The 1,011,335-nt window shown below is 41.4% G+C and overlaps 9 protein-coding genes, 2 non-coding genes and 6 pseudogenes across 29 annotated transcripts; 8 read left to right on the top strand and 9 right to left on the bottom strand.

The window, feature by feature from the left end:
* Positions 1–43,711: 43,711 nt before the first annotated feature.
* Positions 43,712–46,033, bottom strand: LOC118898543 (annotated as a pseudogene).
* Positions 46,034–64,542: 18,509 nt separating this feature from the next.
* On the bottom strand, positions 64,543–344,263 carry OCA2 (OCA2 melanosomal transmembrane protein). 8 transcript variants are annotated; one of them, XM_036859042.1, is made up of 25 exons: positions 344,159–344,263; positions 323,432–323,471; positions 322,176–322,445; positions 282,008–282,106; positions 278,724–278,912; positions 275,641–275,698; positions 273,497–273,569; positions 270,857–271,017; positions 269,009–269,091; positions 267,622–267,775; positions 238,629–238,700; positions 237,326–237,391; positions 234,665–234,721; positions 227,589–227,713; positions 224,669–224,807; positions 187,104–187,197; positions 184,017–184,164; positions 181,573–181,630; positions 179,056–179,164; positions 134,807–134,934; positions 120,621–120,680; positions 119,876–119,980; positions 88,481–88,574; positions 65,962–66,055; positions 64,558–65,218 (listed from the first exon to the last, which is right to left on the bottom strand). In XM_036859042.1, the coding sequence occupies exons 3-25, from the start codon at positions 322,421–322,423 to the stop codon at positions 65,134–65,136; spliced, it is 2,499 nt and encodes an 832-aa protein (XP_036714937.1). In that variant the 5' UTR covers positions 322,424–322,445; positions 323,432–323,471; positions 344,159–344,263; the 3' UTR covers positions 64,558–65,133. The 8 variants fall into 8 exon arrangements, with proteins under 8 accessions (XP_036714934.1, XP_036714937.1, XP_036714933.1 ...); XM_036859038.1 differs by lacking the exon at positions 187,104–187,197 and adding an exon at positions 192,945–193,077 and having other exon boundaries at positions 64,559–65,218; positions 323,414–323,471; XM_036859037.1 differs by lacking the exon at positions 187,104–187,197 and adding an exon at positions 192,945–193,077 and having other exon boundaries at positions 64,559–65,218; positions 322,176–322,469.
* A 13,779-nt stretch (positions 344,264–358,042) lies between these two features.
* Positions 358,043–577,121, bottom strand: HERC2 (HECT and RLD domain containing E3 ubiquitin protein ligase 2). 4 transcript variants are annotated; one of them, XM_036856965.1, is made up of 93 exons: positions 576,787–577,121; positions 576,308–576,410; positions 563,783–563,897; positions 543,995–544,132; positions 534,682–534,901; positions 531,878–531,978; positions 531,223–531,379; positions 530,666–530,776; positions 529,952–530,123; positions 528,006–528,179; positions 526,164–526,352; positions 525,415–525,566; positions 523,215–523,372; positions 523,012–523,125; positions 521,130–521,381; positions 516,866–517,059; positions 511,326–511,526; positions 507,501–507,729; positions 507,271–507,395; positions 497,086–497,264; positions 492,827–493,011; positions 491,267–491,422; positions 490,395–490,580; positions 484,996–485,166; positions 484,503–484,606; positions 483,492–483,642; positions 480,437–480,651; positions 480,053–480,185; positions 479,826–479,953; positions 479,523–479,733; positions 477,146–477,273; positions 476,412–476,585; positions 476,199–476,335; positions 475,937–476,088; positions 475,077–475,268; positions 470,087–470,274; positions 468,798–468,990; positions 467,289–467,471; positions 465,213–465,394; positions 464,536–464,683; positions 464,261–464,457; positions 463,792–464,022; positions 462,820–462,958; positions 461,258–461,401; positions 458,474–458,616; positions 454,595–454,862; positions 454,313–454,449; positions 453,733–453,831; positions 452,055–452,223; positions 451,826–451,951; positions 449,859–449,967; positions 449,602–449,741; positions 443,562–443,752; positions 442,722–442,827; positions 442,542–442,633; positions 429,944–430,119; positions 426,633–426,744; positions 425,244–425,325; positions 424,994–425,137; positions 423,479–423,569; positions 423,001–423,178; positions 422,731–422,812; positions 422,479–422,650; positions 419,286–419,430; positions 418,403–418,628; positions 411,525–411,696; positions 410,485–410,674; positions 409,556–409,696; positions 405,396–405,587; positions 402,678–402,831; positions 395,359–395,466; positions 393,708–393,839; positions 393,110–393,268; positions 392,910–393,025; positions 392,189–392,314; positions 391,581–391,736; positions 391,062–391,177; positions 390,762–390,960; positions 384,988–385,202; positions 376,791–376,968; positions 376,105–376,266; positions 373,966–374,057; positions 373,620–373,759; positions 370,084–370,271; positions 369,357–369,554; positions 366,937–367,020; positions 363,268–363,409; positions 362,944–363,138; positions 362,193–362,305; positions 361,378–361,568; positions 360,444–360,549; positions 359,913–360,125; positions 358,043–358,762 (listed from the first exon to the last, which is right to left on the bottom strand). In XM_036856965.1, exons 2-93 carry the CDS (start codon positions 576,377–576,379, stop codon positions 358,490–358,492), a joined length of 14,520 nt encoding a protein of 4,839 aa, XP_036712860.1. In that variant the 5' UTR covers positions 576,380–576,410; positions 576,787–577,121; the 3' UTR covers positions 358,043–358,489. The 4 variants fall into 4 exon arrangements, with proteins under 4 accessions (XP_036712860.1, XP_036712859.1, XP_036712858.1 ...); XM_036856964.1 differs by having other exon boundaries at positions 467,253–467,471; positions 479,538–479,733; XM_036856963.1 differs by having other exon boundaries at positions 467,253–467,471; positions 576,861–577,121.
* LOC118897752 lies at positions 414,967–415,321 on the top strand (annotated as a pseudogene).
* On the top strand, positions 556,033–556,139 carry LOC118898634. The gene has a single exon (XR_005020777.1). It is a non-coding gene; the product is annotated as a U6 spliceosomal RNA (small nuclear RNA).
* Positions 577,122–605,709: 28,588 nt separating the features above from the next.
* NIPA1 (NIPA magnesium transporter 1) lies at positions 605,710–647,377 on the top strand. 3 transcript variants are annotated; one of them, XM_036858839.1, is made up of 7 exons: positions 605,743–605,872; positions 606,269–606,520; positions 621,275–621,322; positions 622,331–622,421; positions 639,478–639,638; positions 641,604–641,862; positions 643,498–647,377. In XM_036858839.1, exons 2-7 carry the CDS (start codon positions 606,388–606,390, stop codon positions 643,592–643,594), a joined length of 789 nt encoding a protein of 262 aa, XP_036714734.1. In that variant the 5' UTR covers positions 605,743–605,872; positions 606,269–606,387; the 3' UTR covers positions 643,595–647,377. The 3 variants fall into 3 exon arrangements, with proteins under 3 accessions (XP_036714732.1, XP_036714734.1, XP_036714733.1); XM_036858838.1 differs by lacking the exon at positions 643,498–647,377 and having other exon boundaries at positions 641,604–643,011; XM_036858837.1 differs by lacking the exons at positions 606,269–606,520; positions 643,498–647,377 and having other exon boundaries at positions 605,710–605,872; positions 641,604–643,011.
* LOC118898447 lies at positions 631,531–632,016 on the top strand (annotated as a pseudogene).
* A 4,956-nt stretch (positions 647,378–652,333) lies between the features above and the next one.
* On the top strand, positions 652,334–676,321 carry NIPA2 (NIPA magnesium transporter 2). 2 transcript variants are annotated; one of them, XM_036858866.1, is made up of 8 exons: positions 652,334–652,688; positions 653,429–653,564; positions 656,407–656,547; positions 661,004–661,234; positions 662,634–662,690; positions 669,849–669,939; positions 671,128–671,288; positions 674,646–676,321. In XM_036858866.1, exons 4-8 carry the CDS (start codon positions 661,096–661,098, stop codon positions 675,278–675,280), a joined length of 1,083 nt encoding a protein of 360 aa, XP_036714761.1. In that variant the 5' UTR covers positions 652,334–652,688; positions 653,429–653,564; positions 656,407–656,547; positions 661,004–661,095; the 3' UTR covers positions 675,281–676,321. The 2 variants fall into 2 exon arrangements, with proteins under 2 accessions (XP_036714761.1, XP_036714762.1); XM_036858867.1 differs by having other exon boundaries at positions 652,357–652,486.
* LOC118898460 lies at positions 656,210–656,459 on the bottom strand (annotated as a pseudogene).
* A 992-nt stretch (positions 676,322–677,313) lies between the features above and the next one.
* Positions 677,314–772,817, bottom strand: CYFIP1 (cytoplasmic FMR1 interacting protein 1). Its single transcript, XM_036858865.1, is given in 33 exon segments — positions 677,314–678,129; positions 680,118–680,265; positions 680,647–680,885; positions 681,675–681,769; positions 682,309–682,381; positions 687,710–687,840; positions 690,191–690,281; positions 690,540–690,683; positions 695,591–695,678; positions 701,963–702,162; positions 706,081–706,200; positions 707,120–707,228; positions 707,337–707,413; positions 709,204–709,300; positions 710,788–710,944; positions 711,881–712,116; positions 712,118–712,226; positions 712,229–712,412; positions 713,220–713,367; positions 714,731–714,897; positions 721,414–721,539; positions 722,409–722,531; positions 729,727–729,844; positions 732,125–732,216; positions 734,152–734,256; positions 737,485–737,613; positions 737,714–737,810; positions 742,147–742,328; positions 743,181–743,282; positions 743,453–743,530; positions 744,764–744,853; positions 744,929–745,046; positions 772,743–772,817. Coding segments are annotated over 32 exon segments (4,137 nt in total). The 5' UTR covers position 745,046; positions 772,743–772,817; the 3' UTR covers positions 677,314–677,964.
* An 11,727-nt stretch (positions 772,818–784,544) lies between these two features.
* LOC118898652 lies at positions 784,545–784,636 on the top strand (annotated as a pseudogene).
* Positions 784,637–837,644: 53,008 nt separating this feature from the next.
* Positions 837,645–893,510, bottom strand: TUBGCP5 (tubulin gamma complex associated protein 5). Of its 3 annotated transcripts, none has more exons than XM_036858325.1 (23): positions 893,324–893,479; positions 891,094–891,147; positions 890,865–890,973; positions 869,255–869,351; positions 868,768–868,847; positions 868,232–868,367; positions 865,819–865,933; positions 860,468–860,557; positions 859,609–859,702; positions 858,867–859,113; positions 857,165–857,367; positions 855,972–856,171; positions 854,156–854,424; positions 852,984–853,182; positions 851,259–851,447; positions 850,267–850,449; positions 844,583–844,667; positions 844,221–844,341; positions 843,570–843,745; positions 842,339–842,464; positions 841,614–841,702; positions 839,721–839,821; positions 837,645–838,192 (listed from the first exon to the last, which is right to left on the bottom strand). In XM_036858325.1, the coding sequence occupies exons 1-23, from the start codon at positions 893,467–893,469 to the stop codon at positions 838,137–838,139; spliced, it is 3,165 nt and encodes a 1,054-aa protein (XP_036714220.1). In that variant the 5' UTR covers positions 893,470–893,479; the 3' UTR covers positions 837,645–838,136. The 3 variants fall into 3 exon arrangements, with proteins under 3 accessions (XP_036714220.1, XP_036714222.1, XP_036714221.1); XM_036858326.1 differs by having other exon boundaries at positions 837,812–838,192; positions 855,972–856,087; positions 893,324–893,510; XM_036858327.1 differs by lacking the exons at positions 869,255–869,351; positions 893,324–893,479 and having other exon boundaries at positions 891,094–891,109.
* Positions 893,511–935,497: 41,987 nt separating this feature from the next.
* Positions 935,498–935,569, bottom strand: TRNAE-UUC. Its single transcript has one exon. It is a non-coding gene; the product is annotated as a tRNA-Glu (tRNA).
* A 703-nt stretch (positions 935,570–936,272) lies between these two features.
* On the bottom strand, positions 936,273–940,493 carry CCDC115 (coiled-coil domain containing 115). The gene is made up of 5 exons (XM_036858399.1): positions 940,334–940,493; positions 940,159–940,262; positions 939,989–940,071; positions 939,200–939,331; positions 936,273–937,669 (listed from the first exon to the last, which is right to left on the bottom strand). Exons 1-5 carry the CDS (start codon positions 940,442–940,444, stop codon positions 937,557–937,559), a joined length of 543 nt encoding a protein of 180 aa, XP_036714294.1. The 5' UTR covers positions 940,445–940,493; the 3' UTR covers positions 936,273–937,556.
* An 82-nt stretch (positions 940,494–940,575) lies between these two features.
* Positions 940,576–947,436, top strand: IMP4 (IMP U3 small nucleolar ribonucleoprotein 4). Of its 4 annotated transcripts, none has more exons than XM_036858398.1 (11): positions 940,576–940,705; positions 941,119–941,238; positions 941,385–941,493; positions 943,112–943,195; positions 943,894–944,003; positions 944,082–944,214; positions 944,300–944,454; positions 944,537–944,631; positions 944,751–944,824; positions 944,905–945,066; positions 947,211–947,436. In XM_036858398.1, the coding sequence occupies exons 2-10, from the start codon at positions 941,236–941,238 to the stop codon at positions 945,015–945,017; spliced, it is 876 nt and encodes a 291-aa protein (XP_036714293.1). In that variant the 5' UTR covers positions 940,576–940,705; positions 941,119–941,235; the 3' UTR covers positions 945,018–945,066; positions 947,211–947,436. The 4 variants fall into 4 exon arrangements, with proteins under 4 accessions (XP_036714293.1, XP_036714292.1, XP_036714289.1 ...); XM_036858397.1 differs by having other exon boundaries at positions 940,583–940,940; positions 941,122–941,238; XM_036858394.1 differs by having other exon boundaries at positions 940,596–940,748.
* A 3,616-nt stretch (positions 947,437–951,052) lies between these two features.
* PTPN18 (protein tyrosine phosphatase non-receptor type 18) lies at positions 951,053–968,270 on the top strand. The gene is made up of 15 exons (XM_036858130.1): positions 951,053–951,213; positions 953,326–953,434; positions 953,796–953,872; positions 953,952–954,047; positions 954,161–954,199; positions 964,065–964,133; positions 964,878–964,940; positions 965,162–965,304; positions 965,694–965,760; positions 965,839–965,916; positions 966,009–966,098; positions 966,357–966,445; positions 967,119–967,321; positions 967,761–967,835; positions 968,061–968,270. The coding sequence occupies exons 1-15, from the start codon at positions 951,121–951,123 to the stop codon at positions 968,126–968,128; spliced, it is 1,359 nt and encodes a 452-aa protein (XP_036714025.1). The 5' UTR covers positions 951,053–951,120; the 3' UTR covers positions 968,129–968,270.
* A 32,457-nt stretch (positions 968,271–1,000,727) lies between these two features.
* Positions 1,000,728–1,001,888, bottom strand: LOC118898418 (annotated as a pseudogene).
* Between the last annotated feature and the right edge of the window lie 9,447 nt (positions 1,001,889–1,011,335).

Raw genomic sequence — 1,011,335 nt, 5'->3', positions numbered from 1 at the left:
TATGGAGAAACACGCCAAGACACATATTAATCAAACTGTCAAAAATTAAATATAAGGAAAACATATTAAAGGCAGCAAGGGAAAAAAAACAAATAACACACAAGGGAATCCCCATAAGGTTAACATCTGATCTTTCAGCAGAAACTCTGCAAGCCAGAAGGGAGTGGCAGGATATACTTAAAGTGATGAAGGAGAAGAACCTACAACCAAGATTACTCTACCCAGCAAGGATCTCATTCAAATGTGATGGAGAAATTAAAACCTTTACAGACAAGCAAAAGCTGAGAGAGTTCAGCACTACCAAACCAGCTTTACAACAAATGCTAAAGGAACTTCTCTAGGCAAGAAACACAAGAGAAGGAAAACACCTACAATAACAAACCCAAAACATTTAAGAAAATGGGAATAGGAACATACATATCGATAATTACCTTGAATGTAAATGGATTAAATGCTCCCACCAAAAGACACAGGCTGGCTGAATGGATACAAAAACAAGACCCATATATATGCTGTCTACAAGAGACCCACTTCAGACCTAGAGACACATACAGACTGAAAGTGAGGGGATGGAAAAAGATATTCCATGCAAATGGAAATCAAAAGAAAGCTGGAGTAGCAATTCTCATATCAGACAAAATAGACTTTAAAATAAAGAATATTACAAGAGACAAAGAAGGACACTATATAATGATCAAGGGATCGATCCAAGAGGAAGGTATAACAATTGTAAATATTTATGCACCCAACATAGGAGCACCTCAATACATAAGGCAAGTACTAACAGCCATAAAAGGGGAAATCGACAGCAACACAATCATAGTAGGGGACTTTAACACCCCACTTTCACCAATGGACAGATCATCCAAAATGAAAATAAGTAAGGAAACACAAGCTTTAAATGATACATTAAACAAGATGGACTTAATTGATATTTATAGGACATTCCACCCAAAAACAACAGAATACACATTTTTCTCAAGTGCTCATGGAACATTCTCCAGGATAGATCATATCTTGGGTCACAAATCAAGCCTTGGTAAATTTAAGAAAATTGAAATCGTATCAAGTATCTTTTCCGACCACAACGCTATGAGACTCGATATCAATTACAGGAAAAGATCTGTAAAAAATACAAACACATGGAGGCTACACAATACATTACTTAATAATGAAGTGATTACTGAAGAAATCAAAGGGGAAATCAAAAAATACCTAGAAATAAATGACAATGGAGATACGACGACCCAAAACCTATGGGATGCAGCAAAAGCAGTGCTAAGAGGGAAGTTTATAGCAATACAAGCCTACCTCAAGAAACAGGAAACATCTCGAATAAACAACCTAACCTTGCACCTAAAGCAATTAGAGAAAGAAGAACAAAAAAACCCCAAAGCCAGCAGAAGGAAAGAAATTATAAAGATCAGGTCAGAAATAAATGAAAAAGAAATGAAGGAAACAATAGCAAAAATCAATGAAACTAAAAGCTGGTTCTTTGAGAAGATAAACAAAATTGATAAACCATTAGCCAGACTCATCAAGAGAAAAAGGGAGAAGACTCAGATCAATAGAATTAGAAATGAAAAAGGAGAAATAACCACTGACACTGCAGAAATACAAAAGATCATGAGAGATTACTACAAGCAACTCTATGCCAATAAAATGGACAACCTGGAAGAAATGGACAGATTCTTAGAAATGCACAAACTGCCGAGACTGAACCAGGAAGAAATAGAAAATATGAACAGACCAATCACAAGCACTGAAATTGAAACTGTGATTAAAAACCTTCCAACAAACAAAAGCCCAGGACCAGATGGCTTCACAGGTGAATTCTATCAAACATTTAGAGAAGAGCTAACACCTATCCTTCTCAAACTCTTCCAAAACATTGCAGAGGGAGGAACACTCCCAAACTCATTCTACGAGGCGACCATCACCCTGATACCAAAACCAGACAAAGATGTCACAAAGAAAGAAAACTACAGGCCAATATCACTGATGAACATAGATGCAAAAATCCTCAACAAAATACTCGCAAACAGAATCCAACAGCACATTAAAAGGATCATACACCATGACCAAGTGGGGTTTATCCCAGGAATGCAAGGATTCTTCAATATACGCAAATCAATCAATGTGATACACCATATTAACAAATTGAAGGAGAAAAACCATATGATCATCTCAATAGATGCAGAGAAAGCTTTCGACAAAATTCAACACCCATTTATGATAAAAGCCCTGCAGAAAGTAGGCATAGAGGGAACTTTCCTCAACATAATAAAGGCCATATATGACAAACCCACAGCTAACATTGTCCTCAATGGTGAAAAACTGAAACCATTTCCACTAAGATCAGGAACAAGACAAGGTTGCCCACTCTCACCACTATTATTCAACATAGTTTTGGAAGTGTTAGCCACAGCAATCAGAGAAGACAAAGAAATAAAAGGAATCCAAATCGGAAAAGAAGAAGTAAAGCTGTCACTATTTGCAGATGACATGATACTATACATAGAGAATCCTAAAGATGCTACCAGAAAACTCCTAGAGCTAATCAATGAATTTGGTAAAGTAGCAGGATACAAAATTAATGCACAGAAATCGCTTGCATTTCTATACACTAATGACGAAAAATCTGAAAGTGAAATTAAGAAAACACTCCCGTTTACCATTGCAACAAAAAGAATAAGATATCTAGGAATAAACCTACCTAAGGAGACAAAAGGCCTGTATGCAGAAAATTATAAGACACTGATGAAAGAAATTAAAGACGATACAAATAGATGGAGAGATATACCATGTTCCTGGATTGGAAGAATCAACATTGTGAAAATGACTCTACTACCCAAAGCAATCTACAGATTCAATGCAATCCCTATCAAACTACCACTGGCATTTTTCACAGAACTAGAACAAAAAATTTCACAATTTGTATGGAAACACAAAAGACCCCGAATAGCCAAAGCAATCTTGAGAACGAAAAATGGAGCTGGGGGAATCAGGCTCCCTGACTTCAGACTATACTACAAAGCTTCAGTAATCAAGACAGTTTGGTACTGGCACAAAAACAGAAATATAGATCAATGGAACAGGATAGAAAGCCCAGAGATAAACACACACACATATGGTCACCTTATCTTTGATAAAGGAGGCAAGCATATACAGTGGAGAAAAGACAGCCTCTTCAATAAGTGGTGCTGGGAAAATTGGACAGCTACATGTAAAAGTATGAAATTAGAACACTCCCTGACACCATGCACAAAAATAAACTCCAAATGGATTAAAGACCTAAGTGTAAGGCCAGACACTATCAAACTCTTAGAGGAAAACATAGGCAGAACACTCTATGACATACATCACAGCAAGATTCTTTTTGACCCAGCTCCCAGAGAAATGGAAATAAGAACACAAATAAACAAATGGGACCTAATGAAACTTAAAAGCTTTTGCACAGCAAAGGAAACCATAAACAAGACCAAAAGACAACCCTCAGAATGGGAGAAAATATTTGCAAATGAAGCAACTGACAAAGGATTAATCTCCAAGATTTACAAGCAGCTCATGCAGCTCAATAACAAAAAAACGAACAACCCAATCCAAAAATGGGCAGAAGACCTAAATAGACATTTCTCCAAAGAAGATATACAGATGGCCTACAGACACATGAAAGAATGCTCAACATCATTAATCATTAGAGAAATGCAAATCAAAACTACAATGAGATATCATCTCACACCGGTCAGAATGGCCATCATCAAAAAATCTAGAAACAATAAATGCTGGAGAGGGTGTGGAGGAAAGGGAACACTCTTGCACTGTTGGTGTGAATGTAAATTGATACAGCCACTATGGAGAACAGTATGGAGGTTCCTTAAAAAACTACAAATAGAACTACCATACGACCCAGCAATCCCACTACTGGGTATATACCCTGAGAAAACCATAGGTCAAAAAGTGTCATGTACCACAATGTTCATTGCAGCTCTATTTACAATAGCCAGGACCTGGAAGCAACCTAAATGTCCATCGACAGATGAATGGATAAAGAAGATGTGGCACATATATACAATGGAATATTACTCAGCCATAAAAAGAAATGAAATGGAGGTATTTGTAATGAGGTGGATGGAGTTAGAGTCTGTCATACAGAGTGAAGTAAGTCAGAAAGAGAAAAACAAATACAGTATGCTAACACATATATACGGAATCTAAGGAAAAAAAAAAAAAAGGCCATGAAGAACCTAGTGGCAAGACGGGAATAAAGACACAGACCTACTAGAGAATGGACTTGAGGATATGGGGAGGGGGTGGGGTGAGATGGGACAGGGTAAGAGAGTGTCATGGACATATATACACTACCAAATGTAAAATAGATAGCTAGTGGGAAGCAGCCGCATAGCACAGGGAGATCAGCTCGGTGCTTTGTGACCACCTAGAGGGGTGGGATGGGGAGGGTGGGAGGGAGGGAGATGCAAGAGGGAAGAGTAATGGGAACCTATTGTATATGTATAACTGATTCACTTTGTTATAAAGCAGAAGCTAACACACTATTGTAAGGCAATTATACTTTAATAAAGATGTTTAAAGAAAAAAAAAAAAAGATGGCAGAGTAGAAGGACATGGGTTCACTCCTTCTTATGAGAACACCAGAATCACAACTAACTGCTGAACAACCATCAACAAAAAAAGTGCTTGAACCTACCAGAAAAGATACCCTATATCCAAAGACAAAGGAGAAGACACAACAGGATGATAAGAGGGGCACAATTGCAATAAAATCAAATCTCATATTGGCCAGGTGGGAGACTCACAAACTGGAAAACGATTACATCACAGAAGTTCTCCCACTGCAGTGAAAGTTCTGAGCCCCACGTCAGGCTTCCCAGCCTGGGGGTCCGGCAACAGGAGGAGTACCCAGAGAACCTGGCATTGAAGGCCAACAGGATTTGATTGCAGTACTTCCACAGGACTGGGGGAAATGGAAACTCCACTCTTGGAGGGCACGCACAAAGTCTTGTGTGCAGCAGGACCCAGGGGACAAAAAGCAGTGACCCTATAAGAGACAGGACCAGACATACCTACTAGTATAGGAGGGTCTCCTGCAGAGGTAGGGGGGAGTGGCTGTGGCTCACCGTCAGGACAAAGACACTGCCACCAACAGTTCTGGGAGGTACTCATTGGCATGAGCCTTCCAGGAGGCCGCCGTTAGACCAACCAAACAGCCTGTAGACTCCAGTGCTGGGTCACCTCAGGCTAAACAACCAACATGGAGGGAACACAGCCCCACTCATTAGCAGACAAGAAGATTAAAGTTTTACTGAGCACAGGAGGGACAAGACCCAGCTCTACCCACCACCAGTCTGTCCCATCAGGAAGCTTGCACAAGCCTCATATGTAACCTCATCCACCGGAGGGCAGACAGCAGAAGCAAGAAGAACTACAATCCTGCAGCCTGCAGAATGAAAACCACAGTTAGACAAAATGAAAAGACAGAGGATTATGTCCCAGATGAAGGAACAAGATAAAACTCCAGGAAAACAGCTAAGTGAAGTGGAGATAGGCAATCTTCCAGAAAAAGAATTCAAACTAATGATAGTGAAGATGATCCAAAATCTTAGAAAAAGAATGGAGGCAAGGATCGAGAAGATGCAAGAAATGTTTTAAAAAAGCCTAGAAGAACTAAAGGAAAAACAAACAGAGATGAACAGTACAATAACTGAATTGAAAAATACACTAGAAGGAATCAATAGCAAAATAACGGAGGCAGAAGAACAGATAAGTGACCTGGAAGACAGAATGATGGAAATTACTGCTGTGGAACAGAATAAAGAAAAAAGAATGAAAAGAAATGAAGGCAGTTTAAGAGTCCTCTGGGACAGCATTAAATGCACCAATATTCACGTAATAGGGGTCCCAGAAGGAGAAGAGAGAGAGAAAGTACTTGACAAAATAGTGGAAGAGACAATAGCTGAAAACTTCCCTAAGATGGAAAAAGAAACAGTCACCCAAGTCCAGGAAGCGCAGAGAGTCCTGGGCAGGATAAGCCCAAGGAGGAACATGCTGAGACACATAGTATACAAATTGACAAAAATTAAAGACAAAGGAAAAATATTAAAAGCAACAAGGGAAAAATGACAAATAACATATAAGGGAACTCCCATAAGGTTAGCAGCTGATTTCTCAGCAGAAACTCTGCAGTCCAGAGGGAGTGGCACAATACATTTAAAGTGAAGAAAGGGAAGAAACTACAACCAAGATTACTCTACTAAGCAAGGCTCTCATTCAGATTTGATGGAGAAATCAAAAGCTTTACAGACAATGATTAGTGATGTTGAGCATCCTTTCATGTGTTTGTTGGCCATCTGTATATCTTCTTTGGAGAAATGTCTGTTTAGGTATTCTGCCCATTTTTGGATTGGGTTTTTTTTTTTTAATTGAGCTGCATGAGCTGCTTGTATATTTTGGAGATTAATCCTTTGTCAGTTGCTTCGTTTGCAAATATCTTCTCCCACTCTGAGGGTTGTCCTTTCATCTTGTTTATGGTTTCCTTTGCAGTGCAAAAGCTTTTAAGTTTCATTAGGTCCCATTTCTTTATTTTTGTTTTTACTTCCATTTCTCTAAGAGGTGGGTCAAAAAAGATCTTGCTGTGATTTATATCATGGAGTGTTCTACCTATGTTTTCCTCTAAGAGTTTTATAGTGTCTAGCCTTACATCACTGCTCAGAATGGCCATCATCAAAAAATCTACAAACAATAAATGCTGGAGAGGGTGTGGAGAAAAGGGAACCCTCTTGCACTGTTGGTGGGAATGTAAATTGATACAGCCACTATGGAGAACCATATGGAGGTTACTTAAAAAACTAAATATAGAACTACCATATGACCCAGCAATCCCACTATTGGGCATATACCCTGAGAAAACCATAATTCAAAAAGAATCATGTACCACAATATTCATTGCAGCACTATCTACAATAGCCAGGACATGGAATCAACCTAAGTGTCCATCAACTGATGAATGGATAAAGATGTGACACATATATACAATGGAATATTACTCAGCCATAAAAAGAAATGAAATTGAGTTATTTGTACTGAGGTGGATGGACCTAGAGTCTGTCATACAGAGTGAAGTACATCAGAAGGAGAAAAACAAATACCATATGCTAACACATATATATGGAATCTAAAAAAACAAAAAAAAAACAACAAAAAAAACCAAGGTTCTGAAGAACCTAGTGGCAGGACAGGACAGGAATAAAGACACAGACATAGAGAATAGACTTGAGGACACAGGGAGGGAGAAGGGTAAGCTGGGACGAAGTGAAACGGTGGCATTGACATATATACACCACCAAATGTACAATAGATAGCTAGTGGGAAGCAGCTGCACAGCACAGGGAGATCAACTCAGTGGTTTTGACCACCTAGAGGGATGGGATAGGGTGGGTGGGAGGGAGGTGCAAGAGGGAGGGGATATGGGGATATATGTATATATATAGCTGATTCACTTTGTTATACAGCAGAAACTAACACACCATTGTAAAGCAAGTATACTGCAATAAAGATGTTGAAAAATAAAAAGCTTTACAGACAAGTGAAAGTTAAGAGAATTCATCCCACCAGACCAGCTTTGCAACAAATGCTAAAGGAACTCCTCTAGTTGTGAAAAAGACCAGCAACTTTAAACAACTGTGTACATGTATAGACTGCTATATCAAACCTCATGGGAACAGTGAACACATAAACCACAATAATTACAAACACACACACACAAAAGCAACCCAAGCACAACACTAAAGATGGTCATCAAACCACAAGAGAACAGAACAAAAGAGAAAGGGAAGAAAAAAGAACTACAAAAACAAACCCAAAACAATGAAGAAACTAGCAATAGGAACACACATATCCATAACTACCTTAAATGTAAATGGATTAAATGCTCCAACCAAAAGACATAGACTGGCTGAATAGATAAAAAACAAGACGCATATATATGCTGTCTACAAGAGACCCACTTCAGACCTAGTGAGGAGATGGAAGAAGGTATTCCATGCAAATGAAAATCAAAAGAAAGCTGGAGTAGCAATACTCACATCAGACAAAATAGACTTTAAAATAAAGACTGTTATAAGAGACAAAGAAAGACACTACAGGGCTTCCCTGGTGGCGCGGTGGTTGAGAGTCTGCCTGCCGATGCGGGGGACATGGGTTCGAGCCCTGGTCCAGGAGGATCCCACATGCCGCGGAGCTACTAAGCCCGTGTGCCACAACTACTGAGCCTGCGCGTCTGGAGCTGTGCTCCTCAGCGAGAGGCCGCAACAGTGAGAGGCCCGCGCACCGTGATGGGGAGTGGCCCCCGCTCGCCGCAACTGGAGGAAGCCCTCGCGCAGAAACGAGGAACCAACGCAGCCAAAAAATATAAATAAATAAATAAATAAATAAATAAATAAATAATGTATGTTTAAAAAAAAAAAAAGAAAGACACTACATAGTGATCAAGGGATCAATCCAAGAAGAAGACATAAAAATTTTAAATATATATGCACCCATCATAGGAGCACTTCAGTATATAAGGCAAATGCTCACAGCCATAAAGGGAGAAATCAACAATAACACAATAATAGTGGGAGACTGTAATACCCCACTTTAGTCAATGGACAGATTATCCAGACAGAAAATCAATAAGGAAATACAGGCCTTAAATGACACTAATGTCATACCAGATGGACTTAATTGATATTTATAGAGCACTCAATCCAAAAGAAGCAGAATACACATTCTTCCCAAGTGCACATGGAACTTTCTCCAAGATTGACCACACGCTGGGCCACAAAACAAGCCTCAGTAAATTTTTAAAAATTGAAATCATATCAAGCATCTTTTCTGACCACAAAACTTTGAGATTAGAAGTCAATTACAGGATAAAAAACTGTCAAAAACACAAACACGTGGAGAATGAACAATATGCTACTAAACAACCAATGGATCACTGAAGAAATCAAAAAGGAAATAAAAAAATTACCTAGAGACAAATGAAAATGAAACACAAGGATTCAAAACCTATGGGATCCAGTAAAAGCAGTTCTAAGAGGAAAGCGTATAGCAATATAATCTTACCTCAGGAAACAAGAAAAATCTCAGACAACCTAACCTTACACCTAAAGCAACTAGAGAAAGAAGACAAAACAAAACCTAAAGTTAGTAGAAGGAAAAAAATCATAAATATCAGAGCAGAAATAAATGAAATATAGACAAAGAAAACAATACAAAGATCAATGAAACCAAAAGCTGGATCTTTGAAAAGGTAAACAAAATTGATAAACATTTAGCCAGACTCATCAAGAAAAAAAGGGAAAGGACTCAAATCAATAAAATTAGAAATGAAAAGAGAAGTTACAACTGACACCACAGAAATGCAAAGGGCCATAAGAGATTACTAAAAACAACTGTATGTCAATAAAATGTACAACCTGGAAGAAATGGACAAATTCTTAGAAAGGTACAATCTTCCAAGCCTGAACCAGGAAGAAACAGAAAATATGAACAGCTGAGTTACAAGCATTGAAATTGAAACTGTGATTTCAAAACTCCCAACAAACAAAAATACAGGAAACGATGTCTTCACAGGTGAATTCTACCAAACATTTAGAGAAGAGTTAACACCTATCCTCAAACTGTTCCAAAAAATTGCAGAGGAAAGAAAACTCCCAAACTCATGCTATGAGGCCACCATCAGCCTGATGCCGAAACCACACAGAGATACCACAAAAAAAGAAAATTACTGGCCAATATCACTGATGAACATAGATGCAAAAATCCTCAACAAAATACTAGTAAACAGAATCCCACAGCACATTAAAGGGATCATACACCATGATCAAGTGGAATTTATCCCAGGATGCAAGGATTTTTCAATATCCACAAAATTAATCAGTGTGATACACCACATCAACAAATTGAAGAATAAAAACCATATGATCATCTCAATAGATGCAAAAAAAGGTTTTTGACAAAATTCAGCACCCATTTATGATAAAAAAACTCTCCAGAAAGTGGCCATAGAGGGAACCTACCTCAACATAATAAAGGCCATATATGACAAAGCTACAGCCAACATCATACTTAATAGTGAAAAGCTGAAAGCGTTTCCTCTAAGATCAGGAATAAGACAAGGATGTCCACTCTCACCAGTCTTATTCAACATAGTTTTGGAAGTCCTAGCTATGGCAATCAGAGAAGAAAAAGAAATAAAAGTAATCCAAATTGGAAAAGAAGTTAAACTGTCACTGTTTGCAGATGAAATGATTCTATACATAGAAAATCCTAAAGACATTACCAGAAAACTACTAGAGCTCATCAATGAATTTGGTAAATTTGCAGGATACAAAATTAATACACAGAAATCTGTTGCATTTCTATACATTAACAATGAAAGATCAGAGAGAGAAATCCAAGAAACAATCCCATTTGCCATTGCATCAAAAAGAATAAAATACCTTGGAACAAACCTATCTAAGGAGACAAAAGACCTGTACTCCAAAAACTATAAGATACCTGTACTCCAAAACTATAACAATACAAATGGAAAGGTATACAATGCTCTTGGATTGGAAGAATCAATATTGTAAAAATGATTATGCTACCCAAGGCAATCTACAGATTCAGTTCAATCCCTATCAAATTACCATGGCATTTTTCACAGAGCTAGATCAAAAACTCCTAAAATTTGTATGGAGACACAGAAGACACCGAATAGCAAAAGCAATCTTGAGAAAGAAAAACGGAGCTGTAGGAATCAGGCTCCCTGACTTCAGATTATACCACAAAGCTATAGTCATCAAAACAGTATGGTACTGTCACAAAAACAGAAACGTAGATCAATGGATCAGGATAGAAAGCCCAGAAATAAACCCGTGCACCTATGGTCAATTAATATGACAAAGGAGGCAAAGTTCTACAATGGTGGAAATATAGTCTCTTCAATAAGTGGTGCTGGGAAAGCTGGACAGCTGCATGTAAAAAAATGAAATTAGAACATTCTTTAACACAAAAATTAGATCAAAATGGATTAAAAACCTAAATGTGAGACTGGACACTATAAAACTCTTAGAGGAAAACATAGGCAGAACACTCTCTTACATAAATCGCAGCAATATCTTTTTCAATCCATCTCCCAGAGCAAAGGAAATAAAGCAAAAATAAGCAAATGGGACCTAATTAATCTCAAAAGCTTTTACACAGCAAAGGAAACCATAAACAAAATGAAAAGACAACCCACAGTATGGGAGAACATATTTGCAAATTATATGACCTACAAGGGATTAGTCTCCAAAATTTACAAACAGCTCATGTGGCTTAATATCATCAAAACAAACAACCAAATCAAAAAATGGGCAGAAGACCTAAAGAGACATTTCTCCAAAGAAGACATACAGATGGTCAAGAAGCACATGAAAAGATATTCAACATTGCTAATTATTAGAGAAATGCAAATCAAAACTACGAGATATCACCTCACACCAGTAAAAACGGCTATCATAAAAAATCCACAAAGAATAAATGTTGAAGAGGGTGTGGAGAAAAGGGAACCTTCCTACACTGTTAGTGAGAATGTAAATTGGTACAGCCACTATGGAGAACAGTATGGAGGTTTCTTAAAAACTAAAAATAGAGCTACCGTATGATCCTGCAATCCAACTCTTAGGCATATATCTGGAGAAAAGCATGATCTGAAAGGATACATGTACCCCAATGTTCATTGCAGCACTGTTTACAATAGCCAAGTCACGGAAGCAACCTAAATGTCCATTGACAGAGGAATGAATTAAGATGTGGTACATATATACAATGGAATATTACTCAGCCATTAAAAAAAATGAAATAATGCCATTTGCAGCAACATGGATCGACCTAGAGATTGTCATACTGAGTGAAGTAAGGCAGGCAGAGAAAGAGAAATATTGTATGATATCACTTATATGCAGAATCTAAAAAGAAATGATACAAATGAACTTATTTACAAAACAGAAATAGACACACAGACTTAGAGAAGAAATTTATGGTTACCAGGGGGGAAGGTGGGGGGAAGGGATAGTTAGGGGGTTTGGAATTGACATGTACACACTGCTATATTTAAAATTGATAACCAACAAGGACTTACTGTATAGCACAGGGAACTCTGCTCAATATTATGTAACAACCCAAATGGGAAAAGAATTTGAAAAAAAAATAGGTACATGCGTATGCATAACTGAATCACTTTCCTGTACACCTGAGACTATTACAACATTGTAAATCAACTATACTCCAATATAAATAAAAAGTGTTTTTAAAAAGTCAATGTTGACAGACTCAGTGAGAGACCAGATGACATGATCTCCAGCATCATATCTCTGAAAAAAATTTATCTGAGATGTGTCCAGCAAGGCCTGCAATTCTTGACTAAAATCCACCCTCACTTCCTGCAGGTCACTGCTTTCTAAAACATCATGGATGTTCTGCTTCCAAGAGGACTTCCCTGACAAGTTCCAAGACGGTGCTGGAGAAGGGGGTTGTATACACAGAGTTTGGTGTTTCAGGCATATATGTCTCTCTGCTGACTTTCCATGTGCCTATTAGACATAATCAGGGATATATACACACTCTGAACAGCAACTATTTACTGAAAAGAAATAGCACATTAAGTATGGTGTGAAATAACCTGGAAATGTTCTAATCAAGTCCTAATTCTCACTTCCAGATGGGTTATTATAAATTTTGAGAACACGTAACAAAACTGTCTTTTCCATCCATTTCAAGTACATCTACAGATTCATCATAAAGCAAACAATATCCTTGAACTTCCAATATTTACCTGTGACTATGGTTAGATTAGTCCCCACATAAACCTCAATTTCCTAATCTGTGAAATGGTTTAACAATTTTTTAGATTTTTTAATGAGTTGATGTGTGAAGTACCTCCTACATAGCAAATACTAAATAAAGAGAAGTGATAGGTCTAGATTAAAATGACAGAGAACCTTGAAGCAATGCTGAGAATCCTGGAGGACTAACAGACTTCATATATAACTTGGAATCTGCAATTGTAACCTCTCTCATCTCTGTACAACTCAGGTATTCATTTTAAGGTAAAAGACATACAATTCAGAAGCACAAGCCCATGAGACTTCTATATTGAGCAATGGGCCCACCATGACCCCTCTCAATTTTCTTGGTAATGTTCAAACATCAATTATCATTATCTGCTTTGTATCTTCATTCCATCTATCTGTGAAAAGATAATAGAAATCTCTTAATTTAGTCTAACTAAAGCTGTTCTCTCCAGTCCTTCAATATTCTTCACAGGTCCCCAAATCATATTTTGTATGCTATTTTCTTATCCATGATGCAAACCAAAACTAAGGAAGCAATATTCTCCATGTCTTCCATTCAGTTTTCAAATTTGAATAAAGGGTAATTACAAAGAATGGGACTGTTTATTGAGGACAAGGGTGGTAAAGAGACATTGATTTATAAATTTTAAAATATCAAAAAGTACAATATATATATTCTATAAAAACTTTAATAACTTTAAAATGGTGAAAATAAATGAATCCTCATTGTTCTCTGTCTGGCCTAACACTCTCTCTCCCTTACCTCAATGTTGCCCGGTCCTCCAATCCCTCCCCTACAACACTAGATTGACTAAACTTACCTGGTGAAAAGTCTTTCCCTCTATTGGAATACAACATTCTGCTCTTACTCATCTCTGCCACCTGTGTCACCACATGCCTAAGACCATTACAGCCACTTACATGGTTAACAAGTGAATTATCATGCCATCAAGACCATGGCAGCATAAGAAAAAGATAACCTTTCTTTTATGTTCTATGAAAGGCATCTTTAGTGTGGAATGAAATAAATCAGTGGAAATGTTGGTAGGAAAATTATTTCTAGACCAATCCATGAATGTCCAGAAGCCTCTCAGAGTTCCAGAGAAACAACTGGCACTATAATTTCCTGGGGGTACACTTAGAAGTTCAAGCCAAAGGGAGAAACTTGTTTTATTGCTGGCAAAGGAAGTATCAATTCAGTAGTAAGAACAAGTGCCTAAATCATGTGTGGTTGAATTGTCAAGAAAAATTCAACTTCCCCGTTTTCTTATGTAGTCTCACCCAGATAGAAGAAAGAGAAAGAAACATTTTTTGCCATCATTTCTGGACACACCAGTATAAATGCCCAAACCTTCATCAAGGAGTGACACCCCCACCCCAGACCAACTCACATGCACATGCAGATGAACAAAGACGAATTTGGAGGGGCTTGTCTCTTCCATGGATAAGAGTAAAAACATTTGGCTACTGTAGCTCATAAAGGAGATATTAATTTTACCATTGTATGAATAACAAAATGAAAGTCTTAAGAGTTTTATACTTCATTAGACCTGGTAATAAGAGATATTATTTGATTCTCTCTCTCTCTCTCTCTCTCTCTCTATATATATATAACCCTAAAATACTATTTAAAACAATGTTAATAATTGTATTGCATGGGCAAGTGACAATGTGTCATTAACAGGGTTAGGACTACAACCCTTTGAGCCTGAGGTGCTGTAAAAAGAAAAAAAAAATCTAGGGTATTGAGACCCTGTGACTGTGATTTGCATACATTCGATTATTTAGTCCTCACAATAACCCGACCAGTTGCCAATTTAAGAAACAACATGAACTAAGGTCCAAAAGCTTTATTATTATGTTGAAATTGTGTGGCTAGTGAATGAGACAAGGAGGATTCAGGCACCTCTACCAGCCATTAGGGGCAGCCCAGACTCTCAGAGATCATGGTTTAACCTTGGTCATCTGCCTCCTCCTGGCTGTCTTGATAAATCATAGAAAATCTCAATGTTCTAATCTCTTTGCTGATGGTTCTGGTGATGCTCTGCTCTACCCATGTCTGCGCTCTTGCCTGAGACAGAGCTCGCTCCTTGGCATTATGACCTGGTAAACAAGGGAGTCATCACACTTTTCAGTCATCTGTAAAAGATCGCCTCTACCTCAGGCCACAGTGACAGTACCAATTTCAAGTTTCCTTTTAAAGAGGGGATGGCACCAAAATTCTGAAGACACGAGACAATTATTTCTGCCATCAGATTCTTATTCAGATCTATAACCTATTGAACTCTGAGGACTGCATCATTCCCTGGAATAATATCTTCCTCAATAAATTAATTTCTACCTCCATTACAATCATGAACAACTGGAGAAGAAAAGTGGAAAGTTTTCTAATTTGTCCCTATTTGGGAATTATGGTCCAGAAGTACTTTCAAGGCATTAATAACTTGCTGAAGTAGTAAAAGACAGCTGGCATGTTACTTTGGAGTGTGTCATGGGGAAGTGGAAGTGTTTTGGGGTTTTTTTTCATGTAAAAATATGAAAAGACACACAAATAATATTAAGAATAAACAGTAGATAAAATTATTGATAGAGATTGTTTAAACCTGTAGTGACTAATATAAACAACATTATACTAATAAACTGGGAAATGAGAAGAAAAAGTGATGTCTACTAAATATAGGATACCAAAACTCAATTAGGAAGAAAGAGAAACTGGAAAAACACAAATAAACTGTAGTATTTGGAAATATTGAACAAAATTTCTAATAGTGTTAAATGACCCTTTACCCATATTTTAAAGATGAACAGATTCTTCCTTAAAATCTATTTTATAAAGTGGAGGGGGGAAGCCATGGAAAGTTTTTGTGTCGCTATTACATAAATACATTATAATAAAACTTTAAAAATAAGCCAGTGTAAGTTATGAATTGGGCATAATATTGATGTATACATACACAAAATTACAGAGAAGGGTTTATTTCAGAAATACAGGACATGCCAATAAAAGAGAATCAACTCATATGAACCAACATAATAAAAATTAAATTGGACAATCACTCATTAATTCATTTTATACCATTGAAAAAATTTTATTGGTATACTACTTTAGAAAAAATTCTCTATCAGAGGATATTTCAATTATTAGTGATGAAAATACATCAGGATATAGGAATATAGGAATAAATAATACAAATGACTAGTGAGTACATTAAAAGATGTCCAGCAACGTCATCCAATTGGGAAATGCAAATCAAAACTGCAATGAGATATCACTTCACTTCGATATTGAAGAAAACAGATAATAAGAAATGTGAGTGAGAATGGAGGAATTGCAACATTCCCCTCCCCTCCCCCCCCCCCCTCCAGTGCAGTGGATGGTAAAATGATGCAGCCACTTTGGAAAACATTTTGTCAGTTCCACAAAAAGTTAACATAGAGTTAACATTTGACTCAACAATTCCACTCCTATGTATATACCCAAAATAAATGAAAAATATATCCATATAAAATTGGATATGCATGTTTATAGCAGCACTATTCATAATAGCAAAAAAGTGGAAATAATTTAAATGTCCATCAATGGATGAATAGATAAACAATGTGGCATATACACACAATGAAATAATACTCTACTATTAAAAAGGAATGAAGTACTGATGTATGTTACAACATAGGTGAACACTGAAAATATATTCAATGAAAAAAGCCAAACAGAAAGGACACAGTAATGTATGATTTTATTTCTACAAAATGTCCAGAATAGGCAAATTCATAGAGACAGAAAATGGATTCATGATTGCCCGGGGCTGGAAGCTGGGGCAATGAGAAACTACTGCTTAATTGGTTTGGGGTTACTTTTTTGGGGTGCTGAAATTGTTCTGAAATTTGATATTGGTGAAGGTTGCACAAGATGGTGAATATACCAAGAAGCACTAAATTGAATATTTTTTAAGTAAAAATTGTATATATTTAAGGTGTATGACATGATGTTTTGATATACATAGACAGGTAAATGATTACTATGGTCAAACTAATTACCACATCCATCTGATCATGTAATTACTTTTTTAGGGAGTGGGGGTGAGAACACCAGAAATCTATTCATTTAGCAAGTTTCCAGTTTATAGTCATCGTGCTATACACTAGATTTCTAGAAATTTGGCATCCTATATAACTACAATTTGTACCATTTGACTAACATATCCCTATTTCTCCCACCTCCTTGCACCTGGTAACCACCATTCTACTCTCTGCTTCTACAAATTCAACTTCGTTAGACCCCACTTATAAGTGAGAATATACAGTATTTCTCTTTCTGTATCTGGCTTATTTCACTTAACATAATGTCCTCCAGGTTCATCCATGTTGTCACAAAAGATAGGATCCCCTTACCTCCTTCTGTTTTAAGGCTGAATAATATTCCTTAATATATTATATAAACTTGGACATAGATATACAGATGTAAATTTCCTTATCCAATCATCCATTGACAGACACTTAGGTTGTATCCATATCTTGGCCGTTATGAATACTGCTGCAATGAGTATGGGTAATAAGATATCTCTTCAAGTACTGATTTCCTTCCCTTTGTATTTATACCCAGAAGAAGAATTGCTGGATCATACATGATAGTTCAAATTTTAATTTGTTGATGAAACTCCACTGTTTTCCATATAGTTGTACCAACTTACATTCTAATCAACAGTGTACAAAAATTCAATATTTTCCACATCCTCATTAATTAACACTTGCTATCTATTATCTTTTCTATCATAGCCATTTAAACAGGTGTGAGGTGATATTTGCTTTTCCTTGATGATGATGTTGGGCACTTTTTCACATACTTTTTGGCCATTTGTATGTGGTTTTGGGAAAACGCCTATTCACTTTCTTTGCCTGAAGGGATTATCAGTTTTATTAATATTGAGTTCTATGTATTCTTTATATATTTTGTATATTAACACCTTATCAGATATATGGTTTTCAAATATTTTCTCATAGTCAGTAGGTTGCCTTTTATTTTGTTGTTACTTTTGCTGTGCAGAAGCTTTTCATTTTTTGTAGTCCCACTTGTTTCTCTTATTGCTAGAGTTTTTAGTGTCGTATCCAAAAAAATTGTTGCTAAATCCAAGGTCAAGGTGTTTTTCCATATGTTTCCTTCTAGAAATTTCATAATTTCAGTTCCTCTATTTAAGTCTTTAATCCATTTTGGGTTGATTTTTCTGTGTGTGGTGTAAATAAGGGTCAAGCTTTCTTCTCTTGCATGTGTATATCCACTTTACTCAACATAATTTATTGACGACTCTATGCTTTTCCCATTGTGTATTCTTGATGCCCTTGTCAAAAATTAGTTGACTGTATATTCCTGCATATATATCTGAGCTTTCTGTTCTATTCCATTGGTCCACTTGTTTGTTTTTATGCCAGTAACATGGTGTTTTGATTACGATAGCCATTAATATAATTTGAAATCAGGAGATGTGATCCCTCCAGCTTTGTTCTTCTTGCTCAGAATTGCTTAATGATTTACAGTCTTTTATGGTTGTAATTTCTCATTTTTCATTTTCTGAATTTATCTGAGTCTTCTCACTTTTCTTCTTAGTCTAGTTAAAAGTCTCTCTATGTTGTTTTTTTTTTTCCAAAAAATTGCCTCAATTTCATTGATTTTTTTTTCTTGGTATTTTTATTTCTCTATTTTATTTGTTTACGCTCCAATCTTTTTTCTTGACTTCCTTCTGCTAACTTCGGGTTTGTTTTGTTTTTATTTTTCTAGTACCTAGGTGTAAAGTTGGGCCATTTACTTGAGATATTTCATTTTTAATGCAAGCATTTATCAGTATAAACATTCTTCTTAGTACTGCTTTTGCTGTATCCCATAAGCTTTGGTAAATGGTATTTTCATTTTCTTTAGTCTGTAGATATATTTAAAATTCTCTTTTGATTTTCTCTTTGCCACTTTTTTTTCAAGATTATGTTATTTAGTTTCCAAGTTTATTCCACTTTCATTTAATGTAAGTATTTATAGGGTAGGTTTTACTATTGCTGTTTTGTTAACTATTCTCTGTCTTGTATTTCTTTATACCTCTTCACTTTTTCTGTCTTATTTTTTGTTTCATGATGGTTTTAGCATGGACGAGATTTGATTCCTATTTCTTTTTCATTTGTGACATTTATATAGGTATTTTCTTTGGGGTTAACAAGGGTCTTATATAAAGTATCTTATAATAATAATGATTTATTTTAAGCTGATAACTGAACTTCACTTGCCTAAAATAACTTTAAATTTTACCTTTCCTTCTCCCACATTATAAGATGTTGATGTCACAATTTATATCTATTTATGTTATACTTTAAAATAATTAGGTGTAGTTGTTTTTAATCTATATGTCTTTTAACTTTTAAGTAGGGTTGATAGTTATTTACCCATCTCCATTACGGTAATAGAATATTCTGGGTTTTTCAGTTAATTTACCTTTAACAATGGGTTTTATGTATTCTTAGACTCTCATATTACTGTTTAGTGATCTTTTGTATCAACTTGAAGAATTCTCTTTATTGTTTCTTGTAGGGCAGGTCTGGTGATAAACTCCCTCGGTTTCTGTTTGTCTGAGAAATTCTTTACCTCTCCTTCACTGTTGAAGGCCAGTTTTGTGGTTACATGTCTTGGTTGGCAGATTTTTTTTTTCTTTCAGCTGTTTGAATAAGTCAACTCTCTCCCTTCTGGTCAAAAATGTTTCTGCTGAAAATCTGCTGATGGTTTTATTGGGGCTCCCCTAAATGTAACAAGTTACATTTCCCTTCCTGCTTTCAAAATTCTTTCTTTGTCTTTAACTTATATAAATTTGACTAAAATGTTTGTTGGTATGTGTATCTTTGAGTCATCTTGTTTTATGTACTTTAGGGTTCCTGGATCTGGATGTCTTTTTCCTTTTCTAGGTTTGGAAATTTTTCGGCCATATTTCTTATAATAACTTTTCTGCCCTTTTCTCTCTCTTCTGCTTTAAGACTCACAAAATACTCATGTTGGTCCATCTGATGGTGTCTCATAAGTCCCTTAAATTATTTTCATTCTGTCTTCTTTTGCTCCCCTAATTGGATGATTTCAAATGAAGTGTCTTTGAGTTCATTCTTTCACTTGATCTAGTCTGTTGTTGAACGCCTTTATTGACTTTTTCAGTTCAGTTATTTATTCTACAGCTCTATGATTTCTGTTTGATACCTTTTTCTTTATTATTATCTTTTGTTGGGTACATTTGACATAAATGTACTCATTGTGTAAATTTAAGTTGTACAGTGTGTTACTTTAATACTTTTATATATTGTAATATGATTACCATTATAGTGATATTTATCACATTACATAATTATAGCATTTATCATTGTCTATATTTATTACACTGTGCATAAAATTTCTATGGTTAATTTACTCAATTCAGTTCTGTACTCTTAAGCACCATCAATCTTATCCCCCACACCCCCGTCCCCTAGTAACCACCATTTTACTCTCTGTTTAGTATAGGTTTGATTCTATAAGTGATTTTTGGGGCACTTTTTGCTATTTATTTATTTATTTATTTATTTATTTATTTATTTATTTACATCTTTATTGGATGTAAAGTATTATATTGCTTTACAATATTGTGTTAGTTTCTGCTGTACAACAAAGTGAATCATCTATATGTGTATATATATCCCCTCCCTCTTAAGCCTCCCTCTCATCCCACCCCTCTAGGTCATCACAAAGCACCAAGCTGATCTCCCTGTGCTATACAGCAGCTTCCCACTAGCTATCTATTTTGCACATGGTAGTGTATATCTGTCAATGCTTCTCTCTCAATTCGTTCCAGCCTCCCCTTCCCCCACTGTGTCCACAAGTCATTTCTTTACATCTGTGCCTCTATTACTGCCTTGCCACTAGGTTCATCAGTACCATTTTTCTAGATTCCATATATATGCGTTAATATATGGTATTTGTTTTTCTCTCTCTGACTTACTTCACTCTGTATGACAGTCTCTAGGGCCAACCATGTCTCTACAAATGACTCAATTTCGTTCCTTTTTATGGCTGAGTAATAGTCCATTGTATATATGTACTACATCTTCTTTATCCATTTATCTGTCGATGGACATTTAGGTTGCTTCCATGTCCTGGTTATTGTAAATAGTGCTGCAATGAACATTGTGGTACATTTATATTTTTGAATTATGGTTTTCTCATGGTATATGCACAACAGTGGGATTGCTGGGTCATATGGTAGTTCTATTTTTAGTTTTTTTTAAGAACCTCCATACTGTTCTCCATAGTAGCTGTATCAATTTACATTTCCACCAACAATGCAGGAGGGTTCCCTTTTCTCCACACCCTCTCCAGCATTTATTGTTTGTATAAGTGATATCATACAGTATTTGTCTTTTTCTTTTTGACTTATCTCATTTAGCATAATGTGCTCAAGATCCATTTATGTTGTAGCAAATGGCAGGATATCCTCATTTCTCATGGATAAATAATATTCCATTGTGTACGTATACCACATTTTTGTTCATTCATCTGTTTATAGGCATTTGGGTTTTCATACTTTGCTATTGTGAAGAATGCTGCCATAAACATGGAGGTGCATATATCTCACCAAAATTCACATCAAAATTTTCACTTCCTTTGGATATATACCCAAAAGTGGAATTGTTGGATCACATGGTAGATCTATTTTTAAATTTGTACAACATTCATACTGTTTTCCTGTGTGTTTATACCAATTTACATTCCAAACAACATTGTATAAGGGTTCTTTTTTCACCACATCCTTGCCAGCACCTGTTGTGGTTTGTCTTCTTGATGACAGCTATTCTAGTAGGTGTGAGGTGATAGCTCATTGTGGTTTTGATTTGCATTTCCCTGATGATTAGGGATGTTGAGCATCTTTTCATGTGCATTTTGGACATGTTAATGTCCTCTTTGGGAATAAGTCTATTTAGTTCTTCTGTCCATTTTTAAATTGAATTTTTCAGATTTTTTTTGTTATTATGTTGTATGAGTTCTTTATATATTTTGGATATTAACCCCTTATTAAATAAATGGTTTACAAAAATTTTCTCCAATTCTGTAGGTTGTGTTTTTATTTTGCTCATTGTTCTTTGGTGAGTAGAAGCTTTTGAGTTTGGTGTGGTCTCATTTGTTGATTTTTGCTTTTGTTATTTCTGTTTATGGCATTATGTTAAAAAACATCACTGCCAAGATCAATATCAATGAACTTTAGTATGTATTCTTCTAGGAGTTTTATAATATCACTTCTTAGGTTTAAGTCTTGATCCATTTTGAGTTAATTTTTGTGAATGGTGTGAGGTGGGGATTCAATTTTATTTTTCTTCATGTATTTCTCTAGTTTTCCCCAGCAACTTTTTTGAAGAGATTGTCTTTTCCCACTGGGTGTTCTTGGCTTTCTTGTCTAATATTAGTTGACCATGTATACCTGGATTTAATTCTGGGCTCTCTCTTCTGTTCTATTGGTCTCTGTGTCTATTTTTGTGCCAGTACCACATTGTTTTTATTGCTATGGCTTTGTAGTGCAGTTTGAAATCAGAAAGCATGATACCTACATGCTTCATTTTTTCTCAGGAAAAAATGTAGTTCCACACAAATTTTGTGTGGAAAAATGTAGTTCCACACAAATTTTTTAAATGTTTCTTCTATTTTTGTGAATAATGCCTTTTGTATTTTGATTGGGATTGCACTGAATTTGTAGATGACTTTGGATATTATAGCCATTTTAATAATATTAATTCTCCCCATCCATGAACATGAAACGTCTTTCTATTTGTATCTGTTTTGATTTATTTCAGCAAGGCTGTAGTTTTTATTGTACAGATCTTTCACTTCCTTGGTTAAATTTATTCCTAAATATTTAATGGGTTTAGTTGTTGTTGTTGTTGTTTGTTTGTTTTTGCTATTGTGAATGAGAGCATTTTCTTCATTTCTTTTTCAGCTGCTTCATCATTGGTGTAAAAAATACATCTGATTTTTGTATGTTGATTTTTGTATCCTGCCACTTTACTGAAGTCATTGATTAATTCCAACAGTGTTTTGATTGACTCATTGGATTATGTGTATATATACATACACACACACACATATATATATGATCATGTCATCAACAAACAGTGACAATTTTATTTCTTTGTTTCTGATTTGGATGCCTTTTATTTCTTTGTCTTGTCTAATTGCTCTAACTAGGTCTTCCACTACTATATTGAAGTGCTGAGAGTAGGCATCCTTGTTTTGTTCCTGATTTTAGAGGAAACATTTTCAATTCTTCTCCATTGAGTATAATGTTAGCTGTATGTTGCCTTTATTATGTTGAGGCATGTTCCTTAATCAGTTAAGGGTTTTATTGTGCAAGGGTGTTGTATTTTGTCAAATGTTTTTTCTGCATCTATTGAGATGATTATGTGATGTTTATCTTTCAAACTATTGATATGATGTATTACATTTATTGATTTGCATATGTTGAACCGTACTTGTATCTCATGGATAAATCCCACTTGGTCAATGTGTATAATCCTTTTAAAGTGTACTTGCATTCAGTTTGTTTATATTTTATTGAGAAATTTTTAATCTATATTCATCAGGGATATTGGTCTATAGTGTTCTTTTCTTGTGGTAACCCTACCTTGTTTTGGTATCCAGCTAATTCTGGCTTTGTAGAATTAGTTTGGCAGTTTCCCTTCTCTTTGATATTTTGGAAAAGTTTGTGGAGTAATAACATTAATTTTTCTTTAAAGTTTTGTAGAATTCTCCAGAGAAGTCATTTGGTTCTAGAGTTTTCTGTGTTGGGAATTTTTTGAAAACTGATTCAATCTCTTTACTCATAACTGTTGTGTTCAGATTTTCTTTTTCTTCCTGATTCAGTGTTGGCAGGGTGTGTGTTTATAGAAATGTATCCATTTCTTAGCTAAAGAGTTATTAATTTTGTTTTTCTTTTTGAAGAACCAGATCTTAGTTCCACTTATCCTTTCATTTTTCTGGTCTCTATTTTATCTCTTCCTGCTCTGATCTTTACTATTTCTTTCCTTCTGCTAAACTTGTGCTTAATCTTCAGGTCCTTGAGAAATAAAATTGGGCTGATTATTTGAGATCTTTCTAATTTCTTTATATATTCAGTTATTGCTATTAACCTTCCTCTCATAGCTGCACTTGCTCCATCCCACAAGATTTGATATGTTGCATTTCCATTTTCATTTGTTTTGTGAGAATTTTTTATTTCCTTTTGATTTCTTCTTTAAGCCATTGTTTGTTTAGAAGTGTTTTGTTCAGTTGCCACATATTTGTTCATCATCTCACCTTTCTTTTGCTGATTTCTAGTTTTATACCATTATGGTCAGAAAAGATATTTGGTATGATTTCAATCTTCTTAAATTTGCTAAGATCTGGTTTGTGGCCTAACATATGATCTATCCTGGAGAATATTCCATGTGCACTTGAGAAGAATGTGTATTCTGCTGCCTTGGGATGGAATGTTCTATGTATATCTGTTAAGTTCATTTGTTCTAAAAGGTGGTTCAGTTTTAGTGTTTCCTTATTGATTTTCAACACTTTGCTTGGAAATCACTTACAAGGTTGTTTTCAACACAACCCCAAGACATGTTAAGTTTTCTACCATTATTTCCTTTTCCTCCAGTATCCAATTACACATTCCTTATTTTCTTCTAGGTCTTCTTTATCAGTGTCTATAATATCCATATTTCTATCAACATTTGATCTATAAAATTGTGATATTCTCTAAGCTGCATATTGTTTTCTCTACTGTGCTCCTTGCTTCCTCCAGATTCCTCAGTGACAATGTTGTTAACATCCATTTTTTCTACTAATAGTCTGTGTAAAGCTATTGAAGCTTTTCCCATCATCTCAAAATTCTTCCAGTCTCTATCTACTTTCCAATTTCGAAACCACTTCCACATTTTTAGTTATTTGTTACAGCAACACCCCCTGGTTCCAAAAATATATGTTAGTTTTCTCTTGCCATCATAACATGTTATCATACACTTAATGGCTTAAAAAAACATAAGTTTATTATCTTTCAGTTCTATAGGTCAGAAGTCCCATACCAGTCTCACAAGGCTAAAATCAAGGTGTTGGAAAAGAGCTGTATTTCTTTGTGGAGACTCCAAGGGAGGATCTCTTTCGTTGTTCATTTGAATTGCTGGCAGAATTCATTCCTTTTACTCAGGCTCCTCCATCTCAGAACCAGCCCTGAAGCATCAACCTTTTCTCATGCTTCCATCTCCCTCTTTTCCTACAGCCAAGAATGTATCTCTCAGGTCTCTGCTTTTAGGGACTTATGTGATTGGCATTAGGACTGGACATCTTGGGGGGGCATTATTCTGCCTACCACAATTGCAAATGTAAAAATTCTTTGAGCTATGAACTTAAGAGTGTGATGATTTAGTGTTTTGCGATTCAATAAAAGTGAGTTTTAAAAAACAGGTGGCTTTGGGGCTTTGGGAACTGAACTGATGGGCAACAATGAAAACAACCTAAGCCCAAAACACACACAGCAGAAAACTGACACATGGAATGGAGAGTGGAGTGAATCTTAGGATATTTTTGAGCCATAGATCAACTAATTCAAAAGCCCAGAATTTTCCCTAATATGAGTTAATAAATTTCTTTATTTTTGAAACCAATTGAAGTTAAATGTTCTATTACTTCCAGCCAAAGTGACCCTAAGTGTATCTACTTTTTAAACAGAAAGTCACTCCAGCTCCTGTAACTTAACCCTATGTCACAAGACTATTATTATGCTGACTGTAAGATAGCTTTAAATATCTTGCATGTGCATATTGCACTTTCAATTGATTTTGCATTTGATTGTAACGTCTACCTTAGAATTCAAAAACCAGTGATGGCTTTGTATGCAATGTCTTCAAAAATAGTCTCATAAAACTCTTATACTTTAAAATGCTATGGAGATTGCTGATGGCCGATTTAAATATGGTACATGTATTAACACCATTTGATATGCCAGGACCCCTAGTATGGGTTCTCATTTTCTCTCATATGTTTATTTCACCAATAAAAAAAAATGTGGAATTCATTCCAGTACTGCCAAGAGGTTTAGTAACTTTTGGCTCAACTTTGAGGCAAGAATGCTGGATTATCACTTTCACAATTTGGTGCCTGACAGGATATCGTAAGAATTGTCCTTGAAGTGTAGTAAGATAGGCTAGTGAGAAATGGGCTTGCTGACAGGAGTTGGTCTTATTTTAAAAGCCAATCCATTGTACACAATAATCACTTTCCATTTCTGAATAAAAGAGCTTCCTTCAAAACATGTGCTTGAAAACAACTTATATAAACCTGAAATTAAGGACAATTAATTCTATTGTGCACGAAAATGGCAAGAGATGAGGCTCTGCCTCATCCTAAACTCGGGAATAAGGAACAAAACTTTGTATTCACATGTAAATGGCTTTCAACACCTGTCATGAGAATATACAGACACAGATGGACACTGACACAGGGACAAGTAAGAGAGCCCCTCTGTCAGGAAGACCCCAGTCTAAAGGGGCACCAGAGTACAGCCCATCACTGCACCCATAGTCCTCAAAAAGCTAAGGAAGGAAGACAGAAGACCCAGCTAGGGAACTGGGATGACAAGAGCTCCCATTACAGGATTTCACAACTGACAGTGGAAGAGAGACTAGAGTCTCCTGCATTCAAGGAAATGGCTGAAGGAGAAGACATGTGGTGGGTGTGACCCAGGACATGAGTCCCTAGGAGAATCTATCCTGTCTGCTCATTGCATGTAGGCCTGGCTCTCCTTAGATCCATCAGTTCACAGTGGACATTTCTGAGGTTGATCTATAAAGTGGCAACACTTGACTCTGCCAACACATCTGCACTGTGGGCCTCTCCTGCCACACAGTACTTGAACGGGAATTTCTCTTCTTCTAACTAATCCTCTCTCAGATGTTTCAGTAAACTAGAAGTTCATTCATGACTTTTGGAGATAATAGCTTACAAAAACAGAGTATGAGGGAATTGTCATTTATTGCTTTAGTTTTGTCAAATGGGAATAAATAAGTTTGATTGCCACTTATGTATATTCTCAAATTGACCATATACAACCTTCTTTTTCTGCCCATTATAAAAAATTGGGACAAAGAGTGTTTACAACTGTGTGAAAAAAACAAAAACAGAACCAACAAATGAACAGAGAAAAACACTCAGTGACAGGAAACATTGTGGCCCCAGAATCCATTAATGTTCATCTCTAACGATTAATTGCTCTCTAATGACTGCATTCTTTTGAACCAATCTGATTTAGTTAAAATATTATCAGAATGCCTAAAACATTTTTGGTTGATCTAGGCTTCCAAAATATAGAAGGTGTGGTAAAATTCAGAAGCATGGATTTTTAAAAATTCTTTATATTTTCTTTTAGGTGGAGCTTTTTCTTTTGAAAATATAAGTAAGATTATATTATTCCTTCAACAGAAACCTGAAGTAGCTCCACATTCACAGGCCCTAGTGGTCTGCACTTGCATCCACCTCTGACCCATGTCTTGTCTTCTGCTCAAGTCCTGAGCCCTCCTGAGTGTCAAGACCTTGAACTGGCTGCTTACTGCCCAGAATGCTCTCCCCTCAGTCAAGCTGGCTCAAATCATCCTTCCAGTGATGCTGACCAGACTATATCATTTACCATTTCAAACTGTTCTGCCCATTTGAGCAACCCAGGCCCTCCCTAGTGCTTCCCATAAGCTAACATAGTATGTTGGTTGCTTGTGTCTGCCTCTGATGGAGAAGATAAGCCCTTCCAGGGCATGAATATTTGTTCTGATGTGTCTGATAGCTGCCTGGCACATAGCAGATGTTCACTAAACATTTATTGAATGATTTTAATTAATTAATAATGAGAGTCATCCACAAAATTGAATGGCATATTTCACAGAACTAGAACAAATAATTCTAAAATTTGTATGGAGCCACAAAAGATCCATACAATGGAGAAATGTTAGTCTCTTCAATAAATGGTTTTGAGAAAACTGGACAGCCACATGCAAAAAAATGGAACTAGACAAATGGGACTATAAAAGTAAACTAAAAACTAAATGGAATATCTTCTTCAAAAGAAGGAAATTATCCTCAAAGTGAAAAGACAAACTAATGAATGCGAGAAGATATTTGCAAATCGTATATTAAATAAGGGGTTAATATATAAAATATATAAAGAACTCATAGAACTCAACAACAAAAAGCAAACAATCTTATTTAATAATGGACAGAGGAGGTGAATAGACAGTTTCTAAAGACATGCAGATGGCCCACAGGCATATGGTTAGATGTTTAACATCACCAATTATTAGGGAAATGCAAACCAAAACCACAATGAGATATCACCTCCCAACTGTCAGAATGGCTATCATGACAAAAACCACAAATAACAAATACTGGAGATGATGTGGAGAAAACGGAACCTTTGTACACTGTTGGTGGGAATGTAAATTGGTGCAGCCACTATGAAAAACAGTATGTAGATTTTTTTTTTAATTAAAAATAGAACTACCATATGACTCATTTATTCTACTTCTGGGTATATATGCAAAAAAACCACAAAAACACTAATTCAAATAGATATATGCACCCCTATGCTCATTATTTACAATAGCTAATATATGGAAACAATCTAAGTGTTCATAAATGGATGAGTGAATTAAGAAGATGTGGTTTATATATACAATAAAATACTACTTAGCTGTAAAAGAGAATGAAATCCTGCCATTTGTGACAACATTGGTGGACCTTGTGGGTATTGTGCTAAGTGAAATAAGTCAGTTGGAGAAAGACAAATGCCATGTGATTTCACTCATATGTGCAATCTAAAAAGACAAAACAGGGACTTCCTTAGTGGTGCAGTAGTTAAGAATCTGCCTGCCAGTGCAGGGGACACAGGTTCAATCCCTGGTCTGGGAAGATCCCACATGCCACAGAGCAATTAAGACCGTGCACCACAACTACTGAGGCCCCCCATGCCACAACTGCTAAAGCCCACGTGCCGAGAGCCTGTGCTCTGCCACAAGAGTAAGCCACCCTACTGAGAAGCCCACACACCACAGTAAAGAATAGCCCCCACTCACCGCAACTAGGGAAAGCCTGCACGCAGCAATGAAGATCCAACGTAGGCAAAAATAAAAATAATAAAATAAAACAAAAAATAAAAAAATAAAAAATAAAAAAGACAAAACAAGTGAACAAAGTAAAACCAAAACAAATTCATAGAGAGCAGATTAGTGGTCAACAGAGGGGAAGGGAGTTGGAGAGAGGGTGAAATAGGTGAAGGGGGTCAACTCTATGGTGATGGATGGTAACTAGACTTGTGCTGGTGATCATTTTGGAGTGTATTCAGATGTTGAATCATAATGCTGTACACCTGAAACTCATATAATAAAAAATAAGAGATCTTGGGCCCACTGCTCTGCATCACAGGTGTCAGGAATTTCCCAAATCCGAGTGGGTTGGTGCATTTGCTAGGAGAGCACCCATGATGCTGATGGTGTTTCCATTCATGATGAGGGGCTCTATTGCCTTTATTGATGAACTGAACAAATTCAGATTTAAGATGGCACATTAGATCAAGTTTTAGGCACGGTTTTCAAGAGAAAAAAAGTGAGTGATGGAAACCAAATTGATGGAAGGGTAAGAGGAAGTGGAGTTCATCTCTCTCCACAAATGCATCAAGAATACAACTACAGATGGAACAATTCTCACAGAATTCCAGCTGAACACTAGCAGTAGACCTTGGACACCAGAAAGGACAAGACAGATCCCTGCATAACAGGGTAGGATGAAAGAAAGAAGGGAAAAAGAAGAGGAGAAGAAGTGGGATAAGATCTGTGCCCCTGGTGGGGAGCTGAAGCAGAAGAGAGGTTCCCACATCTGGAGAAGCCCCCTCACTGATGGGGAAATCAGTTGGGACAGAAGGGGACCATCTGAGGCTGTTGGAGGAAGGTGAAATGGCCAATCTGTGGCAGACAGGACAGATTGAGAATGACACAGATGGTCCACTCCACAGCCCTGCACATCTCAGATTGGAATGTGTGTTCACTGATGCACACTGGGGCTGAGAGCTGGAATGTGGGGACTGGAGAGCAAACCTGGGGGAAGGACTGCAGTTGGCTGCAAGGAGACAACCTGAGGGGACAGGAGGGAGGAAATCTGCAAACGGGAATACTTGTGGAAGAAACCCAGACTGCCATAGAAGCAAGGTGTAACTGCTGAGTGACATGCAGGGAGTGGAACCACAATCAAAGCCTCTCTCTCCCCACTTGCTGGCCCCTGCCCAGCCAGGTGCTAGGAAAAGCCCCCACCAGGGCTGACCTTCTTATGCCAGCTTCCAGGCTCTAGGAAAGGCTCCCACTAGGGCTGGATCTCACATGCCCTTGGCTGCCAGTTTTCCCACACACTTGTTGCCATGAGGGCCTCTGTGACCCAGGCAGTCTCATGTCCTGTCCTCACCAGGGCAGACCCAAGTCCTCCAGGGCAGCCTTGGGAGCAGACTCCAGTGGGTGACCCACAGACAGAGGTGGGGCTAAAACCACAGCTGAGCCCCAGGGGTAGGGTGACTAAGGAAGAGGAACAAAAATCTTACTGCATAGCTTCACAAACCACAGATTAAATCCTTGCAATCAGCTTGGTAAACCCTGCATCTGTGGAAGATCTGAATGGACAAAAATATGTTCCCCAAACTGAAACTGGTCTAGCTCTAGCAGCTGTGGACTTTGGGGACTAGTACACATGGGAGTTGGGCCAGATCAGAGTCTGAGGTGTCACCACAGTGCCCACAGAGGGACCAGCGACCAACCTAGAGGTTTTGGAGGGGCTCCTGGGGAGGCAGAGGTTGGCTGTGACTCACAGTGGGGGCAAAGACACTGACAGCTGACACTCCAGAAAATATAATTATTACAATTTTTTATGTTTTGTTCTGTGTTGTTTTTATATTATTTGTTTTTATTTTAATTTTTATTTAGTTTTAAAAATTTCTTATAGATTTTTAATTTTTTTATATTTCTATTTCTACATTACTTTTTTGCTTTTGTGTTTTTTCCTTGTCTTTTTCTTTCCTGGATTTTTTTTCTTTTTATCTTTTTTCCTTTGTTCTGTATGTTATTATCTTTTTTAAAAATCATTTTTGTGTGTTTGTTTTATTTTCTTTGCTTTTTCCTTCAGTTTGCATTCTACTTTGGTTTTTTATTTTTGTTAGGTTTGTTTTTAGTTGTTTGATTTCGTTTTGGAGTTCTTTTATTTGTCCGGTTGTTCTCTTGTTTTTTGTTTTCTCTGTTTTTGTTTTTGTTTCTTATTTTGTATGTGAGTGTGTTTGGGTTTTTTTCTCTTTGTTTTGTTTTTGTTTCATTTTGCTTTTACCATTTGTCTGGGGTTTTGTTTGTCCATTCGTTTGTTTGTTCTTAATTGTTGCTGTTGTTGTTTGCTTGTTTTTGTCTTTGATATTTACTTGGCTTTTGTATGTCTGTTTGTTTTCATCACACTCTTATTTTTCTTTTTTCTTTTCTTTTTTTTTTCCCTTGTTTGCCGAGCCATGTGGCTTGCGGGGTCTTTGATTTCAGGCTCTGGGTCAGGCCTGAGCCTCTGGGGTGGGAGCACCGAGTCCAGGATGGTGGAATGCCAGAGAATTCTTGGCCCCAGGGAATATTAATAAGCAAAAGCTCTCCCGGAGGTCTCCATCTAAGCTCCAAGACCTGGCTCCACCCAACTGCCTGCAGACTCCAGTGCTGAACGCCCCATGCCAAACACCAAGCAAGACAGGAGCACAAACCCACCCATCAGCAGACAGGCTGTCTAAAATCGTACTAAAAGCCCACAGACACACCAAAACATACCACCTGACATGGCCTGTCCATCAGAAGGAAGAGATCCAGCTCCACCCACCAGAACATAGGTACGAGTCCCTCCCACCAAGAACCCTGCATAAGCCACTGGACCAAACTTACCCACTGTGGGCAAACACCAGAAGCAAGAGGAACTATGACCCTGAAGCTTGCAGAAAGGAGACCTCAAACACAGTAAGTTAGACAAAATAAGACAGAGAAATATGCAGCAGATGAAGGAGCAAGGTAAAATCCAACCAGACCAAAAAAATGCAGAGGAAATAGGGAGCCTACCTGAAAAAGAATTCAGAGTAATAATAGTAAAGATGTTTCCCAATCTGGGAAACAGAATGGAGAAAATACAAGAAACATTTAACAAGTTCCTAGAAGAACTAAAGAACAAACAAACAGTGATGAACAACACAATAACTGAAATTAAAAATACTCTAGAAGGAATCAATAGCAGAACAACTGAGGCAGAAGAATGGATAAGTGACCTGGAAGATAGAATAGTAGAAATAACTGACACAGAGCAGAATAAAGAAAGAAGAATGAAAAGAATTGAGGACAGACTCAGGGACCCCTGGGACAACTATAATGCACCAACATTCGAATTATAGAGGTCCTAGAAGAAGAAGAGAGAGAGAAAGGGTCTGAGAAAATATTTGAAGAGATTATAGTAAAAAATGTCCCTAACATGGGAAAGGAAATAGTCAATCAAGTCTAGGAAGCACAGATAGTCCCATAAAGGATAAACCGTAGGAGAAACACAGCAAGACACATATTAATCAAAGTAAAACAAAATTATATTCAAAGAAAAAATATTAAAAGCAGCAAGGGAAAAGCAATGAATAACATACAAAGGAATCCCCATAAGGTTATCTGCTGATTTTCAGCAGAAAATCTGCAGGCCAGAAGGGAGTGGCAGGATATATTTAAAGTGATGAAAGGGAAAAACCTACAACCAAGATTACTCTATGCAGCAAGGCTCTCATTCAGATTTGATGGAGAAATCAAAAGCTTTACAGACAAGCAAAAGCTAAGAGAATTCAGCACCACCAGATCAGTTTTGCAACAAATGCTGAAAGAACTTCTCTAGGCAGGAAACACAAGAGAAGAAAAAGACCTACAAAAACAACCCCAAAACAATTAAGAAAATGGTAATAGGAACATACATATCAATAATTACCTTAAATGTAAATGGATTAAATGCTCCAACCAAAAGACACAGACTGGCTGAAGGATACCAAAACAAGACCTGTATATATGTTGTCTACAAGAGACCCACTTCAGACCTAGAGACAAGTACAGACTGAAAGTGAGGGGATGGAAAAAGATATTCCATGTGAATGCAAATCAAAAGAATGCTGGAGGAGTAATACTCACATCAGACAAAATAGACCTTAAAATGAAGACTATTATAAGAGACAAAGAAGGACAGTACATAATGATCAAGGGATCACTCCAAGAAGAAGATATAACAATTGTAAAATTTATGTACCCAACATAGGAGCACTTCAATATAAAAGGAAAAGGTTAACAGCCATATAATGGGAAATTGACAGTAACACAATAATAGTGGGGGATTTTAACACTCCACTTACACCAATGGGTAGATCATCCAGAAAAAAAATTAATAAGGAAACACAAGCCTTAAGTGACACATTAGACCAGATAGACTTAATTGATATTTACAGGACATTCCATCTGAAAGCAGTAGAATACAATTTCTTCTCAAGTGCACACAGAACATTCTCCAGGATAGATCGCATCTTAGGTCACAAATAAAGCCTCGGTAAATTGAAGAAAATTGAAATCGTATGAAGCATCTTTTCAGAGCACAACGCTATGAGATTAGAAATCAATTACAGGAAAAAACCTGTAAAAACAGAAACACATGAAGGCTAAATAACATGCTACTAAGTAACCAAGAGATCACTGAAGAAAACAAAGAGGAAATCAAATAATACCTAGAAACAAATGACAATGAAGACCCAAAACCTATGGGATGCAGCAAAACTGTTCTAAGAAGGAAGTTTATAGCCATACAATCCTACCTCAAGAAACAAGAAAAATCTCAAATAAAAAACCTAAGCTTACACCTAAAGGAACTAGAGAAAGAAGAACAAACAAAACCCAAAGTTAGTAGGAGGAAAGAAATCATAAAGATTAGAGCAGAAATAAATGAAATAGAAATGAAAAAAACAAAAGCAAAGTCAATAAAACAAAAACGTGGTTCTTTGAGAAGATAAACAAAATTGATAAAACTTTAGCCAGACGCATTAAGAAAAAAAGGGAGAGGACTCAAATCAATAAAATTAGAAGTGAAAAAGGAGAAGTTACAACTGACACCTCAGAAATACAAAGGACCATAAGAGACTACTACAAGCAACTATATGCCAATAGAATCTACAACATGGAAGAAATGGACAAATTCTTAGAAATGTACAAACTTCCAAGACTGACCCAGGAAGAAATAGAAAATATGAACAGACCAATCACAAGCACTGAAATTGAAACTGTGATTAAAAATCTTCAAACAAACAAAAGTCCCAGACCAGAAGACTTCACAGGCGAATTCTATCAAACATTTAGAGAAGAACTAACTCTTACCCTTCTCAAAGTTTTCCAAAAAATTGCAGAGGGAAGAACACTCCCAAACTCATTCTATGAGGCCACCGTAACCTTGATACCAACACTAGACAAAGATACCACAAAAAAAGAAAATTACAGGCCAATATCACTGATGAACATAGATGCAAAAATCCTCAACAAAATACTAGCAACCCGAATCCAACTACATATTAAAAGGATCATACACCATGATCAAGTGGGATTTATCCCAGGGATGCAAGGATTCTTCAACATATGAAAATCAATCAATATGATACACCATATTAACAAATTGAAGAATAAAAACCATCTGAATAGATGCAGAATCTTTCAACAAAATTCAACATGGATTTATGATTTAAAAAAAACTCTCCAGAAAGTGGGCATAGAAGGGACCTACCTCCACATAATAAAGACCATATACGACAAACCCACAGCAAACATTATTCTCAATGGTGAGAAACTGAAAGAATTTCCTCTAAAATCAGGAATAAGACAAGGGTGCCCACTCTTACCACTATTATTCAACATAGTTTTGGAAGTCCTAGCCACAGAAATCAGAGAAGAAAAAGAAATAAAAGGAATCTAAATTGACAAAGAAGAAGGAAAACTGTCACTGTTTACAGATAACATGATACTATACATAGAGAATCCTAAAGATGTTACCAGAAAACTACTAGAGCTAATCAATGGATTTGGTAAAGTAGCAGGATACAAAGGAATCTCTTGCATTCCTATACACTAATGATGAAAAATCTGAAAGAGAAATTAAGGAAACATTCCCATTTACCAATGCAACAAAAAGAGTAAAATACCTAGGAATAAATCTACCTAAGGAGGCAAAAGACCTGTATGCAGAAAACTATAAGACACTGATGAAAGAAATCAAAGACAACACAATCAGATTGAGAGATATACCATGTTCTTGGATTAGAAGAATCAACACTGTGAAAATGACTATACCACCCAGAGCAATCTACAGATTCCATGCAATCGCTCTCAAACCACCAACTGTGTTTTTCACAGAAATAGAACAAAAATTTTTACAATTTGTATGGAAACACAAAAGACCTCGAATAGCAAAAGCAATCTTGAGGAAAAAAGAACAGATGGAGGAATCAGGTTCCCTGACTTCAGACTATACTACTAAGCTCCAGTAACCAAGACAGTATGGTACTGGCACAAAAACAGAAATATAGATAAATGGAACAGGATAGAAAGCCCATAGATAAACCCACGCACATATGGTCACCTAATCTATGACAAAGGAGGTCAGAATATACAATGGAGCAAAGACAGCCTCTTCAATAAGTGGTGCTGGAAAAACTGGACAGCTACATGTAAAAGAATGAAATTAGAACACTCCCTAACACCATACACAAAAATAAACACAAAATGGATTAAAGACCTAAATGTAAGGCTAGGCACTATAAAACTCTTAGAGGAAAACAAGCAGAACACTCTCTGACATAAATTGCAGCAAGATCGTTTTTGGCTCACCTCCTACGGTAATGAGAATAAAAACAAAAATAAACAAAGGGGACTTAATTAAACTTCAAAGATTTTGCTCAGCAAAGGAAACCATAAACAAGATAAAAAGACAACCCTCAGAATGGGAGACAATACTTGCAAAAAATTGTGACCAAAAAGGGATTTGTCTCCAAAATTTACAAAGAGCTCATGTGGCTCAATATCAAACAAATCAATCAAAAAAATGGTCAGAAAACCTAAATAGACATTTCTCCAAAGAAGACATACAGATGGCCAACAAACCCATGAAAATATGCTCAACATCACTAATTATTAGAGAAATGCAAATCAAAACTACAATGAAATATCACCTTACACCAGTCAGAATGGCCATCATCACAAAATCTACAAACAATAAACGCTAGAGAGGGTGTAGAGAAAAGGGAACCCTCTTGCACTGTTGGTGGGAATGTAAATTGAACCAGCCTTAAAAAACTAAGAACTACCATGTGACCCAGCAATCCCACTATACAGAGAGAAAACCATAATTCAAAAAGACACATGCACCCCAATGTTCGTTTTAGCACTATTTACAATAGCCAGGACATGGAAACAACCTAAATGTCCATCAACAGAGGAATGGATAAAGAAGATATGGTACATATATACAATGGAATATTACTCAGCCAAAAAAAGGAATGAAATTGGGTCATTTGTAGAGATGTAGATGGATATAGAGATGGGCATACAGAGTGAAGTAAGTCAGAAAAAGAAACAAAAATATCATTATTAGCACATATATGTGGAATTTGAAAAATGATTGGTATAGACAATCTTATTTATAAAGCAGAAATAGAGACACAGATGTAGAGAACAAGCCTATGGATACCAAGCAGAAGGGGGTGTCAGATAAATTAGGAGATTGGAATTGACATATAAACACTATTGATAATATGTATAAAATAGAGAACTAATGAGAGCTTACTGTGTAGCACAAGGAAGTCTAATCAGAGCTCTGTGGTGACCTAAATGGGAAGGAAATCCAAAAAAGAGGGGATATATGTTTACATATAGCTGATTCACTTTGCTGTACAGTAGAAACTAATACAACATTGTAAAGCAACTATATACCAATAAAAATTTAAAAATAAAATAAAATAGATGTAAATGTTTCTTTTTTAAAATTGACTTTCACAAAAGCTTAATAAAATTACCCCCATTTTCAAAAAGTATTCTGATAATTCAAGTTCTAGTTATGAATGGTTACCCTGTGTTTTCCCTTTCTTTATGTTTCTTGGTACGTATTATTTTATGCATGATAATATGATTAAACTTCTATGATTAGATTTATTTCAAATAAAATCAACCTAGATATAAAATAAGTAAATAAACATTTAGAAAATATATATATGTATGTATAACTGAATCAGTGTGCTGTACACCTGAAACTAACACAACATTGTAAAGCAACTATACTTCAATAAAAGAGTTAAATAGTAAAAAATTAAGTATTATAAATTATATGATTAAAATATTAAAATTGCATGGTATATTATAAGTATTAAAATTATTATTTTAAAGTTGTGTATCATATATGATAAATTTGCATTTCCAGAATAATTTACTTTTGCTTATGGCAATTGCCTGATTCAATTGTTTCTGATGAACTGTCCCCTGCAAAATAATGTAAAAGTTGGGCAAAATATTTTTTACTGAGAACCAATTAGGCAGCAAGAATTCAGGGGGCCCAAATTTAAAGAGAAGAGGGAGGAATATAGAAGTAGACCCAGGATTTCCTGGCACTTTTTTTCCCAATTCATTTATAGATTCTAATGAAACACACAAAATACCTGGCACAGAGCAGAGGGAGCTGCTGAGAGAGCCAAGAAGCCAAGCAAAGTTTTCAGGGTCTCTTGGAGCTAGGAAGATAAAATTGAACTGTAGCTCAGGGTCTGCCAAGGACAGGCCAGGTCTAGCCTGCTGAAAGCATTCTTATGCTAGAAGAACCTGTTACCTAACAGCACCTGAAAGCCCCTGGTCATCTTCCAGTTAGCAAATCCCATCAGGACATTTACAAAGAAGTCTGATTGGGATAAAAAGAATAATGGCCCATGTGTCCCCATAAGAAAACAGGTAGCAAGTTTCCACCCGCTGTAAAATCATTCCCAAAGGGAATTTCCTTATCTGACAAAGATACAAAAATTCACAGCCAGTACTATATTTTAACCATGAAATATTGCAAGCTTTCTCTCTGAATCTGGAATGAAATAGGGATGCCTGTTCCTGACCAGTGCAACAATGCAAGAAATGGAATAAAAATAAGGATTGGAAAGAAAGAAATGTAAAGTGCTGGGGGGTTTTTTTGTTGTTAATGGCATAGTTATTATATAGAAAATACAATAGTTCATTCAGATACTTCATTGGAATTATGAGTTGACTTTATTGAAAGGTTGCTGGGTAGAAGGACAATATTCATAAATCAGTTACTTCTTTTTATATCAGCAATATTTAATTAGAAAAGGAAAATTTGATCATGATTTTGATTCTTCCCAAATTTATTTGTAGATTCAATACAATTCCAAATAAAATCACAGCATGCATTTTTGAGGGAAACTGATGAACAATGTATAAAATTTATATGAAAATGGAGAAAGCAAATAGTCAAGACAATCTTGAGAAAGAACAAAGTCAGAAGACATACTTCATCACATCTACACTCATTTTAAATCTACAGTGATTACAACAGAGAGTGTTAGTTCAAAGATAGCAAAGTATATCAATGGCACAGAATAGACCACAAACAGAGAAAAGACAGTTTTTCAATAAAAAGTGCTTTGTCAACTGAATACTCAGGCAGAAAAACATGTCTCTTACTCCTACTCATACCATCATAGAAGATCTATCTTAAACGAGCTAAATATGAAAAATACAACAAAATTTCTAGAAAATATTATGGGAAAATATGCTTTGGGGGTTGGCAAACATTACTTGTTTAAGGCACAAAAGGCACTAGCTATAGGGACAAGATTCATAAATTGGACTGCCTTAAATTAGGAACATGTGCTACATTCAAATATGTCATTTAAAAAAGTAACAAAGCAGTCACAGAGAGGACCAGATGGTCTCTCCATGTATCCAACAGAGGACTCAGATCCAGAATACATAAGCAACTTCTACAAAAACGCAGACAACATAATAGGAGAAAGACCAAACAGAGGATGTGCTCAACATCGTCAGAAAAATGCAAATTAAAAGCACAGAGAAGCACCAATACACACTCACCAGAATGTCTAATAAAAAAAACCCTAAAAATACCATGTACTGATAAGGACGGGGAGCAAGTGGAATCTAATATTCTGCTGGTGGGAGTGTAAAGGAACATAATCACTTTGGAAAATTATCTACTAATGTTGAACATTAGGACTAAGAAAGTTCATCCCTAGGTGTATATCAGTCAGAAATATGTATTTATGTACACCAAAAACAAAAGCAGGAACTATGTACAAGAATTTTCCTAGCATAGTTATTAATAATGATTATTATTAGGAAATTACGTTTCAGTCCAAATGTCCATCAGCAGTAGAATGGGTACACGAACTGTGGCACAGTCACACAATGATACTCGCAGGAACAAAATGAGCAAATTCTGCTACTTGCAACATCATGGTTGGGTCACATAGTATAATGTTGGGGAAAATAAGACAGGCAGACTCACAAAAATCACATGATGTGTTTCCACTTAAGAAAAGTTCAAAAGCAAATAAAACTCTCTATGGTGTTAGAAGTCAGTGGCTTCCAGAGGGCATGGAAGAGATTGGGCTTCTGGGTAGTGAGATTTTTGTGAAAATTCATCAGGCTATGTACTTATGATTTATGACATATTTGCATATGTGTCTATACAAATATTTATTTTAAAATAAGAAGTTGCCAAGCTTAAACACTGTAACTATAATATTTAAGATCTGGAAGAAAAGTTAAGAAGCATCTTATTCAAAGGTGCTGTTCTATGGGTTGGACACTGAAATGCAGTGACTAAATGGAATGTCTGTGGTTGAATCCATGACAGAACTGGAGTAGAACGAGGTCCCTGGGGTTTTCCGGTACATGGAGCACCTTTCAGCTTTCCCTGTCAATTTAAACCACTTGTGTTCTCTTCAGTTTTAAATGCCTTTTCCATAAATGATGAAAGGTAAGAAGTCCCAGCAATTGATATAGAAAGGTAATTCCTTAAAGAAACTTGCTAGTCTGTGCTGTCATTTATGTAAAAGACTAAAAGAAAATTCTCTCATGATTCATTCAACTCTGACACTCTGAAGTGTGATCCCCTAATACACATTCATCCTACCTATGTGGGAGATGAGCAGTGCAAACATATATATTATCTCGAGGTTTACATTGTTCCTCAGAGAAGCAGTGATGATACGACTGCACAGTGATCATTATACTTACTAATAATAACATTAATGATTTCTAAGTATGTGAATCTCACATCTTTTAATTGGAGACTTCCTCATGCATAAAACCTGAATTTTCTTGTATCAATCCAGCAGTGATGAAGAGCTCAACTAAGGGAGCCATCTCTCCCAGACAGTTGGTGAGTGCCCAGAAATCACTGCCTGCAGAGGTTATGATTCAGGAGAGTGAAGGTATAAGAGAGATTTGCATTTCAGGTAGTTTTTCTTAGCATGTTAATATTTAAGGTACATGTTTAATTATATTCTCATTTTCTTTTGGGGCTGAGTAATGAGATGATGAATTGCTATTTTGAGAACCATTTTGTTCATAGATAGCATTTCTATTTATGTCTGCTTTTATTAATGTGATTCACACCACCCAGTTTGTTGTGCTACACATTTCTTTCAGTTCTTTCAGCACAAAATGTCATTAAGAGTGGAATTTACTGAACTCTGTGCCCAGCGCTGTGCTTGGACATGACCCATGCCCATTTCCAGCAGGGCCAGCTGAGAGTGTTCCTGGGCCTCAGGGGACAGGAAAAAGGATAAGAAGCTTCAGGTGTCTTCCCCATATTCCAGCCCCCATGCCTAATCTCCCAATGCAGACTACCCAGGAGTCTTCCTGACCTTCACCACTGTGTAGGAAAATGAAGAGCTTCCAAATGGCCCTGAGCCCACCAATCCAGGTGGTCTTGTCTTCTCATAAGTCCACATGACAGCCAAGCTGCCACCTTGCTGCCTTTTCCCTAGAAGAGAGGAAGGAGAAGTAGAAGGTAATTTAATCTATTCATCAATTGAGTCAACAAAAACATTCAGTGCTAGCTATGGACTGGGCATTTCACCATGTGCAGGAGATGCAAAGTTAAGTCATAATAGTACTTGCTTTCTAGATCCACAGCTCATGGAGAGGACATATGGAGAAACAAGTGCTTACCAAATATTTAATCATGATGAGTGGAATCAATAGATTATTTCAGATCCTGCCTGATCAAGCTGGAGTCCTCCTCCTGAGTGCAGCAGAGCTCAGCACAGAACAGAGGCTGGTGCCAGACCATGGTCAGCCATCTTCTTCCCAGGAGGGCATGCACCCCTCACTCTCTGCCCCCTACATGAGGCATCAACACCAGCCTGAAGTCAGTCAGCAGTTCACAGACAATCTCTTGCCCTCATCCTGAGGGTCTCCAGTCTCCTGAAATCGGTTCTGTTTCTCCTCATCCATTCCCACTAGCAATCTCCAAGCAGAGGAACTGTAGGAGGCCTTGGAGCTCACCAAGTCACATAACCCTAGCAATGGAGGAAATGGGCCTCTTAAGGCTAAAGGGCATTGCCAGAACAGTGGTTACCAACAGAGTCAGAGTAAGAAGTGAAGATTTCCAGGTTTCTTATTTACAGCACAGCTGTTCTCTTTTACTTATTTGTGTCTGACTGTCACCAAGAAAAAAAATTCTCTATTTTAAATTATGGAAAATATAACTGCTGCCTCATCAGGTGGACCCTTCAAAATGGAGGGCATTTTGTACATAGCATATAAGATTTCTATTGTCAAACAAAAAACACACCCACGTTTAGGTGAGGAGAGACTTTATTCAAAAGGATTATTGCAATTAGTGTTTCTGAACCCAAGTTCATGTGTTCAATGCACAATGAGACCAAATAAACCAAAACGCCAGCAATTAGAACAGAAAAATGTTTATTGATCAAGAGGGAACCAACTGAGAAGATGGGAGACTTAAGTTTGTCTCAGATTCATCTTGCTGGCTGGCCAGGGCTTAAGGTTTCTAAAGGCAAAAAGGGAAAAAAGGGAAGGTGGGTCTCAGAATGCATGATCAGCTCATTCACAATTCTCCAGTTGGTGCATGGTGAGGTAACAGGTTGATGTTTCAGGAGTCAACATCATCAGCCTTCTGATCCCAACAGATCTGGTGTCTACCTACATGCTCGTGGTCAGCAGTTTCCATCTGGTAGGAGGCTTGTTTCTTTTCCTTTTTTTTTTCCCCCAACATTTTGTATCTTTAATAACATACACAATGGTTACCAGCCATATTCATAACAAAAGTTATTCATAAAATGTATCTATAAATAACATTTTTTCCTTTTTGGTGTGAAAAGCTTGAGAATGTCCCAGTGTAGGGGGGTGGTTGTTGAGGGGGACAGGGGTTTGAAATAGAGAACCTGGCTTCCCCAAAGCCTAAACCCCCAAATCCCCTCCCTCCACCTCGGCCTCAGCACAACCCCTCAGTAGGAACAGGGATCAGAGGGTCTGTATGACTCTGGGGCTGGGATGAATCTCTTGCTTATGATATAGTGTTCCACTTAAGTGAGGTCATGACAGAATAAGGAGTGGGGGTAGAGTAATGGTGAAAGAAAAGGGGATAAGGGTGGGGAAAGAAACCAAAAACCATCCCCTTTCCTTTATTCCTTACCCTCAAGTCTTTCAGCAACCAGACCTGGGAGTGGAGAAGGGTTTGTGTCAGTGGAGGAAGAAGACATTAAGGTAACAGACTTCCTGACCTCACTGGCTGCCCTGGCTCCCAGCCTTCAACCTCTGCATCTGGGGAGCCAGGGCTGGGGGGAAGTCTGGGAAGGGCTAGGGAGATCTGGAGGAGGGGGCTCTGCCCTCTCCCCTCATAAAATTCAGGCTCCCCCTACCACTTTCTTGGCCCAGAAAGAGGCCTGGGGATTCTAAAAATGAGAGGGAATTATCAGAGAGGAAAAACAGTTAAGAACTATGTAAATATGTATCATAAATAGGCCTAAGAAATTAATTGCAGAGAACCTCTGATAAACGGCAAAAGGAGGTGAGTGAGAGGAGAGTGGCTCCTGTCCTCGGGGAATGATGGGAATGGGGAAGGAGAAGAAGGCAGCAAGGAGGTGAGGGGGGTGGGGAGGGAGAGAGAGACAGAGAGACAGAGAGAGAGAGAGCGCGCTCGGGCAGACAGACACTCTCCTCTCCTCACCCGCCTTTATCTCCTCAACTCCTCTCAAATAACGTTCAGGAGAGCAGATTATCTACCTCACTCATCTCTCCCCAAATGTCAGATTGTTCTGAGCAGGCCCCACAAGATAGTGGGTCAGTGAGTCTCTGGGGGAGACTGTTTCCTTGGGAGGGGCAGGTGGCCAGCAGTCTGGAGGAGGCAGGGGTGGGATGGGGCCAGGTGGGGGATGAAGGAGGGAAGGAGGGGGCAGGCAGGCTGGCCAATCTCTGCCCCCTTTATCCTGGCTCCCCCCTACCTCCCTGGGCCTCAGCAGAGATCCCTCGACGGGCCTGGGAGTGAGCAAGGCGTGTGCCAATGTTAAACAAAAGCTAAAAGGGTGAAATAGTAGAAAAATATTAGAATGTATAGCTGAGCCAGCCCACCCTCTCACTGTCGCAGAGAAGCCCATTGGGGGTTGGCCCCTGTCTGCTGCCCAGGGAGACTATGAGTGTGCTGGGCTGTGGGTCCCGTCAGATGGTGGAGGTTTTGTCTGTCCCATCTGTGGTAAGAAAGGGAGGAAGGGAGGAAGCTCAGGAGCTGGTGGGAGGCCCAAGAAAAGGTGCTCAGGTAGCCTGTCATCCCAGTCAGGCCCTCCCTGGAGTCCGGCCTCCCCTGTGGACCCCTCAGGATGACTCTGGCTTGCTCAGTTCAGAGGTGGAGACACTGCTGTGTAGGTGGGAGGTGGCTCAGGGAAAGAGGAAATGCTCACCACCCAAGGCGTGTTCTGTCATGTTCAGACACAGAGACTCCAGAGTGGGATTGATCTCCAGGTCAGGCCCAGGGACTGGGCAGTCTGGAGGGAACATGAGAATGGCCCGGGGGGACAAGTGGACCGGGAGCGAGTGGGTGCGCCGCACAGAGCTGCAGCTCTGGCTGGGCATGCTGTTGTTGCCACCAGGGTTGGCGAACCACAGGTTCTGTCGACCCTGTCCCCCAAGGCTGGGGCTGGTGAGGGCATGTCAAGGGGAGATGCCCCAATACCCGAGGGGCTCAGAAGGCCCATTCTGCCAGGCAGAAAGGCCCAGGGAGGCATTGGGAACTGCCGCTGGGTCCGCCGGGCCACCCCCATCCCTACAGAGCCAGCTATGGGGAGTGAGTTGGAGCCGAATGCCCAGCCTTTCTGCTGCCGGTGGTTCTGCATCTCTAGTGTGGCTTTGTGTAGGAAGGTGTGGAGGAGCTTCAGCATTTGCTGTTTCCAGGACAGCAGCCATTTCTTCTGTGTCTCCGTGAAAGCCTCATGAGTAAGGCAGTTTTCGATGAACTGGAGGTAACTGGTGATTCTTTCCTCATCTGGTCAGGACACTAGCAGCTGTGTGCATACTTTGCCCATCACCCGTGTAAACTGACTGGGGATGTCTCAGTCAGCGCCGGGAGCCAGGGCTGGCTCACTGTCACCAGTGGGAGCTGGAGCTGGTGGAGGGGGTAGCCCTCTGCAGCTGGAGGGTCCTTGACCTCACTACCCTTATCTGTGCCAAGGTGAGCCAGGGGAGGCTCTGCACCTGGCAGCAGTGGCTCCCCCCCAGCCCCTGTCCTTGGCAGTAGAGGTGGTGGTGGTGGCAGCAGCCACAGTGGCCTGGAGGACACTGTAGGCCTTCATGGGGGTGATGATGATCTGCTGTATCTCCTGCAGAGCATTTGGCAGATTCCCTTCCAGCACATCCTTCTCCAGGGATTTGAGGACACTCTGCCTCTCTCGTAGCTTCTGGATGCTCAGGGCTATCTTGTGGCAGACACCTTTGGTCACATTCTGAGACTCCAAGTGCTGCTCAGTCAGTGTCATCATCTCCTCATAGCTCATCTGTGAGAAGAGGGCCGTGTACTTGTGGAAGCAGAGGCTCTTAAGCCACGAGGGCACATCTTTCATGCCACTGCCGTCCTCCTGGAAAGTGTTCTGGCTGGAGCCCTGCTCCTCCATCTGCTCACTGCCAGAGGAGGCCACACTGCTCTGGGGCGAGAGGGGTGCGTGGTCGGGCATGGTGAAAGCAGCCCAGGCCCTAAGTTCCTCTGGACTCGGCCACTCACCAGAGGCCTGGGGCTTCGTGGGGATGAGCAACATGGAGTGCTTCAGTGGGCTGGGGTGGATTTGGCAGGGGAGACCTGCATTTGTGTTGCTCCCAATACTGTTGATGGCTGGCAGCACTGAGCTGGGTGGGTGGAAGGGCATTTGTCCATTTTCCTTGGGTGGCTTGTCCTGCCAGGCTGGTCCTGCCTCCCCAGGGCCCAGCTCTGCAGGGTTGCCCCACTCATTTGAGCCCTGGCTTGAGTGGTAGGTGGGCTCAGGCTGGGTGCGGAAGCCACTAGCTAGCTGGTCTTCCAAGTGGCTCAGCCAGAGGGCCAGCTTACTGTGGTCCTCCAGCGTGGTGGCCGGGTGGATGAGGGCATAGGAGAGCACCTCGTGGCTCTTCTTGATGAAGGCATTGCTCTCAATCGAGTAGGCCAGCCATTTCTGCAGCATCCTCATGTACTCCTATTTGGCCTCTGTGTTACCCAGCTGAAGCAGGGGTAGGTGGGACAGCAGGAGAGACACCACCCTCTCTTTGGACTCCGGCTGCCACTGGCTGACAATGGCAACACTGTTGGCCTCTGACTCCAGCAGGTGAATGTCATTGTAGTCTGCCAGTGAGTGCTCCAGGCAGAGCTGCAGGAAGTGGGCCTGGATGTGGGTGACCAGTTTCAGAAGTGACAGCAGGGCCACTGTCTGATCACACTCATTCCATTCCTTGAACCAGCCAGCGAGGATGCCCACATGGTCTCGGAACATCATGGTGCCAGGCCTGGGGCCAAGGTGGGGGGGACAGTGGTGACGAGGGCCAGTGCTGTCACATGGTCTCAGCTCCAGGTTCCTGTTACCTCTCCCCTGAGGGCCAGGGCTTGAGGACGTTCCCTGGCATGGTGGCAATGGGTGGTGAAGGGAGGAGGACACCTGCTCACGTTGGGAGAGGTCTTGGTCTAGCCACTCCTCTCCAGGCTCCTCAACAGATCCTCAGTGGGACAGCTGAACAGAGTGAACTGGCCTGGCTGTCAATTCCTCACAGGCTAACTCCAATCGATTGGTAGTGGCTGTCTGGAACACTGCAGTGAGAAGGGTCCACCTCAGCCTCCGCTGCTGCTGCTGCCCTGGCCTCCTCAGGCAGCCGCCACTGCCATCACCCCCTTTCTGGCCCACGAACTCCCTTCCCTCCTCCCACACGGACCACCACTGCCACCATTTTCCGGGAGTCTTGTTTCTTAAGAGCAACTTAGGAATGTGCATCAGACAGTGTTATATATGCCCTTCATGGAGGAACTAAAGATTTTGTGACTCTGCTATACTACAGCTGATCTATTATTTAAATTGTTCCCAGTTATCCTGGCCCAACTGCTATCCTTTGTTATTTCATATTCACATTCTTCTAATCGTTAACTCTAGAGCCAACCTTTTGAGACTCAGGGAAGGCCTGAGAGACTAAAGCAAAAACTTTTTACTTCAAAAGATGGGGACACAGCACCTGGAATATGGCTTCAATCCTCCCTTTTCTTTGATACTTCTTAATCCTGAGGGTGACAACTGCTTTAGCTACTTCCTGCTGAACAAGGGTGAAGTTAAAAATGGTGAGGATTAGAGGAAAATCACAGACTTTGTTTTCAAAGAATTTTCTTTTCCCAAACGGCACTCTTGAATCCTGCAAAATAAGCAGTCTTTCTCTTTCTTTTCCCTGGCTTGCCATTGTTTCTTTTTGTAATCACAACTCAATAGGAAAAATAAAAAGATTAATATAGAAAGGGGATGGGGCTTCCCTGGTGATGCAGTGGTTGAGAATCCACCTGCCAATGCAGGGGACATGGGTTCAAGCCCTGGTCTGGGAAGATCCCACATGCTGCGGAGCAACTGGGCCCATGAGCCACAACTACTGAGCCTGCACGTCTGGAGCCTGTGCTCCACAATAAGAGAGGCCACAATAGTGAGAGGCCTGCACACCACTATGAAGAGTGGCCCCCACTCGCCGCAACTAGAGAAAGCCCTCGCACAGAAACGAAGACCAAACACAGCCAAAAATAAATAAATAAATAAATAAATTTATTAAAAAAAAAAAAGAAAGGGGAATGTACAAGCCTTTTACATAATCAAAAGGTCCTGGTCATGGAAGTGGCAAGAAATCCAACCTATGACACCTGAACAAGTATTTGTGTCATCTTTAGTTAACTGTATTATCTTTTTTCCTCCCTTATATAAAACTATTTGAACTCACAGCTCTTTTGCACTTTGTTGAAGTACCTGTTGAACTAGCTCAGAGTCTTCCTCTAGCTTATCTTTTGGCTAGCTGTCTTCTACCTCTATAACTGAACTTGGGGGCTTGAATTCTAATTCCTGGCATATGTAATCATCAGTATCTGTGTTGTCTCAGATTTTATATTTTTTCTACTAACTCTAGTTTTCCAACTGTGCTATAATTGTACCAGATTCCCATGTTATTCATTTGGAAAGTGTTGTTGTTTTCATGTAAATCAGGCAAAATTACCTACTCATTGCTGGTGACTTCCAGCAAATTTTCCCTTTCTCATATACCATATGTTGTTCTGTACTGGCATCTTTACTTTGGGCCAGGTTAGAGTGGTCTCTGAGTCCCACTGAGTATTAACGGCACAACCTAATATTGCTTTTTGGGGTGCAACTTAGCATTAACACTGGCATCCAGGTTTGGGGCTCAGTTTTCTTGTCTAATAGGGCACAACAGATCCCCACAGGTAATATGCATTGTTTTTGGAAGATATTCCCCATACCAACTAGCTGAACTACTTGGTATAGCTGCTTTTGACTAACTCAAGGAACTGAAGTAGTCAGCTGGCAATGATGAAGGTTACAGTTGCCACACATAACATCCCATAGCTTTCAGGGGCCATAAGTCTCCCAGATGAGCCTCTGGCTTTCTGCTTCCAGTATGATGGACCAATGTTTGGATGTCATTTCTGATTCTATAGTTACCTTGAGGCCATAAGGTTGCAGTTGGCAGCTGCTAACAGATATTGTTTTGAGAACAATAGTTGGTGGTGTACTTGAGTCTGATACAGTTCAGAAAATTCAAGTTTTCAGTAATACAGGAATGTGTCTAAAATCACATCTACAACGGCCATCCTGCTCTATTTTGGATGCCTGAACCACAGTTACTCTATTTTGATTTTTAAATGCATTTTTCTTAATACTTAAAGCAGATGTACAATGCATGTTGAATAAGCCACAAACAGACTCTTTTGATTAATCTAAATTAAGTCATGTAGAGCCAGAATGACTTCTGCATACCTCAATATGTGAAAATTTCTCTTATCATTTCCCCTTTTTAATTGCAAATCTTTCAATAGAAAGCATTGATGATCAAACTATTTGTCTCTCAATGACAGGGTGGTTGCTGCCTGCCCTCGGTCCATCATGTATCTTGGTGTTAGACTTCCTTTTTGTGTGTTCATGTATATATATTTCCCTAGTTATCCACACTGGGAGTAAACTAATCAGACATAGTGAACAAGCACAGAGGTATGTTAATGGGGAGACATTTTAGAGGCTATACATTTTATCAGTTATACCAAATTGTCACTCAAATATTGTACATTTGCTTTTAGCAGTAGACTTAAAGCAAGCAGTGCTATATGTCATGAGTAGTTATACTCTGAGGCAATTTCACTAGAGAATTCTCTTTTCCTCCTGAACACTGTGGCAAAAGTGTAGTTAGAAGTAAAAAAAAATAACTTTCAATTTTGATAGGGAAACAAACATTTGGTAAATGGTTCAATTGAATTAGTAGGATGGGTCTTACTGGCCTGGTCCAGATTCTTAGGTCAGCTGTCTACAGAAGTTGTTGTCTTCTTCTCATCTTGGTGAGAAGGTCAGCAGTCATTTGAGATCAGCAGTCCTTTCTATAGATCAGCCTTGTACAGAACCCTACTTAAGAGGGAAATATGAATTCAAGGGTCATTTCCCTTCAGTTTCATTGTGCAAGAGGTATTGGTTTGGCTGTAACATCTTATGGAAAAACCCGAACGAACTTTTTGGCCAACCCAATACTTAAGAACACGTGATAAGTGTCCTTTCATCTAGGTTGCAGAAAGAGTCCTTTAAATGATGTCTTTTCCAGTATGCATAATCCCTGGTTGCAGGTCATGGGGCTTCTGATTTTCATCTAAAGATAGATTACTATGACCAGCTTCAGAAACAAGCTTAGAATAGCCTTTTAATAGTTCAATTAAACTTTACAGTAATGTAACATAGCAACAAGAAGCTATCTGGGAAGTGAGTCTTAGGCAATAAATACTGTCCTCAACTAACAAAATTAGTATTTAATGTCTACTGAAACATAATCTTTTTCTCTCTAAACTTATCCTCATTTCTACTAAATAAAGTCAAATTATGATTAATTTGTTTGCAAAATAAGTCTGGTTTCAATAAGTTGGCCTGATTACTTACATAAGTGTAATTTTACATAAGTGTAATTGATCATATTGGCTCTTAAAAATTGGCTGTTCTGGAAATTTTCATAAGGAATCTCAAACTGAATCTTTAAAAGGCCTCCCAAGGCCGGGAAAGCCATGCCAAGGGCTTGCCACAGATTCAACCTGCAATATCTATAGATTTGGATGAATTCCTCTCTTCTTGAGATCCCCAAAATAACTTGAGATTCCTGCCCTGTCAGGAGGTGACCTTCCTTATTCACCTGATAATGCTGCTGGGAACCTAGGAGTTTCCCATTTCTGGGAGGATTGGGTAGAGAGAAACAATAGATGTTTCAATTCTAGTTACAAAGGTATAATTTACCAAGTTTTTTTTTTTTTTTTTTTTTTTTGGCTGCTTTGGGTCTTCGCTGCTGCGTGCAGGCTCTCTCCAGTTGTGGCGAGCGGGAGCTCCTCCTCGTCGCGGTGCACGGGCCCCTCACTGTGGCTGCCTCTCCTGCTGCGGAGCACGGGCTCCAGGCGCACAGGCTTCGGCAGTTGTGGCACGTGGGCTCAGCAGCTGTGGCTCACGGGCTCTAGAGTGCAGGCTCAGTAGTTGTAGCGCACGGGCCCAGTTGCTCCACGGCATATGGGATCTTCCCGGACCAGGGCTCGAACCCATGTCCCTTGCATTGGCAGGCGGATTCTTAACCACTGCGCCACTAGGGAAGTCCAATTTACCAAGTTTTAATAAATCATAATTAGCTTAAGGGGAAAGGTTCCTTACATCTGGAAAACACAGATTACAAGCTAGTAATATTTCATACAAAAACAATAAAAATTATAACAATATTTACCAGCTCATCCAATCCTATGTAACCAATCCTGATCTTAATACTTTGTTAACAGTTTTATGAAGCCATCAGCTTTTCCATTAGGATTCTTTAATTTCTTACCCAATTCAGAAGTATGATCTGAAGGTTATCAGAAACATGTACATGTCAAAAAGTCCTTTCTACAAATTGTTTTGAAGATGAAGCATTTCTCCAAAAACATCAGTATGAAACAATAACTGTCTATGAATGACAAAAGACTTAAAAAGACACGGTTAAAGATCTGATTACAATGCAATTGACAAAGAAATTGCATTGGTTATTACTGTGACATACAACACTTTAAGATAACAACTAGAATTATGACTGATAACATTATACTGGGACCTATCCAAATTTTAGAATCTTATATAATTTATATTAATGACATTTACCTGTATAGTACAATCTAGGAAGGTTTATCACCACTTATTTGATAATGCTTCCCATGCAATTAAACCTACTAAATAATCCTAATTAGCTTAATATTCCTCCCTGAGATGTCTCAGGGGCCTTTTGAAATGTCCCAAGGTTAGCTAGAGGTCAAAAGAAATTCATTTAGAATTTGATTTGAGGAAGTTTGTCAAAAATATCAAAAAGTTTTCAAGATACCTGGTCAAGTAAGATCATAGGTCACTTTGAAACAATACTTATTCACTTAACCCAAGTGACAATAAAAGATTTCAAAGATTATAATAAATTACCTAAAAGGCAAAGAAACACATAATCTGTTATTAAAAGCAGCATTCCAAGAAAACTGTGTTCTCCTGACAGAGAGAGAAACCAAATCCAGTCATGCAACAGCTTACTTTTAATAACAAAATTCACTTACTTAATTAAATTCAATCTATACTTAGACAATCCTGACCATGCATAAAACTCTTTTCCCTGGGTTCCTTTTCCACAAACTTTCTCTAACTTTCTGTATCCATATTACTTTCTCCCTTATTTTCTTCCTGTCCAAATTATTTTCTTTCCCCTTAACAAAATGCATATCAATTTCTCACACCTTCTTTCACTGAAAACACACATCCTACTTCCCTTGCATGTTGAAATGTTTCCTTATTATTTTAATAGTTTTAATTACATATTTTAATTAGAATTCTCAACTCTTAAATACCTTAATTTCTGGTGAAAACTAAGAAGCAAGCAATTGTGAACACACCAGAATTTCTTGATTGGCAAACTTATGAACATATTCTATGACCTCTAAAAACATACATTTTCTTATAACATAATTTCTTTCCTCAATGTGGCACAAGGTGTGTGTACAATAAACTCAAACATTTGGTTTTTCCTCATAAAAAGACAATATCAAGTAAACTTAGACTTGTCTAGCAATCAGTGTTTCAATATTTTATCTTTTTTAAAAAAATGATGTAGACATTCAACAAATTCCCATAATTTAACTTAAATTTAACCAAACTCCAAAGTTTCAAGTTACCAAAAATCTGGAAAATCTAAAGCATAATTATTCCTAGAGAGTTCACCTAAAAGCTTTTATCCTATTTATCTTTATTTCATTACTTATGATAATATTATCATACGAGGTTAATTTATTCTGTTGAAAAATTATACAGAAATAATATGAGCTTATTAAATTTCAGTAAACCTAGGTACAATAAAAGTATTATACTTAATATGGATGATTTTAAAGACATGTCTGTATTAATTAAACCAACAGATTTAAACTTGTTTTCATTCATTGTAATTTAGCTCTAGATCACATGATCCTTTAAATATTTTCAATTAATCTGTTTTATATTTAGAAAAATTTGATTTGTAAACACTTGCTTTCCTTTAAGCCAATTAAATAGAGCTCACTTACTAATTAGTTTTTACATAAGGACAGACTGAACCAGAGATCTCATAGCTTCATTTTAAAACTTAGTCATGAATCTGGCACTTCAATATATAATTTTAAAAATTAGTTTATAAATTTTACCCTATTTTCCCTCTCTATTGTAAAACAGCTCTGATTGCCTGATACTGGCATAGATTATGGATCCATTAATGGGCCACTCTTTCCCTGAATCTGGGTAGTATTGCAACCAGGCTGTATTACAAAGGAAAATCATCTTTTTACATTTCATTTGTTTGCAATTGAAAGTATTCCAATTCTGGAAAATGTACCTCAAAGGGCTGCACTGAGGAAACGAATTCGAGTTTCCCATAGCTGGCACACTTACACACAAGACAAATTCACACGTACCCACAAAGAACAAAATACAACTCCTGCAGGACAGAAACAAAAGAATGAAGTCTAACGATTCCCTTAAATCTCCCAAATGATGGTCTCTTTCTTCAACAATGAACAAAATGCAAATGAAAAGATAGGGAATCATGACCCATGTGTTGTGGTAACTCACCTGGCAAATGCAAAACTGAAAATAACAGCTGGGATAAATTAAGTTTATTCACTTGAGTTTAAAAGTTTTTCTTTTTGTTTTAGGTTCTACTAATTAAGCCAAGGCTGTAGTCTCAGGCAATGTGGGCTGTGTTTGCATCTCAAGGACATATTAAGAGTTGTAACTTCAAGCTTTATCCTAGGAATGCTTTTGTTCTCTCAGGGTTAGAATTTTGAAAAAAAAAAATTATCAAGCCAAGTTTCTCTAACTGCATATGCCAAAAGAACCAGTTCTGGAATGTCAAGAGAGTTTCTTCTTGGTATCTTTCTCCAGAGTCTAAAGAATATTGGGGCCATGTGGTGTTATTTTTAAAAAAATCATCTTTTGTCTTTTCATGGGAGCATAGCTTAAGATTTCCTAATTTTGTAAAATACACCCTAGGGGACTACAAGATGGAATAGAGCCCTGACTTCCCATTTTGTCAAAATGCAAGTACTTACAAACACACACACACACACACACACACACACACCCTTAAACACACAGTTAAGATCAAACAATTCCAATCCCCCTCACAAATGGAGGCCTCCAGACAAACCAAACTGGCCTGACTCCCAGAAGAGGAGCAAACCTGGATCAACTCAATTCTCAAAGAAGAATGAACCCAGACAGAGGTGGAGGGGGGTATTCCTAGCTTCTGTACCCCAGAGCAATCTACCCGAAAACAAAACCAAAGGCTTGCTGAGGTGGCTGGTGCCTGTTGGGAATAGTCCCTCTAAGTTCCCCATGGCAAAGTGGAGCCCTGGAAGCTACTAGGGACTCAAGAAAGAGCTGTCCCCTGGTCAGGGTCAATTCGCCATGGGCACGGACTCCTGGCTGGCTCACCAGAAATTGTTGTCAAAACCAAGTTCATGTGCCTGATTCACTGTGAAGCCAAACAAACTGAAACACTGGAGTATGGAGCAGAGAAAGGTTTATTGAGGGAGATGGCAGAAACCAAGAGGATGGAAGACTTAGGTTTGTCTCAGATCCATCTTGCTGGCTGGCTGGGGCTGATCTATTGTTCAAATTGTTACCAGTTCTCCTGGCCCAACTGCTATTCTTTGTTACTATGTGTTCACATTCTTCCAATCATTAACTCTTGATCCAGCCTTTTGAGACTCAGGGGCCTGGGAGACTAAAGCAAAAGCTTTTTACTTTGGAAGATGGGGACATTGGGGCTTGAATATGGTTCCATTAGGAGGAAGTGACTTTGCAGTAGAAAAAAGGGCTAGTGCCATAGTAGGAGCACTTTGACTGTCAGATCTCAAGACTCTCAAAGGTCAGTCAGAAGAGGATTTTCTGTCACAGGGAGGGGTGAACAAGGCTAGAAAGAATAGGGTCAGGGAGAGGAGTGAGTGGGTGGCATAATCCCATAGTTGAGCAGGAAATGTTCCCAGGTGGGTGTTAAGGAGGGCTGTTTTGTGTTGCAGTGCTCATGGTGGGCCCATATTGAGAGGTCTTGGAGGAAGGCATTTTGTCTGGATTGGTGAGTGAATACAATTAGTTCAGCTGATCATTTATGAGGCAAAGAATGGGAATTTGGAAGGTCTATGTCTGGCCTTATTCTAGATAAACAGTGGGAGCATCCATGAGTCTTGTCTAAGTCACATGCGACAGGTTGGGGGGGGTTTCAGGAAGTCATTTCTAAGAACATAAAGGAAGTTTATTAACTTCCACTGTTTCCAGGAACACTGACTCAGGGAAAGTTTAACATCATCACTATGAATTGCTTCAAATTACTTTTATTCAAGCTTCTTACACAAATTGTTTTGAATAGCATATTGTTCATTATTGTTACATGATAAACATTTATCATCATGTGGAACAGCTCAGAGCCACATAAGCAGCATCTGGATCAAGCTACATTTTCCAAGGGACTGGACATTCAGCAATGATTTAAACTTGTTTTTATTGACCATTTCTTTTGCCAAAAATAATGATTTTAATAAATACACACTGAAGACATATCTGAGTTGCCTGTGTATAATAAATTCTGCAATGATGTATTAACCCACAAACATTTTTTTTTTCTTTTTTGAGGTCAGGCCACATGCAAGGGCCTCTGAGTAGTCTGGTTGTATCAAAGAGCTTGCCAACACTTAGTAGCAGCCTCAGGGAGAGATTGAGTAGGGAGAAAGTGATGAAATATGGGTTTCTTTGTGAAAGCTCCTAAAGGGCAGGGGTTGACTGTTTCCTGTTTCTTCTGTACACACCTCATGGGGCTGTGTATTAGATTAGGTACTTAATTAGAAAGCTTGTTTTTAATTCATCCACAGCATAAAATGTCCTCAAAAATAGACATTCCAAAGGAATTCATTTTGCCACCTCTTAGTTCTGTTTCTTCCATTTGGCAGGACAGGGTGCACACACACCCAGTCTTGATGGGCCACAAGTGGTGTGCAAGATGAGGATTGTGCTGCTGCTTGCTGCAGAGACTAACAAGGGGAATTAACATTCTGCCACACTCTTGAGAAAGGGGCGGGGGCAGACTTTATTCCCGTTGACTTCAGGCCACCTTGAAAAACATCAGCTATAATCCAACAAAATTAACGTGCTTATCAATCATCCCTGTTTCCGGTTTCCTGAGCACCAGAGCAGAGAGCATTTTGAAGGGCTTAGTTGAAGTTTCAGCTTTTGTCTTCCTCTGTCTTTCCACAAAGCTAATTTCAGAGCAGGAGCAATGGGTCTAGGACAAGTTCATATATGTTACAAATGGTTTGCCTTTGTGTCAGGTCTAAAAGCACTGCAGGGTCTAGGGGTCTATGAATTGGTGAGTTCAGCAGCTAAAAAACTGCTGTTCATAGGCAAAGGCCAGGAGTTCTATCACCACACAGACAATGGATTTCAATCAAAAGCCCCTGTTCTTCAGGCCCACTTTATGTCCTGATAGTGCCTGGTAAATGAATTCCATTAACCACAGCAGGGGAAGGAGGCTTCTTCCGTTTGGTCTTGGTAGGACTCCTTCCCAAAACCAGCACCCCTCTCCCCCTCTAGACCTATCAGCCTCTCGCTCTACAGCCAACCCACTGATGCTGCCTTTCCACCTGCACACTGACGAGATCTCTGTTTTTATGTTTTACCAGCTTCTTCCCCTTTCACAAATGCTTCCCTGGAACCATTTTCCCCATGAAAGTTTTCATTGATTTCCTACCACTGTAGGATCCATAAAGGACCTTTTCACTGAAGGTCAGTGAAAAGCCAGTCCCTCTGCAGCTGGCTGAGCCCATTCACAACACAACGTCTGTGCCTTATTTTAGTGTCCCTTAGTACTAAGGAAATGCTGGTGTAATGGGAGAAAAAAACTAAAAACAGTGATTAAAATCTAGTGTTCTAGCCCTCTTCCCACCTCACCCTGGGCATCTGAGACTGTTTGCATCTCTGAGAGAGGGACCACCAGGGAGGGAGAAGGTGGTCTTTTCATAAGTTTACATAAATAAGGTGTAAAAAAAAGAGCAACATTTAAAGGAAGTAAAGGCAGGATTGTGGGAATTTTACATTGAAAATGTAAGACTGGCAGGGACTAGAAGATGAATCCAGGGAGGCTGGAGGTGGGTGGGGAAGGAATGGGCTGAGGGTGGGGCATTTGGGAGCCTGAGAGGAAGACAGAGCTCAAGGGCCAGCCGGTGATAGAGACAGGGAGAAGGATGGAGAAAAAAGGATTTGCTTCTTACAAGTTCTGCTGTGGATTTTGCATTGGCTCTTTTTTTCTCTTAAGAGGCTGGTTGGGGAAGCAACTATCGTGGGACCTGTCGCCCCTCCCTGGAATTGCACCTCTAGTGCCCTAGGCTGGGAACATTGTCCTGGCCTTAAGGGCTTCTTCCTCATTAGAAGAAAGCTTTCTCTGTCCTGGGGTGCATTTTGTGTGGATGAAGTTTGCGGTGAACTTCCTTGCTCTGCTTAAGAGTGTGTGTCATAAGACACCTGGCCAGCTGCTAGTTTATCTGCCTCTGTGGGAAGGGGACAGGGTCTTTGCCTGCAGCAGGAGAGAGGGTCATTCAGTTTGTCTCCCGTAGTTGGTATCTGGAGAGACCCACTGGCATGGGAGACCATTTCACACCACAGACCAGACCTAGATCTTGCTGAGTCTCTTCTCCATGAGTAAAGTGTTGTTCCAACCAGTGCTTTGCTTGTTAAGCTCTCTTTAGCAACTCCAACCCCACAGGAGAGACAGTGGATGTGGCCTGCAGTGGGGAGATCACTACTTGTGGTGGGCAGCCTTGTACTCCTCACTTCCATGAAATTGGACCCTCACCAGGGCTCGGCAGCTGGAGCTTCCTGTGGGACAATGCAGGTAAAGATTTATATCTTGTATTCAGATATTTATATTTATATTGAGATATTCTCAGTTGCAAGATGGGTTTTACTTGAATGTTGTTCTATTTAAAACAGGGTGACGTGAGGCCCTGTGGTTATACAATTGCAACTGGCAAGGGCAAACACAGACCCTTTAACTTCTTGTTCTTCATCTCATGATTGATTAGCAAAGATTAAAGCTGTTTCTCATGACTGATCAGCTAAAATTATAACTGAGACTTCCACTTTCATAAAACAAGTCCAATTGTAAGTCACTCCACCTGCAGCTTGTTTACTCCTCACTAAAAACAGCAACTCCACCATTCTGAGACACGCTGATCTGTGGATCTGGCGTGGTCTCCCCATTGCAATAGCCTAGATAAAATCAGTCTCCCTACTTGCCCAACTTTTGTCTTTGACACAGTGAAGGAGATAGCAGCACGTTTCTAGGACAGCTGGGATGTGACCTTCTCCCTTCAATATTCCATTCATTCATCTAGCTTTATCTTCTGATGAACCAATATCTGAAGTCCTCCCCTTGGCCTACAATCCTGCAGGGTCAGACCCAGGATTCCTCTTCCCTTAGCTCACTCTGCTGTGACAAGAACACATCAACATACCCTTGCCTGGGTGGCCCACTTCCTGAGCACTCGTCTGCTCCTTCCTTCTCCAGACATCTCCACATCTGGTCCCTCACTTTGTTTCTGCCCAGATGTCCCCTCCCCAACCGACCTATCTAGAACTGCTGACTGCATTTTTCTTCCCACCACTGCCTGAACATATTTATTTAATCTGTTCTCTGCCTCCCTTGAAGATAAACACCTTTAGGGCAGGTGCTTAGAAAATTGTCCAGCACAAAGAACAGACTCAGTAAGTGCCTGTCACTCACCTGCAGAGAGGAGGACCCCCCAGTGCAGCTAATGCACCAGCACAGGTAAGGAATGGTGTTGACAATGACATAGGGTCAAGACCATGTAATGACATGGGAGATTTTGATTTTATAAAGTAGAGCAAAACCATCAAATCTGTGCTTATAGTTACCTCTAGTGGTGGTGGTGGGGATGTTATTGGGAAGGTAGAGAGTAGTCTTGGGTTATATGCAGTATTTTTTTCAAGTAAACTGAGTAGGGCATACACGGATATTCGTTATATTTTCCAATTTTTCTATGCCTGAATTATTTATAGTAATAAAAAGAGAGTAAACTGGAAAAGAGAAGATGTAAATGACACAGAAGAAAACTGTTTCAAAAAGTTTTAGGGGGGCTTCCCTAGTGGCGCAGTGGTTGAGAATCTGCCTGCCAATGCTGGGGACATGGGTTCGAGCCCTGGTCTGGGAAGATCCCACATGCCGCAGAGCGGCTGGGCCCGTGAGCCACAACTACTGAGCCTGCGCGTCTGGAGCCTGTGCTCCGCAATGGGAGAGGCCGCGATAGTGAGAGGCCCGTGCACTGCGATGAAGAGTGGCCCCCGCTCGCCAGAACTGGAGAAAGCTCTCACACAGAAACGAAGACCCAACACAGCCAAAAATAAATAAATAAATAAATTTATAAAAAAAAAAGTTTTAGGAATAGGGTAGTGGCTAGAGGAAGATGATGATTTTTAAGATGGGATTAAATGGAAGTTCCATAAAATTAAAGTCTTTTGTTTGTTTGTTTTTACTTTCCCACGTTTAGAACCTAGAAACTTTGCCCACAACATAAAAAACATTAAATAAGTACTTTTAAATGAATGAATGTGTAAATGAATGGGTGAGTGAATGAATGAAGCCTATCAAATCATGTCTATTTGTGGGTGGAAGTGGTGTGGTAGATGATGCAGAGGAGAGCAGTTTCTTATTAGAAAAAGTGAAGCTTATGAGAAAATGAGGGATCAAGATTCAGAGCATACATGGAGGCCTTTGACAAAGCCAGAGGCACTGATTTTATTCTGTAAGACAGAAACTTGGATCTAGCTGCAGAGAAATTTGTAAAGTTACTGATGACAATGTTCTTCTTTGAAGGTTTCCATGTACTCAGTGAAGTAAAATTGGGAGTGGGGGTTGATAAATTGTGAGGGCTTAGAGGAGAGGAGGCCTGGAATCTCCCAGAGCAAAGGAACGTGAACTTCCTAGGTGAGCTGTAGCTCTTCCCTCTGACTCAGAGGCTGATCCCTCCTTTCTCCATCCTGCTTCCAGCCCAGAAGCTGGTTGACACAGGCAACATGAATGGTTTCCCACAACATGAATTCTGGTTGGGTTTGGCCAATGGAGATTGCTGGCAGGAGCTAGAAGAAAAGGAGATTGATATTGGTATTTCTTTTCCTCTTTCCTGCAGACTGGCAGGCTGGCTGCAGCCCTTGGCCACAGATTGTCTAAAGACCCTCTCCACATAGCTTTAGGGGTGATAATGCTGTTTCATTGTTACTAACTCTAGGCACTTCACTCCCCTTTGTAGTTTCTTAATACTGTGCCCATACTTTGCAAAGTCCATCTTCATCAAACTCCTCTCATATTTTGCAGTTTGATTGTGCTCTCTGTTCCCTGTCTAATCCATAACCTAAATGGCCCCAGGAAATAAATTCCCATAATGAGAATTGGAATTGTTTCCCTCCCATCTCTGAGGGAGGCAGGGATAACCTCCATTCCGGGGGGTCAGGGAATAGAACTAAGACCACTCATGTCTGCAGCAGCATCACTATCCTTGAAGGTCATCAGGAGGACAAGACATTGGACCCCCAATGGTCATTGTGTCTGGGATATGCTCGCTTCTCCTGACAGCTTGGGAGACCATAAACAAGACACAGGACAGGAACTGAAAGTCGTGGGTATTTGTTCAACTGAGAATATGCGTGGTTGATCAGAAAGCTCTGAAGGCAGCTTGGAAGGAGCCAGCAGATTTGGGTGAGGCCCAGGCCTAGAGGCTGACTGTGAGGATTGGCAAGGATACTGGTGGGGAAGAAGTAGGACACTGATGGTGGGCCATAGACATGTGATCAGACTCAGACCCAGCTGAGAACTCTGAACCAAAAAATCCTGCCTGGGCCTCCCTCAGGAGTACGCAGGAGAGCAACCTTTTCATATAACAACCATTTTGTGGCTGTACTTGGGTCAGTTGCCTCCCAAGATGATATGAATTTGCCTCAAGACTCATGTCTAATACCCCTCATTTCTCCAGGGATCTAACAAACTAGTATGTGCTGGATAGAGAAGTATAAAGTCTACTTCAAGAAAAACTATCTTGCCTGTTGAAAAAGTTACCACTCTGTGTAGGGAACACATAGGGGATTGGAGTCTACAGATACCACAACAAGGAGGATGAAATATATGGCTACAGCAAGCCAAACCTTGAGTCGTTGCACTCACCTGGAATTTGAGATTCCATGTGATGGCTTGAGCACTCAGAAGAGGTGTTAATTCTAGGTACAGCTGGTTAGCTCTTGGCATATAGGAATCCAATGGCTCAGAATGATTGTGTGTTACCTACCCCATTGCCCCATGCATTCTCTGCAAGAGAATCCAGAGGCCACCTCCTTCATGGAGGCATCAGGAAGTGCAGGGTGTGGAGGAGGGCACAGCGTCCTTGGAAACACTTGTGATGGCTGTCCTCTGGAGACTGTTGATGAAAGTAGGGGACACAGTAATAGAATTGAGTCTTCTTTTCCCAATGGTAATAATAGGATCCCAAGGCAGGAGAGGCCAGGAAAGCAGTTCATTGTCACAGTCAAGGTGGGCACATTGACCAGAGTGAGCTTCAGAGACCTATGCCAAAAGGCAAGTTGACTGTAGAGTTCATAGTAGTGAATTATATGGGCAGCTTCACATATAAAACTAGAAGGAATCTGGATCTGATAAGAAGTTATCAAGGGTCTTAAGAAGGATTAACAACCTCAGCCACTTCCCAGACCTAAGTGTGTTCTTTGAAAGGAGGCCACATCCCTTTGAGAAAGAATCTTGCAACACATCTAAGGACGTGCTTATTCTCTCCCCTCACACCGTCTTCAGAGGCAGGTGCAGTGAAACAGCACAAGCCATTTGCGGCCATTTAACAGGAAACTTGTACACTGGTGAAAAGAAATTTTCTTTTCTGGTGTTAATTTTCTGCAATTCTCGGTGACCCAAAAATACCCTATGGTTCACTCAGAAGCTCATGTAATAGCTGATCCTGTGGAATAGTGGACCCATCCTGAGGTTATTTCCCCAGCCCCAGAATGAGTCCTGGGATAGATAATATGTCAAATAATGTCAGAATCTCCAAGTTTATTCTCTATTCTATTAAGAAGTTTCTCATTCCATACTAAGATAGTAAAACAAAAGAAATACAACATCCTAATGGAAAATTTTAGGGGATAGTGCTAATCGGTGACTTAAAATTACCCTGCAAAGTGAGAGACAAATTGTTGCACTAATCACACACAAAAACAAAAAGGTACTATTCTTGGTGGTCCATTTTCAATCTTGCAGGCAACATATAACACATTGAAGAAGCTACTCCAACCCATTACCAGGTGACCTCCTGAAGCTGCAAGGTTTGAGGGACACTGAAGCAAGTAAAGGCCCTTCAGCAGGCCCGGGCTGTCGTGCATGTTGCCCTGCCACTTGGGCCTTCTGCAACATCATAGCACATTGACGAATTCCCCAGTGTCTGTGGCAGACCTCAATGGGAAAACCACAGTGCAGACCATGAACGGTTAGATAAGGTCCATGCCCTCCCATTCTACTAGTCTCCACTTTAAAAGCAGCTCTTGGCTCCCACTGGGCCCTGTTACAAATTAAGGACCTTATTGTGGGAAACAGGGTCATCAGGCAAGTTGAACTGCATGTCGTAAACCAAGTGTCATCTAACCAACTGATCCATAATGTTAGACGTGTGCACGGGTCTTGTGTTATGTGGCGTTTAGGAGACTGAGCCCAAGCAGGTCTGGAAGGCACACATAAATTACAGGAGGAAGTGGTTCCAATTCCCATAGTAGCTCTGTCTGCTGCTTTGCCACCTGTTCCTCCACGCTTGCCTACACATGGCCTTATCTGGGGTGCATGGCCTTTATTTTGATGTGCCTGTCAAAGCTGTACGCAGCTACTAAGGCAACTCAGGAAGGACAGGATTGTCATGTGCAGCAGAAGAGCAAACAGACTCTTCATCTTGAATTCAGACTGTAAAAGTGTGTCCTCACAGTCCCTGTGAACTTTGGGGGTTTATGTATGAGGTGCCAGACAATGCCTAACTGTGGTAGTTCAATATTAATAGCAAAGCTACCATTTGTTCCTTCAGTGTTGTCTTTTTCTATCATCATGAAACAGGATTTAATAAGCACTGGATTGTTTACCTACTAACTCTGGAGACAGTATCAGGAGAGAGAATTGACAAATTTGACAGAAAGTCTGATGGCACTTTCATTGTTTCCTTTATTGCAGATATGAACTTTTTTTCATCTGCTGAAAATGGTGGACAGAGCTGAATATCTTCCATCTGCCCATCAGATCCACTCTCCTTCTACTTGTCCTGCTTAGTGTCCCCAGGAGCTGACCTACATGGACAACATCAAAATTTCCTCTCACCCTTGGCTTCTGGCTGGCTTCAGACAATGGGAAGGACAGTGAAAATCAGAGGTAGGAAAAGGAGTGAAGTCAGACAATTCTCACAGCCCCTTCCCTGCAAAGTGATTCTTGATGACCGCAACTCTCCACAGAAGCTCCTGTCATGGGTCCCTTTCCATACTGCTCCCTGCATCTGCAGGTCCTGGTGACCCTCACCCTCAGAGGCCTACAAGTGCCTCCTCTGACTAGTTCCAAGGACTGCACCATCCCTGATTAAGTTCCCTGTAAGCTACCCTAATCGAACAGCCATCTGTTCAGCCAGGGCTCTGACTGCTGCACTAGGGAAATGTAATAAATGAGCCAGGCAGCCTTGAGTGCTTTTTTGATGCTTGTAATCTTTATTTTAAAGTAAAACAAGTCATCCCAGTCAAATGATTTACCTCAGTAACATTTAGGTGTTTAGGCACCAGAAAAGGTAGAAAAGTGCCAGTTTATCAACAGAGTTTTTAATTTAAGAGCAGAAATAGAAAACTGAGCTAGGAGGGAACTGGTGTGGGAAGTTAGAGAAAGGGATGAGTTGGAGGTGTCACTGGAGGACTCTGTTGAGGTGATAATCTGGAGGAGATAGCTGAGAGTATCGGAAGTATCAGAGAGAGACATTTGAGATGAAGAATTAAAGGTGCAGTTACTGGTGATCCAGTCAGGGTGTAATGAGGCCTGAGTGTCAAATCTCAGGGAATTCTGAGGAGGTTGAAGGGGTGAGGGAGAGAGGAAGAAATGAGCCAGGAGCTCAGGTATTTAAGAATGAGATGTGGTAACTGAGGATCTGAGATGGGAGGAGGAGAGGTAGAGGTTGTGCACCACAGGGGAAGAGATACTGAGGGAGGAGAGAACAGACATGAATTAGGAGCAGCATCTGGGCACAAGGAAGGTGCCAACACCACCTCCAGGCATGGAAACATGTGGGAAAAGAGAAAACAAAGCCTATTGGTGGAAGGACTCAAGGCATCTAAGCTTCAGTGAGGTAACATGAAAAGGGAGCAGAGCTGGAATGCTGGCAGGGCTCCTTTCCTGGAAAGATGGGAGCGAGGGCTTCACTCGAGCAGTGAGTCAGGTGCACATGCAGTTTCTGTGACTTCCTCAACCCAGATTTTAAAACAAAAATTGGGCTTTTTGTCACTTTTGCTGACAAGGAATTCAAAGATAGCTCATGAAACTAAAGGACATATTTTCATAAACTTTCTCCTCACCTTTCTGGTTGTCACTTTACAAATATAGACTCTAAACTATAGAAAGGGTACACCTAATCTGAGGGTTCCAGGGACAGAAATGGGATGTCCTACGTTTTAGTTCTTGGTGCCCTGTGGATCTTAAACCTTTCAAAATCAGATACTTTATACAACTACTGCTTCTGAGCAGAGTCCCCAGTAAACATCTTCTTTTTCTTCATCTCATCTCAAGGTATCACACACAGTAGACCGAAACTGAAGAAGAGGTCTGTTGTCTGAGGTATAGCCATGGTATTGACCAAGCAGAGCAGATGAGACCTCAGCTGAAGCCCAGCTCCCTCTTGCTCTTTGCTCTCATTGTCCTTGCTTCATGTTTAATGTTCCACAAAAGAATAGCATTTAGTAAGCATTGACTGCACCACTGGAGTCCAGCAGGTGTGCAGAGCTGAATGTATTGACCACACTTTGGGGTAATTGATAGAAATAGCATACACCATCTTCAAAACTGAAGATTATTATTCCAGGTTGGTAAACATTTAAAATGTTATTTTTAAAAAGCACTTAACGATTTCTGCAACTCAAATTTCTGGACTTTTAATTGACGACTTAAAAACTCCAAAGAAAAATGTTAATGAATAAAATGCAATTTTATATAATGTAAACTACTAAAAAGTAAGAGACTAACAAATTCTAAGACCCTTTGTCAAGGGGCAGTATTTTTTTTTAATACATATAATGTTTCCTTACAAATTGTATGCCCTTCTCAAGAAAAGTATGCATTAAAAGAGTATACAATTTGAATGCTCATTATTTTAACATGAAAAGTGATTACATGAAGAAAAACTATTGATAGCCTCAGGAGAAGTGATATTTAAACAACACAAGCCATTTGGAGTGAATTATTGAATGTGTGTCTTTTCCTACAGAGCATAGCAAGATGTATTTTGAGATATACGTATTTTCCTGTAGTAGAATCTTGTGTAAGTTATCTTGTATTTACCACAACTTGCCAGCTTCACCCAAATAAGAGTGTGGATAGCAAAGGTGTCCATTCCAGAGCACCCCCATGGTAAGCACCTTTTCTTCTCCAAAGAGTGGTTTTGGGGTAGTTTTCTACTGATGTTGGTGATGGGTCAAGTTTCCCTCAGTCTTCACACATTGTATATCTACTAATTCCATCCTATCACGACATGAGCAACAAGGAGGTAACACATCCCAACCATGCAGGAGACAACCATCATTGGGAAGCCCAACCTGAAACACAAAGAGAAGTGGATTATGGTGTCTGGTGTCTGCAGAGTACTGTGAGATCTGGACTCATTATTATATTATGTTATTGCAAAAGAATGTGGCCTTATAAGCTTTATATATCCATAAAGGTAATTGTCTTTTATTTCTAGAAATCAAAAGTTGGGTTCAGCCTAGATGATATGGATGTGCGCCTCCATTAGATATCCCCCATTGTATCCCCCAAATGAATGCCAGTTCATTTTGGCAGCACCATTTTACAGGCACCACCAATGTCTATTCTGCCCAGTTCCTGCATCCAAAATGCAGTGGTGCCATATGAACACAAGCATGTAGAGGCCAGGACCCCAGAGCAGACCCGGCTCCCTCAGAGCAGGTCCTCCTTTGCAGGAGCTGGCATCAGCTGCTTTCCCCCATCCAGGGCCTACTCTTTGCACTGTCCTCCTGAGAGGTGCCTGCTCCCAGGCTGCCCCCAGTCTGCAATATTCCTGGGTCCTTTCAGTCATGAAATTTTTTGCTGGGCAATCCGGTAGGGGGATGTCAGGCTGTCATTATGTACCCTCATCATGGGCAGTCAAGGCACAAATCCCCACTGGAATTTTCAAGGGAACAACAACATAAAATATCAACGTCTCTCTAATTATTAAAACATGCTTATATTAGTGCTTAGCAGTATGTGTGGCTGATTTTTTAATTAAGTAAGTTTAGGGACAATATAAACAGACATTTTCAATGAGTTTTTAAAGTACCTGAAAAATTCCATGAAAGAGAATCCATATCCATGCTGCTCTGCAATTCCTGAACAAACCACATTTGCTGATGCTCCAATCAGTGTCCCGTTACCTAGAATCAAAATTCAAAAAGTAAAATAAAATCACAGTTTATCTTGGTGGTAGGCTCCTGTTCTCTTTTGTTCTGTGATACTTTGATCATCTCACAGGCTTTTGATTGATGATTACTTTACTGTTCACTACCAAAGTGATTGCTGTGCAAATATCTGCAGGAACAAAAAAAACACTGGCAAACAGAAAATAAATTCACTGCTTGTAAATATAGTAATTCATTTATGAATAGGGCTACTTCTGTTGGATGTGATAGGGAAGAGGAAATGTTAAGGAGAATTGGCAAATCACTGTGGGACGTGGTGAAATATATCTTTCAGAGGAAAATGTAAGTAGGGTCAACATCCACAGGAGAGAACATGTGTCTTCAGAGCAGTAGGATCTCAGATAAGAACCACCACCCTTAGGACTCTAGGTCTGGACACCTACCAGCAAATCCTTTGTGTAGATGGAAGGATGGATGTAAACAACCAGGATAATAAAATGCTTCTCTGGTTGGGCCTTTTTGACAGCACACATGATCTGCAGGGAAACTATGTGCATACACGTACACAAGTGCGGCCTCACAGTGAAGGATGTGACTCAAACCCAGCCCCCAACAGAGAGATGGGTTCAGGGAAGGGTAAATTTACTTGGTGAAGCCCATTGGCATCTTTCAGCTCCCACCCGCAGAGGTCAGTGTTTGGGGATGGGTGCACAACCCAGGCTCAGCCAAGTTAGTTCAGTTCTGGCATTGTGCATCGCTGAGGACTGTGAACTGTGAGACACAAATCTGTAGCTTCCAACAGCCCTCACTGGCCTGAGGGGCTGGCCTTTCTAAGCCTGGACAGCAGAGCAGGAGGGCAAGGACCAAGGAAGTTGTGCCCCTCAGTGCTACATTGGCCCAGAACTCCATGCTGGAACACTGAGGACAGAGAGAAGTAAGGAATAAATAACCTCAGAGCCATGTAACCTATGAGGTTTCTCCATGGAGGAGGACCATGGCACCCATTCCGTTACCCATGAAAGGCCTTTGCAGGTGTGGTGTGAGTGCTCAGCTGCACACATGTCCCCCCTCCACTCCGTCCTTACACTCTCCTGAAACACACAGGCATCCAATCCGGTAGGGGGATGTCAGACTCATTATGCACCAGGCCCACAGGCTGCCAGCGCAAAGCATCACGAAGAGCCTCATCTCACTCTCCCTGCCTTTACTCCATGTAAAAGTTTGACTAGGGGGGTTTCGGTGAAAACTTCTGAAATAGCACGACACATCCATTTACATGCTTTCTCTAAGGATGAAATATATTTGACATGTCAATAATATGATTTAGATGTTAAGAGCTCAATAAAAACCTCCAGGGTCTCCCCAGAGCTCCGAGCACACCAAGCCCAAGCCCCAATCTGCTTGTGGTCACTGTGTTTCTGATGCCCCATTTTGTGAGAGTCCCCCTATTCCTCAGTGTAGTTCAAAGTGTATGGACTCACCCAGAGTTTTAGGAAGGGTGCAATGGAGGTGGGAGGGCAGGAGGGACAAGCCCATCACCAAGGAGCGAGGGACAGCTGCCCCATAGCAGGAGAGGGTGTGACGGGCCAACACCCAAGCTGCCTGCGCAGGACAGACTTTAGAGTGGCCATAGCCAGCTAGGGAACAGAGACTCAGTCTTACAGCTCCAAGGAACTGGATTTTGCCAATAACCTGAGTGAGTTTGGAAGCAGACCCATCCTCAGAGCCACCAGAATGGAGCACATCCTGCAGACACCTTGATCATGGCCTTGTGAGACTTTAAACAGGGACCCAACTGAGCCATCCTTACCCGGAAGGCAAGAACTTATAAGATAAAAAATCCCCAAAGCTTGTCTATTTGTTATGGCCAGAACTGAGTCTGGATTTCCATCTCAATTCTGAGATCTGTCTCTGCTCCCACTTTCCCCCCACCCCAGACTTCCATTAGCTTCTTCCTAACTGCCCAAACCTAAGCAGGCTCTCCCTCTCACCCCAGTAAGCCACTCCCCATGGAAATCAGCTCACATCCTCCAGGGGCTCACAGGGAGCCTGTCAGTGGAGAGACAAGGCATGACACCACGTGGGAGATGTGCAGTGGGCATGAGATCAGAGAGGCAGAGAGCAAATGCTCAGTGGGCTGAGCATTGAGGTCCCGTGTCCCCATGAAGAAACTGAGGCACAGAGAGGCAACATGCTGACTTGTTGGTGCTAGGAAGTAGGTGGGCCCAAGACTCGAACCAGGCATTCTGACTCCAGAGGAAGATCAGAGAGGGTAGGACTCAGGCTGCATGATGTAAGCTTGAGACCTTTCTATAGACAGCCATGCAGAGCATTTGAAGGGTTCCAAGCACGTGGCAATGTACAAATTTCATGGCAGCACTTGTCCCAGCTAGGTGCTGACATACCGATGTGCCCGTCCAATCACCCTGCCAACCAGCTGACTCTTGCTCTGGAGAGATTCCACACAGAGTCATCTTGCCTGGGTATTATTTCACAGGGTCTGATGAGTCTGCTACCACAGGGAAGGCAATGTTCCTCAGAGGGCCATGCCTGCAGGCCTCTATCACAGAGCACACACATCAGTAGCTGGGCAGCATCTGCTCTGCCACCCCAAACACTGTTATTCCAGGACTTAACATGGAGACCTCTGCTTCTGGACAAAACAGAACTTCACACATGATTCAGGGTCACATTCAGGAACCTGGGTGACCTCTAAAAATAACAGGCAACAATTTCCTTCTCTCGTGTTGGGGATTAATGATTGAAAAAAATACTCCCTTTGCTCCCAATTAAGATGGCAGAGTAGGAGGATGTGGAACTCACCTTCCCCCACAAACACATAATAAAATACATCTACATGTACAACAAATTTCACAGAAAACCAACTGAAAGCTGACAGAAATCTCTTATACAACCAAAGCAGCAAGAAAGATTCACATGTAACTGAGCAGGACAGAAAAAAAAAAAAAAAAAAAAAAGGCATCATGATGGGACAGGTGCCACTGGGAGGGAGCTGTGAAAGAGGAAAGACCACACAGGTGGTCCTTCTCCCTAGGAAACCCCTGCTTCTTCACAGATGTCTGCCAGGAAAGATAGACGGACTGGAGCGGGCTGAACTCTACTCACAAGGAGAGCGTGTGTACTGGCTTGCTAGTAATCAGGGTGGAGAGACTGGCGCTGACAGCTGCTACATCGCGACATTTCCCACCCCAAAACATGAACGGAGCAGGGATGCTACAATGCACAGTGGCTAGGCTCTGAAACTTGGGCTTCAACAGAGGGACCTTGGGAGAGGATTTGGTCTAGCTCTAGGGGCCCTGGAGTGTAGTCTGGGCCAAAACTCAGAGCCCATCATTAGCACACACAGAGCTGGGTACAGGCTGGCCAAAGGAGTCCTATTATCAGCACATGTAGGTCAGAGTGCAGGTCCCCCTAGGAAAACCACCGTCAACATGCTCATAGCAGGGCATGGCTCTGGTGGTGGCAGGCTTTGAGAGCTTGGCCACAGCACTGATAGTTCCAGGTGCAGGTCTGGCAGCAGTGGACCTTGTTGGAGCACATACCAGGTGGTGGGTGGCACCACAGAATCACACATCTTCAGTGGACAGCCCCTGGGGAGGAGTACACAGTGGTTCCTTTGCCGGTGGGAGCGCTCCAGTTCTGCCCACCTTTCACAATGCAGCTGGGAGCTAGATCTGTGACAGACAGGCCCTGGGAGAGCCCTACCATAGAGGCAGCCTAGGTCCCAGGGGCAGCACAACCACCTCAGTTCAGTAGTCACAACACCTGGTTGCCAGTGATAGCTTAGCACTAGGTCTGGGATGAACAAAACAGAGAAATGCAACTTTGCAGTACTTCTGGGCAGAACTGTGGATGGCTGTATGGGTGGCACTTAGGCCTGCTATGACCACACAGGCCTCACTTCCTTCAGTGCTCACCTCCTGTGGATACAGCACACACTTAAGGGCAATAGAGCCTTATAGAATGAGACCCTCAGTGTTTCTACTCCAACAACTGGAAAACAGATCCTGCCCTGACAGGGCTGTGACAGCCAGGAGAAGGCCCCACTGAACATCCAGTGCAGGCTCTGGGCATCACTACACCAATCACACCCTCTATCAAGTGGATAAGGGCCAGCAGACTCTGAGGAAAGACATGGCAGGCATCCAGAGCAAAAACAGGCCTCACACCAAAAAACTGGACTCACACAGTCTACAGATGATGCTCCTTCATTAAAAAAAGCCCATCAAGACCAGAGTATACAATTGTTTCTCCTAAATTCATAGAAAAAAGAAATTTAACTAAGATGAAAAAGCAGAGGAACTACTGCCAATTGAAAGAACAAAAGGGAATTCCCTGGCAGTCCAGTGGTTAGGACTCTGTGCTTTCACTTCTGAGGGCCTGGGTTTCATCCCTGGTTGGGGAACTAAGATCCCACAAGCTGCATGGTGTGGCCAAGAAGATAAACAAACAAACAAACAAATAAATAAAAGAACAAGAGAAATCCCCTGAAAGAACAAACAATGAAACAGACCTCTCCATTCTCCTAGAACCTGAGTTCAAAAGGAGGTAATAAAAATGCTAAAAGACTTAAGAAAGATTATCGATAGAAATGCAGATCAATGCAACAAGGAAATGGAAATTATAAAGATGAAACATTCAAATAAGACAACACAATTGCCAAGATAAAAGTCAATCTAGAAGCAATGAAGAGCAGACTAAATAATGCAGAAGAACAAATAAGTGATCCAGAAGACAGAATAATGGCAATCGCCCAATCAGAACAGCAGACAGAAAGACAAATTAAAATATGAAAGCAACATATAAGATCTAGAACGAAAGAACAAAAAACAGAGATGAACAATACAATAACTGAAATGAAAAGTACACTAGAAGGAATCAATAGCAGAATAACTGAGGCGGAAGAATGGATAAGTGAGCTGGAAGATAGCATGGTGGAAATAACTGCCATGGAGCAGAATAAAGAAAAAAGAATGAAAAGAAATGAGGACAGTCTCGGAGACATTGGACACAACATTAAAAGCATCAACATTCGAATAAGTCCCAGAAGAAGAAGAGAAAGAGAAAGGGCCTGAGAAAATATTGAAGAGATTATAGTCAAACAATTCCCTAACATGGGAAAGGAAGCAGTCATCCAAGACCAAGAAGGGAAGAGAGTCCCATACAGGATAAAACCAAGGAGGAACACGACAAGACACATATTAATCAAACTAACAGAAACTAAATACAAAGAAAAAATATTAAAAGCAAAAAAGGTAAAATCAAGAGAAATTAAGGAAACACTCCCATTTACCATTTCAACAAAAAGAATAAAATACCTAGGAATAAATCTACCTAAGGAGACAAAAGACCTGTATGCAGAAAACTATAAGACACTGATGAAAGAAATTAAAGATGATACAAACAGAGGGAGAGATATCCCATGTTCTTGGATTGGAAGACTCAACATTGTGAAAATGACTATACTACCCAAAGCAATCTACAGATTCAGTGCAATCCCTATCAAACTACTAATGGCATTTTTCACAGAGCTAGAACAAAAAAATTCACAATTTGTATGGAAACACAAACAAAGCAATCTTCAGAAAGAAAAATGGAGCTGGGAGAATCAGGCTCCTTGACTTCAGACTATACTACAAAGCTACAGTAACCAAGACAGTATGGTACTGGCACAAAAACAGAAATATAGATCAATGCAACAGGATAGGAAGCCCAGAGATAAACCCACGCACATATGGTCACCTTATCTTTGATAAAGGATGCAATAATATACAATGGAGAAAAGAGAGCCTCTTCAATAAGTGGTGCTGGGAAAACTGGACAGCTACATGTAAAAGAATGAAATTAAAACACTCCCTAACACCATACACAAAAATAAACTCAAAATGGATTATAGACCTAAATGTAAGGCTAGACACTATAAAACTCTTAGAGGAAAACATAGGCAGAACAATCCATGACGAATCACAGCAAGATCCTTTTTGACTCACCTCCTAGAGGAATGGAAATTAAAACAAAAATAAACAAGTGGGACCTAATAAAACTTAGTAGCTTTTGCACAGCAAAGGAAACCATAAACAAGACGAAGAGACAACCCTCAGAATGGGAGAAAATATTTGGAAATGAAGCAACTGACAAAGGATTAATCTCCAAAATATACAAGCAGCTCATGCAGCTCAATATCAAAAAAACAAACAACCCAATCCAAAAATGAGCAGAAGATCTAAATAGGCATTTCTGCAATGAATATATACAGATTGCCAACAAACACGTGAAAGGATGCTCAACAGCACTAATCATTAGAGAAATGCAAATCAAAACTACAATGAAGTATCACCTCACACCAGTCAGAATGGCCATCATCAAAAAATCTACAAACAATAAATGCTGGAGAGGGTGTGGAGTAAAGGGAACCCTCTTGCACTGTTAGTGAGAATGTAAATTGATACAGCCACTGTGGAGAACAGTATGGAGGTTCTTTAAAAAACAAAAAATAGAACTACCATACAAGCCAGCAATCCCACTACTGGGCATATACCCTGAGAAAATCATAATTCAAAAAGAGTCATGTATCACAATGTTCATTACAGCTCTATTTACAATAGCCAGGACATGGAAGCAACCTAAGTGTCTGTCAACAGATGAATGGATAAAGAAGATGTGGCACATATATACAATGAATACTACTCAGCCATAAAAAGAAATGAAATTGAGTTATTTGTAGTGAGGTGGATGGGCCTAGAATCTGTCATACAGAGTGAAGTAAGTCAGAAAGAGAAAAACAAATACCGTATACTAACACATATATATGGAATCTAAAACAAAAAAAGAAAATGGTTCTGAAGAACCTAGAGGCAGGACAGGAATAAAGACACAGCTGTAGAGAATGGATTTGAAGACACGGGGAGGAGGAAGTGTAAGCTGGGACGAAGTGAGAGAGTGGCATTGTCATATATACACTACCAAATGTAAAATAGATAGCTAGTGGGAAGCAGCCACATAGCACAGGGAGATCAGCTCGGTGCTTTGTAACCACCTAGAGGGGTGGGATAGGAGGGTGGGAGGGAAATGCAAGAGGGAAGAGATATGTGGATATATGTATATGTACAGCTGATTCACTTTGTTATACAGCAGAAACTAACACACCATTGTAAAGCAATTATACTACAATAAAGATGTTAAAGAAAAAAAAAAGCCAATCCCCAAAGTTACACCCTGTAAGATTCCATTTATATAATATACTTGAAATGACAAAGTTGTAGAAATGTAGAATAGGTAAGTGGTTGCCAAGGGTTAAGTAGGGGGTGGGGATGGAAGGAAGTGGGTGAGGCTATAAAAGGGCAATGTGAGGGACTTTTTTTAGTGATGAAAATGTTTTGTGTCTTGACTGCTTCAATGTCAATATCCTGACTGTGATATTGTAGTATGTTTTCACAATATATTACCCTTGAGGGAAACTGGATAAATGGTACACAGGATCTCTTCATATTATTCCTTACAACTGCATGTGAATATGCAACTATCTCAAAGTAAAAGCTTAATTAAAGTAATAAAAAAGAGAAAACCAGAGGGAAAATGTTCTCATTGACTAAATCCATAATTACTAAACTAAATAAATGTATATAGATAGACAGATTGACTGAAAAATAAAGTTGAGGAAATATCCCTGAGTCTGGAGGCAAAAGTCAAAGAAGAAAATGCAGAGGAAAAATAATATACACATAAGTTCAATATGGGAAACCCCAAATTCAACTACTAGAAAAATCTCAGAAAGGACAGAATGAAATGGAAGGGAGGAATTTATCAAAGAAATGATAGAAGTGGATTCTCCAGAGTAGAAGCAGCACATGAGTAAATACATACCTAATGCCATCTTTATGAAATTTTAGAACCCCAGGGAGCCTTAGAAACTTTCCCAGTGTCATACAACTAGAAAATCCCACAGCTGGAAATCAAATTCCTGCAGTCCAGCTCCAGAGTTTCTCCTCCTTAGCTCTCTTTACGTTGAAAACAAGTAACTAGAAATACTAGGTTCAACAAAAATGGTATGAAATTGCCACCAAATTTGAAGTAAATTAAAATGACGTGATTTTAAGCAGATGATGAAACATAAGAAAGAAGACTTGATTGGACCTTGATCTTGGTGCACATCTTGGCCCTGCAGTGTGGCATTTACATAGTCAGGGTAGTATAAATGTTGCTGATAGGTTTTCCCAGCTGGAGTGAACCTATGACCAACCCGGTAGTCTCTGTTGCTTGTAGAACACATTGTGGTTGTTAATTTCCTTGACAAATCTGAGCTGTTTTATTTTACTTGTTGCCAAATCCACGTATTAGTTGGATAAAAACAAACTAAAAATAATTTAAATGTCTACTTGTAGGACACAGAAAACAAACAAAAATGAAGACTGCTTTAGGTCCAAATATGCATGGCATCCTTGACAGAGTTGTCTAGAGATTGTGGGTAATCCAGGCAGCACATGGCTACATTAAAACCTGTTGCTTCCTTTTGGTCAAGTTCATAACCTGAGTGGCAGGTAGTTCTATTAATACTTTCCAAAGGGAATGCTGTGCATAAAATTAATTTTTATGTTTTCTGTCAAATGAAAAATTACCACTGGTCTGACAGCATGATTTATTTAACTCAGATTGGATTGGTTGACATAGGACATTAGATTAAAGGTTCTTTATAAACATTTAAAATGGCCATCAAGAGCATGGCAGAGAATAGTTTTGGAAAATGTTCTTGTTCTGCCTCTAGATCCATACATTAGTTTTCATGTAGGATTACCCAGACATGCCAAGACAGGCAGCAGCTCTTTGTGTGCACAGCCCAACTTCTAATTCACACCTCTGTAAATGGAAACTGGCCAAGTGGCCTGAGCCAGAGTAGTGACACCTAGGACTTCTTTCTCCCCACCACATGGAACCCATGCCATGTGGGGTACTATCAAAAGCCTGCTAGCATCTTATTAAACTACTGAAACAACCATTGACATCTGAATGGTACTCTCACATTCATAATCTTAAGTGAACCTCAGGACTATCCTGTGAGATGCCCAGGGAAAGTTGTCATTTAACACAGATGTAGCTGACTCCCCTATATCTCCTCCCCGCCGATGACGGGGCAGGGACAGTCAGATGGATTCCTGCCCCTTGCCAGTGACCAACATGAGTGGGCCAGCCAAAGCTATTTGGTGTCAAGGAGACATTGTGTGGTGTCTTCTTGGGGGAGAGGCAACTTCTGGTAATGATTTCCCTGATTTTGAGAAAAAACTTTAGGAAAGAGAGTAGTCCTGCTTTTTCTGGATACCATCCATTGTTGTGTGGTGATGAGATTCCTGGAGCTGTTTCCAGCCCGCGTGTGGGGCCAGCTCTGAGTGTTGTTGATGGGTGGCAGAACATGTAGAAGGAGACACCAAGAAGCCCTGCGACACCTCTAGACTTGCTCCACCACTGATTGCCTGTCACAGGAGATACTCTTCCTGTTGCTGACACCATCTTGTTTTGTATCTTCCTTTCCTTATAACCAAAACCATCCTAATCAATATAATAGAAATGTTCAGTGGTTTGCTCATGGTTACAAAGCTTAGCAGATTTGAGATTTTGATCAAGGTCTTCTGAATCCAAATCTAGCATTCTTTCCACTATGACAGCTGACACAATCTTTTCCCAATGTTTGTGTAGGACCTGATGGCTGGCTAGCCTTCTTCTCTGTGGCTTCCCTGTACCCCACCTGCTTAGGTAGCTTATCCACTCTGCTTGTCTCATTTGGCTGACCAATAAGCCACGAGGGCAACCTGTTTGGGAGCCTCTTGGCATACCTTTTGTCCTCCTGATAAAAATGTATTGGTACCAGTTCTCCTCCATGCTTTCTGCCTTGGATGCAGCCATGAAACATCTGTGATGAGAGGGATAGGCCAAGAGAATTGTGGAGACCTGCCTCTAATATTACAAGACATCAAGCTGATGTTTGCCAGCCCTCTGCCCCTCAGCTTCTTGTTATATGAGAAAAGATTATTTCCCTGAGTGTGTAAGCCTCTGTTAATCAGGTTTCTGTTACCTGTAGCTGAAAGCATTCTTAAAAGAAACAGAGCTCAGTGAGACTTAGTAAGTTAATGTTCTGCTTCCCATGTTACAAGGCCTTCAGGAAACCAAAAGACCTCATGCAAAGGGATGACTGAAAGGTGGATCTGGGGGAAGGAGGTCAGGCTATGCAGAGAGAGTTTAAGGGGAATAGCAGTCCCCACAGTGCCATCCATTCTACTTTCCTGAAAAAGTGGATAGAAATCAAATGCGCAAAGGCTGAGCAAGGGCCGTATGTGAGAGAAGTCAGCTTAGCCTTTGCTCATGTCTCTGCCTCATTCACTCTCCAGGGAGAGAGTTTGAGCCACAAGGCTCCTGACTTTACCTTTTTGTCCCCACACAGCCCTCTCACCCTGCCCAAGTCATCACACAGCCAGGGGTCCCAGCTGCTACCCCTTCCCTCACTCTGATCCTTGAAAATTTCCCCATTCCTTTCTCTGAACCCAGAAGTCCTCAGGAACAAATTAACCTGTGAGCCAGTTCCCCCTGGCAATGTGAAACATGAAATTGAAAGCGCCTTTCATTTTCTGGCAAGTGGTCCATTGCCAATGAGGAATTCATGAGATACTATTGCTCTCGGCAATACCTGCCTGCCATTTTAACTGGGAAAAAAGGAGTATGATTTCTTCTTTTTTTCTGGTACTCATTATCATTTTTATTATTTTACTTTTAATTTTACTTTTTATTGAAGTATAGTTGATTTACAATACTGTGTTAGTTTCATGTGTACAGCAAAGTGATTTAGTTATATTTTTTCAGACTTTTTCCATTATAGGTTATTACAGGATATTGAATATTTTTCCCTGTGTTAGAAACCCTTGTTGTTTATCTATTTTATGTATAGTAGTTTGTGTCTGTTAATCCCATACTCTTAATTTATACTTCCTCCCCTTTCCCCTTTAACCATGTTTGTTTCTATGTGTGTTTTTTTGTGAGTCTATTTTTTGTATATACATTCATTTTATATTATTTTCTAGATTCCACATATAAGTGATATCAAATAATATTTGTCTTTCTCTGTCTGACTTACTTAGTATGATATTCTCTAGGTCCATGCATGTTGCTGCAAATGGCAATATTTCATTCTTTTTTAGAAGTGAGTAATATTCCATTATATGTATATATATCACATCCATGTCTTGGCTATTGTAAATAGTGCTTCTATGAACATTGGGGTGCATGTATCTTTCTGAATTACAGTTTTCATCTTTTCTGGATATATTCTATATATAGATTCTAGGGGTGTGATTGCTGTATCATATGGTAGCTTTACTTTCAGTTTTTAAATGAACATCGATACAGTTTTCCATACTGGCTGCACCAATTTACATTCCCACCAACAGTGTAGGAGGGTTACTTTTCTCCACACCCTTCCCAGCATTTATTATTTGTAGACTTTTTGATGATAGGCATTCTGACTAGTGTGAGGTGATATTTCACTGTGGTTTTGATTTGTATTTCTCTAAAAATTAGCAATATTGGTCATCTTTTCATGTGTTCGTTGGTCATCTGTATTGGAGACCATGTCATTTAGGAGAAATGTCTATTTAGGTTTTCAGCCCATTTTTGATTGGGTTTTTTTTTGATATTGAGTTTCTTTTCTTTTTTTTGCTTGTAAACGTACATTCCACATTTTATTTTATTTTATTTTTTAACATCCTTATTGGAGTATAAATGCTTTACAATGTTCTGCTGTATAATAAAGTGAATCAACTATAGGTATGCATATATCCCCATATCCCCTTCCTCTTGCCTCTCCCTACCACCCTCCCTATCCCACCCCTCTAGGTGGTTACAAAGCATCGAGCTGATCTCCCTGTACTATGCGGCTGCTTCCCACAAGCTATCTATTTTACATTTGGTAGTGTATATATGTCAATACCACTCTCTCACTTTGTCCCAGCTTACCCTTCCCTCTCCCTGAGTCCTCAAGACTACCCTCTATGTCTGTGTCATTACTCCTGTCCTGCACCTAGGTTCTTCAGAGCCATTTTTTCTTTAGATTCCATATATATGTTTTAGCATATGGTATTTGATTTTCTCTTTCTGACTTACTTCACTCTATATGACAGATTCTAGGTCCATCCACCTCACTACAAATAACTCAGTTTCATTTCTTTTTATGGCTGAGTAATATTCCATTGTATATATGTGCCACATCTTCTTTATCCATTCATCTGTTGATGGACACTTAGGTTGCTTGCATGTCCTGGCTTTTGTAAATAGTGCTGCAGTGAACATTGTGATACATGACTCTTTTTGAATTATGGTTTTCTCAGGGTATATGCCCAGTAGTGGGATTGCTGGGTCATATGGTAGTTCTATTTTTAGTTTTTTAAGGAACCTCCATACTGTTCTCCACAGTGGCTGTATCAATTTACATTCCCACCAACAGTGCAAGAGGGTTCCCTTTACTCCACAACCTCTCCAGCTTTTATTGTTTGTAGATTTTTTGATGACGGCCATTCTAACTGGTGTGATGTGATACCTCATTGTAGTTTTGATTTGCATTTCTCTAATGATTAGTGATGTCAAGCATCCTTTCATGTGTTTGTTGGCAATCTGTATATCTTCGTTGGAGAAATGTCTATTTAGGTCTTCTGCCCATTATTGGATTGGGTTGTTTGTCTTTTTGATATTGAGCTGCATGAGCTGCTCGTATATTTTGGAGATTAATCCTTGGTCAGTTGCTTGGTTTGCAAATATTTTCTCCCATTCTGAGGGTTGTCTTGTCGTCTTATTTATGGTTTCCTTGGCAGGGCAAAAGATTTTAGGTTTTATTAGGTCCCATTTGTTTATTTTTGTTTTTATTTCCATTTCTCTACGAGGTGGGTCAAAAAGGATCTTGCTGCAATTTATGTCATAGGGTGTGGTGCCTATGTTTTCCTCTAAGAGTTTTATAGTGTCTGGCCTTACATTTAGGTCATTAATCCATTTTGAGTTTATTTCTGTTTATGGTGTTAGGGAGTGTTCTAATTTCATTCTTTTACATGTAGCTGTCCAGTTTTCCCAGCACCATTTATTGAAGAGGCCGTCTTTTCTCCATTGTATATTCTTGCATTCTTTATCATGGATAAGGTGACCAGATATGCGTGGGTTTATCTCTGGGCTTTCTCTCCTGCTCCATCAATCTATATTTCTGTTTTTGTGCCAGTACCATACTGTCTTGATTACTGTAGCTTTGTAGTATAGTCTGAAGTCCAGGAACCAGATTCCTCCAGCTCCATTTTTCGTTCTCAAGATTGCTTTGGCTATTCGGGGTCTTTGATGTTTCCATACAAATTGTGAAATTTTTTGTTCTAGTTCTGTGAAAAATGCTATTGGTAGTTTGATAGGGATGGCATTGAATCTGTAGATTGCTTTGGGTAGTATAGTCATTTTCACAATGTTGAGTCTTCCAATCCAAGAACATGGGATATCTCTCCATCTGTTTGTATCATCTTTAATTTCTTTCATCAGTGTTATAGTTTTCTGCATACAGGTCTTTTGTCTCCTTACGTAGGTTTATTCCTAGGTATTTTATTCTTTTTGTTGTGATGGTAAATGGGAGTGTTTCCTTAATTTCTCTTTCAGATTTTTCATCATTAGAGAATAGGAATGCAAGAGATTTCTGTGCATTAATTTTGTATCTGGCTACATTACCAAATTCATTGATTAGCTCTAGTAGTTTTCTGGTAGCATCTTTAGGATTCTCTATGTATAGTATCATGTCATCTGCAAACAGTGACAGTTTTACTTCTGCTTTTCTGATTTGGATTCCTTTTATTTCTTTTAATTCTCTGATTGCTGTGGCTAAAACTTCCAAAACTATGTTGAATAATAGTGGTGAGAGGGGGCAGCATTTTATTTTTCCTGCTCTAGGTGGAAATGGTTTCAGTTTTTCACCGTTGAGAACAATGTTGGCTGTGGGTTTGTCATATACAGCCTTCCTTATGTTGAGGTAAGTTCCCTCTATGCCTATGTTCTGGAGGGTTTTGTTTTTTTTTATCATAAATGGGTGTTGAATTATGTCAAAAGCTTTTTCTGCATCTATTGTGGGGATCATATGATTTTTCTCCTTCAATTTGCTAATATGGTGTATCACATTGATTGATTTGCTTATATTGAGGAATCATTGCATTCCTGGGATAAACCCTACTTGATCATGGTGTATGATCCATTTAATGTGCTGTTGGATTCTGTTTGCTAGTATTTTGTTGAGGATATTTGCATCTATGTTCATCAGTGATATTGGCCTGTAGTTTTCTTTTTTTGTGACATCATTGTCTGGTTTTGGTATTAGGGTGATGGTGGCTTCGTAGAATGAGTTTGGGAGTGTTCCTCCCTCTGCTATATTTTGGAAGAGTTTGACAAGGATGGGTGTTAGCTCTTCTCAAAATGTTTGTTAGAATTCCCCTGTGAAGCCATCTGGTCCTGGGCTTTTGTTTGTTGGAAGATTTTTAATCACAGTCTCAATTTCAGTGCTTGTGATTGGTCTGTTTATATTTTCTATTTCTTCCTGGTTCAGTCTCGGAAGGTTGTGCTTTTCTAAAAATTTGTCCATTTCTTCCAGGTTGTCCATTTTTTTGGCATATAGGTGCTTGTAGTAATCTCTCATGATGCTTTGTATTTCTGCAGTGTCAGTTGTTACTTCTCCTTTTTCGTTTCTAATTCTATTGATTTGAGTCCTCTCCCTCTTTTTCTTGAAGAGTCTTGCTAATGTTTTATCAATTTTGTTTATCTTCTCGAAGAACCAACTTTTAGTTTTATTGATCTTTGCTATTGTTTCTTTCATTTCTTTTTCATTTATTTCTGATCTAATCTTTATGATTTCTTTCCTTCTGCTAACTTTGGGGTTTTTTGTTCTTCTTTCTCTAATTGCTTTAGGTGTAAGGTTAGGTTGTTTATTTGAGATGTTTCTTGTTTCTTGAGGTAGGATTGTATTGCTATTAACTTCCCTGTTAGAACTGCTTCTGCTGCATCCCATAGGTGTTGGGTCATCTTGTTTTCATTGTCATTTGTTTCGAGGTATTTTTTGATTTCCTCTTTGATTTCTTTAGTGATCTCTTGGTTATTTAGTGGTGTATTGTTTACCATCCATTTGTTTGTATTTTTTACAGTTTTTTTCCTGTAATTAATATCTAGTCTCATAGTGTTGTGGTTAGAAAAGATACTTGATATGATTTCAATTTTCTTAAATTTACCAAGGCTTAATTTGTGACCCAAGATATGATCTATCCTGGAAAATATTCCATGAGCACTTGAGAAGAAAATGTATTCTGTTGTTTTTGGATGGAATGTCCTATAAATATCAATTAAGTCCATCTTGTTTAATATAGCATTTAAAGTTTGTGTTTCCTTATTTATTTTCATTTTGCGTGATCTGTCCATTGGTGAAAGTGGGGTGTTAAAGTCCCCTACTAGGATTATGTTACTGTCGATTTCTCCTTTTTTGGCTGTTAGCATTTGCCTTATGTATTGAGGTGCTCCTATGTTGCGTGCATAAATATTTACAATTTTTATATCTTTTTCTTGCATTGATCTTTTGATCATTATGTAGTGTCCTTCTAAGTCTCTTGTAATAGTCTTTATTTTAAAGTCTATTTTGTCTTATATGAGAATTGCTACTCCAGCTTTCTTTTGATTTCCATTTGCATGGAATATCTCTTTCCATCCCCTCATTTTTAGTCTGTATGTGTCCCTAGGTCTGAAGTAGGTCTCTTGTAGATAGCATATATATGGGTCTTGTCTTTGTATCCACTCAGCCAGTCTACATCTTTTGGTTGGAGCATTTAATCCATTTACCTTTAAGGTAGTTATCAATATGTATGTTCCTATTACCATTTTCTTAATTGTTGTGGGTTTGTTATTGTAGGTCTTTTCCTTCTCTTGTGTTTCCTGCCTAGAGAAGTTCCTTTAGCATTTGTTGTAAAGCTGGTTTGGTGCTGCTGAATTCTCTTAGCTTTTGCTTGTCTGTAAAGGTTTTAGTTTCTCCGTCGAATCGGAATGAGATCCTTGCTGGATAGAGTAATATAGGTTGTAGGTTTTTCCCTTTCATCACTTTAAATATGTCCTGCCACTCCCTTCTGGCTTGCAGAGTTTCTGCTGAAAGATCTGCTTTTAACCTTATGGGGTTTCCCTTGTATGTTAATTGTTGCTTTTCCCTTGCTGCTTCTAATATTTTTTCTTTTATTTAATTTTTGATAGTTTGATTAGTATATGTCTAGTCATGTTTCTCCTTGGATTTATCCTGTATAGGACTCTGTGCACTTCCTGGACTTGATTGACTATTTCCTTACCCATATTAGGGAATTTTTCAGCTATAATCTCTTCAAATATTTTCTCAGTCCCTTTTTCTTTCTCTTCTTCTTCTGGGACCCTTATAGCTTGAATGTTGTACGTTTAATGTTGTCCCAGAGGTCTCTGAGACTGTCCTCAATTCTTCTCATTCTTTTTTCTTTATTCTGCTCTGCAGTAGTTATTTCCACTATTTTATCTTCCAGGTCACTTATCTGTTCTTCTGCCTCAGTTATTCTGCTATTGATTCCTTCTAGAGAATTTTAAATTTCATTTATTGTGTTTTTCATCATTGTTTGTTTGCGCTTTAGTTCTTCTAGGTCCTTGTTAAAAGTTTTTTGTATATTCTCCATTCTATTTCCAAGATTGGGATCATCTTTACTATCTTTACTCTGAATTCTTTTTCATGTAGACTGCCTATTTCCTCTTCATTTGTTTGGTCTGGTAAGGTTTTTGCCTTGCTCCTTCATCTGCTGTGTATTTCTCTTTCTTCTCATTTTGCTTAACTTATTGTGTTTGGGGTCTCCTTTTCACAGGCTTCATGTTTGTAGTTCCTGTTGTTTTTGGTGTCTGCTCTCAGTGGGTAAGGTTGGTTCAGTGTGTTTTGTAGGCTTCCTGATGGTGCAGGCTAGTGCCTGTGTTCTGGTGGATGAGGCTGGGTGTTGTCTTTCTGGTTGGCAGGACCACATCCAGTGGTGTGTTTTGGGGTGTCTGTAAATTTATTATGATTTTAGGCAGCCTCTCTGCTAATGGGTGGGCTTGTGTTCCTGTCTTGCTAGTTGTTTGGCATAGGGTATCCAGCACTGTAGCTTGCTGGTCATTGAGTGGAGCTTGGTCCTAGCATTGAGATGGAGATCTCTGGGAGAGCTTTCACCGTTTGATATTACGTGGGGCTGGGAGGTCTCTGGTGGGCCAATGTCCTGAACTCAGCTCTCCCTCTTCTGAGGCTCAGGTCTGACACCCGGACGGAGCACCAAGACTCTGTCAGCCACTCAGCTCAGAAGGAAAGGGAGAAAAAGAAAGAAAGAAAGAAAGAGAGAGAGGGAGAAAGAAAGAAAGAAAGAAAGAAAGAAAGAAAGAAAGAAAGAAAGAAAGAAAGAAAGAAAGAAAGAAAGAAGGAAGGAAGGAAGGAAGGAAGGAAGGAAGGAAAGAAAGAAAGAAAGAAAGAGAGAAAGGAAGGAAGGAAGGAAGAAAGAAAAAGAAAGAAAGAAGGAAAAGAAAGAAAGAAAGGAAGGAAGGAAGGAAGGAAGGAAGAAAAAAGAAAGGAAGGAAGGAAGGGAGGAAAAGAATGTTATTAAAATAAAAAAATTATCAAAAAGTAAAAAATTATCAAAAGTAATTTAGAGAAAGGAAGAAGAAAGAAACCAAACCAAAAAACAAATCCACCAATTATAACAAGCACTAAAAACTATACTAAAAACCAAACCAAAAAGGGACAGTCAGAACCCTAGGATAAATGGCAAAAACAAAACTATATAGACAAAATCACACAAAGAAGCATACACATACACACTCACAATAAGAGAAAAAGGAAAAAAGATATATATATTTATATAAAGGAAGAGAGCAACCAAATCAATAAACAAATCTACCAATGATAATAAGCTCTAAATACTAAACTAAGATAAACATAAAACCAGAAACAAATTAGATGCAGAAAGTAAACCCCAAGTCTACAGTTGCTCCCAAAGTCCACCACCTCAGTTTTGGGATGATTCATTGTCTACTCAGGTATTCCACAGATGCAGGGTACATCAAGTTGACTGTGGAGATTTAATCCGCTGCTCCTGAGGCTACTGGGAGAAATGTCCTTTTCTCTTCTTTTATTCACAGAGCTCCTGGGGTTCAGCTTTGGATTTGGCCCCGCCTCGCCCTGTATGTCGCCTGAGGGTGTCTTTTGGGAAGTCTGAGGTCTTCTGCCAGCGTTCAGTAGGTGTTCTGTAGGAGTTGTTACACATGTAGATGTAGTTTTGATGTATTTGTGGGGAGGAAGGTGATCTCCACGTCCTACTTCTCTGCCATCTTGAAGGAGCCTCCTCCAGATTGGCTTTTTTTCACTCCACATAATTCTCTGGAAATTCATCAAGGTTGTCACTTGTATCAATAGCTCATTTATTTTTTATTGCTGAGTAGCTTTCCCTGGTATGGATGTATTGTATCACAGTTTGTTTAACAATTTATTGTTGAAGGACATCAGATTTGTTTCTACTTTTTGGCTATTACACATAAAGCTTTCATAAACATTTGTGTACAGGTTTGGGGGTGAACATAAGTTTTTATTTTTCTAGAATAAATTCCTAGTAGTGTAATTACTGAGTTTTATGGCAGTTGCAGGCTTAGTTTTTTAATACATTGCCAAACTGTTTTCCAGAGTGATGGCCATTTTACATTTCAAACAACAATGTCTGAGTGATCATTTTTTCCCACATTCTGGTCAGCATTTGGTGTTTTCACTATTTTTTATTTTAGCCATTCTTATAGGTGTGTGATGATATGTTATCATGGTTTTAAGATTTTTTTTTTGATGTGGACCATTTTTAAAGTCTTTATTGAATTTTTTGCAATATTGCTTCTCTTTTATGTTTTGGTTTTTTGGCTGCCAGGCATGTGGGATCTTAGGTTCCCGACCAGGAATCAAACCTGCACCCCCCTGCCATTGGAAGGTGAAGTCTTAACCACTGGACTGCCAAGGAATTCCCTTATCATGGTTTAAATTTGCATTTTCCTAATGGTTAATAATGTTGAACATCTTTTCATGTGCATATTTACAATTTATATGTCCTCCATTCCATATGTACATTTATAAATACTATAGATATAGATATAAACAAAAAATCTTACTAAGATTTTGGTAGGAATTGCATTAAACCTAAATATTAATTTGGGGACAGTTTACATCTTTACTATGTGGAGCCTTCCAATCCATGAACACTGTATGTCTTCCCAATTATTTGGATCTTCATTGATTTCTTGTATAAGCATATTGTAATTTCAGCTTCAGTATTTAATATTTTGAGTGATTCTAAATAGTATTGTATATTTAATTGTGGTATCCATGTGTTCATTGCTAAAATTGATTTTTGTATGTCTATCTTGTATCCAGTGACCTTGCTGAGCTCACATATTAGTTATATGGTTTTCTGATTTTTAAAAAAATAGATTCCTTGGTATCCACCAAGACAATCATGTCGTCTATAGTAGGAACCAAATTATTTCTTCCTTTCTAATCTGTATACCTTTTATTTCCTTTTCTTGCCTTACTGCACTAGGTAGATTTTCCAGCACTATGCTGAATAAGAGAGGTGAGAGCAGACATCCTTGCCTTGTTCCCAATCTTAGGGGACAAACATTCAGTCTTTCAACAGTAAGTATGAGGTTCTATGCAGGGTTTTTGTAGGTGTTCTTTACCAAGGTAGTGGTATGCTGAACAATTCATGTAAAGAACTACTGAGACAGAAGTATAATATTTGCACATACACACACACACACACACACACACACACACACACACACTGAAGAGTGCATCCCCATTTGTGCCAGGCTGTCAGTGCAGGGCATGGAGCCAATCTAATCTGTTGCTGAGCTGGATCTGGCTTTGTTTCACCTTAAGTTGAATTCAATTTCACACCAGCTGCAAATGTTTTGAGGGTGGGATGAGGAGTTCTCTGAAATAGAGATATGAGCAAAGGAAGATTCTGGGTTTCTGGCTATATAGCTGAGTCATCAATTTTCTAACAGGTTTATAACCTGCTGATTGCTGAAGATTCTCTGTAAAGTTCTTTCCTGGCTGTCCACCCTTCAAAAGGTGGCTCTCTGCCCTGTCCCCACTTCAGTGTAGTCTGCAAAGGCCCAGCATGTCTCTGAAGCTTTTCTCTCATTGGTTCTGCAGCATAACCCGCTTCACTGCACACTCTACAAAGGCACTAAGAGATTTCACTTAGCTTTTCTGTTCCTCAGGAACCATCTAGAAAATGTCCCATCCCCACCTAACTAAAAATTGGCTTTGATTTCTTTTGAAGCTGTTACTAGCTTTGTAATGTACCATGTATTTGCTTTCTCTCCTTCACTGCTTTACCTCACTTCCTCCCTCAGTCTTCCTGCCCTAGGAGTACATGTCCCGATAAATCTTCAGCATGCAAACTTGCCTCAACCTCTGCCTTCTAGGACACCCAGGCTAAGGCAGATTTTTCTTAAGACTTATTTGAATTGTTCTTAGCTCTTAGTAAAAAGAGCAATCAAAAGGTACTGAGAGCAGACCAGGAAAGACTTTTTGTTTCAAACTATTTAGTGAGTCACACCCAATTTATAGAACAAATGACATTTCTCAAACCAACTGAAAATTTCTATTTAAAATGGTCTTCAAAATATCAAACCCTGTGGGACTGGGGAATTATGGTTTAATGGGTACAAAGTTTCAGTTTGGGATGATGAAAAAGTTCTGGAGATGGATAGTGGTGATGATTGCACAATATGAATGCACTTAATGTCACTGAACTGTACACTTAAAATTGGTTAAAATTATAAAATTTATGTTATGTATATTTTACCAGAATTTTTTAAATTGTCAAACTCTGAGTTAATGAGAGAAGGTCCCCCAATAGAATAAATGTAGAGCTAACACCCAGCACAAGTAGGCATCCACTGTACCAGGAAAAAGTACCATTCAATGACCAGAGCTACTAGGTTAAAAAGATCCCATGGCTTACTATTTTATTGTTCACTAGCTACAAAAGGGGCTCAGTCAACAAATGTTTAATCATATTTTAAGTTATTAGCCATACAAATGGTCCACGTTAACTTCTCTCCTTGATAATCCCCTCCATATTCATTATACATGTTCTGGGGGAATCTGAACTAGCCCAGGAGGCTTCTCATCCTTTGAGACCCAGCTCAAAACTTCCCCTCTGGAGAGCCATTCCTGACTTTCCCTCAGTCTCCCTAGTACCCCCTGAGCACTCTATGCACTTGGCCATGAGAGGATACGTTTATGTTATAATCTTAGCTTAGGTGACTGTCTCCCCACTCTAAAGGAAAATGCCAGGGTATAGAAGATGTTCAATAAGGTTTAACGAACAAAATTTCACACAGAGGACACATTTCCAGGTGTCTTTGGATTCTGTTTCTACCACTGATATTAAATGCAGCTGTGAATGCAGTTATTGCTTTTCCTGGGGCTGATCTCAGATGGGGGCCATTTTAACAACCCTGCACTCAGAACGTGAGGTCTCAGTTGCTGGATTAGGTGAATTAGCTCTCCAGAAATCACAGCAACTTCACTGAATGACATTAATCCCCCTTTACAAACAAGAAGATAAACTAAAAAGAAATTTGTTGATCTAATAGTTGAGACAAATCAAATAACAGAGAAAGCTAGACTATCTAAGAATATCTGGATGTAAAAATAAAAACTTAAAAGGTATCTAGTGTGTTTATCTAAGATTCTCACAATCCTCTTGTGTTCCCAAAGGAGATTAGGCCTCCTTCCAAATACAATCACATCCAAAGCCTTTGTGTTTACTCACCAGAGGTTAGTCTCTCCCAACATTTTTTCTAATTGGCTTTTCAATGACTCCACAGGACAACACACTCCTCCAGCCAAAAAGACTTTTTTAAAATCTTTCTTCTTACTCTTAGGTTAGAGTCTCTACTTCTTAGCTTACTCATTCATCACTTCACCTCCTCCCCAACACACACTGCTTTAAAAGGGAATAAGAAGCTGCCACCGAGGATGGTTTCTGATTCAATATCTGTTTCTAAACCTAAGCCACATCTGCATGCATTGTGGGAGCAGGTTAACTTTGAGATGTCATAATGATCATCCTCAGGCCACAGACTTAGAATGTCAGGGGCAGTTCTGCAGAGAGTGAGAAGTGACAGGCCATGCAGAGGGACTGAGTATGCCTAGAACTGCCCCAGTCAAAGGTGAAGATGGGTTTCCACTCAGGAAATCATCTGGACTATTCCTACTTTACTTTCAATTTGGCATGCATTAATCATCACTTCAGGCTCACCACAGTGTCAGGGGGCCCTCCCTCAAATGCATTAACACCCCCTTACCTCCCAGGCAGGCACCGAGGGCAAGGGCATACATGAGCGGTGGCACAGGCAGGCTGACCTCAGGGTCTCTGCTCAGGTTCAGGAGCACAGGAATCTGTGGAGGAAAAGGACATTGATATCAGGTCCATGGAAGCCCAGAGGAGTTGCCCATTCTATGACCAACTTGCAAAATCCAAAGCACATTTTTAGCAGTCAAACTGTATGGAGCACAGGATGTTCAAAAGGAAACCAAAGCAAACTTCGGAATCCACAAAACCTTGAATTTGAGCCCATCAGTAAGTCTTTGTTTCCAGCCACATGACCAACTGGTCCCGCTTCTCCTCAGCTTCTTCTCCAGCTGCTGCTGTGGATTCCTAAATGGGGTGAAGTCGCATAGAATCTAACACAGTGCTTGGGACCACAACCATCTGACCAGCATTTATTAGCCCTGCAGTGGATCAAGTTCTACACTAACTCCATGCATACATCATCTTATTTAATCCTCAAACTTCCTCCAGTTATGTATGTTATTCCCTCAATTGATAGATAAGGACATCGAGACATGGAGAGACACAGATCTTGTAAGTGGCCAAGCCAGAATCAGTTCTCTGATTCTAAACTGCATGCAGGTAAACCGGTGCTAAACCATTTCTCACTACTGCCTCTGTGCAGTCATCCCACACCTGCTGATGTTTGTGATGTAACAGGCATCAGATTCAATGACTAGGAAGTAGTATTCTCTAGTAAATCATGACAGCATCCAGTGCATCTTTCTAATAGGGATAAATTTCATATTATAGTAATCAGTGAAACACGTAGCAGTTGTGACGTTTCTGTGAGAAATTTGTGTTCCCAAAACATGCCCCCTTGTGGCTCATGTTGCTAATGAAGGACAGAAGAAGATGTAGTCACTGGACCTGCTTCCAGCACGCTCAGGAGATGTTAGTCCATGTTATCACTGTTAGGTTCCTCGGAGCAGCCCATTAGAGGTTAAGGAGGGACCCCTGGACCTGCTGCCTTGGAACAGTTGCCTTGTGTGAACCTCTGTAAAGAGCAGGAAGAGGAGGGCTCCAACACTAACCCATCTGGAAAGGACTACCCAAAATCGCAGACAGAAAGCTAAAAACAATGTGGAGATATGTAAATGACATGTGATTTCATTTGCTATAGAGAATTAGGGGACAACAGAGCCACACTCTACTGGACACCAGGTTTCCGGATGTCATAAAAGCAACACCTCATTGCTTATTTGGGAAGATTGGATCACTCCCCATCCTTTTATCTCTGCAATAGGACTTCACTTGCATGCCTTCTGCAGTGGTCTCCAGTGAAACAGACAGATCTACACCAAGAGCAGGGCCCCTGCAGCTTCCAGTGCAACTACAGGTGGCCTCAGTCCTTGCTGCTTCACCAGAACCCCACCAGTATATGCGTGTTTGTAACTGGCCCTTGCCACCACACAGGCACCTGCTGCTGGCCCCTGCAGCCAAGTGTGCGTACACCACCAGCTCTGATCACCACTTTCATCAACCCTGGTCCCTAGCTGCAGGAACTGGAGGCATCACTGAGGACCACAACAGTCCTTGCAGTCTCTGTGGACCATCCACACCACTCACCAAGGACCACACACTATCAACAATGTGGACTCCAGCATGCTGAGCCAACAAATCACCATGCACCCTGGAACTAGAGCTGCCACATGCCCTCACAATTGGTGCCCTGTGCTCAGGTCATGGTACTCTCAAGCATGCCCCCAACTGCAGGTGAAGATATTTTCCATAAAGTCTGGAAGAGATGACTGCTTCTCCACATGTGCAGACACTTGTGCCAGGCTACAGGGAACAAGAAGAATCAGGGAAACATGACTCCACCAAAGAAAGAGTGTAAACTTCCAATGATTGACCCCAAAGAAATGGAGATTCAGGAATTGTCAGACACAGAGTTCAAAATAATTGTTCTAAAGATGCTCAGAGAGCTACAAGAGAACTCAAATAAACAATTTAGAAAAAATAGGAAAACAAAACAAGAACAAAATGAGAAGTTCAACAAAGAGACAGAAAACATTAAGAAGAACCAAATAGAAATTTTGGAGCTGAAGAATACAATGACTGAACTGAAAAATTCAATAGAGAGCTTCAACAGCAGACTGGATTAAGCAGAAGAATCAGTGAGATCAAAGACAAGTCATTTGAAATTATCCAATCAGAGGAGCAAAAAGAAAAGAGAATGAAGAGAAATGAAGAAAGCCTACAGAAAAAAAACCTATGTATCATTGTAGTCCCAGAAGGGGAAGAGAGGAAAGGGGGCAGAAATCTTATTTAAAGAAATAATGGCTAAGAACTCCCAAATCTGGGGGAAGATTTGAATAATCCAAGTTCATGAAGTTAATAAATCACCCCAAAATTTCAATCTAAAATATTCTTCTTTAAGACATATTATAATAAAAGTGTCTAAAATCAAAGACAAAGAGAGAATTTTAAAAGCAGCAAGAGAAAATAAATTTCTCTCATAAAAGTAATCCCCCACAAGGCTATCAGTGGATTTCTCAGTAGAAACCTTACAATTCACAAGAGAATTCGATGATATATATAAAGTGCTGAAAGAAAAAAACCTACCAACCAAAAACACTTTACCTAGCAAAGCTGTCCTTCAGAAATGAAGGAAAAATAAAGACTTTCCCAAACAAACAGAAGCTGAGGGAGTTCATTACCACTAGACCAGCCTTGCAAGAAATGCTGAAGAAAATTCTTCAAGCTGAAATGAAAACATGTTAATTAATAACATGAAAAAAGGAAAGTATAAAATTCATTGGTAAGTATACAGTCAAATTCAGAATACCCTAACACTGTAATGGTGATGTGTGAATCACTTAACCCTAGTATAAATGTTAAAACATGAAAGTATTAAAATAACTATAGTTACAGGAACTTGTTAATGAAAACACAAGATTAAAAGATGTACATTGTGACACAAAAAACATTAAATGTAGTGTGAAGTAAAACAATAGATTTTTTGTATGCAATTAAAGTTGAGTCATTAGTTAAAATAGACTGTTATATTTTATTAAGGCTTCAGGGTAACCACACTACAAAAACCTATAACATATACACACAAGATAAAGAGAAGAGAATGAAAACATACCACTACAGAAGCTTATCAATTTACAAAGGAAGACAACAAGAAAGATACAAAAGAACTACAAAATAGCCAGAAAACAACAATAAACAAGACAGCAATAGTAAGTCCTTACCTATCAACAATCACTTTAAAGGTAAATGGGTTAAATTCTCCAATCAAAGGGCACAGAGTGGCTGAATGGATTTTTTTAAAAAGAAAAGAAAAACAAACAAACAAAAAAAACAAGCCCCAACTATATGCTGTCACAGGACACACATAGGCTCAAAGTGGAGTGATGGAAAAAGATATTCCATGCAAATGAAAACCAAAAGAGAGAAGAAGTAGACTTTTACATCAGAAAAAATAGACTTTAAGTCAAAAACTGTTAAGAGACCAAAAAAGTCACTATATAATAATAAAGGAGTCAATTCATTGATAGCTTTTACAATTGTGAATATATGTACATCCTACATCAGAGCACCTAACTATATTAAGCAACTATTAACAGATCAGTGGATTTCAATGTCTTATGTAAAGAAAGATCATCCAGACAGAAAATCAATGAAGAAATATTGGGTTTAAACTACACTTTAAAATAAATAGTCCTAACAGTCATATACAGAACATTCCATCCAATAGCCGCAAAATGCACATTCTTGTCAAGCACACACTGAGCATTCTCCAGGATAGATCATACATTAAGTCACAAAACGAGTCTTAAGAAATTTAAGAAGAAAGAAATCATATCAATGATCTTTTACAATTACAATGGTGTGAAACTAGACATCAATAACAAGAAGAAAGCTGGACAACTCACAAATATATGGAAATGAAACCACATGCTCCTGAAGAATCAGTGGGTCAAAGAAGAAATAAAAAGGGAAATCAAAAAATATCTAGACAGACCTTCAAGATGATGGAGGAGTAAGACGTGGAGATCATCTTCCTCCCCACAAATACATCAGAAATACACCTACATGTGGAACAACTCCTACAGAACACCTACTGAATGCTGGAAGAAGACCTCAGACAACCCAAAAGGCAAGAAACTTCCCAATGTACCTGGGTAGGGCAAAAGAAAAAAGAAAAAACAGAGACAAAAGAATAGGGACAGGACCTACACCTCTGGGAGGGAGCTGTGAAGGAGGAAAAGTTTCCACACACTAGAAAGCCCCTTCACTGGTCGAGACGGGGGTGGCAGGGGGAAAGCTTTGGAGCCATGCAGGAGAGCACAGCAATAGGGGTGCAGAGGGCAAAGTGAAGAGATCCCCACAAAGAGGATTGGTGCTGAACAGCAATCACCAGCCTGAGACATTTGTCTGCTCACCCATTGGGGTGAATGGGAGCTGGGAGCTGAGGCTCGGGATTCAGAGGTCACATCCCAGGGAGAGGACTGGGGTTGGCTGTGTGAACACAGCCTGAATGGGGCTAGTGCACCACAGCTAGCTAGGAGGGAGTCCGGGAAAAAGTCTGGAACTGCCTAAGAAGCAAAGGACCATTTTTTCGGGGTGTGCGAGGAGAGGGGATTCAGAGCACTGCCTAAATGAGCTCCAGAGACGGGTGAGAGCTGGGGGTATCAGCGTGGACACCAGAGATGGGCATGAAACGCTAAGGCTGCTGCTGCAGCCACCAAGAATCCTGTGTGCAAGCACAGGTCACTATTCACACTTCCCCTCCCAGGAACCTGTGCAGCGCGCCACTGCCAGGGTCCCGTGATCCACAGACAACTATCCTGGGAGAATACAAGGCACACCTCAGGCGGTTGCAATGTCACACCAGCCTCTGCCACCACAGGCTCACACTGCATTCCGTACCCCTACCTCCCCCCAGCCTGAGTGAGCCCAAGCCCCATAATCAGCTACTACTTTAACCCCATCATGTCTGGGCAGGGAACAGATGCCCTCAGGTGACGTACACACAGAGGCGGGGCAAAATCCAAAGCTGAACCCCAGCAGCTCTGCAAACAAAGAAGAGAAAGGGAAATTTCTCCCAGCAGCCTCAGGAGCAGCAGATTAAATCTCCACAATCATCTTGATGTACCCTGTATCTCTGGAATACATGAATAGATGACAAATCATCCCAAAATTGAGGTGGTGGACTTTGGGAGCAACTGTAGACTTGGAGTTTGCTTTCTGCATCTAATTTGTTTTTGGTTTTATGATTATCTGAGTTTAGCAATTAGAGTTTATTATCATTTGTAGATTTGTTTATTGATTTGTTTGTTATCTTCCTTTTTTTATATATAGATATACTTTTTTTTCCTTTTTCTCTTTTTGTGAGTGTGTATGTGTATGCTTCTTTCTGTGATTTTCTCTGTATAGCTTTGCTTTTACCATTTGTCCTAGAGTTCTGTCAGTACAGTTATTATTATTTTTTTAGTATAGTTTTTAGTGTTTGTTATCATTGGTGGATTGGTTTTTTTCATTTGGTTGCTCTCTTTTCTTCCTTTCCTTTTTAAATTACATTTAAATTTTTACTTTTAATATTTTTTTATTTTTAATTTTAATAACTTTATTTTATTTTGTTTTATTTTCTTTCTTTCTTTCCCTTTCTTTCTTTCTCTCTCTCTCTCTTCCTTTCTCTCTCTCTCTCTCTCTCTCTTTCTTTTTTTCTCCCTTTACTTCTGAACTCTGTGGCTGACAGGGTTTTCATGCTCTGGCCGGGTGTCAGACCTGAGCCTCAGAGGAGGGAGAGCCGAGTTCAGGACATTGGTCCACCAGAGACCTCCTGGCTCCATGTAATATCAAATGGCGAAAGCTCTCCCATAGATCTCCATATCAGCACTAAGACCCAGCTACACTCAACGATCAGCAAGCTACAGTGCTGGACACCCTATGCCAAAAAACTACCAAGACAGGAACACAACACCACTCATTAGCAGAGAGGCTAACTAAAATCATAATAAGGTCACAGAACTCCAAAACACACCACCAGACTCAGTACTGCCCACCAGAAAGACAAGATCGAGCCTCATCCACCAGAGCACAGGCACCAGTCCCCTCCACCAGGAAGCCTACACAACCCAGTGAACCAACCTTACCCACTGGGGGCAGACACCAAAAACAACGGGAACTACAAACCTGCAGCCTGTGAAAAGGAGACCCAAAACACAGTAAGTTAAGCAAAATGAGAAGACAGAGAAACACACAGCAGATGAAGGAGCAATCTATAAACCCACCAGCCCAAACAAATGAAGAAGAAATAGGCAGTCTACCTGAAAAAGAATTCAGAGTAGTGAATGATAGCAAATGATAGTGAAGTAGGAAATGATAGTAAAGATGTTCCAAAATCGTGGAAATAGAATGGAGAAAATGCAAGAAACATTTAACAAGGACCTAGAAGAACTAAAGAGCAAACAAACAATGATGGACAACACAATAAATGAAATTTAAAATTCTCTAGAAGGAATCAATAGCAGAATAACTGAGGCAGAAGAATGGATAAGTGACCTGGAAGATAAAATAATGGAAATAACTACTGCAGAGCAGAATAAAGAACAAAAGAATGAAAAGAATTGAGGACAGTCTTAGAGACTTCTGGGACAACATAAAATGCACAAACATTCGAATTATAGGGGTCCCAGAAGAAGAGAAAAAGAAAGGGATTGAGAAAATATTCAAAAAGATTATAGTTGAAAACTTCCCTAATATGGGTAAGAAAATAGTTAATCAAGTCCAGGAAGTGCAGAGAATCCCATACAGGATAAATCCAAGGAGAAACATGCCAAGACACATATTAATCAAACTATCAAAAATTAAATACAAAGAAAAAATACTAAAAGCAGCAAGGGAAAAGCAACAATTAACATACAAGGGAAACCCCATAAGGTTAAAAGCTGATCTTTCAGCAGAAACTCTTCAAGCCACAAGGGAGTGGCAGCACATATTTAAAATGATGAAAGGGAAAAATCTACAACCAAGATTACTCTACCCAGAAGGATCTCATTCAGATTCGATGGAGAAATTAAAATCTTTACAGACAAGCAAAAGCTAAGAGAATTCAGCACCACCAAACCAGCTTTACAATAAATGCTAAAGGAACTTCTCTAGGCAGGAAACACAAAAGAAGGAAAAGACCTACAATAACAAACCCAAAACAATTAAGAAAATGGTAATAGGAACATACATATCGATAGTTACCTTAAATGTAAATAGATTAAATGCTCCAACCAAAAGACATAGGCTGGCTGAATGGTTACAAAAACAACACCTGTATATATGCTGTCTACCAGAGACCCACTTCAGACCTAGGGACACATACAGACTGAAAGTGAGGGGATGGAAAAAGATATTCCATGCAAATGGAAATCAAAAGAAAGCTGGAGTAGCAATTCTCATATCAGAAAAAATAGACTTTAAAATAAAGACTATTACAAGAGACAAAGAAGGATACTACATAATGATCAAGGGATCAATCCAAAAAGAAGATATAACAATGGTAAATATTTATGCAACCAACATAGGAGCGCCTCAATACGTATGGCAAATACTAACAACCATAGAAGGGGAAACTGACAATAACACAATCAGAGTAGGGATCTTTAACACCCCAATTTCATCAATAGACAGATCATCCAAAATGCAAATAGAGAAGGAAACACAAGCTTTAAATGATACAATAATCAAGATGGACTTAAGTGATATTTATAGGACATTCCATCCACAAACAGCAGTTTACACTTTCTTCTCAAGTGCTCATGGAACAATGTCCAGGATAGATCATACCTTGGATCACAAATAAAGCCTTGGTAAATTTAAGAAAATTGAAATCATATCAAGTATCTTTTCTGACCACAACACTATGAGACTAGTTATCAAGTACAGGACAAAAAATCTGTAAAAAATACAAAAAAATGGAAGCTAAACAATACACTACAAAATAAGCAAGAGATCATTGAAGAAATCAGAGAGGAAATCAAAAAGAAAGAAACCTAGAAACAAATGACAGTGAAAACACGATGACCCAAAACCTATGTGATGCAGCAAAAGCAGTTCTACGAGGGAAGTTTATAGCAATACAATCCTACCTCAAGAAACAAGAAACATCTCAGATAAACAACCTAACGTTACACCTAAAGCAATTAGAGAAAGAAGAACAAAAAACCCCCAAAGTTAGCAGAAGGAAAGCAATCATAAAGATCAGATTACAAATAAATGAAAAAGAAATGAAGGAAACAATAGCACAGATCAATAAAACTAAAAGCTGCTTCTTGAGAAGATAAACAAAATTGATAAACCATTAGCCAGACTCATCAAGAAAAAAAGGGAGAAGACTCAAACCAATAGAATTAGATATGAAAAAGGAGAAGTAACAACTGACACTGCAGAAATACAAAGAATCATGAGAGATTACTAGAAGCAACTATATGCCAAAAAAATGGACAATGTGGAAGAAATGGAAAAATTCTTAGAAAAGCACAACCTTATGATACTGAACCAGGAAGAAATAGAAAATATAAACAGACCAATCACAAGCACTGTAATTGAGACTGTGATTAAAAATCTTCCAACAAACAAAAGCCCAGGACCAGACGGCTTCACAGGTGAATTCTAACAAACATTTAGAGAAGAGCTAACACCTATCCTTCTCAAACTCTTCCAAAATATAGCAGAGGGAGGAACACTCCCAAACTCATTCTACGAGGCCACCATCACCCTGATACCAAAACCAGACAATGATGTCACAAAAAAAGAAAACTACAGGCCAATATCACTGATGAACATAGATGCAAAAATCCTCAACAAAATACTAGTGAACAGAATCCAACAGCACAATAAAAGGATCATACACCATGATCAAGTGGGGTTTATCTGCAGAATGCAAGGATTCTTCAATGTATGCAAATCAATCAATGCAATACACCATATTAACAAACTGAAGGATAAAAACCATATGATCATCTCAATAGATATGCAGAGAAAGATTTCGACAAAATTCAACACGGATTTATGATAAAAGCCCTGCAGAAAGTAGGCATAGAGGGAACTTACCTCAACATAATAAAGACTACCTATGACAAACCCACAGCCTACATCGTTCTCAATGGTGAAAAACTGAAAACTTTTCCTCTAAGATCAGGAAAATGATAAGGTTGTCCACTCTCACCACTATTATTCAACATAGTTTTGAAAGTTTTAGCCACAGCAATCAGAGAAGAAAAGGCAATAAAAGGAATCCAGATGGAAAAGAAGAAGTAAAAGTGCCACTGCTTGCAAATGACGTGATATTATACATAGAAAATCCTGAAGATGCTACCAGAAAACTACTAGAGCTAATCAATGAATTTCATAGAGTAGCAGGATACAAAATTAATGCACAGAAATCTCTTGCATTCCAATACACCAGTGATGAAAAATCTGAAAGAGAAATTAAGGAAACACTCCCATTTACCATTGCAACAAAAAGAATAAAATACCTAGGAATAAACTACCTAAGGAGACAAAAGACCTGTATGCAGAAAACTATAGGACACTGATGAAAGAAATTAAAGGTGACACAAACAGATGGAGAGATATACCATGTTCTTGGATTGGAAGAATCAACATTGTGAGAATGACTATACTACCCAACACAATCTACAGATTCAATTCCATCCCTATCAAACTACCAATGGCATTTTCCTCAGAACTAGAACAAAAAATTTCACAATTTGTATGGAAACGTCAAAGACCCTGAATAACCAAAGCAATCTTGAGAAAGAAAAACAGAGCCTGAAGAATCAGGCTCCCTGACTTCAGACTATACTACAAAGCTACAGTAATCAAGACAGTATGGTACTGGCACAGAAACAGAAATATAGATCATTGGAACAGGATAGAAAGCCCAGAGATAAACCCATGCACATATGGTCACCTTATCTTTGATATAGGATGCAATAATATACAATTGAGAAGTGAGCCTCTTCAATAAATGGTGCTGGGAAAAGTGGACAGCTACATGTAAAAGAATGAAATTAGAACACTCCCTAACTCCATACACAAAAATAAACTCAAAATGAATTAATGACCTAAATGTAAGGCCAGAAACTATAAAACTCTTAGAGGAAAACATAGGCAGAACACTCTATGACATAAATCACAGCAAGATCCTTTTTGACCCACCTTCTAGAGAAATGGAAATAAAAACAAAAATAAACAAATGGGACCTAATGAAACTTAAAAGCTTTTGCACAGCAAAGGAAATCATAAACAACATGAAAAGACAACCCTGAGAATGGGAGAAAATATTTGCAAATGAAGCAACTGACCAAGGATTAATCCCCAAATTTTACAAGCAGCTCATGCAGCTCAATATCAAAAAGACAAACAACCCAATCCAAAATGGGCAGAAGACCTAAATAGACATTTCTTCAAAGAAGATATACAGATTGCCAACAAACACATGAATGAATGCTCAATATCACTAATTATTAGAGAAATGCAAATCAAAACTGCAATAAGGTATTACCTCACACCCGTCAGAATGACCATCATAAAAAATCTATAAACAATAAATGCTGGAGAGGGTGTGGAGGAAAGGCAACCCTCTTGCATTGTTGGTGGGACTGTAAATTGATATAGCCACTATGGAGAAGAGTATGAAGGTTCTTTAAAAAACTAAAAATAGAACTACCATATGACCCAGCAATCCCACTACTGGGCATATACCCTGAGATAACCACAATTCAGAAAGAGTTATGTACCACAATATTCATTGCAGCTCTATTTACAATAGCCAGGACATGGAGGCAACCTAAGTGTCCATCGACAGATGAATGGATAAGGAAGATGTGGCCCATATATACAATGGAATATTACTCAGCCATAAAAAGAAACGAAATTGAGTTATTTGTAGTGAGGTGGATGGACCTAGAGTCTGTCATACAGGCTGAAGTAAGTCAGAAAGAGAAAAACAAATACTGTAAGCTAACTCATATATATGGAATCTAAAAAAAAAAAAATGATTCTGAAGAGCCTAGGAGTAGGACAGGAATAAAGATGCAGACATAGAGAATGGACTTGACAAGGGGAGGGGGAAGGGTAACCTGGGACAATGTTTGAGAGTGGCATGGACATATATACACTACCAAATGTAAAAAGATAGCTAGTGGGAAGAAGCCGCATAGCACAGGGAGATCAGCTCAATGCTTTGTGACCACTTAGAGGGGTGGAATAGGGAGGATGGGAGGGATATGCAAGAGGGAGGAGATAATGTGATATATGTATATGTATAGCTGATTCACTTTGTTATAAACAGAAACTAACACACCATTGTAAAGCAATTATACTCTAATAAAGATGTTTAAAAAGAAATCTAGACAAACAAAAATGGAAACACAGCATACCAAAATCTATGGGATACAGCAAAAATAATTCTGAAAGGGAAGTTTATAGCAATAAATGCCTACATTAAGAAAAAAGAAAGATCTCAAATAAACAACCTAACTATTTACACCTCAAGGAACTGGACAAGCAAACTAATCCCAGAGTTAGCATAGTAAGAAAATAACAACGATTAGAGCATAAATAAATGAAATAGACTAGAAAACCATTAAAAAGGTCAAAAAAAACTAAGATCTGGTTTTTTGAAAAGAAACAAAATTGACAAACCTTTAACTAGAATAATAAAAGAAAGAGAGAGTTCAAATAAATACAAATGAAAAAGGAAGTATTATAACACCTAGAAACACATAGGATCACAGGAGACTACTATGAACAATTATACAGCATAGTGGACAACCTGGAGAAAATGGACCTCAAAACATACATCCTACCAACACTGAATCAGGAAGAAATAGAAAATCTGAATAGACACATAACTAGTAATGCGATTGAATCTGTAATCAAAAATCTCCCAAAAAAGAAAAGCCCAAGACCAGGTGGTTTCACTGGAGAATTCTACCAAACATTTAAAGAAGAATTAATGCGAATGCTTCTCAAACTCTTCCAAATTTTTGAAAAGGAAGGAACTCTTCCAAACTGGTGAATTTTACCAAACATTTAAAGAAAAGTTAACACCAATACTTATCAAACTATTCCAAAACCTGAAGAGGAAATATTTCCTTACTCATTCTATGAGGTCAGCATTACTCTGATATCCAAGCCAGATAAAGACACTGCAAGAAAATAAAACTACAGACCAATATTCCTTATGAAATTTGGCACCAAATTACTGAACTTCAGGACTTCATTGCCTCTTCAAACATGAGACAAATGGAGAGACTTTAGGGCTCAGGCAAAAGAGGACAAAACCACAAAAGGGGCAGAAACACAGGTAACATCACTCAGGAAACAAGAAATAAAATTAAAAAGCAGCAAATGATGAAAAATGTTTTCTGTGAGACAAAGAGATGGGATAAAGGTGTTGTTTTTTAAGTAAGAATTCCAGACTGATTTATCACTTTAAACTATATGAATTGACTTGAAATTAAGCATTAAACAACTAAACAGCTCAAAATAATGAATAAGTAAAATGTTGGGTGGTATAAAGTGCTATGGGAAAAATAAAGCAAAAGTGAGACCGGGTGTTCAATTTTGCACTGGGAAGGTGACATTTTACAAAAACTCAATAAAGGTGAGGAAGCAGGACCAAGCCCACAATGATCTGTGTGAAGAGAATCACTGGAAGAAGGAGGTGGAAGTGCAAAGGCCCTGAGGCACAAGCTTGCTAGACATGTCCGAGGGAAACTAAGGAAGACAGTGTGGTTGGAGCAATGTGGGCAAGGAGAAGAGTGATAGGGCTGAGATCACAGAGGACACAGTGGTCATATCTGTAAGATACGTAGGCCACTGCAAGACTTTGACTTCTGCTGAGTGAGGTGGGAATCCTCTGTGGAGAATAGATGCTCAGGGTTGGAGCAAGACTGGAAACAAAGAGGACAACTTGGAGGTGACATGAAAGGGAAATACTGGCTAGATTTTGGGGCAGTGGTGGAGTTGATGGGAACTGGCCAGATTTAGAAGCTTTGAAATACAGCTGGCTGTAGGGTATAAGAGAAAGCAAAGAATCAGGGAGGTTCTAAGATGTGTGGCCTTAGAAACTGAGAAAATGGAATTTTATTTTTATTTATGAAAATGAGGAAGATTGGGGAAGGATAGAATCATGATCAATGTTTAGTTTGAGACACCTGTCATATCTCAGTAGAGTAGAGGTAAGAGAGGCAGCTGGATATTAAGCCTCCATGTCTGCAGAGAAGCCCAGGAGTGGTCGGGTGTAGTTGCCATTTAGAGAATGAGTTTAGAGAAGACAACTCAAAATAAGTCTAGAGAGTGTAGTGGCCAGAACTGAGTCCAGCATTTGGGGGGTGGAAGATAAAGGGGTCAATGGACGAGACTGAGAGGAAGTGACATCATGGATAGAAGGAGAACCTAGTAGAGCCGGACAGGGAATGGGTTTTAAGGAGGAGAGAGGTTGCCTCCAGGACACATTGTCGTTGCTGTCAAGCCAGGTTAGGAGCGAACAAGGGGTATCACAGGATCTCTCATGAGGATGGATACTGAGTTGTCATCACAACTTTGGAGGCAACTGTGTCTGGATTGTGGGAGAAATGCTTGACTGGGGTCAAGAGAAAAGAGAAGAGAAGTTACAGTGAGACTAGGACAGCAAATGTAGACAACATTTTCAAAGTTTGCTGTCACAGGAGCAAAGGAAGGGGAGGGAGCCAGCTGCAATGTATGGCCCCATGAGAGTCTTAATGAGAGAAGAAAGGGCAGCGTATTTGGAAACTGATAATAATGATCCAGTGGAGACTGAAAAATAAATTCTGCAGAGGAGAACTGTGGGATCTGGCAGCAGGTGAAGAGCAGGAATTCCCCCAAACAGCTGGAGGAAGGCAGCACGCCCTGGGGCGCAGAGCTCATTATTTGTGGAAGCCCCCACAAGATTGTTTTCATTTCCTCACAAATGGGCAAGGTCATAAACTCAAGGAAGGAAGGGGAGGTGCTGGGGGCTTGAAGAGATGAAGGGCGTGCAGAAGTGGTCGAGAGGCATGGGCACATGAGGCCCAGGGAGCAGGTGTGTGGCATGTGGCACAGAGGGCCCTTGAGGAAGGGCTGTGGTCGTGAAGCCAGGTGGCAGCCTGGGTGCTTGGTCCTCTGCCTGCGCATGCGAGGCCAGTAGGTGGGTGCTGGGCCTCACCTATGTCACCTACTTCAAGAGGGGCTTTGCCAAGTGAAGGCAGTGAAGTCAAATAAGCAGAAGGGAGCTGATATTTAATGCACAGAGATAATCATAATGATAGTCATGACAGGCAAAGTGTTTAGGGAAGAAAGGGAGAGTGGAAAGAAGAGGGATCAGCAGGAGGGGACCCATGTTGTGAGGCCTGTTGACTTGGGTCACAGAGTTATCAGCCACAACAAACTCTAAGGTGGGGTCCAGGAATGGGCAGTATTAAGGGAGTCAATTTCCAGGTCTTCCAAACATCATCAAAGCAAACTTCTTTTAGTCTTAGACAATGGATATTCTAAGGTCATGGCCCTGTAGATGTGGAGAAATTTGTAGGTATCAGAAAAGGTTCTGTTTGGACAAATCCCAGCTGAGCCCCAAGGAATCCCCACCACAGGGAGGAACACAAGTTGAGGTCAGATTGCTGCCAACCTCAGGACTCATGGGGATGCCTGCCAGGGCCACACACACTGCCTGTCAGGCTGAGCCAGGACCCTCAGTGTTCCCCTGAGATGACTGGTTTGGCTTTGGTTCTGCATATGGCCTTTTCCTCAAAACAGCCTCTTCTTGTCTGACACTGTCCTAGGACAGCTGTTCCTTCATGCCCTGAAATGTTCCTTGAGTCAGTCCAGCACACAGTGCTCTACAGAAGAACCAGCTGAGTACCTGCCTCTGGACTGGTCACCTCAGCCGTGCTGCCAAATAATTCTGAAAAGAATGTGACTCATTCATAAATCTTAAGTTAATATGTAATATGTGTCACCCTAATTAAAAATAATTCCCAAGGATGTAATTGCTAGACTATGTTGACATTCTTAAAATCATTATATCATTCTCATTTTTTTCTTCCAGTTTTATTGAGATATAATTGGCATACAGCACTGTGTAAGGTTGAGGTATATAGCATAATAATTTGACTTACAGACATCATGAAATGATTTCCACAAGTTTAGTTAACATACATCATCTCATATAGGTACAAAATAAAAGGAAAAAAATTTTATTCCTTGTGATGAGAACTCAGGATTTATTCTCTTAACAACTTTGTTATGTAATATACTGCACTGTTAATTATATTAATCATGCTGTACATTTTGTTAGTACTTATTTAGCTTATACTGGAAGTTTGTAACTTTTGACCACCTTGATCCAATTCTCACTTTCCCACACCCCACCTCTGTCAACTACAAATCTGATCTTTCACTATGAACTTGTTTTTGTTTGTTTGTTTATTTGTTTTTGAAGTATAATTGACCTACAACACTATATTTGTTCCTGGTGCACCACTTGGTGATTTGATATTTCTGTACATTGCAAAATGATCATCACAGTAGGTCTATGTGACCCACTATGGGTCACCATACAAATATATTACATTATTATTGACTCATGCTGTACATTTCATCCCTGTGACTCATTTATTTTGTTACTGGAAGTTTGTACCTCTTAATTTCTCTCATCTAAATATATACATTTAAATTTAAATACCATAATATCAATTCATCTAAAAAAATATGAAGCACTTCTTCTGCATTCTGAGCAAGAGGGCACAGTCCTTGCTGCTTGACATGTAGCCACTACAATGGACGTCTGATCTAGGACCATGGGAAGGACAGCTCAGGTGAGTGCAAGACAAATAACAATTAAGGAAGGCTGGCAGGACTGTCTCTTACAGGAATGACAGGACTCATGGCTAGAACCCCCAGGAGAGAAACTGAGGTGTCCTGGTAGAAAACAACAGGAAGGAGGCTGGAGACAAGATCGCACAGTAGAAGGACCCAGCAAGGCTCTTGTTCACATTCAATGGAAAAATCAAAAGTTTTACAGACAATCAACAACTAAGAGAATTCAGCACCACCAAACCAGCTTTACAACAAATGCTAAAGGAACTTCTCTAGGTGGAAAAGAAAAAGCCACAACTAGAAACAAGAAAATTAAGAATGGAAAAGCTCACCAGTAGAGGAAAACATACAGTAAAGGTCATCCACACACAAATATGATATCAAAACCAGCAATTGTGAGAAGAGGAGGGTACAAATTCAGGGATATTAGAAATGCATTTGAAATTAAAAGAACAGCAACTTAAAACAATATTGTATATATAGAGAGTGCTATATTAAAACCTCATGGTAACCACAACCAAATATCTACAATAGATACACACACACAAAAGAAAAAAGGAATCCAAACACAACACTAAAGTTAATCATCAAATCACAAGAGAAGAGAACAAAAGAGGAGGGGAAGAAAAAAAGACCTACAAAAACAAATCCAAAACAATTAACAAAATGGCAATAAGAACATACATATCTATAATTACCTTAAATGTAAATGGATTCAATGCCCCAACCAAATGACATAGACAGGCTGAATGGATACAAAAACAAGACTCATATATATGCTGTCTGTAAGAGACCCACTTCAGATCTAGTGACAAATACAGACTGAAAGTGAGGGGATGGAGAAAAGGTATTCCATGCAAATGGAAATCAAAAGAAAGCTGGAGTAGCAATATTCATATCAGACAAAATAGACTTTAAAATAAAGACTGTTACAAGAGACAAAGAAGGACACTACATAATGATCACAGGAGCATTCCAAGAAGAAGATATAACAATTGTAAATATATATGCACCCAACATAGGAGCACCTCAATATATAAGGCAAACACTAACAGCCATAAAAGGAGAAAATGACAGTAACACAATAATAGTGGGGGACCTTAACACCCCACTTTCATCAATGGACAGACTATCCAGACAGAAAATCAATAAGGAAGCACAAACCTTAAATAACACATTATACCAGATGGACTTAATTAATATTTATAGAGCATTCCATACAAAAGCAGAAGAACACACATTCTTTTCAAGTGCACATGGAACATTCTCAAGGATTGACCACATGTGGGGCAATAAAGCAAGCCTCGGTAAATTTAAGAAAATTGAAATCATACCAAGCATCTTTTCTGACCACAACGCTATGAGATTAGAAATAAACTAAAAGAAAAAAACTGTAAAAAACACAAACACGTGGAGGCTAAACAATATGCTACTAAACAACCAATGGATCACTGAAGAAATCAAAGAGGAAATCAAAAACTACCTAGAGACAAATGAAAACAAATGAACAGTGATCCAAAACCCAGGGGATGCAGCAAAAGCAGTTCTAAGAGGGAAATTTATAGCAATAAAATCTTACCTCAGGAAGCAAGAAAAATCTCAAATAAACAACCTAACCTTACACCTAAAGCAACTAGAGAAAGAAGAACAAACAAAACTGAAAGTTAGTAGAAGGAAAGAAATCATAAAGATCAGAGCAGAAATAAATGAAATAGAGATGAAAACAAACAATAGCAAAGAGCAATGAAACTAAAAGCTGGTTCTTTGGAAAGCTAAACCAAATTGATAAACCTATAGCAAGATGCATCAAGAAAAACAGGGAGAGGGCTCAAATCACTAAAATGAGAAATGATAAAGAAGTTACAATGGACACCACAGGAATATAAAGGATCTTAAGAGACTACTAAAAGCAAATATATGCCAATAAAATGGACAACATAGAAAAAAATGGACAAATTCTTAGAAAGGTAAAAATCTCCCAAGACTGAACCAGGAAGAAATAGAAAATATTAACAAACCAATCACAGGTACTGAAATCGAAACTATGATTTAAAAACTCCCAACAAACAAAAGTCCAAGGCCAGATTGCTTCACAGGCGAATTCTAACAAACATTTAAATACCTATCCTTCTGAAACTATTCTAAAAAACTGCAGAGGAAGGAACACTCCCAAACTCATTCTATAAGGCCACCATCACCCTGATACCAAAACTAGACAAAGATACCACAAAAAAAGAAAGTTACAGGCCAATATCACAGATGGATATAGATGCAAAAATCCTCAACAAAATACTGGCAAACCAAATCCAACAATGCATTAAAAGGATCATACACCATGATCAAGTGGGACTTATCCCAGGGATGCAAGGATTTTTCAATATCTGCAAGTCAATCAGTGTGATACACTGCATTAACAAATTGAAGAATAAAAGCCATATGATCATCTCAATAGGTGCAGAAAAAGGTTTTGACAAATTCAACACCCATTTATGATTTAAAACTCTCCAGAAACTGGGCATAAAGGGAACCTAGCTCAACAGAATAAAGGCCATATACAACAAACCCACACCTAACGTCATGCTCAATGGTGAAAAACTGAAAGCATTTTCCCTAAGATCAGCAACAAGACAAGAATGTCTTCTCTCAACACTTTTATTCAACATAGTTTTGGAAGTCCTAGCCATGGCAGTCAGAGAAGAAAAGGAAATAAAAGGAATCCAAATTGGAAAATAAGTTAAACTGTCACTTTTTGCAGATGACATGATACTATACTTAGAAAATCATAAAGATGCTACCAGAAAACTACTAGAACTCATCAATGAATTCAATAAAGTTTCAGGATATAAAATTAATGCACAGAAATCTCTTGCATTTCTATACACTCACAATGAAAGATCAGAAAAAGAAAATAAGGAAACAGTCCCATTTACCATTGCATCAAAAAGAATAAAATATCTAGGAATAAACCTACCTAAGGAGTCAAAAGTCCTGTGCTCCAAAACCTGTAAGACACTGATGAAAGAAATCGAAGATGACACAAACAGATGGAAACATATACCATGTTCTTAACTGGAAGAATCAATGTTGTCAAAATGGCTATACTACCCAAGGCAATCTCCAGATTCAATGCAATTCCTATCAAATTACCAACGGAATTTTTTGCACATCTAGAACAAAAAAAAAATCTTAAAATTTGTATGGAGAAACAAAAGGCCCCAAATATCCAAAGCAGTCCTGAGAAAGAAAAATGGAGCTGAAGGAATAAGACCCCCTGACTTCAGACTATACTACAAAGCTACAGTCATCAAAACAGTATGGTACTGGCACAAAAACAGAAATATAGATCAATGGAACAGGATACAAAGCCCAGAAATAAACCCATGCACCTATGGTCAATTAATCTATGACAAAGGAGGCAAGAATATACAATGGAGAAAAGACAGTCTCTTCCATAAGTGGTGCTGGGAAAACTGTATACCTACATGTGAAAGAATGAAATTAGAAGATTCTCTAACACCATACAGAAAAATAAACTCAAAATGGATTAAAGACCTAAAATGTAAGATCAGACACCATACAGAGTGAAGTAAGTCAGAAAGAGAAAAACAAATACCGTATGCTAACACGTATATATGGAATCTAAGAAAAAAAAAAAAGGTCATGAAGAACATAGGGGTAAGATGGGAATAAAGACACAGACCTACTAGAGAATGGACTTGAGGCTATGGGGAGGAGGAAGGGTAAGCTGTGACAAAGTGAGAGAGTGGCATGGACATATATACACTACCAAACGTAAAATAGATAGCTAGTGGGAAGCAGCTGCATAGCACAGGGAGATCAGCTCGGTGGTTTGTGACCGCCTAGAGGGGTGGGATAGGGAGGGTGGGAGGGAGGGAGACACAAGAGGGAAGAGATATGGGAACATATGTATATGTATAACTGATTCACTTTGTTATAAAGCAGAAACTAACACACCATCGTAAAGCAATTATACTCCAATAAAGATGTTTAAAAAAAAAAGAAAAAGAAAAGATCAGATACTATAAAACTCTTAGGGGAAATCACAGGCAGAACACTCTGACATACACTGCAGCAATATCCTTTTGCAACCACCACATAGAATAATGAAAATAAAAACTAAATAAATAAATGGGACCTAATTAAACTTAAAAGCTTTTGCACAGCAAAGGAAACCATTGACAAACCGAAAAGACAAACAACAGAATGAGAGAAAATATTTGCAAACGATGCGACTTACAAGGGATTAATCTCCAATATATACAAACAGCTCATGAGCTCAATATCAAAAAAACAAGCAACCCAATCCAAAAATGGGCAGAAGAAGTAAATATACATTTCTCCAAAGAAGACATACAGATGGCCAAAAAGCACATGAAAAGAAGCTCAATATCACTTATTATTAGAGAAATGCAAATCAAAACTACAATGAGGTATCACCTCACAGCAGTCAGAATGGCCGTCATTAAAATGTCTACAAACAATAAATGCTGGAAAGGGTTTGGGGAAAAAGGAACCCTTTTACACTGTTGTTGGGAATGTAAATTGGTACAATCACTATGGAGAACAGTATGGAGGTTCCTTAAAAAACTAAAAATAGAATTACCATATGATCCACCAATCCCACTTCTGGGCATATACCTGGAGAAAACCATAATTTGAAAAGATATATGCACCCCCAATGTTCTTTGCAGCACTATTTACAATATCCAAGACATGGAAGTAACTCAAATGTCCATTGACAGATGAATGGATAAAGAAGTTGTGGTGTGTGTGTGTGTGTGTGTGTGTGTGTGTATACATACACACACACACACACACACACACACACACACATATATATATATAATGGAATATTACTCAGCCATTAAAAAGAATTAAATAGGGGCTTCCCTGGTGGTGCAGGGGTTGAGAATCTGCCTGCCAATGCAGGCGACACGGGTTCGAGCCCTGGTCTGGGAAGATCCCACATGCCGCTGAGCAACTAGGCCCGTGAGCCACAATAACTGAGCCTGCGCGTCTGGAGCTTGTGCTCCGCAACAAGAGAGGCCGCGATAGTGAGAGGCCTGCGCACCGTGATGAAGAGTGGCCCCCACTTGCTGCAACTAGAGAAAGCCCTCGCACAGAAATGAAGACCCAACACAGCCAAAAATAAATAAATAAATAAATTTAAAAAAAAAAAAAGAATGAAATAATTCCATTTGCAGCAACATGGATGGACCTGGAGACTATCATGCTAAGAGAAGTAAAGCAGACAGAGAAAGACAAATATCATATGACACCACTTAAATGTGGAATCTTAAAAAAATGATATAAATGAGCTTATTTACTAAACAGAAACAGAGTCACAGACTTCGAAAACAAACTTATGGATACCACAGAGGAAAGACTGGGGGCAAGGACAAATTATGAGGTTGAGATCAACATATGCACAGTACTATATATAAAATAGAAAATCAACAAGGACCTACTGTATAACACAGGAACTCTACTCAATACTCAGTAATAACCTATAGGGGAAGAGAATCTGGAAAATAATAGATATATGCTACATACCTGAAACTAACCCAACATTGTAAATGAACTATACTCCAATATAAAATTTAAAAAAAACAAGCAGGAAGAAGCAGTGGTTCTGGGAGTTGGAGAGAGTGCACTGGGGCACAGGGTGCCACCCAGGCAACCCTGCAAGGGCAGGCACAGGACTTCTAGATTGATGGCTATCCTGGGACCATAATGAGTAATACCAGGCAATGAGCCCTAAGAGTAGAGGCTCCTCTGGAAAAGAAAATGTAAAGAGCAGAAGCCAGAAGGGTCTGTTTTGAATTTTTAATTTATTGACAACATTCGGAGTTGAAATTTTTAATAGAAAATGGTGCTATCCACCTTTCATTGAAAAATCAGAGAAGTTCACAGGCTATACCTACTTACCTGCAGAGAAAAGATACAGTAGACTTTTACAAGCAAAGACAGATATTAACTTCCCCCTACAGCCACCCCACCTGCTCCCCTGCACCCACCACACCTGTCCTTTCTGCACCCACCACATCTGCTCCCCTGCACCCACTACACCTGTCCTCCCTGCTCTGCCATATATATCCTGTCTGCACCCACATCTGCCCTCTCTGTACCCACCACACCTGTCCTCCCTGCACGCACCACACCTGTCCTTTCTGCACATACCACCACTGGTGTCATTGTGCACTTGTCTCTGTCTTGCTCTCTTACTGGTTGCCATTCTGTTGTTGATATCTGCTGGTTGTCCCCAGGTCAGACATTTAAGTTTGGGTACTCAGTCTATATGTAGAATTGCCCCATCCATTTCTGATAAATGAGTAAGCGCTTGGGCCTCTGAGGAATACTCCACTCCTGGTCTGATATCTTTGTGTAGGATTTAATAAGTGCCTCAGACAAGCACTAGGGATAGCTTTCATCTTCAAAGGACATGGGAGTGGAGAGGGTAAGACTGCAGTAATGCATTGGCAGGCTTATTTATAGTGGATCAGTGCACCTCCAATGTACATGTGCAGACAACCACCTGGCATCTTTTCCAAATGCAGGTTCTGGCTTGGCACGTCTGGGTGGCCAAGCCCTCATTTCCATAACCTCCAGGGCTGCTGATGCCCAGACCCCACTTGAGGATGAAGGGCCATGCATTGTCAATACAATGTATTCCTTTCCTTCCTTCTGGAATTCCTGTCATTACCGTGCTAGTTTTACTGGTCTCATCCAAATCTTACCTTTTTTCATGTTTCTGTTTCTTTGTACTTTTGCTCTGTACTTTTTAGATACCTCTCTCTTTGGCTTCAAACCCACTAACTCAGGCCTAACACTGACTTTTTTCTTCTTCAATTCATTATTCAATATTTTTAGCTTAAAAGTTATGGGTTTTAGCTCCAGAAGCTATTTTTTTTGTTTGTTTAGTGCTTAAATCTCTGAGTAGTCTTATAATTTATTCTTTGTTGTCCTATGTCTATGGGACGTGCTGTGATCAGTTTTCTCTCAGCCTGTTGGAACCCCAAATGTGCCACTTGTTTTTGTGGGGTGCCGTGGAGCTAGGATCCGGAGGTGTAGTGGACAGGCCTTGGGCATGGAAGGTGAACAGCTCTCAGCCTGGGCACTGCAGGGCCCCCGAGGCCACCCTCCCCCACCAGAGAGGCTGGGCACAGACCCCAAATGGGCAAACCTGCAACTAACACAGCTTGCCAAGAACGCAGTGAACAAGCTGCTGGAGTCCTGCCAATTTATTGTTCTGCTGTCACTTCTCCTTCTCTGATTCTGGACTTCTTAGTTTGCACAGTGGTGGAGCTGGAATTCAAGCCCAGACCCACCTCCTCCAGACCTGAGCTGTTAATTCCTACATACACTCATGTTATTAAACCTAGTTACAATTCACTAGACCAGATTCAACACTCCACATTATTTTGTTCCTGGATATTTTAGGAAAGGATGAGTTAAAGTAGAAATGAGATTACATAAAAGCTAAAGTGAATGTGAAATACTTCTCGCTTTTACTACCCTAAAGGGTGCTTTTGTTTGTCAGGGGTTACAGCAGTCTGCCCTCTGCACTAACACATCCTGTGGGGCAGGTGGTGGGGAGGAGACTACAAAGAAACCCAGAGAAAAAGGATGATTGAGAAAAAACAAGCCATGAAAAATGACTTCCACATAGAGGCTGAATGATAATACAGATAATGATGAAGAAGTCAGAGAAAACTCACAAAATTATATGCATAAATTACCATTCTTTGATTTGAACATCCTGGACAGGAATAATCATATTTTAACTTGAAAATTGTCTAAGAATTCTTCCTGTTCAAGCAAATGAGGCTGAAAAGATAGGTTTAACTTGAGAAAGACTGTCAGGGAATTCTCAGTCATTAGCAGTGTATTTTAGTTTTCCAGTACAGTCTCTAGGGTGGTGTACCAGGAAGCCTAAAATAGCTGCCCACAAAAGCAGATCTGGGGTCACATGTAGCTTCCACAGCTCCCTGTCAACTGCAGATGGGAGAAGAGGAAAGAAGGAGAGGTGGGCAGACATCAAAGGGATTTCCTTATATGGAAATATTTGTTAAAATATTGGAATATTTCCACACCAATTGATGAAGAGCCACCATCCACCATACCAGTTACTCCCTCTTCCTCTGCTCCAACTAAGTATGGAATTAACACTGGCACACGGGGCGACAGGGGAGAGGAGGCTTCAAGCTTCCTGCTTCAAAGTCTCCCTCTCTGTTCTGCCTCCCCTGATGGAATATTCATTGATGGAATATAAATATTAAATTGATTTAATAGTGTGTTTAGTAGTGTCACCATTTAAGATAAGCAAAGCTCAAAATGAAGGGGAGGACCCAGGCAGGGGGATTAGGAAAATTTAAAAGAGCAAATCTAATTTCAAAAAAGCCATGGGGTGCTCTCCCATAATCTGCCCATGCTCATGTTGGAATTTTCACTGAAGCCCTGTCCAGATGACTTGGATAGATAAACTCATCCATTCTAGTTCTTTCCACTCTGGACATTACATGATAAGCAAAAGTTCAAGAAAGTGATCCTGCCAGTTATAAACCAAGTCTCTGGCATTTCCTGAATTGTTTGGTGTTCTTCTCTGATCACTGGAAGAGAAATATCATGAACAAATGTGAAGTGCTTCCTACCTGCTATTCTCAGCTGACAGTTGACAATGTGAATACCAGAGGAACACCGCCAAACTAAAGGCACGCTCTGGAGAGAAGACACCACCCAAGAAGACATGAACTTTTGTCTCTCTAACTCACTTCCTTAGAATAATGCTCATAATTTTTTAACAAAAAGAACTTTCTGAGTAGGTGCTTCACAACCTTTTCAGGCATAGCCTCAGTCTCCCACTGAGGCATTGACCAGCACTTCTAGTCATTGGAAATGGTGAGAGCATCTGGCAGTTTTCTAACATTTTTAAATAAGGTTTCAATGCTGTTAAATCTCATGAATTTTTGCCCTGTTGACCTGGAGAATGACACTGGCCAGAGCTGTGTTCTTACAGAAGAATGGGGTTGAGCTCAAACACAGGCAGCTCTGCAAGCCTGGCAGCAGGGACCCCAGTCACTGTTCCTGTGTTTTCTCTTCATGTCTGATGGTCACGGGCAGGCAAACATATCTCTACCCTTGGATTGACCTGACAGTATTCCTACAGGATGTTCTTGGGTCTCCTTGTTTAGTCCCCCAGGAAAATAGCAAAACTGAGAATATGGGAATCTCACCAAAGTAAAAATACACACAGCAGACAGACCCTGAGCAGCCCTCCCCAGGAGTGTACAGTGAGGAGCAGGTACTCTAAGGGACATTTGGTTGGAGCTGGCCTCAGAAACAGTCCAAGAAACTAGACCTCATAGAGTAGAAGGGGCACTACCCTTCTAGAAATGCCCGAACCCTGTAGGTCCATGCAAGCCAGGCCAGACCACAAAGATTCTGGAATGCAAAGGATGAGGCCAGAGGTGCAGAGGGACACAAATGACTGCCGAGATCTCAGACAAGAGCCAGAGTCCCCCTTCCTTCCACACACTCCAAGTTCAGAGGGCTTCTCAGGCATGCAGAGTGAAGATGCTCCTGGTTGGGAGAAGGGCTGTGAAATGTGCAGGAGTTATCCTATCTAGGCAGGAAGCCTAAATCACTTCCCCAGGACCCATTCATGTCATTGCGTCTGTCAGAGGCCAGAAGCAGGGGAGATGTCTATATACATATGGATTTTTTCTGAGGACAATTGTGGGGCTGAAATTGAGGAAGCCCCATATCCACAGGGCAGGCAGCAAGGAAGGAAAGATTATGAACACCTGCAGCCCACAGGCTGGTGGTCAGGAACGAAGGTCCAAGGGAAACAGAACATCTGAAACCAAGCAGAACCCTGTGGGGCTACTGGGGACAAAAGCCTTTCTGTGTCTCCTTCCCTGAGTTCCAAAGGGCAGGTTCAAACAGTTGCTAATCAGGGAAGGGAGGGGATGCAGTGATAAGGGAGGAGCAGTCAAGAAATAATAGTGCAGCCTTGGGGCAGGGTCCTGGTTCCCCCTCAAGGGATACACATAGCAATAGCTTTGAGCTCTTCTGCCAAACTAAAACCCCCACCAAATGTAAGATGTTAACTACTTGGTGAAGCACTCTTCCTTCCAGAGAAGGTCACAATTCATCCATCATTACCTGATGCCAGATGATCTCTGGATTGAAGGAATGTGGGCCCTGCATGCACCCTGATCCTTATCAGCAACCCCACCCTGGACTATAAAACTCCTCACAAACCACCCCTCCCCCCAGGTTGGGACACACAATTTTGAGGGCATTAGCCTGCTGTGCTCCCCTTTGCCTGGCAAGGCAATAAAGCTTTTCTTTTCCACTTCACCCAAAACTCTGTCTCTAGATTTAATTTGGTGTTGGAATACGGAGGTCAGATTTGGCTTCACATCTGCCAACTTTGGCAGTGTCTCCAACACTAATGCATTCATAATATCCATCTATTCCCAGGGCCTTCTCAGGGCACACCAGAGATTCCCAGTGCTGATGCATTCGACCAGCATCTGGTGTCTCCAGCCAGCAGTGATAGTAGCTGCCACAGGGAAGAAGAATACAGAGAAGGGACAGCCTCCCACTGGAGGAACATAGAGGGCTCTATGTTGGTGAGACCATCTCTCAGGACAAGGGAGGAGAGAGTTGAGGGGAACGGCTGTTACCAGCAGCAAAGAATATTGTAGGAAAAGGCACAAGAAAGATGCCCAGTATCATGCTAAGGAAAGTGGCACCAGCCCGACTGGAGAGGAGGGTATGTCTCAGATGGCAGGGAGGCCTGGTAGAGAGGTGGTGCAGCAATATTTTCTGTGACTCTCAGAAACACAGCGAGCACTGAGGTGCCCAATTCCCTCAGTGAGAGTAACAGAATGTTGCTGGAGGATGATAAGCCAAGGGTGATGTGAAGGAAGAGTTACTTTGGAAAAATTAATCTATTGTGGTTTATTTCCTTCTTTATTCATACAAACACTTGTTAACTATCTTCTTTGTGCCAGGCACAATGCTAGTAAATAAGGGAATGCAGCTGCAGACATGTCTTGACAATCAGTTTAATGACTACCTTAGCGGAGTTATGTGTAAAGTGCTATAGGACCCCAGAGGACAAGCAAGGCCTTGCACGGGAAGTACAGAAAGCATTGCAGAGAAGGCATTTAAGTAAGTATTGAAGCAGGCTCTGAGGAACTCCTATGTTTGAGGAACTCTGTTTCATGAGCTCTGGCTCCCCGAGGCAGAAGCCGGAAACTCACTTTCCCCAACCCCTTTGTAGCTAGAACAGGCATGTGACATGGGCTCCTCCAATCAGACACTTCTACTTGAGAGTCAGGCTTGGAGAATTTGGAGAAATGTGACAAGGTGTGCTCAAGGCAGAGTGACAGAGGCCCAGGTACTCAGCATCCAGCATTGGGAGAGGGAGCCCAGGCAAAGCAGCAGAAGTTGGGGGCTTCATGGGGCAAACCCCACCCAGGGTGTCCTTCAGAAAATCCATGAACTGTACCCTATTCTTAGATAAACTCCTAATCCTCTTAAACTAACTAAAGTAGGTTCTGTTTGTCGACTGAAAAAAATTACACAACCTAAAAGTTGAGAGTTATGTTTTATTTGGTGGATATTCTTAGGAATTCAAGCCCAGGAGGCAGTATCTCAAGTAACCCTGAGAAAACTGCTCCAAAAAGGCAAGGGGCGGGGTGGGGGTGGGGGAACCAGGATATATAGGAGTTTTACAACAAAGGTCAGGTAGTCTAAATGTCTAAAAATTATTGTTAATGAAAGAAAACCAGATATCTCAAGTTAAGGAATTTAGCGGTTTTTCCATGTATGGGAAGGTGCAAGAGTCTGGGGTCATTGAAATCATTCCTTTGATATGCACCTCAGGTATTTGGGGCCAGTATCCTGTGTTTTCACATCCTGAGTTCCCTCAGGGCTCACCGTTGTGCAGTCTGATGGCTGCTAGGTGGCAGGTATTCTTTGTTTCCTTCCTGAGTCCCCTCAGGACTCACTGGCTCACCATTGTAGGTGGCTGCAATTGCTGATGACTGTGACATCCTTTGTTTACTGATATTTGGCAGGCAATATTTTATTTCTCATGTTGATTGCAACTGTTGTTTGAAATGCAGATACAACTATGTGTATTACAAATAGAAAGATCCCCACTAAAAGACTTAGGAATAAAATCAGCACCATCCAAGCCAGTTGGAGGATGAGATTTATCAATCCAAGAGAAATCAGAAAATAACAGGGAAAAAAGAATCAGAAAAGAAAAAGCATAACAAATGTAAAACCTTAATAAAATAGTAGAAATAAACTCAAGTCTCTCAGTCAACACAATAAAGTTAAACATGTTAACCGAAAGGGAAAGAGTAAAGGGACAAAGTAGGTAATTAAATAGTTAATCCTACTAGGGGATTGTAAGTAAAGAAAAAGTATGGGAGACTTCTGTAAATTAATGATCACTCAAGAAAGCAGGTTTGCTTAACCACAAAACCAAGCTTAGCAAAAAAACCACACAACAGAAACATGAGACATGCCCCAAAACAATAAAACAATGGTGGCATGAGACCCACATCCTGCCCAGTGAGCTTAGTAAGTTAAGAATTCCTAGGACATGCTCCTTTGCACACACTAAACAAAAATATAAGGAAAAGGTGACATTATACTAAAACCTGAGATGATTTACAATTTTTAACATATGTTACTGCCTTTTTGCTCATTTCTGTTGCACCATGACAGTCCTGGCCTGACCATGTAGGGACAAGAAAACTCCCCTGCCCAACCTGGAGGAAAAGCTGATGATGGAAGCTTGATGTCTACTCAAGAATGAGGAAGAAGGTGGTCTTGTCCCTCTTCCCACTTTTCCTTTAATTATAAAACTGTAGTCCACTATGCTCTTGGGTGCAGCACCCTCTTGTAAGCCTCATAAGCATCATATTCTAATAAATCACTTCTCATCTATCACTTTGTCTCTCGCTGAATTCTTTCTGTGCTGAAACATAAAAAACTAGAGCTCCTCAGAGCCTCCTGAAATGCCACCTAGCAGTTTCAAAACTATTCTCTTAACAGAGATGATCTGCTTGGAATTTTTAAAATCCATTTGCATGTTGTTTTAAAAAATACAACTAAAAAGGGACTTAAAAAACAAACAAAAAAAAAGTTTGAAAATAAAAAATTGGAAAAAGATAAACCAGGCAGAGGCTCAGAGCATAGATGAAGAGAGACCTTACACGGTGTGGAAGAAACCACCATCCTGAAGAGATACAGATAATGAACCTCTAATGCCTAATCCGACTGCATAGTACTCAGGAAAATGTATTGAACTGTCAGTTGAAATAGATAAATCAGTAAAGTGATTTGCTCTATCAGAATTGATTGTTTAGAGAAAGGATGAGTGAATCTAAAGAAGCTCTAACAGCACAGTCAATGTGCTTGTACATGTGGGCATGTGCAGAACTCTGCTCTCACATGGGGCAAACTGGCCACATGCTAGGTCAAAGGGCATTTCAGGAGTGTCTAAGTATGAAATCCTACAGACCACATCCCCTGACCGCCCCCAAAATGAGAAAGAAGTGGCGAAAAAGACAGCCAAGTGAAAAGGAGGGAGGAAGGGAGCAAGGGACCGTGGTGCAGACCTAAGTGCCTGCCCAGCTCTCTGTGCTTCATACTTCCCAGGACCCTGCATCTGGGCAGGGCCATGTGTCCACTTCCCACCCAAGAACTGTGACAGGTCACTTCTGATGCCACTTCCAGACTAAAGCAGAAACCCAAGTGGCCCTCTTCTGATGCAGCCATAGTGGATACCACGTGCTGACATGGTAAATTCAGGTGGCAGAGATCTGTGGGCTGCAGGAAGCTCCATGCCATGCAGCTGCTGCTTTGGTTTCTCAGGAGTTAGTTTCCATACCATGTTGACTCACACAAACTAGGATCCTTCTTTTAATCCTTTCCATAGTGATATGCCCCAGATTTATGAAGGTAGTTCCCTCAGGAGAGGTAAGGACAGGATGATATTGGGGTTGAGGGAAGGAACAGAGAATGTTACATTCCTCTATAATGTTTTATTTCTTAAAAACAAAACAAACAAGAAAACCTGAGGCAGAGGGAATAAAATTTTCCTCATTTTGGGTGGTAAGTGTACTGATATTTGTTATCCTACCCTCTGTGATTCCTTTAATGTATTTTTTAATTTAAATTTTAAGTAACTATTAATATTTGGGGAAGAAAAATATCAAAATAGTCATATTTTTAGAAAGTAGAGGAATCTAAATTTTCAACAATAGGGACCATTTTGTTCAGTCCAAGAGAGGGTCTGGGTCCTGAAACCTGGAAGCCCCTGAGAAGGTAGGGTGCATCAGCTGTGAGCATGTAGGGCCTCGAGGAAGCACAGACAAAGGTTTGCTAATGAAACTCTGGGCTGCGGCTACACAGGGTTCAGATGAACGGGGTCTTCTACAGAATCTATTTCAATTAAGAAAGGGATTCACACGCAAGCTGACCTGGCATCTCAGAAGCCCAGGGCCCTGCCACTTTAGCCTGCCTGAGAGGTGCTGCTGCCCCTCGCCCTCTGCAGGACCACAGTAATGACAGCACCCGCTGAGCAGTACCAGCACATTCAACAACATCCAGATGACTCTTCTAACTCAGGGCTTCATGAAGAAATAATAAGAGCCACAGAATTACTTAAGAATTACCAAACCCAGACCCTGGAAGAACAATAGCTAGGTAACTGGAGCATCAATGCAGCAGACACTGTGATTCCAGGCAATGCATGGTGACATTGAGTCCCAGTCACCCTAAGGTCCTGTGAGAGAGGAGTGGCCCTCAAGGTCACAAGAACAAGAGATAAGTCTCCTCTATCGAGAATCCAGCCATGAGGAGTGTTCATGCACACCCAGCACACCTGGGACACCAGGTGCTGTGACAGGACCCGAGGTTCCTGTTCCCACCTTTATGCTGTCATACCAGGCATTCACAATTCTGCCCTAAGTTGAGCAATCAGTGACGTCAGAAGACACAGCAGGAACAGCTCTGTAAAAGTCCTCTAATATGGACCCCCTAATCTTGACTTGGGTCAAGATCACACAGAGAATTCAAAATCTTATCCAGGCCATAGCACCAGAAGCTACCCCAGCCAGTTAGAATAGCTTCTACATTTGTCGGGAATAAAGGATGAACACCTTCAACCAGCCTCTGTCTTTGGTGTCTTCCAATTTTCTTTGAAAAAAGAAAGAAAGAAAGACTGTTTTTTCCATGAGAGGTGGCAGCTCCCAGTCAGACTGACCCTGAAACACCCAGCCATCCTGGGATTCACTGCCCACAGCAGCTGTAGGCCTCAGCTCCCAGCTGCTGCCTGGGATCCATCACATCTGTTCCCTTAAACTGTGAGTGCAGTAAAGGGACAGGGCTCATTCTCTGCTTCCTCTGGAAGGAAGGGTGAGTCCAGGTTGTGTGCAGGTGAAAGCTGGGCCCTCATCACATGGAGGAGACTATGACTCACCATGGTAGCAGTGAATGGTATGTTGTCAATCAGGGACGATGCGATGGCTGAGACCCAGACCACCAAGATGATGGCAGCTGCAAGGCGCTGATCTTCTGGGACCATCTGGAAGGAACAGATAAGAGTAGGGCAGTGTACCATAGCTACATAGATCACACGCACTGAGGAGCTGATGCTAGGACATGTGAGACTCAGAAGGGACCACAGGGCTCTTGGTCCTTCCTCTTCCACACAAGGAGAGCAAGGGAGACCCAGGTGTGCAAACAGGACCAACTGGGCTTTCCCGACCCCTACCAGGAGCCTGGGCCAGGGTCTACAAGTAACTGAGAGGAGTGACTCCCAATCATGCTCAAGCCAACAAACCCTTGGGGGCCGGGGCGGGGGTGGGTGGGGCAGCAGGTCCAATGTTCCCATTCCTGGTGGGACACCAGGTGACACACTGGTCACACTGACCTCACTTCCCATGTGGTGACCCTAGGCTGGGACCTCTGTGCATCACTTACTGAGACTGCTGTCTCAATTCTCTCCTTCCCAGAAAGGTTTTAACTAAAGGCTAATAGTAAAATTGTAGGCATCTGTAATTATATATTCTTTGAAAAAAGTCTCTTTTCATCTCTTAGCTACACAGGATAAAATAGGTTCCCTGATATAATTTTTTATATAATTAATGTGCCCTATTCTTGCCAATTAAAAAAAATCAAAGGAATAGTGGCTGGAGCACTTTATATTGCAGTATTTAATGTACCTTTATTAGCAAAGCAGTCTGTTCTCCAACATACTCTATTAAGTGGAGATGTGCCAATGCCTAGAAGAAATAGATGTATGATAAGAATCAATTTAAAACTGAGAATATATCAAATTTTTAAAAACATGGCTTTAAAATGAAAATAAGTCAACATGGCGCTCTCATTTTTTATAAAAGATCAAACACACAGTCTATAAATAATTTACTATCTTATATGCACACTGAAGATTCATTGAGAAGAGGACACAGTAGCAGAGGCAGGAACTTCTCATTAATTTGAGTTAATATCCATGCTAAATTTACATTTGGATGGAAGGCCATTTCTTTATTTTAAGATTGCTGTATAGGAGTACTGTTCACCTGTACATAATGAAATGTCTCTCCATATAGAATGTCTTGCAAGTAAGTTGCATTTCAAATTCCTTTTTAAAGTTAAGCATCACAGAGTTTTAGAAGAATATAAAGAAAATGCACGGTTTTCATAACGTTCAAAGAAAGATCTATTTAACTGAAGCATGTACTATTTTCATAGTACTAGACAGATTCAGAAAATTGTGTCCAGAGAAAGGTAGGAAAGAAGATTAGATGGAGACATAAGTGCAGGAGCCATTCTACTCAGTCTGCCTACTTCATCCCAGCTGAAGAGGAGATCTTCTGCCATCCATGACAGATCCCAGACAGGAAGCACCGAGAGGGAACCAGACATGGGGGTGACATAGCTACCTAGCACCTCTCAAATGTGGTCTTTTTACTGTGATGTCATCATGGTGAATGATTACAAATACTGAAAACATCAGCTTGGCTATGTTTAAAAAAGAAAGTCAAGATATGAGGAAAATACAAATAGCCAATAGATACTCCTTTATAAAATGACAAATGAGATAACTATGTAACACCTAATTCTATCAAATCTAAAGTTGTAAATATATAATATATATTCTACACTTCAGCAAACTAAAGTTTATGTATAGCTGAAGATGCTATATGCATCACTTGTCTCCTCCGTCAATTTATATAGTGAAAAGATGATTGTATAATATGATGTAAATCCCTCACAATATGAAACATAATTATCCTTCTGTTGCAGTGACTAGTTGCAAAAAGCTGGTTCAGCAATGATCTGACATTGTTGTTCCATTGAAATTAGATAAATACAATAAATCAGTGCCACTACTTTCTTCAAAATGATGGCGTAGGAGGTCTTAAGGTCCCTTCCGCAGCTAAATAAATAGACTCTGGATAAAACACACTTTTAGGGCATTACTGGATTAGCAAGACAATGTAATGTTTTCCAAGGAATCTCCCTTCCCATGAAAATACTTCTTGCAGCTGGCTGGGAGCTGCAGACTTGAATGGCAAGGAAGGATGAAATTGCCTTGAGCTTGATGCCAACCAAGTGCTGAAGTGAGATCATGGAGGTGTGAGCAGCAGCAAGGTTGTAGGCTGAAACAGGGATTCTCACACTGCACTGACAGCCTTGAAACAGGCTGAAAAAATTATCCCCTGGCATCCAGCAGAGGCAAACAAAAGAAGTTTCTGGAAGAAAGCACTCCAAATGTAGCCTCTCAAGACTCCCACAGATTAAGATCAAGTAACAAAATTATAATCTAGGGTCATCAAGAATACAAGAAGACAAGTAACATGAACAAGAGCAGAAATAACCAAAACAGATTTGGATATACCACCAACATGCAAGAATGAGAATCCACAGGTGCTGGATATAGTAGAGGAATTTTGTTTAAAGAAAATAGAGTTGAAGAGTATAATAGTAAGAATGAACATTTACCCTTGATGAGTTAAGAATATAAGCTGTCAACTCTAGAGTAAACCACTAAAAGAGAATGTAACTGCCAAAAAGTGGGAAATAAAATTTTACATAATCCTTAATCAACTCAGATAAAGGAGAAAAAAGATTGAATATAAAAATATACAAGGTTGGGGAGGCCTTCAAGATAGTGGAGAAGTAAGACGTGGAGATCACCTTACTCCCCACAAATACATCCATATGTGGAACAACTCCTACAGAACACCTACTGAACTCTGACAGAAGACCTCAGACTTCCCAAAAGGCAAGAAACTCCCCATGTACCTGGGTAGGGCAAAAGAAAAAGAAAAAACAGAAACAAAAGAATATGGATGGGACTCAAACCTCTGGGAGGGAGCTTTGAAGGAGGAAAAGTTTCTACACACTACGAGGCCCCTTCACTGGTGGAGACGGGGGGTGGGCGGGGGGGCTGATTCCGAGCCAGGGAGGAGAGCGCAGCAACAGGGGTGCAGAGGGCAAAGTGGACAGATTCCTACACAGAGGATTGTTGCTGACCAGCACTCACCAGCCCAAGAGGCTTGTCTGCTCACCCGCTGGCCAGGGCGGGTGGGGGCTGGGAGCTGAGGCTCGGGCTTTGGAGGTCAGATCCCAGGGAGAGGACTGGGGTTGGCTGTGTGAACACATCCTGAAGGGGGCTAGTGTGCCACAGCTAGCTGGGAGGGAGCCCGGGAAAAAATCTGGACCTGCCTAAGAGGCAAGAGACAATTGTTTTGGGGTGCATGAGGAGAGGGGATTCAGAGCACCGCTTATACAACCTCCAGAGACTGGCGCAAGCTATGGCTATCAGCACAGACACCACAAACAGGCTGGAACACTAAGGCTGCTGCTGCAGGCACCAAGAAGCCTATGTGCAAGCACAGGTCACTATCCACACCTCCTCTCCCAGGAGCCTGTGCAGCACACCACTGCCAGGGTCCCGTGATCCAGGGACAACTTCCCCAGGAGAACACACAGCAAGCCTCAGGCTGTTGCAACGTCACGCCAGCCTCTACCACCATGGGCTCGCCATGCATTCCATACCCCTCCCTCCCCCCCAGCCTGAATGAGCAAGAGCCCCTTAATCAGGTGCTACTTTAACTCCTCCTGTCTGGGCAGGGAACAGATGCCCTCAGACGATCTACATGCAAAGGTCGGGCCAAATCCAAAGCTGAACCCCAGGAGCTGTGCGAACAAAGAAGAGAAAGTGAAATTTTTCCCAGCAGCCTCAGGAACAGCAGATTAAATCTCCGCAATCAACTCTATGTACCCTGCATCTCTGAAACACCTGAATAGACAACAAGTCATCCCAAAATTGAGGCAGTGGACTTTGGGAGCAACTGTATACTTGGAGTTTGCTTTCTGCATCTAATTTGTTTCTGGTTTTATGTTTATCTTAGTTTAGTATTTAAAGTTTATTATCATTGGTAGATTTGTTTAATGATTGGGCTGTTCTCTTCCTTTTATATATATATATATATATATATATATATACACACACATATATGTATATAAATTTTTTCTTTTTCTTTTTTTGTGAATGTGTATGTGTATGCCTCTTTGTGTGATTTTGTCTGTATAGCTTTGCTTTTGCATTTGTCCTAGGGTTCTGTCTGTCTTTTTTTTTTTTTTGTATAGCTTTTACTGCTTGTGATCATTGGTGGATTTGTTTTTTTGTTTGGTTGCTCTCTTCTTTCGTTCTTTTTTACTACTTTTTAATTTTTTAAATATTTTTAAATTTTTTATTTTAATAACCTTAATTAATTAATTAATTAATTAATTAATTTTTTATTCTCCCTTTTCTTCTGAGCCCGGTGTCTAACAGGGATTAGGTGCTCCGGCCAGGTATCAGACCTGAGCCTCGGAGGTGGGAGAGTCAAGTTCAGGACATTGGTCCACCAGAGACCTCCCGGCCCCATTAAATATCAAATGGCAAAAACTCTACCAGAGATCTCCACCTCAATGTTAAGACACAGCTCCACTCAACGACCAGCAAGCTACAGGGCTGGACACCCTATGCCAAACAACTACCAAGACAGGAACACAAACCCACCCATTAGCAGAGAGGCTGCATAAAATCATAATAAATTCACAGACACCTCAAAGACACCACCAGACACGGTCCTGCCCACCAGAAAGACAAGATCCAGCCTCATCCACCAGAACACAGGAACCAATCCCCTCCACCAGGAAGCCTACACAATCCACTGAACCAAACTTATGCACTGGGGGCAGACACAAAAACAATAGGAACTACGAACCTGCAGGCTGTGAGAAGGAGACCCCAAACACAGTAAGTTAAGCAAAATGAGAAGACAGAGAAATAACACAGCAGATGAAGGAGCAAAGTAAAAACCCACCAGTCCAAACAAATGAAGAGATAATAGGCAGTTTACCTGAAAAAAAATTTAGAGTAATGATAGTAAAGATGATCAAACATATTGGAAATAGAATGGAGAAAATACAAGAAACGTTTAACAAGGACCTAGAAGAACTGAAGAGCAAATAAAAAATGGTGAACACCACAAAAAATGAAATTAAAAATTCTCTGGAAGGAGTCAATAGCAGAATAACTGAGGCAGAAGAATGGATAAGTGACCTGGAAGATAAAATAGTGGAAATAACTACTGCAGAGTAGAATAAAGAAAAAAGAATGAAAAGAATTGTGGACAGCCTCAGAGACATCTGGGACAACATTAAACACACCAACATACGAATTATAGGGTTCCCAGAAGAAGAGGAAAAAAAAAAGGGACTGAGAAAATATTTGAAGAGATTATAGTGGAAAACGTCCTTAATATGGGAAAGGAAATAGTCAAGCAAGTCCAGGAAGCACACAGAGTCCCATACAGGATAAATCCAAGGAGAAACACGTGAAGACACATATTAATCAAACTATCAAAAATTAAATACAAAGAAAAAAATATTAAAAGCAGCAAGAGAAAAGCAACAAATAACATAAAAGGGAATCCCCATAAGGTTAACAACTGATCTTTCAGCAGAAATTCTGCAAGCCAGAAGGGAATGGCAGGACATATTTAAAGAGATGAAAGGGAAAAACCTACAAGCAAGATTACTCTACCCAGCAAGGATCTCATTCAGATTCAATGGAGAAATTAAACATTTACAGACAAGCAAAAGCTAAGAGAAGTCAGCACCACCAAACCAGCTTTACAACAAATGCTAAAGGAACATCTCTAGGCAGGAAACACAAAAGAAGGAAAAGATCTACAATAACAAACCCAAACCAATTAAGAAAAAGGTAATAGGAACATACATATTGATAATTACCTTAAATGAAAATGGATTAAATGCTCCAACCAAAAGATATAGACTGGCTGAATGGATACAAAAACAGGACCTGTATATATGCTGTCTACAACAGACCCACTTCAGACCTAGGGAAACATACAGATTGAAAGTGAGGGGATGGAAAAATATATTCCATGCAAATGGAAATCAAAAGACAGTTGGACTAGCAATTCTCATATCAGACAAAATAGACTTTAAAATAAAGACTATGATGAGGCAAAGAAGGACACTACATAATGTTTGAGGGATCAATCCAAGAAGAAGATATAACAATTGTAAATATTTATGGACCCAACATAGGAGTACTTCAATACATAAGGCAAATGCTAACAGCCATAAAAGGGGAAACTGACAGTGACACAATCATAGTAGGGGAATTTAACAACCCACTTTCACCAATGGACAGATCAACCCAATATGAAAATAAATAAGGAAATGCAAACTTTAAATTATACATTAAACAAGATGGACTTAATAGATATTTATAGGACATTCCATCCAAACACAACAGAATACAATTTCTTCTCAAGTGCTCATGGAGCATTCTCCACGATACATCACATCTTGGGTCATAAATCAAGCCTTGGTATACATACGAAAATTGAAATTGTATCCAGTATCTTTTCCAACCACAACACTATGAGACTAGAAATCAATTACAGGAAAAAAACTGTAAAAAATACAAACAAATGGAGGTTAAAGAATACATTACTAAATAACCAAGAGATAACTGAAGAAATGAAAGAGGAAATCAGAAAATACCTAGAAACAAATGACTTTGAAAACATGACGACCAAAAACCTATGGGACACAGCAAAAGCAGTTTTAAGAGGGAAGTGTATAGCAATACAATTCTACCACAAGAAACAAGATACATCTCAAAAAACAACTTAACCTTACACCTAAAGCATTTAGAGAAAGAAGAACAAAAACCCCAAAGTTAGCAGAAGGAAAGAAATCATAAAGATCAGATCAGAAATACATGAAAAAAAAAAAAGAAATACATGAAAAAGAAATGAATGAAATGATAGCAAAGGTCAATAAAACTAAAAGCTGGTTCTTGAGAAGATAAACAAAATTGATAAAACATTAGCCAGACTCATCAAGAAAAAAAGGGAGAAGACTCAAATCAATAGAATTAGAAATGAAAAAGGAGAAGTAATAACTGAAACTGCAGAAATACAAAGGATCATGAGAGACTACTACAAGACCTATATGCCAATAAAATAAACAACCTGGAAGAAATGGACAAATTCTTAGAAAAGCACAACCTTCCGAGACTGACCCAGGAAGAAATAGAAAATATAAAGACACCAATCCCAAACACGGAAATTGAAACAGTAATTAAAAATCTTCCCACAAAGAAAAGCTCAGGACCAGATGGATTCACAGGTGAATTCTATCAAATATTTAGAGAAGAGCTAACACCCATCCTTGTCAAACTCTTCCAAAATATAGCAGAGGGAGGAATACTCCCAAACTCATTCTACTAGACCACCATCACCCTGATACACAAACCAGACAAAGATGTCACAAAAAAAGAAAACTACAGGCCAATACCACTGATGAACATAGCTGCAAAAATCCTCAACAAAATACGAGCAAACAGAAACAAACAGCACATTAAAAGGATCATACACCATGATCAAGTGGGGTTTATCCAAGGAATGCAAGGATTCTTCAATATATGCAAATCAATCAATGTGATACACCATATTAGCAAATTGAAGGAGAAAACCCATATGATCATCTCTATAGATGCAGAAAAAGCTTTTGACAAAATTCAACACCCATTTATGATAAAAACCCTGCAGAAAGTAGGCATAGAGGGAACTTTCCTCAACATAATAGAGGCCATATATGACACACCCACAGCCAACATCATGCTCAATGGAGAAAAACTGAAACCATTTCCGCTAAGATCAGGAACAAGACAAGGTTGCCCACTCTCAACACTACTATTCAACATAGTTTTGGAAGTTTTAGCCACAGCAATCAGAGAAGAAAAAGAAATAAAAGGAATCCAAATCAGAAAATAAGAAGTAAAACTGTCACTGTTTGCAGATGACATGATACTATACATAGAGAATCCTAAAGATGCTACCAGAAAACTACTAGAGCTAATCAGTGAATTTGGTAAAGTAGTAGGATACAAAATTAATGCACAGAAATGTCTTGCATTCCTATACACTAATGATGAAAAATTTGAAAGAGAAATTAAGGAAACACTCCCATTTACCACTGCAACAAAAAGAATAAAATACCTAGGAATAAACCTACCTAAGGAGAAAAAAGACCTGTATACAGAAAACTATAAGACACTGATGAAAGAAATTAAAGATGATACAAACAGATGGAGAGATATTACATGTTCTTGAATTGGAAGAATCAACATTGTGAAAATGACTCTATTACCCAAAGCAATCTACAGATTCAATGCCATCCCTATCAAACTACCAAGGGCATTTTTCACAGAACTAGAACAGAAAATTTCACAATTTGTATGGAAACACAAAAGACTGCTAATATCCAAAGCAATCTTGAGAAAGAAAAACGGAGCTGGAGGAATTAGGCTCCCTGACTTCAGACTATACTACAAATCTACAGTAATCAAGACAGTATGGTACTGACACAAAAACAGAAATATAGATCAATGGAACAGGATAGAAAGCCCAGAGATAAACCCACACACATATGGTCACCTTATTTTTGATAAAGGATGCAGGAATATACAATGGAGAAAAGACAGCCTCTTCAATAAGTGGTGCTGGGAAAACTGGACAGCTACATGTAAAAGAATGAAATTAGAACACTCCTTAACACCATACACAAAAATAAACTCAAAATGGATTAAAGACCTAAATGTAAGGCCAAACACTATAAAACTGTTAGAGGAAAACATAGGTAGAACACACTATGACATAAATCACAGCAAGATCCTTTTTGACCCACCTCCTAGAGTAATGGAAATAAAAACAAAAATAAACAAACGGGACCTAATGAAACTTAAAAGCTTTTGAACAGCAAAGGAAATCATAAACAAGACAACCCAGAGATGGGAGAAAATATTTGCAAATGAAGCAACTGACAAAGGATTAATCTCCAGAATTTACAAGCAGCTCATGCAGCTCAATATCAAAAGAACAATCAACTCAATCTAAAAATGGGCAGAAGACCTAATTAGACATTTCTCCAAAGAAGATATACAGATTGCCAACAAACACATGAAAGGATGCTCAACATCACTAATCATTAGAGAAATTCTAATCAAAATTACAATGAGGTATCACCTCACACCAGTCAGAATGGGCATCATTAAGAAATCTAGAAACAATAAATGCTGCAGAGGGTGTGGAGAAAAGGGAACCTGCTTGCACTGTTGCTGGGAATGTAAATTGATACAGCCACTATGGAGAACAGTATGGTGGTTCCTTAAAAAAATAAAAATAAAATAACTACCATATGACCCAGCAATCCCACTACTGGACATATACCTTGAGAAAAGCATAATTCAAAAAGAGTCATGTACCACAATGCTCACTGCAGCTCTATTTACATTGGGCAGGACATGGAAGCAACCTAAGTGTCCATCGATAGATGAATGGATAAAGAAGATGTGGCACATATATACAATGGAATATTACTCAGCCATAAAAAGAAATGAAATGAAATTGAGTTATTTGTAATGAGGTGGATGGGCCTAGAGTCTGTCATAGAGTGAAATAAGTCAGAAAGAGAAAAACAAATACCGTATATTAACATATATATATATATATGGAATCTAAAAAACAGGTTCTGAAGAACCTAGGGGCAGGACAGGAATAAAGACGCAGACATAGAGAATGGACTTGAGGACACGGGGAGGGGGAAGTGTAAGCTGGGATGAAGTGAAAGAGTGGCATGGACATATATACACTACCAAATGTAAAATAGCTAGCTAGTGGGAAGTAAGCAGGCACATAGCACAGGGAGATCAGCTCGGTGCTTTGTGACCACCTAGAGGGGTGGGATAGGGAGGGTGGGAGGGAGACACAAGAGGGAGGAGATATGGGGATATATGTAAATGTAAAGCTGATTCACTTTGTTATAAAGCAGAAACTAACACACCATTGTAAAGCAATTATACTCCAATAAAGATGTTAAAAATAATAATAATAAAATAAAATAAGAAGACCCAGGTGTCAAAGGGAGCAAGAAGAAACCAGGAACCGAGAATTCAGTAAAAAGAAGTTTGTTGGAAGTTGATTTTCTTCTGGCTAGTTGAGTAACCTGAGAAAGTTTTTAAAGGCTGGGAATTTTAAGAACATACACATCTATAAGGGGACGATAATGAAAACAAAATATCTTTGTCACTGAGAGAACAGACATTTTTAGACGAAATGCAGTACGAACTAAATCTTAGAAACTCGGGTCTATAAGGATTCCCAGCTTAAAAAAAAAAAAAAGAACATATTTCCAATGTAAGAGTTTATCCAACGATTTAATATGGAAAAAAGGGAAAATTAATGAAATAAAATTTTCCTTTTTTAAAGATCAAAAAAATTTTCTAACTTTACTTAGACTAATCAAGAAAGCAGACAGAAGACACAAATCACCAAAATCAGAAATGGAAAAGGGAATATCACTAATGACTTCACAGAAATAAAAAGTATTAGAGGCAATATTATAAACAACTTATGCCAAAAAATAAGAAAACTTGGATGAAATAGACAAGTTCATAGAAGACAAAAATTAGTAAAATTTACTCAAGAAGAAATATCATACCTGAATAGGCCGAAGAAATGGAATTAGTAAAGTCAAACAAACACAAAACCTTCCCACAATTTAAATTCCAGGCCCAGATGGCTTCACTGGAAACTTTTATTGAATATTTAAAAACAGCCCTTCACAAATTCTTCTACAAAGAATACTTCTGAACTCATTCTGTTATACTCATTCAGTGTTATGCTCATACCAAATCCAGACAAAACATCACATAAAAATAATAATGTAGACCAATATCCCACATGAATGTAGATGAAAAAATTCTCAACAAAATAATAGTAATCTGAACTCAACAACTTATTATACACCATGACCAAGTGAGATTTACTTCAGGAATGCAATGTAGATTTAACAGCTGAAAATCAGTCAATGTAGTATACCAGTAGAAAATTAGTAATGTAGTAACATTTTTCAATGTTAAAAATCATATGGTCATCTTAATAGATACAGATAAAACATTTGACAAAATCCAATATACATTACTGATAAAATTTCACAACAAACTAGGAATATATCCTAACTTTATCAACCTAATAAAGGATATCTATTAAAAAAACCTATAACTAAAATTATGCATAATGGTGAAGAACTGAATACATTTCCCCTAAGATCAGAAATAAGGTATGAATGTCAATACTCATCACTTCAACATTAAACTAGAGGTTCTGGCCAACAAGACAGGAAAAAAAGAAAAAGAAGGGAAAAGGAGGCTATTTGGAGGAGAGAGAGGAAGAGAGTGTGAGCTAGTTAAAGGCATTCCAATCTGAAAAGAAATGAAAATGTCTTTATTTGCAGATGACATGAAAGAAAATTCTGAACAGCTACTAGACTAATAAATGGGTTCAGCAAGGTCACAGGACACAGTGTTAATATTAAAAAATCAATTGTATCTCTATGTAATGTTAACATACAATCAGAATAAAGTTAAGAAAACAATTGTATTCAAAATAGCATCAAAAAATATAACAGACATTTATAACTTTTATATACTACCTAAGGAGGCAAAAAACCTGTACTCCAAAAACTGTAAGACGCTGATGAAAGAAGTCGACGATGACAAACAGATGGAACGATATATCATGCTCTTGGGTTGGAAGAATCAATATTGTCAAAATGACTATACTACCCAATACAATCCCTATCAAATCACCAATGGCATTTTTCACAAAACTAGAACAAACATTTTCTAAATTTATATGGAGACACAAAAGACCCCAAATAGCCAAAGCAACCTTGAGAAAGAAAAACGGAGCTGAAGGAATCAGGCTCCCTGACTTCAGACTATACTACAAAGCAACAGTCATGAAAACAGTACAGTACTGGCACAAAAACAGAAATATAGATCAATGGAACAGGATAGAAAAACACAGAGATAAACCCATGCACATATGGTGTATGGTCACCTTATCTTTGACAAAGGAGGCAAGAATATACAATGGAGAAAAGATAACCTCTTCAATAAGTGGTGCTGGGAAAACTGGACAGCTACATGTAAAAGAATGAAATTAGAACACTTCCTAATACCATACACAAAAATAAATCAAAGACCTAAACATAAAGCCAGACACTATAAAACTCTTAGAGGAAAACATAGGCAGAACACTCTATGACATAAATCACAGCAAGATCCTTTATGACCCACCTCCTAGAGTAATGGAAATAAAATAAAAAATAAACAAATGGGACCTAATGAAACTTAAAATCTTTTGCACAGCAAAGCTTTTCTCCCATTCTGTGAGATAACCCACAGAGTGGGAGAAAATATTTGCAAATGATGCAACAGACAAGGGAATAATCTCCAAAATTTACAAACAGCTCATGCGGCTCAGTATCAGAAAAACAAACGACCCACTGAAAAAATGGGCAGAAGAACTAAAGAGACATTTCTCCAAAGAAGACATACAGATGGCCAAGAGACACATGAAAAGATGCTCAACATAGCTAATTATTAGAGAAATGCAAATCAAAATTACCAGATATCACCTTGCACCAGTCAGAATGGCCATCATCAAGCAGTCTACAAAAAATAAATGCTGGAGAGGGTGTGGAGAAAAGGGAGCCTTCCTACACTGTTGGTGTAAACTGGTGCAGCTACTATGGAGAACAGTATGGAGGTTCCTTAAAAAACTAAAAATAGAATTACTATATGATCCAGCAATCCCACTACTGGGCATATATCCAGAGAAAACCATGGTTCAAATGGACTTTTCCCCATATTTCCTTTTTAAAAAATTAAATACCTTTTCACACCTACTAGAATGTCTATAATCAAAAAGAATAGCATTATGTGACAGAGAGGATATAAAGAAACTGGAATCTACTACATTACTGATAGGAATGTAAAATGGTACAGCCACTGTGGAAAACATTTTGGCAGTTTTTTAAAAATATTTATTTATTTATTATTTGGCTGCATCGAGTCTTAGCTGCAGCACGTGGGATCTTCATTGCGGTATGCAGAATCTTTTATTGCAGCATGCGGTCTCTTTGTTGCAGTGCATGGGCTTCTCTCTAGTTGTGGTGTGCAGGCTCTAGAGCACGCAGGCTCAGTAGTTGAGGCGTGCAGCCTCTCTAGTTGTGGTATGCGGGCTTCAGAGCATGCAGGCTCAGGAGCTGTAGCATGCGGGCTCAGTAGTTGTGGCGCATGGGCTTTAGAGTGCTTGGGCTCAGTAGTTGTGGTGCTTGGGCTTAGTTGCTCTGCAGCATGTGGGATCTTAGTTCCCTGACCAGGGATTGAACCTACGTCCCCTGGAAGGTGGATTCTTAACCACTGGACCACCAGGGAAGTCCCAGGCAGTTTCTTAAGAATCTAAACTTATGATAAGACCTAACATCTACCTAAAAGAAATGAAAACATGTCCACATAAAGACATACACAAATATACACAGATGTTTATGAAAATAGGTAAATAAAATATGGTATATCCATATAGTGGAATGCTATTCAGCAATAAAACAAAATGAGACTAAGATATATACCAGAACATGGATGAACCTCAACATCATTATTCTAATTTAAAGAAACCAGACAGAAAATGGTACACAGTATAGGATTCCTTTTAGATGAAATGTACAGAAAAGGCATATCAATACATAGAAAAAAGATTAGTGATTGCCTAGAGCTGGAGTTAAGAGCTAGAACTGACTATAAATGGGCGTGAGGGTCATAGGGATAAAACGTTCAAAATTTACTAAAAATCATTAAACTGTAAAGTTAAAATGAGTGAATTTTATGATATATAAATTATATCTTAAGCTGCTTTAAAACTTCCAGTGTTTATCCCATCAAGACAAAGAGAAGTATATGCCATTGAGAACAATATGCCAAAAACCCAGATGAGATAGCAATTTACACCTTGAATAAACATGTAATTGAGGCAGGGACTCTCAAAAACCAATCATGTAACAGTAACCAGAATTTTCCCCCCAGTAGTCCTCATATTCTGTGTGTAAAGAAGACTCAGAATAGAAAAGGTGAAGTTTTTGAGTAGGAAACTGATGAAGTACAATATGATTCATGACTCCCTGACATATTTGGAGGGCCTATATGAGTCATTTGATTACATCTGTGCAATCCATTATGAGTTAAAGACATAGATTTCAATGATTCAAGGGACCTGTTTTTAAAAAGTTGAAAAAAAAATGCCAAAGTCTGAATCAAGAGAATAATGAATATTGAATGGATCTGTCATCAATAAATTAAGGTAATTAATTAAGGTAATTAATGGAAACATTTGGATCCTTTGGGGAGTAGTAGTCTTGTACATCAGTAAAGCTTTGCATTTGAGGAGGACAGAAGTTTATAAATCAAGTCTAAAGACTAAAAAGTATTGTGAATAAGTTTGTAACAACAATTATAACTAAATAAAACAATACATATTATTCATTCTTTTCTTTGATGTAGTCTTTTCCATCATAACAGAATATTTACTTAAATATTACACAAAATGCAATAGATCATCAAGATAACATTTCCCTGTAAACTTTCTGTAACAAGTCATTTTGCCCCAAAATTAGAGTAAATTCTATTGCACTTTGTAACAAATGAAATTAGAACAAGTTTACAAACCACAAATGTTATTCAAGAAAAAAAACAGCAACCAAATAAATCAATTTATTAAATAATATTTAGGTGCCTGAGATAAAATTTGGTTTAACTTAAAATAGTCTAATTTCAATCCCCATAATTTTCCACTTAGTGAATATGTAGAAAGACTTACAGACTTTGGGCTTTCTTCATTCACTAAACAAAATGTGAAATCTAAAAATCAGACAAGATCATATTGCAAAAGTTCAACTAAAGTCTTACCTCCATAAGAACAAAGAGTGCTGCAAAGAATAGAAGGGTTGCCCATTCTACTCTGTGTAGAATTATCTCAAAATCATGGATATCAGCTAAAATTAGCAACCAGATGGCACCCAGAATAGCAATCCACCCTGAAAAACAAATAAACAGAGTTACAGATGTAGTTCAATTGTTAAAACACGAATTCTTCATCTTCGGATTGCTTTCTTAAATTGAAGATAATTGATATTCTGCAAACTGAACATGCTTAAAACGTACAATTTGTATTTTGCGTACCAAAGAAACCAACACAACAAGCAGGGTAATGAATATGTCCACCACCCCAGCAGTTTACTCATGCCCATGTTCTTTTCTCCCTCTCCCGCCTCCTGTCACCAGACCCCACCCCCAGGAGACCATTCATCTCTTTTCTTAAATGCAATCATATAGTATGTATTTTTTATCTGCTTCCATTCAGCACAATTATTTTAAGATTCTTCAGTGTTGGTGTGTGGACCAATAGTCATTCTTCTTTATTGTTTAGTATGGCATAGTATGGCTATGCCACAATGCACATACTCATTCACCTTGATGGACATTTGCACTGCTTCCAGTGTTTGGCTATTACAAATGAATGTGCTATGAGCTTTCATATAAATTATCTATATGTACATTATGCTTTCAGTTCCCTTGGGTCAATATCTAGGAATGGAATGGTTGGATCATATAATAGGCTAGTATTATGGAATATTTATGTTTTAAGAAACTGTGAGACTGTTTCCCAAAATGGTTGTAACATTTTACAATCCCACCACTAGTATATGAGAATTCCAGTTTCTCCACATTTTCAACACTTAGCTTTTTTGATTTTTGACATTCCAGTGGGTATGAAATGGTGTATCTCATTGTGATTTCAAATTGTATTTCCCTAGTGTCTAATGATGTTGAGCATCTTTTCGTGTACTTATCTGTCATCCATACATGTACTTTTGTGAAGTTTTTGTTCAACTAGGCTGAACAAATTTTTTTCTGAGTAGAGCAAATAAAATTCAAAATAAGTAGAATAAAAATGAGCTGGATCAGAAATAAATGAAATAGAAAATAGAAAAATATTAGAGAAAAGCAATGATACCAAAACTTGGTTCTTTTAGAAGATCAAGAAGATTGATAAACCTTAGCCCGTCTAAATAGGACAAAAAGACAAAGGGAAAAATGCTAATATCAAGAATAAGATCAGTGATATGGCTATAGATTATACAGGCATAAAAAGAATACTAGTTTTCTATAGCTGCCATAACAAATTACTACAAATGTAGTGGCTTGAAATAGCACCTCCTTATTATATCACAGTTTTCATAGGTCAGAAGTACGATGAGCTTTGTTGGGTCTCTAGTTAGAGCTTCAAAACAAAGGTAAGGTGTTGGCAGGGCTGCATTCCTTTCTGGAGGCTTCAGGACAAAAACTGTTTCCCTGCTTATTTGGGTTGTAGACATAATTCAATTCAAACTGAGGTCCCCACTTCCTCACTTGCTGACACCCAGGAGTTGTTCTCAGCTTCTAGAGGCCACCCACATTCCCCAGCTCATGACCCCTTTCCTCTATCTTCAAAGCCAGCAATGGTGGGTCAAGTCAGGTCACTCTCACAATTCAACTCTCTCCTGTTTCTTCTTCTGTTGCATCTCTCTAACTGATTCTCCTCTTTTCCACTTCCATTTTAAGGGCCTATGTCATTACACTGGGCACACCTGGATAATCCAGGAAAATTTCCCTATTTTAAGGTTTGTAACCTTAATTTCACCTGCAAAGTCCCTGCTATCATGTAACATAACATACACAGGTATTAACATCACGAATTAGAATGTGGACACATTTGAGGGACCATGTATAGATTATTTTGGGAAGAACTGGCATTTTAACAATATACGGTCTTCTTATCTATGAATGTGGTATATGTCTCCATATATTAAGGTCTCCTTTAGTTTTCCCTAAGAATATTTTGTAGAAATACCAGAAGTCATATGGAAATTCAAATGACCTAGAATAGCCAATACAATCTTGAAAAAGAAGGACAAAATTGGAGAACATACATTACCTCACTTCAAGACTTATTATAAAGCTATGGTAATCAAAACAGTGTAGTATTACATAAATATAGTCAAACTGATGAATGGAGAGTCCAGAAATACACCCACAAGTTAAAGACCAACTGATTTGCAAGAAAAGTTCAACAATAGTTCAGTGAGAAAATTGTAATATTTTCCATAAATGGTGCTGAAACAATTGGATATTCACAAGCAAATTTTTTTTTACTTTGATCGGTTTATTGAATCATACACAAAAGTTAGCTACATGGACAATAGGCCTAAATGTAAATTTTATAACTTTAAAACTTCTAGAATAAACATAGGCAAAAACTTCTTTGATCTTGGGGGAGTTTTCTTAGATACACTAAAAGCATGTATCCATAGAAGAAAATTTTCATAAATTGGACTTTATCAAAATAATAAATTCCTGCTTTTCAAGTAACCGTTAAGAAAAAGCAGACAAGCCATGAACTAGGAGAAAATATCTGTAAATCATCTAGGACTCATATCCAGAATGCATTTTCTGAATTCTCAAAACTCAAAAATGAGTAAACAACCCAATTACAATGGGGAATATTTTGAACAGACACCTCACCAAAGAAGATGAAAGGATGGCAAACAAGCACATGAAAAGATGCTGAATATCACTAGTCACCAGGGAAATGCAAAGTAAAACCACATGACATTTCACTATGTACCTTAGAATGTATAAAGTCAAAAAAATCAACCAAACTAAGTGTTGACAAGGATATGGAGGAACTGGAAATCTCATACACTGCTGGTGGAATTGTAAGATGGTATAACCACTTTGGGAAACAGTTTGGCAGTTTTCAAAAACGTTATTCATAAATCCACTAAATGTCCCAACCATTCCAATTTTAGGTATTATCCCAAGAGAAATTAAAGTATATGATGATACAAACAATTGAACACAAATATTCACTGCAGTTTTCATTGTCATAGTCAAGTCAAACTATCCAATGTCCATCAATAGGTGAATGGATGTACAAATTGTGGCATAGTCAAACCATAGAATACTACTCAGCAATAAAAAGGATGGACTACTGATGTACACTGCCACATGGATAAATCTCATAATAATTATGCTGAATGATAGAAGTCAGACCAAAAAATATTGTATATACAATTTATTTTTTATTTGGTTGTGCTGGGTCTTAGTTGCAGCAGGCAGGCTCCTTAGTTGCAGCTTGTGGGCTCCTTAGTTGTGGCTCACCAGCTCCTTAGTTGCAGCATATGGGTTCCTTAGTTGTGGCATGTGAACTCAGTTGTGACATGCATGTGGGATCTAGTCCCCTGACCAGGGATTGAACCCGGGGCCCCTGCATTGGGAACACAGAGTCTTATCCACTGTGCCACCAGGGAAGTCCCCATATACAATTTTTTATATAAACCTCTAGAAAATGCAAGTAGCAGGCTTTGACAAACTACAGCCCATGGGTCAAATCTGGCCTGCTGCCTGTTTTTGTAAATAAATTTTTATTGGAACACAACACAACCATTCATTTACACATTTTCTATGGCTGCTTTAGCACTACAGCAGCAGTGTTGAGTATTTATAACAGAGTGTATGGCCTACATAGCCTCAAATATTTACTACCTCTAGCCCTTTACAAAAAGCTTCCCAACCTCTGATCAATAGTGACAGAAATCAAATCAAAGACTGCCTGTGGAGAGAGGTGCTGGGAGAGTCAGGAGGGAGGGACTTCAAAGAGGTCTAAAAAAAACTTTTGGCATGATGCCTGCTCTGCTTTTCATCAGGGAGAGGGCCTGACACTTCATCTCTAAACATTCTGTGTCTGATGCCAACTCTAAGGCTCACAGAATTTTACTAGAATATTTGTCATCTTTTGGTTCATTGTTAATGTTTCTTGCAAAGTGAACTAAAAGTTCAAAGAACTATGACATCATCAGATTAATGAAACAGGTTGCACAAACTGATTTGTGCTTGCTTGTAACTGTGTATTTAATAGATATTTCTGTGTATGGTTTTCACTAAACCATTACACCTTCAAAAGTTAGAGGTTACTGTTGTCCACCAGAAAGATAGAGGAGTTCTCCAAGGCCAAAGTTTGTAACTGGGAGAAGCAGAAAACTATTCATTACAAAAAGAAAAGCATTGAGACTTCAATTGTTTACGTATTTGAGGGAAAAAATCTCTTGAATAAGAATTATCTGGGTGAATAAAGTATCCTGTCAACCAACAATTCTTGACAATCCTCCACCTTTCATTTAAAATAATATTAAAATTTTATGTGCTGATTCCAATTTTTTATTACCCTTATTTTACCTTTGAGGGCATAAATATAGATTATCTTCTGGAAAACAATAGTTATTGCATATGACCTACAGAATTTGAAGATATATATTCAAATTACCCCTTGTCTACTACTATCCTTCTTAATTTCTGTTTTCCAAAGTGTACCCAGTTCAGTACTCTTGAAAGACCAGTCTTCTTACATGTCAGAGGATACTCCTATTCATCTCATCCTCACTGAGTGTCCCTTTAAGCTCTTCTATATGCCACTCTTGGATGCCCGTTCTGTGCCAGGCTCTGAGCTTAAGGGTTATGGATGGAAATGTAAGCAAGATACCACATGGATTTCAAAAAGCTTACCATCCAGTGGAGAACACACATCTATAGGTAAACAGTTATACTGGATGTAACAGTGTGTGTACATACAAACAATTACGGAGCAGACAGAAAGAGTAACAATGTGGTGGATGAAACAAAATTTCACAAAAAGGTGATATTCAGGCAAGATCTTAGAGGTTGAATATAACTTTCCAGGTAAAGAGGGAAAGGGCATTCAAGACAAAGGTAAAAGTACATCCAAAGACAGAGCACTTAAGAAGGAAGATGTCTGAGTGACATCAGCAAAATGGTGGATAGGCAGTTCTAAGCTCTCATCCTCTATAGAAATATCCCCAAACAAGCAGACACTATTAAAGCTAAGATTTAGCTTTTTTTATTGTTGTATTTGTTTATTTTTGATTTTTAGCTCCTGACTTTCAAGGAAATCTCTGTAAAAACATTAGCTGAACACACTAAGGAACACAGAATTCAGTGACCACGCATGACAAGAAATATAGCCTATGCAAAAATAGTTTGGGAAAGTCACAAAACAAATGGACTACTACAGCCTTCAGCAATTCAAAATAAAAACAGCAAACTCTGGGAAAAGGGCCAAGGAACAATTACCATATTATAATATTCAAATGTCCCATTTTCAACAACACAAGGCACACAAAGAAATAGGCACTGAAGTGGTGCCACAGGAGCATGCAGAGGTTTGTCTCCTAGTGAGAGGGTCCTGGCTCCACCAAATCCACACCTCAGCTTAGCACTGGATCTGGGGCAGACAGGTCCAGGGAGAAGACTATCACAGAGAAAGTCTAGGTCTCAGGCAGCAATGCAGCCACCTCAGATCCTGCAGCCACAGTACCCTGATCCCCCCAGCCCCAGCCTAATCTACATCACAGTCTTGCACTAGATCTGGGATGAACACAACAGGGGAATGGATGGTACCTTGGGCTGTTTCTAAGCAGAACCGTGGATGCTTACACATGTGGCACATAGATCCTCTGTGACTGCAAGGGCCTTACTTGCTTCAGCAATTACCTCCTTTGGGGCAGGCCATGTACTCAAGGGCAACAGAACCTGATTGAACTGACCCTCAGGGCTTCTACTCCAACAACTGGGGAGCAGACCCCACCCTGGACAGGGGAGCAACAGGCACAGAGCAGAGAGGAAGTCCTGCCTCACATCCTATACAGGCTTTATATCCCCCAACACCAACCACACACCCTATCAAGGGAATATTGGCTAGCACACCCTGAGGAAAGACAAAGCTTGCATCCATATCAAAACCAGACCTCCCACCAATGACACTGGACATACACAGTCTACACAGGGAAACTCCCACATAAAAACACCCATTCAAGACCAGAGTAGATAACTATTTCTCCTAAATTCATATAGACAGAGAAAGTAAAATGTCAGAGGAACTACTCCAAATTAAAGGAGCAAGAGAAATCCCCTGAAAAAATAAATAATGATACAAAGTTCATCAGCCTACCAAGTTCAAAAAGGTGGTAATAAAAATGCTAACTGAATTAAGAAATATTTTCAAGAGAAATGCAGATCACTGTAACAAGGAACTAGAAACTATAAAGATGAACTAGTCAAAAATAGACAATTCAGTTACTGAGATAAAAACCAATCTAGAAACAATGAATAGCAGACTAAATGACACAGAAGAACAAATAAGTGATCTGGAAGATAGAATAATGGAAATCATCCAATCAGAACAGCAGACAGAAAGACAAATTTAAAAAGTGAAAGCAACATACAAGATCTATGGGATAATATAAACCATGCCAAGCTATGCATAATAAGAATTCAAGAAGAATGAGAGAGAGAGAAAGGGATTGAATGTATTTGAAGAAATTATGGCTGAAAACTTCCCAAACCTTAAGAAGGAAATGGATATCCAGTTACAGTAAGCACAGAAGGTCCCAAACAAGATGAACCCAAACAGACCCACACCAAGACATATCATAATTAAAATGGCAAAAAATAAAGACAAAGAGAGGGGCTTCCCTGGTGGTGCAGTGGTTGAGAATCTGCCTGCCAATGCAGGGGACACGGGTTCGAGCCCTGGTCTGGGAAGATCCCACATGCCACGGAGCAACTGGGCCCGTGAGCCACAATTACTGAGCCTGCGCATCTGGAGCCTGTGCTCTGCAACAAGAGAGGCCACGATGGTGAGAGGCCCGTGCACCACGATGAAGAGTGGTCCCCACTTGCCGCAACTAGAGAAAGCCCTCGCACAGAAATGAAGACTCAACACAGTCATAAATAAATAAATAAATAAAAGAACGTCAATTTCTTAAAAAAAAAAAAAAGACAAAGAGAGGATTCTAAGGCAGCAAGAGAAAAACAAAGAGTCAGTTACAAGGGAACCCCTATAAGGTTATCAGCTGATTTCTCTGGAGAAACTTTGCAGGCCAGAAAGGAGTGTCACTTAAAGTCCTGCCAGGGAAAAACTTGCAACCTAGGATACTCTACCAAGCAAGCTTACCATTTAGATTAGAAGAAGAAACTAAGAATTTCTCAGACAAGCAAAAACTAAAAGAACTCATCAATACTAAACCTATCTAGAAAGAAATATTGAAATATCTTCTGTAAATACAAAAGAAGAAAAATCCATAGGAAAGGGAAAATTCCAATTGGAAAGGCAAATATATAGGAAGGATTGAAGATCATGTAAATAAGCCAGTAGGTAGATTAAAAAACAATTTAAAAAATATAAAAGGGATTATAACTACAATAAACAGGAAAAGGATAAACATGAAGATGTAAAATAGGATAACAAATACACAAAATGTGGGGAAGAGTACAAAAATGTATATCTTTTAGAGTATGTTTGAACTTGAAAGATGATAAATTTAAAGCAAGTAGATATTGTTATGGGTAAACATACTTGAACTTCATGGTAACCACAAATCAAAAACATATACTGATTCACAAAAACCAAAAAGAAAGGAACTCAAAGATACTACAAAAGAAAATCAAACCACAAAAGGAAAAACAAAATGAAGAAGAAATGAACAAAGAAGAACAACAAAAGCAACTGGAAATCAAGGATTAAAATGGCAATAAGTACATACCTATCAATAATTACTTTAAATGTCACTGGACTAAATGTTCCCATCAAAAGACACAGAGGAGCATATTGGATTAAAAAAAAAAAAGAACTTACAATATGCTGCTTTCAAGAGACTCACTTCAGGGTGAAAGACACACACAGACTGAAAGTGAGGAGATGAAAAAGTATATTTCATGCAAGTAAATATATTTCATTACAAGAAAATAATATACTTCATTACAAGAAAGCAGAGATAGCAATATTCATCAGACAAAATAGACTTTAAAACAAAGTTATAACAAAAGACAAATGAGGGCATTATATAATGGTAAAGGGATCCATACAAGAAGAGGATATTACACTCATTAACATACGCACCCAATAGAGAAACACCTAAATATACAAAGCAAACACTAACAGACATAAAGGGAAAAACTGTAAATAATGCAATAATATTAGGGGACTTTAACACCCCACTGACAGCAATAGACAATCATCCAGACAGAAAATCAATAAGGCAACAGAGGTCCTAAATGACACAATAGAACAGATGGACTTAATTGATATCTACAGGACACTACATCCAAAAAAAGCAGAATACACATACTTTTCAAGCACACATGGAATGTTCTCTAAGATAGACCATATACTAGGTCACAATACAAGCCTCAACAAATTTAAGAAGATGAAAATTATTTCAAGTTCTTTCCTAACCACAGTGGTATGAAACTAGAAATCAACTACAGAAAGAAAAACAGGAAAAGAAGAAACACATGGAGACTAAACAACATGCTACTAAAAAAAAAAAAAAAAACACTGGGTCAATGATGAAATCAAAGAAAAAATAAGAAAATAACTTGAGACAAAGGAAAATGAAAACACACTTTACAAAATCTATGGGATGTAGCAAAAGCAGTTCTAAGAGGAAAGTTCATAATGATACAGGCCTTCCTCAAGAAACAAGAAAAATCTCAAATAAACAGCTTAACCTACCACCTAAAAGAAGAACAAACAAAACCCACAGTCAGCAGAAGGAAATAATAAAGATCAAAGAGGAAATAAAATAGAGACCATAAAAAGAATAAAATAGATCAATAAAACAAAGAGCTGGTTTTTGAAAAGAGGAAAAATATTGACAAATCTATAACCAGGCTCACCAAGAAGAAAAGAGAGAGGACAAAAATAAACAAAATAAGAAATGAAAGAGGAGAAATAACAACTGATAACAGAGAAATACCCAAAAAACATAAGAGAATACTATAAACAATTTATGTAAACATATTGGACAACTTAGAAAAAAATGGGCAAATTTCTAGAAACACACAACCTGCCAAAATAGTCAGGAAGAAATCAATAATTTAAACAAACTGATCACTAAAGTGAATAGAATCTGTAATTTAAAAAAACTCCCTGCAAACAAAAGTCCAGGATCAGACTATTTCACTGGGAATTCAACCAAACATACAAAGAACTTATACCTATTCTTCTCAAACTATTGAAAAAAAATTGAAGAGAAAGGAACATTCCCAAATTCTTTCTATGAGGCCACAATTACCTTGATACCAAAACCAGACAACGACACTACAAAAAAAATAAAATTATAGACCAATATCTTTGATGAATATAGATGCAAAAATCCTTAACAAAATATTAGCAAATTGAATCCAACAATACATAAAAAGGATTATACACCTTGATGAAGTTGGATTCATTCCAGGGTCTCAAGGATGGTTCAACATACGCCAATCAATCAATCAATCAATGTGATACACCACATTAACAAAATTAAAGACAAAAACTACATGATCGTCTCATTAGTCACAGAAAAATCACTTGAAAAAATTCGGGCTTCCCTGGTGGCGCAGTGGTTGAGAATCTGCCTGCTAATGCAGGGGACACGGGTTCGAGCCCTGGTCTGGGAAGATCCCACATGCCACGGAGCAGCTGGGCCCGTGAGCCACAACTGCTGAGCCTGCGCGTCTGGAGCCTGTGCCCCGCGACGGGAGGGGCCGCGATAGTGAAAGGCCCGCGCACCACGATGAAGAGCGGTCCCCGCACCGCGATGAAGAGTGGCCCCCACTTGCCTCAACTAGAGAAAGCCCTCGCATGAACCGAAGACCCAACACAGCCAAAAATAAAATAAAATAAATAAATAAAGTAGCTATAAAAAAGAAAAGTGCTTTAAAAAAAAAAAAAATTCAAAATCCATTCATGTTTAAAAACTCTTACCAAAGTGGGTATAGAGGGAACATATCTCAACATAATAAAGGCCATTTATGACAAACCCACAGCCAACATAATACTCAAAGGTGAAAAGCTCAAAGCCTTCCCACTAAATTCAGGAACAAGATAAGGATGCTTCTATCGAACACAGTTTGGAAGTCCTAGCCCAAGCAACCAAACAATAAAAAAGAGATAATTGTCAGCCAAATCGGAAGAGAAGAAGTAAAACTGTCACTATTTGCAGATGACAGAATCCTTTATATTGAAAACCTAAAATCTCCATCCAAAAGCTGTTAGAACAAATATATGAATTCAGCAAACTTGCAATATACAAGAATAGTATACAGAAATCTGTTGTTTCTTTACACTAATAGTGAAATATCAGAAAGAAAAAGTAAAGAAAAAGAATCCCATTTAACATTGCATAAAAAAAAAACTACCTAGAAATAAACTTAACCAAGGGGCTGAAAGACTACACTCTGAAAACTATAAAAAGTTTATAAAGGATATTAAAGATGAGTCAAAGAAATGGGAAGATATCTGGTGCTCTTGGATTGGAAGAATTAATATTGTTAAATGGCCATACTACCCAAAGCAATCTACAGATTTAATGCAATCTCTATCAAAATACCCAGGACATTTTTCAAAGAACTAGAACAAATAATCCTAAAATTTATATGGAGTAACAAAAGACCCTGAATTGCCAAGGCAATCTGGAGGAAAAAGAGCAAAGCTGGAGGTATAACCCTTCTAGACTTCAGGCCAAATCACAAAGCTACAGTAATTAAAACAGTATGGTACTGGCACAAAAACAGACACATAGATCAGTGGAACAGAATAGAGAGCCCAGATATAAAACCATGCACCTGCAATCAATTAATCTATGACAAAGGAGGCAAGAATATACAATGGAGAAAAAGTCTCTTCACCAAGTGTTGTAGGGGGGAGGGGTAAAGATGGTGGAGTAGGAGGACATGGAGTTCACCTCTACCCACAATACATCAAGAGTACCTCTACAAATGGAACAATTCTCACAGAGCACCTGCTGAATGCTAGCAGAAGAACCTGAACACCTAAAAGGACAAGAAAAGATCCCAGTGTAACCGGGCAAGATGAAAGAGAGAAAAGGAAAAAAGAAAAGTGGAAGTGGGACAGGACTTGCACCCCTGAGAGGAGAGGCTCTCCTGGGGAAGATCCCTCAGTGGTGGGGAAATCAGCTGAGACAGAAAGGGAGCTTCAGGGGCCCAGAGAGAGCTCAGAAACTGGTCAGTGGCAGGCAGGACAGAATGAGACCTACATAGATAATCCTTACCACAGCCCTGTGCTCCCCAGCCTGAGACATGTGTCCACTGGTGTACACAGGGGTTGGGTGTTGGAACATGGGGTTTGGAGAGCAGACCTGGGGAGAGGACTGCTGTTGGCTGAATGGAGACAGCCTGAGAGGATGGGAGTGAGGAGCTCCACAACTGGGAATGCTCCTGGAGGAAGCCCGGAACACCACAGAAGTGAAGCGCCATTGATGAGTGACACACAAAGTGTGCAGCTGCCATTACAGCCTCTCTCCCCACGCACCAGCCCCCGCCTCTGCAGGCACTAGGAGAGGCTCCCACTGGAGCAGGTTCTCATAGCTCAATTGGTCGCCGCCTCCACCCCTCCTGCCTGGGCAAGCATGCACACCCCAGTTGGTCGCCACCTCTGTCCTCTCCTGCCTGGGTGAGCATGTGCACCCCAGTTGGTTGCCAGCTATTCTCCCTCTCGTCTGGATGGGCAGCAGACGCCTGTGGGTGGCCCACATGCAGAGATGGGGCTGAGGCCAAAGCTAAGTCCCAGGAGCCATGTAACTAAGGAAGAAGAGCTGAAAGCTCTCCTTGAAGCTGCACAAACTGCAGATTAAACCCCCACGACCAGCTTGGTAAACTCAGCACCTGTGGAACATCTGAACAGACAATGAGTGCTCCTGCAACTCAGATGGGTCTAGCTTTAGCAGCTGTGGACTTTGTGGGCATGTACACATGGGGGTTGGGCCAGGTCAGAGTCTGAGCTGCCCCCATAGCACCCACAGCAGGTCCAGATCCATGATTACTACAAACCTGGGACTTGACTTCAGTGGATCTACACTGGTGACCTGGTGAAAACAACACCTGAGAGACACCAGGGACAACTGCCAACATACCCATGATTAAGGTGGCACCAAAAGCAGTGCCAACAACAGAGTAACTTGTGATCTTGCACAACAGGTGAAAGGTGATACAACAGAGCACACTCACAAGTGAACGGCTCTAGAGAATGAATACTCAGTGGCTTCTCTCCTAGTGGGAGTGCTCCAAACCCACCTACTTCGCACCAAAGATCAGAATCACAGCTAAGAAAGAGATCTGGGGGCCTCTACTCCAAAACTAGGGAGCAGTCCCCACCTCTGACAGGGCAGAGACAACCACAAAGCAAAGGGGAGGCCCTGCTCAATATCCAGGGCAGGCTCTGGTCACAACACCAGTCATACCCCCTTTCAAGGGGATAATGGCCAGCATACACTGAGGGAAAAGGTGGCAGACATCCATACTAAAAATAACCCTCATACCAAAATAATAATAATAATAATAACAACAACAACAACAATAAAAAAAAACCCACAGGCTACAAAAGGACATTCCCACATAAAAACAGACCTCCAAGACAGTCTGAGGGTCTGGCATCTGGAGGAAGAACCCCCAGAGCATCTAGGCTTGAAGGCCAGGGGGGCTTGAGTGTAGGAGCTCCACAGGGCTGGGGGAAACAGAGACCCCACTCTTGGAGGGCACGCACAAAGTCTCACATGCACTGGGACCCAGCACAAAGCAGTACCTCCATAGGAATCTGAGCTAGACCTACCAAAGGGTCTCCTGGGGAAGTGGGGGTTGGCTGTAGATAACCGTGGGGGCAATGACACTGGTAGCGAAGGCCCCAGGGAATATTAATCAGCATGAGCTCTCCTGGAGGTCCCCTTTTTGGCACCAAGACCTGGCCCCACCAAACACCCTGAAAGCTCCAGTGCTGGATGCCTCAGGCCAAAGAACCAACAAGACAGAAACACATCCCCACCCAGCAGCAGACAGCCTACCTAAAGTCACATTAAGCTCACAGTCACCCCAAAACGCACCCCTGACAAGGTCCTGCCCACTAGAGGGACAAGACCCAACTCCACCCACCAGGGGGCAGGGACCAGTCCCTCCCACCAGGAAGCCTGCACAAGCCTGTGGACTAACCTCAACCAACAGAGGGAAGACACCAGAAGCAAGAGGAACTACAGTCCTGCAGCCTGCAGAAAGGAGACCACGAACACAGTAAGTTAGACGAAATGAGATGCCAGAGAAATATGTTGCTGATGAAGAAGTAAGATAAAAACCTACAAGGACAGCTAAATGAAGAGGAAATAGGCAATCTACATGAAGAAGAATTCAGAGTAATGATAGTAAAGATGACCCAAAATCTTGGGAAAATAATAGAGGTACAGATTTAGAAGATACAAGATATGTTTAAAAAAGACCGAGAAGAACTAAAGTGCAAACAGAGATGAACAATACAATAACTGAAATGAAAAATACACTAGAAGGAATAAATAGCAGAATAACTGAGGCAGAAGAATGGAAAAGTGATCTGGAAAACAGAATGGTGGAAATCACTGCTGCAGGACAGAATACAGAAAAAATAATTTAAAAAATGAGGACAGTCCTTAGTAGAGACATTTGGGACAACATTAAATGCACCAACATTTGCATGATATGGGTTCCAGAAGGAGAAGAGAAAGAGAAAGGACTCGAGAGAATATTTGAAGACATAATAGCTGAAAATTTCCCTAACATGGGAAATGAAACAGTCACCCAAGTCCAGGAATCACAGAGAGTCCCAGGCAGGATAAACCCAGAGAGGAACATGCTGAGACATATAGTAATCAAAACGACAAAAAGTAAAGAGAAAGAAAAAGTATTAAAAGCAGCAAGGAAAAAGCAGCAAATATATAAGTGAACTCCCACAAGGTTATCAGCTGATTTTTCAGCAGAAACTCTGCAGGCCAGAAGGGAGTGGCACGATATATTAAAAGTGGTGAAAGGGAAGAAGGTACAACCAAGAATACTATACCCAGGAAGGCTCTCATTCAGATTCAACAGAGAAATCAAAAGCTTTACAGACAAGCAAAAGCTAAGAGAATTTAGCACTACCTGACAAGCTTTACAACAAGTGCTAAAGGAACTTCTCTAGGTAGGCAAAAAAAAAAAGAAGCCACAACTAAAAACAAGAGAATCACAAATTGGAAAGCTCACTGGTAAAGGCAAACATACAGAGAAAGCAGGAAATCAACCACACAAAAATATGATATCAAAACCAGCAACCATAAGAAGAGGAGAATACAAATGCAGCAAATGGAAATTGCATTTGAAATTAAGAGATCAGAAATGTAAAACAACCTTGTACATATATAGACTATTATATCAAAACCTCATGGGAAATGTAAACCAAAAAGCTAAAATAGATACACACACAAAAAAAGAAAAAGCAACCAAATACAACACTAAAGATGGTCATCAAAGCACAAGAGATGAGAACAAAAGAAAAAGGGAAGAAAAAAGACCTACAGAAACAAACCCCAACATTAAGAAAATGGCAATACGAACATACATATCGATAATTACTTTAAATGTACATGGATTAAATGCTCCAACCAAAAGACATAGACTGGCTGAATGGATACAAAAACACGACCTGTATATAACCTGTCTACAAGAGACTGACTTCAGACCTAGAGACACATACCGACTGAAAGTGAGGGGATGGAAAAAGATATTCTATACAAATGGAAATCAAAATAAAGCTGGAGTAGCAATACACATATAAGAAAAAATAGACTTTAAAATAAAGAGTGTTAAAATAGACAAAGAATGACACTACATAATGATCACAGTATTATTCCAAGAAGTAATAACAACTGTAAATATATATACACCCAACATAGGAGGACCTCAATATATAAGGAAACTGCTAACAGCCATAAAAGGAGAAATTGACAGTAATGCAACAATAGTGGGGGACTTTAACCTCCCACTTACACCAATGGACAGATCATCCAGACAGAAAATTAGTAAGGAAACACAAGCTTTAAATAACACATTAGACCAGATAGACTTAATGGACATTTATAGGGCATTTCATCTGAAAGCAGCAGAATACACTTTCTTCTCAACTGCACATGGAACATTCTCCAAGATAGATCACATCTTGGGTCACAAATCAAGCCTTGGTAAAGTTAAGAAAACTAAAATCATATCAAGCATCTTTTCTGACCACAACGCTATGAAGTCAGAAATCACTTAGGGAAAAATGGTTAAAACACATACACATGGAGGCTAAACAATATGTTACTAAACAACCAATAGATCACTGAAGAAATCAAAGAGGAAATCAAAAAAATACCTAGAGACAAATGAGAATGAAAATACGATGACCCCAAACCTATGGGATGCAGTGAAAGTAGTTACAAGAGGGATGTTTATAGCAATACAATCTTACCTCAGGAAAAGAGAAAAATATCAAATAAACAACGTAATTAAAGGAACTAGAGAAAGAAGAACAAACAAACCCAAAGTTACTAGAATGAAAGAAATAAAGATCAGAGCAGAAATAAATAAAATAGGGATGAAGAAAAAAATAGAAAAGACGAATGAAACTAAAAGCTGGATCTTTGAGAAGATAAAAAAAATTGATAAAACTTTAGCCAGACTCATCAAGAAAAAAAAGGAGAGAACTCAAACCAATAAAATTAGAAGTGAAAAAGGAGAAGTTACAACAGACACCACAGAAATACAAAGGACCATAAGAGACTACTACAAGCAACTATATGACAATAAATTGGACAGCCTAGAAGAAACAAACAAATTCTTAGAAAGGTACAACCTTCCAAGACTGAACCAGGAAGAAATAGAAAATATGAACAGACCAATCACAAATACTGAAATTGAAACTGTGATTTAAAAAACTTTCAACAACCAAAGTCCAGGTCCATATGAAGTCACAAGAGAATTCTATCAAACATTTGGAGAAGAGTTAACACCTATCCTTCTGAAACTATTCCAAAAAATTGCAGAGGAAGGACCACTCCCAAACTCATTCTATGAGGCCACCATCACCCTGATACCAAAACTAGACAAAGATATCACAAAAAAGAAAATTACAGGCCAATACCACTGATAAACATAGATGAAAATATCCTCAACAAATTACTAGCAAATCGAATCCAACAGCACATTAAAAGGATGATACACCATGATCAGGGGGGATTTATCTCAGGGATGCAAGGATTTTTCAGTATCTACAAATCAAGCAGTGTGATACACTGCAACAAATTAAAGGATACAAACCATATGGTCATCTCAATAGCTGTAGAAAAAGGTTTTAACAAATTCAACACACATTTATGATAAAAACTCTCCAGAAAGTGGCCATAGAGGAAGCCTACCTCAACATAATAAAATAACATAATTTGTATGTATGACAAACCCACAGCAAAAATCATTCTCAACGGTGAAAAACTGAAAGCATTTCTTCTAAGATTAGGAACAAGACAAGGAGGTCCACTCTCACCACTTTTATTCAACAAAGTTTTGGATGTCCTAGCCATGGCAATCAGAGAAGAAAAAGAAATAAAAGGAATCCAAATCAGAAAAGAAGTAAAACTGCCCCTGTTTGCAGATGACATGATATTATACACAGAAAATCCTAAAGATGCTACCAGAAGACTATTAGAGCTCATCAATTAACTCGGTAAAGTTGCAGGATACAAAATTAATACATAGAAATCTCTTGCATTCTTACACACTAACAATGAAAGATCAGAAAGAGAAATTAAGGAAACAATCCCATTTACCATCGCATCAAAAAGAATAAAATACCTAGGAATAAACCAACCAAAGGAGGCAAAAGATCTGTACTCAGAAAACTATAAGATACTGATGAAAGAAATCAAAGATGACACAAACAGATGGAGAGATATACCATGTTGTTGGATTGGAAGAATCAATATTGTCAAAATGACTATACCACCCAAAGCAATCTACAGATTCAATGCAATCCCTATTAAATTACCAATGGCATTTTCCACAGAATTAGAACAAAAATTTAACAATTCGTATGGAAACAAAAAAGACCCCAAATGGCCAAAGCAATCTTGAGAAAGAAAAACGGAGCTGGAGGGATCAGGCTCCCTGACTTCAGACTATAATACATAGCTACAGTCATCAAAACAGTATGGTACTGCCATAAAAACAGAAATACGGGTAAATGGAACAGGATAGAAAGTCCAGAGATAAACCCAAGTAACTATGGTCACATAATCTATGACAACAGAGGCAAGAATACACAGTGGAGAAAAGACAGCCTCTTCAATAAGTGGTGCTGGGAAAACTGGACAACTACATGTAAAAGAATGAAATTAGAACACTCCCTAACACCATACACAGAAATAAACTCAAAATGGAGAAAAGACCTAAATTTAAGGCCAGATACTATAGAACACTCTCTGACATAAATCCCAGCAACATCTTTTTGACCCACTTCCTAGAGTAATGAAAGTAAAAACAAAATAAACAAATGGGACCTAATTAAACTTAAAAGCTTTTGCACCGCAAAGGAAACCCTAAACCAAACAGAAAGACAACCCACAGAATGGGAGAAAATATTTGCAAATGAAGCGACTGGCAAGGGATTAATCTCCAAAATATAAAAACAGCTCGTGCAGCTCAATAGGAAAAAAGAAACAACCCAATCAAAAAAATGAGTGGCAGTTCTCCAAAGAAGACATACAGATGGCCAAAAAGCACATGAAAAGATGTTCAACATCACTAATTATTAGAGAAATGTAAATCAAAACTACAATGAGGTATTACCTCACACCAGTCAGAATGGCCATCATCAAAATGTCTACAAAGAATAAATGCTGGAGAGGGTGTGGAGAAAAGGGAACCCTGCTACACTGTTGGTGGGGATGTAAATTGGTACAGCCACTATGGAGGACAGTATGGAGATTCCTTAAAAAACTAAAAATAGTGCTACCATATGATACTGCAATCCCACTCCTGGGCATATATTTGGAGAAAACCATAATTCGAAATGATATATGCACCCCAATGTTCATTGCAGCATTATTTACAATAGCCAAGACATGGAAACAACCTAAATGTCCATTGACAGAGGAATGGATAAAGAAGATGTGGTACATATATACAATGGAATATTACTCAGCCATAAAAAAGAATGAAATAATGCCATTTGCAGCAACAAGGATGGACCTAGAGATTGTCATACTGAGTGAAGTAAGTCAGACAGAGAAAGACCAATATCATGTGATATCACTTATATGTGGAATCTTAAAAAATGGTACAAATGATCTTATTTACAAAACAGAAATAGAGTCATAGATGTAGAAAACAAACTTATGGTTACTGGGGGGAAAGTGGAGGGCAGGGGAGGGATAAATTGGGAGATTGGGATTGACACATACACACTACTATATATAAAATAGATAACTAATAAGGACTCACTATAGCACAGGGATCCCTTTTCAATACTTCTGTAATGACCTACATGGGCAAAGAATCTAAAAAAAAGAGTGGATATATGTACACATGTAACTGATTCACTTTGGTGTACAGCAGAAACCAACACAACATTGTAAATAAACTATACTCCAATAAAAAAAAAAAACCAAGTGGTGTAGGAAAGCTGAAGAGCTGCATGTAAAAGAATGAGTTTAGAACATTTCGCACACCATATACAAAATATACACACTCAAAATTGCTTAAAGACCTAAATGTAAGACATGACACCATAAAACTATTAGAAGAGAACATAGGTGAAACATTCTTTTTTTATGTTATTGAGTATAGTTGATTTACAATGTTAATTTTTCCTGTGCAGCGAATTGATCCACTTACACATATTTTTCATATTCTCTTCCATTATGGTTTATCATAGGATATTGAATATAATACCTTGTGCTACATGGTAGGACCTTGTTGTTCATCCATCCCATATATAATAATTTGCATTTGCTAATCCCAAACTCCCAATCCTTCCCTCCCCCACCTCTGCCCCTTTGGCAACCACAAGTCTGCTCTCTATATCTGTGAGTCTGTTTCTGTTTCATAGATAAGGTGAAACATTCTTTGTCATAAATTGAAGCATAATTTTCTTAGATCAGTCCCCCAGGGCAAAAGATATAAAAGCAAAGATAAACAATTGGGACATAACCAAACTTAAAAGCTTTTGCTGTCCGTTGCTGTTAATATGGAATGGGAGAAAATATTTGCAAATGATGTGATGGACAAGAGGTTAATACCAAAAATATTCAAACAGCTCATACACTCAATATCAAAAAAATCAAACAACACAATCAAAAATGGGCAGAAGACCTAAATAGACATTTTTCCAAAGAGGACATGTGGGTGGCCAACAGGCACATGAAATGATGTTCAACATTGCTAATCATCAGGGAAATGCAAATCAAAATCACAGTGAGATATCACCTCACACCTGTCAGAATGGCTACCATCAAAGAACACAAATAAGGAATGCTGGAAAGGATGTGGAGAAAAGGGAGCTGCTGGTGGGAATGTAAATTGGTGCTGCCACTGTAGAAAACAGTATGAAGATTCCTCAAAAAACTAAAGATAGAACTACAATATGACCCAGAAATTCCACTCCTAGTTATACATCTGAAAAAACAAAACTACTAATTTGAAATGATACATGCACCCCAATATTCATAGCAACATTATTTACAATAGCTAGGATATGGAAGCAACCTAAGTGTCCATCATCAGATGAATGGATAAGGAAGATGTGGTATATATATATACGGAGAAATACTACTCAGCCATAAAAAATAATGAAATTTTGACATTTGCAGCAATATAGATGGACCTAGAGAATATTATGCTTAGTGAAATAAGTCAGACAGAGAAGACAAGTGCTATATGATATCACTTATATGTTGAATCTAAAAGAATAGTACAAATGAATCTACATAGAGAACAGGAACAGACTCACAGACATAGAAAATAAACTTATGGTAACCAAAGGGAAGAGAGAGAGGGGAGGGACAAATTAGGGGTATGAGATTAAAAGATACAAATTACTATATATAAAATAGCATAAGCAAAATCCTTAAGCAACAAGGATTTACTGTATAGCACAGGAAATTATAGCCAGTATCTTGTAATAACCTATAATGGACTATAATCTGCAAAAAACAAACAAACCAAAAAAAAAAACCGAATTACTATGCTGTACACCTGAAACTAATGCAATACTGTAAATCAAGTATACTTCAATAAAAAGAAAGGAAGGAAGGAAGGAAGGTAAGGGGCCAATGGACTAGAATAGAGAGCCCTGAAGTAAACTCTTGCAAATATGGACAAGTGCTCTTCAACAAAGGTGCCAAGCCCACTCAGTGGAGAAAGGACAGTCTCTTCAACAAATGGTGTTGGAAAACTGAATGTTCACATGCAAAAGAATGAAGTTAGAACCTTATATTACACCATATACAAAAATTAACTGAAAACGAATTAAAGACTTAAATGTAAGACCAAAAACTATAGAACTCCTAAAGGAAAACTTAAGGGAAAACCTTCATGACACTGAACTTGGCAATGTTTTCTTGGCTATGACACCAAAAGCCCAGGCAACAAAAGCAAAAATAGACATATGGGACTACACGAAACTTTAAAACTTTTGTGCATCCAAGGACACAATTGACAGAGTGAAAAGGCAACCCATGAAATGGGAGAAAATACCTGGAAATCATATATCTGATAAGGGGTTAATATCCAATATATATAAAGAACTCCTAAAACTCAGCAACAAAAAATCAAATAACCTAATTTTAAAATAGGCGTAGGACCTGAACAGACATTTCTGCAAAGATGATATACAAATAGACAAAAAGCATGTGAAAAGATTTCTCAACATCACTAATCATTAGAGAAATGCATATCAAAATGACAATGAGAAATCATCTATCACCTGTTAGGATGACTACTATCAAAAAAGCAGAAAAAAAAAAAGTGTCGGTGAGGATGTGTAGAAATTGGAACATTTACACACTGTTGGTGTTTGTAAAGTGATTCAACCACTATGGGAAAGGGTATGGAGGTTCCTCAAAATACTTAAAGTGTAACAACGGTATGATCCAGCAATCCGTCTTCTGGGTATATATCCAAAAGAATTGAAGCAGGGTCTCAAAGAGATATTTGCATACCCTTGTTCATAGCAACATTATTCACAATAGCCAAGAGGTAGAAGCAACCCAGATATTTATTGATGGATGAATGGATAAACAAATTTGGTATATTCATACAATAGAATATAATTCAGACTTATAAAGGAAAGAAATTCTATCTCATTCTACAGCATGGATGAACCTTGAGGACTTTATGCTAAGTGAAATAAGCCAGTCACTAAAAGATAAAGACTGTATCATTCCACTTATATGAGGTATCTAAAGTAGTCAAATTCATAAAAACAGAAAGTAGAATAGTGGTTACCAAGGCATTTAATGAATAAAGGTTTCAGATTTGCAAGATAAAAAATTTTGCCAATCTGTGTCACAGCAATGTGAATATACTTAAAACTACTAAACTGTACACTTTAAAATGGTTAATATGGTGAAGAAGAAGAAAAAGAAGGAGGAGGATGAGAGAGAGGGAGAGGAGAGGGAGAGGGGAGGAGGAGGAGAAAGAGGAAGAGGAGGAGGAGGAAAGAGAGGAGGAGGAAGTGGAGGAGGAGAAGGTAGGGAGAGGAAGGGGAAAAGAAGAAAAAGAAATCAAACAAATTCTTAAGCTGAAAAGTACAATAACTGAAACAAAGATTCGCTAGAGTTCAAAAGAAAACTTGAGCATGTAGTAGAAAGAAGTAATGAACTTAAAAATAGGACAATTGGAAGTATTGAGTCTGAGGAGCAGAAAGAGTGAAGAAAAGTGAACAGAGACCATCAAATGGACCAACATACACATAATAGGAGTTCCAGAAGGACAAGATAAAGGGGCAGAGAGAATATTTGGAGAAATAATGGCTAGAACTTCCCAAATAAGAGAACAGAAATAAAATAGAGAATATCAACAAAACCAAAAGTTGATTCTTTCTAAAGATCAACTAAATTGACAAACTGTTAGCTAGACTCACGAAGAAAAAAGAGAGAATGAAACAAACTAAAATCAGAAATGAAAGTGGGGACATTACTACTGACCTTACAGAAATTTTAAAAATTATGAGATTATTATTAATAATTGTACATCAACAAATTAGATAACCAGATGAAACTGACAAATTTATAGAAATACACAAATTGCCTAAACTGACTCAGGAATAAATATAAATCTCAACAGACCTAAAACAAGTAAAGAGATTGAATCACTAGTCAAAAACCTCCCAACAGAGAGTAGTGCAGAAGCAGATGGCTTCACTGGTGAATTCTACCAAACATTTAAAGAAGAGTTAAGCCAAATCTTCTCAAATGCTTCCAAAAATAGAAGAGGAGGGAATACTTCCTAATTCATTCTAAGAGGCCATCATTACCCTAATACCAGAGCCAGATAAAGACATCAAAAGAAAAGAACATTACAGACCACTATCCCTTATGAATACAGATTCAAAAATCCTCAAAAAATACTAACAAGTGGAATCCAACAGCATATTAAAAGGATTTATCCCAAGAATGTGGTCAACATAGGAAAAATCAATGTTATACACCACATTAATTGGATGAAGGGGAAAAAAGAATATGCTTATCTCAATTGACATAGAAAGGGTATTTGACAAAATCCAACATCCTTTCATAATTAAAAATACTCAGAAAACTAGGAATAGAAGGGAAGTTACTTCAGCAACACGATAAAGGAACTTTATGAAAAACCTACAGCTAACATCATACTCATTGGTGAAAGGAAGAAAGCTTTTTGCTTAAGATCAAGGACAAGATAAGTATGTCCACTTTTACCACTTCTATTCAACATTAAACAGGAACCTCAGTGCAGAGCAATTAAGCAAGAAAAAGAAACAAAACTATCTGAACTGGAAAGGAAGAAGTAAAACTAACTATTAACAGGTTACATGACCCTATACATAGAAAATCTCAAAGAATCCAGAAGAAAGCTATGAACACAGACAATTTGCAGTGTATGAGGTCAACACACAAATATCAGTTGTGTTTCTATACAACTGCAATAAACAATCTGGAAAAAATTTAAGAAAGCAACTGCATTTCAAGAGCATCTAAAAGAATAGAGTACCTAGGAATAAATAAACCAAGAAGGTGAAAGACTTGTACACTGAAAACTACAAAACATTGCTAAATGAAACTAACAAAGACAAATAATTGGAAACATATCCCATCTTCATGAGTAGAAAGACTTAATATTTCTAAGATGTCAATACTACCCAAAGAGAACTGCACATTAAGTGGAATTCCTAACAAAATGCCTTTCTTGCATAAATGGAAAATCCAACTCTCAAAATTATATAGATTGCAAGGGGTCGCAAACAGCCAAAACCATTTGAAAAAGAATAAAGTCAGAGAACTCACACTTTCCAATTTCAAAACTTACTACAGAAAAGCAGTGTGCTACCAGAATAGAATTTAGAGTCCATAAATAAACCCATATCTCTATAACCAATTGATTTTTGACAAGGCTGTCACATCCATTCAATGGGGAAAGAATCATCTCTTCAACAAACAGAGTTGGGACAACTGAATTTCCACATGCAAAAGATTAAAGTTGGACCCCTACATCACAACATATACAAAAATTAACTCCAAATGAATCAGTGACTTAAATATAAGAGCTAAAGACATAAAACTCTTAGAAGAAAACATAAAGGTAAATCTTCAATGCCATGGATTTGGCAATGGATTCTTAGATATGACACTAAAACAAAATAAACATATGAAAAATTAGATAAATTGGATTTCATCAAAATTAAAACTTTTGTGCATCAAAAGACATTATCAAGAAAGTGAAAAGGGCTTCCCTGGTGGCGCAGTGGTTGAGAATCTGCCTGCCAGTGCAGGGGACAGGGGTTCGAGCCCTGGTCTGGGAAGATCCCACATGCCATGGAGCAACTAGGCCCGTGAGCCACAACTGCTGAGCCTGCGCGTCTGGAGCCTGTGCTCCACAACAGGACAGGCCGCGATAGTGAGAGGCCCGCGCACCGCGATGAAGAGTGGCCCCCACTTGCCACAACTAGAGAAAGCCCTCGCACAGAAACGAAGACCCAACACAGCCAAAAATAAATAAATAAATAAATTTAAAAAAAAAAAAAAGAAAGTGAAAAGACAAACTATAGAATATAAGACAATATTTGCAAATAATATATATGATAATGGTTTAATAAGGAGAATATAAAAATACATAAAAATCAAGGACAAAAAGACAAACAACCCAATTTAAAAATGGTCAATGGACTTGAACAGACATTTCTCTAAAGATCTACAAAGAGCCAATGAGCATATGAAAAGATGCTTATCATCATTAGTCATTAGGAAAATGCAAACCAAAGCCACAGTAAGATACCATTTCACACCTACTAGGATGGTTATAGTTAGGAAAAATAACAGAAAATAACAAGTATTGGAGAGGAGGTGGAGTAATTCGAAACCTTATATATTTCTGCTGGGAATATAAAATAGTGAAACCGTTGTGGAAAATAGTTTACCAAGTTCTCAAAAAGCTAAACATAGAGTTACCATATGACCCAGCAATTCTACTCTCAGGCATATACTCAAAAGAACTGAAATTGAGGATCAGACAGATAATTGTACACTGATGTTCACAGCATCATTATTCACAAGAGCCAAAATTTGGAACAATCCAATGGTCCACCAACAGATGAATGTATAAACAAAACGTGGTATATACATACAATGAAATATTCATCCATAAAAAGAATGAAGTTTTGATACATGTTATAACATAAATGAACCATGAAAAATTCTAATTGAGATGAGTCAGACACAAAAGGACAAATATTTTACAATTCCACTTATATGAAATATCTAGAATAGACAAATTCATAGAGACAAAAGGCAGATTAGAGGATACCAGGAGCTGAGGGTAAAGGGGTAGAGAATGAGGAATTACTGCTTAATGGTTACAAAGTTTCTGTTTGGGGTGATGAAAAGTTTCAAAAATAATCTGTGGTAATGGTTACACAACACTGTGAATGTGATTAGCACCACTGAACTGAACACTTAAAACAGATAAAATGATAGGAAGTGTGCACTCAGAACCCCTTTCCCCTTCGTGAGGAGAGCCTGGGTACAGAATGTCACCATCCTTTGCCTGATTCATCAAACAAGCATTCTGACAAGTCTCCAATCCTCTAGCTTTCTCCTGGCTTCAGTCCATTTCCTCCAGGATGACCCAGGGTCTTGCTGCTCCAGCCAGGTGTCAGGCCTGAGCCTCTGAGGTGGGAGAGCCGAGTTTAGGACATTGGTCCACCAGAGACCTCCCAGCACCTCATAATATCAATCTGCGAGAGCTCTCCCAGAGATCTCCATCTCAACGCGAAGACCCAGCCCCACTCAATGACCAGCAAGCTGCATTGCTGCATACCCCATGCCAAACAACTAGCAAGATAGGAACACAACCCCACCCATTAGCAGAGGGGCTGCCTAAAATCATAAAAAGTTCACAGACACCCCAAAACACACCACCGGATGCGGTCCTGACCATCAGAACAACAAGATCAAGCCTCATCCATCAGAACTCAGGCACCAGTCCCCTCCACCAGGAAGCCTACACAACCCACTGAACCAACCTTAGCCACTGGGGGCAGACAACAGAAAACAACAGGAAATACGAACCTGCAGCCTGTGAAAAGGAGACCCTAACACAGTAAGTTAAACAAAATGAGAAGACAGAGAAATACACAGCAGATGAAGAAGCAAGGTAAACACCTGCCAGACCAAACAAATGAAGAGAAAATAGGCAGTCTACCTGAAAAAGAATTCAGAGTAATGATAGTAAAGATGATCCAAAATCTTGGAAATAGAATGGAGAAAAATACAAGAAACATTTAACAAGGACCTATAGGAACTAAAGAGCAAACAAACAATGATGAACATCACAATAAATGAAATTTTAAATTCTCCAGAAGGAATAAATAGCAGAATGATGGAGGCAGAAGAAAGGATAAGTGACCTGGAAGATAAAATAGTGGAAATAACTACCACAGAGCAGAAAAAGGGAGGAAAAGAATTAAGGACAGTCTCAGAGACCTCTGGGACAACATTAAACACACCAACATTCGAATTATAAGGATCCCAGAAGAAGAAGAAAAGAAAAAGGGATTGAGAAAATATTCGAAGAGATTATAGCTGAAAAATTCCCAAATATGGGAAATAGTCAATCAAGTCCAGGAAGCACAGAGAGTCGCATACAGGATAAATCCAAGGAGAAACATGCGAAGACACATATTAATCAAACTATCAAAAATTAAATACAAAGAAAAGATATTAAAAGCAGCAAGGGAAAAGCAACAAATAACATACAGGGGAATACACATAAGGTTAAGAGCTGATCTTTCATCAGAAACTCTGCAACCCAGGAAGGTGTGGTGGGATATATTCAAAGTGATGAAAGGGAAAAACCTAAAACTAAGATTACTTTATGCAGCAAGGATGTCATTCAGATTCGACGGAGAAATTAAAACCTTTACAGACAAGCAAAAGCTAAGAGAATTCCGTACCACCAAACCAGCTTTACAACAAATGCCACAGGAACTTCTCTGGGCAGGAAACACAAGACAAGGAAAAGACCTACAATAAAAAAACCCAAAACAAATAAGAAAATGGTAATAGGAACATACATATTGATAATTACTTTAAATGTAAATGGATTAAATGCTCCAACCAAAAGACATACACTGGCTGAATGGATACAAAAACAAGACCTGTATATGTGCTGTTTGCAAGAGACCCACTTCAGACCTAGGGACACGTACAGACTGAAAGTGAGGGGATGGAAAAAGATATTCCTTGCAAATGAAAATCAGAAGAAAGCTGTAGTAGCAATTCTCATATCAGACAGAATAGACTTTAAAATAAAGACTATTACAAGACACTTAGAAGGACACTACATAATGATAAAGGCATCAATCCAAGAAGAAGATATAACAATTGTAAACATTTATGCACTCAACATAGGAGCACCTCAATACAAAAGGCAAATGCTAAAAGCCATAAAAGGGGAAATCGACAGTAACATAATCATATAGGGGACTTTAACACCCTACTTTCACCAATGGAGAGATCATCCAAAATAAAAATAAATAAGGAAACACAAGCTATAAATGACACATTAAACAACATGGACTTAATTGATATTTATACGATATTCCATCTAAAAACAACAGAAAACACTTTCTTCTCAAGTGCTCATGGAACATTCTCCAGGATAGATCATATCTTGGGTCACAAATTAAGCCTTGGTAAATTTAAGAAAATTGAAATCATATGAAGTATCTTTTCCAACAACAATGCTCTAAGACTAGATGTCAATTACAAAGAAAAATCTGTAAAAAATACAAACACATGGAGGCTAAACAATACACTAGTAAATAACCAAGAGATCACTGAAGAAATCAAAGAAGAAATCAAAAAATACCTAGAAACAGAAGACCATGAAAACACGACGACCAAAATCTATGGGATGCAGCAAAAGCAGTTATAACAGGGAAGTTTATAGCAATACAATCCTACCTCAAGAAATAAGAAAAATCTCAAATAAGCCACCTAACCTTACATCTAAAGCAATTAGAGAAAGAACAAAAAAACCCCCAACGTTAGCAGAAGGAAAGAAAGCATAAAGATCAGATCAGAAATACATGAAAAAGAAATGAAGAAAATGACAGCAAAGATCAATAGGAGTAAAAGCTGGTTTTTTGAGAAGATAAACAAAATTGATAAACCACTACCAAACTCATCAAGAAAAAAATGGAGAAGACTCAAATCAATAGAATTAGAAATGAAAAAGGAGAAATAACAACTGACACTGTAGAAATACAAAGGATCATGAGACACTACTACAAGCAACTATATGCCAACAAAATGGACAACCTGGAAGAAATGGACAAATTCTTAGAAAAGCACAACCTTCCGAGACAGAACCAGGAAGAAATAGAAAATATAAACAGACAAATCACAGGCAGTGAATTGAAACTGTGAGTAAAAATCTTCCAACAAACAAAAGCCAAGGACCAGATGACTTCACAGGCGAATTCTATCAAACATTTAGAGAAGAGCTAACACCTATCCTTCTCAAACTCTTCCAAAATATAGCAGAGGGAGGAACACTCCCAAACTCATTCTATGAGGCCACCATCACCCTGATAACAAAACCAGACAAAGATGTTACAAAAAAAGGAAACTACAGTCCAATATCACTGATGAACATAGATGCAAAAATACTCCACAAAATACTAGCAAACAGAATCCAACAGCACATTAAAAGGATCATACACCATGATCAAGTGGGGTTTTTCCTAGGAATGCAAGGATTCTTCAATATATGCAAATCAATCAATGTGATACACCATATTAACAAATTGAAGAATAAAAACCGTATGATAATCTCAATAGATGCAGAAAAAGCTTTCAACAAAATTTAACACCCATTTATGATAAAAACCCTGCAGAAAGTAGACATAGAGGGAACTTACCTCAACATAATAAAGGCCATATATGACACACCCACAGCCAACATCATGCTCAATGGAGAAAAACTGAAACCATTTCCTCTAAGATCAGGAACAAGACAAGGTTGCCCACTCTCACCAATATTATTCAACATAGTTTTGGAAGTTTTAGCCACAGCAATCAGAGAAGAAAAAGAAATAAAAGGAATCCAAATCAGAAAAGAAGAAGTAAAGCTGTCACTGTTTGCAGATGACATGATACTATATAGAGAGAATCCTAAAGATGCTACCAGAAAACTACTAGAGCTACTCAATGAATTTGGTAAAGTAGCAGGATACAAAATTAATGCACAGAAATCTCTTACATTCCTATACACTAATGATGAAATATCTGAAAGGGAAATTAAGGAAACACTTCCATTTACCATTACAACAAAAAGAATAAAATACCTAGGAATAAACCTACCTAAGGAGACAAAAGACCTGCATGCAGAAGATTATAAGACACTGATAGAAACAGATGGAGAGATATACCATGTTCTTGGATAGGAAGAATCAACATTGTGAAAATGACTATAGTACCCAAAGCAATCTACAGGTTCAATGCCATTCCTATCAAACTACCAATGGCATTTTTCACAGAACTAGAACAAAAAATTTCACAATTTGTATGGAAACAAAAAAGACCCCGAATAGCCAAAGCAATCTTGAGAACGAAAAATGGAGCTGGAGGAATCAGGCTCCTTGACTTCAGACTATACTACAAAGCTACAGTAATCAAGAGAGTATGGTACTGACACAAAAACAGAAATATAGGTCAATGGAACAGGATAGAAAGCCCAGAGATAAACCCACACACATATGGTCACCTTATCTTTGATAAAGGAGGCAAGAGTATACAATGGAGAAAAAACAGCTTCTTCAATAATTGGTGCTGGGAAAATTGGACAGCTACACGTAAAACAATGAAATTAGAACACTCCATAACACCATACAAAAAAAAAACTCACAATGGAGAAAAGACCTAAATGTAAGGCCAGACACTATAAAACTCTTAGAGGAAAACATAGGCAGAACACTCTATGACATAAATCACAACAAGATACTTTTGACCCACCTGCTAGAGAAATGGAAATAAAAGCAAAAATAAACAAATGGGACCTAATGAAACTTAAAAGCTTTTGCACAACCAACAAAACCATAAACAAGACGAAAAGACCACCCTCAGAATGGGAGAAAATATTTGCAAATGAAGCAACTGACAAAGGATTAATCTTCAAAATATACAAGCAGCTTATGCAGCTCAATATCAAAAAAACAAACAACCCAATCCAAAAATGGGCAGAAGACCTAAACAGACATTTCTCCAAAGAAGATATACAGAGTGCCAACAAACATATGAAAGGTCAACATGACTAATCATTTGAGAAATGCAATCAAAACTACAGTGAGGTAGCACCTCACACCAGTCAGAATGGCCATCATCATAAAGTCTACAAACAATAAATGCTGGAGAGGGTGTGGAGAAAAGGGAACCCTCTTGCACTGTTGGTGGGAATGTAAATTGATACAGCCACTATGGAGAACAGTATGGAGGTTCCTTAGAAAGCTAAAAATAGAACTACCATATGACCCAGCAATCCCACTACTGGGCATATATCCTGAGAAAACCATAACTCAAAGAGAGTCATGTACCACAATGTTCATTGTAGCACTGTTTACAATCACCAGGACATGGAAGCAACCTAAGTGTCCATCGACAGATGAATGGATAAAGAAGATGTGGCACATATATACAATGGAATATTACTCAGGCATAAAAAGAAATGAAACTGAGTTATTTGTAGTGAGGTGGATGGACCTTGAGACTGTCATACAGAATGAAATAAGTGAGAAAGAGAAAAACAAATACCGTATGCTAGCACATATATATGGAATCTAAAAAAAAAAAAAAAGTTTCTGAGGAACCTAAGGGCAGGACATGAATAAAGATACAGACGTAGAGATGGACTTGAGGACACGGGGAAGGGGAAGGGTAACCTGGGACGAAGTGAGAGAGTGGCATGGATATATATACACTACCAAATGTAAAACAGATAGCTAGTGGGAAGAAGCCACATAGCACAGGGAGATCAGCTGGGTGCTTTATGACCACCTTGAGGGGTGGGATAGGGAGGGTGGGAGGGAGATGCAAGAGGGATATGGGGATATATATATATACGTATAGCTGATTCACTTTGTGATACAGCAGAAACTAATACACTATTTTAAAGCAATTATACTCCAATAAAGATGTTTAAAAAATAGATAAAATGATAAAATAGATAAAATGACAAACTTTATGTGATATATATTTTTTACCACAATTAGAAAATAAGTAAGAAAGATGTCCTGGTTGGGAAGTGCATTATCCTTTTCCAAAGGTGCTGGGACCTCATTCTGCAGACAGAGAGAAACCATTGAAGTTTTCTAAGCAAAGTAGCTGGAATGCCTGATTTTTCCATGTGTGCAGCTTTGTCTGCCTGACTAGACTTTATTACTTTGGTCCGAACTCTTCAGAGCATCTACCACAGAACAGAAGATAGTTGCTTACCTAATCCTTCACACCTGATGGTTAATTACTTGATTTTTATTCTAAAGATTCCTTGGTTGATCATCATGTCTTCTCTTTAAATTCTCGGTAAGGAAAATATTGCACCAATTGCCCTTTCTCTGAGTGATGCTTTTCAACAAACATAAATGGCATCTCATTGTTTGCTCTGCTATATGGCAATAAGAATCTCTCAAACTCAGTAAAAACACAAGTTATTTTCCATGATCATAAGAGAAATATCAGTCAGGACAGGAAGACGGAAGCTCCTGTAAGACTCTCTGTTTTCCTTTATCATTTGTGGAGGCCTGAATTTCCTTCCAGCCAAAGCTCCTGTCATAGTACTCATGAAGCCAACTTTATAATAGGTTCTGTATTCACAGAGTTTAATTGTGTCAGAAAAATTCCCTTCAATAACCTGCAATTGAATGAAGTCTTCCTTGTCCCTGGCAAAACCTCACTTTCTCCCTTAATTTTAATCACACTGCCTGCAGAAACCAGTGGCACTAATCAAACTGCCTGTGCATAAGTACATCTGTTTGGCAATGCCTGGTGCCTTCACTGAGGAGTCCCAGCAGTACCTTCTAATGTGTCCCCCCAGGTCACTGCCAATAACATTCCATTCTATTCTCACTCAGTGCTGGCTCCTCAATGACACCCAGCAATAAAGGATGAAGTGGTATTTCTTTCATAGTATGCTGGAAGAAAAGGCTGCTGATAGGAACAAAACAGTTTCCAGTTTCACATTCTATTACAAATTCTAACAACCTGCCATTGAGACTCTTCCAAAAATTAAAATTTCAGTTGGGTGGAGATGGATAAAGATAAAAAGTAACATTTACCTGAGCTGTCTTTATCCTGTGGCACTCCTATCAACCCCTTCCTAGGGCATTAATCTCTCATCAAGAGCTCTGCCATTCTTTAAAGCAAAACCTATGATAGGTGGCTCTGTACTTTCTTACTCAAATCTCCAACAGGGCCAAGTTTCAATGCAAAACAAAGAGCTTAATAGGTCATTTTACCCCCATTCCTAAAGCCCTGGGCAATACAATTCAGAGGAAAGCAGAACAAGGACCTCTACCATTCGTTAAGCAGCCTCCTTGGCAAGGAGCTCTGGTCACCTTGCAGCAACCCCTCCCATGAGGAAACCCTGAGGCTCCCAAAGATTAACTGGTTTTCTTCAGGCTACACAGCTTGTTGGGGGCAAAACCAAGATTCAGCCCCCAGTCTGTGAGAGTGTTTTTCCATTGCACCAAGGTGGACTCCTCTCATGTGCTCAGTCTTCAAATGCGATGGTTTCACTACTTAAAAACATATCTGGTAAGTCCACGTGTGAAACCTCTCCCCAAAAGGCTACCTATCTCATGTGCTCAGAGATACAACTTGACTGTGTTCTATCTGAAACCTTGCAGTCTTTTTATACAGAACATATTGTACCTGGTCCTGCTCTGGACATTTTTCAGGTGCCTTTGATCAAAAGCAATACTGTCCTGATGAATCCACTACCTAAAGTTAAGATGAGATAACCTATATGTCTTAAGCCACACAGGATGCATCTCTAGAGAGTATCTCAACAGTTACAAACCTCATATTCATCCTTCAAACCAGAAAAACTCATGAATGGGCTGTGCATACTGGATGGAGTGAAACTACTCTGCCTGCCTCCTTTGGTGAGGCATCTAATGTGTGTTGGCCATCAACTACCTAAAATAGGCCACATGAGATTTATCACAAATAAGACTTTCTGCTGCAAAGAAATACTGTGGGTGTCCAGGGGGTAGTTTTAAATCTACCACTGAACCCGTCATTCACCCAAGCATTGAGCTTCCAGGGTACAAGCTTAAGCCTGCTCTTTGGGAGCTCCCAGTCCACAGTTGGGTGGGCAAGTAGGACAGGCAGCATGGGATGAGTTAGATTTGAAGGTAACAATGAGCAGAGTCACCAAGGGGTTAAGTTCTACTAACCACACATAGGGCAACTGCCTGGGACCAAAAGGAGGGAGCATCTCATTACCTGTGCAATTATTATATTGTCTGCAAGGTGTCCTCTCATGAGAAAAGTCCTATTCTTTCTAGTTTCCTTTTTAAATCCAACAAAAGCAAGGCCATTTTTCATCATCCTGTATTTTCCTGAGTTGTTTAGCAATCAGTGTTAACTGTCCATTCACATCACACTCAATCTGGCACCAGGTGCTGTTTCTGAGACCTCTGCCTGTATGAGGTGATTCAGTCCTCACAACCTCCTTACAGGGAGCACTGAGGCACACTGCAGGTGTCCACAAGCATCAAGCAACTGAGTACTGGAGCTTTGCTTTGAACCAGGGCAATCTGGCCTCCGATCTTCCCTACCTCTACTCGATCCAGGGGTGTGGCTGCAAACATCCAGCAGCAGCTTTGACATCAAAGCTCAGAGTGAAGCTCATAGCTCCGTTTCAACACCTGGAAGCTCTGTGTTCTTCCAATCAGACTTAGGAAACACCATGATTACATCAAGTCAATAGTTTTTAAATAATTGAGGTTGAAAAAAGATAATTAAAAAGTAAGTGATCCTATTTCTAAGCATTTTGCTGTAACTAAAGCTTTCCACCAATACTGACGGGAGAACGTAGGGGGACAGGAACCTGCTGAGTTGCCCATCCCTCTCCATTCTCCTCCATCCCCTCCCACTCTCTGCGTGTGTGGACCACATCAAGAGGTTCTCATACCCAGGATTCCAGCTGTGCTCTGCCAAGGGGAGGCCCAGCAGGAGATGGAGTCTGGGTGCAAGGGCTCACAGCATTCATTATTTTGGACCCCTCCCTACAGGGTCCTTTCACTGAAGGTCACACAGCTCTTGTCAAGGTGGCCTTGTCATTACATCCTTCTAGTTCTTAGAAAGAACTCTGTCTCTCTCTCTCTCTCACACACATACACACACACACACACACACACACACACACACACACACACTGGCTCTGGGATACCACTCTACCCCTTGTGGATTCCTCCATCTTGCCCAACAGTAAATTCACTCAAATTATCAAGTTTGAGTATGTCATCTGTTTTCTTGCAGGAGCCTGAATGATACAGTAAATATATTCATTAAATCATTTAATAAACGTTTTAATTGAACTATGGCATATACACAGAAAAGTGCACTGATTTTAAATAAACCATATAGCTCAGTCACAAAGGAAACTCAACCATGTAACCTCCTCCCAGGGCAAGAAACAGGACATTATCAACAAAAGCCAAATTAGATCTCCTTCCATTCTTTACACTCTCCCTTCAACCACTGACTCCTAACACCATAAAGTAGATTTGCCCGTTTCTGAGTCTTCATACCTGGAATCATATACTATGTATTATATGAGTTTCAATCAGACTTCTCTTTTGCTCAACACGTTTGTGAGATTCAGTCACATCGTTACAGTTTCAGGAATACATTTATTTTTATTTCTGTATAGTATTCCACTGTATGATTATCTCACAGTTTATCAGTTCTAGAGTTGATAGATATGGAATGGCTTCCAGATTGGGGCTGCTATAAATAATACTGTTATGAGCATTTTAAGACATGTCTTTTGGTGTGCAGACATACACATTTCTGTTGGGAATATAACTAAGAACAAACTTTCTGGGCTATAGATATGCATTGTCCTAAACTTTGGTAATACTACCAAATCATTTTCAAAAGTCTGTACAAATTTACAATCTTATCAGCAGAGTATGACACTTCCTGTTACTCTATATTCTCTAATATTTGGTGTTGTCAGCCTTTAATTTTAGCCATTTAGGCGTGGATATAGCCGTATCTTGTTGTGGTTCAGATTCACATTTTACTGTGACTTATAAGGTTAAGCACCTTTTCATATGCTTATTGGTAATTTCAGTCATTTTAATATCTTCTTTTGTGAAGAGTCTATTCAGGATTCCGGTCCATTTTGTATCTTTCACTTAATTTATAGGTATTTTTAATATTTTAGTTATATTTCCTTTTAAATTGATTGGCCATGTTTTCCATGTGGCCCTGTTATCCTGGTCATAATTTCTGGGTTAGGAAAGGAAATTAACCCAACCTGGGTCAATCAAACTCTTCTCCAGGGAATTTGGGATTCAAAATAGTCGTTTCTCTTTGTGTGGCTGAAATTGAGATCCTGTAAATTGGGAAACTAATGAGACCATCTCTATTCTGCCATGAGCAGAAAAAAGACAAGAAAATGGTCCATGGAGAAGCACGAGGCAATTAGAAGAGAACAAAAGGTGTCTGGGGGACAGGAGTATGCCCTCTGTCTGGATGCCTTTCTACTTCCTAAGTCTGCTTTCCCCGCTCCACTCCAACCCCTCTCTCCCAGAGCCCACTGTCCCTTGGAGTCTGCAGGTTAGTCCAGTATCATTCTAATAATCCCCTATTTTGCTTGATATCCAGTAGATTGTTTTACTGGTAGCTAAAAATACTTTAACAAAGACAATAAAATTTCTCAACAAAGGACACCAAGGGACACTGACAACACCAGTTTCCTTGAAACCATATCAAGGAAATAATTACAGAAATATCTCCAGAACTGAAATCTAATCAAACTTATTGTGAGAGAACCTAGGGGGACATTCTGAGCTAATTATCAAAGAAGGAGACCTAGAAAATTGTTAATCAAGGTTTTAAATTTTAAAGACAAATATAACATTTTGAATCCAGCTTGCTGATTCTTATAGTTTTCATAATCAGTTATCCACAATTCTAAAATCCTAAAGTTTGGAAAAGCAAATTTTTTATGTTTTATGTCAAAATTCAACAAAACCTGATTTGAACTGAAATGAGGCTATCTGTGGTCATAATTTATCCCACCTTGTAGAAGATATTCGGGTTTCACTGTAGAATTACTAATGTTTGGAGGACAGGGTGCTGGGCCTGAACCCCTCGGGGTTGTTCCATTATATAAAATTGTGTGTACACTTAATTGTCTTCATAAAATATAAACAAAAATATCTGAATTTTGAAATATATCTGGCTCCAAGAATTTCATGTGGAGACTATGGACCTGTCTGTATGTAACAGCTTGAGCAATATGGAGTTAATTCCAGTGTACATTTTAGATAAAGATCCTTGCACTTCGGGGAACTATCTCTTTGCCAGATGCATATGAATTGTGACCATGACCCTTATTCACTTTTCTTTCTTCACTGTTGTGCCACCTCTTGCACTTGAGTCCTTCAGGGTTCTCCAGTCACTCACCAGAAGTTTATGACAGTGGCCAGCTCTGTGTAAACATGCCCTCATACAGGTGCACCCTGACCAAATCTGCCTTTGAGCCCATGCACAAACAGCTGCTTCCCAGCTGGGGCTCCTCTGTTGCGTGGCCTTCATGCATTTATTAGCTGGATGCATCTGCAAGTTGGCATTCCATGGGGAAGAACTTGGACCAATGGATGATTGGCACCAATGGGTAAATGTTCCCTCTTTCTCCCTGCAACCCCATGGACAGTCCTGAGACACATCTCATGTTTCTTCTCAGACAATCCTACTATATGGAGTGACCAGTGGCCCATAATGTAGCCAGATAGTGATTCAGCCTTGTTTTGACTCACTCCCTTCACCACTCTACTTCTCTGTCCCTTACTTCTCTTTCCTGGGATCATACTCTCCATTGAAGAATGCCCACACAAGGCTTTGCTCTCTAGAGAACACAGGCTGAGTCAGCCACACATGATATTCTCACAATAATGAAATTGGAATCTATAAGAATCAATAAGAAGTTTGTTCATGCATTCCATTAACCTATATATTGTATCTACTAATGTGTCAGGCATTAACACAAGGCACTGAGTAGAGAAAAGTCTAGAAGACATGGACCATGCCCTTCAATCTAGCTGGGGAGGGGGATACCAGGGGACTGAGAGGTAAACAAATGATTATAATAACACGTGAGTTCTAGATTTAAGGCATAGTCTAATCATGCCAAGTGTTGGTGAGGATGTAGAGCTGCTGGAGCTCTCATATACTACTGTGGAAGTGCAAAGTACTACAGTCAATCTGAAAAATGATGCAGCAGCTTCTTTTAAAGCTAAACACACACTCACAATATGATCCAGCAGTCCCACTCTTTGCTAATTACCCAAGAGAAATAAAAACCTAAGTTCACACAAAACCATGTACACAAATGTTTGGAGTAGCTCTACTCACAATCACCAAAAACTGGAAACAACCCAAATGTCCTTCAGTGGGCCATTGGATAAACAAAATGTGGTATGTCCATACCATGGAAGACTACTCAGCAACAAAAAGAATGAACTATTGTTACCTGCAACAACTTGGATGAAACTGAGTGAGAGAAGTCAGTCCCAAAGGTTGTCTGATTCCATGTATATGACATTCTCCAAAAGACAAAACTATAGTGATGGAGAACATATCAGGAGTCACCAGGATTAAGGCAGAGGGTGATACAAAAGAATAACACAAAGAAATTTTGGGAGGGGTGATGGAACTATTCTGTATTCTGCTTATAGTGGCATTACATAAATATACATCTTTGTTAAAGTTCATAGAATTTTGAATTTGAAAAGAAAAATCAGTTTTGCTCTATGATAATTTAAAAAACAAAGTAAGGAAAAAGAACGATAATCATTGCTGTGCTTAGGTTATGATGTTTAAATAAAGGAATGTATTATATGATGCCATGTTTTGTTACATGACATGACATGGTGTTATGTGACACCACATTGTATTATGTGATGTTACATTGTGTTACATGGTGCACCTTATATGATACCACCTTGTCATGTGGCATCACATTGTGTTATATGATGTCACAAGTTACATGATGCATGTTGTGTAATGTGACATCACCTCATGTTATATGGCATTACATTGTATTATGCTCAACTTACCCAGTATGTCATATTCAAAACAGCACTTCACTAACGACGAATGATCATATCTCTATCCACTGAAGCCCTGGGAAGATCTTGCATTAAATTTGCCCCTGTTCCCATTAAGAGAGTTACTGTAACTCTAAGGAAACTGTATTCCATTTAACATATATGCTAATCAAGCCTTTCTCTTAGTCAACCTAACTCTTTCCCAACACAGTGAATATGCAAATATACAGATTACATGTTCTAGGATCCCCAGATAAAATCATTTGTACACAATCCTAACTGAAAACAAGAGATTTAAAAGCAGAAACAAAATAAGCCTTTCAATCCCAGACACAACAACCGCACAAAAAGAGATGTGACATCTTAGTAAAAAGTGTAGACTTCTCAGGCTAAAATAAAAAGTTTCATGGTAATCAAGATTTTTTAAAGTCCATAGATATGGTAAAAGATGTGACTTTAAGTTTTAAAAGTATTGTCATTTCTACAAAGACCACTGCCAAATGCTAACAAAATTGCACGCAAACTCCAATACATTTCTTCAGTCTTTAAAATGTGTGATGTGTTCTTTTAAAGTAGAATCTGAAATAAAATTAGAAACAAAATAACAAGGTCCTACTGTATAGCACAGGGAACTATATTCAATAAACCTCAATGGAAAAGAATATGAAAAAGAATGTATATATATGTATAACTGAGTCACTTTGCTGTATGGCAGTAAGTAACACAACATTGTAATTCAACTATACTTCAATTTTAAAAAGTTGTAAGCAGAACAATTGTAAGTATGATGGCGAAATTTAAATACAATTTTATGACCTGTTTCTCATAAAGTAGCTGCCAGTGAAATATTATAGATTTGAAAGCTCCTGTAGCTGAGACAATAACTTTCCTTCAAGCTTAATAACCTTTGCCAACATGGAGAAAAAAAAAAAGAAAACAAACAGAATATGTGGTGTGCTCCAAGGACAAAGAACAAGATAACTCAAAGGGCTAATATTGCCAGAACAAAGAGTTACAGGACTCCCATCACTCTGTCACAATGCGACCATTGCAATGTCCCAGAGCCCTCCCAGGCACCATGCCCTGTCCCTTTCCCATCCCATATAAGGAAAGACATTTGCCCTGTATTTCTCTCAGCACACTGAAAGTATACATACTCTGCCCAGTCAGCAGATGACTTACAGGTTCCCTGGCTATAAAAACAGACAAGCAACCCATGCTCATTGTCGACTTTCCCTGACTACTGGGAAGTCAGCCCGCTGTTCTTGCAGTGACCCTTCTCTTTAATAAACCCTATCTTCCTTACATTCTGCCTGTGTATGGAAATTCTTTTCCAACCCACACTCGAACCACGACATTTTGGTGGTCTGTGTGGGGATATCTCTTGGACTGATCTCCTCCCCCACCTCCTTTCCTCCCCCACCTCCTCTCCTCATTTCTTGGGACCCTCTGTGAACAGGCAAGTTGCCGTGGAAGCAACAGAGGACTCTGGTCAGGGCCACACCCTGGTGTGTTCCAAAGGCTCCACGGCTCACTTCACCTCATAACTGCCGCCCAGAACGGGTGAGGGTCCCTCTGTCTTCCTTCTGAGGACTAGGCCAATTGATATTGTGCGGGCACGAGTCAGGCATTTAAAAGCCATTAGGGCGCCTGCCACTTGAAGACCCCCGTGAAAGGATAAGGGAGTCATGGAACAGATCAGGTTATTAGAGCGTCTGCCCCCAGCAAGACAACTTCCATGCACTGTGAGACACAAATTGGTTCAAGCAGAACACCGAGCCCCCTCCCCTTGGCCGCCGCCTCCCTAGCAGGACTATGAGGCCGATTCCTCAGCCTGTCTTCTATGTTACTTTCACCTTTTTCTCGGTCCGGATTGACTTACAGGGTTGACTTACAGGAGCTCAGGCTGCATCTGAGCCATCCCAGGAGTGCCTTTTCATGTTTCAGGGAATCGCCAAATGGTGAGTCACCCGGTGGGTCCCGGGAATCTCTCTCTCTCTTTCTTTCATTGCCCGAGTTGCACCGTGCCTTAGTCGCACTGTTTGTGCGTCATTCGCATGGTTTGTGCCTTAGTCACATGCTCAGGGGTCACCTCTCACGGTCAGACACGACTGTTGGGACTGTCGGCCTATTTTGTGCATTAGTCACATGGAGAGATCACTGCGACAAAGAGGACGCCTTTCTGTCAGCCAGTGACTCTCAGTATCCCCATTCTATGGCATATAGGCTAAGAATGGGTTCTGGTACGTCTCGGGGGCCTCTCTCAGACTCACCCCTCGGCCGTATCCTCAGGAACTGGAAAAAAATTTGACCCTGAAAATCACAAAAAGAAGAGGCTCATTTTCTTTTGTAACACGGCTTGGCCCCAGTATAAACTGGGGGACCAAGAAAAATGGCCTCTTAATGGCATACTAAATTATAACATGATCCTCCAACTTGATCTCTTTTGCTGGAAACAAGGAAAGGACTCAGAGGTTCTTTATGTCCAGACCTTTATGGCCCTTAGTTAGATCCCAATCTGAGGGACTCATGCCACATGTGTCTTTCTGTTGCTGCCTTATCCCCCTGACCCCCTCTGTCTCCCTCTCCATCAGATCTCCTAGATGATCCTCTACTCGACCTTTCCTGTCCCCCACCCCATCAACCCCCTTTGCTTCAGCACCCACCCCACCTCAACCCACAGCTGCCCAACAGCCACCCCCTTATCAGGGCGAAAGCCCCCCTCCCCTCCGCACACAAGATCGAGGACTGCCCAACACAAGGAAACAGATTCTAATATGCTTCCCTTAAGGGAAGTAGTAAATGGAGACATGGGCACTATTAGAGTCCATGTTCCCTTTCCCATGTCTGACATTTCCCAAATTCAAAACAAGTTAGGTTCCTTCAGTCTGGATCCCATCACTTTTATTAAGGAATTTCAGGCCTTCACTATAGCCTCTGACCTGACCTGTCAAGACATTCATGTAGTCCTGACCACTTCTACTCATGAAGAGAAAAACAGGATATGAGCATTAGCCCAAGCTTGGGCAGACGAGGCACAGCTCTGCTTCCAAAACCTGGATGGATGGAGACCTGTTTTGGGCTGGCTAAATGACTCTCTTTGTAACTACACCCTCAATTTTAATCAGACTAGCCTGGAGTGGAATTCCTGGTCAGAGGAAAATAAATATGATGTACAAGAAGCTAATTTCACTTTGTGTTGGGGAAATTCAAGGAAAAATGAGACTAAGAAATATATTAATGAAGACCATATCCCCACAAACAGCTCGGCCCTGGGAACTAAATATGTGGGGATCGGTGTGACCACCGGACACTTAGTTTAACCTACCAGCAAGATTCTCCTCCAAAATATAATATAATTCAGCTAATATTCAGAAATTTGTTATGCCAATTCCCCCCGTCACACTCATAATCAGTCAGAGCCTGGATTCTCCCCTTTATGTACAGATGATTACTTCCTCGGACTTTGGCCTTCCCAATCTAATCCTAGGCCATGGGACCCCAGTCTATTTCCAGAGGAAAACTCCCAAAAGGTCAGGGCCTGGCTCTGGGGACCCACAACGGGGGTATCTTTGAGGGGCACTGGATTTTCATTTCTGTGCAGTAACGGGGTCTATCTGGATCTTCCCACACTTTGAAGGGGCTCCTGCGCAATTAGTGCTGTGGTCCCAGAGGCGACCATTACAAAGGATTTAGCTTCCTCAGGAGGCATTCCCAACCTTGGGTCCTTCCTTAAAGAGGCCTTAAGACCTGTCTGGGAGAGACAAAAATAAACCACTGACTGGACATGCTTACGATAACCCAATTCTTGATAGGCCCAAAATAATACATAGTGTCTTTAGAGGGCTCTTTTGGTTTGCAGGCATACCCCTCTTAGAGAGGAGTGTTCTCAATCTCACCATCATGGACCAGGAATCTTGGAAGGCTACAGTAGCAGCCATTGAGGAAAAGCAGTCAGCCCTAGGCTCTCTGGCCGAGGTGGTTTTACAAAATAGGAGGGTCCTTAATGTTATAACAGCTGAGGCAGGGGTTGTCTGTGCCCTACTAAATTAGATATGTTGCTTAATACCTCTGGCCAGATTGAAGAAAACCTTCAGATTCTAAAGAAAAACATCAAATTAATAGAAGATTTAAAAGAGAGAGCAGGACAGGGCCCCATCTGGCTTTCTAGCCTCCTCTCCTTTGTGGGGATCCAGATATGGACATGGTTATTGCCCTTGTTGGGACCATTAATCCTGATAGCCTTTGTTTTGTTGTTTGGCCCCTGCATTATTAACACATTATCTAAGTTCATCTCCCAACAGGTTCAAAAGATTCAATTCCAGATGGTGCTACAACAAGGGTAACAGCCAGTTGGCACACGGACTACATTGGAACAAGCCTTCTTATCATCCCCTGGACTCTCATCTTTCTCCGTGAATACACCTTGACAGAGCAGGCATCAGGAACCCAGGGTCCTTACGATGCCCCCACCCAGCAGGAAGCAGCCAGAGAGATTGTTGGCTATTCTCCTTACAAAAAGGGTTCCCGAACGCCTGAGAAGGCGCTAGGCAGGTAGGTAGACATGAGCAGGGATCCAATAGGGCCAAAGAATTGGCCCTTTAAATAAAGAGAGGGGGAAATGTGGTGTGCTCCAAGGACAAAGAACAAGATAAACTCAAAGGGCCAATATTGACAGAACAAAGAGTTACAGGACTCCCATCACTCTGTCACAATGCGACCATTGCGATGTCCCAGAGCCCTCCCAAGCACCATGCCCTGTCCCTTTCCCATCCCATGTAAAGAAAGACATTTGCCCTGTTTTTCTCTCGCTCAGCACACTGAAAGTATACGTACTCTGCCCAGTCAGCAGATGACTTACAGGTTCCCTGGCTATAAAAACAGACAAGCAACCCATGCTCATTGTCGACTTTCCCTGACTACCGGGAAGTCAGCACGCTGTTCTTGCAATGACCCTTCTCTTTAATAAACCCTATCTTCCTTACATTCTGCCTTGTGTCTGGAAATTCTTTTCCAACCCGCGCTTGGACCATGACAAAATAATCTGTGAACACCCAAAAGAATTAGCTAATGGAACCCATCTGCCCACAAAATACCAGTTTTGTTGTACTTTAATCTTTAGAGATATAAAGATTCCTAGTGGTAGCCAAGAACTAAAGGAGCAATGCTGTGGTTCGAATAACTAAGCCTTCCCATGTTATCCGTCTATTTTACACAGTTAAGAAGCTTTGCTTTCTACAGAAGTTATATTCTTCAAATGTTGCAGTAAGTCAACTTTTTATAAAAACATCTTAGCAGAGCTCACTTTTGAAGGAAAACCATAGGTAAAGATTTTGTTTAAAGAAAATACTCCTTGACACTTCCTCAAATTTAACTTTATATCTATACTTTCATGTGAGGTGGGTTTTGGAAGTGGTTTTATTTTGTTTTAAATAATGACACCAATAGAGATAACTATTAAATCAACTAGAAAGATCTAAGAAACATGGAAAATGTTGATGGAGAGTAGAAGAATGCCAGGGTAAACAAGATATCTGGTGAACTCTTTCTGCAAGATGGCCATGTGTCAGGTGGGGATGGGCCATGCAACTTAGACCTTGGGAAAGTACAAAGTGAGAGCCATAAGACTGTGAAAGCAAGAGAAGAGAAATCCATGGGGGCAGGTGGGGGAATGGAGTTCTCTTGCATAGGGAAAATGGATGCACCATTGGGTAAGGAGAAGGACCAGTGTAGACTTCTTGTAATTCTCTGGCCCTTTCACTAACGTCTCTCATCTAATCGTCAGGTTGGGTTGCACAAATTGCAGGACTGTGGCCTTGTTGATATGACCTCTTATCTCTTCTAGAGGTGTTTCTCAGGTAACAGTTTGAAGATCTGATTATTAAGTATGATAGAGATGATGCTACCCACCCTGTTCTCTATCCCTTCTAATGTTAAACCTGGAGGGGCTGAGGACCCATGGCACTGAGATGTATCTCTCTCTCTCTCCCTCTCCGTTCTCCTCACCCTCTCCTCCAGAAAACTATCCCTCTCAGCCCTCACCAGCATCTGGGAACAAGCTTTGAAACTTTCCCTTCCAGACAATGATGTCACTTGAAAAGTCTATCAACAAGACTACCCCAAAAATTAGACTCACCAATATCAAGATGAACACCAGGGACAAATGAATTGAGAAAGAACATGATGATAACAAATCCCAACACTGTCAGGCATTTGGCGAGCAGAATCTTGTCTGATATCCTGTGCTGTGAGAGAGGAAAACACAACTCATTTACTCAGTGTAATCTGATTTCTGCAATGGGTCCACAATCCTACGTGATTTGAATCACTACAAATTTCTCCTTATGATGAAAAATATATCATCTTGAACTTGAAAGATAAGATCATGTGTTACAAGGAAAACTGTACAGATTCAAGATTAGAACATTCAAAATCTTGAAATCAAAATCTATGAAAAATAAACATAAAAAATTTAAAATATAGTACAATCCTTTTATATGACACCTGACTAAATACATTTTCAATATGACACAGAGATGCTAAGCTGTTCCCAGCCCCACTGCCAGCATTAGATAAGATAAAGCCATTGGGGAGCCAACACATTAACCTCCAGGGACCTGGCCCTTCAAGACACATGCATTTCCACAGGTACTGTGCGTTCATAGCCTTCTAGTTTAACTTTCCCTCTATTATGCAAATCTCTGCTCATGTGGTACTGAGGTTAAAATGTTCTTGCAATAACAGGACTTCTGCTGAATGCACTTAGCAGTCCCCTAGTCACCAGATGACACATATGGGATCCTGCCCCAGGCATTCAGGGGGTGAGGGGAGGTACTCTGCAGCACCCTCATTAACCTTGGAGTTGCAGACCTCCTTCCATTGGGCCTGAGCCACAGGGCAAGATAGGGCAAGGTCCCCAAAGGGTGCTGTGCTGTGTGGGACTGGGGCAGGGAGTGAGGTCCCAAGAAGCACACACATCTAACTAGGCCCCTGTGTGAATCACACTCCACGGTGTGAACCAACAACTGCACTATGTCCTTTCCTCAGTGTGGTCCCACCAGCACCTCTGTCTGTTAGTCTATGCCTAGGATATCCAGGTCTAGATGTAAATATAGATAAGGCTATATAAATAATAGATCTAGGTATAGGTATGGGTAGATATAGACAGAGCTATGGGTAAGATATGGGTGTAGATAAAGATATAGATGTAGACATAGATAAGGGTATAGACAGGGGTATAGACATGGACATGGACATAGACACAGACATGAGTATGGGTGTAGGTATAGGTAGAGTTAGAGATAGGTTTTCTCTCTTGATTTCTCTGGTCACGCAGTTAAAGCTGATGCCATAAAAACCACAAGCATATCCCTCTGTGTCACAGTGACTCTGGCAGCAGCCCCTGGTCCCCTGCTCACAGGCCGTGGGGGCTGCCTTGGGAGCTCCTGTCTTCCTTCCCCACCCACTGCCAAGGCTTGGCCAGCCCCCACTCATCTTCCCCTTCCCCTGCCCCACCAAGGAAGCCAATTTTGCTAGATGAGTCGGTGATGGAGAATCAGGAAGAAAGGGGCATGGCACCTCCCTGGGCCAGGTTAACCACAGAAACTGGGTATTACCATGGCCGACTCCAGGATTGGAAATGGAGAGAGCAGGGAGTTCAAAGAATATTCCAGTGTCGCTCGGCTGGTATAAGATGATCGAAGTTTGTACTTTGTTATTTTGGGGTGTCTGTCAAATTTTATCCTTTGGTTATCTGAGGTCATCAAAGTGAGAAGTCTGAGAAACAATGCGGGGGTAGTGCCCAGCTCCCCGGTCCTTGTCCACCAGGTACACAGAGAGGTACACAGTCTCATCCCTAACTTACAGACAGAACTACTAGAAAAGGTGGGCAGGGTCTGTTTAGGCCTGGGGCCAGAAAAATGTCATAGCCACACCCATCTTCCCTAACCCTGACCATGTGAGTGGGACAGATGCTGGGAAGACAGACTCAAAGAATATGTTACCTACCGGGTCCCAATGTCTAAATTTCCTTTAGCGAAGGACAAAATGTTCCTATCATAATTAGAGAGTGGGTATTCAACCTCTCCCGAGGAAAGAAACTACCCAGATTTGAAATTTCATGAAGATATAAATGACTTCTAGCAGATCTTGAGCTGGGAGAGGGGCACTATGTGTCCTCAGGTGGGCTGAGAAATTCCACCAAGGTGGGAAAGTGAGCAAAAGAGCCCAAAATGAGTTTTGCCTCCCAAAGTCAGAGCCGTACAACAGAAGACATACACTCCATCTCTGCCCGAAAAGGTGTTCCATCTCAAGCAGCACGCCTCCCTTGTCTTGGCCTCCATCTCCTCACCCGCACAATGGGAACCACAGACTTGCCTTTCAGGGTCAGGGGGAGTTGAGAGCCAGCCAACCACAGAAAACGCTGCCCTATCTTAAAGGGAACATAAAAAGTTTACCTTTTAAATTCCTGGACAAAATAAGCCTACCATGTCTGGAAAATTATCTTTCCCATTAATTCCTGGAAATAATTTATGTCGTGTGTACAACTACAGGAATAAAAGAAAGATGACTTTCAGTTGCAACTTCACATGAAGCAAGGAAAAGGAATCTACTCTGTTCTTCAAGAAATCCCTGAGAAAAGAAACCACAATACCTTTCTTTGTAGCTCCTGGATATTGGTCTCCCAATTTTTATCTTCCTGTGAGATCTGTCTAAAAGAGAAAAGGGCAGACATCATTTTCCCGGTGGCATGGAGCGATGAGGCCAGCAAGGTGGCATTCGGCAGTGGCACACAGCATGGTCCCCTGGACTGGATGCCGTCCACAGTGTGACGCCAGGTGCGGCCACAGAATGGGGCAGGCCTCGTGGTGTAAGGAGCCGGGTAGAACTGGGTTCATGAATTGGAAAAGATGCTCACTCTAGATTCCCAAGGAAAAGTAATACATGAAATGACCGGACTGTTCAATGAGGCATGTGCGAGCATAGCACAGGAAACATCAGAAGAACACTGGCCAGAATGTCAACAGGGGAATGAGACAGTAAGCCACCTTGGTTTTCCTCTTTTTACTTCTTAATATTCTGAATTTTTTTTCAAAATGAGGATGTGTTATATTTATAATTTAATTAAAGGAAAAAACAGTAAAAGAAATGCCACTTGCTTTAGTGGTGATTTTTATCAATTGGAAATCTACTTTGAAGCACTTATGTCTTCTTCCTTCCCCCTCTGGTCATGGTACCCGCCCATCTCTATTTCCATTTCAGTCAGCTCTATTTGTTCCAACTTGCCTTTCTTTTTTAACCTTTCCTATCAACTCATCTTTTCTTTTCTGCTTTATTTCCTCCCTCATCAGTTAGGAAAACGAAGCTGTGTGGTGGAGAATTTAGTCTTCATGAGCACGCACGTGTCATAGTGTCAATGGAGGTCGACCACACAGCCAGTACAGACTCTAAAGGAAATCACAGCAGACCCAAGTGAATGGTTCTAAGGACAATTTTTTAAAATAAAATGTAGAAACAAGACCTGAAGAGTTAGCACATGCCTTAGATCACCCTCATTCCTATCTGCTTCCAGTGACTGTGTGGCCTTACAAAGCCACTGCCCTCTCTGGGCCTCAGTTTCCCTTTCTGTGATCAAAACAGGATGAGTTGATGGAAACTTGGTGAATTCTTCACATTTTAACCCTGAGATACACTGACTGTGTCTTAACATCCATACCAGATGGAACACGTTGAAACTTGAAGGCCAGTAGATTAAATACATTCAGGGTAATTTACTCCTGCACCTTTAATTTACAAAGTTTTTCCTTTTAAGATCCATGCCTGTTGTTGAAGTTGGCCACTTTGTCCCCAGCCTGCAACTCAGGGCCTTCCAGTAGCCTGGGGACACCAGGTCCTGCTTCTCCAGTGTCACAGGATACAGGTAGGTCCTGAGATGAGATGGAGCTGAGGACGCTGAGACAGTGCTTCACACTGGGCTGCATCTCTAGACAGAGTGAGTCTCTACATACTCGCCTGTGGCCTTCTCCCCCCACTCTCAGACCAGGCTGCAGCCACACTAGACGGCCCTCAGAGGTTGGCACTGGCACTGCACCCAGCTCCTGTCCTCAGTCTGCTTGCCTGCTCTCTGGGAACACAGGGCTGGCCTCAGCAAACTGCAACAGGTAAGATCATTCTCACTACCTTCACAAGGACTCACATTTCCCCTTGCCGTGACAGACTTCTCATCTCCACCCAGTTCTCAACCCTACTGCAGGAATGCTTCCACAACCCTGAGGAGTGAGCAAGCTCTCGCTCTTTCTGTCAGTACTTCCAGCGTAAAGACAGGTTGGAACTCAGCACCTCATCCGAGTGGGGAGGAAAAACTCAGCACCTCACTGTTACTGTTAGGTCTCAGCTTTGATTAAAAACAAACTCAAGGGACTTCTCTGGTGGTCCAGTGGTTAAGATTCACGCTCCAATGCAGGGGGCCCTGGTTCAATCCCTAGTCAGGGAACTAATTTCTTACATGCCTTAAGGTGGCCCAAAAAAAAAAAAAAAACTCCAAGAAATTAATTGAGCAGGACTTAGGTATTCTTCGAGCTCCTGGCAAATCAACTACTGGGAGAATATTTTGTTAGATTAGTTTGTTATATTAATTGTTTTTTATTTTTATTATGCAATGTGTTAGGTGTGAAGTGTGACAGGCAGTAGTTGAGTGTGAACTCAATCCCTGGCATCACTCTTTCCTAGGTGTATAACCCTGGGCAAGTTGCTCAAATTCTCTGAGCCTCAGTTTTCCCATCCTTAAGGTGGGGCTAATATCAGCACACATTCCAGAGAGCTAAGTGAGGGTTAAATAAAATACTGCACCAAAACAGGCTTAGCACAGTATATGGCCCCCCAAACTTACTTAGTAGCATGCAGCTAGTGTTACTCTTTCGCAGTACCATGGGGTACTCTTCACAATCACTTTAGCTCACATTTTGCACATGACATTTGGACAGTCTTAGGGTGGTCATAAATAGGTTGTTGATACAATCCAACCATTGAGTATAACTGGTAAAGATAAGAACCACTGCTGTAAACCAAGAGTGATCTGAGCAGGGCCTGGCTTGATACCTGTGGAAGCTGTGCAGCCTTCGGGCCAGCAAGCGCTCCAGCGCCAGCACCTTCCCCAGGAGCAGACCTCGAACTGCTGTCTCCTCACGGCTGGCTGGGCTGATGCGCTGTGCAGTAAGGCGCCAGACATGGATCTCATGCTTCAGTTCTGCAGGAAAGGAAAGCCGAGGCTTCATTCTCCCGCAATCTCAGACGCCAGCACCTACTCCCCTCAGCACCCTCCAAGAACAGAAAACACACACCCGTGATGCAGATCTCCAAGGGTCAAACCAAAGCAGTGGCTTCTTAGCTTTCATGTTATTAGGAGAGAACCAGAAGACAAAGCTGACTTTTAAAAATTACAGTAGATGCAAAGATAATTTCAACTCTTTGGGTGAAGAATAAATTCTTGAATAGGCATATCAAAGCTAGCACCCAACAAACTTTTTCCCTCCCAAGAAATTACTTCTTGGAGCCAGTAGTTCAGATCTCAGTTCAAAATCCAGACATTGCCCAATCTTTGAAACAGATCTAGTACACATCGGAAATAAATACAATTGTAGTAGGTGGTGCCTGGTCTCCCCAGTAGGGCATTTGGTAAGAGTAGGAGATGGGGAGAGCCCTCCCTCCTGACCAGGCCCCCAAGTTGAGCTTGCGTCTACGAAAGGACACAAAGGAGAGAAATGTAGACAAATTTATGCACTTCTGAAATTAACAGAATGAGGCAAATTTTCACCCATCAATGAATTTAAACCCCTTCTGATAGAGAAGAGAAAAATGAATTGTCAATTCATTGGCTCCTAAAATACTAGACTATCTTATGAAATTTTACTTTTAACCTCTAGTTTACTGTTAAAGATACTACATAAATTTCTCAAAATATCCACTAAAAGAATATAAGGAAGCACAGTATTTTCATGAGTCACCTCTCATGTACAGTGCACTATACTACTTATCTTAAAAATTCAAGATGAAATTAAAAGAACACACACTTTCAAGCAGGATTAGAGCAGTTGACAATAGCTCAGAGCAGAGTCAAGGCAAGGCAATTCTCCAAAGACCTGTGAAGCAGTGCACAAGTCTGGGTTCAATGACAAGGAAAATGCCACCGTGGTTTTCTCTAAAGGGTCAGCCTTTCAAAGATGAAAACTTTTTAGAATGAAGATAAGTAAAGTGCTTCCATTCAGTACATATTGATTCTTTGTAGCTTGCTAAAACAGAAGAAACTTGGGTATAATCTGAAAGCCTCTACAGAGAAACAGATCCATAATTCCCTCAATAAACATAATTCACACCTCCATAATTCACACCTCATTAAACAACCTGTGAGGTTATGATAATATAAAAAGGAGGAGGTGGAGGAAGAGGATAAAAACATATGAACTAGGCTTCTGAAATGCTGAACACACACACACACACACACAAATGCCGCACTGGGACAGGAATGGGGGGGCAAGGTGGTGCAGCAGCTTCAGAGAAGGTGCAGACAGTGCCATTATTTCGTCCAATGCTCTGAACTTCATTATATAGTGGATATCATTCAAAGCCCTCCCTAAAGTATCAGAGACTTTTAGCCATTCTTTCAAGCCATACTAGTGACTGCCACTCTCTCAAGCAGCTGACCAACTTTGAGGAGCTACACAGGAGTGTTGCTCAGCTCAGCTCCCAGGCCAGCCTATGGGAGCCTCCCACCTCTGTGTTTGGAGAAGCAGAAACTGTGAATCCGACCTTCCAGGTCCCCAGGGCTCCTTTCCACAGGTGTCTTCTCCAGCGTCACCCTCAGCCCCTCACGCACACCCAGAGCCTAGCTGTCTTCTAGCCCATCAAATCAAACAGGACGGGCTACTCTCCTCAGATCAACCCATGGGTTAATGCTCAAGTAGTGCACTTTCATTTTTCTAGTTGTGGATGAAATAAATATATCATCGATCATGGGAAATTTTGGTTGAGAGCGATTTTGTCCAGGAGAAGGGAGCTCACTGCTTGCACCCAGAGCTCAGTTTAGCCAAGCATCCACTCCTTGGCTCCCAGGCTTCCTCTGTACCTCCTCTGCCATTTCCCCACCCTGTCTCTGCTGAGCTCTAAGACTGTGAACTCAATCAGCTACTTGATATTGCCCTCTGAACCTTGTGCTACAAGATTCACAGATAAACATTCCATCTTCCCCCACAGAACTCTCTCTTCCCTCACTGTCTTAGTTCTTATATGACATCATTAATCTTCCAGGTATATGAACCTGAAATGTCATTTTGGTCTTATCAATGTCATTCTCCTCTACATTTCTGCACTGAACATGTAATAGGTGTCAGACACCATGCTAGATGTTAAAGGAGAAGAATAAATTGACAAGATATAAGACAGGCCTCCAACAAGCTAGACAGAGAAATAAGATACATCATAAATGAACATGAGCTAAGGCAGTACTAGGCCACAAGAGCAGTTCAGGATATGATGGTGTGGGTCTTGCAGGATCCACTTGTTCCTGACTCAGGTCACCACCTTATCCAGGCTTCATCTCCTCACATTTGCCAATTCTGATTGCTGCTCCTCAGTAACCTTTGACTGAAGCCACTTCCTGACAACCCAACCCTGGTTAATCATAAAACACTGTTTGCCCTATCTATCTATCTATCTATCTATCATCTATAGAAACTGTCTATATATCTATTTATCTATCTATAGATAAATACAGTGAGATAGATATATAGAAACAAGGAATCTATGTTCCTATTTATCTATCTTCTACCTATCTAGGCTGATCCATCTAAGAAAACAGATGATAGATAGATAGATAGATAGATAGATAGATAGATAGATAGATAGATAGATAGATAGATGATAGATAGCTTCCTTCTTTCAAATAGACCATTGTTCCCCATGACCTGCAAAGATCTTTAGGGAAGACTCAAGATCCTCAAATGGTGAGCTCTGATCCCACTGTATAAGTTTTAGCTCTTGCTTTTAGCCCTGACCAGGACACATCATCAGATGTCTCATCTCTACCTCTCTGATTACCACCAGCCCCTATCTTTCCAAGCTTCTCAACCACCCTCTTGTGGCATTACTTGTGGTTGCCGTATACATGTTACAAACAGGCAAAGACATTACCATGTGGGATGTGTTCTCTCACAGGAGGTGGTGGCTGCCAGGAGCCTAGAGGAGGGTCACCTGGCTCTAATTCAGGAGTCTCAGGGGAAGACACCTAGGCCAGGAGTTGAGAAATGGAATTATACTACTGTAAGATTCTTATACTTTATGTTAAGTGGTATAATATCACTTGAAGTTAGTGATATAATTATAACTAAAATCACAATTAGAAAATGTGACATGATGATACACTTAAATTCAACCATATCACTAATCAAGTTAAATTTCAATGATCTAAACATATCAATTAAAAGACAGATTATTAGATTGGATAAAAAAGCAAGACCCAACTATAAGCTATTTGCAAGAAATGCACTTTAAATATAAAGACACAAAAAGGTTAAAAGTAAAAGGATGATAAAAATATACCACACTAACAGTAGTAAAGAGAAAGCTGGAATTGTTACATTAAGATCAAATTAGTTTTCAGAGCAATAATATTACTATGGATAGGGAAGGGTACTTCATAATGATAAAGGTGTTAATTCTTCAAGAGGACATAATAACCCTAAATGTTTATGTACCTTAGTAACAAAATTTTGAAATATGTAAAGCAAAAAATCAGAGAATTGCAAAGATAAATAGACAAATCCACAGTCTTAATCAGAGATTTCTATATCCACCTCTCAATAATTGATAGACAAGTGGACAGAAAATCAGCAAGAATATGGATGACCTGAATAACGTTATCAGTCAACTTGACCTAATTGTTCATATTGACATAACTCCAACCAACAACAGCAGAATACATATTCTTTTCTAGTGCAAATAGAATATTTATAAGAATAGGCCACATTCTACCATAAAACAGGTTTCAATCCATTCAAAAGGATTCAAGTTTTACAAAATATATTCTCTGACCACTATGAAATTAAATTTGGTAACTGCAAAAATCCCCAAATTTGGTGTAGGTAAATACATCTAAAATATCCAAGGATCAAAGAAGAAATCAAAATGGAAATTAGAAAGTAATTTGAATTGAAGGGAAATAAAGCAAAACATATCAAAATTGGTGGGAGACCACTATTTAGAAGGAAATTTAGAGCACTAAATACCTATACTCGAAAATAAGATATATATAAAACCAATAACCTCAACCTTCGCATAAAGAAACTAGTAAAAGAAGAATAAATAAATAAACCCAAAGTAAGCAGGAGAAAATAAATAATAAATATCAGAGTATAAATCATTAAAAGAGAAAAAATGTAGAAAAAATCTATATAATCAAAAGCTGGTTGAGATCAATAACATTGATAAACCTCTAGACAGACCAATCAGAAAAAAAGTGAAGACATAAATCCAATATCAGGAATGAGAGAGGTTCCTTTACCAAAAATTCTATGGCCATTACATAACCCTCCCAGACTTCAGACAATACTACAAAGCTACAGTAATCAAAACAGCATGATATTGGCACAGAAACAGACATACAGCTCAATGGAACAGAATAGAGAGCCAGAAATAAGCCCAAACACCTATGGTCAGTTCATCTACAACAAAACAGGCAAGAATATACAATGGAGAAAAGACAGTCTCTTCAGCAAGTGGTGTTGGGAAAGCTGGACAGCCTCATGTAAATCAATGAAATTAGAACACTCCTTCACACCATACACAAAAATAAACTCAAAATGGTTTAAAGACCTAAATATAAGACATGACACCATAAACTCCTAGAAGAGAACATAGGTGAAACTTCTTGGACATAAATCATAGCAATACTTTCTTAAATCAGTTTACCAAGGAAAAGAAATAAAAGCAAAGATAAACAAATGGGACCTAACCAAACATAAAAGTTTTTGCACAGCAAAGGAAACTATCAACAAAATGAAAGACAACCTACAGAATGGGGGAAAATATTTGCAAATGATGCAACTGACAAGAGATATTAATCCAAAATATACAAACAGCTCATACAACCCAATATCAAAAAACAAACAACCCAATCAAAAAATTGGCAGAAGACCTAAATAGGTATTTCTCCAAAGAAGACACACAGATGGCCATCAGGCACATGAAATGATGCTCAGTGTCACCAATTATTAGAGAAACGCAAATCAAAACTACAATGAGGTTCCACATCACACCAGTCAGAATGGCCATCATTAAAAAGTCTACAAATAATAAATGCTGGAGAGGGTGTGTAGAAAAGGGAACCCTCCTACACTGTTGGTGGGAATGTAAATTGGTGCAGCCACTATGGAGAACATTATGGAGGTTCCTTGAAAAACCAAAAATAAGGTTACCATATGATCCAGCAATTCCACGCTTGGGCACATATCCAGAAAAGATGAAAATTCTAATTCAAAAAGATACATGCACTCCAATGTTCACAGCAACACTGTTTACAATAACCAAGACATGGAAACAATCCAAGTGCCCATCAATAGATGATTGGTTGGAAGATGTGGTGTATATACACAATGGAATATTATTCATCCATAAAAAGAATGAAATATTGCCATTTGCAGCAACATGAAACATGGACGTAGAGAATATCATACTAAGTGAAGTAAGTCAAACAAAGAAAGACAAGTATTATAGGATATCACTTATACTTGGAATCTAAAAAATAACAAAAATTAACCTATATACAAAACAGAAACAGACTCACAGACATAGAAAATAAACTTATGTTTACCAAAGGGGAAAAGGAAGGGGAGGCATAAATTAGGAGTATAGGATTAATGTATACAAAATATGATGCATAAAACAGATAAGCAACAAGGATTTACTGTATAACACAGGGAACTATACTCAATATCTTATAATAACCTAATAGAAAATAATCTGAAAAAAATATATATATATAACTGAATCACTTTGTTGTACACCTAAAACTAACACAATATTGCAAATCAACTATACTTCAATTTAAAAAGTTCTATAGCCATTAAAAGGATAAAGAAAAACAATTATGAACAATTTTAGAATAATTCTTTCAACAACTGAGGTATGATGGACAAATTCCTTTAAAGACATAAACCACAAGTGAGCACTCAAGAAGAAATAGACAACCTTAATAGCTAGCCCTATATCTATTAAAGATTGAATATGTAGTTAAAAACTAGAAGGAAGGAAAGAAAGGAAGGGAGGGAAGGAGGGAGGGAGGGAGGTCCAAGCCTTTAAATATCCTGGCAAACATTTAAGGAAAAAAGTAGTAGCAATTTTACACCATCTCTTCCCAAAAACTGAAGAGGGTATACTTCTATATTCATCCTTTGAGGACAGCAAAAAATAGACATTTCAAGAGAAGACACTACACACCAATATCCCTATTGTACAAAGATATAAAAATTCTATATAAAATATTAGGAAGAAGCAGCATGAGGTGATATTTGGTGACCAGAGGGGCAGACTCTGGTGATTATTTGTGCTTTTCAACAAATAAGTCAAATTCTCTCCCATTCTGATCACTTGGCAGGCTGACTCATCCCGGCCCCTGCAACTGGTGAGGCCTGGTGACAGTCAGGATGAACTGTGTCATTCAGTGGAGGAGTGGAACATGTGGTTCTCTCTGTATGATGACCAGCAGCTCAGGGCTCTGAGAACTATTGACCAGGAAGGCACTGCCAGCCCACAGTGGGCATGAGGTCAAAGTGAGGAAGAGTCACTGAGATTTCAGGGTTACTTTTTACTGCAGCATAACCAAGCATCTGACAGATGCTCTGGACACACCAAAGACCTGCTGAACCCAAATCTCTGGGGTGGGGCTTAGTAATCTGTAGTTATACCAAGCACCCCAAAATTGGAGACCCCTATACCCAACAGTGGCTCAGAGTGATTGCTCTGGCTCTGCACAGCTCACCGTGTGCTGATTTACAGCCTGTCTTGGCATTGCCATAGGGTTTCAGCATTATCCATGTCCCAACCATACCCTCCCCCTTCCCTCGAAGTTTTCCTCAGCTCCTTACTCTGGAAGAGTGGAGGAGTCAATTACACAGATTTGTTTCTATACTTCCAAATCAGTATATCTAAATTAATCTCAAGATAAGACTCTCCAGAAGAGCTTATTCACAGCATAGATTTCCTGGGGGTGGCCCTGGTAACCTGTATATATAACAGTCATTCCCGAGTCATTCTGATCACCAGGGCAGTTGAGGGATGTTGGGGAGAGGGGCAGCTGTGCCCACACAAGCTTCTAGAGACAGATTAGCCATTGTAATTGATTATAGTCTCCTTAGCTATCCATTGGTATGATCCTTTCCATTAGAAAACTAAACCTAAAAATTAAGTTACCCCACTTTACATATACTAGTTGATGATAAAACATTTTGAACACCTCTAACTGGTTGCTATGGGTTGAATAGTGTCCGCCCAAAATTGATGTGTTGAAGTCCTAACCCCCAGTACATCAGAATGTGACCTTATTTGAAAATAGGGTCATTGCAGATGTAATTAGTTAAGGTGAGGTCATTAGAATGGCCCCAAATCCAAGATGACTGGTGTCCTTACAAATGGAGAAATGTGGACACAGACACACACAGGGAGAATGCCATGTGAACATGAATACAGCCATCTAAAAGCTAAGGAGACAGGCCTGGAACAGATCCTTCCTCACAGCCAATCAATCCATGATTTTGGAATTCCAGCCTCCAGAACTATGAGGCAATAAGCCACAATAGGTGGCTTATTAACTTAACTTCTATGGAAATAAACCATCTTTTGTTTAAGCCACCCAGTCTGTGGTACTTTGTTGTAGCAGCCCTAGCAAATTAATACACTGGTCAATGAGAAACGTGGATCAAGGTACCTCATTGCAAGAAGTATCTATTTTAAAATAAAAAGCAAACGTTGATTAAAATTTTCTTCAAAACAGAGAAGTAATGGAATCATTTGCAGTGGTCCCCTCTGTTACCAAGGCAACCTGCACAGTGTCTTGCACTGGGCCTGGCCAAGAAGAGGCTGGCTGTTTCCCAAATAGTCTATTGCTTCTAATCTATCCTGACCAGTAATGCTGTCAATAAAACATCTACTAAAAATTTTAAGTGAGGAAAATGCAAAACCATAAGATGGCCACGAGCCCTATTCCTCCTGGCCACTGCCTTGTCAATATGATCTTGATCGACACAGTATTTTATCCCCTGTGCTGGATTATGTTGCCTTTTTTTTTTTTAAACAGCTCCTGTTTATTTATTTATTTTTATTTATTTATTTAATTTATGGCTGTGTTGGGTCTTCGTTTCTGTGCGAGGGCTTTCTCTAGTTGCGGCAAGCGGGGGCCACTCTTCATCGCAGTGCGCGGGCCTCTCACTATCGCGGCCTCTCTTGTTGTGGAGCACAGGCTCCAGATGCGCAGGCTCAGTAGTTGTGGCTCACAGGCCTAGTTGCTCCGTGGCATGTGGGATCCTCCCGGACCAGGGCTCGAACCCGTGTCCCTTGCATTGGCAGGCAGATTCTCAACAACTGCGCCACCAGGGAAGCCCTGTTGCCATTTTTGTAATCACATTTAGTTTCAAACTACAACATATTAGAACAGTACAGTCTATATGCTATGCTATTTGTATTGTATACACATGGTTTAATGCTGTCATGACATGCAAACTGTATACAGTGGACATTGCTTCCCACATTTCACTCTATAGAAAACTAAAGAGGCACAGCTCATGGATTTAAAGCCCCTGAAAGCACACTGCGTACCAGGAGGCAGACAGGGACATGCTAGTGTGCAGCATCCCAATGACTGATGCCTCCCTGATATTCTACAGGTGATTAACCTCCTACCTTTTCGTGGCAACTTCCCCCAGAAAAAATAGTATTGTGGCAGTAAACTCTGAGGCTATATGAGGAGGTACTTCCACTCACCAACAATCTCACTGGGTTCCTTGTTATACAGCTTTTTGTTCCAGTAAAGTAGTCTGAGGAGTGGAAAGGAGAACAATAGAACGAAGCAAATCCCAGCAAACATGTGTGCGGTGAACCCAGCGAAGTCCAGACCCTAGAAACAGGAAAGGAGAAGTGAAACCACAGACGGGCCTTCCAGCAGCACAGGTGCAGCCCCATGGCAGGGTCCAGGGAGGGCTGAGCTCGAGGGCCGTGGAACCTAGCACAAAGCCCACAGAACAGGTACTCTTCACCATGATTTTGAAAACATTCAGGATTTGTTTCTTTCACATTGAAAAACCAGTTATTATCTGAATAACAAGCAAACTTGGGAGGAAACAAAAACAGGTCATCACATCTAATCCCAACCTTAGCTGTGTCTACTTCATCACTGGACTAACTCGTCCCCCAGGATCCGGTGAAACAGGACTGAGGGGGACAAAACATACAACTATCACTACTATAGAGAAAATAGATAACAAACAAGGACCTACTGTTATAGCACAGGGAACTATACTCAATAATTTGTAATAACCTATAAAGGAAAAGAATCTGAAAAAAATAGATGTATATGTAAGTATAACTGAATCACTTTGCTGTACACCTGAAACTAACACAACGTTGTAAATGAACTATGCTTCAATTAAAAAAAAAAAAAAAAGACTATGGGGCAATGTTCTCCCATTTGAAGGTAAATTGGCTTTTAAAAATGTTTCACTTAAGTCACTGCCATCAATTTGAAAGAGCACTGTCATGCCTGGAAAGCACTGTCTTCCCAAGATCACTCAGTGGCCAGGACTGAAGCCCACCAGGGTGTCCCAACCAGCCTCAAGGGTCCTAGGCAGGAGCACTCTCCTTCCCCTCACACTTCCTTTGCCTGTCTGTGGGCTATTTTCCACGGTCAGCTGCTGAGAACATCTTTGTTGTTGGATGAAATCCCTGCTAGGTAAATTTGTTAGGGAATAAGTCACCAACAATATTGGTCAGTTTTGTCCTTTTGTTTACACTGTGCTTAAACCTTCAGCAAATACATGCCCTCTGAGCTCCTTGCAGGACAGATGAGGCTGCTGTCCCCACGAAGCAGGCTGTGAGAATCAGCTTCTTACTGGCAAGAACTCCAGGTCTTTTCTGTAGTGTTCATGGACTACTGATGCCACAAAAAGGGGTCAGAGGCACAATGACAAAGCATTGGGGGGTGACCCCCAGGCAGGAGGGACCATGGGGATAGGGAGAGTAGGTCGAGGGGACATTAGTGACCACCTTGAGAGACCATGCCCTAGGCAGCAGTCAGGAAGACCACCTTCTAAAGGCCTGAGCTGGAAGGAGTGATTTCAATTATATTATTTGTTCTTTATTAAAATTTACTTATTTGTCCCCCTCATTTCTGGAGAAGATCTGAAACCACTTATAACATTGCTAAAGATACGACACAACTTAGAAGCCATTATCAGTAAGTTGTGTCAAAATTTAGGCTTGCCAGTGTGCAATGATCTGAAGTTCTTATTCTCTTGCAGTTTACCTGCACATCCAAAGGTTGCCCTCGAAAACAGCATATGAATAACATATGAGGTTATATGAGGTTAATCACATACAGACAGCAGGGAGACCTACGAAGATGTGGGACTCATGGCATGCTTTTAATTGCCATATAAGAATTCACCGCTTTTCTGGTAGTTCTTCAACAAGGATATTACCTTGGACTTTGTGTTTATCTATAGAATGCATGCCCCAAATACCTGGTTTATAAAAGGTCCAAGACACTTTTAGGGGCCCCTGAAAATCATTTAGTTTCTTCTAAAAACAGAAACAAAACAGAAAACCTTTTGAGTCAAAGAATATGGCTTAAAATATAATATTAATATAATATTAACGTATTTTTCTGTATATGAATTCAGTCACGAATGTAATGTAAATGTAATTAATATTACAAGTAATGTAATAACATAATTAATGTAAATGTAATTAATATTTTTTGGAGGGAGGAGAGCATGAAGGCAGAAGTACTTACATCCTGAGTAATTCTGGGTCCCTTTGGGACACAATACAGGTATCCCCCACTTTTTCAGATTTCGCTTTATGCCACTTTGCTTTTACAAAAGACCTACATTAGCACCTGTTTTCGCTAAGAAAGAAATCTGAGGAGGATTTTCACTTTTATGAAGACAGGTGATTGCTCTTTTAACTTTATGCCATTTTGGCTTCCGAAAGGTTTCATAGGAAAGCTCTATTTTCGGATAGTGGGGAAAACCTGTAACAAAGCTACAAAGTAACAAAACCACCCACTATCATACTTACATCAGTGCAGTGCTTAAATGCAGCCCTTTCTTGCAAGGTGCTGGTTCTGTTTCTTCCCTCTCCGCCTTGTTTTGTACTGTTTTGGTTTTGAAGCATGCCCCAAGGGCAGAGCAGCCTGGTGGGAAAGCCACGAGGAAGGTCCCAGCGGTGCACGGCACAGGGGCCTGATGGGAAAGGCCTGAAGAATGTCCTAGTGCACAGTAGGAAATGCCTTCCAATGATGTGTGAGATGCCATTCAGAAGCAGAGGGTACATGGTTCCCCTAAAGACTTCTCTAGGGCTGTTTAAAAGGTGGTTGAGGGAGGAGCTTCAAGAAGGCAGAAGAGTAAGACGCGGAGATCACCTTCCTCCCCACAAATACATCAGAAATACATCTACATGTGCAACAATTCCTACAAAACCCCTACTGAATGCTGGCAGAAGACCTCAGACCTCCCAAAAGGCAAGAAATTCCCCCACGTACCTGGGTAGAGCAAAAAAGAAAAAAGAAAAAACAGAGACAAAAGAATAGGGACGGGACCTGCACCAGTGGGAGGGAGCTGTGAAGGAGGAAAGGTTTCCACACACTAGGAAGCCCCTCCGTGGGTGGAGACTGTGGGTGGTGGAGGGGGGAAGCTTTGGGGCCACAGAGGAGAGCACAGCAACAGGGGTGCGGAGGGCAAAGCGGAGAGATTCCCGCACAGAGGATCAGTGCCGAGCAGCACTCACCAGCCCAAGAGGCTTGTCTGCTCACCGGCCGGGGCGGGCGGGGGCTGGGAGCTGAGGCTCGGGCTTCGATCGGATTGCAGGGAGAGGACTGGGGTTGGCGGCGTGAACACAGCCTGAAAGGGTTAGTGAACCACGGCTAGCCGGGAGGGAGTCCAGGAAAAGGTCTGGAGCTGCCAAAGAGGCAAGAGACTTTTTCTTGCCTCTTTGTTTCCTGGTGCGTGAGGAGAGGGGATTAAGAGCGCCGCTTAAAGGAGCTCCAGAGGCGGGCGCAAGCCGCGGCGATCAGCACAGACCCCAGAGACGGGCATGAAATTCTAAGGCTGCTGCTGCCACCACCAAGAAGCCTGTGTGCAAGCACAGGTCACTATCCACACCACCCCTCCCGGGAGCCTGTGCAGCCCACCACTGCCAGCGTCCCGTAATCCAGGGATAACTTCCCCGGGAGAACGCTCGGTGCGCCACAGGCTGCTGCAACGTCACACCGGCCTCTGCTGCCGCAGGCTCGCCCTGCATCCGTACCCCTCCCACCCCCCAGCCTGAGTGAGCCAGACCCCCAAATCAGCTGCTCCTTTAACCCCATCCTGTCTGAGCAAAGAACAGATGCCCTCAGGCGACCTACAGGCAAAGGCGGGGTCAAATCCAAAGCTGAACCCCAGGAGCTGTGCGAACAAAGAAGAGAAAGGGAAATTTCCCCCAGCAGCCTCAGGAGCAGTGGATTAAAGCTCCACAATCAACTTGATGTACCCTGCATCTGTGGAATACCTGAACAGACAACGAATCATCCCAAATTGAGGAGGTGGACTTTGGGAGCAATGATATTTTTTTTTTCTCTCTTTTTGTGAGTGTGTATGCATATGCTTCTGCATGTGATTTTGTATAGCTTTGCTTTTACCATTTGTCCTAGGGTTCTGTCTGTCCGTTTTTTTGGGTTTTTTTAAGTATAGTTTTCAGCACTTGTTATCATTGGTGGATTTGTTTTTTGGTTTGGTTGTTCTCTTCTTTCATTCTTTCTTTTTAATTACTTAAAAAAAATTTTTTAATAATTATTTTTTGTTTTTTATTTTAATAACTTTTTTATTTTATCTTATTTTATCTTTTTCTTTCTTTTTTCTCCCTTTTATTCTGAGCCGTGTGGATGAAAGGCTCTTGGTGCTCCAACCAGGTGTCAGGGCTGTGCCTCTGAGGTGGGAGAGCCAAGTTCAGGACATTGGTCCACCAGAGATCTCTCAGCTCCACATAATATCAAACAGCAAAAATCTCCCAGAGATTTCCATCTCAATGCCAAGACCCAGCTCCACTCAATGACCAGCAAGCTACAGTGCTGGACACCCTATGCCAAAAAACTAGCAAGACAGGAACACAACCCCACCCATTAGCAGAGAGGCTGCCTAAAATCATAATAAGGTCACAGACACCCCAAAACACATCACCAGAAAGACAAGATCCAGCTTTATCCACCAGAACACAGGCACTAGTCCCTCCACCAGGAAGCCTACACAACCCACTGAACCAACCTTAGCCACTGGGGACAGATACCAAAAACAACAGGAACTATGAACCTGCAGCCTGCAAAAAAGAGACCCCAAACACAGTAAGTTAAGCAAAATGAGAAGACAGAGAAACACACAGCAGATGAAGGAGCAAGGTAAAAACCCACCAGACCTAACAAATGAAGAGGAAATAGGTAGTCGACCTGAAAAACAATTCAGAATAATGATAGTAAAGATGATCCAAAATCTTGGAAATAGAATGGAGAAAATAAAAGAAACGTTTAACAAGGACCTAGAAGAACTAAAGAGCAAACAAACAATCATGAACAACACAATAAATGCACTTAAAAATTCTCTAGAAGGAATCAATAGCAGAATAACTGAGGCAGAAGAATGAATAAATGACCTGGAAGATAAAATAGTGGAAATAACTACTGCAGAGCAGAGTAAAGAAAAAAAGAGTGAAAAGAATTGAGGACAGTCTCAGAGACTTCTGAGACAATATTAAATGCACCAACATTCGAATTATAGGGGTCCTGAAAGAAGAAGAGAGAAAGGAAGGGACTGAGAAAATATTTGAAGAGATTATAGTTGAAAACTTCCCTAATATGGATAAGGAAATAGTTAATCAAGTCCAGGAAGAACAGAGAGTCCCATACAGGATAAATCCAAGGAGAAACACGCCAAGACACATATTAATCAAACTATCAAAAATTAAATACAAAGAAAAAATATTAAAAGCAGCAAGGGAAAAACAACAAATAATATTCAAGGGAATCCCCATAAGGTTAACAGCTGATCCTTCAGCAGAAATTCTGCAAACCAGAAGGGAGTGGCAGGACATATTTAAAGTGATGAAAGGAAAAATATACAACCAAGATTACTCTATCCAGCCAGAATCTCATTCAGATTTGATGGAGAAATTAAAATCTTAACAGACAAGCAAAAGCTAAGAGAATTCAGCACCACCAAACCAGCTTTACAACAAATGCCAAAGGAACTTCCCTAGGCAGTAAACAGAAGAGAAGAAAAAGACCTACAATAACAAACCCAAAACAATTAAGAAAATGGTAATAGGAACATAAATATTGATAATTACCTTAAATGTAAATGATTAGATGCTCCAACCAAAAGACATAGACTGGCTGAATGCATACAAAAACAAGACCCATATATATGCTGTCTACAAGAGACCCACTTCAGACCTAGGGACACAAACAGACTGAAAGTGAGGGGATGGAAAAAGATGTTCCATGCAAATGGAAATCAAAAGAAAGCTGGAGTAGCAATTCTCAAATCAGACAAAATAGACTTTAAAACAAAGACTATTACAAGAGACAAAGAAGGACACTATATAATGATCAAGTGATCAATCCAGTAAGAAGATATAACAATTGTAAATATTTATGCACCCAAAATAGGAGCACCTCAATACATAAGGCAAATACTAACAGCCATAAAAGGGGAAATGGACAGTAACACAATCAAAGTAGGGGACTTTGACACCCAACTTTCACCAATGGACAGATCATCCAAAATGAAAATAAATAAGGAAACACAAGCTTTAAATGATACATTAAACAACATGGACTTAATTCATATTTATAGGACATTCCATCCAAAAACAACAGAATACACTTTTTTCCCAAGTGCTCAGAGAACATTCTCCAGGATGGATCATATCTTGGGTCACAAGTCAAGCCTTGGTAAATTTAAGAAAATTGAAATCATATCAAGTATCCTTTCTGTCCACAATGCTATAAGACTAGATATCAATTACAGGAAAAAACCTGAAAAATACAAACACATGGAGGTTAAAAAATACACTACTTAATAACCAAGAGATCACTGGAGAAATCAAAGAGGAAATCAAAAAATACCTAGAAACAAATGACAATGAAAACACAAGGACCAAAACCTATGGGATGCATCAAAAGCAGTGCTAAGAGGGAAGTGTATAGCAATACAATCCTACCTTAAGAAACAAGAAACATCTCAAAAAAAAACCTAACTTTCCCCTTAAAGCAATTAGAGAAAGGAGAACAAAAAACCCCAAAGTTAGCAGAAGGAAAGAAATCATAAATATCAGATCAGAAATAAATGAAAAAGAAATGAAGGAAATGATAGCAAAGATCAATAAAACTAAAAGCTGGTTCGTTGAGAAGATAAACAAAATTGATAAACCATTAGCCAGACTCATCAAGAGAAAAAGGGAGAAGACTCAAATCAATAGAATTAGAAATGGAAAAGGGGAAGTAACAACAAACACTGCAGATATATAAAGGATCATGAGAGATTACTACAAGTAACTCTATGCCAATAAAATGGACAACCTGGAAGAAATGGACAAATTCTTAGAAATGAGCAACCTTCTAAGACTGAACCAGAAAGAAATAGAAAATATAAACAGACAAATCACAAGCACTGAAATTGAAACTGTGATTAAAAATCTTCCAACAAACAAAAGCCCAGGACCAGATGGCTTCACACGCGAATTCTATCAAACATTTAGAGAAGAGCTAACACCTATCCTTCTCAAACTCTTCCAAAATATAGCAGAGGGAGGAACACTCCCAAACTCATTCTATGAGGCCACCATCATCCTGATACCAAAACCAGACAAAGATGTCACAAAGAAAGAAAACTACAGACCAATATCACTGATGAACATAGAGGCAAAAATCCTCAACAAAATACTAGCAAACAGAATCCAACAGCACATTAAAAGGATCATACACCATGATCAAGTGGGGTTTATCTGTGGAATGCAAGGATTCTTCAATGTATGCAAATCAATCAATGTGATACACCATATTAACAAATTGAAGGAGAAAAACCATATGATCATCTCAATGGATGCAGAGAAAGCTTTCAACAAAATTCAACAGCGATTTATGATAAAAACCCTCCAGAAAGTAGGCACAGAGGGAACTTATTTCCACATAATAAAGGTCATATATGACAAACCCACAGCCAACATTGTCCTCAATGGTGAAAAACTGAAACCATTTCCACTAAGATCAGGAACTAGACAAGATTACCCACTCTCAACACTATTATTCAACATAGTTTTGGAAGTTTTAGCCACAGCAATCAGAGAAGAAAAAGAAATAAAAGGAATCCAAATCGGAAAAGAAGAAGTAAAGCTGTCACTGCTTGCAGATGACATGATACTATACATAGAGAATCCTAAAGATGCTACCAGAAAACTACTAGAGCTAATCAATGAATTTGGTAAAGTAGCAGGATACAAAATTCATGCACAGAAATCTCTTGCATTCCTATACACTAATGATGAAAAATCTGAAAGTGAAATTAAGAAAACACTCCCATTTACCATTGCAACAAAAAGAATAAAATATCTAGGAATAAACCTATGTAAGGAGACAAAAGACCTGTATGCAGAAAATTATAAGACACCGATGAAAGAAATTAAAGATGATACAAATAGATGGAGAGATATACCATGTTCTTGGATTGGAAGAATCAACATTGTGAAAATGACTCTACTACCCAAAGCAATCTACAGATTCAATGCAATCCCTATCAAACTACCAATGGCATTTTTCACAGAACTAGAACAAAAAATTTCACAATATGTATGGAAACACAAAAGACCCCAAATAGCCAAAGCAATCTTGAGAAAGAAAAATGGAGCTGGAGGAATCTGGCTCCTGGACTTCAGACTATACTACAAAGCTACAGTAATCAAGACAGTATGGTACTGCCACAAAAACAGAAATATAGATCAATGGAACAGGATAGAAAGCCCAGAGATAAACCCACGCACAAATGGTCACCTTATCTTTGATAAAGGAGGCAAGAATATGCAGTAGAGAAAAGACAGCCTCTTCAACAAGTGTTGCTGGATAAACTGGACAGCTAAAAGTAAAAGAATGAAATTAGAACACTCCCTAGCACCATACACAAAAATAAACTCAAAATGGATTAAAGACCTAAATGTAAGGCCAAACACTTTCAATCTCTTAGAGGAAAACATAGGCAGAACACTCTATGACATAAATCACACCAAGATCCTTTTTGACCCACCTCCTAGAGAAATGGAAATAATAACAAAAATAAACAAATGGGACCTAATGAAACTTAAAAGCTTTTGTGCAGCAAAGGAAACTGTAAACAAGACGAAAAGATAATGCTCAGAATGGGAGAAAATATTTGGAAATGAAGCAACTGACAAAGGATTAATCTCCAAAATATACAAGCAGCTCATGCAGCTCAATATCAAAAAAGCAAACAACCCAATCCAAAAATGGGCAGAAGACCTATATAGACATTTCTCCAAAGAAGATATACAGATTGCCAACAAACACGTGAAAGAATACTCAACATCATTAATCATTAGAGAAATGCAAATCAAAACTACAATGGGATATCATCTCACACTGGTCAGAATGGCCATCAACAAAAAAATCTACAAACAATAAATGCTGGAGAGGATGTGGAGAAAAGGGAACCCTCATACACTGTTGGTGGGAATGTAAATTGATACAGCCACTATGGAGAACAGTATGGAGGTTCCTTAAAAAACTAAAAATAGAACTACCATATGACACAGCAATCCCACTACTGGGCATATACCCTGAGAAAGCCATAATTCAAAAAGTGTCATGTACCACAATGTTCATTGCAGCTCTATTTACAATAGCCAGGACATGGAAGCAACCTAAGTGTCCATCATCAGATGAATGGATAAAGAAGATGTGGCACATATATACAATGGAATATTACTCAGCTATAAAAAGGAACGAAATTGAGTTATTTGTAGTGAGGTGGATGGACCCAGAGTCTGTCATACAGAGTGAAGTAAGTCAGATAGAGAAAAACAAGTACAGTATGCTAACACATATATATGGAATCTAAGGGAAAAAAAAAAAGGCCATGAAGAACCTAGTGGCAAGACAGGAATAAAGACACAGACCTACTAGAGAATGGACTTGAGGATATGGGGAAGGGGAGGGGTGAGATGTGACAGAGTGAGAGAGTGTCATGGACATATATACACTACCAAATATACAATAGATAGCTAGTGGGAAGGAGTCGCATAGCACAGGGAGATCAGCTCTGTGCTTTGTGACCAGCTAGAAGGGTGGGGTAGGGAGGGTGGGAGGGAGGGAGACGCAAGAGGGAAGAGATATGGGGATACATGTATATGTATAACTGATTCACTTCGTTATAAAGCAGAAACTAACATACCGTTGTAAAGCAATTATACTCCAATAAAAATGTTCAAAATAAATAAATAAATAAGTAAGTAAGTAAATAAATAAATAATAAATAAATAAAAGGTGGTTGAATAATTGCGTTCGCTAGTTATGAGCCTGCCTAGAACAGGCAAAAAGGAACAAATTTAACCAGCAAAGGAGGACAATATCCCAGTCAGCCAGTTGGGAGATGAAGGGACAATGTGTCATTGCACATGAGATCCTAAACAGCACTGCAGACTCGTGCCTACTCCAGGGAGAGCTGGTGGACCCTGGAGGTCTGCCCATCTGCCTGTTCAGTATTAGAAATTCTGCCAATGGTGAGGCATCCCAAGAGACCTAGGAGGAGTGAGCAGAGTGTGCAAAAGGTAAGTTGGAAGAACTTTCCTCACAACTTCCTGTAATTTCTGCCTAATCCTGAGACAGAGAATGTGGAGATTTTTCAGATGTGACTTCGTGACTGTTCTAAAGCCTAGTAGTGGTTTTTTGTTTTGTTTTATTTTTAATTTTTATTTTATGTTGGAGTATAGTTGTTTTACAATGTGTTAGTTTCAGGTGTACAGCAAAGTGATTCAAATATACATATACATAAATCTATTCTTTTTCAGATTCTTTTCCCCTATAAGTTATTACAGAATATTGAGCAGAGTTCCCTGTGCTATACAGTAGGTCCTTGTTGAATATCTATCAATATTTTATATATAGTAGTATGTATATGTTAATTCCAAACTCCTAATTTATCCCTCACCCCCAGCTTTCCCCTTTGGTAATCAAAAGTTTGTTTTCACAGTTTGTGAGTCTTTCTGTTTTGAAGTTCATTTGTACCATTTTTTAGTTTCCACATATAAGTGACATCATATGATATTTGTCTTTCTCTGTCTGACTTACTTCACTTAGTATGATAATCTCTAGGTCTGTCAACATTGCTGCAAATGGCATTATCTCATTCTTTTTTATGGCTGAGTAATATTCCATTGTATATATACACCACATCTTCTTTATCCATTAATCATGGACATATAGGTTTCTTCCATGTCTTGGCTCTTGTAAATAGTGCTGCCATGAACAGTACAGTGCATGTATCTTTCTGAATTATCTCCAGATATAATTTGTCTGGAGTGGGATTGCTGGATCATATGGTAGTTCTGTTTTTAGCTTTTTAAGGAACCTCCATACTGTTCTCCATAGTGGCTGTACCAATTTACATTCCCACCAATGTGTAAAAGGTTTCCTGTTTTTCCACACCCTCTCCAAAATTTATTGTTTGTAGACTTTCTGATGATGACCACTCTGACCAGTGTGAGGTGATATCTCATTGTAGTTTTAATTTGCATTTCTCAAATAATCAGTGATGTTGAGTATCTTTTCATGTGCCTCATGGGAATCTGTATGTCTCCTTTGGAGAAATCTCTATTTAGGTCTTCTGCCCATTTTTTGAGTGGGTTTCTTGTTTTTTTGATATTGAGCCACATGAGCTGTTTGTAAATTTTGGAGATTAATCCCTTGTTGGTGGCAACATTTTCAAATATTATCTACTATTCAGTGGATTGTCTTTTCATTTTGTTTATGGTTTCCTTTGCAGTGCAAAAGCTTTTGAGTTTATTTAGGTCCCATTTGTTTATTTTTGCTTTTATTTCCATTACTCTAGGAAATGAATTGAAAAAGATATTGCTGCAATTTATGTCAGACGGTGTTCTGCCTATATTTCCCTCAAAGAGTTTTATAGTATCCAGTCTTACATTTAGGTCTTTAATCCACTTTGAGCTTATTGTTGTGTATGGAGTTAAATAACATTCTAATTTCAGTCTTTTACATATAACTGCCCAATTTTCCCAGCACCACTTATTGAAGACACTGTCTCTTCTCCACTGTATAGTCTTGCCTCCTTTGTTGTAGATTAATTGAACATAGGTGCATGGGTTTATTTCTGGACTCTCTATCCTGTTCCATTGATCTATATTTCTGTTTTTGTGCCAGTACCATACTGTTTTGATTACTATAACTTTCTAGTATAGTCTGAAGTCAGGGTGCTTGATTCCTCCAGCTCCATTTTTCTTTCTCAGGATTCCTTTGGCTATTCAGAGTCTTTTATGTTTCCATACAAACTTTAAAATATTTTGTTCTAGTTCTGTGAAAAATTCCATTGGTAACTTGATAAGGATTTCATTGAATCTGTAGATTGCCTTGGATCGTATACTTATTTTGACAATATTCATTCTTCCAATCCAGGAACATGGTCTACCTTTCCATTTTTTAGTGTCATCTTCAATTTCTTTTATCAGTGTGTTATAGTTTTTGGAGTATGGGTCTTTTACCTCCTTAGGTAGGTTTATTCCTAGGTATTTTATTCTTTTTGATGTGATGGTAAATGGGATTGTTTCTGTAATTTCTCTTTCTGGTTTTTCCTTTTTAGTGTATAGAAATGCCACAGATATTTGTGTATTAATTTTGTATCCTGCAACTTTACTGAATTCATTGATGAGCTCTAGCAATTTTCTGGTAGCATCTTTACTGTTTTCTTTGTATAGTATCATGTCATCTGCAAATAGTGACAGTTTAACTTCTTTTCAAATTTGGATTCCTTTTATTCCTTTTTAATCTCTGATTGCCATGGCTAGGACATCCAGAACTATGTTGAATAAAACTGGTGAGAGTGTACATCCTTATCTTTTTCCTGATCTTAGAGAAAATGCTTTCACTTTTCCATGGTTGAGAATGATGTTTTCTGCAGGCTTGTCATATATGGCCTTTATTATATTGAGGTATGTTCTCTCTATACCCACTGTCTGGAGAGTTTTTATAATAAATCAGTGTTGAATTTTATCAAAAGGTTTTCTGCATCTATTGAGATGATCATATGGTTTTTATTCTTCACTTCGTTGATGTGGTATCACAATCAGTATCACACTGGGTAATTTGCAGATATTGAAAAATCCTTGCATCCCTGGGATAAATCTCACTTGTTCATGGTGTATGGTCCTTTTAATTTATTGTTGAATTCAGATTGCTAGTATTTTGTTGAGGATTTTTGCATCTATGTTCATCAGTGATATTGGCCTGTAATTTTCTTTTTTGTGGTATCTTTGTTTAGTTTTGGAATCAGAGTGATGGTGGCCTCATAGAATGACTTTAGGAGTGTTCCTTCATCTGCAATTTTTTGGAATAGTTTCAGAAGAAAGTATTAACTCTTCCTTAAATGTTTGATAGAATTCACCTGTGAAGCCATCTGACCATGGACATTTACTTGTTGGGAGTTTTTAAATCACAGTTACAATTTCAGTACCATGATTGCTCGTTCATATTTTCAATTTCTTCCTCAGTCTTCGGAGATTGTACCTGTCTAAAAATTTTTCCATTTCTTCTAGGTTATCCATTTTTTTGACATACAGTTGTTTGTAGTAGTCTCTTATGATCCTTTGTATTTCTGTAGTGTCAGTTATAACTCCTCTTTTTTCATTTCTGATTTTATTGATTTAAGCCCTCTCTCTTTTTTTCTTAATGAGTCTGGCTAAAGGTTTATCAATTTTGTTTATCTTTTCAAAGAGCCAGCTTTTAGTTTCATTGATCTTTTCTATTGTTTTCTTCATCTCTGTTTCATTTATTTCTGCTCTGATCTTTATGATTTCTTTCCTTCTACTAACTTCGGGTTTTGTTTGTTCTTCATTCTCTAGTTGCTTTAGATGTAAGGTTAGGTTGTTTGAGATTTTTCTTGTTTCCTGAGGTAAGATTGTATTGCTATAAACTTACCTCTTAGAACTACTTTTGCTGCACCCCATAAGTTTTGTATGATCATGTTTTCATTTTCATTTATCTCTATGTATTTTTTATTTCCTCTTTGATTTCTTCAGTGACCCATTGGTTGTTTAGCAGCATATTGTTTAGCCTCCACGTGTTTGTGTTTTTTGTAGATTTTTCTTGTAGTTGATTTGTCATCTCATAGCGTCGTGGTTGGAAAAGATGCTTGATGATTTCAATTTTCTTAAATTTACCAAGGATTGATTTGTTACCCAAGATGTGATCTATCCTGGAGAATGTTCCATGTGCCCTTTAGAAGAATGTGTATTCTGCTGCTTTTGGGTGGAATGCTCTGTAAATATCAATTAAGTCCATCTGATCTAATGTGTCATTTAAGGCCTGTGTTTCCTTATTGATTTTCTCTCTGGATGATCTGTCCATTGATGAAAGTGGGGTGTTAAGGTCCCCCAGTATTATTGTGTTACTGTCAATTTCTCCTTTATTGGCTGTTAGTATTTGCCTTATATATTGAGGTGTTCCTATGTTGGGTGCATACATATTTACAATTGTTATATCTTCTTGGATTGATCCCTTGATCATTATGTAATGTCCTTCTTTGTCCCTGGTAACAGCCTTTATTTTAAAGTCTATTTTGTCTGATATGAATATTGCTACTCCAGCTTTTTTTAAAATTAATTCATTTATTTATTCTTTTTTGGCTGCACTGGGTCTTCGTTGCTGAGCGCAGGCTTTCTCTAGTTGCAGCGAGCGGGGGCTACTCTTTGTTGTGGTGCACAGGCTTCTCATTGTGGTGGCTTCTCTTGTTGCCGAGCACAGGGTCTAGGTGCACAGGCTTCAGTAGTTGTGGCACATGGGCTCAGTAGTTGTGGCTCACAGGCTCTAGAGCACAGGCTCAATAGTTGTGCCACACGGGCTTAGTTGCTCCACGGCATGTGGGATCTTCCTGGACTAGGGCTCGAACCCATGTCCCCTGCATTGGCAGGCAGATTCTTAATCACTGCACCACCAGGGAAGTCCCTCCAGCTTTCTTTGATTTCCATTTACATGGAGCACATTTTTCCATCCTCTCACTTTCATTCTGTATGTGTTCCTAGACCTGAATTAGGTCTCTTGTAGACAGCATATATATGTGTCTTGCTTTTGTATCCATTCAACCAATCTATGTCTTTTGGCTGGAGCATTTATTCCGTTTACATTTAAGGTAATTATTGATATGTATGTTCTTATTGCCATTTTGTTAATTGTTTTGGATTTGTTTTTATAGGTCTTTTTTCTTCCCTTCCTCTTTTGCTCTCTTCTCTTGTGATCTGATGTCTAACTTTAGTGTTGTGTTTGGATTCCTCTTTCTTTTTTGTGTGTATGTCTATTGTAGATATTTGGTTTGGAGTTACTATGAAGTTTTGATATAGCAGTCTATATATATACAAGATTAAGTTGCTGGTCTTTTAATTTCAAATGCATTTCCAATATCCTGCATTTGTACTCACCTCTTCTCACAACTGCTAGTTGTAATATATTTGTGTGTGTATGATTTCCTACTTTAACTGTATGTTTGCCTTTACCAGTGAGCCTTTCCATTCTTAATTTTCTTGTATCTAGTTATGGCCTTTTATTTTCCACCTTGAGACTTCCTTTAGCATTGTTGTAAAGCTGATTTGGTGGTGCTGAATTATCTTAGCTTTTGCTTGTCTTTAAAGCTTTTGATTTCTCTGTCAAATCTGAATGATAGCCTTGCTGAGTAGAATATTCTTGGTTGTAGCTTTTTCCCTTTCATCATTTTAAATATATCATGCCACTCCCTTCTGGCCTGCAGAGTTTCTGCAGAAAAATCAGCTGATAACCTTATGAGGATTCCTTTGTATGTTATTTGTTGCTTTTCCCTTGTTGTTTTAAATATTTTCTCTTTGTATTTAATTTTTGTCAATTTGATTAATATGCATCTTGGTGTGTTCCTCCTTGGGTTTATCCTGCCTGGGACTCTCTGCACTTCCTGGACTTGGGTGACTGTTTCCTTTCCCATGTTAGTAGAGTTTTCAGCTATTATCTCTTCAAATATTTTCTCAGGCTCTTTCTCTCTCTCTTCTCTTTCTGGGACTCCCTATAATGCAAATGTTGGTGCATTTAATGTTGACCCAGAGGTCTCTTAAACTGCCTTCGTTTGTTTTCATTCTTCTTTCTTTATTCTATTCTCTGGCAGTATTTCCACCATTCTGTCTTCCAGCTCACTTATCTGTTCTTCTGCCTCATTAATTCTGCTATGGATTCCTTCTAGTGTATTTTTCCTTTTGTTTATTGTATTGTTCATCTCTGTTTGTTTATTCTTTATATCTTCCAGCTCTTTGCTAAACATTTCTTGTATCTTCTCAATCTGTGCCTCCATTCTTTTTCCAAGATCCAAAGATTTTGGATCATCTTTATTATCATTACTCTGGATTCTTTTTGGCTAGATTGCTTATCTCCTCTTTGCTTAGTTATTCTTCTGGGTTTTTTTTTCTTGTTCCTTCATCTGAAACATATTCTTTTGCTGTCTCATTTTGTCTAACTTTCTGTGACTGCACTTTCCGTTCCATAGGCTACAGGTCTGTAGTTCCTCTTGATTCTGGTGTCTCCCCACTGATGGGTGAGGTTGGTCTAAGAGGCTCATGCAGGCTTCCTGGTGGGAGGGACTGGTGCCTGCTCACTAATGGATGGAGATGGTGGGCAGGGCCATGTCAAGAGGTGTGTTTATTATTTTTTTTATTGAAGTATAGTTGATTTACAGTGTTGTACCTATCTCTGCTGTACAGCAAAGTGTCTCGGTTTTACACATATATACATTCTTTTTTTTAAATATTCTTTTCCATTATGGTTTATCCCAAGAGATTGGATATAGTTCCCTGTGCTATACAGTAAGACCTTGTTGTTTATCCATTCTAAATGTAATAGTTTGCATCTACCAACCCCAAATTCCCAGTCCATGCCTCTCTCTCCTCCCCTCCCCTTTGGCAACCACAAGTCTGATCTCTATGTCTGTGAGTCTGTTTCTGTTTTGTATATAGAAGGGGTGTGTTTAGAAGTGGCTGTGGGCTTAGGAAGATTTTAGGCAGCCTGTCTGATGATGGGTGGTGCTGTGCTCCTGCCCTGTTGGTTGTTTGGCCTGAGGCGTCCCAGCACTGGATCCTACAGATTGTAGGGTGTCGCCACATCTTGGTGACAAAGTGGCAACCTCCAGAAAAGCTCAGGCCAATGAGTACTCCCTGATACCTCCACCACGAGTGTCCTTGTCCCCACAGTGAACCACAGCCAACACCCCCACCTGCCCAGGAGACTCTCCAAGACCAGCAGGTAGGTCTGGTCCAGGCTTCTATGATGTCACTGTTTTTCCCCTGGGTCCCAGTGAGCATGAGACCTTGTGTGTGCCCTCCAAGATTGGAGTTTCTGTTTCCCTCAGTCCTGTGGAGCTCCTGTCATCAAGCCCCACTTGCCTTCAAAGCCAAATGTTTTGGGGGATCCTCCTCCCAGTGCCAGGTCCCCAGGCTAGGGATCCTGACATGGGGCTCCAAACTCTCACTCCTGTGGGAGAACCTCTGTGATATAATTATTTTCCAGTTTGTAGGTCGTCCACCTGGTGGGTGTGGGATTTGATTCTATCATGATTGTACCCCTCTACTGTCTTGCTGTGGCTTCTTTGTCTTTGGATATAGAATATCTTCTTTGGTAGGTTCCAGTCTCTTTTGTCAACAGTTGTTCAGCAGTTAGTCGTGATTTTGGTGTTTTTGTGAGAGCAGTTGTGCTCAAGCCCTTCTACTCCACCATCTTGTCTCCAACCCTTCAGCACCTTCTCCAGCCTAGTACTGTTTTTTAATTACTCCTCTGAATTACATATTAAGTATTAATTTTCTTTGTGAATATTTTAAAAATTAATTTCAAATTTTATTTTAATTTGATAATCTGTCTTCTTCCTATTTCAGTTCACTGATTAACAACCAAATAATGCCAAATAATTGTGCCCATCATGTGATGCAAATGTATAGCTGTGCTGTCATTATTGATAATGAGACTTTATAAATTAATCTCTGCTAAAGACACTATCCCTGGAACTATGTGTTCATTTGTGTCTCCATACAAATAAATATTCCCATATCTCTGAACTACTACAAAATGAATTAAAACCACTCTTTGTTATCCACAAAAAGACATTCATTAGATACTTTTTCTGCAAGATATAGTTTAACCCCTAAAATGCAGGGAAAGTCATTAAGTGGAAGACAAGGAATGCCATCTTCAGTAAAACAGGACAGCCCTAAAGCCATGTTCCCAGAGGATGCCACTTTCACACAAAGCTGGGTAAGTAGCCTAGGCTGAGCTTCAGTGCAACCAGAGAGGGTGCTCACCTCCAGGGCCCTCTGTGTGTTTTTGCAAAAACCTCACCTTTCTCCCTTACCATCAGGTTTAAACTCTGGATATTTACAACAGCATGTCAGGATGCCATGGAAGAATGGGAATAGTCTGACAAACTGCTCTTTCCCTTCAGCTTTCTATGTGACTCGGTAGAGGTCCAGGACCCAAAGCCTGTCTTGGGTCACATCCCACTGTTTAGTCAGAGCATTCAGACCTAGGACTCTAAGGACAAGTTTAAAATGATGTAGAGTTAACTCAATTTGTGTCCAAAAAAGGCACTACACTTGGGGTTTTACATTAAAACTAATGTGGGGACTTCCCTGGTGGTGCAGTGGTTAAGAATCTGCCTGCCATTGCAGGGGACACGGGTTCCATCCCTGATCCAGGAAGATCCCACATACCACGAAGCAACTAAGCCCATACACCACAACTACTGAGCCTGTTCTCTAGAGCCTGTGAGCCACAATTACTAAGTCTGTGTGCTGCAATTACTGAAGCCCGCATGCCTAGAGCCTGTGCTCCACAAGAGAAGCCACGACAAGAAGCCCACACACCACAGCGAAGAGTAGCCCCCACTTGCTGCAACTAGAGAAAGCCCATGCACAGCAACGAAGACCCAACACAGCCAAAACAAAAAACCAAACCACGTGATGCCAACCAGGGGAAGCTAAGCTATTGCAGCATTCATTAATATATTGTCATAAAAAGAAGAGACAAACAACAGAAATGGAAAGCAAAGTTCTAAAATCAGTCATAAATTACAGTAGCCATGCTCTCACTTGAACTACTTCTATACCTATTCTACTGCAAAATATTTTTCTATAAGAAATTTTAAAGTTTTAGCCTTTACATTTATGTCTGTGATCCATGTTTGAGTTAATCTTTTGATAAAGTGGGAGGTGTGGACTGAAGTTTACTTCTCCTGCATATGCATGTCCATTCATTCCAGGACTATTTGTGAAAAAACTATCCTTTCTCCACTTAGTTGGCTTAATTTGCACCTTTGTCAAAAATCACTTCGTCAAAAGTCATGTATGTGAGGATTTATACCTGAACTCCCTACTTTGTTCCATTTATCTATCCACCTATCTTGATGCCAAAACCACACTGTCCTTGTTAGTGTGGCTTTATAATAAGTAGTGGAATTAGGTAGTACTAGCCCTCCCAATTTGTTCTTCACTTTAAGAGTTGTTTTTGACTATTCTGGATACTTTGAATTTCTATATAAATTTTAAAATCAGTTTATCAATTTCTAAAAAAAAAAAAACTTTCTGTGCTATGGTTTTGATAGGAATTGCATGAATCTACAGATCTATCTAGGGAGAACTGATACCTTAACGATATTGAGTCTTCTGATCCATGACCAAAATATATCTCCCCATTTATTTAGACCTTCTTTAATTACTCTCTGCAATACTTTGTTGTTTTCTTGCATATGTTTGGTCAGATTTACCCTGTTTTATGTATTGATGCTATTGTAAATGGCATTTTTATTTCAATTTCCAACTGTTTATTGCTAGAATATACAAAACCATTACTTTTTCTACATTGATCTTGTACACTTGTCAATTTTACTTATTATTTCCAGGAGCTTTTTTTTGTAGATTCCTTCAGATTTTCTACATGGACAATCATGTCATATGCAAATAAAAACTTAATTCTTCCCTTCCATTATGGATCCCTAGTATTTTTTTCTTGACTTATTGTACCAGCTAGAGCCTCCAGTAAAATGTTGCATTTAAGTGGTGAGAACAGACATCTCTGCCTTGTTTCTGATCTATGGAGGTATTCAGTTTTTCCCATTTAAGTATGATGCTAGCTGTAAGCTTTTCATAGATGTTCCTTATCAGGCTGAAAAAGCTCTCTTTTCTCCCTAGTTTATTGAGAGATTCTATCAGTAATGGATGTTGAATTTTGCCAAATTTTTTTCTGCATCTATTGAGATGATCATATGGATTTTCTCATTTAGTTTGCTAGTAAATTGCACTGGTTGATTTTTCAAATATAACACCAATCTTCCATTTCTAGGATAAATTCCACTTGATTGTGCTGTATTATCCATTTTATATATTGTTAAATTGGATTAGCTGATTTTTAAAAATTTACATCTATGTTCATAAGAAATATTTCTCAATAGCTTTCTTATCTTGGTTTTGTCTGGTTTAGGCATCAGGGCCTTATAGAGTTAGTTGAAAAGTATTCTCTCCTCTTCAATTTGCTATAAAATTTGTGTAGAACTGGTGTTGTAGCATTATTTCTTCCTTAAACATTTGGTAGAATTCACCAAAGAAGCTATCTTAGCCTGAGTTTTTTGTTTGTTTTGTTTTGTTCTTTCTGGGAAGGTTTTTAACTACAAATTCCATTTCTTTAATAGACATAGGGCTTCTCAGGTTATCTAGTTCTTCTTGAGTGAGGTTTGGTAGAGTGTGTCTTTCAAGAAAATTGTCTATTTTATCTAAGTTGTCAAATTTATTGGCATAGAGTTGTCCACAACACTCCCTAACAATGTCTAATGTCTGTATGCTCTTTAGTGATGTAACATCTCTTATTCCTGATATTGGTAATTTATGTCTTCTCTCTTATTTTCTTCATCAGTTTGGCCAGAAGTTTGTCAGAATTATTTATCTTATCAAAGAACTAGCTTTTGCTTTCATTGATTTTCTCTATTTTTTTTTTTTTGTTGTTGTTCTCCATGCTGGCCTGTATTTCTTTCTTCTGCTTACTTTTAGTTTAACTTGCTCTTCTTTATCTAGTTTCTTAAGATTGAAGCTGAGGTCACTGATTTGAGACATTTCTTCTTTGCTAATATTGGTATTTAATGGTATAAATTGCCCTCTAAATACTGTTTTAGAGCAGGTACCAGAAAACTACAATTGCAGGCTGGAATACAGACATGCACATTCATTTATGTGTTGTCTGTGGCTGCTTTCCTGTGACAGTGGCAGAGTTGAGTGATTGCAACAGAGACCATAAGGCCCACATGCCTATAATACTAATTATATGGACTTTTAAGAAAAAGTTTGCTGACTCCTGCTTGAGAGGAATCCCACAAATTTTGTTTTCATAATTCAATTCAAAATACTTCACAATTTCACTTTTGTCTTTGACTCTTGGAATTTTTTCACACAGGTTTTTCAATTTTCTGTAGTTAAAAATAGCTATTTTTAAATAGATGTTTAAACAAAATTTTTTATAAATGTATTTATTTATTTTTGGCTGCTTTGGGTCTTCATTGCTGCACATGGGCTTTCTCTAGTTGTGGTGAGCAGGGGCTACTCTTCAATGCGGTGCATGGGTTTCTCATTGCAGTGGCTTCTCTTTCCTGCAGAGCACAGGCTCTAGTGCACAGGCTTCAGTACTTGTGGCATGCAGGCTCCGTAGTTGTGGCTCATGGGCTCTAGAGTGCAGGCTCAGTATTTGTGGTGCACAGGCTTAGTCGCTACACGGCATGTGGGATCTTCCTGGACCAGGGCTCGAACTCATGTCCCCCGCATTGGCAGGCAGATTCTTAACCACTGTGCCACCAGGGAAGTCCAAAAAAAATAGCTATTTTTAAAATAATTATTTCTTATTATTTCCAAAATGAAATATCCAAGTCAAAGTGTAGCTCTTGAAAAAGTAAATGACCCATTATGCCTTTTTTTACCTGTGGTATCATCAGTCTATAACATTATATAAGTTTCATGTATACAACAATTATGACATGGCCTAGTTTTCTTCATGTTTCTTGTGCTCTGACTTCATTGAACTTCCTGAATTTCTGGGTTTATATCTTTCATAAAATTTGAAATTTTCAACCACATTTTCTTCAAATGTCTTTTTCTGTTCCCCTCTCTCCTTCAGAGACAAGAACTACAGATATATTAGGCCACATGAAGTTTTCCCCTAGCTCAAGAATGCTTTTCATTACTTTTCACTTGGTTTTACTTTGGACCTATGTCTTCAAGTTCACTAGTCTTTTCTTCTGTAATTCTTAATTTGCCTTTTTAATCTTAACAAGAGATTTTTATCTCATACATTATAGTTTTCATCTTTAGAAGTTTGATTTGGGCCTTTTTAAAAAATATCTTTCATGTTTCTGCTTAACTTAATGAACATCTGGAATACAGCTACAATAACAGTTTTAATGTCCTTGTCTGTTAATTCTAACACTTTTGTCTATTCTGGGTTGATTTCAAATGGTTTGTTCATATTCTCCTCATGATAGGTCAAATTTTCTTGCTTCTTTGCATGCCTGGTAATCTTTGATTGGATGTCAGATATTGTGAATTTTACCTTGTGTGCTGTTGGATTCCTAGATTCTTGAGGTTTGTTCTTGGATGCAGTTAAACTACTTAGAAACAATGTGATTATTTGGGGTCTTTATTTTAAGATTTATTAGGTGGAATCAGGGCAGTGTTCAGTCTAGAGCTAATTACCCACCAATATGAGGCAAGACCCTTCAGTGTACACTATCCAATGCCTCATAAATTAAGAAGTTTACAGTCTTCCTGGTAGGAACAGACATTATTCCTGGTCCTGAGTGTATCAAGCACTCTTTCTTCTAATCTTTTAGAGTTGTTCTTCCCCTGGCCACAGGGAGTTTCCCTCTCTCTCTGTGCAGCTCTTTCCTCTCTGGTTCTCTGTCTTGAAAATTTTACCTGTCTTGGTCTCTCCAGAGTCAGTTCTATCCCCTCAACTCCAGGAATCTGGTGGGATCCACATGGGTTCTCTCTCCCTGCCCTGCATCCTGGAAAGTCTCTCAATGCAGTGAGCTGGGGCAATCATAGGCTCATTTCATTTGTTTCCCATTTCTCAGGGATCACTGCCCTTTTTTACCTGATATCCAGTATCTTGATTACCACTCTCTGGTTTTGATTTGTTCCTGGTTTTGTTTTTTGGATTTTGGTTTATTTTCTTTTTGGATGTCTCAAGCAAGGGGTAAATACAGTCCCTGTTACTCCATCTTGGCCAGAGAAGAAGCCTTTTTTATCCATGTATATCCACATACAAACATTCTCAGTGACTACATGCACCAAAATATTAAGAGGATTTATCTCTGGGTAGTGGGATTATGACAGTTTTTTATCTGTGGTGTGTGTGTGTCTGATTTACATTTTCTAAAATAAATGTAGTATTGTAAAATACAAATAATAAAACAATATTTTTCTCTGAAAATGGTGCTCTCCCATGTGTATGCAGCCTATCCTGAGTGATAGGTGCCCCCAAGACAGATCACGGGGCTCTACCACTTTCTGGTGTGCTCATGTGACATGATGGGGGGCCTGCTGCTCAGCTTATGCAGCAAGACTGGTGAAGTGTCACAGGTGGTTTTCCAGGGCAACCAGGGAGTATTAAAGTTTAAGTACTAAAGTATCTAAGTTATACCCTGAATCTCTAGAACGTAGTGGGCCCACAAAATGGCCATCAACACCTTAGAGCCATGAACTCTCAAAGGCTTAAATATTTTTATGAAAGACAGCACATATACACAAACAAACTGACATAGTTCACAGACACACAGGCATAAACATATCATCTATAATAAATGACACCAATTTGGAAGCATTTTTACTGATACTTCAGAGAAGAGATATTGGGAAAATTCTAATGACCAAAGAATGACAAATGAAAATTAATTGTAAAATTTAATTTTAACTCTAAGATATGTAAAATACCATTTACATTCTCTTTAACACTTTGTTTTATTTTAGTGTATGAAGAAATTATATATTAATATTTATAACAGCTTTCCAAAAATCCCTGAAGACCTTCATTTTCTAACACTATTTTTTTTTTAATTCTTACGTTCTTCATCAGTGAATTCATCCACCTCAGTTGAAAAGCAAGAGGGGACAGATCATTTTATTCTTAGTATTAGTTTCAAGAAACCTCAGTTCCCATTAATATAACATACTATGACTAAATAGAAAATGAAATCATTTTCTTAAAATTTTATCAGAATAAGAATGAAATGAGGCAGAATTAGGGAGGACCTTCAAGATGGCAGAGGAGTAGGATGTGGAGATCACGTTCCTCTCCACAAATACATCAAAAATACATCTACAAGTGGAACAACTCCTACAGAACACTTACTGAATGATGGCAGAAGACCTCAGACTTCCCAAAAGGCAAGAAACTCACCACGTACCTGGGTAGGGCAAAAGAAAAAAGAAAAAACAGAGACAAAAGAATAGGGACAGGACCTGCACCTCTGGGAGGGAGCTGTGAAGGAGGAAGAGTTCCCACACACTAGGAAGCCCCTTCACTGGTGGGGACAGGGCGGGGGAAGCTTTGGGGTCACAGAGGAGAGCACAGCAACAGGGGTGCAGAGGGAAAAGTGGAGAGATTCCCACACAAAGGATCTGTGCCAACCAGCACTCACCAGCCTGAGAGGCTTGTCTGCTCACCTGCCGGGGTGGGTGGAGGCTGGGAGCTGAGACTCGGGCTTCAGAGGTCAGATCCCAGGGAGAGGACTGGGGTTGGCTGTGTGAACACAGCCTGAAGGGGTCTAGTGCACCACAGCTAGCCGGAAGGGAGTCCAGGAAAAAGTCTGGAACTGCCTAAGAGGCAAGAGACCATTGTTTTGGGGTACACAAGGAGAGGGGATTCAGAGCACCACCTAAACGAGCTCCAGAGTTGGGTGTGAGCTGCAGCTATCAGCGCAGACACCACAGACTGGCATGAAATGCTAAGGCTGATCCTGCAGCCACCAAGAAGCCTGTGTGCAAGCACAAGTCACTATCCACACCTCCCCTCCTGGGAGCCTATGCAGCCTGCCACTGCCAGGGTCCTGTGATCCAGGGACAACTTCCCCGGAAAAACACACGGCACACCTCAGGCTGTTGCAACATCACATCAGCCTCTGCCACCACAGGATCACCTCGCATTCTGTACCCCTACCTCCCCCTGGCCGAGTGAGCCAGATCTCCCTAATCAGCAGCTACTTTAACACCGTCCTGTCTGGGTGGGGAACAGATGCCCTCAGGCAACTTACATGCAGAGGTGGGGCCAAATCCAAAGCCCCAGGAGCTGTGCGAACAAAGAAGGGAAAGGGGAATTTCTCCCAGCAGCCTCAGGAGCAGTGGATTAAATCTCCACAACCAACTTGATGTACCCTGCATCTCTGGAATACCTGAATAGACAACAAATCATCCCAAAATTGAGGCAATGGACTTTGGGAGCAACTGTAGTCTTAGGGTTTGCTTTCTGCATATAATTTGTTTCTGGTTTTATGTTTACCTTACTTTAGAATTTACAGCTTATTATCATTGGTAGATTTGTTTATTGATTTTGTTGCTGTCTTTCTTATATATTTTTTTTCTCCATTTTTCTCTTTTTGTGAGTCTGTATGTGCATGCTTCCTTTTGTGATTTTGTCTGTATAGCTTTGCTTTTACCATTTATCCTAGCGTTCTGTCTGTCCGTTTTTGTTTTTTGTTTTTGTAGTATAGTTTGTTTTTTTTTTTAATTTTTTATTTATTTATTTATTTTTAATTTATGGCTATGTTGGGTCTTCGTTTCTGTGCAAGGGCTTTCACTAGCCGCGGCAAGGGGGGGCCACTCCTCATCGCTGTGCGCGGGCCTCTCACTATCGCGGCCTCTCTTGTTGCGGAGCACAGGCTCCAGACACGCAGGCTCAGTAATTGTGGCTCACGGGCCCAGCCACTCCGCGGCATGTGGGATCCTCCCAGACCAGGGCTCGAACCCGTGTTCCCTGCATTAGCAGGCAGACTCTCAACCACTGCGCCACCAGGGAAGCCCTGTAGTATAGTTTTTAATGCTTATAATCACTGGTGGATTTGTTTATTGGTTTCATTGCTCTCTTCTTTCTTTCTTTCTTTTCTCTAAATTCGTTTTTATTTTTAATATTCTTTATATTTTAATAACTTTTTTTCCTTTCTTCTTTTTTCTCCCTTTTCTTATGAGCCATCTGGCTGACAGGGTCCTTGTGCTCCAGCCGGGTGTCAGACCTGAGCCTCTGAGGTGAGAGAGCCGAGGTCAGGACATTGGTCCACCAGAGACCTCCCAGCCCCATGTAATATCAAATGGCAAGAGCTCTCCCAGAGATCTGCATCTCAATGCTAAGACCCAGCTCCACTCAACGACCAGCAAGCTACAGTGCTGGACACGCCATGTCAAACAACTAGTGAGACAGGAACACCACCCCACCCATTAGCAGAGGGCTTCCTAAAATCATAATAAGTTCACAGACACCCCAAAACACACAACTGGACACAGTCCTGCCCACCAGAAAGACAAGATCCAGGCTCATCCACCTGAACACAGGCACCAGTCCCCTCAACCAGGAAGCCTACACAACCCACTGAACCAACCTTACCCACTGGAGGCAGACACCAAAAACAACAGGAACTACGAACCTGTAACCTGCGAAAAGGAGACCCCAAACACAGTAAGTTAAGCAAAGTGAGAAGACAGAGAAATATGCAGCAGATGAAGGAGCAAGGTAAAAACAGGCTTGACCAAACAAATGAAGATGAAATAGGCAATCTACCTGAAAAAGAATTCAGAGTAAGGAGAGTAAAGGCGATCCAATATTTTGGAAATAGAATGGAGAAAATACAAGAAACGGTTAACAAGGACCCAGAAAAACTAAAGAGCAAACAAATAATGATGAACAACACAAAAATGATATTAAAAATTCTCTAGAAGGAATCAATAGCAGAATAACTGAGGCAGAAGAACGGATAAGTGACCTGGAAGATAAAAGAGTGGAAATAACTAATGCAGGGCAGAATAAAGAAAAAAGAATGAAAAAAATTGAGGACAGTCAAAGAGACCTCTGGGACAACATTGAATGCACCAACATTCGAATTAGAGGGGTATCAGAGGAAGAAGAGAAAAAGAAAGGACCTGAGAAAATACTTGAAGAGATTATAGTTGAAAACTTCCCTAATATGGGAAAGGAAATAATCAAGTCCATGAAATGCAGAGCATCCAATACAGGATAAATCCAAGGAGAAACATGCCAAGACACATATTAATAAAACTATCAAAAATTAAATACAAACAAAACAATATTAAAAGCAGCAAGGGAAAAGCAAGAAATAACATACAAGGGAATCCCCATAAGGTTAACAGCTGATTTCTCAGCAGAAATTCTGCAAGCCAGGAGGGAGTGGCAAGATATATTTAAAGTGATGAAAGGGAAAAATCTACAACCAACGTTACTCTACCCAGCAAGGATCTCATTCAGATTCGACAGAGAAATTAAAAACTTTACAGACAAGCAAAAACTAAGAGAACTCAGCACCACCAAACGAGTTTTACAACAAATGCTAAAGGAACTTCTCTAGGCAGGAAACACAAGAGAAGGAAAGGATCTACAATAACAAACCCAAAACAATTAAGAAAATTGTAATAGGAACATACATATCAATAATTACCTTAAATGTAAATGGATTAAATGTTCCAACCAAAAGACATAGACTGGCTGAATGGATACAAAAACAAGACCCGTATATATGCTGTCTACAAGAGACCCACTTCAGACCTAGGGACACATACAGACTGAAAGTGAAGGAATGGAAAAAGATATTCCATGCAAATGAAAATCAAAAGAAAGCTGGAGTAGCAATTCTCATATCAGACAAAACAGACTTTAAAATAAAGACTATTACAAGAGACAAAGAAGGAAACTACATAATGATCAAAGGATCAATCCAAGAAGAAGATATAACAATTATAAATATTTATGCACCCAATATAGGAGCACCTCAATACATAAGGCAAATGCTAGCAGCCATAAAAGGGAAAATCAACGATAACAAAATAATAATAAGGGACTTTAACACCCCACTTTCACCAATGGACAGATCATCCAAAATGAAAATATATAAGGAAACACAAGTTTTAAATGACACATTAAACAAGATGGACTTAATTGATATTTATAGGACATTCCATCCAAAAACAACAAAACACACTTTCTTCTCAAGTGCTCATGGAACATTCTCCAGGATAGATCATATCTTGGGTCACAAATCAAGCCTTGGTAAATTTAAGAAAATTGAAATTGTATCAAGCATCTTTTCCGACCTCAATGCTATGAGACTAGATATCAATTACAGGAAAAATCTGTAAAAAATACAAACACATGGAGACTAAACAATACACTACTTAATAACCAAGAGATCACTGAAGAAATCAAAGAGGAAATCAAAAAATACCTGGAAACAATAGACAATGAAAACATGATGACCCAAAACCTATGGGATGCAGCAAAAGCAGTTCTAAGAGGGAAGTTTATAGCAATACTATCCTACCTCAAGAAAAAAAATAACCTCAAATAAACAACCTAAACTTGCACCTAAAGCAATTAGAGAAAGAAGAACAAAATAACCCCAAAGTTAGCAGAAGGAAAGAAATCATAAAGATCAGATCAGAAATAAATGAAAAAGAAATGAAGGAAATGATAGCAAAGATAAATAAACCTGAAAGCTGATTCTTTGAAAAGATCAACAAAATTGATAAATCACTAGCCAGACTCATCAAGAAAAAAAGGGAGAAGACTCAAATCAATAGAATTGGAAATGAAAAAGGAGAAGTAACAACTGACACTGCAGAAATACAAAGAATCATGAGAGATTACTACAAGCAACTATATGCCAATAAAATGGACAACTTGGAAGAAATGGACAAATTCTAAGAAAAGCACAACGTTCCAAGACTGAACCAGGAAGAAATAGAAAAAATAAACAGACCAATCACAAGCACTGAAATTGAAACTGTGATTTAAAATCTTCCAACAAACAAAAGCCCAGGACCAGATGGCTTCACAGGCGAATTCTATCAAACATTTAGAGAAGAGCTAACACCTATCCTTCTCAAACTCTTCCAAAATATAGCAGAGGGAGGAACACTCCCAAGCCCATTCTACGAGGCCACCATCACTCTGATACCAAAACCAGACAAAGATACCATAGGAAAAGAAAAACTATAGGCGAATATCACTGATGAATATAGATGCAAAAATCCTCAACAAAATACTAGTAAACAGAATCCAACAGCACATAAGAAGGATCATACACCATGATCAAGTGGGTTTTATCTCAGGAACGCAAGGATTCTTCAATATATGCAAATCAATCAATGTGATAAATGATATTAACAAATTGAAGGAGAAAAACCATATGATCATCTCAATAGATGCAGAAAAAGCTTTTGACAAAATTCAACACCCATTTATGATAAAAAACCCTCCAGAAAGTAGGCATAGAGGGAACTTATATCATCATAATAAAGGCCATGTATGACAAACCCACAGCCAACATCGTTCTCAGTGATGGAAAACTGAAACCATTTCCACTAAGATCAGGAAGAAGACATGGTTGCCCACTCTCACCACTATTATTCAACATAGTTTTGGAAGTTTTAGCCACAGCAATCAGAGAAGAAAAAGAAATAAAAGGAATCCAAGTTGGAAAAGAAGAAATAAAACTGTCACTCTTTGCAGATGACATGATACTATACATAGAGAATCCTAAAGATGCTACCAGAAAAATACTAGAGCTAATCAATGAATTTGGTAAAGTAGCAGTTAAAAAAATTAATGCACAGAAGGCTTCCCTGGTGGTGCAGTGGTTGAGAATCTGCCTGCCAATGCAGGGGCCACGGGTTCGAGCCCTGGTCTGGGAAGATCCCACATGCCGTGGAGCAGCTGGGCCCGTGAGCCACAATTGCTGAGCCTGCACGTCTGGAGCCTGTGCTCCACAACAAGAGAGGCCGTGATAGTGAGAGGCCCATGCACCACGATGAAGAGTGGCCCCCGCTTGCCACAACTGGGGAAAGCCTTCGCACAGAAACGAATTCCCAACACAGCCATAAATAAATAAATTAAATTAATTAAAAAGAAAAATTCATTGTTTAAAAAAAGAAAATTAATGCACAGAAATCTCTTGCATTCCTATACACTAATGATGAAAAATATGAAAGAGAAATTAAGGAAACACTCCCATTTACCATTGCAAGAAAAAGAATAAAATACCTAGGAATAAACCTACCTAGGGAGACAAAAGATCTGTATGCAGAAAACTATAAGACACTGTGGAAAGAAATTAAAGATGATACCAACAGATGGAGAGATATACCATGTTCTTGGATTGGAAGAATCAACATAGTGAAAATGACTATACTACCGAAAGCAATCTCCAGATCCAATGCAATCCCTATCAAACTACCAATGGCATTATTCACAGACCTAGCACAAAAAATTTCAGAATCTGTATGGAAACACAAAAGACCCCGAATAGCCAAAACAATTTTGAGTAAGAAAAATGGAGCTGGAGGAATCAGGCTTCCTGACTTCTGACTATACTACAAAACTACAGTAATTAAGACAGTATGGTAATGAAACTTAAAAGCTTTTGCACAGCAAAGGAAACCATAAACAAGATGAAAAGACAACCCTCAGAATGGGAGAAAATATTTGCAAATGAAGCAATGGACAAAGGATTAATTTCCAAAATATACAAGTAGCTCATGCATCTCAGTATCAAAAGAACAATTAACCCAATCCAAAAATGGGCAGAAGACCTAAATACACATTTCTGCAATGAAGATATACAGATTGCCAACAAACATATGAAAGGATGCTCAACGTCACTAACCATTAGAGAAATGCAAATCAAAACTACAATGAGGTATCACCTGACACCGGTCAGAATGACCATCATCAAAAAATCTACAAACAATTACAGCCACTATGGAGAACAGCATGGAATGTAAAATAGATAAACGTAAAATAGATAGCTAGTGGGAAGCAACCGCATAGCACAGGGAGATCAGCTCGGTGCTTTGTGACCACCTAGAAGGGTGGGATAGGGAGGGTGGGAGGGAGGGAGACGCAAGAAGGAAGAGATACGGGAACATATGTGTATGTATAACTGATTCACTTTGTTATAAAGCAGATACTAACACACCATTGTAAAGCAATTATACTCCAATAAAGATGTTAAAAAAAAAAACTAAAAATAGAACTACCATATGATGCAGAAATCCCACTACTGGGCATACGCCCTGAGAAAACCATAATTCAAAAAGTGTCATGTACCACAATGTTGACTACAGCTCTATTTACAATAGCCAGGACATTGAAGCAACCTAAGTGTCCATCGACAGATGAATGGATAAAGAAGATGCAGCACATATATACAATGGAATATTACCCAGCCATAAAAAGAAATGAAATTGAGTTATTTGTAGTGAGGTGGATGGACATAGAATCTGTCATATGGAGTGAAGTAAGTCATAAAGAGAAAAACAAATACCGTATGCTAACACATATATATGGAATCTAAAAAAAAAAAAAAAAGGTTCTGAAGAACCTAGGGGCAGGACAGGAATAAAGATGCAGACGTAGAGAATGGACTTGAGGACACGGGGATGTGGAAGGATAAGCTGGGACAAAGTGAGGGAGTGGCATTGACATATATAAACTACCAAATGTAAAATAGATAGCTAGTGGGAAGTAGTTGCCTAGCACAGGGAGATCAACTCAGTGCTTTGTGTCCACCTAGAGGGGTGGGATAGGGAGGGTGGGAGGGAGACGCAAGAGGGAGGAGATATGGGGATATATGTGTACGTATAGCTGATTCACTTTGTTATACAGCAGAAACTAACACACCATTGTAATGCAATTATACTCCAAAAACGATGTTAAAAAAAAAAAGGATGAAATCAATTCAGACCACTTAACTCTAAATTAGAGGATCAGTCACCTAACTTCCCACTCTCAAGATGACCAAGAGCACTTCATATGAAGAAGTGACATCCATTTAGGGTAAAATTTTATTAAGTGTGCAGGTAAGCTGCACACTTATATTTATTGGAAGCAACCCTGTTATACTGATACATACCATCTTCCTCAACTCCTCATTGGAAACAATAATGACATTTGGTGGGTCCCCAATGGCAGTGGCAGCTCCTCCAATGTTTGTGAAGATCACTTCTGCAATCAGGACTTGTCTTGGATCAAGATTGAGCACCTCACACAATCTGTCATGAATGGAGGAAAATGAAAACAGTCCCGCTATTCACATTGTGAATGGCCCATGTGAGACTTAAATTTTTTTAAAGCATTTGCTTGTACAAGGGAAGCATGTGTGTGCACGTGCTCGTGCACATGCACGTGCAAACACACACCTGTGAGAAGGGCAATGCTGAGGGGTAAAAAGCGACAACGATGCTACAGAGCTACTGGATAAAGTTGACTCTCAGCATTAGATTTCTCTGAAAGTTAACACACAACCCATGTGAACCATCCATGTGAAAATATACTCCTGCCTCGCCCCCACAGGTCTGGAGGAAGCACTCAGGGTACAGGGCCCTGTGCAAGTTAGGCCCTGGCACAGATTAATGCATCTTTGCCTCCAGACCCCTCTGAGTAGGGTGAGGCTAGAGCAGAAAGCACCGCCACCCAGTGGCTCACACCATGCCTGCCAATCTAGCTCCCTACCCACCTTACACTTTTCAAATGCTGAGGCCCTAAGCTTAATATTAACAAGGAACACACACTCTACAGCAGTGGTTCTCCACCTTGACTACACACTAGATTTGTCTGGGAATCTTGACAGCCTTGCTGCCCAGCTCACGACAGATCAATCCCTGGGCCTGGGCCTGAGCAGCAGCGTTTAGAGCTCCGCAAGTGGGTCCACTGAGCACACAGTTGAGAAAAGGCTGCTCTAAAGAAAGTTTAGGAAATACCTCATGGTATTTCCTCCTCCACCTGCCCACCACATTGCCCACTTCCTTACAAAAGCCAGGCCTGGGTCTGGAAGTTGGCGGCGAGGGGGGTCCCTGCTGTATTCAAGGGTCCTTTCTTTCTTTCTTTCTTTTTCTTTTTTGGCCACTCCGCAGCATGCAGGATCTTAGTTCCTTGACCAGGGATTGAACCCATGCCCCCTGCAGTGGAAGTGCAGAGTCTGGGAAGTCCCTCAAGGGTCCTTTCTACAACCTCCCAGCTCAGAGTGCAGCCAGCAGCTCTTCTGAGGGGGACTGGCCTACAGAACCATGTGGAAGCTGAGAAGGGAGTGGTGTCCAGAGACCAGGGACAGGGATGAATCCAAAAAAGAGGATCAGACCCCAATCAGCAGCAGGAGCTGTCAGCTTAGGAGGTCCCGGCTCTGCTTCTAGCAAGAAAAGGATTAGCGTGTGCTAATCAACAACGCCAGATCTGGCTGTTTAACTGTAAAGACTAGCACTACTCAATCCAGACAAAGGCAGAAGAAATGTGATTAAGCTTATAGAGTCGTGAAGAATATGGTAGTATAAACAGTGAATCTGAGCACACCAACATTTCGATCTTGAAAGATGTAATTTTTAGACTAATAAGTGGAATTGCTATTCTCACATAAAATTACAAAGCCAGTTCCTAGAACGCTGAGGATATAAACAAATCCCAGCAAGGCTGAGACAACCCTCAGCTGCCCAGGTTATACAGGGATGCTGAGAACGTGGGTGCCATCATCAGAGAGTGCAGTGACATGCTGGGATCTGGCACATTATGAGATGATTTTCAAACTAGTGATAGCAGCAGAGTTGCCCTGGTTGAAGTGGGGTGGGTGTGAACTGCCTCTTGCCCCCTGAGGTGTCCTAGGGGCAGGGTTGGTTTTAGCATGTGCTACAGTTTACAACACCCTCCATCCCCCATTTACCCTCAGAAGAACCCTGGGTACTGGGAGGTGCTATGCCCCCTGTGCAGGAACGCTGAGTCCAGCGTCCCTCCCCTCAAATCTATATTTGCACGTGGGCCATGACAATGTAGTCAAGCTCGCAGAAGCCTGAGCAACAGACAGACTTGTGACACTGCAGCCCAATCCGTGGGGTGCTGCCCGCTCTCTGCTCCTCTCTACCCTTCATTCTCCTCTCCCCACCCCACACTCCAACTCACTCCTCCTCTGAGGGTCACTGCTCTTCCAACAACAAAGGCATTGCCCAGAATTAGTCCTGAGCTCTGGAAGTAGCCCCTCGCTGGTGACATTGAACTTGCTGTGTCTCATGCCTCAAGTGCAGCAGAATCTCTTATCTGGCAGAATCCTCAGAACACTAGTTTGGGTTAATCTCTTTGATGGTACAACCCAGATCAGTGCAGCTGAAGTGACTTGTCTAAAGGTCCTCACTACCTAGCTTCTCAGAAACCACCAGCCATACCTGTGTCCCCTCAGTCTCCCCAGGACCAGCCAGCACCAGCACATGATGGGTCTAAGCAGGGGAAGACCATGATATGCTGGGAACCATCTTTAAAATAAAGAACATAAAGTCTAGATACAAGTGTACGTCCATGACCTTGGAAGGGGCTGCACAATGACAGGCTGAAGCCCAAGCCCCAGGAGGCTCCAGGTGATCAGCCTGTGGTGCTCGGTGAACGTCAAACAAAGGAAGTGGGTGGAATTAAAAGGAGCAAAATAGAATCAAACTTAATTTCTCTTTCCCAAAGTTACCTTGCAAGGCCTTGCCAGGTCCAATCCTCCCACGAGGAGCCTGCCAGAGCAGGACAGCAGCCCCACCACCCACTCTCTGGCTGAGCGCCCCACGGAGCCCATGGACCAGAACTCCTGGCCCCTGATGGTCTGTCCCACAGGACACAAAGGCCCATGTGTGCTGACTCCTGCAGCGTTTCTGCAACCACCACTGCCACTGTCACAGCCATGCACACACAGCCACAGTCCCAGTGGGTATGCAGGCCGGACCCAAGCACACGGGTGGAGGGCAAGGTCAGCAGCCAGCATGCGCTGCCGTGAGCCTGGCCTGATGCCCACACGGTGCCACTCTGCCTACCTTATGGTCACGGGAGTGAAGAGGAGCGCTGTGGTGACGTTGTCCAGGAAGGCAGAAAGGACGGCGACAATGAGACACAGCATGATGATCATGGCCCACACTCTTCCCCGGGACAGTTGGTATGCCTGCAGCACAATAAAGAACAAGCCAGGATCAGCAGGGTCAAAGAACAGATGCAACATTTCATTAGGGTCTCTAGAACTAAGGGTGTAAATAAACATTGCAGGGAGGATTAAAACTTAGACCCACAAACTCCTAAATCTGCTGAGATGAGGCAGTAATGGCTAGACCTAGACGTTCTAAATCCACCCTGGCCTATGTTCGTTCCCTCAGATTCTCCTTCTCGGTGCCCTGTGGTGGTCAATCTGTCACAAGGTGATGGCCTGTCACCCCTGTATCCCCTAGTCTTTTACACACTCCTCTTGGTTAGACAGCTTGGGCTGTGACTTTGAGATCCACCTGACCCTAGAGTCTGCTGATCTTTGGGGATCTAGGGGTTACTTTCAGTACCAAGGTATTGGGAGGAAGAGGCCAGATAGTACCTGGGAGGTGCAAGATGGTGCACAAAGACGGCAAAAATCACAGAATTGTTCTATCATTCAAGATTCGGAAAGGGCTTTGTGAAGTAAATAATTTTTTAAAAGAACTTTTCAGTTCCAAATTAAAAAATATCAAGCCCAGCACTAGTCTTTCGTTAGCAGAGCACGACAAGATGTCTTCCTGCCAACCCCGAGTAATAGGACCAATACAAATTCTTTGTTTGTTCGTTTTTGGTTTTTGTTTTCGTTTTCTTTAACATCTTTATTGGAGTATAATTGTTTTAAAAAGTTGTGTTAGTTTCTGCTGTATAATGAAGTGAATCAACTATATGTATACATATATCCCCATATCCACTCCCTCTTGTATCTCCCTACCACACTCCCTATCCCATCTCTCTAGGTGGTCACAAAGCACCAAGCTGATCTCCCTGTGCTATGTAGTTTCTTCCCCCTAGCTATCTATTTTACATTTGGTAGTGTATATATGTTAATGCTACTCTCTCACTTCATCCCAGCTTACCCTTCCCTGACCTGTGTTCTCAAGTCCATTCTCTACGTCTGCATCTTTATTCCTGTCCTACCCCTAGGTTCTTCAGAAAGATTTTTTTTTAGATTACATATATATGTGTTAGCATACAGTATTTGTTTTTCTCTTTCTGACTTACTTCACTCTGTATGACAGATTCTAGGTCCATCCACCTCACTACAAATAACTCAATTTCATTTCTCTTTATGGTTGAGTAATATTCCATTGTATATATGTGACACATCTTCTTTATCCATTCATCTGTCGATGGACACTTAGATTGCTTCCGTGTCCTGGCTATTGTAAATAGTGCTACAATGAACATTGTGGTACATGACACTTTTTGAATTATGGTTTTCTCAGGGTATATGCCCAGTAGTGGGATTGAGGGGTCATATGGTAGTTTTATTTTTAGTTTTTTAAGGAACCTCCATACTGTTCTCCATAATGGCTGTGTCATTTTACATTCCCACCAACAGTGCAAGAGGGTTCCCTTTTCTCCACACCCTCTCCAGCATTTATTCTTTGTAGATATTTTGAAAATGGCCATTCTGACCGGTGTCAGGTGATAACTCATTGTAGTTTTGATTTGCATATCTCTAATGATTAGTGATGTTGAGCATCCTTTCATGTGTTTGTTGGCAATCTGTATATCTTCACTGCAGAAATATCTATTTAGGTCTTCTGCCCATTTTTAGATTATGTTGTTTATTTTTTGGATATTGAGCTGCATGAGCTGCTTGTATATTTTGGAGATTAATCCTTTGTCAGTTGCTTCATTTGCAAATATTTTCTCCCATTCTAAGGGTTGTCTTTTCATCTTGTTTATAGTTCCTTTGCTGTGCAAAAGCTTTTGTTTCATTATATCCCATTTATTTATTTTTGTTTTTATTTACCTTTCTCTAGGAGGTGGGTCCAAAAGGATCTTGCTGTGATTTATGTCATAGAGTGTTCTGCCTCTGTTTTCCTCTAAGAGTTTTATAGTGTCTGGCCTTATATTTAGGTCTTTAATCCATTTTGAGTTTATTTTTGTGTATGGTGTTAGGAAGTGTTCTAATTTCATTCTCTTACATGTAGCTGTTCAGTTTGCCCAGCACCACTTTTTGAAGAGGCTGTCTTTTCTCCATTGTATATTCTTGCCTCCTTTATCAAAGATACGGTGACTACATGTGTGTGGGTTTACCTCTGGACTTTCTATCCTGTTCCATTGATCTATATTTCTGGTTTTGTGCCAGTACCATACTGTCTTGATTACTGTAGCTTTGTAGAATAGTCTGAAGTCTGGGAGCCTGATTCCTCCAGTTCCGTTTTTCTTTCTCAAGATTGCTTTGGCTATTTGGGGTCTTTTGTGTTTCCATACATATTCTGAAATTTTTGTTCTAGTTCTGTGAAAAATGCCATTAGTAGTTTGATAGGGATGCATTGAATCTATAGATTGCTTTGGGTAGTATAGTCATTTTCCCAGTATTGATTCTTCCAATCCAAGAACATGGTATATCTCTCCATCTGCTTGTATCATCTTTAATTTCTTTCATCAGTGTCTTATAGTTTTCTGCATACAGGTCTTTTGTCTCCTTAGGTAGGTTTATTCCTAGGTATTTTATTTTTCTGTTGTAATGGTAAATGGGAGTGTTTCCTTAATTTCTTTCAGGTTTTTCATCATTAGTGCATAGGAATGCAAGAGATTTCTGTGCATTAATTTTTTATACTGCTACTTTACCAAATTCATTGATTAGCTCTAGTAGTTTTCTGGTAGCAATCTTTAGGATTCTCTATGTATAGTATTATGTCAACTGCAAACAGTGACAGTTTTACTTCTTCTTTTCCAATTTCTCTGATTACTGTGGCTAAAACTTCCAAAACTATGTTGAATAGTAGTGTTGAGAGTGGGCGACCTTGCCTTTTTCCTGATCTTAGAAGACAGTTTCAGTTTTCACCATTGAGAACGATGTTGGCTCTGGGTTTGTCATATATGGCCTTTATCATGTTGAGGTGGGTTTCCTCTATACCTACTTTCTGGAGGGATTTTATCATAAATGGGTGTTGAATTTTGTCAAAAGCTTTTTCTGCATCTATTGAGATGATCATATGGTTTTTCTCATTCAATTTGTTAATATCATTTATCACATTGATTGATTTGCATATATTGAAGAATCCTTGCATTCCTGGGATAAACCCCACTTGATCATGGTGTATGATCCTTTTAATGTGCTGTTTGTTTCTGTTTGCTAGTATTTTGTTGAGGATTTTTGCATCTATGTTCATCAGTGATATTGGCCTGTGGTTTTCTTTCTTTGTGACATCTTTGTCTGGTTTTGGTATCAGTGTGCTGGTGGCCTCACAAAATGAGTTTGGGAGTGTTCCTCCCTCTGTTATATTTTGGAAGAGTGTGAGAAGGATGGGTGTTAGCTCTTCTCTAAATGTTTCATAGAATTCGCCTGTGAAGCCATCTGGTCCTGGGCTTTTGTTTGTTGGAAAATTTTAAATCACAGTTTCAATTTCAGTACTTGTGATTGGTCTGTTTATATTTTCTATTTCTTCCTGGTTCAGTCTCGGCAGGTTGTGCATTTCTAAGAATTTGTCCATTTCTTCCAGGTTGTCCATTTTATTGGCATAGAGTTGCTTGTAGTAATCTCTCATGATCCTTTGTATTTCTGCAGTGTCAGTTGTTACTTCTCCTTTTTCATTTCTAATTCTATTGATTTGAGTCTTCTCCCTTTTTTTCTTGATGAGTCTGGCTAATGGTTTATCAATTTTGTTTATCTTCTCAAAGAACCAGCTTTTAGTTATACTGATCTTTGCTACTGTTTCTTTCATTTCTTTTTCATTTATTTCTGATCTGATCTTTATGATTTCTTTCCTTCTACTAACTTTGGGTTTTTTTGTTCTTCTTTCTCTAATTGCTCTAGGTGTAAGGTGAAGTTGTGTTTTGAGATGCTTTTTTTTTCTTGAGGTAGGATTGTATTGCTATAAACTTCCCTCTTAGAACTGCTTTTGCAGCATCACATAGGTTTTGGGTCGTCGTGTTTTCATTTCCTCTATTTCCAGGTATTTTTTGATTTCCTCTTTGATTTCTTCAGTGATCTATTTGTTATTTAGTAGTGTATTGTTTAGCCTGCATATGTTTGTATTTTTTACAGCTTTTTTTTTGTAATTAGTATCTAGTCTCATAGCATTCTGGTCTGAAAAGACACTTCAGACAATTTCAATTTTCTTAAATTTACCAAGGCTTGATTTGTGACCCAAGATATGATCTATCCTGGAGAATATTCCATGAGCACTTGAGAAAAATGTGTATTCTGTTGTTTTTGGGTGGAATGTCCTATAAATATCAATTAAGTCCATTGTTTAATGTATCATTTAAAGCTTGTGTTTCCTTATTTATTTTCACTTTGGATGATCTGTCCATTGGTGAAAGTGGGGTGTTAAAGTCCCCTACTATGATTGTTACTGTCAATTTCCCCTTTTATGGCTGTTAGTATTTGCCTTATGTATTGAGGTGCTGTAATGTTGGGTGCATAAATATTTACAATTGTTATATCTTCTTCTTGAATTGATCCCTTGATCATTATATAGTGTCCTTCTTTGTCTCTTGTAATAGTCTTTATTTTAAAGTCTATTTTGTCTGATATGAGTATTGCTACTCCAGCTTCCTTTTGATTTGCATTTGCATGGAATATGTTTTTCCATCCCCTCACTTTCAGTCTGTATGTGTCCCTAGGTCTGAAGTGGGTCTCTTGTATACAGCATATATATGGGCCTTGTTTTTATATCCATTCAGCCAGTCTGTCTCTTTTGGTTGGAGCATTTAATCCATTTACATTTAAGGTAATTATCGATATGTATGTTCCTATTACCATATTCTTAATTGTTTTAGGGTTGTTATTGTAGGTCTTTTCCTTCTCTTGTTTTTCCTGCCTAGAGAAGTTCCTTTAGCATTTGTTTTAAAGCTGGTTTGGTGGTGCTGAGTTCTCTTTACTTTTGCTTGTCTGTAAAGGTTTTCATTTCTCCATCGAATCTGAATGAGATCCTTGCTGGGTAGAGTAATGTCACTTGTAGGTTTTTCCCTTTCATCACTTCAAATATGTCCTGCCACTCCCTTCTGGCTTGCAGTTTCTGCTGAAAGATCAGCTGTTGACCTTATGGGGAGTCCCTTGTATGTTATGTGTTTCTTTTCTCTTGCTGCTTATTTTTTCTTTGTATTTAATTTTTGATAGTTTGATTAATATGTGTCTTGGCATGTTGCTCCTTGGACTGATCCTGTATGGGACTCTCTGATCTTCCTGGACTTGATTGACTATTTCCTTTCCCATGGTAGGGAAGTTTTCAACTATAATCTCTCAAATATTTTCTCAGACCCTTTCTTTTTCTCTTCTGCTTCTGAGACCCCTATAATTTGAATGCTGGTGGGTTTAATGTTATCCCAGAAGTCTCTGAGACTGTCCTCAATTTTCTTTCTTTTTTCTTTATTCTGCTCTGTGGTAGTTAGTTCCACTATTTTATCTTCCAGGTCACTTATTCATTCTTCTGCCTCAGTTATTCTGCAATTGATTCCTTCTAGAGAATTTGTAATATCATTTTTTGTGTTGTTCATCAATGTTTGTTTGCTCTTTAGTTCTTCTAGGTCCTTGTTAAACGTTTCTTGTATTTTCTCCATTCTATTTCTGATATTTTGGATCATCTTTACTATCATTACTCTGAATTCTTTTTCAGGTAGGTTGCCTATTTCCTCTTCATTTGTTTGGTCTGGTGGGTTTTTACCTTGCTCCTTCATCTGCTGCATATTTCTCTGTCTTCTCATTTTGTTTAACTTAGTGTGTTTGGGGTCTCCTTTTTGCAGGCTGCATGTTCGTAGTTCCTGTTGTTTTTAGTGTCTGCCTCCAGTTGGTGAAGCTGGTTCAGTGACTTGTGTAGGCTTCCTGGTGGAGGGGACTGGTGCTTGTGTTTTGGTGGGTGGGGTGGATCTTGTCTCTCTGGTGGACACGGCTGCTTCTGGTGGTCTGTTTTGGGGTGTCTGTGAACTTAGTATGATTTTAGGCAGCCTCTCTGCTAATGTGTGGGGTTGTGTTCCTGTCTTGCTAGTTGTTTGGCATGGGGTGTCCAGCACTGGAGCTTGCTGGCTGTTGGTGGAGCTGAGTCTTCACATTGAGATGGAGAGTTCTGGAAGAGCTCTCACCATTTGATATTACATGTGGCTGGGAGGTCTCTGGTGGTCCAATGTCCTGAACTCGGCACTCCCACCTCAGAGGCTCAGGCCTGACACCAGGCCGGAGCACCAAGACCCTGTCACCCACACGGCTGGGGTCAAGTGAAAGAGGCCCTAAACCATCAAAAACTATATCCAATATCCAGCTGGGAGATCTGAGCAGCGTGGGCTTGGGCTTATCTGCGGTATGGCTGCTGGGTGCGGGCTGGGTTTTCAGCCAGGACCAGTACAAATTCTGCCAGTCAGAAATTGCTGGTGGGTTCCTCAGAGTATATGGGGATATATGTATACGTATAGCTGATTCACTTCGTTATACAGCAGAAACTAACACAACAATGTAAAGCAATTATACTCCAATACAGATTTTGTAAATTAATTAATTACAGTAAAAAAAAGGAATGTTTATATGCTCAATGTTTAGAAAGTAATCATTGAAATTATTTCACCAAAAAGTGGAGTAATCAGAAGCTGATAACTTAAAATATTTGGATACTCTGAAGTGCAAAACAGTTTTGGTGCATAGCTCTCAACCTGCCAATTTGAACCCTGTCATACACTCAACTCACGTACTCTTCTCCTTGATCCTCTTCTTTGGTTATTTGTTGAGAAGCTGAAAGTGTTGCTCAGAGCCACCTAACTTAGCACAGCAACTATATCCAGCTTTGCAGCAGTGATTTTGAAAAGGAGGACAGAATTTTAAAATATTTGCTTTAAGTGGTAGTTTTATTCACTAAATATGTAATGGTGGAAAAATAAATATGTCAATTAATTAATACATAACTATTAAATGCCACATCAAACTTACCTTTACAGCACAATAATCAAAAAATCCAGTCTCGGAAAATATGGCTACTAAGATCATCTGTGGGGAAAAGAGAAAAAGGAGACAAGGAGAATGCTTCAGCATTCAGCACCATCCTGAAATGACACCAGAGTGATCACTTTCAAATCTGATCTCTGGCCTCTTCATGAAAGCTACCACCTCATCAAGCTTCTCACTCTCTTGCTGAGTGTGGTTCACTTACTAACTCCCTGAATCAAGCCCCTTGCTAGTGGGTTTGCACCTCTATATTTGTCCAGGGATATGTGCCCAAGGTACATTATCATTCCATCTGATCTTGACAGTGAACACTGTGTTATAATTACTCTCTGTCTTATAGACCAGGAAACTGGCAGGCAGAGATGGAAGGTGACTCGCTCACAGTCACAAAGCTAGAAACAGGGAAGGAAATGGGACGGAATGTGACCTTCTGCACCTAAGTGTCCACACAAGCAACAATTCAATGTTTTGAGACTTTTAAACTGGCTTAAATTTTGTTTCCTAAAATAATTTAACAGATTTTTGTCACCAATTTGATCAAGACAAGCAAATAAGAGTAGTTACATTGAAATGATTATTCTCTGGGTTCTATATGAATCCAGAAGGCCTACTCACTTGCGTTTTTCTACTGATGACACTGAGTTGGTGAGAATAACCATCCTAGATAGTAACAAAAAGTAATGTCCCATTTATTCTAAGTCTAATCAACCAGACATTTCAACCAGCCTGAACTTTCTGGAAGATTCTCTATTCTGCCTCCTTAGATGGTGACGTACCACGTGCTGAACTTGGAGTGAGAAGATGCAGGTTCAAATATCAATTCTGCCACTTAGGATTAATTTAACTTTGAGCAAAAAATTTATTTAATTCTCTGTACTTTGGTTTTCTCACCTCATCTCTGAATGTCTGTTCCTTGTAAGGTTGTTGTGGAAATTCAATAGCATCATGTAAACTAAAGTACTTAGAAAAGAGTGGGCCCAATACTGTCTTTCAAATAAACAGTGCAAAACAAAAAATGTCCAAAAATTAAGTTAGACTCCGTACAAATATCTACCTTGTCTAGCATGACCAACAATATTCATCCTAACCCAAATGGCCACTGTGAGGCCATTTATAGAATGTGGAGCTTCACACACCAATGGAAGCTTCACATGAACGTGGATGGGTAGGTCCTGTGTGGTCTTCCACTGTCATGGTGAAGCTGTTCCACACGTCGGCTGCCAGAACCACCCAAGAGATGCTGGAACTCAGGGACTGGGTAAGTGGCCACATGGGTGGTTGACTGGCACACAACAGGGTGGAAAAGGCAGGGTCCTAGTTATATAGACTGTCTCTGCACCCCGCAAATTTCTACCGATTCTATTTGAGAAAAAAATTAAACCACTCATTTTTAAAATCCTAACCACCCCCAGTAGCTCCAAATGTAACTATATTAAGAAGGTAATTAAAGTGAAGCCCTAACCCAGTATGACTGGTGACCTTAAAAGAAGAAGAGATGAGGACACAGATATGCCCAGAGGGACAATCATGTGAGGACACAGGGAGAAGATGATCATCTACAAGTCAAGGAGAGAAGCCTCAGAGGAAACCAACCCTGTGAACACCTTGATCTCAGACTTCCAGCCTCCAGAACTATGAGGAAATACAGTTCTGTTGTTTCAGCCACCCAGTCTGTGGTACTTTATTATGGCAGCCCCAGCAAACTAATATACCAATCATTTAAGTTTTTTTAAAAACCTATTTTATAAGCCATATGCCTTCCTTCTTCCTTCCATAGGCACAAACCCTATACACTTCAGGACCCAATACATTCGTTCCTCTATGAAGCCTGAGTTCAGAGCACTGACCTGCCTCCCACTCCACCCACAGAGTAGGCAGCCACTTTGGGTCACAGCAAAGCCTAGAGCATTAGGGCCCTCCGTGGTGCTAGGGCAGAAAGAATATTAGCAAGGAGGTGAGGGCATGTGGTGACCTGCTTTACACAGGGTGAGTCTTCTAGCCCTGAAAGGGAACACCCCCCTCAAATCACTCAGCTGCTGCGGGTCTGTTCAAGAGCGCAATAGCCGTTCCCACTGCTGTCCAGACCTCTGTCAAATTCCACTTATTCCAGTTAAGTTTGTTTATGACTCATGTACCACACGAGCCCACTAGTGTGTCTTAAAGTTCCCTTCCTACAAGTTCATTTGGTGACACTCTTCATAGCACACAGTAGAGGGGCCACTTGAAAATGTCTGTTTAACAGCAAATATACAAACTATTACTTAGGGGCAATTTCTTCATTTCTTTCTTTATCCATATAATTAAAGGTACTTTTCCAATCACTGAAAAACTTAAATGGTTCATCTGTTTAGGATATTCCATTTTATATTTTAAGGACAGTAACTTTTTAAAATTTCTAAATTTTCTAAATGGCAAAGTTATTTCACTGTCAGACAGGCCTTAGGCTGAAATTTTACAGCTAACTACTCAGAGCACCAATCACTCCATGCCTCCTCAGAAGAAATCAGCTAGACCTGCACAAACACTTCTCAATCAAGCCCTAATTGTCAAGCAGCACAGTGTCTTTACGAGTCAGCAGTGGCAAAAGAGAAGGTCCAAGGTTATAGCAAGCTTGGGGCCCTGTCCCACCGGGAGGACTGTCATTACCATGCCAAACAGCAGGGCCAGAGTCTCGAAATCAATCCACTCCACCACGTGGGTCAGGCTGGGTCTCTGCAATCAAAGCACAAATTTGCCAATTAGTCCTGGGCATCATCCGCCTGGTGATAAACTGTAAATATGTGCCGCCCTTTACAGAAAACCCACTCATTGGACCAGAGTCGAAAGTCACAACATCTGCTTGCCTTTGAAATCAGATTATATCATCACTGAAAAACACTCGTGATCCAAAGCATAATAACGTCAAACCTACGCACTTGACAATTTAAAAAAAAGCAGATTTCTTAAGCCCCATCCATGTCCTTAAGGGAAGGTAGGATCATGGGGAACTGGGAACCCAGACTGGGAAGTGAGGGCACTTGGAGAGCCTGGTTGTTGGAAAAGGACTGCACAGTGGTCCAGGGAGGTTCCTGCAGCACAAGCCATGTGCCACGTCAATGATTTCTAGAATTAAATAACTACTACTACACTACTCCTTAACAATTAATAAAAATAACAGTGGTTTATGTGTAAGTTTTAGGATTCTGGGACATTTTACCCTTAGAGTTAGTGTTTGTTTATACCAACTCTAGCCAAGAAAAAGAAAATAAAAAACAATAAATAACTAACTGAACATAGCCCCACATAGCACCAGTTATTATTCTTTGGTTGACTGACTGGCCTTTAGTAGCACTTTTCAGAACAATCCCTGGAATTCTACAGAGTTGTTTTCAATCCCAAGTTCTGTATGTTGCCACCTTGGTCAGTTCCAGCACTACTCCTCAAGATGGAGGCTCCACAGGCCTCCATCTCTAGAGGGCACTTGGCCTCTCTTGCTTCCCTACATTCATTCCAATGTCCCTGCAGGATGGACCATGCTCAGACCCTGAGGGGGTGCTATTCCCCCCCAGACTTGCACATCCAAGGACCTCCTGATGTCTGCAGGACAGAACCCCGACCTCACTGTCTCCCACCTCTCTGTTCCAGCCAGGATGGCCTCCTCTAGTTTCCATGGGCTGACAGTACATAGGGCCAGCTCTAACATAACTCAGCTGCATGACCTGGGCAAATGCTTGACCACCATGAGTCAAAGGTTTCCTCAGCTAGGGTGGAGAATAACACGACTGGGATGTGTGTGGTGAAGTCAAATGTTAATTACTCATTGATGCTGTAAAGTTCATGCCACTAATGGGAAATGTGAAAGAGTATATTAAAAAAATTAAAATCACCAGCTAATGCCTAATTCTTCGGCTGTCTTTGAATATGACATTCTATTGAGTGCTAAGTCTTTGACTCAAAATGTTACACTTACATCACCAATCACAGCCAGCGCTGCTAATGCCGCAAGGGAACCCAACATGGCTGCCAGTGTTCTGTGAACGATCTGGAAAGAAACATAGAAAATTACTGCATTCTAATCCACAGGACTTTAAAACACACAGAAGGGGACTTCCCTGGCGGTCCAGTGGTTAAGAATCCACCTTCTAATGCAGGGGACGTGGGTTCGATCCCTGGTCGGAGAATTAAGATCCTACATGCCACAGGAAAACTAAGCCCACATGCCACAACTAGAGAGCCCATGTGCTGCAACTACAGAGCCCACGCACTCTGGAGCCTGCACACCACAACTACTGAGCTTACGCACTCTGGAGCCTGCACACCACAACTACTGAGCTTACGCACTCTGGAGCCTGCACACCACAACTAGAGAGAAGCCTGTGCACCACAACTAGAAAGAAGCCCACATGCCACAATAAAGAGCCCATGAACCACAACGAAAGATCCCACGTGCTGCAACCAAGACCCAATGAAGCCAAAAATAAATAATAAATAATTTTTAAAAATAAATAAAACACACAGAAGCCTGTATCGGTATAAGTATTTGTGAAGATTGGTCATTTTATACCATATCTATTAGGACAATAAATAAATCACGGGTTTCTTTGTTTCAGAGTCTGGATGCCCTAGAGACACACACAACCATCACCAGTCTGCTTTCTAAAGAAAGATTTCCTGTATAATTAGATGACCCTGAATTAGAAGCTCGATAAAGTATGTTCTATAAGGAAGCCTGCAGTAAATTATCATTAATTTTTTACCATATAATCCATAGGCAACTGGAGAATTAGTTCCACAATATAAATCAATTCTGCCCAGTTACTGAGACTGTTGTAAAATGCTTAATCTAATTGAAACTTCAGTATTACCACTGAACCACGAAAATACTTTTTCTATTTAATTATAATTCAAGTGGGCATGGAATTTCTAAGGCAAAATATAAAGAAAGGCAAGGATGCAGAGAATTTGAAAGCCTCAAACATTGCTGGTGCAAATGTAAAATGGTGCATCCTGAGCTGCAGCTGTTACCCTGGACCCCAGAGGCTGCCGTCACTGCCACTAAGGGTCCTGTGTGCAAGGCAGGTCTCTTCCCACACCTTCCCGGCAGCCTCTGTAGCCAGCCACTGCCTTCCAACTTCCCTGGAAGAACACATGGTGTGCCTCGGGCTCTTGCAACTTCATGCCAGCCTCTGCGGCCCACAGGCACTCCCTGCACATCCCAATTATGACTGCTGTATCCCTCCCTCAGCCCCAACCTGAGTGAGCAAGGGAGCCCTAATCAGCTGCAGCTTTTGCCCCCTCTTGCCTGGGTGGGGAACAGATGCATGAGGGAAGCCCAGACGCAGAGTTGGGGCCAAAACCAAAGCTGAACCCAGGGGCAGTGTGACCAAAGAAGAGAAAGACAAATATCCCTGTGCAGCTGCAGGAGCAGTGGATTAAATCCGCACAATCAGCTGGGTAAACCCTGCAACTGTGGAATACCTGAATAGACAACGAGGGTTCCCACAACTGAGGCTGAAGACTTTGGGGGAAACTGTGGACTTTGGGGGCAAGTACACACGGGGCCAGATCAGAGTCTGAGCTGGCCCCACAGTGCCCACAGCAGGTCTAGAGACCTACCTAGGAGTATTGGAGGACTTCCTGGATAGGCAGGGATTGGCTGTGGCTCACTGTGGAGGCAAGGACACTGACATCTAAGACCACAGGAAAATATCACTACATTTGTTATTCTTTTTTTGGTTCTGTTTTTCTTTATATTATTATTATTATTATTTAATTTTATCTTTTTCTTTACTTTTTCTTTTCTTTTTATGCTTTTATTTTTAACATATTATTTATTTATTTATTTCCTAATTCTACTGTACTTTTTCATTATATTGCGTTTTTTCCTTGGGTTTGTTTTTTTTTCCTTTGCTTTGCTTTCATTTTATTTTTAACTATATTTTAATTTTTCTATTTTTACTTTACTAGTTTGTTGTTTTGTATTTTTTCCTTTTGCTTTCATCTTTCTTTGTCTTTACATTTTTTTGATACTTTTTGTGTGTTTGTTTTATGCTTTCATTGCCTTTTTTAAATTTGCTTTCTGCATTTGATTTGTTTCTGGTTTTATGTTTGTGTTAGTTTAGTTTTTAGTGTTTGTTTTCATTTTTGAAATTGTTTACTGGTTTGGTTGCTCTCTTCTTTCTTTTCTCTTTTTTTCTTTCTTTTTCTTTTTGTGAGTGTGTGTGTATATGTTTCTTTGTGTGATTTTTGTCTGTTTAGTTTTGCTTTTACCATTTGTTTTGGGGTCTCATCTGTTCGTTTTTTGGGGATCTTTTTTAGTTTTGTTTTTACTTCTTATTTTTCTTGTGCACTGTGTGGCTTGCAGTGTATTGGTGCTCTGGCCGGGGGTCAGGCCAGAGCCTCCAAGGTGGGAGAGCCAAGTCTAGGATGTTGGACCACCAGAGAACTCCTGGTCCCATGGAATATTTATTGGTGAGATCTCTCTCAGAGGTCTCCATCTCAACACTAAGACCCAGCTACACCCAACAGCCAGCAAGCTGCAGTGCTGACCACCTCACACCAAACAACTAGCAAGACAGGAACAAAACCTCATCCATTAGCAGACAGGGTACCTAAAGTCATACTCAGCTCACAGACACCACAAAACAGACCAATGGACATGGCCCTGCCCATCAGGAGGACAAGATCCAGCTCCACCCACCAGAACAGAGGCTCCAGTCCCCTCCACCAGGAAGCCTACACAAGTCATTGGACCAACCTCACCAACTGGGCACAGACAACAGAAGTAAGAGGAACTACGACTCTGCAGCCTGAAGAAAGGAGACTGAAAACACAGTAAGTTAAACAAAATTAGGAGACAGAGAACTATGCAACAGACGAAGGAGCAAGGTAAAAACCCACCAGACCAAAAAAATGAAAAGGAGTTAGGCAGTCTAACACAAAAAGAATTCAGAGTAATGATAGTAAAGATGATTCAAAATCACAGAAATAGAATGGAAAAAACATAATAAACATTTAACAAGTACCTAGAAGAACTAAAGAACAAATAAACAGTGATGAACAACACAAAAACTGAAATTTAAAATACCCTAGAAGGAATCAATAGCAGAATAACTGAAGCAGAAGAACGGATAAGTGACCTGAAAGATAGAACGGTGGAAATAACTGCCACAGAGCAGAAAAAGAAAAAAGAATGAAAAGAATTGAGGACAGTTTCAGAGAACTCTGGGACAACATTAAACGCACCAACATTCAAATTATAGGGGTCTCAGAAGAAGAAGAGTAAAAGAAACGGGCTGAGAAAATATTTAAAGAGTTTATAGTTGAAAACTTCCCTACCATGGGAAAGGAAATGGTCAAGCAAGTCCAGGAAGCTCAGAGAGTCCCATACAGGATCAGTCCAAGGAGAAACACGCCAAGACACATATTAATCCAACTATCAAAAATTAAATACAAAGAAAAAATATTAAAAGCAGCAAAGGAAAAGCAAGAAATAACATACAATGGAATCTCCGTATGGTTAACAGCTGATCTTTCAGCAAAAACTCTGCAAGCCAGAAGGGAGTGGCAGGATGTATTTAAAATGATGAAAGGGAAAAACCTACAAACAAGATTACTGTACCCAAAAAGGATCTCATTCAGATTGGACTGGAGAAATCAAAACTTTTACAGACAAGCAAAAGTTAAGAGAACTCAGCACCACCCAACCAGTTTTATAACAAATGATAATGGAACTTGCCTAAGTGGGAAACACAAGAGAAGGAAAAGACCTACAAAAACAAACCCAAAACAATTTCAAAAATGGTAATAGGAACATATATATCAATAATTATCTTAAATGTAAATGGATTAAATACTCCAACCAAAAGACACAGACTGTCTGAATGGATATAAAAACAAGACCCGTATATATGCTGTTTACAAGAGACTTACTTCAGATCTAGGGACACATACAGACTGATAGTGAAGGGATGGAAGAAGATATTCCATGCAAATGGAAATCAAAAGAAAGCAGGAGTAGCAGTACTCATATCAGACAAAACAGACTTTAAAATAAAGACTATTACAAGAGACAAGGAAGGACACTAAATAATGATCAAGTGACCAATGCAAGAAGAAGATATAACAATAGTAAATATTTATGCACCCCAAATAGGAGCACCACAATACTTAAGGCAAATACTAACAGCCATAAAAAGGAAATTCAAAAGTAACACAATAATAGTAGGGGACTTTAAAACCCCACTTAAACCAATGGAGAGATCATCCAAACAGAAAATAAATAAGAAAACACAAGCTTTAAATGACACATTGGACCAGATGGACTTAATTGATATTTATAGGATATTCCATCCAAAAACAACAGAATACACATTCTTCTCAAGTACACATGGAACATTCTTCAGGATAGATAACATCTTCGGTCACAAATTAAGAAACACTGACACTGCAGAAATACAGAGGATCATGAGAGACTACTACAAGCAACTATTGCAAATAAAATGGACAACCTGGAAGAATTAGACAAATTCTTAGAAAAGCACAACCTTCCAAGACTAAACCAGAAGAAATAGAATATATGAACCAACCAATCACAAGCAATGAAATTGAAACTGTGATTTAAAAATCTGCCAGCAAACAAAAGCTCAGGATCAGATGGTTTCACAGGCGAATTCTGTCAAGCATTTAGAAAGAGCTAACACATATCCTTCTCAAACTCTTCCAAAATATAGCAGAGGGAGGAATACTCCCAAACTCATTCTATGAGGCCACCATCACCCTGATACCAAAACCAGACAAAGATGTCACAAAAAAAGAAAACCACAGACCGATATCACTGATGAACATAGATGAAAAAATCCTCAATAAAATACTTGCAAACAGAATCCAACAGCACATTGAAAGGATCATACACCATGATCAAGTGGGGTTTATCCCAGGAATGCAAGGATTCTTCAATATATGCAAATCAATCAATGTGATACACCATATTAACAAATTGAAGGAGAAAAACCATATGATCATCTCAATAGATGCAGAAAAAGCTTTCAATAAAATTCAACACCCATTTATGATAAAAACTCTCCAGAAAGTGGGCAGAGAGGGAACCTATCTCAACATGATAAAGGCCACATATGACAAACGCACAGCCAACATCATTCTCAACAGTGAAAAACTGAAAGCATTTCCTCTAAGATCAGGAACAAGACAAGGGTGCCCATTCTCACCACTATTATTCAACATACTTTTGGAAGTTTTAGCAATCAGAGAAGTAAAAGAAATAAAAGGAATCCAAATTGGAAAAGAAGTGAAACTGTCACTGTTTGCAGATGACATGATACTATACATAGAAAAACCTAAAGATGCTACCAGAAAACTACTAGAGCTAATCAGTGAATTTGGTAAAGTAGCAGGATACAAAATCAATGCATAGAAGTCTCTTGCATTCCTATACACTAACAACAAAACATCTGAAAGAGAAATTAAGGAAACAATCTCATTTACCATTGCAAAAAAGAATAAAATACCTAGGAATAAACCTACCTAAGCAGGCAAAAGAGTACTCAGAAAACTATAAAACACTGATGAAGAAATCAAAGATGACATAAACAGATGCAGAAATTTACCTTGCTCTTTGACTGGAAGAATCAATATTGTGAAAATGACTATACTACCCAAAGCAATCTACAGATTCAGTGCAATCCCTATCAAATTATCAATGGCATTTTTCACAGAACTAGAACAAAAATTTTTACAATATGTATGGAAACATAAAAGACTCCGAATAGCCAAAGCAATCTTGAGAAAGAAAAATGTAGCTGGAGGAATCAGGCTCCCTGACTTCAGACTATACTACAAAGCTACAGTAATCAAGACAGTATGGTATTGGTACAAAAACAGAAATATAGATCAATGGAACAGGATAGAAAGCCCAGAAATAAACCTATGTATATATCTTTGACAAAGGAGGCAAGAATATACAGTGGGGAAAAGACAGCTTCTTCAATAAGTGGTGCTGGTAAAACTGGACAGCTACATGTAAAAGAGTGAAATTAGAACACTTCCTAACACCATACACAAAAATAAACATAAAATGGATTAAAGACCAAAATATAAGGCCAGATACTATAAAACTCTTAGAGGAAAACATAGGCAGAACACTCTATTACATAAATCACAGCAAGATCCTTTTTGACCCACCTCCTAGAGTAATGGAAATAAAAAACAGAACTAAAAAAATGGGACCTAATGAAACTTAAAAACTTTTGCACAGCAAAGGAAATCATAAACAAAAACAAAAGACAACCCTCAGAATGGGAGAAAATATTTGCAAACGAAGCAACTGACAAAGGATTAATCTCCAAAATATACAAGCAGCTCATGCAGCTCAGTATCAAAAAACCAAACAACCCAATCCAAAAATGGGCAGAAGACCTAAATAGACATTTCTCAAAGACATACAGATGGCCAACAAACACATGAAAAGATGCTCAACATCACTAATCATTAGAGAAATGCAAATCAAAATCACAATGAGGTATCACCTCACACTGGTCAGAATGGCCATCATCAAAAAATCTACAAACAATGAATGCTGGAGAGATTGTGGAGAAAAGGGAACCCTCCTGCACTTTTGGTGGGAGTGTAAATTGATACAGCCATTATGGAGAACAGTATGGAGATTCCTTAAAAAACTAAAAATAGAACTACCATATGACTCAGCAATCCCACTACTGGGCATATACCCTGAGAAAACCATAATCCAAAAACAGACATGTACCACAATGTTCATTGCAGCACTATTTACAATAGCCAGGACATGGAAAGAACCTAAATGGACTAATGAATGGAAAGAAGATGTGACACATATATATAATGGAATATTACTCAGCCATAAACAAGGAACAAAACTGTGTCATTTGCAGAGGTGTGGATGGACCTAGAGACTGTCATACAGAGTGAATTCAGACAGAAAGAGAAAAACAAATATCATAGGCTAATGTGTATATATGGAATCTAGAAAAATGGTACTGATGAACCTAGCAGTAGAGCAGGAATAAAGATGCAGACGTTGATAATGGACTTTAGGACACGGGGTGAGGGGGAGGCTGGGGTGTAATGAGAGAGTAGCATTGACATACATACACTACCAAATGTGAAATGGATGGTTGGTGGGAAGCTGCTGCATAGCACAGGGAGACTAGTCTAGTGATTTGTGACCACCTAGAGGGGTGGGATAGGGAGGGTGGGAGGGAGGCTCAAGAGGGAGGGGATATGGAGGATATGCGTGTGCATATAGCTGATTCATTTTGCTGTACGGCAGAAACTAACACAACATTGTGAAGCAATTATACTCCAATAAAGATGTATTTAAAAAATGGTGCAGCCATGGTGGGAAATTTAGGCAGTTTCTTACAAAGTTAAATAATAAATTTACCACATGACCAGCAATTCCACTCCTAGGAATCTACCCAAGGGAAATGAAAGCATATGTCCTGTTAAAATAGTTAAACCGTTGGACTGAGGCCATTGGACCGAGGTGGCTTTTTTTTTTTATTGGAATATAGTCGATTTACAATGTTGTGTTAGTCTGCTGTACAGCAAAGTGAATCAGTTATACATATACCTATATCCACTCTTTTTTAGATTCTTTTCCCATATAGGTCATTACAGAGTATTGAGTAGGGTCCCCTGTGCTATACAGCAGGTTCTTATTAGTTATCTATTTTATATATAGTAGTGTGTATATGTCAAGCTCAATCTCCCAATTTATCCCTCCCCCCCCTTTCCCCCCACGGTAACCTTAAGTTTGTTTTCTACATCTGTGACTCTATTTCTGTTTTGTAAATAAGTTCATTTTTACAATTTATTTTTAGATTCCACATATAAACGATATCATATATTTGTCTTTCTCTGTCTGACTTACTTCACTCAGTATGACAATCTCTGAGATGGCTTTAATGCTTTAGCAGCCTATGTAAGAAAACCAAAATCTAAGCTTGTAATGCGTCATGGTTAAGAAATCGAAATCTAAGGACAACTGAGTATAGAAAGCTAACTAGCCTTTCCCGAATAAGGCAAACACTTAAGCTATAGCCAGTCAAATCATTTCCTGGCTTTGCTTCTGCCTTTTCTCTATAAAAGCCTATCCCTAAAAAAACAAACAAACAAACAAAAAAGCCTATCCCTGCTCCTGTTGGTGGAGCCTCCTAACCACTTCCGGTTTGGCATTGCCCAATCTGAATCAATATTTGCTCAAATAAACTCTTAAAAATTTAATATGCCTCAGTTTATCTTCTAACAGTCTACATAAAGCATGAATGTTCATAGCAACACTCTTCAAAATAGGCAAAAAATGGAAACATTCCAAATGTCATCCATGGTGAGTGGATAAAACAAAATGCAGTACATGCCACAACATGGAACTACTTGATACATCTATGTGACGGAAGAACACATTAGGCTAAGTGAAAGAAGTCAGACACAAAAGACTGTATATTGTATCATTCCATTTATATGAACTGTCCAGAAAAGGTCATATAGAGAGACAGAAAGATCAGGATTGCCTAAGGCTGGAGGAAGCAATAGGGATAGACTGCAAACAGGCCCTAGGGATATTTATGGGGTGATGGAACATCTGAAACTATGTGGTGGTGATGACTGCTGTTAAGGTATGGATGTCTGTGTCCTTCCAAAATTCGTATGTTGAAATCTTAATCCCTAAAGTATTGACATTAGGAGGTGGGTCCTTCGAGAGGTGGTTAGGTCATGAGGCTGGAGCCCTCATGAATGGGATTAACTTCCTTATAAAGGAGGTTCCAGAGAGTTCCCTCACCCCTTCCACCATGTGAGGATACAATGAGAATTCTGCAACCCTGAAGAGGGCCCTCACCCAACCATGCTGGCACCTTGATCTTGGACTTTCCACCTCCGGAACTGTGAGAAATAAATTTCGGTTGTTTATAAGCCATGCAGTCTGTGGTATTTTGTTATAGTGGCTCTAAGAATCATGGTACTGAGACATGGGGGAAGTGCAGTAATACCTAAACATGTGGAAGTGACTTTGGAGCTGGATAATGGGTAGAGACTGAAAGAGTTTGCAGGGGCATGCTAGTAAAATGTTACATTGCCATGAAAAGATTGTCAAAAGTAATTCTGGTGAGGGCTTACAAGGAGAAGAGGAGAGCTGTAGAGAAAGTCTCAATCTTCTGAGAGAATTCCTAAGTGGTCACGAACAGAGTGTTGGTGGAAACATCAGTGGTCTCAACTAGAAATGAGAAAGATGTTACAGGACAATGGAGAGGAGGCAATCCTTGTTATAAAGTGGTAAAGAACTTGGCTGAATTGTGTTAGTATTTTGTGGAAGGCAGAACTTATGACCAATGAAATTGGCTATTTGGTGGAGGAGATTTTTAAGCAAAGGATTGAAAGAACTGACTGGTTCCTCTGGAATGCTTTTAGTAAAATGATAGAAGAGAAAAATGACTTAAAGATGGAACTGATAATCAAAAAGGAAGCAGAACTTAAAAATTTGGCCTGTCCATATGAAATAAATAAGGAAGATCATGGAGGAGCTACATTAAAGGGCATGGTCAAATCTCGTAAGACATTAGTATGGATCTGCCAGCCCAACAGAACCAGGAACTAGTCATCAAGACAACAGGGAGACTACTCAGCCATCCAAACAGAAGCAGACACCTACTGTCCGAGACAATCAAAGAATAACCCTGAAGGCATTTCAGAGATCACCAGGGCTGCCCCTCCCATCACAGGCCCAAAGTGAAAGGGCCTGCTTGGCAGAAAGACTTCAAAGGAAGGGCCAGTGCTGCCTGGTGATGCTTCACACTGCAAGCTCCAGCAGGCAGTATGCCCAGCAAAGCACAGGGGCACAGCTATCTCCACTTAGATTTTGAAGGATGAGGCCACCTTGCGCCTTAGGCTTGACCCAGGCATAGGGCAGCCAAGAGCATGGGGCCACAGCAGAAAGCCCCTGCCAGGGCAATGCCCAGTAGAGCCACAGACCAGTAAAGCCACTAGTATTTGATTCCAGCCCAGGAGAGCCACAGGCATGTGACCCCAACCTGTGAGAGCTGCAGCATGGGTTGTACCCAGCAAAGCCATGTGGTGAGCAGTGGGGGCAGGACCCCTGCCCCAGTGGGCCTCAATTTTGTGGACTTGCCAGGGACCTGCCAACTCCTGTCTTTACTATTTCGCCATTTTGTAATGGGAATATCTATCCTATGCGTGTCCAACCACTGTATTTTAGAAGTTCATTTGATTTCACAGATTTGGCATGTTTGGTTCACAGCAGGGAGAAATTTGCTTCAGCATGTACATTGAGTCTCATCCATGTCTGATTTAGATGATATTCAGATAAGACTTTGGACTTAGTCTTTTGAGTTGCTTCTGGAAAAAGTTAAGACTTTTGGGGCTATTGGTGAGACAGGAAGACAAGAGTACAGCCATTTTGGAAAAGGACTGAGAGAATAGCCTTGAACAAGTGGGCTTGACAGGCCCAGGAAAACAAAGCGCCTAAAGGCTTGGGCTTCTGAGACAATAACCAGAGGCCCACAGGAGTAAAAGCTCTATCTCTGTTCCCCTGATGTACATAGTTCCAAAGGACAAAAGTGGGACTATAAATCCATCACATAGCAGAATCACCAATTCAGGGAATTTCCAGTTCCCTGAAAGATACAGATGAAGGCCTGACACACATTCCTAAGTTGTTTTTGTAGGAAGCTGACCCCCACCAGATGAAAAGTGCTGACTGCAAGCACAGAGACCCCAGACTGGTTGAAACAAGAAGACTGTTGATGCTCAAAACTTCACCTGGAGGCCAACCTATCCAAGAATCGAGCACAAGCTGATGTGGCACCTTGCGGCCTCCTCCCTCACACTGCTTTTAAAACCCCTTCCTCGAAAGTTCTTAGGGAAGTTGGCATTCTTCCACCTTCTCCCTTGTGCACAAGCTACAAATAAATAAAATTAAAAGCTTTCAATAGAAAGCTTTGCTTGCCTAAGTGTCTCGTGGGAGAGGTATTCATTTCTATAGTATTGCTGTCCAAGAATATGGAGAGGGACCGGGTACACTGGTATGGAATAAATGTATTTTGCACTCAAGAAGGACATGAATTTGAGGGGACCAGGGTTGGAATGCTATGGTCGGAATGATAACTATGACAAATAAATTTCTGTTGTTGATGAGCCTCCCAGTCTGCGTATTTTATTATAGCAGCCCAAACAGACTGAGACAGGCACTAAAGGTCCCTGGACACAGAAGGGAATTCCTCTGCCCTCAGCACAGATGGACACTTAAGGGCCCCAGGACAGAACAAAAAGCCCCTCTGCCCATCAGTCAGGAGGGACCCCCAGGGTGAGAACCACCCCAACCCCTCATACGACCTCTGGAGGAGGCCAGTGGCCCCCAAAAAATGGCGCTGCAACAACTGTGCACCAGGCACTGCTCCTGGTGTTTTGGACTCAGTACTGAAGAGATGGGTGTGCCCTGGCTGCTCCCCTAAGCAAGGAATGAGTGTTTGGGAAACAGCGTGAACAGGTTCCTGGGACAGAGGGGCCTGAAGCCTTGACAGAGACAGCACACCAGCCACCCAGTTCTGAATAGGGGTTGAGGGCCAAAGGGGGCTGCACTGCCAGGGGCAGAAGGAAAGGCGAGGAGGGGCCAGAGACCAGGGGCAGGCACTGAGGCTGTGCGCAGGAAGAGTCTGGGTGCAATTAATCATCTCTCATTTAAAACTAGCCAACTACCTGTCAAAACAAAACAAAAACAAAATATGTTTTTCCCTCTTTGTGTGTGTGTGTATGTGAGAGAGAGAGAGAGAAAGGGTAAAGAACAGTGAGAAAGAGTGAAAGGAAAATGTTGCAGATCAACAAACCTCAAAACAGCATAATCACCTGAGTGAGGCATTCCATGAGGCCTATTTGAGTTGAGGTTAATTTCTTCCACTTTTATATCTGTATGTGTATGGCTGGCTCATTTTGTTGTGCAGTGGAGGCTAGCACAACATTGTAAAGCAACATACTCCAATAAAATTTAATAAAAAATAAATAAATAAAATAAAGAGACAGCTCTCACACACACAAAAAAAATTTCTCCTTCTTTTGTTTAACCCAGGGAGGCTGCCTGTCATATGCAAAGCTCTTTTCCTTCTTACTGTGGTTCCAGGCAGGTCGCATTTGTCTTATTTTTTCTAATTTTGAAAAGCATTACATAGAACATTTTTAAAAAATTCGTCGAAAGTGGGTTTTAATGTACTTGACATTAAAAGCAGTGAAAGCTTCATTAAGGATACTCAGTTAAAGTAATGTATATAATTTCATGAAATCTGCAGATAAATGTGTTCCGCTCAGAGATTTCAAATCATTGTAGAAACAGCTTTCATGAGCGACAACATATCCTTATATTTTGTCTGTTATGTGTGCTATGCCACAGAAACCTAAAATAACACTCAAAATCCATGTTGAAATGCAACCTTTCTCAACAGCACTCACAGAGATGACTTTCATGTGAGTAGATATTTTTTTTAACTTTTATTTTTACAAATAACCCAGGCAAAGCTGTTTCAAAATTTCAATAAAGTATTCTGGGCAATGCAGGTTCCAACAACCTTGACAGGTGTCATCATGCCCAGTGCAATGCCGCTATTAACACAGGCACTACTTTCAATGTATTATGAGGCAGATTGCAAGGGTGATGACAAAGTTCCACTTTGACTGCATTCCTCGTAATCTAGTTAAGGACATAAAGTCAGTTACATTCAGTTACGTCAGTTATTCTGTTATATAAATAAATAATACATATTCTGCTATTATGACAACATAGCCTTACACTACTGCAATAGGGGAGGAAAGGAGGAGAAGAAGCCGGAGGATAAAGAGGAGGAGGGAGAAGGAGGAGAAGAAGGTAGAGGAGAAGAGAGAGAGAAAGTGAACTTATCAAAGGACCCACAGTAACCCAGGTTCAGTATTGTGAATAGGATCACTGCCTTGGGACCTGAGCTGCACCCTCACTTTGAATCAGTGTTCTCTGACCTCTATCTCACCCTGTCCTCAGACTGACAATGTCAGGCTCAAACGATCCTCGGGTGCTCGGCACCTGCCATGACCTCTGACTCTGTACCACCCACCTTGCCAGGCTCCCTCCTCACCAGCAGCACCTTCAGCCTTTGCTCTATCAGGTCTCACGTGACATGGCAGATGGACGGAATGCTTGTGCTCCAGAGATCCTGAGTTCCTAGAACCGTTGATAATCTTAGCTCAGCACTGGGCTCCATGTCCCAAAAAGCATGGGAGGTGCTGGTTAAACACAGATATACATGTGTCTCTCTGCAGCGTTTCCAAAACCCTAATTGTTACTGGGAATCTCCTCTCAAGAAGCATCGGGAAGGAAGGAATAGATGAAGGAACATGCACCGTGGGAGGGGGTGCAGGCCCCAGGTGTGGTGCTCTGGGGATCAATATCCAGCCCCGCTGCCCACTGAGGCCACACGAGCAGCCCCAACAAATCCAAGTCTGAGCAGAGCTTCAGAGATGCTGCTGAGCTGCCCTGGTTCTGTGGGAGCACAGCTGCGCCAACAATGGGCCCAGCTGCTGGGTCCCAGCAGAGTTGGGCCCAAAGTCCCTGGGCAGCATTAACAGAAAGCACAGGCAGTTGTAAGCCCCTGGGATGTTTAGGTGGGTTGTGGACACAGAAAACGTTGACTAATACAGAAATGGGTCCAGAAGTGGGCGCTGTATGTGCAGAAGCCAAAGGTACGTGGCAAGGCTTTCAAAGCTGGGCAGTAGGTCACAAAGGAACTGATACAAGAGGTGAGGAAAATGGCAACTCAGCTTACACAGCAGAAAAACAGTAAGAGGCACCCATGATAAACAAGAAGGTTGTAAATGTACCTAATGAGCTTGGAGCTTTGGGCCCACAGATCTGAGGCAGAGGCTACAACATGGGGGCGGTCCTCAAGCATAAAAACATGCTGACTCTGGCTTTAGGTCTTAAAGTCCCACAGCTGTGGGCTACTGACTGTGTGGCCATGGCAAGGTCAGCCCGGTCAACGAGTGATCCTGTGTTGCCTGAGAAGACAGCTTGGATTCTCTCCAAAAGGAAAAAATAAGGATAACTGTATCCATGAATTTTCAGTGCTAAGTTCCTAAGGTACAAATTCCTATTACATATTGCTAACATTTCTAGTAAGAAACTGTAAAAGCTTAGCTACAGCAGTAAAAGAGAGCATGTGAGTTGGTAACTCTTCCAGCTTTGCAGAATCACAAGAGCTACCCAAGCCCTCACAATTCCATTTACGGAATTAGAATATCACCAAAAACCATTTTTTCATGTAGTTGAAACAGCGATTAGAACAACACATTCTGTTCCAAATTTCTCACAACTTCCTTGGAACGTTCTTCCAAAACGACCACTTTCTGGCCACACATCATCAAATGGACCTTCTTCCCAGCACACGGTGAAAATACCACATTAGGCATGACTGTTTCCTTTCTCCTAACTTTCAAAGAAGCCAGATGCGCACAGGTGGTCTCGGCTGTTCCTACCCCCTGTCTATTCTGTCCCCTTGCCTTAGAGGACAGACAGCACTGCAGGGTCAGTGCAGAATCAGAAATGCCAGCACAGCCCAGCTTGGGTGCCATCCCCACACCATCCTGCCCTCACAAACACACAGACGCACCTATGCTGAAGGGTTTTGTTTGGCAACATACAGACCCTGCCAAACCGTGACACTAAGGTGGGAACACAACACACGAGCTTGAGAAGAAAGTGGGTTTGCTGGTTCTTATGTGAAGCGTCTGTGATGCTCAGACCTCAAAAGCAGTGATGGGACAGCCCCCCGTGAGGTGGCAGCTGGCCCGCCCCTCAGACATGGCCCCTGCCTCTCGCACACACAGAAGACCCCGGGCAAGAAGAGCCACAAGGGCGGTAGGGCAGGGGGCGGGGTGAGAAAGAGCAGAGACCCTTGCTGCCAGGCCCTCCCAAGCCTGTAAGCACAGTGCTGTCACCCTGAGAAGCTCTGAAGTCACTCGTCCTCCCGGGCTCCCTCTGGCCCAGGCACACCCAGTGAGGCCCACAGGACCCGACCACCACCCCCTCCGCCCCATGCTGCCCAGCAGGTGCACCCCCTTCCATTCCTTTTGGAGCTTATTAGGCAAACTGGACCCCTCGATGAAAGGAGATGGTTCATGTGGACAGTCTCAAGGAGACTCCAGAATAGTGATGGATGCCGGAAGTTCCCTCCAATGGCAGCGTGGTGAGAACTGGCAGCAGTCAGGGCTCCGCCAAGGCAGGGTCCCAGCTCAGCAAGAGTCACGAGGTTCTCCCCAGCTATGAGAGAACCAGGCTTAGCGGCTCTGGCACTGGGAGGAGATGGTACCACCCCTTCCTGTAGGGTTTGGCCACCCTCCGCTTCCAGCCAGCCTCTTGGCACCTGCAGAGCCACGACATGTGTGGTCAACAGGCCTCTGCTCACTGTGGTCCCCAAGAGACCCAACCTGCTTCACACATGCTGCCACTGAGGCAAGAAGAAGGGGGAGTCACTTTGCTCACACCCCGACAGCCAGGGCACGGGCCACGACCAAACCTGACTTCCGAGGGGAGGGCCGGCCCACCATGCACCAAAGGACCAGAATGCATTCATATGGAGGAACAGAGGGGCAAGGGCCCACCACCGAACGCCCTCTTCCTAGGAGACAAGGAAGGGTAGAAAGAGGACACACCTGGCAGGCACTGCAGCAAGCAAGCAGAGCACTGTTACTACCCGTAGTCAGACAGGACCCAGCCCAGGAAAATAGGAGCTGGTCCAGGTCTCACACCAGGACACAGAGAGGCACGGTGTCACCTCCAGGGACAGCCAGTCCATGCTCTGCCCATACTGCCCCATTCACCTCTCACAAAAAACTGAAGAGTTCTCTAAGTTTTGCAGATGAAGAAAATGAAATGTGGAGAAGTACTGAAATTTACTTAGCATCACAAAGCCTATATTCATCCTACCACATCATAGCAGTAAGAAATGCCTGGAAAACAGGGCCTTCAACTGGATGCAGACTGTAAGTGCTGAAATGCCTATGATATGCAGGGTGGTCCTGAATTCAAGGCCCAGAACTGTACCACTTGTACACTCTCCTGGGGATTTCAGAAACACAGGCTTCAGAGCTGAGGAATGCCTAGGAAACCCACCCTCACTGCTGCCCTCGTTGCTATGGACCAGCTGGCTCCTACCATTGCACTGGGAGGGAAGGGGCTCAGGAAGTCACAGGCACCACCCTCCATGAGCAGCCCCTCCCCAAACAGGCACTGCTGCTGGCCACTGCTCCCAAGGCTAGGACAGTTTATGTGAGACGACACAAAGCAAAGGCTCCCAGCTCGTGTGTGGTCCCCAGAGCCCAGGGCACATATGCGGTGGCACACAGCTACTTGGGGACGGTGTGCAGCAGCCACCCCACCACACAGGCAGAAATGGGAGCCATGGGAGTCCCACATGTCTGCAGACACTTAGGTACCTCATTCTTCTTCTGATGGATCTTCCTGCACTTCATTTATCCTTCCATTTACAAAAGTAGCCCAAGGAAGAACAGTAGTTAACCATCTCATGTTCTGAACATTTAAAAGCAAACTGGGGACTTCCCTGGTGGCACAGTGGTTAAGAATCCACCTGCCAATGCAGGGGACACGGGTTCAATCCCTGGTCCAGTAAGATCCCACATACCACAGAGCAACTAAGCCCATGTGCCACAACTACTGAGCCCCCACGCCACAACTACTGAAGCCCTTGCACACCTAGAGCCCATGCTCCACAACAAGAGAAGCCACCACAGTGAGAAGCCCGCTCACCGCAATGAAGAGCAGCCCCCACTTGCCACAACTAGAGAAAGCCTGCGCACAGCAACGAAGACCCAATGCAGCCAAAAATAAATAAATAAAATAATTTTTTTAAAAATTTAAGAAAAGCAAACTGGGGTGATGTCAGCATCCTGGCAGCATGAGATGTCCCTCCTTTTTGTCCCCCTCTTTTGACAGCTAACTAGGCATCCATCCATGAAGAAAAGTACTTCTGCAGGAGCAGTAGGGTCCAAAGGATCTAGGAAGAGGCTCTCCTGCCTGTGTATCCAGTAATAAGCAGACAGACCCCAGCCCAGGCTGTGAAACAAGTAGGAGCCAGCAATGCCTTTCTAATCCCTCTTGGCCATGGTCAGGGAAAACCTGGAGAGTGCTGACCTGGGCTGATGCCCACGAATAAGAGAGAATTTGTAGAAGTCCAGCCTTCCTGAAAGGAGATTCCAGCATGTCACTGAAGGAAAACAATAGGAGTCAGGACACACTGGTGAGGGTAATAGGAACTTGGTCAATGCTGTCCCTCCCCCAAGGCCACACAGCACAGGGCTGAACCAGCTGACAGGGGAAGGACAGTAGTGAGGGACTGCTTGGCTTCCCCACCTGTGCAGAATGCAGCTGGAGAACCCATTTCTCTCTGCCAGCACCAAAGTACTCAGGCAGGGCTTCCATGCCTGTGAGGAGGGAGGTCAGAAAATAGTCAAATGAGATTATCAAAGGGCATTAAAGGATCACAGTTCCTGAGGACTTCACTCGGCACTTCAGCAGGAAGTTTGACCACAAACCTCTGGGAGAAACTCACCCTAGGATCCCCCCCAAAGCCTGCAGGCACCCCTAAAAGCCCTCCTCTGCCTCTGCAATGGCTCCTAGTACATGTTCCCTGTGTAGTGGTGAGAGCACTCCTGGTCAATGGTAAATGGAGTGCTGCCAGAGAACAGACCAGGTCTGTGGGCAAGGGAGAACTGGAGCCGTAGCACCACCTTCTGCAAACAAAAGAGACGTTTCCAGCAGCCAGCCTGGTGAGCTGTAAGAACCAGAGAACACATAAAAGTTTACAAATTCTGCCACAAGAAGGAGTAAGAAGAGTGCAGCAGGTGTGTCCATACCAGGTCAGAGAAAGTCTCAGGTATTAAAGGACCAACAAATGGTATATCCCACCTGAATACAACTAGTAAATATTTGAGGAGATGTCTGCTACTTCAAATGAGAAAGCAGCAATGCAAAGCTACAAGGAACGTGAAAAATCAAGGAAATATGTCATCATCAAAGATAACAACAGTCCTCCAATAACTTAACTCAAAGGCACAGAATTTTACTATCTAGCTGATAAAGAATTTAAAATAGCTGTACTGATATAGAGAACAAACTAGTGGTTACCAGTGGGGAGGGGGGGAGGGGCAATATAAAGGTAGGGGAGAGGGAGGTACAAACTACTGGGTATAAGATAGGCTACAAGGATGTATTGTACAACATGGGGAAAGTAGCCAGTATTTTGTAATAACTATAAATGGAGTGTAACCTTTTAAATTGTATGAAAAAAATAAATAGCTGTATTGAGGACATTCAATGACCTACAAGGAAAGACAGAAAGGCAACTCAATGAAATCAGGAAAACAACACATGAACAAAATGAGAAAATTAACAAATGGATAGAAATCATAAAAGAGAACCAAACAGAAATTCTGGAGCCAAAGAACTCAATGAATGAGATGGAAAATGCAATAGAGCATCAACAGCAGAGTAGAATAAATGGAAGATAAAAAAAGTGACCTATTGGACAGGAACTATGAAATAACTGAATCAGAGGAAACCAAAGAAGAAAGAATGAACAAGAGCAAAGAAAGCCTTCATGATCTGTGGAGCTCTGTCAAACATTCATGTAGGATAACTGGGGTTCCAGAATGAGATGAGAGAAAGAAGGGTGAAGAAACTTTATTTAGGGCTTCCCTGGTGGCGCAGTGGTTGAGAATCTGCCTGCTAATGCAGGGAACACGGGTTCGAGCCCTGGTCTGGGAGGATCCCACATGCCGCGGAGCGGCTGGGCCCGTGAGCCACAATTACTGAGCCTGCGTGTCTGGAACCTGTGCTCCGCAACAAGAGAGGCCGCGATAGTGAGAGGCCCGCGCACAGCGATGAAGAGTGGCCCCCCCCTTGCCACAACTAGTGAAAGCCCTCGCACAGAAACGAAGACCCAACATAGCCATAAATTAAAAATAAATAAATAAATAAAAATTTAAAAAAAGAAGTTTTAAAAAAAAAAAAAAAAAAAAAAAAAGAAACTTTATTTAAAGAAGTAATAGCTGAGAACATCCCAAACCTGGGAAAAGACTTGGACATGCAAGTTCATGTAATCTCAATGTAAAAAGTCCCTCTCTGATACAATATAATGAAAATATCAACAATAAAAAATGAACAGAGAAACTTAATATCTCTCAACAAACCCTACAGGCCATGAGAGAGTGAAATGACATATTCAAAGTGTTGATAGATAAAAATAGCCAACCAAGAATACACAGCAAAGTTATCCTACAGATACAAAGGAGAAATAAAGGTTTTCCCAGACAAACAAAAGCTGACGGAGTTCACCACCATTACAGATGCCCTGTAAGACATACTGAAAGGAGTTCTTCAATAACAACAACAAAGGGGAGACCTTCAAGATGGCAGAGGAGTAAGTCATGGAGATCACTTTCCTCCCCACAAATAAATCAAAAATACATCTACATGTGCAACAACTCCTACAGAACACCTACCGAACACTGGCAGAAGACCTCAGACTTCCCAAAAGGCAAGAAAATCCCCATGTACCTGGGTAGGGCAAAAGAAAAAAGAAAAACAGAGACAAAAGAATAGGGACGGGACCTGCACCAGTGGGAGGGAGCTGTGAAGGAGGAAAGGTTTCCACACACTAGGAAGCCCCTTCGTGGGTGGAGACTGCAGGTGGCGGAGGCAGGAAGCTTCGGAGCCACGGAGGAGAGCGCAGCCACAGGGGTGCGAGGACAAAGTGGAGAGATTCCCGCACAGAGGATAAGTGCCGACCAGCACTCACCAGCCCGAGGCTTATCTGCTCACCCGCCGGGACGGGCAGGGGCTGGGAGCTGAAGCTCGGGCTTCAGTCGGATCGCAGGGAGATGACAGGGGTTGGCTGCGTGAACACAGCCTGAAGTGATTAGTACACCACGGCTAGCTGGGAGGGAGTCCGGGAAAAGGTCTGGACCTGCCGAACAGGCAAGACACTTTTTCTTGCCTCTTTGTTTCCTGGTGCACGAGGAGAGGGGATTCAGAGCGCCGCCTAAATGAGCTCCAGAGACGGGCGTGAGCCGCGGCTATCAGCGCAGACGCCAGAGACGGGCATGGGACGCTAAGTCTGCTGCTGCCACCACCAAGAAGCCTGTGTGCAAGCACAGGTCACTATCCACACCTCCCCTCCCAGGAGCGTGTGCAGCCCGCCACCGCCAGGGTCCCATGATCCAGGGCCAACTTCCCTGGGAGAACGCACGGCGTGCCTCGGGCTGGTGCAATGTCACGCCGGCCTCTGCTGCCGCAGGCTTGCCCTGCATCCGTACCCCTCCCTCCCCCCGGCCTGAGTGAGCCAGAGCCCCCGAAGCAGCTGCTCCTTTAACCCCGTCCTGTGTGAGAGAAGAACAGACACCCTCAGGTGACCTACACGCAGAGGCGGGGCCACATCCAAAGCTGAACACCAGGAGCTGTGAGAACAAAAAAGAGAAAGGGAAATCTCTCCCAGCAGCCTCAGGAGCAGCAGATTAAAGCTCCACAAACAACTGGATGTACCCGCATCTGTGGAATACCTGAATAGACAACGAATCATCCCAAATTGAGGAGGTGGACTTTGGGAGAAAGATATATTATTTTTTCCCCTTTTCCTCTTTTTGTGAGTGTGTATGTGTATGCCTCTGTGGGAGATTTTGTCTGTATAGCTTTGCTTTAACCATTTGTCCTAGGGTTTTCTCCGTCCTTTATTTTTTTACTGAAAAAAAAATTTTTTCCATAATAATTATTTTTTATTTTAATTATTTTATTTTATTTTATCTTACTTTATTTTATTTTATTTTATCCTCTTTCTTTCTTTCTTTCTTTCTATTTTTTCTCCCTTTTACTCTGAGCCGTGTGGATGAAAGGCTCTTAGTGCTCCGGCCAGGAGTCAGGGCTGTGCCTCTGAGGTGGGAGAGCCAACTTCAGGACACTAGTCCACAAGAGACCTCCCAGCTCCATGTAATACCAAACAGCAAAAATCTCCCAGAGATCTCCATCTCAACACAAAGACCCAGCTTCACTCAACGACCAGCAAGCTATAGTGCTGGACATCCTATGCCAAACAACTAGTAAGACACGAACACAGCCCCATCCATTAGCAGAGAGGCTGTCTGAAATCATAATAAGGCCACAGACACCCTAAAACACACCACCAGATGTGGACCTGTCCACCAGAAAGACAAGATCCAGCCTCATCCACCAGAACACAGGCACTAGTCCCCTCCACCACGAAGCCTACACAACCCACTGAACCAACCTTAGCCACTGGGGACAGATACCAAAAACAACAGGAACTACAAACCTGCAGCCTGCGAAAAGGAGACCCCAATGCAATACAAGCCTACCTCAAGAAACAGGAAACATCTCAAATAAACAACCTAACCTTGCACCTAAAGCAGTTAGAGAAAGAAGAACAAAAAAACCCCAAAGTTAGCAGAAGGAAAGAAATTATAAAGAGCAGATCAGAAATAAATGGAAAAGAAATGAAGGAAACAATAGCAAAGATCAATAATACTAAAAGCTGGTTCTTTGAGAAGATAAACAAAATTGATAAACCATTAGCCAGACTCATCAAGAAAAAAAGGGAGAAGACTCAGATCAATAGAATTAGAAATGAATAAGGAGAAGTAACAACTGACACTGCAGAAATACAAAGCATCCTAAGAGACTACTACAAACAACTCTATGCCAATAAAATGGACAACCTGGAAGAAATGGACAAATTCTTAGAAATGCACAACCTGCCGAGACTGAACCAGGAAGAAATAGAAAATATGAACAGACCAATCACAAGCACTGAAATTGAAACTGTGATTTAAAATCTTCCAACAAACAAAAGCCCAGGACCAGATGGCTTCACAGGCGAATTCTATCAAACATTTAGAGAAGAGCTAGCACCTATCCTTCTCAAACTCTTCCAAAATATTGCAGAGGGAGGAACACTCCCAAACTCATTCTATGAGGCCACCATCACCCTGATACCAAAACCAGACAAAGATGTCACAAAGAAAGAAAACTACAGGCCAATATCACTGATGAACATAGACGCAAAAATCCTCAACAAAATACTCGCAAACAGAATCCAACAGCACATTAAAAGGATCATACACCATGATCAAGTGGGGTTTATTCCAGGAATGCAAGGATTCTTCAATATACGCAAATCAATCAACACGATACACCATCTTAACAAATTGAAGGAGAAAAACCATATGATCATCTCAATAGATGCAGAGAAAGCTTTTGACAAAATTCAACTCCTATTTATGATAAAAGCCCTGCAGAAAGTAGGCATAGAGGGAAATTTCCTCAACATAATAAAGACCATATATGACAAACACACAGCCAACATCATCTTCAATGGTGAAAAACTGAAACCATTTCCACTAAGATCAGGAACAAGACAAGGTTGCCCACTCTCACCACTATTATTCAACATAGTTTTGGAAGTTTTAGCCACAGCAGTCAGAGAAGAAAAAGAAATAAAAGGAATCTAAATCGGAAAAGAAGAAGTAAAGCCATCACTGTTTGCAGATGACATGATACTATACATAGAGAATCCTAAAGATGCTACCAGAAAACTACTAGAGCTAATCAATGAATTTGGTAAAGTGGCAGGATACAAAATTCATGCACAGAAATCTCTTGCATTTCTATACACTAATGATGAAAAATCTGAAAGTGAAATTATGAAAACACTCCCATTTACCATTGCAACAAAAAAAATAAAATATCTAGGAATAAACCTACCTAAGGAGACAAAAGACTTGTATGCAGAAAATTATAAGCCACTGATGAAAGAAATTAAAGATGATACAAATAGATGGAGAGATATACCATGCTCTTGGATTGGAAGAATCAACATTGTGAAAATGACTCTACTACCCAAAGCAATCTACAGATTCACTGCAATCCCTATCAAACTACCACTGGCATTTTTCACAGAACTAGAACAAAAAATTTCACAATTTGTATAGAAACACAAAAGACCCCGAATAGCCAAAGCAATCTTGAGAATGAAAAATGGAACTAGAGGAATCAGGTTCCCCGATTTCAGACTATACTACAAAGCTACAGTAATCAAGACAGTATGGTACTGGCACAAAAACAGAAACATAGATCAATGGAACAGGATAGAAAGCCCCGAGATAAACTCACACATATGGTCACCTTATCTTTGATAAAGGAGGCAAGCATATACAGTGGAGAAAAGACAGCCTCTTCAATAAGTGGTGCTGGGAAAACTGGACAGCTACATGTAAAGGAATGAAATTAGAACACTCCCTAACACCATACACAAAAATAAACTCAAAATGGATTAAAGACCTAAATGTAAGGCCAGACACTATCAAACTCTTAGAGGAAAACATAGGCAGAACACTCTATGACATAAATCACAGCAAGATCCTTTTTGACCCAGCTCCTATAGAAATGGAAATAAAAACAAAAATAAACAAATGGGACCTAATGAAACTTAAAAGCTTTTGCACAGCAAAGGAAACCATAAACAAGACCAAAAGACCACCCTCAGAATTGGAGAAAATATTTGCAAATGAAGCAACTGACAAAGGATTAATCTCCAAAATTTACAAGCACCTCATGCAGCTCAATAATAAAAAAACAAACAATCCAATCCAAAAATGGGCAGAAGACCTAAATAGACATTTCTCCAAAGAAGATATACAGATTGCCAACAAACACATGAAAGAATGCTCAACATCATTAATCATTAGAGAAATGCAAATCAAAACTACAATGAGATATCATCTCACACCAGTCAGAACGACCATCATCAAAAAATCTAGAAACAATAAATGCTGGAGAGGGTGTGGAGAAAAGGGAACACTCTTGCACTGTTGGTGGGAATGTAAATTGATACAGCCACTATGGAGAACAGTATGCAGGTTCCTTTAAAAACTAAAAATAGAACTACCATATGACCCAGCAATCCCACTACTGGGCATATACCCTGAGAAAACCATAATTCAAAAAGAGTCATGTACCAAAATGTTCATTGCAGCTCTATTTACAATAGCCATGACATGGAAGCAACCTAAGTGTCCATCATCAGATGAATGGATAAAGAAGATGTGGCACATATATACAATGGAATATTACTCAGCCATAAAAAGAAACGAAATTGAGTTATTTGTAGTGAGATGGATGGAGTTAGAGTCTGTCATACAGAGTGAAGTAAGTCAGAAAGAGAAAAACAAATACAGTATGCTAAGACATATATATGGAATCTAAGGAAGAAGAAAAAAAGGTCATGAAGAACCTAGTGGCAAGACAAGAATAAAGACACAGACCTACTAGAGAATGGACTTGAGGATATGGTGGGGGGGGGAGGGTAAGATGTGCCAAAGTGAGAGAGTGACATGGACATATATACACTACCAAACGTAAAATAGATAGCCAGTGGGAAGCAAACGCATAGCACAGGGAGATCAGCTCTGTGTTTTGTGACCACCTAGGGGGGTGGGATAGGGAGGGTGGGAGGGAGGGAGATGCAAGAGGGAAGAGATATGGGAACATATGTATATGTATAAGTGATTCACTTTGTTATAAAGCAGAAACTAACACACCATTGTAAAGCAATTATACTCCAATAAAGATGTTTAAAAAAAGTGAATGCAGATTTTCAGAAAAAAAAAAAAGAAAACTACAATGAGATATCATCTCACACTGGTCAGAATGGCCATCATCAAAAAATCTACAAACAATAAACGCTGGACAGGGCGTGGAGAAAAGGGAACCCTCTTGCACTGTTGGTGGGAATGTAAATTGATACAGCCACTATGGAGAACAGTATGGAGGTTCCTTAAAAAAGTAAAAACAGAACTACCATATGACCCAGCAATCCCACTACTGGGCATATACCCTGAGAAAACCATAATTCAAAAAGAATCATGTACCAAAATGTTCATTGCAGCTCTATTTACAATAGTCAGGACAAGGAAGCAACCTAAGTGTCCATCAACAGATGAATGGATAAAGAAGATGTGGCACATATATACAATGGAATATTACTCAGCCATAAAAAGAAACGAAATTGAGTTATTTGTAGTGAGATGGATGGAGTTAGAGTCTGTCATACAGAGTGAAGTAAGTCAGAAAGAGAAAAACAAATACAGTATGCTAAGACATATATATGGAATCTAAGGAAGAAGAAAAAAAGGTCATGAAGAACCTAGTGGCAAGACAGGAATAAAGACACAGACCTACTAGAGAATGGACTTGAGGATATGTGGAGGGGGAAGGGTAAGCTGTGACAAAGTGAGAGAGTGTCATGGACATATATACACTACCAAACGTAAAATAGATAGCTAGTGGGAAGCAGCCGCAGAGCACAGGGAGATCAGCTTGGTGCTTTGTGACCACCTAGAGGGGTGGGATAGGGAGGGCGGTAGGGAGGGAGATGCAGGAAGGAGGAGATGTGGGGACGTGTGTATATGTATAGCTGATCCACTTTGTTATAAAGCAGAAACTGACACACCATTGTAAAGCAATTACACTCCAATAAAGATGTTAAAAAAAAAAAAAAGGAAAGGAAAAGAATACAAGATGACAAATTCAAATAAATAAATAAATAAATAAAAATAAACTCAAAATGGATTAAAGACATAAATGTAAGCATGGACACTATAAATCTCTTAGAGGAAAACATAGGAAGAACACTTTTTGACATAAATCACAGCAAGATCTTTTTGACCCACCTCCTAGAGTAATGGAAATAAAACCAGAAATAAACAAATGGGACCTAATGAAACTTTAAAGCTTTTGCACAGCAAAGGAAACTATAAACAAGACAAAAAGACAACCCTCAGAATGGGAGAACATATTTGCAAACGAATCAATGAACAAAGGATTAGTCTCCAAAATATATAAACAGCTCATGCAGCTCAATATCAAAAAAACAAACAACCCAATCAAAAAATGGGCAGAAGACCTAAATAGACATTTTTCCAAAGAAGACATACAGATGGCCAAGAAGCACATGAAAAGCTGCTCAACATCACTAATTATTAGAGAAATGCAAATCAAAACTACAATGAGGTATCACCTCACCCCAGTTAGAATGGGCATCATGAGACAATCCACAAACAACAAATGCTGGAGAGGGTGTGGAGAAAAGGGAACCCTTCAGCACTACTGGTGGGAATGTAAATTTATACAGCCACTATGGAGAACAGTATGGAGGTTCCTTAAAAAACTGAAAATGGAATTACCATATGACCCACAATCCCACTACTGGGCATATACCCAGAGAAAACCATAATTCAAAAAGACACATGCTCTCCAATGTTCATTGCAGCACTATTTACAATAGCCAGGTCATGGAAGCAACCTAAATGCTCATCGACAGACTTATGGATAAAGAAGTTGTGTTACATATATACAATGGAATATTACTCAGCCATAAAATGGAACGAAATTGAGTCATTTGTTGAGACGTGGATGGATCTAGAGACTGTCATACAGAGTGAAGTAAGTCAGAAAGAGAAAAGCAAATATCGTATATTAACGTATACATGTGGAACCTAGAAAAATGGTACAGATGAACCTGTTTGCAGGACAGAAATGGAGACACAGAGGTAGAGAAGAAACGTATGGACACCAAGGGGGGAAAGTGGCGGGGGTGTGGGTGGTGGTGTGATGATTTGGGAGATTGGGATTGACATGTATACACTGATGTGTATAAAATGGATGACAAATAAGAACCTGCTGTATTAAAAAATACAATAAAATAAAATTCAAAAATAAATAAATAAATAAATTGGCATTGGACTGTACTTTTTTAATTACTAGTGACTGTGACTGATTAAAGCACATTGAATCTATTGTATCCATACGTTCAAAATGATATTCAAAAAAATCTAAGAGACACAAAATAACTCAGTGGATACCACTGTAAGTTGCTAAGGCAGCAATTCACTACTATGAAAATCATTAATTAAAGAAAATTCATCTTGTGTCTCTGGCATGAAGTGTGTTTCACAATAAGGAAATTGGGCAGGAGAAAGTTCTTCAATACAGAATGAATCATTTATAAATGCAGATGGAAGGACAGAAAGTTTACTGTAAATGCTAATGAAACCACTGAGTCAGGCAATGGTCCCTGGTGGGTATTAAAGCCATTAAGAGCAAAGGTAGTGGCAGGGAGCGTGACAGCAAACAGGCTGGGCTGCTACCACCTAAACTCACTGGGCAATCTCAGCGTCCCCGAAAGGAGGACCCCGATTCCTTCTCCTCGATACAACTCAAGCTCCCAGCACACCTGCGAAGCGTATGGGCCCCAAAATTTAACCTGAAGGCTTCAGATCTAAACTGTAGTCCGTCGGAGAGAGAGGGACTAGAGTAACAGTCCAGGGTGCGGGATATTCTACAGAAAAACAGAACAGGATTTTTCAACCAGATGGTGGTGCAGTAAAGACCTGGCAAGCCTGAGGCAGCCGTCATTAGAAGGGCCTTTAGAAGAGCCTGCTCCAGGGTTGGCCTTGGCTGACATCTGAGTACTTGGCTTTTGAAATGTCCCCTGTGTTACCAAGTGAGAAGGTTGCTCTGTGGGCCTGGAGTTCTGCATTCTGCTGTACCAGTATGCCTAAACTGTTGGTATAAAAATGTGCCTTATTGTGAACATCTGCCTTACGTCTGGGAGCCTGGGACTTTGGTGGGCTGAGGGTGCCTATGTGACAAGCCCCCGACAGCAGCCTTGGGCTCTGAGTCTCAAGCATCCTGCCCTTGGCAGAAACACTGCCACGGGGGGCGGAGTGTGTTCTCTGTGGCCTCTCGGGGAGAAAACTGCTCAGCAACCTGCTCCTGGACCCCTCTGGACTCTGCCGGATCACAGAGTGTGTGCGTGGCCATAGGCACTCTGAAACAATGGTAATATTGATTGAAAAGAAAACAGAGAAAGAATGGAGAGAATAGAGCTGCCCCAGAATAAAAGAGACATGAAGAGAAAGAGCAACTAAACCAGTGAGTGGACCTTGCTGGACAACTAGGGGCTCAACTTGCTAGAGCCAGGCAGACCAGACAGCCGCAGGGGACTTCAGGAGCTATCCTGGTGACTCCTCCCTCAGCTCACCTCCTCGAAGGTCCACGGCACTTCTCATACCTCGGGAAAAAACACCTCTTCACAGTCACATCCTCTCCTGACCCTCCAGGCTCAGCCCACTGGAGCCAACATTCCCATCAACATGTTGTTGTAAATCTGGTTTCACAATCAAACCAACAATGGACCTGCCCAGCCCAGGCAGTGTCTATACTTTGTTCCATGCTCTTGAAGGTATAGCCACACTTAAAGTTTCCCAGAAAAATTGAATTTATGGGACATGAGATCATTTGTGAAAAGGCTCATTAGCTGAGTTGATAAGCATAAAAGATAATAATCCTTCCCCACATGTAGCCCAAGGTCTCCCAGGTCCCCATCATGCACACAATCCTATGAAGCAGCTAGGGGGCGTTTTAACATGCCCATCTTACAGAAGAAGACCCTGAGTCTCAGAGAGGTTCAACATTTGTCCCCTCAGGATCACACTTTGTGTGAGCAGCAAAGTGAGGGTGAGAAAATCACATGCATATTCAGTTTTCTCAATAAATTTTGCTGGTGCCTGGCAAAACTTATCTTGCATATGTCAATTGCCAAGATTCAGCAGATATTCCAGTACAGAGCAATTTTCTACCTAGAATGAGGGAAATGTTACTTTTTAGGAAAGACACTATTTCAATTTGATTAAGATGCAAGACTGAGCCCATCTCTAGCACCCAACAAGTAAGTGTTAAAATACACTTGTGGGTGCACAGATAAACCCAGGAGAGCAGGCATGCAAGTTACCTCAAATATAATCAGCACGTAGACCCCAGCAAGAATGACCGCAGCAATGGTCACTTGTGCTTCAATGCTTGTGCGGAGGTATTGATGAGCCATCAAAAGAGGAACAACCTGGGTCTGCTGGAGGGAGGCTCGAACGCTGATGGAAACAGGCTCTCTGCAGAATGAAGCAAAGATCTTACCACTGATAAGGGAAACAGCCCAGCCATCAACCATTAGTGCTTGCTCCCTCGGTGTCTTTCCCAACACGTCATCCATGGCCATAACCAGAGCCTGAACTGATCTCAGAGTGACTCACACAATGCCTGACCCGGCAGATGGGGAGCCCTGAGCACAGGCAAGCTGTGTGAGATGCATGCACAGCCTCCCCATGGCCAGGCCCCTCTGACATAGCTACTCAGCCCCCATCAGGTAGCGCCTTCTTTGCTTCCGCTGCCACTCCAACAATGAACAGGGAGCAGGGAAGTTCACAGTGGTTCTAGCCATTTAATTTTCCCTCTTCCTCCTCACCACATACCTGACTGCTTTACCTGCTAACAAATAGCATAGCCGACTATTCTCACATGTGAGAGATTTGGAAAAGGATGTGCAACCTGAGAACAGGTAGACAGGTTGTCACCAACAGTGTGAAAGCACCAGGAACAAGAAGCATGTAAGTCATCAACAGCATGTGGCATGGTGAAACTAAAGTACTTTCTAAAATTTCAGTAACTGTTCTGAGCTGAATTGTGTCCCTTCAATATGTGGACTTCCTAACCCCACTTCAGAATGTGACTGTATTTGGAGATAAGGTCTTTACAAAGGTGTTAAGTCAAAAATAGTGATACCAATATGACTGGTGTCCTTATAAGAAAAGGAGTTTGGGGCACAGACACGCACAGAGGGACAAGCACGTGAGAACACAGGGGGAAGTTGGTGTCTACACACCAAGGAGAGGGGCCTCAGGAGAGACACACCCTGCTGACAACTTGAGGAAATAAATTTCTACTGTTTAAGCCACCCGTCTGTGACATTTGTTATAGCAGGCCTAGCAAACTCATACAGTAACCAAGAGTACAGACTTAATATGGAGTGGCATTAAAGAAAAAAAGAATCCTAAAGTTTTCTAGAATTCCCCATTGCGTAGCTTCATGATATTAATGAATTTAAAGCATCAGCTATAAAATACCATTTGCTTCAAAATGGGCCCTGTAATCAATCCTCTTACTTCCTGACACGTGTGGTTTTGACGCCCGGCCACAGCCTCATGTTCACTGTCTACACAAGAGGAGCATCTCGTCCAAGCCAGTAACTGGCCTGGCTATTCATAACTGGAGTCCCAAGGGTCACACTTCTCTAGGTGAGCGTGTCCCAGAGGAGCTACCCCAAGACCTCAGTCACCAAGACCCACCTGCTCAGAACCTCAAAGGTCTTGCTCAGCACCGTGCGCTCACTTCTGCTTGGATTTAAAAATACCGTCCAGTTATGAGTGACCTGTAAAAGTCAAAGCATGAAATCCTGGTAAGGCTTTGAACCTGGGCCGTCACCTGGGGTCCCGCGTTGTTCAATGTAAGTCCTTGTTTAGAATAAGAAAAGGAGAAAGAGAGGAACATGAAGCCTTTTCACACAGAGACGCTAGAGATGGCCAGGTGGTGTGCAGCTGGAAATGTCCACAACTGGAGGGCTGTGTTTAAGAAAAATACGGAAGTACAAATACAGAATTCATGTGCAAAGACACAAAGATGTAGAAGTAAATACAATTTATTAAGAGAAAAGGAAATCACTGCACATTACTGGAGACTTGGAGTCTTCTGAACCCGCTGAGGCAACTGATGAGAAAGGCTTGCTTAGAACTGCTTCCTGTTTGCAAACTGAAGGCAGGAAACTCTCCACACCCAGGTCACAGGAGCCTGTGGGAGGGAGGGCCCGAGGATGAGCTGCCTTTGCTGCGGGCCAAAGTGCCTGAATGTTCTTGTCAGGAGCAGAGGAGTGGAGAAGCCAGCTGAGAGGGGACAGATGTGTGCAGAGATGGAGGTGTGCCCGGGCAGAGGCAGGCAGCCTGACTGAGGTTACCAGGGAACTTTCAATGGGAGGACAGGAGTCTTGCCACCCACAAATCATAAAGAAAATTGAAAATAGGAACTCTGAAATCGGTCAAAGCATGAATGAGAGATCAAAAGTTCTCTTAAACACTTCCGTGTTTGGAAAGAGTGTATCAGAAAAAAATCCTTCAGTAAAGATCTCCTGTGTTGTGTTTCTGGAGCAGGCAACTATGTCAGCAGGCTGCAAAAGGTCATGCCCTCCTCCACACAAGGTCACAAAAGGAGCCAACAGCAGATGAAATGTGCCTACCTCGTCTTTACTGAGGGGCCAGTGAGCTGTGCGCTGCAAACGAGGAAGCCAAGTTTATGTCCTAAGGCCACAGCCAGAGCCACCAGTTTAGAACATCAGTGCAACATCAGCCATTGCCCATGAAACTGCAGCCTTCTTCATAATGAGACATTGGCTCTGGGGACACTTCTCTGCATGGCAGAAAAATGTGATGGGTGCAGTAACCCACCATTACTCCAGTGACACTCCATTTTGGATGACACAGCCTTGTGTACCAGCAGGGTTTCCTTCTATTAGTTATAATAGGGAAAACCCATGAACTAGGGATACAACTTCAAATAGAAGTCACCATGATAATCCAGGGGAGTCACTGAGGCCAGGACTTGGGGCACAAGTCAGGATGCACAGAGAGGGGCCAGGCCTTGTCTGGGCTCTGGGACATGGTGACAACGCCACTGCTGGCTCTCCTAGCCTTCACAGGATGTGAACTGAAGGCTTTGGCTTAGACGCTGAGCACAAGGTCCTATTGCTATAGAAGCAGAAGCTCCGGGAAACCAGACACAGTCTTAGCCAAGTGTCCACAAACTCAAGGGAACCATGGTATTGGAGTACCTTCTGTACCATGAGGTAAGGCTCAGGTTTAACTGCACTTTCAAATATATAATGTTTCCCTGAATTGCCCAGTGAAATCACTCTAAATTAAAAAAAAAAAAAAAAAACCCAAAAATCTGACTTTACTGAAATGGTGAGAGTTTTATAACTGTCTTAGAGAAAAGAGAATTTCAAAGACAAAGCAAAAGATAAGGGCTTGCCTAATAACGGTGTCATTGCCTTATGGCTCCCATCAAATCAATTAGAGAGGAAACTCAATTTATAAAGAGGTGAAATGAGTTTTTACAATTCCTTTCAAATAACTTATAAGTGTAACCTGCTGTGGCCGCCACCGCCTGGAGCCTGGAGCATTAGCCTGGGTCACCTCCACCACCACGTGCTCTTCTCTCTCGAGATGACTTGGGCCACTGGCCACCAGGGCCCCTGCCAGGTCCACTTGGAGCAGCATGGAGTCTGCATGGCTGCTGAGGTTCACAGCTGGGGGAGCGTCAAGGTGAACTACAAAGCAAGGAGGAGAGGCCTGGAGGGTCCCCCCCAACACCTTTCCCACCTTCCCAGGGAACACCCATCTTGGAAAGTGCACAAGGAAATGTATGTCCAGGCCGTCCCTTCCACCTGTGTTGCTGCCCTGACTGCTCCTACCTCTTCAGCCCCTCACCCCTGACACGCGCAATTGGTTTTGCTTTGTTTAATTGTGTTTTGAATCCTCTGGTTTAACATTTAGGTGGTGTCTCCCATCCTACTATCATCTCTGCTTCCACTCTTTGCAGCCAGCATAAAACGCCTGCCCCAGTTCCTGGACTCATGATGAGCAGTAGACAAAATGGCTGCATGAATGAACAGATGAACTAATCCACAGCCACGCCCAAATCCTAAGGTGCCCGGTGAGAAATCACAAGGAGAACTGAGCAAGAAATCTGAAATCGGCTAAATCAGTGAAGTCCACTGCAGTGAGAGGAGCGAAATCCACTGCGAAGTCCACTGCAATGTTGTGGTGTCAGCAGTGACTTGTGGATCCCAGGAAACTGGAGCCTGTGGTCGAGCCCACCCCTGCAGACAGCTTTGATCCTTGCCTTCAGCCATGCTGAACAGTCTGCTGTGCTGCTAACACAAGGGCAGTCCCCTGCCTTTGCTTCAGATGCCTCCCCCAAATCTGGAGAACCACACTATCTTTTGAGATCCTGCTCAAGCTCTCCTCTCCTTAAATCCTTCCTTGTCATCCACAGCTTGAGTGGATCTTCACTCCTTCCTGCATCCTCCATAGATCAGGAGGATCTACGTCTTTCAGGCCTGACTTGACCCGTCCCCGCTGTGAGCCCCGTGGCCACTCTCCTCGGAGTTCCTGGCTCACAGTCTCCATGCTGTTCTTCTAATAAGCATGATCATCTACTCTACTCTGGTTGTCCCAGCACAGAGGCCCATGTCCTGGAGGCCCTTGCATGGTGGGGAGAAAGACACACAAGCAAAGCACTTCTGAACAGCAGACAATGTACTGCTGTGGTATATGGAACAAGGCTGTGAGATCCACCTAAACTGTAGAGTCCCCTCAGGCTTACCCTTCAGTTTGCTTTAGACCTTATCAAACGCTGGGCTAAGGTGCACTGGCCAGGACCTCCTCCTTGACCAAACTTGAGTCAGGCTCCTCTGAGCCCTCTTCTCAACTAGGCCTTGACCTTGGCCTGGTGAGCCACAGAATAGGGGTGTTAACATCTTATAGGCTCTTCCTCCATGAACCCCAGCAGGTGCTCACAGGGAAGATGGGTAGAATGGGGAGAACCTTGAGAAAGCCTTAATTTGCTGAGGAAGTACATCAAATCTGGTAGCCTGAGGATGTGGTGGAACCACAGCAGCTGGGGGCAGGTAAGAGAGGAGAGCAGCTCTACCCCTGAGGGAGGGGTAGGAACAGGGCAGAGCTTGGCAGACAGATGGAAAGAGGCCAAGAAATTCCAAGTGTCTGGGGTACTGAAGGTTACCATGGCAACTACAAACCACAACACAGGCAACCTCTAACTAGATTTACACAACTCACCCCACCCCAAAACTAAGGCTCATAGAAGTTAAGGTGTGATCATCTCCAAGCTTAAAACTTTACCTCAGTGCTATGGACTGAATGTCCATGTCCCCTATATTCATATGTTGAAGCCCTGAGCACCTGTGTGGCTATACTTGGAGATGGGACCTCTAAGGAAGTAACTGAGGTTCAATGAGGTCATGGGGTGAGGCCCTGATCTGATAGGATTAGTGTCCTTGTAAGAAGAGATACCAGAAAGCTCTCACTCTCTCTACACACACACTCATAAACACACACACACACACACACACACAGGAAAGGAAAGGCCCTGTGAGGACATAGCAGGAAGGTGACCATCTGCAAGCCAGAAAGAGAGCCCTCATTAGAAATCAAATCAGCCCACCCTGACCTTGGATGTCCAGCCTCCAGAACTGTGAGAAATAAATGTCTGGTGTTTAAGCCACCCAGGCTGTGGTATTCTGTTATGGCAGCTGAGGCCTACAAAAATGCAAGAGAGCCCAGAGTATAAGAAACCAGGCAATCATCAAACTCAGATGACACAGCCAAGGAAAGAACCAATGAACTTAAAGATAGGTTAAGAGGAACCACCCAAGCCAAAACACAAGAGGGTGGGGGCAGGGAACAGAACAGAGTATCCAAGAGCCACAGGAAGCCGGGCCTTAACTAAAACGCACTGTTTGGCTGCTGTCACCCTTCCATGGAGAACCTCACCACCACCCACCCATCGCAGTCTCACTAGTGCCACTCCCCTTCTGTTCTGAAGCCTCATCTTTCACCAAACGTCCCGGAGGAACAAAACACACACAGGGAGGAACGGTAATTGCTTAGGCTGTGACCTTGGGCAACAGGCATGATAGTTTTTGGGTCTCTTCACTTTGTGACTCAACCATGGACGACTGTCCATCTCAGTACAGGTTTGGATACAGTAGCTTTCCAGCGGTGACACAGCCAGCAACTGCCAGAACTTTCCTTGATCTGGATACAGGCTAAATAAAATCTGTAACAATCAGAAACATTTAATGATAGATTTGTGGTGTAAGAACAATAGGATTTAAGTAACTTTGATAAGAGCTGAAAATATGGGTATGATAATGGTGCTGCTTCATGTATCCAAAATTCACCAGCTTACTCTAAATAGCTTTTCTGAGATATTAAAAGATAAAATTCTGATCCATTATACTATTTTCTGCTACAACGGGCCTTGATTGTTGATATTTGCCAATTTTAAGGATTAAATACCCAGCCATAAAATTAAATCATCAGGGGAGGGTAAACATGGTCTTCCCATATTGGAGAGTAGGAAATACAACCCATATGATGGTGGGAGCACATGCTTGTGGAATTTTCAGAGTATCTTATACTTCATCAGAAAGTAAATTAAAGTGATGATGAGATAACAGATTACAGAAGTTCAAAACAAATTCCTCAAATTCTGTTTTGGATTGTGTCCACAAATCACCAAAATTTCAATTACCAGAAGAAGGATGAAGACTAGACACAGAGCTCAGGTCAGCTCTCAGGGGTCAGGGGAGACTTGGGCCACCCATACTTCCTCCTTGGATACCCCAGTACACCCACCCACCAGGCTATGCTAAGCAGCTAGGGTTTCAGAACCACATAACTGTGTGAATAGGAAGTAGAAAGGCAAACTGGTAGCCAAAAAAGTAAACTCATGAAGTTTTCAGAGTTCAATGCAATTGTTTTTTTGTTCTGTGCTTAGATTTCCTTTCTCTGTGCCACTGCTCTCCTCCCATGTGGGTTATTAAAGAATGCCTGTACTCATTTCAATTCAGCCAGTATTGACTTCATGCACCCTTGCTGTCTGAAATGCAACATTGTTCCCTATATGTCACACTGAGAAGAGGAGACTCTTGTCATGTACAATCCTGCACACACATAGAGCCCCAACCCTCATGCCCACACACACAGGTAATGAAGATCATGTATTCACAGCTACACGTGGTCACATACACAGCTTCCAGTCACAAAGGGCACCCAGCATGGCTGTCACCACAGTCTACCTACAGAGAAAAGCCACAGCCACACCAGTCCTGGAGTCCACAGGGCACAGGTATGGAAACACCATTCACCCACCCCTTCCTTGCTCACAATCTCATACCCTGTCACAGCGGCACATACCAACCACCTACTGGTGTCTCCAAAAAATGGCCCACGCAAACTATCCTATGCCAATGCTAAAAATAGGTAACTATTAACTCTAGCAATAACTCCCTAGGCACACACACAACCTCAAAATGCTCACAGACCGCAAAAGACCCACACGTCCCACGGAGGCATGCACACACACAAACACACAGCCAGGCACTCGGTACCTCACACCCATGTGCACACACACAGACACACAGGCAGACATGGGGACCTCACACCCACATGCACACACACAAATGGGGGGCCTCACACTCACTCATTCAGCAAATATATTTTGAGTGCCTACAACGTGATCTCGGCTAGGGCCACATCAGGGCACACACCACAGAAATGCTGGCAGTGAAACTCATGACCCCTCAAGTCAGAGGGAACACTTAGGTCACCTCCAGGGCCCTGGCTCTGCAGCCCTCCCTGGGGATGTATGGGCAAGTAAAATCAGAGCAGCCTCCAGGGAAGGGGCAAACATAGAACTTCACTCTCTCCCAAACAGGGTGGTTCAGCTGGGAGCCATCCCAAAGGGGCACTGAGACATTCCTGGGGGCACCCATGATTGCTGGACATGTCCCAACACAACTAAAGAGTGTTCACTGCATGTGGTTGAAAAGAGAATTTGGTAAGCCGCTTAAGGTGGGAATTGAGACCTGGAGGCAAGCTAACTGCCTTCCACAGAGCAAAGCCAGGTGCTCAGGGTTTCCACTGTATGACTGGAGACAACAACAGAGGAGCGTTGCTAAGGGCAGGCCTCCCTAGCCACCCCCAGGCTGCCATCCCACACACCCTCAGTAACTCCTCCAAAGAAATGTGTGAGCCCCACACCTCAGGTGCCCTGCTACCCAGCACCATTCCCCCCGGGGGCTCTGCTGAGCACACAGCAGAGCTCAGGGTGCCATGGTACTCACAGAGCACAGCACCACAAAGACAAATAAGCCCGTGACTTTCAGCCACCGCACACAGCACCTGCAAGAGAAAAGACAGGCCCCAGGTCACACTGACAGCAGTCCTGCTTGCACGTGCCCTGAACTGTCAAACCTCAGATGTCTGCTGAAGCCTTGGGTAATGTCTATCTCAAAGCACATGTGTGAAATTCTTTCCATAACATGGTATGAAGGAGGATACTGCTGAGGACAAAAGCAGATTGGTGGAGGTTATAGAGGGGAACAAACTTAACCCTGAGTGTCTGAACACTGCTTCTTACTGGAGATGCTGAAGTTCAAGATTTGAGCCTCTTCACTAGCCTTTTAAAGGCTCTAGTTTCCTGGAAACAAGCTTTATCTCAGCTCTCAGATTCATATTTATCAATTATTTTCCCCTAAGTTTTCTGGAAGGTAGGAATATGGATTTGATCATCAAATAAACATCGACTGAGACATAACCAAACAATTCAAGAAAGAAATTGCAGTGCTATAACCGGTTGTACCAGCAGAGTCCTTTAAGAATTCCTTAGGAGATAATTCAATAGACATTCAGGCCCTCTGAGGGCTCCTGATGGCACCCTGGCCCAGTTATCATTACACACTTCTTAATTGTGGCCCTCAGGTCCTTGGTGAATGTGGGCCTGGCAGCCACTCCAGGCTTATCTCTGCTCCTGTCACCCCCCCAGGGCCCGCCAGATCCTACCTCCTGAAGACATAATCACTGCCTAGTGCTGGGGGGCGCTCTCCTGTGGCCACTCCTCAAGAGCAAGCCCTGGGGTATCTGTGCTCTGCCCTTGCAAAAGGCAGGGTGCTGGAACACAGCCTGTGCTTGACACATGTTTGTAGAACAAAGGATTAAAGTCTATATAGGGATATCTTTTTCAAAACCTTTCTGATCCTTTCAAAATGGTAAAAACTTGTTTTGCATTCTCTCAGATTTAATGAATTTGATGAATAATATTTCACCCTTCCAAATTATGATCAATAGCTCCTATTCAAATGGGAATCAAAAAACATTTCCTTTTAAAGCATGAAGCATTAACTGAACTATTTTTTTATATACATTTTTTTAACATCTTTATTAGAGTATAATTGCTTTACAATGGTGTGTTAGTTTCTGCTTTATAACAAAGTGAATCAGTTATACATATACATATGTCCTCATATCCCCTCCCTCTTGCATCTCCCTCCCTCCCACCCTCCCTATCCCACCCCTCTAGGTGGTCACAAAGCACCGAGCTGATCTCCCTGTACTATGCGGCTGCTTCCCACTAGCTATCTATTTTATGTTTCGTAGTGTATATAGGTCCATGCCACTCTCTCACTTTGTCCCAGCTTACCCTTCCCCCTCCCCATATCCTCAAGTCCATTCTCTAGTAGGTCTGCATCTTTATGCCCGTCTTGCCCCAATTGAACTATTTTAAATACTAATTTCTTTCTACATAAGTGACATATAGAGCAGAGCTGACCATCCAAAATAATTTTTACAAGTTTCTTCAATAATCATGTGTAGTACTTTCTAGACATGTTAAAAAGAATGGCACTAAGTCTTTCAGTTAAGTGGCAAGTTTGAGGCAACTATTCTACAAATCGTAAAAGATAAAACAACCACTGAATGTAAAGGCTTAAATGTACTTGGTTCTATTTTCCATGGTATGGGACATTTGAGGAAGCTCGCATCCTCTGCAGTTGTGAGGCAGCCAGCTGGGGAAGGGTGTTAACAGCGTCAGCGCTTACCATCATGGTGACCTATGGGGCCAGGTCCCTGTTCACACACTTTCACATGATTCAAATAATTTTATAGCACATTAATCGGCCAATATTTGTCTCACCTATGAGAAGAGCTAAGACCCGTCAAGGTGAAGAAACTACACATGGCTGGGAGGCATGGTGGGAAAAGACATCTCCATGGTCAAGCACTGGTGGGGGACCTGGGGCCACATTCCTCCCCCCACCCCTTTGCTCCTCTCACAACCTGCATGACCTCAGGCAAAATCCTTACCCTCTGAAGTACGTCCTTCACCTACCTCTCAGAATTGCCTGAAAGATCAGTAGGACAACTGAGAGTGGGCCTCTCTAGGTAAAGACGGATACACTTTGGGATGCAGGTAGGTACGCTTCTAATCAACCCTTCAAACAGCTTCAGAAAAGCTGGGCCCCCTAATGTAGAGAAATAATAACACGAATATTTGATAGCTTCATGGTGTCTTCTCACCTATCCATGGTTTTCACATAGACCATTTTAGTGGAAGCCCACGGAAGGCTGTGGAGTGAGGGGAATGCCAGGCGACAAGGAGACAGCTGCACAGACATGCCCGGCCCTGCTGGTTCCTCAGCTACCTTGGAGCAGATATATAATTGGGACCTTGGTGGTCCTGGTATTCTGTCTCTGGAAATGCCACTTTCAAATGTGTGGCTCTCAGCAGAACCCCTCCTTCAAGTAAATGCTCACGCAGAAGCCTCAACAGGCAAACAAGGGAGAGATCACTCCTGCTCCGACCCGCGCGGGGGGGTGCTGCAAAATTCCCTCAGATCCCCAGCGCACGTGCGCCCTCCACCCTCCTACGCATGTGCAGAGGACTCGGCCTCTCTCGGCCCCACCTGCAGCTGCATCACCCCTAAAAACCCTCTTTCTCCTTCCTGTGCAGAACCCTTCTAATAACGTGCTTCATCACTGACTACAAATGATAATATCAGCTTCTAAAACACCACGGGGACTACTTCATCCACAAAGCCTCATGGGTGTGAAGACCCCAGCCACACAAGAGAAAGGACAGGTGTGTAGGGTGTTAGTCATTTAGGTCTGTAATTGGGTTTTCTTGTAGCCTTAAAGGCTCCATGCTGGTTCAAACGCCGCTTTATCTGTCTTCCAGGGCCTGGAGGAAAGGAAGATTACCTTCCAGGAAGGTGCCGCCTAGCCTTCTTCCTCACCTCCACCCTGTCCTCGGGAAGGATGTCGCGAGGGCAATACCCGCACCGCGCCCCACTCCCCAGCCCAGTCCCAGGTGGGCGGCGTGCACTGTGCGACCAACACCCTGTGCCAGTGCTGGCACTCCAAGTCTTCCTACCTCAACTTGGAAAGACGGAACCTGATGTGAGCGCTGTCCAGAAGCTCCCCCTTCTCTGAGGAGGCGGATCCAGAGGAACCTACCAGCTCTCTGCTCAGCAGGGATCCGCCCTCCCACTCAGCAGAGCTGTTCTCCCAAGATTCTTCAGCAGTGATGAACTCTGGGTGGTAAATGGGCACACACCGTGACCTGGAAATCGAGGCTTTGTGGTTATTTTCACGAAATAGTAGCATCTCCAAAGCAACACTTCATCTCAGGGGTAAGCGTGAAATGTACAATCAATACTTGTTTTTAAAAGGACCATCGATATAGTAGTACTATCAGACTGGTGGGAATGGGTCTTTCTTGACATCACAGACTCTGGACTGGAGGGAAATCGTCTGGGGTCACACAGTCTTCAAAATAAATTGTGGACCTTCAAGAAACATCAGCTTGTTCTGAGTTTGGAACTTTCCAGTAAAGCTTTTTCTGGCTCAGACCAGCTCCAGCTCATTTCGGTTTTTGTTTTCTCTTTGATTGTGCTGGAGTTCTCAGTACCTGGTCCTGTTATACTCATCCTGAAGCACAGTGAGTGGCGTAAGCCTTTTCTCCTCTTTGTAGGTATCTATCTGTAATGGAGATGTAGGGGAGATGGTCTACCTAGCTTTCCCACCCAACATGAGCACGAGCAGGAGTGGGGAACATCAGTACTGGACTAGATGGGCCCAAGAATGGGACCTATATCTAGAAGGATGAATCAAGGGGTATCATAAACTTTTATCAAAATTACATGTGGATATATCCATTTAATTTTGGTTGAATCCCTGAACAACTGAACAACTCATTCAGTACAGATTCTCAGTCAGAACTTGACTCTAGTAAGGCTGCACCAAGCCCAGAATTTTCCTGTGGAAATACATGGAATACTTGTGGGGTGGCAATATTGACACAAGAGCCACAATCTATTATGTTATGCCTCTCAAGCTATGCCTTTCGAATCCAGTTAGCTCAACAGGGCATTGTGATTCTCCTGAACTCTTATCACTACTTTAGGACTGGTTCACAAGAAAAATAGTCTTATTCATAAGGAGAAGTTCAAAGATGCAAATTAGGCTGTGTGAAACCAATATGTAACAAGATAAAAGATGATGTTGACAGTGTGAAAACTTTGAAAATAATCAGTAATCTTGTCCAAGAATTTTGTGACTGGGAAATGTCACAGATGTGTGAGGAATAATATCACAAACCCTCTCAACTGATGAACAAACACAACTGTGACTAAAATTGGAACCAAGGAAACTGTTTTTAAGTAGAAAGAGGAAAGCTTATGTCACTGTTTCTGGAGTAGTGCGTTGCAATAGAACTTTCCATGGTGGTGGAAATGTTCTCTGCATGTCCAGTATGGTAGCTACAAGTGCTCATTGGCCACTTGAAATGTGTAACTGGAGAACTGAATTTTTAATTTTATTGAATTTTAACTAATTTGACTTTGAATAACCATGTGTGATATGTGGATACCATGCTGGTCAGTATAGGTGTGGGGCATGCTTTGACTCTTAGCTGCACACTCCTGCCCTCAACATCTTGAAAAGAACACATTCTCTTCTGAAAATATGTAAATTAATGGATGTTATCCTAATAAGCCACTTGATCAAATTAAAACTGCAACAAAATAATGCTGGCAAAAACTAAAGCATCAAAAAGACCTTGCCACCACCAATACCTCAGTAAGCCTCATGCAGAACAAAAAAAGGAAAACATTTTGTAAGTAAACCTGACTCATGTTCTGCTCCTCTGAAGTGATTTTTGTGATATGAGGCACAGCTCAGCATCCCAGGGCCAGTCTCTGTGTTCCACAAGCCCAGGATAAATGCTTTCACATTATTGGTTTTCCAGAGAAGCATGAGTTGTAAAATGTCTCAGTCCTTAACAGTTTACCAAGTAGCTCAAAGGAAAGCATTAAAATGAATAGATTGTAAAGTGTTAATTTTCAAAGTTACTGATTAGAAGAGATGGAAGAGAGTTGCTATTCCCCGGTGGTAGAGGCCTTGCTGGGCACTGGGCTGGCAGGCATAACCACGGATGACACAAGAGCAAGTTCCAAAGTCAGGACATGAATTTGGTGTTTAAGAGCAAAGGAGAAGAAGCATTGACTCTTGAAGGAGTTGTGGAGGAACCAAGGTTTCACAAAGGAGGTGACATTTGAGCTCCCTTACACTTGAGTGGGACTGACCTGGAGAGCCAGAAAGGAGAGGAGGTCCCTCTAGTAAAATGGGCTAAGTGGGAACTTTTTCAGGGAAACACAACTTGTCATCAGGGGTCTCCTGGAGGAAGCCACACTGGCTCTGCATTGGGAAGTGACAAATCAAGACTCCTGCACCCTGTCCAAATCCTGTGAACTTGAGTCTTAGGATGGTGAGACCAGGAACCCACATGGCATATGAGCACCCCAAAATTCTGATGCACCCTAAAGTGGGATGATTCCCCCCCCGAACATTTACAGACAGGGCTGGAGAGAGGGTGGGTAGTTCCTCAGAGGCTGTGGGAGAGAGGCCGAGTGCAAGGGTCAGTGGGCAGGAAAGGAAGGCCCATGACAATGTCACCAAGTTTGGAATGTGTGGGCAGTCGGGGGACACCAAACAGATGGCTCAAGCTTCTGGAAGTTTGTCTTCAGAACAGAGGATGGAGGCCTGAGCCAGGGCCCTTCACCCTGAGGGAGAGAGTCTGTAACTCATCCTACAGATCAACTCTGCTCATCGGTTCCAGAACCACCCATGTTTATCCTCAAAAGGAACTTCAGATTTACAGGAAGTAGAGTTTTCTTTTAAATCATACATTTTTCAGCTTTGTAACTACTGACATTTGAGCCAGATAACTCCTTGTTGTGGGGACTGTCCTGTGCAATGCAGGATGTTTAGCAGCATCCCTGCCCTCTACCCCAAATGCCAGTAGTACCCCTCCCCCATTTGTGACAACAAAAATTGTCCCCTGACAGTGCCAACCTCAACCCTGGTTGAGAAGCCCTGGCCTGGCAAGATGGCCTTTCCCAGCTGTGTGCATGCATGAGTGTGTACATGTGCTATTCAATCATTGCAGGGTTATGCTCAAGGTTACTTGGCAATTCATAAGGCACAGAATACAACCACTAGAATCATGAACACACATTGAATCGACAAGGATCTAGCAGAGACCATACATGTCAGGTAAAAATTCATATCTCAGGAAGAAACTCTCCAGCATAAGTGCAAAGGATAATGCTCAGAGATTTCTTAATTTTATAGGAAAGAAAGAAAAAAACACCTCACCCTTTCTCTTGTGAGAAATTCCTCAGCAAAGGTGTGTTTTCTGTAAAGCAGGGGTCTTTAGAACTGGAGCTGAAGAACTGGGGGAAAGGAGGGTGAGACCTGAAAAACAAAGTGAAGGAAAGGGATCACCAACGCAAAATGATGGCTGTGCTCACTGGTGGTTGCAGCTAGATTCAAGAACGTGCCCAAGAGTCAGTGGTACATCTTCTTTATCCATTCATCTGTTGATGGACACTTAGGTGATGTGGCACATATATACAATGGAATATTACTCAGCCATAAAAAGGAATGAAACTGAGTTATTTGTAGTGAGGTGGATGGACCTAGAGACTGTCATACAGAGTGAAGTAAGTCAGAAAGAGAAAAACAAATACCGTATGCTAACACATATATATGGAATCTAAAAAAAAGAAAAAAGAAAAAGAAATGGTCAGAAGAACCTAGGGGCAAGGCGGGAATAAAGATGCAGACCTACTAGAGAATGGACATGAGGATATGGGGAGGGGGAAGGGTAAGCTGGGACAAAGTGAGAGAGTGGCATGGACCTATATACACTACAAAACGTAAAATAGATAGCTAGTGGGAAGCAGCCGCATAGCACAGGGAGATCAGCTCAGTGGTTTGTGACCACCTAGAGAGGTGGGATAGGGAGGGTGGGAGGGAGAGAGATGCAAGAGGGAAGAGATATGGGGAAGTGTGTATATGTATAACTGATTTACTTTGTTATAAAGCAGAAACTAACACACGATTGTAAAGCCATATACTCCAATAAAGATGTTAAAAAAAAAAAGAAAAAGAAAAAAAAAAGAGTCAGTGGTAAATTTCACATGTTATATCTGAATTGTAAAAAACTGGAGTTTTAGGAAAGAAAATTAGAAACAACTCTCCTCCCCAGCCTAAACCAGATTGGAAGTGCAAAGCAGAAGCTCACATAGACTAGATGCTGTGGGATCAATACTTTTAGGCTCACTTTAGCATTAAAATATGTTCCAGCCATCTTTGCCATTCCATGCAGAGTTTTTCCTCAAGAAAACTATTCAGAATCTGATGGGCCTGTTTATATTCAGAAAATTCTGTTTCCTAAGATCACAATATTTAAATATCACACATTTAAAATACCCTAATAGCTTCCCTTGAGAGATTAAGCAGCAGAAGTCAGGCTGATGGAGTCATAATGAAATGATAACCAGGATAGCAGGGAGGGAGCTCACAGGGGAACAGAAGCCACAACTGAAGCAAAGCAAAGGTTCACATTGCACAAGACCCCCTTCTGCTGTGCTTTGGCCTGTCCATAAACTTATCATCCAAATGAGGAGCTTTGTGAGAGGGAAATAAAGGCAAAGGCACAAGAGAGCCCCCCACCCCGCATACATGGTCACCTTCATCAAAAGACATAAGATGTTAAAAAGCAGCCAGCTTTTCATGAAAAGCTGTGGAAATCATTTTCATTCCTAATTGTTGGGAATACGTCATTTTGTACCTTGCCCTTCCATGGTCCAGGCCATGTGGAACCTCTGTGGATGCTGTGATACACTCATCTGGCAAAATAACAGCACTTCAGATTACAAATGCAGAGCAAAGCAAAGAAAAATATTTCCATCCACTTTCTCTTTCTCATTCAAGCATACACCTGTGACACAGACAATAAGACTGGTCTTACGGATTAGAGAACCCCTGACCTGTATCTAACAGCACCCATCATGTCACACTGAAGTCAGGAAAGGAGTCTGTCTGGAGCCAGCGAGTGTCCTCTGGGCACCACCTCAGGTTGGTGCCCAGAGACTCAGCCACCACAGCCAGGGAGCGGCAGCCTTTTGTGCTTGTTGCCACCACAGATGTCCCTGTGCAATTCTCACTATGCCCCTGGCGTGTGAAATGGAAAGTTCAGGAAAGAGGGAATGCGGACAGCCCCGCCACAGAGCGGAGTGTGGGTGCCATGGGTGATAAGCTCAGAGTTAGAGGCAGAACCTGAACTCTTCAGAGTCCAACCCCTCACGGAAGACAGAGGGATCAGGAGACCCACCAGCTTCACCCAGCATCATTGGTCAGTTTTGCACACTAACTGAGACACAGACTCGAGGCTGCTCAAGATTGGTGACCCAAATTCTCCCTCTGAAGTAGGAGTCTGGCTGTGTGCTGGAGGAGGGGAACACCGAGGAGAGTGGGAAAATTTGGGATAGCTGCCCTGGATCATAAAATTGAGAGGGGAGGGCTTCCCTGGTGGCACAGCGGTTGAGAATCTGCCTGCCAATGCAGGGGACACGGGTTCGAGCCCTGGTCTGGGAAGATCCCACATGCCGCGGAGCAACTAGGCCCGTGAGCCACAATTACTGAGCCTGCGCGTCTGGAGCCTGTGCTCCGCAACAAGAGAGGCCGGGATAGTGAGAGGCCCGCGCACCGCGATGAAGAGTGGCCCCCGCTCTCCACAACTAGAGAAAGCCCTTGCACAGAAACGAAGACCCAACACAGCCAAAAATAAATAAATAAAAATAAAATTTAAAAAAAAAAAAAAAATTGAGAGGGGAGAGAATCAACTCCTGAAAGGACTGCTGCTGGGAATCTTGGGGTTGGAAGTTTGCGAGGGTCTCTGCCAGGGCATCTGCCCCATGAGGGTCGGAGTGGGAGAGCCAATGCTGCGGTGGTGCTGGAGGAGCAGTGAACATAGGGTGGGAGAGAGGCAAAGGGACGCAGTCCTGGGCACAGGATGGAAGAGGAGGGAAGCTCTCCACAGCACCAGCAGGAAGAGGCGGGTGCATGGGAGGAGGCTGAGAAGCTTGACGAGCTCAAGGAAGTGCTGGGCATAAGAGGATAGGAAGGCCAGAAGTGGAGGACCTGAAGCTTTCCCAGGCCAAACAGCTCTGGGGCAGACATAGGCAAAGACAGTCATAGGTGTGAGCGTGGACACTGCACATGGAGAAAAGCCGTTAGAGGCAAGGAGGTAGAGGGGGCTTTGGAGCTGAGAGTTTGGGGTGGAGCTCAGGAGAGAATGACTCATGAGAATGACCGTGACTGAAGGAAAAAGGAGAACAAAGACTCGAGTGTCAAAATCCCGACAGCGTTGCAGAGAGGCCCCAGAACACCAGTATGCCAGCACAAAAGAGGGTGCTAATGAGCCCTTGGATAATCTAGTACCACCATAGTAAAAATTAATTCAGACAAGAAACATCAACAGATGCTAAAGCTAATGGGTAAAAAAGTCAGATGAGGAATGAGATACTGACATTTGCACAAAGCATTAATTACAGAAGGGAAAAGAGCAACTTCACAATGGAAAAGCCTGGTGGACATCACCTTAATCAAGTGATCAAAGTGCACATCATCTGCAATGGGTCTAAGTGAAAGCAAGCACCACCTAATATGATGGAATGAGAAGTGCACAGCCTCACTTCTCTGCTGTTGCTGCCAAAAATGTATAACCTGAATCCAGTCAGAAGGACACATCAGGCAAACAAAAGTGAGGGAATCTTCTATAAAATAACAGGACCCTAATCTTCGAAGGGTTCAGCATCATGAAATTAAGAAAAGATTGAAAAATCCTAGGCTAAAGGAGACTGAAGTAACATCACAACACAATGCAATATGTGCTTCTAAATTGGGTCCTTTGCTATAAAGGAAGGGCATTATTGGGAGAGTTGGCAAAACTTGACTGGAGTTTCTGGATGAACAGTTTATGAAAGTTTTTCATATTATTCTGTAATTTGTCTCTAAGATTAAAATTATTTGAAGATAAAATAATAATTTGTAAAAGTCCAGAAGTAAGCCTAAAATTAGCAAAAGAATAAGTTAAAACTACTGATTAATCTAAATAACTCATGAGATTAAATAATATTCTACATAAAAACGATGTAAAAAGGAGACTAATTTTTAAAGACTTCCCAATGTCTTTTCCTTCTCAGTAATAAAGTCTTTTCCAAATTTTCCACCATGTTGACTCAGGGAAGGGATGGGCAAAAACCATCTTGCAAGGAAGACCATTTGAACAGAGTTGGAACACCCACTGTTTCACTTTCATGTGTAAGTAATTAACTCTAGTTTCTATAAATGGGTCCCAGTCACCTTGATGAACTGGAGAATAGGATGTCACTTAGTAGTTGGTCAGTCTACTATTTAAAAGTCTCTTTTTATGTATGCATTCATTCCATTCAAGGTTCAAATTCTTGATCAGGACAGTTGCTCCCTTTCCAAGGAATGCCACATGCACACAATTGCACCCCATCGGTGGAAGATTGTAGGAACCATATCCCCCTCATCACAACAGTGCTGCTTCCACCAAGACCTGGGGACAATGTGCAAGCTTCCAGCATTCTCTGTTATGTCTGCTGCAAAGTCTTCACATTTTACCTTTCTGATCCCTGTCAGGCTCCTCAAGTATGCTGGCAGATGGGAGGTATAGGTCCCCAGCAAACCTGCTCAGGATTGTAGACCAAGGATCTGTCTCAGACCACCCACACCGATACTTCTCTGGCAATGCTAACATACCCTCTAGGTGGACCACAGCAAGTAGTGATGTGCCCAGCCAGGCCAGCACTTCCCTGCCAGCCTTACAAAGCTATCATCCTGATGCTATGCATTTTTATTTTTTTATTCCTAGTTTGATATACAAAACTGAGCAACAACTTGTTTGTTCTAAGCCAAATCCAAACTTCCTGTACCTTTGTAGGGATAGAAAAGTACGTCCACTTAGTATCTCAAAACTATTATCATTATGTGATGAGACATTCTTTCACATGAAAGCAGCAGGAAGTAACAGCAGGAATGGCAGAGTAAGGACTTGAGAAAATTCTCTCCATAAAAGGAACAGACACTGACAAAAACAGTCAAGACAATATTATCAGAACTTTGGAAATAAACCAAACTCTGCAACAATCCAAGGAGCATTTATTCAAGAATAATGGCTGAATACTGACAAGAACAGTGGCATTTTAACTTGCCCTATTCCCACATCCCTTATCCCATTCCATGGTAAACTTGAAAACCAACAGCCCTGCAATGACAGTGAAAACCAGCAGCTTGGTAGCCACTTGAGGAAGAAGGATTAGGGTTGGAGCACCTCTAAATTTCCATTACCAGAGAACTGTCACTGAGATGTCTGGCAGTATCCTGAAACACCCCACTCAACAGGTATTGTCTGTATTTGACCTAATTCAGCATTCCCATAGTGGACAGCCTTTACCTCAGGGGCATTTGTCACAGCCAGCAGCAACTAACATCACAGCTACCTGAGGCAGCAATATAGTTGGGGCTAACAAGAAGCTGACCAAAACAGTTAAAAGGAAAAGCTGGGGAATGAGGTGTTGGTTGGGGCTTTTGGAAAGCTCCAACACATTCCTGGGAATCTAGAACCCACATACATGTACAAGGCTGTGTGCATTTCCAGGGCTATGCAGAGGAAAGACCTGAGAAGGCACTAAGCTCTCATCTCTGGCTAACCTTGAGGTTCTGCACAAGCAAGAAATGAAGAATAAGACAGAGTGCCTGGCTGAATGCTGAAGGCTTATCCCAGCATGCACACACAGCCCCTTGGCAAAAGCAGGGAGATGTACATGTTCCAGCCATTTAAGAATATTTCTTCCCAGCCACTAAGCTAACTGAACAGAGAAATCCATGGCCACATACAATAGAGAATACAGACTTAACAAAATTAGTTCAGGAAAGTCACTAAAGAACAGCAACAACCATAAACCCTAGGAAAGTGAAATAATTTGATTTCCAGAGTTTTCACATTATTTTATTTTATTTTTTCAACATTTTTATTGGAGTACAATTGCTTGACAATGATGTGTTAGTTTCTGCTTTATAACAAAGTGAATCAGCTACACATATACATATATCCCCATATCTCCTCCCTCTTGCGTCTCCCGCCTACCCTCTAGGTGGTCACAAAGCACGAAGCTGATCTCCCTGTGCTATGCGGCTGCTTCCCACTAGCTATCTATTTTACATTTGGTAGTGTATATATGTCCATGCCACTCTCTCACTTTGTCCCAGTCCACATTATTTGAGATGTCCAATCTCAACAGAAACTTATGAGACATGCAAATGTATGTATGGCCCATATACTGGGAGGGAAAAATGGTTAATAGGAACATTCCCTTAAGAAAGCCAGACATTGGACTTCCTAGACTTTAAATCAGCTATTTTAAATATGTTTAGAGAAAACTCTAATTCAAAAAGATACATGCACCCCAATGTTCATAGCAGCACTATTTACAGTAGCCAAGTCATGGAGGCAACCTAAATGTCCAACAACAGATGAATGGATAAAGAAGATGTGGTATATACATATACCACAGTGGAATATTACTCAGCCATAAAAAGAATGAAATAATGCCATTAGCAGCAAGATGGATGGACCTAGAGATTGTCATACTAAGTGAAGTCAGACAGAGAAAGACAAATATCATATGATATCACTTATATGTGGAATCTAAAAAAAAATGATATAAATGAACTTATTTACAAAACAGAAATAGACTCACAGACATAGAAAACAAACTTATGATTACCAAAAGGATAAAGGGAGGTGGAGGGATAAATTAGGAGTTTGGGATTAACAAATAAAAACTATCAATACTATATATAAAATAGATAAACAAAAAGGACTTACTCTATAGCGCAGGGAGCTATATTCAAGATGTTGTAATAGGGACTCCCTGATGCCACAGTGGTTAAGAATCCACCTGCCAATTCAGGGGACACAGGTTCAATCCCTGGTCCGGGAAGATCTCACATGCCGTGGAGCAACCAAGCCCGTGAGCCACAACTACTGAGCCCATGTGCCACAACTACTGAAGCCCATATGCCTAGAGGCCGTGCTCCACAACAAGAGAAGCCACCGCAATAAAAGCCCACGCACTGCAATGAAGAGTAGTAACCCCCACTCGCCGCAACTAGAGAAAGCCCGCACACAGCAACGAAGACCCAATGCAGCCAAAAAATAATTAATTAATTAATTTTTAAAAAATGTAATAACCTAAAATGGAAAAGAATCTGAGAAAAAATAGATATATATATGTATATATATAACTGAATCACTTTGCTGTACACCTGAAACTAACACAACATTGTAAATCAACTATACTTCAATAAAAAATAAATATCATTAAGGACAATTTTTTTCTAAATTAAAAAACAAATATGTGCAAAGAACCAAAGGAAACCATATCTAAAGAACTATATGAAAGTATAGGGATGATGTCTCACAAAATAAAGAATATTGACAAAGAAAAAGTATAAAGAAAGAACAAACAGAAATGCTATAATTGTAAAGTACAATAAATGAAATGAAAATTTCACTAGAGCAGCTCAACAGCATGTGCAGAAAGAACATCTGTCAACCAAGAATTCTACAGACAGCAAAACAATACTCCAAAAGAAGGAGAGAGCAAAATGGCAAACTAGGAAACTCCAAGCTCTCATTCGTCCATAGAAACCTCACATAAACCAGAAGCTGTCTGAACCAACTTTGTAGGAGCTCTGGAAAACAAAGGTTTACAGCAATCAAGAGAGAAAAGACCATCTTCAAAATGATAGGAAAGTTTGGGGGCATTTTATTTGCCTTTGCCCCACTCCGTCCCTGGTGTGGGGGTGGTCTTGGTCTTGAGCAGGTGGCAGTCTGGTTCCCAGTTCCCCCCAATCCTTCAAACTAGAGGGAGCAGAAATGACCTTATTTGAAAATTGTTGTGTATGTCTATTCTAAGTTGTCTTGGGGATACTTGAAGGATTAATGCGTGATGAAAGGTACTCATCTCTATTTCATATACCTCCGAATGCAGATGGGAAAATCAGCAAGCAGTGCTCATAAAAGCTACAAGGGGACAACAAACCCACAAGCACCTAAGGCAAGAGATTATGGGTGGAGATACACAATAGAACATCTAAGACCAGAAAAGAGATTGGCATGAGAGTCTGGGAAATTAGGATGTTCAAAACTAGGCATGTATACAAAGGAATTTAGAAAGCCACACACATAAACTCAGGAAATTCCTGAGAAGAACTTAAAATTTCACCTCAAGCTGATCCCTAACTCAGAGGAAATCTAGCTAAGTGGTGAAGGAAGGAAAGAGGGAATGAAGATTGAACTCAGTCACCAATGGCCAGTGATTTAATCAATCATGCCTACATAATGAAATCTCCATTTAAAAAAAATCCTATAAGACAGGTTGGGAGAGCTTACAGGTGGGTGAATGCACCAAAGTTCTGGGAGGGTGGTACACCTGAAGAAGGCATGGGAGCTCTGTGCTTCCCCCACCCTATGCATCCTTTCCATTTGGCTCTTGCTGTGTTGTATCCTTTGTAATAAATTAGTAAACATAAGTAAAGATTGTTCCGGAGTTCTGTGAGCTATTCTAGCAAATTATCAAACCTGAGGAGGGGGTCATGGGAACCCCAAATTTATAGCCAGTTAGATAGAAGTACAGGAGGCCCAGGAATTGTGACTGGCATCTGCAGCGGGAAGAGTTTTGTGGGACTCAGCCCTTAACTAGTGGGATCTGACTCTAACTCCAGGTAGATAGTGTCAGAATGGAATTTAATTGAACTGTTAAACATCCAGTTGATGTTTGCAGAGAATCAGAGAATTGACTGGTATCAATCTTTGGAGGGAAATAAACCTCTCATTTGGTGTCAGAAGTGTTATGAGTAAAAACAGCACAGTTGATATCATTTCAAATTAGATTGCTGTAACTTCAGGATGTTACATGGAATCTTGATAGTAACCACAAAGAAAATATCTATAAAATATATGAAAATGGAAATGAGAAGGGAATCAAAATATGTCACTACAAAAAATAAAGAGAAGAAGCAGTAATGGAGGAAATAAGGGACAAAAAAATTATATAAGACACAAAAGATACAAAATATATTATCTCTTTGATAATAGCCATTCTGATTGGTGTGAAGTGATACCTCATTGTAGTTTTGATTTGCATTTCCCTGATGATTACTGATGTTGAGCATTTTTTCATGTGTCTGTTGGCCATCTGTATGCCTTTGGAAAAATGTTTGTTCAGGTACTCTGCCCATTTTTTAATCAGGTTATTTTGGTTTGGGGTTTCTTTTGATGTTGAGAATTGTGCACTTTAAATGAGAAAATTGTATGGTATGTAAACTATATCTCAATAAAGTTGTTTTTTAAAAAAACTTACTACATTTGCTAGGGGCATGGAAAGTTCATCCTTAGTTGGAGGAGAAAAAAACAGCTTGTATGCACAGATTCAGATAGGTAGGTATGTGTAACAAAGTTTTCTTCTAGTTGCTCTTTTTGCCTCAGTGCATGTAAGAAATGTAGAGAATAGGAAACAAAGAGGTCCTCAACCTGTAGGTCCCAGCATGTGATGTAGTAAGAAGCTACTAGTCTCCTTAACATTATACACAGCATTAAAAAATTCACCCTGAGGTTTTAAATGAAATTGTATCCAAGTCCTCCAAAACTTCATTCACACTAACTTGGTCAACCCAATATAAGGCAGTTGTCCCAGCATTTTCCCCTTGCTTACAGTCAACTGTGGCTAGCTCCTGGCACCATTAAAAAGTCCCCCTTTCTTACTGGCACTGCCAACTTCCTCAATCTGGCTTGAGCCAAGAGAAAAGGAAACTCCACTGGGAATTACCTCTATACTCTCTGCCCCTTAGGCTCTGGCTTGGGAATGAAGGTAAGGGCTTTACCTGCTTGTTGACTTACTGACATGCTCTAAGTAAAATGACCTCAATGGAGCTTATTAAACTGCAGTTTCTGCTAATAATCTGTTAAGTCAATTACTCCCAAATATACATTCAGACATTTTAAATCAAGGAGGAACTTGGGGAAAACTCCCATATCTAACACAGAGCCCAATAAATAGTCACTTAAGAAATATTTGGTAAATAAATGGGGAGTTTTAAAAGCAAGAGCTAATCATAGTTGGAAGAATAAATATAAACCCAGAATATCTGATAGTTATTTTTGTCAGACTGATTTAAAACTAACCTCCCATAAAAATAATGGCAAGATGGGAATAAAGACACAGACCTACTAGAGAATGGACTTGGGGATATGGGGAGGGGGAAGGGTAAGATGTGACAGGGTGAAAGAGTGGCATGGACATATATACACTACTAAATGTAAAATAGATAGCTAGTGGGAAGCAGTCGCATAGCACAGGGAGATCAGCTCGGTGCTTTGTGACCACCTAGCGGGGTGGGATAGGAAGGGTGGGAGGGAGGGAAGAGGGAAGAGATATGGGAACATATGTATATGTATAACTGATTCACTTTGTTATAAAGCAGAAACTAACACACCATTGTAAAGCAATTATACTCCAATAAAGATGTTAAAAAAATAATAAAAAAATAAAATAAAATCAATGGGAGACTAATAATACAGAAAAACAACAATATGACTAATAAGTTTAGTTTTTACATTTCTTTAAAAAAGAAACAGAAAAGAGAAATACGTCTTCTGAAACAAAAGTACAAGTCACTTCCACGGTATGCTACCAGCAGTAGATTCAATACACATGTAATTCACTCCCTTGTTCAGTGGTTCTGGTATTTAAAATAATTTGGTACAAGTAAGATCTTTTCTCTTTCAGTTGCAAAGCTGAATCACTTGACACTGATGATAACAGTCACATAAGTAACAACTACAAGAAATTTAAATTTCTGTAACTATGTACATTTTACATGCCAGAAGTTAGCATGTACAGAATTATATTCCTAAAAGCACTACTACTTCAGTGTATAATCTTCAAATTATTCTAGATTTTCAGATACTGTATTAAAAATTTCAAAAGGTTTTAATGTATCATGTAAATTATAGAACAGAATGTTAAATTGCCATGTAATGGTAGGTACTAAACACACTTCAAACAAATTTCAGTGTAATGGAAAGAAATTGTGTTGGCTATATGGAAATGGTAAATTTCCAAATCAACCTACTCAATAAAGATTCTGAAATTAAAAAGAAAAAAAAAACCTGGGAATTCCCTGGCAGTCCAGTGGTTAGGACTCTGTGCTTCCATTGCAGGGGGCACAGGTTCCATCCCTGGTCAGGGAACTAAGATTCCATTTGCCGCTCAGTGCAGCCAAAAATAAATTAAATAAATAAATAATAAACAAATAAAAACTTAACTACAAAGCTACAGTAATCAAGACAGTGTGATACTGATGTAAATATACACATATAGAGCAATGGAACAGAATTGAGCCTCCAGGGGGAAAAAAGTTACATTTATGGCCAGTTGATTTTCTAAAAATAGCCAAGGTAATTTAATTTGGCAAAAAGACTTTTCAACAAATGATGCTGAGACAATTAGATAATCACATGCAAAAGATTAAATTAGATCCTACCCCACACCATGCACAAAGATGTATCACAACCCTGTCTCCCACCCTGTCCCCAGCCTCTCTCTTAAGTGCCCATTGAAAGTTGCTGGAGAAGACCCTGCAAGTGTGTGCACACACCCCTTGCATCTGTGGTACCCAGGGATCCTATATTCTCATGCTAGCTTACACTCAGGCTTTAGAAATTCATTTTTTTAAATTCAGCTGGTTTTTTCTTACTATTTTTACTATGTCCCCATATTCATCCTGTACTCTGCCTATAGTTAGAAAATGCCAGTGTTCCACTTCTCATTGGAGGTACTTATCTTTTCCTAGATTTATGGCTAGTTAGTAGGCCTGTGACATCAGTTCTCTGATATGTTCCCCAAAAATTGTGATTTGGGGGATTATCTGTTTTTTTCTCATTTTTGGAGCGTGAATGACAGCCTTAGAGCCAGATGTCAACATTGCTATTTATAATGTCCATGATATTTATTTTCATTAAATCTATGGATTACATTAATCTATATATTAATTTATCTTCTTTATACTTAGCCTTCTTTTCTAAGCGTATGAACCTATATTTCCATGCAACTCTCCTTTGATAGTTCTGCTAATTTTATATTCTGATTAATAAATGTCATGCATCTCATTCAGTATTTCTGCATAGTTTTGTTTATTATGAATGAGATGCACTTTAAGAGAAAATTTTCTGGATAGAAAATTTTATTTCTAGTACATTCTGTTACTTTACCATGTAGCTTCAATAGTTTTTCAGTTAATTCCTGTAGATTCTTTGCAGTAGTAGTTACAAATAATGATGATTGCATGACCACTGTCTTAGTCGGTTTGGGACTGCTATAACAAAGTACCATAGACTGAGTGGTTCATAAACAACAGAAATTTATTGTCACAGTTCTGGAGACTGGAAGTCTGAGATCAAGGTGCCAGCATGGTCAGGCTGACAAGGAAGCTCTTTCAGGTTGTAGACTGCCAACTCCTCACTGAATCCTCACATGGCAGAAGGAGGGTGAGAGAACTCTCTGGGGTCCCCTTTATAAGAGCATTAATCCCATTCATGAGGGTAGAACTTCCTGTAATATTGTGATTTATAATAAATATATATATAGTTTGGTCTTCATCCACAGTTTCTGGCTTATAGCTCCCAAGACCCTTTCTAAGTGATAAGAGCAATGGGAGCATCTTATGTTTTAGTATTTGGTTTTTTGTCTTCAGTTCCTGAAATCACTTCAGAACCAAAAAGGTGAAACGGGTGCCTTATTATTCATATCAAGCCCCTTTCAACCCCAAATGAGTTTATTTTAATGACATGACTTTTGGAAATCCCATAGGGATGGTTGGGGGTGCTTGTTGCCAGGGGAAGCAACCTTGATTATAGGGTTGGAACTTTCAATCCCACCCCTGAACTCAAAGGAGGGGAGAAGAGCTGGAGGTTGAATCAATAATCAATGGCCAATGATTTAATCATTGGCCTATGTATTGAATCATGCATATGTACTGAAGCTTCCATTAAAAACCAAAAGAACGGGCTTTGGAAAGTTTCCAGGTTGGTGAAACAGAATGCATCTACATTGGGTGTCCCCAGACTCTACAAGGATGAAAGCTCCTGCATGCGGGACCTTGCCCTAGGTATTTCTTAACCGAGCTGTTCATTTATATCTTTACTATCCTTTGTAATAAACCAGTAATCAGGTAAGTAAATGGGTTTCCTGAGTTCTGTGAGCTGCTTTAGCAAATTAATCAAACCTGAAGAGGGGGTACATAAAGAGTCTATTGCAACCACTAATTTAATATTCTTATTTATACCTATGGTCACAATGGTAGTGAACAATACTAACCTACCCTGAATTCTTCCCATTATTTCCAAGATCAGATATCATACCCTCTTGCTTTTTTTAGGGTACAATTCAGTGGTTTGCAGTCTATTCACAAAGTATTGCAAACATCACCACTATCTAATTCTAGAGTATTAGCATTACCCCCAAAAGAAACCTCATACCCATTAACAGTCACTCCCCATTCCTCCCTCCTCTCAGTCCTAGTATCCAGTAACTACTCTCTGTCTCTATGACATTTCATATAAATGGAATCATGCAACTTATTATCTTTTGTGATGTATATGTGCAAATATGTTTATAATTTGTATATCTTTTTGATGGATTGACACTTTTATTATCATAAAATCTTCTTTGTCTCATGTAACAATTTTTGTCTTAAAGATTGTTTTTGTCTAATATTAGTGTAGCCTCTCTACCTCTCTTTTGATTACTGTTTCCAAGGTATATTTTTTTCCATTCTTTTACTTTCAACTTATTTCTGTCTTTGATTCTAAAGGGTGTCTCATATATAGTAAGTATATCATTGAAATATTTGTTTTATGCCTTCTGCCAATTTTTACCTTTTGATTAGTGTTTAATTCATTTACATTTAATATAATATGAGTCAAATAGATGTTTTCTATTGTACCATTTTTATTTCCCTCTTGTTTCTTTTACCATTTATTATTTTAGCTTTTTTCTTAGTGGTTGTTGTGGGGATTATGATTATCATCTTAATTTAAAACAATCTATTTAGAATTAATATCAATGTAATTTCAATTAAAACAAAAATTTTGCTTCTATATAACTCTGTTCCCTCTAACCTATTTTGTACTATTATTGGCTATATATTACATTTTATATGCTGTAGACCATTCAACACAGATTTATAATTACTGCTTTATGCAATTTTCATTTAAAGCAGATGGAAGCTAGAAAGGGTTACGCACACACACACAAAAATACATTTATACTGTGTTTTATATTTTCCTATGTAGGTTCCTTTATCAGTGCTCTTTTTCCTTTATGTGGATTCAAGTAACTGTCAAGTGTGCTTTCATTTCAGCTTGAAGAACTCCTTTTAGCATTTCTTGTAAGGCAGGAGTAATGAACTCCCTCAGCTTTTGTTATCTGGGAATGTCTTAATTTCGCCCTCATTTTTGAAGGACACTTTTGCCAGCTGTAGAATTCCTGGTTGACAGCTTTTTTTCTTTCAACTCTTTAAATACGTCTACCTAATTCCTTCTGACCTCCATGGTTTCTGATGAGAAATCAGCTGTGGATTTTATGGAAGATCAATTGAATGTGATATCATTTCTCTCTTGCTGCTTTCAAAATGCTCTTTCTCTTTTGCTTTTGACAGTTTGATTATAATGTATCTTGGTACGGGTCTTTTTCAGTTTTCTTAGATTTGTAGATTCATGCATTTCATCAAATTGGGGGTTTTTCAGCCATTATTTCTTAAAATATTTCTTCTGGCCTTTCTTGTCTCCCTCTTCTCTGTCTTGAAATCCAATAATATGTATGTTGTTCTGGTTTATGGTTTCCTACAGGACTTTTAGGCTCTCATTCACATTACTTCATTCTTTTTTCTTTCTGCTTCTCAGACTGGGCAATTTCTACTGTCCTATCTTCAAGTTCACTGGCTCTTTCTTCCACCTTTTAAAATCTACTATTGAACCCCTCTAATGAGTTTCTCATTTCAATTATTGTACTTTGCAGCCTCAGAATTTCTGTTTTATTCCTTTTTATAAACTCTATCCTTTTGTTGATATTCACATTTTGTTCATATGGTGTTTTCCTTAACTCCTTTAGTTATTTGTCCATTTTTTTCCTTTAGCTCTTTGAGAAATTTAAGACAGTTATTTTAAAGTCTTTGTCTAGTAGATCTGATGTCTCGGCTTCCTCAGGGATAGTTTCTGTCAATTTCTTTTGTTCATTTGAATGGGCCATGCTTTCCTTTTTCTTTGTATGACTTGTGATTTTGTTGGTGAAAATGGCATTTTTGTGCTATAATGTGGTAATTCTGAAAATCAGATTCTCCCTTCTCTCTACAGTTTGCTGGGTTTTTTTGGTTTTGTTTTGTTTTCTGATATCTGATGGCTATAGTAGTCTATTTGCTTAGGTACTTTTCCATACTATTTTCCCAAAGACTGTATTCCCACTACTTGTGTGTGACCATTGAAGTCTCTGTTCCTTTTGCTCATGTTCAGCTAATGTTTTAACAGAGACTTCCTTGAATGCAAGGAGCTTTTAAAAATCAAGAAAAATTTTAAATATACACAGAAAAAGCAAACACTTCTCCCTGTCTTTACAGATTGGCTCTGTGCTGGGGCACTCCATCAACACTTGTTAGTCTTTTACTGGAATGAGGGCTAAGCTTGAAGTGAAAGTTCAAACTTCTCCAGTCTTTTCTCATCATGCATTTTTATCTGACCATGTGTGGCCTTCTAAATCCCCCCATACAGATAGGTACTTTTGAATATCCTAGTTACCCAAAGAACCTCTTCAATTTTTGAAGCTGGGCCTTAGGCAGTCTTTGTATGTCTCAACCAGTAAGCTTCTGCCCCAGACACCTGCAGTTTTCTAGATCCCCTTACAGTGTTTTTAAGCAATTCCCAACACTTTTACAGCCTGTGTTCCAAGTTAGACAAAACAGAGATGAGAGTCTTGTGTCAGTCCTTCAGTTAATGGCAGATAGGTTAAAACAGACACACACAATAATTTGCAAGTAAGGTCTGCTCTTCTCCCTCTGGAACCAAGGACCAGGTTTTAAGAATGGTCTGTCATGGCTTAAAGACCACCATCATGATAGGGAAGGAGTAGGGCAAAGGCAAGTAAAAATGCCATGAAACTTTCTTACCATTTTCAAGTTGCCTTTTACTTGGCTCAGAATCTTGGTTGCTGTAAATTTTTGACTGGTTTCTAGAGTTCTGACAATGTTGGTTATGAGAGTTTCTGCTTGGTTTTCAATGTTTCTATGAAATAACAAGAGTTAGGAAATGTCTACTCTGCCACTCATTCTTCTGAAGTTTTAAATCAAGGAGGAAAAAATGCTATGAACTTTGTTTTATGTTTTGAAGACTGTCTTACTGCTAGCGATTCTTTGCCTTTTCTTTTAAACCTTAGGATCAGCTTATCGACTTCTGCACCTCAAGAAAACCCTGCTGGGATTGTTTTAAGAATTGTGTTGAATTTATAAATCAATTGGGGTGAAAATGTCACCTTAATAATAGTGTTTTCTACACCATGAACTTTGAACATCTCTTCATTTATCTAAATTTACTTTAACTTTTCTCAGCACTATTTTGTAGTGTTCAGTGTATGAGTCTTGCACTTCTTTTGTTAAATATAATCCTAAGAATTTTATTCTTCTTGATGCTTTTTTTTTTTTTTTGGCTGTGTTGTGTCTTCATTGCTGTGCATGGGCTTTCTCTAGTTATGTCAAGTGGGGGCTACTCTTCATTGCAGTGCACAGGCTTCTCATTGTGGTGGCTTCTCTTGTGGTGGAGCATGGGCTCTAGGTGCATGGGCTTCAGTAGTTGTGGCATGAGGGCTCAGTATTTGTGGCTCACAGGCTCTAGAGCACAGGCTCAGTAGTTGTGGTGCATGGGCTTAGTTTCTACACGGCATGTGGGATCTTCCCAGACCAGGGCTTGAAGCCGTGTCCCTTGCACTGGCAGGCAGATTCTTAACCACTGCACCACCAAGGAAGCCCCTTTCTTGATGCTTTTGTCAGTGGAATTGCTTTTGTAATTTTATTTTTAGATTATTCATTACTAGTATATAGAAAGACAGTTGATTTTTGTTGTTGATTTATAAAACTGTCTTTATTCACACATATGATTACCTACTTAGAAAATCTAAGGAAAAAATCTACAAACAAAAATATTACTAGAATTAATAGGTGAATTTAGCAAGGATACAAGATCAATGCACAAAAATCAATTATATGTATATATTAACAATGAGCAAGTGTAAATTAATGTTTAAAAACACCATGTAAAATAACATCAAAAAATCTGGAGAAAAATCTAACAAAATATGTCCAGCACTTGCTCCCTGAACTCTACAAAATACTGCTGAGAAAATAAATAAGAACAAAATTAATAGAAAGATATACTATTTTCCTGGATAAGAAGATTCAATATTATTAAGATATCAATTCTTCCTAAACTCATCATACAGATTCAATGCAGTTCTAATTAAAATGACAACAGAATTTTTTTTTTTGGAAATTGCAAATTGATGGTAGAATTTACATGAAAAGGCAAAGAGCATAGAATAGCCAAAACAATTTTGAGAAAGAACAAAGTTGGAAGACTCACACTATTTGATTTCATAACTTTCTATAAAGCTACAGGAAAAAAGACAGTATGTTATTAATGACATGATAGTCACTAGATCAATGAAACAGAATAGAGAGTTCAGAAACAAACCCACAGGTATATGGTCAATTTATTTTTGACCAAAGTGCAAGGGTAATTCAATGAAGAAAGGGTAGTCTTTTCAACAAATGGTGCTGGGACAATTGGATGCCCATAAGCAAGATGTAATCTACACCTTTCTGCATATGCAAAGATTAACTCAAAATGGGTCTTAGACCTAAATATAAAACCTAAAACTACAAAACTTCTAGAATAAAAAACAAAAGAGGGCTTCCCTGGTGACGCAGTGGTTGAGAATCTGCCTGCCAATGCAGGGGTAAACGGGTTCGAGCCCTGGTCTGGGAAGATCCCACATGCTGCGGAGCAACTGGGCCCATGAGCCACAACTACTGAGCCTGCGTGTCTGGAGCCTATGCTCCGCAACAAGAGAGGCCGCGATAGTGAGAGGCCCGCGCACCGCGATGAAGAATGGTCCCCACTCTCCACAACTAGAGAAAGCCCTCGCACAGAAACAAAGACCCAACACAGCCAAAAATAAATAAATAAAATTAAAAAAAAAAAAAAAAAGAAAATCTTGGTGACCTTGGGTTAGGCAAAAATTTCTTAGCTATAACATCAAAAGCATAAATCCATAAAAGAAAAATTGATGAATTGGGCTACACTGAATTTTTAAATTTCTGCTCTAAAAGATACTATTATAAAAATGTAAATACAATCCACAAACTATTACAAAATTTAAAAAAACATATTTGATGAGACGTACTATATAATGAATCACAAATAGTAATAAGAAAACAAACTCCAACCATAAGAAGTATAAAACCACAATGAGATACATATACACACCTATTAGAATGACTAAAATTTTAAATAAAGTCAATATTAAGTGCCAACAAGGATGCAGAGCATTGGAACTCTTATACCTTGCTGATGGAAATTGACAAAATGGCACCACTTCTTTAGAAAGTAGTTTGCCAATTCTTTTTTCAAATAAATGTATTTATTTGTTTGTTTGTTTGTTTATTATTTATTTATTTTTGGCTGCATTGGGTCCTGGTTGCTGCACGTGGGCCAATTCTTGATACAGTTAGACATATAATTATCAAATGACTCAGCATCTCACTCCTAGGCATTCCTATGTACTCAGCCCATTCCTAGGCATTTATCCAAGAGAAATTAAAACTTATATTCACACAAAAACCCTATATGCACATGTGTATAGTAGTTTTACTCATAATTACTAAAACTTGGAAACAACCCAAAATCTTTCAGCAGGTGAAAGGATAAACAAAGTGTACAACTCCATTCAGCTATGAAAAGGAACACTGATCTTGAATGAATCTCAAATGCATTATGCTAAGTGAAAGAAGCCAGACTCAATGATTCCATTTGTATGACATGCTTGAAAAGGCAAAAGTAGAAGGACAGGAAACAGATCAGTGATTACCAGGTGCTGGTGGGGAGAGGCAGAGGCTGAAGGAATTTTTGTGGGTGATATATTGATTGTGGTGATGGTTACATGACTACATATATTTGTCAAAACTCATAGATCTAGGCATCATTTTTTGTGAAATTATACCTCAATTTCAAATGTATGAAAACTATGTAAGGTGACCAATATTAACTAGAATTATTGTGGTGATCATTTTACAATGTATATAACTATCAAAGTATTATGTTGTACAATTGAAACTAACATAATGTTAAATATCAATTATCCCTCAATTTTTAACAAATAGGGAGGGGAATCAAGATGGTGGAGTAAGAGGACATGGAGCTCACCTCCCCCCACAAATAATCTAAATATGGAACAAGTCTCATGAAAAACTAACTGGAAACTGGCAGAAGAAATCCTATACAGCCAAGGTTGCAAGAAGGATCCCCACATAACCAGGTAGGAGGGGAAGAAAATCATCAGGTTGGTACTTGTGCCCCTGGAAGGGGACTAAGAGAAAAAGATCGCAGAGACAGACACTTACCTTGGGGAGTGAGAGGGTTGAGCCACATAATGTGTGTCCCAGTCCTGGGGTCCTATGTGGAGGAGACAAGCCCCCTAGGCTGCTGGGAGAACCACTGGGACAGATAGAAAGTATGAAAAAGCCTAGGCTCCACTCATGAGTAGTGCCTGCCCATGTGGTGCTGGCTTGCCTCCAGGAAGGATGGCGAGAGCTCTGCACTGGTGGAAGCTGCCTTGCCAGGCTCCCCAATCCGAGCTGGGCAAACACCCCAGCCACACTCACTCCATGCCACAGCTTGGCACGTGACCTAGAAAAGGTGGGTCCTGGAAAAGACTCAATCTAGCAATGTAGAGATGGCCATGGGGCCTGGGGTCTGATGCAGGTGGGGCAGCAGCAGATACTGTTGGCACATGCACAAACAGCATCATAGAGGCAGCCCAGACCTTTAGCAGCAACGCAGGTGCTTGAATCCCCACGACCAAAAATCTGTGCTCCCCAATCCCAGCCAAGTGAACACTCCAGTCCCACCCACTCCATGAAACAGTTTGCACTGGATCTGGGGCTGCCAGATTATGGGAGATGACTCAGTATAGGACCAGAGGAGCAGTCCAGGGGCCTGGGGTATGGTCTGGGTGGAGAGGTGGCAGCCAGTGTTGGCACTTGCTCAAACAGTGCCCCAGAAGAAATCCAGACCTCTGATGGCAGTGCAGCTGCTTCAATTCTTACAGCCACAATGCCCCAACCCCCAGTCCCACACTAGCAAATGCTGCCCACTCCATGCCACAACCTTGCACTAGATCTGGGACAACCAAAACAGGGGAAAGGACAAGACCAAGGTTGCATCTGAACAGAGCCCCAGACACCTTCACAGGCAGCACATCAGACCTCAGTAAGCACACAAACCTCAAGTACTTCACCACTCCCATTCTTTGGGGCAAAACCCGAGTGAGAGGAGAAGGAAAAACACACACTTAAAGGGAAAAGAGCCAGCTTGAACCTGACCCTCAGGGCTTCTGTACCAGCAACTGGGGAGCAGACCCTGCCCTTGACAGGGCAGCGACAGCCAAGAGTAGAGAGGAAGTCCTGCCTCATACCCTATACATGCTTTAACCCCTCCAACACCAATGACACCACCTATCAAGGAGATAGTGCCCAGCACAGCCTGAGGAAAGATGTAACTGGTGTCCAAATCATATCCAGCCCTTGCACCAAATACATTGGGAACACACAGTCTACATAGGGATGCTCTCACATAAAAACACCCCTTCAAGACCACAATAGATAACTGTTTCACCTAAATTCATGGAGACAGAGAAAGTTAAGTAAAATGAAAAGGCAGAGCATCTACTCCCAACTGAAATAGCAAGAGAACCAAAATAAGTAAGTAATGGAACAGAGATAATTAATCTACCAGACACTGAGTTCAAAAAGTTTGTAATAAAAAGTGCTAACTGAATTAAGAAAGAGTATCAATATAAACTCAGATCATTTTAACAAGAAACTAGAAACTGTAAAGACAACCCAATGAAAAATAGATAATTCAATTTGGAGATAAAAAGCACTCTAGAAGTAAGGAATAGCAGACCAAATGACACAGAAGAATGCATAATGATCTGGAAGATAGAATAATCGAAATCGCCCAGTCAGAATAGCAAACAGAATGACAAGTTAAAAAAAACATATGAGATCTATGGGATAATATAAAGCATACAAATCTATGCATAATGGGGGTCCCAGGAGAAGAAAGAGAAAGGGGGTCTAAAATATATTTGAAGAAATTATGGCTGAAAACTTCCCAAACCTAAAGAAGAAAACAGATACCCAGATATAGGAAACACAGAAGGTCCCAAACAAGAGGAACCCAAACAGACCCACACCAAGGTATATAATAATTAAAATAGCAAAATTAAAGATAAAGAGAGGATCCTGAAGGCAACAAGAGAAAAACAAACAGTCGGTTACAAGGGAATCCGCACCCCCCACACACACACAATTAGGCTCTCAGCTGATTTCTTTACAGAAAGTTTGCAGGCCAGAAGGGAGTAGCATGATATATTTAAAGTCCAGAAAGGGAAAAACCTGCAACCTAGGATACTTTACCCCCACAAGATTATCATCTAAATATTTATTTATTTATTTGGTTGCACCAGGTCTTTGTTGCGGCAGGTGGGTTCCTTAGTTGCAGCTCACAGGCTCCTTAGTTGTGGCTTGCCAGCTCCTTAGTTGAGGCACGCATGTGGGATCTAGTTCCCTGATCAGGGATCAAACCCAGACCCCCTGCATTGGGAACACGGAGTCTTCACCACTGCACTATCAGGGAAGTTCCAAGATTATCATCTAGAATAGGTGGAGAAACTAAGAATTTCTCAGACAAGCAAACACTAAAAGAATTCAGCAATACTAAACCTACCCTAAAAGAAATATTAAAAGGTCTTCTCTAAATAGAAAAAGAGTAAAAATCTATAGGAAATGGAAAAACACAATAGGAAAGGCAAATATATAAAAGGATAGAAGATCACTTAAGCAAGTCAGTACATAGATAAAAAACACTCACAAAATTTTTGTAAAAGTGACTAACTATAATTAACAGCAAAAGGATAAACATGAAGATGTAAAATAGGATATCAAAATCACAAAATGTGGGAGAGGGGAGTAAAAAAATGTAGATCTTTTAGAATGTGTTTGAACTTATATGACTATCCATCTAAAGCAAATAGATATAGTTGTGGGTTAACATACTTGAAAACCAGAGTAACTACAAATCAAAAACATAGAATAAATTCACAAAAACCAAAAAGAAAGGAACTCAAGTATAATGTAAAAGAAAATCATCAAACCACAACAAGAAAAATAAGAAGAAGAAATGAACAAAGAAGAACTGCAAAAACAACTGTAAAATAAGGAATAAAATGGTAATAAGTACATGCTTATCAATAATTATTAAATGTCAATGGACTAAATGTGCTGATCAAAAGACATAGGGTGGCTGACTGGATAACAAAGGAAGACCCTTCAATACATTGCCTACAAGAGACTCACTTCAGTGAGAAAGACACACAGACTGAAAGTGAAGGGATGGAAAAAGATATTTCATGCAGATGAAAATGACAAGAAAACAGGAGTAGCAATATCCATATCAGACAAAATAGACTTTAAAACAAAGGCTATAATTAAAGACAAAGAAGGGCATTAAATAATGATGAAAGGATCAATATAAGAAGAGGATACAATACTTATTAACATATACACACCCAATACAGGAGCACCTAAATATATAAAGCAAATACTAACAAACATAAAGGGAGAAACTGAAAATAATACAAAAATAGCAAGAGACTTTAACACCCCACTGACATCAATGGACAGATCAACCAGACAAAAAAATCAATAAGTCATCAGAGGTCCTAAATGACAGAATAGACCAGTTGAACGTAATGAACATTTACAGGTGACTACATCCCCCAAAAAAGCAGAATACACACTTTTCAAGGAAATTTCTCTAGGGCAGACTACATACTAGGTCACAAAAAAAGACTCATTTATTTAGGAGGATAGCAATAATATCAAGCATGTTTGTTGACCACAACAGTATGAAACTAGAGATGAACAACAGAAAGAAAAAGAGAAAACAAGTGGAGACTAAATAACATGCTACTAAAAAACCAATGGGTCAATGATAAAATCAAACTGGAAATCAGAAAATACCTCAAGACAAATGAAAATGAAAACACAACTTTCCAAAAGCTATGGGATGCAGCAAAAGCAGTTCTATAAGGGAAATTCATAGTGATGCTGGCCTTCCTTGACATAAAAGAAAAATCTCAAATGAACAAATTAACCTACCAAATACTTAACCTACCAAATAAAAGAAATAGAAAAAGAAGAACAAAGCCCAAAGTCAGCAAAAGGAAGGAAATAATAAAGATCAGAGAGGAAATAAATAAAATAGAGATTTTAAGAAAACAATATAAAAGATCAATAAAACCAAGAGCTGGTTTTCTAAAAACATAAACCAAATTGACAAATCTCACCAAGGCTCACCAAGAAGAAAAGAGAGGATCCAAATAAACAAAATAAGAATTAAAGAGGAGAAATAACAACTGATACCACAGATATACAAAAAATTATGAGAATACTATGAACAGTTATATGCCAACAAATTGGACAACTTGGAAGAAATGAACAAATTTCTAGAAACATACAGACTGCTAAGACTGAGTGAAGAAGAAACAGAAAATTTGAAGAGACTGATCACTAGAAGTGAAATAGAATCTGTAATTTAAAAAAAAAAAAAAAAAAAAACAACTCCCTGTGAACAAAAGGCCAAGACTGGAAAGATTCACTGAGAAACTTTACCAAACATATAAAGAAGAATATATACCTATGCTTCTCAAACCATTCCAAAAGATTGAAGAGAAAGGAACACTGCCAAATTCATTTTATTAGGCCACCATTACCCTGATATAAAAACCACACAAGGATACTATGAAGAAAAATTACAAGCCAATATCCTTAATGAATATAGATGCAAAATTCCTCAACAAAATATTAGCAAACAAATCCAACAATACATAAGAAGGATCATACACCATGACCAAGTTGGATTTGTTCCAGGGTTACAAGGATGGCTCACTGTATGCAAATCAATGTGATACAGCACATTAACAAAAGGAAAGATAAAAACCACATGATAATCTCAATAGACTCAGAAAAAGCATTTGACATAATTCAACATCCATTCATGATAAAAACACTCATCAGGTTTTAAAGAGTCCTTTAAGATACACCACCTGCATGTCACCTCAGCTTCACCTCTAGATTTTCTATAACTCCCTTTACCCAAATCTACTCTTCAAACGTTCAGAACTACTTTTACTTCTTTCAACAGCCTTCCACCCTTGTATAGGGCGTTTATATATATAATCTGCTTTCTTTCAACATTGTTTGTATAGCATGTCTTCTTCCTTCAGATCTCACATCCCTTCCACATCATTCAGGAGAAATTAAGAAGTCCCTGCTTTGTGTACTCCCTGAGGATCCTCGTGCCCATGCTGCCTGCAATGCATTTTAACTGCTTCTTTGAATACTCCCTTAGCCGGTGCAGAGGGGATGGCATGTTGGTCAGGATATATCACCCAGCAAAGAAAAATCCAAGATACCAGTCAGATTTTTACCACAATTGTCTAGTTCAGAACACTGGACCACAGGAGAGCTCCAGGTCCCACGTAATATCAGTAAGTGAGAGCTCTCCCAGAGATCTCCGTCTCAATGCTAAGACCCAGCTCCACTCAATGACCAGCAAGCTCCAGTGCTGGAAACCCCACAACAAACAACTAGCAAAACAGGAACAGAACCCCACCCATTTGCAGAGAGGCTGCCTAAAATCATACTAAGTTCACAGATACCTCCCCAAAAACACCACCAGACGCGATTCTGCCCACCAGAAAGAAAAGATCCAGCCCCATCCTCCAGAAAATAGGCACCAGTCCCCTCCACAAGGAAGCCTCCACAACCCACTGAACCAACCTTACCCGCTGGGGGCAGACACCAAAAACAATGGGAACTATGAACCTGCAGCCTGCGAAAAGGAGACCACAAACAAAGTAAGTTAAGCAAATGAGAAGACAGAGAAATACACAGCAGATGAAGGAGCAAGGTAAAAACCCACCAGACCAAACAAATGAAGAGGAAATAGGCAGGCTACCTAAAAAAGAATTCAGAGTACTGATAGTAAAGATGATCCAAAATCTTGAACATAGAATGGAGAAAATACAGGAAATGTTTAACAAGGACCTAGAAGAACTAAAGAGCAAACAAACAATGATGAACAACACAATAAATGAAATTTAAAATTCTCTAGAAGGAATTAATAGCAGGATAACTGAGGCAGAAGAACGGACAAGTGACCTGGAAGGTAAAATAGTGGAAATAACTAGTGCAGAGCAGAAAAAAGAAAAAAGAATCAAAAGAATTGAGAACAATCTCAGAGACCTCTGGGACAATATTAAATGCACCAATATTCGAATTATAGGGGTCCCAGAAGAAGAAGAGAAATAGAAAGGGACTGAGAAAATATTTAAAGAGATTATAGTTGAAAACTTCCCTAATATGAGAAAGGAAATAGTCAATCAAGTCCAGGAAGCCAGAGTTCCATACAGGATAAATCCAAGAAGAAACATGCCAAGACACATATTAATCAAACTTTCAAAAATTAAATACAAAGAAAAAACATTAAAAGCAGCAAGAGAAAAGCAACAAATAACATACAGGGAATCCCCATAAGGTTAACAGCTGATCTTTCAGCAGAAATTCTGCAAGCCAGAAGGGAGTGGAAGGATCTATTTAAAGTGATGAAAGGGAAAAACCCACAACCAAGATTACTCTACCCAGCAAGGATCTCATTCAGATTCAATGGAGAAATTAAAACCTTAACACACAAGCAAAACCTAAGAGAATTCAGCACCACAAAACCAGCTTTACAACAAACGCTAAGGAACTTCTCTAGACAGGAAACACAAGAGAAGGAAAAGACCTACAATAACAAACCCAAAACAATTAAGACAATGGTAAAAGGAACATAGATATCGATAATTACCTTAAATGTAAATGGATTAAATGCTCCAACCAAAAGACATAGACTGGCTGAATGGATACAAAAACAAGACCCATATATATGTTATCTACAGGAGACCCACTTCAGACCTAGGGACACATACAGACTGAAAGAGATGGGAGGGAAAAAGATATTCCATGCAAATGGAAATCAAAAGAAAGCTGGAGCAGCAATTCTTATATCAGACTAAATAGACTTTAAAATAAAGACTGTTACAACAACAAAGAAGAACATTACATAATGACAAAGGGATCAATCCAAGAAGAAGATATAACAATTGTAAATGTTGATGAACCCAACATAAGAGCACTTCAATACATAAGGCAAATGCTAACAGCCATAAAAGGGGAAATCAACAGTAACACAATCATAGTAGGGGACTTTAACACCCACTTTCACCAATGGACAGGTCATCCAAAATGAAAATATATAAGGACACACAAGCTTTAAATGATACATTAAACAAGATGGTCTTAATTGATATTTATAGGACATTCCATCCAAAAACAACAGAATAGACTTTCTTCTCAAGTGCTTACAGAACATTCTCCAGGATAGATCATATCTTCGGTCACAAATCAAGCCTGGGTAAATTTAAGAAAATTGAAATTGTATCAAGTATCTTTTCCGACCACAATGCTATGAGACTAGATATCAATTACAGGGGGAAAAAATGTAAAAAAATACAAACACATGGAGGCTAAACAATACACTACTATATAACCAAGAGATCACTGAAGAAAAGGGGAAGTCAAAAAATACCTAGAAAGAAATGAAAATGAAAACACGAAGACCCAAAACCTATGGGATGCAGCTAAAGCAGTTCTAAGAGGGAAGTTTATAGCAATAAAATTCTATCTCAAGAAACATATCAAATAAACAACCTAGGCTTACACCTAAAGCAATTAGAGAAAGAAGAACAAAAAACAACCCCAAAATTAGCATAAGTAAAGAAATCATATATATCAGATCAGAAATAAACGAAAAAGAAATGAAGGAAACAATAGCAAAGATCAATAAAAGTAAAAGCTGGTTCTTTGAGAAGATAAACAAAATTGATAAACCATTAGCCAGACTCATCAAGAAAAATAGGGAGAAGACTCAAATCAACAGAATTAGAAATGAAAAGGGAAAAGTAACAATTGACACTGCAGAAATACAAAGGATCATGAGAGATTTCTACAAGCAACTATATGCCAATAAAATGGAAAACCTGGAAGAAATCAACAAATTCTTACAAAAGCACAACCTTCTAAGACTGAACCAGGAAAAACAGAAAATATAAACAGATCAATCACAGGCACTGAAATTGAAACTGTGATTTAAAATCTTGCACCAAACAAAAACCCAGGACCAGATGGCTTCACAGGTGAACTATATCAAACATTTAGAGAAGAGCTAATACCTATCCTTCTCAAACTCTTCCAAAATATGGCAGAGGGAGGAACACTCCCAAACTCACTCTATGAGGCCACCATCACCCTGATACCAAAACCACACGAAGATGTTACAAAAAAAGGATTCTTCAATATATGCAAATCAATCATTGTGCTACACTATATGACAAATTGAAGGATAAAAACCATATGATCATCTCAATAGATTCATAAAAAGCTTTCAACAAAATTTAAAACCCATTTATGATAAAAGCTCTTCAGAAAGTAGGCATAGAGGGAACTTACCTCAACATAGTAAATGCCATATATGATAAATGCACAGCCAACATCATTCTCAGTGGTTAAAAACTGAAACCATTTCCTCTAAAATCAGGAACAAGACAAGGATGCCCACGCTCACCACTATTATTCAACATGGTTTCGGAAGTTTTAGCCACAGCAATCAGAGAGGAAAAATACATAAAATGAATCCAAATCAGAAGATAAGAAGCAAAACTGTCACTGTTTGCAGATGACAAGGTACTATACATAGAGAATCCTAAATATGCTACCACAAAACTACTGGAGGTAATCAATTAATTTGGTAAAGTAGCAGGATACAAAATTAATGCTCAGAAGTCTCTTGCATTTCTATACACTAATGATGAAAAATCTGAAAGTGAAATTAAGAAAACACTCCCATTTACCATTGCAACAAAAAGAATAAAATCCCTAGGAATAAACCTATGTAAGTAGACAAAAGACCTGTATGCAGAAAACTATAAGACACTGATGAAAGAAATTAAAGAAGATACAAACAGATGGAGAAATATACTATGTTCTTGGACTGAAAGTATCAACATTGTGAAAATACTATACTGCCCAAAGCAATCTACAGATTCAATGCAATCCCTCTTAAATTACCAACGGCATTTTCACAGAACTAGAAAAAAATTTCACAATTTGCATGGAAACACAAAAGACCCTGAATAGCCAAAGCAATCTTCAGAAAGAAAAACGGAGGTGGAGGAATCAGGCTCCCTGACTTTAGACTATACTACAAAGCTACAGTAATCAAGACAGTATGGTACTGGCACAAAAACAGAAATATAGATCAATGGAACAGGATAGAAAGCCCAGAGATAAACCCACGCACATATGGTCACCTTATCTTTGACAAAGGAGGCAAGAATAAACAATGGAGAAAAGACAGCCTCTTCAATAAGTGGTGCTGAGAAAACTGGACAGCTACATGTAAAGAATGAAATTAGAACACTCCATAACACCATACACAAAAATAAACTCAAAATGGATTAAAGACCTAAATGTAAGTCCAGACACTATGAAACCCTTAGAGGAAAACATAGGCAGCACACTCTATGACATAAATCACAGCAAGATCCTTTTTGACCAAGCTCCTAGAGAAATGGAAATAAAAACAAAAAGAAACAAATGGGACCTAATGAAACTTAAAAGCTTTTGCACAGCAAAGGAACCACAAACAAGATGAAAAGACAACACTCAGAATGGGAGAAAATATTTGCAAATGAAGCAACTGACAAAGGATTAATCTCCAAAATATACAAGCAGCTCATGCAGCTCATTATCAAAAAAACAAACAACCCAATCCAAAAATGGGCAGAAGACCTAAATAGACATTTCTCCAAAGAAGATATACAGATTGCCAACAAACACATGAAGGGATGCTCAACATCACTAATCATTAGAGAAATGCAGACAAAAACCACAATGAGGTATCACCTCACACTGGTCAGAATGGACATCATCAAAAAATCTAGAAACAATAAATGCTGGAGAGGGTGTGGAGAAAAGGAGACCCTCTTGCACTGTTGGTGGGGATGTAAATTGGTACAACCACTATGGAGAACAGTATGGAGGTTCCTTAAAAAACTAAAAATAGAACTACCATACGACCCAGCAATCCCACTACTGGGCATATACCCTGAGAATACCATAATTCAAAAAGAGTCATGTACCACAATGTTCATTGCAGCTCTATTTACAATAGTCAGGACATGGAAGCAACCTAAGTGTCCATCGACAGACGAATGGATAAAGAAGATGTGGCACATAGATACAATGGAATATTACTCAGCCATAAAAAGAAACGAAATTGAGTTATTTGTCGTGAGGTGGATGGACCTAGAGTGTGTCTTACAGAGTGAAGTAAGTCAGAAAGAGAAAAACAAATACCGTATGCTAACACATATGTATGGAATATATATTTAAAAAAAGAATGGTTCTTTAGAACCTAGGGGCAGGACAGGAATAAAGATGCAGATGTAGAGAATAGACCTGAGGACACAGGGAGCGGGAATTGTAAGCTGGGATGAACTGAGAGAGTGGCATGGGCATATATACACTACAATATGTAAAATAAATAGCTAGTGGGAAGCAGCTGCAGAGCACAGGGAGATCAGCTCAGTGCTTTGTGACCACCTAGAGGGGTGGGATAGGGAGGGTGGGAGGGAGGGAGACGCAAGAGGTAGGGGATATGGGGATATATGTATACATATAGCTGATTAACTTTGTTATACATCCGCAACTAACACAACAATGTAAAGCAATTATACCTCAATAAAGATGTTAAAAAAAAAACACCCATCAAAGTAGGTATAAAGGTAACAGATCTCAACATAATAAAGGCCACTTACAACAAATCCACATTCAACCTAATGCTCAATGGTGAAAAGCCAAATGCCTTCCTGCTAAGTTCAGGAAAAAGACAAAGATCCTTCTATTTAACATAGTATTGGAAGTCCTAGCCACAGCAATCAGAAAAGAAAAAGAAATAAAATGTATCCAAGTTAGAAGGAGACAGGTAGAACTGTCACTATTTGCAGATGACATGATATTTTATTTAGAGAACTCTAAAGTTTACACCCCAAAACTATTAGACCTAATAAAGGAATTCATCAAGGTTGCAGGATACAAGATTAATATACAGAAATCTATTGCATTTTTAAACACTAATAATGAAATATCAGGAAGAGAAAGTAGGAAAAAAATACCTTGTTAAAAATCTCATCTAAAAAGAAACCTAGGAATAAACTTAACTAAGGGAGGTGAAAGACCTATATAATGAAAACTATAGAAATTGATGAAGGAAACTGAAGGTGGTTCAAAGAAATTGAAAGATATTCTGTGCTCTTGGATTGGAAGAATTAATGTTATTAAAATGGCCATACTACTGAAAGCAACCTACAGACTTAATACAATCCCTATCAAAATACCCATGATATTTTTCACAGAATTAGAACAAATAATTCTAAAATTTATATGGAATCACAAAAGACCCCAAGTTGCCAAAGCAATCTTGAGAAAAAAAGAACAAAATTGGAGGTATAGCCCTACCAGACTTCAAACTATACTACGAAACTACAGTAATCAAAACAGTGTGATATTGGCACAAAAACAGACACACAGATCAATGGAACAGACTAGAAGCCCCAGAGGTAAACCTACTAACCTACAGTCAATTTATGACAAAGGAGGCAAGAATATACAATGGAGAAAAGACAGTCTCTTCAACAAGTGATGCTGGGAAAACTGGACAGCTACATGTGAAACAATGAAATTAGAGCACTCCATCACACCATATATAAAAATGAACTTAAAATGGTTTAAAGACCTAAATGTAAGACATGACACCATAAAACTCCTACAAGAGAACATAGGCAAAACATTTTCAGACATAAATCGTAGTAATATTTTCTTAAATCAGTCTCCCAAGACAAAAATAAATAAATTAATAAAAACAAAAATAAATAGGACCTTATCAAACTTAAAAGCTTTTGCACAACAAAATGAAAAGACAACCTACAGAATGGGAGAAAATATTTACAAATGATGGAACTAACAAGGGATTAATATCCAAAATACACAAACAGCTCATACAACTCAATATTTAAAAAACCAAACAATCCAATCAAAAAATTGGCAGAAGACTTAAATAGACATTTTTCCAAAGAAGACATACAGATAGCTAACACGCACATGAAAAGAAACTCAATATCACTAACTCTTAGAGAAATGCAAATCAAAACCACAATGAGATATCACCTCACACCTGCTAGAATGGCTGTCATCAAAAAGTCTACAAATAACAAATGTTGGCCAGGATGTGGAGAAAAGGGAACCCTTGTACACTGTTGTTGGGAATATAAAATGGTGCAGCTACAAACTACTCCTGTATAGCACAGGGAATTATACCCATTATCCATTATTTGTAATAACCTATAATGGAATATAATCTGTAAAGATATTGAATCTCTAAGTTGTACTCCTGAAACTAACACAATACTGTAAAACAACTATATTTCAATGAAATACATATATATAAAATAATAGCTTTGGACAATATGTAACAACACTGACAGTATTTATAATATACAATTACATAAAAGAAATATAAAGTGACATTTACTATGAGCACAAAAATGTAAAAATACATATTACATATGGGAGAAGGCCAGAAGGGAATACAGGTAAATGCCAGTAGATAGTAATAATTGTTGTAAAATCATTTTTCCCCTTCAATTTCCAAATTTTTAACAATTTATTTACTTTGGCTTGGTAATAGTAAAAACAGTAATCAATTCATGACAGATGAATTGGTCATGTCAGACAATTCAGTCTGACAATATACTATATTTAATCCATATCAGATCTTATGTGCTATTTTATAATAAAAGGAGCATTCATTCAAAATTTTCTGGGATTTGAGATTCAAAACCATGCTATATTTAGATAAGGGAATGAGAAAGGGAGTGAAGAAAGGGGGGAGGCTGTGTGAAACATTGTTTACTTTTTCTATGAAGAAAACTAGCATATTAGAAAAATTCATTCATCTTTAACTTGGCAGTTTTGTTTGTTCTATGTCATTTAAAATGTATAAACAATTTATTCCTCTCACTTGGAGGCCTCAAGTAGCAAAAGGGTGGAATTCCTCAGTGATGACAGGGGGAAAGCAGCATCAAGAAGTATCCTGCAGAGTTCCAGGGCTGCAGCTACAAGAGGAGGCTCAGAATCCCAAACATAAGGGTCAGGGTGCCACTAGAATGAAGTCTGCTCTCTCTATTTTTCGTTGTTTATTCCCTCTGTTATAGGATTATTGTTAAAAGAGAACAAAATCAGAGCTGGGGAGGATGGCATAGTAGGAAAACTCTGAGCTCACCTCCTCCCAGGGAAATACCAAAATTATAACAATTTACAGAGCAACTATCAGTAAGAAAGAATTGAAGGCAGAAAAGATCTTCTACAACTAAAGATATGAAAAAGCAACCACAAGATGGATAGGAGGGGTGGAGATGCAGTATCCCCTGAGTGGGCAACCACAAATGGAGGATAATTACAATTGCAGTGGTTTCCCCCAAAAGAACAAGAGGTCTGAGCCCCCCAGCTGCACCAGGAAGATAAGCCCCCAGAAGGCCAGTGGGGCTTACTTTCAGGAGAGTCAGAGAGCTGTGAAAAATAGAGTCTCCACTCTTAAAGGGCATGCACAAAATCTCACATGCTCCAGGATCAAAGGCAGAAGCAGTAATTTGAAAGGAGCCTGTGTCAGACAGACCTGCAGATCTTGGAGAGCCTCCTGGAGAGGAAGGAGGTAACTGGAGCTCACCCTGGGGACATAGATGTGGGTGGAAGCACTTTTGGGGAGCTCACTCTACCATGAGGACATTGGTGCTGGCAAGCATCACTTTGGAATCCTCCTTCCAGCTTATTAGCACCAGGACCCAGTCTCACCCACCAGCCTATTGACAGCAGTACTGGGACACCTCAGGCCAAGCAACCAGCTGGGTGGGGACACATCCCCACCCACCAGCAGGCCCACAGCCACCCAAGGACACAGCCCCACCCATCAGAGGGCACAGAACACAGACCCACCCATCAGTATACCAGCACTAGCCCCAGGACCACTGTGGACTGTTGGGACCCAGCCCCACTCACCAGCAGGCCAACACCAGCTCCAGGACACCCAGGCCTTAGAGCCAGAGACATTGGTAAGCAGCTCCACCAAAAAAGTGAGAGCCAACACTTACCCCAGAATGCCCAGGGCCCTGTCCCTGTCCACCAATAAGCCGACACCAGCTTTGGAACAGCTTGGGCCCCTCAGCTAGCCACACCAGGATTTGGCCCCACCTACCAAAGAGCTGACACCAGCTCCAGAACCCCCTGGGCTCTGTAGCCAGAGACCCCAGGATTGAGCTTGGCCAACCAGCAGACTGACACCAACTCTGGGACCCCCAGGGTCCTGAAGCCAGAGACCCCAGCACCCTGGTATACCCACCAGCAGGCTGGCACCAGCCCTGGGACACACTCCCCCACCCTAAGCCCCCCCACCAGCAGGATGACACCAGCTCCAGGAGCCTCCCAGGCCCAGCCCAGCCCACCAATAGGCTGACACTAGATCCAGGACCCTTGGCCTTTTTTTTTTTTTTTAAGAGAAGTAAGCCTCTATTTTCTTATTTCACAAATAAAGCTGGCTGAGTTGGTTACTTTTTGGTGATTAGTCAAAGAGACTAACTCCCATGTCTTCATCTGGCTCCTCCGACCCTCCATTTGCTTCAGCTTTGGCTGTGACTGTGGCAGCAGTAGGAGCAGCAGTGGTTGCAGCACTAGCCCTGCAACCATTTGGGCTCCGCAGCCAGCCACCTTGTGACCCAGCCCCACCCATCAGCTGCCAGAATCCTTTGCAAAAGGCAGGGCCTGGCAACCAGCCAGACCAGGGGCCAGCCACCCCACCAGACCACCCACAATAGTCAGCCCATCACAACAGAAGGACCCACAGAGCCCACATAGGGGGCACCCCTAGAGTAGTTAGCTCTGGTGACCAGAGGGGAGTGCCCTGCTGAGACATATAGAACATTTCCTCCATAAGGCCACTTCTCCAAGATACAAAAATGTAACCATTCTACCTAATGCATAGAAATAAAAATAGAGAATTAGGCAAAATGAGGTGACAGAGGAACATGTTCTAAATGATGGAATAAAATAAAACACCAGAAGAACAAAGCAAAGTGGAGTTAAACAATCTACCTGATAGAGTTTCCATGGAAATGACCATAAAGATGCTCGACAAATTCAGAAGAATGGATAAACACAGTGAGAAGTTTAACAAAAACTTAGAAAGTATAAAGAAAAACCAAACAGAGCTGAAGGATACAATAACTTAAATAAAAAAATACACCAGAAGGAGTTTTGCAGCAGATTAGATGATACAGAGGAACAGATCAGTGAACTGGAAAAGTAATAAGAATCATGCAAGCTGAACAGAAAAAAGAAAATTTTTTTAATGGAACAGTTTAAGGGACTTCTGGGACAACATCAAGCATACTAACATTCACATTATAGGGGTCCCAGGGGAAGAAGGAAAGAGAAAGGGGCAGAGAACTTATTTGAAGACCTAACTGCTGAAAACATTTCTAACCTGGGAAAGGAAACAGACATCCAGGTCCAGGAAGCGCAGAAAGTTCCAAAGAGAATCAACCCAAAGAGATCTACACCAAGATACATTATAATTAAAATGACAAAAATTAAAGATAAGGAGAGAGTAATAAAAACAGCAAGGGAATAAAACTAGTAATGTATGAGGAAACTCCCATAAGGCTATCAGCTGATTTTTCAGCAGAAACTCTGCAGTCCAGAAGGGAGTGACTTGATATATTAAAAGTGATGAAAGGGAAAAACCTACAACCAGGTATAGTATACCTGGCAAGGCTTTCATTCATATTTGATGGAGAGATCAAAAGATTTACAGACAAGCAAAATCTAAAAGTTTAGTACCAGCAAACCACCTTTAAGGGACTTCTCTAAGCAAAAAAGGAAAGGCCACAACTAGAAATATAAAAATTACCAAAGGAAAAATATCTTATTTGCAAAGGCAAGTATACAGTTAAAGTAGTAGATCAACCACTTATAAAGATAGTAGGAGTTTACAAAAACAGTAAAATCATCTATGTCTGCAGTAAGTAGTTAAGGGGTACACAAAACAAAAGGATGTAAAATCTGATGTCAAAAACAGTAAATGTTGAGAAGGAGTAAAAATGCAGGGTTGTTAAAAAGCATTCAAACATAAGAGGTCAGTAACTTAAAATAAGCATGTATATATATAGATAGATAGATAGATAGATAGATAGATTGATAAACCTTTAGCCAAACTCATCAAGAAAAAAAGAGAGAGGGCACAAATCAATAAAATTAGAAATGAAAAAGAAGAAATTAACAGAAATACAAAAGATCATAAGAGATTACTACAAACAATGAAATGGGCAACCTGGAAGAAATGGACAAATTCCTATAAATGTACAACCTCTAAAGACTGAATCAGGAAGAAATAAAAAATATAAACAGATAAATTATCAGTAATGAAACTGAATTAGCAATTTTTAAAAACTCCCAACAAACAATGGTCCATGACCAGATGGCTTCATGGGTCAATTCTACCAAACATTTAAAGAAGCATTAACATCTATCCTTCTCAAACTATTCTTAAAAACTGCGGAGGAAGGAACACTTCTGAACTCTTTCTACAAGGCCAGCATCACCCTAATACCAAAACTAGACAAAGATAGCTTCTTTTTTTAAAAAAAGAAAATTACAAGCCAATATCACTGATGAACGTAGATGCAAAAATCCTCAACAGAATATTACAAACCAAATTCAACAATACATTAAAAGGATCATACATGATGATCAAATGAGTTTTATCCCAGGGGTGCAGGGATGGCTCATTATCTACAAATCAAAGTGATATACCACATTAACAAATTGTAGAATAAAAATCATATTATCACCTTGATAGATGCAGAAAAAGCTTTTGACAAAATTCAACATCTATTCATGATAAAAATAACTCTGAAAAAAGTGAGTATAGAGGGAACATACATCAACATAATAAAGGCCACATATGACAAGCCCACCGTTAACATCATACTCAATGGTGAAAAGCTGAGAGCATTTCCTCTAAGATCAGGAACAAGATAAGGATGTCCACTATAGCCTCTTTTATTCAGCAAAATATTGGAAGTCATAGCTACAGCAATCAGACAAGAAAAAGAAATAAAAGAAATCCAAATTGGAAAGGAAGAAGGAAAACTGTCACTGCAGATGACATGATACAATACATAGAAAATCCTAAATACACCACCAAAAAACTACTCGAACTCATCAATGAATTTGGTAAAGTTGCAGGATATAAAATTAATATATAGAAATCTGTTCATTTCTTTATACTAACAACAAACTATCAGAAAGAGAAAGCAAGAAAACAATCCCATTTACAATTGCATCAAAAAGAATAAAATATCTAGGAATAACTCTAAACAAGAAGGTAAAACTATAAGATGTTGATGAAAGATATTCAAGGTGACAAAAACAAATGGAAAGGTATATTGTGCTCAGGGATTGGAAGAATTAATATTGTTAAAATGACCATACTACCCAAAGCAATCTACAGATTCAGTGCAATCCCTATCAAAATACCAATAGTATTTTTCACAGAACTTGAACAAATAATTCTAAAATTGGTATGGAAACATAAAAGACCCCAAATAGCCAAAGCAATCTTTAAAAAGAGCAAAACTGTAGGTATCACACTCCCTGATTTCAAACTATACTACAAATCTACAGCAATCAAAACAGCATGGTACTGGCACACACAAAAAAGATACATAGCTCAATGAAACAGAAGAGATAGCCCAGAATGAACCCACACTTACATGGGCAATTAATCTATGACAAAAGAGTCAAGAATATACAATGGGGAAAAGATAGGCTCTTCAATAAATAGTACTGGGAAAATTGGACAGCTACCTGCAAAAGAATAAAACTAGACTACTTTCTCACACCATATACAAAAACAAATTCAAAATGAATTAAAGGCTAAATGTAAGACACGAAATCATAAAACTTCTAGAAGAAAACATAGGCAGTATGCTCTTTGACATCCGTCTTACCAATATTTTGGGGGATATGTCTCCTCAGAGAAGGGAAACAAAAGCAAAAAAAGAAAAATGTACACATCAAACTAAAAACCTTTTGCACAGTGAAGGAATCTATCAGCAAAACAAAAAGGCCACCTATTTAATGGGAGAAGATATTTGCAAATGGTATATCAAAATAAGGGGTTAATATCCAAAATATAGAAAGAACTCATACAGCTCAACATCAAAAAAACCCAAAAAACAAAAACAACCAATTAAAAACATGGGCAGAGTACCTGAATAGACAATTTTACAAATAAGACATATAGATGGTCAATAGACACATGAAAAGATGCTCAGCCTCACTCATCATCAGGGAAATGCAAATCAAAACCACAATGAGATATCACCTCAGACCTGTCAGAATGGCTATCATCAAAAAGTCTATAAATAACAAATCTTGGCAAGGATGTAGAGAAAAGGGAACCCTCATACACTGTTGGTGGGAATGTAAAATGATGCAGACACTATGGAAAACAGTATGGAGGCTCCTTTAAAAACTAAAAATAGAACTACTATATAATGCAATTCCACTCCTGGGAATATATCTGGAAAAAATGAAAACACTAATTTGAAAAGATATATGCACTCCTATGTTCATTGCAGCATTAGTTACAATAGTCAAGATATGGAAGCAACCTAAGTGCCCAAAAATAGGTGACTGAAAAAAGAAGATGTGGTGTATATATATATAAACACACATATACATACAATGGACTATTACTCAGCCATAAAAAAGAATGAAGTACTGCCAATTGCAGCAACATGGATGGACCTAGAGGGTATTATGCTAAGTGAAATAAGTCAGACAGAGAAAGACAAATACTGTACGATTTCACTTATATGTGGAGTCTAAAAAACAAAACAAATGAACAAATATAACTAAACAGAAAAAGAGTCACAGATAAAACAAACTGGTAGTTGCCAGAAGGAGGGGTGTGGAGAGAAGAGAGAAACAGGTGAGAGAGATTAAGAGGTACAACTTCCACTTACAAAATAAATGAGTCACAGTATTAAATGTACAGCATGGGGAATACAGTCAATAACTAAGTAATATCTTTGTATGGTGACAGATCGTAACTAGACTTGTGGTGATCATTTTGAAATATATAGAAATATTGAATCACTATGTTGTGGATGAGGAACTAACATGGTATAGTAGGTCAACTATACTTCAAAAAATAAACAAACTCAGAAAAGATCAGATTTGTGGTTACCAAAGTAAGGGGCTTGGGGAGGGGGAATTGGATGAAGATAGTCAAAAGGTATGAACTTCCAGTTACAAGATAAATAAGTGCTAGGGATGTAATATACAACACAATGACTATAGTTAACACTGCTGCATGTCGTATATGAAAGTTGTTGAGAGCCAATCCTAAGAGCTCTCATCACAAGGAAAACAATTTTTTTCTATTTCTTTAATGTTGTATCTATATGAGATGACAGATGTTCACTAAACTTATTGTGGTAATCATTTCATGATGTATGTAAGTCAAATTATCATGCTGTACACCTTTAACCTGTACAGTGTTATGTGTCAATTATATCTCAATAAAACTGTAAGTAAAAAAAGAAGATAAAATCATGACTGCCATATACATGTGACATGAACACATATCAAATATTTTATTTAACTCATTAATTACAGGAAACCAACAAGAAAAAGAAACCATACATATATGGGCAATTAGAAATGTTGAACTGAATTGAAAAATCAGTGTAAAACTGGACAACTCATTCCATCAGACACACTTCAAATTTATTTCTTGGGATGAGAATCATTTGTATTGTCATCAGTTTTCAGATCAGTTGTAAACAATGAGAAGATATAGATAACCTAGGAGGGCTCCATACATAGTTTTCTATAGATAACACCAGTCATCTTTTTGGTCCATTTAGCCTTTCACAATTTTTCTCTCCTCCTCTCCTCTACCTTCGTGGCAGGCAGCCTCTGACATGCCCCCAGTGATCCACTCCAGGTGTTCACACCCTTGTGTGATCACATCCCCTTCAGTATGGGCCCACACAGCAAAAGTGATGGGGAGTTACTTCTGTGATTAGGTTACAAAGAACTGTCTCTCATGCTTGCCCTGATGGAGCAGGCCTCCTGGGAAGGGACTGAGAACCTCAGTCTATCTGCCCGGGGGGAACTGAGCCCAGCCAACAATCACACAGACGAGTTTGGAAGCAGACCCTGCCCACCTGAACCGTGGTCAGCCCCAGCTGACCACTTGTTCTCAGCCTGTAAAAGACCCTGAGCAGAGGATCCAGCTAAGCCATGCCCAGATTCCTGACTCACAAAACTGTGAGAAAATAAACATGTGTTGTTTTAAGATGCTGAATTTTGGAGTTTGTTGCATGGCACTAGATAACTTAACACACTCTTCCTTCCTGCTTTCTGTGTTACCTATACCCTGATTTTAATAGCTCTAAGAAAATACTTACTAACCAGTTTGTACACAGGTGATGTAACTGATCTGATTTCTATTTTTATTATCTTTTGGATTTACAATAGCCACATTTTAGAAGTAGCATTCATTCAAAACAGGCCAGGAAAATGATCTAATGCTGGAAAGATTCTTGCAGAATATCTGGACATTTTTCCCACAAAAAATGTGAGAGAACTATGCTCAAGGAAATCCAGTATTTGTGAATTCCACATTCACAAGATAAAATTGTTTTAAACTCACCTCCACTCCGCGAAGAATGAGCCAAAATCCTGGTCCACAGGAGCCCAGCAGCTCTGCCCAGCTGCCCCACTGGGGTAGGGGTTCAGGGAGTCTGCCTTGCTGTCTCCCTGCTGTGGCCTATGGTTGCTGGTGTTGAGTCCCACCAGCCCCGGCCCTCCCAGGCCAGCACTCATGGGAGCAGATGTCTGATGTATCTCCATCTCCAGCACACCAGAGGTCAGCCTGCCATCTTTGTTCTCTAGGTGCATGTTTCTGTTGCCACTCTTCCCACTAGAGTCAGCCAGAAAGAAACCACTGTTGATAAAAAGCAAACTGTGAATATCACTTTCATCTTGGGGAATTCATACTACTGAATGGTACAGTAGAAACACTTCTTATAACAAGGCCCTTCCCATGTTTCAGCATTTAATATCATATGGAAAAAAGTGTATGTTCATCTCCAAGAATGAATATTTTAGCACATTTCACACTAGCAGTGACCTAACTATTCAACAAGAGAGCATTAGTTGGGTAAATTGTGATATGTGCATAGTAGGAAATACTATGCAAACATAAACATCCTCTAGAGATACTGACATTGGGAAATGTTTAAAATATGGTAAACACCATTGATACACTGGGATATATCTCTTGAAATAAATAAGTACGTAGAATATACATAGAACAGAAAACCAAAAAGACACAGCCTCTAAAATATGGCTACCTTTGTGTGGTGGAGGTACAGATGATTCAGGCTTTCTCCTTTGTCTTTGTCTAGGCTACAGCTTTAACGACTTTTGCATCTAGAAAATTAATACTCTTGCAATGAGAAAATAATAATACCTATTACAAAAATGAGAAAAATCACTATACTTGCAAGGTTATGGTGTCCTGCTTTTGGGATTATGTTTTAACCCATTACCATTTTATTTGTTTACAGTTGGGTGAAGTGAGTACAATTCATGGGTCCACCACTCCTTGTCACCCAATTCACAGAGGCTCGCAATGCCCCATGATCACAAATTCTGGAGGGCCCAGGATGTGTGGGAGTCCAAGCAGGTACAAGGTCAGTGAGTTATGTCTACAACTGAGTAAGTGGGGGCGGGGTGTGCTCACAGCCCAAAAGCCCACACTTTCTGATGGAACAAGAATTTACTTTAAATACAGAAAGGCAACAGCTTTTGAAGAAACCCAAATGACCAAGGAAGTCCTACTATTTTCTTATTGCTCTGATTTCCCTACTTTAACCCATCACTTACATTGAAAAGATGACTTACTCATCAGTAAGCAGACGGCAGAGAGTGTTGATAGACTGTACTTGTATCAAAAGACAAAACAAAAATATTATAGTTTCACACAATGTTTCCATTACCCGGTAAGAATAAACTCCATATGCACATTTGAACTACACATTGAAAACACAACTTGTGTGACTTCCGGGATTCCACCTACAAGTTAAATGCTCTCATATTTGTATTTTAAACTGATGTTGCACAACATAAAGATGAATGATAAAATTTATGCTAATAATTAAAATTTTTAATTTTTCTTTACTTAGAATAGCAATTTAAAACACCATGACAAGTCAAGAGACTGTGGAAGAAAAGAAAATCTTTTATATTGTAGGACTGTTAACAGCCCTTTTTCCTGCTTTTTGAACAAGAGGCCCCACATTTTCATCACACACTGGGTCCCACTCTCTCCCTTTAATAGAGTTATCCTCTTAGCTCTCCACTGCCATCTTCTCCTCTCCCTAATGTACTCCAGCTGCCATTGAAATACACCACCCAACCTTTACTACACTGACTACTGTCTTCCTGGCCATGTCCCACCTTCATTCTTCGAAGACTTGGGCCCCAGCTTATGGTCTGTCTCTCTCTCTCCCCATCCCTCCCACCCACTACTACACTTGCTGTTATTTTTTGGCTTCACCATCTACACCCTGGGCTCTAAGTTTTGTGAGTGCCTCTCCAGCACTTGCCTGCTCCCACGTCAGCCAACACGTCCTCCCTCCCCTTTCCCAGTTGAGATTCTGTGGTAAAGCAAACACACTCCTTTTACTTGCCTCCTCTTACATTCTGTCAAGTTCACCTGATATATGAGTTTTCTATTATTGCATAATAAATTACCACAAAATAAGTTGCTTAAAATAATACACATTTATAATCTCAGAGTTTCAGTGGCTCAGGGGTCGCTGGGGCAGGCTTAGGTAGGTCTTATGATTAGGCTCTCAAGTGTCATTGGGCTGGGAATCAGCTTCCAAGATCACTCAGTGCTGGTAGAATTCACTTCCTAGTGGCTGCAGGACTGAGGACCGAGCTGCTTGCTGGCTGTCGGCTGGAGGCCATCCTCACTTCCTACAGGCTTCCTGCAGCTCTTTGCCATGTGGACCCCAACATGTCTGTTCACTTCATCAAGGAACAGGAAGAGTCTCCAGAGCGAGTCAACTAACAAGGAAGAATTTCATGTAATGTAGCCGTCAAAGAGTAACATCCCATCCATCACCCTTGCCATATTCTATTGGTTGGAAGCCAGTTAAAGGTCCCACTCTCACTCAGGGGCAGGGGATCATCACACAAGAGTGTGAACACCAGACAGTGGGGATCATAGGGCCCACCCTGGAGTCTATCTGCCACGAGGCAAGACCCCAAACCTGACTTGCCCACTCTGAGCCACCACTTAAGTGGCTGAATGTGGCCACGGAGAACCCTGGGTGCTGCTGCTGGTCTCACCTGGCCTCCACATGCAGGGTTCTCAGTTGGCCCCAGCACTGCCCAGCAATCCTACTGCATCTCCCAAGTCAATTTTCACTCCTGCTCTCCTCCACCTCCCTCCTTAAATCCCTATACACCTTCCCTCCTTTCTAGTCTCAGCTACTGACTTTGCCTCTTCCTTCCTTCACTGAAGGAATCAGCCAGGGTCCAAGAAGGAAATGGAAGCTGCTCTGAGTACATAACCACAGAAGCTGGTTACATGGGAGGTAGACATGCTGAGAAGCTAACCAGAGGCCGAAGTACCCAGCCTTCCAAGGACACGCTTGCCTGCAGCCCTACTGGGTACAATGGAGCCCACCCACTCTCACCTGTTCAGACTGTTTCGCTACATTTTTTCCTCCTTCTCTCCTAAATCATTCAGGCTAGCATGCAAACATACTATCAACACTAAAAAATTACATCTCAGGACTTGTGCTCCCAGGAACATAGAGTAAAATTACTATTCCCGCTTCTTCCTGCTAAGTACGATGAAAAACCTGACATTTTATATAAAACAACCGTAAGAAGACTCTGAAAGGTGGACAGAAGGCGGCAAACAAGTTAGGGACCCAAGAAATGACACAGCAGTGAGGCTGTGTCCTTGGATTTTTATCATGTCCATATATCCCAGACAGGGTGCTGAAGATGTCAGCAACCTGGAAACACCAACAGATATAGACCAAAAAAGCCCCAAGAAAGGCCTGCCCTCTCTAGCCAAAGGAATATGAATGTGGCAGCCTAGTAGGATAGAAAACTTTTAGACACTACTCTACTGCAGCCAAACACTGTAGACCCAAATTTACCCAGACAGCAAAGGCCAAGTGGTGAGCCTAAACTCCCAGCCTCACCAGGCTATAATAAGGGGCCCGATCCCCCATTCCCACTGGGGTGATCAGAGAAGGAAAATAGGGAGCTGGGACGTTCATCTCTGCTGGGTGCTAGGGAGTCCAACCTCCTCCTTATGCACACCCCCTACCAGGTAGGTGGTGACCAAGAGTGGGGAATCTGAACTTCAGCCCTACCTTGCAGTAAGAGAAACACCTCCTTGGTGAGGTGTCAGAGCAGGCCAAGTAGACAGAACTTTCACCACTGCAGTAGTGAGGCCACGTCACAACTGTGTCCCTGGAGGCCATATGAGGAGCAGCAATGAGGTGACCTTATCCCTCCCATCCAGTAAGGTATCAGCAGAGGCCCAGTAGGGAGCCAGATCTCCCACACCACCACCCAGAAATAACAAGGAATCCTTCCCTACCATGATATCAACTGAGGCCAAGTGGGGAACTTGGATTTCTAATTGCACCTGGCAGCAATGAGGCAGTACTAGGCCCTTCTGCTGGAGTGGTGTCAGAGGAAACCAGCTAAACAGAAAGTTTAAATAGGTATTAGAGCCTCATAATACTTGAAATGTGCAAGTTTCTATCAAAATCCCCTGTTACAGTGATAACCAAGGAAATATCAACTTGAAAGAAAATAGATGACAACACTAAGGCGACAGGGATGTTGGAATTATCTGACAAAGAGTTTTAAGACAGCCAAAATGAAAATGGTTCAACAGGCAATAACAGAGACACTTGGAACAAATGAAAAACTAGAAAGTCTCAGCAAAGAAGAACCAAATGGAACTGAAAAACACAATAGCAAAACTAAAAATTCAATAGATGGCTCAACAGCAAAATGGAGGAAACAGAAAAGAACTAATGAACTGGGAGTTAGAACAATAGAAATTACCTAATAAAAACAAAAGTGGAAAAAAATTAACAGACCCTCAGAGACCTGTGGGACTATAACAAAAGATATAATCTTCATGTAATGAGAATCCCAGAAGGAGAAGAGAAATACTATGTAGCTGAAAAAGTGTTTGAAGAAATAATGGTTGAAAACTCCCCAAATTGGACAAAACACATATATCTACACATCGAAGAAGCTTAGGAAAACCCAAAGAAGATAATCCAAAAGAAACCTACACCAAGATATACTGTAGTCAAACTTTTGAAAACTAAAGACAAAGAAAAAGTCTTGAAACCATCAAGAGAAAAATGAAGATGTACGTACAGGGGGAAAAAATTCAAATAACAGAAACCATGGAGGCCAGAAGTGGCACCATATTTTTCAAGTAATGAAAGGAAGAACTGTCAGCCCCGAATCCTTTATCTAGTGAAAATATCCTTCAGGAATGTAGGGGAAATCAGGACCCTAGATGAAAGAAAACTGAGAGAATTTGTTGCCAGCAGATCTATCCTAAAAGAATGGCCAAAGAAAGTTCTCTAAACAAAAAAGAAAGATTAAGAGAAGAAATTTTGGAGCATCAGGAAGGTGAAAATAATAATGGAAATGGAAAAATAAGAGCAAATACAATACATTTTCTCTGTCTTTTGGAATTTTCTACAATACGTTTGATTTTTGAAGCAAATATTGTAACACTCTCTGATATGGTTATCAATGTATGTAGAGGAAATATTTAAGACAATTTGCCACAAATTGGTGAGATAAAGAATGGAGAGGGACATGGGACCGTCAAGATGGTGGAGGAGTAAGACACAGAGATCACCTTCCTCCCCACAAATACATAAGAAATACATCTACATGTGGAACAACTCCTACAGAACACCTACTGAACGCTGGCAGAAGACCTCAGGCTTCCCAAAAGGCAAGAAAATCCCCACGTACCTGGGTAGGGCAAAAGAAAAAAGAAAAAACAGACAAAAGAATAGGGATGGAACCTGCACCTCTGGGAGGGAGCTGTGAAGGAGGAAAAGTTTCCACACACTAGGAAGCCCCTTCACTGGCAGAGACGGGGGTGGGAGTGGGGAAGCTTCAGAGCCACGGAGGAGAGCACAGCAACAGGGGTGCAGAGGGCAAAGCGGAGAGATTCCCGCACAGAGGATCGGTGCCGAGCAGCACTCACCAGCCCCAGAGGCTTGTCTGCTCACCCTCCAGGGTGGGTGTGGCTGGGAGCTGAGGCTCTGGATTCAGAGGTCGGATCCCAGGGAGAGGACTGGGGTTGGCTGCGTGAACACAGCCTGAAGGGGGCTAGTGCGCCACGGACTGACGGGTGGTATTCCAGGAAAAAGTCTGGAGCTGCTGAAGAGGCAAGAGACCATTATTTTGGGGTGAGCAAGGAGAGGGGATTCAGAGCATTGCCTAAACTAGCTCCAGAGATGGGCATGAGCTGAAGCTATCAGTGTGGACACCAGAGACGGGCATGAAATGTTAAGGCTGCTGCTGCAACCACCAAGAAGCCTGTGTACAAGCCCAGGTCACTATCCACACCTACCCTCCCGGGAGCCTGTGCAGCCGCCACTGCCAGGGTCCCATGATCAAGGGACAAGTTCCCCAGGAGAACATACAGTGTGCCTCAGGCTGTTGCAACGTCACGCCAGCCTCTGCCACCACAGGCTTGCCCTGCATTCCAATTATAAATACCGTACCCCTCCCACCCCCAGCATGAGTGAGCCAGAGCCCCCTAATCAGCCACTACTTTAACCCCATCCTTTCTGGGTGGGAACAGAAGCCTGAGGGCAACCTACACTGAGAGGTGGGGCCAAAACCAAAGCTGAACCCCAGGAGCTGTGCAAACAAAGAAGAGAAAGGGAAATTTCTCCAAGCAGCCTCAGGACAGCAGATTAAATCCCCACAATCAACTTGAGGTGCCCTGCATCTGTGGAATACCTGAATAGACAATGAATCAACCCAAAATTGATGCAAAGGACATTGGGAGCAACTGTAGACTTGGGGTTTGCTGTCTGCAACTGACTTGTTACTGATTTTTATATTTATCTTAGTATAGTTTTTAGCACTTGTTATCATTGGTGGATTTGTTTACTGGTTTGGTTACTCTCTTCTTCTTTTTTTATTACTTTTTTTAAAATTATTTTTTTATTTTTTCATTTTAATTTATTTTTTCTTTCTTTTTTTCCCTTTTCTTCTGAGCCGTGTGACTTACAGGATCTTGCTGCTCCAGCATGGTGTCAGGCTTGAGCCTCTGAGGTGGGAGAGCCAAGTTCAGGACATTGGACCACCAGAGACCTCCCGGCACCACATAATATCAATTGGTGAGAGCTCTCCCAGAGATCTCTGTCTCAATACTAAGACCCAGCTCCACCCAACGGCCAGCAAGCCACGGTGATGGACGCCCCATGGCAAACAACTAGCAAGACAGGAACATGACCACACCCATTAGCAGAGAGGCTGCCTAAAATCATACTAATTTCACAGACAGCCCAAAAAACACCACCCGACGTGGTCCTGGCCACCAGAAAGACAAGATCCAGCCTCATCCACCAGAACACAGGCACCAGTTCCCTCCACCAGGAAGCCTACACAACCCACTGAACCAACCTTACCCACTGGGGGCAGGCACCAAAAACAAGAGGAACTACAAACCTGCAGCCTGCAAAAAGGAGACCTCCAAACACAGTAAGTTAAGCAAAATGGGAAGACAGAGAAATACACAGCAGATGAAGAAGCAAGGTAAAAACCCAGCAGACCAAAGAAATGAAGAAAAAAATAGGCAGTCTACCTGAAAAAGAATTCAGAGTAATGATAGTAAACATGATCCAAAATCGTGGAAATAGAATGGAGAAAATACAAGAAAGGTTTAACAAGGACCTAGAAGAACTAAAGAGCAAACAAATGATGAACAACACAATAAATGAAATTAAAAATTCTCTAGAAGGAATCAGTAGCAGAATAACTGAGGCAGAAAAACGGATAAGTGACCTGGAAGATAAAATAGTGGAAATAAATACTGCAGAGTGAATAAGGAAAAAAGAATCAAAAGAATTGAGGACAGGCTCAGAGACATCTGGGACAATATTAAACCCACCAATATTTGAATTATAGGGGTCCCAGAAGAAGAAGAGAAAAAGAAAGGGTCTGAGAAAATATTTGAAGAGATTATAGTGGAAAACTTCCTTAACATGGGAAAGGAAATAGTCAATCAAGTCCAGGAAGTGCAGAGAGTCCCATACAGGAAAAATCCGAGAAGAAACTCGCCAAGACACATATAAATCAAACTATCAAAAATTAAATACGAAGAAAAATATTAAAAGCAGCAAGGGAAAAGCAACAAAAAACATACAAGGGAATCCTATTAAGGTTAACAGCTGATCTTTCAACAGAAACTCTGCAAGCCAGAAAGGACTGGCAGGACCTATTTAAAGTGATGAAAGGGAGAAACCTACAACAAAGATTACTCTACGCAACAAGGATCTCATTCAGATTCAATGGAGAAATTAAATCCTTTACAGACAAGCAAAAACTAAGAGAATTCAGCATCACCAAACCAGCTTTACAACAAATGCTAAAGGAACATCTCTAGGCAGAAACACAGAGAAGGAAAAGACCAAAAAAGGCAAACCCCAAACCATTGAGAAAATGGTAATAGGAAAATACATATCGATAATTACCTTAAAAGTAAATGGATTAAATGCTCCAACCAAAAGACACAAATGAGCTGAATGGATAGAAAAACAAGACCTGCATATATGCTGTCTACAAAAGACCCACTTCTGACCTAGGGACACATACAGACTGAAGGTGAGGGGATGGAAAAAGATATTCCATGCAAATGGAAATCAAAAGAAAGCTGGAGTAGCAATTCTCATATCAGACAAAATAGACTTTAAAATAAGACTATTACAAGAGACAAAGAAGGACACAACATAATGATCAAGGGATCAATCCAAGAAGAAGATGTAACAATTGTAAATATTTATGCACCCAACATAGGAGTACCTCAATACATAAGGCAAATGTTAAAAGCCATAAAAGAGGAAATTGAGTAACACAATAATAATAGGGGACTTTAACACCCCACTTTCACCAATGGACAGATCACCCAAAATGAAAATAAATAAGCAAACACAAGCTTTAAATGACACATTAAACAAGAGGGACTTAATTGATATTTATAGGACATTCCATCCAAACACAGCAGAACACACTCTCTTCTCAACTGCTCAAGGAACATTCTCCATGATAGATAATATCTTGGGTCACAAATTAAGCCTTGGTAAATTTAAGAAAATTGAAATCATATCAAGTATCTTTTCCGACCACAACGCTATGAGACTAGATATCAATTACAGGGGAAAAAATCTGTAAAAAATACAAACACATGGAGGCTAAACAATACACTACTAAATAACCAAGAGATCACTGAAGAAATTAAAGAGGAAATAAAAAAATACCTAGAAAGAAATGACAATGAAAACACGATGACTCAAAACCTATGGGATGCAGCTAAAGCAGTTCTAAGACGGAAGTTTAGAGCAATACAATCCTACCTCAAGAAACAAGAAACATCTCAAATAAACAACCTAACCTTACACCTAAAGCAATTAGAAAAGAAGAACAAAAAAACCCCAAAGTTAGCAGAAGGAAGGAAATCATAAAAATCAGATCAGAAATAAATGAAAAAGAAATGAAGCAAACAATAGGAAAGATCAATAAAATTAAAAGCCAGTTCTTCGAGAAGAGAAATAAAATTGGTAAACCATTAGCCAGACTCATCAAGAAAATAAAGGGAGAAGACTCAAATCAACAGAATTAGAAATGAAAAAGGAGAAGTAACAACTGACACTGCAGAAATACAAAGAATCATGAGAGATTACTACAAGCAACTATATGCCAATAAAATGGACAACCTGGAAGAAATAGACAAATTTTAGAAAAGCACAACCTTCCAAGACTGAACCAGGAAGAAATAGAAAATATAAACAGACCAATCACAAGCACTGAAATTGAAACTGTGATTAAAAATCTTGCACCAAACAAAAGCCCAGGACCAGATGGCTTCACAGACGAATTCTAACAAACATTTAGAGAAGAGCTAACACCTATCCTTCTCAAACTCTCCCAAAATATAGCAGAGGGAGGAACACTCCCAAACTCATTCTACGAGGCCACCATCACCCTGTTACCAAAATCAAAGATGTCACAAAAAAAGAAAACTACAGGCCAATATCACTGATGAACATAGATGCAAATATCCTCAACAAAATACTAGCAAACAGAATCCAACAGCACATTAAAAGGATCATACACCATGATCAAGTGGGGTTTATTCCAGGAATGCAAGGATTCTTCAATATATGGAAATCAATCAATGTGATACACCGCATTAACAAACTGAACGATAAAAACCATATGATAATCTCAGTGATGAAGAAAAAGCTTTTGACAAAATTCAACACCCAATTTATGATAAAAACTCTCCAGAAAGTAGGCATAGAGGGAACTTACCTCAACATAATAAAGGGCATATATGACAAACCCACAGCCAACATCTTTTTCAATGGTGAAAAACTGAAACCATTTCCTCTAAAATCAGGAAAAAGACAAGGATGCCCACTCTCACCACTATTATTCAACATAGCTTTGGAAGTTTTAGCCACGGCAATCAGAGAAGAAAAAGGAATAAAAGGAATCCAAATCAGAAAAGAGGAGGTAAAATTGTCACTGCTTGCAGATGACATGATACTATACATAGAGAATCCTAAAGATGCTACCAGAAAACTACTAGAGCTAATCAATGAATTTGGTAAAGCAACCAGATACAACATTAATGCACAGAAGTCTCTTGCGTTCCTATACACTAATGATGAAAAATCTGAAAGTGAAATTATGAAAACACTCCCATTTACCACTGCAACGAAAGGAAAAAAATACCTAGGAATAAACCTACCTAAGGAGACAAAAGACCTGTATGCAGAAAACTATAAGACACTGATGAAAGAAATTAAAGATGATACAAACAGATGGAGAGATGTACTGTGTTCTTGGATTGGAAGAATGAACATTGTGAAAATAACTATACTGCCCAAAGCCATCTACAGATTCAATGAGTCCCTATCAAACTACCAATGGCATCTGTCACAGAACTAGAACAAAAACTTTCACAATTTGTATGGAAACACAAAAGGCCCCAAATAGCCGAAGCAATCTTGAGAAAGAAAAACAGAGCTGGAGGAATCAGGCTCCCTGACTTCAGACTATATTACAAAGCTACAGTAATCAAGACAGTATGGTACTGGCACATAAACAGAAATATACATAAATGGAACAAGATAGAAAGCCCAGAGATAAACCCACGCACATATGGTCACCTTATCTTTGATAAAGAAGACCTCTTCAATAAGTGGTGCTGGGAAAACTGGACAGCTACATGTGAAAGATTGAAATCAGAACACTTCCTAACACCATACACAAAAATAAACTCAAAATGGATTAAAGACCTAAATGTAAGGTTAGACACTATAAAACTTTTAGAGGAAAACATAGGAAGAACACTCTTTGACATAAATCACACAAGGATCCTTTTTGATCCACCTCCTAGAGAAATGGAAATAAAAACAAAAACATACAAATGGGACCTAATGAAACTTAAAACTTTTCCAGAGCAAAGGAAACCATAAACAAGATGAAAAGACATCCCTCAGAATGGGAGAAAATATTTGCAAGTGAAGCAACTGACAAAGGATTAATCTCCAAAATACAAGCAGCACATGCAGCTCAATATCAAAAAAACAAACAACCCAATCAAGAAATGGGCAGAAGACCTAAATAGACGTTTCTCCAAAGAAGATATACAGATTGCCAACAAACACATGAAAGGATGCTCAGCATCAATAATCATTAGAGAAATGCAAATCAAAACCACAATGAGGTATCACCTCACACTGGTCAGAATGGCCATCATCAAAAAATCTACAAACAATAAATGCTGGAGAGGGTGTTGAGAAAAGGGAACCCTCTTGCATTGTTGGTGGGAATGTAAACTGATATAGCCACTATGGAGAATAGTATGGAGGTTCCTGATAAAACTAAAAAAAAACCTACCATATGACCCAGCAATCCCACTACTGGGCATATACCCTGACAAAACCATATTTCAAAAAGAGACATGCACCACACTGTTCATTGCAGCACTATTTACAATGGCCAGGACATGGAAGCAACCTAAGTGTCCATCAACAGATGAATGGATAAAGAAGATGTGGCACATATATACAATGGAATATTACTCAGCCATTTAAAAAAACTGAAATTGAGTTATTTGTAGTGAGGTGGATGGACCTAAAGTCTGTCATACAGAGTGAAGTAAGTCAGAAAGAGGAAAAAAAAATACTGCATGCTAACACATATATATGGAATCTAAAAAAATGGTTCTGAATAACCTAGGCACAGGACAGGAATAAAGACACAGATGTAGAGAATGGACTTGACACGGGGAGGGGGAAGGGTAAGCTGGGACAAAGTGAGAGAGTGGCATGGGCATATATACACTACCAAATGTAAAATAGATAGCTAGTGGGAAGCAGCCACGTAGCACAGGGAGATCAGCTCGCTGCTTTGTGACCACCTAGAGGGGTGGGCTAGGGAGGGTGTGAGAGAGACCCAAGAGAGAGGGGATATAGGGATATATGTATACATATAGCTGATTCACAATGTTATACAGCAGAAACTAACACAACATTGTAAAGCAATTTTACTCCAATAAAGATGTTAAAAAAAAAACTTATGATTACCAAGGGGTAAAGGGAGGAGGGATAAATTGGGAGATTGGGATTGAGATATACACACTACTATATATAAAATAGGTAACAAATACGGACCTACGGTAGAGCACAGGGAACTCTACTCAATACTCTGTAATGGCCTATATGGGAAAAGAATCTAAAAAAGAGTGGATATATGTATACATATAACTGATTCTCTTTTCTGTACCCCTGAAACTAACACAACATTGTAAATCAACTGTACTCCAATAAAAATTTTTTAAAAATCATAAAAAAACAGTACCCCAACCATAAAATTTATATGTGCCTCTCCACCCTAATACACCTATTTAAATGATGATTATATTTTATAATTATTATCCAGGCTTTAAAAAAAAAAAAAAGAACAGAGAGGGAGGTAAGCTTTCTAGATTTTACTCAAACTGATAAAATAATGGCAACAGTACTGTGACATGTAATGTATACATAATTTAATATGTAGAGAAACCACTTTGAAAAGCTATAAAAGATACATTTAAAAATACTATAAATCAAAATGGGATTATAAAATATATTTAAGTAACCCACAGCCCTAACATATCAAAATTACATTGAATATAAGTGGTCTGAATACAAAAATTAATGCAGAGATTGGCAGAGTAGATTAAAAAACACAACTCATTTATGTGCAGTCTACAAGAAATTCACTTCAAAAATAACAAGATAGGTGGGCTAAAAGTAAAAAGATGGACAAAAGATATATCATTCAAGCATTAATCCAAAAAAAGCATGAGTGGCTGTATTGGTACAAGATATAGTAAACTTCAGATCAAAGAAAATTACTAGGGACAGACAGAGATATTGTATAACAATAAATGGGTCAGTTTACCAAGAAAACATAGAAATATGAAATGTGTATGCACCAAACAACAGAGCTTCAAAATATGTGATGGAAAACTGACAGAATTGAAAGGAGAAACAGACATGTACAGTTATAGCATTGGATATATCATTTCTCTATCAGCAATCAACAGAACAACAAGACAGAAAATTGGCAAGGACACAGAAGAACTGAACAATACCATCAACAAATGGGATCTAATTGATATCTATTGAATAATCCACCCAACAACAGCAAAACATTTTTTTAAATGCCCACTGAACATATATCAAGGCCATATACACCTTGAGCCATTAAGAAAAACTCACCAAATTCAAAAGAATTGAAATATACAGTGTGTTTTACAGACACAATGGAACCAAATTAGAGATTAATAACAGAAAGGCCAAAAGTTTGCACACTTGGAATTAAAAAACACACTTCTAAATAATCCAGGAGTCAAAGACAAAGTCTCAAGGTAAACCAAAATTATATTGAACTGAATTAAAATGAAAATATAACATATCAAAATTTGTGGAACAAAGCTAAAGCAGTGATGAGAGGGAAACGTATAGCACTAATTGCTCATATTAGAAAGGAGAAAGAGTCTCATTGATAATCTAAGCTCCCCTCTCAATATCCTAGGAAAAAAAAGAGCAAGACAAACCCAAAGCAAACAAAAAATAAGAAAATAATAGGTATAAAAACAACAAAATAGAAAACAGAAAAACAACAGAGAAAATGAAACAAAAACAAGTTCTTCAAAAACGTCAATAGAATTGACAAACCTCTAGCACAACTGACAAAGAAAAAAGAGAATACAAATTACCAACACAAGGAATGAAATGGGGAATATCACCACAGACCACCAGACATCAAAAGGATAATAATTGAACACTATGAACAACTCTACACACATAAATTTGACTAAATGAAAAGGACCAATTCTTCAGAAAAGCACAAATTAGTATAACTCACCCAATACAAAATAATTTGAATATCCTATAACTATTAAGTAAATTGAGTTTGAATTTTTAAGTTCCCCCCCAAAAAAATTCCAGGCCAATATGATTTCACTGAAAATTCTACCCCACAATGAAAGAAGAATTAACACCAATCCTACCCAATCTCTTGCAGATTACAGAAGATGAGGTATACTTCCCAATTAATTTTATGAGGCCAGTATTACCTGATACCAAAATCGGACAGAGACGTACAAAAAAAGAGAAAACTACAGGCCAGTATCTTACATGACTATGATGCAAAAAACCGTGACAAAATATTAGCACAGGAAATTCCACAATATGTAAAAAGAATTATATATCATGTCCAAGTAGGGTTTTTTCCAGGGACTCAAGGCTGGTTCAATATTCACAGGTTGACCAATGCTAAATATGAACCAGTAATTCCACTTCTAGGTATATACTCAAGAGAAATGAAAACATATATTCACACAAAAACTTGTACATTAATATTCATAGAAGCATTTTTAATACTCAAAAAGTATATGTATACTCTTTGTAAAAGTATAATGAATACTTTTTTGTATTATTTTGGAAACAACCCAAATGTTGATCACTGATTAAGGATAAATAAAATGTGGAATGGAATATTATTTAACAATAAAAAAGAAAGAGTATACCAATGCATGCTACAGCACAGATGAACTTTGAAAACATTATGTTAAGTGAAAGAAGGTAGTCACAAAAGCACACATATTGCCCAATTCCATTTACATATGAAATCTTCCAAATAGGCAAATCTATAGAGACAGGGAGTAGATTAGTGTTTGCCTAGGATGGACGGAGGAGGGCACTGTTGGAGCCAAGTGAGGAGTGACTGCTAATGTGTGTAGGGTTCATTTTGGGTTGGTGAAAATGTTCTAAAATTGACTGTGGTGATGGTCACACAACTCAGTGAATATACTAAAAACCACTGAATTGTACCATTTAAATTGATGAATTGTATGGTATGTTAAGTTATACCTCAATAAAGCTAATAAAAACATCAATCAATATTATCTACCATATTAACAGCCTAAAGAATAAAAATCACATGATCATATTAATTGATGCAGAAAAAAGCATTTGACAAAATTCCACACCCTTCATGATAAAAACTCCAAGAAAAACAGTAATAGAGGGTAACTTCCTCAACGTGATAAAGACTATCTACCAAAAACCTATAGCTAACATCATACTTAATGGTGAGAAACTTGAAGATTTCCTGCTAAGATCAGGAACAAGGCAAGGATGTCCAATCCCACCACTCCCACTCAACATAGCACTGGAAATTCTAGCTAGGCTAATAGGACAAGGAAAGGAAGTAAAGGCATACAGAGTAGAAAGGAAGAGATAAAGCTGTCTCAATTTGCAGATGGTATGATTTTCTACACAAAAAAAATCTCGAGGAACCTACAAAAATCTCATAAAACTAATAAGTGAGTTCAGCAAGGTTATAGAATACAAGACAAACATTTCAAAATCTAATATTTCTACATACTATCAATGAACAGGTTGACCTCAAAATTAAAAACATAATACCATTTACAATTGCTAAAAAATATAAATAGGTATACATCTAATAAAACATTTACTGACTCATATGCTGGAAACTACACAATGCTGATGAAAGAAATAAAAGAAGATCTAAATAAATGGAGAGATAAATCAAGCTTACGGATTGGATGATTCAATATAGTGAAGATGTCAGTGTTCCCAAGATTGGGATTTAATGCAATGCCTATCAGAATTCCAGAAAGATTTTTTATAGATATAAATAAGATTATTCTAAAATTTATATGGAAAAGCAAATAATTGAGAATAACTAAAACAATTTAGAAAAAGTAGATTTAAGTGGGAGGAACCAATCTATTCAATTGCCAGATTTACTCTATAGCTAAGAGTGTGTGGTGTGGGCAGAGATATACACACAAGGATCAATGCAACAGAACAGAGGACCCAGAAATAGGCCCACACAAATATGCTCAATGGATTTTGACAAAGGCGCAAAAGCAATTCAATGCAAGAAATACAGCCTGTTCAACAAATGGTGCTGGAGCAATTGGACATCTGTAGGCAAAAAAGAGAGAGAGAAGAACTTTTAGCTCTGTCTTACATCTTATATGAAAGTTTATACCAAAATGGACCACAGACTTAAATGTAAATTGTAAAAGTATAAAAGCTTAAGAAATAAACATAGGAAAAAATCTTCAGGATCTGGGGATTGGCAAAGAGCCTTAAACGTGACACCAAAAGCACAATCCATAAAATAAAAAAGTTTCTGATAAATTGAAATTCATAAGAATTAAAAAATTTTTGCTCTGTGAAAACTTAAGAGGATGAAAAGACAAACTTCAGGCTGGGAGAAAATATTTGCCAATCACATATTCAGAAAGGGACTGATATCCCTAATATATAAAGAACCCTCAACACTCAACAGTAAAGAAACAACCCAATTAGAAAATGGACAAAGATATGAGGAGTCACTTCACTGAAGAGTATATATAAATGGCAAACAAGCACATGAGAAGATGTTTAACATCATTAGCCATTAGGGAAATGCAAATTAAAATTACGATGACATATCACTGCATACCTAAAATTTAAAAACAGAGACACCGCCAAACGCTGGTGAGCAGGCAGAGACTGGACCCCTCGCACACTGCTGGTGGGAATGCAACATGTCATAGACAGTCTGGAAAGCAGTTTGACAGTTTCTTATAAAAGAGCTATCATATGCCCCAGCAATTGCACTCCTGGACAGTTACCCTAGATGAACGAAACTTACTCTCACACAAAAACCTATCTACAAATATTCACAGCAGCTCTATCCATAACAGGCCAAAACTGGAAACGACCCAGCTGTCTGTCAACACCTGTCAGTATCTGAGTGCTTAGGAGGCAGGATCTGATGGTGGAGGGGGAGGACCCCGAGCTCACCTCTCCCCATGAACACGTCGAAACTATAACCACATATAGAGCAACTCCTGCTGAGAATGACCTGAAGACTAGCAGAATAGCTCATCTACAGCCACGGCTCTAAAGAAACAAGCACACAGAGTCTGGTAGGAGGGGAGGTGAAGCGGTCTAGTTGGGACCCTCGTACCTAGCAAGGGACCCAGAAGAGGAAGGGGATATCACAGGCTAAGGGGTCTTCCCTAGGCAGTGACGGGTTCAAGCCATATATTGGGCACCCCAACCCTGGGATCTGACACTAGGAGGATGAGCCCACTTAGCTGATTTGAAATCCAGTGGGGCTTACCACAGGGCTGCAGGAAATCAAGACTCCGCTTGAAGAGTGCATGCACTTGCTTACTCCCGCTCCCAGCTCAGAGGCAGCAGACTGAAAATTACCTGAGGCTCTGGTTGGTACCCCAGGACTGCCACAACATGCTCCCCACTCGCCTTGGCCCCTCCTGCTGATGCTTACCAACCCGGCTCCAGGCCATGCTACTCCGGCCTCACTGCTCCTCCAGAGGATGTGCCCAGAGTGTGGTAGAGGGGCTCATCAGATGACAGCACTGGGTGCAAGGGTGCCCAGGGGATAGTGCACATGGGGGGGACACTGGTCATGCCCTGCTGGGGAAGACAGGGGGTGCTACCCCTGTGCCCTTCCCAACCTGGTCCAGCAGCCGTTGTTCGCTGCTCCGGGCCGGAGGGGAAGCTCAACAATGGAGGTGTTAAGAAAAGGGGATCAATAGAGCTGTGCTCCCCATGCTCCAGCCAGGGCTGGACACCTGCAGCCCTTCCTGATGGCTCTGACAGCAGAACTTGGCTGGGCTTTGTGGGCATGATGGAATTTCTTTGCATTTACAGAGGAGAGCTCAGGTTTGGTGCAAGTGAGGCAGCAGGGACACGAGGGACAGGAAGTGGAAGGCGAGAAGTCCTAGGTACCTGCCCTCAGTGGCCGTCAGCCCAGCAAGACTGCACCTAAACAAGCATCTCCTTGGTGCACTGTGTGTGTTGTGGTGCTGTTCTGGCTGTCCTGAGAATGTGGTGCCCTCTCCTGCACAGGCATGCCAATTAAATAAAATGTATTACTGAATAAAATGCCAGCGTGGTGGTTTTACGGTAGTGCATAAATTAGCAGCAGCAATACACATCAAATGGAAAATGGTTTCTTTGTAAATGTTAAGAACACCTTTCTCCAAGTTCTTTAATCATTTGACATAATGCAATAATGAAATGAGAAGACAGAAAAAAAAGCATACTAGCTGCTGTGAAAACTTGATTACTAAAAAGAAATCACTCTACAGGCAATTCCCTCCTCCCATGGACAATGTCTGAGTCCTGAGAAGACACCCCAGTCATGGAATGTCCCTCTCCCCGTAACACACCCTTCAGGACCAAAGCTTCCTTCTTGGTGCAGAACTGTCCAGGTGGCGGCAACCTCGGGACTGTGGCTGGGCCCACTGAATTTGGTGCACTCTTTCTAGGTGATGAAGCCCAGGCAAGGTGCAGGTGTAGACCCTGGGGCCGTGGAGGCCGCCGGGAGTCAGCCTCCTCTCAGCCCGGCCTGTGCACAGAGACAGACATTTCCCAGCAAGGGCAGTGCAGGGGCCTTTGCCCTTATCCCACTCCAGGCCAGGACACAGACTGTGGAGTCTGATCTTTAATCCCTTCAGATGGCTCTTGCAATGAACGAACTGGGTCAAAAGCCTCCCTTTACGTTCTCGTTTTAAAGTGTGGACCACGAATGCCGCCTGCCATGTCAGTAGACAAAGGATGATGTGACCATCGAGCAATCAGCCTCTGCAGCCGCTTCCGACTGTGCACCCTGCGGAGATTCAGGGTGGAGGAAAGCAAGCGGGATGCTGGCCCCAGAGAGCTGAGGTGCACATCAAAGGAATGATTTCAGTGAGCCCAGACGCTAGTATTTCCCATATATAGAAAAGCACTAAATTCCTTAACTTGAGATGTCTGGTTCTTTTTAATTAACGGTAATCTTTTGATGTTCCAACTACCTGGTTTTTGTGGCAAAAACTCCTATGTATCCTGGCTCCCCCCTTACTTCTTCGAAGCAGTCCCTCAGAGCTATTCTTCTGGGGCATGAGTCCACTGAATAAAGCATAATTCTCAACTTTTAGGTTGTGCATTTCTTTTTCAGTGGACAAGGGCGGCCTTCCTCTGAGCTTGGAGGCTCGGAGGGTGGCCCTCCCACTCAGTGCTCCGGGAAGTGGGCTTTGCCAGCCCAGCTGCAGGCTCTCTTCTCTCTTCTCTCTCTCTCTCTCTCTCTCTCTCTCTTCCTCTCCCCATTGTGGGAGACGTTAGATCTGAGGTAGGAGATAGATGGGCCCCTGAGCCGGACACCTGGGGTTTGTCAAGTGGAGCAACGCTGAAGCTCTGGTCTCACCCAGACGCTCTAAGGACAAAGCTGGTGGCAGAAGCTGAGCTCTGCTGACGTAAGGAGACACGATGACCACTCCTGAGGTCAAGGAAAACTTCCCTGTCTGCACATGCGCAGGAAGGCTCCGTGGGGGTCAAAAAGGGAGGGGCCGCCACCCCATAGTGTGTGTGGACATGCACCCACAGGCCTCTGGGGTGGGATCCCTCGTAGCAAAAAGTTGCGCACGCATGTGGGGAGGGTCCTGGGACCAGTCAGGTGTGAAAAGAGAAACGAGATAATTGGCCAAAGGTAAACAAAGACCTGGAAGGACTGTCCTGTAGAAAGGACTTAAGTCGCCTCTGTACTGCGCCCCTCATTCGGGACGCCCACCCTCCTCTCCCGGTGTGTATTTCTGCCCCATTTCTGACTTGTACTGTGCTCCTGCTCGTTAGAGAGGACGCTTATACCCCTTCTCTCTGGGTGTGTATTTCTGCCCTGCTCTGTCTCAAATAAACAAATTGCTTCTCTGTGTGCTCTCCCATACGTTGTGCTGTGTCTTTAATAATAACCTTTGTACCTGTTTTTACAGTTTTTGCCTCCTTGAAACATTCTTGCTTTCAAACAGGGGAAAGAGCTAGGGCCCCTTTGCTTCTAGCCTCTAGCCCCTGGTGGCCTAGCGGCTAGGATTCCTGGTTTTCATCCAGGCTACCCAGGTTCAATTCCCGGGCAGGGAAGTAAGATCTCTCTTCAGGACCGCTCTCGGCTGTCCCTCCGAGATCAGATCCTGCTACTTGAAAAGAGACCTGCGCTGGGCGGAGTCCTGCTCCCACCCCTGCAGAGTGCGTTTCCTGTGGGCTGGGGGTCTCGGGGGCCCTGCACATGGGCAACCTGCGCAGGTGCGCAGCTCCCTGAGAGCAGGCAAGTGCCTCCGCGCACCCCGCAGCAAAATCCGGAATCAAACTTCTGTAAAATCCAACCAGCAAGTGAGGTTCTCACCCGCGGACAGGTGACTCCCCAGTTCCCCTCAGCAGCCCAGACCACTGTGTCCAGCTGCCTTCTTGTCTACCCCGATGTCTCCAAGGTGCCCAAACACCCCCATTGAAGTCCTGAGGCCTGGCCCTTCCCCCGGGGCCCTGCGACCATTCAGGTGCACATATCACAAATCAGGAGCGCCTCTGACGACTCCCTCTGACCCTGCAGACCCCTCACCTAGGCAGTGCCCCCCTGACCTGACTGTGCAGCCACCTCTCAGCTGGCAGGACTCAGCAGTGGCTTTCTAGAGCCCCCTAGCTGCTCCCCACCATTTAACCACAGCGATCTTTCCAAAACACACGTGATGCCCTGGACTCAGGCTTAAAACCTTTCTCAGGCATCTAGGCTGCTGAGTCTCCAGCAGCAGCTAGGATCTCACCCTCCCCCACGATTCCTGATGATCTCAGACCTCAGCTAACCCCAAGGGTGTCATGTCTTCTCAAAGAACAAGAATAGTATCAGCATTGGCTTTTCATCAGTGCAGTAAAACTTTAGGAACTTATGTTCCTAAATCATCCCCACATTACACCTGATTTGAACAACTGCACTCAAGTGTTTGTAAGCTAAATTTGCAATAAGGAGCAGTTTTTGTGCAATCCTTTACAGTTTACCTAGAGCTTTCACCTCTGTTGTTTCTAATGAGATTTAATCCTTATTAGCAATTATAATAAGTGCGAGTAGGTCTCCCCAGATGCATTCAAGCTCCCAGGCCCTCCAAGCCCTGGCAAGCCTTGCACCAGGGGCCTGGACAGCAGACCTCATGCCCACCCCTGACAAGCACACCCCAGGGATGGCATTTCCTAGATGATGTAGGTTACAGTGGACTGCCTTGTATTTAGGCTATAGAAACAGCCCACCCTGCTCACAGCCTCCTGTTGGCTCTTCCTCAGAATCACTGCACGTTGTAGAATTGTCACATCCCTTAAATCAGCGCTCAGCCAGGCCAGTGTGGTGGGAGCCCCAGACACCTGCCCTGACACCCTGGCCCAGGCCTGGGTGTGCAAACCCAAACACCTCCACACCCAGGGATGCCTGTGCTTCATATCCACGTCCTTGCAAAGAACTGCGACATTAAATCCATTTATTCCACTGTGTGTGTGGCCAGAGTGCAGAGAAGCAGCTCTGAGGGATTCAGTGTTTTCACCCTGGCACATTCCATTCCACAGGAACGCCTGACTAGCGCTCACGTGGGTTCAGCCAGCAGTGGGAGCAGATGCCACCCAGCAGTTCAGGCAGAACATTTGCTGCCTGAACACTTCCAAATTCTCCGCCTCCTGATCCCCGTGGCCCACCCGGGCTCGGGCGCCCTTTGTCCTGGGAACTTGCCTCCCAGTGAGCCATTAAACCCAGGAAATGCTTGGCGTGGTGGTGAGCCCGTGTTCTCACACCAGCTACTCAGTCTTAGACTTCGCGCGTTTTCCCTTAGAGGAACTCTCCTCGCTCCTTAAAGCAACAACTCAGCACAGGCTTATTGAAACCCCGCCTGCTCCCCAGAACAGGTCAGCTCCTCACCTCTCTCCCAACGAACCTGAAGACTTGATCTTCCTCCAAGAGTGAGTTTACCGTCCAAGGTGAGAGCTCTGAATGGTGACGGAGGCAGTCCCAGGAGTCAGGCGCTCCCAGCCCGCTCCGCAGTCCTCCTGCCCTCCTGGCCACGCCCACAGGCATCACGACAGGCAGCCCCCCCACCAAGTCCCCGCTCCCGCCCCTGCTCCCTCACCCCAGCAGCTGCAGGAGACAGTCAGGAAATGAAGACAAGAGGCTCTGGCCTCTGGCCTCTCTGAAAGCCGGGTGCAACCTGCGCTCGCTGTGCCCTTGTCAAGCTCTACTTGTAGAAGGTGGCCAAGTATTGATACTTGTAACGGGTTTTTCCCTGTGAACAAGAATTGGGAAAATGCAAAATGAGTGAATATTCTGCTTACTTTTTTCTGTTCTGCGTTTTAAGAGTTCTCTGCTAGAGCTGATAAACCTGACCAGTGTTCCTCTTATTTTCTCATGCCCTTTCCCGCCTCCAGCCTAGGGCTGCAGCCAAGGTTACGCTTGTGGAAAGCACTGTCTCATACAACACACAGACACACACACACACACATAAACAACACACACAGACACACCCATATACAGATGCACATATGGACACACACACTGACACATAAACTACACACAAACACATACAGATGCACACATGGACACACACACAGACACATAAACACACAAGGAAATAAAAACAGACACAGAGACAGGTACACTGTACACAGACACACAGACACACACACACCACAGACACTACACACACACAGATGCAGAAACACACAGAAATATAAACAGGTACACAGAGAGACACCTAACTACACACACTCAACACACAGACATATGCACAGACACATTAACTACACAGACACAGACACACAGGCCTGCAGTGGACTGGGCAGCCCCACTGGAGCTTAGCCTACTGGGCACTGCCCAGGTATTGGCAGGAAGTCCAAGGCTCTTGGCCCATCAACAGTGTAACAGGCAGAACCCAAAAAGGTATCCTTATGGGAGGTTCCTCTCCAAGCCTCTCTGGGAGAACCATTTATTCATGGAGCCCAGCTGCACTAGGTGTTTGGAGGCACAGACTTAAAACAAGCATGTTGTACAAGGCAGGGGGCTGCCCAGGAGCAAGGACCAAGGATGCAGGGCCTCTGGGTCTCCCAGAGCACGGTGAGCACTGCCACAGTGCAGTACCACTGCTGGCACGCTGGCAGGAAAGCCCAGCCTCTCCAAGAGGAGGCCCAGTGCCATGTTTGTAGATGTCTCTATTCAGATTGCCACAGGCAGCCAGTGTGGACACAGCAGTGACCCCATCCACATGGAATGGGGGCCACACAGAGCCTGTGGCCACCCCAGGAATGCCAGCATCTGCACTCAACCATAGCCAAGTCTTTCTCCAGCACCTCAAGTCTTCCTCCACAGGGCAGAAGGTGGCAAGGGGGCCCCAGAGCATGAATATGCAGGCCTCTGGGACAGACAGAAGGTTCCAGGCTGCTCTGCCCTTACAGAATGGCCTCCACACACTGGGAGCCTTACTGTGAGGGCCAGCCTATCCGAAGGAGGATCATGAAGCAGCAGCATGGCAATTGTGGCCACTGCATGGCTCTCTGTGCCTAATGCCCATGTCCCTGGCATCCATGCGCAGACCCCAAGCCTAGCCCATGTCTCTTGTGTAGCTGCTAAACATTTGCAGGGGAATCAACCCTATTCCTGCTCCAGGGGTGGGCTTGCATGGCCTAAATTATGGAGGAAACCTCAACCCTGCCAGGAATTGGCATTTGCCATGTCCAAACCCACATGGCAGTGCAGCCCCCTCAGAGCAGGGCAGAGTCTCCGAGACCAAGCACCACACGGGACCAAACCATAAGCTCTCCATCTCTGGGCTTCTGAGTCACTGCCAACCCTCCCTCCTGGTTGTTGAAGCCAGGTCCAGGTGGGGGTTCCCTTCTTGGCAGCTGAGAACAAGGATTGGATACAGCAGCAGCTCTAGAAGCCCTCCTAAGAGACTGGGCCAGACTTACCTGCTAGTATTGGAGGGTCTCCTGCAGAGGCGGGGGGCAGCTGTGGCTCGCTGCAGGGACAAGGACACTGGCAGTGGCAGTTCTGGGGAGTACTCATTGGTATGAGCCCTCTTGGAGGCCACCCTTTTCTCAGCAAGACCTGGCCCAACCCAAAAGCTTGTAGGCTCCAGTGCTGGGACGCCTCAGACTAAACAACCAACAGGGTGGGAACACAGCCCCACCCATCAGCAGACAGGCTGCTTAAAGTCATCTTGAATAAATAGCTGCCTGATAAACAAATCCCTGACACAGCCCTGCCCACCAGAGGGACGAAACCCAGCTCCACCCACCAGTGGGCAGGTACCATTCCCTCCCATCAGGATGCCTGCACAAGCCTCTTAGATCAGCATCACCCACCAGTGGGCAGACACCAAAAGCAAGAGGAACTACAACCCTGCAGGCTGCAGAATGGAAAACATAATCACAGAAATTTAGACAAAATGAGACAGTGGAGGAATATGTTTCAGATGAAGAACAAGAAAAAAACCCAGAAGAATAACTAAGAGAAGTGGGATAGGCAATCTACCCAAAAAGGAATTCAGAATAATGACAGTAAAGATGATCCAAAATCTTGGAAAAAGAATGGAGGCACAGATCAAGACGACACAAGAAATGTTTAACTAAGACCTAGAAAAACTAAAGAACAAACAGAGATGAACAATACAATACCTTAAATGAAAAATACACTAGAAGGAATCAATAGCAGAATAACTGAGGCAGAAGAATGGATAAGTGACCTGGAAGACAGAATGGTGGAAATCACTGCCACAGAACACAATAAAGAAAAAGGAATGAAAAGAAATGAGGACAGACTAAGAGACCTAGGAGACAACATTAAACACACCAACATTTGCATTATAGGGTCCCAGAAGAAGAAGAGAAAGAGAAAGGGCTGGAGAAAATATTTGAAGAGATCATAGATGAAAACTTCCCTAACATTGGAAAGAAAACAGTCACCCAAGTCCAAGAAGCATAGAGAGTCCCAGGAAGGATAAACCCAAGGAGGAACATGCTGAGACACATAGTAATCAAACTGACAAAAATTAAAGACAAAGAAAAAATATTAAAGCAATGAGGGAAAAGCAACAAATAATGTACAAGGGAGTCCCCATAAGGTTATCAGCTGATTTTTCAGCAGAAACTTGAAGGTCAGAAGGGAGTGTCACAATATATTTAAAGTGTTGAAAGGGAAGAACCTACAACCAAGAATACTCTACCCAGCAAGGCTCTCATTCAGATTTGAGGGAGAAATGAAAAGCTTTACAGACAAGAACAGCTAAGAGAATTCAGCACCACCAGAACAGCTGTACAACAAATGCTAAAGGAACTTATCTGGGCAGAAAAGAAAATGCCACAACTAGAAACAAGAAAATTATGACTGGAAAATCTCACCAGTAAAGGCAAACATATAGTAAAGGTAGGAAACCATCCCCCAAAAAATATGATATCAAAACCAGCAATTGTGAGAAGAGGAGAACACAAATTCAGTATATTGGAAATGCATTTGAAATGAAAAGACCAGCAACTTAAAACAATCTTGCATATATATAGGCTGATATATCAAAACCACATGGTAACCACAAACTGAAAATCTATATTAGAAAAACACACACAAAAGAAAAAGGAATCCAAACACAACACTAAAGTTAGTCATCAAACCACAAGAGAAGACAACAAAAGAGGAAGGGAGGTAAAAACACCTACAAAAACAAATCCAAAATAATTAACAAAATGGCAATAAGAACATACATATCAATAATTACCTTAAACATAAACGGAATAAATACTCCAGCCAAAAGACATAGACTGGCTGAATGGATACAAAAACAAGACCCATATATATGCTGTCTACAAGAGTCCCACTTCAGACCTGGGGACACATACAGACTGAAAGTGGGGGATGGAAAAATGTATTCCATGTAAATGGAAATCAAAAGGAAGCTTGAGTAGCAATACTCATATCGGACAAAATAGACATTAAAATAAGGACTGTTACAAGAGAAAAAGAAGGACACTATATAACGATCAAGGGATCAATCCAAGAAGAAGATATAACAATTGTAAATATATATGCACCCAACATAGGAGCACCTCAATATACAAGGCAAATACTAACAGCCATAAAAGGAGAAATAGACAGTAACACAATAATAGTGGGCGACTTTAACACCCCACCTTCATCAATGGATATATCATCCAGACAGAAAATCAATAAGGAAACACAGGCTTTAAATGACATTATACCAGATGGACTTGATTGATACTTACAGAGCATTCCAACCCAAAGCAGCAGAATACACATTCTTCTCAAGTGCACATGGAATTTTCTCAAGGATTGATCACATGCTGGGCCACAAAGCAAGCCTCAGTAAATTTAAGAAAATTGAAATCATATCAAGCATCTTTTCTGACCACAATGCTATGAGATTAGAAATCAACTACAAGAAGAAAAAAAAACAGTAAAAAACAAAAACGTGTGGAGTCCAAACAATATGCTATTAAACAACCAATGGATCACTGAAGAAATAAAAGAGGAAATAAAAAAAAAATACGAGACAAATGAAAATGAAAACACGATGACCCAAAACCTATGGGATGCAGCAAAAGCAGTTCTAAGCGGGAAGCTTATAGTAATACACTCTTACCTCAGGAAACAAGGAAAATAAACAACCTAAACTTACACCTGAAGCAACTGGAGAAAGAAGAACAAACAAAACCCAAAGTTATTAGAAGGAAAGAAATCATAAAATCAGAACAGAAATAAATGAAATAGAGATGAAGAAAACAACAGAAAAGATCAATGAAACTAAATGAAACTAAAATCTGGGTCTTTGAAAAGATAACCAAAATTGATAAACCTTTAGAACCCTCATCAAGATAAAGAGGGAGAGGGTTCAAACCAATAAAATTAGAAATGAAACAGGAGAAGTTACAACAGACACCACAGAAATACAAAGCATCATAAGAGACTACTACAAGCAACTATATGCCAATTAAATAGACAACCTAGAAGAAGTGGACAAATTCTTAGAAAGATACAATCTCCCAAGACTGAACTAGGATGAAATAGAAAATATGAACAGACCAATCACAAGTACTGAAATTGAATCTGTGATTTTAAAACTTGCAACAAACAGAAGTCCAGGATCAGATGGCTTTACAGGTGAATTCTACCAAACATTTAGAGAATAGTTAACACCTACCCTTCTGAAACTATTCCAAAAAATTGCAGAGGAAGGAACACTCCCAAACTCATTCTATTAGGCCACCATCACCCTGATACAACAACCAAAGATACCACAAAGAAAGAAAATTACAGGCCAATATCACTGATGAACATAGACGCAAAAATCCTCAACAAAATACTACCAAACTGAATGCAACAATACGTTAAAGGGATTATACACCATCATCAAGTGAGATTATCCCAGGATGCAAGGATTTTTCAATATCCACAAATCAATCAGCATGATACACCACATTAACAAACTGAAGAATAAAAACCATATGATCATCTCAATAGCTACACAAAAAGCTTTTGACAAAACTCAACACCCATTTATGATAAAAACTCTCAAGAAAGTGGGCATAGAGGGAAAATACCTCAACATAATAAAGGCTATATATGACAAACTTACAGCTAACATCATACTCAATGGTGAAAAACTGAAAGCATTTCCTCTAAGGTCAGGAACATGTCCACTCTCACCACTTTTATTCAACATAGTTTTGGATGTCTTACCCAAGACAATCAGAGAAGAAAAAGAAATAATGGGAATCCAAAGTGGAAAAGAAGAAGTGAAACAGTCACTGTTTGCAGATGACATGATACTGTACATAGAAAATCCTAAAGGTGCTACCAGAAAACTACAAGAGCTCATCAATGAATTTCGTAAAGTTGCAGGATACAAAATAAATACACAGAAATCTGCTGCATTTCTATACACTAACAATGAAAGATCATAAAGAGAAATTAAAGAAACAATCCCATTTACCATAGCATCAAGAAGAATAAAATACCTAGGAATATACTACCTAAGGAGACAAAAGACCTGTACTCCAAAAACTATAAGATGCTGATGAAAAAAATCAAAGATGACACAAACAAATGGAAAGGTATACCAGGTTCCTGGATTGGAAGAATCAACATTGTGAAAAAGACTATACTGCCCAAAACAATCTACAGATTCAATTCAATCCCTATCAAATTACCAATGGCATTTTTCCCAAAACTGGAACAAAAAATTTTTAAATTTGTATGGAGATACAAAAGACCCCAAATAGCCAAAGTAATCTTGAGAAAGAAAAACGGAGCTGGAGGAATCAGGTTCTCTGACTTCAGACTATACAAGAAAGGTACAGTCATCAAAACAGTACAGTACTGGCACAAAACCAGAAATATAGCTCAATGGAAAAGGATAGAAAGCCCAGCAATAAACACACACACCTATGGTCAATTAATCTATGATAATGAGGCAAGACTATACAATGGAGAAAAGACTCTTCAATAAATGGTGCTGGGAAAACTGGACAGCTACATGTAAATGAATGAAATTAGAACACTCCCTAACACCATACACAAAAATAAACTCAAAATGGATTAAAGGCCTAAATGTAAGACTGGATGCTATAAAACTCTTAGAGGAAAATATAGGAAGAACACTCTTTGACAGAAATCGCAGCAAGATCCTTTTTGATCCACTTCCTAGAGTAATGAAAATAAAAACAGGCCTAATACCCAAAGCAGTCTTGAGGGAAAAAAACGGAGCTGGAGGAATCAGACTCCCTGACTTCAGATTATACTACAAAGCTACAGTAATCAAGACAATATGGTACTGGCACAAAAACAGAAACATAGACCAATGGAACAAGATAGAAAGCCCAGAGATAAATCCACGCACCTATGGTCAACTAATCTATGACAAAGGAGGCAAGGAAACACAATGAAGAGAAGACAGTCTCTTCAATAAGTGGTGCTGGGAAAACTGGACAGCTACATGTAAAAGAATGAAATTAGAACACTCCCTAACACCATACACAAAAATAAGCTCAAAATGGATTAGAGACCTACATGTAAGACCAGACACTATAAAACTCTTAGAGGAAAACATAAGAAGAACACTCTTTGACATAAATCACAGCAAGATCGTTTTTCATCCACCTCCTAGAGTAATAGAAATAGAAACAAAAATAAACAAATGGGACCTAATGAAACTTAAAAGCTTTTGCGCAGCAAAGGAAACCATAAACAAGATGAAAAGACAACCTCCAGAATGGGAGAAAATATTTGCAAACGAATCAACAGACAAAGGATTAATCTCCAAAATATATAAACAGCTCATGCAGCTCAGTATTAAAAAAACAAACAACCCAATCCAAAAATGGGCAGAAGACCTAAATAGACATTTCTCCAAAGAAGACATACAGATGGCCAAGAAGCACATGAAAAGCTGCTCAACATCACTAATTATTAGAGAAATGCAAATCAAAACTACAATGAGGTATCACCTCACACCAGTTAGAATGGGCATCATCAGAAAATCTACAAACAATAAATCCTGGAGAGGGTGTGGAGAAAAGGGAACACTCTTGCACTGTTGGTGGGAATGTAAATTGATACAGCCACTATGGAGAACAGTATGGAGGTTCCTTAAAAAACTAAAAAAAAACTAAACTAAAAATAGAATTACCATATGACCCAGCAATCCCACTACTGGGTATATACCCAGAGAAAACCATAATTCAAAAAGACACATGCACCCCAATGTTCACTGCAGCACTATTTACAGTAGCCAGGACATGGAAGCAACCTAAATGCCCATCGACAGATGAATGGATAAAGAAGATGTGGTACATATAAACAATGGAATATTACTCAGCCATAAAAAGGAATGAAATAGGGTCATTTGTTGAGACATGGGTGGATCTAGACACTGTCATACAGAGTGAAGTAAGTCAGAAAGAGAAAAACAAATATTGTATATTAACGCATATATGTGGAACCTAGAAAAATGGTACAGATGAACCGGTTTGCAGGGCAGAAATAGAGACACAGATGTAGAGAACAAACATATGGACACCAAGGGGGGAAAGCAGGGGGGTGGGGTTGGTGGTGTGATGAATTGGGCGATTGGGATTGACATGTATACACTGATGTGTATAAAACTGATCACTAATAAGAACCTGCTGTATAAAAAAATAAATAAAATGAAAGCATAAAAAAAAAGAGAAAAGAAAAACAGGGAATTCCCTGGTGGTCCAGTGGTTAAGAATCTGCCTTCCAATGCAGGGCACATGGTTTCGATCCCTGGTTGGGGAACTAAGATCCCACATGCCGTGCGGCAACTAAGCCCATGTGCCACAACTACAGAAGCCACGTGCTGTGTAACCCATGCACCACAACTACAGAGCCCACAAACTCTGGAGCCCGTGTGCCACAACTAGAGAGAAGCCCACATGCCACAACAAAGAGCCCGCACACTGCAACGAAAGATCCCGCGTGCCGCAACTAAGACTCAACGCAGCCAAATATAATTAATAAATAAATATCTTTTAAAAAGTAAAATAAGATAGCCTTTGAAAAAAATGAAAATAAAAACAAAAATAAACAAATGGGATCTAATTAAACTCAAAAGCATTTGCAGAGCAAAGGAAACCATAAACAAAATGAACAGACAACCACAGAATGGGAGAAAATATTTGCAAATGTTGCAACCGACAAGGAATTAATCTCCAAAATTTACAAACAGCTCATGTGGCTCAATATCAAAAAACAAACAACCTGATCAAAAGGGAAAAGGGAACCCTCTTGCACTGTTGGTGGGAATGTAACTTGGTGCAGCCACTATGGAGAACAGTGTGGAGGTTCCTTAAGAAACTAAAAATAGAACTACCATACGACCCAGCAATCCCATTACTGGGCATATACCCTGAGAAAACCATAATTCAAAAAGAGTCATGTACCACAATGTTCATTGCAGCTCTATTTACAATAGCCAGGACATGGAAGCAACCTAAGTGTCCATCGACAGATGAATGGATAAAGAAAATGTGGCACATATATACAATGAAATATTACTCAGCCATTAAAAGAATAAAATAATGCCATTTGCAGCAACATGAATGGACCTGGACATTATCATACTGAGTGAAGTAAGTCAGACAGAGAAAGGCAAATATCATATGATATCACTTATATGTGGAACCTAAAGAAAATGACACAAACGAACTTATTTAGAAAACAGGAACAGACTCACAGACTTAGAGAACAAACCTATGGTTACCAGGGGGAGGGGTGGGGGAGAGGGATAGATTGGGAGTTTGGGATCGACATATACACATTGCTATATTTAAAATACATAATCAACAAGGACCTACTGTATAGCACAGGGAACTTTGCTCAATACTCTGTAATAACATAAATGGGAAAAGAATTTGAAAAAGAATAGATACATGTATAACTGAATCACTTTGCTGTACACCTGAAACTAACAGAACATTGTTAATCAACTATACTCCAATATAAAATTTAAAAATTTTTAAAAAGGCATTTAAAAGCGTAATGACCTGTGGAGCGGCAAGAACTCTCATTCATTGCTGGTGGGAATGCAAAATGGGGCAGCCACTTTGGAAGATAATTTGGCAATTTCTTACAAAACTAAATACACTCTTACCATACAATTCAGCAATTGTGCTCCCTGGCATTTATCCAAAAGGAGTTCACAACACATTCACACAAAAACTGGCACATGGATGTTTATGGCAGCTCTAATCATAATGGCCAAAACTTGGAAGCAACCAAGATGTCCTTTAACAGTTGAATGGATAAACCGTGGTGTCTAGACAATGGAATATTATTCAGCACTAAAAAGAAATGAGCTCTCAAGCCATGAAAACACATGGAGGAACCTTAAATGCATTGGTAAGTGAAAGAAGCCAATCTGAAAAGACTCCAAGCTGCATGATTCCAACTATATGAGGTTCTGAAAAAGGCAAAACTGAAGATAATAAAAAATAAAAGAGGTTGGGGTGACGGAGGAATGAATAAACAGAGCACAGAGGATTTTTAGGGCAGTGAAACTATTCTGTGTGATATTAAAATGATGGAAACACTTCATTGTGTATTCGTCCAAATCCACAGAATGCAATACCTCCAGGAGCGAGCCCCAATGTGAACTGTGGATTTTGGGTGACAGTGCTGAGTCGGTGCAGGGTCATCAGTCGTAACAAACATACCGCTCTGGTGGGTAGGCTGATAACGTGGGATGTGGTGCATGCCTGGGGGCAGGGGGCAGAGGTGAATTCTCTGTACCTTCTGCTCCATTTTGCTGTGAGTCTAAAACTGCTTTAATAGTCTTTTTTTTTTTTAATGTAATGAGCTAGAGGAAAATTCATTGTTCAGAATTCCTCAGAGGAAAGTCTCATTTGTGTATAAAAAAACCAAAAAAACACCATTGTAAAGCAATTATACTCCAATAAAGATGTTAAAAAACAAAAAAAAAACAAAAAAACGTTTGAAAAGTGACTGGGGCGTGGCCCACCTGGCCCAGCTCCCTGCGCTGGGGAGGGCCTGCCCCTCACACGCCTCACCCAGGTGGAGGTGTCCCTGCGGCACGCCACCAGCACCACTCCAGCCATTAGAGAGCAGGGGCCTGGTCCCAGGACTAGGACATACAGTGCCCAGCATGCCCTCCTCTAGGACCTGCATGTCAACTACAGGTTTCCAGCGTCCCACACTGGGACTGGGTGTCACTGCTTCGAGAAATCATCATCCCTCCAAGGGGCTCTTGGCATCCAAGCCAACTAAAGCAGAGTGAGAGCAGGGGACCAGGTGCTGGTGGCTTCCACTGGGTGTGCACTTGCACCGTGGACGCAAAAGCTGGGCCTGGGGTCATGGCAGTGCCACAGCAGAAGAAAGAGGAAACAGAGAATCCTCCAGGATTTCTGAAGTTAAACAAAAAAGAAAAGGAGCTCACAGTGAGTATGTCTCATGCAAATGCTCGTGGACAGGGCCATGATCGTGGAGGTGAAGCTTGTGTGCGGGCGGCTGTCCCAGCATCTGCTCCTCCTGGGACCACCCTCTGCCAGGACCGTGCAGCTTCCCCCCTGAGAAGCAGCAGTTTTGGTCTCTGGACACTTTTTCACTCTTAAAGCCTCTTTAGGATCCTCAATGATTTTTACCTGGATTTTATCTATCAGTAGTTACCATGTTGGAAATTAAAACTGAAAAAAAAATTTTTTTAATAGTCCCACAAGGACCCTTAGATGGCAGGGGGTAGAGGGGAGAAACTAGCACAGCAAAGATGTTAGTACGTAAAACTGAAAAACTGTAGAATATTTATTCATCTTAAAATAAAAACAAGGGGGCTTTCCTGGTGGCACAGTGGTTGAGAATCTGCCTGCTAATGCAGGGGACACGGGGTTCGAGCCCTGGTCCGGGAAGATCCCACATGCCGCAGAGCAACTAAGCCCATGAGCCACAACTACTGAGCCTGCGCGTCTGGAGCCTGTGCTCCGCAACAAGAGAGGCCACGATAGTGAGAGGCCTGCGCACCGTGATGAAGAGTGGCCCCCGCTTGCCGCAACTAGAGAAAAGCCCTCGCACAGAAACAAAGACCCAACACAGCCAAAACTAAATAAATTTAATTAATTAAAAAAATAAAAATAAAAATAAAGAAGCAATGTAGCTCTTTCAAAAAAATTAAAAAAAATAAAAATAAAAACAAGCCAATTACTTATTAACATGGATACTATTTTGAGAAATTATTTTTCAAAACAAAAAAATTTAGTGAAAATGGTATTTACATTTTCGTCAGTCTCTTTACTCTGGCTTAAGATAGCTGGATTCTCATTTCTGCCTCTGCAGTCCACAAGCTGCCATAGCCGGCCCTCCACTATTGTTCCACATTTGTGGATTCAACTAAACCTTGGATCAAAAATATTCAGGAAAAGAAATTCTAGAAAGTTCCCCAAAGCAAAAGTTGAATTTGCTGACAAATATTTACATAGCATTTACATTGCATTAGGTATTATAAGTAATCTAGGGATGATTTAAAGTATATAGGAGGGGGTTTCCCTGGCGACGCAGTGGTTAAGAATCCGCCTGCCAACGCAGGGGACACGGTCGAGCCCTGGTCCGGGAAGATTGCCACATGCTGCAGAGCAACTAAGCCCGTGCGCCACAACTACTGACCCTGCGCTCTAGAGCCCGTGAGCCACAACTACTGAAGCCCACGTGCCTAGAGCCCGCCTGTGCTCTGCAACAATAGAAGCCACCACAATGAGCAGCCCACGCACCACAACGGAGAGTAGCCCCCGCTCACCGCCACTAGAGAAAGCCCACGCGCAACAACGAAGACCCAACGCAGCCAAAAATAAATAAATAAATAAATTTATAAAAGTATTTATGGGAGGATGTCTATGGGTTATATGCAAATGCTACACTATTTTACGTAAGGGACTTCAGCATTCAGAGTTTGGTAGCCTTGGGGGTCCTGGAACCAATCTCCTGCAGATATCAAGGGACAACCATATGTTTTGATTGAAGGATATGAAAAATATTTGGCCTTATGCAGATATGTGGTTGGAAAAGGGAGGACTTCATGGACACCTTGAAAGGGCCTCAGGAACCTCCAGGTTCCTGGAACAGGACTTTGAGAACGCTGTTTGTAGAGGCGGTACCTTTGCCAGCCTGTTGATCCTGAGAGCGGAGGGGACAATACAGGCCTGAGCGCAGGCTGCACCTGTTCTCGCTTGCTCTCCTGCCCTGGGTCGTCAGAAGGGCATGTGAAGCAGAGCCCTACCCAACCCACAGTCCAGAGCCACGCAGCCAGAACTGGCCAACCCAGATGCACAAAGAGAGAAATAAATGCTTCTTGTGTGCCACCGACTTTGGGGGTAGTTTGTTATGCAGCCAAAGCTGACTAAAAACAAAAGGGATGGTGATTAAAAAAACACCTCACAGCTTATGGAAATTTTGCAACAAGCTGAAAAAGGGGCTAATCTGAACATTCACCAATTTGGTCATGAATAATTTCCCAGAAAAAATTTCTCTTTGGATCTTTTAATGCGACACATTGAGTCCCCGAGGAAAGAAACAGTCTCCCACATGAAATACCTACCGCTTGCCTCCATCTGATACTGTTTACCCCAAGTTCCACTGCACTAGGCCTGCCGGCCAATCTCCCTCCTACGGTCTCAGTCCTTCACTTTGCAGAGCCTACCACACACGTGATCCTGGAACAAGCAGCTCAAATCCTACTCCATGGCCGACTGGACCAGAGACACTCCCCTGCCCCCAGGCCCATGGGACAGGAAGGAACCAAGGCTGCAGAGGCAGACGGCGTGGAGGACGGGGAGGGACGCTGAAGGCTCCTGACCCTAGCTGCTCCCCTGGAGCCCTTCCAGTCTCCTGAGGACCACTCCCTTTGTCACTGCGGTGAGTTTGGTTTTGAAACCAAAAAAGTCTAACTAGACTGGAATGGCTTTAACTAATGCTGTATCAAACACTAATCTATTTTTGGGTGGTAGCACATCCACCAGTGCCTAGTCTAACCACATAAGAAAGTTCAGCTTACAATTTTGAGACAGATGTTTTATTATTTATAGGGAATTAAAATTTAGGCATATACATGACACAAACATTATATATAGTACTTTCCATGATAGAAGTTCTGATACTGCTCACAGAAAGGCCTCGATTCAAGTTACACACCGCATACGCTAGAATGTGCACCTGGGGAGGAAAGGGGGGCTGATGGCCTTTTTGTTTTGGTTTTGGTTTAAATAACCTCTGGATGCATTCAAGTAATACTGATCATTTAATGTTCAAAAAACTTTTAATAAATTCCGAGTAAAATTAATTGAAATATTTATAATACGATTTAATTGTTACACAGTATTTCCAATGTACAATCAAGGCAATGCACAACACTTAAAAGGAAGGGGAAAAAAAAATCTATTGCACCCACGAGGAAAAAGGCTTTTTATTCATTTTTTGGGACGCTGCAATTCAGTATTTATATTAAACGTTTACACACTTTAGTAAACGCAGAAGTCCTACATGTAATGCAGCATTGTGGGTAAGAAGCCCCTGTTAAGTCTCCACGTGCGAGGCTGACTGTCTGATCATTCTCCCGCACGTTAGAGGGCTAACCCTTCTCATGGCACACGTCACGCCCTGCAGTCTGAACTGCGGCACTCTGCCTCCCTGCTCAGTCTCGTGGTGTCTTGTGATGGATGGCATTTCTCCACCTCAGTGTCCTGTTAAATAATCCTGTGTAGAGTCTGAAGCAAATGAATCCACGTCCTCGTTCTCTGAGTCGTCACTGCTGTCATCCGCAGCCGGCTCTCCCGTGAGGGCTATGCGAGCATAATCGTCTGTGTCTATGGACTTGCAAAAGTGGATGGCGTATTTCAGCTTCTCCTCTAGCACCTGCTTACAGGAATACCGGGGCAACTTCAACAAAAAGAAGCAGGTGTAGGATTCAGGAAGGAAGTGGTCAGGAGGGTTGTATTTATCCAATACCTGTTAATGAAAAATGTTAAATCATCAGAGACTACGTACAAGGACAGGTAAAACTGCAATCTATTTTGTTATGTTCATTAGACTCTTGACTCTCATTCACATAAAGCATCATATTTTGTTGGCTAAAAATAACAAAATATCAGAAAACACAAAATCTAGCCAATTTCAGAAATAAAAAGGAGCAACTGATTATTTCCCAGGACTTCCAATAAAAAAATAGCCACTGGTTACTGTGACAACTGCTTTTTACAAACCAATGCTGTGAAGGGAGTCAGATGGCTCCACCCACCCCCGGTCAACAAGGTGGGACTCCAGACCCACTGACACAGGGTCCGGTGCAATGGCACGGGCTTAGCCATCACCCATGTGGGGAAGCTCTCCCTGAATCTATCAGCCCGCTTTCAGCCACAACAGATTAAGGTACTAGGAAGCCAGCCAGAACTGTGGACAAACCCCACAAATTACCTACCTTCTGAGAGGAAAACTACACATGCTCTCAGAGATCTCCCTGAGGGGTGACGACTTCTGTAACCCTGGCCAGAGGCCCAGCACAGGCTGCGCTGGGCAAGGAGCCGCCCCCGAACCCCCCAAACACGCGGGAGAGTGGACACTTCCAACCTGTCTGTCTGCGGTAAACTCCACCCCTCAGCACCGCGACTGGCAAAGTCAACTGAGTAGGCAGTGGGGAGTCAGGTCATTTCACCCCCAGGGCCTGGCAGGTAGACAGAGCCCGTCTCTGACCACGGACCGCAGAGTCAGAACTCAAAGCAAAACTCCGGTTCTCAATCCGACGGGCGCTCATTTTTCTCAGTAAGCAGCATTACTCAGTGATTCACCTAATTCAACCAGAGAATCAAATAAATGCTTTAAGTGATGTGTGTGCCCAACGATCTAGGGTACGCTGACATAACAGCAGTGTATCCTGGTGGTGGCCAGATAAACTTTTTAGAAGTAGGCAGTGGTACCCAACACCTGCAGTCATAGAATTCTGAGCTGTCAAACCAAAGAGGTTACGTGTTTTTCATTTCTGTTTCCAGAGGGAAGGAAAACCACCTAACAGGAGAGACCTGCTCGCCTTCCCAGCTGGGGCAGGGCCGCGTGCGAGGAACACGACCCTCAGCTGACGCCGCGGGGGGTGTCGGAGCCGCACCTGGACGACGAAGTCTCTGCCCCGGAAGTCAGCGATGGTCCTGGGCAGCCTTGTGCGGCCCCACACGAAGCGAAGGAAGAGGGAGCGCTCGGTGTTGGAGAAGGACTCCATCACCTCCCAGAACCACTGGATCAGGGGCGCGGAAGGCTCCACCCCCTTGTACGTCGCCACCGACTTCAGGAGATGCAGGGGGATGTCTGGGCTGCCGCACACCTGTGGAGGGACACGCTTTGCGTCAGCACGGGGTCCACCACGCCTTTCTCCCCGGGCTGGTGTGGGGCGGCTCAGGCGTGGGAGGCCCGAGGGGACGGGTGCGAGGACAGGCCCTGTGGCCCGCCGTGTGCGGGCCAGGGCTGGGCGCGGGAGGCGGGGACTACTCGCTCCCTGACACGTCCTGCTTCACCCGAAAGGCCCAAGCGTATCTCAGACCTCCAAGTGCAAGATTTAACTGAGAGGTGAGCCGGCGGCACTGACTCAGCGGATGACCACGAGAAGGCATTGCAGGGCGGCAGCACGCGGCGGCGGGCATACCATTGTCTCGAGTTCATAGCCGGTGAAGAGAGAAAGAAGGGGGACAGGCACGACTCGGGCCATCCCCTCCCGAACAGCAGCCACCTGCTCGTCAAATTCGTGGAGCCTGAAAGAAAACACCCACTCTGCACTTCCATCTCCGGTGATGCACATCTTGTTCTGCTCACACCAACCAAGCCTCACCACACAGACGAGCCAGGCGTGTGCTTTGCAGACACAGAGTCTCAGAGCTTCTCACGGACTGGGGCCATCTCACTGGCACACAGAACGCTACCTCAAAATCTAGCTACGGCTATACACGTTCCAACACACAATTCTCAGCCCCTCCCTGCTTCCCAGGAAGGAGCCAGAGCCCGACAAGCAGAGGCAGCCAGCAGGCCTCACAGCACCCACGGTAAGAACCTTCCGAAAGCAGATGCCGCGTCCAAGGCCCTGGTGACGGCGAGTTAGGGCACGAGACAGAAGGGAACACGGGTGGACGGCACAGGACACCCGCCAGGACCGGCCTCAGGCAGAGCCCAGCAAGCAGAGCCCAGCTGACGCCGGGGCCTCATCCCAACACCCAGCCAGGTGCTTCTGGAGGAAAAGGCTCCGGAGGAGCACGCTGAGGGACGTCAGGCGGAGGTCAGGTGGCGCGAGGGCCAAGCCAGGGGTGGAGACGCCCCAAACACAGCCCTGCCCCAGGAGAGGTGGCACACAGAGGCCTGCGACCTCCGCTGGGACAGTCCCCAAACAGGGGGATTCTCCTCACCTTGGTATTCTGGTCAGAGCCAGGAATCTCGGGTGAGAATAAGAAGTACTCCGACCCTGATCACAGTGGAGCCAAGCCCATTAAATTTTACTTGTGGAAAAAAAGCAGCCACCCCAGCAAACCGTTTTCTGCTACCTTTGCTATTTATTGAGTTGAAATACTGGAGGGCAGACGACCACGTACCTGTAGTTCATTGCGAGCCGGACGTACTCGGCGCGGTTGTCCAGGGTGATGTGTGTGTACTTGGAGCTCAGCTGGATGTCCTGGCCGCTGGCGCTTGGCACCGTGAAGGGAAGGCTCATGGCCTCAAACTCCTCCGAGGTGGCTTCATTGTCACGGATGTACATGAGCCCAGGGATAAAATCTTTATCGACCTTTCAAGGGGAGAAGGGAGACCCTCTGTTGCGTCGGGGTTGTTCCCGCACCCCAGGCCCCGGTTCACACCCGACACGCAGTCGTGCGAGGCCTCGATCCGCCTGGGGCGGACGGCAAGGCTCCCAGTGTACTGCGCGTGCCGGGAACTAAAAGAGGGGCAGCGGGGAAGCATTTTACCCGAGGAGCTGAAGACAGAGCGTGTAACAAGGAAGTCTTTAAAGCCACTCACTGAGAGCACAACAGGCACTGCTCACAGGCAAGCCCCAACCTCACGCACGGCACCAAGGGAACCACACCTGGGAGGCCCCGGGAGCCTCAACCTCCCCCAGCTGCCCACGGGCTCAGCGGTGCCACAGGAAAGACAGAGGGCTTTCTCATCTGACGAGTCCGTACAAGTGGCAAAGCCCGCAAGCAGCCGGTGCACCAAGCTCTAGAAGCGGACTCGCCTTGTGTCCACACCCCGACTCTGCTACTAGACGGCGGCCGACGGCCAGCAGGCCTGACCACCTGCGAGTATGTCGGCGCCTCGGGACAGCCTGTGCCTTTTAAGCAGACCCCAGGGGACGCGCCCCACGCTCTGTGCTGGGCACACAAGGTGTCACATCTCTCCGCCCTCTCGTTACCTCGCTGAGGTCTGCAATGGTGAGGCTCATCCCAGCCAGCTGCTTCCAGACGGGCTCGGCAAGGTTCAGACTCAGAGGACTCCCAGTCCGGATGGCAATACCCAGTAACACACCTGCTCGTTCGAAGCACAAGAGACAGGAGACACTTGGAACGGATGACAGAACATGCAGTCCGTTCAACAACACAGCGGAGACTAGCTCTTCTCTGGGGCCTCAGTGCCTTCTAAACCAACGTTACCCCAATTCACAGAGAGTTAGGTCTGTCCTTAAAACCTTACATCCTCCTCTGAATTCATTGCTCCCTTCTGTTCCTATGGGTGAAGTCTATAACTCTTCTGCTCTTTCCACCAACAGCTGTAGCCACAGTGGCCAATCCTTTGGCGGCAAAGCCAACAGCTAGAGCTTCTCAAGGAGGTGGTCGCAGTGCCTGGAGAGGTGCAGGCAGTGCCGTGAGTTAATGGGCAGACCCTCAATGAACAGGTGGCCAGATATCAAGACATCCTAAGATCTGATCCCAAGTTTCAGATGCAGACACATGCTATCTCAGATCCTCTGAGCGCCAAGGCACCTTCCGGTCCTCAGCACTCAGATGCTAAGGGTCCAGCTCTGCATGTCCCTGCAGCTGCACGCTGAGAAAGCTAACAGGAGGTATTTAAAACAGCTACACCACTCCCAAGACACAGCAGCCATTAAGCTAACAGGGCACACACAGCTGAGCAGCTGCAGCACTGCACCCACACAAGAGGCCCACCCAAGAAGCGGAACATGTTGGTGTGCACGGGCGCCCTGGCCGCCGGGCTGAACAGGTAGCAGTCGCGGTTGGCCCCCGACTCGTCCCTCCCGTTGGGCGTCACGATCAGAAGCGGGGTGAGTCCGTTCTGCAGCTCTTCACAGATCTCAGCTATGGACTCGCTGTAGCCACCACCACAGTCATCCACAGATTCACCTGGGGGCAAAGGAGGGTCGGCAGCTCACGGTCACTGCATCCGAGCCCCCTGCGGGGCGGCTGGGGGCCGCTCATGTCTCCTCGCACCACCCTTCACACCACCGCCCCTGGGCGCACGCGCGCTCTCACCCACAAACTTGACCTTCCAGACACGGTGTGGGAGGAGGAGGCTGTCAGGACTAAAGGAGCTCATCTTAGCGCACATCTGCCCAAAGACAGACTTGGTCCCATCGGGGCCCGCTAGGCCACCTTTACTCCTTGAACGCTTGACCTAGAGAGAGAGAGAGAGAACATACAGACCCGGGGCCGCAGCAGAAAGCATGCAGGTGCCATCTTCAGCAGCCGACCGGCCCTGGAACCCCTGCATCCAAAGCAGGGCCCTGCGGCCAGTCACCCCTCCCGTTACCCTCACCCTTCCTGTCCTGCTCACTGGCGGGGGCTGGGGGCAGGAGGAGACCCTACAGACAGCAAGCAGCACCCAGATGAGTGGCACGGCCCCTACAACCTCAGGCCACTGTGAGCGCCCAGCAAGCTCAAGTAGCACCCCCCGAGCACGCCTGTGCGAGCAGGAAGGGCTGCTGGACCTCCCAGGACTAACCCCTGTCCTCGCCTCCGCACCCACACCTGCTGAGGACCCCGAAGACCAGCGCTGAGCTCCTCTCTTTCCCTCCCTGATGCAGGCTGCCTGCCGGACAGCTGTGCTCGCGGGGCCAGGGCGCGCTCGCCAGCACACGCAGCACGGCAGGAGGGGTGGCTACGCAAGCACGCCCTGACGAGACCAGAGACCACAGACCACAGGAGGGACCGTGAGCAGCCCGGCGGCAGGAGCTGAGCCTGGGCCGTCCTCACACTTTGCAACCTTGCCCGCGGTCTCCGTGAAGGAGAGGCCAGGAGCCCCGGAAGTGCCCTCCAAGCAGACCGTCAGCCCTGGCAGGGTCACACCACGGGGCTCCGAGACCAAACCTGGCCTGGAATATCTGGGCCAGGACAGAACCTTCCTCCCCTCCTTTCCTCACCCGCACGGACCCTGCTCAACTCTTGGGGTCACTGTGTCTCCAAGTATGATCACTTGTCCCACCTGTATTTCTCATCGTAAGCTAAGATTCCCCAACAGATCATAACAATGGCCCTCAAGCCCTCACTCAGTGTGGCCTCAGTAACCCTGCAGCTTGCAGCCTAGGCTGTGCTTCAGAATCACCCAAGAAGCTCAGTCTGAAATGACTGCAAAATGAGAAGTTAAGGAAAAAATGATCTGAGAATGTACTTTCACTTGACTCTTCTGGCTAAACTCTCACCATCCTTAACTTCTTCGTGAGTTCTAGGTTGAGTTTAACAGCTAATTCTCCTCACTGCATAAATTACCATTCTCAAGACTAAAAATATAAGATCAATGACAGTAATAATAATAGTTTCCTGTGGAGTGAGTCTTCCTGTGCACCACACATTCAGCTGCACGTTCTCATGTGTCATTTCATTTGACCTTAACAGCAGCTCTCTAAGGCACACAATGCCCCAGGGGAGAGTGAGCTACAGAAGGGAGGAAGGATGTGTTCCTACGTGAGGGGTGAGACACAGACCTGCCGCCCACTCGAAAGGTCACATCACCTCCGTTTACAGTGCCAGTTATCACAGACGGATGCTCTCAGCGGCTGTGAAGGAACATGGCTCTGTGAACACAGCCAGGACACTGCAGGGACAGGGCTGTGTACCTGACACCTCTGGACAGCAGGAATATAGGTGGTTTTAATGGTTTTTAATTAGAATTTTCTAAATTTTCAGAAATGAGCAAGCATTATCTGCAATACATTTAAAGTTTTTAATGTACACAGATTTTTAGATCCTGTTACAAAACTAAATCAAATTCAAACACAGAGAAACCCTCCAAGAACATGGCCTACTTTTAGTGTCTCTATAGAACTTCTGACAGACAGTAAGGAAATGTCTCCAAGGGCATCCCCACAAGAGAAGGCCGCAGCCTTGGGACAGCAGAGGGAAGAGGATGCCCACACCACCTTTCTGGGTCACTGCTGGTGTCTGCGTTCAACCTGGAGTCACAGAATGCCCCCCCACCACCACTCTGCTCTACTTTATCTCCATCTTTGTGGAGGACCTTCCCAATTTCAAGAGTGTGTGTGAAACCCTGAACTGAAGGGAACCTGGCTGTGGCGCCTGAGGACCGTTGGGTGGCCCGGAGTGGCCCCTGTGACATCAATGAGCATTGCACGCTGTGCTGAAGGTTGTTTATACACCTTTTTAAAAATGTATAATATAAATCTGTTTGTCTCCTTACCTATTCTTTCAGACACGCACCGAGCATCGTCATAACTCACTGTGCTGGGGATGCCAAGATGAGAAAAGAAGAGGCATCGAGCACACAATGACTGAAAAGTGTGCCTGGTGTGGACTCCAGGTTAGCCAGGTTCCCTGGTGCCAAGGCCCCTGGGCTTGGACACCCACACTGGGCCACCGGCCCCAACGTGGTGCCTGTGCACAGCGGAGGCAGGCCTGCAATCCAGGAACACCCAACTGTCTGAATTAGATGATCAGCTTTCCTCACTTATGAACTTGAGTATTTAAGCCCTAATAATGTAGAGCAAACCAAAATGATCCTCCAAGGTGGGGAAATAAAAGCTTTTTTATGAACCTAATTAAACAGCCCATTTGTTTGTGGAATTGGCTGACTGACCTCCAGCTTCACATTAAACACTATGACGTCGGTGAAGGAACCACTTCCATCAGCATGGTCACATGTGTTCTCCAACAAAGGAAAAGAGTTTGATGTCTTAATTAAAAATGCCCCCAAGAACAGCTCTGGAAGAAAGTCTAGTCATATAACCAACATCAGGGTAAAAATCATGTGTTAACACTAAGGTTCAGGAACAAAGCATTTGTTCTTCAGGCTCTGCTCTTGCTCCAAGAGGTGGGGCCAACTTCACTTGCGCAGTAAATGTCAAGTGCAGCCGACTTCACTTGCATGGGAAATGTCAAGTGCACACATGCCATCAGCAGTGCTGGGCTTCCTCTGGTTTTAATTAATTCTTCTAACTCGAAGCTTATATACATTTGGCAGCAGTACAAATTCAGAGACGGTCTACTTTTCACTTCTTCGACACTACTGTGACACAGTCTTAGTATAAGTGACTCTGGCCTATTAAACTGGCGCAGTAAGCAGCCACCAGAGCCGGGGAAGGTCTGAGGCTGGCGGGAGCAGGGAACCTGCTCTGCCTCTCAAAACCTAACCCACGGGGCTGACTGAAGACACACACATAGCTGGAGCCACACCAGCTGGCCCTGCTGCACCCTAGAAAAGCAGGCATAGCCTTCTAGCCCCCAGCACAGAAATCAACGTGGGCAGCTGGTTGGCGTAAACAATCCCACGGCCCCACAGCATGGGACAGGGAGGTGCTTACAATGCATTAGGAGGAACAGACAGCAAGTTACAAAAGAGAGTCATCCAGTTCAGGTTACAACAAACAGATACACATCCCCCAAATGTTAGCAGTAGTTATCACTATGTGGCGGAAATATGGGTCATTTTTACTTTTCCTCTTTTGCTTATCTGGATCTGTGCTTCTGGGTTATCTGAAGTAAGCCCTTCTTCTTTCTGTTATAAAGAAAACCACTAACATTCCCACCTGGCGGTCTCAGCACTGGACATGTCAGCATGTGGCACCTTGCTCTCTAAAGCAAGGGCATGAGAGAAGGTTTTCTACGAGTACTTGCCCCCGGCTGAGGGGACATGACTCACAACCACAAAGCCATCATATCTAAGAACAGAAAGCCATCTCCACTTGTTACCTGGATCCGGTTCAACTCCACCACGGGACCATGCTGGCGATCTCGCACCATAGTTGCTTGTACTACTTTTCGGAAAGCCGCCTCCTAAAACACGACAGACAAAATTTAGAATGTGATATAGAAAGTATTACCCACAGATAGTTCACATCACAAAACTCCCTTTGTCGGTCATGAGGTGGCCCAGGGCGGTAGCCTGGCATCAACACGCAAGCCCACGCAGAGGCTCAGGCAGCCAGCAGGGCCAGTGCTTATTAGCAGCCCCTGCCTGCCATCTGGAGGCATGAGGCACCCGGCACGCACTGCACAGAGAGGAGCGAGGGCCAGAGCCTGGGGACCACCCGCTCCAACCCAGGTCTCAGGCCAGGCTCTGAGGGTTAAACAGAAAACTGAGGTTTCCCAGCCAAACTGCAAGTCCACTAGTGGCAGGACTGAGGCACTAATTATACAGTATTGCTATCCCAACAGAGACACCAGCCACAAAGCCGCAGCAGGGCCGGGGAGCGGGCCAGGGTTGGGATGGGGATGGGGAAACCAGTGAGGGAGGGAACTCATCGGCACGGTGCCCTGAAAGAAACCTGGAAAACCCAGGGTGAAGACGGCGAGCAAAGGGAGCAGGCCCCAACTTCACCCAGGGAGAGGCATGCCCATGTGGGCCTGGGCGCGGGGAACATGTGGGCGCGTGCGCATGCGTGAGGACGGGAGGAGAGTCCAGACACCCGCGGGAGCCAGGACCAGTGGCAGCCCCAGGTCCCTGCCAAGTGGACGACCGAGCTCTCTTCTGGAGACAGGGTGGCTGGGGGAGGAGCGGAGGGCGGGCCACGAGGTGCCGACAGCAAGGTCCGCACCCCCTCTTAGGTCAGAGCCTGAGAGCTCCGACCTGTGAAGACGGGAAGGGCAGAGGTGCTGCCATCACACGGGGGGCCCGCAGACACAGAGGCGACTGCAGAGGCAGGCCGCTCCCCACGCATTCCTGCACGCCCGCCACCCCGAGGACCACCGCCCTCCCCGCTGCTCAGCCCTGCTCCAGGCACGCGCTCCCTTCCCCACGGAGCGCCCCGCCGAGCCCCGCCCTCCTGTGGCTCGCTCTCTTCTGGGCCCTGGTAACAGCTCTCCACAGTCACCCACGAAACCCACTCCCTAGATTTTCCAGCAGAGGCGGTCCTTTCCAACGAGGAGCAGCATAGAGGCCGAGGCCCCCGCGGCTGAGGGTGCCTTTCAGCCTCCCTCGGCGTCCCCGCCCTGCGCTCCCAGCCTGCAGGACGCTCACACACTCGGCGCGAGACACGTGCTACCTCTCGCTTTGCTTTCTCCCTACAAGGAGAGGCTTTCTCCCTTTTACTGCTTATTATCACCTCCGCTTTGAGGGGTTAAAAAAACGGTGAAAGTAATCAAATTTGCCATTTTTATTATTGAAAAATGGTTGAAGTAAAGTCTCATATTGATTTTACCTGCCCACAATTTTTCCTGCTCTGGGTCATCAGAGAGCTCTTACCATTACCACAGTCCTCATCACTGTCTACATGTCTCTAAGCCACACACAAAAATAAAACGTGTGCACCAGTCTCCTTCGGCTAGGTAGTTGAGGAAATAAAGCTAATCCTGAAAAAAGATCTGTTTGGACAGTACTCCAAAACATCTAAATTTTATTATCATTAAGAATAGACCATAACCTTGGATAACAATATATGTCACAGAATCAGCCTCTTCATGACTAGGATTCCTCAATTTGACCTCTACGCTTTTTTTCCCTATACAAATATTCCCCCTACCATACAACAATTGAGCCTCTTCACGGACATCCTGTCAAGCTGCTTGCCAGAAACTTGATGACTTCAGGCATTCCATTCTAGAAAGCTCAAATTATTACAAATGTCAATGGGTCAAAATTTCTCTCTTGACTTTCATAAGCCTTCATTCATGATTCTTTTCAGAGACTGTTAAACTACCCTTCGGCCAGGAATTTCTACATATCCTGGTACCGAACTTCTATCTAAGCGATCTGTAACATCTGGGTCCCTCTGTTGGACATCCCTGGGGAAGAAATTATCCCATTATTTTTCCTTCCTGCTGTCGGTAGGGATTTGCCACAAAGCCTCAAGGCCAGGACAGCAGAGAGCACTGCAAGAATGGAAGCTTAGTTCTGCCAACCCCCGTCTGGGGAGGTGGGAAACAGAGATTACAGGGGGAAAAGGCAGCAGCACACTATTCATTTTTAACTTAAGCTCCAAAAGAGAAAAGATTTTTGTCTGTTTTGATGCATTCTAAGTACCCAGGACAGAGCCTGGCACATAGTAGGTGCTCAGTGAACATTTGCTGAATGAGCTGTATTCAATATATTCCTAATTTAGGGAATTTTGTTGGATAAAACTTACTGAAGATACCAATATCACCTACGGTAAAAATTGCTACCAGAGCAGTACCTTTCCCTGGGATATCAGAACTCCTCGCAGAGTGCCAAAGCCCACAGAAGGCCCGGGTCCAGTTTCATCGAGAGAGCCCTCCAGGTCAAACATGGGGATGCAGGGGCAAAAGAGCTCTGAGATGTGATGCAACAGCAGCAGCCGGTTCCGCAGTGCTATGATTGGGATTTCCTGCAAATGATTGTACTCCATGGGTACCTGAAACATGGAAACTGCGTTAAGTCAACTTAGGTGTCAAACGCACAGATAAGCCATAGTATAGTAGATGGATTCTGAAAATACTGTTCTTGAAAACAGAGAAGCACTATGACTTCTGAGTTTGGTTTAAAAAATCTTGCTGTTTCTAAAATAATATTCTGGCCATTTTGCCTGAGCCAAGAAACGTAAACCAAGGAGAATGCTAAGAAAATTAGCGTATAGAAATATATTTACTACAGAAAACATGCAGCCTGAACTACCAGAATGGTTTTGTATAGTTTATAAAATTTTGAATAAAGGTGACACACTGATACACACAGAATGTCGACTGGTGTGAATAATTAACGTTCTTAAAAATACTGTTCTTACCATTACCAATAATTATAAATTATTTTCAGTAGAGCACCTCTGTAAATGTATAAGGGGAAAACGAAGTGTGCACACGCTTGCACACGCATAATCAATACACAGGCCGTAACTTTGTCACAACCTGCATGCCTGCTGGCCCACTCGCCCAACCGCCACTGACCTGTGCAGGGAGCTTCCCGGCACTGGCGGGCTTGCTCGTTGACCAGGCGAGAGTGTGTGCTGAGCCACAGGCCACACGGTTGACCTTCTTGCCCTGAAGGGCAGCTACCAGCCGAGGCCTCTGGATGGCATTTGTTGTTCCATCTCCCAGCTGTCCCTCATCATTGTCGCCCCACGTATAAACTTCACCTAACGCAGCAGATTTAGAACAAGGACTTGTATACTAGGACCAGTGAACGCACAACCCCCACCATCTTCCCACACATACAGTCCTCGCTGCCCTCCAGCTGGGTGTCGGCGGTCATCTGTGCAATGTTAACCTTATGTGATCTAGACACTCAAAGAGGTAGCAGGCTTCCCAGGACCCCTGACAGCCCCTGCTGGCTAACACGGCTTTTCCAACTGTGTCTGTTCACAGGACTAAGCATGTAACTGGAGCAGTTCTTAATCAGAACAAGTAACATCAAAACAGATGGTAAATACTTACAATCCAAATTGATTTTGTATGTCAAAGGAAGAGAAAGTCAGTTTTTAACTAAACAAAATCCATGTTTTTAAGGAACATGTTGTTCTTCCAATGGTTATTCATATCCTAAACATGAGATATGAATCTCTCATTCATATCTCACTGATGAGAATCATATTTTTCAGCACACCATACTAGATCCCAACCATGAAACACCACTGTATGGGTAAGGTGGTGACTAGAACAGAAATGAGTTTAGTTCTCTAGAAACATCACAAGCCTTGCAAATTCACAAAGACTCCTCAGGGTGCCATGAAGCCATAAGCACCACTGTGCAAAGTGCAAGGCCCGCATGATCAAGGGCAGTGTGCTTGTGTCCTGCCCCTTCCTGCTCTGGAGAACTCAGTCCTAAAGCCACTGGGTAGGTGTCAGAGTGCAAGCAAGGGGAAGAGAGCCTCTCTGCAGAGGCGCAGCCGGGTGCAGGGAATCAGAGTGCACCAGAGACAAGGACTTCCACACAGAGGGTAGCCAGGTGTGGGAAGTCAGCCAAAGCAGGGAGCCGTATACCCATGTGGGGACACGGTCCAGAGTGCGCAGTCACAGCCCAAGTGAGGTGAGGATCCACGCAGGGGAGAAGGCAAAGGCAACGACGGGACACCAGCCACTACAGGAAGAGTAAGTGAATCACTTACTTACTCAGTAAGGGGACCCAGGTTTCTTACCGAAAGAGAAAGGAGTAACGAGTATGCAAAGAGAGAAAACTAGAATGAACCTGTGGTCCAGTACCTTGGGGTACTGGTGTGAACAAGTGGTATTCAATGTACATATATACATACAGAAATAAACACAAATGTAATTTTGTGTATTATTTACACATTTATTCCCTAGCTCTGTCCACTAAGAAGGCCTGGGAGCAGTGACATCCTGTTGGCGATGAGCACACCTACAGACCTGACCTTGTCTTTCAAGCACCATTTTCCTCTAAAGGCACCAGGGCTCCTTGGGGAAACAGACAATTCTAAGTTTGAAACATGGAGAGTCAAGACGAGGATAGAAGGTCTTTTTGTGCCAGAAAGCAAGGAAGTACTCAATGAATGACGGGGTGGGAACTTCAGGAGATGAAGCCAGCCAAACAGGGCACAATTTGAGCATCAAGGTAAGGAAAAGCAACAGCTTATATGTAACTCATTAAATAAATTAGGAAACCATGAGTCTGACAAGATGAAAACAAACCAACAAAAATTTAAATCTCTGATGAGAATAAATAAAATGTTCAGTGAAAAAGGAATATTTATATAGTTTCAAACACCCTCCCAAATACTTATTAGTTGCAAAGGATGTTCACAGTGGAACAGGCTGGCTACACCACCTTTATCAAGTGACTGATATTAACACCATTAGTAATGGGACAAAGAGAACATGCATGTCACCTGATGAACTGAGAATGAATTAGGAATGCAGGATAAATTAAGATCAAAGATGTGCAACCTGAATCTACTGAGGAAACACCAAACTCAAATTGAGAAATGTTCTACAAAATAACCAGCCTGTAGCCAGTGTCAGAAGTGTCAAGGTCCAGAAAGTCCAAGAAGACTGAGGAAGACTGACAAGGATGACCCTGAGGGGTGACTGAGGGTTGTCTCAGAATATAGAGATAAGAGCAGCACAGCTGATGGAGCCCGTGTTGTGAGGGGAGAGAGAGGGAGGTCAGGTGGAGTGACGACTGTATGTATTTTCTCACTGAAGGCCATGGTGTGATTATGTAGCACAGGGCCCATCACTGTAGGAAATACACACTTGTTCAGGGTAATGGGGCACCACGGCATCACCTATCTCTCACATGGAAAAAGAAAAAGTTCTTTGTACTATACTTCCAACTGTTCTCTAAGTGTGTTATATGTTTCAAAAATTTTTAAATTATAATTAAGGAAATAAAAGTGTGTTGTAATTTCTTCATCAAGAACTACATCAGTCCCACCACAAGCCACAGAAGTTGTGTATTCATATATGAAATTCGTTCATTGAAGCTAATTAAAGGGCACATGTTCATATAATTCACCGAAGCCTTTTAAACGGAGCAAAATTTGGGGAATGGCAGTCTTCCAGCAGCCACCCATACTCCCTGGCCCCTTCACTCCACCTTCAACGCCAGCGATGGCAAGTTGAGACTCTCTCGTAACTGGAAAATCTCTCCTTCCCCTTCTTCCATCACATCTCTCTCACTGATCTTCTGCCTCCTTTTCTCCACTGAATGGTGTGTGAGATTTTACTAGGCTCACCTAATAATTCAGAATATTCCCATACCGTAAAGTCAGCTGATTTGGCAATCTTAATTCCATCTGTAATTCCCTTTTGCCATTGTCTTGGGGTTCCCAAGACCACCCTCAGTTTTGATGATTCACTAGGAGAACTCCAGGACTCAGCATATATCATACTCAGAGCTATAATTCATTACAGTGAAAGGACACAAAGCAAAATCAGCAAAGGGAAAAGGCACATGGGTGAAGTCCAGAGAAAACCAGGAGCGAGCTTCCAAGGGTCCCCTCCCAGTGGAGTGACACAGATGCACTTAGTTCCTTCAGTAACAAGTTGTGGCCACCTGTGACATGCTGTCCAGCAGGGACATAAGAGACTCGGTGCCAGGGTTCTGACTGGGGCAGGTCAGGCAGGCACCTCTGCCTGGCACATACCCAAGTTCCAGACCCCCAGAAGGAAGCAGGTTTCAGCAGAGACCACACTCTTTGCAAACATTCTAACAAAGCCTCTTTCAATTAGGGCTGCTGGGAGCCCTCCTGAAATCCAGGCTTCCAGAAGCCAGCTGAAGGCCAACCTTGCAAGCGAGTGTTTCTAAAAACAGCTGTATCAGGCCTGCTCTGTTAGCCACAAAACAACATGTTCACCGGTGTTAACACCAGGGGCTGAAGACGATGCGGGCCAAAACCACAGGCGTATTTTCAGAATATAGTATGACTCTCCCCATCCCCCCTCCACCTTAGAGCTGCGCATACTATCCCTGAGCCGGCCTCTCAGATCAAACGCCTCCAAGTTACAAGGTCGGGCCTCCCACCTACCGTCCTCAGTGCAGCACACACAGTGCAGGGAGCCAGTGGCAATGGCAATGACTTTCTTCCCCTGCAGCCCTTGGACCTGCCGAGGTCTTCTAACATGGTCGTCAGATCCATGGCCCAGCCTGTGATAATCACCTTTGCCCCTGCACACAAGGAAACAAGGAACTTATGAGTGCAAAGCCATCTCGTTTACCACCCTGCGCCACCCTCCTGGAGCAAACACCATACTGCAAGACACAAACCACAGCCTGTCACAGAAATTACATTTCAATCTACAAAAAGGCAATTAAAGTAACTTCTAATTAACAATCTGGATTTGGTGGACTTAAATAAATAGAATCTTGCATACCAAGTATAGACAGCACCAGATTTGGTCAGGGCGACAGAAAACTGGGATCCACATTCCACTTTAACCACTCCAAGGCCTGTCAGAGAATCGATCTAAAAGGGAAAAGGTTCAATTAGCCTGATCCAATCAAGGGTTTTGCTGATGGCTGCACCCATATAGAGACTGAACTGACTCTAATAAAGAACTCTGAAAACCCTTACTCCTATGTCAAATATTTATTACAACTTAAAATCCTACTCCACATAACCAAGTGTTCTCAGAAGGAGCAGGACACCTGGCTCTGAGGGCACACGGGCCACAGGCGGCCAGGGGCCCGTGCCACCACCCATGAGACCTGCCGCATATCACTGGAAATGAACACGCCACTGTTGAAGGTCTATGATCGCTTTCCCCAGCATTCACTCTCCCAACTCCATTTCTCTTTGTGATGTGGTGGCCCCATTCTCCAGCAAGCCCTGCACTTCACATCTGCCCTCCAGCCCTCTCAGATGCACAGGCCCACAAGGAAGAAGCAGGTAACAGGGGACGGATGGCCAAGACAACCAGGGTTCTAACCTTCAGACACTAGCAATCCATCTGCCCAGGTTATTGCAATTAAACACGACATTGATCAGGTCAGTATTGGAACCCACTTCCAGCCCTGCATGCTCAAGGGTCCAGACCCTTCACAGCCAGCACCCAGAGGTCTTGTTGGGGTTCATTTACCTAGCTGACAACTTTCCTCACCTAGCAAACTATGCTCCTTATTACCTGTGACTGTTTCCAGACTCAAGTTCTCAAACTTAAATTTAAATTAATTACTCCCTAATTCTCTTAGTTTTCTCCTCACCCTACCCCCATCACAATGACAGCAGTCATGGCCTCCACCCCCCAACACCCCCCAACGCTCGACATCTCAATCCTGCAAGGTGCAAAGCCTTTGTCTAATGCCTTCTTGGCATACAGAAGCCCACAACAATTTTTTCATAAATGTGGAAACCATATGTAACCTGTAATGTGGTTAAAATACTGTATACCTGTGAGGCAAAAGAGCAAGTGGGGATAAGGACAAGAAGGCAGCCTCGAGTCCCAGGTTTCCCAGCAGCACCTGCCAAGGAGGCCCTAAAGAAGAGGGGTGTCTCCTTGCAGCCAGCCTCATGGCACAGAGGTGCAGGTGCCTCAGGTGACGTCTTCATCATCAGGCCCTGGCTCTAGCCGGCACCCGCCAATACCACTCCACGTGGTAGTGGAAGCTTGCTGTGCCCACACTGCCCAGCATGGAAGCACATGCAGCTCCTGAGCACGTGAAATGTGGGCAGCGCAAGCGAGGGAGTGAACTGTAACGTTACTCACTCTTAACTGATTTAAGGTAAAACTTAAGTAGTTATGCGTGGCCAGCGGCTACTTTACCGGGCAGCATGGCTCTGAGAAGAACAGCTCAGCAGTGCCAGCTCAGGCTCCTATTCTGACGGCCTCCAGTGGCTCCCCACCCCCTCCCCAGGCCGCCCACGCACCACGTGGGCCTCTACTCGGCACGTGCAGTCTCAGAGCCCCGACAAGAGAGGATGCCAAGCAGAGAGAACTTCTAGCTCTCTTTCACGACACCTACACTCCCAAGTCCACAGCACGTCCCCTCAGCTGAGCAGCCCTGCTGCGTTCTCGTCCCGCAGGCCGCTAGGTAGTCAGCATGTGACCTAAACACACCGACGAACTTAACCTCTGCCAACACCCTGCTCACAAAGGCAAAATACAGTCGTGATCACACACGTCGATAAACTGCCCAGAGCCACTCGGCTCAGGCGGAGCCTCTTCTCTTGGCTTCTCACAGGATGTCCATCTAGCAGCCTCTGGCTAAGCCAGATGCAGCCTTTCAGCAGGTACTAGTGCAGTGCATAGCTATAGACCTCTGTGAACCGAAGAGCGTGAACAAGTCGTCGTCCTTCTCCTCAAACAGGTCCGCACGCTAAATAAAACCACAGGCTGCGTGATGCCCCGCTGACCACAGACATTCCCAAGAGAGCACGAAACAGCACTTAAACTATCTCCATCCCTCTGGGTCTTTAACTCCCTTTTCACCCAGTGACCCATCACGTGTTTTGCAAAGAAGCTACAGATGAAGTTAGGCTACTCCTGAGACACAGGCGGCGGCAGGCAGGGTACCTTCACGGGTGCCTTGCAGCCGTCGCTGCCCCCTCTGCCCAGCTTGCCGTAGTCCCCGTCCCCCCAGGACCAGACGGTGTCGTCCTCCGTGAGGCAGAGGGTCTGGGCGTCCCCACTGCCACAGGCGACGTCGACCACACGGTGGCCCTGCAGCACCTCCACCTGCAGAGAGAGGGGCACTGAGGACGTCTGACCGCAACAGAAAGGAGGCTCTCCCCGGAGGGGCTAATGTGCTGGGATTTGGGGTGGGGGGGTGAGGGCGCCTGTCTTAATTCTTTACAGAGAACAGGGAATCTTAATGGTCCTGCAGGCCAAGACAGAAGACACCCTTGCATATGTGAACTCTGAGCATCTCAGCTGTAGGAGGCAGGTCCCAGGGTCCAGTGCTCAGTCCTGCCGCTCACCCTACAGCCTCACCTAAATCACAGTGGACCTCCTAGAAGACAAAGCCTCTAGCTAGATGCCAAGTAATATTTACTAGTGTAGATAAAAGGGTATTTCAAACACTATCCTGTTTAAACGCCCCATGAAATATATATCAAGGTGGTTTCTATTCCCACCAAAAAAACCACTGTTAACTCTGAAACTAAAAAGAATCTGGAACAGGAAATACTGCGGATTTTTAAAAAGCACAGCGACAACGGCAAGCCGCCCCTCCAGGCCTCCCGAGCACAGCCCCTCCTCACCAGCTTCGGCTTCAACTGGTCCTCACTGTCACTGTGCCCCAGGCGGCCATACCGGCCTTTGCCCCACGTGTAGAGGTCCCCGGCTGCAGTGACACAGGCGCTGTGGGCGCCACCGGCAGCGACATCAACCACCTCTATTCCCCTCAGAGACTCGATGACACGAGGACGGTCACACGGACTGCAAAAGAGGTCACCAAAGAGAACTGAAATAGCTTCACTCGTAAATATTTTTAAATTATTAAATATAGGCTTTGGGTGTGCTGCTCATTTATTCAATGTACACCTCTCAGCCTACATACATCTGTCAAGTCAATCATTAAATCAGTCTGGAAGAATCATTCAGGCCTGAACTCAAAATCACGTAATTCCCTACCTCCCTCCTTTTATACAAGCTGCCCAAATGCCAGAGAGGAGATGTACAGTCTAAATCAGGGGCTGGAAGACTAGCACTTACAGATGGGCCATGTCTGGCCCATGACCTGTTTTTGAAAGGCCAGTGAGCTGAGAATGGGTTTTGCATTTTTTAAGGGTTGTAAAACCAACAAACAAACGAAAACCACGAAAGGAGGATATACAACACAAACTGTATGTGGCTGGCCTAAAATATTTATTACTATCCGGCCTTTTGCAGAAACAGCCTGCCCACCCTTGCTACAAATCAACATTTCATCTAAGGAGTCAACTAGTCTATATGTAAACATGGCAAGCCTGACAACAAACTTCTTTTTCTGATTACTGAGTTTTGAAAGCTATTTATAATGATTTTGGATATAAGACCTGAGTCAGATATATGATGGCAAATCTGCTTTCCCAGTCTGTGGCATGTGCTTTCCACCTCTTAACAGTGTCTTTCAAAGAGAAGTTCACAATTTTTTTAAAGTCCAATTTATCCTATTTTTCTTTACTGGATTGTGCTTTTGGAGTTCTATCTAAAAATCTTCGTCTGACCTAAGGTCACAAAAGTTTTCTCTCATGTTTTCTTCTAGAAGTTTTTAGTTGTAGGTTTTAGATTTATGAGTTAATTTTGGATATGATGCAAGATAAGAATTCAAGTTCAAAGATCGAGGTGTTCCCTTAGGCAAGGCTGAAGATTTCAGTCTGTGGTATTTGGAATTTAGGCTGCAGTCCTTGTTTTTGGATGGATCACTGGGTTTGTGGCACAGTCCATGCTTTAAACCAGATCTGAACAGAAGAATGGCTACTTGGCCCAGGGAGAAGTAGATGAAGTATTTGGTTTAATTTTGGACATTAATGGCGCAAGATAAGAATTTAAGTTCACTGTTTACCATATGGTTGTCCAATTGTTCAAAACCATTTGTTGAAAAGACTATCTTTTCTCCAATAAATTGTCTTTGCACTTTTGTAAATTATGCGCCGCAAATCGTGAGGGAGGAATCAAGTTTCATTTTTCCACACTCATTGTATTGGTATTTGTGGGTACGTTTTTGGACTTCCTATCCTATTCTGCTCCACGATACATTTCCCGCTCATTGCAATAATCCCACACTGCCTGATTACTGCATCTTTAAAATGAGACTTGAAGTTAAATAGTGGCAGTCCTCCAACTCTGCTCCTCATTTTCAAAGCTGTCTTGACTATTGTAGGTACTCTTCATTTCCACATGAATTTTATAATCAGCTTGTCAATTTCTACAGAAATTCTGATTGGGAAGGGGTTGGATCAATAGGTTAGTTTGGGGAAAACCAACGAACCAACAATACTGAGCCTTCCAACCCATGAACACAGCGTGCTCCTCCATTATTTTAGGTCTTTTAAAATTTCTCTCAGCAGTATTTTATAGTTTTTTGTCTGTAAGTTATCCATATCTTTGGGTCAAATTTATTCCTGACTATTTTGATTTTAGGGGGAGGGTACCATAAATGGTATTTTAAAATTTCAATTTCTGATTGCATATGTATATGTATAAAGACACAGAGTTGACTTTTTTTAATGCAGAAATGTTTTCTTTATTTGCCTACAATAGACTTTTATTTACTGATCTTCTATCCTGCAACCCTGCTAATCGCACTCATTAATTCTAGTAGCTTTTTTGTAGATGCCATCAGATTTTCTACATAAATAATCATATTATGTGTAAGTGGACAGCTTTAATTCTCCTTCCAATCTGAATGCCTTTTATCTCTTTGCATTGTTGTGCTGCACTTGCTAAACCTGCTAAACAACGCTGAATACAACTGGTGACAGACAGCAGCAGACGTCCTTGTCTTGTTCCTGGAGATAGAGAAACCGTTCATTCAGCCTGTCACCATCAGGTACCACATTAGCCCTAGCTTGCTTGCTTTCTCTTTCATTCATTCATTCATTCATTCATTCATTTATGGCTGTGTTGGGTCTTCCTTGCTGCGTGCGGGCTTTCTCTAGTTGCGGCGAGCGGGGGCTACTCTTCATTGCGGTGCGCGGGCTTCTCATTGCGGTGGCTTCTCTTGTTGCGGAGCACGGGCTCTAGGCACTCAGTAGTTGTGGCTCGCAGGCTCTAGAGCGCAGGCTCAGTAGTTGTGGCACACGGGCTTAGTTGCTCCGCGGCATGTGGGATCTTCCCGGATCAGGGCTCGAACCCGTGTCCCCTGCACTGGCAGGCGGATTCTTAACCACTGAGCCACCAGGGAAGTCAAGCCCTAGCTTCAACAGAGATGCCCTTTATCAAGCTGAGGAAGTTTTCTCTCATTCCCAGATTGCTGAAAGTTTTTATCAGAAACAAATGTTAGTTTGCCAAATGCTTTTCTGCCTTTCATCTACTGAGATAATCTACATAGTTTTTCTTTTTTACACTGATCAATTTTCTAATGTTAAAACAATTATTCAATACTGGCAAAAACCTCATTTGGCCTTACTGCTTTATCCTTTTACATACTGTTGGATTCAACTTTCTAAAATATTAAGAATCTTTACATCTATGTTCATGAAGGATATTGGTCTATATTTTCCTAATAACATCTGAGTCTGGTTTTGATATAAGAATAAAGCTGTCCTCAAAAAAGTAAATTGGCGAGAATTCCCTCCTCAATTTTCTGAAATTGACTGTGAAGAACTGGTATTATCTGTTACTTACATGTGTGTGGTAGAAATCACCACTCATCTATCTGGTCCTGAGGATTTATTTGCGGGAAATTCAATTTCATAAATAGACAAAGGGCCATTCAAGTCATCTAATTTTTCTTGAGTGAGCATTAAAGAATGTGTGTCATTTGAGGAATTTGTCCAGTTCATCTAAAAAGTTCAATCTGTTGGCATAAAGTTCTTTAATATACTTCATCTTTCAATAACTACATTCTGCGGTGATGAAAACTTCCTCATTCCTATAATTTGTGTGTGTGTGTGTGTGTGTGTGTGTGTACAGATAGATAGATAGATAGTCTAGATGGAGGATTTACTGATGATGCTAACTTTCTCAAAGAACCAACTTCTGTTTTCTTTAATTTTTCTCTATTTCTGTTTTCTAGTTCATGGATTCTTGCTCTGATCTTTCTTAGTTCCTTCATTCTGCTCACTTTGTCTCTCTTATTCTGCTCACTTTGTCTTTCTTATTCTAGTTCCTTAAAGTAGAAGCTGAGGTCATTGTTTAGAGATCATTTTTCTTTTATCAAAAGGCATCTCATGCTATAAATCTCCTTCTAAGTACTGCTTCTGCTGGATCCCACACATTTTTATATGTTGTTTTCATTTTCACTCAGATCAAAATTCTTTCTAATTTAGCAATGATTCCTTCTTTGACCCATCAGTTATTTTTACGTTTTATTTACTTTCCAAATATATGGAGGATTTTCCATACTTTATAGTAATTGATTTCTAATTAATTCCATTGCGGTCCGAGAAAATCTTTTATATAACTTGAATCTTTTTGATTTATGAGATTTGTTTTCTGGCCCAAATTACGGTCTATATTGGCAGCTGTTCCACGTGTACTTGAAAAGAATGTGCTTTTGTTAAGTAGTGTTGTATAGTGGTAATTAGATCAAATTGGTCGATAAAGTTGTTCAAGTCTTCTGACAAATCTTCTATCTACCTATCAGTTATTGAGGGAGGGATATTAAAATCTACAACTGTAAATTTGTCTGTTTCTCCTTGCAGCTCTGTCATTTTGTTTAATTTCATATATTTGGAAAATCTATTATTAGTTGTGTAAACACTTAGGATTATGTCCTCTTGATGAACTGACCACATCATCATCATAAAATGACCCTTTTTATCTCTGTTGATATTCTCTGATGTTACATCTAGTTTGTATAATATTAATATAGGCATTCCAGCTTTCTTTTCATCTGTGTTAGCATATTTTCCCACCCTTTTATTTTTGATCAATTTATGTGTTTAAATATAGACGTGTTAAATACAAAGTTTGTTCTATGTAGCATATTGTTTGATCTTGCTTTTATATGCATTCTGACAATGACTTTTAATTGTGGTGTTTAGATCATTTAACATTTGATGTGACTGTTAATATATTTTGGTTTAGATCTATATCTTACTATTTGTTTTCTATTTGTCTCATCTGTTTACTCCATTTTTTCTTTTTTCTGGTTTCTTTCGAGTATGTTCTTCGATTTACTTTAACTCCTTTGTTGGCTTATCAGATAAAACTTTTTGTTGCGTTATTTTCGGGGTTGCTTTGGCAGATGTAGAATGCATCTCTAACGATTAGAGTTTAGTCTGGGGTCATGTACTACATCATGTATAGTATAAGAACTTCACAACAGTATATGTCCATTTCCTGCCTCTAACCCCAGCCTCTGTGCTACTGCTGTCATATATTTTACTCCTATGTATGTTTTAAGCATCTCAATTCATTTTTACCATATCCTGAAAATATTCAATTATCTCTTAAAGAGATTTATTTAATAAGGGAAAACATCATGATATTAACCCATGTAGTAATTTCCTCATTCATTTGTATAGATCCCTGATTCCATCTGGTATAATCTTCCTCTGGTTTGAAGTAATTCCTTTAAATTTTTAGTTGTACAGATCTGGAGGTGGTGAATTATTTCAGCTTTTGTATGCCTGCATAAGTCTATTTCAAATTCATTCCTGAAAAAATAGTTTCACTGAGTAAAAAAATCTAGGCTGACAGTTATTTTTACTTTCAGTATCTCCCACTGTATTCTACCTTACATTATTTCTTATCAGAAATTCACTGTCACCCTTTATCTTTTATTCTGTACGTAACTGGTATCTTTCCCCCTGGCTGCTTTAAAACTTCTTGCTCCTTATCAATGGCCTTGAGCAATTTGATTATGATGTGCTTTGGTGTAGTTTCCTTCATGTTTCTCTTGCTTAGGGTTCTCTGAGCTTCTTGAATGTGTGGGTTTATAATTATCATCAAATTCGAAATTTTTTCAGCCATTACTTCTTCAAAATCCCCATCTTCATCACTTTTGGTGACTCCAATTATGCATGTATTGGGCCATTTGAGGTTGTCCACAGCTCACTGATACTACAGTCTTTTTATATATTCTTTTTTTTGTTTGTTTCATTTGGATAGTTTCTACTGCTATATATTCAAGTTCACTGACCTTTTCTTCTGCAATGTTCAATCTGCCATTAATCCCATGCACTGTATTTTTCATTTTAAACATTGTATTTTTCTTGGACATTGTATTTCTTTAGGACTTTGACTTGGGCATTTAAATATCTTTCAGTCTCCACCTAACATGTTCAAGTTTTTCCTCTAGCTTACTGAAGATAGAACTGTTTCAGTGTTCTTGTCTAGTAATTCTATCACTTGTGTCACTTCTGGGTCAGTTTCAATCAACTGACTTTTCTCCTTATATGGGTTGTATTTTCCTTCTCTTTTGTGTGCCTGATAATTTTTTTATAGCTTTATTGAGATAAAATTGACATATAATATTGTGTAAGTTTAAGGTGTACAATATGATTTGATAGATGTATATATTGTGAAATGGTTACTACAATAAGGTTAGTTAACAAATCCTTCACCTCACATGTTTACTTTTGTATGTGTGTGGTAAGAACATTTAAGATGTACACTTTTAGCAACTTGCATATATGTACAATACAGTATTGTTAACTGTATTCACCATGCTGTACATTAAATCCCCAGAACTTATTGATCTCATAACTGGAAGTTTGTACTCTTTTAGCAACATCTCCCCATTTCCTCCACCCCTAACCCCTAGCAACCACCAATCTGCTCTCTATTTCTGAGTTCAGCTTTTTTAAGATTCCACATATAAGTGAGATCATACAGTTTTTTTGTCTTTCTCTGACGCATTTCACTTAGCATAAAGTCCTCGAAGTTCATCCATATTGCTGCAAATGGCAGGATTTCCTTTTTCATGGTTGAACAATATTCATATACACATACATACACACACACACACACACACACACATTTTTCTTTCTCCATTTGTCTGTCAATGAACACTTAGGGGTTGATTCTTTATCTCGGCTATTGTAAATAATGCTGCAATGAACATGGGAGTGCAGATATCTTTTTGAAATAGTGGTTTCATTTCCTTCAGCTATATACCCAGAAGTGAGATTATTGGATCATATGCTAATTCAATTTTAAATTTTATGAGGAACTTCCACACAGTTTCGCACAGTGGCTGCACCAATTTACATTCCCACCAACAATGTACAAGGGCTCCCTTTTCTCCACACCCTCGCAGGTACTTGTTACGTCTTGTCTTCTTGATGATAGCCATTCTAACAGTTGTGAGGTGATATCTTACTGTGGTTTTGATTTGCATTTCCCTGATGATTTAGTGATCTTGAGCAATTTTTCATGTGCCTGTTGGCCATTTGTATGCCTCCTGGAAAAATGCTTATTCAGGTCCTTTGCCCATCTGTTAATTGAGTTATTTGGTTTTTGTTTGCTATTAAGTTGTATGAGTTTCTTATGTATTCTGGATCTTAACCCCTGATCAGTTATATGATTTGCAAATATTTTCTCTCATTCCACAGTTTGCCTTTTCACTGTGTTGTTCTTTTGCTGTGAAGAAGCTTTTTAGTTTGATGGAGTCCCACTTGTTTATTTTTGCCTTTGTTGCTTGTGCTTTTGGTGTCATAGCCAAAAAATCATTGCCAAGACCAATGTCAAAGAGCTTTTTCCCTATGTCTTCTTCTAGGAGCTTTATCATTTCAGGTCTCATAGCCAAGTCTTTAATCCATTTTGAGTTAATTTTTGTGAGTGGTGTAAGAGAGTGGTCCAGTTTCATTCTTTTGCATTTGAATATCCAATTTTCCCAACACTACTGAAGAGACATGTGCCTAATAATTTCTGACTGGATGAACAACATTGTGAATATTATCTTGCTGGGTGCTTGATACGTTTGTTATCCATAAAAACATTCTTGAGCTTTGATCTCTACAACATGGTTAAGTTACTTGTGAACAGTTTAATCCTTTCAGGTCTTGCTTTTTAGCTTTGTGGTGGGATCAGAACAACACTTAGTCTATGGTTAATTTCCTTCCCCTCTGTTGTGCACCATCACTCTTAGTCCTCTACTCAGTGCCCTGTGAATTATGAGGTTTTGGGAGTAGGCACTATCCTCTGCCCTCTGTGAGCTCTGGGAATGTTCCTCCTAATCTTTTTAGGTGGTCTGTTCCTTGGCCTCTCAGATATTCTCCTCACACATGACTGTCAGTATTCACCTCTGGAGATCACTCACCATACTTTACTGCCTGTTATCCAATGTCTTTAGGGCTGCTGTTTCATATATTTTGTCTGGTGCTTTAGTTATTTCAGATGCAAAGGGCCCTGTCATTCCAATTTGGCAGGTAGCTCCCATTACTTTTTAAAAATTTAGTGGGTTTGGTTGCTTTGTTTAAAAAACTGTCATTTGTGTGTCCCTTTCCCCTACTGCCATTTCCTCTGTATTTACAGTTTTAGTATCTGCATATTAACAAAATGCCAACTGCGATTCAGCGGATGACTCAGGACGAGGGGAAGGGGACTTGGGGGAAAAGGACAAGATGAAGATCACCATATTTAGAAATCAAAATTCAGAACTGATTTCCCCCCAATAGAGGGGTCATGTAGGCAAGCCTAAATAATTTCACATGAACTTATTTCTGCTAAATGAGTCATTAACTTTGAGTAGATTATTACAAATGTTGTCTTAAAAAAAAAACTGCCAATACACCATACAAGCATTAACACAAACAAACAAGAAGAGGAAAACATAACATTAAAAATGATGTTTTCACATAATACCTTCTGTTGCCATGCCCCAACTTCCCATCTTCTGCCTCACCCCAAGAGTAAACTTCTCCTTCTGAAGAGAGGGCAAGACAGTGTTTTCCTCCTGAGTTCACAGCTACTTTCTTAATAAACACATGCTGAATGGATTCAAGTAATGTTGGGGTAGATACCGACTCTGTCCCTCCAATTCCTAGTCTGCCGCCTGCACCATACCCAGTGGCATACAGCTAAGACAAGAAAAAGTAATATAAACATCAGATTTTTATCTAAATATATTTCAGTAAATAATAAACCAATTAGTTCATTTTAGTAATTAATAACCTATATTTTAGTAATTAATAAATCAAATCAATGCTCTAGATATTTTTACCACAGAAATATAAAATTAAAAATTAAAAATCACAGGGATGTTTAAGACTTTATTTTTGCTTTATCAGATCTCTAAAAATTAAAGAAAAAGTTATAATTAATAGAAACCCCAAATTCAGAAAATGTATTTTGAAAACATGGTCTCTTCCCTGGAAGCATTTCTATTTTTGTCTAGAATAGCAACTACAATTAATACCAAGAAAAATAAAAACGATTTAATCAGCTACTATATGCAAATCCCAGATAAATAACACCTACAGAAACACCCATATGAAAATTATACATATACTTAGTACTTCAGCAAGGCAGCATACAAATCACACAGTAGAATATACTACTTTTCTTTCATTCTAAGTGGGTAATTGATTTGGGACACAAAACATCTTTACCATAAAAAAAAAAAAAACAAGATGGCCATTTCCAGATGCATGTCAAACACCCCTCCTATAACAATTTAAATGCTGTTTCATATTGTTTCAAATGTTCTGCTGCACTGACACAACAGTACGGAAACTTCAAGGACTAAAACAGGAAGTGAAACCAAGAATTCAGATGGATAAATGAACCCAAAGTCAGCCTCCCCGGGAAGGTTTTAAGGCTCTCGAGTGCACCGGGTATGGGCAGTGAGGCACCAAGCCTAAAGGGAGACTCTAGAAAGGAGAGGCTCTGAAGCACTTTCCCTCACTCAGACTGTGAATGAGAACTAAGAAGAAAACAAAGAAAGTTGCCTTTCTCAAAACTTAGGACTGAATGAGAGGGTGGAAAATCTCTCCTGAGAATTCATAACCACAAAAGCTGGTCCATGAGTTGGTTTTCAGTCTGAATTAATGCTACCTATGGTCTAAATTCCATAGGTAGAGAATTTAATTTACAATGGCTTAAGTTGGTAGTACCCGGGGTCACAAATTCTCGTTTGATTAGTGACTTCAAACTAGGCCTCTGACACCACAAACTTCTTAACCAGCACAAGCAGGAGACAACACCATGAAAAAGTGAAAACGTGCTGCCTTCTTCTTTTACTTTCTCTTCATTTAGATACTGCCTGATCCCTCCTCAGTCTTCTGTCTGGAACTCCTCCTCTCAGACACCTTTCATGGAGCTATTTCCAGGCAGTTTTCCATGCTTCAAAATCGTCCCATCCTATCAGAACTTTATTGTTCAGAGTCCCATTCCTGTGAGATATTTAGCTTTCTAAGATGTTAGTAGATTCTGATAGTTTAGGATATCATCTTTTAAAATGTGTCCATTAAATGTACCCTGTAATAAAATACCTTAGCTGAGAGAAATCAAAAGCAAAACAAAACGAAACATGCAAAAAACAAACAAAAATAACTAGGCCTCAAAGAATTTCTACATCAAATTTTCCAAGGAAAATGGTCAGCTCATAGTTTTAAAAATTCCCATTATCTAAAAGGAAGGAAGGCACCATGAGAGAGAGTCAGAAGAAAAAAAGTCCAATATTATGTTTAAAGAAATAAAAGCTTGAAAGTATCCCCAAGGAATACGAGACCATAAGGTAACCCAAAGCAGAACTTCCAGAAATTAAAAAAACATAGTTGAAACAAAAAACCCAGAAGTATTAAACAGAAGATTATAAACAGGTGAAGAAATCAGACAACTAGAAAATGGATCTAAGTAAATTATCTAGCATATGGCACAGAAACACAAAGAGAAGAGGAAATAGAAAAGAAGAGAGAATTTGGGATAGACCTCCTCACCTGAACGTCAATCAGAACTCAGAGTTTTAGGTAAAGATCATACAGAGAATATGGAAGAGGCAATATTTGAAAAAATAATGTCTGAGAATTTACCAGAGTTGTTAAAAGACCACTTCTCAGAGCCAAGAAGCCCACCCCTCATCCCTCACCACCTGGCAGAAACAAAACAACACAAAAAAGGGCAGGAAAAGTAAAAAGAAACTGACATCTAAATATATCCTAGTGAAACTGTAGATCACTAAAGAAAGACCTTGAAAGCAGCTACAAAGAAAAGATTTACTACCTTCATTTGGGTAAAAATTAATCTGACTGCTGACATCCTATTAGCAACAACGAATGCCAAAAACCAGAAGAATAAAACCTTTAATAGGCTGACTGAAAATAATGGTCAACTGAAAATGTTATACTCTAGAACAGGGCTTGGCAAATCAGGCCCACCGCCTGATTTTGCCACACCCATTCATTTACATATTCTCCACAATTCATAATTGCAACAGAGATCAGACTATATGATTCCCATAGCCAAAAATACTATCCTTTACCTAGAAAAAGGACAAAACTAAGATATTTTTAAATAAACAACAAAAACAATCAGGAGATTAACCAACAATAGACTCTCACAAAAGGAAACTGAAAATATACGCTTAAAGTAGAAGAAAAATGATTGCAAATATAAGATCTGAAACATACGAAATAATTGGTGAGCAAAGATGTGTATAGCATTTGGGTAAATCCAGAAAACACACGGTCTATATAAAACAACAATAATAATAATGCCTATCATTCGGGGAACAGGTTAGTGCCAAAACACAGGATAACAAAGGATCAGTCTTTTTAATTTGAGAGGAGTATAGAAATACTAATTAACTTTAGATTTTAAATATACATGTTAAAATCACCAGGAAACAACTAAGAGACATAATTCTCCAGAAAACAGAAAAAGAGAGCTACGCTTCAACCCTTGCTATGAGGCTAGCCCGACCTTGATACTTTTGGCGGGCAGCCTCTGACATGGTTCCCAGGAGTCCCTGCTTGCAGGGATTCCCGCCCCTATGTAATCCCTTCTTGGATGTGGGCTAGACCTAGTGACTCTCTTCTAATGGACAGAATACAGCAACAGAGATGGAGTGTCACTTCTGGAGTAGCTCACACAAGACTGTGACTTCTGTCTTGCTCTCACGCTCTCCTGCCCTCTCCCTTGCTCGCTCTGATGAATCCAGCTGCCACGTAGTGAGATAGCAAAGAGCTGAGAGCAACCTTAGCCAACAGGTCATGGGGAGCTGAATTTTCCTCAGGCCAGCCTTGCAGCAACTGCAGCCTGACGAGAGATTCTGGGCTGGAGGCCCAAGCTAAGCCACCCGGAGAAACTGTGAAATAATAAATGTGTATTGTTTTACGCTAACTGTTGTAAGTTAAACAGATAACTAACATATTGGGTTGGCCAAAAGGTTCTTTCGTTTTTTTCTGTAAGATGGCTCTACTAGAGCTTAGTTGTCTTTAACTTCATTTGAAACAATTTTGTTAGACTGTATTGGGACAGCTGTCATATCAGTGTGCATTTAAAAAAAAAATCAAAATTGGTGCATTTTTGTGTAGCCATTCTAATATTGAAGATGGAGGGGGGAAAAAGCAACATTTTTGGCACATTATGCTTTATTATTTCAAGAAAGGTAAAAACGCAACTGAAATGCAAAAAAAGATTTGTGCAGTGTATGGAGAAGGTGCTGTGACCGACTGAACATGTCAAAAGTGGTTTGCAAAGTTTCATGCTGGAGATTTCTCGCTGGACCATGCTCCACGGTCAGGAAGACCAGTTGAAGTTGACAGCGATCAAATCAAGACATTCACTGAGAACAATCAACATTGTACAACAAGGGAGATAGCCGACATACTCAAAATATCCAAAACAAGCACTGAAAATCATTTGCAGCAGCTTGGCTATGTTAATCACTTTGATGTTTGGGTTCCACCTTAGTTAAGCAAAAAAAAAAAACCTTCTTGACCGTATTTCCACATGTGATTCTCTACTGAAATGTAACAAAAATGTTCTGTTTTTAAAACAAATTGTGATGGATGGTGAAAAGTGGATACTGTACAACAATGCGTAACGGAAGAGATCGTGGGGCAAGCGAAATGAACCACCAACAACCACACCAAAGGCTGGTCTTCATCCAAAGAAGGTGATGTTGTGTATATGGTGGGACTGGAAGGGAGTCATCTATTATGAGCTCCTTCTCGAAAACCAAATGATTAATTCTGACAAGTACCGCTCCCAATTAGACCAACTGACAGCAGGACTCAACCAAAAGCGTCCAGAATTAGTCAACAGAAAACGCATAATCTTCCATCAGGATAACGTAAGACTGCATGTTTCTTTGATGACCAGGCAAAAACTGTTACAGCTTGGCTGGGAAGTTCTGATTCATTTGCCGTATTCACCAGACATTGCACCTTCAGATTTCCATTTATTTTGGTTTTTACAAAATCCTCTTAATGGAAAAAATGTCAATTCCCTGAATACTGTAAAAGACACCTGGAACAGTTCTTTGCTCAAAAAGGCAAAAAGTTTTGGGAAGATGGAATCATGAAGTTGCCCGAAAAATGGCAGAAGGCAGTAGAACAAAACCGTGAATACGTTGTTCAACAAAGTTCTTGGTGAAAATGAAAAATGTGTCTTTTATTTTTAACCTAAAAACCGAAGGAACTTTTTGGCCAATCCAACAGTACCATAACCAGACATGGAGTGGGTAAGACAAGAATATTATGATGATTACACTCATGATCCTGGATCTCCCAAAAATCCCAAACACAAACCAAAAAAATATGAAACAGAACCTGACCAAGTAAGGTTTTTCCAAAGAATGCAAGACTATCTGATATAAGGAAAACAATTAATCCAATTCACTATATTAATCCACTAAAGGAGAAAAACATCTGTATGATTATTTTTTAAACATAGGAAGAATGTTTGACGAAAGTCAGTACCTATTCCTAAACAGGAAAAAGAAGGGAACTTCCTTAATCTGATACAGGGCATCTACCAAAACCCCACAGTAAGTGTGTAAAGCATTCCATCACAGTGTTTCCTTTGCAGCCTGGATCAAGCCAAGAACAGGTCCACTACCACCCTGTTCAATACTGTACTGCAGCACCCACCAGCCTGATGAGCTCCATTTCTCCCATGCAGAGGAGAAAAGTAAAAGTAAAAGACAGGTGAACTGGAAAGGAAGGAACAAAATTTATTTACAGAACATGGCTTTATAAAGAAGATACAAAACAGTTTGAGATACTAAGAAAGAAAAGAGTATAATAAGGTCACTAGACATAACGTCAATATATAAATACTAACGATTTCCATGTAGCAGTAGCAATTAATTTTTTAAAAGACAGCATTATGATAGCAAACAAAAAAGGAATACATACGTTTAACGACCTGATATGCAAACAATTATAACACGCTTTTGTATGTATGCTGCATCTCAAAATAAAAAATTCTAAAACCACAGAACTCATTAAAGATTATACAGAAATACTTCAGAACGATAACTGCTTCCAGCACACCATAAGCACTGTGTACATAATCTTGAGATAATGTTTTAGCACAGAATCGTTATACATGCTGTGAACCAAACAAATGCCCTCCAGCCACAGCTGTCTCAGTTTCCGTGTCAGTATGACACAGGAAATGCACCTTCTTACCTTCCCATCAGCTGTCACTGCAAAGAGCGTCTGCTCGCCTCCAATTAACTGCACGGGTCTGAGAGCTGCAAGGGCTTCACATGGAGTGGGGACTTTAACTTTTGCACCTTCGATGCCCCCAAGCTGACCCCTATGATTATGACCCCAACCATAAATGGTTCCACTGCCGCCAGCAGAAAGAGTCCAGTCATCTGGTCGCCTGTAACAAACATTAAGAGAACAATTGACATGGGAAAGAACTGCACGTGAAGCACCATTCTCTCACAGACAACATTGTTTCTTGTTTCTGATATAGTAAACCTGTTCATCCACTGCACAAGTTGTTCATCTTGCTCTCTTCTAAAAATGCCGTGGCTCTCGTGGAGAACATCCATGTTTTCGCCGTCTGCCATTAATTCACGAATTTTCTTAGCCACCTGGACAACGTAATTATGAGATTATACATCAAACACTCATCTCTCAAGAATAAAATAAAAAATACTAAGGTAAGAAGACAGGAGAGGAGGTCTCCCCACCCAAGAATATGAGGGAATGCCAACATCAACATCGTGACTTTACAGTTAATAAGCAAAACCAACATGATTATATCACGTTGAAGATATTTTAAAATGTTCTGGACAGTATCATTATATCTTTACTAAAAATAAACTTTAACTGAAATTTACAGTATCAGTTTATTCATCTTCACCTATGTGCTTTTTTCTTTATGATATTCCTTGGCAAGAGAAATGTTACTGTGTCTCATAATATTGGCATCTTTTTACACTATAAAGAAAACACTGTGCATCCCAAAAGTGGTTCCAAAGTAACGTGCAATACCTCATCGAGAAACAGACGGGGCAGCGGTGTTCTCTTGTCCAGGGCCACAGCAACACGGGAGGCCATGCAGTACCTTCGGAACCAAGCCCACTTGTGCGTCTCAGCACAGCAAGGGAGTGTGTCTAATTCCAGGTCACAAGCGAGAGCTACTAGTACCTGCAGCCACCACAAATTAACAACACAGGGACACTCAGAGACACGGCTAACATTCCACTTCACCAACACTGCCTGCCAAAGACGGCCCCCACGCAGGCTCCCTGTGGGTCCTCCTTCAGAATTCCTCATGCCAGGCTGACTGCCACGTGCCCAGCAAGGGTCTTAGCATCACCAGTGATGTGGATTACTCCTACCCAGTTACTAGCAATGCACCTGACAACAGGATCTCAGATCAGACCACTGCTACAACACTTGACACCTAAATCAAGGCACCTGAAAGCACACTGATACTTAAAGTACAAGGGCTTAGATCACACAGTTACTCCGGAAAATTTTTCATATTCAACTTCAGCAATAGCTACACCTGCCCTCAGGGGTGCCTGATACTTGATGCACTGCGCTCGCTGGCTCTCTGTGGCTCTCTCATCGCTTCAGAACAAGTCAAGTATTACCTTGAAGAATGGGCTGTGGAGCAGTTGTTTGCCACCTCTCACGATAGGATCTTCATATTCAAACTGCCTTTGCAAAGCTTCTGGAAGGCCTTTCACCAGAGCAGCAAGAGCACTGCCTGAAAAACTCTGCAGAAAACAACCAAATTATAACCTATCCCAGGAAGCCAAATGCAGGGGAGGTGAGCGTTTTGTTCCTGTGAGTCAAATGCTTTATTACATTGATACTGTTCTCCCCTAAAACATGTGATTGATACTTTCAAATAGGAAAAAAATCTAAAAGGACATGATGAACATGAAAATAAGAAAGAAGAACATGAAAATTCACCTCAGAATGTTTGGTCTTAATTTCAGCATAGCAACTCGCAGGGAACCAGAAAGGAACTTTCTGGCCTACAAACCTCCATCTCCAACATGGTTAAGATCAAGAATTCTTTTCATAGTAACTATTTCATCCAGCAAAGGGGATGTGGTGAGTCAGACTCATAAAGTCCAACAGACAATCCTATTCTCACAGTCATCAACATAGGGCTGTTCTTAAAATCAAAGCCCAGCCTGAACTCAATATAGTAGCAATATAAGAGAGTCTGGATGCAAAAAAAGCTGTCTATTCCGATGTGAAATTTCCCAACTCTTCTCGGTGATTTAGAAGTTTACATTATTAAAGCAACACTTTAGTCCCAAAGGGTCACACGACTAGAAACTGTAATGTGATGTTTCGTACCAAAGCCCTCGTTTCCCCATCATCTCCAAGTAGCCTGTTTATGTTAATTGATTGCCCAAATTCAGTTGTAAGAAGCTTCCTTAATCTCTGAAGGGCCCACATTCTGTGACTGGCAGCTGAAATGAGAAGACAGAAAATGTCAGAGGATGACCGTTTTTCTCACGGAGTAAGACAGACCTGACAACAGAGGTACCATTTACCTAAGGCGCTCAGCTGTGCGCACGCTGCCAGAGAGGCTGCAAGGCGGGGGATGATGCTTCTGCTTGAGGCAAGGTTGAGCCGGAAGTCCAGCAGACAGGTTACTAAGTCCATGGACGGACAGGAAAGGACGCAGCGATCAGAAAGGAGGTCCTTAGGGCCTGAAAAAAGAGCACTATTAATGTCCCCTTGCTGGACAGGGCGAGAGCTACCCCACAAGGAGACCTGGACAGATTCAACCAACAGTGAGTGGGCCTCATCCCCCTGGATGCCACGGTTAGAGGGGCGCCTGGGGTGCCGCCACTGTCTTGCACATAACTACGCTCTGTACACTGACATTGTACCTGAAAACTCAAGTGGCCTCAGAGCTGCAACCAGCAGCAGCTGGGAAACTCTGGGTGCGGACGGAGGGCTAGCACCCAGCAGGCAGACAGCTGCAGCAGCTCACTGCAGTTCTCATCTCGGCCACGGTGGGGCCTGGGCAGTGCTGGCTCCCAGCACCACACGAGAAGGCAGACCACAAAGTACTAAGTGAAAATGACAGGCATGTTTCCCTCGCATGGGTCATCAAGCCTTGGTGGCCATAAGCCTCCTCCTCACCTGCAGCTGGCATGATGGGGTAGACTGTGAAGCGCCAGCCCCATCCATTCACAGACCCGTCACTGATGAACTTCCACTTCAACTCATCCCCCGGGATGCGCAGCTCGCTGGACCAGTCAGACCACTCCCGGCCTGGTGGACAAAAGCACACTGCTGTTGGGTCCACCCATCATCAGATCAACATCAGCTTCTTTAGATACAAAGCAAAGTCATTCACGCTGTGTCTGAAGAACAGCGGGCTCCTCCAGCCCACTCCCCATGTGCGTTCACACCATGCCCTTCAACTCACACTGTGGCAAGCAGTTGGGAAGTGGAGGGCAGGCAGGCACTGCTCCAACAGAGACACTCACACACAACCACGATGCTGTGTGAGAGGCCCGCAGACAGCCCGTGCTCACACCCGGGGTCGGGGCCGCAGGGAGGTTCTCGGGGAAGGTCTGATGTAATGGTTGTTACCCAGGCAACAAAGCAGAAAAGCCCTGGTCTTCCTCAAAGAGGGTGCAAATGTTCAAAGGCGCAGGGGGCACCCCTGCGGCACAGGGGCAGCTCAGCAAGGAAGAGCCACCCTCAAGGGAGAGTGGAGCAGCCCAGCCAGAGCCCGGGGCCTGGCGTGCCATGGAGAGGAGCCGGAGAGACAGGCGTGGGGCGTGCCACCCCAACCCGGCTTCTACTTGGAAGCACCATCGGTCAGCGGCATGGAAGTAGCCTGGAGGGAATCTTGGTGGAAGCAGAGAAACCAGGGGGAACATCTCACAACACTACTGAAAACTACATCGACATTTGTCAAACTGCCAGAAAAAAATCCATGCTCATCTGTGACACCACTTCATCTGAAGTAATGTCTTGTGAGTAAAACTCTACTGGGTCACAGCCAGGCCCATGGTTTACATTCGGTCTGTGGCTGTCTTCGCTACAAAGGCAGAGGGGAGTAGTTATGTCAAGAAACGTCTGCTGACCCTTGCTCCAGGTGAAGGATAAAGAAGTCTGAAGAGATCTGCGCACGCGCGCGGGTGCACACGTGCGCACACACACACACACACACACACCCGCACTGATGATTCTAAAAAGCCCAGTGAAGAGCATTTAACAAGCCCCTAGAGAGAGTGATTTGCTCTCGCTCAGCCTCACATTGAGCATGCGGTTGCTCAACCTCCTGAAGCACGTGAGCAGAGTGGAGAGAGGCCCAAAGGAGACATCTCTCGCCCACCCCAGTGCTGTCCACCACACGCGCAGAACACTTCCTCCGCGTGGAGCCCAAGTCCTCACTGCAACCAACTAAAAACCAAAAGCCTTTAAAGCCTTGTAGCATGTCAACATTTACCTGGCATGAGCCCGGCACTACCACACACCTTACAGCACCGTCTCCACTGTCTGGCTGAGACTGGGCCCCAGACGGCCTATGCTCCCAACAAGGACCCGCGCTCACACTAGTCACCCAGTAATCCCACCCAACAGTGGTTAGGGGCAAACATCACTTGAATAATTATCTTACTGAAAGTACTGGGAAGAGGCAGATAAACCTACTGTATTTTGCAGCTGGATCACTTATGGTCCCTTCCTTAAGTCTTACATGAGAATGAAGCAGTAGTAATGTTCTGTTTAGTAATGCTAACGGTTCCGTTCTACAAAGCAAGCTCAACTCGCTTCCCACCTGACCGCACGGAGACAATCCTGTTGACTCCGTCCATGACCGTGAGAGGGTCGTGGCGCCTCTCTGTGGAGCACTGCCGGTCAAACTCCACCCTGAGTCCTTCTGCGCCTGGAGGACAAGTGAGCACAAAACACAAAGTAACGATTCCCACTCAACATACCACAGACAAGGCCAAAAGCCACACAGAAGCAGTGAGACTAAAATGATGTGTAACAGCTAATGAAAAGCAAAAACTCAGGAAGAACTAACCTCAAAAAATACGAACCTAAGACTGAGCACCCCTCTCTCCCACCCTGCCTCCCACAAAAGAATTCACCTGTGATGGAAACGCCTGAAGACATTCTCACTTGGCCAACTGGTTTTGTGGTCTCACTTCTGGGCACATTTTCATGCTGCAGCCCCAGCTGTGAGACCATGCTTTATTATCCTGCCCACCCCCATATTTAAAAAGCCATATAAAATCACATGCACCAAGCATTTAGCATTAGATCTAGAGTCTTCTCTGGGACAAATTAGCTTACAAAAGAATCAGTAAAGGGTAGGACTGGGTTATGATGGAGGGAAGAGGGTGGCAAAATAACTATAAAACCACTCAAAATGATAAGAAACAGTGATTCCAGGGCTCTTCAAATCAATTAACAGCAAGCAACAAATTGAGAAGTGATTATTAATGGAAAAACCTGCCAAACTTGGGTAGGGACAGTGAGAGACTGTGGTGTCCTCGCCTGGGGCTGTTCTACGCAAGCTGGGGCACAGCTCTACCAGGGTGGGACTCTACCTCCCGGGGCTTTATGCTCACTGTGTTGAGCAGGGGAAGTGCCCGGGCAGAGATTCTGGAAGTCAGAGAGTAGGGAGGGCAACTGAGGACACACAGAAAAGCTTGCATCTTTGCTGGCCCGGGGATGGGGGTGTGGCTGGGGGAGTGACAGACCTGAGAACTAGCCAGAACTCTAACAGGAAGATCCTGGAAGTCAGAGAGCAAAGAAGGGCTCAACGAGGACGTCATGGAGGCCTGGATGACGCAAGGCACGTGTACTCAGGAAAACAGGAAGAGTCGGGCACACACACACGCACGGGGAAGACTGCCAAAACACTGACTTCCATGCCCTCCTTGCTCCCACCCACACAGAGATCCACCCGCAGAAGGGAACTCAGCAGGCTTGAGCGCCAAACCAAGCAGACATAGAGCAAACCCTAGAAGTCAGGCTAGAAAACAAAAACCAAAATAGAAAAGTGAGCAGGGACGCCAGTGGATATGTGATGTGGGGGAGAGATTTCAGAGAGTAATTCCAGGCATGTTACAAAACAAACACACAAAACAACCAAAGAAACCCAGCGACAATTACAAATCTTAAAAAAAAAGTCAGAATCCAGGTGACACAATACAATCTAAAATGTCCAGTTTTCAATAAAAAATAATGGGATATGCAAAAACACTGAAAAGTGTGAGCCATACTCAGGAAGAAAATCAGGCAACAGAAACTGACCCTGATGGCCAGATGCTGAACTGAGTAGACATCAACTTCGAAGCAGCTGTAATAAATATGTTCAAAGAGTTCAAGGAAACCAGAGAAAACATGATCACAAAGGAAAATATGATAACAATGACTCGAAGAAAAAAGTACTAAAAGGAATTTTGGGGGTGGAAAAAGTACAATGACTGAAATGAAACATTCACCAGCTGGACAAAACAGCAGATTTGAAATAGCAGAAAAAAAGAATCATTATACAACTTGAAGACTGTGTAATTTCTATTACTCTAACTGGAGAACAGAAGAAAAAAGACTGAAGATAATAAAGTCTCATAAACCTGGGAGACAACATCAAGCATACAAACATATGCATAATGGGAATCCCACCCCCAAAAAAAAGAGGGAAGAGGGAAACAGTAGGCAGAAAAAGTACTTGAACAGAGATAGCCCCAAATCTCCAGTCTGATGAAAAACATTAATCCACAGTTCCAAAAATTAATAACCCCAAGTAGGAAAACACAAAGAGATCCACACCCAGACACATTATACTGAAACTGTTGAAAACTAAAGACAAGGAGAAAATCATGAAAGCAAGAGAAAAAAAGACACATAACATATAGGGGTACAAAATACAGTTAACCTTGACTTCTCTTGAGAAACAATGAACACAAGAAGCCAGTGGGATGACAAATTTAAAGTGATATGAGAGAAAAATGTCTATCAACTAAGAATTCTATCTCCAGCAAAACTATCCTTCAAAAGCGAAGGCAAAATAAAAACATTCCCAAATACACACATACTGAGAGAATCCATTGCCAGCAGACATGATTTAGAAAAACCACTTAAAGTATTTCAGGCTGAAATAAAATGATACTGGATAGTAACCTGAATCCACAGGAAGAAATAAAGAGCACTAAAAATGGGAAATACATGGATTGAGAAATAAGGGTTTTTTCCCCCTTTTCTTAATATTTTTACAAGGTGAAAGACTGTATAAAGGAGAGCTTAGGAAACTATAGTCCATGGGACAAATTTGTCCCACTCACCATTTTTACATAGCCTGTGAGCTAAAAACAGTCTGTACATATTTTAATAGTTGGAAAAAATTCAAAATAATATTTTGTGACATATGAAAGTTGGCCGATCCCTGGCACAATGCGATAATTATTAAATCACATACACATATTTGTAATACATATAGTTACAAATATGTTGCACAGGTCTGCAACATATACAGATACAGTATATACAACAAAAACAGCAAAAATGAAGGAAGAGGAAATAGAACTCTAATGAAGCAAAGTTGCTGCATTTTACCAGAACTAAAATATTAACTTGACGTAGACTGTGATAAATTAAAATATGTATTTTAATCCTCAGAGCAAACACCAATAAAAGTGGTTTAAAATCAACAGGAATTTAAATGGTACACTAAAAAAAATTTTGTTTAATATAAAAGAAAGCACTGAAGGAGGAACAAAAAAAGACACAAGGCACAGAGAACACACACAGCAAAATGGCAGATGTAAATCCAACCACATTGTCTATAACTAACTGTCTTCCTAATCCAAATGTAAATCCAACCACATCTATAATTACATTAGATATGAATGGCCTAAGCATCTCAAATCAAAAGGCAAAGACTGTAAGGATGGTCCTTAAATATGTTCCAGGTTTAGGCCATTTGTCTTGCTTTGTACTTGCCATCTGCCTTTTCATACCCATGAAAAAGAAACCCAAAGCAAGGATGCAAACAAATACTACAAACTATAATGCAAAAAACTGTCTTCAAAGACAAGACCTGAAACTACATTTTAAAGGGGCACAACCCCTTATCTGAGAATATCACCTGTAACAACCAATATGAAAACATATTCTAGTAAAATTACAGAAAGAAAGCACAATTTACAAGGGGGGAAAATAGATGATCATTTTCCCACTTTCACAGGAGAAAAACATATTTAAGGACCAGCAAAGAAGATGACGTGGAGGGAACAGGAGAGAGAGACGGGTAGAGAGGAAGAGAATGTTGTTGGAGAGGTGAACAGGGCTCATGTAAAGTTGCACAGGCCACCATCAAGGGTTCACATCCTATTTTAAGGTTACAGGGGTGTACTGGTGGGTTTTAAGCAGAGTACCAGTATGTCCTGGCTTGTTTAAGAGAATCTCTCTAGATGTCACGTAAGGAGTTGATTCTGGGGGACACAGGAGGTGAGAAGTAGAAGCAGAACATGTATATTATACTAGTATATGACACCTAGTATAATAAACCAGGTGAGACTAGATGGTTGGACCCAGAATGATCTGGAGTTGGTGATAAATGACCTAATTTGGAATATATTTTTAAAGTAGAAATGATAGGACTTGCTGTTAGACTGGTTATGAAGTAAAGAGAGAAACAGAAAAGAGGAAGAGGGATACCAGATTTTTGTCTCAGGCAACCACTGAGTGGAATTATCTTTTGTTTTGTAAATTTCTACTATGAAAGAGTAACAGCTCAAAGTTAAAGAAGCTTTTCTGAATGCCATCTCATTCTAAAAGTTTAAGAAAACTAGTTTCACATAAAAATGATCAGGATAAAAGTATCAAGGTCAGAAATCCAAGAAAGAGGGGATATATGTATAGCTGATCCATTTTACGGTACAGTAGAAACTAACACAATGCTGTAAAGCAACTACTCCAATAAAAATTAATTTTAAAAAAGTATCAAGGTCAAATGCAATAAAAAGTTATTGTTATAAAAGAGAGAATAAGAACAGAATAACATTTTCCTACAGACAATGAAAGCAAGCCAGAAAGATGTGCCCACAAAACACATGAAAATTATAATCTATTATTTCAAACCAAGCTAAAAGAAATTAGGAAAATGATACAAGATATGAAAGAACAACATAAATTAGAATTAGGACAACCAAAACACTAAATGAGAAAATTGAGTAAAGAATTTTTTTTTTTAATTCAGAAACGAAAATTAAACTAGAAGGAGCACAGGAGCAAATAAACACAACGAATAATGCTTTGAAACAAACAGAAGAACAAAAGGGAAAAAAAAGAAAGAGATAAAAGGAACTTGAGGGACTTCCCTGGTGGTGCAGTGGTTAAGAATCCGCCTGCCAATGCAGGGGACATGGGTTCGAGCCCTGGTCCAGGAAGATCCCACATGCCGTGGAGCAACTAAGCCTGTGCACGACAACTACTGAGCCTGCACTCTAGAGCCTGAGAGCCACAACTACTGAGCCCGCGTGTTGCAACTACTGAAGCTCATCCACCTAGAGCCCATGCTCTACAACAAGAGAAGCCACCATAATGATAAGGCTGTGCACCGCAATGAAGAGTAGCCCCCCCTCGCCACAACTAGAGAAAGCCCGTGCGCAGCAATGAAGACCCAACGCAGCCATAAATTAATTAATTAATTAATTAAACTGTTCCTCCAAAACTGTTTAAAAAAAAAAAAAGCACTTGAGAGGAAGTAGCCAACACTGACTCTAAAACAGCGGTCCCCAACCTTTTTGCACCAGGGACCGGTTCTTCCACGGCCGGGGTTGGGGGTGATGGTTCCCAGCAGATGAATCTTCACTTGCTCACCCACCGCTCACCTGCTGTGCCCAGTTCCTAACAGGCCTCAGCCTGGGGGTTGGGGGACCCCGAGGCCTGGGGGTTGGGGGACCCCCCCCCCCACCCCTGGCTCTAAACGGCATCCAACACAAGAAAACGACCACATATCCGTGAAAAAGAAAACTGAAGCTAGGATACAAACAAATACTACAAACTGTAATGCAAAAAAACTGTCTTGAAAGACAAGACCTGAAACTACATTTTAGAGGGCCACAACCCCTTATCTGAGAATATTGTCTTGTAACAACCAATATGAAAACATATTCTAGTAAAATTATGGAAAGAAAGCACAATTTATAAAGGGTAGGGGGGGAATAGATTAGCATTTTTCCACTTTCACAGGAGAAAAACATGCTATCCAAAAAAGCTAACTTTCAAATTTGGGCACACACTCTTAGAACAAGCTGACCTCAGTCGGGACTGCCGTCCTTTGAGCCCTGCTGAGGAATTGATGAGAGAATGAGCTTCAGACAGTCACAATGAGGAAGGAGACAACTAAAACTAAATGCAAATTAAAAGGAAGGAAGTAGGGTATGTAACAGCTATTATGCGCTGGGATAGATAGTAAAATCCTTTAAATAAAGTTACAACAATGAAGAGGGCAAGAAAGCAAGAAAAAAATTTTGTTAAATATTTTCAGTAACTATGTGCATGTTTGGTAGTATTAGAATTGTATCCTTAGTCTTTTGTGCATGTAATGTGGGATAAAGCAAATAAGTAATTATGAGATATTCTAATTCTATCATCCCATGTCTTAGAACCAGGATTTTGGGTATGGAACAAAAGAAACACCGATGTAACAGAAGAGGTTAAGTAGAAACCTTGTAGCTCTGAATCTGGTTCTATCATATCATTATGAACTCAAAAGAAAGTCAGTCAGTCAGTCTGTCTGACTGTCCACTCATTAATCCTATCTCTGTCCACTGAAAAAATCTAGAAACAATGATAGCCCAAGTGATCTGAAATGCTATCTCAACTAAAAGATACCAGGGCAGATTCCAGGTGGAGGGGAGAAACTACATGACAAGCCTAAAGCATCCTGTCATATCAGACTATATGCGAGTCACTGCAAGAGCCAAACTGAAGAGGTTCCCGATGTCTGGAGATGGGATAATTTGGGCTTCAGTAGGATAATAGTCACAACGGATTAAAGCCCATCATAAATGTTTAAATCCATGAGTTCATAATGACATAAAAGAAAAAATAGGTAATTCCCTGGCTGTCCAGTGGTTAGGACTTGGCGCTTTCACTGCCGTGGGCCTGGGTTCAATCCCTGGTAGGGGAACTAAGATCCCATGAGCCTCGAGGCACAGCCAAGAAAAAATAACTGGTCACCTTCAAAGAATGATAGGTAACCAGTTCATTCTCTTGAAAATGTAAACAGAAGAAAAGAATCAAGCTTTTATCCTGCCTTTCTTATGCAAACAACCAACCAAAGGAGAGGAAATGTCCCTATATAGAGTATTCTAGCAAATAAATAAGAAAGCAATGGAACAATTAGAATAGCACCATTTTGCAACCCCTCATGGATTTAATGGCCTCAGGCAGTGAGCATCAGTAGCGGCTGCCATCACCAAAGGAGAGACAAGCAGATAGCAGGTGCTTCCAGACGCTGGATCACAAATACCAATGGTCCCGCCAAAGGCTGAACTAACTGGGCCTCTGAATCAGGGGAAATCTGCAGAAAGACAGGGCTGGGGAGCACGTGGAAGTGCAGCAGGAGTGTGCAGGTCAGAGGCCCAGGTTCCTCCATAGGTGAATTGTAGAGAAAAAAGGAAAAAACTATAGGTTAAAAGAAACTTAAATGATGGAAATTATTAAGAGAGTTAAGATGACAATGCACGCTTGGGTAACAGAAACTGTCCAGAAACACAAGCCAGGACAGTGCTACTTCAGTGGAGGACACAAGGAGGGCTTCTGTGGACAGGCACAAAAACTCTAGACCTGAGTTTTGGTGACTAAGGCATCCATCTAATAAGCATTAAGCTAAACATTTACTTTGCGTGGTTTTCTGTATCATGCTTTATTTTTTTTGGAGGGGGGGAGTCGTTTTTCTAGAAAAGGTGGGAAAAGTGATTCTAAAGCAATTCTGTAGCTTCTATTTCTATAAAACAATGACGGCTGCTTCTACGGATGCAATTGCAGAAATGAAGCTGTTCTACAGGCAGGGATGCCCCATTTCCTCCCTGGGGCCAGCCTGGTATCTTCACTGTACGGCTATCTTCACTGTACCTGGTATCTTCACTGTACCGCTGGAGGAAGTGTCATCAGTGTAGGGATGGCTACTCTCCACCACCACGGGCTGAGAGGACAGGCGGCCACTCTGTGAGTCTGTGGCTACATCCTCCAACTCGGTGACACACAGCTCCAACAACATATCTGCCACCTGCGGGAGGAAGCGGGGTACAAAGCAGAAGGACGTCAGGATGCCCGCCCAATTCAGATCTTTCCGTACGGATGGCGGCAGAGTGGAGGCCTTGGGAGCTTGAGAAATCTAGTTCAAATTAGGGCTCAGTTTCCTCACCTATAAAATCAAGACAGCACAGAGCTCGCAGAGGTAGCAGCCAGGAGGTGGCTGACACACCCAAAACACCCCATACATGGCAACTGATGAAACGGAAATGCCTGTGATTACAACAGTTTCTCTTTACATCAAGACAAGATTACTTCTGCCCCAGGAACAAAACCATCAAGCGACGGAGCAGAAGGTACAGAAAGGACCAAGGTCCTAGAAGGCACCTCCAGCAGGACGGGAGCAGGACGGAGAGGAACGACCAAGCTGCCCAGGCTGAACAGCAGCAGACGGCATCTGGAATGAGGGCTACAAATATGAAGACAACTGGGGGTGTCTCCTGACCCAAGACGTCTAGGGTCAGCCCCCACACCACATTCTCCCAACAATCCATAATGATCCAATTTCATTTGAAAATTTTAGTGATTCACACCATTTAAATGGTCAATACTGGTGATTATAAACTCCTTGACTGCTATTTTTGAAAACAAACAAGAATATGCTGTTACGGTAATAACATATTAACCTCCAAATATCTTTAATTTAGAGAAAAATAATGAAACTAGTCTCTATTCTGTACTTTTCAGAAATAAATGATTGTTTTAATCTATTTTTCCTCACACTTAGATAATAAACAGATTAGCTTAGCAAACAGCTTTGCTAATGACAAACTAAGATCACTGCCATTTAGGTGTTATCATTATAAATTCAAAAATTTCTCTTTTTTTCTTAAAGAGTCCCAAATATCAGGTCAGGGTAGGACATAGGAGTAGCATCTTGCCACTGGCCAGGAAAGTTTGAAGACAATCCCCACCTTTGTCTCTGTCTCCCCTTGAATCTGAGATACTGGCACCATCAAACTCCTAATGCACAGCCCACTAGGGCTCTTCTGGGCTTCAGAACCTTCCTCTGCAAAGCCAGTCAGTCCCCCAGGAGAGGCCAATAAGCTCTGAGGCGAGGCTGACAGAGCGGTCACAGCTGCGGTTCTGTCCTCAGAGCACTCAGAGTCCACCACCATTTCTCCCACCCACCAGCAACCTGAGTGTCTTTGGGGCAGTAATGACCTCTGAGAGCCTCAGTGTGCTTATCTGTAAACAAAGGGAAAGCGTGTGCTCCGCACTGAGAGAACGCACCAAGAACCAGGCCTGGCAGGTATGTGTACAAGAAATGCTGGGTATTATTACTTGAGATCCATGTTCTCATTCCATCCTTTCCTCTCACAAATACATTAAACTTGTGAAAACACTAATATTTTGCTTATGGCAATTCACCTTGATTTAATCTCTCAGAATTATGCCAAGTAACTTGCCTCAAAAAACTACAAAGTAGGAAACCTGTAACTTTTAGTTCTTCCTGAACACAATTAAGAGGTAACAAGCCCCTAAATTAAAGAATTAACAAGCCCCTAAAATACCTACCAAACCATTTACTATGATTTCAAGACCACTTGACCATACTTAAGTACTTCATGGTTTTTGGTGGTGGTGATATGGAACTTAGAGAAACACAGATGACGCATCTGCACAGGGCACATGGCATCAGACTCCCTGACACAGCCGGTTCTGAAAAGGCAGAGCAGGGCTGCTAATAAATACGGGTCCTTAAGGAAGCCCAAGGGCTTCAGGACTAATCAAGTCTACTTCTAAGATACACTGATATGATATTGACTTTACACCCTAGACTAGCCACATGTGGCTATTCAAATTTAAATTAATTAAAGTTAAATAAAATGAAAACTTGAGTGCCTCAGGTGCACTAGCTACATTTCAAGTACTCAATAGCCACATATGGCTGGTGGCTACCATACTGGATGGCTCAGGTACAGAACATCACCAGGGCAGAAAGTCCCACAGGACCCAGTGCTACCAAATATTAAAATCTATTTTAAATAGTTAATAGTTAAAATACTGCGGTATTGGAGCACAGAAATTAGATTAATGGAACAGAAAGAAGTCCATAAAAGTTTAGAATATGATAAAAGTGGTCTTCAAATCACTAGGGGAAAGATGGATTTATTCAATCAATGATGTTGGGGCAACATGTTCGCCAGCTAGGAAAAAGTAAAGTTGAATCCTGACTTTATCCCTTACATCACGATAAATCCCAGGTGATTCAAAAAGGTAAATACAATAACAAATGAAAATGTAAAAATGATTAGAAGAGACTTGAGAGAGTTTTTTAAACAACGTCATGCTGGTAGCATATTTTCGATATAATACAAAATCCAGAAGCCATAAATGAAAAAACTGGCAGACCTGACTTCATAAACACTAGAAATTTCTAAATTCTAAAATTCTAAAATATCAAAATTACGTCAAAAGGCAAACTGGGGAGCAACTGCAGCACAGACAACAGAGAAGGGACTCATCTTCAGCAGGAGCCCTTCAAGCACGAGACAGCATCAGTACCTCCAGCCCACCCACCCGCCTGCAGCTCACCTGTGGGTAGGCGGCGCCCATGCCAGACAGCACAGCCGAAAGCACGTCCCTGCCCTTGTCCCCCGCCCGGCCGCACACAGACAGCTTGAGCAGGTCCACCATGACGCGCGTGTCGTCCACAACCAACAGGCTGGTGAACTCATCCAAGGACTGAAGTTCTGGGCCTGACGCTTTATTTTGGCTTTCAACATCCTAAAAAGTCAAACAATTAAAATGAGGAATGATATGTTAAGAGATAAACAGTCATAAACTCAAAGGATACATGATTACCAATAATGAATAAGGGACTTTTTGAGACATTTAAGACCGTGAAATACTAGATTAAGAAATGACAAGCCCCTAAAATCTCCACCACCCCGCACTACGCTTTCAAGATCGATTACCTATTTTACAAATTACCAACAGCTGTCAAAAGGAATGCCTAAACTATAAAGAAATGACAACTTATACTGTGACCAAGTTCATAACAGAGGTACGTTACAAGGGGAGACTTGGAATGAAATCACACCATGTAAAATTACCCCCATAGGGTATGTTTGGGAGTTTTCTATCATCTAAATTTGTACACTATGCTTTTACATATTTTGTCTAGATCCTCTCCATAATTCTTTCTTAGAATCTTATTTAATGGACTTATTGGCATGTAACACATTGTCCATAATCTCTTGCTCCTTAGGTTCTTTTAAAAAGAAAATATACAAAGTAAGAGTCTTCTCAATATTCCCCTTGTACTTCCCATTCACAGTATGTCAGTTAAAACAAACCACACCTGCGATCATTCACCTCCCTTTCCACAGCAGCAGAGGAAAGGAGACGCTTGTTTGCCTGCGGCGCCATCGCTGACACCCCCAACCCCCCATGAGGGTGGGGGCAGCCTGCCGCCCAGCACACAGGAGCCTCCTGGAGGCTGGCGGTGGGTCCCGCTCACAGAGCGGAGCAGGGAGCCGTCCCTCCTGGAGGCTGGCGGTGGGTCCCGCTCACAGAGCAGAGCAGGGAGCCGTCAGAGCCGGGAGATGCCACAGCTTCCGAGCATCGCCGAGACCTGTGCTGAACCGGGGAGCAGCCAGGCCCTTCCCGCTCCCCAAGCAGAGTCCAGCTCTCCAGGGGAAGAACTAGGCGCCACAAGTGCCTCTTCTCTTCTCTCTTGCTGTCTGGATTTCAGTGAAACCAGTGCCAATGCTTTTCAGAAACAGAAATGAGCCAGGGGAAGCGCAAGCCCCACTTAGGAACCTTAAGGGGAATGTGACATATCCAATGAGCAAAGTCCATCGATGCTCAAGTTGGCCCTGGAAGCCATAGCTCTCTCGGGCAGGAGCACGGTTTCTCCCTTTAAAGAAACAGACCCTGCTCCTACCTCTGAATGAAGACTCAGGGAACCAGTAAGTGAAATTCATCAGAAACGATGACATTCCAGAATCTCACTCACTGAAGACCAGCAAAAGCATTCAGTGGAATATATTAATCATATATAACATCTTTGGTCTTATTTGAAGCAGTATCAAACATTTTTTTTGGTGGGAGTGTTTAAAAAAAAAATAGAGGACAAGTCCAAAGGAAGTGCTAAAAAAATAAAATCACTAGCTGCCTATCCTTGAATAAGCCCAAAACTAACATGGAAATTACTTTGCCATTATTTATGAATCAAACCAAAACTGAAATGATAGGAATTAAGGGCTATACTCTGGATAATGCCTATGTCTCATAAATAAATTGGTAAGAAAGAAATTATACCATCCCTCTTCTAGCTAAAAGCAAAAATTTTGCATAATTCAGATTAATTTCTGCATTAAACCCTCACCCTAGGAGACTGCCAAATATGAGAAGTTGAGTCCAGACACCTAATTTATAAATAGCAATTTCCTCATCACCACAGATGGTTATGACGATTTTCCACAGGATGTATTTTCATCAGCAGTAAGAGCGTAATACAAATCCAGAGTTCCAGATGTAACTGACAACAACGTGTGTCTGTTCCCAGGGTGGGCCGGCAGGGAAGACGGTGGGAGCAAGCGTGACAGCCTGGCGTGGGGACACCCGGCGGGCTCAGGAGGGCATCCACGTCAGGCCGCCGCGTGGCAGAGCCAAGGGGAAGATGTCACTGCTCTGGGCCAGCAGCACTGGGTGCAGGGGTGGGGGAGGTCACAGGTCAAGCAGGGTGAGAGGCTATCCCTGCCGAGGGCAGGCTGGTTCTGAGTGCCAGAAGCTGTGCAGGCGACGGAGGGTGTCCGTGTGGGAGAGGAATGACAGCGAAAATAGGAGGGTAGCTACCTAAGGGGAAGTTATTAAACGGTCACTCACAGGAGCCAGGATTCTCGCTTTCAGAGAGGAGAGTTTTCAATACAGAAAGGGAGAAAAGTAGAATGAATCCTGTGCAGTTATTAGAATTGACTGTATTGCTGCGGTTTCACTATATGTAGATATATAACAAAATAAATATTAATGTGTATAACTTATTGCATGGACGCACACACGCACACGCACACGCACGCACACACGCTTATTTCCTAGCTCTGCCCAGTAAGAGCGGTTGTGAACAGCAGCCCCCCCAACGGCAATGAGCGCATGAAGGTCCAGATCTTGGCTTCTAAGTACCATTCTCCACTAAAAAGAACCAAGACCTCTTGGAGAAATATCTGATTTCTGTGCTAGAATATAAAACATCTTGTTGAACCTAGAATTTTGTGTTGTGCCAGGAAACAAGGAAATAAAAGAACAATCAGAACGTGTTAGAACAGAGAAAATTCTACCAAATATTTAAAGAATTAACCCCAAACCTTCACAAACCCTTCTAAAAAACAGAAGAGGAAGGAACACAGCCCAACTCATTCCAGGAGACCAGTATTATGCTTTAACCCAAATCAGGAGAAGATATAGGTGCAAAACAGCAAAGCAATCCAACAACATATAAAAGGATTATATACCTAAAATATAGAAAGAGAGCAAGAACAAACCCTGTGGTGTTGGACTGAAAACTAAAGTATTGGTTTGAACCACTCATGGTTTTCATTATATAGATAAGATGCCAAAGGAGAAATAAATGCTTGTGGGTGTGTGTGTCTGTTTGCTGAGCGGGCCTAAACCAAGGACACCCAGTAGCAATCAGCTTTCCAAGCTCCCAGATCTTGTTTCTAAATTCTCTGATCCACTAAAAGGAACCAGCGCTCCTTGGAGAAATGGCTGATTCCAGGGCGAGGGCAGGGTAGGTGAAAGATAAGGTTAGAACACTCTATTGTGCTAGAAAGTAAGGAAGTGCTTAAAGAATTATGGAGACACATCAGAAGGACAAACCAGCTGAAAAGGGCTCCCAATGGCCAAGTCTGGGGCAATTTGGGTGTCAAATGATGTATGTCATTATTTGAGTAAAACGGATCCCATGAATCTGTACCAAGAGACAGACAGACAGACAGATGAGATGAGAAAGGAAAGTTCTCCCTTACAGAAGAACAGCAACAGTGATATTCCAAAAGGAATGATGAAATTTGAAAAATCACCACGTGACAACTACCACAGTAATAATGGATCCAGCTAGAATCATCAAGATACTAAAAACTGGTAGGTGAAAATATGACAAGGGATAAGGTAGTAACATAGTCTCAAAGTTATCTCCCCATGAATACTTATTAACACACTTTTATTAACTTCCAATAGAGAAATCTGGCAGATACTTTTAACAAAATAGTAAGAATTAACATCACCTGTAATGCAGCAAATTAACAATGCACACATCCCAATGGGATGCACTGAAAAGAACCCTGCATCATTCCTGTGGTGTTTCTGACAAAAACAGGAACTGAAGGACTGTTCCATATTGAAGACCAAAGAAACAACACTCAACCCTGGGCTGGGTCCTAGACCTATAAAGGATACTACTGGGACAATGAGCAAAATCTGAATAGGTCTATGGACAGAAAGTAATCCTGGATCAATGGTAATGTCCTGATACTCAGGAAATATGCACTGAAACATTAAGAAGACTTGGGGATTGTGCCCTACAGCGCTCCCGCCAATGGTTTAGAAACACTAACAACTGGAGAACCTAGGAGTATACCAAATAGTACACAGGCGTATACCATGTTCTATTTCTATGAACTACTTCTGCAACTTGTGCGTACATTTAAGATTATTTCAAAATAAAATGTTAAAGAAGAAAGCCCCTTGACCTCTTTGGTTTTGGTCATGGTTTCTGCAATGATGCTGGCAGCTCCTGGGTCATCTGTTACGGGGATAAATGGCCGAGAAGAAGCTGAGGAAGCAGACGGGGTCACTGCAGAGGGGGTCACAGCATCCTCAGAAGAGACAATCTAAAATGAAGAAGAAAAGGAGAAACTTGGCAACATGGCACACTTCCCATCCAACTCCATAAGTCTTACCCCTTGGGCCATCTGGAATATACCAGATTTTACAGAGGTAACAAGGCACTTACACCACCAGCTACCACCTCCAGTGGGGTCTGGGACAGCCCTGCAAAATCAAGCGTATTTATATTCCCAGGAGAACCTACTAATAGTCACAATGGGTCACATGAAAACAACTAAAATGAGCTCCCATGTCTTCAAGTTGGATTTTTCCCCAAAATAAGTTACAAAAATCTTTAGCTTTTGGAGCTTTCAGGTTCCAGAACTTCAGATAAACAACTGTGCACTTGCATTTAGCAACTTTTTAAAAGAATAATCTGTTTCCATCTACACACGAAAAAGGCTCTTTTTTTTAAATATTTAATTATTTGGCTGCGCCGGGACTTAGTGGCAGCACGCGGGATCTTCGTCGCCGCATGCAGGATGTTTTTAGTTGCGGCAGGCGGGTTGTGGCATGCAAGCTCTTAGTTGCAGCATGCATGTGGGATCTAGTTCCCTGACCAGGGCCCCCTGCATTGGGAGCATGGAGTCTTAGCCACTGGACCACCAGGGAAGTCCCAAGGCTCCTTTGGCAAATAGAATATTTTCTAATTCAAGCCCAAAATGCCTATGGCAGTAGGCACAAAAACACTCTGAATTAAGTGAAAGAATGACTTATACTTTACTAGATACAAATTAGCTACCTTTTCCTTTCTGATCAAATATTGCTTTATTGCTTTACCATTTATTTTTACCTCTCCTCTCTTTTCTTGCCATGGATTTGGACTCAGTCTGTCTTCAATATCAACAGCCAGCACACACTCCTCTCCATTCATGGGACTGGCCATGGCAGACACATCAGAAGGGGGTGCTGAGGAAGAGAACGAGGGACACTCCACCGGGGCAACCATGCCAGCTGGCATCAGGGCCCCGACGACGGCATCTCTGTCAGGAGAGAAAGCCAGACCTGCAGTGAGCTGCCATTCACCTCTGCAGGATGGAAGAGTCAGGGGGCAGGACAAGTGCTTATTGAAGGACCCCCTCATTTTTATAGGATAAGTATAGAAAGAGTTTTAGAAAAATACTGAATGTTATTACTATCCATCAGCTAAAAGCTAAAATATTTACTCCTGATCTTATTTATTGAATGACCACAGTGATGACAGATGAAATACTGCCAACATAAAAATCAGCCTCTGTATTTCCCTGAGAAATCTTCTTGGTTTGTTCAAGCCTGAGGGTAATTTTGTGTTTACTGAAGGCCAAATACCAAGGATGCCTCACACAAGACACCAAGGACTAAATGTCCTCTCAACGACTAAGTCAGCCTTTGGTCTAAACTAATGTTCCTGTGTAAATATTAATTTCTATTCATCAGATCCATAACCATGATACACTGATGGATGGGGCACTTATTCAGGTTGTGAGAAAACAGCAGCAAAACGGTAGAAAAGACAGCACTACCAAAACTGCCTTATCAAAAGTGAAGGAGATGACAAATGTCTTTAAACATTACTGTATATTAGTAACAACTGATTCTTCCTCTCATCCCCCAAAATATGTTTAAAGTTTATTGGCCATAAGGAATAATGAAAATGTTCTTTAACTTGATTTTCTAATTCATATTTCAACCTCCATTAAAGAAAGCACAGATACCATCATTCAACATCAAAGGGTGTATGACCCAGAACTCACAGTATTTAAAGACAATATACACAACATTTTCCATCAAAAAACTACAAAAACCCAAAGCTTACATAGTTGTGGGATTTCAAAAGTTAGCAAACGAGCCTACCTGGCATACATGATTTGCAGTGCTGTAAGTATATGAGATAAGGCCTGCTGTTTGGCCAGATTTCCATCTAATGACAGGAGAATCTTGGCAAGAGAGGGGCGATTTGGTTTAGAATTATTGGCACCACTGATTTTATTACTGGCAGCAGAAGAGTCAGCATCAGAAGGCACACCTGAGAAAGGAAAATAAAATTTGGGTTCAATTTTTAAGATCACAGTTTGCTCTATTTCTATAATTTGACATTTCAAGTTTAGTTCCGAGACACACTGCAATCTGCATTTTGCTATTTCACCGATTAAATACTAGTTTCATTAATGGTCTTTCAGAGTTTAAAAAAAATTATCTATACTTATCTAAAGAAGCTATTTTCAGGAAAGGTTCACTGTAACTGCAAACAGATATAAATACTTTTGCAAAATACACTTACAACAATTTACGGTATACACACGTAAGCTGTGAAAATACTACGATAACTATCTGTATTTACTTATCACTGAAATGTAAAACAAAAAATAATCCAAAACAATGGTGAGAAGACAAGATGTTCACCATATACAGTCTTGGTGGACACATGTTCCAGCTCACTGCCCTGAGAGTTCCCAGGCCTCAGCAGAGGGAGAGAACCAGGTGGAGCTCAGTGGTCTCTGTGAGCAGAGGAGGTAGAGCTCAGAGCCAGGGAGTCCAATGTGGCCAAAGTTCACAGGACAGGACGAAAGGAGAAAGTTGCCCAGAGAGTGCCCTGGAGATATGCAGGTGTTCTCACTCACCCAGCTAAGGATGCAGCAGAAGCTGATGGGTGCCTACATAAAAGGGCACTGCCCAAAGCCAAAGAAAGAACTGCATGGAAGGAACGGAGACCCAGCACAGAGGCTGGGAGAAAATGGAGGGCCCAGCCAGTGCCTGCTCCCATCCGCCAGATGGGAAGACCTCATAATTCACAAGACACTGAGTAGAATACTCAGTGGGGGAATAATTAGCCCCAGACTAATATCAGGTCTGAATCCACGTAACAAATCCAAAACCAAGACCCAAAAGGATCAAACTGTTTGAGAGTAACTTAACTGTATCTACGCTCAAGAAGATTTATACACACACAAAAATCCCCAGCAACATTCAGGTTAAAATTCACAATGTATGGCATCCAACTAAAAGTTACCCAGTGGGCAGAAAGGCAGGAAAATACCACTCAATTCAGAAATAAGAAGAAAAATCAATTGAGGTAAACAATCCAGAACTGACACAGATATTACAATCAGCAGACAGGTTAAAACACTTATTACATCTGTATTCCATATGTTCAAAAGAGAACCAGAGACATGAAAGATATAAAAATGCCCAAATCAAATTTCGAGAGAGGTAGCTAGGATGTCTGAGATTTAGACAGTTTGGTAACATTAACAGCACATTAGAAAATGAAGAAAAGACAAGTGAATTTGGAGACATAGCAATAGAAGTTATCCAAAATGAAACACAGAAAAGGAAGTTAAAAAATGAACAATGTCATTTATCTGTGGAACAACTTCAAGAGACCTAATATACATAGAACTAAACCTCCCAAAGAGGAGAAAGAAAGGTACAGGAAAGAAATTTTTTGTGAAGAATAGTAAATGAAAATTTTCCAAATTTGTTGAAAATTAGAAACCCAAAGATCCAAGAAGCACAATGACCCATAAGCACATGAACCATGAAGATAACAACCATGGAAATAAAGAGAAAATTCTAAAAGTAGTCTGAGATAAAAGACATGTTATGTACAGAAAAACAAAGATAAGAATGACGGCAAATTCTCAATGAAAACAATGTCAACCTAAAATTTTATACCCAGCTAAAATATATTGCAAACATGAAGCAAAATAATGACTAGCTCAAACATAAAATGCTGAAAGGAGGAACCCCAGACCTGAGCTACAAGACATAAAAAAGTAAGTCCTTCAAGCAGAAGGAAAATGGTGCCAGATGGAAATATGGATCTCCACAAAGGAATGAAGAACACCAGAAATGGTAATTACATGAGTAAATATAGAGATATTCTTTTCTTTTTAATTTATTTAAATAGATAACCTAATGTTTAAAGAAAATTAATTTTAACAACTGTCACATTTACAACATACAAAGAAATGTATAACAACAACAGCACAAAGGCTAGGAGGGAAGAAATAGAGATATACTGTTGTATAATTTGTATACTATACATGAAAGTGTAGAATCACCTGAAGGTAGACTATGATAAATTAAGGGTGTATAATATATATCCTAAAGCAATCACTAAAATAACATAATAAGTTAGAGCTCAAAGAAAACAAAGGAGAGAAAATAAAATCATAAAGAACAATTAATTCAAAGAAAGGCAAAAAAAAGAGAAGAGAAAGAACAATGAACAGCTAGGACTAATAGAAAACAAATAGCAGGATATTGACTGAAAACAGATACATTAATAACCACATTAACTGTAAGTGAAATGAACACCCCAATTAGAGACTGTCAGAGAAAAAATTAAAAAGCTAAATCCAACTATATGTTTCGTATAAGGAAGCGTCTTTTAGTAGGTTAAAAGTAAAAGAATGGAAAAGATATACCATAGTTTGCCATGGTATATGGAATACCATAGTTTAAATACTATATAGCATTGGTCAAAAGAAAGCTAGAGTCACTATATTCATATCAGACAAATTTGACTTTAAAGCAAGAATTTCAAAGCAAAGGGATAAAGAGGGTAATCTGTTATAATGATAGCAGAATCAATGAATCAAGGAGAGAAAAATAAATGTCCACATTAGAAAAGTAGGAAGATCCTAAGCTTCTTAGAAGAAAAGAATTAATAAAGATAGAGCAGAGATCAGTGAAATAGAGAACAGAAAAACAATGAAGAAAAATCAAGGAAACCATAAGCTTGTTCTTTGAAAAAACTTAATAAAACTGATAAACCTCTAGGAAAGAGAAGATACAATTACCAATATAAGGAATGAGTAATGACATCACTACAGAGTCTACAAATGTTAAAAGAAAAATAAGCAAATATTGAGACCAACTTTATGCCAGTAAGTTCGACTTCCATCAAAGACACAAATCTTACTAGGAAAAAAAAAAACAGATAACGCTGAATCTATTAAAGGAATTAAATTTGTGGTTAAAAAGCATAAAGAAACTGCACAAAGAACTCTAGGCCCAGATGGCTTCACTGGTGAATTCTACTGAAAGAATACCAATTCTACACAAAATAAAAAGGAAAACTGAAAAGAAGGGAACACTTACCACTTCATTCTATAAGGCCGGACAGAGATACTAATAGAAAATTACAGACCAATATCGATCATGAACAAAGAGGTAACAGTTCTTAACCTTTTTTTTGGCAACTTGAATACAACAAGGTACAAAAAGAATAATCCACAGGTCAAAAACAAAGCTGAAAAGAAATTTTTAAAATATATAAAACTGGGCTGTCATGGCGGGCTTGCTGAAGAAGACCACTGGCCTTGTGGGACTGTGGGTATGTAAGAGTCCACACAAGAGGCTAAAAATATTGTATACAAAGATTCCTGATGTTCTTGGACAAATCCCTAAAAATGTACTATATAAAAGGTATATAGAACAGATTACAAATGAGAAGCTGCATATGGTTAAAGTGGAACCAGATGTTAAAAAATTAAAAGAGCAACTTCAGGGTGGCCAAATAGAAGAGGAGATTCTTTAGGCTGAAAATGAACTAAGTCTGGTGAGAAAAATGGTGGAATGGAAACCATGGGGAGTCTTCAGTGGAAAAGCCTCTGGCCAACCAATGGAAATGGCTAATACCATGATGATGGTAGTCATCATTAAATGACTTGTGTTTCCATGGGAAACTGATATAATTAAATATTCTGTTATATTAAAAATGTTTCCATATTCATCTTATAATCAAGAAAACTGACACAAAACATACTGAGGAGACTTGTTAAAATTGATGATTATGGTAATAGGGACTTGTGAATCAATTCTTGATTTGCAGAGCATTCATTCAAATTATTTCCAACATGATATTTTTTAAAAAAACAAAGAGGTTGTGGGAAGATCTTAAAGTTAATTGGAAAAATTCCTATCGATTTTCAGCACAGGGACCATATTTGAAAGGTGAAGTATTTTTAGTAGTATCTTCAACACATCATTTAATTTTTTTCATTCTGAAAAAACAGAAAAGGTACTTAATTATTATTTAAACAAATTTATAGGTCACTGTTTGACGTGAAGTAGTAAGAAAAAACCATCAAATTAGAATTTGTTGTATACTTGAGAAAACTGAGTCAGTATTTGAAAGATTTTTATTTATAGTGGTAGTTGGAAAAATTTTCCTTTTGTCTCATTTAAGGAAGTTAGCTTTCTGGCCCTTTGCCTTTACTTTTCTAGATCAACCAAAGTACATCAGGATACAGAGAGAATTTCTGTAAAAGAAGAAACACTAAGAGTTCCTAAAGTTTATCCAACATATAGATAGGCTTATATTCAAAACATTTAGCTGTATGGTTATAACTTCAAAGTGGAATCACTAAGTGGTTTTCACTAATTTCCAATATGAGTGCAGCCTGGGTTTCAGAAGATAAATGCTGTTCAAAGAATGAAGCAGTTTGGCAAGTTTAAGGTTAAACAAAAATAAAATTACTTTCCATATGTCCTTAAAATACATATATATAAGTGAATGAAAATGAAAATACAACATATCAAAATTTGAGAGATGTAGCTAAAGCAGTGCTGAGAGGCAAATTTATAGTACTAAAAGTTTACAATAGACAAGAGAAAAAGTCTCAAATCAATGATCTAAGCTCTCAGCTCAAGAAACTAGAAAAAGAATAGAAAATAAACATAAAACAAGCATAAAGATAAGAACAGAAACCAATAAAACTGAAAACCGATAAACAACAGAAAATCAAAGAAATGAAAAGTAGCAAAACCAAGTGGGGTTTGTCCAATATGGAAGACTGACTCAAAAACCTTAATATGAATATTCATAGCAGGTTTTACTTGTAATAACCCCAAACTGAAATAATCCAAATGTTCTTAAAAAGATCAACTGTATTTCTACACACTAGCAAGAATCAACTTGAATATTTCCAGATAATAGCAAGGAACAAAAGAAATTATTAAAACACCATTAATAACAGGATGAACAATATGAAATATTTAGGGATAAATATGACAGAAGATATACAAGACCTGTGCACTGAAAGATCTAAACAAATGGAGAGAAATACTACATTCAAGGGTTGGTAGATTCAATACTGTGAAGCAAGTCCCAAATTGATCTATAGTCAGTGCAATCAAATTCCCAAGTAGGCTATTTGATAAAAATTGAAAAGCTGATTCTAAAAGTTATATGGAGGGGCTTCCCTGGTGGCACAGTGGTTAAGAATCCGTCTGCCAATGCAGGGGACACGGGTTCGAGCCCTGGTCCAGGAAGATCCCACATGCCGTGGAGCAACTCAGCCCATGTGCCACAGCTACTGAGCCTGTGCTCTAGAGCCCGCGAGCCACAACTACTGAGCCCACATGCCACAACTACTGAAGCCCACGCACCTGGAGCCCATGCCCCGCAGCAGGAGTGGCCACCGCAATGGGAGGCCGTGCACTGCAACGAAGAGTAGCCCCCCCTCGCCGCAACCAGAGAAAGCCCACGTGCAGCAACAAAGACCCAATTCAGCGAAAAATAAATAAATAAAATTTTAAAAAATAAAAATAAAAAAAATAAAAGTTATACGGAAATGCAAAGGGTCTAGAATACCCAAAACATATTTGAAAAAGAACAAAGCTAAAGGATTACCAAAGCTTGAATTCATTCTTTTATAAAGCTACAGTAATCAAGACAATGTGGTATTTGCATCAAAATACAAAAATAAATCAACCAAACAGAACTGAGAATCCAGAAATAGATCCACACATACATAAACAACTGATTTTTGACACAAGTGCAAATTCTTTCAATCAAGAAAGGATCCTTCTTTTTGACAAATGCAACTGAAACAACTGGATATCCATATACCAAACATAAATAAATAAATAAATATATTTATTTATTTCAATCCATACCTCACACCATATATGAAATTTAACTCAAGATCAAGCATACACCTAAATACCTAAAACTATAGAACTTTTATAAGAAAACACAGGAAAAGAATCTTTATGATCTTGAGTCAGGCAAAGGCTGTTTAAATACAACACTCAAATAAAAGATAAAAATGGATAAACTGGACTTCATCAAAATTAGAAATTTTTTGCTCTTTAAAATTCACCTAAGAGAATGAAGAGACAAGCTACATTGGGAGAAAATATGTGCAAATCATATATCTGATGAAAGACTTGTACCCAGAATACATAAAAAGTGTTCAAAACTCAATAATAAGAAAACAAACAACCTAGGTTTAAATACAGGCAAGAGATTTGAATAGACACTTAAAACATATTTGCGTGGTAAATAAGCAAGACGCTCAACATCATTAGTCATTAGGGAAATGCAAAGCAAAACCACAATGAGATACCACTACACATCTACAAGAATGGCTAAAATTAAAGACTGACCACACCAAGTACAGACACAAATATGGAGGAGCTAGAGCTTTAGAACAAACACTTTGCAAAACAGTTTGCAGTTCTTAAGAAGATAAACCTACATCTACCAAGAATTCCTCTCCTAGGTATTACCCTAGAAAAATGCAAGCGTATGTCCATATAAAGACCTGTACACAAAGGTTCACAGCAATTTTATCTGTACAGCCAAAATTTGTGGCTGTGGTTCAGAATGCAGTTAGCCCAGTGCCACAACCCCTAATCTGGTAGCGACACCACACATTCTATCGATGGCGTTGCTGTAGCATACAGAGAGGCTCAAATAAAACACAAATCTGTGTTACCTAAATAGGAAGCACCTAAAGGGTCTCTTGCGGTCTGGAAGAGGACGGGCTCGTGGACAGACGGTGTTGCCACGTCGACGGTTGTCCATGCCACGCTGTGGGAAGACCCACAAGCCACTCGCGTGATCTTCTGGCCTTCTAAGCCTTGCACAAGTGTGGGCTTTCTATTAACCGTGGTCGTGCCATTGCCCTGTTGGCCATGGTCATTGTCACCCCAAGCATACACCTGTTAAGGGGAAAAAAACAGAATTTTTCAACATTTCAGAACATTTGCTCTAAATTTACTTCAAAATTCTTGCCAATGACTACAGACGAGTATTTACTTAATATCAACTCAATGAATTCATCTATTTTGTTCTGTTACAGGAAGCAGGGAAGTTCTCCTCTTCAACTAAATACAGTAACTTATCTTTTCCTTCATTTTGCAAAGAAAAATGATCCAAAAAATATGCTCACTTTTCAAGGAATTTACTTCTTGGCTTTACAGAATTAGAAAGTATAATTCATTTTTAATTCATTTTGATTAAAGTACAGTGTGCTGATGTGTTGTCATAAGTGAATATAAAAGTATATCATCTACGAGCCTGTCATGGGATGGCCTCTCATGGTGGAAGAATGAGTAACACTTGTCAAGGATAACTTTATTTCTGAAATGAAGTACATATATCTCCCCATCAGGCATTAGAGTGGGAAACTGCATGGCTTTATAGCCTGCGTCAGTCAGCAGCTCTTTCCCGGGTATGCTCACCCATGCTAACAGTTAGGCAGATACACACAGGAACACAACGGACAAAGCCCACCCTCCTGGTGCCAAAGTACTGAGACTCATGTCGTTTCATCACGTTACACCACAGACATAAGGACCTCTAACAGGCTCGCTTACCTGCCCCGCGTCAGTGACCGCCAGGCAGTGCAGGGCCCCAACAGCCACATGCACAATCTTCTTCCCTCTCAGTCCTTCCACGACCTGTGGTTTCCGCACATGCACATCAGAGCCGTGGCCCAGCCTGAAGTAGTCCCCCTTCCCCCTGCAAGGAGGTCAAGAGTGAGCATTTTAATACATGATTATGGTGCTGGCAATGCCCCACAGAAAAACACTCACTGTCACAGTGCTAGAGCCAGCTCAATGATAACATCATACACAGTGCCCAAGGTCTTTGAAATTACTGTTATTATTATATTGTTCTAAAATCATATACCATTAATTCAAATTAATTCATTAATTCTGCTAGCAAGATCCTTAATGTGTGTTTTACATTTAAGTTACTGACGTAGGTTTCATCTAAAGAGATTGAAAACATGACACACAACCTCAAATGGCTCTTAAAAGACCTCTCTGCTATAATTCTTCCTCAGCTGCCTTTGGGTCATGATACTCAGGCTTAGGCCATCACACTGCCTGCCCATGGTCAGCTGGATATTCCATTCCTTTCTGATTTAGTAAAATAATCTTTCACTAGAAACACACATGAACTTTTTCAGGGATCAAAGAAATCAGAAATCTGTTTTACACCCATTTGATCACTAGGCTTCTTGCACGGCAAAGCAGCAGAAGAAACCCTCTACATACACCTCACCTAAACAAGAAAGACAAAACTGAAACCATTTCCACTAAGATCAGGAACAAGACAAGGTTGCCCACTCTCACCACTATTATTCAACATAGTTTTGGAAGTTTTAGCCACAGCAATCAGACAAGAAAAAGAAATAAAAGGAATCCAAATCGGAAATGAAGAAGTAAAGCTGTCACTGTTTGCAGATGACATGATACTATACATAGAGAATCCTAAAGATGCTACCAGAAAACTACTAGAGCTAATCAATGAATTTGGTAAAGTATCAGGATACAAAATTATTGCACAGAAATCTCTTGCATTCCTATACACTAATGATGAAAAATCTGAAAGAGAAATTAAGGAATCCCTTCCCTTTACCTTTGCAACAAAAAGAATAAAATATCTAGGAATAAACCTACCTAAGGAGACAAAAGACCTGTATGCAGAAAATTATAAGACACTGATGAAAGAAATTAAAGATGATACAAATAGATGGAGAGATATACCATGTTCTTGGATTGGAAGAATCAACACTGTGAAAACGACTATACTACCCAAAGCAATCTACAGATTCAATGCAATTCCTATAAAACTACCCCTGGCATTTTCCACAGAACTAGAACAAAAAATTTCACAATTTGTATGGAAACACAAAAGACCCCGAATAGCTAAAGCAATCTTGAGAAAGAAAAACGGAGTTGGAGGAATCAGGCTCCCAGACTTCAGACTATACTACAAAGCTACAGTCATCAAGACAGTATGGTACTGGCACAAAAACAGAAATACAGATCAATGGAACAAGATAGAAAGCCCAGAGATAAACCCACGCACATATGGTCACCTTATCTTTGATAAAGGAGGCAAGCATATACAGTGGAGAAAAGACAGTCTCTTCAATAAGTGGTGCTGGGAAAATTGGACAGCTACATGTAAAAGTATGAAATTAGAACACTCCCTAACACCATACACAAAAATAAACTCAAAATGGATTAAAGACCTAAATGTAAGGCCAGACACTATCAAACTCTTAGAGGAAAACACAGGCAGAACACTCTATGACATAAATCACAGCAAGATCCTTTTTGACCCACCTCCTAGAGAAATGGAAATAAAAACAAAAAGAAACAAATGGGACCTAATGAAACTTCAAAGCTTTTGCATAGCAAAGGAAACCAGAAACAAGACGAAAAGACAACCCTCAGAGTCGGAGAAAATATTTGCATATGAAGCAACTGACAAAGGATTAATCTCCAAAATTTACAAGCAGCTCATGCAGCTCAATATCAAAAAAACAAACAACCCAATCCAAAAATGGGCAGAAGACCTGAATAGACATTTCTCCAAAGAAGATATACAGATTGCCAACAAACACATGAAAGAATGCTCAACATCACTAATCATTAGAGAAATGCATATCAAACCTACAATGCAATATCATCTCACACCGGTCAGAATGGCCATCATCAAAAAACCTACAAACAATAAATACTGGAGAGGGTGTGGAGAAAAGGGAACCGTCTCGCACTGTTGGTGGGAATGTTAATTGATACAGCCACTATGGAGAACAGTATGGAGGTTCCTTAAAAAACTAAAAATAGAACTACCATATGACCCAGCAATCCCACTACTGGGCATATACCCTGAGAAAACCATAATTCAAAAAGAGTCATGTACCACAATGTTCATTGCAGCTCTATTTACAATAGCCAGGACATGGAAGCAACCTAAGTGTCCATCGACAGATGAATGGGTAAAGAAAATGTGGCACATATATACAATGGAATATTACTCAGCCATAAAAAGAAACGAAATTGAGTCATTTGTAGTGAGGTGGATGGACCCAGAATCTGTCATACAGAGTGAAGTCAGAAAGAGAAAAACAAATACCGTATGCTAACACATATATATGGAATCTAAAAAAAAAAAAAAAACGGTCATGAATAACGTAGCGGCAAGACGGGAATAAACACACAGACCTACTAGAGAATGGACTTGAGGACACGGGGAGGGGGAAGGGTAAGCTGGGACAAAGTGAGAGAGTGGCATGGACATATATACACTACCAAATGTAAAACAGATAGCTAGTGGGAAGCAGTCGCATAGCACAGGGAGATCAGCTCTGTGCTTTGTGACCAGCTAGAAGGGTGGGGTAGGGAGGGTGGGAGGGAGGGAGACGCAAGAGGGAAGAGATATGGGGATATATGTATATGTATAACTGATTCACTTTGTTATAAAGCAGAAACTAACACACCATAGTAAAGCAATTATACTCCAATAAAAACGTTAAAAATAAATAAACAAACAAACAAAAAACAAGACAGACAAGTTGGGCTAAAATTTCTCCAGTGTTCTTTTCTAAACAGCCCAGTTATAATGGGAAATTTCTTATAATATTGTCGCTAATCCCAACTCAAAATAAATTATAAAACAAAGATGCCTGAACGAGGAAGAAAATGAAGGTTTCCCCCTCCCTAAAAGGCCCCGCACAGACACACTGACGGATGACAGGCGTTTACGTACCACGTCCACACCACTCCCGACTTGGTGAGGGCCAGGGAGAACTGTGCCCCGCACTCGATCTGACACACCCCCTGTCCATTTAGTCTCTCAATGTTCTGGGGAATGTTACAGCCTTCGCTTCCTCCCCGGCCCAATTTTCCAAAGTCACCATCGCCCCAGGAAAATACCAAACCTAGGTTTAAAAATACATGCTTTAGGCCAGTGTCTCACAATGTTCCTCCCCCAGCAACGTGGAGTCAGGACAGGACTCACCTTCATCAGTCAGAGCCAGGGTCTGTGCATCTCTACTTCCACACGCCACCTGGATTACTCTGTGACCAAGAAGGACTTTCACCTACTCAATCACAAATTTAAAAACAGAATCAAGCACAGGCACTAAGAAAGCAAGGGGGATTTTTCCCCACAGACTGATAAGCCAACACTGCTCATGTCTTTATGAACTGTCCTAGACTGGGAGCTTATCTTCTCTGGAAATCAGCAGGTGGTAAACTTTCTGCAAGCAACAAAAATGTGTATAATCACCATTTTGGGCTTCAGCTGTGTTGTGTTATCCCCATGTCCCAAGCGGCCGTACTCTCCGAGGCCCCAGGTGTACAGTTCACCACTGGACGTGAGGGCTGCACTGTGCGAGCTCCCACAGGCAATATCCCGGATTCGCTTGGTTTTCAGGGCCTCTATCAGCCGTGGCTTGTCACAGTTCCTAAATCAAGATTAAATAATATTCCCTATAATCAATCCAGCCTCTTTAAAGAAGAAAGAAAAGGACATCAACACTGATCCACATTTAGTCAAAACAACATCTTTCGATTAAGTTAACTATCAAACCTTAGAACATGTGAGGCCAAACCACATTCAGAGATATTTTTTAAATATATTTTTAAGTTCCGTTTTCATAAATAACCCATCCTATTCAATTTTCTACAAAAAACTATCAAAAAGCATTCACTCTTATTAACAGTAACAGTCTCTTATTAGCAAGTAATGAAGAAAATATTCTTACATTCTACTGAAGTGTCCAAGTTTGCCATCATCACCTTCACCCCAGGAAAACACTTTCCCATCAACAGTTAAAGCTGTAGCGTGCCGTCCACCTGCAACATTCACACAGAGGGAGGCTGCCAAAGTTGGTTTACAAAAGTTAACAGCACAACTACCTATTTTGCCTGGCATGCAGTATGTGTGAATATGTGTTGAATAACTGAGTAAATAAGATCAACATTTCAGCGTGACAAATATATAAAATAAGTGAACATTTACTAAACTACAAAGTTTAAGTCCTAGAAAGAATTTTACTCGCAAAGAAGCAGCAAAATGATGCTATTTATTAATGGGGTTGCTGCTATGTTAAATATATAAAAGATCAAAATTCAGATGGAAAAATAAGTACATTTGTGTTTAGACAAATTATCAAATGCAGTGGCACTTGGGCTTCTGTGAAATGCACCTCAAGAAAGGAATTATTTAAGCAGAAGTACCATCAGTTGCAATTAAGGCACTGTGCTCACTCTTCCCAAAACAATCAGCTCATGCTTTTCCCCAGCACGGCTCACTCCCCCAGTGCATCCACCCCAGCTCAGGACTGAAGAGCGTTTCCTCTCTGTCACTGTGTCCACCAGTTCCTAGGCTCCTAATACCCATGCGCACCCTATCCCTTGCCAACAGAGCCCACATGATCCAGGGCAATGTGCTCGGCTAAAAGCCATGCTTCCCAGACTCCCCTGCCCAGAGAGGATGGTGACAGAGATGCAATAGGAGTGAGTGAGGCTTCCAGAAAAGCTCTCTGGAGGGGCGGAGTGGGCCTGAGGAAAAGGCCTATCTTATACGTTCACCTGCAGCTGGGGGGGTGGACAGCAAGCCAGTGCTCCTCACAGGTACTGGGGCTGCTGCCCTGGCCCTGGGCCCCACCTCCAGGTTTTTACAGAGAATGGTAAAATGCCATCTTGCTCAAGACACTACCGTTTGGATTTTCTGTTATAAGGGGGTTAAATCTAACCCTATCCAGTATAGACACGAACTCAGTTTGTATCTAATTCAGTTCATTTCCTCAGAGGCCAAGCACAGTGCTTTGAAATGATACTCAATAAAAGTTTCCTGAATTGAAGCAGTGTGATTTTTTTTCTTTAAATGGTTCTTTCTTATCACTGGAATTTACAGATACTGGGAATCTGATGAAAGTTACAGGCTCTTTCCCCAGAAAAATAACACGTATTTACTCACAGAACGGGATGACTGCAGAGATGCTATGAACTTTAGACCACAGCTCCGAGACTAAAAGCCCCCTCCTTCGGTGAGGTATGTCCCGCACGCCTGGAACGCCAGCAACCACTGGTCTCCAGGAATAATTAAACTCTAGACCACCTGGAGCTTTACATTAACCAACTATTATTCCTACCAGTTAAGTAAAACTTGAAAAGGAATGCAAAGACACTTTAGGGGAAATTGTTTACGGCCCCAATTAACTACAGAGCACGAACAACAGGCTTATCTGTGTACCAGGGCAAAGCCTGGCCCTTACCTGAGTGAACGGCCACCTTCTTGACCACGTAACTGCTGAGAGCTGTGATCTGTCGAGGAATGGGCACAGTCCCACTGGAGAGGCCCAGCCCCAGCCGGCCATTCGTGGCTTCTCCACAGGCATACACCTTCCCTTCCACTGTCACTGCAAGGAACAGGAGTGAGGAAAGGACTCACTTTTCACAATGCAACAACTATGTTTTTAGTCCTAAGCATCATTGAAAACTTTTTAAATATTAGAATAATCATACCTGCAAACAAACTTTTAGAACCACCAGCCACCTGTACTACATTCAAAGCAGACAGTGTCTCAGAGAATGAAGGAACTTTTATCTAAAACAAGAATTTTTTTTAAAGTAAAGGAGAAAAGAGAGAATGTTATTTACACTTTTAAAATTACAAGTAATCTTACTAGATGGTACAAAGAATTACTGTTAATTTACATGGTTATATTAACCAAAGAAGTTCTTGTCTCTTAGATATACACAAGTATTTTAAGAATGAAATGATATACTGAGATTGACTTTAAAATGAATAGGGGTGAGGCTGTGTAGAAAATAAATACAAAAATGTGACCATCTGCAACTGCTGAAGCTGGAACAGGGACAAGAGGACTCAGGTCCCTATTCTTTCTACCTGGGTACATCTGAACATATCCGTAATAAAAGGCAAAAACTAAAATACACATAATGTGAAGATATAAACAAACATTTGGTAAACTACATTTTATTTCAGGTCGTGTCCTGCTCATTCTTGTTAATTCTGACTAAGAAATTATACACTTAAATTTCTCATTAGAGATGAGCGTGATTTAATTTAAAATTATTAAGGCCCCTGTCTAAGAAGCCTTTATGATTCCTATGTGTCAGAAAGTATCAAACAGTCACTACTACTGTGCAAGAAGGATGTCCATCACAACCATGAAGCGCCAATCTACCCTTCATGTGCAAACCCCAGAAAGGGCCACGCCCTCAGGACCCCCCAGACAGCCCCTGTCACAGCTGACACATCTCCAAATGCAGGGCTGGGGCCTCAGGAACAAATGTAACTGAAGGCTGCTGAATTACATAAGACTATTTTCATTGTACTAGAACCACGAGACTTAAAATGAATTGAGTTCTAACTTTCCTTTTCAGCTTCTCGGCAATGCAGATAACAAGGGATCTTATGATGGGTGAAGTCTCATGGAGTACTAAGTAGTGGAGACGCTCATCTGAAAAGAAACTGTTCCCAGACCCTAAAATCTGGAGGAGTCTGTCCCTCAGTCAGGAGCCACACTGCATCCAACTCTAGTTCAAATGCACCATTTGCTGTACCTACTCTTTAAAATACCATTATACTCCACAATTTTTACCTCTGCGCTTGTCAAGTCTTTTCAAAAGTGTATGTTCTAGTTTACAAAACAGCAATAATGCAACTATATCTAAAGTGCACTATTTTCCAAGGACAGAGGCTTCTCAGAAACTAAATTTGATAATGTCTATGAGTTCATGTCAAGAACTACTTAAGAAAAGTCAACTTTTAAAATAACATATAAAAGGAAAAACCATTATAAAAACTTCAAGAAGCCTGGCTGTTGCTGGGCCTGTCTGGGCCCGAGCAGCACGGGGTGGCGAGGGCACGGGGTATCGAGCAGGTACCTTGGAGCCCTTCAGCCCTCCCAGCTGGTCCTTGTCATTCAGGCCCCACACAAACACTTTGGTTCTTATCGTAGCCGCCGATTCCAGACCTGCAGCCTTCTTTCTAATAAGGCTAATCAAAGGAAAAATAAAACAGAAATAGAGGTCAGTCAGCGTAAAAAAAAATTTTAAATAAAAAGGAAAACAACCTCAAGCACACAGTTTGCTGGTTACTATCAGAAACTCTTAAAGTTTTGTTTTAATTCAACAAAGCCTGAAGTATACACAGGAGTTAGTGTTCCAGAGAGTCAAAATTTCTAGATACCAGTATGCTACCTTTCAATACTAGAATTTAACCTTAGCTTTTTATTCTGGTGGAGATCTTCCCAAGAGACACTGTGCAGTTCTCTGTCTTCTTGTATACCAAGTTGAACGTGACAGCTTTTACTGCTTTTACAGCAACTACCACCCATCACCTTAACACACAGCTACTGCAGGTGTAACTGGAGAGAATGTTGGTTAATGGCGCCAAGAATCACCACCGGGACTGGCACTGTGGCCACGTCCCTAAACCCCAAACCCTGTTTGGTCATATTTTTCCCCCAAAGAAATAATAAAATGGATGTAGCCACATGACCTCTGATGTACTCAAACACAAACACATGTCCCGAGGCAAAATGCACATTTCTTCCTTTACACCCTCTGCCCACTGTGCTGGCCAGCTGCGCTGGAGGAGGAGGTCCAAACCTCCATTTTGCCAGGGGAGCCCTGCCCAGCCCCCCGAGGCTCCTGAAGCACAGGCCATCTCATTCATCCCATCTCCTGACCTGCCCTCGATGGGTTAAAAGTTTGATCAACAAAGCCCACACATGCTTCAAAATAAAATAAAAATTAAATTTAAAAAAAATTTTTAAAAACATATATAATGACAAAATCACAGCAACCAATGTCCATGCATTAAGTGTTAACTATACTGCTAACACTTGAGAAAAATGGCTATTGTTACTTCCAATTTGTTGTACATCAGAAATAAATTAGATTGAATCAATTAAAAAAAAAGTCCATCAATTCTTGAACATGATAAGAACACGAAGTACACGGAATAGTGTTAGATTTTCTTGGTTGTCAGTTTGATGCCAGGTGGTAAGAAACTGCCGCTTCTGTGTTTGAGGTTTTGGCTTTTTGCTTTTGTTCTATTTTTATAAGCTACAATAGACAACTGAAGACTCCAGAGATTAGCTTACAGATAGGTAAGATTTTTTAACGTGTTACATACTGATGAATATTTACTTTCAGGGATCAAAATTTTATGGTTTGGGGATAAAAAGGTAGGAAAACTCTCATCCTATACCAGGCAAAGGAGAGCAAGTATATGTACATTTTAACTATTTGAAATACCTTGTAACACAGTGTTACTCAAAAATATGTAGGGGATTCCACCAGTGTTGAGACGTGTAAGGACTGGTACCATGTAAGCAACAACAGGGGGAACAAATGCCAGTGGATGGTCAGTGAGGGCACACCCCAGTTGGGGGCTTGCCCTGTGGGAGACTGCTTGGACCATTCATTAGTTATTAGCTCATTAATGATATCTGACAGGAAAAGAAATTACATTCAAATATCTAGAATTTCTTTTGTGAATGTATCCAGCTGTGTAAAAATTTCATCTATGAGTAAAGCTCAAACTTTTGTGGTTATTTCACATATATAGCACATGTACTAATTATATTTGTCCAATTCATTTTAGTAACTACCGAATAAGAAAATGTGGCTCTATAATCCTTTCACTTAGAAATCCCAATGATTTATTTAAGTGAAATGTCATTTTCCTCACTTAATTAAATTAATGCATGTAGACACAGTTTGAACTGTAACATATAACATATATTCTAGATAAGGTAATGTTATAAGACTATTTTCTTTTCAACTTCTTTGCAAAGCTTCCGAAACGAAACAAGACAGGATCCAAGCCCAAGATCCCTAGAATGACCTGATTTATCACCCCAGTGGCCACCTCTTCATGACTAAGAGTATGTGCTTAATAGCAGTGCAGGGCCAAGCTCCTTTGTTTCAAAAAGACAGACTGCTCACGTCACACACTAGAAGGCACTCAGTGCTAAGGGCCGTGATCAGCAGAGCTCAGCTGGCACTGCTACCTGCCTCTAGTGGACATATCTGCAAGGACCCAGCCACACCAGCAATACAACAGGAACACCTATCGACTTAGCAATTTCACTTTTAACAATTTATTTGTGAAAAGACAACTTACCTAAGGACAGTAATTGTCTGCACTGTTTGCTGTTGGGACGTAAACAGAGCTCAGAACAGACACTGCACATGAGCCCTCCATACAGGTCTTGGAATAAAAAGCAAAGGTGCACAGACCTGGCAGACATCTTGCTTCACCCTTGGTATATGCTGTTCCCCTGCCAACACCCCTTACTGCCCACTTTGCTTTGATGGGGGGAGTTTTCCCTTGTTCTCCTGACAGCCCAATGCTCCTTTGCAGACGCTCATAGCACCAGGCCCTTCTCCTTCGTGCACTTCCCACAGCCATGAGGCCACTCTAATGTGTGTGAGTTTGTCTTGTTTTATTTAGCATGTTCACTACAGCATTCACAGGACAGAGAACAGGGCTTAGCCTCCAGTAGGTGTTCAATAAATATATGGTGGATGAATAAATACAGTAATAGTCATCACTACAGGGCTCATACAAAATAAGGAACTGAGTGAGTAAATGAGAACTTAATCATGAAATGAAATATTGCACAAAATAAAATTATACAACAGAAGACTAACGATACAGATATTCTAAAGATGGATGTTGCTCATGGTTGCACAATAATGTAAATTTACTTAATGCCACTGAACTATACACTTAACAACTGGTTAAGATGGTAAATTTATGTATATTTTATTACAATAAAAAATTTTTAATTTAAAAGTTATTAATAAAATACTTAACAAAAAAGGCTGTAAAATACATACCATACCACACTATCTCCAAAGGAAAACACAATTAGGGACAGATAAAAAAGAAAACTACAAGAATATATACCAAAATATTAACAGTAATGTTTCAGGTAGAAAAATTCAACATTTTTTTTTCACTTTTAAGTGAATTTTTCTAAATACAATGTGTTTCCACATTAAATTTTTCCTAAAATTAAATTAAATCATATTTTTGAATATGATTTGAACATTAACTAATATTTAACAAATAGTCCTAAGGGCACTAAACTATCCTCATTATGAGATACACTCCAATTAAACATTGGCTTTTGAAAGTGAGAGTTTGGGCGTAAGTACCACCAACAGCAAACAGCTCTCACCTCCCACTGTTGCCTTTTTCGTCTTCTTCCTCCTCATTATCTGAAGCTAAGAAAGGAACTGCAGCCAAATCTTCCTCTTCCGCACGTATCCGTCCCAGCAGGATGAGACCATGGATTTTACAATCAATTCCTGAGCTCCTGCACTGCTTTATTGCAATTTCAATATACCTGTGATACTAGATACAAACACAGTAAGCTACAGAGTTTTCAGAATCAAACACATTAGATACTTTAACTGGAGAGAAGGACATATGAGACATGGAATGTGTGGAAAGTTAGAGCCCCTTTACTTAAGTTCTGGAAATACTAGGCAGGGTTGATGCAGCCACATTTGAGTGGGGTTCGCTTTCAAAAGAAGTCGTTAATTCACCAAGGATGTCCATCCAAGGCATGGGACTCACAGTGATTTTCTTACTAAAATGAAATAGTATGATAGCCTTACTGAATGACTCCAAAACTTTTCTGTCTTAAAGCTTTCTTAAACCAAGATGATTAGGAAAGAGATTAGGTGTTCAGGTCACAAAGCCTTCATAATTTTTAAAACATAATAAAAATACTTGATTACATACAAATTAGAGAAAACAATACACAGAGCCCCATAACCCCATCACCTAGTTCAACAATTATCAATGGATGACTGATTTTGGTCATATATGGATTATCATAAGAAAATTCCAGGCAGCATGTTGTTTCAAAACTTTAGTATGTATCACTGAAATACAGGCATTTAAAAAATATATCCACAGTACTATTATGATAGCTAAATCAATAATCTTATATCATCTAAATGCTACCAGTGATCAAATTTTCTGATCATCTCATAAACACCTTCTATTTTCGGCTTATCCAAAACGGAATCCAAACAGGATGCAACCTCCCTCTGTTACGCCTTTGCCATTCATTTTTTAAAGTTGCCTCCCTGTCCCACGGAATGCCCCATCCCCCGTACTTGACATTCAGAGTATTCCTCTATTCCTGTATATCATGTGAACAAAGACTGAAGCAGCAGAAAGCACACACAACACCAATGACTTCTTGTTGCCTCAATTAGATTAGATCTAATCAAACCTTAAGATCTACCTATGATGTCACAGGAAGCACAGGTTGAGTGAAAAAGACAAATAGAGAAATGAAAAATTCTACAAGAAAAAAAGACCCTGTTTCTTTCTTTAGCAAGGAAAAACCAAGACAGTTCAGATTTTAATGAAGTGCAAAGTGCAGACACTGCCTGAATCACGATTCAGAGTAACCAACTGCAAAAAACCATTTATTGGATAATTGGGAAAATTTAAACATTGACTGGAGATTGTATGATATTAAAGAAAAATTTTTCAGTGTGATGGCACTGTGGTTACATTTTTAAAGTCCTTGTTAGAAATGAATAATTGAAGTACTCACTACTGAAATAAGGCCATGTCTAGAACTTGCTTTAAAACCCTCAAAAAAAAAAAAAGGGCTGGGGGGGGAGGACACATGGAGGGAGTTAGTGAAACATGACTGGCCAAAATGTTGATAATCGTTGAAACTGGGTGATAGGTTCATGGAGGATTCAGTATACTTACTATTTTCAGTTATGTTAGAAAATTCCTGTCACAAACCATTTTGATAGGAAAAGCAATGCTAGAAGAAAGAGTCCAGTAGCTTTACAGGAATGGTAATATTCTAGTTCTTAAGTTTGCTGGAGGGATGGAGAGTGGGCCTTGAATTTTCTGAATACTCACAATACTTCATATTTCTCATATACGTGAAATACACTATTCTGTGCTTCTCAAATATTACGTAATAAATTGTTTTGAACTGAAAACTTATTAAAATCAATACACCTTTTATGAATACCTATCTCAGTTACTGAAGAAATTATTTCTGTGGTTACTGATTTACTTAAAATACAAAAAAAAAAACTTCAGTAGCATAATTAAGACAACAGACAAGTTGCATTCCATTACCCAGCAATAAGTTAATAAAATGCACTAAAATGCAATATTATCTTTTCTCAGAAAAACTCAATAATATCTTCAATTTTCATCATTTGCCACTTTATTAATTTATTACCACCATTGGTATTAACTGTTAATTTATTACATGGTATTCCATAAAACAGTTTAATGACATTCAAGAATGAATGGTGTTCCAAAATTTTATTTATTGAAGACGGGAAGAAAATAAACAGAACAAAAACCTTCTGGTGTACCCAAAGGCCAGGGCATCAACTCTTAGACCTGGGGGAAAGTGTTGGTATGGTCCCATAGTCTCTAGATACAAGTTACCAACCTTCCAGCTTGAAAAACTTAACCTATCGCTGGCTGTGTATCAGCTTCTTTAACATAAAACACTGGGATCACACTGAACTTGCCTGCCTTTATGTGGGCAGAAAAAAATAATAAAGTAATGATTCTTACCCAAGGAGGCAAAAGACCTGTATGCAGAAAACTATAAGATACTGATGAAAGAAATCAAAGACGACACAAACAGATGGAGAGATATACCATGTTCTTGGACTGGAAGAATTAATATTGTGAAAATGACTATACTACCCAAAGCAATCTACAGATTCAATGCAATCGATTTCAAATTACCAATGGCACTTTTCACAGAACTAGAACAAAAAATTTTACAAATTGTATGGAAACACAAAAGACCCTGAACAGCCAAAGCAATCTTGAGAAAGAAAAACAAAGCTGGAGGAACCAGTATCCCTGACTTCAGTCTATACTACAAAGCTACAGTAATCAAAACAGTATGGTACTGGCACAAAAACAGAAATATAGATCAATGGAACGGGATAGAAAGCCCAGAGATAAACCCACGCACCAATGGTCACCTAATCTATGACAAAGGAGGCAAGACTCTACAATGGAGAAAAGACAGTGTCTTTAATAAGTGGTGCTGGGAAAACTCGACACCTACATATAAAAGAATGAAATTAGAACACTCCCTAACACCATACACAAAAATAAACTCAAAATGGATTAAAGACCTAAATGTAAGGCTGGATTATTATAAAACTCTTAGAGGAAAACAGGCAAAACAATCTTTGACATAAATCACAGCGAGATCTTTTTTGATCCACCTCCTAGAGTAATGAAAATAAAAACAAAAATAAACAAATGGGACCTAATTAAACTCAAAAGCTTTTGCACAACCAAGGAAACCATAAACAAAACAAAAAGACAACCCTCAGAATGGGAGAAAATATTTGCAAACAAAGCAACTAACACGGGATTAATCTCCAAAATATACAAACAGCTCATGAAGCTCAATATCAAACAAACAAATAGCCCAATCAAAAAATGGGTGGTGGGGCTTCCCTGGTGGCGCAGTGGTTGAGAATCCGTCTGCCAATGCAGGGGACACGGGTTCGAGCCCTGGTCTGGGAAGATCCCACATGCCGTGGAGCAACTAGGCCCGTGAGCCACAACTACTGAGCCTGCGCGTCTGGAGCCTGTGCTCCACAACAAGAGAGGCCGCGACAGTGAGAGGCCCGCGCACCGCGATGAAGAGTGGCCCCCGCTTGCCACAACTAGAGAAAGCCCTCGCACAGAAACGAAGACCCAACACAGCCACAAATAAATAAATAAATAAATAAATAAATAAATAAATAAATAAAAATAAGAAGGGATCTATCAATCCCTTTAAGGAAAAAAATTGGGTGGAAGATCTAAAGAGACATTTCTCCAAAGAAGACATACAGATGGGCAACAGGCACATGAAAAGATGCTCAATATCACTAATTATTAGACAAATGCAAATCAAAAATACAATGAGGTATCACCTCAAACTGGTCAGAATGGCCATCATCAAAAAATCTACAAACAATAAATGCTACAGAGGGTGTAGGGCAAAGGGAACCCTCCTACACTGTTGGTGGGAATGTAAATTGGTGCAGCTACTATGGAGAACAGTATGGAGGTTCCTTTAAAAACTAAAAATAGAACTACCATACGGCCCAGCAATCCCACTCCTGGGCATATGTCCAGAGAAAACCATAATTTGAAAAGATACATGCACCCCAATCTTTACTAGAGCACTATTTACAATAGCCAGGACATGGAAGCAACATAAATGTCCATCAAAAGAGGAATGGATAAAGAAGATGTGGTATATATATATACAATGGAATGTAACTCAGCCATAAAAAAGAATGAAATAATGCCATTTGCAGCAACATGGATGGACCTAGAGATTGTCATACCAAGTGAAGTAAGTCAGACACAGAAAGACAAACATCATATATTGCTTACATGTGGAATCTAAAAAAAAAAAAGGGTACAAATGAACTTATTTACAAAACAGAAGTAGAGTCATGGATGTAGAAAACAAACTTATAGTTACCAAGGGATAACGGGTGGAGGGATAAATTGGGAGATTGGGACTGACATATACACACTGCTATATATAAAATACATAACTAATAAGAACCTGCTGTATAGCACGGGGAACTCTACTCAATACTCTGTAATGGCCTATATGGGAAAAGAATCTAAAAAAAAAGAGTGGATACATGTACATGTATAACTGATTCACTGCGCTGTACACCTGAAACTAACACACTGTAAGTCAACTATACGCCAATAAAAATTTTTTTAAAGTAATAAAGCAATGATTAGCTAACTGCATTTAATAATTTAAAAATAAACTCACTTATGATAAACTTTAGATGAATAAAAAGTCAACTATTTGGTATCTTTATCCACTATCATACCAATTAACTAAGTTCTCATGAGATAATGTATAGGTAGTTAAAAAAAAAAACTGCTTTAACCTGCGTCACTTTAAATATATTTAATTTACTAAAATAGTGTTCACATCTGTGTGGAAAGATTTACTACAAGATTTATAAGGCAGTCTCACTGATCTGTAATACGTACTGTTTAAAAGAACCTTCACTGATTCTCTCAGACAGAATTTTCAAGAGATAAAATTAACTTGGATTCATTTTGAAATTTTCCTTATTACCAAATTAAAGGTATGAAAACAAGAAAGCAACCTCCAGTGCCACATGTATGGTCAGAAAGAACTATTGCAATAGTAACAGATATTTAACGTGAATAACACAATGCTAAATGCACAAAGCACCCTGACATGCTTGGCAATGACTTTTGCCAAGAGCTTTTACCCCTGCTTCTTACCAAAGATAGTGAGGACGAAATTTGTTTTGTTTTCTTTTCACGCTGATCTGATAAGCAACAAATTCAAGTTGTACACATGTCAAATTTTAAAATAAATACAATTATTTAATTAAGGGGGAAAAATGGGCTCAATGTTATTATAGAGATGGTCAAAAAAAGGTTAACTCCATTGTCATTTGCAAACCATCAAAAAGGAACACTATGGGAGAGTGGCCAAGATGGCAGAGTAGAAGGACACTAAGCTCACCTCTTCTCACAAGCACGATAAAATCACAACAATCTGCAGAACAACTATCGTTGAAAAAGACTGACACCTACTAGAAAAGATCGTCTACAGCTAAAGACATAAAGATGGACCACAGCAAGACTGGTAGGACAGGCAGGCTCATGATATAATTAAATCCCATACCCCCCGGGGTTGGCAACTCACAAACTGGAGAATAATTATACTACAGAGGTTCTCCAACAGGAGTGAGAGTTCTGAGCCCCACATCACGCTCCCCAGCCTGGGGGTCTGGCACCGGGAAGAGGAACCCTGAGAGCATTTGGCTTTGAAGAGCAGGGGGCTTGACCGGAGGAGCTCCGGAGGACTGGGGGAAATAGAGACTTCACTCATAAAGGGTGCATGCAAAATCTCACGTGCACCAGGACCAAGAGCAAAAGCAGCAATCTGATAGGTATCTGGGCCTGATCTACCTGCTGGTCTTGGAGGGTCTCCTGGGGAGGCAGGGGGCGGCAGGGGGCGGTTATGGCCCACACTGGGGGCATAGACACTGGTGGCAGATATATCGGGAGAATATTCATCTGCATGAGCTCTCCTGGAGGCTGACATTCTGGCACCGAGACCTGGCCCCACCCACCAGGCTCTAGGCTCCAATGCTGGAATGCCTCAGGATAAACAACAAACTAGGTGTGGAAACAGCCGTCAGCAGACAGACTGCCTAAAGACTTCCTGACCCCACAGCTGCCTCTATACATGGTCCTGCCCACCAGAGGACCAAGACCCAGCTCCACCTACCAGGGGGCAGGCACCAGCCCCGCCTGCCAGGAATCTTACTCAACTATGTAGACCAGCCTCACTCACCAGAGGTCAGACACCAGAAGCAAGAAAACGACAGTTCTGCAGCCAACAGACCAAGTCTGCAAATGCAGGCCAGACCCTACCCTGGAAGCAGCTGGCCCTTGGCCCTTCCTTGGGTGATGAGAAGGAAGTGCACTGCTGGGGTGCATAGGACGTCTCTTACAGAGGGCCACTTCTCCAAGGTTGAGAAACAGAACCAACCTACCACATACATAAAAATACAAATAGCAATTTAGACAAAATGAAGCAACAGGATTATGTTTCAGACGAAGTAACAAGATAAAACGCCAGAAGAAAAACTAAGTGACGTCAAGGCAACCTACCCAAGAAAGAGTTCAGAGTAATGATCATAAAGATGATGAAAGAACTCAGAAGGAGAATAGATGCACAGAGCGAGAAATTAGAAGTTTTTTAATAAAGAATTAGAAAATATACAGAACAACCAAACAGAATTAAAGAATGCGATAATTGAACTGAAAAATATACTAGAAGGAATCAACAGTAGCCTAAATGAGGCAGAAGAATGGATTAGTGAGCTAGAAGACAGAGTAGTGGAAATCACTGCTACCAAACAGAGAAAAGAACGAAAAGAAATGAGGACAGTTTAAGAGACCTCTAGGACGACGACAAGTGCACAAATATTCATATTATAGGGGTCCCAGAAGGAGAAGAAAGAGAAAGGACTTGATAAAATATCTGAAGAGAAAATAGCTGAAAACTTACCTAAGCTGGGAAAGGAAAAAGTCAACCAAGTCCAGGAAGCACAGAGAGTCCCATGTAGGATTAACCCGCAGAGGAATACACAAGGACATATTGTCATAAAAATGAAAAAATTAAAGATAAAGAGAGAATATTAAAAGTAACAAGGGAAAAGCAAAAAATAACATACAAGGGAATCCTATAAGGCTATCAGCTGATTTTTCAGCAAAACCTCTGCAGACCAGAAGGGAGTGCACAATATAAAGTGATGAAAGAGAAAAACCTATAACCAAGAATATTCTACATAGCAAGGCTCTCACTGAGATTTGATGGAGAAAACAAAAGCTTTACAGACAAGTAAAAGCTAAAAGAATTCAGGAACATCAAACCAGCTTTACAGCAAATGCTAAAGGAACTTCTCTAGGTGGAAAAGAAAAGGATACAACTAGAAACAAGAAAATTACAAAATGGAAAAAAGCTCACTGGTAAAGGCAAACATACAGCAGGAAATCATTCACACACAAAACTAGTAGGGAGGTTAAAAGACAAAAGGAGTAAAATCATCTGTACCCACAATAAGGGTTTAAGGGATAGACAAAACAATTAGATGTAAAATACGAATTCAAAAACAGTGACCATGAGGGGAGAAGAGTACAAATGCAGGGTATCTAAAATGCATTTGAAATTAAGAGATCAGCAACTTAAAACAAGCACATATTTAACTAGACTGCTGTACAAAAACCTCACAGTAACCACAAAACAAAACCCTGTAATAGAAATACATACAAAAAAAAAAGGAATGCAAAATAACACTAAAGATATTCATCAAATCAGCAGAGAAGAGAACAAAAGAAGAAAGGGGAAAAAAAGACCTACAAAAACAAATCCAAAACAATTAGCAAAACGGCAATAGGAACATACATATGGATAAATACCTTAAATGTAAACGGACTAAATGCTCCAACCAAAAGACACAGACTGACTGAATGGAAACAAAAACATGACTCATATATTTGCTGCCTATAGGAGACTCACTTCAGATCTAGAGACACATACAAACTGAAAATGAGGGGAAGAAATGTTATATCTTCTTCAATCCAAGAAGGAGATACAACAATTGTAAATATATATACACCCAACAGAAAAGCATATCAATATATAAGGCAAACATTAACAGACATAAAAGGAGAAATCGACAGTAACACAATAACAGTGGGGGACTTTAATACCCCACCTTCATTAGTGGACAGATCACCCAGACAGAAAATCAATAAGGAAACACAGGCTTTAAATGACATTAGACCGGAGTGGCTTAATTGATATTATAAAGCATTCTATCCGAGAGTAGCAGAATACACATTCTTTTCAAGTACACATGGAACATTCTCCAGGATAGATCACATGCTAGGCCACAAAGCAAGCCTCGGTAAATTTAAGAAAACTGAAATAATAGCAAGCATCTTTTACGACCACAACACTATGAGATTAGAAATCGACTACAAGAAAACAACTGCAAAAAAAATAAACATGTGGAGGCTGAACAATATGCTACTAAACAACCAGTGGATCACTGAAGAAATCAAGGAGGAAATCAGAAAATACCTATAGACAAATGGAAATAAAAACATGATGATCCAAAACCTATGAGATGCAGCAAAGCAATTCTAAGAGGGGAGTTCTCAAATAAACAACAAACCTTATGCCTAAAGCAACTAGAGAAACAAGAACAAACAAAACCCAAAGTTAGGAGAAGGAAAGAAATCATAAAGATCAGAGCAGAAATAAATGAAATAAAGACTAAAATACCAATAGAAAAGATCAATGAAACTACAAGCTCGTCCTTTGAAAACATAAACAAAATTAATAAACCTTTAGCCAGAATCATCAAGAAAAAACGGGAGAGGGCCAGAAACAATAAAATCAGAAATGAAAAAGAAGTTATAACCGAGGGCACAGAAATACAAAGGGTCATAAGAGACTATTACGAGCAACAATATGCCAATAAAATGGACAATCTAAAAGAAATGGGCAAATTCCTAAAAGGTATAATCTCCCAAGACTGAACCACAAAGAAATAGAAAATATGAACAGACCAATTACAAGTACTGATATTGAATCTGTGACTTTTTTAAATTAATTAAGCCATTTATTTTTTATTGACGTATAGTTGATATATAATATTATGAGTTACAGGTATACAATATAGTGATTCACAATTTTTAAAGGTTATACTCCATATCTGCTATATTCCCCATGTTGTACAATATATCCTTGTAGCTTATTTTATACCTAATAGTTTGTGCCTCTTAATCCCCTACCCCTATATTGCCCCTCCCCCCTTCCTTCTCCCCATGGTAGCCACTAGGTTTGTTCTCTATGTCTGTGAGTCAGCTTCTTTTTGTTATATTCACTAGCTGGTGTATTTTTCAGATTCCACATGTAAGTGATATCATACAGTATCTGTCTTTCTCTGTCTGACTTATTTCACTTAGCATAATGCCCTCCAAGTCCATCCATGTTGTTGCAAATGGCAAATTTTCATTCTCTTTTGTGGCTGAGCAGTACTCCATTTTATTCATGTATCACGTCTTTATCCATTCTTCTGTTGATGGACACTTACGTTGCTTCCCTATTTTGACAACTGTAAATAATGTTGCTATGAACATTGGGGTACGTGTTATCTTTTTCGGATATACACATGTACCAATTTACACTCCCACCAACAGTGTACAATTGTTCCCTTTTCTGCAAAAATCCTCGCTAACATTTGTTATTTGTGTTCTTTTTGATGACAGCCATTCTGACAGGTCTGAGGTGATATCTCATTGTGGTTTTAATTTGCATTTCACTGATGATTTGTGATTTCGAGTATCTTTTCATGTGCCTGTTGGCAATCTGCATTTCTTCTTTGGAAAAATGTCTATTCAGTTCTTCTGCCCATTTTTTAATTGGGTTGTTTTTTTGCTGTTGTGTTGTATGAGCTGTTTATATATGCTGTATATTAATCCCTTATCAGTCATATCATTTCAATTTTTTTTCTCCCATTCAACAGGTTGTCTTTTCATTTTCTCCAGGGTATCCTTTGCTGTGCAAAAGCTTTTCAGTTAATTATGTGCTGAATCTGTGATTTTAAAACTTGCAACAATCAAAAGTCCAGGACCAGATGGCTTCACAGGTGAATTCTACCAAACATTTAGAGAAGAGTTAACACCTATCCTTCTGAAACTAATGCAAAAAAAAAACTGCAGAGGAAGGAACATTCCCAAACTCATTCTATGAAGCCACCATCACCCTGATAGCAAAACCAGACAAAGATATCACACACGCACACACACAAAAAAAAAAAAGAAAGAAAGAAAAGAAAATTTACAGGGCAATTATCACTGATGAACATAGACACAAAAATCCTCAATGGGTGGCCTCCCTGATGGTGTGGTGGTTAAGACTCTGTGCTCCCAATGCAGGGGGCCTGGGTTTGATCCCTGGTCAGGGAACTAGATCTCACATGCATGCTGCAACTAAGCAGCTGGTGAACTGCAACTAAGGAGCCTGTGAGGCTCAACTGAAGGAGCCCACCTGCTGCAACTAAGGAGCCCATGTACCGCAACTAAGGAGCTGGCGAGCCACAACTAAGAAGCCCTCGAACCACAACTAAGCAGCCTGCCTGCTGCAACTAAGGAGCCTGACTGCTGCAAGTAAGACCTGACTCAACCAAATAAATAAATAAATTTTTTTTTTTAAAAATCCCCAACAAAATACTAGCAAACCAAATCCAACAATACATTAAAAGGATCATACACCATCATCAAGTAGGATTATCCCAGGGATGCAAGGATTTTTCAGTATCCACAAATCAGTGTGATACACCACGTTAACAAACTGAAGAATAAAAACCATATTATCATCTCACTGGATGCAGAAAAAGTTTTTGACAAAATTCAACACCCACTTATGATAAAAACTCTCCAGGGGCTTCCCTGGTGGCACAGTGGTTGAGAATCTGCCTGCCAATGCAGGGGACACGGGTTCAAGCCCTGGTCTGGGAAGATGCTACATGCCGCGGAGCAACTGGGCCCGTGAGCCACAATTACTGAGCCTGCGCGTCTGGAGCCTGTGCTCCGCAACAAGAGAGGCCACGATAGTGAAAGGCCCGCGCACCGCGATGAAGAGTGGCCCCCGCTTGCCACAACTAGAGAAAGCCCTCACACAGAAACGAAGACCCAACACAGTCATAAATAAATAAATAAATAAATTTAAAAAAAAAAAAAAAGAAGAAGAAAACTCTCCAGAAAGTGGGCATAGAGGGAACATACCTCAACATAATAAAGGCCATAAAGCCCATCCTGGGCTTGAAATAAAGACACTGTACTACTGTACTCTATACAGTACTGTACAGTAAAGTACACAAAAACACAACCACTTGTAGAGGATGCACCCACATGACAATGTACGCCAGACACGTGAACTAACTTACATGACTGGACATGTGAACACACGTTCTCATCTTTGAAAGTTCGCATCTTGAAGGTTCGTATGTAGGGGACTTACTGTACTCAGAAAACTATAAGATGCTAATGCAGGAAACAGAAGACGACACAAACAGATGGAAAGATACACCATGTTCTTAGATTGGAAGAATCAATATTGTGAAAATGACTATACTACCCCAGGCAATCTACAGTATCAATGCAATCCCTATCAAATTACCAATGGCATTTTTTCACAAAACTAGAACAAAAAAATTTTTTAATTTGTATGTAGACACAAAAGACCCCGAAAGCCAAAGCAATCTTGAGAAAGAAAAACAGAGCTGGAGGAATCGGGATCCCTGACTTCAGACTATACTACAAAGCTACAGTCATCAAGACAGTATGGTACTGGCACAAAAACAGAAATACAGATCAATGGAACAGGAGAGAAAGCCCAGAGATAAACCCACGCACATATGGCCACCTTATCTTTGACAAAGGAGGCAAGAATAGACAATAGAGAAAAGACAGCCTCTTCAGTAAGTGGTGCTGGGAAAACTGGACAGCTACATGTAAAAGCACGAAATTAGAACACTTCCTAACACCATACACCAAAAAACACTCAAAATGGATTAAAGACCTAAATGTAAGGCTGGATTATTATAAAACTCTTAGAGGAAACACAGGCAGAACACTCTATGATATAAATCACAGGAAGATCCTTTTTGACCCACCTCCTAGAGTAATGGAAATAAAAACAAAAATAAACAAATGGAACCTAATTAAACTCAAAAGCCTTTGCACAGCAAAGGAAACCATAAACAAAAACACAACACTCAGAATGGAAGAAAATATTTGCAAATGATGCAATTGATAAGGGATTCATCTCCACAATCTACAAACAGCTCATGAAGCTCAGTATCAAAAAAACAAACAACCCAATCAAAAAATGGGCAGCAGGCCTAAACAGACATTTCTCCAAAGAAGACATACAGATGCCCAACAGGCACATGAAAAGATGCTCAATATCACTAATTAGAGAAATGCAAATCAAAACTACAATGAGGTATCACCTCATACCAGTCAGAATGGCCAACATTAAAAAGTCTACAAATAATAATGCTGGAGAGGGTGTGGAGAAAAGGGAACCCTCCTGCACTGTTGGTGGGAATGTAAATTGGTGCAGCCACTATGGAGAACAGTATGGAGACTCTACTTACCTCTGTGGAGTCATTCAGAAGGGACACTGTGGTGTCAGTGGGGTTAATGTTGATTGTCTTTAATTCAATTAGGTTATTTAGGGAATTTCCACCTAGGAAGAAAAAGGGGGTAAAGGAATCAGACAAAGGAGTTTCTATTATATGACAGAAGATACTTTTTGAGTAAAGTAATTCAATTACCTGACACGACAACCAGGGAAGGCATGTAACTACTGTCAGCAGGATCCACTATCATTTTTAATCTATGAACAAGAACATCTGGGAAAATCTCCAAACGAATCCAATGCTTTAAAATAAAAAAAAAAAAAAAAGAGAGAGACTTCTTAGTAAAATTCAGCTATATTTTAGCTAGAAAGTATCACTAAAGCTTGACTCTCAATGAGATTTTTAAAATATATAATTTCACATGAGAGATAGAATTTGCCTTTAAGCTGGCAGAAACAAGAGTATTCTACTGCATTACTTGTTTATTAGAAGAATGTCTCCCTCTAAGCCCCAGAAATCATGTGTTTATAGACTCCTGACCTAGGGTGGTCCCTTAATACCCATCAAAGAGTAGGTTATAGAAAACGCTAGAGTCAAAGTGGAGGGAAAGCACCTTTCTCCAAGTCTAACTTGCATGTCTAGATGAGGCACACCCATATGTAAGTGCGAATAAAACAGCATTCCAAAGATAAACACATATTTGTTAGGATATATTAGAAAAACTTCCAACCAGAAGCAGAATCTGAACTCATACATTTTATGCGGGGGAATAAAACAAAACAAAACAAACCCTATTATACCCTCTATCAGTTACATAAAATCTATTACCTATACTGTTTAAAAATCTCTGACAATAAAAGCTGGATGGCATATTACTCTGCAACTTTAAAGTAATTATGAACGAAAACACAAAATGAGTACTGAGAGGTGCCATCACAGTATAACTTAGTAGGTTTTTCAAAGTTCGTGCTGAAGCCCTAAAAGGTAAAGCCATCTAAATGAAGTGTTTCTGGAAGTGCCCCCATGGCACACTACCTTTCCTTGTGAGCCGGAGGACTGCCAGCAGGGCTCGCTGCCGTCAATGAGACGGGAAGCCTGGTTCACAGAGGATGACACGTTTAGGCTCTTCACCATCCGCGCCCAGCTATCCAGCAGCATTCCTGGCTGACTGTTGTGAGAGCGCTTCAGCTGTTTTCCAGAACGGCCACAAAATATTGCAGACTGTCCTATTTAATGGCGGTCAAACAGTGTTAATACTTGTGGGACAGAACCTTCACAACCAAGAAATAAATATTACATAGTGTTGAGCTCCTTACTTCAAGAAAATAGTAAGTTTCCAAATTAAAAGGAGCTAATAAATACCTAAAATGGCTTCAAAAAAACCTAGTCAAGGTATTTAACCCCAATTTATGAGATAAAGTTCATATAATGTTATGATTTATTCCACTGGACTCTCTTGAGTAACAACAGAGTGATACATTTCCAGATAGAACAATACATATAAGCTGGGGTGGGGGGGGGGAGGGGGAAGTTCAGTAACTGTGCTTACAGAAAACATTCTTATCAAAAAACCTTTCATAAATGCAACAAAAACAAATTTGTGAAGTTTCTACCTCCATTAATGGTAAATCTGGAAATTCATCTAGCTCTCCCATTGAGGACAACTAGAAGAGGCAGACAAAACATTTAAAGATAAATAAATCTTGAAAGTATCAGAGTTAACAGGGTGATAAAGAATTATGGGACCAAAGTCAGAGAAAGGCTGAGATGCAAGGTGTCGAGATGAGCGCCCCATGGATCAGAGGCTGCTTTTCCCCAGTGTATTTGTCAGTTTCTAAGGGGAACCTTAAAGAGGACACATGACACTTCTGATGGCTTCCTAGGGGGAGGGGGCCAGGAACTGGACTCCAGAGCTCACCAGGAAAGAAGGGGATGGCCACAGAAAAACTCACACTTTGGGCTGGGATCCCAACAGGAAGAACCCCTAGAGGAAGGGTGAACTCTGCAGGGTTGTCTGTTTGTTTTCAGTTTGCAGCTCTGCATGAAATCACCTCAATCAATGAAACTGGATTGACGTGAGCCCACATAGTTACTTACCCCAATTACCTAGAAGATCAACCCTCTCCCCTCCAATCCCTGGAGAAAGATAATATCTGAGGCCTCAAATTGACTCAAGAAATAATTTTTTAAACATAATGTCCAGTACATGATGGAATATGAGACAAGAAAACATGACTAAAAGCTATGAGAATGACAGACAATAGAAAGAGACCCAAAGAGGCTCCAGATATTAGAGTTATAAGATACAAATTTTATAATAACTATACTCACTATGTTTGAAAAGACACTGAATATCTCAGCAGAGAATTGGAAACTATTTTTAAAAAAAGAAAGAAAGACTAGAACTGTTAAATACAGTAATTAAAATTAAAAATTCAATGAATAGGTTTACCAGCAGACTAGACTCAGGAGAAAAGAGAATTAGTAAAAAATATCTAGAATGAAAAACTGAAGAGCAAAAGTTTAGAAAACATAAATGAGAAGGTGAAGGACTTAGAAGACAGAGATAAGAGTAACAGGTGAAAGAGGAGCCCCAAAAAAGAAGGAAAAGAAAATAGGGCATCGATAATACTGGAAGAAATATTGACTGATGGAAAATTTCCCAAGACCAACAAAAGATATCAAGGCACAGATTTTAAAAGCCCTACTTTGAAAGTTGGAAGAGAAGATCTTAAATGTTCTTACTACACACACAAAAAAGGGTAATTATGTGAGGTGATGGATGTGTTAACTACCAACCTTACTGTGGTAATCATTTTGCAATATATATGTACCAAATCATCACACTGAACACTTTAAACTTACACAATGTCATATGTCAATTAAAGCTCAAAAAACCTGGAAAATTAATTAATTAGAAGCTCTACTAACCACAGAAAGATAAATACAAAGAAACACATATGTGCACACATGTAAAATTTGTGTAAGACAGAGACAAGAGTACCTCAAAAGCAGGCTAAGGGGGAATACAAAGACTGAATAGCTTTAATGGAACAGTAACTAGATTTGCAGCTGACTTCAGCAGAAAAAATATAAACCAAATTACAATGGAATAGTATTTTTAAAGTGCTGAAAGAAAAGTCCCAGCAAAAATATTTTTCAAAAATAAAGGAGACATAAAGACACACAAAAAGAGAATTCATAACCACAGAGATGCATTAAAGAAAATATTAAGGGCCATTCTTTAGGCAGGAGAAAAATGATGATGGATGAAAAGTGAAACACACAAAAAGGAATAGAAAAAAAAATACAATATTAAGTATGTGAAAAAAATCTTGACAAATATTACAGAAAATAACAATCATATGCCTTGTATTGTTTAAAATTTACATGTGTAAAATTTTTAAACACAATAATAAAAACATGGTAATTTAAATCACAATGAGGGTTAATGAAGTTAAAGGGATCTCAGGTCCTTGCATTGCTTAGGAGGAGGGTAAAAATACTAAATAATATTAGATTTTATAAGTCAAAAAAGGATGTCACAATATCTTGAGTAACTACTAATACCAAAAATGTATACAACATACACTACTCATATAGTATATGAATACACACTAAACGTGTGTAACTTCTAAGCCAAGTGTGTGTGTTGGGGAGGTGGTGGTTCGCTAACTAATAAAGAACGTTATCAGTCCAAAGAAAGATGGAATGGAGAAAAAAGGGAACAGAAAACAGGCGGAACAACAACAAAGAAAACCACTAAGAAGTTGATCAATTAAAAAAAAATATTTCAGTAACTGCCTTTGATGTAAATAAATACCTAAATGATCCAAATAAGAGACAAAGATCATCACATTGGAATTTTTTTAAAAAACAAAACTATCTACAACCTCCACTAATCACAAGATTACTGAAATACTGAGTTTAGGTAAAAGGCTAGAAAAAGATACACTAAGCAAACACTAACTTCACCATAAAACTGCAGGAGACATTCTTTCAGGCACGCATAAAACATGTGTAAAATCCCATTATATGCTGAGTCTTACGATCATACAAAAGTTTCCCCAAAAATGCCGAAGATCAGTCAGGATACACAATCTGAATGCAATGCAGAAACCAATAAATATATAGAGGTAGAAAATGCGGACATGGTTGAAAATTTAAAAATCGATGAATATAAGAAAATAATTCCAATGGAATTTTAAAAATACTTTTAAATGAATGATTATGAGATATTATTATATATCAGCATTACAGGATACAGCTTAAGCCATGCTTAAAGATAAATTTACAAGTTTAAGTTCATATATTAGAAAATATGAAAGTGAGAAATTAATGAACTAATAAGCATTTGGGGCGGGGGTGGGGCACAGAATCAACGTAAACCTAAATTCCATAGGAAAAAGAAATGAAAAAAATATGAGAGACAGCAATTCAAAGTCAAAAGTTGGTTCTTTGAGAAGACTAATAAAATTGATAAACCCATGGCAGGCTGATCAAAAACAAAACAAAACAGGAAAGTATTCAAAGTTAGCCTTGAAAAGGAGACAGCTCTGCAGATTCTACAGATTTCCTTCATAAAGATAAGAGAATATTACAAATTAGGACTAGAAAGGAACTTCCTCAACATGATAAAGGCTATTTATGAAAAACCCACAGCTAACATTATATTCAGTGCTTAAAGACTGAAAGCTTCCCCACTAAGTCCAGGAACAAGACAAGGATGCCTACCCTTGCCACTTCTCTTCAACGTAGTACTGGAAGATCTAGCTGAAGCAATAAGACAGGAAAAAGAAATATAAGGTATCCAAATTGGAGAAGAAGAAGTAAAACTATCCCAGTTCACAGACAACATGATCTTACATGCAGAAAACCCTAAAGACTCCACCAAAAAAACCTGTCAGAGCTAATAAATGAATTCAGCAAAGTTGCTGGATATAGATTCAACACACAAAATGTGTTGAAAACATGCAGTGTATGTGTGTAGTGTATATTTCTATACACTAGCAACAGATATTCCAAAAAGGAAATTTTGAAAAATAATTTAATTTAATATAGCATGAAAGATAAACACTTAGGAATAAATTTAACCAAGAACGCCTAAGACTTATACACTAATCACAAAACACTGCTGAACGAAATTAAAGAAGATCTAAGTAAATGGAAAGACAACTGACAATTCTGTCCAAAGTGATACACAGAGTCAATGCAATTCCTACCAAAATACTGTTTTTTACAGATGCAGAAAAATCCATCCCAAAATTCATATTGACTTCCAAGGGATACCAAATAGTCAAAAAACAATCTTGAAAAAGAACAAAGTTGGAGGATTCACATTTCCCAATTTCAAAACTTACTACAAAAGCTATCATAATCACTGTGTATGGTGTGGTACTGATGTAAGGATAGGCAAATAGACCAATGGAATAGAATCAAGAGCCCAGAAAAAAAACTCTCACATCTATGGTCAACTGATTTTCAAAAAGGCTGCCAAGACCATTCAATGGTGAAAGGACAGTCTTTTTAACAAATAGTGTTGGGAAAACTGGATACACATGTAAAAGAATGAAATTATACATTATACCATGCATAGAAATTAACTCAAAGTGGTTCAAAGACCTAAATTAAAGTTAAAACTATAAACCTCTTATAAACATAGGGGCTGATCTTCACAACTCTGGATTTAAGCAATGATTTCTTAAGTTGACCCAGAAGTAAGTATGACACCAAATGCACAGGCAACAAAAGAAACAATAAATTAAATTTCATTAAAATTTAAAACTGCATCACAGAATCCCATCAAGAGAGTGAAAAAACAACCCACAGAATAGGATAAAATATTTGCAAATCACATATCTGATTTAATGTCCACAACATATAAAGAACTCCTACAACTCAATATCAAAAGTTTTAAAATTGAATTGACATGCCCCCCCCGCAAAAGATATACAAATGGCAAAAAGCATATGAAAAGTGGCTCGATGTCATTTGTCATTAGGGAAACTCAAATCAAAATCATAAGATACTATTTTGCACCCATTAGGATGGCTATAATTTTAAAAAAGAAGAAGAAAATAACAAATGTTGGTAAGGATGTGGAAAAACTGGAACAGCAAAAACATTGCTGGTAGGAATGTAAAATGGTGCAGCCAGTATGGAAAACATTTTGGCGGTTCTTCAAAAAGTTAAAGAACTACCTAATGACCCTGCAATTCTACTCCTAGTTTTGAAAATTGGGACTCAAACAGATTTGTACATCAATGTTCACAGCAACATTATTCACAATAGCCGAAAGGTATAAATAACCCAAATGTCCATTAAGAGATGACTGGATAGGCAAAATGTGGTATATACATACAATGGACTATTACTCAGCCATGAAGTGAAGTTCTGACACATGCTACAACATGGATGAACCTTGGAAACCTAATGCAAGGTGAAAGAAGTCAGACACACAAAAACACAAATTTTGTGTGGTTCCACTTATGCATGAGGTACCTAGGGTTGTCAAATTGATAGAGATGGAAAGTGGATTAGAGGTTGCCAGGGGTTGGGGGAGGGAAGAATGGGGATTATTGCTTAATGGGTACACTCCTATTTTGGAATGGTGAAAAAGTCTCTGAAATAGATAGTGATGACAGTGTGCAATATTCCCTTAATTGTACATTTAAGAGTGATTAAAATGGCAAATTCTATGTTGTATATATTCTACCATAATAAAAAAATATATACTAAAAGATATACAAATAAAAAGACTCACTCTCCGTCTCTCCAATCCCACATCCCATCCAACGAAACGTTTACTAGTTTCTTGAGATCCTTTTACTGTTCTTTATGGAAATACAAGCAAACAAACCCTGTTATTCTAGCTCCAGTGACCACTCATTGCTTGAAGAAAAAGCAGCAATTCATCAAGTGGGTAGGACCATCTTTCCTGTTCTGCTGTGCACACAGTACAGTGCTCACCATATAAATATGAACTTTAAAGAGCAAAGTTAAGTACATTTGTTTCCACAATAATTATCTCATTAATCATAGTCTGATGAAAGAGAACATAACCAGTCTACTATACCTGGTTCATTTATTCTGCCAAATGTATGCCTGGTGTTGTGTTTTCTGGTTTTGAAACAAGTTTCACAAAAATCAAAGTCATCACAGTTTCTGCATTTGAATCTAGATCCATTGATGGGAAACATCTGACAGCCATCACACCTGTTTTTAAAATAGCCATTGAGTTGAAAAGAAAAAGCTGAGGTCATTTATTAAATTTAATTCCAAAGAAAACCATCCCTCCCAAACAAATCTAGCAATATAAAAATAAAAACTCACGTAACGCCAGGATGAATACTAGGTACCAACTCCATTTCTGATAACAGCCCAGTCCAGTGAGACTGCTGAGGAAAGTCGACAATAACATCTTTTCCATTGGCACTGAAAGCTAGGACAGAATAGAAATTGTCTGGAACATCTTTGTCACCAATAAAAACCTAAAATTAAAATATCTATACCTAGCTATGGGATATTATATTATAGTTATTTCTGTTTTACAAAGAGTACTTCTCTTTTAGAGAGACATACTAAGATACTTATGGATGAACTAACACATGATGTCAATCAGGGATTAGCTTCAAAATAACGGAGGGAGGGGATCATGGATGAACAACTTTGGCCAGGAGTTCACCAACTGTTGAAGCCAGGTGATGGGTACACAGAAGCTCAGTATACTATATTCTCTACTTCTGTGTATGTTTGAAATTTTCCGCAATAAGAAGGTTTGTTTAATTACGCCAAGCAAAAACTCCATTCAGTTATCTGAGGGAATAAAAATTACATTAATAACGTTTAGACATCTATTGCCCTTTGGTGAAAGCTACTCCAAACATTAACTTCTAAACCAAGTTATTATTTAAATTTATCTTTGTTTTGATTTGTAAAACTTTGAAGAATCTCTTAAGTAAAGAAAACTGTTAAAGTAAAATGTTAAATAGCTTATTTGTTCTTATGTAACCTAAGAAATACTAACACTCCTGTACCACCATTGCAGCCACTTCTAATCTAAGCTGTTTGACAGTAAGAGTTTTCTACAAGACTGAAACAAGAAAAAACAAAGAGGGCTTCCCTGGTGGCGCAGTGGTTGAGAATCTGCCTGCCAATGCAGGGGACACGGGTTCGAGCCCTGGTCTGGGAAGATCCCACATGCCACGGAGCAACTAGGCCCGTGAGCCACAATTTACTGAGCCTGCGCGTCTGGAGTCTGTGCTCCGCAACAAGAGGGACCACGACAGTGAGAGGGCGGCGCACCGCGATGAAGAGTGGCCCCCACTTGCCGCAACTAGAGAAAGCCCTCGCACAGAAACGAAGACCCAACACAGCCATAAATAAATAAATAAATAAATAAACCTAAAAGTTTAAAAAAAAAACAAAACTAACACAGCACATATTTTAAAAAAAAAAGAAAGAAAAAGAAAAAACGAAGAAAAATAGCACTGAGGGAGTTTAAAGATAAAATAAAACCACACATATACTTGGATCATTTCTCATGCAATTGTTAAAATGGACACAGTATACCTTTTAAACTATGCCATGTGTTTGATCTGAAATCTCAAGAATATCAGATTAAATATAAGCTGAGGAGAATTTTGTGTTTCCAGTTGCTAACTCGTAACATTTGCACACATCCATTTCTTAAATTTAGTCCTAAATTCTTACACAGCATTAAGAAAAGAGAGAAGAACACTGAGGAAGCTAGCCATTTGGCAGAAGGATGGACAGAACAAGTTTACAGAACCCCAACATTAGACAAGGCCACCCTGACACTGTAACAGACTGAGATAAAACCAGAACTACTCTTTAACATATCTGGTCACATTCAATCTAATCCAAACCACAAACCCATCCTGGCTGCTCTGCTTCCTTGCTCATCATAACCTCACTGTGAGTCCATTGTTCTTCCTTCTAAATAATCTTCATTAAGATTCTTAGAATTACCCCATTCCTTGAACCCCTCCCAAAATACACAATGCAAACCCCATTAGTCTTCGTTACACCCACTTATGGAGACACCCCATTTTCCAGGGTATGCATCCTCCCAAGTTGCAGTGAGTTAATACATCTGACTCTGTCCAACAACAGGTGTACTCCTGGTCTACAGAGCACTGAAAAGCAAAACAACACTATTTATGTATCATAAGGCTTGCTTTCCACTTGTTTTTCTTGCCCTTGAATGAAAAAATAAAAAGTTACATTAGCTGATGAAAAGCTGGCACTTGGGAGTTTTCTTGCCTGGGGAACATTACCTTTCACAACCCCCGCACTCTGATGAGTCACAGATCCCCACTTGTACTTCGGTGTGGTAACTGAGGCTTTGACGCGAACTTTATCACCAATCTTGATGTGAGAAGGGGAGCTTGGTGGAGGATAGCCTAGAGATTCCAATTAAAAAAATGAACTATAATTAGCATTCATTTCTGGGAGCTCTGAATCTAACTAAGAAAGACAAAAGAACTTAATGAAGAATGTTCTCACCTATAAGTTCCACATGAATATACCTAACCCAGTAGGTGCCTCCTTTCTGCTGCCAGTCACACTGCACATTGAGGTCATGTAATCCATCTCTATCCAACTTGATAACTTTGCCCACATCTCCTTCACACACTTCTTCGTATGTTCGACAGCATCTAACCATCATTCCCACCTAAAATTAAGGTAAAAATCCAGTCCAGTATACAGGTAAAATGATCAATTGTAAGTAGTATTACTCTAGTCCCAAGAAAAATTTCCTCTACCCCCCCAGCATGCTCTCAGAATCGTTTTACACTAAAAGGAACCAGGGCTCTTTAGGAAACTGCCTGGTTTGATGTCTGGGGCAGGAAATATACAAGATGAATTTGGATCAACTCGTGCCATCAAGCAAGGGAGCTATCAAAGATTAATGGGGTCCCTCAAAAGAACAACCTGACCAAAAGGAAAATGGCTGAAACACATCAAATCCATAACAGCCAATAAATTCATCATAATGATAATAAGCAAAATAAAGGTTCTTGGTCATCTTTTTAAGTACCAGGGCACCAATTCACCACTATGAAAACTGATAACACAAGCAAACAAACAAAAAACAACCATTTATTCTGCCTTTTCTGTGTATACAAACTATCTTATAGTTTATCAACCAGAGTTGATAAGAAAGTTTTCTTCAACGAACAGAACTCCAGCTAATAAATTTGGAAGGGATGACAAATTTAGAAAATCACTATTGTGGGACCCTTCTTGATGGGTCTAGATAATGACATTAATGGCTACTGAAGCGCCAAGATGGACAATTTAATAGAGAACGGATGGCGTAGAAGACAAGTGATGCTGCATGTTGGTCCGTACGATACATTCTTTCCCAAGATGCAGCCCGAGTCCACTCACCCTCCAGCCCTCACTTTGACTTTACAGGAGGTGCAGAGGAGAGGGAGGAAGATGTGGGCCAACGTAATTTTAGCCACAAATAAATGGCATGAAAAGGAAAAAAAGAGGGAGAAACTGTTCTAGGGTAAAAAGACACATCACCCAAATGTGAGATGCGTGATCTTGTTCGTATCCAACTCTTAAAAAATGACTATAACAAGCCATTTTTGAGAAAATTGGGAAAATCTGAGCAAGCTTTAAATATAAGATGATAGTAAGGAATTATTGTTTATTCTGTTAGGCAATGCTAGGTAACAGTAATGTCGTTATGTTAAAAATAAAATCCTTTATCTATTAGTGATACATATTGTTGACATATTTACATGAGAAATGAGATGATTTCTGGGATTTCCCCAGAAGTATACTAACTAGAACAGAAGAATTAAAACAGGAAAAGAAAGGATTTAAGGTTAGAAAGGACTACATAAAGAGCATAACTAAATGTTTAAAATTAGATGGCAATGAGAATAACATTTTTTTTTAAAAAGCAAAAACAGATTGTAAAAGTGTCCGAAACGGGGGTCACCGAGAAGCACAGGGCTGTGCGCCACGTCACTGTGGACGAGCCCCTTTTGCTCTCTGGCTCTGGTACCCGCCCCCCCTTGCTCATCTTCTGCTCCCCCGTCCTCTGCTGCAGCCACAGTGGCCTCCCCTGCTGGGTGCTGCACCCTCCCTCTCTGGCTTTCTGAGATGCTCAGACATTTGCTGAATGAAAACCTAAACAAAGTTCCAGCCTAAGACAATTACTCACCTGAATATTCTCTCTCACGTACACAGCATAATCATCATTACTCAGGAAATCAGCTCGCTTTTTATACGTCTGGCTCTCTGTTACAACAGCACCAGTAGACTACAAAAGACAAATACATTTTTTTAAATGGTGAACCAGATAAACCTACTTAAAAAGAAAGTAGTTTGTGAAATCTGTAATATTAAAAAAGAAAGTATAAAATATTATCCTATGTTTTCACTATAAAATTCTTCATTTAAAAGAGACTAATAGCAACAGGATTGTAAGCAGAATAAATCTCAAAAGCTGAAAGTATAGAAAATTTCTGAGCCATATCCAAATTATAAAACAACTGGCTCAGATCAGAAGTCAATGTGTCCTGTAAATAATGATTTTTTATTAAGATCTTCTCTAACGGCTACCCAACATCATTGGATGTTGGAACAAGGGTCTGTCTTAAAGCTAAAAGTAATTAAGAGACAGAAAACCCAGGCAGCACTTCGTAGCTTTGCCTCGTGCCCAGCAGAACCGCAGAGGGGCCCATGGAGTGGTGCACAGGAATCCAGAGCTCAGGACAGATGGGCATGAGGGGAGCACTGACCACAGCATAGGCCGTGTCATCCACATCCTCCACCACCTCCTCGTCTGAACACTCCTCAGACCCCGTGTCTGCATCCGAGAGATCCGTGACCTGCACGTCAGCATGGTCCAGCAGCCACCCAACCAAGGCTTCCACGCCTAGGAGCAAGCACACACAGCACAACCACGGTGAGGACCACAGCGCCTGCCTCCCGAGGGGCCTCTGACGTTAGCATTTCACGGGAAGCCTACAAACAAATGGGTGGGCACATTAAGTCCGACACCCACAAGGAAAACCCAGTACCTGGCAAGCCAGCAGCATTCCCAGAGGCGCCAGTGAGTGACTTCAGTGCAAACTCGATGTTCCTTCTAGGAAACCCCATTTCCATGAGCTGAACCACAATAGGCAGAGCAGGACCAGGAGACTGCTTGTGCTTCTTCGCTCTAACTGGGCGAACACGCTGCACAGGGACAGGCGTCGTGGCCTCGCTGGAGCTGCAGTCTTCAAACACAGGGCTCAACGGGTGAGTAGACTCCACAGCCAGACACTGACACACGGCCAACGCGGCAGCCTGGGCAAATGAGAGCGGAGCTTGGGGGTTTCTAAATCAGGGGACTGAGAAGCCCAGGGAAATGGAAAGTACAGACCACTACTATGAACTACAGTACAAAACTACAGAAAGCCCTGGCTTACACGTGTATTTTTAAATGAATGGATAAAACATGTTTAAAACCAACAAAGACAACTTTCGTAGTTCAATGCAGAGGAAAGATTCAATGGTCAAGTAACTCCTGCTTCAGTACACACAGAGTCTACCTAGTAAATGAGCTAATTATCAATGTCCACTGAGGAAACTTCACAGCAGCCCCGAACGCTGAGCGAGCGAACACAGGTGAGAGGCCTGATGGGGCGGGAGAAAGGGACCCCCACCCTTCCCCGTGACAGGTCAGTGCCCACAGCCTCCCGCTTTCTTCCCTCTGCACGCAGGTCAGAGATGGCACAGGACCCTCTCGTGTGCCACCAAATCAACTCCCAACTATTCAAAGGCAGAAAAGCCACTCTGGGGGTTAAACACGGTATAAAAAAAATGAGGGAAATAAAGAATACTGGGTAACAAATTGCAGTGCATCAATGAACACATGCATCACCGTGGCCTGCAGCTGGGAACTGCCTGCCTCCAGACAGGGAGCCCTCCCCCTGGTCCACTTGCAGCTCTCTGCCCCTTCTCTTCAGTTGTTCTCACAGCACTGAGACTTGCTTTTTTTTTTTTTTTTAACTGAACACGTGTGGAAGGCATTCGGAGGAAACAGAAGACACCGTTGGGCCTTCCAGTGCTTAGCAAGTGTCAAAAGCCTAGGGTTTTGCTGTGAAGTCCAAATAACTCGGAAGTGACAGGCTTCCTAAAAGCTTACAACTCAGAACCAGATCGAACTAGGGATTCTGGTTCTGGTAATGGAGAGGGAACTGGACTAAGCCTCTGCCGTGATAATAATTATGAATTCTGGACAAAATATTTTTAAAAACTGTTTGAAGGTCCCGGAGAAAACAGGAACAGGTGCAACCTTGACCACAGGGAAGCCCACAGGCAAGCCGCTAACAGGGGCACTGTCACTGGACAGCGGCCTGCCAGAGCAAGTAGAGGTGAGGGAGAACCACAAAATGCACATGCGGTCTACCCTCAAATCTTTGGCGGGCGGCAAAACTGAGCGTGTGTGAGACTCAAGAACCCAGCCAAAAGAAACTGCTGGAAGGCCCAGTGCTAGGGAGACGGTGTGACATCCCAGTCCAACCAAGTTTCAGCACGTTGCTCAAGATGTAAAGGTCTCCACTGAAACCTCAGAAGAGATTCTAAATCCCACAGAATTAGAGACCAGGAACCAGGACTAAGGGCCAAACAAAAATAAATCATCACCAAAAAGTCGAGAAACAGGCCTCCTTAGACTGAGGAAAACTACCAGGTACTGAACCATCTACAAAAATAAAATTCCTCATTCTCCAGAGGAAGGTGACAGACCCAGAGCCCATACGACATAATATCCAAAACATCCAGAATACAATAAATTTTTTTTAGATATGTAAAGAAGCAGAATCAATAATCAGAAGAAAAACTGCCACTGGTAGCAGACCAACAAGTGGCCTAGGCAATAGAATTAGCAAATAAGAAATTTAACATAACAATCAGATATATGTTTTAAAATATACAGTAAAAGATAGATATAAAGGGTGAAGAGATGGGAACTGTCAAGAACGATAAAACTATAAAATATGAACCAAATGGAAATATGAGATCTGAAAATATAAAATAAAGAATTTCTTAGGTGGCTTACAGCAGATTAGACCCAATAAAGCAGCACACCCTGACCTTTAAAACAGTTCAGTACAGTTAACCAAGTCATTTAACCAAGAGACTTAAAAATAACAGAAACTCATTAATAATCTAGCAAACTACAGCAATAATCTTAGAAAAGAACAAAAGAGAGTGGGACAGGAAAAAATATCATAGTCAATAGTATCCAAATTTGGTGGGGGGGGAAAAAAAATCAAGTCAGAGCTACAAGTAACTTAAGCAAACCCCAAGGAGTATAAGGGGGAAAAACCACCTACACCATAAGCACACTTAGTCAAATTGCAGAAAACAAAAAGAAAAACAGAAAATACTAAATGCAGCCAGAGGAAATGAAAGACATTTCATACAGAACAATAAGAATGTCAGCTGAATTTCCATCAGAATCAATGGAGGCAAAGCAATGGAAGCTCTCTCTCTGGTACAGTAGCCCTTCCCGGTTCTTAAAGGACAACTCCAGGTCTCCTTGTTTCCTCCGAGTCTTATCTTTCCCCGTAACACTGGGCACCTCCCAGCATGGCTCTGGGGTGCATCTGCCCAACACCCTCTTCATTGCTCAGTGTCCTGTTTTTATCTGATAGGTGACTGGCAACACAGCCTTGCAGCAACTTTCACCTGATCTCCCATCTCAAGTTTTCAGACCTAAGGAGTAGCTGGCATTCAGGCCTACTTGGAGAAGGCCCGGCACCCTCCTCTCCTGCTGCCCCCATGCCCAACATTTCCTGCCTTCTCCCTTTGCCCCCCACCAGCTTCCTAGCTCACTCTGGATCCTGGCTCCCCACAGGGTCTTAGTCTCTGAAGATTTCTACTACGGTATTGTCTGCCTGCCAAATTGAGCACTCAAGGTTTTGGTTTTTGTGTGTGTGTTTTTTAAATTTATTTATTTATTTTTGGCTGTGCTGGGTCTTCGCTGCTGCACGCGGGATTTCTCTACTTGCAGTGAGTGGGGGCTACTCTCAGTTGCGATACATGGGCTTCTCATTGCAGTGGCTTCTCCTGTTGCGGAGCACAGGCTCTAGGCACACAGGCTTCAGTAGTTGCAGCACGCGGACTCAGTAGTTGCAGCTCACGGGCTCTAGAGCGCAGGCTCAGTAGTTGTGGCGCACGGGCTTAGTTGCTCCACGGCATGTGGGATCTTCCCAGACCAGGGCTCGAACCCGTGTCCCCTGCATTGGCAGGCGGATTCTTAACCACCGCGCCACCAGGGAAGCCCTCAAGGTTTTGTTTTTGTCTTTGATACTTTGTCCAGAATTTCTGATGTAGTACAAAGCAAGAAGTATTTTTTAAAATATCTAGTCCTCCACGTGGTGGGCCATGATAGTTCCCATCATGCTTAGACGTGGTCAGATGTCAGTCTCTTCTGTGGGAACATGCCCACAGCCCCACCCCTGAGTATGCAGTGCAGTGCACATGCTCCAAAACAGGGTGTTGGCTGAGAGCCTGGCAGCAACAAGGCATGCTCGAGACAGGCTTTGGCGTGAGTGAAACAAATGAGCAAGTGCCATATTCCTAGGTCTAATGGGGCTCTTTCAATAATAATATTTCCTGGAAAAAGATCCCTCCACGAATATTTGAGCATTAACCCAAATGCTGAATCTAGTTGATTTTTACAGATAATTCACAGAAACTCTAAATAAGATTAAACTGTAACTCATTCATTCTCTAACTAGTATTGTAATATTCTATGACAAACATGGTTAAAACCTACCTAGTCATAAGAATTATTTTGGCATATCATTTAAAATTAGACTATATCCGTAAGAAAATACACATCTAGGAAAAAAAGTTGTTCACAATCTAATGCACTGGATTAAAATTGCCAAGGCTACTGACTGTACCTCAAGCTCCTGTTTGTCAAATATGGCCTTCACTGGAGATGGCTGGGTGGCCGAGGCCAATAACTGCTGCAAGAGGATCATTGGGGGTTGTGGCCCTTCAGGAGACATGTCCCCAAGGTCAGGGGATGCAGCTGCTCCATCATCTGAATTTAAAAACAAAATATGGATGACACCGCATTTTCAACAGCAAACATTTCCTTACTACAAAAGATAGTGCACTGAGCATGTTAAACCAGGTATGATTTCTACCTCATCAAGCATCAGGTAACCAAAATCTTCAAGGCTTTTTCCACTCCCTGCTTTTTGGCCTCAGTCCTTCTTTAGTTCATCTGTCTGTGTCTTTAGAGCCAACCAAAGCTACCTCCCAGATTCCTGCCCTTGGTCCAGTTCTTAACCTTCTCCATCTTGGTGCTCACTCATTGCTCCAGAAACCCCTTCTATGAACACTCCCAAGTTTGTATCTCTAGCGATGGTTTTTCTGTTAACCTTGTTCAGACTATAAACTGACACCAATTCCAATCATGACGTGTGGTCAGGGTGATGTCTTTTGTTGTAATGTGAGCAGCTTCGGGTGAGGTGTCTGGCACTTCTTGTTTGCCCTGGGACCACTGATAGCCAGGTTTGGTTACAATTTCAACTAATCCTCTAGACCAGAGGTTGTAAATCGCCTCGAAGTGCCAGAGAGTAAACAGTTTAGGCTTACCGACCACAGGGTCTGTCACAGCTACTCAACTCTGCCACTGAAGTGTGAAAGTGGCCAGAGATGACATGTAAACAAGCAGGTGCGGCTATGTTCCCATAAAACTTTGTAAAACAGGTGGCTGTGGTGGATTTTTTAAGCCCTGTTCTAGACAGGCTCCATCTGGAGCCCTTGATCTGCCCCAAGCGTGGGATGGTAATCCTGATTCAGTGCTGCCATAGCTCCTCATCGGGGTGACCACAGAACAGCCAATCCAATTCCCTGGGCTCTGGTTCCTGATCTTCTAATACCACTGTGGATTATCTTCAAGGTCCCTAATGTCTAATACGGAATGAATCTGCACTTTCATTAGATTTACCTCATACTCAGCATGTTATAATTAAATTCATAATGCCCTCTTAAGTCTAGGAAACAAAACGAAACACCCCACGCTCCACTGGACTTTCTAATTTTTGTCAACAGCCCTCCTCCCTATTCTCCCTATAACTCAAGCTTGAAACATTAGCCATCTTTGACTTTTCACTAGTTTTCCAAAAAGATATCATCGAAAAGACTACACCATCACAGTGTCTACTGATACCTTCTTTCCATTTTTCATGCCTTCCTCTGGAAGACACCTTATCACTTGACACAATTGCCCCCATCTCCATGATCTCCCTGTTTCAAATACTCCTATAACTCACTAGCGTATGTATTTATCTTCCTCAACATGAGTCCTTGTCATGACAGGCGCTGCCACAGCTTCCCCAGTCAGCCTTACCTCTCATTCTGGTAGTCAGGGCACTCTATCACATGACTTCAACTGACCTCTCCAGCTTTAGCCCCACAGTCCTCGATAAACACTGAGCTCCTTACAAAGCTCAGGACCCACATACTTACTGCTTATGCCTGTGCTCCTACCGTCTCCTCCCGCGGGACGGAGACGCCTCAGTACCCTGCACCCAGGGTCTGCCACACACTTCCAAGGCTGCTCTCCCCAGCCCTCCGCTGCCAGCATCCCCCAGACGTCTGTGAACCTGTGCTCACATGTCTTACAGCACACAGGCCCGTACCTTGGACAGAGCCATCTGCGTCCATTTTCTATCCCCACCCTCACCCCAGAGAGTAAAAAATCATAAACAAGGACTATCTTGCTCCCCATAATATTTAACACAATGTCCCTCAATAATAGGTAATCAAAAAATATTTCATAGCTTTGGTTTTTTTTCTATTCAAAGTGATAGGAACTCATTCCAGAAAATTGAGGTTATATATAAGAGTACACAGAACATAAAGTCAGCTGAACTTCTACTGTCACTATTTTGGTAAGCAAATGAATCTATGGCAAATCTACAAACTGATATACATAGCAATGAGCTTTTTTGTTTATCATTTTCAAATTTCCATGGCATTAACATATACATATATATATATATCATCATTGTGAATGGCGCCATGGTATTCCACTGCATGGGTACCCCACCTAATAATGGGCATTTAGGTGTCTCCAGTTTTCATCACAAAAACAATACCAACAAAAAAGCCATAATGAGCGTCTGTAAACACGTATCTCCATGCCTTCTCATGTGATAAATTCCCACAAGATGACTTGCTAATCATTGGATATACAGATACAGATATGTGTGTGTGTGCATTTTGAAGTCTAACATTGCCTCAAATGCCCATTAAATGGTTGCACCAACTTAAATTCCCACTGGCAAAGTGTTAGAGCAGTGCCACTTTACGTGCATATGAACCACCTTAGGGCCTTGTCAAAAACGCAGATCCTGATTTCTTAGCTCTGGGGTGTGGCCTGAGAGTCCACATTTCTACATGTTCCTATGTGCCATCAATGCTACTGGTCCTTGGGCCGCACTTTAAACAGTGAGGCAGTAGAGCACTGTTTTCTCTCCCTCCCCACCAAATCCCCTCCGGCTTTGCCTATCACTTTTCATCAATTACTAGCCAGGCTGCACATCCTCCTTGTACATGTAGAGGCCATCTGTACCTCCCCTTTTATGCACTGCCTGTTCATGTCCCTTGCCTGTTTCCTACTGGAGTATCTGCCTTTCTGACAGAGTCAAAAGGGCTCCTTAAAAAGATACCTGTATGAGCAGCTGCGGCCTCCTGGACAGCTGGCTGAGACAAGATCTGCCTGAGCTGGTCCTGGTGGGAAAGCAGAGCACGGCCCGCCTTCAGAATGTACAGCTTTAGCTGCTGCCACCTCAGCAGGTCCAAGTCTACTTGCCCTGTGGGGAAAAAAAAGGACTCAGCAGGAATGGAACACGCTGCTTGGGCTCTCCCCCTCAGCAGCTGTACAGCCTTGAGGAAGGCACTGCCCTGAGGGACTCAGCTGACCACGTCAAAGCCTGTCCGTAATGTAGGACTTGCCTTTCCCAGTACTGTGGGTAAGCGTCCTCTACCTCCCCCAGGTCTTCTCCCTTTCCCGCTCCCCATGCATTACCTCGGGATGGGGCGAGTATTAGACGGTTTAACACAGTTAGAACCATGTTAGCTATTGCCAGCATAATCAAATATTTCCCAAATTGCTGAAATTTCAACCAGATACCTACATCACAAATAAAATACTTTCACCTTGTCTTCCCAAGACGCCTATGAGACACTTTTGTCAGATACTCACAGCATACAGTTCTCTAACTCACCAAAATCATCGCACCCTACAGAATCTTATCTAAACAAATGACTGCAGTAATGTCCACGGGCGGACTGAGGAACAGACTGGGGAAGCCACCACAAGGATGGTAGGCAGACCACAAGGAGAGCCAGATTACAGTCACAGCAGCAGCGTTCCGAAGCAGGGCATGCTGGAGGCCATGGAAGGCAGCATGGGGACGTGGGAATGTGGGATGGAAGGGCACAGGAAGAGCCAGAGGTGCCACTGGGGCACCAAGCTCGAATACCTGGCAGACAGGTTTATTCACTGTGACAGGAAACACTGGCTAAGGGACGAAGTTAGTTGAATTGTTGACATGCTGTGGTTTACATGCACCTGGCCCTCTAGCCAGAGATGTGAACTGGAGATCCAGAGTTAAAGGTGTTTACCATCATAAACGCTGCAGCAGCAACTACAGGAATGGGGAGAAATGGGTGAGAAAACTCAAGAAGAGTGGGCAGAAACATCAAGAAGTTATGGATGAAACCACAAGGATTTCCAATGTGCAAAGAATGGTCAGGGAGAAGAACTCTCAAAGAATGTGTGAGCGGCAATGTAAGGAAAGTCAAGAGAGCAGTGGAAGAGGAAGAGTTCAAGCACGAGTGGCCTTGGTCTTCGACAGGTGGCCAGCGTCCAGACACCAAGCGAGGCAGGTCCAAACACACAGGCCCTGCTGGGTATGGCTGTGATGAGGCGAGGGGGTAAGTGGGGAGGGGGAAAGAACACAGACTCGTCTTCAAAAAGTGTGCGCAGAAGAACGCTGGCACCGGGAGGTGGGGAGGCCTGGGGTTCTTCAGGTGCCACCCCCGCCATGGCATCATTCTTTGCATCACCTACTCTCATCTCCACACCCATCGTCACTCAACCAATGGCAATCCATCTGAACCCAAAGACTTCAGCAGTGACAGAACTTGCTCCGACAAAACAACAAACACTGTCCAAACAACAATAGTTAAGACTGTAGCTGTTTCATCATGAAAGGCATGTACTGACCTGCAAAACCCTGTTTAGGTGACTTCTTTATTTTGTGTTTTTCCAATTTGCTTCCAGCAAGGTTCACCAGCTGAGCCCAGACCGAGAGCATGGGCTCTGTGAAGGGCAAGTTGGTGACGCTGAACGCCACAGCAGGGAGCTGGAGAGGGAGCACAGAAACCTTCAAAGTGTGTCCAGCGAGAAGGACAAATGAATGTTCTGAAAGTTATCGTAACTATGAGTCGTAATTCTGAAGCAACACACATATTCATAAGTCTTTCTAGATCTGAAAATAATTTTAAAAAGATGACCCTGAAGGCAAGATAAAGGCTTACATGTATAGTAAATATAACCTAAATTAATTTTTTCTTTACCGACTTGTTAAACAATAATTACATCATGGTGGTAGTTATTAACTTCTTAGGTATTTTCTATACATTTCAAATTTTCTACAACATGCATATATTCCTATAATAATCAAAAACAGTATTTTATTGAAAGATATAGGCAAATTGCACTTAGGTCACATCAAAGTAATATAAATCACTCACTTTCCCTATGGATCCCTAATTCACAGATTTAAGACGACAGTAGCTGCTACATAGGTCATGTCACACTCATGAAGAAAGATCATTTTTTTTAAAGGAGTCATTTTTAAGGTTTTTTTGAAAGTTGAGTCGTTCAATAAAAAATAAATTTCATAAATTCACATTTTGAAATAAATAAAACTAACTTATACTTACACAGGACCCTCTAAATTGCTAATGCCCCTTCATGTCTTTTGAGGCTTAAAATAAGACACACGAACTACTAATCCATATACAACCCTGTGAGATAGGCCCTGCTAATCAAAGGAAGAAAGATAGACGGTTTTCCTTAAGGTGGGTAGCTTCCTAGAAGGCCAACCTAGACTACAAGAATCAAGTTCTTCCCAGGTCTAGTATAAAACCCCTTTGCCTCATTACCTAGTAACCCGAACACAAGTTCACCTACTGGCTTCAGCTGATTCAGTGGGCAAACGCGACACGTCCGCATGTCGGAGAACTGCACGGTGATTTTGCCCTTCGGGGTGATGCGAGTCACGGTGCCTTCTCCAAACTCATCATGCATGACTTGTCCCCCTAGTCGCAACCGACCGTCAATGCCTCCAATCACAGCCAGGACTGCCATGAGGCCCCCCACCTCAGGGGTCTCAGAGTCAGGAAAGTAGTCCTCTAACAGAGCCTAATGCAGACAGACAGCAAGCTTGTAGACGAGAGCCCAGGGGCTGCCTGTCTCCTACACACTTGCAATTAAGCCGAATTCACTTTTACGTTAGTTTCCTCAATAATTTTTTCCAGTAAAAAGTATTCTAAGATACATCCTTGAACAAAATACACAGCATTTAAAAAGGTAATCTGAAAGCTAAATCAGCATTCTACAGAGAAAAACTAGCCGCTGTGAAAGGCGGCGCGGCACCCACCCCCTCCGCCGGCTTCCCCGCGCAGCCGGCGGCGACGGAGCGCAGCTGCGAGTTGATGTACTTGTTGATGAGTCCGTTCCACTGGCCCAGGGAGTGCAGGGTGCGGAGCAGCGCCACCGCCTCCTCCGCCAACGTGCTGCTGTGCGTGGCAGTCAGGGAGGCCTGCGGCCGGGCCCTCCGCCTCCTCAGCGTGGATTCTGCGGGAGACACGTGAAGGAGGGCCTCGTGACGCCGCTCGCTTACCCGGGACCCCGGTAAGGAGGAGAGCCGCCCACCTCTGAGCAGCGGGACATCTGAAGAGCAGGTGGTGAGCAAGCGCCCCAGGAAGCCAAACAGCTTCTCCACAAGGCACTCCATGTCCCTTGCCCTTTCCGTCTTGTCCCACGACGGAAGTACCGCTTGCAGTAAATGTACAGCTAAGATCTGGTAAAGGCAGTTGAAAACAGCGAGCATTAAAGAAAGCCACCGTCTGACAGATTAGGAGACTCTACTTTAGTTTTTGTTCCTGCAACACAATTAATCATGTGAAAATTCTAATATTCATTATTTTACAGCAAGATAATTACATCCAAGTTGACTAGGGATATGGATTATCAGAGGTTAAAAAATAAGCTACATTACACATGCAGACATTCATTTAATTAGAGAATAATTCCTTTTAGTTTAATTCTTCTCAAGACAATTATACCACAACTCCTGTGAAGCAGATCAGAGCAGCTGGTAGGATTTATCACTTCACAGGAAAGCAAGTCAACTAAGGTTTAACAACCGAATCAATTTAAAATAATCGATATCCTCAGCCTCTGAACTCTAGAAAATCTACTGTGTTAGTTCTAGTTCTTTTCTGCCCTCAGGCACCTAATGACGATGGCCAGCTCGATGCCAGCTCTGATGGGGCTCCCACAGTCCCCGAACTCACGCTGAGCGGGGGTCAGTCTGGCAGCACAGTTACCTGCCGCTGCAGCGAGGCGGCGGTGAACGGCGCGTGTCCCTCCACGACCGTCGTGAGCAGCGCGATCCAGGGCGGCGAGCTGAGGGCGGCGCACATGTGCGGCGTGAGGGCGATGCTGCGCACGAAGCCCAGGGTGCACCAGCTCCGGTGCTGCTCCCGGCGCACCCGCCTGCCGGGGGAGGCTGCCAGGGCAAGACAGACCAGCTGGCACCCCGTTTCCAGGAGTGCATGCCCGGCGCAACTTTTAACTAGCTACACCACGTTATGTGCAATAATAAGCTCCTTTACACGTATATCACAGTTTCAATTACTCTAAGTGAGAGGAACAGGAGGACTTGCGACTTAGCTCAAGGAACACTTTACATTTTAAAGATCTCTGAGGTACATGGAGTAACTCAAACTCGCTAAGGAATTTCATCTACTTACTGCCTCTAAGCAGTAGGAAAACAATTCACAATTCAATAGCAGTTATCTGTGGGAGGGCATCTGGTACAGTTTGTAAATCTCACATGTTTTGAATATCTCCCATGAGCTTGTTTATATTTGATCTGCATCATAAATTTCCAATCCAAGTTTAAGAAGGCGACGATAGTAGAATGAGAATAAGAGGTTTTCACAGGGTTTAGTTTACCCGGTTTGGCTCTGCCGAGAGCATGACCCTATCTGCTCCTCCCGGGGTCTCCACTAGTGGACACCTGGGCTTCCGAGCCCTCCTGGCTGGCAGAGGCCCTGAGGTGGGGTCACGCCACGTGAGCTGCTCAGATCCCAGACCAGCTCCCCTTCCCCAGCTCCCACGGCCCAGCCCTCCTGCTCTCCAGGCTTCCAGGGACACCACCCTTCAGACATGCTGTCTCCCATACTCAGTCACACTCACCCACACACATGCACAGGCACTCGCACCCCACCACGCCTCAGGCACGCACTCTCACGGCCACTCACAATCACTCACACATACCCAGTTACACACATCCACACCCACACTCAGTCTCACTCAAACTCACGTGTACACACACACATGCACTCAAACCTGCACACGTACACACACACGTTTGCTCCACTCACTTCCTCAACTTCTCCCACACTTACACATACTCACATTCACATAGTGAAAACACTTTTGTAGGTTGAATTGTATCCCCCAAAATTCATGTTCACCCAGAACCTCAGACGTGACCTTATTTGGAAATAAACTCTTCACAGATGTAAGTAAGGTAAGGATTGAGATGACATTATACTGGATTAGGGTGAACCCCAAATCCAATGAAAGCCCTTATAAGAGGCAGAAAAGAACAGAGGAGGCATCCAAGTGAAGATAAGACAGAAACTGGAATGATGTGGCCACAAGCCAAGGAACACTGCAGCTACCAAAGCTCAAAGAGAAATCGAGGGGCCCTCCCCTAGAGTGTTCAGAGGGAGCACAGGCCTGACGGCACCTGGATTTTGGACTTCTGGCATCCAGAATTCTGACAGAAGGAAGTTGTTGTTCTAACCCACTGTTCAGGGTTGAACTGTGTTCAGTCCTAACCCCTACTACCTCAGAATGGGACCTTATTTGGAAACAGGGCCATGGCAGATGTGATTAGTTTAGATGAGGCTAAACTAGATTAGGGTGAGTCCTTAATCCAATGTAACTGATGTCCTTATAAAAAGGGGAAATTCGGAGACAGACACACACAGGGAGAATGCCATGTGAAGATGAGGGCAGAGATCTACAAGCCAGGGAATGCCAAAGACTGCCAGCAAACCATCAGAAATCAGGGGAGAGGCCTGGAACAGATCCTTCCTGCCCTCACGGTCCTCAGAAGGAACCTGCCCGGCTGACACCTTGATCTTGAACTTCTAGCCTCCAGAACTGTGAAGAAATAAATTTCTGTTACTGAGGCTGCTAGACTGTGGTACTTTGGTGTGTCAGCTCAAGCAAACTACTACACCGTGTTTGTGGTCATTCGTTACAGCAGCAGCCCTACGACGCTGACACACACACCCACGCTCCCCCACATGCACGCACACACACACACCCATGACAAATCCACAGCCCACTTGTGACTCTGTGGCCCGCAGCTGTCCGCTGCGTACGTGTCCTGTCTGCCGTCCCGCTCTCCACCAACATTCGCAGCAGCCCACACAGAGTCTTGACGGCTTCGCTCTGCATAACTTCAGCATGGACTCCAGCGGAAAGACAAAGAGTCTGCAGTAAAGTAACAGTGCTGGTAAGCATCACCGCCGTGGGGTGAATGTTCCTTTCAATCTGTTCAGCTTCTGAAAAAAAGAATCAAAATAAGGAACTATACTCCCAAATAAACTGGAAAATGTCCCTGCATGTAACTTAAGGGATTTAATATCACATTCTTCTTTTCTTACTGTGGAAAGGGAAGCAGCTCTTTGCAATTAAAGATGGAATTCAGGATGCACAAATGCTCACCCTAATCAGCTCTGGCCCCACCTTACTCAAAGGAAACAAGCCTTTTAAATTACAGTTGAGTTTTTTAAAGCAATCTCAGCATACAGCTCAGAAGCACTAAAACGATTTCAAGGATCCAACTTATCAAATGTCAAAAGCTGGCTGCTGATGAGTTGGCTATGCATGCCCCGACGAAGATGAGGTGGCCGCCTCCAAGGAGGTGGAGACCGTGCTCACACGTCCGGGCCATCGGCGTCTGGATGAGGGAGACACGACTGGGCCACCTCGCCGTCACCTGGCCTGCCCTGCTCAGGGCCCAACTTCACAAGCGAAGCCCCCAGGCAGAGAGCCGGGTGGAGGGACACCTGGCCTGGACACTGTCGGATACAGTGATAACAAAGCAGCACCAGCTACCTAGGCAGGGCCACACAGCTTCCCGCACGCTCCTCCTAACACGCCCAAGACAGGGGTTACCCGGTCACATCTGACACGCACGGAGCAGCCTGCACGTGCGGTGGGCACAGGACACAGCCTCTGCCACCTTCCACGCCACCCCTTCTCTAGCGAGCTCAGCCTCCTGGGTCTCCTCTCCTAACCATAAGCGTGACCTTGGGAGCCTGCCGTGCGACGCATACAGCAGACACCTGAGCCCCAAGAGTCAGTGCCAGCCTCCTAGACAGTCTCACCAAGATCGGCATCCCAGGGTCTTTCAGACGCGTCTCAAAAAATGTCATGAAGCCCTCCTCCCACAGCCTTACCTCTCCTTACAGGGTTAACTTTCTGAGGTCACTCTAAGTTCTCACCCTCACTTTCTCTAAGGCAGTAAGGTACTGACTAACTCCACGTTATGTGCCACATTCTGAGGGAAGGGCCTCGGGGGGGAAGGTGAAAGACGGAAGAACACATGCTCAGGGCACGGTGAGGCAATGTCCGCTACTCCAGGAACAGGCTCAGGGACACCAGGAGGCCCACCAGAGGAGAGGACACAGCAAGCCCCCCACTGCCTCACCCCGCCCCCCGCCACTGTCTCCGAGGCGAACTGGGGAGTCAAGTCCCTCAGAATCACCTGGGGCCTGTTTCAACCAGACCTTCGGGAAAAGCCTGACCTACAGAGCGCCTCTCTCACTCCCAGATGAAAGGACGGGCAGCCAACACACAGCTTGCCAGGTCCCCCGGGCACCCACCGGAGTCGTCCTCCGTGTCCGAGTCGTCTGCCGAGGGCTGTGTAGAGGCCGGAAGCTCCGCCAACTTCAGGTCGTACTTCCCCTCCTTCCCCATCCTGTAAGAGTTGGTGCTGCCTGTGTCCCACTGGACCCTGATCCAGCCATCCTCTCCAAGTTCACCGATCACGCGGCCGAGGCCAGGAGGAGGTCCGTCCTGAGGAAGCCAAAGCAAAGACTGGTTAAAAGTATGCAGGCCTGTCTGTCACAGGAACACTGCCTGTAAGGGTGGCTGCAGCACTGGACACGGCCCTCGGGTCCACAGGGGGCTCCAAACCCACCTACAAGCCCAGCTCACATCACCACTGTAAAGTGAACACCAGGACTAACCTGCTCGCACTCCTTCACCAAAGAGGTGAGCGGGGAAAGTACCACCTCAGTTAGCATGCTCTCTAAGCCAATGCAGAGACTGGACTCTCCAGCCTGGTCCTGCCACCCTGCTCCTTGGCCCCCTCAACCCCTCCTGGGGCTTCACGAGGTCAGGAACCTCCAACAAGCACCAGTACCTCCGCGTTGCCTCTCGTTCTTCAGTTTCCCCCCGGATCTTAGAGTGAACCTCTACCTCTCATTTCTACGAGGAGATGCTGCTACCTGTTCCGGTCACTCTGATTTCTGAGCTGATTCTCAGGAGGCATGTGCTTAAGAGTGAGGCTGAGAAAACCTGGGCACGGCAAGAACGCTCCACGTCACAGAAGGGCGAGCGCTGTCCTTAGCTAGTGGCTCCCGTACCGGCGCAGAGCCCAGCCCCTGACCTCTACTTGGGGCGACCTGACGGAGACACAGGAGCAAAGTGCTGGGGGAGAAGCGGAGAGGTGCGCACCACCCAAGCAGGCGCCTGTAGCCTCCGGGTCAGGACACCTTACCGGCACACGGCCGTGAGCTCACAGAGGCAGTGTCAGAGCTTTCACGACACGATTATTCAGATGAGGATCACTCTCTCCTGCTCCCTCTCACGCTTGTTCTGGGCTGCACCTCAAGTCGAGCCTATGCCAGGAGTTCCCTGAAAAGAGCCGCCACTCCTCGTAGACTTGATCCTGTCCAAGGGCCCTACAGCAGGCCGCTGCTACTCTCTACTGGTTTTGAGGTTCTATTCACCTGCCCGGAAATCAGCAACTACATCACCTGTCAATCACACGTGTCCTTGAGGGAGGGAGGTATTTATTCCAGTTTCCGCCTACTCACAGCATGCAAGTCAGGGTGTGCAGAAGGTGACTAACGTATGGCCAACGTGTTTAAGTCAGATCTCTAAGCACCTGATCACCCCATTTCCAGTCCACGCCTCTCATGACCCTGGTTCCAATCTTCATCATGGCGGCCAGCTCTGGCCCTGAAACTGGGAGCTGTACCGGGGCTGTTTCTTTCCGCGTCTCTTCCAAAACTGTGGCAGAAGCTCCTCGGGCGGAAGAGTTCATATCTTCTTCAACATTATCACAACTAGGGCCTATCAGAGCATCAAAAACAGCAGATGAGCCAATGAGTAGTTACAATTTCCTAATCTTGATATACACGTTTTTAAAAAAATATTACGTATTAATGAAGATAATAATTTTAAAGAATCCATAGTATATTTTTTTACCTGTACAACAAATACCATGAAAAATTTACTGATGAGAACTAAAATTTTTAAAAAGGGAAGTGGAGGACAAAATATATAAATATGTATCAGAAGATGTAAAAGATATAAAAATTCTCAGGAAAGACATTTACTCTATCTCTAGGAGTTATGCCCCACTCCAAAGAACAAAATGATTTTAAGTTATTAGAGAGACACTCATCACTCATGTTTTTATTAGAACAGAAAAACAAAAAATAACCACCTAAATGCTTAATAGTGTGAGAAATTAACAAACTTTAATTACGGTACTGTAATGAAAAGAGGTGACAGAGCAGGCCTGATACTGCTGTCCCTAGAAAGCCTGTTGCAAGCTGGCCACCAGCTGGCCTCTGGGAACCTGGATTTCGTGAGGGCTCCCACCATCCCCTAACTGCCAAGAATGCATCCCTGTGCCTAAACTGTTTGCACAAACAACATGGTCTCTGCTGAAACCTGCTTCCTTCTGGGGGGCCTGAAACTTACTCAAGTGCCAGGCAGAGATGCCTGCATGACCTGCCCCAGTGAAAGCACAGGGCATGAGTCTCCACGGCACGAGTCTCCACACTTTGCACGTGAAGACAACACTTCACATGTGTGGTCACAGCTCTTTGCTGGAGGAACTAAGTGCACCCTGTGGGTCTCCACTGGGAGAGGACTTGTGTCTAGTTTCTCCCAGACTTTGCCCATATGCCATCGTTGATTTTGCTTTCTATTCTTTCTCTGTAATAAACTTTAGCCCTAAGTATGACTATATCTGGAGTCTTGTGAGGCCTGCTAGCAAATCATTAAAACTGGGGGTGGTCTTGGGGACCCTGACACAGGGAGACAGCAACGGGATTCTCTAGAACAACCCTGAGTCACTGAGATATTGGAAAAGCATTGTTCGGTACCAGGAAGAATGAAGGGATGGGACATGATGAATATTTGGTCCCTGGTGGCCATGGAACCACCCGTAGTACAAAACAGAAGCTGACCTGTCAGCTGTGAGAAATAAAATTTACCAATGTATTTGAAAACAGTAAATTCAACCCCAGGAGCCAGCTTGCTGGACTGAGGGAGGGGAAAGCACATCCCTGGTAACCCTGTGGTCTTTGTTCTGTCTCCAGGTAAGAGGAAAAAGTGCCCCAAACATTCCCAAAGATGGGCTTGGCTGAGTCAAAAATGTAAAGTTTGTGTTCCACTCTCCTCCAAGAGGGAGAAAAAAAGGTTATTCAATCCCCAGGTCTGGAGTAAAAGCTTTAGATAAACTGGAGGGAAAATAGTCTTTTCTTCAGCCTGGCAGTGCCTCTGTGAGGCCCCAGAAGGAGCAGGGGTTGCATTCCATCTGGGATCTCCCCTGGCAGCTATAATGTTAACCCTGTAAATGCTGAATTTGCTGCTGTTTTACATTTTGCAATAAGAAAAAAAGGAGAATCTTTTTCTAAGTGGCTTTGTATTTTGTGGCTATTGTATGTAGATGTATACATAAAAATTAATATAAAACATATGCTTATAACTTCTTGTATGAAAGAGAAATCACCTTGATGAGAGAAAGCAACAAAGATAGATATGTATTCATTGGACACAACTCCCTGGCTTTTTGCAGCCAGTAGGCAGATTGGAATTTAAACTCCTGAGTACTGTTAACAGAGGAAGCCCCCATAATTAATGATTTGTGCTATGACTTTTACCTACTGGAGTCTCTGGAAAAAAGGGAGACAACGGAAAAAGAAAGGCAATTTCTAGATGGAAATACACTTTCAAGATTTTTAAAAACAATTTTTAGTTGCTAATGAGATCTGCAGCAATCAGATGTTGACTGACAGTATGGCGCGTATTTCTGAATGGGTCGTGTGGGCACAAAGACTGACAAAATCAAAGAGCTCAGGAAAGCCTTGCTCTTTCATTTGGACTTGCAATACTGGCCCTGCAGTATCTCAAAATTTCAGGCAAAGAACAACATTATAAACCAATCAGATCTAACAGACACGTAGAGACATTCTACACAAAAAGAGCAGGAGACACACTCTTCTCAAGGACACAGAGAACAACACCCTCCAGGAGAAACAGTATGTTAGGCCACAAAACAAGTCTCAATAAATTGAAATAAGTAAAATCGTATAAATTATCTTCTCGGACCACAATGGAATGAAACTAGGAATTAACAACAGAAGGAAAACTGGAAAATTCACAAATATGTGGAAATTAAATAACACACACTTAAACAACCAGCCAAAGAAACAAAAATCACAAGAGAAATTAATACTTTGAGACAAATGAAAACAAAAACACAACATACCAAAGCGTATGAGATGCAGCAAAATCAGCGCTAAGGGAGAAATTTAAATCTATAAATGCACACAGTAAAAAAAGAAGATCTCAAATCAATAACTTAACTACACCTGCAGGAACTGGAAAAACAAGAACAAAGTAAACCCAAAGTTAGCAGAAAGAAGGAAATAATAAAGATTAGAGCAGAGATAAATAGAAAATAGAAAAACAACAGAATCAACAAAACCAAAAGTTGTTTTTTTGAAAAATGTCAACAAAATTGGCAAACTTTTAGGCAGATTAACTAAAAAAAAAAAAGAGAGAAGATGCAAATCACTAAAACCAGAAAGAAAAAGTGGGGACATTGCTACTGATCCTATAGAAATAAAAAGAATTATGACCACACTATGAACAACTGTACACCAATAAATTAGCTAACCTAGATGAAATGGATAAATTCCTAAAAGCATAGAAATTAACTGCCTCAAGAACAAATAGAAAATGTGAGTAGACCTAAAACAAGTGAAGAGATTGAATCAGTAACCAAAAAACTCTCAACAACAACAAAAACCCAGGGCCAAATGGCTTAACTGGTGAATTCTACCAAACACTTAAGGAAGAATTAACACCAATTCTCTAACCCTTTCAAAGACAGAATAGGAGGCAACTACTTCCTAACTCACTCTAGGCCAGCAATACCCTGATAACAATAAAACTATAAAATACTGCTCAAAGAAATGAAAGAAGACCTAAATAAATATAAAGCTATCTCATATTTATGGAATGAAAGACTTAATATTGTGAAGATGGCAGTACTCCCCAACAGGATCTACAGATTCAATACAATCCCTAGAAAACCCAACGGCCTTTTTTGCAGACATGGGAAAGCCAGACCTGAAAGTCATATGGAAATGCAAGGGACCCAAAATAATTTTGAGAAAGAAAAACAAAGTTGAAGGACTTACTTACTGATTTCAAAACTTACCACAAAGCTACAGTGTTCAAAACAGTGTGGGACTGGTGTAATGACAGACACAGAGACCAACAGAACAGAACTGAGAGTCTAGAAATAAACTTAAATATCTATAGTCCGATGATTTTTGACAAGGGTGCTAAGAACTTGAGAAGAGAAGAGTCTTTCCAGCAAATGATACTGGAACAACTGGATAACCAAAAGAAATAAAGTGAACCCTTATCCCACACCATATTAAAAAACTACCTTAAAATGGATCAAAGATCTAAATATAAGACTTAAGGAAGAAAACATAATGGGTAATCCTCTTGACCTTGGATTTGGCAATGATTTCTTAAACATGACATCAAAAGCACAAGCAACAAAAGAATAACAGATAAATTAGACTTAATCATATTTTGAAATTTCTGTGCACCAAAGTAAAACAAAACCCAGAGTGGGAAAAAAATGTCTTCAAATCACATAACTGATAACAGTCTAGTATCCAGAATATGTAAAGGGCCCAAACACAAACTACCCAACTTTTAAATGGGCAAAGGATGTGAACAGACGTTTCTCCTAGATATACAACAAGCACAGGTAAAAAGGCTCAACATCATTCAATATTAGTGAAGTGTAAAACAAACCACAATGAAATACCACTTCACGCCAACTAGGGTAGCCTTAATTCAAAAAAAAAAAAAAAAAAAATCAGAAAATAACTAGTGTTGGCAAGGACACGGAGAAACTGAAACTCCTGGCCCATTGCTGTGGGAATGTAAAAGGGTATAGTGCTGTGGAATAGTTTGACAGTTCCTGAGCAAGCTGAACATAGGATTACCATATGACCCTGCAATTCCACTAAGTACATGACAGAAGGACTGGTAACAGGTGTGCAAACAAAAACTTGTACACAAATGTTCCTAGGAGCACAACTCACCATGGCCAAAATACAGATACAAGCCAATGTCCATCAATGGATGAATGGATAAATAAAACACAGTATATTCATATAATATTTTTTAGCCTTAAAAAGAAATGAAGTACTGATACATGCTAAATGAAATAAGCCAGATACAAAAGGTTAAAATTGTATGATTTCATTTGTATGAAACATCCAGAAGGAGCAAGTCCATAGAGACAGAACGCAGACTTGTTGCTGCCAACAGCTGGGGGAGTGCGAAATCAGGAGTCACTGCTAAATGGATATGGGTTTGCATTGGGGGTGATGAAAAGTTATGGAACTAGATAGTATTAAGGCTGGCACAACATTGTGGATGTGCTTACTGACGACAATGAGTTATAAACTTAAAAGTACTTAGAATGGTAAATTTTATGTTATTTGTATTTTACCACAATAAAAAAAAAAAAGTTTATAAAAAGAGAGAGAGAGAGCAAGGCAAAACCGTGGCATTTTCACAAAGGACTTCGGGCGATGCCAACCCACCAATGAGCCGAAGTGCTGTCTGTGTGAGAGCGAGCGTGCCAGAGTTCAGCAGGAGGCTCAGGCTGTGGGCACCGTGCTGCAGGGTGAGCATGCTGAGCATGACCAGGAGAAAGCGAGCTTGTGGGGTCGTCCCCAGGCTTGGTCCCGACGGGTTCTCATTTGTAATGGTTTGCAGGGGGACAGGCTGGATACCTAAAAAGCGTTGGCACCTACATAAATCTCTTGTGCGTGGATACAAGAACATACACGACGCAGAAAGCATTAACAATTTTTTTTTTCATAAGTCTGTCTTTTTCATCAGATATCCATAGAGTGGGGACATCGGGCAGCTCTGTATTGCTTTGCAATAATCATACCACCATCACTCCACATACAGCTATCTTCGTCTGTCTACAAAACATATCACACTGCTCTTCTAAATATCCCTGGTGGCTTACTCATTTCATGTCAAACATAAGAGAGATACTTCACTTCTCTTCCACAAAACCAATCCTACCACTTCTCTGTAGATGCTCAAACTGTCCAGGAAATTATGTATTAATATAGGATACACATTCTAGGATAGATTGTGTAAGTGATACACATGAAAATGTTAAAATGCAAAAGCTTTATATTAGGATACTACAAGATTGTATCTTCTGCCAAATTTTGAAAGTTTTGTTTAGAATTTGAGAAAACTTAAAGCAGCTTAGATTATCATTCTAATGCACAAAGTTATTAAAGTCTTCAAAGCAAAAATAAGAATTTGCAGGTTTCCAGAATATATAATTAAGAGCCAAACTATGAAATAATGCTGATGTGATCACTGACATCAACAGCAATTTTAATACAGCCTTTTAACTGTCAGATTTTTAACTCACCAAGTTCTTTAAATTTGTTATTTGCATCCATCAAAATATTTCGAATATTCTGAACAGCCCAAGCATACAGCTTGCCAAAAGTTACTTCAAGCAGCATCCGATTAAAAGGTGGGATCAAATCAACATCCTTTAAACAATCAGTAAGGGGTTCCCTTTCAAACAAAGATGAAGAATTTTACTTAGAATACCGCCAGACTTCAATAAAACAAAGCTTTGTTGTCACAGCTTCCCTTAATTAAGAAAAAATATTATAAAGTTTTACCCTATATCAATCCCCTCTGGAATAAGTCTTTGCCATCCACAGAACATAGCATACTGCACAGATGGAAGTAAGAAATTTTTGGCTGCCAGTTTTAAAATTGTATCTATCCCTTCCAGGCGAACCTCTGCTCTCTCCAACTGCAAAACATCAATGCATACTGTTAAGTGTTTATGTATTATCCAATACAGAGAAGAACGTTCTTAGCAAATTTACCTGTTTTAGTAGGCACTTTCTCATTTTTTCCACATCCACCGGCTCTTCTTTAAGGGCAAATTCAGCAATAGTACTGAGGAGTGCAGACTGAGGATACAGACCCGGAACATTCTGCTTCAACCATTTGTATTTGTGAACACCTGTAACCGTACTCAGTAGTGGCTGCCATTTATCCTGACAAAGGAAAACCGTTTTCACCATTAGTTAACCCTATTCATATTAACAAGGGCTCTAAAACAACTACTTGAAGAAAATATAAATAAATGCCACTAGGTTTAAATTGGTAAAATATTTTAAATTTAGTAATTAATTTATGATAAAAATGACTGCATCATAAATAGGCTTATAAGTGAACTTATAATCCGTATGCTTACATACTTTAGAATCGGCTAACCTGACATGCAAAGTTAAATTATCATCCATATTAATAGTTTCTGGAACAAAGGATACATTCAATGAATGAGTGAATAAATGAATGAATGAAGAAAATGGTGAACAAATAATGATACAATATACTACTAAAAGTAAAAGGAAACACTTCTCCAGCTATCGATTTGACCAGGGCACCATAAGTCAAGTGCATTAAGCACCACTGGGGCACAGTTACTCACACTTTTAATAACCACCAAAATCTCTACTGTATATTCAAAAACAAAGCGACAATATTTGTGGATTCCCTTGCAGTATGTTGTGCTTCTACACAGCCAGTCTTAGAATCACAAAAAATACTTCACCTTGGGTGATTTAACTGTAATGGGTCTTTTGTCCACATTTATAGGACTGTGAGGCAAGATGCAAGCTTCTTCACTCTCTCCGTTTCCAATTTTTTCTTCATCATCAGTAGAGTCTGGCTTCTTAGGAACTATGTTTAAAAACATCATTCATTATAACAATCATTAAATATGATTTTAAATTAAGAAATGTTTAAATTTGCATGAAGGATATATGTTATTCACAGAAACACATAAATATCATTGTCAAGTGCTCAAATTACAAAAGTAAAAACTATCATAATTATTCTCACATGACATCTAGTAATAACACTTTGCCACTCCATGTCAGGGATAGAAAGACAGTGACAGTGTTACGATGGAGGGAAGCCCTAAAGAAGGGGAAGCCCAGGGGTTGGCAAACTTTTTCATAAAGGGCCAGACAGCGAATACTTTAGTCTTTGCAGGCTATTTCAGTCTATTTCTGCAAATACTCTACTGTTGCAGCATGAAAACTGGCTAACTTTATTTATGAATGCTGTCATTTAAATTTCATATAATCTTCATGAATCATAGTCTTCTTTTGATTTTTTAAAAAATAATTTAAAAATGCAAAACCCAGCCTTAGCTCACGGGCGATACATAGCAAGTGGTAGGCTGCATTTGTCCCCAGACCCTAGTTTGCCCACTCTGGACTAGTGCATTGGTTCTGTCACCAGTGTGCAACTGAATCAATTAGATGCCTCTGACTATGTTAGTCTTTTTAATCAGAGAAATTTCTATTGAATTTGCAATGTGATATGTGGTGTTGCTTCCGTACTTTTGGTCCTCTTCAAGGTTTCCAGTCTCATTCTTCTCAATATATAATATAAATAACAAGCAACACAATAATAAACCTAGGCAATAAAGCATTAACACAGCAGGTCTGGGTTGCTCAAACCCTGCAAATTCCCAAGAAAGGCCTGTCCCGTCAGCACTGGCTCTTGACCAGCTCCTGCGAACTGAGCTCTGAAACCTTGGTATGTTCTGCCTGAGAAGAGTGTGTCTGAGGCACAGGACCGCCTTTACCGTGTAACCAGACAGCTTGTGACTTACGTCAACTGCCTGTTTCTACTCTGGATGGAGTCTGGGCAGCTGAGAGCAATCACGCAGGCCCCACATGGCCATGTGACTGACTCCCAACAACAACCCTGGACACCAAGGTTCAGGTGAGCATCCCTGACTGACAGTCCTTCACACGTGGCACACGTCACTGCTGAGAGAACCAAGCACGACCCTGTGTGATTCACTGGAGGGAACACTGGAAGCCCGGACCCGGTTTCCTTTGGAATTCCCTCCATGCACCTCTCCTTTTAATGCTAATTTTTATCTGTACCCTTTCACAGTAATAACTAAGAGCATAAGAGTTCTTCTGAGTCCTGTGGAGCCCTACCAGTAAATCATCAAACTTAGCACAGCACCAGGAATATTAATTATTTCTATGTTACAATTAAATATATCAACCCGCATCATCAAGAAAGTTTAAGCAGTGACAGTGTGAGCTCAGAGTCCAGGGAGGCAATGGCCACGCGGGGATGGGGCCATCCTCCCTCACGCTGAGATGGCAGTCTCTGAGTTTCCTGGCTACCTGGGTTAAAGGGATCTCAGAAGTGTTCCTGCCATATCTCCTGATTCAGAGCATCTCCAGGATCCAGATAAGCTGTGGTTTAAGCTCAGGGACAATCAATTCAGGATGGCTTCTAAAATAAGTTAGTCTTTCATGGCATTGTTTGTAATGTCCATCAAAAACTCAGTAATTAATATTGCTTAATAAGCTAATCTGGGAATAAATCAATATAATTCATAAGAATATAATCAGATATTTTGGTAGACTTGCTTATAATCACAAGTGACCAAATTAGAAAGTATGTATTTTCACTCAAATTTTGGTTAATACAAAAACTCTTTTCCATATCCCTACACAGTTGCTTCCTGAAAATATCAGTAACTCTTTTGGTTCCTTTTATAACAATCTTCCATGTTTCAGAATACTCAATATTGCCAAAGAAAAACATTTCTTCACAAGAATGGCAAGATTAATTGAAAGATTAAACGTTCCCATATATCTCATTACCAGGACAAGTGATTAAAAAAACACTTCCTTTTCCCCATCAATTTAATAAAGTTTACAGTATTTTCAGCATCAATTTACTAGTTACCAAATCATAACACACTCAATCCCAAAGTTGCATCATCATCTGATATCTTGGAAAAATAAGCAGGATTTGCACACTTAACCATAAATACACATAACAAACATTATGGCACTTGTGAAAATGCCACAATTGGTGAGCAGCAGCCCACAGCCTCACTGCAACCACAGACACCTACACGGGGACACACTCTGAAAGAACCCTCCTACCTTTTACCTTCTTACCTCTCTTCTTCCTTCGTTCTCGAATTATCTTCTGAGCTATCCTCCTCCAACGGGGCAAAGAACTTAACAGTTTAAACTTGGACATTATAGAGAGGTCATTACAAACTGCAGGTCTCAGTTCATTAAAGAGGAACCTCAAACGTTCAATGACTGGGGCACAGACCTCCTTGTAAGAACGGCCCTGTTCTTGATGTGTCTACAAAGTTAAATATGAAAGAACAACTTAACAACAAATACTTTGCCAACTGTCCACAAAGCACAGAAGAAAGAAAATCAAAATCTGTTTACCTTAATGAGTGAGCATTTTGCTTGGTAGACAACTCTACAAACATCCACCACTGATTTAGGCAACGTTCTGTGCTTCACTTGCTCAACACCAAGTGTACCTGCATAAACTAAAGATAATGCCACGTGACCTGTAAAAGATATTTAAAAGAAAGGGCAGGGTAGGAATGAATGTGTACTACATGTCAGTTGAAAGATCTACAGTACGGCTAAAATACTGAGCGTCATACCTAAATCTTCATGTTTTAAGAGGCAGCATAACAGCAAGCGGCCGACCTCCTCCACAGGATGCTCAGGAGGAAAGGTGATGGGTGTGGTCAAGTGGCACTGCCTACAGTACCTTTCTATCTGACACAGAAAGTCCTGCAACAGAAACAGCTGGAGGTAACTTCAGAGCCAACCTCACAACATCGTCATGAATTCTAAACTAAGTGCCGTAGCTTCTAAAACCTCACCGGACATTGAACTGAACCAGCCTCTTACCTCAAAACCAGCCCTCCAAATAGTATGTAAACAAAGTCTGTGCTAAGCTAACCAAAGCCTGCGCTAAGGTGTTCGCAAGTCAAAGTCCTAAGGTAAACAAAGGACACTGAGTGTGGGAAGGCCTCACTCACCTTCACGTTGTGGTCCTGAACGTTATTGTCAGCAATGGCTTGCAGGAATGCCTGGGAGTGGTCACCCAGCGCCCGTCTGTGGGAGTAGAGCCGGGACTTGCTGGCAGGAGCGCCCCCTGGAGAGCTACAGTGGTCCTCATCCTTCTCCTCATTGTAGCTGTAGTGGATCTGACTAGTCTGCAGGCCTCCAGAGAAGACGGATGACTGAAGCCACTCTAGAGGGTGCACACGCAAACATTAAAAAGAAACCTGAGTGCACTGTTCAGAAATAAATACTGAAAAAAAAGATAGAAAACTAAGTGCTTCATTTAGGAGGTGAAATTCAGGATCATTCATATGAAAGTCACATCTAACGTATTTACATAGATTGGCTTATAATTCCTATATCTACGTGAAAAAAGGTAACACTTTCTGGTTACTCAACACATCGTAAGCATGGTATCAGAACCCAATATAATAGTTCCAGTCCAACATTTACCGGATACCTGCTCAAACATGGAGCTGTCCAGATCCACAGAAACCATGTGAAGACTAGAGCTATGCCTTCCAACAGGGAGAAGAGCACTGAGGCACCACTTACACAAGTAATCACCGATTTCAACTGGGATAACCACAGGCTACAAGTACAACAGGGGAATGACCGTGCAGCAACAAGCCCCCGACTACTCGGAGGAACGGTAAGGACTTTGCTGTGATCTGGATGAAGACCAAGACGCTGAGCATCCAGGCAGGAGAACAGCACGTGTGAAGGGTGCCATGAAGAAAAACATGCTCAGGGCAGCACGTCTCCCTAGAGCATTAATCAGTTAATAAGAATAAGAGACTACTGAACATACAACACAAGATCTTAAGTAAGGGACAGATACCTGGAAACCTGAGATCCAGTAGGCTATAAAGGAGACCTGTGCTGAGGCACAGGTCAGACCCCATAAGAACATGCCACCCATCAGTGCAAATACGGATACTCATTATAACTGCTATGAGTGAGATTCACCAAAGAATAATCAGTTTTTACATAACTACAGATTTCTTTTCAATAACTGTGTTATCAAAATATTCCTCCAAAACCCAAGCAATCAAATCCGGATGCACTCAATGTTCTTTAACTGGAAATTTAGATTTTAGAGCATTCAGGAGCATTCATCAAAGTGTCACATTAATTCTTCTAAAACACAAATGTGATCAGACCCTCCCTGAACCTCTCCATTTAGAACTCCCTCTTGTCCCTTTTTTTTTAATAAATTTATTTTTTTTATTTATTTATTTGTTTGTTTTTTTTTTATTTTTGGCTGCATTGGGTCTTCATTGCTGAGCAGGCTTTCTCTAGTTGCGGCGAGCGAGGGCTACTCTTCGTTGCGGTGCACGGGCTTCTCATTGTGGTGGCTTCTCTTGTTGTGGAGCACGGGCTCTAGGCATGTGGGCTCAGTAGTTGTGGCTCGCAGGCTCTAGAGTGCAGGCTCAGTAGTTGTGGCGCACGGGCTTAGTTGCTCCGCGGCATGTGGGAATCTTCCCGGACCAGGGCTCGAACCTGTGTCCCCTGCATTGGCAGGCGGATTCTTAACCACTGCGCCACCAGGGAAGCCCCCTCCCTCGTGTCTCTTAAAGATACTGCTCCAATGGTGGCTTCTGACGTCCTAGAGTGGACAGACCCCCACACACCAGGCCCATAACACCTACTGCTCCCCACTACGCTGACGCTTCCCAGTTCCTTGCCGAAAATCTGCAAATCTACGATACTATAGGTCTTTTTTATTTTTTTTTTTAATTTTTTTTTATTTTTGGCTGCATTGGCTCGTTGCTGCGCAGGCTTTCTCTAGTTGCATTGAGTGGGGGCTCTTCATTGCGGTGCGTGGTCATTCTCACTGCGGTGGCTTCTCCTGTTGCAGAGCATGGGCTCTAGGTGTGCGGTCTTCAGTAGTTACAGCACTCGGGCTCAGTAGTTGTGGCTCGCGGGCTCTAGAGCGCAGGCTCAGTAGCTGTGGCGCACAGGCTTAGTCGCTCCGCGGCATGTGGGATCTTCCTGGACCAGGGCTTGAACCCGTGTCCCCCGCATTGGCAGGCGGATTCTTAACCACTGTGCCACCAGGGAAGTCCCCTACAGGTCTTCAGAGGAAGAAAAGTCCACTGTCTTAGAGGCTCTGCAGACAGCAAAGCGCCCAGCACATACACCAAGGGTGCGCTCCAGAAGGCAGGCTGAGCAGGCACCATGATCATCCCTGCCCACTAGCCTTCTCCCCCGACCCTATACATACACAAGCAGCTCAAAGCTGACTTTCTCAATGATGCCCTCACACACCCAGTCTGCTGGGACTCCAATTTCAGGATGGCTCCACCTCCATGAAGTCTTTCCCTCCACCCCCTCCCCACTTCCCAAACCACTTACAAATGTCTCCATTTTATCCTTTACCACCATCCAACCTGACCTGCTTATCATGTCTGGCTCATCATCACACAGGAAGCACCTGAGGGCAGAGGTGCACCTAATTCTACACCTACTACACCCTCAGAGCCTAACATGGTAATTCACATGAGAAATTACTCGATAGATGCTTGTTGGATAGTCAGTGGAAAGACAGATGGAGAAACGCACAAATATGTGAAGAGATATTTAAACCTATCATATGGGATATGGAGAAAATGTAATATTTTGGTGGTTACAAAGGTTGCCATCCCAAAATGTATTGGATTTGAGTGGTAAAAACACAATACTCAAACAGAACGGCATTCCTAAGAGGAATAGCCAGTCCACATCACGTGGATTTCTAGGCACACAGGGAGATGACAGCCGAGTTGAGCCGATCTGTTAGAGAATGCAGAAGTGAGACCACGCACAGGCCCAACCTTCCTACATACCTGTTAGCTTCCTGTGCTGCCACAGATCGTGAGCCCAGATGAAAGCCGCTCACAGCTATTTCTATTAACTGATTTAGTCTCACTATCCTTATTTTTCCTCACCAATAACTGTGTTGATTCTCCCTGTTCTATTCTCAGTGGCACTTATAGCTCAGCTTAAATAACCTGCTAATCTGTTAGCAGAAAACAAAATTTTTCTTACTGGCACATTCGACCTCAACTGGAGACAGCGGTGTGCTCATAGCTAAATAGGAAGCGTGTAACCCAAGGAGTAGGCCCAGATTTCTTTCAGTGTCTATAAGAGGTGAAGACAGACTTCCCAAATCTGGTATGGTAACAATTTCTTGGTCAGGCTGCAAAAGATAAATTTCATCATCAGTATGAGAAAACAGGGTTAATTAACATTAAACCACGAAGACCCACAGCTTTATCCTTAAACAAGACATACTGCCATAATAAAGACTATATCCTATAATCGGGAGATCAGGCTGCTACCAAAATAACAGAAGATATAAGGCAGACAGTATATGCATAAGTCTGGTAGAAAATCCAAAGCAGTGATAAACCACTTGGCTAGAAAATTCCTTAGGGAATCAAATAGAAGTTAGAAAAGAAAGGGATCTCATGAAAATAATCTTAAATGTTGCCAGCCACATGACAATTTATAAACAAAGTTAATTTTTCCCTTCATAAAACGCTTCAAACATTACCCTTGAGGCATAACTTAATAAATTTTATTACCTCTGTATCCGTATCTGGAAAGCCTATCCCAATATATGAATCCCAATGCTAATGAATATATAGAATGGACATATTTCTATTCTAAAAAATTATGCTACTAAATAGTTCCTCCCCAAAATTATGTATCTCAAGATGGTAAGTCCTTCCAAATTTCTACATAGGATTATAATAAAATCGTAAAGACAAAAAGTTAACCTCTTTTTTTTTTTTTTGTGGAACAAGGTCTATGTTTCTTACAAATTAACAATTTTAAAATAATTTTTCAAGGCCAATACATCATAAACTACATGAATAAATGTAAATTGAGTTATGAAAAAAATCTCTAAAAGATCTTTGTGTTTATCAATTAATAATGTCCCCCTCCCCCAAAAGATCCAACCAGCACTATTTCAGGGTAAAAACCACTTCTCAGGAATATCCAGAGAGGGTCTCCACTGAAGTCCACCTTGGCGCTCACTGCACACAGCCTCACCTCCAGATACTGGCCAACACAGAAGGCATGCATTGATTCCCGCGTGTCTTCAAACTGCAAAGCAGCTTCCAAAGCTACCACCGGGTCTTCCCCTACAAACTGAGCTGAAACAAAACAGACAAAAGCAACATGACTTCAGTACAGTTTGCCTAGGCATTTATAGTAGAAATGGCAAGTAGGAAATAGATTAGGCAGGTTAACTCCAAAGTGAGGGTTACCAAAGTAATGTGATCTCTCATCCTCTCCCAGGGCTGTCTGGGTCAACTCAGAACTTGGAACAAGTTCCAACAAGTGTTGGAACAAAAAATGCATAATGATAAGAAATTTTGCACATGTGCCTGAATTTGCTGTGGTAGGACAGACCCCAAAGTCACTGACAGATTAAAATGTATGGGTGCTGGAGCAGTACTAAATTGATCATTTTAAACCAAATGCTCTGCTTAAAATAACACATCTGCAACTTCTAACCATGAAGTAAAAAGCGAGGCCTTACCAAGAATACTATTTCCTGTTAATGACTGCGTCTGGAAGTCCTTTATATCATACACTTTCCCATCAATCACAGTCCAGAAGCCTCCATCTTTGTTATGGTTCTCCAAATCAGCCTTGCGTATAAGCGTCACTTCCTCATTATTTCTACAGTTCTGACCTGTAAAAAATGACTCTGTGTATACAGAAACCAAAATCAATGAATCAATAGATCAATAGATAACATGACAAGAACAAACTGTGTGAAAGAACTACAAGGTGAAATAGACAAATCCACAAACACAATGAGAAATTAACATACCTCTTACTATAACTATCACCACAAACAAAAATTCAGCAAGGATACAGAATGATTTAAAAACAAAAACAAAAACACCACATGAACGGCATGAAGAGCAAGTCCGGCCATATACCAAGCATTAGAGCAAATCTCAAAAAGTTTCAAATAAGTCAAGTTACACAGCATGGACACTGACGACAGTGCAGTTAAGTTAGAAATAGGGACCGCAACTCCCCGGTGGTCCAGTGGTTAGGACTCCAGGCTTCCACTGCCGAGGGCCAGGTTCAATCTCGCAAGCCGTGCGGTACGGCCAAAAATAAATAAATAAGTAAACAAACAAACGAATGAATGAACAGTATAAACAGGTAACAAAAAATAAATAAAAATCTCTACATATTTGAAAATTATGAAATATATTTCATAAATTCCCAGAAAAAAATGACTACGGAAATCAGACAACTGAAATGAACAATAATGAAAATACTACACATCAACACTTGTGACATACAGCTAAATGTATGTTTGAGGGCATTTCTACCTTTAAATGTATATATTAGGAAAAAAGAAAAGCTAAAAAGTAAGTTAACAAACATAAAATCAATAAAATTCAATGAGTTCATAATGATACTCAAAAAAAAAAGAAAACCTCATGGGGTCACCTCTGGAAGCATTAGGACTCCAACTTAATATTACAAACAATGGTGACCGAGGGGTGGGGTGGTGGTGAATCAAGCCAGGATCACATCCTCCCCGTGCAAACTGTACCTTATGCTACCAAACAGCGGAGGGCAAGGTTGCTGGGGGACTGCACAGAGGACACGCTATACATGAACTCCCTGGTCCACGTGAACAGAACTGAAGGTGGGACCGCCCACCATCACAGGCCTCTGAGCCGATGAAACACAAAGCACACACACTCTGACCCATCAAAACTGAATCCAAATCTCATTAAGCCTATACATATCATCAGACGTTTACAGAAAATGTAACTGACAGAAGATGTTAAGACTTGAAGAAGAAAATGCAATCAACCAAGTTCAGAAAATGTGAAATTCTCCAGAACAAATGTCCTACTTCTTTGAAAAATAAACAGTATGACAAAAGAGAGGGAGAGGAGAGCCTGGAAATACACTGTTGGGGAAAAAGAGACTCAAGTATATATCACCCAACTGCAACATACAGAACTTGTTTAGATCCTGACTCAGAATAACCACTAATAAAAAGATTAATGAATCACTGTTAATCTTAGGATAATGAGATTGTGGTTTTATTCTCCCAAAAAAGTTCTTATCATTAACAGGTGAAGTGTGTGAAAATGTTTTAAAGACAGAAATATGCTTTAAAATAATACAATCAATCAATCAGATAGAAAGTGTAGGAGTGCTTCGGGAATGTAAATTTTTTTTTTTTTTTTGGCCACGCCACACAGCATGCAGGATCTTAGTTCCCAACCAGGAATGGAACCTGTGCCCCCTGCAGTGGAAGCTCGGAGTCCTAACAACTGAAATGCCAGCAAAATCCCCAGGAATCTGAATACTTTTTATTCTACATTCATTATATTATTCTCTCTACTTTTACCTCTGTTAGAAAACTTTCATAATAAACATATTACAAAAACATCAATATGCTAACAATTATCATTTCTCAAAAAGTTAGAAAAATGTCAGATTAAGCCCTAAGAAAGAAGAAAAATAAAGAAAGAACAGTGTGGTATCAGCATAATGACAGACATTTAGATCAACAGAAGAGAATAGAGAGTCCAGAAATAAATCCTCACAATATATAGTCAAATGATTTTTTTGACAAGGGTGGCAAGACCATTCAATGGGGAAAAAAGAACAGTCTTTAGAAATAAATGGTGCTGGGAAAACTGAATATTCAATTGCAAATGAATCAAGTTGGACCCCTACCTTTCACCATACACAAAAATTAACTCAAAATAGATTAAAGACCTAAACATAAGAGTTAAAACTAGAAAACAGAAAACTCTTGGACTTCCCTGGTGGTCCAGTGGTTGAGACTCTGCACCTCCAAGGCAAGGGGCGCGGGTTTGATCCCTGGTCGGGGAACTAAGATCCCACATGCTGAACGGCACAGCCAAAAAAAAAAAAAGTGTGTGTGTGTGTGTGTGTGTGTGTATCTTAGAAGACAACATAAGAGGAAAGCTTCATGACACTGGATTTGGCAATGATATTTTTAGACAAGACATCAAACGCACAGGCAACCTTCATCAAAAAAAAAAAAATCAAAGTACACTATCAACAGAATGAAAAAGCAACCCACAGAATGAGAGAAAATATTTGCAAATCATATATATCCAGAATACGTAAGAAACTCCTACAACTCTACAATAACAACAAAAAATCTGACTCAAAGGTAGGAAAAAGGGGGATTCCCTAGTGGTCCAGTGGTTAGGACTCTGCACTTCCACTGCAGGGGGCACGGGTTCGATCTCTGGTAGGGGAACTAAGATCACACAGGATGGCAAAAAAACAAAAAAAAAAGTTGGAAAAAGACTTGAAAAGACATTTCTCCAAAGATATGCACATGGTCAACAGGCACATAAACAGATGCACAACACCACTAATCATTAGGGAAAACCAAATCAAAACTACAATGTAATACCACTTCATCCAAACAGGATGGCCATTATTTAAAAAACAGACAACAAATGTTGGCAAAGAGGTGGAGAAATTAGAACCCTTCCTTGTGCATTGCCTGTGGGAATATAAAATGGTATAGCTACTGTGGAAAAACAGTATGGCAATTCCTTAAGAAATTAAACATGGAATTATCCTATGATTCAGCAATCCCACTTTTGGCTATATACCCAAAAGAAGTGAAAGCAGGGACTCAGACATCTACACAGCCATATTCACAGCAGCATTAGTCACAACAGCCAAAAGGTGGAAACAGTCAAGTATCCATCAACAGATGAATGGATAAAAAAGGTGTGGTTTGTACACGTGTGTATACACACACACACACACACACATATACACACCATATATACATATATATATACTATATTTATACATATATATATACCAAATATATGTGATGGAATACTACTCAGCCATAAAAAAGAATGAAATTTTGCCATTTGCAACAACATGGATGGAAAAAAACTGTATAATCATCAAGAGTTGCAGAAAAAGTATCTGACGAAATTTAATATCCATTCACAGGACTTCCCTGGTGGCACAGTGGTTAAGAATCCACCTGCCAATGCAGGGGACGTGGATTCAATCCCTGGTGCAGGAAGATCCCACATGCCGGGGAGCAACTAAGCCCATGCGCCACAACTACTGAGCCTGTGCTCTAGAGCCCGCGAGCCACAACTACTGAGGCCCGTGCACCACAACTACTGAGCCCGCGTGCTGCAACTACCGAAGCCCGCACGCCTAGAGCCCATTCTCCGCAACAAGAGAAGCCACCGCAATGAGAAGCCTGCACACCACAACGAAGAGTAGCCCCTCCTCACCGCAACTAGAGAAAGCCCGCGCACAGCAACAAAGACCCAACACAGCCAAAAATAAATAAATAAAATATAAATAAATAAATAATTTTTTAAATCCATTCACCATTAAAGACTCATCACAAAGCAGAAACAGAAGGAAACATACTTAATATTTTAAGGTTATCTACAAAGAAAGCCCTACAGCAAACATCATACTTCATGTGTGAACTTTGGAAAGATTTTCCTCTGCTCCTAGGAACAAGACAAGGATGCCCATTATCACCATTTCTATTCCACAGTGCACTAGAGGTGCCAGCAAGTGCAATATTTCCGGGGCAAAGCTCTGTGCTCAGAAGCAGACACGGGCAGTGAGTCACCTGATTCAGACAAAAGTGGTACTCTAGAGAAGAGACCACAACGGTCCTTTCACCCAAGGGTGCTGGCACAACAATCCTACGGACAAAATGCATATGGAAAAAAATAGCATGCGATCTCTTGGCACAGAGGAGGGACAGGGAGAACTTCCACGCTTTGCAGAGATGAGGCACAATCACTGTGGAAACCTGGCATTCTGTACTAAAACATGCCTTACAAACCACCAAGAAACAGACATGAGAATGTTTAAACAACTAAGTTGTTATGGGGCACATGCCTATCTGATAAAACGATCAAGCGAAGTAGGGGAGCGGCAAGCACAGAAGCCCAGAGAGGGAAATCTTTCAGGGAGACAGAGACAGCGTTTGGGAGAGTCCTGCTTCATAAACGGCTTCCCCTGTGATCAGTCCCAAAGCTGCTTTCGGTACTTCTGTGTACATGTTATACTCCACAATAAAAAAAGGTTTTACAATGAGTATGTTTGAACTGCTGATCAAGTTATATGCCTTCAGCCATATACAGTAAACAGACAAAAGTCACAAGTGACCATTTAAGTTCACAACAGTAGATGAATCGTGTTGAAAATATTAGCTATACTAAAAAATAAAAAATTATGCTCAAGATCCTAAGGTCGGTTATTTTCCTCAGGACAACTGTTACTTTTCGTTTTAAGCTCCTATGTTATAGAAATGACAGTCTACAATGGCATAAGAAAAGGCCTACCTTGCTTGCTTTCCTATAAAATGAAAGTTGAACCACAACTTCAATTAATTCTGTGAGTCCAGGAAGTCATAATACTTAAGACTCAAAAGCATCAAAATTCAAAACTTTGAGAAGACAAGTTTCATGCCAATTTGGTAAGCACTAGAGACAGTATGGATGGGAAGAGCTCAGCTGACTATGGGAATTCCATAACTCATTAATGTCACATAACGCCAGTGAGTTTAAGAAAGTCCTCCCATATTAATGTCTGCCTCCAAAGTGGGACCATAGCTAACCACCTCAACAGTACCTTCTGGAGACAATTTCCAAGAAAGGGTTTTCCAGAATGTTCTAAAATAATCCAATTCAGGATGTAACAACCATTGCTAACAGAAAAATTTTCCTTAAATATAACCCAAATCTGTTCTGATTTGGATTATCTTTGTTTTCCATTTACACTACCATCAGTGAAAATGGCAATCACTGGTCTTCCTTTGTTAAACAGTCTTTCAAATGAAAAGGCAAGAACAGATTAGACTAGGACAAAACTTTTCTCAGTGAAAGTCTTTAAGTTAAGATGCCATACCCATGATGCCGGGCCAGGCTAACTCTTCATGGTCGTCCCTTTCCTTCCCTGGTGCCAGGTGGTTGAACCGATCCAGATGTTCTAACAGGCCACCCAGCAGAGGGACAGCTCCAGCCTCCTGCATGAGACCAGCATTTTTACTGAGCAGAAGCACTATAGAAACTACTAGTTCTGGAAGGAGAATACCTACATTTAAAAAGAAAGAAAAAGGCATAAGATTTAAACAAAAGCGTTCATCTGTAAGCTTGTGCTATGTTTAAATTCTGATAGATCACAAAGTAAGGAATACTCGTCCTTTAGCATATTTCTACAGGATTATTTTACCTTTCATTCTGAAAGAAACAAATATAGGTATCAAACAGAAGCCTCTGAGTTATAAGAATACTTTTCAAAAACACTGTGTTTCAACACAAAAGTATTAACTAGAGTCTTTTATTGAGAAAACTAAGTGTTTGCAACTAAGCTTATTATCAGAAAAAAGGCACTCAATACTCTGTCACAGAATTAACTTGAAAAAATATTAAGCAATATAGGAATTTATTAAGGTTCTAAAAGGGGCAACTAATTCTTATGCTGTTGAAATAAAATTAGACAATTACCATTAACCTCATTATTGAAGTGTTAATAATGGTGGTATGACTCTAAATCACCAATTATACGTATCACTGTATATAATACAGTGACGTGACTCCCATACCAGGTTGCTTAACCACAGAATTGTCAGTAACTACAAAAACGAAAGGAGAAAGGGCTACAGGACTAGCAGATGTATGGGGTAAAGGCATGCAGGTTTACCACAAAATGATAAATTTTAAATCTCATCAATCTCCGAAAATAAATACATGCCCACATTTAGGAAACAAGGTAAGTACCAGTGAAGTCCCCTTCCACAATGCAGGCCACCTCTGCAAAGTGCCGCCAGCTAGTGGAAGCAATGCTGGCTGCCACGGGCAGTATATCTCCAATGTGTGTGCACAAAAGGGCTGTGTACTTCTTCAGCAAGGAACCAACTCCCATTAGTTCAGGACCTGAAGGGAAGATTTAGACAATTTCATTTCACTATTAAAATTTACTTTGTAAATAAACTTCATTGTTCCACTATTCTACTCTCATCTATACATTTTTTACCTATAATAATTTTCTCAAATAGGAGCGGTTAACCTTACTTATTTAGTCCTTGGCTCCTTTTATATCACATAATTTGAGAAACTGAATTTGGATATGCTGATTTTTATACACTGCACTATATAGTATCTAAAAACTTCGAGTAAAAATACTAAAGTCATAACTTAGAGTTCTAAAACCTTATATCCAATATACATGTTTTCGAAGTCCAAGTCTTAATGCCTGAAAATTACTCCCAGTGAACAAAGTTAGGCATTTTTCAATCTCGTAAAAATCCTCAACTTTTCGGAGCTTCCCTGGCGGTCCAGTGGTTAAGACTCCACAATCCCAATGCAGGGAGCCCTGGTTCGATCCCTGGTCAGGGAAGCAGATCCCGCACGTGGCAGCGAAGATCCTGTGTGCTGCAACTAAGACCCAGCACAGTCAAATAAATAAATATTAAAAAAAAAAAAAATCAACTTTTCCTCCTACATGGCTCTTAACAGCTTTTTAGTCCTTGTAACTTTATGACATTGAGATGGTCACCTCTTTCAGACTGAAATGGTTCACCGATTTCAACCTGAAATTTTCCATCCTCTACAAGTGCCTAAGGATTTTCAGGAAGTAACAAAGTTGTTTTAGACTATACTGGCTATAAAAATATTAACAAAAGTAGCAAACCTTTCCATCACTGCCAGAGAAAACTACCTTATAAAGAGCCAGTCACTCCTTTTGGAGTTTATGGAAAGTGCTCTACTCTACGTTGCACACAGAACTGAGCACTTAACGTAATATCCCATTTTCATTCTCACAGGCACCCTCAAGTCTTATCCTAACTCTGTAGGTGAGCAATCTACAGCCCCCAGGAGACTTAGTCCCATATCCAGCAGCTATTAAACCAGAGCTATAACTGAGACTCAGTCTTCCTTCAACAATGATGCATTCCTCCTACTACACTCATCTAGCTTACCAGGGTGACATCCAAATATTAGGTCACTATTTCGTCCCCACATTATGTCAATCTCTAACAGTCCGCAACTAACCCGTGGAATAAGTCTGATAAATCTTCTGTACGACTAACCTGAACATAAAGGATGCTATTTCTCATGTCTAAGGAATTTAAATGTTAACACAATGAAATAAAAAATATTGATGAGCCTAATATAGAAACATCTGTCCAAAAAAAGTGGATGCAAAAGTCCTCCAAAATTGGTGCATCTAACAGTATAAGAACTACACATCTGGGCCATGCAGAATAGGCATGTCAAGAAGCCTAAATAAAAAAGCCAAAATACACACAAGACACTTTAACATTTTAAGTAACTTACTAGAAATATCTGAAGTCTGACCAACATTTTCTCCTGGATAAAGTTTACTGATAAGTAAGCGCTGAAAACGCAGCAACAAATCCAACGAAGCAGATCTCTCATGACTATGTTGCTCAAAGTCTAGACATGATGATATCCGACGGGCAACATCTTTCAATCTGGCTACTGTCTGAGAAGCAATGTTTCTATGCAGGAGAAAGAGGATTACAAAATTAAACAAGTTATGTTTGTTTTTAAAGGGGGAGAGGGGTTGTAAAAAAAAAAATCACAACATAAACTAAAATCAGAAATAAAGATCATACACCCAGGTGACCTGCAGCTGGCTTCCTTCCCCAAATGTGTGTCAGCTGTACCTGCAATAAGCACACCTCATTCAAAACTGAGCAGAGGCACACGGAAGACACAAAAGGTAGAATGATACCCTTTGCTCTACAGATGTGCTCCTAAGAGTTGCATGGAACAGTCCAAAATGATATAAAACTCCTGTACAAACCTTTGGAAGGAAAAGTAACTGTTATTATTTTTTGTCCAAATCTGCATTTCAAATCTAAATGTGACACTATCCTTAAAGACAAGATCCACTAGCATTTCTGCATTTGCCTCACAAGTCTGCCTTCAGACCTCCTCAAATAAGCACCCAGGTGGGCCATGTTGGGGGATACCCAGGGCTCAGAAACTACAGGAAGGAAGACCAAAGCGGGTACAAATAAAACAGGTCAGAGTAAGAGGTGCTCAAAGAACACGGCAGCAAGGAAAGGAGCAGAGGATCCAATTCCAACTGCAGGATCCAACTTGAGCAATGAACCATCAGTAAGTAAATGGGGAGAAAAGAGAAAGTACAATTAGGAGAGTAGTAAGTGTTCTGTTTCCATGAGCAGAATGCAAAGGAACTAGGGCACAGAGGTCAAAACAAGGAAGGGGAGTGGACACAGTGGACACTGTAGGTGATGGAGTGCCAGGCTGCTGGGACTAGATTCTGCAATGCTGAGCCACCAGTTTTGAAAGGAAAGTGGCATCCTGTTTGTGTCCGAGAAAGGTAACTAAAGTCAGTGTGAAAGCAGATTTTAGAGGGCATAGGGAACACCAGGTAAGACCCTGCCACCCAGGGACAGTCTCAGTGCCAGGTGAACAAGGTCTGATCCGTGGTACTGAAAACAGAAGGAAGAAGGGAGTTAGTGAAGGAAAAGAGCCAAAGCAGAGCCTGGTTCTGGAACTTCTGTCAATGTAGCTCCACCACACCAGCCCAAACCCAGCCAGGAGGGTGAGAGCCAGCGGGCTGCCAGCGGGCACTGTCACTGAGGAGGCGAGTCCGGAACCTCTGCACAACACCAGGCCACGGAAAAGCATTCTGCTCCACTTCTTCGATTTCTAACGTAACAGCAGGTTTGAGAAGAACCTCTGTCAATCGTACCAGCCCCCAGGGTTCATCCACTACAGCAGTGGAGTGAGGACAGGAGCAGAAGACACACATCAACTCACGTCCACAGAGTTGAGAAGAAAGAGCAGTAGGGACCCCTGGCTTGTGCTCAGCACTCCCGGCCACACAAAACGCAGGTGGGTGCTCAGGGCCTCACCTGCGGTCCACCTCACCTTTCTGCTCCACGACCTGATAACCTGACCTGATAACCATATCACAATAGAAGAAAAGGTCTGGAATCTGGGTTTTATGCCATACATGATGGAGCAAAAGACAGTAATAAAATACAATACAAATGTTAACTTATTTCCCTAATATAAAATTCAGAATCATAATCAAAGTGTGTAATTCTGATAGAGTTCATTAATTTAAAAATCTTCACAGCTCTCTATTGCCAAATATAAATGGTTTTCTGTGGTTCTTTGCCAGCATAAGAGTTACTCTGAAATCTGTTTCATGGCTTACTTTTGGCAAGCTGCAGTTTCTCCAACCTGTTTTCCAAAGAATAAAATATATGAAATGTCTCCAAAATCTCCAAAATGTAAACCTTTAGACTATTTTTCAACAACTGCATCAGCGAAGATGTACTTAGACTCAATACATTGAGTCTCCTTTAGTCACAAACACTTAAGGTAAGACATAAATGTTAAAGTCTGTCTCTGCAAGGGGAGGGGCACATCATCTACGCTTATGAAAGGACCCTGGATCACAGGCATTCTGTTAGTGAGAGGGCGGTACATGCATTTTTCTTTTTCTATTTTCCAAACATTTTTAAGGTACTATTTACTCCATGTTTCACTTTTTGTTTTGTATTTTCCGAACAGGTACATTTTCATTTTAAATCTGCTGTGGAGCCAACTCCTCCCTGTATGCCAAAGGAACCAAAAGTAAAGAGGAAGGAAGGTTCAGAAGACAATGTGCGAGGATGGGCTAGAGAGCGCTGTGCAACAGAAAAGTACTGCCGGGGAGTCACGTGTGTACTTTAAAATGTCTACCAGTCACATAAATAAAGATAAAAAGAACATGTAAAATCAGTATTAATAATGTATTTATCCCCATATATTTAAAATATTATCATTTCAACATAAAACCAATAAGAAAAAGCATTGAGATAGTTATATTAGTTTTTTGAAGACACAAAGTCTTCAAAAGCCACTGTGTATCTTGTACATACAGCACATCTCAATTCAGATAACTAAATTTTCATTGCGAATACTTGACCTGCACTTAGGTCTCATAAAAATGCAGAGCTGAAAAGGTAAATTCATATGGCCAAGTTATTCCAAACATAATTACAAGTTTTCTAATAGCTGAATCAGGTCTAAGATTTTTAATTTGAATTTTAATAAAAAATAAAAACTCAGTGTCTCAGCTACACTGGACACCCACAGGCAAACGTGGCCAACGACTGCCAGAGTGAACAGCACAGGGCTAGGCAGGCCAGGATGGACAGGTCTCTACACACCAAGGGAACAAGTCGTCTGAACAAGCAGGAGAGCTGGCCCCTCCCGGGAACAGTAACCTAAGACAGGACCGAGGTCAGAGAACCAGCACTGGCTCTCTGCCAGTGACACCAGCGGGCCCAGACACAGCCTCCTCGGCGAAGGAAGGGGCGGTCAAGAACTCGGAAAATCACATCTTGAGATACGTGCTTTTGCTTTGAAACTTCTCCAGAGACCTTTACCTTTTCACTCCAAAGCACTCAATGTGCATTTTCTCACTTGACCCTCGATTAACTCTGCAACATAAACACCGCTCTTGCTGCTACTGCCACAGTTACCATGCTGGGCAGGTCTCAGTGGCCAGCTTTAGACAAGCAGGCACAAAGGCAATTTTCTAGGAACAATTCCCAAGCTCTTGTCACTGCCACAGCTGCACTGACTTAATTCACTTTATTTCAGACTGTTATAGTGAAGATCAGAATGTGTGAATATTGATTTTAAAAATCATCACATTATAAAAAATAGGAAATGGGGTTTTTTATTAGCATTTACTAAAATATATGTCAGGAACTAGCTCTAAAACTTCCTCTTTTAAAAGCTCACTGTGTGCCCAGCAAATTCTGGTGTTTCCAGGTGTGAAGGGCAGGCCACTCCATGCCAGTACACCGCCCACCAATGCCCTGGACTTAGGTACCTGAGCCAACCCACCAAGCCCTCTTTCCTCTCTGTATAAATAGTAAACCAGGAGCCAGGTTTACACAGAGCGGAGTTGTGTTACATAAAGGAGCAATAATTTTTCCTTGTCTAACAAATGCCTTTCAGAAACCACCCGGCTTTTTGGCTCTTTTTGACGGTCACCACAACGCAGGCTGACATCCTTTAGCAAACAGTGACTGATTACTTCAGCCCTTATCGAGGTTAGTCTCTGCGTATATTCAGACTCTGATTCTTACCTCCTTCCGATCAGTCCTTTGACAATAACACTCACCATTCTTTTACTTAACTTCAGCTTTTGAAAGCTGTCTTAGAAACTAATAGATATAAATCTATGATATATAGAATGAGGCAAGGACACAACCAGTTTAAAAAAACAACCTTACCATGATGATTTTCATTTGTATCTACCTGCTTACTAATGAGGCTAAGAATCTCATCCTAGGTTTATCACACACTCCAATTTTCTCTTGTGTGAAAACTTTCAGAATCTCCAGTTCTACTTCATACATTCTAACCTCTCCTCTCACCTATATTTAAGAATCTGCTCTAAAGTCTATCCTAGGTAATTTTCAAAGTACTTCATCAACAACTAAACACATTTTTGAGACCCTAGTGCTCGATCTCACTATCTTAATATGAAAACCAATAATCCTCCTAATTAAAATATGTCTAATGCTATTTACCTAAGAAGCTGTTGTATGAGCTGAACCAGAGGCAAGCACTGTTTTCCAGAAGATTCATAGATTCCCGTATTAATAAGATCTTTATCCAATGGAGTCCTACTTCTATGAAATGTTGAGGCATTCGCTTCCTGTTCATCAATTTCTTTTTCCTTCTGTGCTTCTTTTTTGGCTTCAATATCCTGTAATTCATGAAACAGAAACTGGTTACCGGTTATCTTAGTAGCAGGTGTGAAGGCACCATGGGCTGAGCCCTGATCCCACAGCCTAGCTGTGTGCTGACTCACACACCTGGTGACAGTGGCCCACACCCACCCACTGGAAATCACGCCGCTCAGTTGCTCAGTTTCTAAACAGACGATTTGTCCTACAAACCCCGTGTCCAGGCTGCCAGTGCTAATGGTCTCCAGCGTCCTTCTGTGAAGTTCCTAAAACCTTTACCCCTGCTTCTGGCTCTCACACCAACCCAATGTGAGATCACCTAGGCAGAGTCTACCTGCTTTGTAAACATGAAGCAATAACCCACAGAATGGGAGGATACATTACCAAATCTTGTATCTAAGACGTACAAATACAGAAAGAATTCTGACAACTCAACAATTAAAAGATAAATAACCCAATTTGAAAATAAACAAAAAATCTGAATAGACATATCTTCAAAGAAGATATACAAATGGCTAATGAGCACATGAAAAGATGCTCAACTTCATTAGTCATCAGGGAAATTCACAACTCCTAGGACAGTATAATAAAAAAGATGAACAGTAGCAAGCATTTGCAAAGATACGGAGAAACTGGAACTGTCATACATTGCTACTGGGAATGTAAAACGGTACAGCCACTTAAGAAAACAGTCTGGCTATACCTTGAAACATTAAACATAGAGTTACCGTAAAACTCAGCAACTCCACTCCGGGGCATACGCCCATAAGAAATAAAAACATATGTCCACACAAAAACCTATGCACAGACGTTTATAATGGCATTATTCATAGTAACTTAAAAGAGAGAACAACCTAAATGTCCATCAGTTGATGAATGGATAAACAAAATGTGCTATATCCATACAACAGAATACTGTTTAGCGAGTTTAAAAAATTAAGTACAACATGAATGATACAACCTGGCTGAACTTTGAAAACACTATTTTAAGTGGAAAGCGCCTGACACAGAAGGCCACATACTGTACAAATCCACTTATATGAAATGTCCAGAACAGGGACATCTTTAGAGACAGAAAGTAGATTAGCGGTTGTCAACGGCTGGGAGGAGTGGGGGATGCAGAGTGACTATTAAGGGGCACAGGGTTTCTTTTTGGAGTGAAAGTGTTCTGAAATTAGATAGTGGTGATGGTGGTTGCACAAGTCTGTGAATATACAAAAAAAAAAAATACAGTTTAAGAGACTGAATTTTACAGTAGATGAATTAGATATCAATAATGTTATTATTTTAAAAAATTTTTAAAGGAGGTATCTTTTGCCAGCCAAATGCAACCAATATTCCTGAGGACCTACTATATACTAAGCATTGTTCTAGTAATCAAATTTACTGTGAAAAAGCACACAAGTTCTTTCCTACTGGGCTTTATTTTCTAATGGCAAAAGCCAGAACAAGTCTAAACACAAAGTCTTCCCCATTCTGAGGGGTGTGGGGACAAAGACCATGTCTAAGGAGTTGGATTGGAACTGTGCCACCTACTCTTCAGAATAAGAAGGACACAGATCAGACAGCTTGAAAATGTGCGTGCTTCTGACCCAATTTCATTTCTAGAACTTCTTCCTAATAATCATTCTAATACCCAATGACTTATAATCTTCAAGAATGTAATTAAAAATTATTTATAATAGTAAAAGTATCTAAAACCTAAATGGTCAACAATAGGGAATTGTTTAAAAAAAAAAAAAAAGTGATTCCCTTTCCATACGACAGACTTCCCCAAAGCAACAGAACAAATAGACATCGCAGAATATTCAACACAGAAGACATGGCAACCTTATGAGTGGAAAAGATACAAACCACTGAGACCAGTTCTGGCATCATAATTAGTACTGTTAGTAAACATTTCCATTTTTGAAAGCCTGGAAGATGATACACAAAAAACATTAACAATGGTTATTCCTAAATGATGAGGGGTTTTCTATTTATGCCTTTCTGTAGCTTCCAAACATTTTTGTTTTAAAAAAAATGGCCTTTTGGCTATTTTTTCAGGCATCTTAATTATTGTCATAGGGATCACAATCTGCATACTCTATAGCCCACCTCCCCCTCTCAAGGTACCGCTCTCCAGCAGGACACAAAGAATAAACATTTGCTAACTAAATTAATAGGTTCTAAAAATACTGCTTGGGGGGACTTCCCTGGCAGTCCAGTGGCTAAGACTCCGTGCTTCCACTGCAGGGGGTGCGGGATCGATCCCTGGTTGGGGAACTAAGGTCCCGCGTGCCACATGGTGTGGCCAAAACACGTTTTAAAATAATAAAAATAAATTTAAAAAATAAAAATACTGCTTGGGTCTGGCCCACATGTGGACTGCCTCTGCCTGTTCGCTGTCATTGCTCCCATCAGGTGAACTATTACACTGAGCCACACGGAGCGCAGGAAGAAAAGGAAGAGGTTTGGGGTCAGCAAACCTGTCATTCACTAGTCATGACACCTTAGCAAATCACTAAACTTCTGTGGTACCTATGTCCACGCCTATAAAGTGGAATTTTAAGACAACTTTTTCCACTCAATGTGAAAAACAATTCACATATCCTGGCAAGAAAAGAAAAATTTAAACAGAGAAAATTTTTCTCTGTCCTTTGGCCTCCTCTCTGCCCCCTACTGTACATTGTTTATCTGCATTATGCATCGATCAACCTTCCCTATCAGCAAATATACCTGGCTCAACCATAAAGAGCAACATTCTCCTAGCATCAACAAGACAACACCTTCAAAGAAAACCCTCCTTCTTCATCTTGTAAGAGGCCATGATGATGCTTAGATATGGATTGTGTAAACTGTCAATAATACATAATTTAACGTACAGCCCTCTGTCTCAAAAACCTTATATAACTGAGCCTTGAGTTGTAACGAACGCAATAGTTCTCAGAGCTTTCTGAGATGCTGTTCCTGGGTTATAATCCTCAATTTGGCTTGAATAAAATTTTCTATTTCTTTCTTAGATCGACTGATTAATTTTTTGTCAACATCAACATGGCTCACAAGGTTAAAAAAAATGAAAGTAAAGTACACAGCATAGTATCTGGAAAATAACAAGGTACACAAAGAATGATACTTGCAACTAAAATCATTACATTTATGATTTCCTCTAATTTTTTTTCAATTTAATCAAAGTAGGTATATTTTCAAAAACATTTTTAATACACTCACTTAATCCAATTTTATCAGTGTAAGTTTTTACATTGAAAACTATTATGACAATGAAAGCAACAAAAGAAGCTATGAATGGCCAATAAGCACATACAAATTAACACCCTACCCTACCCCTAGAATAGCTAAAGCTTTTAAAAAGATTGACATGCTTCATGTTGATGAGGTCAAGAAACGGCTAGAACTCTCATACAGGATGGTTCAGATGTAAATGACACAACCACTTTGGGAAACTATAAACACACACACACCCTAGAACCCAGCAAATTCTAATTCAAACTATTTACCCAAAAGGAAAAACACGTGTTCACTGAAGGACTTTTACACAGCATGATCAGAGCAGCTGTAGACAGTCAAAAATCATCAAATGTCTATCAACAGGAGAATGGATACACCAACAGTGCCATAATCACACAATGGGGCACTCCTCAACAGCAAAAACAAAGTGACACTACAGAAGCCTCTTAGATAGCCTCATCCACCAAACAGCAGACAGCAGGAGCAAGAAGAACTACAATCCTGCAGCCTGCAGAACAAAAACCACAATCACAGAAAGACAGATGAAATGAAAAGGCAGAGGACTATGTCCCAGATGAAGGAACAAGAAAATCCCCAGAGAAACAACTAAATGAAGTGGAGCTAGGCAATCTTCCAGAAAAAGAATTCAGAATAATGATAGTGAAGATGATCCTGGACCTCAGAAAAAGAATGGAGGCAAATAGCGAGAAGATGCAAGAAATGTTTAACAAAGACCTAGAAAAATTAAAGAACAGAGATGAACAATAACTGACATGAAAAATACACTAAAAGGACTCAATAGCAGAATAACTGAGGGAGAAGAATGGATAAGTGACCTGGAAGACAAAATGGTGGAAATCACTGCCGTGGAACAGAATAAAGAAAAAAGAATGAAAAGGAATGAAGACAACCTAAGAGACCTCTGGGACAACATTAAACACACCAACATTCACATTACAGGGGTCCCGGAAGGATAAAAGAGAGAGAAAGGACCCAAGAAAATATCTGAAGAGATTAGAGTCGAAAACTTCCCAAACATGGGAAAGGAAATAGCCACCCAAGTCCAGGAAGTGCAGAGTCCCAGGCAGCAGAAACCCAAGGAGAAACATGCCAAGAAACATAAGACTCAAACTGACAAAAATTAAAGACAAAGAGGGGACTTCCCTGGTGGCGCAGTTGTTAAGAATCCGCCTGCAGATGCAGGGGACATGGGTTTGATCCTTGGGCCGGGAAGATCCCACATGCTGCAGAGCAACTAAGCCCGAGTGCCACAACTACTGAGCCTGTGCTCTGGAGCCCGCAAGCCACAACTACTGAGCCCACGAGCCACAACTCCTGAAGCCTGCTCGCCTAGAGCCCGTGATCCACAACAAGAGAAGCCACCGCAATAAGAAGCCTGCACACTGCAATAATGAGTAGCCCCCGCTTGCCGCAACTAGAGAAAGCCCGCACACAGCAACGAAGACCCAACACAGCCAAAAACAAATTAACTAATTTAAAAAAAAAAAAGACAAAGAAAAATTATTAAAAGCAACAACGGAAAAACGACAAATAATATACAAGGGGACTCCCATAAGGTTAACAGCTGGTTTCTAAGCAGAAACTCTACAAGCCAGAAGGGAGTGGCACGATATATTTAAAGTGATGAAAGGGAAGAACCTACAACCAAGATTACTCTACCCAACAAGGATCTCATTCAGATTCAACAGAGAAATCAAAAGCTTTACAGACAAGCAAAAGCTAAGAGAATTCAGCACCACCAAACCAGCTCTACAACAAATTCTAAAGGAATTCTCTAAGTAGGAAACACAAGAGAAGAAAAGGACCTACAAAAACAAACCCAAAACAATTAAGAAAATGGTAATACGAACATACATATCGATAACTGCCTTAAATGTTAATGGATTAAATGCTCCAGCCAAAAGACACAGACCGGCTGAATGGATACAAAAACAAGACCCGTATATATGCTGTCTACAAGACACCCACTTCAGACCTAGGGACACATACAGACTGAAAGCGAGGGGATGGAAAAAGATATTCCATGCAAATGGAAATCAAAAAAAGCTAGAGTAGCAATACTCGTATCAGATAAAATAGACTTTAAAATAAAGAACGTTACAAGAGACAAGGAAGGACACTACATAATGATCAAGGGATCAATCTAAGAAGAAAATGTAACAATTATAAATATATATGCACCCGACATAGGAGCACCTCAATACATAAGGCAAATACTAACAGTTGTAAGAGAGGAAATCGACAGTAACACAATAATAGTGGGGGACTTTAACACCTCGCTTACACCAATGGACAGATCATCCAGACAGAAAATTAATAAAGAAATACAAGCTTTAAATGACACAATAGACCAGATAGATTTAACTGATATTTATAGGACATTCCATCTGAAAACAGCAGGTTACACTTTCTTCTCAAGTGCACACAGAACATTCTCCAGGATAGATCACATCTTGGGTCACAAATCAAGCCTCAGTAAATTTAAGAAAACTGAAATCATATTAAGAATCTTTTCCAACCACAACACTATGAAATTAGAAATAAATTACAGGGAAAAAAACGTAAAAAACACAAACACGTGGAGGCTAAACAATATGCTACTAAATAACCAAAATATCACTGAAGAAATCAAAGAGGAAATCAAAAAATACCTAGAGACAAATGCAAATGAAAAAACGATGGTCCAAAACCTATGGGATGCAGCAAAAGCATTTCTAAGACGGAAGTTTATAGCAATACAATCCTACCTCAAGAAACAAGAAAAATCTCAAATAAACAATCTAACCTTACACCTAAAGGAACTAGAGAAAGAAGAACAAAACCCAGCGTTACCAGAAGGAAAGAAATCATAAAGATCAGAGTGGAAATAAATAGAAACAAAGAAAACAACAGCAGGGGCTTCCCTGGTGGCGCGGTGGTTGAGAATCTGCCTGCCAATGCAGGGGACACGGGTTCGAGCCCTGGTCTGGGAAGATCCCACATGCCACGGAGCAACTGGGCCCGTGAGCCACAATTACTGAGCCTGCGCATCTGGAGCCTGTGCTCCGCAACAAGAGAGGCCGCGATGGTGAGAGGCCCGCGCACCGCGATGAAGAGTGGCCCCCGCTTGCCGCAACTAGAGAAAGCCCTCGCACAGCAACGAAGACTCAACACAGTCATAAATAAATAAATAAATAAATAAATAAATAAAAGAAAACAACAGCAAAGATCAATAAAACTAAAAGCTGGTTGTCTGAGAAGATAAAAAAAAAATTGATAAACATTTAGCCAGACTCATCAAGAAAAAGAAAGAGAGGACTCAAATCAATAAAATTAGAAATGAAAAAGGAGAAGTTACAACAGACACCACAGAAATACAAAGCATCCTAAGAGACTACTAGAAGCAACTGTATGCCAATAAAATGAACAACCTGGAAGAAATGGACAAATTCTTAGAAAGGTATAACCCTCCAAGACTGAACCAGAAAGAAATAGAAAATATGAACAGACGAATCACAAGCACTGAAATTGAAACTGTGATTAAAAATCTTCCAATAAACTAAAGTCCAGGACCAGATGGCTTCACAGGTGAATTCTATCAAACATTTAGAGAAGAGCTAACACCCATCCTTCTCAAACTCTTCCAAAAAATTGCAGAGGAAAGAACACTCCCAAACTCATTCTATGAGGCCACCATCACCCTGATACCAAAACCAAACAAAGATACGACAAAAAAAGAAAATTACAGACCAATATCACTGATGAATATAAATGTGAAAATCCACAACAAAATACTAGCAAACAGAATCCAACAACACATTAAAAGGATCATATACCATGATCAAGAGGGATTTATCCCAGGGATGCATGGATTCTTCAATATACGCAAATCAATCAATGTGATAAACCACATTAACAAACTGAAGAATAAAAACCATACATTCATCTCAATAGATGCAGAAAAAGCTTTTGACAAAATTCAACACCTATTTATGATAAAAACCCTCCAGAAAGTGGGCATAGAGGGAACCTACTTCAACATAATACGTATAAGTCCATATACGACAAACCCACAGCAAACATCGTTCTCAATGGAGAAAAAGTGAAGGCATTTCCTCTAAGATCAGGAATAAGACAAGGATGTCCACTCTCACCATTATTATTCAACATAGTTTTGGAAGTCCTAGCCACGGCAATCAGAGAAGAAAAAGAAATAAAAGGAAGGAATACAAACTGGAAAAGAAGATGTAAAACTCTCACTGTTTGCAGATCACATGACACTATACATAGAAAATCCTAAAGATGCCACCAGAAAACTACTAGAGCTAATCACTGAATTTGGTAAAGTTGCAGGATACAAAATTAACGCACAGAAATCTCTTGCATTCCTATACACTAACAACGAAAGATCAGGAAGACATATTAAGGAAACAATCCCATTCACCATAGCAACAAAAAGAATAAAATACCTAAGAATAAACTTACCTAAGGAGGTAAAAGACCTGTACTCAGAAAACTGTGAGACACTGATGAAAGAAATCAAAGATGACACAAACAGATGGTGAGATATACCACGTTCTTGGATTGGAAGAATCTACTATGAAAATGACTATACTACCCAAAGCAATCTACAGATTCAATGCAATCCCTATCAAATTTCCAGTGGCATTTTTTACAGAACTAGAACAAAAAATCTTAAAATTTGTATGGAGACAAAAAAGACCCCGAATAGCCAAAGCAAAAAAAAAAAAAAAAAATGGAGCTGGAGGAATCAGACTCCCTGAATTTAAGACTATAGTACAAAGCTACAGTAATCAAGACCATACGGTACTGGCACAAAAACAGAAATACAGATCAATGGAACAGGATAGAAAGCCCAGAGATAAACCCACGCACCTATGGTCAACTAAGCTATGACAAAGGAGGCAAGGATATACAATGGAGAAAAGACAGTCTCTTCAATAAGTGGTGCTGGGAAAACTGGACAGCTACATGTAAAAGAATGAAATTAGAATACTCCCTAACACCATACACAAAAATAAACTCAAAATGGATTAAAGACCTAAATGTGAGACCAGACGCTGTAAAACTCTTAGAGGAAAACATAGGAAGAGCACTCTTTGACATAAACACAGCAAGATCATTTTTGACCCACCTCCTAGAGTAATGCAATTAAAACAAAAGTAAACAAATGGGACCTAATGAAACTTAACAGCTTTTGCACAGTAAAGTATAAACGAGATGAAAGACAACCCTCGGAATGGGAGAAAATATTGCAAACGAATCAACTGACAAAGGCTTAATCTCCAAAATATATAAACAGCTCATGCAGCTCAATATCAAAAAAACAAACAACCCAATCCAAAAATGGGCAGAAAACCTAGACATTTCTCCAGAGAAGACATACAGATGGCCAAGAAGCACATGAAAAGCTGCTCAACATCACTAATTATTAGAGAAATGCAAATCAAAACTACAATGAGGTATCACCTCACACCAGTTAGAATGGGCCTAATCAGAAAATCCACAAACAATAAATGCTGGAGAGGGTGTGGAGAAAAGGGAACCCTCTTGCACTGTTGGTGGGAATGTAAATTGATACAGCCACTACGGAGAACAGTATGGAGGTTCCTTAAAAAACTAAAAATAGAATTACCATATGACCCAGCAATCCCACTACTGGGCATATACCCAGAGAAAACCATAATTCAGAAAGACACATGCACCCCAATGTTCATTGCAGCACTATTTACAATAGCCAGGTCAGGGAAGCAACCTAAATGTCCATTGACAGACGAATGGATAAAGAAGATGTGGTACATATACACAACAGAATGTTACTCAGCCATAAAAAGGAACGAAATTGGGTCATTTGTAGAGACGTGGATGGACCTAGAGACTGTTATACAGAGTGAAGTAACTCAGAAAGAAAAAAACAAATATCGTATATTAACACATATATGTGGAATCTAGAAAAATAGTACAGACGAACTGGTTTGCAAGGCAGAAATAGAGACACAGATGTAGAGAACAAATGTATGGACACCAAGGGGGAAAGGCGGGGGGGGGTGGGGGGGGGGTGGTGGGATGAATTGGGAGATTGGGGTTGACATATATACACTAATATGTATAAAATAGATAACTAATGAGAACCTGCTGTATATCACAGGGAACTCCACTTTGCTGTACAGCAGAAACTAACACAACATTGTAAAACAACTATACCCCAATTAAAAAAAAAATCTAATACGAAAAGAAATAAATAGTTCCTTAGAAAAAAAAAAAAAAAAAGACAAACAACGTAACACTACATCCAACACAGGTGAATCTGAAAATCATTATCAAGGCAACATAAAGCTGACACAAATGAGTATATACTGTATGATTCCATTCATGTGACAATCAAAACTGGCAAAATTAACATCATCTGGGGGAGGCAAGAAAGTGTCCTAACTTCAAATGCAAAGGGGCACAAAGGCACTTTCTGGGGTGATGGAAGTGATTTATATTATGATTGGGGTACCTGTCAAATTCATTTAAATAGACATTTAAAGTGGGTACATTTTATCATACTTAATAATAACTCAATATTTTATTAAACTAGTAAAAGAATTTTAATTACAGAAATATTTGGATGTTACTAAAAGTTTTATGTTTCAAATTTTTTCTTTAATAATTCTGGCAACGTGGCAGTCTCAGCTCACTGGGGAGTAAAATCACCTCCATCAGTGCGTGCGCATGCATGCACACATGCACACACACACACACACACACACACACACACTCCTAGGACCATACCTGGATTTCTGCAGTAATGGCTGCATTTAAGGCTGATTCTAAGCCTCCGTCAGCCATCAAGCTGCCCACAAGAAGATCAATCATGAATCGACGACCTGGACTTACGTTAACTTCATTGCCTGAAACTAGAAAAGGTAAAGTGTTTTTCCCAATGTGAGGCAAGCACCATCCCCCCCGGCACCCCCTCCTGGGCCAACCCCACCCGACCCCTGCTCCTAGCCCCAGCCCACCTGCACAGGGCAGGAGAGCAGAGAGTGCCCGGGCCCGCTCCTCAGCAGTGGGCAGCAGCACCGACCACCCGCTCTGCAACACAGCCTGGGCGGCCACCTGCACAGTACTCAACACGCCCGCGCTGCTGGCCAGGGCCACCACCGTCTGCTTCAGGCTGTTGAGGAGGACGCTGCCCAGACCTAAACCAAGGAATTCTGGGTCAACCTGGTGACTGATGGCAGCATGCAACTGAAAGGAGAAAAACAATTTTCACTTAGAAGCCCTAAAAACAAATGCTTTCCAAATCTTGTTAAAGATGAAATAATACCTCAAATTGAGTTTTACTCAAATAATAAAGGTAAAACTTCCAGTACAGGTATTTTTTTTAACCATACTAAAAATTTTTCACCTATAGTAGTTGAGAATCCATGGTAAGGTATTCTATAAAAGGAATTTTTTAAACCCAACTCTATGTATGTGGAAAAGCTCAAGATCAACAAAGAGGTTGAACCCTGTGGAAACAGCAACTTCTACCCCACCCCCAAGCACCCGCACCAAACACAGAAATAGTGAATATAATATAACCAAAAAACTATTAAAAGAGTAGACAGCCAAGCTGAGGGTATACAAGGAAAAGTATACAAGGGAAAGTTCTGGTTTGGCTCTTGAGACACACAGACACACATAGCAGGAGCCAAGGGGTTCTGGGCTCAGAGAGCAGATCAAAGCCTTCTGAGACACAAAATGCTCAAGACAGCCCACTGAACCTGAGCTTCCTGTCAGCCAGCCAGGGCCTGAGGGCAACATACTACCCACACAAGGTTTTGGGCACAAAGAGACCCCCACAGTGAATCAGAGACCCGGCCTGCCCTGTGAGCAGATGTGAAATCAAATTTATACCAACCATATAGGTATGGATATCACACGTCAAGAACTTAACACCAAAACTCATCAAGAGCCCGAGGAACTCAATGGAACCTCACAGACACAAGTACAAAACTGCCCTCTGAGGACATCTCCACAGCCAAGGGCAAAGGGACACTCCACAAACCCTCCCCTAACAGTGGCCTCGTAGTCAAAAAGGACAAGCCATACTAGGTCACCACAAAGAAGTGTCACAGACAAGGTAAGAGGCAAAACGCATGTCCCAACAGATTTTAGCAATTTAAAAAATTGGAATGAATCCATAAAATAAGTAAATGTTCTTAGAGATCAAGGAAGGAACAGAAGCCAGAAGACGAGAATATAATGAGCAAACGAAAGCCTTGGAAAACACCAAAAATATAAATTCTGAAAATGAAAAAAACAGCTACAGGAATAAACACCTCAAGGCAGAGGAGTGAAGAGCCTGGGCCCCAGGTTCCAGCCCTAAACCTTTGTGCACTGGGTACCCAACCTGGGCAACATTCCTGAACTTCGCGCCTCCCCAGCTGTTCAATACAGATGGAGGGTCCCACCTCCCAGAGGGCTGGCACAGGGATTTGATGATTCAATCAATATGTATAAAGCAGTGATCACATAAATTTTTTAAATAAACAGACAATTCAACAATATGGAACATTCAGCTAACTGATTCGTGAACTGAAAGAGAGTGCTGAGTAAACGACCCAGAAAGCAGAACAGAAAGATTAAAAAGTGAGCATTAAAAAGGATAAACAGATTTTAAAATATCAAAGAAGTTGTGATACTTGGGAAAATAAAATGAGAAAGTTCAACATGCATTTAGTAGGACATTTCCAAGGGGAAAGGTAGAAAAAAAGGAGAGAGCAATTTCAATGGTAAATAGTGAAGATTTTTCAAAACTTAACAAAGATAAGTAATCTCAGATTGATTCAGAATCATAATCTCAAATTATATATACAAGAATAAATCCTGACCTAGACATAATGTATTAAAATTATAAAACAAAGACAAAAATCTAAAAGGCTACCAAAGAGAAAGACAAATTAGCTACAAAGAAACAACAACTGCACTAACATAAGATTTCTCATTGGCAAAAATAAAGGTCAAAAGATGGCAGAACATCTTCAAAGTGCTTATAAAATTACATATAACCTAAAAAGCTAAGCCCCATTAAATTATCTTAAGAGGTGTTAATGGGAACAAAGTTTTCAGAGGTTGTAACTCACAGACCTTAAGGAAGAAATTTACTGAAGGAGGTACCCAGGAGGGAGGTGATGTAAGTAACAATGACAAAACAAATTGGTTTAAAAAAAAAAAAAAAGGACTATATATCTGAGTATGTCCTCTTAAAAAATGATTATCATAATAATTGAGGGAAAGTTTAAAAATAATTACTATATTTCACCAATCCTAAGAGGTATTTTCTTTCACATCTTAACAACTCTAAAATCAGAATGTATCTTACACATTGCAATTTGGAGCGTTTTTCTTTTAGCAGCACACACAAGAAAACTGTGCCTTGGAGTCAATGTAACAACAGACTATGGAACAATTCAAATACTGAAGATGGAAAGGGGAGTTTAGGTTGAATGCATCCTATAACCCTTATATTTTTCAGGAAGAGAAGTACTGATTAACTTAACTCTGTGGAATTAACAAATATTTAAAATTTTTTGTAACATGATTAATGTCCAGAAATCAAAATTTCAAAACTTAGGAATAATTAAACGGATTTGAAAGGAAAAAAAATTTTTAGAAATTTGTTCAAAAGATAACAAAATGATGAACAAACTTACACAAGACTGAATTCAAATACATTAGTAATCACAATAATTGTAAAAGATTAAATCCACATAGTGAATAAAGACTCTCAAATTGTATTCTTTTTAAGAACTGAGCATTATGAGTCAATTTTTTAAAAAGACACAACTAAAACAAAGACCTCGACAGACAGAACAAAGCAGTGGAAAAACATATGGCATGAGGCAAATATGGACCAAATGAAATAGAGCCTAGGACACGTACAAGGTCTTTCTCCACAGCACTGACCAGAGCAGCAATGTCACTACAAGACCATGGGAAGCAACAAAAAACTGGGCGGATCCATGACTAGGATACTACACCACAGATGTCCTGCTAAATGAGCTCCTACAGAAGACTTTTGGGGAAGGGAGGTACTCTCCAAACTTCTGCTAATTCCATTTTGCAACTAAACATTACATTCAGTTCTGTGCTTTCTGGAAGCCAAGACAAAAAAGGGGAGGGAACAGAAGGCATACATGATGGGTCACACAGAAACCCTCACATTATAAAGGGGGAAAATTACTTTGGTGAGAAAAACTGTTCTCTTAACATTAAGTCACAGGGTTTTATTACAAAGAAAAACATGATGATCAAAGATTTTAGCTAGAGTTCTACTTAAAAAAAAAAAAAAGGAAAAAAAAATTTTGTAGCTTTTCTTCTTCTGACATTTAAACTTAACCTTCCCCCTGAAGAATCGGAGGTACTCGTGGAGGACGCAGAGCTTCCTGGATGGGACTCCCCTCTCAGTCCAGAGCAGAGGCTGGCGACCACCTCCAGCTGATCTCCCAGTCACCTACCGTCTCACCCAGTCACCTCTCCACACACAGCAACAGGAAATCCAAGACCGACTCCCTGATGAATGCCAACAAGCTGAATTTAGCAGTAATAACGCAGTCCAGATACGCTCTTACCTGCATGCAGAGACTGACTTCCAGGGTAAGCGCAAAATAACTAGACTGAATTTTTTTAAGCCTCATACACATTACACTCCATCATAATCTGACTTTAAAACACTTTAAAATTTTCATTAGCAAGTTCATTTAACAGGCTAAACCCCATACCCTTTAATATGCATAAACATCATTACAAACGCATAAGACACTTATAAAATGAGGGAAAGGAAAGAAAATCATTAATACCTGAAGTCGTAGAAGATTCAGTGTTGCCACAGCCATACACTCTTTCTCTTGGGGTGGGGGCCAGTCAGCAGTGCCATCCATCCCCTCACTCACTTGCCGTAGTAGGAGGTCTAACTGCTCAAAAGTCATTGAGCAGATGTCCACCACAAAAGGGACACGGAGGCCAATGGACCACTCAGAACAAGATGACCAAGCAAAACTCTATGGAAGAAACACAAGAACCTAAAATGAATCTACACATTCAGCGATCAGCCTGTTCCACACGAGAGATTCACCATTATGAATGACGAAGATGCCCTAAGTTACTTCTCATTCATCCCTCTGATTGTCCCAAATGCACAAGCACCTTCAGTTATCTAACTCACATGCTAACAGTTTCCAGTTTTCTCTCATTTCACTACCCCATCTCATTTGCCACAAATAAACAGGTAAAAAGTTTTTCAAAAATCTTTTCACTATCAAAATTAAGCAACTCAATAAGCTAAAATTAAACACTAAAAGCTATTCAACTAACCCCAAAAAAGTCAGGAAACAATAAAGAAACAAAAAGATGAGAGCAAACAAAAAACAAATAAACAATGGTAGACATTAAATTTAAATGGGTCTGAACATAAAAACAAACAGAGATCATCAGGATGTAGGAAAACAGAACCTAACTCTACAGTTATCTACAAGAAATCTACCTTAAATATAAAGATAAAAGTGGCTTAGTAAAGGGATGGAAAGTGGCTTATTAATATCAAAGTAGACTTCAGAGGAAGGAAATTATCAGGGCTAAAGAGGGACACTATATAATGATAAAAGGTTCAATTCACAAAGAAGACAGAACAATAGTGAATGTATATACCCCTAACAACAGAACCATAAAACACATGAAAGTAAAATCTGAGAGAAATGAAAGAGTAACAGATAAATCCACACATGTAGTTGAAGATATCAAAACTACCCTCCTAATAACAGACAGAACAAGTAGACAGAAAATTAGTAAGGATTTAAAAGAAATGAACAAAACCATCAATGAACGAGATAAAAATGACGATTATAAAAACACTTCACCCAAAGAGCAAAATACACATAATTTTCAAGGATGCACGGAACATTCACCATGATAAACCATATTTAAGATATAAAATAATTTTAACTATTTAAAAGAACTGAAATCATATAGCGTATGATCTCATAACATAATAAAATTAAGCTGACAACCAAGAACAGAAACTAGAAATCAGTAAGAATAAACTAGATGTAAATAACTGGAAAAATCTCCAAGCACTTAGAAATTAAACAACAGGTTTCTACATTCCAATTAAAGTAGTAAAATACTGATTCTTAGTAGCCTGCAAAGAGTTATGTAGTATACAGTAATTCCTAGAGCAACCACAAAAAAAAAACCTATAAAAAGAAACAGTTAAATTCAAAATAAATAAAGGTAAATGAAATACTAATATAAATGTTCATTTATCCCCCCAAAAAACAAAAGAAGCAAAATAGAGGAACAAATAATTGAAAACAGACAAAAGCCAAACAATAAAATGGAAGACCTTTATCTATACATGTCAATTACAGTAAATGTAAACGATCTAAATACACCAATTAAAAGACAGATTGACAAGGATTAAAAAAATGCAACTATACACAGCATCCAAGAAGTTCACTATACAGATAATGAGACAAGTGGGTTAAAAGTTAAAGATAAAAATTTAACAAAACATGGACAGGACTTGTATGCTGAAAACACTGATAAATGAAATCAAGAAGATACAAATAAACGTTTAGACATAACATTTTAATAGATCAGAAGACTCAATGTAGCAAAAATGTCAATTCTCCACAAACTGATAACAGGTTGAACACAAACCCTACCAAAATCTAAGCAAGATATTTTTGCAAATGTAAGGTAGATTTAGATTATTCTCAATTTTAATGGAAAGGCAAAGGGACTAAAATATGAACTTCTTAAATTTTTTTCAAATACAAGGATGGAAAAGTTATAGTACTCAAACACTAATTAAATGAAAATAAAACTGGAGTACCTACATTAAAATCAGACAAAAGAGACTTCAGAGCAAGGAAAAACAGGGATAAAGTGGGGACACTGAACAACAATTAAAGGGTCAATTCACCAAGACAACCGAACAACCCAAAATGCGTATGCATCAAACAAAGAGTTTCAAAATACATAAGACAAGAATTGATAAACCCATCCTAAAATTCATGTGGAATCTCAAGGTACCCCAAATAACCAAAGGAATACTGAAAAGGAATAACGAAGTTAGAAAAAGACTCAATTCCTAATTCAAAACTCACTACAAAGCTACAGTAATCAAAACGGTGTGGGTCTGGCATAAAGACACACTTACAGACCAATAAAATAGAATAGAGCCCATAAATAAACCCTTGCCTATATGGTCAAATGATTTCGACAAGTGCCAAGACCATTCAATGGGGAAAGAACAATGTTTTCTTTAAACGGTGCTGGAAAAGCTGCAAAAGAATCTATTTGATCCTTATCTTACACCATATATGACAATAAAGTCAAAATGGATCAGAGACCTAAATATTAGACCTAAAACTATGAAGCTATTAGAAAAAAAGACTGGAAAATCTACATGACCATGGATTTCTCAGATATATATGACACCAAAAGCACAGACAACAGAAGAAAAACTAAAACTTTTGTGCATAAAAGAACACTATCAACAGAATAAAAAGAAAACCACAGAATGGGGAAAAAACAGTTGTAAATCATATACCTGATAAGGGATTAATATCCACAATATAACAAGAACTGTTACAACTCAAAAAAAAATCTAATTCAAAAATGGGCAAAGAACTTGAATACATTTCTCCAGAAAAGATATACGAATGGTCAATAAGCACATGAAAAGATACTCAACATCTTTCCCATTTGGGAAGTGCAAATCAAACCACAATGTGATACCACTTCATACCCACTGGGACGGCCTTAAAAAAAACAAGAAAAAGGAAAATAACCAGTGTTGACAAGGATGTGGAAAAATTGAAACCCTTGTGTGTATCTGGTGGGAATGTAAAAATCATGCAGCTGTTGTGGAAAAACAGTAAGGCAGTTCCACAAAGATTTAAACAGAGTTACCATAATGATCCAGCAATTCCACTCCTAGATATATACTGAAAAAAACCAAAAGCAGGGACTCAAACAGATATTTCTACACTAATACTCATAGCTACATTATTCGTAATAGCCAAGAGATAAACAACCCATGTGTCCACTGAAGGAGGAATGGATGAACAAAATGTGGGAGTTACGTATTTTTATTATTAAGCCTTAAAAAAAAAATTCTGATACATGCTACAACATGAATCAATGTTGAAAATATTATGCTAAGTGAAATAAGCCAGACACAAATGGTCAAATATTATGTGATTCCACTTATATGAGATACCTTGAATAGGCAAATTCATACAGACAGAAAGTAAATTTCAGGTCACCAGGGGCTAGGGGAGGAGAAATGGAGAGTTACTGTTTAATGGGTACAGAGTTTCTGTTTCAGATGATGAAAAGGTTCTGGAGATGGATAGTAGTGATGGTAACACAACACTGTGAATATACTTAACGTCACTGTATGTTTTACCATAATTTTTTTAATGATCAAAAGCATTAAAAAAAAAAATACAAAACTGACAGAACCAAAAAGAGAAATGGACAAATCGACAATTATTCTTGGAGATACCAACACCACCCTCCCGAAAAGAAGACAGAACAAACAGACAGAAAATCAGCAAGGATCTAGAAAAACTGAATAATACCATCAATGAACTAGATCTAATTGACATTTATAGAACACTTCACCCAATAATGGCAAAATATATCAACAGCAAAATACTCTTTTTAAACACACTTGCAGAACATTCACTAAGAGAACACATCCTGAGATATAAAACAAACCTCATCAAATCTATAAGAACTGAAATCATATAGAGTTTATTCTCTAACCACAATGGAATTAAACTAGAAACCAGTAACAGAAAGATAACAGAATGATCTCCAAACACTTTGAAACTAAACAACACACTTAATCCATAGGTCAAAGAGCAATTCACGAAAGAAATTAGAAAATATTTTGAACTGAACAAAAATGAAAATAATCAAGATTTGTGGGTGCAATTAAAGCACTGCTTAGAGGAAAATTTATAGCATCAAGCACTTATCTATTACAAAAGAAGTAATGTCTAAAGTCAACAACCTAAGCTTCCTCCTGAAGAAACTAAGAAAACAGTAAAGTAATGCCAAAGCAAGCTGAAGAGTGAAAAAGGGGACAAGAGGAGAAACCAGTGAAATTGAAAGCAAAAGAACAAGGGGAAAATTAATGAAACTAAAAGCTAGTTCTTTGAAAAGATCAACAAAATGGATAAACATCTAGTAAAACTGGCAAAGAGAAAAGACGCAAATTACCCATATCAGGAATGAAAGAAGGGATATCACTGCAGACCCAAAGACTTCAAAAGGTCAATAAGAGAACACTAATAAGGAAAACTTTATACATAAAAACTGGGTAACTTAGATGAAATGGAACAATACCTTGAGTGCCACAAACCAGGAACACTCACCCAAGAGGAAACACTCTGAATAATTCTATATTAAAGAAATTGAATTTGTGGTTAAAAATCTTTTGAGAAAGAAATCCCCAGGCTCCTATGGATTCATAGAAAAACATGTAAAGAAGAAATGACACTAATTCTACACAACTCATTCCAGAAAACAGAAGAGGATGGAACACTTGCCAACACTTTTTATGCGGCCAGTTTTACCCTCAAAAGTCAGACAAGAAAGCACTAAAAAAACCACAAACTAGTATCTCTGAAGAGTCCTGACAGAAAAATCCTCAACAATGTATTAGCAAATCAAATCCCACAATATAAAAAAAGAATAATACACCATGACCGGGTGGGGATTATCTCAAAAACACAAGGTTTGGTCAATATTTGAAAATCAATCAATGTATTCCACTATATAAACAGACTAAAGAAGGAAAACGTGATCATATCACATGAGAAGAAAAAGCATCTGACATAGTTTAACATCACTCAGGATTTAAAAAAAAGAAAAACTTGTAAAAAGTAGGAGTTAAAGGAAACATCCTTAATTTAATAAGGCATCTACCAAAAACAAATAAACAAACAAAAAAACATACAGCTAACATCACAGTTAATGGTGAAAGACTGAATGCCTTCCCCTTACAATCAGGAACAAGGCAAGGATGCACCCCCCCTACTCTTACTCAACATCATATTGGAAGTCCTGGCCAGTGCAATAAGGCAAGGAAAAGAAAGAAAAGGCATACGTATTGTAAAATAAAACTGTCTCTATGTACAGACAACAGAACTGTTTCTGAAGAAAACCCCAAGGAATCACAGCGAAGCTCCTAGAACTAATAAATGAGTTTAGTACAACTACAGGATATAAGGACTAAACACACAAGTCAATGGTACTTCTACATACTAGCAATGAACACCGGGAAATCAAAATTCTACAAAATACCAAGCCATCTACTCAGTACCTGGGCAGGTCCGCAGGCAATCCCAACTATGTGTTTGGTATCCAGTCCTGGCAGCGCAGCAGGTTCTGGCTTGGTCACACGCAAGGTGTCAAAGTGCTGGCACTGGTCATTGCTCCCCCAGCTGTGGACCTCACTGTCCTCAGTCAGGGCCAGGCAGTGGGTGGAGCCTGCAGCTACATCAATCACCTTCTTCCCTGGGAGGAAAGAGGGATGCAGATACAGGTTCACGCCTATGACTTCTGTTGCAATAAAGATATTTACTTTAGGACACTCAGGTCAGAAGGCATTTAATGTCAATTTCTAAAGGATAATTCATTGCTTTAATATTATTCACAATTCATCTGCCTTGTGTACATTACTAAAACCGGTGTTGTGTTTTACTAGCTACAATTTATTAAGCCCTACAGCCTGCAAATAAAATAATGCTAGGGTATGAAATGGATCTGTTCATTTTTCTCATCCTTATTCATATTGTCATTCAGAAAAAGACAAGTGTACTTTTAATTAACTACTAGATCATATTCTCCTGTCCCAATGTACAACCATGTAAAGTGCATTCTTTTTTAAAAAGACTCTATGTTTTTAGAGCAGTTTTAGGTTCACAGTAAAACTGAGGAGAAGGCAGAGATTTCCCATATACTCCCTACCCCAACAGATGTTTAGTCTCCCATTATTATTTATTTTTTTACACATGGCTGTCCAGTTCTTCCAACATCATTTGTTGAAATGACAATCTTTGCTCCATTGTACTGCTTTTGCTCCTCTGGTCAGAGATCACTTAAGTACATTTATGTAGATCTATTTCCGAGCTCTCTCTTCTGTTCCAATGATCTATTAGTTCATACTTTAGCCAATACCATACTGTCCTGATCACTGTAGCTTTACAGTTAAGTCTTGAAGTTGGGCAGTATCAGTCTTCCCACTCATTCTTCTCCTTTAATTTTGTGTTGGCTATCCTGGGTCTTTCACCTCTCCACACAAACTTTAGACTCAGTTTTTTGATATCCATAAAATAAATTGCTAGGATTTTGATTGGGATTGCATTGACTCTATTGATCAAGTTGGAAAGAACTGACATCTTGGCAATATTCAGTATTCTTATCAATGAACATAGAATATCTTTCCATTTATAAAGTTCTTCTTTGATTTCATTCATCAGTTTTGTAGTTTTCCTCATACAGATCTCACACATATTTTGTTAGATTTATACCTATGTATTTCATTCTTTGGATGCTAATACAAAGGTATTGTGTATTTAATTTCAATTCCATTTGTTTGCTGCTTGTATGTAAGAAAACAATTAACTTTGGCATAGTAACCATCTTGCAACCATCTTGCAACCTTGTTAGTTCCAGGAGGGTTTTTTGGTCAATTCTTTCAAATTTTCCACATCAACAATCATGTCATTTGTGAACGAAGACAGTTTTATCTCTTCCTTCTCAATCTGTATAGCTTTTATTTCCTTTTCTTGTCTCACTGCATTAGCTAAAACTTCCAGTATAATTCTGAAAAGGAATCATGAGACGGGACATCCTTTCCTTGTATCTGATCTTAGTGGAAAGGCTTTGAGTTTCTCACCATTAAGTATGACATTAGCTGTAGGATTTTTATAGGTTGTCTTTATCAAGTTGAGGAAGTCTCCTTTATTCCTAGTTTACTGAAAGTATTTTTTAATCATGAATGGGTGTTGGATTTTGTCAAAAGCTTTGTCTGCACCTATTGATATGATCATGTGATTTTTCTTCTTTCATCTGTCAATTTGATAGATTACATTAACTGATCTTTTTTAACACTGAACCAGCCTTTCATAGCGTCTGAGTGTGTGTGTGTGTGTGTATGCATTTTCTTTATATGCCATCCATCAATGGACACTTTGGTTGTATCCATGTCTTAGCTATTGTGAATAATGTTGCAATGAACATGGGGATGCAGATATTTTTTCAAGTTAGTGTTTTTGATACCCAGAATTGGAATGGCTGGATCACATGGTATTTCTATTTTTATTTTTTGAGGAACCTCCATACTGTCTTCCAGAGTGGCTCCACCAATTTACAGTCCCACCAACAGTGCACAAAGGTTCCCTTTTCTCTACATCCTTGCCAACTCTTGTTATTTCTTGTCTTTTTGGTAACAGACATTCTAACAGGTATGAGGTGATATCTCACTGTTTTTAAATGTATTTCACTGATGATTAGTGATGCTGAACATCTTTTCATGTACTTGGCCATCATTATGTCTTCTTTGGAAAAATGACTATTCAGATCCTCTGCCCATTTTTTAATCAGATCATTTGGGTTTTTTTGCTGTTGAGTTGTACGAGTTCTTTATATATTTTGGATATTAACTCCTTATCAAATATATGACTTACAAATATTTCCTCCCATTTCATAGGTTGCCTTTTCATTTCTTTGATGGTTTCCTTTGCTGTACAGAAAGATTACTGATTTTAGATCTTTCTTCTTATCTAATATATACATTCGATGTTATAAATTTCCGTCTAAGCTTTCACTGCATCCCACAAATCTTGAGAAGTTGTATTTCCATTTTCATTTAGTTCAAAATATTTTAAAATTTCTATTGTGATTTCTTCTTTGACCTATGTGTTATTTGGAAGTGTACTGTTTTATCTCTATGTATTTTGGGATTTTCCAGCTAATTTTCTGTTACTGACTTCTAGTCAATTCCATTGTGGTCTGAGAGGAGACATTGTTTGATTTCTCTTCTTTTAAATTTGTTAAGGCGTGTTTTATGGCCCAGGCTGGGTCTATCTTGGTGAAAGTCAAAATACACTTTTCAGTAGAAAGTTTTCTAAAACAAAATCTATTTCTCTCCAAAGTTAAACAAAATCTATTTCTCTCCAAAGTTAAATGATGTAAGTGTAAAATATATTTTCTCTATTTAAATAGTGTTAGCAAAGTACTGTATTTTTGCTTATTAGTAGATCTAACATGACCAACACAAGGGGTGTTTTCAGACATGTCAACATAAAAAATAATTCAGCTGAAAGAACTCTACTGTAGTAAGAGAAACAATTCTATCCAAAGAGACTATTTTAAAAACTACCAAATGACTGTACGTATCAACAGTCACTTAAATACTCTCATAGTACGCTACCTCTGTATCTAATTAATGTCGCTGAGGAAGTTATTTCCTCTACTAAATGAAAGGAATATAAACAAGAAGGCAAATAAAATTCAAATACAGCTCCATAATAAACAACCAATTGTATTATTCTATAACTTATCTCAGATACTTAGAAAATAATAAACACCAGATGAGCACACAAAACTTCTAATCACCAAAGTGTTAACATGCTTTAAAATAAAAATGCTGGGGAAAGGAACTGGCAAGTCCCAATTAAAAGGCTCACTTCCAAACTCCCTTGACAAAAAAGCAAAAACATAAAGGAGAATCCAGCACAGCAATCCAACAAACTTCATCCCTTGTGTCAAATGCAGCCCAAGGCCTGTTTCTGTGAATAAAGGTGTATTGGAACACAGGCGCATTTGTTTTCATATTGTCTACGGCTGCTTTGGGGCTACAACAGCAGGACTGAGTAGTTAGGAGACAGCACAAGGCCCTCAAACCTAAAATTATACATAGAGTCTGGTCCATTAAAAAACAGCCTGCCCACCCCCTGTAGTGTAGAGATTAAAGCACTACAGGCCCCACCTGGTACACTTATCACCAAGCTCTCCCATACTTCAGAAGACACCTGTAAATCACACCTACATGCCTTGGCTCCCATTCCTCCCAGCTGCTGAGAATGCATGCTGGACACCCTTGAAACCAAACAAGAAGATTCATCCATCAAGGATAAGTTCAAACAAGAACACTCCAGGCTGACCCAACCCCATCTCCCTCTCTGCTCCCATAACACCATGCATATCCACAGCAAGCAGACAACCTCACCAAACAGAAGTTAATCTCACTGAGGCCAGCTTAATGAGTAATGAATGGGTACTTGCCACAAAAAAGAACTCTCCAATAAAAAAGAAAAAACAAACAAACAAAAAAAAAGAACTCTCCAACACAGGTAAAATTTAAAAGTTTCAAATTAAATTTGATAAGAATAATTCTAGGTCACTTTTTAATACAGACAAACCACTTTCCACTTACTATCTATACTTATCCAAATGTGGGTAAAAGCTTCTAATGATGTGTCATTCACTGATGTCAGGTAAAGAAAAATACCTGCAAACTTTAAAAGATTACTAAAGACAACTGCCTCAAATGGTTTCAAAAGTTTACATTTTGCACTCACCTTGCAATCCTTCCAAGAGTTTGGGATAACGAACATGTTCCTCTGTTCCATGCCCAAGTCTCTGGTTGTCACCTTTTCCCCATGAATAAACCTGGCCATCTTTTGTCAAGGCAACAGAAAACTGACTTCCACATCGGACTTTGACAACATCCAAGTCTTGAAGCTTCTCAATCAGCTTTGGTGTTTTGCAGCCGTCACTACCACCTCTGCCCAATTTCCCATAGTCACCATCTCCCCAAGACCACACCTGACCTAAAAAATACAAGTTATTGGAGTAAAAATAACTGTACATCTAAATAAAACTTCTAAATGTCTGCAAATAATCAACATAGCCAATAACACACAACAATCTAGACCACTAATGTATATAGCTGACACTACACAGGTGGTTACTGACCAAATGAAATCTAGTTTCTACTTCAGCTTGATAGAGAAGCAATTAAGAAATGGAAAGCTGAGTTTTCTTCCTGTTTTAACTGAATGAATGATAAAGTCCTAACCCTTGCTAGTTTGGGCACAATGATACTGCTTCCACTAATCACTAAACACAAAGCGAAAGCTCCACTGCTTCCTTTATAAAACACAGCAACTGGGCCCATGGCCCACTGCACACCACTCTTGGGCCTGCCTGCACACCCCTCTTGTTGTGTTGACCACAAGTCAAACGTACAATTGTATTTATTCCCAATAACACTTGTTAGTGTAATTTAATTAAATATTACATAAAGGGATAAAATAAAGTTGCTCTCTGTGGGAGAGCAAGGCTGAGAGGCTCCCAGCTAATCCTGACAGACCCCACGATTCGAAGGACAGACCCCCACAATACTGAAAGACAAATACAGTTTAAAAAATCAACATCGAGGGCTTCCCTGGTGGCACAGTGCTTAAGAATCCACCTGCCAATGCAGGGCACACGGGTTCAAGCCCTGGTCCAGGAAGATCCCACATGCCGCGGAGCAACTAAGCCTGTGCACAACTACTGAGCCTGCTGCACTCTAGAGCTCACGAGCCACAACTACTGAGCCCGCAAGCCACAACCACTGAAGACCACACGCCTAGAGCCTATGCTCCGCAACAAGAGAAGCCACTGCAATGAGAAGCCCACGCGGTGCAACTAGAGAAAGCCTGCGCGCAGCAACAAAGACCCAACACAGCCAAAAATAAACATAAATAAAATAAATAAATTTATAAAAAAAGAAATCAACATTGGGAATTCCTGGCAGTCCAGTGGTTAGGACTCCACCCTCTCACTGCTGAGGGCTAGGGTTCAATCCCTGGTCGCGGAACTAAAATTCCACAAGCCGTGCAGTGCGGTGGCGGGGGGAGGGACATCAAACTTGATAAATATATCCTCAAAAAGTGTCAAATGAGTACAATCTCACTAATGAACACAAATATAAAACAAATTCAAAACAAGTATCATACTGTGAATACACAAAGACTAAGCAGGATTTACCACAGGGAATCAAGGGTGGCTGAACATTAGGAAATATAATCATAATAAACAGAAACGACTTAAAACGTCAACTGTTCCATTTATTTTCATTTCTTTGTTAAAAAGTAAAATGCCCAAACAGGAAGGCTGGTAGCTCTCTGGCCCTGGGTAACAGAAGTTAGAAGTCCCATAGCTTCTCTACCTCTCCTGAAGACACTGAGGTGCACACTCACTTAAAGACTCCAGGGACTTCCCTGGCGGTCCAGTGGTTAGGACTCTGCACTTCCACTGCAGGAGACCCAGGTTCAACCCCTGGTCAGGGAACTAAGATCCCACAAGCCGTGTGGTGCAGCCAAAAAAAAAAAAAAGACTCCAAAGCTCATTCCCTCTAGGAGAGCGGCCCTCGTCATCCTGAGAGCCTGTCCAGGGCAGCGGTGCCCCACATACCGTTCTCCGTCACAGCCAGGGTTTGAGCATCACCACTCCCACATGCCACGTCAATGACCTTCAGCCCTTTGAGCCCAGCCACCAGCATCGGAATGGCCTCATCTTCACTGGAGCCTTCAAAAAGATAGGACTACTGTTACTGCAAGTCCCTCAGAAGAGGCAGCCTCATGCTGCATGCTCCAGCTGACTCACAGCAGACATACCGTGGCCCAGTCGGCCGTAGTTCCCCCGGCCCCAGGTGTACAGCTCGCCCTCGGCAGTGATGGCCGCGCTGTACGTGCTCCCACACGCAATGTGCACCACATGCTTCCCGGCCTGCTTTCCTGAGAAGGCAGAGATCACCTTAGGCTCCTCAAGAGGCCTGTGGAGAGAAGAGGAACAAACGTGAATGCCCTTCTGAGACCTTCCTATTAGTGACACTCCTGGGAATAAACTATCAGAGCGTTGAAAGACAGTTTCACCTTGCAGGTGCCTTATGAAATAATTAAGAAATACAGAATTCAAACACCTACCACCTCCATGATTCTTTGTTAAGTGGGCACCTAATGCCAAGCATGGCATCCAGCAGACTATCACAACAGTGTCTGTTAAAGACACGGGTGATCAAGTCCACGGCAGCTGTGGCCACAGTGGTCTGAATGGTGGCCGCCTATCCACAGACAGCACTCAGCAACAGGGAAAGATGAAGCTCACTGACAGAGCAGAGACAGAATACGACCAAGTGGCAGAGGGCAGGTCAGTGGTCACCAGGAGCTGGAAGGGGGGAGCAGGGGTTGGCTGCAAAAGGGCAGAACGAAAGGGAGGGGGGGGTTGGGAGGTGGGTAATGGAAGTGCTCCGCGTCTCATTTACGGTGGCTCCCAGCGGCATGCATTTGTGAAGCTCACCAGACTGTGTAGGGGAAGCTGATGAATTTGTAAATCTCGTTACTCATGGTTGAAATTTATACGTATTTGTTAAACAAATGAGAAGGAATGACGGAGCAAGGTTTACTAATCACACTGCAATCTATATTTTATAAACGAAAAGTAGGAAACAGCAAGGATGAACTGGGGAGAAGTCTCCCTAGTTGATTCTTCACTTTCAAAATTAGCAAAATGCCGGATGCTTATAATCTAAAAACTGTCTGATGTGATTGGTAACACCCACTCTAGCCTCTCCAAAGACACAGTTCGCTCACTTTGTGACCCACTATTCTGCAAAATAAACACACACAGAGGCAGGGGCACACACGGGAAGGGGGACAAATGACTCTACTCTGGTACCACTTCCCCCTTCTTCCATTCAGCTCAAGTTTCAAACCCCCCCGACCAAAGTTTCTCTGCAACTCCTGCCCTTCGCATTGGTCTCCTTTCCTTCCCTCAACTCCTCAAGCAATGGACAAGTTAGTCAACCTAGCACTTAACTTCAACTGAGTATTATTTTATTACAACATATTTTATGCATACTAATTATATATAACATAAAAAAAGTAAAAAGACTAATGCCTCCATCCTATACCTCAACCCTTTCAAATCCTGTGTGCTCCATGCTAATCCTGCCCCCCTGCTAACCTGAGAGTAACAATTCTAAGTTCTGTACTTATCATTCCTTTTTTTCACTATCATTTTACCACATTTGTCTGAATTCCCTACAACACTGTCAAGTTTGGAATATCAAGTCTGCTGAATGCTAACACCCAGTATGCAAGACTCTTTCTTCACGGTTTGGGATCCTTCCTGGGGGATGTCCACCTCCACCCCAGCAAGAACGGGGCAGTCTCCTCTCGACTGCTGCTGCCCACTCCCTACTCATGGCTCTGACCACTTTGAAATGGGGCCGCATCTTCAATTTCAGCCTAAGGCTCCACTCACAACAGCAACATATGAAAGGGCTCCTGTGATTCTGAGGCAGCCATCAGAACTCTTTCTTTTCACAAGCCTGCATTCAGAACAACCATTCTGTTTTATTTCTTGGTCTCTTACGATAATCAAAAGCTTCCGCAAAATAAGGTATTAGGAAACTCTTGATTTTATTAGCTGGGAAAACGACAGTATGGCTCAAGGAAACGAGGACCTTATCCGACAGAGATGTGTTGAGATTGTAACTGAAGGCAGAGGAGTGTGGGATTTGGTTTAGGAAACCCCACGGTGAGGGTGCAGCGTGGGTAGCTAAAACAGGAGTAGCAAAGAGTAGCAAAAGCCGGGGGAGAGGAACACGAAGGCCAGCTGCCGTCACTCCCTGTGCTGTGGGCAGAACTGCCCAGTGTCACCGGAGCGCTGATCCACCGCGGCAGCCCTCTCCATCCTAGCCCTACATGTCTGAGCAGCTGCAAAACACCTCACCACACTTTTCTTTTCCACCCTATTTTGGCTACAGCAGCACAAAAGAAGAGTGTGTCAGTTACAGGAAAAGGCTGTACATACACCGTGTCCCCGTGGCCTAGACGTCCCCCATCGCCACAGCCCCAGGAATACACCTCTCCGGTGGCTGCCAAGGCCAGGTAGTGGTGACCGTCCGAATGGGCAGCAATTTTTACAATGTTTCTGGAGGCAAGACCCTGGACCAGCTGTGGAGCCTAAAAAGGTAAAAACAGGAAGAAAATTAGTAAGCAGTCCAAGGACAAAGAAAACAGCATGACTCGCCTCAACCGTGTAGCTTACGTTGACAAACTCCTCTCGAACTGAAAGAACATGAGCCTCTGGTGGTTGCCAGGCCACCTGTCCTGTCACTCTGCCCAGCACCAACAGAACAGCACCAGGCGGGCGGCCTCCACGTGCTCCGGGGCATGGCTAGGCCACCCCTGCACAGGGAACTTGCAGCTAGAGGTGAAGAGCTCCTTCCTCTAACAGGAACGTGCCCAACCTGCCACCAACCCCACGACTGCCTCATCTGTTACCTTCCTGGCCCCCAAGGTGAAACGACGTTACGGTTTACAAACGGGAACAACAGCGGGCAGTAAATGGCACTGGAAGGGGCTCCTGAGCTTAAAAACTAAGAAATTCTGCCCCCGCAATCTTGACAATAATGACCACGATTAAAATTTGCAAACACAACTCGTAATATACAATGAGCAAGTGCTTATACATCTTCAGAAATCAACCGACATAAAGAAAGACAAGATGCACAGCATCCGTAGCAAAGAGCCCCTCCACCAACCCGCCCCAGCACCTACCAGCGTGTCACTGTTATAGGCCTGCGTGTACACACGGCCATTCCTCGACAGGATCAGGAAGCGCTTCTCTGCACAGGCGATCTGTGTGACCCCCAGGTTGGCAAGGCCTTCACACTGAAGTGGACCGATCACATTGGCATAGTATTTCCATCCTATTAACCCCCATCCTATGACCTCTTGCAATGATCCCTGTCAGATGACAAAGTAAGCAAACATTTTCTTTATATCAGCAAGAAAATTTCTTTCTTAGACAAAAGAAAGAATAATTCATGCAAGGAGTAACAATGAGATACAGTAAGATAAAAATAAAGCAAGTAAAGAAAGAAGCTGATTCACAACATCAAAATAACTAAGAATACCCCATATTGCCTCAGTTAGCAGGTAAGATGAAGTAACTGAACAGGTTTCTTTTCCACAGCATTTCACTTTAACAGAGCCCATTAAAAAGTAGTACAAGTAGACCTGAAACATATTTTAAAATGCTCAAACCATATCAGGTTACCACTTTGCCATTACAGGCAGGGACCCGAAGGCCTAAGCACAAGCGTAGGAGACAAGTGTCCCTGCTGTTGGTGGGGGTGAGAGGAATGAAGCCACGTGAGAGCAATTCGGGGATAATCAGCTCACGTGTCCACCACATCGGGTACATCACCACTGCAGATGCGTGCACACACACAGAGGAACAAAGGTACAGGGTAGCCATTGCAGCATTACCTGAGTAGCAAGCTTCTGGCAACACAAGTGTCCACCAATAGGAGATTGATTTTAAAAAATCATGATACATCCACACGTGGAACACTAAGTTTCTTTTAAAAATAAAGAGAGAAGCTCTGTTTACTTATACAGAGAGCTCTTCAGCAGTCGGCTTAGTGAAAAAACAAGCTACAGAAGTGATATAATACAATACCACTGAGAGAACTGAAAGGATGCATAAGAGACCAGAAGCGTAAGCAGCAAAGGTGGGAAACTGAGGGTGAGGAGGCAGTGGGAGAGGAAGTGACAGGGCGTCTCTGCATTTAGTTTTTATTGTTGAACCATAGGAATGTATTACTTATCTGGAAAACATAAATAACTGCAAAACAAAATAAATACTCCTCGTATTAAACATTAAAAGTTAGAAGGAATTCCCTGGCGGTCCAGTGGATAGGACTCTGCACTCTCATTGCCGGGGACCAGCTTCAATCCCTGGTCAGGGAACTAAGATCCCACAAGCCACATGGCTCAGCCAAAAAAAAAAAGCATTAAAAGTTAGAAAAATCTGCACTTTGCTGTACAGCAGAAACTAACACAACATTGTAAATCAACTAGAGTCCAATAAAAATTAATTTAATAAATAAATAAAAGTACGTATGCTGCCAAAACAAACAAACAAAGAAAACCATTAGAAAAATCTGGATTCAAAACCAGGATTCTTCTGCGTGACCTTGGCCAGGTTCGGTACCACTCCAAACGGCAGCCTTCTCACCCACACAGTGGGTCAGCGTAGTGACGGCCGGGTGCGTCTGCGTCAGGTCCTCCGTGGGCCTGCACCTTAGTGTCAAACACGTCGCTCCCCTTCTCCTGAGGAAGGCAGCCTGGCATATGGCTGTGGGAAGGCAGGAGAGTGCTCCAGGGATGTGCCCCTGAACCTGGACCCTGGGACACGCGACGGGTCCTGAACCGCCATGTGCCTCGGCCTGCTCGTCGCCCACTGGGTCCGCTAACGACGCCTTAAAGCGTATATAGGTTTAAAAGCTGAAAGCCAAATCCACCCCAACAGCAGAGAAGGTGAGTCTCCACACAGGTACAGAATGAGAACCTAGGAACATACACACAGAGAATAAACAATGCTCTCGCACTGACCTTATGAGAGGTCGGAGAGCTACAGAGAGGCGGCATACAGGGGGCGGCCAGGCGGTCCAGGTGGGCCATGACAACAACCGCGGTCTGTCGTAAGTCTATGGCAAGCTCGCTGTCTCGCGGAAGAGTGAGGTACCTCAGGAAGCTCTCATTGGGGCTCAGAGGGCCAGACAGAAGCTAGAAAAGAAAAGCAAAGAAACATCTTCAGAAACTGGGAAAACTTAAAGTAACACAGTTAGCCTTTAACCACGCTTTGTATTTTGGTATTCACAGTTAGACATGATCTGTAACCCTGCCCCGTTCTGGCTATCGAGTAAGAAGTGTTGCTGATGCACTGAGATCTACACACGCACCGCACACAGTGGTGCCCACACACCTGCACATCCGCCACCTGTGTGCCGACTCCACACACCCGCACATCCGCCACCTGTGTGCCGACTCCACACAGGTAAATGACACAGCCCGACCATCCTCAGGTTCACTACCCCAAGGACCCTCGAAAGAGCTCAGAGCAATCTTCCTGGGAACAAAGCACTGTACCTCAACGTGGCTTTGAAAACTGAAAACGAAAGCCACTTACTTTAATCTAAATGCTGCCCACTCATCAGAAAACCTAATTTTATTTGCACATTAAGTAATAATTCTAATTCTTCTGAAGCCAGAATAGCCTTATTATCACTAAAGACTGCAAAGTGAAAGAATAATTAGGCTGAAAGTTCATAACGGAATAGCTAAGTCTTTCCAGAAAAGGCCTGCAAGATCAAACTTGTACCTCTAAAAAGCCGCAGCCCCAGGGGTGTGGAGCCGGACAGGCCCTGCTCTGCCACCAGCCTCAGCTTCCTGGGACTAAACACAGTGATGCCTTACGTGACATTCTCTGCGCGGTGCCCCGCACTGAGGAAGGGCCAACAAAGTGAGTCGCTATTTTCAACGCTCTTTTTCCAATGTTTTTCTGAAAGTGTGCATTTCGGACTTGGCTCCATGCCGCCCACGCAGCTTCTGCTGGCTAATGGAGGTGCTGTCCATAAACAGCACGTGGAGGAGGACAGAGCGGGAAGAGAAGATTTGCCTGGGCCCTGGAAGGGTCAAAACCAACCCGCAGTCACTGCCCTCAACGCAGACAGAGTGAGGCGTCAGGGCCGAGCAGCTCCTCTGAACCAGACGCGCGCTCCCTCCCAGGCCAGCCGAGCCTCGCTCCTGCGCCACGGCCCCATGTGATCGCCGCAGGCGCCCTAAGAACGCACCTGACTCTCATACTTTCTTTCTGAAATATCATCAGGATTTTTACCCATCTTCATGCCGCTACTAACTCGGTTAGCCCCATCACAGCCTAACCACAACACGACTGGCTGCTGGGGACACAAAAGCGCTAAACGCACAAAGGGCTCAGGGGCTCCAGCGCAGCAGAAAGAAAACTGCATGGCCAGCAAGGCAGCAGATGGATCTCTCTAAAAGCACGAGCTGATATATGTGAAGAAACATGCTCCTAATACACACAATCCAAAATGAACACAAAGGGCCCAGGGTCAACAAAACACAGCTGGCTCTGGTCACTCCTTAGTTGCTGCAAAGAATCCGAATGTGATCATGTGATGTTCTGCTGTATCAACTGTGACCCACCCCATGACCTGCCATAGCCATCCCACACCTGACTCACTGTTTGCTTCGTTTTTTTTCTTTATTTTTGGTCATACCACGCAGCTTGTGGGATCTTAATTCCCCGACCAGGGATCGAACCCGTGCCCCCTGCAGTGGAAGCACGGAGTCTTAACCACTGGACCGCCAGGGAAGTCCCTGATTCACTGTTTGAATGGCCAAAACCACACTCCCCCCAGAGGCAACTACCACCACAGATATGTGCTCTGGTCTTGTTTATAAAAGGCTAACTCCTTTAGGATGAGTGAAATGAAGAGAGCTACTTAAGTGCAAAGTCTCGTGATGATACCTACATGAGTGTCACCTTCTGTATGGGGGGCATCTTTACTGCACATGATGCTCTGGAACCTTTGCAGCAAAGGAAGAAGGGGGGCGCTGGTACCCTGGGCAGACCGCTCATTGTCAGTTTCCTGTGTCCCACTGTCCCACAATTGAAGCAGCAACAGGATAGCAGATAACATTTGGCTGGAAGAGAAATTATCTTTATTCTCTAGTAAAAACTTTAACATTTTTTGCCATGGTCTGTAAAAAATAAAAGCAGACAGCTAAATAAAACTGAAGAAATACTTTAGATTTGAAAGGAAACTAAAACAAGGCCCTGAAAACAATTCTTGGCAGTAAAATCCTAAATCAATGCCAAGATTTTAGCACAAGACATCCACCTTCTGTGGATGAGAAACATAAAACCAGTTAAGAAGCTCAAATAGCACTTTCTACAGGGAATTTCTAGGACCTTAAATTAATGGAATAAAAATAACTAAAGAAAATTAAGAGACAGAGGGAAAAAAAAGAACAGTTCCTAAACTACTAGAAAGTTGAACACAAAAAAAGGAAATGAAGAAAACTTAAGTGTACCCAGGTCTGAAAACAGGGGGTACTGGGACATGGTTCTTTGATCACAGACCACCACACATTTCCTACAATCACAAAGAGTTCAATGAAACGCAACAGCTGCTCAGATACAGAGTCATTTCCCTACAGCACTCCCAGCCTATGGCACCTCTCACCTCAGCGTGCCTCTCTGCACAGCCAGCTCTAACAGGATGGCCAGGGCCAGGTGCTGGTCCTGCAGAGGGATACTTCCTGGCCCCTTGGTACCAGGCGTTCCATGAACATCCCTGAAATGACAGCAGAGGATGCAGGGACAAAGTAACAACAGACCTTAAAGACAGCGTACTTAAAACAAGCATGTTGTTAATGTTAAATTAAGGACCTTCCCTTTCCCATGGAGAAATATATTTTTAATATTTAGAATCAAGTTTCTGAGACTTGCTTACTCAAATTTAATCAGAGATTCTAAAGCATACAATTAACTTGTAAAGATAAGTTTTTATTAAAAGTATTAATTCAGATACTATACGATGATTACATTAGAAGACATATTCCCAGTTGCTGTAGCATAAAACTACTTGTATCATTATTCAAATCATGAGCCTGAGGGTACACTGGAAACACTCCAGGAACCAACCTACTAAATTTCTCAGCTCTAAGAGAAGAAGGTGAGACGAGACTGCAAAGCATGCTGGAACCGCTCACACAGTAGAATGTGAGAGGAAGAACTCACCCGGTCACGACGGACCTGAGGAACCGGGTTGCTCTTTCTACCACCTCCAGCCACACCGAGGACACTGTGCTCTCATCAAAGAGCGAGGCCTCGGGCAGGGCTCTCAGGGCGTCCAGGGATTCCTGCAACAGCTCGCTGCAGAGGTCCGCGTCCTCCCCTGGGCACACACAAGGCAGGTGAGGCCGCCCGTCCCCGGGCAGCACACAGACAGAGCTCTCCCCACTCTCCCCACTCTCCCAGGCGGGTATCCTACCCCCAGAGTGAGAGGATGCCACTGGCATGTTTTCAATCTCTCACATTCCTCTCAACGAGATACCGCCAGAACTCAGAGACTAACATTGAACAGTTGCTCCAACGTCAATTCTTTATTTTATGACTCTCATGTGAGCAATTCTAATTTCTGGTTCTCCTAGAAAATAAATCAGTACGGAGGCACTGCAGTGGTTCACCTGGGATGTATGTGCATACGCACCTTTTTTTTTTAGAAGCACAGGCCTGCAAAGTCAAACAGACTATGAAGCCTCTCATTCTACAAACAAGGAAAATGAGGCCTAGAAACACATGGGATCAACCCAGGGGCACGTGGTGGCAGAAGTGAGGAAAGAACCCACATCTCCTGATGTGGCAGGAAACAGAACACGCGGGGCACACGTACCTGACCGCCAGGCCCTGCGCAAGAACGCAAAGGCAAAGGAGAGAGCTGCTCGGGATCCAACTCTCGCAAGGCCTTCCACCCCTTTGCCTGTGGGCCGGGAACTGCGGACAACATACATGGGGGGGTGTGGGAATTGGTCAGTCAGAGGTATGTGCAAATTCTAAAATAAAATAAGTAATACGAAAGGATTTGTTCCAAAATGTGATCAATGGGTTTCTTTAGATAGCAGGATCACAAATGACTTTTAGTTTCACGCTTTAAAGACTTTTATCAAATGTCCTTTGTAAAGGAAAAGTTTTCTCTTTGAGGGAAAAAAAAAAAGACAGTTAAAAGAATTTTAAACGACTTGCAAAAACACTCACGAAATAATCTCAGGGAACTAATATTATTAGTCGGGGGAAGACAGATGATAAACAAAATAAACAGATAAATATAAAAGGGGAATTCAACTTACAAAGTAAAGAAAAGGCAGGTGAGGGGTGAGGAGCACACAGAGAACAAGGCAACAAGTGCCTAAGACTCAGCCCCAGGCCTGGGGTCTGCTCTGGCTCTCTCCCTGCTCAGGGCTCTGGGACTGCTAGGTCTGCAGGCCCCGTACTCTTGCTCTTCTCCTTCACCCACACCCCCACCTACCTCAGCAGGTAACCCCTCCTGAATTTAGTGCTTATCATTCTCACGTGTCTTTTTAAGCTTTTTACTACTTATACATGTTAATTTAACAAGACATGGTTTCATTTTGCACGTATTAAGAAGTTATACAAACCATAAAAATCATCCTTTTAAAAAGGATTTTTAAAAAAGTTTTAAAAAACTTTTAAAAAAGTTTTTAAAAAAAAAAAAAACTAGAATACAAAAATGTGTGTACAATATAAACTCAATCTCATACGTAGCAAGCAATTTTATTTTCAACTTTATACTGTTACGTATTTCTACTATATACTTCATTCTCCAAATTTACTCTAATTTGCTTTCATAATTAGGGAGAAATGTTATTTAAAATGGGCAATAATATAGAATGATCTCCCCAAGATACAATATCAAGTCGAATTAGCAGTGAGGAACATGGGGACCCACAGAGGCAGCTGGTATGCACACGTCTATGAATCCTGAACAGTGCAGGATACGTGCTTGGGGAGCTCTATGAGGAAACACAGAAACTGTAATTAGGAGCTGCCTCCTACGAGGGGACTGGGTACCTGGGAGACAGGAATAAGGAGATTCATACTGAATGAGAATTATAAACTTTACAAGATACAGATGTATAATAAGACACGTGGTCTTTAAAACAGGAAACACACATGCAAAGTGAATTCAGATGAAGTGGGAGAAGCACTCTGCACAGGGCGCCCTCTAAGAAAGCTGTACCAGGAGAAGCATGAAGCTGGGGCTCCCCTCGGCCAATCGCGACCCTACCCACGGAGAGAGAGCCCAACAGCCCTAAATCTGTACCGTGTAACAACTGCTAAATCTTCAACAAGTGGCTCTCCATTTTATAGCTATTTAAGAAAACAGAAATAGAAACAGCTTGGACCCACCCCCATCTACGCCAATCAACTATCCAACCCACAGCCAGTTCTACGAAAAAGGTAAAACCCACTACTATCCAAATAAGTTGAGAAATTAGGGAAAGAAATCTACTAAAATTTAGGAGATAACACTACACATCTAACAGAATGGCTAAAATAAATAAGTGACAACACCACCAAATGCTGACGAGGATATGGAGAAACAGAACCACTCTTACATGGCTGATGAGAATGTAAAATGGTACAGCTATTCTGGAAATAGTACGAAAATGTCTTACAAACCTAAACGTAAGACCCAGCAATTGCACTCTAGGCATTTTTTCCAGAGAAATGAAACTTAAGTTCACACAAAAACCTGTACACAAATATTCACAGCAGCTTTATTCAAAATACTCAAAAATTATAAACAACTGAGCTATCCTTCAAAGGCTGAGTGGTTAAACACAATATGGTACATCCATACATGGACTCCTGCTCAACAATGACGACACATGCACCTACTTGGAAGAGTCTCAAAGGAATAATGCTGAGTGAAAAAGCCAACCTCAAAAGGTTACATAACAAACATGGAGAACAGGTTAATGGTTGCAGCTATAAAAAAGGGTCCTTGTCCTGTACCCTGTGGCAGCACTGACAGAAATCTACACCTGTGATAAAATCTCAGGCAAACACACACACACACAGGATTGAAAGCATGTAAAATGGGAAATCTGAGTAAGACGGTACAATGTATCAAAGTCCATATCCTAATTGTGATTTTTGTACAACAGTTTTGCAAGTGAAAAACTAGGGAAACTGGCTGAAGGGTATAAGGAATCTCTCTGCATTATTTCTTACAACTGCATGTGAATCCATAAAAGCATCTCTTGTTAGAAAAGAATACGTAAATCACATTAAGAAGAAAAAAAATGAAGCATCTAAACCAGTTAAGCACTACTGCAATGTGATAATTCCCTATCCGGTACCAAAACAAAAAGAATATAATGTTCAGATCCCATTTTCAAATCTAGACATGCTGATCTAAACTTTTAACTGGCTTCTACAGTTACTGACAGAACAGCGTCTTTAAAATAATGGTACAGGTTACAGCATAGCCTGTTACTTTATGAGCAAATTGGGAAAGCCATTCTCCAGATTATATGAAACATACAAAAAGAGAAAGAAAGAATAAAATTTCAGAAAACAAAATCAGACGATATTGAAAGCCTTAATTAAACTTTCTTAAACAAAACAGCCTGAGTTTTATATTTAGCTGGTATCAGGATTCTTTGTTATTACCTTTTTTTGTCCACAGGAGGCAAAGAAACGCTGCTGCTTTTCCACTTAACTTTGATATTCTCCTGAAAAACAGTTCTATTCAAGGCAATGAAGTATCGTTCCAAGACGACGAGTCTCTGCTTGAGCCTCAGTGCTGAAAGGGTGGTGGTGGCTGACTGGGTGGCCAGAGCTTGTTGCTCTCTAACCAGCACAGAAAGACACTCCTTCAGTTCATTCACCTCTAGAAAACAAGATAGAACACCCAACCTCTGAATATCATGGGCACAGTTTGTTGTAACGTTATAAAATGGGTAACAATAATAGGTAATAGCTGAGTGCTTAATATGTGCCACAAACGGTTTTAAGCACTTTACACACACTAGGTAATCCTCACAGGCGCCGTTAAGAGGCAGTACTGTGCATGCATTCTATGCAGGAGGAAACCGAGGCACAGAGTGCTTGCCCAAGGTCACCCCGCGGAGTATGGCACACGGGAGACCACTCAGCCACCATGCTATACTGCCCCTCTGTAAACATGGTATAAACGTTTTTAACACAAAACTGTGAAGTCAATCCTTATCAGCAACACATTTCCCAGACAGAGAGAAAAAACTATATCCAGTATTTTCATGTTATGAAACCAAATCCAAAATAAAAACATTGTTTCAATAAATTGCCCAGCATACATGACTGATGAGAGGTAATACATTTACTGGAATACTTCAGAGAAACATGAAGTAACTAGTCAGAACGTGCTATGGGTAAGTAGTATTTCATTATACTATTCTCTCTACTGTATATGTGTGAAATTTCCTACACTTAAGGACTTTTTTTTAGGTACCTAGAAGAAAATTACGTGAATGAAAATAATTAAAAGGAGGCTTGTCTTACAATTAAGCATAAAGCTGCCTAAGTTGAACTGTAAACTAAGTTACCTTCCACCAACCCCCTATACCAATAGAGCACCCAGTGGTAACGAGAGCAGGAGATGTCCTGTGCTTGTTTTTCTATCTCTGATATTTATTATCTACGAGGCCAAAACAGTCATCGCCCTGGTAGCCTCATATCCCAAGAGACAAAAGTCACACACCTACTGACTTCCCCTATATGGAAGACATTTATTTTTCAGCTACCCACGACCTAAACATGCTTTTCCTATGGGAGAGAAGGAGATCATAGAAGGCATCAGATGGATACACCTCACCACTCTCTAGGGAGGCCACCAGGACAAAGCTTCCCTCTCCACACACAGGAACTATGGCACAGAGATGCACATCCAGACACCAGAGGTTGGATGCTAAGTCTGGAAAGCTCCACTAGCTAAAATGGCTAATCGTTATAGAAAACTAGATGGAAAAAATACGTTTTTTTGTGTTGTGTTTTTTTGTGGGATTTTTTTTTTTTTTTTTTTGAAAAATACTTTTGGGACTTCCCTGGTGGTCTAGTGACTAAGACTCCATGCTTCCAAAGCAAGGCGTGAGGGTTTGATCCCTGGTCTGGGAACTAAGATCCCACACGCTGCGTGGCATGGCCAAAAAAGGAAAACAAAATTTTTTTTTAAATATAGATTTCAGAAACACTAAAAGCAATGTAACAGAAAAATATGAGAAAAACATTAATAAAATAAATGTTTTTAAAAAATACTGTAAATTCCAAACTAGGCTCAAGATGAAGAAGCAGAAAGATTTATACATGAAGTATCATCCCTACCCTTCACAGGCATCCTTGCAGAATCACCTTTGGCCCAGCACTGAGAGGTGCCTGAGGCCCCGCATACACACGGGAGACCTCACTGAGACAAGCCCTGCCACAGACAGTTTGTCTACACATCCCTCATGCAGAATTTCTTCCAGAAATCAGGCCTAAGAAAAGCTTTACCTTCCTGAATAATCACTTACGTTTTCTACTTTGAAATAATAATACGTCTCTCTTCTTCATGGCTGCAAAGCCCAGAGACAACCGTGAAGCTCAAAGAGAGCCTTCATGTCCTTGAGCATCTGCCTGCTCTCCTTCCTGATGTCCAAATGGTGCTTGCCCTGCCCAACTCCTAATGCCTAGTCAATCAGTCATTTATTGTTGGATACCTTGAAACAAGTAGGTGAGTAAATAAAGTAACACAGGAACAAATCATGACAGGGGCAGCAGAACTCCCATCCGCTCCTGGCAGTAACAAGGTATAGCACACTCCTGCCCTGCCAGAACGGTGTCACAGAAACCCAATCAAACAGAGTCTCAGAACATAACATGAAGATGTCCACGTTTCAAGAGAAAGTCACTCATCACATCAAGAGTCAGGATGATCTCAAAATGAATTTTAAAAAGACAATCAATAGATGGAAACACCAAGATGACAGAGACGTTAGAATACTCTCATAAAGATTTTAAAGAAGCCACAATAAAAAAAATGTTTCAAAGAGCAAAAACAAACACACTTGAAACATACGAAAAAATAGAAAACCTAAGACAAGAAAAAGGAGATTTATTTTAAAAAGAAAAAAAAGAACCAAATGGAAATTTTGGAACCAAAAAACCTAATACCAAAATAAAGTTTGGTGAAAGGGCTCAACAGGAGAATGGAAAAAAATAAAGATGAGTCACTAAATTAGAAGCCAGAAGTTCCCAATCGAATAAGGAGAGAAAATACACTGGAAAAATAAAATTGCACTGAACCGAAAACATGCTAGAAGGGTTCAATGGCGCATTACATGAAGCAGCAGAAAAGCTCAGTAAACTCAAAGACAGGGCACTGTAGTTCATTCACCCAGTCAGTGCAACAAAAAGAAAAAACAATGAAAAAATGTGAAAATAGTTTAAGGGATATATGACACAGTATCAAGCAGACTTCACAGGGTCCCAGAAGGAGAAGAGGCAGAGAAAGGGACAGAAAACTTATTTGATGTAATATAGGTAAAAAATTCCCTAACCTGGGGAAGGAAACAGACATTGAGATCCAGGAAGTCCAGAGAGTTCCAAACAACAGAAAACTAAAGACACCCACAACAAAACACATCATAATTAAAATGTCAAAGGTTAAAAACAAGATGAAAACCTTAAAAGCAGCAAGAGAAAAACTCGTTAGATGCAAGGGAACCCCTATAAGACTGTAAGTAGATTTTTCAGCAGAAATTTTGCAAGGCAGAAGAGAGTGGCATAATATATTCAAAGTCTGAAAGAAGAAAACTTCTTTACCCAACAAACATATCAAGCAGCAAGTGAAGGAGAGATAAAGAGTTTTCTAGACAAGCAAAAGTTAAAGGAGTTCATCACCACTAATCTAGCCTTAATAGAAATGATAAAAAGAGTTCTTTAAGCTGAAAAGAAAGAGAACTAATTAGTAACAAGAAAACATTTGAAAGTATAAATCTCACTGGTAAAAGTAAATATATAATAAAGGTAGTGGAATAATAACTTTGAAACTGAGTGTAAAGGTTAAATGACAAAAGAAGTAAAAATAACTATAACAAACAATTAAGGGATATATAAGACAAAAAGTTGCAAATTATGACATCAAATACATAAAACATGGGAGAGGAAGATAAAAATGCAAAGCTTAGAATGTGTTCAAATGTATGTTTATTTATAAATAGAATGTTATAAATACAAGCTGTTATATGTAAGCTTCATGGTAGCCACAAAGCAAAAAACACTACAGTAGATACACAAAAGATAATGAGAAAGGAATTTAGGCATACCATTAAAGAGAATCATCAAATCCCAAAGGAAGAGAAGAACTACAAAACAGCCAGGAACAAAACAATTATCATAACAGCAATAAAAACAAACATATCAATAACTGCAAATGTAAATGGAGTAAATTCACCAATAAAAAGACAGAGTGGCTGAAAGGATTTTTTTTTTAAAAAAAGAACTCATCTATATACTGCCTACAAGAGACTCACTGCAGACATAAGGACACAACACACAGACTGAAAGTGAAGGGATGGAAAAAGATATTCCATGCAAATGAAAACCAAAAGAAAGTTGGGGTACCTATACTTACATCAGATAAATAGATTTTAAAACAAAAGTGTAATAAGAGACAAAGAAGGGCATTACATAATGATAAAGGGGTGAGTCCAACAAGAGAATGAAACATTTGTAAATACTTACACACCCAACATAGGAGTAACTAAATATAATGCAAATCTTAACAGACCTAAAGGGAGAAATTGATAGCAATACAATAATAGTAGAGGACTTTAATACACCCCTTACATCAACAGATAAATCATCCAGACAGAAAAATCATTAAAATAGCATCAACCTCATATGACATGTTAGACCTGATGACCTTAACAGATATATACAGAACATTCCATCCAAAAGTAACAGAATACACATTCTTCTCAAGTGCACATGAAACATTCTCCAGAATATCACATATTAGGCCGCAATAAACTTAATTAGACTGAAATCACATCAAGCATCTTTCCGAACCACAAAGTTATGAAACTGGAAATCAATTACAAGACGAAAACTGGAAAATTCACAAATATGTGGAGATTAAATAACATGGTACTGAACCAATGGGTCAATGAAGAAATCAAAAGAAAAACAAAAAAAATACCTTGAGACAAATGAAAATGGAAATACAACATACCCAAACTTACGGGATGTAGCAAAAGCAGTTCTAAGAGGGAAGTTCAGAACAATAAATGCCTACCCCAAAAAAACAAGAAAAATCTCAAATAAACAAGAAACCAGATAACCTAAATAAACACCTCAAGAAACAAAAAAAACAAATAAACAAAAATAAAAAAACACAAATGAAGCCCAAAGTTATTAGAAGGAAGGAAATAACAAAGGTCAGAGTGGGAACAAATGAAAGAGACTACAAAGACAATAGAAAAGATAAATAAAACCAACAGTTGTTTTTTGAAAAGATAAACAAAACTAACAAACTGTTAGCTAGAATCACCAAGAAATAAAGAGGGCCCAAATAAATAAAATCATAAACGAAAGAGGAAATGTTACAGCTGGTACCACAGAAAGACAAGACAACTTAGAAGAAATAAATTCCTAGAAACATACAAACTGCCAAGACTGAATCATAAAGAAATAGAAAGTATGACCAGACCAATTACTTGTAAGGAGACTGAATCAGTAATTAAAAACCTCCCAACAAACAAAACTCCAGGACCAGAGGGCTTCACTGGTGAATTATGCAAAACTTTCAAAGAAGGATTAATACCGATTCTTCTCAAACTCTTACAAAAAAAAAAAGAGAAAATGAGGGAATACTTCCAAACTCATTTCACAAGGCCAGCATTACCCTGATACCAAAACCAGACAACCACCAGGCAAGAAAATTATAGGACAACTCCCCTGATGTTCACAGATGCAAAAAACCTTCAACAAAATATTAGCAAACCAAATTCAACAACACATTGAAAGGATCATACATCATGATCAATTGGAATTTATTCCAGAGGTACGAGGATGGTTCAACATCCACAAATCAATCAATGTGTTATACCACATTAACAAACTGAAGGATAAAAATCATGTAATCATCTCAATAGATGCAGAAAAAGCATTTGACAGAATTCAATATCCATTTATCATAAAAACTCTCACAAAAGTGGGTACAGAGGGACCATACCTCAATGTAATAAAGGCCATATATGACAAGCCCAGAGCTAATATCATACTCAATGGTGAAAAGCTAAAACATTTCCTCTAAGATCAGGAATAAGACAAGGATGCCTACTCTCACAACTTTTTTTTCAACACAGTATGTGAAGTCCTAGCCACAGCAATCAAACAAGAAAAAGTAATCCAAACTGTAAAAGAATAAGTAAAACTGTCACTGTTTGCAGTGATATGACAGCATACACGGAAAATCCTAAAGACACTCCAAAAAATTACCAGAACTTGTCAATGAATTTGGTAAAGTTTTAGGATACAAAATTAATAAACACAAATCTGCTGCATTTCTCTATTCATGAACAATGAACTATCAGAATGAGAAATTAAGAAAACAGTCCCATTTACAATTGCATCAAAAAGAATAAAATACCCGGGAATAAATCTAAGGAGGTAAAAGAACCATAGTCAAAAAACTGTAAGACACTCATGAAGGAAATCGAAGACTACACAAACAGATGGAAAGATATACTGTGCTCGTATACTGAAAGAATTAATATTGCTTAAATGACCACACTACCCATCTACAGATTCAGTGCAATCCCTATCAAAATCCCAATGGCATTTTTCACAAAACTAAAACAAACAATTCTAAAATTTGTACGGAAACACAAAAACCCCGAATAGCTAAAACATTCTTGAGAAAGAAGAACAAAGTTGGAGGTATCATGCTCCCTGATTTTAAGCTATACTACAAAGTTACAGTAATCAAAACAGTATGGTACTGGCACAGAAACAGACACATAGATCAATGGAAAAGAATAGAAAGCCCAGAATGAACCCATACTTATATGGGCAATTAATCTAAAAAGAGGTAAAAATACACAACGGAAAAAAGACAGCCTCTTCAACAAATGATGTTGGGAAAACTGGACCACTACATGCAAAACTGGACTACTCTCTCACACCATGCACAAAAAAAATTCAAAATGGATTTAAGACTTAAAAGTAAGACCTGAAACCATAAAACTTCTAGAAGAAAACATAGGCAGTACACTCTTTGACATTGGCCCTAGCAATATCTTTCTGGATATGTCTCCTCAGGCAAGGCAGACAAAAGCAAAAGTAAACTAATGGGACTACATCAAACTAAAAAGCTTCTGCACAGTGAAGAAAACTATCAACAAGAGGATAAGGCTGCCTCCTGCATAGGAGAAGACATTTACAAACAGTATATCTGATAAGGGGTTAATACCCAAAATATACAAAGAACTCATTTAACTCAACATCAAAACAAACAACCCAATTAAAAAAATGGGCAGAGGATCTGAACAGATATTTTTCCAAAGAAAACATTTAAATGGCCAACAGGCACATGAAAAGATGCTCAACATCACTAATCATCAGGGAAATGCAAATCAAAACCACAGTGAGATAGACACCACCTCACACCTGTCAGAATGGCTATTATCAAAAAGGCAATAGGGGCTTCCCTGGTGGCGCAGTGGTTGAGAATCTGCCTGCCAACGCAGGGAAAAAAGCACAAATAACAAGTGTTGACAAGGATGTGGAGAAAAAGAGAAGCCTTGTGCACTGTTTGTGGGAATGTAAATCGGTGCAGCTACAATGGACAAAAATATGGAGATGTCTCAAAAAATTAAATATAGAACTACCATATGATCCAGCAATTCCACTTCTGGGTATTTATACAAAGAAAACAAAAACACCAATTAGAAAAGATATAAGTTCCTCTATGTTCATTGCAGCATTATTTACAATTGGCAAAATATGAAAGCAACCTAAGTGCCCATCAATAAATGAATGGATAAAGAAGATGTGATAAATATAGATACAGATATATACACACACACACACACACAAAATACTACTCAACTATAAAAAGGAATGAAATCTTGCTATTTGCGACAATACGGATGGACCTAGAGGGTATTACGGTAAGTGAAATAAGTCAGAGAGAGAAAGACAAATACTGTACGATTTCACTTACATATGGAATCTAAAAAGCGAAACAAATAAATAAACATAACTAAACATAAACAGAGTCAAAGATACAGAGAACAAACAGGTAGTTGCCAGTGGGGAGAAAAGTGGGAGGTGAGGGAGATTAAGAGGTACAAACAACCAGTTGCAAACGAATTGAGTCAGGGCTAAAATATGACACAAATGAACCTATCTACAAAACAGAAACAGACTCACAGGCATAGAGAACAGACTGGTGGTTGCCAAGGGGGAGGAGCGGGGAAGGGATGGATTGGGAGTTTGGGACTAGCAGATGCAAACTATTACATATAGAATGGATAAACAACAAAGTCCTACTGTAGAGCACAGGAAACTATATTCAGTATCCTGTGATAAACCATAGTGGAAAAGAATTTTTAAAAGAATGTATGTATATGTATAACTGAATCACTTTGCCATACAGCAGAAATTAACACAACACTGTAAATCAACTATACTTCAATAAAAAAAAAAAATGAGTTATGGGTATGAAATGTACAGTGTGGGGAAAACAGTCAGTAATTAGGTAACATTTTGGCAACAGATCATAACTAGACTTATTGTGATGATCATTTTGAAATGTATAGAAATACCAAGTCACTATGTCGTATAACAGGAAGTAACACAGTGTTGTAGGTCAATTCTACTTCAAAAACAAAGAAACAAACTCATAGGAAAAGAGATCAGATTTGTGGTTACCAGAGGCAGGGGGTGGGGGGAGGGGGAATTGGCTGAAGGGGGTCAAAAGGCAGAAACCTCCACTTATAAGATAAGTAAGAACTAGGGATGTAATGAACATCATGATAAAGATAATTAATGTTGCTATATGTTAATATGGAAGTTAGAAGAGGAAACCCTAGAATTTCTCACCATGAGGAAAACATATTTTTTCTATTTCTTTAATTTTGTATCTACATGAGATGATGGATGCTCACTAAACTTCTTGTGATAATCATTCCATGATGTCTGTAAGTCAAACCATTATGCTGGACACTATACACTGCTATATGTCAATTATATCTCAATAAAACTGGAGGAAAAAAAGTTAAACACAGAATTACCACACGATCCAGCAATTTTACTCCTAGGTATATACGCAATGAATTGAAACAGAGACTCGAACTCGTGTACACCTATGGTCTTAGCAGCACTATTCCCAATAGCCAAAAGGTGGAAGCAACTCAAATGCCCACCCACAAATGGATGAACAAAATGTGGTCTATACATACGATGGAATATTATTCAGCCTTAAAGAGGAAGGACATTCTGACACATGCTACAATATGAATGAATCTTGAAGACATTATGCTAAATAAAGTAACAAGCCAGATACAAAAAGACAAATATTATGATTCCACTTATATGAGGTAACTAGACTAGTCAAAAATCCTAAAAACAGAAAGTTAGTGGCTTCCAGCGGGCTAGGGAAGAAAGGGGAGTTATCATTTAATAAGTACAGAGTTTCAGTTTGGGAAGATGAAGAGGCTCTGGAAATGGGCGGTGGTCATAACTGCACAACAGTGTGAATGTATTTAATGTCACTGAACTGTATACTTAAAACTGACTGAAATGGTAAAATGTATGTTATGCACAGTCTATTACAATATAAAAAAATTTTAAGCTTAATTTTTAAAATTCTATGACCAAAAAACAGTCCACCTACTCTATCTAGAAAATGAGTGCTGGATCAATCGTTCCAAAGTACCAAAAGTTCAGAAGATCATAATACCTGGTTGCTTGCCCCACACCCAGCTCTCTAGGATTGATTTGGCCCTATATGCAGGTGCAGGAGTTTCTTCCTCTTCTTTTTTCTCTTTGTCATTCAGATCTTCTTTCTTTGTTCCAATCTGCGTATCAACACCATCATCTGGAAAATTTTTTAAAAATGTAAGTGTATACATTGCTTTTTAAAATGTAACAACCACTTGCCAACACCATCATCTGGAAAAAAAATTTTTTAAATGTACATGTATAAATTGCTTTTTAAAATGTAACATCTCTTTGCCAGTCCCTCCCAGAAATGGAAAGGTTAAGTTACAACACACATCATTAGCTGACCATTTGATGGTTGGGAAAAAAAAAATTACATGACTCATCAACATAACAGAAACAGTGTGATTTATTAAGTAATGAATAGCCCAGTGACCCTTTTAATTTAAAAAATCGATATTCAAATTGTTCTTTGAAGCATGTCTTCCAAAATATTCCAATTTCCTACTACATCTCACAACTAAGAAACTTAGTCTTTGATATTAACATTAATTGTTTTTATCCAGTGATTCCCAACTGCTGTGTGTCCACGGGAAGGGAGGATGTGGAATAGGACTATGATTCAAAAATCATTTTCAACTCTATACACTGCCCTACTCCACCACCAACTGAGAACCAGTGCTACACAGGGCCACTACCACTGACGGAATATAATTCAGGAGCATTGCAATACAGCAGAAAATTGAGAACCACGACTTTAGGCCACTGACAAGTTTCAGTCAAGAAAAAAATGTCATGAAACTCCTTACACAGTAAGTTAAGAGAGAACTAATATTAACATTGAGGTGTAAATGTGTCCTAGCCTAGAAAGCCCTTACTAAATGTGTCCTAGCCTAGAAAGCCCTTACTGAATGACGTAATTAGAAATATACAGTTGACCCCTGAACAACATGTTCAGTCGAAAATCCGCATGTAACTTATAGTCAGCCCTCCACATCTGCAGTTCTTCCGAGTCCAGCAATTCCAACAACCAAGGATCATGCAGTGCTGCAGTATTTACTACTGAAAAAAAAATCTGCTTATATGTGGACCTGTACAGTTCAAACCCATGTTGCTAGCGTCAACTGTACATCTAAATCTGTGAAAAAGAATATATCATATCACAAACAGTAAGGAGTATCTAAAAATACCTAAAACCAACAAGGGACAGAAGAAACTCCTACATTCTATAAGAAAAATATCAGATATCCAACAGAAGGAACCCCAAACAGCTAATGCTATGAAGAGATACTCAAATTCATATTTAGAAAAATATAAATTAAAATAATGAAGTATTACTTTACACTCACCAAATTCACAACTGTTAGAAAGCTAAAATATAAGCTCCAAAGCAGTAACTTTTTTTTCCTTTTTCATCTGGTTTTGCTCTCTGATATATCCCAAATGCCGAGAACAACACATGCCAGGGAATAAGCCCTCAATGATGAGTTCAATAACTAAATAATGCCAAGTGTCAGTAGAAATGTAGGGCTGGAGGCACAAACCTTCAGACACAGCTGGTGGGAGGGTGGACCCCGCAGCCTACCTGGAGAGCAATCTAGTACAGCTGAGTTACATGGAAGGTCCTCCAGTCGCCCCCAGGGGCTATGCCCACAGAGCTCTCACACAGGCCTGGGATTGGGAGGACGTGGAAGACAGAGACCCGCAGCAGTCTAATGACCCTGGACACAACTTAAAAATACAGTGCTTGGGCTAAAGAACCACACACACTCCATGTACACAAGCTTACAATGCATGCACATTGTACAACAGTATGTTTTTTTTTTTTTTTTTTATTTACTTATTTATTTATTTATTTATGGCTGTGTTGGGTCTTCGTTTCTGTGCGAGGGCTTTCTCTAGTTGCAGCAAGTGGGGGCCACTCTTCATCGCGGTGCGCGGGCCTCTCACTATCGCGGCCTCTCTTGTTGCGGAGCACAGGCTCCAGACGCGCAGCCTCAGCAATTGTGGCTCACGGGCCTAGTCGCTCCGCGGCATGTGGGATCCTCCCAGACCAGGGCTCGAACCCGTGTCCCCTGCATTGGCAGGCAGACTCTCAACCACTGCGCCACCAGGGAAGCCCCAACAGTATGTTTTAAATGGCATAAAAACAAATACATTACAAAGAAAACACCTAAAAATATGGATTTGGAAATGGTATGCCAGGAACTGACGAGTGTAATTAACTCAACCCTCTGCCCCTGAGGCCCAAGAAAAGGCCCCTGTCACCAGTACACCTCATGTGTCCCATTCTTTCAACCTCCTGCAACAGCTATGGTTAACAGTACCTCTCCCATTTACAGAAATATCCAGGGAGTTCCCTGGCGGTCCAGTGGTTGGGACTCTGCGCTCTTACTGCCGAGAGCCCAGGTTCAGTCCCTGGTCGGGGAACTGAGATCCCACAAGCCGCGAGGCACAGCCCAAAAGAAAAAGAAAAGATATATCCAACAAGCTCCTGGGCATTAAATATAGATTTTTTTGTAATGTGTACTTTTCATACATTACAGATGTAAAACCACACAGCACCTCTAAATTAAGCACTACAGATTTGCTTAAGTCATAGAAAAAGTCAGGCTTGGAATCAGGTTCTCAACCCTTATCATACATCAGAAGCAGGGGGTGAGGGAGACACACACACACACACACACACGTACACACACACATGTACACACACATACACACACATTTTTAATACCAAGCCTCAGTTCTACCACCAGAGATTCTGATTCAGTTGGTCTAGGGCATGGCCTGGGCACCAGCATTTTTAAGTTCCCAGATATTCCTAATATTCTGCCAGGTTTAAGGACCATCGGCGCAGAAGGTAAAACCTTAATATGACAATGCAAATGCAACTGACCAAACAAACAATGGCTATTTTAGATATCATAGGCACTCTCACTGTAACAAATTAAGGTCATGCAGAAGTAAATAAATCTTTTTAAAAAGATAAGACAAGTGAGAGAAAGACCAAATAACTTTGGCACTTCTGTTTTTCACAAATTGTTCATCTTTTCACTAAAACTTGAATCATGAAATAATCATTACTGAGTTTTGTGACTAAGAAGAGAGATGTGTTAATTTTTGTTTTTTTCACAAGTGTGAGAGAAGTGTCCAGGATTGGCAACCTAATTACCGGAATTCAATCTTTTTACAAGCAATGAAGCATTGCTTATTGTCTCTTAGCTTCAGTTCCATCCTCGGTAAAGCTCAGAAGCTCACCTCCAGCCTGATCTGTGACCAGGGAGTACCAGAGTCTGTGTGGGGGACTTGGCCACAGCTCCCATGTCGCCCCATTTGATCCTCATCAAGGCAAAGACAAAATGACCAGACTGCCTGTGGATCCCGAACCTGGGGGGATTGACTGGCATTCCCTGGAAGAAGAGGTGGGCCATCAGGACCCCAAGTCTTCCCTGTAACCACCCAGAAGATCCTCACTACGAGTGACTGGACAGGGACGGGAACCGAAAGCCTGGGCTTTATTTGGCTAGAAATCTAAACCTACTGAGGGAATGTGGAGAGGAGCGGGGAGGAGGGAGAGAGGGGCAGAGGGAGAAGAAGGGTGCACTCTGGGAAAAGGCAAGGCTGCAGCAGAGGACGGTGTCCATGCATCCACCTCTGGGCTGTAGGTCCAGTACTCTCCCACTACACCACTCTGCTGCCTCTGTCACAACAAAGATCCTGATCCCCAAGGCTGTAGAGAAAACACCCAGGGCAGCCATGGGCACAGCAAAGTGGTTAATTCAAGCCCAGTGTAAGCCCAGCGTCCTTAAACCCTATAAAGTAACCTTCGCCATGCGGAGTCCCCTTACCCTGACAATACCGAAGCTTTCTGGAGAAAAACAAATTAAATTTGAAACAAAGGTCCACAATTTAACCCAAGTGGAACTCCAAAGTTTACTGCAAGAACTTATACAATAAGAACACAAAGGGCTTTGGTGCCACTATGACACAGGTTCTGAATTAACTTAAATATCTGCTGAAATGTACCAACTGGCAAACCTTCATGAATTTAAATCAATACTGGGGCTCAAATTACATGTATAGCTGGGGATCCCACTAAATCTAAACAAGGCAGCCCATATAATCTTAGGGGAAGTACTACATATAATCTAGAAGACAAATAAATTTGCTTCGCCTTAACCATCAGAACTATTATTGCCTTGTCTAAACTCCCATGGTCATAGCACCCATTGCCCTAAAATATCTCATAGTGGGCATGGACTGACACAATGAGTAATAAATTAAAATTAAACTAAGTGGGACTTCCCTGGTGGTGCAGTGAGTGGTTAAGAATCTGCCTGCCGGGACTTCCCTGGTGGTGCAGTGGTTAAGAATCCCCCTGCCAACGTAGGGGACATGGGTTCGAGCCCTGGTCCGGGAAGGTCCCACATACCGCGGAGCAACTAAGCCCGTGCACCGCAACTACTGAGCCTGCGCTCTAGAGTCCGGGAGCCACAACTACTGAAGCCCTTGCGCCTAGAGCCTGTGCTCCACAACAAGAGAAGCCACCGCAATGAGAAGCCCGCGCACCACAGGAAGAGTAGCCCCCACTCACCGCAACTAGAAACAGTCTGCGCGCAGCAATGAAGACCCAATGCAGCCAAAAATAAATAAAATTAAAAAAAAATAAAAATAAAAATAAACAAATAAATGTCAGTGTTTACATTATAAAAAAAAAAAAAAAAAAAGAATCTGCCTGCCAATGCAGGGGACTCAGGTTTGAGCCCCGATCTGGGAAGATCCCATATGCCGTGAAGCAACTAAGCCCGTGTGCCACAACTACTGAGCCTGCGCTCTAGAGCCGGCGAGCCACAACTACTGAAGCCCACGCGCCTAGAGCCCATGCTCCGCAACAAAGAGCGGCCACTGCAATGAGAAGCCTGCGCACCGCAATGAAGAGTAGCCCCCGCTCGCCACAACTAGAGAAAGCCCGCACGCAGCAACGAAGACCCAACAGAGCCAATAAATAAATAAATAAAATTTAAAAGAAAATTAAACTAAGTATTTAGCAATTACAAATTGGCTTGACAAACACAGGACCTGTTTATGGGTTGAATCGTATCAAAAGATGTTCAAGTCCTAGCCTCCAGTACCTAGGAATGTGACCTTATTTATAAAACTAAGGTCTTTGAAGATAATCAAATTAAAATGAGGTCATTAGGGTGCGCCCTAATCCAACATGACTGGTGTCCTTACAAAAAGAGGAAATTTAAGCACAGAAAGATATGCACAGAGGAAAGACAATATGAAGACACAGGGAGAATATGACCATCTACAAGCCAAGGCGAATGCCTTGGAACAGAGCCTTCCCCCACAGCCCTCAGAAGGAAACAACCCTGCCGTCACCCTGATTTTGGACCTGCAGGCTCCAGAGCTGTGAGACAATACATTTCTGTTGTTTAAGCCACCTAGTCAGTGGTACTTTGTTACAGCATCCCTGGGGAACTAATACAGATACGCCCCCCCTTAGCACCCTCAGAGACTCCTTCACTGAAGAGGCGTCAGCAACCTTCTCTCATGCCCCCTGGGGTCTCTGGACCACATATGATGATTTGCTGTTGCCCTGGAGCTTCAGATGCAAGAAACTGCCCTTCTCAGCCCTGCACTATACTGTTCCATTAGTGTGGAAACTGCTGGTCATGAGCTTTCCTGAGAACAAAGGCTGGCCCCAGGTGCACATTTTTACAAACCCTTGGGACACAGCCTTTCAGAGTTGGTCTTTTCAGGCTCAAGGACCCTAGGAATCTCTTCCCTCACAGATACCCAAAATATAAACCAAAGTCTCTATATATATTAAGACCACAATATGAGGCCTCAACTGCCTTATCCTTGTAAGGACAAGGACACTCCTTACCCCTTTAGAGTTCCAGACATTACTGATAGTGACCAAGGCACTCATTCTGCTTCTCAGAATACACATGCTGGGCTCTTAAAGAAGGCATTCAAGGGCTTCCCTGGTGGCACAGTGGTTGAGAATCTGCCTGCCAATGCAGGGGACGCGGGTTCGAGCCCTGGTCTGGGAAGATCCCACATGCCGCGGAGCAACTCGGCCCGTGAGCCACAATTACTGAGCCTGCGCGTCTAGAGCCTGTGCTCGGCAACGAGAGGCCGCGACAGTGAGAGGCCCGTGCACCGCGATGAGGAGTGGCCCCCACTTGCCACAACTAGAGAAAGCCCTCGCACAGAAACGAAGACCCAACAAAGCAATACATACATACATAAATAAAAAGAATGTAAGCAGACAAGAATAGCATTAAAAAAATAAAAAATAAAAAAAAAATTTAAAAAAAAAAAAAAAGAAGGCATTCAATGACACTTCTACCTCCCCTATAGGGGGAGGCAGCAAGTTTACTGAGATGCATAATAGACTCCTCAAAGAACTTCTATTTAAGTTACAATGTGGCAAATGGAATTTTGTCACTATTGCCACAAGCACTGAGCAACCGAAACTCACGCACCCTGGGGAGGCACACTCCCCACACCAATGGCACACGGGTCACTCAATCGCCTGCATTGACAATAATAGAGGAGACTTGTAAAGTTCATGCTTTTGACAACCGCCTCACCATGTGGTCCTCCCGCTCCTGGTCAATGCCAACTCATTTCCTAGGGGGCAACTCTCCTCTTCCCTAAAAGTCACGGTCATCACCAAAGTTTAAACTGATGTCATAGCATCAGAAGGCCAACTGTGGTATAAGGCCTGAAAGGAACGTTCTACATTTTTAAAGTGCTGAAACAAAACAACTATCAATCAGAATGCTGTATCTAACAAAAATATCCATCATTCTCAAATGAAGAAAAACTAAGAGAATCTGTAGTCAGCAGACCTGTTCTATAGAATTACTAAAGGAAGATCTTAAGATAAGGGAAACAATACCAGAAGGAAATCTGGAACAACCAGAATGAAGAATGAGTAACAGCAATGGCATATACCTGAATAAGTGATCAACATTTTATACAACGCACCACCCAACAACAGCAGAACAGGCATTCTTTCTAAAATACACACTGAATACTCACTAAGACAGACCACATCCCAAAAAGGTAGGACTTAAGTAGAGGGGACAAAAAGGAAGCAGCTAATGGAAAATGAAAATAAGCTTACATGTACTATACAAAGTATCTGGCCAAACAAGAGGGCATTATCCTTTTTAATCCTTACAAACAATTATTCAAGGAGGCAGGTTTTTGTCTCCTGTTCAAAGATGCGGAAGAAACTGTACCTCACAGAGTAACCCAGCCACAGAACTCGGGCTAGAACACGGTGCTGGCTCTAACTGCTAGGCCCTGCTCACCGGTGGGGTCCACCTATAAGGCTGGGAGCAAACTCCAGCCCAAGGCTGGTTTATGTATGGTCCAAAAGCTAAGAAAAGATTTTACATTCTCAAATGATTGAAAAGTAATCAAAAGAAGAATAATATTTTGTGATGAAAACATTATAAACACTTCACATGTCGGTGTGCACTTAGTTTTGCGTATGACTGCTTTGGCACAACTGCAGGGTTCCATAATTACCAAATAGTTAGGGTCCCCAAAGCTTAAAATATTTACTACCTGGCCCTTTAGAGAAAGTCTGCAACCCCTGATGTGCACCTTGCTGTAAATTTTACAAATAAAAAAAAAAGAACTCAAAATGCTCATTTATATACCAGCCATATAATCTCTCATCCAGGGTGAATACCTTTGACAATTCACCAGGAAGCAGACAAGAGGCATCACTAAGCACACCTCAAGTTTTATTCTCAGGAGCATAAATGAGAACATTCACAATAGCAGAGGCAGGAGGAAGTCACGAGGATGCAAAAACAACCAAGAAGAGCTCCACAACCAGCTCCAGGACAACACGCACAGTACCTCCAGTATTTGTCAGCTCTCCTTTTCATCAGTGCAGGGCTCAAAGTTTACAGAGAGAAAACAAGCAGAACATAAACTGTTATGGAACACCTACACATCACAGATTACGGAAAGCTGGGGACAGGGGGTAGCGGGGTAGCTGACCTTCCTGAGGTTCCAGGGCAATACCCTGAAGGAGGCGAGCAGGTTCCAGGAGATGGAACCAGGACTGGATAACTTTAACACATTCCTGTCAGTTACAGCGAGGAGGTTTTTCACAACCACCCAATGAGACTTCCACTCAAAGCACTGTCTCCAGGACCTACAGAAACAGGAATGCCAAGGCAGAAAGGCTTGGGGCCCAGGGGCCACAGCAAAATAGAGGTAGGAGGCACCTCTTCTGTGCAGCTCCCCACAGGTGGGTCGGGGCCACAGCTGGAGGGGCGCTCCTGGAACAGCCCAGGGCCACCATCAGGGAGACCTGCATTCTACTGTTCAACGAGGTTCAACTGTGTTTTGAAGAAAGCTTATTCACTAACATATGCTTCTCAAAAAACAGACTGTAGTAAAAAACTATGGGTATCAAAGTGTATTAGCAAGGATTCTCCACAGAAACAGAGCAGGGGTGTGCGGCGGAGGTGGGTGGAGTATGTGCATGTTGAGGGTGGTGAGGGAAACAGACTGATTTATTTTAAGGAATTGGCTTCCACAATTGTGGGGATTCAATGCCAAAATCTGCAGGGCAAGCCAGCAGGCTGAAGACCCAGGGAACAGCTGATGTTACAGTTTGAGTCCAAAGGCAATCTGGAGGCAGGATTCCTTCTTGCTGGAGGGAGGTCAGTCTTCTCTCTATTCAGGCTCTTCGACTGACTGGATGAGGCCCACCCCCATTACGAAGGGTAGTCTGCTTTACTCAAAGTCCATGGATTTATTTTATTTTATTTTTTAAATAAATTTATTTATTTATTTATTTTTGGCTGTGTTGGGTCTTCATTGCTGTGCGCGGGCTCTCTCCAGTTGCGGTGAGCGGGGGCTACTCTTCGTTGTGGTGTGCGGGCCTCTCATTGCAGTGGCTTCTCTTGTTGTGAAGCACGGGCTATAGGCACGTGGGCTTCAGTAGTTGCGGCACGTGGGCTCAGTAGTTGTGGCTCACGGGCTCTAGAGCACAGGCTCGTTAGTTGTGGCACACAGGCTTAGTTGCTCCATGGCATGTGGGATCTTCCCAGACCAGGGCTCGAACCTGTGTCCCCTGCACTGGCAGGCGGATTCTTAACCACTGCGCCACCAGGGAAGCCCCAAAGTCCATGGATTTAAATGTGAATCTCATCCAAAAATCACCTTCACAGAACTATGTGGAATATTACTTGATCTAATAAATACCTGGGCACCACGGCTTAGCAAAGTTGATACATAAAATTAACCATTATGGGGCTTCCTTGGTGGCGCAGTGGTTGAGAATCTGCCTGCTAATGCAGGGGACACGGGTTCGAGCCCTGGTCTGGGAAGATCCCACATGCCACGGAGCAGCTGGGCCCGTGAGCCACAACTACTGAGCCTGCGCGTCTGGAGCCTGTGCCCCGCAACGGGGCCGCGATAGTGAAAGGCCCGCGCACCGCGATGAAGAGCGGTCCCCGCACCGCGATGAAGAGTGGCCCCCGCTTGCCGCAACTAGAGAAAGCCCTCGCACGAACCGAAGACCCAACACAGCCAAAAATAAATAATTAATAAATAAATAAAGTAGCTATAAAATTTAAAAAAAAAAAAAAAAAAAAAAATTAACCATTACACTAAAGGTCCCAATTAATCAAACATTAGCTAAAAAGAGATACAGTATATGTTTTTATATGACATTGAAATTTTTTTTCTATTTACAAAGAAGTACAAGTATAATTTTAAGAGATTTTAGGTGTGAAAACTTTCTAATGGAACACAAACACAGAAGTGGCCATTCAAATTTCCCTTGACTCCACTGTATTATAAAGATACAGTGCAATATTTATTACGTCTAGCTCATTTGATTAGGGATGTAGTGCTGGCAACATGGCAACTTCACAAACAATTCAAAGATTTTAGGAGCAGATTAAGGAAAAAAGATGCCTATATTCATTTAACAGAAAAATTTAATTCTCACATGAAAAATAAAGTGATCCATCAAGTCGATAATAGGAATTTTTTTTTTTGGCCATGCCGCGTGGCTTATGGGATTTTAGTTCCCCAGCCAGGGATCGAACCCAGGGCCCCAGCAGTGAGAGCACCGAGTCCTAACCACTGGACTGCTAGGGAATTCCCAATAAATGGGATTTTAAAAGATGGAGAAATAAAATTAAGGAAGACTACTCAGCAGGCATGAATAGAGTTAAAAAGCTGAAAGCATCCACCTGAGTGACACATAAAAGGGCACTCATCTTCAGTGCCCCATCCTCCACTGAGGAATTGGTACAGTCCTAATCAGCCTGAAGCCATGACAAGACAACTCACTAACTCATGACACAAATTCTGATTGGATCCCTCCTGTATATATAGTACTCTGCCAGGTACTGGCGGTACCAGGGTGAAAATGACAGAGCCTGTCCTCACGGTTCAAGGCGGATACAGAGTTGTTACAGGCAGGGTGAGGGACATGAGAGTAAATGCAGGGGCCTTGGCTCCTCAACTCAGGGACCCTCCCTGGGAGCTTCTTGCTTCACTCTGTTGTTTTCTTCATACCTGTTTTCTTCCCACTGCCACTCTGTCCATTTTTTATTGGTTGTCCCAGTTGGTATAGAAGCTCCAGGAAATCAGGAGCCAAGCCTGGCTCATTCACCACCACATCCTAGCGCCAAAAACCACCCTCACCAACAGCCGGATGAGTCCGTGCATGAATGAGCAAATGAATGAATGCCCCACATGCTGCACAACTCACTCAGTCTCCCCTGAGGAGCATGCATCCCTGGGACTGCAGTGTGGAAAAGGATCTGGAAGCTCCAGTCCACAGAACTGCCCACAATGACCCACGGCCAAAGCAGCCTGGCTGCAGTCTGGGCTGTGCTTCCTACCCACCCACTAGTCTCTCCTCGACTCAATGGAGCTGGGCCCAGGAGGGGTCAATTTACTGATTTCAAAAAAGGATAAAATAAAGTCAAGCCAGAGACTGAGGGTTAGACTCTAAATGCTGTACCGTTACACATTTTTTGTACATTTCTTCTAAATTCTGGTGTACCTCACATCCTAGAAGGCTTTAATTTCTATTGAAAATAAAGTGTGTATGTTTCATACATGCACTTATATGCCCATAAGTTACCTCTGGAAAGATACTAATAATAGTAATAATACCCCTGAGAAGAAAGGGAAAAAAAAAAAAAAAAAAAAAAGGAGGTAACTGAAGAATAGGACTGGGAAGGAACTGACTCTTCGCTGAAAACTCTGTGTTAGCTTTTGAATGCTATAAGCTAGGCATGCAATATAAGTATTTTTTAATAAGATAAAAATGTTTAAAAGTTCTAACACTGAATTTAAAAATAAATATGTGATATAAAAGATTTGAATTCATTCCTGCTGCAACGCCTTTAATCAAAAACAGGAGTTCCAGTCTCTCAGGCAGGCATGTCCCTTCACAAGCTGATTTAACACAGGAACGTGGGACATCCTTTATCCTAGGTACTGGCACCTCCTATGTGCCAGGCACTGTGCTCAGTGAAGGGGACTCATGGGGACAGGACACTGACACTCCTGCCTGCACTTGAACAACCACCGTGAGAATCACAAACCCTTAAACAGCACAAACTGGGAGCCAGGCACTGCTCTGCACATGTCATAATCAACTCATTAATCAACTCAATAACCCCATGAAGTAGGTATTTCATCAATCCAGAGATGCACCTTTTGCAAATTTCAGCATGTCAAATTGATATGCATCAGATTCATGGGCAACACATTCTCTCCTGGTGATAAATAACACCACGTCTTACTCCTGAGGCATCTTAGCCTTGCTGAAATGCATTTCTTGCCACCCAGACAGTGCTCAGAGCATGTATCTCACCCAGAGCCTTAGGCTAGTAAGGAGAGCTCTCCCTCTGCTGGCCCCAGCGTCTGTGTGCCTCATCATCTCCCAAGCCAACTGCAAGACCAGACACCAAAATGCTGACCAGATTTGTCTGAGGTTGGATAAAACTGTGGTGGAACTTTGGATGATTAAAAATAATTCAGGTGCTCACTTCGGCAGCACATATACTAAAATGGTAACGATACAGGGAAGATTAGCATGGCCCCTGCGCAAGGATGACACACAAATTCATGAAGTGTTCTTATACATTTTGTGCCCTTCCCCACCATCTTGACACCCTCTGCTGATTAACACACACACACACAAAATTCAGACTCATTCAACAGAAAACCCTATGGAGCCAGCAGATTCTTGATATCAGTACCCTTCATTGTATCTGTATATTTTCTTACCTCTGCAAGGAATTATTAACTATGAAGTCTATTAAATCTAGTGGTACTCCTATTCTCCTATTTATTAAAGAATAATAAAAACTTACATAATCTAAAAAAAAGGAAATCAAGAATCCCCAGAAAAGAAAGAAACTTCTGATACTTCAAAGAGTGGCCAGCCTTTTGAGGGGGAAAAAAAACATCTCTCAGAAATGGACTATATATAAAATAGATAATAAGAACATACTGTAAAGCACAGGGAACTGTATTCAGTACTCTGTAATGACCTATATAGGAACAGAATCTAAAAAAGAGTGGATATATGTATATGTATAACTGACTCACTTTGCTGTACAGTAGAAACTAAGACAACATTGTAAACCAACTATACACCAATAAAAAAAAATTAATTAAAAAAAACTCTCAGAAATGGAACCCTTGTGCACTGTCGGTGGGAGTGTAAATTGGTACAGCCATTATGCAAAACAGTATGGAGGATCCTCAAAAAAATTAAAAATAGAACTACTATATGATCCAGGATTCCCACTCCTGGGTAAATATCCGAAGAAAATGAAATCACTATCTCAAAAAGATATGTGCATCCCCATATTCACTGCAGCATCATTCACAACAGCCAAGACATGGAAACAACCTAACTGTCCATCAACGGATGAATGGATAAAGAAAATGTGTACGTACACACACACAAACACACACACACAGGCACTCTCACACAATGGAATATTATTCAGCCATTAAAAGAAGAAGAAAATCCTGCCATTTAGAACACCATGGTTGACTAGGACATTACACTAAGTGAAATTAAGTCAGACAGACTATATGATCCACTAACATGTAGAATCTAAAAAGGCTTCAACATAGAGAGTAGATTGGTGGTTGCCAGGAGCTGCGCGGGTCGGAGACATCAGTCAAAGAGTACAAACTTCCAGTTATAAGAAAAATAAGTTATGGGGACGTAATGTACAACATGGTGATTACAGTTAACTGCAGAGTCCTGTATACTTGAAAGCTGCTAAGAGAGTAACTGTAAATGTTCTCACCACACATCAAAAAATGGTAATTATGTGAAGGGATGGACGTGTTAACTAACCTTATTGTGGTAATCATTTCATTTGCTATGTGTATCAAATCATCACACTATACATCTTAAACTTACACAATATGTTAATTACATCTCGATAACTATGGAAGGAAAAAACATCTCTCAGAAACTGCTAACTTAGAGGCACCTTTACATTTAGAATTTAAATTCACATACTCCAGGTGAACCCTTGGATAAATCAGACTGACTTGATAACTCTGGTTAAAAATGGCTCTATGTCCATTCCCCGATGTGCTAGCAGTGTGGCATATAACACAGCATACATGATTTCTAAGCCATGGGTTTGTTTTCTCAAGGAGAGCCTAGTTAATCTGAATTTTCTAAACTGTCTACGTGAGTTTCACTCATCAGAAAGTTGACATGACTTCCACGTGTAAGACTGTGAAAATATAAGATTACACACTCACTCGAATTGAATTATAAAATTCTGACAAACTTTTTTATATCAATAAAAATCACATTGTTCTGTAGTGTATTACCTTAAAAGCAACGTTCAAATCTTTCATTAACTTACACTGGCCCCAATATTAAATTGATTTAATCGATAGCTAATCTGTGAACCCCTGTACAAATGCTAAGAGAAAATAACTAGATCATCAGTCACCAAGCACAGGTTAACAAATAAGTGCACACATACCTTTGCCTCTTATTGTTACTGCAGGGCAGTATTCAAAACCACCTTTGCACCTCTTAATGAGCACATTCTTCTTGCTTATTAAACATGTAAAATGGGACCCTTATAATGTGGACTCCAGAGCTCTGCTAAAATGCACTAACACCTACTTCCCATTTTTTTATCTGTGGTATAATAAAAATATATATTTGGTCTTTGCTCTAGGTTCCTGGCGCAGAGCTCCTAAAACCCTTGGAATTTACTGAGGATAGGAATGTCTTCTGATACTCATAACAAGCCCCTTTCCACTGTACCTGAGTTTATGCTAATGAGCTGACTCAGCGTGGGGCCTCTAGATAGCTTCATGATGTGGGCTGGACACCAGAAGGGCCAAACAGTGATTAGAGGGTGAGAACTATCAGGCCCACCCCCTGACCTCTAGAGAGAGGTGGGCTGGAGATTAAATTGTAAAATCTCTTGAACAACAGAATTTGGGGAGATTCCAGGTTGGTGAACACATAGGTGTGCTGGGAGGGTGGAGGGCCCAGAGAAGGCATGGAAGCTCTGAGCTCCTTTCCCACACCTTGCCTTCTGCATCTCTTCCATTTGGCTGTTCCTGAGCTGTATTCTTTAAAATAAACCAACGAAGTGTTTTCCTGCATTCTGTGAGTTGTCCTAGTGAATTATGGAAACTGAGAGGGTCATGGAAACCTCTGAATTTGTAGTCAGCCAGGCAGAAGTGGGAGTAGTCTGGGAATCCCATTTGAGGCTGGCGTCTGAAGTGGAGGTAGTCTTGCGGGACCGAGCCCTTAATTTGTGGGGCCTGAGCTAACTCCAGTAGTTAAGTGTCAGAACTGGATTGAATTATTAGCTATCCAGTTGGCGCTGGAGAATTACAGAAGTGGTGTGGAACCACTATCTGAGTTAGAGGCTACTTAATTTAGATAAAAGTCATAATTAACATGGATGGTTGAGATTAAACCAGAAAGAATGGTGGCAGAGAAATGTAAATATATAAGCAAGATGATCAATGTTACTATCAAGGAATAAAGATGGAAGAAAGATCGGGACTTCCCCGGCAGTCCAGTGGTTAGGGCTCTGCGCTTCCACTGCAGGGGGCGCAGGTTCAATCCCTGGTGGGGGAACTAAGATCCCACATGCCGCACAGCACGGCGCAGCCAAAAAAAATGAAGACAGTAATTTCTGTCTTAAAGGGAAATGTCCAATTATGCCAAAACGTGAAAGAAGACGGTAAGAGATAAGTGAGCAGATAAGTAAACTGCAGAAGATTTGAGGGAAAGAGAACTTTATCTGCCTAAGTTAAACAAAACCTGCAAAAATGTGTCAGAATTGACAAAGTTGATCAATAAACAAAAGTGTGAGCCCTTTACTACCAGGCTGGGCTTTCTCTCTGGGACTACGGCACAGCCATCCTCTCTCGAGCCCAGATCAGCCTCCTCTGAAAGCTGTTTGATGCCACCTTCCCAGGATCAGACTCTAAACTCTGAACTATAAAACTGTCAAGGTATTTTTACACCCAGATGTATCTGGCACTTCCTAGATGACCAGAATAACAAACAGCGGCTCCCACATCATGGAGTTCATGATGTAACACCCACATGCAGCAAGAAGGCTGGACATAAAAATAAGCAGAGATGGGATGCTGCTTCATGAGCTCACAGCTATCACTAGAGCTTCCCTGTGCTTCAGGGCCACAATATGGGAGAGCCAGCGTATCAAAAAGAGAAAATTAGCACTCCCTTGATTAACTTCATACAGGTAGGATGTTACTTAAACAAACACACTGCAATTCCCAGGATAGTGGGAGGCTCTAGAAATGCTTCCACGCCTCGCTGCCTTTGCTATGTTCTAACCCCCCGGATGGACAAGGACCAGATCCTCACAGAACAGCCGAGAAGCCCACCCTGCAAAAGATTTTACTCCTGTCCATTCTGATAATGTTGCTAAGTGTGATCAATCAACTGGAGCTTCAAGTTTTATCACCTGCTCCCTTCTAAAGCTAAAGGCCAGCAACTGGGTCTTCAACAAACAAAAGCAATAGCACCAACCCTGTAGGGAACAGACTCCAGCAGAAGCTGATACCACTGCTTCCAACAGACATCAGGCAGGCCCCCAGGAGTGGGTTAGGTTTTCCATAAAGGACTCAAGATTCAAAGCGCTAAGAATTAACTATGAAGGACAGAGTATATTTATGAGGGAAATCTAACTGTGGTCATTTGCTCTTTTTTCATGTTCTATTTTCTAAGGAGCACATGAGGAAGCTCTTTTCCTCTTTCTGTCTCTGAAACTCCCAATGTAATAGACTGTAACTACAGACACGACATACTCTGACAAGCAAGCACCATCAGCAGGACTTGGAAACACATTAGAAAGGCAAATTCCCAGGCCCTATCCCAACTCCAAGTAATCGAAACCTCTAAGGGTGGGCCAGGCATGGGTGTCTGACCAAACCTCCAGGTGGTCCTGATGAACTGCAGAGTTTGGGAACCCTTAGGCTTTTAACCTTCAGTGTATAAGCGTGTCCCCCAGGAGCATGTCCACGCACCAGCAGGCGTACCCTCCTGGACTCAGATGCAGCTGGGCGCTCAAAGGAGCCCACTTCTCTCCAGGCTGGCCCACCCACCCCTGCTGCTCCCTGTGACCCGGCACACTGCTGCTCTTCTCAGTCCTCCACCTGGAGGCCTGGGCTCCTTTCTCCCCGGGGACCCCACACACCGCCACCCTCGAGCCCAGGCCAGGTCTCCCTGGCAACCACAGGGAACACTCCACCTCGGAACTCCTCCAGCCCTGGCTGTGGGTAACATCATGGGCTCTCCATCATCCTGTTACACACCTTGGTTATACAGACGCCTTTTCTGCCCAAATAATCATGAATTATTTGGGGAGAAAGGTCACATGCAATGTGTTACACCCTCCACAGAAAAACTATAAAACTAGCAGGAAAGTTGTATTCTAAAAAAAAAAAATCAAAAACTCATCTCATGGAACACATAACTAAAGAGTACTGACTAGACAAAGGAAAAAAAAAAAAACACCCCAAAACAATTAATGCACTTAAGTACAATATGAAGTCAGAAAAAGCCAAAAATAAGCTCCATAAAACTACAAAAAGTTGGTCCTGATGTCAATAAATTACATTTGTAATGTAATAGAAGCAGCAATGAAACTTTTTCAAGAGGCCTGGCTAAGCAAAATACTGGCTACTGTATTTCTACTATCTGCATAGACTGAGAAGGTTTACAATAAATGAAACAGCTCATGATACTTAAGTTCTTCACATAAAGGCCAGCCCTAGACAAAAATAAAAAAATAAGCTTAGCATATCTTTTAGTAGCCTCCTTACTTTCCTTTCTTTATATCCTATTCCCTCCTCTACTTTCCTCAAAATAATAAATACAAACAACCCTAAACAGGGTTGAAAGAAATGTTCACTTAAAAAACGTATATGACTGTAATCTAGCCTGTCTTTTGTAGGGCAGGCCCCCAAAGGAAACACAAAAGCTTACTACGTAGGAGGAAGCATTCTTTCCTCATCAGGAGGACCAGGAAGTTCTAAATGTGATTGCAAAAGAAAGGAAAGTTTATCTCAAGGGAAGCGCAAATTATTAGAAGCCACAATTTCCCAGAAATTAACCATGCAGAAATCCAGCTTGATAACATTAAGAACTCATCCTAGAATGGGTGGGTGCAGAAGAAAGTGATCGACCCCTGGGGAAAACAGAGCAAAGAAAACTGTGTGTTTGAGGAACTTCTACTCTAATCTGTATTTTCCTCACAATCAACTACAATACAACCACATATAATGTACACAGTCTTAAAAATGAAATTTGTCATGTATAAGCCTGAGAAAAAAAAGTATTTTCTAATAATAAAAAGCACATATCATGCCACATTAAAAATACGAACTTTTACTGAATGTCAAAAAAACTATTCAGTTGGGACCTACATAAAGAACAATTACACTTTGCTTTCTAACCACATGATTTTTAAAAGAACAAAGAACAAAAAATATTCATCAAATGTAATGAAAAAGAAATACACTTTGAACTTTTCCATGTAATTAGCTTTTCTCAGAGTATCTTTCAGAACTAATGTTTCACAAAATACATTTTGGGGAATGAGTTTTAATGCATTAACAAATACTGGAGAGCTGAGACGAAGAGGCACAAAAACTTTAAAAATATACAGAATGGAAAACCATAATTCAAAAAGACACATGCACCCCAATGTTCATTGCAGCACTATTTACAATAGCCAGGTCATGGAAGCAACCTAAATGACCATCAACAGACGAATGGATAAAGAAGATGTAGTACAATGGAATATTACTCAGCCATAAAAAGGGACGAAACTGGGTCATTTGTAGAGACGTGGATGGATCTAGAGACTGTCATACAGGGTGAAGTAGGTCAGAAAGAGAAAAACAAATATTGTATATTAATGCATATGTGTGGAACCTAGAAAAATGGTATAGGTGAACCAGTTTGCAGGGCAGAAATAGAGACCCAGATGTAGAGAACAAGTGCATGGACCCCAAGGGGGGAAAGTGGCGGGGGTGTGGTGGTGGTGTGATGAATTGGGAGATTGGGATTGACATGTATACACTGATGTGTATAAAATAGATAACTAATAAGAACCTGCTGTATAAAAAAATAAATAAAATAAAATTCAAAAAAATATATATATACAGAATGAACTACTAAAACTACTAAAACATTACGGAGTGAACGAAGCACAAAACAGCACAGATGACTACATGATTCTATTTACATGAAAGTCTAGAACACGCAAAACTAATCCACGGTAGAGAAAGATCAGACCAGTAGTTGCCTCTGAGCAGAGAGGGCAGGGGTGAGCTGGGAAGGGGCACGAGAGAACCTTCAAAGTGAGAGTAACATTGAGGGGTTTAAGTTACACCGATTACATCTGTCAAAACTTATGGAATAGTAAACTTAGAACATGTATTTTATCATGCATAAGTTTTACCTTAAAGACAAAAAGTTACACTGAACTGGACCCTGTTAATACCGTGCATGAAGTGCCCAAGGGCGCCAGGTAAGGCACACCAATGGACAGAGGAGGGACTGGTAGGGCCTGGGGGATGGGTGCGCGGCTGCTCACTGTGTAGACCTGCAGGCTTTTCAGGTTTGGGGTGGGTCCACGCATTCATTTCTTTTTAAAGCCTAAACAGTGATTCTGATTCACAGCCAAAGTCAAGAAAAACTGAGTGACAGAATTTCATTGCGTTTTCATAACTACAGGCCTAAGAAGAGTGTTCACTGATATTTCCCTGCATAGACAAGAAGATACAACAGAAGGGGAGCCAAGTCCAGGCCACAGGCCAAAGGTTTCCAAAAAGTGTTTTACACACTCCCACTCGAGAGTCACAAAGGAAAAATTTCAGGAATACTGATTATTTCCACTCGACCTTATAATAACCACAATTTATAGTAAGCCAAAGCAATATATATTTTAAAACTTAACGAAGAAACATTAAGTGGAGTTCCTAAAAGCTACAAATGAGACATCAGAGGAAGGACACCACAGCGAGGTGGTTTTGCCATGAAAAGGCCTTCAATTCGCATAGAACAGTGAAATCCAGGAAGCTCCTAATATTAACTATCATTTAGACATCTCCAAAGTGGAAACAAAACTTCAGTTATACTCAAGCACACTTCTGTTCCTATAGCACATTCCAAAATTTCTATAAAATGCAACTTATAAAGGTCTTAACACAATGAAAAATACTAGTTAAAGGCCCTTACCTTTTCTAGAAGGAAGCTCTCCATTCTGTGTTAATTCTGTCCCAGTATATACAATTTCTCCATCTTTAACCATTTCATTCCACAGACCACAGAGCCCATCTCGTGTGAACGCAAGCTGGCAATGATAAATAAAATAAACTTACAGAGTAATCGTACTCACAATGCAATTCTTAAAGAATAATATGAAAAAAAAAATCTCATTCGTTCAACATTTAATGAAAACTGTCCCAAGAAATACAGTTAAGTGAAAAAGGTACTGTGCATAATAGCTTATATACTATGCTACGTTTTGCCTAAGATACAAGAAAAAAGACACATGCGGGCAGGTGCTCTGGAAAGATAAACCAGACACAAATAACATGATCACTTATGGGGAGACGGGAAGGGGAACGTGGGTAAAAAGCAGCAGAGGTGAACGAAGGCAAGATTTTGAGTATACCTTACATTTACTTCTAAAACATATAAATGATTTTGATTTTCAAAAAGTACAATTAAATCATAAAAAGCAAAGCCTATAACTGGTAACAAGCAAATTAACCTGTTTATCAAAAAGAAAAGTACACTTGACCCTTGAACAACTCAGGGGTTAATCCAAATATAACTTTTATAGTCAGCCCTCCATATCCACGGTTCCTCCACAACCACAGACTCAACCAACCACAGACCGTGTAGTACTTCAGTATTTACTACTGAAAAATATCCAAGTACAAGTGGACCCACGTAGTTCAAACCTGCGTTGTTCAGGGTCAACTGTATTTCAAGAGCCTTTTCAACTATACACCTTTAGTTGGATATACTTCAAGGGAAAAAAAACCTTAAACTTTACTAATTGGTCTTATTCACAACTATAATATTGACATTAAAATTTTTCAACTATTTCATGTATATATATTGTAGGATAAAGCAATGTTAATATAATAAAATGTATGTTTATGATAAAGTATGTTAATGTTACTAGAAACTAAGATTTTAAGTATAAAAGATAAAATCAAGGAAGTTTTTAAGAACAATTTGAATTGGAAATCTCAGCATGAATTTATATTTGAATATATCTGCTTGCACTGTCTTTGGAAAAGACCTAAAATCAATGGCACTCTGAGAGCAGTGAGTACACCCAGCACCCAGATACTGGTTTCCAAGTACCACTTCCCACTAAATGAAACCTGGACTCTAGGAAAAAAAGGCTGAGTCAAGGACCGGGGCAGAAAGGTGAGCCTGGAATATCTTAAGTTTGCACCAAAAAAGCTGCTCAAAGCCTGATGAGGACTCCCTCACTGGCCAAATTTAGAATAATTTTGAACATCAAAATACATAATGACTATATTGGACTGAAAAAGTTTTAAATAAAAACACGAGTCCATAGTGATATTCAAAGACAAAACAAAAACGCTCACAAAAGTGCTCTTGGTTGTCAGTGTTTGGAAGTCAGAAAAGGTTTCCCAGAGAAAGCAGTCACTGAAGGGCGGGGGCATGGTGAACACCCAAAGAAGGCATCCATTCTGAAAACGGCAGGTACAACAGAAACCCTCTTCTCAGACATACAAGACACTTTACACTAAAAGAGACACCTCTGTTTGCCCATCTTTTAATGGGAGGTCAGGGCCTTTTCTTTGTTCACAAGTCCACCAGCTTGTCCCTTGTCATCAATCCAACATTCGCCACTCTCATGAAGCATCCACTACTTCCAGACTCAGTTTCTTTAAAGGGAGCAAGAACTGAAGGGCACTCTGTGAGCAATCTTAGTGCACAATTCCTTTAGACTTGCAAGGCTTTTCCTGCAATCCTTTACAGTTCTCTCTTACCTAACCTGTACAAGTCATTTTTTTAGCATCTCACTTTTATCCAAACAATGTGTAGTAGGCAAATCTAAGATGCCCTCAAGATCCTTGCCCCCCCTGGGGCACACACACCCTGTGTAATCCTCTCTCTGAGTGTGGGCAGGACTTGTGAATATAGGACGGGACTTTCCACCTGTGACTAGGTTTTGTTTCCTTCTGTGGCAAAAGTGAAGGAATTTCTCATATATAATTAAGGTCTCACATCGGTTGATTTCTAGTTAACCAAAAGGACGATTATCCTAGGGCCCTGTCAGGTAAAAGCCCTTAAGAGGATGGGGCCATCCTGAAGAGACACTCTCCCAGCCACTGCCATGAGCTGCCAATGGAGGGGGCGTCTCCTAGGAGCCCACAGCTCAGCCCCACCCAACACCCAACAAACTGAATTCTGCCCACAAGGACCCCAGTGAGACTCCAGATGAGAAAGCAGACTGGTCAGCACCCTGACTGCAGCCTGTGAATCCCGAAGCAGAAGACCCAGCTAAGCCATGGCCAGACACCTGACCCACACAGAAAGGGGGAGAGAGTAAACGGAGTTGTTTTAAGCTGCTGAATTTCTGGTCAGTGACTTGTTACATAGCAACAGAAAACCAATTTGGCATCTAACTTAGTTTTCACAGAAGCAACAACTTTCTCTCAGCACTGATATTTTATCTGTCCACATCACTAACAAGATAACTGCCATAAACATACTTGAGACCAAAACATGACTGTGGGCAAAAGTATTAACTGGCAGAGCGAGAAGTAAATCGTTTCTAAAAAGTGAGCCACAAACGTTCAGGGCCCCTGAGGTTTTAATGCGGGAATGGAAAGGCCTGGCTCATCTGCTGGTCTGCGTAAGAGGAGGGCAGCTAAGAGCTGCCGCTGGCCTCAGTCCTGGCCGGCATGGCCACACAGGCAAACAGCGGCCAGAATAGATAGCCCCACGCGTGCTGTGCTCCAGCAGTCACACGCCACCTCCAGGGGCCAGGGAATAAATGATCACACCTCCAGCCATAACTCAGCGTCAGGGCAGTGGAGAGGACAGAGGAAGAAACCAGAAACAGAGGAAATAACTTAGGAGGCCTCTGCTAAGAGCTCCCCAAAACAGGATGAGAGCCTAAGCCAAGACATGGAAGAGAAGAAGTATGTAAGACATTTCAGATCAAACGGGACAGAGCAGATGTGAAAAGTGAAAAACCAGGTAGGGAACAGACTCAGGATGAGAGGGAATTAGCTCAGTTTTAACCACTGAGATTTGCACCAACTACTGAACATAAACATGGAGATACTCTCCCCATGCACGTGCACACACGTACACACATACACACACAGACACAATTACACACATACTGCAAATACAAATTCAGATCTTAGCAGAGTGTTCAGGGCTAGAGGTTCAAATCTGGGAGTCAACAGCATGGGCTGTAGACCTGCAGAAGATGCTAATGCCGAAGGAGGGAGGGTGGACCAGCCCCGACTGCCCACTAGGATTACCCCAGGGTGGCTGGGGACGAAACATTTATTATAGAATAAGCCAAGGAAGAAGCCCAGCTTACATGGAAACAAGAACTATCACTACCGCCCCCCATTCTTTCATCACTCGGGTCATGTTGGGAAGGATAAGAGCAGGGCAGCTGTGTGGAAGGTAGACACTGGGTGTCTGGAGGGATACTCGCTGTAGAAGCCTCTTAGGAACTGCGGACGTGAACTCGAGTAACCACCAAACTACAATGGTTCGGGCATCTGAAAGGATTCGAGGAAGGAGGAACACTGCTAAGGCAACAAAGCAAGTTTCCATGGAGCAGGGCTTGAAAGAGCTAGACTGCAGAAGGCAGAGATGAAGGCCCTGGGAGAGCATTCCAAGGCACTGGGAGGGAAGCACAGGATCCCAAGGAGAAAGAGGCCGGGAAAACTGGGAAATAATCATGGCACTGGAAGAATAACCTGCACAAGCAGTAAAAGTCACTTCAATTTGTCAGTTTAAGAGTATTTGTACAACAGTCTATAAATAACTTGTCTTTATTAGTAGGTAATTTACATAAACGTTCCCAATGGGTGACAATATAGATCTTAAATTTTAACTTTTTTCACGTAGAATCCAGATGCCTCTGATTAGCGTTACTCAGTCTTAGGACCCTTTTCCAATGTGCTCTTACATTCTTACCTCACACCTCTAAAATGACATAGCAGGTAAAGGCATTTTCATCCTGAAAAGAAGCCAGCAAGGGGCGTAGTAATAGGCCCAGTTCTGAGGGTCAGTAACTAAAACTTAGAAGTTCAATTACCTGACCAAGATCACACAACACCGAGGCTGTCAGAGTTTTTGGGAACAGGCCTAACTCTCAAGCTTGTTCTCTTCTCACCAACACCACAACATGCACCAACACGTGCAGTAAGGAGGCCTGGGGGAGCCATCACAGGTGCTACCAATACTTGAAAACCAAATAGAATTGGGCAAGCTGACCCTTAAGGTATCTATTAAAATCACTACTTCAGAACTGTATAATCCGAATATAATATAATTAATAATATAAAATAATCCGAACACAATATAATCCGAAACAGAATATGCCAAATGAAATAAATGGCATTTTGATTAACTTATAGTTAGAAAATGTTTATTTTTTCTATTTTTAAAATATGCCTGAAACGGGAACTGTTCAAATATCTGCAGATGACTAAAGTAAAGATATCTGGCTTTTTTTCTTAGCCTTGCAGAAAAATACTTTCTAAACACCTACTGAACACAGGACAATTCCAAAAAATTTTAAGAACAGGTTTCTAGAACAACTGGAAAGGTCAGAAAGAAACATAAAGTACACCTGTTTGAAGACATCCAGGCAGCAAGGAGAGGAGGACAGCCCAGGGAGCCAAAGGCTGCCTCCCTAGAGGCACCTGCCAATTCTGCGAGCAGGGCTGAGACCAAGCACAGCTCAGTGGAGCTGCTGAGAGGCCGGAGCCATGGTGCTCACAGGGAAGAGGCCTGTGAGGAAGAGGTAAACATGCCATGCTTTGAGCAGAACTCCGAAGGGCCACACACACAGAAGTACGGGTGAGGTGCACGCAGACCGGCAGGAGCCCAGGTTTGAACCATCAAAACTGCTCTGAAGTAACCTGAGGTCACTAGTGCTACTGGTTTGACAGATCCTCTCTGGAGGAGGAAAGCATTACCCAATGCTCCCAAATGATCACAACAATTTTTCATGTACAATACCTAGAACTCAAACAAAAATAAAAATGGGTAAGATAAGACCACATGACTGAAAAATGAAAAAAATGGAAGACAGCATAAACAAATCAAGAGTGGATCCAGAAAACAGACATACAGATACAGACTGCCCTAAAAAGGAAAGCCCGAGTAACAGATTAAAGTGCTGACACTTTCCCTGGTAGATGCCAGCCCAGGGCAGTGAGGGGAAGGGCAGAGGGAGAGGCAAGACAAGGAAGCATAGGCAGCAAATGATGCAGCAAGTTACTACAGGGGTCAGCAAATTAAGGCCCAGCCCAGGGGCCAAACCTGGCCCACGACCTGATCTCATATGGCCCTCAAGCTAAGAGTGGCTTTTACATTTTTCAGTGATCGAAAAATAACCAAGAGAAGGAAAATATTTCATGACACATGAAAATTATGACATTCAAACTTCAGTATCCATAAAGTTTCTGGAGCCTACCAACATGCACTTGTTTTTATGTACTGTCTGTAGCTGCTTTTGCATGACATCAGCACAGGTGAGCAGCTGTTACAGAGGACACATGGCCCACAGAAATATTTACGATCTGGCCCTTTACAGGAAAAGTTTGCAGACTCCCGTTTTACTGCACCGGTCCCCACTCCATGGTGTGCGGCAGGCACGCTCCCCAGGCATGTGGGGCTCTTCGCCAAGGTCTGCGAGAAGAAACCACAGACCCGTCCAAGAAGGGAAAAAAAGGGGGTGGGGGGTGGGAATTAAAATACCCAGTTCCCTTATCTCTCCTTACCAAGCGGTGAATGTTCACCCCGTGGAAAGTGAGCTCCTGCTCTCCCCCACCTTCCAGACGATGTCACCGGCAACTCCATGGTAGGCAGCTGGGAAGCCCTAACCTACGCCCTGCTGTGTGACACTACATCTAAGACGAGGAGGAGAAGGGCGGCCCACAGGCACGCTGGGGTATCAACCCAGAGGGAAAGGGAGATGCAGTCGAGGAATCTAAAGAGGCTGCGCAAGGTTTAATGTGTTCAGGCACCTGAAAGACCACATTAACAACTTCAGCAGAGAACTGGAAACTATAGAAGAGTACCTAATGTGGCAGTTAAGCAAACTGCCAAAACACTTCACACTAAACGTTTAAAATAGGTGCATTTTACTAAATATAATTATACCTCAATAGAATGCATTCAAACAAAAATGTGGAAATTCTAAAACCAAAAAAAAAACAGTATCTAAAATTAAGAAGTCAATAAATGAGGTTAAAAGCAGATTGGGAAGGCCTGTGCTTCCACCTGTGAAGAATTAACTTCTTTAGGAATTACCTGTCTGGTAGAAAACCAAACAGAATATATCAAACAGCTGTTTTCCAACACTGGACAACAGACAGCCCAGAACTGTGAGCCCTGATAAGGGCAACAAATGAAATAAGGGCTACAACTTCCCAAACTTAATGCCTGGAAGCAGCTTCCAGGCTGCAACACAGGAAAGGGGAACCCAAATAGAGCCCAGAGGTCTTGCTGAATGGAGGAGACAGACCAGCTATAAATAGGTCAAAATGACAAGAATACAGGAGAGGAAGTTGGCTGCAGAGAGACTGATCTCTGGAGATGGGCAGAGGGGACCCCTTGAGACTTTGGCTGAGAACTGATCTGGGTATGGGTTCAGAACACTCCCAAAGCTGGGGAAAGAAGCACTAAAAAGGAGTAGGCAGAACCCCCATGATTCACAGTCTGGGAAATCTTGTGTTTCCACCAACCAGAACAGAAAGACCTCCCAACACACCAAGCATTAGAGTCCTGAGAAGGACATTGCCTTAATAAGGCAGATAAATTAGCCCAAGACTAAAGGCTGTGCTAAATCAGCCCAAACAAACCTTAGGATCAATCTTTGAAAGGCCAAATTGATCCCAAGTAACTTACATGCATGCCAGACAAAACTAATGTTCTGTAAAAGAATAAAATAAAATCTAACACAGAATAACATAATATTTATTTATAATGTCCAACATTCAATAAAAAATTACCAGGGGGCTTCCCTGGTGGCGCAGTGGTTGAGAATCTGCCTGCCGATGCAGGGGACACGGGTTCGAGCCCTGGTCTGGGAAGATCCCACATGCCGCGGAGCGGCTGGCCCGTGTGCCACAACTACTGAGCCTGCGCGTCTGGAGCCTGTGCTCCGCAACAAGAGAGGCCACGATAGTGAGAGGCCCGCGCACCGCGATGAAGAGTGGCCCCCGCTTGCCGCAACTAGAGAAAGCCCTCGCACAGAAACAAAGACCCAACACAGCCAAAAAAAAAAAAAAAAAAAAAAATTACCAGGCATGCCAACATGCCCCATAACCAGAGCAATAAATCAAAAGAAATGATAGATTCAGTCAATCGAAATAAATGCAGAAATGACAGACATGATGGAATTAGCAGACAAGAATGTTAAAAGCTCTATTATAGATATGTTCCATGTACTCACAGAGAGGAAAATATGAACATCATGACAAGTGAAATGGAAGATACAAAAAGGACTGGAATGGAACCTCTAAAGATGAAAAATACAAGATCTAAAGTGAAAACTTCAATGCATAGGATTACTAAATTAGACACTGCAGAACAGTTCTACTATAATCCAACACGTCTAAGCATACAGCTCTTACATGCTATGCTCTCTCCCTTTTAAAACTCACTCTGGGTTCTACCCATAACTATAGGTTTAATGCCCACCACCAGTCTTCATGTCAATGTACAGTCATTCAGTCATCTAAAGATCTTTCTCTACTCAATTCCTCAGGAAGGGCTCATGGAAACAATATTTTCTGAGTTCCTGCTCATTGATAAACTTGTGTCCTTTCTACCTGAAAAGTCAGTTTTGCTAGAACATAAAATCCTTGGCTCACATTTTCTTTTCTTGGGTGCCATGAGTATGTTACTCAGTTTTCTTCTGCATAAGGCCTTGTTGTCAAGTCTAATGATAAACTCATTTTCTTTCCTTTATAACTATTATTAGTCTTTTCCAAGAACCAAAGCTAAAAGTTAGTTCTTTAAAAAAGACTAACAAAATATATAAACCCCTGACAAGACAGGTCCAAAGTACAGAAAAGATACAAACAACCAAAATCATGAATAAAAAATTGAGCAATACTACCTATTCACAGACACGAAAGTAATCACAAGAAGTCATTATGAAAATCAATTAAGTTACCTGTATGTACAACATCCTTTTATTTCTACGTATCATCTGTCAACTGGAAAACCTGAGATTTGAATTTACCAGGATGTTCATGTTTACATTTTTTAATCTACTGATATTTCTAAGAGTAAAGTGACAATATATACATTTAATAACGTTAAGTTTAAAAGCTAACTTTCATGCTGAATCATTTTAAATTGATGACTAGAAGAAAAGAAAAATTCAGTCTGAGTTGCATTATTGATATACTCAACAACTTTGATGGGCCTCAAAGGCATTATACCGAGTGAACAAAAGCCAGTTTCAAAAGGTCACATACCATACGACATTCTCAAAATGACAAAATTATAGAGATGGAGAACAGATTAGTAATTGCCAGGGGTCAAAAATGGTAGAGAAAGTTGAGTGTGACTATAGAGGGACAGCAGGAGGGAGATCTTTGTGGTGATGGAACACTTCTGGATCTTAATTGTGGTGGTGGTTACATGAATAAACACATATGATAAAATGGCATAGAACTATGCACACATTGTACCAATGTCAATTTGCTGGTTTTAATATTATACTATAGTTACCTAAGACTGTACCACTGGGGGAGTCTGGGAGAAGAGTATACCGTGACCTCTCTACTTTCTTTGCAACTTCCTGTGGGTCTATTATTATTTCAAAATAAAAAGTTTTAAAAATTGCTTCATACATATCTAATTTCATGTTCCACTTCAAAGAACCCAAAAATAGAAACTGTAGGAGATTGATCTGAGTACAGCTTATTCAAAAAAGAACAGGATAACGCCATTCGTGGACCCATGCTCAAAGACACACCCTTAACCTTACATCAAGACTAGCAAGGAACTTCCCCGGTGGTCCAGTGGTTAAGACTCTGCGCTTCCACTGCGGGGGGCAAGGGTTTGATCCCTGGTCAGGGAACTAAGATTCCACATGCCATACGGCACAGCCAAAAAGAAAGAAAAAAAAAAAAAGACTAGGAAATAAATATTCATATATATTTTAAGAATAAAAAGTTTTTAAGGTATTATGTACTATTTTTATAGTTCTTTTGCTTAATTGACTTTTTGGTTCACCAGAAAAACTACCAATCACATCAGACAGAAGGACTTTTACTGTAAATATAAACATGGTAATGGTAGTGATTATGTAGCTAACACTTCTCAGCTCTGTATTTGTTGCCTCCTCAAGGGAGTTGTGAAGGAAGATGGCGATTCAAGGAACTCCACACAACAACCAGAAAAGAGTACTGAAGAAGTAAAAAGCATTATATATGTAAAAACCAGATATATGCCTGCCATATAATGGGTAGTCCATTAGAGGCAGCTGGTTACAAAGTCCGAGGCCTGAGGGATCTAAATGTCTCTTATCAAGAAAGTCTAGGATTAGTGTCTACATTCTCTATAACAGACACATATTAAAACTTTTCACAATCTCCAAAAATTTTTCCTTTCTAAAGTCATTGAAAACTTCACAGGCATTTCAAATAAAAATAGCCACAGAAAAATAGATTAGCTAACTCTTACAGCTAAGAAACATGTTTCTACCCCACATATTATGCATTACCCAGGTGTCAATCCTGCTCCCAATACAAAAGCCTACTTAAGGAAGGGGACCCTTCCCACTCCAGGTGGGAGAGACATCCCCAACAAGATAAGTGTAAAACCTGTCAGCATAAGGCCGGCATCCACAATATGTGTTTTCAGGAAAGATTCCAAAGAGTAAACCATGTCTAAGTTATTCCTTAGGGTAAAACAACAACATTCATTCATTCCTCACATTTAATAAGCAATGCTGGAGAAATTGTATAGAACCAAGGTCACCAATCACTTTTTTCACACTATTTTCATTTATCTCACAGCTTCAATACCCATACTACATTTTTCCTCTATCCAAAACCTAGGTCTCTTCACTTATTCCTAGGACCTAGGTCTCTTCACTTATTCCTAGGAGTTTGGAAGACTTCTGAATAGTACTCAAATGTCTAAGAAGGGCCAAGCACTGTATATTACTCTAAATAAACCAAAGGTAAAATGGTAATCGCTCTAAGGCATAAGTGGTGTTTCTTTTTATGTATATCTGCCTGACTCTCTGTAGGCACACAACTCAGCATTAAACCGGTTTTAGATCAAGATACTAAAACTCATATTTAGCAATTATTCAATTATAATTACTAAGGGAAAAAAAACTTCATTAGGTAAAGTTCTTTACTTCAAAAAGTTCTGTAAATATATAAACACTAATACAAAAACAATTCTTGGGACTTCCCTGGTGGTCCAGTGGATAGGACTCCGCACTCCCAATGCAGGGGGCCAGGGTTCAATCCCTGGTCAGGGAACTAGATCCCACATGCATGCCACAATTAAGAAGTCCACATGTCTCAACTAAAGATCCCGAGTGCAGCAACTAAGACCCAGCGCAGCCAAAATAAATAAAATAAATAAATTTTCTTTTCAATTTTTTTTAAATAAATAAAAAATAAAAACAATTCTTAAAATCAGTTTGCCTGAATCTCAAGATTTTGTAAATAAGAAATTATTCATCTCTCACTTCCCCCACCCTTGCTTAAAAAAAAAAAAAAAAAAAAAAAGGGGGTCAAAGGAAGGGCTTCCCTGGTGGCGCAGTGGTTGAGAATCTGCCTGCTAATGCAGGGGACACGGGTTCGAGCCCTGGTCTGGGAAGATCCCACATGCCGCGGAGCAAGTAGGCCCATGGGCCACAACTACTGAGCCTGCGCATCTGGAGCCTGTGCTCCGCAACAAGAGAGGCCGCGATAGTGAAGAGGCCCGCGCACCGTGATGAAGAGTGGCCCCCACTTGCCACAACTAGAGGAAGCCCTCGCACGGAAACGAAGACCCAACACAGACAAAAATAAATATTAAAAAAAATAAATAAATAAAAGAGCCTTCCCTAAAAAAATTTAAAAAAAAAAAGTCAAAGGAAAACAGAAAGTAATTGCTAAATAAAAGGTAATGTTTAAATTTTTTTTAAAAAAGTCACTACTATGCCAATTCTTAACCCAATTCTTCTTGTTTTTCTTATCTAACATTACACCATTAATAACAATCCCATCACCCACAACATAGTTCTTAACACTTGGCTCTGAAACCAACTGGGACTCAACACTTAAAAGAAAAAAATTTAAGAAGGGCAATAATGCTTCACTTCAAGTATCTAAGATCAACTGCTTACAGAATACATGACTTGCGTCATGCAGTATGTAAGACTGTATTTAAACAAGGTTAAGATTACTTGAGGGCTTCCCTGGTGGCGCAGTGGTTGAGAAGCTGCCTGCCAATGCAGGGCACACGGGTTCGAGCCCTGGTCTGGGAAGATCCCACATGCCGCGGAGCAACTAAGCCCGTGTGCCACAACTACTGAGCCTGTGCGTCTGGAGCCTGTGCTCTGCAACAAGAGAGGCCGCGATAGTGAGAGGCCCGCGCACCGCGATGAAGAGTGGCCCCCACTTGCCGCAACTAGAGAAAGCCCTCGCACAGAAACGAAGACCCAACACAGCCAAAAATAAATAAATAAATAAGTGAAATTCTTTAAAAAAAAAAAAAAAGATTACTTGAGAAATACTTAAAATGGTTAACCTCAGGGAAGAGGGAAAAAACACATATACACTACAAAATATTTTAGCCATTTCTTTCTGAGGGCAACAGGGAGTTACAAACACAGTTTTTCCATTTGCAAACAAAACTAACTTGGGATAAAGAAAAGACTACAGAAACATCATCATTATTTATTTGGCAATTTCTGAACAAGCATGCAATTACCTTAAAACAAAATATTAGAGAGTCTAAGGCTAACATTTTGTTTCCACATGTTCTTGACGTGAAAATCCAAGCACTCCTCTTAGTAAGACCAGTGAGAATACAAAACAAGCAGCTCAACTGAACCCTTGTCTCTCCAGAAACACAAACACAGAATCCCATAAAAATAAGTGAGTTTCTGCAGGACATAATAAATGACTGTATGTCACTTCTCCCCCACATAATTAACTGAACATCTCAAAAAGTATCACTAAACAGTCACCAAGATATGGCTAAGAATGATACAGACCTCTTAAAAAATAATAACAAAAAATTTTTGCATAACTATCTCATTTCTTGCACTTATAAATAACTGTAATTAAACTGTAGCCACACCACACTATAAAAAGAGCAATAAAAATTGACACAATAAAAGGTACATTTAAAGTTATAGAAAACAAACCTGCTTCTCTCATATGGCAAGATCTAATCTGCATGCCCTTACATATCCTAAAGAAAAGGTTCACCAGAAATTTGTAGGCAGGAAAACACCAGGAAAAAGGAATGTCAAAACCCCACCTGTATATCTGTTTTCAACCATTTGGAGTCAAGTCGAGCCTGAGCAGCCAAACAGAAAGAATCAGAAGGCATCTTTCCCCCGATTTCCTCCCAGTCGTCAAACCTGCAAGTAAAACAGAAACGCTGAAGACCTAAACCTTTTCAGAATTTTACAAAAACCCTACCGCAAGGTTTAATGCGGCAAAAAGAGAGAACAGGAAGGAGGGAGAGGAGAAGCTCTGGAGGAGGGGAGTGAGAGGAGGAGAGAGGGAAAGAGAAAGATGGGGCGAGAAAGGAAAAAGCCTACTTCCAGTCCAGGTAAGAGTCACACACGGGATTCGCCCGGGTCTGTACCACGTCGGCGAGACCTTGAGAATGGACGGTTACAAGACCAAATCACAATGTCATCCCCTTCCCTTAAATCCAAAAGGTAAACACACAGACTGCAAGAAGCCCACATCTCAACGACAAATGACACCAGCACGCATCCTCCGCTTTACCTCAGGCCAGAACTGGTGCGTGAAATAAATTAATCAAAATTCACGTCTGCAGAAAAATCCAAAACAATAATCACTTGGAAATGAAAAGACAGCCCGAGACGCGCGCCGCGGGCGGTCCGCGCAGGCCCTGGTCCGGCGGCTGCGCCAACGCCCGCCGTGCCCCGGTTTGGCCCGGCCCCGGCCCACACCGCCCCAGCGGCCGGCCGCCCTCGCCGCCCCCCAAGGACGAAGACCGGACGGCAGAGGCCCGGCTGCCTGGCTCCGGCGCGTGCGGACACAGCCCCAAAGGCCACGGGCTCCGCCGGCACTCCCAATCCCAGGGCCTGCAATCCCGGCGCCTCCGGAGGCCGGAGGGGCGGGCCGACGCGGGGCTACGGCCCCCGCGGCCCAGCCAATCGCATCGAGGCGTCTCCGCAGGCCCAGCCAATCGGGAAGAGGAGCATCCCCGCCCCTTCTGCCGACTCTCCAAGTTTCCTTCAATCCGGCCCCTCTTCCTCCTTGAGCTCACCCCCTTGCGGTCAAGGCCAACCGAAGACGCCGAGAGGCGGGATTTCCGCCGCACGCACGCACGCACACGCTCCTGAACCGGACTTCTCCCCGCGCTCTCAGAAAGCCAGCCGGTGCGGAGACAGCGTGGTGCTGAAGGGTGGTTCGGCGTGGGCGGGGGCTAGGGCTGAAGGTGAGGCGGGATGGGGTCTGCAAGAGCCTCTTCCTGCCTGTCCCACTGAATGCAACTAAAACCTTGCTCAGAATACATGGAGCAGCTGGTAGCAGGGGGATCAGAGAAGGAAGTGAGAGCTTTTAGTTCCACTGAACCAGTAGCCAGAAAACAATGCTTAAGAAATTTAAAACAAAGTCATACAAAGTATGTTCTCTGATCATAATAGAATTAACTACAAATCATTAAGAGATACAGGACAATCTCCAAACACTTGGAAGTTAAACAATATATTTCTAGATAGTCCATGGGTCAAAGAAGAAATCTCAAAGGAAAAGAACTATTTTGAATTGAACAAAATCAAAATGCAACATCAAAATTTGTGGGACTCAACTAAAATACTGATTAAAGTGAAATTTATAACACTAACTCCTTATCTTAGAAAATGAGAAAGAACCCAAATCAACAATCTAAGCTTACATGTTTTTATTGTTTTCCCATTCTTTATTTTCCTGATTTCTAGACTTAACTTTATTTTTTTTAATATTTTTGGAGTATAGTTGATTTATTGATCAATACAATGTTGTGTTAGTTTCAGGTGTACAGCAAAGTGAATCAGTTATACATATACAGATATCCACTCTTTTTTTAGATTCTTTTCCCATATAGACCATTACAGAGTATTGAGTAGAGTTCCCTGTGCTAAGCTTACATTTTAAGAAACTAGGAAAAGAAGAGCAGCACACACCCAAAACAAGAAGAGGGAGGAAACAATAGAGGAGCAGAAATAAATGAAATTGAAAACAGAAAAACTATAGAGAAAAATCAATGAAACTAAAATAAAAGCCAATCATTTGAAAAGATTATAAGCTATGATGAGACCTCCAAAAAGAGGGAAAACACACAAGTTACCAATATATGGAATGCAAGAAAATTTATCACTAAAGACCTCAAAAGGACAGTAAGGGAATACAGGTTTCCCCAACTATCCAAAAGAGAATTCCTATGCAACCTTTCGGAATGGAAATGTTGTAAAACAAAGAAAGGACACATCTTGCTAAGGGATGCACGAAGTAAATTGCGATAAAGCTCAGATACTCACAGACACAATTCGAAGCTATGGTGGCTTGATGATGAGATGCTGAGTGTAGTTCCCAGGGAAGGAGCTTGGTGGTGCCACTTGCTGCTTGGGGTGCAGGTACCTCTATAACAGCTCACAACATGGGCATATATACACTACTAAATGTAAAATAGATAGCTAGTGGGAAGCAGTCGCATAGCACAGGTAGATCAGCTCAGTGCTTTGTGACCACCTAGAGGGGTGGGATAGAGAGGGTGGGAGGGAGGGAGACGCAAGAGGGAAGAGATATGGGGATATATGTATATGTATAACTGATTCACTTTGTTATAAAGCAGAAACTAACACACCATTGTAAAGCAATTATACTCCAATAAAGATGTTAAAAAAAAAAAAGCAAATGCTGAATGCTATTTTCACTTTTTGCCTTTTTTCATAAAAGGGAAAATTCTCTTTGGGATTTCTTTTGGTTAGCAAAAACAGGTAGTAATGCAGGTCTTTTCATAGAAGCAACATGGCATAAAGCAAACTTTTGAAAAGCAGGGGGTACCTGTCCTAGAAACAATTCTATACATACAGATTTGACAATTTATATGAAATGGGCTAATTCCATGAAAGTCATACACTACCAAACTCACTCAAAAAGAAATAGATAACCTGAACAGGGCTATACCTATTAAAGAAATTAAATTCACAGTTAAAAACCTTCCAAAAAAGAAATCTCCAGGCCCAGATTGTTTCATTGGTGGATTCTGGTTCTACCAAATATTTAATAAAGAAGTAACACAAATTCTATACAAACTCTTCCAGAAAATTGAAGAGGAGTGAACATTTTCATTCTATAAGCCCAGCATTACCCTGCTAACAAAACCAGAAAAAGACATTACAAGGAAACTTAAGACCAATATTCCCTACAAACATAGATGCAAAAAATTTTAGCCAACTTTTTGCAAATAGATTCCATCACCATATAGAAAGAATAATACATCATAACCAAGTGGAGTTTATCCCAAGAATTCAAGATTGATTTAACATTCAAAGCATCTCAATAGATACCAAAAAATGCTTTTGAGAAGATCCAACATCTCATTATAAACACTTTCAGCAAACTAGAAAGGGAGGAGAACTCCTCAACCTGATAATGGACACTTATGAAAACCTACATGCAAGCCAAAACAGTCTAGCAAAATAACAAGTTTGGAGGACTCACACTTCCCGATACAAAAACTTACTACAAAACTATAGTAAACAAAACAGTGTGATACTTCCAAAAGGGTAAACATATAGATCAATGGAATAGAATACAGAACCCAGAATAAACATTCACATATCTGGTCAATTGATTTCTGACAAGACCATTCAATAGTGAAAGGACAGCCTTTTCAATAAATGGTTCTGGGAAAACTGGATATCCACATGCAAAAGAATGACGTTGGACCCTTACCTTACACCATATATAAAAATTAACTCAAAATTGATCAAACCTAAAAGTAAGAAATAAAAGTGTAAAACTCTTAGAAGAACACATGGGGGGAAATCTTCAGCTTCATGACAATGGATTTAGCAATGATTTCTTAAATATGACATCAAAAGCACAGGCAACAACAACAACAAATAAATGTAAAGCTTTGTTTATCCCTAATCTTATTTAGGTTCCTACTTCTCATCTATTTCCCCCACCTCTACCCCTCTACCTCTACCCCTAAACCCTGTGGAACTTACAGACTATCTTCAGCAACATCTTCAATTGATTTTTTAATATTCTCATCATGTTACTGTTCTAATGAAAATCTTGTTGTTCCCTGTGGAAAACAGTCACTTTTTATTCTCCCACATCTGTACATCTTAGGGCATGAAGATGCCCTAAGGCATGAAGATGCAATATCATTCTCTGCCACTTTTATACCATTTTTCCTCCTGCTTCACTTAAGAAAACAAAACAAAAGAAGACGAAAAGCCAAACTTCTTTGAAACACTGCTATTTGACTATACCACCCTCTGCTCCTGATTCCAATAATCCATACTCCTTTTCATCACTTCTCACGTTCACTGAAGAACATGAGTCACCACCCAGTTCCCTAACTCTCAGTTCCTCAGGGCCTCACTTTTAACCATCTTACTTCCTGCTCCACCTGAGCCACTGACCACCATCATCAGTTCCATTCACCAAATCACCTTGAAGATCACAATTGTGAGCCTCTGACTCTTTTATCACTTGCCCATAATCTCTAATCACTTGTTCCTCTCTCCCTCTGTTGTACTTGCCTGGAAAACCTCAACACTGGGTTAGTCCACTCCACTCACTGGGAATGTGGCTGAACTCCTGAGGTACACACTTGAGTATCTACTCAATATTTTTTCCATTCCCCTGGTGCTGCACAGCTCTCTGGTGATCAGGATACAACAGGCCTGAGAATGAAAAACCAGCCAGCTGTGGAGCAGCAGAGTGGAGGGATGGAAGGAGACCCTGGAAGGTGTACATGCACCACTCACCCAATCTTGAGCCCATTCACCCTAAGACTTACTAAGGGTAGAAAAAATTAACAACCAGATGTTATTGCAGCCAGAAGCACCCTAACTGATAAAACTTCTCACCATGAAAATTACCATCATAATTTCTTTCTGTAGCTTCTTTCTTGCCTCTGTTACTGTGGATAAATCTTCCCATATCTAATAGGTAGACAATCCCCCTGCTAAGGTTCTGGATCCACCCCCTCACCTCTCAATGACTCCACTCAGGTATTAGTACTTGCCTCACTTCCCCTCCATCTTTCTCTCTCTGCTGCATCTGGTCTATCAGTTTATAAATAGGCCAAGGATCTTAGCTTTAAAGACCCTCCTTTGAGCTCCACATATCCCTTCAGAAGCTACCTCATTTCTCTCTTTTTTCATAGCAATTTTTTTTTTCAAGTGGTCTCTACTTTCTACCTTTACTTCTCCATCGCACTCTCCTTTGAACCACACCAGTCAGGCTTTGTTCCCACCACTTCACCAGAACACTCTAGGAGAGGTAACCAATGAGGTTCACTTGGCCAAATCTCGTGTCAGTCATCGGTCCTCACCACATGTGAGCTCCCAGTAGTAAGTTCACAGTTGTTCGCATCTTCATTATTGAAACCTTTCCTTCACATTTTCCCAGGTTTCTTCCTACATGACTGGAAATTCTTCATCAGTCTCCTCATTTTCCTGACCTTTCTTTATTGGAATGACCCAACCTTATTCCTCGGCTCTCTTCTTCTTTTTTTAAATTTTATTTTACTTTTTTTTAATTTTTTGGCCTCACCATGGGGCATGCAGGATCTTTAGTTCCCCGACCAGGGAGCAAACCCGTGCACCCTGCAGTGGAAGCACAGAGTCCTAACCACTGGACCACCAGGGAAGTCCCTCAGCTCTCTTCTTTACCAACAGTTACTCCCTGGGTGATGTCATCTAATCCTGTGGCTTTCAATGTGCTAATAACTCCCCGGTTTGACATCTTTCATTAAATCTAAGATGTGTTGAGGCTATTATTTTCTTAATCTCACTAAAAGGTGTCAGAGAAGATGTCATAACTGAGTCACAACTTCCACTTGTCTGACAGCCATTGATAACAGGATGCATCCTGATTTCAGAGATATTAATACATGGAAAATGTGTACCTCAGAATTGAAGGAATACGATGTATAAATCTCCAGTTCTAAATTTCACAGTTCTACATCCAATGACCTATTTGGAAGAACAATATGTATCTCAAATTTAACATGTTCAAAAGTGAATGTAGGGTCTCACCTCTTCACCCCCTACTCTTCTCAGTAAACAGACTACCTTTCACCCAGGTGCTCAGGCCAAAATTTGTTGCAATAAAAATAGAAGTCAAGGGTTTTTTTTCCCCTCTCCTGAGAACAAGGAAAATAAAGGGAACAGTGAACAGGCTAGAGAAGAAACATAACCTGGCCTGAAAGAGTTAATCACTCCTAGTTTTATTTTAATTGTCACTAATCTGTAGTGTCTGTAACTAGATTTGTACTTCACAAAGCTAACCTCACTCCCTGACACTATGTAAATTACATTCTGCACCTATCACCCCTGACTCTGTGTGAGTTACATCCTGTACCTGTCACTCCCTAACCTTTTTACATCCTGGCGCGTGTGCATCCTGGGCTATGCCCCCTTGTAACAAATCCCTGCCCTGTAGCTTTTGCGTTTCATAAAGAAGGTCGCCGGCCCATAAACCAGAGACAAACGAACCCAATTACCAGGCTGCCGGACCCCAATTACTGCGCTGCCTGACGCCAGCTATGACTGATTTGAAGTAATGCAAGGGAAAAAAAAAATGCAAAACCTTCACTATATACCCGGGACTGCAAGCCCTGCGTATAAAATCTTCTCCAATTCCCAGAGGAGGAGGGCACAGTTCTTGAGGTGCTAGCCTGCTGTGTCTTCCCTTTGCCTGGCAAAGAAAATAAAAAACCTCTCTATTTCTTATCCTCCAAATCTCTGTCTCCGTATTTCTATTCGGCATCGGTGCACAGGGAGCCAAAACTTGTTGGCAACAAACCTTTGGAATCATCCATAACTCCTCTCATGTCCAACATCCACTCCAGGAATAAATCCCATTGGCTCTATCTTGAATTACATCACTTCCCATCACCTCCACAATAATGTGATCCAAAACGCCTACGTCTCTCACCTGGACCTACACAAGAGCTTCCTAACTGCTCCCCCTGCTTCCATTTTTGTGCCCCTATCATCCGTTCTCCACCCAGCAACCATATGATGCTTTTCAAATATGCTTCCGATTACCTCTCCTTGACCAAAACCCTCTAATGGCTTCTCATCATACTTCTAATAAAATCTAAGGTCACTATCATGCCTACAGGCCATACCTGATTTACTCCTGACTCCTTTGTCCTTTCTTCCTTCCACTTTCTTCTTCACCCACTTCACTCCAAGCACAGAGGCCTTCTTGCTACTTCTTCAACATGCCAAACATGTTTCTGTCCTAGGGCCTTTGCACTTGCTGTTCTCTCTACTTGGAAAGATCTTTCCTCAGAAATCTGGCTTTCATCTGTTTATACATGGCTCAAAGACCCCCACCATCTGTCTGACCCACACCCCAACTTCCAATGTCCAAGAGAGGATATCTCCTTGATTATTCCCAGGCCATGGAGGGGGTCCCTCTCTCTTGAGGCAGGGGTCCACCCTTGGGTCAATCATCAGAGTCAAGAGGAGAGTCATGTGATACAAAACACCTACTTAGACCCAGTCCTTCAGTAGAAGCTATAGGTTCGATGTATTTTCAAATAAGATGCATGAGTTGGGTAGGTACTTGTAAATGTCTATTACAATTTCTTCACCTCTCTGATTGGTCAGGTTTGCAATGATTAAGAGGGAGGGCAGTCAGACTGCTTGTGTCAAATCTTGTTTCTGCCACTTACTAGCTATGTGACTTTTGGCGAGTTATTTTGTCTCACTTTAAAATGAGGATAATAAAAGTATTTACCTCATAGAGTTGCTTTGAGGATTGAGATAATTGATGCAATGTGCCTAGAACAGTACCTAGTAAGGTCTTAATTTATGTTAGCCACCATCATCATCACCATCATCATCATTCCCCTTGGCCTCACTCTAGCTCCAGTTAGTTATTCAGAGCTGAAGGAGACCCCAAACTCCAAAACTTATCCCCAAGGAAAAGACAAAGAAGAAAAAGAAAAGATACTTTTATCCCACCAAAATATTCCTCCATGTGCTGTAGAGTCAGAGAGGCCTGAATTCTGAGTTAGCTACCTTCTATGTGACCTTGTGGAAATTGTTTAACCTCAGTTTCTTTATCTATGGTATGGGGGTGTTACTGCCTACCTCTTGGAATGTTCAGCCAGTCAGAGACAATGTATGTGAGGTGTCAGGCAATCTGTAACTACTCAATAACCAGCAGTAGCACCAGAAAGAGTTCCTCTTCCTTTCCAGGCATATGGAAGGTTGTATTTCCCCTTGAAGTGAGGTAGTGTCATGTCAGCGGGTCATGGGTAGAAGAGGCGTGCATCACTTCTGGGCTGGAACATTAAGTTGCTGATGTGAGACCCTCTAGCATTCTCTTCTTCTGCATGACAATTGTAGGAGCAGGTGCTGAATTTAAGCATTCATCAACCTGAGTCCCTAAGTGATTGTGAGAGCAGTGGCCCCACTGTCAACCCATATTTGACATGTAGCTTGACCAAGAAACAAACTTTTGTGGGTTTTTTTTTTAGTTACTGGGATTCAAGAGTTATTTCTGAAACATATCTTCACCTATTCTGATGATATACTTTTCAGAAGAAGCCAGATAATAAGTGTAGAAGGAATGACGTAATTAGGGAAGCATTGTTTTCAAATCCTAATAACACTGACTCAGGGAACTCACACTAAAACCATTGGGTAAATGATTGATGGGGAACTGGGCATTCCTACAGCAACACTACCCAAATGGCTTTCTAGTCACAGGGGGAAAACCTTAATTGTCCTGACTGACGTCATCCTAATCCAGTGGCCACTGTTAGTAACACTTATGAAAGGTCAACTAGATATTTTGAGTCTTCTGATGCAATATGAAATACACAATATTACCCATGATACATTCTAGTTGTTTTTAATGTCTCCATTAAATCTATCAAGTCTTTAGGCTCTTATAACTTTTAATTTTATTTATTTATTTTTATTTATTTATTTGGCTCTGCTGGGTCTTAGTTGTTGTGTCATGCGGGCTTTTAGTTGCGGCATGCAGGATCTAGTTCCCTGACCAGGGATTGAACCTGGGCTGCCTGCATTGGGAGCGTGGAATCTTAACCACTGGACCACAAGAGAAGTCCCATAGCCTCTTATAACTTTTGAGTTATAAGAAACATAGGGATTAGAGGAACAAGCTGAAATCATCACAAGAGAATAATTTGACCTAGTCTCATCAGCAAGTCAGTGGTGTAAAGAAAGTGTCTCAACTGGATAAAAAGAGAATTAAGAGATACTTAAGTGATTTAAGAGATCAAATATAAATGCAGAGTCCTGGACTGGATACTTTTGACAATCTCTATTTAAAAATCATTTGGAGATATAAAATAGATAGCTAGTGGGAAGCAGCTGCATCACACAGGGAGATCAGCTCAGTGCTTTGTGACCACTTAGAGAGGTGGGATAGGGAGGGTGAGAGGGAGATGCAAGAGGGAGGGGATATGGGTATATATGTATACGTATAGCTGATTCACTTTGTTATACAGCAGAAACTAACACAACATTGTAAAGCAATTATACTCCAATAAAGATGTTAAAAAAAAAGAATGATTATATGTATATGTGTAACTGAACCACTTTGCTGTACACCTGAAACTAACGCAACATTGTAAATCAACTATACTCCAATAAAATTAAAATTAAAAAAATAAAATAAAAGTCATTTGGAGGACAATAGGAGAAATCTGAATAAGATCTGGGCTTTAAATTATGTGAATATATACTGATATTGGAAAAGTATATATCATTAATGGGGAGAAAACAAGTTGAAAAACAGAATGTATAGGATGAAAACATTTTAGCAAAAGAATGTGTGTATGTGTGTGTGTATGCATTGAAAAAGGTCTGGAAATGTGCATTCTAAGGGGTAAACAGTGATAAAATTTGGACAGTGGGAAAGGATGTTATTATTTTCTTAGTTATGCTTATCTATATTTTCGAATTTTCTAAACATATAAAGATTAAATTGTACTCTAAAAATAAATAAATAAGACTTCACTACAAAAAGAGAGAGTGTAAAAATTTCTTTTAGTTAACTGGCAAAATTTTATTTCTGGAAATATGATAGAATAGTTTTCTGAGAAAAAAAAAAAACCTGCCACTTAAAAACACCTAGACATATTGGAAATGGTATTACAGTCTAAACATAACCAAGTTTAAAAACTTCAAGAATATCTCTATGGTCAAATGCAAATAGAAACTGAGAGCTAAAGCAATGATAGAGTGAGAAAGCCTTTGTGACATGAAAGTAGTTGCCCATACTTGGAACCTAGACACCTGGGATCCCAAATCTGAGAGACAACACTTGGAGCGCTGGGAATAAGTGTTTGTACTGGGAGCCTGAGTATGGGACCAACAGGTAGGGGAGATGAGGCTGTTCACCCTGGGCAAGTTACCCATATTCAGAACTTAAACGCCTGGGATCTACCAAGGAGAAGAAACATAAGCTTGTTGCCCAGAGTAGGGGCTCATTCCCGGAGCTTAGAGACTTGGGGTATAACAAGTAGAAGAGACAGGGCCTTGACAAACTGGGAGGAGGTAACTCTACTTGGAACCTAGACATGTAGGACCCTCATAATCTGAACCTGGAGAACTGGATTCAAACAGGCAGCAGAGACAGCTTTGGTGACCTAGTAATGGTAACCCATACTGGGAACGAGAACCTGAGATCCAACCAGGATAGGACACATGGCTTTTGTGCCTGGCTGTAGAAGATCATACTCAGAACCTGGAGACCTGGTATCCAACAAGTAGAGAAACAAGGCCTTAGTTCCCCATGCATAGAGATATTGGATCCCACAAGCAGAAGAGACAAGGTCTTAATGCCTTTAAGCTAGGTGCCCATATTTAGAACCTCTGCTCATGAGATCAAACAAGCCATGGAGACAAGGCTTTGGAGCCTTAAGAGTAGTAGTCAACATCCAGAATTTATACTAGGAATCCAAAAGGCAAAGGGGCCTGTGGCTCAGTGCCGGGATACTTTCCCATAATCAGAACCTGAGATCCACAGCAAGAAACTGACACAACATTGTAAAGCAACTACACTCCAATAAAAATTAAAAAAAAAAAAAAAAAAGAGAACCTGAGATCCAACAAGCAGAGAAGGAACAGTGCCCTAGGTGTACTTGCCAGCTCCCAGATTCTAGAGACTTGGGAATGCACAAAGCAGAATATATGAGACCTTCTTGCCTGGGGCAGATTTGCCACCATTGGCAACACACGGACCTGGAATCCAACAAGCAGAGGACACAAGGCCTTGCCCTGGGAGTAGTTGTTCACTATCTGGACTTGGAGGCCTAGATTCCTTCAAGCTGGGGAGCCAGGGTCTTTGCACCTGGGGAATGGTTGCTTATGCTGAGATCATAGACAACCGAAGTCAGCTAAGGAGAAGGGACAGAGAGCATGGGTGCCCCTGGTGTTGTTGCCCATTCTAGGATCTTAGCGACTGGAATCCAACAAGCAGAGGAGCCGGTGCCTCTGTGCCTGGGGATTATTTGCCCATACTCAGAACTTAAAGATATGAGATCCAACAAGCAGACGAAAATAGACATGGTGACCTAGGAGCATGTAACAATTTTTGGACTCTAAAGATCTGGGATCCAAAAAAGCAGAATATATGAGACTTTTTTGCCCAGGTAGACGTTGTCCCAACTCAACATAAAGGTACGGACTCCAACAGGCAGAGGACACAAGACTTCTGTGCCCTGAGAGTAGTTGCCTGTACTCAGATGAGCGATCTGGGGTGCAATAAGCAAAGAATACACTGCTTTGGTGACCTGGGAGTAGTTCCTAGAAAACTGGGAATTATCAAGCAGGGAGACAAGGTCCTGTGCCTTAGAAGGTATACATACCCTAGACTTAGAGGCCTGGAAAACAAAGAGCAAAGGAGGCAAACTCTTAGTATTGTGGGGGTAGCTCCCTACAACCTGAACTTAGATAACAGGATTCCAACAAGCAGAGGAGATGTGGTCTTGGTGACCCTAAGGTTATGTGCCCATACTCAGAACACAGAGATCTGGAATCTATCCAGCAAAAGAGATGAGGTGCTGATACCCTGAGTGTAGTTGCCATACTTAGAATGTAGTTACCTGTGGATTGACATGTATACACTGATGTGTATAAAATGGATGACTAATAAGAACCTGCTGTATAAAAAAATAAATAAAATTAAATTAAAAAAAAAAAAGAATGTAGTTACCTGGGATTGCAATAAGGTGAGGAGACAAGACGTCGTATTCTCACAGCAGCTGCCATTCCCAGAACTAGAGACCCGAGACCCGGTAAGGAGAAGAAAACAGAGCCTAGTGCCTTGGAAGTTGATTCTCTCACTCAAACCCTAGAAATCTGGATTCAACAAGCAGATAAAAAATTTTTGATGTTTGTGGAGTAGTGGATCATACTCAGAAACTAGAGGCTCATTTTTATTTTTTTTTATAAATTTATTTCTTTTCTTTTATTTATTTTTGGCTGAGTTGTGCCTTTGTTACTGCACGCGGGCTTTCTCTAGTTGCAGCGAGCGGGGGCTACTTTTTGTTGTGGTGCGCGGGCTTCACATTGCGGTGGCTTCTCTTGTTGTGGAGCACGGGCTCTACGCGTGCAAGCTTCATTAGTTGTGGCTTGTGGGCTCTAAGGCGCATCCTCAGTAGTTGTGGCGCACGGGCTTAGTTGCTCCGCGGCATGTGGGATCTTCTCCGACCAGGGCTCGAACCCATGTCTCCTGCATTGGCAGGTGGATTCTTAACCACTGCGCCACCAGGGAAGCCCTAGAGGCTCATTTTTAATAAGGGTATTTGACCAGGTCTTTGTGCCCCAGGAGTATTCTCCCAAACTTGAATAGAGACCTGAGATTCAATACAGAGGAGACAAGGTCCTGTTGCCCATGACTGGTTCCTAAACACCAGATATCCAACAAGCAGAATAGAACAGGCTTTGCTGAGTTGAGGGAAGTAGCCCATATTGGAAACCTAAAGGCCTTCTACTGAAGAACAGGCAAGGCCTTAGTCTTAGAATAGTTGCCAATACTTGAAACCTAGAGGCATGAGATCCAACAAGCAGAGGTTACCAGTCTTTGTGTATTCTGGTTTGTCCCTCCACTGTGAACCTAGACTTTGGTGTCAATAAGACAGGAGGTCAGCCCTGGGCACCCAGTGAGTATTTGTCTATGCTTTGAACCTAGAGACTTTAGATCCAACAAGTATAGATAATTATACTTGAAATCTTGACCGACATCTTGTTTTGTGGTGGCTCCACCAATCTATAGTGAGGCTATTAGCTGGGAATGCCTGGGGCACTCACCTGGGCCCATACTATTTGTGGCAGCCCCACAGACATTTCCCCGATGATACAGTTGGACCGGCCCTTGTGGTTTTTATTACGATCGCAAGATGCACCTCAGCAACAAGCATCAGGAAACTTTGAAAAAGCTAGTTTTATTACTCGTAGGTCCTGGAGGGTACACTGCATGCCTGGGGTCATATAGCAAGGTTACAGATAGAGAGAAAGTACATACACATGAGGGGTTCTGCCCAGGGTTTCATGGGTTCACTATCGGTGAATTTAAAACATAAGAGCAAGTATTAAAGTGCAGGAAGGGAAAATCAGGGTTGGTCAGTTATCTAGGTCACCATGGGCTTTCTACAATGAGAACTTCATGGGTGGGCTGGCTCTTTATCGAGTTCGGTAGCTGGCAATATGTTTATTCAAGATGGACGTCATTGAAATGGATGACTGCAATCAAAAGCTTAATATCAGGCACTTACATTACATTCAAAAAAGCTGATTGTCAGGCACTTACACTACACATCTGGGATCTAACAAGCAGTGGAAACAAGCTTTAAAGCTCTGGAAATAAGTGTACATAGTGGGAACCCAGAGATGTTTATCCAAAAAGCGGTGGCCTTGCTGACCTGGGAGTAGTTTCCCATACTCAGAACCAAAACCTGAAAAAAAAAAAATAAATAAATAAAAAAAAAAAAAATAAAATAAAAAAAAAAAAAAAAAAAAAAAAAAAAAAAAAAAAAAAACCAAAACCTGGGATCCAACAAGCAGAAGACATAAGGAGAAGTGGTCATAATTGGAACACAGAGAACTGTTATTCAACAATCAGTGCCTTGGGTTCCCTGAAGGGAGTGGCCTCCCTGGAACTCACAGTCACAGGAAATGAGGTCTTAGTGCCTGGGGGATTAGTATCATACTTGAATCCTAACAATTTGGGATCTGAAAAACTGTGAAGATATGGCTTTGGAACCCCTGAAATAGGCATACATACTTAGAACCTAGAGATGTACCGATATAAGCCAACAGAGAAGGAATAAGGCCCACTTGGAACCTAGAGATCTTGGATGTAAAAGTAGAGAGACGAGGCCTTGTTGCTTTGGGAGTTTCATGTTTCACTTATTCATGTTCTGGAGACCTTTGAATAGCGAAGCAGTAAGGAAAAGACCAGGGTAACTGGAAGTAAATGCCCATTCTCACAGTATATATATTTGTTTTCTACCCAACACGGGATTTAATATCTTGCTGTCCTGGGTGAGGTTGCCCATCACCAGAACCTAGACCCTCTGGATCTAACGCAAAGAGGAAACAAGGCTTTCTTGCCTAAGGAACACTGGTCCAGAAGTGGATCCTAGACCCCAGCGATTTCAAGAAGAGCAGAAGTGGTATTGGAGCCCTAGCTGTTTGCTATAGATTGAATATTTGCATCCCCCACCCCAAATTCATGTGTTGAAATGAATTCAGATCTCTAGGTTTTGAGAAAACGCAGTTACTCCCGGATCATAAAGGCCTTGTTTCCTCTGGGTGTTTAATCTCAGGTTATAGGTTCTGAGTATGAGCAAGTATCCCCATTGCCCAATGTGATGTTATTAGCATATAACTAATATGCCTTTGGGAGGTGCTTGGGTTATGGGGTTGGAGCCCTCATGAATGAGATTAGTACTTTAATAAAAGAGACCCCACAGAGCTCCCTAACCCCTCCCACCATATAAGGATACAGCAGAAAGAGAGCCAGTTGACTAAGAGGAGGTGGACCGTCACCTGACACCCAATCTGCCAGCACCCTGGTCTTGGACTTCTAGCCTCCAGACTGTGAGAAATGAAAATCTGATAACTATAAGCCATCCAGCTTATACTAGCAGAGGATGTTTGCTACAGTAGGCTGAACGGAGTAAGACACGTTATTGCTCATATTCAGAACCTAGGGAACTTGGGTCCAAGAAGCAAAGGGAACAAAGCCACGGCGCTGTGGCAGTAATTGCTCTTCCTCAGAACCTAGAAACATTGGATCCAACAAAAGAGGAGACAAGGCTGTGTTGTCCAGAGAAGAGTTGCCAATAGTTGGATCTTGGACATTAGAGAAATAACAAGCAAAGAAGACAAGATTTGGTGTCTTGGGAACACTTGCTCATACTCAGAACCTATAACTTGGGATTCAACAAACAGAAGAAACAAGCCCATTATGTCTTGGGAGTAATTGCCCATACTCAAAACCCAGAGGATTGAAATAGCACAAGCAGAGGAAAAATTGTTTTCTTGTCCGTTACAGAGAGTAGTATTCATACTCTGAACCTAGAGATCTTGATTCCAAGAAGCAGAGGAGTCAAGGCCTTCTTGCTCTGTAGTAGCTGCTCTTTCTTAGGACCTGGAGACCTGGAACCCAAAAGGGAGAAGAGACAAAGTTGTAGTGCTTTGGGAGTAGTTTCTCCTGCTTGGAACCTAGAAAACTAGGAGCCAATAAGCCTTTATCTCTTGGAGTAATTGCTCATACATGCAACCTAGAAACTGAGATGCAAACAACTAAGAAAGGGTCTATGCAACCTGGAGAAGTGGAATTTAGACAACCACCTGCACACGCACACAAGAAGCCACATTTTTTGTAGGGATTTGAGACTTGTAGACTAGAAAAATTCTGCCTGGTGCAGAAAAAACAAACAAACTGTTTTAGCATTTAATGAAAAAAAAGTTTAAAATCTCATCTAAGAATTTTAAAATATAGAACTACATAGTTTTGATGTTTGAAATTGACACTGTCTTCATGGCCTGGAAAACTGAAAGTCAAACACTTGTCCCATATTAACAGCACCTTTGGGAGCCTGGCGGAGCCAAACCTAAGTCCTCTGTGGAGGAACACATACTATGAATTCATTGCCCTCGCTAGTCCCACAGGTCAAATCAGCCAAACACAAACTGCAAAATTTGTATAATTATAAATTATAAAATACACAAGGAAACAAACTGCTATGCATAATTGTCAAAAGATAAACAAACTGCTGATTCTGACCATGAAGGACCACAGATATGAAATTTATCAGATAAAAATACAAAGGAAATCTGTTTAATATAGTTAGAGAAATGAAAGTGAAATTAAAATTCTGAGGGGAGTTCCCTGGTTGCCTAGTGGTTAGGATTCTGGGCTTTCACTGCCGTGGCCCAGGTTCAATCCCTGGTAGGGGAACTTAGAGCCTTCAAGCCGTGTGGCATGGCCATAAATAAATAAATAAATGAATAAAATCCTGAGAAGACAAGACAGTTTAAAAATAAAAACTCTGGAAGATATGAAAAGGAATGGAACTTCTGAAAATAAAAGTAAAATCATTGAAATTTGAAGTTCAAATAATGGTTTAAATGAGCAAACTATGACCTGTGGGTTGGCTGCCTATTTCTATGAATAAAGTGCACTAGCACACAGCCACACATATTTTTTTATATATTGTCTCTGCTACTTTTGCACTAAAACTGCAGAATTGAGCAATTGCAACTGCATCTGTATGTCTAAAAGCCTAAAATAATCACTGTCTGGCCCTGTAAGAAAAAGCTTGTCGATCTCAGATTTAAACAGATTGTACGTAGCTGAAATAAACTAAAAGTTCAAACTGAAGTTATATCTGATGAAAGCACCTAGTATATGGGATGGAGGCAAGGAGATCTAGGATTCAAAAGGTTAGAAAACTTTGAAGAAAAATGAGATTGTTTAACATAGGGGCCAGCAAACTTTTTCTGTCAAAGGCTAGGTAATAAATATTTTAGGGCCATATGGTCTCTGTCACAAGTTCTCTCCCCTGTTGTTGTAGTGCATAAATATCCACAAAACATACATAAATGAATAAATAATACTGTGTTCCAACAAAACTTTATTTACAAAAATAGAAAGGAGACTGATTATGGTCAATGGGCCATAGTTTGCTGACTCCTGATCCAATACACATACAAGTGGAGTTTTTAAAAAGGAGAAAACTTGGGTTTCCCTGGTGGCGCAGTGGTTGAGAGTCTGCCTGCCAGTGCAGGGGACACGGGTTCGAGCTCTGGTCTGGGAGGATCCCACATGCCTCGGAGCAACTGGGCCCGTGAGCCACAACTACCGAGCCTGCGCATCTGGAGCCTGTGCTCCGCAACGAGAGGCCGCGATAGTGAAAGGCCCGCGCACCGCAATGAAGAGTGGCCCCTGCTTGCCGCAACTAGAGAAAGCCCTTGCACAGAAACTAAGACCCGACACAGCCAAAAATAAAATAAATAAAATTAAAAAAAAAAAAAAGGAGAAAACTTAAATTAAATGAGGGGCATTATTTGAAGAGATATTTGAAAATTTGCTGGAATTGATTAAAATACCATGAATCATCAGATTCAAAAAGTAAAGCAGGGCTCCCCTGGTGGTGCAGTGGTTGAGAATCCGCCTGCCAATGCAGGGGTTCCGGGTTTGGCCCTGGTCGTGGAAGATCCCACATGCCGTGGAGCAGGTAGGCCCGTGTGCCACAACTGCTGAGCCTGCGTTCTGGAGCCCGCGAACCACAACTACTGAGCCCGTGAGCCACAACTGCTGAGGGCCGCGCGCCTGGAGCCCATGCTCCGCAACGGGAGAGGCCGCCGCAGTGAGAGGCCTGCACACTGCAGCAGAGAGTGGCCCCCGCTCGCCGCAACTACGGAAAACCTGCACACAGTAACGAAGACCCAGTGCAGCCAAAAATAAATAAATAAATAAATAAATTTATTTTAAAAAAAAAAGTAAAGCAAATCTCAAGAGGAATAAACATAAAGAAACGTACATTGTTGTTAACTGCAAAATATCTAGGACAAAATAAGATTTAAAGCATAGCAAAAAAGAAATTACATATTATCTCAATTATGATACTATCTACTATCTCAATGAGATAGTAGAACATTCAACAACATGGATTAATTGCACAGATATTAGGTTGAGTGAAGAAACCAAATACAAGGGAGAATCCACTGTATACTTTCACTTATATGAAGTTCAAGAAAGCAAAACTAAATGATAGTATGATAGAATGGGAAGGAACTTTCTGAGGTCCTAGAAACCCTCTATATCTTGATCTGAGCAGGCCAACAGATAGGTAGATAGATAGATAGATAGACAGACAGAACAAGATGTACATTTAAGAAAGATTCCTGTTAGTAAATATAGAAAAACTGATTGAATTATAAAATATCACCACTTCACCATATTATATTAATTTATTTATTCAGGCAAAAATTATCAGTGTTTGATACTATTAGTTGAAGGGATGATGGGAGAGCTTAGAGCAGAGGGGTCAGGTTCTCATCACCTGAACCCACTGACCTTATCAGGCATTGGGTGCCTCCAGATCTGATGCAACAGAAATAAAATCACTAGCACTATATATGTCATAGTTTTAATATTAAAAAGTAGAACTGGAATCTAATCAAACATGTAGAAGTAACATCCAGTTTACAGAAAATATGGAGGATAGAGGAACAAATAAAATTTTATCACAAAGAAACTAGCGAACTTCATTAGTTATCTATTGCCGCATAACAAATTACCACAAACTTAGAGGCTTAAAAAATATTTATTATCTCAGAGTTTCTGTGGGTAAAGACTCAATGTGGCTTAGCTGGGTCCTCTGCTTAGGGTCTCACAAGGCTGAAATCAAGATGTTGACTGAGGCTCTTTTTAACATTAAAAAACTCATCTACTTGGAATTTATTTGGCTATACGTTATGATAAATGGATCCAATTTAATGTTTTCTATATGGTCACCCAGTTGTCCTCAATCTATCTATTAACATTTTCCACCAGACAACAGTTTAGGCAGTTCTGATCAAGTTTACAGCTTGCCAGTTCTGTGTGTAAAATGAGTAAATAGTTTTTCTGAGTGAGACTTGAGTTCCTCCTGCTTTTAAAATTAGATATCTAGTTTATCTACTCAAATACCTTTTTTGAGCCTACTTCCCTGACTTTAGTTGATTTCTGGTACGGAAGAGGCTATTACTGCAAACACACAAGAGAAAAAAAAGAAAGAAAGAAGGAAAAAGGAAGAAAGAAAGAAAGAAAGAAAGAAAGAAAGAAAGAAAGAAAGAAAGAAAGAAAGAAAGAAAGAAAGAAAGAAAGAAAGAAAGAAAGAAGAAAGAAGAAAGAAAGGAAGGAAGGAAGAAAGAAAGGAAGAAAGGAAGGAAGGAAGGAAAGAAGGAAGGAAGGGAGAAAAGAAAAAGACATACAGGTAGATATATAGATAGAAATAGATGATAGATGATAGATAGATAGACAAAGAAACTGTCCTGAGAGAGGCCTGCTTGCAAAGTTTTCCCTTGGCTGACCTCTGGGAACTTGGATTTAGTTAGGCCTCACACAACTCCATTATTATCTTTTTGCCTGATAAGAGTGGTTCACCATGCCTAAACTGTACAAACAATATGGTTCATGCTGAACACCCGCTTTTCTGTAGGGAGTCTTGAATTTTGGTGTGTGACTGACCACAGAGAAAACCTCTGGACTCCTAGGCTCAGGCAAGTTTTCCTGGCAGATAGCATTTCATACATATTGTCACAGCTTATTGTTGAAGGAATTAAGCAGTGCAGTGGCTGTGGAAAAGTTTGGTGGTTCCTCAAAATCTAAACATAGAATTTACCATATGACTCAGCAATTCCACTCTTAGGTATATATCCCAAAGAATTTAAGTCAGAGCCTCCAATAGATACTTTCACACCAATGGTTATTGCAACAACATTCGCAACAGACAAAAGGTGGAAACAACCTAAGTGTCCATCAAAAGATGACTAGATTAAAAAAATGTTGGAGAGAGACCTTCAAGATGGCGGAGGAGTAAGACGTGGGGATCACCTTCCTCCCCACAAATACAACAGAAATACATCTACATGTGGAACAACTCCTACAGAACACCTACTGGACGCTGGCAGAAGACCTCAGACTTCCCAAAAGGCAAGAAAATCCCCATGCACCTGGGTAGGGCAAAAGAAAAAAGGAAAAATAGAGACAAAAGAATAGGGACAGGACCTGCACCAGTGGGAGGGAGCCGTGAAGGAGGAAAGGTTTCCATGCACTAGGAAGCCCCTTCGCGGGTGGAGACTGCGGGTGGCGGAGCGGGGAAGCTTCGGAGCCACTGAGGAGAGCACAGCCACAGGGGTGCGGAAGGCAAAGCGGAGAGATTCCCGCACAGAGGATCGGTGCCAACCAGCACTCACCAGCCCGAGAGGCTTGTCTGCTCACCCGCCGGGACGGGCGGGGGCTGGGAGCTGAGGCTCGGGCTTCGGTCAGATCCCAGGGAGAGGACTGGGGTTGGCGGCGTGAACACAGCCTGAAGGGGCTAGTGCGCCACAGCTAGCTGGGAGGGAGTCTGGGAAAAAGTCTGTAACTGCCTAAGAGGCAAGAGACCATTGTTTTGGGGTGTGAAAGGAAAGGGGATCCCTTCCCCATGTGCCCACAGAATGTAGAGCACCGCCTAAGCGAGCTCTAGAGACGGGTGCGAGCCACGGCTATTAGCTCAGACCCGAGACAGGCATGAACTGCTAACGCTGCTGCCACTGCCACCAAGAATCCTGTGTGCAAGCACAGGTCACTATCCACACCCGCCCTAGAAGCCTGTGCAGCACGCCACTGCCAGGGTCCTGTGATCCAGGGACAAGTTCCCCGGGAGAACACACGGCACACCTCAGGCTGTTGCAATGTCACATGGCCTCTGCCACTCCAGGCTCAACCCACATTCCAATTATGATTACTGTACCCCTCCCTCTCCCTGGTCTGAGTGAGCAAGAGAGCCCTAATCAGCTGCTAATTTAACCCCCTCCTGTCTTGGGGGGGAACAGACTCCTGAGGATGGCCTACATGCAGAGGCAGGGCCAAATCCAAAACTGAAACCCAGGAGTTGTGTGAACAGAGGAGAAAGGGAAATTTCTCTGTGCAGACTCAGGAGCAGCAGATAATATCCCCACAATGAACTTCATAAACCCTGCATCTGAAGAATACCTGAATAGACAATGAATCATCCCAAAATTGAGGCAGTGGGCTTTGGGAGCAACTGTAGACTTGGGGTTTGCTTTCTGCACCTGATTGGTTTCTGGTTTTATGTTTATCTTAGTTTAGTTTTTAGTGTTTATTATCATTGGTGGATTTCTTTATTGGTTTGGTTGCTCTCCTCTTTTTTTTATGTTTAATTTTAATTTTTAAATTTTTTTTTTAGTTTTTTTCCTTTTTCTCTTTTTATGTGTATGTGTATGCTTCTTTGTGTGATTTTGTCTGTTTAGGTTTGTTTTTACCATTTATCCTAGGGTTCTCTCTGTTTTATTTTTCTTCTTCCTTTTCTTCTGAGCTGTGTGGTTGGCAGGGTCTTGGTGCTCCGGCCAAGTGTTGAGCCTGAGCCTCTGAGGTGGGAGTGCCAAGTCCAGGACATTGGACCACCAGAAACCTCCTGGCCCCACATAATATCAGTCAGCGAGAGCTCTCCCAGAGATCTTTGCCTCAACGTTAAGACCCAGCTTCACCCAACGGTCAGCAAGCTCCAGTGCTGGATGCCCCATGGCAAACAACTAGCAAGACAGGAACACAACCCCACCCATTAGCAGAGAGGCTGCCTAAAACCATACTGAGTTCACAGACACCCCAAAACACACCACCGAGTGAGGCCCTGCCCACAAGAAAGACAAGATCCAGCCCCACCCACCAGAACACGGGCACCAGTCCCCTCCACCAGGAAGCCTACACAAGACACTGAATCAGTCTCACCCACTGGAGGCAGACACCAAAAATAACAGGAACTACGAACATGCAGCCTGCAAAAAGGAGACCCCAAACACAGTAAGTTAAACAAAATGAGAAGACAGAGAAATATGCAACAGATGAAGGAGCAAGGTAAAAACCACCAGACCAAACAAATGAAGAGGAAATAGGCAGTCTACCTGAAAAAGAATTCAGAGTAATGATAGTAAAGATGATCCAAAGCCTTGGAAATAGAATGGGGATAATAGAAGAAGCCTTTAACAAGGACCTAGAAGAACTAAAGAGCAAACAAACAGTGATGAACAACACAATAAATGAGATTAAAAATACTCTAGAAGGAATCAATAGCAGAATAACTGAGGCAGAAGAATGGATAAGTGACCTGGAAGATAAAATAGTGGAAATAACTGCTGCAGAGCAGAATAAAGAAAAAAGAATGAAAAGAATTGAGGACAGTCTCAGAGACCTCTGGGACAACATTAAACACACCAACATTCAAATTATAGGGGTCCCAGAAGAAGAAGAGAAAAAGAAAGGGTCTGAGAAATATTTGAAGAGATTATGGTTGAAAACTTCTCTAACATGGGAAAGGAAATAGTCAATCAAGTCCAGGAAGCACAGAGAGTCCCATACAGGATAAATCCAAGGAGAAACACGCCAAGGTACATATTAATCAAACTATCAAAAATTAAATACAAAGAAAAAATATTAAAAGCAGCAAGGAGAAAGCAACAAATAACATAGAAGGGAAACCCCATAAGGTTAACATCTGATCTTTCAGCAGAAACTCTGCAAGCCAGAAGGAAGTGGCAGGACATATTTAAAGTGATGAAAGGGAAAAACCTACAACAAAGATTACTCTACCCAGCAAGGATCTCATTCAGATTTGACGGAGAAATTAAAACCTTTACAGACAAACAAAAGTTAAGAGAATTCGGCACCACCAAACCAGCTTTACAACAAATGCTAAAGGAACTTCTCTAGGCAGGAAACACAAGAGAAGGAAAAGACCTACAATAACAAACCCAAAACAATTAAGAACATGGTAATAGGAACATACATATGGATAACCACCTTAAATGTAGATGGATTAAATGCTCCAACCAAAAGACATGGACTGGCTGACCAGATAAAAAAACAAGACCCCTATATATGCTGTCTACAAGATACCCAACTCAGACCTAGGGACACATACAGATTGAAAGTGAGGGGATGGAAAAAGATATTCCATGCAAATGGAAATCAAAAGAAAGCTGGAGTGGCAATACTCATATCAGACAAAATAGACTTCAAAATAAAGACTATTACAAGACACAAAGAAGGAAACTACATAATGATCAAGGGATCAATCCAAGACGAAGCTATAACAATTGTAAATATTTATGAACCCAACTTAGGAGCACCTCAATACATACGGCAAATGCTAACAGCCATAAAAGGGGAAATCAACAGTAACACAATAATGGTAGGGGACTTTAAACCCCACTTTCACCAATAGACAGATCATCCAAAATGAAAATAAATAAGGAAACACAAGCTTTAAAACACACATTAGACCAGATAGACTTAATTGATATCTATAGGACATTCCATCCAAAACCAACAGAATACACTTTCTTCTCAAGTGCTCATGGAACATTCTCCAGGATAGATCATATCTTGGGTCACAAATCAAGCCTTGGTAAATTTAAGAATACTGAAATCGTATCAAGTATCTTTTCCAACCACAATGCTATGGGACTAGATATCAATTACAGGAAAAATAATTGTAAAAAATACAAACACATGGACACTAAACAGTACGCTACCAAATAACCAAGAGATCACTGAAGAAATCAAAGAGGAAATAAAAAAATACCTGGAAACAAATGACAATGAAAACACGGCGACCCAAAACCTATGGGATGCAGCAAAAGCTGTTCTAAGAGGGAGGTTTACAGCAATACAATCCTCCCTCAAGAAACAAGAAAAATCTCAAATAAACAAGCTAACCTTACACTTAAAGCAATTAGAGAAAGAAGAACAAAAAAAAAACCCCAAAGTTAGTAGAAGGAAAGAAATCATAAAGATCAGATCAGAATAAATGAAAAAAGAAATGAAGGAAACAATAGCAAGGATCAATAAAACTAAAAGCTGGTTCTTTGAGAAGATAAACAAAACTGATAAACCATTAGCCAGACTCATCAAGAAAAAAAGGGAGAAGACTCAAATCAATAGAATGAGAAATGAAAAAGGAGAAGTAACAACTGACACTGCAGAAATACAAAGGATCATGAGAGATTACTACAAGCAACTATATGCCAATAAAATGGACAACCTCGAAGAAATGGACAAATTCTTAGAAAAGCACAACCTTCTGAGACTGAACTAGGAAGAAATAGAAAATATGAACAGAAAATATGACAAGGACTAAAATTGACACTGTGATTAAAAATCTTCCAACAAACAAAAGCCCAGGACCAGATGGCTTCACAGGTGAATTCTGTCAAATATTCAGAGAAGATCTAACACCTATCCTTCTCAAACTCTTCCAAAGTATAGCAGAGAGAGGAACACTCCCAAACTCATCTACGAGGCCACCATCACCCTGATACCAAAACCAAAGATGTCACAAAAAAAGAAAACTACAGGCCAATATCACTGATGAACATAGATGCAAAAATCCTCAACAAAATACTAGCCAACCGAATCCAACAGCATATTAAAAGGATCATACACCATGATCAAGTGGGGTTTCTCTCAGGAATGCAAGGATTCTTCAATGTATGCAAATCAATCAATGTGATACACCATATTAACAAATTGAAGGATAAAAACCATATGATAATCTCAATAGATGCAGAAAAAACTTTTGACAAAATTCAACACCGCTTTATGATAAAAACTCTCTAGAAAGTGGGCATAGAGGGAACCTACCTCAACATAAGGAAGGCCGTATATGACAAACCCACAGCCAACATTGTTCTCAATGGTGAAAAACTGAAACCATTTCCCCTAAGATCAGGAACATGACAAGGTTGCCCACTCTCACCACTATTATTCTACATAGTTTTGGAAGTTTTAGCCACAGCAATCAGAGAAGAAAAAGAAATGAAAGGAATCCAAATCGGGAAAGAAGAAGTAAAACTGTCACTGTTTCCAAATGACATGATACTATACATAGAGAATCCTAAAGATGCTACCAGAAAACTACTAGAGCTAATCAATGAATTTGGTAAAGTAGCAGAATACAAAATTAATGCACAGAAATCTCTTTCATTCCTATACAGTAACGATGAAAAATCTGAACGTGAAATTAAGGAAACACTCCCATTTACAACTGCAACAAAAAGAATAAAATACCTAGGAATAAACCTTCCTAAGGAGACAAAAGACCTGTATGCAGAAAACTATAAGACACTGATGAAAGAAATTAAAGACGATACAGACAGATGGAGAGATAGATATACCATGTTCTTGGATTGGAAGAATCAACATCGTGAAAATGACTATACTACCCAAAGCAATGTACAGATTCAATGCAATCCCTATCAAACTACCACTGGCATTTTTCACAGAACTAGAACAAAAAATTTTACAATCTGTATGGAAACACAAAAGACCCCAAATAGCCAAAGCAACCTTGAGAAAGAAAAATGGAGCTGGAGGAATCAGGCTCCCTGACTTCAGACTATACAACAAATCTACAGTAATCAAGACAGTATGGTACTGGCACAAAAAAAGAAATATAGATCAATGGAACAGGATAGAAAGCCCAGAGATAAACCCACGCACATATGGTCACCTTATGTTTGACAAAGGAGGCAAGAATATACAATGGAGAAAAGACAGCCTCTTCAATAAGTGGTGCTGAGAAAACTGGACAGCTACATGTGAAGAATGAAATTAGAACACTTCCTAACACCATACACAAAAATAAACTCCAAATGGATTAAAGACCTAAATGTAAGGCCAGACACTATAAAACTCTTAGAGGAAAACATAGGCAGAACACTCTATGACATAAATCACAGCAAGATCCTTTTTGACCCAAATCCTAGAGAAATGGAAATAAAAACAAAAGTAAACAAATGGGACCTAATGAAACTTAAAAGCTTTTGCACAGCAAAGGAAACCATAAACAAGACAAAAAGACAACCCTCAGAATGGGAGAAAATATTTGCAAATGAATCAACGGACAAAGGATTAATCTCCAAAATATACAAGCAGCTCACGCAGCTTAATATTAAAAAAACAAACAACCCAATCCAAAAATGGGCAGAAGACCTAAATAGACATTTCTCCAAAAGAAGATATACAGATTGCCAACAAACACATGAAAGGATGCTCAACATCACTAATTAGTAGAGAAATGCAAACAAAAACCACAATGAAGTATCACCTCACACTGGGCAGAATGGCCATCATCAAAAAATCTAGAAACAATAAATGCTGGAGAGGGTGTGGAGAAAAGGGAACCCTCTTGCACTGTTGGTGGGAATGTAAACTGATACAGCCACTATGGAGAACAGTATGGAGGTTCCTTAAAAAACTAAAAATAGAATTACCATATGACCCAGCAATCCCACTACTGGGCATATACCCTGAGAAAACCATAATTCAAAAAGAGACATGTACCACAATGTTCATTGCAGCTCTATTTACAATAGCCAGGACATAGTACAACTTAAGCGTCCATTGACAGATGAATGGATAAAGAAGATGTGGCACATATATACAGTGGAATATTACTCAGCCATGAAAAGAAATGAAATTGAGTTATTTGCAGTGAGGTGGATGGACCTAGAGTCTGTCATACAGAGTGAAGTAAGTCAGAAAGAGAAAAACAAATACCATATGCTAACACATATATATGGAATCTAAAAAAACAAAATGGTTGTGATGAACCTAGGGGCAGGACAGGAATAAAGATGCAGATGTAGAGAATGGACTTGAGGACACGGGGAGGGGGAAGGGTAAGCAGGGACGAAGTCAGAGAGTAACACTGACATATATACACTGGCAAATGTGAAATAGATAGCTAGTGGGAAGTAGTTACCTAGCACAGGGAGATCAGCTTGGTGCTTTGTGATCACGTAGAGGGGTGGGATATGGAGGGTGGGAGGGAGGTGCAAGAGGGAGGGGATATGGGGATATATGTATACATATAGCTGATTCTTTTTGTGCTACAGCAGAAACTAACACAACATTGTAAAGCAGTTATACTCCAATAAAGTTGTTTTAAGAAAAAAAATGTCGTACAGTAGTCCCCCTTTATCTGCAGGCTATACCCTCCAAGAGCTCCAGTGGTTGCCTTAAACCTCAAATAGTACTGAACTCTATATATACTATGTTTTTTCCTATACATACAGATGTACATACATACCTATGATAATGTTTAATTTGTAAATTAGGCACAGTGAGAGATTAATAACAACACTGATAAAATAGAACAATTATGACAATATACTGTAATAAAAGTTATGTGAATGTAGTCTCTCTCTCTCTAAATATCTTATTGTACAAATGTAATGACTCTTTCATCTTAACTAAGCACTTATCATGCACTGTGGCCATAACTTTTCCGGTTTGAGGTGTGACAGCGAAACTTGCACAAATTTCTTTTTCCTTCTTCACAATTTATGGATAGAAGATTCTAAGTGTAGATCTTATTGACCTCAGAATACAATTTTTTTCTTTCCTTTCCTTATTAAGTTCAAAACTTTCACCTTTTCACTTAAAGGAAGCATTTTACAGCTTCTCTTTGGCATATCCAAATTGTCAGCATCACTACTCTTGTGCTTTGGGGCTGTTATTAAGTAAAATAAGGGTTGCATGAACACAAGCCCTGCGATACCCAGTACTCGATGTGATAACTGAGTTGCTACTAAGTGACTAAATGGATGGTATACAATGGGCAAAGTGACATTCATGTCCGGGGCAGGATGGAATGAGATTTCATCATACTACTCAGAACAGCATGCCATTTAAAGTTTATGAATTGCTTATTCCTGGAATTTTCTATTAACATTTTTGGACCACGTTGACTTTCGGTAACTGAAAACAAGGAAAGTGAAACCTTGCATAAAGGGAACTACTATATTTACATACAATGGAATATTACTGAGCCATAAAAAGGAATGATGTTCTGACATACGCTACAATATGGATGAAGCTTGAAAACATTATACTAAGTGACATGAGCCAGTCACAGAAGGACAAATATTGTACATTTCACTTATATGAAATATCTAGAATAGGCAAATTCATAGAGGCAGAAAGTAGGTTAGTGATTAGCAGAGACTAGGGGAGAGGAGAAATGGGAGATAACTGCTTTATGGGTATAGAGTTTCTGTTTGGAGTGATGGAATAAGTTTTGGAAATAGACAGTGGTGAGGGTTGCACAACACTGTTAATGTAATTAATGCCACTGAATTGTACATTTAAAAATGGCTAAAATGGCAAGTTTTATTATATATATGCTACTGCAACAAAAAAAGAATAAGCAAAGGACTAGATTCATTCAGCATAAAAGTTTTCATACAGAAATAGTATTTGATTTTATATTGCTTCACAAACAGTGCTGCATATAGGTATAGGTTGATACTCTTTAGTTTTTTCAAAATTTACGAAGATGTTCATCATGGCATCACTTATAATAGAAAAAAAAAAAACTGGGAGCAACCTAACAACCAACGACAGCTGAACGGTTAGACAAATTACGGTAATTAACTTCACGGGAAATTATACCGTCATTAAAATAATCATTATGTAGCAACGTAAAAACTGATTATGACATATTAAGTAAAAAGGATATTTTGTATATTGTCATTGCAATTGTACTTTAGGTGGGAAAACAGTAACTATTCGGCTAGGGTTGTGGGATTGAGTAATTTTAAAATATTGTCCCCTGTTTTCTGTAATTTTGGTATATTTTACTAAAAATAAATCAGTAAATTGGACGGTGCGATCACGAGCTCACTGCTCCAGTGCGGAGACACATGACTTCCCTTCCCTCAGCGGTCCCATTCGAGTTTGCACAGCTGACTTGTCTTGGTTTCAGGCCCCAGGGGCGGCTCTCTGCGGACCCCCGAACAGCTTTGTGACGGACCATGATCCCAGCGAAGGCTGCGTCTTGCTGGCGCTCTTCCAGTCCTAAATACCGCATGGGACGCCCACTAAAACCTACCTGTTTACCTGAGAGGCAAACTTAACTGGGGGTCCTGCATTTGCATGGCCAAGTCTGAAGCTCGGCCTCTGCGCCCACCCACCTGCCACCTCACCCCACTCCTCGCCGCCGCCGCCTCTCCTAACGCGCTCCTCCCCCTCCTCCCCCTCTCACCCCCTCCCGGAGCCCGGGCTCCACCCCGCCCCTGCCGAGCCCCGGTCCCCCGCACCCCAGTGGCTCTGGGCAGCGGAGCCGGCCCCCGCCTCCAGGCCCGGCGGGCGAGCGCGCAGGCGCGGAGGGCGGGCGCGGGCGGAATGGGGACTGCAGCGACTGCAGCGGCGGCGGCCGGGGAGGGGGCGCGCAGCCCGAGCCCCGCCGCCGTGTCGCTCGGCCTGGGCGTGGCCGTGGTGTCGAGCCTGGTGAACGGGTCCACCTTCGTGCTGCAGAAGAAGGGCATCGTGCGCGCCAAGCGGCGAGGTAGGGCGGGCCGCGGCCCTGCTCGGGGTGGGGGCGGGGGCGTGGAGGGAGCAGCCGCCGGCCGTGGGGAGGGGAGCAGCCGCGGGGGTGTGTTCCGGTCGTCGCCGGAGTGGGGTCCGGAGACGGGGCGGGGCACCTCGGAGGGCCAGCTGCGCGGGCGCGAGGCCCCTAGACCACCCGCAGCACAGGCGCGGACGCGGTCCTGTGCGCCAGAAGCGCCGCCGCCGCGGCCAAGCCTGGTCCTCCAGCAGCTCCGGAGGCGGCCTGGGAATTAGCCGGTGCGCCCTGAGCGGTGGTAGTTGTGTCGCCCCCACGGTTTCTCTCCCTTCCCAGCGCTGGCGAAGCCTTCTTCAGTTTTATAAGGTTTCTCCAGCTGACTTCTTTCCTCCCTCCCAGACCCAATCGCTTTGCAGCCGTGCAGCCCACCGACCTGCCCTCTGGTTGGCGCCCAGGCGTCCCTGTCACCCGCACCCACCGGCTGCTAGGGAAAGCTTCCTGTTTGCAGTATCCCCCGAATGGTCGGAGCCCAGTGCCTGCTCAGAAGGAGCGACGGGCCTCCCGCCTTTGCTGTGACTCCAGCCTGGGGTGCACTTGGAGGGCAGGACCTGCTGACTTCTCGCCCCCTGCAGTGGCCACACCAGTGCAGAAGTAAGAGCTGTGTGCTAGGCAGCTGTGTGCTCGGCAGAAGTAAGAGCTGTGTGCTAGGCAGCTGTGTGCTCTGCAGAAGTAAGAGCTGTGTGCTAGGTGGGACCTGCGGGCCAAGGAGGCGCTCGCTCTCAGGGTCGAGCGAGAGGTCTGACCTTTCCTGTGGCTTCTGTTCCTGGGGTCCTTGATTGAACCATCTCTGGTTTAGATTTGACCCATCTGACTACAAGTGATCTTCATTGTGAAGAACACTCAAGGAAGATTAAAACCACCAAAAATGGGCCAACTGAGTATTCCTTGGGTGGATAAGCCACCAAACACCACTGCTTATCAATGTGGAAAGTGTAAGATGTAGCAGAGTTCTTTGCCAGTGTTCTTCTGTGCTAAGAGAGGCCTGAGACAGTTTACTGAACGCAAGATGTAGCATGCTTTGAGACTGAAAATGAACGTGTCCAGAAGGACTGAGGGAGTCTTGTGGTTGTTCTACAAGAATAGTGTTAGGAGCTCTCTGGGAAGGAGGAAACCGCCAGGTCATGGGTTTAAGAATAAGTAAACTTATTTAATAGTTCAGATTCTATAACGCAAGTGAAACTCTCATCAGTGCCCTGCATGATCAGCCAGGAGTGAATTGAGGAAAGAGATAAAGGGGCCTACAATCTCGAATGAAAATACAAAATCATAGATATTTGTTAAAGAATTCAGCTTCGAAGTGAAAACGTTGCAGTCTGTACATAAAATCTAAATAAAACCAAGCGTGGTTTCCCTAGGATGCAGATGTATCTCTAAGGTAATAAATGGACGTCTGGCAGTAGCACACTTTTCAGGGAGCACCTGTCAGTTTGAGGGGCTCCAGGGGTGGGTGACATGTTCGTCATGATTCAGAAATAAACAACACACGTGCCCTTGATAGGATAGGTACATGATCTCCAGAACCCATGACCCCAGTCTAACCATGAGAAAAACATCACACAAACCTGAATTCAGGAACAGCCTGCAAAGTACCTGACCAGTCCTCCTGTCAAGGTCGTAAAGTCTGACAGACTGTCGCAGCCAGGAGGAGCCTGAGGACACATGGCCATAAGACATAAGGTAAAATCTAAGGAAACCTGAATATAGACTTCAGTTAACAGAAAACAATAATTATTGAGTAAAACTAAATATGTTATTTCAGCTCAGCTTATGTGTTCAAGGGAATTAGGGACTAAGAAAATAAAAAACACAGCAACCTGAAAAAAAAAACCATTATTCATGCTTTTATTTATACCTGCATACTATGCCCTTAAATAAATGAGTGGAAATGTGATATTTGCTGATTTCATACTTCTCCAGTTACTACCCACCACTACTAATTCAAGCTAGCTGGCTTGCTCATAATGGTGGAAGACAGACATATAGTCTTGTTTTGATAAATTTAGTTTTGATTTGCTCAACAGACATACACAAAACTCTTATTATGTGCCAGGCACTGTTGTAGATATTGAGGATGCGTAGTTTTAGCATCTACTCTCCCTGAAACCTTTTTCTACCTCTGCTAATGAGCAACATAGTTGGCCGTTGTGAAATGACTGCAATGGGGGAGATGGGAGGGAAGAGAAGGTGGCTAAAAACTGGGGAGTCAAGTTCTTGTGCTAAGGGAGACCTGATGGTCTTACACTGTAAAAAGCTGTCTCGCTGAAAGTTTCAGCTTTATTGCATTGCCATGCACCAGCATTTCTTTCAAGTCTCAGCTTCAGGAGAGCCAGGTTCTGGTCACAGACCTTCCTTTGTGGGGGAGGAGTTGGGGTGCAGCTTTCTCTGTTACCAGCTTTCACTCACTCTTGAAAGTACCTTCCCAATGAATGGAATATCTTTCATGGAATGGAATGGATAGGCTAGGAGCACCATGCACAACACAGGCTCAAGGTGAACTGCCTCACTCCTGGTGTGGCTTTGATAGACCCTGAAGATGGGAAGAGGGCAGGGGACACCTGGGGCCACAGGTCATTGATAGTATGTTTAGTGTTAGAGCCCACTTGAAGCAGAGCTTAGAAGAGAGAAACAAGGTAACCATCAGGTCTGAAGATAACTTGTTGAAAGCCAGTTGCAACATTAGAATTTTGTGCTGGTGGATAGGTGAGGATGGCCTGGGAGCCTCTTAACTGGGGGGGATGATGTCCTGCCCTCAGACAGACATTGTGGAGACAACCTCAGGAAAGTCATAGAATTGCATAGATGAGTAACTCTATGTAGAATGTCCTAGGCCAGGAAGAACCACGATCTTTTTAAAATCCCTTTCATCAAAACTGGGAGATACCACCTAACACACATTAGGATGGCTATTGTTTAAAACAAAAAAAAAAAAAGCAGAAAATAACAAGGATTGGTGAGGATGTTGAGAAATTGGAACCCTTGTGCCCTGTTGGTGGGAATGTAAAATGGTGCAGCTGCTATGAAAAACAGTAGGGAGGTTCTTCAAAAAATTAAATGTAGAACTACCATATGACCCAGCAATTCCACTTCTGAGTATATATATCCAGAAGAAATGAAAGCAGGGACTTGAACAGATATTTGCACACCCATGTTCATAGCAGCAGTAGTCACAGTAGAGAAAATGTGGAACAAATTGTGGTATATACGTTCAAAGGAATATTATTTAGTCTAAAAAAGGGAGGAAATCCTGACACATGCTACAACATGGATGAGCCTTGAGGACATTATGCTGAGGGAAATAAACCAGTCACAGAAGGACAAACCTTGTATGATTCCACTCGTATGAGGTACCTAGAATAGTCAGATTCACAGAGACAGAAAGTAGAATGGTGTTGCAGGGGGCTGTGAGGAGGGGGGATGGGCACAGAGTGTCTGTTTTGGAGGATGGGGTAGTTCTGGAGATGGATGGTGGTGATGATTGCACAACAAGGTGAATGTACTTAACGCCATGGAACCGTACACTTAAAAATGGTTAAGGGCTTCCCCGGTGGCGCAGTGGTTGAGAATCTGCCTGCCAATGCAGGGGACACGGGTTCGAGCCCTGGTCTGGGAAGATCCCACATGCCACGGAGCAACTAGGCCCGTGAGCCACAACTACTGAGCCTGCGCGTCTGGAGCCTGTGCCCCGCAACAAGAGAAGCCGCGACAGTGAAAAGCCCGCGCACCGCGATGAAGAGTGGTCCCCGCTTGCCGCAACTAGAGAAAGCCCTCGCATAGAAACGAAGACCCAACACAGCCAAAACAATAAAAAATAAATAAATAAGTCAGGAGCTCTAAAAAAAAAAAAGGTTAAAATGCTAAATATTATGTTATATATATTTTACCACCATAAAAAAAGTCCCTTTCAGATTTCGTAGTCTCCTTCCTGAGAGGAGTACAGCCTAGTGGTGTAGTCACACGGTTAAGATGCTCGGAGGTGAGTGAGTTGTCCTGTGAGAGTGGAAACTGGGATCCAAGCATCCCGCCTGCTAGTCTCAAGCCTTCTGTACTGACTTTGAAGGGCATGTGCTCTCTGGTCGTGGAATGTGCACGTTTTCTCCTTGCCTCTCTTGCCGTTCCCAGGCACACACCTAGGTGCATGTACCCCCAAACCCAGAGCTGAGACAGACACATGTTATCTTCACCCCTGCAGCCCTTTGACTCTGTGGTTAGTTTCTCCAGCTTCTGTAAACCCTCCAGAGCCTGACAGATGAGGTCAGCTTCCTCTCCTGCCGTGTGTCTTCTTGGTGCCTGTCCTCAGCCCCTTCCTGCCCCTGAAACCTGTGGTATCATGGCTTGTTCCCTTGTCTGTGCTCCCCCTGGATCCTGGCTCTTCAAGGCAGGGCACATGTCCTGTCCACTGGGAGGCATGTGGTGGACATTCAGTAATGCTATCTAATTGGCCATGAGTAACCCTGGAGTAAAGAGGGTAAAACCAAACCTCGTATTTTATTTCTGAGCTTTCTTCCAATTATTCAGAGCTGACCTCATTTACCTGGGGCCTCTACTAAGTAACAGAATCCAGAGTTACTGCTAGATCTGAAAATCTGTAACCCTGGTATCTGTCTAGCTCCAAGGGGAGATCATTGATAAGGAACATGGTGAGAATAGGGCGAGTGTTAAGAGCATTTGAATGGCTCCACAGCCTGTACACATCTGGTTTACTTGATAGTATTTCCATGAGAAGAGAAGATAAAGAAGGCTGCTACTTACGGAAGACTTACGATGTCCCTGACTCATGCATCGGTCATGTTCCGTGGGCTGACTGGACTCAGATGGGCCCCGCTTCCTTGGGGTCTCCAGGGGGTTGCAGTCAGATGGTGGCTGGGGCTAGAGTCATCTGAGATGACTTCTTCATCCCTTGTCTGGGATAGCTGAGACAGCGAGGTGGTTCCTGAGCCACCTCTCCCCGCTCACCCACCACCTTTTTTCATCCCTCCATGTAGTCTCTTCACACGTGGCCACCTTGGGCTTCCTTACACCATAGTGGTCTCAGGGAAGTCAGACCCCTTACATGGTGGATAGCTTCCCCTAGACCAAACCTTCCAAAGACTAAGGTGAGAGCCGAATGGATCCTTGTGACCTAGCCTTGGAGGTCTTGCAGTACCACTTCTGCCACATTCTGTTGGTGTACTCAGGGCCGACCCAGGTTCAGTGTGGGAGGGGATGGCCTAGGGACATGGATCCCAGGAGGTGTGATACAGGAGAGGAAGTTGAGGCATGCACCCGATACAGGTCTGGTGGCACCAGGATTTGAACCTAGCTTGGGCTGACTTTGAAGGTGGTTTCTCTCTCCTGCTCCCTGTGGGAAAGGTGAGGGGGAAGATACAGAAATTCACCTATAGATAAGACTTTTCTGATGAGGGGCTTCACAGTCTATGTGGAAAAAGCTGGTACTCGGATACTGGTTTATTATAAATAAATATAGTAATACCCCTAACATTAAGTATAAATAATACCCTGAAACATTAAGGCAAATAAGAATTTCTTATCATTTTCATGTGACAAATGTGGGAATAGATCACTAATAAAAATTCCTACATGAAATACCCTTTGGTCTTAATGAATTTCTGTTGGACAGGGTATATTTTTTCTTCGAAAATGTTTATACATAAATAGTATAAAATATAATGTAATTTGTATTTCCAGCCCTTAAAGTCCTCAATGAGTAGCCAACCAGTCCTTTTTTTAAAAAAAAGTGTAGCTGTGAGCGGCTAAAAAAGACCACTTTTCAAGAAGAATATGCTCCATCCCACACTCCCTAATGTTTCCGGGCCAGGAACCTGTGACGGGAAACTGACCCCTCTTAGATATTGCCTGGGTCAGCCAGGGAGGGTGGGCAGGCAGAGGGTTTACCTTGCATGTTCGTGCCCAGTCGGAGCTCTTTGGTATGATATGATTACTCAGCAGAGTATATCATGAATTCCCAGAACCTGGGCATAGTCATGCTTCTAAAAGAGCATCTTCTTCTTGGTTATAGAAATATGGTCATTGTTTAAAATCTGGGAAGTACATACAATTGCGAATAGGAAAATAAAAAGCATTCATCTCCTCACCTTCAGGTAAGTACTGTTACAATTAGGATGTATTTCTTCCTCGTCACATTCAATACTTGTATTTCAAAATTGAATTTTAATGAATAAATCCTGTGTGCAAAATATATATAACACATATGTAGGGTATAGAGAATAATAAAATAAACACCACCTATCAAACATTCCAAAAAAATTATATATATCTTTAAAATCTTAAAAAAAACCTTTTTACTATGGAAAATGTCAAACATATACATAGAGAAAATAGTGTAATAGACCCCCAGATACCTATCCCCCAGCTTCAACAATCATTAGTCTGAGCCAATCTCATTTCATTTATACCCCAGTGCCCCTCCTCTGCCCCCACCCCAGTGGAATTGTTGACACAAATTCCAGGCAGAATACCATCTCATCTATGTATTTCAGTGAGTACCTCCTTGTTAAACATAACTGTAATACCTTTATTGCACCTAAAAATTAACAATAACTCTTTAATATTCTCACATACCTGGTCAGTGTTCAAATTTCTGTGATTATCTCATCAGTTTTCCCAGTTTGTCTTTTAGAATCAGGATCCAGTTTTGATCCATACATTGCTGTTGGGTGGTACACCTCTTCATCATGTACTTTGAAAACTGTGTGCCAGTTTATGTCCTGTGGTTGCTCTCAGTCTGTCATCCCCATGCTGTTAAATATCCTTTGAAAAAATATTCAGTGGCTGCATGAATGTTACCATTCTCCTTTTGTAGGACAAGAGTGTTTCCAGTTTCTTTGCTAGTATAATATGTTATATTGAATATCTTTGCATATGAATGTTTGGATAGCTCCCTCAAAATAGAGTTTTAAAAGTGGTGATGTTTCAATAAACTGTGTGTATGTGTGTATATAGTATAGTACATGTGAGTGTAAGAGTCATGACTGAGAGTTCATTTTCTTAGATTGTTCTGTTCACATCAACGGAACCTGACAGTACAGGTATAAATGCCTGACATCTACCTGTCGTGGAGACAGGAATTGGCCACTTTGGCTTCTCTGTACTCAGGGTGAGTGGGGGCAGCCCTGGTTTCAGAGAAAGGGAGAGGGAAAATGCTGCAGTAAAGGTGAGGAGGAAGAGAGCACTTTTCAAGGGCAGATACCATGCCTTGGGAGTCTTTATAAGTCTTTGTATTCACCAAGGAACGTGATGCTTCCAGTAAACATTTGATAGAGAGCTTCCCTGGAGGGAGTATGTGTTAATATATACTGGACTTATTCCCTGTGAAACATCAAATGTCATTTCCCACAGAAACTGTGAGAAACTGTCACAGCGGTTATTGCATTATGGTCAGCATTGTGTGGGCTAACCTAGAAGTTTAGCTATTGTTTATAAACTATTTTTTCTTTTTAAATATTGGAGTATAATTATATATAGTCAGCTGCGTAGACCTTAAGGGTCAGTTTGGTGAGGTGTGTTTTTTTTTTTTTTACAAGAATGATTTTTTTTAAAAATATTTATTCTTTTTTATTTATTTATTTTATTATTAATTTTTTTTGGCTGTGTCGGGTCTTAGTTGCCGCACGCCAGATCTTCGTTGTGGTGCGTGGGCTTCTCTTTAGTTGTGGCGCGAGGGTTTTCTCTCTCTAGTTATGGCACACAGGCTCCAGAGCACGTGGGCTCTGTAGTTTGCGTCACACAGGCTCTCTAGTTGAGGTGCGCTGGCTCAGTAGCTGTGGCGTGAGGGCTTAGTTGCCCCACGGCATGTGGGATCTTAGTTCCCTGACCAGGGATTGAACCCGCGTCCGTGGCCTTGCGAGGCAGGTTCTTTACCACTGGACCACTGGGAAAGTCCCAGTTTGGTGAGTTTTGACAAATAAATATACCTGTGTAACCAACACCTCGGTAAAGAAATTGATTATTGCTGTCACCCTAGAAAGTTCTCTCGTGTTCTTTTTCATTCTGTCCTCCCTACACCAGAGGGTCTGCTCCTCTAGTATCCATCTGCATAGATTGAATTAGTTTTGCCTGTTCTTGAACTTCATATAAATGGAATCATGAATACAGTATGTATTCTCTTATGTCTACTCTTCTTTCTTTCCTTCATCATGGTTTGCATATTCATCGTGATATGTGTATCAGTCGTACTTATCTTGCTAAGTAGTGTTCCATTGTTTGAATATACCACAATTTGCTTATCTATTCTGAAAATTTGGTTGTTTCCAAATTTTTGCTGTTTGAGGAAAGCTGCAATGACAATTCTTACATAATTCTTTTTTGACTTAAAGTCTTCATATCTTCGGGGTAAATACCTTGGAGCATTGCTGGATCATGCAGTGCTGGATCATGGAGTAGGTATATAATTAAATTTTAAGAACTGCTGAACATTTTCTAACTACAGTTGTACCACTTTACCCTCCCATCAGCAATGAATGAGAGTTCCAGGTGCTCCACATTCTCTCCAACATTTGGTGTTGTCACCTGTTTAATTTTAGCCATTCTGGTGAGTGTACAGTGGTATCTCATTGTGATTTTAATTTGCATTCCCCTGATACCTAATGATATTGAGCATCTTTTGATGAGTTTATTGGCCATTTGTATACCCTCTTTTTGAGGTGTCTTTTCAAGACTTTTGCCTGTATTTTACTGGATTGTATCTTTTTATTATTGATAGTGTGCATTATACATAACATGTATGTATAATCTGGATACAAGTCCTTTGGCAGATTTAGGAATTGAAAATATTTTCTCTGAGGCTTGTCTTTTCATTTTCTTAATGTTTCCTCTTGAAGAGCAGAAATTTTTAATTTTGATGAAGTCTTAACTTATCATTTTTTTCCTTCTGTGTGGTTAGTACTTTTTGATTTCTGCCAAAAAAAAATCTTTGTTTCTCCTCAGGTCACAATGGCATCCTCATGTGTTTTCCTCTAGGAATTTTATAGCTTTAGCTTTTACCTTTAGGTCTGTAAGCCATCTTGAGTTAATTTTTGTATATGAGTGAAGTATGAATCAAGGTTCAGTATTTTCCCTACTGGTATCCATTTGGTTCAGCATCATTTGTTGAGGAAATTTCCCTATTGAATTATACTGTTGCTTTAGTCCATGATCTGACTGTACATGTGTGAGTCTATTTCTGAACTCTATTCTGTTTTATTGTATATGTCTATCCTTACGCCAGTCTGTATTGATTATGTAGTTTTATAATCTTAAAATCAGATAGTATAAGTCATACAGTTTTGTTCTTCTTTTTCAAGATTGCCCAACTATTTCTTTAGGAAAATAAGTTCTGCATATCTAATAACCAACATCCAAAAGAACTTCAAGTACTAAATCCACTCATAAATTGGTGAATACCAAGTGCTCAAATTGAGTCGAATTAATGCCCTCATCTAGCTGTGTTGGTGTCAGGAAAGAAATTTTCTTGACAGTCCTTTTTTAAGAACTCTGTTAAAACTATGTAGCATCTTTTTACACATTTTTAAAAGTTAAGGCATTAATTAATTCATAAAGGACTTAGTGATCCACTCTTGCTTTGCTGATAGGAGCAGCTCTGCTGTTGCTGTCCGGAGCACACACGAGTGGAAGCAGTTTTGCTGTGGTATAATCAGAAAGGAAATAAACTAGACGACTGCCTGTATTTTTGTGCTAGTAAGTCATATTTTAAGGACATTTCTGATACACATTTAAACCCAAATGGAAGGTTTTAAAAGCCACGAGTCCATGGTTGGACAACATCAATGCCAATTGATATTATCATCCTGACAAGTCTCTTTTGTGTTTGCACAACACTGCTTTGTCTTGTAGTTCAGCTGTTGTAAACAACCGTTCAACTCTCAGTTAGCGTCCAAGGTTTCCAGTATGAGGGGGAAAAAATTCTAGGCTTTAGGTATTGCTACCTTTGCAACCCACACCTAGGAGTGGAGGGGAGGAGGCATGAGTATAGTCAAATAAACAGACAGAAAACCAGTGTTCTACAGTTCTGAGGTTCCTTGTTCTTGCTAAGGCCAGAGAACTTGAAAAGTCCCAGGCATCAGCTGGAAAGAGGATGAGCATGGACCTAGGCTTGAACAGGTGCCTCCTAAGGGTGTCAGGTGAGTAACTTTAGGATTTTTAGGGACAGTGATGAAGGTGAAACTGTGAAGAAACCAAGTCATTTTAGGACATAAGAAAATAGTATCTATGACAGGGCCAATGGCTAACATGGAATGCAGGCTCCTAGGAATTCCTGGCTGCAGGAGGTTGGAACCTGGGGCAGCCAGCTCAGTGAGCATGCTAGGCACAGGTGGATGGGCAAGAAGAGCCATGGGCTGCTTCCGTGGGCACTGGGGATATTGCTGAACTGGAGCCCTTGGGGACCATGTGGAGTAGTATCACTTTGATCTACAGTTAGGGGTGTGGGGCAAGTATCCAGACAGAAAATCTTAACTTACTTAATGTCCATGGAAGCAGAAAAATTTTGCCTAATATTGGCTTAAAAGGCGAGGGTGATCGCAATACCTTTGGATTTCAGCAAACACAAGCTCCTCCTGGGGAGTATGAGTGGGAGGACCCTAAACACTTGGAACTAACCTGTACCCTTTGACTGAAGGGAGACCAAAGGCTTGTTATTTCTCTATCCCTGAGTACGTGGTATCCCAGGTTCTTCCCCATTTTAGTGACAGAGTCCATTTCAAACTATCAAAAGCACGTGCTGTATGGTAGTTAATGGTGTGGGGAAAACTATAGCAGTGAAAGAGAAGAACCTCAGTGGGTCCCATTGTGCTGGCATCCTTGGACAAGCTTTCACTGCATGAGTGTTGCCCACATTCTAGCTGCTGCTGTAGCAGTGATCCCATGACTTCGTAAGCACTCACAACAAAACTGTATTCATCACAGTAAAAGGAATTGGCCTTTCCCTGCCCCCAGCATAGACCCCCAACAAAAAAGACTGTGACTGATTCCTTGATCTCAGAGTCCCTAAAATCTTTTGAATATTATATATGGAATTTTGAAAAGCTGTTGAGTAAATTATTGTGTGCATCTGCTATAAAAACAAGCTTCAAGATCTAGAATGAAATGTGTTCACAGTTATTTTAAATAATAAGCAAGAATATTTACTTATACACAAAAGAGAGCAGAAGTGGCCATGCTAGTATGAAACAGAACAGACTTTAAGACAAAAATTGTTACTATAGACAAAGAAGAACATTTTAATTTTGGCTGCATTGTGTCTTCGTTGCTGCTCGTGGGCTTTCTCTAGTTGTGGAGAGCGGGGGCTATCCTCGTTGTGGTGCATGGGCTTCTCATTGCTGTGGCTTCTCTTGTTGTGGAACACGGGCTCTAGGCACGCGGGCTTCAGTAGCTGTGGCTTGTGGGCTCTAGAACGCAAGCTCAGTAGTTGTGGCACATGGGCTTAGTTGCTCTGTGGTATGTGGGATCTTCCCAGACCAGGGCTCGAACCCGTGTCCCCTGCATTGGCAGGCGGATTCTCAACCACTGCGCCACCAGGGAAACCCAAGAAGGACATTTTATCACAATGAAAAGGTCTACTGTAAGTCTATACTTGATTTCCTTTGTTTTCTAAGCTTCTTTAGGGTGTAAAATAACAAAGTTTACGTTACCTTTATTATAAGTTACAACAATATATTGTTGGGTTTGTAACATAAAAAATGTAGCATATATAACAATAATAAAATAAAGAAAGACCACTGATCTGTTCTTTGTATCTATAAATTTGGTTTTGTTGAAAATTTTTTTAATTGAAATATAGTTGATTTGCAATATTAGTTTCAGGTGTTCAGCAAAGTGATTCAGTTATTTATATGTATTTTTTCAGATTATTTTCCATTATAGGTTATTACAAGATACTGAATATTGTTCTCTGTGTTATACAGTAAATTCTTGTTGCTTTTCTATTTTATATATAGTAATGTGTATCTGTTAACCCCATACTCCTTATTTATCTGCCCCTCCCTTTCCCCTTTGGTAACCATAATTTTGTTTTCTGTGTCTGTGAGTCTGTTTCTGTTTTGTATATAGATTCATTTGCATTATTTTTAGAGTCCACACATAAGTGATATCATATAATGTTTGTCTTTGACTTAACTTCACTTAGTATGATATTCTCTAGGTCTATCCACATTGCTACAAATGGCAATATTTCATTCTTTTTAATGGCTGAGTAATGTTCCATTTTGTGTGTGTGTGTGTGTGTGTGTGTGTACACACACACACACACACACACACACACACCACATCTTCTTTATCTGTTCATCTGTTGATAGACACTTAGGTTGCTTCCGTGTCTTGGTTATTTGTAAATCATGCTGCTGTGAACATCAGGCTGCATGTATCTTTTCAGATTAGAGTTTTCATCTTTTCCCAATATATAACCAAGAGTGGGATTGCTGGATCATATGATAGCTCTATTTTTAGTTCTTTAAGGAACCTCCATACTGGTTTCCATAGTGGCTGCACCAATTCATATCCCTACCAACAGTGTAGGAGAGTTCCCTTTTCTCCACACCCTCTCCAGTATTTATTATTTGTATACTTTTTGATGATAGCCATTCTGGCACGTGTGAGGCGATACCTCACTGTGGTTTTGATTTGCATTTCTCTAATAATTAGCGATGTTGAGCATCTCTTCATGTGCCTGTTGGCCACCTGTATGTCTTCTTTGGAGAAATGTTTATTTAGATCTTCTGCCCATTTTTTGATTGGGTTGTTTGTTTTTTGATATTGAGTTGTATAAGCTGTTTGTATATTTTGGAAATTAAGCCCTTGTTGGTTGTGTCATTTGCAAATATTTTCTCCCATTCCGTAGGTTGTCTTTTTGTTTTGTTGATGGTTTCCTTTGCTGTGCAAAAGTTTTTAAGTTTGATTAGGTACCATTTGTTTATTTTTGCTTTTATTTCTTTTGCCTTGGGAGTCTGATCTAAGAAAATATTACTACGATTTATGTCAGAGAATGTTTTGCCTATGTTCTCTTTTAGGAGTTTTATGGTGTCATGTCTTATATTTAGGTCTTTATGCCATTTTGAGTTTATGTTTGTACATGGTGTGAGGGAGTGTTTTAATTTCATTGATTTACGTCACGCTGTCCAGCTTTCCCCACACCACTTGCTGAAGAGAATGTCTTCTCCATTGTATATTCTTGCCTCCTTTGTCGAAGATTAATTGACCATAGGTGTATAGGTTTATTTCTGGGCTCTCTATCCTGTTCCATTGATCTGTCTGTTTTTTTGCCAGTACCATGCTGTCTTAATTACTGTAGCTTTGTAGTATTGTCTGAAGTCTGGGAGGATTATGCCTCCAGCTTAGTTCTTTTTCTTCAGGATTGCTTTGACAATTCTCTCTCTTTTTTTTTTTCTTCAGATTCCACATGTAAGTAAAAGACATGCTCTAAAATAGCCACAGTGTGATTAGCACATTTGGGAAATTGAACAAGGATTCTGTACTAATAGTTGATCATTGTTTTGCAGTGTTCACTGCAGGGCGTTCTTCAGCTCAGCTCTGCTTTCTGATATGTAGGACATCATGGGCCACATTTGTATCAGACACACTCAGAAGGACATGGGACAGGAGCCACAGCCAGTGTCAGGCCCTCTCTGTTGGAGCCTGGTAGCAGAGGCAGAGCATGGTTTAGGGGCCCAGAGGCAGAACTGCAGCAGACGGTGCCACAGCTGCCCAGCCTTACAAGCCTCATGCCCTCCAGTATAAAGTCATAGAGGCAGAACTCCCAGGCCCTGAAAGAGCTGTTCCTATTCTCAGAGGTATTGCACTAGGGGAGCCCAACCTCCAGTCAGATGCCATTTGCCCATCAGAGGTCATTTTTACCTTAAGTGCTGTCCCCTGGCCACATGGCTGTCAGCTTTATAGTCGCATTCTCATGCAGAAAGTGAAGGGGTTTTGTTACTCAATTATCTACAACAATCCATATTGAAGTTTTGCCAGTTGCCCCAACGCTATCCTTTATAGCAACCTTTTTTCCCATCTAACATCATGTGTTTAGTCACATCTCTTTAGTTTCCTGTCATTTGCAACAGTAACTTAGCCTTTGTCTTTCATGACCTTGCCGATTTTGAAGCATACAGGCCAGCTGATATGTGGACTATTTCACAATTTCCTCATGATTAGATTCAGGTGATGCACTCTGGCAGGAGCACTGCAGATGTGATGTTGTGCCTTTCTCAATGCACCCTCAGGAGGCACAGAATGTTGGTTTGTCCCACTGCTGATGGTGTCAACTTTGACCACTTAGTTAAGGTGATGTCCATCAAGGTCTTAGAGTACTGTAAAGATAACTTTTTCCCTTTGTGATTAATAAAAAAGCTGGTGGAGGTGATTCATGGAGATTACGTGGCAATCCTGTCCCTCAACAAACTTTCATTCACTTATTTTAGTCTCCATTGATGGTTCTTGCCTGAATCAGTTTTTACTGTGATGTTACCAAATGGTGCTATTTGAACTAGACCATTCCTTCCACTCTATCATTACTTATTGGTCTCATTTTCTTAAAAGTACTTTTTAAATACCTGTAGCTCTTCTCCTCAAAGAAGCAGGCTGGCTTCCTATGTTCATTATACCAAATTACTGAGAATTAAAACACCCAAATAGATTAGGTGTTTTAGTCTGAAGTGGAAAAATCCTGTTAGACTAGGAGCATTTTGACATACCTGAAGACGGACAAAAGGAGGGATGGATGTGACGAGGAGACCTGCTCCCATCTCTGCCTGCCCTGGCATGCATTGGGACATAAGAGGGTAATCCAAGAGAGTAAAAGAGAAACCACTGTGTACAATGTCTGATCATTGAGTGAGTGTAAGGGTCTGCTTTCAACCATTTTCACATGGTTGCAAAAAGAGCCGTGTCACAAAGGTTCTACATTATGAAACTGTTTAAGTAGCAAGTCACTGAACCCTATACTAGAAAAATTATCATATAAATGGGTTTCAGTAAATGCATGAGAGAATTGGACTTTGAAGATCAAATCTCATTTGAAATCAACATATAAAAAGTTACTCCAAAGAATATTTGTCTCTAGGTGATGTGTTGAGCCCCCCTCCTAAATAAAGTACAGTTTATAAAGATTTTGTTTGTTTGGGTCAGCTTGTGTTGATTGCAGAAAGTATTTTGCCACTTTTAATCATTTCTCATGCTGCTATCTATAGACTAAAGTTTCTTTGTAGGATGAATAAAAGTATGGCATTCATTATTCTTTTCAATTTTAGTTTTATTTAAAAATTCCTCTTTTAAGTATGTAGCTTGTAAATCTCTTGGTTCGTACTTTCCTGATGTTTTTGTCTCACTCTTTTACAGGTACCTCCTATTTAACAGACATTGTGTGGTGGGCAGGAACAATTGCAAGTAAGTACTCTTTGTGGTGAAGAGCTTGGTCTCCTTTTGTAAGATCAGTCATTTGTCTGCCAGGGCTGGATGGAGGGGGTGGGATGAGCTTAGCTTGTTCTTTGGAATAAGGACCGGGATGGTGGGAGACAGTGGAGGGTGAAGGCAGAGGATCCTGCTGCCTGCTGTTAGCCCTGAATTTTGTCCAGGTCAGACTGTCCTGGGCCTGAAGAAATTAAGCAGCTCCTGCTTCCTCATCTGTAGTTGGGCTGTGGGCATTTGGTGAACTTTTGCTCCACACAACTGGTTTTACAAAGGAGAGCTTCTTCACTCAGCCTTAAGTACCAGATCAGAGGTCATGTGTTATAATATAAAAATAATAAAATTAGAGTTCAGAACTTTACATATATAAAGAAAAATTCTGTTAGATATTTCAGATATATCTTGAGGTCTTTTTGTCACACATTGTCTTTTAGGCAAGAAATTTTCTAGCAGATGTTGATTCATTGAAGAACTCATTTTTAAGCTCTATCTGTCTGTCTATCTATCTATCTATCTATCTATCTATCTATCTATCTATCTATCTATCTATCTGTCTATCTCAGTGCAGCCCCAGGCACAGCCCTGTGCCGGCAGTAGTGTTTCCACTTGATGTGCCAGCAGCGTGTCACTGGAATAGATCCCAGGCCACTTGAAGGGACATGGAAAGCTCTACATGATCTGTCTTAAAACAGGGATGTGTTAAGAAGAAAGTGGAAATATACTCTTGTACCCACTGTCAGTCACTGCTGGTTAGATTGGGAATTTCCATAGAGGGTTGAAACTAATTGGACCAGTGATACTATGGGGCCTGCTCTCCTCTGCTTTCAGGAGTCTTAATCATGCAAATGATGCCCCATATTTCCTTCCTCACCAGTAATGAAAAAGAAGTAGCCCTTTCAGAGCACAGTCTTGCAAAATTCAACTCTGTGATGAATGCTCAAAGAGATTTTTGTAATTGCAGTGATACCCTTGTGATTCTCTTGACAGTGGCTGTTGGCCAGATTGGAAACTTCCTGGCTTACACGGCGGTCCCCACAGTCCTGGTGACTCCTCTTGGTGCCCTTGGAGTGCCATTTGGGTGAGAGCTGGGATTCTGTGTTTTGGTTTTTAACGTGTAGTTTAGGTATAAGAAAACTTTTCATTTTAAATGTTTCTGTTAAAATAATAAAAGTAGAAGTGTAACTGAAGATATGTCTTCAGTATTGCACTCCATATGGTTTAATTTTTATCCCTTCAGATTTAGTTGTATGAATTATTAACCCTCTCTTAGACATTTGCTTCAGTATATTTCAAATCCTAACTTATTCATGGATACCAACATGATGTCATCACTCTCCTGGTCTTTGCTCTGGAAGACTTCCTAGAGACTGGAGTCTTCCCAGCTTCTTGGCAAGTGATTCTGAGAAATCAATAAGCAAAACTAGTCAGTTGGTGTTTTATTTGGGTCCCTAGCATCCCCTGCTGGATGCTGGGCAGTCCCCTATCTCAGGAGATTATGGAGGTTGGGACAAATGATACATGGGCTCCAGTGGGTTGTGTAAAAGGATTCATGACTCACAACAGTCAATAGCAAATGTATCACCTGAGGAGAATGGCTCTGGTTTGGTCTGGAGTAGAACACAGGAGCAACGCGGGGCCTTGAGTTTTTATTGCAGTTACGAAGTGAGCCAGGTGGAGGTTCCCATGCTCAGTCTGGGGCTTACATGGTTTGAAATTTTAGTGCCAAGGGCCTGAGGGTGTGAGCCGTCCTTCTTATCAGGTTGCCTGGATATGGGGCAAAAGGGAAAAGAGAGGACTGGGGACACAAAAGCAGCCAGCCACCACAAATGGGGTCTTTCTCTTTATTACACTTGGCTTACCTATGAAAATGATTTTATGAGACATTTATTAAATATATTAACACTTATCCTCTTGTGAACCTATTTATATTATTTTACCTTTGAAGAAATCATTAATAAACAGAGATAGAATAGAAGCGAAATAGCGTCCAGGTTTCTAATTCATTGATATATTGGTATTCTGCTGTATTCCAGACAGAGCTCCAGATCCTTGCAGAGAAGTGTGTCTATGGTAGATGTATTTAATTGCATACCTTAGTGTTACTTAGGCTTTAAGATTCTGTGGCCTAAAAAGCACAAAAGCGTTTTCCACGTGTGAACCTTTGAAAATGTGTTTGTAGTACGTTGTTCTAATCCAAACATACGCCTAGTATCACATGTGGCTTAACATCACTTTGCATTTTGGATGGCCCTGAAAAGCTTAGATTACATGAGTGGCACTCTCGTTGGGGAATCACTACTTCAGCTTCTCAGAGCCCAGCCTCACTCTCCGTTTCCTGAAAAATAATCAGGCAAATAAACAACCCAACCATAGGATCTTTGCACATTTAATGCGCACATATTAAAATGCCTTGCTTCATTAATTTCCAAAGAACTGTCTATTCTTAAGGACTTTGATAAGTCAAAGACTCCTCACTAGAAATGTTCACTGCTCCAGGTCTTCAGGGGACGTTTCCCAAAGAACCGTGTGAGATGGCATTCTGGATTAAAAGAATGCTTTCAACTCAGGATCCCAATAAGAGGTTTTTTAAAAGAAAAAAAACAAATTAATTTGGAAAAAGTAAAGATATCAATATGTAGGTACATATGTATATGTACATTTAAAAGAAGTTTCTTTTTTTGTTAATGGGATGAGGTTGCTAGAATTACATAGAAACAAATGAAAAGAATGTGGCACTGGGAAAAAAGATGTCTAATATCAGTGAAATAGAATAGAGAGTTCCCAGATAGCTCCACTTTTCACTATAGTGGTTTAATATATGATAAAGTAATCATCACAACAAAGAACTTTTAAAAAGGCCTTTAAAAATGTTTTATTTGGAATTAATTTCCAAATTACAGAAAAATTACAAGGTTAAGAATAATTAAAACAGCATCCAGGGACCTCCCTGGTGGTGCAGTGGTTAAGAATCCACCTGCCAAGGCAGGGGATATGGGTTTGAGCCCTGGTCCGGGAGGATCCCACATGCAGCAGAGCAACTGAGCCCGTGCGCCACAACTGCTGAGCCCATGTGCCGCAACTACTGAAGCCCGTGCTCCGCAACAAGAGAAGTCACCACAATAAGCCTGCGCACCACAACGAAGAGTAGCCCCTGCTTGCCGCAGCTAGAAAAAGCCAGCTCACAGCAACAGACCCAACGCAGACAAAAATAAATAAATAAATAAATAAATTTATAAATTTATTAAAAAAAAAAAAACAGCATCCATATACCCCTCACCCAGATACATCGATTGTTGATGTTCTATCCCACTTGCTCCATCATTTCCTTTCTCTGTATCAGGGTTTTTCAACCTTGATACTATCACCATTTGGGGCAGATAATTCTTTGTTTTGGGGGGCTGACCTGTGCTTTTTAGGGTGTTTAGCAGCATCCCTGGCCTCCACCCACCAGATACTGGTAGCTCCCTCTCCCCAAAATGTCTCTGGACATAAGCAAATGTCCCCTTGTGGGGCAAATCACCTTTGTTTGAGAAGCACTTTTCTATTATGAATGTGGTGTTTGTTTTGTTTTTTGAATTTTTTTTTTGATCCATGTGAGAATAGTTACATATATCATGATCCTTTACCCTTAAACACTTTGACTTGTATTTCCTAAGACGAGAGACATCCTCTCCATAACAATAGTATGATCATCAATTTTGATAAATTTAACATTATTATAATAAATGTATCTTTCTAATCTGCCTTCCCCATTCCAATTTTGTTAAGTGAACCATTATACCATTATTCTATACCATTATCCTTATACCGCCATCCTTTATACCATTATTTTTCCTTCTAGTGCAAGATCTAGTCTAGTATCTGCATTTAGTTGTCATATCTCCAGTTTAAAACAGAGGGTTTCTTTTCTTTTCTTTTTTTAAATAAATAGTTTTGGGAAAACTGGTAAACAATTTGTAGGAACATCAGTTTAAATCCTAATCATAGCACCATCAAAATGTGATCTAAGTGAATTAAGCATTATGTACAGGATGGCCATCCAAGTGTGAAATAGAAACAAATACAACATTGAATGGTTTGTTGATACTACATTCAGTGCCTGATTTGTGTAATGACGTTATTTGATATGTTGAGGTGTGTTATCTCACTCAGCAGTGCAGAGTATGCTATGTAAAGCTGAAGTGAACCCAGTGTGTTAACTAGCATCTCCATTAATACCTACCTGAGTATCTGTGGCATGTAGCTACAGATAGTTTATGTCTCTGATTTTCACTGAACAAACCTGCATCTCTAGCACAAACCAGAGTAAGTCATATAGAGATTTTATCTGTAAAAAAGGAGAAAAAAAAGTTTAGCTGTGTACCTAGAGTTTATGGTCCATGTATAGGAAAACTTTTAATGTGTTTCAGATCTTAGAAGGTTAAGAAGTTTCAAACATTTGAAGCAATAAAAATGAAAAGGTTAATTTTCCACACTAAAAGATAAAATAAGAAGGATGGAAAAACGATTTCAATATGACAGTAATTACAGTGACGATATAAAGAATTTCTTGGACTTCCCTGGTGACACAGTGGTTAAGAATCCGCCTGCCAACGCAGGGGACATGGGTTCGAGCCCTGGTCCGGGAAGATCCCACATGCCGCAGAGCAACTAAGCCCGTGTGCCACAACTACTGAACCTGCACTACAGAGCCCATGAGCCACAACTCCTGAAGGCCGGGTGCGAGCCCGTGCTCTGCAACAAGAGAAGCCGCTTCAATGAGAAGCCCGCGCACCGCAACAAAGAGTAGCCCCCACTCACCACAACTAGAGAAAGCCCGCACACAGCAACAAAGACCCAACACAGCTAAAAATAAATAAATAAAATAAATAAATTTTTAAAATGTATATATATTAAAAAAAGAATTTCTTAAATCGACCAAAATAATATGAAAACCCCAATAGATAAAATGACAAAGGGCAAAAAGTGCCACTTTATACATAGGAAAATAAATTTATTCCACTAATGTTAAACCTCATTTTCAATAAAATGCACATAAGCAAACAGATTTAATAAACACCATATATGTGTGTATGTGTGTGTATATATATACACACACACACACAAAGGAAGAAGAGGAAATAGAACTATATAAGAGTAACATTATTGTATCTCACTGTAGTTAAGTTAGTATCAATTTGAAATGCATTCTGATAAGCCTTAGAGAAACCACAAGGAAAATAACTTAAAACAAGTATAGTGAAAAAAATCATTAAAGGAATTAAAATACCACACTGTAAAGATTCACTTAATGCAGAAGAAGGCAGTGAGAAATAGGGGACCAAAAAAAAGATGTGAAACATAGAAAACAAAAAGTAAGACAGCAAACATAATCTAACTATATCAATAAAAACATTAAATGTCAGTGGATTAAACAATCCAATTAAAAGGCAAAGATTGTCAGGCAGGATGAAAAACAAGATCCAGCTATATGCTTTCTACTTCAGACATACTTTAGATTCAGAGATACAAATAGATTAAATGTAAGAGGAAAAAAAAGATATATTATGCAAATAGTAACCATAAGAAAGTTGGAGAGGCTATGTATCAGACAAAATAGACTGTAAAACAAAACAAAACAAAAGTTACTAGAGATGAAGAGAGACATCTTATAATGACAAAAGGGGCAGTCTGTTAGGAAGACATAACAATTATAAACAAATATGTACCTAAAAACAGAGATCCAAAATATATAAAAGAAAACCTGACAGAACGGAGAAGTAGAAAGTTCAACAATAATAGTCACAGCCTTCAATACCACACTTTCAATAATGGATAGAAAAACTAGGCAAATGATCATGAAGGAAATAGAAGACTTGAGTGACACTGTAACCAACTAGATAAAATAGACATCTTTAGAACACTCCACCCAACAACAGCAGAATTCACCTTCTTCCCAAGTGTACGTGGAACATACTTCAGGATAGACCATGTGGTAGGCCATTAAAATCATCAGTAAAGTTGAAAGGGTTGAAATCATTCTCTGACCACAGTGGAATGAAATTAGAAAGTAAAATCAGTGAACTTTGTGAAATTCACAAATATATGGAAATTAAATAACTTACTACTAAATGATCAATGGATCTGAAAAGAAATCATGGGACTTTCCTGGTGGTCCAGTGGTTAAGAATTGGTCTTGCAATGCAGGGGACGCCAGTTCGATCCCTGGTTGGGGAACTAGGATCCCATGTGCCGTGGGGCAACTAAGCCCACACGCTGCAACTAGAGAGCCCGTGTGCCACAACTAGGGAGCCCGTGTGCTGCCGCTACTGAGCCTGTGCACTCTGGAGCCCATGCACCACAACTAGAGAGAAGCCTGTGCGTCAGAAGTAGAGAGAAGCCCGTGCACCACAACAAAGAGCCCGCATGCTGCAACTAAGACCCAACACAGCCAAAGAATAAATAAACAAATATTTTAAAAAATAAAAGAAATCACAAGGGAAATTAGAAAATATTTTGAGATGAATAAAAATGAAGAAACAGCATGCCAAAGCATTTAGGATTCAGCTAAAGCAGTACACAGAGAGAAATTTATATTTGTAAATGCCTACATTGAAAAAAAAAAAGGAAAGATCTCAAAATCAACAACTTAACCTTCCATCTTAAGACACTGGAAAAAGAGGACAAACTCAAAACAAATAGAAGGAAAGAAATAATAAAGATTAGTGCATAAATTAATGAAATAGAGAATAGAAAAACAATAGAGAAAATCAATAAAAGCAGTTAGTCCCTTGAAAATATCATCCAAATTGATAAGACTTTAGCTGGACTGACAAAGCAAAAAAGAAGACTAAAAGTACTAAAACCAGAAATGAAAAAGGAATATTACTACCAACTGTACAGAAATGAAAAGAATTAATAGGTGAATATTATAAACAACTGTATGCCAACAAGTTAGATAATGTAGGTGAAATGGACACATTCCTAGAAAGACACAAACTAACAAAACTGTTTTGAGAAGAAATAGAAAATCTGAAAAGACCTGTAACAAGTAAATAGATTGAATTAGTAAATAAAATCTCCATCAGGGAAAAGCTTAGGTAAAACTGGTGAATTCTACCAAACATCTAAAGAAGAATTAATAGCAATTCTTCACAAAGTCTTCCAAAAAATAGGAAAGGAGTTTCCTTCTCAGCTCACTCTATGAAGTCAATGTTACCCTGGTAAGAAAACCAAACACAGCGCAAGAAAACTACAAACCAATTCTCTTACGAATATAGATGGATAAATCATCAACAAAATACTCTAATTGAGTCCAGCAATATATAAAAGGGGTTATATACCATGGCCAAGTGAGATTTATCTTAGGAATGCAAGGTGTACTTAACATCAAAAATAAAATAATGTAATACATCACATCAACAGAATAAAGGGTGAACACCACATCTCAACAGACACAGAACAATTATTTTATAAAATTCAACACCCCTTCATGATGAAAACAATCAATATGCTAGGAATAGAAGGTAACTTCCTAATCTTGCAAAGGATCTCTATGGAAAAGCCCCAGCTAACATCATACTTACTGGTTAAAGACTGGATGCTTTCCCCCTAAGATTAGGAACAAGACAAGATGTCCAATTTTTGCCACTTCTATTCAGAATTGTACTGGAGGTTCTACCCAAAGCAGTTAGTCAAGCAAATGCATTAAAAGGCATTCAGATTGGAAAGGAAGAACTCAGCCTCCATCTCCCCACAATAATTAACAATTAGCTATCCATTAATGAAAACAGCTCTGGGAGAGCTCCGGAGTCCACTTGAGAAAATTTAGTGATACAGTGGAACCAAAAACCTGAGAATAACTGCACAGAAAAAGAAGGAAGAAGACAGCTTCATTTTGACTGCATTATCCCTTCCCCCAAGTTGGGATTGCTCAGTGCCATGAGGGAACTTCCCAGATAGGAAGAGTTCCCCTGGCCAGGAAAGGAAGAATGGAGGAAGTGACCAGTTTCCCCAAGACTTTCAGAGCATCACACGAAGCTCCCACCCAGATTGGCAAAACTGAAGTGTATTGAAATGGCTAGGAGCAAGGAAGAAAAGCAGGGGATACCAGTGGCAGCCATGCAGTGGGAGTGAGTGTGGTTCTCAGTGACCTGCTCTGCAGAAAAACTTAGCAGATTTCACCACCGTGGACCCCTGCATATTTCACCAACTTTTGCCCTATAGGTATTCACGTTCACTGATGCCAGAAGCCCGAGTCCTTCCTTGCTCCATTTCCCCACTCTCCTTCCCTGCACTTGGGGAGCCTGGGAACCGCACGGGCAGCAAGCAGCCCTCTGTGGCCGTGTGAGTGCAAGACAGCAGCCTACACCTCCACAGCTGACCCTGCCACCATGTGCTTCCTTGCAGCTAGCGCCTCCAGCTGTGCCTTTCCACACTGCAGGCCTCCACTGCAATGTGCAGGTTGGGAGCGGGTATCCTGGCAGCCACAGGAGAGTACTCTGGCTGCCAGCCTCCACAGCTACATGTTGGTCTGGATCAGGCCCTGTCTTCTGTTACTAGCCTGCACCGCTGCATTGACCTGCCGCCAGCCACTTGAGCTATGCACGTGCACACCCCTGGCCCAACCCCTGTCACCAGCCTCCATTACACTGTGCATGGCTTGTGAGGCTGGGAAGTGTGCAGCTACCGCAGGGCCATGGTAGGAATCCCACAGCTACTAGTGAGCTTATAGTTGGTCCCAGCCCTTGCTGCTTGCCTTGGCCCCTACTGCTGTCTGTGTGTCTGCAACTGGAAGGCACTATATAGGCACTTGAAACTATATAGGCACCTGCAGTTGGCCCTCAAAGCTGAGTGTGTGCACATCATTGGCTCTAGCCACCATCTCTGCCTATCCTGGTCTCTAGCCACTGGAGCCCAAGTGATACTATGGACCCCAGTACCCCTTGCGGCCACTATGGACCCTCAGCAGTACTCACCATGGAACACACAGTTGCCGATGATGTAGACCCTAGCAGCCTGAGCCAAAAGACATTATGCCCCACCGGACCTGGTGCCACCGTATGCGCCTGCTCTTGGTTCCCCGCACCACTGACCGAGGGCCACAGCGCACTCCAGCATGCCCCCACCCCTAGGTGAAAGTCTTCCCTTACCCGTAAAGTCTGGAAAAGGTGACTGCTTCTTCAAATGTGCAGACATGCAAAGCTGTAGGAATCATGAAGAATCAGGGAAACATGACTCCACCAAAAGAACCTCCAGTAACGCCCAAAGAAATAAAGATCCTGAATTTCCTAACAAAGAATTCATAATAACTGTTCCAAAGACTCTTAGCTACAAAAGAACACAGATAAACAATTTAATGATATCAGGAAGACAACACAAGACCAAAATGAGAAGTTTAATGAAGAGATAGAAGATGTAAAAAAACAACCAAACAAATTTTGGAGCTGAAGAATGAAATGACAGAACTGAAGAATTCAACACAGAGCTTTAACAGCAGACGACCAAACAGAAGAATCAGTGAGCTTGAAGACAGATCAACTGAAAATTCCAATATGAGGAACAAAAAGAAAAAAGAAAGAAAAGGAATGAAGAAAGTTGGTGGGACTTACATGACACCATTAAGAGAAACAATGTAGGCATCATTGGAATCCCAGGAGAAGAAGAGAGGAAGAAAGGAGTAGAAAGCTTATGTAAAGGAAATAATGGCTGAGAACCTCCCAAACTGGGGGAGAGATTTGGACATCCAAGTTCATGAAGCTCATAGGTTACCCTAAAATTTCAGTCCCAAATGATCTTGTCCAATACACATTATAATAAAACTGTCTAAAATCAAAGACAGAGAATTTTAAAAGCAGCAAGAGAAAAAAAAAAATCATAGAAGGAAACCCCCATAACGCTATCAATGGATTTCTGAACAGAGACCTTGCAGTCCAGGAGAAAAGGGGATGATATATTTGAAGTGCTGAAAGGAAGAAACTGCCAAGAATACTATACCCCGCAAAGTTGTCCTTCAGAAATGAAGGCAAGAAAAAGACTTTCCCTTCGCACGTGGCTCCCGGAGCCTCCTGTCCCTCCCCCTGTCCCTCAAGCATTCTTCTCACCATTTAAAGTGAAGTGTGCATTCATTGTAACAGTGATTTGGCTTTGATGGGTTATCTGAAGCATTCTTCAGTCTCCTTGCCACACAAATTATATGAAAAAGTATTTGCCAAAATGACCAACACAAAGGGAAAGAGGAGGGGCACCCGCTACATGTTCTCTAGGCCTTTTAGAAAACATGGAGTTGTTCCTTTGGCCACATACATGCGAATCTACAAGAAAGGTGATATTGTAGATATCAAGGGAATGGGCACTGTTCAAAAAGTAATGCCCCACAAATGTTACCACAGCAAAACTGGGAGAGTCTACAGTGTTACCTAGCATGCTGTTGGCATCATTGTAAACAAGTTAAGGGCAAGATTCTTGCCAAGAGAATTAATGTGCATATCGAGCATATTAAGCACTCTAAGAGCCGAGATAGCTTCCTGAAACGGGTGAAGGAAAATGATCAGGAAAAGAAGGAAGCCAAAGAGAAAGGTACTTGGGTTCAACTGAAGTGCCAGCCTGCTCCATCCAGAGAAGCACACTTTGTGAGAACCAGTGGAAAGGAGCCTGAACTGTTGGAGCCCATTCCCTATGAATTCATGGCATGATGGGTATAAAGAAAATAAAAGACCTGGACTGTAAAAAAAAAAAGACTTTCCCTAACAAATAAAAGCTGAGGGAGTTTATCACCACTAGACCTGCCTACAAGAAATGCCTGAAGGAGTTCTCCAAGCTGAAATGAAAGGACGCTGGTTGGTAACATGGAAATATATGAAAATATACAACACACTGGCAAAAGTAAGCATATAGTCAGATTCAGAATACTGAATACAGAATACTGTAATATGGTGGTGTGTTAACTACCTAACTCTAGTATAAAGGTTGAAGGATAAAAGTCTTAAAAAAGAGCCATAGCTACCACAGTTGATCAATGGATACACAGTAGAAAAAGATGTAAATTGTGGCATCAAAAATATGAAAAAAAGGAGGGAATAAAAGATTAGAGGTTCTGTGTGCAATAGAAGTTAAATTGTTATGAGTGTAAAATAGACTGTTATATCTCTAAGATGTCTTAATGTAAGCCTCATGGTAACCACAAAACAAAATCTTCAGTAGATTCACAAACAAGAGAAGGGAATCAACGAATATCACAATGGAAAAATCAGCAGTTCACAAAGGACGGCAGCAAGAGAGAAGGAAAGGTACAAGGGAACTCCAATAAGCCAGAAAACAGTTAATGAGATGGCATTAATAAGTCCTTACCTATCAATAATTACTGGAAGTGTTAAAGGATTGATTTCTCCAATCAAAACACATAGAGTGGCTAGATGGGTTAAAAAATAGAACCTTGGTATATGCTTCCTACAAGAGACTCACTTCAGTTTTAAGGAAACACATACACTCAAAGTGAAGGGATGGAAAAAGATCTTCCTTGCCGGTGGGAACCAAAAGAGAGCAGGAGTAGCTATACTTATATCAGACAAAGTAGACTTTAACCTGAAAACAGTAGCAAAAGACAGAGAAGGTCATTAGACAATAATAAAGTGGTCAATTCATCAAAAATATAACAATCACAAATATATTCACACCCAACATCAGAGCATCTAAATATATTAAGCAGATATTAACAGATCTGAAGGGAAAAATAGACAACAGTACAATAATGGTAAAAGACTTCAATACCCCACTTTCAACAATGGATAGATCATCCAGACGGAAAATCAAGGAAACATGGAACTTGAACCCTATGTTAGAGCCATCTAACATATACAGAACATCCTATCCAACAGCAGCACAGTACACATTCTTCTCAAGTGTGCAGGAAACATTTTCCAGGATAGATCTTACGATAGGTCACAAACAAGTGTTAGCAAATTTAAGAAGATTGAAATCATACCCAGTATCTTTTCCGACCACAGTGGTATGAAACTACAAATCAATAACAGGAGGAAAGCTGGAAAAATCACAAGTATATGGATATTAAATAAACACTCCTGAACAACCAATGTGTCAAAGAAGAAATCAAATGGGATATCCAAAAGTATCTGGAAACCAATGAAAATGGAGACCTAATATATCAAAAGCTATGGGATGCTGCATAAGCAGATCTAAGAGGGAAGTTTACAGCAATAAATGCCTACATTAAGACAAAAGAAAGATATCAAATAAACAACATAATTTTTTACCTCAAGGAACTAGAAAAAGAACAAACTATCCCCAATGTAGGCAGAAAGAAGGAAATAAAAAGCCAAGCAGAAATAAATGAAATAACATCCATTAAAAACAATAGAGATGCTTAACAAAACTAAGAGCTGCTTTTTTTTTTAATAGATAAACAAAATTGAGAAACTTTTAGCTAGACTACCTAAGGAAAAAGAGAGAAGATTCAAATAAAATCAGAAATGAAAGAGGAGACATTACAACTGAACGACAGGCATAGAAAGGATCATGAGACTATGAACAATTCTACACCAACAAATTGGGTAACCTAGGAAAAAACAGATAAATTCCTAGAACATGCAACCTACCATGACTGAATCATGAAGAGGCAGAAAATCTGAACAGGAGAAGATTGAATCAGTAATTTAAAACATCCCAGCAAAGAAAAGTCCAGGAAGAGATGGCTTCACAGGTGAATTCTATCAAATATTTAAAGGAGAATTAATACTGATCCTTCTCAAATCTTCCCAAAAATTGAAGAGGTGGGAATACTTCCAAACTCATTTTACAAGGCCAGCATTACTGTGACACCAAAACCAGACAAGGACACTACAAAAAAGGAAATTACTTACCAATATCACTGATGAATATTGGATGCAAAAATTCTCAACAAAATATTAGCAAACTGAATTCAACAATACACTAGAAAATCATATACCATGATCAAGTGGGGTTTGTACCAGGGATGCAGGGATAGTTCAGTATCCCCAAATCAATCAGTGTGATATACCACATTAACAAAATGAAGGGTAAAAATCATATGATCATCTCAATAGATGCAGAAAAAGCATTTGACAAAATCCAATATCTATTCATGACAAAAACTCTCAACAAACTGGGTACAGGGGGAACATACTGCAACATAATAAAGGTCACATAAGACAATCCCACAGCTAACTTTATACTTAACAGTGAAAAGCCAAAGGCTTTTTCTCTAATATCAGGAACAAGACAAGGATGCCCACTCTTGCCACTTTTATTGAGCATAATACTGGAAGTCCTAGCCAGAGCAAGGCAAGAAAAAGCAATAAAAGGCATCCAAATGGGAAAGGAAGAAGTAAAACTGTCTCTACTAGCAGCTGACATAATATTGTATATAGAAAACCCCAAAGACTCTACCAAAAAACTGTTATAACTGATAAATAAATTCACTGAAGTTGCAAGATACAAAGTCAATGTACAAAAATCAGTTGTGTTTCTACACACTAAGAAAAACAATCAGAAAAAGAAATCAAGAAAACAATCCCATTTACAGTTGCATCAAAAAGAATAAAATAGGGACTTCCCTGGCAGTCCAGTGGTTAAGACTCTGAGCTTCCAGTGCAGAGGGTGTGGGTTCAAACCCTGGTCAGGGAACTAAGATCCTGCATGACACGTGGCGTGGCCAAAAAAATAAATAAATAAAATACCTAGGAATAAATTTAACCAAGAAGGCAAAAGACTTGTACACTGAAAACTATTAACACATTGATGAAAAAAATTGAAGAAGACACAAATAAAGGCAACGATATTCCATTCTTATAGATTGGAAGAATTAATATTGTTAAAATGTCCATACTACCCAGTGCAATCTATGGATTCAGTGCAATCCTATCAAGATTCCAGTAGCATTTTTTCACAGAAATAGAACAAACAATCCTGAAATTTGCATGGATCCATAAAAAACAAAGATAGACAAAGCAATCTTGAGAAAGAACAAAGCTGGAGGCATCAAACTTCCTGAGTTCAAACTATATTGTAAGCTATAGTAATCCAAACAGTATGGTATGTATGTATGTATGTATGTATTTATTTATTTATTTATTTATTTATGGCTACGTTGGGTCTTCGTTGCTGCATGCGGGCTTTCTCTAGCTGCGGCGAGCGGGGGCTACTCTTTATTGCGGTGCGTGGGCTTCTCATTGCGGTGGTTTCTCTTGCTGCTGAGCACAGGCTCTAGGCACGTGGCTCTAGAGGGCACACTCAGTAGTTGTGGTGCACAGGCTTTGTTGCTCTGCGGCATGTGGGATTTTCCCGGACCAGGGATCAAACCAGTGTCCTCTGCATTGGCAGGCAGTTTCTTAACCACTGCGCCACCAGGGAAGTCCCAACAGTATGGTATTGGCATAAAAACAGACACGTAGATCAGTGGAGCAGAATAGAGAACCCAGAAACAAACCCACACGTATATGGTCAATTAATTTAAGACAAAAGTGTCAAGAATATAATGGAGAAACGATAGTCTCTTCCATAAAACTGGTCAGGCCACATGTAAAAGAATTAAGCTGGATCACTATCTTACACTGTACACAAAAATTAACTCAAAACAGATTGAAGAGTTGAACATAAGACCTGAAACTATAAAACTCCTAGAAGAAAAACATAAGGAGTAAGCTCCTTGATATTGGTCTTGGCAATTTTTTTGATCTGGCATCAAAAACAAAGGCAACAAATGCAAAAATAAGTAAGTAGACTACATCAGACCAAAAAGCTTCTACACAGGGACTTCCCTGGTGGTCCAGTGGTTAAGACTTTGCCTACCAATGCAGAGAGTGTGGGTTCGATCCCTGGTCAGGGAGCTAGGGTCCCACATGCCTCACAGCCAAAAAACCAAAACATAAAACAGAAGTAATATTGTAACAAAAATTCAATAAAGACTTTAAAATCAAAAAAAATCTTTTAAAAAATCAGTAAAAAGCTTCTGCACAGCAATGGAAACCATCAACAAAATACAAGGACAATTTATAGGATGAGAAAAAATATGTACAAATCATAGATCCTGGTAAGGGGTTAATCTCCAAATTATATAAAGAAATCTTACAACTCAATAGCAAAAAAAATCACAAACAATCTGATTAAAACATGGGCAGAGGAACTGAGTAAGTATTTTTCCAAAGAAGACATACAGGTGGCCAATAGGTACATGAAAAGACGCACAACATCATTAGTCATGGGGGAAATTCATATCAAAACCACAATGAGATATCACCTCACACCTGTTAGAATGGCTGTCATAAAAAGTAAAGAGATAAGTGTTGGCAAGGGTGTGGAGAAAAGGGAACCCTTGTGCACTCCTTGTGTACTGTTTCCTTCTTCATTCATCTGTCAGTGGACACTTGAGTTGCCTCCACATTTTAGCTATTGTGCATTATGCTGCTATGAACTTGGGTGTACAGATTTCTCTTCAAGACCTTGCTGTCAATTCTACAGCACATTTTTTGTTTGTTTACTATTACTGTAAGTTTATTAAGATAGTTTATTGACTCTCTCTTGGCATTACATTTCTTTCCCCCTCTTTCCATTGCCTTTTATCACACCGCTCCTCACTCCTCCCTCCCACCTCTGCTCTACGCCCCAACCCCTCCAGTGAGGACGCTGCTCCTCTGTGCTGTTGTGGCCCTGGTGCCGACATGTAACTTGTGCCTCCACCTCAGGCCAGCTCTCCAGGTAGATGTGTGATTAGTTCTGTAGATCATTTAACTTAGGGGGTGGCCACCTTTTTCTGTAAAGGCCCAGATGGTAAATATTTCAGGCCTTGTGGACCATGTGGCCTCTGTTGCAGTTGCTCGCCTCTACCATTGTAGTGGAAAGTAGCCAGAGACCAGACTAACTGTGTAGACATGACTGTGTTCCAGTAAGACGTTATTCACAAAAACAGGTGAAGGGCTGGACTGGGCCTTCAGCCATAGTCTGTGGACTCCTGATTTAAGTCAAAGAGATTTTGTATGCTTTTTGTTTAATCTCAGCTCAGAAGGTAGCAGGCTTTAGTTACTGCAGCCCAGGAAAAGTGAGAGGAGAAAGGTTTTGAGCCTAGACAGCTGGTGGATTTCCTGCTGGGGAAGCCTGTTAGGTAGATGGCCCCTATTCCTGCAGCCCTGGGGTTGTCCATTTGCAGCCACAGAGGGGAGGCAAGGACTAGTTCTCCATGAGGAGCATACTCAGGAGGTAAGCAGTCGCCCACATCTTTATCTGGTGTGTCCTTAAATGACACGGTACTCTATTGACCATGTGTCTAGCGTCTCTAAACTGGATGCCCTATCATCTGCCCTGCATGCCTGTGCTGCACACGCCTCGTTCTGGACCGTCCAGTCCCGAGTCACCTTGCCTTGGCTCACATGTCCCTTGGCACGCGCACCTCTCTCCTCGGGAGGAGTTCTCCTGCTCAGGCGTGCGTTTCAAATCTAAACCAACCGATCCAGAGCCCACACCCCAACCACCTCCTTTTTTGGACTCTCACACTCCTGCCCACTACCCACCTGCTCTGATCCCCCAGGACCAAGTCATAGACAGCTAGGGACAGCCCGTGCCCAAGCGCCACTGAGCTCTTCCCGCTGGCCAGTCCTAAACCGCTTGCACTGCCTTACACACCCCTTCCCCCGGAGACCACAGTGAAGTGAAGGCTCTTGCTACAGCCCTCCGCAACCCGCCAGCGCCTCCTGACCAACGCTAGCACTTCCCTGTGCCGTCCTGCATAGGGCGCTACGGCCCTCAGCTCGGAGACTGTGAGCAATAAACTGTCTTTTTCAATGGCAGTTGTTTCCTGATCTGTTGGCCTTGGCATTCCTCAAGTTGTTACACACTCTGTTTTATAGCAGGGCTGTTTAATTTGTACTCTGGTGTAAGACCAAGAGTGGAATAAGAGGTGAGCTGGCCTCGCCGTGCAGGATTACCCTGCCCCTTTCTTCCATATGCATGGCAGCCCTCTCCCCCGGCATAGGCCCACCCATTGTCCCAGGCTGACTCCAGCCCACCTCTTATTCTCGGAGCCGCCCACTCCTCTGTCGCTACCTCTCCGTGCAGCTGTGTGGAGCCCCCCAATTTAACGTCCAGTTCTGTATTATTATATCCTGTGTGGTTTCTTTCAGGGATGTTGCTTATTTTCCCAGCTACACTGCTGGGTCTCCTTGGGGACCAGGCTGTCCAGGGCCAGGGACACAAAGTGCTGTAAGGGAAAGATGGAAGCTTTGACCTCTCCATGGCTTCACCTCTTGTTAGCTTTGTGGCCTTGGGTTCAGTGCTGATCCTTTCTGAGGTTTGGTTTCCTTATCTGTGAAATGAGGATGAATGCAAATAGTCCTGTATATATATTGATATCTGGGTCTGGTGTGCCCTCCCCGTGGATGTTCATGTTCCCTGAGTGCCTTTGGCTTGGACACCAGCAAACTGACAATGGCCAATCCCACGATTTAGAAAAAGCCCAGGTTTCCCCATTCAAATTGTATACTGATGTTATACAGGGAAATAAGAAACACTGTTACCAGTCTTAAGATTACAGATGTTTTATGAGGAATGCTTTTTTTTTTGCATTAAATAAGTAATGTGACCACATTTTAAAAGTTTCCATATTAGAGAAGAGAAAAATAATCACCCATACTCTTTCTACCATAATTCAGTTACTATTAGCATTTTGATGTTTTTTTATTTGTGCATTTTCTCACTTAATTTATTTTAACTTAAGTGTTCTGATCATGAATTACTTGTAATTATTTTAAGGATTTTCATATCCTGCTTTCCTACTTAACATAGTTTCTTTGGACTGTGTACTTTTAAAAATATGGAAGCAATATTTCTATTTTTGATCAATCATAAAACTTATTTTTCTACCCTGGTATATTTCATATCTACTGAAATAATATAATATAGTGGTATGAGTTAAGAGTATCATTATGTACTGGCTATGCATGGAATTGGCATGAAGATCCTATTTGTACGAAATAGCAACTTCAATAAATTCCTAATCTTTGTACACTTAAAAACTAACTTAAAAATAAAATGTGACTGTAAAGAAGATGTAGCTTTAATAACATCTGCAGTTAGAAGAAACAGGTCAAGATAGTTTGATTTAATCATATCTTATTTTAACATTGAAGGTCCATTTTAGCTTCTTACCTTCTGAAAGAAAAGCTCAACATCTTGGGCAAGTTGGGGTGTCTACTAAGCTGTGCGGGTTCTGTCGTGCTGATTATCCACTCCCCGAAATCTGAGAGTGTGACCACTCAGGCCGAGCTGGAGGAGAAGCTGACCAACCCAGGTAACTCAGAGCCATGGTGCCAGAGAGCTTGCCGCCTCCGGCGCAGTTTTCCCGGCGCAGACCTTCCACCCCGCTGTGGTCTGTCCTCCAGGCCCTTGGCTCCTCTTTGCTCACCACTGTCCGCTGCTGCCCCCCGGGGCTGCCCTGCTGCCCTGGCCCCTTTGCTGCCTCCCGGGACCCGGACCTTGTGCACCCGCATCTGTGGTGCAGCAGGAGGCTCCCATTCTGCGGAATCGACCCCAGGCTGCTCCTCTCAGGACCACCATGCGTCCAGGCCTCCATGCTTCCCTCTGAAGGGAAGCTCTCAGAGAGCCGAGGTCTGATTTAATTCATCTTTAGAGCCCCCGCAGAGCCCTGCACTTTTTTTTTTTTTGGTATCTACTTTTGACATAATTTCTTTTTTTTTTTTCATAACTGCAATCACCACCACCCCTGCCCCCTGATGAGAGAAAGCCCAAACTACTGGGCACTCAGGCCCAGCTGCTTTTTCTGAAATAAAGCCTGCGCACTTGCATTCAAGCTACTTCTGATTTTCCCACAAAGACAGCCCACACTTCGGCAGTATTTTACGTTTGCACGTGCTGCTCTCTGCTCCACTACCCCTTGCCCAGTTTATAGGTCAGGCTCCCAGGCAGCTTTCAGCTGTCGTGTCTTCCTGAATCTTCCCCTGCAGCAGAGCTCCATAGTCTTTTTCTTATCCTTGGGGATGAGGGGCTCCCACCACCTGCTTGCTGATACACGTGTCCAGGCTGTTCCCAGCCCTCAGGCCCAGTGCCTGGCACCCCCTTTACAATCTGGGAATGAAATTCATGGAAAATACAACTCCTTGTACATATAATAGCAGTCAACATAATGCCCTAAGAACAGTACTTTGGAACAAAATAGAATGCTCAGGTACAACTATAGGAGAAGACATATTAAAGCCAGCAGACCCCACACCGTGTGTGCTGCGAATCTGGCAGGTGCAAAACAGACCGACATGGAGGTGTTGTGCTATTGACTCAAACACTAAGGATTTTGCCATCAGCAATGCGATCCTCTTTTTTTTTTTTTTTTTTTTTTGGCTCCGCCAGGTGGCCTGCCAGATCTCAGTTCCCTGACCAGGGATTGAACCTGGGCCCCGGCAGTGAAAGCCTGGAATCCTAACCACTAGACAACCAGGGAACTCCCAACAATGGGATCTTCTGAAACGGAGAATAACTCTTGAAGTTCTGAAAAATTCAATGTCTATTAAATCCTTGCCAAATTACTCTGTTTTACACATAAAACAGGTTCTAGGCCCTGATTATTATAAACATTTTCCACTTTCCTGTCCAAGGTGACATTCCGAAGTTGTCAGGAGAACAGGATGATTTTTCATTGTGTGGGACCGTCTGCACATCCCAGGACCCCTGGCCTCTGCCCACTGTGTGCAGCCCCCCAGTGGCTGCAACAGCCAGAAACACCCCTACAGGTTCCCTGCGTGTCCTTTGAGACCCCACGTGACTCTCTTTCTCTCCCACCCCACACATAGGAGCCCTCTCTGCCTAGGGTTTGTTGAGTTGACCATCTTGTGAAATGGTTTTTAAAAAATTCTCAGGACTTCCCTGACAGTCCAGTGGTTGGAACTCTGCACTTCTGCTGCGGGGGCACGGCTTCGATCCCTGGTAGGGGAAGTTGTGCGTGCCGCGCAGTGTGGCCGAAAAGAAAAATCTCAAAGCATCCGTGTTGACTTTTATTGTTATAAAAATGTTACTAATAGAGAGAAGACTTACTTACTGACATGTAATATATAGGCGCTGTGAATGTGTTAATGGTGAAAATGAGGATGGGAATAACTTTTGTGGAACGAGCCCAGGGGCTGTGGTAGAGCACATCCGGGGCGGTAGGGTGTCCCGGTGACAGTGGCGGGGGCGGGCGGCGGAGCGCACGGCGAGGGCTGCGCTGCTCCGCCCCCCGGGTCACCGCGCGCCCTCTCTCTTGCAGTGTTTGTGGGCTATCTGTGCATCGTGCTGCTGACGCTGCTGCTGCTTATCTTCTGGATCGCGCCGGCCCACGGGCCCACCAACATCATGGTCTACATCAGCATCTGCTCCTTGCTGGGGAGTTTCACCGTGCCTTCCACTAAGGGCATTGGGCTGGCAGCCCAAGACATCTTCCACAACAATCCGTCTAGTCAGCGTGCCCTCTGCCTGTGCCTGGCGCTCCTGGCCGTGCTTGGCTGCAGCATCATCGTGCAGTTCAGGTACATCAACAAGGCCCTCGAGTGCTTCGACTCCTCTGTGTTCGGGGCCATCTACTACGTTGTGTTCACCACGCTGGTCTTGCTGGCCTCGGCCATCCTCTTCCGGGAGTGGAGCAACGTGGGTCTGGTGGACTTCCTGGGCATGGCCTGCGGGTTCACCACCGTCTCCGTTGGGATTGTCCTTATACAGGTGTTCAAAGAGTTCAACTTCAACCTTGGGGAGATGAACAAATCTAATATGAAGACAGACTAGGATGTACCAGGGGGTTGGATGGCTTGAGGAACAGGAAATGGATGCGGTCCATTCTGGTCCTGATTTGTTGTGAAGTAGAAGAGACCGTGCATCGCTGGTGTTGGAGTTGCCTGTATATTAACGGATGGGCTGGTGGAGAGTGAGGATACGTTGCTCAGCACTGGGGTGGGGGCCCAGCCTTCTGTACTCTGAAGCTGCTCAGTGGTTGCCTGGGTGTCATCTCTCTCTGATGAGAGGAATCTTATGTTCATTGCCATTAACCTGGAAGCTTTCATGAATACTCTTTGCTTTTAAAACACTTCATCATTATTTAAATAGAATGGGCCTTTTCTGATTAGTCTTTGCAGGGGAACAGATATTCTTACTTAGAAGCTTACTTTGGAAATGGGAGAAATTGTTGTCTTGAAGTCTGACTCTACAGTAAATGTGTCTGTAGTTTTGTTATTTTGCATTAAGCATGTATAACATTCAGGTGTCGGATCCAAATCAGAGGTATATACATTTAATTGGTTTTAATCCTCTGATGTGTTGACTCTCCTACCCCCAACTCCTAGACATTTTAATTGCAAACAGAGAGAGAAGAGTGAATGGAAATGATATACTGTTCCATTTGCAGGATGATTTTCAATAGCTCAGATCAATTTCAGTGCCTTTATTACTTGAACTATTCACTTAATTTGACTATTACTGTGTGTATGTTCTCTTAGATCAGAATAATGCAGCCTCCTTGTTTATACTTTAATATTTCACTCTTCAAAATGTAAATATTCAAAGCAGTTAGAAATTATAGTATATTCATTCACTCACTGGAAGAGAGTCAAGACTAAGGGCACATTGGAGTGAATCGACCCTTTCAGCATGTAGTTGTGGTCGAATTAAAGACAATTGACTAAGTAGCATGAGGTACTTTATTTGCATTCAGTCTAATGTAACTGGGATCCAGTATTACATATATCCATGTTCTCTTTCAGCAAGCATTGTGGCCTTTAAGAAGAAATAAATTATTTAACTTGATAATAAGGCTGTTAAATGAGAGAGTAACTGTTCAATAGCACATATGAGTTCCCTGTAATTCAGGAACAAGTTAAAGGACACAGTTAAGCTTAGGCTATATTCTACAAACTGGAACACACATAGTTCTCAAGAGAATTTCTAGCAAAAATGAAAACAATTTTTAGCCATCTCCCTGTTGTTTGAGACGGCAGAGCACCCTACAGTTCCTCCACCCAAGCTTCTGAAATGCAAAATAGCCATTAATTATTCCAGTATTTGGATCAAAGAGGTCATTTGGCTATCTATAGTAACCTTGCATGTGTATTAAATGGGAACAAAGCACAGAGTGATGCAGATATTCATCAAGATATCATGTACTTCATTTGCAGTGGTTCTCCCACCCCTGCACCGTGCGGCGCGACGGATCTTAGTTCCCTGACCAGGGATCGAACCAGTGCCCGCTGCAGTGGAAGCTTGGAGTCTTAACCACTGGACCACCAGGGAAGTCCCATGTGTACTGTTTTATCTAAATAGGAAGCTATGCCAAGTTGAAAGATGGGATTGGGTAAGGTAGATTTGGTGATACCCAATTAAATAATACCCAATTAAGATTACTAAGGAATGTCAATAGGAAAAAAAAAGTGTGTTTTCAGACAAAAAGAACATTTCTAAAGACCTAAGGGATAGTTCCCTAAAGTGTTGAACAAAGAGACTAAATAAAATGAGGCTAGTTTAACATAGAGAAAAAAACACCTTTATGAATTAAAAGTACATGTTATGCTCATGGGTTGTCAAGTGATCTGTGAACTAACAGCAGCAAGAATATTTAAACATTTTTAAAAATCTTATAGTAACTGATAGTTAATAAATGCTCAAAAAATCCATTACTCTTTTTTTCAGCTCGTGAAGGTTTGTTTTTTATCATCAGTATTTTTAGGAATGCAGGCTTTAATTTATTGAACTGAATTTTCTGAAAGTATAATTCAGGAGTATAAATATACTTTTAGGCATAAAAATAGTTTCTAGGTAAGGAGTATGAGATATTCAAAGAATACATGTGGCTATACAAGTATAGTGAGAAAGTCCATGTGTCATATGGAAATTACCATTGTTTTGTTTACAGTTTACATGTGAAGCTTAGTTTATTTAAATTCATCTATTGATGTTCCTGATTACAGTTAATCCATGATTATTCCATAGATACTTAGAGGTGATATTTTCTGGATTATCTCCCTATGATTTTTTTAGAGTAAAATAGAATCTCAAAGTATTAATAGTTTGTCTCCTCTTGAAGGTGATAAGTTCCCCAACAGTTAGACTCTCCCAAGTTTACATCTGTTCAGCAAATTACCTTCGTAGGATACACAAGTTTCCTTCCAGTGGAACACAGTTCATACCATCCATTGTATTCCAAAAGTGTGACTCTAGCCTGGAAGTAATTGACATGACCAGCAGTCTAACAGCCTAATTTTCAAGTTTAACATAGAGCGTTTAACATCTGACTTATAGTATTTATTTTACAAATTCATGTTTTTATAATTTGGAATTACAAAAAAATATTTAAAGAGTAAAAGCTTTGAAGGGTAGGGCCCAGAATGGGGATAGGTCTTACACTGGTCTTTCCAAAAGTAAATACATATAAAACATTTTCATTATTATGGTATTCTTTGGGTTTTATCTTCAATTGAAGCAAGCCTCCTCTAAAATCATATGTTTGTGATCACAACTTGCAGACTTAGTCTGGATAGATACTTAAATAGGCCATTTCTCTCCTGTCTTACTTGGACAATGCCTTGTTTTCTCATCTGAATCTTTGCATTTAAAAAGATCGCTTCCTGTTCTGCTCAGTGATCAAGTGTAGGGCCTATTAAGGATTCTAACCCAAACCCAGCACGAAGACCACCCTGGGTGTTTTGCTGTTCTGCAGGACTGCTCCAACTCTGCAGAGAAGGATCCGGAGAGAAGGGCAGTCTGCTCCCTGTCCCATGGGTAGCAAGAACTGCCCACGGCTGGACCTTCAGGGGGAATCATCACTCAGATGTCATTATGGTCTTTTCACATTAGAAAGTTAGTGAAATACACTTTGCTGCTCTTGGTTCAGCAATAAGAAATATTCTTTCAAGTCCTACTTCTCAAGCCAATTTGATTTATGCAGTTTTATTTCCAGAGGTTCACTCCAGCTGTAGTAGATTGGTCTTTGGGTTTTTCTTTGGGTGTCACGTCTGATAGAAGAGAGCACTGTTGAAGTACGCAGTCACCTCTCACCTTCCTTCTTCCTCGACGGCTCAGCTCTCTGTAAATACTGCACTCACTTCTAGAGGCCAGTTCCTAGACATCCATAAAGTGCTCAAGATGCACTGTCTACAGGCGTGGATGGGTCCACGGAGACTGAGGTGTTGATCACAGGCCACTGTCGTGCTGCCTGATTCTTGTTGGGAGATGACACCTCTCCTTTCTAAGCTGCTCCACTAACCCAGAAGAGCAGCCTACAGAGCTATGCCCATCACTCTTCTTTGATGCCTACTTGATCCTGACTTAGACTTCCTGGGACTGAGTAGGAACTTGGAAAGAGAAGAAGCTTTAGTTTAGATCTGTTCATGACTGTCTGATTGGCTTCAGTGGTCTGAAGAAGTTGTCCTTACTGTGTCTGACACCACGGAAGTAGTTCACCTATCAAGCAGGATTAGATGGAATCTTGGTGTTCCACCTTCTCAGGGACCAAAAACGTAACATTAACTCCTTAGCATTGACCTTCCTCCCAAGGACATGTCTGTGTTAGTTTTTCATATGTTTTACTCATATTCATAGCTAGAGGTCTGTTAGCTTGAGTTAGGAAGAGAAAAGATCAGTTTGTACACCAGTCACACCATAAAACAGTTTATCATATAAAATACCTCAACTATATGTATTCCTCACTTCCGCCTCACAGTTGAACTGGTGATGAATTTTAAGGTGATTTTTCACATCTGGCCAGATTCTTATACCTCCATCGTATACTTGAAAAGATTAAGAATTTTAGGAATGGGAAAAAGAATTTGGCCCAATATCTACTCATTTATTTTCGTACACATTTCTCACATGCTATTAAATGCAACAAAGAATTATATTTTAAGAAAATGTAACTTTGTGTTACATCAAAAACATATTGTCTAGTGAAATGTTGATATTCAGTAGAACAATGATCATGTAAATAAACATCTATTTCAAATGTACCCAATGTGATAAAAAGCATAGTCTAGGGCCCAGTGCATGAGCCGGGGAGAATTTATTTGTTCTTTTCTCTGTTTTTCCTTGAATTGTGCAACTATAGGTGAGTCACTTAACCTTTCTGTGCCTCAGTTTCTCTACCTCTAAACGGTGGGATGGGTCTCCAAATCTGTGTTAGAGCACTCACATGTTTAGTTTGTGCTGGTAGCCTCAGACCAGAGCGCATGTGCAGGACTCCTTTGGAGCGACGCACCATGCATCCTGTCTGCTCAGGACCATGCTGTAGACACACAGCTTCGAGCACTGAGTAAGCAAAGGAAGCACTGGATGTAAAGTTTGCATGATTCCATGAAGCTTTAATTTTCCTTTTTTTGTTTTAAAAGGCAGGGTTTTATATTTTCTGTTGTAAAATATGGAAATTAAGCAGAGACTTTAAAAACCTGCACTGAGAGATCACATTCTGATGGTGTGATGAGCTTCTCTGACATTCTGCAAAGGTTTATGTTCTGCAGAAGAATCAATGACTTGTGAACCAGATTGATTCTGTCGGCGTTGAATTTGTAATGAATGATGCTGAACTTCCTGCTTCTAAGCGGCTCAATCCTGACCATGAACTACCTGACACCAGGTAAATGTCAGGAACTCCCAAACCACTAGTGCCAAAGGGTCACATTGAAAAGTACAGGATATTTATTTTATTTGTCAGACTATAATAATTTGCTCCCCCCTGCCATGTCAGTGTTTTGCAGTTTGGAAAAATTTAAGGGTACTGTTTTTCAGTAGCATTCCTGAGTGTTTTTGCCTTTTTAAATGATAACTATTACTTTCTTGTAAAATGGAATATAATTGTGAAAGAGAGGAAGAAGACTAGATAAAAAAATGTAAAATGTTGATTGGTTGCATAAAATTTTTTTCATGTAAATGTATCAGGGAAGCTTCCAATTAGCACACACACCCATTTGTCAATGACTAAGACTTGCTTATATTTTGCTTTATAGAAGTAGTCATAGCATGTTGTAATTGCCTTATGTAAATAAAAATGCTATTTATTAAGTTTTCCAATAATATTTATTAATCTGTATGTGTTTTAAAATAAAATAACTTATTTCTAGCTGAACACTCGTTGCTTTTTTGCCCTTTACATGAAATGCGTGTGTGGTCTCAGGTTCCATATCATCCTAATTCCGCAATCAAATGCTTCCCATTTTCTTTGTAGAAACGAATAGCCCAGGTCTCCATCACAATGTAGAAAATGTCCACCCGAGCATATCTTAGGGAGCAAATCCATGATGTGTGAAGGATTCACCATCCAGTGATTACCTTCTGATATAATGAAATGATGGTATTAAAGAAAACCAGCTATATTTTAATAACTTTTACATGTTTTTGAGGTGTATAACATATGTTTTAAACACATGGAAAATATGAGAATCATAACACATTTTAATACTCCAAGTGTCATGAGAAATCTTGTCATTAATCTTTATTAGTGTCCTATAAGTAATTTTATTAAATGAAAAAAATATTTTATTTGAGCAAAAATATTTTTCCTTAGGCTCTATGCAAAAAGATTTGATGACTCACATTTTGATCAATGTATACCTGTATAGGGCTTCCCTAGTGACGCAGTGGTTGAGAATCTGCCTGCCAATGCAGGGGACACGGGTTCGACCCCTGGTCTGGGAAGATCCCACATGCCGCGGAGCAACTAGGCCCGTGAGCCACAACTACTGAGCCTGCGCATCTGGAGCCTGTGCTCTGCAACAAGAGAGGCCGCAATAGTGAGAGGCCCGCACACTGCGATGAAGAGTGGCCCCCACTTGCCGCAAGTAGAGAAAACCCTCGCACAGAAACGAAGACCCAACACAGCCATAAATAAATAAATAAAAAGTATACCTGTGTAGAAGTCAGGAACAAACATTTTAAGAAACCACTAAATGTTTCTATGGATAACGCTTTCCACACAGGTTTTTGGGGTCATGAAATGTATAAGTGCCAAATTCTACAAAAACCTGCCTGGGTTGGTTACTATTAACAAAACTGTTAGTTGTAGCTGCTAGCCAAGCACAATACTGTTGAACGTGAGCTCTGCACCTGGTTCTGAGGAGTATAGAAAATCAGGCATGCTCCCTACCCTTTACTTCCTTTGTTGATGAGTCATGTCCCTGTCAGGTGGCCCTTAGGCATGACATTGTCAGCATCTTTGATGTAATATTAATCATACCATATTTTGAACCTCATATGGTAGGTAGTTTCAAAAAGGCTTTTTGTGTTGGAGAGCTGAGGCACAGTCAAGAAATAAAGAGAAATTAAAAGATACCTCTATCTATATTAGCAGTTCAGAGAAGAGAGGTATTAATTCCAGCTGAAGAAATTTGGAAGAATTGGGATTGGAATTGCACCATGGCAAGCAAGATAGGAGAGATGCCAATCAAGTAACAAACACAAATCCATGTAAAATAGCTGGGATAACAGGCTGGAAGGTGGAGGAAAGGTCAAACTAGGTCATCTGTTAATAAAATGGAATCTTTTTATTTTGGGTGAAGATGTCTGGAGGATCTCAGTGTCCTCCTTCCCCTAATTTGGCATGCTTATTCACTGTATTGGTTTTCTATTGCTGCTCCGACACATTACCACAAACTTTGTGGTTTACAACTACACAAACTTATTATCTTACAGCTGCGGGGGTTAGAAGTCCAACACAAGTTTACCTGGGCTAAGGTCAAGGTGTCGGCAGAATTACATTCCTTTGTGGAGGCTCTAGGGGAGCGTCTTTTCTCCGTCTTTTTCAGTTTCTAGAGGCCTTGCACATTCTTTGGCTTGTTCCCCTTTCTCCACCTTCAAAGCCAACAATGTTGCCTTTCTCTGACTTTTCTCCCATTGTCATATCTCATTCTCTGACTCTGACACTCCTGCTTCCCTCTTACAAGGACCCCTGTGATTATTTTGGGCCCACTTGGACTATCCAGAATTATCTTAAGATCCTTAACGTAATCACACCTGCAAAGTCCCTTTTGCCTGTTAGGTAACATAGTCACAGGTTCTGAGGATTAAGACTGTGGACATCTTTGGGGGGCCATAATTCTGCCTACCAGATTCACTCACCATTTCATCAAGTGAGCCAATTATTAAAAGCCAACTCCTGGCTTTTAATAAATATCCCTAGTGTTATACCCAAATTTGTTTCAAGTTATTACTGTCTTTTTCAGAGAGCTCTCCCCTCTCACTCCAACATTTTTGGAAAATGCCCTACTACGTGTGTAGATCACCTACGGCTAATAGTAAACTTTTAAAATGCTAGAGAATGTCACTATTCACTTTGGAAGGAAAAAGGGCAGATTTACTGATAGGGGGTTGAGCTAAAGAAAAAAAACATTATCTGTAATGCTGTTGTCATGTTTCTGGCTGGCATCTGGTAACAAAACCAAAACAGAGGAGAGTAATTGGAGAACAATTTATACATGAGAAAACAATTTGATTTACTAATACATGATTTTAAAAAATACTATTTTAATAAGGAGTCTTGCCTATACTTCTATAAGAATGACAAAAAGTAGATTTTAACAGTTTTAATTGCTTTGACATGCAATATACTGCACATATATATACAATTTGGAATGTTTTGATGTATGTCATATGATGAAAGCATCACCATGAGCAAAACAGTGAACATACCTATCACTCTCAAAGTTTCTTTTTACTCCATTGTAATCCCTCTGCCCTCCTTGCCCCCTCCACTCCCAACCATTCATCTGCTTTCTGTTGCTACATATTACCAACCATTTCCTAGAATTTTATATAAATGTAATCATTTAGTATATACTCTTTCTTTGGTCTGGCTTCTTTCACTTATCATAATTATTTTGACATTCTGCCATGTTATAGCATGTATCAATAGTTCATTCCCTTTTTTTGCTCAGTAGTATTCCATTATATGGACATACCATAGTTGTTTATCCATTCATCTGTTGATGGACATTTGGATTGTTTCTATTTTTTCATTATTATAAATAAAGCCGCTATTGAATGTTCATTTACATTCACATTACATTCATTTACATTATATCTTTTAATGGTATATGCTTTCATTTCTCTCGGGAAAAATACCCAGGAGTTGAATAGCTGGGTCATATGGTTGTTATATGTTTAATTTTTTAAGAAACTGCCAAACTGTTTTACAAGGAGGTTGTACCATTTTACAATCCTACCAGCAGTGTATGAAAAGGCATTCAACTATTATAAGTTTAAAAATATCTACGATCAATGCTTGAACGCTTCCGGTATATAAGATGTGCAACATCATGTGCTGGAGAAGTTATCTGGGCATTTAAGGAGCTTGCATCACAATTAGCAAGGAATATTATATATACTTATAAAAACAATGCACTGTGCAACATGACAGTAAGTGTCAGGTGTGCGGGGAGTCCAGATAGTGAATGTGAGGTGAGTCTGTGAGCTACAATGATGAGAGAAGGATGATTAGGTAAGGCAGGGTTTCGCTGGGATGATCAGAATACTGGCAGAAAAGAGCTGCAGGCAAATTTGTTAGGTTAAGTCAACATAATTTCTAAGCATTCTTGTTCATATGAACCAACCGCTACTTTCATTACAGCCATATGCCTCCTAGATGTAAAAAGAGTGACTTAATACAAGATTCCTTTATTCTTTCTCGTATGTCTATGGGTCAACAGCACAGTTTTGTGGACCTCAACCAGCTCGGCTCAATGTCTGGTCTCTGGGTCAGCTAGGTGGCTTTGCAAGTTGCTCTGCTGCACCTGGTCTCCTCCTCCAGCAAACTAGTCCAGGCTTCTTCTCATCATGATTTACGCTGGGAACCACCACGTTTTCTTGGCCAAAGACAGTCCCAAGGCCAAGGCCAAGGCCAAGGCTGGAGTGGAACTGCAAAGCCACTCTGCAAAATGGGTGGGCACATGGATGAGTAGAGAATCAGAGCCATTTGTATCAATCTACCACATCATCAGAGACCAGCTTGCCAGCTATCAATAGTCAATGTAATTCCTAATTTGACCATGTCATCTAGCTAGAATTCAGCTGAGACCAAAAAGGTAAGCAAAAAAGTTCCTCTGGAGCCAGTTCTAAAAAGCACATCTGTCTGCTTGCCAAGCTTACAGATTAAATTAGAAGGTGCATAGTTAACCAAAACCAGACTGGTCAGGGGCTTTGCAGTCTAGAACGTTAACAGTCCAGTTTGAAAGGAGCAAATTATATCTGGCATTTTCTGGCTAAATAAACAGACTTCATTTTAGAAAGATTCCCACCCAAACTGATTTAAATTTGGTATAATAGTGTTTCTGTATCTAGTCAAAAACTGGAAGAATATCCCCAGAGGACTTTTGCACCTGTAACAAAGGTATTATTATTAGCAGGTCTCACTGTAGATGTAGCTAGTCGCGCTTCCCGGTTTCTAATAAATGAGCCCTCTGTCTGTCCTTTTTCGAGGAAACCATGATGATGGGTCCCAGGAACTTGCCACGTTCCAGGAGGAGCCAAGGCACGACAGCTTAACAGTGGGTTTCCTGTGCATCTCATGAAAAATAAATCTCTGCTCCAAGTGTCGGGAGACCGGCTTTTACCAAACCACAAACTCTCCCAAAGGACTGATCTATTCCCCGATTCGGTTAGTTAACTTTTGGGAAGAGAGGGCCTGACCCTGAGCCGAGCCCCGCCCCGCCCCCATCACTTGGTCTCGCGCCTCCGCATCCCCAAACCCGCCCCGGTCTCCCGGCCTCACTCTAGTCCCACCCCTTGCCCTCTTGGAGCACCTTTCCCTGGGGGCTCTTAGGGACACCGCTTAAAATGCAGCTTCCCATGCTAACCGCGCGTGGGAATTCACGGTACAAGGTACTTCGGCTTTGATCATTTGGTTGCCCAACAATACATGGCAAAACGCTGCCTCCTAAACCTTCTCCCTTTGGCCCGCCCCACCGCCCTCCGCCAACCAGGACTTGGAAAACAGACCGGAACACAACCGGAAAGCGAGCCGGGGGCGGAGCCTTTGCCGCGCCGCAGTGCGCGCGCGCGCGGCTTCTCTTGCGTCACTCTGCCGCGCCCAGGTCCTTCTCGGCCGTGCCCCTTGGTCCTGGTGGCAGCGGTGGGAGCCGGAGGTCGTCCGGGACAGGTTCCCCTGGGCGCTCCCCCATGGAGGAAGAGGTGCGCAAGGCTGCAGCCCCGGATGCTCGCACTTCCCACTGGACGGCGACGAAGGCGGTGGCCGCGCGTGCTCTGGAGGGGGTGGCTCGTGCGGCCTGTATGGGGGTGTGAGCGGAGGTGACCGGGGCCGGATAGTGGAGGGCAAGCGGCGCGCGCGGCGGGCCGGCCAGCGGCGGTGAGGTCGCCACTTTCTTCCTTTCAGGCAAGCGCGAAGGGACTGGGGGCAAGCCTGCCCATCTTGGGTCGGGAAGGACTCTTCAGGGGCGCCTTTCTTTTCCCTGGGGACCCCGAGCCGCGCGTGGTCTGAGATGGGGTTTCCCCCGTAACCTGTATCGAGGAATACCACCGTGCGTTGGATTGCCAGTAAATCCCACGGAAACCGGCCTGGCCCTGTCGGGGGCGCGTGTTCATTAAGTTCATTAAGATAGTTTCCTATTGTTGTGAGTTAGAAGATTGTTTCAGCTACTGCGGAGATATTAACTGACAGTTGAACAAGCATTAGATGTCGCTGTGACGGTTTGAACATGGCTTGTTTAATTTCCTAACTTTTATAAACTCAGAGATTCCTCTCTCCCTCTCCATACAACTGAACAAAACTCAGTATACCTTTGGTTTTGTGTTTGTCTCTTGAATCTCTTTATTAGATTTTTCATTTCATTTACTATAGACTGTGCTTTAGTTCTGTTTCTAGAAATTCTCTATATACCATGAGTCCAGTTAGTACTTTTATTTTTTGTTAAAGTACTATCAGTGAATGTGAGGGAATAGAGATCTTCGTTTCATACCAGTAAGCTGTCTGTTGAAGCAGTATGTTATGATCGGTTGAGTTGGTTTTATGTTACTTGGTAAGTAAAACGAGTATGGAGGGTAGTAGTCAAATTTTTAAAAGTATTCAGTAACTATTCATTCCTTTTGCCTATTTCTGTATTTTCTTCGTTCCAGGCTGGAGCTACTCTGCCAGGGCTTAGAACTTTAAATGAGAATAAAGGGTATTATTTACGAGGAAATGAGAGTGAATAAGTCATCTCTAACCTCTTCCAGCCTTGTTTTCATAAGAGAGACCGTATTAAACGTACATGTAAGTTAAAGTTTTAATTTATAACTAATGTTGGAAATAGAGTTGGAAATTTAGGTTCTGTAGTATTTATAACTACTACTTTTAGAAATAATTAGCCAAATGAGAGGTTGGAAAAAATTAAAGCAGTGGAAACCAAGAAGAAGTAAAGACTGAGAACTCTTAAGGTTTTATTATGATGTGGGCAGTCTATATAGAAGTTGAGTCCAGTGGACACTTAGGTTCCATTTCAGGCTGTTTAACTTTCTGTGTGATCCTCCACATGTGATTTAACCTCAGAGAGGTTTGATTTCTTTACCTGCAAGGCGGGGGTAATGATACCTTTTTCTCATTATTGTGTGGATTAGAATTAATGTGTATCAATCACCAGGAGCAGTGCCTCTGTAGGCGTTCAATAAGTGGTAGCTATTACTATTAGGGAGAGATAATAATAAAAAACAATTACACTACTTTTCAGGATATTTCTATTGTAAAAAATACTCTGCTGTGGTGTCCCACCTACCCTGGTTCAGTTAGTGTTCAGTCACTGCCTTCCAATATCGTGTCCTTATTTACCAACAGAAGGTAAACTCCATGAGGGCAGGGTTTTGGTCTGTTGTATTCACTGCTGTATCCCTGTTCCTAGAACATGGTGTGTATTCATGTAAATATTTGTTGATTGAGTAAATGAGATAAGCATACCACTTGTCCATAGGGGGATATGAGTCATGTATGTTAGTAATCATAATAAGGGCTAGAAAAGTGTCCAAGGAGAGGTTCAGATTAAAGGCTAGGGAACTCAGAAAAGATTGGCTTATGGAATTCAAGCAGGGCTTCATTGTGGAGGTGCTTTTTTGAAGCAGGTCCTTAAAGATGAAAGGGATAATGTAATAAAGTTATAGAGGAGTGAAAGGAATAGGTAAGAATGGCAGCAGTATGTTGGCTTAGGGTGGAACCAGGGTATGTGAAATACAGTATCGGGAAGTTAAGATTTAAAAGACAGGTTTGGAACAAATGGTGAAAGGTCTTAGTTACTGGCTTACAAAATTTGGAATTCTTTCTGTAAATAGTTGGGTAGCCATTCTAAGTTTGTAAGCAGGAGAGTGAGATGACAGAGATGTGTTTTATAGAGCAGCGTGGTAGCATGATGTTTTTAAACTGGATTAAGGTCAGAAGAGACATGGAGATGCCAGGCCATATTTCAAAGGTAGAATCCATCTGGCACCCTTGGCCCTTGTATGCTGTTTGGGTGATGAAAATGGTGAAGCTGCAGTCAGAACATAAGGAGGAGCAGATCGGGTGTGAAGGCAGTGACCTACACTGAGAGCCTGGTTTGAGCTGCCCCTTGCTTGTATTCCAGCTCGGGGACTAAAAGGAGACTTCAGTGGGAAAGGCAGAAGGCTGAGGAGACCTGGATTCTAGTGCTGGGTCTCCTACCCCCCAGCTGCATGAGAAGTTACTTAACATCTCTGTGCCTGTTTTCTCATCATGAGGCTCTTATCACATTTCTTTTCAAGCTTTTTCGAAAATGAAATGTCAGGAGTGCTGTGACAAGTTTAAAGCTGTAAATGTACTTCAGTTGGTATAATTTTTAAAGTTAGCTAACTTTGGTGATTGATGATAAGTCATTTTGCAAAGCAAAATTTTTTTCTTTTGGTTTTTTTTTTGGCCGGGCTGTGTGGCTTGTGGGATCTTTCCCCTGCCAGGGATTGAACACAGGGCCATGGCAGGGAGAGCACCAAGTCCTAACCACTGGACCACCAGGGAACTTTGTTTTGGAACTCTAACTCCCAAGGCAAATCTTAATTTAGGCTTTTTGTATAGGTGTTAGAATGCTAGTCCCTTTTTCCTGTTCCTTAAGTTATGTGTTCTCCACGTTTTAGAAGGAGGTAGACCAATTTCATAATTATTTTCTTTGAGCTATATTAATTTCATTTTTGACATAATTGCATTTAATGGAAGTTAACAGTATAAGTATTCATAGATATCGGTGAAATCAGTTGTGAAAATTAAGTGTGTTAAAGTTTAGAAAGAACAAGCTGAAAATTCTAAAAGTCTGAGTGTGTTTAAAATTTGAATAGTTTATTTTCAGAATTCTCCCTTAGCTGTGGAATTCTTAAGGACAGGAACTTCTGGTCATCTTTATAACTCCAATGCCTGGCACATCGTAGCTACTCAGTGTATGTTTCTTGAACAGATGGCCACATATAAATAAACAGTAACAGCCAGGGGTAGGGGAGTGGGACCTTCCACCTGAGTCCCTTTAAGAGGTAACATGGGCAGGTTACCACCTGGAGCTCGTCATATCTGGTTTGGGAACCTAGATGAAGTGAAATTTAGCAAGTTTTCTTTTTTAGCTGTCTTTAAACCTGGCCCTGCCTCATAGCTAATCCTTAAGAAATAAAAAATAATCTCTGTTTGAGGCTCTCCTGGCTGTGATTGACCTTCAGTTACACAGAGTAGGAATAGAACATTACCAGGTCAGCGAATAGTGAAGCAACTGTTCCTTTCAGGACATTCACACTGATGTCCTATTTTCTTTCCTTTTTTTTTTTTTTTTTTAATTGAACAAAAAGTAATATCTTTATATATACTATTAATAGATCTCTAAGTACAATAGGGTTTTTAAAATGAAGTTATGTATATATAGTTGTATTCATAAAGTACACTAATCAAAAGCTATGCAACAATATTAACAGCAAATCCAAATACAAATGAAGATAGTCCTCAGAATTTCATGTTTCACCGAGCATCAAAAACCACCCATCTTTTAGTCCTTTTCTTGTACATTATTCTGTATCCACATTCTCTGCCTCAGACTGGATCCTGTAATTTTATTTCATTTTCTGTGTGACATTCTCCATAGGTATATATCATTGGCTGCTGCTTTGGGGGTTGAACGTCCTTCTGGGTGTCCATTGTCCCCACGTAGCACGGAGGAACTTTTCTGCACTTCCAAGCAGATTCCGACTTGCCGTTGTGTCCACGGATGTCCTGTTTTCAAACTGTAAGTGAAATGAGATGATTCATTTACTTAGTTTAGTGGCTGAAGGCTGCTTTATAGCTTGATGGCATGTAACTTTTATGTTACTTGGCACCCTTCCCCACCCACGTACACATCATTGTAGTTCAGTAAGCGAATGAACAAGCACAACAAATAACCTTAATTCTAGAAAAGTTTATAAATCGTATTTGCCACTATAAATGAGTGCCTTTTGTGGAGAAACCATCACAAAGAACCAGTCATTGTCTTTAAGAAACTTAGAATTTATCTTTGAACATAGAACAGTAATTAAGAAATAAATTTTATGAAGCTGTCTGTAAATAAAATAAGTGCAAAGGAGAGAAAATGCCTGTGGGCTCTAGCTACTGGAGAAGTCTTTGTAGCATAGCTTGAAGTGTGACCTGGCTTGGAGTGAAGAGCAGTCTCTAAGTAGTGGAAAGGAGGATGGGAGGGCTGTAGTGTGGCTGGGCGCTGATGACTTGTCTCAAGGGAGCTGTGATCCTGTGTTGGAAGGTGAAGTGAGCACGAGGGGTACAGCTCTCCAAAGCCACATGCATGATAAATGATTGACCCAACTGGTCAGAAAAGGCCTTCTCTCTACTTTTGTGTGTTTGAAATGTTCCACAATAAGTCAATAACAATAAAAAAAAAACAGGGAAAAAGATTTTAAATAGCATCATGCGACTTTGTGTAACAAGTGGAGAAAATTTATATGTAGACATAGTAAAGTTAAGAATAGTGAACTTACAGTGATCTTTGGATAAAATGAGTAAGATTCCATTATAACGTATTGGTTTAATCACCTCTTCTTCACTTTGTTGGTTGGGGGTAGGGTGTGGATTCCCTCCCTATGACACTTGACACTGGGCATGTGAGAGCAGTTTATTAGTCACTTTTACTCATCTAGGAGGAGGACACCGCATACCACACAGGGCCACACGGGGGCTGCAGAGAAAGAACCAGGGACTGTGGAAGCAGGCTTTGTAGTGCAAGAGGTTGAGGGGCCCCTTGGCTCCTGCAGGAGGATGTGATTGGCTTGTTTTAATAATTCTGCAGTCTGTCAAGGCAGTGAAGCCCACTACTCAAGGATAAGCAGGAACTATGCCTGGTCCCCATGATAAGTAGAGTTGTTTGGCTTCGAGACCTAGCCATGAAAGCAGAGTGGGGGAGGGCAGGAACTTGTGGTCGGGTCATCCCAGTTTTACCAGGTGTCAAGGCAGCACAATATATTGGGTCTTAATTTTAGACCTTACACCATATGTATGTAACTTGCATTTAGTGAAATTTAACATTAAGTGTTAGTAAATATTAGTAAATTAGTAGTTACACATTTGGCATTTCAAGGTCAGGTTTATATAATTAAAGTCTGAATTTGTATTTGTGAGGCTATCATTATACTGGGATTGGAATTACAGATAAACCTGACTTGTTTCTGGGTATCATCCTTGCAGATAACAAAGTTCCATCTTATTGATTCCAGAACATTCAGGCTATAATTTGGCTTGTTCTGTTCAGACCTTCAAAAGGGAGATTTTTGAAGGTTTAAGTAGTTACTTCCTCAGTAGAACCTGTAAGATAATTACGAACATTGTTCCGTGAACATAACGGTTAAAGGAGGAGGGTTCGTTCAAGTTAGGTGACTCTTGCTCATTAGAAGGATATACCTGCCAAGTGGGCTGAAGTGTTTGGTAGCCAGGTTTCTTTACTCCCATTTTGCAGCCGTTATTACTATTATCTTTGCATGTTCACTTGTATGTGGTACTATCACTTCCCAGTATACTTTGACAACTTTTTACAGTTCTTCAGTTTATAGTCTATAAAATAGTGGTTACATTTTAGGATGCTGATATGAGTGATGCAGTGGTTTTCTGTCTACTAATGACCACTCATGAAGAGCCAACTTTATTTTTTAGGGCCAATTATATGATCCCAAACATGTATTGAGACATACTTTGAGACTGCCAGATAGCTGAGTACACAGGATAAAAAAAGGTGACTCTTGTGCAGGAGCCCAGGAGCTGGCATTCTGCTGAGGGTGACTGGGCCATAAACGTGGATAAACCAGTTGTTCAGGGTGTGGTGGGAACCTGTAAGCACTTATTTTTGTTATAATTTTTTTTTCTTTTGGTGATAGAGCAGTTTAATTATAGATTTGAAATTTATCTTTCATTTTTGTACTTTTATTTATTGATAAGAAGTAGAAGTAAAGGAACTGATTCAAACTAAGCCACCAGATTTGAAAAACTATAGCATATTTGCAGAGAGCTTCATTCCTTTGTGTTTAAGTATATTGTCAAATCTTTGGTATTCAATTACAGTAAGTACAGTTTTTAAGATGTTTTTTCATACCTGGAAGTTTAGTGTCAAAAGTTTTGTTTGTTTTGAGGTATAATTAACCTGTAACACTATGTTAGTTCTGAGTGTACAACGTAGTGATGTGATATTTCTGTATGTTACAGAAATGATCACCATAATAAGCCTAGTTACCATCTATCACCATGCAAAGATATTACATTATTATTGACTATATTCCCCATACTGTACATTTCATCCCGGTGATTCACTTATTTTGTAACTGGAAGTTTGTACCTCTTAATCTCCCTCACCTATTTCTCTTATCCCCCAACCCCCTGTTATAATCTGTCGCTTGTCTGTCTTCCCATTGAAGTCTAAAAGCTATTACCATTTTATCCAGAGAGCTTATCATAATGCTTAGTGCACATAGCATATGTTCAGTAAAAACTGTTTGAGTGGATGGATAAAGTAATTGAGGGGCTAGGTAGATAGGAAGTTAAGTTCCTTTTATTAAAAGCCTGAGTCCCATAACCTGAAGAATGGAAAAATTTGGCTAGTTAGTGAGGGTTAATGACTGAGGATCCTGACTGAGTTGCAGATTAGTTCCGGGATTCAGTTGTTAAATTGTGGGACTAAAAATCTCAGGACGTACCAGAAAGTTGGACTGGCAGTTAGTTATAACCAATCCTAAATCTTGCAGCTGAATAAATGTTTTTTCCTCCACTTTCTACACTTTGCTTTGTTTGTCAGCAGAGTTCTGAGTTTTGGCTATTTGGAAAAAAATTGCAGTCTTTGGTATGCCATTGCATCCTTTCTGGCCTTATGACTCGAGTCCTCTAGGTCCCATGGCCCTCATGTTCTCTAAAAAGCCCACCAGTACTACACACACACACCCTGGCAAACATCTGTCTGTTAGAATCATCATCCTCTGCTCACAAAATAATGTGACATCTGCCTTCTCCTTACACACCCCCAAATAGGCTAAATAAGAAATGAATTACCATATGCTTATGTCTACATAGATTTCTAAGAAGAAAATATATGAGTGAGAAAAGTTTTTGTTTCTCTATAGATTATTCAAAAAGGACACATTTGTGAAATTGGTAAATGTATTTATAGACTAGATTTGTATATTTTTATGCCTGATTTTCATTCTGTAGAAGTTTTTTTTTTTTTCTTTTTTGGTGAAACTAACTTTTTAAACATTTATTTATTTATTTATTTAATTTACTTTTGGCCACACTGCGTGGCATGCAGGATCTTAGCCCCGACCAGGGATTGAACCTGTACCCACTGCAGTGGGAGCACAGAGTCATAACCACTGGACTTGCAGGGAAGTCCCTAGAAGGTTTTGTCTTATCAGCAAAGTTTTATTACTATGGACTATCCGCTAAGACTGGAAACATTTTAAAAATACGAAACCAGAGTTTATAAAATCAGTTTAAATGTGGTTTTATTTTTAATTTTTTCCCCAGTTTTATTGTTATAGCTGATATGTAACACTGTATTAGTTTAAGGTGTACCACATAATGTATATAGTACAAAATGATTACCACATTAAGTTTAGTTAACATTCATTACCACAGAAGAGTTACACATTTTTTTTCTTGTGATGAGAACTTTTAAGATCTACTGTCTTAGCCACGTTCGAATATACAATACTGTATTATTAACTATGTTACCGTGCTGTACATTACATCCCCATGACTTACTTATCTTGTAACTGGAAGGTTGTACCTTTTGACCACCTTCACTCCTACCCCCTAACCCCTAACTCTGGGAGCTCTCTGTTTCTGTTAGTTCAGTTTTTGGTTTTTTTTTTGGTCACGCCGCATGGCATGTGGGATCTTAATTCCCCAACCAGGGATCAAACCCTCTCCCCCTGCAGTGGAAGTTTGGAGTCTTAACCACTGGACCGCTAGGGAAGTCCCTATGAGTTCAGTTTTTAAGTATGGTTTTATATCAAGATCCCATCTTTCGCCGTAATTGGAAGAAATATAATTAGATTAGCGCTAAATACAAATGGTAAATATATTGATGTTATTAATAGTACTAATAGAAATGTTATTATTTTATGAAAAGAGAAAGAGTAAAATTTTGAATTGTATATGGTCATGCATCCTGTCATTCTGTGAAAAATCTCATTTTCTTTTGCATCATTTAGATTTGAAGACTGCATCATCCTGCCTCCAGCACCAGCAGTTTCTCTGTTCTTGATCAATGTGATTCACAGGAACTTTTAAAGTAACAAGCGAAATGAGCCAGGGCCGTGGAAAATATGACTTTTATATTGGTCTGGGATTGGCTATGAGCTCCAGCATTTTCATTGGAGGGAGTTTCATTTTGAAAAAAAAAGGCCTTCTGCGACTTGCCAGAAAAGGCTCCATGAGAGCAGGTAGGTTATTTATGCCCTATGTGACTTTGGAATGACATCAGTGTGTGCTTATGTACTTGGGTTCTTTGACTGTAGAAGACCATATCTTCATTCCTAGTGGCTATATTTAAAACTTTGAACTGTGCAAGAGTTGTAAATGTTTATAGAGAATCATTTTTGTAATGAGCAAAATAAAAAGTAAGAAGATGTCAAAATAAGTTAACTACTCACTCTTCCAGTTATTATCAAAGTGGGAGTAGGGACCAATGCCCAATTAGCATCCAGCCTTTTCTTTAAATTTTGATATGACTGCAGAGAAGGAAGTGAGTGTATGTGGATAGAATCAGAATCTTATTGAAGGCTAGGATCTTTTGTCTATGATAGTAAAAGTTTGACTTTTCCTTAGACATTTTTTCTGATGATCTCCAATTGGCAGGAAGGAAAGAGAGGGCTTCCTAAGGTTGAAGTGTACTCAGTTGAGTGAAATTCTGTTGGGTGGTGTAGGTTGATCCCCCAAAATTACCTACAAGTCACGAGACCCTGGGGGCTGCCCAGTGTGATTGAACCCCCCTGACTTCATCTGGTGCATCATGACAGCTCCCAGAATTATTTTGCATTCTGGTCATGTTCTGTCATTCAGCCTCTGCCCCAGTTCTGACCTCATAGGAAAACCTGCTTTGGCAGTAAAAAATATTACCTTCTTCTTTTCTGTGCCATCTCTATGGCCAAACCTAATTAAACTCTCTTAAAACAATGGCCTCTATTAGATTTCGTGCAGAGAGGAGAAAGTATTGGCATATGCTGCTTGAACAAGTGTATCCTCATTCCTAAGGCAGGTACTCTCATTGTCCATGTGGATACGCTTGTCAAGGGGTTCATTCGCATTGGCTTTTTCTTTTGAACAATGGCTTAAGTACTGATTGCTTTCGGATTTTATTAGTTTAGACTGGAGGAAAGTCAAGTAAAAAGGCAGGATGAGCATCCTGGAAGCCCCACACTGTGAGCAGTGCTCAGTCTGTTTATGTCTGGTCAATATAGGACCCCTTTTTCCAAGGTTACTACCTCATAAGTGGGGCTAACCCACACCTAAGTGGCTTGTCCACTATCTAATTCATTTGAAGTTGGGCTACTTCTTGTTGGTTCAGTTTCTTTATTTATTGAAACTGAGTTCACAAAACAAAAGAATGAAGTATGAACTGAATATGTGTCACTCACATTCACATGATGCTCACATCCCCTTTTGTAAGATAATCATAAAAATATTATCTAAGAAATCCCCTATGTAATCATGATGAAACCTTTATTCAATGTAGTAATAATTAGCAAATGATATTTTAAAATCTGTCATTACTAATAGTTGTCATAAATTTATTAAAGTCTGGTACTCTTCCAAAGAGGTGAAATATGTTTTCATTCACAGGTCAAGGTGGCCATGCATATCTTAAAGAATGGTTGTGGTGGGCTGGACTGCTATCAAGTATGTATAGAGGACATTTCAAGAAAATATTATAGCTGTATATTGAAATATTTGCATATACTATCACAGCCTCATATTACCAGCAGTTTTAAGACTTTAAATAAATTCTGTTTTTATAAATGAACAAAACACAAAATATGTAAAATTTAAGCCTTTAAAAGTCATTTCGCAGTTTAATAGCTTATTTAATTTGAATGAGAAGACTTTTACTTGATTAAAACATGTCTGATATATATATATGTATTTTTAAAAATTATGCTCAGTTTAAGAAGGTAATTTTGAAAGTGAAAGATCATAGAACACATCCTGTTTTTAATTCCTGTCCCTCCATTAATTTTCATTCCAAATTGGAAACGAGATATGCATTTGGTAAGACTGTCCATGCTTATTTTGATGATTACCTTTTAAAGGGTACATGGAAAAAGTGATCCTTAAGACACTAAGCCTTCAAAGTATTCAGGATTAAATTATGTAAATTTTTTTCTAAATTTAAGGGCAGTTGAAATAACAAAGAGACTGATTTGACTATTCATTCAGCAAATATTTCTTGATCATTTTTTTGTATTCCAGGTGTTCTAGGTGCTGGAGATATAGCAAACAGAATACACAAAAAAATTCTTAACCACATGAGACTTTACATTCTAGGTGGACAACAAAATAAACAAGATAAAATGTGTATTAGTGATACATGTTAACACTTGCTAGGAGAAAAGTGGGGAAGGGATGTAATAAAATGAAGGATGGATAGGTTTAGATTTTAGTTAGGGGGCCAGGGCAGCCCTCGATGAAAAGATAAAATTTGAGTAAAAGACATAAAGGAATTGAGGAAGCTGGCCATATGGATATTTGGGGGAAGAACATTTTAAGCAGGAAGAAGTAATAAATATGAAGGCCACGAGGCAGGACCATGCCTGGCCTATTAAAGCGTGGTAGGCAGAATCCAAGATAGCCCACAAAGATTCTCATCCCCTGGTAGTCACACCTTTGTATGATCCCCTCTCACACTGAATTAGTGCTGACCTGGTGTGATCAAAGAATGCAGTGGAATTGATGATGTGACTGAGTCATCAGAGGCTTTAAGGTTTTGACTTGATGATTGTATTGGTCATTCTGAAGCCAGCTACTGTGCTGGAGGACAGTCAGGCAGCCTGAGGAGAGGTCCCCAGGCTATACCCAGTTACTGACTTACCCAGTTACTGACTTACCAGTCATGTGAGTAAGTTATCTTGGAAGTGGGTCCTCCAGATTCTAGCAAGGTACAGGTTGCAGATTGTATCTTGACTGCAACCTCTTGGAAAACCCTGAATGAGAAGTACCTACTGATCAACAGAAACTATGAGAAACCGTTAAGTCTTGACCAACAGAAAACATGGCTTTTGTTGTTTTAAGCTGCCAGTTTTGGAGGTGCTTTGTTATACAGAACTGGATTACTAAAACCTCAGGAAACATTAAAGAGGCAAGAATAGTAAGGGAGTGGATGTGCAGGGAAGCAGTAGGGGTAAGTTTAGAGAAGTAATAAGGGCCTAGATCACGTGGGGCTTTGTAGGTTATAGAAAGGACTTTGACTTTTATGTTTGATGGGGAGTCATTGGAGGCTTGAGTGAAGAGGTAACCTGATCGGACTCAGGTTTTAATAGGAACTCTCAGGCTGCTGTGTTGAGGCACAGACTGCATAGGTGCAAAAGCAGAGAAACCAGGTAAGAAGCTATTGAAATAATTAGGTAAGAGGTTGTGATGGCATGGACCCAGAGTAGTAGCAGTGAGTATGGTGAGAAGTGGTAGACTTCTGGATGTGTTTTGAAGATAAAACTAATAAGATTTGCTGAAAATAAGTTAAAAGTCTGGACAGGATATAGAAAAGCATCCTCTTAAAAGCATCAAAGAGCTAACATGTTAGTGAAGAATTAGCTAGCCAAGATCAGGGAAAAGCATAGAGCTCAGGATAAGCTGGAGATACTTCTGCCCTAGAGGTAATCGCAGACTCCAGAGCAGGCAGCTGAAAGAGAGAACTTGTGAACTGGACTAATAAGGGTCAGTTAGGTGATGCCACTTGGGGAGTCTGGGTGGTGGATATATATAGCTGTCATTTATATTTTATTCTGTTTTTCTGAATATTTGAAGTGTTGCATTATTAATCTTTAAACTTTTGAAAAGAAAATCTTTTAAAATGGGTGGTATATTTAAATCCAGATATATCAATAACTACTGTACACGAAATGCCCCAGTTAAAAGGCAAAAATTATTCTACTGGAATTATAAAAACAAATAACAGACAAAAACAACTACATGCCTTTTACAAGGTACACTGTAAAACATGAGATATAGAATGGCTGAAAGAGAAGGATGGGAAAACATGCCTGAAAAAAGCTGAGATTTCTGTTATGATATTAGAAAAAATATAATTCAAAGCAAAAAACAATACTAGAGAAAGAGGATTATTTCTTAAGACAAAGGGTTCAACTCAGGAAGTTTAACAGTTCTAACTTTATTTAGTAATATGGCCTTATATACAAAGCAGCAGTTGACAGAATAGCAAGGAGAAATAGACAAATCCAGAATCATATAGTGAGATTTTAATGTAACACTCTGAGCAGTTGATGGGGAAAGCAGAGTAAAATCCTTAAGGTGACAGAAAATTTGAACAGCAGATTTAACACACTTAAGTCACTGAACTCAGCAACTTCAGATCTACATTCTTTTCAAGTGCATATGGAATACTGATGCAGATGGACTGTTTGCAGGACCATGAAGCCAGTCTTAAATTTTTCAAAGGATTTGATGAAGTATTTTCACAGGTCATTATATTAGAAATAGTAACAAAAAGATATCATGAAAAACACGTGTGGAAATTTAGAAATACGCTTTATGTAACCCATGGTTCAAAGAAGTCAGAATGGAAATTAGAAAATATTTTTAAAATATGTTTAATTTAGAAAATACTTCAATATGTTGATACAAAGTACAGAATATCATAACTTGTGGAATATAACTGAAGTAAATAGAGTAAAATTTATGGTTTCAAATAAATATAATTGAAAATAAGAAAGGTGAGGCATCTAGTTCAAGAAAATAGAAAAAGAATGGCAGAATAAACCCCAAAATGTAGAAGGAAGTAAAGAGAAAAGCTGAAATTATTTAAATAGAAAACAGGGCGTTAAAGCAAACATTTGGGTCTATGATCAGAATAATGAACTTGATAAACCTTGAAACTGATCAAGAAAAGGAGAAGGTCGAATAGCTAGGTGATGTAATTAGGGTTTTATAGGTATTAACAGGATGTTATGAAAAATTTATTCCAGTCGATAAAAAAACGTAGACAAAATATCTTGAAAAATAAAATTTATCAACACTCATGAGGAAATAGAAAACTGGAATACTCCTCTAACTTAACACAGTTGAATCTATAGTTTTAAAACCTGTGCATATGGGACTTCCCTGGTGGTCCAGTGGTAAAGAATCCGCCTTCCAATGCAGGGGATGCGGGTTTGACCCCTGGTCAGGGAACTAAGATCCCACATGCCATGGGGCAACTAAGCCTGTGCACCTCAACTACTGAGCCTGCACGCCTCAACTAGAGAGCCTCCGTGCCACAACTACAGAGCCCACATGCCACAGCTAGAGAGAAAACCTGCACGCCACAACTAGAGAGAAAGCCCACGCACCGCAACGAAAGATCCCGCATGCCACAACTAAGACCAAACGCAGCCAAAAAACCTTTGCATATACTAAACCTTGGGCCCAGATGGTTTCATTGCTAAATTTTTCAGTCATTTAAAGAAGAAATAATTGTAGTCTTGTAGAAATTTCCTAATAATAGAAAAAGGAGTATATATTCCTTCACTCTTCTTAAAAAAGCTAGCATAATTCTAATGCCAAAAGCTGATTAGGACAGGATAAGAAAGGAAAAATAAAGTCTAGTCTCATTCACGAACATATATGTAAAAATTACAAACAAAATGATACAGCATGAACAAGTTAGATTTATTCTGTTGATGCAAAGTTGGCATAATATTGGAAAACCAATCACTGTAATTTACCATGTTAAATTGAAGGAGAAAAATTATTTCAGTAAAATTCAGCTATTCATGACTATAAAGAAACCACTTCAAATTAATAATTTAAGTGAATTTCCTTAATATGATATAGGATTTCTAAGACCAAAAAAAGCCAAAACCAACAATTGCCCAGTAAACACAAAAATGGGGAAATACTGAAGACTTAACTTTTTGGAACTAGGAACAAGCAAATAACCTCTCATCACTTTATTTTACTGGAATTTCTAACCAATGCAGAAAGTCAAGGGGAGAAGATAGGATTAGAAAGGAACATATAAACTGTTGTTATTTGCTGATTATATGATTGTGGGTATAAAAATTCCAAAGAACATACAGATGAGTTATAAAATTAAAATTTAGGAAGGTTGTTGGATACAAAGTTAGTATACAAAACTTAGCTGTATTTCTGTATATCAGCAACAAACAATTAGAAAATGAAATGTTAAAGTATTACCATCTGCATATAATTTTAAGAAACAGGAATTAGTTATAAATCTAACAAAAGATGGTAAAGATTCCCACAGAGAAAATGAAAACATTACTGAGACGAATAGTAGAGGGATATGTCATTTTCATGGATTGAAAGATTCATCACTATAATAGTTGTAATTGTAAAATTGTCGTTTCTCTCCATGCTGATATATGGATTAATGCTATTCCATTTGAAACTAGGTTGTTAGGTGGTACATGATAATTGATTTTAAATTTTGTGTGGAAATACAGAAGTCTAAGAAAAGCAAAGATACTCTTTAAGAAGAAAAGGTGAAAGGACTTGTTCTACTGGATATCAAGACTTAATGAAGTTACACTAATTAAGTCAGGATGGTATTATGACAAGATAGATACATAAGCCAATAATAGAATAGGTCCATGGGCAGTATATTTATGACAGAGATGGTATTGAAATAGGGAAATGTACTTTTCACTAAATATTGCTGTAACAATCCATCTGGAAAAGAAAATAGAGTTCCTGCTTCACTCTGTATAAAGATCAACTCCAGGTGGTTCATAAGCTTAAACGTGAAAGCAGAACACTAAAGGATTTAGAAGATAAAGAATTTTGAGACAGATTTCTTGTACAAGTTGTATGAAGCACTAACCATAAAGGAAGATATTTTGAAGTTTGACATTAAAATTAAGAACTTTTTAAAAAAAATAAATTTATTTATTTATTTTTGGCTGCGTTGGATCTTCGTTGCTGTGCGCAGGCTTTCTCTAGTTGCGGCGAGCGGGGGCCGCTTTTCATTGCGGTGCGCAGGCTTCTCGTTGCGGTGGCTTCTCTTGTGGAGCACAGGCTCTAGGCGAGTGGGCTTCAGTAGTTGTGGCACGTGGGCTCAGTAGTTGGGGCGCGCAAGCTCAGTAGTCAGGGTGCACGGGCTTAGTTGCTCTGTGGCATGGGGAATCTTCCTGGACCAGGGCTTTGAACCCGTGTCCCCTGCATTGGCAGGCGGATTCTTAACCACTGTGCCACCAGGGAAGCCCCAAGATCTTTTTTCTTTTCTTTTTTTTTTACATATTTATTTTATTTTTTGGCCGTGTTGGGTTTTTGTTGCTGCGTGCGGGGCTTTTCTCTGGTTGCGGCTACTCTTCATTGCAGTGCACGGGCTTCTCATCGTGGTGGCTTCTCTTGTTGCGGAGCATGGGCTTTAGGCGCGTGGGCTTCAGTAGTTGTGGCGCCTGGGCTTCAGTAGTTGTGGTACATGGGCTTTAGAGCGCAGGCTCAGTAGTTGTGGCACACGGGCTTAGTTGCTCCACGGCATGTGGGATCTTCCCAGACCAGGGCTCGAACCCGTGTCCCCTCCTTTGGCAGGCAGATTCTTAACTACTGCACCACCAGGGAAGCCCCCAAGAACTTTTTTGATTAAAAGAGTTTAAGAGAATAAAAAAAGCAGGTCATGGTATAAAAAAAAAATGCTTTTAACCAACAAAAGATTTGTGTTCAAAATATATAAAGAATTACCTAGAATCGATAAGAGAAAACAAATAGCTTAATAAACAGGGGAAAAACTTGAACAGCCACTTCACTAAAAGATTTCACTTGGCCAATAAACATGAAAAGGGAAAATGCAAATTGAAAGCATAATAAAATAATCCCATTTCCTATGAACAGATTAGCAGACTTTAAAATCTGACAATACTAAATGTTGGGGAGAGTGAGAGACAAAGGATATTTGGCATAACCATTTTGAAAATAGTAGCCAAGAGTGATCGTTTTATGAGATCACGTGTCCCTCTCCTGCTGAAATTCCCCAGTGGCTTTTCAGCTCAGTTAAAATCCATTGTGAGTCTCTCCCTGGCTTCTCTCCCACTGGCTCGCTTTGCTGGAGCCACCCTGGCTTCCTTGCTGTTCAGACATGCCAGACACTGTCTTGAGTCAAAGTTCTGTACTTGCTCTTCTCCCTGCTTGGGATGTCTCTCCCCCTTCCCCATACCCATAGCTGCTGGTAAATCCCTCACTCCATATCAGATTGGTCAAAATTACCTATCAGAGCACCTTTGCCTGGCACCATGTCCTGCCTGTCACGAGCTCTCCATTCCTTTCCCTTGCTCTGTTCTCTTCATAGCACACTTAAATACTTGACATACGTGTTTTGTCTGTTTTCTCCCACTAAAATGTAAGTCTTAGGAGGGCAGTATCTTTATTTTGCTCCCTGTTGTATTTCCTGATGCTAGAACAGCATCTGGCACATAGTAGGAACCTAAGAATACCTTTTGAATGTAAGAGTTGGGTTTTAAAAAAGAAAAGAGCTAGTGAAAAAGACTTGGGAGAAGTGCTTTCATATCACTTTTAGCTGATTTGTGTTTGTTGTCATAGGATGTAAATATCTATTAAAATTTTTAATTTAAAAAACACCTATATAAACATAAATTAGATGTCTTCCATTGGAATTACAGATTTGTATTGTTTCTAATGGGTTTGAACTCTATTCTAATGTTGCTAATTTACAGGAGAACCCTTATGAATAGATGGGAGAAAATACAGAAATTACTAGATACAATTGAAATAGTATGTTAAAAAATAAATGTAAATAAAATGCAGGCATTTCCGTTTTGACTAGATATGTTCCTATCTGAGAGTTTTCTCTTGTTGTCTGTCTCCAAGTGGGAGCTGGCGAGGTGGCCAACTTTGCTGCGTATGCCTTTGCACCAGCCACCCTAGTGACTCCGTTAGGGGCACTCAGTGTCCTAGTGAGGTAAGGACCCTACTCGTCACACGTAGAAACAACAGCAAGGGTTTCAGTCTGTGAAGTTTTCAGTACCATCTAATCACACATGGTCAGCATAATTTACATTTAAGCAACGTGGCGAACTTTTTATGCTGCGTAGTAATTTGCTTTTGAAATGTTACCCTCTGTGCAGAGGCAAGCTATCAAGTTGTGGGAGAAGATGCTTTTATTCTTTGTCTTGCTTGTGTTCAGAGTCAGCACTAGTTCTACTTTAATTTCAGTTTTTTAAAATTCGAAGTTGCACTTGTTACAATATTTATCATTTGATACATGTATACTTTGGTAGGTGGTGGTTGGTGATGAATAGATTTCTGTACCTTCTACAGAAAATCATTGATTGGGGCATGGTTGAAGACTGGCCTAGGATCCTTGTTTGGGAGGAGCAGTCCAAGACTTGTCCTGTTTCTGTTATTTTAATCATTAGCCCAAACAGCTAAGCCCATATTGAAGTCTGGATTTTGGCTACTATTCCCAAAGTTGGTTGGCTGATAGGTATTTTTATCTTTTTTTTTTTTTAAAGATAGTATTTATATAAATCAATGTATGCAAATTATATAATTTTCAAGATACTATATATTATACATAATATATAAAGATATAAGATGTTATGTATTATGTATAATAAAGATATATTATGGTACATGTCTTTTATCCTTAATTTTCGTATATTATGCCATTATTATATTTATAGGTTTATATTTTTTAAAGATTTTGATAAAACTAGTTATAAATTATTAAAACTTGATAATTTAATAGGCAAATTACATAGAATTAAATGAAAATGTACAAAGGATGCATCAACCAGTAGGGATAAATTAAAGTTGAGCAGATATGAAGCATTGGTTTGGACATAGATTCTTAAATAGAATATACATTTGTACCATAGCTCTGTTTATTGTAAATTTCACATTGATGTACTACAGTAGAAAGATGGTAACTACACTGGTTTAGTGTATGATGAAACAGGTGGTTCCCAGAAACTTTCGTTTTATGATTGAATTTGCATTTTCTTTACCTTGGCTGGAAGCCAGAATCTTTATAAGCTCACAGTGTTTTAGTTTGAGTTCAGTAATTTAAATTCTGAGTTGTGTTGATATTTAAAAATGAGAAAAGTAGCTGATTATTTTAATATTCTCCACCTTCTCCCCATTTTAGTGCCATTCTTTCTTCATACTTTCTAAATGAAAGACTTAACCTTCATGGAAAAATTGGATGTTTGCTAAGTATTCTGGGATCTACAGTTATGGTTATTCATGCTCCAAAAGAAGAGGAGATTGAGACTTTAAATGAAATGTCTCACAAGCTAGGAGATCCAGGTAAAAAAAAAAAAGAAAAGTTTTATTAGTCTTACTGTATTTTACTTTTTAATGTAGTTTTTATTGAATCAAAATTTTATATGCATATGAAGAGGCCAGTTGTCCTACAAGGCTTATTAGGGAAATTGCAGTCATTTTCTTCCCCTGCCAGCCCCTCAGCCCTTGTTTCTTTTGTTCTTTAACTTGGTATCTCAGGGGTCCCCAACCCCCAGGCCGTGGACTGGTACGGGCCGGCCGAGGCCTGTTAGGAACCGGGCCGCACAGCAGGAGGTGAGCAGCGAACCGAGCAAAGCTTCATCTGCCGCTCCCCGTCGCTCACATTACTACTGCCTGAACCATCCCCCCACCCCCACCACCAGTCTTCCACAAAACCAGCCCCTGGTGCCAAAAAGGTTGGGGGCCGCTGCTCTAAATAACATGCTATATTGCTACTACTTCCTTGCCTTTAGGCATTATTATATCTGTTACCAGTTGTATCTAGTTTTGTTTAAATGATTTGTTTTACATTATCGTCACTACATAACTTTTATTCTCAGCTTGGACATATAGTACATTATGATTACTTTTCCCTTCCTTTCTTGTGACTTCTGATTTTCCTGAACTAATAATGATCTTATTTGCATATTAGTTTTCTACAAATTTATCAGTCCATCCTGAAATTTTTCCCCTGTGACCTAATTCTACTCTCAGTAATTTCGGACATATTTGGTGTTCCTGCAGTGTCATCTCTTATGGAACTCTCTCTCTAAGAGCCTTGTTTGGCCTCAATTTAGACTGATGTCTTGAGGCCACCAGCAGAGTCGACATCCTGGGTTCCTTCACCAGCACCCTGGGGGATCCCTTTCACTTTTGTTTTTTCTTGGATCTCTTATCTCCCAAATCCTGGGTTTGTCCCTCATTTTGCTGGAGCCACTCTTGTAGGAGACAAGAGAGGCACAGAAGAGAGACTTTTTGAGACCCTGCATATATCAAGATGTCTTTAATCTACCATGACCTCATTATCTTCTTTCAGTATTGCTGCTGATAAATCAAACACAATTGATTTTTTTTTTTTTTTTTGGTTACCTGACCAGGGATTGAACCTGGGTCCTTGGCAGTGATAGCGTGGAGTCCTAACCACTGCACCACCTGGGAATTCCTGATTCTTTATCTTTTATGTGAGACTGATCTTTGGAAACATGTAGGGATGTCCTCTTTGCCCTCATTGTCTGACATTTCCCAGTAATGTGCCTAGATGCGGGTTAATTGTTATCCATTGTGTTAGGTACTTGATGTATCTTTTTTAATTTAAAAATTCATGCCTTACGCTAGAAGCAATTGAATTACTTCTTTGATACTCTTCTCTTTGTGAAATTCTTCTTATTCTTCTTGTTGATTGGACCTCCTGAACTAGACCATCAATCTTCTTACATATTTTTTCCCCATTTTGCCTTTTTACTGTCTTTTGGGAGATTTCCTCAAATCTTCCAACCCTTCTTTTGAGTTTTTAGTTCTGCTATTGTATTTTTAATTCCAAGAGCTTGGCTTTGTATTTTGATTATTTTTTTTTTTTGGTGGCAGCAAACACATAACAAATTCACCCTCCCACCAGTTTCCAGATGTACAGTACAGTATTGTCAGCCACATGCATGGTGTGGTGCATCAGGTCCCTGGAGAGTCCTAGGTATTTTAAAGTCTTTATCTGAAAACTTTAATATTTGTGGGCCTCTTTCTATGGTCTGTTTTTTCTTTTGTTTTCAGTCATTTAGTTTTGTCTTTGGACAGTTTCAATTGAATGCTGACCATAGTGTATTAAAAAGTGTAAAGGCTGTAAGTGATGTTTTCTTCCTTCTGAGAGAACTTAAATTTCTTTGGGTAGGCAGATAAGAGTACAGCAGATGACCTTCAACCTGTAAGCTGGGGCTAGTTTTTTTCCATTTTTTCATTATTCTTGGTCATAGCCCTTCTGCCTCCCAGCTGTTAGGCTGGGACTCTCCGGCTTGGCGAGCTGTGGATGCCAGTGTCTTGTCCCGGCAGCCCAAGACAAGGCGGGCCTCTCTGCTTAGTCCTTTGGCCCTCACCAGGCTGTCCACTTGGCTCCTCTGACTAGGCATGTACAGCTCTGTACCCACAGACACCACACAGAAAATTCGCGTGCACCTCTTCAGTTCCCTTCTTTCTGGAATCTTGGCCCGTTGTGTCCCAGCTACTTAGCCCAAAATTCCCACTTTTTTTTTTTTAACCTCCTCTGCTGAAACTTCCATAAGCCCCAGGTTACCACTCTCTGCTGGCCTTCGTGCCTGTCCTCACTCCTGCTCTAGATTTGCGTTTGCCCTGAGGGAACAAGCAGAGGTGTTGGTGCAACCTCAGAGTACTTCCCTTCTCTACAGATTTTGACTGCTTTGATTCCTCTCATATTTCATCTTTGTCTCTCTGAGGAAATTAATGGTAGTTTTTATTGATGTGGGGGGGATGGTAATTTATCTAATTTGAAGTTTCCCTCTAGACAGAATTAGAGGTTTAAAAAGATTAAATGACTGTTGTGTCTGTTTCCTCATCTTAAAATGCAGATGACAGTGTCTGTACTGCAGGGTAATTGTCAGAGTTTAATGAGTTAATCGGTGCAAATTGCTGAGACAAGTGCCTGGCCCATGGTGCTACACAATCATTACTATTATCATGCTGGGTTCAATTCTCCATATCCAACCTGAACCCTGACAGTTATTTTCAAGTTCTCTTACTGATTTGTTTTTTACCCCAGTGGTTGTCCCTAAATATTTTAAAAATTTACTCATTTTAGACAAATGTCGTTTAGCATTTATAAATCGTTTGGCATTCAAGGTCATCTCATGATTTCTCTCCACTAGTTTCTGATTGTATCTGTCTTTGGAGTTAGAGCACCCCAGTGGGTGGGAAGTAGTACAGTATTCTAGGACAGACAGCTGTGAATCAGCCTGATGCCGTTTTCTGTAAGTTTGACCCTTTAACAACACAAGGGTTAGGAGCACCCGAGAAAACCCACTTATAGTCCATCCTCCATACCTGAGGTTCTGCATCGACAGGTTCAGCCCTTGGATTGTGTAGTACCGCACTATATATTAGAAAAAAAGTCCACATATAATTGGATCCACGCAGCTCAATCCCATGTTGATCAAGGGATAGCTGTATAATTATGAGGCCTAAGATGCTACTTTAAAAATGTTAAGTGTATAACAATTTGTGAATATGAAGCATAGTTTAATCTTCCAGTGTGTACTTCCAACTAAATTTTTATGAATGTGCTTTTGCTGCGTCAGCAAAAGAAAGCTGATTTTTATGTTAAGGCCCACCTTTCTCCTTCCTATTGAGGACTTAAATATTTGACTTTGCCTCCTCCAGGTTTTGTGGTCTTTGCAACACTTGTGGTCATTGTGTCCTTGATATTAATCTTTGTGGTGGGACCGCGCCATGGACAGACAAACATTCTTGTGTATATCACAATCTGCTCTGTAATTGGAGCGTTTTCAGTCTCCTGTGTTAAGGGCCTGGGCATTGCTATCAAAGAGCTGTTTGCTGGAAAGCCTGTGCTGCGACATCCCCTGGCCTGGATTCTGCTGCTGAGCCTTATAGTCTGTGTGAGCACACAGATTAATTACCTGAACAGGGCCCTGGACATATTCAACACTTCCATCGTGACTCCAATATATTACGTATTCTTTACAACATCAGTTTTAACTTGCTCAGCTATTCTTTTTAAGGAGTGGCAAGATATGCCTGTTGATGATGTCATTGGTACTCTGAGTGGCTTCTTTACAATCATTGTGGGAATATTCTTGTTGCATGCCTTTAAAGACGTCAGCTTTAGTCTCGCAAGTCTGCCTGTGTCTTTTCGGAAAGATGAAAAAGCAGTGAATGGCAGTCTCTGTAATATGTATGAAGTTCTTAATAATAGTGAAGAGAGCTTAACCTGTGGAATTGAACAACACACTGCTGAAAATATCTCCCGAAGAAATGGAAATCTGACAGCTTTTTAATAAGAAAGATGTAATTAAAAGGTTAATCTATAATTGTGTTATAAAGTGAATTTGAGTATCAGAATGAGTCTGAAAAAGCATTGTTCTCAAATAGTGTTCTCTAGAGACAATCTTTTTTAAGGTTTCACTAATCTGGACCAAGAAATTACTTTTCTTATATTTAAATGATGGTAGCTCACTAAAATGACCTCAGTACATGGCCACTTTCTTTTAACATTGTATTATTATAGAGGTATTTTAAATTTTCCTTCACCAAAATCTAAATGCACTACTGACAGTTTTAAGTCTATAAAAATGCTTTATTTTTTCATTGGTGATGAAAGTCTGAAATGTATATTTGTCATGCCCACTCTATCAATTCTTGACCATTTTAAGGCTTTTTGATTTAAAAAAACAAAATTAACTCAATACATTATCCTGTAATTTACCTTAACCTGTAAAAATGACTCCTGTTTGATGAATTATTTTAATTTTGAAATGTTAATTTAAGAGACTCCTAAGTTATTAAATGAAGGAAAACTTTTACAACAAAAACAGAAAAGGTAGGAAAATACCACATTGAAATACTTCTCAGGCTGTGAGTTGTCACCGTGAACATCTGATGGCCTTCCTAGATGGCACCTTGTTAAAGCAGCGCACCCTTTGTCGGACTACAGCCTGGCTGGTTTTATTCTTCAGTTACTGTAATCCCTTGATGCCTGGAACCTTGATTACCGTTTTACATCAGCTCTTGTACTTTTCCATATATTTTCATAAGGAGTTATATTGTCATTTAGCTCTTCTAACAACTCTGGGAAATGAAGTCAGAAGACTAGGGTAATTTCTTAAATTTAGCTCATATTGAAATAAAAAGATAAATTGAAACAAAGTTCTTTTCTAAGTCTGAATGTTCAGAATAAACAGGATGTTTGTAAAATATGGTTTCTTTGTACCACATATTTTACTTTGCTTTGTTTGGACCACTATATATTTTGGTTTTTAAAAAAAAGTCCATAAAAAAAAAGTTTACAGAAAACTTCAAAAATATGCAAAAAAGGTAGAGTACTATAATTAAGTCTATGCAGCTTCAAAACCTGTCACTGATTGATTGATTGGCCGCAAAAATATTGACAACTAATTTGGGTCAGTATCTGGGTTGGGCTTGTTTCCATTCTGCTGCTCCTGCCCAAGGTCACACAGCTTGGCCCACTGTGTAAGTAGTAGGGCCACCACAGGAGCCTCACTGCCCACTGGCTTTATCAGGGCAGAGTTGACAGTGTTCACGTTTCATGAAATACATTCCATTTTCCCAGTATCGTATCATTGACCCTCTAAGGAGCCTTTGTAGACATTTTTTTTCTAACGAACTGCCTCTCTCCATGTAATTTTAACACCACAGATATAACTCTATATTTGTTTATGTACTGTATCTATATCTGTGCTTTGTATACAATAGATAAAAACCAATTTTCACTCCCTTGGGTGTGATATTGCCCTTACTGAGAATGCACAGGTTATTAGTAATAAATTCTTATTTAACATCTTACAGCACTTGAATTTTTTTTTTTAGCACTTGAAATTATTTTTATTTGGTTATTAAGTAAGTCTTATAAAACTCAGTAGTGTAAATTATTTAAATTTACTCATTAAACTTAAGTTTTCATCATATTCTATACTTTCATTACAGCGTGAGCACAGCTGCTACCTCTTAATCTGCAGCAGAATGCTGGCCCCAGGGTTATTATTTCACCTTACCAAAAGCAACATTTTTAGGTAACCTTGTAAAGAACAGTTCTGTTTTAGGTAACTCAGGGTTAAACAGTACAACAGAATAGTTCACAGACTATATTTGGTGCCATGGATGATGCACCTGGACTTTTTGGTATTAACGTTTTTAAAGCCATATGGAAGTTACTATCATGATCTTGTCCCTTCTCCCAAGGCTGCAGGTGACCTAGACTCCTGGCCTGGTTTGTGCACTCGAGTGAGGAGAGAAAGTACCTTGCCCAAGCCAGGGCTCATAGGGAGGGTCACAGTAAATGAAGGAACACAAACAGGTTTCATTAGTTTTATTTCTGTAACCTTTAAATCATACCTCACAAATTTTGTCACAACTGGATTTAGCAGAAGCAGAGAAATCAAGTTCACTATTTTCTGAAACACTGACACAAAAAGGGGAAAGGAACAAATGACTTAGAAAAGGTTTTCATAAAAAAAACCAGAAAAATCCCTAAACAAAAGCTAAATAATCATTAAGTTTAATTCTAATTGATAATGGGTTTTATCACAATTAGCTAGTAATTAAGGTTCTTGCTTAAGTTCACAAATCTTTCCCTAAATGTTACGGATCCTTTGTTAAAGGATAAATGGATGAACTCAGCAGCACTTCATAACATAGCTAGCTGTTGGAACATTCCATAGAAAAATGGAAAATAATTTTGTAAGAACATGATGGGAACCATCAGCAGCCAAATTCTCAGACTCTCCAATTACCAAAAGTATATACAATTTTAGTGTAGAAAAATAAGTCAATTTTATAAAATTAAGCTTTTAGATTGAAAACACCCCCTTTAACAGGCACAGAGATACTGAAAAATAGTTCCTAAAGATCTCACTAAATAGTTTATGGAAAGAAAAACATGCCCTTATAGTTCTTAAATGCAGTCAGTACTGGGACTCTTCAAAAACAGGTGATACACATGCCCTCAGCTGCTGGCCAGGGACTGGTGGATAGGTGGCTGAAAGCAGCGAACGTGTTCCACGGGCGTGCTCTCTCCATCTCCTGACTTCAAGTACTTGTCCAAGATAGTGATTATCTCATCATTCAGAATCTGGAACTTGCGAATTCTCTCCACCATCTTCTTCAAAGGCTACAACAGTTAAAATTAGGATGTTTTACTAATAACAGTTATACATTTATTCTTCATGTGTCAAAATGTCAGGATTTTCATATTTTCTCAGAAAAATTATAGCAAACTATTGACACGTACCATCTCATTAATGTAACCGATGAATATATTTTGCAACATTTCTCTGTTGGTTTCATGCTACTAACTGTAGGTTCATTTGTAAAACTTAACAGACCTATTTATTCAACAAACAGGTATTAAGAACCTATAGGACACCTCCTAAAAGCCAGGAATGTAAAGATGAAGATAATATGGTCAATGGGGAAAGACCAGTAAACCTAGTATAACACAAGTTTTAAAAATTTCCAGTTATTGTGGACAGGATGCTTTGACAGACCTTCATGCTATAATAGAACCGGATTAAAAAAAACACAAGCACTGCTGGTTCTGTCTATGCAGGAAGTAAAGCAAAAGCCAGGACCTCCTCAGGGATAGATGCCACCAGCAGCAGTAGGATGAGGAGAGAGCCTGGGCAGTAAGCAAGGTGGACTACACCTGGAGACTCTCCACAAAGCCTGGACCTCTCATTAGGCTAAAGTGGTCCCAAGTTGGTAATAATTCTGGGAGATGAACAGTAAATGAAAATCCTAGGAGAAAACCCTATCAAACAAGAGCTGCCAAATAAATAAAATCCAACACACAGGGACTTCCCTGGTGGTCCAGTGGTAAAGAATCTGCCTTCCAATGCAGGGGACACTGGTTTGATCCCTGGTCAAGGGACTAAGATCCCATATGCCACGGGGCAACTAAGCCTGCACGCCACAACTACAGAGCCCGTGCACCTCAACTAGAGAGTCTGCATACCTCAAACTACAGAGCCCACGCACTCTGGACCCTGCACACCACAACTAGAGAGAGAAAACCCGCATGCCACAACTAGAGAGAAACCTGCGCGCCGCAATGAAGAGCCTGCGTGCCGCAATGAGAGATCCCGCGTGCTGCAAAGAAGATCCTGCGTGCCGCAACTAAGACCTGATGCAGCCAAAAAGAAAAAAAAAAAGTCCAACGCAGTGGAACATTTCAGAGTTTTACATACCCCTCGAGGCCTCAGATACTAGAACTAAAAAATAAAGAACATAAGATACATGAAATGTGTAAAGAAATAAAAATTGGAAAAAATTCCATGAAGAAGATAAAATTATCAATTACTACCAAGATTTGAAGAAGAAACAAGTCAACATTTTAAATATAAACTAATGACTTTCGAAAGTAAAAGCACAGCAGGTCAGACTGAGCTGAAGTGAGTTAGTTAAATGAAGACAGTACTCTGGGTACAGCCCAGAAAGCCAAGGAAAAGGAAATGGACACCTCAGTTCTCCAACTGTAAGGAACTGAATTGAGCCAACCACCTGAATGAGTCTGGAAGCAGATCCATGACCAGAGGCTCCAGAAGGGAGCACAGCCCTACAGACACACTGATAGTGGCCTTGTGAAACTGTAAATGGAAGACCCAGCTGAACTGTGCTGTACCCGACTTCTGACCTAGAAAACTGTGAGATATTAAGTGGAGACCAGATAAGTCCGTCTAACACATATCTAACTGAAGTCCCAAAATGGAAGAAACACTAAAATATTTGAAAAGATAATGGCAGAGTATTTCCTGGAATTCAGTTACAAAGAATCCATAAAACACAAAAAGATCTTTAAAAAAGCCCCAAACACACTTTAACTACAGTGAAGGGAGCCAGAAGACTTGAAGGGTATGCCAATAATCTGAAAATGCAGATCTTACAAGCCTCTATAATTTGAAGTAGGTCTACATACCTTGAAAATAGAAGGAAAATGGAACCATTAGTATTTCAGTACCAGACTCCTTTACTTACTAATTCTATTTAGATTCATTTGGGGAGTGAAAAGAAAGCTTCAGTTGTCCTGGCATGAGAAACATTCCCAGAAAAACAACTTATAGTAACTAGAAAGTATCTTTTTTTTGTGAAACTTCCACATACCACGTTTTTGATAATTTCATCTTTGCCATCATGTTTTTGGACTTTGAGTAGATGGTAGCAAAAATCCAGTACAGCAAAGCGCCGCTGTTGCCCAAGAAGCACAATGATCATACAGCCAGCCCAGTGGAGCCCGTCGCCAAAACACTGCCTGGGGACAAGAAGCGGTAGGTAGGGTGAGTGATCAGACTCCAGCGACCAGACCACCTGCGCGCCCCGCCCGGAATGCTGAGCAGAGGTGTGTCCCTGGTAAACACCTCTTTGGGGTTCCTCTGGCACACTGTGGCTCCTCCATGAAGAATGAGTTCATGAAGTTGTGGCCCTCCTATCTAGCAAAATGCACACCTGACTTGCACAAGTTTCCATGAGTTCAGACAACTCCAGAAGCCCAGCCCTGAGGCACTTGCTGGGCACTTGAGCAGCTTTATAGCAGCTCAGCAACTTGGGGGTCCGTTTCCAGAGGAAGGTGGTCCCCTGTGTTAGCCCAGCGCCAGGCTCTCTCCCCCACCCTGCCCCGAGCACACGCGCTTACTCGACTGTGAACTCGTGTGTCCCCACAGGAATGCAGTAGACAAACTGCATGGCGCTCCACAGCCTGTGAAACTCGACACAGTCGTCCACGTGCATGACCCCGTTGCTGGGCAGGGGCCCCCGCCAGATGGGGTCGTCCAGAAAGGCCCGGATCCGAGCCAGGATGACTTCAAACATGGACAGGCCACAGCAGAGGCGCTCCTTCGTCAGCAAGTCCCCCTCTCTTGCTATTGCAATTTGCTGTAGGAAGGACAAAACGTCACGGGCATGGCAGGAGGCTGGTGCTGAAACTAAAGTACTCCGGCTTTGTTTCTGACTCACTGGAAACTATCCCAGCTTGCAGAAGAGGGTTTTTAGAAATAAGCATCAACAAAATAAATACGTCAGCTATTACCCGTATGTCTTACCACACTAAACGTATTTCAGAGTTGAGAACTGTCGAGTACAGCTGTTCTTAACGGGGGGTGATTTGTCTCCAGAGGACATCTGGCAATGTGTGGAGACGTTTTTGGTTGTCACAGCTTGGGGTGGGTCTAGTGGCATCTAGTGGGTAGAGGCCAGGGATCCTGCTAAATGTCCTACAATTCATAGGACAGTCCCCACAACACAGAATTATCTCGTCCAAAATGGCGACAGTGCTGAGGTTGAGAGACTCTGATGTAGCTGGCCTAAGTTCACGGAACTCCTCCCTGCCTTCTCTTCTTAAAAACCTATGAGAAAGCCTCCTTCGTGAAGGGATGGACGACAAAAACAGCGACGTTTTCTGTGTCTGTCTCACGTGCCAGGTGACGTTCTACGTCCCTTCCACGTGTTAGCTCATTCAAACTTCCCGGCCACCCTGTGACAAGGTCCTGTTACGAGCCCCACTTGAGACACTGGGGCCTGAGCGGCTGAGTGGGCTCGTCCCCCCTCACGACGCTTCAGGGCTGCGTCTCACCCAGAACCCCTGCTCTCAAGCCCCAGCCCCGCCAGTGGCCTAACGTGGGGGGCCCAGCTCACAGCAGTGACAGCGGCCCCAACATGCGTTACCTGAGGGGTTCCCAGTCTTTCGATGAGAGGGACAAGATGCAGTGGGGCATACTTTGATTCTAGTCTTTTCATTTTGGCATCAAGTCTCTCTCCCTCTGCAGTGGAAAAAAATATTTTACACTCTGTTCCTTTGTATGAATAATAACTGCACAAGTTTAATTTTGTCAAAACAAACAAAAACCAACCAAATGAAAAATGTTTAACATTATACATGTAGGTTCTCTTTGAAAATTCTTTTATGGAACTGGCTCATTTGCTATTTTAACTCAGAGAATTGATTTTCTGTTCAATATTCACTTTTAAAAACTTATTGAAAAATCCAAATGTAATCAAAAACAGAGCACAGTACAATGAATCCTCTGTGCCCATCTGCTGCAACAATCATGAGATGGCACTCTTGTTTCATAGATACCCAACACCCCTGCTTCCGTGCTATTCTGAAGCACATCCAAGACACTGCATTTCAGCCCTAAACGCTTCCGTTATTTGATACTCATTTAACTACATTATGTTACCAATTACCCCAGGTTATGACTGAACAGGCAGGAAACTCAAACAAAGCTGGCCTGTAGCTAACGAGAACTCCTTGGCCACACAGACATGCATCCCTGCCCTGGTCAGAGGACTGGCTCACCTTTCACGTGGACTCTCGGTAAGATGTTCTGGAAAGGGGCTGCGTGCAGCAGGTCGCATACTTCTTCCAAAGACTAGAGCAAAGAAGACGAAGGCTGTGTTAGGAAGCTTATCTCACAGCAAAAATGGACCAAGAAATCAGGCGCTGAAAACAAGGCACGTCCTTGGCATTTAGTGTAAATTAAACACTGCGAACAGCACTGCCCAAGAGGAGTCTCTGGGATGATGGAAATGTCCCCTAGCTGTGCTCTTAAGGTAGTTACCAGCCACATGTGGCAATTACGTACTTGGAATGTGGCTGAGGAACTGAATTTTCATTTTTACTTACTTTTGACTAATTTAAACAGAGACATGAGTAAACCCAGCACTGAACGTGGCCTTCGTATTTTACAGTTTTGCAGCCCTCCGTGCAGAGATAGGAAGGAGGTGCTTCCTGTGTAAACAGCGCAGAAGGCAGAAGGAAGGGGCAGCGTCAGCGATTCCCCACAGAGCCCAAAACAAGGTTCTGAGCAGTCGCTCTGAACCTGTTGCTGGATCACCAACTCCTTTAAAGAGGCAATAAAACCCCACGCTACACAAGACCTCCAGAACAATGCAATGCAGGGAGAAAGTTTACTTCCAATGTCACAGGGGTTGCACTGGGACTCCTAAAAGCCCAGCAGGAACCCAAAGATGGGCAAGAACAGGGCGCCCTTCCCGAGTCTGAGGGCCCGTAAACAAGGGAAAGCTCCTTAGACCGCGGTGCATTCACCTCAGGGCAAAAAGGCGGAAGACGAGAATGGCCTCTATGCCTCCCACTCTACACCCATCCTGAAACCTTAATAAAAAAAATTGTTAAAGAAATGGTTATCAGAGAGTCAAAACATACTGACTGATGAGAGTTTCCCTTCTGAGGATCTCCCCAAAGATGAAAGCAAGGCTAAGACCAAGAGGAGGAAGAGAAGGCTTTCTGTACCCATCAAGTGAGGGTCCCATCGTCACCTAACGTAAGCCCGGAGCAGCAGCCTATCAGTCACCCCTGCTCCTCCAGAACCCCCCAGAGGGAGGCTGACCTCCACCCCGTCTCCTGCACCCAAGTCCAGCAACAACACGAGTTCTTCACGCAGCATACACGTGACGGGAGCCCCTCTAGGCCAGTGCACACAGGACCTGGTCCCCAGGCCCCCTGCACTAGGAGAAGGAGGCGTGGGGGCCGAAAGAGGACATGCTTAAAGAAGGAAGGCATCAGACGGTGACAGCACAGCATGCAAACACAGCATGGGGGCAATGTCCGTGGAGTGCCACGCAGCTAAGAGAGGCTGAGGAACGTCACCACTTACTGATGCGGAGTGGTCTCCAAAATATATTTACTGTCAAGTGAAAAAAGCCAAGTGGAGACGGGCGATCAGCCCATCCGCACCAAGAAGTTTGGAGGGCATCTGGAAGGTGACTAACTGCAAGAAAGTGGCCGGGCCAATGGATGGGGGATGGGAGACTTTGATGAGGGAAGAGAGCTGCTGGGTGGGACGGCTGGGGCAGAGCCACACAGATGGAGGGGCTCTATAGGTGGTAAAAGCACCTGCCTGCTGGCAACACCACTTTTAGAGGGATCACTTGGCTATCAGTGCAGCTTCCAGGTGTCATTGACAGTGAACTCAAATTTCTGCACCCAAACCAAGCCAGAGAAAGAGGGAGAATGGCTATAAAATTCAGTATTAAAAACAAACAAGCAGGGCTTCCCTGGTGGCACAGTGGTTAAGAATCTGCCTGCCAATGCAGGGGACACAGGTTCGAGCCCTGGTCCAGGAAGATCCCACATGCCGCGGAGCAATCAAGTCTGTGCACCACAACTACTGAGCCTGCGCTCTAGAGCCCACGAGCCACAACTACTGAGCCTGCACCTACAGCCTGTGCTCCGCAACATGAGAAGCCACCGCAATGAGAAGCCTGCGCACGGCAACAAAGGGTAGCCCCCGCTCCCTGCAACTAGAGAAAGCCCGCGTGCAGCAACGGAGACCCAATGCAGCCAAAAATAAATTAAATAAGTAAATTTATAAAAAACAAAAAAGCAATCTAAAACTATTATGAAACAAAAAGTTCAGTAAACACACACACATATAAGCTAAAAAGAACTACATCACCAAAAATTTCAGGTTGGGCTTAAAGGGCAGAATTTAAAGAACAAAAGGAAAAAACCCTTCTTCAGAAAGGTAGACATATCTATCCAATGAAGAAGTTCAGGGTAAGATCAACATTGTTGGTTACTCAACCAAATCTTGGTGCCAGCTGGGGCCACCAATACCCTGGGGGCCTCACCACAGGCTCAGTGCCCCCTGCAGCTGGGTGGCGGTTACCCCACTTTTCTAATGTGGCAATTTGAAGAACACACCTATGCTTAACATCTCCATTTATATTAATGGGAGTCCACACAAATGCCAAACACAGTTTATTACCACCTTCCTTGGAGACACCAACACCACCACCAAGGAGAGATCAGTGTCTAGAATCTGGGTTTGATGAGATGGAGTGAGAAGAGCCATGCATCTTTCACCTTAGAGTCCCACCCTGGTACTGGAAAACACCACCCCTTATTTCCAAAAGGACAAATGCAAGACCACAAAATTCCAGTCTGGGGCAGGGCCTGGGAGCAGATATGCCCAACACAAAGAGTGCGGCTTCTTGCCACTGCCATAAGGTGCACTGACAGGTGAGGTGGGAAGGAGGAAGCAAAGGGTGACAGTGCACAGAGGGCAGGAGGGGGTGGGGACAGAGATTCCTGCAGGTAGAGCCACCATGTCCAGGGGCCACTCATGGGCCACGGAATCTACAGTGAAAAGAAAATGGCACTCAACTGAGTGGTAGATGACCTTTTTATTTAGTTTCAGAAACATCCATCCACTCATAAGCCAAAGTTTGCTTTAAGATCAACTGACTTAATGTCTTTCCTAGATGCCCAGCACTGTGCTTGTCACTCAAGGGAGCCCAGTACAGGGTGTAAACTTGAGACCCAGGCCCTGGTCTCAGAAGGGAAGAGACACCGGGCATCTGTGTCACCTGGGCGCCGAGGCCCAGCACTCACCTGGCTCCTGAGACCTGGAAGGTCCAGCCACTGTTGAGGCTGGTCCCCAAGAACTGCAGGGGGCCATCCAGAGTGCTGGGCGCCTGGGAAGGGTGGGGGGGGGGTGGTGCTTTGAGAGTGCTGGATGCCTCAGAAGGGCTGCACTGGTGTCCAGGGATAGAAAACAGGAATTACTGAAGGGTCTGGGCAGGTAAGGATCACATCAGTTCCAGATTTCTCTTTCCCTAAGTTTCTAACACAGGATCACACTCCTTCCAGAAGCCAACAAATGTCCAAGTGTTCCCTTTATGTGTGTGTTTCAGGAAAAGTCACTCATGAAGGGAATTTTCCTATATTAAATCTTTTAAAATTCATGATGAGTGATTACTATTTAAAGGAATTTCCCCTAACTTATCTGGTTGTTAAAAATTCACATGTAAATACACATGAAAGATAAAAGATTCAGTTCTCCCTCAGCTGTTCCTGGAGTGAGGCCGCCCTGGACACCAGCTCTTCAGGGAGCCGCCCGCCGGCCCTGCACCACCATTCCTGCTGCAGGGGAGGGGGGGCTGGGCCGAGTCACAGCTAGTGGGACAGGGAGGGCCTGGGAGGTGCCCATCTCTGGCACCACATGGAAAGGGTCTCCGGGGAGCAGAGTAGCAGAGGGGAAGCCAGAAGATGCGGGTCCTGACCGGAGGCTGTACCCTGTAACCGACCTTGGACTCCCTGACACGAGAGCCAACATAGTTTCTTTTTTGTGTACCTGGGTGTAAGAGGGCCAGTCCAGTGGCTCAGCCCCTACAGGCCTGGCAGTCTGACTGCCACGCCCTGCACAGTGTACGGGCACCCCAGCCCTGGTCACTGCAAAACACGACCTTGCCTCTGCCAAGCTGCCAGGGCCCTGGAGACAAGAGACTGCCTTTAAGAAGTAACAGAGAAAAGATCTCCCCAGACGGAGCCAGAAATGCAAAACAATTCCCATCGAAATGCCAATATGCTTTTTCAATGCACTTGGCAAGCCGATTCTAACACTTTCAGAGCAGAGCAAAGATCCACAAAGAGGGAGCATGTGCTTGAAGAAGAAAAAGGAGCACGTCCTGTCAGGTGTCAAGACAAGTTAGAGCTACCATGAGTAAGACAACGTTTTAGAGGCCACGGACAGACACGCAGACCGGTGGAATGAGGAAGAAAGCCAAGAAACAGACCAGCACATCCACAAAAAGCTGAAGGATGACAGAGTGACACTGCTGACCAGCAAAGAAAGGAGTCTTCCTTCGGCCACTGGAGGAGGGACAACTGGTTACCCCACAGAGGACAAAAGAACCTCATCCACATCTCACTACACACAAACACCAACTCCACAAGGAGTATAAACTGAAGAGAAGCAACACCTAAAACCTTTAGAAGAAAATATGAAAGAATATCTTTATGACCCCTAGGTAGGAAAGGACTTCTTTGAAGAGATACAAAAAGTGCTAACCGTTAGACAAAAAAAAAAAAAAGAGAGCCTACATTCAAATTCAGAGTATCAGTTTACCAAACATCACCACTGTTAGAGTGGAAAGACGAGCCAAAAACAGGGGGAGGTATTTGCATTTAAGTGTGACATACAGAAGATACACAAATTATAGTAAAATGGACAAAAGATACAAACGGAGCATTTAACAGGACGGGAAGAGGCCAGCACCAGGGAAGATGCCCGGCTCTCTAGTCCTGAGGGAGAGGCAGAGTGAGGCCACGCAAGAGTCCATGCTACACTCACCAAGGCTCTCGGTGCAGAACTGTCAGTTGACGTGGTCTACAAGGGACAGAGGGAGAGGCTAAACGACACCACCAGGAGGCAATCAGTGGAGAAAGTGGGTGTCCCATGTGTGCTTTCCTAGTGTGGTGGGCTCCCAGTGTTTGCTTTATTATGCTGTCCACTGCAGTAGGCATGGGGCACATGCAACTATTTAAATGTAAAAAAAAATTCAGCAAAACTTAAAAATCAGTTCTTCACATGGAGCCACATTTCGAGGGCTCCACAGCCGCAGCTATGGAAATTTCCATCATACACAGTTCCCCTGGGCAGCAGTGCTTTTACCTTATGGGTATATCACATATGTTAATTTAGATGCAGCAAATACTATATAATAAGACATTCTTAAATGATGAACTGCATTGCATTTTTGTTTTCCAGTTGTAGGGAACAAATTCAAATTGAAGTCTAAACAGTCATGAGAAAAGAACGGTGCTTTACGATACTTGCTCCCCTTCCGCCACTAAATAACCCCACTGAATCAAGCATCTAAAGCTCGGCCTGTTCCATCACCCGTGGGGAGGGGGGCTTGGCGGGACGCAGGGCAGGGCAGGGCAGGGCACTCACCAGGCTCTGCTCTATGAGCAGGCAGAAGAGGATGGCGTTGCCTACCTCCCGTAGGTTCTGGAAGCACACCGTCTTCAGCTCCGCATACTCAACAATGTCCTTTAACTGGTGGTGGAAGAACTCCAGGATGCCTGTGGTGGCACAGAATGAGTGTGGGGCTGGGGGAGGCTGGAGGCGAGGGAGGCCCACAGGGAGCAGCCTGGGGTTCACGGCCGGGAGCACTGAGCATTCTCACACTGCCATCGTGCCCACAAGGACATGGCCGCACGTCTCCTGACCCCAGCACCTTCCCTGCACTGGTGGTTTGTCCACCACCTGAGTGCTGGGCCTCAGCTCCAAAGCCTCTTTCTCTGTCAACCCTGTCCAGGCATAGCTTGTTTTACTGTGCTTCGCAGATATTGTTTTTTTACAAATTGGAGATTTGTGGCAACCCTGCGTCAAGCCAGTCTATAGGTGCCATTTTCCCAACAGCGTCTCCTCACTTCATGTCTCAGTGTCACATTTTGGTAATTCTTGAAATATTTGAACTTTTTCATTATTATTGTATTTGTTACGGTGATCTGGGATCAGTGATCTTTGATGTTACTAGTGCAGAAAGATCACAACTTGCTAAAGGCTCAGATGATGGTTAGCATTTTTTTAGCAATGAAGTGTTTTTAATTAAGATATGCATGTTTTATAAGGCATGGTGTCATTGCACACTTAATAGACTACAGTATAGTGTAAACATAACTTTATATGCACCAGGAAATAAAAAAAATTCATGTGGCTTGCTTTATGGCAATATTCACTTTATTGCAGTTATCTGGAACCAAACCTGCAATATCTCCAAGGTCTGCCTGTATCTTCAGAGGAGGCATCACGTCGCAATAAATGAGAAAGACCACATTGTCATCTCCAGCAGAGGTAGAAAAGGTATTTGGTAAAATTCAGTATCCCTTCACAGGCACAGAAGGGAATGTACGCAGTCTGATAAAGGACATCTACAAAAACCCTGTAGCTAGCCAGTGTCACACTCAGTGGTGAATCTGCACACCTCCTCCCAGAGCTCCAGAGCAAGACAACACATCTTCACCACTGTCCTGGAGGCCCTGGATGTTGTAATAAGGCAGGAAAAGACACAAGGCGTAAAGTCTGGAAAGAACTCAATCCATCCATTCAATGCTGATGCAGTCAAAAATCCCCAAAGCTGACTCCAGAATTTACAGTCACGCAGAAGACCTAGAATAGCCACAACAACCCTGAGGAGAACAAAGTCAGAAACTTAAACGACTCGAAACCCGTCATTCCGAGAGGTCCGGCCCTGAATGCCGTTCGGCAAGGACCCCACAGCCTTGCCTGCCTGGGAGGCCATCCTTTCCTCTCTGCGGTCCACCTGAGACGGCACGAGAGCGCAGGGGCGCTCCCAGCAGCATGGCACTATCCACACGGTGGTGCCAGGCCAGCTGGGCGAGGACATTCAGAGAGCAGCCCTGAAGCCCACAGCTCTGCCCCAGACCAGCTCTGGATTTGGCCTAAATGGCCTGTCTCTGACATTTAAAATATCCACCTCTAGTCAGGATCTGAGCAACAGTTTTATTATCCCAATGTTACTCATCTGTTTTCTGAGATCCTCCGAAGCCAGGCCAGACCAGCGGTTACGTCCCTTCCCAGGGGCCAAATGGGTCATCTCACTGTCCCCTTAGACACCAATAGCCCTGGGCGGTGCCAGCGACATCCGGGGGCTCAGCCACACCAGCCGACTACCCATCAGAACAGTCTCTCATGGGTGACCCACGTGTGGGCCCAAGTCACTTAAGATAGTTGTCCAGCTTTTAAGAAAGTAGTAACGAATATAAGACAAAAGGCAGTTTTGTTAAGAGATGAGGGTTCCTGTAGTCCAGTTTTATCACGAACGATGCTTTCTGAGGTCACGAAGGCTGTTCACATGGAGAGCCCCAAATCCGCTCTGGTCAGGCCATGCAGGTCTGTCTGGCACCCCAAAGGGCACATCTGCCCGAGGGCCCTACGGTCAGCCAGCCAATGAGACAGGCTCTCATTTAGAGCGAGGCTGCCAGGCAGAAAGACAGACGGGCTGCGCTGTCAGGGGACGCAGCACCCCTGCACGGGGCTGCCTCTGAGGCCTCTGGGCAGTTGGACCTGGCAGTGGAGCTCCCTGCCCCTCCCTGGTCAGCGACCTTCAAGATCCTGGTATTGTAGGAGAGCCAAGGTGCACAGGGCTCACAGCCCTGTCGCTCCCCACCCAGCATGCCCACGGCAAACGGCAACTCCTACACACCCTCCTGCACACCTGCTCCTGGTTGAAAGGCTGGCTGGTTTGTTCTGCTGGAAACAATCAGGCTCTGGTTGGGCTCCCCACCTCCTCCCACCTGGGGAAGGCAGATCTGATCCTTATCAGTAATTTCCGACTTGCCTTCCCTTACTGGGGCCTATGGCTGACACCGTCCCTCCCGGTGCACCCCAGGGAGACGCTGTGCTCACCAGGGGAGCCGTACTCGTGCCGCGGCAGCCGGCAGACCTTGGGCATCACCTCCATCAGCGTCTTCACGTACTGTAGGATTGTGCCTTGCAGCTGCGAGAGATGGGCTGTGTCAGCTGCCAGCCACACCGCCCCGCAGGCTGCGGGTGTGATGGGCACTTCCGAAAAGGAGTCTGTTAGTCAAATGCACGGTAACGACCCGGGACTTTGGCTGGAAATGAAATCTCACGCGTGGAGACTGATGTGAGAGAGGGAGTGGAAAGCCCCTCCCCACACAGGAATTGTGTGCAGAGTCCTTCCCACCACCACCACCCCCCGCCCCGGGAAGGAAGCCCACCAAGGGAAACATACCAGGCTCTTGACCACCTTCAGCAGCTCTTCCATGACCACTGCAATGCCCTGGTAGCCGAGCAGCCGGCAGATGACCTGGAAGTGTGGAGGCCCCACAAAGTTCCGGTAGCTGCCGTAGATGCTTGAGTAGGCCAGGTTCAAAGCCTGGGGACAGAGAAGGCCAGCGCTTGATGGAAGTTGCCAGGGTTTTCAACGTAGCCCCACGCACAGGTCAAGATGAAGAATCCATACGTAAAGTGCATTAGCACACAGCGCCCTCAGGTGGGGGCATCCAGAGAACCTGTTGGACTGCCCTTTATTGGTATCTATGTTTTCAACTTGAAGACATAAAAACAAGCTTGCTAAAACAGAAGGAAGAAAACAAAACCATTTGGTTCTTCAACATTTATTAAACTGCCAGTCCTACAGAAGACATTCTGAGGTCCTGGAATGAGAAATGAATGTATCTCAGAGCCTCACTGCTGCCCCCATGTTACTGCTCCCAGTCTCCTGTGGGAGACACCAAGGATAGACTCTGATGAGGCAGTGGGGTATGCAGGGAGTGGGGGACAGCAGCCCCTGCAGGGGGGGCAGGCGAGAAAGGTAGTCAGGGTGGTTTCTTGTCAGACGGGACCTCCAAGCTTGTCTAAGGACACAGACGTCTGCACACCTATCAGGGAGACTCCCAATGTAAGCATTCAGTGCTATGTGTTTCCCTCTCAGCACTTCTTTAGCTGCACCCCGTAAATTCTGATATATTTGCATTTCATTTAGGTCAATGTCTTTTTAAAAAATTTCCCTCGAGACTTCCCCTTGCCCTAAGGATCATTTAGAAATGTGTTAATTTCTGATTTTCTTGTCATCTCTCTGTTACTGATTTCTAGTTTGAGTTCACTGTGGTCAGATAACACACTCTATAATATTTCAGTTCTTTGAATTTTGTTGATGTTGTTTTATGGCCCTGGGTATGGTCTATATTGGAGAATGCTCCATGGGTACTTGAAAAGAATGTATGTTCTGCTGTTGTTGGATGAAGTGTTCTACACACGTCAATAACATCGTATTGGTTGATGGTGTTCATTCTTTTTTGTTGCTGATTTTCTGTGTACTTATTCTTTCGATTACTAAGTGAAAGGAATGTTTGTTGACTTCCCCAACTACAGCTGTGGAGTTGTTCATTTCTCCTTTCACTCATGTCAGTTTTTGCTTCAAGTATTTTGAAACTCTGTTGTTTGGTGCATAAACATTTAAGATTGCTATATTTTCTTGGTGGCTTGACCTTTTTATCATTATGTAATGTCCCTCCCTCTTTGTCCCTGGTAATATTCTTTGCTCTGAAATCTGCTTTATCCTATACTCATACAGTCACTCTGCTTTCTTCTGATTAATGTTTGTGATACATCTTTTTCCATCCTTTTACATTTAACCTACATATATCATCGACTTGAAGTGAGTTTCTTATACAGTCATATTTTTTAATCCACTCTGTCAATCCCTCTGCCTTTTTAACTGTCTTTAGACCACTTACATTTAATACATTTACAAGTAATGTAATTACTGATTTTTAAGTTACGCTCTGTTTCATTCTTCCTGTCTTCCTGTGGGTCATTTAAACATTTTTTAGAATTCTGTTGTGATTTAACTGTGGAATTTTTGAAAGTATCTCTTTGCACAGGTCTTTCAGTGATGTTCCAGGTCTTACATTATACGTTATGTAAGTTATCACAACCTACTGTTATCAACATGTTACTACTTTTGAGTGAAATGTACCACTCTCACCTGCTTTTAGGTCCCTATAACCTTCCCCCTTCCCCTTTTATAATTGTCTTAAATATTTCCTCTATGTACACAGAGAACCACATCAGGACAGTAAGGATTCTGAAGAACTGGCAAAAGTCTAGTTGCTCGGCTCTGAATGAATATCCTCAGGACGCCTGCTTGCAATTCCTGGGAACTCAGCCCTTGAAATGTTGCCTATGTTGCCGATTGATACAGTTGTTTTCTACACTTGGGACACTTAACCATGCTGTACAAGCTTGTCTAGGTTGTTTGCACAAACAGTGATTCACGGCAAGCCCCTCCTTTCCTTCTGGGGATTCTGGGGTTTCAGTAACTCAGGCCAGTCACACAGGTGGCTGTGTCTATGCCCCTAGCCCTGGACCCGGGTGTTCCTGTGAGCTTCTCTTTCCTGGGCAGGAACTCTCTGCACGTCCCATGCGACCCCCATGAGGGACCACTGGAAGCCCGCACCTGCTTCCATCACCACCAGATGCATCTTTCCCCCTTGCTGATCCTGCTTTGTATCCTTTAGCTGTAATAAACTGCGGCTGTGAATGAATCCTTCTGGAGAATCACCAAATGTGCAGGTGATCCTGGGACCATCAACACAGAAAGTCTTGAGTCCAAAACAATGATCAAATAAATGCAAGATTCACCAAGGTGGAAACACTGACAAATGCCTGTCTCACATTCATCCCTACAACCCTATCAGACTTGAAAAGACTGTATCTTGACTGTGGGCTCAGACACAACCTGCCCCCTGCCATCGCTCCTCAAAGCACCAACTGTGCTTTATTATTATTTTTTAATCCAGAGAAGGAAGGGCTTATTACTTGCAGCAAGAGAACACTTGTTTTCCCAAAGCAGTGTCCCTAAACTGTGCTTTAAATGCTGGGATTCTGGGACTTCCCTGGTGGCACAGTGGTTAAGAATCTGCCTGCCCACGGGTTTGATCCCTGGTCCGGGAAGATCCCACATGCTGCGGAGCAACTAAGCCCGTGCACCACAACTACTGAGCCTGCACTCTAGAGCCCACGAGCCACAACTACTGAAGCCTGTGTGCCTAGAGCCCATGCTCTGCAACAAGAGAAGCCACTGCAATGAGAAGCCCACGCACTACAACAAAGAGTAGCCCCCGCTCACTGTAACTAGAGAAAGCCCGCGCGCAGCAACGAAGACCCAACACAGCCAAAAAAAAAAAAAGATTCTGGGATTCTGGGTGAGGTTTTTGCTTGATAATAAGTTCTAATGCTTGAAAAACATGAAAATCATTAGTGAAATTAAATGGCCTCATGTTACAAGTGGGAAAATTCACTCCCAAAGCCACCCTCACTTGCTCGGGGCCTGGGGCTCAATGACACCTAGTCCCCGGCCCCCCCGATGAGTGTCTGGCTTCCTGGAGACCTCACTCACCCCCTCACTCACCCCGAAGATGGCACATCCCAGGGACAACACAACCGGAGCAATGTACCTACTCAAGAGGAAGGGGAGGAGGAACTGCCTCTGGAGAGGGCAAAATTACAAATCCTACACTATAAAACACGCAGACGGGCTTCCCTGGTGGCGCAGTGGTTAAGGATCCGCCTGCCAATGCAGGGGACACGGGTTCAAGTCCTGGTCCAGGAAGATCCCACATGCCGCGGAGCAACTAAGCCCGTGCGCCACAACTACTGAGCCTGCGCTCTAGAGCCCGCGAGCCACAACTACTGAGCCCGCGAGCCACAACTACTGAGCCCGCGAGCCACAACTACTGAGCCCGCGTGCCTAGAGCCTGTGCTCTGCAACAAGAGAAGCCACTGCAATAAGAAGCCCGTTGCACTGCTCCCGCTCGCCGCAACTAGAGAAAGCCTGCACACAGCAACAAAGACCCAATGCAGCCAAAAATAAATTAAATAAATAAATTTAAAAAAAAAAAACAAAACACACAGACTCAGAGAAGGGGAGCCTCACAGCTCAAGTCAAGAAACACTGCTGACCACGCCTGATGCAGAGACTGGGGCCTCGCCTGGAAACCAGTGGACGAGGGCTCCAGACTCACTAGTCACGTGCCCTGGGTTCTCTAATGCCCTCAACACTGTGCATCTTCAGCTGTGAAGTAGGGACAACCTTACTTACCTTATAGGAAAGAGAACGTCAGTGATGTACTCAAGAGAGTGTTCACTCAGAGCGGTGATACTACCAGGAACCAAAAAGGTAACGCCATAAATGGGCACTCATCTAAGTCGATGTTATTACCGTAAGACACTAGCCCTCACTCATCACTCCTAACAACAGGACAGACTGGATTTTTGAACTGGATCCCTTTGTATTCCATAATCTCATAGGTGCGAACACCCTAACTGCACAGCAGCACACTGAAGCGCAGCTGACACGTCTGAGTGCTCACGAGGAACACGGTGGCTCAACTCTGACAGCATGATGCTCTGGCATTCTGCCTTTCTTTGATCCTCAAAAAAGTATCATATGAGATGAACAGTCAACATCAGTGTTCCTCACGCAAACTTTTGTTAGACTTCTGTTAGGAGTCCAAATGATCTAACAAAAAAATACTGGTTTAGGTTTTAAGAATAAAAATGACATGAACAATTTCTCAAAGAGGCTGAAATCCATAAGTTTAAGTTCAGTCACAGCTGGTCGCTTTAAAAAGCACAATCTAATCTTTCTTTCCCCCCGAGATGGGCACCTACTTTGCAGATGCAGATGCACCTGCCTCCTTTTTAGCACAGCATGCTTGTCTTTTTCTTATTAAATTGTAAGAGTACTTCAAATACTGACAACACTAACCTTTAGCAATGCCCTTGCTTGCTGCATAGAATTGCTGCTGGCAATTCTATCAAATGCCTGGGTATTCAGTGAGCTTTCCCATGTCAGCCGGGAAACCTGCCTCATCTCATTGGATGGTGGGTGTCCCGTGGTTCCCAGATGTCAGCTGTTTTCCGCGTGCCCCTTCCCACCTCAGCTCCTCCCTCTAAGGTGTCACAGCTGGACAGGCCACCCTGCCCCTCCATCACAGATGTGCCCCCCACCCCCAAGCCTCTTCCACAAACTTTCCTGGCTCGGTATTTTTACACCTTTAAATCTTCCAACAGTCTCGCAGCTGACACCCACCACATGGCCAGAAGCTGTCCCAGCACTACATTACTTTTCAGAAGGGTGCTAACTGAAGGAAACAATAACATTTTATATGTGGCATGATACATTCAAATTATTGAAACTAGACTGATTCAAATTAAACTTCAAAATACGCTTCGCTATGAACTTAAAAATCGTAATACAAACACCAAAGAACCTACCTTTGATCCATGCAAATACTGGGGTTGTGCATTTGGCTGTTTATCTCTTTGAAACTCTTGAGAAAATGGTAATACTGTCCGAACAAATCTAAACAAGAATGATTAAAAAAAAAGAAAGAAAACCAAAAATTTAATGGTAGTTTTTTAAAATTCAGAACTTTCCCATTACTCATCAATTAAATCTTCCTCCCAATTAATCATCACATAGGAAAATTCTGGGAAATCAAAACCCATACTAGGAATGAGCTATAAATACTCTGAAGTATGATAAATGTATCCGAAGTTCAGGAACAGAGTGAGGACACCGGAGGCCCTTCTAGCACATAAAAAGAGTCTCCAAACTTGGCACCAGGACCATTTCATTCAGTCTTTTGAAAAGAGGTGATGCAGGCACTTGGGCCCTGCTGGGCCTCTGGACACAGCAACGATGGCAGGGACAGGAGTGGGAAGGCAGACGCGGGCAGTGATGCAGTCACTAAGCTCACTGGGTACAAACTGACAGAAGATGAGTCTGTAAGCGCACTTGCAGAGCCAAGAGACTGTGGCTTCGTAACAGATTAGGAGCCACTAAAACTCACGTGCTTGGATCTTAAAGCAGAAATGTCAAAATCGACTCACACTTTCAAATCAGAAGCGTTCATTTAAACATATAAAACTTTTACAAAGAAGCATGATTAAAAAAATTCATGGATTTGCTAATTATTAAATTCAAAAAACATGATTAACACATATTGCACTTTAATAAATAAAAAAGGATGTAATTGTCAAAACACCACCAGTGCATGAAACAAACGTTTGCATCTGAGGAGAGGACAGCGGCCTGCGGAGCTGATCACATTTACATGGAAACATCACGTTGCTGAGTGGCTGGGTTCTGTCGTTATCCTTTAAAGAGGGTTGAGTTTTTGTGGGCAGACGCTTAAACTGCTTGCAAGTCAGCAGGATCTTTTCACGATCTGTTAGGGTATAAAGTAGTCACTACCCTAGCGCTGGTAGTACGATAGGCCCTGCTGGCAATTCTATCAAACGCCTGGGTATTCAGTGAGCTTTCCCCATTCTCACAGGCCGCTTCAAATGACTCCTAGTGCTGGCGAGCTCTGGGCACAGTTCTGTCTACCCCTCCCCGGCAGCTGTTCTTCCACAGCCTTGCGGACTTCCACCCAGCGCACACAGTTTAATATTCAAGCAAAGGCTAAAGGGCTCCTAAGTTGGTTTCAGGAGCTCTTCCTCTGTGTAGCTCTCTCCTCTCCCACACTCTGCTTTGCAAATCCCAGCCGTCTCAGCTTCCTCATCTCCTCTACCAAACAAGACCTCCGAAATGCTCCCAGGCAGGAAGCCAGGGGAAGTCACACAGCTCACACCCTTCGTTTCCTTTCCCCCGGGAAACATCCAGTGAAAACCGTTGTTTCATAAACGTCCAGTTTTCCACTTGTTTAAGGCAAAGAGTAAATCCAAACTCTGTTACTCCATTATCTCAAATAACTTTTGAACACCACCTTTTGACTGTATACATTTCTCAATCGAAATATAAAAAAATGGAAAAAATACTGAATTCCAGTTAATAGGTTTGTGTTTCACAGTGGGAAGGATAAGTAATTCTGAAACTACTTTTCCTTCATGTTCTAGAATTGAGCAAATGAGTAAATATCTTAAGAATGATGAAACAAGAATTCTCAGTGTAGAAGGAAGTTACAAAAACAGAAATGAAGCCTGCATTGCTGAACTGGAATTGAAGACAGCAGTGTGAATTCATGGTTTCAATACATAAAGAGCTGGATAGAAGTAGACACACATATAAACATTATGGGTTTGTGTCCCCGCAGACGATAACTTGAAGTCTCAATTACTAGCACCTCAGAATGTGCTCTTATTCAGAAACAGGGCTGTTGCAGACGTAATTAGCTAAGACAAAGTCTTACTGGAGCAGAGTTGGCCCTTAATCCAACATAACATGACTCCAGTCCTCACAGGAATAGGAGAGAGACACACGAGGAAAATGCCACATGCCAACAGAGACAGAAACTGGAGCCATGCGGCTGCGGGCCAAGGACTGCTCACCACACCAGAGGTGGAAAGAGTCAAGAGAAGACCCTAACCAGGGCCTCAGAGGAAGCACAGCCCTGCTGACTCCTTGATTCTGGGCTTGTTGCCTCTGGAACTGTGAGAGAATAAACCTGTTGCTTTAAGCGTGGTAACTTATTACGGCAGCCACAGGAATCTGACACAGCACACATGTAAGTCCTTCCTAGCTCTGACCACTGAAAGGGGCTAGAAACAAGGACACACCAGTAGCCGTGAGCATACCTAACACCCAGACTTTGCTTAATTTTAAAATATTCTCCATTAAAAGGAATCCTCATAGAATAACAGATTACAAGGATAAAGTAGGAGAATTCCAAGATGAACCTGGGACTTCTTGTGGTGCAGAAAGTAAGACAGGGCTTGAGAATCATGGGGACAGACAAGAAGATATAAAAACGGGGCAGAAGGGGCTCCCACTAGCCAAAGCAGAGCTGATTTGAGCCACATCCCAAGTCATGACAGTAACAGATTTTAACCCTGCATTAGAATCCCCTTACTAATAAGAAACAAACAGATAAAAAATGCTAATATGTATAGCAGAATGTCAATTAATAACTGTAGATGGAATGAAAAGGTTAGAAAATCACCATTGTTCAAACACCACAGTGATAACTGATTTGGGTAAGAATCATCAACAGATGCTAAAATTAGTGGGTCAACTTTTAACAAGGAACCGTTTATAAAGTCTCAGATTATCTCCCTATATATTACTTATAAATTTCAAACAGAAAAATGGAAACACGCCAGTGGAGAAACTTGGCAGCCAGCACCCTAACCAAGGGACAGATGGCCAGTGATGGGACAACCTTGTGGTACATTGCATTGAGGACACACCCTCCTCGGCAGTCTTCCTGCCAAAGAGGTCCGACTCTGATCCCAACTGTTGGCTTACTTGGAGGGCTATCGCGCTGTCACAATTAGTAGCTGTATAGGTTAAATTTAAGTCACAGGCCACCCCATGCGAGGTCCCAGAGTCACCAGGCATAAATCATTCATCGGAAATAAGCAGCAAAATAAGTAGATACGCCAAGCAACAAACGGAGTTCTGGTTTCCCCGCAAGCAGCTCTCAGAAAACCCTCAGGCATGGAATTAAGATACTGGGTGGCATAATTTTGTCTGTCTTCTCAGGTTTCCACATGCAACGTGGACATACGAAACGCTACTTTAAAATGTCTTTTCCAGATAATGAAGCTCTAAGGCTTCCACTGAAAGACCTGTTAAAAATACAGCAGTAATGGCTTTCGCCAATGCTAGCAAGAGGTGGAGGCCTCCGGCGCGGCTGCTCCGGTGAAGACTGCACCTCGTGCAGCCAGGGCTCCCTCTGAATTGCACCGCAGGTTTCTGGGCCCAAGGGGGCTGAGGTCACTTCACGCTGGCCCCTGCCAGCACACGTGCCCAAGGTCACAGCTCCAACGCGTGGGAAACTGGGTTCCCGTGCAATCAATCGCACAGCCCGTCGGAGGCAAAGCCACCTACCGGCGCCGTGCGGGCAGCGGGGGGCACACACTATCAGGCGAGGCCAGCCATCTGCTTGCTGCTCTTCAGGTGGACCTCGTGCTGGACGGGCTACGGGGACCCAGGGCAGAGGTGCCTCTCGTCAGTTTATACACGTGATGCCATAGTGTCCGTCAGGCCGTGCAAGTGACACGGCCTGGAGGTGTTCCGCCCCTGCTAAGGTTGCTGGGCCACACGGCACCAACTTCCTGACCTGAGTCCGGGCAACCTCGTCTCTGACAACAAGACTCCTGCTGCCAGTAGGACAGGTAGCCTAGGATGGCGGGTTGTTCCCCAGCGTCGGCCCCGATCAGGGCAAGGGCACCCACGTGGGCCCAGCTCGGCAGGCAGGGCCTCGAAATAGACCTCTTTCCCTAACTGCACACTCATGACTCACCATGCCTGGAGCAGCTTTCAGAAAACATATAGTGATTTAACAGAAAGGTTTACAGCACGTGCTGAGTTTTCATCACCATGTAGATTTCAGCCCCCTCCCACCCGCCCTGCAGTCCTTCCACACGGCTCCTGTTGTTTTTGAGCCCTTGACCCACCGGGCTGTCATCAAGATGACCAGAACAGGCAGATGCTGTACACACGCAGTGCAGCTGGCACAAAGGGGGCCCAGGGAGCATCTTCAACTGTTCCTTTTGCAAGATCTCTGGGAATCCCTTAAAGGGAGACAAAATGCTAGATAATCAAAAATGCAACCTAAAATAACACAAGAAAATCACAAGTCCTTGTGTTGCCTGATTCTACCACCTCCACAGCCCTGCCCGACGCCCCCCCACGGAACGTATTTTCTCAACTTGCCAATAATGGGGTTCGGCTCCATTTCACCTTTAGAGACGCCAGTTCTAAGCACTAGTCAAAATGATTTAAGGGACATAACAGAAATTAATTCCAAAAGTTCCAAACAGACCGACCAAAGCACAGAAAATCTTGCAAACATTGGCCATGACTTAGACTTTCAGAAACACGACAAGCACGTATGTACACACAGAATGCCCCTCATCATGACATATGATGTGAAAAAAGAATGTGTATTTAACAGTATGCCTAACAACATCCATTTCTGCAAAACGAAAAATACACATGTATATTCGAGCGTATGGCAAAAACTCTAGAAGATAGACATGTTATAAGGGAAATCTCTAGGGATTTAATTATTTTCCCCATATACCTATTCCATATTATATATATATATACACACACACACACACAAACACACACACAATTTCTAGCTTTTCTACAATTATGATGCATTACTTATGCAATAAAAATATTTTTTCAGTTAATTCCAACTCTAAAACAACTTGAAAAATACCTGTTTCAAGAACCTGGGCACTTAGAAGGGAGTTTACAGGCGTGAGTTGTCTCTAAAGTTTGGTTCCAGTGGATTGTGCCCAGCCAGGCCCAGGGCCCCCTGACCCAAGAAGGCCAACCAGGGCTCCTTCACCTGTGGTTCTTATGGCCATGGCCATGTGCCCTCTGCTGCTGCATGGGGCTGGGCGATGGCCCTAATGGCACACCTCCATGTACCAGCAACAGGCCTGTATTTCCCACAAGGAAACCAACCCTGGGGTCCCAAACAGACAATGGCAATAGCAGGTACGATCAGGCCACAGGAGGGCCTCCCTTCTGCCCTTGGGGGTCGAAGCTCAGCACCCCTGGATCAAGACACAAAAATCTAGGCCTAAAAGACAGTAGTGATCAAGCCAACACATGGTAGGATGTTCAGATGCAGTAGTGAAGCAAAGTAAAAGCAAAAGACACTTACTTTTTAAAGGTGGTCATAGGACTTCCCTGGTGGCACAGTGGTTAAGAATCCGCCTGCCAATGCAGGGGACACAGGTTTGATCCCTGGTCCAGGAAGATCCCACATGCTGCGGAGCAACTAAGCCCGTGCGCCACAACTACTGAGCTTGCACTCTAGAACCCACGAGCCACAACTACTGAAGCCTACGTGCCTAGAGCCTGTGCTCTGCAACAAGAGAAGCCACTGCAACTAGAGAAAGCCCGTGCACAGCAACAGAGACCCAACACAGCCAAAAATAAATAAATAAATTTATAAAAAATAAATAAAAATAAAAAAATAAAAAGTGGTCATAACGCTCACACACACACGGTCTCTCACACACACCCTCACTCATACTCACCCCCATTTCTCACACTCACAAGCACACACACACGTTTCCTCTCTGGCATGTGCTGACACAGCAGGAGCGAAGCTCAGCGCAGAGAGGACAGGCCTCAGGCAGGCAGTTGCCAGAGTGTGGAGGTGACACAGAGCCATCCCAGGACCCTGGCTGGACCACGAGACTGGACCACATGACCCTGCAGCCAGCAGCCATGCCACCCTTCCAGCGGGCCACTTTGTGTTGTTCAACATAGTAAAATGGTAGGTGCGCGGAGGGCGGCTAACTGGCAGACCCTCACATGGCCCGACATCCCAGAATGGAAGCACGAAAAGCAGAGTCACCCAGCACGTTCCAACGTCAGCAGACGTTACAAGTATGGAGGTTGTACAGACCCAGCAGCTGCCGTCCACATGTACCACAGATTTGGCCCTGAGCCCCAAGGGAGTGCTCTGGATAGGAACCCTGGCCCCGCACTGGGTCTGCACATGAAAGCCATGACCACACACCCAAGGGCTGGCCCAGGGCTGCACTTGCAAATGGAGGAGACCAGGAGGGCCTGAGTATCCTGGACATGGGAAAAGATGGGCCCTGAGACCATCCTGTTTCGATGCCCACCGGAAGGGGCATCCAGAGCCATCGGTGAGGTAGCGTGCTCACCGGTTGGTGGAGCCGTTGTAGCAGTAGTTGGGCAGGAAGTCGTAGTTGAGCTCCCAGAAGACGTGGAGGGTGATTCTCCCGTAGGGCGCTGACACGTTGTGGTTGGCCTCCCGGAACATGGCGTCAAAGCTGTCCAGAGTCAGGTACCTGCTCAGCAGCTTGTGGGTCATGCGGTTGATCTCCAAGAGGCCATCCAGCTCCTGTGGGACCACAAAGACAGGGGCATGAGGACAGAGTTGGGCCTGGCGTGGCGGCCTCCATCCCCTACGTGGGTAGCGCCATGGTGGTGGGCCGGGAGCGGGCAGAGCAGGACGTGGACAGTGAGGGGCTGCACTGAGGGGGGGCCAGTGCGCTAGGCCAAGAACGCACATGGTGGCGGTCCGGCAGGTGACACAAGCTTACTTCTCACACCTAAGTGCATGTCCTCTCCCCTGCTCTCAAAATGTCCCTCCTTTCCATGGCCGCCCCCGTATGGCCACTGTCCATTCTCCACTGCAGTTACCTCCCCACTGTCCACTGCTAGCCTCCAAACCCCTCACAGGGCAGAGAACACTGGGATGTGTCCACCCCCACCCGACGGCACACAGTGTGTCCTCAGGTGTTAGCCTTCATCAGCTTCCCTAACGCACCTGACGTTACTCAAAAGCATTGCTGTGAGCTGGAAGCACGTTCAGAGGTGGCCTTCCAGGCTCTCACACTGACTGTTCATAAACCTGCCCAGGTCTGCACTATCCCCTGCGGCAGCCACTGGCCACACAGGGCAACAAGAACGTGGCTGGTCCAAACTGAGATGTGCCATACGCGTGAGATGCACAGATTTCAGAAACTGAATATGAAAACAAAGAATGTAAGATATCCACGTCAATAGAGTTCCTATGATTATATGTTGAATTGTTAATTTTTGGATATATTGGGTTAAATAAAATAGGTTACTAAAATTAATTCTTCCAATTTCTTTCTCCTTTTCTAATGTGACTATAAGTAAATTTAAAATGGTCTCTGGGCAGAAGCAAGAAGAACTACAATCCTGCAGCCTGTTGAACGAAAACCACATTCACAGAAAGACAAAATGAAAAGGCAGAGGACTATGTACCAGATGAAGGAAAAAGATAAAACCCCAGAAAAACAACTAAATGAAGTGGAGATAGCCAACCTTCCAGAAAAAGAATTCAGAATAATGAGAGTAAAGAGGATCCAGGACCTCAGAAAAAGAATGGAGGCAAAGATCGAGAAGATGCAAGAAATGTTTAACAAAGACCTAAGAAGAATTAAAGAACAAACAAACAGAGATGAACAATACAATAACTGAAATGAAAAATACACTAGAAGGAATCAATAGCAGAATAACTGAGGCAGAGAACGGATAAGTGACCTGGAAGACAGATTGGTGGAATTCACTGCCATGGAACAGAATAAAGAAAAAAGAATGAAAAGAAATGAAGACAGACTAAGAGACCTCTGGGACAACATTAAACTCACCAACATTCACATTATAGGGGTCCCAGAAGGAGAAGAGAGAGAGAAAGAACCCGAGAAAATATTTGAAGAGATTATAGTCGAAAACTTCCCTAACATGGGAAAGGAAATAGCCACCCAAGTCCAGGAAGCACAGAGAGTCCCAGGCAGGATAAACCCAAGGAAAAACATGCCGAGACACATAGTAATCAAATTGACAAAAATTAAAGACAAAGACAAATTATTAAAAGCAACAAGGGAAAAAATGACAAATAGCATACAAGGGAACTACCATAAGGTTAACAGCTGATTTCTCAGCAGAAACTCTACAAACCAGAAGGGAGTGGCATGATATATTTAAAGTGATAAAGAGAAGAACCTGCAACCAAGATTACTCTACCCAGCAAGGATCTCATTCAGATCTGACAGAGAAATCAAAAGCTTTACAGACAAGCAAAAGCTAACAGAATTCAGTACCACGAAACCAGCTCTACAGCAAATGCTAAAGGAACTTCTCTAAGTGGGAAACACAAGAGAAGAAAAGGACCTACAAAAACAAACCCAAAACAATTAAGAAAATGGTAATAGGAACATACATACTGAAAATTACCTTAAATGTGAATGGATTAAATGCTCCAACCAAAAGACATAGGCTCGCTGAATGGATTCAAAAACAAGACCCATATATATGCTGTCTACAAGAGACCCACTTCAGACCTAGGGACACATACAGACTGAAAGTGAGGTGACGGAAAAAGATATTCCATGCAAATGGAAATCAAAAGAAAGCTGGAGTAGCAGTACTCAAATCAGATAAAATAGACTTTAAAATAAAGAATGTTACAAGAGACAAGGAAGGACACTACATAATGATCAAGGGATCAATCCAAGAAGAAGATATAACAATTATAAATATATATGCACCCAACAGAGGAGCACCTCAATACATAAGGCAAATGCTAACAGCCATAAAAGAGGAAATTGACAGTAACACAATAATAGTGGGGTACTTTAACACCTCACTTACACCAATGGACAGATCATCCAGACAACACCTCACTTACACCAATGGACAGATCATCCAGACAGAAAGTTAATAAGGAAACACAAGCTTTAAATGATACAATAGACCAGATAGATTTAATTGATATTTATAGGACATTCCATCCAAAAACAGCAGATTACACTTTCTTCTCAAGTGCACATGGAACATTCTCCAGGATAGATCACATCTTGGGTCACAAATCAAGCCTCAGTAAATTTAAGAAAATTGAAATCATATCAAGCATCTTTTCTGACCACAACACTATGAGATTAGAAATCAATTACAAGGAAAACAATGTAAAAAACACAAACACACAGAGGCTAAACAATACATTACTAAATAACCAAGAGATCACTGAAGAAGTCAAAGAGGAAATCAAAGAATACCTAGAGACAAATGACAACAAAAACACGACAATCCAAAACCTATGGGATGCAGCAAAAGCAATTCTAAGAGGGAAGTTTGTAGCAATACAATCCTACCTCAAGAAACAAGAAAAATCTCAAATAAACAATCTAACCTCACACCTAAAGGAACTAGAGAAAGAACAAACAAAACCCAAAGTTAGTAGAAGGAAAGAAATCATAAAGATCAGAGCAGAAATAAATGAAATAGAAACAAAGAAAACAATAGCAAAGATCAATAAAACTAAAAGCTGGGGAACAAAAAAAAGGTCTCTGGCTTGCATTCTATTTATACTGGTCAAAACCTCAACCGAATCACGTTAAGACCAAGGGCAATGAAACACCATGGCCTAGGCCAAGCCAGGCTGAAGGAAGAGCCACTGTGGGCTCTGTGGCCAGAGACAGCCTGGATTCTGAGGAAGGAGGGGGAACAAGCCCACCCCTGTGGAGATGCTCTGCCTCGAGGTGGGCCCAGCAGACACCCGCCCCCCACCTGCTTCTCTAGGAACAAACAGTCTTCCTGGAGTTCTCACAAGCTCATTATCATTTGCCTGCAGCCATTATGCTTGGAAGATAGATTTGGCACAAAATCCTTAAGTTGCATTTCCTTCCCTGCTGGCAAATGTCTGAGGACAATTGGATTTTCTTTCCCTGATCACTCTGCTCAGATACCCAGAGGGTTTTTCCTTTTCCTTGAAAGTCCAATACTACAATGTTAACTACAGTGTTCCTTGGTGTTGGCCACTTTAGGTCCGTCTTCCCATGTATGCGATATTTGCTTCTAATATGTATTTATACTGTTTTTTATTCCATCAAAGTTTTCTTGAAGTAGCATTTTTAATGCCTGTTCCATCTCATTGCTTTGGTTTTTGCCTTCAGGGGCCTCTATGATATGTATGTTGAGTCTTCACTGTCCATCATCTCCATGATTTTCTCTCAAATCCTTTCTGTCTTCATTTCTTTTTAATTTTTAAAACGTTCCTCCTTTCATTCTTTTGCCATAGTGAGGTGTAACTATTTGTTCTTTCAAGTCAATTTAGAATTGTGAATACGAAGAGCAGATGCCCAGGCAGGCCCAGCTCAGTGAGTGCACACCTTTTGAGTTCTATGCAAAAAGTGAACCTACCATCAGGTCAATTTATCAATAATGACAAAAGTAGAAGTAGCTCCAATCCCCCAAATCTGCTGAGCCTGAGAAAAGGGAGAGCACTTACAACTATTGATGTCAGGTCTTCACTCTCAAATCGCCCAATTGCCAGTTCCAGGGATTTGTACATGGCGGTGGAGACGCGCTGAGTAATCAGACGATTGAGGTCTATGGACCTGCCCAGGAGCTGGGCACAGAGAGTGGAAAGCATGAACAGCAAAAAACAAATAAGCAACAGAATATGTATCTATCCCAGGAAACTGATTCCAAAAGATAAGACAGACAAATAATGTACAAAATTTAGATGACAGTATGATCAAATACCTTACTTTCCTAGAGCTGAAATTCTGCAAGTCAAAGCTGTAAAAGGACTTTTATAGTGTACTTACACTTACATCACAGACAGAAACCCCAAGCCTCCCCAGAGATCCTGGAGAGTCTGGGTCTGGCACTTAGCGTACCCCTTGTAACGGGCTCAGGGCCACCTCCCAGCACAGAGCGGCCTGCGTGTGCCTTACCCTCACCGTGTCACAAGGATGAGTAAGAGAAAACTACTCCATCTCCACTGCAGAGTCCTAACAACATGTGCGTACCTCAGTATCATTTCAATAACATAAAAATACAGGCAAAACCCTGGTGAAAATGTCCCAAAATGTGAATGGTGGTTATTTGTAGATGGAATTACATGAGATTTCCCTACAGTTTTCTGTATTTTCCTTTTGGTGATGTATATATGTTATTTTTAAAGAAACAAAAAAAACAAGCACTGTATTATTACTCTTTGTGCTGGCCAAGAAAAAGCTCCTCCCCACCACTCTGAGCTGACTAGAGTCCACAGCTTCTTTCTTTGAAGCTCTGGCTTTTGGGCTCCTGGAAAGGAGCTGTGCTTGGGCCAGGCCTCCTGGGAGCTGCGCAGGGCAGCCTTCCCTTGTGTGTCAGGTTACCCAAGAGAATCTGCTTATCTTTAAAACCTCAGCTCTTTACATGGATGGTCCCACAGCCACATACATACTGACATCCATTAAAACCTGAGGAGCTCTAAGAAAACCCCACTATTTCTGCTGCCGGCTCCATGCCTCACTGTGCCCAGGAAAGGCCTGGCTCACCTGCACGTGCCTCTGCTTGAGCAGCGTCTCATAGCGATTAGATGGCGGGAGATGGATTGTTGCACCCTGATTCTTGCATTCTGATCGTAACCGTTTATCAAGAAGCAAACTAGCATGGAAGGAAGAGAGGACAATTTCTCACGTGCTGTGAATTTTAATAGAAATGTCAAATCAAGTTGCCCAAGATTTTGTACCCAAATTACAAACATATACTCACCTTCCCGCCATAACCTTATAATATGCAAATATCTGGTCGGCCAGCTTATAAACAAATTGGTCAAAGCAGAGATTCACCTAAAGGAAAGGAAAGGAAAGTGTGCATTAAATTTTGCTTCCCTAGGGAATTCCCCGGTGGTCCAGTGGTAAGGACTCTGCACTTTCATTGCCAAGGGCCCAGGTTCAATCCCTGATCGGGGAACTAAGATCCCCCAAGCTGTGTGGTATGGCAACCCCCCCCAAAAAAAAGCTTCCCTAAACCAAGATCAAATAACAGAACTTAAAAAAAAAATTTTTTTTTTTTGATCCAGCAATTCCACTTCTAGGTATTTAAATGGAAACACTAACTCAAAATGATATCTGTACCCCAGGGTTCACTGCAGCACAACAGCCAAGACATGGAAACAACCTAAGTGTCCACTGATGGATAAATGGATAAAGAAGGTATGTACACACACACACACACACACACACACACACACACACACAAATGGAATATTAGTCATAAAAGAGAAGGAAACCCTGCCATTTTCGACAACATAGATGGACCTTGAGGGTGCTATGCTAAGTGAAATAAGACAAATACTGCATGATCTCACTTATATGTGGAATCTAAAAAAAACCAAAAACAAACCCATAAATACAAAGAACAGATTGGTGGTTGCAGAGGTGGAGCATGGGAGAAATGGGTGAAGGTGGTCAAAAGGTACAAACTTCCAGTTATAAAATAAATAAGTTCTGGGGATTGAATTAAAAAACAAAACAAAACCCCAACCCTTTGTTAAGGCAACTAAAAAAGGCTCTTATGAGAAAACAGAAACATCTTTACTGTCCAACAATAGCAGATTAAATCCATTTCAGTGGGACCAGTAGTGACCACCACACCACCACTGAAAATTATGTCAGAACCTTGCTTACTGATGGAGAAAAATGCTCCAATTCTCTTAAATACAATGGAATATAAGAAAGTCTCTGTTCTTCACGTGCTCCCAGTGGCTATCGTGCACTGCATCTGGGGGCAGCTCCTGACTCCAGGCTCTATGTCCTAAGAGCCGCTGCCCGCGGCCTCCTCTCGGCTCCCAACGTCGGTCAGAGTTGCAGGGTGGACACAGTCTGTGACTTCATCCTCAAAAGTGTATCCTCACTTGCAAATGGGGCTAGCACATACCCCCCGGAACTGTGATGAGGACACCCTGTGCTCAGAGTGGAGCTGCCCCAGGACCCACGGGTCTCTGTCCCCAGCCCACCCTGCCTCACCCGGGAGCCCACGACATCTCCCCAAAGAAGCACTTCCTGTGATTTTTGTGAGGATGTGGGGAAGGAGACCCAGATGTATAATGTAATCTGCTGAGGTTAAATTCTCTTACATCTTGAGCTAGAAAATAAGATTTATCTCCTTAGGTGCATGTACACAGACTTAATAATTCTACTTGTAGGAATTTGTCCTCAAGAATAATCCAATACAACTAAAAAGATACGTGCAAGGAAGTTCATCAAAGCATTATTTATAATTAAAAATAAAAAGCTAAAACTAAAGAAATTAAATAGAGGTTGGTTCAGTGCATCTCTTCTGTACAATGCCCCTGCTCTAGACTGTGTTCATGAAAGAAACAGGCAAGATATGCAGTGTTCACGACATGCAGTCACGTGAAAAGGATGTCCCCCAACAGCTGATGTTTTAAGACCCCAATCATCCTGTGTGGATGCACAGAAAAAAGTGCAGATAGAAGGGTTCACCTCAAAATGTTTATTGCAAAGTTCATTCCATTGTTTGAACCTCCTTGTATTAAAAAGAAAGGTTGTTCCCTCTAACACGCAGAGGAAAAAGGAAATTTTTAAAAGTCTATTAAAAGTGCCTGGGCCCTCACCTCTGCCTCGATTTCGTCATAGAGGAACTGCTTGTTGAACCTGGTGAGGGCATAGTGGGCGCTATCGTTGTACAGGTCCAGCGAGTAGAGGACATACCTGCAGAATGGGAGAGAGGTCAGGCCAGCTGCCCACACGGGGTTTCTCGGCTCTCACACCCTGCCCTCCACGGGAAATGTAACCCTCACTGTCTTCCTCTCTCATGAGGAAAAACAATCTCTTACTTCAAATGCCAAACTCGGTTTCTGTGAGGGCCCTAACAGAGGCCCCAGCAAGCGGGCCAGACCCTCGGCAGGACATGCCTGGCTCAGCTACGCCCAGGGCGCCTGGCAGGTCCACGAGGGCCTCCTGCAACTTCATCTTCTCAATTATCGCGTTTCAAAGATTTTCACCCCACTCTGCAGTATTTTTAATAACAAGAATGAGTCATTTTCTTATTTTTAAGAACAAACTGTCTGACTTAAAAAGAAAAACATACAAAGGTCCCGGGCCCCAGAGCTGACCATGAGCACGCCTGGTGTGGCCAAAGCCCCTCTCTCCCCGGACAAACGGTGGTAGCCAATGGTCTCCAGAAGCAAGGTCCCTCTGAGGGCTTGAGGCGCGTAAGCAGCGGGCCCAATGTGGCCCTAGAGGTGCACACATGCTCATCAAGGCCTCTAACGCTCCGGAACAGATACCACGGCTGCTGCAGAGTGAGGGAAGGCCGCCCTCCTGACGTGCACAGGCAAGGACGGTGGGGGGAGGACCCGCTAGGCAGGGCCCCAATCTGCTCTCTACATGACACCCTGTTTGCTATTACTTTCCCTCCATGGACTTCATATTTTCAAAATCTCTGACCCCCTGCCCTGACCCTGAGCTGCAAACTCTAAACAAAGATGTTCAATGAACATTTCCTATCCCAAATCCATCTGAGTCAGAGGCCATGCCACACCACCTCTCTCCCCTTGCCAAGTTCCTGGGCCTCACAGCACCTGGACACGGTGGACTTAATTAGCTCTACTGCCTCAGCTCTGGATTTCAGTCTGAAGCCAAGACACCTGTTCCTTGTACTGATATCTGAAGTCTCACCCCAAGAATTACAACTTCAGGGACTTCCCTGGTGGTGCAGTGGTTAAGAATCTGCCTGCCAATGCAGGGGACACGGGTTCGATCCCTGGTCCGGGAAGATCCCACATGCTGCAGAGCAACTAAGCCCGTGTGCCGCAACTACTGAGCCTGTTCTCTAGAGCCCACGAGCCACAACTTCTGAGCCCATAAGCCACAACTGCTGAGCCCGCAAGCCACAACTACTGAGCCCACACGCCACAACTACTGAAGCCCACACACCTAGAGCCTGTGCTCCGCAACAAGAGAAGCCACCGCACTGCAACGAAGAGTAGACCCCGCTCATCACAACTAGAGAAAAGCCCGTGCACAGTGACGGAGACCCAACATAGCCAAAAATAAATAAATTAAAAAAAAAAGAATTACGACCTCAAATGAAGTGCTGAGAACAGTCACCCCTCCCCCACCACCCAGCTCCCAAATGCCACCAAGGGCCTCAATCACACAGACAGGAGGCTGGGACAGGCCTCCAGGACACTCACTCCATCATCGACGCTTCCTTGGTCTCCAGGATGTGGTCTGTCAGGATCCAGGGCATGGACATCTCAATGGGGAACTGGATCCTCCTACCCATAGTCAGCTCCAGGAAGAACTCTCGGAACCACAACTGCGAAAGGTCGCAGCACTGCTGGAGCGTCTCTTAAGGAATTCAAATAACACCACATTAATATTCCACAAGCAGAAAAGACTGCACAGGACAATGCGAGGGGGCGCGTGCCAGGCTCTCAGCCCCGAGCTGCGGGGAGTGCACATGAGCAGGGAGGGGTCACGTGTGCCTTGCACACAGTGTGGCCACAGGCAAAGCCACCTGGACGTGCTGATTCTCACTCACAAGCAGAGCAGAGTCAGCGTGCAGCCCCATGGGCCCAGCACGGACACCGCCGCCACCAACGGGAGCTGGTCAACACTGCGCGCCTTCTGGTGGGATTTATTTTATATGGGATACAGACACAGCATTACACGCACACTTGGTGCAGGTCTATCTAATGCAAACTAGACAGATTGAAAAAAAAACGTTTCCATCCTTTTACGAAGAGAAAAACAAAAGCCTTGCTATTACTCTAAGCCTGCAGCACTTGCAGCCTCCCACCCTGAATAACGGCTGCAGCACAGAAATAAACATGGGCGGCTCCACGATGACAAAGGGCACCCACACGTGCCCCGGTCACCCTAGGACGGGCTGTGCACATCAGGTCACCTGCCACCTTCCACACATCGCAGTCGTGGGTGGTTTCTGATATTTATCACCACCTGCGTCTCGAGCCAGGTGACAGTCACATTGGCCTGTGCTGCTGACCCAGTTCAGGTTACAAAGACTTTGCGTCCAGGTTACTGGGCCAGCCCAGGGCCCACAGGCCTCACCCTTCTAAGGGCCATGCCACATGGAGGGAACCCCCAGCCGGCCGTGCATTTAGAGCAACAGGTGAGGGAGTGTCACGAGGGTTGCAGCTTGTGTCACTGCCTGGGTGCGTGAAGGGACCACAGCAGGGGCGACCAGGCAGGCGGAAGCATTCTAGACGGTGTTAGTGGTGTTAGAACATGCTGGGCCGGACACTGGTCAGCAGTAGCTCTTACCACTGAAATTTATCAAGTGGGTGTAGAAGAATGACTCGCGATGAAATTTTTCTATGTCCAATATGGTGGGCCCCTCGAGGCTACTTCTCAAGGTTTTCTTGGAACCACTTTTGTCTGCAATGAGGGACTCTAGCATGGTTCTCACCATGTAAAGCTGCATTATCCAAGGAAACATTTGCGGGGGAGAAAATATACATGGCACGTTAGTTACGACAAACGCAGATAAACCACGAGAGGGACTGCCCCGTGGACACTGTGCCGGGTCCTCGCAGGGGCGGCGCCCATCCACGAGGCCAAGTCGCTGCTGCTTGGGGCAAAGAACTTGGAGCAGAACCGTTCACCTCGGGCCGTAAATACCAACAAGAAAAACAAACAGTGTCTTACCACCGAAGGTTAACAGAGGCGGATAGGTGTAGGACTGCCTCAGAAACGCGTTAACCACATGCAAGAGCCTTTCCGTGCCCACAGACTTGAGCTGCCTGAGCAGCTCAGCGGAGCTCAAGGACTCCGCCATGGTGCGCACCAGGTAGAGCTAGACACGGACAGACGGGAGAGCGGAGACAGCGTTAGTCACACGCAGCACAGGGCAGGGACAGACACGCGGACGAGTGAGGAGGGCGCCTGTGTGCTGGCAGACAGGGGACGGACAGACCCCGGACGGCACCCTCCCGGGGCAGCAATGACTTCCTCCCAGGTACCCCAGAGGTTTCATACAGAGCCAGCAACATGCTCTGCTGGTAATTCTCTGAAAGACGGACAGAAGCGATTCTAAAAGTCCCCAACACAGAGATGATGAGTAAGAAGTACAAAGTCCCAAAACAGGAGGGGAAAAGCCAAAGGGCATAGTAAATCACGTATGAGGTCAGAGAAAAGCTGCCTGGGGTCAGGAGGGAGCTGAGTGTGCCAGAAGAGGGTGCCGCAGTGGTAGCTGAAGACCACAGACACGCCGAAGCTATGTTTTTAAATTTCCAAAAATTTTATCTTTAGGAATGATCATTTTTAGAGCCAACACAAAAATTATAACCATACATTTAAACACCCATCAGGCAACACAGCATAAATATAGAGACATAGACTTTCACCCACATTTTTAGGATAGGAGTTGATGCAGTCAAATAAAGATCTGCATGCAAATAACCAAACCCAAGAATCACAGGGTGTCTGCACCCCAGATTCACTTGGGCAAGGAATAAAGGAGCAAAAAAGACACAGGCAGTACTTTACCTGCCCGAGCAGACAGCGGTGAGGTCATTTCACTCCCAGCCCCCCTACCACCCCCCAGCTCAGGGTCAGCCCACTCAGGGGAACAGGCAGAGACAGGGGATCGGGGAACAAGAACCTGGGTGCTAGAGGGTCCCACGGCGCGCCGTGGCACTTTAATGTCAAAGCCGCTCTTGGGGTCCTTCTCGCCCCGCAGGGCCGGGTCGTTGAAGGGCTCGTGCCCTGTCTCCCAGTCACACACGGTCTTCCTGATGGCCTGCAGGACACTAAACAGCCCGTCAAGCTGTCAGGGCAGATGCAGTGCCGACACGCTCGGCACTTTTACAGTCACAGCATCGCCTCGCCTCTCACACAGCCAACTCTTACACACACGAATCCCTCCGGGGGCAGGGGGGAGACGTGGTAATGGACCAGTTCAACGTGAAACTTCAAAAATATATCGTTTTCTTGGGGACACTACCACCCTCAGAAGATCTAATGTAGTTGCATTTTGCATCAATTAGCCCAGACGTGATGTTTTATTTCCTAAACACTGAGACATACTCAGGGCAGCAAGAGGACAGACCCCAAACATCACCCAGAGCTGAAACTCAACCTCCCTGCGAGGCATCCCATTTTCTAACTTGAATATGAAGTCACCAGCACAAGACTGGGGACTTTGCCCATGTCCCCAACTCACTTGGACATCGGGATGCCCCCACTCCCAACAGGGCTCCACCATTCGGAGTCCTCCACAGCGCCACCCTCAGGGCAGACGCCACACCCACACGCCCATCCTGATCACCTCGTGGGGAAAGTTCTAGCTAAATCCAGAGTTACTCTAAGACTACGCTGCACATTTCCCACGTGGTGAGGCTCCATCACAGTAAACATGAGCAAAACCGAGGCACTACCGAAAATATGAAAACCTTTACTAAGCCCTCCAGGAGAGAGAACAAGAACTGGGAAACCTCACAGTGTAAGATCTTACTAATGCTAAAGTCATACCATACCAGCTGACAATTACATCAACCATAAAGCAACAAAATGAAATCAGTACATGGGTGAGCCCCTGTGAGCTTCATTTTAGGTAAATGTCTCTGAAAGAAAACTTTATCTAAAAGGCTAAACATTCATAGAAAACTAGCTCAAGATTGCTACAGGAACTCTGCAACATGTATGTACTGGGTTGGCCAAAAAGTTCATTCGGTTTTTTCTGTAACATCTTACAGAAAAACCTGAAAAACTTTTTGGCCAACACAATAGTTTTTGACTCATTTGTAAGACAGGCGAAAAGGAACAGAAGCAAAAATACTGAAGAAATGGGAGATGAGATTCTGGGTTGTGTGTCCCTACAGGCCTGGTGAACAGAATTGCCAGACAGATTTTGAGACACTCCCAGGCCCCAGATAAGCACACCCTTGTCCCTGGGTCTCCAGACTGCTTAGACCCTCTGTAGTTGATTTATTGTGGGTTGCTGAGGTTAATAATTGGACCCACTGCATTACATTTAGAGGAAGTTCACCAAAAGGGTGCCTGGAGGTTGAATATGAATGCACTTTATGAAAAGGTAACTCTACAGCTGTTCAAACCTAAGCTGATCCTTCAGTTTTGGATGACTGTGCAGGCAGTGCGTGCAGCAGGGCTGACCTCTGGATGACGTTCTTCTTCTTCTTGATGGCCTGCCTGAGCGGCTCCCTGAGGGTGACCTGGGAGAAGTCCTGCAGCGCGGCGTAGACAGTGTGGCGGATGGCATGGTTGAACACGCTCTCCATCCTGCCCATCAGCACCTGCAAGCCTTTGATCATGGCGATCACCTGCAGGGGGACGGACACATGATCTTCAGTGTGCTGGAGGGTCACAGCTGAGCTCTGTGGGCCTGACACAGGCCAGGAGACTGCCTCCCCCAAGCACAGGGCCTCTCCCTGGCCTCCTGTGTTTCTGCTCTGCACCTGCAGCTGTCCCTGTTCCTAGGTCTGACCCCATCAGACCATGAGTGCCTCGAGGGCAGGGACAGATCTGCTTGGCCTGGAGCCAACATGGGCATTTGGTAACTGACTCAAAATACTTCTGAATGCATTAGGGTGCATCTCTCTGTGAAAGACTTCAACAAAACAGAAAAAGATTCAGGAAAGCAAATTTGTTATTATCTGGACAGGAAAAAAGAAGTTACAAGCTTGTAACCCAAATCCCATCTGTTAAACCAGCGGTCCCCAACCTTTTTGGCACCAGGGACCGGTGTCGTGGAAAACAATTTTTCTGAGGATGTGGTGGGGGGGAAGGTTTTGGGATGATTCAAGTGCATTACATTTATTGTGCACTTCACTTCTATTATTATTACATTGTACTATATAATGAAATAATTATACAACTCACCATAATGCAGAATCAGTGGGAGCCCTGAGCTTGTTTTCCTGCAACTAGATGGTCCCATATGGGGGTGATGGGAGACAGTGACACCCGAAGTGTGTTGCTTATGTCCAGTCTACTCCGTAAGATGCAGCTTAATTGTCACTTGCCGCTCACTGATAGGCTTTTGATATGAGTCTGCAAGCAACTGATTTATGATGGTCTCTGTGCAGTCAAACCTCTCTGCTAATGATGATCTGCATTTGCAGCCGCTCCCCAGCGCTAGCATCACTGCCTCAGCTCCACCTCAGATCATCAGGCATTAGATTCTCATAAGGAGCACGCTTCCTAGATCTCTCGCATGCGCAGTTCACAGGAGGGTTCGCGCTCCTGTGAGAATCTAATGCCCCCACTGATCTGACAGGAGGTGGAGCTCAGGTGGTAATGTGAGCGATGGGGAGCGGCTGTAAATACAGATGAAGCTTTGCTCACCCGCCGCTCCCCTCCTGCTGTGTGGCCCGGGGGTTGGGGACCCCTGTGTTAAACAATAATGGCACAGTGAATTAATATGCATAAAAAGGTCAGAAAAAAATGCACTGAACTGCTAAAAGTTCATTTTTGTGATGGCATCAGAGACATGATACTGTCCTCATTTCACATGTGTGTTTTCTCTGTTTGCTTTGAGGATTTATATGATGAATCTGGGTTGCTTTTCTAATGAGAAAAAAAAGGGAAATTTTCTATTTAAAAAAGCAAATTCTCCAACTGAAGTTGAATTGAATTCAAATTCACAGCAATCTGAATGAAAATGAAATTACTATATATTCAAACTTATGGGATGTAGGAAAAGGTGTACTGAAAGGTAAATTTGGAACTTTGGATGCATATATTAGAAAACAAAAAAGCCTAAAGATAATAATAACCTAATACTGATCACTAATTTATAAAAAGATAAAACAGAATAACCCCCCCAAAAGTAGAGGGAAATGAATATCTAAAAGCAAAAATTAATGAAACAGAAAACAAGCATAGGGCTTCCCTGGTGGTGCAGTGGTTGAGAATCTGCCTGCCAATGCAGGGGACATGGGTTTGAGCCCTGGTCTGGGAAGATCCCACATGCCACGGAGCAACTGGGCCCATGAGCCACAATTACTGAGCCCACGCGTCTGGAGCCTGTGCCCTGCAATAAGAGAGGCCGCGACAGTGAAAGGCCCGCGCACCGCGATGAAGAGTGGCCCCTGCCTGCCACAACTAGAGAAAGCCCTCGCACAGAAACGAAGACCCAACACAGCCATAAATAAATAAATAAATTTTTAAAAATAAATAAATAAATAAAAGAAAACAAGCATATAATAGAGGGTGATCAACTAAGATAAAGCTGTTTTATAAACAAACAAACAAATGCTCAGCAAGACTGATCAAGAAAAAATAACACATAAGGCATGAATTACAAGCATTACAAATAAAGAGGGGACACTACCACACGATTTACAAATATTAAGAGATTATAAGACTATACTGGAATAGGATAAACATACAGATCAGTGGAATAGAATTAAGAGTCCAGAAATAAACCCTCACATTTATAGTCAATTAATTTTCAACAAGGGCGTGAAAATAATTCAATGGGTTAATATTATCTTTTCAACAAATAGTATTGGTACAACTGAATATCCACCTGCAAAAGAATGAAGCTGGACTCCTGTGTAGGAAAGGGTCATCTCAGCAGGCCTGGGATGACCAAACCCTGCACGTTCCCAGGAAAGGTCTGGCCCTTGGTTGGCTCCTAGGAACCGACTCTGAGCCATTGGAATACTCAGCCTGAAGAATGTCTGTGTGTCTGAGGCTTTGGGCCATTGCAATAGCAGTTTCACCAGCTACTTTATGCTAACAATGTGATTCATAGCAAACAGCTGTTTTTGCTCTGGATCTGGAGTCTGAGTAGCTGAGGTCAATCGTGCATGTGCTATGTGCCTACATTACTGACCCTCAATAAAATTCCTGGACACCAAGGCTCAGGTGAGCTTCCCTGGTTGGCAACACTTTGCATCTGTAATCACCCGTCACTGCCAGGAGAATTAAGCACATCCCCTGCAGCTCCAATAGGAGGGGGACACTGGAATTTGCACCTGGTTTCTCCTGGACTTCACCCAGGTGTCTCTTCCCTTTGCTGATTTTAACCTGTGTCCTTTTGCTGTAATAAATCATAACCTTGAATAGAACAGCTACTTAGTCCTGTGAGTCCTTCTAGCAAATTTAGCCTGAGGGTGGTCTTGGGGACCCCTGACAGAACACCCTACCTCACACCATAAAAAAATTAACTCAAAATTGATCACACCTCAAATATATGAGGAAAAACAGAGGAATAAATCTTTGTGACTTAGGTTAGGTAGTGATTTCTTATGATATGACACCAAAAGCACAAGTAACCAAAGGGAAAACTGAAAAACTGAACTTTATCAAAATTAAAGACTTTTATGCTTCAAAAGACCCCATGAAGAAAGTAAAAAGTTAATGGGAGAAAATACTGCAAATCATATGCCTGATAAGAACTGGTATCTAGAATATATAGAGAACTCAATAATAAAAAGACAACTAATTCAATTAAAAAATGGGCAAAGGATCTGCATAGACATTTCTCCAAAGATATACAAACTATCAATAAGCACAGAAAATATGCTCAACAGCATTAGTTGTTATAAAAATGCAAATCAAAACCACAATGAGATATTCCTTCATATCTAGTAGGATAGCTGGAATCAAAGGACAGATATCAGGGGTTGGCAAGGAGTTGGAGAAAGTGGGACCCTCTAGCAAGGCTGGTAGGAATGTAAAGTAGTGCTACCACTTTGCAAACCATCTGGTAGTTTCTCAAAATGTTAAACATAGAGATACCATATGACCCAGCAATTCTACTCCTAGGTGTATCACCAGAAGGAATGAAAACAAGTCCACACAAAAATCTATACACAAAAGTTCATAAGAGCATTACTCAAAAGTGAAAAACTAAAACAATCCAAGTATCCATCAGCTAATACGGATAAATAAAATGTGATATATATATACAATGGAATATGATTTGGCAATGAAAAGAACGAAATACTGATACATGTGTGAACCTTGAAAATATTATGTTAAGTGAAAGAAGCCAATCACAGCCACGTATTGTATGAAATGCCCAGAATAAGCAAATCTATAGAGTCAGACGGTAGACGGGTAGCTGCCACGGGATGAAGAAAGGGGAGAATGGGGGTGGGGGGTGACTACTAATGGGTTCCTTTTTGAGGCAACAAAAATGTTCCAAATTTGATTGTGATTGCACAATTCTGTGAATAGGTACCCCCGAAGCACTGGATTTTACACTTTAAATGGGTGAACTGTATGGTATGCGGGGGAAAAAGCTGTTACCAAAAAGATGAGAACTTACTATAAAAAACTGTGTCAAAAATTAGAAAATTGAGAAAGATTCTTAGAAAACCCTTGAAAATACAACTTACCAAAACTGATACAAGAAGAAACAGAAAATCTGAATACCCCCCTACATATAGCAAAGACACTGAAAGTTTCAAAAACCATCCCATAAAGGAAAAGCTTCATCAATAAATGCTAGAAAACATTTAAGGAAAAAAATAACATCTTACACAAACCACTACAGACAACAGAAAAGAAGGAAGTGCTGTGAGCCATTTTACGAAGCCAGCATCCAAAAACTAGGGTGGAAGGTTATAAAAAAGGAATGTTACCCACTCCTCAGGTGTGGGCTAAGCACAGTGACTTCCTCCCCAAAGGCGCCCTATGAAAGGGGGCAGTGGCTGGTGTGGGTAACCTCAGCCAGGTGACCAAGGTCAACACTGATGAACCACAGTGACAGCATGGACCTCTGATGTGAGGTGATGAAAACAGCTCTGTGGTCCTCCTTCGCAAAAGCTACAACCCCAGTCTAATCAAGAAAAAAACATCAGATAAATTCCAATTGAGGGACATTCTAAAAACACCTGACTAGCACTCCTCAAAACCGTCAAGGTCATCACAAACAAGGAAAGTCTGAGACACTGTCGTGACCTAGAAGAGCCAAAAGACACATGATGACTATATGCGATGTAGGATCCTGGATCAGAGGAAGAACGTTATAGAAAAGTGAGGAAATATGAATAAGGCATGGACTTTAGCTAATAATAATGTATTGATACTGGCTTATTAAAAATGTAACAATACTAATGTAAGATATTAGTAATAAGTGAAAATGGGTGTAGGGTATATGGGAATTCACTGTACTACCTTTGCAATTTTTCTGTAAATCTGAAAGTATTCTAAAATGAAACACTGAAAGAAAAAAGTATTATCAAAAGCCACTCTTACTCATGAAACTTGATGCAAAAATCCAAATCAAAATATTAGCAACTTATATCCAGCAATATATAAAGAGGATAATATATCATGATCAAGTTGAGTTTAAACCAGGAATGCAAGGCTAGCTTAACATCAAACCTGATCCAAAAAATCCGATCAGTGTAAATCTACCACATTAATGGAATAAAAAAGTCATAAAACTATCTCAACAGATGCAAAAGTGTTTTATAAAACTAATATAAAATCCATGATAAAATCTCTTAGCAAACAAGGAATAGAAGGCAACTTTTCTGATCTGAGGAAGGGTGGCTATAAGGAACCTACAGCAAATATATCATACGGTGAAATGTTGAAAGCTTTCCCTCTGAGATGAGAAACAAGACAAAGATGCCTGAAGCCTCCTTCTATTTAATGAGTAGGGATCCTACCCAGTGTGATTTAAAAAAAAAAAATAGAAGGGGGAGAAATAAAACTGTCATCATTTCCAGATGATATGATTATATAAGTAGAAAATCCAAAAGAATACATGGGTAATTTATTATAATTAATAAGTGAGTCTAGACAAGTTGGTAGATACAAGGAAAATACAAAAAATAATTTTGATTTTAAACATCAGTGATAAACATTTAGAAAAAAATTAAAATACACCATCAAATATCAAATACCTAGAAATAAAGCCAACAAAAGATGTGCAAAAGTTTTACAGATGAAAAGAGATCTTAGAGAATCTTAACAAATGGAGGGACATACCAGATTCATAAGAGACTTAATTTTATAAATTTGTCAATTCTTCCTAAAATGATCTATAGGTTTATTCATATCCTCATAAAAAATTCTAACAGGTTTCACTGGGACATGGAAAGATGATTCTAAAATGTTTATGAAAATACAAAGCACAAGAATAGCTAAGGAACTCTTGAAGACAGAGAGACCTGCTTCACCAGACACACGATTAACTATTGTAATTAACATAGAGGGGTGTTAGGAAAGGATAGACAAACTGACCAATGGATCAGAACATGAGCAGAAACACACCTGCCCAGGTATGGTCACCTGACTCACAACAGAGGTGGCAAGTAGAGCAGTTGGGAGGGTTGGTGGGGACATTTCAGATCCAAATGTGAAAGCAGAATAAGACATCCAGAAGACAATGTAGGAGACTATCTTCATGACCTTGGGGTATGCAAAGATTCCTTAAACAAGGCAGGAAATGTACAGCTACAAAATCTACATCCAAACATTGGATGGCAGAGCAATTAAGAACTATTCATCCAAAGGGTCCCAATGACAGTGCAGAGCTGGGGACCACACAGCTGTGAAAGGGGCTCTCCTCCCTCAGACACCCAGGTCCTGGCTCACTCCTCTTGTGTGTGGCAATAAGAAGCTGCTGCAGCTCCCAGGCTCTCACTCAGAACGTACCCTGACTGCCCCAGGGGAGTGTCCACGCAGAGACCGGGAACCCACAACCTATTTTACTCTCTGTTTTGACAACTGTGACAGATGCAAAGGGCCGCCCTACACAGATAACAATGACATCAAATAAGCAGGTCATTCATGTTTTTGCCTTTGCTTTGTAAAGGGAAGACAGTTTCAGGCCAGGGTCAAAGAAGGCAGAGAAAGCAGGCCAAGCGCACCTCCACCAGGGCGAACTTCTCCTCGCTGGTGTAGTTGTAGCGGGTGGCGCGCTCGTACTCCTCGGCGTTGTCCGGGCAGTCCTTGTTGGAGTACTTGTCGGTTGGGTGCACGAGTTTCCATGAATACTGGTGTGGTCAAAAAGGGGGGAGACAGCCACACTGAATGCGAAACGCTTCACTGCTGGTCTGACTCACAGGACCATCACCAAAGCTACCAAAGGTCAGCCTTCTATTGTTCACTGAGTCTGAACGTCACACAGCGGCATGTGTGCTCGCACACACACGCATACTATACATGCACACGTGGGCACACACACACTACACGTGCGCACACACACAGACACCACACACGTGCACACATAGTCCATCTCCATGAAACTGCAAAATATTCTGGCAATGTGACTTCAGGTTCAAGTAATACATCAGAAACTTAAGAAATACATCAGGTAAAAAGGCCTGGATAGTTTACGTGGAATATCTAAGACTGTAAGTGTTTCATCACCATTTCTAAAAGAATCAGTCTTTCAAACAATCAGGTACCCATCCAAATATAATAATCCTTATCTGAGCAAAGTAAACAACAAAAGGGAAAATCCTCTATGACTTATGGGTATCCAAATCTTTCTATGCATCAGAAACCACTTTACTAATCCTGAACAAAAGAAACTGATGGCTAGAAATACACAGAGAGTGCTGTTTAAAAAAAATGAGAATTAAAAATCATCATAACAATACAAATTTAATTCTATCAGTATGTTTTAAAAGATAAGGCCCTTTATTTGTAATATATGTAAATGAAATGTACATTGAGCCATCTTAGAAACATTTAAATTAATATATACTCTTATTTCTAGCGCCAAAGATAAAAAGCCAATTTGTTCTCGATCCAAAGACCAAAGTTAATGCAGAAAAAATATAATTTAGTCCAGTTTGGGAAGAAAAGCACTTCTAGCCAACTAGGGGGTTTATTTCCAAATAAAAGTGAGAGCGCGCACCACTTCCATCACGTGAGCACTCCACTGGGACAGCAGCTGCAAGCCCTGCAGCGCCAGGTCGAAGAGCTTCCGGTACTCAGCGTCCGTCTTCTGAGCCTCCTGGCGGCCTGAGCCTGTGACCACCTAGAGAAGACAGAGCATCAAGAAGTCACAAACGTCCAGGAAACCACCTATCAAACCCAACCTAGGAGCCTACCCCAAATGTACACTCACAAAGTAGAAAATGATATGAGCACAAGACTCTTCAGTGCATCCAAAGGCAGAGCAACTGCAGAGGCCGCATGATGGGCACACGTAGCTCAAAAGACAGAGAAAGGCCCCCACAGCCTGCGCTGGAGGGGTCTGCAGACCTGGTCCTTCCTGAAACATGCGCACAGTATGCTTCTAACTTAGCTAATAAAGGGAAACGTGCTCACATGTGTATTTGCTTATATCAAATAATGAAAACTTAGATTTAAGAATGTTTATCTACAGGCCAGCAAAGCAGAGGGCAGAGAGGAAGGCAGACTTCTCTGAACATACCTCCTCTGACAGATCTCACCTTAGAACCACGTAAACAGTTTATATATTACGATATAAAATTAAATTAGGGGGAAAAAGCGATCCCCCAAACTCAAACGCAAAACGAAACAATGAACTGAACTGTGTAGGACTGAATTTGCATCGTGACCACACAGAGGAACCACGTAGCGTAAGTGCCTAACATTAAGATTTTGGTTGCCAAGGCATCCATTTCAAAGACATCCATCTTGAATAAATATATTGCCAGCTACCCAAGTAGATAAAGAGCCAGCCCACCCATGAAGTTCCCCTTGTAGAAAGCCCATGGTGACCTAGATAACTGCCACCCGGGCTTTTCCCCTCCCACACCCTTATCCTTGCTCTTTTGTTTTAAATTCACCAACAGTGAACCCGTGAAACCCTAGGCACCCCACCCTCAGCCCTGATAAAGGCAGAGCCCCAGGTCTGTGCTCCCTCCCTCTCTACCCATGACCTCGCTTTGGGGCTCTGGGTGTGCTGTGTACCCTCTAGGACCTGTGAGTAATCAAACTTGTTTTTCTCAAAGTTCCCAGATGGTCACTGCTGAGGGTATGCTGCCATTGTAAGGACCACAAGGGCCAGTCCGGCCACAATACTGGCTCTGGTGCTGGCTGGAGGTGGGGTGTCTGTGGGGACTTCCAAAACCAGTACAGGTCCAGGCATCACTATCTGTAGGCTGAGACCAACACAAAACAAACCACGTCAGTGACTTTGAAAAATAACGATTTGATGTAACATCCCCAGAGGAAGAAACCTAAGGACAAAATTAACTGCAAAATAAATCTGAATTTCTAGTAACTGTTATTAGCAGTGTCAGTACTGCTATTTTAAGACTGCTGAGTGTATACTGAGACATATATTCTGACCCCAGTCAAAATATGCTGGAGTCTTTAAGAACGAGGACTTTCACACCACGGGAGAAAAAAGAAAAAGGCAGAAAGAAACTGAAGTAGACTGACTAGGAAACAGTACTCAGAAAGCTGGTTTGTTTCTTTAGATATGCTAGGGAATCAATTATTTTAACAACTGATGCATAAAGCAAAGGAATCCAGCTCTGGAAGGCGCAAGGAGCTGAGAGGACCACCAAGCTGAGGCCTGGTGAAGTCACGCATCAGGGCAGGGGATGCAGCCGTCCACATCCCAGAGAGTCAGCTGGACCCCCCAGCAGCCCTCAGCATGGCCGCCAAGAGGCCAAATGGGCCGGGACAGTGGGAGCTGACTCTGACCAGGCCCCTGAGCCGGCAGCGTACAGGACACACAGGGCACAGAAATCATGGCAAATGACACCACAGGGAATGAGGGAGATGGTGGGGACAGGCATGTCGACCAACTGCAGTGTATGGAACTCATTTGGGTCCTGAGGCACAGAAACCTGGAAAAATACACCACTAATGATAATGAGCAAACAGGGGAAATCTGAACAATGACCCACTATTTAATATTAGGGAATACATTTGTTGGTTTTTTAGGTGGGATGGTATTATGGTTATATTTTAAAAAGGGCCCTTATCTTATAGAGACACATGGGAAATACTTTTAGAGGGAGTGCTATGTTATCTTGGATTGCTTCAAGCTAACCCAGACCGAGGCACAGGGTTGGAGGAATAATTGAAAAGGGGCGGGTGATTAAGCTCAGTGTGACACCTGAGGGGCCAGGACTGGTCTCTCCCTTTGTATGCTTGAAAATTTACGTAATGGAGAAATTAAACAAAAAACAAACAAGAAAAATTTTTACCCAGAACCTGACTCTGGTCACTGTTAGAAAGTGAACAGATCTGGGGGCTCTTGAGGACTCCGGGTCTGTGCACACCTGCACTGACATTCTCATGAACTATTCAGACCCAGCCGCTGTCCCTGCTCAGTACAAATCCTTACCCTCTAGTCAAAAGAAACTGAGCAAACAAGTTGAAAATAAAATTAAAAAGATAACTCCAGGGCTTCCCTGGTGGCGCGGTGGTTGAGAATCTGCCTGTCAATGCAGGGGACACGGGTTCGAGCCCTGGTCCGGGAAGATCCCACATGCCGCGGAGCAACTAGGCCCGTGAGCCACAACTACTGAGCCTGCGCGTCTGGAGCCTGTGCTCCGCATCGGGAAAGGCCGCGACAGTGAGAGGCCCGCGCCCCGCGATAAAGAGTGGCCCCCCCTCTCCGCAACTGGAGAAAGCCCTCGCACAGAAACGAAGACCCAACACAGCCATAAATAAATAAATAAATTTAAAAAAAAAAAAAAAAGATAACTCCATTTACAGTAGGATCAAAAGGAATAAAACACTTCGGAATAAATGTAACAGAATAAGTACAAAGCTCGTACTCTGAAAATGATAAAACGTTTTTGAAAGATATCAAAGAAGGACTAAACAAATGGAAAGACATCCCCCATGTTCATGGATTGGAGGTCTCAATCTTGTTAAGATGGCAATACTCTCCAAACTGATATACAGATTCAGTGCAATCCCTATTAAAATTCCAGATGCCTTATTTTGTAGAAATTGACAAGTTGATCCTAAGATTCATATGGAAATGCAAAGGATCCACAAATAATCTTGACAAAGATGACAAAACAATCTTTAAAAAGAACAAAGCTGTAGGGCTTATATTATCTGGTTTTAAGATTTACTATAAAACTGTAAAATCAAGACAGTGTGGTAGTGGCATAAGGACCGACAAAAGGTCAATGGAACAGAACTGAGAGCCCAGAAACAAAGCCTCAGGAGTACAATCAATTGATTCCCCCCACCACCCAGTTTTACTGAGAAATAACTGACACACAACTTTGTATTAGTTTAAGGTGTACAATGATTTGATTTGATATGCATATATTGTGAAATGATTATACAGTAAGTTAACATTCACCAACTCACATGGTTACAATTTTTTTTCTTGTGATGAGAACTTTTAAGATTTACTCTCCTAGGAATTTTCAAATATGCAATACCGTATTGTTAACTGTAGTCACCATGCTGTATATTACGTCCCCAGAAATTATTTATCTTATAACTGAAAGTTTGTACCTTCTGACCATCTTCACCCATTTCTCCCACCTCTTGCCTCTGGCACTCACCAATCTGTTCTCTGTATCCATGAGTTTGGGTTTATTTAGATTCCACATAAAGTGATATTAAATAGTATTTGTCTTTCTCTGTCTGACTTATTTCACTTAGTATAATGCCCTTTAAGGTCCATCCATGTTGTCACAAATGGCAGGATTTCGTTCTTTTTAAGATTTTTTTGATGTGGACCATTTTTAAAGTCTTTATTGAATTTGTTACAATATTGCTTCTGTTTTATGTTTGGGTTTTTTTTTGGCCACGAGGCATGTGGGATCTTAGCTCCCTGACCAGGGATTGAACCTGCACCCCCTTCATTGGAAGGCGAAGTCTTAACGACTGGACCACCAGGGAAGTCCCAGGATTTCCTTCTTTTGTATTGTATTCCACTGCATACTATATACCACATTTTCTTTATCCATTCATCCGTCTATAGACACTTAGGTTGTTTCTTTGCTTTGGCTCTTGTAAATAATGTTATAATGAACATGGAGGTGTACAGTCAGTTGATTTCTGTCGAGGATGCCTTCAGTGGGGAAAGAATGGTATTTTAAAAACAGTACTGGGGGGCTTCCCTGGTGGCGCAGTGGTTGAGAATCTGCCTGCCAATGCAGGGGACACGGGTTCGAGCCCTGGTCTGGGGGGATCCCACATGCCGCGGAGCAGCTGGGCCCGTGGGCCACAACTACTGAGCCTGCGCATCTGGAGCCTGTGCTCCGCAACAGGAGAGGCCACGATAGTGAGAGGCCTGCGCACCGCGATGAAGAGGGGCCCCCACCTGCCGCAACTGGAGAAAGCCCTCGCACAGAAACGAGGACCCAACACAGCCATAAATAAACAATTTAAAAAAAAAAAAAAAAAAGATCCTGTTCCTAAATTTAAAAAAAATAATATCACAACTTCTGCTTTTAAAAAAAAAAAAACAAAAAACAGTACTGGGAAAACTGGATATCCACATACAAAAGAATGAAGTTGGACCCTTAACTTATACCATATTAAAAAAGTAACTTAAAATGGATCATAGATCTAAATATAAGAGCTAAAACTACAAATCTCTTAGAAGAAAACAAGGGGCAAATCTTTGTGACTTGGGTTAGGTAACGGTTTCTTCACTATGACCAAAAGCACAAACAACCAAAGAAAAAATAGATAAAATTGGACCACATCACAAATAAAAAATTGTGCTTCAAAGGATACCACCAAGACAGCAAAAAGACACAGGAGAAAATATTTGAAAATCACATAACAGGTAAGGGACAGAATATAAGAACTCACACAACTCTACAGTAAAAAAAAAGGAAATAACCCAATGTAAAAATGGGCAAATGACTTCAAGAGACATTTTAAAAAACTGGCCAGGGCTTCCCTGGTGGCGCAGTCGTTGAGAATCTGCCTGCTAATGCAGGGGACACGGGTTCGAGCCCTGGTCTGGGAAGATCCCACATGCCACGGAGCAACTAGGCCCGTGAGCCACAACTACTGAGCCTGCGCGTCCGGAGCCTGTGCTCCACAACGAGAGGCCGCGATAGTGAGAGGCCCGCGCACCGCGATGAAGAGTGGCCCCCGCTTGCCACAACTAGAGAAAGCCCTCGCACAGAAACGAAGACCCAACACAGCCAAAAATAAATTAATTAATTAATTAAAAGGGGGGGGGGAAACAATTACTAAAAAAAAAAAAAAAAAAAAAAAAGAAAGGTAAACAGAAAAAAAAAAAAAAAACTGGCCAATGAGCGTATGAAAAGATACTCAGTTTCATTAGTCATTAAGGAAATGCAAATCCAAAACACAACCAGATACCGCTTCGCATTCACTAGGATGGCCAGAATCAAAAAAACAGACAGCAACAAGTGCCAGCAAGGATGTGGGGACATCACACACTCACAGACTGCTGGCGGGTGTAAAATAGTGCAACCGCCTTGAAAACAGCCTGGCAGTCCTCAAAATGTTCAACACAGAGGTGCCATAAGACTCAGCAATTCCATCCCAAGATATCTACCCAAGAGAAACGAAACCTTAGGTCCACACAACACTTGTACATGGATGTTCACAGTAGCATTATTTGTAATCCACTGTCCATCAGGCAACAGCAGATGAACAAACCAACAAAATGTGGTGTGTCCAAGCAGTGGAGTATTATTCAGCCATAAAATTATTATAAATATTATAAATAAGCCATAAAATTATTGATACATGCTATAACATGGATGAACCTTGAAAATACTATGTCAAATGAAAAAAGCCAGTCACCAAGGAGCACATATTATATGATTCCATTTATATAAAATGTCCAGTAGGCTAATCCATAGATAGAAGGTAGATTGCCACGTGCTAGAAGGAAGGGGAATGGGGAGGGACTGCTATGGGTGCAGAGTTGCTCTGGGAGATGATGAAAATGTTCAGAAATGGACTAAAAACCTTTGAATTGTATAATTTAAATCAGAGAATTGTCTGGTATGTGGATTATGTCTTCATAAATCTCTTTAAAAATAAACTGAGCAAAGCTTTCAAAGGTGGATCTTTTTCCTCTTATTAAAACCATCATCTGATCATCAAGGCACGACAGCAGACCCCAGAAGGCACACAGGAACCATGCATGCTGTCAAGTGCTCCTATTTGGAAAGGTAGAAACCAGCTCTGTGCTGTTTGAGAGCATCTCATGAACTCAGTTCACAACTAAATCATGAAGTCCTGGGGACTGGCCCCCATCTCTACTCTTCGGGCTGCACTGGCCTCTGCAGAGGGGTGAGCTAACGCTGCCTCATGGGGAGGCGGCCGCCCACCTGGGCTCTGCAAGGAGGCGACAGGCCCCAAGCATTTGGGCTGTCTTTCAGTCATTTTGGTTACATGATGCCAAGTGCTTGGGTGTGAGGGATGGAGTGCTCATTGCCCTGCAATGAGCCGGACCAACAGAGTTGCTCCCCCCAAATGTAATGGGCCTCCTGAGAACCCTAAGGTACCACGATCTCAAAAACCAGACCTGCGCATGTGGCCCCAGGTCCCCGGGTCCCTCTAGACCATCTGCAGCATCTATGGCACTGACCGCCGCTCTGACCCTGACCTCGGTGTCCGGTCCCCTAAGACGTGAGAAATGACGCTCTGCAGCTGCTCCTCCTCGCTTGGACCCCTGTCCCACCCACCCCACGCGCGGGCGGCATGGCATGGAGCCAGGCTTGGGGCAGGTGTGGGGAATGTGGCCGGCCCAAGCAAGGACACAGAGAACCCAGCTGCAAAGCCGGAAGGAATTAACAAGGCCCACGGCCGAAGAGACCCCGCTTCCTCCAGCACCCAACTCCAGGTCTCCTCTGGGCTCTCGACGCATCTGCCCACCGACTCGGAGGCTCCTGCACTTCCTCCCTCCAGACACGAAAGGGGCGCAAGTCAGAACCACCCCTTCTGTTCCTGACGTCCTCCACTCCCCCCACCCCTCTCCTAGCAGCTTGGAACCATGGAACTACACTAGGAAATGCACTTAATTCATGGTCTCACCTCAGTCCTCAGCCCCATGTTAACGTTTTTCTGAAAAAAGAAGATGCTTTTTGTACAGCTGAACAGATCCAAACAAACTCCATTATATTTGCCCTGCCTCATCCATTATAATCAGTGCTTTTTAAGCACACAGCGCTAAACTATGTTTCTCAAAGCGATCAATGGTGGTATTTGGGTGCAGAGAATACAAGGGCCACACCGGACCCCGTGTCCCCGGGTGTGCTCTGCAGGCAGAGGCCACTCACCTCGCTGTTGCTATAGCGCGCCAGCTCCGAGATGAAGCGCATGTGGTCCTCCCGGATCTGTACCATCTGCTCGCAGATGTTGTACTGTGGGCTGCTGCCGGAGGACGTGCACGTCCATCTGGTGGTAAAGGGGGAGCATGCGTTACCTGACAGGCGACTGGCTGCGGGCACATGCACAGCAGGCCCGCCTACCACCCCGGGAGCCCCGCTGCAGCAAAGAGGTAGAGGTGCAGAGGAAACGTGGAACTCTCCGCATGGAAACAGAGCCGGGCCTGCCTCATCTCCCTGTGTCAGGGCTGCGTCCTACCTTCTCATGTCTGTATTCTGGAAAAGGAACTGTAATTTCTCCTTAATCGGCAAACTACTTTCCACAAAGCTGAGAGGTGTTGCTGAGTTCAGGACACTGCAACAACCTTGCAGCGCCCCTTGACAGATTACTGCAGAGTAGGCAGGAACTAATATTTCCTTATTACTCACATATGAAAACACAGCTATAGTACAAAACAAGTCAGCCAAGGACTCAGGGACAAAAGTTATCCTTAATGAGAGACTTGGAAATTAGACAGTGTTGCTATAACTAACTATGTGCACAACACACCATTTCAGCAGCAAATGGATACAGTCAATGTGGTGGAAAAACATGTATCAAGAATTAAATCTGTTGGACTTCTTGGGCAGAAAGCACGGGCCTTGCTTTGGGCTCAGAGCGGTTCCCTCAGTTCCCTCGCACTCAGCACCAACTCACACCATGTTTTAACAAGTTGGTCCCCTTTGCTAGAAGGAAAGGATTCAGAGTACCAGTTTTCAAGGTCATCAGTACACTATCTCAAGCAGCATCACTTTTTAACTTTCTGATTTTACTACAGGATTACGTGATGATTACGGCATTAGCAAAGGCAGCTCCCTGAGTGTGCAGTAAGCACACAAGGCCCAGGCCCTCTGCCAGGGTCCACCTTAAACACACTGGCCTCCCCTGCAGGCCCCAGACAGCATGTCCACCTCAGGAGAGGCAAGGAGCCCAGAGTCCGATGTCAACATCTGCCCACTCTGCGCCCACCCCCTGCGGCCAGACATAGGTGCTACGCCATTGGGCTGAGCTCTTGGAGCTGATTGTTGCATGCTCAGGCACCTGCCTTGGTGGCTGTGAAACACAGAATCTAATTGGTAATAATGGCTGCCGACTTACAACAGATCATATTAAAAATAAAGAAAGTATGCAAAACTCCTTGTTTCCTGATTCTCTTACTGATTTTACAGTTACTTATGATCTGGATCTGACTGTGTTTGTTAGGGTAGGAGGTGAGTTGTACATTGTTAACTTAAACTCAGGCATTTCCATTTATACCATGGAAATCAGCACACCCTCCAAATCAGAGCTCAAGTTGATGCTGAAGTGAAGAGAGATTAGTGAATGTAATTTATAGGAAGGTGATCACATATCAGATTTAATGGCAGATGTGTTAGGAAACAAGCTGGCACAGAGGCTGGCAAACTACATACAACATGGGCCCAATGCGACCACCTTTTGCATGGCCATAGAGCCACACAAAATGGTTTTTACAGTTTTAAAAAGTCGTTTAAAAAACAACAACAAAAAAGAGTATGTGACACATGTGGCCAGAAAGGCCTAACGTGTTTACAATTTGGTCTTCACAGAAAAAGACTGTTTACCTTTGAGTAACCAGATTGAGGTGCAACTGTATTTTTCAAAACCATGGCTGAATGGAGACCACGTGTTTGGCAAGTGCAATAAAAAGTACTGTGTATTTATTATCATTTCTACCTGTGAGCTGCAGATGCTTTATGACAGGGATTGGCCATCTTTCTCAGGACAGGTCCGGAAAGTAAATGCTTTAGGATTTGGGGGCTACACGGTCTCTGTCACACATCAGCCATAGAGCCATCACCTTAAAAAAAACTCTTTAAAACTGTAAAGACCATTCTCAACCACAGAGACCTTGGGCCTGGCCTGGTTGGGTCCTTGGGTGATAGCTCTGTACCCTCTGTAAGTTACACGTAAACATCCAGCCGCTCCCCAGCAGGCTGCTGTTAAGCTTTTATAAGCACCCAGAGCATTTGGTTATACTTCCGTACTTGTGGCCAGCACTAACAGAACTCTTTGGGATGATGGAAAAGTTCTATATCTGTGCTGACTAAAACAGTAGACCTTAACTATTAAATATTTGAAATGTGGCTATCCTACTAAGGAAATAAATTGCATTTGTAAATGAATTTAAATGCAAACATCCACTCGTGGAAAAGGCTACCATATCACGCATTCGGTTCCACGTGGTTGAAAATGTCAAAGGTGGCATCTCTGGATAGATAAGTGGAGTGTTAGGAACCACAGTGAGAACACTGCAGAATGCTCTAACTGGACAGCTCACTCTCTGCCTACCGAGATTTATTTTCCTCATAGTGGGCGCTGGTCTTGATGTATCTTGCCAGTTCTATTTGCATGTCCCCGAACAGCGGAACCACCTGGAGCTGCTGCATTCAAAGAATAAAAAAAATCCCAGGGTCATTAAATATGTTTAGTCACCAAATACAATCGCAAGAAGAATGAATAATGCTAATAATTACTGTGGGTTGAATGCTATCTCTACAAATCACTTACTGCAAAAAAGTTGTAAACAACTTCTACGTTCACTTTAAGAAGAACAAAATAAAAGTTAAAAACCAACTCTCATAAAACCAATTCAAATATTAAAATTAACCTACCTTGTTGCTAGATCCATGGTCATAAAAAAAAAAAATCAACTGTATTTCTATATACTAGGAACAATTAGAAAACAAAAATCTAAAGAGAAAAAAATTACAATAGCATCGAAAAATAAATAAAAAGTATATATTATTAAATCTAACAAAATATGTGCAAGGCTTCTAGACAAAAACAATACCAAGAATTCTAGAGAAATTTTTAAAATTCTAAGTGAATACAGAAATACATTAGGTTCATGTATTGGAAGACACGGTATTTTAAAAATATCAATTCTCCCTAAATTGATCTATAGATTCAACGGAATCCCAAACAATATTCCAAGAGGAAAAATGGTTTATGGGTTTCTGTGTGTATGTGTAAATCAGCAAGTCAATTCTAAAACGTATTTCAAAAGATGGAGGGACAATACTCAAGACAATTGTGAAGAACATAACTTGGAGACTGGTAAGTAGACCTGCTGGAAACCTACAGCAACTAAAGCCAGCATGGCCCTGGAGCGCAGGTGCAGACCAGTGGGGCAGAGCAGAGAACTTAAGGCAGAGTCACACACATACAGACACCTGCTTTATGACACAGGTGACTCCTCAGAGCAATGGGGGGGAAACGGTCTTTGCAATAATTGGACAGAGTCAACTGGATATCCATAACAGGAAAAAAAAAATCCAAAAATGTCAAGCCCCCACCTCACAGCATACACATGGCCAGTTCCAGGGGCATTATAGATCTAGATGGAAAAGAAATGGTGATGCTTCTAGAAGGTATCGCAAAAGAAAACTCTCGAGAGCCTGCTTTATCAAAGATTTCTTAAAGTGGACATCAAAGATTGATATATTGGACCACATTAAAATTAAGAACCTCAGTTCACCAAAGACTCTTCAAGAAAGTGGAAAAAAAGAGCCACATAGGGGAAATGCATGTATTTTAGAACACATGTATCTGACAAAGGACACATACCCAGAATACATAAAGAACTACAAATCAACAGGGGAAAAAAAGAATGAGAGACTTGAAAGGACAGTTCACAAAGAGAACACACAAAAGACTAATAATACCGTGAAAAGCCATCAGGGAAACATCAAGTAAACCACAAGGAAACAGTAGCCAATAAAATCACAAGGACATACGTACACACCCTTCAGGACGCACCCCTCCTCCCCCAAAAATGACAGAGCCAAGTGATGGCCATGATGTGGAATCACCGCTGGTGGTGATGCAAGTCAGCACAGCCATGTGGGAGAGTTGTGAGGCTGTATCTACTACAATGAAAATGTTCATTCTATTGGATGAATACCCAATCCACCACGGGGTATTCATCCAACAGAAATGTGCATAGATGTGCACGAATCAGAGCAGCACTGTTCGGACAAGCCAAAATCCAGAAACAATCTCATGTTCGTCGCGACAGAATGGATAAAATGCAGTGCTACACCACAATGAAAATGTAAAAACTGCAGTTGCAGGCTCCCACAGGGACGATCTGACAAACAAGCCAGACACAAAAGAGTACACACGTCACCGTTCTGTTAGACAAGGTTCAAGCCCAGGCAAATCCGGTACAGGGTAGGAGACAGTCTACCTCCACCTACCCACCCACCTGCCACCGCTGCATTTCCCAGCACAGAGCAAAGCCACAGAGCTTGACCTCCTAAAGCTCAAACTGCATACACTTCAATAAAAAGGTTTACCTAGAAACTGTAACTCACCTTGAAGTACTTGTCGATTTTGGATAAGTTTATTCTTTTCTTGGCATCTAGTTTATAAATGTTGCTGACACTCCCATCCATCAAGTACAGACCAAACCCCATGACCTGCAAATCACAAAATGGCACATAAAGCTCAGACCTGCAAGTTTAATTACCCATAAACACTTATACTGCTACAGTTCATAACTTAGAAATGACAATTCATTCTTTTTTCAAAAAGCACTTTTTTAAAAAACTTAAGTATAGTTGACCTACAACACTATGTTAGTTCCAGGAGCACAATATAGTGATTTGATATTTCTATACTTTAAAAAATGATCACTACGATAAGTCTAGTTACCATCTGTCACCACACAAAGATATTACAATATTAAATGACTATATTTCCAACGGAGTACATTTCATCCTAGTGACTCATTTATTTTGTAGCTGGAAGTCTGTACCTCTTAATCTCACCTATTTCATTCACCACCGCCCCCCAATAACCCCACTAGGAACCTCCTGTTTGTTCTCTGTATCTATGAGTCTGTTTCTATTTTATGTTTGTTCATTTGTTTTGTTTTTTAGATTCCACATATAAGTGAAATCATATGGTATTTGTCTTTCTCTGTCTGACTTATTTCACTTAGCATAATACCCTCTAGGTCCATTCATGTTATCACAAATGGCAAGATTTCATTCTTTTTTAGGGCTGAATAGTATTCCATTTTATATATTTATATATATATATATATATATATATATATATATATATATATATATATAAAATCTTCCTATGCATCTATCAATGTTACACTTTGGTTGCTTTTGTGTCTTGACTATTGTTAACAATGCTGCTGCAATGAACACTGGTGTGCATATATCTTTTTCTTTTCTTCACATAAACATCCAGAAGTGTAACTGCTGGATCCTATGGTAATTGTAGAAGAACCAGCATACTGTTTTCTAGTGGCTGCAGCAATTTACATTCCCACCAGGATTCACCAGGGATCCCTTTTCTCCACATCTTCACCAGCACTTTGTCTTCTTTGGAAAAAATTTCTTCTTTGGAAAAAATGCCTATTTAGATCCTCTGCCCACTTTTAAACTGAATTTTTTTTGGATATTGAGTTGTACAAGTTCTTTGTATATCTTGGATATTAACCCTTTATTGAATATACTGTTTGCAAATGTCTTCTCCATTCAGTAGGTGACCTTTTCATTTTGATAGTTTCCTTCACTGTGCAAAAGCTTTTTAGTTTGATGCAGTCCCATTTGTTTATTTGCACCTTTGTTTCCCTTTCCTGAGGAGACAGATCCAAAATACATGTTTTCTTCTAGGAGTTTTATGGTTTCAGGTCTTAACATTTAAATCTTTAACCCATTTTAAGTTTATTTTTGTATATGGTGTGAGAGAGTAGTCCAGGTTGATCCTTTTGCAAGTAGCCGTCCAGTTTTACCAACACCACTTATCGAAGAGGCTGTCTTTTCCCTGTCACGTGTTCTTGCCTCCTTTGTCATGGATTAAGTGCCCATTTAAGTGTGGGTTTATTTCTGAGCTCTCTGTTTCACTGATCTATATGTCTGTTTTTGTGCCATACCTTCCTGTTTTCATTACTGTAGCTTTGTGGTGTAGTTTGAAATCAGGGAATGTGATACCTCCAGTTTTGTTCTTTCTCAAGATTTGTTTTGACGATTTAGGGTCTTTTTGGTTTCCATACAAATGATAGAATTATTTGTTCTAGTTCTGTGAAAAACGCCATTGGTATTTTGTTAGGGGTTGCACCGAAACTGTAGATTGCCTTGGGTAGTATGGTTATTTTAACAATGTTAATTTTTCCAATCCCCAAAACACAATAGATATTTCCATCTGCCATTTTATTAATTGTTTTCTGGGTTTTTTTTTTTAGAGTTCCTTTTTGTTCCTTTCTTCTTCCTTTGCTCTCTTCCCTTGTGATTTGATGACTATCTTTAGTTTTATGTTTAGATTCCTTTCTCTTTTTTGTGTATCTATTATAAATTTTTGATTGTGGTCATTATGAGGTTGATATATAGCCATATATATATATATATGGTTATATATGATCATATATATATATATATGATTATTTTACGATCTCAAGTTCAGACTCATTCTAATAACCCTGCATTTTTACTCCCCACCAACGCTTAATGTTTCTGACATCATATTTTACATCTTTTTGTTTTGTGTATCCCTTAACTACTTATTATGAATATAGATGATTTTACTACTTTTGTCTTTTAACCTTGCTACTAGCTTTGTAAGTAGCTGATCTACTACCTTTACTCTATATTTGCCTTTACCAATGAGATTTTTCCTTTTGTAATTTTAATATTTCTAGTTTTGGTAAAAAGCATTTTTAAAAGTCCCTCAGAAATTAATAGCTATCCCTTCACATGAAGCTATTTTATGTCATTTCTTGTGTCCTCTTCCAGGTGCACACATCAGCTCCACTTCTCATCAAGCACAAGGCAATACTATATGTGAATTTCCATAAGCACTTATGGCCGGGGGCTCTTGCACCAGGTAGGTGCAAACAGAATGTTTCCACTGCCACAAAGCACTCCACTGGACAGTGTCCTCTTGCTCTGCTCCCTCCGTGCTGCTCTCCAGCAGGGAAGAAGTATTGGAGATGGGCCCACTTGCACGGAGGGCTTCGGGTCAGCAGGACACCCAGAATAGGGTCCCCCAGAGCTGCCCTCCATGAAGGTAGAGAGCAGAGTGAAGAGAATGGCAGAAGCATCTTCTCAGAGTTACTCAGTTTTCCTGGGTCTCTCCCATGTACAAGTTATTAAACTTTTGTTTGAAAAAAAAAAACACACCTTCTCATCTTCCCAGTGAGAAACGTCATTGAAAACCTCCCCAATTTGAAACAGAATAATAATGAGGAATACGGTAAATGGCATGTTTCTTGACCAACAAAAGTCTACTATAATCATGGTGACACAGTATACTAAATTTCTAGGAATTACATCCTTACCACATAGAATCTGGTATAACCCCTGCTACAAACTTTATACTGAGAAAGGCCCTTGACCAGGGACTCCTCACCCACTAGCACCTTCTCCAGGGATGGGCATGTGATCTACCTGGCACTGGGGTCAAGCCTGGAACACACTCGCGGGAATGCATCAAGGACTTGTAGGGCAAACTGCATGTAGGGTGGAGGGTGCTATATATGCGCGCACGCGCGCGCGCGCACACACACACACACACACACACACAAGCATGAGAGGAAAGGTTGGCCAAACGATCGTAGAGTGCAGCCTATTCATGAAAGCAGGGCTGCCCCTATCTCACAGTGCTGTTGGCACTACCCTCAACACACGTACTTTGAGAAGCATGTGTTTCTCACTGGGCGTCAAGTACATCCTGTTCTCATAGTAGTCCACACACAGATTCACAATGTCTGCTAAGAGCTCTTCATAGCCAGAAATCACTTCGAGCTGCTGCTGCAGAGACTGAAACACAGAGTGAGACACCTGTGTCACTGACCGCTCTCCGCCCCTCAGCCCCCCAGTGATGCGCCCCATCAGCCAGAGCGGCAAGAGTGGGAATTACTTGTGTGATCTTGTTGTGGTTGGCCAGGAACATGGACAGATTCTGTGATTCCTGGATGGACTGTGGATCTGCCATTTTACGTAAAAACTGAGCAGCCCTATGAAAGGGGGAAAAAAAAAGGGTTAATCAACCAACGTGCTTAATGACTTTAAAGAAAAACAGCCTGGGAATATCAAAACTACTTTACTCTCGCTACAGTTATCTGTAGAAATGTGCATCTTAGATGCCGGTTACAATTTCAGCCTCCTCCAGCTTCTCCCCTGAACTCCAGGTAAGTCTCTTTGCAACCTGGATAGCTCATGACCCTACTGTCCATAGCTGATGGACTTCCTCAGAGATGTGGCAGCACTTCTCACAGGCCTTCCTGAAGGGCACCTACACATTGGCCTCTCCCCTGGGCTCCCTGTCCCCAAGTCTGAGAAAGGATGACACTCTCTCTATGACTTCCAGAGCTGAGTGACAAAGACAGCCAACACTGTTTAGGTTCTCTGCTGGGAAACTTTTGGGCAGCCAAACTTCCCACCAGTCAGGGACCACACCACGCATAGTTCTGGTGCCAAAGGTCTGACACAGAATCCTGATTCCACCAACAATTTGCAGCTCCATCTTGGACAAACCTAAAGATCCGGTACCAAGTCTAACAGGAGGGCTGGGTTTTCCCACACCACCAAGCAATTCTCTAGCACCAGTTGCCAGTGGTGTTACAATTCTGACACTGACTGAAGATAGCATCAGACCCCACAGGTTAAGAGCTCAGTCCCACAAGACTGCCACGTCATCCCCCCGCTTCAGACACCAGCTGGAGGTCCACGTTGTCACTGGGCTCCTGGCCAACCAGCTACAGATTGGCAGTCCCAACAACCCCTTCTTTGGGTTCGATTAATTTGTTAGAGCAGCTCACAGAACTGAGAAAACATTTTATATACTAGATTAACAATTCATTATGAAAGGATATAACTCAGAACAGCCAAATGGAAGAGGTACATATGGGGAAAGGGGGGGTGGGGCTTCCATGCCCTCTCCAAGCACCACTCCCCCAGAAACCTCCACATGTTCACCAACCTGGAAGCTCTCCGAACCCTGTCCTTTGGCGTTTTTATGGAGGATTCCTCACATAAACATGCTTGATTAGATCACTGGACATTGGCAATGGATTCAACCTCTAACCCCTCTCTCCTCCCTGAGATCAGGAGGGTAGGTCTGAAATTTCCAAACCTGTAGTTACAGGGTTGATTCCTCTGGTGACCAGCCCCGATCGTTAGGGTAACTAGAGGCTTTCCAAAGTCACCACATTTACATAACAAAAGAAACTTTATTGCTTTTATCACAGGAAATTCTAAGGGTTTTAAGAGTTCTGTGTCAGAAATGGGGATGAATATATATTTCTTATTATACATCAATACCACACCTCCTGAACTCTCCTGACTCTCACTTACCATACCTGTGAAAAACAATAGCTCTATGACCTACCCCATGGGGCTGACAAGGGAACGGTGGACACAGAAGGACCTGTACACGGAGGTCCAACAAATCCTGTGCAACACGGGCTGAGTCTCTAGTTTTTGCAAAGAGGGTGAAAGCACGTATGAGGATTCTGCACACCTAGGGCTTCCCCAAAAAAGTTTAGTGGAAACTGCCCACATAAGGACCTGTCTGTGCAACCTAGAACCTCTGGGGTTTTACTAAAGAAAAGCTTTCATGGCAAAGACTGGTAACCTACCCCAACTGTCATTTCCTTCCCTTCCTGCTTCAGAATAAACCCTGAATTTCTGTGGTGCAGCAATGTGCCTCATTCTCATCTCCACGCTGTGACCAACTGCTGAGCCATGAGATATAATGCAAAACTTTGTAAGGCACTTGAAAGTTTACTTATAAGGAATATTGTGGGCCCTTCAATGCTCCTTCCTTCCTGCTGACTGGAATGCAGAGATAACAGCTAGAGCTCAAGCAGCCATCCTGGGCCACAAGGCAACAAATGAAGACAGCAGGAGCTCTGGTTCCTGAACACTGTGGAACCCCCTCAGCTGCAGACCACCTACGTCAGAACTTTTCAGGTGAGAAATAATCTGCAATCTTGCTTACTTCTGTAAATTTTAAAAAATTATATACAGTGAAACAGTATAAACTGATATGTTTACATTCTTTTTTAAGTGTTCACTTTACTGTATTGATTTGAGTGGGTGTTGAAGCTGCAGGAGTGGAAACTAAGGAAGGGACCAAGAATACCTGCTTTTATTTTCCTTAAGCCTCACCATGACTATATGGGTCATCTGGCATTTACACTCAGAAAAGGTTGTAACTACCAGCTGGGTGCAAATAAAAAGTGTTTTGAGTGTTGAGTGTGGGAGTGTGAGGGCTAGGGAGAAGTGGAGGTTATTGTCTGGGAAAGTGAACCAACCAACAGGGGATCCCAAACATAGGTCACAGGAAGAGGCTGCTGGAAGGGTGAGGGGTGCCCAGGCCCTCTTCTGTGCTTAGGGGAGCCTAGGGGGTAGCAAACACGCTGGGCAACTTCTGAAGGGGGTGCCCGGGGGCCTTCCACAGAGCAGCCCCATCTTTAAACTATTTTCCAGACTGGGCTTTGAAATAAAGGTGCTCCTGTTAAGAGAGAGAGGGAGAAAAGAAACCTTTTTAAAATTTAAAACCACTGGGGCTGTCCACCTCCCCATTTCCCTGATAGAGTCAGGAAGGCTAAGAAAACTGCTCCAAATCACCCGACAAGTGATTTGTGCCATTAGGAGCAGAAGTTGCTCTCCTGAGCTGGGACCTTCAGAAGCCCCTACACTCCACCAAGAGTCACACGCACTTGGAATCCCACAGAACTGGAATCAAATGGAGACAACTCCAGACTTTCCTACCGGAGTGGAGTTAACAGGACAATTCAAAAGATTTTGTCGTTCTGAAGATCTAGGCTTCCGTGCAGAGCTAACTCTAGGTGATGCATGGAACGCCTGAACTTATTTCACACGAATGAGGCTTAAAGTCTGGGAGATCTAGCTCAACTTCCAGTGCCACCCCCTCCTCAAATCTGTTTCATGCCTCATCTCAAGTCGCTTTCATTTTAAAGACACAGCAATAGTTGCACGATTTTAGGTACGTGTTGGGGGTCAGGGTAGGCCGCCCCCAAATATGCCACTGTGGCATACTGAATTATTCAGAATTAAAGTTACTTAAGAAACAGCCACAGCAGGGCATTCTGACCTCCTCTGTGTCCCTGAAAGCAGGAAACAAACCTCTCACATGAAAGGTCCCCTCCCTGCACCAGGAGGTCGGGAGACATCGTCATCACCAGAGACGGGGCGTTCAAGGCTTAGACAGCCGTGTGAGCTGACCTTCCGACCTCCTCACTCACTGGCCACCCCAACTCAAACTTCTTTGTCTTGTCAATTCTTCACAAATTTGTTTTTTCTTTGTGTCAAAGGTATAAACGCTGGGACTTCCCTGGCAGTCCAGTGGCACTCCCACTACAGGGGGCTCGGGTTCCATCCCTGGTCGGGGAACTAAGATCCCACATGCTGCCAGGTGTGGCCAAACAAAAACAAAAACAAAAACAAAAGGTATAAACACTGCCTCCTTTGGTCACTTCTTTGGGTCTCATATCTTGGGACCCCCATACTCATGAAATGAAATTATATTTGTTTTTCTCCTATTAATCTCTGTTTTCTTAAAGGCGGTACTCAGGCAAGAACCTAGAAGGGCAGAGGAAAAATTCTTTTTCTTCCCCTACAAATGAAACCACAGCCTATTCAGACACAAAATAAAATCTCTTCTAATTTAATTTTATAGCTAAGATTCCTTGTCTAGCAAAGGAAACAGAAGTCAGCATCTCATTCCAGCCAACCTGTTTTAACAGTCCCAGGCACAGACTTTCTAGAGAGTTGGTTAGAGGACAGCGGCTCCGCTCTACCTGCCACCAACACACTCAGTGTCGCAGACGCAGCGCTGAGCCGTGCCCACCTTTTCCAATTCTCTTCTCTAGAAGTTGTCCACATTAGAAAAGAAAACCGCTCTGGAAGAAAACTGGTCTGGGGAGCCCTGTGGGTGCCAGGGCCAGCTGTGCCCACTGCGGTGACGGTGCCCGCCTGCCGGGGATGCCCACCAGCCAGCCAGCGACGAGCAGTGGCGGCCCCAGCAGGCGTGGAGCCTCCGGCCCCCTGGACGAGACGCTCAGCGCGTCAGCACCCACGTACCCGCCGCCCTCATACGGGCTCGGAGCGCAGGATTGCTCTCGCGCACGTCTGTCCTCCAGGTGCTGGGAGCCCAGGCCCCGCCCCGCCCCACCCCGCCCCCAAAGCCTACAAGAACGCCTCGCAGCGCCGGCGGTCCGCCCTGGACAACACTTCCGGCCGGCCGAGACTGGCCCTCGTGGACACTGCACCCTGCACGCGAGGGCGCTCGGGAGCCCGGCCCTGAGTCCCAGGCGCGCTCATCACCTCTTGTAGGCTGAGTGGTCATTCTTCACGCTGCACTTCATGTTCTTCAGCTCGTCCAGCACGGCAAACATGTTGATGAACTTGCCCAGGGTGATCAGGTAGGCTTCGGACACGAAGTCCTTCCTTCTCTCCGCATGACACAGGCGCCTCACCTCCCCACAAAAACGCTCGATGGCGTTTCTCTGCGCAGAGGAAGCGGGGCAGAAACGCGGCTTTCAGGGACGGGCCAACCCCAGGCCCAGCTCCAATCACAGGGTCCAGAGTCACGTTACTCGCTGATGAAACACCCAACCAACGAGTGCATGTTTACAGCTCGGGTAAAGAGACGTGTTGCTAGAAAGTGATTTCCACGTGCCTTCGCTCTGTAACAACCATCATCAACTTTGCACTTTACCAACTACGTCCCCAAAGTAAAAGAATTTTGTTGATTATTCCAGCAAAGTTACTGAGCAAAATGCTCCAACAGAATGTCTGTAAAGCAGACTGATTTAGCTTTTAGAATTGAAAAAGGGGGTGGGAGGATTTCCACTTGACAACTTTTAAGATAAAACAAAAATTCATCACCTAAGAAGTTCTATCTTCTCCCTTTGCTAAAGGATTCTATGATAAAAACTTTCACACATTTCTAAACTATGTCTTTAAAAAAGCCAGCAAGTCCCCTCCCTGTGGCCACTCTGCTTAACCCAAGGGCCAGAAGGAGCCAAGGCCAGGGCAAAGCCCACCAGAGTGGACAGTGGGGGGAAAACACCTGAAAACTAGATGAATCGAAAGTGTAAGCGTGTAAGCGTACTGACAGAAAGCAGTCTTCGTGCAGGAACTACAAATTCACTCTTGAGGGGAGAAGAGAAGTGAAACCCAGAAACAGCATTTATTCTGAAAGGGCCAGTAACGCTTTGGACTGTCTAAGGCTTAGTTCCCTTTGGTCTCAGAGCTATTGTGATCGCTTGAATTTACATGCACTTTGTTTAATTAGTAGATGGTGCCACCATCTCACTCCTCTGCTCTAAACCCCTAGGATTATTTCACTGTTTTACCTGGAAGTACATAAAATTCATCAGTTTTGTGACCTCAGGCTCAAGGACCTCCACGGTTTTCTCATAAATTTCCACTCTGTTAGGCTGTTCATTACATTTCACCTGGGAGAAAACAAACATGACATAGAGAGGCTTCAACCCAGAGAGGATGTGGGGAGTGCGCTGGGATGGAGCAGGCCAGAGGTGGGGTGGGGTCTGACTGGGCGGGGATGACTGGAAGGGATGAAGGCGTGGCCAGTGGGGGGGGGTGGGGTCCGGCTGGGATGGGGCACCTGTGGGATGGCCCGAGAGCAGCTCCTCCAGGTGTACAGCATGACGGCGTACTCTTGGCCTTCCTCCAGCATCTCGTTCTGCAAGGGTACACGGGACAAATCAAAGGCAGGCAGAATAATCATAAAAAAGGAGATGCCAAACCGCCAACAGCTAGAGCCATAAACCATGGTGGAGAGGCCAGGAGGACCCTCCCTTTGAGGGACAGAAAAGCACCAGGACCTGTGTGCCAAGAGACAGCTGCTAAGATACTGGTGACACTGCAGACCACCCCAAACACCCCCATGGCTTCTGCAGGCTGAAGAGGGGTATCAGTGACATGCAGGCACCTCTGCCCAGGGGCAGCACAGCCCAGGGCACCTGCCGTAGCCGCCACACCTCAGCTCCACTCAGCCCCAAGCCACCTGCTGGCGGTGCAGACCTGAAGCTGGGGACATGGGAAGCGTGCAGTGCAGCTGAATGCACACGGGGTCCTCAAAGCCTCTCCACCAAGCCACACAGAGCCTCCTGGCCCCGAAGGAAGACTAACACACTCTGCTGTCCCCAGGGCAGGGAGGGAAAGCACTTAAAATCCAGGGAGAGTATCCATGGGAAGAGGACTGCCATCATTTCAAAACTGCTTTCGTGTCTACTCCTTCTTTCACGTTATTTCCTTTGGTAAAAATGGCAAAAACTGCATAGATGTCCTTGAAAATGTTGACTACAGTTTGGTAATGTCTTTAAGATGCTTTAAAATGCTCACAACCTTTGACCTAGTAACTTCACTTCTACAAATCTAGCCAGTGAGAATAATGATGTATTTAGGAAGATGTTCATCACAGCATTTTTTACTAGAAGAAATCAAGGCAAACTAAGCAAACATGCAAAAACAGTTAAATTTTGAACACTTAAAAAATGGACTAGACAGCCATTAAAAATTACTTCATCTGGTACGTCTTAATGACATGTTAAAATGTTCATGAAATCATTAAAATACATAATTATAATAACAATGCAATTCATTTACGCAATCTAAATCCCATATGGGTGTGTACCTGGTATGCTTGAGTACAAGTATAAAAGAGGGAGAATGGGTTCCCTCAAAATGCTGACAAAGGTTTTCTCTAGGCCACAGAAGCCAGGTTTTCAGAAAGAGCATACGTTGTTCTTATAATTTAAAAAAAAAAAAAAAAAGGTGCTTTAAAAAAACATAAAACACTTCATTCACTTTCTTCTCTTCTTCCTCACTATGTATGCTATCAGGATAATACCAAAAAAAGTGACATTTGCTATTCAGACATGCCATCCCCCCAGAGGAAACCGCGCAGAGTTACCATGCTAGAATGGACGGTCGCTTGTTCAATGTATCTTGCAATGCCAGTGACAAATGCATTTCTGTCTTCAAAATTAGTGTTGAAATTTGGCTGCAAGGAAGAAGAAACCCGTCAAGCGGAGGTCAGCACCACAGGCCGCGCACCCCGCGGCCGCCCAGCACCCACCTGGTAGAGTAGTGAGGATGGCGGGGGCTCGATGCAGGGCTGCTGGTCGGGCAGAGGCAGCTCTTCCAACAGGTCCACGTTGGACAGCGCGTCCTCCAGCGTCACCTGGGCTGCCATCCTGCCCTAGGACAAAACACAAAGCCCCCCCAGGCCATGAGGAAGGGCAGGGGCACCCTGACAATCCTTCCAGGGTGGGGTGCTTAGCGCCCTGCTCCCCTGTGCCCTCTCCTCAGGGAGCTGGGGACGGCGGAGGGGTCTCGGCCCATCCCTGGGGTCTGGCATCTCTCTCCAGGCTCACCAGCAGGGGAGTCACAACACGGCCTCTGCTGGTCGCGGAGTAGGGTGCATGGGCCAACACACGTGCCATCACCCCCTGCCACCTTACCACCTCAGGGCCACCATCCTGGAGGGCTCTCGGTGAGGGCCCGGCAACCCCTCCCTGAGCTGGAGGTGGGAACAGCTACTCCAGTACCACATCTGCCTCCAGGGGCGACAGTGCTTCCCCGCCAGTGGCGCTTCCCAGGCGTGTCCTCCAAGCAGGGCCACACACTAGGGACAGAGATGGACGAGGCCAGAGCCCTGCCTCCAGGAATACAGGGCGGCCTGCAGCGCCCACTGAGGTGAGGGCTGGCGGCCAAGGTAAGGAAATAGGGAGGGACTATTGGCAGAGGCCTGAGAGCCTGGATTTTGCGGCTGCCAGACAGAAGCACAGCAACAGAGACGGACTTCGCCTGCCACGGCTTCGCCAGCTCCGGGAGAGAGGAGTCAGCTCGCTCCAGCCTGCCTCCTCTGCGTGCTGCTGTGACCCTGGCCAGGACTCAGGGACGAGCTCTGACTCCAGACGGGCACACCAAGCAGCTCCGCCCCCGGCAGGGTCCTGGGGTAGCTCTGACCTCAGACAGGCTGCGTGGGGCAGCTACAGGGGAAGCTACGTTCATTCTGAGATGGAGAGAGCAGCAAGCGGGCTGGACGAGAACACTGAAGGAAGAAGCACCCAGTTGCTCCACCTAGCACCTGGGCCCCAGGCAAGGCATGGGCATGGAAGTGCACGGCAGGGCAGGTTTCCAAAGCCCCGGCGTACTGGTTAGAGGACCAACAAGGGAACCCCAGGCCCCTGGAAAGCCCCAGGGCCAGTGTAGAGAGGAAGAAGCTTGGAAGAGCAAGCCCCCAAAGCTGCTCATGAATGTCAGGCCCACCCCCAAGCTGCACATGCGTGGATCTGATCCTCACACCCCAAGCCCTGAGACCACGGCCAGGTCCCAGACAGCCACAGGAGGCACACACAGGCCAGATCCAGTGGCATGGCTGAGGCTCCAAAGACAGAACTGACACGGAACCGTAACCCAGAGAGGGCAGGTCAGAACTGCACCTAAATCAAATGAGGTTGTGTGCCTGCTAAAATGAAAACACTGACATTTTCCTAGGATTCAAACAAGACCCAGAGTCTCATACTATAATATCCAAAATGTCCAGCTGCAATCCAAACTACTCAGCAAAGAACCAGTAGTGTCTTAACCCCTATGGGAAAAGATGAGCAACAGATACCAATACCAAAGTAACAGATGCTACAACTATCTACCAGACTTAAAGCACCTACTATAAAAATGCTGTAAACAAACATAGCACTCCTGAACTGAACAAAAAAACTGAAGACAGCAAATAAATAAAGAAAGATATAAAGAACCAAATGGAAATTCAGAACTAAAAAATAGAATACTGAAATTTTAAAAACTCCCCATATGAGCTTAAAAGCAGAGGAAAGATTCAGTGAACTTGAAGACAGAGCAATAGAAATGATCTAATCTGAATGACAGAGAGAAAAAAAGATTGAAAAAAATGAAGAGCTTTGAGGACCTTTGGGACAAGAGAAAAAGTCTAACACTGTCTTATCAGAGTGCAAGAAGGGGAGCAAAGTGGGCATGGCTGGAAAAACAGCTGAAAACATGACTGAAAACTTTGCAAACGTGGCAAAACTTTGATCTGCAGATTCAAGAAGCTCAACAGACCCCAAACAAGATAAACCTAAAGAAATCCCTACCCAGACACATCACAGTCACACTGCTGAAAAATGAAGACAATGAAAAAAATATCTTAAAAAGAGCCTGAGAAAAGTGGCTCACGACCTAGAGACCATGTTCACAATTTGAACGTGGACCTCTCCCCAGAAACCAGGGGGACCTAAAGAAGTAGAAGACACTTTTTAGGTTGAAAAAGAAGTGTCATGAAGGTGAAATAAGGACATTCTCAGATGAAGGAAAATCAAAAGGATTCATAGACAGCAGGCGAACACAAGTTCTTCAAATAGAAGGAAATGATACCAGAAGGAAACTTGGGACATAAAAAACAAAAGCAAAAGCAAGAGAAAGGGTAAACAGTGAGTAAACAGAGTAGACAGCTTCCTCTAGAGGTCTTTAAAAGATGTTTGGTGGCTGAAAGCAAAAATGAAAATATTGTCTGATGGAGTATTCAGTGTATAGAAATGTAGTATATAAGAGAACTATAACATAAAGGGGGAAGGCAAAAGGACCTACATGGTGTAAGATGTTTGCATTTCACTTGAAGTAGTGAAATACTGATTCCAGGTAGACTGAAAAGTTAGCATGTATTTGTAATCCCTAAAGCAACCACTTAAAAAAACTATACAAAGCAATATAGGTAACGCATAAAAAGATTGTTTAAAAAAAATTTAAATGGAATGCTAAAAAATATTCAAATAACCTAAGAGTTGTGATCTTCTTTCTGCCATGTGAGGACACAATGAGCAGTTGGTGTCTGCAATCCAGAGAAGGGCCCTCTGATTCTGTAACCAGTGCCAAGGTGTGGGTTTCCCCACATCATCAAGCACCAGCTGGTGTCCTGCAACTCAACTTAATTCTGACATTACCTACCTGCATGTTAAGGGCTCAGTCCTGTGATGCCAATCACAAGACCAGGTTATCACCTGTGCTTCTGACCAACCAGCTATGCATGGGAGGTCCTAATGACCCCCTCCTTGGGTTCCATTAATTTGCTGGAGCAGCTCACAGACCTCAGAGAAACATTTTACTTACTGGATTGCTGGTTTATTATAAAGGACATAACTCAGGAACAGCCAGATGAAAGAGATGCATAGGGCAAGGTATGCGAGACGGGGCATGAGCTTCCGTGTCTTCTCCAGGCACACCACTCTCCCCGCATCTCCACGTGTTCACCAACCTGTAGGCTCTCTGAACCCCTGTCCTTTTGGGTTTTTATGGAGGCTTCATTACACCGACATGATTGACTAAATCACTGGTCACTAGTGACAGAGGTCAGTGAATGGGACTGAAAGTTCCAACTCTCTATTCCTAGTTGGTTCCCCTGGCAGCCAGCTCTCATCCTTAGGTGCTTTCCAAAAGTCGCCACATTAACATAAACTCAGGTGTGGTTGAAGGGAGTTTGCTGTATCAAGACACCTCTGTCACGCTCATCACTTGGGAAATTCCCTGGATTTAGGAGCTCTGTGGTAGAAACGGACAAAGACCAAATATATGTTTCTTATTATAAATCACAATATCACAGGCTCTTACTAGAACCTGACCATGCTGGCACACTGACACCCTGATCTCAGACTTCTAGCCTCCAGAACTGTGAGAAATAAATTTCTATTGTTTATAAGCCAAAGAGAGAGAGAGACAGAGAGGGAGGGATCTAACAGGAATCGAATAATGAAATGGTAGACCTCAACAAACATATCAATAATTAGATTTATCACAAGTTGAAACACACCAATTAAAAGACACAGATTGTCAGAATGGATTTAAAAACTCCTGACCCAGCAATATGCCAGCTATAAGAAACTCACTTCAAACATAATGATATAGGTAGGCTGACAGTAAAAGGGGGAAAGAGAAACTGTACAAGAAAAGGAAGCTGGACTACTTGAGTGTCAGACAAAGCCAACTTCAGAGCAGGAAGTTACCAGGGATAAAGACTGGGGCTGCACAACGACAGAAGGTCATTCAGCAAGGAGACAGAGCCACGCTCAGGGTGGATGCACTAACAAGAGAGCATCAAACCAGGCAAACGCTGACAGCACCGAAAGGAGAAGTAACTCCACCCTGGAGACAACAACAGCTCTCAGCCAGCAACGGGAGATCAGCAAGACACGCAGGACAGACACCAAGGGAGCGACGGGGCCTGACGGCGGTTCACAGAACACCCCTCCCGACAGCACGGTGCTAACTATGAATTTTAAATGTAGCAGATATTTTTCAAAATAATGAAAACTTTTTCCTTCCATTACCAACTTCCTTCTATCATCACAACTTCCTATTCCACACGCTCAAGAAAGGACACGCCCGGGACAGGGGATGCACAGAGCCACGTCCTCATCCTGGTCACTGCCCTGCAGAGCCAGCGCGGGGCCCCAGTGGTGTCCACACAGGGCGCCTCAAAGCTGATGGCCTCCAAGGGGCCAGGCTGCCCCACAGTGACCTTGCCGCCCCTCGGGGCTGCTTGGCCTCACCTCTGTGCCTCCCACCCCCGCTGGTCAATGAGAAAAACTGGTCGGGCCAACCACCCTGGCACAGCCACACAGCCCACACGACCGGCCGCCCTGGCTGTCTGACCAGTGCCCGCGGGACCCCCTCCCTCCCCCACCTCTGCCCAGGACAGTCCAGGAGAACCCAGGTACGGAACTGGTGTAGGAGGGTTGCAAAAAGCCTCCATGACACACTTGGGTCACATCCTAGGAAAAATGTCAGATGTTCAACTTATTTCCAATCAATGTGTAAGGACATTTTTCTGTGTTGTGGTTTATATATACAGTGGAATATTACGTGGTCTTAATAAGGAAGGAAATTCTGACACATGCGACAACATGAATGAACCCTGAAGACATGCTAAGGGAAATAAACCAGTCACAAACAGACAAACGCTGCACGATTCCACCCACATGAGAGGAGCCAAACTCATAGAAGGAAAGTAAAATGGTGGCTACCAAGGGGTTGTAGGGGGCGGGGACCGGGGAGTTACTGTCTAATGGGCATAGAGTTCCAGTTCGGGGAGATGGGGAAAGTTCTGGAGATGGACGGTGGTGACGGTTGTACAACAATGTGAATGTTTCAAATGGCAGATTTTATATGTTATGTATATTTTACTACAATTAAAAAATCAGGAGCAAAATATTAGCAATATTTATTGTAGATAAATCAGAAAATATAGAAAGGTAAAAGAAATTATCCATAATCCCCTGATCCCTCACAGAAACAAGATGATAGAAGCTACTTTTCCCTTCCAACCTCCATAAAAACGTTGACATTGTTGAACATTCTTTCATAGCATCTTTTAAGCTCCATGCGGACTACGGGTCAAGGCGCTGCCATCACTCACGGAGGCTCTCTCCTATTTGCTGCATTTTCCTCCCCATGTTTTTTGGTCACGAACACCCCGTACAAACACCCAATTCCAGGGCCACGGGCACCCCCGCGACTCTCCAACCTGGGCATCTTCCACAAATGCACGTCTGCCCGGCCTCTGCCTCGCCTGTTGAGGAAACCTGGAACTGCCAGTTCCGAGTCCAAGTCCCCAGTCTCCGTCTCACCTTCTTCTTTGACACCTCCGAATTCCCTTTAAACCCATTTACTTTTCTCCATCTCTAACGGCCGCCCCTCGCCAGGGGTGGCCCACGCTCCCTGTGCCTGCTGCCACCCAGACCCAGAGCCTCGCCAGACCCTCCCAGCCTCACCGTCAGGCCCACTGGGGTTCCTTCCCAGCACGACACAGGGGCCTTGTGTGTCTGGTCACTGCACGGCCCTGGGACAGAGCCTCAACTACACCTGTAGGACCCACACGCCTTTGCAGCGGGCTTCCACCACTGATGCCAAAGCCCAAGAGTGTAACTAAAGTAACACATGTGGAACGCACTCAAACCTGCCCGTGCTGCCATGCGGGAGTTTACGGTTTAACAACTCGATTACATTTGTGTCTCCTCTGGCTCAGCTCAAAGGAGTTCATACGGCTCCACGGCTTGGGGCCTGGTCACAGCAGGGTGGCATGTGACCACAAGCACAGAGGGGAGGCCACGTGAGGACACGGCAAGAAGGCGGCCGTCTGCAAGCCAAGGAGAGGCGCCTCGGAGGGAAACAGCCCTGCCGACACCTTGATCTCAAACTTCCAGCCTCCAGCACTGTGAGGGAGTCTGCCTAAGATGCCCAGACTAACACAGCCAAGATCGGGTAGAGCAGAATCTCCCAGACAGGGTCCCTACACCCTTCCGCTGACTGGCCATGAAAACCATCCCCGTGCTGGTGTTTTTCTGATCATAAAACAATACAGGCACGATGCAGAAAAAGACTGCTGGGAGCAAAAACCAGCTGACCCACTCGGGCCTCAGTCTGAAAGTACCAGCATCAGCACTTCTGGTCCGTGACCCGCCCCCCACACCCATCCTTCCTCCCCCTGGGGGTGAAACAACTGCAGACAGACGTTGTCCACCCAACAACATAAAAGCCTGGCTTTTTCTTCCTTGATTGATTTCTTTCAGCAGCAGTTCCTAACCCGTTTCTGATCCCTAAGGCTTGTCAAGTTATAAAAATGAATTTAAATATGTCAGCGGAACTGCCTTTTAACAAGCTATCAACTAATTTATTTTGCAAGTTTACGAGTTTTTAAAATAAAGATTTCAAAAAAGGACACACTGGGACTTCCCTGGCGGTCCAGTGGTTAAGACTCCGCGCTCCCACTGCAGGGGGCACGGGTTCGATCCCTGGTAGGGGGACTAAGATCCTGCATGCCGCGTGGTGCAGCCAAAAAAAAAAAAAGACATGCTGGTCTCACTTTGCTGCTGCTGGAGTGTCCCTGACTCAGGGATCCCCAGGGCTCAGGGGACACGCGTGCGCTGGACAGTTCCCCACAGGTAGGGTGGGCGAGCGGGAAGCCAGAGCTCTGAGCTGGTAGCACTTCACCCACCCTGCTTGTTCCTTTAACTGGCAGTGTCCTGGGGCCCCACGGCAGGGCCCTGGCACTCGGACGGTGAGCCCACACCTGTGAGCTGGAGAGGCGGAGAGTGGGCGAGCTTCCCCGGTAGGGCCGAGATGCAGGGATGCTGTGCTGTGACACGCAACACTCACAGCCAGCGAGACCCCGGGCCCAGCTGCTTCCTCCTCCTATGCTCCCCGCCCCCTGCCCTTGGGTGAGGGGCTCCCGGGGCCCAGGGGCCTCTTCTGACTCCGCTGACACACCATCTTGCAACCGAAACTCAGGCTCAGTTCTGTGCAGGGCCGGGTCTTCGAAATCCTGCCTCCGTAAGGGGACCTCCCCTCTCCTGCCATGACACGGACCCCTGCATGGAGCGGCACCAACCCCACTCCACCCAGGACCAGCACCTAGACGATGCTTCTGGCATAGCTCACAAGCAGAGCGAGCTGGGGGCACCCTTCCTGGACTTGGAGCCGATGTGTGACCAGAGCTAAGGCCCAAGGAAGGCACCCTTTGAACCTCAGGCAGCCACCACAGGCAGGCATCAGAGAACCCCAAGTGGGCTCAGGGGACCACAGATGGGGGTCAAGCAACCTCAGGTGGGCAGGAGGTCAAGGTTCCCAGTGCCGGGCTAGAGACCCCATGGCTGCTGCCCCCCTTTCTCCCCAACATGGCACCGTCCACCCCTCAGCCTAGATCACCCTACAACTTCCCAACAAGTCATCCTCACGGTCACCCTCAGGGTGGGGTCATCACACTCTGACAGAGGATCAGAGCAAGGCACAGAGCCGCACAGCCACAGAGCAGGGGCAGAGCCAACGGGACCCCAGCGCCAGGCGCCGCGTGCACCTGGGCCGAGGACACAGGCAGATTAGAGCGGTAGAGAAGCCGGCCAGGCCTGAGGGCAGGAGAGGGGCAGTGAGAGCCCGAACCCCAGACCAGCTGCTGGGGTCGAGAGAACGGCGTTGGGGGTGGGGAAGGGCTGCGGTGAGCAGCCCAGGGAGAGGGTAGGACGGTTTCTGTGAATCACAGCTGTCACCACACACTTCAAAACCAAGAACAGCAGATAACAGAACTGTTGTCGTTGAATGAGCATGATCTGATCGTTTTCCCTGTTTCTGGGCAGGACGAAAGGGAAGGCTCCTCCGTTTGCTGGCAGTTCAGTTAAAAGGTAATAGTAGACAACGAGTCTTTACATAATTCAACAATTTTAAAAAAGAAAAAAAGAACACTTAGGCTAGGCTGCAGAGAATTAATAGAAATTAAAGCGGAGAGAGACTAATTTTCAACCTGGTAGCATGGGTGGCACCAAGAGATTAAAAGGAAAAGAGAAAAAAAGTATGTGTGTGTGTGTGTGTGTGTTTTCAATAAGCCAGTATCACTGGGAGGACACAGGCTCCCCATCAGAACACTGGCTGCAGAGACAAGATGAAACAAAGGAGCAAGACGAGAAAGGTGCCTTAGGAGATGGACGTCAAAAAGGTGAGGCGCAAGGACAGATGGTGGGGGTAGTGAGGAGGGGCGCCCTCGGGAGTCCACGGTCCAGACTCCCTGTGAAGGCCCCAGAGAGTGCAGCGTTCGGAGGCATCCACTCCTGAAGGGTCCAGGCCTGGTTCAGACCCTTGATGCACCTCTGCCGCCCACACACAAGGCCTCCTCCAGGCCCAGACAACCTCAGTCCGCACCGCCTGTGGGGACCGGCCTGGCACAGGACGTAGGCCACGGAGGGGGGCCTTGTGTTTTGCCAGATTAGAGGATAAACTTCTATCACCGTGGAGATGTATTTCTTTTCTATGACCATCTATACCTCTAGTACTGCTCCGGAAACAAAAAACAGCTAAAACACTTTCTGGTTGAATAACTTGCATGTGTTTGGAAGAGAACATTCATCTATCAGCGGATAAGGTAAAAACAAAGACCAAGAATATAAATAAATAGCAAAAAAGGTGGAGCCCAGTGGTGAAGGGACGTCAGCTTGAGAAGGCGACCATTTAGAAGGCTGGGTTAAAAACACTACGAGAAACAGCTCAAAACATAAGCAGTTAAGCAAGCAAACTCGGTTTCTGGTTACTTCTCTTCCCAAAAGCAGTTGAATTTAAATCTTCCACAAATCAAGCATTTAAATCCAACTGGTCTTACACACCCATAAAAGAACTTGGCACATAGTTTCAGAGAATCTATAACTTTCGTCAAGGCAAGGTCTTAATTTACTGTCCATGAAAACAGAAATGAAATTAAAACTGTTACACTAGGTATGTGCCTATTAATAAACAGTAGGCTTCGGGGGGCTGGGAACCAGACTCGGGGCGGGGGTAGGATGTGGACCCAGCTCATAAATGGGACTAAAAATTGACCCTGAGGCCCTGGAGGGTCAGGCAGCGGGAGCTGGCAACTCGATGCCCCGAGAAAGGGCTGCAGCGGGGGGACACCAACCCATGGGCCAGGAACTGGAGACCAGGGGGCATGCTGGGCCAGACAGACAGGGCAGGGCGGGCAGGAGGCTGTGTGAGCGCCATACGCAGGTAGGGATGGCGTCCAGCACAGACGGGGCCCGGGGTCAGACGCAAAGCTAAGTGAGGGTGCATCCCAGCCAAGAGCCAGCAAGCAGGCATTCTGCACAGGCCCGGTAGGCTTTAAAATAGAACTGCCAAGGCAGCTCGACACCAAGGTTGCAAAACATGGCAAAACCACAGGAGGGAAAATGCAGAACTCATGGTTCAGAAGCCCCTCCAGACGTCCTGACTGTGGCACCACAGTGAGAGCACTGCCTGTGTGTCAGTGCCACCCTTCAAGCCCACGTGACCTGAGCCACGAGGGTGTTTTTTCTGGAAAGAGGGTCTCCCCAGCATCTCCAAACTTGTAATATTTTTTTACTTTACAACTTGACAGTATTTCACTTGTCAAACCCCACAGCATAACCAAACCACAGCAAACTACGAAATGTTTCTGCTAACATGCACAAGACGCACATTGATTTTCTTCCTCTTCTATATATACAAATAACAGTACTTCCCAGAAAAGTACAAACATCCAATTTTTTGTGCAATCTGTTCACATGTGAAATAAATCATCTGAGGAAGAGAAGCATACTTTATTTAACTGTGCCTTTCTCTCCTGCATTTTAAAACAACATGTTTTTCCAACTCCAGCCTCTTTCCCCAGATTAAGTGGGGTGGGGAGAGAGAATGGGGCTGCTATGATCTCTAGGCAAAAACTTCAAAATTAAAAAACAAACAACATCTTCTGCCCAGCTTTACTACTGAAGAAATGCAACTGCACAAAAATTTTAAATTCCACTCTCGAAAGCAGCACTGGTCTCTTCTGCAATTACCTCAAATCAATTGCTGCATCAACAGAAAAACAAAAATCAAGTTTGCTTGAAAATCATGACAGTAGGTGAAGTCTGAGACAGAGCCCGCAGAGGCATCTTGAGTCTGTCAGCCCCTCCCTCCTGACACTGCTCTCCCGCCCCCTCAGCCTCAGTCTGCAGACCTGGGACAGGGTCTTCCCAAGACACAGCGGTGTCTCTGCCTACTGAATGCCTCCTCCCCGGGTGGCCTGCCCGGCCTCTTCCCAACCCAGAGCTCCTATGCCGCCCTCAAGCCTGCCATGCTCCTTTTTCATTCCTTTTAAACTAGGACTCTAATCCTGTTGCTCTCCTGCTTATATGCTTACAGCTGTGGTTCTCAAACCGTGTTCCCTGGAACTCCGAGGTGCCCCACGATGGCAAAGCAGAGTAGCCCTGTGTTTATTTTACGAACTGGGATGCCTCCTGAGATTTGTATGAAAAATGAACCTGATGCAAATATAAATCAATCAACAAAAGACGGAAATGGACCTAGGATTCCAGAGCAAAGTCTCAATCCCTCGCAGTGTGCAGCGCCCACACGGGCCCAGCCTGACACCTCTGCGCTGCGCCCTGCCACTCCCGCCACCCCCAGCGGGTCCCTGGGGGACGGAAATGCTCCACAGCTGCCGCAGCCATGCACCAAGCACACAGGTGAGCCCCACGGAGCCAGACGCACTGCTGTGGGATGGAGGTTGGGACGGGGTGGGTTCTCCTGGGGGGCGGGGGTGGGGTGTTGTTTTCCCCCACGGTCTGGGATCCCTCTGGTCTACTAGTGACTGCGGTGGCCTTCATCTTTCACACAGAATCCAGTGCATGTTTAAGACACGAGGGGAGATGACAGTAGCAGATCAGCGTGTTCTTTCCAGGATGGAGGCAAGCTCGGCGGTCTCTGGCACTGGGGGGGTGGTCACACCATGGACTAGGCTGGGGGCTCCCCATCCACCGTGACACCGGGGCCGCTTCCTGCCCCAGAAAGAGGGAGACTGAGCCTGCACACAGGCCTGCCAGGGGCGGACACCTCCCCAGCTCACCGCAGGGAAGGCCTGGCCCCCCGCACACAGACCCAGACGCTGCCTGCCCAGGCTCCATCGCCAGCACCACTCCATACTGGAAGGCGGCCTCGTCCTTGCTTACACAGCCTCGTAAATGCTCACCAAGAGCTCCGACCCAGCAGTCCTTCTAAGCCTTCCCTTCGTGTGAGCCCTTTAACAAATTTTTACCTTCTAGAGAAAAGCCTAAGATGACCATATCTGGGCAGAAACGTCCAGTGTAATCGGTCCTCTGTATCCGCAGATGCAAAACCTGGGGATACGGTGGACTGTCTGTATTCATGGTACAACTTCCATCTTATATAAGTGACTTGAGCACCCGTGGATTTTGGTATCCACGGGAGCTCCTGGAACCAACCCCTGGCGGATAGCGAGGGACGATGGTGTTTCCAGATGACTTCCTCGGCAGCACATCCCAGGAGGGGATTCTTAAATCTCATGAATGTCTTCACAGCTGCAGGAGATGATCCATCAATCCCACTTCTGGCCATTTATCCAAAAGCAACAAAATCACTAATTCAAAAAGATATCTGTACCCCATGTTCACTGTAGTATTATTTACAGTAGCCAAGACATGTGTTATGCTAAGTGAAATAAGTTAGGCAGAGCAAGACAAATACTGTATGATCTCACTTGTATGTGGAATCTTAAAAAGAAAGGAAGGAAGGAAGGCAGGAAGGGAGGAAGGGAGGGAGGAAGGGAGGGAGGGAGGAAGGGAGGAAGGAGGGGAGGAGGAAGGGAGGGAGGAGGAAGGGAGGAAGGAAGGAAGGCAGGAAGGGAGGGAGGGAGGAAGGAAGGGAGGGAGGGAGGGAGGGAGGGAGGGAAGGAAGGAAGGAAGGAAGGAAGGAAAGGGGGAGGAAGGAAGGAAGGAAGGAAGGGAGGGAGGGAGGGAGGAAGGAAGGAAACAAAACTCATAGATACAGAGAATAGCTTGGTGGTGTGAGAGGCAGGGAGTGGAAGAACTGGGTGAAGGTGGTCAAAAGGTACAAACTCCCAGTTATAAATAAGTCATGGGGATGTAATGTACAGCATGGTGACTATAGTTAATAATACTGTATTGCATATTTGAAGGTCGCCAAGAAAACAGATCTTAAAAGTTCTCATCACAAGAGAAAAAATTTTTTGTGACTATGTAAGGTGATGGATGTTAACTAGACATGCTGTGGTGATCGTTTCACAATATTCCATATATCAAATCATTATACCTGAAACTAATATAATGTATGTCCATTATTTCTTAATTTTTAAAAAGCGACAGGTGGATTCAGGTGAGGTGCCCTCCCACAGGGTCCCACAGACACCAGCACGGCACCTCATCACAGCATCCAGGGATCATTTGCATTTTTACAATTTAATAAGTGGAACTGCATCTAAATGTTCTTTTAATTTGCATTACTTTTATTCCTATTAAAGTTGAACAAATTTTTATACAGTGACCCATTTTTTTTTTTCTTTTGTGACTTGCCAGCTTGGTTTGTTTTCTTGTTATTTTGTCCTTTGAAATCTCGGTATTTTCCTCATCAATGTCAAGTACTCAACTATACCTCTTTATTAAAGACATTAAAACTGTGTGAAAGTTGCTACAAAAAATTTTCCCAGGTCACACAACTTGCCTTCTTATGTCACTTACTTTTTTCTTTGAAACCTCAGTTTAAAATTTTTACCATATCAACTTTTCAGCCTTTTGCCTTTGGAATTCCCTCTTTCACTTATAAATGTACCAAGTAGGAAGAACTGTGCCAGCCCCAACCAGGGAAGGGAGCAGTTTCTAACGCACAGCCCCCGTGTGAGCAAACTGCTGACCCTCTGTCAGAAGTCAAACAATTGCCCATCTGAGAAACAGTTCTGAGGCAGCAGGTAATCTCAAAGAATTAACTTGAAAGTAATATTGAGATCCATAAAAAGTTCAGTAACTGATTGATGTTAGGAATTTTTTTGTTGGACCTCAGGTGCATAATAGTTCCTAGACCCTGGCCCGTTCTCACCTTGTTATGTTAAAATGATGTCATAAAGACAGGTGAACCACCATCCACAACAAAAGCTAGGGTTCTGCCTGTGATATACAGCAAATCCCACCTGGGCATCAATACCCTGCCTTCTTTTGTACAAGTTGCACCTCATCTATACATATTTTCAAAAAGGCACTTTTAAAATTCAGTCTTTATAAAAGGGATATTATGCTATCAATATACGTAATTGTCTGACTTACTTTTTTCACTGCTATTACTAAGAGCATCCACACACTGTCACATGCTGCTCTGAAGTGCTGTTTTGACAGATGTATACTATTCCACTGAGCGAATGAACCAGTCTGTGTGCTGTCTCCTGAAGCTCCCTATAACATGGTGTTTGTTATTGTAAACTGTGAGGAAAATTCTTGCACATTAATATGTGCAATGGATTCTCTAGGACAGGTATTAGCAAACATTTTCTATAAAGGGCCAGAGTTGGTAATTGTTCTGTGGGTATGTAAGAGAATATCCTTATCCTTAGGAAATACACACAGGCACTGGGGGATAAAGGGCCTCAAATTGATGTAACAGAGTTTTGTCATGTGTTCTTTGTATTATTTTTATTTTTGCAATTTTTGTAAGGTTGAAATTATTTTAAAAGAGTGAAAAATGGAATATCTCTCTGAAAACTTTTTGTGAACATAAGGGAAAGGGAATGAAAAATGTTGAAAACAGATCTGTGTCTGTGACTGCAGGTGTTTCGGTGGCTCCTCTCTGCTGTGACGCAGAGCAGGTTACACACCTGCGTCCACCTGAGAGTGAAACGCATCTTTCCGATCAGAGCAACTGCCTTGGGAATCCCTGTTGTCTGCCCAGAGTGCTGCACTCCTAAAGAACGCTTCTGACAGACCTGTCGGAGATCTGGGCCAGGGACCACACATCCTCAGGCAAGTCAGCCCTCAGCAGCGATCATTTTCGTGCTATAATCAAATGCTTCAGACCACTGCAGAATGGTGGGCTTTGTTTAAAATATATATACACTCCAAATGTTTAGCTTCAATTACTTAATAATTTTACACTTCCCCGATTTTTAGGATCTGAAGAAACCAGCTTATACAAAATAGCGAGAGGTCTTAAAAAATGCAAAACCATTTCCACCTCTGGCCCAGAAAAAAGCAGCAAAACTCCAAGAGCATTTATGTTTTTAAGTAGAACTCCTCTCTCTTGGAGACATGTACTGAATGAAATGTTTATGACTCAGATGAGACAGTGCTCCTGGGACTTGCTTCACAACAGCACAGTGTGGGCAGGGGTTACAGGTGAGCCCAGACCACTGTTGAGGGTTCATATACTATTCAATATTTTCCGTGCCTCTGTACATTAAGGAATTGCCCACAACGAACAGTTTAATATACATATATATGAGATTTCAGGTTTCAGGCGGAGCTAGAATGTGTAATCACTGCCTTGTCAGTGATTGGAGGTGAGGCAGCAGCTAGTAGCTCTGCCTGCAGCCACCGGGCCCTAAGGCCACCTATTTAAAGTTCCTTCCTGAATAGTTCTTTTTTTAAAAATAAATTTATTTATTTTATTTATTTATTTTTGGCTGTGTTGGGTGTTCGTTGCTGTGCCTAGTTGCGGAGAGCGGGGGCTACTCTTCATTGCAGTGCGTGGGCTTCTCATTGTGGTGGCTTCTCTCGTTGTGGAGCATGGGCTCTAGGCACGCGGGCTTCCGTAGTTGTGGCACATGGGCTCAGTAGTTGTGGCTCACGGGCTCTAGAGCACAGGCTCAGTAGTTGTGGCGCACGGGCTTAGTTGCTCCGTGGCATGTGGGATCTTCCCAGACCAGGGCTCGAACCCGTGTCCCCTGCATTGGCAGGCGGATTCTCAACCACTGCACCACCAGGGAAGCCCCCTGAATAGTTCTAATTGTCTACATCTTTTTTTTTTTTCCCTGTGGTAATTAAAAAGTCGTCAAGAGGTAAGAGTTTTTGCAAACAAACATTTTCAGGCTACTACAAAGCTGATAGGGTGAGTACACGCATACCTCAGCGATACTGCGGGTTCAGTTACAGACCATCACAATAAAGCAAATAAAGGTTTTTGGTTTCCCAGACCATATAAAGTTATGTTTACACTATACTGTAGTCTATTAAGTGTGCAATAGCATTATTTCTTAAAAAACAATATACAGACTTGGTCTAAATAATAGTGGCTAATACACAAAAGTGCTTAATAACTACTAGCTAGTGTTTTTATTATCATTCTCTACTATGTGATTGATTCATGCTGCTGCTGCCCCAAATGTCCCATATCCCTTTTGCCACCATTCAAACTCTGCCATGCTTTTAAGTAAATAGTAGAATATTTTTGTTTAACATTGTGCACAAGAAATTCGAGACTGTATTTTTGACAGTGGTATTTATCAAGACTGGAAATTCACTGTATTTTAGTATTGCTTTTGAGTTGGAAATAATGTGTGGGGTTCCCCTGTGATAGCAGAGACGACAGGCCAAGAGTCCCATTGGAATGTCAACCAGGAGTATTTGATGACAATACTGGAGGGAAAATAATAAGGGTGCTAGAAATGTGTTTTGAAAAGCATGCCATTGTGGTAATGTAAAAGCGGCTCAGAATTACTTGGCATCGAGAGACTAAATAATGGTTATCTCTTCAAAAGACAAAAACAATGTACATACCTTAACTAAAAAATGTTATTGCTAAAAAATGCTAACCATCATCTGAGCCTGCAGCAAGTCATAGTAACATCAAAGATCACTGACTATAGATCACCATAACAAATATAAAAATAATTTAAAAGTTTAAAATATTGCAAGAATTACCAAAATGTGACACAAAGACATGAAGTTAGCAAATGCTGAAGGAAAAATGGCACCAACAGACTTGCTTGATGTAGGGTCACCACAAACTTTCAGTTTGTAAAAAACGCACTATCTGGGAAATGCACTAAAGCAAAGAGCAATTAAATGATGTCTGCCTGTACTTTATTTAGAGTACCATAAAATCCTGAAAGTGGGCTCCTCCTGCCCAGCACCCCCGGGAGCTGGGGTATGAGCTGGCTGTAACTAAAACAATCACCAGAGATACCTGGCGCAAATGTTCACTCTCACACCTTGTCCCGACCTGGTGGAGCTGAGTGCCGGGGGCACCTGCATGTTTAATGCCCGGCCCACACGCACCTCTTGATTCTGAGGTTGGAGTCTCTGGCCCACATTTTGAGAAAATGTTTTAGGGCAGTAGTCTCCGACACAGCGTGGACCATATAATCCTTTGAAGCGATAGAAGAAAACGCTGGAGTGTCTGTATTTCTGCCTCGCGAGGACAAGGAACTAAGCCTCCCTGATAGCTACACATCTTCTCCCGCCTCCTTGCCAGGTCCTCAAGGAGCAGCAAGAACCAGTGGCTCACAGGCACCTCATCACTGCAACTAAATGAACTGCTAGGGGCTGAATTGTGTCCCCCTTCCGGGTCCGAACTCTTAGTACCTCAGACTGACTATATTTGGAGATGTACAGAGGTAATTAGTAAAATGAGCTTATAGGGTGGGTCCTAATCCAATGTGACTGGTGCCCTTTACAAGAAGGGGAGATCAGGACACACACAGGCACAGAAGGAAGACCATGTGAAGACACAGTGGGAAGGTGGCCATCTACATGCCAGGGACAGAGGCCTCAGAAAGAACCAACGCTGCTGACACCTTGGTCTTGGACTTCCAGCCTCCAGAACCGCAAGGAAATATATACCCATTGTTTAAGCCCCTCAGTCTGTGGTACCTTGATGCAGGAGCCCTAGCAAACATACAGACCAACCTGCCTCCCACGTCTTTGCAAGCTCTCTAGCTATTACGGACTGTGCGCACCTCATGCCTTATCCAGCGCGTGTGGACAGACACACCCACCGGGGCACACGCACGGAGACCTTTTAGGGATGGAGTGAGCAGTCGGCAATGGCTGGGCCCTGAAATGCTGCGATTCCCAAAATCACCTCTGCCCTTGTGTGTGTGTGTGTGTGTGTGTGTGTGTGTGCGCGCGCGCGCGGGAGGGCGGGGGAAGCTAATAAAGAAGCAGATAAAAGACGAAAGGAGACATACTGATGAGTGAACATAATTTACTTAAACTTCTTCAAGCAACCTGAGGCGCTCGGGAGCATCAGCTCGGGCTGCCGCCGGGGCCGTGGTGCGTCCGTGGGCGCTGCCCTCCCCCACCCCTTCCTGGGAGCTGCCGGCTGAAGGGGCAGAAGGGGCAGAAGGCTGGGAAAAAGCAGGGAACCGGTCGGCTGTAAGTCCCGGAGAGCCGTGCAGGAGTGTGAAGGCGGCCTGGCCTGGCCCGACCGCGGCTAGGGGACCTGGGACGGACGGTGACGCGCGTGTCCCCAGCGGGCGGAAGCTGGGCCCTCGGGGGGAGCCAGGGGGGCTGTCCAGCGGCGTGCACGCCCCAGTCGCTGTAAAGCCAATCACAAGCTCCTGAGGCGCAGAGTTCCCTAAACACGCCCGCGCAAAACACAACGGGGGCTAACTCTGCCGAAATGCACCCGACCTTCGGGAAAAGGGAGAACTCGGAAGGAACTCGAGCCTTTCACGCTCGGAGTCCGCAGGAAGGGCACGCACGACGAGCCGAGGCCCACAGCGCCGCAGCACCCAGGCTGCCTCTGCCCCAGTCTGGGAGGGCCCCTAGGCTGAGTCACACACCAGAGGCCCTATAATACAGCACATTTTCCCTCCTGCCATGACCTCAAGGCAGAATCAAGACAACGGAGAGTTCCAGGAGCTTCTCAAGAGCCCTTCCAGAGTCACAACCGATTCCACACAACCTGTGGGGTTAGCCCAAAACGTGCCACTGGAGTCCAGGTGATACACAGAGAACCCGGCTCAGGGTCACACAGAAGTGCAGGGCAGGAAGTCACATCTTCCGTGGCAGCTGCCCCAGACCTCGGCCGTCCTGGCAGAGTCTCCCCGGAGTGAACGAACTCTGCTCTATCCACCTCTGGTGTACCTGGGGCCATCTGCGGCCACTGAGAGGGTCACAGCCTCTCAGAGCTTGTGTGCAGGGTCTGGCAGTGACATGCGGAAGGATGTGTTCCCTCTTCCTGGTGGAGGGAGGGTAGGCAGTGTTGATTCTTCCCTGGCTCAGCTGGCAGTTCCAGAGCGCAGGGATTCCACCCCCCCCCCCAAATCCCTTTCCACCCTTTGCATGGGGCTTACCTTACCTTAAAGCCAATCTTTGTTGGAGGAGGCAACTCTCTAAAATGCAAATTAAAATACAAAATAAAGGGCTTCCCTGGTGGCGCAGCGGTTGAGAGCCTGACTGCCAATGCAGGGGACACGGGTTCGAGCCCTGGTCTGGGAAGACCCCACATGCCGCAGAGCAGCTGGGCCCGTGAGCCACAGTTACTGAGCCTGCGTGTCTGCAGCCTGTGCTCCGCAACTAGAGAGGCCGCGATAGTGAGAGGCCCGCACACCGCGATGAAGAGTGGCCCCCGCTTGCCGCAACTAGAGAAAATCCTCGCACAGAAACGAAGACCCAACACAGCCAAAAATAAATAAATAAATAAATAAATAAAAAATAAAAACTACCCCCTATGATGATTAATTCTATGTGTCACCTTGAGTATGCTATCCAGTTTTTGGTCAAACATTAGTCTAGATGTTGCTGTGCTGGTATTTCTTAGGTGTGATTTACATTTAAATGGGCACACTCTGAGTAAAGCCGATAACCCTCCATAGTGTGGGTGGGCCCCGTCCAAACAGTTGAAGACCTTAAGAGAAAAAACCGAGGTCCTCTTTGGATTTGAATTCTGCCCCCAGAGGGCCTTTGGACTCAAGCTGCAACATCAACTCTTCCTGGGTCTCAGCCTGCCTACTCCGAATTCAGAATTGCCAGCCTCCACGATCACGGGAGCCAATTCCTTAAAATAAATCTCTCTCTCTATATATAAACATACTCTATTGGTTCTGTTTCTCTGGAGAACCCTGACTAATACACACACACACACACCTCAATCAAAGCAAAGGAGGAAACCCAACTTGCATGTACAAAACCATTATCAGTGTGGTCTCCAGGGCAGGAGCAAAACTTTACTCTCCAGAATCGGTGCAATTATCATGCACATGCACAGGTCTGCTTGATTTAACACACTTAGTTATTCCATGACCCCTGGGGACAGACAACCCCAATGAATCAAGAGTCCAGGTGGTTTCAAAGCTCATTGGTTTTATGGAGACTGGTCCTTCCAAGCAGGATTTGTGGAAAAAGACGAAAACTCTTTAAAATGGAACAGCTTGAGTAGGTCAAGCTTTAGATAGGGATTTAAATATAATGCAAATCCTCATCACCACTTCTGACCTGGGGCGGTGTGGTTCTTCAGAGCAAAGTGTACCTTCTTCTGTGAGTATCTTCAAGGATGAATCATCGCCCACCCTCCCCCTGCCACCCCAGTCCTGGCCAGGACAACACAGGCACAAGGAATGGCCATGCTAGCTCTGAACGTAAAATTCTGGCTGTCAAATCAGGTTCCAAGATGAAACTCACGGCTCTCTAGGCATTGGTTTTTCTCTCCTGTGGAACAAAATTCCCCCAAGAGCAAGTGAAGAACAGGGCCTGACAACCTTGGCGAGTGAAGTATCTGAGATATAAATACAAATCACAAATATGCTTGTTTCAAAAGTCACAGTAGCTTTCACCGTCCATTTGTCTTACTCACAACTAAAAGATGTGAAAGCCACAGTTCAAGGCCTGTGATTTCTGTCCCCACAGCCTTGTGTGGAGGTGAGGCAGTCATGATGAAGTTGGATGGGGGCACAGCCAGGTAAATGAATGCTCAACGAGCTTCTGCTGAACAGCACAAGTGCACACCAGGCTCAAACCAACACAAAGGTAAAAAACACATCCCTATGTCCTTGAGACCATGGTCTGAGAGGCCTTTAACACAGAAAGTTCATATAAATGCAAATCTTATCCCTGGAGTGCTCTGAAATCTTATTAGATAGCCTGAATTCAGGCCAGAGCTGCCATGTTTAAGCCCCATTCATGGTGCTAGGTTCTCTACTGGCTCCTACAGAGTGTAAGCTCTGTCCCTAAGCCCCTCACTTATGGCCAAAGGGTTTCCAGATATAAAAAGAACAAATAACAAAATGGCAAATGTAAATCCTACCATATAAGTTATCTGCATTAAGTGTAAATGGAGTAGACAATCAAAAGGCAGACATTGATAGAATGGATTAAAAAAACATGCTGTGAGCTGGGCCCATGAGCCACGATTACTGAGCCTACGCATCTGGAGCCTGTGCTCCGCAACAGGAGAGGCCCGCGCACCGCGATGAAGAGTGGCCCCCACTTGCCACAACTAGAGAAAGCCCTCTCACAGAAATGAAGACCCAACACAGCCATAAATAAATAAATAAACAAATACTTAAAGAAAAAAAACATGCTGTGAGAGACAAATTTTAAATTCAAAGATACAGGGGGGATGAAACGAAAAGGATGGGAAAAGATATAACATGCAAAGAGAAACCAAAAGTGGCCAGAAGTAGCTATACTAATATTAGATAAATATTAGACAAAATAGACTTGAAAACAAAAATTGTTACTAGAAACGTTATGACAAAATGATCACTCCATCAGTGAGATGTAACAACTATTAACATATTCACCTAATGAAACAACCTCAGAATACATGAAACCACAAAGAACATGATCCTATATGTAGAAAATCCTAAAGATTTTACGAAAAAACCTGTTACAGCTAATAAATGAATTAAGCAAAGCTGCAGGATACAAAAGCAACACATAAAAATCAGCTGCATTTCTATACATTAGCAATGAACATTTCAAAAAGAATATTAAGAAACAATTCCATTTACAATAGCATCAAAAAGAAAAAAAACTTAAGAATAAATTTAGGAACTTCCCTGGTGGTCCAGTGGTAACGAATCTGCCTTCCGAAGCAGGGGTCCCCTGGTCGGGGAACTAAGATCCCACATGCCGCGGGGCAGCTAAGCCTGGGCGCCACAACTATTGAGCTCGCGGGCCTCGACAAGAGCCCACGTGCTGCAAACTACAGAGCCCAGGGTCTTTGGAGCCCGTGAGCTGCAACTAGAGAAAGAAAACCCACACGCCACAATGAAGACCCAACACAACCAAAAAAAAAGAATATATTTAACCAAGGAGGTGAATGATTCATACACTAAAAATTACAAAACATAGACTTCCCTAGTGGTCCAGTGGTTAAGACTCCGTGCTCCCAATGCAGGGGGCCTGGGTTCGATCCCTGGTCAGGGAACTAGATCCTGCATGCATGCCGCAACGAAGATCTGCATGCCGCAAATAAGACCCGGCGCAGCCAAAATAAATACTTTTTAAAATCACAAAACACTGCTGAAAGAAATTAAAGACACAAATAAATGGAAAGATATTCTATGTTCATGAACTGGAAGACTTAATATTATTAAGATGACAATATAGGGAATTCCCTGGCAGTCCAGTGGTTAGGACGCCGCACTCTCACTGCCAGTGGCCTGGGTTTGATCCCTAGTCAGGGAACTAAGATCCCGCAAGCCACGTGGGGCAGCCAAAAAAAAAAAAAATTTACAATATAATCCAAAGCCATCTACTGATTCAATGTAATCCCCTTCAAAATTCCAAAAGCATTTTTTGCAAAAATAGAAAAACCCACCTTAAGATTAATATGGAATCTCAAAAGACCCAGAATAGCAAAAGCAAAAACAATCTGGAAAAAGAACAACAAAGCTGGAGGTCTCACATTTACTGATTTCAAAACTTACTATAAAGCTACAGTAATCAAAATAGTGTGGTACTGGCATAAAGACTGACACACTGACCAATGAAACAATAAAGAGCCCAGAAATAAACCCTTGTGTATATGGTCAAATGATTTTCAACAAGGGTGTCAAGACCATTCACTGAAGAAAGGACAGTCTTTTTAACAAATGGTGCTGGGAAAACTGGATATCCACATGCAAAAGAATTAAATTGGACCATCACCTTACACTATATATACAAATTAACTCAAATGAACAAAAAACCTAAACAGAAGAGGTAAAATTATAAAACTCTTAGAAGAAAACATATGAGAAAATCTTCATGACACTGGGTTTGGCCATGATTTCTTGGATATGACACCAAAAGCACTAGCAACAAAAGAAAAAGTAGATAAACTGGACACGAAAATTAAACATCTTTGTGCACCCAAGGACACTATCAAGAGAATGAAAAGATAACTCATAGAATGGGAGAAAATATTTGCAAATCATATATCTGATAAGGGATTGTTATCCAAAATATATAAAGAATTCCTACAACTCAACACTAAAAAAAACAAACAACATGATTAAAAAATGGACAAAAGATTTGAATAGACATTTCTCTAAAGAAGATACACAAGTGGCAAATAAGTACATGAAGAGATGATCGACACCATTAAGCATTAGGGAAATGCAAATCAAAACCAGAATGAGATACTACTTCACACCCATTAGGGTGGTTATTATTTTAAAAAAAAAAAAAAAAAACCCAGAAAATAACAAGTGTTGGTGAGGATGTGAAGAAACTGGAACCCTTGTGCATCGCTGGTACACAGAAAGGCTAGTGAAGCTGCTATGGAGAACAGTATGACAACTGCTCAAAGAAATTAAACATTGAATTACCATGTTCATGGCAATGCTTAATTGGTGTCTGGAATAGTCATGTTCATAGACAGGAAGTAGAACTGTTGCTACCAAGAGCTGGAGGAATAAGGGAATGGGGAGTGAGTGTTTAAGTGGGTGCAGACACAGACATAGAAAACAAACTTATGGTTACCAAAGGGGAAGTGGGGGGAGGGATAAATTGGGAATTTGAGATTAACAGATACTATTATATATAAAATAGATTAACAAGGACCTACTGTATAACACAGGGAACTATATTCAATATCTTATAATAACTTATAATGGAAAAAAATCTGAAAAAGAACAGATGTGTGTATGTATGTATGTGTATATATATATGTGTATATATATAAAACAGAATCACTTTGCTGTACACCTGAAACATTGTACATCAACTATACTGCAATAAAATAAAGAAGTAAGTGCAGAGGTTCAGTTTGGGATGAAGACAAAGTTTAGGGGATGGATAGTGGTAATGGCTGTACAACTTAATGCTACTAAACTGTACACTTAAAATGGTTAAAATGGTAAACTTTGGGTTATTTATATTTTATTATAGTAAAAAAAAATCAGGTTAGGTGATTTCCCCAATTTATTTTTGTTTTTAATCATTTTTTTCAGATATTCCAGTTTATTTTCCCCTTCATATAAATTTTAGAGTCAGTTTGTCTTTTATCTATAAAAGCATCCTCCTGAGACTTCTAATAAACAAAAATATCTTATGACCCAGCAAGGACACTTCTAGATTTCTATCCAAAAGACATTACAACATATGCCCACGTAAAGACTTGCACATGAGTCTTCATAGCAGCAGTTATTCATAACAGGCAAAAAATGGATCTAATGAATGGTTAAACAAAATGTGATATATCCATACAATGGAACACAATGCAACAAAAAGGAATGAAATGCTGGTACATACTAGAACAGGGATAAACTCCAAAAACATTATACTACGTGAAGGAAGCCACACATAAAGACCACAAATTGTACACTTTCATTTATGTTAAACGTCCAGAAATGGCAAATCTATAAAAGAAAGCAAATTAGTGATTAGCTGGAACAGGGCCTACGAATGGGGATTAACTGTGAAAGGTCATGCGCGATCTTACTGGGGTGATTCGTATGTTCCAAAACTGGGTTATGGTGCTGCTGCCCAACTCCGTAAATCTACTAAAAATCACTGCCCACTTGAAGTAGGTAAATTTTATAGTACGTACATTGTACGTCAATTAAGTTAAAATTTTTTTTGCTGCAGTATTTGATTGGAATTGTGTTAAATCAATAGATCAATATGGAGAGAACTGACATCTTTACTATGTTGAGTGTTCCAACCCATGACCACAATGTGCCTCTCCATTTATTTACATGATCTTTGATTCATTCATCAGCATTTTGTAGTTTTCAGCATATAGATCCTGCATGTGGTTTATTAAATTTATATGTAAGTATTTGATTTTTTGAAGCTGCTGAAAATGGTATTTTTTAAAATTTAACTTTCTAATTGCACATTGCTCGTATATAGAATAAGATTGACTTACATGTGTTGACTGTATTTTGTGACCTTGTTAAACTTCACTTACTAGTTCTAATAGTTTTTTCATAGATTCCTTGGATTTTCTATGTAGATACCATCTGCAAAAAGGCAAAATTTTATTTTCTCTTTCCAATCTGCCTTTTATTTATTTTTCTGACCTTATTGCCCTGGCTAAAATAAAGTTTTTAAATTACATAGACGTAGTTAACCCATGCTATACTTATTTTGGTTGCAAAAACAATGAGTAGCTAGGACTGGTTAGTTATATAAAAGCTTTAGAAAACATAGCACGAATAGTAACAGCCCCTTATACAGTACATTTCCTATATATATTACCTCATTTGATCTTCATCACAACCTAATAGGTGCTTTTCCCACGATACCAAAGAAGAAAAATGGTCGAAGGTAGTCCAAGCAACATACCCACCGGGGCTCAGGTGAACATATAGCAGACACCAACAAGTCAAAGCAGTAGATTTGCCAGGACCCAACTTGATCTCACCTGCCAAAGTGTATCTTTCTTCCCACTGGCTAGTGGGCAGCCCCAGGCACTGACTGAGCTGACTCCTCTATAAACTGGTGCTAGTGAAACACAGATCAAAAGCCAGGACACAGACTGTCACACAGTGAGAGGGGCTGAGGGAACACTGGCCCACCTGGGGAGTGGAGGCAGGTGCTCCTGGAGTGGTACCTGAGCAAGCACAGTGCCTTCAAAAAATCGCAGGTAAGTGATTCAATAGGTGTGTGAGGGTCAGGTCCCAGGGTCTAACATTTTGCAGAAGGCATTACTGGCAGCTTCTTTCTAATTTTTAACTTACGAGTGTGCAGTCAGATGGCTAGATTCAAAGTCTGGCTCTGCCACTTACCAGGCATGTAACTTTAGACACATACTTCATCTCCTGGTCAGTTTCCTCATCCATAAAGTGGGAGTAATAATTGCACCCACCTCTGAGGGTCATGAGAATAATGAGTATGTAGAGCACTCAGGAGTTAGCGAACTACAGCCCGCGGTCTGCTTCTACAAGCAAAGTCCTACTGGGGCACAGCCATACTCATTCATTACAGACTGTCTGTGCCAACTTGTGCTGCAACAGTGGAACTGGGGAGGCTGTGACAGAGACCATACGGCCTGCAAAGCCGTAAGTAGTCACTATCTGGACCTTTACAGGAAAAGTAGCCCTGGCTTAGAACGATGCTGGAGCAAAGTAAGTACTCAAGGAATGTTAGCTATTATTTAGACCCTAATTTACTTCCAGAACGATAAACTTGAGTATATACATAAAGATATACACACAAGCATTGACTATGGGGGTGACAAACATAAAATAACAATGTCAATTAACAGGTGGTTGATTCAATAAATTGTGGTGCATCTACACTATATACAGCCATTAAAAGGAATGAAGGCTATCCATGTGTATATATACTGTATGTGCCAACATGTTAAGATTTCCAACATCTTTAAATAATCCAAGATCATTAAGTGAAAAAGTATAATGCTACATGCAGTATAATCTCATTATGTTACAAAAAGAACACACACAAACAAAACCTATGTGTATGCACAGAAAAGGCTACATACCAAGATATAAGTACTGAGGGAATTTCACTTTTAGTATATGTAGTGGAGTACTATTTGAATTTTTTAATAAGCTGAAGTTCTGTAATTTTTCTCATGACTTAAAAGTGTTATTTGAATGGCTCAGGTTGTATCCTAGTGGTACAAGTTTTAAACTTTAATGTCTTTACCCCAGGGACAAACTGGAGTTTGGATGAATCGCAAACGCATTATGCTAAGTGAACTAACCAGACTCAAAAACCACATATGACATTCTGGAAAAAGCAAAACTGTAGGAATGGAGAACAGATCAGGGGTCAGGAGTTGGGAATGGGGTTGCCTACAAAGGGACAGCAACAAGGAGTTCAGGGGGGTGATAAAACTGTTCTGTATCTTGACTGTGGTGGTAGTCACACTACACTAAGCATTTGTTAAAACTCACTGAACTGTACCCCACAAAGTGAATCTTACTATGTGTCAACTTAAAAATAAATTTAAGTAATCACACATACAAAACAAAAACACTTGGGGAGTAACTTTTCTTTGGGCGACCTATGAGCACACAAATGTATGTATTAACACAGGAAATGTCTGCCACCACATTTCCCTGGTTCGCCTCTGGCACAGAGATGATGCCGCTGCGCGAAGGCAGCGTTGGCACCACCTTCCTAACTGAATTCCCACAAACGCAAACCTGCCGTGGCCCTGATTGTTTTCTTCGGGCTCCAGGCGCGTAGATCAGCGCTTTACTCGGAAAACCTCGAAGGGCCGGCCTTCAGGGAGAAGGGACGGCAGGCACCGGCGCGCACCGTCACAGGCCGGCGCCCCAGCCGAGCGGCCCGGGCAAGATCTTCCAGCACGAGCCCCGACCCGCTGGAGCCGCTGGTGAGTTGTCAAGAACAGCAACCTGAGCTAGGCAAGGGGAATCACTGCTGATTCAATCACGGATCATTGACGGAATCACGTCGAAAACGGCCAAGAAATACCCCCGGCTCACCAGCTTCGGCCAAACACTGTGCGGCGAGGCGCACAGCACCCTCCTCTCCTGTAAAGGGAAACTCCCAGGTCTCCCACAGAGGCGCAGACCGTCCAACACGGGGCTTCATAAGCAACGCTATCCTGCCGTTCAGACCTGACACTAGAGTGGACGTGGTCCGGACACCTCTCTCGGCTTAGAAAACGCTCCTTAAGCCCCACTGCCAAATTACTCTTCCGCCCTTTTCTCCCGCCCACCAAGCGCTGCGAATTAGGAGCACGCATGTCAGGCTTGAAATACACAATTTATTCTGGCTGTACAGAACCGCGCTGCCCAAGTAACAATCCCGGCTCCTTAACAAAGCCCCAAACTCCTCTCTCCAAGAATCTGCAAAATGGTCTCGCTCGGCCAGAGTCTCCCTCCTTCCCTCAGCGAGGGGCACAAAGCACGACCTCAGCGCAAACCGCCTGCTCCTTGCTTTCCAACAATAACTGCAAAACCCCAATGTACCCCGTCCGCACTGGAGCTTCGCTACGTGCCGGGGGCGCTGGGGCAGGGGTCCGCGACTCCCGGGCCGGAGCGCGGTGGCCAGGGCCATCCTGGGAGGCGGCGCAGCCGGGGAGGCCGCGCGGCCGAGGTCCAAGTCCCGGCCGCTCGCGGGGCCCCGGCCCGGCACCGCCGCCTTCCAGCTCCCTCCCGGCCGGGTTTCGAGCGAGGTCCGGATCCCACCTGGGCGGCGGGGTGGGGCGGAGGCGGCAGCGTTCCTCACCTTGGTCCGCGGCGGCGGCTCCGGGGTCCCGGGCGGGCCCTGGGAGTTTCCCGGCCGAATGAGTCACCGAGGCGGGTCGGGAATGCGCCAGGAAACACCCGGCCTCCTCCCCTTCCTCCCGGGGCGGGGGCTTTCCCGGCTCGGCCCCTTCCTCCCGGCGCTCCTCCCTCCGCGCTCCTTCCCCAGCCCAGTCCAGCCGCTCCTCCACGCCTAGCTCCTTTCTCCGACCCCGCTGCCCGGCACTGTGCCGGGCCGCGCTCCCCTCCGGCCGCAGAAAATGCTCCCCAGGGAAGAGAGCCTCCAGGGCCACCTGCCGGCTTCGGCGACCTCAGCTCTGCCTGGGACCGCGGGGGGGGGGGGGGGGGGCGGGGGCTTCTCCGTGGAAGCTGCCCGGTTTGGGCCGTAAAAAGAGCGGGGGGTGCGCACCCTGTCCCGGGGCTCCACAGAGTCAGGGCGGCGGGTGAGATGAGCTGCAGAAGGGACTTGGGGGGACACCCAGGCGGGCTGGCCTGGCGCCCCACAGCCAGGGAGGAGGTGCGCACACCTGCGCTCCGCGGGCTGGAGCCGGGTGCAACTGGGACACGCCGCCGGAACCGAGCCAGCTGGGAGAAAATGACCCAGTATGGCCCCTGCAGTGATCGCATCTCCCCTCTGAGCCGGGGGCAAAGGCGTGCGCTGGCTTGTGGGAATGGCTGACAAGAAGTCCTGACGAACTAGCCCCAAAACACAATCTTGAGAGGCCAAATAAATAACACGTCTTATGGAATCGCTGAGTGGAGTGAGCTTGTCACAAACATGCTTAGGAGAAAAATGTCCCTAAACTACACTCTCCCCCCCGCCCCCCCACCCCGCCGAGTTGTAAGGGAGAGCAATAAAGATGGGCAGCGGGTACTGAAAACCACAAGAAGTTTGATTACCTCCTGGCTGTCCCCCAGATGATGCAAAAAGTTGCAGCAAATGGATCCTGACTAAACCAGAATCTACCAGTTGTCTAAATATTCAGAGACCACTTTTTCTAGAAGCTCCTGGAGGTCCCTCACACTCCTACAAAACATGGGTTTTGAGTGACTTTCTGGTTCCCAGCCAGCCCACACATTTTCAATCAGAAGAAATACTGCATCTCTCTGCCCAGGGCTGAGTCTCAAAGTTAGATTCCGAAGGGTTGGGTTTTTTTGGGTTTTTGTTTGTTTTTGTTTGTTTGTTTTCCTGTTTTTTTATACTGTAGGTGAAGTGCTGAAATACAAATTCAAGGTATATTGTGATAATTTTTAAATATCATAATCCCTAGAGCAATTAATAAAAAATAAGCAATTTTTAAAAATCCGGGCTTCCCTGGTGGCGCAGTGGTTAAGAATCCGCCTGCCAATGCAGGGGACACAGTTTCGAGCCCTGGGCCGGGAAGATCCCACATGCTGCGGAGCAACTAAGCCCGTGCGCCACAATACTCAGCCTGCGCTCTAGAGCCCTCGAGCCACAGCTACTGAAGCCCACGCGCCTAGAGCCCACCGCAAGAGAACAAGAGAAGCCACCTCAGTGAAAAGCTTGCGCACTGCAACGAAGAGTAGCCCCCACTCGCGGCAACTAGAGAAAGCCCATTGGCAGCAAGCAAGACCCAACACAGCCAAAAAAAAAAATCCAAGAGAGGAAATAAAATGGAATGCTAAGATATAAATCTGAAGAAAGCAGCAAAGAAGGAGCAAAAAGCACATAGGACAAACAGTAACGAAAAGCAAGCTGTTAGGCTTAAATCCAACCATATTAGTAATTACGTTAAATGTAAATGAACCAAACACTCCAAAGAAATTGTCACATTGGATAAAAACATAACCTAAATATAAGGCTGTTTAAAAGAGACATACTTTAAAGATAAGGACGCAAAGTGGTTGAAATTTTAAAAGATGAAAACCCATCTACCATGACTATGCCAATCACGAGAAAGTTGGGGTGACTATATTAATATCAAAGTAGACCTCAAGGGACTTCCCTGGTGGTCCAGCGGCTCAGACTCTGCACTCCCAGTGCAGGGGGGCGGGTTTGATCCCTGGTCAGGGAACTAGATCCCACATGCCACAACTAAGAGTTCGCATGCCACAACTAAAGATCCCGCATGCCACAAGGAAAATCCCACGAGCCGCAACTGAGACATGGCGCAGCCAAATAAATAAATAAATGAATAAATAAATATTCAAAGTAGACCTCAAGACAAGGAGTGTGACCAGAAATTAAAAGGGACATTTGGTAAACATAAATGCGTCAATTAATTCAGAAAAAAATGACAATTTTTAGTGTGTATGCAAACAAATAAGCTTTGAAATACTTTGCAAAAATTGATAGAATCAGAAGAAGAAATAAGCAAACACACAGTCATAATTAGAGATTTAACACCCCTCTCTTAGTAATCGATAGAACAGGCAGACACCAAAATAAGTAAAGATACAGAAAAAATTTAAAGCAATTGACCTATTTGCCCTTAACCCTCACAAAACAAAATGCAGAATACATTGTATTTGATGAAAGATGTTTAAAATCTTTATACTGAATCCTCAAGGTATTACTGAGAAGAATTAAATTTTTCAAATATCATGCACAAAATATAACATATATTAGGAAGTAAAACAAGTCTCAATAGATTTCAAAGGGTTGAAATCATACAGAACTTTCTCTGATCACCACGAAATTGAACTGAAGTAACAAAAGATAACTTTTTAAATGCCCAGATATTAGAGAACTAAATAATACACATCTAAATATTGCTTTGATCAAAGAAGAAATCACAATGGAAATTGGAAAATATGTTGAACTAATGAAATAATGATAAAATAACATCAAAATTTGTGAGATGCAGCTAAATGAATGCTCAGAGGGAAAGTTAATACACCAAATACATATAGTAGAAAACAAGAAAAGTTTAAAATCAATTATCTAACCTTCTAACTCAAAAAAGTTAGAAAAACAAAAGCAAATTAAATCCAAAGAAAGTACAAGTGAAGATATAATAAAGATAAGATCAGAAGTCAGGGACTTCCCTGGTGGTCCAGTGGGTAAGACTCTGTGCTCCCAATGCAGGGGGCCCCACATGCCACAACTAAGAAGCCCGCATGCTGCAACTAAGAGTTCACATGCTGCAACGAAGATCCCGCATGCCACCACTAAGACCCAGGGCAGCCTAAATACATAAATATTAAAAAAAAAAGAGGTTAATGAACTAGAAAACAGATGAACAAATAAGAAAATCCATCCCTTCCCCCAGGAATAAATTAGGAGTTTAGAATTAACAGATACACACTACTACATATAAAATAGATAAACAACAAAGACTTACTGTATAGCACAGGGAACTATATTCAATATCTTGCAATAACCTATAATGGATAAAAATCTGAAAAAGAATATATATATATAGAGAGAGATAGATAGATAACTCAATCACTTCGCTGTACACCTGAAACTAACATAATATTGTAAATCAACTGTACTTCAAAAAAGAGAAAAATAGAAAGAGAATCCCTCCCTCCCCCAAAACACTGGCTTTTTTTTTTAAAGTAATAGAATTGTTACACCCTAGCAAAATTGTTTTTAGAAAAACATAAATTACCAACAACAGAAATAAAAAGGTTGATACCAATAGTTTCTTACCAAAATAAAAGGATATAAAAAGTATTGAATGAAAAACTTCATGGCAATAAATTTAATTGTTCAGAAGAAATAGATTTCCTGGAAAATATGACTTTCCAAAACTGACACAAGAAAAAACTTGAAAATCTGAATAGTCCTATATTGGTAGAAGAAAACAGTTGAATCTGTAATTTAAAAACGTCCCATAAAGAAAATCTCCAAGGTTATATAGCTTCACTGGTGAATTCTATAAAACATTTAAGGAAGAAGTAATGCCAATTTTACAAAGCCACAGTAATTAAAATAGCATAGTCTTGGCTAAGGATGCACAAATATATCAATGGAACAGAATAGTAAGAAATAATCCCTGCTATAGACTGAATGTTTGTGTCTCCCCAAAATTCATATGTTGAAACTTAACCCCCAATGTGTTGGTATTTAGAAGTGGGGCCTTTGGAAGGTGATTAGGTAAATAGAATAGAGCCCTCACAAATGGGACTAGTGCACATAGAAAAGAGACTCCAGAGAGACCCTTCATCTCTTCCACTATGTGAGGTTACAGGTCTATGAAGCAGGAAGTGGGCTCTCACCAGACACCAAAATCTGCCAGCACCTTGCTCTTGGACTTCCCAGCCTCCAGACTCTGTGAGAAATAAATTTCTATAGTTTATAAGCCACCCAGTCTATGGTATTCTGTTATAGCAGCCCAAACAGACTAAGATAAGCCCACACCTCTACAGTCAGTTGATTTTTAACAAAGATGCCAAAGTAATTCAATGGAGAAAGGGAAGTCTTTTTTTAATGGTGCTAAGTAATTGCATAACTATGTGGAAAAAACTGACCCCCTTGCCCACATCATACACAAAAATTAATTTGATATGGATCATAGACCTAAATGTGAAAGCTAAAGTTTCTAGAAGGAAACATAGAGAATAATTTCACACCCTTAGGGTAGAGGTAGAAAAAGATGTCTTAGAATAGAAAATGTACTAACCTCTTTGGTCAGTACCTTTAGAAAGAAAATGATAAATGATTTGGTCAAAAATTTTAAACTTCTCATCTAAAGACAATGTTAAGGGAGTGAAATGCCAGACTGGAAGTCTTGGTACACAGATAACTGATGAAAGACTTGTAACCAGAATATACAAAGAACCTCTACAGGTCAACAATAAAATGCCAACCCAATAAAAATAGGACACTTCAAAGAAGAAACTACTTTGGAAGTCTCTTATCAAGTTAGATATACATATACGCTATGGTACAGTAATCCTACTTCTATGTATTTACCTAAGAGAAATGAAAATTATCTCTACAAAAAGACTTGTACATGAATATTCTAATGAACTTCATTCATAATAGCAAAAAACTAAAAACAACTCAAAGTATATAATTAGGAAAGTAGATAAACAAATTGTGGTATATTCATACAATGGAACATTAGTAATAGAAAGGAAGGAATGATTGATCCAAGTAATATCACAAAATAGATGAATCTCAAAATTATCATGTAATTTTACCAGGTACAAAAGATAATATTGGTTGATGTGAGGAAGAAAGAAGAGTAGGAAGCTCCAGGCCCTCATTTCCCCACAGAAACACCAAGTAAACATCATACCGACCTAAGTAGTTTTGTGAGAACTCTAGAAACCAGTTAAGGATCTGCAGCAACCAAATGAATGCACAACCAAAAAACAGCCGCACTCAAAACATTCCAAACGAAAATTTCGTGGTATTTTTTTTTTTTCGTGGCATTTTTGATCACCCTTGTCCACCCCCACCCAGGCATACCTCAGAGAGAGGAAGTCAATTCCTGATCCCTCCCTTAGGGTGGAAGGAAGTTGTCTACACTGTTCTGACTTGTCTGGGGGCTATTGGAGGGTCTGTTTTATCTCCCCTGACTCAGAGTGCTGACAGGAATGGTGGATTAGTTTGGGTATCAGATTGGAGGCTGATGATAGCAGTGTGGTGCTGGGCACCGTGGAGAGCCTCAGGGGGATTTCTGACCTGTGGGCACCTGGGGGCAAGAGACTGTGGGCGGAGGAATACAATAGAACACCCAAGGCCCTGAGAAGAAGAAGGGTGAGACTCTTAGGGACATAAGATACTTTGAAAAGCAGCTGTGTATATAGAGGAATTAGAGGGAAAAGCACACACACAGGCCCAAGGAAGATGTACCACCCGAGAAGACCCTGAGCTCTCATGCTGCACTGATTAGGGGACTGACACCTGCACGGAGTAAGGCCGCAAAGACTGGGAGAGGTATCTGATTGTCAAATGCCCAGTTTTCAACAGATGCATGACCCATTCAAAGAAACAAAATAAATCTCCAGAAAATGACCCTAAAGAAAGGCTTCAAATTTACTTGATAGGGCTTCCCTGGTGGTGCAGTGGTTGAGAATCTGCCTGCTAATGCAGGGACACGGGTTCGAGCCCTGGTCTGGGAAGATCCCACGTGCCGCGGAGCAACTAGGCCCGTGAGCCACAACTACTGAGCCTGCGCGTCTGGAGCCTGTGCTCCGCAACAAGAGAGGCCGCAATAGTGAGAGGCCCACGCACCGCGATGAAGAGTGGCCCCCACTTGCCACAACTAGAGAAAGCCCTCACACAGAAACGAAGACCCAACTCAGCCAAAAATAAATAAATTAATTAAAAATAAAATAAAATAAAATAACAAATGTTCAAGTACAATTGGTGTTGAAAAAAAAAAAAAGAATTCCCCCACCCTTGGTATCTAATCAAGTTCCTTTCAAAAAAAAAAAAAAAAAAAAATTTACTTGACAAATACTTTGAAACAATTGTCTTAGTGATTCAGCTTGATGATCTAAATAGGAACACATACAGAGAACTAAAGGAAATCAGGAAATCAATATATGAACAAAATGAAAATATCTACAAGAGAGAGAAATTATAGAGATCCAGTTTCTGGTCTAGCATATCAGGAGCTTGAAAGTTGTCCCTGTGTCCTAACAAGTAAAAAACTAAATGGACCAAAAATCAACAACTCTTCTTAGATCCATTAGAGAAGTGAGGTCACAGGGCAAATTGCTGACCCATGAATCAGAGAGACAGACAAGTAGATCCAGAGAATCAGAACTCACCAAAGCAGAAACCCATGAATAGAAACTTCTGTGGGAGCTAGTATCAGGGTAAGAATCCTAAACTGAAACTGACGAATTGCTGGAGGCTCAGTGTGGAAAAGTCTGAGAGTTTAAAACTGCAGAGGGGGCCATTCTTAGATGGGTGGGTTACCGAGTCCAAACTCGCGCTGCTCACCGCCCAACAGGCCAATACGTGCCAATAAATCGGGAGACGAGGTGTTGAGGTAAGGAATACGACTTTATTTTGAAAGCCGGCAGACAGAGAAGAGGGTAGACAAATGTCTCAAAAAAACCATCTTATCGGGGTTTGGATGCCAGTTTCTTTTACAGAACAGAGAGGGGGAGGAGATGAGGAAGTAAAGGGAAAAAGCCATAAGATTTGCAAATGTCCCGTGGAATGGCCAGCCTCGGGGAGGGGATGTGTTAGTTTCTTCTTTCTTGCAGCCGTCCACAGGTGGACAGGGTCAGGATGTTTCCCTGAACAAAGACACTTTGGTTTAACATTCAGGCAGAGGGGCAGGGTTCCCTGAGGCAGGCCATTGTGTATAGACAGTATCCTTTTAGTGAACAAAAGCAACAGGAAGCAAAGGTTAAAGTACAAGAGACAGATCCAACGTGTGGTCAGATTTGACTCGTCCCTGTTACAGGTGTGCTTGTGATTTTGTGCGTTTAATCTCCAGGAGCCTTACCAGTTACTTATAGTAAGGACTGGAAAAAAAAAAAATTGCCTTGTGATTACAGCAGAGGGAGGGGAAAAGGAACCGTTTTGAAATATGCCAGAGCAGTCTCTTCTTAACAAAGCCTGCCCTCAAGAGAACTACCTCAACAAAGCGTAACTTATTGGAGTTTTATCAGAGCATAACCAACCTGAATGAAGGGAAATAATGCCAGCCCCTCTAGCCATCCTGTCCCACATAAAGGAGGGGGAAAGCTGTGACATTCACAGCTCAGGGGTACAGTCTCCCTAAAAGACTGAGAACTAATATTTCATGGTCTATGGAATGCTACCCATCCCTCCACACCTTACCACCACATCTGTAAATGCCTATTTACCACAGATTGTTTTATCCAGTACAACATTTTTGTCTTTCAACAAAAATTACAAGGTATACTATGAGAAATAAAATATTGCCTGCCACATCAGTAAACAAAGGATGTCACCGTCCTCAGCGATTGCAGCCCTCCACGAGCCAGTGAGCCCTGAGGGGACTCAGGTAGGAAACAGAGGATACCTGCCATTTAGCAGCCATCAGACTGCAGCCACTCCCTTCGGTGAGCCCTGAGGAAACTCAGGATGTGGAAACACAGGATACTGGCCCCAGATAACCGAGGTGCATATCAACGAAATGATTTCAGTAATCCCAGAGTCTTGCATCTTCCCATACATAGAAAAGCGATGCGATAAATTCCTTAACTTGATCTATCTCGTTTTCTTTAGTTAACAATAATCTTTTGATGTTCAGACTACCTGCCCTTTGTTGCAAAACTCCTATGTATTCTAGCTCCCGCCTTGCCTCATCAGAGCACTTTTCTCAGGGTTGCTTGAGATGCTGCCTCCTGGACTTGAAGCCCTCAGTCCACCAAAGAAAGCATAATTCTCAACTTTCAGGTTGTGCATATACATATATATATATATATGTATAACATATATATATACTTTTAGTCGACAACTAAAAGGCAAAAAAAAAAAAAAAAAAGTTTGAAGAGACTGAGCAAGCATCAGAACCAGACTCAGATATGGCAAGAATGTTGGAATTATCAGATCAGGAATTTTTTTAAAACTATGATTAATATGCTAAGGGGGGCTTCCCTGGTGGCGCAGTGGTTGAGAATCTGCCTGCCAATGCAGGGTACACGGGTTCGAGCCCTGGTCTGGGAAGATCCCACATGCCGCGGAGCAACTGGGCCCGTGAGCCACAGTTACTGAGCCTGCGCGACTGGAGCCTGTGCTCCGCAACGGGAGAGGCCGCGACAGTGACAGGCCCGCGCACCGCGATGAAGAGTGGCCCCCGCTTGCTGCAACTAGAGAAAGCCCTCGCACAGAAACGAAGACCCAACACAGCCAAAACTAACTAACTAACTAACTAAATAAATAAATAAAATAAATAAATAAATAAATAAAATAAAAATAAAAGGAATTCCTTTAAAAAAAAATGCTAAGGGAACATTGTTAAAGTACTCTATTTCCTTTCCTTATTTGGTCAAAAATCATTTGACCGTGTATGTGAGGGTTTATTTATGGGCTTTTTATTCTATTCTACTGGTCTGTATGTCTGTCTTTATGCCAGTACCACAGTGTTGTGATTACTGTATGTCATAATTACTGTAGCTTTATAATAATTTTTTGAAATCATTTGGACATGAAGAAATATACAGAACACTCCAATCAACAACAGCAGAATACAGATTTTTCTCAAGTGAACAGGAAACATTCTCCAGGATAAACCACTTTCACCACTTCTGTTCACCACAGTACTGGAAGACCTACCCAGAGCAGTTAGACAAGAAAAAAAAAAAAAAGCATCCAAAATAAAAAGGAAGAAGTAAAATTATCTGTTTGTAGATGACATGATCTTACATGTAGGAATCTAAAGATCCCATTTTAAAAAACTGTTAGAAGTAATAAAACAATTCAGCAAAGTTGCAAGATACAAAATTAACACATTAAAAAGTCAGTTGCATTTACATACACTAAAAATGAACAATCCAGAAAGGAAATTAAGAAAGCAATTCCATTTGCAATAGCATCGAAAAGAACAAAATACTTGGGAATAAACTAAATGAAGAAGGCAAAAGTCTTGTACACTTAAAACCACAAAACTTTGCTAAAAGAAGTTAAAGAAGGAACAAATATATGAAAAGACATCTCACGTTCATGAATTGGAAGACAATTTTTTTTCAGTTTTATTGAGATATAACTGACATACAGCTCTATATAAGTTTAAGGTGTACCTCATAATGGCTTAAAATATATGCACTGCAAAATGATTACCACAGTAAGTTTAGTTAATATCCATCTCTTCATATAGTTGCAAAAAAAAAAAAGAAAAAAATGTCCTTGTGATAGAACTTTTAGGATCTACTCTCAAATATAGTTAACAGCAGTGTTAACTATAGTCACGCTGTGCATTACATCCCCAGTACTGATTTATCTTATAACTGGAAGATTGTACCTTTTGACCCCCTTCATCTAATTGCTCTACATCCAAGCCTCCACCTCTAGTAACCACAAATCTGATTTTTTTCTGTTTTGTTTGCTTTTTGTTTTTGTTTTTTTTTTAGATTTCACATATAAGTGAGATCATAAAATATTTTGTCTTTCTCTTTCACTTAGCATAAAGACCTCAAGTTTTATCCATGTTGTTGCAAAGGGCAGGACTTGTTTCTTTTTTGTTGCTGAATAGTATTCCATTTTATATATATATATATATATATATATATATAATATATGTATTATATATATGTATATATACCAAATTCCCTTTATCCATTCACCTGTTGATGTACACTTAGGTTATTTCCATGTCTTGGCTATTGTCAATGTCTCTTTGACATAGTGATTTTGTTTCCTCTGAATATATACCCAAAAGCAGATATGCTGAATAGTATGGTAGTTCTATTTTTGAGGAACATCCATACTGTTTTCCATATTGGCTGTACCAGTTTACATTCCCATGAACAGTGCACCAGGGTTTCCTTTTCTCTGAGTCCTCCCCAGCATTTGTTATCTCTTGTCTTTTTTTTTTTTTTTTAAGGGAATAGTTTTATTTATTTTTTATTTTTGGTTGTGTTGAGTCTTCGTTTCTGTGCGAGGGCTTTCTTTAGTTGCGGAAGTGGGGGCCACTCTTCATCGCAGTGCGCGGGCCTTTCGCTATTGCGGCCTCTCTTGTTGCGGAGCACAGGCTCCAGACGCACAGGCTCAGTAATTGTGGCTCACAGGCCTAGTCACTCCACGGCATGTGGGATCTTCCGAAACCAGGGCTTGAACCCATGTCCCCTGCATTGGCAGGCAGATTCTCAACCACTGTGCCACCAGGGAAGCCCTCTTGTCTTTTTGATGCTAGCCATCCTAACAGGCGTGAGGTGATATCTAATGGTGGTTTTGATTTGCGTTACCCTGATGATTAGAGATGTTGAGCACCTTTTCAAGTACATGTTGGCCACTTGAATATTGCCTTTGGAAAAAGGTATGGAAGACAATATTCTTAAGATGTCAATACTACCTAAAATTATCTGTAGATTCATGCAATCCTTATCAAAAACCCAATGGTGTTTTTTGCAGAAATACAAAAATCCATCCTAAAATTAATATGAAATTTTAAGAGACCCCAAATAGCCAAAAAAATCCTGAAAAAGCAGAACAAAACCAGAAGACTCAAACTTCCTGGTTCAAAACATTACAAAGCTTACAGTAATCACATCAGTGTGTTCTTGGCATAAAGACAGACATACAGACCAATGGGATAGAGTAGCGATCCCATAAATAAACCCTTACATATATGGTCAAATGATTTTTAACAAGATTGCAAGACCACTCAATGTGGAAAGGACAGTCTTTTCAACAGATGGTGTTGGAAAAACTGGATATCCACATGCAAAAGACTGAAGTTGGACCATCACCTTAACCCATACACAAAAATTTACTCAAAATAGATCAAAGACCTAAATGTAAGAAAAAACACTATAAAACTTCTGGAAGAAAATGTAAGAGAGAACTTCATGACATTGGATTTGGCAATGATTTCTTGGATATGACACCAAAAACACAGGCAACAAAAAGAGAAAAAATAGATAAATTGGACTGACATCAAATTTTGAAACTTTTTTGCACCACAGGACACAATCAACATAGTGAAAAGGCAACCCTTGGACTGGGAGAAAATATTTCTAAATCATATATCTAATAAGGGGTTAATATCCAAAATACATAAAGAACTTGCACAGCTCAACAGCAAACAGCCCAATTCAAGAATGGGCAAAGGACTCGAATAAATATTTCTCCAAAGAAAATAACAAACGGATAATAAGCACATTAAAAGATGCTCAACATCAGTAATCACTAGGAAAATACTAATCAAAACTACAGTGAGTTCGCTTCGGCAGCACATATACTAAAATTGGAACGATACAGAGAAGATTAGCATGGCCCCTACGCAAATTCGTGAAGTGTTCCATATTTTTCAGCTCTATTTACAATAGCCAGGACATGGAAGCAACCTAAGTGTCCATCATCGGATGAATGGATAAAGAAGATGTGGCACATATATACAATGGAATATTACTCAGCCATAAAAAGAAATGAAATGGAGTTATTTGTAGTGAGGTGGATGGAGTTAGAGTCTGGCATACAGAGTGAAGTAAGTCAGAAAGAGAAAAACAAATACAGTATGCTAACACATATGTATGGAATCTAAGAAAAAAAAAAAAAAAGGTCATGAAGAACCTAGTGGCAAGACGGGAATAAAGACACAGACCTACTAGAGAATGGACTTGAGGATATGGGGAGGGGGAAGGGTAAGATGTGACAAAGAGAGAGAGTGGCATGGACATATATACACTACCAAACATAAAATAGATAGCTAGTGGGAAACAACCGCATAGCATAGGGAGATCAGCTCTGTGCTTTGTGACCACCTAGAGGTGTGGGATAGGGAGGGCGGGAGGGAGGGAGATGCAAGAGGGAAGAGGTATGAGAACATAGGTATATGTATAACTGATTCACTTTGTTATAAAGCAGAAACTAACACACCATTGTAAAGCAATTATACTCCAATAAAGATGTTAAAAAAAAAACTACAATGAGATACTACCTCACATAAATTAGGATGGCTATTAATTAAAATTAATTAAAAAAACAGAAAATAACAAGTGCTGCTGAGGATGTGGAGAAATTAAAACCCTTGTGCCCTATAGGTGGGAATGTAAAATGATGCACATGCTGTGGAAAACAGTACAGTGATGCCACAAAAGATGAAAAATAGAATCAACATATGATCTGGCAATTCCACTTCTTGGTATATGCCAAAAAGAATTGAAAACAGGGTCTCAGAAATATTTGTACACCCATGTTCATAATAGCATTGTTCACTATAGCCAAATGATGAAAGTAACCCAAGTGTCCATTGACAGATGAATGGATAAACAAATGTGGTATATCTATACAATGGAACATTATTCAGCCTTTAAAAAGGAATGAAATTCTGACACATGCTACAACATGGATGAACCTTGAGAATATTATGCTAAGTGAAATAAACCAGTCATAAAAGGACAAATACTATATGATTCCACTTCTATGTAGTACCTAGAATAGTCAAATCCATAGAGATAGAAAGTAGAGGGTGGTTGCCAGGGGCTGTGAGGAGGGGGAAATGGGGAGTTATTATTTAATGGGTACAGAGTTTTAGTTTTGCAAATGAAAAGAGTTCTGTAGATGGACTATGGTGATGGTTGCATAACGATATGAGTGTACCACTGAACTGCAGACTTAAAAAGGTTAAGATGGTAAGTTTTATGTTATATGTATTTTACTACAATTTAAAAAAAAATCACACAAACCTTCTCAACAAAATACTAGCCAGCTCCGCAACAAGAGACGCCACCGCCATGAGAAGCCTGCGCACCACAATGAAGAGTAGCCCCTGCTCTCTGCAACTAGATAAAGCCCACACGCGGCAATGAAGACCCAACGCCGCCAAAAAATTAATTAATTAATTAAAAAAAAAAAAGACCCTGCACAGCCTAAATAAATAAATAAATATTTTTTTTAAAAAAAAGAACAGGCAGTCGGTGTGACCAGAGGGGCCTGGGTCGCAAGGGCAGGGGCCGGGCTTCCAGCCAAGGGGCACGGAGTGGCCTCACACCTGCCGGTTGAGCCCCCAGGGAGCACGCCTGTTGGCACAGCAGGTCCCCCCCACCTCTGGTACCGCCTCACACTCCCAGAACCCTTTGGCCCTCAGTCCCAGAATCCAAGCAAGAATCCCAACCTAGCCCATGCCCTCCTCCAGGTGGTTCTTCCCCTTCTCTTGCTGCCGTGGACGGTGCAAACCTTAGGACTCTTGATTTCAAAGCACCACCAGGGAACCCGTTGGTTACCTGGTCATTTACTCAGGGGGGTCTGTATGTTATTCTCTTTCCTCCTCCTCCTCCTCCTCCTCCTCCTCCCCCTCCCTCTCCCCTTCTACTTATCATGATCATCACTGTTGTTATGCATAATTACTGTTATTTTCACCATTATTACTATTTATTGTCGTTGTTTCCATACAACGTTGAATAAAGTTTCTCTGTCCATAAAGGGTGTCCAATGTACTGAAAACGAGAATGGAGGCTTCCCCAACATCTATACCTGGTGCTGCCTGAAGCCCTTCTTAGAATGAGGCCTTAGAAATGCTTCCAGTACTTTCCAGAGGGCTGAATTGTCCCGTTGGCAGGGGGTTGTGCTGGGGAGAGGGGCAGGGGAAGTCTCCTTGATCCGCCTGAGCTTATGAAGGAGGGCATCTGTGTCTCTTTCTCTGTGTCCCTCGGGTGCCCAGGAAATGCTCCTGCTGGTCTGGAGACCCAGTGAGGGTGTCCCTGTCCACCCGAGCCTGCACAGAATATACTAAATTTCTGGGAACCTGGGAACCTCTTGTTTGGGCTCCAGTTATCCCCTTACCATCCAAGAATCACTGGGGATGAGGCCCTGGCTGCCCTGCAGCAGCCCCTGGCCTAGAAACGCAACGTGGGAGTTCCAGATCTGGAGGGCACGGGCTAGAGCAGACGGCAGAAGGGTGGCCAGGGGTCAGGGCTGAGAGTATTTCCCTTTCCCTAGTGCACAGTCACTCTGGTGAAGGGGACCCTACCTTCTTTTATGGTGTCTCTCTTCTCCTTTGTATATTGTAACAAATACTGAAATATACTTTATACTGAGATAAAGTTTACTATTAATAAGGTATTTTGTGTTAGATGAGAAGGATGAGAGGGAAGAAAAAAAGATTTGGTTGACATATACAAACACTCCTCTCAAGATAAGGAGAGGCAGAGCACGGGTCAAGGTAGGGCAAGGGAGAGAGGAGCTGGAAGGGCAAGAGCTAATTCTAAGGGTCTTCGGAAACCCCTGTCCCTTTCCCTCAAAACTGTGAATTCTACCTGTCCTACCTAGCCTGATCAGCTGTTAAATGACCATTCAAATTGGTCCAAGGACCTCAGGTGAATATTAAAACAACATTTTTTTTGTTTTAAAAAACAGAACTTAAAATGATGGAGGTAAGTGCATCTCCTTGCTGGCCATCCTTTGCATCTCAGCTTTGGGACCTGCTGGAACTTGAGTCTAACTACAGGTCTAGAAGGAAAGAGGGCTGGTGGGGTAAATCCTGAGGAAGGTAGTCAGTGCCTCTCAAGGCAACTGCTCAGGGGAGGCTATTACAGGTTTTTCAAGCGAAAGAGGACTAATCTCAGGCAGAGGTGCAAGGACTGCTTTTGCTGGCAAAGAAGACGGCACAATTTAGGGATCTGATGTCCCCAGAATCCTTAGAATCTTCACGTATGTTCCATTCCAATATTCAGGATCCCATTTCTTCCCAATCAATGCTATGACTTCAACAAAAGAGACCCTGTAAAGTTGGGAATTCAATTTGTATTTTAATCCAGCTACTCACAGGGTAAGATCAGGGATTTGGTTTTCAGAAATCTTGGCCCTGCAGCTACAGGAGAGAAGCTTTCTTTAGGGGCAGCTATAGAAGCTTTTAGGGCATTTATGCAGGGCTTGAGCTGTGGGTTTGAGGCCTTCAGCTCAGTCTTGACTTTCTCCGTTTAGTTAGGAGCAACCACTCAACTCCATTACACTCCTTTTTTTTTTGGCTGTGCCATGTGGCTTGCAGGATCTCAGTTCCCCAACCAGGGATAGAACCTGGGCCATGGCAGTGAAAGCCTGGAATCCTAACCACGAGGCCACCAGGGAATTCCCTACACTCCTTATTTTGACTAAAATGTTATAAGATACCAAATACTTGGCCACCTAGAATCTCACCTTGTATCATTATTTGATTATACACATCCAACAGTGAAAGTTGAGTAACTCTTCTGCCACATCACACTATGGACTTCCAATGTCCTCATTATCACTGGAAATAGGGTCACTCCTGCCTTTATATCCAGCCAGAGAACCAATTCCAGAAAACCCAGAACCAATTCAGAGAATTTACTCTTAAGTTTCTGTTTCTCTGGAACCATTTCCAGTACCAAAATGAGTTCAATCAGAGAGGCAGCAACGCTAGGGGATATACATGTTTGTATGTAACACATATATATTTTTTTTAATCAGATTTTTAAAAATAAATTTATTTATTTTTATTTTTGGCTGCGTTGGGTCTTCACTGCTGCACGTGGGCTTTTCCCTAGTTGCGGCGAGCGGGGGCTACTCTTCATTGCGGTGTGCGGGCTTCTCATTGGGTGGCTTCTCTTGTGGTGGAGCACAGGCTCTAGGCGTGTGGGCTTCAGTAGTTGTGGCTCGCAGGCTCTAGAGCACAGGCTCAGTAGTTGTGGCGCACAGGTTTAGCTGCTCCATGGCATGTGGGATCTTCCCGGGCCAGGGCTTGAACCCGCGTCCCCTGCATTGGCAGGTGGATTCTTAACCACTGTGCCACCAGGGAAACCCTGTAACACTTATATTAAGAGATTGATTACATGAAATTTGCTACATGATTATGGAGGCAGAAGCTAAGCAAGTCCAAAATGCATAGGACAGGCCATCAGGAAGGAAAGTTAGTGGGTGGGCTGGAATCCACGGGCAAAGGCCAATGCTGTTGTCCACATGCTATCAGAAAAAGATGACCACAAGCAGGATGGAACCCCATGGACAGAAGCTGAAGTTGTTGTCCACAGGTAGTCAGGAAGGGAAGATCCAGTTAGGGAGAATAACTGTAGACCCAGCCCCTGTTAAGAGTCTGGTTCAGGGAATGCCTACACCTTCTTTTATATGGCTTCCACTGATTAAGTCAGGCCCACCAGGATAATTTCCCTTACTTAAAATCAACTATTGAGGAATTTAATTATGTCTGCAAAATTCCTTTGATAGCAGCACTCAGATTAGTATCTGATTGAATACTGGGAGAAGGTGTGTGTATATTATCAACTGCCTGCTGTCCTCACTTCCATTCTCATAATTTAGCCAACCAAGCTGACACATCAAAAACCCACCACACTACCATTGTCAAAGTATTTATTACTTTATTCCTGTCTACATAACTGGAATAATCTCCTACTTGAAATTTCTGTCTCTAGTCTACCTTTTCCTTTTCATTAATTCTGCATACCACTTCCACACTAATCTTTCTACAAAACTGCATTTCTATGACTGTGGTTACAGGTCAAACATCAGTTTAAGATGTATAGACTATGAATAATCTAGCTGAAATATAAATATGCATGGAAAATATTAATATGACAAACATGAAGAATTATCAATTAATAAGGAGTTTTCTAAAATTTTGAATTAGTGCTATTTAAAATGTAGGCTCAGCGTTTTTTTAACTGAGGTGAAATTCACATAACATAAAACTGACCATTTTAAAATGAACAATTTGGTAGCATTCAGTACATCACAATTCTGTGCAACCACCACCCTCTATCTAGTTCCAAAATCTTTCATCACCTCAAAAGGAAACCTCATTCTTATTAAGCAGTCACTCCTCATCTACCTTACCCCCAGTCCCTGGCATCTACCAATCTGCTTCCTATTTCTATGAATTTACCTATTCTGGATATTTCCTACAAATGGAATCATATAATATGTGACCTTTGTGTCTGCCTTCTTTCACTGAACATTTTCAAGGTTCATCAATGTTGTATCACATATCAATACATCACTCCTTTTTATGGATGAATAATGTTCTATTGTATGAATGTATCACAATTTGTTTATCCATTCATCCAATAATGGATGTTTGGGTAGTTCCAACTTTTGGCTATTGTGAGTGCTGCTATGAACATGTGTGTACATGTACTTGAGTACCTGTTTTGAATTCTTTGGGGTATATACTTAGCAGTGGAATTACTGGGTAGCATGGTAATTCTAACATTGTTTAACTTATTGAGGAACCATTGTTTTTAACAGTGGCCAAACCATTTTATATTCCACAAGCAATGTGCAAGGGTTCCAATTTCTCCATATCCTCATCAACATGTTTTGTCTTTTTTTTTTTTTTTTAATTAAAGCTATTCTAGTGGGTGTGAGTGGTATCTCATTGTGTTTTTTTTATTTTGTTTTGTTTTGGCCACGTGGCATACAGGATCTTCCTGACCAGGAATCTAACTGCACCCCTGCAGTAGAAGAACAGAGTTTTAACCACTGGACCACCAGGGAATTCCCGCTCATTGTGGTTTTACTTTGCATTTCCATAATGGCTATTGATGTTGTGCATCTTTTCATGTGCTTTTTGGCCATTTCCATATCTTTTTTTGAGAAATGTCTAATTCCCATTCCCAGTCCTGTGCCCATTTTTAAATTGGGTTGTTTGTTTTTTTGTGGTTGAGTTGTAAGAATGTATATATTCTGGATACTAGAACCTTAGCATATATATGACTTGTAAATTCTTTCCCATTCTGTAGGTTGTTTTTTCATTTTCTTGATAATGTTTTATCACACATAAAATTTTTAAATTTTGATTAAGTTCAGTTTATCTATTTTTTTCTTTTATTGCTTGTGCTTTTGGTGTCATATTGCTTGTGCAATGGTGTCCATTGCCAAATCTAAATTTATGAAGCTTTTTCTTTTAAGTGTTTATGGTTTTAGCTCTCTAGTAGTCATTGATCTATTCTGAGTTAATTTTTGCATATGATGTGAGGCATGGGTCCAACTGAATCCTTTTGCATGTAGAAATCCAGTTGTTGCAGCACCATTTGTTGACCATTTCTTTTCCAATTGAATGCCCTTAGCCATCTTTCTTGAAAATCATTTGGCCATAGATTTATAGGTTTATTTATGGATTCTCAATTCTATTACATTGATCTATGTGTCTATCCTTATGCCAGTACAACATTGTTTTGATTACTGTAGCTGTGTAGTAAGTCTTGAAATCAGGAAGTGTGAGTCCTGCAGCTTTGTTCTTTGTTTTGGCTATATAGGCCCCCTTGCAATTCCACACAAATTTGAGGATTAACTTTTCCATTTCTGCAAAAAGGCTATTGAAATTTTGATAGTGATCACATTGAATATGTAGATTGCTTTGAGGAGTATTGCCATTTTAATATTGTCTTCCAATTCATGAATACAAGATATCTTTTCTTTTATTTTGATCTTCTTTAATTTCTTTCAGCAGTGTTTTATAGTTTTTTCTGTGCATGAATCTTTACCTCCTTGGTTAAATTTATTCCTAGGTGTATTATCCTTTTAGTTGCTATTTCACATGAAATCGTTTTGGATTTTTCATTGCTGGTGTATAGAAATGTAACTGATTTTTGCATGTTGATCTGGTACTCTGTAACTTTGTTGAATTAATTTATTAGCTCTAGTAGTTTTTTGTGGATTCTTTGGGATTTTCTATATACGGGTTCATCTGTTAATAGAGAGAGTTTTATTTCTTTCTTTCCAACATGGATGTCTTTTCTTTTTCTTGACTAGATGTTCTGGATAGAACTTCAAGTACAATGTCAATAGAAATGGTGAAAGTGGGTGTCCTTGTCTTGTTTGTGATCATAGGGGGGAAAGCTTTCAGCCTTTCATGATTGAGTATGATATTAGATGCAGATTTTCCATAAATGCCCTTATCATGTTGAGGAAGTTCCCCTCTGTTCTTAGTTTGATGTGCTTTTTTTTTAATCATGAAAGAGTGTTGGATTTTGTCAAATTCTTTTTCTGCATCCATAAGATGACCTGTGGTTTTTATTCTTCATTCTATTAATGTGGTATATGCCATTGATTTTCTTTTTTCTTTTTGCTTTGTGCCGTGCTGCATAGCCTGTGGGATCTTAGTTCCCTGACCAGGGATCAAACCCGGACCTGTGCAATGAAAGAGCTGAGTCCTAACCACTGGACTGCCAGGAATTCCCTCCATTGATTTTCTCATGTTAAACCACTCTTGCCTTCCTGGAATAAACCCCACTTGGTTGTGGTGTATAATACTTTTAATATACTGTTGGATTTGGTTTGTTAGTATTTTTTTTTAATTAAAAAAAAAATTTGGGGGACTTCCCTGGTGGCGCAGTGGCTAAGACTCCACGCTCCCAATGCAGGGGGCCGGGGTTTGATCCCTGGCCAGGGAACTAGATCCCACATGCATGCTGCAACTAAGAGTTCACATGCCCCAACTAAGGAGCCCACATGCAGCAACTAAGACCCAGCACAACCAAAAAAAAAAAAAATTTTCTGGCCACACCGTGTGGCATGTGGGGTCTTAGTTCCCCAACCAGGGATCAAACCTGCACCCCTGCACTGGAAGCACAGAGTCTCAACAACTGGACTGCCAGGGAAGTCCGGTTTGTTAGTATTTTGTTGAGGTTGTCTGCATCCATATTTATAAGGGATATTGGACTTTTCTTTTAATGTTATGGCAACCCACAGAATGGGAGAAAATATCTGTTGATTATACATCTGATTAAGGATTAATATCCAGAACATACAGCGAACTCCAAAAACTCAGCAATAACAACAGCAAAACAACCCAATACAAAATGGGTTTGCCCAATTCAGAAATGGGCAAAGTACTTGAATAGACATTTCTCCAAAGAAGATATAGGAATGAGCAAGGGCATGAAAAGATGCTCAACATTACTAATCATTAGTGAAATGCAAATCAAAACCAGAATAAGATACCACCTCATACCCATTAGGATGGCTACTATTAAAAAAACAAAACAAAACAAAACAAAATAGTAAGTGCTGTTGAGGATGTGGAGAACTTATAACACTTGTGGGCTCTTGTTGGAAATATAAAATGGTAAAGCTACTGTGGAAAACAGTATGGCGGTTCCTTAAAAATTTAGAAATAGAATTACTGTATGATCCAGCAGCTTCACTTCTGGAGAGATATATATATATCTATATAGATTTATATATAGATATATATAAAGCAAGGTCTGGAAGAGATATTTGTACACCCACGTTCATAGCAGCATTATTCTTAACAGCTAAATGAGCCCAAGTGTCTACTAAGGGATGAACGGATAAGCAAAATGAGGAATATCCATACAATGGAATATTATTCAGCCTTAACAGGAAGGAAGTTCTTCCATATGTGTGCAACATGGATGAAATTTAGTCAAGATCATAGAGACAGAAATTATAATGGTGGTTACCATGGACTGAGGGAAGGTGAGTTCAATAGGGAGCTGTTGTTTAATGAGTATAGAGTTTCAGTTTTATAAAGATGAAAAGAGTTATGGAGATGGATAGTGGTGATTGCTGCACAATGTGAATGTATTTAACCAATGAGCTTTCCTGATCTTGGAAGGAACACTTTAAGTCTTTCACCACTGAGCATGATATTTGCTGTGCTTTTTTCATATACAGCTTTTGTTAAGTTTAGGTAGTTTCCTTCTTTCCCTAGTTTGTTGAGTGTTTTTATCATGAAAGTGTATTGGATTTTGTCAAACACTTTTTCTGCATGGAGATGATTATATGTTTTTCCTTTTATTCTGTTGATGTGGTGTATTTTACTGATAGATTTTTGTATATTGAACCAAATTTGCATTCCAAGAATAAATCTCACTTGGTCATGGTGTGTAATCCTTTTAATATGCTACCGAATTTGGTTTGCTAGTATTTCACTGAGGATTTTTGCATCAATGTTCCTAAAGGATATTTATAGGTAGTTTTGTTTTCTTGTATTATCTTTGTCTGGCTTTGGTATCAGGGTAATGCTAGCCTCATGGAATGAGCTAGGAAGTGTTCCCTCCTCATCAATTTTTGTGAAAAGTCTGAGAAGTATTGGTATTACTTCTTCTTTAGATGTTGGTAGAATTCACAAGTGAAGCCATCTGGTCCAGAGCTTTTTATGTTGGGAGAGTTTTGATTGCTGTTTCAATCTCCTTGATAGTTACAAGTCTATTCAGATTTTCTAATCTCTTCATGATTTAATCTTGGTAGGGTTATGTGTTTCTAAGAATTTGTACATTTCATCTAGGTTATCCAATTTGTTGGCATACAATTGTTTATAGTACTCTTATAATCCTTTGTATTTCTGTAGAATTGGTAGTAATGTATCCATTTTCATTTCTGATTTGAGTAATTTGAATCTTCTTTTTTTCTTAGTCCATCTAGCAAAGTTATCCATTTTGTTGATCTTTTCAAAGAACCAACTTGGTTTCATTGATTTTTCTCTATTGTTTTTCTATTCTCGATTTCATTTTTCTTTGCGCTAATCTTTATTATTTTCTTTCTTCTGCTATCTTTGGGTTTGGTTTGTTCTTATTTTTCTAGTTCCTTAAGTTTAAAGTTAGGATGTTGATTTGAGATTTTTCTTATTTTTAAATGTAAGCAATTATAGCTATAAATTTCCCCCTTAGCACCATTTTCCCTGCATCTACAAGTTCTGGTATGATGTGTTTACATTTTCATTCATCTCTAGGTTTTCTAAATTCCCATTTGATTTCTTCTTTGACACACTGGTTGTTTAAAAGTGTATTGTTTAATTTACATGATTTTGTGAATTTTCTGTTTTTTATTTTGTTGTTGTTATTGATTTCTAACTTCATTCTATTACAATTGGAGAACATACTTTGGAAAATGTCCCATGAGTATTTGAGAAGAATGTGCATGCTGTTGTGGGCTAGGGTGTTCAGTATATGTCTGTTAGATCTAGTTAAGTTAACATGTTAAGTCCTCTATTTCATTACTTATGGTCTGTCTGGCTGTTTCATCCATTATTCAGAGTGTGCTATTGAAGTCTCCAGCTCTTATTGTAGAACTGTCTATTTCACCATTCAATTCTGTCAGGTTTTGCTTAATATATTTTGATGGTCTGTCATTAGGTGCATGAATGTTTATAATTGTTGTATCTTCTTGCTATGTTAAACCTTTTATTAACCTATAATGTTCTTTTCTATTATTACCCTTTGAAATTTAAAGTCTATTTTGTCTGATATTAGTATAGCTGCTCCTGCTCTCATTTGTACAGAAGATCGTTTTCCACCCTTTCATTTTCAACCTGTTTGTGTCTTTGGATCTCGGGTGAGTCTCTTGTAGACAGCATCTAGTTAGATCATGAATTTTAATCCATTCTTCCAATCTATGTCTTTTGATTGGAGAATTTAATCCTTTTACATTTAAAGTAATTACTTATAAGGAGAGACGTACTTGTGTCATTATGCTGTTTGTTTTCTATTTGTTTTATAGATTGTTTGTCCCTCATTTCCTGCATTTCTGTCTTCTTTTGTGTTGAGGTTTTGTAGCAAAATCTTGAATTCTCTTCCCATTTCCTTTTGTGTTTATTCTATAGCTATTTTCTTACCATGGGGATTACATTTAACATCCTAAAGCTATAGCACTCTAATTTGAATTTGTACCAGTTGTAACTTCAATAACATAAAAAACTCTTCTCCTTTATTGCCCTGTCCCTACCTCTTTCAGTTGTTGATGCCCCAAAATATGTCTTTATACGTTGTGTGCCCCCAAACACAAACTAGTAATTCTTTTAAATGTATTAGTCTCTTAAATTAGGTAGAAAACAAGATTTGAAGTTACAAACCAAAGTTACAGTAACATTAGCTTTTACACTAATAATTGTATTTTTTCTTTAACTGTATTAGTCTCTTAAATAGTGTGGAAAACACAAAATGCAGTTACAAACCATTGTTATAATATTAGCATGTATTTTTCTTTATTGAGAATTTTATTTCTTCAAACTACTTTGAGTCACTATCTAGTGTCCTTCCATTTCATCTTGAAACACTCCTTTGAGCATTTCTTGTGCTCACTGCTTCCAAGATTCACTGTTTGTCTTTGTCTTTTGAATTATTTTTTTTCTTGCCCATGCCAAGTGGCATGGGGGATCCTAGTTCTCCGACCAGGGATCCAACGCACATCCCCTAAAGTGGAGTTATGGAGTCTCAACCACTGGACCACCAGGGAAGTCCCTTGACTTAATTATAATGTGTCTTGGTATGGGTCTTTTTGAATTCATTTTACCCTGTGTTCATTGAGCTTCCTGGATGTTTATATTCATGTCTGTTATCAAATTTAGGAAGTTTTCAGCCATCATTTCTTCAAATATTCTCTCTGCCCCTTTTTGTCTTACTTCTCCCCTGGGACTCCCATAATGCATATGTTGGTCCTCTGGATGGTGTCCCACAGGTCCTCTAGGCTCTGTTTACTTTTCTTTAATTTAAAAAATTTTCCTCAGACTGCATAATTTCCATTGTTTTACCTCTAAGTTAACTGATTATTTTTTCTGACTGCTCTATTCTGCCTTTGAATCTCCCTAGTGATTTTTTTCATTTCAGTTAACGTACGTTTTAGTTCCAGAATTTCTTTTTAGGTTTTCAGTCTCTTTATTGATATTTCCATTTGTTCACACATCTTATTTATTTATTTATTTATTTTCACACATCATTTTCTTGACTTTGTCCACATCTTCCCTTAAGTCTGAGTATCTTTAAAACAGTTGTTTTAAAGTATTTGTCTAGTATATCTGCCATTAAGTCTCTTTCAAGGACAGTTTTTATACACACACACACACACACACACACATATTTACATATACATACATACATATACATATATTTATATATATATATACATATACATATATTTACTGAAGTATATTTGATTTACAATATTGTGCTAGTTTCAGGTGTACAACATTTTGTTTCAGGTGATTTAGCATTTTTGCAGATTACACTCCATCATAAGCTATTACAAAATAATGGGTATAATTCCCTGTGTAATACAATATATCTTTGTTGCTTATCTATTTTATATATAGTAGTTTGTATCTGTTAATTCCATACCCCAAATTTGTCCCTCCTCTCTTCTCTTTCCTCTTTGGTAACCACAAGTTTGTTCGCTACATCTGTGAGTCTGTTTTAGTTTTGAATATACACTCATTTGTATTAATTCTTAGATTCCACATATAAGTGATATCATACAGTATTTGTCTTACTCTGTCTGACTTATTTCACTAAGCACAATATTCTCTAGGTCCATACACATTGCTGAAAATGGCATTATTTCATTCTTTTTTATGGCTAATATTCCATTGTGTGTGTGTGTGTGTGTGTGTGTGTGTGTGTGTGTGTGTATCCATTCATCTGTGGATGGGCACTTAGGTTGCTTCCATGTTTTGACTATTGTAAGTAGTGCTGTAAATAGTGCTGCTATGAACATTGTAGTGAATGTATTAGTATTTTTGTTTTTTCCAGATATATATACCCAGAAGTTGAATTGCTGGATTATATGGTAGTTCTATTGTTAGGTGTTTTTTTTTTTTCCTTTTGGCCATGCTGCATGGCTTGTGGGATCTTAGTTCCCTGACCAGGGATTGAACCCAGGTCTTCAGCAGTGAAAGTGTGGAGTCCTAACCACTGGACCACCAGGGAATTTTTAGTTTTTTGAGTAACCTCCATACTGCTTTCCATAGTGGCTGCATCAATTTACATTCCCACCAACAGTGTATGAGTGTTCCCTTTGCTCCACATCCTCTCCACCATTTGTTATTTTATACTTCTTGATGACAGCCATTCTGACAGGTATGACATGATATCTCATTGTGGTTTTTTTTTTAATATAAATTTATTTATTTATTTATTTTTGGGTGTGTTGGGTCTTCATTTCTGTGCGAGGGCTTTCTCTAGTTGCGGCAAGCGGGGGCCACTCTTCATCGCGGTGCGCGGGCCTCTCGCTATCGCGGCCTCTCTTGTTGCGGAGCACAGGCTCCAGACGCACAGGCTCAGTAATTGTGGCTCACGGGCCTAGCTGCTCCGCGGCATGTGGGATCTTCCCAGACCAGGGTTCGAACCCGTGTCCCCTGCATTGGCAGGCAGATTCTCAACCACTGCGCCACCAGGGAAGCCCTCATTGTGGTTTTGATTTGTATTTCTCTAATAATTAATGATGTTGAGCATCTTTTCATGTGCCTGTTAACCATCTGTTTGTCTTCTTTGGAGAAATGTCTATTCGGGTCTTCTGTCCATTTTTTGATTGGGTTGTTTGTTTGTTTGTTTTTTTGATATTGAGTTGTATGAGCTGTTTGTATATTTTGGATAGTAACCCCTCGTTGGTCACATCATTTGCAGATATTTTCTCCCATTCAATAGTTGTCTTTTCACTTTGTCAGTGGTTTCCTTTGCTGTGCAAAAGTTTTTAAGTTTAATTAGGTACGATTTGTTTATTTTTTGCTTTTATTTCTTTTGGCTTAGGATACTGATCCAAGAAAATATTGCTATGACTTATATCAAAGAGAGTTCTGTCTATGTTCTCTTCTAGGAGTTTCATGGTTTCAGGTCTTACATTTAGGTCTTCAAACCATTTTGAGTTTATTTTTGTGTATGGTATGAGAGAATGTTCTAATCTCATTTTTTTACATGTGGCTGTCCAGCTTTTCCAGCATCATTTGCTGAAGAGACTGTCTTTTCTCCATTGTATATTCTTGCCTCCTTTGTCATAGCTTTTCAACAAATATTTATTTATTTATTTATTTACTTGGTTGTGCCTGGTCTTAGTTGCAGCATGTGGGCTCCTTAGTTGCAGCTCGCTAGTTCCTTAGTTGTGGCACGTGGGCTCCGTAGTTGTGGCATGTGAACTCTTAGTTGTGGCATGCATGTGGGATCTAGTTCCCTGACCAGGGATCGAACCCAGGCCCCCTGCATTGGGAACGTAGAGTCTTAACCATTGCAGCACCAGGGAGGTCCCAGTCATAGATTAATTGACCATAGGTGCATGGGTTTATCTCTGGTCTCTCTTTTCTGTTCCATTGATCTGTCTGTTTTTGTGCCAATACCATGCTGCTTTGATTACTGTAGCTTTGTAGTATAGCCTGAAGTCTAGGAGGGTTATACTTCTAGTTTTTTTTTTTTTTCCCTCAGGATTGCTTTGGCAATTTGGGGTCTTTTGTGTGGTTCCATATAAATTTAGGATTATTTGTTCTAGTTCTGTGAAAACTGTCATGGGTATTTTGATAAGGATTGCATTAAATCTGTAGATTGCTTTGGGTAGTATGGCCATTTTAACAGTATTAAATTTTCCAATCCAAGAGTATGAGATCTCTATCCATTTCTCTGAATCATTTTCAGTTTCTTTCATCAATGTTTTATAGTTTTCACCTCCTTGTTTAAGTTTATTCCTTGGTATTTTTTTTTTGATGCAATTTTAAATGGGACTTTTTAAAAACTTACTCTTTCTGATATTTCATTATTAATGTATAGAAATGCAACAGATTTTTGTAATTAATCTTGTATCCTGAAACCTTGCTGAATGCATTTATTAGTTCTAGTAGTTTTTGGGTGGAGACTTTAGGGTTCTCTATATAGAGTATCATATCATCTGCAAATAGAGACAGTTTTACTTCTTCAAGCCTTCCAATTTGGATATCTTCTATTTTTTTTCTTGTCTGATTGCTGTGGCTAGGACTTCCAATACTCTGTTAAATAGAAGCCATGAGGGTGGGCATCCTTGTTTGTTGTACATTTTAGCAGGAAGGTTTTCAACTTTTCAACATTGAGTAAGATGTTGGCTGTGGGTTTGTCTTTACGGCCTTTATTATGTTGAGAATGTGCCCTCTATACCTGCTTTGATGAGGGTTTTTGTCCTGAATGGATGTTGAATTTTGTCAAATGCTTTTTCTGCATCTGTTGAAATAATCATGTGATTTTTATCCTTCTTTTTGTTTTTTAATATTTATTTACTTACTTGGTTGCACTGGGTCTTAGTTGTGGCAGGCAGCCTCCCTAGTTGCAGCTCGCCAGCTCCTTAGTTGCAGCATGCGGGCTCCTTAGTTGTGGCATGCAAACTTTTAGTTGCAGCATGCATGTGGGATCTAGTTCCCTGACCAGAGATCAAACCCGGGCCCCCTGCATTGGGAGTTCGGAGTCTTTTTTTTTTTTTTTTATAAATTTATTTATTTTATTTATTTATTTTTGGCTATGTTGGATCTTCGTTGCTGGGCACAGGCTTTCTCTAGTTGCGATGAGCAGGGGCTAATCTTCGTTGCAGTGCGCGGGTTTCTCATTGCAGTGGCTTCTCTTGTTGTGGAGCACGGGCTCTAGGCATGCGGGCTTCAGTAGCTGTGGCTCGTGGGCTCAGTAGTTGTGGCTTGTGGGCTCTAGAGCGCAGGCTCAGTAGCTGTGGCGCATGCGCATGGGCTTAGTTGCTCTGCGGCACGTGGGATCTTCCCGGACCAGGTCTCGAACCGGATTCTTAACCACTGCGCCACCAAGGAAGCCCAGGAGCTCGGCGTCTTATCCACTGTGCCACCAGGGAAGTCCCCCTTTCTTTTTGTTAATGTGGTGTATCACATTGATTGATTTGAGAGTGTTAAACCATCCCTGTGACCCTGGAATAAATCCAACTTGATCATGGTGTATGATCCGTTTTATGTATTTTTGGATTCAGTTTGCTAATATTTTGTTGAGGATTTTTGCATTATCTTCATTAAGGATATTGGCCTGTAAGGGTTTTTTTTGGTAGTGTCTTCATCTGGTTTTGGTGTCAGGGTAATGATGGCCTGTAGAATGAATTTGGGAGTGTTCTCTCCTCTTCAATTTTTTGGAATACTTTGAGAAGAAGTATTAGTTCTTCTTTATTTTTTTTAAATTTATTTATTTATTTATTTATTTATTTTTTGATGTCTTGGGTCTTTGTTGCTGCATGCAGGCTTTCTCTAGTTGTGGCGAGCGGGGGCTACTCTTCGTTGCAGTGCACGGCCTTCTCACTGCAGTGGCTTCTCTTGTTGTAGAGCACGGCTCTAGGTGCATGGGCTTCAGTAGTTGCAGCTCGTGGGCTCGGTAGTTGTGGCACGCGGGCCCTAGAGTGTGTGGGTTTCAGTAGTTGTGGCACACAGGCTCAGTAGTTGTGGCTCACGGACTTAATTGCTCTGCAGCATGTGGGATCTTCCCAGACCAGGGACCGAACCCCTGTCCCCTGCATTGGCACACAGATTCTTAACCACTGTGCCACCAGGGAAGTCCCAGTTCTTCTTTATATGTTTAGTAGAATTTCCCTGTGAAGCTGTCAGCTCCTGGACTTTTGTTTGATGGGAGTTTGTTGGTTTTTTTTAAATTACAAATTCAATTTCAATTCTAGTGCTTGATCTGGTCAAATTGCCTGTTTCTTCTTGACTCAGTCTTGGTAGGCTGTATGTTTCTAGAAATTTTAAAATTTCTTTTAGGTTGTCCAATTTGTTGGCATATAACTGTTTGTAGTATTCTCTTATAATTTTTTGTATCTCTGTGGTATTGATTTTTATTTCTCTTCCTTCATTGCTTTTTTTTAAACATTTATTTATTTATATTTGGCTGCACTGGGTCTTAGTTGCAGCATGCAGGATCTTTTAGTTGTGGCATGTGGACTTCTTAGTTATGGTATGAGGACTCTTAGTTGCAACATGCAGACTCTTAGTTGCAGCATGCATGCAGGATCTAGTTCCCCTACCAGGGGTCGAACCTGGGCTCCCTGAATTGGGAGCACAGCGTCTTACCCACTGGCCCACCAGGGAAGTCCCCTTTCTTTCTTTCCTTCTTTCACCTGCATGCGGGTTTTCTCTAGTTGTGGCAAGTGGGGGCTACTCTTCATTGTGGTGTGTGGCTTCTCATTGCAGTGGCTTCTCTTGTTGCGGAGCACGGGCTCTAGGCACATGGGCTTCAGTAGTTGCAGCATGTGGGCTCAGTAGTTGTGGCTTGTGGCCTCTAGAGCGCAGGCTCAGTAGTTGTGGTACATGGGTTCAGTTGCTCCTCAGCATGTGGGATCTTCCTGGACCAGGGATTGAACCAGTGTCCCTCACATTGGCAGGCAGATTCTTAACCACTGCGCCACCAGGGAAGTCCCTCCCTTCATTTCTTATTTTGCTTATTTGGGTCTTCTTTTCTTCTTGGTGAGCCTGGCTAGAGGTTTGTCAATTTTGTTTATCTTTTCATAAAACCAACTCTTGATTTCATTTATCTTTTCTGTTCTTTTAAAATCTCTTTTTTACTTATTTCCTCTCTGATCTTTATTATTTCCTTCCTTCTGTTAACTTTGGGCTTTGTTTGTTCTTCTTTTTCTAATTCTTTTAAGTGGTAGGTTAGGTTGCTTATTTGAGATTTTTGTTTGTCTCTTGAGGAAGGCCTTTATCACTAAGAACTTCCCTTTTAGAACTGCTTTGCTGCATCTCATAGATTTTGGAAAGTTATGTTTCCATTTTCATTTGTCTCAAGGTATTTTCTGATCTCCTCTTTGATTTCAGTGTTGACCCATTGGTTTTTTAGTATCATGTTTTTTAATCTCCATGTGTTTGTTCTTTTCTTGTTTTTCTTTCTGTAGTTGATTTGTCTCATACCATTGTGGTCAGAAAAAATGCTTGATTTAATTTCTATTCTCGTAAATTTGTGCCCTAGTATGTGCTCTATCCTGGAGAATATTCCATGTGTACTTGAAAAGAATGTGTGTTCTGCCGTTTTTGGATGTAGTGTCCTATAGATATCAGTTAAGTCCAAGTATTCTATTGTGTCATTTAAGACCACTGTTGCCTAATTGATTTTTGTCTGGGTAATCTGTCCATTGATGTCAGTGGGGTATTAAAGTCCCTTACTATTATTGTTTTATTGTCAATTTCTCCATTTATGTCTGTTAGTATTTGTTTTATTTATTTAGGGGCTCCTGTAAGTTAACAAATGTAATATCCTCTTTTTGCCTTGTACTGATACCTTTATCATTATATAATGCCCTTCTTTGTCTTTTGTTATAACCTTTGTTTTAAAGTCTATTTTATCTGATATGAGTATTGCTACCCCAGCTTTCTTGTCCGTTTCATTTGTGTGAAATATCTTTTTCCATCTTCTCACCTTCAGGTTGTGTGTGGTTTTCACCCTGAAGTGAGTTGTAGGCAGCACATTGAGAGGTCTTCTTTTTCATCCAATCAACCACCCTATGTCTTTTTTTTTTTTTTTTTTCACCCTATGTCTTTTGATTGGAGCTTTTAGTCCATTGACATTTAAAGTAATTATTGATAGATATGTACTTATTGCCATTTTATTACTTGTTTTCCAGTTGTTTTTGTAGTTCTCTGTTCATTTCTTCTTGTTGTTTCTCACTTTGTGGTTTGATGGTTTTCTTTGGTAATATGCTTGGGTTCCTTTCTTTTTGTGTATCTACTGTAGGTTTTTGATTTATGGTTACCATGGGTTTCATATATGTTGACCCATAATTATATCTACTCAATTTAAACGGATAGTCATTTAAGTTCAAATACATTCTAAAATATTTACATCTTTTACTTCTATCTTCCACATTTTGTGTTTTTGATGTCATATTTTATCTTCATGCTTATCCCTTAAAAGTTTATTGTAGTTATAGTTGATTTTATAATTTTTTTGTCTTTTAATCTACATACTTGCTTATTTAAGTGATCCTCAATTCTTATTACATATTTACCTTTCCTTTTGAGATTTTTCCCATTCTATAGATTCATACTTCTTTTCCATTTAGAGAAGACCATTCAACATTTCTTTTAGGGTACACTTAGTATTGCTGAACTTTTTTAGTTTTTGCTTGTCTGAGAAATTATTTGTAACTCCCCACTTGGGTGGGGTCCACTCCCAAGTTGCTGGAGCAGAAGCCCTGAGGATCAGGCTTGAGCTGGCTCTGTTCCCTTTAAGTCAGTTTTTCCTCCTCTCTGCACTGGGGCCTTTGCCCCCAAAAAAGGGGAGTGCTGAAGCAAGTGGGTCTTGTGAGCTTACAGAGGTCCAATGCACTGCCTGTGTAGACATCTGCAGCTCCATTCAGAAAGAGCCCACAGTCATGTCTTTTCCCCTGTCATGGCTGCCCCAGATCTAGTGCTAGGCTGTGGCATGAAGTGGGCAGGGCTGGAGTTTTTGCTTAGCTGGGAGTAGGGAGCATGACATGGCAATTGTGGGAATTCAAGTAGCCTTGCTGCAGTCAGAAGTCTGGGCTGCTTCTGGAGCACTGTTAGTAAGTGCCAATAATGGCCACATCTGCCCCACCTGGGCTACACCCTGGGCCCCTGGGTCATCTGTGCATCCCTAGATCAATTCCTATCCCAGGTCCTGGCCATCCTATGTCGAGTGCCGAGCTGTGATGCGGAGTGAGCAGGCCTGGGGTGTTTGCTCAGCTCGGATTGGGGAGCATGCCCTGCCTGGAGGCAAGCCGCAGGAGTGGAATCCAGGCTCCTCCAGCCTTTCTATCTGTCCCATTGTTCCTCCCAGCAGCCTAGGGGACTTGTCTCCTGTACATAGGGACACCCAGTTTGTGGCTCAGCCCATTCACTCCTAAAGGTGAGCGTCCATCCATGTGATCTCCCTTTTCCTCTGAGTTCCCTCTCAGGGGCACAGCTGACACAGTGCTTTCCTTCCCATCCTACTCGATTATGTGTGTGTCTTACAGCCTTGGCTGTATAGGAGTGCTTCTGGCAGTTTCTGGTTAGTTTTCTATGAGAATTTCCCCACAGGTATTTTTGATGTTTGTTGGGGGGAAGGTGCGCGCCACGTCCTCTCACTCCACAGTCTCAACTCCCTCCTCCAGCCGATAAAATTTTTGAGAATCTCCTCTAGCTGATGAATCATTTCTCTCGTGCTGCTTTCAGGATTCTCTTGTTGTCCTTGGTTTTCAACAATTGGATAATAATGTGTCTCTGTGTGCATTTCTTTGTGTTTATCCTTCTTGGATTCATTGAGCTTCTTGAAGGTGTAGTTTTTTTTTTTATCAAATTTGGGAAGCGTTTGGCCATGATTTCTTCAAATATTATTTCTGCCCCTTTGTCTCTCTTCGCTTTCTGGGAGTTCCATTATCTGTATATTGATACATTTGGTGGTATCCCACAGGTCTCCTAGGCTTTTGAATTTTTCTTCTTTCTACGCACACTTGGCGACTTATATCCATCTACCTTCAATTTTGCTGATTCTTTCTTCTGGGTGCTCAAATATTTATGAAATCCTCTAGCAAAATGTTCAATTCAGTTATTGTATTTTTCAGCCCCAGAATTTGTTTGGTTCCTTTTTATAATATTACCTCTTTATAGATAGTTTCTATTTGTTGAGACATTCTTCTCCTGTTTTGCTTTAACTCTGTCCATGGGTTTTTTTTGTTTTTTGTTTTTAGCTCTTTGGGCATATTTAAGACAGTTAGTGTGAAATGATCACCACAATAAGTTTAGTTACCATCCAGCACCACACATAGTTACCATTTTTTTTCTTGTAATGAAAACTTTTAAGATCTACTCTGTTAGCAACTGTCAAACATAAAATACAGTATTGCTAACTATAGTCACTCTGCTGTGCATTACATCCCCAGGACTTATTTATCTTATAACTGGAAGTTCGTACCTCATGACCACCTTCACCTATTTCCCCCAATCCTCACCCTCAGCTGCTGGCAACCACCATTCTCTTTTGTGTTTCTTTGAGTTCAGTTTCCTTAGATTCCACATATGAGTGAGATCATACAGTGGTTGTCTTTCTCTGACTTATTTCACTTAGCATAAGACCCTCAAGGTCCAAACATACTGTCACAAATGGCAGGGTTTCTTTCTATTTTATGGTTGAATAATATCCCATTATATATATATAACATTTTCTTTATCCATTCATCTGTTAATGCACACTTAAGTTGTTTCCATTTCTTGACTATTGTGAATAATGCTGTAATAAATATGGGGATGCAGATATCTCTTCGAGATAGTGATTTTGTTTCCTTTGGATATATACCATCTGCTCCTTCACTGCTTTTGCTTCTTTTATTGCTGTGGACATGCTTACTTTCCTCTTCAGAGTATGACTTTTCTTCAGGGAAAAACAAATTTGGAAGGGCCATTAGATTACAGTTTATTATAAAAGGATATACAGGAAATCCAGATGGAAGAGATGCATAGGGCAAGGTATGAGGAAAGGGCACAGAGCTTCCATACCCTCTCTGAGCATGCTACTCTCCCTGAATCTCCATGTGTTCACCAATCCAGAAGCTCCCCAACCCTCTTCTTTTGGGTTTTTATGGTGGCTTCATCACAGTAGGCACAATTGCTTCTATACAAGACACTTTTTAAAAATAATTAATTAATTAATTAATTAATTTAGTTTTGGCTGCATTGGGTCTTTGTTGCTGCATGTGGGCTTTCTAGTTGCGGTGAGCAGGGGCTACTCTTCATCGTGGTGCACGGAGTTCTCATTGCGGTGGCTTCTCTTGTTGCGGAGCACGGGCTCTAGGCGCACAGGCTTCAGTAGTTGTGGCACACAGGCTCAGTAGTTGTGGCGCACAGGCTTAGTTGCTCCGCGGCATGTGGGATCTTCCCGGACCAGGGCTCGAACTCGTGTCCCCTGCATTGGCAGGCGGATTCTTAACCACTGCGCCACCAGGGAAGTCCACAAGACACTTTGAATGCATTAATTTCCTCAAGAAATACTTTCTTCAGCTTTTCTTCCCAGAATTTAGGTCCTCTATTGTATGCCTCAGTTGTAATCTTTTGCCCCAGGTAGCTGTGTGTTGCTTTTTGTCTTACAATGTTTCTGAGGAATTCCTGCTTCTTTTCTTCCCTGAGTAACTCTTTTCTAAATTAGGTAAAACAAAGGCAATTACCATATGTTGGTCCTTCAGGTAGCTGCAGATGTCTGGAAGAGGCAAACACAATTCTTTGTAAATAAATTGTGCTCCCTCTGAAACCAGGGACCACCAGGGTCCTGCACTGGGAACGTTAGCTTCCGTCTTCAAAGTCACCAGCAAGTTGAGGAGGGGATGGGACAAGGGCAAATAAAAATGTACAAAGTGGGGCTTCCCTGGTGGCGCAGTGGTTGGGGGTCTGCCTGCCAGTGCGGGGGGCGCGGGTTCGGGCCCTGGTCTGGGAGGATCCCGCGTGCCGTGGAGCGGCTGGGCCCGTGGGCCACGATTGCTGGGCCTGCGTGTCTGGAGCCTGTGCTCCGCGGCGGGGGGGGGCCGCGGTGGTGAGGGGCCCGCGCGCCGCGGTGGGGGGTGGCCCTCGCTTGCCGCAATTGGGGGAAGCCCTCGCACAGAAGCGGGGACCCGGCACAGCCATAAATAAATAAATAAATAAAATTAAAAAAAAAATTAAAAATGTACAAAGCTTTCCCATCATTTTAATCTGGCTTTCTCTTGATTCAGTACTTGCTTGGTTGCTGTTAGCCTTCAACTGTTCCAGCGTTCTGACAAAGTGGAGTCTTAGAATTCTTGCTTGTTTTTTCATGTTTTTGCCAGGGTAGGGCCCTTTGAGCTGCCTATTCCAGTTTTGTTCCCAGAATTATTTTTTAAAACAATAAGAACCAAAATCAAAACAAAATAAAAAGTAAAGTGTGGTGGTGCTCATTTTTCTCTCTGGTTTTATTGTGGTAGAAACTGCTAATGGCCATCAATACCTGCTTCAGCTCTTTTCTGGTTAGTGTATGGATCACCTCCAGGATCACCTCTGCCTATTTAGCTGGATGCACGTGTCCCCGGCCTGCTTATAGTTAGGTGTAGTTAGATACAAAGTTCTGGCCCATGTGACTTAAGCAGAAGTGGGTGTGCAGCTTCTGGAAGGTGTCTTTAAAGGGCTTGATATGCCAGCCTCCAGCACTTTCTTTCTCCTGCTGATTGATAAAATAACCCTCGTGAAATATGAAATGAAACCTGGGAGTGGAGGGCCAAAAAGATAGAAAGAATACTACAACTTTGTTGACTGAAAAAAAAAGCACAACCTAAAAGTTGAGAATTATGTTTTATTTGGGGCATTACTGAGGACTTACACTTGGGACACCGCCTCTCAGATGCTCTGAGGGACTGTTCTGAAGAGGTAAGAGAGGAGCCAGGATATATAGGAGTTTTTGCAAAAACAAAAACAAAGACAACTAGTTGAACATCAAAAGATTACTGCTGGGACTTCCCTAATGGCCCAGTGGTTAAGTCTCTGTGCTTCCACTGCAGGGGACATGGGTTTGATCCCTGGTTGGGGAAGTTCCCCATGCCACGGTGCAGCCAAAAAAAAAAAAAAAAAAAAAAAGATTACTGATAATTATTAAAGAAAACCAGACATCATCAAGTTGATGAATTTAGCACTTTTGTATGTATGGGAAGATGCAAGAGTCTGAGCTCACTGAAATCATTCCTTTTATATGCACCTTAACTATCTACTATCTTCTTCTTTCCCATCCTGAATCCCTTCAGGATGTGCTGTTGGAAGCAGCTGCAGTGGCTGATGGCCCAAAACATACTTCATTTACTGAAATGGCAGGTGACATTCTTTGTCCACGACTTTGTCACCAAGATGTGCCATACCTGAGCTGCACTAATTTCAGAGGTCTTTTGTTTTTCATTTTTGCAAGAGAGAGAAACAAACTTCTAATTTCTTTTTCTTTTTTTTGAATTTTTGAATTTTATTTAATTTATTTTTTTATACAGCAGGTTCTTATTAGTTATCAGTTTTATACACATCAGTGTATACATGTCAATCCCAATCGCCCAATTCAGAACACCACCATCCCCACCCCGCAGCGGTTTTCCCCCCTTGGTGTCCATATGTTTGTTCTCTACATCTGTGTCTCAACTTCTGCCCTGCAAACCGGTTCATCTGCACCATTTTTCTAGGCTCCACATACATGCGTTAATATACAATATTTCAAACTTCTAATTTCTATATGTCCTTGGTATTTTGAGGTTTCTATCATTTCTGTTGACTCTAATCCTGATACATTCCTCATTCTACACAGGAGAAAGTCCACACAACTTAAGTCTGAATGTAGCAGAAATCTTCAGGGTTATGGATTATTTTACTCCAGTATATTTTCTAACTTATTATTGGTATATAGGAAAGCATTCTTACTAGTTTCAGAGCATTGTTCTCTGATTTTGAGGGGAGAGGGTTCTAGAAAGACAATTCGATTATCTTCAAATGATGATAATTTTGTCTCATTTCCAATATTAATTCTTTTTTTCTTATTCCATTAAGCAGAACCTTAATAATTTCTTAGCTGATCCCACCATTTCACAATGACAGGATCTCGGTAGCTGTATTTGTACAGTCTGACCTCATATTTCTCAACACCTTATCTCACATTTATTAAACCTGGGTGAACACCTGACCCAGGTTGTATTCTCTTTCCTGTATGTTCCTGAGGGATGACAACAGAGGTTCTTAAGGGAGACTTGGTGGGTGAAGCAGCAGTTATTTGTAGTTTACACGTGTCATATGTCGGACAGTTAACTTGAAGCAGTGGCGAGGCCTCCAATCACTGCCTTTCCCTGGATCCTCTGACGCATACAGTAGTTTATATGTTTAGCTTCCTGAAGAAGGGCCCTAGGTTTGCAGGACAACCACACTGCCAAGTCAGAGGCAACAGAAATAGACATGGGTTTTAGTCTATCCAAAATGGGGTTTCTGGCACATGCTTGTGGAAACACAAGTTCTCCAGCTTGTTCTTTCCCTCACTTCATATCCATCTTCTCCTGCCCACTGGCCCTGTGGACAACACAATCCAACATCAGATGCAGACACAGCCTTATGGAGACTGACAAGCCAGCTCCCACAGTTGTATAAGGTCAAATCTTTATAGAAAAACCCCGGTGACAAGTCCAAATGTGATTATCCATATTTACACAAATAATATGTATATTAGTGTTTCTGCTTCTTGGATTGAATCTTGACTGTTACAGGATTTGTTACTGAGGGAGGGATGCTGCTGTAACAAAACCCTAAAATGTGGGTGTGACTTCAAACCCAGGGTTTCAGCTGAGCGTTCATGATAGCTTCAAGTGCCTGGAACACAGTGTTTTTGCAGACTAGGACTTTGAGGAAGTTGCTGGGGAGGGCTTCAAGTAAAGGGAGAAAAATATCATGGAAAACTGGAGGAGAAAATTTAACAATGCTGTTGCCTGCAGTTTTATGGAGAGAAGAAAATATAGCTAATGAAGTGAGTAATTTAGCTAATGAGGTTTTCAAGCAAAGTATTGAAGATGCTGCCTGGTTTCTTCTTGAATGTTTTAGTAAAATGTGAGAGGAGAGTGATAACTTAGAAAAGATTTTTAAATAAAAAGGAGCCTGGGGACTTCCCTGGTGGTCCAGTGGTAAAGAATCCACCTTCCAATGCAGGGGACGCGGGTTTGCTCCCTGGTTGGGGAACTAAGATCCCACATGCCACGGGGGCCAAAAAAAAGTAGCAGAAAAAAGACTTCAAAAAAAAAAAAGGAGCCTGAATTAATGGTTTGAAGATGTTCAGTTTCTCCATGTGGCAAATGATGCTAAAATTAAAAAATGGCTGCTGTGCCAATATCAAATATAATTCACTGCCAAGACAACGTGGCCTGAAGATAAGGCGGAGGGTGCGACTATAAAATACTGTCTTAAGACTTCAGAAAACTCAAAAGTTGTGCCGCAGCATATCCTCAGTCACATAGAGGACCTGTTAATAGATCGAGGGTGTGCCTCACAGACACTTTCAGACCATAGAGTCTCTAGTAAGTTTAAGGAGCCAATCCTCAGGAGGAATCCAAGGAAGAGAAGGGTTTACAGTTGACCCTTGAACAATGCAGGGGTTAGGGCACTGGCCCTCCACACAGTTGAAAATCCAAGTATAACTTAGAGTCAGTTCTCTGTATCCACGGTTCCACATCCACAGATTCAACCAACTTTGGATCACACAGTAGTACTGTAGTGTTGTTACTGAGCATAGAAGCCAACACTATGGCACCGGCTTCTAAGAAAATAAAGAGCTTTTTTGTGAGGTCCACCAGCAAGGAGACAGGAGTCATGGCTCAAATCTGTCTCTCTGTTCTGGGGTTCAATTAAACTTTTATGAGTTAGGGGAAGAGGGTTGGTATGTGGAAATACTGGTGGGGCAGGATTCCACTGGAGGGCTTTGGAACTTTGGAACATTTATGATAAGGTGTGGTAAAGGGGCTTCAGCACTGGATCTTCCTGGATAACAGACCCTTCACTTCTGAAAGGGCTCCAGTGTTGAGGTTCTGGTCGTGTCCCTGTTTTTTGTTTCCATGGGGGTAAAGGCTAAACTTTGGTTCTGGGTGTTATTTGAAGTCAAAATTTCTCCTCTGCAAATGCTTCAGCTGCATGATGGCAGTTTTGTCCTGTTGTCTCTGAAAAACAACTCAGTATCTTGTTAGATAAAGGATAGGGTCAGTTTGAGCTGGTTCTGCAGTTATAAATCCCACCTTTTTGTTGTTCATTCCTCAGTCTTGAAGGATAGGGTGTGATGACAGCTCTAGTTGCTTCCTTCTGGTAAGGGGTACAGGTTTGGGTTTGAAGAATGAAATTGTTTTGCATTTAATTATAAATATTCATGAGTTCCAAGATGAGGCCAATGCTTTGGGTTTGGGCCGGTATGTTGAATGATCATCATATGGGTTGGGGTAGGGGGTTTAAGGATGGGAGGCACAAGTCAGATACAGAGTTTGACAAGAAGGAATATACATCCTAGTAAGCACAAAACAATGACACTTAGTTTAAATAATCCCTTAAATATAGACCTTATTTCTGATGGGACCCACGAGAAGATATTTCCTAAGAGGTCAGATCCAGGTTCTTGTGATGACATTTGTTGGAGCCAAGTTGCCTGTTGTCTAATTTTATCTGAGTGGGTTTTAACTTTTGAGGTATTAATATATACGCAACAGGAGCTAGTGACCACTACACATATGCTTCCTTGTTCTGCTAAAATACAATCTAAAGCAATTCTATTGTCTAGTACTGTTCTGACTAAAGAATCTAGAGCCCTTTGCTGGAAGGCTTACAAAGACAAAACCTACAAAATTTCTTAAGTTGTTTACCAAGAATTAGGATTGGAGTTGGCAAGGAGTAAGGCTTGTTAAGCAAGGATTGGTTAGGGTCCAAAATGGTTTCATAGTTTTCAGCACAGTTTTATGTCTCGTCAGAACAAAGAATATCAAACGTGGCAGGGGGACACTTTTTCAAGGTTTCAAAAAGACAGATCAGCATGTACAATCAGTATGACCTTGGCACCTGGCAAGGGAGGCTTGTCATTGGAGTGCTAGCATTGGCATCCCGGGAAGGGAGGCATTTATCTCTATCTTCAAAACAGTCATTCCTTACTCTGGGCAGCCCACCCTTTTCTTTAATGATTAAAACAGATGTGCAATGGATGTTTGATACGTCACCAGCCAGGCTGTTCTAGTTAGCATAAAATTCAAATTTAACCATGTATAAGCCAGAATGATTTCCCCATTTCAACATGGTGAAAACTTCTTCCATTGTTTCTCCCTTTTGATCACAAATCTTTTGATAGAAAGCACTGATGATCAAAATATTTGTCCCTTGACTCGAGGGTGGTTGCTGCCTGCCCTGAGTCCATCATGTCCCTCAGTGCTAGGCCTCTTTTTTGTTTATAGATAGATAGATAGAAAACTAATTGGGGGAAACTAATCGGACATAGTGAACAAGCACAGAGGTTTATACTAATAGGGAAACATTTTACAGGAAACATTACATATTTTCTCAATTATATCTAATTGTCACACAAACACTGTACATGTACTTTTAGCAGTAGACATAAAACAAGTGGCAATACATGTCATGAGTAGTTATACTCTGTGACAACTTCACTAAAGAATTTTGTTTCCATCCTGAACACTGGGGCAAAAGTATACTTAGAACAATAACTTTCAATTTTGATAGGGAGACAAACATTTGGTAAACAGTTCAATTGAACTGGTAGGATGGGTCTTACAGGCCTGGTCTGGATTCTTGGGTCAACTGTCTACCAATGCTGTTGTCTTCTTCTCATCCTGGTGTGGGTGTCATTTCTCCTCTGAGCATTGTTTTAAGGTGAGCTGAGGTCAGTAGTCCTCTCTATTCATCAGTCTGGGGCAGAGGCCCTTTTTTTTTTTTTTTAATAAACACCATGCATTCACTACATTACTTTTACTTATTTAAAAAATATATTTATTTACTTTATTTTCTTTTATTATTTTTTTGGCCGTGTCGGGTCTTAGTTGTGGCACGTGGGGTCTTCATTGAGGAGTGCGGGATCTTTCATTGAGGCACGGGCTCGTTGTTGTGGCACGCGGGCTTCTCTCTAGCTGTGGTATGCCGGTTTTCTCTCTCTAGTTGTGGCTCATGGGCTCTGTAGTTGTGGCGTGCAGGCTTAGTTGCCCTGCAGCATGTGGGATCTTAGCTCCCCAACCAGGTATAGAACCTGCGTCCCCTGCCTTGGAAGGCAGATTCTTTACCACTGGACCACCAGGGAAGTCCCCAGAGGCCCTTTTTAAGTGGAAAATTTGAATTCAAGAGTTAATTCCCTTCAGTTTCGCTGTGCATGAACTACTTAAGTTTCACTGTGCATGAGATACCTGATAAGGGTCCTTCCATCTAAGTTGGAGACAGTCCTTTAAGTGGTGTCTTTTCCAGTATGCATTATCTTGTGGTTGTAGGTCATGGGGCATCTGACCTTCATTCAAATATAGATTACTATGATAAGCTTCAGAAACAAACTTAGAATGCCCTTTTAATAATTCAATTAAACTTTAATAATTCAATTAAACTTTACCATGTAACATACCATCAAGGAACCATCTAGGAAGTGAGTCTTAGGCAGTATATAGTGAACCTCAAAGACCATTAACAACAGCACCAGAACTTAATATCCATTGAAACCATAAACTTTTTTTCTCTAAAATTACCCTAATTTCTTACATAAGTGTAATTTATCATATAAGCTCTTTTAAATTGGCATTGCTGGAACTTTTCATAAGGAATCTCAAATTGAACTTTAAAAAAATTTTTATTGGAGTATAGTTGATTTAAAATGTTGTGTTAGTTTCTGCAAAGTGAATCAGTTATACATATACATATATTCACTCTTTTAAAAATTCTTTTCCAGGGGACTTCCCTGGTGGTTAAGACTCCACGCTCCCAATGCAGGGGGCCTGGGTTCGATCCCTGGTCAGGGAACTAGATCCCGCATGCTGCAATTAAGATCCTGCATGCCGCAACGAAGGTCCCACGTGCCGAAACTAAGACCTGGCTCAGCCAAATAAATAAATAAATAATTAAAAAAAAATTCTTTTCCCATATAGGTCATTACAGAGTATTGAGAAGAGTTCCCTGTGCTATACAGTTATCTATTTTATATATCGTAGTGTGTATATGTCAATCCCGATCTCCGAATTTATCCCTCCCTCCCCGCTTTCCCCCTTGGTAACCAAAAGTTTGTTTTCTACATCTGTGACTCTATCTCTGTTTTGTAAATAAGTTCGTTTTTACCATTTTTTTAGATTCCACATATAAGAAATATCATATGATATTTGTCTTTGTCTGACTTACTTCACTCAGTATGACAATCTCTGAGTCCATCCATGTTGCTGCAAATGACGTTATTTCATTCTTTTTATGGCTGAGTGATATTCCATTGCGTATATGTGCCACCTCTTCTTTATCCATTCCTCTGTTGATGGACATTTAGGTTGCTTCCATGCCCTAGGTATTGTAAATAGTGCTGCTATGAACATTGGCGTGCATATATCTTTTTTTTTTAATATAAGTTTATTTATTTATTTATTTTATTTTTGGCTGCATTGGGTCTTCCTTGTTGGGTCTTCATTGCTGCGCGTGGGCTTTCTCTAGTTGCGGCGAGCAGGGGCTACTCTTTGTTGTGGTGCGTAGGCTTCTCATTGCAGTGGCTTCTCTTGTTGCAAAGCTCGGGCTCTAGGCACGCAGGCTTCTGTAGTTGTGGCACGCAGGCTCAGTAGTTGTGGCTCGCGGGCTCTAGAGTGCAGGCTCAATAGTTGTGGCACACGGGCTTAGTTGCTCTGCAGCATGTGGGATCTTCCTGGACCAGGGTTCTAACCCGTGTCCCCTGCACTGGCAGGCAGATTCTTAACCACTGCGCCACCAGGGGAGCCCACATATATCTTTTTGAATTATGGTTTTCCTTGGGTATATGCCCAGGAGTGGGAATGCCAGATCATATGGTAGCTCTATTTTTAGTTTTTAAAAGAACCTCCATACTGTTCTCCATAGTGGTTGTACCAATTTACATTTCCACCAACAGTGTAGGAGGGTTCCCTCAAACTGAACTTTTAAAAGGCCTCTCAGGGCCAGGAAAGTGATACCAAGGGCTTGTTATCAGATTCCGCTTGCAAAGCTATAGATTTGTGTGAATTCCTCTCTTCTCAAGGTCCCCCAAATATCTTGAGATTCTTGCACTTCTCAGGAGGTGGCTTTCCTTATTCACCTGATAAGGCTGCTGGGAACCTAAGAGTTTCCAATTTCTGGAGGAATCAGCTAGAGAGAAAAGATAAATGTTTTAGTTCTGCTCATACAGGTATAATTTACCAGGTTGCTATAAGTCATACCTAGTGTAAGGGGAAAGTTTACTTATATTTGGCAAACCGATTAAAAGCTAGTAATATTTCGGACCAAAACCCCTCATAAGAATTATAGCCATATTCATCAGTTCACTCAGTCCTATGTAACTAATCCTTGATCTTGAGCTTTTATTAACAGTTTTATGAAGCATCAGGATTTCCATTAGAATGTTTAAGTTTCTTATCCAGTTCAGGAGTATGACCTGAAAGGTATCAGGGACCTGTACTTGTCAAAAAAGTCCTTTCTATGGTCTTCCTATAGCTTAGGCATTTTTTTTTGCAAAAGCATCAGAATGAAACAATAACTGTCTATGAATGATGAAAGATTTTAAAAAGCATGGTTAAAGACTTGATTACAATGCAACTGACAAAGAAATTTGGTTATTTTTGTGACATACAATATTAAAATAATGTAACATTATATGAGGACATATTCAAATTTTGGAAATTTCACACAATTTCTAGAACATTTATACTAATGACATTTATGCATACAAAATAACCTAAGAAGGTTTATCACCACTCATTTGACAATGCTTCCCATGTAATTTAAGATACCAAATAAACCTAATTAGTTTAACATCCCTCTTTGATAAAGAGAGAAAACAAATCTCTTGTGGTGTTCCAGAGGCCCTCTGGAAAACTTCAAAGTTAGCTAGAGGTCACATGAACTTCATTTAGAATTTGATCTTTGGGAAGTTTGTCAGAAATATCAAAAAGCTTTTAAAACACTTGGTCAAATAGGATCATAGGTCAATGTGAATCAATACTTATTCACTTAAACAAGTGACAAAAAAAGATTTCAAAAGAAAATACAGAGAGTTACAACAGATTACTTAAAAGGTAAAGAAACTTTACAATCTGTTGTCAAAAGCAGATTAATATTCCAAGAAAACTTTGTCCTCTCAACAGAGAGAGAAAACCAAATTCGAATTTTGCACCAGCTTATTTTTAATATTAAAATTCATTCACTCAGTTACATTCATTTTAATCTTAGCCAGTCCTGACCATGCACAAAACTCTTTTCCAGGGTTCCTTTACCACAAACCTTCCACAACTTTCTGTATTCTTATTTTCTCCTGTTTAGAAATAACCAGCTTCAGAACAAAATCACTTTCTTTTTCCTTTACCAAAAACCTCTCCACTCTTCATACCTTCTCTTAACCAACAATATATCTTAATTTACATATACGATCTTTTTAAAAATCTTAATTGCTAGAAACATATGCCACTTCATAGCACAATTTCTCAATAAAGCACAAAATATATTTATTAATAGTCTCAAACATATTTATTCTCTCTGTAATGAGAGGTCAAAATGGTAAACATAGACTCTTTAGCAATTAGTATTTCAGTATTTTATCTTATTTAAAAATCATCCAGACATTTAATAGATTCCCATCATTTAACTTTATTTAGCAAAACTCTAAAGTTTTAAGTTACCAAATATCTGGAGTGACTATTTTTAAGTAGATATTCTTATAACATGATTGTTCCTAGAGTTCACCTAAAAGCTCTTATCTCATTTACATTAATTTACTTATAAAAATATCATCATACCAACTTTTTTCCTTGCTGACAAATTTTTGTAACAGAAATAACAGGATCTTATTTGACTTCTAGTAAACCTAGGTACACTAGAAGTATTATATTTAATGTTGATGACTCTAAAGACATGTCTGTATTAATTAAATCAACAAACTAACTTTAATTACCAAATATTAATTTTATACTGAATATTTCCCAGATCACGTAGACCTGAAATTCATTTGGGTCAGTTTTTTATATTTCTGAGAATTTATATAATTGTTTAATTTCATTTAAGCCAATTAACTAGTGCTCATTTACAAATTAACTTTGGTTATATCATCCAGAGGTAGAGACATATTATATCTGTAACATGCCCACAGACATAAAGACAGAACCAGAAATTTCATAGCTTCATTTAAAAACTTAGTCATGAATCAGGTATTACAACATTAAACTCACTAGTTTATAAATAATAGTTGGAGTAAGTTAAGTTTAGTGTCTTGAGTTTAAAAAGGTCTCTTTCCCCCTTTCTCCTCTTAGTCTCAGGAATTGGAGATGGTCTAGATAAGAGAAAAATAAGTTCCCAAGAACGCTGGCAGAACATTTACATCTCAAAAGCACAGGGAGAGAGATACAAATTCCTCCTAGAAGGACTTGTCTCCTCAGTTTCAGAATTCTGAAAAGATGTTTTTATCAAGCCAACTTTTTCTAACTGCGTATGCAAAAACCAGTTTTGGATTGTCAAAAGAGTCCCATCCTGGCCATTTTCAGGGTGGGAAACTGTCTTCAGTTCCCAATGAAGTATTTGCAAGTATACTTAATTGGGTATTGATACAAAGATATAAATGATTGTACATATGGAATTTCATCCCATTTTTCCTCTCTCTTACAAAACAGGACTAATTGTAAAATAGAACTATAAGTTCAGGACTTAACTTCGGGCCACTTCTCCCCTGACTCCAACTGATAGCAGGACCAGGATGTGTTACAAAAGAAAACCATTTTCATTTTTTTCATAGGTTCATAGCTAAACATTGACCAATTTTGAAGGATTGTATCCTAAAGGACTGCAGTCAGCTATACTATTAACATTCCCCATTTTGGAAGGGTGTCTCTTAGGGTGACCAGAGCAAAATGATACTAAGTAGATGTTTTGGGTCAGCAGTGTGGTGCTTGTGGAAGACTCCTTCCTAGAGGACTCTTACATGTCTCAGAGGTCCCCAAACACCAAGAGGTGCTGGGCTGCTCAAGGTGCTGTGGTGACCCTCATGCAACTCTTGAATGAGCTCTCAGAGTTTCCTCTGACCCCAAAATGGGGTGTGTTCTTCCAAGATGGATTCCTATGAGAGCACTACACATCACGGGTAAAGAACCCGACACCTCCTCAAGTTTTCTAATTGCCTGGAAACACCCTGAAAGGCCTGAGGGAGCAATATCTCTTATCTTTGGAGTCAGAGGACCCTCATACTGAGCAGGTTCAATAAAATTTTGTGCCAGTTATCTGATAGTTAACGCTTATTAGCCGATTTTAACAAATAGAACAATCAGATATAGATAAACATGAACAGACAGAGACATCTGAAACCCTGGTACTCTAAACCCAGTTTTCAGGACTCTACCCCAATCCTGATGAGATTATTAGACAATTGGGCACAGGCACATTCTAACGAGGTTACTCAACCAAAAGACGTCTGATCCAGAAGCTGTTTCTTCTCTCAAAAGTGAAAATAGTGCTGAAGTGCCTGGAGAGCTGCCCATGGGGAAGCAGAACCCTGACAGTCAAGCCTTTAGGCAAATCTGGTCTAGGTGGCCACTCAGGGTTGGTGGTGAGAGGCCATGCCCTGCAGGGGACTACAGTGCCTTAGGCAGGTGGTCAGAAGACCTAAGTCCCTTTGTAGTTGCAAGAAATTGTTACTGACAAAGGACTCATTGCCCAATAAGAATAGAAGCCAACACTATGGTACTGGCTTTTGAGAAAAGAAGGAGTTTTATTACAAGGTCAACCAGCAAGGAGAGAGGAGGCACGGCTCAGATCTGTCTCCCCAATCTGGGGTTCCATCAAACTTCTGTGAGTTAGTAGAGGAGGGTTGGTATGTGGAAGTGTTGGTGGGCAGGATTCCATTGGAGGGCTTTGGAACATTTATGGTAAGGTGTGGTAAAGGGGCTTCAGCACTTGACCAGCACTGGATCTTCCTGGATAATAGATCCTTCACTTCTGAAAGGGTGCCAGCATTCAGGTTCCAGTCATGTCCCAGTCCTTTGGTTCCATGGAGGGAACTTTAGTTCTGGGTGTTATCTGAGATCAAAATTTTCTCCTCTGTGCATGTTCCAGCTGCATGACTGGCAGTTTTTTCCTGTTGTCTCTGAAAAAAGAACTCAGCATCTTGTTAGAAACAGGATAGGGTCAGTATGAACTAGTTCTGTAGTTTCAGTATTTACTATTGAAAACAAATCCACGTATAAGTAGTAAATACGTGCATATCAGACCTGTAGTGTTCAAGGGTCAACTATATTTTAAAGAAATTTGTGGGTGTGGTTCTTGTCTAATAGAGTGAAATTGAAAAGATTCACAGGAGACCTACAAAGTCTTTAATAGTATCATGTCACCGGAAGAACTGCCAGCTTGGACTAACAGGAACAGAGACTGAATGAATGAGCAAAGGCTTTTATTTATTTATTTATTTATTTATTTATTTATTTATTTATGGCTGCGTTGGGTCTTCGTTGCTGCATGCGGGCTTTCTCTAGTTGTGATGAGCAGGGGTTACTCTTCGTTGCGGTGCAGAGGCTTCTCATTGCGGTGGCTTCTCTTGTTGCAGAGCACGGGGTCTAGGCACACGACCTTCAGTAGTTGTGGCACATGGGCTCTAGAGCACAGGCTCAGTAGTTGTGATGCACGGGCTTAGTTGCTCCATGGCATTTGGGATCTTCCTGGACCAGAGGTTGAACCCATGTCCCCTGCATTGGCAGGCAGATTGTCAACCACTGTGCCACCAGGGAAGTCCCAGGAGTCATTCTTAAGGAACTACCCCGAGATGCCCCATCAGCAGGTGAACTTGATATAGATGATGAGATTCTGAACTCTGAACTGATGCTGCAGTGGGACAATATTTGGGGGCCTTAGGAGGGCAGTGCATGTATTTTGATATTTTGAGTGATTTGAACGATTGGGAGGCCACAGGGCAGACAGTGGTAGATAGTCTCTAAGCTTGCCCCGAGATCCCTGACTCCTGGTGTCCAATCTGTAACATAAGCCCCTCTGCTTGAGTGTGGGCTGGATTTAGAGAGTCACTTCTTTTTTTTTTTTTTTGGCTGCATTGGGTCTTCATTGCTGTGCGCAGGCTTTCTCTAGTTGTGGCGAGCGGGGGCTGCTCTTTGCTGTGGTGCTCGGGCTTCTCATTGCGGTGGCTTCTCTTGTTGCAGAGCACGGGCTCTAGGTGTGAGGTCTTCAGTAGTTGTGGCATGAGGGCTCAGTAGTTGTGGCTCACGGGCTCTAGAGCACAGGCTCAGTAGTTGTGGTGCACGGGCTTAGTTGCTCCGAGGCATGTGGGATCTTCCCGGACCAGGGCTCGAATCCGTATCCCCTGCATTGGCAGGTGGATTCTTAACCACTGCGCCACCAGGGAAGACCCTAGAGATTCACTTCTAACGGACAGGATACAACAGAAGCGATCGGATGACGCTCATACTATGTTATGAGAAGACCGTGGCTTACATCTTGGGTATCTCTTTCTCATCCCTTGTTCTGAGGGAAGCCAGGTGCCGCGTCGTGAGCAGCCCCGAGGTGAGGCCCACATGGCGAGAAGCAGATACCTTGGCCTTCAGCCAGCAAGGGCCTGTGGCCTGCGGAGGCTCATGTGAGTGAGCAGTGAGGCAGCCTCGCTCTGTGGAGCCAGGCGGTCACTGCAGCCCTGGCTGGCACTCTAAGCCAGGAGTACCCAGCTAAGGCACGCCCGAAGCCCTGACCCACAGGAGCTGTGAGGTAATAAATGCTGTTTTAAGACACTAAGTTTGGGATCATTTGTTGTGCAGCAATAGACAGTACAGTTTGCTTCTGTTATTTGCAACTTAAAGATTTATAACAGACACGTTAAGTGATAACCCTAACTCCTCCCACGATTTAATACAGTTGGCCTTCCCAACTTTCCTTCCACCAGCTTCAGGCTTCTCCACAAGACCCAAACTGTGCTCAAGCACATGTTTTGATGTTTTACTTTTATGCTAAGTATTCCCGAAGCAGATGACCCTGCCCTCTGAAACGTGCTCAATCCTCAACTGAGCTCCAAGTTTTTTGGTCTGTTCATCTGACTTCATCTCTTTCTCTGACACTTACAAGCCCTTGACTTTTCACTCATTAGGACAGTGGTTATCGAGACGGGACATCTGGACCAGCAGAAACAGCACCCCTGGAAACTGCAGATGCTTGGGTTCCAACCCAGACCTACTGGATCAGAAAACTTGAGGGTGGGGCCCAGCAACCTTTACATGTCATGCTTTACATGTCAAAGGTATTAACACCTTTGTTTATTACGCTTTCCACTGGGATGCATTCCAGAGAGGACACTCTCCTGTGAGCCTCAAACTGGAGTTTCTTATCACTATAATATTAGCTATAAAATATCAGTAACATGCAAAGGGATTTTTAATTAATTGTTTTGTTTCAACTGGACATCCCAGCTAAAAAGAACAAGGGAAATAGAGAAAGGATAGGGTTTCAGATCATCAAATAACCATTTAGGATGTATTATAATGAACATGAACATTCCTGTGTCTGTTGGAAATAACAAGGTGTGACTAATTTACTGCAGATAAATATGTCCTTTTTGTTTATGATGTATTTGTTTACTGTTTGTTTGTCCTCCTCACTACACTGAGATCCTTGGGAACAGGACTTTGTCTGACCTGCCCATCGTGTTATGGTCAGCATCTGGCATGGGCCAAGGTGCTCAATAACAAATGAGTGAATACCTAGCTCAATAAAACACAGGGTTTATTTGTGTCATGAGCCTACACATCCTCATATAGACCAGAATCAGAGCTACATATTATAGTCCAGCATATGAGACAAAGTATGAGTGCACAGTTTTGTTTTGTTTCACAAAAAAGGTCAGATTTTATTGAATTAGGGCACAATATTTAACTTTAGTTTGAATTAAGTTTTCCATTTACTGGTTTATAAAATGACATTCTCTCTTTAAAGTCAAGTTTATTGAAGTATAATTTATAGTAAAATTCATGCTTTTAAAAAATGCATGCAAATGTTACCGAGTCCAAGCTCGCACTTCTTGCTGCGTGACAGGCCAATAAATCGAGAGACAAGTTGGGGCAAAGGACTATCGACTTTATTCAGAAAGGCAGCACACCGAGAACATGTTGTCTAGTGTCCTAAAGAACCGTCTTACCCAAGATAGCATCCAGGCTTCTTTTTTTTTACATCTTTATAGGAGTATAATTGCTTTACAATGGTGTGTCAGTTTCTGCTTTACAACAAAGTGAATCAGCTGTACATATACATATATCCCAATCTCTCCTCCCTCTTGCGTCTCCCTCCCACCCCCAGGTTTCTTTTATACTAAACAGGGAAGGGGTGTGGTTAGTTGCTGCAAACTTCTTGGCGCCAGTATCCTTTGCTCTTGCAGCTGTCCAGGTAGGTCTGGTCACAATGTTCCTGTAAACCTCCAACAAGACTAATGTCATCTTCTGTTCTGCAACTTTTTATCTCTATATGAATGGAACAGTGTTATACCTTTAAAGATCAGAGCCTTGAAAATGAGCTCTCCTGTATATTTCCGGTTATAGGCAACATTCTTTTACAAAAGGTACAGAGGCATGACTAAGCACAGGCAACAGAGCACGAGGGTTAGAGCTAAAGGAATAGATTCAATATGGAGTCAAGTTTGCTCTACTCTGTTTCATGAATTCTGATGTACCCACCACCCCAGTAAAAATATAGAACAGTTTTATCATTCCCCAAAAGTTCCCACCTGTCCCTTTGTGTCAGTCCCCTCCCCTCCCCTCAGCCCCAGCCCCTGGTAACTACTTATCTGTTCCCTCTCCTATAGTTTTGTCTTTTCCAGAATATCATGTAAAAGGAATCATACATTATATAACCACTTGAGGATGGATTCTTTCACTCAACACTGTTTTTGAGATTCATTCAGGTTGTTACAAGTTCATGGCTTCTCATTGCTAAGCGGTTTCTCATCGTATAAATTGGCACCATTATTAATTCACCAGTTGATGGACATGTGGGTGGTTTCTAGTTTGGGGCACTTATGAATACAGCTGCTATAAGCATCTGTACAGGTTTTGTGTGAGCATATATTTCATTTCTCTTGGGTAAATACCTAGGACTGGGATTGCAGGGTCATCATCAGTATATGTTTAACACTATGAAACTGAAAAACTCTTTTCCAAGGTGGCTATACCATTTTGCATTCACACCAGCAGTCTGAAATTTTCAGTTGCTCCACATCCATGCCAGGACTTGATATTGTCAGTTTTTTTGTTTTGTTTTGCCATTCTAATAGGGGTATAACAATATATAACTGTGCTAAATTAAAAAAAATTTTTTTGGAATTGAGGTATAATTCTATATAGTAAAATGCACAGATCTTAAATCTATAGTTCTGTGAGTTTTGACAAATGTGTATACTGTTTAACTAATAAAACTACAGAACATTTTCATTACCCTGGAAGTTCCCCCTTGCCCTTTCTCAGGCACCACACCCTGCTCAGAGGCAACCACTGCTCCAATCCCCATCACTATAGATTAATTTTGTCTGCTTGTTAGCTTTATATAAATGGAATTATACAATATGAAACCTTGAAAGTCTGGCTTCTTTTTTATCAGCATAAAATTCTTGAAATTCATCTATGTGGTTATATGTGTCAGATATGTGTTACTTTTTGAAAAAATTGACTTTATTTTTCCGAGCAGTTTTGGGTTTCACAGCAAAATGGAACGGAAGGTACAGAGAATTCTTGTATACCCCCTGCCCCACCATGGGCACAGCCTGCCCCAAGTTAACACCCCCGCCAGAGTGGGACATGAACCTGATGTCAACGCAGACAATCAATGAACAATCTATAATAAGGAATGGAAGAGAGTTTTGCTTGAGCCAAGCTGAGGACTAGCCCGGAAGTATAGTGTCCACCAAGGAAGAACGTGGTCCAGAGAAGCATGGTTTTCAGCACAGTTTTATACTTTGTCGGAACAAAGAACGTACATGAAACCTGACAGGGGTACATTCCTTCAAGGCTCCAGGAGAGACGTATAGTTACAGATTAGCATGTACACAGAGAGTCAGCATGGGCCTGGTGTCTGAGAAGGGAAATATTTCCAAAGGAGTACTAGTATTGGCGTCATAGGAAAGAAGGCATTTCTCCCTATCGTCAAAGAGGACATTCTAAACAATCTGGATCATGCATTCTTTTCTTTAATGGTTAAAGCAGATATACAATGTATGTTTGACAGGTCATAAGTCAGGCTGTTCTAGTTGTGTTTTACATTCTATGCGTTTGGGCAAATGTATGCATCACTGTAGTAACATACAAAATCATTTCACTACTTTAAAAATTGTCCGTTCTCTGCCTATTCATTTATATCCCCCCCAACCCCTGATCTTTTTACTGGCTCTATAGTTTTGCCTTTTCCAGAATATCATATACAGTTGACCCTTGAACAACATGGGTTTGAACTGCATAGGTCCACTTATACGCAGAATTTTTTCAATAAATACAGTAGTACATGTACTACTGCATATGTTGATTGAATTCATGGATGTGGAACTGTGGATATGGAGGGCTGACTGTGAAGTTAAGCATGGAGTTTCAACAGCCCGGGGAAAGGGTGGGGGTTGGTTGGCACCCTTAACCCCTGTGTTGTTCAGGGGTGAAATGTAGTTGGAATCATCCAGTTGCTCTAGCACCATTTGTTTAAAAGTTTCCTTTTTCCATTAAACATTTTGGCATCTTAGTAAAAAAAAAAAAAAAAATCAGTAGACTATATAGGTATAAGTATTTCTGGACTCTATTCTGCTCCATTAATCTGTCTATCCTTTTGCCATACCACATTAATCTTTTTTTTTTTGGCCACACAGCATGCGGGACCTTGGTTTCCTGACCAGGGATTGAACCCGTGCCCCCTGCAGTGGAAGCGTAGAGTCCTAAACCCTGGACTGCCAGGGAAGTCCCAGTACCACACTAGTCTTGATTACTGCAGCTCTAGAGAAAGTCTTGAAATCAGGTAAAGTCCTCTAACGCTGTTCCTGTCCTTCAAAATTTCTTTGGTTATTCTAGGTCATTTGCATATTCATCTAAATTTTACAGTCAGCCTGTCATCTACAAAATGCTTGCTGAAATTAATTTGGATTGTGCTGATTCTATGGATCAGTTGGGAAGAACTGACATCTTAATCATATAGAATCTTTTAATTAATAAATATGGTATATCTTTTCATTTTAGTCTTTAATCTCTCTGAGTAATTTTATAGTTTTCAATTTACAGGTCTTATACAGCTTGTGTCAAATGCATTCCTAGAAAATTTATGTTTCCAATGTTTTATTTCATGATCTTGTTTCTTCCAATACATCCTTATAAAAATTTCAAACATACAAGACAGTTGAAAGAATTTTACAGTGAACACTCATTATACCTACCAACTAGACCCTATAAACACTTTACTATATTTGCTTATTCATATTTAGAAATTTCATTTTACAATTGTTATTATATAGAAATATTTTTATATTGACCTTGAATCCTTTGAACTTATTAAATTCACTTTATAGTTCCAGTAGTTTGAAATTCCTTTACATTTTCTACATACACAATCATGTCATTTGTGAATAAAGACAATTTTTACATCTTACTTTCCAATCTTTGTGCCTTTTATTTCTTTTTCTTAATTATTGCACTGGCTAGGACCTTCAGCATGATATTGCACAGAAGTGTTGAAAGCAGACGTATTTGCCTTGTTCCCAACCTTAGGGGTAAAGCACCTAGTCTTTCCCCGTTAAGCATGATTTTTTTTTTTTTTTTTTTAAGATGCTCCTCATTAGGTGGAGGAATACTTTTTTATTCCTGGTTTATTGAGAGCTTTTATCATGAATGGTCATGGTTTTTTTCAAATACATTTTTACAGCTATTGAGGTGATTAGATGATTTTTGCTCTTTTTGTTGTTAATATGGTGAATCACATTGTTTGATTTTCAAATGTTGAACCAACTCTGTGGTGGTGAACTTGATTTGCTTAAGGACTTGATTTCATTAGGGAATTTTGGGTCTAAATTTCATGAGGGTTATTTGTCTGTAATTTTATTTTCTTGCAATTCTTTGTAAATTTTTATCAGGGTTTTGTTGAACTCATAAAATGTTTTTTCTTATTTATTCCCTTATGCCTTTATCCTACTCATTATCTAGCTTCAAATTTTTTTTGGCTTAATTTGCTTTCTTTTTTCTCCAGCTTTTTTGAGTCTAACCAAATGGGTCTTGAACTTACCACCTTTTCTTCTGGAAGTATCTTTCAAAGTCCTTGTTCAGTGCTTTTGACTGTCAGCTGTTGCTTTACTTCTTCACTCTTTGAGGTCTTGTCATACACATGCATGCTTAGGAGTCAATCAAGTATGTAAGAGTTTAATACAGATTACAGGGCTCCCCTTCAGGGTTTGAGCCTTCCCTGCAGTGCTGGAGTGCAAGCCAGTGAGACTTCAGCTTTCCAGCTGAGCTCTGTCTGTTCATCCTGGAGTGCCGTGCATCCTGGGGTGCTCTTAGAGAAAGCCTTGTAAATGTGGGTTTCAAATAATGTGGTTTCCTTCTCTAAGTACCCTGAATTTTCTGCTTTTGTTCATTCTCTAGTACCTTTTTAAAAAACATTTTGTCCAGAGTTTATTATTGGCATAAATTTTAGTGTAATAATGCTCTACTCTGCCGTCACTGGAACCAGCAATCTTACTCAATATTTAAAGATGTTGTTCCAGTTTCTCTTAGTTGCCTTGCTTCATGTGATATGTCGATATCACTCTTATCATTGTTACCCTGTATGTAATGTATTTCTTTTCCTCAGGCTGCCTTTTAGGATTTTATACTTTTCTTTTGTTTTTAGCAGTTTGACTATGATGGACCTAGGTATGGTTTTGTTTGCCTTTATCTAACTTGAGATTCATTCACCTTCTTGGATCTACGGGTTCATGTTTTTCATCAAATCTGGAAAATTTTAGGCCATTCTTTCTTTTCTTTCTTTTGTGTGTGTGTGTGTGTGTGTGTGTGTGTGTGTGCGCTAACTGAATCATATTAATGTTCATCTATACAGTAAGGAAAAGCCTCCTCACCTTCTATGCCCACTTCCCACCTTGGTCACCCTCAGGCCACACCAGCTGTCATGGTGAGGTTCTCTTTTGGCTGGAAGGGTCTTCGATGGACTTAAGGTTACAGCCAATCCTTGCTGGGGGAAGAGAAGGCTGTTTCTTGTAGAAAAATGCCCTGAATTCAACTGTCCCCATGGCAAAAAGAATAAAAGCATGCACGCGTGCACACAGATAGGCTCTTCCCAAGCCTGAGCCCCTCTGCCTCCCCCACTGGGCTCAGGTCCTTAAGGATGGTGCCTGCCTCACCTCGTGGGTGCCAGACACTGGTGGTCCTGCCCAGAGGCAGCCTGCCATTTGGGAAAGAGTCCGAGGAACTGAGACTACCGAGGCTGAGAGGGTAGCCTCTGCCGCCCCACTAGGCAGGGGAGAAGAGGGGCTCTAGGACTTGCTCAGAACCCACACCAGCGAGAAGAGGAAGGATGAATGGTACTAACAGCCTCCAGGTCCTGGGAGGACCACAGACTCCTTCCGCCCCTACTCCAAGGCTTGCGCTCGCTCTGGCCTCTGCAAGGAGCTCACCTCTCCAAAGATGTGCACAGAAATGGTTTGCTCTTGAGAGGGAAGCCAACGTGCTTGGGATAATTACCTTGCTGGGTAAGATTGCCTAAAAGCAAGAGGAGGAGCAGGATCCTTCTGGCAGGGCCAGACCCACTGACGGTGACTACGAAGCCACCGCTGAATAACAGGAAAGGGGAAGGGGCACCTAGTGTGAAGATGTGATGCTTTGAGGGCTATCAAGTGAGGAGAACAGCTTGGCAGGTATGGGTTCCAAGGCAGCAGTCTGGGCCCAACAAACACAAGGCAATCGTGAGCCTCCTTGGCTTGGAGCTGTGGTGGCGTGGGCACCTGGCAGGGGCTCCCCTCTGCTGTTGGTAACGGGGTGCTCTTTGTGTGCCAAGAAAGTAGGTGCTCCAGTGTGAGCCCTAGCCCAGACCCAGCCCCAGCGGCACTGCCCTCTCAGCAGGCCGGCTCCGCCCTCCCCCAGGCAGGGCTTCTTCAGGGGACCAATGTTTATTCCCCCTTTTATTTTGGGGGAGGTGGGGAGGCAAAGGGGGGTTTCATACAAGCTTTTCTCTCACAATCAAGCTTTGAAAAAACAACAGTCCTAGAAAAGGATGAGGAGGAACAAACGACACACATTTTTGGAACTCAGACACCCAGACAGAGACAGACAGGCAGGCAGGCAGGCCCTCACCCACACCCAGGCTTGCTTGTGTCACACCCCCGGGGTGGGTGGGGTGTGGTAACAGGCAGGCGACCCTGCAACTGCACCCTAGATCCATATCCCCGGGTACCAAACCAACCAGGACTCGGCCATTATTCCCTTTTTGTTTTTAATATTTATTTATTTATTTGGCTGTGCAGGGCCTTAGTTGCGGCACATGGGATCTTTTATTTGCATTATGCGGGATCTAGTTCCCTGGCCAGGGATGGAACCCGGGCCCCCTGCATTGGGAGCGTGGAGTCTTAACCACTGGACCACCAGGGAAGTCCTTCAGCCATTATTTCTTAAAATATTTTTCTGGCACATTCTGTCTTTTCCTTCTGGGTCATCAATTACATGTATGTTAAATTACATGATATTATCACACAAAATTAGTGATACTTTTTCATTCACAATTTTTCTCTTTCTTCCTGTAATTTTTAGTAATGTCTTCAAGTTTATTAACCTTTTTGTTTTCAGTCTCAGCAGATTTGCTGATAAATCCATCTAATAAATTTTAAAATTTCGGGAGGTATATTTTAGTTTTTTTTTCAGACTTCCCATTTCTCTCCTTGAAATACCTGTCTTCTTCACCATGTATGTATGTCACCTATTCCTGCAAATTCTTCAACACATTCATAAAATTATTTCAAAGTACTTGCCTGGTAATTTTAATAACTGAATTAACTGTGGGTGTGCTTCTATTGACTATGTTTTTCCTTGATTATGGGTCCCATTTTGTTATATAGGGTGATACTTAGTTACACATCTTCTAAGTTTTAAAATGGTAATCTAGATATTGTCTATAAAAAGAACACTGGACACTGTAGTATAATATTGTTTTATTTAATTTCCTAGAGAATGCAACTCTGTCCTTGTGATACTGTGTTTTATAATAAGAATATATATTTGGTCTTTATCCCTGTTCCTGACAAAGAGCTCCTAAAATTCTTAGGATTTACTGTGATGAGAGCAATAAAGGTGTCTTTTGTTTATTTTTTAGTACCATTTTAAACATTTCGTCTAGACTTTATCACTACTGGTAAAAATATGAGTCCGATATGCACTACCCTGCCATCATTAGAACCTGCAGTCTCTCTCAACACTTTAAAGACATTTTTCCAGTTTCTTTTTGTTAATGAGGTGACTTTTGGAAAGCCCCTAGCCTAGGTAACCTAAGGATGGGAGTTCGTCACCAGAGGAACCAACCATGTGATTAGAGGGGAGAGGGGCTGGAGATTTGAGTTCATCACCAATGGCCAATAATTTAATCAATCACGTCTATGTAATGAAGCCTCCATGAAAACCTAAAAAGGATGGGCTTCAGAGAGCTTCCGGGTTAGTGAACACATGGAGATGCTGGGAGAGTGCTGCGCTCAGAGAGCATGGAAGCGCCGCACCCTTTCCCCATGCATTGCCCTATGCATCTCTTCCACCTGGCTGCTGCTAAATTATATTCTTTCATAATAAACTGGTAATCTAGTAAGTAAAATGTTTCTCTGAGTTCTGTGAGCCATCCTAGCAAATCAAACCCAAGGAGGGGGTCGTGGGCACCTCCGATTTACAGCCGATCAGTCAGAACAGGTGACAACCCGGACTTGTGATTGGCATCTGAAGTGGGGTACACGGCAGTACTGTAGGACTGAGCCCTTAACCTATGGGATCTGACACTACCTGCAGGTGGATAGTGTCAGAACTGAGTTGAATTATAAGACAGCCAGTTGGTGTCAGAATTGTAGTGTGGGGAAAAACACACACTTCAGAATGGGAGTGTCAGAATCTGAGTCCTATATTTGGTGACAGGAAAGGATTCCACAGATTCCTCCTAGGTTTGAAATGAATTGCAGCTGAGCTGCACTAATCATATTGAACCTGTGGTTCCCAATCTCTAGCCTCTAATACCACCACCTCTTTAATCTTGTGAATATTTGAACTAGGAGGGGTTGGGCTGCAGTTTCAGATACTGTTCGTTCACATTTGGATTAAGCTTTGACGGGCTCCAGAATACAATCACTCTGAGAAGGCACAGGACTACTACACTCCCAGCTTTTTATCTACTGCCACCTCCTCAGCAAAATTTGGGCAGGACTGGGGGAAAAAAATGTTGGGACAAGTGACTGATCTTTCATTCGCAGCTTTCACATTCCAATCCATCCTACCAGACCACACTGCTTGTCAAAGACTCAACTGGTTTCTTCTCAACTGTATATTCTCTCCATCTATGGCACATGAAGTCCTACTGCAAACTCACACCTGCACCATTCATCCCTCTCAGGGCATGGAAGTTGCATAGCTCTTTGCTCTCTTAGGAAGGGCTTGTTTCTCTTTGGAATTCAGTTCAAGGTTTCTGTATAGACAGTCTGTACTAAGCCCATACAAATGTACAATTTTATTTTGCCTTGTTTTTTTCTTGTTAACCATAGAAATGAAGGTCTTTAGTGTCTTAACCCAAAGTGGAAGTATGTAGGGCATTTTCTGAGATAGAGAATTTGGATCAGGTCTCAGATCAATCTCTGATAAAAGTGAATAAGTGTAGGTAAATTATATCTCAGTATTTGAAAAAGGCCGGAACTCTAGGTACCTTAACTAAATTCTCAGTCCCCTTGCAACTAGGTGTGACATGTAGGACAGATGCTTGCCCTCTGCTTCCTCTCTTCCTCTGTGGGCTGAAAGGTAGACAGAGGGCTGCCAGCTGGCCTTGGCTATTCAAACAAGGGCAACATCATCGGCAATAAGAAGCCAGAAGGGACCTCTGTCCTCAACCTCATGGTGTAGAACCACTCAGCCACCTTGAACCCCACTTGGACCTCCGCACTATCACGGGAGAGAAATGAACTTCTCTTTCCTCATGGAAATGTGTTCTGGTCTCTTTGTTACAGAAGTTGAGCCTATGCTCTAACTCAATGGTCTTCAAACATTTTCTCTTAAATAAAAATTTTAGAAATCTGTATCCTCTCACACATTTTAAAGTTGACATCTGTTTTTTATATTTTAAAACTTTGCAAAGGCTATAGTTTCTGCTCTATTGGTTTATCACAAATGCTTTCAATATGTCTTCATTAAATTTTTAAAGCTACACATTACCTATGCAATTTATGCCAAATATCCCCGTTTAACATAATTGCAAAACCAGTCCTCATTGGCAAAACCATTCTCTGACTGAAGTAATGAGCTAAGTCAGATCACTTCCTATCAGAAAATGTCTGACTTCATTTTTAAATTTCATAGGTGTTAGCCCAGGCCAACCATGTCACTTCTGAATCCTAATTCTAGGATTGGTAGATACAGAGATTCCCTTAAATTTTTCATGCCCATAAAATACCTGGAGAGTCTTCATGTACCCCAGGGTACAAAAACTCCAATTGGAAGGCCACTGCCGAGTAGAGTAGCACACACAGGTTTAGCCCTGTCATCACACCAGCTTCCTGTCCACAGGGGCTCCTCCTGGACTCCCCTCTCCACCCCACATTTGAGCATGACACACCCAACTACCTCTCTAAGCCTGTCTCCTGACATGCCCCTTGCTCTCTGTGCACTAGCCACACAGGTCTTGCTTTGTCATGGACACACCAGGCTCATTCTTCCCATCCCCACCTTTTACATGACTGATAAGACATGACTTTCAAATGTCACCACTCAAGGAGGCTTTCCTGGATCCGTTCACAGGGGAAATCACTCCCAAGTTGGTCTTACACATTATATTTTACATCAAGATAAATTCTAGATGGAACAAACAGTTAAATATAAAAATGAAAACTTAAAAGTTCCTAAGGGAAATAATGGGAAATTTTATAAAATCTTGGAGTGGAGAGGACCTTTCTTAAATTTTATTTTGTTTTAATGAAAAGTTGTATGGTATACTTTCAAAGTTCTCTTCTGGTTCTTAAAATTTTATGGAGTGAAAAGTGTCTTGTGTATAAACTCAAAGTCACAGTGGATAGGTGCCAGACTGCGGCTTATTTATTGGTACCATATCTGAGAGGCCTGTTTCTAGAGTAATTCATCTACTTTAAATGGGAGACTTATTTTGGTTATTGGTAAGCTAGGTTTTTCAGAAGAAACTTTTCATTGAAAACAACTAAATATACTGATTAAAATATGCTTTAGAAATCTTAAAATCTTAAGTACACCTGACAAAATAGTAAGGAACATTCCAACAGCTAAAAGAAAGCAAGAACCTTGACAGAGGCAAAGGGGTGAACTGGAGACACCTTATCCTAAAGATATTTGCCAATCCAGGTGAAATTAAGCCTGGGGCAAGAGGCTCATATACTTGGGTGTCTATATTTAAGTTAATCAATTTAACAAACTAATAAATAAAGTATGTTTTATCTTCTTGCTTGACAATTATATCTTCGTAAGAACAAAACTGAAAGTCATTAAAATATGAAAGACTATTTATAGCACGTATTGAGTTCTGTTGATTGGGCAAGCAATGCTGGCGTAATAAAATAAAAGCATAAATACTTTACAACTTCAAATCTTTATTTCATTAAATTTATTTTTTGTCTTGATTTCAGCAAATCATTTGTTATGTGAATAAAGATTTTTTCATATAATTACATTCTACTAACAGTAATGTCAATCTTCCTTGATTTTAAGGACATTTTCTCCTGTCCTAGTTCTATCCACCATTTTAGTGGAGGTTCTGGCCAGGGAAATTAGGTGTGAAAATGAAACAAGTCATTCATATTGGAAGGAAGTAAAACTATCTATTTGCAGTTGGCATGATCTTGTACACAGAAAATCCTAAGGAACAGACATACACGCACATTAGTGCTAATAAGCAAGTTTGGCAAAGTTGTAGGATACAAGATCACCATATAAAAACCTGTATTTGTTTCTGTACACTTGCAATGACCAACTAAAAAATAAAATGAAGAAAACAAATCCACTTCCAATAGCATCAAAAATAATAAAAGTCATACATTTGATAATAATATAAGACTAGCACACTAAAAAATAAATAAAAACATTGTTAAAAAAATTAAAGAAGACCTAAGTAAATAGAGACATCCCATGTTCATGGATTAGAAATTAAATATTGTGAAAATGGCAGTACTCTCCCAATTGATCTACAGATTGAATGGAATCCCTAGCAAAATTCCAACTGCCTTTTTTTTACAGAAATTGACAAGCTGATCCTAAAATCCATATTGAAATGCAAACGATCCAGAATAGCCAAAACAATCTTGAAAAAGAACAAAACTGGAGGAATCATACTTCCTGACTTGAAAACTTACTACACAGCTACAATAATCAAGACACTGTGGTAGTGTCATAAGGATGGACACACGGATGAATGAAATAAAACTGAGAACACATACATCTATAGTTAAATGATTTTTGACAAGGGTTCCAAGACAATTCAATGGAAAATAATAGTCTTTTCAACAAATCATGCTGCAACTAGACCCCTAACCTCACACCTGTTATAAGACCTAAAACTTCATGTGCTGCCTTTACATATTTGAGCCTCACAGGCCCTTAGAAAGGCCTAATCATGAGTTCCCTTGCTCTCTAGAAACATGCCCCACCCAGCTAGTTCTCCTATCCACTGAACCAGCTGCACTCTAACTGGTCCTCAATCTAACAGGTTTCACTTCCTTGCCAACCCACAGAATCATCCAAACCAATCACATCCACCACCTCCACTTCTAGTTACTATTGGGGTTGGCCAAAAAGTTTGTTCAGGTTTTTCCTGTATAACGTATAACATCTTATAGAAAAACCCAAACAAACTTTTTGGCCAACCCTACAAAGCCGCCTCCTGCAGCCCCTGCTTGTTCATTCCATTCACATTGTGGTCTGAGAGCATACTCTGTATGATTTCTATTTTTAAAAATTTGTTAAGGTGTAGTTTATGGCCAAAAATGTGGCCTATCATGCTGAATGTTCTATAAGTTTGAATTGTATTCTGTTGAAGTAATTTAAAAATGACTATTTGATCCAGTTCAGTTCAACCACGTCCTTACTGAGTTTCCATCTCTCTACTTACATTGCCTATCTGTTCTTGCATGGCGTCCACCTTTTCCATTAGAGCCCTTAGCATATTAATCATAGTTGTTTTAAGTCCCCAGTCTAATAATTCCAACATTTCTGCCAAATCTGAATCCAGTTCTGATGCTTGCTGTCTCTTCAAACTGTTTCTTGCTTTTTTTTTTTTTTTTTAAATAAATTTATTTATTTTTGGCTGTGCTGGGTCTTCGTTTCTGTGCGAGGGCTATCTCTAGTTGTGGCAAGCGGGGGCCACTCTTCACTGCAGTGCGCGGGCCTTTCACTGTCGCGGCCTCTCTTGTTGCAGGGCACAGGCTCCAGATGCACAGGCTCAGTAGTTGTGGCTCACGGGCCTAGTTGCTCCGCGGCATGTGGGATCTTCCCAGACCAGGGCTCGAACCCGCGTCCCCTGCATTAGCAGGCAGATTCTCAACCACTGCACCACCAGGGAAGCCCTGTTTTTTGCTTTTTGATAGAAGCTGGACATGATGTGCTGGGTAAAAGGAAATGAGGCAAACAGGCCTTTAGTGTAACATTTTAAGTTTATCTGGGTAACAGTTAGACTGTTTTACCATTTGCTGTAGCGGTAGGTGTCAGAAGCTACAATTTCCTCTGGTGTCCTGGTTTTTGTATCCTATTGTGGTCAGGTTTCCCTGGAGACTTCTTATTAAATAAGGTTTTAGCTTACAGTTGTAATTCATCATATTCCCCTGTTACACAGAAGCCCTACTGGTGTGGCAGCAAGGTGTGGAGGAGGAAAAGCATTTTGTAGTACTATGATTAGCTATGATTAGCTCTGTCTTGTGAGCCTGTGCCCCCGTGCTATGACCTTTACAAGTGCTTCTCAGTTATCTCCTCCCTCCACCCACTACACACACACAAACACACATACACTCTCTCTCTCTCTCTCTCTTAGGTGACACAGAAGACTAGAAGGGGCTGGAATTCGGTGTTTCCCTTCCTCCAGGTTCATTAGGCTCTGGTAAAAGTTTCCCTCTACTCAGCCTGGCTAAAAACAGAATTCTCTGGGCATATTACAAAATGGACACTATTCTCTTCCTCATGCCAGAAACACAAGAGGATTTCTCTCTGATCTTCACTGTGAAAACCTGGTAGTCCTCCTAAAAGTCACAAAAGTATGTCCCATCCCTCAAGTCCGGGCCCCTTGGAGTTTTTAACTCAGAGTCTTGTCCACACTGAGCCTCTAGCGATTTGTCAATTATGATTTAAGTTTCCTTAGCTTGGTTCTGGCTCCTGAAGAGGTTTCTGCTGTTGCTCTGGTACAATGTGATTCTCTATGTCTGCTTGTCTCTCCAATTTGGGGGGCAGCAGTTTGCCCTCTGACCTCAAGTCTGATGGGTCTAAGAAGGGCTATTGATCTTCAGTTTGTTCAGCTTTTTTCTTGTTCCAAGGATGGGAGTGATGACTTCCAAGCTCCTAACATGCCCCACTGGAAAACCATACGATTAAAGGTCCAAACAGAACCAGAAGAAAAATTAAGTAAAAGAGATCCCATCTATTCCACACAGAGGAGAAGGCAATTCAATGTACATCACAGCATTAACTTTCCTACACAAACTAGTTAAGGAGCAGCTCTTACTTATAGTGTAAAAGTCCTTTATTTAGATGACTCAGGAATCACCTGATGAGTGTAGCTGATGTGCTGGTGCACGGCCAGCAGACAGCTGCAGTGTCGCTGCTCCTGGGGTGGCCTCAGCTGGAGAGGTCGTGCTTGCCCTAGGGACCCACAACCAAGGACTGATGAAGGTGGGGGATAGAAGCCTACTGTCTCAGCCCTGCAGGGCTGGCTTTTCTCTCCAGCCAGTTCATCGCCCTTCCCTTCTTCCCAATCTGCATCTTGGAGGCTCCTTCCCAAAGAAACCGACTGGTGACACTTTGTGAAGTCTATTCTTCCCCCAATTTAAACTTTGCTAATCTTCCCTTGGAAACTCTTAAAGTCATGAGAAAAGAACAAATACAGTATAAAATCAGTCTAAGGTAACAACAAATTCCAAATACTCATTTTTTAAAATGAAAATATTTACTTTCCTAAATATCCTATAAATAAATGTATCTTCTATCCCAGGTTTAGAAACACTGATAATAAACATAATTCAGTTTATGAAAGAATTATGTTTTGGTATGTTTGATGTGATGATTTTTGCTATGCATAAAGAACTTTACCAAAAGAGCCAGGCCATCATTGTTTGAACCTTGACTCCATCATGACTGCTTTATGAGAGCATATGCTTCCATCAGTTTCTACAGGGTTTTGACTTAAAGCACCAGATCAAGAAATACTTCTCATATCTTATAGTTGTTAGGTTATACTGCAGTGTTTTCTTGAGACTTGGAAGTAACTATTCATCCCTGGCATTTGAAGGCCTCCTCAGTGAATTTCTTCCAAGACTTCAGAGTAAAGCCTGGGACCTGGGCTCGTTCCCAGGAGGGCTTATTAGCCGACTTTGCCATCTGCATGCAGGAAATGCTGATGCTGTAAAACGACTGAGGTTGTGCCTAGGGCAGAGGCCCCTGGTGCTCAGCTCTGAGGCTATGTGGACTTCAGTAGTTGTTTTTAAAAAATAAGTAGTAAATATAGTGCTGAGTCATAAGTGCTACAGACATGCCAAGAAGTATATAAAGAAAATGTGGGAAAACTGAACAGTAAATATAGTTTTAATTAATTGTGGTTAGCTCACAAAAGCCATACAATAGGATATATCAACAGCTGGCTTTTACATTGATTGACATTGGTGGAAGCTATTTTCCATTTTGGAACTTCCCAGGCATATAAAAGAAAACAAAACTTCTGTGACTAAGCAAAAGGGGAATAAAGTGCTTTAATTTATTTTTAATATTAATAATTACATTTTCAAAAACGATTATTTTACATTTAAAGGTATCAATACCATAAATCTATAGCTTATAGTAGGAAATATAAGTGTAAACAGCCTATACACATTCTGCATTATTGATACAGTTTTATATGCATAACCCTATATACTAACCAATAATCTCCAGAGAAAACACATAAAACCCACTTGTCTAGACAGTAGACAACAGTTTTAAAAACAAACCAAAATAGATTCCCGTTTCGCAGCTGTATGTGGTGGAAACGTGTATGTATGAAGATTAAATCTGAGGCATTTACTACACTGAAGATATCTGCTCCATGCCAGCCATGAGTGACAGTGCTAGAGATTCCACTGTGGGAAGAATAAAAATAGGTTAATAAAATAGGTTTAAATGTTTGAAAATGGCTAAATAGGCTCTAATAAATGTCTTGAAAAGTATTTAGAGACATTTTCTATTTTTAATTAAAATACTCATTATTTTTAACATATAATAAAGATGGTAATCTTCATTTATTAAATACAATTGAGAAAGTACGATTTATTTCTATTTCAGATCATTTTAGTTTTGAAAACAAAAAAAGTCTGGGCATTACACTGAACAAATCACATTTTTCAAAATGTCATAAAATCTGGCCTCAATTCATAACAAAACGCCATGTTCTGAGCTATGAGTGGAATCTCCTTGTGTAACAGTCACCCAGTGCAAAAATGGACAAATGCATCAATGCTTCCTCTAACACAGTATGGTTTTTTTTTTGGCCAAGGGTAAAAATGGGGGAGGCTGAGAGGTGGCAGTAGGGGCTTACAACATTAATTTGTTTTTAAATACTTGTGTAATAAACAAATGCCTCTTCGTTGTAGAAGTCACCCGACACAGGAATACAGGGATCTAAGTAAGCACTGTGAGATCAGAACTTTCTCTCTGTTTTCCTGCCTGGCCGGCCCCCAGCTTCTTCACCACTTACAAAGAGCCGTCGGGGAGGGCCGGGGGTCAGGAGGACTGGCTCGGCGTGGGGTCCTCTAGGATTCCAGTGTGCCACACCGACAGTGGGTTTCTCTATCCTTGCAAAGATTATGTGCCTCTGGCCGGTCACTGCCCCGCCTACCTGTACTGTGGGTGCAGCAGGTCAGCACTGAAGGGCTCATCTCATCCCAGAATTTATTTAGACTTCTTTGCATTCACAACTTTCCGATGATATGTTTTTGTTTGTTTATTCTGTGTTCACTCGTTACTCTAACAGTATTTTAAAAAATGTTCAGCTACTCTTAATGAGCATATCACAATTTGAATATACAGTAATAGGGAACAAATTAGCCCTGCATACTTTTCTCAAAAAAGCTCTGCAAGAGATACTACTTAGTCCTTTGTGTCTGTAGATTAAATGACTATCTTCTCCCCATGACTCACCCCACAGACCTCTGTCTGCTTCACACACTGTCTGTGTACTGAACTGTCAGGCCTGCATTTCCTTGTGTAAGAGGCAGCCTTGGGAATTTTAAAATTGCTAAAAAAACAAAAAACAAACACCCCCCACCCCCGCAAACCCTATCTTTTGAAAAGAAATAGTTACAAAGGCTACACATGACAGTGAAGTGTGACTGAAACCTATTCTGCCATCTGCTTTACTTAACGATGGTTTTAGAAATCCATTGGTGTAACACATGATATACTAGAAAGCAAAATCTTCCGTCTCAATGTTTTACATCTGATTCACTCACTCCACTGTAATTTGGGAAAAACAATTCAACTGCTGAGGGACTTTCCAGGTTTGAAGTGGTGAAAAATTCTAATTCTTCATGAGATCAGTACCAAAACAATAACAGGTAGACTTAGTTATCAGAAAATATAAAAGCAGTAATATTTTAACACAATACTCACGATGGGGAAAGGATCCTCTACAGACAGCTTTGTTTAAAACTGTTACAAGAAACATATGGCAGTTTTTAAAATCAGACTCCATTTTCTCTATAGATTCCATTCTAGGAAAGAAAGTAAATTTCAATTTAGGTAAATGCATAAGGAGTTACTAGGTAGGCTATAAAATACCTTTGGAGTAATTTCAAATGTGCTTCAGTTTAATTACGTAGAATCCTAAGTCTAAGGAGTTACTAGGTAGGCTATAAAATACCTTTGGAGTAATTTCAAATGTGCTTCAGTTTAATTACGTAGAATCCTAAGTCTAAAGATTCTAAAATAAAATATAAAATTTCCTGCCAAACTTTCAAAGAGTCTGAAGGAAAGTGTCATTAGGATACAAAACTGCTGCTTCAGGATGGCAGTGAGTTCTAGAGTGAGGATAACGGGATAGTCCCTTTTCTATTGCACGGTTCTATACTTTTACTTTCCACAAGCACACCTTCTTTGAAATAAACAGCACATAGAGATATAAAACCTTACATTTTAAACTTACTAAAAAACTTGTTATTACGGGAAATAGCAAACACCCGTACCCAGCTTCAGTAGTCACCGCCCTGCAGGCAGTCCTACTTACACCCTCAGCCCCATATCTTTAGAAGCAAAGTTGAGACATCATAGCATTTCAGTCATAAATATTTCAGTGTGTACACACTAAAGATAAATACTCCTTTAAAATCATAGTCACCATACCATTTGCTTAAAAATTTCACCTTGCTTTAAACATTTTTCACTTTCTGCTTTAAATGTGAATCAAGATCAGTTAATTTCCATAAACTGCGATGGTTAATGTGCCTCTTAAGTCCTCCTCACCCCCTTGTTGAAGAAACAGTTCAATTTTAGCCAAGTATACGCAGCAGTGTTATTACCTTCTCCGCCACCTGACAGTGACATGGAGGGAGAAGTCTGCTGCACACACTTGAGACAGCAATAATAAAGTAAGACTTCTGTTTTCACCCCTGCAATGAGGAATTTTATCTACCATCTTTCACCCCTGCAATGAGGAATTTTATCTACCAATGAGGAATTTTTATCCACCATTTAGAGTATTCTGACACAGCCATATGTTAAGATTTTAGATTAGTGCTATAATGAACTTTCAGCTCCTTACTAATACCAACTAAGTACAAGCTATTATCCCAACAGCCCAGTCAACCAGACTTGCTCTTTTAAATATATTTCAAGGAAGTAATAATAGCAGCATTACATTAATTTTATAAACAAGACAGGGACAAACTATTGAGCTGCACATTCAAGGTAACAGTAGAGGATGGTACTCTGGATAGGAAGAAAGAGCTCCTGGGTCCTCTGACTTTCTATGTGATAGGTGTGGATAATAAACACCCTAAAAGTAAAATATACAATCATTCTTTTAGAGCTCTCTAAAATACAATTTTGGACTAGGATCTAGCATGATGTCCAGAATTTGGTTTAAAATAATTGAGTGAATGGGAGTGGGAGTGGGCAGTAAACACAAAACAGAACTGATTGTCACTGGCATCTACTGAAGTGGAGTGATGGACCCCAGGGTCTGTTATGCTCCCCGCCCACTTCTGTGTATGCTCGAAGGCATCCATTAACAAAAATTTAGCAAACCTATACAACAGGAATGTAATTTAAGGATATTTGCTTGTCCTAATCAAAAGACTTCAGATTTTTCTTGTTTTACCGCTCAGAAAAGAATTGCATAATTCTTGATCCTGCCTAGCTCAGATGAACAAATTCAATTCTTCAATTCTCTCCATAATTATAAGTGTATGTGATGTGTTGCCAAGATGAAAAACAAGGCTCCCAGAATGAAGCCAGCTAAAAGTGAAACTGGTCACAGCACAGAGGCTCCACAAACTTCGTACTTACTGCCACGCCCCCAGGCCAGCCTGCCAACCGTCTGCAAACATGAGGGCCAAGTTCAACACCTTCATGATGGCTTCCTTCACAAAACTGACCTGGAGAGAAAGCCATGGAAGAACACAGGCTCTGTGACCATGTTTGGACACTGACACCAACACTTTCACCTAATTTAAATGAGTCACAGAAAAAGCTCAGTGAAATCATTGCCTTCTAGGTATAAGGAAGGGTACTAGGCTCTGAACAAAATGCACTTGGAATTGGGCCACATGCCTACTGCACCCACAGTACAGGTATATCAGCAGCAGAGTCTGACCAACAGAGCCAGCAAGCTACCATTTCCTGGGACAGCCATTTGAATTCACCAGTGAAATGGGGCAAGTTATTCCAACGGCTGTAAGATGACTTAATCCCATATATTCACATCAAGCTGGACACATTTCCTGACCAAAGCACTATTATTCCATAACTGCAAATAAAATTGTCTTATTGAATCCAAACACAGTGCTGAGTGAGTGCAGACTGTCACAATAAAGTTGTCAACTGTTTCTCTTACATGTAACTTCCAGTCATATGGCACAAATCTGTAACCTATTTGATCTGGTCCTTCCTTTAAGAATATTTTGCAGATCAGAAGCTTAATAAGTATAAAATTCCAAAGTAGAGAGACAACTTCCCTTGGCTGGCTTCATTCCTGCCTCAGTGGCCAAGTTCACAGGTGACACCTCACGTACCTTTTCTCTCAGCAGACATCGATCATGGATGGTTGACAAGTATCTATAGTGAATTTTAATCAATTGATCTAAATCCTTGGCTTCTTCGACTTGATGTTGAAACTCCAGCCCTGTACTGTGAAGAATCTTGAAAGAGAAAGATGACAAATTTAATCAATAGATTTTTTTCTTTGAGAACTAATGTGCCACACACAAAACTTTTTTACCAACCTCTTCTACATTCACTTGCACAGGGAGGGAATGCCTCAGTCTGGACTAACAGACTGCTCCTGTGTGGAGGGGCAAGTATATGAACTGTATAGGATATGCAGTAATTTTTTAAAAAAAGTCACCAGGTAAATTGAATTTATATGTTTTAATAAATTCCACTGCTTACATAATGGTCTTTCTTTAAAAGGAACATAACTGTACTTCAAGTAGAAAACAAAAAACAAATTAAACAAAAACTTAACTACCATGGTAGAGAGTAAACGGTAAGCTACCATTTACTCTCAACAATTAAGGGCTTAAGGTTGGCCCTCTGAAGGCCGCTAGTGCACGGGAAACAGAGAGCACTTCTGCCATGTGTATCATGTCTAAAACACAGGCTTCAAAGGCTCACTTCATCCAAACAAAAGTGGGTTCTTAGAACCCACCTACCAGAATGACTACAGATTTTTTTTAGCAATGAGTACTGTCCTCGAATAACACTGCTACTGTTCAAACATCTGAACTCCTCTTCAGAAGCTACTCTAGAACTGGTTTTAATATGTGTAAGAAAAGCAGGTTTACTCTACGAGTTACTTCTTATATTTAAGAAAAAAGTATATAATCTGGCTGCATTTTCCTCCTTACACCCCATACTAGCCTGACAGATTTGTTTTTAGGCTTCCATTACAAAAAACTGAAGCCATTTTCCAGGGACAGCCCTGTTCCCACTGGTGACATTTAAAGGACTACGTGGCAAGTTCTGATGGCAAGTCCAAAAGAGGAGCTCTGCGTGTGTCATCCCAAGGGGTCACTAGACAGGAGAGACACAGTGTCTGGATACATGTGCTCTGGCATGTTTTAAAAAACACTTCCCCCTGCTGCCATGTTATTTTATGATCAAGGTTTTAGTATGTGCTATCTTTACATTTACAGTCTATAAGTATTTTGTGTGCTTGTTTGTATTTATAAATATATTACAAGTAATTCTCGATGAACAGATGTATACACGGTGATAGAACTGAGTGGATGGACAGACACGAACCCTGGTCATGATGTAGTTGTGTAAGCTGTTCACAAAGTGCATGAGCTTCACTCTTAAGAGGAACATACGATGAATCTGCTGTCTTACTGGCTCCTTCTGTGGTCCAAAATTAGCAGCTGTGTCTTGTCCTCCTAAAAGTCCTTCAAGTTGTGGTTCTTCAGCAGGACTAGCTAGTTCTGTGAAGGAACGAAGAGGAGAGGGGGTGGGAAGAGCATCCACTCAGACCCCACCTGCACCACTGCACAGAGCAGGACTTGTAATGGCGTGGTCATCAGCCCTGTAAAGGGCACTCGGCTGGATGCACAGCAGGGACCCCATCCTCCCTATCTGGAAGGTGAAGCAGTAAAAGCTGCCGTATCACCTTGATTATCACTGTCATCAAAAATATAACAACAAAGTCCCATTAACTTGTCATTAAAACTTTTTCACATAACCTAAGAATTTTTATTCTGGCTAAATTCCTAATTTAGTTATTGTATTTCAGATTAACTGTACTCATTCAGGGAAGTTAATTCTGATGTCTGTAAAGCTATTGCCATAAATACATATCATTTTGGCACTTGTGTATACATAAAAAATGACCTAAGACTACCAACCTTTTTTTCAGTGCTAAAATTAAATTATAATTTATCTGTTGAAAACAAATCTTACCACCAAATAGTAAAACATCCAGACTATATTTTGCCCATTTTATTTGCAATAAGAGAAGAAACACCTGATTATAAATTTTTTGACATTCCAAACTTATAACAATGTCCACAGGCCATGGGACCTACGAAAACAAAAACAGAAAATTAGAATAGAAAGTAACCTATTACTCATATGTCTCAATTTTTTTTTTTTTGTGGCTGTGCCGCACAGTATGTGGGAATCTCAGTTCCCTGACCAGGGATTGAACCCACGCCCCCTACATTGGAAGTGCGGAGTCTTAACCACTGGACCGCCAGGAAAGTCCCTTGTATGCCTTCATTTTAATACAAAATGTTCTTACACAGAACATCATCAGCACATACCTTATAGCTCAGGGTCAGACCATCTAAGATATGAACAGGGAGTTTCTTCTTAGCTGTGTCAACATTTTCAAAAGATATAGATAGACTAGATAAAGAAATAACAGTTTTAGTTATTTAACACTTTGAGTTATTTAATTTACATATTCCAAAAAGACATTTCATAAAAGGAATGCAGATATTCCATATTTTTCTAAGCATATATTCCAGAATAGAAATCAGGTTTCAGAAATAAGGAAGGGGGGCAAAATTTTTAAATAATGGGTTTAGCTATAAAAAAGAAGATACTTATAGTAAATTACTTAGGAAAAAAGACAAAGTCAGGGAAGGTTAACTGCATTTGCCAGGTGCCTAGTCCTGGTAGAGTTCAGCAAGAGGCTCAGGAGACGGACCCTCTGTTGGGGGTGGCAGGAGAGAGGGTGGGGAGAGAGAGACAGAGAGAGAGAGAGGGAGAGGGAGTGTGTGTGTGTGTCTGGGGCGGGGAGAGGCTGTTCTCCTCACCCTGGAGAGCAGGCATATGCAAGTGTGTGGGCAAGAATGGGGTCTGAAAGTGAGAGAGTGGCATGGACATATATACACTACCAAGTGTGAAACCGATAGCTGGTGGGAGGCAGCCGCATAGCACAGGGAGATCAGCTCGGTGCTTTGTGACCGCCTGGAGGGGTGGGATAGGGAGGGCGGGAGGGAGGGAGGCGTAGGAGGGAAAAGATATGGGGACATATGTATATGTATAACTGATACACTTTGTTATAAAGCAGAAACTAACACACCATTGTAAAGCAGTTACACTCCAATAACGATGTTAAAAAAAAAAATGGGGTCTGCTTCTAAAGCAAAGGTGTCACACATGCCTTCTTCCACTCTTTCCCAACTAGTTTGAGTGTGACTCTCAATAGAATGCAGCTACCATAGGGCATGGAAATGTTCCTGAGCCAGGCACTTATCTCCTTCACTCCTCAGAGCAGTTCTGTCACTGGGCTGAGAAAGGACGTGACTCTCCCAGGTTACAGAGGCACCCGTGACGGTGCCTGGATGCAGCCCACGGAAGGTTAACTGTAATGCCGAGGCAGGAGTTAGCCTTACAACCAGAGATGTAAGGGGCGGTGTGTGATTTACGAGTTTAGCCAATTCATTCCATGTCAGACTAGTCAGAATTTTTTTATCTCGTAAGTCTGTTACACGTGCATCTACTAAGTACTTAGTAGGCACCTACTGAATACCTTGTCAAGTGCTGCACTAAGCAGGTGATAAAAAGCCAATCCCTCCCCCCCTCCAGGGGCTCATAGCCCAGAGCAAACAAAACGTGCAGTCACCCTCCAGTCACCAAGCCAGGGGGGCAGAGCTTTGCAGGAGTGCAGACAACTGCTGGCCATGCCCATGGGAGAGCAGCTAACTCAGTTAACTGGAGGGTGCAGACACGTGAAGGCTCCTGCGGGAGACAGTACAGCTCTCAGGGGAACCAGAAATGTCCCAAATCCCTGAAGTGGGAAGTGTGGTGGAGAGAGAAGGCGATGTGTCTGTCTCTGTGTGCACAAGAAGCGAGGTGGGGAGCCAGACAGTGAAAAGCTCTTTCTCAGGAGAAGCTCGGCCCATCTGCTCCGAGGCGCCAAGGAGCCCGAGCGTGCGTGGGGGCGGGGCGGCTAGTGTCCCGTGTGGCCCTGGAAGGCCAAGCGGAAGGGAGAGACGCCGAGACAGCTGGTTAGCAGGCGGCAGGGAGGTGCTCTCCAGCGAGCGCTGAAGGGCATGGGGAATGTCATCCAGGAGGCAGAACCGAGGGACCAGGGTATGTGGGGGCCGGCAGAGAGGAAGGAACCTAAGGTGAGCTACACTGGGCACTGGGATGAACAGTAGTCCCATCCAGAAGAAACAAAGGGCTGAGACAACGATGAAGCTCAGTTTTGGACACATGGCCTCTGAGGAAAGTCATGAGGCACTGGTTGTGCAGGCACCTGGGCTAAAGGTACTGACCTGCAGGTCACTAGGGGTCGCTGAAGCCATCAACATGGAATGAAGGTGCCCCAGGCAGGAGAGCGAGAAGCTACGCTAAGGGTGGGCGGAGGGCAAGGGGCTCACAGGGAGGATGCAGGAGCACCAGTGACAAGGGAGGGGTACGGGCAGGGCAGGGGAGCCTGGAACCGAGAAGGAGACCTGTGGGTGCAGACTCAGGGAGCCTGAGGGCACAGACAGGCACCTAGAATACGTGGAAGCCACAGGAGAAGGGGTCCCAATGGGGTGGCTCATTTGTCCTGAGTTAATCTATGCGTGGGAATCTCAATAAAAATAGCACCAATGTTTTTGGTTTTGTTTTTGTTTTGCTGGATGGAGCTAGACAAGATAATAAATAAAGTACATTTGTCAAAATAAATAAGCAAGAATAGCCAGGAAAACCCTATTAATAAAACAGAATGCTATTGGCATGTGAATAAACAGAACAGTGAAACAGGATGGAAAATTTAGAGAGACCCAATGCATATAACTCAAGTGCATATGAAAATTTAATGATAAAGGGGTATCAAGTAAATGGGGAAAGGTGGATTTTTTTTTTTTTTAAAGAAATGTGATGGCAACCAATTAGTCATTTGGAAAAAAGATAAAACTGGATCTATTTCTCATGTTTTTTAGCTGAATAAATTCCAAATGGATCAACATCTAAATGTAAAAAAATCCATTCAAGCATTAAAAGAAAACATGGGTGAATTTCTTTATAAACTTGGATACAGTAAAACTTTCTTAACTATCACTTAAAATTCAGAAGTAATAAGAAAAAAGATAGATTATAAAACTAAAAAATATCTTCATGACAAAACAAGAAATTGTTATACCATAAGCAGAACAAAAAGACAAATGCCGAACTGGGAAACCTATAAAAAGAGCTTCTAGGGAATTCCCTGGTGGTCCAGTGGTCAGAACTCTGCACTTCCACTGCAGGGGGCATGGGTTTGATCCCTGGTTGGGGAACTAAGATCCCACAAGCCATGTGGCACAGCCAAAAAAACAAAAAAAAAAGAGCTTCTAAAAATGGAGAGGATGAAGACCAACAACTTGATACTGACAGAAATAGTGGCAAAAGATACGGAGAGTTCACTTTAAAACAAATGCAAAAACAAGCAATATGAAAAGATAACTACACTCACATGGAAAAATGTAAATTAAAACTACACTGAGACATCATTTTTCATCATCAGACTGGCAAAAATCCAAAAGTCTGACAACATATTCTGTTGGTGAGGCTGTGGAGAAAGCCTCATTGCTGGTGGGAATTAGAAAAAACACAGCCTGTATGAAGAGGAATTTGGTAACTGCTAGCAGAGTTACACAGGTGTTTACCCTTTTACCTGGCAATCCCATTCTAGAAAAATACTCCAAAGTCACACTGGCAAAAATAAGAAGTGAAATGCACAAGACCAGTCACTGCATACATACATCGCAGAAGAACAGAATCCACGTGTCCACCAACAGGACACCTGGTTGAATGAACACAATCAGCTGTAAAGTAGTGCGGACAAGCTCTCTAGCCTGCAGTGCACTGGGTCTGGGATGTATTATCTACTTAAGAAAAGTTAAGCAGGTGTTAGAGAGTGCACACTGTGTGCTTCCTTTTGTGTAACATGTGAGGAGAAAAAGGAATATGTACACATATGGTTTTGGTTCCAAAAAATAAATGTTGGAAGGATAAAATAAAATCTAATAAAAAAGGTAATGAGGGAAGGGAGAAAATGGGCATGAACAGGAACAGAAGCCAGAGCTCCCTAAAAGTAATTTTGTATCAAAGATTTTAACTTAAGAAATATATAGATGTTTTATACAATTAAAAAACAAAATGGAATCAAGAAAAATAAAAATGAAGTGATTCCTAAAAGTAGAAAATAAAACAAATGAACCCAGCCCTATATTAGTGGTATAATCACATTGAGAATTGTTCCAGGTGACCTTGACTTGAAAGTACAAGGAAGAGAATATAGTCACAAGTATGTTTTAAACTCTCAGTGGGCTTGTTGCTGTTATTGTTACTTTGGAACTATTATGATTTATTATAGAATAAATATAATAAATATTTACGTTCATGTGTTAGTAAGCACTCAAGATACAAAAGAAAATCAAAAAAGTGAAACCCTGTAATCTTTAATACACACTGGAAATATCAATATGAGCTTATGATTCATCTTCCTCTTTCTACATATTTCCTAGCTCCATCCACTGAGTGAGCCCAGAATTATTGATAATCCAGTATAGACGAACACTCTGGGACACAGACCAAGGGCTTTTAAAGCCACAGAACAGACAGGACCAGTGCTCCTGGAAGAGGTGCAGAGCCTGGGGCAGGAAGTGCACAGGATGAGTCCGGACATCCAGTCCTGAAAGCAAAGATGCTCTCCAAGATTACTAGAGTCAAGTGAAGGAGTTCCGTCTGGGTAAAGATGGGACAGTCTGAGCAAGAAAAAAGGAATAACTGTAATAGATTGAAACATACTAAAAATAACAAAATTCATGAGTTTCTATTGATAGTGAAAAATATAACCTTAACCTTCCCTGGCCCCCCCTGGGGATTGCTAGGCACTAATTCCTTACTACGAAAAGAATCCAGCGGTTACCCTGCTTTTACTAACTATATAATTGATGAAAATTCTGCTTTTATGGAATCATCAAAGGTAATACATGACATACATAAAAGGAATTATTTTATCTACTACTAAGCAGTAGACGGTCAGTAACCTGGCATGGCTATGAGGAAAACAATGTCCTAAGTGGCATGTAATAAATGTTAATTATCATTATTACTTTTCAAGGGCCACTGAGGGAGCCAAGAAAGGTAGCCAAGCAAGGACATGGAACAGGAAAAAGGACCAACAAGCAGGGTGGAAAATGAGCCTCTGTTATACAAAGATTTAATGGCACCAACCCACAGACCTGGCCCAGTTGCTCAGCAGGCAGACTAACAGGGAGGAGGGAAGGTGAGTTCCCTAGCTGGGGATAAGCCAGTACAACAGCTCGAAAACAGGCAACCCTGTCTGTGAAAAGTGGTGGAATCTATTTCCCCTCTAACTGGTCTGGCCTCTGACTTGGTTTGTGGTGGAAGTGAGGGTCTGTGAGGTGCGGCCTGCAGCTCAGGCCTTGGCCAGTGCCAAGGGCTCTGCTCTCACTCTCTCAGAACACCGCCTGTGACACCACAGTGAAGGCTGGTGCAGCCGGCTGGAGGGCAAGGCGTGGGGTAGGAAGGCGGCCAGTGTGGACTCCAGCCATGTGAGCAAGGCCATCAGACCCTGAGAGACCACACGGTGCCATCTCACATCTCCTCTCACTCAGTGGGCAAGTCGCTGCTGTCTCAGCTCTTTTTTTTTCCTCAAAATATTTATTTATTTGGCTGTGTCGGGTCTTAGTCGTAGCATGTGGGATCTTTGCTGGGGCATGCGGGATCTTTTTCGTTACGGCATATGAACTATTAGTTGCGGCATGTGGGATGTAGTTCCCCGACCAGGGATCGAACCTGGGCTCCCTGCACTGGGAGCCCAGAGTCTTACCCACTGGACCACCAGGGAAGTCCCTGCCTCAGTTTTCTAATGTGTAAAATAACATTAGTAAAACTCACAGGGGTTGGTGTGAGGATTAAATAAGATCACATATAAAAGAGTTCATGACACATGGATTATCTTATAATATTTAAAATAAAAGGTCCTCCCATATTTTACCGAGAACTGTCTTCAGGATAACGCTGTCCTACTGCTTCTTGAAGCTGGACATTAAGAAAAGACACATTCTGCCAGGTTTCCTTTTCTCTTATTTTATCAAAAATTGATGTGTAGAAGTCATACATGGTATCTCCCCCTTCCATTAAGAAGAAATTCCTCATGGCCTGCAAGTACTCAACCAACCTGAATGAAGAGAAAATAAGTGACAGAAAGATCTTAGGCTCATAAGATAGGATTCTAGATCAGGATCAGGTTTTGTACACCATCATTTTTAGTGAAATGGGTTTACACTGTACATTTACTAAAATTAGAAATACTAACACATCTTAAAGATTTTCAAAAATAATAAAAACAGCATATGGTTTACTTTTAATAATCAAAAAGAAGTTATTTTTCTTAACATTGAGGAAAATTTGGCAAAGTCACAAAAGTGTAATAAAAAAAGTTAATCCAAATCTACTATTCATGATGAATTTCCACTGTTAATATTTAGGGTATTTCTTCCCAGTGTTTTTTTCCATGCATTAAAAAAAATAGTTCCTACCATATTATATATCTTATTTTTTAAGATTTAAGAAACTTTACATTATTTAAAACTCTGTATAAACATAATTTGTATGAACTTTACAAAGTTCATACATGGAAATGAATATGCCATATTTTAATATGGATATGCCACAATTTAAAGAACTAGTCATCCATTACTAAGTAATTTCATGTTTTTTCTCTGATAGCAAACTTCATGACAAGCATTTTTGTGTAACAAGCTTTTTCTATATTTCATTTGGGATAAACTCTCAGAAACAAATTTCACAATAAAGTTAAGAAAACACTGATGGTCTACTGATCCTCTCAAAAGAAAACTGTTTATTGCATATCCATTCCTTACTCTAATAAAAATTAGCCTGAAATCTAGGTTTAAAAATAACTTCAGCTATTCTTAAAGTACAATAAACTACCGACTACCTCCCAAATGAAACCACTCCTCATACCTGTAATCTTTTTTTAGAGTTCGCATGAGGTTTCCACAGCAATCTAGATACTGCTTGTCAATATGAGGATAGAGGCAAGATCTCAGCGTTAATTCAAAAGTCTGGCAAGTCACAGATTCTGATGATCTATCCACACATATGTCTCCACCAGCAAACTTCTCGTGAAAGTCACTCTGTTCCAAATACAACCTTTAATATAAAAATATGTCTTCTTTTTAAGAGCTGTCAACAGAATTCTCTTTTTAAAAAAAGACATCAATTCTTTTTTCTTTTAATGGAGGTACAGTTGATTTACAATATTATACAAGTTTCAGGTGTACAACATAGTGATTCACAATTTTTAAAGGTTATACTCTATAGTTATTATAAAATACTGGCATATTCCCTGTGCTGTACAATATATCCTTGTAGCTTATTTATTTTATACATAGTAATTTGTACCTCTTAATTCCTCACCCCTATCTTGCCCCTCCCCCTTGCCTCTCCCCACTGGTAAACCAATGTTTTGTTCTTTATATCTGTGAGTCTGTTTCTTTTTTGCCATATTCACCAGTTTGTTGTATTTTTTATTTTTATTTTTAAAATTTATTTATTTATTTATTTTTTGGCTGCGTTGGGTCTTCGTTGCTGTGCACGGGCTTTCTCTAGTTGTGGCGAGCGGGTGCTACTCTTCATTGCGGTGCACAGGCTTCTCATTGCGGTGGCTTCTCTTGTTGCGGAGCATGGGCTCTAGGCATGTGGGCTTCAGTAGTTGTGGCGCATGGGCTCAGTATTTGTGGCTCACGGGCTCTAGAGTGCAGGCTCAGTAGTTGTTGCACACAGGCCTACTTGCTCCGTGGCATGTGGGATCTTCCTGGACCAGGGATTGAACCCGGGTCCCCTGCACTGGCAGGCAGATTCTTAACCACTGAGCCACCAGGGAAGCCCTGTATTGTTTTTAGATTTCCCATATAAGTGATATCATACATTATTTGTTTTTCTCTGTCTGACTTATTTCAATAAGTATAATATCCTCTAAGTCCATCCATATTGCTGCAAATGGCAGAATTTCATTCTTTTTAATGACTGAGTAGTATTCCACTGTATACATATACACCACATGTTCTTTATTCATTCATCTCAATAGAATTCTCTTAAATCAAAACTCTGGAGTCCCATATTTATCTTTAGTCGTAAAATTACCAACTATTACAGAAATAAAAATCTTTTTCCTCAAAGTATTCTTTGTGTGAAGCAGTCCTTCACAGAGTTGCTTCTGCCTAAAAGATCAAGTACTGAGTAGGTCTTTCTAGCCATTAGGGTTGAAAGTAGTGAATGACGGCCATTAGACAATAAACAGGGTATTGTGTGGGTATTAATAACTTATTTCATTGGGGCAATTACCTAAAAGCCCCTAAGGGCCAAGATACATCGGGAAGGTCTGACTCAACATGTCCCAGGACCCCCAACTTCCATGAGCATCTTCTGTATGAGTGACAGCGCTGCCCGTGGGCCTAGGGCACATGAAAATCTGTGGACTTTCCCAAATAATAAGGAGGCTAAATTATGTACCTGAAATAAGTGAACACAATATATTCTTGTATTTCATTCATTAGAAAGGAGAGGCTACAAAGGTTTCTATTTTTAAGGCTGGAAAGCCCTACCTGGCAGAGATAAACAGTTACTAAATATTGTAGCACGGATTCTGCCATTTCAAACACTGAAAATCCTGCAGGTGTGTATCACCTTGCAAAATTAATCGCCAGCAGCGGATCATGAACATCATCCAGTTCAAGGTGCCTCTCGGCAATGGACTGCATCTTAATGAGGGTCTCTCTGGTGGCCTGCTGCTCAGTGAGGGCCTGTGCAGTGGAGTCTTCTCCGTGTCGAAGACGAGACTGCACAGACTCCAGAAACAGGGTATACAGACTTTTTCTTTCTGCATCTGAAATATAAAGAAATGTGTAAGGTGAATTATGTTCTAGTAAATAACTAACATTAAGAAATATTAAGTAAACTTATCTAAATATACTATAGCCTGGTATCTTTCCTTTGGCCTATGAAGGTCTATCCCTGTTTTGTTACCCTTACAGTATACTACCCTTAGTACAACTAAACATTTTTATACCCTGTTAGACAATTGCAAAGTTCATGGTTAAACATTCAAAGTATAAGCTAGTTTTTTTCTGAACAGAGTAACAGCATAAGCAGGATGCCTGAAAGTAAAGTTACCATTATACTAGATAGCACTATGATAACACAAATAGGAATCATAATTACATTGGGAAAAACACTTTCAACAGTGGCCCTGGAAAGTTCTTTACGTTTTATTATTCAGTTAAAAAGGAAACATTCCACAAAGTGAAAATATTACTTAAAGTAGATATAATAATTCAAACTAATTAACGTAACATTAAGATGATATACAAACAAAACAACTAAGGTCACATCTATACCTCTCAAAGCCTTTTTAGTCAGTTGATAAAACCTTAAGTATATTGCTTAAATAACATCCAAAAAGACCAGAAATTATATCAAGATTTTCTCAAAATCTATGATCAAGTCTGAACCGTTCACCAACAAATTCCTATCTGACAGAGTTCATGTCCTCAGGGGCCAAATGCTGCTCTGCATCAAGAAATAGCAGAGAATTATTGTTAAAGGACCAGTCCTAAGGCATCAAGAATAAGTAAAATGCATGTGGAACATATTATCACTGCCTTTCAAACACCGTGATAAAAGTTTCCAACGAGGACAATCTTTTTTCAGTCAGGAGCAGCATGATCTATCGGTTTGATCATGGTGATCACTTCCATGAAAATAAAAGGCTTTGATAATTTTCAAACTGCAAAATAATGATGTATCTCAGGATGGCAAGCGTGAAGATTGGAGCAGCTACTCCACCACTAAGGGGTTACCTCTGGCTGTGGCTTGGCATGTGGTGCTCTCCATGCATTGCAGGTTCTTCAGCAGCTGCATTGACTTGCCAGCCATTATGATCTGCTTGAGGACGGGTTTCAGGAAGGACACCATGGTGTGCTGCCTGCTGGAGGGACCTTGATCACTGCCAGAACTCGCACTAGCGTTATCACTCATTTTTTCTTCGTTTTCTGTCTTTTCCGATACACTGTATAGTGTGTAAGTTGCATACCAAAAGTCTCTGTGATTTACCGGAACATTCTTGTTTCTATAGGGATTCAAAAGAATTTAAACTTTAACTTCTCTTCCTTAAAAACAACGGTATATCTATTCTAGCTTAGGCATGTTGTCCAAACATTCCAAAACACAGTAATATCAATTATTAGTAAAACAATGTAATCTTTAGGTAAAATGGGACAGATGTTTTACCTGACTTCAGCTTAACATAGAAAAGTGGACAAATACTGTGAATGGCATAGGTAAAATCTAACTAAGCAGAAAGTTTCCTGAATTGGAATTAAACAAAATATGATTAATTTGGTTCTCTTTAAAGGTAGAATAAAAGTTTACGCATCTCCTCTGAAAGTTAACTCCAGAATTCCACATCTTTTTTTCCACAATTATTTCCACTGGACTATTTTAACAATGAAACAAGGTGTACTCATCACCCCCTAAGGATAGTCAGAATCCCGTTTTTACAAAAATCCTCATGTGCAACAGAAGAAACAAGACATAATGAGACCCAAGGTTCAGCTAAAGAAAGGCCAGTTCTTTTATGTGAGCACTGTGTAAACAGGGTTACCTTTCTGTAGCTCTAAGAAAGTTACTCTCCCTGATGAGTTAAATGGATAGCTATCAATAAAAACATGTATCTAGGGACTTCCTTGGTGGTGCAGTGGTTAAGAATCTGCCTGCCAATGCAGGGGACACGGGTTCGAGCCCCGGTCTGGGAAGATCCCACATGCTGCGGAGCAACTAAGCCCATGTGCCACAACTACTGAGCCTGTGCTCTAGAGCCCGCGGGCCACAACTACTGAAGCTTGCATGCTTCAACTACTGAAGCCCGTATGCCTAGAGCCCGTGCTTTACAACAAGAGAAGCCACTGCAATGAGATGCCCATGCACCGCAATGAAGAGTAGGTCCCGCTCGTCGCAACTGGAGAAAGCTCGCATGCAGCAATGAAGACCCAACGCAGCCAAAAATAAAATAAATAAATAAGTAAATAAATAAATAAAAACAAAACAAAACAAAAAACATGTATCTGTACAGAGTGCAGAACTTAAGACTGAGTTAAGAGAGTGCAAATAGTTCTATATTGCAATTTCCATGATTCTGTTCAGAAAAATCAATTAAGTGAAGGGGAATCATCATAAATAGATTTTATGATGATTAAGATTTTCCTTAATTGTTTTATTAAATATTATACTAAAAAGGTAAAAAGAGCAGCTAATTAGGAGAAATAAATATATTAGAGGCATATTCTGTAATATTTTCACATCTTTTATCTCATAGATAATTTATTCCCATTGGTTCCCATTAATGAAGCCATCTGAGAGCACCTAATTCATTTTAAGGGACTCAGTGTGCCTTTCACCATACCAGCCATAAACACACTATCACTCAAAAATATAATTTGCTTATAAGCAAAGCTGTGATTGACATAAAACTTGGAAAAATTATTTTTGGACTGGTACCTGATGTCTTCTATAAAAATGCAACAGAACTTGCCTATGGATCATGTGAAGCTAACGGAAGTGTACGACCTCCACATGGGAGAAGAGAGGTCAAGCCAGCTCCTGGTGTGCCTCCCTCACCTCTGGATGATGAACTCCCGGGCACAGTCGCACAGGTGCCCATGCACGATCCACTCATCTACAGTCTGCAGGTAGGGCCGCACGGTCTCCACCCAGAGCGAGAACAGCAAGGAGACCTGAGGAGACAGCGCAGCACGCACATCCATTCTCAGAACTCCCTCGTCTCCGGATAAAATGAGGCTCAAGCGTTTCTGAAGCACCTTTTAAAAAGTGATCCAATTTCTATGTTTTTTGAAACAAAGTAAGAAATTAAAAATCCAAACCACATGCTATAAAATCCTTATGAAAAACCTCACCTAAATATGAGAAGACCATATTGTCCATAGCAGGACCCTCTTAGGAGTGAAAGTTACTCAGGGACAACAGGTCTAAACTGGACAGTCCAAACTGGGATATGGTTATCCTATCCAAATAGTGCTATTAGCAAAATGTCCATTAACAACAAGGAAGTGATTCTGTTCTACTATAGTTCCTAATAAAAAGAAATTACAGAGCTGAAAGAAATCAACTTTTTATTGAAATGCAGTACCAAAATGGTGAGGAAAAAGAGTCACACCAACAAACTAGGCAAAACATCTAAATTATGTACCCAAAGAAACATGCAGCTTTCTAGATTAAAGTCTAGATTTGTATTTTTTAAAATTATGGTAAAAAAAATACATAATATAAACTATACTGTCTTAACCATTTTAAAGTGTACAGTTTGGTAGTGTTAAATGTATTCATATTGTTATGAAAACAGACCTCCTAAACCTTTTTCAGGCTACAAAACTGAAACTCTGTACCCATTAACTAACCCATTTTCTCCTCTCCCCCGGTCCCTGGTAACCACCATTCTCTTCTCCGTTTCTATTTGACTAGAAACAGAATTTGACTACTCTAGATACCTCATATAATAGATCTGTATTTTTATTTAAGAAAGAGTTATTACAAATATCTATATAAATCAGCTAGGTATTTTTCACATCTTGCTTTTATGTTTTGTTTTATTCTTGCCTCATCCATCTGGTGATCTTGGCAATTATAGATGAAAAGCTAGTTTCCTGCAGCCTCAAATTTAGAACCTAATTTGAAAACTCACAACAACTGTCTGATACACTATTTTTACAAATATCTACGACAGGCTATCAACCACTCCTATGGCTGAGCAGAATTAGTCACACACAGTGGACTAGACAAGGATCCCCACATACAGTTTGCTCAGAGGCTTCTCCAACATTGTCATATTCAAGGATGGCTTTGTACAGGGTGTTGAGCAGGTGAGATGCTCGAACGACATTTCGAGTGTCAGGTGGAACTTCTGCTACTCCAGTACTAAACACTTTGTGCAGAACCTTGAGCTGAGCTAATCGAGGTGACAACTTGTCCACCACTATTGCAAGAGTTATTGTAGTATCTGCAAATATCAAGAAATCAAACTCATTAGCAAGGAAAAATATCTGCATTCAAAATGTGATATAAATGCTAACCTACTTATGGAAAGGCATGGCAAACCGGAGGATGGCAGGTTTTAATCTCATGTTACAAGGAACTGATTTCCCCCAAAAAAGAACCCCCTAAAGAAGGAAAAGACAACTCAGAAGAAAAATAATGAATAAAGGAAGTGACAATTCATGAAAAAGGAAATTCAAGCAATTCTTAAACATATAGAAAGATACTCAACCTCACTTATGAAAAAAGAATGCAGAATAAAACTACTCTGGGCAAATACAAAACAGACTACAATGGGCTCCTGTTTTAGTGTGGGGAGGCGGAGAGGGTGACTACTAAAGGCAACAAGAGCAAGTCCCTTCGTCAGGATGGCACAGCTCTGAACCCTAAATATGGAGGCGGTCTTACAGATCTACACATGTGATAAAATGTAAAAGAACGGCAGAAAGATACTGCTTACCTCCTCGCAAAAAAACAAGGCCCTGCAAAACTGGTGAAACCCATGTCAGACCTGCAGACTAGTTAATGTACTGTGCCAATGTCAATTTCCTAGTTTTGATAACGTACTATAGGTGTCAACACTGGAGGACGCTGGGTGATGGGAACATGGGACTTCAATGTACTATTTTTTGCATTAGTTGTAAATAAAAGTTAAGGGGGAAAACCTGCACTGGGTTACCATTTTCACCTGTCATACTGGTGAAGACCCAAAAGTTTGATAACACACCGCTGGCAAGACTGGGAACAAACGGGTACTCATATATATTGCTGGCAAGGGTGTAAAGTTATTTATCTGTACCTCCGTGGAGAACAATGTGGCAATATCTACTAAAATCACATATGCCATCACATACCCTTTGACTTAGCAATTCCACTCTTAAGAATGTGTGCTATAGGTAAGTTGGTGCACATATGTACAATTACTTATATGTAAGTGGTTATCACTGCAGCACTGTTGCCAACAGGAAAAGATCAGATGCAGCCCAAATGTCCATCAAAAGGGGGCTGGTCTATGATATACAACAAAATGCTCAATATGTAAAAAAGAATGAGGAGGCTCTTTAAATACTTGTACAGTATAATCCTCAAAATTTAAATTAGAAAGCAATTTGAAGAGAGCAGTTAAAAGACTACTAGGCATGTATATATGAATATATGTTGCTTGCATATGTCTAAATTATTTCTGGAAGGATGCACAAGAAATGGATCAGTTGGTTGTCTCTAGGCTGGGGAACTAATGCAGGAGGAAAAAATTTCACTGTAAATCTTTCTATACTGTTTGGATTTTTAGAGATATGAATGGCTTAAAAATACAAATTTAAAATAATTTAAAAAAATGAGTGTATTCAGGAGAATTACTTATTTGCCATGTAATTTTCAAATTTTATATCAATTATTAACCTAAACGGCATTCAAAATATGAGTTACGTGTGTTATGAGTAAAAGGGAAGAATATTTAAATACCATTATTGATGATGCACTTCTCAATTTCTGTAAGTTCCTCTTTGAAACTAATGAAGTATTTGTACAGGGCCCACATGAAAGCCTGGTATGTTCTAAAAGGTGCTTCTGTCGACTTCTTAGGAACGGAACTATTTCCAGGTAACAGGCTTTCAGAGCTGTGCCCCATGATTTCATCAATAAACTCCTGGAGTCGAAACACAACCTGGCCATATGCTGCTATTTGTTCTAGCACTGATCGTAAACAGCTCTACAACAGAAGCAAACCAGAATGATTTAAAGTCAGTCTTCTGTAGGCATTCTAATTCATATCCCCCTCACTGTAAAATATTTCTTTTGTGACTTTTTTAAACAGTATGCTTAAAAGACAAAGTAATAAAACGAGTATTTAGTTTTACATTCAGAGGAAACAGTGTAAGCATTAATTTTTATAAAATATAGAACTGTGGCTTATACTTTTTAAAAACACATAAATATAAGGTAAATGTACTGTAGGCAAAAAATTTACAGTAGACAGCTTTCCCAATAAAGAATGACAGAAAATACAAATCAAAACTAAATATGAACACCACAAACAACATAAAAGAATTCTCTACGCACTATAAAAATACAAACTTAATTTTGCCTTTTGTAACTTAAATATATTTAATAGTTAATTTTAATATTGCAAAATGTTCTAAAGTTACATAACCATGATTTACATAAATCTTTTTAATTTTAATTACAATAAATACAAATAACTTACATGTGTCAAATGAGTTACTATAATGTTGTTCCTCACAGTTACCTTTCCATCTATCAGCTGAAATATAAAGAGCTTTTTTACCCCTGAAAGTAACCTGAAATAAAAAGATGAATGTACTTTAAGTTTAGAAAAATATTCACTACAGTAATGCCTAAGAAATTTTAATAAAAGATTCAGAAGGGGAGGGTAAGGGAGGACAAAGAGGTCAGATAATTAGAAAATAGAAGACATCAGTCTTTTTATCTGATTACTTTAAGATTGATTATTTCAGTACCATCTTCAAAAAAGTACAAAACAGTATTGTCAAAACATTTCCTCACATACGTGATGGTCCAAACAGATCTTCCCACTTTTAAGCATGTCAGTATTATATTTTATGGCAGAAAGAACCAGAAACTGGAAATCTCAGTAGTAACAGCACTACATGTTACATTCTTCATCTTCATTTTTGTGTGAACACAATCTAAATTCTTAGATTCCTGGTTCCTAGGTACAGGGCACAGGTAACTCTCACTGATGTGCTCTGCCTAAAAAGCAGTAAGCAGAAAATGAGAAACCTTAACTTGAATTCAGATATTTAAAAAGTGATAGTCTAATCTTGGTTAAATCATATATGACATTATTTAAAATGGAAAAGAGGTAAATATACCAAAATCTCCACGGTCGACTCTAAAGTTTGGGCTTCCTGAGTCTGCCAATCCAAATTTAGGTGTCCACAGGGACCTGACTTGGGTTCATACCTAATGGCCTATTTCTAATATGCATGTGAAAAACCCTCAAACATCTTTCTTCAAAAAACCAAAATTCTGCTTCTCATTAATAAAGTCTTTAGAATATGAATTAGGTTAACAGGTCTTACCATAGGGTTTCCCGAATAACCTGCGTTTCAGTAACAAAAACTCTGTCATCTGGAACATATAATGGGTCACTGCTGTACAAATGTTGGTCCCTATTAGATAACAAACATCAAATATCAATGAAAAGATTTCTCATTAAGTAAAAGTAGAAGTCTCAAAGAATATGTGTAATTTAGTGGTTATTTAACCAGTAATCAATAAGCAAATAAACATTAATACATACTTTAAATTTCCTCCCATATTCATTTTCACAAGTCAACTGATATACTCTCAGAGAAGCACTTTCAGAGCAATTCTAACTGCTATGTTTATTGCTGACTTCGGCAAATATTTAAAACTATGTATTGTTGTTTTGGAAAAATAGTAACTATTTTTGCAGTAAGTACACTAAAACAGAAATCAAATAAATGGCCTAATATATACCAATCCATTCACTTTGAAAATAACAAATCAAAAGACAGATTATAGTTAAATAATTTCATTTTAAAAATAATAATTAAATAACAAAACTGCTTAATTGGAATTGTTAAAAATTTCAAGGAAAAGCAGATTTGAGATTTGTTTTCCCTTCTCACTTGGCTGCCTTGTGACTAAACCCTTTCTGCTGCAAACCTTGGGAGTTTCAGCATTTGGCTTGCTGCTCATCAGGCAAACGGAGCTAGTTCGATGAGGAACTGATCACAGGTTAAGTGGCAAGTGCAAAGTGTTATGAAGAATAAGTGACTGAGGAGAGCGGTCAAGATGGCAGAGTAGAAGGACCCTAAGCTCACATCCTCTCACGAGCACAGCAAAATTACAACTAACTGTGGAAAGAAAAACTGATGAAAAACACTGAGACATACCAGAAAATGTTAAAGAAGGAACCACAACAAGACAGGTAGGAGAGGCAGACTCGTGATATAATCAAATCCGATACTCCCCAGGTGGGTGACCCACAAACCAGAGAATAATTATATTATAGAGGTTCTCCCACATGTGAGGCACGCCCCAGTCTGGGGGGTCTGGCACCGGGACGAGGAGCCCCCCAGAGCATTTGGCTTTGAAGGTCAGCGGGGCTTGACTGCAGGAGCTCCACAGGATGGAGAGAAATAGAGACTCCACTCTTAAGGGCACACACAAAATCTCATGAGCACCGAGCCTGAGGGCAAAGTCAGCAATATGATAGGAGCCTGGGCCAGACCTACCTGCTGGTCTTGGAGGGTCTCTTGGGGAGGTGGGGGATGGCTGGTGGCTCATCCTGGGGACAAAGACCCTGGTGGTGGCTATATCAGGGAGCATTCACCTGCGTGAGCTCTCATGGAGGCTGACCTCTTGGCACCAGGACCTGGCCCACCCAGTAGGCTGCAGGCTCCAGTGTGGGGACGCCACAGGCGAAATAACAAACTGGGCAGGGACGCAGCCCCTCCCCTCAGCAGAAAGGCTGCCTAAAGACTTCCTGAGCCCAGAGCCACCTCTACACACGCCCGCAGATACAACCCTGCCCACAAGAGGGACAAGACCCAGCTTCACACATCAGTGGGCAGGCACCAGTACCTCCTGCAGGAAGCCTGAACAAGCCCCTGGACCAGTCTTACCCACCAGGGGGCAGACACCAGAAGCAAGAAAACCAGTCTGCAACAGGTCACTGATGAAATCAAAGAGGAAATAAAAAAATACTTGGAGACAAATGAAAGTGGAAACACAATGATCCAAACCTACTGGACACAGCAAAAGCAGTTCTAAGAGGGATGTTTAGAGTAATACAAACCTAACTCAGGAAAAAAGAAAAATCTCAAATAAACAAGCTAACCTCACACCTAAAGGAACTAGAAAAAGAAGAACAAATAAAACCCAAAGCTAGTAAAAGGAAAAATCATAAAGCTCCACAGTGGAAGTAAATGAAATAGAGACAAAAACATAATAGAAAAGATCAATGAAACTAAGAGCTGGTTCCTTGAAAAGATAAACAAATTTGGTAACTTGTTTATCAGACTCATCAAAAAAAAAAAAGAAAAAAAAGAGAGAGAAGGCCCAAATCAATAAAATCAGAAATGAATAAGAAGTTACAACTGACACCACAGAAATACAAAGGGTCACAAGAGACTACTACGAGCAACTGTATGCCTAATAAAATGAACAACCTAGAAGAAATGGACAAATTCCTGGGAATGTACAATCTCCCAAGACCGAATCAGGAAGAAATAGAAAATATGAACAGATCAATTTCCAGTAATTAAATTGGATCAGTAATCAAAGAAAGTCCCAACGAACAAAAGTCCAGGACCAGGTGGCTTCACAGATGAACTCTACCAAACATTTAGAGAAGAGTTAACACCTATCCTTCTGAAACTATTCCAAAAAATTGCAGAGGAAGGAACACTTCCAACCTCATTTTATGAGGCCACTATCACCGATATCAAAACCAGACAAAGATATCACACAAAAAAAGAAAATTACAGGCCAGTATCACTGATGAACACAGATGCAAAAGTCCTCAGCAAAATACTAGCAAACTGACTTGAACAATACATTAAAAGGATCATATACCATGATCAAGTGGGGTTTATCCCAGGGATACAAGGATGATTCAACATCTGCAAATCAATGTGATACATCACATTAATAAATTGAAGAATAAAAATTACATGACCATCTCAATAGATGCAGAAAAAGCTTTTGACAAAATTCAACATCCATTAATGGTAAAAACTCTCGAAAAAATGGGTATAGAGGGAACATACCTCAACATAATAAAGTCCATATACGATAAGCCCAGCTAACATCATACTCAAAGGCGAAATGTTCTTCCTCTAACATTAGACACAAGACAAGGATGCCCACTCTTGCCGCTTTTATTCAACATAATTTTGGAAGTCCTAGCCACAGCAATCAGAGAAGAAAAAGAAATAAAAGGAATCCAAACTGGAAAAGAAGTAAAACTGTCACTGTTTGCAGATGACATGATAATATATATAAGAAAATCCTAAAGATGCTACCAGAAAACTACTAGAGCTTATCAATTCAGTAAAGTTGCTAGATACAAAATTAATATATAGAAATCTGTTCTAATTCTATACACTAACAATGAAATATCAGAAAGAGAAATTAAAGAAATAATCCCATTTACCACTGCATCAAAAAGAATAAAATACCGAGGAGTAAACCTACCTAAGGAGGCAAAAGACCTGTACTCCGAAAACTGTAAGACACTGATGAAAGAAATTGAAGAGGATACAAACAGCTGGAAAGATATACCGTATTCTTGGATTGGAAGAATCAATACTGTTAAAATGACCATACTACCTAAGGCAATCTACAGATTCAATGCAATCCCTATCAAATTACCAATGGCAGGGCTTCCCTGGTGGCGCAGTGGTTGAGAGTCTGCCTGCCAATGCAGGGGACACGGGTTCGAGCCCTGGTCTGGGAAGATCCCACGTGCCGCGGAGCAACTGGGCCCGTGAGCCACAACTGCTGAGCTTGCACGTCTGGAGCCTGTGCTCCGCAACAAGAGAGGCCGCGATAGTCAGAGGCCCGTGCACCGCGATGAAGAGTGGCCCCCGCTTGCCACAACTAGAGAAAGCCCTCACACAGAAGCGAAGACCCAACACAGCCATAAATAAAAAAAAAAAAAAAAAAAAAAATTACCAATGGCATTTTTCACAGAACCAGAACAAGAAAATTTTAAATGTGTATGGAGACACAAAAGACCTTGAATAGCCAAAACAATCTTGAGAAAGAAAAACAAAGGTGGAGGAATCAGGCTCCCTGACTTCAGACAATATTACAAAATTACAGTAATTAATACAGTATGGTACTGGCACAAAAACAGACACACAGATCAATGGAACAGGATAGAAAGCCCAGAAATAAACCCACACGCTCATGGTTAATTAATCTACGACAAAGGAGGCAAGAATATGCAATGGAGAAAAACAGTCTCTTCAATAAGTGGTGCTGGGCACTGGACAGCTACATGTAAAAGAATGAAATTAGAACAGTCTCTAACACCATATACACAAATAAACTCAAAATGGATTAAAGACCTAAATATAAAACTGTACACTATAAAACTCCTAGAGGTAAACATAGGCAGAAAACTCTTTGACATAAATCTCAGCAATATTTTTTTGGATCCGTTTCTTAGAGTAATGGAAATAAAGAGAAAAATAAACAAATGGGACCTAATTAAATTCAACAGTTTTTGTACAGTAAAGGAAATCATAAGCAAAACAAAAAGACAACCTACTGACAGGGAGAAAATATTTGCAAATGATGCAAATGACAAGGGATTAATTTCCAAAATATATAAACAGCTCATACAGCTTAACATGAAAAAAACAAACAACCCAACCAAAAAATGGGTAGAAAACCTAAAGACATTTCTCCAAAGACATACAAATGGCCAACAGGCGCATGAAAACATGCTCAATACACTAATTATTAGAGAAATGCAAATCAAAACTACAATGAGGTATCACCTCATACCAGTCAGAATAGCCAACATTAAAAAGTCTACAAATAATAAATGCTGGAGAGGATTTGGAGAAAAAGGAACCCTCCTCCCCTGTTGGTGGGAATGTAAATTGGTGCAGCCACTATGGAGAACAGTACAGAGGTTCCTTAAATAACTAAAAATAGAGCCCCAATGTTCATAGCAGCACTATTTACAATAGATAAGACATGGAATCAACCTACATGTCCATCAACAGATGGACAGATGAATGGATAAAAAAGATGTGGTACACACACACACACACATACACACAATGGAATATTACTCAGCCATAAAAAGAATGAAACATTGCCATTTGCAGCAACATGGATGGACCTAGAAATTATCATACTAAATGAAGTAAGTCAGACAGTGAAAGGCAAATATCACATGATATCACTTATATGTGGAATCTAAAAAAATGATAGAAATGAACTTATTTATAAGACATAAATGCACTCATAGGCATAGAATAGAAACTTACTGTTACCAAAGGGGATAGCAGAAGGGGGGGGTGAGATAAATTAGGAGTTTGGAATTAACATATACACCTTACTACATATAAAACAGGTAAACAACAAGGACCTACCATATAGGATAGGGAACTATATTCAACATCTTATAATAACTCATAATGGAAAAGAATCTGAAAAAGGATTATATATACACACACACACATATATAAATGTATGTATATATAACAATCACTTTGCTGTATACCTGAAACTAACACAACATTGTAAATTCAATACTTCAATTTTGAAAACTGTTGAAAAAAAAAGTTCAAGGAAGCATTTGATTTAAGTCACAACTCAAAATCAAATATTAAAACATCCAAGTTTCCTCTATCAACACATGAAATGGAAAATAGCTTCTTACCAGACAGCAGCTAGATTGGAGTGCAAATGTAAACTATGAGGAAACCTCGAGGACCTGACTGTCCAGTACTGACGGACCACGTGTTGTTCCAGCCAGCTTCGGGCATCTGACTCATCTAGTGGAAGGAAATTTATTTACATTTAAGTTATAAGAGTTAACAACAAAATACTTGATCAGCTTTGATACAATATCTGGACTTACGATTCCATTCAAATATTCAATTGACAAAGGGTCTTTAAAATAACAGCTACCCAACAACATTTATATATATAATCATTTACTTAAAACCATATATATACACACACACACACATACACAGAGAGACATACAAAATTTAATTAAATGTCACTGCTAGACAGTAAAAAAAAAAAAAAAAATTACTCGATTTTAAAATGACCCATGAATAAAAAAACACAATCAGTATACTTGAATAATTCAATAATCATAAAAGAAATTGAAATGGTAACCTAAGATGTTCCCAAGCACCCCCAAAGTCTCAGGACTAGTACTAGGGTTTGAAGGATTAGCTATCTTATACAGATTGTTGTAGAAAACAGAAAAAGGGAGAGCTGCCTAACATTTTATGAGGCCAATATAACCTTGCTTCTAAAATCAGATAAAGACATGATAAGAAAAAGTAATTCATCAAAGAATAAAGATTAAAAATTCTCAATTAAAAAAGGCTAACCCAATCCAGTACTGTAGTAAAAAAATAACAGAATGATCAAGGAAGTTTAGCTCAGGAATTCAAGAATGATTCACTATCAAAAAAATCTATCAGTAAAGTACTAGAGTAAAAGTGATGAATTATAGAATTATCTCACAGATAAAAAATAGCACTTGATAAAGTTCAATACTTATTTATAATTAAAGACTCCTAGAAAAGCAGGAATAAAAGTCTTAATTTTACAAAGGACACATATCGAGAACCTATGCCAAAAACTATCACACTTAATTAAGGAATTTTAGGGGCAACCCTCTTGGGATAAAAACTACTCCAGAAAACCCATGCTCATTGCCACTGCTTCCTCTGCAGACAAGAGGGCTGGCCAGAAAAGAGACATGGTTAACATGTCATTAAGAAGATATAAGGTATAAGAACTGGCAGGAGGGGCTTCCCTAGTGGCACAGTAGTTAAGAATCTGCCTGCCAATGCAGGGGAAACGGGTTCGAGCCCCAGTCCAGGAAGATCCCACATGCCGTGAAGCAGCTAGGCCCGAGTGCCACAATTACTGAACCTGCGTGTCTGGAGCCTGTGCTCCGCAACAGGAGAGGCCGCGACAGTGAGAGGCCCGCGCACCGCGACGAAGAGTGGCCCCCGCTTGCCACAACTGGAGAAAGCCCTCGCACAGAAACGAAGACCCAACACAGCCAAACATAAATAAATAAATAAATAAAAAAAAACAGTTAAATGAAAAGAGGAACAGAACAGAGTTTACGCATAGCATAATACCAGTATGTAATTTTAAAAAAGGAATACGACCAACCAAAACAATGTACTTTACAAGAACTCAACATGTTTGAGAACAGATATCAAATACATTAGAATAGGAGCCTGTCACTGGGCTGGCAGAGAAAAGGAAAGGCGAATGAGAATCAGAAAGAGCAGAAGAGAAGAAATTAAACCAAAAGGCCCTGCACGGGCTGCTGCTGCTGCTCACGTGCTCTGAGCTGATTAATCCACACTCTACCCTAAAGGTCCAATTCAAGAATGAAAAAGAAAGGGAAGAGAAAAGAAAGCAGAAAATTGTTAGCATGCTAAACCAGCTTTAACTACTTTATGTGCATTTGGCAAGGTTCAGGTACAATGAACAGGGCTAGGTCACAGACCCCAGCTTCTGGGGTTAGCTTCACGGCTGTGACCATGGGAAAAACACTGTAACCACGCCTTTGTTTTTTATCTACAAAATGAGAAGTAGGATTAGATGTTCTAATCTCTAAGGTTGTTTCCAGCTCTTCCTAGATTCTACCAATTCATATTTTTTCACTAAAAACTGAAAAAGCAGACATTCAAATTTAAAATTAAATTGTAAAATAAATAAATAAATAAATAAATTGTATGGATCTTTTCCTTTTATTTAGTCACTAACTTTAGCAAAGCCAATCCTTCTCAAAAAAAAAAAAAAAAAAAGGAAAGAAACAACCATTTAGGACTAACAAAGTTCTCAGAACTATATATTAAAAAAAAAGACCAAAATTGCACTGTAAATGCCTTTTCAACATTAATTCTATAGAGCTACTTCTTAGGCACTACAGAAGAAAGATCTACTAATGGTTTAAAAAGGTTTGTTTTTAAGGATGGCAGAGCTTACCAATATCTTAAACCACATGGAACTGATTCTCAAAGCTTGCCTTTCCTTCTAGAGAATTCTTCTATTAGAAAATGATGCCAGAATCTAAGAACACACACTACCTTTCCAGCTGACTTGAGGTCCCAGTTTTTTGTTTTGATCTTGTTCTTCTAATGGTGTCCTGTCCACCTGAATCCCAGAGTCCTCTCTGCTTAAAGGCTGTTGATCATCTTCATCTTCACTTTCTTCAGACCAATTCTGATTAAAAGAAGGAAATACACCTTACCCTTAGAGCACCTAACAACTGGAGCTATTTAGACTAAAAGATCAAGAAAATTTCAGAAGAAAAGCAAAAACTTTATCAAATAAAACTTTTTTCTATATGTCTTGAAAGTTGCTATTACAGGATGGAATTAGTTTTGGTGGCAAAATCCCAAGATTTACAGCTCCTTAAGGGATACATATATTTTCTGATCAACTTCCTAGTACTGATGTTTGGGTGCAAAATCTTAATAAAACTTCCATAATAAACCACTCTAATTTAGTGAAGAGTGTTCCTGTTTTAGATAAGTTGCTGTACGGCAGAAGGACCCATAAAAATCATCTAAATAACTTGGCATGTATTTATATTTTCAGTAGCAAAACCACTGCTACTTACTGGTGTGTCTACATTTGAGCCAAGGTCAATTTCTTCACCTTCCATCAAGTATTTTCCCCAGTCGAAATCATCTTTCTTTTCTAAAATGTAACAGAAGAATTTCATCAGCTTGATCAAAAATATGTGGGAAAAAAACCCAAATTACAATAAAAAGTCTAACGAAACTCAAAATAAGATACACTTGGGAAATGAAAGTTCAAAAATATTGAAACACTCAATAAATTGACAGTCTAATACATTTAAAATTTTAATTTCTTTATCTTCAAAAGTGATTTTTCTCTTTATATAATTGAAAGTTTAACTTACAAAGTCAGAATTCATATTTTAAAAGAAAATTTACAACTACAGTTGCATTTAAGACAACAGAAATATTTTAGTTTCACAGATTTTTCTTACAACTTTTTATAAAATCTCGATGTCTGGTAATTAAGTCATAAAACCAATTTCTCTTTTATTTGTTATATATGAAGAGCATTTGGTAACGTACCCACTTCTTTATCTCTTGGTGTTTCCACATAATTGCTGTTTGAAGGAGAATCAGACAGACATAGAAGAAGTGACAGTATGGAATAATGTGCATCTGTCTTTAAAACAAGAAATGAAAAATATGAATCACTGAGGTTGGTAAGAGCTTTCTAAACTAGTTTGAGTAAAGAAAAGATAACCCCATGACAGTTAGGTCCTCAAGTTTTTTTCCTGGTTTAAGAAAACAAAAATCACACCTAAATAAATCTCAAACTCTAAACTTGTTTTTATAGTTCAAACGTGTACAGATAAGGAACCTGTCAAATAATGCACTACCTGAATCATAATGAGGAATCTCAGACAAACCTAAATTGAGAACAAGTTACCAAATAATTAGCCTGCTCTCTTCAATAATGTCAAGGTCAAAAAAAGAAAGGGTGAGGAATGTTCCAGATCAAAGGATACCAATTGGTGAACCCAAGCAAAAAGTACACAGGAGTTCCCTTTACTATTCTTCAACTTCTAAGTTTTTTTAAAACTTAAATTGTATTTTAAAAATCACATTTAAAAAGCTGCCAAAAATTAAAAATACTCTAAATATGCAAATAGTCATAAACTATGCATGGAAAGGAGAGGAGGTGAATTAAAATCAAGGAAGGTAAGGAAGTCTCAGGTTACCTCTCCCTATTATATGTTCTATAGTACTTTATGTACAGCTTCATAGTATTTATCATAATTATAATTAAATAGCTATTCACAACTACTTGGGTAGTGATGATCATGTCTTGTTTATTCCGTATTCCTACCACCCAGTGATGATAGGGACACAGCAGACACTTGGTAAACTTTCCTGGGAATGATAAGGCAATATATCACGAATTCTCTGCTTAGAAATGCGTTAAATTCCTTTAACAAAAAAAAATAATTTTCATTCCATAGAGAAGAGTAGTCTAAAATGTAAATACTTGAAGAAAATAACTCCCAATATATAAAACTATTATTTAGTAATAATTGCTAACATCAGATTGTTTATTTTGGAAGGACTTTGTACATCTGAAACAGGTGAATGTTACCAGTGAAAGAGGAGAGAACTATGTACAGTAAAAGCAAGAGCACACACAGTGCCCTTGCAGACCTCCCTACCTTGCCAAGGACCAGAACTACCACCCTGTAGCTGCATGGTGATGCACAAAAGCAGCACATGGTCCTGGGAAGAGGACCTGGATGAGGCCATTCCCCTACCCCTTGTTCATTGTTTTGCTAACATCTATAAGGGAGCTTGACACCTAGAGGACTCATTAACTGAAGTAATCACTGAACTAAAAATTAGCATTAATGGCTAAAACATAACCTATCAATCAGCTAATATCATGTTTTAACTGAAGTCACTAATAGCATTAAAGAAAAAAGAAGACTGCTGCTAAAAGTTAGGGCCCTGGAACTTAACATTTAGATGATACAGGAGACTGTCCAAGATGGCAGATTGGGAAGACCTGCGCTCACCTCCTCCTACGGGCACACCAAAATTACAACTATTTACAGAGCAACTATCAGTGAGAATGCTCTGCAGACTAGCAGAACAGATCTTCTGCAGCTAAAGATACAAAGAAGGAACCACAATGAGATGGTTAAGAGGAGTGGAGACATGGTATAGTCAAGACCCATACTCCCAGGTCAGTGACCCACAAATAGGAGGATAATTATAACTGCAAAAGTTCTTCCCAAGGAGTGTGGGGTCTGAGCCCCCTATTGAGCTCCCCAGCCTGGGGGTCCTGCATTGGGAAGACAAGCCCCCAGAATGTTTGGCTTTGAAGGCTAGTAGGGCTTATATTCAGGTGACCCAGAAGGCTGTGGGAAATATAGACTCCACTCTTAAATGGCATACACAAAATCTCACATGCTCTGGGACCCAGGGCAGAAGCACTAATTTGAAAGGAGCCTGGGTCAAACCCACCTGCTGATCTTGGAGAACCTCCCAGAGAGGCAGGAGGTAACTGGGTCTCATCCTGGGGACACAGATGCTGCTGGCAGCCATCTTGACCAGTTTGGAGTCCTCCTCTAGCTTATTAGCACAGGGGGCTTACCTGCCCACCAGCCAGTCTGTAACAATCCCAGGGCTCCCAGGCCAGCTGCCAGCCATTTGGAGACCTAGCCTTGTCTACCAGTGTGCCCACAACCCAACCCCACCCACCAGTGGGCCAGCACCAGCCCCAGGACCTCCTGGGTCCTGCAGCCAGCTGTGCCAGGACCCAGCATTGCCCACCAGCAGCTGGGCAGACCTAACTGAGGCTGAGTCTGGCAGCCAACTGTGCTAAGGACCATCCTGTGTACCACTGCGCCCACAGTAGTCAGCCCACCACAACAGAAGGGTGCATGCAGCCCATAGAGGGGGTACCCATAGAACAAATAGCTCTGGTGACCAGAGGGGAGTGCTCTGCTGGGCCCTGTAGGGCATCTCTTATATAAGGCCACTTGTTCAAGTTTGGGAAAAGTAAGCATTCCACCTAATGAACAGAAGTAAAAACAGAGAATTAGGCAAAATGAGGTGACAGAAAAACATGTTCCAAATGATAGAACACAATAAAAGCCCAGAAGAAAGAAGCAAAGTGGAGATAAGTAATCTACCTGGTGAAGTTTCCAAGGCAATGACCGTAAAGATGCTCAACAAACTTGGGAGAAGAATGAACACAATGAGAAGCATAACAAAAAGTTAAAAAATACAAAAAAAAATCCAAACATAGGTGAAGAATACAATAAGTGAAATAAAAAATACACTAGAAGGAATTCACAGTAGATTAGATGATACAAAGGAATGGATCAGTGAACTGACAGTAGTGGAAACCATACAAGCTGAACAAAAAAATTTAAATAAAGGACTGCTTAAAAGACTTCTGGGACAATGTCAAGAGTACTAATATTCACATTATAGGGGCCCCAGAAGAAGGAGAAAGGGGCAGAGAACTTATTTGAAGGGATAATAGCTGAAAAATTCTTTAACCTGGGAAACGAAACAGACATCCAGGTCCAGAAAGCACAGAGAGTTCTAAACAACATCAACCCAAAGAGATCCACACCAAGACACACTGTAATTAAAATGCAAAAATTAAAGTTAAAGAGAGATGGACTTCCCTGGTGGCGCAGTGATTAAGAACTCGCCTGCCAATGCAGGGGACATGGGTTCAATCCCTGGTCTGGGAAGATCCCACATGCCACAGAGCAACTAAGCCCGTTTGCCACAACTATTGAGCCTGCGCTCTAGAGCCCGTGAGCCACAACTACTGAAGCCCACGCGCCACAACAAGAGAAGCCACCGCACTGAGAAGCCCGTGCACCACAATGAAAAGTAGCCCCTGCTCACCACAACTAGAGAAAGCCCGTGCGCAGCAATGAAGACCCAATGTAGCCAAAAATAAATAAAATTTAAAAAAAAAAGTTAAAGAGAGAATCTTAAAGGCAGCAAGGGAAAAACAAGTTACTTACAAAGGAATCCCCATAAGGCTATCATCTGACTTTTCTGCAGAAACTTTGCAGGCCAGAAGGGAGTGGCATGATATATTTAAAGTGATGGAAGGAAAAAAACCTACAACCAAGAATACTCTACCCTTCAATTCAGATTTGAAGGAGAGAGCAAAAGTTTTACAGACAAGCAAAAGCTTAAAGAGTTCAGTACCACCAAACCAGCTTTTCAAGAATTGTTAAAGGGACTTCTTTAACTGGAAAAGAAAAGGTCACAACTAGAAATAAGAAAATTACAAAAGTAAAAGCCTCATTGGTAAAGGCAAATATACAGTAAAGGTAGTAGATCAACCACTTATAAAGCTAGCAGGAAGGTTAAAAGACAAAAGTAGTGGGGCTTCCCTGGCGGCGCAGTGGTTGAGAATCTGCCTGATAATGCAGGGGACACGGGTTCGAGCCCTGGTCTGGGAAGATCCCACATGCCGCGGAGCAGCTAGGCCCGTAAGCCACAACTACTGAGCCTGCGCATCTGGAGCCTGTGCTCCGCAACAAGAGAGGCCACGATAGTGAGAGGCCTGCACACCGCAATGAAGAGTGGCCCCCGCTTGCCGCAACTAGAGAAAGCCCTAGCACAGAAACGAAGACCCAACATAGCAATCAATCAATCAATCAATCTTTAAAAAAAAAAAAAGACAAAAGTAGTAAAATGATCTATATCCACAATAAGTAAATTAAGGGATACACAAAACAAAAAGATATAACATCTGATGTCAAAAACATTAAATGTTGTGGGGAGAGGAAAAATGCAGGGTTGTGAAAATGTGTTCAAACTTAAGAAATCAGCAACTTAAAATAATCACGTGTATATATTAGCTTGCTATATACAAACCTCATGGTAATCACATACCAAAAATCTATAATAGATACACACACACCAAAACAGAAAGGAATCCAAACATAACACTAAAGATAGTCATCAAATCACAAGAGAAGAGAACAAAAGAAAAAGAAAGGAACAAAAAAGAAATAAAAAAACAATCCCAAAACAATTAACAAAATGGCAATGAGAACATACCTATCAATAATTACTTTAAATGTAAGTGGACTAAATGCTCCAATCTAAGAATACAGAGTGGCTGAAGGGATACAAAAATACCCATATATATTCCACTCCTAAGAGTCTCACTTCAGATCCAAAGACACAGGCAGACTGAAAGTGAGGAAATGGAAAAAGGTTTTCCATGCAAATGGAAATGAAAGCTGGGGTAGCAATACCTAAATCAGACAAAAACAGACTTTAAAACAAAGACTGTAAAAGGAGACAAAGGACATTACATAATGATCAAGGGATCAATCCAAGAAGAATATACAATAGCTGTAAATATATATGCACCCAACATAGGAGCATCTAAATACAGAAAGCAAATAATAACAAACATAGAGGGAGAAACTGAAAATAACATGATAATTGTAGGGGACATTAACAGCCCACTTACATAAATGGACAGATCATCCAGACAGCAATCAATCAGGAAACACTGGCCTTAAATGATACATTAGATCAGATGGACTAAATAGATATGTAGGACATTCCATCCAAAAAAGCAGAATACACATTCTTTTCAAGTGCACAGAGAACATTCTCCAGGATAGATCACATACTAGGCCACAAAATAAGTCTCAGGAAAATTAAGAGGACTAAAATCATATCAAGTATCTTTTCCGACCACGCTGCTAAGAGACTAGAAATCAACTACAAGAAAAAAATTGCAAAAACCACAACCACGTGAAGGCTAAACAACATGCCACTAAAGAACCAATGGGTCACTGATGAAATCAAAGAGGAAATAAAAAAATACTTGGAGACAAATGAAAGTGGAAACACAATGATCCAAATCTACTGGACACAGCAAAAGCAGTTCTAAGAGGGATGTTTATAGTGATACAAACCTAACTCAGGAAAAAAGAAAAATCTCAAATAAACAACCTAACCTCACACCTAAAGGAACTAGAAAAAGAAGAACAAATAAAACCCAAAGTTAATAAAAGGAAAAATCACAAAGCTCTACAGCAGAAGTAAATGAAATAAAGACAAAAACATAATAGAAAAGATCAATGAAACTAAGAGCTGGTTCCTTGAAAAGATAAACAAATTTGGTGATTTGTTTATCAGACTCATCAAAAAAAAAAAAGAAAAAAAAGAAAAAAAAAGAGAGAAGGCCCAAATCAATAAAATCAGAAATGAATAAGAAGTTACAACTGACACCACAGAAATACAAAGGGTCACAAGAGACTACTACGAGCAACTATATGCCTAATAAAATGAACAACCTAGAAGAAATGGACAAATTCCTGGGAATGTACAATCTCCCAAGACTGAATCAGGAAGAAATAGAAAATATGAACAGATCAATTTCCAGTAATTAAATTGGATCAGTAATCAAAAAAAGTCCCAACGAACAAAAGTCCAGGACCAGATGGCTTCACAGGTGAATTCGTGAATTCTACCAAACATTTAGAGAAGAGTTAACACCTATCCTTCTGAAACTATTCAAAAAAATTGCAGAGGAAGGAACACTTCCAACCTCATTGTATGAAGCCACCATCACCCTGATACCAAAACCAGACAAAGATATCACACAAAAAAAGAAAATTACAGGCCAGTATCACTGATGAACACAGATGCAAAAGTCCTCCGCAAAATACTAGCAAACTGAATTGAACAATACATTAAAAGGATCATATACCATGATCAAGTGGGGTTTATCCCAGGGATGCAAGGATGATTCAACATCTGCATATCAATGTGATACATCACATTAATAAATTGAAGAATAAAAATTACATGACCATCTCAATAGATGCAGAAAAAGCTTCTGACAAAATTCAACATCCATTTATGACAAAAACTCTTGAAAAAATGGGTACAGAGGGAACATACCTCAACATAATAAAGGCCATATATGATATGCCCAGCTAACATCATACTCAAAGGCAAAAGCATTTCCTCTGACATCAGACACAAGACAAGGATGCCCACTTTTGTCACTTTTATACAATGTAGTCCTAGCCACAGCAATCAGAGAAGAAAAGAAATAAAAGGAATCTAAATTGGAAAGGAAGAAGTAAAACTGTCACTGTTTGCAGATGACATGATAATATATATAAGAAAATCCTAAAGATGCCACCAAAACACTGTTAAAACTATTTCATGAAATCACTAAAGTTGCAGGATACAAAATTAATATACAGAAATCTGTTGCATTTCTATACACTAACAATGAACTAATGAAGGAAAAATTAGGAACTCAATTCCATTTACAATTGCATCATGAAGAATAAAGTACTTAGGAATGAATCTAACTAAGAAGGTAAAAGACCTATATACTTGGAAAACTATAACACACTGTGAACGAAATTGAAGATGACACAAAGAAATGCAAAGATCTACAGTGGTCATGTACTGGAAGAATTAATACTGTTAAAAGGACCACACTACCCAGCAATCTGCAGATTCAATGTAATCCTTATCAAAATACCAATGGCACTTTTCACAGAACTAGCACAAATAATTCTGAAATTTGTACAGCAACACAACAGACCCTAAATAGCCAAAACAATCTTGAAAAAGAAAAACAAAGCTTGAGGTATCACACTCCCTGATTTCAAACTATACTACAAAGCGATAGTAATCAAAACAGTATGGTACTGGCACAAAAACAGACACACAGATCAATGGAACAGAACAGACAGCCCAGAAATAAACCCACATTTATATGGGCTATTATTCTATGACAAAGAAACCAAGAATATACAATGGGGAAAGACAGCCTCTTCAATAAATGGTGTTGGGAAAACTGGACAGCTACATGCAAAAGAATCAAAGTGGACAACTTTCTTATATCATGAACAAAAATAAATTCAAAATGGATTAAAGACTAAATATAAGACCTGAAACCATAAAACCTTTAATAAAAAAAATAGGTAGTACACTCTTTGACATCAGTCTTAGCAATATTTTTTGGATATGTTTCCTCAGGCAAGGGAAACAAAAGCAAAAATAAACAAATGGGGCTGCACAAAATAAAAAGCTTTTATACAATGAAGGATAATATCAACAAAATGAAAAGGCCACCTACTGAATGGGAGAAGATATTCACAAACCATATACCTTACCCAAAATGGGTTTATATCCAAAATACACAAAGAGCTCATACAGCCAATATTAAAAAAACCAATCAGATTAAAAAATGGGCAGAGGATCTGAATACACATTTTTTCAAAGAAGACATACAAATGGCCAGACACAGGAAAACATGCTCAACGTCAGTCATCAGCAGGGAAATACAAATTAAAACCACAAGATATCACCTCACACTTGTCAGAATGGCTATTATGAAAAAGAAAACAAATAAGATGTGTTGGCGAGGATGTGGAGAAAAGAATTCTTGTATACTGGTGGTGGGAATGTAAACTGGTGTAGTCACTATGGAAAACAGCATGAAGCTTCCTCAAAAAATAAAAAATAGGGAGTTCCCTGGTGGCCTAGTGGTTAGGATTCTGGGCTTTCACTGTCATGGCCCAGGTTCAATCCCTGGTCGGGGAACTGCAATCCTGCAAGCTGCGCAGCACAACCAAAAAAGAAAAAAAAAAACTACCATAAGATCCACCAATTCCACTAAACAAAAACACTAAATTGAAAGAATATATGCACCCCTATGTTCATTGCAGCATTATTTACAATAGCCAAGATACGGAAGAAATTTAAGTGTTCATTGATAGATGAATGGATAAAAAAGATGTGCTATATACATACAATGGACTACTACTCAGCCATTAAAGAGAATGAAATCTTGCCTTTTTCGACAACAGGGATGGATCCAGAGGATACTACGCTTAAGTGAAATAAGTCAGACAGAGAAAGACAAAGACTGTATGATTTCACTTATATATGGAATCAAAAAGCAAAACAAATGAAAACCAAAACAAACATACAAAACAGAAACTGAGTCACAGATACAGAGAACAACAGGTGGTCACCAGAGGGAAGAGGGATGGGGAATAAGTGAAATAGGTGAGGGAGATCAAGAGGTACAAACTTCCAGTTACAAAATAAATGAGTCACAGGGAAGAAATGCACACTATTGGGAACATAGGAATAATATTGTAATAACTTTGTATGGTGACACATGGTAACTAGAAATATCAAACCACTGTGTTGTGCACCTGGAACTAACATAGTGTTGTAGGTCAATTATACTTCAATTAACCTTTAAAACACGGGTTAATTTGCTCTTTTATGCTACCTGTTTGCAAAGAGATGAAAGTAAAGAGTTAGAGCTCCATCTCTCAATCAGCCATGTGTCCCTTTATAGTCTGTCTTATGAAGACCTGCACAATCCCTGCTACTCCATGGAAAGTCAAGAAATACATGTACATATATATTGAATGAGTAATTCCATGTGCTGTACATTCATTATATCAGAGGTGGCCTTGAATCTCAAAGTTAGAAATAATTTTCCACTTCCACATCCTTTGAAATCCAAAGCTACAAAGAGCCAGAATTCCTAGTTCCAGTGGGGTTTTACAGATATGCCAAAGTCTTTGCTTATTTCTTCTAGAATAACAAATAACCCCAAATTCTCCTTTGCCAAACATCATTTCAAGCCTGGAGGTAAAGTGTCATTTACTGAGTAACTCCTATGGAAACTATGTCTATCTATTTGTAAATCTAAGTAAAGTGGGGTTTAGAGATTCGCTTCTGGCATGATGGAGGAAGATGACCTTCAAATCTTCTCCCCAAAAAGCAACTGTAAGTCTGGACAAGATTGCCAAAGACAACCATTTCAGTGCTCTGGATCAAGCACAGGCATACAAATGCAGTGTTTATCCATGAAAATAACCTCAGGTAAGAACAGTGTGAGTTTGAGGCATGTACGCCTAAAGCTATCTCCCTTCTCCCACCAGCTCCATCAGAGTGGTACTTCAACCAGGGCTGGACAGCAAGTGAACACTAGCAGCTTTGCTGTCATTGTCGTAGTGGTGATTGCAGTGGCAAGTGAGTGGGGAAACCAGTAGTTGCAGGTCTGAGTGTCAGGCAAGCAGTGGACCAGCAGAACAGTTGAGGGTTTATCAGGGAGCTCCTGGATGCAAGACAATGAAAGCGGGCTTGCTAAGCTCTCCACATGTCTTGGGTTGACTAGAGGCTGTGATGTGCACAGCAGAGACTGGAGTGGACCCAAGCCATTCACATCTTTGGCCGATGGAGACTGAGTTCATGTGCAGAGATGAGAGAGCCCACACAAAGTATAAACCAGGACAGTCTTGAAAAGAGCTTAAGTAGGAATGTACTTCTCAGTCCACACACAAGTAAATCAGATTAACAACCAAAAATCATTTAATGTAATACACCATATCTTATGAACTGAATTATGTCCCCTTCAAATTTATATGTTGAAAATCTAACTCCTATTGTGATGGTATTTGGAGATGGGGCCTTTGGGAGGTAATCAGGTCATGAGAGTGGAGCACTGGTCCAATGGGATAAGACCAGAGAGCTCGCTCTCTCTCCACCATGTGAGGTCACAGGGAGAAGGCAGCCACCTACAACCCAGGAACAGTCCTTACCAGCAACCGACTTGGCCAGCACCTTGACCTTAGACTCCCAGTCTCCAGAAGTGTGAGAAAATAAATTTCTGGTTTTTTAAGCCACCAAAATACCAGTGTGTGGTATTTTGTTATGGCAACCTGAGCTGACTAAGACACATGAATAGAATTCAAGACAAAGGGGCTTCCCTGGTGGCGCAGTGGTTGAGAATCTGCCTGCTAATGCAGGGGACACGGGTTCGAGCCCTGGTCCGGGAAGATCCCACATGCCGCGGAGCAACTAGGCCCGTGAGCCACAACTACTGAGCCTGCGCGTCTGGAGCCTGTGCTTCGCAACAAGAGAGGCCACGACAGTGAGAGGCCCGCGCACCGCGATGAAGAGTGGCCCCCGCTTGCCGCAACTAGAGAAAGCCCTAGCACAGAAACGAAGACCCAACATAGCGACCAATCAATCAATCAATAAAAAAATAAATAAATCTTAAAAAAAGCAGAAACCTACCATTTAAAAAAAAAAAAAAAAAAAAAAAGAATTCAAGACAAAAAAAGATATGATATCTCAGAGACACAGAAAAAAATTTGACAAAATCCAACACTCATTCATGATAAAAACTTTCACCAAACTAGGAATACAAAGCAACATCCTCCTTCAGATAAAGGGCATCTGTGAAAATCCTAAAACTAACATCATAATAAATGGTTGAAACTAAAGCTTTCCCTTTAAGACTGGGAACAAGGCAAAGATGTGCACTTTGGCTTCTGTTCAGCATTGTATTGATACCAGTGCAATAAGACAAAAAACAAAAAGACACCTCCCATTGGAATGGAGGAAGTCAAACTGTCTTTATTCAGAGATGACACGATCCTAAGTGTAGAAAATACTAAGGAAATGCAGAAGAAAATTACTAGAATAAATGAGTTTAGCAAGGCTAGGTGTAAAAAAAATCAATATAAAAATGAGTTCTATTTTTTACATGCTAGCAATAAGCAAACCACAAATGAAATTAAGACAATTCCATTCATAATAGCACCAAACAAAATAAAATATTTAGGAATAAATGTAAAAGAAATGAGGTAATTGGTGAAAAAATTAAAAATGATCTAAGTAAATGGAGAGTTCATAAGATTTAATATTGGTAAGATTGTGTGTTAGTTTCCTAGGGTTTCCTTAAAATACTACAAACCACGTGATTTAAAACAAAAGGAATTTATTCTCTCTCAGTTCTGGAGGCTAGAAGTCTGAAATCAAGGTGCTGGCAGTCTATGCTTCCTCTGAAGGCTCAAGGGAAGAATTCTTCCTTGACTCTTCCTAGCTTCTCATGGTTGCTGTCAATCTTTGGCATTCCTTGACTCATAGCTGCATTGTTCCAATCTCTGCCTCTTTCACTGCATGGTGTTGCCCCATGTGTGTCTCTGTATTCAAATTTCTATTTTCTTATAAGGACACCAATCAATGAATTAATCCAGTTTGACTTCATTTTAACTTGTTTACATTGTCAAAGACCCTATAATAAGGTCACATGCACAGATTATCAGGGGATAGGATTTGAACATATCTATCTGGGGGACATGATTCAACCTAACAAATGGCAATACTTCACAAACTGATTTATGGATTCAATGCAATCCCTGCCAAAACCCCAGCTGGCTTTTGCAGAAGTTTAGTTGACCCTAAAATGTGTACAGAAATTCAAAGGGTCTAGAATAGACAAAACAGTTTTGAAAAAGAAAAAAGTTGGAGGACTTATATCACCCAATTCCAAAACCTACTATAAAGCTACAGTAATAAAGACAGTGTAGTATGTAGTATTTGTGTAAGGACAGGCATACAAGATTAATGAAACAATTGAAAACCCGTAAATCCTTATACGGTAAATTTGTTTTTGACAAAGTTGCCACGACAATTCAATAGGAAAAGAATAATCTTTTCAACAAATGGTGACAGGACAGAAGAATATATTTGTAGGCAAAAACAAAAAACAAAAAAACAAACTTAGATCCTTTCCTCACAACATATACAATTTACTCAAAGTGGGTCACGAATCTAAGTGCAAGTACTAAAAGTGCTAGAAGAAAACAGAAGAGAAAAGTATATCTTTGGGTTAGGCAAAGAGTTCTTAGATATGACATCAAAAGCATGAGTCATGAAAGAAACAAAAAGCTAAAATGGACTTCATTAAAATTAAAAATATTTTGAGTTTCAAAAAAACATCACTCAGAAAATGAAAAGATAAGGTAGGGTCTAGAGGAAAATATTTGTAAATCATTTTTCTGATGAATAAGTTGCATGAGAAATACACAAACAACCCTGAGGATTTAATAAGAAGACAAACAATCCAATTTAAAAATGGTTAAAAGACTCAAATGAGGGGCTTCCCTGGTGGCGCAGCAGTTGAGAATCTGCCTGCCAATGCAGGGGACACGGGTTCGAGCCCTGGTCTGGGAAGATCCCACATGCCGCGGAGCGACTAGGCCCGTGAGCCACAATTGCTGAGCCTGCGCATCTGGAGCCTGTGCTCCGCAACAAGAAAGGCCGCGATAGTGAGAGGCCCGCGCACCGCGATGAAGAGTGGCCCCCACTTGCTGCAACTAGAGAAAGCCCTCACGCAGAAACGAATACCCAACACAGCCATAAAAAAAAAAAAAAAGACTCAAATGAATATCACAGAGCCATACAAATGGCTAAAAAGCACATGAAAAAATGCTCAACATCGTTAGTCACTCGGGAAATGTAAATCAAACCATAGAAGACATTACTACCTACTCTCTAGGATGTCTACAATCAAAAAGACAAACAATAACAAGTGTTGGAAAGGATGTGGAGAAACTGGAACACTTAAACACTGTTAGTGGGAATATAAAACGATACAGCCACATTGGGAAATAATTTTGCAGTGTTTTTAAGGGTTAAACCTAAGCTTACCATATAAACCAGCCCTTCCACTCCCAGAAATCTACCAAGAAGCGTGAAGAAAGCTCATATGAGAATATTCACAGCAGTTCATTATTCATACTAACCAAAAACTGGCAACAATCCAAATGTCATCCACTGGTGATTAAGCAAAATGTGGCCATATCCATACAATGGAATACTATTCAGTAATTAAAAGGAATAGAATATGGACACATGCTACACAAGGATGAACCTCAAAAACATCATGAAAGAAAAGCAGACACAAAAACTGGATATTGTATAATCTCATTTATATGAAATGTCCAGAAGGGCAAATTTATACATACAGTAAGTAGATCAGTAGTTGTGTGGGGTTGGGGTGAGAGCAGGCATTGACTGCAAAAAAACTGGGCTTGAGGAGAACTTCTGGGGTGACGGAAATGTTTTAAAACTGGACTGTGGTTGCATAACTACATATCTACTAAAAATCAGTGAACTGTACATTCAGAATGGAGGAATTTTATGGTAAGTTATATATCGATAAAGCTGAAAAAATGCGACGTTATTGCTGCACTACAAGAGATGTGTCAAAGACGCCACAGCAAAGGAGAAAAGGGCAACCAACCAACTTTGCCTGTGTAAGTGGGGAAGAAGCCAAGGACAGAGAGGGACAGCAAGGCAGAAAGGAATACACAGATTTATTTCATCAACAAATATCTATTGTCTACTCTGTTCTAGGTGCCTGAGAAATCAGAAGCAAAGCCTACACCTGTAAAACTCCTATGTTAAAGGGAAGATAGGAAATAAACAATAACAAACATAATAAACAAGTTAAAAGTATGTACTAGATAGCCTCAACCACCAGAGGGCAGACAACAGAAGCAAGAAAAACTACGATCCTGCAGCCTGTGGACCAAAAACCACAGTTACAGAAAGATAGAGAAGATGAAAAGGCAGAGGGCTATGTACCAGATGAAGGAACAAGAAAAAACCCCAGAAAAACAACTAAATGAAGTGGAGATAGGCAACCTTCCAGAAAAAGAATTCAGAATAATGATAGTGAAGATGATCCAGGACCTCGGAATAAGAATGGAGGCAAAGATTGAGAAGATGCAAGAAATGATTAACAAAGACCTAGAAGAATTAAAGAACAAACAAACAGAGATCACCAATACAATAACTGAAATGAAAACTACACTAGAAGGAATCAATAGCAGAATAACTGAGGCAGAAGAACGGATAAGTGACCTGGAAGACAGAATGGTGGAATTCACTGCTGCAGAACAGACTAAAGAAAAAAGAATGAAAAGAAATGAAGACAGCCTAAGAGACCTCTGGGACAACATTAAACGCAACAACATTCGCATTATAGGGGTCCCAGAAGGAGAAGAGAGAGAGAAAGGACCAGAGAAAATATTTGAAGAGATTATAGTCGAAAACTTCCCTAACATGGGAAAGGAAATAGCCACCCAAGTCCAGGAAGCGCAGAGAGTCCCATACAGAATAAACCCAAGGAGAAACACGCCGAGACACATAGTAATCAAAGTGGCAAAAATTAAAGACAAAGAAAAATTATTGAAAGCAGCAAGGGAAAAACGACAAATAACATACAAGGGAACTCCCATAAGGTTAACAGCTGATTTCTCAGCAGAAACTCTGCAAGCCAGAAGGGAGTGGCATGATATACTTAAAGTGATGAAAGGGAAGAACCTACAACCAAGATTACTCTACCCGGCAAGGATCTCATTTAGATTTGATGGAGAAATCAAAAGCTTTGCAGACAAGCAAAAGCTAAGAGAATTCAGCACCACCAAACCAGCTCTACAACAAATGCTAAAGGAACTTCTCTAAGTGGGAAACACAAGAGAAGAAAAGGACCTACAAAAACAAACCCAAAACAATTAAGAAAATGGTCATAGGAACATACATATCGATAATTACCTTAAACGTGAATGGATTAAATGCCCCAACCAAAAGACATAGACTGGCTGAATGGATACAAAAACAAGACCCATATATATGCTGTCTACAAGAGACCCACTTTAGACCTAGGGACACATACAGACTGAAAGTGAGGGGATGGAAAAAGATATTCCATGCAAATGGAAATCAAAAGAAAGCTGGAGTAGCTATACTCATATCAGATAAAATAGACTTTAAAATAAAGAATGTTACAAGAGACAAGGAAGGACACTACATAATGATCCAGGGATCAATCCAAGAAGAAGATATAACAATTATAAATATATATGCACCCAACATAGGAGCACCTCAATACATAAGGCAACTGCTAACAGCTATAAAAGAGGAAATCGACAGTAACACAATAATAGTGGGGGACTTTAACACCTCTCTTACACCAATGGACAGATCATCCAAAATGAAAATAAATAAGGAAACAGAAGCTTTAAATGACACAATAGACCAGATAGATTTAATTGATATATATAGGACATTCCATCCAAAAACAGCAGATTACACGTTCTTCTCAAGTGCACACGGAACATTCTCCAGGATAGATCACATCTTGGGTCACAAATCAAGCCTCAGTAAATTTAAGAAAATTGAAATCATATCAAGCATCTTTTCTGACCACAACGCTATGAGATTAGAAATGAATTACAGGGAAAAAAACGTAAAAAGGACAAACACATGGAGGCTAAACAATACGTTACTAAATAACCAAGAGATCACTGAAGAAATCAAAGAGGAAATCAAAAAATACCTAGAGACAAATGACAATGAAAACATGACGACCCAAAACCTATGGGATGCAGCAAAAGCGGTTCTAAGAGGGAAGTTTATAGCTATACAAGCCTACCTAAAGAAACAAGAAAAATCTCAAGTAAACAATCTAACCTTACACCTAACGAAACTAGAGAAAGAAGAACAAACAAAACCCAAAGTTAGCAGAAGGAAAGAAATCATAAAGATCAGAGCAGAAATAAATGAAATAGAAACAAAGAAAACAATAGCAAAGATCAATAAAACTAAAAGTTGGTTCTTTGAGAAGATAAACAAAATTGATAAGCCATTAGCCAGACTCATCAAGAAAAAGAGGGAGAGGACTCAAATCAATAAAATCAGAAATGAAAAAGGAGAAGTTACAACAGACACCGCAGAAATACAAAGCATCCTAAGAGACTACTACAAGCAACTTTATGCCAATAAAATGGACAACCTGGAAAAAATGGACAACCTGGAAGAAATGGACAAATTCTTAGAAAGGTATAACCTTCCCAGACTGAATCAGGAAGAAACAGAAAATATGAACAGACCAATCACAAGTAATGAAATTGAAACTGTGATTAAAAATCTTCCAACAAACAAAAGTCCAGGACCAGATGGCTTCACAGGTGAATTCTATCAAACATTTAGAGAAGAGCTAACACCCATCCTTCTCAAACTCTTCCAAAAAATTGCAGAGGAAGGAACACTCCCAAACTCATTCTATGAGGCCACCATCACCCTGATACCAAAACCAGACAGACACTACAAAAAAAGAAAATTACAGACCAATATCACTGATGAATATAGATGCAAAAATCCTCAACAAAATACTAGCAAACAGAATCCAGCAACACATTAAAAGGATCATACACCACGATCAAGTGGGATTTATCCCAGGGATGCAAGGATTCTTCAATATACGCAAATCAATCAATGTGATACACCATATTAACAAATTGAAGAATAAAAACCATATGATCATCTCAATAGATGCAGAAAAAGCTTTTGACAAAATTCAACACCCATTTCTGATAAAAACTCTCCAGAAAGTGGGCATAGAGGGAAACTACCTCAACATAATAAAGGCCATATATGACAAACCCACAGCAAACATCATTCTCAATGGTGAAAAACTGAAAGCATTTCCTCTAAGATCAGGAACGAGACAAGGATGTCCACTCTCACCACTATTATTCAACATAGTTCTGGAAGTCCTAGCCACGGCAATCAGAGAAGAAAAAGAAATAAAAGGAATACAAATTGGAAAAGAAGAAGTAAAACTGTCACTGTTTGCGGATGACATGATACTATACATAGAGAATCCTAAATCTGCCACCAGAAAACTGCTAGAGCTAATTAATGAATATGGTAAAGTTGCAGGATACAAAATTAATGCACAGAAATCTCTTGCATTCCTATACACTAATGATGAAAAATCTGAAAGAGAAATTATGGAAACACTCCCATTTACCATTGCAACAAAAAGAATAAAATACCTAGGAATAAACCTACCTAGGGAGACGAAAGACCTGTATGCAGAAAACTATAAGACACTGATGAAAGAAATTAAAGATGATACCAACAGATGGAGAGATATACCATGTTCTTGGATTGGAAGAATCAACATTGTGAAAATGAGTATACTACCCAAAGCAATCTACAGATTCAATGCAATCCCTATCAAATTACCAATGGCATTTTTTACGGAGCTAGAACAAATCATCTTAAAATTTGTATGGAGACACAAAAGACCCCGAATAGCCAAAGCAGTCTTGAGGGAAAAAAATGGAGCTGGAGGAATCAGACTCCCTGACTTCAGACTATACTACAAAGCTACAGTAATCAAGACAGTATGGTACTGGCACAAAAACAGAAACATAGATCAATGGAACAAGATAGAAAGCCCAGAGATTAACCCACGCACCTATGGTCAACTAATCTATGACAAAGGAGGCAAAGATATACAATGGAGAAAAGACAGTCTCTTCAATAAGTGGTGCTGGGAAAACTGGACAGCTACATGTAAAAGAATGAAATTAGAATACTCCCTAACACCATACACAAAAATAAACTCAAAATGGATTAGAGACCTAAATATAAGACTGGACACTATAAAACTCTTAGAGGAAAACATAGGAAGAACACTCTTTGACATAAATCACAGCAAGATCTTTTTGATCCACCTCCTAGAGTAATGGAAATAAAAACAAAAATAAACAAGTGGGACCTAATGAAACTTCAAAGCTTTTGCACAGCAAAGGAAACCATAAACAAGACGAAAAGACAACCCTCAGAATGGGAGAAAATATTTGCCAATGAATCAACGGACAAAGGATTAATCTCCAAAATATATAAACAGCTCATTCAGCTCAATATCAAAGAAACAAACACCCCAATCCAAAAATGGGCAGAAGACCTAAATAGACATTTCTCCAAAGAAGACATACAGATGGCCACGAAGCACATGAAAAGATGCTCAACATCACTAATTATTAGAGAAATGCAAATCAAAACTACAATGAGGTATCACCTCACTCCTGTTAGAATGGGCATCATCAGAAAATCTACAAACAACAAATGCTGGAGAGGGTGTGGAGAAAAGGGAACCCTCTTGCACTGTTGGTGGGAATGTAAATTGATACAGCCACTATGGAGAACAATATGGAGGTTCCTTAAAAAACTAAAAATAGAATTACCATATGACCCAGCAATCCCACTACTGGGCATATACCCAGAGAAAACCGTAATTCAAAAAGACACATGCACCCGAATGTTCATTGCAGCACTATTTACAATAGCCAGGTCATGGAAGCAACCTAAATGCCCATCAACAGACGAATGGATAAAGAAGTTGTGGTACATATATACAATGGAATATTACTCAGCCATCAAAAGGAACGAAATTGAGTCATTTGTTGAGACATGGATGGATCTAGAGACTGTCATACAGAGTGAAGTAAGTCAGAAAGAGAAAAACAAATATCGTATATTAATGCATGTATGCGGAACCTAGAAAAATGGTACAGATGAGCCAGTTTGCAGGGCAGAAGTTGAGACACAAATGTAGAGAATGGTCATATGGACACCAAGGGGGGAAAACTGCGGTGAGGTGGGGATGGTGGTGTGCTGAATTGGGCAATTGGGATTGACATGTATACACTGATGTGTATAAAACTGATGCCTAATAAGAACCTGCAGTATAAAAAAACAAACAAAACAACTAATACTAAACTTTCATTGGGTTATTTGTATGGAAATATGTTAATATAAATGTTTCAGACATTACATGAAATTTCTAAAAATCTTATATTTGTATTTGTATGGAAATATGTATGGAAATATGTTAATATAAATGTTTCAGACATTACATGAAATTTCTAAAAATCTTATATTTGTATTTGTATGGAAATATGTATGGAAATATGTTAATATAAATGTTTCAGACATTACATGAAATTTCTAAAAATCTTATATGTTCTGGTATAATGTTATAAGTAATAATCCTAGTTATTACTTTAAAATGTATATCTCAGAAATAACTAATTTTCTTGTCAACTGCATTATTATGAACTTTCATCAAATCTTTAACCGTGGTCATTTTTAAGTCTTTTGTCATTTACAGACAGTTCTGGGTGTACTCTGATGATTTTGCAAATATGTTCCTATAAAAGGGTTTCATCTTCAAGAAATTCATGGAAAAGACTCTGACAAGTACAGGTTTCTGGTAACTGACTGTACTGCTGAACTGAATGAATAAGCATTTTCAGAACTCTAATGAAAAACTGATGAACTCATAAAAGTGCTAACAAAAGATCAAGATGAAAAAAAAAATTAATTACATGGGACTGAGTGAACTGATGAGGATGAGTATAATTTTTGTGACTTTCTGTCTGAATTTAAAAAAAAAAAAAAAATCCCACAAGGACTCAGAGGCAAAGAATATACAAATCAATTTTCACTGCAAAGTAAAGGAGCTGTTACAGTGGAGGATTACTGGACTGAATGTCAATATTATGACATAGTATGAGTGTGTTTCATGTTTGGTAATTGCAATCATTGTTGCTTTTGTTGTGGTCATCCATGTACAATGCTTGGTGTCAGTCTATTTATGTCTTGTAAAAATAAAATACAGTGTGTGTGTGTGTGAATAAAAAAAAAAAAAAAAAAAAAAGAAAGACTCACTGAAAAGATGTCACAGCAGAGGGTGGGAGAAATTTTGTAAAAAAAAAAAAAAGTATGTACAGAGAATATTTGAATTTAATATTAAATGATGAGATTCCTCAGGCACAAGGGGAAGGGCAGGTACAGGACACAGGATGTGCCACAGAAGAACTAGGGAATGTGGTTCCACTGTGTTCAGTGAGCCCTGTGACTGGGGGTGTACAGAAAAATAACCAAAGATGGCAACAAAAAATTCAAAGTAGGAATCAGAAGTGACACTCACTGTTTCATTTAATTATTCTGCACCACGTAGGTATTTTCATTGGTACAGATGAAACTGAGATTAGGGCATTTGCCTGGCAAAATGATAGTAACAGTATGTACTGAAGATGGTGTTTATTGGACTAACAGTGCCTGGCACGTAGTGAATGCCCTGAAAATGCTTGCCTTTATGTTTATTATTAATATTATGGTGTCATAGTACCTAAATTATTAAGGTCTACAGTCTACCCAGAAAGCTATACAAAATGAATCAAGAAGAGATATAAAAAAAGATTTGCCTCCTTCTCTTTCAAAATGCTCCTTGCAGGAACAATACACAGAAGTGTATTTCTAATCCTTAGGGCATGGGTTCATAGCACTGCAGTTCTCTCCTCCAGAACTACCTTTATAGCCCTTCCTTAAATTTATGGACAGTTTTAAAAATTATCTAAAGCTTTCTTTCTTAGGCCACCAACTCAGTGCAGACAAAGGGAAAGCCTATCAATAACAGAATACTCCACAGAGGTTATTGTGAAGATTGAGTTAATATATGTATGCACTAAAGGGTTAACTCAGGAGGCCTGGGTTGCCCAAACCCTGAACATCTCAAAGATCTTCAGGACTGGCCCTTGACTGGCTCCTAAGATATCCTCTGAGCCCTCGGAATATCCTGCTAGTACAGTATATTTGTATGCCATTCTTCGGGCCACACTGTACCAGCCTGACCAGACAGTTTATGCTAACAATGTGACTTATGGTGAATGATTTTGTAGGCCTGAAGTCCTTGGTTTGACCTCTGGGAGTGCTGGAGATTGAGTAGCTAAGGTCAGCCACATGGGCACTGCATATCCATGTGACTGACCCCCAAAAAAACCTTGGACACCAAGACTCAGGAGAGTTTCCCTAGTTTGCAACATTTTGTCACTGGGAGAGTTCAGTGCATCCCCATGCAAGTTCACTGGGAAGGGACATCTGGAAGCTTGTGCCTGGTTTCTCCTGGACTTCACCCCATGCCTTTTCCCTTTGCTCATTTTAAATCTGTATCCTTTCACTGTAATAAACCATAACAGTAAGGAGAGCAGTTTTTTTCTTTGGAGCTCTGTGAATCCTTCCAGTGAAGCATTGAGCCTAAGGGTGGTCTTGGGGATCCATGATCGAATATGGAAGTCCTTAGAACAGCACCTGGCATCTAGTGAGCAATATATGGATAATTATTATTGCCAAGTGCAGAGAAGTCATTTAAAAGTTTAAGGACAGCCAGATAGTGCTATTATTTCTCCCAATCTCTGATCTCAATTTCCATAATAGGTTGGGGCTAAGATGATTAAACAAGAACATACTTCTTCTTTCATCACAAGCTTGAGACACACTGGATTTGATGGCAACACTTAAGTCAATTTCCAGGAGATTCTGGTTCTAGTCAGTGGACAATACTAAAACAGAATGAATGTTTAAATGTTAATAGAAACAGGCTGACAATAATCAGATTAGAAACAGTAAAATACAGAGATCTCACAATATAGCATACCTTGATTTCCTTTATGCTTGGAAGTGATGCATTTAGAAATTCCTCAGTTAATCTCTTCCAACTAGCAGCTTTGCTGAGATCAGAATGAATGATGAATTTTTCATAAATCCTAAAACGTTAAAAAAAAATCAACTGATAACTATAAAGCTATATTAATAAAAAGGTCTATAAGAAAATTCATATATATCTGAACATGCACACATATATACACACATGTAAACTTACTTACCCTTCTATTGTCTTTTCTACTTTGTGGCTGTTGACATCTAAGAAACGATGAAATCTAAAAGAGAAAATGTAATTCTTATAACAATCTTGTCATATAGCTAAGCAGATTAGTCTCACAGCCCTGCACATCTCCCCGACACCCTATACTCAGCTATATGTTTCCAGTGAGTGTACCTCTCTCCCTGTTATCACCTCTATCATTCATGCAAACAACCACTGAATCTGAGAGACTGCTCAAGCATTCTTTCCACAGGACACAGGTTGTCCTGAGCTACCCAACCCTGTCCTCTGGCTTCTCTGTCTTTTCATAATGCCCTGTGTCCAAGTCCAGCACAACACATTCTATAGCAGGGGTTCCTAATCTGTTTATGCCAGCAAAGCCCAGTGAATCCTAGGGACCCCTTCTCAGGATAATGCTTTTAATCATAAAATGAAATACAAAGGAAGCCAAGCATACTGAAATACAGTTGTGAAATATTTTTTTACAGTTTGTGATACAGTAAGAAACATATATCTTTGTTACAGCATTAAATAACAAAATCTAGCAGTGGGTTCATAACTATGTAACAGTAAATAACATTTAAAAATATCTGCAATAACTACAATATGGCAGTGAAATATGTGATTTCTGCTGGTGACACAGTCATACAATAAGCAACTGCTTGTTGCTTTCATTCATAGTTGAAGGAAATGCTACTTTTTAGTTAGAGGTTAGTGTAATTTTTTTCTTGTCCAAATCCGTAACACCTGAATTCTATCTTCAGGCCCTCAGGTTAAGAAGTCCTATTCTATATCATATGTAATTAATTTTTGTCTGTCTTACTGAAGGACAGAAGCTTTATTTCACCTATCTATGAATTTCTAAGGCCTAGAATGTGGTCACAGTTTTTTAAAAAACAAACATGAATTGTTCATTTTTCTGATGGATTAAAGCATCATGAAATTATAGTACAGCTCACTCACCTCTTGTTTTTCATCTTTTAGTATCAAAGCCACACAATCTGTACTTAAAAGAAGTAAATTATACTACTAAATAACATATCTAATTCTAACCCAATAAATGGCTGACTGGAATACCACTTTACTTATAATAATTTAGTTTCTCAATGTGCAAAAGTAGATAATAACTGCTAATGCCTCTCCCAACTCTAAAATGATGTCCACTTACCTACTGTCATTTAGAAATATTAATAGAAAAATTATTTGAGATACAGCATTTAAATATCTCTATTTATATCACCTATTCAGGCATTGTTATATTTATAAGTTACATTTAAGAACTGAGTATTTTATTTCAGAAACTTGGGGGGGCTGTTAGACTCATCTATTCTTATTATAAACCAAGTAGGCACTTTATGATCATTAAGGTTGATAATCAAGATTACAGATTTTGCAAAACTGTTTACTATTCAAGAAGATTTCTATTGAAATTAAACAGGTAGAATATTAACAATGACTAACATTCTTCTAATAATAATTTTTTTAAAATAATAATTTAATTACAGGTAATGATCAAAACAGTATCGTCTAATTTACATGTTCCATAAAGAAAAACGGGAGCTCTGACTTCACCTAAGTACCTAAACTGAATAAATCTTTAAAAATTAATTACATGAAAAACTGTATTAGAAGTTGCATTAGGCGGCCTGGTGTGCTCTATGCGAAGAACTGTTCTAGGTGCTGGGATAAGAAATGAACAAAACAGACGAAGATCCCTACCCTAGTGGAACCTGTATTCTGCATGAAGGTGGGGGAGGAGACGACAAACAGTAACAACAGGTAAGTTATCCAATGTGTCATGCTACGCGTTTTGGAAAAAGAAAAAGAGCAGGGTAAAAGAGATCTGGAGTGGCCCGAGCAGGGAGGGAGAGTCAGCGAGAATACAGTTTTAAATAGGGTATGACCATTATTTTGCTCTAAAACTTTACTCACCCATCCATTCAAAAAATTGTTTGATGGGCAGTGGCCCGCGCTAAGCGCAGTGGGCGGGGCAGGGAACTGGACAGACAGAACCCTTCCCTAGGGGCGCACTTCTAAGACGGGAGGACGACCCCCAGCAACCCACAACCTACTGTTTGAGCTTGCGTGTGTCACCGCGTCGGGGACCCAGAAGGCGCGAGGTCACCAAGCAGCTGGAGCTGCAAGGCGAGCTGGGGCTCTGCCGGTCGCGCCACGCGCCCCACACCTCGCCAGTCCCCTTCCCGTCCCCGGCTCCGGTGCTGCGCCCGCACCTGAAGTTGGACCAAGCGAAGTGCAAGGCGAGCTGGAAGTTGGGGTCCGCCTCATCATGGACGCCCGCCACAAGGCGGACGAGCTCGCGCACGTCGCATTCCTGCCTTCGGTCCAGCCGGCTCCAAGACGGCGCCGCAGACGCCATACCTCCGACACTCCCGCAGCCCTTCGCGAGGTCGCGCTCGCTCTCGCGAGTGTTCGAGCTACTGCCTAGTTGAGCGAGGCTGCGGCCTCTCTGGCGAGAGTTCGCGCTGCAGTCGCGTTAAGCCTGGGCTCTGATATTTGCTGGTGGTTTGGGTGTGTGTTCTCCAGTCTCACCTGGTTAAGTTTAGGAACGTCTTAAAAGGGGTAGCCGTTGTTATTAGTTTTATTAATAATAGTATCTGGCTAACCTTGGTTGATGGTTTAACTCCTAATGTTTTGAGAGCAGCCACTTCTCATTCGGTGTATCTGTTTGCACCTGCACTTTCAGGTACCATAATCCGTTAGCTGCCCATTCTTCTGTAAGCTTCAGTTTCTCCTAGAGGTGATCTCCAGTGATCTTTCGGTTCCCCTCTGCTTACAAGGGCCACAGTACATGGCCCACGCTCCGGCAGGTGTAAGGAAAGTGCGTTGTCCCACACACAGGCTGAGCGCTACACCTCCCCCTCTTGCCAGTGACTCCCAGTGGCCCAAGGAGAACTTGGTAAACCCCCTTGGCCAGAGGTAGAGTAATGTCTTTGCTGTTGTTCGTAATTAAAACTGTACTTTAAAACTGTTTCCGTTAAGTATTCCTCGCAACCATTCCAAGACTTGTTACATAGAACTATTAAATTTTTTTTTCTTTTAGGGATCTACTAGGTTTTCACGTGGTTTATTACATTGCATTACCGTAGTAAAAGATAGCTGATACACCACTGTCTCAGTCTGTTTGGGCTGCTGTAACAAAGTCCCACATACTGGGTGGCTGATAAACAACAGAAACTTATTTCTCATAGTTCTGGAGGCTGGATTTTGAGATCAGGGTGCCAGCATGATTGGGTGAGGGCCCGCTTGCTGGAAGCAGACTTCTGGTTGTGTCCTCACATGGTGAAAGGGGTAAGGGAGCTCACTGGGGCCTCTTTTATAAGGGCACTCATTCCATTCTTGAGGGCTCCACCCTCCTTTTCTAATCACCTCCCAAATACCAGCATATTGGGCATTAGGATTTCAAATTATCAATTTTGAGGGGACACAAACAGCTACCTAAAACATAGGCTGCACACAACTGCACAAATCCCACAAGAAGGGGAAAATCATAGCAGCAGAAATGATTCTGCGAAATGGAATTTATACTCTCTCCCTAGGCAGTCTTTTCTACTCCAGTCTCAACTGTCATCTGTGTGTTTATAACTCTCAAATTTGTGTATGCAGCTCACATTTTCCTTAGCACTCCAGATCTATAATTGCTTATTGTACATCTCCAAAATCAAAGTATACATACACACTTACATGTGTCTTTCCTGCCTCCCCATCTGGCTGGTTGGTCTTGACCTCTGGAGGGATACTTGGAAAACTTTCCACAGGGTGCTCCCAATGACTTGGACCCAGTAGGGACTGAGCTACTCTCCCAGGCCTCCCTGGCTGGCCTGGGCCAATGTTCCCATTCTGGAAGGGGAATTGGAAATTTTTTCTAGAGGTGCCTCTGATGACTGAGCCCCATTCAAAATACAATTGGGCCCCAGATACCCTCTGTGGGCCTCAAAGGCTGGTCACCCACTCTGCAGGGGATGTGGGAACATTTTTGGAAAGAACATACAAAGACAGGATAACAAACAGGCTGGGTGCACTGCCATGTGTCCCTTGCTGGCCTAGGCCAGTGCAGCCCGCCAGAATGGCCCCTGGATGAATCTTCTGGAAGTGCATGCAAAGAACAGGCCCCAGGCACCACTGCAACCTGGCGAAGGGTGCCATCCCCATCCTCCTGTCCAGCCTGTCCCAATGTCCCCTTTGGAGGGACTTAGAGATACTTAAGGGGTGTTTCTGTCGAATGTGCCATATATGGGACTGTGCCAGTCTAGGGATGCCTACCACAGATCTACATGCCCAGCCAAGTTGGGCTGGCTTTTAGAGGGAACTTACAAAAGTTTGGGGGAGGTGCAATGCCCTTCTCTTCATCCATGTTCAACCTGAGGTGTTGCCCACTTTGCAGGGGAAATTGGAAATGTTTGGGGGAGATATAGCCAGTGACCAGGACTGATGCAGGATTGTGGTCAGAGAGCCCTCCCCAGGCCTGTCTGTACTAATGGGGCTGGTCCTGGCCTTGGAAGGGGAATTAGAAACTTTGAGGGTGGGGATCCCAATACCAGGACCTATCCAGGCTCCTTCTCCAGGCCTCCCTGGCCTGCCCAGGCCTTTCCACACCAGAGAGAGGCTTAGAAATGTTTTGAGGTGCCTCCAAGGACCAGTCACCAGGCAGGAGCACAGCCAGGGCCAAGGTGCCTCTGCAGCCTCCAGACTTGTCTTGGTGATGACCCCCTCAAGAGGGAGACATCAATATCTTCAGAATGTGCACCCACCTTTTAGTCTCCAAGTGGGACCATGGCCAGAACTGGGGTGCCCCCTGGGGCCTCCCTGTTGACCTGGGCTGGTACCTGACTCTGAGTGAAAAGGGTGCCTCCCCAAAACGTTTCTCAATCCCCCTCCAGTGGCTGAGATGTGAACGGCCTGCCAGGGAGGCCTGGGGAGGGCTCTGGGCTCTGCCACAGTCCCACAAAGGCCCGGCTGTCAGCAGAACCCACCTGAGTGTTCCTAGTCCCACTCTGGCCGAGACTGGCCCAAGCCAGATGGAAAGCAGGGGAGGGCAGCGTGGACACAGCTCTGGTCCTGCATGGGCCCAAGTCATTAGTGTGCCTCCAAAAACATTTCCAAATTCCCCTCAAAGGGTGGGTGTGTGCCACCATGAGCCTGCCAGGGAGGTCTGAGAGGGCACTAAGGGTCAGGCCCTGGTCCTGTGTGGGTCTGGTCATTGGATGGCCTCTAGATGTTCACCTCTGAAGGATGTGGGCACTGGCCCAGGTCAGCAAGGGCTGCCCAGGGAGAGTAATGTGTGAGGTCCGGTTTTTGATGTGCCCCCAGAAAATTTTATGTCCCACTTTGGTGGTGAACACCAGCCTGTGACTGACATGGAGGCTCCAAGAGGGAGTCTTCATCTCAGCTGTTGTTTCTGTATCCCCCTTACAAATGGGGATTGGTCTGAGCTGGCCAGAGAGGCCCCTGGAAGGGTGCCTCATGGGGCCCAGTCGTAGAAGGCACTCCTAAAACATTCCTAAGACCCATTCCAATGATGGGGAGCCAGTGAGAATCAAGAAGGGCGTGCCCAGGCCTGGTGGTATCCCGTGTGGGCCTGGTCATTTCGTGCAGCCCCCCAAATGTTTTCATGTCCCAACCAGAGAAGGGGGCACTGCAGGCAGGTCAGATGCACCCTGAGATCCCACCCAGACTCCTTGAGGTCCTCTGTAGGGCAGGTCACTGGAGGCGGCACCCAACCACTTTCCTAAGCTCTCATCAGTGGTGGAGACTGGCCTGGGATGGCCAGGGAGCCCCACGGAGTGTCCTGACCATGGTCAGGCATGGGCCCTGGTCAACTGTGGAAAATGTCTCCAAGTCTTCTCTGTGCGTAGCACTGGGTAGGGATGCCATGGGGTGGTACTGGGGCCTAGGCACAGTCCTGCATGGGGCCTGGTTACCAGATGTGTCTGTTGAAATTTTTCCTAAGTCCCTTTTGGAGGCAGAGACTGATCTGGGATGTACAGGGAGGCCCAGTGATAGCACTGTCCTGGCCACAGTCCTAGGTTTGGCTCAGTGGACAGATGTGCCTCCAGAGACACACGCAGATGTGTGTGAGTGGCCTGCCAGAGATGCCTGTGGAGGGGCAGATGGTCCAGCCACAGTCCTGCATGGGGCCCTGTCATCACACGCCCCTTTAGAAAATGTTTCCATGTCCACTTCTGGACCCAGGGAGGCTTGCAGAGGGTGTCTGGGACCGGCTTCCCACCCCCAGCATTGGGAGCACCTCACACAATGTTTTGTACAGTCCTGGAATGATCCAGCCAGAGAGGGGCGACTGTGGAAGCTGTCCATGCACACCCACACCGCTGCATGGGGCCCACCCCCTGAGGCCCAGAGAGTGAGAATTGGAAGAACTCATGGCAGGGGCTTCCCTGGTGGCGCAGTGGTTGAGAGTCTGCCTGCCAATGCAGGGGACACGGGTTCGAGCCCTGGTCTGGGAAGATCCCACATGCTGCGGAGCAGCTGGGCCCGTGAGCCACAACTACTGAGCCTGCGCATCTGGAGCCTGTGCTCCGCAACAAGAGAGGCCGCGACAGTAAGAGGCCCGCGGACCGTGATGAAGAGTGGCCCCCGCTCGCCACAACTAGAGAAAGCCCTCGCACAGAAACAAAGACCCAACACAGCCAGAAATAAATTAATTAAAACAAACAAACAAACAAACAAAACAAACAACCAAAACACCACGCCTTGTGCTTAAAAAAAAAAAAAAAGAACTCATGGCACAGAACAACTCCATCCAAACCCTTCCGCTAAAAGACTTGACCAAACTGTGTCTTGTCTTTTGGCAGCATGTGTCTCTAGGATGACCCCAGGTCCCACCACCGCCCCCCACCCCAAACAAAATACCTGCTTGGGAACGCCCAGTGCTGACATGAAGTGTACTATTTGTTCCAGCCGACACCTGACGATTGGCCCCTGCCCTCCCTTTCTTAGAGGACTTACTGAAAGGGGTCTGTGATTGTATGTATCTCTTGCAACTCAGAAGCATCTCTCTCAAGGACCTGAGAGCCGTCCCTTGGAAATGTAATCACTAAGGATAAGGCCTCTGTCTCCCAGTTTCTGTCCTAACTTCCATAACTGCCAGTGAACAAACACAGATGAACAGATCGCATCTGCACTGAGCAACCCTGTGTACTTCTTCAGCTCTCTGACTGTGCCCAGCCGCCACACGCCCCTCCATCATTCTCCCCTAAAATGCCCAAATCAGCTCTGCACTCTGGAACAGAGCTCAGCTCTATCCCCTACTGCCAGAAGTTACTGAGTAAAACCTGTTTTCTGGCTTTAACTCATGTCTCTCTGTGTTTATCTTTGGCAGGGGGCACCCGGGCCTTGCTGACTCTGCTTGGTCAGTGTGCCTCCCAATGTCTTCTGTCCCCTCTGGCGGTGGGGACATCCCAGGATGGACAGGCAGGCTCTGGGCCACCAAGGCTCGTCACAGTCCATGCTGGTGGGCAGCAAGGGAGGGGCTGGGCACGGTTCTGCCTGGGCCCTGGTGAGCGTATGAATCTCCCTACCATTTCCAGGCCACCCCCTGGAGTGGGGACAGCGGTCTGGGTTGGCCAGGGGGCCTAGAGGTTGCACACCTGGTCATGCCTCAGTCCTGTGGGGTCTCAGTAATGAGCAGCCTCCACCAAAAAATGTCCAAATGTGGCGGGGGGGGAGGGCCAGGACTGTTAAGTTTGTACAGTCAGGCCAAGGAGTTGCCCCAGTCCCACCACAACCCTTCACGGGGTGCAGGCGGTTGCACACCATGAAGATGTCTCTGTCTCCCTCTGGAGGGGGGCCAGGAAGTTCTGGGGAGGGTGCCAGGGACTCCACCAAAGTCAGCTTGTGTCGGCTATAGGCGGGTATGGGGCCCTGTTGCAGGATGCACCTCCAGAAGGTTTTCTGTGTTGCTTCAGAGGGGAGATGACGCCAGCCAAGACGGGCCGAGAAGTGTCCACGTGGCCCTTTTTATTGAACCACCTTCAGAAGATGTTTCCAACTCACCTGCGGAGGTGGACACCAGCTGGAACAGCTCTTGCTGCCCTGGGAAGGTCCCCAGGCCCTGCCGAAGTTTTTATGGGGCTGGTCGCCATACACGCTTCCCAGAACATTTCTGAAGTATTCCTTTGGGGAAATACTGGTCCAGGCCTCTGGAGAAGGACTTTAAAACATTTTTCAACATGCTCATCTAGGACCAGACAGGTTCTATCCTCCAGAGAGGACTTAGAAAACATTTTCAGGAGGTGCTTCCATGACTGGGTCTCATGAGAGACCTCATCCAGCTGGACCAGATTAGCCTGGGCTGACCCCACCCACCAGAGGTGGCAGAAAGGTTTTGGTGAGCGTGTGCAATGGCCAGGCCAACCTAAGGCATCTTCCTTAAGACTCTCCAGCCTGGTGGTCACTGCCTCCAGGGGGAGACTTAGTTTCTCAGGAGGTACATCCTGTGACTGCCCTGCCTCTCCCCAGCCCACACCGTCTCTCCCCCTTCTTCTGGCCCTGCCACTGCAGGGGGACGTAAGAGTGTTTTCAGGTGGCCACTACCTTGCACACCCACTGTACTCCATCCAGCTTTTGTCTGACATGCCCCCTCTGTGCTATTTACCTGGCAGCTGCTGCACAACAAGGCTGTTCTCTCCATTTCCACACTTTGCACACAGCCTGGTCCATTCAATCACAACTCCTCGTAGAGAAACAATAGTTCCTTGCTCACCCATTCTACATCATCCTAACATGAGTCCTTGCTCATCTAGGTGTTCCATGCACCTAATAGTCTGCACACCAACCGAGTCATCTGGCTTACGTGCCTTGCACACCCACTGTGAGCCTCCTCATTTCCAGCTGTTATACACGGTCTTTCGGCCTTTGAACATCCAGTTCCACTCCTTGGACACCCACTCTCACTTTCAGCCCCTGGGAGCAGCTGTGTTGATTCAAAACCACTACTTGAACACCATTGTGCCCCAGTCTAAATCTGCATCTTGCCCACCTGCTCTGTCATTCAGATATCACTCTTGCACACCCACTCTGTGTGAATCAGTAGCCACCTCTTGCTCATCCATCTGTAGCATTCAATGTACACTCCATGCACACCCACATGGGTGCCATTCAGCCTTCTCTCCTTGTAAACTGTCGGAGAAAAACACACAACATAAGAGTTGTAAGTTTCAATATTATTCAGGGTCTTACTGAGGACTATAGCCTGGGAGCCAGCCTCTCAGATAGCTCTGGGGAACTGTTCCAAAGAGGTAGGGAAGAAGCCAGTGTATGTATGAGTTTTTTGGCTAGGGAATACATGTATTCAAGCATACATCTTGGTTAAAAGATTACTGCTAGTCACAAAGAACAGATATCTCAAGGTAAAGATTTTGGTGCTTTTCTATGTATGGGAAGATGCAAGAATCTGGGCTCGCTGAAATTCTTTCTGAGATATGCATCTAACTATCTAGGAGCTGGTTTATCCAAAGCACAGAGTGCCTCATCTTGTTTTTTTTCATCCTGAACTTCCCACAGGGTACACCGTCAGTGGGTGACTGCAGTGGGTTGCGACTTAACCTTTTATATAACGGGATGATGAATGACACTCTATTCTTGAAGTTTACAGCACCTACTGTGTCTCTGCAGTTTCCCTTTGATGCCTTCCTCTATGATATTCACGTTAACATCCAGCCAGGCTGTGCCATCAACTTCCAATCTCTGCTCACCAACAGTTTCCCAACCACATACTGCGTCCCTTGAACTTGCGGGCTGTGATTCAACTCTTCTGCAGAACCACTCTGAGTTATTCAACCATCCCTCCTTGCAGGCTCAACAGGTGCTGTTCCACCTAATTCCTCACACAGCCAGTGGGCTCCATTCATTCTCTGTGCTATTCAACTTATATCTATTGTACAACAAAGCTATACTATAAAATCATACCAATAATATACATGTACAATTGTACATCCAGACAATGGGTCTGTAATTACAGCCATTGCACTGCAGTGAGATGCGTGTATAGTGGAGGATGCGTGTGACTCAGTTGTCATGTGAGTGTGCGCCTGTGAAATACTTTGCCGTGTGTGAGACAGTGTTTTGAATTGTGGTGTGATACTATGTTTAGCTGTGTGTGTCTGTGAGAGAGATAATCTGTGTTTAGTAATGTTTTGCTTATTTGTGAGACACTGTTTCTTGGGGTTTGTGTGAGACAATCTGCTTAATGGTGTGAGTTTGTGAAACACTGTTTAGAGACACAAGTGTATGAAACTGTGTTTAGTGTTGTGTGTTTGTGGCAGACACTGTGTTGGGTGGGCTTTGTGTGTGAGACACTGTGAGTATATGAGGGCACGAAGTTTATTGGAGTGGGGGGTGTGTGTGAGAAAGAGAGAGACACTGTGTTGAGTGGTTTGTGTATTTGCGATCACTGTGTTTTGACCCCAGGAGGGCTCTGTTAGCTGTCTCCACCCTGCTTTGGGTGGTGAGCCGGCTGGCCATAGTTTGCTCCTTGCTCTTAATTAAGAGGGTGATTGTTTTCAAGGGTCCTTGGCCACTTCTCTGGGCGCTGGGTGGGCAAAGGGATCCCCCAACTGCTCAGCTGCACAAACCAGGAAGTTAGCTTCTTTACTTGGAGTTGCAGGGGATGAGAAACGCTGATCCTCCCAGTGAAACGCTGGTCAGTGGGGAGCTGAGGGGAGAGGAGCCCTGCCTTCTTGGCCACCACCTGGAGAGGAGCTTTCAGCACACTGAGAAGGCTGGGGAGGAAGAGAGCTGGTTGTGCCTCAAACACTATAGACTGTTGCTGTTTTTATTGAGTGTTAGTTGATTTAAAAAATAAATGTTGGGAATTTCCTGGCGGTGGTTAGGACTCTGAGCTTTTACTGCCAAGGGCACAGGTTCGATCCCTGGTCAGGGAACAAAGATCCTGCAAGCCACACAGCACAGCCAAAAATTTTAAAAAAAAGTTTCTTCATTTGCTGTACAGTATGTCCTTAGGACTATTTTCAGGTATTTTAAATGTTTTCACAGCTCTGCTTGTTTTGCTGGCCCACAGAGCCTCTCATGCCAGCATCACATAAGTGGAACCCTTGTCCATCTTTCTTCCTGATTTATCTACTTGTCTGTGTGTCTGAATGCTTATTTATTCTATTTATCTGTGTCTATAGTCTGTTTCTCTGTCCATCCATTTATACATCTATTTGTCTATATCTCCTTCAATATGTCTGTCTTCTGACTGATTAGATGTCTTAATTTCTGTTCACCTATCTGACCATCTGTTTACTCTGTTGATTTTCTGTCTGATTCTCTGTCTGCCTATTTTTCTGTTTCTCTATTTCTAAGTCTCTCTCTGCTCCCTGTCTATCTATATAGCTGTCAATATGTCTCTCTGTCAATCTGTCAATATGTCTATTTATCCATTTCATCATCTATATCACTCTATCATAATATTGATCTGTCCTTCTGTCTCTTTTTTTCCTGATTTTTTTCTCTGTTTCTGTATCTCTCTGTGTGTCTGTCTCTCTGTCATTCTGTTTGTCTTACTACTATTAGTAGAATAATTGTATATCTAATTCTCTATCTGTCTAATTGTCCATGTGTCTGTCTTCATGCCAGTCTGTTTTTCTGTCTTTATATTTTCTGTCCATCTTCCTGTCTATGTATGCATATATTTATGTGTGCTTATGTCTATCTTCTTTCTGTTTTTTAGTGTCCATTAGTCTATATTTCTGTCTGTCTTTGCACTATCAGTAGATCTGTCTTTCTGTCTGTCAGTCCTACTAACTGTCTATCTACAGGTCTCTGTATGTTTGTCATTTTGGCTTTCTACCTATCTTTTTGTCTATATTTATGCCTACTTTCTATCATCTCTGTTTTTGTTTCTTTCTTCCTATTTACCTACCTGTCTGTGTGAATGCTTGTATGTCCATCTATCTATCCCTCTATCTAGCCATCTGCCTGTCTCTCTATCAAACTCCCTATGCAAGTATATAGGTATCTACCCACCATCTATCTATCTACCTATCATCTATCTCTCTTTCTGTATGTGTTTCTATGTGGCCACTTGTCCATCTGTCTTTGTCTACCTTTACACTATTTGTTTATCTGATTGTCTATCCATCTTTCAACTATCTTTCTGTTCATCTGTCAGTTTTAAACCTATTTTTGTATTCATAGGTTCATCTGCCGTCTGTTTTTTTAAACAGTTATAGTAAGATATAACTCATCTACATATACTTCACCCATTTAAACCATATGATTCAATGGCTATTTTAGTCTACTCACAGAGTTGTGCATCCTCACCATAAACAATTTTAGAAAATTTAATTTTCTAAAGGAAATCCTGGATCTCTTAGCTATTACCTTGCAACCTCCATTCCCTCCAGCTTTAGGCAGCCACCAATCTACTTTTTTGTTTTTATAGGTTTGCTTATTCTGGACACTTCATATAAATGGATTCATGCAATAAATTGTCCTTGATGACTGGCTTTTTTCACTTGGCATAATGTTTTCAGGTTTATCCATGTAGCATGTATTAACTATCAATACTTAATTTCTTTTTTCCAAGTAATTTTATGATACCACTTTTTATTTACCCATTCATCAGTTGATGAACATTTGAGTTGTTTCTGCTTACTGGCTATTATGAATAATCTTGCTATGCATAATTGTGTACAAGTTTTTGTGTGGCTATATGTTTTTATTTCTCTTGGGTATACGCCTAGGAGTGGAATTTCTGGATTATTGAGGGAAAGTACAGAAAGTGTACCCCATCTCTCCTCACCCCCACACAGTTTCCCTCTTATTGATATTTTGCATTAGTGTGGCACATTTGTTACAATTGAAGAAATGATATTTATACATTATTATTAACTAAAGTCCATCATTTACATTAGGGTTCATTCTTTGCATTAAATAGTTTATGGATTCTGACAAATGTGTAATGTTACTTGTCCACCATTATAGTATCTTACAGAATAGTTTCACTGCCCTAAAAATCCCCTGTGCTCCAACTATTCACCTCTCCCTTCCCGGAAACCTTTGGCAAGCACTGATACTTTTACTGTCTTTATAGTTTTGTCTTTTCATGAATATCATATAGTTGGAATCACACAGTATGTAGCCTTTTCAGATAGGTTCCTTTCACTTAGTAATATGCATTCAAGTTTCCCCCATGTCTTTTCATGGCTTAATAACTCATTTCTTTTTATTGCTGAATAATATCCCATTGTATGTATGCATCATAGTTTTTTTAATCCATTCACCTAGGACATTCACCTCTTTCCATTTTTGGCAGTTATCATGTTGAGCATCTTTTCACGTGCTTATTTGCCATCTATATATTTTCTTTGGTGAGGTTCTGTTCGGATCTTTTGCCTATTTTTATTGAGTTTTTGTTTTCTTATTGTTGAGTTTTAAGAGTTCTTTGTATCTGGTTTCTCACCATTAAGTATGATGTTAGCTGTAGGTTTTTTTGTAGATGTTTATTATCAAGTTAAGGAATTCCCCTCTATTCTTATTTTACTGAGAGTTTTTAATATGAATTGGTGTTAGGGAATTCCCTGGCAGTCCAGTGGTTAAGATTCCACACTTTCACTGCCGAGAGCCCGGGTCCAATCCCTGGTCACGGAGCTAAGATCCCACAAGCCACACAGCATGGCAAAAAAAAAAAAAAAAAGAATTGGTGTTGGATTTTGTCAAATGCTTTTTCTGCATCTATTGATATAATCATATGATTTTTTCTTTCGCCTATTGATGTGATGAATTACATTGATATTGCAAATATCAATTACTTGTTGAATTAGACCTGCATACCTGTGTTTAAAAGACGTGTATAGGTAGAAAGTGAAAGGATAGAAAATGTATTCCGTGCAAACAGTAATCAAAAGAGAGCAGAGGTGGCTATCTAATACCAGACAAAATAGACTTTAAGTCAAAAACTGTTGTTTGAGACAAAAAAGGACATAATATATTGATAAAAGGGTCAAATCACCAAGAAGATATTAACAATTATAAATATATGTGCACCAAACATCAGCGCTCCTAAATATGTGAAGCAAACATTAACAGAATTGAAAGGAGAAATAGTTCTACAACAGTAGTTGGATACTGCAATACCCTACTTTCAATAATGGTTAGAACATAACAGGTATATACAGAACACTCTGCCCAAGAAAAGCAGAATACACATTCTTCTCAGGTGCACATGAAACACTGTCCAGGATAGACCATATGTTAGGATACACAAATCTTAAAAATTAAAAAAATTGAAACCATACAAAGTATATTTTCTGATTGCAGTGGAATGAAACTAGAAATCAATAGCAAAAGGAAAACTGAAAATTTCACGGTATGTGGAAATTGAACAACATACTCCAAACAACCCATGAGTCAAAGAAAAAAATCACAAGGGAAATTAGAAAATATCTTGAGACAAAATAAAACAAAAACACAGCATACAAAACCTTATGGAAGGGGCTTCCCTGGTGGCACAGTGGTTAAGAATCCACCTGCCAATGCAGGGGACATGGGTTCGAGCCCTGGTCCGGGAAGATCCCACATGCCGCAGAGCAACTAAACCCATGTGCTACAACTACTGAAGCCCACGTGCCTAGAGCCCATGCTCTACAACAAGAGAAGCCACTGCAATGAGAAGCCCGTGCACCACAACAAAGAGCAGCCCCTCCTCACTGCTACTAGAGAAAAGCCCGCACGCAGCAATGAAGACCCAACGCAGCCAAAAATAAATAAATAAATTTTATATTAAAAAAAACCTTATGGAATGCAGCAAAAACAGTGCTCAGTGGGAAATTCATAGCTGTAAATGCTTACATTAAAAAAGAAGGAAGATCTCAAATCAGCAACTTAACTTCACACATTAAGGAACTAGAAAAAGAACAAACTAAACTCAAAGATAGTAGAGGGAAGGAAATAATAAAAATTACTGCAGAGATAAATGAAATAGAAAATAGGAAAACAGTAGAGAGATCAATACAACCAAAAGTTAGTTATTTGAACAGATCAACAAAAGTGATAAACATTTTTTAGCTAGATTAAGAAAAAAGAAGACTCAGATAACAAAAAACAAAAATTCAAATAACTAAAATGGAAGTGGGGATATTAATATGGATTTTACAGAAATGAAAAGGGTTATTAGAGAGTACCATGGACAGTTGTATGCCAAAAATTGGATAACCTAGACGAAATGGACAAATTCCTGGAAAAACAATCTACCAAAACTGAATCATGAAGAAATGGAAAATCTGAATAGACCTATTACTAGCAAGGAGATTGAAACAGTAATCAAAAACTTCCCAACAAAGAATGTATTTTACCACAATTTTTTAAACAATCACCAAAACCTCCCAACAAAGAAAAGGCCTGGACTAGATAACTTCACTGGCAGAATTCTACCCAACATTTAAAGAAGAATAAACACCAATCCTTCTCAAACTCTTTAAAAAATTGAAGAGGTGGGGATACTTCCAAACTCATTCTGAAGCCAGAATTTCTTTTATACTAACACTGGACAAAGAAACTGTAAGAAAAGAAAACTACAGACCAATATTCCATATGACTATTGATGCAAAGACTCTCCACAAAATGTGCTGGAGGAAATCATTGAGAAGACGTCACTGCTGGTTGACCCGTGAGCTAGACCCAGGCAATCTGAGGCTCCTCATCCCCTACCCAGTCCTTGGATTGTTTATTCACTTGCCTTCCCCATACTAGAAGTTGCCACAGGGACACAGCTTTCAGATAATAAAGTGCTGTTGAGACCATCTGGATGGCATACGTCTGACGGAACTCAGTTAAGACATCTATATAAACTTTTAAGATTCTGGTGGGCGAGTATGGTGGTCTACTTGTGGCTGCCCAAGACAAGCCTTGTATGCAGGTTCCCTTGCTTATTAAACGTGCTACCTACCAATTTAGAGTGTCTGCCTCTTTCTTTAGTCTCTCTGTACCATCTGTATATGGGGGCCCATTTCAGATTTCACCCAGGAAACTCCTGAGTGTGTGAACTAACAATTGGTGAGCCAGCCAGGCGACCAAAGAAATGGGCCTTGGGAAAGAGGCATACTCAGGGGAAATCCTGAGCTGGCCATCAGTCTCTATGTGGGGAGGGTGATCCGTATGTTAGGTGCTTGTGGACTGCCACGTGAATATGGGGATGCACCAAATGCTGGCTGGTCTAATCCACTTGTTTGAGGAACTGTGCAGAGCTCACTGTGGCAGAGAAGTGGAATGCACGGCTGCACAGTGGGCTGGCCACCAATGCCCAGCTAGAAGCTGAAGGTCGAGTTAGAATGTTGGAAGAAGAGCTGAGGTTAGAGAATGACTGGTGGTGTCCACTGCTCTGCTGGCTTCAGGGTTAGCAGACTAGGTGGGAAAGCAGGATAATAAGTTGCAGACCGTAGTGTGTTGTTTTGCAAAGCTGGGAGGGTGCAAGTTGCTATGGATGAAAATCCAAGCATTTGTGATAAATCCTGATTGGGACACTAAGAAGTGAAATCCCTGGGAAAGTGAGGAGGGTGAATTATTATATTAACAGTGAAATGGTTGGAGCGCCCTGTGCCCTAATACAAAGGAAAAATTTAAATAGTAATTACCCTAGACTTCTGATAGTAGAGGAATATACCTCCAAATTCTTGGGAGAAAACTTCATTGTTTCTCTGTCCTTTGCAGTTGTAAATCTTATCATGTCTTTGAAATGTAAACATGCCAGGAGATAACTAAAACACTGCCCACAGATTCTGAGGGAAAAAGGGGGTAAAGAGACTTTTTAAAATATAGAAGCTTTCTCACCCCAGATTTAGTCCACAGCCTCCATAAGATTATTTGTCATGAGCAAATACAAATATTAAGTCTTCTCCATAAATATTAGTAAAATCTTTAGCTGTATGAATGGGTAACCTTAACTCATTCTGCCTGCCAGGGACACAATTTGGATTCAACTGTTATTTATAAACTAGTGAGTTTTGTATTGTTATACCTGATGTATGGCTAAGGTTTTGGAATGAATGCTATGGGGTCTCTGTGTCTGTCTCTACGTTTATGTATGTCTATGGATATATGTTATGTATATGTGATTTTTTTTTAACCTTCAGAGGGCATTGCCAAAATTAATTTGTAAAAGGTCTCTAATTGGTTTAAAGGAAAAATAAACTTTGATATCAATAGTGCACTTATGTAAAACTAAGAACTTAATTTTCTTTCATCTGCTAGAAGCACAAACTTTTATTGGACTATGGGTCTGTTCTTGATGGGATTTGGAACGGCTTTTTTTTTTAACCTTTTAAGTAATTTGCCTAAAAACAAAGATTCTGTGTTCTAGTAAAATAATTTCCTGTGCTTCATGTTGTCTTTATCAGGTTTTTGATTACTTAAGAAAACTGTTAAAAGAGTTACTTTTTTTTACAACTATGTAACTTTCTATATTTGCCTAGTTAAACGGATAACTAAGTATTGTTTAACAGTGAACTATGATCCTATTTAATCAAGTGTTTTAAAACCTTTTGATATTTTTGACAAGCTTCCCCAAAATCAAATTCTAAATGAGGTCTTGTTGACCTTGAACTAACTTTGGGATTTTCCCGAGGGCCCCTGAAATATCTCAAAAGATATGTTCTTTTTCCTTATAAAAGAGAGATATTAAACTGATTGGGCTTATTTTATATGTTAAATTACCTGGGAAGCAGATGCTAAACTTTCTTTAGGGTATATTTGTATGAAATTCCTAAAAATCTGATATATCCTGGTATGATGTTATCATTCATAATTTTTAATTGTATGTCACAGAGATAAGGATGTTTCCTTGTCAATTGCATTATAATGAACTCTCATCAGATCTTTAACCATGGCTATTTTAAAGTCTTTTCTCACGTATAGACAGTTATTGTTTACTTTGTTGCTTTTGCAAAAGTTCCTGCAAAAATGCTTCATCTTCAAGGAGATTCATGGAAAAGACTCTGACAAATACAGGTTTCTGTAACTAAGATCAATTTGCTTTCATGTGAGAGGGACAATAGTGGGCCTTTCAAGTGGTTCCCCAAGGCTGCCTGCACAGCCCCACCATATGTCATGGATGGTAGCCTGAGACCTGCCCCTGTTCTCCTTCCCACATCACTGAAACAGGCCCCTTACACTGATGATATAATGTTGAATGTGAAGACTTTCCTCTGCTGCAGCACACTCTGCAGACTTTGCTAACATTGGCAAGGGAGAAGATGGGTGGTGAACCCACAGAATATTCAAGGCCCAGGCAACATGGTAAAGTTTTGGGGAGTTGTTTTGTTGGATAAGATGCACATTGTCTCAGAAGCTGTGATTGGTAAGGTACAAACCTATCCAATCCCTAAGAATGTAAAAGAGGTGCAAGCTTCTGTAGGAATTTTGGGGTTTGGAGGACTTTCATTCCCCATCTGGCACAATGCCTCCATCTCTCACCATCTGGTAAAGAAAGGCACATATAGGACTGGGTATCAGAGCAACAAGCCACCTTTGACAAGGGAAAGATGCTAGTGAAGCAGATTAAAGCTCTAAGCACCTCCCAGTCAGGGGTACCACTTGAATTAGATGTATCTGTGACTCTGGAAGGTATGTGTTGGGCACTGGGGCAGACACAACCAAAGGAGAGAGTACCCCTAAGGCCTCCAGAGAGGTCTCAGCTCTGGAAGGGGGCAGAAACACAATATACCCCCATAGAGCAAAACCTCCTAGCAGAGTGCTTTTCCAGGTAGAGCCTCTCACAAAGAAACAGTGTCTCATAAGAACTTTCCTTCGAGACTTCCCTGGTGGCGCAGTGGTTAAAAGTCTGCCTGTCAATGCAGGGGACACGGGTTCGATCTCTGGTCCAGGAAGATCCCACGTGCCACGGAGCAACTAAGCCCGTGCACCACAACTACTGAGCCTGTGCTCTAGAGCCCGTGTGTCACAACTACTGAGCCTGTGAGTCACAACTACTGAAGCCCACGCACCTAGAGCCCGTACTCCGCAACAAGAGAAGCCACTGCAATGAGAAGCCCACACACCGCAACGAAGACTAGCCCCCGGTCACCGCAACTAGAGAAAGCCTGTGCGCAGCAACGAAGACCCAACGCAGCCAAAAATAAATAAATAAAATAAATAAATTTATTAAAATAAAAAAATAAACAAAAACTTTGAAGTTTTTAATTTTTATGGGGTCCAATTTGTCTATTTTTTCCTTTTGTTGCCTATGCTCTTGGTGTCATATTCAATGCCATGAGGTTTTCCCCTGTGTTTTCTTCTGAGTTTTATACATTTAGCTCTATGTTGAGTTCTTTGACCCATTTTGAGTTGATTTTTGTATGTAGTGTAAGGTAAGATTTCAGCCTCATTCTTTTACATGCGTATATCCAGTTTTCCCAACACCATTATATAATCCTTTTAATAGTCTGTTAAATTATGTTTGCTAGCATTTTGTTGGTTCACACACTCAGGGGCTTCCTGGGTAAAATCTGAAACCTGACCCCTTGCATGGAGGGCAGAGAGAAACTGAAGAAAGAGGCAGACCACTCCAGACTGGTAAGTGACAGGTTTTGTAAGCAAGGGAACTTACATACCAGGCTTGTCTTAGGGCCCATAAGACAAGTGTAGATCTCTGCCTGCCAGAATCTTAAAAGTTTGTAAAGAGGCTTTTCTTTTTTCTTTCTTCCTTTCAGGGACTTCACATAACAAAGAATATAGTCTTTACAAATATAGTTTAGAAAAGTCACTAAGCAAACACTCTACAGTAAGTAGCAACAACAAACTCTGGAGAGGAGGAAATATCTGATTTCTAGATTTGCCACATTATAATATTCAAAATGTCCAGTTTTTAACAAAAAAGTTGTGAAGCATGTAAAGAAACAAGAAAGTATGGTCCGTTAATAGGAAAAAAGAAATTAACAGAAACTGTCCCCAAGGAAGCTCAAACATTGGACATAATAGACAAAGACTTTAAACCAACTGTCTTATATATGCTCAAAGAATGAAAGGAAACCATCCACAAAGAAATGAAGGAAACCAGGAGAAACATTTCTCACCAAATAGAGAATATCAGTAAAGAGATAAAAATCATAAAGGAACCGAAGAGAATGCTACAACATGGATGAACCTCGAACATTAAAAAGAACAAATATTGTATGATTCCACTTAGATGAAGCATCTAAGACAGGCGAATTCATAGAGCCAGAAGTATTGTAGAATAGGGGTTAACTGGGGGTGTGTGTGTAGAGAAGAGTGGAGGGTTATTGTTTAATGTGTGCAGAGTTACTGTTTAGGGTGATAAAAATGTCCTGGAAAAAGATGGTGGTGATGGTTACACAACATTGGGAATATACTCAATGCCACTTGTAATAAAGTTTTTATAAATGCCTTCTTGACCTAGTTTTGAGGCCCTGGCTAGAGGCTGGTCAGTTTCCCTTCTTGAGAGGCCAATGAAGTCCACACCCCCAACTACCTACCTTATCTGACTCTCACACTCTGACTCACTATCGACATGCCCTGATCACCCAGGTACCAGATAACCAGGGACAGCCCCTATGCCCCAGAGCTGGTGAAAGTATTCAAACTAGCTAATGAGCCTGCTTATTCTGCCCTGCCTGTTCCTTCCTGTGGAAACCACAGCAAAGTGCCCACAGTTCCTCTGTCTCCCTCTGCCTCCCGACTGAACCCGGTGCTTCCCCTGAATGGGCCTGTGTGGCATGCACGTTCTCTCAGGGGACTCTGAGTATAACAAACTGTAAAATTCTTCCCATTTTCTCCCTTGATCTGCCCCTGACCTTACCATACCTCACCCGAGGTATTATGGTTAAAACAATCAGTGCAGTGAGCAGGGTGGTTTGTCCCCAGAGACAGATGACACCTGATTGCTCCTGCCTTACTAACAGGATTTGCTGAACGGTGGAGGCAGCCTGGAAGGCATCACTCCCTGCTGGAGAGCTTGTGCTTTGACCACTGCCACCTGTTTGCTATTTGTCTGAGGTTTTGCCATGACCTCCACCCTAACTGTAGCACTTGTAAGCTGAGTTTTCCCTGAGTTTCCACTGTTGTAAACACAACAAAGGAACTGCTGGCCTCAACAACATTGTTTTCTTTCCCAAGGTGCCCTATCAAATCCCAGGGAAAAGGTGCCCCTGTGGACCACTCAGGGCTTCCAGATGCTCTGTGGGCAGTCTCCCAGCGCTCCATCAGAACAGGCAACAGGAAACTAGAATTTGACTCAGATATGCCCAGCTGCTTGCTGGTGGCTCAGTGAGCTGATCAAGCCCTTCAGTGGCATGAAGTGGGCAGCCCCTTGTGAGAATGGGGTGCTAATCATGGGCCCCTAATCTCTGAGTGCTTAGGTACCAGTTGCTAGGTGAGTTCACATTACCTGTGCTTGGGCAGGGCAGTGTTGTTGAGGTCAGTGGCTCCTTGTTGCCAGCCTTGTGCCTGTTACTTCTGTCCCAGACCAGATGGGCTCTTGAGGAGCACACTGGGGTGATTGTTGAGTTGTGATTTGTACTGTGTTTTTTTTTTTTTAATGAAACACCATTTTTACTCAGAAGAACAACTATGATAAAGTATTGTAATAGGGAAGAACATTTTGTATTCTATTACAAGTTAATCACTATGGGGATGTTGCCTATAAGCTTAAATAATACATAATGGCCCATGTCTGGGAACCCTGCTTCCCAGGTAATGAGCATAAGCTAAAATACCTTTGTTTAGCTCACAGGAAACATCCCGACCAGGCCCACCTGTGAATGACTGCAGGGAGGAAGAAATTACACTTTCCCTCCGGAGGTTGATGGGAACTAGGAAGTGTTTGACTTTATTTCCTCCCCTTCTAGTATAAAAGGAGGCTGAATTCTAACTCAGGCAAGATGGTTCTCTGGGGCACGAGCCCACCATCTTCTCGGTTTGCTGGCTTTCCAAATAAAGTCTTATTCTTTGTCCCAAAAACTCGTCTCTCGATTATTGGCCTGTCGTGCGGTGAGCAGTATGAGCTTAGACTCAGTAACTCTATGAATATTCAAACTTGGGTGTTTGGTAGTCATTTTTAAAAAATAATCAAAGTGAGTCTCTGACTTCAAGGAAAACAACTGAAAGAATGTGTTGCCAGTGTTAAAATCTGGGCTTGGAAGGAAAAATTATAATTTTGGAATACTTGCATTCACCATGAGCTTGACGGCTCCCCAGTACTTAAAGGCTTTTCTATTCAACAGTGAAGCAAATGTGATTTTTGATATTGGATAAGGAAGTATATTAATACTTGGAATATCTGCATAACTCAGTGAACCCGTATTTTTCAAATGATCAATGCATGGTTATATTAGTTGGGGTTTCCCAGAGAAACAGAATATTTATGAAGAAATTGGCTCAGGCGATTATGGAGGCTGAGAAGTCCCAAGATCTGCAGGCTAGAGAGAGACCCAGGAGAGTTATGTATCATTCTAGTCTAAGTCTAAAGACCTGAAAACCAGGAGAGCGGATGGTGTAAATTCTAGTCTGAGTCCGAGTCTGACCAGAGGAACTGTCCCAGCTCAAAGACTGTAGGCAGGGAGAGCAATTCTCTATTGCTCAAATTTTTGTTCTATTCAGACCTTCAGTGAATTGGATGAGGCCTGCCCACATTGTAAGGACAATCTGCCTTACTCAGTCTACTGCTTCAAATGCTAGTTTCATCCAGACATACCCAGAATAATGTTTAACCTTATATCTGGGCACCCTGTGGCCCAGTCAAGTTGATACATAAAATTAACCATCACAGTGATGTTTTACAATCATTTATGGGTAAAAAATCCATCTAAAGTGCAAGATAAGCCAAACCGTAATATAACAATCCACAAAGTTCATTGTTAAGGCTTCAGATTCCACACTGTAATTAACCTTTAAGAAACTACAGCTAGTTTTGTTTTAGTGTCATATCAAAGAAGAGTATCCACAGCTACCTGAAAAGACAAGTTAAAGTAAGCCAATCATTAAAGAGATTTGCAAAAATTTAAAACATTGCAACTCTTCTTACTGATTTCTTTTTTGTTTTGGGAAAATAGCTTTTCATTAAATTACTTTTTTATGTTAACATGTAATTGGTATATATTTTTTACACAAATCAGTAAATATTTTTAAACTTTTGTTTTAATTTCTAATTTAGTAAACATCCATAGATATAACCCACTGCATAGTTAAGAATTTAACCTTGCCCAAAGAAAGGTCTGGCCTTTGCGCTTAGCTCCCGGGACATAACCTTTGTTTGCTTGCAAGCCTTGGGTCACACTGGATAGTCTAACAATATGATTTAGACCGGGCGCTGGCCACACCAGAAAGACTATCAATGTGTGAGTGGGGTCTTTCTTTGTGTCGCCCTCGGAGGGGCTGGAGCCTGAGATCACCCATGCCTATTTAATAGAGCCCCAGTAAAGACGCTGAACACTGACACTTGAGTGAGCCCCCCTGGTAGGTAGCACTCTGTGCATGCTGTCACACATGCCAGGAAGGTGAGACATCCTGACCCCATGGCGAGAAGACTGTAGAAGCTCCAGGTGTGGTATTTTTCCTGGACTCTGCCCTTTGTGCTCTTCAGTAAGATGATTTCAATCTGTATTCTTGTAATAAACTATAACCATGAGTATAACTGCTTTCAGTGAATTCTGTGAGTCTTTCCAGGGAAATATCACACCCAAGGGTGATCTTAGGGACCCCTAAACTTGCAGTTGTTGACAGAAGTAAGGGAAATCTTGTGTACTGTGTTCTCTCTAATTTCAGAGTTGGCTAAACTCTTGTACTCACATAAATCTCTTTGGAGTATTTACTACTACTACTATTACTACTAGAGGTTCAAAGAGTTTAAGAACCACCAGTCTGGGAGTAACACTAATAGGTCTATCTGGCAAGATGCGCATGGATTTTGCCTGTTCCAAAGTTACATTTTAGTAGGTCCCCTTTGGTCCTCTCCTTCCTGCCCCCTTGAACTGAAGCCACAAGCTGAATCTCTGAGTTCATTTTGGCATGGGGACAGAGGCCTACATAGCTCAGGATCCTTTCTACCCACTTAGAAGCTATTTCTGCCTGGGGCATTGTGGGGTGGGGCGAAGGAAGGCATGGTGGAATAGATTCACCCTGGGATGGCAGTCAGGTATATGAATGCCTTTTAATTGAGCCAAGGGGATTCAGGGGTGGGGAGAATGAAGTGGGGACAGCACAGGGGTCAGGCAGCCTTTGAGCCAAAGCTTGATGGATGGCCAGGCAGTACAGGATACACAGGTCTGAGGCAATCTTAGGTACACTGGCTTTATCCCGGTAAAACCGCTTCAGTTCTTGTCTGCCTTTGTTTACTCTTCTTTCCATCTCTGTGTCTCTTCCCATAATGAAACATCATTCCCATGACTCCTTGGCATGCCTTAGAATAATGCTATTGTCAGAAGTGTATTTGGAAATGCTCTGTGTGATTTGAGACTGAGAGTAAAGGCTCGAGATTAGGTGATATTTGCACAAATCTCCGGTGAAGAGACCATAGGCACTGGAATAGGACAGAGCTCTGTTGGAATTCTGGCTTTCCTCTGTCCTTAACCTGGGATCTTGAGCAAGTTACTCAAACATTTTAAGCCTGTTTCCCCATCTGGAAGGTAGATATAGAGTGGTTCGGACAATTAATCAGAACATCCACGGTAGCACAGGGCCGGGGATGAGGCAGTCACGTGGTAAATACTGACTACTTTCCCTCCTTTCCCACCACCTCCCTCTCTCCTGCAGAGACACTCAGTCTGGGATTCAGTGAGGACCAACCACAGCTGTGAGGTCAGAGCCATCCTGGCTTTAGTTCCTGGGTTAAGGTAAGAAGTTAACTAGACTAGAAAACAGAATACATGCCATATGTGAATAGCCACTTTAATAATTTTCTGTTAGTGACAAGTCAGTAGAGCACAGAGATTATTATCAGAATTTGAGGTGGGATAATGAGGCCATATTTAGTCTGCTTAAGGCATATCCAGGGAGTCGTGACTTAACTTGGGATTTTATGGAGACAACAAAAGGATTAGTTGAAAGTGGCTGAGAGCCTTCAAACAGAATGGGAGCTACGTGCAACTGTCCGTACAGTTAACTTGGAAACAATATTAGACATACTATAAACAATTTTCCCAGAGATTCTGGTTTCAATTCCAATTTCCTAATGAGTGTTTCTGTATTGTGCCTCTGCTTATATGTTTGCTCAGAATTTAAGAACAGGGTCCTAACCTGTGGTGTTACAGAGAAATCTGCTTCTACTAGTTCTTTCAAAGGTTTGTTGCTCCTTATTCTCCAGGGAGTGGCCTCTCTTTTCCCCTCTTTCTGTCTTTGTCTCTTTCTCTCTGTCTCTCTCTCTCCTATGTCTCCTCCTCTCTCTCCCCCTCTATCTCTCTGTGTCCACCACCTCCCCTGTATTATTGACCCTGAGGCTGAAGTCAGAGGTTTGACCCTATAGCCAGCCATTCCTGCTTTTTGTGAAACTCCTATTGTACTGTGGTGAAGGAAAGGATTTATCTGGTTCACTCTTTGGTAGGAAAAAGAATTTCCCAATTCGGGGTAGGAGCTGAACGTGAAAACCCGTCAAAAACAAGGACATCACAACATTTTCTGTTTAATATCATTTAAAAAATCCCCGCCCGCCGTTTTCTGCAAGGGCTCCAAGAGGATGACTGCTTAACCATTTTATATCTACCAGTGAGTACTATGTAAGCACCAAAATAAGTAGAAATATCTTGCCTGTCTTCATATCACACATAATCATAATATGGTTTTCAGTTCCTTTGGCTCTGTAACATCAAGTGGCAGCAGCTGTAGCATATGTTTCTCCATTAGAAATGACTGAAAGAGGGCTTCCCTGGTGGCGCAGTGGTTGAGAATCTGCCTACCAATGCAGCGGACACGGGTTCGAGCCCTGGTCTGGGAAGATCCCACGTGCCGCAGAGCAACTAGGCCCGTGAGCCACAACTACTGAGCCTGCGCGTCTGGAGCCTGTGCTCCGCAACAAGAGAAGCCGCGATAGTGAGAGGCCCGTGCACCGCGATGAAGAGTGGCCCCTGCTTGCCACAACTAGAGAAAGCCCTCGCACAGAAACGAAGACCCAACACAGCCAAAAATAAATAAATAAAAAAAAAAAAAAAAAAAAGAAATGACTGAAAGAGAAAAAAAAAAGGCATTAGTAAAATGGAAGCAGCCAATGGGAGTAAGTCCAAAAACGAGTGCTCCCCTCCGCAGAACTGAAGTGGGCAGGCATGAAGGACAGCAAGAACGGGTAGGAGAAGAGGCTCCGGAGGGTGCAGGGCTGTGAATGCAGAGTTTGCATACCTGTGCTAGAAGGCCCAAACCTCAACATTCTACAAGAGCGCCACCGCCCAAACCAAATTAAGTTCTCAGAGAAAGAGGCCAGTACTATTATAAGGAGTTATGGTTATCCCTATGGTTCAGATGAGGAAACTGAGGGTTAGAATGGCTAGTAACTCACCTGTTGTAGGTTCTGTGGCTGCTATGTGTCAAGTCCTACTAATTCTAAAGCCTCTGATCTCAGTTACTGTTCTCTGTTGCCAGGGGATGTTTTTGTGAGGGTGGAAGGATGCAAAGAGGACTTGGAACAGCACATCGTATTCAATGGCCTAGGTGGGAAGCTCAAGGTCCTGGGGGCTGGGTAGCACTTGGCAGTGCCTCAGTCTCAGCATGGGGTTGGTGGGAGCTTCAAGTTGTCTCTGAAGAGGAGGAAGCAGTTTCTCCAGTGATGCAGCTCTCCTTGGACCATGGGTGGAGGAGAAAGCCTGTAGTCCTGGGGAACATCAGGCCTGTGGGATCACCTCCACCTCACTATGCTCTTCTTCCCAATGCTCCAATGAGCCCTCTTAAATCTTTCTTTCCCTGCAATTGAAATTCTCCTTGTCCTCAACTTCCTTCCCAATTTCCTAAAGTCCTGCTCTACCTCCTGGTTTTCCCTGAGGGTATTGTTCCCTTGCAGTCCTCTGGAGCAAGTCCTGATAATTTTTCCGCATATTCTCAAGTTCCATGAGCCCAGCAGGGCTGTTGTCTTTCTCTCCTTCCCCCTTTTTACTTTCAAGCCATCATTTACCTTGCATTAAGCAATAGCCTCCCTCCTTTGAGGTTTATACTATTCAGCTATACCTACCCTCCTGTGGGCTGCTGTCTGCCTCCTTGAGTCAAAAATGATGAGGTGACGTAGGGGTTAGTTATGGATAAGACAATGTACTGATAATGGAAACACAAAGAGTCAAAGTAGAGCTTATCTCCAAACGTAATATTGCTGAAGCCAATGTAGTCATGAAAAAGAGTGATCGTATGGAAAATTTCCCATAGGATCATCATGCTTTGTCATTAAAATTTTAATATATTATCTATATTTTTTAAAATCTTAGAATATAGATGCTCATAACTTTACCAAAATATGAAATATGTTAGGCATTGAAGCTAAGAGAGATTAAATTTATCCAAGAACATTGTCATCCAGAATTTATTGAATAGAGACATCATAGAAAACTACTAAAAGAGACTGATGCTGACTGATTTCTGAGGGGTCTTCTAATTCTAATGAGGACCTCAGGGAGCAGAGCTGGGTATCCTTCCTCACTGTCCTCGCCCAGGGCACAGAGCCGCTCAGCAGGATTCTAGTCTACTCAGAAATCTTTCTACTTTGTGATGTTTGATGCTATTATAACAAGGAGAAAACTAGTAGTTTATTAGTATTCACAAGCCAAATAAAATTTGAATTGCTTTTTGTTATATTTTCCTGCCAAATTGTTGGTTCTGTGACTACGACAACCCCATCAAGACTGGGTTGTGTGAACTCCCTGGTTTATATGCGTTACATTTTAACACTTGGCTTACCATATGAGAATGTGGATCTAAGATATGGTGTCCAAGTGTATCTTGGATTAAAATAATCACCATAGGCCCAATCTAAAAATGCCTCTTTATTGCCAGATTATTGGATTTATAGAGCTCTGGAGTCAAGTGCACCAGACACAAAGCGTCATGGATTGGGACAACCACCAGAAAGACAAAGGAATTTTGTAGAGATCTCAAGATTGGAATCACAATTTTAAGACATATACATGGTTTGAGAATATCAGCTTTATGTAACATTAGGTGAGTTCATAAAATTGAGAAGGTCTAAAAGTAGAGTGACCACCCATCCTGGTTTGCCTGAGGCTGATGGGTTTCCTGGGATGCAGGAAATTCGATGCTAACTGAGAAAGGGCCAGGCATTGATAATAGAAACACAAAATATACTCTGAAATATGAGTGGTTACCCTATCTAAAAGATGCCCTCATGAAATTACCAAGTAGAAGTTGACTTCTAACCTAATCTCAAAGGACACATAGTTTCATAAGAAATTGAGATTTTTTTTTCTAGAATGGGAAAGGAGGTTGGTAGCAGATATGCCAAGAAGAGCTCACAACTTTTCCAGTGCTTTATAAGTTGAAACAAGCTCTCTGGGAACTTGGCTGTTGCTATGAAATTCACAATGAAGCAGGCTTTGAAGTCACTGCTGTAATATTGAGTAAACTTGAAGGACTTCCCTGGTGGTCCAGTGGTAAAGAATCCACCTTCCGATGCAGGGGACACAGGTTCGATCCCTAGTCAGGGAACTAAGTTTCCACATGCCATGGGGTAACTAAGCCCATGCGCCACAACTACTGAGCTTGTGCCTCAACTAGAGAGCCTGACTGCAGCAAACTACAGAGCCCACGTGCTCTGGAACCTGTGTGCCACAACTACGGAGCCCACGCACCCTGGAGCCTGTGCACCACAACTAGAGAGAGAAAACCCGCATGCCACAACTAGAGAGAAGCCCGCACACCACAAGGAAGAGCCCATGTGATGCAAATAAGATCTGACGCAGCCAAAAAAAAACAAAAAAAGAATAAACTTAAGAAATCCCTGGGGCTTCCCTGGTGGCACAGTGGTTAAAAATCTGCCTGCCAATGCAGGGGACACGGGTTCGAGCCCTGGTCTGGGAAGATCCCACATGCCGCGGAGCAACTAAGCCCGTGAGCCACAACTACTGAGCCTGTGCGTCTGGAGCCTGTGCTCCGCAATGGGAGAGGCCACGACAGTGAGAGGCCCGCGCACCGCGATGAAGAGTGGCCCCCGCTCGCCGCAACTGGAGAAAGCCCTCGCACAGAAACAAAGACCCAACACAGCCAAAAATAAATATAAATAAAGAAAAAGACTGTAGAATAAATGTACCTTTAAAAAAAAAAACAAAAAAACAAAAAACAAACAAACAAAAAAAAAGAAATCCCTGAGATGGATTGTGGTAGCTAGTCTCCAAATATGGCTCCCCGCCCGGTCAGTCCACACAACTATGAGAAATAATAACAGAGTATAATTTTAAGCCAGTAAAAATTTAAAATTGTGGTAAAATATGCATAACATAAAATGTACTATCCTAACCATTTTAAAGTGTACAGTTCAGTGGCATTAAGTACATTCATAATGTTGTGCAGCCATCACCACCATCCATCTCCAGAACTCTTTCATCTTGCAAAACTGAAACTTTAGACCCATTAAGCAATAATTTCCCATCCTCCCTCCTCCAAGCCTCTGGCAATCACTATTCTCCTTTCTGTTTCTATGAATTTGACTCTTCTAGGTACCTTATATAACTGGAATCACTGTATTTGTCCTTTTGTGACTGGCTTATTTCACTTAGCATAATGTCCTCAAGGTTCATCCATGTTGTAGCATGTGTAGAATTTCCTTCCTTTTAAAGACTACATTTTATGGATATACCACGTTTTGTTTATCCATCCATCTGTCAATGGACACTTGGGTTGCTTCTACTTTTTGGCTATTGTGAATAATGCAGCTATGAATATGGGTACAGAAATATGTATTTGAGACTGTATTTTCAATTCAAGCCACCAAATTTGGAGGTGGTTTGTTACATAGCAATAGACAAACAGCATGCTGAGTCATGATTAGATCACACCATTGAAATGGTACAAGGATGATGGTTGTTGAAGGAGAGGAATGTGTTTCTGTGTGAGTGGATGAAGGTCAGCCTGAAGACTGTGTGCTGACTTAGTGTCCCTAGGACCTCTGCTTTGGAACCCCTCACTTCCCCTGGCTGCCCTGGAGAGAGGGTAAAGCGGGCTGCAAAGTAGCAGCATTTATATACTGGATTGATAGCTGTGTGCCAACTGTAAGGAAAGACTACTCCATGTTCGTACGCAGATTGGACAGTCTGCTAAGGTGCTTCCTCCACCAGGATGGTGCTAGAGCCCAGCTTGGAAAACAAAATAAACAAATTGTGACTGACTGGGTCAGTCAGTGCAGGAGAGGTGAGAACGAAGAATGTTGAATCGATCTTGGATTCCATCACAAACCAGAGTGGCTAAAATCTCGCTCTTGTCCAGGTTAATCAGGGCTGAGGAAGCAAAAGAAGAAACCATAGGATTTTCCTGGAACAAGTTCAACAAATGAAGGTCAGATCTAGGTACCTAGGTGCACTTGGGGATCCTGATGTGATGCAGGTGAGCCTCACCTTCTTGAAGGTGGACCCCTGACACTGATAATAAGGATAAGTGGTTTTCCAACTGTTAAAAAATACAGTGTATTAGTAGAAATTTTGAGGTTTTTAGTAAGGGCAACAGATCAGGAGACAATTAGCATTGAAAAGATAATTGTTACTCACAATTCCCAAAAGAAGGGGGCACACCCTGCCACGGGGAGTCACACAGCACAGCGTTGGTCAAGAGGCAGAGGGAGTGAAGAGAAAACATGGGCAAGAAACTTTATTGTTGTTTCCATAGGAAGTAATGGGCAAGGCAGGGGAAACAGGTTTAAGATTGACTACTTTGAATAATTTCAGTGGGCTCTGGGGCATAGAGGCTGTCCCTAGTTGTCTGGTACCTGGACCTGGGGTGATTAGGACAGGTGGATATTGGTATTGACCCTGATAAAGGAGGTGGGCAGTGAATTGGTTGGTTTGCAAATGAAAGGTGCATTTGCAGAGGAGTCATTTACTATCTCTAGGAATTAGCTAGCCTTGGGAGAGGCCATCCCTCCAGAGTCAGCAAGGCCCCAGATGTCAAAGCATCAGAAAACAGAAAATAAAAAACATGTTTAATACATGCTACAACATAGATGAAACTTAAAAACGTTATGCTTAATTCATTTTGATATGAAATTCACAGTGAAGCAGGCTTTGAAATCACTGCCGTAATATTGAAGAAATCCGAGAAATTCCTGAGATGGATTCTTGAGCAAACACACAAAAGGCTACATATTGTATGATTTCCTTTATGTGAAATGTCCATAACAGGGAACTTTATAGAGCCATAAAGTAGATTAGTGGTTGACAGAGGGAAGGGGGAGGAGGGAATGGGGACTGCTGATGGGTACAGAGCTTCTCTTTTGCAGTGATGAAAATGTTCTGGAATTAGATAAGGGTGATGGCTGCACAACATGGTGAAAATACTAAAAAAATACTGAATCGGACAGTTTAAAAGGATATATTATGGTATATAGACTATATTTCAATTAAAATAATGTGAAAAGAGAGAGGTGCTCCTACGGCTGCTGGAAACTGGAATAAAGATGGTAATGGCGATGGAGCAGGTTCTAGAACTTTTTTTTTTAAACATCTTTATTGGAGTATAATTGCTTTACAAGGTTCTAGAACTTTTGAAAAAGTGGAATAGAATTTGGTGACAGGTTGGATATGGGGCATGAGAGAGAGGAGTCGAGGCTGGTTCTCAGGATCCCAGAAGTGTTAGCCTGTGTGACTGGGAGCATCACTGAGCAAGGCGGGTCAGGAAGATGAGGAGCAGATTGAGTGGGCACTTCAGGATGGGGGGCTGCACGTGCAGGGAAGGCTCACCGGATACACTGCTTTGAGGTGCGACTTTGATGTGGCGGTGGCCAGTGGACAGAGGCAGCAGTCTGCCTTGAAATGTAGATCTGGGTGCTGTTAGCAGGTGAGTGGAACCCAAGCCAGAGAGTCAAGGACATCTCCCAGGCCACTATCCTGTTTGTTCCTTTGTGTCTTAGGCATGTAGCCCCCTCCATCCTGAGCACCTTTCTCACCTTCTTTACTCCAATGCCGTAAAATTCTAGCAAGCATGCCTTAAACCACTCTCCCACCATGCCTCCCCATCCCAGGCTGGGTCCTGTACTTATCTTTATCTTTGCTGTGACTACTTGGTATTGAAAGTGAGTATTTTTCAGTCTGTATCCCCCACCAGGACAGGGATCCTTTTTTTTTTTAAAGTTTGTATACAGAACCAAATGTCTCTGACTCCCAGGCTGGAGGTCTCACCCACCATCCTACACTACTCATTTGCCCATGCCAGAAACCTCAGGGTCGTCCTCAGTGCCTCCCTCTCACCACTTTTGCCCAACCCAATGCCAGAACCTGAAGATTTGAGTGGCTCTCATATTAGCTCCTGTTCAAACCTCTGCCCTGACTTACTTCATTCACTCCCATCCTCACCTGGATGCAACCATCTCCTAACCGGTCTTCCTCTTGTCAAGCCAGGCTTACATTTAGAAAAAGTGATTTTTCTACAACACAGATCATGTCACTCCCATGCTAAAAGCTTTCAGTGACGATCCCCAGCTTTCAAGATAAGAGCAAGCCTTTTCACTGAGCAACATGCCTCTGTTTCTCTAGCATTCTTTTTTTTTTTTAACATCTTTATTGGAGTATAATTGCTTTACAATGGTGTGTTAGTTTCTGCTGTATAACACAGTGAATCAGCTATACATATACATATATCCCCATATCTCCTCCCTCTTGCATCTCCCTCCCACCCTCCTTATCCTACCCCTCTACGTGGTCACAAAGCACCGAGCTCATCTCCCTGTGGGATGCAGCTGCTTCCCACTAGCTATTTTACATTTGGTAGTGTATATATGTCCATGCCACTCTCTTACTTCATCCCAGCTTACCCTCCCCCCTCCCCGTGCCCTCAAGTCCATTCTCAACATCTGCGTCTTTATTCCTGTCCTGCCCCTAGGTTTGTCAGAACCATTTTTAGATTCCATATATATGTGTTAGCATCCGGTATTTGTTTTTCTCTTTCTGACTTACTTCACTCTGTATGACAGACTCTAGGTCCATCCACCTCACTATAAATAAGTCAATTTCATTTCTTTTTATGGCTGAGCAATAGTCCATTGTATATATGTGCCACATCTTCTTTATCCATTCATCTGTTGATGGACACTTAGGTTGCTTCCATGTCCTAGCTATTATAAATAGTGCTGCAGTGAACATTGTGGTACATGACTCTTTTTGAATTATGGTTTTCTCAGGGTATATGCCCGGTGGTGGGATTGCTGGGTCGTATGGTAGTTCTGTTTAGCTTTTTAAGGAACCTCCATACTGTTCTCCATAGTGGCTGTATCAATTTACATTCCCACCAATAGTGCAAGACGGTTCCCTTTTCTCCACACCCTCTTCAGCATTTATTGTTTGTAGATTTTTTGATGATGGCCATTCTGACTGGTGTGAAGTGATACCTCATTGTAGTTTTGATTTGCGTTTCTCTAATGATTAGTGATGTTGAGCATCCTTTCATGTGTTTGTTGGCAATCTGTATATCTTCTTTGGAGGAATGTCTATTTAGGTCTTCTGCCCATTTTTGGATTGGGTTGTTTGTTTTTTTGTTATTGAGCTTCATGAGCTGCTTGTAAATCTTGGAGATTAATCTTTGTCAGTTGCTTCATTAATGTAGGTATTAATCACTATAAACTTCCCACTTAGAACTGCTTTTGTCGCATTCCATAGGTTGTGATATTTTTTGTTTCTATTTTTCATTTTTTCAAAATATTTGATTTTTCCCTTGGATTTGTTCTTTGCCCCATTCAGGGGTGTGTTGTTTAATTTCCAAGTATTTCAGAACTTTCCAACTTTTGTTCTGTTATTGATTTCTAGTTTTATGCCATTGTGGTTGGAAAAGATACATTGTATGATTTCAATCTTCTTAAATTTGCTGAGACTTCTTTTGTGACCTATCACATGACCTATCATAAAGAAGGTTCCATGTGCATTAAGAAGAATGTGTATTCTGATGCTGTTGGATGGAATGTTCTGTACATGTCTGTTAGGTCCATTTGGTATAAAGTATAGATCACATTCAATGTTTACTTATTGATTTTCTGTCTGGATGACCTATCCATTGTTGAAAGTGAGGAATTGAAATCCCCTACTGTTGTCTATTTCTCCCTTCAGCTCTGTTAGTATTTGGGTGCTCTGATGTTGAGTGCACATATATTTATGACTGTTATATATATAATGATAAAGAGGTCAATTCATCAAGAATTTGTCTTTCTCTTGTTACTGTTTTTAGTTAAAATCTATTTTTGTCTACGTATAGCTACTCCTTCTCTCTTTTCTTTATCATTTGCATGGAATATCTTTTTTTCATCTCTTTAAGTTCTCTTCATCTTTGATAAGTTACAATTTCTTTGGTCTTGCTGCCTTTAAGATTCTCTCTTTGTCTTTGTTTTTTGAGTTTTATTATAATGTGTCACTGAGAGGAACTCTTTAAGTTGATTTTGTTTGGTGACCTGTGAGCTTCATGAACTTGGTTATCCAAATCTCTCCCCAGATTTGGTACATTCTCAGCTACTATTCCTTTAAATAAACTTTCTGTCTCCTTTTCCCTCTCCTCTCCCCTTGGAACTCTGATAATTTGCAAATTGGCTCTTTTGATGTCATTCCTTAGATCAAATAGGCTTTCCTCACTCGTTTTCAGTCTCTTTCTTATTTCTCTTCTTTTTTTTTTTTTAACATCTTTATTGGAGTATAATTGCTTTACAATGGTGTGTTAGTTTCTGCTTTATAACAAAGTGAATCAGTTATACATATACATCTGTTCCCATATCTCTTCCCTCTTGAGTCTCCCTCCCTCCCACCCTCCGTATCCCACCCCTCTAGGTGGTCACAAAGCACCGAGCTGATCTCCCTGTGCTATGCGGCTGCTTCCCACTAGCTACCTATTTTACATTTGGTAGTGTATATATGTCCATGCCACTCTCTCACCCTGTCATATCTTACCCCTCCCCCCCCATATCCTCAAGTTCATTCTCTAGTAAGTCTGTGTCTTTATTCCTGTCTTGCCACTAGGTTCTTCATGACTTTTTTTTTTTTCCTTAGATTCCATATATATGTGTTAGCATACTGTATTTGTTTTTCCCTTTCTGAGTTACTTCACTCTGTATGACAGACTCTAACTCCATCCACCTCACTACAAATACCTCCATTTCATTTCTTTTTATGGCTGAGTAATATTCCATTGTATATATGTGCCACATCTTCTTTATCCATTCATCCAATGATGGACACCTAGGTTGCTTCCATGTCCTGGCTATTGTAAATAGAGCTGCAATGAACATTTTGGTATATGACTCTTTTTGAATTATGGTTTTCTCAGGGTATATGCTCAGTAGTGGGATTGCAGGGTCGTATGGTAGTTCTATGTTTAGTTTCTTAAGGAACCTCCATACTGTTCTCCATAGTGGCTGTATGAATTTACATTCCCACCAACAGTGCAAGAGTGTTCCCTTTTCTCCACACCCTCTCCAGCATTTATTGTTTATAGATTTTTTGATGATGGCCATTCTGACCAGTGTGAGATGATATCTCATTGTAGTTTTGATTTGCACTTCTCTAATGATTAATGATGTTGAGCATTCTTTCATGTGTCTGTTGGCAATCTGTATATCTTCTTTGGAGAAATGTCTATTTAGGTCTTCTGCCCATTTTTGGATTGGGTTGTTTGTTTTTTTGTTATTGAGCTGCATGAGCTGCTTGTAAATCTTGGAGATTAATCCTTTGTCAGTTGCTTCATTTGCAAATATTTTCTCCCATTCAGAGGGTTGTCTTTTGGTCTTGTTTACGGTTTCCTTGGCTGTGCAAAAGCTTTTAAGTTTCATTAGGTCCCATTTGTTTATTTTTGTTTTTATTTCCATTACTCTAGCATTTCCATTTATTTCCATTACACTGAGATATTCTGGGTCAATGTAAACCAATATATTAAAATATTACAAATGTTCTCTGACCACACTGGAATTAAATTAGAAAACAGTAATAATAAGATATCTAGAAAAGCCCTAAATATTTGGAAATTGAACAATACATTTTATAAAACCCCATGCTTTAGAGAAGAAATAACAAAGAAATTATATAATATTTCAAATAATGATAATAAAAATGTAACATATCAAATTTGGTAAGATGTAGCTACAGTGGTGCTTCGAGGGAAATGTATAGCTTTAAATACTTATATTAAAAAAAGAAAAAAGATAAGTTTAAAACCAGTTATCCAAGTTTCCTCTTAAGAAGCTAGAAAAAAAAAAATGAGCAAATCAAACCCAAGTAAGTGAAGTAAATAAAAAGAGCAGAAATTAGTTAAATAGAAAATGAATAACCATAGAGAAAATTAACAAAGCCCAAACTTGATTTATAAAATCAATAAACCCCTAGGAATAATGATCTGAAAAAAGAATGGTTGGTGTAGTGGTCACCTGCTGGAGTGCCCATGTAACAACTCCTTGGTCTCTAAGAACTTTCTCATTCTGACAGACCTTCCTGTTTTTGTAAATAGGTTAAACCAGTTGAACTAGTGATTTTGAGGAAACTATTTCCCCTTGTGTTTTCATATTCACTTGGAACCCAGGATGGTGACAAGGAACCAGAATGTAGACCAGAAAAAAAAGGAGTGTTATGTCCTAAGGAACTGTACTTCACTGTTGCAGCAGTAAAGGGTACTTTTAAAATAAGACTTCAAGTAAGCACCCAAATATTTCTCGACCACCTCATATATGGGTCAGTGAGGTTGGATTTAAAGTCTAGGTGGACAGTGTTAGCATACCAACTATCCAAGTGGCTGATGCATGCCTTTGAAAAAAACATAACTATCTGGTTTCTTATTTTGGATCTGTTGACCTTGGACTCATCTCTCACACTTTCATTTACTGGTCTATGAAATGCATTTCAAATGATCTCTTGAGCTGCAGTAATGATACTTAAAGTGTGACACCTCACAAAGTCCTCAGAGACTCATGGAACTGAACAAAGAGAATCACACAGGGTCATTCTCCTTCATGACTAAATTGCCTGCACTTATCACTGCAATTATATGAGTCACATATGAACCATTTTATTCCCCTTAATTTGAAGATGTGGGATGGAGGTCACTTTCAGCACATGGAAACTACATATTTAATGGTAGTTGTAAGAAGTATTCCAAATTTCACGTCAGCCATTGGTCCATTTTGAGCATACGGTTTGCTAGCATTGAGTACTGTGTTCCAGTTCAGCTCAGACTTGCTCCACCCGATGGAAGCCAGCCGGGAAGTCCAGAGGGCAGTAGCCCAGCCTTTCCTGCAAACCCACCATGCAACCCACCCAGACCAGAACCCTGCCCACAGGTGGCCAAGAGAGGAGAGAGGGGGGGGAGAGAGAGAGAGGGAGAGAGGGCAGGCTGTGGGGGAGAGGGCAGCTCCCCGAGGGAGGGCAGTCTGCTCCAGCTGGGCCAGGAAGTGCTGCAGCTGCTCCTCGCAAGGTGCCCTGCCAGCCCCACCCGCTGCTCTGTAAGAGCAATATCGATGAGCACGCCAGCGGGGCCTGAGGCCTCAGATAGGTCTTGTGTCCTTGGGACCAAAGGGCACACAAGTTTGTACTATGGGGTCCAGGTGCAAAAGGACAGTCGTCCTCTTGGCTTGTCCCTGCCTTGCCAAGGGAACGTCCTTCCCTTGGGAAAGGGAATGACTGTGCTGGAGTCGGCTGCGGTCTGCAGCCCCTGCCTTGTGAATTTCTCAGAGCTCCCAGTACAGGAGGAACTCAAGGACGTAGGGAGCCGGCTGCCTGCATGTTAGGGGTCCCCTCGGTCAGCGCCCCCGCCCACCCCATTGCCCTGAGTCTGGGTGGGGCTGTGAGGTTGAGGGGCTGGAATGCTGCCTCCTGCCAGTGTTGCCGCAGGGCGCGCCGAAGGCCACTGGGATGTAGTGGGAAGGTGGGATTTTAGGATGGGGAGGGCAGTGCCTGGAGGGCGGGGAGGGAGGAGGGACGGGGGGTCTTTGGAAAGAGCTTCGGGAGAGGGAGGGGGTGGGAGGCTAAAGCCTTCAGCAGCTGGTGTCCCCAGGAGGTCTGCAAACCAAGTAATAACCAGGTCAGTAACCCTGCTCCTGAGGTCAGGGGAGATGGGGCAGGTTCCAGGTGATATGTTCTGACGCCAGGGCCCCAGAAGCCCACGGCCTGCTCTGGCCACTCTGGCTCCCCACGTGGCTCTGGACCAGGCACAGCGAGGTTCCTGCTTGCCAGGTCTGGACGCACCACCAGCTGGCCCAGGCGCTAGGCCTCGCTTCTGCTGCCCATGCCTCCTACCAGCTGCGTCTGGAAAGTAGGAGGCGGGCCAGCCTGCTGTGTGCCTGAGACCAGGGGCTCCAGCATTTCGAGGTCCTGGTGTTCTCCGTGCCCTCCCATCACGGGATACTCCGGATCCGGCCCTGCTGGGTTCCGAGAGTTCACGAGGTCCAGCTGCTGGGGCTGAGGGTGTAGGGACTTCAGGGCCTTGGGCCCTTGGTCGTACGATCGTCCGCCGGGCCGTCATACAGCCCAGCCAGAGCCCTGACAGCCTCTACTGCAGCCTCTACTTGCCCCAACCCACCTGGAGCCAGCAGGGCCCAGAGGGCACAGAGGGCACAGCCAAGCTCTAGGGCTCTTCCCCACTTTTCTTTTTCATTCCCTTCTTCTCTTTCCACCAGAACAGGCAGAACTGGATGATGAAGGAATGAGCGACCCCAGACCTTACATAACCTGGGTACCTTGTCGACCTGTCCTTGCACAGTGTTCTGAGAGGCTGTTCTTCAAGAACCTTCTCTGCCTGAACTCTCCCCTTCGAGGCTTATTGAAACCTAAGGAGCTCTGTGAGCTCTGTCCAGTCCAGGCTCTTCTCTTGCTCTGGAAGCCTGTTTAGCACTTGATCATTTTCTAGTTGTTCTATGAGTATTTGGCTGGTCTCTCCAGTAATGAAGTAGGACTCTCGGATGCAGGGACCCCTGGGTCATGCTGGCCCAAAATACGCCTCCACCCCAAACTGCTCACTCTCTCCAAACACATTCAGAACTTTCTTTTTTAACCATATTTCTGATGGGTAGAAATGAAAGTGAAAAGTTATTTCTGGGTAAGCAAGATATAGATGTACCTTAAAAAAAAAAATTTTCCCCCCAGCTGGGTCCAAATTCTACTTTAGAAATTTCAGAGGCTAGTAGAAAACAGGGAGAAAAAGTTTTGAATTTTGAAAAAAATTGGAAACAAGAGTTTCCAGATGCTGGACCAGGGTCTGGTAAGGATTTTGAGGTGCCAGGGGCCACCCCCCAGGAGTTTGCTATGCCTCTATAGAGGATCCAGCTAACTTCACTGCCCACTTAATCTCATTCTCTTGAGCCCGGCACACATTCTCTAGGAGCATAGGCTGGGCTGAAAGTTCTGGCCCACCCAGAACAGCGCCAAACCTCCACAGAAGACAAGCCCACCAATTCTGGGGACCGGTCCTGAAGATTTCCTGCTTATTATTAAAAAAGTTAACATTGAGAGGGGGGCCAAAATGATTTCCTTCCTTTTAATTTAACTGGAATTACAGACTGTTAGAGCTAGAAAGATCATTAGGGTCCTGGCATCTGTCCTTTCCACTCAAGCAAAGACCCAAGCTGAGGGGACTGAACATAGGCAAAACACTCTTTGACATAAATCATACCAATGTTTTCTTAGGTCAGTCTATGAAGGCAATAGAAATAAAAGCAGAAATAAACAAATGGGACCTAATCAAACTTATAAGTTTTTGCACAGCAAAGGAAACCATAAACAAAATGAAAAGACAACCTACAGATTGGGAGAAAAATATTTGCAAACGATGTGACTGACAAGGACTTAATTTCCAAAATATACAAACAGCTCATACAACTCAATAACAAAAAACCAAACAACTCAATCAAAAAATGGGCAGAAGACCTAACTAGACATTTCTCCAAAGAAGACATACAGATGGCCAACAGGCACATGAAAAGATGCTCAACGTCGCTAATTATTAGAGACATGCAAATCAAAACTACCATGAGGTACCACCTCACACTGGTCAGCGTGGCCATCATTAAAAAGTCTACAAATAACAAACGCTGGAGAGGGTGTTGGAGAAAAGTGAACCCTCCTGCACTGTTGGTGGGAATGTAAACTGGTGCAGCCACTATGGAAAACAGTATGGAGGTTCCTCAAAAAACTAAAAATAGAGTTACCATGTGATCCAGCAATCCCACTCCTGGGGATATATCTGGACAAAACTCTAATTTGAAAAGATACATGCGCCCCTATGTTCATAGCAGCACTATTTACAATAGGCAAGACATGGAAACAACCTAAACGTCCATTGACAGATGAATGGATAAAGAAGATGTGGCACACACACACACACACACACACACACACACACACACACACACACAATGGAATACTACTCAGCCATAAAAAAGAATGAAATAAGGCCATTTGCAGCAACATGGATGGACACAGAGATTGTCATACTAAGTGAAGTAAGTCAGAAAGAGAAAGACAAATACCATGTGATATCACTTATATGTGGAATCTAAAATATGACATAAATGAACTTGTCTACAAAACAGAAATAGACTCAGAACAGACTTATGGTTGCCAAGCGGAAGGGGGGTGGGGGAGGGATGGATTGGGAGTTTGGGATTAGCAGATGCAAACTATTATAATATATATATGTATAACTAGGGACTTCCCTGGTGGTCCAATGGCTAAGACTCTGTACTCCCAATGCAGGGGGCCCAGGTTCAATCCCTAATCAGGGAACTAGATCCTACCTACCGCAACTAAGAGTTAGCATGCCACAGCTAAAGATCCTGCACGCCAGAACGAAGATCCCGCATGCCGCAACTAAAACCTCACACGGCCAAATAAAATATAAATAAATATTTTAAAATATTTATATATATATGTATAACTGAATCACTTTGCTGTACGCCAGAAACTAACTTTTTTTTTTTTTTTTGCTTTGGTCTGAAGCAGCTCCAGGGACAACATTCAGCCCCTTGCACCGAGTGGTCAAACAGCTGCAGGTTATTACAGGAGCTGGAAAACATTCAGTATTTATTAATTAATTAATTTATTTTTGGCTATGTTGGGTCTTCGTTTCTGTGCGAAGGCTTTCTCTAGTTGCGGCAAGCGGGGGCCACTCTTCATCACGGTGCGCGGGCCTCTCACTATCGCGGCCTCTCTCGTTGGGAGCACAGGCTCCAGACGCGCAGGCTCAGTAGTTGTGGCTCACGGGCCCAGCTGCTCCGCGGCATGTGGGATCTTCCCAGATCAGGGATCGAACCAGCGTCCCCTGCATTGGCAGGCAGATTCTCAACCACTGCGCCACCAGGGAAGCCCTAACACAACCTTTTAAATCAACTATATTTCTTTCTTTTTTTATAAATTTATTTATTTAAGCTGTGTTGGGTCTTCGTTTCTGTGCGAGGACCTTCTCTATTTGCGGCGAGCGGGGGCCACTCTTCATTGCGGTGCGTGGGCCTCTCACTATCGTGGCCTCTCCCGTTGCAGAGCACAGGCTCCAGACGCGCAGGCTCAGCAGTTGTGGCTCACGGGCCCAGTGGCTCCGCGGCATGTGGGATCTTCCCAGACCAGGGCTCGAACCCGTGTCCCCTGCGTTGGCAGGCAGACTCTCAACCACTGCGCCACCAGGGAGGCCCCAAATCAACTATATTTCAATAAATTTTTTAAAAGAGAAAAAAATGGTTATGATGGTAAATTTTATGAAGTATATTCTATCACAATAAAAAATGTTTTTTAAAGATTTTATTTCAAATTCTGGAAGGGCAAATACCCTACTGGGCAACACTTGGGGGTGTCATCATAGCTGGGATGCCCTCACACTGACCCCATGAATGGCTGGAGACAGAGTAGTCTCAGAGTAGTCCCTTGCCATCATGTGGAATAAGCCAAAGAAACCAACTCAGTTACAGAATATTATGACTCTGATGGCCCCACCACTTCTCAGTGTTGCCCAGTGGGCTGCTCAGATCCATCCCATGGCACTTGGAAAGAGTTACCCCTCACTCTCCTTGGAGGAGCCTTTCAACTGTCACAAGTAGCCAATTAATTTGAACTACCCCCGGGTACTCTGTCCTGGACACTTGACACCTTGACTCAGATAGGAACTAGGGGAGGACTTTGTTCACAAGTTCCAAAATTTATTAACGGGATTCACAGCAACATCTGGTAGAGGCAACAAAAAGCAGTTTTGGCTACAGCAACAACATGCCAGCCAGCAGCGTGCCTGCTGCTGCCATCTGGAAGACCTGTTAGAAAATCAAGAGCAGTCATTCGGTCTGAGATCAAACCATTCTGCTTGCTGGACCAATTGTTTCAATGTTTTATTATTATTACTTAGGTATTGTAAGGCCAACAGATTAGGAGACAATTGCCACTGAAAACAGTTTATTGTGCTCAACATTCCCAAGAGAGGGAGTAGGGACGCATGTGGAGGCATGGGACACAGAGACTGACCAAGGGGAAGTCAAGAGGCAGAGGCAGGGCAACGGGACTTAGGATTGGCTAGTCTGAATAATTTCAGGGGCTCAACGGCATAGAAACGGTCCCTGTTTTATCATCTGTCTTTTAAATTTTTGTTAAGAGCTACACATGATGTATCGGGTAGAAAGAACTGAGGTAAATAGGCTTTTAGTGTGAGCTTTTGTATTTTTCTGGCTAGGAACCAGGCTGTATTTATTGTTTGCTCTAGTTGTAGGTGTCAGAGGCTAAAATTTCCTCCGGTGTTCTTATTTTTGTATCTTGTGTTGTCTTTGGCTTTCCCATTAGACCTCTTACACAGATTCTGAGCCTAGCAGTTCCTTCAGCTATAGTCCCCTATTATTGTAACACAGGAGCTTTAGTTATGTGGTGGTAAGACCTGGGCGGAGGGGAAGTGTCTAGAATCCTATGGCTAGGGCTTAGTCTTTTCCTGAGCACCTGCCCCTGGCCTGTGACCTTCACAAGTGTTTCTGAGCTTCTGTTCCTCCCTTTATGTGACACAGGATGGCGAGAGAGGGTTGGAGCTCCGTATCTTCCTTCCCCCAGGTTGGGTATGCTCTGTAACAGTTTCCCTGAGGATGGGCCTTTGTTAGGGAGGACAGGCTGCGCTGGTTCGTTTCCGAACGGTTCCTTTCTCCCTCCCCTTGCCAGAAGCACCGGGGGCTTCTTCTCCAGTCCTGACCCGGAGCACCTGGTAGGGCTCCTGGAGTAAAACCCACAAGTGTGACGCTCAGTGAGCCTCCGAGTTTTCCTACAAGTTGCTGACTCTGGCAGCCGCTTCTGAGCCTGGTGAGGCCTGGCTCTCTGTCCTCACTCTTCTCTCCAGTTTTCGAGGCAGCAGGTGGCCCCGCGACCTCAATTTCCAAATGATCTAAGACGAGTGGCTAAACTGTGGTTTTCTCAGCTTTTTCCTTATTGTGAGGACAGGAATGACTTCCAAGCTCTCTGCATGCCAGATCAGAAACCACTGTAGCCTACTGTAACTTCCACGCTAAAAATTAATATGATTATGGAGATAATCCCCGCCCCCCGCGCAGAAGTGTGAATGAATACACGCGTGCAGTAGTGCGCTCCTGGGGACAGGGCCTCGGGCCTGCGCGTAAGCTCTCTGGATTAACTGATCCGACAGGGTAAAGGGATGGAAAACGGAGGAAGGCGTTTCCTGACTCATGTTTGTGGCTTTGGCTCCCCTTTCGAAGGGAAGTGTGCCCGGGCTGGGGCGCGGGGGGCGTGGCGTGCGGGCGCGGCCCGCAAGCCCGCGTTGCCCCTGTGAGAACCCAGGACCCCTAACCACTGGACCACAGGGCAAACGCAGCGGCCGCCGGGCCAAAGAGAGCTAAAACCGTCGGGGAAGGCTCCGATCCCCTCCGCAGCCTGCCCCTCGCCCCTCCGCGAACTCAGCTCCGCAGCGGCCGCCCCACCTTCCCCGCAGGCCCGGGAGCCAGGCTGCGGCAGCGCCGCCCTCGAGGAAGGGGCCGGGCCCGGGGCGCCCTTCACAGCGGCGGTCTAATACTCACATACTGGAGTAAACATTTAACCTGTAACTACTACTGTTACTCACACCTGTAGTGGATATGGTACCGCATGTAACTCACTGGTAGAACAACTAGTCAATGACGTGATGAAAATCGACGCTTCCGATTAATACGCTGACGGATGGGGCCCAGAGCTTCCCGGGCCTCAATTTCTCTAGGTTTAAACGGAGAGAGACATTTAATTTGACGTGAGGTGTGCTAGTGGAAAAAAGCCAAACTGTGGCAAGTTTAAAGAGTAAGAAAAAAAAAAAAAACAAAAAACAACTTAACGTTCCCATACCGGGAGTCGAACCCGGGCCGCCTGGGTGAAAACCAGGAATCCTAACCGCTAGACCATATGGGAACTGTCGAAGCAGCCTCTTCCTCGATGCAACATATATTATTTCCGTCAGCTTGTCGTCAGCGCCGCCACACCACGTCTGCGCACCTCAGGACTTCCTCCCGCTGGTAGAAATCCGTGCTGACTGCGGCTGCGCGAGCCCGGGCTTCACGGACCCGCCCGCCTACGAAGCGCCGGCCGGCACATCCGGTTCCCTCCCAGGGGAGGGAACTCCTCCTCCCGGAAGTGTTCCCAAGAACAGAAGCGAGGGTGGCTGGGTGCTAGTCGTTGTCACCTTCCGCACTAGCACACCCCGCTGGGATCCTGGCCGCCACCAAAACCCAACTTCAACAGTAAATAACGGAGGGCTATTGCTTGTGCTTCGATGTCAACTGACATGTAAAACAAAAGACACCCCTTCTCCCCCCGCCCCAGGACCGGGTTCCCCGTGAAAATCTTTTCCTCGAAAAGCAAAAACGGGGTGTTATCTTTCACTCATTTTAGCTTGAAGATCTCACAGGTTGGCACTTTGTTGGTAACGGGTTTTGGTCTGAAATTCAACCTTTTGTGTGGGTGGAGGGATGCCCTTTTTTCCTCCGGTCACAGCGTTTCCTTTTCAGTGTTTCAATTAGGCTTTTTCACGGACGACTCAAGCTCAACGTATTTCCCCGCCCCCCCGGCCGGGGCAAAAAAAAAAAATTCCCTCCAACCAGAAAATGTGCGCTACTGCGGTTAAAGTATGTATTAAAGGCTCAAGAATTAAAACAGTGTGGTTCCTGTGTCTGACATTAAGATCAATGAAACAGAATGGAACCGCCAGAATATGGTACGGGTATACAACATTGAGATTAATCGAAAGAAAAAGGTGGCATCACAAATCGGCGATAAGGGTGGTCCCCTGTATGTGGACCTGTGGTAGAAAAGAGGAAGTTGAGTGCAGGACTCACCCTGTACCTCACCTGAAAACACAAAAGTTCTTGAGGAAAACACTGGCGAATTCCCTTACCGTCACATCAACTGCAATCCCAAAGCAAGAAATCATACAACAGCTGATTGATAAATTCAACCGTACTAAGAAAACTAACTTAAAAACACAAGAGCTGAGAGATGCTCATGATAGCTTTCACCCTGCTCTTTGAGCTATTCATTTGGTTTGTGAAGTTTAATGTAATGTGTTTTATTTTATAATAAAAAGTTTGGTTTGTTTTTTTTTTAAACCACCATAAGCAAAATTAAAAGACAAACTGGGAAAAAAATTTACATCTCATATTATGAACAAAAAACTAACATCCACCAAACATAACAATTAGCTCCTAGAAACTGCTAAAAATATCAACAAGCCAGTAGGAATATGAATTGACACAGAGTTCCTGGCCCTTCAACAAATTAAAAGACTCACTCTTGGAAAGATAAAGGCAAGTTTTTAAAAACCTGAATGGTCTCTTGAAAGATTTCCCTTGAAAATCTAGGTCTGATCCTTTTTACTTTCTGGCTTAAAACCTGCCAAGCGCTGCCCATCTACTCGGGTGTGTGTGTGTGTGTTTTATTGATGAGGAATCATTCTGTCCTGATCTGTTAGCTGTGTACGGTTTTTTCCTCCATCAAAATCACTTTTAAGGATCTAATGAAACTGAAGCACCTACTTCTTGTCCTTCCCTGCCACTAGCTGTGCAATATTCCATCCTTTAATGAAAAACTACAGCTGATTTATGCATCAGGTTGTTACAGCTGTTCAGTGATATGAACTAACCTAACAGGTTTGTGCCTGCCCCACATGAATATGTCCTGAGACAACAGTAGAAGTGGTTTCATAGTAGTGACTTTCAACATTATTCACTTTATCCCTTCAAACTTCCCCACCTAACCAAGTTGGAAACATGCAGACCAGAGAAGTATTAAGGAGGGAGGAATAGCTGGGGTGGGGGGGCAATCTGTGAAGGAAGAAGGCCTGAGATAATGCAGCCACATCGAAGAACAGCTGTGCTCACTGCCTTGCTTCTGTGGTGGCAGGTCAGGGAGCCCCGGGCTCCAGCTGCTTGAGTTTCTCCTGCAGCCCCTGGAGCTGGCTTCGACCCCAGTCGATGCGGATCTGAAGGCTGGCCATGTCTGCAGCCAGCTGCAGACCTAGAGGAAGAGGAGAGACTGTCATCATGGTATCTGTGGTGACAAATGACTCAGGGGGCTCTGGACATCCCCACGCCTCTCTGGCCTTCACACTCTTCCTAAAACATTCCAGGTATAGCCTTGCATTGGCTCCTCAAGAACCTCACTGGACCCATACCCTCATGTCCTTCAGGTCGTTGCTAAAATGTCACCTCCTCAGAATACTTCCTTGACCCCCTTATATCACCCACCAGGAACTAAAAATTCACAGATCATGCCCTTATTTCCTTCCTTCTTTTCTCCATTATCACAGCCCCTCACTGCTCTTGTCCTCTCTCCTTCTACCTGTTTTCTCTGCCCCCAAGAGTGGTCCACACTCTGGATCCACCTCTACATTGCTTTCACCTGATGCTTCTCCTGGAACAGCTGCTGTCAAGTCCTCTGGGCCCTCCACACCACCCAGTCCACTGGCCAGTCCTGTCTTCAGCCGAACTGCCTGGCAGCAGAGCTGGCCACACACCTGATCACCTCCCTCCAGGGCACATCTTACCCTCCTGGTGCTGCTCCTGCCTCACTGCTGCTTCTCAGTCTCCTCGACTGGTTTCTTCCCTTCTTTTTTCCCTTACTTCCTGTCCACATTCCCAGGACCTCTGCTGATCTTATCTCATTTCAACTTTAATGCTGTGTCTGTGTTAGCAACTTGGGAATTTAAAACCAGTGTCATGCAGTGGGCTCCCAGATCTCTCTCTCCAGCCCAGTCCTCTTCCAGACTCCAGATGCATGTGGCCAACCATCTGACCAGAATCTCCAGCACACAGTACCAGCAACACACCCCACGCCACTCCTGACTTCCCCTCGGCTGCTGCTCTGCAGCCCTCCCACTCCAGGTGAGGGCATCCACCCTTTCAGGCATTCTGGCTAGAAACTGTGGGCTCATCCTTCACTCCTCTCCTTCCCTTACTGCCCAGTTGATCTGTCAGCAAATCCTGTGGCTTTTACTTGAAAAAACGTGCAGCTTCCCACCACCTACCCCATCCTCCACTGCCCGCCCCCCGCCCCCCTCCACTAGACCACTGGCCTCCTCTCTGCCATTCCAGATACAACCTTGCCTCAGAGCTCTGCCCTGGCTGGTCCCTGCACCTAGAACACTGTTCCCCCAGATCACCAAAGCTCTCTCCTTCATCTCTTCAGAGGCCTTTCCAGGCTACCATTCAAAAAACAGCTTCCCCAGCCCACTCCATACTCTACCTTATTTTTTCATAGCAAGTCTCATTACCTGGTATTATATTTAGGGCCTACTTATTTGTTTGCATGTTGTTTTTCTGCCCTCAACAGAATAAACATCCCATGAGGGTGTTTGTCCCTTTTGTTTACTGCCAGCACCTAATATGAACCTGGAACTCTGCCAACAGCGAATAAATGCTTTTTGAAAAAACAGAAGGTGTGCCAACAAAAGTCTGCAATGGAGAAAACCTGCAAAGCCCTTTGCAGACTAATCCCAGACCTGGCATTAGTGCTCAAGTGCTCCCTGTAGATAGAGGGTCCACTCACCCTCCCGGAAGCTGGCTTGAGCTTGCCGTAGACTGTGAGGAACCAGGATTCCAAACCAGTTCAGAGGGTCCTGGGGAGCTGGGGAGGGGTCTGGCTCCGGGGTCCTCGTGAGACCCTTGCGCCTGCGCAGAACTGTAAAAAGAAAGGCTAGAGGTTGGGGGTCTTGTTACCTGGCCCTTGTTTTCTCAGTAACACAATGTTAAACTTTACTTGAGCTCATGATCCCAGAAAATACCGATGGTTGGAAAATCCTCTCAACCTTTTATGTTCTGGAAAACAGCTTACTACAAAGAACCACCCTTCCCCTTGTGGTTCATGTGAATCTGTCCACTCTTTCTCTTGACTATCGCAAAACCAGCAAATGACCCCCCTTGTTTACCCGTGAAAAAGCCACACACTGACTTTTCCCATTTCGCCTGAACATGCTGAAAGGCCAGACAGACCCTTAAACTCCCCGTTCTTTGTCTCACGAATGATTAACTGAGATTAGAAGCTTGTCCCCCTGAAACTAGCTAGACACAGAAATAAATATCTTCTGCGCAGCTGAGACTTCCTCTGATTGCAAAGCAATCCCAACTGTAAAGGACCTCACCTATAACTTTCTCTCTCTCCCTGTAAAAGTCTAAGGCAAAAAACCACTCTGCTGAGACATTCTACATTCCGATCTTCAGACCTGGGGTGCTCTCTCAATCGCAACAGCCTAAATAAAATCATCTCCTCCGTTGTCCCGTGCATTTTGTCTTTGACATCGGAAGGGGCCCTACGGGAAGAAGGGGCGGGGGGACTCACCTGCCTCGCGGGGTCCCACCTCCTCTGGAATCTGGGTGCCGGCTCTCACCATCCAGAACTTCTGGAGTCCGTCCTGGGCCTCGCTAAAGAACGAGAAGGGAGGCTGGACCTTTGGCGGCCCCGACCTGGCCCCTGCCTGCCCACACGCTGCAGCGTGAAAGGGACCTCACCTGGTGCAGACGCGGACCTGGGGCTCCATGCGGGAGGCATACTGCAGAGGCCCCACCGACTTCGCACCCATGGCGTAGCGAGCTTTGGAGAGCGAGAGCCAGCCCTGGGAAGAGAGAGGAGAGCGGTGAAACTCCGTAACCTTCGCGTGCCGGCCCTCCCGCCCCAGGCTCCCACCTCCTCCACCCGGGCGTTCAGCGCCGCCCGCTTCGCCTCCAGTTCCTCCAGGTCCCCGAGCAGCTGCAGGAGAAGAGAGTCCAGCTCAGCTCGCGGATTCCGCGCCGCCATGAGGTCCGCACACAGTCAGGTGCCGGCTCCCTAGGTCGCCCAATCAGCGTCCGCCGTGCCAGAAGGACAGCCAATAGGCGCGCGAGGTCCGTCCCCGCGGGGGCGTTCCCAGCCTTGGGTCAAGACGCCCATTGGGTGGAGGCGACTCGCTTAGTTCATTTAAGGATAAGCATCTTCAGAGCAGCGGCCCGAGGTGGTGATTAGCACCTCGTCACGCGAGCACCGGAAGGGGACCAGCCACCCGGACAGTCGGCGAGATATGTGGGTGTCTCCGAATCGCTTTTGGAATCGGCCGTTTTTTAAAGTACGGCTGTCGCAGTGGCGATGGAAAGAGGCATAGCTGTTCGGCAACCATTTTAAGGGAGGAGCGGCTTTAAATTTAATTCTAGAACCGGCCGCTAGGCGATCATCCGGTCAATCGCTGTGCAGCTTTTACAGTTGCTGCACTATTTCGAGCCTACAGTTATGCTTCTAATTGGGCATCCCGCTTCGCACGGTAGGTAGTGAAGCCACGGCCGACGCCTTTATTAACGGCCGTTCTAAGCCACGTGACAGCACCTTGGCCTCCCCCCCCCCACCCCCCCCGCCTAGTAGTTGCTCCAGCTTCGGGCTGGCCAATCGCCTTGCGACTCCCAGCCACTGTTCGCCATTTTAACTTTGGGCATTCTCGGCAGCAGCAGAATCTAGTGAGGCCTCTAGCGGCCTTCTCGGTTGAGGGCGGAAGCGACGACTGCGTGGTACCGGCGGCGCCAGAAGAGAACTCCTGGACCCACGTGGAAGTTGCGCCCAGGATGGTAGGAGTGATACTTAAGCTCCTGTTTTGGAGGTCGGGGGCTCGCGGAGGCTGGGGATGTTGACCCGTGGGCTCGGGGCGGGTGTTTCCCGGGCTCGGCCTTGCGCGGCGAAAAAGGGTTGTCTGAGCGGGTCTGCTGTTTCCCAGCTGCGCCGCGAGGCCCGCCTTCGCCGCGAGTACCTGTATCGCAAGGCCTGTGAGGAGGCTCGGCGAACGGCCCAGGAGAGGAAGGACAAGGTTCGGCGTGCGCTCGAGGGTACGTCTGTCCCCGCCCCCCAGGCACTGTAAAGACCCTTGGGCTTTCCTGTTTAAACCCAACGGGAAAAAGGCCAGTGGTGTCAAACGCGTTTAATTAGCATTTACTTGTGTTAGTGTGGTATCTTTTCAAGTATTTACTGGTTATTTTCCTTTCCTGTTGGATCTTCCTGATGGGTTGCAAATGTCGCTTTCATGATGGTGTGAATTACTTGTCATTTATGCTGCAGTATCCAGATTTTACAACTTGCGTAGTGATTTTATTTACAGTGTCTAGGTCTTCCCAAATTTAAATATTTCACGTCGTTCTATATTTATTTCCCCTCTGTCGTTTTTATTCTTGCTACTTTTTTCACTACAAGGTAACAAGAATATCTTACTGTCTTTTGGTGCTGTTATGAGTCCCTTGTATTTTAAAACTGTCAACTCGTGTAGAACTTAATTTTATTTGCGTTGTAAATTAGGAATTTAACTTTGCAATATTTTCCCCGCTTTCCATTTGCCGTTCTAATGAAGAGCCTGTCACACGTGCCTGATTGGAAATGCCGTATTTATCCGTATTTTGTTGGTTCTCATGTTGGTGGAGCTCTGTTTCCTATCTGATAGTACATCAACTCCGTATCTCTATTTCAGATTCACTTTGATTTTCTTAGGTTTTAGACATATAAAGTATATGAAGTATGTGTATGTAATACTTACGTCAAGCATAAAGTTAAACACCTGTGATCTATCTGCCCGTGTTAAGAAATGAAAAATGATCAATATATTTAAATTCAGAAATATTTCCCCCAACTTAGGTAAACACGGTATTGAATATTGATTAAAAATGAACCATTTCCTTGCTGTTCTTTTTGAGGATTATCATGCTTGTTTGTATTCTTAAATCATATTAGTCGATTTTTAGTTGTAAAGGTAGTATTAGGTTGCGTGTATTCTTTTGCAGCTTTCTGTTTTGGTTCAGTGTTGTTTCTAAGATCCATTGAGTGTAGGTGGGGCTCCTGCAGGTTAATATTCCACAGGGTCTTCATCCATTTCCCTGTGGGTGGTGTGGAGCTTATTTTTAGTTTGGGGCAGGCCTGCTGCTGTGAACATTCTCTTCCATGTGCAAGAGTTTGTCCAGGGCATGTTGGAGGGACCTGCTGGGTTCAAGGGCATGCTCCAAAGTGGGCATGCCCACAGCCTTGCCCCTCTGCCAAGTCCAGCGTTAGTTCACAGAGGAAACCTCTGACCCACAGCATCACGATTAATGATTTTATTGTCAGAGGGTTTCAGGGTTTCTGGTCCACCTTTGTATAGAAAGAGCAGTTTCCATTTATTCTTTAAAAATTAATTGTTAATTTTTTTCTAACTACAAAGGGAGTGCATACTTGTGATTAAATATTTTAGAAACCTTTCAGGTCTTGAGAATCAGGAACCGTAGTAAATGAAATCTCCTATAACCACTGTTAGCAGGTTGGCATGTAGCCAAAAATAGTTTCATCCCTCTCCCCCCAGTTACGTATCACCTCTCTGCTCAGAAGGGAGTAAAAGGGGTATTTTTCCATCAAGTTTGTTCAGTGTTGTATAAACTGAAGGCTCCATGCATGTGTCTCACTAGCCCCTCTGTCTTCCCTCTGCAGAGAACCGCCTGATTCCCACCGAGTTACGCAGGGAGGCTCTGGCCTTACAGGGTTCCCTGGAGTTTGATGATGCCGGCGGTGAAGGTGACCTTCCCTGACCCTGTGGGCCAGCCTCACTCCCTGCAGTTGAGCCCACTGGCTTCCATGTCATTCCTCAGACACCTTGAAGAAAGGTTGTGCGGCTCCCACTCCTGAAACTGTCCCCCAGGTGCCCTCTTGGCTCTGTACAGATGACACCTCAGGGGACCTCTCCCTGAGTGCTCCCAATTCCATTTACATGACACAGTATTACCCCACTTTCTGCTTTGCTTTGTCTGTTGGTTGTCCCCCTTACTAGGACGGTGGGCTCTGCTGGGGCAGAGCAGTGTCCATTTTGTTCACTGCTGTGTCCTCAGCTACCAGCACTTCATTGGCACTCAGATATCTCATTCACTGCATTATTCAACAAATATGAAAGGAATCACAAACATAAATATTTGTTATGAGGGAATGGAGCCTGATACCTTTGGCCTTAACAGAATCTGGACTTGTGCTAACATGGTAGCTACTAGCTCCATGTGATTACTACAGCTTAAATGAACTAAAATTAAATCAAATATAAAGATTCAGTTCCTTGGTCACACTTGTGTTTGTAGCCAGTGTGGCTGGGGGCCACCCCGTTGGCGCAGAGCAGGTAGAGAGCCTTTCGTCAGACAGTGCTGTTCTAGGTGGATTTGGCCACCCCAGGTTAGCACTTCACTTCTCTAGACACTGTCAGTTCTTGCCCCTCATGCTCCTAACAGGTGTGACCAACCACATGGATGATGAGTATCGATGGGCAGGGGTTGAGGATCCCAAGGTCATGATCACTACTTCCCGAGATCCCAGTTCCCGCCTCAAGATGTTTGCAAAGGTACCAGTCGATGGGGGTTAGCGGGAGATGCTCAGGCCCCAGGAGCCCCAGTCCTAACCAGAGGGAGTTCATATGCAGGAGCTAAAGTTGGTGTTCCCAGGCGCCCAGCGCATGAACCGTGGCCGGCATGAGGTAGGGGCGCTGGTGCGAGCCTGCAAAGCCAACGGGGTCACTGACCTGCTGGTCGTCCACGAGCATCGAGGCACACCTGGTAAGACTGAAGGGAGGGAGCAGGGTGCTGCCATGATGGCTGGCTGGGAGCAGAGGGTCTCTGACGGCTTACTTGGCCCCGCCAGTGGGGCTCATTGTCAGCCACCTGCCCTTTGGCCCAACCGCGTATTTCACACTGTGCAACGTGGTCATGCGGCATGACATTCCTGACCTGGGCACTGCGTCGGAGGCCAAGCCTCATCTGATTATGCATGGCTTCTCCTCCCGCCTGGGTAAGCGGGTGAGTCTGAGGCCGTGGGGTGAGGGCTGGGGGCCTGGAGTGCCAGGCTGGGCATTTTCCACTTTTCTTCCTTCTGCCCCAGGTCTCCGACATACTCCGCTACCTGTTCCCTGTGCCCAAAGATGACAGCCGCCGGGTCATCACCTTCGCCAACCAGCACGACTACATCTCCTTCCGGTGGGTCAGTGGGCTGGGCCCGAGTGGTGTCCTGACCTTTGCGTCCCTGTGCTGTTTGTTGTTGACCCCGAAGCTGCTCCCTGCCTCCCCTCACTCCTGCCCTGCCCCCCTTGCCCCAGGCACCATGTGTACAAGAAGACCAACCACCGCAATGTGGAGCTGACCGAGGTTGGGCCTCGCTTTGAGCTGAAGTGTGAGTTTGGGGCTTTATCTCACATCTGGTGGGGGGCATGCTGGCTGTGTAAGTGACCATATCTCATCCCCCTCCGCCAGTGTACATGATCCGTCTGGGCACGCTGGAACAGGAGGCCACAGCAGACGTGGAGTGGCGCTGGCACCCCTACACCAACACTGCACACAAGAGGGTCTTCCTGAGTGCTGAGTGAGCCCACTCACCAGTCAGGATGTGGACCTGGACCCGGGAGCTGGGGAGAGGTCAGAATAAAGTCTGTTTGCCACAGCACCCTGCTAGCCTCTGAGTGGCCAGGACAGGGCTGTCAGGCTGAGCGTGAAGGATGTGGGGTCTCCTCAGCTGGGGACCTGATAGCTCTGGGACATTCTCAGGCCTGGTGGTGACATCATGTCTAGGACAAGGCAGGCCTGATGTGCTGGCTTGTCCCTGGGCCACAGAGGGTTTGGTGCTACCCTGGGAGATTTGATGCTGCTCTCTGTCACTCAGGAGTCGGGGCCCTGTGACTTCATCATCTGGGAGTGGGGATAATAATGTGAGCACGGAAGTCTCACTTAGAGCAGGGCTTGGCGCTGGGGCCAGCTCTCAGCCAGGGACAGGCAGAAAATAAACAAGAGGCAAACCATTTATTCACTTCATTGTGGCCTCCTTTGAGTGTAATTAAAGTTCCTCAGAGAACCCAGTGCACTTGGACTCACCAGCAGTGGAAAGCTTTATAATGACCATCTTTCCCTTTGGGGATCTCCTTAGGCTCTCCCTGGATTACCGAGAATATTTCTAGGTTGTCTAGGATGTCTGGTATGTGTGGATTCACCACTCTTTGATGGTCGCACACTCAAGTTGTTTCCTGTTTTTACTACCACAAACATTGCTTCAAGAACATTGAACATCCCTCTGTGCATATTTATGCGAGTATATCTGATGAGTAAACTACTGCAAGTGGAATTGTGTCTTGAAAATGATTATAGATGCTGCAGAATTGTCCTCCAAGAGGCTGTCTCTCCCAGCCACTATCAGCAGATCTGAGTGTTTCCTGTGTCCTTGTCGGCACTGTGGACTGTCAGACTTTGCATCTTGCCCGAGCTCTAGGTGCAAAATGGGTCCTCAGTTGAATTTGCATTTCTTTAATTATGACAGAGGTTATGCATCTTCAAATACTCATTGGCTATTACTGTATGTGTATTCTCTGTGACCTGTTAGATCTTTATAGAAACAGTTGTTCACCTCTATGTTGATTGCTTGTTTTAAGTCTTTTAATTGTGGAGAATTCCAAACATAAGAGCTGAGAGGACTGTACAGTAAGTCCATGAACCCACCTCAATGTTGACCAGTCTGGTTTCCTTCATAGCCCCACCCACTCCCTTTATCCACTCCATTCGTTTATTTTGAAGCAAATCCCATACACCAAATCATTTCATCCATAAATATTTCCACATATCTCTGAAAGATAAGACTCAACAGGAATAACAATACCACTGTTGCACCTAAAAAATCAACAATTATTCCGAATTCTATATGTTAATGTTCAGTTTTCCCTGATTACGTTATGTTTGTTTGAACTAGGATCCAACTTAGGTCCATTCATTGCAAATGATTGACAAGTCTCTTGTCTTTTTTATTTTGTTTGTTTATTTTTTAAAATTGAACCATCTTTTTCTCTTTATTTATTTATTTAATTTATTATTTTATGGCTGTGTTGGGTCTTCGTTTCTGTGCGAGGGCTTTCTTTAGTTGCGGCAAGTGGGGGCCACTCTTCATCGTGGTGCGCCGGCCTCTCACTATCGTGGCCTCTCTTGTTGCGGAGCACAGGCTCCAGACGCGTAGGCTCAGTGGTTGTAGCTCACGGGCCTAGTTGCTCCATGGCATGTGGGATCTTCCCAGACCAGGGCTCGAACCCGTGTCCCCTGCATTAGCAGGCAGATTCTCAACCAATGCACCACCAGGGAAGCCCCCGCTTGTCTTTTTTAAAACAGCTTTATTGAGATATAATGCATGTCCCACACAGTTCACCTGTTTAAAGTGTACAATTAAATATTTTTTTATCATATTTACAGGGTTGTACAACCATCACCACAGTCTAATTTTAGAGCATTTTTGTCCCTCCTAAAAGAAACTCCATACTCTTTAGCTGTCACTTCCCATTCCTCTCCAACCATCTCCCAACTCTCAGCCCCCAGCCCCTTGTAGCCACTAATCTACTTTTGGTTTCTATAGGCTTGCCTATTCTGAACATTCCGTAGGAACTGTAATAGGGAAGAACCTTTTGTATTCTATTACAAGCTAATCACTAAAGGGATGTTGCCTATAAGCTTGAGTTATACATAATGGCTCATCTCTGGGAACCCTGCTTCCCAGGTAGTGAGCTAAAATACCTTTGTTTAACTCACAGGAAACATCCTGACCAGGTCCGCCTGTAAATGACTGCAGGGAGGAAGAAATTAACACATCCTCTCCAGAGGCTGATGGGAACCAGGAAGTGTTTGATTTTACTTCCTCCTCTTTTAGTATAAAAGGAGCCTGAATTCTAACTCAGGCAAGATGTTTCTTCGGGGCACGAGCCCACCATCTTCTCGGTTTGCTGGCTTTCCAAATAAAGTCTTATTCCTTGTCCCAACAACTCGTCTCTCGATTATTGGCCTGTAGTGCGGCGAGCAGTATGAACTTCGACTCGGTAACGGAACGGAATCATACCATATGTGGTGTTATTTAGCATTGTTTTCAAAATTTATCCATGTTGTAGCATGTGTCAGTACTTCATTCCTTTTTTTATTGCTAAACAGTATTCTATTGCGTGTGTATACCTTATTTATCCATCAGTTTATGAAATTTGGTTTGTTTTTCACTTTTGGACTAGTTTGATAATGCTGTTATGAGCATGTGTGTATAAGTTCTAAGTCTTTTATCCTATAGAATTCTCTCTTTTTAATTTTTTTTCTTTGTAATTTATTCAGTTAGGAAATTGGTTTGTATTGTGGAGTTTCCAGAGTCTGGAACAAAAGCCCTCCCAAAGGCAGTTACCTCCAATCACTGGTGGATGCAAGCTGCCACTTGTAACTGGAGAGACTGGCATTTTTCCTTTTTTGCCAAATGCCAGACTTGTAGGTGGGCCAACAGGTCAGCCCACACCCAATCCAAAAGTTCTTAACAGAGTGGAGTGGTGGGAGAATTTTTTCAAATTTTTTGTTCCCTTTTGTGGCCTAGCAAAAAAGGAAGTCAGAAGAACTGCTCAATAGGGATGTTAGTAGTCTCAGACTATCTCTCCATAAGCCTTCTAGGTGAGGGTGGTGTCTGCCAGGTTTCTCCACTGTTTAAAAGTTACTATTTCCCCTGTGCAACATCAGCGCAGGCTGGGTTCTTCACAGTGTTGCAAAAGCTTCTCTGAGCACCTTCCAGCACCCTGTCCACTTGGCTGTGTGGGGTGGCCTAGCACTCTGAGCTGGGAAGCAGGTGGCAGACTGGCATGTGGCATGTGGGTGCTGGGGTGCTCAGGATCTTCAGGACAGTGCCAGCTGCTCCCACTGCTTGGGACTGCCGCCAGTAGGGTGCGCAAGAGGGCCAGCAGCAGCAGTGAGTCCCGCTGCGAGAGCACAGCTTGCAGTTCTCTGGACAACGGAGAGGGGTGAGCCAGGGCTGCTGGAGGAGGTCTTGGGGGTCTTTCCATCCCCTACACCCAGCCTGAGCTGAGCAGAGGGCAAGCCAGGAGAATTTGGATGTTGGACAGACATGGAGGGATGGTCAGTGTCAGGATGGTGGTCCTGTTAAACAAGAGGAGGGTGTGGAGTAGGAGGTGGATGTGCAGCTAGAAAGACAGACACCCAACCCTGGTGGAAGCATGGCAGGTGGACTAAAGTCTCAGCCACTCTGTTCACAGTCCAGATAGGCAGAAAGATTCCCAAACAGGCAGGCAAACAGACACATAGACCCCTGGCAAGACAGACTTCTAGATAGAGTCCCAGGGAGAGATAGACTGCAGCAGGACAGCCAGACAAATGGACAGATTATTGGACAGGTGGGAAGGTGCTCAGCCAGGCATCCAGAAAGACCTGTGTCCAGACACGTGGACACCCCTCCCACCCCACTTCCAGCCAACCAAAAGACAGAATTCCTCAAGGATAGACAGCCCCACAATTGTACAGAGAGACCGTTAACTCAATGGAGAGACATTCCACTACCCAGTCAACTAGCCAGCCAGACCTTCAGCTTGACAGACTTACTCTTTGCCAGTAAGACAGACCCAGCCTATGAGAAAGGCAGGTAGGTCCTCAGGATAGATGTCCCCTAAGCCAGGGGGACAGATAGACATATACACCCCACCCTGTCAGACAAATAGACAATCAGCCCCTAGTGGAACAGAAGATCCCAGAGTGCCAGAACCCAGTTGCTGGGTTAGCTGCCCTGCCTCCCAGTCATCTCCATAGGTGATATGGATGGCTCACTGACCCTCAATGTTGCCTCTGCTCCCCAGGTAGCACTGGTTTCCAGTGATCATTGACATCCAATGACATTCACTACCAGCAGGGTCCATAAAGCCCTTTCTTGATCCCACAGTGGCTGTTCCCCCTTTACTCTGGTATCCACTATACCCAAATGACTGCCATTCGTATCCATGATTACCCAGGGACTCAAACGTCTCTGTGACTCCTCCAGTGGGCCTCCATATTTTCTCAAAGTTCATTGATACTTCTGTATCCTGCCACCCTGAGTCTCCAACAACCCATGACCAAGAAATCTCAGTGATTCCACTGACATTCACTATTGAGCTCTGGTTAGGGGTCCTCAATGAACTTCCCTGACTCTTTTGACCCCTCAATTATTTAGTAAACTAACATTCCAAGTCCCAATGGCTCCTCAGTTACTTTCAGCCTCTCACTGACCTCCCCGTGACTGCCATTGACATCTGACAGTCTCCATGAACATCCAAGGAACTCTCACTGGCCTCCAATGAATTCACTATCAATGTCCATCCTCAGTGATCACTGCTGACCACCTTTGAACTCTCAAAGATGACAGTGATAAACACTGAGTCAACAGTGACACCTACTGATCCCTCAATCAGTGAAACATCCCCACTAACTGGCTTTTTGACCTCTCAGTCACTTAAACAGGGGTCAGCAACCCACAGCCTGCAGGACACACACACACAAATCGTGACACATGAAATGAAAATTTCAAGTCCACAAAGTTTGGGACACAGCCATGCTCATTCCTTTACATGTTGCCTATGGTTGCTTTCACCCTGCATGGCGGAATTGAGTAGCTGGGACAAGGACCAGAGACCCAAGCCCTTTAAGAAACAGTTTGCCTGTTCTTGACTTAACACTGATGAATTAGGTCCACACTCCTCACCCCCAAGGTGAAGGATGGGCTAGCCCATCTACACCGGCCAATCCTTGGCAGGGGCCGTAGGCTCCTCTCTGCTCTCTCGAGCCTCCCCTTGGTGGCCCTGGGAGCTGGGACAGCAGCTGTCCTCCAGCCTTCTCCACATTTTTCTGAAGACAAGAGTGTGGGGACGAAAAAAAATAAGCCCCTTAAAAAGCATTGAGAACACCTTGTCCCTGGAACCCACTCCCAGAGCCTCGATTCTCAGTTTCCCAGAAGGTTTATGCGGGTTGAAATCCTCAAGTTAGGACTGGATGCTGGCGCCCCCAGTTCATCCTAGCCCGACCCAGAAAGAGAAGGAACCTCAGGAAATAACACGGATTCAGTCTTTCTCACAGCCCAGGTGCCCAGGTGTCATTTTCCCCCGCGGCTACCTCCCTCGGACCCCGCCGAAGCGCAAAGCGCGGGATGGTCCCCACCCGGGGTCCCCCAGGCAGGAGTTGCGACTCGGTCTCGGCGACCGTCTTTACTCACAGCTGCCACGCCACCCCGGCTCGGATCCGGACACAGCCTAGCTCCCAGAAGACAGAGCCGGGGAGACCGGGCGAGGGCGTGCAGCCATCCGCCCTGCCTGGGCGCGGACCCCGGGTCCAAGAGAGAGGAAGTGGCCATGGGACCGTGCGGACTCAGCCAGCTCGCGCGGAGGCCATAAAAAAGGGAAGAGCCAGGGCAGGATACACGTCCCTGGCCCAGCCCGGGTGAACCAAGCGCTCAGGCAGCCGCCCCGGTCCGGGAGCTTGTAGGCGAGGCTGGGGCGGGCTCTGAGTGTCATTGGCCGAGGGGAGCGCCCTGTCCGCCGCTGCGCACTTCCATTGGCTGGCGAGATCTGAGGCGTGGCCTCGGCAGCCTCCCACGGAGTCTACACTAGGTGGGAGCGCGGAACGCCACAGGTGGACCGGGCATCGCTGGCCGGCAGCGCCATGAGCCGCAGCTTGGACGCGGCGCGGAGCTTCTTGGAGCAACTGGAGGCACGGGGCGGCCGGGAGGGGGCGGTCCTCGCCGGCGAGTTCAGCGTGAGTGGCCGAGTTGGCCGGCCGCGCGCCGCGCTGCGCTCCTTGCCCTGGACGGTCCAGACGTCTGTTCTCCTGTGCGCCCTGCTGCGCTTTGCCTCTCTCTCTCAGCCTCCAGGGGCGTCTCCTCGCCTCGAGATCTCTCTGTTCTTCTCTCCCCAGCACCTCTCTCTGTCGCAGTCTCTCCCTGTCTGTCTTCACCCTCTGCCAGTAGGGTCCCAGAGGGCGATGTCCACGGCCGGGTCGGGCGGAGCCGCGCAAGCCCTCGGGTCCCTGCGCCCTCGCCGCGCTCCCGGAATCGTCCGGTTGCTGAGCAGGGCGGGCGCTCACCTGCGCTGGACACGCGACGCCCGGCCGCTCCAGGCGACCAGGCAGCCACTCCTGTGGTCCTGGGGAGGAAGGGGCTGTGGAAAGAGGAACCAAGAGGCCCCGCTGCGGCGAGGGTGTGGACGCCGGCTCTAATAGGCGCTGTGGCCTGGGGCGCTCTATCCGGTCCCTCTGGCCTCAGTTTCTCCTTGGGTGAAATGCGGACTTTGATGACTCAACTGGCCTGAGGATTAAAATAACCAGTGTGGGTAAAAACCGCTTAGCACATCTTGAGCTCTCACTTTGTAGGCGCCTTTGTCACTAGTTATAAATATTCTAAACTTTACAATGGGGTAGTGCAAGCCGTATGTAAGGAATGCTAAGGCAGCAGCGTCGTAGGCATCGCATCTACATGTACTGAGGTATTTTAAATATAATAACACGGAAACGTGCTATGCAAATATGTAATTACAATATATGGTGACATCTCAAATTTAGAAATAAGTTTGGTAAATATATGTATGTATCTAATAAATGACTATATATATATCATTGAGTACAATAAAAATAGATAACAGAAACATTTATGAAATAATTTGATTAATAAATAGAAAATATATAGTGAATATGTATAAATATGATTGTAAACTATAATTTACACAATAACAACATTAGTTAACTTCTTAAAACAATAGAATACACATAAATACAACATAGAATTATAATTTATCCAATAAACAGTTATTGAAGTTCCTAAGTAATAAAATAGGTAATAAATAGGTAAAAGAAGTTTAAGATAAATCTAAATCTACACAAATATAAAAATAAATATCGTATATAAGAAATGCATAATAAATGCAAAATACATAATTTGTTCAATATGAAAATGTACATAATAAATGTAAACATATAATATCCAGGTAATACATGACATCATGTCCATCCGGGTCTGGGCCCAGTCTGGGACAGTAAGCAGTGCCAGCTGCTGGAGGCCACCCTCCTGCAGGCAGCCTCCTGTACTCGCAGGAGTCTTTGGGCCTCTCTAGGCCTTGGTTTCCTCATCTATATAGTAAAAATATTAATAGTGTTACCCAGTGCACCAGTGTGTCCACGAGGACGTAAATGACTTGATGGGCATAAGAACACTTAGAATGGTGGCTTGCACTCATCAGGGGGCTTGGTAGGTGTTACTTATTATCATCATGATTATGAATACTTGATGATGGTAATGCTATTCACTAATTATAATAATGGAACAGTAGTAAAGCACCTATAGTATCTAGTTACATAAGTAATGTTATACATTATAATTCATATGCATTGTATATTGTCTTATATATTGTGTATCACCATGTTTGTTATTTTAAATGCATAATATATTACAATTATTGTTCACAATACAATGTAAGTACATATTGAGTGTACAGGGGGTAGATGCTCAGAGGTCTTAGTTCAATACTCACTCACTGTGCCACTTCCTGGGTGGGACTTTCAGCAAGTCACTCAAACATGTGGTGCCTCAGCTTTCTCACCTGCACGATGGGGATGTCAATAATAGTACCCACTTCGGAGGGACCTTGCAGGTGGTTCAGTGCCCTCACACAGAACCTGGCACAGAGAAGGCACTCTGAGTCGCTACTATTATGGAATCATAATTAGCAGGCCCTGTGCTATCTGGGCACTGCACTCACCTCTCACAGGCCACGTGCCATGTATCGCTATGAGAGTCTCAGTGTCCCAGGACCCTGACCTGGCTGCTTTCTTGCTCCCTCCTCCCTCCCCCGGCTCTTCTTTCTGTCCTCCCACCAGGACATCCGGGCCCGCTCAGCCTCCTGGAAGACAGACAGCGTGTATTCCACTGAGGCCGGCAATCGACCAGAAAACGTGAGGAAGAACCGCTACAAAGATGTGCTGCCATGTAAGTCGGGGGTGGGGGTGGGGGCCTTCTGGAGGGAGTCGGTGCTGCTCTGCATGCCCGCACCCGGAGGCAGTGCAGGCGTTAGCCCGGTAAGTGGGAGTGCTGGGAGTTCCAAATGGGGTGAGATCCAGGAAGATCTCACTGAGGAAGTAGCATTTGAGCCAAGACCTGTGCCACCACTGGGCTCCCAGAACTCTCCCTCCCAGGGCCTTGCTGTGGCTGCATTTCTCCACAGCAGTCTGCAAGTGCACCTCGATGGGATCCCTGCTAGGTATGCTGCCCCCTGCTGGCTTTCATCCGGGAGGCCGTCAAGGCCCCTGTCACCCACAAACTCCACGTTTCTCACCTCTCCCGCTGGCAGACGATCAGACACGAGTGATCCTTTCCCTGCTCCAGGAAGAGGGACATGGAGACTACATCAATGGCAACTTCATCAGGGTCAGGCTGGGCGTTAAGGAAGGGGCAGAGGTGGTGGAGGTGACAGCGGGATCTCCACAGTGAACTTAGCCTTTACCAGGGCACAGATGGAAGCCAGGCCTACATCGCCACGCAAGGACCCCTGCCTCACACCTTGCTAGACTTCTGGCGCCTGATCTGGGAGTTTGGGGTCAAGGTCAGCTTTGGGGGAGGGTGAGGTATGGCCAACATTCTGGGTCCTCCCTTGGCCCTGATAACCACACCCCCTAAACCAAATCTCCTCCCTTTCCCCTTACCCCTCTTGTCTAGGTGATCCTGATGGCCTGTCAGGAGATGGAAAATGGGCGGGTAGGTGTCCTCAGCCCCTAGAATGCATATCCTTGTGCAGAGAGGAGACAGGAGAAACCTTGCTAGCTCTTCCCTGACGCCATGACTCAATGGCCCAGTTCTTGGAGCGACTCTCACTGTACCTCTGCCAAGCCCACTTTATCTTTAATTTTTTTGTTATCTTTTTCCTTTTATTCGTGGGGCTCAACCCCTCTGCTGCTGGTCTTCCCGCCCCATTCCATACCATAGACCATAAGGCCCTATAACTGTGACTTCCCCAGTACAGCTCTGATCTCTCTTTCCACCTTTCTCCCCCTTATTCACTCCACTCCAACCACTCTGGCCTTTGTTCTGCCTCGGGTCCTATGCTTTGTTCCCACTGCCTGGGACATTTTCCCCTTGGCCTGCTCCATCACCACCTTCAGGTCTTGGCTCAAATGCTACTTCCTCAGTGAGATCTTCCTGGATCTCACCCCATTTGGAACTCCCAGCACTCCCACTCTCCTTCCCTTGTCCTACTTTCATTTTTTTCTTCACAGTTCTTACCAACTTCTAACATACAAGATAATCTACAAATGTGTTATGTATATTGTTTATTCTGTCTCCCTGATTAGAAGAAAAGTTCCATGAGGGCAGGGATCTCTGTTTTGCCCATTAGCATAAATTAGTTACTCAAGGAATGCATGTCAACATTGAAGGCACATGGTTTCTGCATCCTGGCGTGCTCCATGGACAGGGCTGGGGGTGGGGCAAGTACTGCCCCGGGATGGCTGGCTGATCATGGAGTCTGTACAATCTGTAGTGATGTACCTTCTTCATTCCTAATTTTGATATTTGGTCGTCTGTCTGTCTCTCTCTCCTACCTTGGTCTGGCAAGAATAAAGACAAGCAAACTTTAGTTGTTGTACTAAATCTGTCCTGCTGCCTGTTTTTGTAAATAAAAATGTATTAGAACATAGCCACACTCATTTGTTTACATAGTTTGTATACCTGCTTTCATGCTACAATGGCCAAGTTCAGTAGTTGCAAGTTAAGTAGATTGTATGGCTCACAAAGTCTAAAATATTTATTATCTGGCCATTTATAGAAAGTTAGCCAGTCTCTGGACTAGAGGTTTATCAATTTTATTATTTTTTCAAAGAAGCAGCTTTGAGTTTTATTCATTTTCTCTATTTTTTTCATTTTTATTTCATTAATTTCTTCCCTTTATCATTTCCTTCCTTCTGGTTTAGGTTTAACTTGCTCTTTTTTTTTTCTAGTTCCTTAAGCTTAGATAATAGATTCGTGATTTTTTTTCACATATAAGTATTTTTAAAAAATATTTATTTATTTTTTGGCTGCATGGGGTCTTAGTTGCGGCATTGGGGATCTTTTTGTTGCGGTGTGTGGGCTCTTAGTTGCGGTGCGCGAGCTTCTCTCTAGTTGTGGTGCGCAGGCTCAGTAGTTGCGGTGTGCGGGCTCTGGAGCATGTGGGCTCTGTAGTTGTGGCGCACGGGCTCCAGAGTGCGTGGGCTGTAGTTGTGACACATAGGCTCTCTAGTTGCAGTATGTGGGCTCTCTAGTTGTGGCACACGGGCTTAGTTGCCCTGTGGCATGTGGGATTTTAGTTCCCCGACCAGGGATCAAACCGGCATCCCCTGCATTGCAAAAAGGATTCTTAACCACTGGACCACCAGGGAAGTCCCCACATATAAGTATTTATTGTCATTCATTTTCCTTTATGCACTGCTCTAGGTACATCTCACAAACTGGTATGTTGTGTCTTTTTTTTCAGTTAGCTCAAAATATTTTCTAATTTCCCTTGTGATTTCTTCTTTGACCAATGGTATTTGACCATGGCTGTGCTTAAGTTCCAAATATTTGGGGACTTTTCCATATATCTTCCTGTTATTAATTTTCAGTTCCATTGTGGTGAAAGAACAACTTTATATGATTCCAAATGTACTGAAACTTGTTTTGTGGCCATGAATGTGATCTACCTTGGTAAATGTTTTGTGTGCACTTGAAAAGAATGTGTATTTTGCTCTGTTGAGTGGTGTGTTCTATAAATATCAGTTAGGTCAAATTGATTGTGTCTTTTTGAAAGACACTTTAATATCTTTTATATCTTTACTGTATCTTATATATCTTTACTGATTTCTTTTCTCTAAATGTTCCATCAATTGCCAAGAGAGGAGTGTTGAAACCTCCATCTGTTCTGTAACTGTAAATTAGGACAAGTTTCTCAATAGTATTATTCAAATCTTATTATTCTTACCTTTTTTTTTTTTTCTTTTTGGCCATGTGGCATGTGGGATCATAGTTCCCCTGACCAGGGACCGAACCTGTGCCCACTGCACTGGAAGGGTGCCCCCTGCAGTGGAAGGGCAGAGTCTTAACCACTGGACTACCAGGGAAGTCCCTATTCTTCCTTTTTTTCATCTACTTGTCCTATTATTTGCTGAAAAAGGAGTGTTGAAATCTCTAACTCTAATTTTAGATTTATCTACTTCTCCTTTCAGTTCTGTCAGTTTTTGCTTCAGATATTTTAAAACTCTATAATTGAGTGCTTATACAGTTAGGATTATGTCTTCCTGATGAATCAATCCTGTTTTCAATATGTAATGTCCCTTTTATCTCGGGTAATATCCCTTTCTCCGAAATGTGCTTTGATATTAATATAGCCATTTAAACTTCTTTAGATTAGAGTGTGCATGATATCTCTTTTTTAATTCTTTTACTTTTTATCTGTGTTCATTTTAATTTATTTCATTTTTATTTTATTTTATTTATTTTTTTGGCCGCACTGCGGGGCTTGCAGCCTCATAGTTCCCTGACCAGGGATTGAACCCATGCCCCCTGCAATGGAAGTTCAGAGTCCTAACCACTGGACTTCCAGGGAATTCCCCATTTTTATTTTTAAACTGTGTTTCTTATAGCTGGCATATTGTGGGTACTTACTTTTTTATCCAGTCTGGCAATCTCTGCCTTTAATTGGAGTATTTAGTCTTTAATGTGTCAATAATGTGTCTAAATCTATGATTTTGCTATTTGTTTTGTATTTGTTCCATCTGTTCTTTGTTTCTTTCTTATTTTCTGTCTTCTTTTTTACTGAGAATTTTTATGACTCTGTTTCACAGTCATTATTCACTTATTAGTTATACCTCTTTGTATTATGTGCTTGTGTGCTTAGTGGAATGTGTACCTATCACAGTCTATGTTCAAATAATATTATACCATTTCATGTAAAATGTGAGAACTTTACAATAGCATATTTCAATTTTCTCTTTCCATGCTTCAAGCTATTGTTGCCCTAGGTTTGATTCTAAATTTAAAATATACCACAAAACACACTGCTATTATTTTTCCTACAGATTATCTTTAAAAAAAAACAACTTTATTGAGCTACAATTCATCCATCTAAAGTGTGCAATTCAACTGTTGTTAGTATACTACTGAGTTATACAGTCATCGCCACAGTGAATTTCAGAACCTTTTCATCACCCCATAAAGAAGCCCTGTATCTATTAGCAGTCATGCTGCATTTCCTACCAAACTCCACCCTAGGCAACTACTAATCTATTTTTGGTCTCTGTAGATTTGCCCACTCTGGACTTTTCCTATAACTGGAATCATATGATATGTTGTCTTTCATGACTGGCTTCTTTCACTAAGGTTGTGTTTTAAGGCTCATGTATATTGTAGCATGTATCAATACTTCACCCCTTCTTATTGCTGAATAACATTCCATTGAATGGATCTACCACATTTTATATATCCATTAATCACTTTATAGAATTTGAGCTGTTTCCACTTTTTGGTGATTATGAATATTGCTGCTATAAACATTCATGTGCAAGTTTTTGTGTAGAAGTATGTTTTCATTTCTCTTGGATATATACCTAGAAGTGGAATTGCTGGGTCATATGGTAAACTCTATTTTTAACATTTTGAGGAACTGCCAAACTGTTTTCCACAGTGGCTATATCATTTTACATTTCAACCAGTAATGTATGAAGGTTCCAATTTCTCCACATTCTTACCAACACTTGTTATTGTCTGTCTTTTTCATTAGTGCTATCCTGTTGGATGTGAAGTTGTACTCATTGGGTCTTTTTTTTTTTTTCAGTTGTGGTAAAATATACATAACATAAATTTTGCCATTTTAACGATTTCAGGTGTACAATTTAGAAACATTAAGTACACTCACAGTGTTGCAAACCGTTACCACTGTCCAATTCCAGAACTTGTTCATCATCCCAAACAGAAACTCTGTATCCATTTAATAGTTTCTTCCCATTTCCCCTTCCTGCAGCTGTTGGTAGCCTTTATTCTACTTTCTGTCTCTATTAATTTGCCTCTTCTAGGTACCTCATATCAGTGGAGTCACACAATACTTGTTCTTTTGTGTCTGACTTATTTCATTTATCAGGTTTTCAAGGTTCATCCATGTTGTAGAGTGTATCAGAATTTCATTCTTTTTAAGGCTGAATAACATTTCATTGTATGTATATACCACATTTTGTTTATCCATTCACCTGTTGATGGACATTTGGGTTGTTTCTACCTTTTGGTTATTGTGATAGTGCTGCTATGAACATTAGTACATAAGTATCTGTTTTGAGTCCTTGTTTTCAATTCTTTTGGGTAGTAGAATTAATTACTGGATCATATAGCAATTCTGTGTTTAATTTTGTTGTTGTTGTTGTTGTTTTCCACAGTGGCTGGACCACCTTATATTCTCACCAGCAATGCACAAGTGTTCCATGTTTCCATACACTCACCAAGACATGTTATTTTCTGTTTTCACTTTTGTTTTTATTAGCCATCCTAATGGATGGGAAGTGGTATCTCATTGCGGTTTTGGTTTGCATTTGCCTAATGAGGTGGATTTGTGCATTTGGTTTGCATTTACCAAACATCTTTTCATGTGCTTATTTTTCCATTTGTATGTCTTCTTTGGAGAAATATTTGTTTCGGTCCTTTGCCCATTTTTTAATTGGGTTATTTGTCTTTTTATTATTGTGTTGTAAGAATTCTTCTGAATACAAGTCCCTTATCAGTATATGATTTAGGAATATTTTTCCCATTGTGTGGGTGTCTTTTCATTTTCTTTATAGTGTCCTTTGAAGCACAAACACTTTTTAATTTTGAAGACTTCCAATCTATTGTTTTGATGTGCTTTTGATGTTGTATCTAACAAGTCATTGTCTAACCAAAGGTCAAAAAGATTTACTCCTATGTTTTCTTCTCAGTGTTTTATAGTTTTCTCTCTTATGTTTAGGTCTCTGATTCATTTTGAGTTAATTTTTGTATATGGTGTAAGACAGGGGTCCAAATTCATTCTTTTGTTTATAGATATCCAGTTGTCCTAGCACCATTTGTTAAAAAGACTGTGCTTTCCCCATTGAATGGTCTTGGTACTTTGTTGAAAATCAATTGAGTGTACACGTAAAGGTTTATTTCTGGACTCTCAATTCTATTCCATTGATTGACATGTCTATCTTTGTGCCAGTACTACACGGTATTGTAGGTTTGTGGTAAGTTTTGAAATCAGGAAGTGTGAGTCCTCCAAATTTGTTCTTCTTTTTTCAAGATTGTTTTGGCTATTCTGGGTCACTTGCCATGCAGAAAAGAGTTAACATAGCAGGCATAAATGCTTATGCTTAAAAAGAACTTCCTGCAAGGTTGGCTCTTGACTGGAAATTGGATTTCCAATAAGAGTGGCTCACCATGCCTAAACTGTTTATACAAACAACGTGTCTATGTGACAGTAGGTTTATGTGAACACCTGCTTTCCCTCTGGGAGTCTGAAGTTTTGGCACATACTAGTCAGAGGTGCCTACATACCACATAGAGTCCCCCATTGAAAACCCTGGGCACTGAATTCCTAAATGTCCCTGTGGACATTTCACATGTGTGGTCACAACTCATTCTGGAGGAATTAAGCACATTCTATGTGACTCCACTGGGAGAAGACCCTTGGAAGCTGGCACCCTGTTTCCTGCAGACTTCACCCTGTGTGCCTTCTCCCTTTGCTGTTTTATCCTGTAACCTTTCATTGCGATAAATTGTAGCCACAAGTACAACTCTATGCTGAGTCCTGTGAGTCCTCCTATTGAATCATCAAACCTGAGGGCAGTCTTGGGAATCCACAACACATTTATTAATGTTAACATATTGTTTATATATTAATGTTAAGATCAGCTTGCCCATATCTTCAAAAAGCCTTCTAGGATTTTGATAAGGATTTCATTGAATCTATCAGTTCTGGGGGCGGGGGGGAGGTATTGCAAATAATAGTCTTTTTAATATGAAAATACAGTTGATTTTTCTGTATTGATTTTGTATCCTGCAACCTTGCCGAACTCGCTTATTAGTTCTAATAGTGTGCATGGGTGTGTGTGTGTGTGTGTGTGTGTGTGTGTGTGTATTCTTTAGGGTTTTCTATATATAATATCATTCTATCTGCAAGTTGACATACTTTTGCTTCTTCCTTTCCAATCTGGGTAACCTCCCTTCCTTTCTTTCTTCTTCCTTCTCTCCCTATCTTTTTTTCTTTTCTTTTCTTTCCTTTCCTTTTCTTTTCTTTTTTCTCTCTCTTGCTTCCTCCCTCCCACCTTCCCTCCTTTCCTTCCTTCATTTCTTTTTTCCTAATTGCACTGCCTACAACTTCCAGTACAAAAAAGTGCAAACATTCTTGTCTTGTTCCTGATCTTAAGCGCAAAACATTCAGTCTTTCACCATTAAGTATTAGGTTAGCTGTAGGTTTTGGTAGATATTTTTTGTTTGTGTTGTTGTTGATTTTGCTTTTTAAATCAAGATGGGGAATTTCCTTTCTATGTCTAGTTCCTTTCATGTTTTTATCATGAAAAGGTATTGGATTTTGTTCAGATTTTTTTTTCTGCATCTATTAAGTGTGTTTTTGTTTTATTTTCTATTATTATGGTATATGATATTGATTGACCTTCATATATTGATTTTCATATATGTGTTCCTGGGATTAATCCCACTTGATCCTCTGTAAAATCTTTTGTTAATATTGTGTTGAGGATTCTTCTGTCTATATTCTTGAGACATTGCTTAGTAGTTTTCTTTCTTGTGATATCTGTCTGGTTTTGGTAGCAGAGTAATACTGGTCTCATAAAATATGTTGGCAAATGTTCCTTCAATTTTTTGGAAAAGTTTGTGAAGGATTGCTATTAATTCCTCCTTTTTTGGTAAAATTCACTAGATTATCTTTTAAAGATGTTAAAAATGAGAAATACCTTTTACATTTAGCTACATATTTACCTTTTTCTTTACTCTTCATCCCTTTGTGTAGGTCTGTATTCCACCTGGTTCCTTTTGTATGAAAAGCTTACTTTAATATTTCTCATAGTGCAGTTTTGCTTGTGATAAAGTCTCTCAGCTTTTGTCTGAAAGTTATTGTTTTTTAATTTCAGCATTTTTAGGGTGTCACAGCATTGACCTCTGACTTGCAGAGTTTCTGACAAAATTCTGCTGTCATCCTTATTCCTCAGTATGTAATGTGTCTTTTTTATGTGTGATGCTTTTAAGATTTTTTTCTTTATCATTGTTTTTCAGCAATTTGATCATGAGCTACCTTAGTGTGGCTTTCTTTATGATTATTCTCCCTGTGGTTCATTGACCTTCCTGGATCTGTGGGTTCATAGTTTCATCAAATTTGGAAAATTTTCCAGCTATTGTTTATTCAAAAATAGTTTCTATTCTCCCCTCTCCTCTCCTTCTGGACTACAGGTACACATACATTAGGCCACTTGATATATATTTCCACAGGTATCTGATTCTCTGTTAGTTTTTTTCCTCATTTTTTCTCTCTCTTTTTCATTTTGAATAGCTTCTATTGCTATGCCTTTGTGTTCACTGATCTTCTGGTGTCTAATCTGCTATTAGACAGTGAATTCTTTTTCATATTCTTTTCCATTATGGTTTATCACAGGATATTGAATATAGTTCCCTGTGCTATACAGTAGGACCTTGTTGTTTATCCATTCTATATATAATAGTTTGCATTTGCTAATCCCAAACTTCCAATCCATCCCTCCCCACCCCCTTGCCCACAGCAACTACAAGTCTGTTCTGTATCTCTGTGAGTCTGTTTCTGTTTTGTAGATAAGTTCATTTGTGTCATATGTTAGATATTTAGTGATATCCTATGGTATTCGTCTTTCTCTTTCTGACTTACTTCCCTTAGTATGATAATCTCTAGGTCCATCCATGTTGCTGCAAATGGCATTATTTCATTCTTTTTTATGGTTGAGTATATTGTATATATATATCACGTCTTCTTTATCCATTCATCTGTCGATAGACATTTAGGTTGTTTCCATGTCTTAGCTATTTTGAGTAGCGCTGCTATGAACACAGGGGTGCATGTATCTTTTCAAATATAGGTTTGTCCAGATGTATGCCCAGGAGTGGGATTGCTGGATCATATGGTAACTCTATTTTTAGTTTTTTGAGGAACCTCCATACTGTTCTCCATAGTGGCTGCGCCAATTTACATTCCTACCAGCAATGTGGGAGGGTTCCCTTTTCTCCACACCCTCTCCAGCATTTGTTATTTGTAGACTTTTTCATGATGGCCATTCTGACCAGTGTGAGGCAGTACCTCATTGTAGTTTTGATTTGCATTTCTCTAATAATTACTGATGTTGAGCATCTTTTCATGGGTCTTAGACAGTGAATTTTTTATTTCATATATTTTATTTTTCCTCTCTAGAAGTTCCATTTAGGTCTTTTTTATATCCTTTATTTCACTTTCATCGCTTTCGTGGTTTCCTTTCCATCTTTGAACATATTTATAATATTTATAAAGGCTGTTTTAAAGTCTTTGTCTGATTGTTTCCTCATCTCTATTGGGTCTTTTTCTGCTGATTTTTCTCCTGGGTATAGCTCATATTTTCTTGCTTCTTTGTATGTCTAGTAAATTTTTATTGGATGCTCAATATTTTAAATTTTACAAAAGTAAGTTTTGGATTTTGTTACCTTCCTTTAAAAAGTGTTGGACTTTTTCTGGAAGGCAGTTAAGTTACTTTTAGATATTTGATCATTTGAAGGTTTGTTTCTAAGCTTTTTTAGGGCGAGTCTAGAGAATCCTTTATTCTAGAACTAAGTTCATTCTACTTTCAATGTTTGATCCTTCAGGTTCCCTACTGAATGCCCCTTTTAATCACTTAGGTCTCTCCACTGTGGCTGGAGGAAATGTAAATTATTTCTGTCCCACTTGAGCCCTAGGAAATGTTCATCTTACAGTTCCCTAGCTATTACTCTTTCACGGGAAGTTATTCCTTCCTAGCTTCACGGGGTTTCGTGTCATATGTGCCCAGATTATTATTCAGCTAAAGACTTAAGGGGACCCCTATGCAGACTTCTGGAGTTCTTTGCTTTTGTTTGCATAGTGCTGTTCTCTCAAGACCTCTGCCTTGGCTTCCCCGAGCCAAGATCTCTGGCTCCTCAACTCATTGGGCTCATCAAACTCTCCACGTTCTGCAGCCTGGTTACTGCCTCTTGGCAGTAAGCTGGGGAGGTCATAAGTTTTGACTCATGTGTTTCCCGTTGTTCAGTGATCACAATTCTGCAAGGCTGTGGACCAGTGTCTGAAAATAGTGGCTCATATATTTTGTCCAGGTTTTTAGTTGCTTACAGAAGGAGAATATTCTGGACTGTCTTCCTCCTGCACAGTCAGAAGCTCACATCTCCATTGAGTCTGTCTGTGTTTAGTCTGATGAGGTTCTGCCGCCTGGCCTCCTTTGAAGTTTCAGCTGTCTGTGCTTCCACCAGCAACCTGGGCTGTCCCATGCAGGGTGTGCACGTGTTGATCTGAACTCTGAGGCAGACTCCCCCTCTTCACTCTCTGCCCTTTTCCCCTTGCCTTTTGCAGAAAAAGTGTGAGCGTTATTGGGCCCAAGAACAGGAACCACTGCAGATTGGGCTTTTCTGCATCACTCTGGTGAGCTGGGGCAGAGGTGGGAACAGCACTTTATGAAGTCTTGGATGTTGTGGAAGATTTCACAGATGATTCTGAGTGGAAAGCTTTTGGGCTGGGCCTGAAAGGATGAACACTTTTCTCACAGTCCCCCTCACACTGCAGGGAGCTCTCTGGTATTAGCAATGCAAATAGTCAGAACTCATTATACACTGTTTTTGCATTTTAACTACTATCATGGTTATCTCTGTAAATGTTCATGTGCCTGGTTAGGTTCTTAAAATTCTTATTTCCCTTACCATTTCAAAAGAACTCAGGAAAATCTCTCATAAGTCATAAATACAATTGGTATTGAATAAATACAATGAAACTTTTATTTTAGAACAAAAGACATTTCTTTGTTTCACTGTAAATGAGCTTGCTGGATATTTAATCATAGTTCCTCTTTCTCCCCTTTGTGAAATGTTTCCTTCACAAAAGCCATGGGAGATATTCGGGCTAAATGAATTTTTAAAAATATGTTGTTTGTATTTGATTTTTCTTTCTTCTTTTTTTGGGCCATGCTGCATGGCTTGAAGGATCTCAGTTCCCTGACCAGGGATTGAACCCAGGCCACGGCAGTGAAAGCCCAGAATCCTAACCACTAGGCCACCAGGGAACTCTCTGTATTTGATTTTTAATCAGAAATGCTTTGTTTTTTGTAAATATGTCTTTTGGCACCTGTGATATTTGTTTTCTGCCCTCTTCTCACATGCCCCATATCCACAGACAATGGAGACATGGCTGAATGCAGACATCACGCTCAGGACCCTTCAGGTCACCTTCCAGAAGGTACTGAAAGGGAAGGAGGAGACTCTCACGTAGGGAGAGCTGTTTCCTGTCTCTGTTTTCTCATCTGTAAAATGTGCATTAACAATAGTACCCATCTCTTCAGTTATTATCTGTTGCATTTAAATGGAGGATGTGGAGAACTAGGGCTGACATGTAATAGGGGCTCAATAAATGCTTTTCTTTCTTTTTTCATTCTTTGCCCCTCATTTCCTGTGTTTCAGGAATCCCGCTCTGTGTACCAGCTGCAGTATATGTCCTGGCCAGACAGAGGGGTCCCTAGCAATCCCGACCACATGCTCGCCATGGTGGAGGAAGCCCGGCGCCTCCAGGGATCTGGCCCCAGCCCCCTCTGTGTCCACTGCAGGTTTAGGAAAATGGGCTTTATGGGGGTCTGGTGAGACAGAGGGGATGGTGGTGGGGGAGGGGGACAGGGAGGATAGTGCAGGGCTTGGAGCCAGTCTTACAGTCTGAGTGCCTATTTCAAGAAACCTGAGGCCACACTTGCTCAAGTTGCAGCTGAAATGGTATTTATTGAGCACAGACTGTCTGCTAGGGAGTAAGTACACGGTTGATGCTCAACAAATATAAGCAATTAAAAAGGTTTTCCTTTCAAATTATAACCTGGGATTCTGGGAATCAAAAAGTGCTGCAGGGGACACTCCATTAAGGTCCTCACCCCCAGCCCCAAATGCCCCCTGTAAAAGGGGTTGCAGGCAGGCCCTGACCAAGCTCACTCTGATTCTCACTTGTTAGCGCGGGCTGTGGGCGAACAGGTGTCCTGTGCACCGTGGATTATGTGAGACAGTTGCTCCTGACCCAGGTATGAAGAGGGCATACAAGCACAGTGTGGGTCCTGTGCCTAGGAGGTCCTGCTCACGTGCCCATCTCTCTGCCCTAGATGATCCCACCTAACTTCAGCCTCTTCAATGTGGTCCTCGAGATTCGGAGGCAGCGGCCTGCAGCCATACAGACAGAGGTGGGAGCCGGGTCTCCTCGTTCCAAGGACATATCCCTCCTGTTCTGGTCTTCCCTTCTCGATGACCCCTCTTCCCTCCCCCACCCCCTCAGGAGCAGTACAGGTTCCTGTACCACACAGTGGCTCAGATGTTCCTCTCAGCGCTCCAAAGTGCCAGCCCTCGCTACCAGAACCTCAAGGAGGTACCAAGGCCCCCTTCCAATCCTCAGAGACCAGGACCCAGAGTAGAGGTCTATGGCCACCTCCAGCGCAGCATCCAGCCCTTGGACTCCCTCCGGGAGCGGGGACTGATGCACTATGATATCTACCTTTGTCCTCCTCCGTGCTCCCTTATCACTGTCCCCTCTTAAGCTTCCCCCGCAGAGCCCACAGTGACCACCACTAGGAGCCTGGACAGCGTCCTCCGAAGCCTCATGCCTTTCCCTCCTGCCTTTCCCCAGAATTGTGCCCCACTCTACGATGATGCCTTCTCCCTCCGGACTTCCCACACCCTTCCTGCCATAGCCCGCCCATCCGGCGGGGTCCTCAGGTACCCAGCCCCCTCCCCTCAGTCTTCCATTTTCACTTTCTCGTCCTTGGAGGCTGGCCCTTTCCTCACCCTTGAAACACCAGCCCCTTCCTTGCCGTTCAGTTCACCAAATATTCACTGGCCCTTTCTCGCAGTTGAGCTCTGGGAACCCTCCCCAAGGTGGTTCTTTAATCCCAGAGATCCCATTGCCTCTGCCCCTCAGGCTAGCTCCCGAGGTTAGTCCTCTCCTGCTTTTTCCACTCATTAATTCAGCAGATATTTTTTGAGGCCGCCCAACGGTAAGGCCTCATGTCGGGTGCGGCAGAGACTTCAGCCCTTGGTCCTTGAAACCAGCCCTCCATTTTGAGACTCTCCCTTCCTTCTCTTTAGATGTCACTTCCTCATTCATTTATTCAACAGACAACTACACAGAAATGACCAATCCTCAATACCAATATCTTGCCCCATTCACCTGCCAGGCTGGCCCCTTCCTTCCTTCATCCACCCAACCTGCTGGGCGCTAGGGACACACAGACGAGACCCCTTTCCCCAGAGACGCTACCACCTCCACCTCCTCGCTCCGTAACTGCGCGCCGCCTCGGGCGGGAAGGAAGCCGGTGGTTTGCGCGCCGAGCGCGCTGCCCCCTCCCTCCCCAGCCTCGGTGCCGCCGTTTCACTTCCTCCCCACCCACAGGAGCATCTCGGTGCCCGGGCCCCCGGGCCTCGCCATGGCCGACACGTACGCTGTGGTGCAGAAGCGCGCGGCCCCCGCGGGCGCAGGGGCGGGCGCGCGGGCGCGCGGCGCGGAGGAGACGCCCCTCTACAGCCAGGTGACGCCGCGCGCCCGGCGGCCCCAGGCGCACGCGGAGGACGGGCGCGGGACGCTGCCCGGTCGCGGTAAGTCGACGCGGCCCGGCCGCGGGGTTGGGGAGGGCTGGCCCCGACCTGCTCCGTCTCCCGACCCCCTGTGGCTGCGGTCTGGAGGGCCTGGAGGCCACGAAGACCCCCACCCCCCTCCACCGAGTCCGGCCCGGTCACGCCCCGGAGGCTGACGTCCTGGCTTCTCCGGCCACGCCTCTGGGACAACCGCCCGTCCTCTGGTCACGCCCGGAAGCGTCCCGGGCCAAACCGCGGTCTCTGGCCCGGCCACCTAGGCTGGGCGGAGGTCTCCGATTTGGTCACGCCCCTGGCCACGCACCCTCCCGCTGGGCCCCGGCGCTCGGCCCCCAGCCTGCCTTCTCTGGTCTGGGAGGATGCGCATTTGCCTCGCAGCGGCTCTCCGGAACTTCGAGGGGCGGCCAGAGCCGATCTGTTAGGGGTGGTTTTCTGCCCGCAGTTCCTGTTGACCAAAGCCCAGCAGGGCCTGGCGCCTACGAGGACGTGGTAGAGGGAGCTCAGACTGGTGGGCTAGGTAAGTCAGACAGCCTGGGTCGCTGGGACTCTCTGCAGTTTTAACTGAATCCCAGGCATTTGGGGTTTTGAGATGGTGGCAGGAAAACACACGCCCTCGGAGACCTGTGGATGTGTCTGCAGCAAACCGTGAGGGCCTGGAGGCTTGGGGGTGACTTTCCACGAGTTGCCTACGTCTCTGCACCTCAGCTTCTCCGTGAGCCCTACGGTGCCCTTCCTTTTCCAGGCTTCAACCTGCGCATTGGAAGGCCTAAAGGACCCCGGGACCCGCCTGCCGAGTGGACCCGCGTGTGAGTGCAGCGCCCTTGCCTGCCTGTTGGGTGCCTGGTCCACATGGGTTCCTGGACTGCTGAGAGCCGTGCTCTACTCTGTGAAGTGTTGGGAATGGGGTTGCTGGGCTGAATCAAAATAAAAGTTTCTCAGTGTGGAAAATATGGGGGCTTTGCCTCAGTGATCATAGCGTTCAAGGCGTGAGGCTTGGGGAGGTAGTTGCTTGACGGTGGCTGGTGAGGTTACACTGAGCATATTCAAGAATAAATTCAACCCCAAGAGTCTGGGCAGGGCTCCCGGCTGTGAAGAGGAGGATGGACAGATAGGCTTCTGGAGACTGTCCCCTTCACCACTTGAAGGACTGGTTCATCTCAGTATCTGAGCCTCCCTCACTCAGACACTCAGCTTATGACACAGAGATGGATGGACCCCCGTTGCCCTCCACCATTCATACAGATGGAAGCCAGGCATAACAACAGCCAAGCAGACTGATTTCAGACAGACAGGTGAGAAGATCCCCAGATGGGCAGGCAGACAGATGGAATCCCAACCTGGACAGGCAGATAGCAGTTCCCTTAGACAGCCAGACCTTCAGAGGGACAGTCCGTGGGTGGACCTCCAGCCAGAGAGAGTGACCCACCAACAGCCTAACAGACCACCCCATGCAAAAGAGACCACCAAAAGACAGACCCCTTCCCCCAGCTAAGCAGCTAGACAGACATCAGCCAGATGAACCCTTGGCTGGACAGACTTCCAGGCAGATGTAAAGAGATCCCCAGCTGAATAGACATAGGTGTCCTGTCAGCTAGACAGACCTCCCAGCTACACAGACCCACCCCCATGTGGGCAGACAGCCTGACGGACCTAGTCACAAAGACTCCCCACTAGCCAACTGGACTCCAGCCAGGCAGATACTAGCCACACAGACCCTTGATTGCACAGACACCCCACCCAGCCAGCCAGACTTCCAACTAGGCAGACAGGTGGGCAGACCCCCCATTTTGGCAGAGAAATTGATATATCTTCTGCTGGGAAGACAGCCAGGTGGACACTCAGGCAGTCAACTGGTCAGATAGGCAGATGGACCCTCATATAGAAAAAGCATCATGAGCCAGACAGATCCTCCACTACCCAGACCATCTGCCAGTTGGACACACACTGCAGATCCTTCAGGTAGATGGAATCCCTGCTAGCCAGATGGGCTCCTAGCCCTCAGATACATAGGACCCCATTGGATGGGTGGACTCCTAGTCGGACAGATAGATTCCCAGCCACAGTGAGACACCGTCCTCAGCCAGAGAAATAAATGGACCCCAAGCCAACTGGCCAGCTAGATCCCAAGTTGGATGAACAGACCCCCAAACCAGATGAACGGGTAGACCCCCATCTGGACAGATGAATGGACCCCAACAAGTCAGACCCCTAGCTGTTCACACAGGCTCCTAGCCAGACAAGCCTCCAGCCCTTGAGCTGGACAGCAGATGCACACAGACTACCAGCTTGGCAGACAAATCTGCAGCCAGCAAGACAGCCCTCTAGCCTCACAGTCAGATGGACAGACCTCATACTGATAGGCTGGTAAACCTCCAAGTAGACTCAGCTGGAAAAATAAACTCCAGACAGACCGACTCCCAACTTGAAAAGAAGCTCCGCAGACAAACCCATGGCTGGACAGACATGCAGACCCCCAGCCAGAAAGACAGCAGCCAGACAGACCCCATCTAGACAGGTAGACACTCAGTGAGCCACACAGATCTCCAGCTGGACAGACAGACACTGGGCCAGCCAGCCAGATAACCTTCAAACGACATGGAACGCCAGGTAGACAAGATGAGTAAATTTACACTTGATGCTTCAAAATCCTGATGCTGCTCTGTAAGCCTCCCTCCTGACGTGATCTTCCTTCTGGCAGTGTCTGTCTGACAATATCAGGTTTATCTAGGCGGACTCCCAGTCATTCCTCCCCAACACAGTGCCTTCCCCAGGCTGTTGGAAAGCTGTCCTGTGTCTGTGATGAGCATGGACCACCAAGGCCTCCACCTGCCATCTGCTCAGCCAGGCCACATCCCTCACACAGTTACTGTGAGAATTCAGTGAAAGAGAATATAAAGAGCCTACCATCTGCACAATAAATGTTCGGCCATAATTAGCTCCAGGGCCCTGCATTCAATATAGGTCCTGAGACAAATCATTTGCCCTTTGAGTGTTGGTAGAAGGAGGATGAAACTTGCCTTCCCTGACCACACAGTGCTTAGTGACAGTGACTTCATTTTTCAAGTGTGTAAAGTCTCTGCACAAGAAGCAGTTCGACCAGCAGAAACCAGGAATTGCAGAGAAACTAGAGATTCCCCAGCTCAATGGGAAACAGGTGAAAGTTGTAGCAGATCTTGATGAAAAGAGGCAAGAAGGAGGCCCCGGGGCTGCTGATAGCAGAGGAAGCTGAAGGTGTCATTTAGAGTGTAAACCAACCTCAAAGCCAGAGATATTAAGTCATTGCACTCCGGAGACCAGAGGGAAAAAGCAGTAGTGTCTCAGAGTAGAGGGGGCCAATGGTAGAAGGAAGAGGCATCTTTCCATCATTTGATGTTTCTTTAAACTAAGCAGGTCTGTATCATAATGGTGAATAGCTTGGACTCGGTCACTTACTAGTGAGATATTGAGCAAATTTCTTAATTTCTCACTGCTTCAGTTTTCCAGTCTGTGAAATGGGACAATAAAGTTATGTTTATCATAGGGTTGCCACATATATGACTGTGAATCTGGATTTTTACAATGGACATAGAAGGGAATATTTCTTATTTTTTCAGGGTTTATCCCCAGAATAAAACAGAATTCCATACAGTTGAAATGATTATATCAAAAGCTCTAACTAAGACATGGGACTTCCCTGGTCGTCCAGAGGATAAGATTCTGTGCTTCCACTGCAGGGGGCACAGGTTTGATCCCTGGTGGGGGAACTAAGATTCTGCAAAAAAACCCTGAAAGCCAACCAAACAGACAAAAAAACCCACAAAAAACAAAACAAAAAAACACCCTCTACCCAAGACAAAAATAAATGAAAGCAAATTTAATTATACATTCTCCTGCTTAAAATCTAGTGGCTCCAGCCTTTGATTACTGTTGCATTTTAAATCAGTGGGCAGAAAAATGTTTTATTCAACATAGGTTATTGAGATGATTAAGTAGTCATTTAGGAAAAAAGAAGTTTGAGCCATATACCTTACAGCAAGATAAATTCCAAATGCATCAAATATTTAAATGTAAAATATTAACCCATGTTACACCATGTTATTCACTGTAGTAGCAGAAGACTGGAAACATTTTATTTAATTAATTAATTAATTAATTTATGGCTGCATTGTGTCTTCATTTCTGTGCGAGCTCTCTCTAGTTGCGGCGAGTGGGGGCTGCTCTTCGTTGTGGTGTGCAGGCTTCTCACTGCGGTGGCTCCTCTTCAGGCTCTAGGCATGCGGGCCTCAGTAGTTGTGGCGTGTGGGCTCAGTAGTTGTGGCACACGCGCTTAGTTGCTCCTTGGCAGATGGGATCTTCCCAGACCAGGGCTCAAACCCATGTCCCTTGCATTGGCAGGCGGATTCTTAACCACTGCACCACCAGGGAGGTCCTGGAAACATTTTTAATGTTCTCCCTGGGATCCTGGTTAAATAAATGCTGTGATGGAATCTTATGCAGCTGTTTAAAAAAGGGAGAACTCCTCTATGCACTGGTGTGGACGAATCTCCAAATCACATGGTAAAATGAAAAAAAAGGGACTTACCTGTTGGCACAGTGGTTAAGAATCCCCCTGCCAATGCAGGGGACACGGGTTCAATCCCTGGTCCGGGGAGATCCCACATGTCATGGAGCAACTAAACTCGTACACCACAACTGCTGAGCCTGCGCTCTAGAGCCTGTGAGTCACAACTACTGATCCCACGCACCACAACTACTGAAGCCTGCGCAGCTAGAACTGGTGCTCTGCCGCAAGAGAAGCCACCAAAATGAGAAGCCCATGCACCACAACAAAGAGTAGACCCCACTCGCCGCAACTAGAGAAAAAGCCTGTGCGCAGCAATGAAGACCCAACGCAGCTAAAAAAATAAACAATTTTTTAAAAATTAATTTTATTTATTTTATTATACAGCAGGTTCTTATTAGTTATCTATTTTATACATGTTAGTATATATATGTCAATCCCAATCTCCCAATTCATCTCACACACACACACACACACACACACACACCCCTGCTGTTTTCCCCCCTTGGTGCCCATACATTTGTTTTCTACATCTGTGTCTCAGTTTCTGCCCTGCAAACCAGTTCATTTGTACCATTTTTCTAGGTTCCACATATATGCATTAATATATGATATTTGTTTTTCTCTTTTTGACTTACTTCACTCTGTATGACAGTCTCTAGATCCATCCACGTCTCAACAAATGACTCAATTTCGTTCCTTTTTATGGCAGAGTAATATTCCATTGTATATACGTGCCACAACTTCTTTATCCATTCATCTGTCAGTGGGCATTTAGGTTGCTTCCATGACCTGGCTATTGTAAATAGTGCTGCAATGAACACTGGGGTGTATGTGTCTTTTTGAATTATGGTTTTCTCTGGGTATATGCCCAGTAGTGGGATTGCTGGGTCATATGGTAATTCTATTTTTAGTTTTTTTAAGGAACCTCCATTCTGTTCTCCATAGTGGCTGTATCAGTTTACATTCCCACCAACAGCGCAAGAGGGTTCCCTTTTCTCCACACCCTCTCCAGCACTTGTTGTTTGTAGATTTTCAGATGATGCCCATTCTAACTGGTGTGAAGTGATACCTCATTGTAGTTTTGATTTGCATTTCTCTAATAATTAGTGATGTTGAGCAGCTTTTCATGTGCTTCTTGGCCATCTGTATGTCTTCTTTGGAGAAATGTCTATTTAGGTCTTCTGCCCATTTTTGGATTGGGTGGTTTTTTTTTTTAATATTGAGCTGCATGAGGTGTTTATATATTTTGGAGATTAATCCTTTGTCCGTTGACTTGTTTGCAAATATTTTCTCCCATTCTGAGGGTTGTCTTTTCGTCTTGTTTGTAGTTTCCTTTGCTGTGCAAACACTTTTAAGTTTCTTTAGGTCCCAATTTGTTTATTTTTGTTTTTATTTCCATTACTCTAGGAGGTGGATCAAAAAAGATCTTGCTGTGATTTATGTCAAAGAGTGTTCTTCCTATGTTTTCCTCTAAGAGTTTTATAGTGTCCAGTCTTACATTTAGGTCTCTAATCCATTTTGAGTTTATTTTTGTGTATGGTGTTAGGGAGTGTTCTAATTTCATTCTTTTACATGTAGCTGTCCAGTTTTCCCAGCACCACTTATTGAAGAAACTGTCTTTTCTCCATTGTATATCCTTGCCTCCTTTGTCATAGATTAGTTGACCATAGGTGCATGGGTTTATCTCTGGGCTCTCTATCCTGTTCCATTGATCTATATTTCTGTTTTTGTGCCAATACCATATTGTCTTGATTACTGTAGCTTTGTAATATAGTCTGAAGTCAGGGAGCCTGATTCCTCCAACTCCATTTTTTTCCCCTCAAGACCGCTTTGGCTATTAGGGGTCTTTCATGTCTCCATACAAATTTTAAGATTTTTTTGTTCTAGTTCTGTAAAAAATGCCATTGGTAATTTGATAGGGATTGCATTGAATCTGTAGATTGCTTTGGGTAGTATAGTCATTTTCACAGTATTGATTCTTCCAATCCAAGAACATGGTACATCTCTCCATCTGTTTGTATCATTTTTAATTTGTTTCATCAGTGTCTTATAGTTTTCTGCATACAGGTCTTTTGTCTCCCTAGGTAGGTTTTTTCCTAGGTATTTTATTCTTTTTGTTGCAGTTGTAAATGGGAGTGTTTCCTTAATTTCCCTTTCAGATTTTTCATTGTTAGTGTATAGGAATGAAAGAGATTTCTGTGCATTAATTTTGTATCCTGCTACTTTACCAGATTCATTGATTAGCTCTAGTAGTTTTCTGGTAGCATATTTAGGATTCTCTATGTATAGTATCATGTCATCTGCAAACAGTGACAGTTTTACTTCTTCTTTAACAATTTGGATTCCTTTTATTTCTTTTTCTCCTCTGATTGCCATGGCTAGGACTTCCAAAACTATATTGAATAATAGTGGTGACAGTGGGCATCCTTGTCTTGTTCCTGATCTTAGAGGAAATGCTTTCAGTTTTTCACCTTTGAGAATGATGTTTGCTGTGGGTTTGTCATATGTGACCTTTATTATGTTGAGGTAGGTTCCCTCTATGCCCACTTTCTGGAGAGTTTTTATCATAAATGGGTGTGGAATTTTGTCAAAAGCTTTTCCTGCATCTATTGAGATGATCATATGGTTTTTCTTCTTTTTCTTCAATTTCTTAGTATGGTTTATCACATTGATTGATTTGCATATATTGAAGAATCCTTGCATCCCTGGGAGAAATCCCACTTGATCATGGTGTATGATCCTTTTAATTGTTGTTGGATTCTGTTTGCTAGTATTTTGTTGAGGTTTTTTGCATCTATAGTCATCAGTGATATTGGTCTATAATTTTCTTTTTTTGTAGTATCTTTGTCTTGTTTTGGTATCAGGGTGATGGTGGCCTCATAGAATGAGTTTGGGAGTCTTCCTTACTCTGCAAATTTTTGGAAGAGCTTGATAAGGATAGGTGTTAGCTCTTCTCTAAATGTTTGATAGAATTCACCTGTGAAGACATCTGGTCCTGGACTTTTGTTTGTTGGAAGATTTTTAATCACAGTTTCAATTTCATTACTTGAAATTGGTCTGTTCAGACTTGATTGGTCTGTTCATATTTTCTATTTCTTCCTGGTTCAGTCTTGGAAAGTTATACCTTTCTAAGAATTTGTCCATTTCTTTCAGGTTGTCCATTTTATTTGCATAGAGTTGCTTGTAGTAGTCTCTTAGGATGCGTTGTATTTCTGCTGTGTCTGTTGTAACTTCTCCTTTTTCATTTCTAATTTTATTGATTTGAGTCCTCTCCCTCTTTTTCTTGATGAGTCTGGCTAATGGTTTATCAATTTTGTTTATCTTCTCAAAGAATCAGCTTTTAGTTTTATTGATCTTTGCAATTGTTTTCTTTGTTTCTATTTCGTTTATTTCTGTTCTGATCTTTATGATTTCTTTCCTTCTACTAACTTTAGGTTTTGTTTGTTCTTCTTTCTCTAGTTCCTTTAGGTGTAAGGTTAGATTGTTTATTTGAGATGTTTGTTGTTTCATGAGGTAGGATTGTATTGCTATAAACTTCCCTCTTAGTTATGCTTTTGCTGCATCCCATAGGTTTTGGATCATCGTGTTTTCATTGTCATTTGTCTCTAGGTATTTTTTGATTTCCTCTTTGATTTCTTCAGTGATCTCTTGGTTATTTAGTAACGTATTGTTTAGCCTCCATGTGTTTGTGTTTTTCACGTTTTTTTCCCTGTAATTGATTTCTAATCTCATAGTGTTGTGGTCAGAAAAGATGCTTGGGGACTTCCCTGGTGGTGCAGTGGTTGAGAGTCCGCCTGTCAATGCAGGGGACATGGGTTCGAACCCTGGTCCGGAAGGATCCCACATGCTGCGGAGCAACTGAGCCTGTGCAACACAACTCCTGGGCCTGTGCTCTGGAGCCCGTGAGCCGCAACTACTGAGCTCACATGCCACAACTGCTGAAGCCCGCGCGCCTGGAGCCCGTGCTCTGCAGCAGGAGAGGCCACCGTGACGAGAGACCTGCACACCGCAACGAAGAGCAGCCCCGCTCACAACTAGAGAGAGCCCTCGCACAGCAACGGAGACACAATGTAGCCATAAATAAATAAATAAATAAATAAATAAATAAATAAATTTAAAAGAAAAGATGGTTGATATGATTTCAGTTTTCTTAAATTTACTGAGGCTTGATTTGTGACCCAAGATGTGATCTATCCTGGAGAATGTTCCATGCGCACTTGAGAAGAACGTGTAATCTGCTGTTTTTGGATGGAATGTCCTATAAATATCAATTAAATCTATCTGGTCTATTGTGTCATTTAAAGTTTCTGTTTCCTTATTAATTTTCTGTTTGGATGGTCTGTCCATTGGTGTAAGTGAGGTGTTAAAGTCCCCCACTATTATTGTGTTACTGTCAATTTCCTCTTTCATAGCTGTTAGCAGTTGCCTTATGTATTGTGGTGCTCCTCTGTTGGGTGCATATATATTTGTAATTGTTATATCTTCTTCTTGGATTGATCCCTTGATCATTATGTAGTGTCCTTCCTTGTCTCTTGTAACATTCTTTATTTTAAAGTCTATTTTATCTGATATGAGTATTGGTACTCCAGCTTTCTTTTGATTTCCATTTGCATGGAATATCTTTTTCCATCCCCTCACTTTCAGTCTGTATGTGTCCCTAGGTCTGAAGTGGGTCTCTTGTAGACAGCATATATATGGGTCTTGTTTTTGTATCTATTCAGTGAGCCTGTGTCTTTTGGTTGGAGCATTTAATCCATTCATGTTTAAGGTAATTATTGATATGTATGTTCCTATGACCATTTTCTTAATTGTTTTGGGTTTGTTTTTGTAGGTCCTTTTCTTCTCTTGTGTTTCCCACTTAGAGAAGTTCCTTTAGCATTTGTTGTAGAGCTGGTTTGGTGGTGCTGAATTCTCTTAGCTTTTGCTTGTCTGTAAAGCTTTTGATTTCTCCATCGAATCTGAATGAGATCCTTGCTGGGTAGAGTAATCTTGGTTGTAGGTTCTTCCCTTTCATCACTTTAAATATGTCATGCCACTCCCTTCTGGCTTGTAGAGTTTCTGCTGAGAAATCAGCTGTTAACCTTATGGGAGTTCCCTTGTATGTTATTTGTCGTTTTTCCCTTGCTGCTTTCAATAATTTTTCTTTGTCTTTAATTTTTGCCAATTTGATTATTATGTGTATTGGCGTGTTTCTCCTTGGGTTTATCCTGTATGGGACTCTCTGCACTTCCTGGACTTGGGTGGCTATTTCCTTTCCCATGTTAGGGAAGTTTTTGACTATAATCTCTTCAAATATTTTCTCTGGTCCTTTCTCTCTCTCTTCTCCTTCTGGGACCCCTATAATGCAAATGTTGTTGCGTTTAATGTTGTCTCAGAGATCTCTTAGTCTGTCTTCATTTCTTTTCAGTCTTTTTTTTTAATTCTGTTCCACAGCAGTGAATTCCACCATTCTGTCTTCCAGATCACTTATCCGTTCTTCTGCCTCAGTTATTCTGCTATTGATTCCTTCTAGTGTAGTTTTCATTTCAGTTATTGTATTGTTCATTTCTGTTTGTTTGTTCTTTAATTCTTCTAGGTCTTTGTTAAACATTTCTTGCATCTTCTCGATCTTTGCCTCTATTCTTTTTCCGAGGTCCTGGATCATCTTCACTATCATTATTCCAAATTCTTTTCCTGGAAGGTTGCCTATCTCCACTTCATTTATTTGTTTTTCTGGGGTTTTATCTTGTTCCTTCATGTGGTACATAGCCCTCTGCCTTTTCATCTTGTCTATCTTTCTGTGAATGTGGTTTTTGTTCCACAGGCTGCAGGATTGTAGTTCTTCTTGCTTCTGCTGTCTGCCCTCTAGTGGATGAGGCTCTCTAAGTGGCTTGTGCAAGTTTCCTGATGGGAGGGACTGGTGGTGGGTAGAGCTGGGTATTGCTCTGGTGGGCAGAGCTCAGTAAAACTTTAATCCACTTATCTGCTGATGGGTGGGGCTGGGTTCCCTCCCTGTTGGTTGTTTGGCCTGAGGCATCCCAACACTGGAGCCTACCCTGGCTCTTTGGTGGGGCTAATGGCAGACTGTGGGAGGACTCATGCCAAGGAGTACTTCCCAGAACTTCTGCTTCCAGTGTCCTTGTCCTCATGGTGACACACAGCCACCTCTGCCTCTACAGGAGACCCTCCAACACTAGCAGGTAGGTCTGGTTCAGTCTCCTATGGGGTCACTGCTCCTTCCCCTTGGTCCCGATGCACATACTGCTTTGTGTGTGCCCTTCAAGAGTGGAGTCTCTGTTTTCCCCAGTTCTGTCGAAGTCCTGCAATCAAATCCCACAAGCCTTCAAAGTCTGATTCTCTAGGAATTCCTCCTCCCGTTGCCGGACCCCCAGGTTGGGAGGCCTGACGTGGGGCTCAGAACCTTCACTCCAGTCGGTGGACTTCTGTGGTGTAAGTGTTCTCCAGTTTGTGAGTCACCCACCCAGCCGTTATGGGATTTGATTTTATTGTGATTGTGCCCCTCCTACCATCTCATTGTGGCTTCTCCTTTGTCTTTGGATGTGGGGTATCTTTTTTGGTGAGTTCCAGTGTCTTCCTGTCGATGACTGTTCAGCATTTAGTTGTGATAGAGGTGATAGAGATGTCCTTCTACTCTACCATCTTGAACCAATCTCAATAATTTTTTAAAAAAGAAAGAAAAGCGTATGCGATTTAACTTACATTAAAAAAAAGAAAAAAATATTTTTATATTTTTATATATAGATATGTTTTCCTTGGATATGCATAAAGTATGGTTGAAAAAAAGCACAAGAAACTTGACAGAGGACTGACTTTCTGGGGGCCAGGTGCTCCCACCCACCACTCTGCCTTCCTTTCACTTGCTCAGACCTTCCTCGCTTAGGTATTTGTGTATGGTGGGCTCAGGTCCTGCCGGCACTGCTGCGGTGCCCCAGGGTCCCACGTCCAACACAGTCATGCCCTGTTCTGAGTGAGGACTGGCCTTCCTGCCTCCACCTGCCCACATCCTTGGGGACCAGAAGTGCCTTGGAGTGAATCCCCACCCTGCCACCTTCCACCCAGCTGTCCAGGAGGGAAGTCCTCTTTCCCTGGGTAATATATATGTATCCCAGTGTAATATGCTGAGAGACCCTTTTCTCTCTTTCCCAAAGATACTTACATCACAGGACAGTTAATGATTTCTTTTTGGGGGAGAGGATGGGCAGGTCAGGAACAGCCCCCTTGATAAAATCTCAAAGCCTCCTTAGTTCAGGGTTTCTCTCCTGTGATGCAAACCCCTGGCATGCACAGGTGACGCCGGCATCCCCTTGTGGGGAGCAGGGGCATGGGAAACTGACTCAAGATGATTATTCTGGCTGCTGTTTTTACTGCGAGTGATAAGCTGTTTCTCTGATTCAGAGGTCTGATGTCATATATAGATGAAACTGGGGCAGCTAACCTGATAGCTCGCAAGGAAGGGCCACCCTCAGAGGCTTCATGGATTCACCACTGGCCTCCTTCCTTGTCTGTTCACAAGCGCACTCCTGCCTCAGGTGTTTGCACTGGCTATTCTCTTTGCCTGGGAAGCTTTTCTCTCACATTCCACTTCTAGTATATTAGAAATTTTACCTCTTTATGTTGTTTTCTATCTGTCTCTCCTGACCAGAATGTAAACTCCATGAGGACAGGAATTTTTGTTTTGTTAACAGCTCTATGCCCAGCTCCTAGAACAGTGTCTAGCACCTAGTAGATGTGCAAGTTAATTTATGTCACACTATTCCTAAGCTTCCCAATCTCTAGTAAAATATCACACTTTATCTCAAATGTGCCCTTAGCCTTTCCATGTTAGTGACTGCCTCAGGCTGACACACAGCCCTCCTCTTGTTGAGAAGGTACTCAGCATTGGGAGAGCCGTCCTCTGTGGGCCTCTTCCTTTCCTGAACATCTTTGCTGGCTGTGAGTGGAATATTGCCCCTCCCCTGCCCCAGATGTCAAATCCTAGCTCTGGGAACGTGTGAAGGTGACATTATTTGGAAAAAGGGTCTTTGCAGGTGTAATTAAGTTAAGTGCCCTGAGATCATCCTGGATTTAGGATGGGCCCTAAACCCACTGACTGATGTCCTTAAAAGAGAAAGGGGAGGGAGATTTGAGACACAGAGACAGAGAGAAAACGCTATTGAAGATGGAGACAGAGATTGGACTGACACATCTACAAGCCAAGCAACACCAAAGAAAACACCAGGAGCTGGCAGTGAGGCCTGGAACAGATTCTCCCGTGGAGCCTCCAGAAGAAACCAGCCCTGCTGACACCTCCAGTAAATACCTCTGGACCCCAGATCTGTTGTTTTAAACCACCGGTTTATGGTCATGTGTTATGGCAGCCACAGGAAACTCATATATTGGGTGTGCCAAGAATAGCCCTTCTCAGAACTATGTTTGCAGCAGGAAAATTTCAGGGAGGCAGTGGCTCCCTCTGAGCTCAGTGTTCCTCAGCTGGAATGCAGCCCTTTGTGTGAGTGGTACCTGTCTCTCAGGTGCCTCAGTGGGATGTGGGGTCAGGGGATGCAAGCATGATGGGGGCCCCTTGGTCTCTGACCTGTAGTCTCATGTCTTCCGCCAGCACCCATGAAACACGGATGCACTGTTGTCAGTGTATAAGTCGGGTGGTATCAGGTGACACCTCCTCCACACACCCCGCGGTGATTCCTCCCTCCTTTCTGTGTTCAACATCTTCTGACTTTACTTCTCTATATAAGGTGTTTATTTCTTATTTTAGATTGTGACGTCTCTGAGAAAAAAACGAGGCCCTGTATCTGTGGCTACATGTGTTGTTTTTAATCCCAGTGGTGCAGAGGTGTTTTACACAGTGATGGAAACTTTGTTTTGGTTTCCTAACTCTTAATTTAATGCTCTTTTCAGTCACCCCCCCCCCCCCCATGCACATGTATCTCATTACCTTCAGAAGCAAAACATGGTACTAAAAGATGCTGCTGGGCTTTGGGCAGTGGATATCTGATCCCATGCAGCCAAAAGAAAGAGTTGAAGAATTTCTGTTTAGCCTTTGGGTCCTCAGCGAACTTCTCAAATCTTGACATAGAAGGGGGTCGCTGAGGTCTGGGGCTACTGAGAGTCTAACAGCCTTTCATAACTGGGCTGGCCTGGGCCCGGTCCCACTTCTTCTTCTCACCTTCTACTCACCCCCACACGCAAAGCCAGCACTCCCGGCAAAATGCACTGTCTCCCCAGGGCTCCCTACTCTCCTCCTTCAGTCACAGTTTCTCTCATCCCACAGGATCCAGCTCCCATTTCACCTGCCCAGTGAAGGATGGAGCATTCTCTCACCCTACCCCTCGGCTTCTATTCCCCGGAGCACCTGGTGTCAGCCCTTGTCATATCCCTCCCTGGGCTGGCAGGATCCTGGGGACGCAGGACAGTTCTGTGTGTCAGGGATGCGTCTTGCTCCTCTTTGCTGCCTACATGTTTGGAGCATACCCTGCACAGAGCAGTGCTCAGTAAGTGTGGATTTCAATTCAGTAAGTGGAATTGCTCAGTCGTGTTCCTGCAAATTGGCCTCGTTGGAAAGCCTGCAGAATGCCAATTGCAGCCTCAGTGAAAGTCATGGAAGAAATCACTAGGCAGCTATTGTTCATTGGTCAATGTTTGATAATAGCTAAATTTAGTCCAAATACAAGGTCAACGTATGAATAAATTATCTAGTAAGTGGGAATTGTTTTATTCGCTTACTTTATGGCACATTTCTTTTAGAATATACAAACTGGTCCAGGGGACATGAATCCTTAAGAAAATATGAGAAAGACAAGTGTTTGTAAAGCCACACCAGCATTCTAATCAATTTCAGAGGCTTTAAGAGCTAAGAAGAGTGTCCAAACATAAATACAAAAGGCACTTGAAAAGTGATTTCAATGGATTCCACAGGTCTCAGGCAAACCTATGGCCCTGCAGCCTTCTCTCTGAGGATGACTTCTCCAAGAAGTCTATCTATCTGGCTGGCTATTTGGGGATTGATGACTACTGACAACGTTAACAGGCTGACTACCATGACTTTTTTCCAAGTGGCAGACATAGGAATTTTACCTTATCTTGTTAAACTTATCGTGGTGAGCAAGACCCCGGTTTTAAAAATCTTTGGGTTCCCCCACAGGTTTAACAGAGTTTGGGGTCAATAAATATTTACTGAATTTAATAAGAGCTGTTGGTGAGAAAGAACTCTACAGTGTAGTCATGCCTAAAAGCCTAAAGTTGAACTTTCTCCACCCTGACCTTGAAATAGGTCAAGGGCCCCAGTGAGAGTGTGGGATCAGCAGCTCTACAGCTACCAAAAAATGGCTCAAATTTGCATTGTCAAGTGTACAGTGGATGCTTTAAAATCAAGGAACATCAAAATTATCAACAATGTGACATTGTGATTTGTAATAAATATTTATTTTGGACTTCTCTATTGTTTCTGGTTCCCAGCTCCCCAAACTCTTGGAATTTCCTAAGCAATAAGAGCAAGGGGAGCACCTTTTATTATAATATTTGGTCTTTTGCCCTCAGTTCCTGAAGGTACTTCAGGGCCATAAAGGTGAAATGGGTGCCATGCTATTCATAGCCAACCCCTTTCTACTACACCTGAGTTTAGGTTAATGAGGTGACTTTTGGAAAACCCCTAGGTAACTAAGGTTAGAGGCTGGTTGCCAGGGAAACCAATCAGATGATAAGAGGGTTGGAACACTCAGCACGAACCTGTCACCGGGAAGGCGGTGTGGGGGGATAGGGGGTGGCTGGAAATTGAGTTCAATCGTTAGTGGCCAATGATATAACCAATTAGGCCCACACAATGAAGCCTCCATAAAAATCCCTGAACTTCTGGCTTTGGAGAGCTTCCAGACTGGTTACCCAGAATGCATCCCCATGCTGGGAGAGTGGCACACCTCAAACTCCACAGGGACAGAAGCTCCTGTGTTCAGGACCCTTTCAGATCTCACCCTGTATATCTCTTTGTTTTGGCTGTTTATTCCTATCCTTTCGTATCCTTTGTAATAAATCAGTAATCTAGTAAGTAAACTGTTTCCCTGAGTTCTGTGAGCCACTCTAGCAAATTAATTGAGCCCAACTAGGGGGTTTGGGGGACCTCCAACTGATCACCGGTTGGTCAGAAGCACAGGTAACAGCCTGGACTTGCGATTGGCATTTCAATTCGGGGGGCAGTCTGGGTAAGACTGAGCCCTTAACCTGTGGGGTCTGATGCCATCTGCAGGTTGATGTCAGAATTGAGCTTAATTTGTGGGACACCTAATCAGTGTCGGCTGAGAATTGCAGAATTGTTTGGTGGTATTGGAAAAAACACATCGGAAACAATTGCTTTGAATATTCTAGTTGGCTTCTTGTTTCTCAGTTTGGGTTTGTTCTGGGGGGTGGAAGAAATCTTCATGATCAATACATCACAGCTTAGGAGAGAAGACTCAGCCATATTTCTGTTTCCCCCAAATATGACAGATGTATTTAGATGTGAGGGAAGGGACACTAACATGGGTCCTATGTGGGGGAAACCTCTACAGTGTCCACAGGACAGAGGGAGGAGGGGAGGAGAAAGACAAGGAAGCACTTTCCTATCTGTATGAAAAGTACAATAAACAATGCAGGGGAGCAAGGGTGAGTGTATCTTGGTCCAGTAAAAAATGAGGAAGGAGGAGTGGGTCAGGAAGGGACTCCTGAGGAAATGACACCTGGGCTGAGCTGTACTCATTGAGTTCAGTTACTTGTGGGCTAAGTTAATCACCAGTGAAAGCTGGTCATCAAAACAGCACCACAGGGACCCCATAACATGTGAATTGGTCCTTTCATATATTGCCAACAGGAAAATATATTGAGGTAACTGTTTTCAATAATTATTAGATAATGCCTACCCTTTAACAAACCAGTTCACTAGGAGTCTACTCTCTGGATATATTCTCAAAAGTTCACTAAAAATGGTTTTCTCTGGAGTTGAGGTGTTGGGAGGGTCTGGCCGTGAAGGGGGTCACCCTCTGGGACAGTGCTGTGTGATTGCTAAAAGCAGCCGAATAAAACATTCTCCTGGAAGTATCATGAAAGACAGACTTGTCTGTGTGAGCTGGTGCCCCACTGGGGAGACTCAGGTGTGTACTGGACCAGCCGTCACCCGTGCCCCCCTTTCCTCTCCTATTTCAGAGGAGAAGCTAAAACCTACAGAGCTCCTGCACAGCGTTCTTCTGAGGCCATGCCATACCTTTATGGACAGCTATTTCTGCCTTTTCCCCAAATTCTAAGTTTCTTGATATGTTCAGTTTTTCAAAGAGACCCATGTTATTGTTTTCTTTTAAGCAACTGAGTTTTGTGATTCTAAGATGAATTGGTAATTTTAGCTCTAATGTGGAATTGAGGGCATGGTGTTTGGGGAAGGGAAAGATAAAAAATCATGGTATGTTAGAACTAGCAACAACCATGTTTTCTGGATGAGGGAAATGGGAGAGAAGGAGGCAGGTAGAGGTGACAAAGACATCATTTGGGAGACAGGCATCAGTGGATGTGAACGAGGATGAAGGCACAGCAATGGGAGTGCAGATGCAGTCTGGAAAGGAGCCTGGTTGCCTTACTCGGGATGGTCGCTTGTAGGCAGTCAGGTTCATGAGTTGAGTTCCTGGCAGCTGACACTGATAGAGACAGAGTGCATTTATCACAGAGCATCTTTGCCCCTCAGGGCAGAAAGAGCAGGGGGTATTGTCCCGTGGGTCTAGGGCTAGCAGGACTGACTGATTAATCACGTCTTATTTATACTGCAATTCGTGTGTGTTTTGAGGATGACCAGGGAAGATGTTCCCAGCATGTGGGCAGGAAACAAGCCCACATCCTTGGTGGCCTCTTGCAGTACGCCCGGCGAGGCTGCACCTGAGTCCCGGCTGAGGGAGAGCAGAGCAGAGGCGGGGGACTTCCAGTGTCAGAGTCACCAGCCTTGTTTCTGGTTCCACGGGGTGTACTCTAGGTTAAGGAATAGAATTGGCTTCAGCGCCTTTGGCCACGCTGAGTCTGGTCCCCACATTCACACTCACAGGGCCAGCGCCTCAGATGTGTGAAGGGAAGAGCGCGGGGCGCCAGGAGGTGGTGCGTGGAGGGGTAGGGGGAGTGACTGTGCTCAGCCTCTGCCCCAGTCTGGCCCCTGGTCTGTAAGACAGGGTTTTGGCACTAAGAGATATAGGCCTCAAGCACTAGGCACACTCCAGGAGCAAGACGCTCTACCGTCTGAGCGAGGCTTGGGAGGAAGGGAATGCTGTGCAGGGTGCTGGGAGAGCCCACTCAGCCCACCCACACCGACCCCACCGGACAGACTGCGACCAGGGTGCTAACCTGCCATCTGCATGGTCGGATCTCATCGAATCCAGTGGGCGGGTCAGGAATTATTTGAATACTCAGACTTTAAAAGCTAGCGTTGAAACTTCCGGTGCTTAGATGTCTAGTCACGGAAAGGCTTTGCTGGAAATAAGTATGCAAAGTATAAAATATACATTGTAGATGATGTATGGACACAGACCCAAGGTTGTGGCCTGAGCCACTGGAGCCGCTTTGTCCTGGAGGAGCCAGCAAAGCTACACCCAGATTCCTGACTCAGGGAAACTGAGATAGGGAGTGTTACTGTTTACGTTTCTAAGTTTGGATGATTTGCTTTACACAGTAGAGGTAAAACACACAATGTGTTACTTGATAGGACATGGCCTGTTTGGAGCCCCCTCAAAGTGGATCTTTTAGATCAGGAGCCCTGCCACGGGGCTTGATCTCTCATCCAATGGGGCCTGCGTGGCTTTCCTCCATGACACTCATTTGGCTCCAATTCAGGGTCAGCCGGGTCTCTTCCAAGGCTGAGTTAGGTTATTCTGGGACCAGAAAGCTCCTGAGGAATCACTGAGTTCTCCACTTTTTGGAGAATTCGGTCCGCATTAGCATTGAAGAAAGTGATACACAAGGCATCTTGGCAATTATTGACTTATGAGTTTATCATCATTATTTGGTCCTCAGAAGCCTCATCAATTTTGGGTACCTGGGGGAAAAAATCCAGTTTCTGGACCTGAACAGCTTGTGGTGACACCTCACAAAGCCTTGTCCAGGAGCTTAGCTAGCCTCTCCTTAAGGTCATTCTGTGCCATCTCCATTTAATATCACCATAAGTCACCGAGAAAAAGATGGACTAGGAGTGGATCCCTCTCCTAGAGAGTCAATACTCAAGAAATATTTATTGGATGAATAAATAAGTTCCTTTTACATTGCTGATATGATTATATATGTTTATATATTTATACCTATAGCTGTATGCCTCACTTTTCTATTTAACGTTATTCTTGAAGTGTCTCCAGGCCATCTGCAGTTTTTGTAAACATCACTATGAGGGCAGCACCAAGCTCCATATGACGGTGGCCACTTATGGCTGAGCACTCCACCGGCTGGTCCACACTTGGTCTGCCCAGCATGGCTAGTGGCATATATTTGCTTCACAGAACATCTTTACTGTGCCTATGTTTAGGGGGTATTTTCTCTATTAATAATCATGTTGAGGTGTGCATACATGTTCACTTGCATGAATATGTATTTGCTTAGGATTGATCCCCAGAAGTGGACTCCTTGGGTTAAAAGGCAGCAAGAAAGACCACAGCAGCCATGACATGCAGGGGCTGGCCTGGTGTCACAGCGGGGCCCTGATGTCCTCCTGCGGAACACAGAGTGAGTAGAAACAGGATGTGCTCTGTGTGAGGAGCGCTGTTCTCCAGCGATGTGTGGTATGTCAGGGTCAGCAGGAGGCTGTGTGGAAATGGTGGTTGGTAGGGGAGGAGGAGGCAAGATCCACGGTAACATTTAGCTTCCCACCATATTGTTTTCTTTATAGGCTTAGAAAATGCTACATCACCAATCAAATTACTTAAAGGATTTTAAAATTAAACTTGACAAACTGATACTAATATTCATCTGGGAGAGAAAATGAACTAGGAGAATTTGAGGAATTTTGAAAACTATATCAATTAAATTGGCAGAGGTAGATGGAGCAATGGAACAAAAATCTTAGATCTAGGAAAAGCCTATGTACATCTGGGAATATGGTAAATGTTGAAGGAGGTGTCTTATATGGGTGGAAAAAAGGAATAGATTAATGTTTAGAGAACTGATTGCAAATTTGGGGAAAAAAATTGGCAGCTCTCTTTCCCACCATTAACAAATGTAAATTTCACAAATATTAAAAAATTAAACATTTAAAAAATTATAAATGTAGAAAATGGCTATCTATATACCTATCATCTACCTTACGACTATATTTGTAAGTTACACATGTGACCAAAGCAAATGAATAAGAATGGGTGCATTTTTTAAATGTGAAAAAATACGTAAACTGAAATTGGCTTACAACTCTACTCTCAAATTGGAGAAGTCTTGTCTCAAATGGGGTCCCTGCATGAATTCTCAGTTGTTTTCAAGAGTACTTGCCTTGGAAATGGTCCCCTTCGTTGCTCATTTTGGGAAATATTGATGCATACAACAGATGGTACAGGAACCCAAGGGAGAAACAAGAGCTGACTGGCAGAGCTGGTAACTCCTCTACTGCCCCCTATTGTTGTTATTGCAAGCATCATCCCCACTCTACACCAGACGGGATCATGGAGAAAGAGCTATTCATTTTGTGCAAATCCATTCTATGCACATCAAGATTTATAAGCCATCATATGGGAGGTAATGACTCTTTTTACCAAACTATCCAATAACATTTTGGGTTGCATATCTAGGTACAGAGAATGCTGGTTAGGCTGATCCCATTGCAAGGCACAGACATGAGCTCTAGTTCTGACAGTTTATGCTGAGAGGCCGGAAGCAGCACAGACCCTTCTTGGTGGCTGCAAAACCAGACTTCACACAGGCCTGGGGCACTGACCATGGCCATTCAGATGTAACCACAAACCCTGGAGGCCCCATGATTTTGCCACACTTCAAAAACAGGCACTCTCTCGTTCCTCTCTTCTGTTTCTCCCATTATTTCTTTGCTTTCTATTCTTCCTTCTTGTACTGCATACAGAATTCCCTGATAAAGATTTACTTTGTCCAGCTAACTGCAATCCAACATGGTGTTGTTGGATTTGTCAGAGTTCTCAAAGCAGACCCCAGGGAAGGCTGCACTTCTAGAGCGTCACTTATCCAATACAGTAGCCAGTAACCACGCGTGGCTATTTAAAAGTATATTTATTAAAAGTAAAAAAACCCCACAAACCTAGTCCCTCAGTTGCACTACCCACATTTCAGGTGCTCAGTAAGCATCTGTGGTTTGTGGTAGCCTGTTGAATGCAGGTCCAGAACATCCCATCATGGTCAGAAGTGGTACTGGACAGCACTGCTCTGGAGGCTGGCCTTTGGCAGGCATGCATCTGGGTGGAGTCAGTCAGAGGTGTAGCAAAGGGTCTCAGGACAGGGGGCACAGCAACGTTTGCACGTGGGCTTGCATCTAACCTCTGTAGACAGTGGCCAGAGCAACGTTTGCACGTGGGCTTGCATCTAAACTCTGTAGACAGTGGCCAGAGCTTGGAGGCTAACATGCACATAAAGTTGGGTCTGGCACACAAGTCCTGTTTCCCTGCAGTGGAGAACAAGGCTAGAGAAACCCTGGACGCAGAGCTGGCCAGCATTCCCAGACTGCATTCTCAACGCCCTCTGGCAGTCAGCCGCATTCTTTGTGCTGCAATTTTTCTCATCCATAAATGACAAGAATTTTTTATTTCTCAGCCAGCTTCTAGCACAGTGTGGAATCCAGTGACTTATTCAGTGAGAGAAGCAGAATGCTAGTTTTCTGATAACTAGGCTAATACTTTGGTCACTAGCGGCCTCACTAAGGGAAAAAGAATGTGCTCACTGGCAAGTTCTAATGAGAAAGAAAATACTGTGGTCCCTTTGTCAATAATTTTCCAAGTGACTCCTTCTAAATACATTAAAAAAATATATATGTTATTGATGTTCTTAAGAGGCTTCCTTTTTTCTTTAATGTTTTTTATTTCAAAAGTATTATGTTCTTTTTATACAAAATTCAAATAATATGATGGATATAAAGTGAAGAATGATACACGCCTCCCTCTCCCCATGCTAATACAAATGGGCTCAACTGTGCTCACATTACATGCACCAGCGGCGTCTCCTGGGTTTGACCCTGGCAAATGTCTGTACTACACTTGCAGACCCCTCCTCCTGTCTGTGGCAGTGCTTTTGAAGTACATGTACCCTGATTTATTCAACCAGGTCTCCTATGGGTGGAGATTTAAAATCCTTCCAGTCTTCACTATTAAAACTTATACTGACACAAATACAGTTGCTAATTTACCTTTGTGTACTTTTGTGAGTCTGCAAGATCTCGTCTTAGAAGTAGAATTGCTGGGTCAGAAGGCATACGTATTTTGAGTTTCGGCAGCGATTGTCGAATTATCCTCCCCTAAAATCTTGTCAATTGACATGTCTGCAAAAATGTAATGAACGTGGCTGTTTCCCCAACCTTACCTTCCTCAAACTTTTCAGACCTTGCTAGATAACTTTTTTTTGCTTGAATTTGCAAATTTTTAACGATAATTGAGGTTGAGAATTTATCATATGCCTCTAGCCAAATGTATTTCTTCTTCTCTGAGATAACATTCATATCCCTTGTCGTTTTTCCACTGAGTGTTTTTTTATCCCTTTCTTTGAAAACGTTTTTTGCATATAAGAACAAAGGTGATCATCATTTTTATGGGCTAAGAAGCCTCAAGGTTAGTGGGTGTGGACAATTAAGAATTGATGAGGGCTTCCCTGGTGGCGCAGTGGTTGAGAATCTGCCTGCTAATGCAGGGGACACGGGTTCGAGCCCTGGTCTGGGAAGATCCCACATGCCGCAGAGCAACTAGGCCCTTGAGCCACAACTACTGAGCCTGCGCGTCTGAAGCCTGTGCTCCGCAACGAAAGGCCATGATAGTGAGGCCCGCGCACCGCGATGAAGAGTGGCCCCCACTTGCCGCAGCTAGAGGAAGCCCTCGCACAGAAACGAAGACCCAACACAGCCAAAGATAAATAAATAAATAAATAAATAATTAAAAAAAAAAAAAAGAATTGATGAAAATTTATATGCTCTGACCCATTTTTGCCACTTACCTGAATTTATTCCCCCAAACCCCTAAAAGTTCAGTAGAAGGCAAGAGCTATGTGTCCAATAATATTTAGTTAAAAACAATGGAAACAACTAACCCTTAAAAATGGAAACTATATGCAACATGGAGAATGCTTCTGATATAATATTGAATGAAATAAAGCCATATGCAAACTATCTGCATGATAACAATAACCATGGAAAAATATGCATGCAAATAGCCTCATTTAAGTGGCTTCTTCCTGGAAGGGAATATGGAAAACTGAAAATAGTGGTGTGTAAGAGAGGTAAAATTGCAGGAGACTCTTCTAATGAAAAACCCTAAACTAAACAAATCAAGAGATAAAGTGTAGGGAGCTGGAGAGGGTGGAAGCAGGGGCCTCAGAGTGAAGGAGCTCACTATGTGCTATCTGATGGACTGGCCTGTGCGAGACTTGCAAAAGACCACGCCCTGCCACACATACACACACCCTGCATTTCCCAGCATCAGTCACTGGCCTATAACTTGTCATGTTTGTCATGGCTATCTATGTTTTAATTCTATTTTTCTTAACACTTTTCTCTGATTTGACTTTGAATCTAATCATTCTTTCTATAATAGTAATATTTTGCTAGTTATATTTTCTTTTTCTTATATTTGGATTTTATTTTATTTTTTTTTACAGCAGGTTCTTATTAGTTATCAATTTTATACATATTAGTGTATATGTGTCAATCCCAATCTCCCAATTCATCACACCACCTCCACCCCCCCCTGCCACTTTCCCCCCTTGGTGTCCATATGTTTGTTCTCTACATCTGTGTCTCTATTTCTGCCCTGCAAACCGGTTCATCTGTACTATTTTTCTAGATTCCACATATATGCATTAATATACGATATTTGTTTTTCTCTTTCTGACTTACTTCACTCTGTATGACAGTCTCTAGGTCTATCCACGTCTCTACAAATGATCCAATTTCGTTCCTTTTTATGGCTGAGTAATAATCCATTGTGTATATGTGCCACATCTTCTTTATCCATTCATCTGTCGATGAACATTTAGGTTGCTTCCATGTCCTGGCTATTGTAAATAGTGCTGCAATGAACACTGGGGTGCATGACTCTTTTTGAATTATGGTTTTCTCTGGGTATATGCCCAGTAGTGGGATTGCTAGGCTAGTTATAATTTCTTAATGCATATAAAAATTAATACTGGGACTTCCCTGGTGGCACAGTGGTTAAGAATCCGCCTGCCAATGCAAGGGACACGGGTTTGAGCCCTTGTCCGGGAAGATCCCACATGCCGCGGAGCAACTAAGCCTGCACACTGCAACTGCTGAGCCTACGCTCTAGAGCCCACGAGCCACAACTACTAAGCCCATACACCACAACTACTGAAGCCTGCGTGTCCGGAGCCCATGCTCCGCAACAAGAGAAGCCACCACAATGAGCAGTCTGCGCGCCACAATGAAGAGTAGCCCCTGCTCGCCGCAGCTAGAGAAAGCCTGCGAGCAGCAACGAAGACCCAACGCAGCCAAAAATAAATAAATTAATTAAAAAAATTAATACCAAGCTATTAACATAACATACTTTGCATCAAAGTCTCCGTACTCAACTCATCACCTCCAGGATCACACACATCACAGGCCAGGGAAAACAGGAGACTAGAGGAACTACATTTTTGCTTGGAACATTGGTTCTGTTTAATAAACTAAGTTTAGATAGGACTCTAATCAGTAGAGGTACTTCGGGGACACAACCTCTTTGTGGCTTTGCCTCTGAGCCCTGTGCTGGGTCAGCAAGGCTGCAAATGGCCAGGAGCTGCACTGAGCAAGTGCTGGGCCTCCAGCTCTGGCAGGGCTCTCAGCAACAGATACCAGCCAGAAAACCAAGGGGTTAGAGATGACAGGCTAGCAAGAATTTATTCACAAGAATGAAAAAGATTGTTTCTTTCCTTATAAAGACTCTTACCCCAAATTAAGTGTTAAGATATTCTTTGGAATTAACCTCCTGGATCAAAACACCAACTCTGGGAGAACTCTTAGAAGCAAATAGCACAGATGTTAGGTGACAGTCTCAGCATCCAAATTTGGCTGCAGCTGCCCCAGCATCCAGCGCACATCTGCTTTATACTTAGAAAAAGTAAACTACTACTAAAAGTGGGGATACTAGTCCTGTCTTATATGTCTACATTATCTGGTCCCTCTGTTTTCCTCTATAAAGTTGGTGGATATAGGGAAAGCCAGGGATATGTTAGCCTGGAGAACACATCATTATACAAGGGCTCTGCTCTAAACAAATGTCATTCAGTAGATTTTACTTATTACTTTTACCTTTTTTATTTGTTTGTTTGCATTAGCACACACTGTTTCATTGACAACCTTTTTTTTTTTTTTTTCAGTGATGTTAAAAAACATCATAGGATGAGGAAGACAGGGATATGGTAAAGCTAGCTAACATTGTAGAAATAGTGAGCACAAGCTCCTGACCTTCTGTCCACAACAGCTGCAGCAGCTGGTTCCACAACACAGTAGAGGGTGTCTGTGGGGATGACGTACCTCACACACGGGTCTGAGAGTCCCAGCAGGCAAAGCTCTATCTTATTGCTACTGAGATCTGTGGAAGTGGATTTTTACCACTTCCTTTCGTGATTTTGGCCAGTGCTGAAAAAGTCTCACTACCAGAAGCTTTTCATATTGGGCTTCGTACCTGGTCTTATTTTCCATCTTAGCTTGAGGTTGAGTGTCCAGTGTTCCTCAAGTTGAGGTAAGAAGTTGGAGGCCTAGACGACATACTGTCAGTCTGTAAGGGAGTGTCCATGGGAGAGCATGACACCTGGATTCTCACACCTGCTCTCTTGCCCAGGTGGGCTGCCCAGGGGAGCAGTTTCATCAGTTACCACCATGCTTATGTGGGTCACAGTGCCTTTGCAGAACCCTGAATATCATGTCTTCCAACAAAGGAGGGCGACATGGTTTAGTAAGGGAGGCTCCCAGCGGAAATATAACAGATAGATCACCATGTTGGCTCACGTGGCACCCACAGCGGAACGAGGACTCCCCCAAGCCTTATCACGCAAGCCGCTCCTGATCCGCATGCCTCCACTGTATTCTGCACTTCTTTTCTCTCCTTAGCTGTTTGTGTTTTACAGGAAAAAGAGCACGTGATCATGTAAAGAAATGGTACCTGGTAAAACTATACAAATACTTAAAAACACACACACAAAAGTGTGTGCAGTACAAAGAATCTCCCTCCTAGTTCAGACCCCAAACTGAGGCCCTCTCTCTAGCAAGCTTTTCATCTATCCATTCAGAAATATTCAAGTATGTACAAGTAGTGTGTGTAACCCTCTTTTTTAAACAACTGGAACATTCTATGCTCATTGTTTTATATGTGAAATGTGACCTTTGCACTAACCAGGATGAGTCAGGTTTTCTTTGTGCACCCAAGGGACTTGAAGTCAGGATCCCAGACGTGGGTTGTGAATGGTGGCTTGTGAGTGCTCGCAGAGCAGTGATGGCGACAAGGACCCAGCTTTATTCAGGAGCACGCAGGCCTGGCGTCTGTTTGCCTTTTTGACTGAGACATTAGATAGACCAGGAGTATGCTGTAGACCAGTGTTTCCTCATGTAGGATGTTGCTTTAGTTTCTTGTTGCTGCTGTAACAAATTACCACAAACTTAGTGGTTAAAAACAACACAAATTATCTTATAGTTCTGTAGGTCAGGAGTGCGACATTGATCTCACTAGGCTAAATCAAGGTGTTAGCAGGGCTGTATTCCCTTCTGGAGGCTCCAGAGGGCCATTTCCTTGCCTTTTCCGGCTTTGAGGCCCTTTTCTCCATTTCTCCATCTTCAAAGCCAGCAGCACTGCATCTTCAGATCTCTCTTTCTGACCTTGCTTCCATCCTCACATCTCCTTCTCTGACTCTGACCTTCTGCCTCTTTCTTCCACATTTGAGGACCTTTGTGATTCCATTGGGCCCACCTAGATAATTTCCTCTTTGCTGTATAAACTAACATATTCACAGGTTCCAGGGTTCAGATAGGGACATCTTAGGGGGGGTCATTAATTTGCTTACCACAGATGTCAATTGCTATCACATGAAAAAGAGGAGTGAGGTTTTCTGTTGAAAAGTTGTATTTTCAAATAAACACAAGAGCCTTTGATATGCTAAGCTACACTGCATCTTTCCAAAAGAGTTCTCCAAAGTGATGGGGTCTTGTGTCACACCAACACCTGCCCTCCACACCTGCCTGAAACCCAGGAGGCCACCTGCATGCCACAGGCAAGGGCTTCCTGGCCAGGAGACCCATGAGACGCAGCCCTGGGGCAGCTTCTCCCACCCACTCCCGCAGGTCACCGGGGTCCCCGCCCACCGGTCCTGCCCGTCAGGCCACGCAGGCTGCAGCAGCCTCCCGTGCAGACCTGCAGCCTGTGCAACGCCCTGTGAGAAGCTCTCGCTATCCGCGTTTTCCGGTGCACGCCCGGCCGCCTTGCGCCCACAGGAGACTCCATGTGAGCCCCCAGAGCTGCTCAGCGAAGCCCGCTCCCGCGGAGGCAGAGGTGCTTTCTGAGCAGCGGCTGTTCATCCGCTAGGTACGTAAGACTGCCATATTGCCAAACCGACTCCCTGAAAGAGACTTCAGGTAACGGGGGAGTGCTTGTAAGGACAGCAGGCCCATCAACCCAGGGACCCGGCGGGGGAGGGGCCCGTTGAGGGGGCGGGGTCTGCGGGGTGGGGCCTGCGGGCCCCGAGCCGGGCTGGCGAGAGCCGGATGGGGCATGTAGTCTGCGCTCTCAGGGTCAGTGGTGAGGCTCCGTGGGTTGGCCTGGTCGCCTGGCCCCTGGCCCCGGTCACCCCTGCCCCTTGCTACCTAAAGGGACATGGTCCAGGCCCGCCTGGTGCCCGCCCTGCAGCCCTTGCCCTCCTGCGCCCACAGGAGCCCCTCTCCCAGTCCTCCGCCTACTTTCCCGGTAGCCGTTCATCAGTCTCTTCTCTGTGTTGCTCCTCTGCCAGCCCCGTAAAAAGTTTATTTCGTGTCAATTCCAGGGGTTTCCAAAGGTTATTTTCCATTCTCCACAGTAAGAAAGAGTTTCCGGATCTCAGTCCATTACCTTCCCCCCCTCCCCGTCCCCCCAACACACACACACACACACACACACACTGTAAATCAGAAGTTCCTGAGAACAATTCTTCCCCTTAACTGGAGAAGTACTTTAACGTTTTTTTTAAGGCTGGTCACATCCCAATAACTTGATTTCACAGTTCACAGAGGTGAGTCCAGCAGTTTGGGAAGCACATAAGTCCTGGGCTATGTGCTCACCAGTTGGCCGCGCTGAGATGTCTGCACCGAGTGCTGTTCAGAAGAGAGCGTGTCCTGCGCTTCTAGCACAGCCAGCCTTCCATCAGGGCCAGGCTCTGTCGCTGCCCCCATGTGTATATCTGTTATCATGCTTGGTTCTTGCAGCTCTTGTGGTTAGGATATTTCCTCCCCCATTTTTCAGATTAAGAAATCGAGTCTCAGGTGTATAAAGTGCCTTACTCAGGATCATGAAGTTACTTGGTGATGAAGCCAAATGGCCCAGAAATGCCAGCATCCTCTGCACTGAGTGCCCTATGGGATTAGAAGGACAGGATCCAGAGCAGCACTACCCAACTAAAAACAGAATTCAACCCACGTTTTAATATATTCTAGTATCCACATTAAAGAAGCAAAAAGAAGGATCTGGGGTTGCTTTTAATAATATATTTTATGTAACCCAGTGTGTCAAAAACATTATCATTTAAACATGTAATCAACATAAACACTTCTAATTATACAGTTTACTTATTTTTAGCACTAAGTCTTCAAAATTTGGTGAGAATTTTACACTTACAGCACATCTCAGTGCCCCATGTGGGTGGTGGTTGCCACCCTGGACGCTGTGGCTCCAGAGCCACACTTTCTGGGCTTGCTCCTGATCGTGTGTTGTCAGGCACGTTACTAACATCTCAATGTCTCCAATCTTCTTTTCTAGAAAATGGAGACAAAGTACCAATTTCATAGGGTTGCGGTGAAGATAAAATGGGAGAACCGACGCAAGGAAGTAAGGCCCACGAATGGCCCATCAGAGCTTCACAATTTTTAAGGCTATTTGCGTGATTGTTGGATTCAGGAAGATTTTGGAGTCAGATCGACTTAGGTTCAACCACCACTCAACGGCTCCCCCAGTTGCCTGTTTTTAAGCTGGTCACTTCCTCAAGCCTGACTCCTCATCTACAGCCTCTAAACCTTGGGCAGTGAGCAGCTGGTCTTCTCTCCTTCCTCTCCCAGTCTCCTCCCTGGTCCTCTTAGATTTTCAGTTAAGTCAGCCCCTGAACATGTCCTGACTCAGAATCATGGATTTGCCAGATTGGAAATGACGTTTGTTCTGCACTACCTCACAGAGGATTGCCTTCTGATGGAAGGGAGCCACCGGGAAGAGGGGCAGACATTGCTTAGCAAGGAGATGCATGTGACAATGATCTAGAGAGGTTTAAAAAACACCCACAGGAAGGGGCACTTCAGACCAATTAATCAGGACCTCTGGGAGTGGGACCAGTGCCACACATGGGATGCCAACGTGTGTGGCCATTCTCAGAAAGGCATGGAACGTATTTTTACTTAGAAAGTGCTAGATGATGACTAGTCAGGAGACTTTGTCTCCTTATCTCTGTTCTCATGGCTTCCAAAGTTCTGACAATGTGGTCTACCACCAGAACATCAGGTGAGAATTGAGAGGTTTGGGATTTCTAATACCCTGTCTGGTATTTTCATCGTAAGTGTCTTTGCTGTAGATATCTTTGCCACAAACATTTCTGCCAAATAACAAATAAGGCAATTTCACCTTAAAAATTAAAGTAGCAGTAAATAAAATGTGTGTAGATCCATGGCAATACTGCACAAATAACTGATTTTATTCTCTGGGTTGTACCTTAGCACTTGTCTTCCAAGTCTTTTGTTCATAGCGTTTTATACATATATATTTTTTATTTGTTGTCTTCTCATTTGTCATCACACTTTTTTCTTTATCATCACTAAAATGTCTTCCTTCCTTAAGAGAGGCATCAGTTTCCAAACACTAGGATGCATGTTTATGCATCCTGAGCTCTGTGTTGCATCATGAAATCTTCTGCAGTGTTTGTTCTTTGCATATTGTCACATGTCCATTGATAGACATTCCAAAGTTCTATGGGGAATGTGGGTTCAACCCTGTGCCTTCAAGATCCTTGGCCTCTTTCTCCTCCAGTGTAGTGTGTTTCAAAATAAACCAACCTTGGGGCAGATCATTGTCATCTTTCAGCTTGATAAAGCCACTTATAACGTCATTAACTGGAAGAAATGCTAATGGATTTCAACCCATTGAAACTAAACTATCAACCAGTTATTTTATCTTTCATGGCAAAGTTGCCTTATGGCCAATTAGTTATGAGGCAGAAATGTTTGCAGCGAAATGCTTTGTGTGAAAGTACCTAGAACCCTCTAATACGGTTCTGGTCAGCTGTGTTAGAATTTGTCTACTTTTTTCATATTAAAAAACTGAAGTCCAGCTAAATTTAGTAACTTACCTAAAAGAAAACTTAACTTGACATTAGTGTGATTTTATTACAAATCATTAAATTACAAATATACAAACATTACAAATCATTAAATAAAATCATTCTATTGATTTTATTTGTAATGCCCAAGCTAGACTCTCCATCCTCCTGGAAGCTTCTTGTTATACAGGGTGAAGGGGTTCTCAAGTCCATGGTGTTCACCTAATGCTCTGCATCATAAGAAGGCCTGACATTTTTGTAGCACTTCACAATTTACAAAGCAAATCTTCCACAGGCTTTTTCCAGCTGAAGATATTATTAAGTCCAGTCACAGGGATATGAAGTGTGCTGTTAATGTAACCAGCAAGGCCATCTGAAAGCCTTGGGTGAACTGTTGTTCAGGAAGCTTGTTGAGCTCTGACACCCTCTGGCCTGTTCACCTCCTCACCTCACTTTCCTCATCTGTAAAATGAAGGCTCTAATGATTATTGTTGGGGAAGTAAATTCCTACCAAAACAGAGTGCTCTCTGCAAAACAGAGAAGAAAGCAAGCAGTTTTACTAGTGAATAAGCATATCAGAGTACAGTGCACTGCAGGTTATCTGTGAAGAGAGATAACAAAGGCAGATATGCTACCCATTTATACAGTCAAGCTGCCACAGCTGTTCTATGACACCCTATTTTTAACCATGACATACATAAACTCTCATGGTTAACACACCTCACCTTCCCATAGAGGACTTGACTAAACTCACTTGGAAATCAAGGAACAACTTGGTCTAGTTAATCGCCTTTATCCAAGGGGATAATAAATCTCTGTTACAATCTTCCCTGCTAGCAGATGGTTACAGCTCCAAGAAAGGCACTTAGGTTAAACTCTACAGTGACAGGAGAGTGAGGTGTCACCTTCTCAGGTGTTTACATTTCAAAAGGGATGAACCCCAGTCAACTGCAAAATATTTCTGGGTTATCAAACTGGCAAGTGGCTTATCTTTACAAAAATGTATACACATACCAAAAGATTACAGAAAAGATTCACAGTCACTAAGTTTCTCCCAGAAATGGTCTAGGAAAGGTGGGGGAAAGGTCTCCTTCCCTCTTAACAACAGGAATAATTCATTTAAAAATGTATCCTTACAGTATTAAACAAGATAATATGTGTGAAGCATATAGCCCATAGAAAAAGCTCCATAACAAAAAAAAATTCAGAAAGCATGTGCTGAAATAGTTTTCCTTGTATTTATGTTCATTATACAGGATTTTTTGGATGTTGAGGAAAACCACTGTCTGATCGCACAGGCCCTCCACCTGGAACATTTGGGACAGAAACACTAGCCTTTTTTATCCTTTGAATGTCTCTGTCTTTGTTTAGTGACTGGTGAGTCTGGGCCAGGAAGGAGGTGTGGCAGGGAAGGGGAGACAAACCCTGCAGTCCCCACCAGGCACATGACCCAGGAGGCCTGGTGCAGGTGGTGGCCACATTTTCCCTCCACATCTGCCCATCCCCTGTCTGCTGAGCTCCAGTCCCTCTGCATCCTGTCCTGTGGAGACGTCAGCCCTGGAGAGGGGAGGAGAGAGGGAAGGAGAGAGGAGGGGGAGGTTGGGAACTGGTTGTGACTAATGTGCCAAGGGTATCCTATGTCTAGGATTTTTCTCATCTTGTTTAATCTTCCTAGAAATTCTGAGAGGTGAATATCATCACCCATGGGTAGATAAGATGAAATATGAGCCATTCAAGGACCAGTCAGGATTCCACAACTAGGAAGGAACCAACTACGTTGACCCGAGAGGCAGACTCTCCTTCCACATCTAGGGGCTTCCCTGAGAACTGACCCAAGGCCTTGGGTCTCAGATGAAGATCTTAACGTTACTTCAGACTCTTCTAGGAATTTTGCTAAACCCTTCAGTTTAGTAAATACCCATTTTGGACATACAGAGCATGTTCCATCTTCAGATTGTTGATGAAAATTCAATTAACTATTAAGTTAAGAAGAAAAAAGAGAATTTTATTTGAGCCAAACTAAGGATTATAACATGGGAAGCAGATCCTCAGAAAGCTCTGAGAACTGTTCTGCCTGTTAGAAGTCAGAGGCATAGTCATACACATTTTTTGTTTTGTTTTTTGTTTATTTTTTTTGTGTGTATCTTTTTTTTTAACATCTTTATTGGAGTATAATTGCTTTACAATGGTGTGTTAGTTTCTGCTTTATAACAAAGTGAATCAGTCATACATATACATATGTTCCCATATCTCTTCCCTCTTGCATCTCCCTCCCTCCCACCCTCCCTATCCCACCCCTCTAGGTGGTCACAAAATACAGAGCTGATCTCCCTGTGCTATGGTCATACACATTTTTGAGACAAAGGATGATATATCAAAATGGCATACTGATATTTTACATAAAGGTCACAAAGGATACATAGTGCATGTAAACACATACAAAGTGAGCAGCAAGTCACCATGACCCTTTACAGAGCTGGGAAAGAACACCATTCCTTTTTTTTTTTAAAGAGGGTATTAAATCATTTTTTGATTACACATGATAATAGATGATACACAAACTTCATTCCCATCTGTAACTTTATCTGGTACCATAATTCAATTTAGATATATTGCATAGGAGTCCCAACAATCATATTAATAACCAAAAAACTCCATGACTTTCCTTGGGTGACCATTTTAACGGTGAACTCCAGGTCAGAACACATTAACTGTCAGTTCAACTACACCAGGGTTTTTGAAAACAGTGGTTTCTCCACCCAAGCACGTTGTAAATAAATTTCGAATGGAACCTGGCATCACCCTGAAGGAATTCTAACTTCACACTCTTGGAGTAGTTTACCAAAATGGCTTCAGAGTAGACTAACTTTACACAGCACATTTTAAAAAAAGACATTTATTCAGCATCATGATCAGACTATTACATTTAGCAATCAACAGCTTGGGTGCAAAAAAAAAAAAAAAAAAAAACAACTACACTAAAACCCTTTCTTGGAATGCTTTACACTTTCCACAGAACAGAAACTAAAATAACCTGTTATACAATTAGTCACAAATACAGTCCTTGAGGTTTTTTTTTACCCATACACATGAGTATTGTCTAAAACATGTCTTCTTTGTATCAGCTAGGCCCTACCACCACTGTGCTTGGCTGAGTTCACAAATCTGTTGCAACCTGTGGCTTCCCTGTCACTTCTCTGGCTCTCCTCTCCTGCTAAGCTTTGTTTCCTGGCAGTAATTAAAACCTTCTGCCACTTCCATAGCTACTGCTGCTGCTGGAACTGCAATAGCCACCTTGGTTTCGTGGTTTGGCAAAGTATTGGCTTCCACCACCATAGGGGCCAGAACCTCTGCCTCCAAAGTTTCCTCCGTTCATGGGTCCAAAATTTGAAGATTGATTGTTGTAATTGCCAAAATCATTGTAGCTTCTGCCACCTCCAAAATTGCTTCCACTACCACCACCAAAGCCGCCTCCACCTCCTCTGTTGTTATAGCTGTCATAGTTTCTGCTCCTTCCATAGCCACTGCCCTGGTTTCCATAACCCTGTCCACCACTTCCATAGCGTCTGTTTCCTCCAGAGTAACCAGGGCTACCTCCTCTATAACCACCATCATTACCAAATCCATTATAGCCATCCCCACTGCCACCATATCCACCACCATCAAAGCTGCCACCAAAGCCACCTTGACCACCGAAGTCTCCTTCACAACCAAAGTTGTCATTCCCACCAAAATCACCTCAGTGACCACCACCAAAGTTTCCAGAACCACTTCGACCTCTTTGGCTGGATGAAGCACTAGCCATCTCTAGCTTTGAAAGGGCTTTCCTACTTCACAGTTACGGCCATTCACTGTGTGATATTTCTGAATGACAATCTTGTCTATAGAGTCATGGTCATCAAAAGTTACAAAAGCAAAGCCTCTCTTTTTGCCACTGCCTTGGTCTGTCATGATTTCAATCACTTCAATTTTCCCCAAATGTTCAAAATAATCTCTTAGGTGATGTTCTTCAGTGTCTTCTTTAATGCCACCAGCAAAAATCTTTTTCACTGTTAAGTGGGCACCAGGTCTTTGAGAATCTTCTCTTGAGATGGCCCTCTTTGGTTCCACAACTCTTCCATCCACCTTGTGTGGCCTTGCATTCATGCCTGCATCTACCTCCTTCACAATGGCATATGTGACAAACCCAAAGCCTCTGGAGCATTTGGTGTTTGGATCCCTCATTACCACACAGTCTATGAGCATCCCCCTTTGCTCAAAATGGCTCTTCAGACTCTCATTGTTTGTTTCAAAGCTCAAATCTCTGACAAAGAGCCTCCACAGCTGTTGGGACTCTTTGGGAGACTCTGACTTAGACATGACAGCAGTAGAGGGGGGAGACTTTAACGATGCTTACTTGATGGCGTCCACAGGCAGAAAGCAGAACACTATTCCTTTAAGAAGTAACGTTGCTAGCATCAGAAGAAAAAAGAAAAAAAAATTGATCTTTACAGTTGAGCAGGCACTCCCATCTTTGAGGAACTCTAGTTAATGTGTAAGGCAGACACACACTGCACATTAGGGAGGGAGGGAGGAGGCCCAAAGAAACACAGAGAGAATTTTATGTTTTAATTTTTTCTTGTCCTGCCTTAAAATATAAATTTTATTTCATCATCTTCCCCCTTTCGGTCATTAATCTTTCAGTAGGAAGCAGTAGGTGATCAAATATTTTGTCCCCCGATGCCAGGGTAGTTGCTTACCTGCCCTGGATCCATCATGTCCCTCGATGCCAGTCTTAACAGCCCCAGTTCTTTCTTTCTTTTTAGGGGGTTAGTCTAGTAGAATGCTTGGCAAGGACTGAAAGTCAATTCTAGGTTGTCCAATAGGACTTATGCCAATTTTATCCCGTATGTGCATTGTGCATGCCCATTACTTTTTATAGAACTATAGATATGATCAATAGTTTCAAGTCATTTAGACATTATTATTTTAGTTGGAGTTTTGAATATACGTTGAGAGTCACAAGAGATTGATTCTTTAAATGATAATAGAACACAATCAATATAGCCAACAACAATAACAGAGTCAGAAGCAGAGATTTAAACTGCAAATCCCCAGAACTGAACTATTTACCAAAGATTTCATTTAGACTAGAAAGGGGACCTTTCAATGCAGAAATTTGATTTTGTATGTGAGTCATTAGATGGTTATATTAGAGAACTCATCTGATATAAAAGCACAACATTGTCTGGATTATAGCATGTTTCCCCCTGCAAAGTAGTTTTAAAAATTAAGAACCATTTGGTTTTGCAACATCATTTTCTCATCATAGAAACTTCAGAATTGAGTAGATTAATTGAATGTGGTAAACAAACATGGAGGTATATGTTGATGGGGAAACATTTTATAGATTATGGGAACATCTGAAAAGTCAGTGTAAAGACTTATGAGGGACTTATATTGGCCTTGTATTGACCAAGGAATGTGATGACAAATCTGACAGTCAGTAAAATTGCCCCCAATAAGTATACTTTGAAAATTAAAGAGTTTTCTTTTCATCTTAAACATTGGGGCAAATACATAGCTAGAAATAAAACAATAACTTTTTTTTTTGACTTATAAACAGAAATTTACTTCTCACAGTTCTGAAGTCTGGAAGCCCAAAGTCAAGGCACCAACAGATTCTGCGTCTGGTGAGAGCCCACTTCCAGATTGCAGACTGCTGATTTGCTGTGTCCTCACATGGTGGAAGGGGTGAGGGAGCTCTCTGGGGTCTCTTTATAAAGGCACTAATCCCATTCGTGAGGGCTCCACCCTCATGACCTAATCACCTCTCACAGGCCCCACCTCCTAAAACCATCATATTGGGGATTAGGTTGCAACATATGAATCTGGGGGATGCAAATATTCAGACCAGTAGTGAGTGTAAATCACCAAGTGGAGAATGTGAGGTGAGAAAGAAAGAGAGAGAGTGGTAGTCAGAGACGAAGCAAAGCCCAAGGAGCTGGAGCATGTTCACACCTGTGAGGGGACAGTGAGAGAGGGAGAAGGACATGCAAACATGGGAAGGATGGTGAAGCCCGAAGACATGGGTCTCCAAGGAGACAGTGACCTTTGTGGCATAGGTCAGTTTTCTTTTTCATTTTTCTTTTGTATATACTTAAAGTGTGCAAATTGGCGATGTGATATATATACACATTGTGAAATAGTCACTACAATCAAACTTATGAACACATCCATCCCCTCACAAGGTTACTGTGTGTGTGTGTGTGTGTGGTAAGAACACTTAGGGTCTACCCTCTGCAAATTTCAAGTATACTGCACACTGTTGTAACCTATAGTCACCATGCTTTACATTAGATCTCCAGAACCCATTCATCCTACATAACTGAAACTCGATACCCTTGACTGGAGTCTTCCATTTCCCCTACCCCAGTCCCTGGTGACCACCACTCTACTCTCTGCTTCTATGAGTTCAGCTTTTTTAGATTCCACATATAAGTGAAATCATACAGTATTTGTCTTTCTGTGTCTGGCTTATTTCACTTAGTATTGAGATAATGTGCTCCAGGTCTACCCATGTTGTTGCAAATAACAAGGTTTCTTTCTTTTTTTAGGCAGAATAATATTCCCTTGTACGTATGGACTGCATTTTCTTTATCCATTCATCTTTCAGTGGACACTTGGGTTGCTACCCTATGTTGGCTATTATGAATACCACTGCAATCAACACAGGAGTGCAGGTATCTCTTTGAGATCCAGATCAATTCTTTTGGATAAACACTCAGATGTGAGATGGCTGGATAATATAGTGGTTCTATTTAAAAAATTTTAAGGAACCTCCATAATGTTTCCCACTGTGGCTGCATCAGTTTACAAATCCCACCAACAGTGCTCAAGGGTTCCAATTTCTCCACATCTTTGACAACACGTGTTGTCTTTTGATATTTTAATAAACTATCCTAACAGGTGTGAGGCGATATCTCATTGTGTTTTTTAAAAAAATTAATTAATTAGTTAATTAATTAATTTTTAACATCTTTATTGGAGTATAGTTGGGGACATACACATATGTCCCCATATCTCTTCCCTCTTGCATCTCCCTCCCTCCCACGCTCCCTATCCCACCCCTCTAGGTGGTCACAAACCACCGAGCTGATCTCCCTGTGCTATGCAGCTGCTTCCCACTAGCTATGTATTTTACATTTGGTAGTGTATATATGTCCATGCGACTCTCTCACTTTGTCCCAGCTTAACCTTCCCCCTCCCCGTCTCCTCAAGTCCATTCTCTAGGAGGTTTGAGTCTTTATTCCTGTCTTGCCCCTAGGTTCTTCATGACCATTTTTTTTGATTCCATATATATGTGTTAGCATACGGTATTTGTTTTTCTCTTTCTGACTTACTTCACTCTGTACGACAGATTCTATGTCCATCCACCTCACTACGAAAAACTCAATTTCGTTTCTTTTTATGGCTGAGTAATATTTCATTGTATATATGTGCCACATCTTCTTTATCCTTTCATCTGCTGATGGACACTTAGGCTGCTTCCATGTCCTGGTTATTGTAAATAGAGCTGCAATGAACATTGTGGTACATGACCCTTTTTGAATTATGGTTTTCTCAGGGTATATGCCCAGTAATGGGATTGCTGGGTCGTATGGTAGTTCTGTTTTTAGCTTTTTAAGGAACGTCCATACTGTTCTCCATAGTGGCTGTATCAGTTTACATTCCCGCCAACAGTGCAACAGGGTTCCCTTTTCTCCACACCCTCTCCAGCATTTATTGTTTCTAGATTTTTTGATGATGACCATTCTGACTGGTGTGAGATGATCTCATTGTAGTTTTGATTTGCATTTCTCTAATGATTAATGATGTTGAGCATTCTTTCATATGTTTGTTGGCACTCTGTATATCTTCTTTGGAGAAACGTCTATTTAGGTCTGCCCATTTTTGGATTAGGTTGTTTGTTTTTTTGATATTGAGCTGCATGAGCTGCTTGTAAATTTTGGAGATTAATCCTTTGTCAGTTGCTTCATTTGCAAATATTTTCTCCCATTCTGAGGGTTGTCTTCTCATCTTGTTTATGATTTCTTGGCTGTGCAAAACTTTTAAGTTTCATTAGGTCCCATTTGTTTATTTTTGTTTTTATTTCAATTTCTCTAGAATGTGGGTCAAAAAAGATCTTGCTGTGATTTATGTCATGGAGTGTTCTGCCTGTGTTTTCCTCTAAGAGTTTGATAGTGTCTGGCCTTATATTTAGGTCTTTAATCCATTTTGAGTTTATTTTTGTGTATGGTGTTAGGGAGTGTTCTAATTTCATTCTTTTACATGTAGCTATCCAGTTTTACCAGCAACAATTACTGAAGAGGCTGTCTTTTCTCCACTGTATATTCTTGCCTCCTTTATCAAAAATAAGGTGACCATATGTGCGTGGGTTTATCTCTGGGCTTTTTAACCTGTTCCATTGATCTATATTTCTGTTTTTGTGCCAGTACCATATTGTCTTGATTACTGTAGCTTTGTAGTATAGTCTGAAGTCCGGGAGCCTGATTCCTCCATCTCTGTTTTTCTTTCTCAAGATTGCTTTGGCTCTTCAGGGTCTTTTGTGTTTCCATACAAATTGTGAAATTTTTTGTTCTAGTTCTGTGAAAAGTGCCATTGGTAGTTTGATAGGGATTGCATTGAATCTGTAGATTGCTTTGGGTAGTAGAGTCATTTTCACAATGTTGATTCTTCCAATCCAAGAACATGGTGTATCTCTATATCTCTTTGTACCATCTTTAATTTCTTTCATCAGTGTCTTATAGTTTTCTGCATACAGGTCTTTTGTCTCCTTAGGTAGGTTTGTTCCTACATATTTTATTCTTTTTGTTGCAATGGTAAATGGGAGTGTTTTCTTAATTTCACTTTCAGATTTTTCATCATTATTGTATAGGAATGCAAGAGATTTCTGTGCATTAATTTTGTATCCTGATACTTTACCAAATTCATTGATTAACTCTAGTAGTTTTCTAGTAGCATCTTTAGGATTCTCTGCAGGTCATCTGCAAACTGTGACAATTTTACTTCTTCTTTTCCAGTTTGGATTCCTTTTATTTCTTTTTCTTCTCTGATTGCTATGGCTAAAACTCCCAAAACTATGTTGAATAATAGTGGTGAGAATGGGCAACTTTGTCTTGTTCCTGATCTTAGTGGAAATGGTTTCAGTTTTTCACCATTGAGGACAATGTTGGCTGTGGGTTTGTCATATATGGCCTTTATTGTGTTGAGGAAAGTTCCCTCTGTGCCTACTTTCTGGAGGGTTTTTATCATAAATCGGTGTTGAATTTTGTCGAAAGATTTTTCTGCATCTATTGAGATGATCATATGGTTTTTCTCCTTCAATTCGTTAATATAGTGTTTCACATTGATTGATTTGCATATATTGAAGAATCCTTGCATTCCTGGGAAAAATCCCAATTGATCATGGTGTATGATCCTTTTAATGTGCTGTTGGATTCTGTTTGCTAGTATTTTGTTAAGGACTTTTGCATCTATGTTCATCAGTGATATTGGCCTGTAGTTTTCTTTCTTTGTGACATCTTTTTCTGGTTTTGGTATCAGGGTGATTGTGGCCTTGTAGAATGAGTTTGGAAGTGTTCCTCCCTCTGCTATATTTTGGAAGAGTTTGAGAAGGATGGGTGTTAGTTCTTCTCTAAATGTTTGATAGAATACACCTGTGAAGCCATCTGGTCCTGGACTTTTGTTTGTTGGAAGATATTTAATCACAGTTTCAATTTCAGTGCTTGTGATTGGTCTGTTCATATTTTCTATTTCTTCCTGGTTCAGTCTTGGCAGGTTGTGCATTTCTAAGAATTTGTCCGTTTCTTCCAGTTTGTCCATTTTATTGGCATAGAGTTGCTTGTAGTAATCTCTCATGATCTTTTGTATTTCTGCAGCGTCTGTTGTTACTTCTCCTTTTTCATTTCTAATTCTATTGATTTGAGTCTTCTCCCTTTTTTTCTTGATGAGTCTGGCTAATGGTTTATCAATTTTGTTTATCTTCTCAAAGAACAAACTTTTAGTTTTATTGATCTTTGCTATCATTTCCTTCATTTCTTTTTCATTTATTTCTGATCTGCTCTTTATGATTTCTTTCCTTCTGCTAACTTTGGGGTTTTTTTTGTTCTTCTTTCTCTAATTGCTTTAGGTGTAAGTTTAGGTTGTTTATTTGAGATGTTTCTTGTTTCTTAAGGTAGGATTGTATTCCTATAAAATTCCTTCTTAGAACTGCTTTTGCTGCATCCCATAGGTTTTGGGTCATTGTGTTTTCATTGTCATTTGTTTCTAGGTATTTTTTGATTTCCTCTTTGATTTCTTCAGTGATCTCTTTGTTATTAAGTAGTGTATTGTTTAGCCTCCATGTGTTTGTATTTTTTACAGATTTTTTTCTGTAATTGATATCTAGTCTCATAGCGTTGTGGTCGCAAATGATACTTGATATGACTTCAATTTTCTTAAATTTACCAAGGCTTGATTTGTGACCCAAGATATGCTCTATCCTGGAGAATGTTCCATGAGCAGTTGAGAAGAAAGTTTATTCTGTTGCTTTTGGATGGAATGTCCTATAAATATCAATTAAGTCCATCTTGTTTAATGTATCATTTAAAGCTTGTGTTTCCTTATTTATTTTCATTTTGGATGATCTGTCCATTGGTGAAAGTGGGGTGCTAAAGTCCCCTACTATCATTGTGTTACTGTCGATTTCCCCTTTTATGGCTGTTAGTATTTGCCTTATGTATTGAGGTGCTCCTATGTTGGGTGCATAAATATTTACAATTGTTATACCTTCTTCTTGGATCGATCCCTTGATCATTATGTAGTGTCCTCCTTTGTCTCTTGTAATAGTCTTTGTTTTAAAGTCTATTTTGTCTTATATGAGAATTGCTACTCCAGCTTTCTTTTGATTTCCATTTGCATGGAATATCTTTTTCCATCCCCTCACTTTCAGTCTGTATGTGTCCCTAGGTCTGAAGTGGGTCTCTTGTAGACAGCATATGTATGGGTCTTGTTTTTGTTTCCATTCAGCCAGTCTATGTCTTTTGGTTGGAGCATTTAATCCATTTACATTTAAGGTAATTATCGATATGTATGTTCCTATTACCATTTTCTTAATTGTTTTTGGTTTGTATTGTAAGTCTTTTCCTTCTCTTGTGTTTCCTGCCTGGAGAAGTTCCTTTAGCATTTGTTGTAAAGCTGGTTTGGTGGTGCTGAATTCTCTTAACTTTTGCTTGTCTGTAAAGGTTTTAAATTCTCCATCAAATCTGAATAGATCCTTGCTGAGTAGAGTAATCTTGGTTGTAGGTTTTTCTCCTTCATCACTTTAAATATGTCCTGCCACTCCCTTCTGGCTTGCAGAGTTTCTGCTGAAAGATCAGCTGTTAACCTTATGGGGATTCCCTTGTGTGTTATTTTTTGTTTTGCCCTTGCTGCTTTTTTTTTTTTTACAAGAGATAAATAGACTGACACCAAGCATTGTAAATGGATGACCACAACAAAAACAACAATGATTGCAATTACCAAACACGAAACACCCTCATACTATGTCATAATATTGACATTCAGTCCAGTAATCCTCCACTGTAACAGCTCCTTTACTTTGCAGTGAAAATTGATTTGTATATTCTTTGCCTCTGAGTCCTTGTGGGATTTTTTTTAAAAAATTGAAACAGAAATTCACAAAAATTATAATCATCCACATCAGTTCACTCAGTCCCATGTAATTAAAAATTTTTTCATCTTGATCTTTTGTTAGCACTTTTATGAGTTCATCAGTTTTTCATTAGAGTTCTGAAAATGCTTATTCATTCAGTTCAGCAGTACAGTTACCAGAAACCTGTACTTGTCAGAGTCTTTTCTGTGAATTCCTTGAAGATGAAACCCTTTTATAGGAACATATTTGCAAAAGCATCAGAGTACACCCAGAACTATCTGTAAATGACAAAAGACTTAAAAATGACCACGGTTAAAGATTTGATGAAAGTTCATAATAGTGCAATTGACAAAGAAATTTAATTATTTCTGAGATATACATTTTAAAGTAATAACTAGAATTATGACTTATAACAATACCAGAACATATAAGATTTTTACAAATTTCACGTAATGTCTGAAACATTTATTTTAACATATTTCCATACAAATAACCCAATGAAAGTTTAGTATTAGTTGTTTTGTTTGCTTGTTTTTTTATACTGCATGTTCTTATTAGTCATCAATTTTATACACATCAGTGTATACATGTCAATCCCAATCGCCCAATTCAGCAGACCACCATCCCCACCCCACCGCAGTTTTCCCCCCTTGGTGTCCATATGTCTGTTCTCTACATCTGTGTCTCAACTTCTGCTCTGCAAACCGGCTCATCTGTACGATTTTTCTAGGTTCCACATACATGCGTTAATATACGATATTTGTTTTTCTCTTTTTGACTTACTTCACTCTGTATGACAGTCTCTAGATCCATCCACGTCTCAACAAATGACTCAATTTCATTCTTTTTTACGGCAGAGTAATACTCCATTGTATATATGAACCACAACTTCTTTATCCATTCCTGCATCGATGGGCATTTAGGTTGCTTCCATGTCCTGGCTATTGTAAATAGTGCTGCAATGAACATTGGGGTGCATGTGTCTTTTTGAATTATGGTTTTCTCTGGGTATATGCCCACTAGTGGGATTGCTGGATCATATGGTAAATCTATTTTTAGTTTTTAAAGGAACTTCCATACTGTTCTCCATAGTGGCTGTATCAATTTACATTCCCGCCAACAGTGCAAGAGGGTTCCCTTTCCTCCACACCCTCTCCAGCATTTGTTGTTTGTAGATTTTCTGATGATGCCCATTCTAACTGGTGTGAGGTGATACCTCATTGTAGTTTTGATTTGCATTTCTCTAATGATTAGTGATGTTGAGCATCTTTTCATGTGCTTCTTGGCCATCTGTATGTCTTCTTTGGAGAAATGTCTATTTAGGTCTTCTGCCCATTTTTGGATTGGGGTGTTTGTTTCTTTAATATTGAGCTGAAAGAGCTGTTTATATATTTTGGAGATTAATCCTTTGTCCGTTGATTCATTTGCAAATATTTTCTCCGATTCTGAGGGTTGTCTTTTCGTCTGGTTTATGGTTTTCTTTGCTGTGCAAAAGCTTTGAAGTTTCATTAGGTCCCATTTGTTTATTTTTGTTTTTATTTCCATTACTCTAGGAGGTGCATCAAAAAAGATCTTGCTGTGATTTATGTCAAAGAGTGTTCTTCCTATGTTTTCCTCTAAGAGTTTTATAGTGTCCGGTCTTACATTTAGGTCTCGAATCCATTTTGAGTTTATTTTTGTGTATGGTGTTAGGGAGTGTTCTAAGTTCATTCTTTTACATGTAGCTGTCCAGTTTTCTCAGTACTACTTATTGAAGAGACTGTCTTTTCTCCATTGTATATCTTTGCCTCCTTTGTCATAGATTAGTTGACCATAGGCGTGTGGCTTTATCTCTGGGCTTTCTATCTTGTTCCATTGATCTTTGTTTCTGTTTTTGTGCCAGTACCATATTGTCTTGATTACTGTAGCTTTGTAGTATAGTCTGAAGTCAGGGAGTCTGGTTCCTCCAGCTCCGTTTTTTTCCCTCAATACTGCTTTGGTTATTTGGGGTCTTTTGTGTCTCCATACAAATTTTAAGATGATTTGTTCTAGTTCCGTAAAAAATGCCATTGGTAATTTGATAGGGATTGCATTGAATCTGTAGGTTGTTTTGGGTAGTATAGTCATTTTCACAATATTGATTCTTCCAATCC

Source organism: Balaenoptera musculus, chromosome 7, assembly GCF_009873245.2.
Source record: "Balaenoptera musculus isolate JJ_BM4_2016_0621 chromosome 7, mBalMus1.pri.v3, whole genome shotgun sequence".
In the NCBI taxonomy this organism is placed as follows: domain Eukaryota; kingdom Metazoa; phylum Chordata; class Mammalia; order Artiodactyla; family Balaenopteridae; genus Balaenoptera; species Balaenoptera musculus.
The sequence above is the reverse complement of the archived record's forward strand: the minus strand, read 5'-3'. Positions and strand labels throughout refer to the sequence as shown.

What these genes read in the sequence shown, in the direction of transcription:
- OCA2 (XM_036859038.1), bottom strand. Translation starts at nt 322,423, where the DNA reads ATGCACCTAGAGAACAAAGATGGCAGGCTGACCTCTGGTGTGCTGGAG. An exon ending in ATGAGGAGTTGAGGAAGATG is followed by an intron (nt 193,078 to 224,668) that starts GTATGTATCAGT and finishes TCCTGTTTCTAG; the next exon opens with GGTCTGGACTTCGCTGGGTT. An exon ending in TACCATTCACTGCTACCATG is followed by an intron (nt 88,575 to 119,875) that starts GTGAGTCATAGT and finishes TTTCCTCCACAG; the next exon opens with ATTCCTGTGCTCCTGAACCT.
- HERC2 (XM_036856963.1), bottom strand. Translation starts at nt 576,379, where the DNA reads ATGCCTTCTGATTCTTTCTGTTTGGCTGCTCAGGCTCGACTTGACTCC. An exon ending in ACTCTTGGAAGGATTGCAAG is followed by an intron (nt 517,060 to 521,129) that starts GTGAGTGCAAAA and finishes CTTTCCTCCCAG; the next exon opens with GGAAGAAGGTGATTGATGTA. An exon ending in GAATGCTGCTGGCTTGCCAG is followed by an intron (nt 454,450 to 454,594) that starts GTACTGGGTTTT and finishes GCTTGCTCCTAG; the next exon opens with GCGTGGAAGCCTTGGTTGGG.
- NIPA1 (XM_036858837.1), top strand. Translation starts at nt 605,710, where the DNA reads ATGGGGACTGCAGCGACTGCAGCGGCGGCGGCCGGGGAGGGGGCGCGC. An exon ending in GTGGGCAGGAACAATTGCAA is followed by an intron (nt 621,323 to 622,330) that starts GTAAGTACTCTT and finishes TTCTCTTGACAG; the next exon opens with TGGCTGTTGGCCAGATTGGA. An exon ending in GCCCTTGGAGTGCCATTTGG is followed by an intron (nt 622,422 to 639,477) that starts GTGAGAGCTGGG and finishes TTAACATTGAAG; the next exon opens with GTCCATTTTAGCTTCTTACC.
- NIPA2 (XM_036858866.1), top strand. Translation starts at nt 661,096, where the DNA reads ATGAGCCAGGGCCGTGGAAAATATGACTTTTATATTGGTCTGGGATTG. An exon ending in AAAAGGCTCCATGAGAGCAG is followed by an intron (nt 661,235 to 662,633) that starts GTAGGTTATTTA and finishes TTTCATTCACAG; the next exon opens with GTCAAGGTGGCCATGCATAT. An exon ending in GTGGGCTGGACTGCTATCAA is followed by an intron (nt 662,691 to 669,848) that starts GTATGTATAGAG and finishes TCTGTCTCCAAG; the next exon opens with TGGGAGCTGGCGAGGTGGCC.
- TUBGCP5 (XM_036858325.1), bottom strand. Translation starts at nt 893,469, where the DNA reads ATGGCGTCTGCGGCGCCGTCTTGGAGCCGGCTGGACCGAAGGCAGGAA. An exon ending in ACCTCAAGTCAGCTGGAAAG is followed by an intron (nt 865,934 to 868,231) that starts GTAGTGTGTGTT and finishes TCCTTCCACTAG; the next exon opens with ATGAGTCAGATGCCCGAAGC. An exon ending in TAGAGGATCCTTTCCCCATC is followed by an intron (nt 838,193 to 839,720) that starts GTGAGTATTGTG and finishes TTCTTCCCACAG; the next exon opens with TGGAATCTCTAGCACTGTCA.
- CCDC115 (XM_036858399.1), bottom strand. Translation starts at nt 940,444, where the DNA reads ATGGCGGCGCGGAATCCGCGAGCTGAGCTGGACTCTCTTCTCCTGCAG. An exon ending in TGAACGCCCGGGTGGAGGAG is followed by an intron (nt 940,263 to 940,333) that starts GTGGGAGCCTGG and finishes CTCTCTTCCCAG; the next exon opens with GGCTGGCTCTCGCTCTCCAA. An exon ending in TCAAGCCAGCTTCCGGGAGG is followed by an intron (nt 937,670 to 939,199) that starts GTGAGTGGACCC and finishes CTCTTCCTCTAG; the next exon opens with GTCTGCAGCTGGCTGCAGAC.
- IMP4 (XM_036858394.1), top strand. Translation starts at nt 940,704, where the DNA reads ATGTGGGTGTCTCCGAATCGCTTTTGGAATCGGCCGTTTTTTAAA. An exon ending in GCCTCAAGATGTTTGCAAAG is followed by an intron (nt 944,004 to 944,081) that starts GTACCAGTCGAT and finishes GTTCATATGCAG; the next exon opens with GAGCTAAAGTTGGTGTTCCC. An exon ending in CACGACTACATCTCCTTCCG is followed by an intron (nt 944,632 to 944,750) that starts GTGGGTCAGTGG and finishes CCCTTGCCCCAG; the next exon opens with GCACCATGTGTACAAGAAGA.
- PTPN18 (XM_036858130.1), top strand. Translation starts at nt 951,121, where the DNA reads ATGAGCCGCAGCTTGGACGCGGCGCGGAGCTTCTTGGAGCAACTGGAG. An exon ending in TCTGGGAGTTTGGGGTCAAG is followed by an intron (nt 954,048 to 954,160) that starts GTCAGCTTTGGG and finishes CCTCTTGTCTAG; the next exon opens with GTGATCCTGATGGCCTGTCA. An exon ending in TTCAGGTCACCTTCCAGAAG is followed by an intron (nt 964,941 to 965,161) that starts GTACTGAAAGGG and finishes CCTGTGTTTCAG; the next exon opens with GAATCCCGCTCTGTGTACCA.